Source organism: Kogia breviceps, chromosome 18 (genome assembly GCF_026419965.1).
Source record: "Kogia breviceps isolate mKogBre1 chromosome 18, mKogBre1 haplotype 1, whole genome shotgun sequence".
In the NCBI taxonomy this organism is placed as follows: Eukaryota; Metazoa; Chordata; class Mammalia; order Artiodactyla; family Physeteridae; genus Kogia; species Kogia breviceps.
Window position 1 is genome coordinate 3,914,730 of NC_081327.1, and position 1,007,155 is coordinate 4,921,884.

At 43.3% G+C, this 1,007,155-nt stretch overlaps 28 protein-coding genes, 1 long non-coding RNA gene, 3 other non-coding genes and 12 pseudogenes across 73 annotated transcripts; 16 read left to right on the top strand and 28 right to left on the bottom strand.

Moving 5' to 3' along the window:
* The first annotated feature begins 854 nt into the window (after nucleotides 1-854).
* Nucleotides 855-8,071, top strand: LOC131744531 (cationic amino acid transporter 3-like). Its single transcript, XM_067018859.1, has 12 exons — nucleotides 855-1,007; nucleotides 1,460-1,862; nucleotides 2,448-2,606; nucleotides 3,586-3,763; nucleotides 3,977-4,089; nucleotides 5,343-5,565; nucleotides 5,736-5,875; nucleotides 5,978-6,080; nucleotides 6,271-6,470; nucleotides 6,665-6,831; nucleotides 7,104-7,212; nucleotides 7,604-8,071. Exons 2-12 carry the CDS (start codon nucleotides 1,490-1,492, stop codon nucleotides 7,720-7,722), a joined length of 1,884 nt encoding a protein of 627 aa, XP_066874960.1. The 5' UTR covers nucleotides 855-1,007; nucleotides 1,460-1,489; the 3' UTR covers nucleotides 7,723-8,071.
* Nucleotides 8,072-11,836: 3,765 nt separating this feature from the next.
* Nucleotides 11,837-30,199, bottom strand: ZNF331 (zinc finger protein 331). Of its 3 annotated transcripts, XM_067018908.1 has the most exons (7): nucleotides 29,666-29,740; nucleotides 28,928-28,993; nucleotides 22,778-22,955; nucleotides 21,680-21,764; nucleotides 21,045-21,296; nucleotides 20,275-20,401; nucleotides 11,837-17,180 (listed from the first exon to the last, which is right to left on the bottom strand). In XM_067018908.1, the coding sequence occupies exons 6-7, from the start codon at nucleotides 20,306-20,308 to the stop codon at nucleotides 15,850-15,852; spliced, it is 1,365 nt and encodes a 454-aa protein (XP_066875009.1). In that variant the 5' UTR covers nucleotides 20,309-20,401; nucleotides 21,045-21,296; nucleotides 21,680-21,764; nucleotides 22,778-22,955; nucleotides 28,928-28,993; nucleotides 29,666-29,740; the 3' UTR covers nucleotides 11,837-15,849. The 3 variants fall into 3 exon arrangements, with proteins under 3 accessions (XP_066875009.1, XP_066875007.1, XP_066875008.1); XM_067018906.1 differs by lacking the exons at nucleotides 21,045-21,296; nucleotides 29,666-29,740 and adding an exon at nucleotides 30,020-30,199; XM_067018907.1 differs by lacking the exon at nucleotides 21,045-21,296 and having other exon boundaries at nucleotides 29,666-29,775.
* A 56,867-nt stretch (nucleotides 30,200-87,066) lies between these two features.
* On the top strand, nucleotides 87,067-87,173 carry LOC131745666 (U6 spliceosomal RNA). The gene has a single exon (XR_009332400.1). It is a non-coding gene; the product is annotated as a U6 spliceosomal RNA (small nuclear RNA).
* A 48,620-nt stretch (nucleotides 87,174-135,793) lies between these two features.
* On the bottom strand, nucleotides 135,794-150,832 carry LOC131745287 (zinc finger protein 677-like; annotated as a pseudogene).
* On the bottom strand, nucleotides 147,461-150,828 carry ZNF761 (zinc finger protein 761). Its single transcript, XM_059045613.2, has 4 exons — nucleotides 150,750-150,828; nucleotides 149,013-149,139; nucleotides 148,465-148,538; nucleotides 147,461-147,481 (listed from the first exon to the last, which is right to left on the bottom strand). The coding sequence occupies exons 1-4, from the start codon at nucleotides 150,762-150,764 to the stop codon at nucleotides 147,461-147,463; spliced, it is 237 nt and encodes a 78-aa protein (XP_058901596.1). The 5' UTR covers nucleotides 150,765-150,828.
* Nucleotides 150,833-170,654: 19,822 nt separating the features above from the next.
* Nucleotides 170,655-170,761, bottom strand: LOC131745673 (U6 spliceosomal RNA). The gene has a single exon (XR_009332406.1). It is a non-coding gene; the product is annotated as a U6 spliceosomal RNA (small nuclear RNA).
* A 5,632-nt stretch (nucleotides 170,762-176,393) lies between these two features.
* Nucleotides 176,394-178,049, top strand: LOC131745289 (protein FRG2-like-1). Its single transcript, XM_059045614.1, has 4 exons — nucleotides 176,394-176,565; nucleotides 176,905-176,985; nucleotides 177,219-177,299; nucleotides 177,580-178,049. The coding sequence occupies exons 1-4, from the start codon at nucleotides 176,394-176,396 to the stop codon at nucleotides 178,047-178,049; spliced, it is 804 nt and encodes a 267-aa protein (XP_058901597.1).
* Nucleotides 178,050-181,046: 2,997 nt separating this feature from the next.
* LOC131744534 (zinc finger protein 677-like) lies at nucleotides 181,047-194,376 on the top strand. Of its 4 annotated transcripts, none has more exons than XM_059044105.2 (4): nucleotides 181,071-181,159; nucleotides 186,397-186,464; nucleotides 188,573-188,726; nucleotides 190,081-194,376. In XM_059044105.2, the coding sequence occupies exons 2-4, from the start codon at nucleotides 186,450-186,452 to the stop codon at nucleotides 191,784-191,786; spliced, it is 1,875 nt and encodes a 624-aa protein (XP_058900088.1). In that variant the 5' UTR covers nucleotides 181,071-181,159; nucleotides 186,397-186,449; the 3' UTR covers nucleotides 191,787-194,376. The 4 variants fall into 4 exon arrangements, with proteins under 4 accessions (XP_066874957.1, XP_066874958.1, XP_058900088.1 ...); XM_059044106.2 differs by having other exon boundaries at nucleotides 188,573-188,699; XM_067018856.1 differs by lacking the exon at nucleotides 186,397-186,464 and having other exon boundaries at nucleotides 181,047-181,159.
* Nucleotides 194,377-201,502: 7,126 nt separating this feature from the next.
* LOC136793024 (uncharacterized) lies at nucleotides 201,503-203,569 on the bottom strand. 2 transcript variants are annotated; one of them, XR_010837738.1, is made up of 3 exons: nucleotides 203,448-203,569; nucleotides 203,168-203,271; nucleotides 201,503-201,754 (listed from the first exon to the last, which is right to left on the bottom strand). It is a non-coding gene; the product is annotated as an uncharacterized lncRNA (long non-coding RNA). The 2 variants fall into 2 exon arrangements; XR_010837737.1 differs by having other exon boundaries at nucleotides 203,168-203,289.
* A 4,843-nt stretch (nucleotides 203,570-208,412) lies between these two features.
* On the top strand, nucleotides 208,413-549,518 carry LOC131744510 (zinc finger protein 665-like). Of its 5 annotated transcripts, none has more exons than XM_059044086.2 (4): nucleotides 208,413-208,464; nucleotides 215,732-215,822; nucleotides 217,521-217,647; nucleotides 226,580-232,154. In XM_059044086.2, the coding sequence occupies exons 2-4, from the start codon at nucleotides 215,808-215,810 to the stop codon at nucleotides 228,535-228,537; spliced, it is 2,100 nt and encodes a 699-aa protein (XP_058900069.1). In that variant the 5' UTR covers nucleotides 208,413-208,464; nucleotides 215,732-215,807; the 3' UTR covers nucleotides 228,538-232,154. The 5 variants fall into 5 exon arrangements, with proteins under 5 accessions (XP_058900069.1, XP_066874892.1, XP_066874893.1 ...); XM_067018791.1 differs by lacking the exons at nucleotides 208,413-208,464; nucleotides 217,521-217,647; nucleotides 226,580-232,154 and adding exons at nucleotides 215,394-215,509; nucleotides 534,366-534,492; nucleotides 543,936-549,518; XM_067018792.1 differs by lacking the exon at nucleotides 208,413-208,464 and adding an exon at nucleotides 215,427-215,509.
* Nucleotides 238,952-622,353, top strand: LOC131744559 (zinc finger protein 836-like). Of its 2 annotated transcripts, XM_067018898.1 has the most exons (5): nucleotides 238,952-239,085; nucleotides 607,167-607,256; nucleotides 614,614-614,740; nucleotides 618,464-618,556; nucleotides 619,927-622,353. In XM_067018898.1, the coding sequence occupies exons 2-5, from the start codon at nucleotides 607,242-607,244 to the stop codon at nucleotides 621,252-621,254; spliced, it is 1,563 nt and encodes a 520-aa protein (XP_066874999.1). In that variant the 5' UTR covers nucleotides 238,952-239,085; nucleotides 607,167-607,241; the 3' UTR covers nucleotides 621,255-622,353. The 2 variants fall into 2 exon arrangements, with proteins under 2 accessions (XP_066874999.1, XP_058900136.1); XM_059044153.2 differs by lacking the exon at nucleotides 618,464-618,556.
* On the bottom strand, nucleotides 255,037-267,768 carry LOC136793056 (uncharacterized). Its single transcript, XM_067019585.1, is given in 4 exon segments — nucleotides 255,037-255,988; nucleotides 266,802-267,336; nucleotides 267,423-267,533; nucleotides 267,765-267,768. Coding segments are annotated over 4 exon segments (1,500 nt in total). The 3' UTR covers nucleotides 255,037-255,138.
* Nucleotides 282,164-306,736, bottom strand: LOC131744558 (zinc finger protein 677-like). Of its 4 annotated transcripts, none has more exons than XM_067018910.1 (5): nucleotides 305,982-306,730; nucleotides 303,850-303,921; nucleotides 303,501-303,743; nucleotides 300,831-300,957; nucleotides 282,164-284,712 (listed from the first exon to the last, which is right to left on the bottom strand). In XM_067018910.1, the coding sequence occupies exons 3-5, from the start codon at nucleotides 303,516-303,518 to the stop codon at nucleotides 283,400-283,402; spliced, it is 1,458 nt and encodes a 485-aa protein (XP_066875011.1). In that variant the 5' UTR covers nucleotides 303,519-303,743; nucleotides 303,850-303,921; nucleotides 305,982-306,730; the 3' UTR covers nucleotides 282,164-283,399. The 4 variants fall into 4 exon arrangements, with proteins under 4 accessions (XP_066875011.1, XP_066875010.1, XP_066875012.1 ...); XM_067018909.1 differs by having other exon boundaries at nucleotides 303,501-303,709; nucleotides 305,982-306,729; XM_067018911.1 differs by lacking the exon at nucleotides 303,501-303,743 and having other exon boundaries at nucleotides 305,982-306,736.
* LOC131744634 (zinc finger protein 665-like) lies at nucleotides 306,971-341,924 on the bottom strand. Of its 2 annotated transcripts, XM_067018804.1 has the most exons (5): nucleotides 341,878-341,924; nucleotides 333,945-334,034; nucleotides 328,635-328,761; nucleotides 324,389-324,561; nucleotides 306,971-307,078 (listed from the first exon to the last, which is right to left on the bottom strand). In XM_067018804.1, the coding sequence occupies exons 2-5, from the start codon at nucleotides 333,957-333,959 to the stop codon at nucleotides 306,986-306,988; spliced, it is 408 nt and encodes a 135-aa protein (XP_066874905.1). In that variant the 5' UTR covers nucleotides 333,960-334,034; nucleotides 341,878-341,924; the 3' UTR covers nucleotides 306,971-306,985. The 2 variants fall into 2 exon arrangements, with proteins under 2 accessions (XP_066874905.1, XP_066874904.1); XM_067018803.1 differs by lacking the exon at nucleotides 306,971-307,078 and having other exon boundaries at nucleotides 318,669-324,561.
* LOC131744698 (zinc finger protein 347-like) lies at nucleotides 355,313-368,917 on the bottom strand. 5 transcript variants are annotated; one of them, XM_067018860.1, is made up of 5 exons: nucleotides 367,921-368,917; nucleotides 363,898-363,983; nucleotides 363,251-363,310; nucleotides 361,854-361,980; nucleotides 355,313-357,284 (listed from the first exon to the last, which is right to left on the bottom strand). In XM_067018860.1, the coding sequence occupies exons 1-5, from the start codon at nucleotides 367,928-367,930 to the stop codon at nucleotides 355,729-355,731; spliced, it is 1,839 nt and encodes a 612-aa protein (XP_066874961.1). In that variant the 5' UTR covers nucleotides 367,931-368,917; the 3' UTR covers nucleotides 355,313-355,728. The 5 variants fall into 5 exon arrangements, with proteins under 5 accessions (XP_066874961.1, XP_066874963.1, XP_066874964.1 ...); XM_067018862.1 differs by having other exon boundaries at nucleotides 368,801-368,904; XM_067018863.1 differs by having other exon boundaries at nucleotides 368,806-368,901.
* On the bottom strand, nucleotides 379,519-380,679 carry LOC131744640 (L-lactate dehydrogenase A chain-like). The gene is given in 3 exon segments (XM_059044304.2): nucleotides 379,519-379,855; nucleotides 379,857-380,224; nucleotides 380,541-380,679. Coding segments are annotated over 3 exon segments (804 nt in total). The 5' UTR covers nucleotides 380,640-380,679.
* LOC131745240 (zinc finger protein 836-like) lies at nucleotides 391,923-425,894 on the bottom strand. The gene is made up of 6 exons (XM_067018928.1): nucleotides 425,859-425,894; nucleotides 425,428-425,598; nucleotides 425,153-425,304; nucleotides 419,788-419,878; nucleotides 397,153-397,279; nucleotides 391,923-393,157 (listed from the first exon to the last, which is right to left on the bottom strand). Exons 4-6 carry the CDS (start codon nucleotides 419,800-419,802, stop codon nucleotides 391,995-391,997), a joined length of 1,305 nt encoding a protein of 434 aa, XP_066875029.1. The 5' UTR covers nucleotides 419,803-419,878; nucleotides 425,153-425,304; nucleotides 425,428-425,598; nucleotides 425,859-425,894; the 3' UTR covers nucleotides 391,923-391,994.
* On the top strand, nucleotides 401,263-402,507 carry LOC131745241 (large ribosomal subunit protein eL22 pseudogene; annotated as a pseudogene).
* Nucleotides 435,690-454,983, bottom strand: LOC131744601 (zinc finger protein 665-like). 2 transcript variants are annotated; one of them, XM_067018873.1, is made up of 6 exons: nucleotides 454,938-454,983; nucleotides 453,224-453,431; nucleotides 452,472-452,530; nucleotides 452,284-452,332; nucleotides 445,011-445,137; nucleotides 435,690-438,790 (listed from the first exon to the last, which is right to left on the bottom strand). In XM_067018873.1, the coding sequence occupies exons 2-6, from the start codon at nucleotides 453,224-453,226 to the stop codon at nucleotides 437,292-437,294; spliced, it is 1,737 nt and encodes a 578-aa protein (XP_066874974.1). In that variant the 5' UTR covers nucleotides 453,227-453,431; nucleotides 454,938-454,983; the 3' UTR covers nucleotides 435,690-437,291. The 2 variants fall into 2 exon arrangements, 1 of the variants encoding a protein (XP_066874974.1); XR_010837724.1 differs by lacking the exons at nucleotides 435,690-438,790; nucleotides 445,011-445,137 and having other exon boundaries at nucleotides 450,790-452,334.
* Nucleotides 459,949-461,171, bottom strand: LOC136791947 (zinc finger protein 836 pseudogene; annotated as a pseudogene).
* LOC131745290 (zinc finger protein 813-like) lies at nucleotides 471,999-495,641 on the bottom strand. Its single transcript, XM_067018872.1, has 4 exons — nucleotides 495,543-495,641; nucleotides 488,939-489,029; nucleotides 483,680-483,806; nucleotides 471,999-477,819 (listed from the first exon to the last, which is right to left on the bottom strand). Exons 2-4 carry the CDS (start codon nucleotides 488,951-488,953, stop codon nucleotides 476,210-476,212), a joined length of 1,752 nt encoding a protein of 583 aa, XP_066874973.1. The 5' UTR covers nucleotides 488,954-489,029; nucleotides 495,543-495,641; the 3' UTR covers nucleotides 471,999-476,209.
* LOC136791956 (zinc finger protein 665-like) lies at nucleotides 503,000-519,305 on the bottom strand. 4 transcript variants are annotated; one of them, XM_067018889.1, is made up of 6 exons: nucleotides 519,250-519,289; nucleotides 518,401-518,774; nucleotides 517,274-517,355; nucleotides 510,950-511,076; nucleotides 505,783-506,016; nucleotides 503,601-505,643 (listed from the first exon to the last, which is right to left on the bottom strand). In XM_067018889.1, the coding sequence occupies exons 3-6, from the start codon at nucleotides 517,286-517,288 to the stop codon at nucleotides 505,633-505,635; spliced, it is 387 nt and encodes a 128-aa protein (XP_066874990.1). In that variant the 5' UTR covers nucleotides 517,289-517,355; nucleotides 518,401-518,774; nucleotides 519,250-519,289; the 3' UTR covers nucleotides 503,601-505,632. The 4 variants fall into 4 exon arrangements, with proteins under 4 accessions (XP_066874989.1, XP_066874987.1, XP_066874991.1 ...); XM_067018888.1 differs by having other exon boundaries at nucleotides 503,000-506,016; nucleotides 518,665-518,774; XM_067018886.1 differs by having other exon boundaries at nucleotides 503,000-506,016.
* LOC131744593 (acidic leucine-rich nuclear phosphoprotein 32 family member B-like) lies at nucleotides 528,461-529,425 on the bottom strand (annotated as a pseudogene).
* Nucleotides 561,414-581,232, top strand: LOC131744539 (zinc finger protein 813-like). Its single transcript, XM_059044118.2, has 4 exons — nucleotides 561,414-561,675; nucleotides 563,451-563,540; nucleotides 568,414-568,540; nucleotides 578,341-581,232. The coding sequence occupies exons 2-4, from the start codon at nucleotides 563,526-563,528 to the stop codon at nucleotides 579,927-579,929; spliced, it is 1,731 nt and encodes a 576-aa protein (XP_058900101.1). The 5' UTR covers nucleotides 561,414-561,675; nucleotides 563,451-563,525; the 3' UTR covers nucleotides 579,930-581,232.
* Nucleotides 600,243-601,594, top strand: LOC136793072 (heterogeneous nuclear ribonucleoprotein A1-like; annotated as a pseudogene).
* On the bottom strand, nucleotides 609,246-610,417 carry LOC131745243 (CDKN2A-interacting protein-like; annotated as a pseudogene).
* A 17,516-nt stretch (nucleotides 622,354-639,869) lies between the features above and the next one.
* LOC131744630 (small nuclear ribonucleoprotein Sm D3 pseudogene) lies at nucleotides 639,870-640,610 on the top strand (annotated as a pseudogene).
* A 13,044-nt stretch (nucleotides 640,611-653,654) lies between these two features.
* LOC131744556 (zinc finger protein 665-like) lies at nucleotides 653,655-688,808 on the top strand. Its single transcript, XM_059044149.2, has 3 exons — nucleotides 653,655-653,743; nucleotides 666,220-666,346; nucleotides 685,714-688,808. The coding sequence occupies exons 1-3, from the start codon at nucleotides 653,729-653,731 to the stop codon at nucleotides 687,120-687,122; spliced, it is 1,551 nt and encodes a 516-aa protein (XP_058900132.1). The 5' UTR covers nucleotides 653,655-653,728; the 3' UTR covers nucleotides 687,123-688,808.
* LOC131744519 (zinc finger protein 677-like) lies at nucleotides 653,656-780,316 on the top strand. Of its 5 annotated transcripts, XM_067018827.1 has the most exons (6): nucleotides 760,955-761,076; nucleotides 761,174-761,509; nucleotides 764,826-764,955; nucleotides 765,271-765,362; nucleotides 768,799-768,964; nucleotides 775,698-780,316. In XM_067018827.1, the coding sequence occupies exons 4-6, from the start codon at nucleotides 765,348-765,350 to the stop codon at nucleotides 777,782-777,784; spliced, it is 2,268 nt and encodes a 755-aa protein (XP_066874928.1). In that variant the 5' UTR covers nucleotides 760,955-761,076; nucleotides 761,174-761,509; nucleotides 764,826-764,955; nucleotides 765,271-765,347; the 3' UTR covers nucleotides 777,785-780,316. The 5 variants fall into 5 exon arrangements, with proteins under 5 accessions (XP_066874927.1, XP_066874929.1, XP_066874931.1 ...); XM_067018830.1 differs by lacking the exon at nucleotides 761,174-761,509 and having other exon boundaries at nucleotides 760,945-761,114; nucleotides 764,892-764,955; nucleotides 768,799-768,925; XM_067018829.1 differs by having other exon boundaries at nucleotides 760,952-761,509; nucleotides 768,799-768,925.
* On the top strand, nucleotides 697,303-698,318 carry LOC136793057 (zinc finger protein 415-like; annotated as a pseudogene).
* On the top strand, nucleotides 726,919-728,206 carry LOC136793058 (vomeronasal type-1 receptor 4-like; annotated as a pseudogene).
* On the bottom strand, nucleotides 733,055-765,310 carry LOC131744541 (zinc finger protein 665-like). 4 transcript variants are annotated; one of them, XM_067018874.1, is made up of 6 exons: nucleotides 765,104-765,310; nucleotides 762,900-763,017; nucleotides 761,475-761,660; nucleotides 742,597-742,686; nucleotides 739,131-739,257; nucleotides 733,063-735,636 (listed from the first exon to the last, which is right to left on the bottom strand). In XM_067018874.1, exons 3-6 carry the CDS (start codon nucleotides 761,514-761,516, stop codon nucleotides 734,207-734,209), a joined length of 1,689 nt encoding a protein of 562 aa, XP_066874975.1. In that variant the 5' UTR covers nucleotides 761,517-761,660; nucleotides 762,900-763,017; nucleotides 765,104-765,310; the 3' UTR covers nucleotides 733,063-734,206. The 4 variants fall into 4 exon arrangements, with proteins under 4 accessions (XP_058900105.2, XP_066874977.1, XP_066874975.1 ...); XM_067018875.1 differs by lacking the exons at nucleotides 761,475-761,660; nucleotides 762,900-763,017; nucleotides 765,104-765,310 and adding exons at nucleotides 743,726-744,094; nucleotides 752,482-752,528; XM_059044122.2 differs by lacking the exons at nucleotides 761,475-761,660; nucleotides 762,900-763,017; nucleotides 765,104-765,310 and adding an exon at nucleotides 752,482-752,544 and having other exon boundaries at nucleotides 733,055-735,636.
* Nucleotides 780,317-786,036: 5,720 nt separating the features above from the next.
* On the bottom strand, nucleotides 786,037-786,918 carry LOC131744590 (vomeronasal type-1 receptor 2-like; annotated as a pseudogene).
* A 13,701-nt stretch (nucleotides 786,919-800,619) lies between these two features.
* Nucleotides 800,620-832,374, bottom strand: PPP2R1A (protein phosphatase 2 scaffold subunit Aalpha). Its single transcript, XM_059044116.2, has 15 exons — nucleotides 832,063-832,374; nucleotides 820,244-820,334; nucleotides 818,689-818,789; nucleotides 813,465-813,697; nucleotides 812,317-812,464; nucleotides 812,042-812,197; nucleotides 809,885-809,999; nucleotides 809,705-809,775; nucleotides 809,123-809,257; nucleotides 805,371-805,544; nucleotides 804,978-805,038; nucleotides 804,121-804,275; nucleotides 803,165-803,307; nucleotides 801,223-801,314; nucleotides 800,620-801,067 (listed from the first exon to the last, which is right to left on the bottom strand). The coding sequence occupies exons 1-15, from the start codon at nucleotides 832,138-832,140 to the stop codon at nucleotides 801,051-801,053; spliced, it is 1,770 nt and encodes a 589-aa protein (XP_058900099.1). The 5' UTR covers nucleotides 832,141-832,374; the 3' UTR covers nucleotides 800,620-801,050.
* Nucleotides 832,375-859,809: 27,435 nt separating this feature from the next.
* Nucleotides 859,810-882,432, bottom strand: LOC131744549 (zinc finger protein 350-like). Of its 3 annotated transcripts, none has more exons than XM_059044140.2 (6): nucleotides 881,614-882,426; nucleotides 880,099-880,162; nucleotides 877,343-877,529; nucleotides 869,387-869,513; nucleotides 868,551-868,646; nucleotides 859,810-860,386 (listed from the first exon to the last, which is right to left on the bottom strand). In XM_059044140.2, the coding sequence occupies exons 3-6, from the start codon at nucleotides 877,355-877,357 to the stop codon at nucleotides 860,205-860,207; spliced, it is 420 nt and encodes a 139-aa protein (XP_058900123.1). In that variant the 5' UTR covers nucleotides 877,358-877,529; nucleotides 880,099-880,162; nucleotides 881,614-882,426; the 3' UTR covers nucleotides 859,810-860,204. The 3 variants fall into 3 exon arrangements, with proteins under 3 accessions (XP_058900123.1, XP_066874998.1, XP_058900118.1); XM_067018897.1 differs by having other exon boundaries at nucleotides 859,810-860,283; nucleotides 881,614-882,418; XM_059044135.2 differs by having other exon boundaries at nucleotides 859,863-864,271; nucleotides 881,614-882,432.
* LOC136793021 (ferritin heavy chain pseudogene) lies at nucleotides 859,863-861,340 on the bottom strand (annotated as a pseudogene).
* On the top strand, nucleotides 870,922-871,481 carry LOC131744617 (translation machinery-associated protein 16 pseudogene; annotated as a pseudogene).
* A 3,377-nt stretch (nucleotides 882,433-885,809) lies between the features above and the next one.
* LOC131744550 (zinc finger protein 350-like) lies at nucleotides 885,810-896,138 on the bottom strand. Of its 2 annotated transcripts, XM_059044142.2 has the most exons (5): nucleotides 896,056-896,138; nucleotides 890,887-891,075; nucleotides 890,175-890,301; nucleotides 889,806-889,898; nucleotides 885,810-887,388 (listed from the first exon to the last, which is right to left on the bottom strand). In XM_059044142.2, the coding sequence occupies exons 2-5, from the start codon at nucleotides 890,899-890,901 to the stop codon at nucleotides 886,052-886,054; spliced, it is 1,572 nt and encodes a 523-aa protein (XP_058900125.1). In that variant the 5' UTR covers nucleotides 890,902-891,075; nucleotides 896,056-896,138; the 3' UTR covers nucleotides 885,810-886,051. The 2 variants fall into 2 exon arrangements, with proteins under 2 accessions (XP_058900125.1, XP_058900126.1); XM_059044143.2 differs by lacking the exon at nucleotides 896,056-896,138 and having other exon boundaries at nucleotides 885,810-887,385; nucleotides 890,887-890,975.
* On the bottom strand, nucleotides 891,011-915,477 carry LOC131744546 (zinc finger protein 350-like). 4 transcript variants are annotated; one of them, XM_067018892.1, is made up of 6 exons: nucleotides 909,667-909,770; nucleotides 908,122-908,248; nucleotides 906,230-906,322; nucleotides 899,933-901,083; nucleotides 899,100-899,163; nucleotides 891,011-891,075 (listed from the first exon to the last, which is right to left on the bottom strand). In XM_067018892.1, exons 1-5 carry the CDS (start codon nucleotides 909,679-909,681, stop codon nucleotides 899,143-899,145), a joined length of 1,407 nt encoding a protein of 468 aa, XP_066874993.1. In that variant the 5' UTR covers nucleotides 909,682-909,770; the 3' UTR covers nucleotides 891,011-891,075; nucleotides 899,100-899,142. The 4 variants fall into 4 exon arrangements, with proteins under 4 accessions (XP_066874993.1, XP_066874992.1, XP_058900112.1 ...); XM_067018891.1 differs by lacking the exon at nucleotides 891,011-891,075 and adding an exon at nucleotides 892,140-892,211; XM_059044129.2 differs by lacking the exons at nucleotides 891,011-891,075; nucleotides 899,100-899,163 and adding an exon at nucleotides 915,382-915,477 and having other exon boundaries at nucleotides 899,238-901,083; nucleotides 909,667-909,855.
* A 4,202-nt stretch (nucleotides 915,478-919,679) lies between these two features.
* On the bottom strand, nucleotides 919,680-959,244 carry LOC131744517 (zinc finger protein 615-like). 3 transcript variants are annotated; one of them, XM_059044065.2, is made up of 6 exons: nucleotides 943,221-943,305; nucleotides 939,045-939,233; nucleotides 937,798-937,924; nucleotides 937,428-937,520; nucleotides 930,859-930,951; nucleotides 919,680-925,387 (listed from the first exon to the last, which is right to left on the bottom strand). In XM_059044065.2, exons 2-6 carry the CDS (start codon nucleotides 939,057-939,059, stop codon nucleotides 923,481-923,483), a joined length of 2,235 nt encoding a protein of 744 aa, XP_058900048.1. In that variant the 5' UTR covers nucleotides 939,060-939,233; nucleotides 943,221-943,305; the 3' UTR covers nucleotides 919,680-923,480. The 3 variants fall into 3 exon arrangements, with proteins under 3 accessions (XP_058900048.1, XP_066874946.1, XP_066874945.1); XM_067018845.1 differs by lacking the exons at nucleotides 939,045-939,233; nucleotides 943,221-943,305 and adding an exon at nucleotides 959,224-959,244 and having other exon boundaries at nucleotides 937,798-938,397; XM_067018844.1 differs by lacking the exons at nucleotides 930,859-930,951; nucleotides 943,221-943,305 and having other exon boundaries at nucleotides 939,045-939,148.
* Nucleotides 945,804-945,952, top strand: LOC131745645 (small nucleolar RNA SNORA40). Its single transcript, XR_009332380.1, has one exon. It is a non-coding gene; the product is annotated as a small nucleolar RNA SNORA40 (small nucleolar RNA).
* Nucleotides 950,113-965,329, bottom strand: LOC131744523 (zinc finger protein 615). 3 transcript variants are annotated; one of them, XM_067018849.1, is made up of 6 exons: nucleotides 965,270-965,329; nucleotides 959,773-959,914; nucleotides 959,224-959,434; nucleotides 957,590-957,716; nucleotides 957,225-957,317; nucleotides 950,113-953,053 (listed from the first exon to the last, which is right to left on the bottom strand). In XM_067018849.1, the coding sequence occupies exons 3-6, from the start codon at nucleotides 959,236-959,238 to the stop codon at nucleotides 951,177-951,179; spliced, it is 2,112 nt and encodes a 703-aa protein (XP_066874950.1). In that variant the 5' UTR covers nucleotides 959,239-959,434; nucleotides 959,773-959,914; nucleotides 965,270-965,329; the 3' UTR covers nucleotides 950,113-951,176. The 3 variants fall into 3 exon arrangements, with proteins under 3 accessions (XP_066874950.1, XP_066874949.1, XP_058900065.1); XM_067018848.1 differs by having other exon boundaries at nucleotides 965,224-965,325; XM_059044082.2 differs by having other exon boundaries at nucleotides 965,094-965,289.
* A 5,254-nt stretch (nucleotides 965,330-970,583) lies between these two features.
* On the bottom strand, nucleotides 970,584-986,853 carry ZNF614 (zinc finger protein 614). The gene is given in 6 exon segments (XM_067018867.1): nucleotides 970,584-970,759; nucleotides 970,761-972,222; nucleotides 972,531-972,626; nucleotides 972,901-973,027; nucleotides 976,430-976,649; nucleotides 986,641-986,853. Coding segments are annotated over 5 exon segments (1,776 nt in total). The 5' UTR covers nucleotides 976,445-976,649; nucleotides 986,641-986,853; the 3' UTR covers nucleotides 970,584-970,683.
* Nucleotides 986,854-990,061: 3,208 nt separating this feature from the next.
* On the bottom strand, nucleotides 990,062-1,004,809 carry ZNF432 (zinc finger protein 432). Of its 2 annotated transcripts, XM_067018854.1 has the most exons (5): nucleotides 1,004,508-1,004,809; nucleotides 1,002,881-1,003,068; nucleotides 997,558-997,684; nucleotides 995,709-995,804; nucleotides 990,062-993,817 (listed from the first exon to the last, which is right to left on the bottom strand). In XM_067018854.1, exons 2-5 carry the CDS (start codon nucleotides 1,002,893-1,002,895, stop codon nucleotides 992,097-992,099), a joined length of 1,959 nt encoding a protein of 652 aa, XP_066874955.1. In that variant the 5' UTR covers nucleotides 1,002,896-1,003,068; nucleotides 1,004,508-1,004,809; the 3' UTR covers nucleotides 990,062-992,096. The 2 variants fall into 2 exon arrangements, with proteins under 2 accessions (XP_066874955.1, XP_066874956.1); XM_067018855.1 differs by lacking the exon at nucleotides 997,558-997,684.
* Nucleotides 1,004,810-1,007,155: the final 2,346 nt, after the last annotated feature.

The following is a 1,007,155-nucleotide window of genomic DNA, read 5'->3' on the forward strand; positions in this document are numbered from 1 at the left end:
CAGGGAAGCCCTGTCTTTTCTTTTTTAAAAATTAATTTATTTAAAAAAATTTTGGCTGCGTTGGGTCTAAGTTACTGCGTGCAGCCTTCCTCTAGTTGCGGCGAGCGGGGGCTACTCTTCGTTGCGGTGCGCGGGCTTCTCATTGCGGTGGCTTCTCTTGCTGCGGAGCACGGGCTCTAGGCGCGTGGGCTTCAGTAGTTGAGGCTCACTGGCTCCAGAGTGCAGGCTCAGTAGTTGTAGCCCATGGGCTTAGTTGCTCCGTGGCATGTGGGATCTTCCCGGACCAGGACTCGAACCCGTGTCCCCTGCATTGGCAGGTGGATTCTTAACCACTGAGCCACCAGGGAAGTCCCAAGCTGGTTGTTTTCACTTTAAGGATCAACATTCTTATCCATTCACCTAATAGTATTTAAGCAGCTACTGTGTGCCAGGCACTGTGCTGGAAGTTTTTGCTTCTATAGGGGTGGAAAACTTTTCTTTCTAGGTTCTTTGCTGAGTCTGATAATTAAATTGATATACGACAGATTAAATAATTTCCTACGTACGGGAGCCCCATAAAAACTCTGAGGTTCAAAGACAGGCAGTTGAGGCTTATATGCTCCCCTGAGCTAAGAGAAGGGGGTATGGATCTGGGGCTTCAAGGGGAAGAGAAGTCACAGAAAGATGGGAAAAGCAAATGCTTTGGTAAGCAAATGTTTGCCACTCCCGTGCAGGTTAAGTCTTTCTGAGATAAAAAGTTCTCTCTGGTTAAAAAAAAAGTTATCTCTTCCTGGCATAAGCCTCCTAATGTAGATTATTTTGAGCAGTTAAGGGAGAGGCAAGGAGCTTTTCCTGAGTCTGCTGGTTTTTGTTTAAGTTTATTTAATTTATTTTTATTTTTGGCTGTGTTGAGTCTTCCGTTGCTGCGCGCGGGCTTTCTCTAGTTGCGGCGAGCGGGGCTGCTCTTCGTTGCGGTGCGTGGGCTTCTCACTGCGGAGGCTTCTCTTGTTGTGGAGCACGGACTCTAGGTACGCAGGCTTCAGTAGATGTGGCACGCGGGCTCAGTAGTTGTGGCACACGGGCTTCGTTGCTCCCTGGCATGTGGGATCTTCCTGGTCCAGGGATCGAACCCATGTCCCCTGCATTGGCAGGTGGATTCTTAACCACTGAGCCACCAGGGAAGTCCAGTCTGCTGGGTCTTAATTGCCTTCAACTCAAAACAGTCCACATCCCCAAATGGCACATTTTGGGGATACATAATGTGCTCCCCCCTCACTTCTCTTCAAGCAACTCTTCCGGTAACTTTGAAATACATTAAAAGTCTTCTTTCTGTTTGAAGAAACCAAAGCTGAGAGACAGAGAACTTGTCCAGTGTGTACTTTTCCCACCCGCTCCCCGTAACTCCAGTGTTCTGTGGGATTGAACTCCAGGGCCAGGGGCGGACGGACATTCTTGATGGCTTTGTGTCTTGCTTTCTCAGCAGGTTGTAGCCTCCTCAACCGTGTCTACGATGCTGCGTCAGGAGGTTTACCACTTTGGTCAGAAGCTGATCCGCAGGCGGCCTCTGGAGCCCAGGAAAGAGTCCCAGAGCCGCATGGCTCGTTGTCTGAACACCTTAGACCTGGTGGCCCTGGGCGTGGGCAGCACCCTGGGGGCCGGTGTGTACATCCTGGCTGGTGAAGTGGCCAAGGACAAAGCGGGGCCAGCGATTGTCATCTGCTTCCTGGTGGCCGCCCTGTCTTCTGTGTTGTCTGGGCTCTGCTATGCAGAGTTTGGGGCCCGGGTACCATGCTCTGGTTCAGCGTACCTCTACAGCTATGTCACAGTGGGAGAGCTGTGTGCCTTCATCACTGGCTGGAACCTCATACTGTCCTATGTCATCGGTGAGGTGATGGGGGTGGGGCTTAGGATCAGGAAACTGGGAGGTGGGATTTAGGTCTGGACTCATTGGTGAGAAATTTGTTATTCACCTTGTGGGGTGAAGTGGGTCATAGTGGCAGGAAAATGCCACGACTTCATTGCACTCTGCTCTCTCCTATTTTCCTTAAATCATGGGGCCTAGAACAGACGAGGAAAGGAAAGTGTAGGGAGTGGGTGAGAGGGAGGCATGTCCCACAGGCTCATTCCCTCGCCACGTGGAAGTCTCTCCGTTGTTGCCTTCATGGGATTTTCCCTTTGCTACTTGATTTAAAACTTCAATCCTCATCTCCCGGACTTTTCACGCCCACTGAACCTGTTTTCTTTTTCCTCTTTTTTTTTTTTTTTTTGCATAACATTGATCTCCTAACATTAAACAGTTGACCTATTTTGTGGATCATCTGGGTCTACTGTCCCCAGCCCATGAAAAGAAACTCTTAGAGATTCGGTATTTTGTATGCGTCCCCCCACCTCTCCCAGATACGCCCCGTGACACGTGGTAGGGGTTCAGTGAATGTTTGTGGATAAATATTCCTCTTCTGCTGCTACAGGCACTGCCAGCGTGGCCCGCGCCTGGAGCTCCGCTTTTGACAGCCTGATCGGGAACCACATCTCTCGGGTGTTACAGGGAACTTTCTCTCTGCACGTGCCCTACTTCCTGGCCAAGCACCCAGACTTCTTTGCGCTGGGCTTGGTAATGCTGCTTACGGGTAAGACAGGGTTCGGTGATAGGATGCGAAGAGTGAGCTGTGGGAGGGGGAGCTGGGGTGGGAGAGGCTTGGGATGGAAGGACGGTGGGGGCGTTAGGACTGGAAAGGGGGGTCTGTGATCTGAGAGACGGCACGGCAAGACACAGACCATTGTTTCCCACTGTTGGCACCGCTGACAGTTTGGGCTGGATCGTTCTTTGGCGTGTGGGGCTGTTCCGTGCATTTGAGGGTTTCCTTTTTTTTGGCCGTGCTGCGCCGCATGCGGGATCTTAGTTCCCCAACCAGGGGTCAGACTTGCGCCCCCTGCAGTGGAAGGTGGAGTCTTAACCGCTGGATCTCCAGGGAAGTCCCAGGTTCGTTCTGGTTGTTGTTTCGTTTTTTAAATCATTGCCGGATGTTGAGTAACATCCCTGGCCTTTTATGTACTAAATACCAGGGACGCCCACACCGCAAATTGTGTCAATGACAGTGTCTCCAGACATTGCTATAAGTCCCCTGGGGGGGGCAAAATCACCCCGGGGGAGAATCGTTTACTTAGACCAGTGAGTTTCTTCCTTTGTACTGAGATCAAAGATTTTTTTTTTTTAATTGAGAAGAAATCCGTATAGCATGAAATTAACCATTTTGTTATTTCCGCAGCTTCACTGAGATATAATTGATACACGTTATATAAGTTTAAGGTGTGCGAGGTGATGATTTGGTAGACCCGTCTCCTGTGCTATCATCCTCACAATAAGAAATCAACCATCTGAAAGCGTACAATTAAGTGGCGCTTAGCACATTCACGGTGTCGTGTAACCATCACCTCTGTCGAGTTGCAAACATGTTCATCACCCTGAAAGGAAATCCCATACCCGCTGAGCACTCACTGTCCAGCCCCTCAATACCCCAGCCCCTGGCAACCACTAGTCTGCCTTCTGTGTCTATGGATTTGTTTTTTTTTTTTTTTTGCACGTTTCCTGTTCCGTCCTTCCCACAGGAGTCCTGGTTCTGGGAGCCCGTGAGTCGGCCCTGGTTAACAAAGTGTTCACAGGCTTGAACCTTTTGGTTCTCAGCTTCATGATCCTCTCTGGCTTCATCAAGGGAGATCTTCACAACTGGCAGCTCACGGAACAGGACTACACATCGAACACATCTGGACCCAATGACACCTCTAGGTTAGGAGGGTACCCTTGACCATAGTAATGCTCGTGGGGGCACGTGTGACGAGCTGGGCATATACGGTGAGGACTAGAGAGATCTGGGCTGATGGAGCCAGGTGATGGGGTCCTGGAGGCCAGAACTTGTGGTGTTAACCACAAAGTCCGTCAGTACAGATGGCTGAACGCAGTTCACAACCACATTCTTTCTTGCTCCTTCTCTCACCATAGATGGGGCCCCCTGGGTTCTGGAGGGTTTGTGCCTTTTGGCTTCGATGGGATCTTCCAAGGAGCAGCTACATGTTTCTACGCATTTGTTGGTTTTGATGCAATTGCTACTACAGGTAACATGGTTCATCGTGTGTCCCGTCAGGGGTTTGGGCACAGATTAGGCTGCCCTTGGGCATAGGGGTTTCTCTTGGAGGTTCAAGAGGAAAGCGGATTTTTTTTAAAAAATAAGTTTATTTAGGGCTTCCCTGGTGGCGCAGTGGTTGAGAATCCGCCTGCCGATGCAGGGGACGCGGGTTCGTGCCCCGGTCTGGGAAGATCCCACATACCGTGGAGCGGCTGGGCCCGTGATCCATGGCCGCTGAGCCTGCGCGTCCGGAGCCTGTGCTCCGCAACGGGAGAGGCCACAGCAGTGAGAGGCACGCGTACCACAAAAAAAAAAAAAAAAAAAAAAAAAAAAGTTTATTTATTTATTTTTGGCTGCGTTGGGTCTTCCTTGCTGCACACGCAGGCTTTCTCTAGCTGTGGCGAGCGGGGGCTACTCTTTTTCGCGGTGCGCGGGCTTCTCATTGCGGTGGTTTCTCTTGTTGGGAGCACAGGCTCTAGGCGTGTGGGCTCAGTAGCTGTGGCTCGCGGGCTTAGTTGCTCCACGGCATGTGGGATCTTCCCGGGCCAGGGCTTGAACCCGTGTTCCCTGCACTGGCAGGCGGATTCTTTTTTTTTTTTTTTTTTTTTTTTATAACATCTTTATTGGAGTATAATTGCTTTACAATGGTGTGTTAGTTTCTGCTTTACCACAAAGTGAATCAGTTATACGCATACCCTCTTGTGTCTCCCTCCCTCCCACCCTCCCTATCCCGCCCCTCTAGGTGGTCACAAAGCACGAGCTGATCTCCCTGTGCCATGTGGCTGCTTCCCACTAGCTATCCACCCTACGTTTGGTAGTGTGTATATGTCCCTGCCACTCTCTCACTTCGTCCCAGCTTACCCCTTCCCCCTCCCCACATCCTCAAGTCCATGCTCTAGTAGGTCTGTGTTTTATTCCCATCCTACCCCTAGTCTCTTCATGACATTTTTTTTTCTTCTTAGATTCCATATGTATGTGTTAGCATACGGTATTTGTTTTTCTCTTTCTGACTTACTTCACTCTGTATGACAGACTCCAGGTCCATCCACCTCACTACAAATAACTCAGTTTCATTCCTTTTCATGGCTGAGTAATATTCCATTGTATAGATGTGCCACATCTCCTTTATCCATGGCAGGGGGATTCTTAACCACTGCGCCGCCACCAGGGAAGTCCGGAAAGGGGATTTTGTATTTCATCACCGTGTGTTTTCCTGGCCCAATACTTGCTCCCATCCTGCAGGGGAAGAAGCCCAGAATCCTCAGCGATCCATCCCCCTGGGCATTGTGATCTCGCTCTGCGTCTGCTTTTTGGCATATTCTGGTGTCTCGGCGGCCCTCACCCTCATGGTGCCCTACTACCAGATTCATCCCGATAGCCCCTTCCCGCACGCTTTCCTCCACGTCGGCTGGGCCCCTGCCAGATATGTCGTGGCTGTTGGCACCCTCTGTGCTCTTACATCCAGGTCAGTGTCAAAGCTTTCTCCCCACCTACTGTCAGATGCTCAGGTGTCCCAGCCCTTGGGATTGAGAGACAAGAGGGAAAGACACCTTGCCCCACATAGACTAGGGAGCAGACACCCCAGTCTGTCCCGCTTCTCCACGTCCTCACACATGTTCCCATTTTCTCTTCCAGCCTCCTGGGTGCCATGTTCCCTATGCCTCGTGTCATCTACTCCATGGCACACGATGGGCTCCTTTTCCGGGGACTTGCCCGGATCCATGGCCGTACACGCACCCCCGTCATGGCCACCTTGGCTTCTGGAACTCTTGCCGGTAAATAGACAATACCCATTCCTTCTCTGACCAATTTTCTTAACTTGAATATTTCTACTGGTTTGTCACTCCCTCTCCACCTTGTTTGTGCTCTCGTTCTAGGGGTCATGGCATTGCTTTTCGAGCTCAGTGATCTCGTGGACCTCATGTCAATCGGGACCCTGCTTGCTTATTCCCTGGTGTCCTTTTCTGTTCTTGTCCTCAGGTGAGACTATGCTACCCCTTGGCTGGGGGTCTTTGACTCGTGGGGACCGAAGGGGAGATAATCGTCACTTGCACTCATGCTGCCTTCTAAATGTCCCGCTAGGCTTACGTTGGGAAAGAGATGGATGAGACTGCTTGATGTTGGATGAGTAGGGGCTGCAGTTAACATTGACTGAATACCTCTAATTCAGGTACCAACCAGACCAGAATTCAAGCAAGATTGAGAAAACAGAGAAAGAAACTGAGATGAAGCCTGTAGTTGAAGAAAGCCCTTTGGAACCTGTACCTGAAGCAGGAACCTCTACGATTCTGAAGAGTCTGTGTGACCCTATCCACACCATCCCCACTCTGAAATCTGGCCAGATTGTCTATGGATGTGCCTCCCTGCTTGGTGAGCAGGGGTTGCTCCTTGGTGGTGTTCTGGAATGGACAGGATCCGGTGGAAGTATGTATGTTGGCGGTTGAGGAGGAGTCTAGGACGTAGGACGGCCCTCCGTGACGTGGGCAGTTTCAGTGTGACCCCAGGGTCTTGAGCTGTTTGGCTTCCGGAGCTGAGCCTGTTCTCCTCCACCTTGACCCTTGCAGTTCTCCTGCTGACGATCCTGAGCCTGACACTGGCCCAGTGGCCCAGCCATATGTTCTCTGGAGACGCCGGGTATACGGCGGCAGCCGCGCTGCTGGCACTGCTCATCATCGGGGCCACTGTCATCGTTTGGAGGCAGCCCCAGAGCCCCAGTCCTCTTCACTTCAAGGTAGGTGACCTTATGTGCCCACTCTCCACCTGAGTGAGTCAAGTCTGCATGCTTTGAGACCTCGACACCCTTTGCTGGACCAGGGAAGAAGGGGAGTTTCTAAAACCAGTGGATCCTTCCCCGATCCACACTCAGTGCTTTGCATACCCAGCTTCAGTAGGCACTGAACACACAGCCCGGATGGGACTGAGGTCTTCTCGACCACGTCGGGTAGAGGCCCGCCTTTCGGACGTCTGTGGTGTGTTCAGGGCGTTAACTGACTTTGCCCACAGGTCCCCGCTTTGCCTGCCCTCCCGCTGATCAGCATCTTTGTGAATGTTTACCTGATGATGCAGATGAGCTCTGGGACTTGGGCCCAGTTTGGCGTCTGGATGGTGATTGGTAAGTGGCTTTCTGGGATTAAAAGGCCCCTTGAGGGCTTCCCTGGTGGTGCAGTGGTTGAGAATCCGCCTGCCGATAGGGGACACGGGTTCGTGCCCCGGTCCGGGAGGATCCCACATGCCGCGGAGCAACTAAGCCCATGAGCCATGGCCGCTGAGCCTGCGCGTCCGGAGCCTGTGCTCCGCAACGGGAGAGGCCACAACAGTGAGAGGCCCGCGTACCACAAAAAAAAAAAAAAAAAAAAAAAAAGGCCCCTTGAGTGACCGCACCCAATCCTCTTTTCTACCACCCCTCTCCGCAAACTGTGTCAGACGCCATCATAGCAGGCCTGTTGGGCGTTTGTAAGCAGGGAGAGCACCTACTTTTCCTTCTCATTGTCTTATTTCTCTAGGATTTGTCATATACTTTGGATATGGGATCCGACACAGCTTGGAGAAGAATAAGGAACAGCCACCAGCCTCCAACTCCCAGACTTTTGACAAAAACATCCCTGGTGCTGAATCATCTTAACCACAGGCGATAGACGCTGTGTGGAACCCCACCATGCACTGGAGGTATCTTCTGATTCAAGGGGCACTTTGAGGCTCTATGGAGTGTGACGGGGGGATGAATTTACAGCCCTATATTTAATGCCAGTGGAAAAAATGACTTCTATGTTGTATAATTTTTAAGTAACCATTTCAAACCATGAGATATATATATATACATATACACACATACACATACATACATACATATACACATACATACATACACTCAGAAAAGTGCATGCTTCATGCTGTGCAGCAAGGTGAATTTTCACAAAGAAAGTACAAGGTAACCAGAAACCAGAGAAAAAATAAAATATTAACCTGCATGTAAGAAGTGCCTTCTTGTGCCTTTTTCCAGCAAAAACACATAGAATTGCCACATGGGAAGAAAACATAGGTAACTATATATTGTGTCAAGAGTTGTACTGTATTTATTTACTTTTTTTGTGGTATGATTCTCCATTTTATTAATCTTCTTTAATGATATTCAATAACTCTTTGTTATTATTTCCAAAGAGCTGAGTGGAAATTATTCCTAAATATATTTTTTTATTCCTAAATATTTTAAAATTTTGATGCTGTTGTATTATTATTATTTTTTTCGTTGCACCACAGAGCTGGCAGGATCTCAGTTCCCAGAACTGGGATGGAACCCGGGTCACAGGAGTGAAAGCCCTAAATCCTAACCATTAGGCCACCAGGGAACTCCCACTGCTGTTATAATTTTTTCTCTTCTTTTTGTTACTGGTGAAATGAAAAACAATTTTGTGTGTTTATTTAAAATTTTCTTTAAAAAACTAAATATATACAATTTTTAATTTACAATCGTACCTCAGTAAAGCTGGAATACAAATAGGGAAATTGGATGACTTTATCACATTCATCATTCATTTTTTTTTTTTTTGCGGTATGCGGGCCTCTCACTGCTGTGGCCTCTCCCGTTGCGGAGCACAGGCTCCAGACGCGCAGGCCCAGCGGCCATGGCTCACGGGCCCAGCCGCTCCGCGGCATGTGGGATCCTCCCGGACCAGGGCACGAACCCGTGACCCCCGCATCGGCAGGCGGATTCCCAACCACTGCGCCACCAGGGAAGCCCCATCATTCATTTTTAAGATAACATCATACAGTGATTCTTAAACTTATTGGATTTTTTTTTTTGTGTGTGGTACGCGGGCCTCTCACTGTTGTGGCCTCTCCCATTGTGGAGCACAGGCTCCAGAAGCGCAGGCTCTGCGGCCATGGCTCACGGGCCCAGCCGCTCCGCGGCATGTGGGATCTTACCGGACCGGGGCACGAACCCGTGTCCCCTGCATCGGCAGGCGGATTCTCAACCACTGCACCACCAGGGAAGCCCAACTTATTGGATTTTTGATACCTCCATATTTCCACTGGGATATTTTAATACACATCTGCTGTCTTCACACATTCATTCATTTTTTAAAAAAATGAGCTATAGTTGATTTACAATATTAGTTTCAGGTGTACCACACTGTGATGTAATATTTATAGATTATATTCCATTTAAAGTAATTATATATAACGGCTTTATTTTCCTGTGCTGTACAATATATCCTCTAGCTTATTTAATACATAGTAGTTTGTATCTCTTAATCCCTCACCCCTATTTGCCCTAACCCTTCTCTCTCCCCACTAGTAACCACTAGTCTGTTCTCTTTATCTGTGAATCTGTTTCTCTTTTGTACACATTCATTTTTTAGATTCCACACGTGATATTACACAGTAATTGTTTTTCTCTTATTTCACGAAGTATAATAACCTCCAGGTCCATCCTGTTGCAAATGGAGAACTTCATTCTTTTTTTATGGCTGAGTAGTATTCTATTGTATTTGTATACCACACCTTTTTTATCCATTCATCTGTTGACAGACACTTGGGTTGCTTCTGTATCTTGTCTATTGTAAATAGTGCTGTGAACATTGGGGTAAATGTATCTTTTTGAGTTAGTGTTTTTTGCTTTTTTCAGATATTATAACCAGGAGTGGAACTGCTGGGTCATATGGTAGTTCTCTTTTTACTTTTTGGGAAACCTCCATACTGTTTTCCATGGTGGCTGCACCAACTTCAGTAGACACTTGCTTCCCATCTTCGGTGCCTCACCTCTTCTGTTTACCTGCAGGCTTGAAGCACAACTGTACACTCTGTCTTCCATGTCCACAAAGGTCCTGCCTGTGGGCCAGTCTGGTTAATTCCAGCTAAGACTTCTGTCAAAGTATTTAAATACTCTTAATTTTTCCCCATATTTGAAATTTCACAGTTGGCTAGGTCACTCATTACATAATAATTTAAAAATTTTTAAAAAATATTTATTTATTTGGCTGCATCGGGTTTTAGTTGTGGCATGTGGGATCTCTGGTGTGGTGGGTGGGCTCTTTGTTGCAGCGCGTGGGCTCTCTAGTTGTGGCGTAAGGGCTCTAGAGTGCGCGGGCTCAGTAGTTGCGGCACGCGGGCTAAGTTGCCTTGTGGCACGTGGGATCTTAGTTCCCCGACCAGGGATCAAACCCGAGGCCCCTGACTGGAAGGTGGATTCTTAACCACTGGACCACCAGGGAATTCCCTACATAATAATTTAAAGAATATGAATTCTGTCTAGCAAAAGACAGCCTGTTCCTCCAGGATAACCATGTATAACCTAGATGTAGAAGTTGTAAATGGATTTGTGCATGAGTTTTGCTTCACACGAATACTGGGATAATCCCCACACCCTGCCAAAAGAAAAACGAAAAACAAAACAACTCCACAGCAAGTCAACAATGTAATTTTCACTAAGGAGCTCCTGAGAATAGAGGAGGTTCTTTGGGAAAGGTGATATGTGTCTATGTATATGTCATTGGAAAGTTTTAAGTGATTAAAAAAAATTTTTTTGGCCGTGTTGCAGGGCTTGTGGGATCATGGTTTCCTGACTAGGGATTGAACCTGGGTCCTTGGCAGTGAAAGTGCAGAGTCGTAACCATTGGACCGCCAGGGAATTCAATTTTTTTTTTTTTCTTAGGTAAGAAGTGGATTTATTTAGAGAGAAACACACCTCCCAGACAGACTATGGGTCATCTTGGAAGGTGAGAGAGGCGTCAGGGGTACGGGGTTGTTGGTTTTTATAGGGGTGGGTAGTTTCATAGGCTGAGTGGGAGGGGTATTCCAGCTATTTGGGGGAAGGGGTGGGGATTTCCGGGAATTGGGCCACCGCCCCGCCCGCTTTTTGATCCTTACCAGTGTTGGAGCTGTCAAGGTGCCTGTGGGTACATCATTTAGCTTGCTGATGTGTTACAGTGAGGGTGTACTGTATACTGAGGCTCAAGGTCTAGTGGAAGTTGACTTGTCCATTATCTTGGAGCGATTTGGTTCTAGTCAGTTTATGTCATGTCCTGGCGCTATGTCATTCTTTCAATGGTTATGCCCTGCCCCTTCCCCTCCTATTTCATTCCCCTCTCAGAGATTTTTCTCCCATATTCTTACGGGAAGCAGAGGGGTGATGGTCATCTATAAACTGCTTCAAGGCTGAGTAGGGACATCCGACCCTTCCTATCAGGGAGTAAAAATCTCTGGATGCCTGACCTAGGGGCCCAGGGGCAGGACAGCCCCTTGTTTTAAGTCAGTACGGGCTGGAATCGTCACAGAGCCATACATCTTGGTGTGGAACTGCTGTAACTGCTTCCATAGCCCTTCTGTGAATCTCCTTGATGATGAGGCACTTTTTCTAACAGCATCAGGGTACAAAAGTATCTATCTATAAATGACAAGAGATTTTAGATGCTATCCCTTCCAAGGGAGTCTCCCAACCAGGTGTCAGAGTGCCCAAAAAGTTGTCTCAAGGAAACGGCACAGAATGGGTCCCCAGTGGTGCTGCTGATGAGAGGGAGTTGGTCTAGCTTATCACCGTCCCTTCGTGGCTTGCCAGCTGAAACCTCCGAACTCGGATTGGGACTTGAACTCACACACCAGGAATTGAACGCAGCCAAAACCCAGACTGGGACTTGAACCCAAGGTCTTTTAACTGAGGTCACACACCTGGTCTCAGGACTTAATGAAGCTCGGGTTCTTGATGTCTCATCACAGAAAGAATTCAGTGAGAGACAAAGTGATAGGTAAGAAGTGGATTTATTTAGAGAGAAACGCACTCCACACAGACAGAGTGTGGGCCGTCTCAGAAGGGTGAGAGAGGCCCTGAAAATTTTTCATTAATGCTATAAAATAGTATATTCTTTTAAGTGGGAATGTTGAGTCAAAGACATGCACATTTAAAATTTTCAACAAATGTTGCCAAATTTCAGAAGAAACCAATACGACATCCACACATATAATTAAAATTTTCCTAGTTATCACAATCAAAAAGGAAAAAGAAACATAGTTAATTTTAATAATATACTTTATTCAGTTCAAAATATCCAAAACGTTATCATTTAAACATGTAATGTAAAAATCACTACTGAGATATTTTACGTTTTTTTACTTCTGAACAGTCTTCAAATCTCAGTGTGTACTTTACACTTACTTTACCACCTGGCCGCATTTCAAGGGCTCAAGATTGTATGTGGCTGTTTGTTACCAAACTGGATAATGTTGACCTAGAATCTTTTCCCATGCTTACCTATTGGTTTAGTGCAGCAGTCAGGTAGACTCTGGTCCATAGCTCAAATCTTGACTGTGGGTGGCCCTGATTCTGTTTGGTTTAGAGGCTGAGTGGTTCTTATTCTTAAAAGGTTGTAAAAAAAAAAAATAATAAAGAGGAACCTGTGGTCCAGAGCATATGTGGCCTGCAAAACCTAAACTATTTATTATTTGGCCCTCAAAAGAAAAACTCTGGCGAACCCTGGTCTGGTGTAACTGAATGCACTCAGGTTTATTGTTTATTTGCAATGTCAATGTGTTCAAGTTTCTTTGCTTTTGTGAGGTTTCACCTTAGCCACACGTACCTAGAAGAGACTGGAAGCATCTCCAGTGATCTTTGACTTCTCTTTGCATAATCGCTTTCTTTCCCCCTTGGTCAGTCTAGCTAAAGGTTTGCTCATCTTGTTCATCTTCTCAAAGAACCAACTTCTGGTTCTTTCTGTTGATTCTCTGTATCATTAAAAAAATTCTCTATTTCATTTTTCTCTACTCTAATCCCTATTATTTTCTGCCTTCTGTTGCTTTTGGTTTTGTTTGTTCTTTTTTTTAGCTTCTTACCATGTAGAGTTAGTTTATTGATTTGAGATCTTTCTTCTTTTTCAATGTAGGCATTTCCTGCCATAAACTGTCTTCTGAGCGTGCCTTTCACTGCATCCTGTAAGTTGTGGTTTGCTTTGATTTTCATTCCTACCTATTTTCTAATTTCCCTTATGATTTCTTCTTTCACCCATCTGTTGCTTAAGAGTGTGTGGTTTAATTTCCATATAGTATTCTTGTTTTCCTTCTGTTGATTTCTAGTTTCATTACATTGTGGTCAGGTTTCAATCTGTGCTTTTAATCTTTTCAATTTGTTGAGATTATTTTGTGGCCTAACATAGGGTCTGTCCTGGAGAATGTTCTATATGTGTTCTGTTGTTGGTGGAATGGTCTGTATATGTCTGGCATCCCTCCCCCCAAATATGTTCCATGTTCCCTCATTCCCTCCCTGCTGAGGATCCAAATCCTTAACCTAACCCTAACACTAAGGTATACGTAACCCAGGGACAAAGTAACTTGAATTGAAATGTAACCCCAACCCTGAGATAAACCAAACATAAGGCCTACATCAACCTGATTCTGAACCCTCTGTCAGCCTTCATAAGGCACTCCTCTGGGCTCTAACCACACTGCCATCCCCTGTGCCACAGTTCTCCCACTGGCTGTAGCACCCACCCTAGATCTCCCAGGCCACATTCATGGATAGCATTCAAGTTCTCCAGCTCTCAGAGGCTCCCCTCCCAGACTCTCTCCTTTTCTCCAGTCTCCCAGGACCTGTCTGAGCTCAAGCCTCTCCCCACTAATGCACCAGGCCCTCCCATGGCCATCAGTCCCACCCCTGGCTTTTCAAACTCACACCTGTGGGCTCTAGTCCTCTCCCACCCATACTCTTAGATTCCCCACCATGGGCTCAAGTCCCTTCTCCAAGACAACCCACTTTCTTCACTCTAGGACCGACCCTCTTAAGACAGCCCAGGTCCCTCCAGAGTCTAACTGCTCCCTGAGCTCTCTCAAAGACTTGATCCTGGGCCCTGGCCCCTTCCCCAGGGCAAATCCACTTGCCTCCCTTGAGCGTCACCTTCCCATCCCTGTTGCGGTACCTCCAGGATTTAGAGAGGTCCAGTGTGCTGGTTCTGTTCCTTCTTCTTCTTTTTTTTTTTTTTAAATAAATTTATTTATTATTTATTTATTTTTGGCTGCGTTGGGTTTTCGTTGCTGCGCACGGGCTTTCTCTAGTTGCGGCGAGCGCGGGCTACTCTTCATTGTGATGTGTGGGCTTCTCATTGCAGTGGCTTCTCTTGTCGCGGAACATGGGCTCTAGGCACATGGGCTTCAGTAGTTGTGGCATGCAGGCTTCAGTAGTTGTGGCTCACAGGCTTAGTTGCTCCACGGCATGTGGGATCTTCCCGGACCAGGGCTCGAACCCATGTCCCCTGCATTGGCAGGAGGATTCTTAACCACTGTGCCACCGGGGAAGCCGCTGTTCCTTCTTGAACAGGCCATGTTTGAACATCCAACAAAGACACTGGCTTATAAGCAATTTTAACGTCAGCCATTCTGGTGCGTGTCTAGTGACATCACATGATGATTTTACTTTTCATATCCTTGAGGAGTGATGATGTTTAACACATCAGCACTTACTTGCCATTTGGTGATCTTAAGTGCTTATGTAAGTCTCCCTCCACCTTTTAACTGATTTGTTGTTTTATTATTGACTTGAAGGATTCTTTTTTAAAAATTATTAATTAATTTATTTTTGCTGTGTTGCGTCTTCGTTTCTGTGCGAGGGCTTTCTCTAGTTGTGGCAAGCAGGGGCCACTCTTCATCGAGGTTCGCGGGCCTCTCACTATCGCGGCCTCTCTTGCTGCGGAGCACAGGCTCCAGACGTGCAGGCTCAGTAGTTGTGGCTTACGGGCCTAGTTGCTCCACGGCATGTGGGATCTTCCCAGACCAGGGCTCAAACCCGTGTCCCTGTATTAGCAGGCAGAGTCTCAACTGCTGTGCCACCAGGGAAGCCCTGACTTCAAGGATTCTTTTTATCCTTTCTTTGTGAATCCTTTGTCAGGTTTACATAAATATCTTCTCCCAGTCTTCTTGCTTTTTCACCAACTTCATGGTGTCATTTGATGGTCAGAACTTTGTACTTTTGATGTAACTTTTAATTTTCTGTTTAATGTCTTCTGTATACTAAGAAATGCTGCCTACCCCAATGCTGTGACAATAATCTCCTAAATTTTCTATTTTTTTTTTTTGTGGCTATGCCGCACGGCTTGTGGGATCTCAGTTCCCCAACCAGCGATCGAACCTGTGCCCCCCTGCAGTGGAAGCACGGAGTCTTAACCATTGGACCACCAGGGAATTCCCCATATTTTCTTCTAGAAGTTTGACAGTCTTTTTTCAGTTCACTGGACCCGCAGGGGGTCTTCTTGTAAAAATTCACTAATAGCAATGTTAATGGTAATGAGAACAACAACAGCTAATATTTATTGAGCTTACACAACATTTCAGATACACGTTCAAGGAGCTTACATGTACCAAACTCATTTAATAACCACAACAGCAGTATTAGGTAGATGTGATTATCCCCATTTCACAGATGACGCACAGGGAGTAATAGCTCATTTTCTCAGTGCCTCACAGGGAGTAAAGAGGTGGGATGGTGATGGAAACAGGTGGGGTATGTATCATGAGAAAAGCTCTCCCACATAGGCTCCATTAGCAGAGTTTTACCTTAGAACAAATCTGAAATACGACAGAGATGAAATGGTATTGGAAGGTTTCTACGCGTTCAGGAAACCTATCCAGTAGAAAATAGTCTACAACTGAGTATGTTGTGATCAATAAGAAAAAGTGATTTCTCCAATTCTCCAAATTCACTTCTCATATGACTTCTGATATTCTATAAGCAGAAGAGGGACCAGTGAAGGCTTTCCTGCGTTAAGTCTTATCACGGATTTTCCTCTTGTTGTGGAAGAAATGAATGTTGAATAGAGGCCTCTGTACGCTCTTTGTACCCCAAAGGTTTCTCAACAGCATGAATTCTCTGATGTTCTGGAGGATGGTTTCCACGTTTACATGCCTTTCCACATTCCTTACACTCAGAGGGTTTCTCACCAGTATGAATTTTCTGATGCTGTGTAAGTTGATGGCCGTGACTGAAGGCCTTCCCACATTCTTTACACTCATAGGGTTTCTCCCCTGTATGAATTCGCTCGTGTTTGACAAGGCTTGACCCATAAATAAAGGCCTTTCCACATTCCTTACATTTGTAAGGCGTTTCACCAGTGTGGATTCTCTCATGCTGAGTAAGGTGATAGCCGCAGTTAAAGGCCTTCCCACATTCTGTACATTTATATGGCTTCTCACCCGTGTGAATTCTCTCGTGTTTCACAAGACTCGAACCCCAACGGAAGGCTTTCCCACATTCCTTACACTCATGAGGTTTCTCTCCAGTGTGAATTTTCTGATGCTGAGTGAGATAATTGACACGAGTAAAGGCCTTTCCACATTCTTGGCACTCATAGGGCTTCTCACCGGTGTGAATTCTCTTGTGTTGAACGAGGCTGGAACCGCAAATAAAGGCCTTCCCACAGTCTTTACATTCGTAGGGTTTCTCACCACTGTGGATTCTCTTATGCTGAATTAGTTTATACACTCGGCTGAAGGTCTTTCCACAGTCTTTGCATTCATAGTCTTTCTCACCAGTGTGAAACCTCTGATGCTGAGTGAGCTCATCACAGCGTCGGAAGGCCTTCCCACAGTCTTTACATTCATAGGGCTTCTCACCCGTATGAATTCTCTTATGAATAACGAGGCTTGAACCCCACCGAAACGCCTTCCCGCAGTCCTTACATTCGTAAGGTTTCTCACCAGTGTGAATTTTCTGATGTTGAGTAAGCTGATTACCCCAACGGAAGGCCTTTTTACATTCTTTACATTCATAGGGTTTCTCACCGGTGTGAATTTTCTGATGTTGAGTAAGTTGATAGCCTCGGCTAAAGGCCTTCCCACATTCCTTACATTCATAGGAATTTTCCCTGTTATGAAGTCTCTGATGTGGTCGGACAGAGGTATTTTCTCTGCAAGTGGGCGTTTTCCCACAGTTGATTTGATTGAGATATCCCTCTTGTGGGGCCTGTGGTCTTTCAAACTCACCTTCACACATCCAGTCAAGGCCAAGGGATTTACTTTTTCTATTTGAGTTCTGTTTGGAAAAATTGATCTCATAAGTGCCCTTCTGTGTAGGTAAACTCTTGGTCTCATACGGTGATTCCAAATCTGAAAAAAAACACAAAACAAACGAACAAAAAACCCCCCAAACCCCAACATATTTTGTTTCTTTTTAAGAAAACAAAACCAAACCTAATCACAAACTAAAAACCTTCTCTAACAGAAATAAAACTTCTCCAGTGGGAAAAATATGAATCACCTAGGGCTCTTATTAAAATCTAGATTCCACGTCTAGCATCACAGTACTTAATGAGGAAACACTGGAGACATCCCTGCTAAAATCAAAGAAGGCACTTACTATTAGCTCTACTATTTCCTACGAGCTGAAACAATTAAGGAAAAAAAAATTAGACGGACAAATCTCAAAAATGAAGATGAGGGCTTCCCTAGTGGCGCAGTGGTTGAGAGTCCGCCTGCCGATGCAGGAGACACGGGTTCGTGCCCTGATCTGGGAAGATCCCACATGCCGCGGAGCAACTGAGCCCGTGAGCCATGGCCGCTGAGCCTGCGCGTCCGGAGCCTGTGCTCCGCAACGGGAGAGGCCACAACAGTGAGAGGCCTGCATACCGCAAAAAAAAAAAAAAAAAAAAAAAAAAATGAAGATGAAAAAGTACAATTTGTAGATGTGATGACAAACCTGGAAAAGCAAGAAAAGCAAATATAGAACTACTGTAGGAAAATAAAAAGATACAGTTGGATAGTTGTGTATAGACACAAAACCACAAGTAATATCATTAAAAGTAATTATGGATACGAAGATCCAACATTCAAAAGATGATGTGTAGAATTAAATTTAATAATAAAAGTTGTGAAACACTTAGGAGGAAACGTTTAGAAAAATCTGAGCATCAATAAGGATGCTAACTCAAGGGACTGTAAAACATCAAACGTTTAAATTCATGAGTTCATTCAGATACTAAAAAAATGTTAAATGGCCAACTTTGGAGCATGCTAGGAAACCAGCCCTTTGTTACTAAAAACTGATAGTTTCTTTTCTTTAAAGACCAAAGTTTTCATTTTTCTTATCCAATAGGAGCAGTTCCACTACACAACCAATTAGCAGGTGGATCAGTTTCTCTTAAAATAGTGAATAAATAAAGAGGCAATGATAGAATACCACCATTTTGAACCCCCAATGAAATACTGAATCTAGGTACTGAGTGTCAGTGACTGCTAACACAGACAGCATCAAAAGAGACAAAAGCAGGGGCTTCCCTGGCGGCGCAGTGGTTGAGAGTCCGCCTGCCGATGCAGGGGACACGGGTTCGGGCCCTGGTCCGGGAAGATCCCACATGCCGCGGAGCGGCTGGGCCCGTGAGCCGTGGCCGCTGAGCCTGCGCGTCCGGAGCCTGTGCTCCGCAACGGGAGAGGCCGCAACAGTGAGAGGCCCACGTACCGCATAAAAAAAAAATAAAAGATATAAGCAGATATTGCATCATGATGGAAGAACAGAGAACCCAGGAGTATCACCAAAAAATAGATAAAAAGGAGGAAAGCACATGAAGCTAGGATAACAACCAACTTTCAGAAACTATGAATGGCACAGGGTCCTGTTTTCTATGCCCTTGCTAGTCAGTAGGGGTGAAACATAAGAAGGAAAACAAATTGAGAAGGCAGTGGGGTGAAGATAAAGTTCAGGGTGGTGACTTCTTCCTCAGAGGAGGCCTTGGGCCTGAGACCTTTGTAGGGAGCTCTGCCAACACCTCAGGGGTGCAGCTGCCCCCTGCCCATCTGGGCCGCTTGTGGTAATGATGGCTTGCCCGAGCCGGGCTGCCCGCCGCTCTCCTCTGCACCACTGTAGTGTCTTTTCTCCTCAACTATCAAAGCTCTCTCCCTTGCTTCCATAAGACAACTGTGTCTGGCTTAGAAATGAGATGTCTTGCTTTCAAAAAAAGAAATGCCACATGATGTAGAACTCAGGAGAAAATTGTTGGCTCAAGATTTTTTGATTGAGCTTCAGTCAAATTTGTAACAACCTAAAAATGACTTCAGGGAAAGAGAAAGGCCTGAAGGACAAACAGGAAACCAGATGGGTAGGGAAAAGGACTATTCTATTCTATTTTACATTTATTTTATTTTTTTAAAAAAATTTAAGATTTTATTTATTTCTTTTTATTTTTATGTGTTTACTTTTCGGTCTTGTGTCGAGGCTTGCGGGTTCTTAGGTCCCCGACCAGGGACTGAACCCGGGCCCTCAGCAGTGAAAGCCCCGAGTCCTAACCACTGGACCGCCAGGGGATTCCTGAAAAGGTCTTTATTTAAACTTCTGGAGGCAAGCAGAACCAGGCAGTTGAGAGTACGGATTCTGGGGCCAGAATTCTTAGGTTCCAGGTTTGCCTCTGCTTCCTTGATTTAAGTCACTTTGTGCCCCAGTCATCTACAGATTAGACGTGATAATTTCCTAGCTCACGAACTTGTGAGAACGGAATGAAACGTATTTGTACATATACATACACACCAGGCTCAGGATGTTTTCTGGTGCAGAGCAAGCACAGTAGTTATTAGCCGTTAATATTATGGCTGTTATTTTGCTAATAGAAAAACAAGAAACGTCCTTACATATTTACAAGACGTTATCAGCCAATATTTAACTCAGAATTCACAGATGATACTTGCAACCTCACTTCAGGCACAATGTGTAGGGAGTGCAATATGGTCAGTGTGGTTTTACCCAGATTCTGTTCAATCATCCCGCCTCTGCGTCAGACATAGAGTCTGGTTTGCTAGAGAAAGTCAAGTCACTGTGTGGAGACGTTTCCCCTAAAGGCGGGTCCCCAAAGCACCATCGACAGCAATTTGGGTGTAAACATAGGCTCACAGCATGAAGCTTGGTTTCTTTGAGGATGGTCATGAAATAAAATAAGTACGTTTATTCTAATAAATTAAATAACTCTCATCGGTCCTTTGGCCAGTAAGGAAGAGAGGTCATTACAGGAGGGGCCGGACAGACGTGGGAAGATCGCTGATGGATGAGGAGGTGAAGGTGCCTACGTAACGCCCATTTCCAATCGGACAAAGCTCAAAACGTCCCTTGGGCGCAGGAAGAAAGAAATGCAACTAGTATCTTGAAAGGTGGTCCTGAAAGCAGAGAGCTGACCGTACAGGGAGCAGGAGTCCAGATGATCTGAGGCAGGCAACTTACCCAGCGAGACCAAGTTACTGTAGTTCTCCAGCATCACGTCCCAGTACAGGTCTCTCTGCGTCGAGTCCAGACATGCCCACTCCTCCTGAGAGAAGTCTATGGCTACATCGGAGAACGTCACCAAACCCTGCAAATGCAAACCCACACGTCCCCGGTGAGACGGAAGCACACGGTTTCCAGATGGGGGGTGGGGTTGGGGGAGGAAGGGCTTCGCTCCGTGCAGGGGTGGATACAGCGAGTAGATGAAACGCCTGTGGTACGGGGAGGGGCCGGTGGGGACTGTGGCTGAAGTCGAGCCCCTCGTGCTGCAGGGGTGCCACCTTCACCCGGGGGCATTCTTCATGCCAACCCGTCAGGAAACGGATAAACCAACCCCAGTCTTCCCCCGCTGCACAAGCACAGAGCCTGGTAAGGGGCCTGTCTCATGAGTTCTCAGCAAGCATGGATTCCTACAGCATCCTTTTCTCTTTAAGGAGAAAGAAAAAAAAATTGCCTGGGGTTTGCTTCCCAAGTGTAATGTAAGATCTTTTAGCTTAGAAAATCGGGTTTGCGTGTTGGAATGTTTGCAAGTCTCGGGTTCATCATTTTGCCAGGTTATCTTTTAAGCCGTCCACCTTTGTAATGACAAAAGCATTTCTTTATTCCATCGCAGGGAAGGATTAGATTTAATTATAATAGTTACACAGATAGGTTGAGCAAAATGTCTAAAGTTTCCCCAATTCCAGGAGTATATGATCATTTATTACTCGTGTATGAAATGACCTTCTTACCTGGTACCATCTGCTAGCCTTGCCTTTTCTTTGTTCCTGATTTAGAAGAGACTGGTATCAAATGATTCAGGAGCATAGAGACAGGTCTGTGCAAAACAAAATTTATCTCCCGGGTTCCCTGGTAGGAACATGATCTCTGAGTCCACAGGCCCTGATCACAGCTCTACGCGATTCTCAAAGCTTCGTAAAGTGTGAGCTTTCACTACACACTAAGACTGAGACCAAAGAACACAAATGTTCCCTCTTATCTGCCTGGGAAAAAGATCAGTGGAGATGAGTGAGGAATTCTAGTTTTCTCGTGTGGTCAAGTGGGACCGATGTCTCCAACTCATCAAATCGTAGACTTGACTCAAATATTTCTCCCGAGGTAGTTTCTGCTTCCATTGTTCCAATTACTCTTGACAAAAAAGTGAGTACATAAGAGATACTGAGTAACTAGCTCAAGGGTTAAGTGAACATTAGTCACAGAGGTGGGCAACAGGCTATATGGCATTATCATTCACTGGAATAGGAAGAGCTGGGAAGTAGGTACTTGGATGGGACTCACTTAGGCGGAAGCCTTCATGACATTTCAAAGAAGTATCCACAGGACCTAAATATCACAATTCAAGAAGGAAAGAGAAAAACATACTTACGTGGGCCATGGTTTTAGAATTCAAGAACTGATCGGTCCTCTTGGGGTCTCCTTTACCGAAGACACACAATCCAGAGAAGCCAGATCTAGACAAGGAGAAAGAGGCATTAAAATGAGGGCACCTTGGTCCCCAAATGACTTCAGACAACCTTTTCACCCCTCCATCTCTTCTTCCAAAGAACGCTCATCTTCTTCTCCCACAAGGCCCCCCACATAAACACAACCCGTCTGGAGAAGATGAAAAGGATTCTGGAAAAAAAACAAGTTTTCCCTGAAACCCCAGGAAACCCAGCTGCACAGACAGGACGGAGGAACTTTTATTTTTTGTCTTGAAGTCAGATCCGGACATTTCAGTGGGAGGGTTCTTGGCCAGCTCCCTGCCGGGGGAGTATGGATTAAGCATTTGGCCTTGACCGAAGAGAGGTGTGGCCTCTGCCCTCAGCTTCTGAGAGGTAACCTACATCATACCTGACAGGAATGTCTTTGTTTCGGGTAGGGGCAGGCCGCACTGCATCTTAGGGCGGAAGCTGGCCACACCAGAAACACCAACCAGGTGAGGCGTGGGGTTGGGGGGACTCTGGGTCATGGCATATCAGTTGACTTGGAGACTGAGAACCATGCCGACGTGATCAGTCGGTCTTGCCGACATGGTGAAGCCCCAGTGAAAACTCTGGACACTGAAGCTCAGGCGTGCTTCCCTGGTTGGGAAAACCCCGAGCACACTGTCACACACTGACGTCGGCAGAATCACGAGTCCTGACTTCACGGGCGGAAGACACCGGAAGAGGACCCAGGACGGGAACCTTCCTGGACCTCACCCTGTGCACCTGTTTTCTTACCTGATGCTAGTCTTTACCCTTTCCCTGTCATTAACTGCGTCTGGGAGTAGAACAGCTCTCAGTGAGTTCTTCTAGTCCTGAATTATGACACCCGAGGGTGGTTTTGGGAAACTCCTCAACTTGCAGCTGGCGTGAGAACTGAGGGGGGTCTGGCGTGGAGACTGCACCCTCAAACCCCACTGTCTGAAGCTGGCTAGCTCTGCACAGAGGGGACGGTGACCTGGTCTGAGACTGGGTGTGTTTAGGGAGCTTAGTCTCACTCTGAGCACGTCCTGCTCTCTTTGGTCACACCATCCAGGGCGGGGAGAGGCTGCGTCACGCACACTCGAGCTCTTCTGGCCTCTAGACGGTGTGATGTCCGTCAAGACTTGGCAGGTGGACAGTGCGGAGACGGAACTGCCCGGGTAGCGTCTGGCGCTCTGAATCCAGGAAAGCTGGCTGCAGAAATACATGCAGAATATCAGTGGAAAAATGTACTAGGGGACGTCCCCGGTGGTCCAGTGGTTGCGACTCCACACTTCCAATGCAGGGGGTGCAGATCTGATACCTGGTTGGGGAACTAGGATCCCACATGTTGCACAGTGTGGCCAAAAAATTTAAAAAAAAAAAAAAGTATTAGTGGGCTATTAAATGCTAAGTTGGGAGAAATACTTAAAGACATGAAAGCTGTTTTAGGTATATTGTCAGCAGGAAAGATGTTACAATAATACATTTGTAAAATTCTAAACACAGATATATATACATGTTCATATGTATGTATAACATGATAAAGATATCTATATCCATATAGATATATACGCACATACAAGATATATGAATACATAGAGACACACACATACACAAACAACCCATGAGACAGCAATAGAAAGAGATATAAAAACAGAAATAGAGAAATAGAAAAAGCCTGGAAAGATATATCCCATGTGCAGAAAAGAGCCACAAAGTGGCTCTGAAACCGCTAATCTTAGGGCTGCTTGCAAGACCGGGCCCTTGGCTGGCTTTCCAGTGTGTTCTAACCATTCCCTGACTGGTAAGAGTGGCTCACTGTTCTTAAATTTTTTTTGTACAAGCCATGTGATTTACGTTGAACACGAACCTTCCTCCGAGAGCCTGGAATCTGGGTATGTGCTGGGCAGAGGGTGCCTATGTGACAGACTCCCCCATAAAACCCCTGGACTCCCAGGCTCAGGCGAGCTGCTCTGGTAGACAACACTGCATATGTGTTGTTATAACTCGTCGCTAGAGGAATTAAGCATGTCCTGTGTGACCGCACCTGGAGAGGCCTCTCAGAAGCTTGGGTCTGCTTTCCTCCGATGTTGCCTACGTGTCTTTCTCTTTGCTGATTTTGCTGTATATCCTTTCACTAACAAATCTTAGCCACGAGGAGGATGATATATTGAAATCACTCTCTAGAGAATCAATGAGCCTGGTGGTGGTCTTGGCGACCCTGATACACCCTTTGACCTTGATTTTCTTCTTTTCAAGTATCCCCTGTTAGGTGTTTTAACAGCAGTCATGCATTGGCTTAACGTATATAAATGTGTGTGCATTTATTTATTTTAAAGTTATTAGGAGACAGTTAGATTCTCAAGAGATAAAGTTCCACTCTCTTTTTTAAACAGACTCCTCTGGAACTTGCAGAAAAGGCTCAGGATATATTATCTTTGGATTATTTTACTGAATAACTTCTCTTAGTTTCCTTTCACTACCTAATACCTAAACCAACTCTTTTTTTTTTTGTGGTTCGCAGGCCTCTCACTGTTGTGGCCTTTTCCTTTGCGGAGCACAGGCTCCGGACGCGCAGGCGCAGCGGCCATGGCTCACGGGCCCAGCCGCTCCGCGGCACGTGGGATCTTCCCGGACCGGGGCACGAACCCGCGTCCCCTGCATCGGTAGGTGGACTCTCAACCACTGCGCCACCAGAGAAGCCCCTAAACCAACTCTTTGATGTCTAAATATGCCCACATGTGCTGGAGTACTGAGTGGAAAAAAATGACTACAGTGCCAAGTGATGGCCTGTAGATACTGACAGCTATCTTGACACTGCTTAGTTTTATGTCTTGATGCAAGGGTGAATTTTGCTTTTGAACTTGTCCTTTCAGCCAGTGTCCTGCAGATAACTATTAAATCACCTGACTCCACTAGTCTTCCCTTTGCATCCAACACTATTAGAAAAAAATATGTAAGGCATAAAACTTAGAAAATAAATTTCATTTATCTCTGCGTAGAGCCCGTGCATTCAGAATTACTTGCTTGTGACCTACCTGACCTCAGCAGCTACAGTGAGAATGATACCCGCTCCCCGGCACTTCTCAGGCCACATCACCTGGAATTCTCCACGGGCCTTGACCACAGGCCGTCTTGTACTTCTTCTCTATTCAGTTTCCCTTCCTTGCTGGGCTACAAGCAATGTACAGGTAACAATGCCTTTTACTCGTCTGTCATTCTAAGTACTATTGTAGGTGCTTAACAGAAGTATGATTTTGACTCAAAATTCCACTTTTTGGAATTTATCCCAAGGAAATAGCTACACTAGTACACAAATATATGCACAAGAATGTTCAGAGAATTTTTTTTTTTTTTTTTGGCCGCGCCGTGCAGCACGCGGGATCTTAGTTCCCCGACCAGGGATCGAACCCGCGCCCCGTGCAGTAGAAGCGTGGAGTCTTAATCCCTGGACCAGCAGGGAAGACCCCAGAGAATTTATTTGATTGGATAGTTTTTTTTTTTTTTTTAATTGAGATAACTGTACATTCAATGTGCAGATGTAAGAAATTACACAGAGGGATCCTGTGTTCCCTTTACCCAGTTTACCCCAAGGGCGATACACGGCAAACCTATAGTACAATATCACAACCAGGACCTTGACGTCGATACAATCCATCAGTTTTATTCAGATTTTCCAGAGGATCATTTTAACAAATGAAAAGAGGAGAAATATAAATATCTCCCAGCAGAGGATAGATTAAATAGATTGCAGTCTGTTACAATGGCATACTATACATTTACCAATAATGATATTGACTTACAGTAATTGAGAAAAAAATTTAAGATGAGTCACCCCCCCCCCCCAAAAAAAAAGATGAATTACCCAGCGGAGAAGGTATGTTTAAAAAGGTATATAGGTCATTTGGGACAAGAGGTCTTTGTGAATTTAAGAACAAGGCTGTGTGGTCTGACTTTCAGGATATGGATCTTTGCTCTGACAGTTACTAACTTCACAGTATCTATTTCCTGACAGGTAAGACTGGGATAAAAATCGTACCTAGCAGGTATGACTTTCTCAACTACTCAGAAGATAATCTACATAAAACACAAAAACATGTAACAGTTTTTTAATACAAGTTAGCTGTTATGGTTTAAGATCAATAACATTACACATCCCTGAATTCGTTTTTATAAAACAAACTCAAGCCTGCTGTTTCCCGTTTTTCTTATGCTAAAATATGTACTTCTCAAAACTGCTGTTTATATAATCGATGCTAACTAAAAACTTTCAAGATCCTCTTGAAAATGAAATTCTTTCCAATTAACAACATTAGCAAAAAAAGATTCTAAGACAGATAACGAGGAAGTGTTCCCTCGCCGTCAGCAAAGAGGGGGACAGACGCGACTTCTGTCCCCAATTCCGGCTCAAACAATCTAAACTGAGAAGATGCCAAAGTGAGAACATTAGTTAAGGGGTTGAGTCTTGTCTTCTACGTGACCTGGGAGATTCAGGTGAACATGTGAAACTTGTCAGCTCTTTTTCACGTATCTGCCCACGGACATGGTACTTCGGCCATATTTATTATGTATCAGTGGTCACTGTCATGTTCTGTGAAAGCAACACTCAACTCCTAGAAAATCTAATTTTGAAAGTCTGTCTTTCTTGATAATTTGTTGCCATGGGATTCGTTTCAAATGGTGCCTCTCTAATCCTTTAAGGTGTAAATAAATATGTGAGAGGTTCTTTTCAAAGCAAGAAGGGGATCACTGAGCACACCTCTCCCCTCTCCACATGCACGAGGGTATGATGTGACCCTTGGCTGAGCTGGATTCCTTTTACAAACTAAGATTTGGAAAGTCCTGGGCTCACTTACAGACCAGTTAGCAGGATTCAGTGTTCCGGAAATAAAACACACACATATGCTTAGACGGGGAGGGGAGGACTGGAAACATACCTACCAAAATATCAACAGTAATTATCTCTGGAAGGTACAGTAAAGGGTAGTTTTCTGTTTCTTCTTTATAAGTGCTTTCGAGGATTGAAATTTTTTTCAGCAGGCCTGCATTAATCCCATTATAAGAAATAGACCTTAAGATAGTCCCGGATTTAAAAAATTAACAAAGAAAAGGACCACAGTTATGAGGGGGCAGCTATGTTGCAGCCATTACGTGAACTCTGAACGGATAGGTCTGTGGCAGGCAACGGAACAGTCTCCAAAGATGCCCATGTCCTAATCCTGGAACCTGTGAATATGTTACATTACATAGCGAAAGGGACTTAGGTTGCAGAGGGACTTAAAAGTCCCGAATCATCTGACCTTAAAACAGGGAGATTATCCTGAATTATGCCAGGTGGGCCCAGTGTAATCACGAGGGTCCTCAAAAGTAAGTAAGGGGGATGAAAGGGGAGAGGAAGATGTGAGGACACAAGCAGAGTCCGAGTGACTAGGCTCTAGTACTTGGGGTTTTGAAATATGCAGCCGTCACTCAGGGTGACACAGGTTTTTGGAAAAAAAGGAATAACTTTACAGTGCAGGAAACTGACAAACACTACCTAAGCCAGATGATCAAGTTCAACCTCCCCAATCATAAATCTTGCTGATAGTATGTCTTCTTGCTATGACGTGATGCAAGTGGTAATTTACTGCTGTGATCTTCCACCCCAAACCCATAAACCCAGTCTAATCATGAGGAAAACATCACATTCCAACAGAGGGGCATCCTACAAAGTACCTGACCAGTACCACTTAAAAATGTCACAGTCATCAGAAACAATGGAAGTCAGAAATGGACACAGCCCAGAGGACCTTAAGGAAACATGACAACGAAATGTAACGTGGCATCCTGGATGGGATCCTGGAACAGATGAAAACCATTATGTAAAAAGGAAGGAACTCTGAATAAAGCAAAGACATCAGTTAATGATAATGGTTCAGAATTGAGTTGTTAATAATAGAAGAAACTGGGTGCAGGGTACCTGGGAATCCTCTGAATTATCTTTGCAATTTTTCTTTCTTTTTTTTTTTTTTTTTTGTGGTGCGCGGGCCTCTCACTGTCGTGGCCTCTCCCGTTGCGGGGCACAGGCTCTGGACGCAAAGGCTCACGGGCCCAGCCGCTCCGCGGCACGTGGGATCTTCCCGGACCGGGGCACGAACCCGCGTTCCCTGCATCGGCAGGCGGACTCTCAACCACTGAGCCACCAGAGAAGCCCTGCAATTTTTCTTTAAATCTAAGACCATTCTAAAAAATAAAATCTGTTAAAGAAGAACAATATGCAACCATATGTAGCCCACAAAGCATGAAATATTTAATATGTGACCCTTTAGAGAAAAAGTCTGCCAAACCCTGCTCGGGATAATCAGCATCAAACCATACTGCTTCGGGCTTCCCTGGTGGGGCAGTGGTTGAGAATCCGCCTGCCGATGCAGGAGACACGGGTTCGTGCCCCGGTCCGGGAAGATCCCACATGCCGCGGAGCGGCTGGGCCCGTGAGCCGTGGCCGCTGAGCCTGTGCGTCCGGAGCCTGTGCTCCGCAACGGGAGAGGCCACAACAGTGAGAGGCCCGCATACCGCAAAAAAAAAAAACAAAAAAAACCATACTGCTTCTTACAGTTCATACAAAGATATAACCGAAACATACGGAAACTGTCAGACCTCAAATAAGACCTGGCTAATACAACAAATTTCTTTTTATTGATTACTGAAAAAAAAAAAATCCTTGCCTTTGATGACAAAGACCTTTGCTCAAACCCCACTCTTAAAAGCCTCACAAAGCTGATAACTTTGTCATTAACTGACTAAAACAATCAAACCTTCTCCTTTCTTACTGTGCTCTGAAAGTCAGCCCTGTGGAAAACACCAAAGATATCTAGCCTTCGATTCCACCTAAAAATTAATATCCTCCTTACCAAATCACACACTAAGAGTGCTAACATTGACCTTCCAGTAGTATTCCTGGATCCTAGCGGAGTCTTAGAAGACCACACAGGAGGATGTGAACAATTTGCTTATTGAATATGTGAGTACGCATTGGAGAGGGGTGGTCAATGGAGAATACACATTCACGACTCTTGTCACACCTCTTGGGAAGAAATTACTGGGTCAAGTCGCTATTAAAGAGGACATTTTGAGGCAAGGAAAGCAAATATTCTTACGTGCTATAAACAAATCATTTACTGAATAAGAAGGTAACTCATCTGAACCTTGATTTCAAGATCTGTGATGATGATTCTTTCTCCTTGGGATGCTTTTTCTGGAGGACAGCTGGCCTGGAGGAAAGAGAGGTCAGAATGAGACATTAGGACTTTTCCGGGGCACAGACTACATCCGAAAATGCCCCCCGAGGCCACACCTGCTCCCATGTCTTATCTAAAACCAATCAGAAATAAGAGGGCACCTACATCTGAGTATTTCAGAGATTCGTGGAAACTAGACTCTAGTAATTGGGGTACCTCCACCTCCTAGGTCAGGGATCTCTCCTTTCCAAAAAAGAATCTTATTCCGGAGGCCCTTCCATTCTGTCATTCAGGTAGCCTGAATTTTAGATGGAGAGCACCTCTAGCTCTAAAACTGCCATCTCATGACCACGTCTGTACTATTCTTGTCATTTTCACTACAGCATTCAGGCTCTGACTTTCCTTTGGGGCCACTGTGCCCAAACAAGCATCCGCATGGTTGGAACGTGAAGGGAGAGAAAGCAGAGACATCAGAGCTACAGGTTACACACACTCAATCCGGGGCCACACACCCAAGCACAGTCCTGCACCTGTCACAGCTGAACAATCGCATACACCTCGGCTCTGTCACACCAGCTGACGCCCACGCCAGAGACATGGTACACGACTGCGCCAACCTCACAGAAATGCAACGACACATCTCATAGCCTCGGGGACACATCTGCGCCCCGCCACCACCGCAGAGCCCACACGCATGTAACTCACACAGAGCACAGTGGAGGAGTCACAGCCCGGCCGCGTCACCCCTACAGATGCTCACACGCACGGGACGCACACAAACCGGGAGGGGACCGCGTCTCGTCCCCCCCTACACACGCTCACGCGCAAGTGCGTCACAATCACAGGGACCGGGCCTGCCTCCCTCACCGACGCCCACGCGCACATCTCAGTCTGTAGACAGGGCCGAGCCCCTGATCACACACACGCACCCTCTCGCACTTCCTCCGCAGCGATCCCGAAGCCAGAGGCCGAGGCTCCGTTTCGGGCCTCTTCTTCTCCCTCATCGCCATCGCCCGCCGTATTCCGCTCTGTTTTCCTCCTGGGATGCTAATTACTCACCGCTTGGAGCCCAACAACCGACAGCGTCGGGAGGGAGCGCCGGCGTTAAGGTTAACTCCGGACAGGGTCACCAGGAAACCAGAGCTTGAATAAAAATCCTCGCAGAAAGCGCATCTCCCAGCATGCAACTCCCCGAGCTGCTAATGGGCCGTGCCCCAGAGCCCTCTGGGAAACGTAGTCCAGAAATCCGGGGATCCGCGGAGCTGAAAACGCACGGCCTCTCTTTCCCAGCGTGCAACTCCACAACGGCACTAATAGAGCTGTGCCTCAGAGACTTCTGGGAAATGTAGTTCGCATCTCAGGTAATACACAGGCCTTTGGAAGGCTTCTCTCCCTGCCTCTACAGGAGCTGTGACTTGGGAGAGTATTTCAGAGTCGCAGAATTTGTAAATGCTGGGAGACCTACCAGCCGTTCAGATTTCTTTTCTTTTTAAAATTATTATTATTTTAACGGGAGAAAAGCATACAAATTTTATTAAATTTTTACATGTACATGAGAGCTTTCAGAAGAGAATGAAGCCCCGAAGAAGTAACCAGAGCAGGAAGCTTTTATACCTTTTAGACAAAGAAAGGATACATTTGTGAAGTACTGACAGTGCAATGGGCCAGTGATAGTCCAATTAGGGCCTGGTAATCCTTATCTTTATTTAATGAGGTTTATTTGCAGATTCCTCTGGTGCCACCTGTGGACTGGTAAGGGTCTATCTCCATTAAAAGAAGAATTTATTTCCTGCCTTTGGACAGAGAAGGGGGATCTTTCTGTATGTTAACCGCTTCTTAATTGCCTTCAGCTCAAAATAATTTTTATGTCAACGAGGCATGTTTTAGGCTGACATACCTGGTTTCTGTCAATTATGATACAGGCATTGCTTGCAATAAGAAGGCCATGAAATCTTTCAGTAAATGTTCTCTTTTTTTAATATCATGCTGTTTTAAACTGTTTATGTATTAGTTTAATTTAGGTCTATTTGCTGTGAGTCACTAATACTCATATTTACTTTCTAAGGTGCCTATGAATTTTGTGCTAAGATCTCATCCCATCTTATTAACACCTCTACTATGAAAAAGCTCAGTTTCTATGCTGGGGGTTTACCTGCCTCCCATAAGTTGTTTTTGTTGTTGTTGTTTTTCAAACAGATTTTATTGATCTTCTGATGGGACGAAGTGAAACACAGAGGCATTTAACATAAACCAATACTCTCAATTTTTTATGCATTTTTGTGTAGGGATGGCATTTCCCTAGATTATTCTAATCTTTTCTTTATTTTTTATTCTAGTTGATTTATATATTATATTAATTTCAGATGTACAACAGTGATATAATATTTTTATAGATTATACTTTTAAAGTTATTAAAATATTGGCTGTATTCCCTATGCTGTACAATATATCCTTGTATCTTATTTGTTTTAAACATGGTAGTTTGTACCTCTTAATCCACAACCCTTATCTCGCCCCAGTACTCCTCCCACTGATAACTGCTAGTTTGTTCTTTCTATATGTGTCTGTTTCTGTTTTGTTATATTTATTCATTTGTTTTCTTATTTAGATTCCACATGTAAGTGATAGCATACAGTGTTTGTCTTTCTCTGTTTGACTTATTTCACTAAGCAAAATACCCTCCAGGTCTATCCATGTGGTTCCAATAGCTAAAATTTCATCTTTTTTATGGCTGAGTAGTATTCCATTGAATACATAAACCACATCTTGTTTATCCATTTATACATGGATAGACACATAGAGTTGCTTCCATATCTTGGCTGTTGTAAATCATGCTGCTATGAATATTGGGGTGCATGTATCTTTTTTAATTAGTGTTTTTATTTTCTTTAGATCTATACCCAGGAGTGGAATTGCTGGATCATAGGGTAGTTCTATTTTTAGTTTTCTGGGGAACCTCCATACTGTTTTCCATAATGGCTACATACACCAGTTTACATTCACATCAGCAGTGTACTAGAGTTCGCTGTTCTCCATACCTCGGCAACATTTGCTGTTTGTGGTCTTTTTGACCATAGCCATTTTGACAGGTGTAAGGTGATATCTCACTGTAGTTTTGATTTGCATTTCCCTGATGATTGGCAATGTTAAGCATCTTTTCATTTGCTTTTTGGCCATCTGTAGGTCTTCTTTGGAAAAATGTCTATTCAGGTCTTCTGCCCATTTTTAAATTGAGTTCTTGCTGTTGTTTTTGATATTGAGTTGTATGAGCTGTTAATATATTTTGGATATTACCCCCTTTTCACACATATCATTTGCAAATATTTTGTCCCATTCAGTAGGTTGTCTTTTCATTCTGTTGATGGTTTCCTTTGCTATGCAAAGCTTTTAAGTTTAATTAGGTCCCATTTCTTTCTTTTTTTTTTTTTTTTTTTGTGGTACACGGGCCTCTCACTGTTGTGGCCTTTTCCATTGTGGAGCACAGGCTCCGGACGCGCAGGCTCAGCAGCCATGGCTCACGGGCCCAGCCGCTCCACGGCATGTGGGATCTTCCTGGACTGGGACACGAACCCATGTCCCCTGCATCGGCAGGTGGATTCTCAACCACTGTGCCACCAGGGAAGCCCAGGTCCCATTTCTTTATTTTTGTTTTTCTTTCCTTTGCTGGAAGAGACAGACCCCCCCAAAATATTGCTGCAACTTATGTCAAAGAGTGCTCTATGTTTTCTTCCAGGAGTTTTATGGTTTCTGGTCTTACATTTAGGTCTTTAATCCATTTTGAGTTTATTTTTGTATATGGTGTGATCAAATGTTCTAATTTCATTCTTTTACATATATAGATGTCCAGTTTTCCTAATACCACTTATTGAAGAGACTGTCTTTTCCCTTTTGTATATTGTTGCCTCCTGTGTCATAGGTTAATTGACCATATATGCATGGGATTATTTCTGGGCTCTCTATTCTATTCCATTTATCTATATGTCTGTTTCTGTGCCAGTATCATACTGTTTTTTGTTTTTTTGTTTTTTAAAAATTTATTTGGCTGCATTGGTTCTTTGTTGCCATGCGTGGGCTTTCTCTAGTTGTGGTGAGTGGGGGCTACTTTTAATTGTGGTGTGTGTGCTTCTCATTGTGGTGGCTTCTCTTGTTGCAGAGCACGGGCTCTAGGCACGCGGGCTTCAGTAGTTGTGGCACATGGGCTCAGTAGTTGTGGCTTGTGGGATCTAGAGCACTGGCGCAGTAGTTTTGGTGCACGGGCTTAGTTGCTCTGTGGCATGTGGGATCTTCCCTGACCAGGGCTTGAACCCGTGTCCCCTGCGTTGGCAGGCAGATTCTTAACCACTGCGCCACCAGGGAAGCCCATCATCCTCTTATTTTTTGCTGCTTCAGAATTTATAGCAGGAATTGCTGTGTTCCATGATGTATTTCCCTGATTTATGAGTTTTAGAGGGAGTATCCTCATTACGGACACGTGCAGGTAGAGGAGTTAGTGAGACCAACTCCCTGACTGTTTGCCAGCAGTGGGCGTGATAGAAGACGATGTAGCCCGAGTACCTCCATCCTTTTACATCCCAAGTTTTCACCATATACGTGATCTGTTTGTTGGCGATTCAGATGGCTTGATCGCAACATCTCTATCAAAAAGTGTTATCATATGTCTGCCAGTAAGAGTAGCTCATGAAACTTAACAAAATTGGGAGTCCTGCTTACCAATCGAGGTTTATTGGGACTATTTAAGCAAACTTACAGTGTTCAAACCTTCTCAGAGAATCAGGCTGACAGACCTTGTGCTTCTAGAAGTTCCCGCCCCCAATCCTCACCCTACTCAGAGGTCTCAGGTGTGTGGTGTGATATCTCTAGGTCGGTGCTACTGAAAATGGGTCTTGGGGAGCCAACATCAGCACCAAGAGGAAACTTGTTAAAGATGCCACTTCATGGGCCCCACCTCAAACTTGCAGGTTCACAACTTCTTAGAATGGGGTCCTGATCCCAAAGAGATTTGTATTCATTTTCAAGGTTCAGAAAGAAATGTTTAGCTAAGTGATTCTCATCTGGTTTCCCAGTGGGATCACATGACCAATATTAAGAAATCACATCACCTGTGCCCTCCCCACAGAGTCTGGCTGTTGGCGCTGTGGGAGATCAGTGTTATTTTCATTAAGTGCTCCAGGTGATTCTAAGGTGAGGCCAGGGTTAAGTGCGTGGGCTTCTGGGTAAATTTGTGAGAGTTCAGAGCAAGCTTCAGTGCAAGGAGAGGCAGTAAGTTTTGCTCTGCGTCGGCTTTCGAGGGGCTAGTCGGTGAAGCGCACATACCCCATGTTAGCAGAATTTGGGGACATTTATATGAAGAGAGAAGAAGTGTAGACAACAAAGAAAAACTCATAGATTGGTCTCCATGTAGGAGTTGATTGTTCCCGAATCTCTCCTGAGACGAAGGACGGGAGAGGTTGGCTTTTTCAGCATTTCAAGGTCCTTTTGCCTGTGGCTGTGTTGGGAGCAGGTGAAGGAGCTGTGCTGACCCCGTTGAAGGCATATTCTCAAGATGCTGATGGGACTCCTCAGTATAATCTAGATGAGGAAAGGACCCAGCGCGGGAGGAAGACGAGGAGGATTGGCAGCTTCTCAGGTAAGCGTCCTGTGCTGGGTCAGAGGCTGGGTTTGCTTTTCCTCCTGAAATGTCAGGGATCGAGAACCTGCAAACCTTTAATTATCTACTCTTGGTATTCTTGCCTAGCGAGGTTGTTTTCAACTAATTTTTTTTCTTTCTTTTTTTTTTTTTTTTTTTGCGGTACGCGGGCCTCTCACCGCTGTGGCCCCTCCCGCCGCGGAGCACAGGCTCCGGACGCGCAGGCGCAGCGGCCACGGCTCACGGGCCCAGCCGCTCCGCGGCACGTGGGATCCTCCCGGACCGGGGCGCGAACCCGCGTCCCCTGCATCGGCAGGCGGACTCTCAACCACTGCGCCACCAGGGGAGCTCTCAGATTTCCTTATTTTTGCCAAAAATACCCAAGCAGTGACAATGTGTCCTCCTGAGTGTTTCAGTCACCTGATACCAATTTATCCCATTATACCTGATGTTCACTGATTTCAGGTGTTTTCTGCCAGATTCCTGCACTATGAAGTTCCTATTTTTCCCCCCTTTTCTTTAATAAAGGTCTTGGAAAGATTTAGTGAGGGATGTCCCAGTTAACGTGGCAACTCCATTTCTTCTTAGTGTCCCTTTGCATCTAGTTTGCTTTGAAATATGAACAGTCAACTGTGTTTAGTAGAGATACTGAGTTTTGTAAGCGGAGGTTTTCATCAGTCAAGCCTAGGTTTTGATCGTTTCCATTAGACTCCATGCTCACGTTACAGACATACTCTTCTTTATCATTTCTTTGTGTTCTCCAAAAAGTTTCCAAGGATAGTACTACTAATATATGTCCAACTGTGTTAATATTCATAAATATAGCTCAGCACAAATTATAATGATCTGTAAAGAAATAAAAGATTCAGAACCAACAGCTCTAATTTATTTTATATCATTGTATACGTTTGCATCATAGTGTATTTTTAAAATACAAAGGATATCTTCCACAAATAGATTTATAAGATTTACTCAGTAAAAAATAATACTAATTTCATTGCTATGAATATTTTCTTCTATATAACTTTTAATATGTACAAAGTCACCATTTTTATGTATGTCTGTATACATCGTGTTGACATTATCTGATCCATTTTTTCTTATTTCTGTTATTCTTCCTAATTACAGACACTGATATAAACATTGATTAGGATTGTCTCTGTGTATTTGTCTGTGTTCTTTGTAGATAAATTCTAGTCCAGGTAAACTGGAGTAAAACCCAGCTCTAACATTTACTGAATGGTTGACAAATATGCTTAAGAAAAGAGGAACAGTAATGTTATGTTTCTTTATTTTTTTCCCCCCCAGCCCAAGTTCCCCTCAGCGGCGCACCTCTGGCCCTCTGCCTGTTATGTTTCTTAAACTATTTATGTGGTGCATTCAATGCTATGTAAAAAAAAACAAAAACAAAAACTAGAAAGTATATAGTAAATATTCAAAAAGGATTGTTGTGGGTGTGTTTATTATTCTATTAGACCTGTAAAATCCATAAAACACTTTCAGTTCAAGATTAACTATAAATTCTTACCTTGCTGTTCTACCTTTATGTTATCAAAGTGTGTGGTACATGGACCAGAGACACGGGCATCACTAGTGAAAAATGAACTTGTTAAAAATGTGGAACTCAGGCCCCACCCCAGAATTCCTGGATCAGATTCTGCATTTTAACAGTATCTCCAGTTTGCTTGTTTACACATTGGAAAGTTTTACTTCTGACTCATCATGTATATTTACTGAGACGTATACACAATTTATCCTGTATAATAAAGGTACAACACTCAAAAATGCATATGCCTGGGCTTCCCTGGTGGCGCCGTGGTTGAGAGTCCGCCTGCTGATGCAGGGGACACGGGTTCGTGCTCCGGTCCGGGAGGATCCCACGTGCCGCGGAGCGGCTGGGCCCGTGAGCTGTGGCCGCTGCGCCTGCGCGTCCGGAGCCTGTGCTCCGCAACGGGAGAGGCCACAGCAGTGAGAGGCCCGCGTACTGCAAAAAAAGAAAAAAAAAAAAGCATATGCCTGTGTTGATGCCATCATTTTATAACTTCTCTTCCAGATAATTATAGTCCCTATAGTGGTTTTGTGGATCGTATGTCATCCTCTTTTCTTGGAGTTAGAAATACAATAGAGACTATTACTGTGTAAAAATTATTTTATTGGATAATTCAAGACACTCTCCTAAATCAAACCACTTCTTTTAATACTCTCTTGGGCCAAATTATGAACTCTTCCTGTTGTGACTCAACAAATGCACTTTTTATTTTAGGGCCTGTTGACATTCAGAGATGTGACCATAGAATTTTCTCAGGATGAGTGAGAATGCCTGAACTCCCTCGGGGAAATTGTACAGGGATGTGATGTTAGAGAATTATAGGAACCTGGTCTCCTTGGGTGAGGATAGCTTCCTTCCAGAATTCTTTATTCACCCACAGGGTTTTGGTTCCTTCATTTGTAGAATGTCTCCTGGAATCTTCTGCTTCCTATAGCAGAGTTTCAGATCCCCGCTTTCAAGGAAAAAACGGGAGTTTGTGGGTATAGACAGAAAGGTTTCATGATGATTCATTATGAATCTAACCTTCCTCTTTCTTGAGGTAATCAGCATCCTTTGCTCCAGATTAATGGTAATTCTATAAATGTTCAGTTGTATAAAATAGTGCTGCCCGGGACTTTCCTGGCAGTCCAGTGGTTAAGACTCCACACTTCCACTGCAGGGGGCGTGGGTTCAATCCCTGCTCGGGGAACTAAGATCCCACATGCAACACGGTGCAGCAAATAATTAGATAGATAAATATTGCTGTCTGCGTCATTTAAAAAAAATTATTTATTTTTATTTATTTTTGGCTGCGTTGGGTCTTCGTTGCTGTGCGCGGGCTTTCTCTAGTTGTGGCGAGTGGAGGCTACTGTTCATTGTGGTGAGCGGGCTTCTCATTGCGGTGGCTTCTCTTGTTGTGGAGCAGGGGCTCGTGGTATGTGGGCTTCAGTAGTTAGGGCTCGTGGCACGCGGGCTCAGTAGTTGTGGCACACAGGCTTAGTTGCTATGTGGCATGTGGGATCTTCCTGGGCCAGGGATCGAACCCGTGTCCCCTGCATTGGCAAGCGGATTTTTTTAAATTTTTATTTTATTTTTTATTTTTTATTTTATTTTTTTACGGTGCGCGGGCCTCTCACTGCTGTGGCCTCTCCCTTTGCGGGGCACAGGCTCCGGACGCGCAGGCTCAGCGGCCATGGCTCAGGAGCCCAGCCGCTCCGTGGCACGTGGGATCTTCCCGGACCGGGGCACGAACCCGCGTCTCCTGCATCGGCAGGCAGACCCTCAACCACTGCGCCACCAGGGAAGCCCGGCAAGCGGATTTTTAACCACTGTGCCACCAGGGAAGTCCCAGTCCACTTCATTTCTTTCTTTCTTTTTTTTTTTTTTTTGCGGTACGCGGGCCTCTCACTGCTGTGGCCCCTCCCATTGCAGAGCACAGGCTCCGGACGTGCAGGCTCAGCGGCCATGGCTCACGGGCCCAGCCGCTCCGCGGCACGTGGGATCTTCCCGGACCGGGGCACGAACCCGCGTCCCCTGCATCGGCAGGCGGACTCTCAACCACTGCGCCACCAGGGAAGCCCTGTCTACCATATTTTAAAGTCTCAATTGTTAGAATATCATAGTTATTAAGAAATTAAATAAGTTTCTCTTATTTAGTATGAAGCTTATGGGTACTGTATCCTATTTCTTCACTTTCTGATTAGTCCTATGTCAAAATCATATATGATTTTACATTCAAAAGATCTAATATAACAAGCTCAAATAAAAACATATTTGGGGGCTTCCCTGGTGGTGCAGTGGTTGAGAATCCGCCTGCCGATGTAGGAGACACGGGTTCGTGCCCTGGCCCGGGAAGATCCCACATGCCGCGGAGCAACTAAGCCCGTGAGCCATGGCCGCTAGGCCTGTGCGTCCGGAGCCTGTGCTCCGCAACGGGAGAGGCCACAACAGTGAGAGGCCCGCATACCGCAAAAAAAAAATAAAAATAAAAAAAAAATAAAATAAAAACATATTTGGAAAGAAGTCAGTTAGATAATTAGTAGGTATCCATATTTACGAAAATGTTTGGTTCACTTCAAGCAAAAAGTAGTCAGATTTTTCAATTACTTTTCTCAATGTGTGAGAATCATGGTGTAATTTAATCACAGTAATCACAGTTTATTTTATGTATCAGTGATTCTTTGCATATTTTACAACTTTCATGTTCTTTTATTTATAAACAAGGTTTTATTTTTTTCTAAAGAATGGTTTACAGACTTGATATTTTGAGTATGTATAGCAACAATATATTAATAATATGATAAATTTCTCTACTGTCATTTAAATAATAATTCATTTAAATTTTTCATCAGAGATTTAAAATAAATGATTGTAATGCATTTTCCGTGAAATTCTCCTGCCTTGTAACACATACCAGTGACTCAAAATGGTTACTTTAATGGGTGCCCAGTCACAGTTGAAAATATACTTATTTAGAAGGATTTTTTTTTTTTTTTAAATAAATTTATTTATTTATGGCTCTGTTGGGTCTTTGTTGCTGTGTGCGGGCTTCTCATTGCAGTGGCTTCTCTTGTTGCAGAGCACGGGCTCTAGGCTCGTGGGCTTCAGTAGTTGTGGCTCGCAGGCTCTACAGTGCAGGCTCAGTAGTTGTGGCGCACGGACTTAGCTGCTCCGTGGCATGTGGGATCTTCCCGGACCAGCGAGAGATCGAACCTGTGTCCCCTGCACTGGCAGGCGGATTCTTAACCACTGCACCACCAGGGAAGTCCCAGGATTGTTTTTTAATAGTACATACATGTTATATTCAGAATTGGGGGATAATATTTGTCTTATTCTTGTTTAGCAATTTCATAACAATTTTCTTTTTTTTTCTATGATAGGTTCCCTGAAGTTAGTTAATTGTTTTTGTTTTTACCTATATTTCATGAATGTAAATGATAATTTTTAATTCAGTACACTTAAGATAGTGTGGTGTTGAATTCAAATTTGAATTTCCCATGTGTCTCATGCCAATAAAATTATGTGTCTGTGTCTTTTAATTATTACCTCTATTGCATTCATGACTTAATTTATTTCTTTGTTTTATTCTGCCTTGGTGAGCAGTTATAGAAGTAGTCTTAATTTAACATCTATTTATATTATTATCTTTTTTTTTTTTTTTTTTTTTTTTTGCGTTACGCAGCGCAGGACTCTCCCTGTTGTGGCCTCTCCCGTTGAGGAGCACAGGCTCCGGACGCGCAGGCTCAGCGGCCACGGCTCACGGGCCCAGCCGCTCCGCGGCACGTGGGATCTTCCCGGACCGGGGCACGAACCCGTGTCCCCCGCATCGGCAGGCAGACACTCAACCACTGCGCCACCAGGGAAGTCCTATTATCATTTTTTATTTTGATTTTTAAATTGAAGTATAGTTAATTTACAATGTTATGTTAGTTTTAGGTGTACAGCAAAGTAATTCAGAGATAGATATATATGTTCTTTTTCAGATTATTTTCCCATATAGGTAATTATAAAATACTGAGTATAGTTCCCTGTGCTATACAATGAGTCCTTGTTATTTATCTATTTTATATATAATAGTGTGTATATGTTACTCCCCAATTCCTAATGTATCCTTCCCCCTGCCTTTCCCTTTTGGTAACCATAAGTTTGTTTTCTGTGTCTGTGAGTCTGTTTCTGTTTTGTAAATAAGATTTCATTCCATTTTATTCCATTCCATGTTTTTGCCACGCCACGCGTCACGCAGGATCTTCCTCCACCAGGGATCGAACCCGTGCCCCCTTGCATTGGGAGTGAGGAGTCTTAACCACTGGACCGCCAGGGAAGTCTGTTTGTATCATTTTTTTAGATTACACATATAAGTGATATCATATGATATTTGTCTTTCTCTGTCTGACTTACTTCACATAGTGTGTTAATTTCTAGGTCCATCCATGTTGCTGCAAATGGCATTATTTCATTCTCTTTCATGGCTGAGTAGCATTCTATTATATATATATATATTTTTATATATATATAATTCACTTCTTTATCCATTCATCTGTTGATGGACTTTTAGGTTTCTTGCATATCTTGGCTATTGTAAATAGCGGCTGCAATGAACATTGGGGTGCATGACTCTTTTTGAATTATGGTTTTCTCTGGATATATGCCCAGGAATGGGATTGCTGGATCATATGGTAGTTCTATATTTGGTTTTTCAAGGAGTCTCCATACTGTTTTCCACAGTGGCCGCACCAATTTACATTCCCACCAAACAGTGTAGGAGGGTTCTGTTTTTTTTCCACACCTTCTCCAATGTTTATTGTTTGTAGACTTTTTGATGATGACCGTTCTGATTGGTGTGAGGTGATACCTCATTATAGTTTTGATTTGCATTTCTCTAATAATTAGCGACGTTGAACGTCTGTTCATGTGCTTGTTGGCCATCTGTATGTCTTCTTTGGAGAAATGTCTGTTTAGATCTTTTGCCCATTTTTTGATTGGATTGTTTGTTTTGATAGTGAGCTGTATGAACTAGTTGTATATTTCAGAGATTAGTTTCTTGTCAGTTGCTTCATTTGCAAATATTTTCTCCCATTCCATAGGTTGTCTTTTTGTGTGTGTGTGTGTGTGTGTGTTTAACAGAATTTATTTGATGTGTCATTTTCATAGCACAGTACTCTTGGTAAAATATATGTCTGATACTTGTCATATTTGATTAACAATTAACTGTAAATTGTTCGAGTTAATGGTGGAATTCTCAACAGGGATAACCACAAACAATAGGTTATTAATGTACATCCACTTAAACTGTTACTTGTTCTTTGCTCATTTGTAAATATACGCTCTTTATAATTAAGGTGTAATTCACAAACCATGAAAGTTACCCTTTTAAAGTGTACAGCGCAGTGGTTTTTGATACATTCACAAGACTGTGCAACCAACAGCACTAATGCTAGAATATTTTCATCACTTCAGAAAGAAACCCCAAACCCATTAGCAGTGGATCACCATTGCCCTCTCTCCACAGTTGCTGGCAACCACTAAGCTACTTTCTGTCTCTTGGGATTTGCCTGTTTTGTATAAATGGAATCATACAGTATGTTGCCTTTTGTGTCTGGCTTCTTCCCCTAAGCACTTAGGGTAATGTTTTCAAGGTTCATCCGTTGTTGTAGCAGGTATCAGTGCTTTAGTCCTTTTTCTGTGGCTGAATAAGATTCCATTGTGTGGATAGACCACATTTTGTTTATCCATTCATCTGATGATGGACACTTGGTTTGTTTCCACTTTTTGGCTGTCTGAATAATAATGCTGTTAACATTTGTGTACAAGTTTTGGTGCGGACTTAGGTATTCAGTTCTCTTGGGTATATACTTAACATTGGAGTTGCTGGGTCACATGGTAACTTTAAGTTAAAACTTTTGAGGAGCTGTTAAACTACTTTCCAAAGCAGCTGTACTATTTTTACATTCCCAACAGCAGTGTATAAGAGTTCAAATTTCTCTACATCCTCACCAGCACTTGCTATTACATGTCTTTTTTATTATAACCATCCTATTTAGTATGCAGTAGGAAGTCATTCTGGTTTTGATTTGCATTTTCCCTTATAGCTAATGATGTTGAGCATTTTTTCTTATGCTTATTGTCCATTTGTATATCTTCTTTAAAGAAATATCTCTTTAGATCCTTTGCCTACTTTTTTTTTTTTCATTTTTCGAACTTACCCTTTATTTTGGGGATTATCTGAACTAGTTGAGAACCATTTTTTTTAACATCTTTATTGGAGTATAATTGCTTTACAATGGTGTGTTAGTTTCTGCTTTACAACAAAGTGAACCAGTTACACATATGTTCCCATATCTCTTCCCTCTTGCATCACCCTCCCTTCCACCTTCCCTATCCCACCCCTCTAGGCGGTCACAAACCACCTAGCTGATCTCCCTGTGCCATGCGGCTGCTTCCCACTAGCTGTCCACCCTACGTTTGGTAGTGTATATATGTCCATGCCACTCTCTCACTTCGTCACAGCTTACCCTTCCCCATTCCTGTGCCCTCAAGTCCTTTCTCTAGTAGGTCTGCGTCTTTATTCCTGTTTTGCCTCAAGGTTCTTCATGACCTTTTTTTTTTTAGATCCCATATATATGTGTTAGCATACGGTATTTGTTTTTCTCTTTCTGACTTACTTCACACTGTATGACAGACTCTAGGTCCATCCACCTCATTACAAATAACTCAGTTTCATTTCTTTTTATGGCTGAGTAATATTCCATTGTATATATGTGCCACATCTTCTTTATCCATTCATCTGTTGATGGACACTTAGGTTGCTTCCATGTCCTGGTTATTGTAAATAGAGCTGCAATGAACATTTTGGTACATGACTCTTTTTTTTTTAACATCTTTATTGGAGTATAACTGTTTACAATAGTGTGTTAGTTTCTCCTTTACAGCAAAGTGAATCAGTTATACATATATATATGTTCTCATATCTCTTTCCTCTTGCATCACCCTCTCTCCCACCCTCCCTATCCCACCCCTCTAGGTGGTCACAAAGCACAGAGGTGATCTTCCTGTGCTATGTGGCAGCTTCCCACTAGCTATCTAATTTACATTTGGTAGTGTGTATATGTCCATGCCACTCTCTCACTTCGTCACAGCTTACCCTTCCCCCTCCCCATATCCTCAAGTCCATGCTCTAGTAGGTCTGTGTTTTATTCCCGTCCTATCACTAATCTCTTCATGACATTTTTTTTCTTTTTTTCTTTTTCTTAAATTCCATATATATGTGTTAGCATATGGTATTTGTTTTTCTCCTTCTGACTTACTTCACTCTGTATGACAGACTCCAGGTCTATCCACCTCATTACAAATAACTCAGTTTCATTTCTTTTTATGGCTGAGTAATATTCCATTGTATATATGTGCCACATCTTCTTTATCCATCCATCTGTTGATGGACACTTAGGTTGCTTCCATGTCCTGGCTATTGTAAATAGAGCTGCAGTGAACATTGTGGTACATGACTCGTTTTGAATTATGGTTTTCTCAGGGTATATGCCCAGTAGTGGGATTGCTGGGTTGTATGGTAGTTCTATTTTTAGGTTTTTTTTTTTTTGCGGTACGCAGGCCTCTCACTGTTGTGGCCTCTCCCATTGCGGAGCACAGGCTCTGGACGCGCAGGCTCAGCGGCCATGGCTCACGGGCCCAGCCGCTCCGTGGCACGTGGGATCTTCCTGGACTGGGGCACGAACCCGTGTCCCCTGCATCAGCAGGTAGACTCCCAACCACTGTGCCACCAGGGAAGCCCTATATTTAGTTTTTTAAGGAACCTCCATACTGTTCTCCATAGTGGCTGTATCAATTTACATTCCCACCAACAGTGCAAGAGGGTTCCCTCTTCTCCACACCCTCGCCAGCATTTATTGCTTGTAGATTTTTTGATGATGTCCATTCTGACCGGTGTGAGATGATATCTCATTGTAGTTTTGATTTGCATTTCTCTAATGATTAGTGATGTTGAGCATCCTTTCATGTGTTTGTTGGCAATATGTATATCTTCTTTGGAGAAATGTCTATTTAGGTCTTCTGCCCATTTTTGGATTGGGTTGTTTGTTTTTTTGTTATTGAGCTGCATGAGTTGCTTATAAATTTTGGATATTAATCCTTTGTCAGTTGCTTCATTTGCAAATATTTTCTCCCATTCTGAGGGTTGTCTTTTGGTCTTGTTTATGGTATCCTTTGCTGTGCAAAAGCTTTTAAGTTTCAAGAGATCCCATTTGTCTAGTTTTGTTTTTATTTCCATTTCTCTAGGAGATGGGTCAAAAAGGATCTTGCTGTGATTTATGTCATAGAGTGTTCTGCCAATGTTTTCCTCTAAGAGTTTTATAGTGTCTGGCCTTACATTTAGGTCTTTAATCCATTTTGACTTTATTTTTCTGTATGGTATTAGGGAGTGTTCTAATTTCATACTTTTACATGTACCTGTTCAGTTTTCCCAGCACTACTTATTGAAGAGGGTGTCTTTTCTCCATTGTATTTTATTGCCTCCTTTATCAAAAATAAGGTGACCATATGTGCGTGGGTTTATCTCTGGGCTTTCTATCCTGTTCCGCTGATCTGTATTTCTGTTTTTGTGCCAGTACCATACTGTCTTGATTACTGTAGACTTGTAGTATAGTCTGAAGTCAGGGAACCTGATTCCTCCAGCTCTGTTTTTCTTTCTCAAGATTGTTTTGGCCATTCACGGTCTTTTGTGTTTCCATACAAATTGTGAAATTTTTTGTTCTAGTTCTCTGAAAAATACCATTGATAGTTTGATAGGAATTGCGTTGAATCTGTAGATTGCTTTGGGTAGTATAGTCATTTTCACAATGTTGATTCTTCCAATCCAAGAACATGATATATTTCTCCAACTGTTTGTATCATCTTTAATTTTTTTCATCTGTGTCTTATAGTTTTCTGCATACAGGTCTTTTGTCTCCCTAGATAGGTTTATTCCTAGTTATTTCATTCATTTTGTTGCAATGGTAAATGGGAGTGTTTCCTTAATTTCTCTTTCAGATTTTTCATCATTAGCATATAGGAATGCAAGAGATTTCTGTGCATTAATTTTGTATCTTGCTACTTTACCAAATTCATTGATTAGCTCTAGTAGTTTTCTGATAGCATCTTTAGGATGCTCTGTATATAGTATGTCATCTGCAGTGACAGTTTTACTTCTTCTTTTCTGATATGGATTCCTTTTATTTCTTTTTCTTCTCTGATTGCTGTGGGTAAAACTTCCAAAACTATGTTGAATAATAGTGGTGAGAGTGGGCAACCATGTTTTGTTCCTGATCTTAGTGGAAATGGTTTCAATTTTTCACCATTGAAAATGATTTTGTCTATGAGTTTGTCATATATGGCCTTTATTATGTTGAGGAAAGTTCCCTCAATGCCTACTTTCTGCAGGGTTTTTATCATAAATGGGTGTTGAATTTTGTCAAAAGCTTTTTCTGCATCTATTGAGATGATCATATGATTTTTATCCTTCAATTTGTTAAGATGGTGTATCACATTGATTGATTTGCGTATATTGAAGAATCCTTGCATTCCTGGGATAAACCCCACTTGATCATGGTGTATGATCTTTTTAATGTGCTGTTGGATGCTGTTTGATAGTATTTTGTTGAGGATTTTTGCATCTATGTTCATCAGTGATATTGGCCTGTAGTTTTCTTTCTTTGTGACGTCTTTGTCTGGTTTTGGTATCAGGGTGATGGTGGCCTCATAGAATGAGTTTGGGAGTGTTCTACCCTCTGCTATCTTTTGGAAGAGTTTGAGAAGGATGGGTGTTAGCTCTTTCTAAATGTGTGATAGAATTCACTTGTGAAGCCATCTGGTCCTGGGCTTTTGTTTGTTGGGAGATTTTTATTTTTTATTTTTGGCTGTGTTGGGTCTTTGTTTCTGTGCCTGGGCTCTCTCTAGTTGCGGCAAGCAGGGGCCACTCTTCATTGCAGCGTACAGCCCTATTCTCTGTCGCGGCCTCTCTTGTTGTGGAGCACAGGCTCCAGACGCACAGTCTCAGTGGCTGTGGCTCACAGGCCTAGTTGCTCCGCGGCACATGGGATCTTCCCAGACCAGGGCTCGAACCCGTGTCCCCTGCATTGGCAGGCAGATTCTCAACCACTGCACCACCAGGTAAGCCCTGTTGGGAGATTTTTAATCACACTTTCAAATTCAGTGCTTGTGATTTGTCTGTTCATATTTTCTATTTCTTCCTGGTTCGGACTTGGAAGGTTGTGCTTCTATAAGAATTTGTCCATTTCTTCCAGGTTGTCCATTTTTGGGGCATAGAGTTGCTTGTAATAATCGCTCATGATCCTTTGTATTTCTGCAGTGTCAGTTGTCACTTCTTTTCATTTCTAATTCTGTTGATTTGAGTCTTCTCCCTTTTTTTCTTGGTGAGCCTGGCTAATGGTTTATCAATTTTATCTTCTCAAAGAACCTTCTCAAATTTTCTGAAAAAGCTTTTAGTTTTATTGATCTTTGCTATTGTTTCCTTCATTTCTTTTTCATTTATTTCTGATCTGATCCTTATGATTTCTTTCCATCTGCTAACTTTGGGTTATTTTTCTAATAGCTTTAGGTGTAAGGTTAGGTTGTTTATTTGAGATTTTTGTTGTTTCTTGAGGTAGGATTGTATTACTATAAGCTTCCCTCTTAGAACTGCTTTTGCTGCATCCCATAGGTTTTGGGTCATCGTGTTTTCATTGTCATTTGTTCCTTTGTATTTTTTGATTTCCTCTTTGATTTCTTCAGTGATCTCTTGCTTATTAAGTAGTGTGTTGCTTAACCTCCATGTGTTTGTATTTTTTTACAGTTTTAAAATGTAATTGATATCTAGTTTCATAATGTTGTGGTCGGAAAAGATACTTGATACAATTTTCTTAAATTTTCCAAGGCTTGGTTTGTGACTCAATATATGATCTATCCTGGAGAATGTTCCATGTGCACTTAAGCAGAAAGTGTATTCTGTTGTTTTGGGATGGAATGTCCTGTAAATATCAATTAAGTCCATCTGGTCTGATGTGTCATTTAAAGCTTCTCTTTCCTTATTTATTTTCATTTTGGATGATCTGTCCATTGGTGAAAGTGGGGTGTTAAAGTCCCTTACTATCATTGTGTTACTGTTAGTTTCCCCTTATATGGGTGTTAGCACTTGCCTATTGAGTTGCTTCTATGTTGGGTGCATAAATATTTACAATTGTTATATCTTCTTCTTGGATCGATCCCTTGATCATTATGTAGTGTCCTTCTTTGTCTCTTGTAGTAGTCTTGATTTTAAAGTCTATTCTGTGTGATATGAGAATTGCTACTCCAGCTTTCTTTTGATTGCCATTATGCATGGAATATCTTTTTCCATCCCCTCACTTTCAGTCTGTATATGTTCCTAGTTCTGAAGTGGCTCTGTTGTAGACAGCATATATATGGGTCTTGTTTTTGTATCCATTCAGCCAGTCTGTGTCTTTTGGTTGGAGCATTTAATCCATTTACATTTAAGGTAGTTATCTATATGTATGTTCCTATTACTATTTTCTTAATTGTTTTGTTATTGTAGGCCTTTCCTTCTCTTTTGTTTCCTGCCTAGAGAAGTTCCTTTAGCATTTTTGGTAAAGCTGGTTTGGTGGTGCTGAATTCTCTTAGCTTTTGCTTGTCTGTAAAGGTTTTAATTTTTCCATCAAATCTGAATGAGATCCTTGCAGGGTAGAGTAATCTTGGTTGTAGGTTTTTCCCTTTCATCACTTTAAATATGTCCTGCCACTCCCTTCTGGCTTGCAGAGTTTCTGCTGAAAGATCAGCTGTTAACCTTATGGAGATTCCTTTGTATGTTATTTGTTGCTTTTCTCTTGCTGCTTTTAATATTTTTTCTCTGTATTTAATTTTTGATAGTTTGATTAATATACATCTTGGCCTGTTTCTCCTTGGGTTTATCCTGTATGGGACTCTCTGTGCTTCCTGGACTTGATTGACTATTTCTTTTCCCATACTGGGGAAGTTTTCAACTATAATTTATTCAAATATTTTCTCAGAACTTTCCTTTTTCTTCTGGGACCCCTGTAATTCAAATGTTGGTGCATTTTATGTTGTCCCAGAGGTCTCTGAGACTGTCCTCAATTCTTTTCATTTTTTTTGTTTATTCTGTACTGCAGTAGTTACTTCCACTGTTTTATCTTCCAGGTCATTTATCCGTTCTTCTGCCTTAGTTATTCTGCTGTTGATTCCTTCTAGAGAAATTTTAATATCATTCATTGTGTTCATCATTGTTTGTTTGCTCTTTAGTTCTTCTAGGTCCTTGTTAAAAGTTTCTTGTATTTTCTCCATTCTGTTTCCAAGATTCTGGATCATCTTTACTATCATTACTCTGAATTCTTTTTCAGGTAGACTGCCTATTTTCCCTTCATTTGTTTCATCTGATGGGTTTTTCCCTTGCTCCTTCATCTGCTGTGTGTTTCTCTGTCTTCTCATTTTGCTTAACTTACTGTGTTTGGGGTCTCCTTTTTGTAGGCTACAGGTTTGTAGTTCCCGTTGTCTTTGGTGTCTGCCCTCAGTGGCTAAGGTTGGTTCAGTGGGTTGTGTAGCCTTCCTGGTGGAGGGCACTGGTGCCTGTGTTCTGGTGGATGAGGCTGGATCTTGTCTTTCTGGTGGGCAGGACCACGTCTGGTGGTGTATTTTGGGGTGTCTGTGACCTTGTTATGATTTTAGGCAGCCTCTCTGCTAATGGGTGGGGTTGTGTTCTTGTCTTGCTAGTTGTTAGGCGTAGGGTGTCCAGCACTGTAGCTTGCTGGTTGTTGAGTGGAGCTGGGTCTTAGTGTTGAGATGCAGATCTCTGGGAGAGCTTTCATCATTTGATATTATGTGGAGCTGGGAGGTCTCTGGTGGACCAAGTCCTGAACTCGGCTCTCCCACCTCAGAGGCACAGGCCTGACACCCAGCCTGAGCACCAAAACACTGTCAGCCACACGGCTCAGAAGAAAAGGGAGAAAGAAAGGAAGAAAGAAAGAAAGAAAGAAAGAAAGGAAGGAAGAAAGGAAGGAAGAAAAAGTTATTAATATAAAAAATAAAAAAATTATTGAAAATAAAAAATCGAACAGTAATAATAAAAAGAAAGAAAGAAGAGAGCAACCAAACCCCAAAACAAATCCACCAATGATAAGCACTAAAAACTATGCTAAAAAAAAGAAAAGACAGAGAGAACCCTAGGACAAATAGTAAAAACAAAGCTATACAGACAAAATCACACAAAGAAGCATACACATACACACAGAAAGAGAAGGAGGGAAAAAATATATATTAAAAAGAAAGGAAGAGAGTAAACAAATCAATAAATCTACCAATGATAATAAACTCTAAATACTAAACTAAGGTGAACATAAAACCAGAAACAAATTAGATGCAGAAAGCAAACCCCAAGTCTATAGTTGCTCCCAAAGTCCACGGCCTCAATTTTGGGATGATTCGCTGTCTATTCAGGTATTCCAGAGGTGCAGGGTACATCAAGTTGATTGTGAAGATTTAATCCGCTGCTCCTGAGGCTGCTGGGAGAGATTTCCCTTTCTCCTCTTTGTTTGCAAAGCTCCTGAGTTTCAGCTTTGGATTTGGCCCTGCCTCTACATGTAGGTCACCTGAGGGCGTCTGTTCCTCACCCAGACAGGACGGGGTTAAAGTAGCAGCTGATTAGTGGGCTCTGGCTTACTCAGGCCAGGGGGAGGGAGGGGTACAGAATGTAGGGTAAGCCTGTGGCGGCAGAGGCCAGTGTGACATTGTGGCAGCCTGAGGTGAGCTCTGTGTTCTCCTGGGGAAGTTGTCCCTCAATCTTGGGACCCTAGCAGTGGCGGGCTGCACGGGCTTCCGGGAGGGGAGGTGTGGAGAGTGACCTGTGCTGGCACACAGGCTTCTTGGTGGCTGTAGCAGCAGCCTTAGCATCTCATGTCCGTCTCTGGTGTCTGTGCTGATCACCGTGGCTCACGCCCATCTCTAGAGCTCATTTAGGTGGTGCTCTGAATCCCCTCACCTCGTGCACCCTAAAACAATGATCTCTTGCCTCTTAGGCAGGTTCAGACTTTTTCCTGGACTCCCTCCTGGCTAGCCATGGCACACTAGCCGCTTCAGGCTGTGTTCAGGTTCACCCAACCCCAGTACTCTCCCTGGGATCTGACCGAAGCCCGAACCTCAGCTTCTAGCCCCCACCCGTCCCGGCGGGTGAGCAGACAAGCCTCTCGGGCTGGTGAGTGCTGGTTGGTACCAATCCTCTCTGCGGGAATCTCTCTGTTTTGCCCTCTGTACCCCTGTTGCTGCGCTCTCCTCTGTGGCTCTGAAGCTCCCCCCCCCACCCCCTTCCTAGTGTGTGGAAACTTCCTTCTTTACAGCTCCCTCCCAGAGGTGCAGGTCCCATCCTTATTGTTTTATCTCTGTTTTTTCTTTTTTCTTTTGCCCTACCCAGGTACGTGGGGAGTTTCTTGCCTCTTGGGAAGTCTGAGGTCTTCTGCCAGGATTCAATAGGTGTTCTGTAGGAGTTGTTCCATATGTAGATGTATTTCTGATGTATTTGTGGGGAGGAGGGTGATCTCCATGTCTTACTCCTCTACCATCTTGAAGGTCTCTCCTCAATCCCTTTTTTGATAGTATTTGTAAGTGTTATTAGGTAGGAGTTCAACTTCATTCTTTTACATGTGGACATCGAACTTTCCCAGCGTCACTTGTTTAAGAGACTGTCCTCTTCCCATTTTTGGTATAGGCACCCTTGTTGAGGATTATTTGACCATGAATTTGAGAGCTTATATCTGTGCTCTCTTTATCATTCCATTATTCTTTTTCTGTCTATAAGTCTGTACTATGCTTTTTGATAACTAGTAAAACATTTGTTATGTTTTTAAGAAATCAGGAAGTGTCATGCCTTCAACTTTACGCTTTCTTTATCAGAATGTTTTGGATATTTCGTGTTTTGTGATATTCCAAATACTAAACTAAAAAGCATACCAATTTGTAAAGTTAAATCTATTTTGTCTACTTCACATTGAATTCATTTCTCCCAAATCTCATGACATTTGGTTATATTTATTTATTTAATTTTTGGCTGTGTCGGGTCTTAGTTGCAGGATGCAGGATCTTTCCTTGCAGCGTGTGAGCTCTTCATTGTGGCGTGCAGGCTTTTCTCTAGTTGTGGTGTGCGGGCTCTAGAGCATGTGGGATCAGTAGTTGTGGCACATGGGCTCTGTAGTTGTGGTGTGTGGGCTTAGTTGCCCCACAGCATGTGGGATCTCAGTTCCCTGACCAGGGATGGAACCCACGTCCCCTGCATTGGAAGGTGATTCTTTACCACTGGACCACCAGGGAAGTCCCAACATTTGGTTTTAGATGCTCCCCATGCAAATCCTCTCTTATTTACTTGTCTGTTAATCATGAAAAGCCTAGCTTATGTATTATTTTCCACAATTCATGAACTCTTGCTTATATGATCTGAAGGATTTTAAGAATCATTTTCATTAAATTTAATGCTGTTCAGAATTAATTTGAAGATGAGAATAATTCCTCAGTGAGCATATTGGGTTGATTTTGTTTAGTCAATACATAGTATTTCTTTGTTCTTAATCAGAAAGAAATAATAAGACAATTTTTCTTCAGTTATTGTTTCTTTCACTTCTTGTAAGAGAAATCTGACAATTTGATCAAGTAAAATCCTGGAGATTTGTAAGTCATGGGGCTGTTTCGGCATTTATAGGAACAAATATACATGATGGTGAGGGTATATAATAAATAATCTATAATTAGGAGAAAAATCTTCCAATAGAATGATGCTGTAAACTCAGGTAAAAGAAAATGGACAGGATGAAGAATTTCATGAATTCTTCATATGGAGAGAGGATACCTGTTCTCTGGCTACACAACTAAGATTAGGAGAAAAATCTACTTGTTTTATTACCTAATTATTTCCAATTCTTTCATATATCCTTTTTTAAATGTTTGCTATGAGTTTGTTGTATATGGCCTTTATTATGTTGAGGTAGGTTCCCTCTATGCCCACTTTCTGGAGAGTTTTTTTTTTTTATCATAAATGGGTGTTGAATTTTGTCAAAAGCTTTTTCTGCATCTATTGAGATGATCATATGGTTTTTATTCTTCAGTTTGTTAATATGATGTATCACATTGATTGATTTGTGTATATTGAAGGATCCTTGTATCCCTGGGATAAATCCCACTTGATCATGGTGTATGATCCTTTTAATGTGTTGTTGGATTCTGTTTGCTAGTATTTTTTGTTTGTTTGTTTTTTTGTGGTATGCGGGCCTCTCACTGCTGTGGCCTCTCCCATTGCGGAGCACAGGCTCTGGAAGCGCAGGCCCAGTGGCCATGGCTCATGGGCCCAGCCACTTCGTGGCATGTGGGATCCTCCCAGATTGGGGCACGAACCCACGTCCCCTGCATCAGCAGGTGGACTCTCAACCACTGCGCCACCAGGGAAGCCCTGTTTGCTAGTATTTTGTTGAGGATTTTTGCATCTATATTCATGAGTGATATTAGTCTGTAATTTTTTTTCTGTAGTATCTTTGTCTAGTTTTGGTATCAGGGTGATGGTGACCTCATAGAATGAGTTTGGGAGTGTTCCTTCCTCTGCAATTTTATGGAAGAGTTTGAGAAGGATGGGTGTTAGATCTTCTCTAAATGTTTGATAGAATTCATCTGTGAAGCCATCTGGTCCTGGACTTTTGTTTGTTGGAAGATTTTAAATCACAGGTTCTTCTGCCTCAGTTATTCTGCTATTGATTCCTCCTACTGTAGTTTTCATTTCAGTTATTGTATTGTTAATCTCTGTTTGTTTGTTCTTTAATTCTTCTAGGTCTTTGTTAAACATTTCTTGCATCTTCTCAATCTTTGCCTCCATTGTTTTTCCAGGGTCCTGGATCATCTTCACTATCATTATTCTGAATTCTTTTTCTGGAAGGTTGGCTATCTCCACTTCATTTAGTTGTTTTTCTGGGGTTTTGTCTTGTTCCTTCATCTGGTACATAGCCCTCTGCCTTTTCGTCTTGTCTGTCTTTCTGTGAATGTGGTTTTTGTTCCACAGGCTGCAGGGTTGTAGTTCTTGTTTCTGCTGTCTGCCTTCTGGTGAATGAGGCTATATAAGAGGCTTATGCAAGTTTCCTGATGGAAGGACTGGTGGTGGGTAGAGCTGACTGTTGCTCTGGTGGGCAGAGCTCAGTAAAACTTTAATCCGTTTGACTGCTGATGGGTGGGGCTGGGTTCCCTCCCTGTTGGTTATTTGGCCTGAGGCAACCCAACACTGGAGCCTACCTGGGCTCTTTGGTGGGACTAATGGTGGACTCTGGGAGGGCTAACTCCAGGGAGTATTTCCCAGAACTTCTTCTGCCAGTGTCCTTGTCCCCACGGTGAGCCACAGCCACCCCCCACCTCTGCAGGAGACCCTCCAACACTAGCAGGTATGTCTGGTTCAGTCCCCCCTGGGGCCATTGCTCCTTCCTCTGTGTCCCATGCACACACTGCTTTGTGTGTGCCCTCCAAGAGTGGAGTCTCTGTTTCCCCCAGTCCTGTCGAAGTCCTGCAATCAAATCCCAGTAGCCTTCAAAGTCTGATTCTCTAGGAATTCCTCCTCCCGTTGCCAGACCTCCAGGATGGGAAGCCTGATGTGGGGCTCAGAACCTTCATTCCAGTGGGTGGACTTCTGTGGTATAAGTGTTGTCCAGTTTGTGAGTCACCCACCCAGCAGTTATGGGATTTGATTTTACTGTGATTGTGCCCCTCCTACCGTCTCATTGTGGCTTCTCCTTTGTCTTTGGATGTGGGGAATCTTTTATGGTAAGTTCCAGTGTCTTCCTGTTGATGATTGTCTAGCAGCTAGTTGTGATTCTGGTGTTCTTGCAAGAGGGAGAGAGCCATCTTTGCCATCTTGGTTCCAATCTCCCCTAGCCACTTTGTAAATGTAGTTTTTATTTCAGAGAGAGTTGACATTCCCGGATGTGGCCATAAAATTTTCTCAGGACAAGTGGGAATTTCTGAATGTCACTCAATGGAAATTGTACAGGGATATGATGTTAGGGAACTCTAGGAACCTGTTCTCCTCGGGTGAAGATGACTTCCAGAATTCCTTACTTGCAGAGTTTGGGTTCCTTCATTTGTAGAATATCTCCTGGAATCTTCTGCTTCTTACAGTAGAGTTTCAGATCACTACTTTCAACAGAAAAATGGGAGTTTGTGGGTATAGAAAGAAAGCCTTCATGATGATTCAACATGATTCTAAGCTTCCTCTTTTTTGAGGTAATCTCCATCCTTCACTCTAGATTGGTGGTAATTCTATAAGTTCAGTGGTATAAAATCATGCTTCCTTCCTCTTAAAATCAGACTTCCATCCCTTATTTTTGACTCAGTAGTAATTAGATGTGGATCTCAGGAACTGATTTTTACCTGTTGCTTAGGGATTTTTTTGTTTTGTTTTGAGGTATGCGGGCCTCTCACTGTTGTGGCCTCTCCCGTTGCGGAGCATAGGCTCTGGATGTGCAGGCTCAGCAGCCATGGCTCAAGGGCCCAGCTGCTCCACGGCATGTGGGATCTTCCTGGACTGGGGCACAAACCCGTGTCCCCTGCATCGGCAGGCAGACCCTCAACCACTGTGCCACCAGGGAAGCCCGCTTAGGGCTTTATTTATATTAATTAATAATTAATTAATTAATATATTATATATATTTATTTATATTAAATGTGCTTTCAAAAGCAGTATTTTTTGAAATTATTTTCTAGAATATTTTAACATTCTACAGTGTCTTCTCTTCTCACAAGGGGACAATACTGTATTGGAAATTGTAGAATATCCAGCAAAACTTATGTTGCTTTTTCTAATGAACAGGTCTTATTGTCTCTAAGTCAGACCTAGTCACATTTTTGGAGCAAAAGAAGGATCCTCGGGATGTGAAGGGAAAGGAGACAACAGCCATACACCCAGGTTCTTGTGAATAGATGAAGCAGATGACACAGGTGAGACCTCCAAAGATCATGGAGGAAGTCAAATCTTATAATAAGGTTTGGGAAGATAGTTTTCACTAGAAGTTATTTTTGCTAAGCCTAGTTTATTTCTGTTGTCATAGAGGCACACCTCCTACCTTAATCTTGTGGTCTTAAATCCTCCGTGTATTCTTTTCAGCTCCAGTGATTATCCCTCTGATTCACTGAGAGCCAAAATCCTCCTCTTGGTCCGTGAGGTACTACATGATCTGCCTGTTCTTGCTAAACGGAATCTATGAAAAACTGTGCACATTTCTGAGTAACTCTATGCTAAGCCATTTATTTTTTTAATCTCCATTTCTACTTCAAGTCAGAAGAGTATGAGAGGAGTCCTGGAGATACTGGGGTTTGGTACCAAAATTCCAGGAATACTGGGGACAGATGTTGTATGTTTTCTGCTTTATAGTATCCAATCTTATGGACACCTCAAACATCACCCTACAAATTTCATTCTTGGTAATTCCCACAGACTGTCAAGCACCTTCCTAAAATGTAACCATGTAATCCTCAGGTTTACTTCAAAATTTCCCTTTCCTTGTACAAACTAACATTAGATATTCTAAGTGTATTTTGCACCAATTCATCAATGCTAAAATAATATATCTAGTTAACTCATAGAATTTTAATATTAATAACCTAGAGGAGCTTACAACCTTGCCCAGTTTATTTTAAAGTCTCAAATCTAATTTAATTTTTTAATAACTATCATTTCATAAGTTTGTCGTGTTTAAGATGAAGCTTGCAGGGACTGTTTCCTATATGTTTTCACTTTCTGATTAGTTCTATGTCAGAATCATCTATGATTTTAGATTCAAAAGATCTAATAAAACATGCTCAAATCAACAGATATTTGGTAAGAATTGAATTAATTAGTAGGCATCACATATTTGTAAATTGTTTGGTTTATAAATATAAGATTATTTTAGTTAAAAAGTAATCATTAGGTTTTTCATCCACTTTTCATGTTTATTTGATCATAATAATTTACACACATATTTATTGTATTTTATTTTTTATAAATTTATTTATTTATTTTTGACTGTGTTGGGTCTTTGTTGCTGCACTTGGGCTTTCTCTAGTTGTGGTGAACAGGGGCTACTCTTAATTTTCGGTGGGCGGTCTTCTCATTGTGGTGGCTTCTCTTGTTGTGGAGCACAGGCTCTAGGCACACGGGTTTCAGTAGTTGTGGCATGCAGGCTCAGTAGTTGTGGCACACAGGCTTAGTTGATCCATGGCATGTGGGATCTTCCTGCACCAGGGCTCAAACCCATGTCCCCTGCGTTGGCAGGTGGATTCTTAACCACTGCGCCACCAGGGAAGCCCAAACGTTTATTTTATACATCAGTGATTCTCTGCATGTTTTACAACTTTCATCTTGTTCCTTTATTTATAAAGTATTTTTCTTCTAGAAAATGGATTACAGCCTTGATATTTTGTGTGTGCATATATATAATTAAAAAGATAATAAATTTGGGGGTCAGTAGATATGGAAATTGTCTTAATTTCATGTCTAATTATTAATGAATTTTTGTGTGAGACAGACATTTTTAAGTTGAAAGTAATCTTTGAAAAAGTTTATAATTCTATTTTAGGTATTACTTTCATTTTTAATTGTGAGAAAAAAACACAGGTAGTTAACCATTTTAAACATTTTTCACTGTATACTCCAGTGTTTTAAGTATATTCACGTTGTTTTGTCATTGACATCTGAAAATTTTGATCTTGAAAAACTGACTCCATAATTCATTCATTTATTTATTTATTTAAAATTTATTTTTGGCTGTGTTGGGTCTTCATTGCTGCACACGGGCTTTCTCTAGTTGTGGTGAGCGGGGGCTACTCTTTGTTGCAGTCTGCAGGCTTCTCATTGCGGTGGCTTCTCTTGTTGCAGAACGTGGGCTCTAGGCATGCAGGCTTCAGTAGCTGTGGCACGTCGGCTCAGGAGTTGTGGCTCGAGGGCTCTAGAGCTCAGGCTTGGTAGTTGTGGTGCACGGGTTTTGTTGTTCTGCAGCACGTGGGATCTTCCCGGACCAGGGCTCGAGTCTGTGTCCTCTGCATTGGCAGGGGGATGCTTAACCACTGAGCCACCAGGGAAGTCCCGTGACTCCATAGTTCTTAAACAACTACGTTATTTCCTTCTACTACAAGTCCATGTCAAGTACCATCCCACTTTTTTTTCTATGAAGTTGAGTACATTATATTACTCACATAAGTGAAATCAGTGTCTTTTTCTTTGTGACTCTCGTATCTCACAACATGATATCTTCAAGGTCTATTCATGTTGTACCATGTGACAAGATCCATGCCTTTTTCAGAGCTAAATAATTATCTATTGTATGTATATGACATTTTATTTATTTTATTAACATCTTTATTTGAGTATAACTGTTTTACAATAGTGTGTTAGTTTCTCCTTTACAACAAAGTGAATCAGTTATACATATACATATGTTCCCATAACTCTTCCCTCTTGTGTCCCCCTCCCTTCCACCCTCCCTATCCCACCCCTCTAGGTGGTCACAAAGCACAGAGGTGAACTCCCTGTGCTATGCGGCAGCTTCCCACTAGCTATCTAATTTACATTTGGTAGTGTGTATATGTCCCTGCCACTCTCTCACACCGTCACCGCTTACCCTTCCCCCTCCCCATATCCTCAAGTCCATGCTCTAGTAGGTCTGTGTTTTATTCCCGTCCTACCACTAATCTCTTCATGACATTTTTTTTCTTAGATTCCATATATATGTGTTAGCATACAGTATTTGTTTTTCTCCTTCTGACTTACTTCACTCTGTATGACAGACTCCAGGTCTATCCACCTCATTACAAATAACTCAGTTTCATTTCTTTTTATGGCTGAATAATAATATTCCATTGTATATGTGTGCCACATCTTCTTTATCCACTCATCTGTTGATGGACACTTAGGTTGCTTCCATGTCCTGGCTATCGTAAGTAGAGCTGCAATAAACATTTTGGTACATGACTCGTTTTGAATTATGGTTTTCTCAGGGTATATGCCTAGTAGTGGGATTGTGGGGTCATATGGTAGTTCTATTTGTAGTTTTTTAAGGAACCTCCATACTGTTCTCCATAGTGGCTATATCAATTTACATTCCCACCAACAGTGCAAGAGTGTTCCCTTTTCTCCACACTCTCTCCAGCATTTATTGTTTCTAGAGTTTTTGATGATGGCCAATCTGACTGGTGTGAGATGATATCTCATTGTAGTTTTGATTTGCATTTCTCAAATGATTAATGATGTTGAGCATTCTTTCATGTGTTTGTTGGCAATCTGTATATCTTCTTTGGAGAAATGTCTATTTAGTTCTTCTGCCCATTTTTGGATTGGGTTGTTTGTTTTTTTGTTATTGAGCTGCATGAGTTGCTTATAAATTTTGGATATTAATCCTTTGTCAGTTGCTTCATTTGCAAATATTTTCTCCCATTCTGAGGGTTTTCTTTTGGTCTTGTTTATGGTATCCTTTGCTGTGCAAAAGCTTTTAAGTTTCATTAGATCCCATTTGTTTATTTTTGTTTTTATTTCCATTTCTCTAGGAGATGGGTCAAAAAGGATCTTGCTGTGATTTATGTCATAGAGTGTTCTGCCTATGTTTTCCTCTAAGAGTTTGATAGTGTCTAGCCTTACATTTAGGTCTTTAACCCATTTTGAGTTTATTTTTGTGTGTGGTGTTAGGGAGTGTTCTAATTTCATACTTTTACAGGTAGCTGTCCAGTTTTCCCAACACCACTTATTGAAGAGGCTGTCTTTTCTCCACTGTATATCCTTCCCTCCTTTATCAAAGATAAGGTGACTATATGTGTGTGGGTTTATCTCTGGGCTTTCTATACTGTTCCATTGATCTATATTTCTGTTTTTGTGCCAGTACCATACTGTCTTGATTACTGTAGCCTTGTAGTATAGTCTGAAATCAGGGAGCCTGATTCCTCCAGCTCCATCTTTCCTTCTCAAGATTGCATTTGTTATTCAGGGTCTTTTGTGCTTCCATACAAATTGCGAAATTTTTTGTTCTAGTTCTGTAAAAAATGCCAGTGGTAATTTGATAGGGATTGCATTGAATCCGTAGATTGCTTTGGGTAGTAGAGTCATTTTCACAATGTTGATTCTTCCAATCCAAGAACATGATATATTTCTCCACCTATTTGTATCATCTTTAATTTCTTTCATCAGTGTCTTATAGTTTTCTGCATACAAGTCTTTTGTCTCCTTAGGTAGGTTTATTCCTAGATATTTTATTCTTTTTGTTGCAATGGTAAATGGGAGTGTGTTCTTAATTTCTCTTTCAGATTTTTCATCATTAGTGTATAAGAATGCCAGAGATTTCTGTGCATTAATTTTGTATCCTGCTACTTTACCAAATTCATTGATTAGTTCTAGTAGTTTTCTGGTAGCATCCTTAGTATTCTCTATGTATAGTATCATGTCATCTGCAAACAGTGACAGCTTTACTTCTTCTTTTCCTATTTGGATTCCTTTTATTTCTTTTTTTTTTCTCTGATTGCTGTGGCTAGAACTTCCAAAACTAGGTTGAATAATAGTGGTGAGAGTGGGCAACCATGTTTTGTTCCTGATCTTAGTGGAAATGGTTTCAGTTTTTCACCATTGAGAACAATGCTGGCTGTGGGTTTGTCATATATGGCCTTTATTATGTTGAGGAAAGTTCCCTCAATGCCTACTTTCTGCAGGGTTTTTATCATAAATGGGTGTTGAATTTTGTCAAAAGCTTTCTCTGCATCTATTGAGATGATCATATGGGTTTTCTCCTTCAATTTGTTAATATGGTGTATCACGTTGATTGATTTGCATATATTGAAGAATCCTTGCATTCTTGGAATAAACCCCACTTGATCATGGTGTATGATCCTTTTCACGTGCTGTTGGATTCTGTTTGCTAGTATTTTGTTGAGGATTTTTGCATCTATGTTCATCAGTGATATTGGCCTGTAGTTTTCTTTCTTTGTGACGTCTTTGTCTGGTTTTGGTATCAGGGTGATGGTGGCCTCATAGAATGAGTTTGGGAGTGTTCCTCCCTCTGCTATCTTTTGGAAGAGTTTGAGAAGGATAGGTGTTAGGTCTTCTCTAAATGTTTGATAGAATTCGCCTGTGAAGCCATCTGGTCCTGGGCTTTTGTTTGTTGGGAGATTTTTAATCACAGTTTCAATTTCAGTGCTTGTGATTGGTCTGTTCGTATTTTCTTTCTTTTTTTTTTTTTTTCGTTATGTGGGCCTCTCACTGTTGTGGCCTCTCCCGTTGCAGAGCACAGGTTCCAGACGCGCAGGCTCAACGGCCATGGCTCACGGGCCCAGCCACTCTGCGGCACGTGGAATCTTCCCGGACCAGGGCACGAACCCATGTCCCCTGCATCGGCAGGCGGACTCTCAACCACTGCGCCACCAAGGAAGCCCTGTTCATATTTTCTATTTCTTCCTGGTTCAGTCTCGGCAGCTTGTACATTTCTAAGAATTTGTCCATTTCTTCCAGGTTGTCCATTTTATTGGCATAGAGTTGCTTGTAGTAATCTCTAATTATCTTTTGTATTTCTGCAGTGTCAGTTGTTACATCTCCTTTTTCATTTCTAATTCTATTGATCTGAGTCTTCTCCCTGTTTTTCTTGATGAGTCTGGCTAATGGTTTATCAATTTTATTTATCTTTTCAAAGAACCAGCTTTTACTTTTATTGATCTTTGCTATTGTTTCCTTCATTTCTTTTTCATTTATTTCTGATCTGATCTTTATGATTTCTTTCCTTCTGCTAAATTTGGTTTTTTTTTTTGTTGTTGTTCTTCCTTCTCTAATTGCTTTAGGTGCAGAGTTAGGTTGTTTATTCGAGATGTTTCCTGTTTCTTAAGGTATCATTGTATTGCTATAAACTTCCCTCTTAGAACTGCTTTTGCTGTATCCCATAGGTTTTGGATTGTTGTGTTTTCATTGCCATTTGTTTCTAGGAATTTTTTGATTTCCTCTTTGATTTCTTCAGTGATCCACTGGTTGTTTGTAACATATTGTTTAGCCTCCATGTGTTTGTGGGTTATTTTACAGTTTTTTTCCTGTAATTGATTTCTAATCTCATAGTGTTGTGGTCGGAAAAGATGCTTGATATGATTTCATTTTTCCTACATTTACTGAGGCTTGATTTGTGACCCAAGATGTGATCTATCCTGGAAATTGTTCCATGTGCACTTGAGAAGAAAGTGTATTCTGTTGCTTTTGGATGGAATGCTCTGTCAGTATCAGTTAAGTCCATCTGGTCTAATGTGTCATTTAAGGCCTGTGTTTCCTTATTGATTTTCTGTCTGGGTGATCTGTCCATTGGTGAAAGTGGGGTGTTAAAGTCCCCCACTATTATTGTGTTACTGTTGATTTCTCCCTTTATGGTTGTTAGTATTTGCCTTATATATTGAGGTGCTCCTATGTTGGGTGCATATATATTTCCAATTGTTTTATCTTCTTCTTGGATTGATCCCTTGATCATTATGTGGTGTTCTTCCTTGTTTCTTGTAACAGTCTTTATTTTAAAGTTTATTTTGTCTGATATAAGTATTGTTATTCCAGTTTTCTTTTGATTTCCATTTGCATGGAATGTCTTTTTCTGTCCCCTCACTTTCAGTCTGTATGTGTCCCTAGGTCTGAAGTGGGTCTCTTGTAGACAACATATATATGGGTCTTGTTTTTGTATCCATTCAGCCAGTCTATGACTTTTGGTTGGAGAATTTAATCTATTTTCATTTAAGGTTATTATCAGTATGCATGTTCCTATTGCCATTTTCTTAATTGTTTTGGGTTTGTTTTTGTAGATATTTTTTCTTCTCTGCCTCTTTTGTTCTCTTCTCTTGTGGTTTGATGACAGTCTTTAGTGTTGTGTTTGAATTCCTTTTTCTTTTTTGGGTTTGCTGTTCCCAAGAAGTTTTGATTAAGCAGTCCATATATGTACAAGGGTGTTTTAAGTTGTTGGTCTCTTTCCCGACTAGAGAAGTTCCTTTAGCCTTTGTTGTAAGACTGGTTTGGTGCTGTTGAATTCTCTTAGGTTTTGCTTGTCCATAAAACTTTTGATTTCTCCTTCAAATCGGAATGAGAACCTTGCTGGGTAGAGTATTCTTGGTTGTACATTTTTCCCTTTTATCACTTGAAATATATTGTGCCACTCCCTTCTGGCCTGCAGAGTTTCTGCTGAAAAATCAGCTGATAACCTTATGGGGATTCATTTGTATATTATCTGTTGCTTTTCCCTTGTTGCTTTTAATATTTTTTCTTTGTGTTTAATTTTTGTCAGTTTGATTAATATGTGTCTGGGTGAGTTCCTCCTTGGGTTTATCCTGTATGGAATTATCTGCACTCCTGCACTTGAGTGTTTCCTTTCTCATGTTGGGGAAGCTTTCAGCTGTAATATTTTCAAATATTTTCACAGGCCTTTTGTCATTCTCCTCTCCTTCTGGTACCCCTATAATGTGAATGTTGGTGTGTTTAATGTTGTCCCAGAGGTCTCTGAGACTGTCCTAATTTCTTTTCATTCTTTTTTCTTTATTCTGTTCTGTGGCAGTGATTTCCACCATCTGTCTTCCACCTAACTTACTCATTCTTCAGGGAATTCCCTGGTGGTCCAGTCGTTAAGACTTTGCCTTCCAACACAGGGGGTGCAGGTTCAATCCCTGGTCGGGGAGCTAATTTTCCACATGCCTTGGGGCCAAAAAACCAAAACATAAAACAGAAGCAATATTGTAACAAATTCAATAAAGACTTTAAAAATGTCCACATTAAAAAAATCTTAAAAAAATAACTTATTCATCCTTTTGCTGAAATTATTCTGCTATTGATTCCTTCTAGTCTATTTTTCAGTCCAGTTACTGTATTGTTCATCTCTGTTCTTAAATCTTCTAGTTCCTTGTGAAACATTTATTGTTTCTTCTCAATCTGTGTCTCCACTCTTTTTCTGAGATTTTAGAACATCTTTACTCTCATTACTCTGAATAATTTTTCAGGTAGATTGCCTATCTCTTCATTTAGTTGTTCTTTAGGGTTTTCGTCTTGTTTCTTTGTTTGCAACATGTTTCTCTGTCATCTCATTTTGTCTGGCTTTCTGTGTTTGTGGTCTCCTTTCCACAGGCTGCAGGATTATAGTTCCTCTCGCTTCTGGTCTCTGCCCCCTAGCAGGTGAAGTTGGTCCAGGGGCTTATGCAAACTTCTTGGTGGGAGGGACTGATGCCTTCCCTCTTGTGAGTGGAGCTGGGTCTTGTCGCTCTGATGGGCAGTGCTGTGTCAAGGTGTGTGTCTTGAGGTGGCTGTGAGCTCAGTATGACTTTGGGCAGCCTTTCTTCTGATGGTTGGGGCTGTGTTCCTTTCTTGGTGGTTGTTTGCCGTGAGAATTTCCAGCTCTGGAGCCTGCAGGTTGTTTTTTTTTTTTTTTTTTAACATCTTTATTTGAGTATAACTGTTTTACAATAGTGTGTTAGTTTCTCCTTTACAACAAAGTGAATCAGTTATACATATACATATGTTCCCATAACTCTTTCCTCTTGTGTCCCCCTCCCTCCCACCCTCCCTATCCCACCCCTCTAGGTGGTCACAAAGCACAGAGGTGAACTCCCTGTGCTATGCTGCAGCTTCCCACTAGCTATCTAATTTACATTTGGTAGTGTGTATAGGTCCCTGCCACTCTCTCACATCGTCACAGCTTACCCTTCCCCCTCCCCATATCCTCAAGTCCATGCTCTAGTAGGTCTGTGTTTTATTCCCATCCTACCACTAATCTCTTCATGACATTTTTTTTTTAGATTCCATATATATGTGTTAGCATACGGTATTTGTTTTTCTCCTTCTGACTTACTTCACTCTGTATGACAGACTCCAGGTCTATCCACCTCATTACAAATAACTCAGTTTCATTTCTTTTTATGGCTGAGTAATATTCCATTGTATATATGTGCCACATCTTCCTTATCCATTCATCTGTTGATGGACACTTAGGTTGCTTCCATGTCCTGGCTATCGTAAATAGAGCTGCAATAAACATTTTGGTACATGACTCTTTTTGAATTATGGTTTTCTCAGGGTATATGCCCAGTAGTGGAATTGCTGGGCCATATGGTAGTTCTATTTTTAGTTTTTTAAGGAACCTCCATACTGTTCTCCATAGTGGCTGTATCAATTTACATTCCCACCAACAGTGTAAGAGTGTTCCCTTTTCTCCACACCCTCTCCAGCATTTATTGTTTGTAGATTTTTTTGATGATGGACATTCTGACCAGTGTGGCATTCTGACCACTGCAGTTTTGATTTGCATTTCTCTAATGATTAGTGATGTTGAGCATCCTTTCATGTGTTTGTTGGCAATCTGTATATCTTCTTTGGAGAAATGTCTATTTAGGTCTTCTGCTCAGTTTTGGATTGAGCAGGTTGTTTTTTTTTTTTTTTTCATTTTGGATTGAGCAGGTTGTTTTTTTGATATTGAGCTGCATGAGCTGCTTGTATATTTTGGAGATTAATCCTTTGTCAGTTGGTTCATTTGCAAATATTTTCTTCCATTCTGAGGGTTGTCTTTTCATCTTGTTTATGGTTTCCTTTTCTGTGCAAAAAGCTTTTAAGTTTCATTAGGTCTAGGAGGTGGGTCGTTTTTATTTCCATTTCCATTTCTCTAGGAGGTGGGTCAAAAGGATGTTGTTGTGATTTATGTCAAAGAGTGTTCTTCCTATGTTTTCCTCTGAGAGTTCTACACTGTCCGGTCTTACATTTAGGTCATTAATCCATTTTGTGTTTATTTTTGTGTATTGTATTAGGGAGTGTTCTAATTTCATTCTTTTACATGTAGCTGTCCAGTTTTCCCAGCACCACTTATTGAAAAGGCTGTCTTTTCTCCATTGTATATTCTTGCCTCCTTTAACAAAGATAAGGTGACCATATGTGTGTGGGTTTATCTCCGGGCTTTCTATCCTGTTCCGTTGATCTATATTTCTGTTTTTGTGCCAGTACCATACTGTCCTGATTACTGTAGCTTTTAGTATAGTCTGAAGTCAAGGAGCCTGATTCCTCCCACTCTGTTTTTCTTTCTCAAGATTGCTTCGGCTATTCGGGGTCTTTTGTGTTTCCAAACAAATTGTGAAATTTTTTGTTCTAGTTCTGTGGAAAATGCCATTGGTAGTTTGATAGGGATTGCATTGAATCTGTAGATTGCTTTGGGTAGTATAGTCATTTTCACAATGTTGATTATTCCAATTCAAGAACATGGTATATCTCTCCATCTGTTTGTATCGTCTTTAATTTCTTTCATCAGTGTCTTATAGTTTTCTGCATACAGGTCTTCTGTCTCCTTAGGTAGGTTTATTCCTAGGTATTTTATTCTTTTTGTTGCAATGGTAAATGGGAGTGTTTCCTTAATTTCTTTTTCAGATTTTTCATAATTAGCATGCAGGAATGCAAGAGATTTCTGTTCATTAATTTTGTATCCTGCTACTTTCCCAAATTCATTAATTAGCTCTAGCAGTTTTCTGATAGCATCTTTAGGATTCTCTATGTATAGTATCATGTCATCTGCAAACAGTGACAGTTTTACTTCTTCTTTTCCGATTTGGATTCCATTTCTTTTTCTTCTCTGATTGTTGTGGCTAAAACTTCCAAAACTGTGTTGAATAATAGCAGTGAGAGTGGACATCCTTGTCTTGTTCCTGATCTTAGAGGAAATGATTTCAGTTTTTCACCATTGAGAACAATGTTGGCTGTGAATTTGTCATATATGGCCTTTATTATGTTGAGGTAGGTTCCCTCTGCGCCTACTCTCTGGAGAGTTTTTATCATAAATGGGTGTTGAATTTTGTCAAAAGCTTTTTCTGCATCTATTGAGATTATCATATGGTTTTTTTGTAGACAGCATATATATGGGTCTTGTTTTTGTATCCATTCAGCTACTCTATGTCTTTTGGTTGGAGCATTTAATCCATTTACAGTTAAGGTAATTTTTGATATGTATGTTCCTATTACCATTTTCTTAATTGTTTTTGGTTTGCTTTTGTAGGTCTTTTCCTTCTCTTGTGTGTCCTGTCTAGAGAAGTTCCTTTAACATTTGTTGTAAATCTGGTTTGGTGGGGCTAAATTCTCTTAACTTTTTCTTGTCTGTAAAGGTTTTAATTTCTCCATCAAATCGAATGAGATCCTTGCTGGGTAGAGTAATCTTGGTTGTAGGTTTTTCCCTTTCATCACTTTATTTATGTCCTTCCACTCCCTTCTGGCTTGCAGTTTCTGTTGAAAGTTCAGCTGTTAACTTTATGGGCATTCCCTTGTATGTTATTTGTTGCTTTTCCCTTGCTGCTTTTAATATTTTTTCTCTGTATTTAATTTTTGATAGTTTGATTAATATGTGTCTTGGCATGTTTCTCCTTGGATTTATCCTGTATGGGACTCTCTGTGCTTCTTGGACTTGACTATTTCCTTTTCCATATTAGGGAAGTTTTCAACTATAATCTCCTCAAATATTTTCTCAGACGCTTTTTCTCTTCTTCTTCTCGGACCCCTATAATTTGAATGGTGGTGCATTTAATGTTGTCCCAGAGGGCTCTGAGACTGTCCTCAATTCTTTTCATTCTTTTTTCTTTATTCTGCTCTGTGGTAGTTATTTCCAGTATTTTATCTTCCAAGTCACTTATCCGTTCTTCTGCCTCAGTTATTCTGGTTTTGATTCCTTTTAGAGAATTTTTAATTTCATTTATTGTGTTGTTCATCATTGTTTGTTTAGTTCTTTAGTTCTTTAGTTCATCATCTTTAGTTCTTCTAGGTCCTTTTGAAACGTTTCTTGTATTTTCTCCATTCTATTTCCAAGATTTTGGATCATCTTTACTATCATTACTCTGAATTCTTTTTTCAGGTAGACTGCATATTTCCTCTTCATTTGTTTGGTCTGGTGAGTTTTTACCTTGCTCCTTCATCTGCTGTGTATTTCTCTGTCTTCTCATTTTGTTTAACTTACTGTGTTTGGGGTCTCCTTTTCACAGTGTGCAGGTTTGTAATTCCTGTTGTTTTTGGTGTCTGCCCCCAGTGGGTAAGGTTGGTTCAATGGCTTGTGTAGGCTTCCTGGTGGAGGGGACAGGTGCCTCTGTTCTGGTGGGCAGGGCCATGTCTGGTGGTGTGCTTTGGGGTGTCTGTGACCTTATTATGATTTTAGGCAGCCTCTCTGCTAATGGGTGGGTTTGTGTTCCTGTCTTGCTAGTTGTTTGGCATGGGGTATCCAGCACTGGAGCTTGCTGGCCGTTGGGTGCAGATGGGTCTTAGCGTTGAGACACAGATCTCTGGGAGAGCTTTCACCATTTGATATTATGTGGGGCCAGGTGATCTCTGGTGGACCAATGTCCTGAATTTAGCTCTCCCACCTCAGAGACTCAGGCCTGACACCAGGCCGGAGCACCAAGACCCTGTCAGCCACATGGCTCAGAAGAAAAGGGAGAAAAAAAGAAAGAAAGATAATAATAAAAGAAAAATTAAAGGAATTATTAAAATAAGAAAAAATTTAAAAATTATTAATGTAAAGATTAAAAAATGAAGAGAGCTACCAAACCAATAAATGAATCCACCAATGATAACAAGCACTAAAAATTATTACAATATTTAATATTAAATATTATTAATATTTAATACAATATAATTTAATATAATATTATACTAATATAAACATAAAATAAGAAACAAGTCAGTCACAGACAGAAAACCCCAAGCCTACAGTTGCTCCCACAGTCCACTGCCTCAATTTTGGGATGACTCGCTGTCTATTCAGGTGTTCCACAGATGCAGGTACATCAAGTTGATTGTGGGGATTTAATCCACTGCTCCTGAGGCTGCTGGGAGAAATTTCCTTTCTCTTCTTTGTTCGCACAGCTCTTGGAGTTCACCTTTGGTTTTGGCCACACCTCTTTGTGTAGGTCGCCCTCACGCATCTTTTCCCACCCAGACAGGATGGAGTTAAATCAGCAGCTGATTAGGAGGCTCTGGCTCACTCAGGCCAGGGCAGGGGCGGGGGGCGGGGAGAGAGGGTTATGGAATGGGGTGCACCTCCGGTGGCAGAGGCTGGCAGGACGTTGCAACAGCCTGAAGTGCGCCGTGTGTCCTCCTGGGGAAGTTGTCCCTGGGTCATGGGACCCTGGCAGTGGCGGGCTGCACAGGCTCTGGGGTGGGTGGCAGTGGTATGGGTAGTGACTTGTACTTGCACACAGGCCTCTTAGTGTCTGCAGTAGCAGCCTTAGCATTTCATGCGTGTCTCTGGTGTCCACACTGATAGCCATGGCTTATGCCCATCTCTGGAGTTTGTGTAGGTGGTGCTCTGAATCCCCTCTCCTCACACATCCCGAAACAATGGTCTCCTGCCTCTTAGGCAGGTCCAGGCTGTTTCCTGGACTCCCTCCGAGCTACCTATGGCGCACTAGCCCCCTTCAGGCTGTGTTCACGCCGCCAATCCCAGTCCTCTTCCTGGGGTCTGACCTCCGAAGCCCGAGCCTCAGCTCCCAGCCCCCGCCTGCCCTGGCGGGTGAGCAGACAAGCCTCTCGGGTTGGTGAGTGCTGGTCAGCACTGATCCTCTGTGCGGGAATCTCTCTGCTTTGCCCTCTGTATCCCTGTTGCTGCGCTGTCCTCTGTGGCTCTGAAGCTTCCTCCCTGACCACCCCCTGTCTCTGCCTGTGAAGGGGCTTCCTAGTGTGTGGAAACTTTTCCTCCTTCACAGCTCCCTCCCCAAGGTTCAGGGGACCTCCCCAAGGTCCCATCCCTATTTTTTTGTCTGTGTTTTCTTTTGCCCTACCCAGGTATGTGGGGAGTTTCTTGCCTTTTGGGAAGTCTGAGGTCTTCTGCCAGCGTTCAGTGGGTGTTCTGTAGGAGTTGTTCCACATGTAAATGTATTTCTGATGTATTTGTGGGGAGGAAGGTGATCTCCATGTCTTACTCCTCCGCTGTCTTGAAGGTCCAGCCAAAAATACTCACTTTAATTTCTCTTTAAATATTTGGTATCATTCACCAGTTAAACCATCTGGTGCTCGGATTTTATTTATTGAGAGTTTTTTCAATACTGTTTCATTCTCTTTACTTACTACTGGTCTGTTTAGATTTTCTATTTCTTAACTATTTAGTCTTGATAGGTTGCATGTTTCTAGGAATTTGTCCATTTTTCTAGGTAATCCCAGTTGTTTGCATATGATCGTTATTAGTTGTTTTTGTATTTTTGTGGCATCAGTGTAATGTTTCTGTCTTTTATCTATAATCTGTCTTTTTCTTATTCTAGCTAAAATTTGTCAATTTTGTTTATCTTTTCCCAAAAAACTCCTTAATATTATTTATCTTTCTACTATTTTGTAGTCTCTTACTTTTATCTCTATTACTTTTATTTTATTTTTAAAAAAATTTATTGGAGTATAGTTACTTTACAATATTGTGTTAGTTTATACTGTACAGAAAAGTGAGGCAGCTATACTTATACATATATCCCCTCTTTTCTGGATTTCCTTCACATTTGGTTCACCACAGAGTATTGAGTAGAGTTCCCTATGCTATACAGTAGGTTCTCATTAGTTATCTATTTTATACGTAGTATCAACAGTTTATATATGTCAATCCCAATCTCTCAATTCATCCCACCCCCCCTTTCCCCCTTGGTATCCATACATTTGTCCTCTATGTCTGTGTCTCTATTTCTGCTTTGTAAATAAGATCATTTATACCATTTTCCCCCACACATATGCGTTTATAACTGCTCTAATCCTTATTATTTCATTCTGCCAACATTGGGCTTAGTTTGTTCTTTTTCTGTTTTCTTTAGTTGTAAGGTTAGGTTGTGTAATTGAGAATATTTTTTCAGAGACAAAAGATTTTATTACTTACAGCACAGCAAGCATGAGAATAATGTTGTACTGATTCTTCCTCCTTGCCTATTCTCACTGGGATAACACAGAGGGATCCAGTTGGGTGCTATGCATGTACTCAGTTGTGTTACCCTGAGGAACACTGAGTTTGAGAATTCCATTGCTTTTAAAATGAGAGATTAGCAAGCTTCCTGTTTGTCTGAGGGAGATACATTACTTCTTTTCTCAAGGCTGTTCATTACAAACACACTTCCAAGAACTGGCCCAGGTAAAATGGTGTCAGGGCATGAATTCTTTTCTTTTTTTAAATTGAAGAATAATCGACATACAATATTATGTTAGTTGCAGGAGTGCAACATAATGATTCAACATTTAAGTATATTACAAAATGATCACCATGATGAGTCTAGTAACCATTTGTCCCCATCCAAAGTTACTGCAATATCATGAACCATATTCTTTATGCTGTGTATTAAATTGTCACTGTTTACTTTTATAACTGGAAATTTGTACTTCTTATGCCCCTTCACCTATCTTGCCCAATACCCACCCACCTCCCCTCTTACAAGCACCAATTTGTTCACTGTGTCTGTAAGACTGGTTTTGTTGTGTTTGTTTTTAGATTCCACATATAAATGATATTATGTGGTATTTGTCTTTTTCTATGTGACTTACTTCACTTAGCATATACTCTCTAGGTCTATCCATGTTGTCACAAATGGCAAGATTTCATCTTTTTATGGCTGATTTATATATATATGTCTGTGTGTATGTCTATGTTTATATATGTGTATGTGTGTATGTCTATGCATATATGTGTTTATATGTATGTCTATGTGTATATGTATGCGTCTGTGTATATATGTATGTCTATGTGTACATATGTATGTACATGTGTGTGTATAGTGTGTGTGTATATATACCTCACCTTTTTATCCATTTATCTAACATTGAACATTTAGGTTGCTACCATATATTGGCTATTTTAAATAATGTTGCAATGAACATAGGGGTGTATATATCTCTTAAAATTAGTGTTTCATTTTGTTTTCTTTGGATAGATAACCAAAAGTGGAATTGCTAGATCATATAGCAGTTTTATTTTTTATGTTTTCAGTACCCTCCACACTGTTTTCAAGAGGCTGCACTGATTTACATTCCCAGTAGCAGTGCAGGTGAATTCTCTCTTCTCTACATCCTCCACAACACTTCTTAATTGTCATTTTCATCATAGCTATCCTGAGAACTGTAAGGTGATATCTTTTTGTGGTTTTGATTTACCCTTCCCTGTTGATTAGTGATACCATGTTTCCATGTGCCTTTTGGCCATCTCTTTTTTTTTTAAGCAAAATATGTATTCAGCTCCTCTATGCAATTATTTTAATTTTATTTTTTAAAGTTATATTTTATAATATAATATTAGCTTCAGGTGTACAGCATAGTAATCCAGTATTTTTTACAGATTATACTTGATTAAAAGTTATTATAATGGCTATAATTCTCTGTCCTATACAGTATATCTTTGTTGTTCATCTACTTTGTACATAGTAGTTTGTACCTCTTAATCCTATATGCCTAATTTGCCCCACCCCCTGACCCCTCCCCACTGGTAATCACTGTTTGTTTATAAACCTGTGAGTCTGTTTCTATTTTGCATATACATTCGTTTGTATTATTTTTAGATTACACATATCACACAGTATTTGTCTTTCTCTGATTTACTTCATTAAGCACAGTACTCTCTAGGTCCATCCATGTTGCTGCAAATGGCAGAATTTCATTTGTTTATGGCTGTGTAATATCCCATCTGTATGTATATATATATATATATATATATATATATATATATATACGATATTTGTGTTATCCATTTGTCTGTTCATGGGAATTTGGGTTGCTTTCATATCTTGACCACTGTCAGTAGTGCTGCTCTGAACATTTGGGGTTTATGTATCTTTTTGAATTGGTGTTTTCATCTCTTTTTTTTTTTTTTTTTTTTGGTGGTACGTGGGCCTCTCACTGCTGTGGCCTCTCCCTTTGCGGAGGGACGCGCAGGCTCAGCGGCCATGGCTCACGGGCCCAGCCGCTCCACGGCATGTGGGATCTTCCCGGACCGGGGCACGAACCCGTGTCCTCTGCATCGGCAGGCGGACTCTCAACCACTGCGCCACCAGGGAAGCCCCATCTCTTTTTTTAATATGTGCCCAGTAGAGTTACTGATGGATCATATTGTAGTTCTATTTTTAGCCTTTTGAGGAACCACCATACTATTTTCCATCATGGCTGGAACAGTTTACAATCCTACCAACAGTGTACAGGGTTGACTTTTCTCCACATCTTCTCCAAAGTTTGTTTTTTGTAGACATTTTGATGAGAGCTGTTTTGACAGGTGCAAGGTTGATGTCTCACTGTTTTGAATGGAACTTCTCTAATAATTAGTGATGTTGAGCATTTTTTCATGTGTCTATTAATCATCTATATGGCTTCTTTGGAAAGATGTCTATTCATATCTTCTGCCCATTATTGATTGTGTTGTTTGTTCTTTTTTGATATTGAGTTGTATGAACCATTTATATATTTTGGATATTAACCCTTTGTCAGTCATATCATTTGCAAATATTTTCTCCCATTTTGTAGTTTGACTTTTTGTTTTCTTGATGGTTTTCATTGCTGTGCAAAGACTCAAGTTATTTAAATCACATTTAGTTTTGCTTTTATTTCTTTTGCCTTACAAAACTAATCAAAAAAAATATTCCTACAATTTATGCCAAAGAGTGTTCAGAGTATGTTCTCTCCTAGGAGCTTTAGGGTTTGGGGTATTACATTTAGATCCTTAATCCATCTGGAGTATTTTTGTGCATGGTGTGAAGAAATGTTCTAATCTCATTATTTTACCTGTAGTGTTCCAGTTTTCCCAGCACCACTTATTGAAGACACTGTCTTTTCTCCATTCTTGACTCCTTTGTAGTGGATTTATTGACCGTAAGTGTGTGGGATCCTTTCAGGCCTCTAACTTATTCCATTGATCTCTGAGTCTGTTTTTGTGATTATTGTAGCTTTGTTGTCAGGGAGCATGATATCTCCATCTTTGCTAAAGCAATCCTGAGAAAAAAGAGCAATGAGGTATTTTGTGGTTCTATATTTCTTTTAGGATTATCTGTTCTAGTTCTGTGAAAAATGTCATGGGTACTTTGATAGGGAATGCTTTATATCTGTAGGTTGCTTGGAGTAGTATGGCTCTTTTTAACATATTAATTCTTCCAGTCCAAGAGTATGAGTTATCTTTTCATTTATTTGTGTTATCTTCCATTTCTTTCATCGATGTCTTATACTTTTCAGTACATAAATCTTTCACATCTGTGGTTAATTTTATTCCTAGGTCTTTTATTATTTTAATACAATCAATATTTTTAATTCCTCTGATAGTTTGTTATTGGTGCAGAAAAATATAACAGATTTCTGTATATTAATTGTGTATACTTCAAATTTACTGAATTTATTCATGCTAATAATTTGTGGGTGAAATCTTTAGGGTTTTCTCTATGTGTCATGTTCAAACAGTGACAGTTTTAGTTCCTTTACAAACTAGATCTCCTTTTTAACTTTTATTTTTGTCTTTTTGCTGTGGCTAGGATTATTAATACTATGTTGAATAAAAGTGGTGAGAACAGTTATCCTTGTCTTGCTCCTGTTCTTAGAGGAAATGTTTTCCACTTTTCATCATTGAGTATGATGTTAGCTGTGGTTTTGTCATATATGCCCTTTATTATATAAAGGTATGTTGCCTCTATCCCAGCTTTGTTGAGAGCTTTTCTCATAAATCAGAGTTTGAAGTTCATTGAATTTTTGTCAGTTGCTTTTGCTGGAGCTATGATCATTTGATATCCTTTGTTGTGCTAATCTGGTACATCATTTAAAAAAAATAAATTTATTTTTGGCTGCGTTGGGTCTTCGCTGCTGCCTGCAGGCTTTCTCTAGCTGCGACAAGCGGGGGCTACTCTTTGTTGCAGTGCATGGGCTTCTCATTGCAGTGGCTTCTCATTACGGGGCACGGGCTCTAGGTGCACAGGCTTCAGTAGTTGTGGCACATGGGCTCAGTAGTTGTGGCACACGGGCTTATTTGCTCCACGGCATGTGGGATCTTCCCGGACCAGGGCTCAAACCTGCATCCCCTGCATTGGCAGGCGGATTCTCAACCACTGAGCCACCAAAGAAGTCCCTAATCTGGTGTGTCATTTAACTGACTTGCATGTATTGAATCATCCCTGCATCGCTGAGATAAATCCCACATGATCATGGGGTATGGTTCTTTTAATGTATTGTTGAATTCAGTTTGCTAATATTTTGTTGAGGATTTTTGCATCTGTGTTCATCAGGAATATTAGCCTGTAATCTACTTTTTTTTTGGTAATATCTTTATCTGGTTTTCATATATGAGTGATGCTGGTCTCAGAAAATTAGTATGGAAACACTCCTTCAATTGTTTGGAATAGTTGAGAGGGTAGTTGTTTATTTTAATAGTTGAGAGGGTAGTTGTGCTTTATCAGTGAAGCCACCTGGCCCTGGACTTTTGTTTATTGGAAGTTTTTTGATTACAGATTCAATTTCATTACTAGCAATTGATCTGTTTAGATTTTTTTTATTCCTGGTTCAGTCTTGGAAGAATTATAATTCTAGGAATTTATTTCTTATAGGTTGTCCAATTTGTTAGTGTGTAATTGTTTGTAGTAATCTCTTATGATACTTTGTTTTACTATGGTGTCTGCTGTAACTTCATCACCTTCACTTCTGAAAGTGTGAAAGTATGTATTTGGGTCTTCTTGTTCTTTAAAAAAAATACTACATTTGTCTTATTAAGCTTTTGAAAAGAATAAGTGTTTAATCTCGTACTCTTACTGTATGTATACCTTATCCAGTGAGATTTTTACTTTTGTGTGTTTTCTTGTTACTAATTAGTGATACTAATTTTAAGCTTAAATACATTTCTTCAACATTTCTTGTAAGGATGTTTTATTAGTGATGAATTCATTTAGCTTTTGCTAGTCTGGGAAACACGTGATCTCTCTTTCGATTCTGAATCAAAATCTTATTGGTACAGTATTCTTGTCGTAGGCTTTTTCCTTTAAGCCCATTGAATATATCCTGTCATTCATTTCTGGTCTGCAAATCTGCTGAAAAGTCACCTGATTGTATTATGAGAATACCTTGCACATAACCAGTTAACTTTATTTCACTGCTTCTACCCCTCTTTGTCTTTAATTTTTGACATTTTAACTATGATATGTCTTGGTATGGATCTGTTTGTCTTCAGCTTGTTTGGCACTCACTGTTTTTCTGGAACTGGATGTGTTACATTTACCAGGTCAGGAAAATTGTCAGTTATTGTATCCTCTAATAAGTTATCTGCCCCTTTCTCTCTCTCTCCTCTTTCTGGGACCCGTATAATGCTAGTGTTAGTATTCTTGACATTGTGCCAGAAGTCCCTTTACCTATCATTTTAATTCTTTTCTCTTCTTGCTATTCAATTCAGGTAAGTTTCACTACTTTGACTTCCAGATCACAGATCTGTTCTTTTGTATTGTATAATCTAATATTGCTTCCCTTTAGTGTGTGTGTGTGTGTGTGTGTGTGTGTGTTTTCATCTCAGTTATTGTATTTTTCAGCTCTTTGGTTCTTTTTTTACATTTTATTACGCTCTCACTGTGTTTATCTATTCTTCTCCTGACTTGAGTGAGCATCTTGATAATCATTACCTTGAACACTTTTTTTTTCAGGTAGAAAGTGTTTCCCTGTTTTGTCCAATTCTACTTCTGATGTTGTGTCTTGTTACTTCATTTGTAATATATTCATCTATTCCCTTATGTTTCTTAATTCTTTGTGCATTTCCACTCATTAGGTTCAGTTCATGACATTTTTCAGTCTTGGAGAAGTGACCTTATATAGGAGATGGCCTACAGGGCCCAGCAGCACATTCTCCTCTGGGCAGCACAGCCCGATGCTGCAGGGACATCCCCTCTGTGCCCTGCATGTCCCTTTCTGTTGTAGAAGGGTCAACTATTGTGCACAAGTTGTTAGGTGGGGTTGGACCCTGGTCTAAGTATCTGTGAGGTCCTGCATTATGTGATTGCTGTGGGTGTGCTCATAGGCAAGGTAGCCCTCCATTATGGGTCTGCTCCAGGGGCACAGGTGGGTAGGGAAGGCCCCCAGTGTGTTTGCTTGTGAGGCCTTGTGGTGCAGGAGTGCTGTAGACCCCGTGGTACATGGGGCAGGCCCCTGATACTAATCAGTTAGAAGGAAGATTCTAAAATGTTGCCTCTTGATGTCTTAGTCCCTAGCAGGAGTCCAAGGTGCCTCTTGCTTTCTGAGATTAGCACGTGGGTCTGACCCAGATGTCTTTCCAACTACTGGCTCTGCACAGAGATTGAGAACATGTGAGGTTTGGTGTGTGCCCTTTAAGAGTGGAGTCTCAGTTTCCTTTAACTTCCAGCTCTCCTGAAAGTAAGCCCTGCAGGTTTTCAAAGCCAGACCTGCCGTGTTCTTTCCTTCCCAATGCAGGAACTCTGGGCTGGGCAGCCTGATGCAGGGCTCAGACTTCCTTCCCTCCTTGGGGAGGACCCATGCAGTTGTGGTGTCTGTAAATCGCGGGGCACAGTGCTGAAGGTGTGGGTTCTAACTAGACTGTGTTTCCAATGCTCTTACGTGCCTTGTGGTTTCTCCTTCTTTATAGCTTGAGTTGTGGAAAATTTTCTCTGCTAGTCTTCAGGGCATTCTCAGAGATAACTTCTCCGTAAGCCGTTGTAATTGTGGTGTGCCCGTGGGAGGAGGTGAGCTCAGGGTCTTCCGTACTCCATCCTCTGGCTCCCCTCTCCCCTTTTGTAAAACATGTGCATTTCTCACTGTAAACACATCTCTCTGAATTGTGTTTACTATATTCCATACGTTTAGTACTTTGTGTTTCCACATTTGTTTGCTTTAAGATATTGTTTGATTTCCCTTTTGATTTATTCTTGTATGCATTGGTTCAATAGCTTGTTGTTCAATATCTGTTTTTTTAAAAAACATCTTTATTGGAGTATAATTGCTTTACGATGGTGTGTTAGTTTCTGCATTACAACAAAGTGAATCAGTTATACATATACATATGTTCCCATATCTCTTCGCTCTTGCGTCTCCCTCCCTCCCATCCTCCCTATCCCACCCCTCTAGGTGGTCACATAGCACTGAGCTGATCTCCCTGTGCTATGTGGCTGCTTCCCACTAGCTATCCACCCCACGTTTGGTAGTGTATATATGTCCCTGCCACTCTCTCACTTTGTCACAGCTTACCCTTCCCCCTCCCCATATGCTCAAGTCCATTCCCTAGTACATCTGTGTCTTTATTCCCGCCTTACTCCTAGATTCTTCATGACTTTTTTTTTCAATTATTCTTCCTAATACTGAATTTGTTTCATATCATTGTGGCTGGAAAAGATACTTGATATGATTTTAATCTTCTTGGATTCTTGAAGCCTTGTTTTGTGGCTTAACATATGATCTATCCTAGGAAATGTTCTATGTACACTTAAGAAGAATGGACGTTTCACTGCTGTTGAGTGGAATGTACTATATACGTCTGTTAGGTTCACTTGATAGTGAGTGTAATGTTAAGCCCAAAGTTTCCTGAATGTATAAATCATCTAGGCTGAATATCAATGTTGAAAGTTGGGTAATGAAGTTTCTTACCATTCTTATATTTCTGCACATTTCCCACTTCATATCAGTTAATATTTTCTTTCTATATTTAGAGACACCAGTGCTGGATCCATACTTATTTATAACTGTCATTATTTCTTAATGCATTAGTCCCCATATCATTATATAATCACCTTTGATTTTTTGAGAGGTTTGTCTTAAGGTCTATTTTGCCTGATACTATTCTGTAATTATCATTTGCATAGAGTATCTTACTTCCAGTCTTTCAATTTTATCCTATCTATGGCCTAAAGTTAACACAGATTTCTTGTACACAGTATATAATTAATCTTGTTTAAAAAATTCATTCAGCCACAGTAAGGAGACTTTAAATTGAAGTATAGTTGATTATATATATATATATATATATATATATATATATATATAGTATTACTGTCAGGGGTACAACATAGTGGTTTAACATTTTATAGATTATTTGAGGTTATTACAAAATAATGACTCTATTTCCTTATGTTGTACAATACATCCTTGTTTATTCTGTACATAGGGGTATTGGATTAAGAGAAACAAGCTACTATGTCTCTCTCCCCCTTCACTCTCCCAACTAGTTACCACTAATTTGTTCTCTGTGAGCCGATTTCTGTTTTGTTATATAAATTCCTTTGTTCTGACTTACATGTGTAATCTAAAAAAACTGAATAGTATTTACTATTTCACTAAGTATAATACACTCTATGTCCATCCATGTTGTAGCACATGGCAGAATTTTTATCTTTAATAGCTGATTAATGTCCCATTATATACATATATATTTAATATATTTTATCCATTCATCTGTTGATAGCTTGCTGCCATATCTTGGCCATTGGAAATAATGCTGCTATAAATACTGGGGTGCATGTACCTTTTCAAATTGGTGTTTTCACTTTTTGGGGGATATACCCACCAGTGGAATTTTTTTTTCTTTAACATCTTTATTGGAGTATAATTGCTTTACAATGTTGTGTTAGTTTCTGCTGTATAACAAAGTGAATCAGTTATATGTATACATATATCCTCATATTCCCTCCCTCTTGTGTCTCCTTCCCACTCTTCCCTATCCCACCCCTCTAGGTGGTCCCAGAGCACTGAGCTGATCCCCCTGTGTTACGTGGCTGCTTCCCACTGGCTATGTATTTTACATTTGGTAGTGTATATATGTCATTGCTACTCTCACTTCGTCCCAGCTTCCCCTTCCCGCTCCTGGTGTCCTCAAGTCCATTCCCTACATCTGCATCTTTATTCCTGTTCTGCCTCTAGGTTCATCAGAACCTTTTTTTTTTCAGATTCCATGTATATGTGTTAGCATATGGTATTTGTTTCTCTCTTTCTGACTTACTTCACTCTATATGACAGACTCTAGGTCCATCCACCTCACTACAAATAACTCAATTTCCTTTCTATTTATGGCTGAGTAATATGGAATTTTTTCTTAATACAGTAGGTCTCACTTTAGTTTTTTGACAACCTCAGTAATATTTTAAGAGTGGTGGCACCAATTTACAATCTCACCAACAGTGTACTAGGGTTCCCTTTCCTCACAATCCCCCCTAACATTTGTTATCTTTAGACTTTTTGATGAGAGCCATTTTGACAGATGTGAGGTCATGTCTCATTGTGGTTTTGATTTGCATTTATCCAGTGATTAGTGATGTTTAGCATTTTTTCATTTGCCTGTTGGCAAATATCTGTATATCTTCTGTGGAAAAATGTCTATTAAGGGTTTCTCTCCATTTTTCATCTTTTTTTTTGTTTTTTCATACTGAGTGGATGACCACTTTATATAATTTGGATATTAACCCCTTCTCCATCATATCCTTTGTGTATATTTTTCTCCCATTCTGTAGGCTATCTTTTCATTTTGTCTAACATTTCCTTTGCTCTGCAAAAAATTTTAATTAGGTCTCATTTCTTTTTCCTTTTATGTCTTTTTCCCTTAGGTGACATATCCAAAGAAAGTGTTCTCATTTGTGAAAAAGAGTGTTCAGCCCATGTTCTCTCCTAGGAGTTTTAGGGTTTGAGGTATTCCATTTAGGTCCCTAATCATTTTGAGTTTGCTTTTGTGTATGGTGTGAGGAAATGTTCTAATCACATTATTTTACCTGTAGTGCTCCAGTATTCCCAGCACCACTTATTAAAGAGACTATTTTTCTCCATTTTGTGTTTCTTTGTAGTAGATTTGTTGATCATAAGTGTGCGGGTTCCTTTCTGGGCTCACTATAGTATTTCATTGATCTATATGTCTCTTTTGTGATTATTTTAGTTTTGTAGCCAGGAAGTGTGATATCTCCAGCTTTGGTGTTTTTTTCCTCAGGATTGCTTTAGCAATGTGGGTAGTTTTTGGTTTTATATTTATTTTAGGGTTATTTGCTCTAGTTCTGTGAAAAATGTCATGGGTATTTTGAGAGGATTAATTTAAATCTATAGGTTGCTTGGAATATTATGTGGCTCTCTGAAAAATCTTAGTTATTCCAATCCAAGAGGATGGAATCATTTATTTGTGACATCTTCCATTACTTTCATCAATGTCTGTTTTTGTGGCAGTATGACATTATTTTGATTGCTGCTACAAAAACAGACACATAGATCAATGAAACAAATAAAGAGCCTAGATAGGAACCCACATCCCTATGGTCAATAAATCTACTACAAAGGAGGAGAGAATATGCAGTGGAGAAAAGACAGTCCCTTCAATAACTGATGCTGATCAAACTGGAAAGTTATAGCTAAAAAAATGAGATTAGAACATTTTCTCACACTGCACACAAAAACAAACACAAAATGGATTATAGATCTAAATGTATTACCCCAAACAAATCTCCTAGGAGAGAACATAAGTAGAACGATCTTTTGCAATAAATGGGAACATTTTCTTTTTTGGATCTGTCTCCTAATGGAAAAAGACATAAATATTCCATTGTATATTGGACCTAGACCTAGAGTCAATCATACAGAGTGAAGTCAGAAAGAGAAAAACAAATACCATATGCTAACATATATATATATGGAATCTAGAAAAATAATGGTTCTGAAGAACCTAGGGGCAGGAATAAAGACGCAGATGTAGAGAATGGACTTGAGGATAAGGGGAGGGGGGAGGGTAAGCTGGGACGAAGTGAGAGAGTGGCATGGACATATATACACTGCCAAATGTAAAATAGATGTCTAGTGGGAAGCAGCTACATAGCACAGGGAGATCAGTACAGTGCTTTGTGACCACCTAGAGGGAGGGGTTATGGGGATATATGTATAGCTGATTCACTTTGTGATACCGCAGAAACTAACATACCATTGTAAAGCAATTATACTCCAAAAACCTAAATAAATTTAAAATCTTTTGCAGAGCAAAGGAAACATTAGACAAAATGAAAGATAGCAGGTGAAAAATATAGGCAAAATAAAATATAGGCAAAATATATGATGGAGAAGGGGTTAATATCCAAATTACATAAAGAGCTCATCCACTCAATATAAAAAAACAAAGGATGAAAACACGGGGAGAAACACCTAATAGACATTTTTCCACACAAGATATACAGTTAGGCAACAGGCACATGAAAAAATGCTAAACATCAGTAATCACTAGATAAATGCAAATCAAAACAAGAATGAGACATCACATCTGTCAAAATGGCTCTCATCAAAAAGTCTACAGATAATAAATGTCATTGAGGATTGTGAGAAAATGGAACCCTAGCACACTGTTGGTGGGATAGTAAACTGGTACAACCACAATGAAAATATGGAGGTCGTCAAAAAACTAAAAGGAAAATGACTGTATTAAGAAACATTCCACTGTTGGGTATACATGCAAAGAAACTGAAAATACCAATCTGAAAATATGTATGCACCCCGATATTTACAGCAGTATTATTTCCAATGACTAAGATATGGGAGCAAAATAAATGTCCATCAACAGATGAATGGATAAAGAAGGTGTGACATATATATATATATATATATATATATATATATATATATACATACATACATATATATATGTGGGTTTGTGTGTGTATAGATATAGACAGATATACATTTTACTCAGTCTTAAAAAAATAAAAATTCTGCCACGTGTAACAACATGGATGGATGTAGAGTGTATTAAGTTAGTGAAATAGTCAGACAAAGACAAATATTCTATGTTCTGACTACATGTGGAATCTAAAAAATTAAAGGAATGTATATAACAAAATAGAAATTGACTCACAGGGAACAAATTAGTGGTTACTAGTGGGGAGAGTGAAGGAGGAAGGGAGAGATAGTAGCTTCTTTGTCTTAATCCAATACCCCTATATATAAACAAACAAGGATGTATTGTACAACATAGGGAAATAGAGTCATTATTTTGTAATAATTTCAAATGGAGTATAATCAATAAAAATGTTAAACCACTATGTTATACCCTGAAACAAATATATATCAACTATACTATAATATTATATATCAACTATACTTCAATTAAAAAAATCCCTTTGGTGGCTGAATGGATTTTTTTTAAACAAGATCAATTATATACTGTGTGCAAGAGATCTGTGTTAAGGCCATAGATAGAACAAAATTGAAAGATTGGAAAAAAGATATTCCATGCAAATGATATTTACCTGACTAGTGTAATATCAGGCAAAACAGACTTTAAGTCAAACCTCTCTCAAAGAATCATAGGCTATTATATGATAAAGGGATTAATGCATCAAGAAATTCTGACAATTAAATATGTATCCAGCATTGGAGTCTTTAAACATAGAAAGAAAATATTAACAGACATGAAGGGGAAATGTGCAGAAATATAATAATGGTAAGAAACTTCAGTACCCAGCTTTCAACATTGTATAGATCATCCAGACAGAATATCAATCAGGAAACTTTGGACTTCACATTACGTGCACTATCAAGTGAACTTAACAGACATATATAGTACATTCCATTCAACAGCAGCAAAATGTCCATTCTTCTTAAGTGCACATAGATCATTTCCTAGGATAGATCATATCTTAAGCCACAAAAAAAGGCCTCACAAATCCAAGAAGATTAAATTCATATAAACTATCTTTTCCAACCACAATGGTAAGAAACTGAATTTCAGTATTAGGAAGAATAACTGAATATTCAAGAGCACTTAGAAATTAAACAACAAGCTCTTGAACAACCAATGCATACAAGAATAAATCAAAAGGGAAATCAAACAATATCTTAAAGCAAACAAATGTGGAAACACAAAGTACCTAAACGTATGGAATATAGTAAACACAATTCAGAGAGATGTGTTTACAGTGAGAAATGCACATGTTTTACAAAAGGGGAGAGGGGAGCCAGACGATGGAGTACGGAAGACCCCGAGCTCACCTCCTCCCACGGGCACACCACAGTTACAACGGCTTACGGAGAAGTTATCTCTGAGAATGCCCTGAAGACTAGCAGAGAAAATTTTCCACAACTCAAGCTATAAAGAAGGAGAAACCACAAGGCACGTAAGAGCATTGGAAACACAGTCTAGTTAGAACCCACACCTTCAGCACTGTGCCCCGCGATTTACAGACACCACAACTGCATGGGTCCTCCCCAAGGAGGGAAGGAAGTCTGAGCCCTGCACCAGGCTGCCCAACCCAGAGTTCCTGCATTGGGAAGGAAAGAACACGGCAGGTCTGGCTTTGAAAACCTGCAGGAGAGCTGGAGGCTAAAGGAAACAGATTCCGCTCCTAAAGGGCACACACCAAACCTCACATCTTCGCATCTTGGTGCAGAGCCAGTATTTTGAAAGACATCTGGGTCAGACCTACTTGCTAATCTCAGAAGGCATGAGGCAGCTTGGACTCCTGCTAGGGACTGAGACACTCACAGGCAACATTTTAGAATCTTCCCTCCATTTGATTAGTGTCAGGGGCCTGCCCCCTTTACCACCATGTCTGTAGCACTCCTGTCCAACAAGACCTCACAAGCAAACACACTGGGGGCCTTCCCAACCCGCCTGTGCCCCTGGAGCAGACCCATAATGGAGGGCTGCCTTGCCTATGAGCAAACCCACAGCAATCACATAATGCAGGACCTCACAGACAGTTAGACCAGGGTCCAATACAGCCTACCAGCTTGTCCACAGTAGTTGGCCCTTCTACAACAGAAAGATGCATGCAGCCCACATAGGGGCCATCCCTGCAGCATCTGGCTGTGCTGGCCAGAGGAGAATGTGCTGCTGGGCCCTATAGGCCATCTCCTATATAAGGTCACTTCTCCAAGACTGAAAATGTAACAAGATGAACCTAATAAATATAAATGCACAGAGAATTAGAAAACATAAGGAAATAGAAGAATATATTACAAATGAAGTAACTAGATACAATATCAGAAAAAGAACTAGACAAAACAGGGATAAGCATCCTACCTGAAAAACAAGTGTTCAAGGTAATGATTATCAAGATGCTCACCCACGTCAGGAGGACACAGTGAGAACTTCAACAAAGCACAATAAAATGTAAAAATGAACCAAAGAACTGAAAAATAAAATAACTGAGACTAACACACATACACACTACAGGGAAGCAACATTAGATTATATGATACAGAAGAACAGATTAGTCATCTGGAGGACAGAGTAGTGAAAATCACCAAAATTGAATAGCAAGAAGAAAAAAAATGAAGATGATAGGTAAAGAGACCTCTTGGAAAACATCAAGAATACTAACACTAGCGTTATAGGGTGTGGGGCGCGGCAAAGCGTTGCCGCAAAGCAGGATAAGAAAAAGCTGAGTCATCCATCCTGTAGCCAGTGCGCATGCGTTGGAATATGCTAACAAGGTTTTGAAGCAGTAACCAATCCGAAGGTGACGCGTGGCCATGCCTTCGATATGAACCAGTCAGAGACTTGCACAGTACCCCGAATCTTATATAGGCAGCTGCCGTTTAGGCTGCGGCGTCTTCCTTCCATCTTTCTATAACCAAGCTGTACTCCAATAAAGTGTGATACGAGAAGAATCTAGCGTGCGGTGGCTGTTATTCTGCTGGTCAGACGCAGCTTGCCTTAATAGGGGTCCCAGAAAGAGGAGAAAGAGAGTAAGGGGCAGATCACTTATAACAACTGACAATTTTCCTAACCTGGGAAAGGAAACAGACATCAAGTCCCAGGAAACACAGAGAGTCCCAAAGAAGATGAAGACAAACAGATCCACACCAAGACACATTATAATTAAAGCATCAAAAATTAAAGACAAAGAGGGATCGGAGAAGCAATGAAATAAATGTAACTGGTTAGGGACTTTCCTGGCAGTCCAGTGGTTAAGATTTCACCTTCCAATGCAGAGGGTGCGGGTTCGATCCCTGGTCAGAGAGCTAAGATCCCACATGCCTTGAGGCCAAAAACCAAAACATAAAATAGAGCAATATTCTAGCAAATTCAAGAAAGACTTTAAAAATGGTCCACATCGAAAAAATGTTTTTAAAAAAGTAACCAGTTATGTACAAGGTATTTTCATAAGACTATCAGCTGACTTTTCAGCAGACTTCACATACCAGAAAGGAATGACAATATATTCAATGGTCTAAAAGGAAAAAGGCCACAGCAAGAATACTGTACCAGCAAGATTATAATGCAGAATCAGAGAGATCAAGCATTTCCAGGCTAGCAAACGCTAAATGAGTTCATCACTAAGAAAGCAGCCTTATAAGAAATGTTGAAGGAATTTATTTAAGCTTAAAAGAAGTATCACTTATTAGCAACAAGAAAATACACAAAAGTAAAAATCTCACTGGAAAAAGGTATACATATTATAAGGGGAGTAGATCAAACACTTATTAAGCTTCTGTAAAGAATAAAAGACTCACACACACAAAAAAAGTTTGGGGCTTCCCTGGTGGCACAGTGGTTGACAGTCCGCCTGCCGATGCAGGGGATACGGGTTCGTGCCCCAGCCCCGGAAGATCCCACATACCACAGAGTGGCTGGGTCCGTGAGCTATGGCCGCTGAGCCTGCGTGGCCAGAGCCTGTGCTCCTCAATGGGAGAGGCCACAACAGTGAGAGGCCCACGTACTGCAAAAAAAAAAAAAAAAAAGAGACAGAAGTAGTATTTTTTTGAAGAAATAGAAGGCCCAAATAAATTAGAAATGAAAGAGAAACACCATAGAAATGCAAAGTAGCATAAGACAATTCTACAATTACTAAAGAGTTGGACACCTAGAAGAAATGGATAAATTCCTAGAATTATAAATCTTCTAAGACTGAATCAGCAATAAATAAAAAACCTAAAAGATCAAATACTAGTAATGAAATTGGTAATCAAAAACTCCCAATAAATAAAGCTCCAGGACCAGGTAGCTTCACTGATAAATTCTACCAAATATTTAAATGAAAGTTAAGATCTATCCTTCTCAAACTATTCCAAATAACTGAAGAAAGAGTGTTTCCAAACTAATTTTCTGAGATCAGCATCAGCCATAGATAGAAGCAGATAAAGATGCTACCAAAAAAAAGTAGGTTACAGGCCTTATTCCTGATGAACAGATATGCAAAAATCCTCTGCAAAATATTAGCAAACTGAATTCAACAATACATTAAAAAAACCATACCCCGTGATCATGTGGGATTTAGCAATGCAGGGATGATTCAATATATGCAAATCAATTAAGGGACACACCAGATTAGTATAACAAAGTATAAAATCAAATGATCATCTTCATAGCTCCAGCAAAAGCATTTGACAAAAATTCAACAAACTTCAAAATCTGATAAAGCTCTCAACAAAGTTGGTATAGAGGCAACATACCTTTATATAATAAAGGGCATATATGACAAAAACCACAGCTAACATCATACTCAATGATGAAAAGTTGAAAGCATTTCCCCTAAGAACAGGAGCAAGACAAGGATAACTGTTCTCACCACTTTTATTCAACATAGTATTAATAATCCTAGCCACAGCAAAAAGACAAAAATAAAAATTAAAAATGGGATCTAGTTTGTAAAGGAACTAAAACTGTCACTATTTGAACATGACACATAGAGAAAACCCTAAAGATTTCACCCATGAAGTATTAGCATGAATAAATTCAGTAAATTTGAAGTATACACAATTAATATACAGAAATCTGTTATTTTTTCCTGCACCAATAATAAACTATCCAAGTTATGAAGGAAAAATGATTGTATTAAAATAATAGAAGACCTAAGAATAAATTTATCCACAGATGTGAAAGATATATGCACTGAAAATTATGACATTGATGAAACAAATGGAAGATGACACAAATAAATGAAAATATACCTTATGCTCTTGGACTGAAAGAATTAATATTTTTAAAACAGCCATACTACTCCAAGCAACCTACAGATATAAAGCATTCCCTATCAAAATACCCATGAGTGCTTGCTTTGGCAGCACATATACTAAAACTGGAAAGATACAGAGAAGATTAGCATGGCCCCTGCAAAAGGATGATGTGCAAATTTGTGAAGTGTTCCATATTTTTTGGACAGCTACATGTAAAACAATGAAATTAGAACACTCCCTAACACCATACACAAAAATAAACTCAAAATGGATTAAAGACCTAAACGTAAGGCAAGACACTATAAAACTCTTAGAGGAAAACATAGGCAGAACACTCTATGACATAAATCACAGCCAAGATCCTTTTTGACCCACCTCCTAGAGAAATGGAAATAAAACCAAAAATAAACAAATGGGGGCTTCCCTGGTGGCGCAGTGGTTGAGAATCCGCCTGCCGCTGCAGGAGACACGGGTTCGTGCCCTGGTCCGGGAAGATCCCACATGCCGCGGAGCGGCTGGGCCCGTGAGCCATGGCCGCTGAGCCTGTGCGTCCGGAGCCTGTGCTCCGCAACGGGAGAGGCCACAACAGTGAGAGGCCCGCATACCGCAAAAAAAAAAAAATAAATAAATAAACAAATGGGACCTAATGAAACTGAAAAGCTTTTGCACAGCAAAGGAAACTATAAACAAGACAAAAAGACAACCCTCAGAATGGGAGAAAATATTTGCAAATGAAGCAACTGACAAAGAATAAATCTCCATAATTTACAAGCAACTCATGCAGCTCAATATCAAAAAACCAAACAACCCAATCCAGAAATGGACACAAGACCTAAATAGACATTTCTCCAAAGAAGACATACAGATTGCCAACAAACACATGAAAGGATGCTCAACATCACTAATCAGTAGAGAAATGCAAATCAAAATTACAATGAGATATCACCTCACACCAGTCAGAGTGGCTCTCATAAAAATATCTACAAACAATAAATGCTGGAGAGGGTGTGGAGGAAAGGGAACCCTCTTTCACTGTTGGTGGGAATGTAAATTGATACAGCCACTATGGAGAATAGTATGGAGGTTCCTCAAAAAACTAAAAATAGAACTACCATACGACCCAGAAATCCCACTACTGGGCATATACCCTGAGAAAGCCATAATTCAAAAAGAGGCATGTACCACAATGTTCACTGCAGCTCTATTTACAATAGCCAGGACATGGTAGCAACCTAAATGTCCATTGACAGATGAATGGATAAAGAAGATGTGGCACATATATACAATAGAATATTACTCAGCCATAAAAAGAAATGAAATTGAGTTATTTGTGGTGAGGTGGATGGACCTAGAGTCTGTCATACAGAGTGAATAAGTCAGAAAGAGAAAAACAAATACCATATGCTAACACATATATATGGAATCTTAAAAAAAATATGGTTCTCAAGAACCTAGGGGCAGGACAGGAATAAAGATGCAGACATAGAGAATGGACTTGAGGACACAGTGATGAAGTGAGAGAGTGGCATGGACATATATACACTACCAAATGTAAAATAGCTAGCTAGTGGTAAGCAGCCACGTAGCACAGGGAGATCAGCTCCATGCTTTGTGACCACCTAGAGGGGTGGGATAGGGAGGGTGGGAGGGAGACACAAGAGGGAGGAGATATGGGGATATATGTATATGTATAGCTGATTCACTTTGTTATAAAGCAGAAACTAACACACCATTGTAAAGCAATTATACTCCAATAAAGATGTTAAAAAAAAGATCTAGTAAAGGGAATGATGATTCATGACAAAAAAAAAATATTAAGGCTTCCCTGATGGCACAGTGGTTAAGAATCCGCCTGCCAATGCAGGGGACATGGGTTCGAGCCCTGGTCCAGGAAGATCCCACATGCCGTGGAGCAACTAAGCCAGCGAGCCACAACTACTTAAGCCCGTGTGCCTATAACCTGTGTTCTGCAACAAGAGAAGCCACTGCAATGAGAAGCCCACACACCGCAACGAAGAGTGGCCCCTGCTCACTGCAACTAGATAAAAGCCCACACACAGCAACGAAAACCCAATGCAGAAGGATTTGCAGATCATATGGATATATACCTAGTAAGTGCAAAGAATCAATGGAAAATTGTTACAGAAAATAAGACAATAAAATATTGTAAAGGCTACAACATATGCATATAGTACACAGTTATATATATACATTCCAAGCAGTTACAAAGTATATTAAAAGGAAGGCTGCAATTTTAAAAGTATAAAATAAAATAAAAATAAATCTAACAGCATACATGTGAAAATCCTATATGAACAAAATTATCAGGAACTCCTTAGATAGATGATAAAAATTTGAAGAAAAGGAAAATCAAACTATTTCCTTAAATAGAATAATAAATCTTACATGAGAGGAAAAATATACCAATACACATGTGTCTATAAAATGTATATGTATAAATATGTATAAATGTGTCTATAAAATGTATATGTATAAATATACATATAAATATGTATAAAATGTATATGTATAAATATGTATAAATATAAATATGTATATGTATAAATATACATATAAATATATATGTATTAAAAGTATATGTATAAATATGTGTATACTTCTATATATGTGTGTGTATACAGATAAATGTGTTTCTGGGGGTAATTTATTGTTTACATAAAATGAGAAAAAATATATGTAAAGTATATATAAAATGAGTTATTTTGTAAAATTAAAGATTAGTTATTAAATATATTTTATGTACAAGATATTTTATGTTAGCTTCATGGAAACTACAAAGGAAAAAACCTATTGTGGTTACACAAAAGATGAAGATTTCATACTGCATCAAAAAATAAATTTACAATAGAACTACAACAACACAGAAAAAAATGAATGGGTTATCATAAATCCTATCAACAATTAATTTAAACATTAATGGACTAAATTCTCCAATTAAATGACACAAAGTAGTTGAAATAATTTTTAAAAAGAACCTAAAATATGCTGTATGAGAGACACTTTAAAGACATATATAGGTTAAAGTGAGAGGATGGAAAAAGATAGTCCATGCAAACAGCAATCAAAAGAGAGCAGGAGTAACTGTACTTATTTCAGATAATATATATATCAAAATCCATCATAAGAGACAAAGAATGTTACTATACAGTGAAAAAGGGGTCAAATTATCAAGAGAGTATTACTAGTATAAATATATATGCACCCAACACTGGAACATGTAAATATTTAAAGCGAATATTAACAAAACCATAGGGAGAAAAAGTAATAGTAGGGTACTTCAATACCCCACTTTTAAACATGGATAGATCATCCAGACAGAAATTTAATGAGAGAAGCTTGATCTGTGTAACACTTTAGAAAAGTAAACCTAAGAGATATACAGAACTTTCCATCCAAGAACACCAGAAAACACATTCTTCTCAAGGTCACATAAAACATTCTCCAGGGTATATCATTCCTGGGCCACAAAGCTAATCTTAACACAGTTAAGATTAAAATCATATCTCATAGCTTTCCAACCACAATGATATGGAACTAGAAATCAACAGGAAAAAATTTACAAATACATGGAAATAACACACTCAAAACAAACAAACAAACAAAAAAACCCACACACACTCTGGAATAACCAATGGGTCAAAGTAGAAATTAAAAGAGAAATTAGTATCTTGAGAAAAACAGAAAAAAAATACAGAATACCACAATTTAGGGAATACATCAAAAGTAGTTCTTACCCTTACATTAAAAAAATGAAACAAAGTTTTCAAACTTTACACATCAAGGAAGTAGAAACAATTATGCATAAAATTAAAAGAAGAAAGGAAACGGCAAAGATGAGAGGATAAATGATGGATAAAGAGACTAGAAAAGGGCTTCCCTGGTGGCGCAGTGGTTGAAAATCCGCCTGCCGATGCAGGGGACACGGGTTTGTGCCCCGGTCTGGGAAGCTCCCACATGCCGCGGAGCGGCTGGGCCCGTGAGCCATGGCCACTGAGCCTGTGCGTCCGGAGCCTATGCTCCGCAACGGGAGAGGCCACAACAGTGAGAGGCCCGCGTACCACCAAAAAAAAAAAAAAAAGAATGAAAAGAATTGAAGACAGCCTAAGACACCTCTGGGACAACATTAAACGCAACAACATTCACATTATAGGGGTCCCAGAAGAAGAAGAGAGAGGGAAAGGACCAGAAAAAACATGTGAAGATTGTAGTCGAAAATTTCCCTAACATGGGAAAGGAAATAGGCACCCAAGTCCAGGAAGCACAGAGAGTCCCAGACAGGAGAAACCCAAGGAGAAACACGCTGAGACACATAGTAATCAAATTGGCAAAATTAAAGACAAAGAAAAATTATTGAAAGCAGCAAGGGAAAAATGACAAATAACATACAAGGGAACTCCCATAAGGTTAACAGCTGATTTCTCAGCAGAAACTCTACAAGCCAGAGGGGAGTGAAATGATATACTTAAAGTGATGAAAGGGACGAAACTACAAACAAGATTACTCTACCCAGCAAGGATCTAATTCAGATTCAATGGAGAAATCAAAAGCTTTACAGACAAGCAAAAGCTAACAGAATTCAGCACCACCAAACCAGCTCTACAACAAATGCTAAATGAACTTCTCTAAGTGGGAAACACAAGAGAAGGGAAAGACCTATGATAACAAACCCAAAACAATTAAGAAAATGGGAATAGGAACATACATATTGATAATTACCTTAAATGTAAATGGATTAAATGTTCCAACCAAAAGACACAGTCTTGCTGAATGGATACAAAAACAAGACCCATCTATATGCTGTCTACAAGAGACCCACTGTAGACCTAGGGACACATACAGACTGAAAGTAAGGGGATGGAAAAAGATATTCCATGCAAAAGGAAATCAGAAGAAAGCTGGAGTAGCAATACTCGTATCAGATAAAATAGACTTTAAAATAAAGACTGTTACAAGAGACAAGGAAGGACACTAAATAATGATAAAGGGATCAATCCAAGAAGAAGATATAACAATTATAAATATATATGCACCCAACATAGGAGCACCTCAATACATAAGGCAACTGCTAACAGCTAAAAAAGAGGAAATCAACAGTAACACAGTGATAGAGGGGGACTTTAAGACCTCACACCAATGGACAGATCATCCAAACAGAAAATTACTAAGGAAAAACAAGTTTTAAATGACACAATAGACCAGGTAGATTTAATTCATATTTATAGGACATTCCATCCAGAAACAGCAGATTACAATTTCTTTTCAAGTGCGCACGGAGCATTCTCCAGGACAGATCACATCTTGGGTCACAAATCAAGCCTCAGTAAATTTAAGAATATTGAAATCATATCAAGCATCCTTTCTGACCACAATGCTATGAGATTAGAAAGCAATTACAGGGGAAAAAACATTAAAAACACAAACACATTGGAGGCTTAACAATGTGTTACTAAATAACCAAGAGATCACTGAAGAAATCAAAGAGGAAATCAGAAAATACCTAGAGACAAATGACTATGAAAACACGATGATCCAAAACCTATGGGATGCAGCAAAGGCAGTTTTACGAGGGAAGTTTATAGCAATACAATACTTCCTCAAGAAACAAGAAACATCTCAAATAAACAATCTAATCTTACACCTATAGGAACTAGAGAAAGAAGAACAAACAAAACCCAAAGTTACTAGACTGAAAGAAATCATAAAGAGCAGTGCAGAAATAAATAAAATAGAAAAAAACAATAACAAAGATCAATAAAACTAAAAGCTGGTTCTTTGAGAAGATAAACAAAATTGATAAATCATTAGCCAGACTCATCAAGAAAAAGAGGGAGAGGACTCAGATCAATAGAAGTAGAAATGAGAAAGGAGAACTTACAACAGACATCGCAAAAATACAAAGCATCCTGAGACTACTACAAGCAACTCTATTCCAATAAAATGGACAACCTGGAAGAAATGGAGAAATTCTCAGAAAGGTATAACCTTCCAAGACTGAACCAGGAAGAAATAGAAAATATGAACAGACCAATCACAAGTAATGAAATTGAAACTGTCATTAAAAATCTTCCAACAAACAAAAGTCCCAGACCAGATGGCTTCACAGGTGAATTCTATCAAACATTCAGAGAAGAATTAACACCATCCTTCTCAAAATCTTCCAAAAAATTGCAGAGGAAGGAACACTCTCTAACTCATTCTATGAGGCCACCATCACCCTGATAGTAAAACCAGACAAAGATACTACAAAAAAAGAAAATTACAGACCAATATCACTCATGAATATAGATACAAAAATCCTCAACAAATACTGGCAAACAGAATCCAACAACACATTAAAAGGATCATACACCATGATCAAGTGGGATTTATCTCAGAGATGCAAGGGTTCTTCAATATACACAAATCAATCAATGCAATACACCATCTTAACAAATTGAAGGATAAAAATCATATGATCATCTCAATAGATGCAGAAAAAGCTTTTGACAAAATTCAACACCGATTTATGATAAAAACTCCAGAAAGTGGGCATAGAGGGAACCTACATAAACATAATAAAGGCCATATATGACAAACCCACAGTCAACATCTTTCTCAATGGTGAAAAACTGAAAGCATTTCCTCTAAAATCAGGAACAAGACAAGGATGTCCACTCTCACCACTATTATTCAACATAGTTTTGGAAGCCCTAGCCATGGCAATCAGAGAAGAAAAAGAAATAAAAGGAATACAAATCAGAAAAGAAGTAAAATTGTCACTGTTTGCAGGTGACATGATACTATACATAGAGAATCCTAAAGATGCCACCAGAAAACTACTAGAGCTAATCAATGGATTTGGTAAAGTTGCATGATAGAAAATTAATGCACAGAAATCTCTGGCATTCCTATACACTAATGATAAAAAGTCTGAAAGAGAAATTAAGGAAACACTCCCATTTACCACTGCAACAAAAAGAATAAAATACCTAGGAATAAACCCACCTAGGGAGACAAAAGACCTGTATGCAGAAAACTATAAGACACTGATGAAAGAAATTAAAGATGATACCAACAGATGGAAAGATATACCATGTTCTTGGATTGGAAGAATCAACATTGTGAAAATGACTATACTACCCAAAGCAATCTACAGATTCAATGCAATCCCTATCAAATTACCAATGGCAATTTTTACAGAACTAGAACAAAAAATCTTAAAATTTGTATGGAGACACAAAAGACCCCAAATAGCCAAAGCAGTCTTGAGGGAAAAACATGGAGCTGGAAGAATCACACTCCCTGACTTCAGACTATAATACAAAGCTACAGTAATCAAGACAATATTGTACTGGCACAAAAACAGAAACATAGATCAATGGAACAAGATAGAAAGCCCAGAGATAAACCCATACACCTATGGTCAACTAATCTATGACAAAGGAGGCAAGGATATACAATGGAGAAAAGACAGCCTCTTCAATAAGTGGTGCTGGGAAAACTGGACAGCTACATGTAAAAGAATGAAATTAGAACACTCCTTAACACCATACACAAAAATAAACACAAAATGGATTAGAGACCTAAATGTAAAACTGAGCACTATAAAAATCTTAGTGGAAAGCAAAGGAAGAACATTCTTTGACATAAATGAAAGCAAGATCATTTTTGATCCACCTCCCAGAGTAATGGAAATAAAAACAAAACTAAACAAATTGGACCTAATTAAAGTTAAAAGCTTTTGCAGAGCAAAGGAAACAATAAACGACAAAAAGACAACCATCAGAATGTGAGAAAATATTTGAAAATGAATCATAAGACTAAGGATTAACCTCCAAATTATATAAACAGCTCATGCAGCTAAATATTAAAAAAAACAACAACCCAATCCAAAAACGGGCAGAAGACCTAAATAGACATTTCTCCAAAGAAGATATACAGATGGCCAAGAAGTACATGAAAAGCTGCTCAACATCACTAATTATTAGAGAAATGCAAATCAAAACTACAATGAAGTATCACCTCACACCAGTTAGAATGGGCATCATCAGAAAATCTACAAACAACAAATGCTGGAGAGGGTGTGGAGAAAAGGGAACCCTCTTGCACTGTTGGTAGGAATGTAAACTGATACAGCCACTATGGAGAACAGTATGGAGGTTCCTTAAAAAACTAAAAATAGAATTACCATATGATCCAGGAATCCCACTCCTGGGCATATACCCAGAGAAAACCATAATTCAAAAAGACACATGCACCCCAATGTTCATTGCAGCACTATTTACAATAGCCAGGTCATGGAAGCAACCTAAATGCCCATCAACAGAAGAATGGATAAAGATGTGGTACACATATACTATGGAATATTACTCAGCCATAAAAAGGAACAAAGTTGAATCATTTGTTGAGACGTGGATGGATCTAGAGACTGTCATACAGAGTGATGTAAGTCAGAGAGAGAAAAACAAATATCGTACATTAACACATATATGTGGAACCTAGAAAAATGGTACAGGTGAACCGCAAGAGGGAAGAGATGTGGAGACATATGTATATGTGTAACTGATTCACTGTGTTATAAAGCAGAAAATAACACATCACTTTAAAGCAACTGTAGTCCAATAAAGATGTAACAAAAAAAGAAAGACCAAAAAAATAAATAAAAGGAGTTATACAGCAGAAACTAACACAACACTGTAAAGCAATTATACTCCAATAAATATATTTTTTAAAAAAGATACATATAAAAAATACCACAAGATTAGTTAACTTTACAAAACAACAACAACAAAAAAAAAACAGTATGACACTGGCACATAAACAGAAATATAGATCAATGCAACAGGATAGAAAGCCCAGAGGTAAACCCTTGCACATATGGTCACCTTATCTATGATAAAGGAGGCAAGAATATACAATGGAGAAAAGACAGCCCCTTCAATAAGTGGTGCTGGGAAAACTGGAAAGCTACATGTAAAAGAATGAAATTAGAACACTCCCCAACACCATACACAAAAATAAACTCAAAATGGATTAGAGACCTAAATGTAAGGCCAGACACTATAAAACTCTTAGAGGAAAACAAAGGCAGAACACTCTATGACATAAATCACAGCAAGATCCTTTTTGACACATCTCCTAGAGAAATGGAAATAAAAACAAAAATAAACAAATGGGATCTAATGAAACTTAAAAGCTTTTGCACAGCAAAGGAAACCAAAATAAGATGAAAAGACAACCCTCAGAATGGGAGAAAATAGTTGCAAATGAAGCAACTGACAAAGGATTAATCTCCAAAATATACAAGCAGCTCATGCATCTCAGTATCACAAAAACAAACAACCCAATCCAAAAATGGGTAGAAGACCTAGACATTTCTCCAAAGAAGATATACAGATTGCCAACAAACACATGAAAGGATGCTCAACATCACTAATCATTAGAGAAATGCAAATCAAAACTACAATGAGGTATCACCTCACACCGGTCAGAATGGCCATCATCAAAAAGTCTACAAACAACAAATGCTGGAGAGGGTGTGGAGAAAAGGGAACCCTCTTGCACTGTTGGTGGGAATGTAAATTGACACAGCATTATGGAGAACAGTATGGTGGTTCCTCAAAAAACTAAAACTAGAACTACCATATGACCCAGCAATCCCACTACTGGGCGTATACCCTGCGAAAACCATAATTTAAAAAGAGGCATGTACCACAATATTTATTGCAGCTCTATTTACAATAGCCAGGACATGGAATTAACCTAAGTGTCCATCGACAGATGAATGGATAAAGAAGATGTGGCACATATATACAATGGAATATTACTCAGCCATAAAAAGAAACGAAACTGAGTTATTAGTAGTGAGGTGGATGGACCTAGAGTCTGTCATACAGAGTGAAGTAAGTCAGAAAGAGAAAAAAACAAATACCGTATGCTAACACATATGTATGGAATCTAAAATTAAAAAAAGGTTCTGAAGAACCTAGCGGCAGGACGGGAATAAAGACACAGATGTAGAGAATGGACTTGAGGAGATGGGGAAGGGGAAGCTGGGATGAAGTGAGAGAGTGGCATGGACGTATATACACTACCAAATGTAAAACAGATAGCTAGTGGGAAGCAGCCGCATAGCACAGGGAGATCAGCTTGGTGCTTTGTGTCCACCTAGAGGGGTGGGATAGGGAGGGTGGGAGGGAGACGCAAGAGGGAGGAGATATTGGGATATATAAATATCTATAGCTGATTCACTTTGTTATACAGCAGAAACTAACACACAATTGTAATGCAATTATACTCCAATAAAGATGTTAAAAATAATTTAAAAAAACTTATTCTGTAGCAGCGATATCATGGTTTAATTTTGGTAAGCTACCAATGATACTTCTGTATAATCCTCATTATAGCCATCATAATGTCCCTGCAGTTACCAAAGGGACGGAGCAATACAAGAAGCAAATTGTGGAAAATGTAATCTCAAATTGTATGCGATATAAATACAAGAGGAAAGGGGATTACTAGAGAGATCATCCCACTGTGTTACCAGATAGTTTGTTACTGTCTTTTACCTACAACTTTAAATAAGGTGGGAGAGGTTAATGTTGGTTGTGGGGTCACACTTCCTTAACAAGTTTCATACATTAAAAACCATTCAGTTTTATTAACATATATTAAGTTCACACATAGTCTAAATAAAGCCTTTCAAAATCAACTGTATGATTCTAGAACAAAATACAGATTACAAGAATTCAAAAGCATTCTTGTTCTTCGGATATAATGATCTTAAATTGTGATTTCTATGGTTTACAAAACTGAGACTAATCATTTAGTGAACATGGAAGGACATTAATTTTATGACCTTTTACTAAAGGGTTACCTATACTTTTCTTGTATATCTGTGAAGATGTCTTTACTTCAACCATGTCAACTAATGTTCATGACTACTATCTATTACTATTATGAGAATACATTAAGACTTTAAAAGACTGCAGTTTTTTATCTGTAAAAAGCAAGTGGCACAACTATTTAAAATTTGGAATGATCCTCCATATACTTTAATATGAAGATGATTCCCTGAATATTTATCTAGTGTCACTTCTACGATGGTTTTAAATCAATGACAAGCAGTATCTCCATTTAGATTTTCATTTTACATTTCAGGATTCTTAGTCTTCCATGGAAAAGTAGATACAAGTGATTCACACCTCATATAGAAGGGCTTCTCTATTTTTAAGGCAGTAACAGTCAAAACCATGAGTTCACATACACACTAGAAATAAAAGCGTTGCATGTCATAATTTGAGAGTTATGTTAATTTTTGTTTTCAAGTAATCTCAAATAATGTCACTGTAAATAAGGACACAATGTTAATAATTATACCTGTGCAATCATCCATTCCCTTGATGGTCCATACTAACAAATAGTTTTTCAAAGTGTTTTAATTTTGGATTATTTTCTATAATGTTCTGATTTAGACTAATACCAGAAAACAGTTATTGACTGAATGCTACCTACTATGACTTATGTGATATTTATTTGCATTTGATTTTTTTATTAAAATCTTTCTTACATCTTTCATGTCATTAAACTTTCTTTCCAGTATGAACTTTCTGGTGTTTTCAAATGTGTATATTTAGGACTAATGTCTTTCATCACTTATTATACTTGTAGTGTCTCTCTCCTGCATGCACTCTCTGAGGTTGAGGGAGGTGACAGCTCTGGTTAAAAGTTTTGCCATATTTGTAAAGCTTCTCTGCTTATGAATTATCTGGTGTTGAGTAAGAACTGAGCAATGGGTAAAGGCTTTGCCACATTCTTTACATGTGTATGGTTTCTCCCCAGTATGAATTACTCTGATGTTGAGTAAATGCTGAGTGCTAGGTAAAGGTTTTACAACATACTTTACATTTGTATGGTTTCTCCCCAGTATGAATTCTCTGATGTTGAGTAAGAACTGAGCATTGGGTAAAGGCTTTGCCACATTCTTTACAATTGTAATGTTTCCCCCCAGTATGGATTTTCCTATGTCTATTTAGATTTAATAATTGATTATAGACTTTCCCGCATTTATTACACTTGTAATGTTCTTTCCTAGTGTGACTACCCTGATGTGGAGTAAGTTTTGAAGACTGGTTAAGAACTCTACCACATTCACTAAATGTGGAATTCTTCTCTCCAATATGGTTAGTCTCATGGGTAATAAGACCTGAGCTTTGACAAAGGACATTACTACATTCATTCCTTATATAATGGTTCTCTGAAAATTGAGTTCTCTGATGATTTGATGATTTGAGTCTTGGTCAATGGTATTCCCAGTTTCAATGCATGGATATCCTCCAGTTCCATTATAAACACTCTCATAATTATTGAACATAGGGCTTTTGCTTAAGGTGTCCCTCATTTGATTACATATGTAATGTTGTTCCACATTATCTCTACTATGATACCTACTGAAGGATGATGGTTGGATAAAGACTCTCCCTTTATTATCAACATTACAGAGTTCAGAACAGGGAGAAAATGTTTGTTGGTTAAAGAATAATGAACCCTTGGTAAGGGACCTCTCAAATTGATCATATTGGGATATTCGTTCTTCATTTTTAAACCTCTGGTTTTCACACGTTTGAATAAGTGTTTAATCCAAGCCTATATTCATAATCTGAATGATTATTTGCAGCATAGGGTAGATGACTTTCCATATTTTTCAAATTTCCTTTCAGAGAATATGGATTTTTAAAAAATAATAATGTGGGTCTTTGCTTTCAAAAATGTATTTTTTCTGCAAATATTATTGTAAAATAGATTTTTTTTCCCCACTTGGACCTAAATCCTTGATTTCTTTTCAGAGTAATGTTTTCAACATGGATAAATGTCAAAATTTGTTTATGTCCATAATAATACCCTTTCAACACTTCACATGCTCCCTTACATTCCCAGTCTTTTATTAAATATAAATTTCCAAGGTGACAGCTTTCTTATTTTCCCAGCAGTACTTTTTTTGGAATAAATCTTCTATGCATGGCTTCTTTGGCAACAAACCCTGAATGTCATGAGAAGTATGGCTGAAAGATATCAAATAGCAAATTATCCCACTTACTACTTTGAGTGAATATACTTTACAATTTTAAATAAACTTGACAAATCCTTACCTAGATGAAGAATATAAGAGAGAAGACGTAAGTCAAATCAGAAGTAAAGAGACATTATAAATAATACCATAAAACTGAAAGTAATTACAAGACACTGCTATGAACAATATTACACCAACAAATTGGACATTATGAAAAAAAGATTGAATTTCTAGAAAGATACAACCTACTCAGACTTTATCACGAAGGGATTTTTAAAAACCACAACAAAAGTACAACTATTAAATAGACGAAAAAAGTAATTTTAAGAATCCCTAAAGCAGATGAATTACCTGGATGATTCCAGCAACATTTCAAGAAAAAGTAACACCAATTCTCCACAAATGTTTCCAAAGTGTAAAGAGAAATTATCAAAACAGTTTCTGTGAGTCCAGGGTTACCACACTTCAAAACCAAATAAAGACAGTCCAAATTATTAAAAAAAAACAAACAAACCTACAAACCAATATCTGTGATGAATACAGCTACAGAGCCTTCAATAAAATACTATCAAGCTACATTATAAAGGACATTAATATAGTTATACGCCATGGGGACTTCCCTGGTGGTCCAGTGGCTAAGACTCTGCGCTCCCAGTGCAGGGGGTCTGGGTTCAATCCCTGGTCAGGGAACTAGATCCCACTAGATGCCACAACTAAGAGTTCACATGCCGCAACTAAAAATCCCGCATGTCACAACTAAAAGATCCCGCATGCCGCAATGAAGATCGAAGATCTGGTGTGCCACAACTAAGACCCGGCACAGCCAAATAAATAAATATTAAAAAAAATATATATATATATATGCCATGAAAAATTCAGAATTATTTGTAGAATTCAAGGGTGTTTCAACAAATAGAAATGTTAAAGACCACATACACAGAATGAAGTTTATACCATATAATCATATCAAATGATGCAGAGAAATAAATGGACAATATTCAGTACCCTTTCATCATGAAAACACTCATTCTAGAAATCAATGGAACCTACATAAATGTAATAAACATATACAATATACTCCACAGTGGAATACTGAAAGCCTTTCCTCTGCAATCAATAAAGTCAAGAATGTTGGGCTTCCCTGGTGGCGCAGTGGTGGAGAGTCCGCCTGCCGATGCAGGGGACGCGGGTTCGTGCCCCGGTCCGGGAAGATCCCACGTGCCGCGGAGCGGCTGGGCCCGTGAGCCATGGCCACTGCGCCTGCGCGTCCGGAGCCTGTGCTCCGCAATGGGAGAGGCCCACGTACCACAAAAAAAAAAAAAAAAAAAAAAGAATGTACACTTTCATGACTTTAATTCAACATAGTACTGTATTGCCTAGATAAAACTATCAGACCAATAAAAAAAGGGGGGCATCCAATTTAGAAAGGAGGAAGTAAACTGATCTCTGTTCACAGATGATAAAATCTTACATAGAAAACCTTAAAGAATCCTCATGAATAAACAAATACAGAACTCATAAACAAACTTAGCAGAATTCAAAATATAAAATCAAACATAAAAGTTAGTTGTGTTTCTATAAACAGAAAAAAAATCAAGAAAGCTATTAAGAATATATGTACAGTGAGAGAGTGGCACGGACATATATACACTACCAAATGTAAAACAGATAGCTAGTGGGAAGCAGCCGCATAGCACAGGGAGATCAGCTTGGTGCTTTGTGACCACCTAGAGGTGTGGGCTAGGGAGGGTGGGAGGGAGACGCAAGAGGGAGGAGATATGGGGATATATGTATATGTATAGCTGATTTATTTTGTTATAAAGCAGAAACTCACACACCATTGTAACGCAATTATACTCTAATAAAGATGTTAAAAAAAGAATATATGTACATGTATATTCTGTAGCATCAAAGAGAATAAAATACTTAGGGGTTAACTTAATGAAGGAAGTGAAAGACTTGTTTAATAAAAATTATAAAAGATTGCTGGAGGCAAATAGAGAGTATATAAATAAACAAAAACACATTCCATGTTCCTGAACTGGAATGCTTAATATAATTAAGTTGTCAATAGTACCCAAGATGATGTATAGTTGCAAAGCAATCTCTACCAAAATCCCAATCAAAATTTTGACAGAAATAGAAAAGCTCATTCTAAAATGTATGTGGAATATCACAAAACACTAAACGTCCAAAACATTCTAGTAGAGAAAGTGTGAAGTTGGAGGCATGACACTTCCTGATTTTTAAAACATAAAACTATAGCCTTTTACAACGCTATAGTTATCAAAAAGGGTAGTACAAACATGTAGACAGAAAAAGAATAATGGAACAACAAAGAGAGCACAAATATAAGGTTTCAAGGTCATGGTCAAATAATCCTCAACAAGAGTGCCTATACCACCCAATGGGAAAAGGATAGTCTCTTAAACAAATGGCACTGGGAAAGTTGGATGTTTGCGTGAAGAAGAATGAAGTTGAACTCTTACCTAACACCACTTACAAATACTACCTCAAAAGGGACTGAAGATTTAAACATAAACGTGTATCTATATATCTCTTAGAAGAAAACAGGGGGGAAATGTCCTAAGACATTTGCTTTGGCAACGATTTCTTGTATATGAAACAAAAAGCTCAGGCAACAAAAGCAAATAGTCAGGGAATTCCCTGGTGGTCCAGTGGTTACAAATCTGTCTTCCAATGCAGGGAACACGGTTTCAATCCCTGGTTGGGGAACTAAGATCCCACATGCCGCGGGGTGACTAGGCCTGCACACTGCAACTACTGAGCACATAGGCCACAACTAGATAGCACGTGTGCTGCAACTACAGAGTTCACTTGCCACAAATACAGAGCCCATGTGCTCTGGAGCCTGTGCACCACCACTAGAGAGAAGCCCATGCGCTGCAGGGGAGGATCCTGCGTGCCCCAACAAAGACCCCATGTGCCGCAACTAAGACCCGACAAAGCCATGAATAAATAAATAAGTAAATAAACAAATTTAAAGAAAAGCAAATGGGATTACATTACATGTAAAAACTCATGCACAGGGCTTCCCTGGTGGCGCAGTGGTTGAGAGTCAGCCTGCCGATGCAGGGGACACGGGTTCGTGCCCCGGTCCGGGAAGATCCCACGTGCCGCGGAGAGGCTGGGCCCGTGAGCCATGGCCGCTGCGCCTGCGCGTCCGGAGCCTGCGCTCCGCAACGGGAGAGGCCACAACAGTGAGAGGCCCGCGTACCGCAAAAAAAAACACTCATGCACATTAGAGGAAACAGTCAATGGGGTGAAAAGGCATCCTGTAGAATAAGAGAAAAATTTTGCAAAGCATGTAACTCATATGGAGTTACAATCCAGAATACATAAAAAAACTCCTACAACATAAAACATTATGTTTATGTTGCAACTCCTAGCAACATTAAAAAACAAATAATACAATGTATGGGCAAAGGATTAAATAGACATTAATCCAAATAAGATACACTTATGGACAACAGAAATGTGAAAGATACTAAAAATCAGTAATCATTTGAGAAATAAAAAAGAAAGCCACGATGAGGTGTCAACTTACACCCAACTTGCATATATATATACATATATATACACACACATATATGTATATATATGTGTATATATATATATATATATGCAAGAATGTGGAGAAATTGGACTCCTTATGCACTGTTAAAGGAAATATAAAATGTCACAATCGCTATAAAACACAATATGGAGGTTTCTCAAAAAATTAAAAATAGAATTTCCCTCACACAACAATAATATAAATTCATCAATAAACAGATGTGAAATTAAGACTATTTCTATAACTACTCACCAAGACAGAATAAAACAAACTGATCAGTAACTAAGAAGAGAAATAAAGTAGGTAAGCCACAAACACAGTAGGGGTAATAATTAAAAGACAAAGATATGCTTAATTTTATTGGCAGTAGACATATGGGACATTCAAATTTGAATGCAACACCACACTGTCTTAAGTGTACTGAGTTGAAAATTGCCATGTACATTCATGAAATATAGGTAGAGACAAAAGTACAATTAACTAATTGGGGAGAACCTATCATTAAAAAAAAGCAAATAGTTATGGAATTGCTAAACAAGAATAAGAGAAAATTTTACTCTCTCCCAATTGCTGAGAAAAACGTGTATATACTATTAAAATATAATCCTTCTAAATACTATAATTTTGAAATGGTTTATGCACGCATAAGGCAACCATTTTGAATCACTGGCATGTGTTGCAAGGCAGGAGAATTTCACAGAAAATGCATTACAATGAATCATTTAAAAATCTCTAGTGGAAAAATTTGAATGAATTATTTAAATAACAGTAGAGAAATTTGTCATGTTATTAATATATTACTGCTATACATACACAAATTATCAAGGCTGTAACCCATACTTTGAAAGAAAAATAAAACCTTATTTATAAATAAAAGAACATGAAAATTGTAAAATCTGCAGAGAATCATTGATATATAAAATAACAGTCGTGATTACATTATACCATGATTCAGATACACACTGAGGAAAGTAAATAAATAAAATGACTACTTTTTGGTTGAAGAAATGAACCAGACATTTTCACAAATACAGGGTGCCTTCTAATTATCTAAGGCACTTTTTACCAAAGATGTTTTCACCTGAGCGTGTTAGACTAGATCTTTTGAATCTAAAATCATGTACGGTTTTAACACAGAACTAATGAGAAAGTGAAAAAATACAGGACACAGCAACCATAAGTGCCATATTAAATAAGGCAAACTTATAAAATTACAGTTATTAGGAAATTAAGCAACAATTGGGACTTTAAAATATGGTAGTCAATGTTCCAAGCGCTGCTATGGAATGAAGATATTCAAGACTTCTATGAGATAAATAAACATATTAAGTTATTCCACCATTGATGGACGGGGCAAGTACACTTAAAATGTCTCCCGTTAGTTCACAGAAAGTAAAAATGTCCATGTTAGCTCATCGGAAGTAAAAAGGAGGATTACATTTTATACTTCTGGGGAGACGCTTGATGCTCTGATGAAATTACTGAGTCTGAACTTTGCAGGGTCATGTGTGAAGTTTCCATTGGATTGGGTATTCCAAGAATTTTGTCACCCAATCCCAATATCTCATGACTCTCCTCACACATTTCTGACTTGAGTCAGAAACAGAACTTTGAAAAGGGCTTAACATAGAGTTACTCAGAAATGGAAACAGTTTTCCCGAGAACCCCCGAAGCAACAGAAGAGCAGTCAGATCATGAGGGACATCACAGGCCACGAGGGGGATTTGGGCTCTCACTGTGAATGTGAGGGATAATCACTGGGGCTGAAAAAGAATGCATGGGGCATTTAAGAGCCTAAGATTGGGGCAGGAGATGTCCCTCTATGACAGCGACAGAAACCATTCTAGGCTTCGCAAAAATCCTTTCCATTGAAGCATGTCTTCCCAAGCCATATTACAAGATATGACTCCCTCTGTGATCTTTGGACCTCTCACCTGTGTCATCGGCTTCATCCATTTGCACGTACCTGGTTACACAGCTACTGTCTCCATTCTCTTCACATCTCAGGGATTCTTTTACTCCAAAAAGGGGACCTGTTAATTAGAAAAATGAACATAAGTTTCCCTGGAGATCCTACAGTTTTCCAATCCAGTACTGAGCTTGGATGAGAAGAGAAGGTATTGTAGAATGTTAAAATATATTAGAAATTGACTTCCCTCATTACCGGTCTTTTGAAAACTCCTTTATTGTAGTAGACAACAGTTAAAAAATCAGATCCTGAGATTCTGACCAAGAACTATTAAGTAAAAAATAAAGGGTAAAAGTCTGATTTTAAGATGCGGTCAGCACTATCTTATAGCACTGAACTTATAGAATTACCACTAATCTAGTGAAGGATGCTGATTACCTCAAGAAAGGGGAAGGTTGGGCTTCCCTGGTGGCGCAGTGGTTGAGAGCCCGCCTGCCGATGCAGGGGACGCGGGTTCGTGCCCCGGTCCGGGAAGATCCCACGTGCCGCGGAGCGGCTGGTTCCGTGAGCCGTGGCCGCTGCGCCTGCGTGTCCGGAGCCTGTGGCTCCGCGGCGGGAGGGGCCACAGCGGTGAGAGGCCCGCGTACCACAAAAAAAAAAAAAAAAAAAAAGTACATTTGCCAAGTGGCAATGGGAAGAGTTCATTATTTGACCCAAGAGGAAAACAGCAAGTTAAGAGAACTGGTTTGATTTAGGAGAGTGTCTTGAATTATGCAATAAAATAATTCTTTTTGCACAGAAATATTCTGTATCATATTTCTAACTCCAAGAAAAGAGGATGACATATGATTCATGACACCACTGTAGAGACTATTATTATCTTGAAGATAAATTATAAAATGATGGCATCAACACAGGCATATGCATTTTTGAAGGTTGTACTTTCATGACACGGGATAAATTGTATATATTTCTCAGGTGGAAAAGTCATAACGAGTTAGAAGTAAAACTTTCATATTTTAATAGGTAAGAAAGCAAACTGGGGATAATGTAAAAATGCAGATTTTTGACTCAAGAGCTCTGGAGTGGAGGCTGAGTTCCACATTTGTAACAAGCTCACTTTTCACTAGGGATGCCAATGTCTCTGGTCCATGGACCACATATTTTGATACAATAACAGTAGAACAGCATGGTAACAATCTATGGTTAACTTTGAACTTAAAGTGTTTAATGGATTTTGCAGGTCTAATAGAATAGTAAGCATACCAGCAACAATTCTTTTTCAATATTTATGATATATACTATAGCTTTCTACCTTTTTTAAACATATTAAACATATCGTGCACACAGTTATACATAAAAAGAGCAACTTGGTACATATTTAAAGTGATACAGTATGTGGAGTCCAAAATACAACACAAATGAATATGTCTACACAAGAGAAACAGACTCACAGACACAGAGAACAGACTTGTGGTTGCCAAGGGGGTGGGGATTAGGGGAGGGACGGACTGGGAGTTTGGGATTAGCAGATGCAAACAAGTATGTATAGGATGGATCAACAACAAGGTCCTACTGTGTAGCACAGGGAACTATATTCAATATCCTGTGATAAACCATAATGGAAAAGAATATGAACAAGAATATATATATCTATAACTGAGTCACTTGGCTATACTGCAGAAATTAACACAATATTGTAAATCAACTATACCTCAATAAAATTAAAAAAAATAAAAGTGATAGCGAAGAAAATATACATGTCGACGAAATCAAAATTTTTACTTAGATAAATCTTATAAATCTGTGGAGGATAATCTTTGTGTTTTTAAAATACACTAGGGTGCAAACATACACAGTGATATAAAATAAGTTAGAGCTATTGGTTTAAATCTTTTTGTTCCTTTAAGGTCTTTATAGTTTGTGCTGAGCTACATATTAGAAATTTGACACCATTAATGTAATATGATTCTTGGAAACTTTCTGGAGAATGCAAAGGAGTGATAAAAAAAAAGTATGTCGGCTACATGAGTGTGGAGTATAATGGAAACTGTCAAAACCTTGACTGATGAAAAGGCTTGACGAAAACCTTCACTTACAAAACCCAGTATCTCTAATAAGCAAAGTAGACTTTTTCTATTTCAAAGCCAACTGCAAACAAAGAGAAACTAAAAAGAAATGGAGATTCTACATTAACTGGAATGGTTTTTTTTTTTTTTTTTTTGCGTTATGCGGGCCTCTCACTGTTGTGGCCTCTCCCGTTGCGGAGCACAGGCTCCGGACGCGCAGGCTCAGCGGCCATGGCTCACGGGCGTAGTTGCTCCGCGGCACGTGGGATCCTCCCGGACCAGGGCACGAACCCGTGTCTCCTGCATCGGCAGGCGGATTCTCAACCACTGCGCCACCAGGGAAGCCCTGGAATGGTTTATATATCTCCCTCATTAAATCTTTCCAAGACCGTTATTAAGGATAAAAAAATTTTGAACTTCATAGTGCAGGAAATTGACAGAAAGTACCTGAATGAGTGAACCTGAGGTGTAATGGGTTAAATTGGTATTGGGTGACTGAAGCACGCAGCAGGACACATTATCATCGCTTAGGTGGTTTTGGCAAAAATAAGGAAATCAGAATCTACCAGGGAAAAATATGAGTTTTATGCAAATTCCAATCCATATATACCTCCCTTGTTCCGTACCCCTAACAGTGAATTTAAATAGTAAGTTTTTCTTACAAATAGAGAGAATAGCCTCTAATGTTTTCTTCAGAACTTTCTGAGGAATTCTGGACCATTAAAGTCAACCTGTTTCTAAGTGCATTTGCTTAATCCTGTTCTAAAGAGCTGATGTTGCATCCATGTATCAACTAAACACTTTACTTCTTCCCTTCTCCAGTAAGATCCCCGGATGCAGCCCCACCCCGGTGGGAATCTTGGCTATCAATGCCTTCCCGTGTTGACCTCTCACAAAGAGTTCTCAGTAGTTGAAAGTCATTAATTCTTGGTGAGAATTCTTCATGCTCTGCAGGGAGCCTTGATGCAGACACCTGAGAAAAGGCTCTGGGACATGAGGGAGAAGTATTCTAAAACACTGATTTTGACTATAATAAAAGGGAAAAAAATTAAGTCGTTGAAACGAAACACACTAGGCAACATCAGAAGTAGAGAATTAAAGGTCTGTAAGTTCTTAACCCGTGATATTTCAGGAGGAAAAGCAGACGTAGCCTCTGATATAGGACTGGATATTTACCCGAGAAACTGCAATTTTCTCCTCTTTCTCCTCCTGCGCTGGGTCCTTTCCTCATCTAGATTATACTGAGGAGTCCCATCAGCATCTTGAGAATATGCCTTCAACGGGGTCAGCACAGCTCCTTCACCTGCTCCCAACACAGCCACAGGCAAAAGGACCTTGAAATGCTGAAAAAGCCAACCTCTCCCGTCCTTCGTCTCAGGAGAGATTCGGGAACAATCAACTCCTACATGGAGACCAATCTATGAGTTTTTCTTTGTTGTCTACACTTCTTCTCTCTTCATATAAATGTCCCCAAATTCTGCTAACATGGGGTATGTGCGCTTCACCGACTAGCCCCTCGAAAGCCGACGCAGAGCAAAACTTACTGCCTCTCCTTGCACTGAAGCTTGCTCTGAACTCTCACAAATATACCCAGAAGCCCACGCACTTAACCCTGGCCTCACCTTAGAATCACCTGGAGCACTTAATGAAAATAACACTGATCTCCCACAGCGCCAACAGCCAGACTCTGTGGGGAGGGCACAGGTGATGTGATTTCTTAATATTGGTCATGTGATCCCACTGGGAAACCAGATGAGAATCACTTAGCTAAACATTTCTTTCTGAACCTTGAAAATGAATACAAATCTCTTTGGGATCAGGACCCCATTCTAAGAAGTTGTGAACCTGCAAGTTTGAGGTGGGGCCCATGAAGTGGCATCTTTAACAAGCTTCCTCTTGGTGCTGATGTTGGCCCGCCAAGACCCATTTTCAGTAGCACCGACCTAGAGATATCACACAACACACCTGAGACCTCTGAGTAGGGTGAGGATTGGGGGCGGGAACTTCTAGAAGCACAAGGTCTGTCAGCCTGATTCTCTGAGAAGGTTTGAACACTGTAAGTTTGCTTAAATAGTCCCAATAAACCTCGATTGGTAAGCAGGACTCCCAATTTTGTTAAGTTTCATGAGCTACTCTTACTGGCAGACATATGATAACACTTTTTGATAGAGATGTTGAGATCAAGCCATCTGAATCGCCAACAAACAGATCACGTATATGGTGAAAACTTGGGATGTAAAAGGGTGGAGGTACTCGGGCTACATCGTCTTCTATCACGCCCACTGCTGGCAAACAGTCAGGGAGTTGGTCTCACTAACTCCTCTACCTGCACGTGTCCGTAATGAGGACACTCCCTCTAAAACTCATAAATCAGGGAAATACATCATGGAACACAGCAATTCCTGCTATAAATTCTGAAGCAGCAAAAAATAACAGGATGATGGGCTTCCCTGGTGGCGCAGTGGTTAAGAATCTGCCTGCCAACGCAGGGGTCACGGGTTCAAGCCCTGGTCAGGGAAGATCCCACAGGCTGCGGAGCAACTAAGCCCGTGAGCCACAACTACTGAGCCTGCGCGTCCGGAGCCTGTGTTCGGCAACGGGAGAGGCCACAACAGTGAGAGGCCCGCATACCGCAAAAAAAAAAAAAAAAAGAAAGAAAGAAATGAAGTGGACTGGGACTTCCCTGGTGGCACAGTGGTTAAAAATCCGCTTGCCAATGCAGGGGACACGGGTTCGATCCCTGGTCCAGGAAGATCCCACATGCCACATAGCAACTAAGCCTGTGTGCCACAACTACTGAGCCCACGTGCCACAAATACTGAAGCCCACGTGCCACGAGCCCCTGCTCCACAACAAGAGAAGCCACCGCAATGAGAAGCCCCCTCACCACAATGAACAGTAGCCTCCACTCGCCACAACTAGAGAAAGCCCGCGCACAGCAACGAAGACCCAACGCAGCCAAAAATAAATATAAAATAAATAAATGTTTTTAAAATGACGCAGACAGCAATATTTATCTATCTAATTATTTGCTGCACCGTGTTGCATGTGGGATCTTAGTTCCCCGAGCAGGGATTGAACCCACGCCCCCTGCAGTGGAAGTGTGGAGTCTTAACCACTGGACTGCCAGGAAAGTCCCAGGCAGCACTATTTTATACAACTGAACATTTATAGAATTACCATTAATCTGGAGCAAAGGATGCTGATTACCTCAAGAAAGAGGAAGGTTAGATTCATAATGAATCATCATGAAACCTTTCTGTCTATACCCACAAACTCCCGTTTTTTCCTTGAAAGCGGGGATCTGAAACTCTGCTATAGGAAGCAGAAGATTCCAGGAGACATTCTACAAATGAAGGAACCAAAACCCTGTGGGTGAATAAAGAATTCTGGAAGGAAGCTATCCTCACCCAAGGAGACCAGGTTCCTATAATTCTCTAACATCACATCCCTGTACAATTTCCCCGAGGGAGTTCAGGCATTCTCGCTCATCCTGAGAAAATTCTATGGTCACATCTCTGAATGTCAACAGGCCCTAAAATAAAAAGTGCATTTGTTGAGTCACAACAGGAAGAGTTCATAATTTGGCCCAAGAGAGTATTAAAAGAAGTGGTTTGATTTAGGAGAGTGTCTTGAATTATCCAACAAAATAATTTTTACACTGTAATAGTCTCTATTGTATTTCTAACTCCAAGAAAAGAGGATGACATACGATCCACAAAACCACTATAGGGACTATAATTATCTGGACGAGAAGTTATAAAATGATGGCGTCAACACAGGCATATGCTTTTTTTTTTTTTTTTTTTCTTTTTTTGCGGTACGCGGGCCTCTCACTGCTGTGGCCTCTCCCGTTGCGGAGCACAGGCTCCGGACGCGCAGGCTCAGCGGCCACGGCTCACGGGCCCAGCCGCTCCGCGGCACGTGGGATCCTCCCGGACCGGCGCACGAACCCGCGTCCCCTGCATCGGCAGGCGGACTCCCAACCACGGCGCCACCAGGGAAGCCCAGGCATATGCATTTTTGAGTGTTGTACCTTTATTATACAGGATAAATTGTGTATACGTCTCAGTAAATATACATGATGAGTCAGAAGTAAAACTTTCCAATGTGTAAACAAGCAAACTGGAGATACTGTTAAAATGCAGAATCTGATCCAGGAATTCTGGGGTGGGGCCTGAGTTCCACATTTTTAACAAGTTCATTTTTCACTAGTGATGCCCGTGTCTCTGGTCCATGTACCACACACTTTGATAACATAAAGGTAGAACAGCAAGGTAAGAATTTATAGTTAATCTTGGACTGAAAGTGTTTTATGGATTTTACAGGTCTAATAGAATAATAAACACACCAACAACAATCCTTTTTGAATATTTACTATATACTTTCTAGTTTTTGTTTTTGTTTTTTTTACATAGCATTGAATGCACCACATAAATAGTTTAAGAAACATAACATTACTGTTCCTCTTTCTTTTTTTTTTTTTTTTTTTTGTGGTACGCGGGCCTCTCACTGCCGTGGCCTCTCCCGCTGCGGAGCGCAGGCTCCGGACGCGCAGGCTCAGCGGCCACGGCTCACGGGCCCAGCCGCTCCGCGGCACGTGGGATCTTCCCGGACCGGGGCACGAACCCGTGTCCCCTGCATCGGCAGGCGGACTCTCAACAACTGCGCCACCAGGGAAGCCCTGTTCCTCTTTCTTGAGCATATTTGTCAACCATTCAGTAAATGTTAGAGCTGGGTGTTACTCCAGTTTACCTGGACTAGAATTTATCTACAAAGAACACAGACAAATACACAGAGACAATCCTAATCAATGTTTATATCAGTGTCTGTAATTAGGAAGAATAAGAGAAATAAGAAAAAATGGATCAGATAATGTTAACACGATGTATACAGACATACATAAAAATGGTGACTTTGTACATATGAAAAGTTATATAGAAGAAAATATTCATAGCAATGAAATTAGTATTATTTTTTTACTGAGTAAATCTTATAAATCTATTTGTGGAAGATATCCTTTGTATTTTAAAAATACACTATGATGCAAATGTATACAATGATATAAAATAAATTAGAGCTGTTGGTTCTGAATCTTTTATTTCTTTACAGATCTTTATAATTTGTGCTGAGCTATATTTATGAATATTAACACAGTTGGACATATATTAGTAGTACTGTCCTTGGAACTTTTTGGAGAACACAAAGAAATGATAAAGAAGAGTATGTCTGTAACGTGAGCATGGAGTCTAATGGAAACGATCAAAACCTAGGCTTGACTGATGAAAACCTCCGCTTACAAAACTCAGTATCTCTACTAAACACAGTTGACTGTTTCATATTTCAAAGCAAACTAGAAGCAAAGGGACACTAAGAAGAAATGGAGTTGCCACGTTAACTGGGACATCCCTCACTAAATCTTTCCAAGACCTTTATTAAAGAAAAGGGGGGGGGGAATAGGAACTTCATAGTGCAGGAATCTGGCAGAAAACACCTGAAATCAGTGAACATCAGGTATAATGGGATAAATTGGTATCAGGTGACTGAAACACTCAGGAGGACACATTGTCACTGCTTGGGTATTTTTGGCAAAAATAAGGAAGTCCGAGAGCTCCCCTGGTGGCGCAGTGGTTGAGAGTCCGCCTGCCGATGTGGGGGACGCGGGTTCGTGCCCCGGTCCGGGAAGATCCCACGTGCCGCGGAGCGGCTGGGCCCGTGAGCCGTGGCCGCTGCGCCTGCGCGTCCGGAGCCTGTGCTCCGCGGCGGGAGGGGCCACAGCGGTGAGAGGCCCGCGTACCGCAAAAAAATAAAATAAAAAAGAAAGAAAAAAAATTAGTTGAAAACAACCTCGCTAGGCAAGAATACCAAGAGTAGATAATTAAAGGTTTGCAGGTTCTCGATCCCTGACATTTCAGGAGGAAAAGCAAACCCAGCCTCTGACCCAGCACAGGACGCTTACCTGAGAAGCTGCCAATCCTCCTCGTCTTCCTCCCGCGCTGGGTCCTTTCCTCATCTAGATTATACTGAGGAGTCCCATCAGCATCTTGAGAATATGCCTTCAACGGGGTCAGCACAGCTCCTTCACCTGCTCCCAACACAGCCACAGGCAAAAGGACCTTGAAATGCTGAAAAAGCCAACCTCTCCCGTCCTTCGTCTCAGGAGAGATTCGGGAACAATCAGCTCCTACAAGGAAAACAAACTGAGGTTTTTCTTTGTTGTCTACACGTGTTCCCTCCTCATACAGACAATCAAACATTCTTCTAACACAGAGTACGTGGGCTGCACTGACGTTCCGCTTCCAACTCCACGTACAGCCGACCCTGCCGCCTCTCCTAGGACTGAAGCTTTGTCTGAACGGTCACAAATGTAGCCGGAAGCCCACGTATTTCACCCAGGCCTCACCTTAGAATCCCCTGGAGCGCTTCATACAAACAACACTGATGCTCCCACAGCGCCGACAGCCGGACTCTGTGGGGAGGGCACAGGTGATGTGATTTCTTAATACTGGTCATGTGATCCCACTGGGAAACCAGATGGGAATCACTTAGCTAAACGTTTTCTCTGAAGCTTTAAAGTGGATCCAAATCCTTTGGGGCTCGGCTCCCCAATCTAAGAAGTTATGAATCAGCAGGTTGGAGGTGAACCCCTGGAATGACATGCTTAACGAGTTCTCTCTTGGTGTTGGTGTTGCCGCCTGCAAGACCTGTTTTCCAGAGCACTGAGCTAGAGGTGTCACACACAGCACACCTGAGACCTCTGAGTAGGGAGAGCAATTTGGGGCTGCAACTTCTAGAAGCACTGGCTCTGTCGGCCTGATACCCTGGGAATGGGGCTCTTTTTGTTATGGGCATGGCCCTGTCGTAGCCTAGTTCATACGCCCTTGGGGAAGGGGAGGTGAGTGATTGGTAGAAATCACATCATGGCATTGGGATTGGGTGAGACTTTGCTCTCAGAATTCTCTCAGAAGTTACCCTGAGTCCTTAGGTCTTTTCACCCCCTCCTCTCTCTGGGGCCACATGCATTCACAAAGTGATTTGCAGCGTGACCTCCTATCTGTAGGTGAGGGAGCCTCCATCTTCAGAGACGAGGTGCATGAAGGTGTTTACATCTCGGCTTTCTTTGAAAATAAAGCAAAGGCAGCAATGGAGGATGGATTAAAATATATGTTGGAAAGGGACAAAAGCCTTCGGAAATGATGTCATAAATGTGTATTTGATGATACACAAAGGAAGTAATGATCGATATTAAGTAATAATGCACATTATAACTGAATTAACAGATGATTTTTTTTGGTGTTTTTGCCCTATTGTATGTGTGTTTCTGTTTTTTTTTTTTTTTTTTTTTTTTTTTTGCGGTACGCGAGCCTCTCGCGGTTGCGGCCCCTCCCGTTGCGGAGCACAGGCTCCGGACGCGCAGGCGCAGCGGCCATGGCTCACGGGCCCAGTTGCTCCGCGGCACGTGGGATCTTCCCGGACCGGGGCACGAACCCGTGTCCCCCGCATCGGCAGGCGGACTCTCAACCACTGCGCCACCAGGGAAGCCCAAATATGCAGTTCTAATGGCACTTCCAAATTATTACGTATTCTTTATCAGATGCACTCTTATTTATCAGTACCAATTTTTGCCTTAGTCTCTTTGGGTTGCTAAAAAAGAAATACCAGAGCCTGGTTAGTTTATAAACGACTGATGATTTTTTCCTCAGTGTGGCAAAGACTGGGAAGTCCAAGATCAAGGCACCAGCAAATTCACTGTCTACTAAAGGCACCACTTCTGATTCATAGAGATGGTCCTCTAGCTATGTAGTCAAATGTGACTAGGAGCAAATGAGCTTTTCTGTGGTACTATTATGAGGGCACAAATCCCATTTATGAGGTCACTTCCCTCATGACCTTATTTCCAATATCACCACCTCCTAATACCATCACCACTGCAATTGGGTTTCAAATACAAAAATTAGATGGACAAAAATGTTCACACCATCAGAGGAACCAATGAGAAAATTGATTATTTCTTTACTGCTGGAAGGTATGAACACTGTAAATTTGCTTACTTAGTCCCAATAAACCTTAAATTGGTAATAGGAATCTCACCTTTGTTATGTTTTATGAGGTACTCTTACTGGCAGCCTTGGGATTTGCATCCTGAATTCTTTTACTTGCAAAAATGCCCAGTTAGCTTCTGAATATTATAGGAAAAAAATGCCTTTTTACAGATCTCAAATTACATGCAATTTTACCCCAGAAATCATGTATTTAAAAATTTTCAACACTCACCTGATGTCTTTAAAAATTAGCAAAAACAAGTTTTGTGCTCTCTTTCCGCTATTCTAGATCTTACTGGCCACTTCCAAATGGAAATGTTTAAGCGTGCTACCGTGCATTCGTAACATCGCATTTCAAATGAGTGCAATCTCTTCAAAGATGAAATATAAGAAGTTCATATTTAGGCCCCCCCAAATCTTTACTCTCTGAATCGGAAATACCCTTCAGCGTAACACCACACTGTTCACTATTTTCTGGGATTTTTTTTCTTGGTCATCCAAGAATGACCATCCTGGATGCTGTTTATGTCCTGTAGCTTTTCCTACAGTTCCATGCATACTTTATTTCTGGGAAAATTATTATTCCAGATTGATAGTTACACACACAAACACTTCTCCGTAAGTCTCAACTCCTGCTTAATACCGCCTAGACTCTGAAGCTCTCTTACAAGCGTTAATAAAATTTCGTTTACGTATTTATATGATAATTGCACAATAATGTATTTAAAATTGTATTATGATGCATTGCTTCTTTAGGAGCACAAACTTAACTGTTTTGTTTACCACCCTTGTAAGTGGCTTTAATAATTGTACTTAGGACTCAAAGAGGGATGAATAAACAGCTGAACAAAGTGCAAATAAAAGCAATTTACATATGTCTCGTAAGACTAGGTGATTATTTAATGTTTGTACAAGAAAAGAAGAGCCTGGATACTCTGAGGTCATGACTCATGAGAAACGTGGGCTTACGGTTGGGAAACATGCAGTAATCAGTGCAGCAGAGTTCACCCGCCACCTGCTGGGATTGTTCAAAAGAGCCAAACGAATGTGAAAGATTGAAGAGAGAGTGTACAAAGACACAAAAGTGCTCGCCAGGACAAGGATGCTTTGGGTGGCTCTAGATTCAGGGGAGGATCTTGGAGAGATGTTGGTTGTATGAATGTATAGCACCCTTTGCTTGTGCCTAGGCAAGACGAAAACCATGGAGCCGCTGGAGCAGATCATCAGCACCAAACATGAAACCTCAGGAAATAACAATAATCCTACGTTCAGTAAGACTGTGATTCTGTTATGAATTAAAGCATAACAGAGTACCAAATCTTTCCTCTTTGTGATGCTTTTGTTACTCCAATTATCTGTTACCTTTACCTAGTAAATATAATATTTATCAACATGTGCAGAATCCAGCAGAGGAAAATAGAGGATTCCAAGTATTGGGGAGCTTTCATTTTAAGCTGTGCCCACCTGGAGTTCCTGGGACTGACGGTGATGGTCTGGCAGACACTCAAGAGGCAGATGTTGCCAATGGACACATACCTGGCCTCTCTGTGACTATAGTAAACAATTTTGCATTCAATATCATTGAGAAAGTGTTTCCACCCAAACGCTTCCACTGTCCTTGGGATTCCTGTAGAGAGCATGGCCAAGGCGTTGGCTATAAGCAGACGCTCAACAATCAGATCTGTGAGTCTTAGGCTGTATCCAGTGAAGTGACAGAAGAGATAATGGTAAAGAAGAGAGAAATCTCCCAGGATTCCAAATATATTCTGGGCTAAGAAGATCATTTTATTGCAAAATCTCTGGTAGCCATCCTGTCAGTTCTCTGTGAGTGAGATTTCCCTTCTGAGCTAGAGTTTCCTGAACAGAAAGATGAGGCGTATGTTACATGTGTCATATCAACTGAAATCCAATCTTCTCAACTTATTATTAGTTTCCACTGAGATAGATTACCTTAGTGTTTTTCTTTTAGTAAGAGGTTTCCAAGAATTTAATACATAAATTTTAAAGAGCTTTTATATGTCATATGATATCACTTATATGTGGAATCTAAAAAAAAAAAATGGTACAAATGAACGTATTTACAAAACTGAAATTGAGTCACAGATGTAGAAAACAAACTTATGGTTACCAAGGGGGGGAAGGAAACATTGGGAGACTGGGATTGACATGTACATATTACTATATATAAAATAGATAACTAATAAAAATTACTGTATAGTGCAGGGAACTATACTCAATACTCTGTAATGACCTATATGGGCAAAAAAAATCTTAAAAAGAGTGGATATGTGTATATGTATAACGGATTCACTTTGCTGTACAGCAGAAACTAACACAACATTGGAAATCAACTCTACTCAAATAATTAATTTAAATGAAAAAAAGTAAAAACAGAGAAAATCTGAAAAAAAAAAAGAGCTCTTATAATGAGTGAATCACTGCTATGAAGGTCATACATGTACTTGGTAACTTCTTTATTTTTCCCACACCTGTGAGAAGGAACTACTATTACTTTTATTCTCAAGAAGAGGAGAACTTAGATACAGAGAGATTAAGTGATTGGACTAAATTTACACCATAGTTATAGGCAGGAAAGGACTTAAACTTGACTTGTCTGGTAAAAAACCTAGCGTGTTTAATCACTATGACATACTGACAAATCCAGGTAGCTGTGTTCTCCTAATAGTTCAAATATATATTTAGCTGCTTTGATAATGTGTCATAATATTTTAAGTTAGTGGTCATTTATTTTATAATTTTAGTTGTAACAAGTTTCCATTATGTGTAAAAATTTATTTCATAGACAAATAACAATTGTTCATGAAGTTTTAGAGATCTTAACCAAATGTAAATTCTGGGATTTTTAAATACTACAGAAAGCTGCCATAAAGTAGTGGATATGAATCACTAATGTGTAATATAATTGTTAGTGTAGAACAATTTTTAATAATTTCTGATCATGTATTCATGAATATATTAATTCATGAGTAAAAGTATTAACAAGAAAGATTGTCTTATATTTTAACATTTAAGAAAGTATGTAAAATGGAATCTCTAATGTGTAAAACTGTGCTTTTTATTAAATTGGAAATAGACATTTTTAATCGATAGTAGAACATTTTTAAATAAGTGAAAGTATCACGATATATTTGTGTCTGACTGCAGCTATCTGAGACTCATCATAAATTTACATTTTTCTTATGTACTGATTCCTTTTCTTCAATAGGGAAAACAGACTCATCAAATTAAACAGACCAAAGACATTTTCAGGAGGTAACAATTACAGTCTCCATTAAGTACTTAATATACCCAGAGTTAGAGCAAACAGTTTTATACCTGGAACTGCCATTTGGATTCACCATTTCTGCACAGGCCTAAATGACTTGTAGATTCATCTTACTCTTTTTTTTTTTTTTTAACATCTTTATTGGAGTATAATTGCTTTACAATGGTGTGTTAGTTTCTGCTCTACAACAAAGTGACATCTTACTCTTTATGATACACGGAAGGTGTTACAGGCACACACATCTGCAGTAATCCTGAAAATTTAATATATGGTTGCAGTAAACGAGGCTGAACTTCAGACTGCGTTCAAAACTATGGTTCTTAAGAAAACTAAAAGTCAAGCTGCATTATCACTTGGAACCAATGCCGGGAATCAAGGTCATTGTGGATTACACTACATCATACTCTATAAGTTAGGAGCCATTATGGATTGATGTTGGATCTGTAATCCTGATCTCTCTTTACTAGTCCAGCTCAAGTCTCGGAATCATTCCATCTTTCTGTGTGGCTTTGGTGCTGAACTAGATTTGAACCCTGAAGAATTCCTCTTTCTGAGATAATCACTTACCCCTGTTCCTGATACTGGCAGACTTTCCCTCTCAGACTGAAAGAGAAAATTGTCACATGACTTCTTTCAGTTCCCAGGATGCTGTGCAATGCAGCGTGATTGTTTGAAAACCAGCACCTGTGTTACATGGAGGGCAGACCCCTAGATATTGGGTTTACGTTTCTGTGACTTCCCCTCCCCTCAGAACTGCATTTATCTTTTCACTTTTAGCTGCAGTGCGAAAGCAGCCTCAAGAGGATATGTGTGAAAAACGTAATTAACTTTTTAAAAGCTGTTAATTACCATTAAAACTACAATCAATTTGTCATTCCCAAGGAGACCATTGTAGTGCTTTGAGAAGCTTTTTCTTTGATATGATCTGGGGAGGCAGACAGGTTCTCATATGGAATGAGCAGGAAATATTGAGTTGACAGGTGAGAGTCTGGCAATGAAGCTCTTGTATCTTGCTGACTTCTCTGCTCCCCTGAGAAATTTTTCTGCCCAACAGTGAGTTCTTTTCTAATCTTCAGACCCGCAAGCATCAGCATCAGTTAAGTATGAGCAGAGAAATAGAACCAAAGTGCCTGAGAATTTCCAAGCCCTATAAGTAAAAGGGAGACCATGATAACAGCAATTTATATGATAAATTATTGGATATATTTGTCCAACTCAATGCCAATTAATTTGGAAGTCTAGGTGGTGACAAAGATGCTTTCTAGTAAAATGTATTTTACCAATATGGACCCATTCCCAAGTAGTCTAAATAGAAAAATACACATAGAAATATATAAATCTAGAAGCCTCTCCCCCCCAAAAGCACCTCAATAGTAAGTTTTAACAGATGCTACTATTTATTTAACTGTCACCTAAGTCATTGCTACTTACTCAGTTCAAGAATATTGAATGGTTACTACCATCCTCTATAACACTTTTTCCTGCATTTTCAGCAAAATTGATTGCTTTTGTAAATAAATAAATATGAAATGTGAGTTCAACTAATCCTTTTTTCTGCATACAAATCTACATTTTTTTTCTGGGTCTACTGTTCAAACCCTCCCAATTTCCAAGCCAGAAATAAGAGCAATATGCTAGACTTCGCCAGTAACTACTACATCTACACACACACACGCACACACACAGAATTTACGTTCATTTGCTGTTGCTATAAAATCAGAGTGACTAAGATTGTTGTGGTCTGATAAATGAAGAAGGATAAGCACAAGATGGAGGCTTGGAAGGTTAGTAGGTTTCTGAGGATATTGACAGAGGGACGCTGACCCTGTAATATACAGGAATAGTTCAGCAGCTTTGAGTATCAGATACTTTGGGGACAGAGAGATTATTGTATTTGTCACAGCCTAGAGTAGTGACATTGAGGACGGAGAAAATGCGATGAATAAGACAACTTGAGAACACAGTGTTTAAAAACATTGGTGATAGACTAGCTGTAGAAGATGAAGAAATTTTGAGGAAGATGTTTAGACAGGATGGACGAGCCATGTGCTGTGGGTATAAACAACCCCAATATTCCAGAAGCCAAAAAAACAAAACAAAACACCCTTCGAGGCAGCTGACATGCCCATGGCATTGACATCGCTCAATTTTCACTCTAAGCCCATTGACAAAACTGGTCACATGTCTTTGGCTTATTTCAAAGGGGGTGGAAAATGTGGAGGTGCCTTAGTAAGTCAGGAGTAGCTTGCATTTCTGCCTCAAACCCAGTCCAACCAGTACAAAGAATAGAAATCACACATTTGTAAAGATCCATACAGTCCTTATATGCGGCATATCCGGAGTGGAAAAAGGGAATGTGTCAGTCGTGGAAATAAGTATCATGAAGTTTTGTGGCAAGTTATGCTCACACATTCAACACAAGTACAATCCAAATTATACTCAGTTCTAGTAAATTTCAGTCCATATGTGTTGATTTGTGTTTAAGTATGAAGTGACACAACTGACTTACAAAAAAGAAAGTGTTTGGGTTTTTTGTGTGTTTAGTTACAGTCATGGTGAGTAAGACACAGCCTAGGAGGGCTAATGTGACTCAGTGATTCTCTCACGACAAAATACAACTTCTTCTTCCTTATTTTTTTCTCCACAGCCTGTAGCAAGTCAAGGTCCAGTGAAAGATCAATCTACATGGCGAAAAAAAAAAAAAAAAAAAAAAGGAAAGGAAAGAAAGAAAACTACACGTGTTGATAAGATCATTTCTGACAGGTTTTACCACTTATTTCAGTGTTTCTGGGGAGGGACACACCCCAGATTACCCTATTCTGATATGTTCACTGATGTCATTCCCCTGATCCTCAATTTGAAACTGGATAAAAATGTTTTCTCTGCTTTTTCTTTAAGAAATTAAAAATAAAGAAGGCAGTGTGCACATGATCCTCTAATGATTTTCAGGCCGCGGTCATCAACACAGTAAAGGCATAGAATCTCATATCCACAAAAGCACGACGTTCCTTACAGGAAACTTCTCCCTGAAACCAGAGCGTCATCTTTCCCATGTGATCAGAGGCTTCCATGGGTTTTGCATTGCTTTGCAGTCAGACTTAGCTCTGAGAATCTCACATCAGATGAATGATGTACATGTCACAGGACACTGATCTCTTACCAGATGCTGCCTCTCCCTCTCTCTCTGTTTTTTTTTTTTTTTTTTTGACTGCACCGCACAGCATGTGGAAACTCCCCAACCAGGGATTGAACTACGACCCCCACAGTGGAAGCGTGTAGTTCTACCCACTGGAGCACCAGGGAAGTCCAAATCCTGCCTCTCTTAATGATCTCCTGCAGGGCCACTGCAACACTCAAGGATTTTTCCTGGAGCCATCTGCCCCATACAAGTACACTTCCAGGTTTGGACAGAAGCTTTGATTTTCACTGAGATGCCTGTTCTGCTCAATCAACCTTTCTAGAATTATGATGTTCTTCTCTTCTGAGAGCCCCCATTTCAAGAACTCTCTCTTTGCTAATGTAATTCATTTAGTAAAATTGAACGAGAAACAGGTAAGAAGCAAACTATGCAGGGAACAATATGGAGGGTTCCTGTACCTAATTTATGTCTCTGATATAACCAAAAATTGATAAACACAGATTCATTTTTTTAAGAACATCTTTATTGGAGTATAAGTGTTTTACAATGGTGTGTTAGTTTCTGCTTTACAACAAAGCGAATCAGTTATACATATACATGTGTTCCCATATCTCTTCCCTCTTGTGTCTCCCTCCCACCCTCCTTATCCCACCCTTCTAGGTGGTCACAAACCACCTAGCTGATCTCACTGTGCCATGCGGCTGCTTCCCACTAGCTATCCACCCTACGTTTGGTAGTGTATATATGTCCATGCCACTCTCTCACTTTGTCACAGCTTACCCTGCCCCCTCCCCATATCCTCAAGTCCATGCTCTAGTAGGTCTGTGTTTTATTCCCATCCTACCCCTAGGCTCTTCATGACATTTTTTTTCTTAGATTCCATATATATGTGTTAGCATACGGTATTTGTTTTCCTCCTTCCGACTTACTTCACTCTGTATGACAGACTCCACGTCCATCCACCTCACTACAAATAACTCAATTTCCTTTCTTTTTATGGCTGAGTAATATTCCATTGTATATATGTGCCACATCTTCTTTATCCATTCATCTGCTGTTGGACACTTAGATTGCTTCCATGTCCTGGCTATCGTAAATAGAGCTGCAATGAACATTTTGGTACATGACTCTTTTTGAATTATGGTTTGCTCAGGGTATACGCCCAGTAGCGGGATTGCTGGGTCGTATGGTAGTTCTATTTGTAGTTTTTTAAGGAACCTCCATACTGTTCTCCATAGTGGCTATATCAATTTACATTCCCACCAACAGTGCAAGAGTGTTCCCTTTTCTCCACACCCTCTCCAGCATTTATGGTTTCTAGATTTTTTGATGATGGCCATTCTGACAGGTGTGAGATGATATCTCATTGTAGTTTTGACTTGCATTTCTCTAATGATTAATGATGTGGAGCATTCTTTCATGTGTTTGTTGGCAATCTGTATATCTTCTTTGGAGAAATGTCTACTTAGGTCTTCTGCCCATTTTTGGATGGGGTTATTTGTTTTTTCTGTTATTGAGCTGCATGAGCTGCTTGTAAACTTTGGAGATTAATCCTTTGTCAGTTGGTTCATTTGCAAATATTTTCTCCCATTCTGAGGGTTGTCTTTTGGTCTTGTTTATGGTATCCTTTGCTGTGCAAAAGCTTTTAAATTTCATTAGGTCCCATTTGTCTAGTTTTGTTTTTATTTCCATTTCTCTAGGAGATGCGTCAAAAAGGATCTTGCTGTGATTTATGTCATAGAGTGTTCTGCCTATGTTTTCCTCTAAGAGTTTGATAGTGTCTGTCCTTACATTTAGGTCTTTAATCCATTTTGAGCTTATTTTTGTGTATGATGTTAGGGAGTATTCTAATTTCATGCTTTTACATGTACGTGTCCAGTTTTCCCAGCACCACTTATTAAAGAGGCTGTCTTTTCTCCACTGTATATTCTTGCCTCCTTTATCAAAGATAAGGTGACCATATGTGTGTGGGTTTATCTCTGGGCTTTCTATCCTGTTCCATTGATCTATATTTCTGTTTTTGTGCCAGTACCATACTGTCTCGATTACTGTAGATTTGTAGTATAGTCTGAAGTCAGGGAGCCTGATTCCTCCAGATCCATTTTTCATTCTCAATATTGCTTTCGCTATTCGGGGTCTTTTGTGTTTCCATACAAATTGTGAAATTTTTTGTTCTAGTTCTGTGAAAAATGCCAGTGGTAGTTTGATAGGGATTGCATTGAATCTGTAGATTGCTTTGGGTAGTAGAGTCATTTTCACAATGTTGATTCTTCCAATCCAAGAACATGGTATATCTCTCCATCTATTTGTATCATCTTTAATTTCTTTCATCAGTGTCTTATAGTTTTCTGCATACAGGTCTTTTGTCTCGTTAGGTAGGTTTATTCCTAGGTATTTTATTCTTTTTGTTTCAATGGTAAATGGAAGTGTTTCTTTAATTTCTCTTTCAGGTTTTTCATCATTAGTGTATAGGAATGCAAGAGATTTCTGTGCATTAATTTTGTATCCTGCTACTTTACCAAATTCATTGATTAGCTCTAGTAGTTTTCTGGTAGCATCTTTAGGATTCTCTATGTGTAGTATCATGTCATCTGCAAACAGTGACAGCTTTACTTCTTCTTTACTGATTTGGATTCCTTTTATTTCTTTTTCTTCTCTGATCGCTGTGGCTAAAACTTCCAAAACTATGTTGAATAAGAGTGGTGACAGTGGGCAACCCTGTCTTGTTCCTGATCTTAGTGGAAATGGTTTCAGTTGTTCACCATTGAGGACAATGTTGGCTGTGGGTTTGTCATATATGGCCTTTATTATGTTGAGGAAAGTTCCCTCTATGTCTACTTTCTGCAGGGTTTTTATCTTAAATGGGTGTTGAATTTTGTCAAAAGCTTTCTCTGCATCTCTTGAGATGATCATATGGGTTTTCTCCTTCAATTTGTTAATATGGTGTATCATGCTGATTGATTTGTGTATCCTTGCATTCCTGGAATAATCCCCACTTGATCATGGTGTATGATCCTTTTAATGTGCTGTTGGATTCTGTTTGCTAGTATTTTGTTGAGGATTTTTGCATCTATGTTCATCAGTGATATTGGCCTGTAGTTTTCTTTCTTTGTGACATCTTTGTCTGGTTTTGGTATCAGGGTGATGGTGGCCTCGTAGAATGAGTTTGGGAGTGTTCCTCCCTCTGCTATATTTTGGAAGAGTTTGAGAAGGATAGGTGTTAGCTTTTCTCTAAATGTTTGATAGAATCCGCCTGTAAAGCCATTTGGTCCTGGGTTTTTCTTTGTTGGAAGATTTTAAATCACAGTTTCAATTTCAGTGCTTGTGATTGGTCTGTTCATATTTTCGATTTCTTCCTGATTCAGCCTTGGCAGGTTGTGCATTTCTAAGAATTTGTCCATTCCTTCCAGGTTGTCCATTTTATTGGCATAGAGTTGCTTGCAGTAATCTCTCATGATCTTTTGTATTTCTGCAGTGTCAGTTGTTACTTCTCCCTTTTCATTTCTAATTCTGTTGATTTGAACCTTCTCCCTTTTTTTCTTGATGAGTCTGGGTAATGGTTCAATTTTGTTTATCTTCTCAAAGAACCAGCTTTTAGTTTTATTGATCTTTGCTATCATTTCTTTCATTTCTTTTTCATTTATTTCTGATGTGATCTTTATGATTTCTTTCCTTCTGCTAACTTTGGGGTTTTTTTGTTCTTCTTTCTCTAACTGCTTTAGGTGTAAGGTTAGGTTGTTTATTCGAGATGTTTCCTGTTTTTAAGGTTGGGTTGTATTGCTATAAACTTCCCTCTTAGAACTGCTTTTGCTGCATCCCATAGGTTTTTGGTCGTCGTGTCTCCATTGTCATTTGTTTCTAGGTATTTTTTTATTTCCTCTTTGATTTCTTCAGTGATCACTTCATTATTAAGTAGTGTATTGTTTAGCCTCCATGTGTTTGTATTTTTTACAGACCTTTACCTGTAATTGATATCTACTGTCATAGCGTCGTGGTCAGAAAACATACTTGATACAATTTCAATTTTCTTAAATTTACCAAGGCTTAATTTGTGACCCAAGATATGATCTATCCTGGAGAATGTCCCATGAGCACTTGAAAAAAATGTATATTCTGTTGTTTTTGGATGGAATGTCCTATAAATACCAATTAAGTTCATCATGTTTAATATATCATTTAAAGCTTGTGTTTCCTTATTTTCATATTGGATGATCTGTCCATTGGTGAAATTGGGATGTTCAAGTCCCCTACTATGAATGTGTTACTGTCAATTTCCCCTTTTATGGCTGTTAGTATTTGCCTTATGTATTGAGGTGCTCCTATGTTGGGTGCATAAATATTTACAATTGTTATATCTTCTTCTTGGATTGATCCCTTTATCATTATGTAGTGTCCTTCTTTGTCTCTTGTAACAGTCTTTATTTTAAAGTCTATTTCGTCTGATACGAGTATTGCTACTCCAGCTTTCTTTTGATTTCCATTTGCATGGAATATCTTTTTCCATCCCCTCACTTTCAGTCTGTATGTGTCCCTAGGTCTGAAGTGGGTCTCTTGTAGACAGCATATATATGGGTTTTGTTTTTGTATCCATTCAGCCAGTCTATGTCTTTTGGTGGGAGCATTTAATCCATTTACATTTAAGGTAATTATCAATATGTATGTTCCTATTCCCATTTTCTTAATTGTTTTGGGTTTGTTATCATAGGTCTTTCCCTTCTCTTGTGTTTCTTGCCTAGAGAAGCTCCTTTAGCATTTGTTGTAAAGCTGGTTTGGTGGTGCTGAACTCTCTCAGCTTTTGCTTGTCTGTAAAGGTTTTAATTTCTCCATCAAATCTGAATGAGATCCTTGCTGGGTAATCTTGTTTGTAGGTTTTTCTCCTTCATCACTTTAAATATGTCCTGCCACTCCCTTCTGGCTTGCAGAGTTTCTGCTGAAAGATCAGCTGTTAACCTTATGGGGATTCCCTTGTGTGTTATTTTTGTTTTTTCCTTGCTTCTTTCAATAATTTTTCTCTGTCTTTAATTTTTCCCAATTTGATGACTATGTGTCTCAGCATGTTTCTCCTTGGACTTATCCTGTATGGGACTCTCTGCACTTCCTGGACTTGGGTGCCTATTTCCTTTCCCATGTTAGGGAAGTTTTCGACTATAATCTCTTCAAATATTTTCTTGGTTCCTTTCTCTCTCTCTTCTCCTTCTGGGACTCCTATAATGTGAATGTTTTTGTGTTTAATGTTGTCCTAGAGTCTCTTAGGCTGTCTTCATTTCTTTTCATTCTTTTTTCTTTATTCTATTCCACAGCAGTGACTTCCACCATTTTGTCTTCCAGGTCACTTATCCATTCTTCTGCCTCAGTTATTCTGCTATTGATTCCTTCTAGTGTAGTTTTCATTTCAGTTGTTGTTTGTTCATCTCTGTTTGTTTGTTCTTTAATTCTTCTAGGTCTTTGTTAAACATTTCTTGCATCTTCTCGATCTTTGCCTCCATTTTTTCCAAGGTCCTGGATCATCTTCACTACCATTATTCTGAATTCTTTTTCTGGAATGTTGCCTATCTCCAATTCATTTAGTTGTTTTTCTCGGGTTTTGTCTTGTTCCTTCATCTGGTACATAGCCCTCTGCCTTTTCATCTTGTCTTTCTTTTGTTAATGTGGTTTTGTTCCACAGGCTGCAGGATTGTAGTTCTTCTTGCTTCTGCTGTCTGCCCTCTGGTGGATAAGGCTATCTACCAAATAAATTCTTAAAATCTCACAATGATTGCCACGAATATTTGACAAATCTCACATATATCTAGGGATCCAAAATTACTGAATATAATATTTATAAGTATTGTACTAATAAAAGAGTATATCATAATCAAATGCAGCTTATACTGGGAATGCAATTGTTTAATTTTTAGGCAATACATTAATATAATCATTTTTTAAAAGTTAGAGAAAGATAATTATATTGATAGCGGCAAACAAAGCTCTTTGGCAGAATTCAATAGGTGATAATAATGAAATAACACCAATAAGATATTTGTTACTATGTCCTTAACTGGATCAATATCACTGAGCTCTAGAGCAGTTATTCCACCTACAGAGAAATAGTAGATTAATTTCCACTAAAGTCACTAGGAAAGGAAACTAGAAGGTTCACATTGTTTCAAATGTTTACCACTTTAGGGACTTCCCTGGTGGTGCAGTGGTTAAGAATCCACCTGCCAATGCAGGGGACATGGGTTTGAGCCCTGGTCCAGGAGGATCCCACATGCCATGGAGCAACTAAGCCCATGTGCCACAACTACTGAGCCTGAGCTCTAGAGCCTGCGAGCCACAACTACTGAAGCCCGCGTGCTGCAACTAGTGAAGCCAACGTGCCTAGAGCCCGCGCTCCGCAATGAGAGAAGCCATGGCAATGAGAAGCCCATGCACAGCAACGAAGAGTAGCCCCCACTCCCCGCAACGAGAAAGCCTGCGCACAGCAGTGATGACCCAATGCAGCCACAAATAAATGAATAAAATAAATAAATTTTTAATAATGTTTACCACTTTATTGGAGTCATTAGTGAAGGCAATTAATCATATAAAATAAAAGGATAAATTCATATTTGCTTGTAGAATACACAAAGAATAATATGTACCCCAAAGAATTAAATTTTATTTAAAAATAAAAAAATATATTAGAATAAAACATTAACATATAATGCATGAGTCTTCACATCTACAGATCCTACTCAGTTAAAAGTTACTAAGAAAGGGAGACTACAATTGATAAAAGTATAAAATAAGATACAAATGAACCTAACAAGAAAGAAGAACAGCCTATACATGGAAAATTATCAAGCATTTCATGTGATAATGCACACACACAAACACACATATTTGGAGAAAGGGAAAGCTGAAGTCATATCATGGATAGAAAGATTAGATAAGCCCAGTATATACAATACCAGATATATTTTATTTTATTATTTATTTATTTATTTATTTATTTGCAGTACACAGGCCTCTCACTGTTGTGGCCTGTCCCATTGCGGAGCACAGGCTCCGGACGTGCAAGCTCAGCGGCCATGGCTCACGGGCCCAGCCGCTCTGCGGCACGTGGGATCTTCCCGGACCAGGGCACGAACCCGTGCCCCCTGCATTGGCAGGTGGACTCTCAACCACTGCGCCACCAGGGAAGCCCAATACCAGATATTTTTCTGGGAGTAGAGACTGCGTTGGTTGCTGCATGTTTCCTAACTGTCAGTCCCTTTCTTCTCATGAGTCATAACGTCAATGTAATACAGGCTCTGATTTGCCTGTGTAAGGAATGCAAAAGCTCCTGATCTTATCAGAAAGAGATAAAGTTATGTTTTTGTACCATGTTCACTTGTGTATTCATTCATCCTCATGGAGCTGTAAGTGAAATTATGGAAGTCACATCACAAGGGAATGGTGCACAAGACATAAAATTCTGCCCCATAATAAATGATGAAAAGTAGTACCAACTGTAAATGAAACATTATGTAATTATTATGTAATTACTTATACAACTGAATTGTATTAATGTTTGTAGTGGAGTAGTTCAGAGTCAATGAAATTTAAAAAAACAGAAACAAAAAAACAGTAGAGCCTGACACAATCTGGATGTCCTGAGGATGTCTTTGAGTGTGTAACTTTCTATTTCACATAATGAATTTATCCAGAAATTAACTAAACATGGAATTTCTGGAAAAGTTCCATGAAAAAAAAAGAATAGCATGTAGGATGGTCATTCAAGAAACTGAAAAGTGTTCTCAGGGAGTAATGAGGTATCATGGGGTGAAGATGGAATGGAAATCAGTTTGAGAGAGTAGGTATTTTGGGAGCCAAGTTATGAAATTTGTATGTTATATCATTATAAAGATGGTGCTCATGTGAAGTATAATGATATATAGGAAGATAGCATATTTAATTTTTTTTTCATGTAGCAATGGCCAGATTAAATGGAGTGGGGTATAAAGATGTTTTGGACAATTTTTTAAAAAAGGAAAAAAAACATGAGGTGAGTGAGAAAATTTAAAAAGACATGATGTTTGGGATAAGATGCCATGGGTTTTGGCATCTGTAGAAGACAGATTTTTCTGTATAGTGTGAGGATGCCAGCTGACCGTATTGGAAAGAAAGAGATTTGAAGGAGTACTCTCATGTCAATTACATGAGGAATTAAGTGGAGGTTTTTACTAAACACAAACAGTGGAGGAATAGTTATCTGGGGAAGAAAGTCATGAATCCTTTTTTTTTTTTTTTTTTTTTTTTTTTTTTTTTTGCGGTACGCGGGCCTCTCACTGTTGTGGCTTCTCGTTGCGGAGCACAGACTCTGGATGCGCAGGCTCAGTGGCCATGGCTCACGGGCCCAGCCGCTCCACGGCATGTGGGATCTTCCCAGACCGGGGCACGAACCCGTGTCCCCTGCATCAGCAGGTGGACTCCCAACCACTGCGCCACCAGGGAAGCCCCATGAATCCTTTTTGTTTGTGTGGAGTTAATGGCAGGTGGATTTCTGCAGGAGCAAAATAGTCTCAAGTATAGGAAATATTTTAATATAGCTATCTCTGTAAAGTATTAAAGATACAATCAATTGAAAAACAAAGAATGAGTTTGAAATAATGGATATTGATATGTTGAACCCTGTGGCCTGGAAATAAATACAAATTTTTAGCTGAGAAGAGGCACTTTGAAATATTTACCTCATATTAGACCATAAACATACATACATACATATATATATATATATATATATACATATATAGTATGTTATGTTATTCATCAAGTACTAGTACTGGGAAATTGTACCTTAATAAATGTTGTAATAGAACCATTTAATTATACTGATGACCTACTGTAAAGTCTATTATATGGTCATGTTGTGTTTTTAATAGGTTAAAAAGCCATGACACATATATATTTCATTATTTTACTTTAATCCAAATGTTTTAACTAGATCTCTTGAAAAAAAAAATCCAACTGAAGAGTCAAACCATGTTAGACCTGGGGGAAGGAGGTCAGGATGGTGGAGGAGGAGGACGCTGAGCTCGTCTCCTCCTATGAACGAAAATATTTTTACATCTACATGGGGAAAAACTCTCTTGCAAAACTAAGTGGAAACTGGTAAAAGGACTCCTGTACAACCAAGGCTGTAAAGAAAGATATACACAGAGTCATGCAGGAAGGGAGCTGAAGCAATCAGGGTGGGATCCACAGGGATATCACAAGCTTGGAGATCCTCCCTAGAGAGTAAGGGGTTCAAACCACATACTGGGAACCCTAGCCCTGGGGTCCAACTCCAGGAGGACAATTCCCCTTGGTTAGTTTGAAAATCAGTGGGACTTATAGGAGGGCTGTTAAGAAACAGATTCCACTTGTGAAGAGCACACACACGCTCACTTACTCCCAGGAACAAGGTGGTGAAGGAAGCAGACTGAAACTGCCCGGGGCTCTGGCCAGTGTCTCAACTGCTCCAGTGAATGCCCTGGCCCACACCAGGTGCCCGTCCCAGCACCTCTAGCTCCAGCACAGCTCCCCACTAGGGAAAAGACTACCACTGCAGGCGAGTGTGCACTTGGGGCAGTGGGGAGGTGGTGAAGAGCAGGCTAGACCCGGCACTGCATCTGAACAGGGGGAGAGCAGTCATTACTGGCACTCATGGAAGTGGCGGATCAGTTGTCTGGAACTCTGACTGACGTGCCAGGAACATCCCAGCACACTCCAGCCCACATCGGGCACCTGCTCCGACCCCTCTGGCTTCAGCACCGCTCCTTTTGGGTTGAAGGTGCTGTTGCCAGGAGGATGGAGGGCACACACTCAGAGGAAACAGAACCAGCTTGGACCCTACCCTCAGGGCTTCTGCTCCAGCACCTTGGGACCCAACCCCACCCCTAACAGGGTGGTGATGGCCACTGAGCAGAGGGGAGGGAAAGCTCCTGCTCGCACCTGGCTCTGGCTCTATCTCCTCCATCTCCAGCCGCACATCCCACCAAGGTGACAGCTGACAGCAGCCCTGGGGAAGACGTGACCTGTGCTTACTTCAGATGCAGCTCTCCCACCAAAGCCGTCACTGGGCACATGCAGCTGCATAGAGATGCTCCCACATAAGGACAGGCTTACTGACTCACCTAATTTCATTGAGACAGAGAAAGTTAACCCAAATGAGAAGACCGAGGAATTTGTTTCAAATGAAGAAAAAGAAAAAAAAAATAACTGAAAAAACAACTTATGAAAGAGAGATACACAATTTACCAGATAAAGAGTTCAAAGCATTAGTAACAAGAATGCTAATGGAACTTGAGGGGAAAAATAGATGAACACAGTGAGAATTTTAAAAAGGGACAAAAAACATAATAAAAAATCAGAGTTGAAGAATACAATAACTGAAATGAAAACCTCACTAGAAGGAATTAACAGCAGACTAGGTGATATAGAAGAAAGTATAAGTAATCCAGAAGACAGAATAACAGTAATCATCTAATCATAACATCAAAAAGAAAAACAAATTTTTTAAAAATGAGGACAGTTTAAGAGACCTCTGGGACAACATCAAGTGTACTAACATTCCCACTATAGGGGTCACAGAAGGAGAAGTGAGAAAAGAGTTAAAAATGTATTTGATGGGGGCTTCCCTGGTGGCACAGTGGTTGGGAATCCACCTGCTTATGCAGGGGACATGGGTTCGAGCCTTGGTCCAGGAAGATCCCACATGCCGCGGAGCAACTAAGCCCATGTGCCACAACTACTGAGCCTGTGCTCTAGAGCCCATGAGCCACAACTACCAAAGCCTGGACATCTAGAGCCTGTGCTCCACAACAAGAGAAACCACCGCAAGAAGCCAGTGCACAGCAACGAAGAGTAGCCCCCTACCTCGCCACAACTAGAGGAAGCCTGCATGCAGCAATGAAGACCCAATGCAGCCAAAAATAAAACAATAATTTAAATATATATATATATATATATATATATATTTGATGAGATTATGGCTGAAAAATTCCTGACCCTGAAGAAAGAAAACAGATATCCAGGTACAAGAACCACAGAGAGTCTCAAGCAAGATGAACCGAAAGAGACTCACACCAAGGCTGAGAGAATGGCTTTGGAAGTGTTATGCTCTTACAAGAGCATAAATTGCTCTTAAATTGAGAATCCCATGAATTAGAATACAGTTACATGCCCTATAATGGGAAGGCTCACACAAGCCTAGTGCCTTCTATTTACCAAATGATTCCACAGGAAGGTCCCCGTGAGCTTCACAGTACTCAACTGAGATTTGCAGGGCAGGTGCCACGTCAAAGGAGCAATCTGAGACTCACAAAGGTTAAAAAACTTGTCAGGACCCAGAAGTTCTGCCACAAAACTCAACTAGTAATCCTCATACTACAGCAGAACTATCTTTATATTCCTATTCTTGTCTCATGTTGTATAAAATTAAAAGAATCTCCCCAACTGTCACTACTGGAAGTGTGTGTGTTTTATTTCAGGAACTATGACATTCACCAGTATGCCCATAAAATTCTCTTAAAAGCACTAGGAATACCTGGACCCTGCTCAGAGTTTTTGTGCAAAGACATACAGCATTAGAGAACAGTATTAGAAGACACATTCCACCCAAAAGGTAAGACCTGTGCTTGTGCATCTTTCTCTACGGTCAGGCTCTTGAGAAGCCCTGCCTTGAACAACCAAGCTTCTGATCCCTGTTTTTGAGGACAAGATTGAAGCTCTGTTACTTCAGAAATGAAAAGAATCACAGTGGTGCTTCTAGACTTCGGTCTTCCTCTTTCTTCAGAAGGTCTGCTCACTTCATGCAGGATTGGTGGTGGTTCCAAAATGAAGTATTCTCCAATCCATAATACAGCAAACACTTTAAACACTGAATTCTCCAGTTCTACCCTTGTGCTCCTGATTCAGGAGTTCTTGGAAGTAGAGTAGGCCTGTATTATGTGGGATGTAGGCACATCCACATTTACAATACTCATGAAACAGGAAGAGGTGATGAGTAGACAGTTGTAAGAATTATTGTTAGACTTATTTATCATATCCTTTATTCTCTATCAACAAAGAGCTGGATTTGAATTTTGTAAAAGCCACAGCAAACCACATTCCCTTTAACTTTTTAATTTGAAATAATCATAGATGTACAGGAAGGTACAAAGATAGTAGAGGCATTCAGAACCTTCACCTAGTTTCCTCCGATAGTTACATCTTACACAAATATAGTACAGTATCACTCTGTGAACACAGTAAACAAATTTGCAACCAAAATCGCTGAGACAATGTTTCTGCCCCAAAGCCATCACTGTCCTGGAGATTCCTGTAAAGATGAAGACGAAGGAGTTGGCTACAGGCAATTGCCTGACCATCAAATCTGTGGACCCTAACCTTCACCTAGAGAAGGAAAGCAAGATATAATGGTAAAGAAAAGAGAAATTCTCCAGGATTCTAATCATAGTCTGTGATAAGAAGACCATTTCTATTGCCAAAAAACCTGGAGGATCTGTTAGTTCCCAATGACTGACATATTTCTTCTGGGGGATGCTGCAGGAGAACATGAAGCAATGGTTACATTTATCATTTCAACTGAAATTCAATACTCTCCACTTACCATTAGTTCTCACTGAGAAATATTTACTTAAGTTTTACTTTCATTAAGAGCCTTCTAAGAGTTGAATATGTAACTCTGAAAAACCTTTACAATGTAAGAATCACTGCTATGAAGCTCAGTAACATCTTCATTCTTCACAAATCTTGGAGATGGAAACTACTAATATTTTTATTCTAAAGAGGAAGAAAACCACAGGGAGTTCAGTGATTTCATTAAATTCACACATTGGTGAGCAGCAGATATGGGGACTTCAACTTAGTGGAGAAGGTAACAAAGTATAGTATTTAACCATCATGATATACTGAAAAAGGTTAGCTATGTTCTTCCAATAATCTAGACCTGTATTTAGTTGTTTTTGTAACTTGTCAGCATGTTTTAGATTAGTGGTATGTTATTTTGTAGTTTTGGCTGTGACAAGGTGCCATTTATGAGTAAAGATTTTATGGGCTTCCCTGGTGGCGCAGTTGTTGAGAGTCCGCCTGCCTATGCAGGGGACGCTGGTTCGTGCCCCGGTCCAGGAAGATCCCACATGCCGCGGAGCAACTAAGCCCGTGAGCCATGGCCGCTGAGCCTGCGCGTCTGGAGCCTGCGCTCGCAGCAGGAGAGGCCACAGCAGTGAGAGGCCCGCGTACCGCAAAAAAAAAAAAAAAAAAAAAGAACTATCATTTATGAGTAAAGATTTTTCTATATGCCAATACCAATTATGTATCAAGCTTCTGAGATCTTAATAAAATGCAGATGCTCTGACTGCAACACAGAACAACAGGAACCTGGCCCATGACCAATTCGGATTTAATGACTATAAGACTGCGTCAACATTAGTATGGTAACAGAGAGGCTCTTTACGCCATGAACAAAATGGGGTGGCACCTATCACTGGAATTGAACAATTTCATGATACCCTAAAGCGTGGTACATAAAACACTACAATACAATAAATACCCTACAATACAATAATACCCTAAAGTGTGGTACAATAAAACACTACAGGAGGGCTGCAAGATACAAGGTTAATGTATATATACCACCAATGAACAAGTGCAATTGAAAATTAAAAACAAAAACCAAAAATAAAGGAAAGAAAATTTAAAATAAATCACCTTTTACATTAGGACCGAAAGTTTTTAAAAGTTCCTTTACAGGTGTGTTTCATCATGGCAGCACATGAGAGGTCTGTGATGAAGATATAACATCATTAACAGATTTTGAACCTCAGATTGAAAGTCACTAAAAATAAAGCCTTATCAAGAAATCTAAGAATAAAAACATTTCATAACTTGCTAAGTGGGCCTTTCCACACGTCCTTGATCCTTTGACCTCCCCCGCCACCATCTCATGAATTTTAAATGACTTTAACTTTTAATTACTCTGCAGAGTGTAACATGATTTTACGAATCTTTAAAAAGGACTAGACTTAGTTCTCCCTACTAATAATTCCCTGATGCACGGTACATTCTGAAACCTGCTTAAACAATTTACCTCACTCGTTATATTTGTAAGGGTTTTCTCCATTATGAAATCTTTGGTGATCCTGAGGCCAGGTCATTTCCTGAAGGCCTTAATATATTCTCCTGTAAGGTTTCTTTCCAGTATAAATTCTCTCATCACTCCAAACATACGAACATTTAATAAAAACCTTACCACACACTTTACATCTATATCTTCATTCCATGTATATTCTGGTGTCTGTTGAGACTTGAGTACTGCTTAAAGGCTTTGCCACACTCATGACACTTGTAAGGTTTCTCCCCAGTATGAATTCTCTGATGAACTGTAAGGCTTGAATTCTGACTGAAGGCCTTACCACATACATGACATTTATATGGTTTCTCTCCAGTATGAACTTTCTTATGTTGAGTAAGGTTTGAACTCCCAGTGAAAGCTTTGCCACACTCATGACACTTGTATGGTTTCTCTCCAGTATGGATTCTCTCATGGCCCCAAAGGTGTGAACGTGTGGTGAAATCCTTACCACACTCATTACATTTATAAGGTTTCTCTCCAGTATGGATTCTCTTATGCTGAGCAAGATTTGAATGCTCAGAAAACGCTTTGCCACACTCATTACATTTGTAAGGTTTCTCTCCAGTATGAATTCGCTCATGACCCCAAAGGTGTGAACGTATCATAAAGTCCTTACCACATACATTACATTTATATGGTTTCTCCCCAGTATGAATTCTCTGATGCCTTGTGAGGTTTGAGAATCTGTTAAAGGTTTTGCCACACTCACTACATTTGTAAGGTCTCTGTTCAGAATGAATTCTTTGATGATTAGCTAAGACTGAGCAATGGCTAAAAGCCTTCCCACAGTCATTACATTTGTAGGGCTTTTCTCTAATATGTGTTTTCTGGTGTTGTGTAAGCAATGAAGGATGCGTTAAAACCTTCCCATTTCTATTACAAACGTTGTTTTTGACTCTAGGAGGAATTATGTGAAGTGGTGAAACTGAGGAACAGTTTTTGATAGACTTCTCAACTTGATTACATTCGTAAATTTTCTCCTCAGTTTGAAAAATCTGCAGTTCAGCCAAATGTGAATGAAGGCTTAATCCAAGCCTATTTTCCAAACATTTCAAAAGCTTGTTTCCTGAATAACCTACGTTACTTTTTAGTTCCTTACTCCTCATATATGACTTGTAATATTTGTAATATTGAGACATACTTCTTACAGAAACATTCTGCTTCAAAGGAAAATTATTCCAGGATTTATGATGTTGTTGATCTCTACTACCAGTGAGATTTTTGCAAGGGGTTGTAGTCACTCCTTTGTAACTTTTTTCTTCATATTCCCACTGATTCGCAAACTTGTGCATATTTTGCTGGACTTCACTGAAATCAAAATCATCAAAATCATGACTTACAAGTCTTTCAAAAACCAATGTCTGAAATAAGTCTCCATTATTAATGTCTTCTTTTGGTGATAATTCTTTGATCCCACATCTGGTAGACATATCTGTAAGATATAAGGCTTCCTTTTAACCAGGTTGGAAGATAGATATTTTATGTTGAAAAATATAATATTACACCAAAGGTAAAACTCATGATTAACAGACTTATCAAGCTTTACAATCATGGTCTGCAAATGTTTAGGAAAACAAATGAATAATATTCCTCTAAAAAGAAAGGGTGATTACACGCAATTCAAATTATTTTCAGGGAAGCCTATTTTCAAATGCTCTGTTATCAAAAGTTACAATAACCTTGAAAGAAAAGGAATTTCCCCACAGGCACCCCAAAGCACACACCAACTCATGGGAGGCATACAACTGTCTAACATTTGAAAAATAAAAGATATTAAAAATAATCACTGGGGTCCAGTGGTTAGGACTCCATACACCCAATGCAGGGAGCACAGGTTCAATCCCTGGTCAGGGAACTAAGATACCACATGCTGAATGGCGGGAGGAAGGGAGGGAAGGACGGAGGGAGGGAGGGAGGGAGGAAGGGAGGAAGGGAGGAAGGGAGGGAGGAAAAGTTTCTTAAGAAAATTAATATTAAAAAAACACTACTGAATACTTGTATAAACACTAAAACAACACTGTAAGAATAGCAAAACATTATTTTGAATACTTGTTATACAACTATACCCATGAAAAATAAGCATACTGCAACATTAATGATTAGTTCACTGTGCTTATATTACATAACATATGCTAAATATTAATTATCTGTTAATCAAAATAAACAGTAATAAACATTTTAGTAATGTGAGACAAATCCAGCCATAAATCATAAATAATAAGCATTTACATTTGTTATACACACACACACACAGAGACGCACACACAGTGTCTGTGGAATTCTAAAGAATTCACCTATAAGACTAAAAGAGGAGTTGAGGAAGATGGCAGAAGTGTGAGACACAGAGATCACCTTCCTCTCCACACATACATCAGAAATACATTTACACGTGGAATTGCTCCTACAGAACACCCACTGAACGCTGGCAGAAGACCTCAGACCTCCCAAAAGGCAAGAAACTCTCCAAATACCTGGGTAGGGCAAAAGAAAAAAGAAAAAAAAAGACAAAGGAATAGGGACGTGACCTGCACCAGTGGGAGGGAGCTGTGAAGGAGGAAATGTTTCCACACACTAGAAGCCCCTTCGCGGGCGGAGACTGCGGGTGGCAGAGGGGGGAAGCTTTGGAGCTGAGGAGGAGAGCGCAGCCACAGGGGTGCGGAGGGCAAAGGGGAGAGATTCCTGCACAGAGGATCAGTGCCGACCAGCACTCACCAGCCTGAGACATTTGTCTGCTCACCCGCTGGGGTGGGCAGGGGCTGGGAGCTGAGGCTTGGGCTTCGGTTGGATCGCAGGGAGGACTGGGGTTGGCTGCGTGAACACAGCCTGAAGGGGTTAGTGCACCGCGGCTAGCTGGGAGGGAGTCAGGGAAAAAAAGTCTGGACCTGCCGAAGAGGCAAGAGACTTTTTCTTCCCTCTTTGTTTCCTGGTGCATGAGGATAGGGGATTCAGAGCGCCGCTTAAAGGAGCTCCAGAGACGGGTGCGAGCCACGGCTAACAAGCGCAGACCCCAGAGACGGGCATGATATGCTAAGGCTGCTGCTGCTGCCACCAAGAAGCCTGTATGCAAGCACAGGTCACTATCCACACCTCCCCTCCCAGGATCCTGTGCAGCCCACCACTGCCAGGGTCCCGTGATCCAGGGACAACTTCCCTGGGAGAACGCACAGAGCACCTCAGGCTGGTGCAACGTCATGGTGGCCTCTGCTGCTGCAGGCTTGCCCCGCATCCGTACCCCTCCCTCCCCCTGGCCTGAGTGAGCCAGAGCCCCCGAATCAGCTGCCCCTTTAACCCCGTCCTATCTGAGCGAAGAACAGACGCCCTCCAGCGACCTACACGCAGAGGCGGGGCCAGATCCAAAGCTGAACCCTGGAAGCTATGTGAACAAAGAAGAGAAAGGGAAATTTCTCCCAGCAGCCTCAGGAGCAGCAGATTAAATCTCCACAATCAACTTGATGTACCTGCATCTGTGGAATACCTGAATAGACAACGAATCATCCCAAATTGAGCAGGTGGACTTTGAGAGCAAGCTATATTATTTTTTCTCCTTTTCCTCTTTTTGTGAATGTGTAAGTGTATGCTTCTGTGTGAGATTTTGTCTGTATAGCTTTGCTTTAACCATTTGTCCTAGGGTTCTGTCTGTCTGCTTTTTTTTGTTTGTTTGTTTTTTTACTTTGTAGAAACATTTTTTTCTTAATAATTATTTTTTATTTTAATAACTTTATTTTATCTTACTTTATTTTATTTTATTTTTTCCTCTTTCTTTCTACTTTTTCTCCCTTTTATTCTGAGCCGTGTGGATGAAAGGCTTTTGGTGCTCCAGCCAGGAGTCAGTGCTGTGCCTCTGAGGTGGGAGAGCCAACTTCAGGACACTGGTCCACAAGAGACCTCCCAGCTCCACGTAATATCAAACGGCAAAAATCTCCCAGAGATCTCCATCTCAACACCAAGACCCAACTTCACTCAACAACCAGCAAGCTACAGTGCTGGACACCCTATGCCAAACAACTAGCAAGACAGGAACAAAGCTCCATCCATTAGCAGAGAGGCTGTGTAAAATCATAATAAGGCCACAGACACCCCAAAACACACCACCAGACATGGACCTGCCACCAGAAAGACAAGATCCAGCCTCATGCACCAGAACACAGGCACTAGTCCCCTCCATCAGGAAGCCTACAAAACCCACTGAACCAACTTTAGCCACTGGGGACAGACACCAACAATAACGGGAACTACGAACCTGCAGCCTACAAAAAGGACACCCCAAACACAGTAAGATAAGCAAAATGAGAAGACAGAAAAACAAACAGATGAAGGCGCAAGTTAAAACCCACCAGACCTAACAAATGAAGAGGAAATAGGCAGTCTACCTGAAAAAGAATTCAGAATAATGACAGTAAAGATGATCCAAAATCTCGAAAATAGAATAAATGCAAGAAACATTTCACAAGGACCTAGAAGAACTAAAGAGGAAACAAGCAATGATGAAAAACACAATAAATGAAATTAAAAATACTCTAGAAGGGATCAATAGCAGAATAACTGAGGCAGAAGAATGGATAAGTGACCTGGAAGATAAAATAGTGGAAATAACTACTGCAGGGCAGAATAAAGAAAAAAGAATGAGAACTGAGGACAGTCTCAGAGACCTCTGGGACAACATTAGACGCACCAACATTCGAATTATAGGGATCCCAGAAGAAGAAGAGAAAAAGAAAGGGACTGAGAAAATATTTGAAGAGATTATAGTCGAAAACTTCCCTAACATGGGAAAGGAAATAGGCACCCAAGTCCAGGAAGTGCAGAGAGTCCAATACAGGAAAAATCCAAGGAGAAACACGCCAAGACACACATTAACCAAACTATCAAAAATTAAATACAAAGAAAACATATTAAAAGCAGCAAGGGAAAAACAACAAATAACACACAAGGGAAATCTCCATAAGGTTAACAGCTGATCTTTCAGCAGAAACTCTGCAAACCAGAAGGGAGTGGCAGGACATATTTAAAGTGATGAAGAAGAAAAACCTACAACCAAGATTACTCTACCCAGCAAGGATCTCATTCAGATTGATGGAGAAATTAAAACTTTTAAAGACAAGGAAAAGCTGAGAGAGGTCAGCACCACCAAACCAGCTTTACAACAAACGCGAAAGGAACTTTTCTAGGCAAGAAACACAAGAGGAGGGAAAGACCTACGATAACAAACCCAAAACAATTAAGAAAATGGAAATAGGTACATATCAATAATTACCTTAAATGTAAATGAATTAAATGCTCCAACCAAAAGAAACAGACTGGCTGAATGGATACAAAAACAAAACCCATATATATGCTGTCTACAAGAGACCCACTTCAGACCTAGGGACACATACATACTAAAAGTGAGGGGATGGAAAAAGATATTCCATGCAAATGGAAATCAAAAGAAAGCTGGAGTAGCAATACTCGTATCAGACGAAATAGACTTTAAAATAAAGACTATTACAAGAGACAAAGAAGGACACTACATAATGATAAAGGGATCAATCCAAGAAGAAGATATAACAATTGTAAATATTTATGCACCCAACATAGGAGAACCTCAATACATAAAGCAAATACTAACAGCCATAAAAGGGGAAATTGACAGTAACACATTCATATTAGGGGACTTGAACACCCCAATTTCACCAATGGACAGATCATCCAAAATGAAAATAAATAAGGAAACACAAGCTTTAAATGATACATTAAACAAGATGGACTTAATTGTATTTTTAGGACATTCCATCCAAAAACAACAGAATACACCTTTTTCTCAAGTGCTCACGGAACATTCTCCAGGATAGATCATATCTTGGGTCACAAATCAAGCCTTGGTAAATTTAAGAAAATTGAAATCGTATTGTGTATCTTTTCTGGTCACAACGCTATGACTAGATATCAATTACAGGAAAAGGTCTGTAAAAAATACAAACACATGGAGGCTAAACAATACACTACTTAATAATGAAGTGATCACTGAAGAAATCAAAGAGGAAATCAAAAAATACCTAGAACAAATAACAATGAACACAAGACGACCCAAAACCTATGGGAAGCAGCAAAAGCAGTTCTAAGAGGGAAGTTTATAGCAATACAATCCTACCTTAAGAAACAGGAAACATCTCAAATAAACAACCTAACCTTGCACTGAAAGCAATTAGAGGAAAAAGAACAAAAAAAGCCCAAAGTTAGCAGAAGGAAAGAAATCATAAAGATCAGATCAGAAATAAATGAAAAAGAAGTGAAAGAAACGATAGCAAAGATCAATAAAATTAAAAGCTGGTTCTTTGAGAAGATAAACAAAATTGATAAACCATTAGCCAGACTCATCAAGAAAAAAAAGGGAGAAGACTCAAATCAATAGAATTAGAAATGAAAATGGAGAAGTAACAACTGACACTGTAGAAATACAAAGGATCAAGAGAGATTACTACAAGCAACTATATGCCAATAAAATGGACAACCTGGAAGAAATGGACAAACTCTTAGAAAAGCACAACCTGCCAAGACTGAACCAGGAAGAAATAGAAAATATGAATAGACCAATCACAAGCACTGAAATTGAAACTGTGATTAAAAATCTTCCAACAAACAAAAGCCCAGGACCAGATGGCTTCACAGGCGAATTCTATCAAACATTTAGAGAAGAGCTAATACCTATCCTTCTCAAACTCTTCCAAAAGATAGCAGAGGGAGGAACACTCCCAAACTCATTCTACAAGGCCAGCATCACCATGATACCAAAACCAGACAAAGATGTCACAAAGAAAGAAAACTACAGGCCAATATCACTGATGAACATAGATGCAAAAATCCTCAACAAAATACTGGCAAACAGAATCCAACAACACGTTAAAAAGATCATACACCATGATCAAGTAGGGTTTATTCCAGGAATGCAAGGATTCTTCAATATACGCAAATCAATCAACGTGATACACCATATTAACAATGGAACAAGAAAAACCATATGATCAACTCAATAGATGCAGAGAAAGCTTTTGACAAAATTCAACACCCATTTATGATAAAAACCCTCCAGGAAGGAGGCATAGAGGGAACTTTCCTCAACATAATAAAGGCCATATATGACAAACCCACAGCCAACATCGTCCTCAATGGTGAACAACTGAAACCATTTCCACTAAGATCAGGAAAGAGACAAGGTTGCCCACTGTTACCATTCTTATTCAACATAGTTTTGGAAGTTTTAGCCACAGCGATCAGAGAAGAAAAGGAAATAAAAGGAATCCAAATCAGAAAAGAAGAAATAAAGCTGTCACTGTTTGCAGATGACATGATACTATACATAGAGAATCCTAAAGATGCTACCAGAAAATTACTAGAGCTAATCAATGAATTTGGTAAAGTAGCAGGATACAAAATTAATGCACAGAAATCTCTTGCATTCCTATACACTAATGATGAAAAATCTGAAAGTGAAATTAAGAAAACACTCCCATTTATCACTGCAACAAAAAGAATAAAATATCTAGGAAGAAACCTACCTAAGGAGACAAAAGACCTGTATGCAGAAAGCTATAAGACACTGATGAAAGAAATTAAAGGTGATCCACATAGATGGAGAGATATACCATGTTCTTGGATTGGAAGAATCAACATTGTGAAAATGACTCTACTACCCCCAAAAATATACAGATTCAATGCAATCCCTATCGAACTACCACTGGCATTTTTCACAGAACTAGAACAAAAAATTTCACAATTTGTATGGAAACACAAAAGACCCCGAATAGCCAAAGCAATCTTGGGAATGAAAAATGGAGCTGGAGGAATCAGGCTCCCTGACTTCAGACTATACTACAAAGTTACAGTAATCAAGACAGGATGATACTGGCACAAAAACAGAAATGTAGATCAATGGAACAGGATAGAAAGCCCAGAGATAAACCCACACACATATGGTCACCTTATCTTTGATAAAGGAGGCAAGAGTATACAGCAGAGAAAAGACAGCCTCTTTAATAAGTGGTGCTGGGAAAACTGGACAGTACATGTAAAAGTAGGAGATTAGAACACTCTGTAACATCATACACAAAAATAAGCTCAAAATGGATTAAAGATCTAAAGGTAAGGCCAGAAACTATCAAACTCTTAGAGGAAAACATAGGCAGAACACTCTATGACATAAATCACAGCAAGATCCTTTTTGACCCACCTCCTAGAGAAATGGAAATAAAAACAAAAATAAACAAATGGGACCTAATGAAACTTTAAAGCTTTTGCACAGCAAAGGAAACCATAAACAGGACAAAAAGACAACCCTCAGAATGGGAGAAAATATTTGCAAATGAAGCAACTGACAAAGGATTAATACCCAAAATTTATAAGCAACTCATGCATCTCAATAACAGAAAAACAAACAACCCAATCCAAAAATGGGAGAAGACCTAAATAGACACTTCTCCAAAGAAGATATACAGATTGCCAACAAACACATGAAAGGATTCTCCACATCATTAATCATTTGAGAAATGCAAATCAAAACTACAATGAGATATCATCTCACACCTGTCAGAATGGCCATCATCAAAAAATCTAGAAACAATAAATGCTAGAGAGGGTGTGGAGAAAAGGGAACCCTCTTGCACTGCTGGTGGGAATGTAAATTGATACAGCCACTATGGAGCACAGTATGGAGGATCCTTAAAAAACTACAAATAGAACTACCATACGACCCAGCAATCCCACTACTGGGCGTATACCCTGAGCAAACCATAATTCAAAAAGAGTCATGTACCAATATGTTCATTGCAGCTCTATTTACAATAGCCAGGACATGGAAGCAACCTAAGTGTCCAACAGCAGATGAATGGATAAAGAAGATGTGGCACATATATACAATGGAATATTACTCAGCCATAAAAAGAAATGAAACTGAGTTATTTGTAGTGAGGTGGATGGACCTAGAGTCTGTCATACAGAGTGACGTAAGTCAGAAAGAGAAAAGCAAATATCGCATACTAACAGATATATATGGAATCTAAGGAAAAAAATGTCATGAAGAACCTAGGGGTAAGACGGGAATAAAGACACAGACCTACTAGAGAATGGACTTGAGGATATGGGGAGGGGGAAGGGTGGGCTGTGATGAAGTGGGAGAGTGGCAGGGACATATATACACTACCAAATGTAAATTAGATAGCTAGTGGGAAGCTGCCACATAGCACAGGGAGATCACCTCTGTGCTTTGTGTCCACCTAGAGGGGTGGGATAGGGAGGGTGGGAGAGAGGGTGATGCAAGAGGGAAGAGATATGGGAACATATGTATATGTATAACTGATTCACTTTGTTGTAAAGGAAAAACTAACACACTATTGTAAAACAGTTATACTCCAATAAAGATGTTTTAAAAAATAAATAAATAAAAAAATAAAAGGAAAAAAAAAAAAAAAGAGAACATTTCTTAATTCATTGTATGAGGCCAGCATTATTCTGATACCAAAGCCAGACGAAAACAGCTCAAGAAAAGATACTACAGACCAACATATTTTATGAATATAGATGAAAAATCCTCAACAAAATACTAGCCAACTGAATATACAGCATATTAAGATTATACATCATAATAAAGGCGGCCTTGTTCCAAGAATTCAAGGGTAGTTGGTTCAACATATGGAAATCTATCAATATAATAGCCCACATCAATAGTAGGAAGGGGGGGAAAACCTACATAATCATCTCATTGTATGCAGAATAGATATTTGAAAAAAATCCACAAACCGTTCATGATGAAAACACTCAGCATACAGAAAGTAAACTTCCTCAACCTGATAAAGATCATTTATGAAAAACTCACAGCTAATATCATACAGTCATGAAGAAATAATAAAAGCTTTCCACCTAAAATAAGAAATAAGACATGATACCCACTTTCACCACTACTATCCAGCTATTCAATGTTGTACTGGAAGATCTACCCAGAGCAATTAGGCAAGAAAAAGAAATTAAAAGGATATAAATTGGAGAATAAAAAGGAAAATTATCTCCATGAGCAGATAACACAATCCTGTATAACGAAAATTCCATAAAATACACACACACACACACACACACACACACACACACACACACAAACAAGACCTACTAGTCTTATAAACGATGTCAACCAAGTTGCAGGATACAGTATCTACATATGAAAATCAGCTGTGTTTCTATACATCAACAACGAACAATTTGAAAAAAATTTTTTTTAGTAATTCCACTTACAATAATATCCAAACAATAAAAGACCTAGGAATGAATTTAAGCAAGGAGATAAAAGACATATAGACTGAAAACTGCAAAACACTGCTGATATAGATAACTATTAAGGACCTACTGTACAGCACAGGGAACTCTACTCAATACTCTGTAATGGCCTATATGGGAAAAGAACCTAAAAAAGAGTGGACATCTGTATATGGGTAACAGATTCACTTTGCTGTACACCTGAAACTAACACAACACTGTAAATCAACTCTACTCCAATAAAAATTTTAAAAAAACAAACACTGTTGATAGAAATTAAAGAAGACCTAAATAAATGGGAAGACACTCCATATTTATGATAATATTCACCAACATGGTCTATAGATTCTCTGTAAACACTATCAAAATTCCAATAACATTTTCTGGAAAAATGGAAGAGATTATGAAATTCATACGGAACCGCAAAGGGCGCTGAATAGTAGTCAAGACAATACTGCAAAAGATATGATACACACAGAGCAGATAAATCCACAGAGACAGAATGCAGACTGGTAGTTGCCAGGGACTGGGGACAGAGGAAAATGTTGAGAAACTGCTTAGCAGGGAATGAATGCTAGTCGCACTTTTGTGAACAACAAACAGCGGCACACACATGTAACGAACACGCTGCCAGGACAACAGTTTGGCCAACGGTCTCACTGACATGTGGTTATGGACTTGCGATTTTCTCCCTGGAATAAATCCCCGTACTTGAGGCAAGCCCAAATCAAACAGGATGATCGTTAGTATACTTAATCGACACCGCCACACTGCCCTTGAGAGACACTTGTGATGATCCACAAAACCCAGAAGGACAGCTGGAACCGTTTGTGTCAGGCTCTCATGATACTTTCTATCTCAGCATCCTGGAACACGCTGACCACTCCACTCAGTTACTTCAGAGGGCACTTCCCCATGAAGCAGGATGATACCGTAACAGCTAAATCAAAGCACTCTCCACTCAGAATTTTGCCCACTGAAACTCCTCGTGGGAGAGTTCACTGGAGCTTGTCCAGCACCTAAAGGGTAGGTTATCACAGCAGAAAACAGAGAATAACATTTCAGACGCCAAGTAGGTGTATTTCAGAGGCAAGTTGCAGAGGCAAAAATCACACACACTCAAAAAAATATGAAATCAGGTAGAGCTCAAGTTTTTCCACATTGGCATACTAAGCAGGCAATGAAAGAGAGAGAAAAATAAAAGATACGCGAGTAAAGCAAGGGGTTCAGATTTTGTGGGATGCTGACATGGGCCCTGGGGTCTGCCTGCAAACCCCGATACGTGCCTGAGATACGCTCCCCGTGAAGGACTGGGGATCAAAGAAAGGTTCTGTCTGCCCACTGTCTTTACAATACTGCTGAGGGACCATCTCCAAAGATCCACGCTAGTCCCGTGATACACGCTCCTAAAGGCAAAAGCAGAAACAAAGCAATGTCCGAGGCACCTGAAGGGGCAGAGAGGGCTTGAGACAGGCCCCTGTACTCACCTGGGGCCCCAGATGCAGTGGATGAGCAGCCAGTGTCCCCCACCCCCCAAAGAGGGTCTCTCACGAATGTGAAATGGGGATGGAAGCTAGAGAAGGAGGGGAGCCGGGACAAGGGAGACCTCAGCTCGGATGTCTGTGGACTGAGAACTGAGTCTCGAATGAGAGGCTGGTCCCCCGAAGTCCAAATACAAAAACAGTCACAGGCGGCAGGTAAGGGAAAGTTGTGGGTCAGGATAAAGACTTTGCCCTTGTCTTTGCCATGAGGTGGAACACCACTGGGGTGGGAGGAAACTTCTAAGACGCATGAATAAGAGGAGGGGAAGTGCAAATTCCTTCGAGAGCTCACAGCAATAAGCGTCTGTCTCCGCAAAGACCTATCACATTTAGGAAGAATTTCCTAAAAAACATTGGATGAAGTAGCCACCTCTTTGCCATCTGAGTTCTTCCGTAGGTTCGTATCGTTGATACGTTCCCACCCACCTCTTTTTTTTTTTTTTTTCTCTCTCTATTTTCACCTCAGTCTTCAGAGGCCAGGGCTCTCTCCCCTGCTCCAAGATGAAAATAATATTCACCTCAGAAAGACAGATTCCTGCTTACATGAAAAAAGGTGAATGATGTATTGTGGCTTTTCCGTAATACAATTACAGCCCTTTGTCCAGCTGAAAAGGACAGTACAGATGGGAGAGAATAATATTTCACAAATTTGGTCGATGACGGCCTCCTCCCAAATGCTTAAAGAATATTTTAAATATACAGCTATGTAGCTTTCCTCCAAGAACTACTAAACCAATAGTGCAGGAGTAAAATCAGGCACATAGTTTAAAATTTCGCCATAAGATTTTGTGCTTATTCAACTTCCAGGACCACCATCACCTAGCACGTTGTGGACAGATCAACTGAAGAAAGAGGTTTAAATTCCAGACACTCCATTATAAAGCCTCTCATTTCTGAACCAACATGGCTTCAGCCTTAGGTGAACAAGGCAGGGGTTCCCAAGAGACTCAAGATAAACGCAAAGACACCCGAGGGCAGACCCCAATTTCTGGAGGGAAGTTATCCTCACCCAGGGAGACCAGGTTCCTGCAGGTCTCCAACATCACGTCCCTGTACAAGGCCCTCTGAGCAGGGTCCAGGCATTCCCACTCCTCCTGAGAGAATTCTATGGCCACATCCCTGAATGTCAACTGTGCCTGAAATGAAAACACATTTCACCAAGAGGCCATCAGGAGAGTCCTCATCTTCACACAAAACGAGAAGAGGAGAGAGGTGCCAGCGTCAATTAGATAGAAGTGAGTATTATGATAGAGCCACAAAGAGAATCTTGAACAATACATCCCTCATTTTGCTTTATTACACTTTTCTATCAGAGGATGTCAAATCTACTAAATTACTGAGGAATTTTATTTTATTTTATTTTATTTTTTTTTTTTTTTTCGGTATGCGGGCCTCTCACTGTTGTGGCCTCTCCCGTTGCGGAGCACAGGCTCCGGACGCGCAGGCCCAGCGGCCATGGCTCACGGGCTTAGTTGCTCCGCGGCATGTGGGATCTTCCCGGACCGGGGCACGAACCCGTGTCTCCTGCATCGGCAGGCGGATTCTCAACCACTGCGCCACCAGGGAAGCCCGACTGAGGAATTTTAAATTGCATGCAAAAAGAAAAAAAAAAAAAATATATATATATATACACAAATTAAAAATTCAACAAAGGGTTGTCTATACACAGGTTCCAGACATTATACACCAAATGATAACTACCTTCCAGATAAGGTACAGTAATGGCTTCAGAGGTGACAAAGCCCACAGTAGCTTTAAAGAAAGGTGAGGGCTGGAAAAATGGGATAATGATAATTACAGTAACAACCAAAAGTTACCATACAGTAAGCATTACTCCAAATGTTTTATAAGGATTAACTCATATGACAACATAGCATCCAATTTATTCCCACCTTACAGAGGACCCAACTCTGTTATTCAACAGCTCATAGATGGCAGCCATCACCTGCACCAGGTGGTCCAGCTTCAGAACAGAACCTAAAGCATCATACACTTAAGTATCAGATATGACATCGAAAGTACGATGACACAGCTGTCTCCCGACTGAGAAAACCTGAAACAAGTTCAAGGCTGAAAACACAGAACTGGCCGAAAGGTCAGCACATATACACGTACACACACATGCGTACAACAATAAGCACTGCCTTACTGCCCTTAGCTCGTTAACATGGCACAGTAGGAGAAGCCTTAAGGACATGGAAAGCATGTAAGACACACTTGCAAAGTTACAATAAATATAAGACTTATTTATGAAATGATAGTGTTGTTTATACACAGCATGGGTTCCTGCTCACATATACACTAGTGGGTGCACTTTAAACATACACACCAAAATTAACTGAAATAGAAGTGGTAGTGTCTAAAATGACATTTTTTAAATACACCTTCATTTTCTATTATTTTTTACTTGTGCATTTCAGCATTTTTAGTACAGTGAACATGTATAAATTGTACTAAATTTAATTAAGATTGTCAACATTATTCTATAGTAGCCTGGTTATTAAAAAACACTGCAAAAATTGAGAAAAAATACATTAGAAAACTTAACTTTGATCTCCATAAATGCATAGAGTGTGTAAAAATACAGAATAGAATCTGTGTGGCGATGAGAGAAGGTTGAGGGAAGGCCGAGGGGCGAGTCCACGCAAACCTGTCGGGCAGGATACTTGACAGTGAGAGGTTATCAAGTCCACATGGCATTTCAGGACAGAGCGCACTGAACAGTAAACTGAGACTATGATTTTACCTGAGAAAGAGTCATTCCCGACTGCGTGTCCTTTCCTCTTCTTCCTCTTCAGGGCTTCTTGCTCAGGCAAGGTGAGTCCTGAGACGTCAGTCCTGAGTGTCAAAAGATGCCGTTCAATGCTTGCAATCGACGCAGCCCCTTCCTGTACCACAGCCACACACGGGGAGGACCTCAGCACGTGCAACAGACGGTCTTCTGCTGTAAGGTTTTTGACCCCTTTCTTCGGAACTCACTCCCCTCCTGGTTAAGCCACACACACGCTGCAGCAGTGGGGACCTAGGAAGGACTGACCCTCCCCTTCAGGTCAGAGACCCGGTCCTGGCCGAAGGCCATGCGGAGGACAGCGCCCCCTCCACCCCTCTAGTTTAAGGGCTGCTCTCAGTCCTCAGAAACAGATGAGCCAGAGCCCTATTACTCGGGGCTGGATACAGATTCGATCAGCTGAGGCTCCTTAGTCAGCCATGACCTAAAAGAAAACTCCACGGGAACTGGGCACGAGAGAGGTATCTGAAAATGGCTCAGCAATCTAATGTGAAGTCAGGGCTGAGCATCCTTCAGAGGGGTCAACCCAGCACACCTCCCACTCTGTGGCCCTGCTCTCTCCTCGGGCCCTGCCCCCTGTATCTGGATGGTGGAAGGGGAAAGAGCAGAGAGAAACACACAGAGCAGGCATCACAGGCTAGGGCGGGGGGAGGAGTGTGGCTGCAAAGTTCAACGAGAGACTCAGAAAAGGCCCCACTGAGAATGGGGGTAGGCGTGTTATCAGAACAAAGATCGGGGGTGGGGGGAGGTTCACCGTGCGCATTTGAGGGCTCAAAGCGTTCTAGGAATCCCTGAGGCTGACCCCGGGAAAAGCAAAGACATCCGTGCGGCTCAATCTCAGTGAGAAGGGAGGAAACAAGCAGGAGATGATGTCACACTGGTAATGCCGGAAGCGGATCAGCAAGGCCCGTGGTCGTCAGACATTTTTCTACCCCATCCCAAGCGAATTTTGCAAACCGTGTATTGTCTCATCCATCTCAGCATCTAATTCTTTTGTATCTAAAGTTAAAACGCATATGAATAATGTAACACCCTGTATATCTGAAAAGCAGCCGAGATGGTCACACTGGCCCCAAGAAGTATGCCACAGCTCTTGACGGAAATGTCTCCACATCTCCGTGGGGTCCAGGAGCTCACGTCTGGACAGTGTGGCCAGAAGATGCCTGTGAGACGTGCCAGCAGGGATGGGAAGGGCACGGCTGGACAACAGGAGTCTGCAGTTCAGGGCTGAGGTCTGAGAAGGAGATGTCAGGGTGTCTAAAGCCACAAGATAGCACGATATGGCAAGTCACTGAGTGCGGCCAGAGAAAAGGTCCCAGATGGAGCTTGGGGCCCTGCCCCCATCAGCGACCAGGGGTTGAGGCAAAACCAGGAGAAGAAAATGAAAAGTGAACAAGGAGAAAAGAAAATTGAAACAGATGGCCAGACTTAAAATGATAGTTTAAGTTTATTTTTAAATACTGGGATGTCCTGCAAGCCATGAGGAAAAAAAAAGAAAAAAAAGTGTTTAACGGAAGAGGGAGTGATCAACAGTTGCTGATAGGACAAGACAGAGACTGTGAATTAACCAGTGGGTTTACAAATAGGGAGGACATTACAGCCTCTGACAAGAAAAGTGGGATGGTAGATGGGAAAGCTTGATTGGATGGAGTTCCAGCAACAGCTGGAAGCAATAGTTGATGAACTATGTTTGACAAATGGCGCCATCACGTCCTCTTACTCGAGGACTAATCACTGTTTATCTTGAGAACAGGTATATAATGGATTTTGTCTATAAAAAAGGGTGCTTGGCTATAAAAAAGGGTGAGAGGGCTTCCCTGGTGGTGCAGCGGTTGAGAGTCCGCCTGCCGATGCAGGGAACACGGGTTCGCGCCCTGGTCCGGGAAGATCCCACGTGCCGCGGAGCGGCTGGGCCCGTGAGCCATGGCCGCTGCGCCTGCGCGTCCGGAGCCTGTGCTCCGCAACGGGAGAGGCTGCAACAGTGAGAGGCCCGCGTACCGCAAAAAGAAAAAAAAAGGCGGGGTGAGGTTTCTTTCTGCCATAGCAATCTTTTTGGTGGAGCCCCTGTGATGCGGGTGTATGTCCAGAAGTGCAATTGCTGGGTCACATGGTAATTCTATGTTTAATTTTTTGAGGAAATTACCACTGTTTTCCACAGCTTCTATATCATTTTATCCTTGTAAGCAATGCACAAAGGTTTCAATTCTCCACATTCTCTCCAACACTTGTTATTTTCAGTTTCTTTTGATAACAGCCACCCCAATGGGTATGAAGTAGTATCTCACTGTGGGTTTGATTTGCATTTCCCTTATGATTGGTGATATTGAGTATCTTTTCACGAGCTTATTGGCCATCTTCTTTGGAGAAATGCTATTCAAGTGTTTTGCCTATTTTTCAACTTTGTTTTTCAGTGGTAGGAGTTCTTTATATATTCTAGATAATAATTCTTTATCAGATATACGATTTGCAAAATTTTCCTCTTATTCTGTGGGTTGCCTTTTCACTCTGTTGATAGTGTTCTTTGATGCACAAAGTTTTTTTTATTCTGATGAAGCCCGTTTAACGATTTTTTTTCCTTTGTTGCCTGTGCTCTCTGGTGTCACATCCAGGAGCCTGGATTTTGTCCCAAAGGCAATGGGAAGCCAGTAGAGGGGTTAACGCCAGGTACTGAAATGGTCTAACTTCAGATTTACTTCCGATGCAGAGACAGAACTCTGAGACCGACTCTGTCTCTGAGCCCTGCATCTCCCCTAGTAGTTTTCATCGTCGTCGTTGGCCTGGCACTCTTTTAAGCTCATAATTACAGTGGTCACCCTCTTGCAGAAAAATGCCACATAGATATCCATACAATATTGTCAATCATTTTAGGGATCGCTGTCATTCAGGAGTCCCGACCTTGTTCATCACCTCTGTGTTGTAGGTAGGTTCACAGAGGCCCAGAAGAGAAGTTACCTTGAGAACACCTGAGCTGAGTGAGAACTGCATGTAACTGAATTTTGAAAGGGTGGCCTAGAAGAGACAGTGAGCAGCTTGTCCTTATCATCTCATTCCCCTTTTAAAAATTCCAGGATCATCTTTAATACACCTGAGCAAAAGACACCTCTTTTGTGGTTTTAATCACATTGATCCCAAGCATTTACTCCCTCTTTTGCAGAAAATCACAGTGAAACACTGAAGAAATATAAAATGATGAACACAGATTTTGGTGCTGAAACTTTTAAAGAGGGTTAGCTATGGAAATAGGAGCAGTGCAAACTTCTTTACCATGAAGAGATGGGCTCTGTTAGAACAAAGTTTCAAGTCAATCCAGCCCATCCCTCAATATTTTCACAGACTGGACAAAAGGGACTTGAGGGGAACATCTACTTTGTAGCTCACAGCTCACTAACTCAACAAATCACACAAAGGCGACAAAAGAGGCTGCTGAATGTTAGACTAACTCACTAAACTAAGTTCTAACCATTAAGATGCTAGACACCCTTACCAAGTATATATTGAAACAGTCTAAAATTATTTACTAAGTACTACAGAATGTTCCAACATATGACAAAGGCTAGAAAGAATGCAGGGTATATAATCTGAACTAGACACAATATATTCAAAAGGGAAAACAATTTGGGACTCTTTTTCTTAAAATCTAATGACTTCTGGGGTCAAAATTTTTTTTAATTGAGACTACCTCATATTTAGAATAGAATGATGACAGCTGGTGATCACATGTCACCAAAGCTTACTTCAGAAGCTGATGATTATTTACAGAGAAGGGGGAATTCGGTATAGTAAAATTTACCTCAATGTGCTTTTTTAAAAAATGAATTAAATGTAAGAGGAGTGCAAAAATGTATGTCCATTTAAAAGAAGAAAAAGCAACGGTTTCAACATTCCCTTAAAAAGCACCACGTAGTGACGGATTCAGTAATTTCTCGTCCTGGCTCACCTCCCTCACACCATTCCAAGCAAAGATGGCAACCCACAGCTCACAGACAAGTCTCCCCTCGTTGTCAGAGTAAAGGGCTGCAAATGGAAGCTACACTGTGAGGCGAATTAGTATAAAACGCACAAGCCTTATAAACAGGAGTTTTGCAACTCTCATTCTCATCTGTAAAATTAAAACAATTAAGCAAATTTTAAGCTAAATATATGACAAAGCCACAAGTCAATATATCACACCTTAGCCATATCCCATCAAGTCACTACTCACGCAAAATCGGGTTCCCCTTCTTTCACTCTACTGTGTATTTCTGTTCATCTGTTTATGTCTCCCTTTCCTTGTTTCTCTCCATCGTTCTCCTTTTCTGTGTTTCCTCCCTCACTCCTGCTGCCCTTTCTCCCCTTTTCTCTATTCCTTTCCTTACATTTGTTTTGCACAAGGTTTGAAACCTATTTCAACTTCAGTTTCTCCTTCTCCCCAGTCTGTTCCCAATCTCTATATATGTCTGCCTTTTTCTCCCCGCATTTCTGTGTTCTCTCTGCTCTCCATTACACTGTGTTTCCTATTACACCCCCTCTGCCCCGCCTCACTGCATCCCTAGCTTGCTAGGTTCTCTCAACGCTGTTTCTCACTCTGCCAACCCTAAGCCATCGTTCTGTCCCTGCACTCAGCTCCCCCAACTGTTTTTCTCCTAACCACTCTGTCTGAAGTGCCTTGACCTTCGTGGCTGGAGCTCCTCCCCTTCCTCTGTGTTTCTATTTTCTTTTCTCCTCTTGCTACTTTGCCGAGTTATTCCCTTTCACTTTGTCTCTCTTCAAGTCCTTCCCAGATCCTCTATTTTTGCCTTTTCTTTATGCGCCCCTCACTGATCTTTTCTCCCTCTCACTTTTCTATTTCTCTTCATTCTCCCTGTCTCTCTTTCTCCTGAACCTCTTCATTCCCTTGTCCGGCCGCTTTCCTGGTCTCCCCTTTGCAATCATCACTTCCACAAAGCACCAGATCCCCGCGCGGGGGAGGTGACTTGCTTTTGGGGCACCCCGAGTTCTTCAGTCCTAAATCCCATCCTTCTGAAAAGTGTGCTCTTCCGAGACACTGGGCCTCTTATTAAGGGGGGGGGGGGTGGACGGGGGGAGGTTCCCAGGAAGGCGGTGGGGTCTGCTGAATCCCAGGGCCAGGGAGAGAAGCCAGGCCTCTATGGGCCAAGAGGGACGAGGATGAGGGGAGACGCGCAAAGTGTTTGAATCTATCTCAAAAGTCCATCTGCCATGACGCTGAACAGCGCGGGGCGGGAGGAGTGGTCAGTGAAGGGTTTTACAAGACAACAACGCGGCAGGGGGGTCTAATGGCCCGACGGTCCAAAATCCATGGGCGGGGAAGGCCTCGGAAAGATTTTAACCGAAAATGAACGCGGACCCCCGACCCAGCAGCGAAGCGGTCAGGCTTCGGAAACTCTCACCGGACGCCAGAACTTACCGAAGGTAAGAGGCACGGGTGCAGGAATGTTAACGTCCGTAGCAACCCCAAGACTCTAGGCGTATAGGACTGTGGACTGAGACGCTCAGGTTTAAACTCAAAAAGACGAAAACTCACAGACACCGACGTGACCTTAGACCCCCGCTAGCCTCTTCCGGTCTGCGAGATACTGCGCGTGCGCGCTCCTTCTGGGGCATCCTGGGGGCGGGGCCTAGGCGGAGCTCCTTGGAAAGGGGCGCGAATAGTGGCCAGGCGTAGGCGGGGACGGCGGGGCGGAGCCGAGCCGGGGCGGGGCGGAGCCGGGGCGGAGCCGAGCCGGGGCGGAGCCGAGCCGGGGAGGAGCCGAGCCGGGGCGGAGCCGAGCCGGGGCGGAGCCGAGCCGGGGCGGAGCCGAGCCGGGGCGGAGCCGAGCCGCGGCGGACGGGGCGCTCCTCGGCAGCTCCCTAAGGGCATGTTTTCTTTCTGAGTTTGGATCACTTTGAATTTCTTTCCTGTGCCGCGGAGCCGGGCTACTCCTTGCCTGTTTTAAGTTGATGTTTCAAACAATGTAGGGGGAAAACTTAGAGTTGAGAGGCCACTTGTTAAAAGCTAAGATGTTTACGTTTTAAGTAGTTGAAAAGGAGTTTAGTCAAAAATCGTTTTTGCAAAGGGGTGCCGGGTCCCGAGAGAGAGGCGAGGCGGACTCTGCGGTCTGGGAACCGGACCTGGATTCGGAGTCGATGTGGGGAGATAGTTGGATCCAGGAACGCCTCCTGCAATTAGAATTTAATTTAAGCGATATAATTAAGCAAGGAGTGCCGTTGTCTGTGCAAGAAATGCAAACTTGAATGTGAAATGCAAAACTCTACGGGTGGGAAATGGGCCACTTCGTACGAACGTCCATGAGAACATCATATCCATTTACATTCCCTATTCACCCTGTGCTCAGCCCTGTGCTCAGTTCCAGAGACTTTCACAGATACAAGTCCTAGAGACATAAGACATGTGATGATTTAGGTCACCAACCACTGCTCTAAAAAAAATAAGAATCAAAAATTAATATAGGGCTTCCCTGGTGGCGCAGTGGTTGAGAATCCGCCTGCCGATGCAGGGGATACGGGTTCGTGCCCCGGTCCGGGAAGATCCCACAGCTGCGGAGCGGCTGGGCCCGTGAGCCATGGCCGCTGAGCCTGCGCATCCGGAGCCTGTGCCCCGCAACAGGAGAGGCCACAACAGTGAGAGGCCCGCATATCACAAAAAAAATAAATAAATAAATAAAAAATTTAAAAAAATAAAAAAAAAATTAATATAAACTGTATTGTTGTGGTTTTTTTTCTTTCCCCATACGCGGGCCTCTCACTGTTGTGGCCTCTCCCGTTGCGGAGCACAGGCTCTAGACGCGCAGGCTCAGCAGCATGTGGGATCCTCTCGGACCGGGGCACGAACCCGTGTCCCCTGCATCGGCAGGCGGACTCTCAACCACTGTGCCACCAGGGAAGCCCTGCATTGTTCTTTATAGTACTTGTTATTCTATTCCACAACTGAGGCGAATGATAAGTACCTTTGAGATAAATTTTTGTGACGTCATAATTCATTTGTCAGTAATTTCTAAATATAACAATTTCTAATTCACTTTACATTTATCCAAGAGTAACTAAGAAGAATATTTTTTATAAAAGTATTGTTTGACATTTTAGCTCTTTTGTTTATCTTCTATTTCTCAGTGTTCTGTCAGGTGTGAATAACAAACCCTATATCCCTGGTCAGGGAACTAAGATCCCACAAGCTGCGTGGCACAGCCAAAACATAATAATAATAATAAATAAATAAATTAAATGGAGTCAGGATGCCAGAAGGGGGAACTCTCACGCCCTACTGCCCTATGTCACTTGCAGACCCAATAGGAAGAGAGGTACCTTGCATCTCTATCAGGAGAAAGTCTGCTAGTTTACTACCCAGCAGGGGGAAGGAAGAATTTCTCCTTGCCTGGCAACAGTTTAGCCAATGAGAGACTGTCACAACTCAGCCAATGAAAAGCCAGTACACGTCAAATTCCCAGTTTCCTCCAGTGGACTCTGTTTATAACAGTCCCTCCCAACTCCCCCTTCTCCTCTATAAAATAATGTTCCTTTCCTTTGTTCTCCAGACGTGCCTGTGGTTCACAATTGATTGCGTGCCTCATTTGCAATTCTTTGCTGTGCCTGAAAAAACGCGTTTCGTTGGTAAAATAACTGGCTGTTTTATTGTTTTAGGCCAACAGGTGTTGGCTGGAGGCAATAAAGTCTGTGCTTCCTGAAGCAGTTTCCACTGACAGACATTTACAAAGAAGCATACCATGGGCTTTTTATTAATTTTTTTTTTTTAAAAAGGAAAAACCGTTTTCCACCGCTTGTGTAATTCTTTCCCTCTGTGTTTCTTTCCTGTGAGTCTCATTTACTCTTCAGACAGAAGACTTCGCTTTTGACAGTCTGGTCACCAGATACGCGGAGTTTCTCACCCACAGCAAGCAGTTCTCATAAACCAGCAGCGTATCCAAGTATGCAACTCAATTCTGACACTACCTGGAGATAACGTAAGATCCTGGAGATGATTATTAAACAATATGGTAAAGGTTATAGATGAATAGCCAGAGGAAGAGACACAGAGGATGAGGTCTGGAAGGGTCCCAATCACAGGAGCTTCTGCGCCCGTGGATTTGGGTTGTTTCACCCTCCCAGTGCGAATGTGTTTGCCAACCTGGAATTTCACCAAAGCCCCTCTAACTGAGATTTTTATGAAGGCTTGCTAATGTAGGCATGATCAGTTATTAACTCCGTTTCTAGCCACTCCACCCTCTCTGGAAGATGAGGGGTAGGGCTGAAAATTCCGAGCGTCTAATCATGGCTAGGGCTTGCAAGTGATCAGCCCTCATTCGGGAGCCCAGCTCGAGTCACCTCAATAGAACAAAATACGCTCCTCGTGTAACCGAAAGTAGGGTCTGCCTGATCTCTGCTCAAAAGCCAATAAAGAGGCAACGTTGGTGGAAAGGAAAGTTTGCTTTATTTTGGAGGGCAGCAACTGGGGGGGGGGTGGGGGGAAGGAGGGCAGACTCCCCCCTCCCTGAAAACCAGTGGGCCAGAGCTTTATAGACAGAGGGAGGGGGCTACATGCAGAAACAGTACAGTCAGCTCTGACAGGCATCTTTTTTTAAATTATTATTATTTTTTTAATTTATTTTTTATTTTTTTGTGGTACGCGGGTCTCTCACTGTCGTGGCCCCTCCCGCTGCGGAGCACAGGCTCCGGACGCACAGGCTCAGCGGTCATGGCTCACGGGCCCAACCGCTTCGCGGCACGTGGGATCTTCCCGGACCAGGGCACGAACCCGTGTCCCCTGCATCGGCAGGCGGACTCTCAACCACTGCGCCACCAGGGAAGCCCTGACAGGCATCTTGACATTGGTCATGCGGTGGTCTGATCAGCGTCATCTTGATTGTTTTCAGTACCGTTAATCTTCAGTTCCAGGATCAGTTTGTTCCCATATCCTTGAGGTCAATGCTCGGAAATGTGGCAGCTTATGTCATGGCTACAGCCTGGTCATCATGTAGTTAAGTGCTTCCACCTGGTAGGGGTTTCAGTACCTCCAAGACAGGTCACAGGAAATGGCTCAGAATAATATCTATAGCCCTTGAGAAGGAACTAAAGGTCCTTGACTGTGCTTAGTGACTAAACTATTATTGTTTAGTCTTGTTGGACTGTTTTCATTTGTTTCCGCATTTTCTCACTTCTCTGATTAAACTCATTCTTCGGCTAAAGTTTTTCCATAGACAAAAGTCAGGCTGAGGACATGGTGGGGAAAGACCACAGGGTCCTGCTCTGTTTCCCTAGTACTCTTATCAGGTGCGAATTTACGTGGGTCACAAACTCTGTGCCAGAAAGCGGGGGTGGGGGGTGGGGGGGGTGGGCAGTGATCAATATACATTTTTTAAACATCTTTATTGGAGTAAAATTGATTTACAATGGTGTTAGTTTCTGCTGTATAACAAAGTGAATCAGCTATATATATATATACATATGTCCCTGTATCTCCTCCCTCTTGCGTCTCCCTCCCACCCTCCCTATCCCACCCCTCTAGGTGGACACAAAGCACCAAGGTGATCTCCGTGTGCTATGCGGCTGCTTCCCACTAGCTATCTATTTTACATTTGGTAGTGTAAATATGTCCATGCCACTCTCTCACTTCATCCCAGCTTCCCCTTCTCCCCGACCCGTGTCCTCAAGTCCATTCTCAACGTCTGTGTCTTTATTCTCGCCCTGTCCCTAGGTTCTTCAGAACCTGTTGTTTTTGTTTTTTTTTTTTAGATTCCATATATATGTGTTAGCATATGGTATTTGTTTTTCTCTTTCTGACTTACTTCACTCTCTATGACAGACTCTAGGTCCATCCACCTCACTACAAATAACTCTGTTTCATTCCTTTTTTTTTTTTTTTTTTTTTTTTGCGGTACACGGGCCTCTCACTGTTGTGGTCTCTCCCGTTGCGGAGCACAGGCTCCGGACGCGCAGGCTCAGCGGCCATGGCTCACGGGCCCAGCCGCTCCGCGGCATGTGTGATCTTCCCAGAGCAGGGCACGAACCCGTGTCCCCTGCATCGGCAGGCGGATTCTCAACCACTGCGCCACCAGGGAAGCCCTGTTTCATTCCTTTTTATGGCTGAGTATATTCCATTGTATATATGTGCCACATCTTCTTTATCCATTCATCTGTCGATGGACACTTAGGTTGCTTCCGTGTCCTGGCTATTGTAAATAGAGCTGCAGTGAACATTGTGGTACATGACTCTTTTTGAATTATGGTTTTCTCAGGGTATATGCCCAGTAGAGGGATTTCTGGGCCATATGGTAGTTCTATTTTTAGTTTTTTAAGGAACCTCCATGCTGTTCTCCATAGTGGCTGTTATCAATTTACATTCCCACCAACAGTGCAAGAGGGTTCCCTCTTCTCCACACTCTCTCCAGCATTTATTGTTTGTTTTTTGATGATGGCCATTCTGACCGGTGTGAGGTGATACCTTATTGTAGTTTTGATTTGCATTTCTCTAATGATTAGTGATGTTGAGCATCCTTTCATGTGTTTGTTGGCAATCTGTATATACATATTTTTAATTGTCTCATACCATGTCTCAAACCAAACCCAATAAATAAATATCTCTGGGGGCAGGCACCAGTCTTTATACTTTTTAAAACCCACCATGTGATTCTGATGTGCAAATTCAGATACAGCTTATTTTCGTGCTTATCAACCTACATAATTATGCTTATCACACTTCAACCTAAATATGAAACACCTGGAATTGTCACTCAGCACCAAGATACTGATTCAAGAGGGCTGGCCTATGCCTGAGAACTTGGATTCCTTACAAGCTACAAGGCCCTGGATTTCACTGTAGGTACCAAGGTCCTCTTTACTCAGGTCAATAAAATTTGATGAAAAAAAATAAAGAAAATTGACCTGAGGTGATAAGGAAAAATCAACACACCTGCAATATATGTTCTATTTCAGAGAAGTTTATTAATATTGAAAGAAATTGATCAAACATAACGTTGCAATGGTTTTTTTTTTTTTTTTTTTGGTGGTACGCGGGCCTCTCACTGTTGTGGCCTCTCCCGTTGCGGAGCACAGGCTCCGGACGCGCAGGCGCAGCGGCCACGGCTCACGGGCCCAGCCGCTCTGCGGCCTGTGGGATCTTCCCGGACCGGGGCACGAACCCGTGTACCCTGCATCGGCAGGCGGATTCTCAACCACTGCGCCACCAGGGAAGCCCCTGCAATGGTTTTTGATAACAAACTGTCCAGGTTAAGAAAATAGTTCCCATTAACCAAGGTGAAGAGAATTTCTAGTGAAACTCTTCCGCAGAGTCAAAAATTCTACACACAGGAAACATTGTTTAAAAAGTGCAGACCTTTTGCAAAATCATAAAAGGGCCTTTTGCCCAGTTACCCAAATTTCATTGATTCACCCACACAGCTGAATTTCATAGCACTCTGTACTGACATTACAGGGTAACACGGTTTCCTTGTATTGACTCTGTTCCTTATACACGTAACTGACAAAGGACTACATATGACAATTTCAAAAGCTCCATTTGAAATACAACATGGGGCTTCCCTGGTGGCGCAGCGGTTGAGAGTCCGCCTGCCGATGCGGGGGACGCGGGTTCGCGCCCCGGTCCGGGAAGATCCCACGTGCCGCGGGGCGGCTGGGCCCGTGAGCCGTGGCCGCTGCGCCTGCGCGTCCGGAGCCTGTGCTCCGCAACGGGAGAGGCCGCAACAATGAGAGTTAAAGGCAGTGTTTGTCCCTTAATCCTCAGTCATATTTGGAGTTCCAGAAGTTGCACAGGTACCACGTGGGGAAGTGCTGCTTCACCAGACACAGGCGCTCCTACATCTTTCCAATCCTCAGTCCAATCACGTGAGACTTGAGGTTGAGCCTCCTTCCATGGCGGTGGGGAGGGGTGTTGGTCACACAGCCAATGGGAGGAAGAGACCAGGAGGTCCTCACAGAGGACACTTACTAGGACTGAAGGACCTGTCCCTCAGACTCCTCTATGATGGTAGGGCTCCTACCAACAAGTGTAGACTTCTTGAGGAAGCTGAGAGCACTTGAGATTCAGAGCTCGGCCATCGCCTGTCCAGTCTCATAAAGACAGTTCTGTCCAGCTGGCCTGAAACATCCATGGGGGGCGTTGGGGACACTGCCAATGTCGACTGGGCTCAGGCAACGTGAATCGGATGGAGTCTGCAGGTCAAAGGTGGACATCAGGGCTGGTGTCTTCCTGATCACGTGGGGTTGCTTGTTAGGATCCAAGTCCAGGTGTATGAGGGGAAGCTGAAGAGCCTGTCAGCCCCAGACCAGGTCACTGAGAACCGGGCTGGGAGCTGTAGGATGGGCTGAGTCTTGCTTTTTATGTGGGGAATTCTGGCAAATCTGGAGGGGATCTGGGAAGAGCTCTCAAATCCTGCCTTGATGCTACCTTCAGAGTTCTGGCCACATTGTTGTGTGGCAGGTTGTGGGCTGGGCTTTGAATCCCTATCAGGACAGTTGACTTGTGCCCGGAGGTCACAGACACAACCCAGGGCAAGTGCCTCCCTGTTGGACTGCAGAACATCACAGGAGACACCATCAGGCCTGCTGGCTGTCAACTTGGCCATGAGAAGTGCATCCTGGCAGAAGCTCTTGAGAGCTTGGTGGGCAAGGCACTGGAATCCATCTCATGTCTTGGGTCCGCAAGCACTCAGTTGAGGGGCTTTCTTGAGAGACTGTGTAGGGAAGAATCATCTCCTCTTAGGGTTCTTGACTGGTGGCTGACCTGTGAGAACAGGGCCCGGGACAGATCTCCTCCTGGACGTTTGGACAGGCATTGGCCGGGTGGGATGCTGTGGGAGAAGGAAACTCATTTAGACACTTGAGGAGTCAGAAGGCAGACTAATAGGCAGAAAATAACCAATATGCTCTAGGATTCTTTTCTGTGTCGGGAGGAAAAGGAACAACCCAATAGAAATAGACAACACATGCCAAATTAAATTTCACAAAGACACGCAAATGGTCATTACACATTTGCAGAGATACCCACCTCAGAGGTGGTCAAGGGAAAAACTTACAACACCAATCTGAGTTTTTGGCCTGTCAGATATGGTATGAAAACTTTCCTCATATTACCTGCTGTTGAGGTCAAGGGTAAAAACATTTGCCTATGCAGTGTGGAGAACGTCAACAGCAACTATCCTTTCGAGGGCACTTGGGAGTATTTACAAGTTAAATGATCCCTTGTCTTGACATGAAGTCAGAGAAGGAAGCTGATAAAACACTTCACACACACACACACACACACACACACACACAAGACACTTCACATGTGCGCTGAAAGGCTTCCACTAGCATTTATTTGCTGGCCTACTTGCACAAGAGAGGAAAAAAATTCAAATAAAAAAAATTGAAAAAAAATAAAAATAAAATGGGACCAGAATTTTGGATGACCTAACCCATGGAGGAAAAAAAAAGGAATATGTAAAGCACAGAAAAAAATTAGAATATGAGAAATACAGGGAGAAAACAAAACCAAACAAAACAGGACTCTGAGCCTCCAGCCTGGGTGTAACATAATCCTGCACACATGAGGGGTATAGAAGTGAAGCCCAAGGGGAAGGAGGGGAGAAACAGCAGGGGCACAGGGGCAAGACGTACCCTCACAAAGGCATACGATTCCACGGATTCCTCCCAGGGTCTCTGCCTCTTCTCTTGGCGTCTCCCGGGACATGTCGGTGGGAGAGGATTTCTCCGCCACGCCTCTTGCCTGCAGAACAGTTCATCTTAAGTGTCTGGATGCCCTCACCTTTCTGTCCTCACCAGTGACCGGGAACCAAGACCACTCTGGGAGCCCAGTCCTAGCCCTTGTTTGGGGGTGAAGGAGGCATCCAAGACCCTGTGACCTTTGTAAAGGCAAGTCCTTCCATGACTTCAGAGGCAGCCCTCACTTCCGGGAAGCACCTCCTTCCCTACCATGGTTTCATCATGGAATACTTTCAGGTGGTCCTCTGCCTGCCATGTGCATGATTCCAAGAACTTTCTGGCCCTTCCCCCTTCATGATTCTCAGGACTAGAATGACCTCTGAGTGCGTAGCCCTGGAAAGCACAAAGCTCTCGAATGCTGCTCTTGAGTTTCCCTGTCTGCACCTGAGATACCTGTATAGAAAGAGTAGAGGGGCGAGACAATCTCCCTTGGTACCACTGTCCCCCAAATCGTTCTGACCCTGTGGTTCCTCACCTCAGTTCTGCTTCCTTCTCTCTGGCAGCCGTGTCGACGGGCCCTGGAGTCTGGAGGTCCTGGGTGTTTGTGGGTGTCAGATTCTCCTTCTTACTGGAGCCCGAAGGCTGGGGAGCAAGGGCCCCACCCCAGGACTTCATGGGGCACCACTTGCTGATGGCCAAGTGTCCAAAGGCTCCACAGTTCCAGCATTTCACCTGGGGGTGGAGGAGGAGGGTGGGTTCAAGAGAAATCACAGGCAACTTTCTTTCTTTTAAAAAAAATTTATTTATTTATTTAACAGTTGTTTATTTTTTTTAGGCCACGCTGTGGGGCATGTGGGATCTTAGTTCCCCGACCAGGGATCAGACCTGCATCCCCTGCGTTGGAAGCGCAGAGTCTTAACCACTGGACCGCCAGGGAAGTCCCTGCAGGCAGGGACTTTAACTTTCAAAGGTTAACACAGTTGACTCTCCAATGACATGGGTTGGAACTGGACAGGTCCACTTACACTCAGATATTTTTCACAAACCTGGACTATAATACTACACCATCCAGAGTTGGCTGAATCCTCGGATGGGGAACCTCAGGGACAAAGGACCAGAGGGCTGGCGATAATGTTATACATGGATTTTCTACTGACTAGGTTTTGCTGCCTCTAACCCTTTTGTTGTTTCAGAGTCACCTGCATAAGGACAGATTTTTTTTTTTTTTTTTTTTGCGGTACGCGGGCCTCTCACTGCTGTGGCCTCTCCCGTTGCGGAGCACAGGCTCCGGACGCGCAGGCACAGCGGCCACGGCTCACGGGCCCAGTCGCTCCACGGCAGGTGGGATCTTCCCGGACCGGGGCGCGAACCCGTGTCCCCCGCATCGGCAGGCGGACTCTCAACCACTGCGCCACCAGGGAAGCCCAAGGACAGATTTGTGAAGTAGGATATCGGTTTGGGATAGAGGACATGGACTAGAACTGCCAGGACATTCGAGATATTATGGTGCTGCCCATGGAGCATTTTAGAGAGAGATCAAGGAGAAGAGAATTTAGTGTCTAAAGGTGATGAAAATGAACCAGATTTGTGCACTGGACAAACACCAAGCTTGACAGGGAATAAGGTAGCTCCTCAGAGGAGCCGATGGGCCAATCACCCAGGTGAGGATACTACAAACCAGACTTGGATAAGTAAGAACATCTGAGTCATAACACACAGACGTTTCCGAGTTCCCTGGTGGACCTGCGGTTAAGGCTCGGCACTTTCACTGCCATGGCCGGAGGTTCGTTTCCCGCGTCGGGAAACGAAGATCCCGCAAGCATTTCCATGGTAAAAACGACTCTCTGGGCTTTCCTGGTGGCACAGTGGTTAAGAATCTGCCTGCCAACGCAGGGCACACGGGTTCGAGCCCTGGTCCAGGAATATCCCACGTGCTGCAGAGCAGCTAAGCCCGTGCGCCACAACTACTGAGCCTGCGCTCTAAAGCCCGCGAGCCACATGCCACAACTGCTGAAGCCCACGTGCCTAGAGCCCGTGCACCGCAACAAGAGAAGTCCACTCACCACAATGGAGAGTAGCCCCGCTCGCCGCAACTAGAGAAAAGCCCACGTGTAGCAACGAAGACCCAACGCAGCCCAAAATAATAAATAAATAAATAAAATAAATTAACTTTTTTTAAAGTTAATTTAAAAAAAAAAAAAACACTCTCTGGGATCCATGCAGACACCCTGGTTCTTGAAATATCCAAGCTTCCACTTACCTTGGTACCCTTCTCTCCTGGGAAGGGAGTCTTCTGCCCCACTGGTCCCCTCTGTAGCCTCTTCACATTCTGGGCTGTAGGGGGTCTTTGGGGTGGAGTGTGAATGTTGTGACCTTTTATCTGCCTCATGTCCTTGGGCTTCTGGTCATTCTTCCTCGGGAATTGACTGTTCAGTTTTCTAGTCACAAGGAAAAAAAAAAAAAAAAGTATGTAGACACAGAGACAGAAGCCCATCATATCCCTACTTCTGAATGAATGAGGGGCTCACTGACCACTAAGTCGTTCCCACTATGAGCTGGCCTCTCCCCAGGAAGTGATGTCCCATTCTGTGAAATCTGTGACCTTTTCCCATCATCACTAACTCCCAGAGCGGGACACTGCCTGTGATAAGACCCCTAGATGAACAAACAGTGAAATTAGATTTGCAACCTCGAAGGCCTGGCTTTGGCGAGTTGGCTCTGCTCAGGGCTGCCTATAATGTTTCCCCCTGAGAATTTCCGTGTAAACCTGGGCCTGTGTTTTGGGTTTTTAGCCAGGCCCTCCCTCCGACCTTTAAGCATCTATCAGTATTCATTAAAGCCAATGCACAGGCAGACAGCAACCACGGAATTTTTTCCCACATCTTATCAGAAAACTCACAATTTTCACAGAACAGCTTCTTCCTGAGAATACCTGTCAGCTCTTCGGACAAAGTTTGGCAAAGATTTGATAGGAAGTTAATGAACACCTGTGAAATCTCAGCCATGACCCCTTAACCATATGCCTGTGTTCCACAGAGGAACAAGCAATCTGAGGATGTTTGTGCAAGCTCACATATATGTGCAAATTCACACCAGGCAACTCACAAATAAAAGCCTGTGTTACACCGAGGGATACACAAGTCAAAATTCTATTCCGGCAGAAATCGACAATGCACACCTGTGCCCTGTTGCAAACCCTCCAGGCTCTACCCCATCACTGCCTGACATTTGACCTACCTCTCCTCTTGGACTCCAGGTCTTTGTGAAGCTCTGTGAGGCTGGACCACTGAAGGCTGACATTTCTTAATCGGGACACAGCGGGCACTTGGATCCTCTCCCGGCAACAGAGGAAACCGTAGCAGAACCTCCACGGCGGCATCCACTACCCATTTCTCTGTCATCAGGTCGATCTGATGGAGAATCAAGACACAACCAGAGTTCTGAACACAGGAAGAAGACTTGGGATTACAGAAGATTAAAACTCCCAGTTTCTTGAGTTCTTTCATGTAACACTAATTGGAGCGGAAAAGTTCTTTCCTCCGACCCCACAATGAGTTTGCTTGCGACCTCCAAGGGGCAGGCAGCAAGGAGTGAAATCAGAGAGCTGAGGGAACGCTGGTGATGCCCAGGTGGGAACTGAGGTGCCACAGCTGTTGCATATGCCCTGTCCATCTGATCATTGCGTGTCCAGTTTAATTGGCCAATGCCCACGCACCCATGTTTTTGTTTTGTTTTGCTTTCTTTCTTTTGTTCTGCCGTATTTATAATTACAGTATTAGAATAAAGGATACACATAGGGTGAGGTCTGAGAGGTTTCCAGACACAGCTTCCACGTCCTTGACACACAGAATCAGGACACGTCCCTCTCCCAGCACATTGATGTTCACCAGCCAGGAAGCTCACACAAACCTCCGTATCCAGAATTTTCAGTTTCCTTGATTGACTCACTGGCCATGTGGTGGAACTAAATCTCCAAACACCCTTTGCTTTGTGCGCCCATGTTGTTAATCACTGAATTTCACCCCTGGGCACCGAAGAACCTGCCTGAGCACTGATACCAGACCGGGAGGCCCCCTCATTCCTCTACATCTCATTTGCCCAACCTAACATCTCCCACACTTACATCTCTTTGTGGAATCCCAACCTTCTTTAAGAACGCTTTGCCCTGTTCCATTGAAAGTTTGCTGGGGTCCATCACTGCCAGTACTACCCCAAGGATTCTTTTTCTGTGTGGAGAGTAGAAAAGGAAACCATTGCATTTTGTACATCCCTGGAACCTCCCACATACAGGACGCAGTCAAGTCCCATATCTCTCTTCTCTGCCCGCCATCTCAACTACTACCTTTTGTTCAAAGTACATGTACATATTCTTCTACTAGGAACAGAGTACCAATTAATGAAAAATAAGCTGATACAATTTATCATAACCAAGACTTGGAAACAACCTAAATGTCTCTCAACTGATGAAAGGATAAAGAAGATGTGAGATATATATATATATATAATGGAATACTACTCAGCCATAAAAAAGAATAAAATAATGCCATTTGCAGCAACATGCATGGGCCTAGAGATGATCATACGAAGTGAAGTAAGGTATGGCTCCCCATTGGCTCAGAGATAAAATCCGAAGTGAAGTAAGGTCAGAAAGAGAAAGATAAATACCATATGATATCACTTATATGTGGAATCTAAAATATGACATAAATGAACTTATCTATGAAACAGAAACAGACTCACAGAAATAGAGAACAGATTTGTGGTGGCCAAGGGGGAGATAGGGTGGGGGAGGGATGGACTGGGAGCTTGGGATTAGCAGATGCAAAATATTATATAAACAATGGATAAACAACAAGGCCCTACTATATACTAAAGGGAACTATATTCAATATCCCATAATAAATCATAATGGAAAAGAATATGAAAAAGAATATATACAAACTGAATCACTTTGCTGTATACCAGAAACTAACACATTGTAAATCACTATACTTCAATAAAATAATTTTTTAAAAATAAGGTGATAAAATTTTTTTTAAGTTTCTCCACTACATCCATGAAAATTCAATTAACAATCAAGCTAGGAAGAAAAAAAAGAGTACTTTATTCGAACCAAACTGAGGATGATGAGCCGGGAGACAGACTCTCAGAAGCTCTGAGAACTGTTCCTCTGGTCAGGAGTTAGAGATGCAGTTTTATACTTTTCAAGACAATGAATTATATATCATACGGGCAGGTTAACATTATACCTGAATGTCATCAGAGATATTTTGGTTAGGTATGCACGGACAGAGTGAACTTTTAGGTCAATAACATCCCATGTACAGGATGAAAAAGAAATATTAATCTTAAAAATTACAATACTGGCATCTGAAGAAAGGGACAATTTTTCTCAAAGTTTGACTATATCCTCCTGCCTTGAGAAGTTCCGATTAATGTATGATGTGGGTGCAAATTGCACATTTGGAAAGGCCTGTCCCTTTCAAATGGGGACATGTGGAGGAATATTATGTGTGTTTCAATTCTGACTTAGCTCGACTATCTTGCCATAGAGAAATTTCTGATTTTTCCCCCTCAACTACTTAACATATTATATTTAATAAATGCACATTCCATATTTAGAGACCTTATATAGTATACCGGAAAACACTTGGAAAAAGTATTCAGGTAATAGCTCTCAAAGAAAATTCAAGATATTTTACAATCTAGAGTTCCCCTTTGTCCTTTTTTTTTTTTTTTTTTTTTTTTTTGCGGTACGCGGGCCTCTCACTGTTGTGATCTCTCCCGTTGCGGAGCACAGGCTCCGGACGCGCAGGCTCAGCAGCCATGGCTCACGGAACCAGCCGCTCCGTGGCATGTGGGATCTTCCCGGACCGGGGCACGAACCCATGTCCCCTGCATCGGCAGGTAGACTCTCAACCACTGCGCCACCAGGGAAACCCCCCCTTTGTCCATTTTAACAAAATTAAATATAACTACATTTTTACATTTCTTAATAACATTAAGGGTTTCTTTTACTGCTTTTTTATCTCTGATTCATAAAAAATCAGTTTTCTTTTTTATTCTGATTTATGGCTTCTAAACCAATTATCATTGCACTGTGTTATGTCAAGACTATACTTTTTATATAGGATTTAGAAGCCATCTACAAAAGCAATGTTATTTTGCTCTATGCACAAAATGTAAGTCACTTTCAAATCCTCTCCATTGTATAAAAATGTGGAACACTTCACGAATTTGCATGGCATCCTTGTGCAGGGACCATGCTAATCGTCTCTGTACTGTTCCAATTTTAGTATATGTGCTGCCGAAGCAAGCACTAAGTATTTTTTATTTTATTTATTTATTTGAGCTTTCTTTTTTTTTTTTTGCAGTACGTGGGCCTCTCACTGTTGCGGTCTCTCCCGTTGCGGAGCACAGGCTCCAGACGCGCAGGCTCAGCGGCCATGGCTCACGGGCCCAGCCGCCTCGCGGCACATGGGATCTTCCCGGACCGGGGCACGAACCCGTGTCCCCTGCATCAGCAGGCGGACCCCCAACCACTGCGCCACCAGGGAAGCCCTAAGTATTTTTTAAAATGTGAAATACACTGCTACAAATTGCTGAAATCAAATTCCTTAACATCAGAAATGAAATTCAAATGGAAATCATAAAGAAGAAAAAACAGGTAAACCATTTTGGGTCAAAACTTAGGAGCAGGACAAAATCTGACTTCAGGGGAAATTCTTTAGTCTAAATGGACACGTTATAAACAAACAAAAACCAAAAAATTATCCAAAGTGTTCTGGATTTTTTGTTGTTGTTGTTTGGGGTTTTTTTTGACCACACCACACAGCATGTGGGATCTTAGCTCCCCAAACAGGGATCTGGCCCGGGCCCACTGCATTGGAAGCGTGGAGTCCTAACCACTGGACGACCGGAGAATTCCCTACGTGTTTATCTTAAGAAAATGAGGACAGAAAAAAAAATTACACGGGCTTCCCTGGTGGCGCACCAGTGAGAGGCCCGCGTACCACAAAAAAAAAAAAAAAAAAAAAAAAAAAAAGGTAAAAAAAATAAATAACGGGGAATTGGCTAACTAAAAATTAAACGGGTTCTAATGGAAATACAAATAGAATGCAACAGGAAAATATCTTATTCCACAGGCTATCATGAAAAGTAAATATAATTTATCATACTAAATTATATTAAGAAAAAGAAAAGACAATTTTGCCATAGAAACAGGAAAGAAAGGGTCAGGACATGCTATATCGGATCTTGGGGCTGACTTATTTGAAGGTCTAGAATAAAGTATGCTTTCCTCTTCAAATTTAAATGACCAAAATCACGTAGTGAGGAAGCATTTCCCAACCATAAAATAAGGTAGAATAACTCTTGCTTCCACACTGCACTAGGAGCTTCACACCTGAGGTGCTGCTCTGTTTTGTGTACAGGCTTAGGGTCAGGGTCCTGAATTTCAGCCATCTCCAAACACGTTCTCATGAATACACTAGGATGAAAGACAGATTAACCAAATCGCTCATAGTTTTATAAAGCCCTTGCTCAAAGGGTTCCATAACTGCTAATCCACCACCACGCACAAATCAAGTGCTTGGTGACCATTGTTTGAAAAGTCTGACATTCGTTAAGAAATTAACATTTTGGAAGTATTTGGCGAATCAGTCCCTGCGTTAAGAAATTCCATTAAACCATGAACTTACCTCAACGTCTAAAATGGCCCTCTGTTGATTGTTCCCACTGTCCTGGTTCACTGACGATAAACAGTAATGAAAAGCAAAGTGTGCTTCTGCTGTCTGTCCAGAACCGCCCAGATATGTGGACACTGGACAAAACCACCGGAGACAGAGTGGTTACCAGGATGTCTGGAGAAGAGACCGCTGACCAGACTTCCTTCTTCTGCTGGGCTTTATACTGTCTTAGGAGCCCCTAGACTTTCCCTCCCGATAACCTCATCATCCTCACCTAATCACATGCTAACCAGTCACCGCCCACAATCCACGGACTGGATGCCGTGTTCTATTGGGTGTTTACCATTCCTTCACACTCTCACTTTCTCTCAAATTTGTACATACATCTGAAACAATACGCTGTGTTTTGGTCTCTGCCATTTTCTATGATTTAAAAACTACATACGTATAAATATGTAATTTTAACAATATATACTATGTCTAAAATATTTATGCATATGTCGCCGGCGGGAGAGGCTGTGCATGAGTGGGGATAGTAGGTATATGGGATATCTATGGACTTTCTGCTCCTTATTGCTGTGAGCTAAAAACAGCTCTGAAAAATAAAGCCTTTTTTTTTTTTTTCGGTACGCCGGGCTTCTCGCTGCTGCGGCCCCTCCCGTTGCGGAGCACAGGCTCCGAATGCGCAGGCTCAGTGGCCATGGCTCACGGGCCCAGCCGCTAAGGTCTGAGCATTTTTTTTTTTTTTTTTTTTTTTTGCGGTACGCGGGCCTCTCACTGTTGTGGCCTCTCCCGTTGCGGAGCACAGGCTTCGGACGCGCAGGCTCAGCGGCCACGCCTCACGGGCCCAGCCGCTCCGCGGCATGTGGGATCTTCCCGGACCGGGGCACGAACCCGCGTCCCCTGCATCGGCAGGCGGACTCTCAACCACTGCGCCACCAGGGAAGCCCAATAAAGCGTATTTTTAAAAACATATATCAACACGCTGGCTTATTCTTTTTGCATCTTGCCGATGAGAACTCAGTCTTCCCAGTGGCACTAGCTCAGTGACAACCCAGTACTTCGGAGACCCTGACCTCCTGGGCACCAGTGAAAACCAAGGTTAAGAACAGCCTGGCCCGGCCAAGATACAGTGGCAACCTAAGTGTCCCTCAACGGAGGAATGGATAAAGAAAATGGTGTATGTACATCAATGGAACATGATTCGACCATAAAAAGGGAAAGAATGTTGCCTTTGGTGACAACATGGGTGGACATTGAATGCATTATGCTAAGTGAAAGAAAGCAGCCAGAAAAAGACAGATACTGTGGGATCTCACTTATATGTGGAATCTAAAATAGACAATCAAACTCACAGATACAGAGGACAGATTGGTGGTTGCAGGGATGGGGGCACCAAAAGATGCAAACTTCCAGTTATGAAATAAATGTCACACAGATATATGTACAACATGGTGACCCTAGTTAAAATATTTAACTGTGTATTAGAATACATTAGAGTAGATGAGGAAACATGAGGGGAAGTTTCCCTATGCAGTTAGACTTTCTGTTGTTTCAGGATGCCCTGTTCAAGCACCAGTGCTAACCTAACCAATTCAATTTGTATGGCTGTGAGCATAACTCTATACTATTAGCCCCCAAACAGTAATGAAAACTCTCTCCATAATGGATTCTCAGTGGCCAGAAGACTAGTTACCTGCTCATAAATCTTAACTTAGGAAAGTTCATCCTGTTTCCAAGCACCTACCTCGATACCCTAGGTTAACAATAAAATTCTGGAATGGGCCCTGGGTGGTGCGGAACGCAGCTGTGAAAACTTCTGGATCTTATCATTGTCAGCCTGATCTAGATCCCACCCTGTGAGTAAGTTACACTATCATAGATGGATCCATTGATTAGATAAAGGTCCTGGCCTCCTTTCTCGGTCTCAAGATGCCTTCTCAAAGCCATACTTAGAAGATATACATGCACCCCAATGTTCATTGCAGCACTATTTACAATAGCTAAGACATGGAAGCAACCTAAATGTCTGTCAACAGAGGAATGGATAAAGAATATGTGGTATGCATATATATACAATGGAATATTACTCAGCCATAAACAAGAATGAAATAATGCTATTTGCAGCAACATGGATGGGCCTAGAGACTATATATTAAGTGAAGTAAGTCAGACAGAGAAAGACAAATGTCATATGATATCACCTATATGTGGAGTCTAAAAAATGATACAAGTGTACTTATTTACAAAAGGAAACAGACTCACAGGCTTAGAAAACAAACTTATGGTTACCAAAGGGAAAATGTTGGGGGAGTGGGTTGGTATAAATCAGGAGCTTAGAATGAACATACACACACTACTATATATAGAGAGATAACCAACAAGGACCTACTGTATAGCACAGGGAACTCTACTCAATGTTTTGTGATAACCTATATGAGAAAAGAATATGAAAAACATTGAATATATATATATAAAATAAAAATTTTTTTAAATAAATATCATCATGAACTCAAGAATTTTTAAAAAAGATGCCTTTTGAGTTCACTATATGAGAAAAGAATGTGAAAAACATTGAATATATATATAAAATAAAAATTTTTTAAAATAAATATCATCATGAACTCAAGAATTTAAAAAAAAAAAAAGATGTCTTATCAATTCACTGGGCATTTTTGTTCCCTTCACCCTCGAACACAATGCAATCACATGAGATCGAATCATGGGGGTCCATGGGAATTGATCTGGTCGGTCTCTCACCCACAAGACCTTAAAAGATATTTATTTCCTGGTTACTTTTCTTCTGCATTTCGATTTGATCACATATGTATGTATCTGATGCAATCAATTATAATTCGATATTTCTCATTCCCAAAATTTTAAGAAATTCTAACATATACGTACATACTTTGAACACCATATATTATTTTCTGCAAATGCAAAATATTTATACACATGCCCTTATACAATCTAATATTTTATCAGGACTTTTCTCCCAATTGTTTTGGAAAAATCTCCTTTTTACACATGTACCTATAGTTCATGGTGTTTCACCACTGTTTGTAATTTGTGTGTGTAAATGCACTGGACTTTTTGGTTATAATCCCTGATCCTATTGGTGAGCATTTATGTTTTTCCTTCCACTATCAATGCTCCCATGAATACACTTGGGCAATCTCCTTGTTGTTATAAACAGAAGGTGAGAAGTTGAATTGCTGAGTCATCATTTTCACGCATCTTCAGGTTTAGTTTGCATAATCACGTATCTCCTGAAGTGGTTAAGCCTCCAAATCTCACTAACTCCAGAGGAGAATCTCCAGTTCCCCACATCATAGGCACACTGGGTAACATCTGAATTTTTATTAGTAGTATGTATGTGAAAACTTGGTGGTGTTTTTCTTTGCATTGACTTTATTATTAGCAATGCTGTATGTAATGAACCGTAGTTTTTATCATATGAGTTTACTAACCTGTGAATTGTTTTGTCAATTGTTTTCCAATTTATTGTGAATAGTTTCCTTTTGTTTTGAATTGGTAGAAATTAAACTTTATATATCTGGATACAATTTCTTTCTGAGTGATGGTAATTATAAGTACGTGCTTCCATTTTGTAACTGCTTTTAATGATATTTTCAGACAAAATGTACCAGTTCTAATGTTATGAGAAGTAATTTTAATGTAGGAACTTTGTTTAAATCCTGGCTAAAAAAAACCCAAAACCAATAAAATGTGTTTGAGTAATTTAGAATTAGAAGAATGTGAATATGAACTGGGTATTAAATGATATTTAAAATTTTTTGAAATAATTTTGTGTTATAAAGCCTGGGAGTCTTTTATATCCTTAAATGATTACTTCCTAGAACGGATTTGATGGCTTCCAACTTATTTATTAGACAAATACATAATTCTACGATTTGCATTCAAGTCTATCATCTCCATGTCCCACCTAACCCCCACCCAAAGGAGAAGTTTGAGATGTATGATCCAAGACTGGAAAAACATTGAACATTTTGAAGTGGCCTTAAGGGTAAACAGAGATTCACTTTCTCTTCCCGTGTCAGGTTCCCCAGTACAACCACAACCAACTAGTTTCCTAATCTCGCACCATCTCAGGCGGGGATAAGTGATAGGATTGTGGAATCCAATCAGCCAATAGGAACAAGCCACGCCCCATGAGGGTCTAATAAAAGGCAGGCACCTCGGGCCTGTGGACACTTCGGACTCTGAACCGCTCTGAGAGAGGACCTTTCGTTTGGGCTTCCAGATGGAACACCCCGCTGACCAGCCTCCCGTCCAGCAGGACTCCATGGAAGAAAGGGGCTCTGATGCAGAGGAGAAACTATCCGAAGAAGGCAAAATATTCTCTTCCCAGTTGCAACCGAACTCCATGGAAGAAAGGGGCTCTGATGCAGAGGAGAAACTATCCGAAGAAAAAGGTAAGACATTCTCTTCCCAGTGAAGAGACAGCCACGACCAAAGGCCAGATAGGGTCCTGGGCTGTTTGTCTGAGGCTGGAAGGAGGGATGGAATCAGGGATACCGAATTTGTGTTTTATTGCGATTTTATTTAGAGATCGGTGATGAGAGACGTCCCCCAGCCCCATGGGGGCTTTGAGTATTCTGGCAACGATCCCCCAGAACCGTATTATTGCTCCAGTTTATGTGTCTGAATGACCTCGGTAGAGAGAACTGCCCACACATACAGGCTAGGGATGGACTAAGGGCTTCTGTGTCTCTCGAGGGAGGACAGTCATCTCAATCCCTCTTTTTCTTCAGGGTCAGAGCCCAAGACAGATGAGGAGGAGAATTCGAAGGAAAACGAGACACAAGACAGAAACAGCTGCACTACTCTGTCAGGTAAGATTTCACTTTTCTGGGGAGGAGGGACAGGGCACATGGAATAAGTCAGTCTCCCTGGGCGGGGAAGTGGGTGGAGCTTTGACAGCCAGGCCTTGCGCATCCTGGACTGTAGGACGCGCCGCTGGGACGCGAGCTTCGGTTGGGGTCCCGGCTCCTTGTGCGTCCGGGGTAGGCTAGGTTTCCAGCGTGCCGGGCGAAGGCAGTCATTCAAAGTGTCACTTGATCCACAGATTCAGAACGCGGCTCCAGTCCGGAGAGCTCCAGGAAGAGGAAGCTCAATTCCAGGGACGACGGCACCTGCGAGAGAACAGGTAGGATCTTGCTTTGGGGCCCCCAGGTGTACAGAGAGAAAAGCAGGGCACCTATCCGGTGCGTGGGCACAAAGGGCGGTGTTCAACGGCAGAAGCCGTTTGGAGACTCAGGGATCCAGGGAGCACTGGAGGGCCCAAGATGGGCATGGCGTCACCTCATTCTAGAGCTGAGGGGGCAGGGCAGGAGCAGGAGAGAGGTGGACTTTACGGAAGGAGATCCTGGGAATGGGAGTCCACGAATCAATGTGGCGGGTCTCTCACCTACATGCTTGCTCCACAGGGGCCTCTCCAGATGAGCGCAGTGCGACTTCGGAAAAGAAGAAACAGAAGGTCCTTGACTCTGGCCACGGCAGGGAGAGTGAAGAAATCCAGGATGCCAGCCCCGGGAGATTCCAGAGGAAGCGCCCTGGGCGCAGCAAGAGGCCCAGATCCAGGTCTCCAGGAGACCAGCCGCCTCCACTTCGGAAAACCCTCTTGACCTCCCTGCGCTCTATGTCTGAGGCCATTTATCAGAACATAGTTAATGTGTACAACCACAAGGGCTATTCCCCGCCGCTCCGGGAGCAGCTGGCCCAGCTGCGGGGGCCTCTGTTCACCGCAGTGCTGACCACATACGCCATGGCCAACCAGGCGGCCTATGTCTTCCCTGCCGAGGGCTGGCTCGTCCCAAGCCCACTGCCGGCTCCCTGGGGTCCAGCCGGGGCTGGAGGAGAAGGTCCGTGCTCCAAGGACAGCCTACCTCTTCCCTAGACAGGCTGTCAGTGGATCAGGCTTGATTTAAACTAAGGGTACCCAAGCCTATTCAGCGGAGACTGCAGTTCTGAAAGAGGGCAAAGCCCTGCAACTGCCCAGATCTCCAAGGTGACCGGCAGGGCCAATTTTTCACCCCGTGTGTTCCTCATAAACGCCAGAACCTGGGGTGGTCGTAGGAAAGGGGTTTGAAAACTTGAGTCCAAGTGGTGAGATCTGGGTTTCCCTGAGGATGACTGTTACAATGCTTTTAACATCCGTGTTAGACGATTGGTGCGTCTTAGGACAGTCACATAATTTTATAGTGAGGGAAGTCAAGCATTGTTTTATAATGAGAACAGATATCAGGGTGTAATTCATATGCATTTGCGTACTTTAAAGTGTGGCGAAGTAAATATATATTCGTATCCTCCCCTTTATATTCGAAAAAGGCTGTAGGCTTCCCTGGTGGCGCAGTGGTTGAGAGTCCGCCTGCCGATGCAGGGGACGCGGGTTCGTGCCCCGGTCCGGGAAGATCCCACGTGCCGCGGAGCGGCTGGGCCCGTGAGCCGTGGCCGCTGCGCCTGTGCGTCCGGAGCCTGTGCTCCGCAACGGGAGAGGCCACAACAGTGAGAGGCCCGCGTACCACCAAAAAAAAAAAAAAAAAAAGAAAAAGGCTGTAGCTCTTCTCTCCTTCACCTCCAGTCCATGGGGGACAGAGATCCACAAACCTTTAATAACAATCTACCTTGAGAAATGTTTATATTTTTCAGTTTGATGAAATGAAGGTGATGCCACCACGGTTCTGTTTGCTTTTTATTTACTTTAGATAAACTGGAAGTCAAGATATATGAAATGTTTTTTGACCATGTGTATTTATTCTTCATCTGTTTCGCCTTATGTACCTACTTTTACGTTTCCTCCTACTTCATAGATTTCAGTTTGTTATATTTCCTAGAGGATATTAAATATAATATATAGTCATTGGCATTATATTAATATATATATTGTTATATTTAATCCTATATACTCTTTGATTTGCATTTTACACTGGGATCTTGCAGTCTCAGCATATAAATGTATATAATTTTTATGTAAGGAAAATAAAATTAAAGTTTTGAGCATCTGTTTTAGCCTTTGCCTTATTATTCCCATGTCACTTAGTGATGAAACAGTAATGTTTTCATGCACTGTATACCTGAATACAACCCCATATGGGATTAAAATCCCACATGGAATTTCTTTTATTGTATGTGTGGGTAGGGAAGCAGTGTACTTTTCACCTCTACTTCATCTCCACCTTGACTTTCCTACACCTACCAGCTCTTATTGTACATAAGCTTAGCAATTTTATCATTCCAGTAAATGGGGCCAATTCAGTGATATTATATTACAAATCAGTTTGCACCCATGACATGGCTTCAAATTATACAAAAGAAGTGATTACGTATGTACAAACATTTGAATTGACAAGTTACACTTGGAAACTGAGGATGCAATTACAAAATGATGAAAGAAAATAAACTACTTAGGAATAAATGTAATAAAAATGTGTGAAGGCCGCCACTGTCTCCCAAGCTGGTGGGTTCACCAACCTGCAGCGGGCTGCTACCTGGGTGTGGCGCCGGGCGCTGGAGGCGACGGGAAATCCACTTTTCCCTTGAATAAAGGACATCAAACTACACCCAATCCTCAGCCTCCCTCCTCCCTGCAGAAGTTGGGCAGCTGCATGTTCCAATCCTCTGATCACTTTGTTGGTCTTTCTGATGTCCAGGCTCGCATTCTATAGCTTTGTACGGAACCCCCATTCAGAGTTGCCTTATTAGTATAATAGCAAAGACACTCCTATCATTCAGGAAATTCCAAGGTGGTTTTTTTTTTTTCAATTGAAGTATACTTGATTTACAATGTTGTGTTGGTTTCTGGCGTACAGCACAGTGATTCAGTTAGTGGAAATTCCAAGGGTTTTTGAAGTTTTACACCAGGAGCCTGGGACAAAGGAGATATGTTTATTCACAACTCTTAAATCAGTGACATTAAAAATTCAGAAATATGCCAAAGTGCATAAGTTAATAAGCAGCTGAAGCGGTGTTACACTGAAGATAACATCATTAGATGTTACCCTGAATATAACATCATTAGTAGTTGATATTTGGGAAATGGAGATTTCTATCAAAACGGCCTTACTCTTCACATCCTATAGCATGATACAAGTCAAAGGAGAGAAAACTGTACAGTAAAATACAAAAATATGGTTGAATTCCTTCCTAAAGTTTGTTTCTCCAGCTCCTGACTATAGCCAACTCCTTGCTCACAGTCTCCAACAGAGAACCTCAGACAATGACAAGTTTGGGGTTGAAATTTTTCCTCACTGATCTTTCTGATGCCTCCAAGTGAATGGGGGACAGAAGTTCAAATTATGCTCTGGAGGGAAGTGAGTATAAAACTGCACAGTCCGCACAGGCACAATTTTGCCTTTCCTGTCACTCGTTTCCATCACCTACTTTAAATAAAACTTAGGTTTTCGCTTAATTAAATAAAACGCTGTAACTGCCTGGGGTCTCAGAAGTTCCGGGATCACGCCCACAACGCCAAGCCCCGCCCCCAAGGTCCCAGCGCTGGTGCCGCCCTTGGTGGATCCGCATCTTCATTCGCTCGCTGTTTTCACGTAGACCGTTTTCAACTCTCCGCTTCCGATACCCGCGCGTTATTTTATAGTGAGGAAAATGGCCCGCGCATCTCTAATCCTGCACGTAGCCTGGCTCCAAAAGACACCAGACACGTTCAAAGGATTCAAAGTAGAAACGCAGAGCCTGTCCGCAAGGAAGAGGAACAGACCAGAATCTTCCAGGGGCGGGTTTGGGGTATGGGGGGGGTGGTCAGACCCGGTTCACGCAGGGAGGCTCCACCAGAGACACCGCCTCCACCCGCCGGAGCGCACCTTGACGGCTCCGGCCCCGCCTCCGGCCCCGCCCCGCCCTAGTGCGCACGCGCAGTTCCCTGCAGACCCGGAAGCGGATCCCGCGGAGCGTCGTGGGCACTCAGGAGAGTTAAGTCTCGGTTTTTCTGGAAATTGTGCTATGCGGTCTTCGGGCACTGCTCCACCATACCCGGGTTTCTGGGGTCTCCCGGTAAGTTAAAACCCCTGAACGCGCTCGTCGCTCTTTCTCTGAATCTGCTCTTTCGCCTGTCTCGGCGTCGGCAGAAGACTCGGTTCGGGTCCCAGGAGTCTGGGTCCGGTTCCGGTTAAATCGCTCTGAGACAGGTACCGGCCCCAACTTTCTGCCTTCGGTCCATATAGACACTGACCTCCTGCAGCGACGTTTTCCTACTCTGACTCCCTTTCTCAAGCCTTTGTGTGACTCCCGGCTCCCCTCCCCCGCCCCATTCCCACCCCACCCGACCTTGCGTCGGGTAAAGTCCTGACTCAGGAGGTGGATTTGCGCTCTTCACCTCCCTCCAGGGAGACCAGTGAGGGAATACAGAGGCGGAAATATATGCAGCTAGTGAGGCATCAGAAATATTGTGGAGACTGACCACGACACTCCCCCCGCCTTCCCCCACCCCCACCGCGCTCCAAATCTTACTCCCTTGGTTTGAATTCTCTGCTGGGTTATTTCGGTTCATTTGGTAGGGGACCAGCGTCCCCTGTGCCTCACCAAAACTAAGTTCTTAGGTTTGGGGGTTTTTTTCTTTCTTTTTTTTTTTTTTTTACAGTGATGAGAAAAATGAGAAGGGACTCCTGGCACGTTGGTTTCTAGTGTATGAGATACTGTCTGCTGTGTTCTGTGTTTTTTAATTTTATGACTAACTGTATGGAAAGTTGTCAGGAAGGCCTTTTGTCAGAGGATGGATTTTTTTTAAAAAAAAGAAAAAAGAAATATTGTGGAGAAAGAACAACAGGTGTTGATACAGAGGTTGCAACAGAGTGAGGCCAAACATTCTGGGGGAGGAGGAATCGAGAGAGAGGGAAAGAAAATGATGCAGAGAAAAGAGGAGGAAACACAGAAATGGTCAAAGGAGAAGACAGAAGCAGAAGGACAGAGAAAGACATACACAGAGAAAAAAGCACATAGTGGTGGAGAAAATGGGGTCCCCAAACGTAGGTGAGTACTGAGTAGATTGGATGTGGGATATTACGTCCTGAAGTACTAACATGTGGCTCTGTAGTTTATGTAAAATGTATTGACTTGTTTTAATTATGCAGAAGACAGTTGCCAAGCTAGATGTTTGACGCATCTGCATTTTCTAATCATTGCATCAGATGATAATTCCACTGGCAAGCCCTATTCATCCAGAAGGCAGAGACTTAGTCAATTCTAACTCCTCTTACCTTTCAAGAAATGGGGAAGAATTTCTTTCACCACTTGGTGCTTTTTAAAAATGGCTATTTTTGTTTTGTTTTTTAAAGATTTTTTCATGTGTACCATTTTCAAAGTCTTTATTGAATTTATTACAGTATTGCTTCTGTTTTATGTTTTTGGATTTTTGACCGCGAGGCATGTGGGATGAGTTCGAACCTGCATTGGAAGGCAAAGTCTTAACCACTGGACTGCCTGGGAAGTCCCTAAAATGGCCGTCATTAACAGTACTGTTTTCCTCTCCCTTTTCTACTGTGGCTCATGCCCTCCTTTTCTAAATTTGATGTATCCTCACGCTTGTTTTAACTTTCATCTCAGACCCCAGTGGCTATTTTTTAAATTTCCAGATTACTTTCCCTCTAAATTTTATTGTTCAGATTATGAGGGTTTTATGCTTTATATCCTAACTTGGAACTGTTCTTTGATGTCTGGTAGATAACTTTACAGCATTTCAATGCATGTGGTTAAGGATGTCGATAATCTTTTAACACTCAAATCCTAGTTTAACCAGTTAGTTTAATATTTAACAGCTTTTTTCTTCCCTTAAGAAAAAATGCTAAATTAGTGAGCTCTGAGCTGAAGTCTACAGCTAAGTAGATGTTCCCCTCTAGTCCTCTTTTGTCCTTTCTGTGCAGATGTTGAAGGATGGGCTGGATTGATGTGGAACTTTGTTCCAACAGAGGCCATGTTTTCATGACGAAGAGGTTGCTCGGAGCTCATCTCCACAGGCGACCCTCTTCCATGTTCTCCTGCAGTAATAACTATTTATAATTGGGAAATTTTGATTCTGTTTTTTTCTGGAGTAGAGGAATTAAAATTAAATGTTTGTGTTTGATTAAACCCCTGAAAGAGAAGCTTCTCTCGCTAAGGAATATGGAAGGTAATCTGGAATTAGGACAAACTCTTTGTACTTAAACCTATACAAGCCACCACTTACACTCAGTTCTGCTCACTCAACTCAGGCTTCTTCAAAGTAACTTGGTTAACATTACTTCCCCTGTGAGTCTCATGCACCACCTCTAACATGGAGAAATTAAAGTAGACCAGGTTTTCTGGGTCTGAGCAAGTGAGATCCCTGAAATGATTTTCAAAATTGGTCTTGTGTTTGCATTTGGCAGTTTTCTGGAATGAGTGCCCAGTTCGAATTTGAAACGTGCCCCAGTCCTCCAACAAGTGTGAAAAACTCTTAAGAAAGGGGCAGGGGCATAGGCGCAGAGACAGAGGCATACCTTTCTCTCAGCGTCTCTTTCTCTATCTCTGTATCATGGGGTAGATCTTTTTTTAAGACTTACCGTGAACGTTTCATAGTGTATGCAAATGTCACATCACTATGTAGTATACCCAAAATTAACATAATGTTGTACATCAACTGTATTTCAACGAAATAGGGAAAAAAAGCTAATGTGACTTTCGAATACGTTGCTATAAATGCAACATTTGATATCAACAACATAAACGCAGATGGTTGGTCCTCCGTCTCTTCAGTAGAATATTCTGTTTTGGACTTTGGGCCAAATTTTAGGAAGAACCTTTGACAACGTAGGATGCCTATATGAGAAAGCAGAACTCAGCCAAAGGACCTGAGACAACTTTTTGAATAATTGCTTAATTACAATCTTCACATAAACACTGGAGCACTGTAACTGAGTGCAGAACAACATAGTGTTTATTGGTTTATGATGTTTGTCATAAAAAAATACACAGTATGTTATACTGAAGGCAGAGGTTATGAAGAAAAGATTAGACCATGCGTTTGTGGAAACCCGTAGTGTTGGATGTGCTGCTGTGTGTCTCCACGCTAATCAGTATCAAGGAGAGTATGAGTGGGCAGGTAACGCAGTCCAATGGAGAACAGTTCCTACTCTGATGACATTGAGGGGGTAAGAAGGCTACTTGCTGAAGATAGAAAATACCCCATCAGCACGGCCCACCCCAGCTCCTTAGGTATTAGTACAGCCTCACATTTGCTGACGTGGTTCCAGTCCCGGCCGGCATAGGATCCACCTTGTAGATAACGCGCGCGGTTGCCCCAGCGGACGTGTTGGGAGCACGTCCTCGCACCTTCTGGTATGCAGACAGATGTTAGCACTAGGAATCCAATAGGAAAGTAATCGAATGATATTCATAATAAAGTGATATCCCTGGGACAGTAACATGGCTGTGAGCACAGTGACATCTACCAACTGGTGTGTGCCTGCTTCTGCTGTTACACCTGCCTCTGCTCACTCAGTGTCAACAGCCTATTGCCGGTAAGACATCGAAACGCAGACAGAGATTTCTTTCTTAATAATTGTGTTTTCATCGAGTGTGACATGATTAAGGATATCGTCTCAGGATTTCCCTGGTGGTCCAGTGGCTAAGACTCCGCGCTGCCAATGCAGGGGACCTGGGTTCAATCCCTGGTCAGGGAACTAGAGCCCGCGTGCTGCAACTAAAGCTTCCTCATGCCGCAACTAAAAAGATCCCACGTGCCGCAACTAAGACCCGACGCAGCCAAATAAATAAATATATTCAATTTTTTAAAAAGGATCACGTCTTACCACTCAAACGCCTTGTTTCAAATGGCCTATAAGCAGACCCCACTGAATGATGAGGCGCTGGGTAAGTCAGTTACTCTAAGGTAGGCTTTCCAATGATGTTCAGGAGAGATCTCAGGAGACGGTTGCCAGCACGTGGAACCAAATGCAAGCTACCAGAGTGGAAAACATGTTCCCTTTTACACAGAGCTTACATTCTTTTAGGGAAAATAGATATGTGAATATTGTAAAACATACCTTGTTAAATGAAATAATAGAAGCGTGAGTAAACTGCAGAGGTGAATAATTCTTTCTGGGCGGGATTAAATGGGACCGTTAGGGGAAGAGAAAGAATCAGGAGAGGCAACTCTTACAGCCATTTCATCTTAGTTTATTTTTATTATTCAAGTTGGATTTAAATAGTTTATATTAATTCAACAGCCAATTAAGGAGAAGCAGCATTCCAAAAGAAAGTAAGTAAGTGTGTTGTCGGAGTGAAGAAGAGAATATTAGCATCCTGTAATGTTGCTTGGATGCAGAGCTGGACACAGAGAGTGAAAGAAATGCAGGCAAAGCAGGGGTCCTGTCACCAGGGGGCTCCGGACATAGTCTCTCCTAAGGAGCTTGACTTGATCCTTTTGACACGAAGAGGTCATTGAGAGGCCAAAACAAGGTACTAATAGGTCAGTGTTGCATTTTAAATAGTGAACTCTCCTAAGCATCTGGATTATGGATTGAAGGAAGAAGAAATCCCAGGCAAGGGAAAGTTCGCAGATCTTTGAAATTATCTGAGTGACGTGTACGGACGGGCATGGGGTGAAAAGCATCATAGGAAAGGAAAGGATGAATCTGAAACCTATTGAGAAGGTAGAGTCTGTGTCATTTGATGATTTATTAGGTGTAGGTAAGAGGGAAGGATGGAGCAATTGAAGATGATACGTTGTTCCCTGGAAGAATAGATACTGTGCCACTCATTAGGCTGAAGAAACAAGTATAATTACAGGTTTTAGGGTAAATCTTAAGTTTCATTGTGTCATCTCTTGGCATTAAACCCTCTTGGGGTTTCCCATCGCCTTCAGGACAAAAATCTGGAGTCTTCAGTGTAGCTTCAGCAGGGAGCTCTGGAGCTGCTCCCGCGTGTCGGGTGGGACAAGCATCCTATCCCGCGTCAGCCAGTCACTGGATGCCGGCTTCCTCGGGAGGCGCCAGGGGCTGGGACGAGGCACTTGCCTCTGGCTGAGGGCCAAGTGCACGAGGACGGCGCGGTTGCGGCGCAGTGGGCGTTCCAGCGGCAGCAGGGAGGGCTTCCTGAAGAAGTGGGTGACGGGCTCACTGACTGGTCTCCTTACAGGAGGTGATTTTTGTCTGCATTCCTCCTGTCGCTGTGGTCCTTCTCTCCCCCATATTAAGGCTCTCCCTGTGTGTATACTTGTGGCAGGGGAGGGAGGCATGTTGATTCTAAGCATTTAAGAACGTATTTTTGTCACACAGAATAACCCTACCTGAGAAAGAAGCCCAGAGGAAGAGGAAAGGAAGGAGAAGGAATGGCCCTTTCCCAGGTGACACTCATATTCTTTGTGGACTGTTCTCTCCTTCCTAAAATGACACGTTTTGGACGCGCTGAGCTTCTTGGTCTCTGTGCTGTGCAACAAGAGAAGCCACCGCAACAAAGAGTAGCCCCCACTTTCCGCAACTAGAGAAAGCCCGCGTGCAACAACAAAGACCTAACACTGCCAAAAATAAATAAATAAAATAAATAAAATAAAATAAAATTCATATTAAATTTGAACAGACCCCAGATAACCAAAATAAATGTGAAAAAAACCAAAAAAGTTGGAGGACTTACTGTTCCCAACATCAAACCTTACTACAAACCTAGAGTAATCAAGACTGGGGTTCTAGCCTGAGGATAGAAATACAGATCAAAGCAATAGAATGAGAGTCCACAAATAAACCCGTACATCTGTGGTCAATTCCTTTTTTTGCCAGGGTGCCAAGAATATACAATGGAAAAAGAATAGTCTCTTAAGTGGTGCTGGGACAACTGGATATCCATGTGAAAGAGAATGAAATTGAACCTCTGCCTTTCTCCATATAAATAAATCAATTCAAAATGAATCAAAAACTAAATGTAAGAGCTAAAACTATAAAACCCTTAGATGAATGCATAGGGGTAAATCTTCATGACCTTGGGCTTGGCAGTGGATTTTTTTGATACTATGCCAAAAGCAAAAAACAGAAAGACAAAATACATAAATTTGTCTTCAACAGAATTAATAATGGTTGTGCACTGAATGACATTGTCATGTAAGTGAAAACATAATCTACCAAATGGGAGGAAATATTTGCAAATCACATACCTGGTAAGGGTCTACTCTCTATAGAGTATATGAACTCCTACACATCAGCAACAAAAATACAAAGAACCCAGTTACAAGAGGGTCAAAAGACTTCTAGTAGACATTTCTCTGATCCTAAAATTCAAGAATAGAAGATATAGAAACAGCCAAGAAGCACATGAAAAGATGTTCAACGAAATTAGTCATTAGGAAAATGCAAAATTCAAACCACCATGAGACATCATTTGGGACTTCCCTGGTGGTCCAGTGGTTAAGAATCCGCCTTCCAGTGCAGCGGACACGGGTTCCATCCCTGGTCGGGGAACTAAGATCCCACATGCCTCTGGGCAACTAGGACCACACGCCGCCACCAGTAAGCCCGCACACCACAGCTAGAGAAAAGCCTGTGCGCTGCAACAAAAGATCCTGCGTGCCGCAACCGAGACCTGACGCAGCCAAAAATAATAAATACATTTTTTAAAAAGATATCATTTCACACCCACTAGGCTGAGTATAATAAAATGCAAAATAGCAAGTATTGGTAAAAACGTGGAGAAATGAGAATTCTGACACATTGTTCGTAAAAATGATGCACTGCTGTGGAAAACAGTGTGGCAGATCTTTAAAAGTTTAAACAACGTGATTCTAATTCCTCTCTAGGTGTATACCAAAAAAAATTGAAAACAGGCATTCACACACATATTTGTACATTGACAGTTCCAGCAGCACTATTAACACTAGGCAAGAAGTGGTAACAAGCGAAATGGCCATCAAGGGATGAGTGAATAAGTAAAATGTGGTGCAGTCATAGAACTAAATATCATTCAGCCCTAAAAAAGGAATGTAGTACTGATACTGTAGGAATGTACTGATACTACATCATGGATGAGCCAAAAACACCATTCTAAGTGAAAGCAGCCACACAGAAAAGCTCATTTCATACCATTCCATTTATATGAAAATATCACAAATAGGTAAATGTGTAATGACAGTAGGCATTAGTGGTGTCCAGGCATGGGGGCGAAGGAGAATGAGAAGCGATTGCTTAATGGGTAAATTTCCTTTAGCAACGATAAAAATGTTTTTGAACTAGACGGTTTGTGCAACACTGTGAATGTACTAAATGCCCCCGAGTGATACCTTAAAATAGTGAGCCTTATGTTACATGAATTTCACCTCAGTTGAAAAAAAATCGAGAGATGTAACTTGCTCAAAATTATCTTATGGATCAGTCAGAACATTTGCTCTGGCCAGAGCTGCTTCTGTAATTTTGTGTCAAACTCAGAACTCTCTCCTTGTCCACTTGGTGAAATGTGCTTTCCTTTCAGGGACTATTGACATTCAAGGATGTGGCCATCACGTTCTCTCAGGAGGAGTGGGAATGCCTGGACCCTGCCCAGAGGGCCCTGTACAGGGACGTGATGCTGGAGACCTACAGGAACCTGCTCTCCCTGGGTGAGGATATCTCCTCTCCGGAAGTTGGTAACTACTGTATATCTTTGCAGTTTCCCTTCTGAGTGTTTTATGAGCCCCTAGCATGCCTGTGAGAGTTTCAAATCTCTGTTCTTGAGAGAGTGATTGAAGCTGTTTGGATTCAGAATGAAAAGCCTTCATAACATGCCTTATGACTCTATAACTTCTCGTTTCTTCAGAAGTTCTGCATTCATGCTTGATTAGTGGTGGTTGTAGAACACCAGCAGTCAGAAAGCCTTATGGCAAATTTTTAAAAATATGTCATTCTGTGGTTTCACTCTGTGCTTTTGATTCTGTAGTTCTTGGAAGAGAGCTAGATATCTGCATACTTAAAATAATCTAAGCATTCAGGAGGCAGTCAGTTGACTAATTTTTATAATACATTTCTAGACCCAACTATAATTTTCTTTCTTCTTAGCTGAACAAAGAGCTGGGCATGTGTTCTGGAACAGCATAGCAGGTCATACTCCATTTTACTTTATGAATTGAAATCTCTCTTAAGCTGAATATTACCTCCATTTGAGAACAAGGGAAAGAGCCCTGGACTTTGGAGGGTAAAGTGAAAATAGGGAAAAATCCAGGCAAGTGGGAATATAATTGAGATGTGAGCTCAGGTGGGCACAAAGTAAACTGCTCCATTAAATATTGTTTAGGAAATTCTCCTCAAATGGGAAGGATCTGTGGAAGAATACAAGTTTGTTTCTTTTGAGTGCTCAAAGGAAATCCCTCCCACACACTAAAACTTGTCACTCTCTTGTTCAAGTGTATAAAAGTTTAAGCTCCCACTCTACCGTGATGCTCCAGCTCATTCAGAGCTGAGGAAAAGCTTTGTCATGACCTCCAATACTCTATTTTCTGACACCGTTGACCATTTTGGTGCCTTGGTTTGAGAGGGACTGAGATGGCTCTCTCTGGAGTCCTCTTTCCCCTTGATCTCTTTTGGTTTTCATTTAATACATATCAGGGCTAAGTCCTCCGTAGTCGTGACCGCAGGACCTATTTAGTTTCCTTTCATATTTTATATCCTTGGAAGAACTCAGGAGATAGACAAAGTTCAGTGATTCTCAACATATATTTCACTTTTCCTTTTATATGTTCCTTCTAGAATGTAAATTCTTTCTTTGGTTTTTATGGAAAAATCCTTTAGAATGCCAGAGACTATTATTTTGTATAATTGTGGTTACTTATTAACTTAACTGCTAGATTTATCATGGCTTACTAAAACATTTTATTAATTATTATTATGATATACAGACTTTTAAAAATACCTTTTTTCTTATATATTTCCACATGTTATTAAACACATTTTTTGTATAATTATGTAATTCAATATAAAATATTTATTTTTCAACTGATTTAATAGGAAGCCTATCTGCTGGATTTGCAATCAAGGAGTTACCACCAAGAGAAGACATTACTAAAGGAGAATTATTCCATCTAGTGATACTGGACAGAAATGAAAGCCATGGCATCAAGGATTTTGACCTCAAGGAAGCCTGTGCGGATGTGCAGGAGTGTGAGAGTGAGTGGGGATGTGATGCAAGAAATGACAAAGAAGTACTTTTGACCCATAACAAAAATCTTAGTCATGGAGAAGATCACGATAATAAATCCTTAATTAATTTTCCTGAGAGTGTTTCTGTAAGAAGTAATGCACGTGAATATTTCACGCACGACAAGCCATTCATAAGAAGTTTGTTAACAACGAAAGATAACGTCAGCGTTGCTGGAAACAGAGATCTCAAGTGTTTGGAAAGTAGACCTGGAGTGAGGCTGCAGGCCCGGGCGGCTCAGCTGCAGAGATTTCCAGCTGAGGAGAAAGTGTACGCATGCGGTCAAGTTGAGAAGCCAGTCAGCAGTGGTTCCTCAGTTTCACCCCTTCACAGAATTGCTCCTAGTGTGGAAAACGCTTTGTCACCTGCACAGCCCAGGAGAACACACACTCGAGAAAAATCTTACAGCTGTAATGACTGTGGGAAGGCTTTTAGCAAAAGCTCAAACCTCAGGAATCACAGGAGAATTCACTCTGGACAGAAACCTTACAGATGTAATGTGTGTGGCAAAGCCTTTAACCAGTGTTCTAATCTCACTACACATCAGAGAGTGCATACAGGAGAGAAACCATATAAATGCCCTGTGTGTGGCAAGGTCTTTAGTCGAAATTCACACCTTGCAAATCATCAGAGAATGCACACCGGGGAGAAACCATATAAATGCCATGAGTGTGGCAAGGCCTTTATCCAACATTCACTCCTTTGGAGTCATGAGAAATTGCACACTGGAGAGAAACCTTACAGTTGTAACGAGTGTGGCAGAGCCTTTGCTGAGCGCTCAAGCCTTAACAAACACAAGAAGATCCACACTGGAGAGAAGCCTTACAAGTGTGTGGAGTGCGGCAGAGCCTTTACCATGCGATCAAATCTTACTCAGCACGAGACGATCCACACCGGAGAGAAACCTTACAGATGTAACGAGTGTGGCAGAGCTTTTACCCAACTGTCGCGCCTTACTAGGCATCAGAAAATGCATGCTGGGGAGAAGCCACACAAATGTAATATGTGCGGCAAGGCTTTTATTGAACTTTCACAACTTTGGGGTCATGAGAGAATTCATACTGGTGAGAAGCCCCACAAATGTAACGTGTGTGGCAAGGGGTTTACCCAACGTTCAAGCCTTATGGCACATCAGAGAATTCATACAGGAGAAAAATCTTATAAGTGTAAAGACTGTGATAAGGCTTTCATCCAACGGTCACAACTTTGGGGTCACGAGAGAACTCACACTGGAGAGAAACCTTACAAATGTAGTGAGTGTGGCAAAGCTTTTACAATGCGTTCATACCTTACTCAGCATAAAACAATCCACACTGGAGAGAAACCTTACAAATGTAAGCAGTGTGGCAAAGCTTATACCCAATTTGCAAGCCTTACTAGGCATCAGAAAATACATACTGAAAACAAACATAAACCTAACATATGTGGCAATGCTTTTATCCAGAGCTCAGGCTTTGGGGATCGTCAGACAGTTCACAGCAAAAAGAAACCTTCAAAGGTAATGATTGACACATAACTTGTGCAAGGATCCAAGCCTTACTCAGGCTGAGAGGCTCCCATCGTGGAAAAGCAGGACATACAGATGGCCAACAGGTGCGTGAAAATCGGCACATCCCTAATCATCAGGGAAATTCAAATCAAAACCACAGTGAGCTGCCGCCTCACATCTCTCAGAATGGCTGTCATCAAAAAGACAAATGACAAGTATTGGTGAAAATGAGGAGAAAAGGGAACCCTTGTGCACTGTTGGTAGGATTGTAAATTGGTGCAGCTACTATGGAAAACGATATGGTGGGTCCTCAGAAAATTAAAAATAGAACTGCTGTATGATCCAGCAATTGCTCTTCTGGGTATTTACCTAGGGAAGACAGAAATACTAATTCAAAAAAATACATGCACTTCGTTGTTTGCTGTATCGTTATTTATAATAGCCAAGTTAAGAGAGCCACCTAAGTGTCCACTGATAGGTGACTGGATAAAGAAAATGTGATACACATATACACATAAATACAAACACACACACAATGGAATATTAGCCACGAAAAAATGAAGTCTTAGCATTTGTAACAACATGGATAGCTCTGCAGGGTATTTTGCTAGGTGAAATTTCAGAGAATGGCGTAGCACGTGACTTCCCTTGTATGTGGAATTTAAAAACCAAAATACAAGGAAAATAGACTCATACATAGAGCAAATAAATGGTTGCCAGAAGGTAAGAGGGAGGGTTCGAGGTGTGTGTGACACAGGAGAAGGGCTTTAAGAAGTACAAATCTCAAGTTACATAATAAAGCACGGGGGTGTAAGGAATATAGTCAGTCATAATAACTTTATGGGGACAGGTGGCTACTACACTTACCGGAGTGATTATTTCATAATGTATGCCATTGTTAAACCATTATGTAGTACGCCTGAAACAAAATATTGCATATCAGCTGTGTTTCAGTGAAGGGAAAAAAAAAGACTCCATCCTGGAGAGATACCGTGTAAAACCGATGTGTATGGCAAAGCCTGTAGCCAGGACTCATACCTCACTTGATATCAGATTATACATCTTTGAGAAAAACTACACAAATGTATGGAGTGACAGAATATAAATGTAAAACTGTTCTCTAAATTACTGTGCTTTGGGGGGGTCACAGCCCCTTCTCTGGATTTGTTGATACGACTCAGAGCCTCTGTTGATGATTATAGGAAGGGCCTACCCTACCAGCTGATCATGGAAGAGAGCAGGACAGGATATTGCGAGAATGAGGTTTTCGTGTGAGTAGAACGATGGGTTACTAGAGACGGCGTACGTGGGAGGAAGAATGGGGGGGAACAATGGTCTCCCTGTCTTTTGAGAGGGAATGGCTGCTGTATATATGAAATAATAAAAATTAGTCTTATGTTTGGAAACTGAAGACAGTATTATAGAGGACAGTAATCAAAAGAAGCAGAGTAGAGTGTGCTTTTGAAGGCTGCAGATTTGGCCTCTGGAATTGCATTTTGACACCATTTTTTTCGAATGTATCATACATCCACATAAGTAACATGTTGGGACTTCCCTGGCGGTCCAGTGGTTAAGACACTGCAGGGGGCATGGGTTCGATCCCTGGTCGGGGAACTAAGACCCCACATTTCTCGGGGCGTGGCCAAAAGATAGGGAAAACAACAACAACAAATAAGTAAAATGTAATCTTTTTTATATCCCTTAATGAATCATGTGCCTTCTGTTAACCCAGGCATATCCCGCTGCATTGGGGCACTTTATAAACAATCACTAATAACACATCATCATGCTTTCTAAGTTGAATGACATCTGTAACAATTTCTTTCTGTGTTAGATTCAAACAGCAGTTTTTGAAATATATGTATATTCATAATTTGCATGTGAGCTATGAACTCCATAGTGTAACCCAGATTATTTCTGTAACTATAATGAAAATACCATAGCAGTACAATTTCAGACTCAGACCCCCTGAAACCTGCCTCCCCGTTTGTAAATATGCACCACATGATCAGATTTCTACATACCTTTTTTTGTGCATGCCAAAACAAGACCCCTGGGTTGCACCCTTACGTGAGATGAAGATACAGTAAGCATATAAAAAATATTAGGAAATAAAATTTCAGAAATAGGGATAAAAATAATCTTTTTTGTGCTTGGAGTTGATGAAATAAAATTTGTATTTTAAGGAAAGGCAAGAAAAAATTAAACATAAAATTCTCTTTCTGTGTTTATTTGGGCCTCCTCCTTCCCTAAGGTGCAGCGTGCATCTGCATTACACATCAACCGCAGCTCCTCAAACGTGGGAGTGCCTGCTCGACTATGAAGATCAATTTATTTTTGTCTTCTGACACTAGTGATTTAACTTCTTAAAAAAGAATACCGTTCTTTCCCAACTCTAGGAGGTCATGGTGACTTGCTGCTCGCTCCGTATGTCCTAACCTGGATATGTATCCTTGGTGAACTTTAAGAAAAATGAACGATCCTTTGTCTTGAAAATGAATACCGCTGTGCCTTTGACTTCTAACAGGCAGCACAGTTCTCAGAGCTTTATGAGAGTCTGTCTCCCAAGTTAGAATCCTCAGTTTGGCTCGAATAAAATTCCCTTTTCTCTCTTTGATTCTTTTTTTTTTTTTTTTTTTTTTTGCGGTATGCGGGCCTCTCACTGTTGTGGCCTCTCCCGTTGCGGAGCACAGGCTCCGGACGCGCAGGCGCAGCGGCCACGGCTCACGGGCTTGGTTGCTCCGCGGCACGTGGGATCCTCCCGGACCGGGGCACGAACCCGTGTCCCCCGCATCGGCAGGCGGACTCTCAACCACTGCGCCACCAGGGAAGCCCGTCTCCTTGATTCTTAATTGAATTTTTGTTGACATTTTCTTGTTGTACTCAGTATGATACCAGAGACACCTGTCAGAGGACACCTGGAGTCTACCCAAACGATGCTTGGTACCAGCGTGGGTCCTCTGAGACGCATTCGCTTCTCGGTACTCCTCAGCTGCTTTGGTGGTTTCTCCTGGTATTCAGACATCATTGCTTTAAATGACATCCTGAGTTTTATTCGAGCTGTCGTTTTCTTGGGACTTGGAGTCCTACGAGGGAGTAATGTACATTCCCTAGGCAGGGACCTGCGGGGGGCGGGGGGGACTTTGGAGTGAATTGGGTTGGCTGGTCTTTTTTAAAATTCGGCTTAAATTGAAAAGATTATATATAATCTGAACAAACCATTTGGTAGTAGAATGAGAGCCCGAGCCTAGCCTACTCAGCTCCAAACAAAAGGAACACTTGCTCCTTCCAGCCACAAGGCCTTGTCAGGTGATTGAGAACCTAGTGGACAAATCTGACGATCGATCCTTTAGATGTGCTGCGGTCCTACAAGGGACCCCACTACAACCATTAAGTAAATTCTGCTCGCTGCCGAGGGGCACAGCAGTTTTTGCTGCAGGGAGAAACCGAGACATCTAAGAGGCTGGAACCGACCCAAGAGTAACTCCTTGGGGAGCTAGACTTAGGAGCAGCACACATGGGATCCATCACAGTGCCCTCAGATTATATCTGAATTAGGCTCCCACATTAATCAAGAGAAACTGCACTTCAAAGGCTGAACAACTCCCTAATAAACAGCCACTCGCTGGAACTCTGGCCGGCTTCGTGTGCAGTTGGAACAAAGCCAATACTTGCAAGCATTTCACTTTTTTTTTTTTTTTTTTTTTTTTTTTTTGCGGTACGCGGGCCTCTCACCGTTGTGGCCCCTCCCGTTGCGGAGCACAGGCTCCGGACGCGCAGGCGCAGCGGCCACGGCTCACGGGCCCAGCCGCTCCGCGGCACGTGGGATCCTCCCGGACCGGGGCACGAACCCGCGTTCCCTGCATCGGCAGGCGGACTCTCAACCGCTGCGCCACCAGGGGAGCCCAGCATTTCACTTTTAAATGGCCAGGATGGCACTCTATTGACGCTCCAAAACTGTAGAGAAAGCTGGTTTAATCGTTTCAATTCTGACCTTGGGAGAACAAAAGAATTCCCAGGAGAAAGCTTAAAATTTACAACTCTTACCATATCCTTGAAATGTAGCCCACGTTGCTTGACCTACAGCCTTGGGTCAATTAGTAGAATTTAAAGCTGGAAAAAAACAAAGGAGGGGGGAGGGGGGAGGACTTTTAAACTCAAGCAGGAAAACTGAGATCTCTGTGTAGGGGACTTTCCTGGCAGTCCAATGGTTAAGACCCTGTGCTTCCACTGCAGTGGGCCCGGGTTCAATCCCTGGTCGGGGAACTAAGATCCCACATTCTGTAAAGTGTGGCCAAAACAAAAACAAAAACAAAAAGCAAGATTTCTGTGTCTATCTGGATGAATGTATGTCTATCTATACATAATAAATGTGATATGTCCCTAACTTCAGATGGTGTTATTAAAATTAACTTCTAAAGGAGCTCTATTGAATTGACTTACAAGTAAGTGCTTACAAATATTTGTAAATGTAACTTAAACTAGCTCAAAATTTCTTTTTAAATGTATTTTATTTATTTATTTTTGGTTGTGTTGGGACTTCGTTGCTGCATGCGGGCTTTCTTTAGTTGTGGCCAGCGGGCTTCTCATTGCGGTGGCTTCTTTTGTTGTGGAGCACGGGCTCTAGGCATGCGGACTTCAGTAGTTGTGGCATGTGGGCTTAGTAGGTGTGGCTCTTGGGCTCTAGAACACAGGCTCAGTAGTTGTGGTAAACGGGCCCAGCCGCTCCGCGGCACGTGGGATCTTCTCGGACCCGGGCTCGAACCCATGTCCCCCGCACTGCCAGGCAGAGTCTTAACCACTGCGCCACCAGGGAAGCCCCCTAATTTAGCTCAAATTTTTAAAGGATCACATGATCTAGGATTAATCTTTAAAGAATAAAAACAAGTTTAAATTGATGGCTTCATTGATATAGACATGACTTTAGGGTCACAACATTACGTATACTTTCATTGTACCTCGGTTTACTGCAATAAAAGTAGTATCTCTCTTTGAGATGTTCGTGTTACCTCTGTCACCGTTTGTCCAGAAGAAAGTTTAACAGTGTGAATAAAATATAGCATGACAATTTATCACAAATGTTCAGAACATTAGATTGTAACAGTGTGGGAGTAAAGAATTCAATGCCACAAATATCATCACAGGTTTACTTGACCACAACCTACTAATCTGTGAACTGATGCATTGCAGTAACGTTCTTCTTTGCAGTGATAAAACGCGTGCACTCATTCTGTCAAGGAGGAACGATTCTAATCACTGGTGACACAGCAGGAGCTCAACGCCTTTCTTCAAGTAGCTTATATTCTATACGGGTAAGTCAGCAATAATAAAATATGACGGTGATGGATACAACGAAGGTATACAGGTGCAATGATAGAGTGACAGGGCGTCCTAATTTAAACAACGCGGTCAGAGACTGCCCGTATGGTAAGGTGATATTGGAGCAGAATCATTACTTAATTGAAAAGTGTCCTGCAAATACAAGTGGGGAAGGGCAATTAGGTGGAGAAAATAGAAGGAGAAAATCCCCAGGATGGGAACATTTACAAGGATTGAGGAATAGCCACAGTTGATGTGTGGCTTGCTGGGGTGTGATATTAAGTTTCCATAGGAGAGACATTTAAAATTCGGGACTTATAGTTAGAACTTTTTTTATTTTTCAGAACCTAGAAGCAACCCTATGTAAACTGGCTGTGTTTTCTTTTGTGTGAACCAAAAAAAGGGGGTTGTTGGAAATCCCATTCTATAGCCAGTTGGTCAGAAGCACAGGTGGGTGACAACCTGGACTTGTAAGTGACATCTGAAGTGTATTGGGGGGGGGGGGCAGACTTGTGGGATCTGTGGGATTTGATCCTGTCTCCAGGAAGTGTCGGAATTGAGTTGAATTGTAGGACCCCCAGCTGGTGTCACATACGATTGTTTGTGGAGAAAACGCCCACATATTTGGTGACTAGAAGTGTCAGAAGTGGAGTGTTCTCTGTGAATGTGGCAGTAGCGTAAGGGTGAAGGAGACATAGAGGAAAGAAACACACAGGTAGGAGGAACTGGATTTTTCCCTCCACAGGAAGAAGAAACAGAGTTTTTCCTTTATAAGAAACCCCACCTTACAAGAGAATTTCACACAGTCTTTCAAAGTGCACATAGTACTTAATCAAGACAAACCATTCTGGGCCATCAAACAAGTCTTGATAAATTTTAAAAGAATTCAAGTTATACAAAATATCTCTATAACCACAATGTCATTAACACAGAAATCAATGACAGAAAAATCCATGGAACATCAAATATTTGGAAAATAATGACCTACTTGTGACTAATCCTAGGACAAAGAAGAAATTGGAAAGGACATTGGAATGTATTTTGAATTGAAGGAAAATGAAAACAATATATCACCGTTTATAATTTGCCACCAGAGCAGAAGTTGAAAACAGGACCTGTAGAAAAGGGATAGCAATTTAACAAAACGTTAAGAGCCTAAAAAAGCCTCTTTCATTTTCTCGGAGTTTTTGGTCATCAGAGTAAACTTCCTTTTTTTTTTTTTTTTTGCGGTACGCGGGCCTCTCACTGTCGTGGTCTCTCCCGTTGCGGAGCACAGGCTCCGGACGCGCAGGCGCAGCGGCCACGGCTCACGGGCCCAGCCGCTCCGCTGCACGTGGGATCCTCCCGGACCGGGGCACGAACCTGCGTCCCCTGCATCGGCAGGCGGACTCCCAACCACTGCGCCACCAGGGAAGCCCTGAACTTCTTATTTGTAGTAGGATTTAAGTCGTTAACTGAGCTCATCCAGGTCTGAGCCTTGCTTCCTCAGATGAAGGCAGCACCGTGTAAGACAGCAAGTTTCTTGAGGTTATTTACAAATGTTTGATCACGATAAACCAGTTGGAAATATTACAACTGGGAACACACAGTCCATTGAGGGTAGTTAGACAATGAAAAGTAATATATTTGTAGGTGAATTTAAAATAAATGGAGATTCTAATGGAAAGAGTGAATATATGTAATAGAAGGAATGAGGGTAATCATTTAGGAAGGGAATTCTTGAAATCAAGATTTCAAAGGTGGGACAATTAGTACTGGAGATAATGAGCTCCTACCTATAACCTTGAATTTGAGAGTTTAAGGTGGGTGAGGAAAAAAGAAAAGGTCATTGAAAGTGTACCCGTCAGTTTTCTGGAGGTTTTGCTATGGTAACAACTACCCCTGGATTCTCCTTGGCCTACAACAAGAAAACATTTATTTCTTCCCCATATCGTATCATTATTCACCTCTTGCTTGTTTCTCTGATTTGATTCTGGGGTTCAGGGTAAAACTCCAGTGTATCTGGGATGTACCATTCTTGCAGCAGAGAGAAGAGAGGGTTCAAAAAAGCAAACAAAGGCTTTGAAATGTTCCATTTAAAGTTAAAACATGCCACTCTACTCACGCCGAATGCGCCAAGGAACTCACAAAGCCAAGCTTGCATAAAATGGGCAAGGAATTGCAGTCCTCTCAAAGGGAAGGACGAGTTGCCTACGTCAAGAGGCCAAGCTTGATATCGGAGGAACAGATGTGTATAATCCCACAGCAAGGTGATAATTAATTGGAAATAATATTTCAATATATGATAATGCTGCTTCTATCAGAAATAATTTGTCCATCCTTTGTTCGCACGCAAAATACATTTACCCCTGTCCCAAAAGAGAGGATAAAAAAGTTCTACTCAGGGCTTCCCTGGTGGCGCAGTGGTTGAGAGTCCGCCTGCCGATGCAGGGGACGCGGGTTCGCGCCCCGGTCCGGGAAGATCCCACATGCCGCGGAGCGGCTGGGCCCGTGAGGCGTGGCCGCTGCGCCTGCGCGTCCGGAGCCTGTGCTCCGCAACGGGAGAGGCCGCAACAGTGAGAGGCCCGCGTACTGCAAAAAAAAAAAAAAAAAAAAAAAAAAAAAAAGTTCTACTCAAACATGAGAATCTCATAATCATCTCGTGAGATTCCTCCGAACTCAGAGCCCCACGAGGAGTTCTCTTCACTCATAACGCATTGTGGTGGAACAGAGAAATAAAACCTCAATAATCCCTCCCACTTAGAAAAGAAAGAGAAAGGAAGTACCGAGTAATCTTGGGTCCACAATAAATATGCAGCCTTGCTGGCCAGATGCAGTCAGCTCCGGGGGCCAGGAATGAAGAATGAGCTTGTCTTGGCTCCAGATTTTCTACTGAGAATCGATATAGGGTGGTTTGTGTTTTGTTGTTCTTTTTTCCTTTTTTTTTCTTCAGTAAGTTAAGCTTTTATTCTTGTATACAACTTAGCTATGTGTATACAGCTAACCATGCCAAAAAAAACCCGCCCCCACCAAAAAAAACCCCCACAACTCACCTTTTAAAAGTATTTCACTAAGGAAGACAGATTTAGCTTTGGCCGTTTATGTACATATTCATTTTATTTTATTTTATTTTATTTATTTATTTTTTTTTGCGATACGTGGGCCTCTCACTGTCGTGGCCTCTCCCGTTGCAGAGCACAGGCTCCAGACGCGCAGGCTCAGCCGCTCCGCGGCACGTGGGATCCTCCCGGACCGGGGCACGAACCCGCGTCCCCTGCATCGGCAGGCGGACTCTCAACCACTGCGCCACCAGGGAAGCCCCATATTCATTTTATATCCCCACTTGTTAGCCTCGTGCCTGGCACACAGTAGATGCTCTATGAATTTAGGAATGAATTTGCTTTTCCTTAAAGGTCTCTGCCTCTCTGAGGCCTTTGTGTCTTGTGCTTATTCTCTCTCTCCAGTCTTTTCAACTTCTTCTTAATTTATTTATTTATTTATTTTTTAATTGGTGTAAGATTGCTTTACAATGTTGTGTTAGTTTCTGCTGTACAATGAAGTGAATCAGCTATATGTATACCTATATCCCCTCCCTCTTCGGCCTCCCTCCCACCCTCCGCATCACACCCCTCTAGGTCATCACAGAACACTGAGCTGAGCTCCCTGTGCTATGTAGCAGGTTCCCACTAGCTATCTATTTTACACACGACAGTGTATTTATGTCAAACCTAATCTCCCAATTCGTCCCACCCTCTCCTTCCCACCCTGTGTCCACATGTCTGTTCTCTACGTCTACCTCTCTATTCCTGTCCTACAAATAAGTTCATCTGTACCATTTTTCGACATTCCACGTATATGCATTAATATACGATATTTGTTTTTCTCTTTCTGGCTTCATTCTGTATGACAGACTCTAGGTCCATCCATATCTCTACAAATGACCCAATTTCGTTCCTTTTTTTGGCTGAGTAATATTCTATTGTATATATGTACCACATCTTCTTTACCCATTCATCTGTCGTTGGACATTTAGGTTGTTTCCATGTCCTGGCTATTTAAATAGTGCTGCAATGAACATTGGGGTACATGTGTCCTTTTGAATTATGGTTTTCTCAGGGTATATGCCCAGGAGTGGGATTGCTGGGTCATATGGTAGTTCTGTTTTTAGTTTTTTAAGGAACCTCCATACTGTTCTCCATAGTGGCTGTATCAGTTTACATTCCCACCAACAGTGCAGGAGGGCTCCCTTTTCTACACACCCTCTCCAGCATCTATTGTTTGTAGATCGTTCTTGACTTCACCTAGTTACACCTACTAGAGTATTAGAAACCATGCCTTCTTTCCCATAAATAATTACAGTCCCAAGGACTATTGTAAGTCTATGAAGTCACAGGGTTTTTTTTTTAATTTTTTAAAAATTTATTTATTTATTTTTGGCTGTGTGGGGTCTTCGTTGCTGCGCGCGGGCTTTCTCTAGTTGCGGCGAGCGGGGGCTACTCTTCGTTGCGGTGCGCGGGCTTCTCATTACAGTGGCCTCTCTTGTTGCGGAGCACGGGCTCTAGGCATGTGGGCTTCAGTAGTTGTGGCTCGCGGGCTTAGTGGCTCCATGGCATGTGAGATCTTCCCGGACCAGGGCTCAAACCTGTGTCCCCTGCATTGGCAGGTGGATTCTCAACCACTGCACCACCAGGGAAGCCCTGAAAGACATTTCTTAATTTTTTTCGTTTTTTTTTTTTTTTTACTATGGATGAGGGATTGTCTGTTTTATATTTTGATTTTGTAAACTACACACCACTGGCTATTTCAGGGGGCTGACACTCTTCCATACATAAGGCTGTTCTGTGACCTTCGCCTCAGAAGCTTCCTCATCAGCTCCTGTGTGGTTGAGGAGCCCGCCCCCCAGTACCCTCACTGCCCCCTGTTGTGGACTTGGGAGTCCACCCTCTGTCTTCCAAACAGGCTAACTGGGACCATCACTTGATGGAGAACATTCTACCTTCTAGAAACCTCAAAATTCTGTCTTGTCCTTTTTCTTTTTTCTTTTTTTTCTGATTCACATTAATCATCTCTGACTTGAATTATAGCTAAAACCTTCTGACTTGCTTCCAGTGCAGTTTGCCCTCCAACCACATCTGTCGTTTCGTTTTTGTTTTTTTGGGGGGTTTGTTTTTGTTTTCTTTTTTTGGCCACACAGCGCGGTATGCGGGATCGTATTTCCCGAGCCAGAGATGGAACCCACACCCCCTGCAGTAGCAGCGCAGAGTCTGAACCACTGGACAGCCAGGGAAGTCCCAACCTGCAGGTGTTGTAAATATGCTCCCCTCCACCCTAAACAATCATATATTTCGGCTGACTACCTTTCTCTCAGGATTTGAGATAAACACACAAAACCTGGTCTCCAGTGTCCTTCAGAGTGTGAAGTACTGTGTTATCTCCAGCTCCGTCCGGGACCACTTGTTAGAGAGCCAGGATTTTTCCTCCTCAAGTTCAAGATCGTCACACTGGCTTCCCCATTTAGCAAATTCTTCTCACGCTTCCCTGCCCAGTTAACACTCAGGAGATTGTAATTGATCAGGTTTAAAGTTACATGCTCATATAAGTTTCCGTTATCTCCAAGGTTATTAGAGACCCCAATTTTAAATGAATTCTTAGGCTGTAGACGTCTCCTCTGCAACGTTTAATAAAATGGAAATTATAAAAGCATTGCACATAATATTTAGTTTAGGGCCTGCTGTGTCTGCTGTGTTACAAAATCTCTAAAGTCAGAGACCCGGTCTGTTCCACACACCCTCTCTGTTGTGTGACTGTTGTTCGTTCATTCTAGTGCTTAAATCTCTGTAAAGAATGAATGAATAAAGGACAACTCTTTAAATAAGTATAAAACGTACGGCAATCTTATCGTTTTTTAAGGAGTCATGTAACCTTCTGCAGTGCGCGGAGAAGAGCCCGCAGGCAGTGGGGTCACGGCTCCAGAGAACAAAGGGCTGATTGCTGGGAAACGGGAAGTGCCTGCGGGAGAGGGTGAGCAGCCCCCACCGGGGATGATCAGAAAGACACGAACAAAAGGCAGAGAAGGAAGAGAGGCTGTGAAGGGATACAAAGGTCCTTACCAAGATGAGGATGCTTCGCGTGGCCGTCATCTCAGGGGAAGTTTGGCAGACACGTTGTTCCTATGAATTGTGCGTGCGGGACCCACTGCTTGTGTCTTCAGAGGCTGAAAACCACGGGGACGCTGCCCAGATCATGAATCCCAAACATGCAACATGAGGGAAGTTAAAATGCTGCAAGTCGTGATTGTGTGACCTTGTTATTCAGATTCCCAGTTATAGTTCTTTGTGATTATTTTGCTGTTCGTGTATCAGACACATAAAGAGGAAAAGTGATACTTACCAGCGTGTTCAGGATCAAGTGTGGGCTGTTAGAGAGGCACACGGGAGCTTCTATCTTAAGCTCTGTCATCTTGGAGCTCCTGGGGCCACTCATGATGTTTGCAGAAGATGCTCAAGAAGCAGGTGCTGGGCTTCCCTGGTGGCGCAGTGGTTGAGAATCCGCCTGCCGATGCAGGGGACACGGGTTCGTGCCCTGGTCCGGGAAGATCCCACATGCCGCGGAGCAACTAAGCCCGTGAGCCATGGCCGCTAGGCCTGCGCGTCCGGAGCCTGTGTTCCGCAATGGGAGAGGCCACAACAGTGAGAGGCCCGCATACCGCAAAAAAAAAAAAAAAAAAAAAAAAAAAAAAAAAAAAAAAAAAAAAAAAAAAAAAGAAGCAGGTGCTGCCAGTGGATACACCACCGGCCGCTCGGTGAAGGTACGAAAGAAGTTTAAATCAAAAATCACTGAGGAGGGGCTTCCCTGGTGGCGCAGTGGTTAAGAATCCTCCTGCCAATGCAGGGGACACGGGTTCGAGCCCTGGTCCAGGAAGATCCCACGTGCCGCGGAGCGGCTGGGCCCGTGCGCCACAACTACTGAGCCTGCGCTCTACAGCCCACGAGCCACAACTACGGAGCCCGCGTGCTGCAACGAACGAAGCGCACGTGCCTAGAGCCCGTGCTCCACAACAAGAGAAGCCACCGCAATGAGAAGCCCGCGCACCGCAACGAAGAGTAGCCCCTGCTCTCTGCAACCAGAGAAAGCCTGCGCGCAGCAACGAAGACCCAAAGCAGCCAAAAATAATAAATAAATAAATAAATAAATAAATAATCACTGAGGAGACATAGAAAACAAACTTATGGTTACCAAAGGCGAAAGGCGCAGGGGATAAATTAGGAGTTTGGGATTAACATACACACATTACTGTATATAAAATATAACCAACAAGCACCTACTGTATAGCACAGGAAACTCAACTAAATATTCTGTAGTAACCTATAAGGGAAAAGAACCTGAAAAAAACCCCAGATATATACTATGTACAACTGAATCACTTTGTTGTACACCCGAAACTAACACAACATTGTAAATGAACTATACTTCAATTTTTAAAAAAACTAAAAATCACTGAGGAAAATTTTCAACCGCAAACCTGTCCTTGTCTGAGGCACTCCTTTGGAGGCAGTGAGCAAAGAGCTGGCTGCAGTCATGTGACTGAGAATCAAGCCTTGTGAAGGAATTTAACCGTGTTTTATTATTATTTTTTTTATCATACAGATTTCTCTTTCCTTTGACCTTGATCTTGCTACAGGCTGTGAAGAATAAAACCACTTATTGTCATTTTTAAAAATAAATTTATTTATTTATGGCTGCATTGGGTCTTCGTTGCTGTGCGCGGGCTTTCTCTAGTTGCAGCGAGCAGGGTCTACTCTTCGTTGCGGTGCACGGGCTTCTCATTGTGGTGGCTTCTCTTGTTGCGGAGCACGGGCTCTAGGCGTGCGGGCTTCAGTAGTTGTGGCACGAGGGCTCAATAGTTGTGGCTTCCGGGCTCCAGAGCGCAGGCTCAGTAGTTGTGGCGCACGGGCTTAATTGTTCCGTGGCATGTGGGATCTTCCCGGACCAGGGCTCGAACCCGTGTCCCCTGCACTGGCAGGCAGATTCTTAACCACTGCGCCACCAGGGAAGTCCCAGCTTATTGTCATTTTGGTAGGAATCTCCATTTCCCAAATATAAAGTATTAATGATAGCTCCGCTGTAGTTTTGCTGCTTATTAACTTTTCTTATGCATTTTGGCATAAATTTTAGCTGCACTGATCTGTTAGTCTACTCATGAATAATCATATCCCCTAGAGATAGCCTCGCTCTTTTTGATTCATTTCTAGAGTTTGTGTGGCTCTTCTTATTTGCTCTTCATTCTGTAAGATTTTTGCAATAACGTTGCTAGCTCCAAAACTAACTGAAGTTGTCTATACAGGGAGACAGTAATTGTATTAATTAGCTTAAGGAGAACTGATCTTTTTGTAATATTGAGTTTTTCCAACCAAGAACAAGATGCCAATTTTCATTTGTTTATACCTACTTTCATATATTTCAGGCATGTTTTATAGTTTTACTCACATAGAGGATTTCTAACAGACTCACAGACTTAGAGGACAGATGTGTGGTTGTCAAGGGAGAGGGGATTAGGGGAGGGATGGAGTGGGAGTTTGGGATTAGCAGATGCGAACTATTATATATGGAATGGATAAACAACAAGGTCCTACTGTATAACTCAGGGAAATATATTCAGTACCCTGTGATAAACCATAATAGAAATGAATTATTGCATGTTTACGTTCTTTAGGGTTCATATTAAAAAGACTATACCTCCCTACTAAATGCCTTACATATATTGCAAAATAGATTATTCTTTAGGTGAAAATAAATCCCAGTCTTCTCAAGACTATATATTTACAGGGGTTGTTATCCACACCTGACAGAACGTGCAGAAATGGAAAAGACAGAAAAGAGCTAACATATATCACAATTTTAAAATTAAAAGTAAACTTTCTAATAGTCTCAAAATGAACATACAGATACTATGAAATTATATTTAGATATTATTGACTTAAGCATATTAGAATGTAAACAAGTTTTTCTGAAAGATATTTGAAGGTAATCCATCACAACATTTATAACTGTTATAAAGACAAATGCACGTCCCATCAAAAATGAAAAAGAAATTTTTGTGCCTTCCCTTTTTATTGTATCTATATGAGATGATGGATACTGATTAAACTTATTGCAATAATTATCTCATAATATATGTAAGTCAAACCATTATGCTATACACCTTAAACTTATACAGTGAAGTATATCAATTATATCCCAATAAAACTTGGGGAGTTGGTTTTATTTATTTATTTATTTGTTTGTTTGTTTGTTTGGGCCACGCCACGCAGCATGCGGGATCTCAGTTCCCCGACCAGGGATCAAACGCACGCCCCTACAGTGGAAGCGCACAGAGTCTTAACCACTGGACCGCCAGGGAAGTCCCCAAGAGTTGGTTTTAAAAAGGCAAATAATTAAAACACTTTAGCAAAAAGAAAACAATGCAATTTATAATTTAATTGTAACAAAACATCCCTATTTTAAAAGCAATGGTTAACGACCTAAATTATCGCATGCCTCAGGCCTTCAGTCTCAGACCCCTGTCTTGTCGACGAAAATAATCAGTAAACCATCAATAATAAGAATAGAGAGCTTCCCTGGTGACGCAGTGGTTGGGAGTCCGCCTGCCGATGCAGGGGACACGGGTTCGTGCCCCGGTCCGGGACGATCCCACGTGCCGCGCCGCGGAGCGGCTCGACCCGTGAGCCGTGGCCGCTGAGCCCGCGCGTCCGGAGCCTGTGCTTCGCAACGGGAGAGGCCACGACAGTGAGAGGCCCGATTATTCTGAGAAACTGCTTCAGAGAAGCAGTGTTTACAGCCACACTTTTATATCTTGTCAGGACAAAGAACATTAAACAAGTCAGGGTTACATTTCTACAGGTTTAAAAAAAAAAAAAAAAAAAAAGAACAGATCAGCACGTACCCCACCCAGCAAGTCAGCAAGCATGGCCTTGGCACCTGGCAAAGGAGTCTTATCATCAAAGGAGAACCAACATCTGCATCCCAAGAAGAGAGGCATTTAATCTTTATTTTTAGCATGAACACTCTTTAGTTCTGGTCAATGTGCCCTTTTCTTTAATAGTTAAAGCAGATGTACAATGTATGTTTGCTAGGCCACAAACAGGCTATTTTAGTTAACATCAAATTCAAGTTAACATCAAATTCAAGTTAACGCATGTATAAGCCAGAATGACTTCCCTGTATCTCAATATGTGAAAACTGCTTTTATCAGTCTTGTCCCTATGAATCTCTGGAACTGAGCAGTGTTCAGTTGGCCTCCTGCGAGAACAGGGAGTAGAAACGGAAATGCTGTTAAGTAGGTGTCAGTATGAAGCGGCCGAATCTACAGAGGCAGAGTTTTGGTTTTGGTTTGGTTTGTTTTTTTTTCTGAAAAAAAGTATTTTTAAAAAAATTTTATTTTATATTGGAGTACAGTTGATTAACAATGTGTTAGTTTCAGGTGTACAGCAAAGTGATTCAGTTATACATATACATGTATCTATTTTAAAAATTATTTTCTCATTAAGTTAATACAGAATATTGAGCAGTTTCCTGTGCTGTACAGTAGGTCCTTGTTGCTTATCTGTTTTAAATATAGCAGTGTGTACATGTCAACCCCAAACTCCCCCTCCCCTCCCCCCACCCCCCCACCCCGTAACCATAAGTTCCTTCTCCAAGTCTGTGAGTCTGTTTCTGTTTTGTAAATAAGTTCATTTGTATCATTTTTTTTAGATTCCACATATATGCGATATCACATGACATTTGTCTTTCTGTTTCTGACTTACTTCACTTAGTATGACAATATTTAGGTCCATCCACGTTACTGAAAATGGCATTATTCTGAGGCAGAGTTTTGTATGTCACATTCTAGTCAGCGTCGCTACACAGACAACTCCAGCTCTGGGTTACTTACACTGCTTAAATTAAATCCAATTGCAGGAAATGTTCCTGGATCCAACCAGCGATCCCTCACCACTGAATTGCTTCAGCCTCACTGGCAGGACTGGGGCGCAACTCATTGGCACAAATAGCTTTTGACTTAAACCGTTTTCAACTTGCTAAGAGGAAAACATCTTATTAACATCATAAGTGTTTCACACAACAGTAAGCTTTACGGTTAGAGACAGTAACTTAATCCAGTCAGGGAACAACGCTGCGTCATAAAACACAAAAGACACTCAAGTATTTCTAAAGCCGAAAGCTACGCCTTCGCAGCTAGGCGGAGGGACGCACCCTTCCCCGCCTTCTTCTGGGGCCGCGCAGACCTGGCCCCCACGCTCCGCCCCTCGCGGTAGCGCTCCGCCCAGGCCCCGCCCCAAACCCGCGCGTGCGCAGTTGCCAACGGAACCGGAAGTGGAGAGCGCGAAGCGAAGGTCACAGGCGGAGCGTAAGTTTCTTATTTCTAGTGTGAATTTGCGCTTCACAATCCCCACCCTAACCCATCCTCTGGGTGTGGGAGTCACTACGGACCTTAAAATCACCGCACCTGCCCCTCCGCCCCAAGTAAGTCCAGACGTCGCCGTCACAGGGCAGGGGTCGTTTCCCTCTGGGTTTGAAATCGCTCTGAGGCTAGTTCGTTCCTTTGGCTTTTCTTTTCGCTTCTTTTTCGCTGCATTTTCCTGGTTAAAATCCTTTACTGACCTCCGCCCCCCCCCCCCCCCCGTGAAGTCCTCTTCTGCGAGGTGGATTCGCTTCACCCCAGCCTCGCCCTTTCGGCCCCTGGAGGGCAGCCCTGGCCGCCTCGTTCCCGGAGAGCCCGCGTCCTCTCCCCCGTCCCGGGATTCTGGAGAGCCCGCCCCTCTCCTGAGACCCCCTTCCTCCACGCCCGTCTTTTTTTGGTGTCTTCCTCAGGTCGGTCCTTTTGTTCCCCCGGCCTCCGCTTCTTAGCCCTTCCCCTCACCCCGCATAGGGGGAGGTGACCTGGGCCAGCCGTGTAACGCTCAGTGTTCTTCGGTCTCAAATTCCACCCCGCTGGAAAATGCGCACTTCCGCTGGGCGGGCATCTTAAATTCAGTCGACATCACGGTAAATACGTGGGCGAGGGGGAGCAGGAGAAGCCGAGACAGAACGGTTGACAGAAATAGTAAACCTAAGGTGAAAATAAGAATGAGCGAGAACAGATGGCAACGTAGAGGATGGGTGAGGGCCTGTTTCAATGAGTACTTGGTAAGGATGTCAGTGATCTTTTAACAGTTGAAAGTGAGTTCCGTCAGTCAATATAGTATTGCGTTTTCTTCCCTTTTCTGTGATCTGTGAGCTACTAAGTAGATGTGCCTCTCAAGTACCTCTTGTCTGTTCTCTGCAAGTGATGAAGAATGGGCTGGATTGACCTGGAACCTTCTTCCAACAGAGCCCTTCTATTCATGATTAAGACGTTTGCCCAGAGCTTATTTCTAAGCTGAGCCCTTTCAGCGTTTTCCCAGGAGGACCAGCTCCTTGACCTCCATACTGAATGCCCAGTGTGTGTTCCTCTCGCGATCCTGTGCCCATAGGTCTCTGTGCCTTTCAGCCCTGTTTGCTCATGCATGCATGGAGGAGAGGAGGAAAAATGGAGAAAGTGGAGAGGAGCCTGTAGGTGTCTGCCGGAGGGAGACGGAAGTAAGTGTGGGCCTCTAGCTGAGCCCAATGAATGGTGTGTGCACCTGTCCCAAGCAGAGTTGTGGGATCATGGGGTGTGTGGAACTGTTGCCAAGGGACGCTGCAGTTCTGGCTGGAGCATCTGCAAGTGGGTTTATGGGTGGTTGTGGGCTGCATGGAATGGTTTGGGGTGCCCTAGTGTCTTAGCTCACGTTTCCTGGGACACAGATGTGGAGACTGAGATTTGCATGCATGGGTTTAATCGAGTAATTCATGATCACACCTGTGGAGGAATGAAGGCAGTGGATTTGGCCGAGAGAATTGTATTCCTGCGATGTTGTTAGAATCAAGGCCTGAGCTGAGCCCACAGGGAGCTCTGTATGCAGGAGGATGGTGCGTTGGTCCTAACGGCTGCCTAGAGGGTGTCCCACAGAATCCACGCCATTCAGTGACGTCTGTGGGATCTTTTGGGAAGGCAAGAATCATCATGCATCCCATATAGTAATTACAGGGAAAACCTTCAGAGATCATTTTGTGGGTTACCTTTTGTGTTTTGAGATATTTTGAGTTGCAGGTGAAGAAAGTTCCAGTAGCATTTTGGAAGATACGAAAGAGAATTTGGAGTGTTTTCTTCAAAGATGTTGGGGTCTTGTTGGGACATGTGCATCACTGGAGACACCTCTCTTAGCAGTAGTTTTTGGAGATGACAGTGTTTGTGCTGAGGTCACTGAATGAAAATATGGTGTCTTCAGTCTAGTGGGTCCTCGAGGGTCTTCATGTGTACTGTTCCATCTAAATGCATGAGTTATTAGGGTTTGGAATGTTTTGTGGGGTTTCATGGTAGGATAAGGGATCATTATGGGGTGTCTTGGGAGTGTCTTGGGCCGCATGAGACTTCGTAAGTCTGTATGACTCCAGAAGGGAAACATTGGGTCTTAAGCTGCAGATGGCAGAAAGGTTTCATAGGGAGGACCTGTGGGGGATGTGTCTATGGGCACGACTTGAGAGGGGCCATAACGCCCTATGACTTGGGGAAGGATTGTTCAGGAATCAGGGGGCAGTCAACATCAAGGTGAATTGAAGTACAAAGACTCATTGTTGGGAAAATTCAGCTTCTACTTTTTTCCTACCAGGCCAGTGGTGAGTTCTCTACTGTCCTCTGCGCATCTGTCCCAAAACACCACAAACACACACAACAGCCACAAGGCAGGTGGGGAGCAGGTGAGCAAGATGTTTTAAACTAAATGCGGAACCAATGAGAAGGGCTCCTATGGTCTGAGAAGGGAATTTGGAGACAGGAAGGGGAGCCTCATTTGGGGAGTTACAACCCTGGTACTTGTGGGAAAACTCAGGAGTGGAGTGAAGGAAAAGCTCTGTTCATACTCACCAGTGGATCTGGGGCTCAGCGGTTAATAGAGTGTAGAATGGGGTGAGCTGATGAGGTCAGATGACAGAAAGAACTTGTGTTCCTACCCAACACACACTCACCCTGCATACACGTTTCTCTGTTGTGTTCGCTAGAATGGCAGTGATGGTGGTATCCCAGGTAGGTGACTTGAGGAAGAAAAGTGTTTTCTCTCTTTGTGCCTTGCCTCCCTCAAGTCTTCCAGCTTCCCCTCTACTGTTCTTTTCAGAAACCCACTTCCTGCTGTGCTTCTGCTGTTGCTTTGCACAATCCCAACCAGTCCAATCAAGTCAGGATTTCAGGCTGTGACCCTCCCACCCTCCGGCCCCACCGCAGCATATGGGATCTTACTTCCGTGACCAGGGATCGAACCTGCGCCCCCTCGTTGAAAGCACAGAGTCTTAACCACTGGGCAGCCAGGGAAGTCCCAGGTTGTGATTTTTTTTTTTAAGCCAATGTCATTGCAGAGAGAGAAATTCTAGACACCGAGACCTTTTGTCCATCGAGGGGTCTAGGCAGCCGGGAGGCCTCTCCTTTTTCTGCTGAATTTAGGCTCTTTTATTTCCAAAATGGGTCTTGCTTAGCCTGAGGCACTGCCCCTTGGTTAAGTTCACTGCGGTCCCGGTTGAACTTACACTTGCCCTTTGCCCTTGTTGAGGGTAAGGGGCATTGTCTGGATGGAGGACCCTTGGCTAGACCCGCGTCTGCTGTTCCTGGTCAGCTCCTTCCTCACTCTTTCCAGGGCGAAGGAGCCCTGCACACATCTGTCCCCCAGAGTGAAGACCACGCCGGAGGGTGTACGAGTTTCACGCTCTGTTCTTCTCGTTAATTTGCTGACTACATACGGGGTATGTACTGTAGTCCAGGCTTGTTTTGTCTGCATCAGGGGTGAAATGACGAGCCAGTGGAATACACTCCCCTACCTTATCCAGGCTGTTTTTCCATCATGGAGACAAGCACACCCTGTCGCTTACGTACAGCCGTGCAAGTCAGATGCCCCAAAGCAGAGGACGTGTGCACTCCTTCTCCCGTGACCCTCTACTTCCTTGCCCTCCCTGGCGCCCCCGTCACACCCAGCTGTGCCTCCTCTGTGCTGACCCCGCGCGGCTCATCACAGCTGGAGAAAAGCGCACCCCCGGGCTGACTGGTCTCTCCTCAGATTCCCTGTGTGTCCGCTCCATACCTTCCCTTCACAGGCCCTCGTAAGTCCAATTCATCCTCTCCCGTCTTTTCTCTCAAAGACCCTGTTTCTTCTTCCTTGAGCCCCTGGGGCGAAGGGAGGAGATCTCCTCTAACTGGCTCACCCACCTGCCTCGGGGCCTGTGTTCTCCCCTCAGTATCGACCGTGAAGTCTGTCCCTGCTCCTGGCCGCGGCTGACCCTGCGACTGTGCCCGCCGCCAGCTTCACTGTGGCAGGACGGCATGGCATCCGTCCTCCGCTGCATCATGTATTGGACTTTTAGGGGTTTACGTTCGTCAGCATACAGAAACGGTGGTGTTGCCTATCTTACACACAAGGACCAACACACACACACACACACACACACACACACACACACACACACGCCAATACCTTTTTGTGCGCTCTACCATCTTTATTTTTTTAAAGATGTTTTATTGGAAGTAGCACTCTTTTTTTTTTTTTTTTTTTTTAATTATGTATTTTGGCTGCCTTGGGTCTTGGTTGCCGCGCGCGGGCTTTCTCTAGCTGCGGCCAGCGGGGGCTACTCTTCGTTGCGGTGCGCGGGCTTCTCATTGCGGTGGCTTCTCTTGCTGCAGAGCACGGGTTCTAGGCATGTGGGTTTCAGTAGTTGCGGCACACGGGCTCAGTAGTTGTGGCTTGAGGGCTCTAGAGCGCAGGCTCAGTAGTTGTGGCGCACAGTCATAGTTGCTCCGCGGCATGTGGGATCTTCCTGGACCAGGGCTGGAACCCGTGTCCCCTGCATTGGCAGGCGGATTCTCAACCACTGTGCCACCAGGGAAGCTCACTCTACCATCTTTAAAACAAAGCATTCTTAATTAACTACATTTTCCCCACTACTAAGTACCTTTTTTCTATGCTCCATTTCAGAGCACAGTATACCACAAACTTGTTTATGTTCTTTGTCTTCAATTCTTGCCTCTAGTTCTCCCGTGAACCCCACCCAATCAAGCTTTCACATCCACCATCCAGTGATACTTTCTTTTCCAGAGTCACCAATGACCTCCTCATCTCTCAGTCGAATAATTTATTTCCTCTTATCTTGCTTGTCCTATCGGCAGCATGTTGCGCACTGGATCACTCCTTCTTTGAAAGACTGATTTTCTTGATAGACTGATTTAACCTTGAAAAGTCTTTTGCTTCAATTTTCTTCTCACTTCCCTGTTCCCTTCTCGCTGTCCTCTGATGAGTTTTTCTGAACACGCTGGTTTCTTAACGTGGCAGCGTCCCAAAGTGTTAGTTGTTGAACCTCTTGTCTTGTCTACATCCGCTGCCTTTCCTCATCATCTCTTCTCATGAGTTTTCAACACCACCTGCCCGTCTCCCAGTTTGCCCTCTCAAGCCCACATGTCTCGTGTAAAGTCTGGAATCCTGTGTGCAGCCGTCTCCTCGACATCTCTGCTGGGACATCTAACGGGCATCTCCGCCTTAATTTGTCTGAAACTGACTCCTTGAGATCCCTGGCCATGTTCCCCCTGCCCTCTAACACATCTTGCTTAAGGGCGACACCGTCCTTCCTGGGGCTCTGATGAACATTTTGGTGTGTATATAAAATATATAAAACAGTACATTATGTGTAATTGTTCTGAAATGTAAGATACAAAGATAGTAGATGTTTACTTAAAACAAGTGATGGAATATGTGGTTGCTAAAATTCTTTTTTTCTCATGGAAGAAATATGCTCGGAGACCAAGGCCCTTCCTCGTCAGCTTCCCCTAGTGCCTCTCTGACCTCCCCTCCTGCCCGTCTCCTCCTCGTCACCCTGCTCCAGCCACCCAAGGCTCCTTCCTTATCCTGGGGTCAAGGTTACTACTGTCCCAGGGCCCTCACAGGGGCTGTTCCTCAGATCCAGGTGGCAAACACGCTTCCTCCCCCTGGTCTTTGGAGCCTTCCTGACCACCCCCCTCCCATTTAACATGCCAGCCACACCCTCACCCCCCCCTCTGGTCCATGATGCCTGCTTGACGTGTTTTCTTCTGCCCCTTCCCCTTCCACGGCTGGGTCCTGGTGAGAACCCGGCCTCAGGGGAGAGCAGACCCACAAGGAGGTGTCGCACCTTTCAGAATGGCTGTTAGCCAATAGATAAGAGATAACAAGTACTGGCCAGGGTAGGGAGAAAAGGGAACCCTCCTACACTGTTGGTGGGAATGTACATGGTACGGCAGTTGTGGAACTCAGTGTGGAGGTTTCTTCAAAACTTGAAAATAGGTCCGGCAGACCGCCTGGCAAGCCCATTCTGGCTGTCGGTGCACCGGAGACAAACTCCGTATCTGGAAGGAGAGACCTGCGCTCCTGTGGGCATCGATGCACTGGTCACAGCAGCGAAGATGCAGGAACAACACGGAGGTCTGGGGACAGACAAATGCACAACAAAAATGGGTTACGTGCATACCATGAGCTATTATTCCGCCGTGAAAAGGCAGGGCCCTGCCCTTTACGACGCCGTGGGTGACCGTGGAGAACATTCTGCTGAGTAAACGGCGCCAGACCTAGAAAGACAAGCTGTCTGACCTCGCTTATGTGTGCAAACTGCAATAGTTAAACCCGTAGAACCGGAGAGTAGAGTGGTGGTTACCAAGGTCTGGGAGTTGGTGAAAATGGGGAGACTTCGGTCAAATGGGTAAACACTCCGTTGTAAAATGAGTACCTTCTGGGGAGCCAGCGGGCGGCATGCTGACTGTAGTTACTTGTAGTGTGTTTCTGTATGCTTGAATTTTGCAGAGAGAATAAACGTTAAGTGTCCTCACCACACACGCGCTAAATGGTGATTGTTAGTTGGCGGAAGTGTGACTTACTTGATAGTGATAATTATTCACAGCAGACACACGTGTCAGAGCATCACTTTGTACACCTTATATTTACACCATTTCCTTAGTCAGCTGCACCTCGGTAAAGCGGGGAAGGAATAAGAAAGTGGGGGCTGTGCTGGGCTTGCCTCCTGCGCGTGCCGCTCAACCCAGGCTTCCCGTTAGATCGGTGAGGCGTTTATGCGTAGACGTGTTTTGTACCCTCTGAGCAGAGAGTCCTCTTCACGTAGTCAGTGTAGGGCGCAGCCTCAGTCATATTTCAGGTGCCCCAGGCGATTCCAACCTGGATCCGTCACGGAGCATCGTGACTCTGAGTCCCCCGTTCCCGAGGCTGAGATCGGGGCTGAGGCCGAGGGGCTCTGCTCTGCGTGGGGATGGATCAGGGCTGGTCCGTGACCCGCAGGAGGTCGTCGGGTCCAGCCGAGGTGCCCGCTGCTGCTGGGTACGTGAGGGCCTCACCAGGAGGGGAGCGAGATCTGAAGAAAGGGTGGGAAACTCCCTGTTGGACTCTGTGTGGGAGTTACTGTCCTGAGCCCCTCCTGGGACAGTGGGCAGCAGGGGACCGTCTGCTCCACGTGCTGAGGGCTTCCCTGTGTGTGCGGTGGTGACTCAGGAGGGGGTGTGTCGATTCTAAGCATTAAACAGCATGTTTTCAACTTTCAAGGTCGACCTCTAAAGACTCAACGTTGCCTGAGGAAGAAGCCCGGAAGAGGAGGGAGAGGAAAGAAGAGGAGTCAGGAATGGCTCTTTCTCAGGTAAAGTCGTATTCTCAGCTGATTCTTCTGTCTGTCCTTCCTGAGATGCCCTTCTTCGAACTTCCCGATCTTCTCTGATGCTTCAGTATGTTCTTGCTCAATAAAAGATTTTTTTTTTTTTTTTAGTATTTTTGTCATGATTTTTAATTATCCAAGAATTTTTCAACTCTACTATTTTGATAATTTCTTTCCTTAATCTGTTAAATTAATGTACACCACTAATAATCCTTCCAATTTTGAATCAATATTTTATTACTGGAATAAAGAAATAACTTGGTTTGGCTTTTTTTTTTTTTTTTTTTTTTGCGGTAGGCGGGCCTCTCACTGTTGTGGCCTCTCCCGTTGCGGAGCACAGGCTCCGGACGCGCAGGCGCAGCGGCCACGGCTCACGGGCCCAGCCGCTCCGCGGCACGTGGGATCCTCCCGGACCGGGGCACGAACGCGCGTCCCCTGCTTCGGCAGGTGGACTCTCAGCCACTGCGCCACCAGGGAAGCCCGGTTTGGCTTTTTTTAATAGCTACATATCTAAATTTAAATGGATAAAATTATATTTGTATTTTTGAGTATATGTATTTTGTAGACATTAAAGCATTATATATTTCTTCATGTTTGTACCTGTTTTTTACTAACCTACTATAGAATAATGTTGACAGACTAAGTACACTTAGTACATTTTCATCATCCCAGAGATGTTGAAATACATTGATCAAAATGATAATTTAAAAAATCATCCAAAATATGTTGAGCCAGCTGCTCTCATTTTAGTGAATGGTGTGTCTGCATGTGTGTTCCTTAGTGCATAGATGTGCGAGTCCATGGCTTTTATAAAATACCATTTTAGAAATAAGTTTTATATTTTTTTTAACAGTTGAAATTACATGTTAATTCTCTTTTACACTATCCCATTAACTTAAATAGTAGCAAAAATGGTAACATGTGTAGACACGTATGTATTTGTATATGACTTTTTATGCCTTTGCACGTTGTTCACCTTGTGCTAGTTTCAGGGTTTTTTAGGGAACCCTCTGTCCGGGTACGTTTCATGCTGTACTTAACTATTTGATTGTTTAGGTCTGATTAGGGGCCGACCACCTGAGTTCAGGGGCTCGCTGTGTCAGTTCTTGGCTATTTGATCTGAGGCGAGTTTCTTAGAGTGTCTGTGACACAGTTTTCTCCTCTGTAAAGTGGGAACAGGTCTTTCGCTAATGTGTGTCGATAGCAAGTTGATACATGTAAAGTCTCAAGCGTAACGCTTAGCACATAGGAAGTGTTCACACGCGTTTCGTCATCGTCCTTGCCATCCTCATCACCCTTTCAAGACCCCGATCTCTCGGTAAAGCCACCGTGGAGTCGCCTCTGAAGACACCACTCCTGTCCTAGCTCATCTGCATACGGAAGACCCTCGGTGTGTAGAATGTGATGTCTGACACTCCCGTGTGGACAACCCGTGTTGCATTTTTACTTGTGTATTTCATGTATCATTCACAAAAACCAGTAATCCACACTGACTCGGAGGATATGGTAATCTTCTGTGGAAGCAAAGAAACTAAAGTTTCAGGCTCGTAACCTGCTCAAAATGCCTTTACTCAAATCTGTCAGAACGCACTCTTCAGCCCAGTTGATCGCCTCTCTCCTCCTTTTATGTGACGGTAAGAACTCTCCTTGTGGCCCCTTGGTGAGCTGTCTCTTTTGTTTCAGGGGCAGTTGACCTTCGAGGATGTGGCCATCACGTTCTCTCAGGAGGAGTGGGAATGCCTGGACCCTGCCCAGAGGGCCCTGTACAGGGACGTGATGCTGGAGACCTACGGGAACCTGCGCTCCCTGGGTGAGGATCCCCTCCCTCTAGCCGTTGGGATCTGCCCTTGCGTATCTTTGCATTTTCCCTTGTGTGCCTCTTGGGAGGCCCTGTTTTGCTTGACTGACCTGAAAGCCCTGTTGACTCAGGCATGAAAGGCTTTATGATTCGACATCAGGAGTTTAAAATTGCTTTTCTTTAGGAATCTGCCCATTTCATGATATACTAGGAGTTGTTCCAGAGCCTCAGTATTTACGAAGCCCAATGGCAAACTCTTAATATATCAAATTTCTTGTTTTCTACCCCTGTGCTTTTGATTCAGTAGTTCTGGGAAGAGAGCCAGATGTCTGCATATTATACTGTTCCCTGTGTGTTCAGAAGGAGGCGGTGGGTGAGTTTGTGAAATGTTTCTCCAGACCCACCTGTCATGTCCTCACTCCCCAGCTGAACAAGGAACTGGGATTCTGGAAACGCCACAGTACACCATGTTCCTTTCTTTCTATGAGTACGAATTTCTGTTTCTGTTGTGAATATTATCTCCATTTTGGAGCAAGGGAAAGAGCTCTGGGCTCTGGAGAGTGAAGTGAAAAATAGCAAAAAATCAAATGAATGGGAACGTATCAAAGGTGCCAACACAGGTCGGAGCTCAGAAGAGCAGAGAGGAAACCTCACCATTAATAGTGTTTGGGGGCTTCCCTGGTGGCGCAGTGGTTGAGAATCCGCCTGCCAATGCAGGAGACACGGGTTCGTGCCCTGGTCCGGGAAGATCCCACATGCCGCGGAGCGACTAAGCCCGTGAGCCATGGCCGCTGGGCCTGCGCGTCCGGAGCCTGTGCTCCGCAACGGGAGAGGCCACAACAGTGAGAGGCCCGCATACCGCAAAAAAAAAAAAAAAAAAAAAAAAAAAAAAAAAAATAGTGTTTGGGAAACTTTCTTTAAGTGGGAGAGTTCTATGGGAAGATGGACGTTTATTCCCTGTGAACTCTCAGAGGACATTTTTCTCCTCCCTAACTTATCACTCTGTCCTTCAACATGTAAAATGTGTCTTTTCACCCTTCAGGGGTGCTGCAGTTCCAAAACAGACAAAGGCAGAGTTTTTATCATGATCCACACTCTGTCATCTGGCTCCTCTGAACTCTTTGGTTCCTTGACCTTGAGGAACATGGGACGGGATGTTTGAAAGGGGTCTCTTTTCCCCTTGGTCTCTCATCCATATTGATCAGAGCTGACACCTCCACAGTCCTAATCCCTGGACCTTCCCCAGTTCCATCTCCATTTGCTGCGCTTGGGAGACCTAATCAGGAGATGAGAAAACGCCGGCTGCTCTTTGATTCCGTCTGTCACCCCAGAACCTGCATGGGGCTGTCTCATGCCCCGCCTGCCTGTTCACATCCCTCAGACCTTCCTCCTGTTCTATTTTTGTCACACAGCTTGGGGGTGTGTAGCGAGAGGTGGGTTGGATCATCTGTGATTGTTACTTGGGAAAACTGTAAAGACGGTGGACAGAGAGATCTGCTTTTTAATCCCCAGTCCTACGTGGGGAGCATATGCCAGCCTTTCAGGCTCTTAGCTTGGCATCTGTGGGTAGAGCACATGGTCCCATCTCAAGATCCTACAATATCTGACCCCACATCTTGTATTTTCCTGCCTCTTGCACTACTCTATCTAGTTGGGTAATGTAGACTCTTCAGATTTCAATTCTCTTAAGTTTGCATGAATTTGCCCCTGAAACTTGCTTCTGAAATACACAGTCTTAGGGTCTGAAATTTTATCCTGTTTTTTTGCCGTGATCACCCACCTTTAAGTAACAGACGATTTTCGGTGGACTCTCCTATGGAGTGGGTTTCCTTGGTAACAGAATTCTTGACAGAGAATACCGTCACTCGTATCTTGCGATGTTATCCTGCTACGTAAGAAGCACCACTTGAAGCTACACAGTAGAGTGGCCAGCATGTCCTGGGATACTGAGATGGAAAGTATCAGGAGAGCCTGACTGATAAGTGTTTTCAGTAATCTTTCCAGTGAGGAGGAGTGTCATGAAAGCATCTCTCAAGGACACTGTGGCAGCGGTGTTCGCATATGCTAATGACCATCCCCTTTGTGCCACAGTAAATAACACACGAATTTCTGCTGGGAACAACATTTGTTGTGAAGATCATCTCCTCATATCTCTGAGGCTGCTGACCAAACTATATCGTCCATACCACATTTTTTTGGTTTTTTTTTTTTTTTTTTTTTTTTTTTGCTGTATGCAGGCCTCTCACCGTTGTGGCCTCTCCCGTTGCGGAGCACAGGCTCCGGACGCGCAGGCTCAGCGGCCATGGCTCACGGGCCCAGCCGCTCCGCGGCACGTGGGATCTTCCCGGACCGGGGCACGAACCCGCGTCCCCTGCATCGGCAGGCGGACTCTCAACCACTGCGCCACCAGGGAAGCCCCATACCACATTTTTTATCCTCTGTGTGTGTGCCATTGTTCATTCTACCTCAACACATTATTTTGAAGCAACTTAGTGAGGGAACTTACGCAGCTGAATGATACCTTCAGTGAAATACCGTAATTTGTTGTGTTTAAGCCACTGCTACTCTTTGTGTTCTTTGTTTCGTATTTGCAATGTGTGTGTGTGGGGGGGATTAGGGAGTGGATATTGTTTTCTATATATTACAGTATTTCCTCCTTTAGAGTTGGGGGTATGGCTCAGCAGCTATTTCCCTAAATCCTACACTTAGTCCAGAATATTTTGAAAGCATATTCTTATTAATTCCTTCTACTTCTTTTCACCTGAGTACCAAATATCAAATTAAATTTATTACAGTTTTTAAATTGAGATTTTTTAATATCTTGAGAATATATGTATTTTTTATTGTCACTCTCCTAATCCCAGGAATACCATTTGATTGCCTTGCCATAATTTGTTATATAAAATTCATTGCTTTTTCTATTGTATGTTTTCAATTTTCTGTACATAATTTGTTGAATTTTATATAAATTTCACTGAGTTTTTATTTTGGGGCATGACTGTGATATTCTAATAATCATGCTCCCTGTGTAGGTTCATAACGTCCATGTTGATATAGTGAATTAATACTTATATATGCCGTTGTGTTTTATAGAAAGTTTAGCCCATTTCTTGCACTTTATGAACTTCTCCACTGTTGTTTCTGACACCTGTATTTCCTGCAAAACTTCTAACGTTCTGGAAACTCCATTCCTTTTTTTTTTTTTTAGTTTAGTTTATATTGGAGTACAGTTGATTTACAATGTTGTGTTAGTTTCTGGTGTACAGCAAAGTGATTCGTTCATAATATATGTAATAGTTTGCATCTGCTAATCCCAAACTCCCAACCCGTCTTTTGGAAATTGCATTCTCGCGTGAACACAAGAAGACCGTCTTGTTCCCCATCTTCCTTTGCATTAGCTTCGTATAACGTGTACCTGGTCCCTGTCGTCCGTCCCGCTGGTGCTGTGCTGCTGTCCTCCGGCTTGTCTGCCGTGTGTGTCGGTCGCCACCTCTGGGCACACGGCTCTCCTCCATCAGTCTCCACGCCACGGCCAGAAAACGGTTCCGCACGGAACTGCTGTTACTACAGCGCCCGTTAATACAAGTCCGCCCCCGTGAGGGCCGTTCACCTGTTTTCTCCCTAAGGTTACTTCTGTTCGCCTGATGATATTTATGACGTCTCATTGATTAATTTCAGACATATTGCATATTGTTGATTGATTCAAAATAATTATGTATCTACTAATACCCGGTATTAAGAGTAGAAGCACCCCCGACCTCACGTTCTTTTTTTTATTGTGTCAAATAACTTTCATAGTGTTGTACATCATTTGAGTTTAGAAGAGTTAATATATACCACGTTTTTCTCGTTGTTTGACTATAGATTCAGTTGATGACCATGAGTATTTAAACTCACTTGATTTCTCCCCCATTATCCCCCCTCAGCAGCCCCTAGCAAACACCATTCTGCTTTCTGTTTCCATGAACTTGACCGTGTTTGATAACCTCACGTAAGTGGACCCATATTGTATTTTTTGTGACTGGCTTATTTCATAACACCCTCAAGGTTCATCCATGTTGTAGCACAGGACGGGATCCGAGTCGTTTGTTGTTTTGCCTGAATAATCACCTTTTTGTGCGTTCATCTGTCAGTGGGCACTCGGGTTGCTCCCACCTCTTAGCTCTTGTGGATAATGCCTCTGTGAACGTGGGTGTGCAGATACCGCTTCCAGATCCTGCTTTCAGTGTCTTTGTTACATATACAGGGAAATGAAATTGCTGGATCATAGGTCTCTTAGTCGGTTTTCGCTCCTCTAACAAAGTTCCATAGGCCGGGCGGCTTGTTAACAGCAGACATTTGTCTCTCACCGTTCTGGAGGCTGGAAGTCTGAGATTTGGGTGCCAACACGGTTCAGTTCTGAGGAGGACCCTCTTCCCCGTGTCCGGCACAGAGCTCCCCAAACCCTTGGAATTTCCTGAGTGACAACAGCAACGGGGGCATCTTTTGGTGTAACCTTAGGTGTCTTGTCCTCAGTTTCTGAAATTACTTAAGAGCCATGAAGGTAGAATGGGTGTCTTGTTATACATAACAAATCCCCTTAAGTCACAGCTGAGTTTATGGTAATAAGGTGACTTTTGGGAATTCCCTCAAGATGGGGGGCTGTCACCAGGGGAACCAGCCATGTGATTAGAAGGTTGGAACTTTCAGTCTCACCCCTGATTGAAGGGGTTGGGGAGAGGGGCTAGAAATTGTGTTTGCCTGCCAACAGCCACTGATTTCATCAGTCATGCCTGTGTACCTAAGCCTCCATGAAAACCCAGAAAGAGAGCGTTCTGAGAGCTTTCAGGTTGGTGAACACTTGGAGATTCGGGGAGAAGGGTGGTCTTGGGGAAGGCATGGAAACCCCGAACCCTTTCCCCATACCTTGCCCTCTGCATCTCTTTCAGCTGGCTGTTCTTGAGTTATATCCTTTATAATAAACTGATGGTCTAATAAGTAACATGTTTCTCTGAATGCTATAAAACATTCTTAGCAAATAAATCGTTGGAACCCCTGATCTGTAGGCTGCTGGTCAGAAGCCCTGGAGACATCCTGGACTTGAGGTTGGCATCTAAAGTGGGAGGTGGAGGGGGCAGTTTTATAACACCAAGCCCTTAACCTGTCGGATATGACTATCTCCAGGCAGACAGTGTCACAGCTGAGTTCAATTGTCGGACACCCAGCTGATGCCTGAACATTGCTTGTTGGCGTGGGGATCCACCCCTACCCCCGTGATGGAAGTGCTGATCAGACCCTTTTAGAATTCTTTCTATATCCCCAATATTAACCTGTTATCAGACACATGATTTGCAAATATTCTTCCCGTACCATAGATTGTCTTTTCACTCTACTGAGTGTGCTTTAATGCACAGTACCTTGTAAACATTGATGCAGTCCAGTTTATCCATTTTTATTTCTGTTGCCTGTGCTTTTGATGTCCTATCTGATAGATCATTGCTGAACTCAATGTCATGAAGGTTTCCTCCTGTTTTCTGCTAGGAGTCTTACACTTCTGGAGCTCATGTTTAGACGTAATGTGGTGTAAGGCAGTGGTCCAGCTACATTCTTCTGCATGTGGATATTCAGTTTTCTCAGCATCTTTGAGAATGGAATACACTATGATTCCCCCACTGACTGATCTTGACGCCCTTGTGGAACATCACTTGACCGTATACACATTGTTTCTTTCTGACGTTTATTTCTCTGTTCTGTTCCACTGGTCTCTCTGTCCTTATGCCAGTACCACACTGTTGGATGAGTGTATCTTTGTGTTAAGTATTTTTTAAAAATAAATTTATTTATTTTATTTTTATCCATTTTTGGTTGTGTTGGGTCTTTGTTGCTGTGTGCGGGCTTTCTCTAGTTGCAGTGAGCAAGGGCTACTCTTCGTTGCGGTGCGCGGGCTTCTCATCGCGGTAGCTTCTCCCGTTGGCAGAGCACGGGCTCTAGGGCACATGGGCCTCAGTAGTTGTGGCGCACGGGCTTAGTTGCTTCACGGCACGTGGGATCTTCTCGGACCAGGGCTCGAACCCATGTCCCCTGCATTGGCAGGCAGATTCTTAACCACTGCGCCACCAGGGAAGCCCTGTGTTAAGTATTGAAATAAGGAAGTGGGAGACCTCCAACTTTGTTCTCTTCAAGCTTGTTTTTGCTGTTCTTTGTCTCTTGAGATTTTATATGTATCTTAGGATGAAGTTATCTGTTTCTACAAGAAACACTTGGGATTTTGCTAGGTATTTGCATTGAAGATGTTGATTGTTTTGGGTAATATTGACATCTTGACAATATTGTATTCCAGTCCATGAACTTGGAATATTTTTGCATTTTTTTGTATCTTTCCTAATATTTTTCAGCAATGTTTTTAGTTTACAGTGTACAAATCTTCTTTGCTAAGGTTATGCATCTTTTATTCTTTGATGTTATTGTCAGTGGAATTGTTTTCTCAATTTTCTTTCAGATTGTTCATCATCATTGTTCAACACACTTGATTTTTACATGTTGATAATATATCTTGCAACTTTCCTGAATTCATTAATTAGTTCTAGCAGGATTTTTGCAGAATCTTCAGGTCTTTCTCCACATTTGATCACATTGGCTGGAAACATAATTTTCTTTCCTTTTTCTATCTGGATACCTTTTATTTCTTTTTCTTCCTATTCTGGCTAGGCCTTCTAGTATTTTTTTTTTCAGTAATATGTTTTGTATAGATAGTGAGAGCATGTATCGTTGTCTTGTTCCTGATCTTCAAGTCTTCAAGGAAAAGCTTTCAGTCTTTCAACATGGAGTATGATGTTTTGGCCATTTAATACATGTCCTTTCCTGTGTTGAGGTAGCTGTTTTGTATTCCACTTTATTGAGTGTTTTTTATCATGTTAACTTTTTTCAAATAGTTTTCCGGCATCAATTGAGATGATTGTGTAGCTTTTTTTTTTCCTTTTACTCTTTTAATGCGCAGGTTTACATGGAAAAGTTTTTATATGTTGAACCACCCTTGCATTCCAAAAATATATCCCCCTTGGTCGTGGTGTATAATTCTTTTAATGTGGTGTTGCATTTGGTTTACTGTCGTTTTATATGTGATTTTTGCATCAGTATTCATCAGAGGTATTGGTCTGTGGTTTTATAGCAGTGTCTTTGTCTGTTTTAGTATTAGAGTAATTCTGGCCTCATAGAATGAGTTTGGAAGTATTTCCTCCACCTCATGTTTTTTTGCAAGTGTTTGAGGAAGATTGGCATTCATTGTTTTTATTTATTTATTTATTTATTTATTTATTTATTTGCGGTACGCGGGCCTCTCACTGTTGTGGCCTCTCCTGTTGCGGAGCACAGGCTCCGGACGCGCAGGCTCAGCGGCCATGGCTCATGGGCCCAGCCGCTCGGCGGTATGTGGGATCTTCCCGGACCGGGGCACGAACCCGTGTCCCCTGCATCAGCCGGCGGACTCTCAACCACTGCGCCACCAGGGAAGTCCCAAATGAGTGTGTTTAGATGGCTTAGAATATTGTATGTTTTACAGTAAAGACTCCAAAAGTTACTTTTCTATAATAAGATGTGTCAACTTTCTGTCATACTTATTATGAATATCCTTTGTCTGCAGTACACCTTGTACGTTTTTTTGCAGTATATTCTCAACAATGTTGTCTCTGACCTTAATTAGTAAATTTTCAAAGCACATTCCTCTGTATCACATATAATTTGGTGCCAGTGAACAGGATAATTAAAGGGCACTGCATAGAGAGGGAATTCCTCTATTAATTGACTGATGTAACTGCAGTCATGAAATCGTAACTGTGACTTCTGACTTCTTTCTCCAGCTCTTCCTTATAATTTCCTGACATGATATTGCGTAAGTCGGTGATTTCAGCATAACTGCCAGTTCTCATATTGTGTGCTCCTTCTAGAATATAAGTCCTTTCTTTATTCTAAAGGGGGAATGTTAAGAGTTCCACAGAGTAAAATTTTCTATAATATGGTGACTTATTATTTATGCTGGCTTTATCATGATTTGCTAGAATATTTATCAATTTATATTGTGATTTATAGATGTTTTTTCAGCATGTACTATGCAATATATCTGACATGCACCACTTATTAATGCTGTAAAATGCCTATTCTCAATGGGTACATGTGGATTTACAATGTGTATTAAGATAAATATTTTGTTTTCTTATAAATTGTTTTATTGATTTATTTTCTCAGTGCTACAATGGTTTTGTGATTCTAAACTGTGAGTTATTTAGATTATTCATTAGATAAGCTTGTTTTGCATTATTTACCATTACAGTACATTGTCCTTTAGTACTTATTTATGTACAGTAATTATGCATAAAATATATATTATGGTTTTTTCTCCTCAGTTATGAGACAGCAGTATGTTTACTGCTAACAGGTATGTGATCTTTGTGGTCATGGTGGAAAATACCCTTTCTTTGAGAGCTAAGTTTGCACAATGTGAGTGTTTTTATCGTAGGGTGTTTGACTAGGTTACCCTAAAATTAATTTGAATTACATGTGATTATTCTTTCATTCATAAAGGATCCTATTTCTTTAGTGTGTCAAAAAATTTGAAGCTCGGGCTTCCCTGGTGGCGCAGTGGTTGAGAGTCCGCCTGCCGATGCAGGAGACACGGGTTCGTGCCCTGGTCCGGGAGGATCCCACATGCCGCGGAGCAACTAAGCCCGTGAGCCATGGCCGCTAGGCCTGTGCGTCCGGAGCCTGTGCCCCGCAACGGGAGAGGCCACAACAGTGAGAGGCCTGCGTACCGCAAAAAAAAAAAAAAAAAAAAATTTGAAGCTCATGGTTGGGAAGTTACATAACTGTTCAGGATAAGTATTACCTTTGGTGTCATATCACGTTTTCAACATGAAACATTTATTTACGATCTGTAATTAATAGAATACCTATGTTTCTTTATATCTTGTAGCTGTCTGTCATATACATGTGATCAAGAAATTAAAACCAAAAGCAAACAGTGACACAGGAGAAGTATTCCAAACAGTGATGTTGGGAAGACATGAAAGCCGTGAAATCAGAGATTTTTACTTCAGGGAGATCCAGGAAAACATGCGTGTGTTTGAGTGTCAGTGGAGAGATGATGAAAGAAATTACAAAGGAATGCCTATAACCCATAGTGAAAATCTCACTGACAGAAAAAATCAACATGGTGGAAGGGATACTGGAAACAAACGTATTGAAAATAAGCTTACATTAAGCTTTTGGGATGAACTGCATATATTTAAAAGTGAAGAGCAATTTGATGAATTTAATCAGGCTGACAAGAGTATCAACAGTAGTACCTCATTTTTACCACTTCAGACAATTTCTCCTATTGTCCAAACCAACATTTCTAATACATATAAGAATGACTTTATGCATCCTTCAATACTGATACAAGACCAGAAAGCATACAAAGAAAAACCTTACAAATGTAATGAGTGTGGCAAAACCTTTCCTTATGGCTCAAACCTCAGCAGACATCAGTTAATCCACACAGGAGAGAAACCATATAATTGTGATGTATGTGGTAAGGTGTTTAGTCGAAATTCACACCTTGCGTGTCATCGGAGAATTCATACTGGAGAGAGACCTTACAAATGCGAAGAGTGTGGCAAGGCCTTTAATCAGCGCTCAAACCTCACTCGACATCAGGTCGTGCACACAAGAGAGAAGGCCTATGAATGTGACGTGTGTAGCAAGGTCTTCAGTCGGAAATCAGTCCTTGGCAGTCATCAGATGGTGCATTTTGGAGAGAACTCTTACACGTGTAATGAGTGTGGCAAAGCCTTTAGGAAGCGGTCAAGCCTTACCCAGCATAAGAGGACCCACACTGGAGAGAAGCCTTACCTGTGTGCTGAGTGTGGAAAGGCCTTTAGGAAGCATTCAAACCTTACGCAACATAAGATAATCCACACTGGAGAGAAACCTTACCGATGTGACGAGTGTGGGAAAGCCTTCAGTGTGCACTCAGCCCTCAGGAACCATCGGATAATCCACACAGGAGAGAAGCCGTACAGATGTGACGTGTGTGGCAGGGTCTTTAGTCGAAATTCAGTCCTCGCAAGTCATCAGAGGCTGCACACCGGGGAGAAGCCTTACCAGTGTCATGAGTGTGGGAGGTCGTTTATTCAGCGCTCACTCCTGTGGATTCATGAGAAAATTCATACGGGCGAGAAACCTTACAAATGCAACGAGTGCGGCAAAGCCTTTCCCGTGCGGTCAATCCTTACCCAACACATGAGAATCCACACTGGGGAGAGACCTTATATATGTGTGGAGTGTGGCAAAGCCTTTACCAAACATTCAAATCTTACTCAACATAAGACAATCCACACTGGAGAGAAACCTTACAAATGTGATGAGTGTGGCAGAGCTTTTACCCAAATTTCAAGTCTTAGTAGGCATCAGAGAAGGCATACTGGAAAGAAACCAAGTAAATGTAGTGTGTGTGTCAAGGCTTTGATGCAGCATTCACAGCTTTGGGGTCATGAGAGGACTCACACTGGAGAACTCAAATGCAATTTATGTGGCAAGGCTTTTATCCAACACTCAAGCCTTGAGGCACATCAGAGGATTCATAGAGGAGAAAGACCTTATAAATGTAATAAATGCGATAAGGCTTTTATCCAGAACTCACAACTTTGGCGTCACAAGAGAACTCATATTGGAGAGAAATCTCATAAATGTAATGAGTGTGGCAAAGCCTTTACAGATAGTTCACATCTTAATCGACATAAGATAATTCATACTGGTGAGAAACCTTACAAGTGTCATGAGTGTGGCAGAGCTTTTACCCAATTAACAAACCTTTCTAGGCATCAGAAAATACATACTGAAAAGAAGCATAAAGCTGATACATGTGGCAGTGCTTTTATTAAAAGCTGAAGCTTTGGGGATCATTGGAGAATTCATAGTAGACAGAATATAATACAAATATAAGGATTGAGATAAAACTTAGATGCAGGTGGTCAAGCCTTAAAATCAGAGACTCCATCAAGGAGAGAAATCATATAAAACTTAAGTATGTGGCAAAGCTTGCAACCAGCCTTGTGGAACATAACAATTCTTACTAGAGAGAAACCTTCCAAATGTAATGACAGTGATCAGCTTTGTCAGAAATGTGTACCTTTGTGGTCGTGAATGACTTCACTTAAGATAGAAACTGTACAAGTGTGTCAAGGCCTTTAAGCAGTGACCTAGGATACACCACAAAGAATTCATACTGGATAGAAACATTACAAATGTAACAAAGGTGATAAAGTGTTCAACCAGTGTTGTCGATCGACTTACACATAAGACAATTTATACTGGGGGAACTAAATCTGCCAATGGAGAAGGGACATCTGGGAAAGTTTAATTATCTTCAGTTTGTGATTTTTTAAAAAATTTATTTTTTATTTTTTTTGTGGTACGCGGGCCTCTCACCGCCGCGGCCTCTCCCGTTGCGGAGCGCAGGCTCCGGACGCGCAGGCTCGGCGGCCGTGGCTCACGGGCCCAGCCGCTCCGCGGCACGTGGGATCCTCCCGGACCAGGGCACGAACCCGCGTCCCCTGCATCGGCAGGCGGACTCTCAACCACTGCGCCACCAGGGAGGCCCCGTGAAATTTTTTTATTCAGTTATTTGATGTTTCTTAAAAAGGCTACATTATTGTTGGTGACCTGCAACCTGAAGTTAGACACCTGTTGACGTCATAGTTTCATTACATGCTTTTCATTTGTCACCATGATGGTCTCAGGGCAGGGATCAGTAAGATGAAAGGACCTACTTCTTGGGACTTCCCTGGCGGTCCAGTGGTTAGGACTCCGCACTCTCACTGCCATGGACCCAGGTTCAGTCCCCGGTCAGGGAACTAAGATCCCACAAGCTGTGCTGCACGGCCAAAAAAAAGGACCTACTTCTTTAGGTGGGGTTTATTCATATCCGTGTAACCTAGAAAAACGAGGACACAATTTTAAGATACAACATGATGTAAGTTTGAGAGCGTCTGGGGAGTGACGGAGTAGATGGACACGAATAATACATTATGTGGCTGTTTGGGTTGAGTGGCATCTGTAACAATCTCTTTCCATGTTAGACTCAAACAACTTACAATTTTGAAAATGTATATTCATAAGTTGCATTTAACTATTCACTCCATGGTGTATCCTAGATTATTTCTGTGGCTATAATAAAAATACAGTGAAATTTCAGATTCTCACACCCTAATACCTGCCTCCCCATTCATGGATATACATGATATGATTATAGTTTTGCCTGCCTTTTTGTGGGTGGAGGCCAAAATTAGACCCATGGATTGCACCTTTACCTGAAGTGAAAACAGAAATATAGTAAGGATATGAAAAATATAAGAAAATAGAAATTTCAGAAGTAAAGGTAAATATAACAGCCTATTTTTTGTAATTGGAGCGCTCAGGGAAATAACTTGAAAGGGTCGGTGTTCATGAGTTTCCTTTTCAGAATGAACGAACACAGTGAGAATTTTTTTGATGGCTCATATATTCACCCTGTAACACGTTTTGTTAGTTTGAACTTGTGCTAACTGGCGGAACAGGACAGAGCCCCACTCAAGTTTTGGATGTCAGGACTAATAATTCCATACACAAAGTGTTTGCATATGAATGTTTGTTACATAATGAGCCTTTCTGGAGAGAGCGGGGTAGACTTCCCAAGTTGTTCCGGAAATGGCTACAGAGAGCAGAGAATGGTGACTGGCTTGTGTTACGGTGGATACAGGACCAGGCTGGGGTGATGGTACTTTCTTGTGATGTGAACCTACAACTGCTGCCAAGGGAGGGAGCGCTCAGGCCTTATCATCAGGCTGCCCTGCCCACCTGGGCAGGATCGGAAGAGGTTTTAGTGAGGCTTAAAGGTGTCAGCAGCCAGACATCAAAAATGGAAACAGACTCTTGTATAAAAACGGAATGTTTACACTTGAAACTCCTGAATTCTTGGTTGGGAAAAGACCACAATTTTCATCAGGTGATAACGTACTTGCTACATTCCTTCTCCTGACGCACATGTAGATCCCGTTGTACAATATGATTATTGAAAATGGTTGTGAAGTCCTATTTACAAAAATTGCCTAAGGTATTTTCATACTTGTTTCATGAAAATTAACCTGTGGAAGTGTGTATGAGACAGTACATAATGATTCGATAATTTTTCATAATCATCATTTTTGAAAGGCTATAAAAATCTTTGAAGTTACAGTAATAAGCAATACGTTTCATAGTTTCTAAACTGTAGTAACATTCCATTTTGTTAGTCATATTTATCGTCTTTTTAAAACACTGTTTAGCCCAATTTGTATATTTAATTTGTATTTCCTTTTTATGGCATCAGTGAAACATCTGGACGATGCATATATCGTTATTTTTAGTTCCGTGTGGTGTGGAAATGTACGTAGAGCAATGACAGGTACAAAGCATGTGTCGTGTAAACACAGAGAGAGGCCTCTCACGTTTCTAATTTAGCTTGAACCAAAGTCTCAGAATGTGGAAGCAGGAGACTTGTTGCAAACGTGCGGGTGCACCACTGGAAGTTTTGGAAGCTTGATATGTTAATTTTATCTTACAGTGCGTCTCTTCAGTTCCTCCCCATCCTGCCGTTAACTCCTGTCATCGTCTTTTGCTTCCATTAGCACAGTGGAAACTGGAGCTCATATCCCCAACACCTGGTGGGCCGTGGTTAGTATAGTAGAGCAGATCTCTTTCCTGAGTTTGATGGGGAGATACTAGATTATGTTTGTTTTGTTGAGGTGTAGTTTGCATACGATAAAATTCACACTTTTTAAGTGCACAGTACGGTAGGATTTGTATATTTACAATGTCCATCCACAGTATTTTCATCATTTATCACTCCCCTTAAAAAAAACAAAACCAGCACGCTTTAGCAGTTATTCCATATTCCATCCCCAGCCACAAGGAAACATTGTTACCTTCTGTCTGCATGCATGTGGCTCTTTGGGGCATTTCACATAAATTAAGTCACATAACGTGGCCTTATTTCTCCCTTCTTTCAGTTAGTTTACTGTCTACAAGGCTCATCCATATTGTAACATCTATTAGTGCCTCATAACTTTTTATTGCTGAGCAGTAATATCCACAGTTGGATTACCCAGTCTTCACTCGTTGGAGGGGTTCTTTACACATTTTGGCTGTTAAGAAAAATGCTTCTGTGGACATCTTTTACAGGAAGTCTTTGTGGATATGTGTCTTCCCTTCTCTCAGGGATATTTGTGTAAGAGGAAGTTCTGATGGTGATGTTGTGATTTGTGGCATAGAGATTTGGTCATTCAGATGAGCGATGCATTACTTCCACTCACACCCTATTTGGCGAAACTGTTCTCAAGGCCTTGCCTAGCTGCACGGTGGCTGAGAAATTAGGGGAACCCATAGCTCTTGATGTGCAGCAGTTAGAGGGGTGAAGGAAGTCATTATGTTGGTGTAATTACCATGCAACTATATGTGGAAATTAAAATGAATAAAAGAGAAAAATGTAATTGAGAAGTATAATGTAAGAATTATTTCATGTCTTTCAGAACAAACATAACTTTAAAATAACATTTTAAGTTCACCCTCAATTGAGTATGTTTGCCATTTCCAGGGAAATCCTGTTGACATCTCTGCTGCTTCATGGGAAATATTTATTGTAGCTTTCCCAATTCTGAACCTCACTGAGTTATGATATAACAGTTATATTTCCATTAAGTTACAGTCCAATCTGAAAATACATTTAGAGATGACATTAGACTATTTCCCAAGTACAAGCCTTTTGTATGTCTCTCACTGTCAGGGGGGATGGCATGAATGAATAACATCTCAAAGTGGATTTTTTAATTTCCTACCCTGATACTAGAATCAGAATATCTGTATTAAAGCTTGAAGAATTATTATTTTTTTAATTTATTTTTTAAATTTATTGTCGGCTTTGTTGGGTCTTCGTTGCTGCGCGCGGGCTGTCTCTAGTTGTGCTGAGCGGGGTCTACTCTTCATTGTGGTGTGCGGGCTTCTCGTTGCGGTGGCTTCTCTTGTTGCAGAGCACAGGCTCTAGGTGCTCGGGCTTCACTAGTTGTGGCACACGGGCTCAGTAGTTGTGGTTTGCGGGCTCCAGAGCGCAGACTCAGTAGTTGTGGCGCACAGGCTTAGTTGCTCCGTGGCATGTAGGATCTTCCCGGACCAGGGCTCGAACCTGTATCCCCTGCATTGGCAGGCAGGTTCTTAACCACTGCGCCACCAGGGAAGTCCCTGAAGAATTATTTTAGTTTGTTTAGATTGAGATGAAGCTGAAAGGAAATAAATCTGTAATGTAGACAACACTAAGTCCTCTAATAACTTTGCCTCATTTGGAACGCCTCATAGACTGGCCATGAGTTGCATGGAATAGTTTACCCTCAGGCCTTAGAACAAAGTCAGTTGATACATCTCTTCCCACAATTATCCTCGGCTACCCTGTCATTTAATATCATTAATAAGGGGTATTTTACTTTGATCTGCAAAATGTTTTCTTGAACATGAGGTGTGAATATGAAATTCCAAAATTCCAACCCCTTATTAATTATGGTGGCCATTTAACACAACTAGCTAATAATATTTTGGGGAAAAATGTCTGGGATTATTTCCATGAAAACAGGACAAAATCTAATAATACACTAATACACTAATAGTAGTGTACTTAGTAGTAGGGAAAATGTAGTAGTTAATTAAGAATGCTTTGTTTTAAAGATGGTAGAGTGCATAGAAAGGTTTTGGCGTGGGGCTTCCCTGGTGGCGCAGTGGTTGAGAATCCGCCTGCCGATGCAGGGGTCACGGGTTCGTGCCCCGGTCCGGGAAGATCCCACGTGCCGCGGAGCGGCTGGGCCCGTGAGCCGTGGCCGCTGAGCCTGCGCGTCCGGAGCCTGCGCTCCGCAACGGGAGAGGCCACGACAGTGAGAGGCCCGCGTACCGCAAAAAAAGAAAAAAAAAAAAAAAAAAAAAAAAGTTTTGGTGTGTGTGTGTGTGTGTGTGTGTGTGTGTGTGTTGGTCCTTGTGTGTAAGATAGGCAACACCACCGTTTGTGTATGCTGACGAACGTAAACCCCTAAAAGTCCAATACATGATGCAGCGGAGGACGGATGCCATGCCGTCCTGCCACGGTGAAGCTGGCGGCGGGCACAGTCGCAGGGTCAGCCGCGGCCAGGAGCAGGGACAGACTTCACGGTGGATACTGAGGGGAGAACACAGGCCCCGAGGCAGGTGGGTGAGCCAGTTAGAGGAGATCTCCTCCCTTCGCCCCAGGGGCTCAAGGAAGAAGAAACAGGGTCTTTGAGAGAAAAGACGGGAGAGGATGAATTGCACTTACGAGGGCCTGTGAAGGGAAGGTATGGAGCGGACACAGGGAATCTGAGGAGAGACCAGTCAGCCCGGGGGTGCGCTTTTCTCCAGCTGTGATGAGCCGCGCGGGGTCAGCACAGAGGAGGCACAGCTGGGTGTGACGGGGGCGCCAGGGAGGGCAAGGAAGTAGAGGGTCACGGGAGAAGGAGTCACACGTCCTCTGCTTTGGGGCATCTGACTTGCACGGCTGTACGTAAGCGACAGGGTGTGCTTGTCTCCGTGATGGAAAAACAGCCTGGATAAGGTAGGGGAGTGTATTCCACTGGCTCATCATTTCACCCCTGATGCAGACAAAACAAGCCTGGACTACAGTACATACCCCGTATGTAGTCAGCAAATTAACGAGAAGAACAGAGCGTGAAACTCGTACACCCTCCGGCGTGGTCTTCACTTCGGGGGACACATGTGTGCAGGGCTCCTTCGCCCTGGAAAGAGTGAGGAAGGAGCTGACCAGGAACAGCAGACGCGGGTCTAGCCAAGGGTCCTCCATCCAGACAATGCCCCTTACCCTCAACAAGGGCAAAGGGCAAGTGTAAGTTCAACCGGGACCGCAGTGAACTTAACCAAGGGGCAGTGCCTCAGGCTAAGCAAGACCCATTTCGGAAATAAAAGAGCCTAAATTCAGCAGAAAAAGGAGAGGCCTCCCGGCTGCCTAGACCCCTCGATGGACAAAAGTTCTTGGTTGTCTGCAATGACCTTGGCTTAAATATTCACAGCCTCAAATGCTGACTTGATTGGGTTTGTTGGGATTGTGTAAAGCAACAGTAGAAAGTAGAACAGCAGGAAGCTGGTGTCAGAACCGAACAGCAGAGGGGAAGCTGGAAGGCTTGAGGCGGGAAACATAGGCAAGGGGCAGACAAACCACTTTGTTCCTCAAGGCTCCTACTTGTGAAAGTAGCACCATTACTATTCTAGAGAAGACAACGGAAAAACACGCATAGAACCAATGTGCGTTTGTCAGAGAGACAAGCTGCTTTCCTCAATGGGCCCTCCTTAGCTTACTGCATTCTACTAATTGCTGAACGCTATTAAATATTGCTGAGGGTGGAAATGAAGTTCTCAGACCTCAGGTAATCTAGTTTTACTTTCTCTAGTGTTCATATTAAAGAGGATATTCCCCCCTACTAAATATCCATAGAAATAATGCAAAATCGATTATTCTTTAGGTCAGAATAATCCCAATGTCATCTGGAGACTATGTATTTTACAAGCTTCGTTATCCACACCTGAACATTCAGAAATAGAAAACAAAGAGCTAAAATGCCTTCCAATTTTTAAATAAAAAATAAACTTCCCAGGTACTTTCAGAATGAATGTATAGTGAATTTGAAATTAATTATATTTAGATATTGAGATGTAAATGATGAAGTGAACAAGTTTATCTCAAGTGTGGAATAGAATAACAATTATATAAAAAATACAACTTGACGAATTAAAGTTCATATTTTAAAGGCAAGACAAGAAAAACTTTTTCTCTACCCTTTGTCTTCCCTTCCCTCTAATGTGCGTTGTGCATCTGCATTATGCATTAACTAGACCTCCCCAAAGGCAGAAAAAAAAAAAAAAAGATAACATTCCTTTCTCAATCCTGTAAGGGGTCATGGTGACACAGCACCTGTGTTATAGATGCAGACATCTTTAGTGAACTTCATATACAATGTCAATCTATTATTTCCCTTAAAGATGACAGTTGGTTCAAAAAATAAGCAGAAGATCAAAAGACATTTCTTCAAAGAAGACATACAAATATCCAATAGGCACATGAAAAGATGCTCAATATCACTAATCATTAGAGAAATGCAAATCAAAACTACAATGAGGTATCACCTCACACTTGTCAGAATGGCCATCATCAAAAAGTCTACAAACAATAAATGAGGGAGAGAGTGTGGAGAAAATGGAACCCTCCTACACTGTTAGTGGGAATGTAAGTTGCAGCACACACTATGGAGAGAACAGTATGGAAGTTACTTTAGAAACTCAAAACAGAGTTACCATGTGAGCCTGCAATTCCGCTCCTGGGCACATAGCTGAAGAAAACTCTAATTCAAAAAGATACATGCACCCTAATGTTCATAGCAGCACTATTGACAATAGCCAAGACATGGAAGCAACCTGAGTGTCCATCAACAGATGAATAGATTAAGAAACTGTGGTATATATATATATACAATGGCATATTACGTGGCCATAAAAAAGAATGAAATAGCGCCATTTGCAGCAACGTGGATAGACCTAGAGATTATCATGTCAAGTGAAGTACGTCAGACACAGAAAGACAAATATATGATATCACTTATATGTGGAATCTAAAAAAATTGATATAAATGAACTTACTTATAAAACAGAAATAGACTCACAGACATAGAAAACAAATTTATGGTTACCACAAGGGAAAGGGGGGGTGGGAGGAATAAATTAGGAGCTTGGGGTTAATATATACACACGACTATATGTAATATAGATAAACAACAAGGACCTACTGCATAGCACAGGGAAGTATATTCAGTATCTTGTAATAACCTATAATGAAAAAGAATCTGAAAAAGAATATATATTATATATAAATATTATGTTATATGTGTGTGTATAACTGAATCACTTTGCTGTACACCTGAAACAACATTGTAAATTAACTATACTTCTATTTTTTTTTTTTTTTTTTGTGGTATGTGGGCCTCACTGTTGTGGCCTCTCCCGTTGCGGAGCACAGGCTCCGGACGCGCAGGCTCAGCGGCCATGGCTCACGGGCCCAGCCGCTCCGCGGCACGTGGGATCTTCCCGGACCGGGGCACGAACCCGTGTCCCCTGCATCGGCAGGCGGATTCTCAACCACTGCGCCACCAGGGAAGCCCTATACTTCTATTTTTTAAAATGGTTAAGAAAAAGAGATAACAATTGGTGCAGAACGTACTGGGTCTGACAATTTTGGGGGATAAGGGGTCGCACCTAGCGGGAGTTCGTAACTTAAATACTTATTTAGGACCTTATTAATGATAATAGCTATACTACTTGTATTCTGCCTATTTTACACGATTATTGTTTCTTGCATTACCAAATGTGTGACCGAGCCTCCAGTAAAAATAACAGTGACTATGTGACTTGAAACAGTTGACCAGATATCGTCCTGTGAGATCAGTGATTGTAATAGTGTAACTCTAGATATGAGAAGAAGCAACAAGAGGGAACCTGGACCATAACAGACTAGTCAGATATCTAGGCGGTCCGGAGGCTTTTGTCTACTGTTAACAGGGCTTAGTCCAGTTACAGCACATCGAGTAGCCCATCCACGAAATCCTCACCTGACCTGGGAACGAGCATTCTTAGCACCGTGGGACAAATTGGTCACGAAATGCCTCCCAAAACTTGGTTGAAATTAAGACCGAAAGGGAAGGGGTTGGAAAATAGAGAATGTTGCTCCCCATCCAGTTCTACAAGAAACAAGACATTAGGCACCGCAGTCACTGAACTACAGCCGCCCTGACAGGACTTCAGGGCGAAGGTCTGGGTGAGGCACTGTGTTCTCTGCTCTGGGAAAACTCGCAGAACTGGCCCACAGATAGATAGTTTTAGGAGACAGTTTTATGAACCCAGTTTCCTGCATCTTCCCATAGTTAAAAAAGCACTAAAACCATGAACTAAAGCAGCTGTTTCTCACCAACAGCAGTACCCTTCTTCCAGTACGTGTGCTTGTATTGCACTCTATCTCTTCCCCCGAATCACATATATACTGGCCTTCACCCTTACCTCTTCTAAACAGTCCTCAGAGCTCTCCCGGGTTATGTCTCCCGGGTTATGGTCCTCAGATTGGCTTAAATAAAATATTCCATTTCTTCCATTTCTGCCTTAGGTTGAATATTGATTTTTTTTTTTTGTCGACAACAAATTTATACAGTTCATAAAAAACTTTTGCTCTTTTTTAAAAGCAAAGATTAGGGACCTAAACTGTCACTGCTTAGCCCTCCACTCCGCACATCCAGGTCTTGTCCCCATCAGAGTCTCTGGAACTGAACACAGTTGAATTTGGCCTCCTGGGTGAATGGAAACTAGAAACAAAATGCTGTTCACAGCGTTTTGGTATTAAAGAGCCCATTCTACCCAGGGAGAGTTTTGCATTTCATATTCTAGCTTGTAATCCCTACAGAGAGAACTCCAGTTGCTGTTTATTTAAACTGCTTAAATTAATTCTAACTGCAGGAAATGTTCTTGGATCCAAACACCACCCCACATCAATCCCTCACTGATATCCGAGTTCTCTCAGTTCAGGACGGGCGTTCAACCCTCTGGCAGAAATAGGTCCTGACTTAAACCGTTTTCAGCTTGTTAAAAAGAAAATATCTTAATTTCCAAAAGAAGTGGCCCACACAACTGTAATCTTTTACTGTAAAACTATTAAAGACAATAACTTAAACTAAGCTGGAAGCAATGCTACCTCACACGACACAGAGACCCTCAAGCATGTGTAAACTTGGAAAAGAGCTTGAGAGGGAAACTAAAAGACGCGCAGACCACGCCCCTAGCCGGCCGCGCCCCTCCCTCTCGCAGTCGCTGCGCAGGCCTGGGCTCCTCACGCCCCGCCCGTTGCTGGTGGTGCTCCGCTCAGGTCCAGCCCGTAGCCCGTATGCGCACGCGCAGTTTCTTTCAGACCGGGAAGCGAGTAGTGTGGAGGAAAAGGTCACGCTGGGAGCTGTGAGTTAACATTGTTTTTCTAGCTTAAGCCTGCGCCTCGCAGTCCCCTCTCCAGACAGACACTTAAAATGAGCAGTTTCGAGGCAAGGGGAACCACTCCTCCTTCCCCATCACCGGCCCTGCAGCCCGGCGTTCCCTGCACGGAACTCGGCTCCCTCCTCGCCCCGCCCCTCGCCGATAGCACCCAGGCCCCGCCCCGGAAGCCCCGCCGGAGACTCTGCGCGCGCAGCTTCTTATGGACCGTGTAGTGTAAATCTGTGCTGCGCGGTCTCGCTGACTGCACCCTCAGGGTCTCGGGAGTCACTACGGACCTGAACTCCCAGCAGCCGGCCCTCCGACCCAGTAAATCGAGACAAAACCGTTACAGGTCGGGTATGTTTTCCTTTGGGTTTGAAAAATCGTTCTGAGGCAGGTCCCGGTGCCCTTGGCTTTTCTACCTTCGGTCCAGGTAGACACCTCCATTCGCGACATTTTCCTGCTTTAAATCCTTTACTACCTCCGCCTTCCCCTATAAAGCCTTCTTCCGCGAGGTGGATTCGCGCCCCCCAGCCTCGCCCCTCGGCCCCTGGAGGGCAGCGCCGGCCGCCCCGCTCCCGACAGCCCGCGCGCGTCCTCTCCTCGGTCCTGGGGTTCTACAGAGCCCGCCCCTCTCCTGAGACCCCCTCTCTCCCCGCCCCTCTGTCCTTGCGTCTCCTCGGGCCGGTGTTTCTGCTCCGCAGGCCTCCCCTTCGTAGTCAGCCCTTCCCCTCACCCGGCGTAGGGAGAGGTGACCTGGGCCAGCCGTGTGACACCACCTCCATTGGAAAATGGTCCCTGCCTGTACGCGGGCATCTTATTCAGTCGCCATCACCGTAAATATGGGGGCGAGGGGGTTCAGGAGAAGCTGAGACAGAGCGACCGAGAGAAATAGAAAAACTGAGATGAGGAAAGAGTGGGGGAGAACCGATGGAGAACATAGAGGGTGGCCGAGGACTTGTAAAGAGACGGAAAATGAAAGTGATTAAGCCGTGATTGTAGCAGGTGGCTAAAATAGAGAAGTCAGTTAAAAAGCCGGATCTCCAGCGATTGGAGAGCAACACAGAGACACGGGCTCTGGATCAGCGGTAGGAGGGGGAACAACAGTGATGAGGCTCTTCACACACGGAATTGGGGGAGAGAATAAAAGAGTTGGAACCTTGGCCTTCAGAGCAGCTTGGTGCAGGGAGAGACAAGAGGACTAGTGACTAAAAGAGCAGAGGAAGAGAGAGAGAGAGAGAGCAGGAAAGAAGCATCCCCACGGGGTGCTGTAGAGAGTTGGGAGGAAGGGAGTGTAACGGAGGGAAGCGAAACCACACACCTCAGATTGGGACTCGAACCCACTGTCTTTTAATTAACATCGCACACCTGGTCTCAGGACGTAATGAAGCTCAGGTTCTTTACATCTCAGCGTAGAAGGAATTCAGCGAGAGGCCAAGTGGTAGGTAAGAAGTAGATTATCGAGAGAGATACACACTCCATAGACAGAATGTAGACCCTCAGAAGGCGAGAGGCCCTGGGATATGCACATTCCAGACAGAATGCAGTCCGTCTCAGAAGGTGAGAGCGGCCCCCAAATATGGCGTGGTTAGTTTTTAGGGGCTGAGTAATTTCATAGTCTAATGAGTGGGAGGGTTATTCCAACTATTAAGGGGAGAGGCGGAGATTTCCAGGAATTGGGCAACTGCCCATTTTTGGGCCTTTTATGGTTGGCCTCGGAACTGTCATGGCGCCTGTGGGTGTGTCGTTTAGCTAATGTATTACAATGGGCGTATAACGAGGCTCAGTGGCCTGATCGGTTATAACCAGTTTTTGTCGTATTCTCAACAGCTGTGTCATTCTTCTAGCGGTTGCGCCGTGTCCCCTTCCGTCCTGTCTCAGAAAAGGTGTAACCGAGAGGACAGAGAGGGAGGAGGAGTGGGGGAAGAAAGAAGCAGAAATAATGGACAGGGGGAGCAGTCTGGTTGGGGAGAAAGAGCAACAAGAGGGGAAACGGTCGCAGAGCGGGGCAGGCCGGGTGGGAGGGAGGAAATGGAGAGGCGGGCGGGAACAGCAGGAGAGCGGAGGGAGCAAGAAAGAGAAACAATGAAATGGAAATACCTAGTAGTGCAGGTGGAGAGGGGAAACTGGATTCGGATGGGTGGTGAGTTGTTTGGATGTGGATGATTAAGTTGTGATAATACTGATTTGTGTCTTTAGAATCTAATACATTTAAAATTTGTTTAAACTGGGGTTTCCCTGGTGGTCCAGTGGTTAAGACTGCGTGCTTCCACTGCAGGGGGCACAGGTTCGATCCCTCGTTGGGGAACTAAGATCCTGCATACGGCACGGTGCGGCCAAAAAAACAAAACAAAAATTTTTTTGTTTAAATTATGCGGATGAGGATGGGAGTTGCAAAGCTGCTGTCTACACGGCTTGTGCATTTTGTAATTACTTGTATGCGAAGATAACATTTGCCCACCTTGTTCAGCGGGGGGGCAGTGACTTGATTCACTCAGTTGTGGGTCACCCCCTTCCCTTTTCCTGACGTGGAGCAGAGGAGTAGGGAGAGGACACGTGGGACAAGAAATGACGGAATCTGTCACTACATGGTGCCTTTGTAAAGGAACAATTGGAAGTGTTGTTTTTTGTGTGATGGCTTTATGTTTTCTTTTCTTTTTTTTTTTTTTTTTTTTTTTTGCGGTACGCGGGCCTCTCACTGTTGTGGCCTCTCCCGTTGCAGAGCACAGGCTCCGGACGCGCAGGCTCAGCGGCCACGGCTCACGGGCCCAGCCGCTCCGCGGCACGTGGGATCCTCCCGGACCGGGGCACGAACCCGCTTGCCCTGCATCGGCAGGCGGACTCTCAACCACTGCGCCACCAGGGAAGCCCGGATTTACGTTTTCTTTATTGTTTCTTTACATAGCTTGGAATAAATTTTAGTATGTACAATTTGAACTTTCCTGTAAATGTTAACTTCTGGAATAAGCTTTGGTGGCCTTCTGTAATCAACTCGTGTACTGCTTTTCTAAATATGACATAATCTCAATTTTTTTAAACTGTGACACCAGAATTTTTAGATTTAAAAATAATTCGCGGGCTTCCCTGGTGTTGCAGTTGTTAAGAATCCGCCTGCCGATGCAGGGGACTTGGGTTCGATCCCCGGTCTGGGAGGGTCCCACGTGCCGCGGAGCAACTAAGCCCGTGCGCCACAACTACTGAGCCTGCGCTCTACAGCCTGAGAGCCACAACTATTGAAGCCGTCATGGCTAGAGCCCGTGCTCCGCAACAAGAGAAGCCACTGCAGTGAGAAGACCCCGCTCGCCGCAGCTAGAGAAAGCCCGCGCGCAGCAATGAAGACCCAACGCAGCCAAAAATAAATAAATAAATAATTTTAAAAAATTTCACAAAATATTTCTTTTTAAAATGCTTCACGTTTATTCGAGGCCTGCCTGCTTTCTCTTCATCAAGTTATATATTGGAAATGTTCTTTGGTAACTAGTAAATAATTTGACTATTTTGATAAGGACTTGGAAAGATTCTATTAACAGTTAAAACTTAGTTTAACCAGTTAGCTTAATAATAATACACTGCCTTCCTCTGTATGTGATCTATGAACACCGTGAGCTGTGAGGTGACATGAAGATGTTTCCCTCAGGTCCCTCTTGACTGTCACTGCAGTTGAGGAAGGATGGGCTGGATCGACTTGGAAGCTTCCAGCAGAGCCCCTCTGTTCATGATGAAGAAGTTTGCTCAGAGCTCATTTCTAAGCTGACCCCTTGCTGTGTTTTCCACAGCTATGTTTTTGCAATTCTGTATTTTTAAAGTATTTTACTGTGATTTTTCTGGAAAAGAAGAATTAAATGCTTGGTATCAGTGTGACCAGACCTTGAAAGAAGTCTCCTTTGCTCAGACATGAAAGATGGTCCCAGTGTTTTAAATGGAACGGGCGTTTGCAGAAATTCTCAGTCTGACAATCCCAGCATCCCCGGCGTTTCTGATTCTTGTGTCTCCCCTGCCTCTTCCAGCTGTGATTGCTGCCTTTGACGTGCCTTGTAATTTTTCTCGTGACAGACTCGACGCACTGGGTAAAAGCAGCTGCTGTAAATAGGCCTTTAGTAATGTGATGGCGGGGTGTGGGGGGATGGGACGCGTTCAGAGCTCAGCCTTTTAGTGAGCCTGTAACTCTGCACTGTGAGCTGCATATATAATTCTCATTCTCCCTTCCTTTTGTGGGACAGGATGACTAGTACGGTCTGCAGTCGGCTGTTTCCCTCCCAGCAAGTCAGTTAGGTTCCAAACCCCAGCAGGTAAGGCTATGGTTAAATAGTCTTACCTGTGGGCGGGCCTTTTTTTAAAAGAACAGCATGCTCAGCTGTATTTCAAAATAGTTGCTTTTTCTCTGTCCCCGCTGGAGGCTCCAGAGTCTTTTTCTCCAGTATTTACTCGGAGAACTTGGTTGAGCTCCTGCAGGTGAGACTCACGGTTGCGTGGAGGGGCCCACCTGTGACTGGGTCCCTTGGAGTTTTTACTTCTTGGACTTGTCTGCTCTGAGCCTCCAGCAATTTGTTAATTACAGTTCAGGTTTTTTTTCTTGTTTTACTCTGGGACCGGGTTCTGGTGGAGTTTCAACTCATGAGTTTCCACTCCGGTTAAGTTGTGATTCTTTTTGTCTGCCTCTCTGTCTCTCCAATTTTCGGTTCATCTGACAATTGTTTTTGGCTCTGTGACCTTACTTTTCTTAAAGTTGTTGATTTTTTAGTTCGTTCAGCCTTGTGGTTAGAACAGAGTTGCAATTTCCAGTCTCCTTTCAAGCAGATTCAAGACACATGGGAAAATTTTAATTTTTGTAGATATCTAGGACGCTTAATAGATTACTTTGTATTTTGTCTTTAGTATGGGATATTTAGTATTTCAAAAGGTAAAGATGAGAATGTGGTTTATCCTTGTTATAAAGCACTGAGGTTTCTCCATTAAAAATTTATATGTGCTTTCATGTAAATTTTTCAGCCTATGTGAATTGTGTGCTCTATTTAAAATATTTTAAATAATATTTCATTTTACCAGACTTAAGATTTTATTCATTAAACATTTTCATGGACCTGTTCTGAGTAGAAACTGTTACTAGTGCTGGTTAAAATACAGTTTGAAGATAACTTGGCATGTCTTCATGGAGTTTCCAGGGAGTTTTTTATTTAAATAATTTATTTTTTTTATTTGTAAAATTTCCATTTTGTTGTTCTTATAAAATTTTGTATTTCTTTAAAATTTCTACCTTTTTTATTTATTTCAAGTATGTTTCTTTGCCACATAGAGCAGTTTTATCATAGCTGCTTTTCACATTTTTATCGGATAATTTTATCATCTGAGTCATCCCAGAATCAAGTCATCCCAGTTACCTTTTCCCTTGAGAATGACTCCTGTTTTCCTCAGTTTGGGTATGTTAAGTGTTGTTTTATTATTATTATTTCATGGATGTTGTGAGCTCTGCAGACTCTGGGTTTTGTTATAATCCTCTGAAGAATGTTGATGGTTTGTTTCTGTAGGAGATGGAGTTTATTTTGTTCAGACTGCCAGTTGTGTTTAACCTTTCGTTGCAGTGGCTCAAGTCTCAGGTGTTTTCTCAAAACCTTGGTCATGCTGATTTTGGCCTGTCTCCTTTGAACCTGTTAGGTTCAGGGATTAGGCTGAGGTTAGGCTGAGATTTTGCAAGTGGTTCAAATGTCAGCTGAGTGCTCAAAATTGTTGCGGTGCTGATTTGGGTTTGTGCAAAGCACGTGTGGTTCACATGTTAGGCTGGGAGTTTTATGGGCGTCTGCACAGAAATGCTGGTGCCTCTTTTCAAGCTTCCTCTCCTCTAGGATTTTCTTCCCATACTCTGGTGTAACTAACTGACTTTGTTCCATTGTTTCCTGGCCAGAAATATCCAAATTTTCTGTCGGAGCTTTAGCTGCACGTGCTACGTGCCACTGTGCAAACGCTTGGTGCGAACCCATGCAACGAGGCTGCTTCTCCAACTTTTGGCTCATTCCCATCACCTCTCTGCTCTTGTTTACCTTCCAGAGTCCTCAAGTAATGTTTGTTTTCTTTTGTAATGTATCCAAGTTTACTGTTGTAATTAGTGAGAGGGATGGGTGCCGGGGCTTTGATCTCAGAGGCAGTATTTTATTAAATACATATTTCCCTTGACAGTGAGACATTAAAGGAGTTGCCGCCCGCATTTTGAAAAGTAGTATGTTTGTAGCATTTCTGAAGGTGTGTCTGGTGAGTCCCTGAACGGTATAGGCTTCTGAACCAGTATTGGATTCAGCACTAAACTGAACCCACACGGTAATTAATTGTCACCAGTTAGGTAAGCATGCTTTATGGCTGCCCAGCTGCTTGGCAAGAAAATGAGATTGGGAAATGAACTTCCACCTTTGCTGTTTAAAATCAGCCACATCCATTATGTTTGAACTTGAGCATCGGCTCTCTCTTCTGAAAATTGAACAAACACACCTGTCTTGGTAAGCTGCCAGATTTAAACACCAAAAAGGTTTCTGATAAAGTAAACATTTAAACACAAATACTATTGCTGCTACAGCTCTATCAGGAACTCACATGCAACTCATTTTTAAACTGGAAAATAATTTCATTCCAATTGTACACGCTTTTATGCGTTAGTAGCTTATTGCTAAGAGGGGACAAAAGATAATAGTTATCTATTAGTTGAGTGCTTAATCTTTATCTGGTAACTGCCACAGTCAAATCCAAATTAATGATTAGATTTCCAAAGAAAATGTTTTTATTTCCTTGCTGATGGCAGTCAGTCTGGCATCCTATATATGGACCCTGTTGTTAAACATTTTGAGCCAGGAAAATATTTTAAAACACACAGCAGTAGAACTTACTATTGATTGAATTATTCGTATATATTCCCAAGATGAAGATGGGAAGAAAATCATGGCATCAATAAATAAATACAGGATACAATTCTATTTTAGTAATCCTCTGAAGATCATCCTGCAAGTCTGTAAACATTTTCTTATTAATTCTCTCTTTATTTGTATGTTATATCCCTTGTGTTGGGTAAGTGGGTGTGTAATTGATTTTAATTTAATGTTATAACACCACGTTGACTTCTCTATTTTTCTCATTCTGAGAACTTTATTTTTGTTATAGTTTCTTGAAACTCATGGTCTGAAATTGAATACATTGTGTATACAAGTTTTTATAATTGTTAGAATCAAAATGGCATTTGCCATTTTATAAATTACCTAGAATGCTGAAATAGAGAAGTTGTCTTTTTTCTATGAAAATGACACTATTTTCATAAAATAAACTTCAAAAATAGATTTAATAGTTACATATAAAAGCAAATTGAGAGTAAGATGTTTCTAACTTTTTTTTTTTTGCGGTACGCGGGCCTCTCACTGTTGTGGCCCCTCCCATTGCGGAGCACAGGCTCCGGACGCGCGGGCTCAGCGGCCACGGCTCACGGGCCCAGCCGCTCCGCGGCACGTGGGATCTTCCCGGACCGGGGCACGAACCCGCGTCCCCTGCATCGGCAGGCGGACTCCCAACCACTGCGCCACCAGGGAAGCCCCAGATGTTTCTAACTTTTGACCTTTTGACGAATTCTTTTCTTCCAAAAATATTGCTGTTGATTATTTCATAAAGAAAATAAATAGTATTAAGAGGAAAGTATTTTCATGTAGAAAAATAACTAGGTCTCTAGGCTCCTGTATGAGGTTGCTAGGGCTGCTGTAACAAAGTTCCACAAACTGAGTCTCTTAAACAACAGAAATTTATTGCATTACAGTTGAGGAGACGAGAAATCAGAGATCAGGGTGTCAGCCTGGTTGGTCCCTTCTGAGATCTGCGAGGGACACTGTTACTTTACTGTCTCCCAGCTTCTGGTGGTTTCCTGATGATCACTGTCATTCCTTGGCATAGATATTTTTCTGCCTAAGAAGAATCTTCATCTTCACATGGCATTTTCTCTGTGTGTGTGTCTGTGTCCAAATTTCCTTTTCTTATAAGGATACCAGTCATATTGGATTAGCATAGTCACTAATGACCTCATTTAAACTTGATCATCTCTATGAAGACCTGTCTCCAAGGTCACATTCTGAGATACTAGGAGTTTGGACTCCCACATGTCTTTTCTGAGGAGAAACAGTTCAACCCGTAATAGCATCCCAAATCAGGAAATGATTGGAGCTGGAGATTGATTTATTAATCATTCCCTTGCTTTTGCATGTTTATGTAATTTCCAAGAATATAACAACCCACTTCTGTTTGTTTCTTTCTCTTCAATTCCTGCCTGTTTTAGGGAGAAGAAATATACTGATGAAAATTTAATAAAGCAAATTATTTAATTCTGTAAGGGCTTATTTCAGTATAACAATAACTCATTCATTTTCTCTTTCATTCAAATAACTATTTTTGAGTACGCTGGGAAAACAGACTTTCGTTTCATTAGCAAGAATTCAAAGGGTTCTACCCTCTTGTGGGCTGAGTGTCTCTGGACTTGTGCAAATTAAGAAATTGTTGTCTAAGCATTAGAAAAAAAAGCAAGCTGGAATTTTCTAATTGCTGCACTTCTCCAAGAAAATGTTCCCTTTCATTATTGTGATTAAATAAATAGATAAATGGGACAGATGGTAAGGACAAGCTGTGCCCACTGGCCCTTCAGGTGACCTTTTCAGGATTCAGTTCCACCTGGTCTGTTGTGTAAACTCAGACCTTCTCAGAAATGTCTCCCCTCTGGGCCTCAGGGAGATGAGCTGAGATGACAGACTAGACCAGAAGCTCTCGGCCTGAGCAGCACCGACCCCTGAAAGGATTGGCCACATTGGGTGTGTGTCCGTGTGTGGCGGTTCTTGGAAAGAGTGTGCAGTTGTAATTGGAATTTTTTAAATGGGTCCCAGGCCTCCCAGAATGAAAAACAAACAAGTGTTAGGACGGAGGCAGGAAGCTAGGCTCCGAGTCAGAGAGCCCGCAGTCAGTCATCCTTCTCTGCATTAAGTGTAAACCTAAAGGGAGTTGATGTCGGTGCTGGCCCTCAGGCTTCCAGTGGCCTCCATTCGTCTCAGGACAAAATCCCGACTCCTCCCTGTGGCTACACAGCCCTGTGTCATCCTCAGGGCCCTGCCGGGGTCTCCGGCCTCATCCTGGGCGCTGACCCTTTCTCATGGTTCACTGTGCCCCGGGCACGTTCACCTCTTCTCTGTTTCCAAACACCAACACCTTTTCTGTGTCAGATCTTAGATCCTGTTCTTACCTTTGGCCTTTAAGACACCATGGCTCAGGCCCTTGTCCTCCTTCAGGTCTAGGCTCACAGAGGGCTCCCCGTCCCCTCCTGACAATCTCTGTCACGTTACCCAGGTTTCACTGCCTCTGTATCAATTGTCATTGACATAACATTGATTATTTAGAGCCTTTCCTGTTTTCCCTCCATTGAGGTGCACACAGCGTTCCTCTTTTTCCCAGGATGAGGACAGTGCGTCACTCTGAGGGTGTGTTTAGATGCTGGGACTGTGGGTTGGGCTGAGTAATCCTCAGGGGAGACCAAGGGGCTTGAACAAGTGATGAAGACGGTTTGCATATTTGTTCTGGAAATTTGAACTTTAAGAAAAAAATTATTTTCCACCGTGTTTCATCGTAGGATATTGAGCATAGTTCCCTGTGCTCTACAGTAGGACCTTATTGTTTATCCATTCTGTATATAAAAGCTACATCTCACCCAACCTCCCACTCCGTCCCTCCCCTAATCCCCTCCACCTTGGCAGCCGCAAGTCTGTTCTCTATGTCCATGAGTCTGTTTTTGTAGATAGGTTCATTTGTGTCATGTTTTAGATTCCACATATAAGTGATATCATATGGCATTTATCTTTGTCTTTCTGATTTACTTCACTTTGTATGATCATCTCTAGTTGCAACCATGTTGCTGCAGATGGCATTACTGTGTTCTTTTTTATGGCTGTGTAATATTCCTGTGTGTGTGTGTGTGTGTGTGTGTGTGTGTGTGTGTGTGTGTATACATATATATATACGTATCTCCCATCTTCTTTATCCATTCATCTGTCGGTGGACATTTAGGTTGCTTCCATGTCTTGGCTATAGTGAATAGTGCTGCTATGAACATAGAGGTGCCTGTATCTTTTTGAATCATAGTTTTGTCTGGATATGTGCCCAGGGATGGGAAAGCTGGGTCAGATGGTAATTCTATTTGGAAATTTCAACTTTAATTGATCCTTACCCGCTGTGGCTGCTTAATCACTCAAAATAAGAACAAGACGATTTAGGGAACCCTAGTAAGCACTTGAGACTGGTACCCGCAGGCAGCGTGCCCAGGTGTCCGCACGTGTGGTCTGCTGCGTCATCGATCCACCGTACTTCTCAGGTCTTCCAGGCTCGAAACATCCAGAGACCAGTCGCCGCCTTGACAGGAGGTTTTTGCCTTCCAGCAGGTCATCTGTTCAGAGTCAGGGAGGCTGATTTCACTGCGGTAAAGGTAGGCAGAAAGTCAGGAACGTGTGGGGGCGTGAAGGAGGCCCCGGGTGAAGAGCTGGGGTGTCTCCTAATTAGCTGTGCGTGGGGAGATCAGGACACAGTGAGACCTGGGGGCCCTCTCTCTCGGTGACTTCCTCACTGAACTCAGTAGCCTTTGTAACTGGACCCTATATCGTCCCCAGTTGCTGGCAATTTTTCCCGGGAGGGCCAACTTCTCGACACTCGTACGGAATAGCTAGCATCCTTTGGGTGGCAGCATTCCTACTGTGATGTCTGTGCCCGGAAGCCTCTGCCTTTTAGCCCTCTTTGCACAGTCATGCCCTTAGGACAGGTAGTGAAATGGGGGAGAGTGGAGGGGTCTGCAGGAGGGATACGGCAGCAGGTGTGGCCAAACAGAAGAGCCCAACGAATGCTGCGTGCTCCTGTTCCTCGTGGGATCCGTGGGTGTGTGGAATGTCGGGAAGGCATGTCTCAGTTCTGGCTGCAGCATCTGCAAGTGGGTTTATGGGTGGTTGTGGGCCGCATGGAATGGTTTGGGGTGCCCTAGTGTCAACTCGGGTTGCCTGGGACACACGTGCCGAAACGGCTTTGCATGCACTGGTTTCAATTGGGTATGTCATGGTCACACCTGAGGAGGAGTGTAGGAGTGGAATTAGGCAGAGGGAAATGATATCGTGCAGTGATGGAAGAACCAAGGCCTGAGCTGCGCCCACGGGGAGCTGTGGGTGCGGGAGGATGGGTGCCTTGGTCCCGAGGTGCTGGATCTAGAGGGTGCCCCCCAGCACCCACTCCACACGCTGACTTTTGTTGGGTTTTTTGGGGGGCAAGCATCATCATCATGCAACCCATGGAGTAATATAGGGAGAGTCTCAGAAATCACTTTCTGGGTTGCTTTTGGTATTTTTGAGTATTTTGGGTTGCAAGTGAAGAAAGTTTTAGATGCACTTTGAAAGATACAAAAGAGAAGTTGGAGTGTTTCCTTGGAAGACGTGTGTTCTCACTGGGGCATGTGCATCGTTGGAGACATCTTCCTTTTATTATTAGATTTGGAGATGACATCGTTTGGGCTAGGGGCACTGTGAATTAAAATATTAGTGTCCTGGAACTTCCCTGGTTCCAAGGCACAGTGGTTCAGAATCCGCCTGCCAATGCAGGGGACATGGGTTCGAGCCCTGGTCCGGGAAGATCCCACGTGCTGCGGAGCAACTAAGCCCACGTGCCACAACTGCGGAAGCCTGCGCACCTAGAGCCCGTGCTCCACAACAAGAGAAGCCACCGCAGTGAGAAGCCTGTGCATCGTAGTGAAGAGTAGCCCCCACTCTCTGCAACTAGAGAAAGCCCGCGGGCAGCAACGAAGACCCAACGCAGCCAAAAATAAATAAATAAATTTTAAAAAATAATGCATTATATTAAAATATAGTGTCTTGGGTCTAGAGGGTCCTTAGGTGTCTTCATATGTATTATTCCAGCATGAATGCACGAGTTATTAGAGGCTGGAATGTTTTCTGGTATTTTATAGCAGGATGGGGGGGGATATTATGGGGTATATGGAGAGTGTGTTGGACCTCATGAGAATTTGCAAGTTTGAGTCCAGAAGGGAAATTATGAGTACTGAGCTTCAAATGGCAGAAGGGTTTCGTTAGGGAGGTCTTGTTACGTATGGGTCTATGGGCACAACGTAACAGGAGACAGAGTCCTGTGATGTAGGGAAAGACGGTTCCAAGAGTCAGAGGGCAGGAGCACCACAGCGATCTGCAGTCCAGAGGCTCATCCTTGGGAAGCGTATGAGACTTTCTTGTTGCCAGGCCAGTGCTGGTTCCTCTGTTATCCTCTCCCTTTCTGTCCCCAACCATGCAGACACGCACGCACGCACGCACAGTACAGAGAACAGGGGACCCTTGTGCACTGATGGTGGGAATGTAAATGGTATGAATATTATGGAAAACAATGTGGAGTTTCCTCAATAAATTAAACAAAGAACAGGCACACAATCTATCAAAAACTATTCTGGCTAGATAGCTAATGAAACAAAATCGATATTTTGAGGGAAATATCTGCACTCCAATGAGCATTACTGCATCATTCGCCACAGCCAAGATGTAGAAAGACCCGAAATGTCTGTTGACAAAAGAATGGATAAGGAAAATGTGTGTGTGTGTGTGTGTGTATACATTCAGCCATAAAAATGACGGATTTTGCCATTTATTACAAAATAAATGAACCTAGAGAACATGCTAGGTGAAATAAGCCTCACAGAGAAAGACAGATATTATATGTGGAAACTAGAAATGTCAAACTCATAGAAACAGAAAGGTTGTTACCAGGAGCTGGGTGGTGGGGGAAATGGGGAGATGTTGGTCGTAGGGCACAAACTTGTAGGTATAAGATGAATACGTTCTGGGCATCTAATATACGTCGTGCTGACTGTAGTTATCCACACTGTGTTTCTATATACTTGACATTTGCTGAGGGAGAATCACTTCAGTGTTCTCACTACTCAGACACAAAATGGTAATTGTGAGTTGATGGAAGTGTAAGTTACTTGACTGTGTAATTATTTCACGGTGTATACATCTGTCAAATAATCACATTGTACACCTTATATGTACACCATTTTATTCGTCACTTATACCGTGATTAAGCTGGAAAAGGAGAATTAGGTGTGCTGGGCTTTCCTCTTGAGTGGCGCTCAACCCAGGCTTCCCGTTAAATCAGTGAGGCATTTTGCATAGACATGTTTTGTGACCCTGACCAAAGATTCCCCTTTAAATAGCTGCGGTGAGGCCCAGCCTCAGTCGTATTTAAGGTGCCCCAGGCGATTCCAACCTGGATCCGTCACGGAGCATCGTGACTCTGAGTCCCCCGTTCCCGAGGCCGAGATCGGGGCTGAGGCCGAGGGGCTCTGCTCTGCGTGGGGATGGATCAGGGCTGGGCCGTGACCCGCAGGGGGTCGTCGGGTCCAGCCGAGGTGCCCGCTGCTGCTGGGTACGTGAGGGCCTCACCAGGAGGGGAGCGAGATCTGAAGGAAAGGGTGGAAAACTCCCTGTTGGTCTCTGTGTGGGAGTTACTGTCCTGAGCCCCTCCTGGGACAGTGGGCAGCAGGGGACCGTCTGTTCCACGTGCTGAGGGCTTCCCTGTGTGTGCGGTGGTGACTCAGGAAGGGGGTGTGTCGATTCCAAGCATTAAACAGCATGTTTTCCACTTTCAAGGTCGACCTCTAAAGACTCAACGTTGCCTGAGGAAGAAGCCCGGAAGAGGAGGGAGAGGAAAGAAAGGGAGTCAGAAATGGCTCTTTCTCAGGTAAAGTCGTATTCTCAGCTGATTCTTCTGTCTGTCCTTCCTGAGATGCCCTTCTTTGCACTCGCCGATCTTGTCTGACTCTGCAGTGTCCTGCCTGACACCTGCACGGTCACCGTCACCCGGGGCCTTCCCTCAGGGCCCGTCCTGTCCTGTCCACTTAGATCCCGTCTCCCCATGACCCAGTGACCTGGGACTTGTGAGGAGGCTCCACTGGGTGTAGTCCTGGGCAGGTTTTCACCCCCATGGACTGGAGACGTGGTGTCAGTGCTACTGGGCAGCAGGGATTGCTTAGGGCCCCATCAGGATGCACTGTCTGCTCTCTGTAAACCGGGATAAAGAAGCTGCACATGGAAGTTATGGTATTAATATGCACAATACCTGGTAAGTGCTAGAAAAGAGACCAATAAGTAGAAATTTGCTCTTTTTCTAATGCAGTTGAAGTTAAATGAGTGAGTCACTGACTTCAAAATCTTAATGATTGAGAATAGAATGGAAAGTTCAGGAACATCAGTGATAGAGGGTGTTTTATTCCATCACTGATTTTAGAAATTCTTTAAATCACTTGCATCACCTCCATTCTTTTTTTTTTTTTTTTTGCGGTACGCGGGCCTCTCACTGTTGTGGCCTCTCCCGTTGCGGAGCACAGGCTCCGGACGCGCAGGCGCAGCGGCCACGGCTCACGGGCCCAGCCGCTCCGCGGCACGTGGGATCTTCCCGGACCGGGGCACGAACCCGCGTCCCCTGCGTCGGCAGGCGGATTCTCAACCACTGCGCCACCAGGGAAGCCCCACCTCCATTCTTTAGAGGTTTTCTTTTCACTGTGTTGACTGCCTCCTCTGACACGAAGTTTCTGCGTTTGATGCAGTAAGGTTCCAGCTTCCTTCTTTTGCTGGTAGATAACCTGGTTTCCCAGCACCGTTTGTTACACTGTCCTTTCCCCTTATTGTAGTCTTGGTACCCTTGTCAGTACCTTTTTAGAGATTTCCCTGGTGGCGCAGTGGTTAAGAATCCGCCCGCCAGTACAGGGGACACAGGTTCGAGCCCTGGTCCAGGAAGATCCCACATGCTGCAGAGCAACTAAGCCTGTGCGCCACAACTACTGAGCCTGTGTGCCTAGAGCCCGTGCTCCGCAACGAGAGGCTACACAATGAGAAGCCCACGCACCGCAACGAAGAGTAGCCCCCGCTTCCCACACCTAGAGAAAGCCGGCACGCAGCAACAGACCCAATGCAGCCATAAATAAATACATAAATAAAATATATATTTAAATACACTTTACATATATTCCAAGAATTATTTATGAGTTAATCTGTTCCATTGGTTTAAGTATCTGTGTTTATGCCAATACCACACCATCTTTTTTTTTGGTCAAGCCTCGCTGCTTGTAGGATCTTAGTTCCCCGACCAGGGATCAAACTCCGGCCCTCTGCAGTGAGAGCACAGAGTCCTAACCACTGAGCCGCCAGGGAAGTCCCAATACCACACCATTCTTTTTTTTTTTTTTTTTTTTTGCGGTACGCGGGCCTCTCACTGTTGTGGCCTCTCCCGTTGCGGAGCACAGGCTCCGGACGCGCAGGCTCAGCGGCCACGGCTCACGGGTCCAGCCATGAGCTGGGATTCCAGCTCCGCGGCATGTGGGATCTTCCCGGCCCGGGGCACAAACCCGTGTCCCCTGCATCGGCAGGCGGACTCTCAACCACTGTGCCACCAGGGAAGCCCTAAGCAGTCATCTATTGATGGACACTTAGGCTGCTTCTCCATCTTGGCTACTGTAAATAATGCTACAGTGAATATTCAAATGCCTATATTTTCTCAAATTACTGTTTTTCTTTTCTGCCAGTAAATACTTCAAAGTGCAATACCTGGTTCATCTGACAGTTTTAACTTTTGAGGAACTTCAGTGATGTTTTCCATAAATGTTGCACCGACTTACAATCCCAGCAATAGTGGACAGGGTTCCCTTTTCTCCACACCATTGCCAACGCTTGTTGTCTTTCTGATGACAGCCGTTGTAAACAGGTGTGAGGTGGTACCTCATTGAGCTTTTTAAAAAATATATATTTTAAAAATTTTATTTATTCATTTATTTTTTAGCTGCATTGGGTCTTTGCTGCTGCACACGGGTTTTCTTCTCTAGTTGCTGAGAGCGGGGGCTACTCTTTGTGGCGGTGCATGGGCTTCTCGTTGCAGTGGCTTCTCGTTGCAGAGCACAGGCTCTAGGTGCCCGGGCTGCCGTAGTTGTGGCTCGCGGGCTCTAGAGGGCAGGCTCAGTAGTTGTGGCAGGCAGGCTTAGCTGCTCCACGGCATGTGGGATCTTCCTGGACCAGGGCTCGAACCTGTGTCCCCTGCATTGGCAGGCGGATTTTTAACCATTGCGCCACCAGGGAAGCCCCCTCATTGAGCTTTGGATTTACCCTTCCCTGACGATCTGTGAGGGTGAGCATCTTTTCATGTGTCTGCTGGCCATCTGTATGTCTTCTTTCTCCCTGATAGACTCCCATATGTTAAGTAAGGCTTGAATACATGCACAAATTTTGTCTGAATCGCTTTATTTTTAAAGTTTCTTTCTTATAAAATCTCTGGTGACCCCTAAACCTTGAGCTTTGGACCAAAGCATTGCCACTTATGTGAGGCTTATGTTGTTTTCAGTATGTATTTTGAGATGCCTGGTGATGCTTGCAAATTGAGTGTAAGATTTGCAACACGTATTACATTGGTAAGGTTTTTCTCCAGTGTGGATTGTTTTATGTTAAGTGAGATATGACTATCTTGTTAGGGCTTTGCCACACTCATCACATTTGTAAAGTTTCTCTCCAGTGTGAGTTCTCTCATGACCCCAAAGTTGTGACCGTTGGATGAAAGCCTTTTCACATTTATTACATTTAAAAGGTTTTGCTCCTGTATGAATTCTCTGGTGTGCCATAAGGTTTGAATGCTGCGTAAAATGCTTGCCACACTCATAACATCTGTGTGGTTTCTCTCTAGTATGGACTGACTCATGTTGAGTAAGATATGAGCGCACTGTAAAGGCTTTGCCATACTTAAGACATCTGTACGATTTCTGTCTGGTATGGATTCTCTTATGTCTGTTAAAGCTTGAACGCTCAGCACAGGCTTTGCCACGCTCAGGACATTTGTAAGGTTTCTCTCCTGTATGCACTCTCTGATGTGTTGTGAGGTGTGACTGGTGGTTAAAGGCTTTGCCACACTCATTACATCTGTAAGGTTTCTGTCCAGAGTGAATTCTCCTGTGATTCCTGAGGTTTGAGCTTTTGCTGAAAGCCTTCCCACAGTCATTACAGCTGTAAGATTTTTCTCGAGTGTGTGTTCTCCTGGGCTGTGCAGGTGACAAAGCGTTTTCCACACTAGGAGCAATTCTGTGAAGGGGTGAAACTGAGGAACCACTGCTGACTGGCTTCTCAACTTGACCGCATGCGTACACTTTCTCCTCAGCTGGAAATCTCTGCAGCTGAGCCGCCCGGGCCTGCAGCCTCACTCCAGGTCTACTTTCCAAACACTTGAGATCTCTGTTTCCAGCAACGCTGACGTTATCTTTCGTTGTTAACAAACTTCTTATGAATGGCTTGTCGTGCGTGAAATATTCACGTGCATTACTTCTTACAGAAACACTCTGAGGAAAATTAAGGATTTATTAGCTTGATCTTCTCCATGAGTGAGATTTTTTGTTATGGATCAAAAGTACTTCTTCATTATCTCTCGCATCACATCCCCACTCACTCTCACACTCCTGCACATCCGCACAGACTTCCTTGAGGTCAAAATCCTGATGCCATGACTTTCATTTCTTTCTAATACCACTACATGGCATAATTCTCCTTTATCAGTGTCTTGTCTTTTCTTTTTTTTCTTTTTTTTTTTTTTGCGGTATGCGGGCCTCTCACTGCTGTGGCCTCTCCCGCTGCGGAGCACAGGCTCCGGACGCGCAGGCCTAGCGGCCATGGCTCACGGGCTTAGCTGCTCCGCGGCATGTGGGATCTTCCCGGACCAGGGCACGAACCCGTGACCCCTGCATCGGCAGGTGGATTCTCAACCACTGCGCCACCAGGGAAGCCCTATCAGTGTCTTTTCTTGGTGATAATTCCTTGATTGCAAGTCTAGCAGAATGGCTTCCTATTAAATGGAGTTGGAAAATATTTTATATTGACTTAGATAATTACATTAAAAATCATATACAATGAAGTTTTCTCAAACATGGTATTCAGACACTATTGTTCTATACAATTTAATTTTTTTATATATTTTCCCATATTACTCTTTTCTCTGATCTTAGATAATAGAATTTCAACCATACACTACATACTACATATATATTTTACAATGTATCTGGATAATTAAATGACAGTCCATAGTTAGAACGTCTACCTATGTACTGGCTTATAAAAATCCAGGCATGAAATCATCATTGAGATTTGAGACTGTCTTGCCTAATCCTTAACCTTTATAATAATGTTAATCACATGTGAGTATGATGTAAGGAAGAAATATTTTTTAAAATCTGAATATCACGGGCTTCCCTGGTGGCGCAGTGGTTGAGAGTCCATCTGCCGGTGCAGGGGACACGGGTTCGTGCCCCGGTCCGGGAAGATCCCACGTGCCGCGGAGCGGCTGGGCCCGTGAGCCGTGGCCGCTGAGCCTGTGCGTCCGGAGCCTGTGCTCCGCAACGGGAGAGACCACAGCGGGGAGAGGCCACAGCGGTGAGAGGCCCACGTACCGCAAAAAAAAAAAAAAAAAAAAAATCTGCATATCACAATAATAACTGATAAAGCATTTTCATAACCTATGATAAATCAAGCAGGTAAGGTAATAAATAACCACATTTACACAAAATAATAAGTCTCGAATTCTAAAAGATTCTCCAGTAGGTACCAACAAAAAAATAATAATTTTCATTTCAGACAGAACACACAATAGGAAAAGTAATATCTTGATAAGCACTGAATTTTGAAATATCAGATTCAGGTAAATGTGTGTATAAAGTTTAAGAATTAGGGAAAATGGTCTTAAATCTTCAATCATTGATGTCATGACTGTGGCTCTACATAGTTCAACTACCTAACTGGAGTGTCATTTAATTGTCCATTTGTATGGCAAATATATATATATATATATGGTATATAATGTATGCTTTGAAAATTGTTAAGGTCAGAGAGAACATCTGTATGGAAAATAATTAGAAAAAGACAACAGCCAAAATATAATGTAGGCCAAGGTGAATTTAATAACCATGACCAAAAAATGACACATCCAGTTACCTGAAGGTAACTTTACAGTCCTTACTATCCGCCATGCAATATTTCAAGCCCCTATAACAGCATTAATTATTTAATTATTCTTGAGGTAAATTATCACAGTATTTCATATAAGAACACGCATCTATCTCTAACTCACACAGAAAGCAAATTCAAGAGACAGTTTGAACCTGGGTGTGCAGAGTAACATGACATGTTCATATGTATTAAGCAGCATTGTCCATCCAGGCAGTACAGATTTTAAGAAAATCTGAAGGAAATAACCAGTATCTTAGAAATGTTTCAAGGAAGATGCGGGCAGTGAGTTGTGTCACTTATACTGTGACTGTCCTACCATTCCCAGATAATGATAGGAGTCGCGTCCAGCACGTGCTGATGTACACAGGGACCAGACCGAGTCGCTGATCTGAGCAAACTGTACTGTGTGCAAGTAGGGGTCCTTCCTTATGCAGGGTGTGGGGTATGGGGAGGGGCGGGGTCTTATGGGAACTGGGGAGCCCAAGTGCTAAATATTGACACAGTACTAAGAAGTACCAATAGAGTTCACTTAGATCCACAAAAATCTGAGGGGAGGCCAGGACTGGGATCTAACAAAGCAAGAGTGAAGCGGTGGGCAATGTGGGAGCACTGCTTGTGCTTGCAAACCTACGGGAAGAGGACTGAAAGCCTAACCTTGGGAAAGGAAGAACTGCCGTAGCAAGAAGCATAAACACGACTCATTCTATGGAAGATGTATTGTTGGTATGAAGGAAATGTGGACGATAGTAGGAAGACAGAGAGTGCTGTTATGGGAGGACTGTAGGTTTACGTCTATTCCAATATTTGCTCTAAACTTGATCAAGCTGAATATCCCAGAAATTCCATTCCTAGGCATATATTATTTGTTCTGGAAGATGTGTACAAGAATGTTCTTTGCAGGACCTAAAAGCAAAACCTGGAGAATGAATGAATTCACTGTGTGAACACACTGGATGCAATAAGACCCTCTCAAGGGTACAGCAGTGGAGGATGATCACGGTTGCTGGATGACGGTCACTTGGCAGGCGCGACAGAGGTTGACTGGCGGAGACAAAGCCGGCAGGAGGCTTTTGCCAAGGCTGAAACTCTTTGTGGACGTGATTATATTTGGTAAGAATAACTTTTAAACTACTTATACATTTTTAAAACAGAATATCAATTTTAGCGTGAAGTTTTTTAGTGCAAACAGCTTTGTTATATAAAAGTAACAGATCTTTTTTGCTGGAATTTTAAAAAGTATTTGAAATCATATCTTTGGAGCTTTTAACATTACAATCCCAAACATAAAACAGACATCATATGAGAAGTGCTCTTACTGTATGTGTATCACTAAAGATATACTTACTCTCATCAATAGAAATTAATATGCACTTAACAAAAAGTAATGAATTTTGACTTCTGGAACAGCAACAGAAAATAGTAAGCTTAAGGGGCATTACTAAACAACCTAGAGGGGAAAGAATGACTTGTATGGACAAGTGTTGTTCACAGCAGGGTTTAACCACAGAGACAATTCTGGCCGTGCCGTGCTGATCCATGGCAGAGTTCTGTGTGCAGAGATGTGGTCGACAACATAAGCAGCCAATTAACAGCCTGAAGAACAGGAGGATAATAGGATGTATATCAACAAGGACCAGGTGACTTTTGATGAAATTTAGTTGAAAGAGAGGACAGGGAACAAAAGAGGCTTCATTGAAATACGTAATTCAAGGAACGTAAGAAAATTTCTGAGAAACATTGTTAGAAGCAGTAATAATGAGGAAACCATGGAGTATAAAAAAATTACCTACATTTCCTTAAATAAAATGAGATATCTAAATATCATATCAAGATGTGCAGGGAGAATAATTATTAGAATAAATTAATGTTGGGGAAGCTAGTAAAGTAGTCTTGTTCAGGCTTCAGAGGCAGCACTAGGCCTCTCTGACCAGGCAGTGACCCTAAAAGCTGGCTACATGCCAAACTGCTGAGCTACCTACAGGCAGCACACCTTGCAAATCATTAGATAAGACAGGGAGTAAGTCTGGGGCCTTCTTGCACCCTGAGGGCCTGGCCAGCCCCCAGGGATCAGAGAACACTCCAAGACTTAGGAGTTAAGACCAAGGCATTTATAACAATAACCAGAGCTGCAAATTCGCACGTAGGCTGATGACAGCCTGTGACCTGATGCTGAAAGCAGGAATCCTTCCAGTAGCAAAGACGTCTCACCCATGGGGTGGATGCATCACCAGGGCCTTCCCAACTGGGATTCCAGATTGCGGCTGAAGGGACTTCCCGGTGCTACTTGGATCTGGATGTAGGTGCTTCCCCATTTCTGTGATGTAATAAACCTGTCTTTACTATACTTTCTTAGTTAGTTACACTATTCTTAATTAGTATACTGTAATCTTTTAATTCAGTAAACTCTGAATTCTTGTTTAACTGAGTTTAAGAGTGGTTTTTTTGCCAGCAAATCCTAGGAACCTAAAATGCAAGTAAAACTTTCAGCCAAACAATTATTTGCAGCAAAAAAACCCCTGAAGTTAAAATAGAAATCAAAACTTCCTTATAGAAAACTGGAGCAAATCAATTGAATGGTAACCTGTGACTAAAACTTAATAAGAAAAAGTTAAAAACGACAGATGTGATTGAGGAAAATGTGTGTTAAAACATGTGATACCACTAAACACCTATGATAGTGGCCAAAATACAGAACACTGAAAATATCAAAAATTAGAAATGCTGCAGAGCAGCAAAAACTTTCATTCATTGCTGATGGGAATGCTAAATGGTACAGCTAGTTTGGAAGAGTTTGCAGTTTCTTACCATCTTAAATATGATCTAGCAATCGCACTACCTGGTAGTTACACAAATGAGCCAAAAACTTCTCTGCATGCAAAAACATGCACATGAAATAGAATAATCCTAAAATTTGTGTGGAACAAGACACCAAATAGCCAAAGCAATCTTCAGAAAGAATAAAAAAGGTGAAGGCATCACATTCCCTAATTTCAAACGATGTTACAAAGAATGGAAACTAAAAGAGTATGCTACTGGCCTTAAAACAGACATAAGTCAATGGAAGAGACTAGAAAGCCCAGAAATAAACCCACACATATGCAATCAATAAATTTACAACAAAGGAGCCAAAAATATACAAGGGGGAAAGGACAGTGTCATCAATAATTAGTATTACGAAAACTGAAAGGCACATACAAAAGAATGAAACTGGACCACTATCTTACACCCAATGCATAAATTAACTCAAGACAGAGTAAAGACTTGAATGTAATACCTGAAAAATAAAAAACTCCTAGAAGAAAGCATAGTAAGCTCCTTGATATCTTGTCGATGATTTTTTGAATCTGAAATGAAAAGTAAAAGCAAAAGAAACAAAAATAAACAAGTAGGTCTACATCAGTCTAAAAAGTTTGTGCACAAGAATGGAATCTATCAACAAAATGCAAAGGCAACGTATGGGTTGGGAGAAAATATTTACAAATCCTATTTAAAGGACTTAAAATCTAAATTACATAAAGATCTAACAGCTCAACAGCAAAAAACAAAAACTCTGATTTAAAAAAAAAAAATGGGCAGAAGATCCGAATAGATTTTCTTCCAAAGAAATCATACAGATGGTCAACAGATACATGAAAAGATGCTGAACTTCATTCATCATCAGGGGAATGAAAATTAAAACCACAATGAGATACCACCTCACAATTCTTAGAATGGCTTTAATATGGATATAAATATAAGACAAGTGTCGGCAAGGATGTGGAGAAAAGGGAATCCTTGTGTTCTGTTAGTGCAGACACTACGAAAAACAGTACAGATGTTCTTCAATTAAATAGAACTAACATAATATCCAGCAATTCCATTTCTGGGTATTTATATGATAAAAATGAAAACTATCTCAAAAAGATATAAGCATCCCCCTGTTCACTGCAGTATTATTTACCGTAGTAAACAACCTAAGTGTCCATCGATGAATATAAATGAATAAAGAAACTGACATGTCTAAATATATATAGTATAATACTATTCAGGCATTAAAAAGAATGAAAACTTGCCATTTGTGACAACATGAAGGGCATTATGCTACCTGAGGTGACTGACACACAGAAAGACAAATACCTTATGATTTAATGATGAACGGGGGACTTTTTTTTTGGGGGGTGGTTTCTTTTTTTTACAGAAAAGCTAATTAGACATATCAGTAAGCCATGCTGTATTTCAAGTAAACTACATCTAATTTTTGAATTTTCAGTTTGTCACTATTCACATCATGACTTCTTCCTACTAAATGAATCCTGGTAACAAGCCAGGATGGACCAAAAAGAAACAAGTAGACTTAGCTCCACTTTATTAGTCAGATATTATTAGGAAAAGGATCAACAATACACTATCATCTTCCCAAAGGATTAAGTTAATGGAAGGTGGTTTTCCTGTCAAATGAGGGAACACTGTCTTCTAGAGCAAGGTTTTTGGGAGTGAAACTTTCTTACCTGGTCAAAACATGTCTTACACGCTGACAATTACCTTTGTAAACAGGAAATGTAAAAACAGGATGAATGCAGTCAGAAAACAGCAGCCGTGGGCGGAGGGGGCGTGGTCTAAGGCGAGCAGCGTGGGCGCTGTGATCCACGTGATTATTTGTGCAAACACAGTTCTCAGAGGCTGCAGGTAGAAACAAAAGCACCCCCAAGTGGGCCTAAGTACCTTTAATCCCAGAAAGGGAAGACTGAGGAATACTTAAAATTAACCTCAAGGCCTCCCAGTCATGAAATTCCATTTGGGGACTGTTACTGTGGATGCTGTAAGAACCTAGTTTAAAAACAAAATCTCAATTATCTCCTGCAGCCTTTAAGCTTCTACCCTCTAAAAGTGAAAAGGAAACCTACAAAGCAATAAAAAATACTCACCAATCATAAATATCTGACAAGGCACTTGCATTTAGAAGATATAAAGAACTTATTTACACTCAACAAAAAAAGACAACCCAATTTTAGGATGGGCAAAGGATCTGAACAGACATTTCTCCAAAGATCAAAGAAAAATAGCCAATACGCACACAAAGAAGATGTTTAACATAATTTTTCCATAGAAAAATGCAAGTCAAACCCAGGATGAGGTACAACTCCACACCCCTACAATGGCTGTAGTCAAAAGAGAAAGAGAACAAGTGTTGGTGAGGATGTAGAGAAACCGGAGCCCTCATATACTCACTCCTGGTGGAAATGTCAAATGGTGCAGCAGCTGCTTTTGGAAGACACTGGCAGTTCCTCAAAAGATTAAACAAAATCACCACATGACCAAGCAACTGCACTTTTAGCTTTATGCAAAAGGAACTGTAAATATACGTCCACAAAAAATGTTCAAAAATGTTTCTAGCAGTATTGTTCACAGTAGCCAAAAGGTGGAAACAACCCAAATGTCCAACAACTCACAAATGGATAAACAATACGTTGTATTCACGGACTATTCTGAGGCGACGAAAAGGAATGAGGAACTATTACATGCCACAAAAACAAAGACCAGACATGCAGAAATAAATTCCCTGCATGTAAGTATTTATAGCAGCATTATCCATATCATCTAAGCTCGAAGGAACCAAAATGTCCTTCAGCTGGTGAATGGAGTAATAAACCGTGGGGCACCCAGGCAACGGAAATGTTCTTCACCACTGAACAGAAGTGAGCTGTCAAACTATGACAAGTCACGGAGGAAATTAAACGGATATAACTAAGTCAAAGAAGACAATCTGAAAACGCGGTATAAACTGTTTGATTCCAACTAGACGACATGCTGCAGAACAGATGTATGAAGCCAGTCACAAGATCTGTCACTGCAGCAGTTAGGAGGGAGGGAGAGATGAACAGGTAGAGCACAGAGGATTTTTAAATAATAAAATTTAAATAAATAAATACATAATAAAATTACTTTTTATGGTACTATTATGGTACACACATGTCAGTATACATTTGCCCAAACCTACAAAATACATAACACCTAGAGTGAACTCTTACATAAATGTGGACTTTGAGGGGGTAATTCATGTCAATGTTGGTTCCTCAGTGGTAACAAACGTACTCTCCTGTCGGGTGTTGATTATGAGGGAGGGTCTGCATATCTGGGGTGGAAAATACATGGGAAATCTCTATAACTTCCACCTAATTCTTCCATGAACCTAAAACTCCTTTTAAAAAGATAGCCCATTAAAACAAAGGTGTATGGGTTCATAATAGGTACTAACTAACTAATATGAAACAGTAAAAGAAATAGACTATCTTTTCAAAATTTTCTAGAGGTTATACAGCTTTCGGGGAAACAAATGTTAAGTCAGGGACTTCCTGGCCGTCCAGTGGCTAAGACTTCGCCTTCCAATGTGGGAGTGTGGGTTTGATCCCTGGTTGGGGAGCTAAGATCCCACATGCCTTGTGGCCAAAAAACCAAAACGTGAAACAGAAGCAATACTGTAGCAAATTCAATGAAAGACTTTAAAAATGGTCCACATCAAAATAAATAAATAAATTAAAAAGTTAAGGCAAACACTCAAAAAAGAAATTCTATAAAATACTAAAGAAATATTCATTCCAAACCCAAATTATATACATAAAACAAAGAACACTAAGAATATCATCAAAAATACAGAACTGATGATTGAATAAAGAAAAATGAAGGCCAGTTATAACAATAAAATTTGCAAGATGAAAGTCATCAATGGTTTAAAAGCAAAACAAGTAACAGCAGAGTTTTAAATGTCAGCATCTACCAGAACTAGAAACTAAAAATACTACAAAATAGTTTGTATACCAATAAAGGCAAACGTACAATAAAGGTAGGAAATCATCCACACACAAAGTTAACAGGGAGGTAACAAGACTAAAGTAGTAAAATCATCTATATCCACAGTAATTAAGGGATACACAAACAATCAGATGTAAAATATGATATCAGAAACAGTAATCATGAGGGGAGGAGAGTACAAGTGCAGGGTTTATAAAATGTATTTGAAATTAAGAGATCAGCAACTTAATCATGTATATATAGACTGCTGTATAAAAACCTCTTGGCAATTGCAAACCAAAATGCTATAATAGATAGATACACAAAAAAGAAAAAGTAGTCCAAACACAACACTGAAGTTAGCAAATCACAAAAGGTAAAAAAAGACCTACAAAAACAAATCCAAAACAGTTAACAAAATGGCAGTTAGAACATTCATATCAATAATTACCTCCAACATAAAAGTACTAAATACTCCAACTAAAAGACATAAACTGGCTGAACGGATATAAAAACAGGGCATGTATATATGCTGCCTATAAGCAACACTTTAGAACTAAAAACACAGACTGAAAGTGAGGGGATGGAAAAAGGTATTCCATACAAATGGAAATCAAAAGAAAGCCACAGCAGCAATACTTGTATCAAACAAAACAGACTTTAAGACTGTTGGTACATCCCTGGTGGCGCAGTGGTTCGGAATCTGCCTGCCAATGCAGCGGACATGGGTTCAAACCCTGGTCTTCGAGGGTCCCACATGCTGCAGAGCAACTAAGCCCATGTGCTGCATCTGCCAAGCCTGCGCTCTAGAGCCCACAAGCCACTACTACTGAACCCACGTACCACAACTACTGAAGTGCACATGCCTGGAGCCCATGCTCCACAACAGGGGAGGCCCCCCTGCGCACCGCAGCAAGGGGTAGCCCCTGCTCACTGCAGCTGGGGAAAGCCCACACGCAGCAGTGAAGACCCAATGCAGCCAAAAATATTTGTTTTTTTAATTAAGACTGTTACAAGAGATAAAGAAGGACACTACATATTGATCAAGGGATCAATCTAGAAGATATAACAATTGTAAATATACGTGCACCCAACATAGGACCACCTAAATATATAAGGCAAATATTAACAGACATAAAAGTAGGACTCAACTGTAACAAAATAACAGTAGAGAACTTTAACACCCCACTTACCTCAATGGACAGATCATCCAGACATCAATAAGGAAACACAAGCCTTAATAACACATTAGACTAAACTGACTTGATATAAATATAGAGAGAAAGACTTCCCTGGTAATGCAGTGGTTAAGAATCCACCCTCCAAAGCAGGGAACTCGGGTTCGATCCCTGGTCAGGTAACTCGATCCCACATGCATGCTTCAACTAAGGAGCACACATGCTGCACCTAAGACTGGTGCAACCAAGATAAATAAAAATTAAAAATAAATAAAATTTAAAAATAGTAATAAATAAATATAGAGAGAGCATTCCATCCAAAAGCAGAATACACATTCTTTTCAAGTGCACATAGACATTCACCATGGAAAGATCACATGCCAGGCCATAAATCAAGTCTTGGTAAATTTAAGACTGCAATCATAACAAGCATCTTTTCCAACTACAGCACTGAGACTAGAAATCCACTACAAGAAAGAAAAACTGCAAAAACAGAAAGATGTGGACTCTAAGCAATATGCTACCAAATAACCAATGGACCACTGGAAAAATCAAAGAGGAAATAAAAAATACCTCAAGACAAATGAAAAAGAAAGCATGACGATCCAAACAGCAAAAGCACTTATAAGAGGGAAGTTTATAGCGATACAGGGATCGAGAAAAATTCCAAGTTAACAACCCAACCTAACCTTACACCTAAAGGAACTAGAGAAAGAAGAACAAACAAAAACGAAAGTTAGTAGAAGGAAAGAAATAACAAAGATCAGAACAAAAATAAATAGAGACTAAATAAACAATAGGAAAGGGAAGGAATCAAGATGGCAGAACAGAAAAACGTGGCGATCACCTCCTCCCACAAGTACATCTTACATGAGGAAGAATTCTCACAGAACACCTACTGAACGCTGGCAGCAGGTGTCAGACAACTGCAACTGCAAGAAAGATCACGACGTAACCGGCTAGGATCAAAGGAAAAAACAAAGAGGGAATCGGGACATGAGCCGAACCCTGGGGAGAGAGCCGTGAAGCAGGAAAGGTTCCCTCAACCTGGGAACCCCCTCACCGGCGGGAGGTCAGCCTCGACGGAAAGGGAGCCTCAGAGGAGAAAAAGGGCAACGAGCGGCCTGTGGCGGGCGGGACGGAGAGGCCGAGCACAGAAGGCCTGTGTCGCCTGTGCGCTGGAGCTCGAGCTCCAGCGGACCGACCCTGCGAGAGGAAGGGACGGCCGCGCTGAAGCAGCGGGAGCGCGGCACAGGCTGCAGCCAGGGCTGTGCGCAGAGCCCGGCCCTGCGTGAGAAGTGCCGCCTCAACAGGCACGCGAAGGGAGGGGCGGCCCACCTCAGCAGCCCCGCCCTCGGCGCGCTCTCGGCAGCCACGGCTCCGCCCCTGCGAGCCGGCGGTGTGCGCTGCCCAGCCGTGGGCGTGGCCGGCATCGGAGCGCTCTCCCCGCAGCTGTGCCGTCTGTGGGCTTATTACTCTGCCACTGCTGCCCCACAGGTCTTGTAAACTCAGCGTCTGTGGGACACCCAAGTGGGTTACGGGGCCTCCCGTGGCGGGGGCGCATCCGGCATCAGCAGCTGTGGGCTTTGTGGGTTTACCTACATAGAGGCGGGGCCGGGGTCTCAGCAGCTTCCGTAGCTTGTGCCGTGATCCTGGCAACTGACTTCACTATATCTGTACCTACTGATCTGTGCTGGTAGCGCCGTGACCATAGGATCTGAGGGCCAACAGGGCCGACTGCCTGCGTTCCCGCAGGTTGAGGCAGGGCTGAGAGCAGCGCTGACAGCACTGTACTCTGTGAGCCCACACGACAGGTGACAGGCGACCCCACAACGCGGTCGCCAGTGGACAGCTCCCGCGGAGGAACACGCAGAGGCTCCTCTCCCAGTGCGAGTGCTCCAGTCCTGCCTGCCTCGCGTGGCAGCTCAGAAACACATGTGCGATTCTACTCCAACAACTGCGGACCAGACCCTGCCCCAACAGGGCTGTGACAACCACAGAGCAAAAAGGAGTGCCTAACCAATACCCATCGTAGGCTCTGGTCACCCCTAAACCAGTCACACCTCCATCGAGGGGATAACGGACAGCACACACTGAGGAGAGACGTGCACAGTGTCCACACTACAGAAACAGCCCTCGCACCAAAAATATTAGACTTACACAGGCTACACAGGGGTGCTCCCACAGAGGAACAGCCCTCCAAGACCACAGTAGATACCTGATTCTCCTAAAATCACAGAGTCAGAGAAATATAAGTAAAATGAAGAAGCAAAGGAACCACTCCCAAATCAAAGATCACGAGAATTCCCCTGAAAGAACAAACAATGAAACAGAACACTCCAGTCTAATAGACTCCAAGTACAAAAAGGAGGTAAGAAAAATATTGAAAGATTATGAAAAGCTATTGAGAGAAATGCAGATTCCTGTAAAATAGAACTAGAAACTATAAAGAGGAACCAAGTAAAGTTAGAAAACTCATTTGCTGAAGCAAAGGCTAAGCTGAAGGCAATGAATCACAAAGTGAATAATGCAGAATGAATTAGTGATATGGAAGATAAAATAATGGAAATCACCCAGTCAGAACAGCAGACAGAAGAACAAAAGAAATAAATGAAAGCAAGATGCAACACCTATGGGATAATATAAAGCATGCCAATTATGCAGAATACTGATCCCAGAAGAAGACAGAGAAAAGAAGATCAAAAATGTATTTGAAGAAATAAAGAGACAAAAAAAAAAAAAAACCCAGAAAAGATCAATAAAACTAAAAGCTGGTTCTTTGAAAAGATAAACAAAATTGATAAACCTTTTCTGAGAAACATGAAAAAAAAAAAGGGGGACAGGTCCCAAATCAATAAAAATCCAAAGTGAAGAAGTTACAACAGATACCACCATAATACAAAAGATTATAAGAAACTACTATGAACAAGTATATGCCAATAAAATGGACAACCTAGAAGAAATGTACAAATTCTTAGAAAAGTACAATCTCCCAGGACTGAACCAGGAAGAAATACAAACTATGAATGGTTTAATTACCAGTAATGAAATTGAATCAGTAATTTTAAAACTCGCAAAGAACAAAAGTCCAGGACCAGTGGCTTCATAGCTGAATTGTACAAAACGTCTAGTGAAGAGTTAACACCTATCCTTCTGAAACTATTCCAGAAAGCTGCAGAGGAAGGAACGCTTCCAAACTGGTTCTGTGAGGCCAGCATCACCGTGATACCAAAACTAAACAAATATATCACAAAAAAAGAAAATTACAAGCCAATAACATTGATGAACATAGATGCAAAAATACTCCAACAATACATTAAAAGGTTCATACACCATGATCAAGTGGAATTTATCACAGTTGTGCAAGGATTTTTCAGTGTCTGCAAATCAGTGTGATACACTACATTAACAAATTGAAGAATATGCTCATCTCAATAGATGCCAAAAAGCCTTTTAATAAAATTCAACGTCAATTTATGATAAAAACTACAGAAAGCAGGCACAGAGGGAACATACATGATAAAGGTCACATGTAACAAACCCACAGCTAAAATTATAGTCAACAGTGGAAAGCTGAAAGCATTTCCTCTAAGATCAAGAACAAGACAAAAGGGCTTCCCTGGTGGCGCAGTGGTTGAGTCCGCCTGCCGATGCAGGGGACGCGGGTTCGTGCCCTGGTCCGGGAGGATCCCACGTGCCGCGGAGCGGCTGGGCCCGTGAGCCATGGCCGCTGAGCCTGCACGTCCGGAGCCTGTGCTCCGCAACGGGAGAGGCCACAGCAGTGAGAGGCCCGCGTACAGCAAAAAAAAAAAAAAAAAAAAAAACTTATTTATACATTTTGCATTCAATAACAGATAATGATTGTTTACATACTTGCCTTTTAATTCAGGTTAAAATGAGTTATAAACCAAAAAATACAGTAATGCTGCCTTTTATATACACCTATGTAGTTATATTACCACTGTTCTTTATTTGTTGCTGTGCCTTTGAGGTACTGCTAGTAGCCCTTCATTTTGGCCTCAAGAATTCCATTTAGTGTTTCATGTAGTATAAATGTGTCAGTGTAAACTTCCTCAGCTTTTGTTTATCTAGGAGTCTCTCAATTTCATTATCCATTTTAAAGCATAGTTTGCCTGATAATGAATTTTTTTATCAAAATTTTTTTTTTTTTTTTTTTTTTTTTTTTTTTTTGTGGTACGCGGGCCTCTCACTGTTGTGGCCTCTCCCGTTGCGGAGCACAGGCTCCGGACGCGCAGGCGCAGCGGCCATGGCTCACGGGCCCAGCCGCTCCGCGGCACGTGGGATCCTCCCGGACCGGGGCACGAACCCGTGTCCCCTGCATCGGCAGGCGGACTCTCAACCACTGCGCCACCAGGGAAGCCCTATCAAAATTTAAATATATCATCAGATTCCTTCCTGCCCTCCACAGTTTCTAAGAGGCTGTTCATTTTATTAAGCATCTTTGTACATGAGAAGTCATTTTCTGTCTTGCTACTTTCTACATTCTTTTTTTGTATTTTAACAACTGACTATATGTGTCTTGCCCAAGCTCTCTATGAATTTATCATACTTGGAGTTCTTTGACCTTCTTGGATTTGCAGGTCACATTTTTAATAAATTTGTGAGGTTTTTCAGCCCTTATTTCTTCAAATATTATTTCTGCCCTTTCCTGTTTCTCCTTTCCTTCGAGGACTCCTATTACGTGTATACTGGTATCCTTGGGAATGTCTCAAAAGTTTCTTAGTCTCTGTTCATGTTTCTTTTTACCACCTTTCTTCTGCTCAGAGTGGATAATCCCAGTTAACCTATGTTCAGGTTCACTGATTCTTTTTTCTGATTGTCAATCGGCTGTTGAAATCCTCCAGGGAATTCTCAATTTCAGTTGTGGTACTTTTCAGCTCTAGAATTTCTAATTCCCTTTATTGATATTTTCTGTTTCTTGAAACAGTTTTCTCCTACTGTCTTTTAGTTCTCTGTCCATGGTTTCCCTTAAGTCTCTGAGTACGATTAAGACAGTAGATTTAAAATCTTTATTTAGTAGCTGTAGTATCTGTGCTTCCTTATGAACACCACCATTAACCCAGTCATCATGCTCAAGCTTCCCCTTCTGGAGAAATGCATGCTCAGAAGCAGCCACTGTGGCGTTTTATTTTTAAATAATAATAAATTTATTTACTTATTTGGCTGCGTCAGGCCTTAGCTGCAGCACACGGGCGACTGCTGTGGCATGCAGCCTCTCTAGTTGTGGCGGATGGGCTCCAGAGTGTGCCAGCTCGGTAGTTGCGGCACAGGGGCTCCGTTGCCCCCGCGGCATGTGGGATCTTAGTTCCCCGACCAGGGATCAAACCTGCGTCCCCTGCATTGGAAGGTCGATTCTTAACCACTGGACCACCAGGGATGTCCCGGCCTTTTCTTATAACAGTAAAAACTGTAAAGGACCCATTTATCTTCATTAAGAGAATGCTCCACTGAGGATACAAAAACGAAAGTCATCTCTATGTCTATTCATGAAAACAAGTCTAAGATACGTGGTATGTAGATATTTAAATTTGAAGAATAAAATACCATAACAAAACATTTAGTAAAGAATATTTTCTAAAATCACATTTCCATATATAAATGTACTGCTGTAAGATTTGCACTGAGAACGAACATTGGTTTCTGAGGGAGACAGTAAGTGATGGTGATAAGATGTGACAGGGAAGGGGATATTTTACTTCTTAGTCTCTAAACTGCATCGCTGTGTGAAGTTGAATTACAGAACTATATCTATGAAGTGTTTAAAACAAAAAAAATAACACTGAACAACAAGCAGTAGAATCATAATTTGGCTCCAGTCTGTCTGATGACAGAAATTTGTGCTCCTATGTCTTGGCTAAATTATAACCATCTAAAACACATGCTGGGACTTCCCTGGTGGTCCAGTGGGTAAGACTCCACGCTCCCAATGCAAGGGGCCCAGGTTCAATCCCTGGTTGGGGAAGTAGATCCCACATGCATGCCGCAACTAAAAAAGATCCTGCATGCTGCAACCAAAGATCCTGCATGCTGGAACGAAGACCCCACGTGCTGCAACAAAGACCTGGCACAGCCAAGTAAATAAATGAATCAAACACCTGCTGCGTGAGAGTCCCTACGTGCACAGGAGGGTCTCTGTAAGACAGACGTGCTGTGAATAATTTTTAAAACCCTTATTGTTAGATAACACCCTGTCTATTATCTATTTCTGTTTCTCAAATTCCCATTTTACTTTACAGTACTAGTATTACAGAGTGAAAACCACTGATCACTCCTTTTATTTCAAAGGCACTTATAAAATCTGACAAAGCACGTTTCCCCATATCAGTCTCCCAGTCTAGACCTCCTCAGGTACTTGTGCACAGCAGTACATCACTTACATACGGAGTCTCTTTCATCCTGGTTTAGACGGAGCTGAAAGGGCGTCCAGAAGGGTGCACTGACCAGTCCTCACTGCCCTAGCGCACCGACACCACGGAGCCTACTCCCCACCTCCAGTCCACGCCTGAGTATCAAACCCGTCACGGGGTGACCACCTGAAAGGGGGCTCTTCCCAAGTTCCCCGTCACCGGCTCACAGTGACATGGAATCTGCAGGGAGGTGAGAGGAGACTGAGGGAAGGCCCTGTGTGGGAGTAAATATTTTAGACAGGAAACTTCAGAGACCAAGAAGCTCAGCGCGTCCAAAACGTGTCATTTTAGGAAGGAGAGAACAGTCCACAAAGAATATGAGTGTCACCTGGGAAAGGGCCATTCCTTCTCCTTCCTTTCCTCTTCCTCTGGGCTTCTTTCTCAGGTAGGGTTATTCTGTGTGACGAAAATACGTTCTTAAATGCTTAGAATCAACATGCCTCCCTCCCCTGCCACAAGTATACACACAGGGAGAGCCTTAATATGGGGGAGAGAAGGACCACAGCGACAGGAGGAATGCAGACAAAATCACCTCCTGTAAGGAGACCAGTCAGTGAGCCCGTCACCCACTTCTTCAGGAAGCCCTCCCTGCTGCCGCTGGAACGCCCACTGCGCCGCAACCGCGCCGTCCTCGTGCACTTGGCCCTCAGCCAGAGGCAAGTGCCTCGTCCCAGCCCCTGGCGCCTCCCGAGGAAGCCGGCATCCAGTGACTGGCTGACGCGGGATAGGATGCTTGTCCCACCCGACACGCGGGAGCAGCTCCAGAGCTCCCTGCTGAAGCTACACTGAAGACTCCAGATTTTTGTCCTGAAGGCGATGGGAAACCCCAAGAGGGTTTAATGCCAAGAGATGACACAATGAAACTTAAGATTTACCCTAAAACCTGTAATTATACTTGTTTCTTCAGCCTAATGAGTGGCACAGTATCTATTCTTCCAGGGAACAACGTATCATCTTCAATTACTCCATCCTTCCCTCTTACCTACACCTAATAAATCATCAACTGACACAGACTCTACCTTCTCAATAGGTTTCAGATTCATCCTTTCCTTTCCTATGATGCTTTTCACCCCATGCCCGTGCGTACACGTCACTCAGATAATTTCAAAGATCTGCGAACTTTCCCTTGCCTGGGATTTCTTCTTCCTTCAATCCATAATCCAGATCCTTAGGAGAGTTCACTATTTAAAATGCAACACTGACCTATTACTATCTTGTCTTAGCCTCTCAATGACCTCTTCGTGTCAAAAGGATCAAGTCAAGCTCCTTAGGAGAGACTATGTCCGGAGTCCCCTGGTGACAGGACCCCCGCTTTGCCTGCATTTCTTTCACTCTCTGTGTCCAGCTCTGCATCCAAGCAACGTTACAGGATGCTAATATTCTCTTCTTCACTCCGACAACACACTTACTTACTTTCTTTTGGAATGCTGCTTCTCCTTAATTAGCTGTTGAATTAATATAAACTATTTAAATCCAACTTGAATAATAAAAATAAACTAAGATGAAATGGCTGTAAGAGTTGCCTCTCCTGATTCTTTCTCTTCCCCTAACGGTCCCATTTAATCCCACCCAGAAAGAATTATTCACCTCTGCAGTTTACTCACGCTTCTATTATTTCATTTAACAAGGTATGTTTTACAATATTCACATATCTATTTTCCCTAAAAGAATGTAAGCTCTGTGTAAAAGGGAACATGTTTTCCACTCTGGTAGCTTGCATTCGGTTCCACGTGCTGGCAACCGTCTGCTGAGATCTCTTCTGAACATCATTGGAAAGCCTACCTTAGAGTAACTGACTTACCCAGCTCCTCATCATTCAGTGGGGTCTGCTTATAGGCCATTTGAAACAAGGCGTTTGAGTGGTAAGACGTGATCCTTCTTTAAAAATTGAATATATTTATTTATTTGGCTGCGTCGGGTCTTAGTTGCGGCACGTGGGATCTTTTTAGTTGCGGCATGAGGAAGCTTTAGTTGCAGCACGCGGGCTCTAGTTCCCTGACCAGGGATTGAACCCAGGTCCCCTGCATTGGCAGCACGGAGTCTTAGCCACTGGACCACCAGGGAACTCCCGAGACGATATCCTTAATCATGTCACACTCGATGAAAACATAATTATTAAGAAAGAAATCTCTGTCTGCGTTTCGATGTCTTACCGGCAATAGGCTGTTGACACTGAATGAGCAGAGGCAGGTGTAACAGCAGAAGCAGGCACACACCAGTTGGTAGATGTCACTGTGCTCACAGCCATGTTACTGTCCCAGGGATATCACTTTATTATGAATATCATTCGATTACTTTCCTATTGGATTCCTAGTGCTAACGTCTGTCTGCATACCAGAAGGTGCGAGGACGTGCTCCCAACACGTCCGCTGGGGCAACCGCGCGCGTTATCTACAAGGTGGATCCTATGCCGGCCGGGACTGGAACCACGTCAGCAAATGTGAGGCTGTACTAATACCTAAGGAGCTGGGCTAGGCCGTGCTGATGGGGTATTTTCTATCTTCAGCAAGTAGCCTTCTTACCCCCTCAATGTCATCAGAGTAGGAACTGTTCTCCATTGGACTGCGTTACCTGCCCACTCATACTCTCCTTGATACTGATTAGCGTGGAGACACCCAGCAGCACATCCAACACTACAGGTTTCCACAAACGCATGGTCTAATCTTTTCTTCATAACCTCTGCCTTCAGTATAACATACTGTGTATTTGTTTATGACAAACATCATAAACCAATAAATACTATGTTGTTCTGCACTCAGTTACAGTGCTCCAGTGTTTATGTGAAGACTGTAATTAAGCAATTATTCAAAAAGTTGTCTCAGGTCCTTTGGCTGAGTTCTGCTTTCTCATATAGGCATCCTACGTTGTCAAAGGTTCTTCCTAAAATTTGGCCCAAAGTCCAAAACAGAATATTCTACTGAAGAGATGAAGGACCAACCATCTGTTTTTATGATATTGATAGCGAATGTTGCATTTATATCCATGTATTCGAAAGTCACATTAGCTTTTTTGTTGTTTTTTTGAAGTATAATTGATGTACAATACATGTTAGTTTCAAACATACTAAATAGTGATTTGACATCTGCATACACTATGAAACCATCACAAGCCTCAAAAAGAGAAAAAATATTTACCCCACGATTCATAGAGAAAGAAGCTGAGAGTCATCATGTCTCTTTCTCTGGGCTTATGCACCTGCCTCTTTCTTAGTGGAATTCATTATTGTTGGAGGACTAGGACATGTTTCAAATTCCAATGATAACTGGGCACACATCCAAAAAACCTGCCAAATGCAAACACAAGGCCAATTTTCAAAATCATTTCAGGGATCCCATTTGCTCAGACTCTGAAAACCTGGTCTGCTCTTAACATTCTCCATGTTATAGGTGGTACATGAGACTCAGAGGGGAAGTAATTTTACCAAGTTACCCTGAAGAAGTCTGAGTTGAGTGAGCAGTACTGAGTGTAAGTGGTGGCTTGTATAGGTTTAAGTACAAAGAGTTTGTCCTAATTCCAGATTACCTTCCATATTCCTGAGCAACAGAAGCTTCTCTTTCAGGGGTTTAATCAAACCCAAACATTTAATTCCTCTACTCCCAAAAGAAACAGAATCAAAAATACAAAATTATAAATGGTTATTACTGCAGGAAGCCATGAAAGAGAGTCGCCTGTGGAGATGAGCTCCGAGCAACCTCTTCGTCATGAACAGATGGGCTCTGTTGGAACAAAGTTCCACATCAATCCAGCCCATCCTGGGACATCCCTGGTGGTCCAGTAGTTAAGACTCCACGCTTCCACTGCAGGGGGTGCGGGTTCTATCCCTGGTCAGGGAACTAAGATCCCACACGCCGCGTGGCGTGGCCAAAAAATTAAAAAACAAACAAAAAATCCAGCCCACCCTTCAACATCTGCACAGAAGGGACAAAGGGGATTAGAGGGGAACACCTACTTAGCTGGAGCCTTTGGCTCAGAGCTCGCTAATTTAGCAAATCACTTAAGGGAAGAAAGCAGCTACTGAATGTTAAACTAGTTAAACTAGGTTTTTTTTGTGTGTGTGTGTGTGTGTACTTTATTTTTTTATTTTTATTTTTTTTTAACATCTTTGAGTATAACTGTTTTACAATAGTGTGTTAGTTTCTCCTTTACAACAAAGTGAATCAGTTATACATAAACTAGGTTTTGAATGTTAAAAGATTATCAACATCCTTAACCACACGCATAGTGAAATACTGTAAAGTTATTTACCAGACATCAAAGAATAGTTTCAAGTTAGGATAAAAAGCATATAAACCTCATAATCTAAACAATAAAATTTAGAGGGAAAACAATCTGGGAATTTAAAAAATATCCAGGGCCTTTCCTAGTAGTCCAGTGGCTAACACTCCGTGCTCCCAATGCAGGAGGCCCGGGTTCGATCTCTGGTCAGCGAACTAGATCCCACATGCCGCAACTAAGAGTTTGCACGCCACAACTAAAGTTAATCCCATGTGCTGCAACTAAGACCAGATGCAGCCAAATAAATAAATATATTTAAAAATATATCCAGTGGGTTCTGAGATTAAGTTAAAACAAGCGTGAGGATACATCAAATTTAGAAAAGGAGGGCATGAGCCACAGTAGAAAAGGGAGAGGAAAACAGTACTGTTAATGACGGCCATTTTAAAAAGCACCATGTGGTGACAGACATTTTCCCCCATTTTTTGAAAGCTAAGAGAAGGACCTGGAATTGACTGAGCTTAGCTCTGCCCCCTGGATCAACAGGGATTGTGAACGGACTTACCATCTGATGCAATAATTGGGAGCAGATCTGGGGCGCCACCCCATCTCCAGAGCTCCCTGCTGCAGCGATATTGAACAATTTGTCCCGAGGGTGATGGGAAACATAAAAGATTTAATGGCAAGAGATGATGCAATCAAACTTGATTTACCCCTGATACAGCGACAGACAAGCTGAGAAAAAGGTATGCCTCCATCTCTGGGCCTGTGCCCCTGCCTCTTTTTTAAGCATTTTCCATAATTGCTGGAGGACTGGAATATGTTTAAAATTTCAATTATAACCAGGCAAACTGGTCTCCTCTATCTTCTCCATGTCACAGGTGGGTACCCTGAGGCTCAGAGCAGGAGTAATTTTACCAAGTTACCCTGAAGAAATCTGAGTTAGGTGAGCAGAACTGGGTAGAAGTGGCAGCCTGCATAGGTTTAGGTAGAAAGGGTTTAAACGTCCCAATTCCAGATTACCTTTCATATTCCTGAGCAAGAGAAGCTTCTTGTTCATGGTTTAATCAAATTCAAATGTTTAATTCCTCTTTTCCAGAAAACATTATCGTCAAAACATATGAAATTACAAATAGTTATTCCTCCAGAAAAACAAGAAAGAGGGTCACCCGTGGAGATGAGCCCTATCAATCTCTTCATCATGAACACATGGGTTCTGTGCGAACAAAGCTTCACATCAATCTGGAAAAGGCTGGAACCTGGGACCCTTGGCTACAGTGCCTGCACCTGGACAAATGTGTCCTGAACACGGAATACAAAAGAACCATAAGGCACTAAAAATAACCGCATACATGCACAGCTTGGGCAAACAGCTTATGAACAACAAGATACAAAAAGGCCAAAACCCGACGGCCACTTCCGAGGTGCTGAGAGCAAAAGCAGGGTCCTGCACGTGATCCCTGCACACGGCACCACCAAGGGGGTGGGCAGACCACCCAAGCTACACCTCTGGCCCGACCCACCGATCTGATCTGCCCCTCCCTCACCCCCTTTAAGGGCCCAGCTCGCACCACACCCCCCCATCAGGGGGCGAGCAAGGGCACCTGTTTCTTGTTCTCACTCGCTTGTGCTGAAGCACGAGTCCCAGTAAAGCTTTGCCTGAAATTCCTCGTCTGGCCTGTTACCAATTTCTACTGATTAGAGTTCAAGAGCCCAGGTTAGTAACAAATCCAGCCCATCAGTTAATATCTGCACAGAAAGGACAAAGGGGACTTGGGGGGACAATCTACTTAGTTGGACACCTAAACTCAGAGCTCACTAGTTGAGCAGATCACTTAAGGGAAGAAAGAAGCTACTGAGTATTAAGCTAACTGGTTAAACTAGGTTTTCAGTGTTAAAAGACAATCAACACCCTTACCACATGCATAGTGAAGTTATCTACCACATATCAGAGAATAAATAGTTCCAGTACAGAATACAGCAGAAAGCATATAAACCTCATAATCTGAACAATGAAATTTAGAGTGAAAATAATTTGGACATTTAAAACATACCCAATCGCTTCTGAGATTAAAGGTAAAACAAGCGTGAGGATACGTCAACTGGCATGAGTCAATGAGCCATCAAAGAAAGGGGGGGTGATGGCAACAGTACTGAGGAATGGGCGGGGGGAGGGGAGCCGGGAGTCACACAAAGGCTTGAGAAAGGGAGTCAGAGCAGGAAAACGTCGCTGCAGGAGGTCAGTGTCTCTACGCACCGAAAGCAGAAAGTTGGGGCCGGCACCCGCCTCCGAGCGATTTAAACCGGAGCCGGACCCACACTCCCAGGACCGAACCGACTCTTCCGCCGACGCCGCGAGAGGCGAAAGGGGCGGACTCAGAGCGAGAGCGACGACCGCGTTCAAGGGTTTTTAACTTACCGGGAGACCCCCGAAACCGAGGTGTGGAGAAGCGGGGCGTGAAGATTGCATAACGCCGTTAGTTTCGGACCCAAAAACCGAGACTCGACTGGCGAGTGAGGGCCCCTCGTTCCGGGTCTGCACCTCACTGCGCGTGCGCAAGGAGGCGAGTCGAGAGCGGGGCCACTAAGGGGCGCGTCAAAGGACGTTCCGGTGGGTGGAAGCGGTGTTTGAAGGCTGGGCGCAGCCTGTGGACGCCGGGTACGGCCTTCGAACCCGCCCCTGGGAGAGTCTGGTCTGTTCCTCTTCCCTCCGGAGAGCCTCTGCTTCTCTACTTTGGATCCTCTGAACTGGTCTGGTGTCCTCTGGAGCCAGGCTAGGTGCAGAGGCGGAGAGTTGAGAACAGTCGGCGAGCAAAGACGAGAGCCCTCTGAGCAGCGAGGCGCTGAGAGCTCTGGGACCGGGGGAGGGGGCGGGGCTCGAGGTTGTGGGCGTGGCCTGATCCGGGAACTTCTGAGACCCCCGGCGGTAAACACGTTCTTATTAAGCGAAAGCCTGAGTTTTAGGTAAGGTGATGGAAACTGGACTGTGACAGGAGAGGCAAAACTGTGCCTGTGCGGAATGTGCCATTTTGCACTCCCCTGCAGAGCATAATTTTCATTTCTGTTCCCTGTTCGCTTGGAGGCATCAAAAATCACTGAGGAAAATGTTCAACCCCAAAGCAGTCACTGTCTGAGGGGCTCTGTTGGGGACTGTGAGCAAGTAACTGGCTACACAGTCAGGTGCTTGAGAACCAAGACTTAGTGAGCAATTCAACCGGACTTTTTTTTCCTCCTTGTTGTCTTTTTAACATCTTTATTGGAGTATAATTGCTTTATAATGGTGTGTTTCAACCATATTTTTTTATCCTTTGACCTTTATCTTGCTATAGGATGTGATGAATAAGACCCTTTCTTATTGTGATAGGAATTTCCATTTCCCGAATATTAATGTCTCCACTGTAGGTTTTGCTACTTATTAACTTTTCATGTGCACTTTGGCATATTTCTTAATTTTTAACTTCATTGATCTACCAGTCATAAATAAACGTGTCCCCTATGGATATCCACTTTCTTTTGGCTTCTCTTTTGTGGCTATTCTTACTTGTTCTTTATTCCGTAAGATTTTTCGATAACATCACTAGCTTCAGAAACTGAGTGTCTAATGTTCAAATTTTCAAAATTAACATACATTTATTATCTTTTGAATTTTCCTTGGGGTCATTATACGTTGGACTTCAGTCTAATTCTGTTAACTCTGGAAAACAGCAAAGGTAAAAGGACTCCTTTCCCCTTTTAACAGCTTTCTTACTAAGAACCACTCCTCCCCATTAGTTTCAATGTTTCCTTTGTTTACTTAGGAACCACCCAGATACAGACCCTCCAAAATCCCACCCTTTGCCTCATCAACGATGACCGAATTGTTTGTCCTCCTTGATCACTCGGAACAATGCTTGTAAACATGATTTAAGCAACATTTGCTTACGTTTTTCTCCTCCCAAGGCCCCTGAATTTTGGACCACTCTCGAGCACTGTAATTCAGAAGAAGCCTGTTGCCACACCATCCACTCCCAAGAGTAGGTGACTTAAGGGTAAAACGTTCCCTGATCAACTGTGCGCCACGCCACCTGCTCATTTATTCTGCATATGGGATTTTTTCCCTAGACTTGTTTAGCCCTCAGTGTAAATGAAAAGTTCTTTTCTGTCTGGTTGTTGAGACTTTTCATATTTTGTGGTTGCAGCACTCTCTCTAGTGTCATAATCCTTTGGAATAAAATCTCTCTTTACCTAAATTTGACAGTGGTGAATATTTTAGTTGTTCCATCTGTGCTCAAAAATGTATACTCTTTAGTTTTCTAGCACAGGGTTTAATATATATACACAGGTCAAACAAGATCGTTGTGTTTTCACATTTTTGACCATTAATAATTTGCATCTGTTTCTTAATATTATGAGACGTTTCAAAATCTATTGATTGAGGAAATGTCCTTTTCTTGTGAATATGTCCATTTTGCTGCCTTGAAATTATTAAAACAAAACTCACCAGGAACAAAATGGATTCATGACTTCTGCCTATTATTAGTTTCTCCTGTAGTGTTCTGTGTTTGCTGAAAAATCCCACTATTAACTCCATGCTGAAATGTCTTTGTTGCCAACATGACTAGTTAGCAATATAACATAATACGAAGTAATCTACCTTATAAAGATCCTGAAGTCTATCCTAGTCACTAGATCTTTCATAAATGTGATGACATATCTTCTATTCATATGTGTGCCATGCCAAGACATTCTGCTCATTTTTATGAGAAAATATTTAAATACACTACTTACCCTATCCAAACAATAATTTCAAATGATTACCATTTCCTGCACATGAAATCTTTCACAGGTAAGGATGTGAGAAAACATACCTAGTAGTAGATGTTAAGTGACAGATACTGCCATAAAAATTCCTGAGTATAGAAATGAAACTAGTTGATAATTGATCATCTAGTTTTACTTTCTATAGAGTTCATATTAAAGAGAATATACTTCCCTACAAAATGCCCTTGCAGAAATACTGCAAACTTCATAATACTTTAGGTAAAAATAAATCCCAATGACTTCATGTTTTACAGGCTTTCTTATCCACATTTGACAAAACTTTCTGAGATAAAGAACAGACAAAAGAGCTAAGATACATTCCAATTTTAAAAATAAAACTGTCTACCCTCAAAATGAATGTATAGATAATCTGAAATTACATTTAGACATTACTGATTTAGGTATATTATGATGTAAACAAGTTTTTCTCAAAGGTATGTGAATATAATTCATCACAAGTGTGGAATAAAGTATTTTAAATACAGTTCTCATTAAACGAAAAAAATATTTTTGTTTCTTTTCTCTTTTCATTGTACCGATATGAGATGACGGACGCTAAGTAAACTTCTTTCGGTGATCATTTCACAACATATGGAAGACCATTCTGCTGTACAGTTTAAAGTTAATATATGACAGTTATAAAACTGGGATGGGGGAAAGATGGTTTTAAAAAGGCAAATAAATAAATAAAATGCCTAAGCAAAAAATAAAGAACAATGCAATTTATAAAAAAAAATTTTTTTAAACATTGCTCTTTTTAAAGCAATGGTTTAGTGACCTAAAGTAACACATGCCATAGCCCTCCAAGCCTCAAACCCCAGGTCTTGTCCTTGTGAGTCTCTGGAACTGAGCACAACAGTGAATAGAAACAGAAATGCTGTTCTGTAGCGTGTGTGAAGGAAATCGCTCATTCTAACCCAGGGGAGTTTTGTATTTCACATCGCAGTGTGTAATCCCTATACAGATAAAAATACGTTCACTCTGTAATGCAAAGTATTTATTCAAATGATCTGTTTCACACGGGTGATTCGTGGTCAGTTCCGCTTTTCCCAGTTCATGTATGTTGTCAAGCATGTGTGTATAGTTTTTGTAACAGTCCCTGACTATCCTATTGATGTCTGCAGGTTTAGTGTTTATAACAGAAATTCAGTTAAGTAAATATTAAAGATCACGTACGTACATTCGTTTTATATGGTTTCTCTCTATGGTAGAGTCTCTTTTTATTGAAATTATAACATTGTTCGTTTTGGCTGTACTACACACGAGGTAACATTTACTTTATGAAATGATAACAACGATATGTGTAGCCATCTGTCCTCAGTTACTGCAACATTTTTTAACATGTTCCTAACGCTGGATATTACATCCCCATGACTTATCTAAATACCCAGAGGTTTGTATGTCTTAATCCCCTTCACCTATTTTACTCACCGCCCTTCCTCCTGGCAACCACCACACATTTGCCCTTCGTATCTGTGAATCTGTTTTCATTCTCTTTTGTTTTTGTTTCTTCGATTCCACATATAAGTAGATCACACAGTATTTCTCTTTCTATGTCTGACTTATTGCACTTAAGCGTAATATCCTCTAGATCCATCCACGTTGTTGCAAATGGCCGGATTTCTTTATGGCTGAGTAGTATTCCTGTGTGCGTGTGGTGTGTGTGGAGACACACTGTATCTCCTCTAAGCATTCGTCTATTGATGGACACTTAGGCTGCTTCCACGTCTTGGCTACTGGAAATAATGCTACAATGAATATTCAAGTGCCTATATCTTCTCAAATTAGTGTTTTCCTTTTCTTCCAGCAAAGAGCCAGACGGGCAATACCTGGCTCATATAACAGGTTTGTTTTTGTTGCTGTTTTTTAATTTCTGAGGAGCTTCCATACTGTTTTCCATAAATGTGGCACCAATTCACAATCCCAGCAACAGTGCACAGGGTTCCCTTTCCTCCACACCATTGCCAACGCTTGCTATTGTCTCTCTGATGACAGCCGTTGGAAACAGGTGTGAGGTGGTAGCGCGTTGAGCTTTTGATTTGCACTTCCCTGATGATCAGTGATTCTGAGCATCTTTTCATGCGCCTGCTGGCCATCTGTACGTGTTCTTTCTCCCTGACAGACTCCCATAGGTTGAGTAAGGCTTGAACACACGCATAAATTTTGTCTGAATCATTTTATTTTTAAAGTTTCTTTCTACTACGAAATCGGATGATCCCTAAACTTCTGAGGTTTGAATAATAGCATTGCCACATGTGTGAGGCTTACGTTCGTTTTCAGTATGTATTTTGAGATGCCTGGTGAGGCTTGCAAATTGGGTATAAGATTTGCCACACTCATGACATTGGTAAGGTTTTTCTCCAGTGTGGATTGTTTTATGTTGAGTGAGATATGAATGTCTTGTAAGGGCTTTGCCACACTCATCACATTTGTAAAGTTTCTCTCCAGTGTGAGTTCTCTCGTGACCCCAAAGTTGTGACCGTTCAATAAAAGCCTTATCACATTTATTACACTTAAAAGGTTTTGCTCCTGTATGAATTCTCTGGTGTGCCATAAGGTTTGAACGCTGCGTAAAATGCTTGCCACACTCATAACATCTGTGCGGTTTCTCTCCAGCATGCATTTTCTGATGTCTACTAAGGTGTGAAAACTGGGTAAAGGCTTTACCACACTCATGACATTTGTAAGGTTTCTCCCCGGTGTGCATTCTCTGATGATTTGCAAGGTGTGAATTTCGACTAAAGACCTTGCCACACTCAGGACGTTTGTAAGGTTTCTCTCCTGTATGCACTCTCTGATGTGTTGTGAGGTGTGACTGGTGGTTAAAGGCTTTGCCACACTCATTACATCTGTAAGGTTTCTGTCCAGAGTGAATTCTCCTGTGATTCCTGAGGTTTGAGCTTTTGCTGAAAGCCTTCCCACAGTCATTACAGCTGTAAGATTTTTCTCGAGTGTGTGCTCTCCTGGGCTGTGCAGGTGACAAAGCGTTTTCCACACTAGGAGCAATTCTGTGAAGGGGTGAAACTGAGGAACCACTGCTGACTGGCTTCTCAACTTGACCGCATGCGTACACTTTCTCCTCAGCTGGAAATCTCTGCAGCTGAGCCGCCCGGGCCTGCAGCCTCACTCCAGGTCTACTTTCCAAACACTTGCGATCTCTGTTTCCAGCAACGCTGATGTTATTTTTTGTTGTTAACAAACTTCTTATGAATGGCTTGTCGTGCGTGAAATATTCACGTGCATTACTTCTTACAGAAACACTCTCAGGAAAATTAATTAAGGATTTATTATCGTGATCTTCTCCATGACTAAGATTTTTGTTATGGGCCAAAAGTACTTCTTCATAATCTCTCGCATCACATCCCCACTCACTCTCACACTCCTGCACATCCGCACAGACTTCCTTGAGGTCAAAATCCTTGATGCCATGACTTTTACTTCTTTCTAATGTCACTAGATGGAATAATTCTCCTTTAGTAATGTCCTCTCTTGGTGATAATTCCTTGATTGCATATCCAGCAGAATGGCTTCCTATTATATAGAGTTGGAAAATATTTTATGTTGAATTAGATAATTACACAAAAAATAATACAACGAACACAGAAATTCTTCAAGCATGGTCTTCAAACACTACTGTGATATCGTACTTTTTAGTTTTCTTTTTATACTTTTTCCCATACTGTTTTCTCTGATCTTAGATAATTAAATTTCAAGCACACACACAACGTACTACACATATATTTTGCCATATAACTGGATAATTAAATGATCCTCCATAATTAGAAAGCTTATCTAGTGATACATACTGGCTGATAGAACTAGAAGCATAAAATCAAAATTGAGATTTGAGACTGTCTTCACTAATCCTTAAATTTATAATAACGTTGAATAACATGAATATGATGCAAGAAAAAATATTTTTACGAATCTGTACATCACAACAATAACTGATAAAACATTTTTGTAAACCATGATAAATCTCGCAGGTAAGTTAGTAAGTAACCACAGTTACACAAAATAATAGTCTCTGGAATTCTAAAAGATTTGAGTAAGTACCAAAAAAAAAAAATTTAATTCCAGAAGGTACACACAATAGGAAAAATAAAAAAATATATTGATAAGCACTGAATTTTGAAATATCAGCTTCAGGTCAACAGACATATGTATGAAATTTAAGAAATAGGGAAAACTGTCTGAAATCTCAATCATGATGTCAAGCCTGAAGTTCTATAACAGCCAGTACATAGTTCAACTACCTAGTATCACTTAATTATAGTTATATGGCAAAAATATAGGTATATAGTATATAGTATATAACCCATGCTTTGAAAATTTGTTACCTAAAGTCAGAGAGAACATTCATATGGAAAAAAAATTACAAAAAGACAACAGCCAAAATATAATGTAAGCCAAGGTCAATCTCATAATAAATATGACCAAAAAAATGACATGTTATTAACTAAAGGTAACTTTACAGCCCTTACTATATGCCATGCAATATTTCAAACCCCATAACAGCATTAACTTAATTATTCTTGAGCTAAATTATCACAAATTTTCATAGAAAAATAAAGGGCCTGGGGCTTCCCTGGCGGTCCAGGGGTTAAGGCTCCACACTCCCAATGCAGTGGGCATACGTTCGATCCCTGGTCAGGGGAACTAAAATCCTGCATGCCACATGGCATGGCCTTAAAAAAAAACATAAATAAAGAAGAAGAATAAAGGATGCTGGGACTTCCCTGGTGGTCCAGTGAGTAAGACGTCATGCTCTCAATGAAGGGGACCCAGGTTCGATCCCCAGTCAAGGAACCAGATCCCGCACGCATGCCACAACTAAGAGTCCACATGCCACAACTGAGAAGTGCACATGCCGCAACCGAGATCCCGCATGCCGCAACTAAGAGTCTGCAGGCCGCAACTGAGAAGTCCGCATGCCACAACTAAGAGCCCACATCCTGCAACAAAGATCCCACATGCCAAAACTAAGATCCGGCGCAGCCTAAATAAATAAAAATAAAGGACCCAAAATGCTTACACATCTATCCCTAACTCAGAAAGGAAATTCAAGGGCCAAGATTTGAACCTGGGTGTGTAGAATAACATTGACATGTTCATATGTATTAAGCAGCACCGCCCATCCAGGCAGTACAGATTTTAAGAGATCCCAGGAAATACCAGTTTCTTAGAGATGTTTCTAGGAAGATACGGGCAGTGAGTTGTGTCACTTATACTGTGACTGTCCTACCATTCCCAGATAATGATAGGAGTCACGTCCAGCACGTGCTGATGTACACAGGGACCAGACCGAGTCGCTGATCTGAGCAAACTGTACTGTGTGCAAGTAGGGGTCCTTCCTTATGCAGGGTGTGGGGTATGGGGAGGGGCGGGGTCTTATGGGAACTGGGGAGCCCAAGTGCTAAATATTGACACAGTACTAAGAAGTACCAATAGAGTTCACTTAGATCCACAAAAATCTGAGGGGAGGCCAGGACTGGGATCTAACAAAGCAAGAGTGAAGCGGTGGGCAATGTGGGAGCACTGCTTGTGCTTGCAAACCTACGGGAAGAGGACTGAAAGCCTAACCTTGGGAAAGGAAGAACTGCCGTAGCAAGAAGCATAAACTTGACTCATTCTATGGAAGCTGTATTGTTGGTATGAAGGAAATGTGGAAGATAGTAGGAAGACAGAGAGTGCTGTTATGGGAGGACTGTAGGTTTACGTCTATTCCAATATTTGCTCTAAACTTGATCAAGCTGAATATCCCAGAAATTCCATTCCTAGGCATATATTATTTGTTCTGGAAGATGTGTACAAGAATGTTCTTTGCAGGACCTAAAAGCAAAACCTGGAGAATGAATGAATTCACTGTGTGAACACACTGGATGCAATAAGACCCTCTCAAGGGTACAGCAGTGGAGGATGATCACGGTTGCTGGATGACGGTCACTTGGCAGGCGCGACAGAGGTTGACTGGCGGAGACAAAGCCGACAGGAGGCTTTTGCCAAGGCTGAAACTCTTTGTGGATGTGATTATATTTGGTAAGAATAACTTGTGAACTACATTATACATTTTTAAAACAGAATATCAATTTTAGCGTGAAGTTTTTTAGTGCAAACAGCTTTGTTATATAAAAGTAATAGAATCTCTTTTGCTGGAATTGTTTAAAGTATTTGAAATCACATCTTTGGATCTTTTAACATTACAATCCCAAATATCTAAGAGACATCAGATGAGAAGTGCTCTTACTGTATTTGTTACTATAGATAATACTTACTCTTATAATGAATCAATAGAAAATAACATGTACTTATCCAAAAGTAATGAATTTTTTAAAAAATAGATTTAATTATTTATTTTTGGCTGTGTTGGGTCTTGGTTGCTGCGCACAGGCTTTATCTAGCTGCAGCAAGCGGGGGCTACTCTTCACTGCAGTGCGCGGGCTTCTCATTGCAGTGGCTTCTCTTGTTGCAGAACATGGGCTCTAGGCGTGTGGGCTTCAGTAGTTGTGGCACACAGGCTCAGTAGCTGTGGCTCGTGGGTTCTGGAGCACAGGCTCAGTAGTTGTGGCGCATGGGCTTAGTTGCTCCGCCTCATGTGGGATCTTCCCGGACCAGGGATCAAACCCATGTCCCCTGCACTGGCAGGCGGATTCTTAACTATTGCACCACCAAGGAAGTCCCCCAAAGTAATGAATTCTGACTTCAGAAACAGCAACAGAAAACAGTACCCTGATGGAGCATTACTAAATGACCCAGAGCACAGAATGACTTGTATGGACAAGAGTTGTTCACAGCAGGGTTTAAGCATAGAAACAATTCTGCAAGTGCCATGCTGATCCATGGCAGAGTTCTACATGCAGAGATGTGGTCGACAACATATGCAGCCAATTAACAGTCTGAAGAACAGGACGATAATAGGATGTATATCAACAAGGACCAGGTGATTTTTGATAAAATTGTAAAGACAACTGGGAAAAAAAGAGGCTTCATAGAAATATGTAGTACAAAGAATGTAAGAAAATTTCTGGGAAACATTAAGTGTTAGAAGCGATAATAATGAGGAAACCATGGAGTGTAAAAAAATTACCTATTTCCTTAAATAAAATGAGATATTAAAATATTAGTATCCCACAATGTGCAAGAAGAATCTAGACAGGGAGAATAATTATTAGAATAAATTATTTGTAGCAAAAATCCCAAAACATTGAAATTAAAATAGAAATCAAAACTTACTTATAGGGACTTCCCTGGTGATCCAGTGGTTAAGACTGTGCTCCCAATGCAGGGGGCCCAGGTTCGATCCCAGGTCAGGGACTAGATCCCCCATGCTGCAGCTAAGAGCCTGCATGCCGCAAGTAAAAAGATCCCACATGCTGCAACGGAGATCTTGCACATAGCAATGAAGATCCAACATGCTGCAAGTAAGCCCCAGTGCAGCCGAATAAATAAATTAAATAAAGTTTTTTTTGGGCTTCCCTGGTGGCGCAGCGGTTGAGAGTCCGCCTGCCGATGCAGGAGACACGGGTTCGTGCCCCGGTCCGGGAGGATCCCACATGCCGCGGAGCGGCTGGGCCCGTGGGCCGTGGCCGCTGAGCCTGCGCGTCCGGAGCCTGTGCTCCGCAACGGGAGAGGCCACAACAGTGAGAGGCCCGCGTATCGCAAAAAATAAAGTTTTTTTAAAACTTACTTGTAGAAAACTGTGGCAAGTCAACTGAATATTATCTCTGTGGCTAAGACAGTAACTAAATTTTATTTATTTTTTTAAATTTTATTTTGTTTTTTTTTTGCGGTACACGGGCCTCTCACTGTTGTGGTCTCTCCTGTTGCGGAGCACAGGCTCCGGACGCCCAGGCTCAGCGGCCATGGCTCACGGGCCCAGCTGCTCCGCGGCATGTGGGATCTTCCCGGACCGGGGCACGAACCCGTGTCCCCTGCATCGGCAGGTGGATTCTCAACCACTGCGCCACCAGGGAAGCCCAGTAACTAAATTTTAAAAGTATGTTCTGAAGATATGAAAAATTCTCTATTTAAAAAATGCCATAGATTTAATTGAGGAAAATATGTGTTAAAACAAATGTGATACCATTAAACACCTATGACAATAGCCAAAATCCAGAATATGGAAACCACCAAATATTAGAAATGATGTGGAGCAGCAAAAACTTTCCTTCGTTATTGATGAAAATGCCAAATGGTACAGCCACTTTGGAAGAGTCTGTGGTTTCTTACAAAACTAACATAATCTTAAATATGATCTAGCAATCACACTACTTGTTATTTACACAAATGAGCCAAAAACTTCTCTACGTGCAAAAACATGCACATGAAATAGAACGAATAATCCTAAAATTTGTGTGGAAACAAAAAGACACTGAATAGCCAAAGCAATCTTGAAAAAGAATAAAAAAGGTGAAGGCATCATATTCCCTGATTTCAGATGATGTTACAAAGTATCATAATTAAAACAGCATGCTATTGGCCTTAAAACAGACACGTAAGTCAATGGGAGAGAATAGAAAGCCCAGAAATAAACCCACGCATATGCGATCAATAAATTCACAACAAAGGAGCCAAGAATATGCAAGGGGGAAAGGACAGTGTCATCAATAATTAGTATTGAGAAAACTGAAAGGCACATACAAAAGAATGAAACTGGACCACTATCTTACACCATATGCATAAATTAACTCAAAACAGAATAAAGACTTGAATGTAATACCTGAAAAAAAAACTTCTAGAAGAAAACAAAGAAAGCTCCTTGATATCTTGTCAATGATTTTTTGAATCTGAAATCAAAAGTAAAAGCAAAAGAAACAAAAATAAACAAGTAGGTTTACATCAATCTAAGAAGTTTGTGGATAGCAATGGAATCTATCAACAAAATGCAAAGGCAACCTAAAGGTTGGGAGAAAATATTTGCAAATCATATATTTGATAAGGGACTTCATATCTAAAATGTATAAAGAACTCACAACTCAACAACAAAAACAACAAAAATTCTGATTAAAAATTAGGCAGAAGATCCAAACAGACTTTCTTCCAAAGAAATCATACAGATGGCCAACAGATACATGAAAAGATGCTGAACTTCATTCATTATCAGGGGAACGAAAGTTAAAACCACAATGAGATACCACCTCACAATTCTTAGAATGACATTTAAAAAAAAATAATAAGAAATAACAAGTGCCGGCAAGGATGTGGAGAAAAGGGAACCCTTGTGCTCCATTAGTGGGAACGTAAATCAGTGCAGACACCATGGAAAACAATACAGATGTTCCTCAAATAAATAAAACAGAACTAACATAATATCCAGCAATTCCACTTCTGGGTATTTACATGAAGAAAATGAAAACACTATCTTAAAAAGATATATGCAACTCCCTGTTCACTGCAGCATTTTTAAAAAAATATTTATTTATTTGGCTGTGCCAGGTCGTAGTTGCAGCACGTGGGATCTTCGTTGCAGCATGCGGGATCTTTAGTTGTGAGCATGTGGGCTCCTTTAGTTGCAGCATGCGGACTCCTTTAGTTGCAGCATGTGGGATCTAGTTCCCCGACCAGGGATTGAACCCAGGCCACCTGCATTGGGAGCACTGAGTCTTAACCACTGGACCACCAGGAAGTCCCACTGCAGCATTATTTACAACAGATGAATAAACAACCTAAGTGTCCGTCAAAAAATAAATGGATAAAGAAACTGTGAGATGTGTATCTATACACAATGTAATATTATTCAGCCATTAAAAAGAATAAAATCTTGCCATGTTTGACAACATGAAGGGTATTATGCTACCTGAAGTGACACACAGAAAGACAAATACCTTACAATTTCTCTTACATGTGTAATCTTAAAAAAAAAAAAAAAAACAACTTAAAGACACAGAACAGATTTGTAGTTAACTAAGGTGTGGGGTGGGGAGGTTGGGAAAAATGGATAAAGGGGATCAAACAGTTTTTAAAAAGTTGTCAGTGTGCTGCTTTCTATACACTAGGAATTCAATAAACATGTTTATAATAAATGATGCATTTTTCTTTGTTTTTTACAGAAAACCTAATTACAGATATCAATAACCAGTGCTGTATTTAAAGCAAACTACATCTAATTTTTGAATTTTCACTTTTTGGCATTATCCACATCATGAATTTTCCTACTAAATGCATCCTGGTAACAAGCCAGGATAGACAAAAAAGAAACAAACACACTTTAGCTCCACTTTATTAGACGGGCATTAGGAAAAGGATCAACTAAGACACCATCATCTTCCCAAAGGATTAAGTCAATGGAAGGTGGCTTTCCTGTCAAATGAGGTGACACTGTGGCCCCTAGACCAAGGTTTCTGGGAGTGAAACATTTTCATCTTGGTCAGAATGGTCTTATATGTTGAAAATTACTTTTGTAAACAGGAAATGTAAAACCAAGATGAATGTGGCCGCTGGAGAGTAGCCATGGCGGGATCTAAGGAGAGCACATGGGTGTTGTGACCGACATGAGTATCTCTGCAAACACAGTTCTCAGAGGCTGCAGGTAAGGTTGACATTAGTTGAAACGAAAGCACCCCCAAGTGGGCCTAAGCACCTTTCATCCCCAAAAGTTAAGACTGAGGAATTCTTATGGCTAACCTGAAAGACTCCCAGCCATGAAAATCCATTCGGGGCCTGTTAATTGTGGATACTACAGAAACCTAGTCTACAAAAAAAAAAATCTGAATAAATAATATCTCCTTCAGCCTTTAAACCTCTGCCCCCTAAAAGTGAACAGGAAACATACAGAATATAAAAAATCCTTGCCAACCATATATACATATATATATCTGACAAGGCACTTACATTTAGAAGATATAAAGAACTTTTTACACTCAACAGAAAGAAAAATAGCCCAATTTTTAAATGGGCAAAGGATCTGAGCAGACATTTCTCCAAAGAATATAGAAAAATATCCAATAAACACACAAAAAACAGATGTTTAACATAATTATTCAATAGAGAAATGCAAATCAAAACCAGAATGAGGGCTTCCCTGGTGGCGTAGTGGTTGAGAGTCTGCCTGCCAATGCAGGGGACACGGGTTCGTGCCCTGGTCCGGGAGGATCCCACATGCCGTGGAGTGGCTGGGCCCATGAGCCATGGCCGCTGAGCCTGCACATCCGGAGCCTGTGCTCCGCAACGGGAGAGGCCACAACAGTGAGAGGCCCGCGTACCGCAAAAAAATAAATAAATTTAAAAACCTGAATGAGATACAGCTCCATACCCCTTAAATGGCTGTAATCAAAGAGACAATAACAAGTATTGGTGAAGATGTGGAGAAACTGAAAAATTCATACACTCACTCCTGGTGGAAACGTCAAATGGTGCAGCTGCTTTGGAAAACAGTCTGGGGGTTTCTCAAAAGATTAAACAGAAAATTACTACATAACCAAGCAACTGCACTTTGGGAGGGAGGGAGAGATGAATAGGTAGAGCAGAGTATTTTTAAATAATGAAATTACTTTTTATGGTACTATTATGCTACAAACATGTCAGTATACGTTTGTCTAAACCTATAGAATACACAACAGCACGAGTGAACTCTAACATAAATATGGACTTTGATGTGTTAATTTGTGTCAATGCAGGTTCATCAGTGATAACAAACATACCACTCTCAAGTGGGATGTTGATCACTGGGGAGGGCCTGCATGTCTGGGGTAGAAAATGCACGGAAACTCTTTATAACTTCCATTCAATTTTTCCATGAACCTAAAATTCCTTAAAAAAAATAGTCTATTAAAAGAAGGTAGGGGCTTCCCTGGTGGCGCAGTGGTTGAGAGTCCGCCTGCCGATGCAGGGGACACGGGTTCGTGCCCCGGTCCGGGAAGATCCCACGTGCCCCGGAGCGTCCTGGCCCGTGAGTCATGGCCGCTGAGCCTGTGCGTCCGGAGCCTGTGCTCCGCAGCAGTAGAGGCCCACATACCGCAAAAAAGAAAAAAAAAAAAAGAAGGTGTATGTGTTCATAGCAGGTACTAACTAATATGAAACAGAGTAAAAGGAATAAGTCAGACTAGTTTTTCAAAAATTTCTAGGGGTTATACAGCTTTTGGGGAAAGAAATGTTAAGTCATAAATACTCAAGAAAGAAATCCTGTAAAATATAAAAAAAGATATTCATTCATGAATCCACAACACCAAATTGTGGGTATATAAAACAAACAACACTAAGAATACCATAGAGCTTCCCTGGTGGCACAGTGATTAAGAATCTACCTGCCAATGCAGGGGACATGAGTTCAAGCCCCAGTCTGGGAAGATCCCACATGCCATGGAGCAACTAAGCCCGTGTGCCACAACTACTGAGCCTGCATGCCACAAGCACTGAAGCCCACACGCCTAGAGCCTGTGCTCTGCAACAAAAGAAGCCACCACAGTGAGAAGCCCACACACTGCAGCGAAGAGTAGCCTCCCCTCACTGCAACTAGAGAACGCCCGCACAGAGCAACAAAGACCCAATGCAGCCAAAAGTAAATAAATAAAAATAAATAAATTTAAAAATACATATATGGTATCGAAAACAGTAATCATGAGGAGTAGAGTATAAATGCAGGGTTGTTAAAATGCATTTGAAATTAAGAGATCAGCAACTTAAAACAATCACGTACGTGGAGACTGCTATACAAAAACCTCATGGTAATTGCAAACCAAAAATCTGTAATAGATAATACACACAAAAAAGAAAAAGGAATCCAAATATGACACTAAAGATAGTCATCAAATTGCAGGAGAACAAAAGAAGAAAGGGAAAAAATGACCTACAAAGACAAATCCAAAATAATTAATAAAACAGCAGTAAGAATATACATATCGATAATTACCTCAAACCTAAATGGAATAAATGCTCCAACTAAAAGAGATAAAGTGCATGAATGGATACAAAAACAAGACCTGTATATATGCTACCCACAAGAGACTCACTTTAGATCTAGAGAAACACAGAGACTGAAAGCGAGGGGATGGAAAAAGGTATTCCATACAAATGGAAATCAAAAGAAAGCCAGAATCTCAATACTTATATCCGACAAAATAGACTTTAAAATAAAGACTGTTAAAAGAGACAAGAAAGGACATGACATAATGATCAAGGGAAGATATAACAATTATATATGCACCCAACATAGGAGCACCTAAATATGTAACGCAAACATTAACAGACATAAAAGAAGAAATCGACAGGAACACGATAATAGTAGAGGACGTTAACACCCCACTTATATCAATGGACAGATCATGCAGACAGAAAATCAATAAGGAAACACAGGCCTTAAATAACGCATTAGACTAAATGGACTTAACTGACATAGAAAGAGCACTCCATCCAAAAGCAGAATAGACACTCTTTTTAAGCATGCATGGAACATTGCCCATGGATAGATCATAAGCCAGTCCAAAAAACAAGACTTGGTAAGTTTAAAGAGACTGACTTCATATTAAGCATCTTTTCTAACCACAACACTGAGACTAGAAATCAACTGCAAGGAAGAAAACTGCAAACAATGCAGACATGGAGGCTAAACAATATGCTACTGAACAACCAGTGGATCACTGAAGAAATCAAAGAGGAAATAAAAAATACCTAGAGGGAAATGAGAACAAAAACACGATGATCCAAAACCTATGGGACACAGTAAAAGCAGTTCCAAGAGGGAAGTTTATAGCAATACAAGCTTACCTCAGGAGAGAAGAAAAATCTTAAACAACCTAAACTTATACCTAAAGTAACTGGAGAAAGAAAAACAAACAAAAACAAAACTTAGTAAAAGGAAAGAAATAATAAAAATCAGAGCAGAAATAAATAAGATAGAGACTAAAAAACAAGAGAAAAGAGAAGGAACCAAGATGATGGAATAGAAGGACGTGGAGCTCACCTCCTACCACAAATACATCAAAAGCACACCTACATGTGGATCAAGTCTCACAGAATAGCTAATGAATGCTGGCAGAAGATCTCAGACAACCTGGCAGTCCAGCGGTTAAGACTCCGCACTCCCAGTGCAGGGGGCATGGGTTCTAGCCCTGGTCAGGGAACTAAGATCCCACATGCCGCACACGCTGGCCAAAAAAAAAAAAAAAAAAATTGCAAGAAAGATCACCATGTAACCAGGTGGGATGAAAAGAAAGAAAAAAAGATAATAAGGAATCGGAACAGCACCTGCAACCCTGGAAGGGAGATGTGAAAGAGGAAATGTTCCCTCACCCTGGGAACCCCTTGACTGACTGGGATGTCAGCTGAGACAGACAGAGAGCTTCAGAGGCTCAGAGGGGAGTGCACCAGCCAGCCAGTGGCAGGCAGAAAAGCCAGCACTGACGATCCGTGCCACCTCACTGCATTCCCCAGGCCAAGATGCATGTCTGCTGGTGCACAAGATGACTGGGTGCTGAAACCTGAGCTTCAGAAGACAGACCCAGGGACTGGGCTGCAGTTGGCTGCACGGAGACAGACTGAAGGGACCGGAGTGTGGTACGTGCCGCGACTGGGGGTGTATACAGACGGAACCCGGGCCTGCCATAGAAGTTCCGTTGTTAACAGGTGCGTGAAGAGGAGGGGCAGGGCCCCTGCCACAGCAGCCTAACTCCCGGCACGCTCACAGCAGGCGCAACTCCACCTCTATGAGCTCTCGGAGCGCTGAAGCACCAGTGCGTTACCCACATGCAGAGGCAAGGCTGAAATCAGAGCCGATCTCCAGGAACCATGCAATTTAGGAAACAGGACCGACATCTGAGCCCCCTCTCTGCAACTACGCAACCTGCAGATTTACTCTGCAGCTGCAGCCCTGCCAGTGTTGTAAACTCAGCGTCTGTGGGACACCCAAGAGCACTATGGGTACCCCTGTGGCTGGGACTGGTCCAGTGCTAGCAGCTTTGGGCTTCGTGGGGACGCGCATGGAGAGGCAGGGCTGAGGTCTAGGCCACTTCTGTACCTCCTGCACTGGGTCCAGACGGGCGACTACTGCAGTACTGGCACATGCCTTTAGCAGATCTGCACTTACAGATCTTCGCTGGTGACTCTACAAACACAGAGCCTGAGGGTCACCAGGGCCCACTGCTGGCGTTCACACGGCTGAGGTGGGGCCGAGGGAAATGCCCAACAACAGTGTACTCTGTGAACTCAAACAACGGGTGACAGGCAGCAGCACAGAGCACACTCGTCCGTGGACAGCTCCTGCGGAGGAATACTCAGCGGCTCCTCTCCCAGCAGCAGTACTCCAGTCTGGCCGACCTCACAGTGAAGCTCAGAGGCAGATACGGGAGCTTCTACTCCAACAACTGGGGAGCAGACCCAGCCCCCAAGAGGGCTGAGACAAACGCAGAGCAAAGAGGAGGCCCTGCGCAATATCCAGTGCAGGCTCTGGTCACCACAGCACTAGTCACACCACCTATCAAGGGGATAATAAACAACACACACTGAAGAAAGATACGGCAGGCCTCCACACTAAAATCACCCTTTGCAGCAAAAACATTACACTCATGCAGGCTACACAAGGATGCTCTCACAGAAAAACAGCCCTCCAAGATCACGGTATTGATAGATAACTTATCTCCTAAAATCACAGGGTGGGAGAAATATGTGTAAAATGAAGAATCAGAGAAACCACTCCCAATTCCAAGATCAAGAGAATTCCCCTGAAAGAACAAACAATGAAACCAACCTCTCCAGTGTAATAGACTCCAAATTCAAAAAGAAGATAATAAAAATATGGAAAGAATTTAAAAAGGCTATCGACACAAATGCAGATTACTGTAAAATGTAACGAGAAACTGTAAAGAGGAACCAAGAAAACTTAGAATATTCATTTGCCAAGGTGAAAGCTGAGGTAAAGGCAATAAAGAGCAAAATGGATCGGGCTTCCCTGGTGGTGCAGTGGTTGAGAATCCGCCTGCCGATGCAGGGGACACGGGTTCGTGCCCCGGTCCGGGAAGATCCCACGTGCCGCGGAGCGACTGGGCCCGTGAGCCATGGCCGCTGGGCATGCGCGTCCGGAGCCTGTGCTCCGCAATGGGAGAGGCCACAACAGTGAGAGGCCTGCGTATCACAAAAAAAAAAAAAAAAAAAAAGAGCAAAATGAGTAATGTAGAATGAATAAGCGACCTGGATGATAGAATAATGGAAATCATCCAATCAGCAGAGCAGAAAGACAAATGAAAAAAAAAAAAATGAAAGCAATATATGAGACCTATGGGATAATATGTTGTGCCAATATCTGCATAATAGGGATCCCAGAAGGAAAAGAGAAAAGGGGATTGAAAATGTATTTGAAGAAATAAATGAAACAGACACTAAAAAAAAAAAAATAGAAAAGATCAATGAAACTAAAAGCTAGTTCTTTGAAAACACAGACAAAATTGATAAACCTTTAACCAGACTCATAAAGAAAAAAAGAGAGAGGGCACAAATCAATAAAATCAGAAATGAAAAAGGAGAAGTTACAAATGACACCACAGACATACAAAGAAGCGTAAGAGACTACTACAAACAACTATACGCCAATGGAATGGACAACCTAGAAGAAATGGACTAATTCTTAGATAAACTCTCCCAAGACTGAACCAGGAAGAAATAGAAAATATGAACAGTCCAGTTACCAGTAATGAAACTGAATCAGTAATTTTAAAACTCCCAAAGTTAGAAAAGATACATGCACCCCAATGTTCACTGCAGCACTATATACAATAGCCAAGACATGGAAGCTACCTAAACATCCATCACCAGATGAATGGATAAAGAAGATGTGGTGTATATATACAATGGAACATGACACAGCAATAAAAAGGAGCAAAATAATGCCATCTGTAGCAACATGGATGGACTCAGAATTATCATACTAAGTGAAGTAAGACAGAAATAAATATCATATAATATTGCTTATATGTGGAATCTAAAAATTTTTTAAATGATAAGAATGAACTTTTTTACAAAACGGAAATAGACCTACAGACATAGAAAACAAACTTATGGTTACCAAAGGGGAAAGCGGGTAGGGGAGAGATAAATTAGGAGTTTGGGATTAACATATACACACTACTCTATATAAAATAGATAACCAACAAGGACCTACTGTACAGCAAAAAGAACTATACTCAATATTTTATAATAACCTATAAGAGAAAAGAATCTGAAAAAGATTATATATATATATGTATAAGTGAATCACACTGCTGTATGCCTGAAACTAATAACAACTTTATGAAGTTGTTATTATCAACTATACTTCTATTAAAAAAAAAAAAACTCCCAAAGAACAAAAGTCCAGAATTAGATGGCTTCACAGGTGAATTCTACAAAACACTTAGAGAAGAGTTAACATCTATCCTTCAGAAACTATTGCAAAACATTGCAGAGGAAGGAACACTTCCAAACTCATGCTATGAGGCCAGCATCACCTTCACACCAACCAGAAAAAGATATCACAAAAAAAGAAAATTACAGGCCAATATCACTGATGAACATACATGCCAAAATGCTCAACAAAATAATAGCAAACTGAATCCAGTGATACATTAAAAGGATCATACACCACAATCAAGTGAAACTTATCACAGGGATGCTAGGATTTCTCAATATCTGCAAATCAATCAATGTGATATACAAATTAACAAACTGAAGAATAAAAACCTTATGATCAACTCAACAGATGCTAGAAAACCTTTTGATAAAATTCAACATCCATTTATGATAAAAACTCTCAAAAAACCAGACACAGAGAGAACATACCTCAACATAATAAAGGCCATATATAACAAACCCACAACTAGCATCATACTCAATGGTGAAAAGCTGAAAGCACTTCCTCTAAGATCAGGAGCAATACAAGGATGCCCACTCTTGCCACTTTTATTCAACATACTTTTGGAAATCCTGTCCTCAGCAATCAGAAGAAAAAGAAATCAAAGGAATAGAAATTGGAAAGAAAAAAGTAAAACTCTCAAGCTTTGCAGATGACATGATACTACATATGGAAAATCCTAAAGATGCCACCAGAAAACTACTGGAGCTCATCAATGAATTTGGTTAAGTTGCAGGATACAGAAATAAGACAGAAATCTTTTCCATTTAATAACAAAGTATCAGAAAAAGAAATTAAGGAAACAATCCCATTTGCCAACACATCAAAAATAAATAGATAAATATTTAGGAAGAAACATACCTAATGAAGTAAAACACCTGCACTCCAAAAACCATAAGACACAGATGAAAGAAACTAAAGACACAAACATATGGAAAGATATACCATGTTTTGGGGTTGGAAGAATCAATATTAAGAATCATTTTTAGGGCTTCCCTGGTGGCGCAGTGGTTGAGAGTCCGCCTGCCAATGCAGGGGACGCAGGTTCGTGCCCTGGTCCGGGAGGATCCCGCGTGCCCCGGAGCAGCTGGGCCCGTGAGCCATGACCGCTGGGCCTGCGTGTCCGGAGCCTGTGCTCCGCAACTAGAGAGGCCACAGCAGTGAGAGGCCCGCGTACCACAAAAAAAAGAAAAAAAATCATTTTTAAAATGACCATACTACCAAAAACAATCTACAGATTCAATGCAATTCCTATCAAAACACAAATGGCATTTCTCACAGAACTAGAACAAAAATTTTTTACATTTCTATGGAAACACAAAAGACCCCAAATAGCCAAAACAGAGAAAGGACAGAGATGGAGGAATTATGCTCCCTGACTTCAGACTATACTATAAGATCATCAAAACAGTATGGCACTGACAAAAAAACAGACACACCGATCAATGGAACAAGATAGAGAGCCCATAAATAAACCCATGCACTTATGGTCAATTAAACTATGACAAAGGAGGGAAGAATATACAATGGAGAAAAGACAGTCTCTTCAATAAGTGGTGGTCAAACTGGACAGCTATATGTAAAAGAAAGAAATTAGGACATTCTCTAATACCATATACAAAAATAAACACACAATGGATTAAAGACCTAAATGTAAGACCATATACCATAAAAATCCTAGAGGAAAACATAGGCAGAACACTCTGAGAAACTGCAGCAATATTTTTTTGGATCTGTCTCCTAAAGTAATGGAAATAAAAGCAAAAATAACCAAAAGGACCTAATTAAAGCTTTTGCATACAAAAGAAAACCATAAACAAAATGAAAAGACAACCTACTAAATGGGACAAAATATTTGCAAGTTATATGACCAATAAAGGATAACATCCAACATATATAAACAGCTTATACAAATTAACGTCAGAAAAACATAAAACTCGATTAAAAAATGGGCATAAGAACTGAATAGACATTTTTCCAAAGAGGAAATGAAGATGGCCGATGAGCACATGAAAAGATGCTCACCATGGCTAACCACCAGGGAAAATGCAAAGCAAAACCCCAATGAGATATCACCTCACATCTGTCAGAATGGCTATCATCAAAAAGAACACAAATAATAAACGTTGGTGAGGATGTGGAGAAAAGGGAACCCTCCTATAATGTTGGTGGGAAGGTAAATTGGTGTAGCCACTGTGGAAAACAGTATGGAGGTTTCTCAAAAAACTAAAAATAGAACTACTATATCACCCAGCGATATCACTTCTGGAAATATATCCAAAAGCATGTTAGGTGCTGCTGTAGTTACCGACTTCCAGAGAGAAGTTATCCTCACTCAGGGAGAGCAGGTTCCTGTAGGTCTCCAGCATCACGTCCCTGTACAAGGCCCTCTGAGCAGGGTCCAGCCATTCCCACTCCTCCTGAGAGAATTCGATGGCCACATCCTTGAACGTAAACAGTCCCTGAAAGGAAAGCACATTTCACCAAGTGGACAAGGAGAGATTTCCGAGTTTGACACAAACTTACAGAAGCAGACATGTGTAAGGATTGACTTGTCTGGGGTGAATGCTCTGACTGACCCATGTAAGATAATTTTGAGCAAGTTACGCTTCTCTTTATGCAACCGAGATGAAATGCATATAACATAAAGTTAGCCATTTATAAAGTACCATTCAGTGGCACTTAGTACATTTATAATGTTGAACAAACATCATCTCTTTCTTGTTTAAAAATATTTCAATCATCCCCAAAGGAAATCCTTTACCCATTAAGCAGCTGCTTCTTTCTCCCCCATTTGCCTCAGTCCCTGGACACCAGTAATGCAGTGTCTCAATGGATATATCTGTTTGGGATATTTCCATATAACTGTAATGGTATAAAATGTGACCTTTTGTCTGGTTTCTTTCACTGTGAATAATTTTTTTGGCTCAGCCATGCTATAGTTATGTATCAGTACTGCTTTCCTTTTCAAGGCCGAGTAATATTCCAATGTATGAGTAAACCACAGATTATTCACTCATCCCTTGATGGACATTTGGGTTATAACCACCTTTTCTCTAATATTATTAGTGCTGCTGGAAGTTTCACATAGAAGTGTTTGAATACGTGTTCTCAATTCTTTTTGGTATTTATCTAGAAGTAGAATCACTAGGTCACATGGTTTTGTTTTCCAGTGGCTACAACATTTTACCAGCAATGTATCAGGATTCTAACTTCTCTACATCTTTACCAAAACTTGTTCTTTTCTGTTTTATTATAGTCATCCTATTGCGTATAAAATGATATCTCATGGTGGTTTTGATTTTTCATTTTACTAATTTCGTTGAACACCTTTCACTTGCTTGTTGATTACTTCTATATCTTCTATGAAGAAAAAGGTCTATTAAAGTCCTCTATTTTATAATTAGATTCTTTGTATTTCGGTTCTTGAGGTACAGGTGTTCTTGAGGTATATGAGGTAAAGGAGTTCACCTTTCTTCTGTTTACAGTGGATAATTCCAATTAACCTATGTTCAAGTTCACTAGTTCTTTTTTAAAAATTTTATTTATTTTATTTATTTTTGGCTGCATTGGGTCTTTGTTGCTGTGCACAGGCTTTCTCTAGTTGCGGAGAGCGGGGGCTACTCTTTGTTGCGGTGCGCGGGATTCGCATCGCAGTGGCTTCTCTTGCTGCGGAGCACAGGCTCTAGACCCGCGGGCTTCAGTAGTTGTGGTGCACAGGCTTCAGTAGTTGTGGCGCACAGGGTTCAGTAGTTGTGGCACATGGGCTTAGTTGCTCCACGGCATGTGGGCTCTTCCCAGACCGGGGCTCGAACCTGTGTCTCCTGCACTGGCAGGCGGATTCTTAAACACTGCGCCACCGGGGAAGCCCCAAGTTCACTAACTGCTTATTCTGATTGTCAATCTGCTGTTGATATCTTCTAGTGAATTTTCAATTTCCGTTTTGGTACTTTTCAGCTCTAGAATTTCTAACTCTCTTTATTGATGTTTTCTGTTTCTTAAAACAATGTTCTCCTACTTTCCTTTAGTTCGTTCTCCATGGTTTCCCTTAAGTCTCTTAGTACATTTAAGACAGTTGATTTTAAACCCCGTTTAGTAGCTGTAGTATCTGTGCTTCCTTATGAACACCACCATTAACCCAGTAATCATGCTCAAGCTTCCCATTCTGGAGAAATTCTTAGACATTTATAGTAAAGTTGGCAGGCGCAGAAGCAGCCACTATGACCTTTTTTTTTTATTACAGTAAAAACTGTACAGGACCAATGTGTCTTCATTAAGAAAATGCTCCATGAGGATACAAAAAAAGAAAGTCAACTCTAAGTTTATTAACATGAAAACGAGTCTAAGATATAAGGTACGTAAATATTTAAATGTGCAGAATAAAATACCATAACAAAATATTTATTAAAGAGCACTTTCTAAAGTCACATTACCATATATAAATGCATTTTTGTAAGATTTGCACTGGGGATTAACAGTGGTTTCCGATGGAGACAGTAAGTGACAGTGTAAGATGTGACAGGGAAGGGGATATTTTACTTCTTAGTCTCTAAACTGCATCGCTGTGTGTAACTGAACCATGAAAATATATACATGAGACGTTTAATACAAAAAAAATAACACTGAACAAGAATTAGTAAAATTATAATTCGCCTCCAGCCTCTCTGATGACAGAAAGTTCTGCTCCTATGTCTTGGCTAAATTATAACCATTTTTATCTAAAACACCTGCTGCGTAAGAGTCCCTACGTGAACATGACAGGCTCTGTGAGATGAATGTTTTGTAAATAATTTAAGGAACCCTTATTGTTAGATAACACCCTATTATCTATTTCTGTTTCTCAAATTCCCATTTTACTTTACAGTACTAGTATTACAGAGTGAAAACCACTGATCACTCCTTTTATTTCAAAGGCACTTATAAAATCTGACAAAGCACGTTTCCCCGTATCAGTCTCCCAGTCCAGACCTCCTCAGGTACTTGTGCACAGCAGTACATCACTTACATACGGAGTCTCTTTCATCCTGGTTTAGACGGAGCTGAAAGGGCGTCCAGAAGGGTGCACTGACCAGTCCTCACTGCCCTAGCGCATCGACACCACGGAGCCTACTCCCCACCTCCAGTGCACGCCTGAGTATCAAACCCGTCACGGGGTGACCACCTGAAAGGGGGCTCTTCCCAATTCCCCGTCGCCGGCTCACAGTGACATGGAATCTGCAGGGAGGTGAGAGGAGACTGAGGGAAGGCCCTGTGTGGGAGTAAATCGGACATTTCAGCGACAGGGAAGATTAATGAGCCTAAACTGTGTCACTTTAGGAAGGAGAGCACAAATCAACAAAGAATATGACTTTTACCTGTGAAAGCGCCATTCTTTCTTCTTTCCTCCTCCTCGGAATTCCTTGTTAGATTCTTCAGGTAAGACGATTCTGTGGGAGCGAAATATGCTGCTTAATGCTTACAACCACCATACTCCGCTTCTGGCATCTGCCACAAAGCTACCCGAAGGAGAACCTTAAACGTGGGGGAAAGACGGTCCTTAGCTGCCAACTGTAACACGAGGGATATAGGGACAATAAGCTGCTGCACGAAGACCAGTCGGTGAGCCCGTCACCCGCTTCTTCGGGAAGCCCGCCCCGCTGCCGCGGGAACGCCCACTGCGCCGCGGGAACGCCCACTGCGCCGCCGGAACGCCCACCCACCGCGCCGCGCCTGCGCCGGCCTTTGTCCACTTGGCACCAATCCAAAGGAAAGTGCCTCCTCCGACTTCTTCCGGAGGCAGCCAGCATCCAATGACTGGTTGACGCAGGATACGGAAGCTTGTCCCTTTTGTTAACTGGGAGCAACTCTGGAGAGGCCACCCCAGCTCCAGAGCTCCCTGTGGAGCTATACTGAACAATTTAGATTTTTGTCCTGAGGGTGATGGGAAACATAAAAGGATTTATAGGCAAGAGATGACGCAATCAAACTTATGGTTTACCCCTGATACAGAGACAGACAAGCTGAGAAAAAGGTATGCCTCCATCTCTGGACCTGTGCCCCTGCCTCTTTTTTAAGCATTTTCCATAATTGTGGAGGACTGGAATATGTTTAAAATTTCAATTATAACCAGGCAAACTGGTCTCCTCTATCTTCTCCATGTCACAGGTGGGTACCCTGAGGCTCAGAGGAGGAGTAATTTTACCAAGTTACCCTGAAGAAATCTGAGTTAGGTGAGCAGAACTGGGTAGAAGTGGCAGCCTGGATAGGTTTAGGTAGAAAGGGTTTAAACGTCCTAATTCCAGATTACCTTTCATATTCCTGAGCAAGAGAAGCTTCTTGTTCATGGTTTAATCAAATTCAAATGTTTAATTCCTCTTTTCCAGAAAACATTATAGTCAAAAAATATGAAATTACAAATAGTTATTCCTCCAGAAAAACAAGAAAGAGGGTCACCCGTGGAGATGAGCCCTATCAATCTCTTTATCATGAACACATGTTCTGTGGGAACAAAGCTTCACATCAATCTGGAAAAGGCTGGAACCTGGGCCCCTTGGCTACAGTGCCTGCACCTGGACAAATGTGTCCTGAACACGGAATACAAAAAAAACCATAAGGCACTAAAAATAACTGCATACATGCACAGCTTGGTCAAACAGCTTATGAACAACAAGATACAAAAAGGCCAAAACCCGACGGCCACTTCCGAGGTGCTGGTTAAACTAGGTTTTGAGTGTTAAAAGACAATCAACACCCTTATCACATGCATAGTGAAGTTATTTACCACATATCAGAGAATAGTTCCAATACAGAATACAGCAGAAAGCATATAAACCTCATAATCTGAACAATGAAATTTAGAGTGAAAATAATTTGGACATTTAAAACATACCCAATCGCTTCTGAGATTAAAGGTGTGAGGATACATCAAATTTTAAAAAGATTGACATGAGCCATATAGAAGGGCAACAGTACTGTTTTTGTTTTTTTTGTTTTTTGCGGTACGCGGGCCTCTCACTGTTGTGGCCTCTCCCGTTGCGGAGCACAGGCTCCGGACGCGCAGGCTCAGCAGCCACGGCTCACGGGCCCAGCCGCTCTGCGGCACGTGGGATCCTCCCGGACCGGGGCTCGAACCCACGTCCCCTGCATCGGCAGGCGGACTCTCAACCTGTGTGCCACCAGAGAAGCCCCAACAGTACTGTTAATCATGACCATTTTCAAAAGCTCTGTGTGGTGACACAAATACTTTCCCCCATTTCTTAGAAGGGAAGAGAATGACCTGGAACTGACTGACCTAAGTCTCCGCCCTCTGGAAGAACGGGGCTTGTAAATGGAGTTATCACCTGAAGCGATGATTAGAAAATGCAGACGCCTCAAACACCTGCTTTTGCAACTGTCATTCTCTTCTGCATAACTTCAACATGTCAACAAATGTTAAACAGATTAGCTTAGAGACACCACTTAGTACTTCATAACTTAGTATTCCATATTTAATCAACTCAATACTCACCTGGGTTTGGGTTCCCGCTTTCTCCTCCACCACGTGCTTTGTTCCCTTTATATGTCTCCCTGGGTCCTTCTGTTTCTCTCCTCTCCTTTTGTGTCCATTTCTGTGTTTCCCCCTCTGTTCATTCGCATCATTTTCTTACCCTCCCTCTCTATTCCTCCTCTCACAGACTGTGAGGCCTCGCTCTGATGCAATCTCTGTTGCAATCCCTGTCGTTCTTTCTCCCCAAACGTTCTGATGCCTCACTAACTGCATATACTTCTGCCTTTGTATTCCCTCTCTGTTCTTCTTGGAGGGAGGTCAAGGGCGATCCACCTCCTAGGTGAGGGCTTGATAAAACGGAATTGGGCGGGGGGCGGGAGGGGAGCCGGGAGTCACACAAAGGTTTGAGAAAGGGAGTCTGAGTAGAAAAACGTCGCTGCAGGAGGTCAGTGTCTCTACGGACAGAAGGCAAAAAGTTGGGGCCGGTTCCTGCGTCAGAGCGATTTTAACCGGAACCGGACCCAGACTCCCAGGACCGAACCGAGTCTTCTGGCGACGCCGCGACAGGCGAAAGGGACAGACTCAGAGCGACAGCGACGACCGCCTAAAGGGATTTTAATTTACTGGGACACCCTCGAAACCCAGGTATGGAGAAGCGGGGCTTGGAGATCGCACGGCGCACTTACGTACCAAAAAACCGAGACTCGCTCACCCAAGGGCGCCAGTCTGACCGCAAGATCCGCTTCCGCGTCCCTCGGTAATTGCGCGTGCGCATGCGCACCCCAGGCCAGAGGGCGGGGCCGCCATGAGCGCATCGCGGACGTGCCGGCGGGTGGAGGCTGTGTCTCTGGTGGTGCCGCTCTGCGAACGCCGGGTCTGGCCCTCGGACCCGCCCTTGGGAGATTCTGGTCTGTTCCTCTTCTCTCCCGAGAGGCTCTGCTTCTCTACTTTGGATCCTTTGAACGTGTGCGGTGTCCTCTGGAGCCAGGTTAGGTGCAGAGTTAGAGATGCACGGACCCCTTACGTTAGAAGCGGAGAGTTGAGAACGGTTTACGTGAGAAGGGCGAGCAGGTGAAGACGCGGATCCTCTGAGCAGCGAGGCGGCGGAGCGCTGGGACCTGGGGGTGAGGGACGGGGGGTTGTGAGCGGCGGTTGCATCCCGGAACTTGGGAGACCTCAGGCAGTTACAACTTCTTATTTTAATTAAGCGACAGCCTGAGTTTAGAGTAGGTGATGGAAACTGGAGTGTGATCGGAAATGCAAAACTGTGCCTGTGCGGAATGTGCAATTTTATACTCACTTCCCTTCAGAGCATAACTTTTTCTTGTGTCCCCCATTCACTTGGAAGCATCAAAAAATCAGAATTTGGGGGGAGTTCCCCGGTGGCCTAGTGGTTAGGATTCTGGGCTTTCACTGCCCCGCGGGTTTCAGTCTCTGGTCGGGGAATTGAAATCCCGCAAACCCGGCAGCACGGAAAAAAAAAAAAATCAGAGGAAAATTTTCAACCCCAAATGTGCCATTGTATGAGGGACTCCTTTGGAGACTGTGAGCAAGGAGTTGGCTACACTCAGGTGCTTGAGAATCAAGCCTTATTAAATAATTCAACCATATTTTAATTATTTTTTACTCTTTGACCTTTGTCTGACTATAGGATGTGACAAATAAAACCATTTCTTGTCATTGTGATAGGAATTTCCATTTCCCGAATACTAGTATCTCCACTGTAGATTTTGCTACTTACTAACTTTTGTTACGCACTTTGGCATATTTCTGAATTTTTAACTTCACTGATCTACCAGTCATGAATAAACATGTCTCCTACGATAGCCACTCTTTTTTGCTTCTCTTTTGTGGCTATTCTTACTTGTTCTTTATTCTGTAAGATTTTTTCGATAACATTGCTGGCTTCAGAAACTGAGTGTCTATATCGGGAACAGGTTTATAAATTAGCTTAAGGAGAATTGACCTTGTTATAATACTGAGTTTTTTACCGAGGAATGTGATGTGATTTTCCATTTGTTTATATCCGCTTTCATATATTTCAGGAATGTTTTATAGTTTTCTTCACATAGGTTTAAAAAGTTTGTTAGATTTACTCCCAATTAGTTTATTTCATTTCTGGTTATGCTTTTCTAATTAAAGTTTCTCGCACTATAACTTGTAAATGATTGTTTTTTGCACCTATGAAAGCTACTGTTTTTGTATATTTCTATGATCTTCCTGACTTATCTTTTGTAGATTTTCTATCAATTCCTTTGTTTCCAGATGTATGACTGCATGATCTGCAAACATAGTTTTATATTTTTCTTTCCCATTCTCATGCCATTTTAAATTGCCCTGGTTAAACCTCCAACACATGAGAAATGAATTGAACAGGTGATCATATGTTTTTAGTGTGGTTTTCTAACCTTAGCGGAATAACTCTAGTGCTTCCCAAAGAGCAAGATAATCACTTCATTTTGACATGTTAGAAAAAAATGCATCAGTTCCCAGTGTTGAGTTTAAGTTAACATGCGTACACGTTCAATTCTTCCAAATAGATGTTTCTGTAACCATGAGTAAGATCCCCTGATTTCTCTTTATACCCACTACTACGATGTACTATATTAATGGATTTCCAAACACTGAATCATGCTTGAATTCCAGACATAAAATTCACATAGCCATCATCTATTATTTTGCTATATTTTATTTTAAATATTACCATCTGTATGCAGATGTGAGATCTTTTCATAGTATTGTTTTTGGTACAAACTTTAGGACATTTGAGTATCAGCATTTTATTTATGTAAACTATTTGGAAATTGTACTTCCTCTTTAAGGCTTGAATTGAGTACGTAGCATTGGCTTATCTGTTCTCTAACAGAATGGAAGAATCTACCTGCTAATCTGACCCTGGTGCTTTTATTTGTATGGGACTCATAAAACTCTCCCTTTCCTCTATGGATATTCGTTTGTTTAGACTCCTATTTCTACTGGAGTCAATACTGGTAGAATATATTTTCATAGAAAATGTCCATTTCATCTAGGCTTCACAGTTGATTTGTATTGATTTGGAGAAATGGGGCAAATATTTTCTAATCTCAATTATTGACATCACGTTCTTTCTTTTTTACTAATTAAAAATTCATTGAACTTACTGAAAATTTTAAAAATTGAAAGTCCTTGATTGTGATTCCATTTCTTTGCCCATAAATGGTATTTCAGGGGTCCTCAGAGATTTCAGAAAGCATTAGATTTGGGGTAAAGAAAATTCTCAGGGAGGCAGGGATCCACTGAGACACATGTGCTTCTCTGTGGGTCCTCCATGGCTCAGACCTCAGTATTTCCTCCTCTGTCCACAGGATACCCTGTCTGCCACCAGGAATAATGGAAAAGGAAGAATTTCTCCCCTTTTGGATATGCTCCCTAGAAATTTCTAATAGATTCAAGAAATTTAAAAGTTTTTCAAAACTATTCCCAGCTCCTATTCTCCAGTGTGAACCGCCATCACTCAAGTTGAAAGACGATTGGGACTTCCCTGGTGGTCCAGTGGTTAAGACTCCGTGCTCCCAATGCAGGGGACCTGGGTTCAATCCCTGGTCAGGGAACTAGATCCCACATGCCACAAGAAAAAGATCTCGCATGCCGCAACTAAGACGTGGTACAGCCAAATAAATACTATTTTTAAAAAAGGTGAAAAGATGATTGAAATTCTTTGAGGAGATGAGGTCATAGGAACACTACCTCATATCTCAGAGTCTGGCATCCTCCCTCACACACATGCTTCGGCTGTTTTGATCATTACATTGAGCTCAGTCTGGGCAGCAGGAAGCAGTTTGTAAGAGTCTTCTATTTCAGACTGAGAGACAGATTCTGTATAGTTAGATGTATCAGGAATCTGGGTAGGTGGGCATGTCTGGAAAAGCAGTCCAAGGACAATACCATACATGAAGGAGGAATAATTCTTCAGGCACAGTTTGAGTGTGTGGAAAAGACTAGCGGTCTGAGACCCTAACCAACCCATGACTGCTGCTAAAGCAACTGAATAAAATCCTCATTGAAGGGGTTCTTGGAGATTGAATAACTAAAATCAGAAATGAAAGAGGGGACTGATTACAACTGATTCTACAGAAATAAAGAAAACTAGAAGAGAATACTACAAAGAGTTATCGGCCAAAATACTGAATAACCTAGAAGAAATGCATAAATTTCTAGAAATATGCAACCTACCAAGACTGAGTCATGAAGAACACTAATTGAAAATCACTAATCAAAAATAAAGGGCACCCAGAGAGTTCCACTGCAGAGTTCTGCCAAATATTTTAAAACAAGACAAATCTTCCTCAAACCCTACCAAAAAAATTGAATAGGAGGGAACACTTCCAAACTCAATCTACAATGCCAGAATTACTTTAATACCAAAGCGAGACAAAGACACTACAAGAAAACCAGAGTACAATATCTCTAATGAATACTTATACAAAAATGATCAATAAAGCAATATTAAACCAAATTTAACAGCACATTAAAAGGATTATTCAACATGACCAAGGAGGACGGACATATTCTTCACACGCAAGGATGGTTCAACATATGGAAATGTTTCATTATAATTATATCAGTAGAATGAAAGGAAAAAACTACATGGTCATCTCAATTGATGCAGAAAAGTATTAGACTAGTTAAAAGCCTTTATGATAAAAACAATCATAAACTAAAAACAGGAGAAAAAAAAACTAGCTCAGAACAAAAAAGAACATATATAAAAAGCCTGAAACTGACATCACACTCAGTGGTGAAAGCCTGAAAACTTTTCCTCTAAGATCAGGAACAAAACAAGACACCTGCTCTCATTATTGCTATAAAACACATAATAGGGGACTTCCCTGGTGGTGAAGTGGTTAAGAATCTGCCTACCAATGCAGGCGACACGGGTTCGAGCCCTGGTCCTGGAAGATCCCACATGCCACGGAGCAACTAAACTAAGCCAGTGCACCACAACTACTGAGTCTGCACTCTAGAGCCCGCGTGTCACATCTACTGAAGCCCGCGCCACCTAGAGCCCGTGCTCCGCAACAAGAGAAGCCACCACAATGAGAAGCCCGCGCACCGCAACGAAGAGTAGCCCCCGCTCGCCGCAACTAGAGAAAGTCTGCACGCAGCAATAAAGACCCAACTCAACCAAATAAATAAATAAATAAAAAGAACACATAACAGGAAGTTCCAGCCAGACAAACAGGCAAGAAAATAAATGAAAGGTAATTAGGAAATTGGGTAATTAGGAAAAGGAGAAGCAGAAATATCTCTGCTTAGAGCCAGCATAATCTAATAGTAGAAAATCCATTAGATTCCGCAGAAAACACTGATATAACGAATGAATTCAGAAAAATTTCAAGGTATAAAATCCGCATGCAAAATCAATTGTTTTTCTCTATTAATGATAAACAATCAGAAAGGAAATTGAGAAAACAATTCCATTTACAATAGCAAAAAGAATAAAATACATAAGCATACCCTTAGCCAAAGGGGAAGATTTGCACACTGTAAACTAAAAACATTGCTGAAAAATATTAGAAAAGTCGAAAATAAATGCATAGATATCCCAAATTCATGCACTGAAAGAAAATATTGTCAAGATGACGATAGTACCCAAAGCAGTCAACAGATCCAAAGCAATACCCAGCAAAATCCCAACAGCGTTTTTGAAGAAATAAATAAACATGGATTCACATGGAATGTCAACAGACCACGAATAGCAAAAACAAGCTTGAAAAGAACAAAGTTGGAGGTCTCACACTTCCTTATTTCAAAACGTATTCCAAACCTAAATTAATCAAAACAATGTGGAACTTGCATAAGACAGCCAGCCAGCCAGTGCAACAGAATAAAAACATTAGAAATAAACTCTTCCATATATGGTCAAAGGATGGTCCACAAGAGTGTCAAGGCCACTCAATAGGGGAAGGGTAGTCTACTGAACAAAAAGTATTGCGAAAACTGGATATCCACATACAAAAGAATGTAATTGGACCATTAAGTGACACACACCCTATACAAAAACTAACTCAACATGGATCAAAGATCTAAACATAAGATTTTTAAAAGTATATAACTCCTAGAAGAAAACATAGGGAAAGACCTTCATCACATTGGATTCAGCAATGATTGAACAGATATGACCACAAAAGCAAAGGTAGCAAAGTAAAAACAGATAAAATTAGACTACACCAAAATTACAAACTATTGTGCTTGCATGCTCATAGTAAAAAGACAATCTATGGGATGGGAGAAATTATTTGCAAATCATATATCTTACACCAGGGGGCTCTTGGCTCAAGTTTCTGCTAATGACATTGCTTCTCTTACTGGTATTATTGATAAGCGGCTGTGTGTGACAAGGTCACTGTCAACTGTCTCTCTAGCTGTGCCTCTCCTACACCTGCTAGAATAACGACTTTTTTTTTTTTGGCGATACGCGGGCCTCTCACTGTTGTGGCCTCTCCCGTTGTGGCCTCGGAGCACAGGTTCTGGATGCGCAGGCTCAGCGGCCATGGCTCACGGGCCCAGCCACTCCGTGGCATGTGGGATCTTCCCGGACCAGGGCACAAACCCGTGTCCCCTGCATCGGCAGGCGGACTCTCAACCACCGCGCCACCAGGGAAGCCCTAGAATAATGACTTTTAAGCAAGGTTCAGACACTACCCCTGTGGGCCCCAAAGCTTTTCTAGCTCTAGAAGCGAGAGAGTTTCACCCCTCTAAGTAAGGAGACTACAACGGCCAGTCTCAGCAAGAAGCAAGTACAGAAGAATGACCTTCAGCCCTGTACTGCTCAAGAATGAGTGCAATTTCTCAAGGGGGAATTTTGTAGGCAAAAGGGTAGAGGGTCCCTGGAGAAAGAGAATCCGACATAGTTTCCTTGACAGAGGAGAAGCCATTTTAAGCGTAAGCCATCCTGTGATCTACACCTGGCCACAATTCTTGCCCTTACAAAAGAATAGGCCTCAGTAGTTACTGATTTTACGGGAACAATAGAATGTAAAATAAACAGCTATTGCCAGGCCAGGGAAATAACTTAACCATATCAGAGACAAAAAATCAGTTGTAAAGACTCCCAGTCCTGTTTTGAAGGTAAAGATTAACCTGAAGCATATTCTTGAGCTGCTTTGCAGGATCCAAACCTCCTCAAGCACTCAACCACCAAACTAACTGGAACATAAAGAATGATAATGCTAACCTTTGCTAACCCTAGTGACTTCAGTCAACTAGACCCAGACTCTGTCAAGCTTTGCCCCAATTCTATGCTGAATTCTCCTCTGCTCAAGCCCCATGATGAATTTGCATATATCCACCGAGCCCCTTCATGAATACGCATGCACCCTTAACTTAAAATTTCCCTAATTTTGCTGTTCCCGGAAATACTGCTTTAGGAAAGATCCTAGGTGTTCTCCTTACACGGGGTAAGTAATACATCCTTCCTTCTCCTAGACTTTGACTTTGTTGTGTCTTTTGGCTCAAGAGCCATCAAGAGGCAAATCCAGTTTTCAGGTAAAATGCAGGCCTCAAATAAACCTGAAACAAACTGAAAAGAATTTCTAATTTTTTTTTAATCTAAAGAATTTGGTCTCAAAGTTAAAACAATTTTGGGAATATAGCCTATTTAGAAAAGAATGATATGAGTCGATCGTAGGAAGCCACCACAGCTTTTTTCAGAAGTTAACAATTATTTATAAAAAGTTGAAATTCAATGTACTAAGATTTATCCCCAACTACAAAAAGGATTAAGTGTAAAGAAACGAGGAAGAAAAAAGTAAAAGCATTAGAAAAAACAACACTTTTAATCTCCCTTTAAAAGGGCACCATGAAATACAAAGTCAGTCGCTTCTAATCCACTTCTCTCCCCCATCCTCTACCCTATGTCAGGAAAAGGGAAGCGGGGTGACCCGCAACTGACTGATGAATCAAGCCCCTGCCCCGTGGCTGAACAGGGATTGTAACTGGAAGCTATCTTCGGATACAAATAACTACAAAATGCACAAGCCGTGTAGACAGATCCTCTGCAATTCTCATCCTCTATCTGTATAAACAGATTTTAAATGTATTAAATTCTAAAGCCACAAATCGCACATCACAACTTAATCATCCATGTCCAAACAACCCACCAACCACCTGGACCCAGTTTCCCCTCTACCTGCACTACACTAGGTGCTCCCACTTCATTCCCTTTTGTCTAGCTCCCTATTTTCTCTCTTTTTGTCCCCCTCTACTGCTTTTTCTCCCCTATTTCTTCCTTCACACCTGTGACGCCCACTCTGCAACTTGTTCCCCCTCTTATCGCTCTTTCTCCCCACCTTTCTGACTGTCCTAAATCTCCATACATTTCTGCCTCTTTCTTCCCCCGTCTCTGCTTCCTCTCTCCCTCGACCACATCGCTTTTATTCCCTTTACACTCCCTTCCTCTCCACTCTCTGGCGCCCCAAGTGGCTATGCTTCCTTCCTGCTCTCTCTTCCTTCCTCTTGTGACCGTTGTCCTCTTTCTCCCCATACCACGTTGCTCTGTAGGCCATTCTCCAGCGGGGTAGAATCGGAGGCTGAGGAACACTGGGTGTCACACGTCTGGCCCAGGTCAAGTCCCCCTTCGCGGGGTGAGGGGAAGGGCTGACTACGAAGGGGAGGCCGGGGGAGCAGAAACACCAGCCTGAGGAGACGCGAGGACAGAGGGGCGGGGGGTTCTCCGGAATCCCAGGACCGGGGAGAGGACACGGCCTGTCCGGGAGCGGGGCGGCCGGCGCTGCCGTCCAGAGGCCGGGAGAGCGAGGCTGAGGGTCTGGAATACAACTCGGGGAAGAGGACTTTACATGGGGGGAAAGGGAGGAAGGTCGTAAAGGGTTTTAAGCACGAAAGTGTCGCAAAAGGCGGTGTCTATGTGAACCGAAGGCAGAAAAGCCAAGGGCAGGGACCGGCCTCAGAGCCATTTCAAAGCCAAAAGGGAAGGACTGTACCGGCTACGCCTGGATTTAGTTGGAGAGGAAGGGCGGGTGTGGGGATTTCAGAAGTCACGCGCAAATCCTGAGGACGTGTAGGGCGACCGTGAAGTGACTTCCACTAGAAAGAAACTTACCCCCAGCAGCGTGAGCTCTGCCGGGTGCTCTCCGCCTCCAGTTGGGAACTGCGCCTGTGCGGAGTGAAGAGGCGGGGCGGCTGGGGGCAGGGCCTGGGCGGAGCGCTACAGGCGAGGGGCGGGGCATGGGGAGCAGCCGGAGCAGCCAGGGCTCATCCTCCACGAGATTAGGAGCTCCTAACGTCAGCGGGTTGTCCACACACGGGGGGCTGAAATCTGAGCGGGTCTGGGGACGCTGCAACTTTGGAGGATGTGCACCCGCTGGGGGCTTTGTAAACTCTGCGCCTGTGGGATATCTGAGAGGATTACTGGGGCTCCAGTGGCTGGGGTAGGTCTGATGTTAGCAGCGCACGCGGAGGTGAAGCCGGGGTGTGGGTTGATTCCGTAACTCCCAAGGCGGGTCCAGGTGCGCCACTGTGGTGGGTCCCGGAGCCTGACTTAGGCAGATCTGCTCCTGTGGCTTTGTGAGTACAGCGCCCGGGGGACATCCAGGCCAATTGCCTGCGTTCCCGTGGCTGAGGCGTGGCCGAGGGTATTGCCAACAACTCTGTGAGCACACAGGAGTGACAGGCGACGCCACAGGGTGCACTTCCTGGTGGGCGGCTCCTGCGGCGGAATACTCATTGGCTCCTCTCCCAGCAGGAGTGCTCAGGGTGGGTATGGAGCTTCTACTCCAACAACTGGGGAGCAGACCCAGCCCCCGAAAGGGCTGTGACAACCACAGAGCAAAGAGGAGGCCCCATTCAACATCCAGTACAGCCTCTGGTCACCACCACTCCAATCACATCCCCTGTCAAGGGGATAACAGCCAACACACAGTGAGAAAAGACACGGCGGGCATCCATACTAAAATCAGCCCGCACACCAAAAATATCAGACTCACGTGGACTACACAGGAATGCTCCCACATAAAAACAGCCATTGAAGACCACATTAGATAAAAAGGAACCCTCAGACTGTTGGTGTGAACGTAGATTGGTGCAGCCACTATGTAGAATAGTATGGAAGTTCCTTAAAAAACTAAAAACAGAGTGACCATCTGACCCAGCAATCCCACTCCTGGGCATATATCCAGACAAAACTATAATTCAAAAAGATACACGCAACTGTATGTTCACAGCAGCACTACTTACAACAGCCAAGACATGGAAGCAACCTGTTCACCAACAAATGAATGGATAAAGAATATGTGGTTCTTATATACAATGGAATATTACCCACAAAAAAAATGAAATATTGCCATTTGCAGCAACATGGATGGTACCTAGCGATTATCTTATTAAGTGAAGTCAGACAAAGACAAATATTATGATATCACTTATATGTGGAATCTAAAAAATGATACAAATCAACCTATTCACAAAACAGAAACAGACTTCAGACATACAAAATAAACGTATGGTTACCAAAGGGGAAAGGGGGAGGAAGAATACAGGGGGTTTGGGATTAGCAGATACAAACTACTATACATAAAACAGAAAAAACAAGGTCCTACTTTACAGCACAGGGAATTATATTCAATATCCTGTAATAAACGATAATGAAAAAGAATCTGAAAAATTATACAGATAACTGAATTCATTGCTGATGTACAGAAACTAACACAACATTGTAGATCAACTATACTTCAATCTTAAAAAAGGACCAAGCCATGATTGGAAGCTTTGAATTTTCAACCCTACCCTCCATTTTTTCAGAGGAGAGGAGTAGGGCTAGAAAAGGAGGTAATAATTGATGAGGCCTACTTGAGGAAGCCTCCATAAAATCCCAACACTAGCTGGTTCAGACAGCTCCACGCTAGGGGGGTGACACACCCCACCTCCACAATGATAGGTTCTGCACTTGGATCCATCCCAGAACTCGCCCATGTATCTTTTCATGTGGCTATTCATCTGTATCCTTTATCATATCCTCCAATAAACTGGTCAATGGAAGTGTTTTCCTGAGTTTCGTGAGACGCTCCAGCCAATTCATTGAACTGAGAGAAAGAGAGTTGCTGGAAACTGTGATACATAACCAGTTAATAAGAAGCACAGGTGGATAAGCTGAACTCGCAACGGGCATATGAAATGTGCTGAAGGGGCAGTCTTGTGGGGTCTCCATGTTATTTCCGTGAAGACAGGGTCAGAGCTGAATTGCATTGCAGGACATCCAGCTGGGGTTGTATGGACTTGCTTGTTGTGGGGAAAATCCCTGCACACTGGTGACCAAAATTGTCAAACCAAAGTGCTCTGTGTAAGGGTGGCTTAGTGTCAGCATAAAGGAGACACAGGGGAAAGAAACACACAGCAGGAAGGTCTGGATTTTCCTCCCACAGGAGGAAGAAAACTGAGGGTTTTTGTTTTGTTTTGTTTTTCAAGAACCACCCACCTAATGAGAGAATTTTAATCTTCAAAGTGCACATTCTGCAACCGCGAGACAAACCATATTTCTGGCTACCAAACACATCTTCATAAATTGTAAGAATTCAAGAATCTTGCGATCTTTGTTATTCATCCTTATAATTTCATTCAGTTTGTAACAGGGAAGAGTCAATCCTGACACCATGCTGGAGCCGTTTCTTTTACTTTAACCTTTGCTTCCTGTTGCTGTTGTTCACGAAAAGGATACTATCTATACACAACTGCCTACACCTCAGGGAACCCTGCCCATCTGCCTCAATGTCGCACGGAAGCATCCTGACCCTGTCCCCCTGTGAATGGCTGCAAGAAAGAAGAAATTAACACGTCCCCTCCCCGAGGCTGGCCAGGCCAGGAGATATTTGCAAGACTTACGGCCTTTTTACTTTACTTCCCCACCTCCTCTGCCTCTCTTTTCTATAAAAGAAACTGGCATCCAAACCCCGATAAGATGGTTTTTTTGGAGACACTAGTCTGCCATCTTCTCAGTCCGCCAGCTCTCCGAAAAAGTTGCTGTTCCTTGCCTCAATACCTTCGTCGTCTCCCGATTTACTGGCCTGTTGTGTGGCTAACAGAGCAAGCTTGGACTCGGTAACAAGTTCACTGCTTGTTCAACTCCACAAACTTGACTTTCAAACACCTGACCATAGCCAACTCCCAAGGTAAAAGATTTCACTTCACCATTTGGCCATTCCAGTTCTTCCATTTAACCGAACCCCTAAAAGGACACTCTTCTATCATGTTTATAGTGCCCCTACTTTGTACACGTCATTGCGTTATGAGCATATTCATGTCACAAGAGTCCCCAGACAACCCACAGATTTATACATCCCTTGGTGTAAGGAGGGAATAGGTCTGGAAGGAAAAGATACTGCTAAAGAAAAGGGGTATTTAAAAAATATATATATTACAGTAGAAAATAAACCATGTAGGGAATTCCTTGGTGGTCCAGTGGTTAGGACTCAGCGCTTCCACTGCCACGGCCTGGGTTCATTCCCTGGTCGGGGAACTAAGATCCCACAAGCCATGGGGTGCTGCCAAAAAAAAAAAACAAAAACAAACAAAAAAAATCAAAAGAAAAGAAACCATGTAACCTATTGCTTAATACGACTATAATCAAAATTTTAATAGCCTTTGGATAATTGCTCTTCTAGTAAATTGCTTAGATTATCTAAATAACAGTTCCACGCATTAATTTTTATTAAACGAGGGTAAAAACATCTTAGGCAATTTATTTAAATAGTATTTTACAAACGTTTTCAACAACCCTATTGAACAATGGAACATATGTCTGCTGCAGGGGGAAAACTGTAATGAATTATGAGCATGAAGAAAAGTACGGTGAACTTCCCTGGTGGTCCAGTGGTTAAGAATCTGTCTTCCAACGCAGGGGATGTGGTTCGATCCCTGGATGGGGAACTAATATCCCATATGCCGTGGGGCAAATAAGCCTGCGGGCTCTCGAGCCCGCATGCAGCAACGAAGAGCCCGCGCCCGCGCTCCGCAACTAAGACCAATGCAGCCAAATAAATAAATAAATTTTTTTAAAAAAGGAAAAGAGAACTATGGTGTATCCTAACCAAGAAATCAGGAGTTTCAGGAGTAAACATTCAGTGTTTTATTAAAAAGTCTGACTCCAGTTTTTGATGTTTGATTACCGACACCTTCTAAGTCTCACAACCTCTTCCTATTCTGCTTCTCTGGGCAAGCTGATAAGGAAGCCTGACGGATCCCTCCTGTGATGCAAACTGGAAGTTCAAAACATATGCAAATCCTCTAACAAGCCTCAAAGAGTGATCACATTAACAAACCAAGCCAGTGACCATTCCCTGGTGCCTCAAATCATTTTTTGAACAACTTAGAAATTTCCCCTGTCCCCCTAGAAACCTGAATAATTGTAACATACATTCTCATAACACTTCAACGTTAATGTCAATCTAAATGACCTTTAGTGGGGGTCCCACCTTTTTCCACTGAAGGGCTACAATTACAATTAGCAACAACAAAAAATATTGGGGGAGTGAACGTATGAAATTTCAAGTTTATCTATCAAACAAAAAAATTCCCATTGTACACGGTTCATTTTAAAGAGAAAACTCATGAACATCGATATTTTCAAATTATTTCATTGAGTGATTCAAGCACAAGAGAGATTTACGATTTTTAAGTTTTCTAATATTTGGCATATGCGTACTATATTCGTATTTTCCCGTCATGTAAATCAAGATGCATGCCTTAGGTTTACCTTGGACGCAAAGAATATGCAGAACTACATTCATGTAATGCATACTCATGGATGTGGAGCAGGTTGTAGGGAATGTTCAAAATAAACAAGACAGTCCAGGACAGCAAACCAAGACTTACTTGCAGTTTCACCCCTCCCAGGCATGTGACCTTAAATCAACCACTGGAATTTCCTGAACGACACTCCAGATGTAATCTACAGGGTAAGACCTTTGCAATCCCTCCCCCAGCAAAAGGTAACCTTGCCAAAAAAACTTTTTTCTTTTGGAAATATCCTTCTTATCCTGCCTGGTTTCTATTTACAAAAGATTTCCATTTTGTACAGCTGCTTTGAGCCCCTCTTTATTTATTGATACTAGATGGGATGCACACTGATTCACAAATCACTCAAGAAAGCCAGTTGGTTCTTTACATTTACTTGGTTCAATTTTCGTTCTTTAACAGAAGGCAGAGTCTGAAATGCACTCCTACGGTATTTTCACTATAGCCACATAAGTATTCTGGAGCAGAGTTTGCAGAGAATAAGTCAGATACAAATTATGAATATATAATCCATAAACTGTATGTTGTTTGATTCCATCGGGGAAAGAAACTGTTACAGATTCTTTCAACCCTGAGAGCCTAATGATGCAATGCTAGCTTCTGATATAAAGCACTGAGGTGGAATAAAACTGTGTTGGTGGAAGAAACATGACTCATCCAGGGTTATGAAAGATGATGGACTTTATTAATTAAAGAACACCTATTTTAATTGACTCAGGATTAAACCAAAGCAAAATGTAATGGCAGCAGTCAAATGTGAATCGTACACATGCACATACTGTTCTTCTCTCACGCTAACTGCTCTCTTTCAATTTCCAAGAAGACTCCTTTTTCATTAAACATACATATATACAACACCTATTCCCGTTCATTGCAAAAAAGTGATCAGCTTTTCCTTTGTACTGTTTCTACCACATAATCAGTCCCTAGGAACCTGTCACTCTCCTCCCGTGAAAAGCCCAGTTCCTTACTGTCCCGTCTGCTCTGTTCACGGCCAGCTGGTAGACCATTCTGTGCTGTAACCCGTAATGGCCTATCTACAGAAGGGCCTGAACACAGTAAGCGTATTAGTCATGTCACAGTTTTACACCACTCACTGCCACCTCCCAACTCATGTTAACTCACGCACTACTGACTTTGATAATAAAGGGTCCCACTTTTACCGGGGGACATGAATGTGGATGAACTATAGCTAATGAAGTCAGCCCCATCATCTTATTCTTTCCCAGAGACCATTCTGAAAGGCCTGTACTTAAGGCATAAAATCAACAGACTTCAAACTCCAGGCTGAAAGGCATTAAGGGCAACATAGGCTTTTCAAGAAAAGACAAATAATTAAATATTTATACACTGAAGATAACGGGCCATTTCCACAAATGTCCTTCTTCCTGTCATACACATCATGTCATACGTTTTACCATACATGACTTGTAATTATTCTGTTGTATGCAATATCTCAGATTAATCTCAGAGAACTAAAGATATTTCTTTCTAGTATGGATTCTGATACAGTCTGTTGTCAGAAGGGCTCAAAAAATTTCCATATCATTACACCAAAGGTGATGATACTTGATGAAAATCTTTACAACATTTCTTGCCACACACATTACACTTGTGTGGTTTCCCTCCAGGATAAGTATTTTGATATCTAGTGATGAATGAGCAATAATTTGAAACCTTGCAAGATTCACTGAATTTTCAAGTATGAAGTATTTGGTGAACACTCAAGGCACAACACAAAAGCTTTGACACATTCATTACATCTGTAATATCCTGTCCAGCATAGATTATTTGATGATTGGTGAGATGTGAGCCCTGAGTAAAGGTTTTTCACATTCATGGCATTTGTGAGGTAGTCTCCAGAATGAATTCTTTGGTGAATGAATTTCTTCTCAAAAGGCCTAGTCATACTAAATACGTTTATCTGATTCTTTCCAGCGTGATTTTTCCAATGAAGCATAACATGTGGACACCTGCTAAAACCCTCACTTGAAGTCTCTCACCAGTATGGATTACCTGATGGTAAGGCAGGATTGAAAGTAAACTGAAGGATATGCCACACATTATATTTGAAAGATTTCTCTCCAGTATAAACTCTTTGGTGGATACTAAGGTATGAATTCTGACTAAAGACTCTGAGACATTCATTACATTTCTATGGTTTCTGTCTAGCATGGATTATCCAATCGTAGGTAAGGCTTTGCCACACGAAGACATTTGCATGATTTCTACCACTATGAATCTCCCGTGGACTTAAAGTGTTAATTTTGAAGGAAGTCCTTCCCACCTATATTCCATTAATATGGTTTCCCCTCTGTATTTATTACCTAATGTGTAGTGAGGGTTGAAACCTGAGTAGAGGCTTTTCAGCACTCAATGTTTTTGAAAGGTTTCTCTACAGCATATATTCTACAATGTGTGGCAAGTAGTGAATTTTGACTAAAGACCTTACCACACTAATTACATTTGTAAGGTTTTTTTCCAGTATGTATTCTCTGATGCTTTGCAAGGGTTGGATTTTGACTAAATACCTTGCCACACTCATTACATTTGTAAGGTTTCTCTCCAGTATGAATCCTCTGATGAATCCTGAGGTGTGAATTTTGAGTAAAGACCTTGCCACAGACATTACATTTATAAGGTCTCTCTTGAGTATGAATTCTCTTATGACCTGCAAGGTGTGAATTACGACGAAAGCCTTTGCCACAAAAATCACATTTATATGGTTTTGCTCCTGTGTGGATCATCTGATGTCGACTGAGGGCTGACTTATCGTTAAAGGTTTTGCCACACTCATTACATTTGTAAGGTTTCTCTCCAGTATGAATCCTCTGATGTCTTGAAAGATATGAATTTTGACTAAAGACTCTGCCACATACATCACACTTATATAATTTCTCTTCTGTGTGGATTAACTGATGTCTACTGAGTTTCGATCTGTAATTAAAGGTCTTGCCACACTCATTACATTTGTAAGGTTTCTCTCCAGTATGATTTCTCTGATGAACTGCAAGGTCTGAATTTCGACTATAAACTTTGCCACATACATCACATTTATGTAATTTCTCTCCTGTGTGGATTATCTGATGTCGAGTGAGGGCTGAGCTCTGATGAAAGGTTTTGCCACACTCATTACATTTGTAACATTTCTCTCCAGTATGAATTACCTGATGCCTTGCAAGGGCTGCTTTTTGACTGAAGACTTTGCCACACTCATTACATTTGTAAGGTTCCTCTCCAGTATGAATTTTCTGATGAACTGCAAGGACTGCTTTTTTACTAAAGACCTTACCACAGTCATTACATTTGTAAGGTTTCTCTCCAGAATGAATTCTATGATGTTTTGCAAGGTATGAACTTTGACTAAAGACTCTGCCACACACAGCACATTTATATAATTTTCCTCCTTTATGAATTACCTGATGCTTCCTGAGGTTCGAGCTATGATGAAAGATTTTGCCACACACGTTACATTTGTAAGGGTCCTCTCCAGTATGAATTGCCTGATGACATGCAAGCGTTGCTTTTTGACTAAAGACCTGGCCACACTCATTACATTTGTAAGGCTTCTCTCCAGTATGAGTTCTCTGATGAATTGCAAGATTTGAATTTCGACTATAAACTTTGCCACATACATCACATTTATATAATTTCACTCCTTTATGGATTATCTGATGTCGAGTGAGGATTGAGCTGTGATAAAAGGTTTTACCACACTCATTACATTTGTAAGGTTTCTCTCCAGTATGAATTCTCTGATGACTTGCAAGGGTTCCTTTTCGACTGAAGACCTTCCCACACTCGTTACATTTGTAAGGTTTCTCTCCAGTATGAATTCTCTGATGAAGTGCAAGGATTGAATTTCGATTAAAGACTCTGCCACATACATCACATTTATATGGTTTTGCTCCTGTATGGATTCTCTGATGTCTTCTACGATTCGAGCTGTGATGAAACATTTTATCACACACATTACATTTGTAAGGTTTCTCTGCAATATGAATTCTCTGATGAATTGCAAGGTATGCTTTTTGACTGAAGACTTTTTCACATATGTCACATTTATATAAATTCCCTTCTGTATGGATTACCTGATGTCCAGTGATGTGTGAGCCATGATTAAGGGTTTTGCCACACACGTTATATTTGTAAGATTTCTCTCCAGTATGATTTCTCTGATGAACTGCAAGGTCTGAATTTCGACTAAAAACTCTGCCACATACATCACAATTATGTAATTTTTCTTCTGTATGGATGATCTGATGTCGAGTGCGGTTTGAGATCTGATGAAAGGTTTTGCCACACTCATTACATTTGTAAGGTTGTTCCCTGTGTGCCCTCTGGTCTTGTGTCAGTACTGAAGGATGCATAAAATCATTCCCATTTGTATCAGAAATGCCTGTTTGGACAACAGGAGAAATTATCTGAAGTGGTGAAAATGAGGCACTACTGTTGATATTCTTGTCAGCTTGATTAAATTCATCAATTTTTTGTTCACTTTTAAATATATGCAATTCATCCCGAAAGCCTGATGCAAGCCTATTTTCAATAGGCTTAATTCCTGCAACACTCCTACCAAGTCCATCTCTCTCATCAGTACGATTTTCATTATGGGACATAGGAGTTCCTTTGTAATTTCTTACCTCATCTCTCTGCTGAGACTCAAAGTCAGATATATTTTCCTGGATTTCCCTGAGGTAAAAATGTTTCATTTTATTCCTTTCATGTCTTCCCAACATCACTGTTTGTAATACTTCTCCTCTACCACTGTTTACTTTTAGTTGTAACTTCTTGATCACGTGTATACGAGAGATGTCTAGAAGATAAAAGAACCATAAGTAACCTATTCATTTTAATTCATAAATAAATGCTTCATGTTAAATATCTGATATTACATGAAAACCAACATTTATACCAAAGTTATTAACTTTCCAACAAAGATCTTAAAGTTTTTAGGAACACAAAAGGAATGATTCTTTACTAAAGAAAAAGTGATTAATTTTAGGGTACTGTACTTTCAAACAACCTATGCCAAAAATACTCACATAGGAATAACTTCTGTTAGCTATCAAAGGAAGTGTATATTTCCACCATGATGTGTAAGCACACACCAATTAACAGCAAACATACTGCTGTCTCATAACTGAGGGGAAAAATATATTACACTATGCATATATTCTGCATACCTATTATTCATAAATAATTGCTAAATAGCAGACAATATATTGTAACAGTCAGTAATAGAAAACTAGCAGGAATTCCCTGGTGGACCTGTGCTTAGGACACCGCACTTTCACTACAGAGGGCCCAGGTTCAATCCCTGGTCAGGGAACTAAGATCCCACAAGCTGTGCAGCATGGCCAAAATAAAAGAAAAAAAAGAAAACTAGCATATTAATGAATAATCTAAATGAGTTGCAGATAGAATTGGGAAACAAATATAGCATAAAGAAAATGAAGAATTTGATAAAACAACTTTTTAAAAAACAAAATGTTTTTCTTGGTACCTCCTATAAAACAATGTACCCATGAAAAAGCATAAAACATCTAAAAGCCAATCATCTGTAAATCAAAATTAAATACTTAGGAATAAAACATTCTCCATTTATATTTACAACCAATTAATGGAGCAATTCCCAACCTATAAGTGCCCTTAAACATCCAGTTCACTGGCTCCAAAAGATACATAATAAAGAGTGAGCAATTGGTAAATTTATTAACTATGGTCAGAAACGATGTTGTTGAGACAAATTGAAAAAAAAAAAGCATACGATATAAAATGCAAAGGGATGTCAATAAACATGACAGACTATTCATGTATCTTGATATACAAAATTACCTTTTGAGTCTTTACTAAAAACATGCACTACTCTAAGGCATCTAACAGTAATAATTTCCTTTAAATGGCTTGAAGAAACTTACCACAATTTTTCAAATTAGGACAGTAGACTCACGGTTTTATGTACATGATCCCAACTGACACAGAAAGTAGTGAGAGAAACAGGATTTGAACCTGGACCTACAGACTAAGACAACATAACTTAAGCATGACTACCCAGACAAGCAGTATAAATTGCCTAACATTACAGCAAACTCCAAGAGTTTAAAAAGAAAACTTCAAGGGAGACGCAAGAAGACGCGAGCTGCGTAACTAAAGGTGTCGTTCAGGCATCCCTCCTGGAAATGGTTTCTGGTTCATCATCGGAGGTGTCACTCCACCTCATAAGCTCTCTCATTAAGATGCTTCAAAACTAGGTGTAGACGTAGAATAAACAATGGTGCACACACAGGTGACCAAAAATATGGCATCAACGACAATTTACTCAACGGTGTCACAAAGATCGGGATGTGAACTTGGACACTTTTCTTAGGAGAAATTCCCACACCATTTCAGTGAGGCTGAAAGGGGATGGTCATTAGCATATATGAAACACTGTCACAGTGCCCTTGAGACATGCCTTTGTGTCATTCCACAAAACCAGAAAAAAGAATGTGTGAAGGCTAATCGGCCAGGCTCTGGTGGTAACCTGGAACACGCTGAACTCTCCGCTAAATAGCTTGAAGTGGTGATTCTGTACATAGCAGGAAAATGTTACAAGATATGAGGAAAAGTACTCTCTCTAAGAATTTTCTGTTATCCAGTAAACCCACTCCATAGAGTCCACCAGGAGTTGTCCATTAACTAAGGGTGGATTATCACAGCAAACAAACTAGAAAAATTTCAGAGCCTAGGACTAGGTATTTCAAAAACAGAGTTACAGAGGCACAATCATACAAACTGAAGAGGAGTACAAAATCAGGAAGAGTATACATTTCCCAACTAGGTAGAGCAGTACAAGAGTGGAAAAAATGCAAGATACGTGTGTCAGATTCTACAGGAGCTTCAGATGGAACCATGAGCTCTACGCAGAGATGCCACAGTAAAACCCTGAAATAGTCACGTATCCACCTCATGGAAGACTGGGGATTAGAAAAAGGACCTCTCTGTCCGTTAGCTTCAGAGTTTTCCTAAGTGAAAGTCACACAGATCCATTCAAACTGGCTGTTACACATACCCTGCAGTTTGTGGCAAAAGCAGAACATGAGAAATGGCTGAGGGGTCTAAATAAGCAGACAGGGGCTGAGACAGCTCCACGCAGGTTCTGAGGTGCCAGATGGAATAAGAGAACAGCCAGTGTCTTCCCATCTTCTGACTACGTAGCCTAAAAACATCAGATGTGGATGGAACTGGGAAAGGTTCAGGTACTGAGTCTGGAGGTATCAGCTCTTATCTATATTGACTGAGAACTGAGCTTCCAATAGCATCATGCCCTGAGGGAGAGATGAGGGGGCAAGAAACCCCAATAAAACAGCTCGCTTCGGACAGCTGGCACTCAAGTGCGCAGGAGGCTTTGGGATCACTGGGCAGCAGGGCCTCACCGCCAGCCTGTCAGACTCACGGCCTGGTCTCAAGCCTCCCGGTGGGCACTTCTCTGCTCAGGGCTGCTGCCGGCCCAGGACTGGCAACCTTTTCTGCTGAACATCCCTAGGCACGACACGCGTACCAGGGAGGGGCTGGGCTCCTCCCTCCGCAAAGTGCCTCCTAGCCCACGCTGGGCATGTTCCAGGAATGGGAACCGGCTTTCAACTTTCACCACAGGCCACCCTTAGCCAGCAGAAGCACACTGAGGAAATTTTACCATCACATTCAATGCATGAGAAAGTTGACTGTTTTTGCCCCTGCTGCCAACACAACAGACAGACATCAATAAATGACACTAATAAAATGTGGTGCTACTTAAAAGAGAAACGAAAAACAGCCCGCCTCACACTCCTCAAATTCAAGCAACAACCAGTTCACAGGAGCCACATATGGAGTGTTGTGGATCATGATAAAGACCTTGCTTTTGTCTCTGCAGGAGCTGCAGCACCACTGGAGGGTGAAAGAATACATTTTACATGCTGAAAGAGTGGTAAGTTATGGGGAAGAAAAACTTCCTCTGAGAGTTCATAATAATAAGCAAACATCGGTATTCTCATAGAACTCTCCAACAAGAGTGTGCAGAGTTTCTCAAACACTATTAATAAGGAGGCTTCCCCTCAGCCCTTCTGAGATCTGACCTATATTCAAACTCTGATACATGCCCAAAGGCATTCACCTACTATCTGCAGCCTAGGGCTCTTTCTCTGGCTACAAAATGGGTAAAATATTCAGATGAGAAACAGAAATTCCTCCAGTTAAGAACAAAGAAACATGATTTGCTGTGGATTTTCCAGAAATTTAGTTCTTTGTTCACCAGAGGATTGAGGACATTACCGATGGGTCTAGAAAATTATTTCAATAATTCATCCACTGCTTGCCTCCTCCTGAATACACAGGGAAGAGTATAACATGCAGAAACATAGTTCTTTTCCTTGAACTCCATAATCAAAAGCCCATGGGTAGAAAATAGGAAAGTGGGTATATCAAAAGCTTGCCGTGGGCTTCCCTGGTGGCGCAGTGGTTGAGAATTCACCTGCCGATGCAGGGGACACGGGTTCGCGCCCCGGTCTAGGAAGATCCCATATGCTGCGGAGCGGCTGGGCCCGTGAGCCAGTGCGTCCGGAGCCTGTGCTCCGCAACGGGAGAGGCTGCAACAGTGAGAGGCCCGCGTACAGCAAAAAAAAAAAAAACAACCTTGCCATAACTACATGAACTCTAGAACAACCCCTGATAGATCATGAAGTGCACAGATCATCAGAGGAAAAGGTAGGTTTATACTCCTGATGCCATATCATGAACTGTTTCACATCTGAGTCAACAGAGATTTCAGATCAGTCAAGGAAAACCGGCTCAAATGAGGCACACAAAGGAAATGCAAAGATACGAAGGGAAGAAAGATCCCTACTTCTAGAGGGAAGTGATCCTCACCCAGGGAAAGCAGGTTCCTGTAGGTCTCCAACATCACGTCCCTGTACAAGGCCCTCTGAGCGGGTTCCAGGCATTCCCACTCCTCCTGAGAGAATTCTATGTCAATATCCTTGAATGTCAACTGTTCCTGAAATGAAAACACATTTCACCAAGGAGCCCTGAGGAGAGTTCTGATTTGCACACAAAATGACAAGAAAAGAGGAGTAAGAATGAATTCAGTTGAAGTATGTCTTCTGACAAATCCACGTAAAGGTATTTGGAGCAAATTAACAGTCTCTAATTTTAATTTCTTATGCTTTTTCATGAGATTATGATATCCTCCAATTATTGTGGATTTTTCATTTTTGTGGAAAATATATGAAATACATACAAATGAAATTCAATAATGGATTGTCTATGCAGAAGTATTACATATTATGTTTTACATACTGAGTGATATTCAATATCTAGATGACCTATAGAATGAGTGAAATCTTAAGTCCACAGTGGCTTTAAAAAAAGTCAAAATCTTGGGCTTCCCTGGTGGCACAATCGTTGAGAGTCCGCCTGCCGATGCAGGGGACACGGGTTCGTGCCCCGGTCTGGGAAGATCCCATGTGCTGCGGAGCGGCTGGGCCCGTGAGCCATGGCCGCTGAGCCTGCGCGTCTGGAGCCTGTGCTCTGCAATGGGAGAGGCCACAACAGTGAAAGGCCCACGTACCGCAAAAAAAAAAAAACAAAAAAACAAAAAAACGGGAGCTGGAATAAAATCTGTCAATCATTTGACATTATAACAGAAAAAAAGGCTGGGGCGTAGGGCTTCCCTGGTGGCGCAGTGGTCGAGAGTCCGCCTGCCGATGCGGGGGACGCGGGTTCGTGCCCCAATCCGGGAGGATCCCACATGCTGCGGGGCGGCTGGGCCCATGAGCCATGGCCGCTGAGCCTGCGCGTCCGGAGCCTGTGCTCCGCAGCGGGAGAGGCCACAACGGTGAGAGGCCCGCGTACCGCAAAAAAAAAAAAAGAAACGTCAAAACCTTAAATTATGATGATGGCGACAAGAGCAATGACTAATGGTAGCTGAATACCCCCTGTATGCAAAAAACTACTCTAAAGGCTTTATAGATGTGAGCTTGTTATCAACCTAACAGCTCTTTAGAGTAAGGTCTGCTCCCATCTTACAGAGGAGAAAACTGTCAGAGACAGTTTGAGAAACTCAACTGAGGTTAAGAAGCTAAGACATGACAGAGCAAGCACATGAACTAAGGTGGCTGGCTGGTCTCTGGATTTGAAGCTAAAGAAGCAGAAAATGTAGTAACAGAAAGAACAGTAAAAGTACACTGACAGAATTCCCGGAGAAACCTTGAAAGGTCACTACAGATGTGGGCATACACAAAAATGTACATAAAATGTTAGTAATATTATTACTATTTAAACCATTAAGGGAATTCCTTGGCAGTCCAGTGGTTAGGACTCCGCACTTTAATTACCGAACACCCAAGTTCAATCCCTGGTCATGGAACTAATACCCTGCAAGCCGAGCAGTGCAGCCAAAAAACCTTTACAATTTGAAAGAAAAAACAAAAAACATTAACAGGACAGTGTAGAAAAATTCAAGGCCATGGAATATATTTAAGATATCATTTCAACTGAAAAAGATATTTTATGTAGTAATAAAATCATGATGTCCTTTGTCAAACCATGCACTTGAACATTCATAAACTCTTGGATAAATATGTAAACACACAATTAATTGAAATGAGAGTTGTCTCTGGACATATTTTTGCATCATTTTTTTCCATCATAAATTTTATTCAATGAATTTCAGCATCTTTGGGACAATGAAAACATATCAGCTATAGTAAATGGTACTAACATGAAAAAATAGGATACTTTAACTCTGATCTCAATAGATACCTATATTCAAAAATATAACAATTTTATCCACTAAAATTGACATATGAAGGTATTAATAAATATAAAACAGGGTTAACAAGAACATTTCACCATACACCACAATCAAAAGAAAACACTTGATGCATTTCTCTGTAACTACCCTGGGGTGAAGGGGGCAGGCTAGGTCTGCTGCCTTTTGCCACAGTACGATGTGCTTGAGTAGATGCAACTAGAAGAAATAACAGGAAAAACAGAGAACAAGAGTGAGAAAAACAGAGAAAATGTGTCAGAGAGTTGGAACAGTTAACATTCACAAATCTGAGGAGATGGACAGCCAAAAAGTTAAAGGATGGAAAAAGATATTCCGTCCTAAAGAGAGCACAGGTGACTATATTATACCATACAAAATAAAGACAAAAACTGACATGAAACAAAGGATATTATATAATGATATAAGGTACAAATCACCAAGAAGATATAAAAATTATAAATACATATAACATTAGAGCTCCCCCCAAAATGAAGTAAACGTTAATAGAGATAAAGAGAGAAATAGCAGCACAATATTAGGATGAGACTTCAACACCCTAGTTTTACCTACAGATAGAAACAAAAAGAAGATCAATAAGGAAACAGAGGACTTAAACAATAATATAGGACAACTGTACCTAAGAGACATGTACAGAACACTCCACCCAATGACAGCAGAAAACACAACCTTCTAGAGCACACAAAAAACATTTTCCAGGAAAGACCACATCTTAGGCCACAAAACGAATCTTAACAAATTTAAGAAGGTTGAGATCATAAAAAGTATCTTCTCCAACCACAATGAAAAGATACTAGAAATAAAGAGCAGAAGGAAAACAGGAAAATCCCCCAAATGAGGAAATTAAACCAGCCCATTCTTAAAGAAGCAATGGGTCAAAGAAGAAATCACAAGGAAATTTTTAAAATATTTGAATGAGAATAGAAACACAACATACTAAAATTTATAACATGCAGTCAAAGCTGTATTAAAAACAAAAGTCAAGGACTTCCCTGGCAGTCTGGTGGTTAAGACTGTGCTTCCATTGTAGGGGGTGTGGGTTTGATCCCTTGACAGGGAACTAAGATCCCACGTGCTGCATGGCACAGCCTAAAGAAAAAAGTCTACAATGTTAAATGCTTACAACAAAAGCGGGAAAAGTGGGACCTCCCTGGCAGTCCAGTGGTTAATATTCCATGCTTCCACTGCAGGGGGCATGAGTTCAATCTCTGCAAGGGAAACTAAGATCCTGTATGGCGCACAGCATGGCCCAAAAAATAAAATAAAATAAAATATTTTTTAAAAAGGAAAAAATGTCTACACTGCTGTTCAAGAAAGTACTGAATGTCCTAGCTAGAGCCATCAGACAAGACAAAGAAATCAAAGATATGAAAATTGAAAAATAAGTTAAAATTGGTTTTTTTGCAGGTGACAAGGTTTTATATATACAAAAAAAAAAGATTCCACAAAAAACAACCACTTCAAAAGAAAACTTTACAAAAGTTGCAGCATAAAAACATCAGCACACAAAAGTCAGTTGCATTTCTATACACAATGAACAGTATCAAAAAAAATTAGAAAACAATGCTATTTACTATAGCATCAAAAGAGATAGAATACTTAGCCAAGGAGGTAAAAGACTCATACACTGAACATGGCTAAACGTTGCTAAAAGAAATCCATGGAGATACAAATAAATTAAAAGACGCCCTTGGGCTTCCCTGGTGGCGCAGTGGTTGAGAATCCGCCTGCCGATGCAGGGGACGCGGGCTCGTGCCCCGGTCCGGGAAGATCCCACATGCCGCGGAGCGGCTGGGCCCGTGAGCCATGGCCGCTGAGCCTGCGCGTCTGGAGCCTGTGCTCTGCAACGGGAGAGGCCACAACAGTGAGAGGCCCGCGTACCACAAAAAAAAAAAAAAAAAAAAAAAAAAAAGACGCCCTGTACACATGGACTGGAAGACTTAATGAATCTTAAAATGACAGTATTACCCAAAGTGTTCTATAAATGCAATAGAATCCCTATTAAAATTTCAATGGCAATTTTTGCAGTCATAGAAAAAATAATGCTAAAATTCATAGGGAATCTCAAGGGACCCCAAAGAGCCAAAACACTCTTGGAAAAGAAGATGGAGGCCATCATTTTTAGATTTCAAAACATATTACAAAGTAATCAAGATGATGTGGTACTGGCAGAAACACAGATAAATAAAACGATGGAGCAGATTAGAATATAAGAAATACTCCTTGTATATATGAAAAATGTATTGACACGGATGCCAAGACTGTACAACAGGGAAAGGAGAGTCTCAATAACAAATGGTGCTAAGAAACTAGATATCTACTAACAAAAGAATGAAGCTGGAACACTGCCTGTATCAAAGGTAGAAACTGTGTGTCAAAGGATGCAATCCAAAGAGTGTAAAGACAGTTTCTGAGGAATGGAGGTATGAAAGTGATTTAAAGAATTTCCAACTGTCAGAGATTTAGGCTGATTTCATAGTTGAAATTCAATGATGGACTAAAACACATTCTACCACTGACGTCTGTCTCTGAACTGACCATTTCCATTCCCTATTATTAAGATTTTGAAGTCAGCTGCATTAGTTTCAATTGCCTTAGGAAAAGCCAGAACAAATTTCTCCTAATTGGTCTGATATCCAGATCTTACCAGGTATTGCGCATATTAAGACCCAACTTCTACATGCAGCTTTTTTTTTTTTTTTTTTTTTTTTTGTGGTAGGCGGGCCTCTCACCGCTGTGGCCTCTCCCTTTGCGGAGCACAGGCTCTGGACGCGCAGGCTCAGCGGCCATGGCTCACGCGCCCAGCCGCTCCGCGGCACGTGGGATCTTCCCGGACCGGGGCACGAACCCGCGTCCCCTGCATCGGCAGGCGGACTCCCAACCACTGCGCCACCAGGGAAGCCCCCAGCTTTTTTTTATAACATCTTTATTGGAGTATAATTGCTTTACAATGGTGTGTTAGTTTCTGCTTTATAACAAAGTGAATCAGCTATATAGATATAGATATAGATATATCCCCATATCTCCTCCCTCTTGCGTCTCCCTCCCACCCTCCTACATGCAGCTTCTTTATCCTGGTTTATAGAGAGCGGACACTGCATCCACATGGGACTCCGAAACAATTCCTGCTGCCCAACAGCTCTGACTCCACGTCTCCAGTCCTGCCCAGGACCACGCCCAGTGGAAACCACTGGCTCTCATCATCCAGATCACTGGGTCACAGGGAAATGAAATCTAAATGGAGCCGACAGGGACTGAGGGAAGGCTTTTGATGACTGTGAAAGTACAAGTGTCAACCAGGATACTTCAGAGTCAGACAAGATTAGCGAGTCCAAAGAAGGGCATGTCAAAAAGAACAGACTGAGAATCAAATGAAAATATGACTTTACCTGAGAAACAGCCATTCCTGACTCCCTTTCTTTCCTCTCCCTCCTCTTCCGGGCTTCTTCCTCAGGCAACGTGAGTCTTTAGAGGACAATCTTGAAAGATGAAAACACGCTTAGAATCAAAAGACCCCATTCCTGTACCACAACCATAAACACAAGGAAGATGTCTCCATGTGAAACAGACGGTCCCCTGCTGCCCACTGTCCCAGGAGGGGCTCAGGACAGTAACTCCCACACAGAGACCAACAGGGAGTTTCCCACCCTCTCCTTCAGATCTCGCTCCCCTCCTGGTGAGGCCCTCACGTACACAGCAGCAGCGGGCACCTCGGCTGGACCCGGCGACCCCCTGCGGGTCACGGCCCAGCCCTGATCCATCCCCACGCAGAGCAGAGCCCCTCGGCCTCGGCCCCGATCTCAGCCCTCGGGAACGGGGGGACTCAGAGTCACGATGCTCCGTGACGGATCCAGGTTGGAATCGCCTCGGACACTTTACATACTATTGAGGTTGGACCTCACACCAACTATATGAAGGGAAATCTCTGGTCAGAGGGTACAAAACATGTATATACAAAACGCCTCACCGATCTAACGGGAAGCCTGGGTTGAGCAGCACTCAGAGCAGGCAGGCCCAGCACACCTAGCACTTTAGTTTTCTTTTGCAGCTTTACCGAGGCATAGGTGATAAATAACAATGCTGTACATGTGAGGCACACAATGTGATTATCTTACAGATGTATACGCTGGAATAATTATCACAATAAAGTAATTTACCCTTCCATCAACTCACAATTACCCATGTGTGTCTGTGTGGTAAGAACATTTAAGTTTTACTCTCTCAGCAAATTCCAACTATATAGTAACACAGTATTAACTACAGTCAGCATACTGTACATCAGATGTCCGTGCTGTACTTATTCATTTCACAGCTGAACTATTTGTAACCTTTGGCCAACATCTCCCCAACTGCCCTACCACCCAAGTCCTCATAACAACCTTTATACTCTATGGCTCTATGAGTTTGACATTTCTAGTTTCCATATAAAATGTGTGTCTTCTTCAACCAAAATTATGTCAGAAATAATAACAGTAATGCCAGAATGTCATAATAATTTACGGCTGATATAAATTTCTATATATACTCATTTGTCAACAGACATTTTGGTTCTTTCTACATCTAGACTGTTGGGAATAATGCAATAATGCTCATTGGAGTGCAAATATTTTCTTCACTGGAATGATTTTGTTTCCTTTGGGTATCTAGTCACAGGTGGGTTTCACAGATTGTGTGCCTGTTCTTTGTTTAATTTATAGAGGAAACTCCATATCGCTTTCACTAAGAGCTGAACCAATTACATTCCCACCAACAAAGCATAAGGGCTCCCTGTTCTCTATGCCGTGTGTGTGCGCGCGCGTGTGTGTGTGCGCGCACATGTTTTGTTGAGACAGGTAGGGAGAGGACAGTAGAAGAAGCAATACTGGCCTGGGAGCAAGAAAGCAGCAGCTACATTTTCCCAAGGATGTGCCTCTGGACTTCACCTGCTATAAAATACCAGAAAACATTCCAAACTCTAATAAATCATGCCTGATGGCAAAATACATATGAGCCACCCAAGGAACCACCAGACACAAAACACCACATTTTTATTCACAGTGGCCACAGACCAAACACTGATCTCATAAAGCTACATATAAAAGAAAGACGTTTCCAGTGATGCACATGCCCCAATGAGAACCTGTAACCAAGAAGGACCCTATGGGGACTTCCCAGAACAGAGCCCCCCCCCCCCGATGCTCTCTGCCTGCCTTTTGTCTGTAGAAAACTTCAGTCAAAGAAAAAATTTAATCATAGAAGTGAGAAAATGCAGAAAGAAAGGAAAACAGTCAAGCAAGACAAAATAAGAATACTTTAGCCATTAAACAACGTCAAGGACCTCTAGCTCCTCCTCAAGGACTATACAAAACATTCTGAGCCCTGTCCTTTGAGCTGTTTTGCAGATACTGAAACCCTCACCAGGTGAAAAAAGTTAACTGTATGCTGCCCATAAGGACGTAGACCCCAGACGGGTTAGAACCAGGTTGATGATGTTGACTCCCACTTACCTCACCAAGCCATCAGAAGAATGTCCATGAGCTGATCACGCACCCCACAATGCCCCTCCCTCATCCTGTCTTTAAAAGTCTTTGGGGCTTCCCTGGTGGCGCAGTGGTTAAGAATCCTCCTGCCTCGGAATTCCCTGGTGGTCCAGCAGTTAAGACTGCACTCCCAACGCAGGGGACCCAGGTTCAATCCCTGGCCAGGGAACTAGATCCCGCGTGCAGCAACTAAAGACCCAGCACAGCCAAATAAATAAATAAATAAATAAAAATTAAAAAAAAAAAAAGAATCCGCCTGCCAATACAGGGGACACGGGTTTGAGCCCTGGTCTGGGAAGATCCCACATGCTGTGGAGCAACTAAGCCCGTGCACCACAACTACTGAGACTGTGCTCTAGAGCCTGTGAGCCACAACTACTGAGCCCGTGAGCCACAACTACTGAAGCCCGTGCACCTAGAGCCCGTGCTCTGCAACAAGAGAAGCCACTGCAATGAGAAGTCCACGCGCCACAATGAAGAGTAGCCCCCGCTCGCCGCAACCAGAGAAAAGCCCGTGCACAGCAACAAAGACCCAACACGGCAACAAATAAAATAAATAAAATTTAAAAATTAAATAATAAGTAAATAAATAAATAAAAGGGCACAGCCCCTCCTCAGGGTTTAAAAAAAAAAAAATTTCCCTGAAAGCTTTCAGGGAGTTCAGGCCTTTTAAGCACAAGCTACCTGGACTCCTTGCCTGGCACGCTGCAATAAACGCTGCACTCTCCTTCACCACAGCCTGGTGTCAATAAATTGGCTTTACTGCACGCAAGCGAGGGGACCCAAGTCTGGTTCGGTAACAAACCCAACGTCTTCCAGGAAAACATTCCAAATTCTCTTCTGTATCTTTCACAGTGGATCTGAAACTTTCTTCATTTGCAATCCCAAATACTAAATAACACTGAAGTATCCTGAATCTCTCCTGTGACAGTGGGCAAATGATCTCTGCAATTTTCCCTACATTACTACTCTAAAAATTGCATGATAATTCTTAACCTCCGTAACACCCACGTCACCCATGGAAAGATGCTGTGGGGCACCCTCTTGAGTCATCACCTGAGGACAAGGCACCCGTCTTCCTGCACCCAAAGGTCCCCGTGCACTCAGCTCAGGCCACACTTTTAACCACAATGGAGGAAAATGTTTCTCTTTGCCTAAATCCACTGCCTTCATTCCTCCTCAGGTAGGATCATGAAATACCCGATTAAACCAATGCATGGAGAAACCTCAGTGTCAGCAGCCAGGTCCCAGGGAGCCTGAGCTAAGACACGGTGGCACCGCAAACCATGCAACGCACCCCACAGCTACCCGTAAACCCAATTCCAGGTGCTCCAGCCAGAACCGAAACACCCTTTGCCAGCAGTTCCACACACCCCTCGATCCCACAAGGGACAAATGCAAATACCATTCATTGGACTCATCTTGAAGCTCCCACTTGCTGCCATATCCCTCCTGCAGACCACTATAGGCTCCCCTCTACTTCCCCATTTTTCTACCTCTTCTCCTTACACTCATGGGAAAACAGGGCTAAAAGGCATAAGGACTGCTCAGCAAAGGAGTTGCAACAGGAATATTCACAAGCTACCTCCCAAAGGACACTGGGCATTCACTTGACCTTCAGTATGAAGGTCAAAAATTGGCCCCTAGGATTCTTGCCTCCTGTTCTCCACACTGACAGGCAGCTGTCTGAGGGGGCGCTCCTTCATGCCGCGTTAGGCTCCAGACTTCTGCCCCCGCTTAGTGCAGTGAAATCACTGTCCCTGACTCTGAGCAGACGACCTGCTGTTAAATCAAGGCTCCCGTCCAAGGTGGCAACTGGTCATGGATGTGCACAGCCTGGAACACTGGGGGCTACAGCGGAGCAGTGACACAGCACACTGAACACGGGGGCACCTCAGCACACTGCATGAGGACACCAGTTCTGTATGGCTTTTTAGGACTCCCTACATCTTTTGGCTCTTATTTTGAGTTACTAAGTAGCCACATGGGGTGAGGATCAATTACAGTTGAAATATTCAAAACAAACATGGGAACCATCCTCATCACCGACCCTGTTCACCCGGTCTTCCCTGAGGATTATTTAGCCCAACCCACAGTCTTAGCATCTAAACACATCCCCAGAGTGAGACGCTGCAGCCATCCTCCAAGGAAGAGAAACACTGTACTCCTTCAATGGAGGAAAAACAAGAAAGACTCCAAACCAATAGAAAATGGCATTTCTTGGGAGGGAGGGGGATGGGATGAACTGGGAGACTGGGATTGACATATATACACTAATATGTATAAAATAGATAACTAATAAGAACCTGCTGTGTAAGAAATACATAAATAAAATAAAATTTTAAAAAAAGAAAATGGCATTTCTGATGACGCTGATTGATACGGAGGCAATAAAACCTGGTCAGCGTGACAGAGGTTGTCAGGAGGGGATGGAGAGACCTCTCTGAGCCTAATCCTGAAGGAGCACAAAGGGCCTGAGCCGCTGGGATTTAAAGGCCGAAGGTAAGAACGGGAACTCAGATTTGAGAGAGAAATGGTTTGGGCGTGGGAACTCCAAAAGGGGAATGTGACTGGGGTAAAGTGAACCATGGGAAGAGGGCCAGCTCCCCGGATGAGGCAGGAGACACTAGCGGGGCCCTGAGGATGATACAGGATGTGTAGCCACAGTGAGGAGTTCAGATTTTGTCCTGAGGACAAGTAAGAGCCAGCGGAGGTCTGAGTGCCAGAATTGATATAGACTCTCTTCAAATTTACACTTAACGCAGAAAAATACATCTGACTATGGTCACTTCCACTCTGACCCTATGTTCTTGTCTCCATTCTAGCATTTTGCTTTTGTTTTTCATTCTGGGAAGACAGGGACCCATTCAAAATTCTAAATAGAACTGAACACTCCTCTCTAAAAAGAACTGCCACACACAGACACATACACAATTTGGCCAATCATTTCAGGGCTCAGAGTTACCCAGGCTGAGAGTTTCTGGTCTAGTCTCTCATCTCCATGTTACAAGTGGGCTCCCTGAGGCCCAAAGGGGAGACACGTATGAGAAAGTCCAGGTCGAGTGAACAGAATTGGACGGAACTGAATTCTGAGGTGGGATCCAGAAGGGCCAGTGGGCAGAGTCTGTCCTTATCATCCTTCCAACCTAAAACACCAGGACCATCTTTCATTTGCCTCAGCAAAGGAACCTTCTGTTTCAAGGTCTGATCTGGTACCAAGCATTTAATTCTTCTTTTGCAGAAGACTGCACTAAAATCTTTTAAACATGAAGATTTGCAAAAATATACCACTGGTGAAAACACTGGAAAGAGGTTAGAAATCAGCTCTGAGCAAACTTCATCATGAATAGAGGGGCTCTGATGGAAGAAGGTTCCAAGTCACTACACCCAATCCTTCAATATTTGTAGAGAACAGTTAAGAGGGACCTGAGAGAAGCATCTTCCTATCACTTCATAGCTCACTATCTTAACAGATCAAATACAATGGAAAAAAACTGAATATTAGACTAACTGGTTAAACTAGGTTATGACTGTTAATATAAAAGATGATTGACATCTTAACATCATCTTAACTCACCCTAACAGTCTAAAATTATTTACTAGTTACCAAAGAACTTTTCCAATACACAAGACAAAGAGGAGACAGGAGGCAGGCCTCAAACAAACCTTAAACACATTTTAAAAAGAAGTATTTTGTGAATTTTTTTAAAAATTCTGGTGTGAAAGTTAAAAAAACTGAGAATATATCATATTTAGAAAAGAATCACGAGTTGGTTATACAAGACCACCAAAGCTTATTTCAGAAGTTTACAATTACTTACAGAGAAGTAGAAATTTAATGCACCAAGATTTATTCCAAGTTACAAAAAGAATTAAATGTAAAATAAAAGAAAAAAATTTTTTTAAAAGAGAAAAAAGTGAATCCATTAGAAAAAAACTCACTTTTAATGTTCCTTCAAAGAAGCACCATGCAGGAAACAGTCAGTCATTTCTTGCCCCACTTCTCTTCCCTGTGCTCTATCTAATGCCAGGAAAAGGAAAGGGGTGACCCACAGCTGTCTTGAGTCAAGTCACTGCCCCCTGGCTGAATAGGGACTGGAGATGGAAGTTATCTTCTGATACCAATAACTGCAAAATGCGCAAACGTTGTAAGAAAGTTTACAACTCTCACGCTCATCTGTATAATGTAAGCAAACACATTTTAAATTTACTACATTCTGAAACCACAGATCATACACCACAGCTTAGTCATTCACATCCAAACAACTCACCACCCACCTGGATCCAGTTTCCGCTCTACCTGCACTACTAGGTGTTTCCATTTCATTCTGTTTGTCTCCCTACATCATCTGTCTGTGTTTCTCTCTCTCTCTTTTTTTTTTTTTTTTTTTTTTTTTTTTTTTTTTTTTTTGCGGTACGCGGGCCTCTCACTGCTGTGGCCTCTCCCGTTGCGGAGCGCAGGCTCCGCGGCACGTGGGATCCTCCCGGACCGGGGCACGAACCCGCGTCCCCCCGCATCGGCAGGCGGACCCTCAACCACTGCGCCACCAGGGAAGCCCTGTGTTTCTCTTTTTGCTCCCCTCCGCTCTCCTGCTGTTCCTGCCCTCCTCCCTATTTCCTCCCTCACAGCTGGCCCGCCCCACTCTGCGACCTGTCCCCCCTCTTGATGCTCTTTCTTCCCCCACCTCTGCTCCCTCTCTGCCCTCCGGGTTACACCCCTTCTGTCTCTGACACACTCCCTCCCTCCTCACTCGCCGGCACCCCAGATGGCTATGGTTCCTTGGTGTTCTTCCTTCCTCTGCTGTTCTCTCCCCCAGCACCTTGATGCTCTGAAGGCCATGGTCCCACCTCATTTACCCTCTCCCCCCGCTCTCTGTGTGAAGGGCCTCATCACTGTTGCCTCCGTTCCCGCCGCTGAATCAGGGCCCCTCTATCTATGTTTTCCTCTAATCTGTGGAAATCCGTCTGTATAACTCACTTCTTTACTTTAGCCACCTGTTATTTGCAAGGCTTAGTCTCTTTCATTTGATTGTCTCTTTACAAGTCCCTAAGCCAATCCTCTACGTCTCCATTGGTTCTCCCTCATTATTTTCTCACTCGGTTTTTCTATTCATCTCTCAGTCGCTCTCTGTCTCAGCTTCGCCTGGTCCCCCTCGCCCACGTATTTACAGGGTTGGCGACTGAAAAAGATACCCGCCTACCGGAAAAACACATTTTCCAGCGGGGAGAACGAAGAACACTGGGTGTCACACGGCTGGCCAAGTCACCTCCCCCTACGCGGGGTGAGGGGAAGGGCTGACTACGAAGGAGAGGCCTGCGGAGCTGATGGACCGGCCTGATGAGACGGGAGGACAGAGGGGCTGGGAGGGAGGGAGGGGGCTCTCGTGAGAAGGGCGGGCTCTCTAGAACCCCAGGACCTGGGAGAGGACGCGAGCTCTCCCGGAGCGGGGCGACCGGCGCTGCCCTCCAGGGGCCGAGGGGGCGAGGCTGCGCAGTCGCGGATCCACCTCGCGGAAGAGGGCTTTACAGGGGGAGAGCGGAGGCAGTAAAGGGTTTTATGAAGGAAAAAGCGAAAGGCGGTGTCTACCTGGACCTAAGGCAGAAAAACCAAGGGCTCCGGGACCCACCTCAGAGCGATTTCAAACCCAAAGGAAAACACCAGACCGGTGACGGCGACGTCTGGATTCATTGGGGGCAGAAGGCCGGGTGCCGGCATTTTAGGTCCGTAGTGACTCCCAAGACGCTGAGAGTAGAGTATGGTGGACAAAGCAGCATAAATTTACACTACAAAGGAAAAACTTACCTCCTGGAGCGCGAGCTTCACGCCGAGCCCTCTGCTTCTGGTTCCGTAAGAAACTGCGCACGCGCAGAGTTAGAGACAGGGCTTCCGGGGACGGGAACTGAGTGGAGCGCGACCGCGAGGGGTGGGGCAAGGGAGCTGACGTCATCGCGGAGATCGCCAGGGGCGTAGTAAGGGGCTGAGGTATAGTTACTTCCCGGCGCTTTGAAAGTGCCGCTTTTAGGTTGCTATCTAGAAGCTTTATGGTAAAAGCTTTACAGATGTGTGGGCCACTGATGTCGTAAAACTAACGTTTCCTCCTAACAAGTTGAAACGGCTTCAATAAAAAGCTGTTTTTCCCAGCAGTTTGCTCGCATGCCCCGTTCCGGAGGCTCAAGCAATTCAGAGGTTGGGAATGTGGGTCTCCAAGTGGTAGCTGTGGGGCAGTGGTCGGATCTGGGAACATTTCCTGCAGTTAGAGTTAATTGAAGCAGTTTGAGGAAACATAAAGCTAGGTTTGTCTCTGTATTACAAACTAGAATGAGAAATACAAAATTCTCCCTAGGTAGAATGGTGCATTTCATACTGACACCGTACAGAACAACTTTTCTATTCCTCATTCATCCAGGAGACCAAACTCAACACTGCTCAGTTCCAGAGACTCAGGGACAAAACCTGGGGTCTGAGACTGGAGAAGTAAGGCGTGTGATAATGTTACTCACTAACAATTGTTTTGAAAAAGCAATACATTTTAAAAAATTGTTATAAATTGCATTGTTCTTGCTTTCGGCTAAAGTGTTTTATTTGCCTTTTTAAACCACCTCCCCTCCTCCCCCAGTTTTATTGAGATGTACTTGACATACATCACTGTATAAGTTTAAGTTGTACAGCATAATGTTCTTACATATACTGAAATAATTACCAAAATAAGGCTAGTGAGTATCCCATCATCTCAAATACGTGCAATAAAAAGACAAAAAATACATATATTTCTGTTTATTAGAACTGCATTATTGGTACTTCCCTGGTGGTCCAGTGGTGAAGAATCCGCCTTACAAGGCAGGGGACGTCGGTTTGATTCCTGGTCAGGGATCTAAGATCCCACTTGCCGCGGGGCAACTAAGCCCACGCGCCACAACTACTGAGCTGGTGCACTTCAACTAGAGAGCGTGCATGCCGCAAACTACAGAGGCCACACGCCCTGGAGCCTTCGCACCACAACTAGAGAAGAGAAAACAACCCACACGCCACAACTAGAGAGATGCCTGCGTGCTGCACCGAAGAGCCCGCGCGCCGTGATGAAAGATCCTGCAAACCTCAACGAAGATCCTGAGTGCCGCAACTAAGACCGGACGCAGCCAAAAATAAATAATAAAATAAATAAATAAATAAATCTTTTTTAAAAAACTGCATTATTCATTAAAATACCTGCTCTATTCCACACTTGTGGGGTTTTTTTTTGTTGTTGTTGTTGTTTTAGCAACACTCCCAAGGGGATGTGGGATCTTAGTTCCCTGACAAGGGATCAAACCCAAGCCCCCTGCACTGGAAGTGTGGAGTCTTAACCACTGGACTGCCAGGGAAATCCTATTCCACACTTTTGAGAGTTACCTTTAAATATCTTTCAGAAAAACTTGTTTATGAAATTATAGTTAAGTATATAGTAACTAAACAATGTAATTTCAAACTGACTATATGTTCATTATGAGGGTAATTAGAAAGTTTCATTTTCTATATTCAAATTGTAATATATTTTAGCTCTTTGGTTTTTTATTTCGAAAAGTTCTATCAAGTGTGGATAAAAGAGCCTATAAAATATACAGCCTTTAGAAGACATTTGGAATTATTTCCATCTAAAGAATAATCAAGTTGCAATATTTTTAAGGGTATTTAGTAAGGAGAATGTCCTGGTGTAGCATATATATAAATACAAGATGATATATCACATTTTAAAAGTTGCCGTGACTCAAATTTTGTGAACTCTATTAGGTAGATTACTCTGTATTATACAATATTTCTAACTAGCCATGTTGGCAAAAAAGCCATTTCAGCATGGACTTCCATGATTCCAAGCAAAGAAATGAGTCGATAGTGGAACTTTTCATTAAACACGGAAGAATAGAGGAGAAGCCAATTATAGGGGAAAGTCATTTTTTGAATGGAGAGTTTTGTTGCAGGAAAAGAAATACATTCACAAGGGAAAAAAAACCCCCTAAATTTCCTAAATCACAAGAAGATTTTGATATGTCTCCCTGTATTTCATTATGAAACAGATGCAAACAATTCAAAAATGTAAAAAACACAAGGATATAGTTTGAGACACACACACACACACAAACCCTGTCCTAGAAAATTAAAAAACACACGTTTTTGCGTTCAGATGGAATGACTGAAATATTTACCACTGTCAAACTTAGGTAGGGACAGGTTTTATTCCAAATGATTATTACAATATAGAGAACGTTCCAGCCATAAAATCTGTAAAGCCTTAAAACTCAGACCAGACAAGAACTTTTGTTTTACACCAAGAGGTCAACAAGTGGGAAAACTCCCATATGGTGGAGAGGATGACCAGGTAGCATGAGCTTACATACCTGGGGGATGTTTTACACTAAAGTCACCTATGCTTGGTTGAGTTGCTGCAGCGCTGTTTTTCTGGATTACAATGCTTAAAAGGGGTTCAAAACATAGGCCCCTTGGGAGAGGAGAAAAGCGTTAAGTAAATTTTGATTAAATCATGGTAAATGCCATTACATCCAGAGGTAACTGAAGGCAAACAATAAGGCAATGGATGGAAATTCGGGGGATTCTCATCTGGCTGGTTTCTATGTAAACAAGGGGGCTATCACGAGTCTTACTGAGATTAACGGGAAGTGTACTTCTTAGCAAATAAACCGTTTCCTTCCACGCAAAAGAAGAAAGGGGGGTCTTTAACCTTCAATATTTTCCAGAGTTACAGTCTTGAAGTCTAACATTGTCTCTAAATAATATGATATCAAGCAAAATTCAAAAAATAAATACACGTTATATTGAAAAATGGAATATTAGAGATTTAAACCAATGATGATAATAAAAAACTTGCCCAGGAACCTCAGCATTTGAGTTTGGATGGTATTGAAGGACCCAGTATGCCCATTGCGGCTCTGTTGTGTCTGTCCCTGTCACGTGCAAGAGAAATCATTAAGTGTTGAAAGATGTTGCTCTAAATCATCAAGTCAGAGGTCTGTGAACTATAAACTGAACAAAACCCTAGAGGTTATTTTAAGACCAAAATTGTTATAACTCTATTTCTGTTCTGTAGGTGAGTTCATTTGTACACTTTTTTTTAGATTCCACATATAAGCGATATCAAATGATATTTGTCTTTCTCTGTCTGACTTCACTCAGTATGATCATCTCTAGGTCCATCCCCGTTGCTTGCTGCAACTAGCATTATTTCATTCTTTTTATGGCCGAGTAATATTCCATTGTATACAAGTACCACATCTTCCTTATCCATTCCTCTGTTGATGGACACTTAGGTTGCTTCCATGTCCTGCCTGTTGTAAATAGTGCTGCAATGAACACTGGGGTGCATGTGTCTTTTCGAATTATGGTGTTTCAACATTGTTTTTCTAGAAGTCCCTGGGCAAGGTACCACTGCTGGGGAGGGGATGCTTTCCTCCCTCCACAGAGCACCTCCTGGTCTGTGCTGGGCCGGTTCTAGGCACGGGAACTGGCTTCAAAGTTTCACCACATGCTGCCTAAGCCCGCCGGAGCACTTTAAAGAATTTTCACCATCATCTTCAGTCAATATCACACCCTTTACACATGAGAAGGTGGAGTACCTCCCCCAACCCCGGCTGTCACCACAACAAAGAGACATCAGTAAATGAAACTAATAAAAATACGGTAATATATGAAGGAAAACAAAAAACAAAAATCAGCCCGCCTCAGGCTCCTCCAAGTCAAGCAACAGTGAGTTCCCAGGAGCCAGATGGCAAGTGTAGCAGCTCATGACCAAGACTCCCCCTTGTCTCTGGTGGAGCTGCACCAAGGGAGGGGGGAAAGAACACATTTATTTTACATATGGATGGAGAAAGTGATAAGTTATGGACAGGAAAGTTTCCTATGAGAGTTCAAATAATAAATAAACTTCTGTATTCCCACAGAACTCTCCAAAGAGGGGAGAGTTTCTCAAACACTATTAATAAGGAGGCTTCCCCTCAGCCCTTCTGAGATCTGACCTGTGTTCACACGTCAGTACATCCCCAAAGATTTCACCTCACTGTCTACAGCCTAGGGCTCTTTCTCTTGCTACAAAGTGGGTAAAATATTCAAATGAGAAGCAGAAATTCCTCCACGTAGGAAAAAAGAAACATGATTTGCTGTGGCTTTTCCTGAAAACTAGTTCTTTGTTCACCAGAGGACTGAGGACATTACCCAGGGGTCTAGAAAAATATTTCAAAAATTCACCCACTGCTTGCCTCCTTCTCAATACACGGGGAACAGTATAATATGCAGAAATGAAGCTCTTTTCCTAGAACTCCTAAATCGACAGCACATGGGTAGAAAACAGGGAACTGGGGAGGTTAAACGTTTGCCATTGAGCTTTATAAATAAACTGCGTTCATTTGCAGAAGACATCTGACTATTGTCTCTCTTACTCTCACCCCCCCCCCCATTCCTGCCTCCATCCTAGCATTTTTGTTTTTCTTTTTCAGTTTTGAGGACTGAGACCCATTTTCAATACTAAGTACAGTTAGAGACTCTCTCCAAAAAGAACTGCCACACACAGAAACACAGCCAACCTGGCCAATCATTTCAGGCGTCAGTGTTGCCCAAACAGAGTTTCTGCTCTAGTCTCTCATCTCCATGTTACAAGTGGGCTCCCTGAGGCCCAGAGGGGAGACATTTCTGAAGAGGTCTAAATTGAGCGAATGGAACCGTGTGTGATGGAATTCTGAAAAGGTGACCTGAGGGGCCAGTGGACAGAGTTCGTCCTTATTTCCCCCTCTCGTTTAGAACACCATCTTTCATGCACTTCAGCAATGGAAACTTCTCGTTCAAGAACTGATCGCACTGATTACCAAGCTTGAATGGCATTCCAGGAGCTTAGGCTTCCCACTGAGGGATACAGGGAGAAGGGGAGGTTTGTATGGGGAGGCGTGAAGGCCTCTTACAGGGAACAAATGGGGGTGTGGGCAGATCCAAGACAAGGAGATAGAGATGGGCTGTTGCACTGTCCAGCCGAGAGAAGACGAAGTCCTGCAGAACATGGGTGCAATGACGACAGAAAGAATTCTGGTAATTCTTCTCCAGAAAAATCACAGTAACATAATTTAAAAATACAGAATAGGGCTTCCCTGGTGGCGCAGTGGTTGGGAGTCCGCCTGCCGATGCAGGAGACGCGGGTTCATGCCCTGGTCCGGGAGGATCCCACGTGCCGCGGAGCGGCTGGGCCCGTGAGCCGTGGCCGCTGCGCCTGCGCGTCCGGAGCCTGTGCTCCGCAACGGGAGAGGCCACAGTGGTGACAGGCCCGCGTACCACAAAAAAAAAAAAAAAAAAAAAAAAAAAAACAGAATAGCAAAACATAGCTGAAAACCTTCTTAGGGGGTCAGCTTAGAAAGAAACTATGAGCAGACTTCTTCATCACGAATACAGGGCCTCTGATGGAAGAAGGTACCGAGTCAATCCAGTGCTTCCTTCATCATTTGCCGAGGACACTTAAGAGGGACCTGATGGAAACATCATCTCACATCTCGCCGTTTCAACAGATCACAGAAAAAGGAGGAAAATGGAATCGAAGGGAACTGGTTAAACTAGCTTTTGAAGGTTAATATAAAAGATATTTGACATCTTTGCCAAGTACTCATCCAAATGGACTAAAGTTATTTATTACTTACTGAAGGACTTTTCCAAGATCTCAGATACAGAGGAGGAAGCACACAAATGTCAAAAATTTTTCATGGGAAATAATTTGTGAATTACATTAAGTCTACAATTTCTGGTGTCAGGAATTCACTGGCGGTGCAGTGGTTAGGACTCTGCGCTTTCACTGCCAAGGGAGCCGGTTCAAACCCCGGTCGGGGAACAAAGATCCCGGAAGCCATGCGGGTGGTCAAAGAAAACATTAAAATAAAAAAATAAAAATGCTGGTGTCAAAGATTTAAATAATTGAGAATCTATCAAATGTAGAAGAGAACGACATGAGTTAACTATAGACGGCCACCAAAGCTAAGTTCAGAAGTCAGTAATTATTTATAGAAAAGTAGAAATTGGACATATTAAGATTTATTTCAAACTCCAAATAATTAACTGTAAAAAAGAAAAAAAAAGTAAATCCAGTCCAAAAGAACTCCCAAGAGTTATAACATTTCTTTAAAGAGGCACCTTGTGGTGATAGGCATTTCTTTCCCCACTTGTCCTCTCCCCTGTCCTCTACCCCATGTCAGGAAAAAGAAACAGGGTGACCGACGACTGTCTGAGTCAAGTCACCGCCCCCGGGCTGAATAGGAATTACAAAAGGGTATTATCTTCTGAAACAAATGATTATTAAATGCACAAACCTTATAGACAGTTTTGCAATTGTCATCCTCATCTGTATAACTAACCTAAGGCAAAAAAATTGAAATTTATTAGATTCTGAAGCCACAAATCAATTTATCACAAATTAATCATCCATATCCAAATGCACCACCCACCTGAATCCAGTTTCGCCCGCTAAATACACGACTATGTATTTCCATTTCATTCTGTTTATCTCCCTATTTCTTTCTCTTTCTTTTTGTTCCGCTCTGCTCCTGCCCTCCTATTTCGACCCTCACACGTCACGCCTGCTCTACAACTTGTTTCCCCTCTTATTGCTCTTTCCTCTCAATCTTTTTTTGTTTGTTTGCGGTACGCGGGCCTCTCACTGTCGCGGCCTCTCCCGTTGCGGAGCACAGGCTCCGGACGCGCAGGCTCAGCGGCCACGGCTCACGGGCCCAGCCGCTCGGCGGCACGTGGGATCCTCCCGGACCGGGGCGCGAACCCGCGTCCCCTGCATCGGCAGGCGGATTCCCAACCGCTGCGCCACCAGGGAAGCCCCTCCCCTCAATCTTTGATTGCCTTAAATCTCTATGTCTTTCTGCCTTTCTTCCCCCATCTCTGCTCCCTCTGTGCCTTTGGGGGTGCACCCCTTCTCTTCCTGTGATGCTCACTTCCACCCCATTCTCCGGCACCCCAGGTGGCTATGCATCCTTCCTGCTCGCTCTCTTCCTCTGCCCCTTCCGATCACTAGCTTTCCTGCTTCTCTCCCAGCATCACGATGCCCTGCAGGCCAAGTTTCCAACTCCTTTATCCTTGCCCCCCGACGCTCTGTGCGAAGCGCCTCACCACTGTTGCTTCCCCCCCATCACTGACTTAAGACTCCTCTCCCTGTGTTACTCTCCTACCCCTGCAGATCCTGTTTTAATTACTTTTTTTTTTAATTTTAGAGAACTGTGACTTTAAAGGCTAAATTTCTTTTATGTTACTGTCTCTTTGCAAGATCCTCAGCCATCATCTATATGCTCATCGGTTTTCCCACATTCTTCTCGCCTCCGTTTTCCTCTTTCTCAGTCCTTCTGTGTCTCTGCTTCTCCCGATCCCCCTCGCCTACCTATTTGCAAGGATGCGACTGAAAAAGATGTCTGCCTACCGGAAGAGCACATTTTCCAATTGCGCTGAAGACAGAACAACAATGGCTGTCACACGGCCGGCCCAGGTCACCTCCACAACGGGACAAGGGCAAGGGCTGACTACGAAGGGGGGGCCTGCAGAGGAGAAGGATTGGCCACAGGAAGACGCGAGGGGCTGGAAGGGTGGAGGGGGCGTGGCGGGCTCTCCAGAATCCCAGGACCAGGGAGAGGACGCGGCCTCTCCGGGAGCGGGGAAGCCAGCACTGCCCTCCAGGGGCGGAGAGGTCGAGGCTGGGGTGGGGTGGGGGGTGGGGGGTAGATGTAGTAAAGGGTATTTACTTATTTATGCAGCACACGGGATCTTCGTTGCCACGTGCGGGATCTTCCTTGCTGCCTGCGAGATCTTCGTTGCAGCATGCAAGGTCTTTAGTTGCAGAATGCAGGGAACTTTAGTGGTGGCATGCGAATGTGGGATCAAGTTCCCTGACCAGGGATGGAACCCAAGCCCCTTGCTTTGGGAGCACGGAGCCTTAGCCACTGGATCACCAGGGAAGTCCTGGTAAAGGGTTTCAAGCAAGAAAATGTTGAAAGGCGGCTCCCACGTGGACGAAAGGCAGAAAAGCCAAGGGCAGGGACCAGCTTCAGGGTGAATTTAAACCCAAAGGAAAACATACACGACCTGGAACGGACCTGCAGGTGATGTCTGGATTTACTTGTATCCCGGATGCTGGGATACAGGGTCGAGCCTTCCCCAAGACCCTGAGGACAGAATAAGGGGGACCACGCAGCACAGACTTACAGAAAAGGAGACTGTTAAGTGTGAACTTCACCCCGTGTGCTCCAATTCCGGTTTCAGAGGAAAGTGTGGGCGAAGAGAAGCAGGGCTGGGCGGGGTGGGGTGGGGTGCAGGGGGGGTGCGAGTAGGGAGCACAGGTCAGTGCAAGGAGGGCTGTAGGGCTAACCCGGGGAAGGTGCTTCCCTGGACCTTGACCTGTTTGTTACTATCTGACAGTTTTTGGTGTTTTTTAAAAAAATTATTTATTTTTGGCTGCGTTGGGTCTTCGTTGCTGCGCGCGGGCTTTCTCTAGTTACGGCGAGCGGGGGCTACTCTTCGTTGCAGTGCACAGGCTTCTCTTCGCGGTGGCTTCTCTTGTTGTGGAGCACGGGCTCTAGGTGCATGGGCTTCAGTAGTTGCAGCACGCGGGCTCAGCAGTTGTGGCTCGCGGGCTCTAGAGCACAGGCTCAGTAGTTGTGGCTCATGGGGCTTAGTTGCCCAATGGCATGTGGGATCGTCCCAGACCAGGGCTCGAACCCGTGTCCCCTGCATTGGCAGGCGGATTCTTAACCACTGCGCCACCAGGGAAGTCCTCTGTGACAGTTTTATGGTAAAAGCTTAAAATTTTGTGGGCCACTTACGTGGGAAGCTGTTTCTGCGAGATGAAAACGTTTCAAAAAACCTGTTTTGCCAGCAGGTTGCTCCCATATCCTGCTAGCAAGGAGAAAGCAATTCAGAGGCCTGGCAACTTGGGTCTCCAAATGGTTGCTGTGGGGCGGTGGATTCAGAAATATTTCCGGCACTGGGCGTTTCTCTGTATTACAAAGTAGAATAACAAATACAAAAGTCTCCCTAAGTAGTAAGTGCTACTTCTTACTCACACCCTAAAGAACAACAGCTTTTCCATTTTCTCTTCACATTCAAGCAGGAGGCCAAACGCAACACTCTGCTCAATTCCAGAGACTCAGGGACAAGACCTAGCATCTGAGGCTGGAGGTCTAAGGCATGCAAAGTTTATCTCCTTATCATAGAATTAAGCTGGTGAGGACTTCCCTGGTGGCACAGTGGTTAAGAATCCACCTGCCAATGCAGGGAACATGGGTTCGAGCCCTGGTCCAGGAAGATCCCACACTTCGTGGAGCAACTTAGGCCCGTGCGCCACAACTACTGAGCCTGAGCTCTAGAGCCCACGAGCCGCAACTACGGAGCCCATGTGCTGCAAATACTGAAGCCTCCGCACCTAGAGCCAATGCTCTGCAACAAGAAGCCACAGCAATGAGAAGCCCGCACACCGCAACAAAGAGTAGCCCCTGCTCGCTGCAACTAGAGAAAGCCTGCGTGCATCTACGAAGACCCAATGCAGCCAATAAATAAATAAAGGCTCAACTTAAAAAAAAAAAAAAAAAAAAGCTGGTGAGACATGAGCTACTCTTTTTTTTAGACTTTTTTTTTTATGTGAACCATTTTTATACCTCCTTTTTTTTTTGCGGTCCGCGGGCCTCTCACTGTTGTGGCATCTCCCATTGTGGAGCACAGGCTCCAGACGCACAGGCTCAGCGGCCATGGCTCATGGGCCCAGCCGCTCTGCGGCATGTGGGATCCTCCCGGACTGGGGCACGAACCCGTGTCCCCTGCATCGGCAGGCGGACTCTCAACCACTGTGCCACCAGGGAAGCCCTATGTGAACCATTTTTAAGTCTTTACTGAGTTTGTTACAATATTCCTTGTTTTGTTTTGATTTTTTCACCACGAGGCATGTGGGATCTTAGCTCCCCAACCAGGGATCAAACCCACACCCCCTGCATTGGAAGGTGAAGTCTTAAACACTGGACCAGCAGGGAAGTCCCTAAGCTACTCTTTATTGATGTGATGAAGGGTCTTTTGTTTTCTGTTACTTGGGAAAGAGAAAGACATGTGACTTGTCATTTGCATTGGGCATGGAGACAGTATACACATGTGGATGAACTGGACATTATGTTCAATCTTTTCCAATGCGGACATACCTGCCGGTAAGTCTTCATGTAATCCTGCAGAGGACCAATTGAGGATGTATCGAATCTAAATGAGTATACAATAACTGACCTGAATTATCCAATAACTACTCTTTCTTTCACATCAAGAAATGTGGGGAAATACAATTACGAACAAAACCAAAACGTAAGACCAATAAATTTCCTCCACCTCGGTAATATGGAAAGGAAACAGCTTTACTACTGAATAATCATTACTCATGATTACAACACACAACCTGCTTCGTATCCTGATTCAGCCACTTGCTGGGATGGAACTGAATGAGTCTTTAAACCTGTCTTTGTCCTAAATTCCTTCATTTCTGAAATGAGGAAAAGTCCCTTTTCCAGAGATGAAAATTCAGTTAAGTTACTATGCATAACGCATTAATAACAGTGACTTGTATTTGAAGTGTAATATGAAAGACAATAGAAATAGAAATTAAGATCACTTATTAAAGGGGACTTCCCTGGTGGCGCAGTGGTTAAGAATCCACGTTCCCAATGCAGGGGGCCCAGGTTGGATCCCTGGTCAGGTAACTGGATCCCACAGGCATGCCGCAACTAAGAGTTCACATGCCACAACTCAGGAGCCCGCCTTCCGCAAATAAGACCCAGCACAACCAAATAAATAAATTAATTTTTTTAAAGATCACTTATCAAAGAATCTATATTATTTTGGTTAGTAACAAAGTCTAAGTGGAGCGTAATGGGTTATCAGTTGTCATGCTAAAAATAGCACAAATTGCCGGGCGCGGTGGCGCGCGCCTGTAGTCCCAGCTACTCGGGAGGCTGAGGCAGGAGGATCCCTTGAGCCCAGGAGTTCTGGGCTGTAGTGCGCTATGCCGATCGGGTGTCCGCACTAAGTTCCGCATCCATATGGTGACCTCCCGGGAGCGGGGGACCACCAGGTTGCCTAAGGAGGGGTGAACCGGCCCAGGTCGGAAACGGAGCAGGTCAAAACTCCCGTGCTGATCAGTAGTGGGATGGCGCCTGTGAATAGCCACTGCACTCCAGCCTGGGCAACATAGCGAGACCCCGTCTCTTAGAAAAAAAAAAAAAAAAAAAAATAGCACAAATCTTATTTTCTCGGCAAGGAGCTCTGCCTCTGAATGTCAATACATCACTGGGAAATGGAAGAATGGCTTCCAGGCATTTGGCAATGGAGACTGTCTCCTTGTTACAAACTATTGTTGGACTCTTGGGGTCTACCTCATTAATCCTTTTGGTTTCACCGTGTGCTTCCTAAACTCCACACATACTGGATTTTGAAAACCTGACCACAGCCAACTTCCACCTTAAAAGATTGCAGTTTACCCTCATGACGTTCCAGAATGAACTAAAGTCCTAAAGGCTTCCATGGAATTAAAGTCCTAAAGGAACTCTCTTCATATTTACAGCGCCTCTACTTTCTACCTCTCACTGAGTTATGTTCATTTTCATTTCACAGGGATCCTAGAACAACCCACTGATTTAGAGAGCCTTTGGTTTAAAACAAGGGAAACACGTGCGGAAAGAAAAAAGTAATGCTAAGAAAAAACTGTATTCAAAAAAACTTTTTTTCTGGAATTCCCTGGCAGTCCAGAGGTTAGGACTCCGCTCTTTCAATGCAGGGACCGGGTTCGATACCTGGAGAAGGAACCAAGGTCCCCTAAGCTGCGTGGTGCAGCCAGTATATATATATATATATATATATCTTACAGTAGAAAATTAACCATGTAAGACCGCATTGCTTAATACCACAATTTGAAATTGAGATTTTAAGAGCCTATCGATAATTGCTCTTCTACTAAATTGCCTTCCAAACACCCATTTTTATTAATCTAGGATAAAAATACCTTAGGCAATTTAATATTTTATAAGCAGTTTCGACAACCATATTGCACAATGAGATGAATGTGCTGCAAACAGAAAATGTAATAAATTATTATAAAGAAAAGTGGTGTTCCTTATCAAGAAATCAGGAGTTTTAAGAGCAAATATTCACTGTTTTGTCAAACAGACTCCATTTTTCAGTGTTTGATTACTGACACCTTTTAATCTTCAGGACAACATCTTCCCATTCGGCCTCAGCAAGCTGATAAAAAAAGCCTGAATGGGCTTCCCTGGTGGCGCAGTGGTTGAGAGTCCGCCTGCCGATGCGGGGGACGCGGGTTCGTGCCCGGGTCCGGGAGGATCCCACGTGCCGCGGGGCAGCTGGGCCCGTGAGCCGTGGCCGCTGCGCCTGCGCGTCCGGAGCCTGTGCTCCGCAATGGGAGAGGCCACAACAGCGAGAGGCCCGCATACCACAAAAAAAAAAAAAAAAAAAAGCCTGAAGGGTCCCCCGTCTTTGATTCAACCTGGAAGTTCAAACATCAAGCCTCATCAAGTAATGTCCTTAACACACCAAGCCAATCACCATTCCCTGTCCTCTCAAACCATTTTCTGAACACCTTGGAAGTCTCCAACATGTGCCTAGAAAGCTGAATTATGTAACATTCTCATAACATTTCAATGTTAATATCACCCTCAATAACCAAACCAAACTTTGGGTGGGGTTCTACTATACTCCAGTGAATGACCACAAGTGCAAACTAGCAAAAAACAAAAAAATGTTTTAAGGGTGAATATATGAAATTTCTCATTTCTCAAACAAAAACGTTCCCATTGTCTAATACTCATTTTTAAAAGAAAATCCACGAACACTGATCCTTTCAAATTAATACACTGATGGACCTCCCTGGTGGCGCAGTGGTTAAGAATCCGCCTGCCAATGCAAGGGACAGGGGTTCGAGCCCTGGTCTGGGAAGATCCCACATGCCGCGGAGCAACTAAGCCCGTGCGCCACAACTACTGAGCCTGCGCTCTAGAGCCCGCGAGCCACAACTACTGAAGCCCAACGCCTAGAGCCTGTGCTCCACAACAAGAGAAGCCACCGCAATGAGAAGCCCACACACGGCAACGAAGAGTAGCCCCCGCTCGCCACAACTAGAGAAAGCCTGCGCGCAGCAACGAAGACCCAACAGAGCCAATAAATAAATAAAATTAAATCAAGGTGCATACCATGACATTTATTTAGACACATGAAAGAACAACAAAAAATACATTCATATACTGCATATTCAAGAATGAGGAGCAGGTATTAAGGAGTGTTAAAAAAAAAAAAAATAACAGTCCCAAGGTGGTGAACAGCTGTAACGTTCTGTTCAGTATGGACGGTCTTATGATTAGTGAGATGTGAGCCGCGAGTAAAGTTTTCTCTCCCATTCATAACATTCGTGAGGTAATCTCCAGAATGAATTCTTCAGTGAATAAATTCCGTGTTTAAAGGACAGGACACGATAATTACACTTATCTGGTTTCTATCCATAATGAATTTTCTAATAAAGCCTAAGATGGGGACACCTGCTAAAAGCCTTGTCACATCAAAACATTATTAAAGTCTCTCACCAATATAGATTACCTGATGGTACTAACTCAGGCTTGAAAGCACACTGAAGAATTTGCCATGCTTATTATATCTGTAAGACTGCTTACTCATATGTACTCTCCAATGACTTGATAGGGTTGAACTTTGACTGAAGGCTTTGCCACACTCAATACATTTGTAAGGTTTCTCTCCAGTATGAATTCGTTGATGCCTTGTAAGGGCTGGCTTCTCACAAAAGGCTCTGCCACAGTCATTACATTTGTAAGGTTTCTCTCCAGTATGAATTCGTTGATGCCTTGTAAGGGCTGGCTTCTCACGAAAGGCTCTGCCACACTCATTACATATGTAAGGTTTCTCTCCAGTATGAATTCGTTGATGCCTTCTAAGGGTTTGCTTCTCACGAAAGAACTTGCCACACTCATTACATTTGTGAGGTTTCTCTCCAGTATGAATTCTCTGATGATTCACAAGGACTGATTTTTGATTAAAGACTTTGCCACATACATCACATTTATATGGTTTTGCTCCTGTATGGATTATCTCATGTTTCCTGAGGCCTGTTTTTAAAAAAAAGGTTTTCCCACACAAATTACATTTGTAAGGTTTCTCTCCAGTATGAATTCTCTGGTGACATTTAAGGTATGAATTTTGACCATAGACTTTGCCACATACGTCACATTTATATGCTTTTGCTCCTGGATGGATTATCCCATGCTTCCTGAGGTCTGCGCCACAAAGAAAGGTTTTCCCACAAAAACTACATTTGTAAGTTTCCTCTCCAGTATGAATTCCCCGATGACGCTGAAGGGATAGATTCTGATGACAGACTTTGCCACATATGTCACATTTATATAATTTCTCTTGAATGTGTGTTATCTGATGTCTTTTGAGATATGAGCCCATAGGAAAGGCTCTGCCACACTCATTGCATTTGTAAGGCTTCTCTCCAGTATGAACTCTTCGATGAATTACAAGGTATGAATTTCGGCTAAAGACCTTGTCACATACATCACATTTATGCAATTTCTTTCCTATATGGATTCTCTGATGACTCCTGAGATTTGAGACCTGATGAAAGGTTTTGCCACACTTAATACACTTGTAAGGTACTTCCCTGGGTGGGCTCTGGTCTTGTGTCAGTACTGAAGGATGCATAAAATCACTCCCATATCTATTAGAAATGTTGTTTTGGACAGGAGGAGAAATTCCTTGAAGTGGGGAAAATGAGGAACTATTGCTGATACTCTTAACAGCTTTATTAAATTCATCAATTTTCTGTTTACTTTTAAACATATACAGTTCATCCTGAAGGCTTAACAGAAGTCTATTTCCAATAGGCTTGTTTTTTGCATCCTTTCCACCATGTGGACTTCTATCAGTGACATCTTGGTGACAGAACATAGGGATATTTTTGTAACTTCTTCCATCATCTCTCCACTGGAAACCATGGTCATACATATTTTCCTGAATTTCCAGGAGGTAAAAATGTTTGATTCCCTGGCTTTCCTGTCCTCCCAACATCAATGTTTGGAATACTCCACCTCTATCGGTGTTTGACTTTAGTTGTAATTTCTTGATCACATGTATCTGAGAGATATCTACAAGACATAAAGAAACATACATGACCTACTCATTACAATGCATGAGTAAATGTTTCATGTTAAATACATGATATTATACCAAAAGTAATACTTATAAACAATCAGTTATGAAACTGTGCAACCATGATGCTCAAATTGTTAGAAACACTAAATAGGATTACTTACTAAAGAAAGTGATAACACGTAAATCAAATTAAGTTTAGGGTAGCCTAGAGGATTAGGACTGACATATATACACTAATACGTATAAAATATATAAGTAATAAGAACCTGCTGTATAGAAAAAAACAAGTTTAGGGTAGCCTAATTTGAAACACACTATGAAAAAACATTCAAATTGGAAAAACTTATATGAGCTCTCAAAAAAAGTGTTTTTCCACCATGACCACAAAGAACATAGCAATTAACATTAAACACACAAATACCAGGAGTTTAGAGAAAAAAATTCTGGGGAGATGCAAGAAGTGACCCATGGAACTAAAAACATTATTCACTCATCCCTACTTGAAATGGTTTCTGAGGCATCGTAACTGCACATAGGTAATTATTTTGCAATATAACTGGATCAAATCATTACCCTGTATACCTTAAACTGATAAAATGATATATATTAATTAAATTTCAATAAATCGGGAAAGAGAAAATACAAATAAGTAGACAAAAAAGGTTGTGGTTTACCAAGTAAATAAATTTCAAGAAACTTAAAAGATAAATGATTTAGAAGTAGAAAATATGCCAAAACTAGCAGATGTAAAAAGTATTAGATTACAAATCAATGAAATAGAGAATAAAAACTACATAAAATCACAAGCTCACAACTTGGTTCTTACCTACATCTAGAATAACTACCAAAAAGAGTAAAGACTCAAATTACTGAAATCAGAAATGAGAGAGGACATTACAACTGATTCGACAACATTCAAGAAAATGAGAACAAAATATTAAGACAATTCTATTCCTAAGTATTGGATAAACTAGAAGAAGCGAATAAATTCTTAGAAAAACAACCTATCAACGCAAACCAAAGAAGAAATTAAAATCTGTATGAACCAGTAACTGGAAAAAAGATGGAATCACTAATCAAAAACCATTCAACAAGAAAGGCCAGATACATTCACTGCAGAATTCTAGACAACATTTCCAAACAATTAAGAATAATCTTCTTTAAACTCTGCCCCCAAAGAAACACAGAGAAAGGAACAGTTGCAAACTCTATGACAAGAGAATTACTCTAATACCAGTGCCAGACAGACATTAAAAAAAAAACCACAGGGCTTCCCTGATGGCGCAGTGGTTGAGAATCTGCCTGCCGATGCAGGGGACACGGGTTCATGCCCCGGTCCGGGAAGATTCCACATGCCGCAGAGCGGCTAGGCCCGTGAGCCACTGCCGCTGAGCCTGCGCGACCAGAGCCTGTGCTCTGCAATGGGAGAGGCCACAACAGTGAGAGGCCCGCGTACTGCAAACAAACAAATAAACAAACAAAAAAAACACAGACTAAAATCTCTATAATGAATAATGATGCAAAAAGCATCAATACAATAGTAAGCGAAACTCAACAACAAATTAAAAGGATTATATACCATAAAAAAAGAGAATACATTCTTGAAATATCAGGATGCTTTAACATATGAAAACATTCAGTGTAAAACAATACATTAAGAGAATGAAAAAGGACTTCTCTGGTGGCAGAGTGGTTAAGACTCCGCCTGCCAATGCAGGGGACACGGGTTTGATCCCTGGTCCAGGAAGATCTCACGTGCCATGGAGCAACTAAGCCTGTGCACCACAACTACAGAGCCTGCATTCTAGAGCTCACAAGCCACAACTACTGAGCCTGAGTGCCACATCTACTGAAGCTCACACGCCTAGAGCCCATGATCCACAACAAGAGAAGCCACCGCAATGAGAAGCCCACACACCGCAATGAAAAGTAGCCCCCACCCGCTGCAACTAGAGAAAGCCCGCACACACCAATGAAGACCCACACAGCCAAAAATAAATAAATAAAATAAATAAATGTATACAAAAAAGAGAATATATAAAAAAGCCCTACATGATGGTCTCAATCGATGCTGGCAAAGCATGTGAAAAAAGTCAACAGCCTTTCATGATAAAAATACTCAATAAACCAAAAAAGTTTTAAAAAGCTACCTCAACACAATAAAGGACATGTGTTGACAGCACACAGCTAACATTATGCTCAATGGTGAAAGACTGAAAGCATTCCCTCTAAGATCAGAAACAGGACAAGGATACTTGCTCTTACTTCTAAACACTTATTCCTGGAAATCCTAGTAGGAACAAGAACAAGTAGGCAAAAAAAGAGATAAAAGGTATCCAAATATAAAGAGGAGACAAAATTATCTGTTTAAAACCAATGTGATCTAATTTGTAGAAATCCTGAAGATTCTGGAAAAAAACAAAAAACAAAAAACCCTGCTAGAAATAATAAATTACCAGACATTTAATCAACAGGCAAAAATCAATGTATTTCTATACAACAAAAATTCCACCATGAGGGGGCTCTTCCCCAATCAAACACTCACATGGAAAATAGAAAACAAAAACACTAATAGTAACATCAAATACATAGACCTGATGATAAAATTAATAAAATCAAGACCACTCGTTACCCACAGAAATGCACAAAATGAAAGCAGAAGTGTTGTAAACAAAACAATGATAGCTCACCATTGATAAAGTATCTCTCCACAAACTGTCTCATTAAGACACTTCAAAATTAGCTGTGACGGGATAACGAACAATGGCACGCAGAGGCGACAAAAAATGCGGCATGCCAGCTGAGTCAAGAGCCTAACACGAGAATGTGAACTTGGACAATGGTATCCCCAGGAGAAATTCCTATACCATTTCTTGAGGCTCCAACAATGGTAATTATTACATGTGACCAAGATTGTCACAGTACCTTTGAGACACGTTTGGGTGATATTCCTCAAAATCAGAAAAAGAACTGCAAAGATTTATCAGGGTCTTGCAACGTATGAGGGACAGTATTCTCTATCAAAAATTTTCTGTTACACAGCAAACCCATTCCACACTATCCACCAGATGTTGTCCATTAACTACAGGTACATTATCACAGCAAAGAAATGAGATAAAATTTCAGTCCCTAGAAGCATGTCTTTCAAAAACAACTTGCAAAGGTAAAGTCATGCAAACTTAGGAGAACAATAAATCAGAAAGAACATATATTTCCTGACTAAGTACAGCAATAAGAAAGGAAAAAAAATAAGATACGGGGTTCAGATATTATGGGTCCTTGACATGGAATCATGAGCTTAACCCATAGATTCCAAGATAAAGCCAGAAAGCTTCATATGTTCTCCCCATGTAGGACTGGGGATTAAAACGAGGATCTCTCTGTCCACCGTCTTTAGAGTTTCCCTAAGTTACACTAACAGATGATCTAATGCACCTCCCTATTACACACATCCCTGATGGGCTGTGGCAAAGTCAGAACACCAGAAATGGCCAACAGATCTAAACAAGCAGACAGGGCTTGAGACAGCTCCGCATGCAGGTTCTGAGGTGCCAGATGGAATGAAACAGCAAGCAGTGTTCTCCCATCTTATAATTAGATCTTCTAAAAAACATCAGATGGGGGTGTAATACAGAAAGGCCCAGGGACTGGAGTCCGGAGGCATCAGCTCTGATCTATATGGACTGAGAACTGAGCATCCAAGGGAATGAAGCCCAAAAGGAGAGCTGAGGGGGCAACAGACCCCTTTATTTTAAAAGTTTCCAATTGGGGGCTTCCCTGGTGGCGCCGTCGTTGAGAATCCGCCTGCCAATACAGGGGACACGGATTCGAGCCCCGGTCTGGGAAGATCCCACATGCCACAGAGCAACTGGGCCCGTGAGCCACGGCCACTGAGCCTGCACGTCCGGAGCCTGTTGTCCGCAACGGGAGAGGCCGCGGCAGTGAGAGGCCCGCGCACCACGATGATGAGTAGCCCCAGCTCGCCAAAACTGGAGAAAGCCCTCGCACAGAAACGAAGACCCAACACAGCCAAAAATAAATAAATAATAAACAAATAAATATATATATATTAAAAAAACTCAGATCCACATCAATATCAGGAACACGTTTATTTAAAAAAAAAAAAAAAAGTTTCCAGTTGGGTGTTTTAAATACTTAAGCACTGGAAAAAACTCCTGGTGTATCATTAAGTGGGCAGACCATCTAAAGAAATGGCACATTGGGCTTCCCTGGTGGCGCAGTGGTTGAGAATCCGCCTGCCGATGCAGGGGACACGGGTTCCAGCCCTGGTCCGGGAAGATCCCACGTGCTGGGCCCGTGAGCCATGGCTGCTGAGCCTGCGCGTCCGGAGCCTCTGCTCCGCAACGGGAGAGGCCACAGCAGTGAGAGGCCCGCGTACCGCAAAAAAAAAAAAAAAAAAAAAAGAAATGGAACATTTAAACTCCTGAGGCCTGAGACATCAAGGCACTGAGTTAGTTCAGTTAAGCAAGGCATGGGATTCCAAAGGGCAAATAAGGGTAAATGCAAAGATACCCTCCCACTTGGAGGGAAGTTATCCTCACCCACAAAGATCAGGTTCCTGTAGGTCTCCAGCATCACGTCCCTGTACAAGGCCCTCTGGGCAGGGTCCAGGCATTCCCACTCCTCCTGAGAGAATTCAATGACCACATCCTTGAAAGTCAACTGACCCTGAAAGAAAAACACATTTCACCAAGTGTGAAAGAGTTTATTTGTGTATTCCACTAATAAAACACTGACTCAGGGGCTTCCCTGGTGGCGCAGTAGTTAAGAATCCACCTGCCAATGCAGGGGACACAGGTTTGAGCCCTGGTCCGGGAAGATCCCACATGTCCCGGAGCAACTAAGCCCATGCGCCACAACTACTGAGCCTGTGCTCTAGACCCTGCGAGCCACAACTACTGAGGCCCATGTGCCACAACTACCGAAGCCTGCGTGCTCTAGAGCCCATGCTCCATAACAAGAGAAGCCATTGCAGTGAGAAGGCCAAGCACCGCAAGGAAGAGTAGCCCCCACTCGCTGCAACTACAGAAAGCCCGCGCGCAGCAACAAAGACCCAATGCAGCCAAAAATAAATAAATAAATCTTTAAAAAGGAAAAAAAAACCCAACTATGTCAAAAAATTTTTTTTAGAAAAGTTGGATAAAAAAATTTAACATGTGGGCTTCCCCGGTGGCACAGTGGTTCAGAGTCCACCTGCTGATGCAGGGGACATGGGTTCGTGCCCCGGTCCGGGAAGATCCCACATGCCGCGGAGCGGCTAGGCCCGTGAGCCATGGCCGCTGAGCCTGCGCTCCACAACGGGAGAGGCCACAACACTGAGAGGCCCGCGTACTGCAAAAAAAAAAAGAAAAAGTACAGAATACTTAGGAATAAATTAGCCAAGGAGGTAAAACACTTGTACACTGAAAATTACAAAACTTGTTAAAAGTAATCCAAGGAGATACAGACAAATAGAAAGATATCCTGTATGCATGCACTGGAAGACTTAATATTCTTAAAATGACTACAGTCCCAAAGTGTTCTATAGCTACAACAGAATCCCTGTCAAAATTCCAATGGCAATGTTTGCAGTGACAGAAAAAAACATGGTAAAAAAAAAAGCATGCTTTGCAGTAAGACAAAAAAAATGGTAAAAGAACATGTTAAGAGAATCGCAAAGGACCCAAAATGGCCAAAATACTCTTGAAACAGGAGGGAGATGGAGAAGGCCCTTTTTGAATATCAAAGCATTACGTACAAATTAATCAAGATGGTGTGGTACTGGCACGAACACAGACACAAAAAGCAAAGGAACAGAACAGAATGCTCACAAATAGCCCTTGGCATGTATGTAAAATGTGGTAAGACTACACAATGGAAAAAGGACAATCTCAGGAACAAATGCCGCTGGGAAACTGGATATCTACCAGCAAAAGAATAAAGTAGGAACCTTACTTACATAAAACAGAAAACCTTCTCTGTCATGAAAAAGGCAATCAACAGAGTGCAAAGACAACCCCTGAGAAATGGAGGGAAAGAAAGTGACTTGAAAAATCCAGAGAATTTTGTTGATTTCACAGTTTAAAAATCGATGATGGAATAAAACACCCTCTACCACTGATGTCTCTTTCTGAACTTTCCATTCCATTTTCCAATCATTCAGACTTTGAAGCCAGTGACTCACTCATTTAGCTTCCAGTGCATTATAAAAAAAAATCAGAACAAATTTCTTGTTATTGTTCAGTTTTGCAGAATTTACCAAGTATTGTGCATATTCAGATGATTCCATGAACAGGACAGGTCACGGAATTTACAGAGAGCGGACAGTGCATTCAGACGAAGCCCTTTAACAATACCCGCTGCCCAACAGCACCGAGACCCCATCCACAATCCATAGGTGTGAAGCCTTGCCTAAGACAATGTCCACTGGAGCCTCAGGGGAGATGAAATCTAAGTGGACATGACAGGGACTGGGGGAAGGCACTGGATAAAGGTGAACGTACAGGTGTCAGCAAAGATACCTCAGAGTGATACAAGATTAGCAAGTCCAATTGAGGGCACTTCAGGAAGGAAAGACTGAAGAATCAACTGAGAACACGACTTTACCTCAGCAAGAGCCATTCCTGACTCCTTTTCTTTTCCTTCTCTTAAGGGCTTCTTTGTTAGACAACAGGACTCTTTAGAGGTGTATCCTGAGAGTTGAAAACAGGCTGTTTAATGCTTAGAATCAACACCCCCCCCCTCCTGAGTCATAACCACACACACAGGGAAGCCCTCAGCACGTGGAGCAGACGGTCCTCTGCTGCCCACTGTCCCAGGAGGGGCTCAGGACAGTAACTCCCACACGGAGACCAACAGGGAGTTTTCCCACCCTTTCTTCAGATCTCGCTCCCCTCCTGGTGAGGCCCCCACGTACCCAGCAGCAGCGGGCACCTCGGCTGGACCCGACGACCCCCTGCGGGTCACGGACCAGCCCTGATCCATCCCCACGCAGAGCGGAGCCCCTCGGCCTCAGCCCCGATCTCAGCCTCGGGAACGGGGGGACTCAGAGTCACGATGCTCCGTGACGGATCCAGGTTGGAACCGCCTGGGGCACTTAAAGGATTACTGATGTTGGGCCCCATCCGGACTCTTGGAAAGCAAACCTCTTGTTACATGAAGATGCCTGACTCAAATCAATGTGGAGCCTGGGTGGGCACCACCTAGAGGAGGTGAGCCCAGCACCCCTGCCACGTTCTTTTCCCCCCAAGCTCTATTAATGGATAATTGATGAATAAACATGGTGTACATATAAGATATACAATGTGATTATTTGGCAGGTATATACACTGTGTAATAATTATCACAAAAATTACATGTGAAGACACCCAAGGACCCACTAAACCTAAGATACCGTATTTTCATTTACAATGATTCCAGCCCAAACACTGTCATCTCCCAAACCTACTAATTAAAAAAGAGACACATGCAATAATGCACATGTCACTGTCAGACCACAACCTCTCCCAATGAAATGGCCCAGATTCTCCACTGTATCTTTCAAAGTGCATCTGAAATGGTCTTCATTACACAGTGAAATGCTCAAAGATACCAAAGGTAACGCACAAAATGATCTCTAACATTTTCTGTGCAGCACTTTCAGAGTTGCACGACGATCCTCCCACTCTCAGAAGACCCAGTGTGAGTCAATGTACGGACTGGATTCTGTGGGGCACCCTATAGATCCATTCCCTCAGGACCATGGCGCCCACAAACCTGTACCCAGGGCGTATTCGCGCAGCTCAGGTCGTATCTCTGAGAGCACAGGAGGAAAACGTTTGTCTTTCTAAACCCGCTGCCTTCATTCCTACTCACGCGTGACCGCGAGTTATTCAACGTGACCAGTGCATGCAGTCCTCAGCCTCAGCATCTATGTCCCAGGAAACCCGAGCTGGGACTTTATGGCAATTCTGTTCGTGTCACGAAGCCCACAATTACACACACCACCTCAAGGTCCTCCAACCACAGTTAAGACCTTCCCTTTCAAACAGTTCTCCAGACGCGCTGAGCCCACAAGGGACAGGTGCCCACACCATTCACCTGGCTCACCCTGAAGCCCACACTGGCTGCCACGTCCCTCCTGAGGACCCCTACAGGCTCCCCCCCAACTACCCAACCGCTCCGCCTCTCCTCCGCGCACTCGTGGGGCCTCTCAGCAAAGCCATCGCAACAGGAATACACACAAGCTGCCACCCAAAGGACACTGGCCATTCATTATGAAGGTCAAGGAGTCGGCCATCCTGGGAAAACTGACCGACAGTTGGGAACGTCATGAAGTCCAGTTACAAGGGCATTTGAGTTCATTTACGGAGCCTCAAAGCAGACAGTCCCCCGAGTTTCTTGACTCCTGTTCTACCCGCTCAGAGGTAATGAAAAGATACCCTCGCTCTTTGAGGGAGGCCTCCTTCATGGCCCATTAGGTTCTGGACTTCTGCCCACGCTCAGCGCAGTGAAGTCACTATCCCGGACTCGGAGCAGACGACCTGCCGGAAGGCAAAGCTCCCGTCCAAGGAGGCAACTGGTCACCTGATGTGCACAGCCTGCAACACTGGGGGCTCCGGCGGAGCAGTGACACAGCACACTAAACAGGGGAACACGTCACCCACTGCTTGAGGACACCGGTTGTATAGGACTTTATAGGCCTCCCTACCTCTTTTTGCTCCTGAGTAATTAAACAGACACATAAGGTAAGGATCGATTAGAGTGGGAATGTCCAAAGCAAGTGTGAGAACCATCCTCATTACCTGCCCTGGCACCTGGATATCCCCCGAGGCACACTCAGCCCAGTCACTAATCCTAGCCTTGAAAACAGCCCCAGAGTGAGGTGTTGCAGTGGCCCTGGGAAGAGGACGACCGCTGTGTCCTTCGAAGGAGGCTTCGCAGGAAAGACTAAAAATAATCAATACCCCAGTACATTTCTGTTGAGGGTGACTGATACAGAGGCAATAAAACCTGGGGAATGTCACAGAGGCTGTCGGAGGAAGGGGAAGGGGACACATCTCTGAAGTAAGATGTGGAGGAAAAAGGGCCTGAGCCATGGTGACTTAAAGGCCAACCGTAAGATCGGGAACTAAGAGCTGAGACAGCAAACGTGGTGGGGCTTGGGAACAGAAAAAAGGCGAATGTGTCCGGGGCAGACTGAACCATGAGGACGGTCAGCTCCCAAGATGAGGCCGGAGACACCGGCGGGGCCCTGAGCACGATACAGGGCTGTGCAGACACAGCGAGGAGACTGGGCTTTGTCGTAAAGACAAGTAACAGCCAGTGGAGAGATGAGTGCCAGGACCAACTAAACTCTCTTCAAATTTAAACTTTCTGCAGAGAAATACATCTCACTATGGTCACTTTACCTCTGAGCCTATGTTCTTGTCTCCTTTCTAGGGCTTGTTTTACTTTTACATTCTGGGATGACTGTGGCCCATTTAAATTTCTAAATATAACTAGACACTCTCTTCAAAAATAATTGCCACACACGGGGGGGGGGGGAGGTGGGGAGGGATGATGGGAGGTTCAGATTGACATACACACACTACGATGTATAAAATATATAACTAATGAGAACATACTGTAGAGCACAGGGAAGGTTACAGAGTATGTTCTCAATGCTCTGTGGTGACCCAAACGGGAAGGAAATCCAAAAACGAGGGGATATGTATACATATGGCTGATTCACTACGCTGTACATCAGAAGCTGACAGTACAGCAGTGTAAAGAAACTATCCTCAAAATAAAAAGTGCTACTTATACTTTCTATTAAAACTTTATCCATAAAGTAAGACTATAATGATATATAATAAAGGGTAAATACCATCTTTTTTGAGTGGGATTAGAAATGATTTCCATTTTCTTCTTTTTGTCTGTATTCTCACATGGGCTTGGTATTACCTTTCCAATAAATATACACTCAAAGAAAAAGAACTGCCACACACAGACACACACCCAATTTTGCCAATGAATTCAGGGGTTTCGTGTTGCTCAGACTGAGAGTTTCTGGTCTAGTCTCTCATCTCTGTGTTACGAGTGGGCTCCCTGAGGCCCAGAGGGGACACACTTCGGAGAAGATCTGAATTGACTGAACAGAATCGGGTGGACATGAATTCCGAAGAGGTCACCCGAAGGGCCTCTTCCTTTAAAGAGGTGCCATGTGCTGACAGTTTTTTCTTACCCAGTTCTCTACCCCCTGACAAGAAATGTAAGGGGGTGAAGGACAACTGTCTGAGTCAAGTCGCTGCCCCATGGCTGAATAGGAACTGAATATGGAAGTCATCTTATGACTCAAATAATTACAAAATGCACAAACCTTATAGCCAGTTTTTAATACTGACCATTGTCTATGTAAGTCAAACAAAAATTACATTTATTAGATTTTAAAGCCAGAAATCAATGTATCACGACTTAACTGTCCACATCCAAAGAGCTCACCACCCATCCGGACCCTGTTTCTCCCCGTACCTGCACTACTAGGTATTTACATTTCATTAGGTTTATCTGTCTCCCTGTTTCTTTGCTGCTGTTCCTGCCCCCCTCTCGGTTTCCTCCCTCACGTAGCTCTCTCCGCGCAACCTTTCTGACTGTCCTAAATATCCGTACCTTTCTGCATCTTTCTTCCCGATCTCGGCCCCCTCTCTCGTCCCCCGGTTACGGCGTTCCATCCCCGGCACAGCCCCTTCCGCCCCGCTCTGCGGCGCCCCACGTGGCTGGACTCCCCAGCGGCTCTCTCTTCCTCTGCTCTAATCTATTCCCTAGTTGTTCCTCTCTTGCTCTCCCAGAGCCACTTGGCTCTGAAGGCCAAGGTTCAAACTCCATTCTCTCCGGCCACTCTCTGCGTGAAGTGCCTCGCCACTGTATCGTCCTCCCTTCTCCGGGTGATCCAGGGCCCCTCTTCCCACGCCGCCATGCCACGGGTTCTCCCCCATTCCTTCGACATCTCAGTTATTCCGACTTCTCTGTCTGTCGCTCCGTCTCTACTCCTCCTACTTCCCATCGCCCACGTGTTTCCAGAAATGGCGAATGGATAACATACCCGCCGACCGGAAAAGAGAGATTTTCCAGCGGGTGCAATTCGGGAAGAAACAACACTGGGTGTCACGCGTGTGGCCCAGGTCACCTCCCCCTTCGCGGGGTGAGGGGAAGGGCTGACTAGGAAGGGGAGCTGAAGGGCCGGCCTGAGGAGACGCGAGGCCAGCGGGGTGGGAAGGGAGGGAGGGGGCCTCCGGAGAGGGGCGGGCTCTCCAGAATCCCTGGAGCGGGACGGCCGGCGCTGCCCTCCAGGGGCCGAGAGGGCGAGGCTGGGGGCGCGAATCCACCTCGCGGAAGAGGACGTTACGGGGTGGACCTGGGCGGGGGGGTCGTCACTGAAGGTTTGAAACAGGAAAACGGCGCTAAAGACCGTGTCTACGTGGACTGAAGGCCGTAAAGCGAACGGCAGGGACCAGCCTCAAAGCGATTTCAAACCCAATGGAAAACATACCCGACCTCTAACGGCGACGTCTGGATCTATTAGGTAGGAGGCCGGATGCTGGGATTTACTCCGAAGCCAGTAAGTTGCAGTACGAGGAGCAGCGACGCACAACTTCCCTAGCGATGGGCAACTTACCTCGTACTGTGACCTTCAAAACACGGCCCCTGTTTCCGGTTCCGCAGGTAACTACGAATTCCGGGGGAGAGGCGGGGATTCCGGGAGGGGGCCTGGGCGGAGCGCTGTGCGCGAGGGGCGGGGCGAGGAGGGAGCCCAGACGCTGGGATGGCCGGAGGGCGGGGCTGGGAGCAGGGAGCCGGGAGAAGGGCAGTCACTTTAATCAAAAACTAAGACGTTTCCTCTTAACTTAAAAACGGTTTAAATAAAAAGCTCCCCCACTCCTCCCCACAACAGGTTGCTCTAAAGTCCCGTTAGTGAGGCTGGAGCAATTCAGAGCTCTGGAAACTTGGGTCTCCAAGTGGTAGCTGTGGGGCGGTGACTGGAGCCTGCAACACTTCCTGCAGTTAGAACTAATAAAAGCAATTCAGGAAACAAGAGCGGGACTTGTCTTTCTATTACAAACTAGAATGACAGAATTACAAAACCCCGGGTAGGATGGGCTTTTTCACGCTGAAAACTACAGAACATCCTGTTTCTATTCCCTGCTCACTCAGGAGGCCAAACTCAACGCTCTTGTTCATTACCAGACAATCAGGGACTGCCCGTTGCTCGTCCCTGATTTTATAGCACTAACCGTTGCTATAAAAAGAGCAATAAAGTGTAGTATTCTTTTTTACGTAAATATTTTTTAATTGTTTTGCTTCTTTTTGCCTTTTAAAACCTGCTTTCCCCCGTAGTATAATAGAGAAATACTTGAGATACATCACTATTCAGTAAAGGTGTACCACAGAATTCTCTGACTTAATGTATCTTATGAAATGATTAGGACAGTAAGTTTAGTTAGCATCCAGCATTTCATATAGATAAAATAAAAAGAGAAAGAAAAAAGAGAAACATTGTATTCCTTTTGTTAGACCTGAACGGTCTCTGAGGGGTCCCAGCTCGCCCAAGAACCGCCAAGAGTCGAGAGTCGCTGCAACACGCAAGAGGTTTATTAGGAGCCGGTGCACCGGGGTTCCTTGGTCCTCACGCAGGAGGCCGAAGAGGAACCCCCCCAAGCGGAATTACATACATTTTATAGTTTTCATTATGCAAAGTGTGGATATATCAAGGGTTTTTTCCTCATTGGTTTGTTTGTTCCTGGACCGGAGTGGGGACTTGGCTCTAGTTCCTTGATTGGTTAGCTGTTGGATGCCTGCTTTACATTTACCGGAGTGGGGGTCTTGGCTCTAGTTCCTTGATTGGTTAGCTGTTGGATGCCTACTTTACATTTACCGGAGTGGGGGTTGAGTCACATGAGTTATGGTTGGTTAGGGCGACCTTTAAACTCTGGCTTAATCATTCTTATCACCCGCCATACTGGTTTGCTGAGGTTTCATCCCCCGCCATACTTGTTTGCTCGGAGCGGTTTCTGCCCAGGGCGGGGACATTCCATTATCTTATTGCCAGCGAAAAAGCTTAAAGCTCAAAAGTATCGATAGGGAAGTAGGGGTGTAAGTATAGTTGAGGCCCTACATTCCCCCCTTTTCTTTTTGCAACTAATTTCAATCATGAAATTTCAGTCTCTCTCTGCAAGCTTTGATATTGTTGTCTTAGCATTAACACTTGTACTGCACTGACACGTTGTCTGATAAAGGCTATCAAGCGATTTAAAATGCATGGTCCAAAAGTTAAGAGCAGCAACAAAATAATGAGGGGTCCTAACAAGGTGGAAATTAAAGTAGTAAGCCAGGGTGATTTGTCAAACCATGATTGGAACCATCCTTTTTGATTTTCCCTTTCTTGTTGTCTTTTGTCCAGGCGCTCCCTAAGCCTGTCCATAGTTTCGGTGATAGCCCCAGAATGATCAATATAAAAACAACATTCTTTTTTTAATGCGGCACAGAGTCCTCCTTCTTTAAGAAATAGTAGATCTAATTCCCTCCGGTTTTGTATCACTACCTCAGAGAGTGAAGTAAGTGACTCCTTTAACTGAGTTATAGAGCTTTTTAATGCCCGGAGTTCAACATCCACAGCCTGTCTCAGGCTATCATAATAGTGAGGTTGCTGGATAAGGGCTGTTGCACCTGTCCCTATTTCAGCCGCCATTCCCAACCCTAAAAGCACAGCCAGGGTAAGAGTCACAGGTTCCGGCCCAAATTTGAGGAAAATTTTATCCGAGTTATCATGTGGGGTGTTAGCTAGGTCATAATGATCAGACATGCCCCATGCTGACATCCCAATTGCCAACTTACATACATCAGGAAACAGATCAGGCCACCAAGTCCAAGGGGGTGCGGTGTGACTAACCGACCAGATCACATCTCCAGTCTGGGAGATGACTTGCCAGGTCAGCCGCTGGGGCATGTGAGGGCTAAAGTCACTCACGATTAGCTGAGGCAGCAGAGTCAGGATTATGAGCCGGATGATCGCAGGAGCTTGAGCTTGAGCGGGTTGCTGGTTTTCTGGACTTTCCATTCTGGTGTTGCTGAAGTTGGGAATGGGGTCAAGCCTCCGGTGGATGTTGGGGCCGCCTTAACGTGCGAGGCGTGGATCCAGGCAGCTATGCCGTCTACCTTGACTGCAGTTGGAGTGGTGAGCAGTACGATGTAGGGGCCCTTCCAGCGGGGTTCCAGCGTCTGGGTCCGATGCCGGCGGACGTACACAGAGTCTCCGACTTGGAAGGGATGGGCTTCTGCAGGGGTCCCCGGCCGGTATGCCTCTGCCAACTGAGACCACACTTCCTTCTGAACCAGCTGGAGCCCCAACAGCCTGGCATATAGATCAGTATTATTTTGACAGTCTGGGCTAACACCTTCCCCCAATATGAGCAGAGGAGGAGGAGCCCCGTACAGAATTTCGAAAGGAGTAAGGTGATAGCGAGAGGGAGTGTTTCTGGCCCGAAACAGGGCCAGGGGAAGGAGCACCGTCCAATCAGTACCGCCAGTCTCTATGGACAATTTAGTCAAGGTCTCTTTTAGAGTCCTATTCATCCTTTCTACCTGTCCTGAACTTTGGGGTCTATAGGCACAATGTAATTTCCAATCAGTCCCCAGGTATTTGGCCACACCCTGACTTACCTGGGCGACGAAGGCGGGTCCATTATCAGATCCTATTACCTTAGGAGCTCCAAACCTGGGGAAAATTTCTTCTAATATCTTCTTGGCTACCACATTCGCTGTCTCTTTTTTGGTGGGGAAGGCTTCTATCCATCCTGAGAAAGTATCTATAAAGACTAAGAGATATCTGTTACCGTATCTTCCTGGACGGATTTCAGTGAAGTCGACTTCCCAGTAAGCTCCAGGTCGGTCTCCTCGGAGCCTCTTACCGCTGGCCACATTTCCTTTGTTTGTGTTCACCTGCTGGCATGGAATACATTCCCGAGCAATGTGCTCGGCTAATTTAGTTAGTCCCGGGACATCATATCCTGTTTTCTGCATCAGAGATACCATTTTCTTAGTTCCCAAATGAGTCCATCTATGAATTTGCTGTAGCATAGATTTGGCTTGCTGGGGGGACAAAGTTTTTTTAGTTATGGCTGGGGGTGTTACCTCTTTACCCTTTGGTGTTTCTGAGCCTGTTAATTCTAGGATGATTTCCCCCAGAGCTACTTCTCGTGCCACTCGATCAGCCATATTATTGCCAGTTATTATTGATGAATTCCCTCTTTGGTGTCCGGGACAATGGATGATGCTAACTTTTGTAGGGAGCATCAGGGCTGCCAGCAGGGCTACAATTTCTTCCTTATTTTTGATTTCTTTTCCTGCCGAGGTCAATAAGCCCCTCTGCTGGTAAATGGCACCGTGGACATGTGCAGTGGCAAAAGCATACCTGCTGTCCGTATAAATGTTAACCTTTTTATTCTCTGCTAACTCTAAGGCCTTTGTCATGGCTATCAGTTCAGTCCGTTGAGCGGATGTTCCTTGTGGCAATGCAGCCGCCCATATGACTTCTTTTCCGTCTACCACCGCAGCTCCCGCCCGCCGCTTACCTTCATCCAGAAAACTGCTTCCATCCGTGAACCAAGTGAAGGCGGCGTCAGAGAGGGGCTGGTCCATCAGGTCGGGCCTTGTTCCATGGGCTGCCGCTAGTACCTCCTGACAATCATGGATAATTGTGGTGCCTTCTAGGTCAGGGTCAGGCAGCAAAGTAGCTGGGTTCAGCCCCGTGGCTGAAGTAAATTTAATGCGGTCCGAATTCAGGAGCAGAGTCTGATAATGTGTCATTCTGGCGTTGGTGAGCCATCTATCAGGCGGTTGGCGAATTACACTTTCTAGTGCATGAGGTGCAGTTATTGTCAGATTTTGTCCCAAAGTCAGTTTATCTGCATCTTTTACCAGTGTGGCCACGGCAGCAATTATTTTCAGACAGGCAGGCCAGCCAGCTGCCACAGGGTCTAATTTCTTTGATAGGTATGTAACAGGGCGATTCCAAGGGCCCAGCTTTTGAGTCAGTACTCCCTTTGCAATACCTTTGTTTTCTGCCACATATAGATGAAAAGGTTTAGTTACATCGGGTAGCCCTAGGGCCGGGGCTGATAGCAAGGCTCTCTTAATTTGGTCAAAAGCCCGTTGTTCCTTGTCACCCCATGTGAATGGGGTGCCGCTCTTGGTTAGGGGGTACAGAGGGGCTGCCAGTTCAGCAAACCCCGGAATCCATAGTCTGCAGAATCCAGCCGTCCCCAAGAATTCTCTGACCTGTTTGGGACTCTTAGGGGCAGGTATTCGGGCCACAGTGTCTTTTCTGCTTTCTGAGAGCCATCTCTGTCCTTCTTTTAGTAAATACCCCAGGTAACTGACCTGTCGCTGACAGATTTGTGCTTTCTTTGTTGAAGCCCGATATCCCAGTGTCTCAAGTCCCGTTAATAGCCTTTCAGTTCCCCCTGACGCAGTCTTTTTGGGTCTCTGCCGATAAAAGAATATCATCAACATATTGAAGCAGAGTTACCTGGGGGTTAGATTCTCTGTACGATGCCAGGTCCTGATGCAGCGCTTCATCGAAGATGGTAGGAGAATTTTTAAATCCTTGAGGCAGGCGTGTCCAAGTCAGCTGGCCTGCTATTCCTGAGGCAGGGTCCTTCCACTCGAAAGCAAAGTAGGGCTGGCTGAGGGAGGAAAGTCTCAAACAAAAGAAAGCATCCTTAAGATCCAAGACAGTGTACCAAGTATGTTGAGGTGGGAGAGTACTCAAGAGGTTATAAGGATTTGGCACAGTGGGGTGTAAGTCTGTTACCTGCTTGTTTACCTCTCGTAGATCCTGTACTGGCCTGTAGTCATTAGTCCCTGGCTTCTTAACAGGCAGGAGAGGTGTGTTCCATGCTGATTGGCATCTCACCAGGATTCCTAATTCCAGCAGTCTCTGTATATGTGGACGGATGCCGTCCCGAGCCTCTTTGCTCATAGGGTATTGGCGGATTGTTACTGGTGTGGCGGTAGCCTTAAGTTCCACTACCACCGGGGGGCGGTATTTTGTCATCCCCATCCCAGCAGTCTCAGCCCAGGCCTGAGGGAACCTGGTCATCCAGTCCTGCATATCAGTTTGAGGAGGTGAGGGTTTCTCATAGATCCTGTGTTCATCTTTTAATTTCATAGTTAAAATCTGGAGGAGCCTTCCCTGGCTATCCGTTATGGTGGGTCCCTCGGGCTGGAAGTGAATCCGTGCCCCGACTTTGGAGAGTAGGTCTCTCCCCAACAGCGGATAGGGGCATTCTGGAATGACCAGAAATGAGTGGGTCACTTGCCCCATTCCAAGATCTACAGTCCGGCGGGTGGTCCAAGAATATTGTTTATTTCCTGTAGCCCCTTGGACCCATGACCGCTTGTCTGAGAGAGGCCCTCTTGGTTGCAGGAGGACTGAGTGCTGAGCTCCAGTATCCACCAAAAACTGAACTGGTTTCCCCTCAACTTTCAGGGTTACCCTGGGCTCGGGGAGAGGGTCCGAGCCCTGACTTCTCTAATCTTCCTCTTCCAGGGGTAAAATTTTGTCTCTGGTTGGTTTTTCCCCATTCTTCTTTTTAGGGCATTCTCTTACCCAGTGACCTTTTTCTTTACAGTAAGCACATTGATCCTTGTCTAATGGTCGCCTTCCTGTCCGCCCTTCCTGTCTATTCCTGTCTCTAATATTTCCTCTTCTGACTACAGTGGCCAGTATCTTACTCAAATTCCTCTCTTGCCGCTTGTCCCGCCTTAATTCACGGGCCTCTTGTTCCCTCTGCTTCCTTTCTTCCCTTTCCTCTTCTGTTTCCCTCTTATTACATACTTTATCTGCCTCTTTTACTAAGTCCTGAATTGAGAAACCTTGTAGGCCATCCAGCCTTTGTAACTTCTTTCTAATGTCAGGGGCCGCCTGGTCAATAAAGGCCATTGCTATGGTGGCCTTATGTTCCTCAGAAGTTGGATCATAAGGAGTGAACCGTCTAAAAGCCTCCATTAAGTGTTCTAGGAACACGGTTGGTGACTCCTGGGGCCCCTGAGTTACCTCTCTTACCTTGGCCAAATTCGTGGGGCGCCTGGCCGCTCCATGGAGACCCGCCACCAGAGCCTGGCGATACATCTTTAGGTGCTCCTTACCTTCTGGGGTATTGAAGTCCCAAATCGGCCTGACGAGTGGAAAACCGGCATCAATCTCGTTAGGCAACTGGGTAGGTTGCCCATTGGCACCTAACACATTCTTTCTAGCCTCTAAGAGAACCCGTTGCCTTTCCTCAGTTGTGAGGAGAGTCTGGAGGAGCTGTTGACAATCGTCCCAGGTGGGTTGGTGGGAGAAGACAAGAGACTCTATTAAAGCAGTGAGAGCCTGTGGATTTTCAGAGAAAGTAGGGTTATGCATCTCCCAGTTATAAAGATCTGCAGAGGAAAAGGGCCAGTATTGGAGGGGCCTCGATCAGAAGGACTTGGGCCCCCCCACGAGCGGCGCCGGGGAGGTGGAGCATGAGCGCACGTGTTAGAGCGCGGCGACGGGTCTGGTTCCCTCGGCCCCGGGATTCGGCGAGCCCTGCTGCCGGGGGGCTGTAACACTCGGGGAGGGGTGGGCCCGCCGCCGCCGACGCCGACGACGCCGGCGCCGCCGCCGCTGGCCAGCCGCCGAGACGATGACGACCGCGACGACGACGACGGGGCCCCCCCCGAGCCACCTTCCCCACCGGCCTTCCCAGCCGTCCCGGAGCCGGTCGCGGCGCACGGTCGCGGCGCACCGCCGCGGTGGAAATGCGCCCGGCGGCGGCCGGTCGCCGGCCGGGGGGCGGTCCCCCGCCGGCCCCACCCCCGGCCCCGCCCGCCTACCCCCGCGACCCCCCCCGTCCCCATCCGCCCGCGGAGACGCGGGGGGAGAGGCGAGGGGGGAGGGGTTGGGAGGAACGGGGAGCGGGAAAGATCCGCCGGGCCGCTGGCACGGCCGGACCCGCCGCCGGGTTGAATCCTCCGGGCGGACTGCGCGGACCCCACCCGTTTACCTCTTGAACTCTTTCTTCAAAGTTCTTTTCAACTTTCCCTTACGGTACTTGTTGACTACCGGTCTCGTGCCGGTATTTAGCCTTAGATGGAGTTTACCACCCGCTTTGGGCTGCATTCCCAAGCAACCCGACTCCGGGAAGACCCGGGCCCGGCGCGCCGGGGGCCGCTACCGGCCTCACACCGTCCACGGGCTGGGCCTCGATCAGAAGGACTTGGGTCCCCCACGAGCGGCGCCGGGGAGTGGGTCTTCCGTACGCCACATTTCCCGCGCCCCACCGCGGGGCGGGGATTCGGCGCTGGGCTCTAGACTTAACTTCGGTCCAGTGACTTAGAGTGAGAGAGAGAGACGTCGTCATAGTTTGTCCCATTATCGTCCGTCAGGAGAAAGATAGAGCACAGGAGAACAATAAAATTTCAGAAGACACACATTAATATTGCCGCCGCGAGCTCGTTTTAAAACCGCAACCAACTCAGATTCAGATGGCAGTTTGTATATCCTGCCAGGACCGATGAAGGGGAGACAAAATTTGTCTCTCCTTCCAGATGGACCACCAGGGCGTCCCCCAGGGTCCGTGGACACCAGCTATTGGCACGTCTGCCTAGCCAGGAGTCCAATACAGATTTCACAGAGAACCGGTTCGCGCGGCTTCTTTCTGATGGCGGCTTACAGAGGACAGAAGACGAACAGACAGACAATTAGGCCTACCTGATACCTCCAACTCCCGAGGTTCCGGCGACCCGGGGCGAGTGGGGATCCCGGACGAGCCCCCAATCTGTTAGACCTGAACGGTCTCTGAGGGGTCCCAGCTCGCCCAAGAACCGCCAAGAGTCGAGAGTCGCTGCAACACGCAAGAGGTTTATTAGGAGCCGGTGCACCGGGGTTCCTTGGTCCTCACGCAGGAGGCCGAAGAGGAACCCCCCCAAGCGGAATTACATACATTTTATAGTTTTCATTATGCAAAGTGTGGATATATCAAGGGTTTTTTCCTCATTGGTTTGTTTGTTCCTGGACCGGAGTGGGGACTTGGCTCTAGTTCCTTGATTGGTTAGCTGTTGGATGCCTGCTTTACATTTACCGGAGTGGGGGTCTTGGCTCTAGTTCCTTGATTGGTTAGCTGTTGGATGCCTACTTTACATTTACCGGAGTGGGGGTTGAGTCACATGAGTTATGGTTGGCTAGGGCGACCTTTAAACTCTGGCTTAATCATTCTTATCACCCGCCATACTGGTTTGCTGAGGTTTCATCCCCCGCCATACTTGTTTGCTCGGAGCGGTTTCTGCCCAGGGCGGGGACATTCCATTATCTTATTGCCAGCGAAAAAGCTTAAAGCTCAAAAGTATCGATAGGGAAGTAGGGGTGTAAGTATAGTTGAGGCCCTACACTTTGATGAGAAGGCATTATTCTTTAAAATACTTCTATTCTACACTTAATAATCTCCTTCAAATATCTTTGAGAAAAACTTCTTTATATCATAGTACACTTAAGTCAAACATAACTAAAAATAATTTAATTGTAATTAGAAAGTTTTCTATTTTGAAATTGTAACATATTTTAGCTCTGTTTCTTTTTAAAAATTATTTATTTATTTATTTATTTTGCGGTACGCGGGCCTCTCACTGTTGTGGCCTCTCCCGTTGCGGAGCACAGGCTCCGGACGCGCAGGCTCAGCGGCCATGGCTCACGGGCCCAGCCGCTCCGCGGCATGTGGAATCTTCCCGGACCAGGGCACGAACCCGTGTCCCCTGCATCAGCAGGCGGACTCTCAACCACTGCACCACCAGGGAAGCCCTAAAAATATTTATTTTTTAAACCTTACTTTATTATTTTCGGCTGCATTGCATCTTCATGGCTGCACACAGGCTTTCTCTAGCTGATGCAAGCGGGGGCTACTCTTCGTTGTGCTGTGCAGGCTTCTCATTGCAGTGGCTTCTCGTTGCGGAGCACAGGCTCTAGGCGCACAGGCTCAGTAGTTGTGGCTCACGGGCTCTAGAGTGCAGGCTCAGTAGATGTGGCACACGGGCTCAGTAGTTGTGTCTCACAGGCTCTAGAGCTCAGGCTCAGTAGTTGTGATGCATGGGCTTAGCTGCTCCGTGGCATGTGGGATCTTCCCAGACCAGGGATCAAACCCGTGTCTCCTGCATTGGCAGGCGGATTCTTTTTTTTTTTTCCCCACTGTTCAAGGTTTATTTGTTGTTTTAGTTGGTATAACACTTAGATAGTTGGCTGCATTATTTATGTCGATTTTTCTTTTTTACATTACATGGCAATGTATACTACTCTAATACATATAGTACATAAAATAAGCTTCTTTAGAACAGTTATGCACAAGACATACAATGCTGGATTTATAATCAATCCCAGAATGTGATTAATTGGAGAAAAAAAAGTTGGACTAGGCATCTTGGCTAAAGGAACCAGAAGTTATAAAACACGGGGTTAAATACACATCTGGTTTGAAGGGCAACTGCAGCATCTGCAACACTGGCAGTGGTACCTCTTGAGGAAGGAGAACTATTTTACAGCAATTTAGGAACCAACTTAGGAACACACAGGGTAAGTGCCATGCAGCATCAGGATACAGCTGCAAGGTTTTCTGAACCATTCCTATTGCTAATGTTAGGAAATTGATGTTTTTCCTAGGCTGTCTTAACACTACTCCTTTAGTCACAGATCAGCTATAAAGGACAATATGCACAACCTTCAACTAAAATCCTGTTGTAGCCTCGACAGTGAAGTGGTATGATATTAGACTTTAAAACTGCAGCTCTGGGCTTCCCTGGTGGCGCAGGGGTTGAGAGTCCGCCTGCCGATGCAGGGGACGCGGGTTCGTGCCCCGGTCCGGGAGGATCCCACATGCCGCGGAGCGGCTGGGCTCGTGAGCCGTGGCCGCTGCGCCTGCGCGTCCGGAGCCTGTGCTCCGCAACGGGAGAGGCCACAACAGTGAGAGAGGCCCGCGTACCGCAAAAAAAAAAAAAAAAAAAATTAAAAACTGCAGCTCTTTCTGGATCCCCTAAAGTGCATCTGCACTCTTCTTCAAACAGGCCTGTTCCTCGGGAGTCAGAGTCACTTTCACAACGTCTGAGATTCCATTCTGTCCCAAGATACAAGGAACACTAAGGAAGACGTCCTCTTTTATTCCACAGAAACCCTTCATCGTGGTGGAAATCAGATGTACCCACCTAAGATTCTTCATTATACTTTCTGCCAAATCTGCCACAGACGGTCCAATGGGCCAGGTTGTGTAGGTAGCTTTTCAGTCTGATCACCTCAAAAGCACTGTCAGCCACCTGTTTGTGAACTGCCTTCCACTGTTCCTTATCTGCATCAGTGCCTAATTCGGGGTGCAGATTCTTCAGGGAGACACCAGCAACATTCACTCCACTCCATATAGGCATACTAGAGTCTCCATGCTCCCCAAGGATCCACCCACGACAGCTTAATGGGTGAACTCCCAGCCTTTCCCCCATGAGGTAACGGAACCGGGCTGAATCCAAATTGCAACCGCTTCCAATAACAGTTTTGGGGAAAGCTGCTTATCTTCCAAGCCGCATAGGTCAAGACAGCCACTGGATTGGAAACAACAAGCAACTTGCAGTTTGGGCTGTATTTTACAATATTAGGAATGGTTAATTTAAAGACGTTCACATTACACTGGACCACATGAAGACGGCTTTCTCCCTCTTGCTGGCATGCCCCAGCGGTGATAATAACCAGCCTGGAGTTTGCTGTCACATTATAATCGTTGCCAGAGACGATTTTGGGTGTTCTAAGGAAAAGGCTGCCATGTTGGAGATCCATCATCTCTCCCTTCAGTTTGTCTTCTATGACATCAACAAGAGCAATTTCATCTGCCAAGTCCTTCATTAAGATACTGATGGGGCTTCCCTGGTGGCGCAGTGGTTGAGAGTCCGCCTGCCAATGCAGAGGACACGGGTTCGAGCCCTGGTCTGGGAAGATCCCACGTGCCGCGGAGCAACTGGGCCCGTGAGCCACAACTACTGAGCCTGCGCGTCTGGAGCCTGTGCTGCGCAGCAAGAGAGGCCGCGATAGTGAGAGGCCCGCGCACCGCGATGAAGAGTGGCCCCCGCTCGCCGCAACTAGAGAAAGCCCGTGCACAGAAACGAAGACCCAACACGGCCAAAAATAAATAAATAAATAAATAAATTAAAAAAAAAAAAAAAAAGATACTGATGGCACCGGCCATGCCAACAGCACCAACACCAACCACTGTAATCTTATTCTGGGGGACATGTTCTTCCTTAAGAAGATTCTGAATCAGCTGATGCTTGAGAGCTGCCATATTGGACTTAGAACTGAAAGGAATCGGGAGTGCACGGCGGGCGGGCAAGCGGCGCTGGACCCGGAATTGGCGGTAGCTGCTCGGGTACTCCGAGTCGGGAGCGGGAGGGGCCTTAAATAGAACCGCGAGGCTGACGTCGGGGGGGAGCCGGGCGGACGTGTGGGAACCCACCGGCAGGCGGATTCTTAACCACTGCGCCACCAGGGAAGCCCTAATATTGATTGATTGATTCGGTTGTGCCAGGTCTTTAGTTGCAGCAACTCCTTAGTTGCGGCTTGCAGGCTCCTTGGTTGTGGCGTGCAAACTCTTAGTTGCAGCATATATGTGGGATCTAGATCCCTGAGCAGGGATCAAACCCGGGCCGACTGCATTGAAAGCGCGGAGTATTAATCACTCCACCACCAAGGAAGTCTCTAGGTCTTTGTTTCTATTTCTGAAAGTTCTGTTATGTGTGGATGAGAAAGCCTGTAAAGTATACAGTCTTCAGAGGAAATTAAGATTAGTTCCATCTAAAGACTAATCATTTTTACAATGTTTTAAGGGCATTTTATAGGGAGATATATTCTCTTTAATACTAAAGAAATTAAAACTTAGGTTATCAGCTATGCAAAAACTTCATTTCAACCCTCGATATATTTACGGAAATAACTGTTTGATTACACCTACAATGTATGTTTTATCACGCCTACATGATGATATTTACATAGGGAAATAACCTAATTACAATATTTTCAGGTAAACGAATAACCTGCCACAATTCACCCTTGTGAAACAGATCATTTGAGTAAATACTTTGAATTACAGACTTCACTTTTAATTTGAAAATCGCCACCACCCAGAAAACAAATCTAAAATCACAGATGGTGGCCATGAGAGGCTAGGTAACGTACTCCATAATGTGGTGATTTCAGCATTTATTTGGTGTAGGCAACTGGCCAACAGGGATCTCGATGACTCGAGCCTTTCCCCTGACAACACATCCTATGCAACAGCCCACAGAGTCACCGCAAGTTTAAGTTCCTGTTATGGCTGACTCCCCCAGCTGCCCTTGTGATAACCATTTTCCCCTGTCACCCAAGGCTTTCGCCTGGTTCTTCTTTGGATGAGACACGCTTCCAACAAGGAAGCCTAGCAATTCCTGTTTTTTTGGTTTGCACTGACAAATGCAGCCTGAACCCAAGAAGCCAAAACATTACATCCATGGACCCTAATTGAAGGTACATGCCTCAGGGCATGCCCCATGCTCTCCGCCTGCACCCTTCCTTGAATTCTGACGTGTTCCCTCCAGCTGTATCTTGTACCTCCTCCAGGACCTGTGAGTAATAAACGCCTCCATTTCACGTTCTCTTGCAGTCTTTTACTGAGTTGCGGCTCAACAATCGGTATCAAGAGGCTCTAGTTAACAAATGCTAAATTTAAAAAGTCACAAGAGGGGGCTTCCCTGGTGGCGCAGTGATTGGGGGTCCACCTGCCGATGTGGGGGACGCGGGTTCGTGCCCCAGTCCGGGAAGATCCCACGTGCCGCGGTGCGGCTGGGCCCGTGAGCCGTGGCCGCTGGGCCTGCGCGTCCGGAGCCTGTGCTCTGCAACGGGAGAGGCCGCAGCGGTGAGAGGCCCGCATACCACAAAAAAAAAAAAAAAAAAAAAAAGTCACAAGAAGGATATTAGACAATTCTATCCAATGTATGAAGAATAATTAACAACAATTCTATACAATTATATTGTTCCTTGTTCTATGTCGTGTGTGTGTGTGTGTGTGTGTGTGTACACTTGAAGGTTTGACACAGGTAGGGAGAGGACAGTAAAGGAACCAGCACTGACCTGGCAGTAAGAAAGTCACAACTACAGCTTCCCAAGGATGAGCCTCTGGGCTGCAGATCACTGTGGTGTTGGTGGCCCTCTGATTTTTGGAATAAATTTTCCCTACATCCAAGAAGTTACTGGCCTCTCTCAAATTGTGTCCACTGACACATACCTACCAGAATCTATCTAATGAAAACATACTGCCATTTGAAGTTTATACTCATAATTTCCTTTCAGGATTCAAATGAACTTACAAACTCTCATGGGGTCCAACACAGCCTCCATGCAACCCATAATGATGCACTCATCCTGCTAGAAAATACCAGAAGACATTCCAAACTCTAATAAATCATGCCTGAGGGAAAAATACATATGAAGACACCCAAGGAACCACTACATGCAAAACACCATATTTTCATTCATAGTGACCACAGACCAAACACTGTCATATCCAAAAACTACATAAAAGAGATGTATCCTGTGGCGCACATGCCACAGAGACCCCACCATTTCCCAAGGAAATGCTCCAAATTCTTTCCTTCTTATCTTTTGTATCAGTGCATCTGAAACTTTATTTGCAACACAAAATACTAAAAAATACAAAAGGTAACCCACAAAATGATCTCTGAACTTTTCCCTGTATTACTCTAAAAATAGCACAGTGATTCTCTCCCCAGGCCCACCCAGACAAGGAAGGATTTATTACTTGCAGCAATTAATAAGAACACCAGAGTTCTTTCCCAAAGCAGTGCCGCCGCACAATGATCCTTGATCTCCCCAAAGACCGACACAAGTCACTTGTGCAGTGGACGCTGTAGGGCGCCCTCTAGCTCCATCGCCTGAGGACAAGGCATCCATCCTCCTGCACAGAAGGATTCCTGCAGGCTCAGCTCAGGGAACACATCTAACATTGGAGAAAATATGTTTTTCTCTGCCTAAATCCACTGCCTGCTTTCTTCTTCAGGTATGACCATGAAATATCCGAATAAACAAATGCATGTAAACCTCAGTGTCAGCAGCTATGTGCCAGGGAACCTCAGCTAAGACACTATGGCACCTCAAACCATGCAACGCACCCCACAACTACCCATAAACCTAATTCCGGGTGCTCCAGCCAGAAGTGAGACACCCTTCGCCAACAGCTCCACACACCCTTTGCGCCCACAAGGGACAGGTGCCCACATCTTGATGCCCCGACTTGCGGCCATGTCTCTGCTGCAGAGCCCTACAGGCTTCCTCCGAATGTGAAGGCAATTCGTTTCCGAGTGTTAGACGAGGGCCCACTCTTGGGTCCTGGAAGGGGTCTTCCCTCCTGCATCAAAAGTATGAACGCTACACATGCACGTTTTTACCAAGTGAGTTGAACAAACTAGAATTAATCCAGAATTACAGTGGCCATTATGAGTATCATTCCATTTCCCAAAACTCCTTTTCCTTAAGACTAAATTTGAAGACTGCAGTTCCAAAATTAAACAAGATGAATGGTATATTTATTTTCATTGGTACCTGGAAGCTTCCAAACAGGAACAAAATTCTAAAATTGTCTCTTTGCGAAACACTTACTGAACTGACCAAACCAACCAAGAAGCTAGAAATGAACAAAATAGCTTCTGAAGCCTTGGGCTGCTAGTGTTTTCCTCCCCCCAACTTGACGACTTGCGTGTTTTCTCAGAACCCTTTGTTTCAGACTCCACCATACAACAGTGGGAACCTTAGCAGGGCAGGAAGGATTCAGCACGGCAAACTCTTCCACAGAGACCAGCAAGGCAGTTTTCCCACACTTTCCTTCAAGTCACTGTGCTGCCTGGTGAGACCCTCAGCTGGACCCGACGACCCCCTGCAGGTCACAGACCAGGCCCACGCAGAGCAGAGTCCCCTCAGCCTCAGCCCAGACCTCAGCCCTCAGGAATGGGGGGACTCAGTCATGATGCTCAATGGTACATAGAGATTAGAACATACTGGAGAGCCTTAAATATTATTTATTGAAGTTGGGCCCCACCCTGATAATATGAAAGAGGATCTCTGGTCAGGGGGCACACACGGATTTACAAAAGGCCTCGTCCATCTAATGTGAAGACTGTATTGAGCAACCCTGATGGCCAAACTGATAATGAAAATGTGGTGTATATACAGAGAGAATGCAATATTGCCCAGAAATGTTGCCATTTGCAACAACACAGATGGCTCTAGAACGTACTATGCTAAGTGAAAAAAGTCAGACAAAAACAAATACCACATGGTTTCACTTATATATGGCATTTAAAAAAAAGTGAAATACAGTGAAGAGAGACTGGTAGAACATATGATTTCGAGAAAGGGGTAAAGGGGCGAGATAAGAGGGGCATATTTCAAGGACTTCCCTGGTGGTCCAGTGGCTAAGACTCCGTGCTTCCACTGCAAGGGGTTCGGTTTAGATCTCTGGTCAGGGAACTAAGATCCCACAGGCCAGGCGGTACGGCCAAAAGAAAAAAAAAAAAACAGTTAAGAGGGTCACATTTAAAACTGCACAATAGATAGGTCACAGTGATGTAATATACAGCATAAAGAATATGGTCAATAACATCATAATAATTGGGGGGACAAGATGGCTACTAGACTCCTTGTGGTGATCATTTCATAATGTATACAAATATTAAAACAGTGTATAGTGCACCTGCAACGTTATATTGTACATCACCTATATTCCAATTAAAAATAAAAAGAGAGGGAATTCCCTGGCGGTCCAGTGATTAGGACTCGGCACTTTCACTGCTGAGGGCCCAGGTTCAATACCTGGTTGGGGAACTAAGATCCCACAGGCCATGCAGTATGGTCAAAAAAAGCAAACAATTTTTTTTAGAAAGAAAAACAAACTCCATTGTGGAGAGATACCATATAAAACTAATGTATGTGGCAAAGCCAGGAACCAGGGCTCATACCTCACTTGGTATCAGAATGTACATTTTTGAGGAAAAACACACAAATATATGGCAAAGCTGATCCAAATTTTAAGCCTTCTGGAACATAACAGAATTCTTTCCAGAAATTTGACAAATGTAATGAGTGTGATCAACTTTGTAAACAATACACAGCTTTGTGGTCATGAAAGTATTCATATAATATGGAAACAGTACAAGTGAGTCAAGGCCTTTCAGCAATTACCTCAGCATACGTCACGAAGAATTCATACTAGACAGAAATGACAAATGTAATGGAGATAAATGTTCAAACAATGCTCTCAATGGACTTAACAATAAGAAAATTTACACTCAGGGGAACTAGGTTCATTACTTATGAAGATCAACCAAGATCAGACAGGACTCGGCGCTTTCACTGCCATGGCCTGGGTTCAATCCCTGGTCAGGGAACTAAGATCCTGCAAGCAGCACGGAACAACAGGAAGAAGAAAAAAATAAGGCTACTTAAAAAAAATAATAAAACTAGAGACTGTCATACAGAGTGAAGTCAGAAAGAGAAAAACAAATACCGTACATTAACGCATCTATGTGGAACCTAGAAAAATGGTACAGATGAACCGGTTTGCAGGACAGAGACAGAGACACAGATGTAGAGAACAAATGTATGGACACCAAAGGGGGAAAGTGGCGGGGTGGTGGTGGTGGTGGTGGTGTGATGAATTGGGAGATTGGGATTGATATGTATACACTAATATATATAAAATGGACAACTAATAAGAACCTGCTGTATTAAAAAAAAACTCATGAGATGGTGTCTATCAATGAAGCAAGGATACCTGTGGAAAAATCTAATCATCTGCATATTATTAAATGTGTTTATTCAATTATTTGAAGTTTCTTGAAAATGGTGTATTCTTATTAACGACATATAACCTGAAGTTTGTAATCTACTGATGTTATTCTTTTGTTACTTGCTATTCTTTTATCACCATGATGGTCTTAGGGAAGGGATGGGTAAGATGAAAGGACCTACTTCATTAGATGGGATTTATTCATATCCAGATTACTGTGAAAAACTAGGACACTCACTTTAAGGTACAATGTTATAAATAAACTTGACAGCATGGGGAGGGGCAGAGTATAGATATAAAACTATTATCTAAAATATAGTGCTTTTTGTGGTCATTGCCCCTTCTCTAGATTTGCTATGACTGAGGGCTATTGCTGATGATTATAGGAAAGGGTTACTCTACCAGATGATCGTGAAACACAGTACAACTGGACACTGAGAGAATGAAGTTTTCATGAGTATCATCATGGTAGAAAAAACGGAGGGAACAATCGTCTTCTGTCCTCTTAAAAGGGAATAGCTGTTGTATATCATTTATTAATGAAAATTAGTATTATTTCTAGACACTGAAGACATGGTGTTACAGAAGATAGTTTAATGAAAGGAACTAGAGTAAAGCATGCTTGTGAGGGATTCAAAAATTAATGTAATGTAATGTAATCTTTCCTTTATAATCCTGAATGAGTCATAAGCTTTCTATTGACCCCAGAGTATCCCACCTCTTTGGGGCACTTCATAATACGTAATATGTCGTTAGGCTCTCTAGGTTGAGGGGCATCTAAACAAGTTCTTTCCACGTTATATATAAAACAACGTTCAACTTTGGAAATATATATTCATAATCTGCATTTGACTTACGAACTCCTAAGTGTATCCCTGATTATTTCTGGGGCTACTATGAAAATACCAAGTCAGTGGAACTTCAGATTCAAGCTCCCTACAAACTGCCTCTCCTTACCTGAATATACACAAGATTATATTTCTACATGCCTTTTTTAGTGCTGAAGTTACACCCATGGTTTGCGTATCTACATGAAATGAAAATAGAAATATAGTAAGCATATGAAAACTATGAGGAAATAAAAGAACATTTCATAAATAAGGATTAAAAGGACACAATCTATCTTTTGTGCTTGCGGTGCTCAGAGAAATAACTGGAAAAGATCAAGGTTCATGAGTTTCCTCTAAGAATGAACATACACAGTGGGATTTATAAACTAGAAATTTCACGTATGCACTCTCCAAAATATTTGTTGGGTGTTTTTTTTTAGTTTTTTTTAAAGAGTTTTTTAAAAAAATACATTTATTTATTTATTTTTGACTGCATTGGGTCTTCGTTGCTACGCACGGGCTGCTCATTACGGTGGCTTCTCTTGTTGTGGAGCATGGGCTCTACGCACACGGGCTTCAGTAGTTGTGGTGCACAGGCTTAGTAGTTGTGGCTCGCAGGCTTTGGTGCACAGGCTCAGTAGTTTGGGCGCACGGGATTAGTTGCTCTGCAGAACGTGGGATCTTCCTGGACCAGGGCTCGAACTCGTGTCCCCTGCACTGGCAGGCAGATTCTTAACCACTGCGCCACCAGGGAAGGCCTATTTGTTGTTAATTTGTACTTTTGCTTTTTTTAAAAAAAAATTAATGAATTTATTTATTTATTTTTGGCTGTGATGGGTCTTCATTGCTGCGTGGCTTTCTCTAGTTGCTGAGTGGGGGCTACTCTTCGTTGCGGTGCGCAGGCTTCTCATTGCAGTGGCTTTCTTGTTGCAGAGCTCCGGCTCTAGGCACGCAGGCTTCAGCAGTTGAGGCTCGTGGGCTCTATAGCTCAGGCTCAGTGGTTGTGGCTCACGGGCTTAGTTGCTCCGCGGCATGTGGGATCTTCCCGGACCAGGGCTCGAACCCATGTCCCCTGCATTGGCAGGCGGATTCTTAACCACTGAGCCACCAGGGAAGTCCCTGTACTTTTGCTTTTTCTGCTGGAAAAAGATGGAACCCCACACAAAGTTTAGTTTGGAGGGCGTTCTGGGGAGACCAAGGTGGACCAAGTTGTTCCCAAAATGGCTAGAGAAAGCAGAGCAGAGAATGGTGATGTTCTTGTGTTACGGTGGATACAAGACTGGGCTGTGGTGATGGTACTTGCTTGTGGTGTGAACCTACAAGTCCTGCCAAGGGATGGAGTGCTCAGGCTTTATTATCAGCCTGCCCTGATAACATGGGAAGAAGAGGAAGAGCTTATATGGAGCCTTAAAGGTGTCTGTAGTCAGACCTCAAAAATGGAGAGTCAGACTCACAATGTTTTGGATTCCTTTTGTACTTCTACCCTCCAGAACAACAAGAGCATAAATCTATGTTGATTTAAGGCATTTAGTTTATGGTAAGTTGTTACAGCAGAAATAGAAATTTTAAAGAAATGATGTATATGGAAAATCAAAAGAATCTACAGAAATTTCTAGAAAAAGTACACGATGCAAGGTGTCAGCATACAAGTACACCATGCAAAAATGTATTGAAATTTTATGTAGTAGCAATTTACAAATGAACACTGAAATTTAAAATGTAGTATCTTCTTTAAATGCTCAGAAAAGTAAAACTAGAAGAAAAATGTGTAAATCTAACAAAACATGGACTTTTATATGGAAAACTACAGTGGTCTGAAAGAAATCAAAGATGACATTTAATTTAGGTCATTTTAGAGAAACACACCACAGTCAGTGAATTGTTAGAGAAACATACCATATTCACTGAAGGTAAGACGCAACATAGAAATGATGACAAATCACCTCAAATTGACATACAGGTTTAACACATTTCCAAACAAAATTTTTGAAGATACAAACAAGATTTTTCTAAAATAAATATGGAAAGGCAAAAGAAGTAGAAGAGCTGATATATCGGAAAAATACTGAAGTGGTTGGAATCACTCCACACGATAACAAGATTTATAATACAGTGACAGTAATCAAGACTGTGTGGGATTTGTCGAGTGACAGACACACAGACCAAAAGAACAGAATGAGGAAACCAGAAACAGCCCTACAGGAGTACAGTGTACCCTTGAACAACACGGGTTTAAACTGTGTGGATTCACTTATACGTGCATGTTTCCCAAAACACACTATCACAGTACTACAAGGTCACAACTCAGTTGAATCCAAGGATGCAGAACCACGGATATGGAGGGCCAATATTAAGTTATACGTGGATTTTTGACTACTCGGGACTCAACACCTCTAACTCACTGCACTGTTCAAGGGCCACTGTACTTCCAACAGATTTTTGACTAAGGTACCGAGGCAATTCAATGAACGAAGGATTTTCAAAAACTGGTAGTAATCAATAACATGTTCACAGTGGGGGAAAAAACTCCATTTAAACTTCACACCTGCACCTGTACAAATATTAGCTCAAAGGTAATCACTGGTTTCAAGGTAAAATTATAAAACTAAACAACAAGACGTTTAGTAAAAACACTGCAGAATAAAATTTTGATACCCTATGGATAACTGCTCTTCTTAAAAATTGCTTACATATATTACCTGGTAAACATTTCCAAACACTAATTTTTTTACTGAAGTATAGTTGATTTACGTTCTGTTAGTTTCTGCTGTACAGCAAAGTGACTCAGTTATACACATATATACACTTTTTTATATTCTTTTCCATTATGGTTTATGCCAGGAGACTGAATATTATTCCTTGTCCAAACATTAATTTTTATTAACCTAGGGTAAAAACACCTTGGGCAATTTACTTAAACAGTGTTTTACAGGCATTTTCAAAAACCATATTGCACAATGGAACATACATGTGCCGCAGGTAAAGAAATGTAATAAATTATTAGCATGAAGAAAACTGTATTGCTTCCTAATCAAGAAATCAGGAGTTTCAAGAGTAACCATTCACTGTTTTGTTAAACAGTCTGAATCCATTTTATGACGTTTGACTACGGACAGCTTTTAGGCAGCAGGACAACCTCTTCCTATTCTACCTATGTGGGCAAACTAATTAAAAAACAAAAAAACCAAACAACCCTGAGGACTCCCTCCTTTGATACAAACTGAAAGTTCAAATCTCATCAAGTGATCTCCTTAACACATGAAGCCACTGACCAGTCCCTGTTCTCTTAAACCATTTTCTGAACACCTTGGAAGTCTCCACCCTTCCCATAGAAAGCTGAATTATATAACAAACATTCTCATAACACTTCAATATAAGTATCAGCCTCAATAACCAAACCAAATTCTGTGTGGGGTTCCACCCTAGTCCAATGAATGGTCACAAGTGCAAACCAGCAACAACAAAAATATGTCTTAAGGGTGAACACATGAAATTTCTAGTTTATCCACCAAACAAAAATGTCCCCATTGTATGTGGTTCATTTTGAAGAGAAAACTCATGAACATAGAGCCCTAAAAATTATTTCACTAAGCACAATAAATGACAAATGTGATACTGCATGATTTTTAAATTTTTCTATTTTGCATATGCTTACTATTTTCCTAGTTCCTCTTCACCTAAATCAAGGTGCATACCATGACGTTTATTTAGACACATAAAAGGACACGAAAAAATACATTCATATACTGCATACTCAAGAATGGGGAGCAGGTATTAAGGAGTGTTTAGAAAAATAGCATTCCCAAGGTCGAGTAATGCTGTAATGTTCTGTTCAGTATGGACTGTCTGATGATTAGTAGGACGTGAGCCCCAAGTGAAGGTTTTTCGCATTCATACATTCATGAGGTAATCTCCGGAATGAATTCTTTGGTGAATACATTCCTTGTCAAAAGGCCAGGCCACAATAATTACAATTATTGGTTTCAATCAGGAATGAAATTTATAATAAAGCATAAGATGGGGACACCTGCTAAAAGCCTTGTCACATCACTACATTATTAAAGTCTCTCACCAATATGGACTGCCTGATGGCATTGTCAGGCTTGAAAGCACACCGAAGAATTTGACATGCTCACTACATGTGTAAGACTGCTCACCATTATAAATTCTCCGAAGGCTTGAAAGGGTTGAACTCTGACAAAAGAGCTTGCCACACTCATTGCATTTGTAAGCCTTCTCACCATTATGAATTCTCTGATGACATACAAGGTTTGCATTTTGACTAAACACTGTGCCACAATCATTACTCTTGTAATTTGCTCCATTATGCATTTTCCAATGAATTCGAAGTTGGAGTTTTTGACTGAAGACCTTGGCACACGCATTACATTTGTAAGGTTTCTCTGCAACATGAATTTCTTGATGCCTTGTAAGGGTTGTCTTCTCCCCAAAGATCTTGCCACACTCGTGACATCTGTAAGGTTTCTCTCCAGTAAGAGTTCTCTGAAGAAGTGCAAGCACTGCATTTTGATTAAAGACTCTGCCACACACATCACATTTATATGGTTTGGATTCTGTATGGATGATCCGATGATGCCAGAGAGTTAAGCCATGATGAAAAGTTTTGCCACACACATTACGTTTGTAAGGTATCTCTTCAGTATGAATTCTCCGAAGAATTGCAAGGTATGAATTTTAACCAAAGACCTTGCCACGTACATCATGTAATTTCTCTCCTGTATGGATTATCTGATGCCTACTGAGGTATGAGCCCTGATGAGAGGTTTTAGCCACACTCATTACATTTGTAAGGTTTCTCTCTAGTATGAATTTCCTGATGAAGTCCAAGGACTGCATTTCAATGAAAGACTCTGTCACATACATCATATTTATATGGTTTTGCTACTCTATGGATTATGTCATGCCTACTGACGCCTGAGGAAGAAAGAAAGATTTTCCCACAGACACTACACTTTTAAGGGTTCTCCACAGTATGAATTCTCTGATGAGTTACAAGGTCTGGATTTTGACTAAAGACCTTGGCACACACCTCACATTTATGTAATTTCTCTCCTGTATGGATTATCCGATGTCGACTGAGGGTTGAGCTCTGATTAAAGGTTTTACCACAGTCATTACATTTGTAAGGTTTCTCTCCAGTATGAATTCTCTGATGAACTGAAAGCTTTCTTTTCTGACTAAAGACCTTGCCACACTCATTACATTCATAAGGTTTCTCTCCAGTATGAACTCTTTGATGAATTACAAGGTCTGAATTTTGACTAAAGACCTTGTTGCATACATCACATTTATGTAATTTCTCTCCTGTATGGATTATCCGATGTCGAGTGAGGATTGAGCTCTGATTAAAGGTTTTACCACACTCATTACATTTGTAAGGTTTCTCTCCAGTATGAATTCTCTGATGAACTGAAAGCTTTCCTTTTGTACTAAAGACCTTGCCACACTCATTACATTTGTAAGGTTTCTCTCCAGTATGAATTCTTTGATGAATTACAAGATCTGAATTTCGGCTAAAGACCTTGTCACATACAACACATTTATGTAATTTCTCTCCTATATGGATTCTCTGATGACTGCTGAGATTTGAGCCCTGATGAAACGTTTTGCCATACTCATTACATTTGTAAGGTATTTCCCTGTGTGGGCTCTGGTCTTGTGTCAGTATTGAAGGATGCATAAAATATATATTAGAAATGTTGGTTTGGACAGGAGGAGAAATTCCTTCAACTGGTGAAAATGAGGGAGTACTGTTGATACTCTTATTAGCTTTATGAAAATCATCAGTTTTCTGTTTACTTTTAAACACATGTAGTTCATCCTGAAGGCTTAACACAAGTCTATTTCCAATATGGTTGTTTCCCGAATCCCTTCCACCATGTTGACTTCTTCTATCAGTGACATTTTGGTTATGGGATGTAGGGATATTTCTGTAATTTCTTTCATCATGTCTCCACTGAAATCCAAAGTCAAACATATTCTCCTGTATTTCCGAGAGGTAAAAAGGTTTGATTTCCTGGATTTCATGTCTTCCCAAAATCACTGTTTGGAATACTCCTCCTTTATCAATGTTTGATTTTAGTTGCAATTTCCTTATAACGTGTATATGAGAAATATCTACAAGATATAAAGAACCATACATTTCCTATTCATTATACTGCATGAATAAATGTTTCATGTTGAATATATGATATTAAACAAAAGTAACACTTTTATCAGAGTTTTGAAACTTTTCAACCATGATGTTAAATTTCTGAAGAACAGTAAAGAATAGGATTCTTCACTACAGAAAGAGTGATTACACGTAATTCAAATTAAGTTCAGTGCAGCATCGTTTCAAACACTGTGACAAAAACATTCAAATGGAAAAACTTACATTAGCTCTCAAAAAAGGGTATTTTCCACTATGACCACAAAGCACATACCAACTAACAGTAAACGTACAAATACCAGAAGTTTAAAAAGGAAATCTTAAGGGAGATGCAAGAAGAAGTGCGCTATGTAACTAATACTGTTATTCAAGCATCCCTGCTGGAAATGGTTTCTGAGTCATCACGGCTGCACATATTGATTTAGGTCATCTACTGAAAAAGTTTTTCAATGGATGAAAGGGAATCATTTTTATAGTGTGAGTAATGAGGAAGGTGGAGGGATAGATGATGAAGTGCTGCAGAAACTGGGGAGATCAAGAGAACAACTTAAATACGTGACCAACGACAGTGATTCTATCCACATCAAGAGACAATGCAAACGGACTTCCCTGGCGGTCCAGGGGTTAAGACACTGTGCTTCCAAAGCAGGGGGTGGGGGTTCCATCTCAGGTCAGGGAACTAAGATTCCACATGCTACGGGGTGTGGCCAAAAATAAATGAATAAATAAATAAATAATACAAAAAGAGAGAGAGAGAGAGACCATGTGAAGAAAGACCAGGAATGGGCTTCCCTGGTGGTGCAGTGGTTGAGAGTCCGCCTGCCGATGCAGGGGACGCGGGTTCGTGCCCCGGTCCGGGAGGATCCCACGTGCCGCGGAGCGGCTGGGCCCGTGAGCCGTGGCCGCTGCGCCTGCGCGTCCGGAGCCTGTGCTCCGCAACGGGAGAGGCCACAACAGTGAGAGGCCTGCGTACTGGGAAAAAAAAAAAAAAAAGAAAGAAAGAAGGACCAGGACTGATAATGGGACTGAGTGTTTGAGAGGGAATAATAAACACGGGATATCATAGCTTGTGATTGGATATATGTGTGAATAAAACTGTATGAGGCAACTAAAAATAATGAGGTTAAAAGAAAAGAACTTCCCTGGTGGTGCAGTGATTAAGAATTCACCTGCCAATGGAGGGGACACGGGTTCAAGCCCTGGTCCAGGAAGATCCCGCATGCCACGGAGCAACTAAGCCCGTGCGCCATTACTTCTGAGACTGCGCTCTAGAGCCCGTGAGCCACAGCTACTGAGCCCGCACGACACAACTACTGAAGCCCGCGTGCCTAGAGCCCGTGCTCCTCAACAAGAGAAGCCACTGCAATGAGAGAAAGCCCGCATGCTGCAATGAAGACCCAACGCAGCCAAAACTAACTAAATAAATACATTTACAAAAAGAAAAAGATTAAACTAAATTTTTAAAATTAATTTAAAAATTAATTAAGGGGAAAAAAGAGAAAAGAAAAGAAGAATTGGCCCAGCAAGTAACACAACACTATTCCTTTTTTTTTGGCCATGCCATGCAGCTTGCTGGATTCTTAGCTCCCCAAAAAGGGATCAAACCTGAGCCCACGGCAGTGAAAAGAGTCGAGTCATAACCACTGGACCACCAGGGAGTTCCCAATACAATTCCATTTTTAACTGTGGAAATTATACTCTGGGTATGGGGCCAAAACAAAAGGGATTTAAAAAGAGAGAGAATGGGACACTGAAGCAATAAAGCACGTTTACATTTATTACATTATTTGCTACATAAGGTATAAAATTGAACATTCCATAGACCCCATTTCTATGCATATAATCACAAAGTACATACATAATATCCCAGGAGATGTGAAAGAATGTTCTTAGCCGAAACCTAAAGGAAAAACTACAATAAGGCCATCAAAAAGAGAGTTTCTTCCATACAAAAACACACAGATACAAAGAAACTGAAAAGTATAAAAGCTCCCCAGAATACTGTAAAAAAAACTATAATGTAATGCAGCAATTACATTATTGGGATTATATCAAACAAAATGAAATCACTGTCTTAAAAGATACCTACACTTTGGGCTTCCCTGGAGCCACAGCGGTTAAGAATCCGCCTGCCAATGCAGGGGACATGGGTTTGAGCCCTGGTCTGAGAAGATCCCACATGCCGTGGAGCAACTAAGCCCGTGTGCTGCAACTACCGAGCCTGCGCTCTACAGCCCGTGAGCCACAACTACTGAAGCCTGTGCGCCTAGAGCCCGTGCTCCGCAACAAGAGAAGCCACTGAAATGAGAAGCCCGCGCACCGCAAGGAAGAGTAGCCCCCGCTCACCGCAACTAGAGAAAGCCCGCGCACAGCAACAAAGACCCAATGCAGCCAAAACTAAATAAATACATAAATTTATTTTAAAAAAAAAAGATACCTGCACTCCCACATTCACAACAGCAGTAATCACAATTGCCCAGGCATTGAAACAACCTAACTGTCCAACAGATGGATGGGGAACAAATCTGGGAGATACGTAGAATGCAATTTCATTTACACATAAAGAAGAAAAAAATCCTGCTATTTTTAACAGCACAGATGGACAATGAGGGTATATACTCAGTAAAATCATTCAGAGAAAGAATAATACTGAATGACCCCATTTATGTGCAAAATATATTTTTTTAAAAAGAGGCATTCTGGGACTTCCCTGGTGGTCCAGTGGTCAAGAATTTGCCTTCCACTGCAAGGGACGTGGGTTCACTCCCTGGTCGGGGAACTAAGATCCCACATGCCAAGAGGCAAATAAGCCCAAGCGCTGCCTCAACTGAGCCCGTGAGCTCTGGAGCCCGCCCACCACAACTAGAGAAGCCTGCGCGCCACAATGAAGACCCAGTGCAGCCAACAAAAAAATAAATGAATAAAAATAAAGTAAAATTTTAAAAAGAGGCATACTAAGAGCAACTTCGAGTAGAGCAGCTGTTACTAAACTCTGGTAGCAGAATGTGGAGATATTAGTCAAAGGAGTAAATGGCTGAGGTAGCAAAACAAGCAGACGGGGCTTGAGACAGCTCCTTGCAGGTTCTGAGGTGCCAGATGGCATGAAAGAGCAGCCAGTGTTTTCCCATCTTCTGATTAGGTCATATAAGAACACAAATAGGGATAAAACTGAGAAAGGCCCAGGGACTGGAGTCTGGAGGCATCAGCTCTGATCTATATGGACTGAGAACTGAGCATCCAAGGGAATCAAGCCCAAAAGGAGAGCTGAGGGAGCAAAGACCCCTTTAAAACAACCCTGTTCACGCTCCTCAAAATCAAGCAGCAACAAGTTCACAGGGGCCAGATAGCCGAGTGCAATATATCACGATAAAGACTTTGCCTTTGCCTTTGCCTTTGGTGGAGCTCCCTCACCACTGGAGGGGGAAAGAATACATTTTACATGTTGAGGGACCGAGTGATAACTAAGGGAGAAGAAGTATTTCCTCTCAGACTTGACAACGAAGAGATTTCTGTTTTTGCACACAACTCTCCCATTTGGTAGAGTTTCCCAAACACTACGAATGCTGCGGTGGGTCTGGAAACGTATTTCACAAACTCACCCACCGCTTGCCTCCTTCTCAATGCAGAGGGAACAATGACATATGCAGACATCTAACTCTCTTCCAATAGGTACTGAATCAAAAGCGCAGGGGTAGAGCACAGAGAATGAAATATTTTAAAAGTTTCCGCTTGGGCATTAGACACACTTAATCACTTAAAAAAAAAACTCCTGGTGTATCGCGAAGTGGCCAAATCATCTGAAGAAAGGGCATGTTTAAACTCCTGAGGCTAAATCAAGAAGCTTTTCATGCCTCAGTCAACATGGCTTTGAGCTCAGTTAGGCAAGGCAGGGGACTGCAAAAGGCAAACAAGGGAAAATGCAGAGATACCCTCCCGACTTCTGGAGGGAAGTTATCCTCACCTACAGAGATCAGGTTCCTGTAGGTCTCCAGCATCACGTCCCTGTACAAGGCCCTCTGAGCAGGGTCCAGGCATTCCCACTCTTCTGGAGAGAATTCGATGACCACATCATTCAATGTCAACTGTCCCTTCAATAAAAAAACATTTCACCAAGGGGCTATGAGAAGAGTTCTTATTTCCATACAAAATGAGTAGAGGTAAAAGATCAATTAGGTTGAAGTATGTATTCTGACAGATCCATGGAAAGGTATTTGAAGCTAATTGGGTGTCTAATTTTAATTTCTTATGCTTTGTCATAGAGATTACAATATCCTTCAAATAGATTTACCCTTCTCATTCTTGTGGGAAATACATGAAATATATACAAATAAAAATTCAACACCGTGTTGCCCCTGTGGAAGTGTTAGATATTATGTTCTACACACTGACGGATAATCATCCTCCTGGATGTGGAGGAGCATGAATGGCGTCTTCAGAGATGACAGAGTCCACAGTGGCTTTATAAACAAAGCTCAAAACCTCCACTTATGATGATGATAACAGCAGCAAAGAGGAACATTATATGAACGCTTCCTATGTGCTATGCATTACTCTAAATGTTTTACATGTATTAACCTGTTAGCAACATCAAAGCTCATTAAAGAAAGATCTTGGGCTTCCCTGGTGGCACAGTGGTTGAGAGTCCGCCTGCCGATGCAGGGGACGCGGGTTCGTGCCCCGGTCCGGGAAGATCCCACGTGCCGCGGAGCCGCTGGGCCCGTGAGCCGTGGCCGCTGAGCCTGCGCGTCCGGAGCCTGTGCTCCGCAACGGGAGAGGCCGCAGCAGTGAGAGGCCCGTGTACCGCAAAAAAAAAAAAAAAAAAGAAAGAAAGATCTTTTCCCAACTTACAGATGAGAAAACTGTGTCAGAGACACTGTGAAAAACTCGACTGAGTTCAGGAATCTAAGGAATCATACAGTAAGCACATGAACTTGGTTGGGCTACACACCATGGTTGGGCTCTGGAACTGAAGCTAAAAAATCAAAGAGTTAAGTAACACACAGAACATTAAAACTTCATTGACAGATGATTACCTGAGAAAACTTTAAAGAAGTTCAAGGTAAACAACATGGAACAGCCTAAAAGTTCATTATATACGTGTACATGCACACATACACACAAAATGTTAGTAACCTTATTACTATTTAAACTGTGAACGTGATACTGTAGAAAAAATCTCCATATTACGAGTGGGCTCCCTGAGGGGAGACATGTCTGAGAAAGCCCAGGGTGAGTGCAGAGAATCAGGTGGGACGAAAGTCTGAAATGGGATCCTGAAGGGCCGGTGGGCAGACTCTGTCCTCATCGCCTGTTGAATTTAAAACACCAGGACCAGGGCTTCCCCGGTGGCGCAGTGGTTGAGAGTCCGCCTGCCGATGCAGGAGACACGGGTTCGTGCCCCGGTCCGGGAGGATCCCACGTGCCGCGGAGCGGCTGGGCCCGTGAGCCATGGCCGCTGCGCCTGCGCGTCCGGAGCCTGTGCTCCGCAACGGGAGAGGCCGCAGCAGTGAGAGGCCCGCGTACCGAAAAAAAAAACAAAAACAAAAAACACCAGGACCAACCTTCATGTTCCTGACCAAAGGAAACTTCTCTTTCAAGGTCTGATCACACAGATATAATACTGAGTGTTCCATTCTTCTTTCCAGAAGATCTCAGTAAAATATTTAAACATGCAGATTTGCAAAAATATAGCCACTGGTGAAGAAAACATTGTAAGGGGTCAGCTGAAAAATAAACTGTGAGCAAACTTCATCATGAATAGATGGCTGTGCTGGAGGGAGGTTCCAAGTCAATCCAGCCCTTCCTTCCTCATTTGCAAAGAACACTAAACAGGGACCTGAGCGAAACATCTTCCTGTCACCTCATAGCTATTTTAACAGACCAAATAAAAGAGAAAAAAAACAAATATTAGACTAACTGCTCAAATTAGGTTTTGACTGTTAATGTAAAAGACCAATGACCTCTTTACCAAATACTCATCAAAACAGTCTAAAATTATTTACTAGTTATCAAAGAAGTTTTCCAATATATAAGATGAAGAGGAAAAGCACTCAGGCCTCATATAAACCTGAATCAATAAAAAGAAATAATTTGTGAATTATTTTAAATCTAAAAATGCTGGTGTCGAAGTTTTTCAAAAAACTGAGGATTTACCTTATTTAGAAAAGAATGACATGAGTAGACTCCCGAAGGGAACCAAACTTATTGCAGAAGTTAATAATTACCCACAGGAAAGTAGAAATTGAACGCACTAAGATTTATTCCAAGCTACACAAAGAATTAAATGTAAAGAAACCAGAAAGAGGCGGTTTTCCCTGGTGGCGCAGTGGTTGAGAGTCCACCTGCCGATGCGGGGGACGAGGGTTCGTGTCCCGGTCCGGGAGGATCCCACGTGCCGCGGAGCGGCTGGGCCCGTGAGCCGTGGCCGCTGAGCCTGCGCGTCCGGAGCCTGTGCTCCGCGACGGGAGAGGCCACAGCAGTGAGAGGCCCGCGTACCGCAAAAAAAGAAACAAGAAGAAAATTCATTACAAAAACCAAAACTTTTAATGTTCCTTTAAAGAGGCACATGTGGTGACAAAGCTAGTCATTTCTTGTGCCACTAGTCTCTCCTCTCCTCTACCTCATGCCAGGAAAATGGAAGGGGGTGTCCCACAACTGTCTGAGTCAAGTCACTGTGCCTTGGCCAAACAGGAACTGCAAATGGAAATTATCTTCTCTTACAAATACTTACAAAATACACAAACCTTTCACTTTTTGCACTTCCCATCCTCATCTGTCTAATTTAAGCAAATAAATTTTAATTCATTAGATTCTAAAGCTACAAATCAACATATCATAACATAATCATCCATATCCAAACAACTCACCACCCACCTGGACCCAGTTTCTCACCTCTACCTGCACCACTACGTGTTTCCATTTCATTCTGTTTACCTGTCTCCTATTCCATCTTTTTGTTCCCCTCTACACTCCTGCCGTTTCTCCCCTCCTATTTCTCCCTCACCCTTGTCCTGCCCCACTCTGCGACTTCTTCCCCTTCTTGCTCTTTCTCCCCAACCTTTATGGTTGTCCTAAATATCCGTGTATTTCTCCATCTTTTCCCCAAACTTAGCTCCCTCTCCGATCTCCAGATTACATCCTTTCTGTAACTGCTACAATGCCCAAGTCTGCACTCTCTGGCACCCCAGGTGGCTATGCCTCCTTCCTGCTTTCTCTCTTCTGCTCTTCTAGTCACTAGTTTTTCTCTCTTTCTCTCCCAGAACCACGATTCTCTGAAGGGCATGGTTGCAACTCTTAACGCTCTCCGCCCACTCCCTGTGTGAAGTGCCTCCCTCCTACCGGTGATACAAGGCCCCTCTCCCTATGTTAGTATCCCATCGGTTCTCTCTCATTCTTTCCTCCCTCTCAGTTTTTCTGCTTCTCTCCCAGTCGCTCGGTCTCTGCTTCTCCTGATCCCCCTCGCCCACGAATTTACAAGGATGAGGGATGGTGACTGAATTAAGATGCCGCCCTACCGGAAGAGACTATTTTCCAGCGGGGTGGAACCTGGGGACAGACAGACACTGGGTGTCACACGGCTGGCCCAGATCACCTAACCCCACGGCGGGTGAGGGGAAGGGCTGACTAGGAAGGGGAGGCCTGCGGACCTGAAGGACCGGCCGGAGGAGTCGCGAGGACAGAGGCGCTGGGAGGGAGGGAGGGGGGTCTCCGGAGAGAGGCGGGCTCTGCAGAATCCCAGGACCGGGGAGAGGACGCGGCCTCTCCGGGAGCGCGGCGGCCGGCGCTGCCCTCCAGGGGCCGAGAAGGCCAAGCTGGGGGCGTGAATCCACCTCGCGGAAGAAGACTTTACACTGCGGGGGTGAGACATGAACAGGTTTGAAGCAGGGAAATGTTGCGAAAGGCGGTGTCTACGTAGACAAGGTAAAAAAAAACAAGGTCAGGGACCAGCCTCAGAGCGAATTCAAACCCAAAGGAAAAGACACCCGTCCTGTTACGGCGACGTCTGGATTTACTTGGGGTAGAGGGCCGGCTGCTGTGATTTTACGTCCATAGTGACTCCGAGACCGCGAGGATGGAGTAAGGGGGACCGCGCGGCACATATATACTACGAAGAAAAAACACGGTCAGCCGCACGACGCTCACCGCAAGCTCACCGCTTCTGCTTCCGTAGGAAACCGCCGACACGCAGAGAGACGAGGCGGGGCTTCCGGGGCGGGGCCTGGGCGGAGCGCTACGTGCGAGGGGCGGGGCGCGGAGAGCGCAGGTCTGCGTAGAGAGCGCGGGAGTGCGGCGCAGGGGCCGAGGTTCCGCTAACTTGACCTGTTTAGTTAACTGTCCATAACACTTTAAAGGTAAGAGCGTACAATTGTATGGGCCGGTTTTGCAAAAACTAAGAAGATTCCTCTTAAGTTCAAAACAGATTAAATAAAAAGCTTTTTTTTTTGCCAACAGATTTCTCGCACGTCCTGCTAGTGAGGCTGAAGCAATTCAGAGCTCTGGAAACTTGGGTCTCCAAGTGGTAGCCGTGGGGCTGTGACTGGAGCCTAGAACATTTGCTGACGTTACAATTAATATAGGCACTTTAAGGAAATAAAAACTGGATTTTTCTTTGTATTACAAACGAGAATGTGCATTAAAAAACACCTCTAGCTATGTAGAATGGTTATTTCATACTGAAACCCTAAAGAACGGATATTCTGACCCTTCAGCCTCCGCGGCCACCTTGGAGCCCCTGAAAAAGCTGTGGCAAAGGGGGGCAATTAAAAAACCAAAAGAAGCAGGTCCTGAAGTTTACTCTTGACTGTACCCATCCTGTACAAGATGGAATCATGGATGCTGCCAATTTTGAGCAGGTTCTTCAGGAGAGAATCAAACTGAATGGAAAAGCTGGGACTCTTAGTGGAGGCGTTGTAACGCCTCAAAAGAAGCAAAAGCAAGATTACCGCAACTTCTGAGGTGTCTTTTTCCAAAAGGTATTTGAAACATCTCACCAAAAAATATCTGAAGAAGACTGATCTCCGAGAATGGTTACATAGGTTAGGTAGGTGCTATCACCAAAGAAAGTTACAAATTGCATTACTTCCACATTAATCAAGATGAAGAAGAGGAGGAAGATGAGGATTAAAAGGCAATTTCTGGGAACTTCCCTGGCGGTCCAGTGGCTAAGACTCTCCACTCCCAATACAGGGGGACCGGGTTCAACTTCTGGTCAGGGAACTAGATCCCAAATGCTGCAGCTAAAAGATCCCGCATACCGCAACTAAGACACAGCACAGCCAAATAAATAAAATAAAAATTATTTTTTTAAAAACCTCAATTACCTGGAATATTCTGTATGAGTTCTAGAAAAAAAACATAGGAACCAAAAAAAAAAAACACCGATATTCTGTTTATGTTCCTGATTTACTCAGCACGCTGCTCGGTTCCAGAGACCCAGGGACCAGAGCTGGGGTCTGAGACTGGAGGACTAAGTCACCTTAGCTAGCCACAATATTGTGCAGTGATTTCAGAAGTTGGTATCGTTTTACACTTGTTCCTGCCTAAAGGGAAGATGTGTCTTTTCTATCCATCATAATTGTGAACCATTTTTCCTCAATAAATACAACTTCATCTTGGATGCTTTTTCTTGTAGAATTATGTGATAATCAGTGTACCTGCATCTTATTTAAATATTCATTCTTTGGTAATATTTGCCTATGAAATAAATATACACACATAGCTTGGAGATATTGCAAATTCAGTTCCAGAGCACCTCAATAAATCAGACTTAACAATAAAGTGGGTCACTCCAATTTTTTATATTCACAGCGCATATGAAAGTTATTCTGGGGCTTCCCTGGTGGCGCAGTGGTTGGGAGTCCGCCTGCCGATGCAGGGGACACGGGTTCGTGCCCCGGTCCGGGAGGATCCCACGTGCCGCGGAGCGGCTGGGCCCGTGAGCCATGGCTGCTGAGCCTGCGCGTCCGGAGCCTGTGCTCTGCAACGGGAGAGGCCACGACGGTGAGAGGCCCGCGTACCACACACACACAAAAAAGAAGTTATTCTGTAGACTATAAAGTGTGCAATAGGATTATGTCTAAAACAAGTTTAAATACATTAATTAAAATAAACATCACTTCTACTTTCTCTTCAAGGAGTTGGTCTAGTAGACGTAGAGATGCAGACCTTCGTGAAAACCCTGGGAGCATCTTACCTGACCAGCAGCATTTAATTTCTGTGGGCAAAGAGGTGGAGGCCGCAACTAAAAAGATCCCAGGTGCAGCAACAAAGACCCAGCCCAGCCAAATAAAGAAATAAATAAGTATTTTAAAAAAAGATCACTGGTCAGACACAACGTAAGATATATTGACAAAGGAAAAGTTTGAGATATTGTGAGAATAACCAAAATGTGACACAGAGACACAAAGTGACCAAATGTTGTTGGGAAAATGGTGCCAAAGACTTTCTCCACCCACGGTGGCCACAAACCTTCAATTTGTAAAAAAAAACAAAAAAAAACAACAAAGTTTCTCTGCAGCACAATAAAATAAAGGGCAGGGACTTCCCTGGTGGCGCAGTGCTTAAAAATCCACCTACCAATGCTTAAAAATCCACCTACCAATGCTTAAAAATCCACCTACCAATGCAGCGGACACCGGTTCAATCCCTGGTCCGGGAAGATTCCACATGCTGGAGAACAACTAAGCTCATGTGCCACAAGTACTGAGCCTGCGCTCTAGAGCCCGTGAGCTACAGCTAAGGAAACCCATGGGCTCTAGAGCCCGCATGATGCAACTACTGAGCCCGCGTGCTGCAACTACTGAAGCCTGCACACCTAGAGCCCATGCTCCACAAGAGAAGCCACCGCAATGAGAAGCTGGTACACCGCAACGAAGAGTAGCCCACGATCACCACAACTAGAGAAAGCCCGCGCGCAGCAACGAAGACCCGACGCAGCCAAAAATAAAAAGATAATTTAAAGAATAAAATGAAGGGCAGTAAAATGAGGTATGCCTGGGCTTCCCTGGTGGCGCAGTGATTGAGAGTCCGCCTGCCGATGCAGGGGACGTGGGTTCGTGCCCCGGTCCGGGAAGATCCCACGTGCCACGGAGCGGCTGGGCCCGTGAGCCGTGGCCGCTGCGCCTGCGCGTCCGGAGCCTGTGCTCCGCAACGGGAGAGGCCACAGCAGTGAGAGGCCCGCGTACCGCAAAAAAAAAAAAAAAAAAAAAAAAAAAAAATGAGGTATGCCTGTATAGATGTTATAGAACATTATCATAACCACAATTATACTTGCAGTTAAGTCATTTAAAAGAGTCAACAAATACTCACAAATTAAGTACAGATGTCGAGTTATGGCAGGATAGAAATAATTAGGCTTGTCAGCTAGCAACATAATTAAGCAATTTGTCACTGAAACCAGACAACCTGGGTTCCATTCCCGATTCTGCCACTAGCTGGGATGCAAATGAACGGGTCTAATTGTCCTAAAATCCTTCATTTGTGGAATGAGAATAAATAACAGTGCTTTTCTGAGAGATGAAAATTTAGTAAGCTATTAGGCAGAAACCCTTAATAACAATAACTCTTACCTGAAGTGGGATAATGATGAAATAATATAAATCAGACTGAAGGTCACTTTTCCAAAGAAAATATTTTCTTTTTGCTCAGGATCAAGTTCTAAGTGGAGGATACTGGGTGTCAGTTGTCATGCTATATATACACGTAGCACAAATCTTAATTTCTCTGCAAAATGCACCGGCCCTGAACGTGAATACCATCCACTGAGAAGTGGCACAATGGCTTCCAGGCATTTTAGCAACGGAGACTGTCGCATCGTCACAAACTATACTTGGAATTGTGGGGTCTTTCTAATTCATCCTTATAATCTCATTCAGTTCACTGCACCTTTGTTCATTTCCACAATCTTGATTTTCAAGCACTTTACCATACCAGTTCCCAAATTAAAGCATTTCATCTCACCATCTCCCCATTCCAGTGCTTTCATCAAATTGATCGCCGAGAGGAATGCTCTTTTATCATGTTTATAGTGCACCTACTTTATATAACTCACTGAGTTATGTACGTATTCATGTCACAAGAATCGGAAAACAACTCACTGATTTATACATCCCTTGATGTAAAAATGGAGGATGTGGACTAACTGGTGGCTCAGTGGTTAAGAATCCGCCTGCCAATGCAAGGGACACGGGTTTGAGCCCTGCTCCGGGAAGATCCCACGTGTAGCGGAGCAACGAAGCCCAGGTGCCAAAACTACTGAGCCTGAGCTCTAGAGCCCATGAACCACAACTACCGAAGCCCGCGAGCCTAGAGCCCGTGCTCCGCAACAAGAGAAGCCACCGCAATGAGAAGCCCGCGCACCGCAACGAAGAGCAGCCCCCGCTCGCTGCAACTAGGGAAAGCCCGCGCGCAGCAACAGGGACCCAACGCAGCCAAAAATAAATAAATAAAATAAATAAATTTCTTTTTCAAAAAAGCAATACATTTTTAAAAAATGGAATATGTCTGGAAGGAAAAAATAATGCTAAGGGAAAAGTGTATTTAAAAAAACACAACAAAAAAAAAATAAAAAAAATAAACACAACAGTTACTCAGGCATAAAAAGAACCGAAATTGAGTTATTTGTAGTGAGGTGGATGGACCTAGAGTCTGTCATACAGAGTGAAGTAAGTCAGAAAGAGAAAAACAAATACCGTATGCTAACACATATATATGGAATCTAAAAAGAAAAACAAAAAATGGTTATAAAGAACATAGGGGCAGGACGGGAATAAAGACGCAGACCTACTAGAGAATGTACTTGAGGACACGGGTCGGGGGGAAGGGTAAGCTGGGACGAAGTGAGAGAGTGGCGCGGACATATGTACACTACCAAATGTAAAATCGATAGCTAGTGGGAAGCAGTTGCATAGCACAGGGAGATCAGCTCGATGCTTTGTGATCACCTAGGGGGGTGGGATAGGGAGGGTGGGAGATGCAAGAGGGAAGAGATATGGGGATATATGTATATGTATAGCTGATTCACTTTGTTATAAAGCAGAAACTAACACACCATTGTAAAGCAATTATACTCCAATAAAGATGTTAAAACAAAAACAAAAAAAATCCAGGGACTTCCCTGCGGGTCGAGTGTTTAAGACTGCACTCCCAATGCAGAGGGCCCGGGTTCGATCCCTGATCAGGGAACTAGATCCCGCATGCAGGCTGCAACTAAGAGTCCACATGCTGCAACTAAGAACCCGCATACCACAGCTAAAAGATCCCGCATGCCGCAACGAAGATACTCCGTGCCTCAGCTACAGCACAACCAAATAAATAAATATTTTTAGAAAAATAATAAAAAAACAAAAATTATTACAGTAGAAAATAAACCACGTAACATATTGCTTACTAACGTTATTTGAAATTAAAATTTTAATAGCCCTTGGATAATTGCTCTTCTACTAAATTGCCTAGTTATATTATCCAATAAACAGTTCCACACATTAATTTTTATTAAACAGGGTAAACGTATTTAGCCAATTTTTAAAAATAGTATTTTACAGGCATTTTCAACAACCCAACTGAACAATATGTCTGCTACAGGAGACAAAAAAATGTAATAAAATTATTAGCATGAAGAAGCCTATGGTGTGTCCTAACCAAGAAATCAGGAGGTTCAAGAGTAAATAGTGCGTTTAATTAAACAACCTGACTCCAGTTTTTGATGTTTCACTACTGACACCGAATAAGCCACCTCTTCCTATCCAGCCTATGTGGGCAAGCTGATAAAGAAGCCTGATGGCTCCATCCTGTGATACAAACTGAAAGTTCAAACCGTAAGTGTGTCCTCCATCAAGCCTCACCTGGTAATCACAGTAACACACCAAGCCAGTCACCATTCCCTGTTCTCTCAAACCATTTTAAAACACCTTGGAAGTCTCCCCTGTCCCCCTAGACAGCTGAAGTATGTAACAAATATTCGCATAACACTTTAATGTTAGCATCAGACTCAATGATGAAACAAAACTTCGGGTAGGGTTCCACCCTATTCCAGTGAATGGTTACAAGTGCACGTTACCAAAAATAAAGAATGTTTGCGTAGTGAATGTATGAAATTTCTACTTTTATCTCTCGAAGGAAAAAGTTCCTCTTGTATATTGTTCGGTTTTTTTCTTTTTTTGCGGTACGCGGGCCTCTCACTGCTGTGGCCTCTCCCGTTGCGGAGCACAGGCTCCGGACGCGCAGGCGCAGCGGCCACGGCTCACGGGCCCAGCCGCTCCGCGGCATGTGGGATCCTCCCGGACCGGGGCTCGAACCCATGTCCCCTGCATCGGCAGGCGGACTCTCAACCACTGCGCCACCAGGGAAGCCCCACTGTTCGTTTTTAAAACTCATGGACATTGATATTTTCAAATTATTTCCCCGAGTGATTCAAGCATAAGAGATAGTATGATTTTTTTTTTTTTTTTTTTTTTGCGGTATGCGGGCCTCTCACTGTTGTGGCCTCTCCCATTGCGGAGCACAGGCTCCGGACGCACAGGCTCAGCGGCCATGGCTCACGGGCTTAGTTGCTCCACGGCATGTGGGATCTTCCCGGACCAGGGCACGAACCCGTGTCTCCTGCATCGGCAGGCGGATTCTCAACCACTGCGCCACCAGGGAAGCCCGAGATCGTATGATTTTAAAATTTTCTAAGATTTCGCATGTGCTTATTATACTCCTATTTTCCCATAATGTAAATCAAGGTGCATGCCATGTACTGCATATTCATGAATGGGGAACAGGTTTTAGGGAGTGTTGAAAAACATAAAACAGTCCCTAAGTGGTCATTTGCCCCAAGACAGCAAAACAAGACTTTATTGCAGTTACACCCCTCCCAGGAATGTGACCTTAAACCAACCATTCTGGAATTTCCTGAATGATGTCACCGAGGTAAACAACAGGATAAGACCTTTGCCATACCTCCCCCAGAAAAATGGAACCTCGACGAAAAAATCTTTCCTCTCTTCACAGTAAAAAATTTTTTTAAATTATATGTCCTGGAATTATCTCCTATATACTGATGAAAAATTTAAGTATAAACCAGTGTGCATAGTATGCTGTCATTTGCATCTTTTTTGAACTTCATTTTATTTTTTATACAGCAAGCTCTTTTTAGTTACCCATTTTATATATATTAGTATATATATGTCAATCCCACTCTCCCAAGTCATCACACCACCACCACCCCCTTTCCCCCTTGGTGTCCATGTTTGTTCTCTGCATCTGTGTCTCTATTTCTGTCTTGCAAACCGGTTCATATGTACTTTTTCTAGATTCCACATATATGCATTAATATACGATATTTTTCTCTTTCTGACTTACTTCACTCTGTATGACAGTCTCTAGGTCCATCCACGTCTCTACAAATAACCCAATTTCATTCCTTTTTTATGGCTAATACTCCATTGTATATATGTAGCACATCTTCTTTATCCATTCGTCTGTAGATGGGCATTTAGGTTGCTTCCATGACCTGGCTATCGTAAATAGAGCTGCAATGAACACTGGGGTGCATGTGTCTTGTTGAATTGTGATTTTCTCTGGGTGTATGCCCAGGAGTGGAATTGCTGGGTCTTCACAATAAAATTATTATGCTGCCTAGCTTCTATCTATAAAAGCTTGCTGGCTTGTACAGCTTTGACAACCACTTTATCACCTAGATGTGATGCCGAAGACTCAGCCTCTGCGCGCAAGGGTCCCAAATCTAATCTCAGAGACAGAGCTTTGAGTGAAGTAGAAAACAATAGCTTTATTGCTTTGCCCACCAAAGGGGGACACAGCAGGCTCCTGCCCTTCGAAAGTGTGTGTCCCAACCGGAGGCGGGAGGGGGGGATATGGTGAGGAGTTTCATAGCACTTGTTCAAGGGCGGGGTTGTTGATAAGTATCAGGGTGTGTGCGGTCCCTGCTTCCTTTAATCTGGCCTCAGGTGATCTCCTGATGTTTCTGGAATGAAGAATGCTTCATCAAATTTTGTTCTGCAGAAAAGCTCAAAGATATTGTTCTGTGTATCCCTTGAGGCAGGAGGAGGAGCCTATCTCAGGGATGCGCTATTATTTGACTGGCCTTCCTTGGTCTCTGTATCCTGATTAGCAACTGTTTCCACCTGCCCTTTGAAACCCAGGGGAGATCGTGGAGGCCGAAGCCTACTCCCTACGAACAGGAAACAGGAGACACAGAAAGGCTTCCATGTCCAGGAGGCCCTCAGGGTCCTGGCTCGGTTTCAAATGGGATGCACCCCAATTCATGAAGCACTCAAGAAACCCAATTTACTTGGTTCAATTTTTGTACTTTAATAGAAGGCAGCGCCTTAAATGCACTCCTATGGTATTTTCATTACAGCTGCATAAATATTCTGGAGCAGACGTTACAGAGAATAAGTCAGGTACAAATTATGAATATATAATTCCTAAACTGTATGTCGTTTGATTCCACCACGGAAAGAAATTGTTACAAATTCTTTCAATCCTAAGAGCCTAACGGTGCTTCTGTTACATAAAGCACTGAGGTGGAACAAAACTGTGCTGGCCGAAGAAACATGATTCACCCAGGGTTATGAAAAGGGACTGAATTTTCTTAATTCAAACAGGATACCCATTTTAATTAATTCAGAATTAAACTATAGCAAAATGTAATGGCAGCAGTTACATGTGAATCATACACATATAAATACTATTTTCATTCTTTTGATTAATTGTTCCATTCACAATTAAATTACTGGTAGTAAAGGGTTTTACGATGGAAAATGTCACAAAAGGCTGTCCGTGGACCAAAGTGAAGGGGAGAGAGCAGCCTCAGTGCAGTTTCAAACCCAAATAAAAAGATACGTGACTTGTAATGGCGATCTCAGGATTTGGCAGGCAGCGGGCCAGGTGCTGGGATACCAGGCATACAGTCACTCCCAACACCCTGAAGACTAAATAAGGGGGACAGCACAGCACGGCACAGGGTCCCACCAGTAAAGAGAAACGTATACTCTGCAGAGTGACCTCCCCAGGTCCTCTGTTTCTGCTTCTGGAGGGAAGTGTGCCTGAAGGGGACAGGCAGGGCTTCACGGGCTGTACCCCGACAGAGCCACTGTTAAGACGCAGGGTGAGAAAGGAGCCCAGGTGGGAGCAAAGAGCCAGGCAGGGCGGCTGGTGAAGCTGCTTCCCTGTACCTTGACCTGCTTACTTTAAGTGACCATCTGTAACAGCTTTAACGTGAAAGCTTAAAATTGTGTGGGCCAGTTATTCCAACAGTGCACAGACTAAGATGTTTCCTATTAAGATGAAAATAGTTTCAATAAAAAGCCGTTTTTATAGCAGGTTGCTCGCATGTCCGGATCCTGAGGCTCAAACAATTCATAGGCCTGGAAACTTGGGCCTCCAAGTGTTTGCAGTGGGGCAGTGGTTAGATCCATAAACTTTTCCTACAATTTGAATTAATTTATGCAGTTTAAAGCAATAGCTGTTCTTGTCTCTGTATCAGGAACTAGTATGACAAATACAAAACTTACCCAGAGTAGTAAGGGCTATTTCATATCATACTCTCATCCTACAGAGCACCTTTTCTGTTTCTATGCACATTCAAGAAGGAGGCCAAACTCAGCTCCAGAGACTCAGGGACAAGACCCGGGGTCTGAGACTGGAGGACTCAGGCATGTAAAATTTATCCCCCTATCACAGAAATAAGCTGGCAAGTCAGAAGCTACTCTTTATTGAAGTGATGAGGGGTCTTCTGTTTTCTGTGACCTGGGAGAGAGAACTACACCTGAATTGTCAATTGATTTGGGCATCTAGACAATCCACATACACGGATGGGCTGGGTATTATGTGAAAACTCTTCCGGGCTTCCCCGGTGGCGCAGTGGTGGAGAATCCGCCTGCCGATGCAGGGGATGCGGGTTCGTGCCCCGGTCCGGGAAGATCCCACGTGCCGCGGAGCGGCTGGGCCTGTGAGCCGTGGCCGCTGAGCCTGCGCGTCCGGAGCCTGTGCTCCGCAACGGGAGAGGCCGCGACAGTGAGAGGCCCACGTACCGCAAAAAAAAAAATTAATTAAAAAAAAAAAACAACTCTTCCTATGCAGACCAACCTGATGGTAGGTCTTCATGTAATCCTACAGTGAGGACCTATTCAGGATGTAGTGAATCCATATTAGTAAACAATAACTGAGCTGAATTATCCAAGACACGTTAATATCAGTCTCACTAACCAAAACAAACTCTGGGTGGGGTTCCATCCTACTCCACTGAATGGTCACAAGTACAAACTAGCAAAAACTTTTTAAAAAACTGTTTTAAAGGGGAATATATGAAATTTCCAGTTTATCTATCAAGCAAAAATGTTCCCATTGTATAGTGTTCCATTTTAAAGAGAAAACTCATGAATATGGATCCTTTAAAATTATTGCACTGAGCGCAGGAAGGACAAAAGGGACACTGTATGATTTTAAAATTTTGTAATATTTTGTATATGCTTACTCTACCCCTATTTTACCATCATGTAAATCAAGATGCATGTCATGACATTTATTTAGACACAGAGAAGGACATGAAGAAATATTCATATACTGCATATTCCAGAACGGGGAGCACGTTTTAAGGCGTGTTTAAAACAAAAAAAAGTTTGAAGGTGGGGAACCTCTGTAATGTTATGCTCATTATGTAGTGCCTGAAGATTGACTGGTGAGCTGTGAGCTCCAAACAAAGGTTTGTCCAATTCGTAACATTACTTTCTCTCCAGTAGGGATACTCCGGTGGGTCATAACATCAGAGTTGGGGTTGAGACACATTGAGAGAGTCATTATACTTGGAAGGTTTCTTTTTTTTTTTTTTTTTTTTTTTTTTTGCGGTACGCGGGCCTCTCACTGTTGTGGCCTCTCCCGTCGCGGAGCACAGGCTCCGGATGCGCAGGCTCAGCGGCCATGGCTCACGGGCCCAGCCGCTCCGCGGCACGTGGGATCTTCCCGGACCGGGGCACGAACCCGCGTCCCCTGCATCGGCAGGCGGATTCTCAACCACTGCGCCACCAGGGAAGCCCGGAAGGTTTCTTTTAATAATAAAATATCTCACAGTAATTTAGGCTGAATGCAAAAAGCATTCAGTGGGGGTCGAGACCTGAGTAAAGGCTTCGCCACACTCAACATGAAAGCCTTCTTTACAAAATGTATTCTCCAGTGACTTGTGGTGTGAACTGTGACCGAAGACCTTGCCACACTCACAGTATCTGAAAGGTTTCTATCCATTTCATGTTCCCTGATGAATTCGTAGATGCTGCTTATGTCTAAAGACGTTGCAACACGCATCACATTTCTAAGGCTTCTCTCCAGTGTGAATGAACTGCAAGCTTTCCCTTCTGATTAAAGACCTTGCCACACTCTTTACATTTGTAAGGTTTCTCCACAGCATGAATTCTCTGATGAATGACAAGGCCTGAATTTCGACTACAGACCTTCCCACATAAATCACACTCACGTACTTTCTCTCCTGTACGAGTTAACTGATGCCTCCTGAGGTGTGAGCTGCGATGACAGGTTTTCCCACACTCATTACGTTTGTAAGGTTTCTCTCTAGTACGAATTCTTATGAATGACAAGGCCTGAATTTCAACTAAAGTCCTTCCCACATAAATCACATTCACGTCATTTCTCTTCTCTATGAGTTATGTGATGTCTACTGAGGTTTGACCCGCGATGAAAAGCTGTCCAAACTCATTAGTTTGTCAGGTCTTTCCCTCTGGGCTTTCTGTCTGTGTCGATATTAAAGGATGCATAAAATCACCCCCATATATATTACAAATTGTGGTTGGGACAGGAGGAGAAATTTCTTGACATGGTGAAAACGAGGCGCTACTGTTGATATTCTTATCAGCTTGATTAAACTCATCCATTTTCTGTTCACTCTTAAAAATATGCAGCTCATCATGAAAGCGTAACACAAGCCTATTTCCAATAGGCTTCTTTCCCTGCATCCCTTTCAACGTATCGACTTCTTCCATTAGTGACATCTTTGTCATGGGATGCAGGGATATTTTGGTAATTTCTGTCATCATCTCTCCACTGACACCCCAAATCATACATATTCTCCTGCAGGTAAAAATGTTTGGTTTCACAGCGTCCATGTCTTCCCAGCACCGCTGTGTGGAATACTTCTCCTATATCCGAGTTTGATTTTACTTGTGATACCTTTATCACATGTATATGACAGATATCTACAAATTAAAAAGCACCACAGATATACTGTTCATTGCAATGCATGAATAAATGTTTCATGTTGAATATATGGTATTACACCAAAATTAAGACTTTTATCAAACAGAGTTATGAAACTTCACAACATGATGTAAAATTTTTGAGAAACACTACAAAGGACAGCGTTTCTATCTGTATCAAGGGATCACGTAAAGAAAGACCAGGACTGATAAGGGGACTTACTGGACACAGGAAATAATAAACATGGGGTATCACTGCTTTTCATTTCATATATGAGTGAATGAACTTTTTTCTTAAAAGAAAAGAAGAACTGGCTTAGCAAGTGACATTATACTGTTCCATTTTTTAGCTGTGAGAATTATACTATTGATACGGTACAGAAATGAAAGAGGTTTTAAAGGGGAAAGAATAGGATGTTGCACAAAACAAAGCAGGTTTACACTTATTACATGATTTGTTGTGCAAGGTATCAAACTGGATACTCCGTAAGTGCCATTTCCATGCATATATTCACAAAGAACACGCATAATATTCCGGGAGATGTGGAAGAATGTTGTTACCTGAAACCTGAAGGTATAAGCTGGAAGAGGCCATCGAATGGAGGTGGATAAATCTATCCCATACACAAACATACAGACACAAAAAATCAAATAGGATGAAACCTCTTCAAATGATTTTAAAAAGGACAAAGTTATTATATAGTGCAGAAATTACACTATTGGGAATGTCTCAAATGAAAAAAATCTAGCAGATATACGGAATGTAGTATCATTTACCCAGGAAGAAGAAAAAAATCCTGCTATTTTTAACTACACAGAAGGACAATGAGGGTATCTGCTCCATAAATTAATTCACAGAGAATGAATAGGTGGTACTGAATGTTGTAACTCATGTGCAAAAAGAAAAAAAAAAAAAAAAAAGAACCAAAGAGTAACATAGACAAAAATAGTGGTTATCAAATCCTGGGACCTGGTAGAATGGGGAGATATTAGTCAAAGGAATACATTTCCTGCTGTAAGTTGAAAGTTCTAGAAATTTAATGTACACCATGGTACTTACAGTTATCAACACTATACTATATGCTTGAAAGTCAACAAGATAGTAGACCTTACATGTTCCCAAGACACATAAAGAAAATTGTAATTATGTCACAGCTGAATGTAGTGAAGACCCCACTGAGGTACTTATTTTGCAAGAAAAGTTCACACTATACACCTTAAACTTAACAATGATATATATTAATTAAATTTTGATAAGTAAGGGGAAGAGAAAATTTTAAAAGTACACAGAAAAGGTTGTGGTTTATCAAGTGTATGAAAACCAATTTCAAAAAAAAAAAAAATCCAAAACAAAATAAAAGATCTTACAAGTACAAAATATGCATAAACTAGCAGAAGGTAGAAAAAAGAATTAGATTAGAGATCAATGAAATAGGGGAAAAAAGCTACATAAAATCACACCACCACAAACTGGTTATTTGAAGAGAATAACAAAACTGACAAACCCATATCTAGCATAACTAACAAAAAGAGTGAAGACTCAAATTACTGAAATCCGAAATGAAAGAGCAGACATTACAAATAATTTCAACTGATTCAACAGAAATCAAGAAAATTAGAAGAAAATACTATGACAATTCTATCCCTAAGTATTGGATAAACTAGAAGAAATGAATAAATTCCTAGAGAAACATTAACAGAACCATGAAGAAATTAAAACTTGTACAAACAAGTAACTGGAAAGGAGATGGAATCACTAATCAAAAACAATTCAACAAAGGAAAGCCAGATATAGTCACTTCAGAATTCAAGACAACATTTCAAAATGATTAAGAACAAATTTACTTAAAGTATTCCCCCCAAAAATCAAGAAAAAGGAACAGTTTCAAACTCTATGAGGCTAGAATTCCTCTACTACCAATGCCAGTCAAAGACACTACAAGAGAGCTTCCCCGGTGGCGCAGTGGTTAAGAATCCACCTGCCAACGCAGGGGACACGGGTTCGAGCCCTGGTCCGGGAAGATCCCACATGCTGTGGAGCAACTAAGCCCGTGCGCCACAACTACTGAGTCTGCGCTCTAGAGCCCACGAGCCACAACTACTGAAGCCCACACGGCTAGAGCCCTGCTCTGCAACGAGAAGCCACCGCAATGAGAAGCCCGCGCACCGCAACGAAGAGCAGCCCCCACTCGCTGCAACTAGAGAAAGTCCGCGCGCAGCAACAAAGACCCAATGCAGCCCAAAATAAATTAATTAATTTTTAAAAATTAACATACCAGGGACTTCCCCCGTAGTCCAGTGGTTAAGACTCTGAGCTTCCACTGCAGGGGGCATGGGTTTGATCTCTAGTTGAGGAACTAAGATCCCACATGCCTCGCAGCAGGGCCAAAAACCAAAACAAAACAAAAACCATGCCGGGACTTCCCTGGTGGCGCAGTGGTTGGGAATTTGCCTGCCAATGCAGGGGACATGGGTTCGAGCCCTGGTCCAGGAAGATGCCACATGCCGCGGAGCAACTGAGCCCACGTGCCACAACTACTGAGCCCACGCACCTAGAGGCCATGCTCCACAACAAAGAGAAGCCACCACAGTGAGAGGCCCACATACGGCAATGAGGAGTAGCCCCCACTTGCCGCAAATGGAGAGAGCCCGGGCACCACAACAAAGACCCAGCACAGCTATCTATTAATCAATCAATCAATTAAAAAAAAAAAAACAAACAAGAAAAAAAAACATATCAAAATTTACAACAGGCTGTGTAAGCTGTACTACAGGGGAAGTCTGCACTACTAAATCTTTACAACAACAGAAGAGAAATATGCACACTCTGCACTACTGTTCAAGAAAATACTAAATGCCCTTTCTAGAACAGTAAGACAAAAACCAAAAACTCAAAGTTATCCATATGGAAAAAGTACAATTTCCTTATTCTGTAGGAGACAAGGTTTTGGATGCACAAACCAAAAAGATTTCATGAGAAAACTACCTCTTCAAAAACCAACTTTAGAAAACTTGCAGCATAAAGAATCAGCACGCAAAAATCAGTTGCACTTTTATACACAATGAACAATGTCAACAGAAAATTAGAGAATAGTCCTATAGAACACTTAGGAAAAAATGAGCCAAGGAGTTGAAAGACTTGTACACTGAAAACTACTAAACGTTCTAAAAGAAGTTCATGGAGATACAAATAAATAGAAACACACCCTGTACTCGTGGGTTGGAATATTCCAATTAAAAATTTTTTTAATTAATTAATTTATTTACTTATTTACTTTTGGCTGTGTTGGGTCTTTGTTGCTGCGCGCAGGCTTTCTCTGTTTGCGGTGAGCGGGGGCTACTCTTCGTTGCGGTGCATGGGCTTCTCATTGCGGTGGCTTCTCTCCTTGTGGAGCACAGGCTCTAGGCGTGCGGGCTTCAGTAGTTGCAGCACGTGGCTCTAGAGCACAGGCTCAGTAGTTGTGGCACACGGGCTCTAGAGCACAGGCTCAGTAGTTGTGGCGCACGGATTTAGCTGCTCCGTGGCATGTGGGATATTCCCAGACCAGGGCTCGAACCTGTGTCCCCTGCATTGGCAGGCAGATTCTTAACCACTGCGCCACCAGGAAAGTCCAATTTTAATATTCTTAAAATGACCAAATTACCCAAAGTGTCCTACAGATTCAATGGAATCCCTTTCGAAATTTCAAGGGCAATTTTCGTAGGAATAGAAAAAATCACGCTATAATTAACAGGGAGCGCACCGCAATGAAGAGTAACCCCCATTCACTGCAACTAGAGAAAGCCCGCGCGAAGCAACGAAGACCCAAGGAAGACCCAACGCAGCCAAATATAAATAAATAAATTTATTTAAAAATTTAAAAATTATAAAAGTAAAATAAAATTAACAGGGAATCTCAAGGGACCCCAAATTACAAAATACTCTTGAAAAAGAAGATAGAGTCAGTCATTTTTATTTTCATTTTTTCCCTCAGTTACAACAAATGAGTTCTTGAAATTAAACATCCAGTTTTACGAACAGTCTGATACAAATCAGAAAATGACACTTGGTTAGAAAGATACCTGGTGCTCCGGCATCACCAGAAAAAAAGTAAGAAGTCAGATATCTCAAAAGCCAGACCATCTCCCACTTCTCAAGTTGTCCTCTATGTTTGTTAAAAAGAAAAGAAAAGAAAAGAAAAAAAGAAATAAAGGTCAGGGACCTTCCTGGCGGTCCAGTGGTTAGGACTCCATGCTTCCACCACAGGAGGGGGTCACGGGTTCGATCCCTGGTCAGGGAACTAAGATTCCGCATGCTGTGCAGCACAGCATCCACCACCCCCCACCCACCAAAAGAAATAAAGGGCATATATATTTATGAGTATGAAGAGGAAACCATTTGCTACGAAAAGTTTTCCTGACAATCTCTATCTACGTAACAGACCGCTAACGGTGAACACTTAGCACATTAGCACTGAAAAGACACAGAGTCTGTGATGTGAATCCAGCACCGCACACGAAGCCCGAAGTTCCGCTCACTGCGCGGATGTCACCTGGCACCTCACCTCCCTGGGAGCCGTGTCACACACCAGGACTTGATGAGAAAACCTAACACACCTGGGGCGAGACGGGAATCTAAAAGGGACCGTGGTTTTCCGAACTCCTTTGGGGATTCTGAGAAGATGAGCCATTACCAGGGTGGGGTGTCTGTCTGGATTTCGGCGGCGTCTCTCGGGCATCCGCAAAGGCCCTTCCTGAGTCACAGTACCTACAAGCACGCCCTTGGCGTGGCGACGTCATCAGGGCGGCGACGTCGTCCTGGTGACCCCACACTGTCCTGCAGTCTTCTTCCCATCAAGGTTCAGTTTTTCTCTCTGGTTTTCCATCTAGCAAATCTCCCAGCCCCAGGACCTCCTGGCGGTCCAGTGGTTAAGACTCAGCGCTTCCACTGTAGGGGGACGAAGGCTCGTTGCCGAGTCAGGGAACAAAGATCCCGCGGGCCACGTTGCATGGCCGAAAAGAAAAGAAAACAAAACAAACAAATCTCCAAATTCCAGTTTTTCCAGGGGTTCTTGTAACATCAGTTGCCTCTCCATCCTACATTCTCAATACATTGCTTTGATTCATTTCTGCAAAGTACTGTCAAAACTGTTGCCCTGGAGACATTTCATGAAATCCTCTTTAAAGCTTTTACATTCACCGCAGTGATCCAGCACGTAGCCACCCTTGTCCGGGGTGGGGCCAGGGCTGGAAGCACTTGGTCCTGAAGATCATGGCCATCGACCAAGCCCATCAGTTTTAGATTTCAAAACATATTACAAAGTGATCAAGATGATGTGGTACTGGCATAAATGCAGATACATAAGCCAATGGAACAGATGAGAAAACTCAAACAATCTATATGGAAAATGTATAGAAAAGGGTGCCAAGACTAAACAGATGGGAAAGGACAGTCTCAATAACAAATGGTGCTGAGAAACTAGATATCTACAAGCAAAATAATAAAGCTGGTCCCTAACCTGCATCAAAGGTAAATACTGTGTGTCAAAAGATACAATCCACAGAGTAAAAAGACAACCTCTCAGGAATGGAGGTGATGAAAGTGATATAAAGAATTTCCAGGGCTTCCCTGGTGGCGCAGTGGTTGAGAGTCCGCCTGCCGATGCAGGGGACACGGGTTCGTGCCCCGGTCCGGGAGGATCCCACATGCCGCGGAGCGGCTGGGCCCGTGAGCCATGGCCGCTGCGCCTGCGCGTCCGCAGCCTGTGCTCCGCAACGGGAGAGGCCACAACAGTGAGGCCCGCATACCACAAAAAAAAAAAAAAAGAATTTCCAAAGGTCAGAGGTTTAGGTTGATTTCATGGTTTAAATTCCAGGATGGAATAAAACACCCTCTGTCACTGACATCTAGTTCTGAACTTTCCACTCCGTCCCCAGTCATTGAGATTTAGTCAGTGACTTGCTCACTGAGCTTCAACTGCCTTTGAGTAAGTCAGAACAAATGACCCTTAGTTGGCCTGACTTCCAGATTTTACCAGGTATTGTGCACATTAATACCCAACTTTCACGTGCACCATCCAGATCCTGGCTGACAGAGAGCAGCCAGTGCATCCAGATGGGGCCCCTAAGCAACCGCTGCTGGCCAACAGCACTGACACCCCGACTAAATCCATGGGGGTGAAGCCCTGCCCAGGACTACACCCAGTGGAGCCTCCTGACAAGTCCCAGGTCACTGGGTCACGGGGAGACGGGATCTAAGTGGAGAGGACAGGCCCTGAGGGAAGGACCTGGGTGACGGTGCATGTACAGGTGTCAGGCAGGATACTGCAGAGTCAGACAAGTTTACCGAGTCCAAATAAGGGCATTTGAGGAAGGACAGACAGAAAAACCAACTGAGAATATGACATTACCTGAGGAAGAGCCATTGCAGACTCCAGTTCTTTCCTCTTGCACCTCGTAAGGGCTTCTTTCTTAGAGAAAATCAATGTTTAGAGGTCTATCCTGAAAGTGGAAAAGATGCTGTTTAATGCTCAGAATCAACACACCCCCTTCCTGAGTCACCACCGCACACACAGGGAAGCCCTCAGCACGTGGAACAGACGGTCCTCTGCTGCCCGCTGTCCCAGGGGGGGCTCAGGACAGTAACTCCCACACAGAATCCAACAGGTGAGTTTCCCACCCTTTCCTTCAGATCTCGCTCCCCTCCTGGTGAGGCCCTCACGTACCCAGCAGCAGCGGGCACCTCGGCTGGACCCGATGACCCCCTGTGGGTCACGGACCAGCCCTGATCCATCCCCACGCAGAGCAGAGCCCCTCGGCCTCAGCCCAGATCTCAGCCCTCGGGAACGGGGGGCCTCAAGAGACCTGATGTTCAGGGACGGATCCAGATTGGAACATCCTGGAGCTCCTCAAATATCGCTGAGGTTGGACTATCTGAAGGGGAATCTGTGGTCAGAGTAAGGTATAAAACATGTACATGGAAAATATCACATCTTTCTAATGGGAAGCAGCACTCAGAGGAGGCAAGCCCAGCACAGCCCGCACTTTATTCTTTCCCCGCTTTACTGAGGTGCAGCTGATGGATAACAACGGTACCTGTATGAAGCATACAGTGATTTGACAGACGTAGACACTCTGTAATAATTATCACGGAAAAGTCATTTACACGTCCATCAACTCACCATTACCAGTTTGTTTCCGTGTAGTGAGACCACTTAAGTGTTACTCTCTCAGCAAATTCCAAGGACATAGAAACACAGTGTGATTAACTGCGGTCAGCATGCCGGGCATTAGATGTACGTGTTGAACTTACCAACTTCACAACTGGACCTTTGTAGCCCTGGAGCAGTATCTCCCCCACTAACCCCGCCATCCAACTACTAACAACCTCTGTACTCTACGGCTCTATGAGTTTCACGTTTTTAGTGTCCACATTAAGTATGTGTCTTTTTCTGTCATAATAATGTCATAATTTATGGCAGACATAAATTGTCTATATCCGTTCATTTATCAGAGAACACTTTGGCTGCTGTGAATACGGCAGAAATGGTCACTGGAGTGCATATATTTCCCTCGCTGTAACAATTATGTTTCCTTTGATATCTAGCCGCAGGTGGGTTTCATAGACCACACGATACATCCCGCAACTACCCATAAGCGCAATTCCAGGCGCTCCATCCAGAAGGAAGACTTCACTTGCCAACAGTTCCGCACACCCCCTGGGTCCACAAGGGACAGGTGCACAAACGACTCACGGGGAGAACTCTGAGGCCCCCACTTGCTGCCCAGTCCCTCCAGCAGAGCCTTACAGCCTCCCTTCCAACTTCCCAATTCTTCCGCCTCTCCCCCATGCACTCGTGGGCAAACAGGGCTAAAAGGCACCAAGACCTCTCAGAAATACATTCCAGGACTTCCCCGGTGGCGCAGTGGTTAGGAATCCGCCTGCCGATGCAGGGGAAAGCATGGGTTCGAGCCCTGGTCTGGGAAGATCCCACACGCTGAAGAGCAACTAAGCCCGTGCGCCGCAACTACTGAGCCCGTGGGCCACAACTACTGAGCCCGCGAGCCACAACTACTGAGCCCGCGAGCCGCAACTACTGAGCCCGTGCGCCACAACCACTGAACCCCGCACGCCTACAGCCCGTGCTCCGCAACAAGAGAAGCCACCGCAATGAGAAGCCCGCGCACCGCAACGAAGAGCAGACCCCGCTCGCCGCAACCAGAGAAAGCTCGCGCGCAGCAACGAAGACCCAGTGCAGCCATTTATTTATTAATAAATTAATTAAATAAATAAATTTATATTTAAAAAAAGAGAACACATTCCAACAGGAATATTCACAAGCTGCCACCCAAAGGGCACTGGGCACTCAATATGAAGGTAGGTCAAGACGTTGGCCCTCCTGGGAAACCTTGCCGGCAACCGGGGCCACTGTGGAGCGCAGGTACCAAGGCATCTGCATTCAGGAAGGAAGTCTCAAAGCCAGATGGTCCCCAAGCTCCTTGTCTCCTGTCTCCCCACTCATAGGTAGTTAAAAGATACCCTAGCTCTTTGAGGGGGGCCCACCACACGCCCCCTCAGTTTCCAGCCTCTGTTCACCCTGACACCGTGAATTCACTAAGCCTGACTCTGAGCAGAAGACCTGCTGGAAGGCAAAGCTCTTCCGTCCAAGGTGGTGACTGGCCATGGATGTGCACAGCCGGAGCAGCCGGGGGCCGTGGCAGGGGCTGCCCTGTGCCCGTGGTTCTCCCTGAGGATTATTCAGCCCCACCCACGGTCCCAGCGTCTCAAGACATCCCCACAGTGAGACACTGCAGCCATCCTGGTAAGAAGAGGAACACTGTGAGCCTTTAGATGAGAGGAAAATGGCAAAGACTCCAAATGATCAATGGAGACGGGCATTTCTGGTAAGGGTGACTGATACAGAGGCAATGAGACCTGGGTATCGTGAAAGAGACTGTCAGGAGGGGACGGGGGGACATCTGAGCCTAGACCTGAAAGGGGACAAAGGGCCTGTGCTATGGTGACCTAAAGGGGGAAGGTAAGAGCAGGAACTAAGATCTGAGACAGAAAAATGTGGGGGGCGGGGGACAGAGAAGAGGTGAAAGTGCCCAGGGCACAGTGAACCATGAGAACAGGGTCAGCTCCCAGGATGAGGCTGGAGACCCCGGCGGGGCCCTGAGGATACAGGGCTGAGGAGCCACAGGGAGGAGGTGGGATTTGTCCTGAGGGCAAATAAGAGCCAGTGCAGGTCTGAGTGCCAGAACTGGCATAAGCTCTAAACTCTCCTCAAATTACACTGAATGCAGAGAACGACGTCTGACTCTGGTAACTTTTACTCTGAGCACATGTTCTTGTTTCGGTTCTAGAATTTGTGTTTTTCTTTTTCATTCTGGGAGGACTGGGACCAAACTCGGGTTCTAAATACAAATGGACACTCCCTCCGAAAAGAACTGCCACACACAGACACACACCTAATTTGGCCAATCGTTTTGTGGGTCGGTACTGCTCACAGTGCAGAGTTTCTAGTCTAGTTGCACGTGTCCGTGTTATAAGTGGGGTCCGTGAGGCCCAGAGAGGAGACATTTCTGAGAGGATGTGAATTCAGTGAAGAGCATCGGGTGGAAGTGAATTCTGAAAAGGTTGCCTGAAGGGTCAGTGGGCAGAGTTCGTCCTTATCATCCCTCCAACTTAAAAAAACCAGGACCAGTTTTCATGTGCCAGAGCGAAGGAACCTTCTCTTTGTAATTACAAGTAATTACAAAATGCACAAGTCTTGTAGACAGCAGCTTTGCAATTCTCATCCTCATATGTATAATTTAAACAGATCTTGAATTCACTACATTCTAAAGCCACAAATCATGTATCACGACCTAATCATCCATCACCAAACAACACACCACCCATCCCACCACCTACCTGCACTACTATGTGTTACCATTTCATTCCGTTTACCTGTCTCCCTATTTCTTTCTCTGTCTACGTCCTTTTGCTCCCTCCGCTCTCCTGCTGTTCCTGCCCTCCGCCCCGTTTCCTCCCTCACACCTGTCCCAGCCCCACTCTGCGACCTGTTCCCCCCTTGTTCCTCTGTCTCCCCAACCTTTCGGATGGCCCCAAGCCTCCCCAGCTACAAACTGGCATCTGTCATCTACCTCTATAAGGATTAAATCATCAGCTGCTGCAGCTGCGGACTTTCATCACCCCATGAAGGGAGTTCAGGGTGGGCATCAGGAAAGAGGCCCTCTGTGCCCTGGGAAAAACTGGCAGAATAGGTCTTCAGAGAGTTAGATATTTTTAGAAAATGTTATGAGCCCAATTCTGGCGTCTCCTCGTATCTAGGAAAACACTAAAATCCTTCACGGTGACGTCTGCTCCTCCTGATTAGCAGTAAACTTCACGAGACGAGCAGCACCCTTCTGCAGAAAAAGATGTCCTTGACTGCACGTATGCTCCTGTCACTAAAAGCAGTTTCTCAGAGCTATCTTCTCACGATGTGCTTTTTTTTTTTCAGTCGACAATCTCTAAGTATTTCTGCCTCTTATTTCCCACCATCTCTGCTCCCTCTCTGCCCTCCAGTTACACCCCTTCTGTCCCTGTTACACGCCCTTCCTCCCCACTCTCGGGCACCCCAGGAGGCCGTGCTTCCTTCCTGCTCTCTCTGTTCCCCTGCTCTTCTGATCACTAGTTGTACTCTTTTGTCTCCCCGCACCAAGTTGCTTTGAAGGTCATGGTTCAAACTCTTTTATCCTCTCTCCCAACTCTCTCTGTGAATTGCCTCATCGTTGTTATCTCTCTTCTATAGCTGATCCAGGGCTTCTCTCGATGTTGCTCTCCGATCCCTGGAGATCTGGCTTTTTAATTTACTTCTCTATTTTTATTCACTTGCTACTTCCCCCACAGGAAAAGACCATTTTCCATCGGGTGGAATTTGGGACAGAAGAACACTGGGTGTCACACGTCTGGACCAGGTCACCTCCCGCTACACAGGGTGAGCGGAAGAGCTGACTAGGAAGAGGAGGCTGGCGGAGCTTAAGGACCGGCCTGAGGAGACGCGAGGACAGAGGGGCGGGGAGGGAGGGAGGGAGGGGGGTCTCAGGAGAGAGGCGGGCTCTCCAGAACCCCAGGACCGGCGAGAGGCCGCGGTCTGTCCGGGAGCGGGGCGGCCGGAGGGCAGGGCGAGGCTGGGGGGCACGAATCCACCTCAAGGAAAAGGTCTTTACATGGGGGGTGGAGGGGGGAGCGGAGGTAGTAATGGGTGTGTGTGTGTGTTGTGGTTTATTACTGCTTTTATTTGAGCTACATAAGGGAGGGGGCACCATAACATCTCAGTGGTTGGAGACTTGGCGTAAGAGCCAAAGGCAGGCAGAGAAAGAGCAGGAAGCAGATTCGCCTTTGAGACATACTTCGTCTTTTCTGCCTCCCTTTGGCTCTAGTATTGACAGATCGTATATCTGAATGCGAATTGTGACTACGGTGGTTCCGCCTCCATGGGTTCACCCCCCCACCCCCCAGTAATGGGTTTTAAGCAGGAAAATGTAGCGAAAGACGGTGTCTACGTGGACCGAAGGCAGAAAAGCCAAGGTCAGCGACCAGCCTCGGAGCAAGTTTAAACCCAAATGAAAAGATACCCAACCCGTAACGGTGACGTCTGGATGTACTGGGGGCGCAGGGCCAGGTGCTGGGATTTTAGGTCCGTAGCGACTCAGAGACCCTGAGGACGGAGTAAAGGCGGGGGGGGGCCACGCGGCGCAGATTTACACTGGAAAGGAGGAACTTACCCGCTTCTGCGCGACCTCTCCGTGCTCCCCACTTCCGGTTCGGTAAAAAACCACCAGCGTGGACCTGAAAGCCGAGCTTCCGGGGGCGGAGCCTGGGCGGGGCGCTACGGCCGAGGGGAGGGGCGACGACGGAGCCAGTTTTGTGCACAGACCTACGGAGGGCGGGGCAGAAGGCCGGGAGGAGGCGGTGCTTCTCCGTGTCTTGGAAGTAATCTTTTTAACTTACCGTCTTGAGCCGTTTTGCGGAAAAGCTTACAGTTGTGTGCGACACTTACGTCGGAAGCTACGACGTTTCCTCTTAACAAGTTGAGAATGGTTTCAGTAAAAAGCTGTTTTTGCCACCAGGTTGCTCGCATTGTCCCGCTCCTGATGCTCCAGCGATTCAGTGGTTGGAAACAGTCTGCAAGTGGTAGCTGTGGGACAGTGGTTGGATCCCCTAAAATTTCCTGCAGTTAGAATTAATTTATGTGGCTTAAGGAAAGAAGAGCTGGATTTGCCTCTGTATTACACACTAGCATGAGAAATACAAAACTCTCCCTAGGTAGAATGGGCCATTTCATACTGACACCGTACAGAAAAACTTTTCAATTACTCATTCAGCCAAGAGGCCAAACTCAGCACTTCTCTCTCGGTTCCAGAGACTCGGGGACAAAACCTGGGGTCTGAGACTGGAGGACTAAAGCATGTGATAATTTCTGTCACTAACCATAGCTGTAAAATATGCAGTGTACGGCTTCCCTGGTGGCGCAGTGGTTGGGAGTCCGCCTGCCGATGCAGGGGACACGGGTTCGTGCCCCGGTCCGGGAAGATCCCACATGCCGCGGAGTGGCTGGGCCCGTGAGCCATGGCTGCTGAGCCTGCGCGTCCGCAGCCTGTGCTCCGCTACGGGACAGGCCACAACAGTGAGAGGCCCGCGTACCGGAAAAAAAAAAAAAAAAATTGCAGTGTATTGTTATAAATTGCATTGTTCTTGCTTTTTTTTTCTTGTGTTTTATTTTACTTTTAAAACCGCCTTCCCCCGCCCCCAACTTGTATTGACATAATCACTGTACGAGTTTAAGGTGTAGGGCATAATATTCTGACTTCCATATATTGAAATAATCACAATAGGTTTAGTAAGCATCCATCATCTCATATAGACACCATAAAATGAGAAAGCAAAAAAACAGAAAAAGTATTTTTTTCTCTTTATAAGAACTGCATTATTCTTTAAAACAGTCTATTCCACACTTGAGAATTACCTTGAACTTTCTTTCAGAAAAACTTCCTTATGAATATACTTAAGTATATAATAATGAAACATGTAATCTAAAAATTACTATAAGTTCATTATGAGGGTAATCATAAATTTTCACTTTTTATTTTCAAATTGTAATATATTTTAGCTCTTTGTTTCCTATTTCTGAAAGTTCTGTGAAGTGTGGATAACAGAGCCTGTAAAATATGTAGTCTTCAGGGGCTTCCCTGGTGGCACAGTGGTTAAGAATCCACCTGCCAATGCAGGGGACACAGGTTCGAGCCCTGGTCAGGGAAGATCCCACATGCCATGGAGCAACTAAGCCCGTGCACCACAACTACTGAGCCTGTGCTCTAGAGCCCGCGAGCCACAACTACTGAGCCCGTGTGCCACAACTACTGAAGCCCGTGCACCTAGAGCCCGTGCTCTGCCACGAGAAGCCACCGCAATGATAAGCCCGCACACTGCAATGAAGAGTAGCCTCCACTCGCCACAACTAGAGAAAGCCCACACGCAGCAATGAAGACCCAACGCAGCTAAAAATAAATTAATTGATCAAAAAAAAAATCACTCCAGTGATTTTCTGCTCAGTCACTACCAGCAACCTTCTAGTGAATAGCAGCAAACTTCTGGCAAAATGTGTGCTTCATTGCACGTATCCCCCCTTTACCAAAAACATGTATAATACTGACCTCTCACCCTAACTCTTCGCAGCAGTTCCTCAGAGTAATCTGAGAGGCTGTCTTCTGGTCTATAGCCCTCAGTAAGCCCCTAATAAAACTGAACTCAAAGCTCTCACATTGTACTTGTTTTTTTCATTCAACATCCTCATCCTCACTTGGTGGGAAGTTCTTATTTTCTGCAGAACAACTCAAAGATATGCTTCAGATTCTTTTTTTTTTTTTTTTTTTTTTGCGGTACGCGGGCCTCTCACTGTTGTGGCCTCTCCCGTTGCGGAGCACAGGCTCCGGACGCGCAGGCGCAGCAGCCATGGCTCACGGGCCCAGCCACTCCGCGGCACGTGGGATCTTCCCGGACCGGGGCACGAACCCGCGTCCCCTGCATCGGCAGGCGGACTCGCAACCACTGCGCCACCAGGGAAGGGAAGCCCTCAGATTCTTTTTTGTATCACTTCAGGAGGAACTAGGGGCCCTTTGACTTTATTCTTCTAATCATTAACTGGTTGCGATTGCTCTTTGGAATTCAGGGGAGGTATAGAAGACCAAAACCTTTTTTCTACAAAAAAGGAACAGGGGACACTGAGGTGGTTTCGTACTCAGAAAAGTCTCGCAGTGTCCTCCTTGGTTTTAATCTCCCCTTTACTTTGATACTCCTCAGTCAGGAGAACAGGGGAGGAACAAGAAAGGGAATAAAGTTTTGGATAGAGAGGCTAATCACAAATTCAGCAGGGGAAATTAGTTTTAAAGGGACTCCGTTTCAGGTTTTGTTCTTTCTGTATCAAGGCTTCATCCTTGGTGAGCACTCATTTGTTTTCTGAAGCACCCAGGAGCAATGCTGTCTTTTGGAGATTGAGCTCACTGGGATACAATTTTTTTTTTCAATTTTTAAAAAAAAATCTGGGCTATAACTGTGGCACTTTTCTTGCGATTCCAGGATAACTTGAGGAAATGGGATCCTGTTCATCTAAATGTGTTGAGGGCAGCTTTCTTTCAGGGAGTCCAGCCTGTTTTACGTTTCAAAACTATGAAAAGTCCACAATGCACAATTTTACTAAGTGCATTGAACAAATTAAAAGTAATCCAGGGTTACGGTGGCCATTATAACCTTCCTTCTCTCTGAACTCGTTTTCCTTAAGATTAAATTTGAGGACTGCTGTTCTAAAATTAAACAAAATGAATGGAATATTTATTTTCATTGGTACCTGGAAGCTTCCAAACGTGCACAAAATTCTAAAATTGCCTACTTGAGATACACTTTTCTGCACTGACCAAAACCGAAAAACTAGAAATGAACAAAATAACTTCTGAAGCCTTGTGCTCCTGGTGTTTTCCTCCCCCAAACTGAAAGCTCGTGGGTCTTCTCAGAACTTTTGGTTTCAGACTCCACCCAGGCAACAGTCTGGCGCTCAGGCCCTGCCCTGATGCCATCTTTCTTTCTCTGCCTCTGCCCAAACCTGCCCCTTTAAACTGAGAGCTTCTGAGGATCGAAATACTAATCCCCAAAATAATGTTTCTAAGATAACTTAGCAGTTGCTATACATTTTTGATAATAGCCATTACACTTGAAACTCCCAGGAGAAACCTTGCTTTTTGTTACGCTCTGTTTGTTCAGGTCTTTTGGTAAGTCACCCATCCAGTCGAAAAGGGAGAGCCATTGTTCTAAATTATTCCACCTTACGGGGCACCCCGTATGAGAGAGGATTCCAATTCTCTCTGTAGACAACGTAATGCATTCATTGACTGGTACACACAAGCTTCCAAACGATGAGTTGACTTCAAAAAGGCTTTAAAAGAATTCATACACCACGGAACCACGAACTGGATCTAACTATTTTTTTAAGTTCATATCTGAGACCTGGCTAAAAGTTAAAGGAAAATATGTATTTTTAGTTTCTATCTGTCTGTATTTTCATGTGTATCTCTATACATGTGTATATATGTCTCGTAAATGTGCGGTATTTTTTTTTTCTTTTCTCACTCAGGTTGTCGCTGCTAAAATTAATTTGTAAAAGAACTCTATGTAATAGGCTTAAAAACAAAGCAGCAGTTATATGAATGAAAGAAATATAATAGAAACCTATCCAAAATGCTTTTCAAGTTCATGCAATGTGTGATTAAAGTTCAGTAAATGGGAGCTAGCTTAAGGATTTGGGTACAATTAAAAGGGACATATCTTTAGAGTTATCAAAACTAAAAATAATACAGGCATATAATTTTCATTCAACCTGGGCTTTTTGGCCACCTAACTTTATGTTCTATCTGTAACCAAATTGGAGGCGAGATAAATAACTCTGTATAATAAATGTTTTGTTAGTAATCTAAACAGGAATGTTGAAAACAACCGAATTGACTGGAAGTGTATGAAATAAAAGGTTCGAGGTAGACCTTTAAATCTCTTTCCAAAATCAACTCTGAAACCTTACACTTGAACGAAGTTAAATTAAACGCTGGAGATGACAGGCCCGGAGGGAAGGCCCCGGGTGACGGTGACCGTGCAGGTGTCAGGCAGGACACTTCACGGTCAGACAAGATCGGCGAGTCCAAAGGAGGGCATCTCAGGAAGGACAGACAGAAGAATCAGCTGAGAATATGACTTTACCTGAGAAAGAGCCATTCCAGACTCCTTTTCTTTCCTCTCCCTCCTCTTCCGGGCTTCTTCCTCAAGAAACGTGAGTCTTTAGAGGTCGATCTTGAAAGTGGAAAAGATGCTGTTTAATGCGTAGGATCAACACACCCCCTTCCTGAGTCACCACCGCACACACAGGGAAGCCCTCAGCACGTGGAGCAGACGGTCCCCTGCTGCCCACTGTCCCGGGGGGGCTCAGGACAGTAACTCCCACACAGAGACCAACAGGTGAGTTTTCCACCCTTTCTTCAGATCTCGCTCCCCTCCTGGTGAGGCCCCCACGTACCCAGCAGCAGCGGGCACCTCGGCTGGACCCGACGACCCCCTGCGGGTCACGGACCAGCCCTGATCCATCCCCACGCAGAGCAGAGCCCCTCGGCCTCAGCCCCGATCTCGGCCCTCGGGAACGGGGGACTCAGAGTCACGATGCTCCGTGACGGATCCAGGTTGGAATCGCCTGGGGCACCTTAAATACGACTGAGGCTGCGCCCTACACTGACTACGTGAAGAGGACTCTCTGCTCAGAGGGTACAAAACATGTCTACGCATAAACGCCTCACCGATCTAACGGGAAGCCTGGGTTGAGCGCCATGGAAGGAAGAGTGAAGAGTGAACACGTGGTGTATATATGGAGAGAGAATGGGACAGAACTCAGCCAGAAGATAAAGCTTGCCATTTGCAGCCACATGGATGGATGAAGAAGGTACTTATGCTAAGAGAAAAGAACTCAGAGAGAAACACCACATGGTCTCACTTACATATGGAATCTAAAGAGTTAAAAAACAAAAAACGCGGGCTTCCCTGGTGGCGCAGTGGTTGGGAGTCCGCCTGCCGACGCAGGGGACGCGGGTTCGTGCCCCGGTCCGGGAGGATCCCACGTGCTGCGGAGCGGCTGGGCCCGTGAGCCGTGGCCGCTGCGCCTGCGCGTCCGGAGCCTGTGCTCCGCAACGGGAGAGGCCACAACAGTGAGAGGCCCGCATACCGCAAAAAAAAAAAAAAAAAAAAAAAACCAACAACAAAAAACGCAAAATACAGTGAAAGGAGATGCATAGAACTAACATGTGGTTTCCAGAAACGGGTAGGGGGGTGAGAGAATTGAAAAAGATCAATGTTCATGACTTTTCTCTAAGAATGAACATACACCATGGGAGCTCTTGATAGATACACTAGAAATTTCACCTATTAACTCTCCCAACACATTTTTGTTAGTTTGCACTTAGGCTTTCTCTGTTGGAAAAGGATGGATCCCCGCTCAAAGTTTAGATTCGATGGCAGGACTGATGACGCCATACGTTAAAGTGTGAGCAGTGAATTCCCTGATGGTCCAGTGGTTAAGACTCCGAGCTCAGCTTCAACTGCAGGGAGCCGGGGTTCGATCCCCTGTTGGGGAACTAAGATCCTGAAGGCCACATGGCACGGCAAAAAAAAATAAGTAAATAACGTGTTAGGAAGATGTCTGTTACATAATAAGGCTTTCTGGGGAGAGCAGGGTAGACTTCCCAAGTTTTTAAAAATGGCTAGAGAGAGAACGCTGATAGGCTTGTGTTACTTTGGATACAGGACCGGGCTGAGGTGATGGTACTTGCTCGTTGTGTGAACCTACAGCTACTGCCAAGGGAAGGAGCCCTCAGCTTTATTATCAGCCTGCCCTGCCCACGTGAGCAGAAGAGGCACAGCTTGTAGTGAGACTTAAAGGTGTCTATAGTCAGACCTCAAATATGGAATCAGACTCTTTCACACAAAACTGAATGTTGATTCAAGAGTAAACTCCTGATGTCTTGCTTAGGAAAGACCACAGTTTTCCACCTGCTAATAATATACATACAGCATCCCTCTCTCATTGCACAAAATGTTGGTTGGAATCCTAACCACTAAGCCCACAGGGAACTCCCCCATATCCATTGATCTGTTGATGGGCATTTAGGTTGCATCCATATCTTGGCTACTGTAAATAGTGATACCACGAACGTCCAGGTGCCTGTATCTTTTCAAATTAGCGTTTTCTTTTTTCCTAGTAATGTACCCAGGAGTGGAGTGGCTGAGTCATATGGTAGTTCGACTTTCAGGTTTTGAGAAATCTCATCTTGTCAATCATATATATTATATTCTTCAAAGATACTGTTTTGTCCGATTTATATATTTAATTTGTATTTCTCCCTTTATGTCAGTGAAATGCTTGGAGGTTGCATAAATCAAGGGGTTGTTTTCAGATTTGTGTCACATGAAAATGTACAAAGAGGAATGACACATATATTCTTTTTCACATTCTTTTCCATTATGGATTTTTTTTTTTTTTTTTTTTTTTTTGCGGTATGCGGGCCTCTCACCGTTGTGGCCTCTCCCGCTGCGGAGCACAGGCTCCGGACGCGCAGGCTCAGCGGCCATGGCTCACGGGCCCAGCCGCTCCGCGGCATGTGGGATCCTCCCGGACCAGGGCACGAACCCGTGTCTCCTGCATCGGCAGGCGGACTCTCAACCACTGCGCCACCAGGGAAGCCCTCCATTATGGATTATTATGGGATACTGAATATAGTTTTCTGTGCTGCATAGGAGGACCTTGTTGTTTATCCATTTTATATATTACTTTGCATCTGCTAATCCCAAACTCCTAATCCAAGCCTCCGCTACCTGCCTCCCTCCACCTGGGCAAACCACAAGTCTGTTCTCTATACCTGTGACTCTGTTTTTTAGGTATGTTCATTTGTGTCATATTTTATTTTATTTTATTTATTTATTTATTTATTATTATTATTATTTTTTGCGGTACGCGGGCCTCTCACTGTTGTGGCCTCTCCCATTGCGGAGCACAGGCTCCGGACGCGCAGGCCTAGTGGCCATGCTCACGGGCTTAGTTGCTCCACGGCATGTGGGATCTTCCCGGACCGGGGCACGAACCCGCGTCCCCCGCATCGGCAGGCGGACTCTCCACCGCTGCGCCGCCAGGGAAGCCCCAACAGACTTTTTAACCTTCAGATTGAAAGTCATAAATAGCAATCAAGCCTTTTCAAGAAAACTCAAATAATTATTCATACACTGAAGATAACGGGCCATTTCCACGTATCTCCTCCCTCTTCTCATACACACAAGTTTTAACATGCTGTGATTTGTAATTATTCTGGAGTATGTCGTATCTCAGGTTAATCTCAGACAACTGAAGGATTATTTAGTCCTAGTATGCATTCTCTGAGGTGTGGTCTATTGAAGAATTGCTCAAAATATTCACCAAATTCATTATATTTGGGATGATTCTCACAAATATAAGTTCTTTGGTAACCCCTGAGGATGGACTGTCTCTTAAAAGGGTTTTCAGGTTTAGTATACCTGTATACTTTCTGACCTGTAAGAATTCTCTTATTATACCAAACACGTGGATGTCTGATGAAACACTTTACAATAGTCATTACACTTGAATGTTTCTTCTCCAACGTTAACTCTACGTTCCAGTTTTTTTTTTTTTTTTTAAATAAATTTATTTATTTATTTTTGGCTGTGTTGGGTTTTCGTTGCTGTGCGTGGGCTCTCCAGTTGCGGCGAGCAGGGGCTACTCTTCGTTGCGGTGCGTGGGCTTCTTATTGCAGTGGCTTCTCCTGTTGTGGAGCTCAGGGCTCTAGGCGCGCGGGCTTCAGTAGTTGTGGCACGTGGGCTCTAGAGCACAGGTTCAGTAGTTGTGGCGCACGGGCTTAGTTTCTCCACAGCATGTGGGATCTCCCCGGACCAGGGCTCGAACCCACATCTCCTGCATTGGCAGGCGGATTTTTTTTTTTTTTTCCGGTACGCGGGCCTCTCACTGTTGTGGCCTCTCCCGTTGCGGAGCACAGGCTCCGGACGCTCAGGCTCAGCGGCCACGGCTCACGGGCCCAGCCGCTCCGCGGCACGTGGGATCCTCCCGGACCGGGGCACGAACCCACGTCCCCTGCATCGGCAGGCGGACTCGCAACCACTGCGCCACCAGGGAAACCCTGTTCCACAGTTTTGATCTTCAGGTTCAAGCATTAGCACACATATTGCTCTGTGTGGATTCTCACAAAGATGGATATTCTGAAGTCTACTGCACGTTGAGTCTTAGATAAGATGCTTATGTGGATACGTGGTTTCAAACATCTTGGGTGCCTTTCTAAAAGCGGCATCTCTGGGTCTGATATTGTGATTTATAAGAAATATGGGGCTTCCCTGATGGCACAGTGGTTAAAAATCCGCCTGCCAATGCAGGGGACACGAGTTTGAGCCCTGGTCCGGGAAGATGTCGTGGAGCAACTAAGCCTGTGCGCCACAACTACTGAGCCTGCGAGCCACAACTACTGAAGCCTGCGCACCCGGAGCCTGTGCTCTGCAACGAGAAGCCACAAGAAGCCGCGCACCGTGACGAAGAGTAGCCCCCAGTCGCCGCAACTAGAGATAGCCCGCACGCAGCAACAAAGACCCAACGCAGCCAAAAAAGAATATTTCTGAACGACAAGCCTTTGGTATATCTCTCACTTTCAGGTAGGATGGCATGAATTGAAAACATCTCAAAATGGATTCTTCTGGGGGAATTCCCTGTTGCTCCAGTGGTTAAGACTCGGCGCTTTCACTGCCATGGGCCCGGGGTTCCATCCCTGGTCTGGGAACTAAAATCCCACAAGCAATGTAGCATGGCCAGAAAAAAATAAAGGATTCTTTTATTTCTTATCATGATAGCAGAATCAAAAATATATTAAAACGGAAGGATTATTTCACTGTGTTTAGAATCAGAGCAGCAAGGAAATAAATCTGTGAGTTAGAAAACACTACGGGCCTAATAATTTTTGCCCGACACTTGGAACACTGAGACTGGCCAGGTGTTACATGGAATATGACACTATCGGGAAAATGAACAAAGTCCATAGATACAATCTGGCGCTAACACCTTTTCCCTTTACCGATCTCTGTTCTTGAGATAGAAATATGAAACTTGAAAATTCACATTTCATATTAAAATTGTGGTGGATATTGAACACAAATTGCTAATATATTGGGGGAAAATGTCTCGCATTAATATTTCTATGAAAAGGAGACAATATCTAAAATTGAAAAGGATTTTGCATCACAACGATCAATCTCCTTAGTCATCCAGCAGCCAGGTTGCTAGAAAAACACTGAAGACTGAGTGGTCATGGAGGAAGAAGGGAAAGGACCCATCACATCCCACACGGCACCCTCTGGACTTCCTGTTGGGTGAGAATGATAAACCTATTTCTTTCAGTTACTGTTTTCCAGGCAGTCTATCACAAATAGAAACTGTCCGACCTGAGAAATAGGATTGTTATTTAGCGATGGGGACAGAATGGAGCATCTGAGAAAGAATCTTGAATTTAAAATGTTGTGGCTTAAGAAAACTTCATGAAGACATCCCTTCACTCATGAGCTAGAACTGTTTAGCATGTGTTGTGGAAAATTCATGTGTGAAAAAATTGTGGTGTGAGAATTTGTGACAAATATTCAGAACATTAGGCTGTAAAGTACAGGACAATTAAATTTCAGTCCACAAATATAATCGCATGTTCATTTGACCATCTGACCTACTGAGCTATGATCCTATCCATCACACTAACCGTCTTTGCACTCATAAAGTACATTCACTCATTCCTTCAATGGGGAATGAGGCCAATCACTGAATATGTAGGAAGAAATACAATAACCTGCCTTCAGGAGCTTATACTGTATAAGGGAATGTCAGCAATTATTAAATAAGATACGACTGTGTTAGGTACAATGAAGAGGTATATATATTAACACAATGATAGAGTGAGATGGTGGCCTAAATTAAACAATGTGTTCAGGAAATGCTCAAATGAAAAGAAGATAACTAAACAAAAGCATTGATTAATTGTGTGTCATGCAAACCCACATGAAGACCATGAGGATCAGGATGAAAGTGATATTTGGAATTCAGGAAAGGAAAGAAAACGAATTGTGACCTGGAGTACCCAGAAGAGCCCAGTGCTTTGGGTCCATTTACAACTCTGGACAGAAAAAGAAGAGAATAAATTTGTTTATTTAAGGCACTCTGTGGTAATTATGTACAGCATAAATAGGAAATTTAATTATGTGGTGTATGTAGAAAAACAAAAGAACCTACAAACGTTTCTGGAAAAAGAATAATTTGCAAGGTGTCAGGACACAAGTAGAACATGCAAAAATTGATTGCAATGCTATATACTAGAAACTTACAAATGAAATTGAAATTTAAGATGTAATATATTGGTGAACGCTCAAAAAAGTAAAAGAAAAATGTGTAAACTAAGAAAATAAGGGGTCAAGGAAAAGGAAGAGTCTCTGGTACACTGCAGAAGTTCATTAGCAACTTGTAGTTGTTTGAGGGAAGTGGCAACTGGAAACGAAGTTTTGCAGAAACATTCTCGCCACACCAAGTGTGCACTATCCTTGCACTTCCGCTGAAGTTATGTTGCAGTTCTAGAAAATGGTACGTCAGAATCACAAACACGTCACAGAGACTGGCTGTCACCTTCTCCCCCAGACACTGTTACAAAATGCTAAGCGGGGGCTTCCCTGGTGGCACAGTGGTTGAGAGTCCGCCTGCCGATGCAGGGGACGCGGGTTCATGCCCCGGTCCGGGAGGATCCCACGTGCCGCGGAGCGGCTGGGCCCGTGAGCCGTGGCCGCTGAGCCTGCGCGTCCGGAGCCTGTGCTCCGCAACGGGAGAGGCCACAGCAGTGAAAGGCCCGCGTACCGCAAAAAAAAAAAAAAAAAAAAAAAAAAAAGCTAAGCAGGTAGTCCTGGCACCAGAAAGCAATCAGAGGAGTATTTTGCTATTTGAGACTAAAAGGCAGAGTCTATGAGAAGTGGGGGAAGTGCTCCCACCTCAAACAGGGATTTCTCTGGGACAGACAATAGCACAGTGGCAAAGATGCAAACATAGGAGGAATAATTTCACAATAATCCAGCATAGATTTTCTGATGCCTGGTGAGCTGTTAGCCCCAAGGAAAGGTTTTCCCATTCATAACATCTGTGAGGTAATCTCCAGAATGAATTACTTGGTGTATCAATTCCTTTTCTAAAGACCTGGCCACAATAATTACATCTATCTGGTTTCTTTCCAGAATAAGTATTCTAGTAAAGCCGAAAATGTGGACACCTAGTAAATGCCTTGACACTTCACTACACTGTTAAACTCTCTCAAGATCGTGGATTACCTGATGTTCAGTTAGGCTTAAGGGCAAACTGAAGAATTTGCCACACACATTACATTTGCAAGGTTTCTCTCCAGTATGAATTCTTGGGCAGATTATAAGGTATGAATTTTGACTAAACACATGTAGACAGTTTACATGCAAGGTTTCTTTCCATTATAGATTATCTGGCGGTAAGAGAGGCTGCACACACAAAAACTTTACGACACTCATGATACTTGTACAGATTCTCCCCACTGTGATTTCTCCAAAGAATTGTAAGGTGTGAATTTTCAAATTTGAATTTTTTTTTAAAGTTTGAATTTTGAAGACCTTTCCACATACAACACATTTATATGGTTTTTCTTAAGTATGGATTTTCTGATGTGTAGCAAAGGTGGAGACCTGAGTAAAGGCTTTTCCACACTCAATACATTTGCAAGGTTTCTATCCATTATGTAGTCTGTGATGAATTCGAAGACGTTGTTTGTAACGAAAGACTTTGCCACACTCATTACATTTGTAAGGTTTTTCCCCAGTATGAATTCTCTGATGACACACAAGGTTTGAATTTTTACTAAACACTTTGCCACACTCACTACATTTGTAAGGTTTCTCTCCAGTATGAATTCTCTGATGAACTGTAAGGTTTCCTTTTCGATTAAAGAGCTTGCCACACTGATTACATCTGTAAGGTTTCTCACCATTATGAATTTTCTGATGGCGTGCAAGGTTTGAATTCTGACTGAAGGCTCTCCCACACTCATTACATTTGTAAGGTTTTTCTCCAGTGTGAACTTGTTGATGCCTTGCAAGGGTTGGCTTCTCACGAAAGAACTTCCCACACTCGTGACATCTGTAAGGTTTCACTGCAGTATGAATTTGTTGATGCCTTGTAAAGGTTCTCCTATCCCGAAAAAGCTTGCCACACTCATTACATTTGTGAGGTTTCTCTCCAGTATGAGTTACCAGATGACTTGTAAGGTGTGTTTTTTGACTAAAGACACTGCCACATTCACCATATTTGTAAGGTTTCTCTCCAGTATGAATTCTCTGATGAACTACAAGGACTGTATTCTGATTAAAGACTTTGCCACATACATCACATTTATATTGCTTAGCTTCTCTATGGATTATCATATGTCTCCTGAGGCCTGAGGTAGAATAAATGGTTTTCCCACACACGTTACATTGATAAGGCATCTCTCCAGTATGAATTCTCTGATGACTTGTAAGATGTGAATTTTGACTAAACCTCTTGCCACACTCATTGCATTCATAAGGTTTCTCTCCAGTATGAACCCTCCTATGACTCACAAGGTGTGAATTTCGACTAAAGACCCTGCCACACACATCACATTTACGCAGTTTCTTTCCTGTGTGGATTCTCTGATGTCTACTGAGGTTTGAGCCCTGAGGAGAGGTTTTGCCATACTCATTACCTTTGTAAGGACTTTCCCTGTGTGCTTTCTGGTCTTCTGTCATTATTGAAAGATGCATAAAATCACTCCCATGTATATTAGAAATTTTGGATTGGCCAGTAGGAGAAATTTCTTGAGATGGTGAAAATGAGGTACTATTGTTGATGCTCTTGTCAGCTTGATGAAATTCATAAGTTTTCTGTTTACTTCTAAACATATGCAGTTCATCCGAAAAGCTTAAGGCCAGCCTATTTGCAATCGGATTCTTTCCTGAATCCCTTCCACCATGTCGAACTCTTCTATAAGTGACATCTTTGTTAGGGGATGTAGGGATATTTTTGTAATTTCTTTCATCGGCTCTCCACTGACACCCAAGGTCACGCATAGTCTCCTGTATTTCCCGTAGGTAAAAATGCTTGATTTCACAGCTTCCACGGCTTCCCAACCTCACTGTTTGGAATATTCCTCCTATATCAGTGTTTGATTTTAGTTGTAATTTCTTGATCATGTGTATATGAGAGAGATCTACAAGACAAAAAGGACCATAGGTATACTATTTGTTACACTGCATGAATAAATGTTTCATGGTGAATATATGATGTTACACCAAAAGTAATACTTTTACCAAACACAGTTATGAAACTCCTCAACCATGATGTTAAAGATTTTTAGGGACACTGAAGAATAGGATTCTTTACTAAAGAAACAGTTATTACACATAATTCAACTTAAGTTTATGGCAGCCTACCTGCAAACACACTGGGACAAAACATTCAACTGGAAAAACTTGTATTCGTTCTCAAAAAGAAGCTTTTCCACCATAACCACAAAGCATATACCAATTAAGACTCAACATACAAATACCAGTAGTTTAGAAAGGAAAACTCAAAGGAGACGCGACAAGAAGTGAGCTGTGTAACTAACAGTGTTATTCAGCAATCCCTCCTTCAAATGGTTTCTGAGTCATCATGGTTGCATATATTAATTTAAGTCATAGCCTGAGAAAGTTGCTCAATGGATGAAAGGGGATCATTTTTACAGTGTGAGTAAAGAAAAAGGTAGAGTGATGGGTGAAGAAAGGCTGTGGAAACTGGGGAGATCAGGAGAACAAGTTAAATGTGTGAGCAAATGACTGTTTCTGTCAGCATCAAGGGACCATGCAAAGAAAGACCAGGACTGATAAGGGCCTCAGTGAAGCGCAAGGAATAATAGACATGGGGTATCACTCCTTGTGACTGCATGTACGTGTGAATAAAACTGTACGAGGCAACTAAAAATAAGGAGGTTAAAAGAAAAGAAAAATTGGCTTAGCAAGTAACACAATACTGCTCAATTTTTAACTGGAAGTTATCCTACGGGTATGCGGCCAAAATGAAAGAGATTTAAAAAGAGAGCAAATAAAATACTTTAGATATAAAGCAGTTGTACATCTATTACATTATTTGCTATGTAGGGTATCAAATTCAATATTCCCTAAGTCCCATTTCCATGCACATTTTCACAAAGAACAGAAATAATATTCCATGAGATGTGCAAGATGGTTCTTAGCTGAAACCTGAAGGAAAAACTAGAATAAGTCCATCAAAAGGAAATGGGGGACTTCTCGGCTAGGGCAGTGGTTAAGAATCCGCCTGCCAATGCAGAGGACACGGGTTCAATCCCTGGTCTGGGAAGATCCCACATGCCGTGGAGCAACTAAGCCCGTGTGCCACAACTACTGAGCCTGTGCTCTCGAGCCCGTGAGCCACAACCACTGAGCCCACGTGCCACAACTACTGAAGCCCGCTCACCTAGAGCGTGTGCTCCACAACAAGAGAAGCCACTGCAGTGAGAAGCCCACGCACCACAACAAAGAGTAGCCCCTGTTCACCACAACTAGAGAAAGCCCACGCACAACAATGAAGACACAACAGAGTCATAAATCAATTAATTGATTAATTACTTAATTTAAAAAAACTAAACTAAAACTAACACCACACTAAAAGGATTATATACAATAACGTAAGGTGATATATTCTTGAAATGTAAGGTGGTTCAAGATATGCAAACTTTTCTCAACTGATGCAGTAAAAACCATATGACACAAGTCAACAGGCTTTCAAGATAAAAACACTCAATAAACAAGGAATTTAAAAAGCTACTGCAACACACTGAAGAACATATATTAACTGCCGACAGCTAACATCAGGCTCACTGGTCAAAGACTGAAAGCATTGTTTCTAAATCAGAAACTGGAAAAGGATACCTGCTCTATTTCTAAAAGCTTATTCCTGGAAATCCTAGCAGGAACAAATAGGCATAAAAAGACAAAGAAGTATCCAAATAGAAAAAGGAAACAAAATCATGTGTTTTAAAGCAACATGATGTAATATGTAGAAAACCATGAAGATCCTGCTAAAAATCTGCTAGAAATAATGAATGAACTCAGAAAAATTACAAGATACTAAATCAACACACAAAAATCAATTGTGTTTCTATATATTAATAATGAAAAATCAAGAAAGAAATTGAGAAAACAATTCCATTTACAATAACATCAAAAAATAAAACAAGGGGACTTCCCTGGTGGCGCAGTGGTTAAGACTCCACGCTCCCAATGCAGGTGGCCCAGGTTCGATTCCTCGTCAGGGAACTAGATCCCACATGCATGCCACAACTAAGGAGCCCGCCTGCCACAACTAAGGAGCCGGTGAGCAGCAACTAAGACCTGGTGCAACCAAATAAAAACAAACAAACAAATAAAAATTTTAAATAAGTAAATAAATAAAACTAAACACTTGGGCATAACCTTATACAGGACAGAAAGATGTGTACACCATGAACTAAAAACATGGCTAAAAATATTAGGAAAGACACAAATCGATGCAAGGATATCCTCAATTCATGTATTTGAAGTCAATATTGTCAAGATGTCAATATTACCCTGATCAACAGATTCAACCCACTCCCTAGTAAAATCCCAATAGCATTTCTTGAAGAAATAGATAAACACACCCTACAGATTCATTTGGAATCTCAAAAGATGCTGAACAGCAAAATAAGCTTGAAAAGAACAAAGTCATAGGTCTCACATGTCTTTATTTCAAAACTTACTCCAAACCTACACTAATCACAACACCGTGGTACAAAGATAAAGGCAGAGAGTCTGGTGGGATTGTACAGAGACGTCAAAAAAAAAAAATCTCTTGTACGTGGTTAAACGATGTTGTACAAGGGGGTCAAGACAACTCAATGAGGGAAGGGCAGTCTATTAAAAAAAAGATGTGGAGAAAACCAGTTGTCCAAATACAGAACAATTAAGTTGGACCATTAACCTATAGGATATACAAAACTAATGAAAGACCTAAATCAAAGACCAACATGTATAAAACTGCTAGAAGTAAACATACAGGAAAAGCTTTCTGACACTGAATTCACCAATGATTTATCAGATATAACACAAAAATCACAGGTGACAAAGTAAAAGTAGCAATTTGAACTACCTCAAAGTTATAAACTACTGTGATTAGAGCACACTCAGTAGAGTCAAAAGGAATCTACTGTACGGGAGAAAATATTTACAAATGATCTACGCCATAGTAGGATATCGAGACTACATAAAGAACTCTAAAAAGAACTAATCACCAGTTCTACCGTAAGGGGGCCGGCTCTTCCCCAATCAACCAACCACACGGGGAAAATAGGAAACAAAACCACAAGAGCAACATCAAATACATAGACCTGATGATTAAAGAAATAAAATCAAGACCATTTATCATGCATAGAAAAGCACAAAATGAAGGTAGCAGTGCCGTAAACAAAACAAATGATGGTTCGTCATTGAAGGTATCACTCCACTTCATAAGCTGTCTCAATTTTCTTTTTTTTTTGACCACGGCGTGGCTTGTGGGATCTTAGTTCCCTGACCAGGGATTGAACCCGTGTCCTTGGCAGTGAAAGTTCTAACCGCTGGACCGCCAGGGAATTCCCAAGCTCTCTCATTAAGATGCTGCAAAATTAAGGGTGGATGTAGAATGAACAGTGGGCAAACAGGTGACCAAAAAATATGGCATCAACAACAGTTTAGTTAATAGCCTAACTTGAGGATACGAAGTTGGACAATGTTATCTCTAGGAGAAATTCCTATACCATTTCTTGAGGATCAAAGGGGATGATCAGTAGTACATGTAAACGACATTGTCACAGTGAGACATGCTTTGGTAACATTCCTCAAAACCAGAAAAAGAACTGGAAAGACTTATCAATCAGGGTCTTTATTTTGCATCCTAGAACATGCTGACGCCCCCTACTAACTAGCTTATAGTGGTGACTTTCTATGTAGCAGGAAATATTGCAACAATGAGGGAAAGTATTCACCATCAAGAATTTAATGTTGGGACTTCCCTGGTGGTGCAGTGGTTAAGAATCCACCTGCCGATGCAGGGGACACAGGTTCGAGCCCTGGTCTGGGAAGATCCCACGTGCCGCGGAGCAACTAAGTCCACGTGCCACAAATACTGAGGCTGTGCTCTAGAGCCTGTGAGCCACAACTGCTGAAGCCTGCACACTTAAGAGCCCGTGCTCCACAGCAAGAGAAGCCACTGCAATGAGAAGCCCGTGCGCCGCAACGAAGAGTAGCCCCTGCTCGCCGCAACTAGAGAAAGCCCGCGCGCAGCAACGAAGACCCAACACAGCCAAAAGTAAATAAATAAAATAAATAAATTTATTTTTTAAAAAAGAATTTAATGTTACACAGTAAACCCATCCCACAGTGTCCAGCAGGAGTTGTCCATTAACTGCAGGTACATTGTCACAGCAAAGAAAAGGGATAAAATTTCAGACCCTGGGAGTATGTATTTCAAAGTAAGTTTCACAGGCAAAATCATGCAAACCTGGGAGAATATGAAATCAGAAAGAACACATATTTCCCTACAAGGTAGAGCACTAAGAGAGGAAAAAATTACAAGATATGGGGTTCAGATATTATGAGTCCTTGACATGGAATCATGAGCTTGACCCACAGATTCCAAGCTAGTCGGAAAGATTCGTATGTTCCCCCCAGGAGGGACTGGGGATTAAAACGAGGACCTCTCTGTCCACCGTCTTTACAGTTTTCCTAAGTAACAGTTACAGAAGACCTAATGCACCTGCCTATTACACACATCCGTGATATGTGTGGCCAAGTCAGAACAGAAAAACATGGCTGAGGGGTCTCAACAAGCAGACGGGGCTTGAGACAGCTCCACGCAGGTTCGGAGGTGCCAGAACTGAGAACTGAGCATCGAAGGGAATCAAGTCCAAAAGGAGAGCTGAGGGGGCAACGGACCCCTTTAAAACAACCCTGTTCACGCCTCTCAAAATCCAAGAATAACAAGTTCACAGGAGCCAAACGGCCAAGTGACGTAGACCATGATAAAGACTTTGCCTTTGTTGCTGGTGGAGCTCCTGCACCACTGGAGAGTGATACGATACATTTGAGAGACAGTGATAACTCAGGGAGAAGGAAAATTTCCTCTCAGACTTGACAGCAAATGAACTTCTGTTTTCCCAGACAACTCTCCATCTGTGTAGACTTTCCCAAACACTACTAATGCTGTGGCTTCCTCTCTGCCCTTCTGAGATCTGACTTGTGCTCAAATTTCGACTCATTCCCACCCATTTGTTGTTTTGCTATTTTCATGTCACTCTTCACGGTCCAGACTGCTTCCTCTTGCTCAAATATGCAAATAATATTCACATCAAAAACAGAAATTCCTGCCTATCGAAAGAAATGTCAACTGCTGTGGCTTTTCCAGAATTCCAGCTCTCTGCTCACATGAGAGTGAGGACATTACAGGTGGGTCTGGAAAAATGTTTCACGAATTCAGCCACTGCCTGCCTCCCTCTCAATGCAGAGGGAACAATGTAACATACAGATATCCAGCTCTCTACCAAGAAGTACGGAATCAAAAGCACAGGGGTACAGCACAGGGAATGAAATATTTTTAAAGTTTCCAGTTGGGCATTAGACATACTCAAGCACTGGAAAAACTCCTGGTATACCATGAAGTGGCCAGGTCACCTGAAGAAAGGGCATGTTTAAACTCCTGATACTAGGACTTCCCTGGTGGCACAGTGGTCAAAAATCCGCTTGCCAGGGCTTCCCTGGTGGTGCAGTGGTTGAGAGTCCGCCTGCCGATGCAGGGGACGCGGGTTCGTGCCCCGGTCCGGGAAGATCCCACATGCCGCAGAGCGGCTGGGCCCGTGAGCCATGGCCGCTGAACATGTGCGTCCAGAGCCTGTGTTCTGCAACGGGAAAGGCCACAGCAGTGAGAGGTCCGCGTACAGCAAAAAAAAAAAAAAAAAAAAATCCGCTTGCCAATGCAGGGGACACGGGTTCAAGCCCTGGTCTGGGAAGATCCCACATGCCGCGGAGCAACTAAGCCCGTGCACCACAACTACTGAAGCCCACGCACCTAGAGCCCAACTTCTGCAACAAGAGAAGCCACCACAATGAGAAGCCTACACACAGCAACGAAGAGTAGCCCCTGCTTGCTGCAACTAGAGAAAGCCCACGGCCAGCAACCAAGACCCAACAAAACCAAAAATAAATAAATAAAATGGGAAAAAAAAACAGCACCCAAAACTCCTGATGCTACATCACAAAACTTTTCTTGCCCGGTCAACATGGCTTTGAGTTCAGTTAAGGAAGGCAGGTGATCCCAAAAGGCCAACAATGGTAAATGCAAAGACACCCTCCCGACTTTTAGAGGGAAGTTATCCTCACCTACAGAGAGCAGGTTCCTGTAGGTCTCCAGCATCACGTCCCTGTACAAGACCCTCTGAGCAGGGTCCAGCCATTCCCACTCTTCTGGAGAGAATTCGATGACCACATCCTTGAAGGTCAACTGTGCCTTAAATAAAAAAAAAACATTTCGCCAAGGGGCCATGAGCAGAGCTCTTATTTGCATATAAAATGAGCAGAGGTGAAAAGATCTATTAGGTTGAAGCATGTATTCTTTTTTTTTTTAAACATCTTTCTTGGAGTATAATTGCTTTACAGTGGTGTGTTAGTTTCTGCTTTATAACAAAGTGAATCAGCTATACATATATATATATATATCCCCATATCTCTTCCCTCTTGCATCTCCCTCCCACCCTCCCTATCCCACCCCTCTAGGTGGTCACAAAGCACCAAGCTGATCTCCCTGTGCTATGCAAAACTATGTATTCTGACAGTCATGTAAAGGCATTTGGAGCTACTTGTGTGTCTAATTTTAATTTCTTATGCATTGTCATAGAGATTACAATATGCTTCAAATAGATAGAGATTTATCATTTTTGTAGGAAATACGTGAAATAGATACAAATAAAAATTCAATGCCGGGTTGTCTATACGGAAGTGTTAGCTATTATGTGGTACACACTGAGCGATAATTAAACCTGGAGGTGGAGGAGCAAGAGTGGAGTCTTCAGAGACGACAAAGTCCACAGTGGGTTTAAGGAAAGCTCAAAGTCTCCTATCATGATGATAACAGCAGCAAAGACGAACACTGTTTGAACACTTGCTACGTGGTATGCATTACTCTAAATGTTTTACTTGTATGAACTTGTTATCAACAACACAGCTCATTACAGAAAGACCTGTTCCGATACTGCAGAGAAAACTGTGTCAGACACTGAGAAACTCGACTCAGGTCAAGAATCTAAGGAATCACACAGCAAGCGGCCAAACTCCGAAGGTTGGACTTTGGAAATGAAGTTTAAAATCAAAGAGCTAAGTAACACATACAGCATTAAAAGCACATTGCCACAGGGCTTCCCTGATGGCGCAGTGGTTGAGAGTCCGCCTGCCGATGCAGGGGACACGGGTTCGAGCCCCGGTCTGGGAAGATCCCATATGCCGCCGAGCAGAGCAGCTGGGCCCGTGAGCCATGGCCGCTGCGCCTGCGCGTCCGGAGCCTGTGCTCCGCAACTGGAGAGGCCACGACAGTGAGAGGCCCGCGTACCAGGAAAAAAAAAAAAAAAAGAAAAAAAAAGTACATTGCCAGAACCTCAGGGCTTTCCCAACACCCCTCAAATCCCACCCCACCCTCCTCTGCCCTTGGAAAAGGAAAAAGAGGAGATGCGAGAAGAGTCCGTTTTCCTGGAGGGAGCCTTGCCCTAAGCAAGCCTCCTCATCTGACTGTAGCTTCCCACAGGCCACTGCCCTTCCACGGAAGGGGTGAGCACCCAGGGTGCGTGAACGGGATGGAAAATGCCAGTCTGTCTGGCAAAGGGAGGGCGAAACGGGCCGGCAGACAGGAGCTGCCTAAGAAACACGCGGTGGCTCTCGTGGGACCACAGCGCCCCCTGGTGGAGCTGCTGGTGGCCAACGGTCTGGAGGGGCCTATGTTGGACCAAAGGGGCTTCGGGGCCCCGTCAGTGAGGCAGGGGCATGCTGGGAAAGGCAGTGCCAGCCCCACCAGGCTGTGTGAGGGGCAGTGAGGATGACTCCACACCACGCACCAGGGCCCACTGCTGCCCAGAGCTCACATCAGCGAGAACCTGTCTGTGGGCAGAGCTCGGGGTGGTGTGTTCCAGATTCTGGGTTCGGCTGCCTGGGTTCAAGTCTCAGCCGCAACACATCCCAGCTGTGTGGCCCTGGGCAAGTCTCTTAACATCTCTCTGAACCTCAGGCTCCTCCACTGTAAAATGAGGGTAATAACTAGGATCCACTTCATGCATGGGAATTAAAGACTTTAATGTTCTGAAAGCCCTCAGAACAATGCTGTGTTCATACTAAGTGCTACTGGGAGGAGGAGGAGGAGGAGGAGGAGGAGGTTAAATAAACAAAATGCTCTTGGAAGCTTAAAAAAAAAAAAAACTACATTGCCAGACAGTTCCCTGAGAAAACGTGAACGAAGTTCAAGGTGAACAACATGGAACGGCCTAAAAGGCCACTACACGTGTGCATGCACATATGCACACAAAATGTTAGTAATTGTATTACTATTTAAACCATTAACATAATGGTATAAAAATATTCAAGGCCATAGAATATATTAAAAATATAATTTCTACTGCAAAAAGGTAAAATACATAGTTTCAAAATCATGACGACTTTTATCTAAAGCATGGAATTGTACATCCATGAATGTATGCACACACATGTCCACACTATATCAAGTGCAATGAAAGGAGTATTCTCCGGACAAATTTTCAGACAATTTTTTCATCATCATTTTTATTCATGTGCATTTCAGGATCTTCCAGACAATGAAAATGTATCAATTGTACTCAACTGCATTTGTCCACATAATTCCAGAATGGGTTACTAAAAAATAACAGTAGAGACATGAAAAAAATAGCAGAATACTTTAATTCCAACCTCAATATAATAACTAATTAAAAAATACGATTTTGTCCATTAAGCCTTAAATAGGTATTAACAAAGGCAAAAGAGTTTCTTTTTTCCCACTATAAAATTTTGACTCAAAGCTGGAAAAGTTATTACTATTATACATTATTTGCACAGATTAATAATAAAATTATCATGATAGTAAAATTAAAACCTTATTAGACAATTAAAAATCATGACAGGGCTTCCCTGGTGGCGCAGTGGTTGAGAGTCCACCTGCCGATGCAGGGAATGCGGGTTCGTGCCCCGGTCCGGGAGGATCCCACGTGCCGCGGAGCGGTTGGGCCCGTGAGCCACGGCCGCGGAGCCTGCGCGTCCGGAGCCTGTGCTCCGCAACGGGAGAGGCCACAGCAGTGAGAGGCCCGCTTACCACAAAAAAAAAAAAATCATGACAAAAAAACATGGAAAAAATATATTGTTATTAAGCAAGAATATTCCACCAAACATCATGATCAGAAGGAAACACTTGATTAATTCCCGCTGAAGTTACAGTGGAGTGAAGGGGGCTGGCCAGGGCTCCTGCCTTTCACCACTGTACACGGTGCCTGAGCAGCGACCACTAGCGGAAGTAACAGGAGGAAAACAGAGAGCAAGAGACACACAGAGAGTGTGTCAGAGCTGTAACCGTGAACATTCACAAATCTAAGGACACGGACAGGTGAAAAGTGAAAGGGTGGAAAAAGATATTCAATCCTAAAGGGAGCAGGGGTGACTGCACAATATCAGACAAAATAAACTAAGGAAAAAACTAATACAAGAGACAAAATACATAATGAAATGAGAAAAGGGTAAATTTACCAAGAAGCTATAACAATTACAAATATGTATACACCTAACATCAGAGCTCCCCCCAAAATGAAGATGCTCTTAACAGAAATAAAAATGGAAATAGATAACAGCACAATATTAGTATCAGATTTCAATACCTGAGTTTTACCAATGCATGGAAACCAAAAGATCAATAAGGAAACAGAGCACTTGAACAACACTGTAGAATAACGGTACCTAACAAAGGTGTACAGAACACTCCACCCAACAGCAGCAGAAAACACATCCTTCTCAAGCACATGTGAAACATTCTCCATGACAGACCACATGCTAGACAGTAAAACAAATCTTAACAAATTTATGAAGATTCAGATCATAAAAAGTATCTTCTTTAACCACAGTGAAATGATACCAGAAATAAAGATCAGAATGAAAACAGGAAAATGCTCCAAAAGTGGAAATTAAACAGTTCATTCTTAAAGAAGCAATGGGTCAAAGAAGAAATCACAAGGAAATTTTTTAAATATCTGAATGAAAATAAAAACAACATGCCAAAATCTCTAACAGGGAGTCAAAGAAGGACTAAATGGGAAGTCCACACTGCTAAATCCTTACAACAACAAAGGAGAAAGATGCACACTCTGCACTGCTGTTCAAGAAACTACTGAACAACTTAGCGAGAGTTACTGGAAAATGAAAAAACAATTCGAAGTTATCCAGACTGAAAAAGAAGTAAAATTATCTTTTTTTTGTAGGTGACAAGGTTCTCTATATCGAAAGCAAAAAGATTCCAAGAGAAAACTACTACTTCAAAAAACAACTTTAAAAAAGTTGCAGCATAAAAAATCAGCACATGAAAATCAGCTGCATATACAATGAACAATGTCAACAGAAAATCAGAGAACAATCCTATAGAATCCTTAGGAAAAGATCAGCCAACTAGGTGCAAGATTTGTACATTGAAAAGTACTACACGTTCTTTAAAAAAGTGCATAGGGCCTTTCTCGCCTTCTGAGACGGCCCACACTCTGTCTGTGGAGTGTGTTTCTCTCTAAACTAATCCACTTCTTACCTATCACTTTGCCTCTGACTGAATTCTTTCTGCCACGAGACATCAAGAATCTGAGCTTCATTAAGTCCTGAAACCAGGAAACCTCCTGACCAGGCCCACCTGTGAATGGCTGCCTGAAGAAAGAAATTAACAAGTCCCCTCGGGAGCCTGAACCAACCAGAACTTGACCCTCTCCTTTTTCACTATAAAAGCAGCCTGAATTCTCTAACTCAGGGCAGATGGCTTTTGGACACTAGTCCACCATCTTCTTGGTCTGCTGGCTTTCCGAATAAAGGCGCTATTCTTTGCCCCCCCCCCCACACACACACAAAAGTGCATAGAGATACATAGAAACACCCTGTACTCATGGATTGGGAACCTCATATTTTTTAAATGACCAAATTAGGGACTTCCCTGGCGGCCCAGTGGTTAGGACTCCGAGCTTCCACTGCAGGGGGCACAGGTTCAATCACTGGTTGGGGAACTAAGATCCTGCAAGCCCTGTGAAGCAGCCAAAAAAAAAAAAAAAGGAAAAAACAAAACAAAATGACCTAATTACCCAAAGTTTTCTACAGATTCAATGGAATCCCTATATAAAATTTCAAAGGCGATTTTTGCAGTAATAGAAAAAATCATGCTAAAATTCAAGAGGCAGCAAACAGCCAAAATACTCTTGAAAAGGAAGAGGAAGGCAGTCATTTTTAGATTTTAAAACATATTACAAAGTAATCAACACGATGTGGTACTGGCATAAAAACAGATACATAAACCAATGGAACAGATTAGAAAACTCAAATAATCCTTGAAATATATGTAAAATGCATAGACAAGGGTGCCAAGACTACACAAAAGGCAGGATAGTCTCAGTAAGAAATGGTGCTGAGAAATTACATACCTACTAGCAAAAGAATGAAGCTGGAACCTTACCTACATTAAAGGTAAAAACTTCTGTCTCAAAGGATACAGTCCACAGGTAAAAAGTCAGCCTCTGAGGAATGGAGGTGATGAAATTGATTTAAAGAATGTCCAACTGCCAGAGATTTAGGTTGATTTCATGGTTTAAATTCAAGGATGGAAGAAAACACCCTCTGTCACTGATTTAAGGTTCTGAACTTTCCATTCCATTCCCAATCAGTAAGATTAAGTCAGGGGCTTCCCTGGTGGCGCAGTGGCTGAGAGTCCACCTGCCGATGCAGGGGACGCGGGTTCGCGCCCCGGTCCGGGAGGATCCCACGTGCCGCGGAGCGGCTGGGCCCGTGAGCCGTGGCCGCTGCGCCTGCGCATCCGGAGCCTGTGCTCCGCAACGGGAGAGGCCACAGCAGTAAGAGGCCCGCGTACCGCAAAAAAAAAAAAAAAAAAAAAAAAGATTAAGTCAGTGACTTACTCCTTTAGCTTCAATTGTCTTTGAGTTAAGTCAGAACAAATTTCCCCTTAATGCCTCTTCGCTAGAATCCACCTTGGCTGAGAGACTCATGTACACACAGGAGAGGACCCTGGGATAAACCAAATACAGACTCGGAGCCAGGCAAAGCACGATGACTGTCCAGAGGAAACCCAGAAGAAATGCCCTATATAAGTGATTCAAACTACCACAAAGGTACGACTCTTTCGTGTGTGTCTATTCAGACGTACTCTTTTGCCTCCTAATAAACACTTTACTTGCTTCACTACTTTCCGTCTGTTGAAATTCGTTTCTGTGAATGAATTCGGGCCAGGGGCCTTGGCAATGGCCACTGGCCCTGGTGGTCTAGGGTCTAGGATTCAGCACTCTCACTGCCACGACCTGACTTTAACCTCCAGCTGGGAGCTGAGATCCTGCTTCAAGCCTCTGTAGGCCGAGGCCACCAGAGATCAGCTTTTCAACATATCCCTGTCTAAATGATGTCTATTGTCTCTTTCAGGCAATTAGATAAGTGAAATCACGTAACTCTGCTGCCAATGTAATGTCCTAAAACGCAAATCTGATCAGATCACTCTTTTTTTTGGAGCAACAGGGTTTATTTCGTGCTCAGGTTAAATTTTGGCTGCAATATTCACATTTTCCTCACTCTGGAACCCAAAAGGGTAGAGCAGTCCTTATCTAGGACACCCTACTCCTATCACAGAAGGATCCATGGTAGAACCACACAAGGGTTCCTAAAGCTTCGGCTTGAAAAGGGCGTGGGTCACTTTTGCTCACGTTTTATTGGCTTAAGCCAGTCCTTTGCCCATGCCTGATGCCCCCAGAGAATTAGAAGTCTAATTCTCCCACAGGATGGGGAGACAAATCATCAAGACCCATGACACAGTGTGCTAACACTACGTTTAAGATTTTTGCGTTTATATTTAGGGTGAGACGGGCCAGCTTACAATCTTCCTTCCTCAAAGCGTCCTCGCTGCGCTCGCTTCGGCAGCACATATACCAAGACTGAAAAGTGTCCTTGTGATCAGACCACTCTTGACTTTGATCCCTTTATTGGTTTTTCATTGTTTGGTTAAATAAATTTCTTAGCCATTAAAAAAAAATTCCCCCTCATTGTTCTGTTTTCCAGATTTTACCAGGTATTGTGCATGTTAATACCTGACATGCATGTGCAGCTTCTTTATCCTGGTTGACAGAGATCAGACAGTGCATCCAGATGGGGCTTCTCAACAATCCCCGAGGCCCAGGAGCATTGACACTCCGTCTCCAATCCATGGGTGTGAAATCCGAGTGGAGACGACAGGGACTGAGGGAAGGACCCAGGTGACTGTGATGTACAACTGTCAGGCGGGATACTTCAGAGTCAGGGAAGATTAACGAGTCCAAAGAAGGGCATCTCACAAGGACAGACTGTGAATCAACTGAAAATACGATTTTACCTGAGAAAGAGTCATTCCTGACTCCTCTGCTTTCCCCTTCCTCCTCTTCCTCTTAGCAGAACACAAGAAAAGGAGAAAACAAAATATTAGACTAACTGGTAAAACTAGGATTTGAGTGTTAATATAAAAGATCATTGACAACTTTACCAAGTGTCCACCAAACCAGTCTAAAATTATTTGTTACATACCAAAGAGCTTTTCCAGTACAAAAGATAAAGAGGAGAAAGCAGGCAGGCCTCCAAGAAATCTGAAACACATTTTAAAAAGAAACAATTTGTGAGTTTTTTCATCTAATAATTGTGGTGTCAAAGTTTTAAAAATTTGACAATATATCATGTTTAGAAAAGAATGACTTGACTTGATTATAGAAGACCACCAAAGCTTGTTACAGAAACTAACGATTATTTATAGGGAAGTAGAAACTGAATGAAAATTTATTCCAAGCTACAAAAAGAATTATATGTAAAGAGATGAAAAAGAAAAGAAAACCCATCACAAAAAAATGAACACTTTTAAGGCTCCTTTAAAAAGGTACCATGTAGGGGCTTCCCTGGTGGTGCAGTGCTTAAGAATCCGCCTGCCAATGCAGGGGACACAGGTTCAAGCCCTGGTCCAGGAAGATGCCACATGCTGTGGAGCAACTAAGCCCGTGCACCACAACTACTGAGCCTGCGCTCTAGAGCCCGCGAGCCACAACTACTGAGCCTGCAAGCCACAACTACGGAAGCCCATGCGCCTAGAGCCTGTGCTCCACAGCAAGAGAAGCCACCAGAGTGAGAAGCCCGCACACCGCAAAGAAGAGTAGCCCCCGCTCCCTGCAACTAGAGAAAGCCCGCGCGCAGTAACGAAGACTCAATGCAGCCAAAATAAATAAATTAGATACAACATTAAAGAAATAAAAAATGTTTTTAAAATATACCAAAAATAAAATAAAAGGTACCATGCAGTGACAGATTCAATCATTTCTTGCTCCACGTGTCCTCTCCCTACTCCTCTGCCCCATGTCAGGAAAAGGGAAGGGGTAACTCACAACTGAGTGAAGCAAATCACAGCCCCCTGGCTAAACAGGGTTTGCAAATGGAAGTTATCTTCTGATACAAATAATTACAAAATGCACATGACAGGAGTTCTTCAATTCTCATCCTCATCTGTATAATTAAAGAAAAATTAAATTTATTACATTTTAAAAGAACAAATCATGTATCACAACTTAATCATCCATATCCAAACAACTCACCATACATCGGCAGGCAGCTCCCACCACCTACCTGCACTACCATGTGTTTCCATTTCATGAGGTTTATGTCTCCCTATTTTTTTATTTGTCTGTCTCTCTTCTTGTTCCCCTCCGCTCTCCCGCTGTTCCCGCCCTCCTATTTCCTCCCTCACACCTGGCCTGCGCCACTCTCGCGACCTGCTCCCCGTCTTGATGCTCTTTCTCCCCTGATTGCCCTAAATCTCTATGTATTTCTGCCTCTTTCTTCCCCCACCTGCTCCCTCTCTGCCCTTCGGGTTACACCCCTTCTGTCCCGGTTACACTCCCTTCCTCCTCCCTATCTGGCACCTCAGATGGCTGCGCTTCCTTCCTGCTCGCTCGCGCTCTCGCTCGCTCTCTCTCTCTCTCTCTCTCTCTCTTCCTCTTCTCTTCTAGTCACACTTTGTCCTCTTTCTCTCCCAGCACCACGTTGCTCTGTAGCCTAAGGTTCCAACTCTTCCATCCTCTCGCCCGCTCTGGGTGACGTGCCTCTCCTTTGTTCCCCCCCGTCCCGCCGCTGATCCAGGGCCCCTCTATGTTGCTCTCCCATCCCTGGAGATCCGACTGTTTAAAAATTTTACTTCTTTATTTTATTCACCTATTTCAGTGCTTAATCGCTTTCATTTCTCTGTCTTTTTACAAGTCCTCAGCCACCCCCTGTATTCCCGTCGACTCTCCCTCATTCTTTTCTCGTTCTCAGTTTTTTATTTCTGGCCGTCTCTGTCTCTGCTTCTCCTGATCCCCCTCGCCCACGTATTCACAGAGATGGTGACTGAATAAGATGCCCGCGTATCGAACGAGCAAATTTTCCGGCGACATGGACTTGGGACGGAAGAACACTGGGTGTCACACGCCTGGCCCAGGTCACTCCCCGCCCCGCACGCCGGAGGAGAGGAAGGGCTGACTACGAAGGGGAGGCCGGGGGAGCAAAAGGACCGGGCTGAGGGGACGCGAGGACAGAGGGGCGGGGAGGCGGGGAGGGGGTCTCCGGTTCTGCAGAATCCCAGGACCGGGGAGAGGACGCGGCCTGTCTGGGAGCGAGGCGGCCGGCGCTGCCCTCCAGGGGCCGAGAGGGCGAGGCTGGGGGGGCGCGAGTCCACCTCGAGGAAGGGGACGTTACATGGGGGGGGCGGAGCTACTAAAGCGTTTTAATCAGGAAAATGTAGTTTAAGTCGGTGTCTACGTGGGCCGAAGGCAGAAAAGCCAAGGGCAGGGACCAGCCGCGGAGCGAATTCAAACCCAAATGAAAAGATACCCGACCCGTAACGGCGACGTCTGGATTTACAGGGGTAGGAGGGCCGGGTGGTGGGATTTCAGGTCCACAGTCACTCCCAACACCCTGAGGTTTGAGTAAAGGGAGCCGGGCAGCACAAATTTACATTTCAAAGGAGACACTTACCCCCGGCAGCCAGACCTTCACTCCGAGCTCCCCACTTCCGCTTCCGTAAGAAACTGAGCGGAGTTAGAGGCAGGGCTTCCGGGGGCGGGGCCTGGGCGGAGCGCTAGCGGTGAGGGGCGGGGCGAGGAGGAAGCCAGTTCTGTGAACCGAGCACCGGGGGTCGGGGAGGAATCTTAACAGTTGTGTGGGCTACTTAGGTGGGAAGCTAATATGTTTCCTCCTAACAAGCTGAAAACGGTTTCAGTAAAAACCTGTTTTTGCCAGCAGGTTGCTCGCATGTCGTGGTCGTGAGGCTCAAGCAATTCAGCGGTTGGAAACGTGGGTCTCCAATGGGTTGCTGTGGGGCAGTGGTTGGATCCCGGAAAATTTCCTGCAATTAGAACTGATTTAAGCAGTTTAAGGAAACAAGAGCTGGACTTGCCTCTGTATTACACACTAGAATGAGAGATGAAAAAACACTCCCAGTGTAGAATGGGCCATTTCACAGTGACACCTTACAGAACAGATTTTCCTTTCTATTCTTCATTCAGCCAGGACTACAAACTCAACACTCTCTTGGTTCCAGACACTCAGAGAGAAAACCTAGCATCTGAGGATGGAGGACTAAGGCATATGATAATTTCTGTCACTAATCATTGCTTTTAAAAATGCAATACATTTTTAAAAATTGTTATAAATTGCCTTGTTCTTTTTGCTAAAGTGTTTGCCTTTATTTAAAATCACATTCCGCTCCCCCCTCCCCCAGTTTTGATACGTATTTGACTTACATCACTGTGTGAGTTTAAGTTGTACAGCATGATGTACTGACATAGATTGAAATATTACCGAAATAAGTTTAGTAAGCATCTATCATCTTATATTCTCAGGATAAAGAACAAACTCCATTCACATACTGTGTCTCTAACATCTTTTCCCTTTTCTCTGTTTTTTAGGTGGAAATATGAAATTCAAAAATTCACATTTCTTATTAAAACTATGATGGCCACTTAAAAAGTAGGTAATATTGGGCTTCCCTGGTGGCGCAGTGGTTGAGAGTCCGCCTGCCGATGCAGGAGACACGGGTTCGTTCCCTGGTCCGGGAGGATCCCACGTGCCGCGGAGCGGCTGGGCCCGTGAGCCATGGCCGCTGGGCCTGCGCGTCCGGAGCCTGTGCTCCGCGGCGGGGGAGGCCACGACGGTGAGAGGCCCGCATACCGAAAAAAAAAAAAAAAAGTAGGTAATATTTAGAAAAACATGTGAGACTAACGGTTCGCTGAAAACGAGACAAAATCTGTAAATGAAAAAGGTTTTGCTCTCAATCGTCACCCTTCTTAGTCATCCAGCAGCCATGTTGCTACAAGCAAAGTAAAGACTAAGTGCTCATGGAGATAGAAGGGGCAAAGGACCCATCACATCACAAACTTCGCCCTCTGGACTTCCTCTTATGTGAGAATGATGAACCTCCAACTTCTTTCAGTCACCGTTCTCCAGGTGTTCCTGATGCGTATCAGGTGTTCCTGATAGATAGGATTATTATTTTCTGATGGGTGTAGAATGAAGCCTTTCAGAAAGAATCTTGAATTCAAAATGTTGTGGCTTAGGACTTCTCTGGTGTCACAGTGGTTGAGAATCCGCCTGCCAATGCAGGGGACACGGGTTCGAGTCCAGAAAGATGCCACATGCCGCAGAGCAACTAAGTCCGTGCGCCACAACTACTGAGCCTGCGCTCTAGAGCCCGCGTGCTGCAACTACGGCGGAGCCCGCGCGCCTAGAGCCCGTGATCTGCAACAAGAGAAGCCGCTGCAACGAGGAGCCCGCGCACCACAACGAAGAGCAGCCCGCGCTCACCGCCACTAGAGAAAGCCCGTGCACAGCAACAAAGACCCAACGCAGCCAAAAATAAAAATAATAATTAATTAATTTTTTTAAAAAACATTTGTGGCTTAAAAAGACTATGAAAACATCACTTAAGTGATGAGTTAACTTACAGCTGTTGAGCACATGTTGCCTAGAATTCACACCGCATTAACCACATATAGCATGAGAATGCATGTCAAGTGTTCAGAATGTTAGATTGTAATGTCACAGGAGTAAGGAATCCAGTGCCAAAAATAGTTCCATGACCACTAAAGCTACTGGTCAATGAGCCTGGGCATCCCAGCACCCTCGTTTACACTGGCAACGTGGATTCACTCATCGTGTCAGCCGTGAATGATAAAATCCATACCCTGCCTTCAGATAGCTTCTGGTCTGTAAGGGACGGTCAAAAATAATTAAATACATTAAATAATTCAATAATCCACGAAATTTAATGGAATTAAATTGGGATAAAGTGGGATACTGACCAATTCATGAATCATTCAATACAACCAATCAGATCTTTAAATTTATCCTGTTTAATTTTTGCACGTCAATAAAATTCAGAGTCTGAAATAAACTGCTATGCTACTTGCATCATAGCCGTCTGAATATTCTGGAATAGAGTGTGGAGAGAATAATCAAGTACAAATTATGAGTATATAATCCCCAAATTATATGTTGTTTGATTCCATATTCGAAAGAAATTGCTATAGATTCTTTTTTTTTTTAAAACATCTTTATTGGAGTATAACTGTTTTACAATAGTGTGTTAGTTTTTCCTTTACAACAAAGTGAATCAGTTATACATATACATATGTTCCCATATCTCTTCCCTCTTGCATCACCCTCTCTCCCACCCTCCCTATCCCACCCCTCTAGGTGGTCACAAAGCACAGAGGTGATCTCCCTGTGCTATGCGGAAGCTTCCCACTAACTGTCTATTTTACATTTGGTAGTGTATATATGTCCCTGCCACTCTCCCACTTCATCACAGCCCACCCTTCCCCCTCCCCATATCCTCAAGTCCATGCTCTAGTAAGTCTGTGTTTTATTCCCATCCTACCACTAATCTCTTCATGACATTTTTTTTTTAGATTCCATATATATGTGTTAGCATACAGTATTTGTTTTTATCCTTCTGACTTACTTCACTCTGTATGACAGACTCCAGGTCTATCCACCTCATTACAAATAACTCAGTTTCATTTCTTTTTATGGCTGAGTAATATTCCATTGTATATATGTGCCACATCTTCTTTATCCATTCATCTGTTGATGGACACTTAGGTTGCTTCCATGTCCTGGCTATTGTAAATAGAGCTGCAATAAACGTTTTGGTACATGACTCTTTTTGAATTATGGTTTTCTCAGGGTATATGTCCAGTAGTGGGATTGCGGGGTCATACGGTAGTTCTATTTATAGTTTTTTAAGGAACCTCCATACTGTTCTCCATAGTGGCTCTATCAACTTACATTCCCACCAGCAGTGCAAGAGGGTTCCCTTTTCTCCACACCCTCTCCAGCTTTTATTGTTTGTAGATTTTTTGATGATGGCCATTCTGACAGGTGTGAGATGATATCTCATTGTAGTTTTGATTTGCATTTCTCTAATGATTAGTGATGTTGAGCATCCTTTCATGTGTTTGTTGGCAATCTGTATATCTTCTTTGGAGAAATGCGCTATAGATTCTTCCCACACTGATAGCCTAATGGTGCATTCTTAGTGTTTGTTGTAAAGCACCAAGACAGGATAAAACTGTGCTGGTAAAAGAAACAGGATTCAACTAGGGTGATGAGGAAAGTGATTAAATTTTATTACATCTGTGTGGTTTCTCTCCAGGATAAATATTCTGATATCTAGTGAAAGTAAGTAATAATTTGAAACATTGCTATATTTATTGCATTCTATTTACTTTACTTTTTTTTTGGCAGCATTGGGTCTTCATGGCTGTGCGCGGGCTTTCTCTAGCTGCTCTAGATGCAGAGAGCGGGGGCTATTCTTCGCTGTGGTGCGCGGGCTTCTCATTGTGGTGACTTCTCTTGTTGCAGAGCACGGGGATCTAGGCACGCGGGCTTCAGTAGTTATGGTTCACAGGCTCAGTAGTTGTCGCTCGCGGGCTCTAGAGCGCAGGCTCGGTAGTTGTGGCGCACTGGCTTAGTTGCTCCGTGGCATGTGGGATCTTCCCGGACCAGGGCTCGAACCTGTGTCCCCTGCATTGGCAGGTGTATTCTTAACCACTGCCCTACGAGGGAAGTCCCTATTGCATTTTAAAGTATGAAATATTTGGTGAACCCCCAGTTTAAGGCACAACCAAAAAGCTTTGCCAGGGCTTCCCCGGTGGCGCAGTGGTTGAGAATCCGCCTGCCGCTGCAGGGGACGCGGGTTCGTGCCCCGGTCCGGGAGGATCCCACATGCCGCGGAGCGGCTGGGCCCGTGAGCCGTGGCCGCTGCGCCTGCGCGTCCGGAGCCTGTGCTCCGCAACGGGAGAGGCCACAACAGTGAGAGGCCCGTGTAAGACAAAAAAAAAAAAAAAAAAAAAAAAGCTTTGCCATATTCAGTACATCTGTAATGTCCCGTTGCGTATAGATTATCTGATGAATGATGAAATGTGAGCCCCGAGTAAAGGTTTTTCCCATTCATTGCATTTGTGAGGTAATAATCTCCAGAATGAATTATCTGGTGAATGAATTTGTTGCCTAAAGGCCTGGTCAAAGTAAATACACTTACCTGATATTTCTCCAGTATGACTTTTCCAATGCAGCTAAGATGTGTACACTTGCTAAAACCCTGGCTTAAAGTCCCTCACCAATATGGATTACCTGACAGTAAGTTAGACTTCAAAGTACAATAAAGGCTTTGCCACACTCATTATATTTGTAAGGTTTCTCTCCAGTATGAATTTTTTTGTGCACCTTAAGGTACAAATGTTGACTAAAAACTATGAGACTTTTATGACATTTCTACGATTACTGTCCAGTATGGCTTATCTGATGGTAAGCGAGGTTTTGCTACAGTCATGAATGTGCATGTTTCCTCCCACTATGAATCTCCCATGAATTTAAACTGTCAGTTTTGAATGAGGACCTTTCCATATATATCACAATAATATGGTTTCCCCTCTGTATTTATTATCTGATGTGTAGTGAAAGTTCAGATGTGAGTAAGGTCTTTTCAACATTCATTATTTTTGAAAGGTTTCTCTCCATCATGAATCCTCTGATGCTTTGCAAGGGTGGCTTTTTGACGAAAGACCTTGCTGCAACTCATTACGGTTGTAAGGTTTCTCTCCAGTATGAATTCTCTTATGAACTGCAAGGTTTGATTTCTGACTAAAGATCTTGCCACACTCCTTACATTTGTAAGTTACCTCTCCAGAATGAATTCTCTGATGAACTGCAAGGTCTGAATTTCTACTAAAGGCCTTGCAACATATATGACATTTATTTAACTTCTCTGCTGTACGGATTATCTGATGACGCCTGAGTTTTGAGCCCTGACTAAACGTTTTCCCCCACTCATTGCATTTGTAAGGTTTCTCTCCAGTATGAATTCTCTGATGACTTGCAAGGATTTGTTTTTGATTAAAGACCCTGCCACACTCACTACATTTGTAAGGTTTCTCTCCAGTGTGAATTCTCTCATGAACTGCAAGGTTTGCTTTCCGACTAAACACCTTTACACATTCATTACATTTGTAAGGTTTCTCTCCAGTATGAATTCTCTGATGAACCATAAGGTCTGAATTTCGACTAAAGACTTTTTCACATACATCACATTTATGTAATTTCTCTCTGGTGTGGATGATGTGATGTCTACTGAGGTGTGATCCCTGAAGAAAGGTTTTGCCACACAGATTACATTTGTAAGGTCTTTCCCTGGGTGTTTTCTGGTATTTTGTCAGTAGTGATGGATGCATGTATATTAGAAATGTTGGTTTGGACACCAGAAGAAATTCCTTGAAGTGGTGAACATGAGGCATTACTGCTATTGGTCGTGTCAGCTTGATTAAACTCATCAATTTTCTCTTCACTTTTAAAAATATGCAGGACATCCCAAAAGCTTAATGCCAGCCTGTTTTCAATAAACTCAACTCCTGCAGTACTTCTACCATGTCCATCTCTCTTACCAGTGAGATTTTGGTCATGGGTTATAGTCATGTCTTTGTAATTTCTTACCTCGGCTCTCCACTGAGACTCAAGGTCATAAATATTTTCCTGGACAACCTTGAGGTAAAGATGTTTGATTTCTTTCCTTTCATGTCTTCGCAGCATTATGGTTTGGACTATTTCTTCTCTATCAGTGTTTGCTTTTAGATGTCATTTCTTGATCACATGTATATGAGAAATATCTACAAGATACAAAGAATCATATGTGTCCAACACACTGTAATTCATAAATAAATATTTCAAGTTACATACATGATACTACACTAAAAATAGTACTTACTTCAAAGAGACTTATGAAACTACCTACCATGATCTTAAAAACTGTACTAAAGCAAGAAAACAGGATTCTTGGGGCTTCCCTGGTGGCGCAGTGGTAAGAATCCACCTGCCAATGTAGGGGACATGGGTTTGAGCCCTGGTCCAGGAAGATCCCACATGCCGCAGAGCAACTGAGCCCGTGTGCCACAACTACTGAGCCTGAGCCTACACCCTAGAGCCTGAAAGCCACAACTACTGAGCCCGCATGCCTAGAGCCCGTGCTCCACAGCAAGAGAAGCCACCACAATGAGAAGCCTGCACACCACAATGAAGAGTGGCCCCCACTCGCCGCAACTAGAGAAAGCCTGTGCACAGCAACGAAGACCCAACGCAGCCAAAAATAAAAATAAATTTTTTAAAAATAGGATTATTTACTAAAGAAAAAGTGATCCGAGGTAATTCTAATTATTTTAGGGCACCCTATTTTCAAACAACCTATGAGAAAAACACTCACATTAAACAAACTGGTATTAGCTATCAAATAAAATGTATATTTCCACCATGACCCCAAAGCACATGGCAGTTTCGAATTGGAAAACTAATCTAGCACAAAGAAAGTGAAGAATTTGACAAAACAAGTTAATCAACCAAATATCTTTCTAAATACCTCTTATAAAACTATGTACCCATGAAGAAGCATAAAACATTCTAAAAGTACAGAACAGTGGAAAACATAGGCAGAACACTTTAACATTAACCAGAGCAGTGTCTTTTTGGCTCCATCTACTAGAGTAAAGAAAAGTAAAACAAAAATAAAGAAACTGGATCTAATTAAACTCAAAAACCTCTGCCCAGAAAAGGAAGCCATAAACAAAACGAAAAAACAACCCACAGAATGGGAGAAAATATTTGCAAATGATGCAACTGACAAGGGGTTAACCTCCAAAATAAACAAAACAGCTCATACAACTTAATATCAAAACAACAGGGACCTCCCTGGTGATGCAGTGGCTAAGAATCCGCCTGCCAACGCAGGGGACACAGGTTCAAGCCCTGGTCCGGGAAGATCCCACATGCTGAGGAGCAACTAAGCCCGTGTGCCACTACTTAGCCTGCACTCTAGAGCCCGCAAGCCACAACTACTGAGCCCACATGCCACAACTACTGAGGCCCGCGCACCTAGAGCCCAGGCTCCACAATAAGAAAAGCCACTGCAGTGAAAATCCCGTGCACCGCAACAAAGAGTAGCCCTCGCTCTCTGCAACTAGAGGAAGCCCATGGGCAGCAACAAAGACCCAATGCAGCCAAAATAAATAAATAAAATAAATTTATTTTTTTAAAAACACGCAAAAACACTAATTCAAAAAGATACATACACTGCAATGTTAATAGCAGCACTATTTATAATAGGCAAGACATGGAAGCAACCTAACTGTCCATCAACAGGTGAATGTATAAAGATGTCATATCTATCTATCTATCTATCTATCTATCTATCTATCTATCTATCTATCTATCTATGCTATGGAATACTACTAGGCCATGAAAAAGAATGAAATAATGCCATTTGAAGCAACATGGATGGACCTAGAGATTATCATACTAAGTGAAGTAAGCCAGACAGAAAAAGCCAAATATCATGTGATATGGCTTATATGGGGAATCTTAAAAAAAAAAAAGGTACAAATGAACTTATTTACAAAATAAAAAGAGACTCACAGACATAGAAAACAAACTTATGATTACCAAAGGGGAAAGGGAGAGTCAGGAAGCAATAAATTAAGTTTGGGATTAACATATACACACTACCATATATAAAATAGATAACCAACAAGCCCCTACCATATAGCATCGTGAACTAGTCTCAATATTTTGTAATAAACTATAAGGGAAAAGAATCTCGAAAAGAATATATATATAGGGCTTCCCTGGTGGCGCAGTGGTTGAGAGTCCGCCTGCCTATGCAGGGGACGCGGGTTCGTGCCCCGGTCCGGGAAGATCCCACGTGCCGCGGAGCGGCTGGGCCCGTGAGCCGTGGCCGCTGCGCCTGCGCGTCCGGAGCCTGTGCTCCGCAGCGGGAGAGACCACGACAGTGAGAGGCTGGAGTACCGCAAAAAAAAAAAAAAACAACTAAGAGACTTAATTCCTCTTGCATGTGACAGGAATAGACACAACAAAGGCACAGGAGCATGCAGGGTCCTTCAATGCCATTCAAAGGCATAAACGCTGAGGTTCTTGGGTACGTTTATTATCATTATTAGTTTAAATTTTCTAATATTCCATTATCCAAATGTAACATGTGTATTTGTTATTTTTAAAATTTTGCTTGATGTCACAATATGTGGTGACAATGTTAGACTTTACTTCAATCCTGGAACTCTGGAAAAGAGCAAAGGTAAAAGAACTCCTTTTCTTCTTTTCTGCCGACGGTATCAGCTTGCGAGCTAAGAACTACACTTCCTCTTTAATTTCAGTAAGACTAATGATAGCCCCCTTGTTTACTTTGGAAACAGCAAGAAAGGAATCCTCCAGATTCCCATCCATTGTCTTATCAACGATTACCGATTTGTTGGTCCTTAGATAAGTGGACACAATGCTTGTTAAGATGATTTAATCAAAAAAAATTTTAAGCTTTTCTCCTCTCCCAAATGCCTTACTTTTTGGACCACTTTTGAGCTTTGTAATTCAGAACCACCTTGCTGCCAGAATATCTGCACCCAAGAGTAAGTGACTTCAGCATAAAACATCACCTGAGAAACTGAGGCTCCTGCCATGTGGCCAGCCACTCCTCCATACGGAGTTTTCCTACTTTGTTTAGCCCTGGGTATAAAAGAAAAGCGCTTTTTTTGTCTGACTTTTGAGGCTTTACAAATTTTGTGGTTGCAACATTCTCTCTATGGTAAGTATCTTTTTTTTTTTTTTTTTTTTGGCCGCACAGCGCGCCTTGTGGGATCTTAGTTCCTGGACTAAAGATCAAACCGTGCTCCCTGCAGTGGAAGCGTGTAGTCCTAACAACTGGACGGCCAGGGAATTCCTGGTAATAATCCTTTCTGGTAAAATGTATCCTTATCTAAGTTTGAGAGTGGTAAACATTTCGGTCCTTCCACCCGGACTCAGAAATGTATATTCTTTAATTTTTAAGGACACGTCATACTATATCCTTGTGTTTTTCACATTTTTGAATCCTTAATAATTTGTATCAGTTTCATAACGATATCACAGGGTGACCTGTGTCAAAATCTTCCTGTGATTTCGGAAATTTCCTTTTTTTCTTGTAAATATGCTAATTTGGCTGCCTTGATAATTATATAAGCGACAAAATTCCTCATTAAAAAAATGGATCGGGCTTCCCTGGTGGCGCAGTGGTTGAGAGTCCGCCTGCTGATGCAGGGGACGCGGGTTCGTGCCCCGGTCCGGGAGGATCCCACATGCCGGGGAGCGGCTAGGCCCGTGAGCCGTGGCCGCTGCGCCTGCGCGTCCGGAGCCTGTGCTCCGCAACGGGAGAGGCCACAACAGTGAGAGGCCCGCTTCTCTATTGTTCTGTGTTTAATGAAATGTTCCACCATTGACTCGTCCTTGACCAGAATCATGGAAGTCCACACTGAAACGTCTTTTTTTTTTGCCAACACGGCTAATTTCAAATGTTGCATAATACAGAATTATCTATACATCCTAAAATTTATTCCAGTCACTGCATCTTTTAAAAATGTGATGTTGTTTGCATGTTGTGCTACACCAGGACATTCTGCTCATTTTGTCTGAAAACATTTTAAATATGCTAATAGCCCTATGTAAACATGAATTGTAAACAATTGATTGCCATTTCTCTATGGAAAAAATCTTCCACCTGTAGGGATGTAGGAAAACATAATTTCTAGTAAATGTTTTGTTTTTTGCGGTACGCAGGCCTCTCACTGTTGCAGCCCCTCCCGTTGCGGAGCACAGGCTCCGGACGCGCAGGCGCAGCGGCCACGGCTCACGGGCCCAGCCACTCCGCGGCACATGGGATCTTCCCGGACCGGGGCACGAACCCGCGTCCCCCGCATCGGCAGGCGGACTCTCAACCACTGCGCCACCAGGGAAGCCCTCTGGTAAATGTTTTTATTATATTATTTATTTATTTTTCGCTGCGTTGGGTCTTCATTGCTGCGCGTGGACATTTCTCTAGTTGCAGAGAGAGGGCCTACTCTTCGTTGCAGTGAGGCTTCTCTTGTTGTGGAACACCAGGCTCTAGGTGAGCAGGCTTCTGTAGTTGTGGTGTGTGGGCTCAGTAGTTGTGGCACAGGAGCTTAGTTGCTCTGTGGCATGTGGGATCTTCCCCGATCAGGGCTCGAACCCGTGTCCCCTGCATTGGCAGGCGGATTCTTAACCACTGCGCCACCAGGGAAGCCCCTGTAGTAAATGTTTAATGACACATATTGCCATAGAAATATTGAGGGCAGAAATGAAGTTATTGCATAGTTGATAATCTAGTTTTACTTTCTTTAGGGTTCATATTAAAGAGAATATGGACCTCCCCACTAAACGCCCTTAGAAATATGGCAGAGTTAATTATTCCTTAGATGAAAATAAATCCCAATGTCTTCTGAATACTATATATTTTACAGGCTCTGTTATCCACCCTTAACAGAACTTTCAGCAATAGAACATAAAGAGCTAATATACATTACAGTTTAAAAATCAAAGGTAAATTTCTAATTACTTTCATAATGAACATAAAGGGAATTTGAAATTGCATTATATTTAGTTATTGACTTAAATATATTATGATGTAAATAAGTTTTTCTCAAAGATATTTAAAGGTAATTCAGCACAAGTGTGGAATTGGATAAGCATTTTATGAAATAAGGCAGTTCTCACCAAAAGAAAAAAATTTTTTTCTCTTATTGCCCGTTCTCCTTTTATTTTATCTGTATGAAACTATGGATGCTAATTAAAAAAAAATTAAGAAAACAAAATTTAAGCTAAAATGGCAAATAATTTTTTTTTTTTTTGCGGTACGTGGGCCTCTCACTGTTGTGGCCTCTCCCGTTGCGGAGCACAGGCTCCGGACGCGCAGGCTCAGCGGCCATGGCTCACGGGCCCAGCTGCTCCGCGGCACGTGGGATCTTCCCGCACCGGGGCACGATCCCGTGTCTCCTGCATCGGCAGGCGGACTCTCAACCACTGTGCCACCAGGGAAGCCCAGAAAACAGCAAATAATTAAAACATGTTAGCAAAGAGAAAGGGCAATACAATTTATAACAATTATTTATTTCTTTAGGCCACACTTTGCGGCATGCGGGGATCTTAGTTCCCTGACGAGGGATCGAATCCATGGCCCCTGAATTGGGAGTGAAGAGTCTTAACCACTGGACCACCAGGGAAGTGCCAATACATAACAATTTTTAAAAACGTTTTGCTCTTTTTAAGCCAATATTAGTGACCTAAATAATCACTTGCTTTAGTCCGACAGTCTCAGACTCCAGGTCTTGTCCCTGAGTCTCTCGAACTGAGCAGATTGTTGAAATTGGCCTCTGGTGTGACAGGGGAATAGAAACCGAAAAGCTATTCTAAAGGGTGTCAGTATGAAATAGCCCATTCGACCCAGGGAGAGTTTTGTATTTCTCATTCTAGTGTGTAATACAGAGACAAGTTCAGTTCTTATTTCCTACTGCCAAAATTAATTCGAATTGCACAAAATGCTCCTGGAGCCAACCACTGCCCCATGCCCACCAGTCTAGGAGAGCCACATTTCCAGAAACCTGATTAACTTTGGCCTTACTAGCAGGACATGAGAGCAACCTGCTGTTAGAAACAGCTTTTATTTAAACCGTGTTCAACTTCTTTATAGGAAACATCTTAGTTTCCGACATAACTGGCCCCCACAATCGTAAGCTTTAACTTAAAATTTTTACAGGCTGCAACTTGAAACAAGCTCGTCAAGTACAGGGAAGCACCTTGCAGGCCCTCCCCCTTCCCAGCCCTCCCGCGTTCCCTTCCCGGACGGGGATCCCGTCACCGCCCCCAAACCCAGCCGTACGTAGCTCTCCGTCCAGGCTCCGCCCCGGCCGGTCGGCCTCTTCACAAAGCGCATGCGCGGTTCTCTACGGCCCCGGAAATGGAATTCTTGGAACGAGGTAGCAATCTAGAGCGTCTCTCGTTGCTAGTTGAAGTCTGTGCTTCGCGGTGCCTTTACTCCATCCTCAGGGTTTTGGAGTCACTGCGGTCTTTTAATTCCCACTCCCGCCCCTCTTCCCCACGTAAATCCAGAGGTCACTGTTACAGGTCGCGGATCGTTTCCCTTTGGGTTTCAAATTTCTCTGACGCCAGTACCGAAGCCCTTGCCTTTTCTGCTTTCGGTCCACGTAGAAACCGCCTTTCGGGACATTTTCCTTTTTGAAACCCTTTAGTACCTCCGCATTTGGCAAAACTGGTTCTATGGCCTTGCCTTTTTGTGAGGGGAGTGAGAAATTAGGGGAATACATGGCTATGCTTGAGAAGCTAGGAGAGTGAAGAAATTCAGTAGACTGGAATGGTCTCCATCCTACATAACGAGCAAAGTATAAATATGATTTATATATATAGCACTTTTTGTTGTAAAAAATACACCTAAAAATAATATGAAAGGTATTTATTTATTTATTTTTGGCTGCACTGTGTCCTCGTTGTTGCTCGCGTGCTTTCTCTAGTTGAGGTGAGCAGGGAACTACTCTTCGTTGCGGTGAGCGGGCTTCTCATTGCAGTGGCTTCTCTTGTTGTGGAGCACGGGCTCTAGGGACGCGGGCTCAGTAGTTGTGGCTCTTGGGCTCTAGACTAGAGCGCAGGCTCAGTAGTTGTGGCTCTCGGGCTCTAGACTAGAGCGCAGGCTCAGCAGTTGTGGTGCATGGGCTTAGTTGCTTCACAGCATGTGGGATCTTCCCAGGCCAGGGCTCGAACCCGTGTCCCCTACATTGGCAGGAGGATTCTTAACCATGGCACCACCTGGGAAGTCCAAGGTATCTTTTTTTTTTTTTTTTTTTTTTCTGTGGTACGTGGGCCTCTCACTGCTGTGGCCTCTCCCGTGGCGGAGCACAGGCTCCGGACCAACAGGCTCAGCAGCCATGTGGCTCATGGGCCCAGCCGCTCCGCGGCATGTGGGATCTTCCCAGGCCAGGGCTCCAACCCGTCTCCCCTGCATTGGCAGGCAAATTGTTAACCACTGAGCCACCAGGGAAGAGGGAAGCCCCCAGGTATCTTATTAAAAAAAAGGAAATATGGGACTTCCCTGGCAGTCCAGTGGTTACGACTCCGCACTTCCACTGCCGGGCAGCAGGTTGGATCCCTGGTTGGCGAACTAAGATCCTAAATGCAGTGTGGCACGGTCAAAAAAAAAAAAAAAAAAAAAAATATATATATATATATATATATGCTTGGGAATTCCCTGGCAGGCCCTGAGGTTTCACTGCGGAGGGCCAGGGTTCAAGCCCTGGTTGGGGAAATATGATTCTGCAAGCCGCAAGATGTGGTCAAAAAAAAAAAAAAAAAAAGATGCTTGAGAACGGATTGTAATGTGAATACTTGTAGTACATATATTTAATATAATTTTGATGTTTAGGAGTCTATTTTATAGGTGGACAATGAAAAAAGAAAATTAAAAATGATAATATAAGAATCATTTCATGTCCAGAAACATATAGCTTTCTGGAATTCCTTGGCAGTCCAATGGTTAGGATTCCAAGCCTTCACTGCCGAGGGCCCGGGTTCAACCCCTGGTCGGGGAACTAAGATCCTGCAAGCCCTGCTACCAGACCAAAAAAAGAAACATAAGTTTAAAGTAACATTTTAAGGGGGAGTTCCCTGGTGGTTCAGTGGTTGGGACTCTGCATTTCCACTGCGGGGGGCACGGGTTTGATCCCTGGTCAGGGAACTGGGATCCCACAAGCTGTGCAGTGGGGCCAATAGAATTGTTTTTAAATGAATGATTAAACAAATAAATAATAAAATTAAAAAGTAGCATTTTAAGTGCCTACCGTCGGTTGAATATATTCTGTAGTTTCAAGGAAATCTTACTTAATTCTCTATTCCTCTGTAGGAAATACTTAAGGTAGCTTCTCCAATTATGATCGTCCCTCAGATATAACAGGTATGTTAATATCACATAGTAGTTTAATATTAAATTAAATGTGGCGTTAATAAGAGTGCTCATCGAAAAGGAACAGCAATTTGCCAATACACTAAAAGTCTAAGGGCTCATTTCATTTCTTTGCTTGGCTTTTTAGCCCTCAGTGTGAACTTCCTGTTTGCGATGGGAGTGAAGTATTAACCGAGCTCATGTAGTTCTGAGGCTTCCTTCTTCGGGTGAAGGCAGTCATGTAACTGGGCAATTCTAGTAAGGTTATTTTACAAATATTCAATGATAAACCAGTTGGAAGTGTTAAAACTGAAAACCTGTAGTCAACCCAGTATAGTTAGACAAAGAAAGTAATATATTTGTAGTTGAATTAAAATTAAATGGACAGGGGCTTCCCTGGTGGCGCAGTGGTTGAGGGTCCGCCTGCCGATGCAGGGGACGTGGGTTCGTGCCCCGGTCCGGGAAGATCCCACATGCCGCGGAGCGGCTGGGCCCGTGAGCCGTGGCCGCTGAGCCTGCGCTCCACGATGGGAGAGACCACAGCAGTGAGAGGCCCACGTACCTCAAAAAAAAAAAAAATTAAATGGACATTCTAATGGAAAGAGGCAATATATGAGAGAAGGAATGAGAGACAATGAGCTCTCACCTATAACCTTGACTTTGGGAGGTTAAGGTGGGCATGAAAAAAGAAAAGGTCATTGAAAATGTACCAGTCACCTTTTTACACGTTTTGCTATGTAACAAGTATTCCTGAATTTTCAATGTCTTACAACAACAAACATTTCTTCCTCATATCATATGTATCATTATTCACCTCTTGCTTGTTTGTATAATTTGATTCTGTCATTCAGCCTAAAATTTCAGTCTATCCAAGACCCTTCTTGCAGTAGAGAGAAGACAGGGTTATACGAAACAAACAAAAGATGTGAAAGTTTCCATTTAAACTTGAAACGTGCCTTTCTACTCACACCAAATTGGCCCAGGAACTCAAAAAGCCACGCTTGCATAAAATGGGCAAGGAAGTGCAATCTTCTCAAGTGAAAGAAAGGGTTGCCTAAGTCAGGTGGCCAAGACTGATATCAAAGGGCAGACATGTACGATCTCACAGAAGGGTGATAAATGATTGTATATAATATTAGTATATATGATAACTGCAGCTTTTCTCAGAAATGATTTTTCCCTCCTTTGTTCACACTAAACAAAACTACTGATTATTAGATAAAATAGGGAATATCACTACAGAACATGCAGACAAGAAAAGGATAGAAATGAACTATTACAAAAACTCTACACAATAATACTTAAAAACTAAGATGAAATGGACTTATTCCATGAAACGAGTAACCTAAAACAAATCACCAGTGTGAAACAGATTATTTGAATAACTACCTTGAATTACAAAGTAAATTTTAAATTTCAAAACCCCTACTACCCAAGAAAGAAATCTGCAAGCTGAGATGGTGACTTTGAGATCCTAGATAAACTACTCCATTATATGACTGTTTCAGCATCTATCTGGTGTAGTCTAGTGGCCTGCTGGGGCCGTGAACCGACACCAGCCTTTCCTTTGACAGCACATCCTAGGTTAACAGCCCAGAGTCACAGGGATATGACTCCCTGGACTGCCCTCGTGACCACACTTCCCCATCACCACCCCGCCTTCCCCTGGTTCTTCTTTAAATCTGGCTCCCCGGGCTTCCCTGGTGGCGCAGTGGTTGAGAATCCGCCTGCCGATGCAGGGGACGCGGGTTCGTGCCCCGGTCCGGGAAGATCCCACGTGCCGCGGAGCGGCTGGGCCCGTGAGCCATGGCCGCTGAGCCTGCGCGTCCGCAACGGGAGAGGCCACAACAGTGAGAGGCCCGCATACCTATTCTTTCTGGTTTGAATTCACCAATCCCATTTAAACAGCGTATCCATGGACCCTAAAGGTTTACGCCCCAGGTCCGGACCCATGCTCTCTGCCTAGACTCTACCTGGACTTCTTACATGTTCCCTCCAGCTATACCTTGTAGCACCTCCAGAATCCGAGAGTAATAAACGTCTGCATTTCACCTTCTCTTGCAGTCTTTTGTGGAGTTGTTGCCTAACTTTCAACACTCAGGGGCTCAACTTTACAACTTTACAAAAGTAACTCAACAAAGTCACAACGATGGCATTCAACAATTCTATCAAATTTATAAAGAATTACCAGTAATTCCATACGATTTCTTTTTTAATTTTTAAACTTTTATTGGAGTACAGTTAATTTACACTGTTGTTTCAGGTGTACAGCAAAGTGAATCAGTTCTACATATATCCACTCTTTTTTTTGTTTTGTTTCTTCAGATTCTTTTCCCATATAAGCCATCAGAGTATGGAGTAGAGTTCCCTGTGCTATACAGCAGGCTATAAAATTTCTTTTTAAGACAAGAAAAGGAGGTTGTACTTGTCAACTCAATTTATAAGGCCAGTATTACTAGGATAAAAAACTAGACAGTTAATAGAAAAAAAGAGAAAGTAAACAAAATGACCAATTAAATCCCACATGAAGATTCAAAAATTCATCATAAAATATTACTAACAGAAATGAATCATAGACAGAAAGAATTCATATTAAAGATAATATAGGGGCTCCCCTGGTGGCGCAGTGGTTGAGAATCCGCCTGCCGATGCAGGGGACACGGGTTCGTGCCCCGGTCCAGGAGGATCCCACGTGCCACGGAGCGGCTGAGCCCGTGAGCCGTGGCCGCTGAGCCTGTGCGTCCGGAGCCTGTGCTCCGCAACAGGAGAGGCCACGACAGTGAGAGGCCCGCGTACCACACACACACAAAAAAAGATAATATAAATCTGGGAATTCCTTGGCAGTCCAGTGGTTAGGACTCGTCACTTTTGCTGCCGGGGCCCGGGTTCAATCCCTGGTTGGCGAACTAAGATCCCGCAAGCCACATGGTACAGTCTAAATAAATAAAGACATAAGATCACTTATCAAAGAAAAATACATTATTCTTGGCTGGGAACAAATTCTATGTGGAGGATACTGGGTGTCAGTTGACATGCTAAAAGTAGCACAAATGTTATTTTCTCTGCAAGATCTTCTGGTTCTGAATGTGAACGTATCAATGGGAAAGGCAGCACAGCTTCCAGACACTTGGGAATGGAGATTCTCTCCCTGTCACAAACAATAATTAGAATTCTGCAGTCTGTCTCATTCATCCTTATAATTTCTTTCACTTCACTGAACGTTTGTTCAACTCCACACACTTGATTTTCAAGCACCTGACCATAGCCAACTCCCACGAGATTTCATGTCACCATTTTGCCATTTCAGTTCTTTCATTGAACTAAAGCCCTAAAGTAACAGTTTTTCTTCATATTTATAATGCACCTACTTTGTACCTGTCATTGCCTTATGGGCATTATCATGTCACAGAAGTCCCCAAACAAACCACTAATTTACATATCCCATGCTATAAAACGAGAAATATATGTGACAGAAAAAAATTATCGCTAAGGAAACAATTCAAAACATTTTTTATCACAGTAGAAAACAATGTAACACACTGTGTACTAGCATAATTTGAAACTCAAATTTTAATAGCATTTAGAAAATTGCTTTGAGTAAACTGCTTAGTTATATTATCTAATAAACATTTCCAAACATTAATTTTATTAAACTAAAGTAAAAATATCTCTGACAAGTTATCCAAATAGTATTTTACAAACATTTTCAAGAACCATATTGAACAGTGGAATGTATGTGTGCTGCAGGAAAAGAAATGTAAGGAATTATTAGCATGAAGAAAAGTATGTTCTTGCCCAGTCAAGAACTCAGGGATTTCAAGAGTAAGCATTCAGTGTTTGTTTTGTTTTCTTTTCTTTTCTTTTTGGGTGAAGTAGAGAAGAACAGCTTTATTGCTCTGCCAGGCCAAGGGGCCACAGCAGGCTAATGCCCTCAAAACTGTGTGTCCCAACCTGGAGTGGGTAGTGAGTTTTACAGTAATGGTTCAGAGAGGGTGTGAGCAGCTCGTGGACATCCTTTTGATTGGTTGGTGGTGAGGGAAGTGGGAGTCAACATCCTCAACCTTCTCCTTCCCACCAGTCTGGGGTGTATGTGCTTGTGGGTAGCACACGGCTAGTTTCTCCCACCTGGTGGGGGTTTCAGTGTCTGGTCTCCGGACTCACTGAGCCTCAGGTTCTTTGTGTCTCAGCGCAGAAGGAATTCAGCGAGAGGTGAAGGTGACAGGCAAGAAGTAGATTTATTAACATAGGACACTTGCGAGGGATACAAGTGGGTAGGCGAGGGGGCTCTGCCTCAGGGTTTTATTAAAGAGTCTGACTCCATTTTTTCTTTTGTTTTCTTTTTTTTTTTTTTTTTTCTTTTGGCTGCAGCATGCGGCTTGTGGGATCTTAGTTCTCCAACCGGGAAATTGAACCCAGGCCCTCGGCAGTGAGAGCGCAGAGTTCTAACCACCCGACTGCCAGGGAAGTCCCCTGCCTCCATGTTTTGATGTTTGACTATTGACACCTCTTAATCCTCAGGAAAACCTCTTCTTATTCAGCCTATCTGGACAAACAGATAAAAAAGCCTAAGGGCTCCTTCCTTTGGGAGAAACGGGACATTCAAGCCGTAAGCTTATCCTCCACCAAGCCTCACCCAGTAATTAAATTTTCCTCTAATCTTAACTGCTGTCCCTTCCATTCCCAAGAATGAGTCTAATTTCTCATTAAACGCAGATGCAAACACCACCAATTCACACGCAGTGGAGGAGGTGACCAACTTCTCTGACACGTCGTTCCTAGCAACCTGTCGCCCTCCTCTCACGGCGCGTCCAGTCCCGTCACGTCCTGGCTGCTCTGTCTGTGCTCATCGGGTAGAGCATTCTGTCCCACAACCCACGGTGACCTATCCGTGGACCCCGCACATAACGAGCATGATGAGTCGAGGCAGGTTTATATGATTCTCTGCCCCTGCCTGTGGCTCATCCACAGGGTATTGGATCTGGTAATTCAGGGGCCTTGTTTTTCCGGGGAACATGGACGTGCAGGAACCACAGCTAATGAAGTCGGCCCCCTCATGTTACTGATTCCTTCCCAGAGACCATCATCAAAGGCCTGGAATGAAGGCATAAGATCAACAGACTTCAAACTTCAGGTTGAAAGGCATAAATAGTAATGTGGCTTTTTCAATAAAATTCAATTAATGTTCACAGTGAAAATAACTGGCCATTTACACATGTAATCCTTCCTGTCACATACATACCATTTCATAATTTCTAACATACTGTGACTTGTAATGATTCTAAGGTACATAAACAATCTCACATTAATCCTGGAGAAATACTTATTCCTAGTATAGATCCTCTGATACGTAGGCTGGTTTAAGAACGGCGCAAAACATTTACCTAATTCATTACGTTTGTAAGGATTATCCCTCATATGAGTTCTGTGGTGAAACCTCAGGACGCATCGTTTCATCAAATTCTTTCCATGTTCAGTAAACTCTATAGTTTCTGACCCGTATGAATTTTATCATTACACTGAAGGTGTAGATACCTGATGAAAACGTTTACAACATTCATTACAAGTGAAACGTTGCTCTCCAGACAATCCTCTATGTTTCAGAAACTTCATCTTTAGGTACAAGGCTTAGCACACACATTAGTTCGTGTGGTTCCTCTGAGAAGCCTGGTGAATCGTGCAGCCAGGATAAAGCCTCTGCTCATACGTTTGTAGTGTTTTCTCTTCAATGGACTCTGCACTGTTGCCAAATACTTGAACTCAAGGTAAAGATTTTGCCATACTAGTTGCATTAGAAAGGGATAGTTCCAGTACCTTCCCATCTTGTGATTTTTGCATAAAATCCTTACCACACACATCATTATTTGAGTGGTTTCTCTCCAGGATAAATATTCCAATGTCTACTGACAAGTGAGCACTGACTTGAAACTTTGCCCCACTCGGCACATCTGTCCAGTCTGGACCATCTGATGATTGGTGGGATGTGAGCCCTGAGTAGAGGTTTCGCCCATTCATGGCATTTGTGAGGTAATCTCCGGAATGAATTCTTTGGTGAATGACTCTCTTGTCTAAGGACTGGTCATACTAAACACACCTACCCAATTTCTCTCCAGAATGATATTTTCAGTGAAGCCTAAGACGTGGACAGCTGCTAAAACCCTTGCTGAAAGTTCGTGGTCAATGTGGATTACCTGACAGTAAGATAAGCTTCTAAGTACACTGACGGATTTTTCACACTCACCGTATTTGTCTGGCAGCTTTCCAACATGGAACTTCAGTGCACCTTAAGGTATGAATTTGGACTGAAGACTTTGAGAAATTCAATACATCTCTAGAGTTTCTGTCCAGTATAGATTATGTGATGGTGAGGCTTTGCCACACTCATGACATGTGCATAGTTTCTCTCCACTATGAATCTCCCATGAATTTAAAGGGTCAATTTGTTTTGTTTTGTTTTTAAGGATTTAAACATTATTTATTTATTTATGGCCGCATTGGGTCTTCATTGCCACACGTAGGCTTTCTCTAGTTGCGGCGAGCGGGGGCTACTCTTCGTTGTGGTGCGCGGGCTTCTCATTGCGGTGGCTTCTCTAGTTGCGCGGCATGGGCTCTAGGCGCACAGGCTTCAGTAGTTGTGGCACGCGGGTTCAGTAGTTGTGGCTCACGGGCTCTAGAGCGCAGGCTCAGGAGTCGTGGCGCACGGGCTTAGTTGCTCCGCAGCATGTGGGATCTTCCCAGACCAGGGATCGAACCCGTGTCTCCTGCATCGGCAGGCGGACTCTCAACCACTGTGCCACCAGGAAAGCCCAAAGTGTCAATTTTGAGTGAAAACCTTCCCACATATATCATGTTAATATGATTCCCCCTTTGTATTTATTACCTGCTATGTAGTGAGAGTTGAGATCTAAGTAAAGGTTTTTCAACAGTCTTTACTTTTGTAAGGTTTCGCTTTTGTATGAACACTCTGATGCTTTGCAAGGTATGCTTTTCGACTAAAGCAGCTGCCACACTCATTACATTTGTAAGGTTTCTCTCCAGTATGAATTCTCTGATGAATTACGAGATTTGAATTCCGATTGAAGACCTTGCCACACTCACTACATTTGTAAGGTTTCTCTCCGGTATGAACTCTCCGGTGAATTGCAAGGTATGAATTATAACTAAAGACTCTGCCACATATATCACATTTACATAATTTCTGTCCTGTATGGATTATCTGATGTCTCCTGAGGTTTGAGCTGTGATTAAAGATTTTTCCACAGTCTTTACATTGGTAAGGTTTCTCCCCAGTATGAATTCTCCTATGAACTGCAAGGTATGAATTTTGACCAAAGACTTTGCCACATACATCACATTTATATGGCTTATCTCCTGAATGGATGATTTGATGTTGTATGAGGTGTGAGCCAAAATAAAAGGTTTTGCCACACTCATTACATTTGTAGTGTTTCTCTCCAGTATGAATTATCTGATGACTGACAAGGGTTGATCTAATACTAAATACCTTACCACACTCATTACATTTGTAAGGTTTCTCTCCAGTATGAATTCTCTGATGACTTGCAAGGTTTCCTTTTTGACTAAAAGCCTTGCCACACTCATTACATTTATAAGGTTTCTCTCCAGTATGAATTCTGCGATGTTTTGCAAGGTATGAATTCTGACTAAAGACCTTGCCACATTCATCACATTTGTATGGTTTCTCTCCAGTATGAATTCTCTGATGAACTGCAAGGTATGAACTTTGACTAAACACTTTTTCACATACATCACATTTATATAAGTTCTCTTTTGTATGGATTATCTGATGTCCAGTGAGGTGCAAGCCATGATTAAGGGTTTTGCCACACTCGTTATATTTGTAAGATTTCTCTTCAGTATGAATTGTTCGATGAATTGCAAGGTCTGAGTTTCGACTAAAGACTTTGCAACATACATCACAATTAAATATTTTCTCTTTTATATGGATCAACTGATGCTGAGTGAGATTTAAGCCCTGATGAAAGGTTTTGCCACACTGATTACATTTGTAAGGGCTTTCCATGCATGCACTCTGGTCTTGTGTCAGTATTGAAGGATGCATAAAATCATTCTCATATGAATTAGAAATGGTGGTTTGGACAGTAGGAGAAGTTCCTTGAAGTGGTGAAAATGAGGCACTAATGCTGATACTCTTGTCAGCTTGATTAAATTCACCAATTTTCTCTTCACTTTTGAAAATATGCAGTTCATCCTGAAAGCTTAATGCCAGCCTGTTTTCAGTAGGCTTGATTCCTCCAACACTTCTACCGTATCGATCTCTCTTATCAGTCAGCTTTTTGTTATGGTTTATAGGCATTCCTTTATAACTTCTTTCCTCATCTCTTGGCTGAGACTCAAAGTCATGTATATTTTCCTGGATTTCCCTGAGGTAAAAATGCTTCATTTTATTCCTTTCATGTCTTCCCAATATCAGTGTTTGGAATACTTCTGCTCTATCACTGTTTGCATTTAGTTGTAATTTCTTGATCACGTGTACGTGAGAGATATCTACAAGATACAAAGAACCGTGAGTATCCTATTCATCCCAATTCATTAAGTAAATAGTTCATGTTAAATACATGATATTACACCAAAATCAGTACTTACACAAAACAGTTATGAAAATTCCCAACCATGATATTAAAACCTTTAAAAACACAAAAGGAATGATTCTTTACTAAAGATAAAGTGAGCCAAGGTAATTCCACTTAAATTTAGGGTACCCAATTTTCAAACAACCTATTATCATTGGAAAAACTTCTGTTACCTATCAAAGAAAGTGTATTTTTCAACCATGACACCAAACCACATACCAATTAGCAGTAAACATACTGGTGCCTTGTAACTGAGGAGAAAAGAATATTATACTATACATACATTGTGCATACTTGTTAAATAGAAATGAATGCTAAAAAAACAGGCAGTAAATAATTGTAACAGTAAATAATCCAAAACTAACTTATTCAGTGAATAATCTCAAGGAGTGGCGGTTTCCAATTGGAAAACAAATATAGCATAGAGAAAATGGTGAATATGATAAAACAGTATTTTAAAAAACAAAATGTTCTTCTAAAAACGTGCTGTAGGGCTTCCCTGGTGGCGCAGTGGTTGAGAATCCGCCTGCCGATGCAAGAGACACGGGTTCGTGCCCCGGTCCGGGAAGATCCCACATGCCGCGGAGCAACTAAGCCCGTGAGCCATGGCCGCTGGGCCTGCGCGTCCGGAGCCTGTGCTCCGCAACGGGAAAGGCCACAACAGTGAGAGGCCCGCATACCGCAAAAAATAAAAAAAATAAATAAATAAAAAATAAAAACGTGCTGTAAATCTATGTACCCAGGAAGAAGCATAAAACATTCTGAAAGACCACCTTCTGTATATCACAATTAAATATCAATAAATGAAATATTCTCCAGTTATATTAACAGCCATTAAATAGAACAATTCCCTACGTGTTCACTGCCCTAAAATATCCAGTTCATTGGCTCCAAAATATACGTAATGAAGAGAGAGCAATTTGTGAATTTATTTAACTAGGTTCATACAACAAAGTACAAAAGAAAGGCATACAATATACAAGGCAAAAAAAGGGACATCATAATAAACATGCCAGAATATTAATATATCTTTTGTAAACAAAAGCCACTTTTGATTCATTAATATAAAAAATGCACTATTTCTGGAAGTTCCCTGGCAGTCCAGTGGTTAGAATTCAGCACGTTCACTGCCACGGGCCCGGGTTCCATTCCTGGCTGAGAAAGTAAGATCCCGCAACCAGCGTGGTGTGGCCCAAAACACACACACACCCCCCAAACCCCCACTATTTCAAGCCGTCTAACATTACTAGTTTCTTTCAAAAGGCTTGAGGAAAATTATCAGAATTTTTTAAGTAAGGAAAGTGGAATCACAGGTTTATGTACATGACCCCAACTGACGCAGAAAGTAGTGAGATCCATGATGTGACCGTTGACCGACAGACTGAGACAACATATTCTTAAACGTGACCGCCCACCCAAGCAGTATAGATTACAAACTACCACAACAAATATCAGGAGCTGAGAAAGAAAACTTCAAGGGAGACGCAAGAAGTGAGCTGGATAACTACTAAGGTAATTCAGCCTCCCCTCTGGGAAATGGTTTCTGAGTCATCACAGCTACACACAAAATGATTTAGGTTGTGTCATGAGACAGTTGTTCAATATATAAAGAGGCATTATTTTTACAGTGTGAGTGATGTGGAAGGTGGAGGGATGGGTGAAGGAGTGCTGTAGAAACTGGGAAGTTCAGGAGAATAACTTAAATGTGCTAGGAAATAACTATCTTTCCATCCACATCAAGGTACCATGTAAGGAAAGGTCAGGACTGAGAAAGGGCCTGAGTGGAGCACAGAGTTTTTTAACTATGGGAATTATACTATCAGTATGGGAAGAACTGAAAGAGAATTAAACACTGTAGAAAGAAATTAACTTTAAATCTATTACACTATTTGCTACGCAAGGTATCAAATTCCAACAGCTGTATTTCCATGCACATATTCAATAAAAACATATATAACATTCAAGGAGATAGTGCAATAATGTTGTTAGCAGAAAGCAGAAGAAGATACCAGAAGACCAGCAGAAGGAGACGGATCAGTCTATTCTGTACACACACATGTAGAACAAAGTAATGAGATCAACACTACTGTAAAGTAGGGGGATCATGATTTCAGAATGAAGATCTCCTGGCTGGGTGGGCAGGGTTTGTATGGGGAAACAAAGATAGCAGAAAGCGTTTGAGAAAGCCTGAGCAATTTCAGGACAGGATCACAATAGTTAAGTAAGCAAAGAAAGAAAAAAATGTTACTAACTAAAATATAGATTACATAACACAATTTGGTATATAAAATGTTTATGTTAACACTCCTTGTTATTAAACATGACAGTGTTCTTTTAGCTGGCCTCTCTAAATACTGAAAATCATATCATTAAATTTCTTAACACAAACTCTGCAAAGAAAAACAAAACCATGAGAAGTGATGTCAACAGAACAGTAAGCCACAGGAACTCATTAGAGCCATGAGGAAGCCAAGTTAAAAACAATAAACAAAAAAGAATTTGGGAAAACTCTACAAACCAGTAAAAAAAAGTGGCAGCACCCGGGCAACTGCCTATCCTGAAAACACTAAACCGAAAAATGTAGGAAAGTTCATGACAATTTTCTGGCCTGTGACTCCCCACCTCCTTCTTACATTGCACTGAGATTGAACCGGAAGGAGCCTCCCAATTACCAGAGGTGTTCTCACGGGGAAATGCTAAAAACATGATAAAAACCCTCAGTAAACCAGAAATAGAAAGAAATGACCTCAACATAGTAAAGGACATGTATTAAAAGTCCACAGCTAACATCATACTCAATGGGGAATGACTTAAAGCTTTTCCTCTAAGATCAAGAAAAAGACAAGGACACTTGCACTCAGTATTTCTAAAAAAAAAAAATTACTGGAATTCCTAGCAAGTACACGTAGGTAGCAGAAAAAGACATAAAAACAATTCCAATAGCAAAAAGAAGCAAAACTATCTCTTTTGACAAATGAAATGATCTAATAAGTAAAAAACCCTGGGGAATTCCCTGGTGGTCCAGTGGTTAGGACTCCATGCTTCCTCTGCTGGGGGCCCGGGTTTGATCCCTGGTGTGGGAACTAAGATCCCACAAGCCGTGCAGCACGGCAAAAAAATTAAAAAATAAATAAATAAATAAAAACCCGTGAAGATTCTTAAAAAAAAATTTGATAGTCAGAAAGATGATAATATATAAAACTGACAAAAAAAATCAATACTGTTTCTATAGATAGACAATAAAAAATCAAGGAGGAAATTCAGAAAACAATTCTATTTACAATACCATCAAAAAAATAAAGTACTCGGCAAAACTTTACAGAAGGGAAAGATATATGCACTATAAACTAAAAACGCAGCTGAAAAATATTTGAAAAGACACAAATTAATGCAAAGATATCTCAAGTTCATGGATTAGAAGTAAATATTGTCAGTATGTAAATACTACCCTAAGTGATCAACAGATTCAATGCAATTCCTAATAAAATCCCAACAGTGTGTCCCGAAGAAACAGATAAATCCATCCTAAGAGTCAAATGCAATCTCAAAAGACACTCAACAGCAAAACCAAGGTTGAAAAGCATGAAGTTGGAGGTTTCACAATTATTTCAAAATTCTTAGAAACGGAAACTAACCAAAGCAGTATGGTACTAGCATAAAGACAGAGAGACCATGATGTTCCGCAGGAGTATCAGGACCACCCAGTGGGGGAAGGGCAGTCTATTAAACAGAACGAATTGTGGTTCAGATTGAAGGCATCACTCCACAAGTTCTCTGATTTAGATGTTTCAAAATTAGCTGTTGATGTAGAAAGAACAGTAGCACACAGGTGAGCCCCACATGGTGTCAACAGCAGTTTACACAACAGCCTCGCAAGTATGAGGATGTGAACTTGGGCAATGTTATCCTGAGGAGAAGTTCCTATTCACCGTTTACTGAGGGTGAAAGGGGCTGGTCAGAGTACATGTGAACACCACTATCACAGTGCCCTTGAGACAGGCTTTTGTGACATTGCTCAAAACCAGGAAAAAACCTGGAAAGATCTATCAGCCAGGCTCTGGTGATACTTTCTATTTCATATCATAGAATATGCAGACCACTTCACCATAGCTTTAAGTGGTGCTTTTCTATATAGCAGGAAAATATTACAATATATGAGGGATAGTATTCTCATTCAAAATTATCTGTCACCCAGTAAACCCACCCTACAGAGTCCACCAGAAGTTGTTGATTAACGAAGGGTGGATTATCACACCAAAGATTCTGCATAACATTTCAGAGCCTAGTTCTATGTATTTCATAAACAACTTTCAGAGGCAAAATCACACAAACTTAGGACAGTATGAAATCAGGAAGAGAATACATTCCCAGACTAGGCAGAGCAGTACAGGAGTGAAAAAAATATGAGATATGTGTGTCAGATATCATAGAACCTTCAGATGGAACAATGTGCTCTAGCCACAGATGCCAAACTAAGAGCCTGAAAGATACATATATGCTCCTCAGTAGGACTGGGGATCAAAGAAATGATCTCTCTGTCCACTGTCCTTAGTTTTCCTAAGTAATAATTACAGAAGGTAGAATGCACCTCCCTGTTACACACAAGCCTGAAGAATGTGGCCAAAGCAGAAGAAATGCAGGAGGGATCTAAACAGGCAGAGAGGGCTTGAGACAGCTCCATGCAGGTTCTGAGGTGCCACATGGAATCAAAGAGCAGCCAGTGTCTCCCATCTTCTGATGAGGTCTCCTAGAAACATCAAATGGGGATGGAACCGGGAAAGGTTCAGGGATTGGAGTCTGGAGGCATCAGCTCTTATCTATGTGGACTGAGAACTGAGCATCCAATGGAATGAAGTCAAGAAGGAGAGATGAGGGGGCAAGAGACCCCTCTGAAAACGTCCACCTCATGCTCTGCTAATTCAAGCAACAGGAGCTCACAGAAGCCAGATGGCAGAGTATCGTAGATCATGATAAAGACCTTGCCTTTGTCTCTGGTGGAGCTGCAGCACCACTGGAGGGTGAAAGAATACATTTTACATGTGGAAGGACAAGAGGGATAAGTTACGGAGAAGAAACATTTCCTCTGAGAGTTCAAATAATAAGTAAATTTTTGTATTCCCAGAGAACTCTCTGATGAGGGGAAAGTCTCCAAACACTATCAGCGCTTCTGAGCTCTGACCTGTGTTCATACTTTGCTACACCCCCAAAGGTATTCGGATCACTCTTCACAGTCCAGGGCACTTCCTCTTGTTACAAAGTGGGTAAAATATTCAGATAAGAAACAGAAATTCCTCCACATAAGAGGAAGGAAACATGATTTTCTGTGGCTTTTCCAGAATCCTGGTCTCTTGTTCAACTGAGAACTGAGGTGACTACAAATGGAAACAGAAAAATATTTCAAAAAATTGACCTGCTCTTTACCTCCTGAATACACAGGGAACAGTATAACGTGCAGAAACGTAGCTCTTTTCCTAGAACTCCTAAATCAAAAGCACAGGAGTAGGAAACAGGAAAATCGGTATATTAATAGGTTCTCATTGAGCTTTATATATATGTAAGCTCTGGAACAACTCCTGATGTATCATGAAGTGGGAAGGTCATCAGAAGAAAAGGTAGATTTAAACTCCTGATGCTGCATCCTGAAGCTTTCCATGTCTGAATCAACAAGGATTTCAGATCAGTCAAGCAAAACAGGGGCTCCCAGGAGGCACACAATGGAAAATGCAAAGATACATAAGGGCAGATCCCAATTTCTGGAGGGAAGTTATCCTCACCCAGGGAGACCAGGTTCCTGTAGGTCTCCAACATCACGTCCCTGTACAAGGCCCTCTGAGCAGGGTCCAGGCATTCCCACTCCTCCTGAGAGAATTCTATGGCCACATCCTTGAAGGTCAACTGTGCCTGAAATGAAAACACATTTCACCAAGAGGCCATGAGGAGGGTCCTTATTTTCACACAAAATGAGAAGAGGAGAAAAGATCAAGTTGAAGTATGTATTCTGACAGATCCATATAAAGGTATCTGGGGAAACTATGGGCCTCTAATTTTAACTTCTTATGCCTTTTCATAGAGATTATGATAACCTGTAATCAATGTGTATTTTTCATTTTTGTAGACAATACATGAAATACATATAAATAAAATTCAACCATGAGTTCTCTATCCAGAAGTGTTAGATTATGTCTTACACACTGAGTGCTATTCAAAATCTAGATGAACTACACTATGAGTGGTGGCTTTAGAGATGACAAAGTCCACAGTGCTTTAAAAAAAAAAATCAAAATCTTAACTTACAATGATGGTAATAATAGCAATGACTAAAGGTGTTTGAATACTTCACAGATGCTAAGCATTACTCTAAATGCTTTATAGATATGAACTTTTTTAAATCAACATTGTAGCTCAGTAGAGAAAGATCTGTTCCCATCCTGCAAAGGAGAAAACTGTCAGAGACATCTGGAGAAACTCAACTTAGTTCAAGCTAAGAAATGATACAGCAAGCACCTGAATTAAGGTGGATGCGGTCTTGAACTGAAGATAAAGAAGCAAAAACTGAAGTAACAGAAGAGCATTGGAAGCACATTGCCAGAGGATTCTCCCAGAAAACTTGAAAGAAGTTGAACAACATGAAAGGCAGTAAAAGGTCATTATAGATGTAGGCGCACGTGCATGCGCGCGCGCACACGCACACACAACATGTTAGTAATCTTACTAGTATCTGAACCATTAACAGGATAGTGTAGGAGAAATTCAAGGCCATGTAATATATTTATGATATAATTTCAACTGCAATAAAATACAGTACATAGTTATAAAATTATGATGTCTTTTATCAAAACCATGGAGTTGCACATCCATGAACTCATGGACACATGTGTAAATGCACAAATAACTGAAACGAGAGACGTTGTCTCTGGATATATTATTGCATGATTTTTTTATCACCATTTTTATTTATGTGAATTTCAGCATCTTTGGAACAATGAAAAAGTATCAACTGTACTAAATGGTACTAACATGAAAAAAATAGGATCCTTTAACTGCAATCTCTATTGAATACCCATATATAAATACAATTTAAACCCCAATATTGACATAGGTAGGTATTAACAAATGCGAAGCAGAGTTTATTTCTGTATTCCACGCATAAAACACTGACTCAAAATTACAAAAGTTCTTACTATTATACATTAATTTAAGAGATTAAGAAAAAAATTATCACAATAGTAAAGTTAAAAACTACTTGGAGAATTAAATATCATGACTAAAAAAAAATATGGAAAAAAGTATATTGTAATTAAGGAAGAATATTTCACCAAACGTCATGATTAGAAGGAAACTTGACGCGTTCCCTCTGAAGTTACCGTGGAGTGAAGGGGGCTGGCTGGGGCACCTGCCTTTCACCACTGTACAGTGTGCCTGAGCAGGAGCCATCAGAGGCGGTAACAGGAGGAAAACAGAGGGCAAGAGACACAAAGAGAGTGTGTCAGAGAGTTGGAACTGTGAACGTTCACAAATCTAAGGACATAGAAATCTAAGAACAGAGAAAGGATGTGAAAAGATAGTCCATCCTAAAGAGAGTAGGGGTGACTATATTACATCAGAAAAAATAAAGACAAAAACTGACACAAGAGACAAAGGATATTATATAATGATAAAACAGTCAGTTCACCAGGAAGATATAACAATTATAAATATATATACATCTAACACTAGAGCTTGCCCAAATATGAAGCCAACAACAGAAACAGACAACAGCAAAATGTCAGTGTGAGACTTCAATATTCTAGTTTTATCTACACATGGAAACAACTTATAAGGAAACAGAGAACTTGAACTACACTAAATAACAATTGTACCTAAAAGACATGTACAGAACACCCCACCCAACACCAAAAAACATCCTTCTCAAGCAAACATGAAACACTCTCCATGACAGACCACAAAACACATCTTAGGCCACAAAACAAATCTTAACAAATTTAAGGAGACTGAGATCTAAAAAGTATCTTCTCTAACCACAATGAAATGAAACTTGAAATAACAAACAGAGGGAAAACAGGAAAACCCCCAAAATGTACAAATTAAACAGCTGATTCTTAAAGAAGCAATGGCCTGGGCTTCCCTGGTGGCTCAGTGGTTAAGAATCCGCCTGCCAATACAGGGGACACAGGTTTGAGCCCTGGTCCACGAAGATCCCACATGCCGCGGAGCAACGAAGCCTGTGCACCACTACAGAGCCCCAGCGCCACAACTACTGAAGCCCATGTGCCTAGAGCCCGTGCTCCACAACAAGAGAAGTCACTGCAATAAGAAGCCCGCCCACAGCAACAAAGAGTAGCCCCTGCTCACCGCAACTAGAGAAAGCCCACAAGCAGCAATGAAGAGTAAACACAGCCAAAAGTAAAATAAATAAATTTATTTTTTAAAAAAAGAAGCAATGGGTCAAAGAAGAAATCACAAGGAAATTGTAAAAATATCTGAATGAAAATAAAAACACAACATACCAAAATTTATAACAGGAAGTCAAAACCATAGTAAAAGGGAAGTCTACAATGCTAAATGCTTACAACAAAAAAGGGGAAAGATGCAAACCCTGTACTGCTGTTCAAGAATGTACTGAGAGTCCTAGCCAGAGCCATTAGACAAGAAAAAGAAATCAAAGTTATACAAATTGTAAAAGAAGTAAAATTACCTTTTCCTCTAGGTGACAAGGTTTTACACGTGCAAACCAAAAAGCCTCCATGAGAAAACCACCACTTCAAAAAACAACTTCAAGGACTTCCCGGTTGGTCCAGTGGTAAAGAATCCACCTTCTGGGCTTCCCTGGTGGCGCAGTGGTTGGGAGTCCGCCTGCCGATGCAGGGGACACGGGTTCGTGCCCCAGTCCGGGAGGATCCCACATGCCACAGAGCAGCTGGGCCTGTGAGCCATGGCCGCTGAGCCTGCATGTCCGGAGCCTGTGCTCCGCAATGGGAGAGGCCACAACAGTGAGAGGCCCACGTACAGAAAAAAAAAAAAAAAGAAAAAGAAAAAAGAAATCCACCTTCCAAGGCAGGGGACTTGGGTTCAATCCCTGGTCAGGGAACTAAGATCCCATATACCACAGGGCAACTAAGCCCACGCGCCTCAATGAGAGAGCCCATGCACTCTGGAACCTGTGTGCCACAACTAGAGAGAAAAAAAACACCCCGCGTGCCACAACTAGAGACAGAAGCCCATGCACCTCAACGAAAGACACTGCACGCCACAACAAAAGATGCCGCACACCTCAATGAAGATTCCGAGTGCCACAACACCTGACGCAGCCAAAAAAAAAAACAAAAAAAAACAAAGAAAAAACAACTTTGGAAAAATTGCAGCAGGGAATTCCCCAGCAGTCCAGTGGTTAAGACTCTGTGCTTTCACTGCCATGGCCCTGGGTTCAAAACCTGTTGGGGGAACTAAGATCCCACAAACCGCAAGGCATGGCCAAAAAAAAAGAGAGAAAGGAAAAAAAAAAATCAGCACACAAAACTCAGTTGCCTTGGTATACACAATGAACAAATTCAAAAGAAAGTTAGAAAACAATGCTATTTACTATAGCATCAAGAGACAGACTGGGAAAAAATTACCCAAGGAGGTGAAAGACTTGCACACTGAAAACTACTAAATGTTGCTAAAAGAAATCCAAGGATATACAAATAAATAAAAAGACACCGTGTACTCATGAATTGGAAGAATTAATATTCTTAAAATGACTTTATTACTGAAAGTGTTCTACAGATTCAATGGAATCCCTGTCAAATTTTCAAAGGCAATTTTTGCAGTTAAAAAAAAAAAAATTGGGCTTCCCTGGTGGCGCAGTGATTGAGAATCCGCCTGCCGATGCAGGAGACACGGGTTCGTGCCCCGGTCCGGGAAGACCCCACATGCCGCGGAGCGTCTGGGCCCGTGAGCCATGGCCGCGGAGCCTGCGCGTCCGGAGCCTGTGCTCCGCAACGGGAGAGGCCACAACAGTGAGAGGCCCGCATACCGCAAAAAAAAAAAAAAAAAAAAAAAAAAATCATACTAAAATTCATAGGGAAACTCAAGGGACCCCAAACAGCCAAAATACTCTTGAAAAAGAAGATGGACATCATTTTCAGATTTCAAAGCATATTACCAACTAATCAAGATGACGTGGTACTGGCATAAGCACAGAGACATAACGCAGTGGAAGAGATGAGAATACCAGAAATAATCCAGTGAATACATACAAAATGTACAGACAAGGGTGCAGAGACTACACAAAGGGGAAAGGACAGTCTCAATAACAAATGATGCTGAGCAACTATATACTAACCAGCAAAAGAATGACGATGGAACCTTACTTGCATCAAAGGTAAAAACTTCTGTATCACAGGATACAATCCACAGAGTGAAAAGACAGCCTCTGAGGAACGGAGGTGATGAAAGTGATTTAAAGAATTTCCCACTGTCAGAGATTTAGGTTGATTTCATAGTTCAAACTCAAGAATGGGATAAAACATTCCCTGGTGATCCAATGGTTAGTGCTTGGCGCGTTCACTGCAGTGGGCCTGGGTTCAATCCCTGGTCGGGGAACTAAGTTCCTATAAGCCTTTGTGGGGCATGGCAAAAAAAAAAAAAAAAAAGTTAAAAAGACAGAACAAATTACCTCTTACTGGTCTGTTTTCCAGATTTTACCAGATACTGTGCTCATTAACATCCAGCTTCTTTATCCTGCTTGACAGAGAGCAGACAGTGCATCCTGATGGGGCCCTAAGCAATCCCTGCTGCCCAGTAGCACTGACACCACGTCTCCAGTCCATGGGGGTGAAGCCCTGCCCAGTGGAGACTCCTCACAAGTCCCAGGTCACTGGGTCACGGGGAGACGGGATCTAAGTGGACAGGACAGGCCCTGAGGGAAGGCCCCGGGTGACGGTGACCGTGCAGGTGTCAGGCAGGACACTGCAGAGTCAGAGATTAGCGAGTGCAAAGAAGGGCACTTCAGGAAGGACAGACAGAAGAATCAGCTGAGAATACGACTTTACCTGAGAAAGAGCCATTTCTGACTCCTCTTCTTTCCTCTCCCTCCTCTTCCGGGCTTCTTCCTCAGACAACGTGAGTCTTTAGAGTTTGACCCTGAAAGTTGAAAGCAGGCTGTTTAATGCTCGGAATCGACACCCCCCCCCCCCCGAGTCACCACCGCACACACAGGGAAGCCCTCAGCACGTGGAGCAGACGGTCCCCTGCTGCCCACTGTCCCAGGGGGGACTCAGGACAGTAACTCCCACACAGAGACCAACAGGGAGTTTTCCACCCTTTCCTTCAGATCTCGCTCCCCTCCTGGTGAGGCCCCCACGTACCCAGCAGCAGCGGGCACCTCGGCTGGACCCGACGACCCCCTGCGGGTCACAGACCAGCCCTGATCCATCCCCACGCAGGGCGGAGCCCCTCGGCCTCAGCCCAGATCTCAGCCCTCGGGAACGGGGGGACTCAGTGATGGATCTGGACTGGAATATTCTCGGGAACCTTAACTATTGTTAAGGTTGGACCCCCACATTGACAGTATGAAGAGGAATCCCTGGTCAGAGGGTACAAAACATGTCTATGCAAAATTCTTCATCAATCTAAGGAAAAGCCTGAGTTGAGCAGCACTCAGAGAAGGCAAGCCCAGCACAGCCGCCACTTGCTTTTCATTTTCCAGGTGTGGTGAGGCCTAACAGATGTATAACAATGGTGTGCATACGAGGCATCCAATGTGCTTATTAGACAGATGTATATTCTGTGTAATATTCACAATAGAGTGCTTTACACGTCCATCAACTCACAGTGACCATTTTATTTCTGTGTGCTAAGGACAGTCAAGTGTTACTCTCTCAGCAAATACCAGGTATACAGGAACACAGTATGATTAACGATAGCACGATGAACGTTAGACGAACATGTTATATTTACCTAAATATACTGATTTCATTTCCTTCGGATATCTAGACAGAGGAACCTCTAAATTGTTTCCCGTAATAGCCATTTACATTCCCACCAATGAAGCACAAGCGTTCCCTATTCTGTGTGTGTGTGTGTGTGTGTGTGTGTGTGTGTGTGTGTGTGTGTGTGTGTGTTTTGACACAGGTAGGGAGAGGACCGTAGAGGAACCAGCACTGGCCTGGCAGCCAGAAAGTAGCAGCTACAGCTTCCCAAGGATGAGCCTCTGGACTGCAGATCACTGTGGTGCTACTTGCCCTCTGATTCTTGGAACAATCTCTCCCTACATTAAAGGACTTAATGGCCCCTCTCAGGTTCCGTCCACAGAAACATACCTAGCAAAATCTCCCTAATGAAAACCTTCTGCCATTTGACGCTTACTACTCATAATTTCCCTTCTGGACTCAAATGAACTTACAAACTTTCATGGGGTCCAACACAGTCTCGATAAAACCCATAATGATCAACTCGTGCTAGAAAATACCAGAAAACATGCCAAACTCTAATAAATCATGCCAGAGGGAAAAATACATACAAGACACCCAAGGAACCAGTAGATGCAAAATACCATATTTTCATTCACAGTAACCACAGCGCAAACACTGTCATCTTCAAAAACTACATATAAAAGAAAGATGCTTCCAATGGTGCACGTCCCCCAGCGAGACCCAAACATCCCCCAAGGCAGCACTCCAATCCCCCTTCCCTATGCTTCACAGTGCAACTGAAAATGTCTTTATCTGCAACACGGAATACTAAAAAGTACCAAAGGTAAACAACAAAATGACCTCCATATTAATCTAAAAACTGCACAATGATTCCTCTCTTTTTTTTTTTTTTTTTCCTGGAGCAGGAAGGATTTATTAACTTGCAGCAAGTAAGGAGAACACCAGAGATCTTTCCCAAAGCAGTGTCCCTGCACAATGATTCTTGCCCTCCCAGGATGCTGTAGGGCGCCCTCTAGGTCCACTGCCTGAGGACAAGGCACCCATCCTCCTGCAGCCAAGAATCCCTGTGGGCTCAGCTCAGGCCATACTTCTCACATCGGAGGAAAATGATTTTCTGTGCCTAAAACCACTGCCTTCATTCCTCCTCATGTATGGCCATGAAATACCAGATTAAACCAATGCACGGAAACGTCAGTGTCAGCAGCCAGGTCCCAGGGAACCTGAGCTAAGACACGGTGGCACCGCAAACCACGCAACGCACCCCACAGCTACCCGTAAACCCAATTCCAGGTGCTCCCGCCAGAACTGAGACATTCTTGCCAGGAGTCCCACACGCCCCCCGAGCCCCAAAGGGACCAATGCATGCACTGCTCCTGGGGCTCATCGCGAAGGCCACGCTTGCTGCCGCATCCCTCCCGCAGGCTCTCCTCCGGCTCTCGCGGTGCTCCGCCTCTCCGCCTTGCACTCACGGGCTAACGGACACAAGCAGCTCTCAGGAAAGCCAGCGCACCCGGAACACACACGAGCCGCCACCGAAAGGACACTGGGCATTCAACAGGCGGGTCAACGAAGTCGGCCCTCCTGGGAAACCTTACGGTACGGAGTCCAGTTACAAAGGACATTTGAATTCAGTGAGGGAGACTCAAAGACAGGCGGCCCCCAGATTCCTTGTCCCCAAGTTTCTTCTCTCCCGTTCTCCCAGCTCACAGGTAATTAAAAGACACCCTAACTCTTTGAGGGAAGCCTCCTTCTCTCCTCCTTAGGTTCTGGACTTTGGCCCACAGCTACCACAGTGAAGTCACTGTCCCTGACTTGGAGCAGATGACCTGCTGTTAAATGAAGGCTCCTGTCCAAGGTGGCAACTGGTCCCTGGATGTGCACAGCCTGGAACACTGGGGGCTACAGCGGAGCAGTGACACAGCACACTGAACACAGGGACACCTCAGCATACTACATGAGGACATCAGTTCTGCAGGGCTTTCTTGGCACTCCCTGCGTCTTTTTGCTCTTATTTTGAGTAAGTGAGCAGCCATATGGGGTAATAATCAATTAGAGTTGAAATGTCCAGAACAAATGTAGGAACCATCCTCATCACCGACCCTGTTCCCCTGGTCTCCCCTGAGCATTATTCAGCCCAACCCACAGTCCCAGCCACTAAACACATCCCCAGAGGGAGCTGCTGCAGCCACCCAGGGAGGAAGAGGGACACTGTGCACCCTTCAATGAAGGGAAAAGGAGGAGACTCCAAATGATCAATGGAGACGGGCATTTCTGTTGAAGGTCACTGACACAGAGGCAATAAAGTGTGACGCAGATAGTCAGGAGGGGACGGGGAGCCCTCTCTGAGCCTAGACCTGAAGGGAGACAAAGGGCCTGAGCCATGGTGACTCCAAGGAACTATGATGTCAGACAGAAATCGTTTTGGTGCTTGGGAACAGAGAAGAGGTGAAAGTGCCCAGGGCACAGTGAACCATGAGAACAGGGTCAGCTCCCAGGATGAGGCTGGAGACCCCGGCGGGGCCCTGAGGATACAGCGCTGAGGAGCCACAGGGAGGAGGTGGGATTGTCCTGAGGGCAAATAAGAGCCAGTGCAGGTCTGAGTGCCAGAACTGGCATAAGCTCTCCTCAGATTTATACTTAATGCAGAGAAATATTTTTGACTACGGTCACTTCTACTCCAAGCCTGTGGGAAGACAGGAACCCATATACAATTCTAAATAAAACTAGACACTCTCTCCAAAAGAAGACACACACACACACACACACCCACTTTGGCCAATCACTTCAGGGTCAGTGTTACTCTGACAGAGAGTTTCTGGTCTAGTCTCTCATCTCCATGTTACAAGTCGGCGCCCTGAGGCCTAGAAGGGAGACTTTTCTGAGAAAGTCCTGGTCGAGTGAACAGAATCAGGTGTAACTGAATTCTGAAATGAGATCCTGAGGGGTCGGTGGGCAGAGTCTGTCCTTATCGCCTGTCCCATTTAAAACACCATCTTGCATGTTCCTGATCAAAGGAAACTTCTCTTTCAAGGTCTGATCACACTGACACCAAACAGGTAATTCTTGTTTTCCAGAAAAATCACAGTAAAATAATTTTAAAAAAACAATTGCAAAAGCATAGTTGCTGGTGCATAAAACATTGGAAGTGTTCAGCTTAGAAACAAGATCTGAGCAGACTTCTTCACCATGAATAGAGGAATAAAAGGGGAAAAAATATTAGACTAACTGATTAAACTAGGTTTTGACTGTTAATATAAAAGATCAGGGCTTCCCTGGTGGCGCAGTGGTTGGGAGCCCGCTTGCCGATGCAGGGGACACGGGTTCGTGCCCCGGTGCGGGAGGATCCCGTGAGCCGCGGCCGCTGGGCCTGCGCGTCCGGAGCCTGTGCTCCGCAATGGGAGAGGCCGCGGCAGTGAGAGGCCCACGTACCGGAAAAAAAAAAAAAAAAAAAAAAAAAAAAAAAAAAAAAAAGATCACTGCCATATCTACCATGTACTCATCAAAAGAGTCTAAAATTATTTACTAGTTACCAAAAAACTTTACCAGTATATAAAGATAAAGCAGGAGAAGAACTCAGGTGTCAATTATATCTGAATCAATCAAAAGAAATAATTTGTGAATTTTTTAAATCTAAAAATCCTGCTGTCAATGTTTTTGTTTTTGTTTTTTTTTTTAATGTTTTTAAAAAATTGAGGATTTATCATATTTAGAAAAGAATCACGAGTAGAATACAAAAGGCCACCAAACTTATTTCACAAGTTAGTAATTATTTGCAGGAAATTAGATATCTAATGCACTAGGATATATGCAGAGTTAAAAAAAGACATAAATGTAAAGAAACCAGAGAGAAAAAAGTAAGTCCATTACAGAAAAACAAAAGTTTTAATGTTTCTTTAAAGAAGCACCATGTAGTGAGAGTCAGTCCTTTCCTGCCCCGCTGGCCTCTCCCCTGTCCTCTACCCCATGCCAGGAAATGGAAGGTGATCCACAACTGTCTGAGGCAACTCACTGCCCCTTGGCTAAACAGGGATTGCAAAGGGACGTTTTCTTGTCATACGAACAATTACAAAATGCACAAACCTTACAGTTTTGCAATACAAATCCTCACCTGTATAATTTAAGCAAGCAAAATTTCAATTTATTGGCGTCTAATGCCAGAAATCAGTATATAGTAACTTAATCGTCCAAATCCAATCAACTCACCCCCAACCTGGACCCAGTTTGCCCTCTACCTGCACTACTATGTATTTCCATTTTATTGTCTATTTCTTTCCCTGTTTCTGTCTCCTTTTTTTTTTTTTTTTTTTTCCGATACGCGGGCCTCTCACTGTGGTGGCCTCTCCCGTTGCGGAGCACAGGCTCCGGACGCGCAGGCGCAGCGGCCATGGCTCACGGGCCCAGGTGCTCCGTAGCAGGTGAGATCTTCCCGGACCTGGGCACGAACCCGCGTCCCCTGCATCGGCAGGCGGACTCTCAACCACTGCGCCTCCAGGGAAGCCTCTCTGTCTCCTTTTTGATCTTATCTACTCTCCCGGTGCTCCTGCTGGCCTGTCCATACATTTCTGCCTCTTTCTTCCCCCAACTCTACTCCCTCTCTGCCCGGCCCGTGACACCCCTTCTGTCCCTGTTACTCTCCCTTCCTCCCCACTCTCCAGCACCCCAGGTGGCTGTGCTTCCTTCCTGCTCTCTCTTCCTCTGCTCTGCTAGCCACAAGTTGTCCTCTGTGTCTCTCCCAGGACCAGGATGCTCTGAAGGCCATGGTTCCACCTTTTATCCTCTCCCGGACTTTCTGCGCAGGGCCTCACCACTGCTGCTTCCCCCTACAACCACTGATCCAGGGCCTCTCTCTACGTTGCTCTCCAATCCCTGGAGATCCGGCTTTTTCACTTACTTCTCGATTTTATTCACCTGCTATTTTCAAGGCTTAACTTAGTCTCTTTCATTTCACTGTCTCTTTATAAGCTCCTCAGCCATCCTCTACGGCTCCATCCGTTCTCCCTCATTCTTTCCACCCTGTGAGCTTTTCTATTTCTCTCTCAGTCGCTCTGTCTCTGCTCCCCCGGTTCCCCCTCGCCCACATATTTACAGAGACGGAGACGGAATAACACGCCGCCTACCGGAAGAGACCATTCTCCAGCGGGGTGGAATTTCAGACGGAAGAACACTGGGTGTCACACGCCTGGCCCAGGTCACTCCCCGCCCCCCACGCCGGCTGAGGGAAAGGGCTGACTACGAAGGGGAGGCCAGGGGAGCAAAAGGACCGGGCTGAGGAGACGCCAGGAGGGAGGGGGTCTCAGGAGAGGGGCGGGCTCTGCAGAATGCCAGGAGCGGGGAGAGGACGCGGGCTGTCCGGGAGCGGGGCGGCCGCCGCTGCCCTGCAGGGGCCGAGAGGGCGAGGCTGGGGGGCGCGAATCCACCTCGCGGAAGGGGACGTTACAGGGGGCAGGAAGGGGCGGAGGCAGTAATGGACTTAAAGCAGGAAAATGTCGCGAATGGAGGTGTCTACCTGGACCGAAGGCAGAAAAGCCAAGGGCACCGGGACCGGCCCCAGAGCGAATTCAAACCCAAAGGAAAACATGCCCGACCTGTAACGGCGACGTCTGGATTTACTGGGAGCGTAGGACCGGGTGCTGGGATTTATGGTCCTTGGTGACCCCCACACTCTGAGGATGGAGAAAGGGGGTCCGCGCGGCACAGATTCACACTAGAAAAGAAAACTTACTCTCAGCAGGGTGACCTTCTCTCCGCGCCGTCCGCTTCCGCTTCCGTTGTTAACGGCGCGAGCGCGGAGTTAGAAGCAGGGCTTCTGGGGGCGGGGCTTGGGCGGAGCGCTAGCGACGACGGGCGGGGCGAGGAGGGAGCCCCTGTCAGTCCAGGGAGCGCCGTTAGGCGGGGCAGGAGGCGGCGAGGAGCAGGTGGGTCCCTGCAGCTTGAAACTGCTTGTTTTAATTGACTGTTTGCTACAGTTTTAAGGCAAAAGCTTACCGTGGCTTGGGCCAGTTAAATCGGAAACTAAGATGTTTCCTCCTAACGAGTCGAGAATGGTGTCAATAGAAAGCTGTTTTTGCCAGCAGTTTGCTGGCGTGTCTAAGTGAATTGAAAATATATATGAGATAAAAGGTTCCAGGTAGGGCTTCCCTGGTGGCTCGGTGGTGAAGAATCCGCCTTACAATGCAGGGGACTTGGGTTTAAGCTCTGTCTGGGTAGATCCCACAGGCCGCAGAGCAACTAAGTCTATGTGCCACAGCTGCTGAGCCTATGCTCTAGACCCCGCGAGCCACCACTACTGAGCCCACGTGCCACAACCACTGAAGCCCACGTGCCTAGAGCCCGTGCTCCGCAACAAGAGAAGCCACCGCAACGGGAAGCCACGCACCTCAATGAGGAGTAGCCCCCGCTCCCCGCAACTAGAGAAAGCCCTTGAGCAGTAACAAAGACCCGACGCAGCCATAAATAAATTAATTAATTTTTAAAAAACCACACTTGTTACATTCCGCTTCCTGATGCAACACAGATCTCATGGTGCAATATGACTGTTAGAAAGAAATACTTGTGAAATACTGTTCAGATGAGTTGCCTAGGATATTTTCCACTTGTTTCATGAAAATTAATGTGTGCAGGTATTTATCAGATTATAAATAAGAATCATAATTTTTCAAAAGACGCTTTTTGAAAGGCTATTAAAATTTTGTTATAGTAATAAGCATTATATCTCAACTTATAAAATTCCATTTTGTGAATCCTATATGATACATATGCATATTTATTTATTGAACTATGGTTGATTTACAATATGACATTCACTGCACGTGCACAGCATAGTGATTCAGAATTTTCATAGATTATAGAACTTATTACAAAATAATCGCTATGATCCCCTGTGCTGTGCTATATATTAAGATATTGCTTATCTGTTTTATACAAAGTATTGATAGCTTGGCTCTCTCAATCCCATACTCTTATCTTGCCCTTCCCCTCCTCCCTCCCTTCACAGGTAACCTACTTTGTTTTCTGTGTGTCCTATTTCAGTATATACATTCATTTCTTTTCTAGATTCCACATGTAAGTGATATCAAGTAGTATTTGTCTTTCTCTGTCGGACATATTTCACTTAGCATAATATGCTCCACCTATGGTGCTGCAAATCGCAGAATTTCATTCTTCTTTGTGGCTGGTTAATATTTCATTGTAGTTATGTATACCATTTCTTTAATCCATCTTTTTCCTTTTTTTATGGCTTTAAAAGAAAAGAAATTTATTTATTTTTGGCTGCGTTTGGTCTTCATTGCTGCGCACGGGCTTTCTCTAGTTGCAGCGACCGGGGGCTACTCTTCGTTGCGGTGCGTGGGCTTCTCATTGCAGTGGCTTCTCTTGCTGCAGAGCACAGGCTCTAGGGGCGCGGGCTTCAGTAGTTGTGGCTCGGGATCTCTAGAGCACAGGCTCTGCAGTTGTGGCGCACGGGCTTAGTTGCTCTGTGGCACGTGGGATCTTTCCGGACCAGGGCTCAAACCCGTGTCCCCCTGCATTGGCAGGCGGATTCTTAACCACCGCACCACCAGGGAAGCCCTAATCCATCTTTTTCTTGATGGACGCTTGGGTTGCTCCCATATACTGACTACTGTAAATAATACTGCTATGAACATTGGGATGCATGTATCTTTTCAAACTAGTGCTTCCATCATTTCCAGATATATACCGAGGAGTGGAATTCCTAGATCAAATGGTAGTTCTATTTTTAGTTTCCTGAGGAAGCTTATTTTGTGAGTCATATATTTCACTATTATTTTTTAAAACACAGTTTGCCCAATTTATCTATTTCATTTGCATTTCTTCCATTTTACTTCACTGAAATGCCTGGAGGATGCATAAATCAAGGGGTTGTTTTTTTTGTTTTTTGTGTTTTTTTTTTTGCGGTACGCGGGCCTCTTAGTGTTGTGGCCTCTCCGGTTGCGGAGCACAGGCTCCGGATGCGCAGGCCCAGCGGCCATGGCTCACGGGCCCAGCCGCTCCGCGGCACGTGGGATCCTCCCGGACCGGGGCATGAACCCGCGTGCCCTGCATCGGCAGGCGGACTCTCAACCACTGCGCCACCAGGGAAACCCAAGGGGTTGTTTTAAGATTTGTGTGGCATGTACACAGAGAAATGACAGATGCAATGTATTAATTCTATAACCATGAAGACAGAATCTCCTCACATTTCAAGTTTATTGAGAGAACTGGAATAGTACCAGATAATGAACTAGTCTCACAGTGGCGTAGCAAGAGACTTATTGCTAATGTGCAAGTGCATCACTGGGATTTTATTTTTATGATTATTATTTTTTAGCCAGTCTGTATGGTATGTAGGATCTTAGTTCCCAAACCAGGAATTGAACCCACGTCCCTTGCATTGGCAGCATCGAGTCTTAACCACTGGACTGCCAGGGAAGTGCCTATCACTGGCATTTTGGAAACACGGTCTGTCAATTTTACCTTAAAAATGTCTCTCTCACAGAAAGACTCATAGAGATAGAAAACAGACTTATGGTTGCCAAGGGGGGGTCGGGAGGGAGAGGGATGACTGAGAGTTTGGGGTTAGCAGATGCAAACTATTATATGTAGAATGGATAAACAACAAGTTCCTGCTGTATAGCCCAGGGAACTATATTCAATATCCTGACGCGCAGGCGCAGCGGCCACGACTCACGGGCCCAGCCGCTCCGCGGCACGTGGGATCCTCCCAGACCGGGGCACGAGCCCGTGTCCCCTGCATCGGCAGGCGGACTCTCAACCACTGTGCCACCAGGGAAGCCCGGAAAGGATATTTTTTAAAAAGACGGTCTGTATGTGTATAACTGAGTCACTTTGCTGTACAGCAGAGATTGACACAACTTTGTAAATCAACTAGACTTCAATTTTTAAAAAATGTATCTCTCAGTTCCTCCCTTTCTTGCCATTGTTCCTATCGTCATGTCTTCCTTCCACTGGTACAATGGAAACTGGAACTCCTCTCTCCAACACCTTGTAGGCCGTGGTTAGTAAATCGGAACAATTTTCTGAATTCAACGTGGAGATATTAGCTTGTTTCTTTTATTGCATAGTTTGCATACAATAAAATATACAGTTTTCACGCTCACCATACAGTGGGATTTGGTATGTTTGCAATGCTATCCAACACCGTTTCCATCATTCATTATCACCTCTTAATGAGCCACAAGCAAATATTTAGCTACTTTCATCTCTACAGATGAGGCATTCTATATAAATTAAGTCACACAATATATGGACATCTCCCTTCTTGTACTTGGCATAATGCTTTCAAGGGTCATCCATGATTAGCTTTTATCAGTGCTTTGTAACTTTTATTTCTGATGAGAAACATTCCAGTCTGTTTAAACATTCATCATTTAATGGAGATTTGGGTTCTTTCCACATTTTGGCTATTATTTAAAAAATGCTTCAGGCTTCCCTGGTGGCGCAGTGGTTAGGAATCCACCTGCCAATGCAGGGGACACGGGTTCGAGACCTAGTCTGGGAAGAGCCCACATGCCGCGGAGCAACTAAGCCCGTGTGCCACAACTACCGAGCCCGCGCTCTAGAGCCCACGAGCCACAGCTACTGAAGCCCCCAGGCCTAGAGCCCGTGCTCCGCAACGAGAAGCCACCACAATGAGAAGCCCGCACACCGAAACGAAGAGTAGCCCCCGCTCGCTGCAACTAGAGAAAGCCCACAGGCAGCGACAAAGACCCAACGCAGCCAAAAATAAATAAATAAATTTTAAAAAATAGCAAAAATAAAAAACGCTTCTATCAACAATCTTTTACAAGGTGTTAACGTGGAAAATGTTTACAAATCCCTTGGGTAGATATGTAAATGTGGATTGCCTGGTGGGTTATTGTGATTTTTAAGAAATGTGGATTTGGTCATTCGGACGAGTACTGCATAATTTTCACTGTCATCTTATTTGGCAAAACTGGTTGATTTGAATTTTAAGGAGCAATAATATTTTACTGCAAACTACAAATAAAAAGGAAAATGGTAATTTAAGAAAGAATTTATATTAGGAGCCACAACCTTCCAAAAGTAACAATCTGTACAAAAGGTTGCCACAAAACTAATCACCAAATACGTTCCCAGTCCACCTGTGCTCATCTATAAATTACTTTAATTATTAAGATGAAATGTAGCACACATATGTGTATCATATTTAGCTTCTAACTAGTAAAATCAGATCTACATTTTCAAAGGAGAATGAATCACCCACGAAATAATCATTTGTGGCTAAACTAACATTTTGAAGTCCTTAAACTCCGATTTTTCAATAAACAGTATGGTAACAACAACAAAAAAGAATTATTTCCTGTCTTCCAGAACAGCGTAACGTTAAGGTAACATTTTCAGGGCTTACCCTCAATTGAATATATTCTGTATTTTCAAGGAAATACTTCTTTTTTATTTACGTATTTTAAAACATTTATTTATTTCTTTTGGCTGCACCAGATCTTAGTTGCAACAAGTGGGATCTTTAGTTGCGGCATGAGAACTCTTAGTTGAGGCATGCGTGTGGGATCTGGTTCCCTGACCAGGGACTGAACCCAGGCCCCTCCATTGCGAGCGCAGAGTCTTACCCACTGGACCACCAGGGAAGTTCCACTTCTTTTTTTGATTGAAGGATAGCTGATTTACAATATTGTATGAGCTTCAGGTGTTCCACAAAGTGCTTTAGTTATATAAATTTTTTTCAGATTAATCTCCATTGTAGGCTATTCCAAGATAGTGAATGTAATTTCATATGCCATATGGTAAATCCTTGTTGCTTATCTACTTTATGTATAGTAGCAAGTAAATCCTATTTGAGCCTCTAGTACTTCACGGAAAATATTTAATGTTCCTTCCCCAATATTTCACATCTCAGAGTTATGATATAGTAGTTATATTACTATATAGAGTCTAATATTAAAATATATTTGGAGGTGATATTAGAGTATTTCCCAACTACAAGCCTTTTGTATATTTCTCACATTCAGGTAGGATGGCATGGATAAAAAAAATCTCAAAATGGATTCCTTTACTTCTTACCCTGATACTGGAATCAGAATAACTACATCACAATTGGAGAGGGAATTCTCTGGCAGTCCAGAGGTTAGGACTTGGCACTTTCACTGTGAGGGCACCGGTTCAATCCCTGGTCAGGGAACTAAGATCCTGCAAGCTGCGGGGCACAGCCAAAAATAAAAACAAATTGGAGAATGATTTAAGTGTGTTTAGAATCAGACACAGCAGAAAGGAAATAAATCTGTGAGTTAGAAAACACAAGGGCTCGGGCTTCCCTGGTGGCGCAGTGGTTGAGAATCCGCCTGCCGATGTAGGAGAAACGGGTTCGTGCCCCGGTCCGGGAGGATCCCACGTGCCGCGGAGCAACTAAGCCCGTGAGCCGTGGCCGCTGAGCCTGCGCGTCCGGAGCCTGTGCTCCGCAACGGGAGAGGCCACAACAGTGAGAGGCCCGCATACCGCAAAAAAAAAAAAAAAAAAAAAAAAGAAAACACAAGGGCTCTAAAAACTTTTCCTTGACATTTTGAACATCAGGCAGAGTAGCCCAGTGTTACATGGAATATTACCCTATCACGATAAAGAATAAAGTCTTTTGATATAATCTGTCCCTGACACCTTTTCCCTTTACTTTTTTTCTCTATTCAAGAGGGAAATATGAAATTTAAAATTCCATATTATAAAATTACAGTGGCCATTTAATGCAACTGGCTAATAATCTTCCGTGAAAATGAGACAAAACCTAAAATTGAAGAGGCTTATGCCTCTCAGCCTTCTTCGTCATCCCGCAGCCAGGCTGCTATGAGGACACTGAAGACTTAAGTGCTCATGGCGGTAGAAGGGGCAGAGGACCTATCACACCCCACACGGCACCCTCTGGACTTCCTGTCTGGTGAGAATGATAAACTTACTTCTTTCAGTTACTACCTGAGAAACAGAATTATTACTTTGTCACGGGTGTGGAACGGAGCACGAATGAAAAGAATCCTAAACTTAAAATGTCGTGGATGAAAAATACTTCATGAAGACATCTCTTCACTGATGAGTTCGATCTGTTGAGCCCACGTGGGAGAAAATTTCACAACGTGTGAATAAATCATCCTGTGGGAATTTATGACAAATGTTCAGAACGTCCAGGTGTAATGTTGATGGAGTAAAGAATGTGAGGCCACAAGTGCGATGTAATTACATGTTTATCTGACCATTTGACTTACTGGCCTATGAGCCCGTGCATTACACAGACCTTCTTTGCACTGATGAACGCATTCACTCACCTGTCAGTTGGGAATGCTTCCAGTCACTGGATATCTAGCAGGAAACAAAATCAATACCCTGCCTTCCAGGAGCATACATATTCTACAAGGGAAAGTCAGCAATAATTAAATCAGATATGACGGTGGTAAGTACGATGAAGGTGTACACGTACGATGACAGAGTGATGGGGTGTCCTGATGTAAACAACGTGTTCAGGAAATGCCCACGTGATAAGATATCCGAATAAAATCATGAGTTAATTGAAAGAGTGTCCTGCGAATACACATGGGGACCATGAGACAAAGAAGGTAAGTGGCTTCTGGCATCCAAGAAAGGCAAGAAAACAAATTCTGCCCTGGAATATCCAGAAGGAGCACAGTGCTTTGGATCATTTTACACGTCTCGCCTCCAGAACCATAGAAGGATAAATTTGTGTTCCTTCAAGGCCCTCAGTTTGTGGTAATTTGTTATAGCAGAAACAGAAAATTTGATAAATTAATGTATGTAGAGAATCCAAACAATCTATACAAATTTCTAGAAAAAGTATAATTTGCAAGGTGTCGGGATACAATGTGCAAAAATCCACTCTAATTTTATACACATGCAATTTGCAAATGGAAATTGAAATTAAATATATAATACGATGTTCGCTCAAAAAAGTAAAAGTAGAAGGAAAATGTGTAAATCTAACAAAGTAAGGACTTTTATGCTGAAACCTACAACCGTAATGAAACAAAATGACCTTCTATTTAGGTCATCTGAGCGAAACATACCATATTCATTGAACTGTTAACAAAATATACCAGATTAATTGACTGGAAGGCACAACATAGGAATATTAAAACGCCCCAAATTGACATACAGGTTTAATGTGTTTTCAATCAAGATTTCTGTAGATTCAAACAAGATTTTTCTAAAAATAATAGGGAAAGGCAAAAGAACTTAAAGAGCTAAAATACCTGAAAGATACTGAAGTGGCTGGAATTACTCCACGTGACCTCAAGATTTCTAATATAGTGACAGTTATCAAGACTGTGTGGGATTTGTGCAGTGACAGACAAATAGACTAATGGAATAGAATGTGGAAACCAGAAAGAGCCCTACATCAGTGCCGTTAACCCTTGAACAGCACAGGTGTGAGCTGTGTGGATTCAATTATATGGGCAATTCTTCCAATAAATACTACTACAGTACTACAGGATCTGTGGCGGTTGAATCTGAGGAGGCGGAACCACGGATAGAGAGGGACAACATTAAGTTATAATACGTGAATTTACAACTGCTCATGAGTCTAAAACCCTAACTCAGTGCCTTGTTCAAGGGTCAAGTGTACCTCCAACCACTTTTTGACAAAGGTACTCAGGCAGTTCAATGAAGGAAGGACTTTCCAACACTGGTGCTAATCAATGAAATATTCAAAGGACAAAAAAAAAGAGATCTCCATTTAAACTTTACGTCTGTACAAATATTAGCTCAAAGTTCATCAAACTTTAAAAACAAGTTTAAAACTTTATTCTGTAAGAGATTTAGGAAAAACGGTATAGAATAAACTCTTCAAAATTCAGAACATGATGCAGAGTTCTCAGACATGCCCCAAGAGCATGACCCAAAGAGAATATATCTGGGATGAATGTTTCCATGAAAACAAGATAAATCTTAAAATGAAAAGGGTTTTTGCCCTCCACCTTCACCATTCTCAGTCATACAGAAGTCATGTTACTATAGGAAGGTGAGGGCCAAGTGTTCACGAATGAAGGAGCAGAGGACCCATCACACCCCCCACCACACCCTCTGGACGTCCTGTTAGGTGAGAAGGATGACACTCCCACTTCTTTTTGGTCACTGTTCTCCAGGGGGTCTGTCACTCACAAATATAAACTGTCTTACCTGAGAAATATGCTTATTATTTCATATTCGTGGCATTTGTGAGGTAATCTCCAGAATGAGCTCTTTAATTAATAAATTCCTCCTCTTAAGGCCTGGCCACAATAAGGGCATTGATCTGGTTGCTATTCAGAATGAATCTTCCAGTGAAGCCTGAGATGCGGATGCCTGATAGAAGCCTTGTCACATCACTGTATTATTCAAGTCTCTCACCAGTATGGATTACCTGATGGTAAGTGAGGCTTGACAGAACACTGAAGGATTTGCCACACTCACTATATTTGAAACGATTTTCTCCAGTATAAAATATTTGGCAGATCTTAAGGTATGAATTTGGACTGAAGACATTGAGATACTCATTACATTTGTAAGGTTTCTCTCCACTATGGATCATCTGATAGAAAGTGAGGCTTGCAGGCCCAAAATATTTGCCATATTCATGACGTTTGCTCAGCTTCTCCCCACTGTGAATTCTCCAGTGAATTGTAAGGTGTACATTTTGAATGAGGACCTTCCCACCTATGTCACATTTACATGGTTTCTCTCACGTATAAATTATCGGATATTTAGTGAGGGTTGAGATCTGAGTAAAGGCATTTCAACTCCATTAAAGTTGAAAGGTTTCTCTACGTTATGTATCCTCTGATGAATTGCAAAAAGTGAATTCCGACTGAAGACCTTGCCACACTCATTACATTTGTAAGCCTTCTCTCCAGTATGAGTTCTCTGATGCTTTCCAAGGTTTGGCTTTTGAGAAAAGAACCTGCCACAGTCATTGCATTTGTAAGGTTTCTCCCCAGTATGAATTCTCTGATGACTTTCGAGATTTGAATTTCGATTGAAGACCCTGCCACACACATTACATTTGTAGGACTTCTCTTCATTATGAACTCTCTGATGCTTTGTAAGGTATGCCTTTTGATTAAAGAACTTGCCACACTCGTTACATTTGTAGGGTTTCTCTCCCGTATGAATTCTCTGATGACTCACAAGATTTGAATTTTGACTGAAGACCTTCCCACACACATTACAGTTGTAAGGTTTCTCTCCAGTATGAATCCTCTGATGACTTGCAAGATTCGAATATTGATTAAAGACCTTGCCACACTCTTTACATTTGTAAGGTTTTTCACCAGTATGAATTCTCTGATGTCTTCCAAGATGTGAATTTTGACGAAAGACCTTACCACACTCATCACATTTGTAAGGTTTCTCTCCGTTATGAATTCTCCGATGGATTCTAAGGCATGAATTTTGACTAAAGACTTTGCCACACACGTCACATTTACATAATTTCACTCCTGTGTGGATTATCTCATGTGTGGAGAGGTGAGAGCCACGATTAAAGGTTTTGCCACACTCATTACACTGGTAAGGTCTCTCTCCGGTATGAATCCTCTGATGACGTTTAAGGGAGGAATTCTGACTACACACTTTGCTGCATACATCACATTTATACAGTTTCTCCCCAGTATGGCTTATCTGATGTCTACGGAGGGATGAGCCGTGATTAAAGCTTTTGCCACAGTCATTACATTTGTAAGTTTTCTCACGAGTGTGAGTTGTCCAGTGACTTACAAGGTGTGACTTTAGACGAAAAACATTGCCACATACCCCACATTTATATAACTTCTCTCCCGTATGGATTATCTGGTGTCTGCGGAGGGAGGAGCCATGATTAAAGGCTTTGCCACACTCATTACATTTGTAAATATCGTTCTTAAATACATGCAGTTCATCCTGAAAGCTTAATGTAAGCCTATTTTCAATGGGCTTCTTTCCTGAATTCCACCTACCATGTCGATCTCTTGGGTGAGTTACATTTTCCTTACAGGCTACAGACATTCCTTTGTAATTTCTTTCAGCATCCTTCCACTGACACCCAAAGGCATCTTCCGGGATTTCCGTGAAGTAAAAATGTTTCATTTCACGGCTTTCCTGTCTTTCCAACATCACTGTTTGGAATACTTCTCCTCTATCACTGTTTGCTCTTGGCTGTAATTTCTTGATCACATGTATATGAGAGATATCTACAAGATACAAAGAACCATAAGGTGTATTATTCGTTACAATTCATGAGTAAACGTTTAATGTTGAATATATGATATTAAACCAAAAGTAGGTAATTCCCCAGTGGTCCAGTGTTTCGGGTTCTGCACTCCCACTGCAGGGGACACAGGTTCGATCCCTAGTCCGGGAACTAAGATGCCGCAAGCCACACAGCATGGCCAAAATAAGGTATCATAAACACAGAGTAATACTTATGACCAAAAAGGTTATGAAACTTCCCAATCATGACCTTAAAAATTTAGGAACACTAAAAGAATAGGACTCTTTACTAAGGAAAGAGTGATTACATGTAATTCAAATTAATATTAGGGTAACCTAGTTCTAACACCCTATAACAAAAACATTCACACTAGACAAACTTATGTTAGCTCTTGAAGAAACAATATTTTTCCACCAAAGCATATACCAATTAACAATAAACATACTGCGGTGTCATAAATGAGGACACAAAAAATATTATACTGGACATATATTCTTCATACTATGGTACATAAATAAATGCTAAAGAACCCACAATGTACTGTAATGGTACATAATCCAAAACAGACTTACCTAATGAATAATAACTAGCAGTACAGAATCACAAAATACAGCATATAGAAAATGAAGAGTTTGATAACACAATTTTTCAAAAAACATTTTTCTAAATATCTGCTATAAAACTATGTACCCATAAAGAATACGTATTTTACTATATTAACAAGTGGTACATGTCAGTTGTATTCTATAATAAATGCTGAAAAACCATCATATATAAATTAGAATTAAAAATTAATAAATGGGGCTTCCCTGGTGGTGCAGTGGTTAAGAATCCACCTGTTGGGCTTCCCTGGTGGCGCAGTGGTTGAGAATCCGCCTGCCGATGCAGGGGACGCGGGTTCGTGCCCCGGTCTGGGAGGATCCCACGTGCCGCAGAGCGGCTGGGCCCATGAGCCATGGCTGCTGAGCTTGCACATCTGGAGCCTGTGCTCCACAACGGGAGAGGCCACAATAGTGAGAGGCCTGCGCACCGCAAAAAAAAAAAAAAAAAAAAAAAAAAAAAAAAAAAAAAAAGAATCCACCTGTCAATTCAGGGGACACGGGTTCGAGTCCTGGTCCAGGAAGATCCCACATGCCGCGGAACAACTAAGCCTGTGCACCACAACTAATGAGCCCGTGTGCCTAGAGCCCATGCTCCGCAACAAGACAAGCCACCGCAATGAGAAGCCCACACACCGCAACGAAGAGTAGCCCCCGCTCGCCGCAACTATAGAAAAGCCCGCTCACAGCAACAAAGAGACCCAGTGCAGCCAAAAATAAAATAAAGAAATTTTTAAAAACACCAAAAAAAATTAATAAATGAACTATTCTAGAGTTACCTAACCTAACAGCCAATAAACAGAGCAATTCCCTACCTTCACAGAGCACTTAAATCCTCCAGTTCATTGCCTCTAAAATATATGTGATAAAGAGTGAGCAATTTGCATATTTGTTAACTAGGGTCAGACACAACGTTGTTTAGAACAAATTGGAGACGAAAAGCATACAAGATACAATACAAAGTGACATGCCAATAAACATGACAGAATATTAATACAACTATTTATAAAAAGTAACTTTTCAATCTTTACTATAAAACATACAAGATTCTAAGCCATGTAATGGCACTAATTTGTTTAAAAGGCTCGAGGGAAATCAACACAATTTTTCAAATCAGGGAAGCAGACACACACGTTTATGTACGTGACTGCAATTGATATAGCAAGCACTGAGAGAAACAGGCTTTGAACCTGAACTTCCAAACTAAGACAACATATTCTAAAGCATAACTGCCCACCCAGGCAGTACAGATTACAAAATATTAAAACAAATACCAGGAGTTTAAAAAGAAAACTCCAAGAGAGACGCAAGAGAAGTGAGCCATGTAACTGATACTGTTGTTTAGCCATTCGGCCACCACTCCTGAAAATGGCTTCTGAATCATCACAGCCGCACGTAGTGATTTCGGTCGTGTCGTGAGCAAGTTATTCGACAGAAAAAGAGGGATCTTTGTTACAGTCTGAGTGATGTGGAAGGTGGAAGGATGGGTGAAGGGGCGCTGCGGAACTTGACACCATCAGGGGCACAACAGAAATATGTGAGCAAGTAACAGTGGTTCCGTCTACATCAAAGTACCATGTCAGGAAAGGTCAGGTCTGAGAAAAGGCATGAGTGGAGCACAGGGTATATGCATACGGGGAGCACAGCCTGTGACTGTGTATCTGTGCGAATATAACTGTACAAGAGGAGAGCGGCCAGGATGGCAGCCTGGAAGGACCCTAAGCTCACCTCGTTTCAGGAGCACTCCCAAATGACCACAGCCTGCATAACGACCATCGCTGAAAAAGACTGAAACCTACCAGCAAATATATTCCACAACGACGGACACAAAGAAAACGCCACAGTGAGATACGTAGGAGGGGGCGGACCCGTGATACCACCAAATCCCATACTTTGTGTGGGCGACGGACAGGCTGGAGAATGATTATATTACCGAGGTCTTCCCACAGGAGAGAGAGTTCTGAGCCCCACGTCAGACCCTCCAGCCCTGGGGTCTGGCGTCAGGAAGAGGAGAACTTGGACGAAGTCTTCCTGGGATAAATTCCTACATCACTTCCTGAGGCTCACAGGGGATGGTCATTAGTATATGGAAACAAGATTGTCACGGTGCCCTTAAGAGCGGCTTTTGTGACAGTCCTCAAAGCCAGAAAAAAAAAAAAACGAGACAGACTTCTCGGTCAGGCTCTCGTGATACTTTCTATCTCGTGTCCCATGACACGCAGACCACTGTACTGAGTAGCTTCAAGAGGAGACTTACTGTGGAGCAGGAAAATATTACAGCATAGGAGGGAAAGCACGCTCCAACAAAAACCTCCTGTCACCCAGGAACCCCACTCCACAGAGAGTCCGTCCATCCGCAGCTGTCTGCTACAGGGGGGTGATCACAGCAAAGAAACTGGATCCAATTTCAGACCCTAGGAATATGTATTCCAAAAGCAAGTTTCAAAAGGCAAAAATCATGCAAACTTAGAAGAATATGAAATCAGGAGAGTCTTCATTACTGACTTGGTAGAGCAGTACAAGAGCGAAAAAAATACAAGATATGGGGGTCAGATATTACAGCCCTTGAGAAGAAACCATGCGTTCCATCCTAGATGCCAAACTGAGAGCCTGAAAGATTCACATATTCCCCCCGTGAGGGACTGGGAAATAAAAAGAGGATGTCTCTGTGCACTGTCTTTATAGTTTTGCTCTGTAAAAATTACACAAGATCCAATCTACCTCTCTGTTTCACACATCCCTGAAGTGTGCGGCAAAATCAGAACAGAAGAAATGGCTTTGAAACCTAAACAAGCAGACGGGGTTTGGGCCAGCGCCATGCCAGATCTGAGGTGCCAGGTGGCATGAAAGAGCAGCCAGTGTTTTCCCATCTTCTGAATAGGCCATATAAGAACACAAATAGGGATAAAACTGATAAAGGCCCAGAGACTGGAGTCTGGAGGCATCAACTCTTATGATATGGACTGAGAACTGAGCATCCAATGAAATCAAGTACAGAAAGAGAAATGAAGGGGGCAAAAGACCCCTTTAAAACAACCCTCTTCATGCTCCTCAGAATCAAGTAAAAACTAGTTCACAGGGGCCCAGATGGCAGAGTATAGATCATGATAAAGACTTGGCCCTTTGGGCTTCCCTGGTGGCGCAGTGGTTAAGAATCCGCCTGCCAATGCAGGGGACACGGGTTCGAGCCCCGGTCCGGGAAGATCCCACATGCTGCGGAGCAACTAAGCCCGTGCGCCACAACTACTGAGCCTGTGCTCCAGAGCCTGTGAGCCACAACTACTGAGCCTGCGTGCCACAACTACTGAAGCCTTCGAGCCTAGAGCCCGTGCTCCGCATTAAGAGAAGCCACCGCAATGAGAAGCCCGCGCACCACAACGGAGAGCAGCCCCCGCTCGCCGCAACTAGAGAAAGCCCGCGCGCAGCAAGGAAGACCCAACGCAGCCAAAAATAAATCAATAAAAATAAATGAATTTAAAAAAAAAAAAAAAAAAGACTTTGGCTTTGTCTCTGATGGGGCTGCAGCCCCAGCAGAGGGTGAAAGAATACATTTTACATGTTGAATGACAGAATGATAACCCAGGAATAAGAAAAATGTCCTCTCAGAGTTCACAACAAATAAGCTTCTATTTTCGGAAAGAACTCTCCCACTTGGGTAGAGTTACCCAAAGACTACTAATGCTGCCGCTTCTTCTCTGCCCTTCTGAGACCTAACCTGTGTTCACGCTTTTGATAAATTCCCACCCCCTTGGGTTTTTGCCATTTTCCCATCACTCTTCAGAGGCTAGGGCTCTTCCTCCTGTTCCAAAATGCAAACAATATTCAGATCAGAAATAGAAATTTCTGCTTCTCAAAAGAAATAAATGCTCTTCCAGAATCCCAGCTCTTTGTTCAGCGGAGGAGTGAGGACATGACGGGTGGGTGTGGAAACATATTTCACTGGTTGCTCCACCACTTGCCTCCTCCTGCATGCACAGGGAACAGTATAATATGCAGATAATTAGCTCTCTTCCAAGACGTAGTGAATCGAAAGCACAGGGGTAGAAAAAAGAGAATTTGTTATTTGAAGAGTTTGCCCTGAGCTTTATAAATACTTAAGCTCCGGAACAACGCCTGACCCATCATGAAATGGATAGATCATTTGCGGAAAAGTGAAGCTTAAACTCATGATATCACATCATGAAGCTTTTCATACCTGAGTCAACAGGGATTTCAGATCAGTCAAGCAAAACAAGGGCTCCCAAGGGTCACAGAGGGAAAATGCAAAGATACCCAAAAGGCAGATCCCAACTTCTGAAGGCAAGTTATCCTCACCCAGGGAGAGCAGGTTGCTGTAGGTCTCCAACATCACGTCCACATAAAAGGCCTTCTGAGCAGGGTCCAGGCATTCCCACTCCTCCCGAGAGAATTCTATGGCCACATCCTTGAAGGTCAACGGTGCCTGAAATGAAAACATATCTCATCAAGGGGCCATGAAGAGAGTCCTTATTTTCACACAAAATGAGAAGAGGAGAGAGGGGTAAGGATCAACTCAGTGGAAGTATGTAGTCTGAGAGCTCCGTGTAAAGGTATTTAGGGAAATTATGGGTCTCTAATTTTAATTTCTTATGCCTTTTCATAGCAATTATGATATCCTCCAATCAATGTAGATTTTTCATTTTTCCGGACAACACACGAAAAACTTAGAAATAAAATTCAGTAACAGGTTGTCTATGCAGAAGTGTTACATATTATGTCTTACACACTGCGTGATATTCAAAATCTAAATGAGCTGCAGTAGCAGTGGTGCCTTCAGAGATGACAAAGTCCACGGTGGCTTTACAGAAAGGTCAAAATCTGCAATTATGATAATGATAACAAAAGCAATGACTAGAAGTGTTGGAACAATTCCTATATGCTAAATATCATTCTAAATAAATTCTTTACATGTATGAAATTGTTATAAACATAATAGCTCATTAGAGATGACCTGTTCCAATCTTACAAAGGATAGTACTGTGTCAGACACACTTGGAGACACTGGACTCAGGTCATGAAACTACAAAAATGACACAGGAAATATAAAAACTCAGAGGGTTAGTGTCTGGAATTGAAGCTAAGGAATGAAACAGTTGAGTAACAGAAAGAGCATTAAAAGCACACTGACAGGGCTTCCCTGGTGGCGCAGTGGTTGAGAGTCCGCCTGCCGATGCAGGGGACGCGGGTTCGTGCCCCGGTCCGGGAGGATCCCACGTGCCGCGGAGCGGCTGGGCCCGTGAGCCGTGGCCGCTGAGCCTGCGCGTCCGGAGCCTGTGCTCCGCAACTGGAGAGGCCACAGCAGTGAGAGGCCCGCGTACCAGGGGAAAAAAAAAAAAAAAGCACACTGACAGAGGATTCCCTGAGAAAATTTGAGAGAAGTTCAAGGTGAACGACATGGAAGGGCATAAAAGGTCATCATATACGTGGGCTCACACACAGATGCACATAAAATGTTAGTAATCTTATTGCTATTTAAACCGTTAACACAATACTGTAGAAAAAATTCGAGGCCAAGGAATACATTTAACATATAAGTTCAAATGCAAAAAGATAGGTTGAAATAATGATGTCTTTATCAAAACCATGGACTTGCACTTCCATGCACTCATGCACACACATGTAAACACACAATTAATTGAAAAGGCAGGAGTTCCCTGGTGGTCCAGTGGTGAGGTCTTGGCAATTTCACTGCTGTGGCCCTGGGTTCAATCCCTAGTTGGGGAACTAAGATCCCTCAAGCGGCTTGGCTTGGCCAAAAAAAAAAGATAGGAGTTGTCTATTGACATAGTTTTGGATAACATTTTCTGTTATCATTTTCATCCACATTTATTTCAGCATTTTCGAAGAACAAGAAAGTATCACCTGCACTTAATTTACTTCGTCAACATTATTCTATAGTAGTCTAGTAAAAGAAAAATGGTACAAACATAAAGAGAAAAATACAAAACTTTTAACTCCTATCTCTATACGACACCTAAATTGAAGAATATAAGATACAATTTTTTTTTTTTTTTTTTGTGATATGCGGGCCTCTCACTGTTGTGGCCTCTCCCGTTGCGAAGCACAGGCTCCGGACGCACAGGCTCAGCGGCCATGGCTCACGGGCCCAACCGCTCCGCGGCATGTGGGATCTTCCCGGACCGGGGCACGAACCCGCGTCCCCTGCATCGGCAGGCGGATTCTCAACCACTGCGCCACCAGGGAAGCCCTAAGATACAATTTTATCCACTAAAATTAAAATAGGTAGGTATTAACAAATGCAGAACAGAGTTTGTGTATTCCACTTATAAAACACTGACTCAAAATTAGAAGTTATTACTGTTATACATTAATTTAACATATTAAGAAACAGACTTATCACAATAATAAAGTTTAAAACCTCCTGGAGAATTAAAAATCATGACAAAAAGGAATATAGAAAAAAAAATATTGTTATGAAGCAAGAACATTTCACCAAACAAGCATCAGAATCAGAAGAAAACACCGGATGCATTCCCGCTGAAGTTGCAGTGAAGGGTGCCGCTGGCCAGGGCTCCTGCCTTTCACCACTGTACACTGTGCCTGAGCAGCGACCACCAGAGGAAGTAACAGGAGGAAAACAGGGAACAAGAGCGAGAGACACAGAGAGAGTGTATTAGAGCTGGGATTGTCAACGTTCACAAACATAAGGACATGGGAAGGTGAAAAGCGAAAGGATGGAAAAAAATATTCCATCCTAATGAGAGCAGGGGCCACTACATAATGTCAGACAAAATGAACTAAAGACAAAATCTGATACAAGAGACAAAGGAAAATACATACTATTAAAAGAATCAATTCCCCAAGAAGATACAAGAATTATAAATACTTATAGAGATAACATTAGAGCTCCCTCCAAAAATGAAGGAAACATTAACAGAAACAAAGAGAGAAACAGCAGCATGATAAATCGTATGAGACTTTAACATCCCAGTTTTTTCAATGGGTGGAACCAAAGAGAACATCAACAAGGAAACAGAGGACTTGAACAACACTACAGACCGACTGGACCTAACGGACATGTACAAATCACTCTACCCAACAACAGCAGAAAACACACACTTCTCAAGAGCAAATTAAACGTTCTCCATGAGAGACCACATGTTGGGACATAAAAGAAATCTTAACAATTTTAAGCAGACTGAGAGCATAATGAATTTTCTCAAACTGCAAAGCAATGAAATTAGAAATCAAGAGCAGAATGAAAACAGAAAAATCCCCCAAATGTGGAAATGAAACAACGTATCCATAAATAACCAATGGGTCAAAGAAGAAATCACAAAGGAATTTTTAAAATATCTGGATGAAAATTAAAACATACAAAAATTTATAAAATGTAGTGAAAGCCGTACTAACAGGGAAGTCAAATCAAAAATCTATTTTTACTACTCAAAGAAGTACAGAATAAACTAAAATCAAATTTAGCAAAAGGAGCAGCTTCCCTGGTGGAGCAGTGGTTAAGAATCCGCCTGCCAATGCAGGGGACACGGGTTCCAGCCCTGATCCGGGAAGATCCCACATGCCGCAGAGCAACTAAGCCCGTGAGCCACAACTACTGAACCTGCGCTCTAGAGCCCGCGAGCCACAACTTCTGAGCCTACGTGCCACAACTACTGAAGCCCATGCACCTAGAGCCCATGCTCCGTAACAAGAGAAGCTTCTCACCTCAGTGAGAAGTCCACACACCGCAATGAAGAGTAGCCCCAGCTCGCCGCAACTACAGAAAGCTCACACGCAGCAACGAAGACCCAACGCAGCCAAAAATAAATATATAAAATAAATTTAAAAAAACAAATTATAAGGGGTTCTATGAACAATAATGCTTACAATTACATAATCTAGAAGATACAGGTAAATTCATTGAAACATACAACCTATTAAGCTCTAATCTTTAAGTAATAAAAAAGTTGAAAAGAATTATAACTAGAGAGGTTCAAGCAGTAATCAGAAATCTCTAACAAGGAAAAACCCAAGACCAGATCGGTTCACTGCATAATTCTACCAAACATTTACAGAAAAATTACCTCCAATCCTGATAAAAAGTTTCTGAAGAGCTGTAGAGGGAACACTGACAAACTCATTCTATGGAGCCTGCATGATTCTATACCAAGCCCAGAGAAAGACACACGAAACACAGAAAACTACAAACCAATATCTCTGATGAATACTGAAGTAAAAATCCTCAACAAAGTAGTACCAAACCAAATTCAACAACACATTAAAATGATTTTACATCATGACTAAGTGGATTTTATTACTATAAGCAAGGATGACTCAACATACAAAAATCAATTAATGTGATACACCATATTAACAGAATAAAGGAAAAAAACATATGATCATCTCAATTGATGCAGAAAAATGCATTTCACAAAATTCAACTTCAAGATATAAAAACTCTGGGAATTCCCTGGCGGTCCAGTGGTTAGGACTCGGCACTTTCACTGCCGTGGCCCAGGTTCAATCACTGGTCAGGGAACTAAGATCTCACCACAAGGCCAAAAAGAAAAAAAGAGATATAAACACTCAACTAGAAAGCTTTCCTTCTCAGATCAGGAAGAAGGCAAGGATACACACTCTCTGCACTACTGTCCAGCAAAGTACAGAAAGCCCTCACCAGAGAAATTAGACGAGAAAAAGAAAGTTACCCAAATTGAAAAAAGTAAAATTATCTTTTTTCGTAGATGATAATTTTTATATGTAAAAACAGTAAAGATTCCACAAGGAAACTGCTACATCAAAAAACAACTCTAGGGGGCTTCCCTGGTGGCGCAGTGGTGGAGAGTCCGCCTGCCGATGCGGGAGACGCGGGTTCGTGCCCCGGTTCCGGGAAGATCCCACGTGCCGCAGAGCGGCTGGGCCCGTGAGCCGTGGCCGCTGCGCCTGCGCGTCCGGAGCCTGTGCTCCGCGACGGGAGAGGCCACAACAGTGAGAGGCCCGCGTACCGCAAAAAAAAAAAAAAAAAAAAAAAAAAAAAAAAAAAAAAAAGCAACTCTAGAAAAGTTGCAGGATACCAAAAGTTAATGCCCAAAAATCATGTGCATTTCTATACACAGTGAACAATGTCAACAGAAAATTAGAAAACAATTCTATTTCTATAGCATCAAAGGGATAGAATACTTAGTAAGAAATTCACCAAGGAGGCAAAAGACTTGTACACTGAAAACTATTAAATGTTGCTAAAAGACACACAACGAGATACAAATAGATAGACATCCTATACCCATGGATTGAAAGACTAAATATTCTTAAAATGACCCTATTACCGGGCTTCCCTGGTGGCGCAGCGGTTGAGAATCCGCCTGCCAATGCAGGAGACATGGGTTCGAGCCCTGGTCTGGGAAGATCCCACATGCCACAGAGCGGCTGGGCCCGTGAGCCAGAACTACTGAGCCTGCGCGTCTGGAGCCTGCGCTCCGCAACGGGAGAGGCCACAATAATGAGAGGCCCGCGCACCGCGATGAAGAGTGGCCCCCGCTTATCACAACGAGAGAAAGCCCTCGCACAGAAACAGACCTAACACAGCCCTAAATAAATTTAAAAAAAAAAAAAAAAAAGACCCTATTACCCAAAGTGTTGTATAGATTCAATGTAATCCCTATCAAAGGTCCCATGGAAATTTTTGCAGAAACAGAAATAACTATGCTAAAATTCATAGGGACTCTCCCAAATCACCAAAATACTCTTGACAAAGAAGAAAAATAGAGGGCACCCTTTATAGATTTCAAAACATATCGCAAAATAATCAAGATGGTGTGGTACTGGCATAAGCACAGATACGTAAAGTAATGCAACAGAATCGAACACTCAACATTAACTTTGCATATACATAAAACGCATTTTCAAGGGTGCCAAGACCACGCAATAGAAAAAGGACAGTCTCAGTAACAAACGGTGCTGGGAAACCGGGTATCTACCAGCAAAAGTATAAAGCTGGAACCTTACCTGCATCAGAATGAGAAACCTCTATGTGTCAGAGGAGGCAACCAGCAGTGAAAAGTAACCTCCAAGGACCGGAGACGATGAAAATGGGTGAAGAATCTCCATGTGTCAGAGATTTAGGTTGATTTCAAAGTTTAAAATCAATGGTAGAATGAAACACCCTCTATCACTGATGTATCTCTGAACTTTCCATTCCATTCCCAATCATTACGATTTTTAGATCAGTGACACACCCATTTTGCTTCTAATGCAGCATGAAAGGTCAGAACGTATTTGCAGTAAGTAGTCTGTTTCCTAAAATTTACCAAGCATAAGTGCATATTGTTACCTGACTTGCACGTGCAGCTTCTTTATCCGGGTTTACAGAGAGCAGCCAGTGCACTGAGATGGGGCCCTAAGCAATCCCTGCTGTCCAGTAGCACTGACACCACGTCTCCGGTCCATGGGGGTGAAGCCCTGCCCAGGACTACACCCAGTGGAGCCTCTTCACAAGTCCCAGGTCACTGGGTCATGGGGAGACGGATATAAGTGGAGATGACAGGCCCTGAGGGAAGGCCCCGGGTGACTGTGAATGTACAGGCGGCAGACAAGATTAGCGAGTCCAAAGAAGGGAATCTCAGGAAGGACAGACTGAAGAATCAACAGAGAATATGACTTTACCTGAGAAATAGCCATCTCTGACTCCTTTTACTTCCTCTTCCGGGCTTCTTCCTCAGGCTAAGTGAGTCTTTAGAAGTCAATCCTGAAAGTGGAAAAGATGCTGTTTAATGCTCAGAATCAACACACCCCCTTCCTGAGTCACAACCACACACACAGGGAAGCCCTCAGCACGTGGAACAGACGGTCCCCTGATGCCCGCTGTCCCAGGAGGGGCTCAGGACAGTAACTCCCACACAGAGAACAAGAAGTCAGTTCCTACACTTATTTTTTTTCAGTGCATGATAGATCTTTGGAGATCAAATAGTGTGGGTTATCCTTTTTTTACTGAATATATTTTTCAGATTATTTTCTATTATAGGTTATTATAAAATATTGAATGTAGTTCCCTGTGCTATACAGTAGGTCATTGTTGCTTAATTATTCTCTATATAGTAGTGTGTATCTGTTCATCCCAAACTCGTAATTTATCCCTCCCCCTCCTTCCACCTTTTGGGAACCATAAGTTTGTTTTCAATGTCTGCTGAGTCTAGTTCTGCTTTGTAAATAAGTTCATTTGTACCATTTTTTTTTTTACCTTTCCCCATATAAGTGATATCATGTGTCTATCTGCCTGTTTTAATTCACTTAGTATGATCATCTCTAGGTCTCTACCTGCACTACTATGTGTTTCCATTTCATTCTGTTTATCTGTCTCCCTACTTCTTCCTATGTCTCTGCCTCTTTGCTCCTCTCTCCTGCTGTTTCTCCTATTTATTTTCTCACTCCTGTCCTGCCCCACTCTGCAACTTGTTCCCCCTATTGATGACCTTTCTCCCTAACCTTTCGGATGACCTACATTTTTAGGGATTTCTCCCTTTCCTCCCCCCATTTCTGTTCCCTGTCTGCCCTCTGTTTACCCTCCTTCTCTCCTTGTTACTCTCCCTTCCTCCCCACTCTCTGGCACCCCAGGTGGCTGTGCTTCCTTCCTGCTCTCTCTGCTCTAGTAGTCAATATTTCTCCTCTCCTTCTCTCCCAGCACCACGATGCTCTGAAGGCCATAGTTGCACCTTTTATCCTCTCCAGGACCCTCTGTGTGAAACGCCTCACCATTATTACCACCCTCCCACCACTGATCCAGAGCCCCTCACCCTTTGTTGCGCTCCAATCCCTGGAGATCCGGCTTTTTTATTTACTTCTTTATTTTATTCACCTGCTATCTTCCAGGCTTAATCATTTCCACTTTTCCACTTTATTGTCTATTTACAAGCCCCTCTATGTTCCCATTGGTTCTCCCTCATTCTTTATCCTCCTCAGTTTTTCTGTTTCTCTCAGTCACTCTCTGTGTCCGCTTCTCCTGATCCCCCTCGCCCCTGTATTTACGAGGATGGCGACTGAATAAGACGACCGCATACTGGAAGAGACCGTGTGGAACTCGGGACCGAAGAGCACTATGTGTCACATGGCTGGCCCAGGTCACCTCCCACGAGACGGGGTCAGAGAAGGGCTGACCAGGAAGGGAGGCCTGCGGAGCAGAAAGACCGGTCTGAGTAAGAGGCGAGGACAGAGGGTCTAAGAGGGAGGGGGTCCCCAGGAGAGGGGAGGGCTCTCCAGAATCCCAGGACCGGGGAGAGGACGCGGCCTCTCCGGCAGCACGGCGGCCGGAGCTGCCCTACGGAGGCGGAGGGCGAGCCTAGAGAGCGCGAATCCACCTCGCGGAAAAGGACTTTACAAGCAGGGCGGAGGTACTAAAGGGTTTTAAGCAGGAAAATGTAGCGAAAGGCGGGGTCTACGTGGACCGAAGGCAGAAAAGGCAAGGGCTTCGGTACTGGCCTCAGAAATTTAAAACCCAAAGGGAAACGGTCCGCGATCTGTAACAGTGATTTAAATGGGGAGGAGAGGCGGGAGTGGGAATTTAAACACCGCAGTGTCTCCAGCACCGTAAGGATGGAGTAAAGGGACCGCGAAGCACAGATTTACACTAGAAAAGAGAAACTTACGCTCTGCAGTGTGACCTTCCTTGCAAGTATTCCGTTTCCGGGTCCGTAGAAAAGTGCGCATGCGCGTGGTGAAGGGGCGGGGCGGTGCCTGGGTGGAGCGCTAAGGGCCGAGTTGGGGGGAGGTGAGGGGAGAAGGAAGGGGGCGGGCCCGGAAGGTGCTTGGAAGTTGCTTGTACCTGAAGGGCTTAAGTTGCAGTCTGTAACACTTTTAAGCTAAAACTTACATTTGTGGGGGCCAGTTATGTCGAAAACGACGATGTTTCCTCTAAACAAGTAGAATGCGGTTTAAATAAAAGCTATTTTTCCCAGTAGGTTGCTCTCGTGTCCTGCTAATGAGCCCAAAGGTATTCATATTTCTGGAAATGTGGGTCTTCCAGAGTAGTTGACGTGAGTCAGTGGTTGGATCCAGGAAGATTTTGTGCAATTTGAATTAATTTAAGAACTGAACTTGTCTCTGTATTACACACTAGAATGAGAAATACAAAACTCTCCCTGGGTTGAATGGGCTATTTCATACTGACACCTGCAGAACAGCTTCTCCGTTTCTAGTCCCCTTTCACTCCAGAGCCCAAATTCAACAATCTGCTTAGTTCCAGAGACTCAGGGACAAGTCGTAGGGTCTGAGACTGGAGGACTAAGGCAAGTGATAATTTAGGTCAGTAACCGTTGCTTTAAAAAGAGCAAAACGTTTTCAAAAATTGTTGTATATTGGGACTTCCCTGGTGGTCCAGTGGTTAACTCTGTATTCCCACTGCAGGGGGCACGGGTTCCATCCCTGGTCAGGGAATTAAGATTCCGCATGCCTCACAGCGCGGCCTGAAGAAAAAAATAAATATGTTTAAAAATTGTTATAGGGGCTTCCCTGGTGGCGCAGTGGTTGAGAATCCAACTGCCGATGCAGGGGACGCGGGTTTGTGCCCCCGTCCGGGAAGATCCCACATGCCACGGAGCAGTTGGGCCCGTGAGCCATGGCCGCTGAGCCTGTGCGTCCGGAGCCTGTGCTCCGCAACGGGAGAGGCCACAACAGTGAGAGCCCTGCGTACCCCACCCCCACCCCCCAAAATGTTATAAATTGTATTGTTCTTTCTTTTTGCTAACGGGTTTTAATTATTTGCCGTTTTAGCCTAAGTATTTTAATTTATTTATTTTTGGGCCGCAGCACGGGGCATGTGGGATCTTAGCTCCGCACCACCTACAGTGGGAGTGCAGGGTCTTAACCACTGGACCGCCAGGAAAGTCCCATTTACCACTTTGTGTGTGTGTTTGTCTCTGTGTGTTTTGGGGTGTCTGTGGCCTTATTATGATTTTAGGCAGCCTCTCTGCTAATGGGTGGGGTTGTGTCCCTGTCTTGCTAGTTGTTTGGCATAGGGTGTCCAGAACTGTAGCTTGCTGGTTGTTGAGTGAAGCTGGGTCTTGGCGTTGAGATAGAGATCTTTGGGAGATTTTCACCGTTTGATATAATGTGGAGCTGGGAGGTCTCTTGTGGACCAGTATCGTGAAGTTGGCTCTCCCACCTCAGAGGCACAGCACTCACTTCTGGCTGGAGCACCAAGAGCCTTTCATCCACACTTTGGGTGGTCTGAGCTCTTCTGCCAGCGTTCAGTAGGTGTTCTATAGGAGCAGTTCCACCTGTAGATGTATTTGTGATGTATCTGTGGGGAGGAAGGTGATCTCTGCGTCTTACTCTTCCGCCATCTTGAAGCTGCTCTCTCTGTGTGTTTTAATATTTACTTTTTTTTTTTTTTTTTTGCGTTACGCGGGCCTCTCACTGTTGTGGCCTCTCCCGTTGCGGAGCACAGGCTCCGGACGCGCAGGCTCAGCGGCCATGGCTCATGGGCCCAGCCGCTCCGCTGCACGTGGGATCTTCCCGGACCGGGGCACGAACCCGCGTCCCCTGCATCGGCAGGTGGACTCTCAACTACTGCGCCACCAGGGAAGCCCAATGCGGGATCTTATTACCCCTGACAAGGGATCGAACCGTGCTCCCTGCAGTGGAAATGCAGAGTCTTAACTACTGGACCACCAGGGAAGTCCCAAGGGGATGTGTTAAGCTAAAGTACATGCCTATTCGTGAAAGGGCTTGGGCTGTCAATGGAGTCCAGGCTTTAGCTGATTGAAGTAAGGAGGGTGAGAAAGATCATCATCAACATCCCTTAGGTTCCAGTTGACCTGGTGGTTGAGTGCTTCAGGCTAATCTTTACTATTGAAACAGAACTGGGAGTCATTACAACGGATATATTGTCTTTGCTATTGTTACTTCTCTTGCCGGATAGAAGGCTATGTTTCTGCGTTCCTTTATTCCCTTAAGACCTGAGACCTGTTCAAGGGTAAGCATTGTGGCCAGGCTTAGATCGCGAAATTGGCTAAGGCAAAAATGTTTTCTCATATGTCAAGAAAGCCATTCCTGGTTCTCTTTTTCTGGGGATCCTCTAACCTAGTTGTTACCTTAACGAACCAGGTTCCTTGACCCAATGTTCAGCAAGACATGAAGGTTTGCAGCAGAGGAAGTTTTATTCATGAGGCAGCCAAGCTAAGTGATGGGAGAACAAGTATCAAACCCACCTCCCTCATGGCAAGACCTGGGACATAGGAAAAGTGATTAGAGATAAGAAAAACATGAGGTAATCCTTGTTCTGCACCAGCACAACTAAGTTAAAGGCATCTTCAGGGAACTCATGTTCAGAAAATGGCTTTTAGCATGTTCAGAAGGTGGAGTTTTTGGCCCTCTGATGTCAAAATGTCACAGAGCAGACACTCACAGATGCGCGGGTGGAGGGTCAGTGGTTCTAACTAGTTGTAACCAGTTCGGCATCAAACTGGACACAGCTGACTCCAAGTTTCTAAAAAACAACTTGGACAAACATCTTTAGCTAAATGACACTTGCAGGATGTGCAAGCTTTCCTAAAAATAATTAAAGTGGGCTTGATCCTCAAAAGCAGGTTACAGTTTATTATTTATTTAGCAAGCTAAATAGATCTAACTGGTGATTACCTTTGGTTTCAACAGAAAATCAAAATAAGCAGGAGGCAAAGCGGCTGCACAGTTCAAAAGACACTCGTTTCATATGTATATGTATAACTGATTCACTTTGTTGTAAAGCAGAAACTAACACACCATTGTAAAGCAATTATACTCCAATAAAGGTGTTAAAAAAAAAGACCACGTTTCTAAATCCCTAGAGACGCTTTACAGGCAAGGCTGGGGGTGGGGGAGGGGATGCAGAGGCCCCGCCTCCTGCACCCGCCCCCTGGGGGGGGCTCCCCCGCAGGCCCGGGCGCTCTCCTCGCCCCGCCTCCTCGCGTCAGCGCCTTTCGCAGTCCCCGCCCCCAGGCTGCTCCTTCTGCGCCTGCGCAGTGTTCTACGGACACGGAAGCGGAGAGAGCGCCTTGGGTCACCACGGAGCGCTGAAGTCAATTTTTGGTGCGTGAGTTTCTTCTTTCTACTGTATCTGCGCTTCGGGGCCCCCCCCCATTCATCTTCAGAGTGTGGGACTTACTGCGGAATTTTAAATACTCGCCCCCGCCCTTACATCCTAAAGAAATTCACAGTGGGGGTCGTTTCCCTTTGGGGTTGAAATCGCTCTGAGGCCCGTCCCGGTCTTTGGATTTTCGGCCTTCGGCCCACGTAGACACCGCCTTTCGCGCCGTTTTGCTGTTTGAAACCTTTTACTGACTCCGCCTTCAGCCTGTAAAGCCCTCTTCCGCGAGGTGGATTCGCGTCCCCCAAGCCTCACCCTCTGGAGGGCAGCGCTGGCCGCCCCGCTCCCGGACAGGCCGCGTCCTCTCCCCGGTCCTGGGATTCTGGAGAGCCCGCCCCTCCCTCTCCGGAGACCCCCTCCCTCCCCGCCCCTCTGTCCTCGCGTCTCTTCAGGCCGGTGTTTCTGCGTGAACACCCAGTGTTCTTCGGTCCTCAGTTCAGCTTATTTGGAGAATGGCCAACAGAGCAACATGGTGCAGGGAGAGAAAGAGGACAACTGGAGGCGAGAGCAGAGGGAGAGCAGGAAGGAGACGTAGCCGTGTGGGGTGCCAGAGAGTGGAAGTCAAAGGGAAGGTGAAAGGGATAGAAGGGGTGTAACCCGAGGACAGAGAGGTAGCAGAGATGGAGAAAGAAAGAGGAAGAAATATATGGAGGTTTCGGGCAATCAGAAAGATTGAGGAGAAAGAAGAACAAGAGGAGGAACAAATTGCAGAGTGCGGCAGGACGGGAGTGAGGGAAGAAATAGGCGGGAAGAAAGCAGTAGAGCAGAGGGGAATAAAAAGAGAGAAAGAAATAGGGAGATATATAAACGGAATGACATGGAAACACACAGTAGCGCAGGTAGAGGGGGGAAACTGGATCCAAGTGGGTGGTGAGTTGTTTGGATGTGGATGATCGAAGTGTAATATATTGATTTGCGGCTTTAGAATCTAATACAAATAAGACTTGTTTGTTTAAATTATACAGAAAAGGATGAGAAGTGCACAACTCCTGTGCACAGGGCTTATGCATTTTGTAATTATTTGTAACAGAAGATGACTTCCATTTGCAAGCCCTGTTCAGCCAGCGGGCAGTGACGTCACTCCGTTGTGGGTCACCCCCACCCCCTTCCCTTTTCCTAACATGGGGTAGAGGACTATGGGCAGGAATCGTGCAGCAAGAAATGACTGACTGTCAGTACATGGTGCCTTTTTTTTTTTTTTTTTTTTTGCGGTACGAGGGCCTCTCACTGCTGTGGCCTCTCCTGTTGCGGAGCACAGGCTCCGGACGCGCAGGCTCAGTGGCCATGGCCCACAGGCCTAGCCGCTCTGCGTCATGTGGGATCTTCCCGGACCGGGGCCACGAACCCGTGTCCCCTGCATCGGCAGGCGGACTCTCAACCACTGCGCCACCAGGGAAGCCCCCATGGTGCCTTTTTAAAGGAACATGAAATGTGTGTGGAGGGGTTGTATTGGATTTACTTTTTTCTTGCTGTTTTCTTTACATTTAATTCTTTTTGTAGCTTGGAATAAATCTTAGTGTATTCAATTTCTACTTTCCTATAAATAGTTATTAACTTCTGAAATAACCTTTGCTGGTCTTCTATAATCGAGTCATGTTATTTTTTTTCTAATTATGATATATTGTCAATTTTTAAATCTTTGACACCAGAATTATTAGATTAAAAAAATTCACAAGTTATTTCCCTTTAAAATTTTTTTGAGGTTTATTCGATATCTGTGTGTTTCTTCCTCTTTATCTTAGATTATTTTGATGAGTACTTGGTAAAGATGTCAATGATCTTTTATATTAACCGTCAAAACCTAGTTTAACCAGTTAGTCTAATAGTCTTTTTTCTTCCTTTTTGTGTGATCTGGTAAAAGAGTGAGCTATGAGGTGACAAGATGTTTCCCTCAGGTCCCTCTTGACCGTTCTCTGCAAATGACCTGAAAGCTTCTTCCAACAAAACCCATCCATTCATAATGAAGAGGGCACGCACACACACGCATGTGCCCACAAAATACCGAGAATGGAGAACGCTTGTGCACTGTTGGTGGCAATGTAAATGGTACAGCTTTGTGGAAAACAGTAAGGAATTTCCTAAAAAATTGAAAATAGAACGAACAGGCACAGGATCTAGCGGTCCCACTTCTGATAGTATATCTAAAAAAACAAAAACAAAAGAAAACAAAAACAGGAAATGAAAGCAGTATATTGAAGAACATACCCAAACTCACATGAGCATTACTGCATATGTGTATATTTTACAACGGCCAAGGTACAGAAACAACCTAAATGTCTGCTGATAGATTAGTGGGTATTGAAAACATTGTGAAATATTATTTAGCCATAAAAATTAAGGAGATTTGCCATTTATGACAACTTGGATCAGTGTAGAGAACATTATGCTAAGTGAAGTAAGCCAGAGAGAGACCGATATTGTATGGTCTCCCTTATATGTGGATTCTACAAAAGTCAAATTCATAGTAACAGACAGTAGAATGGTGGTTACCAGGGGATGGGGGTGGGGAAAATTGGGAGATGCGGGTCAACAGGTACAAACTTCCAGTTGTTACATGAGTAAGTTCTGGAGTAATGTATAACGTGGTCACTATAGTTAATCATACTGTGCTACTAAATACTTGAAATTTTTGGAGAGAGTAAATCTTTTTAAAAAAAATTTTTTTAAATTTTTGGCTGCATTGGGTCTTCATTGCTGCACGCAGGCTTTTCTCTAGTTGCGGCGAGTGGTGGCTACTCTTCGATGCGGTACACGGGCTTCTCATTGTGGTGGCTTCTCGTTGTGGAGCACAGGCTCTAGTCGTGTGGGCTTCAGTAGTTGTGGCACATGGGCTTAGTTGCTCTGCAACATGTGGGATCTTCCTGGACCAGGGCTCGAACCCGTGTCCCCTGCATTGGCGGGCAGATTCTTAACCACCGCGCCACCAGGGAAGTCCCAAGAGTAAATCTTAAGTGTTCTCACTGCACAGACGTGAAAAATGGTAATTGTGAGTTGTTAGATATGTTAATTCCTTGATTGTGATAAATATTTCACACTGCATATGCTTGTCAAATGATCATATTGTACACCATATATATATATATATAAAATATATATACCATTTTCATTAGTCAGTTATACCTCAGTAAAGCTGGAAAAGACAAAGAAAGTGAGAGGTGTGCTGGGCTTGATTCCTCTGAGTGGTGCTTAACCCAGACTTCACATTAGATTGCTGAGGCATTTTGCACATGTGTTTTGTGTCCCCTGACCAGATATTCCCCTTCAAATAGTTGAGGTTTGGCCCAGGCTCAGTAATATTTAAAATTCCCTGGGTGATTCTAATTTGTATCCATTTGAGCATCGTGACTCTGAGTCCCCCCCGTTCCCGAGGGCTGAGATCGGGGCTGAGGCCGAGGGGCTCTGCTCTGCGTGGGGATGGATCAGGGCTGGGCTGTGACCCGCAGGGGGTCGTCGGGTCCAGCCGAGGTGCCCGCTGCTGCTGTGTACGTGAGGGCCTCACCAGGAGGGGAGCGAGATCTGAAGCAAGGGTGGGAAAACTGACTTGTTGGTCTCTGTGTGGGAGTTACTGTCCTGAGCCCCCCCTGGGACAGTGGGCAGCAGGGGACCGTCTGTTCCACGTGCTGAGGGCTTCCCTGTGTGTGCGGTGGTGACTCAGGAAGGGGGTGTGTTGATTCCAAGCCTTAAACAGCCTATTTTCAACTTTCAAGGTCGACCTCTAAAGACTCAACATTGTCTGAGGAAGAAGCCCTGAAGAGGAGGGAGAGGAAAGAAAAGGAGTCAGAAATGGCTCTTTCTCAGGTAAAGTCATATTCTCAGTTGTTTCTTCTGTCTGTCCTTCCTGAAGTGCCCTTCTTTGCACTCGCTAATCTCTGACTCTGAGCCTGACACCTGTACACTCAGACTCACCTGGGGGCTTCCCTCAGGGCCTGTCATCTCCACTTAGAGTCTCCACTAGGCATAGTCCTTGACAGGGCTTCACACCCATGAGTTGGAGACACCGTGTCAGTGTCGTTGGGCAGCAGGGATAGCTTAGGGGCCCCATGTGGATGCACTGTCCACTCTCTGTAAACCCTGATAAAGAAACTGCACGTGGAAGTCACATAGCAATATGTACAAATACCTGGTAAAATCTAGAACATAGACCAATAAGGGGAAATCAGTTCTGACTGTTTTAGTACACTTGAAGCTAAATGAGTGTATTTCATTCAAAATCTTAATCATTGGGAATGGAATGGAAAGTTCAGAGACATCAGTGATAGATGGTGTTTTATTCCGTCACTGATTTTAAACTATGAAATCAACCTAAGTCTCTGACACTTAGAGATTCTTTAAATCATCTTCATCACCTTCATTCCTTGGGGGTGGTCTTTTCCCACTACTCACTGTGTCCTTTGACACACAGAAGGTTTTTTAAGTTTGATGCAGGTAATGTTTCAGCTTCATTCTTTTGCTGGTAGATACTCAGTTTCCCAGCAGCATTTGTTGAAGAGACTGTCCTTTCCGCATTGTGTAGTCTTAGCATCCTTGTCAAAAATTAGTTGGCATATGTGCAGGGGTTTATTTTTGAATGTTCTGTTTTATTTTATTTTATTTTTTAAATTTATGTCTTTATTTTGGGGCTGCTCCGGGTCTTTGTTGTGGCATGTGGGATCTTCATTGCAACATGTTTAGTTGTGGCATGTGGGATCTTTAGTTGCAGCATGCGTACTTCTTAGTTGCGGCATGCAGACTTCTTTGTTGTAGCATGCGAACTGTTAGTGTGGCATGCATGTGGGATCTTGTTGCATGTTCCCGGACAAGGGATCAAATCCTGCATTGGGAGCACGGAGTCTTACCTGCTGGACCACCAGAGAAATCCCTGGTCTATTTGTTTAAATATCTGTTTATGCCAATGCCATGCTATTTTGCTTTTTTTTTTTTTTGCGGTATGCAGGCCTCTCACTGTTGTGATCTCTCCCGTTGCGGAGCACAGGCTCCAGATGCACAGGCTCAGCGGCCATGGCTCATGGGCCTAGCTGCTCGGCGGCACGTGGGATCCTCCCGGACCGGGGCATAAACCCGTGTCCCCTGCATCGGCAGGCGGACTCTCAACCACTGTGCCACCAGGGAAGCCCTCGTTTTTTATTTATAACATTTTTCTTGTTGTATCTTTATGGTTTTGTACATATAAGATCTTGTCATCTGCAAAAAAAAAAAAAGATAATTTTACTTCTGTATTTTTCTTGCCTAATTGCTCTGGTTGGGTATTGCTGTACGTTGCTGAATAGTAGTGCAGAGAGTGTACAGCATTGCCTTCTTTCTGACCTTAGAGGAAAAACTTGCATCTTCTGCCATTGATTTTGATGTTAGCTATGTGCTTTTTTTTTTTTTAACAGACCCAAAATGTTAAGATTTTATTTACAAAGCTTCTTCGTTGTACAGAAAGTGAAAATGCTGTTGCAGTCTCAGTGTCACTGGCAGCCCGGACGGCTGGCTCACCAGTCGCAGCTGTGCACGCTACAGCACGTGTCTTCCACGGAAACCTAACAACGCTCACCGCTCTGTTGGGGTGACGTCCCCAAGCTTGGTGGTGGGTTTCCAAGAGGCACTAAATGGAGGACGGCGGAATGTCACAGGAACTATTCTTTGGCTCTTTGGGTGGGTGGGTGTCCTGGGGTTTGTGTCACAACAGCTACCTTTCTTTTTTTTTTTTTTTTTTTTTTTTTAAACAGCTGCCAAATCCATGTGAGCAGTTCAGCCAGTCCTGAGCAGTTCTTTTTTTGCAGGTTATTTGGGGTCTTAATCATCTTCTCCTTCATCATCTGTTTCTCTCTTCCTCTTTTCACCTTTCCCGCTTTCTTCCTCTTCTTCCTCCTCCTCTTCATCCTCCTCCTCATCATCTTCATCAGCTTCTCCATCACGTCCACATTCTTCCTCCCCACTGACTTCATCTTCATCCCCCCCTCTTCATCATCATACTCTTCCTCCTCCTCCTCCTGGTCCTTATTGTCTCCTTCTTCATCATCCTCCTCTTCATCCTCCTCCTCATCTTCATCAGCTTCTCCATCACGTCCACATTCTTCCTCCTCCCCACTGACTTCATCTTCATCCCCCCCTTCTGCATCTGCATCTGCATCTTCATCCATCATCACACTCTTCCTCACCACCCTCCTCCTCCTCCTCCTGGTCCTCACCTTCTCCTCCTCCATCGTCCACACCATCCGCCCCGGCATCTGAGTCAGGGGCTCCACTGTCCTCTCGCCCACAGCCTCGCAGGTAGGTCAGCTGGGGCAGGAGCTTGAAGACACTCTCTCGGTAGTCATTCAGGTTAGTAACCTCACGGTTAAACAGATCCAGGCTCTTCAGACATCCCAACTTTTTCAAAGGTCCCAGGGTGCTGCTGATATCTTTCATCAGTTTATTTCCAGTTAAGTTTAGATGTGTAAGATTTGCAAGTTTTTCTGCTAACATATCCAGACCTCCAAAGATTCTGTTGTCACTGGGCTCAAGCTTTTTCAATTCAGGTTGTTTGGGGAGATTTGAAACTGAAATCAAGCCTACATTTATGAAACCGAGGAACTCTAAGTTTGCACATTCAGCCGTTAGGCCCTTAATTTCCCCATCGTTTGATTTGCAATTAATTGTCCAGGACAAGTTCTCAAACAGCTGCTGGGATCTGGTTCCTCAGCTCCAGGTGGATCCTCCTCTTCCCGTCCATGTTTCTCTCTTCCCCCCTCTTCAAACTTAACTTTCCGTGGCAGAGGGCGTAGTGGGGAGAGGTGTCCCAGCCTGCGCAGCGAGAGGGCGGTCAGAAGGGGTCTGCTAGCAGCAGTGCCCGGCGGCGTGGTCCTGGGCTGTGGGTGGCGTGCGGGCAGGCAAGCGGAGCCCCCGGAGCCAGGTTACTCACGGGAGCGGAGAGAGACCATGGAGGGAAAGCGGGGCTGGGGCGCAGTGCTGGTCTCACTACCGCCGCCCCTGGCCGTGGCCCCGCACTGCGCTTAAACCGGCGACGCGGCGCAGGTGGCTCTGCTGGGCTCGCTGGGCTCCGCGGCTGCGGCGCGCCAAGGACGGGGTGGGGAGAGGCACCTTGGCTATGTGCTTTTAATATACAGATGGCCAACAAACACATGAGAGAATGCTCAACATCGTTAATCATTAGAGAAATGCAAATCAAAACTACAATAAGATATCATCTCACACCGGTCAGAATGGCCATCATCAAAAAATCTACAAACAATAAATGCTGGAGAGGGTGTGAAGGAAAGGGAACCCTCTTGCACTGCTGGTGGGAATGTAAATTGATACAGCCGCTATGGAGAACAGTATGGAGGTTCCTTAAAAAACTACAAATAGAACTACCATGTGACCCAGCAATCCCACTACTGGGCATATAACCTGAGAAAACCATAATTCAAAAAGAGTCATCATGTACCACAATGTTCACTGCAGCTCTATTTACAATAGCCAGGACATGGAAGCAACCTAAGCGTCCATCGACAGATGAATATATATATATATACAATGGAATATACTCAGCCATAAAAAGAAATGAAACTGAGTTATTTGTAATGAGGTGGATAGACCTGGAGTCTGTCATACAGAGTGAAGTAAGTCAGAAGGAGAAAAACAAATACTGTATGCTAACACATATATAGAATCTAACACAAAAAAATGTCATGAAAAGATTAGTGGTAGGACAGGAATAAAACACAGACTTACTAGAGCATGGACTTGAGGATATGGGGAGGGGGAAGGGTGAGCTGTGACGAAGTGAGAGAGTGGCAGGGACATATACACACTACCAAATGTAAATTAGACAGCTAGTGGGAAGCTGCCGCATAGCACAGGGAGATCATCTCTGTGCTTTGTGACCACCTAGAGGGGTGGGATAGGGAGGGTGGGAGGGAGGGTGACACAAGAGGGAAGAGATATGGAAACGTATATGTATAACTGATTCACTTTGTTGTAAAGGAGAAACTAACACACTATTGTAAAACAGTTAAATAAAGATGTTAAGAAAAAATAAACACAGCATCATGAACAGATCTCAAAGATTTAAAATATATACATTAGCTGTTATTATACTGAGGTAATTACCTAGTGTTTTTATCTTTAAATGTCCCTGAATTTTGTCAAATGCTTTTTTGGCATCAATTGAGATGATCATGTGTTATTTTTCATTCATTCTATTTATGTGGTGTATTGATTGATTTTTTTGTGTGTGCTGAATCACCCTCACCTTGCAGGTTTTTGATTACTGCATCAATCTCTCTAGGTATGACTCTGTTCACATCTTTTATTTTTTCATGATTAGATCTTTGTAGGGTGTTTTTCTAGGAATTTACCCATATCTTTCAGGTTATGTAATTTTTTGGCATAAAATTGTTCGTAGTACTCTCTTTTAATAGTGATTAAAATTTTCTGTGATTCAGTTACAGTTTTTCCTCTTTCATCTGTGATTTTAGTTAATTCAATATTTACTTTTTTTTTAGCCTAGCTAAGTGTCAATTTGTTCATCCTTTCAAAAAACCAACTTTTGCTTTTTTGATTTTTATGTGGTTTTCCTATTTTATATTTCATTTATGTCTAGTCTTATCTTTATTATTTATCTCTTTTGTTCTGATTTGAGATCTTTTCTCCTTTTTTTAAAAAAAATTATTTATTTATTTTTGGCTTCATTGGGTCTTCATTGCTGCGCATGGGCTTTCTCTAGATGCAGCGAGCAGGGGCTAGTCCCCGTTGCGGTGCGTGGGCTTCTCATTGTGGTGGCTTCTCTTGTTGCGGAGCACTGGTCCTAGAGTGTGCAGGCTTCAGTAGTTGTGGTGCATGAACTCAGTAGTTGTGGCTTGCGGGCTCTAGAGCGCAGGTCCGATAGTTGTGGCGCACGGGCTTAGCTGCTCTGCGGCATGTGGGATCTTCCCGGACCAGGACTCGAACCTGTATCCCCTGCATTGCCAGGCAGATTCTTAACCACTGTGCTACCAGGGAAGTCCGGTACATTATATTTTATACTTCATTTTCATCCAGATATTTTAAAAATTCCCTTGTCATTCCTTCTTTATCCTATTGGTTGTTTAAGAAGATGATTAATTTCCAGATTTTATGGATATTTGTTTTTCTTCTGTTATCTGCTTCTGTTTTCATTTCCGTGAGGTAGAGGAGATACTTTTTATTATTTCAATCTTCTTAAACTTGTTAAGATTTGGTTTGTGGCCTAACAAATTGTCTGTCATGGAGAATGTTTCATGTGTGCTTGAGAAGGCTGTTTTCTGCTGTTATTGGATGGAGTGATCTCTATATATCCATTTGTTCCCATTGGTTTATAGTGTTGTTCAAGTCCTCTGTTTCCTTACTGATCTCCTGTTTGGTTCCATCCATAGGTATAACTGGGGCATTGAAGTCTTATACTATTACTGTACTATTACTGTCTATTTCTTGCTTCATCTCTGTCAATGTTTGCTTCATATATTTGGGAGCTCTAATGTTAGATATATAAATATTTATAATTGTTGTGTCTTCTTGGTGAATTAACCCTTTTATCATTATATAATGTTTTTTTGTCTCTTGTGACATTTTTTGTCTTTATTTTGTCTGATGTTATGTAGTTACCCCAGCTGTCTCTTTATCATGGAATATCTTTCTCCCTCATGTCACTTTAATCCAATCCATGCCCTTAGATTTGTGATTTTTTAACAGTTCGAGCTCTTTGACTCTCTTTCTCTGTTTCTCACTCTCACTCTCTATTTTTTCCTCCCTTTTACATCTTCTGCTTGCTCAGACATACTGTATAGTGGTGAACGGCAGGAGCCCTGGCCCGGCCCAGTTTTCTCCACAGTAATTTCAGCGGAAATGCATCCAGTGTTTTCTTCTGATCATGACGTTTGATGAAATATTTTTGCTTAATAAGGTTTTCCCCCAGTTTCATTTTTGTCATGGTTTTAAATTATGCAGTGATTTTTGGAAGTGTCTAATACTGTGATAAATTTTTTTATCTTAACCTGTTAAATTTCTGTGTAACACTAATAAGAGATGGGAGATAAAGTATTCTATGTATTTTTTCATGTTTGTACTTTTTTTTCTTTTTTAAAAATTTTTGGCTGTGTCGGGACTTAGTTGTGGCTTGCGGGATCTTTCTTGTGGCACGCAGGCTTCTCTCACGTTGTGGCATGCAGGCTTCTCTCACATTGTGGCACGCAGGCTCCAGAGTGCGTGGGCTCTGTAGTTGTGGCGCAAGGGCTCCAGAGCGTGTGGACTGAGACACCTCTCATTTCAGTTAATTATGTGTTTGCACATCAGTGCCTGAGTGCATGAATGTGGAAGTCCATGGCTTTTATAAAAGACATATAAAAGACATTTCATTAGTAAGTTTTATATTTTTTAGCAGTTGAAATTATATCTTTTATTTTAAAGATTTATTTATTATTGTTTATTTTATTTATTTTTGGCGTTGGGCCTTAGTTGCGGCACGCGGGCTCTTCGTTGTGGTGCATGGTCTTCTCTGGTTGTGGCGTGTGGGTTTTCTCTTCTCTGGTTCTGGTACACAGTTTCCAGGGTGCATGGGGTCTGTAGTTGTGGTGCGGGGGTTCCAGAGCACGTGGGCTCTGTAGTTTGCAGCACGCGGGCTCTATTTTAGGCGCGGGAGTGCTCACTAGTTGTGGCATGCGGGTTTAGTTGCCCTGAAGCATGTGAGATCTTATTTCCCTGACCAGGGATCGATCCTGCTTCCCCTGCATTGTAAGGCAGATTCTTTACCACTGGACCACCAGGGAAGTCCCTGAAATTATATCTTGAATGTATTCCATGGCTTTAAATTTTTCCTACACTATCAGATTAATGTTTTATAGTAGGAAGATTATTAATATCTTCAGTGTGTGTGTGTGTGTGTGTGTGTGTGTGTGTGTAGTGACCTTTTATGCAGTTCTATAGGTTAACCTTGAAATTATCTCAAGTTTTCTCGGGGAACCCTCTGTCAGTGTGCATTTATCCTCTATCTGTCACTTAACTTTGATATTTTATGTTCCATTCTAAAGTCTGACTACCTGAGTTTTTGTGCCTGCAGTGCCATTTCCTAGCTGTTTGTTCTGAGTCAAGTTTCTTAGAGTGTCTTGGACACAGTTTACTCCTCTGAAAAATAAAAATGGGACTTTCTCTAATGAGCTATTACGTTGATAACAAGTTCATACATGTAAAACATTTAAGAGTAGTGCTTAGCATATAGGACAGCTTTAGTCATTGCTCTTGGTATCATCATCATAATTTAAGATTTTGACTTTTCTTTAAAGCCACTGTGGACTTTGTCATCTCTGAAGACACCAGTCATACTGTAGCTCATCTAAATATTGAATAACACTCCGTGTGTGAAACATAATATGTAACACTTCTGCCTGGACATCCTGTTGTTGAATTTTATTTGTATGCGTTTCATGTATTGTCCAAAAAAATGAAAAATCCATATTGAATGGAAGATATTATAATCTCTGTGAAAAAGCATAAGAAATTAAAATTTGAGACCCATAGTTTCCTCTAAATACATTAACATGGATCTGTCAGACTACATACTTCAATTGAACTGATCCTTACCCCTCTCTCCTCTTCTCATTCTGTGTGAAAATAAGGACTCTCCTCAGGGCCCCTTGGTGAAATGTGTTTTCATTTCAGGCACAGTTGACCTTCAAGGATGTGGCCATAGAATTCTCTCAGGAGGAGTGGGAATGCCTGGACCCTGCTCAGAGGGCCTTGTACAGGGACGTGATGTTGGAGACCTACAGGAACCTGGTCTCCCTGGGTGAGGATAACTTCCCTCCAGAAATTGGGATCTGCCCTTATGTATCTTTGCATTTTCCCTTTTGTGCCTTTGGGGAGCCTCTGCATTGCTTCACTGAGCTCAAAGCCCCGTTGACTCAAACATGAAAAGCTTCATGGTGTAGTGTCAGGAGTTTAACGTTGTCCTTTCTTCTGGTGACCTGCCCACTTCATGATACACCAGGAGTTGTTCCAGAGCTTAAGTATTGATAAAGCCCAATTGGAAACCTAAAATATCTGATTCCCTATTTCATACCGCTGAGCTTTTGAGTCACCATTTTTTAAAAAATAAATTTATTTATTTATTTAAATTTTTATTTTTGGCTGCGTTGGGTCTTCATTGCTGCACGTGGGCCTTCTCCGGTTGCGGCGAGCGGGGGCTAGTCTTCATTGCAGTGTGCAGGCTTCTCATTGTGGCGGCTTCTCTTGTGGTGGAGCACAGGCTCTAGGCACGCAGGTTTCAGTAGTTGTGGCTCACGGGTTCAGTAGTTGTGGTTTGTAGGCTCAGTAGTTGTGGCACACGAGCTTAGTTGCTCCGCGGCACGTGGGATCTTCCCGGACCAGGGCTCGAACCCATGTCCCCTGCATTGGCAGGCAGATTCTTAACCACTGCGCCACCAGGGAAGCCCTGAGTCACTACTTCTTGGAAGAAAGCCAGTTATCTGCATATTATACTATTCTCTTTGCATTGAGAAGGAGGCAAGCAGTGAATGAATGAATTTGTGAAATAGTTTTTGAGATCCATTTGTTGTGTGCTCACTCCTGTGCTGATGAAAGAGCTGGGATTCTGGAAAGCCCACAACATATTATTTATTTTCTCTTTCGGCAGTTATTTCTGTTCCTGACGTGAATATTATTTGCATTTTGGAGCAAGAGGAGGAGCACTTGACTGTGAAGAGTGACATGAAAATAGCAAAAAAACAATGGGTGGGGATGTATCAGAAGTATGAACACAGGTCAGATCTCAGATGGGCAGAGAGGAAGCCGCACCATTAATGGTGTTTGGAAATCTCTCCCTTCGTGGGACGGCTCTTTAGGAAATTCGAAGTTTATTACTTACGAACTTTTCTCAGGGGAAATTTTTCTTCTCCCCAACATAGCACACTATCCTTCAATGTGTAAAATGCATCCTTTCACCTCCCTGTGGTGCTGCAGCTCCAGTAGAATCAAAGGCAAGGTCTTTATCGTGATCTACACTCTGCCGTCTGGGTCTTGTGAACTTGTTGCTTGATTTGCGTAGCACGTAGTGAGCTGTTTCAAAGGAATCTGTTTCCCCCTTGGTCTCTCCTTCTGTAATTTATTGCATGGGATTTTCAGTTTTTAGTCCATATAGATAAGAGCTGAGGCCTCCATGGTCCAAAGCCCTGGACCTGTCTCAGTTTGGTGTACTTGGAAGAACTAATTAAATGATGGGAAAACAGTGGCTGCTCTTTGATTCCATCTGGCACCTCAGAACCTGCATGGATCTGTTTCAGGCCGTGTCTGCCATTCAGATCCCTCAGCCATTTCTTTGTTTTTTGTTTTCGTTTTTTCCTTTTTTTTTTTTTTTGGCTGTGCCATGCGGCTTGCAGGATCCTAGTTCCCCAATCAAAGATTGAACTTGGGCCCGTGGCAGTGAAAACCCGGAATCCTAACCAGTGAATCTGCCAGGGAATTCCCCCTCAGCCATTTCTTCTGTTCTGCTTTTGCCACATACTTTTGGGGTGTGTGTAATGGGGAAATGGGTTGGATCTTCTGTAATTGTTACTTAGGAAAACTATAAACAGTATATGGACGAAGAGATTCTCTTTGATCCCCAATCCCACATGGGGAGCATATATGAATCTCTGAGCTTGGCAACTATGGGTAGAGCCCGTGGTCCCATGTTAAAGTTCTATAATATCTGACCCCAGTATATTGTATTTTTCTTGTTCTTTTACCTCTCTACTTGGTCTGGGAATGTAGACTCTTCTTGGTGTCATATTTTCTTTAGTTTGCATGATTTGCCTCTGAAATTGCTTTTAAAATACCCATTTGTAGGTATTTGATATTTCATCCTTTTGTTTGTTTGTTTGTTGCTGTGATAAGCTGTCTTTAGGTGATGAATAACTTCTCTCCACTCCCCTGTGGAGTAGGTTTACTTGGAAACATTGCATTCTTTTTTTAAAAAATTAATTAATTTATTAATTTATTTATTTATTTTTGGCTGTGTTGGGTCTTTGTTGCTGCATGTGGGCTTTCTCTAGTTGTGGCGAGCGGGGGCTACTCTTCGTTGTGGTACGCGGACTTCTGATTGTGGTGGCTTTTCTTGTTGTGGAGCACAGGCTCTAGGTGCGCGGGCTTCAGTAGTTGTGGCATGTGGGCTCAGTAGTTGTGGCTCGTGGGCTCTAGAGTGCAGGCTCAGTAGTTGTGGCGCACGGGCTTAGTTGCTCTGTGGCATGTGGGATCTTCCCGGACCAGGGCTCGAACCCGTGTCCCCTGCGTTGGCAGGCGGATTCTTAACCACTGCGCCATCAGGGAAGTCCGGAAACATAGCATTTTACTAATTCGTCGCAATATTATTCTGCTACATACAGAAGTACCGCTTGAAGCTATTCACTAGAGTAGTCAGCATGTCCCAGGATACTGAAATAGAAAGCATCACAGGAGCTTGAGGGGGGACTTCCCTGGTGGTCCAGTGGTTAAGACTTTGCGCTTCCAATGAAGGGGGTGCAGGTTCAATCCCCGGTCACGGAGCTAAGATTCCACATGTTGCATGGCCAGAAAAAAAAAAAAAAAACCACACAAAGAAACACTTGACTGATAAGTGTTTCCAGTTTTTTCTTCTGGTTTTGAGGAGTATCACAAAAGCGTGTCTCAAAGGCGACTGTGACAGTGTTTTTCACATATACTAATCATCATCCCCTTGCAGCCTCAATAAATGGTATAGGAATTTCTCCTTGGGCCAACATTGTCCAAGTTCACATCCTCAAATCTCTGGGGCTGTTGACTAAACTGTTCATTCTACAGTTTTCATACCCTGTATGTGTCATTGTTTATCTGACCTCAACAAATACTATTTTGAAGCATCTTTTTATTGTGTGTTTTTTTTTAAAAAATTTATTTATTTTATTTTATTTTTGGCTGCGTTGGGTCTTTGTTGCTGCGTGCGGGCTTTCTCTAGTTGCGGCGAGCAGGGGCTACTCTTCATCGCGGTGCGCGGGCTTCTCATTGCACTGGCTTCTCTTGTTGCAGAGCACTGGCTCTAGGCACATGGGCTTCAGTAGTTGTGGCACATGGGCTCAGTAGTTGTGGCTCGTGGGCTTAGTTGCTCTGTGGCATGTGGGATCTTCCCGGACCAGGGATCAAACTCATGTCCCCTGCATTGGCAAGCAGATTCTTAACCACTGTGCCACCAGGGAAGTCCCTCTATGCATTATAAATGAGCTTGACATTTATTTAGTCAGCAGGTTCATATTTTTATGATATTCTTAGTGTCTTGTTTTTTTTTGTAATGCGTGGGTAGTTGAATTGGGGAATGGCCCTTCATTGTGAAATTGGTGACCAGACTCTTTTACAGTTCTTCATATATTTTCAGTATTAACCCATTATCACATACATGATTTGCAAATATTTTCTCCCCCTTCTGCAGACTGTCTTTTCACTCTACTGAGTGTGATTTGACTCACAATAGTTTGTAATTTTGATGTAGTCCTATTTATCTGTTTTTACTTCCGTTTGCTGTGCTTTTACAGTCATATGTTCTCAATCATTGCTGTATCCAATGCCATTTAAGATTTTTTCCTATGTTTTCTTCTAGGAGTTTTATGCTTTTAGGTTGTATGTTTAGATCTTGGTTCTATTTTTTAAAAATTATTTATTTATGTATTTATTTGGCTGTGTTGGGTCTTAGTTGCAGCATGTGGTATCTTTGTTGTGTCATATGAGATATTTCATTCTGATGCACTGGCTTCTCTCTAGTTGTGGCACGTGGGCTCAGTAGTTGCAGTGTGTGGAGTTAGTTGCCCCATGACATGTGAGATCTTAGTTCCCTGACCAGGGATCAAACCCGCATCCCCTGCTTTGGAAGGTGTATTCTTTTTTTTTTTTTTTCGGTACGTGGGCCTCTCACTGTTATGGCCTCTCCCGTTGCGGAGCACAGGCTCCGGACGCGCAGGCCCAGCGGTCATGGCTCACGGGCCCAGCCGCTCCGCGGCACGTGGGATCTTCCCGGACCGGGGCACGAACCCGCGTCCCCTGCATCGGCAGGCGGACTCTCAACCACTGCGCCACCAGGGAAGCCCAATAGTGGGGTTTCTTTCTTTCTTTTTTTTTTTTTTTTAATAGTGGGGTTTTAAAAAGATTTTTAAATTTATTTTATATTTTATTTTTGGCTGTGTTGGGTCTTCATTGCTGCGCACAGACTTTCTCTAGTTGCAGCGGTGGTGGCTGCTCTTCGATGTGGTGCTCGGGCTTCTCCTTGCGGTGGCTTCTCTTTTTGCAGAGCACGGGCTCTAGGTGTATGGGCTTCAGCAGTTGTGGCATGTGAGCTCAGTAGTTGTGGCTCGCAGGCTCTAGAGTTCACCCTCAGTAGTTATGATGCATGGGCTTAGTTGCTCCGCGGCATGTGGGATCTTCCCGGACCAGGGCTCGAACCTGTGTCCCCTGCATTGGCAGGAGGATTCTTAAACACTGCGCCACCAGGGAAGTCCGGTTTTTGGGTTTTTTTGTAGAGTCTTTGTCTGACTTTGATTTTAGAGTAATTCTAGTCTCATAATGAGTTTTGAAGTGTTTCCTGTTCAAATTTTGGGGAAGAGTTTGAAGAAGCTTGATCTTAATTCTTTTAAGATGTTGGGTAGAATTCAGTAGTGACACTATCTAGCTTTCCTTTGGATTTTCTTTCTTTCTTTTTTCTGGCTGCACCATGCGGCATGTGGAATCTTAATTCCCTAACCAGGGATCAAACCTTGCCCTGCAGTGGAAGCATGGAGTCTTAACCACTGGAGCACCAGGGAAGTCCTCCTTTGATTTTGATCAGTGATTTTTGGTTAGTGACTCAGTCTCCTTACAAGGAATGGGTCTGTTCATATTTTTTTATTTCTTCATGACTCTATTGATAGGTGTGTCTCTAGGAATTCATTTAGATTTTGCAATATTTAGGGATAGAATTGTTCTTGGTATTCTCTTCTAATTTTTTTTTAATTTCTGTGGAATCAATGGTAATGCCCCCACTTTCATTTTTTATTTTAGTTATTCGGCCTTCTCTCTTTTTGGTTAGTTAATCTACTTAAGGGTTTATTATGTCTATCTGATCAAAGAACCAACTTTTAATTTTGTGATATTCTGTAGTTTTTCATTCTTTTTGCGTATCTCTTAATTTAATTTTTTTCTTTCTAGCTTTGACTCTGTTTCCTATGGTCTTTTTTTCTTTCTATTTTCATTTTTAAAATTATTTTTATTCACATGATAAATCAGTATCTTTTATGTGCACTCCTTTGTATTTTCTTTTTTCAAGCTTTAAGATATAATCAACATATAATATTGTGTAAGTTAAGTGTGATGATTTGATACACATGTATATTTTGAAAAGATTACCAGGTATGTTTGTTAAAACATCCATTAACTCACATAATTACAACTTTGTTTGTGTGGTGAGAACATTAGAAGGTTACTGTCTTAACAACTTTCAAGTATATAATGCAGTATTAATAATCATAGTGAGCATGCTGTATGTTAGATTCCCCAGAACTAATTCATCTTGACTAACATCTCCCCATTTCTGCTATGTCCCAGCCTTTGGTAATCACTATTTTACTTTCTGTTTGTATTTGGCTTTTTTTCCCCCCACATATAAGTGAGATTATTCTGTATTTGTTTTCCTCTCAGACTTATTTTACTTAGCATAATCCCTTCAAATGCTCTCCTTGTTGGTACAGAGAGCAGGATTTCATTCTTTCTTATGGCTGAATAATATCTCATTTTGTATAGAAATGAGATTTTTTTAATCCATTCATTAGTTGGACACTTAGGTAGTTTCCATATTTTGGCTATTGCTTATACTGCTGTAAGGAACATAGGAATGCAGATATCTCTTTGTGATAGTGATGATTTCATTTCTTTTCGGTATATACCCGCATGTGGAAAAACTACATTATGTGGTACTTTAAAAAAATATATTTTGACTGTAATTAGTTTTTTCCAGTGACTAAAACAATCATAATCTTCCGAGAGTACGGTAGGGTTCTCCTTAATCCACAACCTTACTAACACTCATACCTCTTGGTTTTTTTGTTTTTTTTTGGCCTTGCTGCTGGACCGCCAGGGAATTCCCCCTCTCTTGTCTTTTTGATAATAGCCATTCTAAAGGTGTGAAGTGATATCTCCTTGAGGGTTTGATTTGCATTTTCTCCTAAAGGAGGAGCTGGGAACTGGGAAACTTTCTCCTGTTTATTCTCACCTTATTGTGCCTTGGAGGGATTGAGTCAAAAATCATTATGATTACACTTTTGGGTTCTGTGTTTTGAGTGTAGGCATTGCTTTGGGTGCTTCAGCTTCTCACCTGGTTCTTAGAGTTATTCCAAAGGATTTTGTTGGGAATTCCCTGGCAGTCCAGTCTTTAGGACTCTGTGCTTTCACTGCCGAGGGAAAGTTCAATCCTTGGTCAGGGAACTAAGATCCCACCAGCCATGTGGTGCGGCCAAAAAAAAACCAAAACCAAAACAAAACAAAACCCACAAAGGGTTTTGTTCTTGTTGTATATTGTTGTTAATTCAGTGTCTCCATGGGCTGAGTGCCTGGAGTTTACTGGTCTGCTATCTTGCCAACATCATTTTTCATGTCTTGTTTGTGTGTTTTTCATGTCTTTTTTATGGCAGAGATTGTGTTAAGAGATCCAGTGCTATGATTTCCAGTAATTAGAGCAAGGCAGCAAAAGGGACACTGTTGTTTTTAACACCAAATAAGGAGTCTTAGTCTAAAAAGTTGATGTGACAAATTGTTAAAATTTTTAGGTAATTAATAGTTTAGTTAATAAGATTCTTTTTCTTTTAAAATGTATTTATTTATTTATTTTTGGCTGAGTTGGTCTTTGTTGCTGGGAGCAGGCTTTCTATAGTTGTGGCGAGCGTGGGCTACTTTTTGTTGCAGTGCCGTGCGGGCTTCTCATTGCAGTGGCTTCTTTTGTTGTGGCGCACGGGCTCTAGGTGCACAGGCTTTAGTAGTTGTGGCACATGGGCTTCAGTTGTTGTGGCTCATGAGCTCTAGAGCACAGGCTCAGTAGTTGTGGCACACAGGCTTACTTACTCTACGGCATGTGGGATCTGCCCAGACCAGGGCTCGAACCCATGTCCCCTGCCTTGGCAGGCAGATTCTTAACCACTGTGCCACCAGGGAAGCCCTCTTTTTCTTTTTTTAACTAATATGATCACATCTTAAAATGCTAATACCTTGGGAAACACCTCCTGTTAATCTTTGTTTCCTGAAACAAACTGTCTGCCCATCCAGCTAGGAGATTATCATTGTGAACTCTTGTCTCCCTGCTTTGCTATACTGTAAGATTTCATTGTATCTGCAAGAAAATGTGCAGAATAAACTCATCTGTCTCCTCTTGATGGCCATTTCCTATGTTTTCCTTCCAGATCTTGCTTCTTACATCCTTGGATGTATCTCCGGTAATGTCTGTGTACTTTTCTCACTCTCTCTTTTTTTTTTTTGGTGTCTTTGTTGCTAAGCACGGGCTTTCTCTAGTTGCGGTGATCGGGGCTACTCTTCATTGCAGTGCACAGGCTTCTCATTGCAGTGACTTCTCTTGTTGCGAAGCACAGGCTCTAAGTATGCGGGCTTCAGTAATTGTGGCACGTGGGCTCAGTAGTCACAGGTCGTGGGCTCTAGAGCGCAGGCTCAGTAGTTGTGGCACACAGGCTTGCTCCGTGGCATGTGGGATCTTCCTGGACCAGGGATGAACCCATGTCCCCTGCATTGGCAGGCAGATTCTTTTTTTTTTTTTGCGGTACACGGGGCTCTCACTGCTGTGGCCTCTCCCGCTGTGGAGCACAGGCTCCAGATGTGCAGGCTCAGCGGCCACGGCTCACGGGCCCAGCCGCTCTGCGGCATGTGGGATCTTCCCAGACCAGGGCATGAACCTGTGTCCCCTGCATCGGCAGGCGGACTCTCAACCACTGCGCCAAGGGAAGCCCAGATGTTTTTATTTGTAATTGATCCCAACAACATTGTCTCTGATCCTAGTTAATAAATTTTCAGGGCTTCCCTGGTGGCTCAGTGGTTAAGAATCCACCTGCCAATGCAGGGGACACGGGTTCGAGCCCTGATCTGGGAAGATCCCACATGCCGCAGAGCAACTAAGCCTATGCGCCACAACTACTGAGCCTGTGCTTTAGAGCCCAGGAGCCAAACTACTGAAGCCTGTGTACCTAGAGCCCATGCTCTGCCACGAGAGAAGCCATCACAATGAGAAACCCGTGCATGCACCACAACGAAGAGTAGCCCCCGCTCGCCACAACTAGAGAAAGCCCACGTGCAGCAACAAAGACCCAACGCAGCCAAAAATAAATAAATAAAATAAAAAGATAATAAATAGATAAATTTTCAATGCACACTGTATTACATACACTTTGGGGCCAATAATTTAAAGTAACTGCCTGGATAGGCCATAGCTCAATGCTATCTGTTTTTCAATACTAAACTGCCATTTGTTTACATTATTCATCAGGTAAGCTTGTTTTGGATTATTTACCATTGTAATGCATTGTCGGTTCTTTAGCATTTACTTACGTACAAATATGCAGAAATTTTGTACAATATGATACTTTTTTCTCCTGAGTTACAAGACAGCTTTGGGATTCCTTGGCAGTCCAGTGGTTAGAACTCAGCGCTTTCACTGCCATGGGCCCAGGTTTGACCCCTGGTTGGGGAACTAAGATCCTATAAGCCACTCGGCGTAGCCAAAAAAAAAAAAAAAAAAAAAAACAGCAGTATGCTTACTGCCGATTACTGTGCTTTGGGGTCATGGTGGGAAAATGCCCTTTTTTTGAGAGCTAATACAAGTTTGTACAGCATTGGGGTTTTTGTCATAGGGTGTTTGGAACTAGGCTACCCTAAAATCATTATTTTATTTATTTTTTTATTTTTCTCAGTTATGTATCCTTATTTTGTTATTAACGTGTAGTTGATTTACAATATTATATAAGTTTCGAGTGTACAGCATAGTGATTCACAATTTTTAAAGGTTATACTCCACCTAAGATTACTTTCAATTACATGTGATCACTTTCTTTCATAAGGGATCATATTTCTTTACTGTTCCTTAAATTTTGAACATTTTGTTTGGGAAGCTTTATTACTCTGTTCAGGATAAGTATTATTTTTGGTTTAATATCATGTTATCCACCAGAAATGACTTTGTTCTGAACTTTAATTAATAGGATTCCTGTGGTTCTTTATATCTTGTAGATATCTGTCATATATATGTGATGAAGAAATTACAACCTAAAGTGAACAGTGATGGAGGAGAAGCATTCCAAACAGTGATGGTGGAAACACGTGAAAGCCGTGAAATAAGAGATTTTTACTTCAAGGAAATCCAGGAAAATATGCGTGACTTTGAGTATCAGTGGAGAGATGATGAAAGAAGTGGCAAAGGAATGCCTGTAACCTGTAAAGAAAATCTCACTCATAAAAGAAATCAACATTGGAAAAAGGATGCAGGAAACAAGCCTGTTGAAAATAGGCTTGGATCAAGCTTTCGAGACAAACTGCTGATATATCAAACTGAAGGGAAAATTTACGAATGTAATCAAGCTGTGAAGTCTACCAACAGTATAGGCTCATTTTCAATACTTGAAAGAATTCCTCCTAGTGTCCAGGCCAACATTTCTAATATATATGGGAATGATCTTATCCATCTTTCAGGACTGACACAGGAACAGAAAGCATACAAGGGAAAACCTTACAAATGTGGTCCGTTTGGCAAAATGTTTCGTCAGGGCTCATACCTCACTGGACGTCAGATAATCCACACAGGAGAGAAATCATACAAATGTGACGTATGTGGCAAAGTCTTTAGTCAAAGTTCACACCTTGCAAGTCATCGGAAAATTCATACTGGAGAGAAACCTTACAAATGTAATGAGTGTGGCAAGCTCTTTAGTCAGAAAGCACACCTTGGAAATCATCAGCGAATTCATAGCGGAGAGAAACCTTACAAATGTAACGAGTGTGGCAGAGCCTTTAGTCTTCGCTCAAATCTCATCAGACATCAGAAAATTCATACAGGAAAAAAATTATATAGATGTGATATATGTGACAAAGTCTTTAGTCGAGAGTCACACTTTGCAAGTCATCAGAGATTTCATACTGGAGAGAAACCTTACAAATGCAGTGAGTGTGGCAAGGTCTTTAGTCAAAATTCACATCTTACAAGACATCAGAGAATTCATAGTGGAGAGAAACCTTACACACGTAACGAGTGTGGCAAAACCTTTAATTTTTGCTCAAACCTCATTAAACATCAGAAAATTCATATAGGAAAGAAATTATATAAATGTGATATATGTGGCAAAGTCTTTATTAGAAATTCACACTTTGCAAGTCATCAGAGACTTCATACTGGAGAGAAACCTTACAAATGCAATGAGTGTGGCAAGGTCTTTAGTCAAAATTCACATCTTACAAGACATCAGAGAATTCATAGTGGAGAGAAACCTTACACATGTAATGAGTGTGGTAAAGCTTTTGGCCAGAGTTCAAGCCTGGTTGACCATCAGAAAAGTCATTCTGGAGAGAAACCATATAAGTGTTTTGAATGTGGCAAGGCCTTTAAGCAATGGTATTACATCAAGATTCACCGAAGAATTCACACTGGAGAGAAACCATACAAATGTGATGTGTGTGGCAAAGCCTTTATTGCTCTTTCAAGCCTCACTAATCATCAGGTAATCCATACTGGAGAGAGACCTTACCAATGTAATGAATGTGGGAAGACATTTAGGCAACAGTCTGAAATCAGGATTCACCAAAGAATTCATGATGCAGAGAACCCTTTCAAGTGTAATGAATGTGGCAAAGCCTTTACTCAGCGTTCAACTCTCACTACACATCAGATAATCCATAAAAGAGAGAAACCATATAAATGTGATGTATGTGGAAAGGTCTTTAGTCAAAAATCACACTTTAAAATCCATCAAAGAATTCATTCTGGGGAGAAGCCATACAAGTGTCAGGAGTGTGACAAAGCCTTTATTGTGCGTTCGAGCCTCACTTCCCATCAGGTAATCCATACAGGAGAGACAGCACATAAATGTGACGTTTGTGGCAAGGGCTTCAGTCAAAATTCACACCTCGTGACTCACCGTAGAGTTCATACTGGAGAGAAACCTTACAAATGTAATGTGTGCAGCAAAGCATTTAGTGTGCGTTCAGGCTTAACTTCCCATCAGGTAATCCATACAGGAGAGAAACCACATAAATGTAATGTATGTGGCAGGGGCTTCAGACAGACTTATCACCTAGTGAATCATCAGAGAATTCACACAGGAGAAAAGCCTTTCAAATGTAATGAATGTGGCAAAACATTCAGCGTGCAGTCAACCTTAACTTCCCATCAGGTAATCCATACGGGAGAGAAACCACATAAATGCGACGTGTGCGGCAAGGGCTTCAGACAAAGTTCACAACTCGTGACTCACCATAGAATTCATACTGGAGAGAAACCGTACAAATGTAATGTGTGCAGCAAAGCATTTAGTATGCGATCAACCCTAACTTCCCATCAGGTAATCCACACGGGAGAGAAACCATTTAAATGTGAAGTGTGTGCAAAATTCTTCAGTTATAGGTCTCACCTTGTGTATCATCGGAGAGTTCATACTGGAGAGAAAACTTACAAGTGACTTGATTGTGGCAAAGTCTTTATTTTGTGTTCAAGCCTATCTTACCACCAGGTAATCCACACTGGTGAGAGACATTACATATGTAATCAGTGTTGCAAGGCTTTTAGGTGTTCACTCCTTCATGAGAAAGCTTCATGAGAAAATTCATACTCAATAGAAGCTGTATAAATGTATTACATGTGTCAAGGCTTTTAGAGAATGGTTTGACCTTCGTATTCGTTAAAGAATTCATTCTGGAGAGAAACCTTACAAATGATACGAGTGTGTAAAACCTTTACTTGGGTCACATCTCACCAATCATCAGGTAATCCATACTGGACAAAACCTTACGCATTTCCTGAATGTGGCAAGGCTTTTTAGGTATTGCCTAAACTCGGGGTTCACCAAATACTTTGTACTTACAAATGCGAGGAGTGTGACAAAGTTTTGAATTATTGCTTACTTTCAGGATACATTAGAGTCTATGTCTTGGAGACAAACCACACAAATCTAATGTGCATAGCAAGGATTTTACCCAGACATAAAATGGGGGACATACTGGAGCAATAGTTTACAAATGCAATGGGAGTGGTAACAGTTTTACCTTGAGTTCAAGAACTCTCAGTTCAACTGAGAGTCCATGTTGAGGAGAAGCCATATAAATGTATGGACAGGTTTATCCAGGCCTCACACTGCACTAGACTTCAAAATACACATCTTTCAGAAAAGCCACACAAAAGTAATATGCAGGCTACAGCTTTACCCAAAGATCAAAACTGTGGAACATAAGAGGAGTTACAGGGCTTCCCTGGTGGTGCAGTGGTTAGGAACCCATCTGCCAATGCAGGGGATGCAGGTTCAAGCCCTGGTCTGGGAAGATCCCCCATGCTGCGGAGCGAATAAGCCCGTGCACCACGGCTACTCAGCCTGCGCTCTAGAGCCCGCGAGTCACAACTACTGAGTCCGTGTGCCACAACTACTGAAGGCCCCGTGTCTAGAGCCCATGCTCCGCAAGAAGGGAAGCCACCACAACGAGAAGCCTGTGCACTGCAACCAAGGGTGAACCCCGCTTGCCACAACTAGAGAAAGCCCGTGTGCAGCAATGAAGACCCAATGCAGCCAAATAAATAAATAAATAAACTTTTATTTAATAAAAAAAGAATCCGCCTGCCAGTGCAGGAGACATGGGTTCGAGGCCCGGTCCAGGAAGCCCACAGGCCACGAGCAACTAAGCCCAGGCACCACGACTACTGAGCCTGTGCTCTAGAGCCCACGAGCCACAACTACTGAGCCCTCATGCCACAACTGCTGAAGCCTGTGCACCTAGAGGACATGCTCCGCAACAAGAGAAGCCACTGCAATAAGCCTGTGCACCGCCACGAAGAGCAGCCCCTGCTGGCCGCAACTAGGGAAATCCTGTGCACAGCAACAAAGACCCAAAGCAGCCAAAAAGAAAAAAAAAAAAGTTATATTGAAGAGCAACCTTACAAATGTAATGAATGTTGTAAATTTTTGTTTATCAAGTATTCACATCTTGGGTGTAATGAGTGAATTCATGCAGGACAGAAACTATACAGATACACTAAACATGGAAATACCTTTAAGAAACTGTGTTCTTAAGATTCACCAAAGAATTCGTGTTGGGGAGAATCCTTACAAATGTAATGAATGTGCAAATTTTTTGGCCAATTCTTACAACACACCATACATCCAATAATCCATACTAGGAATAACTAAGTCTTTACTTCTCTGAGATTAACCTGAGATGTTACATACTACAGAATAATTACAAGTCACAAAATATTAAAACTTATGACGTGTATCACTGCAGCAAGGACATGTGGAAATGGCCCTTCTAATAAAATATAGAGTACTTCATTTGAGTGTTCTTGAAAAGGCTGCATTGCTACTTTATGAATTTCAAGCTAAGGTTTGAAGTCTTTTGATTTTATACCTTTCTTACAGGAATTTCCTGATGGTCTCTGGGATGGAGTCAAGACGAAGGGGCCAGATTCACTATATGTGGTTCATTCATATCCACCTTTCCTGGAAAAACAAAACTAAAGGACTTCCCTGGTGGTCCAGTGGTAAAGAATCCGCCTTGCAATGCAGGGGACATGGGTTAATCCCTGGTCAGGGAACTAAGATCCCACATACCGTGGGGAAGGTAGCCCACACACTGCAACTACTGAGCTCGCGCTTCTCAACTAGAGAGCCTGCGTGCCACAGACTACATATCCCATGTGCCCTGGAGCCTGCGTGCCACAACTAGAGAAGAGCAAACCCTCATGCCACAACTGGAGAGAAGCCCACCTGCCACAACAAAGACCCAGCCTGCTGCAACGAAAGATCCCGCATGCCTCAATGACGATCCCATGTGTCACAACTAAGACCCGCCCCCCCCCCCAAAATACTGAGTTACGTAACCCAATGTTGAATGAATTAGAATCAGGAAAGGGCAGAGAATAATGTAACGCTGATACCAGTTGTCATGCTTATGTTCAAGGTGCCCATCTGTAGATGGGCTATAGTGGGTTATAGTACAGAATGTTCTACCAACTGACCATAAACAGATCAAGCATTAAGGACTGGGCTCCTCATGGGAGGAGAGTGACAGGTTATTAGGACTCGTTATTTGTTAGAAATAATGCACTGGAAATGGTGGCTACATTCTCCACTGAATGACAATGGTTAATGAAGAATTAGTCTTTTTTTTCAGTAAATTTATTTTTGGCTGCGTCGGGTCTTCGTTGCTGCGCGCGGGCTTTCTCTAGTTGCGGCGAGCGGGGGCTACTCTTTGTTGTGGTGCTTGGGCTTCTCGTTGCGGTGGCTTCTCTTGTTGCGGAGCACGGGCTCTGGAGCACAGGCTCAGTAGTTGTGGCGCACAGGCTTAGTTGCTCTGCGGCAAGTGGGATCTTCCAGGACCAGGGATCTAAGCGCTGTCCCCTGCATTGGCAGGTGGATTCGTAACCACTGCACCGCCAGGGAAGTCTGAAAAATTAGTCTTATTCTTGGAAATTGAATAGAGAGTGGTTAACCAAGAGAGGAATTTAACCAGAGGAAACCAAATAGTATTTGTAGATATATGATTCACATTTAATTGCTGCTGCTGTTCTATTCAGAATGTATCATAGGTCTCTTATTTAATAAATAACTTCTTTTTAAACCACGGATTAATCATGTTCCTTCTACCTGCACAGTTTTATCCCACCTCGGTAATACATTACAGAAACTGAGAATGCACTATTAGGCTCTCAGGGCTGAAAGTATCTGTAACAGTTTCTTTCCCTGAAGGAATCAAGCAGCATACTTGGGGAGATTACATACTCATAATTTGTACTTGAGTTATTCTCTCCACACTCGATTCCAGAATATTCAGATGGCTATAGTGAAAATACCATAGCATTGCATTTTGGAGGCTGACTTCCATTAATGGGAAAATATGGAACTGAGTAAATTTCAGATCTAATTGGCTAGGACTTCCCTACTAGTCCAGTGGTTCCAACGCAGAGGACACGGGTTCAATCCCTGGTCGGGGAACCAAGATCCCAGATTCCGCAGGACAACTAAGCCCGTGCGCCACAGCTAGAGAGCCCAGGTGCCACAACTACTGATCCCCCAGGCTGTAGAGCCCATGGGCCGCAATGAAGGATCCCACATGCCACAACGAAGATCATGCATGCTGCAACTAAGACTCAGCACAGACAAATTAATTTAAAAAAACATCTAATTGGCTTTGTTGAATGATTCATGAATAGGGCAGCATGCCACCTAGTAAATAGGGTGGTGCTCAAGGAGCTGTACAGTTATTAATGCTTTTGTAGGGAGAAAGTGGGTTAGATAAACTTGCACAAAAAAGGATTGTTTGAGGCTAGGTCTCCTATTTTGGGTAGTCGTGCAGCTGAGATCTTATTCTGTAGATAACCTCACTAGTGTTAATCTGGAAATTGCAGAGTTACTGGTTTCAGGCCACATTCTAGGGAGGGATGAAACTACAATTAAGACTTGGTTTGCTGTCCTGGGGTGAAGGGACTCTGCCTTGGCCTTCTTATTTATTTTATTTATTTATTTATTTATTTATTTTTTTGCGGTATGCGGGCTTCTCACTGTTGTGGCCTCTCCCGTTGCAGAGCACAGGCTCCGGACGTGCAGGCCTAGCGGCCATGGCTCACAGGCTTAGTTGCTCCGCGGCATGTGGGATCTTCCCGGACCAGGGCACGAACCCGTGTCTCCTGCATCGGCAGGCGGATTCTCAACCACTGCGCCACCAGGAAAGCCCCTTATTTCTTTTTCACACCACCTAAAACCTGACAAACTTTCACAAATGTGCCCTATATGAATATATTTTATGTGGGTTTTTGTGTGTGAGCGCTAGAATAAAAGCCATGGCATAAACCTTGATTTACATGAAGTGAGAATAGGAATATAGGAAGTAAACCAAAAATATTAGAATATAAAAGATTTTCAGAAATCATTAAAAGTAGAACAATCGTTTTTGTGCTTGGAATGCTTAACGAAATAGTTTGAAAAGGTCAACGTTCTTCAGTTTCCTTTTGAGAATAAACAATATACAGGGGGCTTCCCTGGTGGCGCAGTGGATAAAACTCCGCGCTCCCAATGCAGGGGGCCCGGGTTCAATCTCTGATCAGGGAACTGGATCCCACGTGCATGCCGCAACTAAGAGTTCACGTGCCACAACTTGCTTCAGTCTCACTAGCAGGAATTGAAAGCAAACTCTTGCCAAAAAGACATTGATGGTTTTCTTTTGTGTGTGTGTGTGTGTGTGTGTGTGTGTGTGTGTGTGTGTGTGTGTGGTGTTTTCCTGTTGTTTTTGTTTTTGGTTCAGCTGTGCAGCTTGCAGGAACTTCGTTCCCTAACCAAGGTCCTAACCAACAGGCTATTCCCTTACTTAAACCATTTTCATCTTAAGAGGAAACATCTTAGTTTCCGACGTACCTGGCGCACACAACTGTAAGCTTTTTACCTTAGAACTGTTACAGACAGTCACTTAAGCTAAGCACGTGAAGTTACTGGGAAGCACCTTCGGTGCCCGCCCCCTGCCACGACTTCTCGCTCTCCCTTCTCAGACCAGGGCTCCTTCCTCCTCCCGCGCTCGCTGGAATCGCTCCGCCCAGGCCACGCCCCCGGAGGCCCTGCTGTAAAAGCGCGCGCAATTTCCAGAGGACCTGGAAGCGGACCCGGCGGAGACAGGGTCGTAAGACACAGGGGGAGTTTCTCCTTTCTAGTGGAAATCCGCTTGGCGGGGCCTCTCTTACTCCCTCCTCAGGGTCTTGTGAGTGACTACGGACCTAAAATCCCCACACGCGCCCCCGAATTTACCCCAGGTAAACTCAGATCTAGCCGGTCTGAATCTTTTCGGGGATCTTTTCTCTTCGAGTTACAGATTTCTCTGAGGATGGTCCTTGCCCTTGGTTTTTAATACCTTACGTCCAGGTAGGCCACCGCCTTTCGCAACACTTCGCTGCTTAAAACTTGTTAACTGTCTCGGCCTCCCCTTGTAAAGTCCTTGACCGCGAGGTGGATTCGCCCTCCACCCGACTCCACCCCACCCCCAGCCTCGCCCTCTCGGCCCCTGGAGGGCAGCGCCGGCGCGCCCCCTCCCGGACAGGGCGCGTCCTCTCCCCGGTCCTGGGGTTCTGCAGAGCCCGCCCCTCTCCGGAGACCCCCTTCCTCCCTCCCAGCCCCTCTGTCCTCGCGTCTCCTCAGGCCGGTCCTGCTCCACAGGCTTCTTTCCTGGTCAGCCCTTCCCCTCACCCCGCGTAGGGGGACGTGACCCGGGCCAGCCTTGTGGGCACCCAAGGTTCTTCCGTCCCAAATTCAACTCGGGTGGAAAACGGTCTCTTGCGGTAGGCGGGCATCTTATTCACTCACCATCTTTCTAAATACGGGGGCGAAGGGGGAATCAGGAGAAGCAGAGACAGAGCGACCGAGAGAGGGACAGAAGAACTGAGGAGGAGAAAAGAATGCGGGAGAACCAATGGGAACGTAGACGGCGGCTGAGGGACTTGCAAAGGGATAGTGAAATGAAATAGCTTTAGCCTTGAAACTAGCGGGCGAATAAAATCGAGAAGTACATTTAAAAAGCCGGATCTCCGGGTGAGCAGCATGGCGAGAGGCCGGGACCAGCGGTAGGAGGGAGGGCAGCGGTAGTGAGGCCCTGCACACAGTGAGTCCGGGAGAGGATAAAAGGTGGAACGAAGGCTTTCAGAGCAACAGGTGCCGGCGGGGAAAGAGGACAAAGGGTGACACGAAGAGCAGAGGAAGACCGGGAGCAGGAAGGAAGCGTCGCCAACTGAAGTGCCGGCGAGTGGGGCGGAACGGAATTTAAGGGGACTAGAAGAGGTGGAACCCGGAGGGTAGAGAGGGAGCGGAGGTGGGGGAGACAGACGAACAAGGGGGGACAGGACGCAGAGTGGGGCGGGACAGGTGTGAGGGAGGAAACGGGGCGGAGGGCAGGAACAGCAGGAGAGCAGAGGGAGCAAAAAGACTAGACAGAGAAAGAAATAGGGAGACAGGTAAACGGAATGAAATGGTAACACATAGTAGTGCAGGTAGGTGGTGGGAACGGGGTGCAGGTGGATATGGAGTGTTGTTTGGATATGGACGATTAAGTCGTGATACATGATTTGTGGCTTTAAATATAGTACATTTAAAATTTGTTTAAATTATACAGATGAGGATTAGAATTGCAAAACTGCTGTCTACAGGCTTATGCATTCTGTAATTATTTATATGAGGAGATAACTTGCATTTGCAATCCCTATTCAGCCAGGGGGACAGTGACTTGATTCACTTAGTTATGGGTCACCCCCTTTCCCTGGCCTGGAGTAGGGGTCAGGGGAGGGGACACCTGGGGCAAGAAATGACTGACTCTGTCACTACATGGTGCCTTTTTAGAGGAACATTTAAAGTATTTTTTGTGTGTAATGCATTTACGTTTTCTTTCTTGATTCTGTATATATAATTTTTTTTTTTTGTAGGTTGGAGTAAATCTTAGTTCATTCAGTTTCTCCTTTCCTGTAAATAAATATTTATTTCTGGAATAATTTTTGGTGGTCTGTAATTAACTCATATCATTCTTTTCTAAACATTATAGTCTCAATTTTTAAAAACTTTAACAGCAGGATTTTTAGATGAAAAAAATTCACAAATTATTTCCTTTAAAAATGTGTGGTTTTTTTTTTTTTTTAAAAAGGGGCTTCCCTGATGGCGCAGTGGTTGAGATTCCTCCTGCCAATGCAGGGGACGCGGGTTCGTGCCCCGGTCCGGGAAGATCCCACGTGCCGCGGAGCGAGTGGGCCCGTGAGCCGTGGCCGCTGAGCCTGCGCGTCCGGAGCCTGTGCTCCGCAACGGGAGAGGCCACGACAGTGAGAGGCCCGCGTACCGCAAAAAAAAAAAAAAAAAAAGTATGTTTCAGGTTCCTTTGAGGCCTGCGTGCTTTCTCCTCTTTATCTTCTCTATGGGAAAAGTTCCTTGGTGACTAGTAAATAATTTTAGGCTGTTTTGATGAGTACTTGGTAAAGATATCAATGACGGTTTATATTAACAGCCAAAACGTCGCTTAACCAGTTAGTCTCATATTTTGTTTTCTTCCTTTTTGTGCGATCTATTAAAATTGTGAGCTGTGAGGTGCTATAAAGATGTTTCCCTCAGGGCCCTCTTGACTGTTCTGTGCAACTGAGGAAGGATGGGCTGGATTCATGTGAAACCTTCCAACAGAGCCCCTCTATTCACGATGGAGAAGTTTGCTCACAGCTGATTTCTAAGCTGACCCCTTTCAGTGTTTTCCCCACCAGCAGCTATGGTTTTCCAATTCTGCGGGTTTTTTTTAATATTTTTCTTTCATTTTCTGAGAAAGAAGAATTAATTGCTTGGTCTCAGCGTGATCAGACCTTGCAAGAGAAGTTTCCTTTGCTCAGGAACATGCAAGATCGTCCCTGTGTTTTTTAAATTATTTATTTACTTATTTGGCTGCGTTGGGTCTTAGTTGCAGCACGTGGGGCTGTTCGTTGTGGAGGCATGGGCTCCAGAATGTGCAGGCTCAGTAGTTAAGGTGCACAGGCTTAGTTGCCCCACGGCATGTGGGATCCTAGTTTCCCGACGAGGGATGAAACCCACGTGTCCCCTGCATTGGAAGGTAGACTCTCAACCACTGGACCACCAGGGAAGTCCCCGTCGCTGTGTTTTAAGCGGGATGGACGGTAAGGACAAACTCTGCCCACTGGCCCTTCAGGGAGCTTTTCAGAACTCAGTTCCACATGGTTCTCTTCACTGAATTCAGACCTTCTCAGAGATGTCCCCCCTCTGGCCCTCGGGGAGCCCACTTGTAAAATGGAGATGAGAGAATAGACCAAAAGTTCTGAGGCTGAGCAACACTGACCCAGGAAGTGATTGGTCACATTGGGTGTGTGTCTGTGTGTGGCAGTTCTTTTTGGAGAGAGTGTCCCGTTGTCTTTATTTTTTTTTTTTACATAAATTTCTTTATTTTTATTTATTTATTTTTGGCTGCGTTGGGTCTTCGTTGCTGCGCACGGGCTTTCTCTAGTTGTGGTGAGTGGAGGCTACTCTTGGTTGCAGTGCATGGGCTTCTCAATTCGGAGGCTTCTCTTGTTGCGGAGCACAGGCTCTAGGTGCGTGGGTTTCATTAGTTGTAGCACACGGGCTCAGTAGTTGTGGCTCGCAGTCTCTAGAGCACAGGCTCAGTAATTGTGGCTCACTGGTTTAGTCGCTACGCGGCATGTGGGATCTTCCCGGACCAGGGCTGAACCCGTATCCCCTGCATTGGCAGGCAGATTCTTAACCACTGCGCCACAAGGGAAGCCCTAGTTTTCCTTTCTTCTTATGTGATGCTCTGGGTTTGGTAACACAGTCATGCTGGCTGCATAGCATGAGTTTGGCAGTGTTTTCTCTTCAACTCTGTAAGATTTTTAGCAGGATTAGTGGTAATTCTTCTGTAAATGTTTGGTAGAATTATGCAGTTAAAAACATCTCTTCCTGAGTTTTCCTTTGAGGTTTCTGATTACTACTTGAATCTCTCTAGTTATAATTCTGTTCAGATTTTTTATTTCTTAATGTTTCCAACTTAGGTTTATGTTTCTACGAAATTACCTGTATCTTATAGATTATGTAATGTGTAGGTATTATTGTTCATAGTACTCCCTTTTAATCCTTTAAAAAAATTTTTTTGACATCAGTTGCAATCACTTCTCATGATTTCAAAAGTATATATCTTTTGTAGTTGAAATTATATCTTCAGTATATTCCCTGGCCTTGAATTTTTCCTACACTATCATGTTAATGGTTTAAATAGTAGGAAGATCACTAACATTTTCTGTGTATGTGTGTGTGTTTGTGTGGGCCCACATATATAGTGACCTTTCATGTTGTTCACCTGAACTTCTTTATTTTTTTTTAATTAATTTATTTTTGGTTGTGTTGTGTCTTCATTGCTCCGTGTGGCCTTCCTCTGCTTGCGGCGATTGGGGGCTACTCCTCATTGCAGTGCACAGGCTTCTCATTGCAGTGGCTTCTCTTGTTTCACAGCACGGGCTCTAGGCACCTGGGCTTCAGTAGTTGTGGCTCACAGGCTCAGTAGTTGTGGCACATGGGCTCAGTTGCTCCGCGGCATGTGGGATCTTTCTGGACCATGGATCGAAGACACGCCGCCTGCATTAGCAGGCGGATTCTTTTTTTTTTTTTTTTCTTGTGGTACGAGGGCCTCTCACTGTTGTGGCCTCTCCTGCTGCGGAGCACAGGCTCCGGACGCGCAGGCGCAGCGGCCATGGCCCACGGGCCGAGCCGCTCCGCAGCACGTGGGATCCTCCCAGACCAGGGCACAAGCCCGTGTCCCCTGCATCGGCAGGCAGACTCTCAGCCACTGTGCCACCAGGGAAGCCCCAGCAGGCGGATTCTTAACCACTGTGCCACCAGGGAAGTCTTTTGAACTTCTTTTACGTTTTCTCAGAGAACCCTCTGTCAATGTACTTTTTTGTTTTTAACAACTTTTAAACTATTAATTTATTTATTTAGTTGGGCTGGGTCTTAGTTGCCGCACACAGGATCTTCAATCTTCATATCTTCATTGTGGCCTGTGGGATCTTTAGTTGTGGCATGCGAACTTTTAGTTACAGCATGTGGGATCTAGTTCCCTGACCAGGGATCCAACCCAGGCCCTCTGATTTGGGAGCGCAGAGTCTTAGCCACTGGACCACCAGGGAAGTCCCTGTCAATGTACTTTCAATGCTCTCTTACTAAACTCTTCTATTTTTTAGCTTCCGTTCCAAAGCCCAACCCTCTGGGTTGAGGTGCTTGTGGTGTCATTTCTTAGCTTCTTGATCTGAGGCCTCAGAGTGTCCCTGACACAGTTTTTTCCTCTGTAAGATGGGAACAGGTCTTTTCCTAATGACCTGTTATTTTGATAACAATTCATACCTGTAAAGTACTTATTTAGAGTAATGTTTACATATTGGAAGTGTTCAAACACTTTTAGTCACTGCTGTTGTTATCATTATCATAACTGAAGATTTTGACCTTTCTCTAAAGCCACAGTGGACTTCGTCATGTCTGAAGACAGCACTCATGCTGGAGCTCATCTGGCTATTGAATATCATCAGCCAGCGTTTAGAACATAATGTCTAACACTTCTGCATAGACAACCCGTTCTTGAGTTTTGTTTCTATGTGTTTTATAATTGTCCACAAAGATGAAAAATCTGTATTAATTGGAGGATATCATAATCTGTTATGGAAAACCATAAGAAATTAAAATTAGGACACATAATTTGCTCCAAATACCTTAACATGGATCTTTCAGAACATATACGTAAACAGAATCAGTCCTTACACTAACTTCCTCATTTCATTTTTATAAAGGTAAGAAGTATCCTCACGGCCACTTGGTTAAATTATTTTTTTAATTGAGGTACAGTTAATTTACAATGTTGTCTTAGTTTCAAGTGTACAGCAAAGTGATTCAGCTATATATATATATTCTTTTTTCAGATTCTTTTCCATTATAGGTTATTTCACGATATTGAGTATAGTTCCCGTGCGATTCAGTAGATCCTTCCTGTTTATCTGTTTTATTTATAGTAGTGTGTATATGTTAATCCCAAACTCCTAATTTATCCAACATCGCCCCCGCCCCAGAAGTGTTTTTGTTCCAGGAACAGCTGACTTTCGAAGATGTGGCCATTGATTTCTCTCAGGAGGGGTGGGAATGCCTGGACCCTGCTCAGAGGGCCTTGTACAGGGACGTGATGTTAGAGACGTAAAGGAACCCGATCTCCATGGGTGAGGATAGCTTCTCTCTAGACATTGGGATCTGCCCTTTTGTGTTATGCATTTTCCCCTGTGTGCCTCTTGGGGGGCCCCTTGGAGACTCAGACATGTAGCATCATGAGTTTAAACTGACCCTTTCTTCAGATGATCTGGTGCCTTTTGTGTTACATCAGAGGTTGTTCTAGAGCTTAATTATATATAAAGCTCAATGGCAGGGCTTCCCTCGTAGTGCAGTGGTTAAGAATCCGCCTCCTAATGCAGGGGACACAGGTTCAAGTCTTGGTCCGGGAGGATCACACATGCCGCCGAGCAGCTAATCCTGTGCACCACAACTACTGAGCCTGTGCCCTAGAGCCCACAAGCCACAGCTCCTGAGCCCACACACTGCATCGACTGAAGCCCACACGCTCCAGAACCCGTGCTCTGCAACAAGAGAAACCGCCGCAATGAGAAGCTGCGCACTGCAACGAAGAGTACACCCTACTCGCCGCAACTAGAGAAAGCCTGCATGCAGCAACGAAGACCCAACATAGCCAACAAATAATAAATAAATAAAAATAAAATAATTTTTTTAAAAAAAAGCTCAATGGCAGACATTTTTTAAAAATCACATTAAAAGATAGACATAAAATAGAATTATTAAGCACTGACTTTAGGCCCTTCAGAGGAGACATTAATAAATACGTCTCTTAAACTTGCTCAAGGCCCGTTTTATCTTTGACATCTCTGCCATGTTGTATTTCTTTTTAAAAAATTTTTTTTTTTTTTTTTTTTTTTTTTTTTTTTTTTTTTGGGGTATGCGGGCCTCTCACTGCTGTGGCCTCTCCCGTTGCGGAGCACAGGCTCCGGATGCGCAGGCTCAGCAGCCATGGCTCACGGGCCCAGCCGCTCCGCGGCACGTGGGATCTTCCCGGACCGGGGCACGAACCCGTGTCTCCTGCATCGGCAGGCGGATTCTCAACCACTGCGCCACCAGGGAAGCCCTAAAAAATTTTTTAAATTTAATTTAATTTATTTTTTTATACAGCAGGTTCTTACATTAGTCATCCATTTTATACACATCAGTGTATACATGTCAATCCCAATCGCCCAATTCATCACACCCTCACCCCCACCACACCACTGCATTCCCCGCTTGGTGTCCATGCATTTGTTCTCTACATCTGTTTCTCAATTTCACAATGGCAGACTTTAAAAAAATGTCTGATTACCTGTTTTGTACCCTTTGCTTTTGACTCAGTATTTCTTGCAAGAGTGTAAGATATATGTATTACACTGTTCCCTATACTTTTAGAAGGAGGCAAGCAGTGGGTGAATTTTTGAAATATTTTTCCAGAAACACCTGTCTTTTCTTCTCTACTCAGCTAAACCACAGCACTTTACATTTCTTTTTTTTTTCTAATTAAGTAATTAATTTTTTATTTTTGGCTGCTTGGGATCTTAGTTGCAGCACGCGGGATCTTTCATCGCGGGGTGCAGGCTGTTCATTGTGGCAAGTGGGCTTCTCTCTGGTTGTGGTGCACGGTTTCCAGAGTGCATGGGCTCTGTAGTTTGCATAATGTGGGCTGTAGTTGAGACGCACTTGCTTAGTAGTTGTGGCGTGTGGGCTTAGTTGCCCCGTGGTATGTGGGATCTTAGTTCTCTGACCGGGGATCGAACCCATATCCCCTGCATTGGAAGGCAGATTCTTTACCACTGGACCACCAGGGAAGTCCCACTATACATTTCTTTGTTCTGATAAGCAGGAATTTCTATGTCTGATCTGGACATTATCTCCATTTTAGAGCAAGAGAAAGAGCCCAGGACTCTGGTGAGTGGTGTGAAAATAGCAAAAAACCAAATGGGTGGGATTGTATCAAAAGTGTGAACACAGGTGAGATCTCAGGGCAGAGAGGAAGCCACAACATTAATAGTGTTTGGGAACCTCTTCTCAGGGTGGCGAGTTCTCTGGGAAAACTGAAGTTCATTTATTGAAAACTCTCAGAGGAAATGTTTCTTCTCCGTAACTTATCCCTCTTGTCCTTCCACGTGTAAAATGTATTCTTTCACCCTCCAGTGGTGCTGCAGCTCCACCAGAGACAAAGGCAAGGTCTTTTGTGGCCTCTCCCGTTGCGGAGCACAGGCTCCGGACGCACAGGCTCAGTGGCCATGGCTCACGGGCTTAGTTGCTCCGCGGCATGTGGGATCTTCCCGGACCAGGGCACGAACCCGTGTCTCCTGCATCGGCAGGCGGATTCTCAACCACTGCGCCACCAGGGAAGCCCAAAGGCAAGGTCTTTATCAAGATCCACGACACTCATCATCTGGCTCCTATGAACTGGTTGTGGCTTGAATTTGAGGAGCATCACGCGGGCTGTGGTATCAGGGTCTCTTGCCCCTTCATCTCTCCTTCTGGTCTTGATTCCACTGGATGCTCAGTTCTTAGTCCCTGTAGATCAGAGCTGAGGCCTCTGGAGTCCCAGCCCTTAGCCTCGGAGTTTGATCAGAGTTGCAGTACGTGGAAGACGTAATCAGAAGATGGGAGACACTGGCTGCTCTTTGACTCCATCTGGCACCTCAGAACCTGCGTGGAGCTGCCTCAAGCCCCGCCTGCTTATTTAGACCCCTCAGCCATTTCTTGTGTTCTGCTTTTGCCATGCACTTCAGGGTTGTGTGTAACAGCGAGATGGAGTGGTTCTTCTGCATTGTTAGTTAGGAAAAACTAAGGTCAGTGGACGGAGAGATTCTCTTGTTTTTTTTTTTTTAATTTACTTATTTATTTATTTTTGGCTACACTGGGTCTTCGTTGCTGCGTGCGGGCTTTCTCTGGTTGCGGTGAGCAAGGGCTACTCTTCGTTGCGCTGCACGGGCTTCTCATTGCGGTGGCTTCTCTTGTTGCGGAGCACGGGCTCTAGGCACACGGGCTTCAGTAGTTGTGGCACGCGGGCTCAGTAATTGTGGCTCACGGGCTCTAGAGCGCAGGCTCAGTAGTCGTGGTACACGGGCTTAGTTGCTCCGTGGCATGTGGGATCTTCCCGGACCAGGGCACGAACCCGTGTCCCCTGCATCGGCAGGCGGACTCTCAACCACTGCGCCACCAGGGAAGCCCTATTGCTCTTTTTACAGCAATGGTTAGCGACGGAAATTATCACACTGCTTAGGCCTCCAGTCTCAAGACTCCGGGATTTGTCCCTGAGCCTCTGGAACTGACACGTGCTGTCATTCAGCCTCATTCGGCCACCTGGCTGAATGAGAAACAGAAAGGAAAAACTGTTCGGTAGGGTGTCAGCATGAATGGGCCATTCTACACAAGGACAGTTTTGTATCTTCCATTCTAGTTTGTAATATAGAGCCAAGCCCAGCTCTTCTTTCCTTGAACTGCCTAAATTAATTCTAATTGCAGGAAACGTTCCGGGATGGAACTAGCGCCCCACAGCTACCACTTGGAGACCCACGTTCCCAACCACTGAATTGCTTGAGCCGCAGGAGCGGGACGTGAGAGAAACCTGCTCTCACGCTTTTTATTGAAACCGTTTTCAACTTGTCAGGAAGAAGCATCTTAGTTTCAGACACAACTGAGAGCTTCTATCTTAAACCTGTTCCAGATAAGAACTTAAGACGAGCGTTTTCATGGTACAGGAAAGTACCGTTACCCGTCCCGCCTCCAGACGCCGACTGAGCGAGTTAGGGCCCTCCTCCCTCCGCCTCTCACCGGTAACGCTCCGCCCAGGCCGCGCTCCCGGAAGTTCCGCCTCTAAATCTGCGCGTGCGCAATTTCTTACGGAACCGGAAGTTTAGCTTTCGGAACTACGATCGCTCTGCGGAGTGTAAATTTCTCTTTTCTAGTGTAAATCTGTGTTACGCGGTACCCCCCTTACTCCAACCTCAGGGTCTCGGAGTCACTTCGGACCTAAAATCCCATCACCCGGCCCTCCGCCCGAAGTAAATCCAGACGTCGCCGATACAGGTCGGGTGTGTTTTCCTTTGGGTTTGAATTCGTTCTGAGGCTGGTCGGTTCTCTTGGCTTTTCCGCCTTCGGTCCAGGTAGACACCTTCATTCGCGACATTTTCCTGTTTAAAACCCTTTAGTACCTCCGTCTTCCCCCTCGCCCGTCCTTGTAACGTCCTCTTCCGCGAGGTGGATGCACGCCGCACCCCCACACCCACCCCCAGCCTCGCCCTCTCGGCCCCAGGAGGGCAGGCAGGTCGCCCCGCAGAGGTCTCTCCCTGGTCCTGGGATTCTGGAGAGCCCGCCCCTCTCCGGAGACACCCTCCCTCCCTTCCAGCACCTCTGTCCTCGCGTCTCCTGAGGCCGGTCCTTCTGCTTCGCAGGCCTCCCCTTCGTAGTCAGCCCTTCCCCTCACCCCGCGAAGGGGGAGGTGACCTGGGCCAGCCGCGTGACACCCATGGGTCTTCCGTTCCAAATTCCACCCGATAGGAAATGGTCTCTTGCGGTTGGCGGGCATCTTATTCAGTCTCCATCCCTGTAAATATGTTGGCGAGGCGATCAGGAGAAGCAGAGACAGAGAAATAAAACAACTGAGGCAAAAGAATGAGGGAGCATCGATAGGAACATAGAGGATGGCTGAGCGACTTGTAAATAGACTGTAAAATGAAAGCGATTATGCCTTGAAAGGAGCAAGTGAATGAAATAGAGAAGTATATAAAAAGCTGGATGTCCAGAGTTTGACATAGAGCAGCACAGAGAGAGGGGCTCTGGATGTTGCTCGAGAGAGGGAGAGGATAAAATGTGGAACCATGGCCTTCATAGCATTATGGTGCTGGGAGAGTATGAGGACAAGGGATGATAAGAAGAGCAGAAGAAGAGAGAGAGCAGGAAGGAAGCACAGCCTCCTGTAGTGCCCGAGAGTGGGGAGGAAGGGAGAGTAACAGGGACAGAAGGGGTGTAACCCGGAGGGCAGAGAGGGAGCAGAGATAAGGGAAGAAAGAGGCAGAACTACATAGAGATTTAGGACAATCAGGAAGGGTGGAGAGAGAGAACATCAAGAGGCGGAATAAGTTGCAGAGTGGGGCAGGACAGGTGTGAGAAAAGAAATAAAGAGGAGGGCAGAAATATCAGGAGAATAGAGGGGAAGAGAAAGAGAAAGAAATAGGGAGACCCAAACAGAATGAAATGGAAGCACATAGTACTGCAGATAGAAGAGGGGAAACTGGATGCAGTCACAGTGTATTCCTCATATGTACAGAATTTTTATTCATGGGTTATATATCTATAAATCTGGAAAAGAAAAAGAAAGTGGGGGCTGTGCTGGGCTTGCTTCCTGTCAGTGGTGCTCAATCCAGACTTCACATTAGATTGATGAGGCATTTTGCATATGCGTGTTTTCTACCCCCTGACTAGAGATTTCCCTTCATATCAAAAGTGTGCTGTGCAGCCTCAGTAGTGTCGAACGTGCCCAAAGTGATTCCAATCTGGATCCGTCACGGAGCATCGTGACTCTGAGTCCCCCCGTTCCCGAGGGCTGAGATCTGGGCTGAGGCCGAGGGGCTCTCCTCTGCGTGGGGATGGATCAGGGCTGGTCTGTGACCCGCAGGGGATCGTCGGGTCCAGCCGAGGTGCCCGCTGCTGCTGTGTACGTGAGGACCTCACCAGGAGGGGAGCGAGATCTGAAGAAAGGGTGGAAAAGTCACCTGTTGGACTCTGTATGGGAGTTACTGTCCTGAGTCCCTCCTGGGACAGTGGGCAGCAGGGGACCGTCTGTTCCACGTGCTGAGGGCTTCCCTGTGTGTGTGTGGTGGTGACTCAGGAAGGGGTGTGTTGATTCTAAGCATTAAACAGCCTGTTTCCAACTTTGAAGATTGACCTCTAAAGACTCACATTGTCTGAGGAAGAAGCCCGGAAGAGGAGGGAGAGGAAAGAAAAGGAGTCAGAAATGGCTCTTTCTCAGGTAATGTCATATTCTCAGTTGATTTTTTTTGTCTATTCTTCCTCAAATGCCCTTATTTGGACTCGGTAAACTTGTCTGACTCTGAAGTATCCTGCCTGACACCTGTACATTCACACTCACCCAGGTCCTTCCCTCAGGGCCTGTCCTCTCCACTTAGATCCCGTCTCCCCGTGACCCAGTGACCTGGAACTTGTGAAGAGGCTCCACTGGGTGTAGTCCTGGGCAGGGCTTCACACCCACAGATTCAGACGTGGTGTCAGTGCTATTGGGCAGCAGGGATTGCTTAGGGCGCCATCAGGATGCACTGTCTGCTCTCTGTAAATCAGGGTAAAGAAGCTGCATATGGAAGTCAGGTATTAATATGCACAACAGTGGGGTGAAATCTGGAAAATAGACCAGTAAGCGGAAATTCTTTCTGACTTTTTCCAAGGCAATTGAAGCGAAATGACTGAGTCACTTCGTTCTAATCCTAATGATTGAGAATGTAATGGAATGGAAATTCAGAAGCAAACTTCAGTGATAATGGGTGTTTTATTGCTTCATTGAATTTAAACTGTGAAATCAACCTATATTTCTGACAGTTGGAAATTCTTTAAGTCACTTTCATCATTTCCATTCCTCAGAAGTTGTCTCTGTACTCTGGATTATATCCTTTTACACACAGAAGTTTTTATCTTTGATGTAGGTATGGTTCCAGCTTCACTCTTTTTAAATTAATTTATTTTTTAAAATATTTTAAAAAATATTTGTTTACTCATTTATTTGGTAGTGCTGGGTCTTAGCTGTGGCATGTGGTATCTTTATTGCAGCATACAGGATCTTCGTTGCTGCGTGTGGGATCTTTTATTTGCGGCATGCAGACTCTTAGTTGTGGCATGCATGTGGCATCTAGTCCCCTGCCCAGGGATCAAACCTGGCCCCCTGCATTGGGAGCACAGGATCTTAACCCCTGGACCACCAGGGAAGCCCCAACTTCATTCTTTGTTTTTTAATATAAATTTATTTATTTATTTTTGGCTGCATTGGGTCTTTGTTGCTATGTGCAGGCTTTCTCTAGTTTTGGTGAGTGGGGGCTACTCTTTTTTTTTTTAACATCTTTATTGGAGTATAATTGCTTTACAATGGTGTGAGGGGGCTACTCTTCATTGCAGTGCGTGGGTATCTCATTGTGGTGGCTTCTCTTGTTGCGGAGCGTGGCTGTAGGCACACCAGCTTCAGTAGTTGTGACACCTGGGCTCAGTAGTTGTGGCGCACAGGCTTAGTTGCTGCACAGCATGTAGGATTTTCCTGGACCAGGGCGCGAACCCACGTCCCCTGCATTGGCAGGCGGGTTTTTAACCACTGTGCCACTGGGGAAGTCCCTTTTTAAAAAAAAAATGTTTATTTACTTATTTATTTATATTTTTGGCTGTGTCGTGTCTTAGTTGCGCCAAGCAGCCTCTTTGTTGCGGTGCACATGCTTCTCTCTAATTGTAGCACTGGCTTCTCTCTAGTTGTGGAGTGTAGGCTCTGTAGTTGTGGCACTTGGGCTTAGTTACCCTGCAGCATGTGGAATCTTAGTGCTCGGATCAGGATTGAACTGGCGTCCCCTGCATTGCAAGACTGGTTCTTAACCACTGGACCACGAGCGTAGTCCACCCCCACCAGGTCCATTCTTTTGCTAGTAGATATCTATTTTCTAAGTACTATTTCTTTTTTTTTTTTTTTTTTTGCGGTACGCGGGCCTCTCACTGTTGTGGCCTCTCCCGCTGCAGAGCACAGGCTCCGGGCGCGCAGGCTCAGCGGCCATGGCTCACGGGCCCAGCCGCTCCGCGGCACGTGGGATCCTCCTGGACCGGGGCATGAATCCGCGTCCCTCGCATCGGCAGGTGGACTCTCAACCACTGCGCCACCAGGGAAGCCGCTCAGTACCATTTCTTATTGAGACTGTCCTTTCCCCTTTGTGTAGTCTTGGCGTCCTTGCCAATACATTTTTTGTGTTTACCAAGGATTATTTCTCAGTTTTCTAACCTGCTCCACTGGTTTATGTCTCTGTGTTTCTGCCAGTACCACGTCATCTTGATTACTTTGTAATATGTTTTGAAATCTAAAAGTGATGGCCTCTTTCTTCTTTTTCAAGAGTGTTTTGGCTCTTTGGGGTCCCTTGAGATTGCCTATGAATTTTAGCATTATTTTCTCTATGACTCCAAAAATTGCCGTTGAAATTTGGATTTGGATTCCATTGAATCTATAGAACTCTCTTGGTAATATAGTGATTTTTAGACTATTAACTTTTCCAATCCATGAGTGCAAAGTGTCTTTTTATTTATTAGTATCTCCATGGATTTCTCTTAGAACTTTTAGTGGTTTTCAGTGTGCACGTCTTTCACCTACTTGGCTCATTTTTTTCCCTCTGTATTGAATCCCATTGATGCTTTAGAAAATATGATCGTTCTCTAATTTTCTGTTGACATTGTTCACAGTGTATAGAAATGCAGCTGGGGACTTCCCTAGTGGTCCAGTGGTTAAGTGCTCCCATTGCAGGGGGCCCGGGTTTGATCCCTGGTCAGGAAACTAGATCCCACACGCGTGCCGCAACTGAGAGTTCGCATGCTGCACCTAAGAGCTCGCATTCTTTAACTAAGACCCGGAGCAGCCAAATAAATAAGTCAACAAATATTAAAACAAACAAAAAAAGTAGTTCCCAGAACTACTTTAAAAAAAAAAAAATAAAAGAAATGCAACTGATTTTTGCGTGCTTATTTTTTATGCTGCAACTTTTCTAACATTGCTCTTTGGAGCAGTAGTTTTCTCTTGGAATCTTTTTGATTTCTACATATAAAACTTGTCACCTAAAAATAAGATAATTTTACATCTTTTTCAGTTTGGATAACTTTGAATTTTTTCTTGGTGTCCAATGGCTCTGTCTGGGACGTTCAGTAGTTTCTTGAACAATAGGGTGGAGTGTGCATCTTTCTCCTTTTTGTTGTAATCGTTTAGCAGTGTGGACTTTCCCTTTAGTACAGCTTTCACTGTCTGTTAGAAATTTTCGTATGTAGTCTTTTTGTTTTCATTCAAGTATTCTTACATTTTCCGTGTGATTTCTGCTTTGGTGATTGCTTCTTTAAGAATGAGCTGTGTAATTTCCACATTTGACAGATTTTCCTGTTTTGCTTCCGCTTTCTATTTGTAATTTTATTTCCTTGTGTTTAGAGAAGATACTGTTTATGATCTCAGTCTTCTCTAATTTGTTCGGATTTGTTTTGTGGGAGATGTGGTCTGTCCTGGAGAATGTCTTACGCATGTTGGAGAAGGCTGTGTTTGCTGCTGCTGTTGTTGGGTGGAGTGTTCTGTACATGTCTGTTAGGTACAGTTGTACTGTAGTGTTTTTCAAGTCCTCTGTTTCCTTATTGATCTTCTTTTTGTTTCCATGCGTAGGTAAACCCAGGATGTTGAAATCTGATACTAATATTGTGCTATTTCTCTCTTTATTTCTGTTAAGATTTGCTTCATTTTTAGGGCAAGCAGTGATGTTAGATGTATACATATTTATAATTGTTCTAGCTTTTGGTAATTTTACTCTTTTACTGTTATATAATGTATTTTGTCTCGAGTTTGTGTACTTGTTTTGTCTGATATAATGTAGTCACCCCTGCTGTCATTAGGATGGAATTTTTTTTTTCCTTTCACTTTTTGCCTTTCCATGTCCTTATATTTGTGAATGTTAACAGTTCCAACTCTGACACACTCTCTCTGTGTTTCTTGTTCTTCTTGTTCTCTGTTTTCCTCCTGTTACTTCCTCTAGTGGTCCCTGCACAGGCACACTGTACAGTGCTGAAAGGCAGGAGCCCTGGCCAGCCCCCTTCACTCTACTGTAACTTCAGAGAGAATGTACTGAGTGTTTCCTTCTTCTTCTTTTGTTTTTTAATTAAAATAAAATTTTTTGGGCCGCACCTCATGGCATGTGGGATCTTAGTTCCCCAACCACAGATCCAACCCATGACCCGTGCAGTGGAAGCATGGAGTCTCAACCACTGGACCACCAGGGAAGTCCTGAGTGTTTCCTTCTTATTTCTTTCTTATTGTATCATTTGGTGACGTGTTCTTGCTTAATTACAATGTATTTTTTTCATATTCTCACTTGTCATGACTTTTAATTCTCCAGGAATTGTTAACTTTATTTTTGTCATAATTTGTTTCTTAATTGTGGAAATTATACATAATACTAATAAAATTTAGAATGTTGCATCAATGTTTTATTAGTAGGAAAAACAAACTGTTTATGGCTTTTGTTAATGCCTGCTTATGTATGTTTAAATGGAGAAAAATGGTATGTATATTTCTGAATATAATTATTTTATTGCGATTGCCCTTAAAGTATTGTTTTTTTCATGTTGGTACCACTTAGTAGAGTTGATACTTTTTCATCTCGCCAAAAATCCTGATATTCAAATGAATAAAAATGAGTATAAAAAAATGCAAAAATACGTCCTGAGACAACACCCCTCATTGTGACTTTTGTTTAAAGCCACTGTGGCCTTTGTCGTTTCTGAACTCACAACTCATACCCATAACTCATCTAGATATTGAATATCACTTAGTGTTTAAAACATAATGTGTAATACTTCTGCATAGACAACAAATTATTGAATTTTATTTGTTTGTATTATATTTCATGCATTGTCCACTAATATGAAAAATCCGCATTAATTGTAAGATATCATAATTTTATGAAAAAGCACAAGAAATAAAACTTAGAGACGTACAATTTGCTCTGAATCCCTTTACATAGATCTGTCAGAATACATACTTCCACTGAATTGATCCTTACCCTTCTCTTGTCATTTGCTGTGAAAATCAGAACTCTCCTTGGTGAAATGTGTTTTCATTTCAGGGACCGTTAACATTCAAGGATGTGGCCATAGAATTCACTGAGGACGAGTGGGAATGCCTGGACCCTGCCCAGAGGGCCTTGTACAGGGACGTGATGTTGGAGAACTACAGGAACCTGATCTCCGTGGGTGAGGATAACTTCCCTCTAGATGTTGCTATCTGCCCTTGGGTATCTTTGCATTTTCCCTTCTGTGGCTCTTGGGAGCCCCTGTTTTTCTTGACTGATCTAAAATGCCTGCTGACCAAGATACGAAAACCTTCAGGATGCAGCATCAGGAGTTTAAATTTTTATTTAGTTATTTACTTTATGGCCTCACTGCACAGCACGGAATATGCGATCTTAGTTCCCTGACTAGGCCTCAAACCCGTGTCCCCTGCAACCCTGCATTGGAAGCACAGTGTCTCAACCACTAGACTGCCAGGGGAGTCCGGGCATCAGTTTAAACCTAACTTTGCTCAGATGATCTGTCCACTTCATGATACATCAGGAGATGTTTTAGAGCTTACATATTTACAAAGTTCATCGGAAATTTTGGACATACCCACTTTCCTGTTTTCTACCCATGTACTTTTGAGTTAGGAGTTGTAGGAAGTGAGCTGCATTTATGCTTTTTCTTTTTTTTTTGAATTTAATTTTATTTATTTTTTTATACAGCAGGTTCTTATTAATCATCCATTTTATACACATCAGTGTATCCATGCCAATCCCAATCTCCCAATTCATCACATCACCACCCCCACCCCCCGCCGCTTTCCCCCCTTGGTGTCTATACGCTTGTTCTCTACATCTGTGTCTCAATTTCTGTTCTGAAAACCGGTTCATCTGTACTATTTTTCTAGGTTCCGCATATATGCGTTAATATACGATATTTGTTTTTCTCTTTCTGACTTACTTCACTCTGTATGACAGTCTCTAGATCCATCCACGACTCTATACAAATGACCCAATTTCGTTCCTTTTTATGGCTGAGTAATATTTCATTGTATATATATATGTATATATATATATATATATATATATATATATATATCACATCTTTATCCATTCGTCTGTCAGTGGGCATTTAGGTTGCTTCCATGAGCTGGCTATTGTAAATAGTGCTGCAATGAACATTGGGGTGCATGTGTGGTGTTTTTTTTTTTTTTCTCAGTATGCGGGCCTCTCACTGTTGTGGCCTCTCCCGTTGCGGAGCACAGGCTCCAGACGCACAGGCTTAGTGGCCACGGCTCACGGGCCCAGCCGCTCTGCGGCATGTGGGATCTTCCCGGACCAGGGCATGAACCCATGTCCCCTGCATCAGCAGGCCGATTCTCAACCACTGCACCACCAGGGAAGCCTGCATGTGTCTTTTTGAATTATGATTTTCTCTGGGTATATGCCCAGTAGTGGGATTGCTGGGTCATATGGTAGTTCTATTTGTAGTTTTTTAAGGAACCTCCATACTGTTCTCCATAGTGGCTGTATCAGTTTACATTCCCACCAACAGTGCAGGAGGGTTGCCTTTTCTCCACACCCTCTCCAGCATTTGTTGCTTGTAGATTTTCTGATGATGCCCATTCTAACTGGTGTGAGGTGATACCTCATTGTACTTTTGATTTGCATTTCTCTAATAATTAGTGATGTTGAGCAGCTTTTCATTTGCTTCTTGGCCATCTGTATGTCTTCTTTGGAGAAATGTCTATTTAAGTCTTCTGCCCATTTTTGGATTGGGTTGTTTGTTTCTTTGATATTGAGCTGCATGAGCTGTTTATATATTTTGGAGATTAATCCTTTGTCCGTTGATTCGTTTGCAAATATTTTCTCCCATTTTGAAGGTTGTCTTTTTGTCTTGTTTATGGTTTCCTTTGCTGTGCAAAAGCTTGTTTCATTAGCTCCCATTTGTTTATTTTTGTTTTTATTTCCATTACTGTAGGAGGTGGATCAAAAAAGACCTTGCTGTGATTTATGTCAAAGAAAGTTCTTCCTATGTTTTCCTCTAAGAGTTTTATAGTGTCTGGTCTTACATTTAGGTCTTGAATCCATTTTGAGTTTATTTTTGTGTATGGTGTTAGGGAGTGTTCTAATTTCATTCTTTTATATGTAGCTGTCCAGTTTTCCCAGCATCAGTTATTGAAGAGACTGTCTTTTCTCCATTGTATATCCTTGCCTGCTTTTCATAGATTAGTTGACCATTGGTGCGTGGGTTTACCTTTGGGCTTTCTATCTTGTTCCATTAATCTATGTTTCTGTTTTTGTGCCAGTACCATATTGTCTTCATTACTGTAGCTTTGTGTTATAGTGTGAAGTCAGGGAGTCTGATTCCTCCAGCTCCGAATTTTTCTGTCAAGACTGCTTTGGCTATTCGAGGTCTTTTGTGTTTCCATACAAATTTTAAGATTTTTTTGGTTCTGGTTCCATAAAAAATGCCATTGGTAATTTGATAGGGATTGCATTCAATCTGTAGATTGCTTTGGGTAGTATAGTCATTTTCACAGTAATGAGTTTTCCAATCCAAGAACATGGTATATCTCTCCATCTGTTGGTATCGTCTTTAATTTCTTTCATCAGTGTCTTATAGTTTTCTGCAGACAGGTCTTTTGTCTCCCTAGGTAGGTTAATTCCTAGGTATTTTATTCTTTTTGTTGCAGTGGTAAATGGGAGTGTTTCCTTAATTTCTCTTTCAGATATTTCATCATTAGTGTATAGGAATGCAAGAGATTTATGTGCATTAATTTTATATCCTGCAACTTTACCAGATTCATTGATTAGCTCTAGTAGTTTTCTGGTGTCATCTTTAGGATTCTCTATGTATGATATCATGTCATCTGCAAACAGTGTCTTTTCCAATTTGTATTCCTTTTATTTCTTTTTCTTCCCTGATAGCCATGGCTAGGACTTCCAAAACTATGTTGAATAATAGTGGTGAGAGTGGACATCCTTGTCTTGTTCCTGATCTTAGAGGAAATGCTTTCACTTTTTCACCATTGAGAATGATGTTTGCTGTGGGTTTGTCATATATGGCCTTTATTATGTTGAGGTAGGTTCCCTCTATGCCCACTTTCTGGAGAGTTTTTATCATAATTGGGTGTTGAATTTTGTCAAAAGCTTTTTCTGCATCTATTGAGATAATCACTTTCTTAAAAATTTATTTTATTTGTATTTATTTTTGGCTGTGTTGGGTCTTCATTGCTGTGTGCGGGCTTTCTCTAGTTGCGGCGAGCAGGGGCTACTCATGATTTTGGTGCACAGCCTTCATTGTGGTGGCTTCTTTTGTTGTGGAGCACAGGCTCTAGGCGTGCGGGCTTCAGTAGTTGTGGCACGCGGGCTCGGTAGTTGTGGCACGTGGGCTTAGTTGCTCCACGGCATGTGGGATCTTCCCAGACCAGGGCTCAAACCCGTGTCCCCTGCATTGGCAGGCAGATTCTTAACCACTGCACCACCAGGGAAGCCCCATCATATGGTTTTTATTCTTAAATTTGTTAATATGGTGTATCACATTGATTTGCATATATTGAAGAATCCTTGCATCCCTGGGATAAATCCCACTTGATCATGGTGTATGATCCTTTTAATGTGTTGGTGGATTCTGTCTGCTAGTGTTTTGTTGAGGATTTTTGCATCTATATTCATGAGTGATATTGGTCTGTAATTTTCTTTTTTTGGAGTATCTTTGTCTGGTTTGGGTATCAGGGTGATGGTGGCCTCATAGAATGAGTCTGGGAGTGTTCCTTCCTCTGCAATTTTTTGGAAGAGTTTGAGAAGGGTGGGTGTTAGCTCTTCTCTAAATGTTTGTTAGAATTCACCTGTGAAGCCATCTGGTCCTGGACTTTCGTTTGTTGGAAGATTTTTAATCAGTTTCAATTTCATTACTTGTGATTGGTCTGTTCATATTGTCTGTTTCCTCCTGGTTCAGTCTTGGGAGGTTATACCTTTCTAAGAATTTGTCCATTTCCTCCAGGTTGTCCATTTTATTGGCATAGAGTTGCTTGTAGTAGTCTCTTAGGATGCTTTGTATTTCTGCAGTGTCTGTTGTAACTTCTCCTTTTTCATTTCTAATTTTATTGATTTGAGTCCTCTCCTTCTTGATGAGACTGGCTAATGGTTTATCAATTTTGTTTATCTTCTCAAAGAACCAGCTTTTAGTTTTATTGATCTTTGCTGTTGTTTTCTTTGTTTCTATTTCATTTATTTCTGTTCTGATCTTTATGATTTCTTTCCTTCTAGTAACTTTGGGTTTTGTTTGTTCTTCTTTTTCTAGTTCCTATAGGTGTAAAGTTAGATTGTTTATTTGAGATGTTTATTGTTTCCTGTGGTAGGATTGTATTGCTGTAAACTTCCCTCTTAAGCTGCTTTTGCTGCATCCCATAGGTTTTGGATCGTTGTGTTTTCATTGTCATGTGTCTCTAGGTATTTTTTAATTTCCTCTTTGATTTCTTCAGTGATCATTTGGTTATTTAGTAACATATTGTTTAGCCTGTTTGTTTGTGTTTTGTGTTTTTTTGCATTTTTTTCCCTGTAACTGATTTCTAATCTCATAGTGTTGTGGTCAGAAAAGATGCTTGATAGGATTTCAATTTTCTTAAATTTACTGAGGCTTGATTTGTGACCCAGAATGTGATCTATCCTGGAGAATGTTCCATGTGCACTTGAGAAGAAAGTGTAATCTGCTGTTTTAGGATGGAATGTCCTATAAATATCAATTAAATCTCTCTGGTCTGTTGTGTCATTTAAAGCTTGTGTTTCCTTCTTTATTTTCTGTTCGGATGATCTGTCCATTGGTGTAAGTGAGGTGTTAAAGTCCCCCACTATTATTGTGTCACTGTCGATTTCCTCTTTTATAGCTGTTAGCAGTTGCCTTATGTATTGAGGTGCTCCTATGTTGGGTGCATATAGATTTATAATTGTTATATCTTTTTCTTGAATTGATCCCTTGATCATCATGTAGTGTCCTTCCTTGTCTCTTGTAACATTCTTTATTTTAAAGTCTATTTTATCTGATATGAGTATTGCTACTCCAGCTTTCTTTTGAGTTCCATTTGCATGGAATATCTTTTTCCATACCCTCACTTTCAGTGTCTGTGTGTCCCTAGGTCTGAAGTGGGTCTCTTGTAGACAGCATATATATGTATCTTGTTTTTGTATCTATTCAGCAAGCCTGTGTCTTTTGGTTGGAGCATTTAATCCATTCATGTTTAAGGTAATTATCGATATGTATGTTCCTGTGACCATTTTCTTAATCGTTTTGGGTTTGTTTTTGTAGGTCTTTTTCTTCTCTTGCGTTTCCCACTTAGAGAAGTTCCTTTAGCATTTGTTCTAGAGCTGGTTTGGTGGTGCTGAATTCTTTTAGCTTTTGCATGTCTGTAAAGCTTTTGATTTCTCCATCAATCTGAATGAGATCCTTGCTAGGTAGAGTAATCCTGGTTGTAGGTTTTTCCCTTTCATCACTTTAAGTATATCATGCCACTTCCTTCTGGGTTTTAGAGTTTCTGCTGAGAAATCAGCTGTTAACCTTATGGGAGTTCCCTTGTATGTTATTTGTTGTTTTGGCCTTGCTGCTTTCAATAATTTTTCTTTGTCTTTAATTTGTGCCAATTTTATTGCTATGTGTCTCGGCCTGCTTCTCCTTGGGTTTATCCTTTATGAGACTCTCTGTGCTTCCTGGACTTGGGTGGCTATTTCCTTTCCCATGTTAGGGAAGTTTTCGATTATAATCTCTTCAAATATTTTCTCGGGTCCTTTCTCTCTCTCTTCTCCTTCTGGGACCCCTATAATGTGAATGTTGTTGTGTTTAATGTTGTCCCAGAGGTCTTTTAGGCTGTCTTCATTTCTTTTCATTCTTTTTTCTTTATTCTCTTCCCCATCAGTGAATTCCACCATTCTGTCTTCCAGGTCACTTATCCATTCTTCTGCCTCAGTTATTCTGCTATTGATTCCTTCTAGTGTATTTTTCATTTCAATTATTGTATTGTTCATCTGTTTGTTTGTTCTTTAATTTTTCTAGGTCTTTGTTAAACATTTCTTGCATCTTCTCGATCTTTGCCTCCATTCTTTTTCCGAGGTCCTGGATCATCTTCACTGTCATTATTCTGAATTCTTTTTCTGGAATGTTGCCTATCTCCACTTCATTTTGTTATTTTTCTGGGGCAGGGACTTGTCTGATCCTGGTTGTAACCCAGGGCCTGGACCAGGCTCCAAATACCAGGTGAGGAAGGAATGAGTGTTCCCAGGGCCTCCACCACTTGGTGTTTTTTTTTTTGTGTGTGTGTGGTACGCGGGCCTCTCACTGTTGTGGCCTCTCCTGTTGTGGAGCACAGGCTCCGGACGCGCAGGCTCAGCGGCCGTGGCTCACGGGCCCAGCCGCTCCACGGCATGTGGGATCCTCCCAGACCGGGGCACGAACCCACGTCCTCTGCATCGGCAGGCAGACTCTCAACCACTGCGCCACCAGGGAAGCCCTCCTCTGGTCTTTTTAATGAGAGCTCTTCTAACAGGCATGATGTAATATCTCATTGTGGTTTTTATTATCATTCCTCCTGAGGGTACCTCTGAAAATTGGGAGGCTTCCTCCAGTTCAATCTCAATGCAATTTAAGAAAGAACTGGAGAGTCAAAGGCCAGCAAATTGTCATGAACTTTCCTACACTTTTCAGTTTAGTGCTTTTGGGGCAGGCAGTTGCTTGGGTGGTATGGCTTATTAACTCGTTTGTAGAGTTTTCCCAAAGGCTTGTATTTTTTTTTTTTTTAAATAAATATATTTATTTATTTTTGGCCGGGTCTTCGTTTCTGTGCGAGGGCTTTCTCTAGTTGTGGCGAGCGGGGGCCACTCTTCATCACGGTGTGCGGGCCTCTTACTATCGCGGCCTCTCTTGTTGTGGAGCACAAGCTCCAGACGCGCAGGCTCAGTAGTTGTGGTTCACGGGCCCAGTTACTCTGCGGCATGTGGGATCTTCCCAGACCAGGGCTCGAACCCGTGTCCCCTGCATTGGCAGGCAGATTCTAAACCACTGTGCCACCAGGGAAGCCCCAGGGCTTGTATGTTTATATATTGTTTTAAACTTGGGTTCCTCATGTGTTAATGAGTGCCTGTTGTTTACTTTTCTGCTGTGTTTTCATTTTTTTCCTTGCAAAGCTAATGTTAAGAAATATAATGGTATGATTTCTAGTAGTTTGAGAGGTAGGATAATTTTAATGTTTGATCACATGGAGTGTTAGCATGAACTTTTGATATTCTAAAGCCAATACATTTCTTTGTTTAAAGTATATTTATAGTTAATATTTTAGTAGCATTCTTTCTTGTGTTCACATTCTTAACTAATGTAATCGTATCCTTAAAATGCTCAGACTTTGGCTGTTAATATAACTAGAGAATATTTCATTTATTAATATTTAATTTTGATTTACAGATGATATAACATTTCAGAATGTTTTTTGCTTCATGGGCACATAGTTTTATAGGAGTTATTTAGAAAAATATTTTCGTTATATCATGGACATTTTATAGCAATTACTCTATTACCACGAAAATAGTGTCAGGGCTCTTTTATGTCAGGCAAATTACATTTAAAGTTATAGATAAATTTAATATCATATTACATGCTTCATAGATAACCACCATCCACAACCACCATCAGTGAGCATTGTGTTAAATTATAGTAGAACCAGTCAGGGATTGTTGTGGTTCTCAGGAACTGTAAGTTTTCTCCACAAGCTCCGTTCATTTTTCAGAATTATTCTTCCTTCCTCTGTGTCTTTGCCTTGGATTAGTTTCTACCCTAGAGCATTGCATGTTTGAGATGTGAGCATTACTGCTTTTCCCCTTACCTACTCTTGCCTCAGCAGATTACTTTGCTGATGCCTTCCTGCTGCTAAAACTGTGGGCTTAGTGTAGTGTTACGAGTGTTGGGTGGGAGGGACACAGCCAGTCTCTAAGATGTGTTTTTTATTCTGACATAACCATCTCCTAGAACGGCAACATCAATTCAGCTGTGTTTCAATGACAGTACACACTTGGTGAGCTGAGAATGTTTCTGAAAAACTTTGTTCCCATTTACCAATTCCCACAGACAATTACAAGTTCCTAATGAACGTCACTAGAGTGTAGTAGAGACTTTCCCTTTTTTATGACCCCTGAAGGCAGTCGGGGGTCCACATGGAGGAAACAGAAAACTCAGAGGTCTCACACTGGTTAGTGATGTTAAATATATTTTCTTTTTCCCAGTTTTAGTCTGTATATTGATTTTAGTGAAACGTCTCTTACTCTTTTTGCCCATTATCTAATTTCGCAGCCCCGTTCCATCAAGGCAAGCCAAGGGACCAGTTTTGGCAAATAAGTTGTGAGTGGAAGTAATGAATTTCTCATCTGAATCACCAAGTCCGTATTTTTAATAAATCACAATGTCACACCTAAGAATTCTGATTTTACAGATATACCCAGGATGTATGTAAACATTTATCCACATTAACATGCTGTAAAAAATTGTCAGTAGAAGCATTTTTTCCTAACAGCCAGAACTTTTAACTTTGAGCTAATTTCTGTACACCTGTAGAGTTCAGATAAGAATCCTCTTTTTTCCCCCCACTATGAGTATTCTTCGGAGTAGCACCAGTTTTTCAGTTATTCTTTCATTAAATTGTCTTGGTACTTTAGTCTGGTGGGCTGCTTGGGTTGAGGGTCATCTTAAGAATACGTTGTCTCACACTGTAAGTCCAGATGCACATCCTGGTTCTCTCACTAGTTTTTTTGTCTATTGAGGTCATGTACATAATCCTCTGAGTCTACTTCCTTTCCTTGAAAAATCTTGATAATTTTCCTCAAGCCTTTTCAAAGGAATAAGTACTGTTAGATGGCTTTGAATAGTGTATTTTTTATAGTAAAAACTCAAAAGTTATTTTGGCTGAAAAGATATATTATTATTCTGTTATTTTTATTATACTATCTCTTTGTCTGCATTATATCTTGTATACCTTATTTTTGCATTTTTTTCCTGATAATATTGTATCTGACCATAATTAAATAAATTTACAAGTTGCTCATTCTTCATTACATGTATGCCGGAGCCAATGAACTGGATGTTTAAGGTCCCTGCATATGTAGGGAGTTGCTCATTTATTGGCTGTTCATATAACTGGAGAATGTTTCATTTATTGATAATTATTTAATTTTGATTTCTAGATGGTGATCTTACAGATGTTTTATGCTTCTTCATGGGTACATAGTTCTATAGGAGGTTTTTAGAAATACGTAGTTGTTTTAAAAAACTGTTTCATTGGGACTTCTCTGGTTGTCTAGCAGTTAAGACATCTTGTTCCCAGTTTGGAGGGCACTGGTTCAATCCCTGGTTGGGGAACTTTAATCCCGCATGCCACATGGGCCTGGTCAAAAAAAAATTTTTTTTTATCAAATTCTTCATTTTCTCTGTGTTATATTTGTTTCCCAGTTCTAAAGTGACAGTCATAAGCTAGTTTCGGTTTATTTATTGTTACAATACATTTTTGGTTCTTTAGCATTTATTCACGTATAATAAGTTCTGAAAATATATATACGTACACACACACACACACACACACACACACACACACATAGTTTAATATCCTTTTCTCCTTGAGTAAAGATTACCAGTATGTTTTACTGATAATTGGTGTGTTCTTTGGTTGGCATCATGGGTGAAAACTACACTTTGATAGCTAACAGCAGTTTTTCCAATGTGAGTATTTTTGTCATAGGTTGTTTAAAAGTGTGCCATAAAATTACTGGAATTACCTCTGATGACTTTAACTTTAGTAAAGAATCATTCCTATTCTGTTTCTACAAATTGTAATATCATGGTTGGTGAGGTTCATAACTTTGCTTGATAGAAGTATTATTTGGTTTAGAATGGTTTATTTAACCTGAAACATTTATTCATGAGTTGTAATGAATGGGATACTTACGGTTCTTTATATCTTGTAGATATCTCTTACATGCATGTGATCAAGATATTACAACTGAAAGCAAATACTGATAAAGGAGAAGTATTCCAAACAGTGATGTCAGAAAGACATGAAAGGAATGAAATGAAACATTTTTACCTCAGCGATGTTCAAGAAAATATATATGACTTAGTTTCTCAGAAGAGAGATGAGGAAAGTAATTACAAACAAATACCTATAACCCATAATGAAAATCTCACTGAGAAGGGAGATCAACATGTTAGAAGTGTTGCAGGAATCAAGCCTATTGAAAATAGGCTGGCATTAAGCTTTTGGGTTGAACTGCATATATTTAAAAGTGAAGAAAAGCTTGATGAATTTATTCAAGTGGACAAGGATATCAGGACTAGTGCCTCATGTTCACCACTTGAAGGAACTTCTTCTAGTGTGCAAACCAACATTTCTAATACATATGCGAGTGGTTTTATGCGCCCTTCAGTAGTGACACAAGAACAGGAAGTGCACAGGGAAGGATCTTACAAATGTAATCTGTGTGGCAAAACTTTCCTTCAGGGATCATACCTCAAAAGACATCAGATCTTCCATACAGGAGGGAAAGTACATAAATGTGATGTATGTGAAAAAGTCTTTACTCACAAATCATACCTTGCAAGTCATCAGAGAACTCATACTGTAGAGGAACCTTACAAATGTAATGAGTGTGGAAAAATCTTTCATTACAGCTCTGAACTTGGAAGACATCAGTTTCTCCATACAGAAGAGAAATTACGTAAATGTGATGTATGTGAAAATGTCTTTATTCGAAATTCATTCCTTGCAAGATATCAGAGAAATCATAATAGGGGGAAACCCTATAAATGTAACGAGTGTGGCAAATTCTTTAATCAAAAGGCATACCTTACAAAGCATCAGAGAGTTCATAATGAAGAGAAGTCCTACAAATGTAATGTGTGTGGCAGGGTCTTCAATCGAAATTCAAATCTCGAAAGTCATCAGAGAATTCATACTGGAGAGAAACCTTACAAATGTAATGACTGTGGCAGGTTCTTTTCTCAAAAGCCAAATCTTGGAAAGCATCAGAGAGTTCATACTGGAGAGAAACCTTACAAATGTAATGAGTGTGGGAAAATCTTTCATTACAGCTCAAAACCTGGCAGACATCAATTTCTCCATACAGAAGAGAAATTATATAAATGTGATGTGTGTGAAAATGTCTTTCCTCAAAATTCATTACTTGCAACATATCAGAGAAATCATTCTGGGGAGAAACCTTATAAATGTATTGAGTGTGGTAAATTTTTTAGTCGAAGAGCACACCTTAAAAGTCATAAGGGAACTCATACTGGAGAGAAACCTTACAAATGTATTAAGTGTGGCAAGCTCTTTAGTCGAAAAAGTAACCTAACAAGACATCAGAGAATTCATACGGGAGAGAAACCTTACAAGTGTATTGGGTGTGGTAAGTTCTTTAGTCGAAAAGCACACCTTATAAGACACCAGACAATTCATACTGCAGAGAATCCTTACGAATGTAATGAGCATGCCAAGGTCTTTAGTGAAAAATCACACCTTGTAAGTCATCAAAAAATTCATACCGGAGAGAACTGATACAAATGTAATGAGTTTGGCAAAACCTTTTATCACATCTCAGCCCTCACTCAACACCTGAGAATCCATACAGGACAGAAATTATATTGGGTTGCCCAGAAGGTTCAGTTTTTTCCGTAAGATGGCTCTAGGAGCACTTAGTTGTCTTTAACTTCATTCAGACAATTTTGTTAGATTTTATGTGACAGCTGTGATATCAGTGTGCATTTTTAAAAAAGACTCATCAAAATCAGTGAATCTTTGTGTAGCCATTTTAATATTGAAGATGGAAGGAAAACAACATTTTCAGCATATTACGCTTCATTATTTCAAGAAAGGTAAAAACGCAACCGAAATGCAAAAAAAGATTTGTGCAGTGTATGGAGAAGGTGCTGTGACTGATTGAACGTGTCAAAAGTAGTTTGCGAAATTTCGTGCTGGAGGTTTCTCACTGGGTGATGCTCCATGGTCAGGTAGACCATTTGAAGTTGATAGCGATCAAATTGAGACACTAATTGAGAACAGTCAATGGTATACCACCTGGGAGATAGCCGACATACTCAAAATAATACCAAATCAAGCGTTGCAGATCATTTGCACTAGCTTGGTTATGTGAATTGCTTTGATGCTTGGGTTCTACATAAGTTAAGCGAAAAAGAAACCCTTCTAGACCGTATATCTGCATGTGATTCTCTACTTACACATAATAAAAAGTTATGTTTTTAAAACATTGTGACGGGTGATGAAAAGTGGATACTGTATAATCATGTGGAATGGAAGTGATCGTGGGGCATGTGAAGTGAACCACCACCAACCACACGGACAGCTAGTCTTCAACCAAAGAAGGCGATGTTGTGTCTACAGTGGGATTGGAAGTCCTCTATTTTGAGCTCCTTCCAGAAAACCAAACGATTAATTCCAACAAGTACTGCTCCCAGTTAGACCAACTGAAAGCAGCACTCGATGAAAAGCATCCAGAATCAGTCAACAGAAGATGCATAATCTTCCATCAGGATAACGCAAGACCACATGTTTCTTTGATGACCAGGCAAAAACTGTTACAGCTTGGCTGGGAAGTTCTAATTCATCCGCCATATTCACCAGACATTGCACCTGTGGATTTCTGTTTATCTCGGTCTTTACAAAATTCTCTTAATGGAAAAAATTTCAATTCCCTGGAAGACTGTAAAAGGCACCTGGCACAGTTCTTTGCTCAAAAAGATGAAAAGCTTTGGGAAGTTGGAATTATGAAGTTTCCTGAAAAATGGCAGAAGGTAGTGGAACAAAAGAGTGAATATGTTGTTCAATAAAATTCTTGGTGAAAATGAAAAAAATGTGTCTTTTATTTTTTCTTAAAAACAGAAGGCACTTTTTGGCCACCTCAATATAAATGTTATGAATTTGGCAAAGTCTATAGTTGAAATTCAGACCTTGCAATTCGTCAGAGAATTCATAATACAGAAAAATCTTTAAAAGGTAATGAGCGGGCTTCCCTGGTGGCGCAGTGGTTGGGAATCCGCCTGCCGATGCAGGGGATACGGGTTCGTGCCCCGGTCCGGGAAGATCCCACGTGCTGCGGAGCGGCTGGGCCCGTGAGCCATGGCCGCTGAGCCTGCGCATCCGGAGCCTGTGCCCCGCAACGGGAGAGGCCACAACAGTAAGAGGCCCGCATATCACAAAAAAAAAAAAAAAAAAAAAAAAAAGGTAATGAGTGTTGGAAAGCCTTTAGTGAGATCTCAACCCGTACTACAAATCAGGTAATAAATACAGAGGGGACATCATATTAATGTGATAGATGTGGAAAGGTCCTCATTCAAAATTGACACTTCAGGGACATCCCTGGCGAACCAGTAGTTAAGACATAAATGTAATGTGTGTGGCTTTTACCCAAAGATCACAAGGTGGGACATACTGCAGTGATACCTTATAAATGAAATGGGTGTGACAAGACCTTTTCTTGACTTCAAGTATTAGTTAACAGCAGACAGTCCATTGAAAAGAAACCCTTCAAATGTATGAGCAGAGGCTCTATCCCGGCCTCACAGTGCACTAGATTTCTCAATATATATCTTTGAGAGAAACCACACAAAGCAATATGTGTGCTAAGGCTTGTACCTGAAGATCAACGCTCTGAAACATAGAGAATGTATTTTGAAGAGCAACGTTTCAAATGTCATGAATGTTGTAAAAATTTTCATCAGCTACTATCCACACCTTTGTTGTAATGAGAGCATTCATACAGGTCAGAAACTAGAGAGATTTACTGAACATGGAAAGAATTTGATGAAACGATGCGTCCTGAGGTTTCACCAAAGAACTCATATTGGGAGGGAACTCTTACAAATGTAAGGATTCCCTTATGTTCGGTAAATTATTTGAATCAGGTAAATTTTTTGAGCAATTCTTACAACAGACGACATACCAGAGAATCCATACTAGGAATAAATGTCTTATTTGTCCAAGGTTAATGTGAGATACTGTATGCTGCAGAATCATTGCAAGTGACAATACATTAAAACGTATGACATGATGTTTATAGTACCAGAAGAAGGACATATGTAGAAGTATGCCAGTATCTCCTCTGTATAAATATGTAATTATTGGAGTTCTTTTGAGAAGACTACATTATATTTATACCTTTCAACCTGGAGTTTGAAGTCTTGATCTTACGCCTGCATTACAGGTCTTCCATGATGGTCTCTGGGAAGGAATCTGTAAAATGAGGGGTCCAATTTGATTAGCTGTGGGTCGGTCACATCCATGTTTCCTGAGAAAACAAGGACCTTGAATTGTCAAATTCAATATTGTTTGAATTATCAACAAGGGGGAACAAAAAATAATGTAAAACTGTGACATGATTTATCATGTTAATTCATGTGTCTTTTTTAAAAAAATTTTTTTGCGGTACGCGGGCCTCGCTGTCGTGGCCTCTCCCGTCGCAGAGCACAGGCTCTGGATGCGCAGGCTCAGCGGCCACGGCTCACGGGCCCAGCCGCTCCGCGGCACGTGGGATCCTCCTGGACCGGGGCACGAACCCGCGTCGCCTGCATCGGCAGGCAGACGCGCAACCACTGCACAGCCAGGGAAGCCCCATGTGTCTTTTTTAAATTAATTAATTAATTAATTAATTTTTGGCCGTGTTGGGTCTTCGTTTCTGTGCGAGGGCTTGTCTCCAGTTGCGGGGAGCGAGGGCCACTCACTGTCGCGGCCTCTCCCGTTGCGGAGCACAGGCTCCAGACGCGCAGGCTCAGTAGTTGTGGCTCACGGGCTTAGTTGCTCCGCGGCATGTAGGGATCTTCCCAGACTGGGGCTTGAACCTGTGTCCCCTGCCTTGGCAGGCAGATTCTTAACCACTGCGCCACCACGGAAGCCTCATGTGTCCTTTTGTAGATAGGTCATAGTGGGTTATAGGACAGAATGCTTTACTAACTGACCATGAATAGGTCAGGCAGGACATTAAGGGAATGAGATTTTCATGGGAGGAGAGTGACAGGTTAACAGGGACTGATTATGTGGTAGGCGGAATGCATGGGAAAATTTGGTCACTTCCTCCATTGCATGGGAATAGCTGTTGTATAGATCTATGATTAATGAAAAACTAGTCTTATTCTTCGAAATTAAAGGGAGAGCAGTTATCACAAGAGGAAAATTTAATCAAAAGTCCCAGAATTCTAGGGCTTCCCTGGTGGCACAGTGGTTAAGAATCCGCCTGCCGATGCAGGGGACATGGATTCGAGCCCTGGTCTGGGAAGATCCCACATGCTGTAGAGCAACTAAGCCCGTGCGCCACAACTACTGAGCCTGCGCTCTAGAGCCCATGAGCCACAATTACTGAAGCCCAAGTGCCCCAAGCCTGTGCCCCGCGATGGGAGGGGCCACCGCAATGGGACGCCCCGCACCCCAAAGAAGAACAGCCCCTGCTCGCTGCTAGAGAAAGTCCGCGGGCAGCAAGAAGACCCAACGCAGCCAAAGATAAATAAATTTATTTAAAAAGAATGATGAACTAGGTGTCACCAATGGTGCTGTCAAATCCTTTTACTTGCGTACTAGTTCTTGTTTATCGGAATCATGTAGGTGGTAGTTCACATGAAAGGGTGGGATTTCTTTGTGTCTTTGCAGTCCGTTAGTGATGTCTGTGGTCCCCATCATACGCTGGTTGGTTATAGAGTATTCAATAATAAAGCTGCTTTCTTTCCATTCTGCCTACGTGGAGGAAATTTCTGGGTCAGAAGATTGCGGTTTTGTTTGTCATTCTATTTCCCCAACACTGTTGATGTGGAAAAAAAGATTGTTTTTTGGATTACTTCTTGGATAATTGAGCTCGATTATTGTTTGCCATTTTAGATTCACTGCATTCTCAACAGGTCCTCATATGACATTACCTGAAGACATTCCAGCAGGTAGGTCTGCACTGGAAGCGTTTTAATGTCATACCCAGTTCATCCTCACGTGTGTTCTGTCTACATGCGCATGTGAAGAGAACACGCACAGTTCTCTTTCCCAGGTCACAGAAAATGCAAGACCCTTCACCACTTCAATAAAGAGCAGCTTACTTCTCATCAGCGTATTTCTTTGATGATGTGATACACTTCACATGCCTTAGTCCTCCAGTCTCAGACCCCAGGTGTTGTCCTTGACTATGGACCTGAGCAGAGTGTTGAATTTGGCCTCCCGCTTGCATGAGGAATAGAAACGGAAAAGCTGTTCTTTAGGGTGTGAGTATGAAATAGCTCCTACTAAGGGAGAGTTTCGTAACTGTCGTCCAAGTTCGTAAGAGTCACGTCCAGCTCTTATTTCCTTAAACTGCTTAAATTAATCCTTACAAGGAAATGTTCCTGGATCCAACCACCGCCCCACATCAACAACTTGGAGACCCAAGTTTCCAGGCCACCGAATCGCTTCCATCTCACAAGGCGGGCATGTAAGCAACCTGCTAGCAAAAACAGCTTTTTATTGAAATCGTTTACATCTTAAGAGGGAACATCTTAACTTCTGAAGTAACAGGCCTACAGAATTTTAAGCTTTTACCTTAAAACTGTTACAGATAGTCACTTAAAGTAAGTAGGTCAAGATGAGGTGAAACCCCTTCACCACCAACCCGCCCTCCTGGGTTCCTCGCGCTGACCTGGCCTCTCTCTTCGCCCCGCCCCACGCCGGTAGCGCCCCGCCCAGTTCCGCCCCCGGAAGTCCCGCCTCATCCCTTCGCACCCAGTTCGCTATTGAACCAGAATCGCGGTGAACGTCTCACTTTTAATTGTCAGTTTGTTGTTTCTAGTGTAAGACTATGCCGTGCGGTCCCCCTTATTCTGTCCTTAGGGATTTGGGAGAGACTATAGCACCGGGCCCTCGCACCCGAGTAAATCCGGACGTCGCTGTTACAGGTCGCGAATCTTTTCATTTAGGTTTGAAATCGCTCTGAGGCTCGTCCCTGCCCGTGGCTTTTCTGCTTTCGGTCCACGTAGACACCGACTTCCGCGACATTTTCCTGTTTAGAACCCTTTACTGTCTCCGATAGCGCCATGTCAAGTCCTCTTACGTGAGGTGGATTCGCGCCCCCCTCCCCCATCCTCGCCCTCTCGGCCCCTGGAGGGCAGCGGCGGACGCCCCGCTCCCGGACGGGCCGCGTCCTCTCCCCGGTCCTGGGATTCTGCAGAGCCCGCCCCTCTCCGGAGACCCCCTCCCTCTCTTCCAGCGCCTCTGTCCTCGCGTCTCCTCAGGCCGGTCCTTCTGCTTCGCAGGCCTCCCCTTCTTCCCCTCAGTCCGCGTAGGGGGAGGTGACCCGGGCCAGGCGTGTGACACCCAGTGTTCTTCCGTCCCAAATTCCAAATGGTCTCTTCCAGTAGCTGGGCATCTTGTTTATTCTCCATCCCTCTAAATATGTGGGGCAGGGGAATCAGGAGAAGCAGAGACACAGTGACTGAGAGAGAAGGAGAAAAACTGAGGAGAAAAGAATGAGGGCGAATCGAAGGGAACGTGAACGATGGCTGAGGCTCTTGAAGAGGAATAGTAACATAAAATAAATTTAGCCTTGAAAGTCTTGCACGGTGATAAAATATAGAAGTAATTAAAATAGGATCGGCGGGATTGGAGAGCAACATAGTGGGGGGGTCCTGGGATCATTGGCAGGAGGGGGATAACAGTGGCGCCTAGAGCCCGTGCTCCACCACTAGAGAAGCCACTGCAACGATAAGCGCACTCACCGCAACTAGAGAAAGCCCGTGAGCAGCAACGAAGAAACAATGCAGCGTGGCGGCGGAAGACAGAAGAGTTGGAACCTTGGCCTTCAGAGCAACATGGTGCCTGGAGAGGTAGAAGAAACAAAGATTTCAGGAGCAGAGGAAGAAACCAAGCAGGAAAGAAGCATAGCCATCTGGGGGTGCTAGAGAGTGGGGACAAAGGGAGCATAACAGGGATAGAAGGAGTGTAACCCAAGGGCAGAGAGGGCGCAGAGATGGGGGAAGAAAGAAAGAGGCACGAATATCCAGAGATTTAGGGTAATCAGAAAGGTTTTGGGAAAGAGCCATAAGAGGGGAAACAAGTTGCAGAGTGGACTGGACACATGGTGAGGGTCGGTATCGGAGGGCAAGAACGAGACAGTTTGGGATCTGGGACCTGGCAACCTTTGCTGCAGTGCTTACACCTGGATAAACATCTCCTGGAGCAACAGAATACAAAGAAAGTAGAAGGAACTAAAAATAACTGCGTGCGTGAGCAGTTGGGACAAATGATAAACAATATACAAAGAAACTAAAAACCCAATTGCCACTTTTGAGGTGTTGGGTGCAAAAACAGGATACTGTGCATGCACCCTGCACACCCCTCCAGCCTGACCCCTGGACCCACCCCTACCTCACTCCACATAAGGGACACACTTGCCCCCCGACCCTGGGAGCAAGCAAGGGATCCTGTTACTTGTTGCTGCATGAGTCCCAATAAAGCCTTGCCTGAATTTCTTGTCGGGACTCTTAGCAATTTCTGTTGATAAAGGAGCCCCCAAATCCTGCTCCGTAACGAGGACACCAGCAGAGTAGAGGGGAAGAAAAACAGAGACAAAACAGAAAAAGGGAGAAAGATAAAGAATGAAATGGAAACGCACAGTAGTGCAGGTCGTGTTGGGGGAAACTGGATCCAGGTGGATGGGGAATTGTGTCGACATGGATGATTAAGTCGTGATATGCTGATTTGTGGCTTTAGAGTACAGTAAATATAAAATGTGTTTGCTTAGGTTTACAGATGAGGATGACAATTGCAAAACTTTATAACATTTGTGCATTTAGTAATTATTTGTATCAGAAGATAACTTCATTATTTATTTATTTATTTACTTTTGGCTGCATTGTTTCTTCGTCGCTGCTCGCGGGCTTTCTCTAGTTGCGGTGAGTGCGCTTCTCATCGCAGTGGCTTCTCTTGTTGTGGAGCACGGGCTCTAGGCGCGCAGGCTTCAGTAGTTGCGGCACGCAGGCTCAGTAGTTGTGGTTCTGGGCTCTAGAGCACAGGCTCAGTAGTTGTGGCGAACGGGCTTAGCTGTTCCGCGGCGTGTGGGATCGTCCCGTACCAGGGCTGGAACCTGTGTCCCCTGCATTGGCAGGTGGATTCTTAACCACTGCACCACCAGGGAAGTCCCTAACTTCATTTTCATGTGGTATATCACACTGATTGATGTGCAGATATTGAAAAATCCTTGCATCCCTGGGTTAAATCCCACTTGATCGTGGTGTACGATCCTTTTAATGTATTGTTGGATTCGGTTTGCTAGTATTTTGTGGAGGATTTTTGCGTCTATGTTCATCAGTGATATTGGCTTGTAATTTTCTTTTTTTTGGTGGCATCTTTGTCTGGTTTCCGTATCAGGGTTATGGTGGCCTCATAGAATGAGTTTGGGAGTGTTCCTTCCTCTGCAATTTTTTCGAATAGTTTCAGAAGGATAGGTGTTAACTCTTCTCTAAGTGTTTGATAGAATTTGCCTGTGAAGCCATCAGATCCTGGACTTTTGTTTGCTGGAAGTTTTAAAATCACAGTTTCAATTTCAGTACTTGTGATTGGTGTCTTCATATTTACGATTTCTTCCTGGTTCAGACTGGGAAGATTGTACCTTTCCAGGAATTTGTCTATTGGCATATAGTTGCTTGTAGTAGTCTCTTATGATCCTTTGTATTTCTGAGATTATTTCTGATAATCTCTGTATTTTTAGAGATTATCGTACTAAGTGAAGTAAGTCAGAGAAAGACATATATCATTTGACTTATCATTTGTCATATCATGTGACAAATATATCACTTTTATGTGGAATCTAAAAAAATGATACAAATGAACTTATTTACAGGACAGAAGCAAACTCACAGACTTAGAAAACAAATTTATGGTTACCAAAGGGAAAAGGTTGGGTGTGGAGGGATATATTAGGAGTTTGGGATTAACATATATACACTGATATATATATAATAATTGGGGACTTCTCTGGTGGCGCAGTGCTTAAGAATCCACCTGCCAATGCAGGGGACATGGGTTCGAGCCCTGGTCCGGGAAGATCCCACATGCCGCGGAGCAGCTAAGCCCGTGCGCCACTGAGCTGCGCTCTAGAGCCCGTGAGCCACAACTACTGAAGCTCGCGCACCTAGAGTCCATGCTCTGCAACAAGAGAAGCCGCCGCAGTGAGAAGCCCACACGCCGCAACGAAGAGTAGACCCCGCTCGCGGCAGTTAGAGAAAGCCCACGCACAGCAACGAAGACCCAGCGCAGCAAAAAAAGAAAAAAAAAATATGTATAAAATAATCAACAGGGACTTATTGTATAGTACAGGGAACTTCTCAGTATTCTCTAATAACCTATATGGGAAAACAATCTGAAGTAGAATGGATATATGTATATATATAACTGAATCACTTTGGTGTACACCTGAAAGTAACACAACATGGTACATCAACTCTACTCCAATATAAGGTAAACATTAAATTTTTTTAAAAAAAGGAGAGAACATCGTTTTGTAATTGCTGTTCATCCAGGGAGGAGCGACTTCACTCAGACATTTGCGGATCACCCCCTTCCCTTTTCCCGGCATGGAGTAGAGGACAAGTTGGGTAAGAAATGACTGTCACCATCTGGGACCTCTTTAAATGAATATTCAAAGTGTTGTTTTTTTTGTACAGGCTTTACTTTTTCAACCTCATTTGTTTATATTTAATTGTTTAGAGCTTGAAATAAGTCAGTATATTCAATATCTACTTTTCTATAAATAATTATGAACTTCTGAAATAAGGTCTGGTGCCTTCTATAATCTACTCATTTATTCTTTTCTAAATATGTTATATTCTCAAGTATTTAAAACTTCGACACCAGAATTTTTAATGCCTTTTTTTTTTTTTTTTTTTTTTTTTTTTGCGGTACGCGGGCCTCTCACTGTCGTGGCCTCTCCCGTTGCGGAGCACAGGCTCCAGACGCGCTCTCAACCACTGCGCCACCAGGGAAGCCCTACACCAGAATTTTTAGATTAAAAATAATTCACAAGTTATTTCCCTTTAAATTTTTTTTGAGGTTTATTCGGTGTCTGTGTGTTCCTTCCTCTTTATCTTATCTCTTGGAAAAGTTCTTTGGTAAATAGTCAATAATTGTCTGTTTTGATGTGTACTTGGCAAAGATGTCAGTGATGTTTTATATTAACGTTCAAAATGAAGTTCAGCCAGTTAGCCTTATAGTTTGTTTTCTTCCTTTCTCTGTGATATGTTAAAATAGTGAGCTGTGAGATGATAGGAAGAGTTTTCCCTCAGGTCCCTCTTAACTGTTCTGTACAAATGATGAAGGATGGGCTGGATTGACTTGGAAGCTTCCAACAGAGCCCCTCTGTTCATGACGAAGAAGTTTGCTCAGAGCTCATTTCTAAGCTGACCCCTTACCATGGTTTCTGTACCAACAGCTATGCTTTTGCAGCGGCCACGCTGCACAGCTTTCAGGATCTCTGTTCCTTGACCAGGGATTGAACCCGAGCCAGGGCAGTGAAAGCCCAGAATCCTAACCACTAGGCCAACTGGAAACTCCCTGTATTTTTAAGTTATTTTAATGTGATTTTTCTGGAAAAGAAGAATTAAATGGTTGGTACCAGTGTGATCTGACCTTGAAAGAGAAGTTTCCGTTGTTCAGACTCATGATAGATGGTGTTTTAAATAGGATGAGCAATAAGGACAAACTCTGCCCACTTAACCCTTCGGGTGACCTTTTTAGAATTCAGTTACGCCTGATTCTGTTCACTCAACTCAGACTTTCTCATAACTGCCTCAGAGAGCCCACTCGTAACATGGAGGTGATCGACTCCACCAGAAATCCTTCATCTGAGCAACAGAGACCCTTGAAATGATTGGCCCAGTTGGGTGTGAGTTTGTGTGTGGCAGTGCCCAGTTGAATTTAGAGTTTTAATTTTAACTTATTTAATTTATTTAATTTATTTATGGCTGTGTTGGGTCTTTGTTGCTGTGCGCGGGCTTTCTCTAGTTGTGGTGAGCAGGGGCTACTCCTAGTTGCAGTGTGCAGGCTTCTCATTGCAGTGGCTTCTCTTGTTGTGGAGCATGGGCTCTAGGCACACGGGCTTCATCAGTTGTGGCATGTGGGCTCAGTAGTTGTGGCACACGGGCTTAGTTGCTCAGCAGCATGTGGGATCTTCCCGGACCAGGGCTCGAACCTGTGTCCCCTGCATTGTCAGGTGGATTCTTAACCACTGAGCCACCAGGGGAGCCCCTAATTTTAATTTTTAGTTCTTACACTCAGACCTCCACTGGCTACCGTTTGTCCGCTGGACAAAATCCTGACTCCTCACTGTGGCTACACAGCCCTGTGTCATCCTCAGGGCCCTGCCGGGGTCTCCAGCCTCATCCTGGGAGCTTAACCTTTTCTCATGGTTCACTGTGCCCTAGGCACATTCACCTTTTCTTTGTTCCCAAACACCAACACCTTTTCTGTCTCAGATCTTAGTTCCTGTTCTTACCTTCTCCCTTTAAGTCACCATGGGTTAGGCCCTTTGTACTTCTTCAGGTCTAGGCTCAGAGAGGTCTCCCCACCCACTCCTGATAATCTCTTGTCACACTAATGGTTTTATTGCCCCTACATCAGTCACCCTCTTGAGAAATGCCCTTCTCCATTGATTATTTGGAGTCTTTCCCATTTTTGCTTCACTGAAGAGCACACAGTTTTTCTCTTCTTCTGAGGATGGCTGCAACATCTCAAGGTTCAGCCTTTGGTCTCAAGGCGTTTGTGGCAAGGGATGTGTCAATTCTGGCTGGAGCACCTGGAATTGGGTTTATGGGTAGTTGTGTGTGCATTGCATGGTTTGAGGTGCCACCGTGTCTTAGCTCAGGTTCCCTGGGACATAGCTGCTGAGACTGAGGTTTCTGTGCATTGGTTTATTTGGGTATTTCATGGTTATACCTGGGGACGAATGAAGGCAGTGGATTTAGGCAGAGAAAAACATTTTTCTCCAGTGTTGTGAGAAGTATGGCCTGAGCTGAGCCCACAGGGATCTTTGGGTGCATGAGGATGGGTGTCTTGTCCTCAGGCTATTCATCTAGAGGGTTCCCTACAGCATCCACACCACAGGTGACTTCTGTTGGGTTTTTTGGATGGTGTAGAATCATTGTGCAATTGTTAGAGTAATACAGGGAAAATTTCAGTGATCGTGTTGTGAGTTATCTTTGGTATTTTTTAGTATTTTGGGTCCCAAATGAAGAAAGGTTTAGATGCACTGTGAAAGATACAAAAGAGAATTTGGAGTGTTTCCGTGGGAGATTTGGGGGCATCACTGGGGCATGTGCACCATTGGAAACATCTTTCTTTTATATATAGTGTTTTGGAGATGACAGTGTTTGATCTATGGTCATGGTGAAGGAAAATATATGTCGTTTTCCCTCAGGCGTGATTTATTAGAAGTAGAATGTTTTCTCGTATTTTATAGTAGGATGAGTCGATACAGATTTTATGGAGGCTGTGTTGGACCCCATGAGTTTGTAAGTTCATTTGAGTCCAGAAGGAAAATTATGAGTACTAAGCTTTGAATGGCGAAAGGTTTTCGTTAGGGATATTCTGCTAGGTATGTGTCTGTGGACACAACTTGAGATGGGCCATTAAATTGTCTGATGTAGTGAAAGATTTCTCCAAGAGTCAGAGGGCAAGTAGCACCACAGTGATCTGCAGTCCAGAGGCTCATCCTTGGGAAGCTGTAGCTGCTACTTTCTGGCTGCCAGACCAGTGCTGGTTCCTCTACTGTCCTCTCCCTACCTGTGTGAAAATACACACGCACACACACACATACACGCACACACAATACACAGAACAGGGAACCCTTGTGCTTTGTTGGTGGGAATGTAAGTGGTAGGGCTTTTATTGAAGACAGTATGGAGTTTCCTTAATAACATAAACATAGAACAGGCACACAGCCTATGACACCCACGTCTGGCTAGATAGCCAAATGAAATCAAATCAAATTATTATAGTGAGGTTAATATTTGTACTCCAATGAATATTATTGCATTATTCAAAACAGCCAAGATGTAGAAAGAACTAAAATGCCTGTTGGCAAATGAATGGATATTATGTCATTATGTCAGCCATAAATGATGACATTGTGACAAAAAAGAAAGGTATTTTATATGGAAACTAGAAATGTCAAACTCATAGAGCCATAGAGTATAAAGATTGTTAGAGTGTAAGTCCCAGAGAGATTCTGTTTCTAGTCCGCAGTCCTTCAAAGGATGAATATGCATCTTTCAGCCTTTTAGTTTGTCTTCTGCGGGTAGATCACATGGTTTCATCTTATAATCTCTGACCTACCAATCGTGTATTTTGTTTTGCTCTTGTACTGCTCTATCAAGTTGGGGAATGTATACTCTTCTTGATTTCATATTCTCCTAAGTTTGCATGATTTTGCCTCTGAAACTTGTTTTTAAAATACCTAGTCCTTGGGCTTCCCTGGTGGCGCAGTGGTTGAGAATCCGCCTGCCGATGTAGGAGACACGGGTTCGTGCCCTGGTCCGGGAAGATCCCACATGCCGCGGAGCAACTAAGCCCGTGAACCATGGCCGCTAGGCCTGCGCGTCCGGAGCCTGTGCTCCGCAACGGGAGAGGCCACAACAGTGAGAGGCCCGCATACCGCAAAAAAAAAAAAAAAAAAAACACCTAGTCCTAGGGTCTGAAATTTTATCCAGTTTCTCTGCTGTGATAAGCCACCCTTAGTTAATGCACAACTTCAGGTGGACTCTCCATCGTGTGGGTTTGCTGGGTAACAGAAATTTTTGATGTAGAACAGTTTCCCCCATATGTTGTAATATTTTCCTGCATCATACAAAGTCACCATTTCAAGCTATGTAGTTGAGTGGTCAGCATGTTCTAGGATATGGGACAGAAAGTATCAACAGAGCCTGGCTGATAAGTCTTTCCAAAGGGTTTTTTTCTGATTTTGAGGAATATCACAAACCATTTCTCAAGGGCAGTGACTCTTAGGATGTGTTTATCTATTCCTTCAAGAGACGCTATTGGGATTTACTAGGGTTTGGGTTGACTCTGTTGATTGCTTTGGGTAGTATTTACATCTAGAAAATATTGCCTGCCAATGAATGAACTTGGGATATCTTTGCATTGTGTCCTTTCTAATATTTTTCAGCTGTGTTTTTAGTTTACAGTGTACAAATCTTTCCCTTTAAATGTCAGCTTATTCCAAGTATTTTACTTATGTCTTTGATGTTATGGTTAATAGAGTTGTTTCTGAATTTCCTTGTTTTTTTTTTTTAAGGAGTGTTTTTTGTTGTTTTTTGTTTTTTGTGCCAAACAGCACTGCTTGAGGGATCTCAGTTTCCCGATCAGGGACTGAACCTGGACCACAGCAGTGAAAGCGCCAAATCCTAACTACTCGACCACCAGGGAACCAGGGAACTCCCCCTGAATTTCCTTCTTGATTGTTCATTTTTAATTTATAGAAACAATTGATTTTTTTTTTTTTTTTTTTTTTTTTGCGGTATGCGGGCCTCTCACTGCTGCGGCCTCTCCCGTTGCGGAGCACAGGCTCCGGACGCGCAGGCTCAGCGGCCATGGCTCACCGGCCCAGCCGCTCCGCGGCACGTGGGATCCTCCCGGACCGGGGCACGAACCCGTGTCTCCCGCATCGGCAGGCGGACTCTCAACCACTGCGCCACCAGGGAAGCCCGAAACAATTGATTTTTATTTGTTGATTTTATCTCTTACAATTTTTCTGAGTTCTTTCATTATTTCTAGCAGGTTTATTTTGCAGAACCTTCAGGGTTTTCTACATACTAGAACATGTTGTTTGTCAACACAGATAATTTTGCTTCCTTTTTCTATTTGGATACCTTTTATTTACTAATTTTTTCTGCCTATGTGTTCCTGCTAGACTTCCTAGTAATTTGTTTTTAGAAACAGTGAGAGCAGATATCCTTGTCTTGTTCCTCATCTTAGAGGAAAATCTGTTGAGTATGATGTTAACCATGGGCTGTTACTCTAAGTCCTTAATGTTGAGGAATTTTTGTCTATTTTTAGTTTATTGAGTGTTGTTATCATAAGACTGTTGACATTTGTCAACTGCTTTTTCTGCATCAGTAGAGATGATCACGTTGTCTTTTTCTTTCATTCTGTTAACATGCTGTTTTACATTGAACGATTTCCATATGTTGAACCATCCTTATATTTTAAAAATACATTCCCATTAGCCATGGTATATAATCGTGCTATTGTTAGGTATAATGTGTAGAGTTTTTTCATAGCTTCTTTATAGCATTTTGATGTATTCATGTTCTGTAGTAATATTCCCTATTTCATTTGAAATTAGTAGTTTTATTTGTGAACAGAGGAGGGACAAATTACTTGTGACAGAAGCTGCAGTATCATATATTGTAATAATTTCCAATTAATTATCACCCTGTGAGGTTATACATGTCTGCCCTTTGATATCAAGATTGGCTGCTTGACTTAGGCAACCCTTACTTCCCTTTGAGAGGATTGTACTTCCTGGCCCATTTATGCCTTTTGAGTTCCTGGGCCAATTTGGTGTGAGTAGAATGGCATGTTTCAACCTGAAATCAAAGCTTTCAGAGCTTTTATTTGCTTCATATAACCCTGTCTTCTCTCTACTGCAAGAATGGTCTTGGATAGACTGAAATTTTACCCGGAATGACAGAATCAAATTATTGAAAGAAGCAAGAGGTGAATAATGATTCATATAACATGAGGAAGCAATCAGTGTTTTTTGTTGTAAACCAATGAGAATTCAGGAATATTTGTTATCATAGCAAAATTTGTAGACAGTTAACTGGTGCACTTTCAATGACCTTTTCTTTTTCCATACCCATCTTAACCTCCCAAAGTCAAGGTTATAGGTGAGAACTCATTATCAAGGTTATAGGTGAGAACTCATTATCTCCAGTAATTACTCCACCTTTAACCCTTGGATTCACTTCCTAAATTATTACCCTTATTCCTTCTCATATATTGCCTCTTGCCATTAGAACATGCATTTACTCTTTTTTTAAAAAAATTTTATTTATTTATTTAGGCTGCGCCATATCTTAGTTGTGGCATTCAGGATCTTTGTTGTGGCACGCGGGATCTTTTAGTTATGGCATGCGGACTTCTTTTGTGTGTGTGTGTGTGTGTGTGTGTGTGTTAACGCGGGCCTCTCACTGCTGTGGCCTCTCCCGTTGCGGAGCACAGGCTCCGGACGCGCAGGCTCAGCGGCCATGGCTCACGGGCCCAGCCGCTCCGCGGCATGTGGGATCTTCCCGGACCAGGGCACGAACCCGTGTCCTCTGCATCGGCAGGCGGACTCCCAACCACCGCGCCACCAGGGAAGCCCATGCGGACTTCTTAGTTGCGGCATGCATGCGGGATCTAGTTCCCCAACCAGGGATGGAACCTGGCCCCCTGCATTGGGAGCTCAGAGCATTACCCACTGGACCACCAGGGAAGTCCTGCATTTACTCTCATTTATTTATTTATAACATCTTTATTGGAGTATAATTGCTTTACAATGGTGTGTTAGTTTCTGCTCTATAACAAAGTGAATCAGCTATATGTATATATATGTCCCCATATCCCCCCCTTCTTGCGTCTCCCTCCCACCCTCCCTATCCCACCCCTCTAGGTGGACACAAAGCACCAAGCTGATCTCTGTGTGCTATGTGGCTGCTTCCCACTAGCTAGCTATTTTACATTTGGTAGTGTATATATGTCCATGCCACTCTCTCACTTTGTCCCAGCTTACCCTTCCCCCTCCCTGTGTCCTCAAGTCCATTCTCTATGTCTGCGTTTTTATTCCTGTCCTGCCCCCAGGTTCTTCAGAACCTTTTTTTTTTTTTTTAGATTCCATATATACGTGTTAGCATATGGTATTTGTTTTTCTCTTTCTGACTTACTTCACTCTGTATGACAGACTCTAGGTCCATCCACCTCACTACAAATAACTCGATTTCATTTCTTTTTATGGCTGAGTAATATTCCATCGTATATATGTGCCACATCTTCTTTATCCATTCATCTGCCGATGGACGCTTAGGTTGCTTCCAAGTCCTGGCTGTTGTAAATAGAGCTGCAGTGAACATTGTGGTACGTGATGACTCTTTTTGAATTATGGTTTTCCCGGGGTATATGCCCAGGAGTGGGATTGCTGGGTCGTATGGTAGTTCTATTTGTAGTTTTTGAAGGAACCTCCATACTTATTTATTTCTATTGAAGTATAGCTGATGTACCATGTTGTGTTAGTTTCAGATGTACAGTAAAGTGATTCAGATATATATATTCTTTTTTGGATTCTAATCCATTATAGGATATTACAAGATATTGATTTTAGTTCCCTGTGCTGTACAGTAGGTATTTGGTTTTTGTCTATGTGATATATAGTGCTGTATATCTGTTAATTCCAAACTCTAATGTATTCCTCCCCCACTTTCCCCTTTGGTAATGATAAGTTTGTTTTCTGTGTTTTTGAGTTTATTTCTGTTTTGTAAATAAGTTCATTTGTATGGTATATTCATTTGTTTTTAATTCAATTGCAAATATATTACGTTCATTGTCTAACTACCCTTAAAGGACTTTGTGTTTTCAGTTATAAAACTTCCAACTGGTTTATCGTGATCAAATATTTGTAAATAATCTCACTGAAATTGCCCTATTTCGTGGTGCTGCTTTCATCTGAATGAGGAAGCCTCGGAACTGGATGAGCTCAGTTAAGACTAAATTTTGGTCTGAAGATATCCTCTAGGATTTTGTTCAGTTTATGGTTCATAGATTTCTGACTTGGTGATTTGGAGCAACGTATTTCAGCACTTAATGATTTCTCTTGTATGTGACAGGGAGAGTCACAACACAGGCATGAGTATGAAGCGTCCTTCAATGCCATCCAAAGTCATAAACGCTAAGGTTCCTGGGCAGGTTTGTTATTACCAGTATTAGTTTAAATTTTCTAATATTCCTTTATTCAAATATAACACATGTATTTATTATTTTTTGAATTTCGCTTGATGTCATATTACGGAGGGAAAATGTTAGACTTTACTTAAACTCTGTCACTTGAAAATAGCAAAGGTTACAGAGCTCCTTTTCTTCTTCTGTGCTAAAGGAAACAGCTTACTTAGCTAAGAACTACACCTCCCTGTCAATTTCAGTATGACTCATGAGAGCTCCCTTGTTTCCTTAGAAACCAGCCAGTGTCATCCTCAGTTGTCCTCAGTGATCACTGGGTAAAATGACCGTTACCATGATTTAATCAAAATTTAGTATGCTTTTCTCCTCTCCCGAGGTCACTATTTTAGACCGCTTTTGAGCATTGTAATTCAGAACAACAGCACTGCCTGAACATCTCCAAGTAGGAGACTTCAGTGTAAAACATCCACTGAGAACGTAGCCTCAGGCCACCTAATCATCCACTCTTCCTTATGGGGGCTTTCCTACCTTGTTGACCTCTCCGTGTAAAAGAAAACTGTTCATTGGTCTGACTTTTGAGGCGTTACAGATTTTTATGGTTGGAGTGTTCCCTAGATTGTAATAACTGTTTGGAATAAAATCTATCCTTACTTAAGTTTGACAGTGGTCAAAATTTCAGTCGTTCAATCTAGACTCAAAAATACATATATTTAAAAATTTTCTAGGACACGGTTTGAAAGCCTGCATATATATATTTCAAACTATATCTTTTCACCTTTTTTTTGGCGGTACGCGGGCCTCTCACTGTCGTGGCCTCTCTCGTTGCGGAGCACAGGCTCCGGACGCGCAGGCGCAGCGGCCATGGCTCACGGGCCCAGCCGCTCCGCGGCATGTGGGATCCTCCCAGACCGGGGCACGAACCCGTGTCCCCTGCATCGGCAGGCGGACTGTCAACCATTGTGCCACCAGGGAAGCCCCAAACTATATCTTTTTTATACATTCTTTTTTTTTTTTTTTTTTCCCGGTATGCGGGCCTCTCACTGTTGTGGCCTCTCCCGTTGCGGAGCACAGGCTCCAGACGCGCAGGCCCAGCGGCCATGGCTCACGGGCTTAGTTGCTCCGCGGCATGTGGGATCTTCCCGGACGGACCAGGGCACGAACCCGTGTCCCCTGCATCGGCAGGCGGACTCTCAACCACTGCGCCACCAGGGAAGCCCTTATACATTCTTGAATCGTTCATAATTTGCATTTGTTACGTTATGATATACAGGGTGACATATCAAAATCTTCCTTGATTTAGGAAATTTCCTTTTTTCTTGTGAATTTGTTCAGTTTGATGCCTTGTTAATTATATAAGCAATAAAACTCCCCATTCAAAAAAATGATTCATGACTTTCCCCTATAATTGGCTTCTCCTCTCCTGTTCTGTGTTTAATGAAATGTTCCACTGCCAACTCATTTCCTTGTGTGGAATCATGGAAATCCATGCTGAAATGTCTTTTTTGCCAACGTCGCTAGTGAGCAATATTGTATAATACAAAGTAATCTACCTAATAAAGTTCACAAAATTTATTTGAGTCACTGCATCTTTTAAAAATGTGAAGGACTTCCCTGGTGGTCCAGTGGTTAGGACTCCTCGCTTTCACTGCCATGGGCCTGAGTTCAATCCCTGGTCAGGGAACTAAGATCCTACAAGCCACACAGGGTGGCAAAAAAAAAAAAAAAAAAAAGTGATTTATCTTCTTGTATTCATATGTGTGCTATACCAGGACATTCTGCTCATCTTACCTGAAAATATTTAAAATACGCTAAGTTCCATATCTAAACATCATCATATTTCAATTTATTCCCATGTCTGTATGGATGAAATGTTTCACATGCACAGATGTGATAAAACACACACAGTAGTAGATGTTATCTAACAGATAGTGCCTTAAAAATATTGAGGGCCGAAATGAAGTTATTGCATATTTGATAATCTAGTTTTACTTTCTTAGGGTTCATATTAAAGAGAATATATCTCCTTACTAAATATCCTTAGAAACATTGCAACTTAATTATTCTTTATGTGGAAATAAATCCCAGTGTCTTCTGAAGACTGTATGTTTTACAGATTTTGTTATCCACATTTGACAGAACTTTTAGTAGTAGAAAATAAAGAGCTAAAATATATTACAATTTAAAAATAAAATGTGAAACTTTCTAATTACCTGTATAATGGACGTATAGTCAATTTGAAATTACATTGTGTAGTTATTATATATTTAAGTATTTTTCATAAACAAGTTTTTGTGAAAGATACTTAAAGGTAATTAAGTGTGGGATAGAGGAAGTATTTTAAAGAATAATGCAGTTATTCTTATTTTGGTAGTTATTTCAATATATGTAAATCAGAACATTATGCTGTATACCTTAAACTCATACAGTGATGTATGCCAAGTATGGCTCAATAAAACAGGGAGGAAAATGTGGTTTTAAAAGGCAAATAAAACACTTTAGCAAAAAGCAGGAACTGTAACAGGGAAGAACCTTTGTATTCCATTACAAGTTGATCACTAAAGAGATGTTGCCTAGAAGCTTAAATTATATATAATGGCCCATCTCTGGGAACCCTGCCTCCCAGGTCAAGAGCCTTAAGCTAAAATACCTTTGTTTAGCTCAAAGGAAACCTGACCAGGCCCACTTGTGAATGACTCCAGGGAGGAAGAAATTGACACATCCCCCTCTGGAGGCTGATGGGAACCAGGAAGTGTTTGACTTTACTGCCTCCCCTTTTACTATAAAAGGAGCCTGAATTCTAACTCAGGCAAGATGGTTCTTGGGGGGGGGGGGGGGGGCGCATGAGCCCACCATCTTCTTGGTTTGCTGGCTTTCTGAATAAAGTCCTTACTCCTTGTCCCAACAACTCGTCTTTCGAATTGGCCTGTCATGTTTCAAGCAGTACGAGCTACGTTAGACTCGGTGACAAATTTTGGTGAAGCCAGCCAGGAGCCTTGCTGCTCGTGGCCAGCCGGCCCCGGTGGGGGGATTTTCGGGTAAGGCCCCTACAGCTGCCGGGACCACTTGTCCTGAGGATCTGCCCTCCAAAATTCCCTGCTGCCAGTTGGAGCAAGGAATCGACATTTGAGAGCCGACAGGCTCCGTATGGTAGGGTAAGTCGCTCCTGTGTGTACAGCGGGAACGTTATTTTCTCTCCGTTTGGGCCTTTTTCTTTGGAATAAGCCAATTTGTTTTGTATTTGAGTGGGGTACCCTGCTGGAGAGAGGAAAGAGTTGTTGGACTTCTACCCAATTTGTGAACGGGTTCATTGGTTTCTCTGGATGCTAGCATTCGTTTGTGTTTTGTTTGTCTTGAAAAAGGGGGGGATGGGGCTTCCCTGGTGGCACAGTGGTGGAGAGTCCGCCTGCCGATGCAGGGGACGCGGGTTCGTGCCCCGGTCCGGGAGGATCCCACGTGCCGCGGAGCGGCTGGGCCCGTGAGCCGTGGCCGCTGAGCCTGCGCGTCCGGAGCCTGTGCTCCGCAACGGGAGAGGCCACAACAGTGAGAGGCCCGCGTACCGCAAAAAAAAAAAAAAGAGGGCTGTCTCAAGAGAAGATTCTCAAAGACCTGGTGCCCACTTCACCGTGAAAAAGATTTTTGTGGGTGGCATTAAAGAAGATGCTGAAGAACATCACCTAGGAGATGATTTTGATCGGTATGGGAAAACTGAAGTGACTGAAATCATGACTGAGCAAGGCAGTGGCAAAAAGAGAGGCTTTGCTTTCGTAACCTTTGACGACCATGACTCTGTAGACAAGACTGTCGGTCAGAAATACCACACGGTGAATGGCCGTAACTGTGAAGTAAGGAAAGCCCTATCTAAGCACGAGATGGCTAGTGCCTCTGCAGCCAGAGAGGTCGAAGTGGCTCTGGAAACTTTGGTGCTGGTCGTAGAGGGGGTTTTGGTGGGAATGACAGCTTTGGTCGTGGAGGAAACTTCAGTGGGCGAGGTGGCTTTGGTGGCAGCCGCGGTGGTGGTGGGGATAATATGGTGGCGGTGGAAATGGCTATAATGGATTTGGTAATGATGGGAAGCCATTTTGGGGGTGGTGGAAGCTACAATGATTCTGGCAATTACAACAACCAATCTGCAAATTTTGGACCCATTCGGAGACTTTGGAGGCAGACGTGCTGGCCCCTGTGGTGGTGGAGACCAATACTTTGCCAAACCACAAAACCAAGGTGGCTATGGCGGTTCCAGCAGCAGCAGTAGTAGCTATGGCAGCGGCAGAAGGTTTTAACTACTGCCGGGGAACAAAGCTTAGCAGGAGAGGAGAGCCAGAGAAGTGACGGGGAAGCTCCAGGTTACAACAGGTTTGTGAACTCGGCCAAGCACAGTGGTGGCAGGGCCTAGCTGCTACAAAGAAGACATGTTTTAGACAGTACTCACCTGTGTGGTGAAAAAAACCTCGAGGACTGTATTTGTGACTAATTGTATAATAGGTTATTTTAGTTTCTGTTCTGTGGAAAGTGTAAAGCATTCCAACAAAGGGTTTTAATGTAGATTTTTTTTTTTTTGTACCCATGCTGTTGATTGCTAAATGTAATAGTCTGATCATGATGCTGAATAAATGTGGTTTTTTTAAAAAAAATGTGCTGTGTAAAGTTAGTCTACTCTGAAGCCATTTTGGTAAACTACTCCAACAGTGCGAAGTTAGAATTCCTTCAGGGTGATGCCAGGTTCCATTCAAAATTTATTTACAACCTGCTCTGGTGGAGAAGCTATTGTCTTCAGAAACCCGGATGTAGTTGAACTGTGACAGTTACTGTGTTGTGACCTCGAGTTCACCGTTCAGAGGGTCACCCAAGCAAAGTCATGGAGTCTTCTGATTATTAATATGATTGTTGGCACATCCTGTGCCATATATCTAAATTGAATTATGGTACCAGATAAAGCTATAGATGGGAATGAAGTTCGTGTAGCATGCATTATCATGCGTAATCAATAAATGCCTTAATACCCTCTTAAAAAGAAATTCACCCTTTTAATGGTTATATGATCAATTGTTATCTATAGTTTTACAGTGGCTGTTGAATGACTCTATAGCTATTTTGTGAAAAAGCAGGGAAGAACGATGAAATCCTTTATGCACAAGGATTGGTACTATTATCAGGGAAAATACGAGAAGGCCGGGAATGAGAGCTAAGGATATGTTGCTCCAAACCTTAACTCCCCTGGCTGAGCTAGCTGTCCCAGATGCTCTGGCGATTATGCCACTATATACACCCCTTCCACCACTTTCCGTTCCTATCCAGCCCCTATTCCTCTCACGGAGGCCCCAGGACTTGCCCTCCTTAGAGGGATCAGTTAGAAAATCCTGTGTTAGTTTCAGGGGTACGGGGACTTGGTCTGGTATTGTCATCTAAGACCTGAGAGGGCACCCAGTTTGGGCCAGGAGCCATTTCGGGGATGGGCAGTTTCCCTTACGCTGTTATCTCATAGGGGGCCTAAATGCAAATGAATAGCCGGCTGGGTTTCTCGGGCTTGTTTAATTGGAAAGATTGCAGTCCTCATAAGATTGCAGCCCCCCTTATAGGGAGGATCCCCTACACCTGAAGCCCACTCGGAAGCACCCACAGCTGAACCGAATTGGGACCCCAGTCAGGGAAAAGGGGCCTTATTAGAGCACTACTCATTAGTGCACCTTGGCAGGGCCTTGAAAAGGGAAACCGAAGCAAAAGAGTTTGAGCAACATTCAAGAAATTCAGCAAAACACATGAAGACCTCCCTGAAATTTTGGAAAGGATTTATCAGGCCTACAGACGTCATACTAATGCAGATCCTGAGGCCCCTGAACATATTAGAATGGTACATTTGACCTTTTGGGGCAAAGTGCCTCCGATATCAGGAGAAAGTTGGAAAAATTAGATGGTACATTTGGAATGAACCCTCCTCAATCGGTAGATGTTGCTTTTAAAGTGTTCAACAGGGAACGACAGAAAAATGTAGATGCAAAACGACACGCCACTCCTTTGGCAGTGGCACTGGATTCCCGGAAGGCGAGTAACCTGAAGAGAGGTGAGCGCCCACTGGGGAAGGAACAATGTGCTTACTGGAAGGAGGGGGAACATTGGAGAAGATTGCCCTCGGCTAAAACAGAAGAACAATAATAAAAGACAAGAACCTCTCATGGTAGAAAGAGAGGAACACTGAATGAAGAGGCCCAGGGGCTCCCTTGGACTTGAGGCACCTAATTTCCCATAGAAGTTGGGGGTGAAATTGACAGTGGGGAATGAGCTGATTAACTTTCCTTTTTTTTAAATAAAATTGAATCTTTATTTATTTATTTTTGGCTGTGTTGGGTCTTCGTTTCTGTGCCAGGGCTTTCTCTAGTTGCGGCGAGCGGGGGCCACTCTTCATCGCGGTTCGCAGGCCTCTCACTGTCGCAGCCTCTCTTATTGCGGAGCACAGGCTCCAGATGCGCAGGCTCAGTAGTTGTGGCTCACGGGCCCTAGTTGCACCGAGGCATGTGGGATCTTCCCAGACCTGGGCTCAAACCTGTGTCCCCTGCATTGGCAGGCAGATTCTCAACCACTGTGCCACTGGGGAAGCCCTGATTAACTTTCCCACAATTCAGTAATTGTGGCATGTGGGCTTCAGTAGTTGCAGCCTGTGGGCTCTACAGCGCAGGCTCAGTAGTTGTGTTGCACGGGCTTAGTTGCTCGGCGGCATGTGGGATCTTCCTGGACCAGAGCTCGAACCCATGTCCCCTGCATTGGCAGGTGGATTCTTAACCGCTGCGCCAGCAGGGAAGTCCCAGAGTTTTGTATTTTTTATTTTAGTTTGTAATACAGAGACAAGTCAAGCTCTTGTTTTCTTAAACTGCTTAAATTAATACTAATTGCAGGAAATGTTCCACATCCAATGACTGCCCCACAGCTACCACTTGGAGACCCAAGTTCCCAACCACTGAATTGCTTTAGCCTCAGGAGCAGGACTTGTGAGCAACATGCTGGCAAAAACAATTTTTTATTAAAATCACTTTCTACTTGTTAGGAGGAATCATCCTAGTTTCCAATATAACTGGTCCCCAAAGCTGTAAGCTTTTACCTGAAAACTGTAACAGCCAGTAACTTTAGGGGTTTCAAAGTACTGGGAAGCACCATTCCCTGACTGCCCCGTACCCCCTGTCCCGCCTTTCGGGCTCTCGGGCTCAGACCTGTACTCTCCTCGCCTCGCCCCTCACCTTCAGCGCCCCGCCCCTCACCTTCAGCGCCCCGCCCCTCACCTTCAGCGCCCCGCCCCTCACCTTCAGCGCCCCGCCCAAGTCCCGCCTAGAAGCCTCGCCTCTTAAGTACACGCCGCATGCGCAGTTTCTTACGGAAGCGGAAACGGAGAGAGTGAAGGTCGCACAGCGGTGGTTAAGTTTTTCCTTCTAGTGTTAAGTCTGTGCTGCGCGGTCCCCCTTACTCCATCTTTAGGGTCTCCGAGGTTCTCTGGGCGTAATAGCCCAGCGCCCGCCGTCCGCCCCAAGTAAATCCAGAAGTCGCCGTTACAGGTCGAGTATTAATTTCTTTTGGCTTTGAAATCGCTGTGAGGTTGGTCCTTGCCCTTTGCTTTTCGACCTTCGAGAGAGACACCACCTTTCGCGACATTTTCCTGCTTACAATCCTTTATTACTTCCGCCTGCGCCTTGTAAAGTCCCCTTCTGCGAGGTGGATTCGCGCGCCCCCAGCTTCGCTCTTTCTCTCCCCCACAGAGCGCAGCGCCGGCCGCCCCGCTCCCGGACAGGCCGCGGCCTCTCGCCGGTCCTGGGGTTCTGGAGAGCCCGCCTCTCTCCTGAGACCCCCCTCCCTCCCTCCCCGCCCCTCTGTCCTCGCGTCTCCTCAGGCCGGTCCTTAAGCTCCGCCAGCCTCCTCTTCCTAGTCAGCTCTTCCGCTCACCCTGTGTAGGGGGAGGTGACCTGGGCCAACCGTGTGACACCCAGTATTCTTCCGTCACAAGTTCATCTCGCTGGAAATTGTTCTTAAAGGGATAGTAAAATGAAACAGATTTAGCTCTTAAAAGTAGCGGGTGGATAAAATAGAGAAGTGAATAAAGCAGCGTGATCTCCTGGGATTGGAGAGCAACTTGGGGACAGGGGCCCCGCGTCAGCTGTAGCAGGAGGGACAGCAGTGGTGAGAGCACCTCACAGAGAGTGGGGGGAGAGGATAAGAGTTAGAAGTAAGGCCTTCGGAGCATCGTGGTCCTCGGAGAGACACAGAGGACAGGTGTTGACTAGACGAGCAGAGGAAGACAGAGCAGGAAGGAAGCATAGCCGTCTGGGGTGCCATAGAGTGGGAGTGTAACAGGACTAGAAGGAATGTAATCTGGAGGGCAGAGAGGGAGCAGAGATGGAGAAGAAAGAGGCAGGAATATGTGGATATTTAGGACGATCAGAAAAGTTGGGCATAAAGAGTAACAAGAGGGGCAACGAGTTGCAGAGTAGTGGGGCAGGACAGGTGTGATAAAATAAATAGGAGGGCAGAAACAGCAGGAGAGTAGAGGGGAACAGAGAGAGAGAAATAGGGAGATAGATAAAGAATGAAATAAGAACACATAGTAGTCAGGTAGAGGGGGAAACTGGATACAGATGGGGGGTGAGTTCTTTGGATATGGATGATTAAGTTGTGATAATTGTTGCTTTAGAATGTAAAACACTTAAAGTTTATTTGCTTATGTTATCCACCTCTGGCTAGATATCCAAGGGAAATGAAATCATTATAGCGAGGGAAATAATTTGAACTGCAATGAGCATTACCGTCTTATTCACAACAGCCAAGATGTAGAAAGAAATAAAATGTCTGACGAATGGATAATAGAAAGTTTATTTCAGCCGTAAATTATGACATTATTATGACAGAAAAAGATATTATATGTGGAAAGTAGAAATGTCTTACTCATAGGGCCATAGAGTATAAAGGGTATTAGGAGGGGTTGGATGGTGGGGTAAATGGGGAGATGTTGGTCAGAAGTTCCAAACGTTCAGTTGTAAAATGAAAAAGTACCACATGTATATCTAATGTACAGCATGCAGACTATAGTTAATCACACTGTGTTTCTATATACTTGGAGTTTGCTCTGAGTGTAACACTCAAGTGTTCTCATTATGCAGAAATAAAATGGTAATTGTAAGTTGATGTAAATGTAAACTACTTTATTGTGATCATTATTACACAGTGAATATACATCTATCAAATAATCACATTGTATGCCTCACATGTGCACGGTTGTTACTCATCAGTTCTACCTCAGTTAAGCTGGGAAAGAAAAAGAAAGTGGGGGCTGTGCTGGCCTTGCTGCTGCTGCTCAACCCAGGCTTCATGTTACATCGATGAGGCATTTTGCATAGACACGTTTTGTACCCTCTAATGAGGGATTCTTCCTCAGATCGTCGGCGTGAAGCCAAAGCTCAATAATATTTAAAGTGCCCCCAGTTAATTCCAATCTGGATCCGTCACGGAGCATCGTGACTCTGAGTCCCCCCGTTCCCGAGGGCTGAGATCTGGGCTGAGGCCGAGGGGCTCTGCTCTGCGTGGGGATGGATCAGGGCTGGGCTGTGACCCGCAGGGGGTCGCCGGGTCCAGCCGAGGTGCCCGCTGCTGCTGTGTACGTGAGGGCCTCACCAGGAGGGGAGCGAGATCTGAAGGAAAGGGTGGGAAACTCCCTGTTGGACTCTGTGTGGGAGTTACTGTCCTGAGCCCCCCCTGGGACAGTGGGCAGCAGGGGACCGTCTGCTCCACGTGCTGAGGGCTTCCCTGTGTGTGCGGTGGTGACTCAGGAAGGGGGTGTGTCGATTCCAAGCATTAAACAGCATGTTTTCCACTTTCAAGGTCGACCTCTAAAGACTCACGTTGTCTGAGGAAGAAGCCCGGAAGAGGAGGGAGAGGAAAGAAAAGGAGTCAGAAATGGCTCTTTCTCAGGTAAAGTCGTATTCTCAGTTGTTTCTTCTGTCTGTCCTTCCTGAAGTGCCCTTCTTTGCACTCGCTAATCTCTGACTCTGAAGTGTCCTGCCTGACACCTGCACGGTCACCGTCACCCGGGGCGTTCCCTCCGGGCCCGTCCTGTCCTCTCCACTTAGATCCCGTCTCCCCGTGACCCAGTGACCTGGGACTTGTGAGGAGTCTCCACTGGGCAGGGCTTCACACCCACAGATTCAGGCAGAGTGTCAGTGCTATTGGGTGGGAGGGATTGCTTAGGGCCCCATCTGGATGGACTGTCTGCTCTCTGTAAACCAGGATAAAGAAACTGCACGTGAAAGTCAGTTATTAGGTGCACAATAGCTGGTAAAATCTGGGAGTAGACCAACGAGGGAAAATTTGTTCTGACTTTCTAAGGCAATTGAAGTTAAATGAGTGAGTCACTGACTTCAGAATCTTAATGATTGGGAACAAATGAAAAATTCAGAACCAAACATCAGTGATAGAGGGTGTTTTATTCCATCATCTGTTTCAAACTATGAAACCAGTCTAAATGTCTGAGAGGTGGAAATTCCTTAAATCACCTTCATCACCTTCATTCTTCAGATTTTGTATTTTCACTGTGCTGGTTTTGTTCTTTGGCACAGAGAAATTTTTACGTTTGATGAAGGTAAGGTTTCCTCTTCATTGTCTATCACATAGGTATCCAGTTTCCCAGCACCATTTGTTTTGTTTTGCTATAAATTTTATTTATTTATTTATTTATTTTTGGTTGCATTGGGTCTTCATTGCTGCATGCAGGCTTCTCCCTAGTTGTGGTGAGCAGGGGCTCCTCTTTGTTGCAGTGCACAGGCTTCTGTTGTTGTGGAGCATGGACTCTAGGCATGTGGCATGCCGGCTCAGTAGTTGTGGCTCGTGGGCTCTAGAGCACAGGCTCAGTGCTTGTGGCACACGGGCTTAGTTGCTCTGCAGCTTGTGGGATCTTCCTGGACCAGGGCTCAAACCCGTGTCCCCTGCATTGGCAGGCGGGTTCTTAACCACTGAGCCACCAGGGAAGCCCTCCCAGCACCATTTGTTCATGGCAGCTGTCTTTTTTCCACGGTGTAGCCTTAGCATCCTTAGTAGGTTTTAAATATATACAAAGGATCATTTCTGAGCGTTCTCTTCTGTTCCATTGGTTTTTACATCTGTGTTTATGCCAGTACCACACCATCTTGATTATTTTATAATATGTTTTGAAAATTAAAGGGTGGCCTCCATCTTTCTTCTTATTCAAGAGTGTTTTGGCAATTTGCGGTCCCTTGAGTTTCTTTGATGTCTGGCCTGTGTTTTTTCTATTTCTGCAAAAATTGCCATTGTAATTTTGATAATGGTTGCGTTAAATATGTAGAACAGTTTGGATAGTTTGCTTGGACATTTCAAGAGTTTTGAGACTTCCAGTCCATGAGTATAGATTTATTTGTACCTTTGGATTTCTTTTTTTTTTTTTAGTTTGAGGCAACTATTTTCTCTTTTATTCTTTAACGGACATGTTCAACATGATGGGCAACATTCTTAAAACCTTAAGCTTCACAGACTTTCAGACATTCAAATGCTATGGTCTCCTTTTCTTTGATGTGAAGGATTATTCAGCTAGAAAAATAAAAGCATGGTAGACAATACATTTTCACCAAATTCAAAGTAGTACAAAAATTAAGACTACAGAACTACGCATCGTACCTAACATGTCATTAAAAATAGAAGACAGTATTTTCTTCAGCAAATAAAACAGCATACTGGTATGCTGTTAATGCATAAACCTTTTAATGTATACTATCATTCACAAATTATTTACAACTTCCACTGTGTGAAGAGAACTAGAATGTAAATTTTCTGCAGAACTGGAAAAAAGCAATACAAAATTTGTGAAAGCCTGTGTTTCGTATTATACAAAAGTAAGCAAGTTTTTCTCTTCAGATACCGGATATTGTATGCAGTGATATTTTGGACATATTATAGTAATTCTTGAGGATGTTTTAATGCTGGAGGTAAGTTTACACACCTTGATTCTTCATTGAGGAGTACTAAGTCTTCTATTTCACTGCCTCTGTATTTCCTTTTACATATTTTTACCACCATCTTTTTCTTGAGAAATAACTTCCAGGCTTCTCATGATGCAACTGCTTTTGCGTTTTCTTTGCTTTTTCCACAACCAGTGCCCAAATACATAGGCTTACATCTCAATTGACAAACAATACTTTCTTGAGACCTCTTATTTTTAGGCAGATCTGCCAGTTCTATTAGCGGGACAGGAGACACATCCAGTGTTGCTTTCAGAGCTTTGATAGCTGTGTTTAGGAGCTCTCCATGATTCATGCTGGGACCGAAGTCACCAACGGCCACCAACTTCCATGCCACCGTTTTGTACAGTCTATTGACAGAAGGCTGCTTCTGTTTCACATCTTCATTGGTTAACTTGCAACAAGAGAATCTGACAACTCTCGCTCGCCTGCGCAGCACTTTTAGAAGGCAGCTGTGATGTGCTGGTCTGAGAGCTACTCTTAGAAGCCAGCTGGGACACACTTGCTACGGAAGTGCTTTTGGAACCCAGAGAGCCGCTGGTCTGGGAGCTGCTCTTGGAAGCTAACAGCGATGCAGCTACCTGCGAAGTGCTTTTGGAAGCCAGCATCGTGTTTGCTGAGGCGGTGCTCTTGGGGGTTAGTAAAGACGTGCCTGATGAGGAACTGTTTTTAGAAACGGATGACGAAACAGTTGCCTCTGAACTAGTTTTGGAAGTTAACCGCTTGAAGCTGTCTCTGAACTAGGTTTAGAAGACAACAGTGGCAACTCTACTGAGCTTCCTGAGGAGCCCAACAAGGGCACCTCAGTCTCTGAGATGCTCTGAGAGGCTGAGACTGAAGAGCCTTCCAAAGCACTCTTTTTCGGGGATCCGCTTTGTTCTCTGGAATCAGTGGATTGGGTCACGTGACTATTCACACTAGATTTCAACAGCGAAGAAACAAAGGACGCTGAATCATGTTTACTGGAGCTTCTGGTTTAGAAAATTTTCCAGACCCTACCGTTGTTACCTGAGAGGGAATGCTGCTGCTGCTTTGGCTGGAAACAGATCGCTCTCCATCACTTGTGGAGCTGTTCTGACTCAGGGTGCCAGAGCTCCGTATCATTTCTTTTTAGATTCCACATATAAGTGAGATCATACACTATGTCTTTCTCTGTCTGACTTAACTTCAGTTAGTATGACAATCTCTGGGTCGATCCATGTTGCCGCAAATGGCATTAATTCATTCTTTTTAATGGCTGAGTAATATTCCATTGTAGATATGTACCACATCTTCTTTATTTTAATTTTATTATTTATTTTTGGCCACCTTGGGTCTTTGTTGCTGCACGCGGGCTTTTTCTAGTTGCAGTGAGTGGGGACTAGTCTTCATTGCAATGCATGGGCTTCTCATTGTGGTGGCTTCTCTTGTTGCGGAGCACGGGCTCTAGGTGCACGGGCTTCAGTAGTTGTGGCATGTGAGCTCAGTAGTTGTGGCTCGTGGGCTCTAGAGCACAGCCTCAGTAGTTGTGGTGCGTGGGCTTAGTTGCTCCGCGGCATGTGGGATCGTCCGGAACCAGGGCCCGAACCCGTGTCCCCTGCTTTGGCAGGAGGATTCTTAACCATTGTGCCACAAGGGAAGCCCCGTACCACATCTTCTTTATCCATTATTCTGTTGATGGATATTTAGGTTTCTTCCATGCCTTGGCTCTTGTAAACAGTGCCGCAGTGAACACTGGGGTGCATGTATCCTTTTGGACCGTGTTTTTCTCTGGATATGTACCCAGGAGTGGGATTGCAGTGTCATGATAGCTCTATTTTTTTTTTTTTTTAGTGGCTCTACCAATTTACATTCCCACCAGCAGTTCAGGAGTGTCCCCTTCTCTCCAGCATTTATTGTTTGTGGGTTTTTTGATGGTAGCCATTTTGACTGGTGTGAGATGATAGCTCATTGTAGTTTTGATTTGCACTTCTTTAATAATTAGTGATGTCGAACTACTTAGCAATTTTTTACTGAAGTATTTTTTTTAACATCTTTATTGGAGTATAATTGCTTTACAATGGTGTGTTAGTTTCTGCTTTATAACAAAGTGAATCAGCTATACATATACATATATTCCTATATGAAGTATTGTTGATTTACAGTGTTTGGTTAGTTTTGGGTGTGCAACAAAATGACTCAATTTTATATATATTCTTTTTCAGATCCTTTCCCCTTATAGGTTATTACAAAATACTGAGTATGGTTCCCCGTGCTCTATAGTAGGTCCTTGTTGGTTATCTATTTTATACAAAATAGTGTGTATATGTTAATACCAAATCCTAATTTATGCCCCTTCCTTCTGCTTTGGTCACCCCTAACTTTGTTTACTATGTCTGTGGGTCTATTTTTGTTTCATATATAAGTTCAATTGTATCTTCTTTCCTTCAGTTTCACGTATAAGTGATATATTTGTCTTTCTCTGTCTGGCTTACTTCACTTAGTATGATAATCTCTAGGTCCATCCATTTTGCTGCAAATGACATTTCATTTGTTTTTATGGCTGAGTAATATTCCATTGTGTGTGTGTATATGTGTGTGTGTGTGTGTATACACACACACACATACACCACATCTTCTTTATCCATTCATCTGTGAGTGGACATTTAGGTTACCTACATGTCTTGGGTATTGTAAATAGTGCTGCAGTGAACATTGGGGTGCATGTATCTTTTCGAATTATGGTTTTCTTCAGAAAAATGCCCAGGAGTGGGTTTGCAGGATCTGAATCTTTCTTTTTTAACTCTTTTGTTCTCCCAAAGTTGGATTCAGTTTGTTCTCTTTCTGCTTCATTGAGATGTAAAAAATTTTTGAGTGGAGATCTTTTCCCTGTTTGTTGTAACCATTTAGTGGTGTAGATTTCTCTTTTATTATAGCCTTCAAGTAAAATGGGGGTATTGAAGTGTCATGTTGTTACTGTGCTGCTGTTTTCCTCTTTTTTTAAAAAAAATTAATTTATTTATTTTTGGCTGTGTTGGGTCTTCGTTGCTGCACGTGGGCTTTTTCTAGTTACGGCAAGCAGGGGCTATTCTTCGTTGCGGTACGTTGGCTTCTCACTGCGGTGGCTTCTCTTGTTGTGGAGCATGGACTCTAGGCATGCGGGCTTCACTTGTGGCACACCGGCTCAGTAGTTGTGGCTCATGGGCTCTAGAGCGCAGGCTCAGTAGTTGTGGCGCACGGGCTTAGTTGCTCCGCAGCATGTGGGATCTTCCCAGACCAGGGCTCGAACCTGTGTCGCCTGCATTGTCAGGCAGATTCTTAACCACTGCGCCATCAGGGAAGTCCCTGTTTTCCCCTTGATTTCTGTTAACGTTTACTTCATTTGGGAGGAAGCTCTAATGTGTATATATATTTATAACTGTTATATCTTCTTGGTGAATTGACTCGTTTAAGATTGTATAATATCCTTTGTGCCTTCTGTCAGTTTTTGCCTTTGTTTTGTGTGATATAATATACTCAGCCCTGCTTTCTTTAGCATGGAATATCTTTTTCCTTTCTTTCACCGTTAGCTTTTCCGTCTCATTTGATGTGTGAATGTTCCCATTTCCAGCTGTCAGACACACTCTCTCTGTGTCTCTTACACTTGGTCTTCGTTTTTCCTCCTGTTACTTCCTCTAGTGGTCCCTGCTTAGGCTCACTGAGCAGTGGTGAAAGGCTGGTGCCCTGGCCAGCCCCCTTCATTTCACTGTAATTACAGAGGATACGTATCAGTGTTTACTTTTCATGACGTTTGCTGAAACGTTCTTGCTTAATAACAATATATTTTTTCCATACACTTTTTTTGTCATGATTTTTAATTCTCCAAGAAGTTTTTAACTTTACCACTGTGATAATTTTCTTAATCTGTGAAAATAGTGTAAAACACTAAAATTCTCTAATTTTGTGTCAATGTTTTATTAGTGGAAAACAAAAAAAACGATGATAAAAAAATTGTCCTGAAATATGTAAAGAGAGAAGTCTTCTCATTCCAGTTGATATTGTGTTGACGTGTGTGATGGGTGCCATGGATGTGCAAGCCATTCATTTAGGTAAAAGACATGATTTCAAAAGTATGTATCTTTTTGCAGTTGAAATTATATCTTCAGTATATTCCGTGGCCTTGGTGGTGGGATGAATTGGGTGATTGGGATTGATATACGTACACTAATATGTACAAAATGGATAACTAATAAAAAACAAAGACCCATTTAAGTAATAGAAGACATGAAGAGATGAAACAGATTTGAATCCTTGTTTTAATGATTTAAGGTACATATACATAAGCAAGTGTCTGCAATCCAAAGTAAAAGTAATAAATGCCCTAACCAAGGTATAAATATATATATATATATATTCCGTGGCCTTGAATTTCTTCTACACCATCATGTTAATGGTTTAAATAGTAATAAGATTACTAACATTTTATGTATATGTGCTTGTGTGCCCACATCTGTAATGACCTTTCATGCTATTCCATGTCATTCACCTTGGGTATCTTTCAAGCTTTTCTCAGGGATCCCTCTGTCAATGTACTTTTTTTTAAACATCTTTATTGGAGTATAATTGCTTTACAGTGGTGTGTTAGTTTCTGCTGTATAACAAAGTGTCAGTGTACTTTTAATGCTCTCCTTTACTTAACTGATTTTTAAGCTTCAATTCCAGGGCTCAACCACCTGAGTTCAGGTGCTTGCTGTGTCATTGCTTAGCTTCTTGACTTGGTTCGAGTTTCTCTTGGTGTCTCTGACACAGTTTTCTGCTCTGTAAAATGGGAACATAACTTTCTCAAATGAACTGTTATATTGATAAGAAGTTCGTGCTTGTAAAGTACTTATTTTGAGTAATGTTTTGTCTATAGGAAGTATTCAAACACTTTTAGTCATTGCTGTTTCTATCATCATCATAATTGAAGATTTTGAGTTTTCTTTAAAGCCATTGTGGACTTTGTCATCTCTGAAGCCACCACTCACAGTGTAACTTATTTAAATATTGAATATCACTCAATGTTTAGAACATAGTATCTGACACTTCTGCATAGACAACCTGTTGTTTAGTATTATTTATATATGTTTTATGGATTCTCCACAAAGATAACAAATCCATATTTATTGGATGATATGATAATCTCTTATGAAAAAGCATAAGAATTTAAAATAAGGGACACAGTATTTGCTCCAGATACCTTAACACAGATCTTTCAGAACATACACTTGAACCAAATCGATCCTTACCCCTCTCTCATCTTTCCATTTTGTATGAAGATAACTTTTCTCCTGACCTGTTGTTGAAATGTATTTTCATTTCAGGAATGGTTGAACTTCAAGGATGTGGTCATTGAATTCTCTCAGGAGGAGTGGGAATGCCTGGACCCTGCTCAGAGGGCCTTGTACAGGGACGTGATGCTGGAGACCTACAGGAACCTGCTCTCTGTGGGTGAGGATCACTTCCTTCTAGAAGTTGGGATCTCGTGTTTTGCATTTTTCCCTGTGTGCTTCTTGGGAGGCCCTGTTTTTGTCATGTGGTCTGAAAGCCCTGTTGACACAGACATGATGCGACATCACGAGTTTAAACTGACCCTTTCTTCAGATGATCTGCCTGTTTCATGTTACATTAGGGGTTGTTCCAGAGCTTAATTATGTATAAAGCTCAATGGCAAACTTTTAAAAGATGTCCAGTTTCTTGTCTTCTGCCCTGTGGCTTTGACTGACTATTTCTTGGAAGAGTGTTAGATATATGTATTACACTGTTCCCGATGCATTTAGAAGGAGGAGGTGGATGAATTTGTGAAACCTGTAATGTCCTCACTCCTCAGCTGAACAAAGAGCTGTGGTTTTGGAAAAACCACACCAATTTACATTTCTTTGTTCTGATAAGCAGGAATTTCTTTTTCTGATATGAACATTATCTCCATTTTTGGAGCAAGAGGAAGAGCCCAGGACTCTCGTGAGTGGTGTGAAAATAGCAAAAAAACCAAATGGGTAGGAATGTATCAAAAGTGTGAGCACAGGTGGGATCTCAGGGCAGAGAGGAAGCCACAACATTAAATGTGTTTGGGAACCTCTTCTCAGGGTGGAGAGTTCTCTGGGAAAACCAAAGTTTCTTTATTAAACTCTCAGAGGAGACTTTCCTTCTACCCGAGTTATCACTCTAGCCTTCCAAATGTAAAATGTATTCTTTCACCCTCCAGTGGTGCTGCAGCCTCTGTAGAGACAAAGGCAAGGTCTTTATCAAGATCCACAACACTCCCCATCTGGCTGCTGTGAACTGGTTGTGGCTTGAATTTTAGGAGCATCACGCGGGCTGTGTTATTGGGTTGTCTTGTCCCCTCTTCTCTCTTTATGGACTTGGTTTTATTGGATGCTCAGTTCTTAGTCCATATAGATCAAAGCTGATTGATGCCTCTAGTATCTAACCCCTGACCCTGTCCTGGTTTCATGTCTGTTGTATTTGGAAGATTTAATCAGAAGATGGAAAACACCGGCTGCTATTTAATTTTTCTTTTTTTTTTGGTTGCGTTGGGTCTTCTTTGCTGCGCGCGGGCTTTCTCTCGTTGCGGCGAGCGGGGGCTACTCTGTTGTGGTGCGCGGGCTTCTCATTGCGGTGGCTTCTCTTGTTATGGAGCACGGGCTCTAGGTGCATGGGCTTCAGTAGCTGTGGCACGTGGGCTCAGTAGTTGTGGCACACGGGCTTAGTTGCTCTGTGGCACGTGGGGTCTTCCTGGCCCAGGGCTCGAACATGTGTCCCCTGCATTGGCAGGCGGATTCTTAACCACTGTGCCACCAGGGATGTCCCTGCTATTTGATTTTATCTGGCACCTCAGAACGTGTATGGAGCTGTCTCAGTCCCTGTCTTCCTATTTAGATCTGTCAGCCATTTCTTCTGTTCTGCTTTTGCCACACATTTCAGGGGTGTGTGGAATAGCCAGGTGCATTGGATCTTCTGTGATTGTTACTTAGGAAAACTGTAAGGACAGTGGACAGAGAGATCCTCTTTTTGATCCTAAATCCAACAAGGGGAACATACATGAATCTTCCGGGCTCTTAGCTTGGCGTCCCTGGGTCGAGCAAATGGTCCCATCTCAAGATCTTATAATATCCGACTCCCATATCTTGTATTTTTTCGCTCCTGTACTGCTCTATCTAGTCTGGGAATGTAGACTCTTCCTGACTTTACTTTCTCCTTAGTGTGTGTAAGTTTTCCTCTTCAACTTGATTTTGAAGTATGTAGTCCTAGCGTCTGAAATCGTCTCCAGTTTCTTTGCTGTGGTAATCCACCTGTGTTTAATGGGCAGCTTCTAGTGGACTCTCTGTAGAGTGGGTTTACTGGGTAACAGAAAAGTTTTGAAGGAAAATGCTTTCCCTCATATGCTGTAATATTTTCCCGTTACGACAAAATCACCGCTTGAAGCTGCTTAGTGGAGTGGTCAGCATGTTCTGAGATACAGGACAGAAAGTGTCTGAAGACCTTGACCTATACGTCTTCCCAGTTTCTCTTTCCGGCTTTGAGCAATGTCACAAAAGCCTGTGCGAAGGGCACCGTGGCAGTGTTGTTCACGTGTACTAACGTCCATCCCCTTCGAGCCTCAGGAAGTGGTGTAGCAGTTTCTCCGAACAGCAGTGTTGTCCACGTCCACACCCTCATATTTGTGAGGCTGTCGACCGAACCGTTCCTGCCGTGCCACGTGTTCCATCACCTGTGTGCCATTGTTCTTTCTGCCTTCACACACGATTGTGAAGCAGCTTAATGAGAGACCTTATGAAGTACAGTGATACCTTCGGTGATAAAGCATCATTTGTTTTGTTCAAGGCACTGCAACTTTCATTTTGTATATTTTCATGCATTATAAATGACTGTCTTTTATTTTTATCATTAGGTTTCTGTTTTTGCTCTTCGTTTTTGTTTTTTATTTGCAATATGTGGGATGGTTGGTTGAGAAAGCCCCCCACCCCATGGTGGAATTGGTGATCAGTTCCTTTTAGAGTTCTTTATGTAGTCTATTTTTTCTTAAAATTTATTTATCTTTGGCTGCGTTGGGTCTTTGTTGCTGTGCGCGGGCTTTCCCTCGTTGCAGCGAGTGGGGGCTACTCTTCATTGCGGTGCGCAGGCTTCTCATTGCAGTGGCTTCTCTTGTTGCAGAGCACGGGCTCTAGGCATGCGGGCTTCTGTAGTTGTGGCGAATGGGCTTAGTTGCTCTGTGGCATGTGGGATCTTAGTTCCCAGACCAGGGCTCGAACTGGTGTCCCCTACATTGGCAGGCGGATTCTTAACCACTGTGCCACAAGGGAAGTCCCAGGATCACTTATCAAAGAAAAATATATTATTTTTGGTTGAGAACAAATTCTAAATGGAGAATATAGGGTGTCAGTTGTCAAGTTGGAAGTAGCACAGATCTTATTTTCTCTGCAGGATATTTTGGCTCTGAATGTCACTACATCACTGGAAAATGGCAGGATAGCTTCCAGGCATTTGGCAATGGAGAGTCTCTCCTTGTCACAAACTATAGTTGGAATTTTGGGGTCTTTCTTTTTTAAAAAAAAAAAACAAACAACAAATTTATTTATTAAATAAATATTCTTGATGTTAAACTATTATTGAATATATGATTTACAAATATTTTGAATTATACCATACATTGTTTTTTAACTCTGCTGAGTATGATTTAGTGCACAGTAGTTAATAGTTATGATGTAGTCCAATTTATCTGTTTTTAGTTTGTTGGCCTGAGCTTTTGCTGTTAATATCTGATAAATCATTGGTGAATCCAATGTTAAGAATCTTTTTTGGTAATTTACTTATAGGAGTTTTATTCACTAGGGACTTAGGTTTAGATCTTTGAAGCATTTTGAGTTAATACAATAACGGTCCATCTAAATTCTTCTGCATGTGGATATCCAGTTTTGTCAACACCTTTTGTTCCGTAGACTGCCCTTCCCCCATTATGTGGTCTTGATGTTCTTGTGGAACATCATTTGACCTTATACACAAAAGTTTTTTTCTGAATCTCTTGTGTTCCGCAGGTCTCTCTGTCTTTATGCCAGTACCATACTGCTTTGATTAGTGTAGCTTTGGAAAAAGTTTTGAAATAAAGAAATGTGAATTGTCTGACTTTGTTTTCCAGCTTGTTTTTGCTATTCATTGTCTCCTGAAATTCCACAGGAATTGTAGGATTGATTCATCTGTTTCTTCAGCAAAGTGGTATTGGGATTTGGGATTACACTAGGGATTATTTTGAATATCCTGATAACTTTGGTTAGTATTGACATCTAGACAATATCAACTTAAAATATGGACTTGGGGTATCTTTGCATTTATTTGTGTCTTCTCTAATATGTTTCAGAAGTCTTTATTTTGCAGTAGTTACAAATCCTTCCCTTCTTGTATAATGTTACATTTAAATATTCTTTTTTAAATTCTATTGTAAATTGAATTGCTTTGATCATTTTTTTTTTTTTTTTTTTTTTTTTTTTTGCGGTATGCGGGCCTCTCACTGTTGTGGCCTCTCCCGTTGCGGAGCGCAGGCTCCGGACACGCAGGCCCAGTGGCCATGGCTCACGGGCTTAGTTGCTCCGCGGCATGTGGGATCTTCCCGGACCAGGGCACGAACCCGTGTCTCCTGCATCGGCAGGCGGATTCTCAACCACTGCGCCACCAGGGAAGCCCTGATCTTTTTTTTTGCGGTATGCGGGCCTCTCACTGTTGTGGCCTCTCCCATTGCGGAGCGCAGGCTCCGGACACGCAGGCCCAGTGGCCATGGCTCACGGGCTTAGTTGCTCCGCGGCATGTGGGATCTTCCCGGACCAGGGCATGAACCCGTGTCTCCTGCATCGGCAGGCGGATTCTCAACCACTGCGCCACCAGGGAAGCCCCAGCCCTGATCATTTTTAATGTTTAGAAACCCAGTTGGTTTTTGCATGTTGATGTTGTATCTAGTAATTTTTTTGAAGTCTTTCATTATTTGTATAAGTTTTTTTTTTTACTTATTAATGTTGCAGAATGCCTGTTACGGGTTGTCATTTTGTAGAAGATATTTAGAAAAATGTTGTTTTCATAAAAACTGTTCTATTGAATTCTTTTTCTCTATGGTATATATGTTTTATAATTCTAAACAGCGACATATTAGATAAGCTTGTTTTGGATTTTTTAGCATTATAATATATTATGTATTCATTAACATTTATTTATGTACACCAGGTATGCAGAATATATCTATAGTATAATGTATTTTTCTCAGAGACAGCAGTATGTTTACTGTTAATTGGTACGTGCTTTGGAGTCATGGTGGAAGAATTGCGTTCTTTTGAGAGCTGACATCAGTTTTTCCTGTATGAGTGTTTTTGTCATAGAGGGTTTGCAAGTAGTCTCCTCTAAAATCAATTTGAATTATATTTTATAACTCCTTTTTTAGTAAACAATTCTACTGCTTTAGTGTTTCTAATAATTTTAAGATCATAGTTGGGAAATTTCAAAATTTTTAAAAAATGAAAAAAAATGAAAAAAATACATAGCTGGGAAGTTTTACAACTGTGTTTGGTATAAGTATTACTTTTGGTGTAATATCACTTATTCAACATGAAACAGTTAATTTTGAATTTATCCCTATGGCTCTTTATGTCTTGTAGATATCTGTCTAATACATGTGGTCAAGCAATTACAACCCAAAGGGAACAGTGATCCAGGAGAAGTATTTCAAAGAGTGATCTTGGGAAGATCTAAAAGTCGTGAAATCAAACATTTTTACCTCACAGAAATCCAGAAAAATATGTATGACTTTGAGTGTCATTGGAGACATGATGAAAGAAATTACAAAGGAATGTCTATAACCCATAATGGAAATCTCACTGATAGAAGAGACCCACATGGTAGAAGGGATTCAGGAATCAAGCCCATTGGAAATAGGCTTGGATTAAACTTTCAGGGTAAACTGCAGGTATTTCAAACTGATGGGTTAATTTCTGAATGTGATGAAGTTGAGAGGTCCATCAACAATAGTTTCTCATTTTCACCACTTCAAAGAATTCCTCCTAGTGTCCAAACTAACATTTCTAATGTATATGGGAATGATGTTATGCATCCTTTAGTACTGACACAAGATCAGAAAACACACAGGGAAAAAGATTTTAAATGTATTGAGTGTGGGAAAACCTTTAGTCGTGGCTCAATTGTCAGGAATCGTCAGATAATCTGTTCAGAAGAGATATTACATAAATGTGATGTATGTGTCAAGGGCTTTAGTACAGATTCACACCTTGCAGTTCATGAGAGCGTTCATACGGGAAAGAAACCTTACAAGTGCAGTGAGTGCGGCAAGGTATTCAGTCAAAAAACAACCCTTGCAAATCATCAGAGAATTCATACTGGGGAGAAACCTTTCAAATGTAACGAGTGTGGCAAAACCTTTAATCGCTACTCAAACCTCAGTCGACATAAGATAATTCATACAGGAAAGAAATTATATAAATGTGATGTATGTGGCAGTGTCTTTAGTCGAAAATCAAACCTTGCAGATCATCGGAGAGTTCATACTGGAGAGAAACCTTATAAATGTAATGAGTGTGGCAAGCTGTTTAGTTACAGTTCACATCTTTCAACTCATCAGAGAATTCATACCGGAGAGAAACCTTACAAATGTAATGAGTGCGGCAAGGTCTTTAGTGAAAAGGCAACTCTTGCAAAGCATCAGAGAATTCATACTGGAGAGAAACCTTACACATGTAATGAGTGTAGAAAGGCCTTTAGTCAGAAAGCACATCTTCAGCTCCATTGGAGAGTTCATACCGGAGAGAAGCCTTTCAAATGTGATGAGTGTGGCAAGGTCTTCAGTCGAAATTCACACCTTACAAGTCATCAGAGAGTACATATTGTAGAGAGACCTTTCAAATGTTTTGAGTGTGGAAGAGCCTTTACTGAGGTCTCAACCCTCACTAAACATCAGAAAACCCATACCTGAGAGAAATCGTGCAAGTGTGATATATGTGGGAAGGTCTTTAAATCTCAAAGTAGAAAAGAAACTATACAAATATCACGAGTGTGGCAAAGCTTTTACGTGTGTAAGCCTCACTTATGATCAGATAATTCACACTGGAGTGTTACATTACAAATGCAATGAGTGTCTCAAAGTGTTTAGTCAAAATGCTTACCTTGTGATCCAAGACAGAATTCATATTGGAAGAAACTGTAAGAAATGTAATGAGTGTGGTAAGTTCTTAAGTGTGCTTTCAGGCCTGGCTTGCCATCAGCTGATGTATACAGGTGAGAACCCTTAAAAGTGTAGTGAAGGTTGTAATGCTTTTAACAGCTGTTCACATCTTAGGCTTTCTGAGAATATTCATACTGGATAAGAGCCCAGATACATGTATTTAATGTGGTCAGACCGTTGATAATGCATTCTGGAAAGAATCCTCACCAGTGCCATGAATGTGAGAAATCTGTTCTCATGGCTCACATCACACCGATGATCAGGTAGTCTGCACTGGACAGAATGTTACGAATGTATTGAATTTTGCAAAGCTTTTAGGTTGTGCCTTAAACTCAGGGATCATCAAATACTTCATTCTTTACAATGCGATGAATATGTCAACATTTAATATATTGCTTACTTGTACTTAAATACCAGAATATTTATCTTGGAGAGAAACCTCAGAAGTGTAATGCGTGTGGCAAGGGTTTTACCCAAGCATCACAGTATGTGTTTCCCAGCGTACGGGAGCGATAACTCCCAAATGCAGTGGGTGTGGCAAAACCTTTACGCTGAGTTCAAGTATTAGGGAGCAGCAGAGAGTCCATATTGAAGAGAAGCCATAGAAACGTGAATCGAGGCTTTATCCAGGCCTCCCCATGCACTGGACTTTAGAATACACATCTTTAAGAGAAACCGCACAAAGCAATATGCGTGCTAAGCCTTGTAACTGAAGAACAAAACTGTGGAACACAGGATTTATGTTGGAGAACAAGATTTCATATGTTATGACTGTTGTAAATACGGATACATCCAGTAAGTTCGGTGTAATGAGAGAATTCATACAGGTTATAAAGTGTATATGTGGAAACTCTTCATGAATCAGTTAATTCTCGGCGTTTAACAAAAAAATCTCATGTTTGGGGGAATTCTTACAAATGTAATGAATCTGTTGAGTTTTTCAGCAGTTTTTTCAACAGACCACACATCAGAGAATGCATACTTGGAATAAACAAGTCTTTAGTTCTCTGAGGCTAACCTGAGATATTATATACTGCAGAATCATTACACGTCACAGTGTGTTAAAAGATGATGTGTATGTGAGAGGGACAAGGGCATGTGTTGAAATGGCCTGTTGTCTTCAGTGTATAAATAGTCAGTTATTCGGGTTTTCTTGAAAAGGCTACATTCATATTTATGCCTTTCAACCTGAAGTTTGAAGTAACACGGAAGAACAAATCTGAGTCCATATCGGACCTGTTTCTTTTACTTTAACCTTTGTATTCTCTTGCTTTCGGTAGAAGTGAATCAGTAAAGGGATGTTGCCTGTAAACTCAAATTATACATCATGGGCCATCTCTGGGAACCCTGACTTCCTTGTAATGAGCATTAAAGTAAAATACCTTTTTTAGCTACCAAGAAACAACCTGTCCAGGCCCTCCTGTGAATGGCTTCAGGAAGGAAGAAATTAACACAACCCCTCTGGAATGTCAACAACAAATCAATCAGTCAATCTAAGAAAGAAATGGAAAATTTTATTCAAACCAAATTTGAGGATGATAACCTGGGAAGAGTGTCTGAGAAAGCTCAGAACTATTCTGCCGGTTAGAAATCAAGGCACAGGGCTTCCCTGGTGGCGCAGTGGTTAAGAATCCTCCTGCCAGTGCAGAGGACACAGGTTCGAGCCCTGGTCCGGGAAGATCCCACATGCCGCGGAGCAACTAAGCCCGTGGGCCACAACTACTGAGCCTGTGAGCCACAACTACTGAGCTTGTATGCTACAACTACTGAAGCCTGTGCACTGCAACAAGAGAAGCTACTGCGATGAGAAGCCCACGCACCACAACGGATACCCAGTGCAGCCAAAAATAAATAAATAAATTTTTAAAAAAAGAAATCAAGGCACAGTTATTCAAGTTTTCTAAGACAGCGGTACAACACATGACATATTATTGACAGTTTACATAATCCAGATCTAAGCATCATTGCAGTGGGTCATGTGACCCTTACAAGATCAATAAGGAATGCTATCTTTTAAGGAGTTTTCCTGTTGATGCTAGGAGAATGTTGCTCTTATGGTTGAGTATGTATTCTGCTGATGGGGGAGGTTTGCTTGATGCATAATGCAAATACAGTTCACAGTGGAACGAGAGAGGAGGCGAAAGGGCCGAGAGGAATTAATGTTTAAATGTTCCTGTCTTGCCTAATAGTTGAATTTTATTTCACAGGAGTCTGACCTGATCCAGGACTTTACTTCCCCCTCTTTTACTGTAAAGAGCCTGATTTCTAACTCAGGACATGTGATTCTTGGCGTTGCTAGTCCCCCATTTTCTTGGTCTGCTGGCTTTCAGAATAACGTCACTGTTCCTTGCCCCCAAAAGTAGCCTCTCTATTTTTTGGCCTGTTGTGCAGCGATCCGTAAGAGCTTGGCCTTGGTGACAAGATAATCTTATTTCGTCATTACAGGCCTTTGATGATGGTCTCTGGGAAGAATCAGTAACATGAGGGGGCCGACTTCATTAGCTGTGGTTCCTGCACGTCCATGTTCCCTGGAAAAACAAGGCCCCTGAATTACCAGATCCAATACCCTGTGGATGAGCCGCAGGGAGGGGCAGGGAATAGTGTAAAACTGTGACTTGACTCATCGTGGTTATGTTCAGGGTGCCCTTGCAGAGATAAGCCAGGGTGGGTTTAGTGCAGAATGCTCTACCAGCTGACCATGAACAAAGCAGGAAGGACATGCAGGGACTGGGCGCTTTGTGGGAGGAGAGTGACAGGTTATTAGGGACTGATTATGTGGTAGGAACAATGCACAGGAAAACTTAATCACTTTATCTACTGCACGAGCATATGTGTTGTCTACATCTCTGACCAAGAAAGAAATTGTCTGATTTTTGGATATTGAAGAGAGCAGTTATCTTCAGAGTAATATTTAATCAGAAGCACCAGAAATATGTGTATGTTTATGATTCACATTTTAATTGCTGCCATTACATTTTGCTACTGTTTTATTGAGAATGTACCATAGGTCTCCTGTTTTTTTTTTTTTTTTTTTTTTTTTTTTTTTTTTTGTGGTACGCAGGCCTGTCACTGTTGTGGCCTCTCCCGTTGCGGAGCACAGGCTCTGGACGTGCAGGCTCAGCAGCCATGGCTCACGGGCCCAGCCGCTCCGCGGCACGTGGGATCTTCCCGGACCGGGGCACGAACCCGTGTCCACTGCATTGGCTGGCGGACTCTCAACCACTGCGCCACCAGGGAAGCCCAAGTCTCTTGTTTTAAGTAATAAAATTTAATCATCTTTTAAATCCTGGATGCACTATGTTCCTTTTACCAATACAGTTTTATCCTGCCTCAGTAATTTATAACAGAAGCTAGGAGTGCACCATTAGGTTCTCAGTGTTGAAAGAATCTATAACAATTTCTTCCCAATATGGGATCAAATAACATACAAGTTGGGGATTATGAACTCATAAATTGTACTTGAGTTATTCTCTCCACTCTGTTCCAGAATATTCAGATGGCTGTCGTGCAAACAGCATAGCAGTGAATTTCATACTGACTTCCATTGATGTACAAAAATTGAATCAAATAAATTTAAAGATCTAATTGGCTTTATTGAATGATTCATGCATTGGGCAGCATCCCACCTAGTAAATAAAGAGGTGCTGCAAGGAGCTGTACAAAGTGGGAAAGCACATGATGTTGAGCATCTTTTCATGTGCTTTTTGAATGTGTATTATAGATATTTGGTTTGTGGTGACTATGAAGTTTTTATATGGATATGGGACTCTGCACTTCCTGGACTTGCCTGATTTCCAAGCTCTGTCTTCCAGCTCACTGATCCATTCTTCTGCCTCATTTAGCCGATTATTGATTTCCTCTATTGTGTTTTTCCTTTCAGTATTTCTTCAGTTCTGTTTGGGGGTTACTTATGTTTTCTACATCTTTGTTAAAAAGCCTCATTTCTCACTCTGTGCATCCATTCTCCTCCCGAATTGTTTGATCGTTTTTCCCATCATTATTCTGAGCTCTTCCTCGGGTAGATTGCGTATCTCCACGTCAGTTCTTCTGGGTTTTTGTCGTCTTTCTTCGTCTGAAACGTATTCCTCTGTTGCCTCATTTTGCCTAATTTGCTATTTGTATTTTTATATATGTGGTAGGTTTGTTACGTTTCTTGACCTTGGAGCAGTGGCCTTGGTAGAAGATGCCCTGTGCGTCTCAGCAGTGTACACCCCTCATGTCACCCAAGGGCCAGAAGCCAGGTGGTCCCAGGGTAGTGTCTGGACTGTATCTGTGGACTGTGTCTGCAGGTTGTATGACTGTAGTTTTCTTGCTTCTGGTGTCTGTGACCTGGTTGGTGAGGCTGGTCTAGAGGCTTCTGCCTGTCCACTGTTGGTTGGACCTGGATCTTGGCCCTTTGGTGGGCAGGTTTATGTCTAGGGGCATGTAGAGAGGTGGCTGCCTCAGGAAGCCTTTAGGCAGCCTGTCTGCTGATGGGTGGGGCTGTGTCAACTGAGACGATCTGTAGTTTTTTTTGTTTGTTTGTTTTGTTTTTTGGTTCATTCTCTTTTTGTATTTTCCGTTGAAAGATTTTTATATGTGGAACCTTCCTTACACTTCAATAATATATTCCCTTTAGTCATGGTATGTGAGCTTTTAATGTGATTTTGATTTTAGTTGACTATTTTGTTTTTGGTTTTGTTTTTAGCTGTGCAACGAGGAATGCAGTATTGATGATTTTTTGCATCATTATTTGTTAGGGATTTTGCTGTGTGATTTTCTTGTAGTGTCACCGTTTGACTTTGTATTAGAATAATTCTGGACTCAAAGAGTTTGGAACTGTTCCCTTTTCTCCAGTATATTGGGGAAGAGTTTAAGGAAGGGAGGTCTTAATTGTTTTTAAATGTTGGGTAGCATTCTGCAGTGAAGCTCTCCGACTTTCCTTTGTTGTATGATTTTTGAATAGTGATTCAGTCTCCTTACAATGTGTAGGTTTGTTAGGATTTTAAATGTTTTCATGATTCTGTCTTGGTAGATTTTGTTTCTCTAGGAATTTCTCTGTTTTAGGTTAGCCAATATTAAAAAAAATTATTTTTGGCTGTGTTGGGTCTTTGTTGCTGCGGGCGGTTTTTCTCTAGTTGCGGCGAGTGGGGACTCCTCTTCGTTTTGGTGTGTGGGCTTCTCACTGTGGTGGCTTCTCTTGTTGCGGAGCACGGGCTCTAGGTGCACGGGCTTCAGTAGTTGTGGCTCGTGGGCTTCAGAGTGCAGGCTCAGTAGTTGTGGCACATGGGCTTAGTTACTCCTTGGCATGTGGGATCTTTCGGGACTAGGGATCAAACCTGTGTCCCTTGCATTGGTAGGTGGATTCTTAACCACCATACCACCAGGGAAGTCCCTGGGTTAGTCAATATTTAGACATAGAATTGTCTAAGTATTTTCTTCTAAATTAAAAAAAAATTTTTTTGTAGGGTCAGTTGTAATCTTTTATAATGTCCCCTCTTTCATTTCTGATTTGGTAATTTGCTCTCTTTTTAAAATATAGATAAGGTTTTGTCCATTGTTCTATTTTTCAAAGAAATGTTGTGTTGTCTTTTTCTGTAGTTTTATTCTCTTTCATTTGTCTAATCCTTTTTCCTACCTTCTGCTAGCTTAGGCATATTTTGTTCTTCTAAGATCTTTTTACTTTGTTCTTTTTCAAAAAAAGGAATTTTTTATTCACAATGTAAATTCACAAGGGAATTCATCACAAGTGTGAATAGGGTATTTTAAAGAGCAATGCATCAACAGAAAAGAATTTTCCCCCTATTTCGCTTTCTCTTTAGTTTGCACCCATAATTTAACATAGATAAAATAAACTTACTGTCATAATTGTTTGACAGTATATGTAAGTTCATTATGCTCTACACCTTAAACTTATAGAGTGATTGATGTATGTCATTGTATAAAGAGTTGTTTCTACAACTCATGTTACTGTGTAAATAGTTGGTTTTAAAAAGGCAAATAATTAAAACACGTTGGACAAAGCAAAGAATAACGCAGTTTATAACAATTTAAAAATACTTTTTTTTTCCCTCGGTACGCGGGCCTCTCACTGTCGTGGCCTCTCCCGTTGCGGAGCACAAGCTCCGGACGCGCAGGCTCAGCGGCCATGGCTCACGAGCCCAGCCGCTCCGCGGCACGTGGGATCCTCCCAGACCGGGGCACGAACCCGTGTCCCCTGCATCGGCAGGCGGATTCTCAACCACTGCGCCACCAGGGAAGCCCCCCGTATTGTTTTTAAGGCAATGGTTAGTGACCTAAATGATCACATGCCTTAGTCCTCCAGTCTCAGACTCTCCAGGTCCTGTCCGAGCTTCTGAAACTGAGTAGTATGTTGAATTTGACCTTCTGCATTAATAGGGAATAGAAACGGAAAAGCTGTTTTATAGGGTGTCGGTAGGAAATAGATCATTCTACCTAGAGTTTTGTATTTGTAATAGTAACTAGTCCCATTTTTTTTTAAACATTTATTTATTTTATTGGGCTGAGTCGGGTCTCAGTTGCGGCATACGGGATCTTCGTTGCCACAGGCGGATTCTTTACCACTGGACCATCAGGGAAGTCACCCCATTCTTATTTCTTAGTTACTTAATTCCCATTTAGGAAATAAATGTTCCTGGCTCCAACCAATGATCCATGTCAACCCCTCCCGCTGCTCCAGGAGACTCTGGTTTCCAGACCACTGAATTGCTTCCGCCTCACTAGCAAGATGTCCGAACAACCTGAGGGCAAAAATAGCTTTTTTATTCAAACCCTTTTAAGAGGAAATATCTTGGCTTCAGACGTAATTGGTCCACACAGCCATAACCTTTTACCTGCAAACTCTTGCAGACAGTAACTTAAACTGGCCAAGGTACTGGAAGCACCACCCCCTCTCTGCTCCCAGTTCTTCCCTCCGGCGCTCAGTGAGCACACCTGGGTTGTCTTTTAGCTCCGCCCCGCCCCGCCCCGCCCCGGAAGCCCCGCCTCTAACTCCAGAAGCTCAGCCTAAGGACCCGGAAAAGGAGAGCGCGGAGCCAAGGTCGCGGAGCGGAGCGTAAGTGTCTTTCTAGCCTAAGTCTGTACTGCGCGGTACCGCTCTACCCTGTCGTTGGAATGTGGGAGTTTCTAGGGACTTTAAATCCCAGCATCCGGCCCTCCGCCCCAGTAAATCCAGACGTCGCCCTTACGGGTAGGGTATTTTCCCCCTGGGTTTGAAGTCTCGCTGAGGCCGACTCTCGCTGAGGCCCTTGACTCTTCTACCTCTGGTCTACGTAGGCACCGCAACATTTTCCTGCTTATAATGTGTTACTGTCCCGGCCTCCCTTGTGAAGTCCTTTTCCGCGAGGTGGGTGCGCGCCCCCCAGCCTGGCCCTCTCGGCCCCTGGAGGGCAGCGCCGGACGCCCCGCTTCCGGAGAGCCCGCGTCCTCTCCCCGGTCCTGGGATTTTGGAGAGCCCGCCCCTCTCCGAGACCCCCTCCCTACCTCCCCGCCCCTCTGCCCTCGCCTCCTCCCTCTGGTAGGTGGGCATTTTATACGTGAGTGAATGGAATCAGGAAAAGCAGAGACAGGCTGAGATCGAAGTAGAAAAACTGAGAAGAAAAGAATGAGGGAGGGGCTTCCCTGGTGGCGCAGTGGTTGGGAATCTGCCTGCCAATGCAGGGGGCACGGGTTCGAGCCCTGGTCTGGAAAGATCCCGCATGCCGTGGAGCTACTGAGCCTGCGCGTCTGGAGCCTGTGCTCCGCAACAGGAGAGGCCGCGACAGTGACAGGCCCGCGCAACGCGATAAAGAGTGGCCCCTGCTCCCTGCAACTGGAGAAAGCCCTCTTACAGAAACGAAGACCCAACACAGCCAAAAATAAATTAAAAAAAAAAAAAAAAAGAAAGAATGAGGGAGAACCAGTGGGAACGTAGAGAGTGGCTGAAGCAAAGAGGTAGTAAAATGAAAGTGATTAAGTCTGGAAAGTAACAGGTGAATATATCATGGAGAAAGAAATTAAGCCGGATCTGCAGAGATTGCAGGGCAACATAAGGAAGGGGACCTGGATCACCCTCAGAAGGGGATAACAATGGAGTCACTTCACACAGAGGAGGGGGAGATGATAAAAGAGTTGGAACCTTGGCCTCCAGAGCATCATGGTGCTGGGAGAAAAACCAGACAAAGGGTGACAAGAGGAGCAGAGGAGGAGAGAGCAGGAAGGAAGCACAGCCACCTGGGGTGCCCGAGAGTGGGGAGGAATGGATAGTAACAGGGACAGAAGGGGTGTAACTGGAGGCATGGTGTAACCACAGAGATGCGGGAAGAAAAATATAGAGCGATTTAGGACAGTCGTACAGGTTGCGGAGAAAGAGCATCAAGAGGGCGAACCGGTTGCAGAGTGGGGCGGGACAGGTGTGAAGGAGGAAATGGAGAGGAGGGCAGGAACAGGAAAGTAGAGGAAAAAGAAACAAAGGCAGAAGTGAAATAGGGAGACAGAGAAACAGAATAAAATGGAAACACCTACTAGTGCAGGTGGAGGGGGAAAGGGGATCCAGATGGGTGGTGAGTTGTTTGGCTGTGGATGATTATGTTGTGATAATCTTGATTTGAGTCTTTAGAATCTACTGTAGTTAACATTTGTTTAAATTATACAGGTGAGGGTTAGAATTGCACAACTCCTGTCTGTAAGGCCTGTGCATTTTGTAACTGTTTGTATCAGAAGAAAACGTCCATTTGCAAACCCTGTTGAGCAGAGGGGCAGTGACTTGATTCACTTAGATGTGGGGCACCCCCTTCCCTTTTCCTGGTGTGGAGCCGAGCTCAGGGGAGAGAAGTGGAGCAAGAAAAGACTGACTCTGTCACTACATGGTGCCTTTTAAAGGAACATTGAAAGTGTGTTTTGTAGTAGATTTACTTCTTTTCTTTTTGTTTCTTTACATTTAATTCTTTTGTAGCTTGAAATAAATCTTAGTTCATTCAATTTCTTTGTTCCTCTGAATAATTTTTAACTTCTGAAAGAAGCTTTGCTGGCCTCCAGTATTCTATACATGTCATTCATTGCATCTTTAAGAAGGAGCTATGTAATTTCTGCATTTAGGGGATTTTCCTGTTTTCCTTATGCTTTCTGTGTGTAGTTTTATTTCATTGTGGTTAGAGAAGATACTTTTTTTTTTTTTTTTTTGGTCTTGTCGGATCATAGTTCCCTGATCAGGGATCAAACCTGTGCCCTTGGCAGTGATCGTGTGGAGCCCTAACCACTGGACCTACCACCAGAGAATGACCATATCCTCAGTTTTGTTTTTTTCAAAACGTTGACACCGGTCTTTTAGATTAAAAACAATAAATAAATTATTGCTTTTAAAAATTTGTTTCAAATTTAAGCCTGGCCTGAGTGACTTAGTGACTCTGAGTCCCCCCATTCCCGAGGGCTGAGATCTGGGCTGAGGCTGAGGGGCTCCGCTCTGCGTGGGGATGGATCAGGGCTGGTCTGTGACCTGAAGGGGATCGTCGGGTCCAGCTGAGGTGCCCGCTGCTGCTGTGTACGTGAGGGCCTCACCAGGAGGGGAGAGTGACTTGTTTTTTTGTTTGTTTTTGGCTTTGCCACACGGTTTTCGGGATCTCAGTTCCGTGACCAGGGATTGAACCTGGGCCCCAGCAGTGAGAGCCCAGAATCCTAACCACTAGGCCACGAGGGAAGTCCCAGGGAAGTGTGATCTGAAGGAAAGTGTGGGAAACTTCACCTATTGGTCTCTGTGTGGGAGTTACTGTCCTGTGTCCCTCTTGGGACAGTGGGCAGCAGGGGACTGTCTGTTCCACGTGCTGAGGGCTTCCCTGTGTGTGCGGTGGTGACTCAGGAAGGGGGTGTGTTGATTCTAGGCATTAAACAGTATCTTTCAAACTTTCAAGATTGACTGCTAAAGAATCATGTTGCCTAAGGAGTATGCCCGGAAGAGGAGGAAGAGGAAAGAACTGGAGTCAGGAATGACTCTTTCTCAGGTAAAGTCATATTCTCAGTTGATTATTTCATCTTATTTCTTGAAATGCCCTTCTTTGGACTCACTAATCTTCTCTGACTCTGAAGTATCCTTCCTGACACCTGTACATCAGTCACCCAGGGCCTTCCCTCAGGGCCTGTCCTCTCCACTTGGATTCCATCTCCGCAGAATCCTGTGACCTGGATCTGGAACTTGTAAAGTTTCTCTGCTGGGTATAGTCCTGGGCAGGGCTTCACACCCATGGATGGGTCAGTGCTGTTGGGCACCAGGGATTGTAGAGGGACCCCATCTGAATGCACTGTCCTCTCTTTACAAAACAGAATGAAGAAGCTACACTTGGAAGGCAGGTATTAATATGCAGAAATGCCTGGTAAGTTCTGGAAGAGACCAATAAGGAGAAATTTATTTGTTCTGAGTTTATATAATACATTCTTAGCTAAATGACTGTGTCACTGATTTCAACATCTTCATGACTGGGAATGGAATGGAAAGTTCAGAAATAGACATCAGTGATAAGAGGGTGTTTTATTCCATTATCCATTTTATAGTATGAAACCAACCTAAATTGTTGAGATTTGGAAGTTCTTGGAATCAGTTTCAATACCTCCATTCTTCAGTTTTTTGTCTTTTCACTGTGTTGCTTGTGTCCTTTGACACAGAAGGTTTTACCTTTGATGTAGGTAAGGTTTCAGCTTCATTCTTTTGCAGGGAGGTATCCAGTTTCCCAGCAGCATTTGTTATTGAGACTGTCTTATTTTCATTTTATAATCTTAGCACCTTTATGAATACATTTTACATATATGCAAAGGATTATTTCTGAGCATTCTCTTGTGTTCATTTGGTTTATGTATCTGTGTTTATACCAATACCACACAATCTCGATTGCTTTGTGATATGTTTTGAAATCTAAAAAAGGGAGGTCTCCATCTTTCTTCTTATTCAAGAGACTTTTGGCTATTTGTGGTTTCTTGAAATTCTCTATGACTTTTAGCATGATATTTTCTGTTTCTTCAAAAATTGCCATGGGAATTTTGATAATCATTCCATTGAATCTGTAGCACACTTTGGGTAGCTGGGATACTTTAAGAGTATTAAGTCTTATAGTCCATGAATATGAGATGACTTTCTGTTTATTTGTATCTTTTAAAATTTCTTTTAGCACCATCAAGTAGTTTTCAGTGTACACTTCTTTCACCTTCTTGGTGAGAATTTATTCCTAAATATTGATATTTCATTTGTTTTTAATGCTATAATAAATAAGATTGTTTTCTAATTTTCCTTTGATACTGTTCATTGTGTATAGAAACGCAACTGAAAGTTTTTGCATGTTGATTTTGTATCCTGCAATTCTTCAAAACATGTATTTTGATGTAGCAGTTTTCTTGTCAAAAGGTTACGGCTTCTTCATATCAAACCTTGTGTAGGAAAGAAGATAATTTTACTTCTTTTTCAATTTGGATTACTTTGATCTCTTTTTCTTGTCTAATTGCTCTGGCTAGGGGTTTCAGTACTTTGTTGAAGAGTAGTGCAGAAAGTATGCATCCTTGCCTTCCTCCTCATCTCAGAGGAAAAGCTTTCAGTCTTTCACGTTTGAGTATGACTTTAGCTGTGCTTTTTTCATAAATGGTGTTTATTATGTTGAGATAATTACTGTTTCTAGTTTGTTGAGTGTTTGTTTCTCTCTCTTTTTTAAAAAAAAAATTATGTTTATTTATTTATTTGGCTGCACTGGGTCTTAGTGGCAGATCCCTATCTCCATCTTCATTGTGGCACGGGGGATCTAGTTCCCTGACCATGGATTGAACCCGGACCCCCTATACTGGGAGCGTGGAGTTGTAGCCACTGGACTTGGACCACCAGGGAAGTCCCAAGTATTTATATCTTGAAAGTTTGTTGTGTTTTGTCAAATGCTTTTTTCTGCAGTAACTGAGATGATCCTTTGTGACATTTTTTCCTTTATTTTGTTAATGTGGTGTACCACATAATTGAGTTTTGTATATTGAGTCCTCCTTACCCCTTATAGTGATATAAATAAAATCCACTTGATCATGATGTCAGATCTTTTTTTTTTTTTTTTTTTTTTTTTTTTCGGTATGTGTGCCTCTCACTGTTGTGGCCTCTCCCATTGAGGAGCACAGGTACCGGATGCGCAGGCTCAGTGGCCATGGCTCACGGGCCCAGCCTCTCCGTGGCATGTGGGATCCTCCCGGACCGGGGCATGAACCCGCGTCCTCTGCATCGGCAGGCGGACTCTCAACCACTGCGCCACCAGGGAAGCCCTCAGATCTTTTTAATGTGGTGTTGAATTTGGTTTGCTGGTGTTTTGTTAAAGATTTTGTATCAATATTCATCAGGGGTATTGATTTATAGTTTTCCTTTCATCTGTTTTTGTCTGGGTTTGGTATCAGAATCATGCTGGCTCCATACATTGAGTTTGTGAGTATTCCCTCTTCAACTCTAACATTTTTAGCAAGATTAGTGGTAATTCTTTTGTAAATGTTTGGTAGAATTGGGTCCTGGGTTTTTTTTTGTTTGTTTGAAGTTTTTGATTATTGCTTGAATGTCTCTAGTTATAATTGGGTTCAATTTTTTTTTTTTATTTCTTAAGGATTAAGATTTAGTAGGTTATATGTTTCTAAGAATTTACCTGTATCTTCTCCATTCTATAATTTGTAGGCATTATTGTTCATAGTACTCTTTTATAATCCTTTAAAAAATTTCTTTGACATTATTTGCAATCTCTCTACTTTAGTATCTGTTTTCAGTTATTTTAATCTTTTTTCTTAGTACAGCTAAGTGTTTTTCCATTGAATTTTTCAAAATGCCAACGCTACTTTGCTTTTATATTTTTCTGCTTTGTATTTTGTTTATCTCTGGTCTAATCTTTATGATTTACCTCTTTTCCTTTTGCTAAATTTGGGTTCAGTTTGGGTTTTTTTCCCCTACTTCATAGAGGTATAAAAATAGATTTCTGGTTTTAGATCTTTTCTTTTTCTTATTTTAAGCATTTAGATTTCCTTTTTAGTACTGCCTTCACTGTGTGTTAAAAATTTTGGTATGTTGTATTTTCATTTTCAGCCCAATATTTTAAAATTCCCTTGTGATTTGTTCCTTGACCCATTGGTGCTTTAAGAATGAGTTGTTTAGGGAATTCCCTGGCAATGCAGTGGTTAGTGCTCCACACTTTCACTGCTTAGGGCCTGGGTTTGATTCCTGGTTGGAGAACTAAGATCTCACAAGTGGCGTGGTGTAGCCAAAAAGGAAAGAAAGAAAGAAAGAATGAATGAATAAAATATTTCAACTTAAAAAAAAGAATGGGTCTGTGAAAATCCCACATGCCACAGAGCAACTAAGCCCGTGCGCCACAACTACTGAGCGTGCGCTCTAGAACCCGCGAGCCACAGCTACTTAAGCCCACATGCCTAGAGCCCGTGCTCCGCAATGAAGAGTAGCTCCCTCTCATCGCAACTAGAAAAAGCCCACGCTCAGCAACGAAGACCCAACACAGCCTAAATAAATAAATAAAATTAATTAATTTTTAAAAAAAAAGAATGAGTTGTTTAATTTCCACAATTTGGGGAATTTTCTTTTTTCCTCTGCTGTTTATTTTTAGTTTTATTTTATTATGATAGAGAACATACTTTTTATGATCTCAATCTCTTAACAGTATTAAGATTTGCTTTTTGGCCTAGCGCATGGTCTGTCATGGAGAATGTTCCATGTGTGCTTGAGAAGCATGCTTCTGCTGCTCTTGTTGGGTGGAGTGATCTGTACATGTCTGTTATGTCTACTTGGTCTACAGAGTTGTTCAAGTCCTCTGTTTCCTTGTTGATATTCTCTTTGCTTCCATCCATAAGTAAACATGAGCCATTGAAGTCTCATACTATTCTTGTGCTGTTTCTCGCTTCATTTCTGTTAATGTTTGCTTCTGTTTTCTTGGAGATCTAATGATATATTCTTATATTGTTTTTGTTTTATCTTTTTGATAAATTGACCATTTTATCATTATATAATGTTTTTTGTCTTTTTTTTTTTTTCTGGTATTATGGAGTCACCCCTGCTCTCTTTAGGATGGAATATATTTTCCATCCTTTCACTTTTCACCTTTCCATGTATTTAGATTTGTGAATGCACACAGTTTTAACTCTCTGATTTGCTCTCTCTGTGGCTCTCGCTCTCTGTTTTCCTCCTGTTACTTACTCTAGTGGTCCCTGCTCAGGAAACCTGTACAGTGGTGAAAGGCAGGAACCCTGGCCAGCCCCCTTCACTGCACTGTAACTTCAGAGGGAATGCACAAGTATTTCCTTTTCGTCATGACGTTTGTTTGAAATGTGTTTTTTTTTTTTTTTTTTTTTTTTTTTTTTTTTTTTGCGGTATGCGGGCCTCTCACTGTTGTGGCGTCTCCCGTTGCGGAGCACAGGCTCCGGACGCACAGGCTCAGCGGCCATGGCTCACGGGCTTAGTTGCTCCGCGGCATGTGGGATCTTCCCGGACCAGGGCACGAACCCGTGTCTCCTGCATCGGCAGGCGGATTCTCAACCACTGCGCCACCAGGGAAGCCCTGAAATGTGTTTTTTAATAATAATTTTTTTCCACATTCTTTTTTTCATGAGTTTTAGTTCTCCAAGAAATTTATACCTTCACTGTTGTGATAAACTTTTTCTTAATCTGTGAAAATAATGTAGAATACTACTATTCTAATTTTGAATTGATTTTTTAAAAAATTTACTTATTTATTTATTTATTTATGGCTGCCTTGGGTCTTTGTTGCTGTGTGTGGGCTTTCTCTAGTTGCGGCGAGCAGGGGCCACTCTTCGTTGCGGTGCACGGGCTTCTCATTGCAGTGGCTCCTCTTGTTGCGGAGCACGGGTTCTAGGTGCGCGGGCTTCAGTAGTTGTGACATATGGGCTCAATAGCTGTGGCTCGCGGGCTCTAGAGCACAGGCTCAATAGTTGTGGCTCATGAGCTTAGTTGCTCCGTGGCATGTGGGATCTTCCCAGACCAGAGCTTGAACCTGTGTCCTCTCCATTTGGCAGATTCTCAACCATTGCGCCACCAGGGAAGTCCCGAATCAATGTTTTATTATTAGAAAAAACAAGGAAACTCTTGGCCTGTTAATGCCCAGGTATGTAAATTTTAATGGCTGAAGTTGTTTTTATATTTTTGAATATAGTTATTTTATTGAGATTGGAGTTAAAGTATTTTTTTTCATGATCATACCATTTTTCTTTTAGTAGCCTATTACGGAATCATGTTGAGAAACTAAATTCAGTACAGTTGATACGTTTTCATTGTCTGAAAGATGCTGAAATACCTGTGAATAAAAGGGTATTTTAAAAATTGAAAATATGTCAGGAAACAACTATCATTTCAGTAATTTAGTGTGGACATGTATGTGCATAAGTTCATGGATGTGCACGGCGTCCCTGGTTTAGGTAAACAACATGATTTAAAAACTATGTATTACATCTTTTGTAGTCAAAATTATATCTTCAGTATATTCAGTGGCCTTGAATTTTTTTTATGCTATCATGTTAATGGCTTAAATTGTAGTAAGATTACTAAAATTTTAAATATATGTGTGTGTGTGCCCACATTTATAATGGCCTTTCATGCTTTTCTGCGTTCACCTTGGACTTTCAAGTTTTCTCAGGTATCCCTCTGTGTGTCCTTTTAATGCTTTCTGTTACTTATCTGTTTGATTTTTTTTTTTTTTTTTTTTCAGTATGCGGGCCTCTCACTGTTGTGGCCTCTCCTGTTGCGGAGCACAGGCTCCGGATGCGCAGGGTCAGCGGCCATGGCTCACGGGCCTAGCCGCTCCGCGGTATGTGGGATCTTCCCAGACCGGGGCACGAACCCATGTCCCCTGCATCGGCAGGCGGAATCTCAACCACTGCGCCACCAGGGAAGCCCCTGTAGACTTTTTAATGATAGCTATTCTGACCGGTGTGAGGTGGTGCCTCGTAGTTTTTATTTGCATTTCTCTAATAATTAGTGATGTTGAGCATCTTTTCATGTGCCTTTTGGCCATATGTATGTCTTCTTTGGATAGATGTTTATTCGGGTCTTCTGCCCATTTTTTGATTGGGTTGTTCGGTTTTTTGATAATGAGCTATATATAAGCCATTGTATACTTTGGAAATTAATCCATTGTTGGTTGTCTCATTTGCAAATATTTTCTCCCATTCTGTAGGTTGTTCTTTCATTTTGTTTATGGTTTCCTTTGCTTTGCAAAAGCTTTTAAGTTTCATTAGGTCCCATTTGTTTATTTTTGCTTCTGTTTCCATTACTCTAGGAGAAAGATTCAGTATATCTTTCTATCCGTTTGTGTCATCTTTGATTTCTTTCATCACTATCTTATAACTTTCTGAGTACAGGTCTTTTGCCTCCTTGGGTAGGTTTATTCTTAGGTATTTTATTCTTTTTAATGAGATGGTAAATGGGATTGTTTCCTTAATTTCACTTTCTGATATTTTGGTTTTACTGTATTCAAATGCAACAGATTTCTGTATATTAATTTTGTACCCTGCAACTTTACCCTGTTCATTGGTGAGCTCTAGTAGTTTTCTGGTGGCATCTTTAGGATTTTCTATGTATAGTATTATGTCATCTGCCAACAGTGACAGTTTTACTTCTTCCCAATTTGGATTCCTTTTATTTTTCTTGTCCAATTGCTGCGGCTAGGGACTTCTTTCTGATGAAGCTGTACTAATCACATATTACAATATTATTTCCAATCCTTTATCACCCTCCTGTGAGATCATGCATGTCTGCCCTTTGATATCAAGCTTGGCCAATTGACATAGGCAACCCTTCCATCCCTTTGAGAGGATTGCTCTTCCCTCCCTACTTTATGCAAGCTTGGTCATTTGAGTTCCTTGGCCCATTTGGTGTGAATAGAATGGCATGTTTTTAAGTGGTGCTGGGAAAACTAGACCGCTACATGTAAAAGAATGAAATTAGAACACCATACACAAAAATAAACTCAAAATGGATTAAAGACCTAAATGTAAGGCCAGACACTATAAAACTCTTAGAGGAAAACATAGGCAGAACACTGACATAAATCACAGCAATATCCTTTTTGACCCATCTCCTAGAGAAATGGAAATAAAAACAAAAATAAACAAATGGGACCTAATGAAACTTAAAAGCTTTGCACAGCAAAGGAAACCATAAACAGGATGAGAAGGCAACCCTCAGAAAGGGAGAAAATATTTACAAACAAACAACTGACAAAGGATTAATCTCCAAAATATACAAGCAGCTCATGCAGCTCAATATCAAAAAAAAAACACCAAAGTCCAAAAATGGGTAGAAGATCTAAATTGACATTTCTCCAAAGAAGATATGCAGATTGCCAGCAAACACATGAAAGGATGCTCAACATCACTAATCATTAAAGAAATGCAAATCAAAACTACAATGAGGTATCACCTCACACCAGTCAGAATGGCCATCATCAAAAAATCTACAAACAATAATTGCTGGAGAGGGTGTGGACACAAGGGAACCCTCTTGCACTGTTGGTAGGAATGTAAATTGATAACAGCCACTATGGACAACAGTATGGAGGTTCCTTAAAAAACTAAAAATAAAACTACAATGTGACCCAGCAGTCCCACTACTGGGCATATACCCTGAGAAAACCATAATTCAAAAAGACTCATGTACCACAATGTTTGTTGCAGTTCTGTTTACAATAGCCAGGACATGGAAGCAACCTAAGTGTCCATCGACAGATGAATAGATAAAGAAGATGTGGCACATATATACAATGGAATATTACTTAGCTATAAAAAGAAATGAAACTGAGTTATTTATAGTGAGGTGGATGGACCTAGAGACTATCATACAGAGTGAAGTAAGTCAGAAAGAGAAAAACAAATACCATCTGCTAACACATACATATGGAATCTAAAAAAAAAAAAAAAAGGTTCTGAAGAACCTAAGGGCAGGACAGGAATAAAGACGCAGACGTAGAGAATGGACTTGAGGACACGGGGAGGGGAAAGGGTAAGTTGGGACGAAGTGAGAGAGTGGCAATGACATATATACACTAACAAATGTAAAATAGATAGCTAGTGGGAAGCAGCCGCATAGCACAGGGAGATCAGCTCGGTGCTTTGTGACCACCTAGAGGGGTGGGATAGGGAAGGTGGGAGGGAGATGCAAGAGGGAGGGGATATGGAGATATATGTACACGTATAGCTGATTCACTTTGTTATGCAGCAGAAACTAACATACCATTGTAAAGCAATATTATTCCAATAAAGATATTAAAAAAAAAAGAATGGCATGTTTCAACTTTCCATGGAAGCTTTCAAAGTCTTTGTTTGTTCCGTATGACCCCATTTCCTCTCTACTGCAAGAATATTCTTGGGGAGACTGAAATTTCACCCTTAATGACAGAATTGAATTATAGGAATAAGAGGTGAATAATGATGGAGGTCATGTGAGGAAGCAAGACATATTTGTTGTTATAAACCAGTGAGAATTCAGGAATATTTGTCACCACAGGAAACCTTTTAGCTGCATGCCTTCGCAGTCGCAAGAGTCACCTCCGCACCAGAAAGGAAGAGGAGACCGGGACTGAACTCTCTTGCCGCTGAGATGTCTATTGGCGTGCCGATTGAAGTCCTACATGAGGCTGAGGGTCACATCGTGGCATGTGAGGCGAACACTGGTGAGGTGTATCGAGGGAAGCTCATTGAATCAGAGGACAACATGAACTGCCCAGATGTCCAACATCACAGTCACATACAGAGACGGCCGAGCGGCACGGATGGAGCAGGTGTACCTCCGCGGCAGCGAGATCCGCTTTCTGATTTTGCCTGACATGCTGAAGAACGCACCCATGTTAAAGAGCATGAAAAATAAAAGCCAAGGCTCGGGGGCCGGTCGGGGAAAGGCTGCTATTCTGAAGGCCCAAGTGGCCGCAAGAGGGAGGGGACGTGGAATGGGACGTGGAAACATCTTCCAGAAGTGAAGATAAATTTATCTGCCGGACAGGACCTTGCCCTTATTTTTTTCTTTTAGGTTATCTGGGTCGGGGGTGTGTGCGTATGTATATGTCCTAGGTTATCTTTTGACATCTTTTTCTTTAGATCTGGGTAAATGTTAAACTAAATAAATGTGGTGGGTTTTTTTTTCTGTTAGAGAAAAAAAAAAACTTTTAGAAAGCTGACAGGTACACTTTCAATGACCTTTTGTTTTTTCATCCCCACCTTAGCCTCCCAAAGTCAAGGTTACAGGTAAGAACGTATTATCTCCAGGAATTGTTTCACCTTTGACATCTTGATGTCAAGAATTCTTTTCCTAGGGCTTCCCTGGTGGCGCAGTAGTTGAGAGTCCGCCTGCCGATGCAGGGGACGCGGGTTCGTGCCCCGGTCTGGGAAGATCCCACGTGCCGCAGAGCAGCTGGGCCCGTGAGCCACGGCCACTGGGCCTGCGCGTCCAGAGCCTGTGCTCCGCAACGGGAGAGGCCACAACAGTGAGAGGCCCGCGTACCACTAAAAAAAAAAAAAAAAAAAAAAAAAGAATTCTTTTCCTAAATAATTACCCTCATTCCTTCCAATTTCTGTTTTTTCTCTTCCCATTAGAATAGCCATTCATTTTTATTTTATCTAGAAACATATTACTTTTTGTAGTCCAACTACCCTCAGTGGCCTATGTGTTCTCAGTTACAACATTTTGAAGTGGTGTATCATAATCAAATGTTTGTAAATAACCTCAAGACTTGCCCTTTTACCTGGTCCCGCCTTCCCCTGCCTATGTAAGCCTCAGAACTGGATGAACTCAGTTATGGACTTAAGTCCCATGCCAAGCAGGAAGTTCACATTAATAATCAAAGTAACCAAAACCCTAGCAAACTAACAAACAGAAAAGAAAGAGCCCTTAGGTTTTCAGATGTTTTAATAAATTGCTATCCATTTTCAAGTTTGTAATTTCTCCTGAAGTCCTGGTCAGTTGTAAATTTCATATGTTCTGTTTTCATTTTCATTCAGTGGAGAATACATGCTAATTGCCTTTGCAACTTCTTCCTTGTTCCAGCTTTGTTCATTGGTAGGTCATTATTTTCCATATATTTGTATTTCCAGATATTTTTTGGTTATTGATTTCTGTTTTTTCCATTGTCATAGAAATATTTTGTATAACTTGAATTCTTATAATTTATCAAGACTTGTTTGATGGCCAAGAATATGGTTTGTCTTGGTAAAGTACTTGGAACATCTTGAAAAATTCTCTCATTATGTTGGGTGTTCTTACAAAGGAAAAACTTGATTTTCTTCCTCCTGTGGAGGGAAAAATCTATTTCTTCCTACTGTGTGTTTCTTTCCTCTGTGTCTCCTATGTCTCACACCACAACACCCTCACGTAGAACACTTCTGACACTTTTGGTCACCGATGTGTGAGGAGTTTTCTGCACAGCAAGCAATTCCTGGGACACCAGCTGTGTATCCTACAATTCAACTCAATTCTCACACTGGCTGTACTGAGATCGCATGAGATCCTACAGATCTCACAGTACTGCCATCCCTCTCAACACACTTCAGACGGCAGCACAAATGTATGTTATCACCCGTGCTTCTGACCAATAGGCTGTAAGATCATAAGTTTCAACAACACCCCCACCCTCACCCTCTGTTAACCAGGAGTAAAGAATCTGGACTTGGAAGTTATGTATTCATATGCAAGAATGCCTTGTAAATTCTGGAAAAGATGTATTAGAGGAAATACATTCAGACTTATTATAATGCATTGAAGCTAAATGAGTGAGTCACTGACTTCAAAACTCAGTGGTAGGGAGTGGAATGGAAAGTTCAGAAAGAGGCCTCAAGGCTAGAAGGTATTTTATTCCATCATTGGTCTTCACCTATGAAATCAACCTAAATCTCTGACACGTGGGTGTTCTTTAAATGACTTTCGTCACCTCCATCCCTCAGAGGTTGTCTTCAGTCTGTTGATGGTATCATTTGGCACACTGAATTTCTGCGTTTGATGCAGGTAAGGTTCCAGCTTCCTTCTTTTGCTGGTGGATATCTAGTTTCCCAGCACCATTTGTTAGTGAGACTGTCCTTTCCTCTTTGTGTACTCTTGGTACCCTCGTCAAAACACTTTACATAACAGAAAGGATTATTTTGCAGCATTCTGTTCTGTTCCACTGGTTTATTATATAGCACAGGGAATGACATTCAATATCCTTAATAACCATAATGGAAAAGAATATATGTATTATATGTTTAAGTGAATCACTTTGCTATACAACAGAAATTAACAGAACATGGTAAATCAAGTATACTTCAACCAAATAAATTTTTTAAAAATACAGAAAAAAATATTCCCTTTAGTCATGATAGTCTTTTTAAATGTGTTGATTTTTAAAAAATATTTATCTTTGGCTGTGTTGGGTCTTCGTTGCTGCGCACGGGCTTTCTCTAGTTGTGGTGAGCGGGGACTACTCTTCGTTGCGGTGCGTGGGCTTCTCATTGCAGTGGCTTCTCTTGTTGTGGAGCATGGGCTGTAGGTGCGTGGGCTTCAGTAGTTGTGGCTCACGGGCTCTGGAGCACAAGCTCAGTAGCTGTGGCTCATGGGCTTAGTTGCTCCACGGCATGTGGGATCTTCCCGGACAAGGGCTCAAACCCATGTCCCCTGCCTTGGCAGACGGATTCTCAACCACTGCGCCACGAGGGAAGCCCTAAATGTGTTGATTTTTGCTTACTATTACTTATTTTTGCATCGTTATTCATTAGAAATTTTATTCTTTGGTTTTCTTGTAGTGTCTTTGTCTGACTTTGGTATTAGAGTAATTCTGGATTCATAGAGGGAATTTAGAATGGTTCCCTTCACTATTTTCAGGAAGACGTTAAGGAAGGTTGGTCTTTTTTGGGGGGGGCTGGGTTGGGTCTTCATTGCTGCGCGCAGGCTTTCTCTAGGTGTGGCAAGCAGGGGCTACTCTTTGTTGCGGTGCGAGGGCTTCTCATTGCGGTGGCGTCTCGTTGCAGAGCATGGACTCTAGGTGTGCGGGCTCGGTAGTTGCAGCATGTGGGCTCAGTAGTTGTGGCACATGGGCCCTAGAGCTTGTGGGCTCAATAGTTGTGGCGTGTGGGCTTCAGTAGTTGTGGTGCACGGGCTTACTCGCTCCGTGGCATGTGGGATCTTCCTGGACCAGGGATCGAGCCATGTCTCCACTGGCAGGCAGATTCTTAACCATCACACCACTAGGGAAGTCCTTGGAAGGTTGGTCTTAATTGTTTATAAATGTTGGGTTGAATTTTGCAGTGAAGCTATCTTGCTTTCCTTTGCTGAATGGTTTTTGAATACTGGTTCAATCTCCTTAAAAGTTATAGGCTTGTTCAGATTTTTAATTTCTTTATAAATCTGTCTTGGTAGGTTGTGTTCTGTATGGATTTATCCATTTCTTCTAGGTTATCTGATATTTAGGCATAGAATTGTCTAAATATTTTCTTCTAAATTTTTAAAAAATTTCTGAAGAATCAGTTGTAATCTGCTATAATGTCCCCTCTTTGTTTTCTCATTCAGTCATTTGAGTCTTCCCTTTGTTGTTAATCTGGATAAGGATTTGTCAGTTTTGTTATCCTTTTCAAATAACAGTGTTGTACTGTTGTCATTTTCTCTGGTTTTATTCTACATTTCATTTGTCTCTAATCCTTTTTCCTACCTTCTGCTAGCTTAAGCGTATTTTGTTCTTCTAAGATCTTTTTGTTTTGCTTTTTTTTTAAAGGAATTTTTTAGTCACCATATATGTTCACGAGGTAATTTATCACAGGTGTGGCATAGAGTATGTATTTTAAAGAATAATGGGGACTTCCCTGGTGGTCCAGTGGTTAAGACTTCGCCTTCCAGTGCAGGGGCTTGCAGGTTCGATGGGGAGCTATGATCCCACATGCCTTGGGGCCCAAAAAACCAAAACATAAAACAGAAGCAGTATTGTAACAAATTGAGTAAAGACTTTAAAAATGGTCCACATTAAAAAAAAAAAACCTTTAAAAAAATGAATAATGCAGTTCTCATCAAAGAAAAGTTTTTTTCTCCTAGTTTGATTTCTCTTCATTTTATCTATATGAGATGATGCATGTTAATTAAACTTACTGTGAGTTATACACCAGGACAGTCTGCTCATTTTACCTGAAAGTACATTAAGTATGCTAATTTCCCTGTGTGAACGTCATCCTATTTCAATGGATTCCCATGTCTCTCTGGTTGAAATGCTTCACATGTAGGGATGTGATAAAGCATAGTGTATAGTAGATGATGTCTAACAGATACTGCCTTAAAAACATTGGGGGTCGAAATGAAGTTACTGTATATTTGGTAATCTAGTTTTACTTTCTTTAGGGTTCAAATTAAAGAGAATATACCTCCCTACTGAAGGCGGTTAGAAATATTGTAACTTAATTATTCCTTAAATGGAAATAAATCCCAGTGTCTTCTGAAGACTTAGTTTTCAGGCTTTGTTACCCACCCTTGACAAAACTTTAAGAAATAGAAAATAAAAAACTAAAATATATTATAATTTGGAAATAAAAAGTGAAAAATTCTAATTACGTGCATAATGAACATATAATCAATTTGCAATTACATTGTGTTATTATGTATTTAAGTAGAATTGCATTAAAAGTTTTTGGGAAAGATACTTAAAAGTAATCCTCCCAAGTGTGGAATAGAGTAAGTTTTTTAAACAATAATGCAGTTCTCATCAAAAGAAAACAAAAGTTTTTTCTTCTATTTTGCTTTCTCTTTTTATGTTATCTATATGAAATTCTGGATGCTAACTAAACTTATTGTGATAATCATTTCACAGTATATGTCAGGCAGTTACTTATACTCTACAGCTTAAACTTATACAGTGATGTTTGTCACTGTATAAAGTGTTATTTATACAACTCTCATATGTCACTGTTTACAGAGTGGGTTTTAGAAAGGCAAATAAAACACATTGGAGAAAAGAAAGAATAATGCAGTTTATAACAATTTTTTAAAAATGTATTTCTGTTTTTAAGGCAATTTTTAGTGACCTAAATGATCACGTCTTAGTCTTCCATCTCAGACCTCCAGGTACTGTCCCTGAGTGTGTGGAACTCAGCACTGTTGAATTTGCCCTTCTGCGTGAATGGGGAATAGAAAAAGAAAAGCAGTTTTGTAGGGTGTCAGTATGAAATAGCCCATTTCTACCCAGGGGGAGTTTTGTATTTGTTATTTGTAATACAGAGAGTAGTCCCATTCTTATTTCTTAAAGCTGCTTAAATTAATTCCAATTTAGGAAGTGTTCCTGGATCCAACTAATGGCCCACGTCAACCCCTTCCTCTCCGCTCCTGGAGACCCAAGTTCCCAGACCAGTGAATTGCTTCAGCCTCACTAGCAGGACGTCACAACAACCTGCTGTGAGAAATAGGTTTTTATTAAACCCTTTTAGTCTTAAGAGGAAATATCTTGGCTTCCAACCTAACTGGCCCACAGAGCCGTAAGCTTTTACGTGAAAACTGTTACAGCCAGTAACTTAAAGGAATGCAGTCAAGGTAACAGGCGCACCAACCCCGCCCTGCTTCCTGCCCCTCCCTCCCGCGCTCAGTGCGCAGACCTGGGCGCCCTTCTCGCCCCGCCCTTCGCCGCTGGCGCTCCGCCCAAGCCCCGCCCCGGAAGCCCTACCTCTAACGCCAGGAGCCCTTTCCTAAGGACGCGCGCGGAGAGCGGAGAGCGCTGAGCCAAGGTCGCAGAGCGGAGCGTAAGTTTCTTTCTAGTGTAAATTTGTGCAGCCCCCCCCCCCCACAACGCCGCACCCGTCCCAGAGTAAATCCAGACGTTGCAGTTGCAGGTCGGGTATCTTTTCGTTTGGGTTTTAATTATTTCTGAGGCTGGTACGTTCCCTTGGCTTTTTCAGCCTTCGGTCCACGTAGACGCCGTCTTTGGCGACATTTTCCTGTTTAAAACCCTTTACTACCTCCGCCCTCCCCCTGTAAAGTGCTCTTCCGCGAGGTGGATACGCGCCCCGCAGCCTCGCCCTCTCGGCCCCTGGAGGGCAGCTCCAGCCGCCCCGCTCCCGGACAGCCCGCGTCCTCTCCCCGGTCCTGGGCTTCTGCAGAGCCCGCCTCTCTCCTGAGACCCCCTCCCTCCCCGCCCCTCTGTCCTCGCCTCCTCCTCAGGCCGGTGTTTCTGCTTCTCTGGCCTCCCCTTCCTGGTCAGCCCTTCCCCTCACCGCGCGTTGGGGGAGGTGACCTGGGCCAGACGTGTGACACCCAGTGTTCCGTGTCGTATTCAGCTCTATTGAAAAATGTGCTCTTCTGGTCCGCGGGCATCTCAGTCAGTCTCCAGCCCCGTAAATGGGCGAGGGGCGTCAGGAGAAGCAGAGACTGAGCGACTGAGAGAGAAAGATTAAAACTGCGAAGGAGAAAAGCATGAGGGAGAACCGATGGGAACGTAGAGGGTGGCTGAGGGACTTGCAAAGCGGTAGTAAAGTGAAAGAGACTAAGCCTTGAAAGTAGCAGGTGAATAAAATAGAGAAGTAAATGAAAAAGCCAGATCTCCAGGGATTGGAAAACAACATAGGGAGAGCTGCCCTGGAGGAGGGGGAGGCGAACGGTGGTGAGGTACCTCAGACGTGGAGAGGATAAAACGCGGCACCGTGGACTTCAGTGCCTCATGGTGCTGGCAGAGAAAGAAGCCAAAGGGTGACAAGAGCAGAGGAAGAGAGAAGAGCAGGAAGGAAGCACAGCCTCGTGGGGTGCCAGAGAGTGGGGAGGAAGGGAGAGTAACAGGGAGAGAAGGAGGGTAACCCGGAGGGCAGAGAGGGAGCAGAGATGAGGCAGAAATACCTACAGGTTTTTGACAGAATCAGAAAGGTTGGAGAGAAAGAGCATCTCGAAGGGGAATAAGTTGCAGAGTGGGGCAGGACAGGTGTGAGGGAAGAAATAAGAGGAGAGAAACAGCGGGAGTGTAGAGGGGAATAAAAAGAGACACACAGACCACGATGAAATTGGGAGACAGGTGAACAGAATGAAATGGAAACAGCTAGCAGTTAAAGTAGAGAGGGGAAACTGGATCCAGGTGGGTGGTGAGTCGTTTGGATACGGATGATTAAGTGGTGATAATACTGATTCGTGTCTTTAGAATCTAATACATTTAAAATTTCTTTAAATTATGCAGATGAGGATGAGAATTGCAAAACTGTCAATAAGGCTTGTGCCTTTTGTTATTATTTGTATCAGAAGATAACTTCCATTCACAAACCCTGTTGAGCCAGCAGGCAGTGACTTGATTCACTCAGTTGTCACCCCCGTACCTTTTCCTGACATGGGGTAGAGGTCAGGGGAGAGGAGAAGTGGGGCAAGAAGTGACTGACTCTGTCACTGTGTGGTGGTGGCTTTTTTTTTTTTTTTTTTTTTTTTTTTGCGGTATGCGGGCCTCTCACTGTCGTGGCGTCTCCCGTTGCGGAGCACAGGCTCTGGACGCGCAGGCGCAGCGGCCACGGCTCACGGGCCCAGCCGCTCCGCGGCACGTGGGATCCTCCCGGACTGGGGCACGAACCCGTGTCCCCTGTATCGGCAGGCGGATTCTCAACCACTGCGCCACCACGGAAGCCCAGTGGTGGTGGCTTTTTTTTTTTTTTTTTTTTGCGGTACGCGGGCCCCTCACTGCCGTGGCCTCTCCCGTTGCGGAGCGCAGGCTCCGGATGCGCAGGCGCAGCGGCCATGGCTCACGGGCCCAGCCGCTCCGCGGCACGTGGGATCCTCCCGGACCGGGGCGCAAACCCGCGTCCCCTGCATCGGCAGGCGGACTCTCAACCACTGCGCCACCAGGGAAGCCCAGTGGTGGTGGCTTTTTAAGGCAACATTGTTTTTTTAAATGGATTTACATTTTTCTTTTTTTTCTTTACATATGGTTCTTTTCGTAGGTTGGAATAAATCTTAGTTCATTCAATTTCTTCTTTCCTATAAATCATTTTGAACTTCTGAAATAAGCTTTTTTAGTCTCCAATATTCTAGTCATGTCATTGTTTTCCAAATGTGATATACCCTCAGTTTTTAAAACTTTGATACCAGATTTTTAGATTAAAAATAATACACACATTATTTCTTTTTCAAATTTGTTTCAGATTCATTCCTCGCCTGAGTGCTTTCTTCTCTTCATCTAATATATTTGAAATTTTCTTTGATAAGTAGAAATAACTTTAGACTATTTTGAGCAGTACTTGGCAAAGATGTCAATGATCTTTTATAGTAACAGTCAAAACCTAGTTTAACCAGTTAGTCTAATGTTCCTTTTTTTCCGTTTTCTGTGATCAGTGAGAATAGTGAGCTATGAGGTGATATGAAGATGTTTCCCTCCGGTCCCTTTTGACTCTTCTGTGCAAATGAGGAAGGATGGGTGGGGTTGACTTGGAACCTTCTTCCAACAGCATCTCTCTACTCACGATGAAAAGGATTGCTCAGATCTTATTTCTAAGCTGATCCCTTACAATGTTTTCTGCACCAGGGATATATATTTGCAATTCTGTGTTTTTAAAATATTTTACTGCAATCTTCTGATAAAGAAGAATTACCTGCTTGGTATCAGTGTGATCGAACCGTGAAAGAGAAGTTTCCTTTTTTCAGGCACCTGAAACTTGGCCCTGATGTTAAATGGGGTGGTTGATAAAGGCAGACTGTGCCCACTTGCCCATCAGGTGACCTTTTCAGAAGTCAGTCACACCCGGTTCTATTCACTCAGCTCAGACCTTGTCATAAATGTCTCCCGTCTGGGTCTCAGGGAGCCCACTTGTAACATGGAGGTGAGAGACTAGACCAGAAACTCTGAGGCTGAGCAACACAGACCCCTGAAATGATTGGCCAGATTGGGTGTGTGTCTGTGTGTGGCAGTTCTTCTTGGAGGGAGTGTCCACTGGTAATTAGAATTTTAAATGGATCCCAGACCTCCCAAAATGAAAAACTGAAAGAAAAACAGTAGGATGGAGGCAGGAAGCTAGGCTCGGAGTCAGCGAGAATATCATCAGGTGTCTTCCATGACTAAGGATAAATCTCAAGGGAGATTTTGTCACTTCCTAACACTCAGACCTCCACTGGCTTCCATTTGTCCTCAGGAGAAAATCCCGACTCCTCCCTGAGGCTCCTCAGCCCTGTGTCATCCTCAGGGCCCTGCCGGGGTCTCCAGCCTCATCCTGGGAGCTTTTCTCATGGTTCACTTCTCCTCTGGGCACGTTCACCTTTTCTCTGTTTCCAAACACCATCTGTCTCAGGTGTTAGTTTCCGCTCTTACTTTCTGTTATTAAATCACCATGGCTCAGGCCCTTCGTCCCCCTTCAGGTCTAGGCTCAGAGAGGGCTCCGCATCCTGCCTTGACAATCTCTGTCATTTTAACCAGGTTTTATTGCCTTTAAAGTCAGTCACCTTCATCTGAAACCCTTTCTCCATTGATTATTTTGAGTCTTTCCTGGTTACCCTTTATCTAAGGGCTCACAGGGTTCCTCTCCTTCCCAGGATGGCTGATATTGGAGATGTCTTTAGATGGTAGGACTGTGGGTTGGGCTGGATAATCCTCAAGGGAGACCAAGAGAACAGGGCCGGTGATGAGGCTGTTTCTTGCATTCTGGACGTTTCAGCTGTAATTGATCTTTACCCCATGTGGCTACTAAATTACTGAAAAGAAGAGCCCCCCAATATAGGAAGTCCTAAAAAGCCCATGGATGTCCTCACGCAGTGTGCTGAGGTGTCCCCGTGTTTGGTCTCCTGTGTCACTGCTCCGCTGTAGCCCCCAGTGTTCCAGGCTGTGCACATCCATGACCAGTTGCCACCTTGGACGGGAGCTTTGCCTTCCGGCAGGTCATCTGCTCAGAGTCAACGGTAGTGGTTTCACTGTGCTAAGGGGGGACAGAAGGAGAACCTAGTGGGGCGTGAAGGAGGCCCCCCTCAAAGAGCTGGAACATCTTCCAAGTAGGTGTGCGTGGGGACAACAGGAAACTGAGACCTGGGGACCCTCCCTTTGAGACGTCCTCCCTGATCTCAAATGCCTTTGTACCCAGACTCCATAATGTCCCCAGGTGGTGCCAGACTTCCGCAGGAGGGCCAGTTTCTTTTGTATTTTTTTATTTTCTGTTTTTTAAAATAAATTTATTTATTTTATTTATTTATTTTTGGCTGCACTGGGTCCTAGTTGCTGCGCACGGGCTTTCTCTAATTGCAGCAAGCAGGGGCTACCCTTCATTGTGGCACGCAGGCTTCTCATTGCGGTGGCCTCTCCCATTGTGGACCACGGGTTCTAGGCACGCGGGCTTCGGTAGTTGTGTCGCGCAGGCTCAGTAGTTGTGGCGCACGGGCCCAGTTGCTCCACGGCATGTGGGATCTTCCCGGACCAGGGCTCGAACCTGTGTCCCCTGCGCTGGCAGGCGGACTCTCAGCCACTGCGCCGCCAGGGAAGCCCAGAGGGCCGGTTTCTTGATTTTCATACTGAATGCCCAGTATCTTCTGGGTGGCAGTTTGTGTGCATTCCTGTTTTGACCCCTTTGCCGAGAAGTCCCTGTGCCCTTTAGTCTCCTGTAGTCAATCATGCATGGCGAAGAGGTAGAAAAATGGGGAAAGCGGAGGGGAGCCTGTAGGGACCGCAGGAGGGCTATGGCGGCAAGTGGGGGCATCAAGATGAGCCCAGTGAATGGTGTGTGCACCTGTCCCAAGTGTAGTGACGGGATTGAGGGCTGTGTGGATCTGTTGGACAGGAATGTCTCAGTTCAGCCTGGAGAACCTGGAAGTGGGTTTGCTGGAGAACCTGCATGGAATGGTTTGAGGTGCCCTAGTGTCTTAGCTCAGTTTCCCTGGTGCTGAGGCTGACATTTGCCTGCTTGGGTTTGATTTGGAAACTCATGATCACATGTGAGCAGCAGTTAAGAAAGTGGAATTTGGCTGAGAGAAACGTTATCCTCCAGGGTTAGAACTATGGCCTGAGCAGAGCCCACAGGGAGCTCTGGGTGCGGGAGGATGGGTGCCTTGGTCTTAAGGGGCTGGACCCAGAGGGTGCCCCCCCAGCATCCACCCCACACACTGACTTTTGCTGGCTCTTTTAGGAGGGCAAGCATCACCATGCCACCAATAGAGTAATATAGGGAAAATCTCAGAGATCCTTTTTTTGCGTTAACTTCGGTATCTTTGAGTATTTGGTGTTGCAAGTGAAGAAAATTTCATATGCATTTGGAAAGGTGCAAAGAGAATCTGGAGTGTTGCCTTGGAAGATGTTGGGGTCTCACTGGGGCATGTGCATCATTGGAAATATCTCTCTTTTGAGTAGTTTTTGGAGATTTCAGTGTTTTGCCTGGGTCACTGGAAATGAAAGTACGGTGCCTTGTGTCTAGTGGGTCCTTGGGTGTCCTCGTATGTATTATCCCTCATGCATGAGTTATTAGGGCTTGAGATGTTTTCTGTCATTGTGTAGCAGGATGAGGGGGATCATTATGGACTCTATGGACACTCTGTTGGACCCCATGAGAGTCTGTAAGTTTGTTCGAGTCCAGACTGGAAATTATGAGTACTAAGCTTAAGACTGCAGAATGTTTTTAGTAGGGAGGTCCTGCTAGGTATGGGTCTATGGGCCCAACCTGAGAAGAGTCATAAAGTCTCATGTTGTTGGGAAAGATTATCGCAAGAATCAGAGGGCAGCAACACTGCAGTGACCTGCAGTCCGGGGGCTCATCCTTGGGAAGATGCAGCTGCGACTTTCTTGCTGCCAGGCCAGTGCTGGGTACTCTTATTATCCACTCCTGTCCCTCCCAAAATACGCACACACAGAGGGACATTACAGAGAACAGGGAACCTTTGTGTGCTGTTGGTGGGTGTATAAATGGTACCGCTAAATTGGAAAACAATATGGAGGTTCCTTAATAAATTAAACATAGAACAGGCCACACAATCTATCAAACCCTCTTCTGGCAGATATCCAAAGGAAAGGAAATCAGTGTTTTCAGGGACACATCTGCAGTCTCATGAGTATTACGGTATTCGCAATAGCCATGGAACAGAAACAACCAAAATGGCTGTTGACAAAAGAATGGGTAACAAAATCGTGGTATCTAAACATATACTGTATATGGTATAGTATGTATATAACATGTCTAATGAAATATTATTCACTGTATATAAATATGAAAAATCAAGGATCCTGCATTTATGACAAGATGAATGAACCTAGAGAACATTATGCTAAGTGAAATAAGCCTGACAAAGGACAGATATTGTACATGGAAACTAGAATGATCAAACTCAAAGAGCCATAGAGTAGAAAGGCTGTTACCAGGAGCTGGGTGGTAGGGAAAATGGGGCGATGGCTGTCAAAGCATACAGATTTTCAGTTGTAAAATGAATAAGTTCTGGGGATCTGATGTACTGCATGCTGCCTGTACTGTTTCTATATACTTGAAATTTGCTCACAGAGAAACAAGCGTCCTCACCACACACGCGCAAAATGGTGATTGTTAGTTGGCGGAAGTGTGACTTACTTGATAGTGATAATTATTCACAGCAGACACACGTGTCAGAGCATCACTTTGTACACCTTATATTTACACCATTTTCTTAGTCAGCTGCACCTCGGTAAAGCGGGGAAGGAATAAGAAAGTGGGGGCTGTGCTGGGCTTGCCTCCTGCGCGTGCCGCTCAACCCAGGCTTCCCGTTAGATCGGTGAGGCGTTTATGCGTAGACGTGTTTTGTACCCTCTGAGCAGAGAGTCCTCTTCACGTAGTCAGTGTAGGGCGCAGCCTCAGTCATATTTCAGGTGCCCCAGGCGATTCCAACCTGGATCCGTCACGGAGCATCGTGACTCTGAGTCCCCCCGTTCCCGAGGGCTGAGATCGGGGCTGAGGCCGAGGGGCTCTGCTCTGCGTGGGGATGGATCAGGGCTGGTCCGTGACCCGCAGGGGGTCGTCGGGTCCAGCCGAGGTGCCCGCTGCTGCTGGGTACGTGAGGGCCTCACCAGGAGGGGAGCGAGGTCTGAAGGAAAGGGTGGAAAACTCCCTGTTGGACTCTGTGTGGGAGTTACTGTCCTGAGCCCCCCCTGGGACAGCGGGCAGCAGGGGACCGTCTGTTTCACGTGCTGAGGGCTTCCCTGTGTGTGCGGTGGTGACTCAGGAAGGGGGTGTGTTGATTCCACGCATTAAACAGCCTGCTTTCAACTTTCAGGGTCAAACTCTAAAGACTCACGTTGTCTGAGGAAGAAACTCAGAAGAGGAGGGAGAGGAAAGAAAAGGAGTCAGGAATGGCTCTTTCTCAGGTAAAGTCGTATTTTTGGTTGATTCTCAGTCTGTGTTTTTTCTGAAATGCCCTTCTTTGGACTTGCTAATCTTCTCTGACTCTGAAGTGTCCTGCCTGACACCTGCACATCACACTCACCTGGGGCCCTCCCTCAGGTTCTGTCGTCTCCACTTAGATTTCACACCCATGGACTGGAGACGTGGTGTCAGTGCTCTTGGGCAGCAGGGATTGCTGAGGGGCCCCATCCGGATGCACTGTCCGCTCTCTGTCAACTAGGGTACAGAAGCTGCACTTGGAAGTCAGGTATTAACGTGCACAATACCTGATAAAATCTGAAAATCAGACCAATTTGAGCAGTTTGTTCTGACTTTTTCTAAGGCAATTCAACCTAAAAATGTGAGTCACTCTCCTTAAATCTTAATGATTGGTAATAGAATGGAAACTTCAAAAATAGACATCAGTGGTGGAGGGTTTTTTAGTTTATCATCAGATTTAAACTATGAAGTCAACCTAAATCTCTGGCACTTGGAAATTTTTTTTTTTTTTTTTTTTTCCGTGCAATATGCGGGCCTCATTGTTGTGGCCTCTCCCGTTGCGGAGCACAGGCTCCGGATGCGCAGGCTCAGCGGCCACGGCTCACGGGCCCAGCCGCTCCGCGGCACGTGGGATCCTCCCGGACCGGGGCACAAACCCGTGTCCCCAGCATCGGCAGGCGGACTCTCCACCACTGCGCCACCAGGGAAGCCCTGGAAATTCTTTAAATTACTTTCATCACCTCCATTCCTCAGAGGTTGTCTTTTCAATCTGTGGATTGTATCCTTTGACAGACAGAAGTTTTTACTTCTGATACGGGCAGGATTCCACCTTCCACCTTCATACTTTTCCTAGTCGGTATCTATTTTCTCAGCACCATTTTTATTGATACTCTCCTTTCCCCTATGTGTATCTTGGCACCCTTCTGAATACATTTTACATACATGCAAAGGATTATTTCTGAGTATTGTGTTCTGTTCATTTGGTTTATGTATCTGTGTTTATACCGGTACCACACCATCTTGATTACTTCTTAATATGTTTTGAAATAAAAAGGGAGACCTCCGCCTTTCTTCTTGTTCAAGAGACTTTTGGCTATTTGTGGTCTCTAGAACTGCCCTATGACTTCCAGCATTTTTTTTTTCTCTATTTCTGCAAAGATTGCTATGGGAATTTTGATAATGGGTCCATTGAATCTGTAGAACACTTTGTGCAGCTTGAATATTTTAAGAGTATTAAGTCTTCCCACCCATGAGTACAGGTTGTCTTTCTATTTATTTGTATCTTTTTGGATTTCTTTTGGCAATGGTTAGTAGTTTTCAGTGTACAAGTCTTTCACCATGTTGGCTAATTTATTCCTAAATATTTCATTCTTTTTTAATGCTGTAGTAAATAAGATTGTTTTCTTTTGACATTGTTCATTACGTACAGAAATGCAACCGATTTTTGCATTTGGAGTTTGTATACAACAATTTTTCTAACAATCTTGATATAGCAGGTTTCTTGTGGAATCTTTATGATTTTTAGATATAAAACCTTGTCATCTAGGAAAGAGGTAAGTTTACTTTCTCAATTTGGATAACTTAGATTTCTTTTTCTTATCTAATTGCTCTGGCTAGGAGTTTCAGTACTTTGTTGAGCAGTACTGCAGAGAGTGTGCATCCTTGCCTTCTTTCTGATCTCAGGGGACAAGCTTTCAGTCTGTCCCCATTGAGAATGTTGTTAGCTGTGCTTTTTTCATAAATGGCATTTATTATGTTGAGAGAATTTACTTTTTCTGGTTTGTTGAGTTTTTTTATCTTGAAAGGTTGTTGAATTTTGTCAAATGGTTTTCTCTGCATCAGTTGAGATGGTCCTGTGTGTTTTTTTCCTTTAATCTGTTAATGTGGTGTATCACATTAATTGATTGTTGCATGTTGACTCCTCTTTGCTTTATATGAATAAAATCCACTTGGTCAAGATGTCAGATCTTTTTAATGTGGTGTTAAGTTATTTTGCTAGTATGTTAAGGATTTTGCATCAATATTCATCGGGGGTATTGGTTTCTAGTTTTCGTTCCTTATTTTTTTTTTGTCTGGGATTGGTATCAGAATCATGCTGGCTCCATAAAATGAATTTGCAAGAGTTCCCTCTTCAACTCTGTAACATTGTTAGCAGGATTAGCGGTAATTCTTTTGTAAATATTTCATAGAATTTGGTCCTGAGTTTTTCTTTTTTTGTTTTGTTTTGGTTTTTTTTGAAATTATTATTTATTTATTTACTTTTGGCTGTGTTGGGTTTTCATTGCTGGGCGTGGGCTTTCTCTAGTTCTGGCGAGTGGGGGCTACTCTTTGTTGCGGTGCACGGGCTTCTCATTGTGGTGGCTTCTCTTGTTGTGGAGCATGGGCTCTAGGCCCACAGGCTTCAGTAGTTGTGGCATGTGCACTCAGTAGTTGTGGCTTGCAGGCTCTAGAGTGCAGGCTCAGTAGTTGTGGCACATGGGCTTAGTTGCTCCACGGCATGTGGGATCTTCCCAGACCAGGGTTTGAACCCATGTCCCCTGCATTGGCAGGTGGATTCTTTTTTTTTTTTTAACATCTTTATTGGAGTATAACTGTTTTACAATGGTGTGTTAGTTTCTACTTTACAACAAAGTGAATCAGTTATACATATACATATGTTCCCATATCTCTTCCCTCTTGCGTCTCCCTCCCTCCCACCCTCCCTATCCCACCCCTCTAGGTGGTCACAAGCCATCTAGCTAGCTGATTGCCCTGTGCCATGTGGCTGCTTCCCACTAGCTATCCACCCTACGTTTGGTAGTGTATATATGTCCATGCCACTCTCTCACTTCGTCCCAGCTTACCCTTCCCCCTCCCCATATCCTCAAGTCCATGCTCTAGTAGGTCTGTGTTTTATTCCCGTCCTACCCCTAGTCTCTTCATGACATTTTTTTTTCTTAGATTCCATATATATGTGTTAGCATACGGTATTTGTTTTTGTCCTTCTGACTTACTTCACTCTGTATGACAGACTCCAGGTCTATACACCTCATTACAAATAACTCAGTTTCGTTTCTTTTTATGGCTGAGTAATATTCCATTGTATATATGGGCCACAACTTCTTTATCCACTCATCTGTTGATGGACACTTAGGTTGCTTCCATGTCCTGGCTATTGTAAATAGAGCTGCAGTGAACATTTTGGTACATGACTCTTTTTGAATTAGGTTTTCTCAGGGTATATGCCCAGTAGTAGGATTGCTGGGTCATATGGTAGTTCTATCTGCAGTTTTTAAAGGAACCTCCATACTGTTCTCCATAGTGGCTGTTATCAATTTACATTCCCACCAGCAGTGCAAGGGTGTTCCCTTTTCTCCACACCCTCTCCAGCTTTTTTTGTTTCTAGATTTTTTGATGATGGCCATTCTGACAGGTATGAGATGATATCTCATTGTAGTTTTGATTTGCATTTCTCTAATGATTAATGATGTTGAGCATTCTTTCATGTGTTTGTTGGCAATCTGTATGTCGTCTTTGGAGAAATGTCTATTTAGGTCTTCTGCCCATTTTTGGATTGGGTTGTTTGTTTTTTTGTTATTGAGTTGCATGAGCTGCTTGTAAATTTTGGAGATTAATCCTTTGTCAGTTGCTTCATTTGCAAATATTTTCTCCCATTCTGAGGGTTGTCTTTTGGTCTTGTTTATGGTATCCTTTGCTGTGCAAAAGCTTTTAAGTTTCATTAGATCCCATTTGTTTATTTTTGTTTTTATTTCCATTTCTCTAGGAGATGTGTCAAAAAGGATCTTGCTGTGATTTATGTCATAGAGTGTTCTGCCTATATTTTCCTCTAAGAGTTTGATAGTGTCTGGCCTTACATTTAGGTCTTTAACCCATTTTGAGTTTATTTTTGTGTGTGGTGTTAGGGATTGTTCTAATTTCATACTTTTACATGTACCTGTCCAGTTTTCCCAGCACCACTTACTGAAGAGGCTGTCTTTTCTCCACTGTATATCCTTCCCTCCTTTATCAAAGATAAGGTGACCATATGTGTGTGGGTTTATCTCTGGGCTTTCTATCCTGTTCCATTGATCAATATTTCTGTTTTTGTGCCAGTACCATACTGTCTTGATTACTGTAGCCTTGTAGTAGAGTCTGAAGTCAGGGAGCCTAATTCCTCCAGCTCCATTTTTCGTTCTCAAGATTGCTTTGGCTATTCGGGGTCTTTTGTGTTTCCATACAAATTGTGAAATTTTTTGTTCTAGTTCTGTAAAAAATGCCAGTGGTAATTTGATAGGGATTGCATTGAATCTGTAGATTGCTTTGGGTAGTATAGTCATTTTCACAATGTTGATTCTTCCAATCCAAGAACATGGTATATTTCTCCACCTATTTGTATCATCTTTAATTTCTTTCATCAGTGTCTTATAGTTTTCTGCGTACAAGTCTTTTGTCTCCTTAGGTAGGTTTATTCCTAGATATTTTATTCTTTTTGTTGCAATGGTAAATGGGAGTGTTTTCTTAATTTCACTCTCAGATTTTTCATCATTAGTGTATAAGAATGCCAGAGATGTCTGTGCATTAATTTTGTATCCTGCAACTTTACCAAATGCATTGATTAGCTCTAGTAGTTTTCTGGTGGCATCTTGGATTCTCTATGTATAGTATCATGTCATCTGCAAACAGTGACATTTTTATTTCCTCTTTTAATATTTCTATTCCTTTTATTTCTTTTTCTTCTCTAATTGCTGAGGACAGGAGTTCCAAAACTATGTTGAATAGTAGTGGTGAGAGTGGACATCCTTGTTTTCTTCCTGATCTTAGAGGAAATGCTTTCAGTTTTTCACCATTGAGAATGATGTTTGTTGTGGGTTTGTCATATATGGCCTTTATTATGTTGAGGTAGGTTCTCTCTCTGCCCACTTTCTGGAGAGTTTTTATCATAAATGGGTGTTGAATTTTGTTAAAGGCTTTTTGTGCATCTATTGAGATGATCATATGGTTTTTATTCTTCAGTTTATTAATATGGTGTATCACATTGATTGATTTGCGTATATTGAAGAATCCTTGCATCCCTGGGATAAATCACACTTGATCATGGTATATGATCCTTTTAATGTGTTGCTGGATTCTGTTAGTGTTTTGTTGAGGATTTTTGCATGTATATTCATCAGTGATATTGGTCTGTAATTTTCTTTTTTTGCAGTATCTTTGTCTGGTTTGGGTATCAGGGTGATGGTGGCCTCATAGAATGAGTCTGGGAGTGTTCCTTCCTCTGCAATTTTTTGGAAGAGTTTGAGCAGGGTGGGTGTTAGCTCTTCTCTAAATGTTTGTTAGAATTCACCTGTGAAGCCATCTGGTCCTGGACTTTCGTTTGTTGGAAGATTTTTTAATCAGTTTCAATTTCATTACTTGTGATTGGTCTGTTCATATTGTCTGTTTCTTCCTGGTTCAGTCTTGGGAGGTTATACCTTTCTAAGAATTTGTCCATTTCTTCCAGGTTGTCCATTTTATTGTCATAGAGTTGCTTGTAGTAGTCTCTTAGGATGCTTTGTATTTCTGCAGTGTCTGTTGTAACTTCTCCTTTTTCATTTCTAATTTTATTGATTTGAGTCCTCTCCCTCTTTTTCTTGGTGAGACTGGCTAATGGTTTATCAATTTTGTTTATCTTCTCAAAGAACCAGCTTTTAGTTTTATTGATCTTTGTTATTGTTTTCTTTGTTTGTATTTCATTTATTTCTGCTCTGAGCTTTATGATTTCTTTCCTTCTAGTAACTTTGGGTTTTGTTTGTTCTTCTTTCTCTAGCTCCTATAGGTGTGAAGTTAGATTGTTTATTTGAGATGTTTGTTGTTTCCTGAGGTAGGATTTTATTGCTGTAAACTTCCCTCTTAAACTGCTTTTGCTGCATCCCATAGGTTTTGGATCATCATGTTTTCATTGTCATTTGTCTCTAGGTATTTTTTTATTTCCTGTTTGATTTCTTCAGTGATCTCTTGGTTATTTAGTAACATATTGTTTAGGCTCCATGTGTTTGTGTTTTTTACGTTTTTTGCCCTGTAATTGATTTCTAATCTCATATCATTGTCAGAAACGATGCTTGATACGATTTCAGTTTTCTTAAATTTATTGAGGCTTGATTTGTGACCCAAGATGTGATCTATCCTCGAAGATGTTCCGTGCACACTTGAGAAGAAAGTGTAATATGCTGTTTTTGGATGGAATGTCCTATAAATATCAATTAAATCTCTGTGGTCTATTGTGTCATTTAAAGCTTGTGTTTCCTTTTTAATTTTCTGTTTGGATGCTCTGTCCATTGGTGTAAGTGAGGTGTTAAAGTCTCCCACTATTATTGTGTCACTGTCTATTTCCTCTTTTATAGCTGTTAGCAGTTGCCTTATCTATTGAGATTCTCCTATGTTGGGTGCATATATATTTATAATTGTTATATCTTTTTCTTGAATTGATCTCTTGATCATCATGTAGTGTCCTTCCTTGTCTCTTGTAACATTCTTTATTTTAAAGTCTATTTTATCTGATATGAGTATTGCTACTCCAGCTTTCTTTGGATTTCCATTTGCATGGAATATTTTTTTCCATCCCCTCACTTTTAGTCTGTATGTGTCCCTAGGTCTCAAGTGGATCTCTTGTAGACAACATATATTTGGGTCTTGCTTTTGTATCCATTCAGTGAGCCTGTGTCTTTTGGTTGGAGCATTTAATCCATTCACGTTTAAGGTAATTATCGATATGTATGTTCCTGTTACCATTTTCCTAATTGTTTGGGTTTGTTTTTGTAGGTCTATTTCTTCTCTTGTGTTTCCCACTAAGAGAAGTTCCTTTAGCATTTGTTGTAGAGCTGGTTTGGTGGTGCTGAATTCTCTTAGCTTTTGTTTGTCTGTAAAGCTTTTGATTTCTCCATTGAATCTGAATGAGATCCTTGCCGGGTAGAGTAATCCTGGTTGTAGGTTTTTCCCTTTCATCACTTTAAGTATATCATGCCACTCCCTTCTGGCTTGTAGAGTTTCTGCTGAGAAATCAGCTGTTAACCTTATGGGAGTTTCCTTGTATGTTATTTGTTGTTTTGGCCTTGCTGCTTTCAATAATTTTTCTTTGTCTTTAATTTGTGCCAATTTGATTGCTATGTGTGTTGGCGTGTTTCTCCTTGGGTTTATCCTGTATGGGACTCTGTGCTTCCTGGACTTGGGTGGCTATTTCCTTTCCCATGTTAGGGAAGTTTTCGACTATAATCTCTTCAAATATTTTCTCGGGTCCTTTCTCTCTCTCTTCTCCTTCTGGGACCCCTATAGTGTGAATGTTGTTGTGTTTAATGTTGTCCCAGAGGTGTCTTAGGCTGTCTTCATTTCTTTTCATTCTTTTTTCTTTATTCTGTTCTGCAGCAGTGAATTCCACCATTCTATCTTGCATGTCAGTTCTCTGTTCTTCTGCCTCAGTTATTCTGCTGTTGATTCATTCTAGTATATTTTTCATTTCAGTTAGAGTATTGTTCATCTCTGTTTGCTCTTTAATTCTTCTAGGTCTTTGTTAAACATTTCTTTTTTTAAAAAAAATTTATTTATTTACTTTTGGCTGTGTTGGGTCTTCGTTTCTGTGCGAGGGCTTTCTCTAGTTGCGGCGAGCGGGGGCCACTCTTCATCACGGTGCACGGGCCTCTCACTATCGCGGCCTCTCTTGTTGCGGAGCACAGGCTCCAGATGCGCAGGCTCAGTAGTTGTGGCTCACGGGCCTAGTTGCTCCGCGGCATGTGGGATCTTCCCAGACCAGGGCTCGAACCCGTGTCCCCTGCATTGGCAGGCAGATTCTCAACCACTGCGCCACCAGGGAAGCCCCTAAACATTTCTTGCATGTTCTCGATCTTTGCCTCCATTCTTTTTCTGATGTCCTGGATCATCTTCACTATCATTATTCTGAATTCTTTTTCTGGAAGGTTGCCTATCTCCACTTCATTTAGTTGTTTTTCTGGACTTTTATCTTGTTCTTTCATCTGGTACATAGCCCTCTGCCTTTTCATCTTGTCTGTCTTTCCGTGAATGTGGTTTTTGTTCCACAGGCTGCAGGATTATAGTTCTTCTAGCTTCTGCTGGCTGCCCTCTGGTGGATGAGGCTGTCTAAGAGGCTTGTGCAAGTTTCCTGATGGGAGGGACTGGTGGTGGGTAGAGCTGGCTGTTGCTCTTGTGGGCAGAGCTCAGTAAAACTTTAATCCCGCTTGTCTGCTGATGAGTGGGGCTGGGTTCCCTCCCTGTTGGTTGGTTGGCCTGAGGCGACCGAACACTGGAGCCTACCAGGGCTCTTTGGTGGGGCTAATGGCGGACTCTGGGAGGCCTCACACCAAGGAGTACTTCCCAGAACTTCTGCTGCCAGTGTCCTTGTCCTCACGGTGAGCCACAACCACACCCGCCTCTGCAGGAGACCCTCCAGCACTAGCAGGTACATCTGGTTCAGTCTCTATCAGGTCACTGCTCCTTCCCCTGGGTCCCAGTGTGCACACTGCTTTGTGGGTGCCTGTGGCAAGCATTGCCCTCTGAGGAAGGTGCCATTAAGACCCTCATAAGCCTCAGGGCCCGATTGTACTCTCCTTGGTATGCATCCTGGACTTTATGGTATGAACGTAAAAAAGGAGATGGCCTTTGGCCAAATTGCTCCAGGGACCTGCTCAGTTACTGGGAGTCCCTGGTTGTTCCCTAAAGCTAGGAAAAGCAACCCTGGAGGGGAAATTGGTGCCTTTGAGGGAGAAGCCGAGAAGCCAATCAACCAGCTGATGCTGATAAGGCGTGAGTAAGCCGAGAAGCCAATCAACCAGCTGATGCCATAAGATGATGACTAAGCAAATTCCCTGCTTTAGGGGGATATATACGGCTATGCTTTGTTATTAAACTTGCCTTGCAACCATCAGTTGCTTGTGCCCTTCTGATCCCATACCTTGGTGCGTTCAGTTCCCTACCCCCTCTCGTCGATTGTTGCTGCACTTTGAGGACCCGCCGCCGCTGGCGGCAGGTGCCCTCCAAGAGTAGAGTCTCTGTTTCCCCCAGTCCTGTCAAAGTCCTGCAGTCAAATCCCACTAGCCTTCAAAGTCTGATTCTCTAGGTATTCTTCCTCCCATTGCCGGACCCCCAGGTTGGAAAGCCTGACGTGGGGCTCAGAACCTTCACTCTGGTGGGTGGACTTCTGTGGTATAAGTGTTCTCCAGTTTGTGAGTCACCCACCCAGCAGTTATGGTATTTGATTTTGTTGTGATTGTGCTCCTCCTACCATCTCATTGTGGCTTCTCCTTTGTCTTTGGATGTGGGGTGTCTTTTTTGGTGAATTCCAGTGTCTTCCTGTCGATGACTGTTCAGCAGTTAGTTGTGATTCCAGCGCTCTCGCAAGAGGCACTGAGAGCATGTCTTTCTACCCTGCCATCTTGAACCAATCTCCAAATTTTTTATTTCATAATGATAAATCAAGTTTAGTAGGTTGTATGTTTCTAAGAATTTACCTATATCTTTTAAATTCTATAATTTGTAGGCATTGTTCATAGTACTTCTTTCCTTAAAAAACTTTCCGATATCAGTTGCTATATCATTTCTCTGTCATATCTGTTCTTAATTATTTGAATCTTTTTTCCTTAGTCTAGCTAAGGGTTTTCCCATTCAGTTTTTTCTAAACACAAACTCTTGGTTTGTTCATCTTTATATTTTTCTACTTTCTATTTTATTTATCTCTGGTCTAATCTTTATTTTTTTAAATATATTTATTAATTTTTGGCTGCATTGGGTCTTCGTTGTTGGGTTTTTGTTGCAGAGTGCAGGCTTCTCATTGTGGTGGCTTTTGTTGTTGCAGAGCTTGGTTTCTAGGCGTGCAGGCTTCAGTAGTTGTGGCACGCAGGCTCAGTAGTTGTGGCGCATGGGCTTAGTTGCTTCACAGCATGTAGGTTCTTCCCAGACCAGGGCTCGAACCCATGTCCCCTGCATTGGCAGGCGGATTCTTAACCATTGCCCCACCAGGGAAGTCCCTGGTTTCATTTTTCTTATTTACCTCTTTCCTTCTGCTAAACTTGCGTTTAGTTTGTTTTTGTTTTTCTACTTCCTAGAGGTGTAAAAATAAATTTCTGATTTGAAATCTCTTCTCTTTTTTACTGTAAGCATTTAGCAGTTTAGAATTTCCTTTTAGTACAGCCTTCATTGTGTGTTATAAATTTTGGTAGGTTGTATTTTCCTTTTCATCCATATATTTAAAAATTCACTTGTGATTTCGTCTTAGACCCATTAGTGGTTTAAGAGTAAGTTGTTTAATTTCTGCATTTGGGGGAATTTTCTTTTTTTCTTCTGTTTATTTCATTGTTGTTTACTTTTATGATATCAGTCTCTTAAAATTGTTAAGATTTGTGTTTTGGCCTAACATGTGGTCTCTCATGGAGAATGTTTTACGTGTGCTTGAGATGCATGTGTTTTCTGCTGTTGGGTCATGTGATCTGTTATGTCTAATAAACAATAAGGTCTATAGTTTCCTTATTGATGTTCTTTTTGGTTCCATTCATAAGTTCAGGTGGGGCATTGAAGTTGCATAGTATTCCTGTGCTGCTGTCTATTTCTCTCTTCCTTTCCTTTAATGTTTGCTTCATTTTTCTGAGATAGCTAATGTTAGATGTATATATATTTTTACTTGTTACATCTTTTTGGTAAATTGACCCATTTATCATTATATAATGTTTTTTTGTCTCATGTCACTTATTTTTCTTCATTTTATTTTGTCTGATATAATGTATTCTCTCCTGCTCTCTTTAGGATGGAATAACATTTTCCATCCTTTCACTTTTCACCTTTCTGTGTCTTTAGATTTGTGAACACTAGCAGTTCCAAGTGTCTCACACTGTGTCTCTTGCCCTCTGTTTTCCCCCTGTTACTTCCTCTGGTGGTCCCTGCTCAGGCACACTGTACAGTGGTAAAAGGCAGGCGCCCTGGCCAGCCCCCTTCACTCCACTGTAACTCCAGAGGGAATGAATGCATCAAGTGTTTCCTTCTGTTCATGATGTTTCTTGAAATGTTCTTGGTTAATCAGAATTTTTTTTTCATATTGTTTTTTTCATGATTTTTAATTGTCCAGGAAGTTTTTAACTTTACTATTATGATATTTTTTTCCATAACCTGTGGAAATAATGTATAATACTAATAAATTTTCTAATTTCAAATCAATGTTTTATTAGTGGCAAAAACAAAGAAATTCTTTGGCTTTTGTTAATGCCTAGCTATGTAAATTTAAATGGATAAAATTGTATTTATATTTTTGAGTATGGTTATCTTATTGAGATTTGAGTTCAAGTATTCTATTTTTTTTTAATGTTCGTACCATTTTTTTTTAGTAGCCTACTACAGAATCATGTTGACAAACTAAATTGAGTGCAGTGGATATATTTTCATTGTCTGAAAGATGCTGAAATACACATGAATAAAAGGATGATAAAATATTGTCCAAAAATCTGTCAAGAGATTTTTCTCTCAGTTATTTTTTATAGATATGTATGTGCATGCGTGCATAGATGTGCAAGTCTGTGGTTTAGATAAAAGACATCATGATTTAAAAACTATATATTATATCTTTTTTCAGTTGAAATGGTCTTCAGTATATTCCATTGCCTGGAATTTATGTATGCAATCCTGTTAATGGTTTAAGTAGTAGTAAGATTACTAACAGTTTATGTGTATGTGCTTGTGTGTCCACATCTATAATGACCTTTCATGCCATTCCATGTCATTCATCTTGGGCTTATTTCAAGCTTTCTCAGGGAACCCTCTGTCAATGTACTTTTAATGCTTTCTGTATTACTTAACTATTTGATTCTTAAGCTTCGGTTGCTGAGCACGACCCTCTGAGTTCAGGTGCTTGCTGTAACATTTCTTACCTTCTTGATCTGAGTTGAGTTTCTCAGAGTGTCTGTGACAGTTTTTGTCCTCTGTAAGATGGGGACAGATCTTTCTTTAATGAGCTGTTATGTTGATAACAAGGTCTTGCCTGTAAAAGTACTTATTTAGAGTAATGTTTAGAGTAACATTCCTGTAACTTAGAGCAATAGGAAGTGTTCAAACACTTTCAGTCGTCATTACCATCATCATAGTTGAAGATTTTGACCTTTCGTTAAAAGCACTGCGAACTTTGTCACCTCATCTATATGCTGAATCTCACTCTGTGTGTAGAACGTAATACCTAACACTTCTACATAGACAACACGGTGCTGAGTTTTACTTATAGGCGTTTCATAGATTTTTGACAGTGATGAAAAATCCATATTAATTGGAGGATCTCATAAGGTCTTATGAAAAAGCATGAGAAATTAAGATTAGAGATAGGTAATTTTTCAAAATACCTCTAAATGGATCTGGTAGAACACATACTTTAATTAAATCAGTCCTTACTCCTTACTTCTCTTTTCCATTTGTATGAAGATGAGAACTCTTCATGACCCATTGGTGAAATGTGGTTTCATTTCAGGAACAGTTGACGTTTGAGGATGTGGCCATCGAATTCACTCAGGAGGAGTGGGAATGCCTGGATCCTGCTCAGAAAGCCTTGTACAGGGATGTGATGCTGGAGACCTACAGGAACCTGATCTCCCTAGGTGAGGATAACTTCCCTCCAGAGCTGGGATCTGCCCTTGGGTATCTTTGCATTTTCCCTTGTGTGCCTCTTGGGAGGCCCTGATAGTCTTTGAAAGCCCTGTTGACTCACCCATGATGTGGCATCATGAGTTTAAACTGACCCTTTCTTCAGTTGCTCTGCGCGTTTCATGTTACATCAGCGGTTGTCCCAGAGCTTAATTACGTACAAAGCTCAATGGCAAACTTGAAAAAATACCAGATTTCCCATTTTCTGCCTTTTGGCTTTTGACTCAGTTTTTGCAGGAAGAGAGCTCGATGTTTGCATATTACACCGTTCCCTGTGTAGAAGGGAGGCGGTGGATGAATTTGTGAAATATTTTTCCTGACCCTTCTGTAATGTCCTCAATCCTCAACTGAACAAAGAACTGGGATTTCAGGAAAACCACAGCACTTCTCATTTCTTTGTCCTGATAAACCAGAATTTCTGTTTCTTTTTAAAAAAAAATTTTGGCCACACCTTCTGGCTTGTGGGATCTCAGTTCCCCGAGTAGTGATTGAACCCGTGCCCTCTGCATTGGGAGCATGGAGTCTTAACCGGTGGGCCACCAGGGAAGTCCCAGAATTTCTTTTTCTGATCTAGTATCTCCACATTGGAACAAGAGAAAGAGCCGTGGACAGTGGGGAGAAATGTGAAAAATAGCCAAGAGTACATCGTGTGGGAGTATATCAAAAGTGTAAACAAAGATGGGTATCTCAGAAGGGCTGTTTCTTTTGTTTAGGGGTGTGTGGGACAGGCAGGTGCATTGGATCTTCTGTGATTGTTACTTAGGAAAAGTGTAAGGACAGTGGACGGAGAGATCCTCTTTCTGATCCCAAGTCCTACAAGGGGAGCATATGTGAATCTTTCAGGCTCTTAGCTTGGCATCTGTGGGTCGAGTACATGGTCCCATCTCAAGATCCTATAATGTCTGACCCTTACACGTTGTATTATTTTCACTCTTGTACTGCTCTACCTAGTCTGGGAATGTTGACTGTTCCTAACTTTACCTTCCCCTTACTTTGTATGATTTTACCTCTTAAATTTCTTTGAAGTATATTCCTAAGGTCTGAAATTTTACCTGGTTTCCTTGCTGTGATATTGTACCTGTGTTTATCTGGCAACCTCTTGTGGAGTCTCTATGGAGAGTGTTGACTGGGTAACAGAAAATTTTGATAGAGACGCTATTCCTCGTATGTTGTAATATTCTCTTGCTCTGTACAAAATCACCACTCGAAGCTACTCAGTAGAGTGGTCAGCATGTTCTAGGATATGAGATAGAAACTATCACAGGAGTCTGACTGATAAGTCTTTCCAAAGGGTTATTTTCTGGCTTTGGGGACTTGTCACAGAAGCCTGTCTCAAGGGCACTGTGGCCATGTTATGCATGTGTCTCAATGACCATACATTTTAGCCTCTTTAAATTGGTATAGGAGTTTATCCCAGGACAACTTCGTCAAAGCTCACATTCTCAAATCTGTGAGGCTGTTGGCTGAACTGTTGTTGATGCCACATTTTTCATTGCCTGTGCCATTGTCCATTCTACGTCAACAGCGAATTTTGAAGCGTCTTAATGAGAGCTTATGAAGTGGAGGGATACCTTCAGTGATGAACAATACTGTGTTTAAGACACTGGTACTTTTCTTTTGTACATTTCTATGCATTATAAGTGATTTTTTATTTTATCATTAGGTTCAGATTTCTATGTTACTCTTGGGGGTTTTGTTTTATATTTGCAATGCGTGGGATGGTTGATTGGGGAAGGGTCCCGAAGGGTCCCTTTGGTGGAATTGGTGATAAGTCCCTCCCAGAATCTTTATATATTCTTCATACTCATCTATTATGAGATATATGACTTAGAAATGTTTTCTCTTTTACTGTTGGTTGTCTTTTCATTGTGCTTTAATGCACAGTAGTTTATATTTTTGATATAGTCCAATTTATCTGTTTTTATTTTGTAGCCTGTGCTTTTGGTGTTATACCTGATAAATCATTTGTGGGTCCAATGTCAAGAAACTTTTTCTGTATGTTTACTTCTAGGAGTTTTATACACTTGGGACTTAGGTTTAGGTCTTTGAACCATTTTGAGTTAATTTTTGTCTGTAGTGTAAGATAATGGTCCAAGTAAATACTTTAGTTAGTAGGTATCCAGTTTTGGCAACACCCTTTTAAAAACATTTATTCATTTTTAATTAATTTTTTTTGGCTGCATTGGGTCTTGCTGCGCGTGGGCTTTCTCTAGTTGTGGTGAGCGGGGTCTACTCTTTGTTGTATTTCACAGGTTTTTCGTTGTGGTGGTTTCTCTTGTCGTGGATCACCAGCTCTGGGCGCATGGGCTCAGTAGTTGCAGCGCATGTGCTTAGTAGTTGTGGCACCCGGACTTCAGTGGTTGTACATGGGCTCAGCAGTTGTGGCTCGTGGGCTCTAGAGTGCAGGCCCAGTAGTTGTGGCACACGGGCTTAGTTGCTCCATGGCATGTGGGATCTTCCCGGACCAGGGCTCGAACCCGTGTCCCCTGCATTGGCAGGTGGATTCTTAACCACTGCGCCACCAGTGAAGTCCTGTCAACACCTTTTATTCCATAGACTGCATTCCCCCATTAAGTGGTCTTTACACCTTTGTGAAACATCGTTTAAACATCTGCACAAGAGGTTTTGTTTTTTTTAAAAGTATAGTTAATTTATAATGTGTGTTAATTTCAGGTGTACAGCAATTTACAAGATATTTAATATAGTTCCCTGAGCTATACAGTAGGCCCTTGTTGTTTATCTATTTTATATATAGTAGTTTGTATATGTTAATCCCAGACTCCTAATTTATCTCTCTCCTCGACCCCCTAACCCCCTGCATCCTGCACTTTCCCCTTTGGTAACCATAAGTTTGTTTTCTATGTCTGTGAGTCCATTTTTGTTTTGTAAATAAGTTCACTTGTATCACTTTTTTAGGCTGCACATATAAATAATATATGTCTTTCTTTGACTTCACAGGTCCATCCATGTTGCTGCAAAAAGCATTATTTCATTGTTTTTTATGACTGAGTAATATTCCATTGTATATATGTGCCACATCTTCTTTGTCCCTTCATCTGTCAATGAAAATCTAGGTTGCTTCCATGACCTGGCTAGTGTAAATAGTGTTGTTAGAAACACTGGTGTGCATATATCTTTTCAAATTAGAGTTTTTATCTTTTCCATATATATGTCCAGGATAGGAATTGCTTGTTCATGTGGTTAACTTTATTTTTAGTTCTTTTTTTTTTTTTTTTGCGGTCCGCAGGCCTCTCGCTGTTGTGGCCTCTCCCATTGCGGAGCACAGGCTCTGGAGGCTCAGGCTCAGCGGCCATGGCTCACAGGCCCAGCCACTCCGCGGCATGTGGGATCTTCCCCGACTGGGGCACGAACCCGTGTCCCCTGCATCGGCGGGCGGATTCTCAACCACTGCGCCACCAGGGAAGCCGTATTTTTAGTTCTTTAAGGAACCTCCATACTGTTCTCCAAAGTGGCTACACCAGTTTACATTCGTTTCAACAGTGTAGGAGTGTTCTGTTTTCTCCACACCCTCTCAAGCATTTATTGTTTGTAGACTTTTTGGGGGGGGGGCACGCAGGATCTTAGTTGTGGCACGCAGAATATTTAGTTGGGTCATGCGGACTTCTTAGTTGCCTTATGTGGACTCTCAGTTGCAACATGTGTATGGGATCTAGTTCCCCGACCAGGGATTGAACCCGGGCCTCCTGCATTGGCAGTGTTTGGCCTTACCGCCTGGACCACCAGGGAAGTCCCCTATTTGTAGACTTTTTGATGGTGGTCATTCTGACCAGTGTGAGGTGATACCACTTTGTGGTTTTGATTTGCATTTATCTAATAATTAGTGACGTTGAGCATCTTTTCATGTTGCTGTTGGCCATCTTTATGTCTTCTTTGGAGAAATACCTATTTAGGTCTTCTGATAATTTTTTGATTGGGTTGTATGGGTTTTTTTGATATTAAGCTATATGAATTTTGCATATTTTAGAAATTAATCCCTTTTTGGTAGCATCATTTGAAAATATACTCTTCTAGTCCATAGGTTGTATGTTCGTTCTTTTTATGGTTTCCTTTGCTTTGCAGTAGCTTTTAAGTTTAATTAGGTCCAATTTGGGGGTTTTTTGCTTTTATTTCCATGTCTCTAGGAGACAGATCCAAAAAAATATTGCTGTGATTTATATCAAAGAGTGTTCTGCCTTTGTTTTCCTCTAGGAGTTTTATAGTATCTGGTCTTACATTTAGGTGTTTAATCCATTTAGAATTTATTTTTGTATGTGGTGTTAGAAAATGTTCTAATTTCATTCTTTTCCATGTAGCTGTCCAGTTATCCCAGCACCACTTACTAAAAAGACTGTCTTTTCTCCATTGTATATTCTTTCCTTCTTTGTCATAGAATAATTGACTGTAAGTGAGTGGGTTTATTTCTGAGCTTTCTATTCTGTTCCATTGATCTGTGTTTCTGTTTTTTGCCAGTACCATACCGCTTTGATGACTGTAGGTTTGTAATATCGTATGAAGTCAGGGAGTGTGATTCCTCCAGTTCCATTCTTCTTTCTCGAGATTGTTTTAGATATTCGGTGTCTTTTGTGTTTTCATAGAAATTTAAAAAATGTTTTGTTCTCGTTCTGTGAAAAATGCCATTGTTAATTTGATAAGGATTGCATTGAATATGTAGATTGCCTTGGGTAATATGATCATTTTAACAATGTTTCTTATTCCAATCCAAGAACATGATATATATTTTCATCTGTTTGTGTCATCTTTGATATCTTTCATCAGCATCATATAGTTTTACAAGTACAGTTGTTTTGCCTCCTTAGGTAGGCTTATTCCTCGGAATGTTATACTTTGTGATGAGATGGTAAATGGGATTGTTTCCTTAATTTCACTTTATGATATTTCGTTGTTAGTATATAGAAATGCAACAGATTTTTGTATATTTATTATTTTTTATATTTATCCAGCAACTTTACCCTGTTCATTGATGAGGTCTAGTAGTTATCTGGTGGCATCTTCAGGATTTTCTATGTGTAGCATCATGTCATCTGCATACAGTGATAGTTTTACTTATTTTCCTGTCTGGATTCCTTTTATTTCTTTTTGTTTTCTGATTGCAATGGCTAGGATTTCTAAATATATGTTGAATAAAAGTAACAAGAGTGGACATCCTTGTCTTGTTCCTATCTTAGATGAAATTCTTTCAGCTTTTCATTGTTGAGTATGATGTTAGTTGTGTGTTTGTCATATATGGTCTTTATTATGTTGAGGTAGGTTCCATCTGTGCTGACTTTCTGAAGGGTTTTTATCATAAATCAGTGTTGAATTTTGTGAGAGGCTTTTTCTGCAACTATTGAGATGATCATATGGTTTTTAGTCTTCAGTTTGTTAATGTGATGTATTATACTAATTGACTTGCAGATATTGAAAATCTTGCATCCCTGGAATAAATCCCACTTGATCATGGTTTATGATTCTTTTCATGTATTGTTGGATTCGGTTTGCTAGTATTTTGCTGTGGGTATTTGCATATATGTGATATTGACTTGTAATTTTCTTTTTCTGGAAAATCTTTTTCTGGAAAATCTTTTTCTGGCTTTGGTGTCAGGGTTATTATGGCCTCACAGAATGAGTTCATTGGAAGTGTTCCTTCCTCTCCAAAAGTATTTTTAGTAATAGTTTCAGAAGAATGAGTGTTAGCTCTTGTCTAAATATTAGAATGGGAAAATTCACCTGTGAAGCCATCTGGTCTTGGACCTTTGGTTCTTGGAAGATTTTTTTTTTTTTTTTTTTTTTTTTTTTTTGTGGTACGCGGGCCTCTCACTGTTGTGGCCTCTCCCATTGTGGAGCACAGGCTCCGGACGCGCAGGCTCAGCGGCCATGGCTCACGGGCCCAGCCGCTCCGCGGCATGTGGGATCTTCCCAGACCGGGGCACGAACCCATGTCCCCTACATCGGCAGGCGGATTCTCAACCACTGTGCCACCAGGGAAGCCCTCTTGGAAGATTTTTAATCACAGTTTCAATTTCAGTACTTGTGATTGGTCTGTTCATATTTTCTGTTTCTTTGTGGTTCATTCTTAGGAGATTGTACCTTTCTAACTCATTTCTTCTATCTAGGTTGTCCATTTTATTGGAGTATGGTTTCTTGGAGTAGTCTCCTTTGATTCTTTGTATTTCTGTGGTGTCCATTGTAACTTCTCCATTTTGATTTCTGATTTTATTGATTTGGGCCCTCTCCCCTTTTTTATTGATGACTCTGGCTAAAGGTTTATATATATATATATATATATATATATATATATATATATATATGTATATATACGGATATACATATATATACACATATATATTTTTTATTGGAGTATAGTTGTTTTACAATGTGTTACTTTCTACTGTATAGCTAAGTGAAGTAGAGTTTCCTGTGCTGTACATCAAGTTCTCATTAGTTATCTATTTTATACATATTAGTATAAAATAGCATGTTAAAAGATACTTTCTTCTTTCCCAATATAAGTATTTAAAGCAGCAAATTTCCCTGTAACTACCATTTCACTTATTAGTTTTTTAAAATTAATTTTTATTGGAGTATAGTTGCTTTACAATGTTGTTAGTTTCTACTGTACAGTAAAGTGAATCAACTCTACATGTACATATATTCCCTCTTTTTCAGATTTCCTTCCCATTTAGGTCACCACAGAACATTGAGTAGCGTTGCCTGTGCTATACAGTAGGTTCTCATTAGTTATCTATTTTATACATAGTATCAGTAGTGTATATATAACAGTCCCAATTTCCCAATTCATCGCATCAGACCCTGCCCCTTCGTATCCATACATTTGTTCTCTACGTCTTTGTCTCTATTTCTGCCTTGCAAACAGGTTTATCTGTACCATTTTTCTAGATTCCACCTATATGCATTAATATACAATGTTTGTTTTTCTCTGATTTACTTCACTCTGTATGACAGTGTCTAGGCCAACCACGTCTCTACAAATGACCCAATTTCATTCTTTTTATGGCTGAGTAATATTCCACTGTGTATATGTACTACATCTTCTTTATCTGTTGGTCTGTTGATAGACATTTAGGTTGCTTCCAGGACCTGGCTATTCTAAATAGTGCTGCAGTGAACATTGGGGTGAATGTGTCTTTGAGTTTTGGTTTTCTCTGGGTATATGCCCAGTAGTGGGATTGCTGGGTCTTATGGTAATTCTATTTTTAGTCTTTTAAAGAACCTCCATACTGTTCTCCATAGTGGCTGTATCAGTTTACATTCCCACCAACAGTGCAAGAGGGTTCCCTTTTCTCCACACCCTCTCCAGCATTTATTGTTGGTAAATTTTTTGATAATGGCCATTCTGACTTGTGTGAGGTGATGCCTCATTGTAGTCTTGATTTGCATTTCTCTAATAATTAGTGATGTTGAGCATGTTTTCATGTGCCTCTTGGCTATTTGTATGTCTTTGGAGAAATGTCTATTTAGGTCTTCTGCCCATATTTTGATTGGGCTGTTTGTTTGTTTTCCTTTTTCATTTCTAATTTTATTGGTTTGAGTCCTCCCTCTTTTTCTTGATGAGCCTGGCTAAAGGTTCATCAATTTTGTTTATCTTTTCAAAGAACCAGCTTTTAGTTTTATTGATCTTTGCTATTATTTCTGTTTCATTTATTTCTGCTTTTTTTATTCTTCTGGTAGGATTGTATTGCTGTAAACTTCCCTTAGAACTGCTTTTGGTGCATCCCATATGTTTTGGATCATTGTGTTTTCATTGTTATTTGTCTCTAGGTATTTTTTGATTTTTCTCTTTGATTTCTTTACTGATCTCTTGGTTATTTAGTAGCATAATGTTTAGCCTTCATGTGTTTTATATTTTTTACAGTTTTTTCCCCTGTAATTGATTTCTAATCTCATAGTGTTGTGGTTGGAAAAGATGCTTGATATGATTTCAGTTTTCTTAAATTTACCAGGGCTTGATTTGTTACCCAAGATGTGATCTATCCTGGAGACTGTTCCATACGCACTTGAGAAGAAAGTGTATCCTTCTACTTTCAGGTGGAATGTTCTGTAAATATCAATTAAGTGTATCTGGTCTATTGTGCCATTTAAAGCTTGTGTTTCCTTGTTTATTTTCTGTCTGGATGATCTGTCCATTGGTGTAAATGGGGTGTTAAAGTCCCCCACTATTGTGTTACTGTTGATTTCCTCTTTTGTGGCTGTTAGTATTTGCCTTAGGTATTGAGGTGCTCTTATGTTGGGTGCATATATATTTACAATTGTATGTTTCCTTGGATTGATCCCTTGATCATTATGTAGTGTCCTTTCTTATCTCTTGTAACAGTCTTTAAAGTCTGTTTTATCTGATATCAGTATTGTTACTCCAGCTTTCTTTTGATTATCATTTGTATGGAACAGTTTTTTCCCATCCCCTCACTTTCAGTCTGTATGTGTCCCTAGGTCTGAAGTGGGTCTTTTGTAGACAGCGTATATACAGGCTTTGTTTTTGTATCCATTCAGCCAGTCTGTCTTTTGGTTGGAGCATTTAACCCATTCACATTTAGGGTAATTATTGATATGTATGTTCCTATTACCATTTTCTTAATTGGTTTGGGTTTGTTTTTGTAGGCCTTTTTCTTCTTTTGTGTTTCCTGCTTAGAGAAGTTCCTTTAGCATTTGCTGTAGAGCTGGTTTGGTGGTGCTGAATTCTCTTAGCCTTTGTTTATCTGTAAAGCTTTTGATTTCTCCGCTGAATCTGAATGAGATCCTTGCTGGGTGGGATAATCTTGGTTGTAGGTCTTTCCCTTTCATCACTTTAAATATATCCTGCCACTCCCTTCTGGCTTGCAGTTTCTGCTGAAAGATCATCTGATACTGTTTTTTTGTTTGTTTTTTGTGTTGTTGTTGTTTTTTGTGGTACGCGGGCCTCTCACTCTTGTGGCCTCTCCTATTGCGGAGCGCAGGCTCAGCCGCCATGGCTCACAGGCCTAGCCGCTCCGCGGCATGTGGGATCTTCCCAGACTGGGGCATGAACCCGTGTCCCCTGCATCAGCAGGCGGACTCTCAACCACTGCGCCACCAGGGAAGCCCCATCTGATAATCTTATGGGAATTCTCTTGTATGTTATTTGTTGCTTTTCCCTTGTTGCTTTTAATATTTTTTTCTTTGTTTTTAATTTTTGTTACTTTGATTAATATGTGTTTTGGCGTGTTTCTCCTTTGGTTTATTCTGTATGGGACTCTCTGCACTTCCTGGACTTGACTGGCTATTTCCTTTCCCATGTTTAGGGAAGTTTTCGCCTATAATCTCTTCAAATATTTTCTCAGACCCTTCCTCTTTTTCTTCTTCTACTGGGACACCTATAATTCGAATGTTGGTGTGTTTGATGTTGTCCCAGAGATTTCTGAGGCTCTCCTCAATTCCTCAATTCTTTCATTGTTTTTTCTTTATTCTGCTCCATGGCAGTTATTTCCACCATTCTATCTTCCAGGTCACTTATCTGTTCTTCTGCCTCAGTTATTCTGCTGTTGAATCCTACTAGAGTATTTTTAATTTCAGTTGTTGTGTTGCTCATCACTGTTGGTTTGTTCTTTAGTTCTTCTGTGTCCTTGTTAAACATTTCTTGTGTTTTTTTTCTATTTCTGATATTTCATTATTTTTAAATGTAAATTTATTTATGTTTATTTGTTAGTTTGGGGCTGTGTTGGGTCTTTGTTGCTGTGTGTGGGCTTTCTCTAGTTGCAGTGAGTGGGGGCTACTCTTTGTTGTGGTGCACGGGCTTCTCACTGTGGTGGCTTCTCTTGTTGCAGAGCATGGGCTCTAGAGTGCGTGGGCTCAGTAGTTGTGGCTCGCGGGCTCTAGAGCACAGGCTCAGTAGTTGTGGTGCATGGGCTCAGTTGCTCCGCGGCATGTGGGATCCTCCAGGACCAGGGCTCGAACCCATGTCCCCTGCATTGACAGGCGGACTAGCAACCACTTGCGCCACCAGGGATGCCCTATTGCTGAGATTTTAGATCATCTTTACTGTCATTACTCTGAATTCTTTTTCAGGTAGACTACCTACTTCCTCTTAATTTGCTTGGTCTTGTTGGTTTTTTACCTTGCTCCTTCATCTGTAGCATATTTCTCTGTCTTCTCATTTTGTTTAATTTACTGTGTTTGGGGTCTCCTGTCCGCAGGCTTCAGGGTTGTAGTTCCTCTTACTTCTGGTGTCTGCCTGCAGTGGCTGAGGTTGGTCCAGTGGCTTGTGTAGGCTTCCTGGTGGGGGAGACTGGTGCCTCCGTTCTGGTGGGTGCAGCTGGATCTTGTTCCTCTGATGGGCAGGGCCACATCCGGTGGCTCTTTTTGTGGTGTTTCTGAGCTTAGTATGACTTTAGGCAGCTTGTCTGCTAATGGGTGGGTTTGTGTTTCTGTCTTGCTAGTTGTTTGGCACGAGGCGTCCAGCACTGGAGCTTGCTTGCCGTTGGGTGGAGCCAGGTCTTGGTGTTGAGATGGAGACCTGTGGAAGAGCCGAGAGTTCTCTGGTCGTCCAGCGTCCTGGACTAGGCTCTCCCACCTCAGAGGCTCAGGCCTGACCCCTGTCCAGAGCACCAAGACCCTGCAAGCTGCATAGTGTGGAAAAAAAAGGAAAAAAATAAAAGAAAAAGAAAACAGACACAAAGAAACACACAAACGAAAACAAAAAAGGAAACGAACAAATAAAACCCCAAGACAAATGTTAAAAACAAACCAAACAAAAACACACAAAGAACCACACACACACACACACACACACACACACAGAGATAACAAAAAAGAAAAGAGCAACCAAACAAATAAACGAACCCCAAAATGAAAACAAACACTAAAAACTAAACTTCCAAAACAAAAAACTAAAAACAAATCAAAAGCAGAAATCGAACTCTCGGTAGGTCTCTGCACCTGCTGTGGGCACTGTGAGACCAGCTTATACTCTGACCTGACCCAACTCCTATGAGTACTTGCCCCCAAAGTCCACAGCCTCAATTGTGGGAACACTCGTTCGTTGTCTGACAGATGGAGGGTTTACCAAGCCGACTGAGGAATTTAATCTGCTGTTCCTGTGGCTGCATGGAGAACTTGCCCTTTCTCTTCTTTGGTCGCACTGCCCCGCAAGCTCAGCTTTAGTTTTGGTCCCGCCTCTGCATTTGGGCCACGCTCAGGAGTCTCCTCCCCACCCAGGCAAGAGAGAGTGAAAGCAGTGGCTCGCCCAGGCCAGGGAGGGGGAGGGATACAGCATTCACAGTTGGGATGTGTGGGGAGTGCCTTTGACGTCAGAGACCAGTGGGAATTTGCAACAGCCCAAGGTGTGCCGTTTGCTCTCCCCAGGAAGTTGGCTCCAGATCGCTGTACCATTGGCAGTGGTGGGCTGCACTGGCTCCCAGGAAGGTGTGGGCAGTGACCTGAGCTTGCTCACGGGACCCTTGGTGGCAGCGGTGGCAGCAGTAGCCATCACGCCCACCTCTGGGGTCCAAGATATCAGGCACAGCTCTCACCCAGCCCTAGAGCTTGGGTAAGCTGTGCTCTGCTGTCTGTGAGCACGTGGAGAAAGAAGCTCCTAGGGCGGGTGTGCCCCTCTCCTCGTGCACCCTGCAACAATGGTCCCTTGTCTATCTGGCAGGCCCAGGTTTCTTTATGGAAGAAACCTCAGGCTGTCTTCTCATAGCTAACCCCCAATCCTCTCCCTGGGGTCTGACCTCTGAAGCCCGAGCCTTAGCACCAGCCCCCACTCGCCCCGGCAGGGAGGCAAGCATCTCAGGCTGGGGAGTGCTGGGTGACACCGATCCTCTGTGCGGGATTCTTTCTGCATTGCTCTCCGCACCCCTGTTGCTGCGTTCTCCTCAGGCTCCAAAGCTCCCCCTTGTCTCTGCCAGTGAGGGGGCTTCCTAGTGTGCAGAAACATTTCCTCCTTCACAGTGCCCTTGCAGAGGCATGGGTCCTGTCCTGATTCCTTTGTCTCTTTTTTTTTTTCTTTTTTTCTTTTGCCCTACCCAGTTACATGGAGATTTTCTTGCCTTTTTTGGAAGTCTGAGGTCTTCTGCCAGTGTTCAGTAGGTGTTCTGTAGTTGTTCCACATGTAGATGTGTTTTTGATGTATCTGTGGGGAAGAAGGTAATCTCCACATCTTATTCCTCCACCATTTTCTGAGACTTCTCTATCAATGTTCTTTATCTTTTCAAAGAACCAGGTTTTAGTTTCATAGATCTTTTCTTTTTTCTTTTTTTTGTTTTTGTTCTCTATTTAATTTATTTCTGCTCTGATCTTTATATCTTTCTTTGGGGTTTTGTTCTTTTTCTAGTTCCTTTAGGTGTAAAGTTAGGTTGTTTATTTGAGATTGTTCTTGAATCCTAAGTTTAGCTTGTTTTGCTATAAACTTCACTTAGAACTGTTTTTACTGTGTCCCATAGGTTTTGGGTCATACTGTTTTCATTTTCATTTGTCTCTAGGGTTTGTTTTTTTTAAATTTCCTCTTTGATTTCTTCAGTGATCCACTGGTTGTGTAGTAGCATATTCTTTAGCTTCCACTTCTTTGTGTTTTTTGCAGCTTTTTTGTTTTTTGGTTTTGTGGGGGGTTTTTTTAGTTGATTTCTAGCCTCATAACATTGTAGTCGGAAAAGATGCTTGATATGATTCCAGTTTTCTTACACTTACCGAGTATTGCTTTGTGACCCAGCACGTGGTCTGTCTTGTAGAATGACCCATGTGCACTTAAAAAGAATGTGTATTCTGCTGCTTTCAGGTGGAATGCTCTATAAATATCAGTTAAGTCCATCTGCTCTAATGTGTCATTTAAGGCCTGTGTTTCCTGATGGATTTTCTGTCTGGATGATCTGCCCATTGATATAAGTGGGTGTTAAAGTCCCCTACTATTATTGTGGCTGCTGTTCATTTCTCCTTTTATGTCTGTTAACATTTGCCTTATATATTGAGGTGCTCCTTAGTTGGGGTGGATATATATTTGGAATTGTTATATCTTCTTTTTGGATTGACCCTCTGATCATTTTCCTGTGGCCATCTTTGTGTCTTTTAACAGTCTTTTTTCTTTTCCAAGTCTATTTTGTCTGATATAAGTGTTGCTTCTCAAGCTTCCTTTTTATTTCCATTTGCATGGAATACTTTTTACCATCCCTTCACTTTCAGTCTGTATATGTCTCTGCATCTGAAGTGAGTCTCTTGCAGGCAGCATAGGTACAGGTCCTATGTTTGTATTCATTCATCCAGTCTGTATCTTTTGGTTGCAGCATTTAGTTCATTTACATTTAAGATAATTATTGATATCTATGTTTCTATTGCCATTTCGTTAATTGTTTTGGATTTGTTTTTGTACGTCTTTTTGGCCCCCTTTCTTGTTCTGTTGTGGTTTAATGAGTATCATTAGTGTTATGGTTGGATTTCTTTTTCTTTTTTGTATGTATATGTATTCAAGATTTTTGTTTCTCAGTTACCATGAGGTTTTTGTATACTAGTATATATGTTTATGTCCTTGTTTTAAGTTGATAATCTCAAATGCATTTTAGATACCCTGCACTTGTACTCTCCTCTCCGCATGATTACTGTTTTTGATATTATATTTTACATCCAGTTGTTTTGTATATCCCTTAACTGCTCATTGTGGATACAGGTGGTTTTACTACTTTTGTTTTTTAACCTACCTACTAGCTTTGTGTGTGGATGATTTTCTGCTTTTATTGTATGTTTGCCTTTACCAGTGAGCCTTTCCATTTTGTGATTTTCTTGTTTGTAGTCAAGAAAGTCTTGTGGTCTTTTCCCACTAGAGAAGTTCCTGTAGCATTGGTTGTAAATTTGGTTTGGTGGTGTTGAATTATTTTAGCTTTTTCTTGTCTATAAATCTTTTGATTTCTCCGTCAATCTGAAGGAGAACTTTGCTGGGTTGACTACTCTTGGCTGCAGGTTTTTCTCTTTCATCACTTTAAGTATATTGTGCCAGTGCCTTCTGGCTTGCAGAGTTTCTGATGAAAAATCATGTGATAGCCTTATGGGAGTTCTCTTGTATGTTTTTTATTGCTTTCCCTTGTTGCTTGTAATTTTCTCTCTTTAACTTTTGTTGTTTTAATCAGAATGTGTCTTGGTGTTTCCTTTCCCAGGTTAGAGAAGTTTTCATCTATTATCTCTTCAAATATTTTCTCAAGCCCTTTCTCTCTTCTCCTTCTGTGAACCCTGTATTGTGAATATTAGCATACTTGCTCTTGTCCCAGAGGTCTCTTAAACTGATGTCATTTCTTTTTATTCTTTTCTTCTTTTCCCTTTGGTGGCATTGATTTCCCCTACTCTGTTTTCCAGCTCACTGATCCATTATTCTGCCTCATTTCGTCTATTTTTTTTTTTTTTTTTTTGGTGGTACGTGGGCCTCTCACTGTTGTGGCCTCTCCCGTTGCAGAGCACAGGCTCTGGACGCGCAGGCTCAGCGGCCATGGCTCACGGGCCCAGCCGCTCCGCGGCATGTGGGATCCTCCCGGACCAGGACACGAACCCGTGTCCCCTGCATCGGCAGGCGGATTCTCAACCACTGCACCACCAGGGAAGCCCCCATTTCGTCTATTATTAATTCATTGTATTCTTCATTTCAGTTACTGTATTCTTCAATTCTGTTTCATTGTTATTTAGAATTTCTAAGTCTTTGTTAAAAACTTCTCACTTCTCACATTGTGCATCCATTCTCCTACCAAATTCTTTGATAATCTTTATGATTATTACTCTGAACTCCTTGAAGAGTTTGCCTGTCTCCACGACACTTGGTTCTTCCTCTGGGCTTCTATTTTGTTCCTTTATCTGAAACATATTCCTCTGTCACCTCATTTTGTCTAAATTGCCATTTGTATTTTATGTATGTGGTAGGTTAGTTACATTTCTCAACCTTGGAGAAGTGGCCCTCTGTAGGAGACGTCCTATGCATTCAGGCAGTGCACTCCCCTTTTGTCACTTATGGACCAGGGGCTGTCTGTTCCCCAGGTAGTATGTGGCCTGCGTTTGCAGACTTGGTGTATAGGCTGCAGAGACTATAGTTTTCTTGCTTCTGGTGTCTGACCCCTAGTGAATGAAGCTGGTCTAGAGGCTTGTGCAGACTTCCTTGTGGGAGGGGCAGGTGCCCGCTCACTGGTGGGTGGTGCTGGGTCTTTGCCTCTGGTGGGTAGGGCCTTCTGGTGTCTAGGGCCCTGGGAAGTAGCTGAGGGCTCGGGAAGTCTTTAGACAGCCTGTCTGCTAATGGGTGGGATTGTACCCCTGCCCAGTGTGTTGTTTGGTCTGGGGGGGGGGGTGTCACAACACCGGAGCCTGCAGGGTTTTGGATGGGGCCAGGTCTTGGTGCCAAGATGTCAGCCTCCAGAAGAGCTCATGCAGATGAATGCTCCCTATGTCCACCACCCGTATCTATGTCTCCTGACCATGCTACAGTTGCCTCCTGCCTCCCCTGGAGATCCTCTAAGACCAGCAGGTAGCTCTGGTCCATGCTCCTATGATATTACTGCTTTGGCCCTTTGTCCCGGTGCATGTGAGATTCTTTTGTGTGCCCTTTAAGAGTGAAGTTTCCATTTCCCCCAATCCTGTGGAGCTGCAGTCAATTCCCGCTGGCCTTCTAAGCCAAATGCTCTGAGGACTCTGCTTCCTGGTGCTGGACCCCTGGGCTGAGCTGCCTCACGTGGAGCTCAGAACTCTCACTCCTGTGGGAGAACCTCTGTAATATAATTATTCTCCAGTTTGTGGGCTGCCCACCCAGGGGGCATGTGATTTGATTATATGGCCAATCTGCCCCTTCTATCTAGTTGTGGTTCCTTCATTAGCTGTTGAAGATCTTTTCTGGTAGGTTCTAGTTCAGTGGTTGCTCTTCAGTCAGTTGTGATTTTGGTGTGCTTGTGAAAGGAGGGGAACTTTAGGGTCCTTCTCTGCCATCTTAGCCACTATCCCACAAGAGTTTGTTTTTGGAAGTCTTTTCTATTCCAGGAGTCTGTCTGTATGCCAGTACCATGCTGTTTTGATTAGTGTATCTGTGGAATAAGTTTTGAAATAAAGAAGTGTATACAACAAGTTTATTCTTTTCAAGATCGTTTTTGCTATTTGTTTTCTCCTGAGACTCCATATGAATCACAGGATGGATTTATCTGTTTCTTCAGGAAAACACTACTGGAATTTCACTAGGGAATGATTCGAATATAATGATCACTTTGGGTAGTATTGACCTCATGACAATATAGACTTCCAATCCATGAATTTGTGATGTCTTTGCATTTATTTTTGTCTTTTCTAAAATTTTCAGCAGTCTTTAGCTTGCAATATACATATCTTTACCTTCTTGTATAATGTTGCGTCTAACTTTTTTTTTTTAATTCTCTTGTAACGAATATTTTTCTCATTTTCTTTTTTGGTTGTTCATTTTTATGTTTATGAACCCAACTGAATTTTACATGTTGATTTTATATCGTGTCATTTTTTAGAGCTCTAAAAATTTTAGGTTTTTTTCTGCGGAATATTCACGGTTTTCTACATATTAGATCATGTCAGTTGTATACAGAGATGATTTCACTCCCTTTTGCTATTGGGATATCTGTTACCCAATTTTCTGCCTCTGTGTTCTTCCTGGGACTTCCAGTAATATGCTTTTAGAAATATTGATAGCAGGTATCCATGTTTTGTTCCTGATCTTAAAGGAAAAGCTTTCATTCTTTCACCATTGAGTATGATGATAGCTCTGTGTAACTGCTCTATTGCAGGATATTTTTCATCATAGTCTTCTACCTTTTCCTAATAAAGAACATACATCACACATGATGTTGAATCCAAATTCATATGCCTGTTCCTCATTGGAGTTAGAAGCAGAGAAATGTGTATTAGTTGAGGAGGTGCCAACCAGAAACTTGGGAGACCTGGCCTTGCCTCAAATCCATCTTCCTGGCTGGCCAGGGTGCAAGATTTTTAAAGGGTAAGGGAGAGAGGGGAGGGGAGTGTCTGTAATCCCAGCTTTCCTATAAGATCTCAGATGCAGACTTTTGAGAACCAAGTTGTGGCTTCCTTTCTGATTATTCTGTATGTTCCTGCAAAACAGTTCCTAAACCAGAGTCTTGTAATCCCTTAACTTCCTTCTAGGAGACAGGAAAAGCAATAGTTCAGGCATTGTATTATTTACTTAGAGCCAAATGTGACGGGTTAAGAATTTCAATTCTCAAAACAAACAAACAACAAAAAAAAGAATTTCAATTCTCAGTTGACCCTCTGGTGTCATCATTTTTTTTTTTTTTTTTTTTTTTTTTTTTTTTTTTTGCGCGGTATGCGGGCCTCTCACTGCTGTGGTCTCTCCCGTTGCGGAGCACAGGCTCCGGACGCGCAGGCTCAGCGGCCATGGCTCACGGGCTTAGTTGCTCCGCGGCATGTGGGATCTTCCCGGACCAGGGCACGAACCCGTGTCTCCTGCATCGGCAGGCGGATTCTCAACCACTGCGCCACCAGGGAAGCCCTGGTGTCATCATTTTTTAAGTCCTCTTGGGGTAACTGGTTGAAACCACAGTTGGGGTTCATAAATCAAGGTACCAATTTAAGTTACCAATCATGGAAGTGATTAAGTTGGACTTGCTTTTCCTTTGTTTCTGTATTCTCTCAATCCCCTAATTAGTAACTGCTTGAATCTGACTTTTTGAACTCAGGAATGGTCTAGGAGACTAAAGCCTTTTTTTTTTTTACAAACAGGAAATGGGAGACTCTAAGGCTTTTGTAACCAGGAAGGCCCTGCAGATTCCTGTTCAGTTTCAATCCCCCCTTTTCTTTGGTACTCCTCAATCTTGAGATGAACATGTGTGGAAGAAGAGACAGAATAAAATTTTCGATAGAGAGGTTAATCAGACTTAGCAGGAGAACTCAGATTTAAGGCAACTTAACTTTTGAAAATTATGGTCCCCTACTCTACTGGAGGGTTGATTCAGTTTCTTTATATCTGCGTGTACGTACAGAAGAAACTCATTCATCTTTATATGGCTTTTTCCTGGTTTTTCCTTCTGATTTCTGCTAATAAAATTCATGTTCTTTATGATATGACTTTATCTGCATTATATCTTATGTGGTTTTCATTTGCACTTTTTTCAACAACATTGTGTCTGACCCTAGTTAATAAATATACAAAGTGCTTGCTCACTTTTTGTTTCTAGTATTTTGGAGCCATTAAACCAGATAATTAAGGATACTGCATAGGTAAGGATTGCTCTGTTACTGGCCATTAGATAACTGGAGAATATTTTATGTCTTAATTTATAAATACCATTTACAGATGACGGTCTTTTAGCATGTATTATGCAATACAACTGACACGTACTACTTGTTGATGTAAAATGCCTTTTCTTTTTGGGTACATAGTTCTATAGCAAAGATTTAGAAAACTATATTGTTTCTTTAAAATTGTTCTATCAAATTCTTCATTTTCTCTGTTATATTTGTTTTACAGTTCCAAACAGCCAGTTATATTATTAATTGGATAAGTTCTATTTTGGATTATTTCCCAGTACAATACATTGTCTATTTTTAAAAATTATTTATGGGGCTTCCCTGGTGGCGCAGTGGTTGAGAGTCTGCCTGCCGATGCAGGGGACATGGGTTCGTGCCCCAGTCTGGGAGGATCCCACATGCCGCAGAGCGGCTGGGCCCGTGAGCCATGGCCACTGAGCCTGTGTGTCCAGAGCCTGCGTTCTGCAATGGGAGAGGCCACAGCGGTGAGACGCCCGCGCACCGCAAAAAAAAAAAAAAAAAAAAAAAAAAAATTATTTATGTACAGTAAGTATGCGGAATACATCGATAGCATATTTTTCTCCTCAATTATGAGACAGCAGTATGTTTGGTGTTGGTTGGTATGTTCTTAGAGGTGATAGTAGAAAAATACTCTTTCTTTGAGAGCCGACATAAGTTTGTCCAGTGTGTTTTTGTCATACGGTGTTTTTTTAACGGAATACATCGATAGTATATTTTTCTCCTCAATTATGAGACAGCAGTATGTTTAGTGTTGGTTGGTATGTTCTTAGAGGTGATAGTAGAAAAATACTCTTTCTTTAAGAGCCGACATAAGTTTGTCCAGTGTGTTTTTGTCATATGGTGTTTTTTTTAACTTAGGCTACCTTAAAGTATATTTGGATTTATGTTATCACGCTTCCTTAAGTAAAGAATTCTATTCCTTTAGTGTTTCCAAAAATTTAAGGTCATGGTTGGGGCATTTCATACCTATCTTTCGTATAAGTATTACATTTGTAATATCATATATTCAACATGAGACATATATCTTTGAATTATTGTGAATGGGATACCTATGGTTCTTTATATCTTGTAGATATCTCCCCTATACATGTGATCAAGCAATTACAACCCAAAGTGAACAGTGATAAAGGAGAAGTATTCCAAACACTGATGTTGGGAAGACCTGAAAGCTGTAAAATCAAACATTTTCACCTGTGGGAAATTCAGGAAAATATGTATGACTTTGAGTGTCAGTGGAGAGATGATGAAAGAAATTACAGAGGAATGCCTTTAATCTGCAACAAAAATCTCACTGATGGAAGAGATCAACATGGTAGAGGGGGTGCAGGAATCAAGCCCTATGGAAATAGGCTTGGATTAAACTTTGAGGATAAACTGCAGATATTTCAGGCTGATGGGATAATTTCTGAATGTGATGTAGTTGAGAGGTCTATCAACAATAGTTTCTCATTTTCACCACTTCAAAGAATTACTCCTAGTGTCCAAACCAATGTTTCTAATATATATGGTAATGATTTTGTGCATCCTTCAGTGATGACACAAAACCTTAAAGCACACAGGGAAAGACCTTGCAAATGTAATGAGTGTGGGAAAGCCTTTCTTAAGGCCTCACACCTCATTAAACATCAGACCATCCACACAGGAGAGAAATTACATAAATGTGACATATGTGACAAATTCTTTGGTCGAAGTTCACAGCTTGCACATCATAGGAAAATTCATTCCGGAGAGAAATGTTACAAATGTAATGAGTGTGGCAAAACCTTTAACAATGGCTCCACCCTTGCCAGACATCAGATAATCCACCCAGGAGCAAACTTACATAAATGTGACGTATGTGGTAAAATCTTTGGTCAAAATTCATACCTTGTACGTCATCGGAATATTCATGCTGGAAAGAGAAGTTACCAGTGTAATGAGTGTGGTAAAACCTTTACTGAAAGCTCAAACCTCGGTAGACATCAGAAAATTCATACAGGAAAGAAATTATATAAATGTGATATGTGTGGCAAAGTCTTTAGCCAAAATGCACACCTTGCTGGGCATCGGAGGATTCATACTGGAGAGAAACCTTATAAATGTAATGAGTGTGGGAAGCTCTTTAGTCAGCATTCACATTTCACAAGTCATAAGAGATTTCATACTGGAGAGAAACCTTACAAATGCAGTGAGTGTGGCAAGGCCTTTCGTGAGAAGGCAGTCCTTTTAAGTCATCAGAGAATTCATACTGGTGAGAAACCTTACAAATGTGATGAGTGTGGAAAGGTGTTTAGTCAAAAATCACATCTTCGACTTCATTGGAGAGTTCATACTGGAGAGAAACCTTTCAAATGTAATGAGTGTGGCAAGTTCTTCAGTCGAAATTCACACCTTACAAGTCATCAGAGAGTACATATAGAGAAACCTTTCAAATGTTTTGAGTGTGGGAAAGCCTTTACTCAGGTCTCAACCCTCACTAACCATCAGAAAACCCATACCTGAGAGAAACTGTAAGTGTGATATTATGTGGGAAGGTCTTCAAAATTCACACTTCAAAATTCACACCTAACCATTGTTCAGAGAATTCATACTATGGAGAAATCATACAAATAACAGTGTGGCAAAGCTTTTGTGCATTGAGCCTCACCATCAGAGAATTCATACTAGAGAGAAACCTTACATATATAGTGAGTGTGGCAAAGTCTTCAGTGTGCTTTCAAGCCAAACTTACCATCAGAGGATCCATACTGTTTAGAGCACTTAAAAATATAATGAAGGGGACTTTCTTGGTGGTCCAGTGGTAAAGAATCTGCCATACAATGCAGGGGACATGGGTTCGATCCCTGGTCGGAGAACTAAGCTCCCACATGCCGTGGGGCTACTAAGCCTGCGCACCACAACTACTGAACTTGCGTGTCTCAACTAGAGCCCGCGTGCCGCAAACTGCAGAGCCCACACGCTCTGGAACCCATGCGCCACAACTACAGAGCTCATGCACCCTGAAGCCTATGCGCCACAACTAGAGAAGAGAAAACCCGCACGCCACAACTAGAGAGAAGCCTGCGCACTACAATGAAAGATCCTGCATGCCTCAACAAGGATCCTACATGCCGCAGCTAAGACCCAACATGCCAAAAATAAATAAATAATTAATAAATCTTTTTAAAAAATACAACAAAGGTGGCAGTGCTTTAGGAGGCTTTCACATCTTAGGCTTCACGAGAAAAGTCTGGATAGAAGCCAGATAAATGTATTTAGTATAGTGTCAGGCCTTTAGAAAATGAATTCAGTCTAGGAAGATTCCTCACCAATGCCATGAATGTGAAAAACCTATTCTCACAGCTCACATCTCACCAATATTGAGGTAATCCGCACTCTTCAGAACATTACAAATGTACTAAATTTTGAATGCTTTTAGATTGTGCCTTAAACTCAGTGATCACCAAATACTTCATGTTTTAAAATGCAACGAATATGTCAAAAGTTAAACTATTGCTCATTCATCACTAGATATCAGAATATCCTGAGTAAAACCCACAGAAATGTATGTGGCAAGGATCTTACCCAGAAGTCACAAGATGGGAACATACTGGTGCCATACCTCCCAGATGCACTGGTTGAGGCAAAACCTTTACCTTGAGTTCAAGTACTTGGCAATTGCAGAAAGTCCATATTGAAGAGAAGCTATGGAAATGTATGAATAGAGGCTTTCTCCAGGCCTCACAGTGCACTAAGCTTTAGAGCACACATTTTTGAGAGAAACCACACAAAGAAGTATATGTCCTGAGGACTGTACTTGAAGATCAAAACTGAGATACAGAGGATTTATGCTGGCGAGCAAGCTTTCCGATGGAATGAATGTAAATTTTTACATCAAGTATCCACACCTTTAGTGTAATGACAGAATTCTTACAGGTTACAAAGTATACATGGAAAAACTTCATGAAACAGTACATCCTTGGGGTTTATCAAAGAACTAATATTTGGGACAGTCCTTACAAATATAATGAATTTGGTGAATTTTTTGAGCAATTCTTACAACAGACCATCAGAGAAGGCATACTAGGAATAAATAAATCTTTAGTTCTCTGAGGTTAACCTGAGATATCACATACTGCAGAATCATTACAAGTCAAAACATGTTAAAACTTCTGACGTGTGTATATGAGAGGAAAAAGGACATGTAAAAATAACCGATTATCTTCAGTATATTAAAATTTAATTATTTGAGTTTTCTTGAAAAGGCTACTTACTATTTATGCTTCTCAACCTAAAGTTTGAAGTAGCAGGGAAGAACAAGTCTGTCTCTATATTGGACCTTTTCCTTTTCCTTTAACATTTGTACTCTATTGCTTTTGCTACAAGTGAATCACTAAAGGGATGTTGCCTATAAGCTTAAATTATACATAATGGGCTATCTTTGGGAAACCTGATTCCCGTGTAATATGCATTAAACTAAAATACCTTTGTTTACCTCATGGGAAACCTTCTGTCCAGGCTCCCCTGTGAATGGCTTCAAGAAAGAAGAAATTAAAACATCCCCTCAGGAATCTGATTGGAACCAGGACTTTACTCCCTCCTCTTAGTATGAAAGAAGCCCGAATTCTAACTCAGGGAAGACGATTCTTTGGGACAGTAGTCCACCATCTTCTGGGTCTGCTGGCTTTCTGAATAAAGCCACTATTGCTTGCCCCAACAACTCGTCTCTCAGTTTATTGGCCTGTTGTGTGGTGAGCCCTAAGAGCTTGGCCTTGCTAATATGTTGATTTCATGCATTCATTACAGGCCTTTCATGATGGTCTCTGGGAAGGAATCAGTAAGATGAGGGGGCCAACTTCATTAGGTGTGGTTCATTCACATCCATGTTCCCTGGAAAAACATGGACTCTGAATGATCAAATTCAATGGCGTGTGAATTAGTGTCAGGGAGGGGCAGAGAATAATGTAAAACTAGGACATGAATCATCATGTTCATTACGTTCAGGGTGCCCTTCTGTTCACAGTGGGTTACAGGACAGAATGCTCTACCAACTGACCTGCACAAGAGCAGGCAAGACATTAAGGCATTGGGCTTTTCATGGGAGGAGAGTGACAGGTTATCAGGGACTGATTATGTGGTAGGAGCAATGCACAGGAAAAGTTGGTCACTTTCTCCACTGGATGGCAATAACTGTTGTATGTATGATTAAGGAAAAGTTGGTCTTATTTTTGGAAATTGAAGAGCAATTATTTTGAGCCTTAAATTTAATCAGAACCAGAATAATATGTGTTTGTGTATGATTCACATTTAACTGCTGGCATTATCATTTGCTACTGTTGTATTCATAGAATTACATTCTGAATGTATCATGGGTCTCCTGTTTTAATTAATAACATATAATCACTTTTGTCATAACCTTGGATGAATCACGTGTATCCCATCAACAGTTTTATCTCATCTCGGTGCTTTATAACAGCAGGTAAGAATGCACCATTAGGCTCTCAGGTTTGAAAGAATCTATAACAATTTCTTTCCAATATGGAATGAAACAACATACAATCTGGGGGTTACATACTCATAATTTGTACTCTCTACACTCTATTCCAAAATATTCAGATAGCTATAATGCAAATCCCATAGCAGTGCATTTCAGACTGACTTCCATTCATGTGCAAAAATTGAATCAAATTTAAATAAATTTAAAGATCTAATTGGTTTTATTGAATGATTGATACATTGGGCAGCATTCCACCTAGGAAATAAAGAGGTGCTCCAAGGAGCTGTAAAAAGTGGGAAAGCACATGATGTTGAGCATATTTTCATGTGTATTTTGAATTTGTATCTATGGTAGATTTTTGGTTTGTGCTTTCTATGAGTCTTGATATGGATATGGGACTCTCAGCACTTCCTGAACTTGGGTGACTGTTTCCTTTCGCAGGTTAGGGCGGTTTTCAGCTATTATCTCTGCAAATGTTTTCTAAGGCCCTTCCTCTCTTCTCCTTCTGGGACCTGTATAATACAAATATTAGTGCACTTGTTGTTGTCTCAGACGTCTCTTCAAATGGTCCTCCTTTTATTCTTTTTTTCTCTTCAGCAGTGGTGATTTCCACTACTCTGTCTTCCAGCTCACTGATCCATTCTTCTGCCTCATTTAGCCTGTTATTGATTCTTTGTAGTGTATTTTTCATTTCAGTTACTGTATTCTCCAATTCTGTTTGGTTGTTGTTTATATTTTCAAAGTCTTTGTCAAATACTTCTCATTTCTCAGGCTGTGCATCCATTCTCCTCCCGAGTTCTTTTTGATCATTACTCTGAACATTTTTTCGGCCAGATTTCCTATCTCCACATCACTTAGTTCTTCTTCTGGGGTTTTTGTCTTATTCCTCCACCTGAAACATATTCCTCGGGTACCTCATTTTGTCTAAATTGCTATTTATATTTTTATGTATGTGGTAGGTTAGTTACATTTCTCAACGTTGGAAAAGTGGCCCTCTGTAGGAGGTGTCCTATGCGTCCCTCTCATCACCCAAGGTCAGAGGCCAGCTGGCCCTGGGGTAGTGTCTGGCCTGTATTTGTGGATTCAGTTTGCAGGCTGTGGGACTGTAGTTTTCTTGCTTCTGGTGTCTGCACCCTGGTGGGTGAGGCTGGTCTAGAGGCTGTTCCTTGCCTACTGTTGGTTGGACCTGGGTCTTGGCCCTTTGGCAGGCCGGGGTATGTCTAAGGGCATGTAGAGAGGTGGCAATGGGCTCAGGAAGCCTTTAGGCAGCCCATTGGCTAATTGGTGGGGCTGTATCCCCTGCCAGTTTGTTGTTTTGCCTGAGGCGCCCCAGCGCCAGACCTATAGGTTCTTGGGTGGGGCGAGGTCTTGGTGCCAAGAAGTCAGCCTCCAGGAGAGCTCGTGCAGATGAATGCTCCCCGATGTTACTGCCATCATTGTCTATGTCCCCAGGGTGAGCCAACGCCTCCCCCCATCTTCCCAGGAGATCCTCCAAGATCAGCAGGCAGGGGCAGTTCTTGCCCAGGCTTCTGTCAGATTATTGCTTTTGCATCACTGTGTATGTGAGATTTCTTGTGTGTGTCAAGAGTGAAATCTTTATTTTCCCCATTACTCTGAGCTCCTGCAATCAAGCCCCACTGGCCTTCAGAGGTAAATGTTCTGGGGGCTCCTCATCCCAGTTCTGGACCTCTGGGCTAGGGGGCGTGATATGGGGCTCACACCTCTCACTCCTGTGTGAGAACCTCTGTAATATAACTATTCTCTAGTTTTTGGGTCACCTACCCAGGGGATATGGGGTTTGAGTATATCATGAGTCTGCCCTTCCTACCCATCTCATTGTGGTTCCTTCTTTATGTCTTTACTTGTTAAAGACCTTTCCTGGTAGGTTCCAGTCTTTCATCAATGGTTGTACTGCAGTTAGTTGTGATTTTGGTGTGCTCGTGAGAAGGGGTGAGCTTAGGATCCTTCTACTTCGCCATCTTGGCTGCTATCACAGAAGAGTTTTTTCCTGAAGTCTCTGTCTGCCTTTATGACAGTACTACACTGTTTCAATTAGTGTAGGTTTGGAATAAGTTTCGAAACAAGGAAGTGTGAGACTGTTCTTTTCAAACTTGTTTTTACTATTCATTGTCTCTTGACATTCCACAGGAATCACAGAATGGATTTATCTGTTTTCTCAGGAAAACCCTATTGGGATTTCACTAGGGAATGAATGATTTGAATCTGTTAATCACTTTGGATAGTATTGACATGTTGACAATATTGACTTTCAATCCATGAACATGGGATATGTTTCCATTTATTTTTGTCTTCTGTAAAATTTTCAGCAGTCTATAGTTTGCAGTGTACAAATCTTTCCCTTCTTTTATAATGTCATGTCTAAATATTTTTTGATTCTCTTATAAATGGAATTGTTTTCTCAATTTCTGTTTTGATCATTTCTAATTTGTAGAAACCCAGTTGAGTTTTGCATGATGATTTTAAATCTTATAAGGTTTTTGAACTCTTTCATTATTTCTAGAAGGTTTTTTTTTTTTTTTTAATTTCAGAATCTTCAGGGTTTTCTACCTATTAGATCATGTTACCTGTGTAGAGAGATGATTTTGCTTCCTGTTGCTATTGGGATATCTATTATCTCATTTTATGCCTATGTGTTCTTGGTAGGACTTCCAAGTATATGTTTTTAGAAATAGCAAGTATGCTTGTCTTTTTCCTGATCGTTGAGGAAAAGCTTCCATTCTTTCACCATTGAGGATGGTGAAAGCTCTGAAGAAACACTGCGTGGAAGGACAGTTTTCAGCATACTCTTATACCTGTGTATAAGATTTTAAAGGCAAAAAGAGGGAGGGGAGGGGAGTGTCTGTGATCCCAGCTTTCCTATAAGATCTCAGCTGTGCACTCTTTGGCACCACATTGTGACTTCCTTTGTGATTATTCTGTACGTTCCTGCAAAACAAGTTTCTAAATCACGGTCTTGTGATTCTTTAACTTCTTTCAGGAAGAGAGTAAAAGCAATAGTTGTGACGTTTTATTATTTACCTAGAGCCAAATGTGATGTATTAAGAATTCCAGTTCTCAATTGACCCTCTGGGTGTCATCAATTTTTAAGGCTTCTTGGGGCAACTTGTTGAAGCCAGTTTGGGGTTATAAATCAAGGTGTCAGTTTCAGCTACCAGTCGTGGAAAAGATACATGTTTGGCTTGCTTCTGCATTCCCTCCTTCCCCTAATTGGTAACTGCTTGAATCTGCTCTTTGGATCTCAAGGAAGGTCTAAGAAACTAAAGCCTTCTTCTATAAACAGGAAACAGGGGACACAGAAAGGTTTTTGTAACCTGGAAGGCCCCCCAGGTTCCCTTTGATATCATTCCTGACTGACATTCATCAGTCTTGAGGGGAACAGGTATTGGATAAGAATGGGAAAATGTTGGACAGACAAGTTAATCAAACTCGACAGAATAACTCAGATTTAGGGGGACTCAATTTCAAAATCATGGTCTCTTTCTCTTCTTTACTATTGATTTGATTTTTTTGTATCTCTGGGTACAGAAGAAACTCACCCATCGCCTATGATCGATCGCCCTTTTTTGGTTTTTCCTTCTGGTTTCTGCCAAGAACATTCTTGCACAATCTCCTGGAATATTATGTTTTTCTTTTGTTTTTTGCTTCATTGGGTCTTTGCTGCTGTACACAGGCTTTCTCCAGTTGCGGCAAGCGGGGGTTAGTGTTCATTGCAGTGCGTGGGCTTCTCATTGAGGTGGCTTCTCGTTGTGGAGCATGGGCTCTAGGCGTGCGGGCTCAGTAGTTGTGGCTCCGTGGCATGTGGGATCTTCCCAGACCAGCGATGGAACCCGTGTCCTCTGCATTGGCAGGCGTATTCTTAACCACTGTGCAAAAATCCTGTATGTTTTTCTTGGATATAAACATGACAGTGGAACTTGTGGTACTTGTGGTATAGTCAGTATGACACATTATAGAGCACATTTGTAATCCTGCTTTCTCCCTACAACATCACACTCTCTCCCTTTTTATTTATTTATTTTATTTTTATTTTTATTTTTTTGTGTGTGGTATGCGGACCTCACTGTTGTGGCCTCTCCCGTTGCGGAGCACAGGCTCCGGACGCGCAGGCTCAGCGGCCATGGCTCACGGGCCCAGCCGCTCCGCGGCATGTGGGATCTTCCCAGACCGGGGCACGAACCCGTGTCCCCTGCATCAGCAGGCGGATTCTCAACCACTGCGCCACCAGGGAAGCCCGCTCTCCCTTTTTAGATCTTTTTCATTTCTGCATCATATCCATAGTATAATTTCCATAGTTAAAAATGGGATGGTATCATGTTAATTCCTAAACCAATTCTTGTTTTCTTTTAAAATTAGTTTTTAGTTGCCATCGTACACTTATTTTCACACAGGTATGCAGTCACAAGCTGTGCTCCCACATGTGCATACACCCTGTGCTCTGCTCGTGCCCTCTTTCATTCCTGATCACTCCTCAAATGGAACCTCCATGTGAATGCAAACAGTTATTTGTTTGCATATTTAATTTGTTCTGTTGATCACCCCCATTTCCAGAGCACTTTTTCACCCATGCCTCCGCGTTCCACGTTACTCACATTATAGAAATGATCCCTCTTTATCCATTGAACAACTTTATCCAGACAGCTGTGCAGCCGTGATGACTCAGAAACCACTTCCAGGAGGGATGGCTGAATAGCTTAGTTACACAGCTCACTTCTTCTCGCATCTCCCTTGACGTTTTCTGTCTAAACTCCTGGTATTCGTTGTTTTATTTTGTAATCTGTCCTGTTTAAGAATAAGTTTTGGCTGATGGCCGGTCACATTGAAGTTTTCTCAGTCTGTAGGTCCTGGTTCTTGTACCACTTTGTGTGTTGGTTGGGTTAATGTACATAAACCTGTGCATCTCCTACCCTGATTTGAAAAATCGTGTTAATTTACCTCAAGCCTTTTAAAACAATTTAGTGCTGTTAGATGGCTTAGAATATTGCTTGTTTTGTAGTAAATACTCAAAGTTACTTTTTTAGAAGAAGGTGTGTTAGTATTCTGTCATGGTTTTCATGATACACCTTTGTCTGCATTATATCCTGTTTGCTTTTCGTTTGTACTTCGTTCTCAACATTGTATCTGATCCCAGTTAATGAATATAGAATGTGCTGTTTATTCCATATATTTTGGTAACCATTAAGCTAGATAATTAAGGGTACTGCATAGGTAGGGATTGCTCTACTTACTGGCTGTTAGAGAACTGGAGAAAATTAATACTTTATGTATTGATTTATAAGTGGAATTTACAGATGATGGTCTTTCAGCGTATCTTATGCAAAACAACTGACACATACTACTTGTTAAAGTTATAAAATGCCTTTTCCTTACGGGTACGTAGTTTTACGGCAGATACTTAGAAAACTATATTGTTTTCTTAAAAATTGTTTTAACAAATTCTTCATTTCTCTATATTTGTTTTACAATTCTAAACAGCCAGTTAGATTGGATAAGCTTGTTTTGGCTTACTTAGCATTACAATTTATGTCATCTTTTTTTTTCTTTAACATCTTTATTGGAATATAACTGCTTTACAGTGTTGTTAGTTTCTGCTGTATAACATAGTGAATCAGCTATACATATACATATGTCCCTATATCTCCTCCCTCTTGCATCTCCCTCCCATCCTCCCTGTCCCACCCCTCTAGGTGGTCACAAAGCACCGAGCTGATCTCCCTGTGCTATGCAGCCGCTTCCCACTAGCTATCTATTTTACATTTGGTAGTGTATGTATGTCAGTGCTGCTCTCACTTCATCCTAGCTTACCCTTCCCCCTCCCCATATCCTCAAGTCCATTCTCCACATCTGTGGCTTTATTCCTGTCCTGCCCCTAGGTTCATGAGAACTTTTTTTTTTTTTTTAGATTCCATATATATGTGTTAGCATACGGTATTTGTTCTTCTCTTTCTGACTTACTTCACTCTGTATGACAGACTCTAGGTCCATCCACCTCACTACAGATAACTGTTTCGTTTCTTTTTATGGCTGAGTAATAGTCCATTGTATATATGTGCCACATCTTCTTTATCGTATGTCATCTGTTCTTTTGCATTTATTTATTTACAGTAAGTATTCAGAATACACCTATAGTATAATATATATTTTCTTCTCAATTATGAGGCAACAGTCTGTTTAGTGTTAATTGGTATGTAAATATCATTCTTTTAATTCATGTTCCCAGTGATTAAAATGTCATCACAGTGTTTCTCAACTGTAGATCGCATTCATTCAAAAGACATGCAGTCAAATAGCGAGTGTTCTGGATAATGAAGCAGGTGGAACAGAGGTCGAATCCGCAGAGCTGAGGGCCTCATGAGTGTGTGCTGATGGGGCCCTGGGACCTGGCGCGGGTGTGTGCAGCCAAAGCCTGTGGTCACTGGCGCGGGAACCTGGAGACCCATTCCTTCCAGCGCTCAGCCCACCACATCCGCAGGAGAGCAGGCTGGGGACTCCTAGCCCACCTGGCCGGCAGAGGCCAGCCTGTGGCTGTTCCCCCCAGAAGAAGGGTGCCCAGCCTTGGGGTCAGTGCCCCACCGGACACAAGTGCCCGCTCTACCACCAGTCCCTAAGGACACCTTCTGTGGGTTCAGCTGTTCTGCAAGGGGAACAGAGCACCAGGCACACAGCAGGCATCCCGTAGCTGCTCACCACGAGGGCGGCCTTCCTTGACGACAGGACAGGTGACCAGCGGGGGCTCCCCGTGCTCACGGGCCACCGCCCACAGCCTTGCGGAGGACACCATGGGTTTTCTCTCCTCACTTCCCAATTCTCACTCTTTTCCGTGGACGTCCCTCCTGTGGAAACCTGCCAGTTCTCCTGCTTTTAACCCTCTGCCTGTAGAGATGGAGAGGCATCAGTGATTGACCAGCTTGAACTCCCTGAACTGGGATTCTGCGAAAAACGTGTTTCCGTAACTAGGTCGACTCCGAGACGGCTTAGTGCAAGTCAGCGATGGAACGTTCAACTTGATAAAGCTGCAGGTCGGAAGGGCACCGACAGGAAAATCTTCATGTTAATCTTCCTCCCAACTCTTTAAACTGGTAATAATGACAGAACTGTTCCTATAATCATTTTCACCTCAGGGAAGTCCAGGAAAATACACATGATTTTGAGTGTCACTAGATAGATGATGAAAGAAATTACAAAGGAATGTCTGTGATCCATAATGGAACTCTCACTGATGGAAGAGATCCATATGGTAGAAGGGATGCAGGAATCAAGCCCATTGGAAATAGGCTTGGATTTAACATTTTTGATAAACTGCAGATATTTCTTACCGATGGGATAATATCTGAATGTCATGGAGTTGAGAGGTCTATCAACAGTGGTTCCTCATTTACTCCACTTCAAAGAATTCCTCCTAGTGTCCAAACCAACGTTTCAAATACATATGGCAATTATTTCATGCCTCCTTCAGTGATGACACAAGACTACGTCGAAAGACCTTACAAATGTAATGAGTGTAGGAAAACCTTTCTTAAGGACTTACTCCTCACTGGACATCAGATAATCCGTACAAGAGAGAAATTATATAAATGTGATGTATGTGACAAATTCTTTGTTCGAAATTTACAGCTTGTACATCATCAGAAAATTCACGGAGAGCCATGGTACAAGTATAACGTGTGGCAAAACCTTTAATGATAGCGCCACTCTTGGAAGACATCAGATAATCCAGCCAGGAGCCAAATTATATAAATGTGATGTATGTGACAAATTCTTTGTTCGAAATTTACAGCTTGTACATCATCAGAAAATTCACGGAGAGCCATGGTACAAGTATAACGTGTGGCAAAACCTTTAATGATAGCGCCACTCTTGGAAGACATCAGATAATCCACCCAGGAGCCAAATTATATAAATGTGATGTATGTGGTAAAAATCTTTGGTTAAAACTCACAGCTTGGAATATTCATGCTGGAAAGAGAAGTTACAAATTTAATGACAGCTCAAACGTCAGTAGACATCAGAAAATTCAGACAGGAAAGAAATTATATAAATGTGATGTATGTGGCAGAGCCTTTAGCTGAAATTCATACCTTGCCAATCAACGGGGAGTTCATACCGGACAGAAACCGTACAAATGTAATGAGTGTGGCAGATTCTTCAGTGTGCCTTCTAGCCTAACGTAGCATCAGAGGATTCATACTAGTGAGACCCCTTAAAAATACAATGAAGTGGGCGATGCTTTTAGCATGGCTTGATAGCTTAGGCTTCATGAGAAAATTTATGCTGGATAGAAGCCAGATAAATCTATTTTAGTATAGTCAGGCCTTTAGAAGATGAATTCATTCTGGAAAGAATCCTCACAAATGCCATGAATGTGAAAAACCTATTCTCGTGGATCACATCTCACCAATAATCAGGAACTCCACACCCATCAGAGCGTTACAGAGGCACTGAATTTAGATATGAAAAACTGTAAAGGTTCTGGCTGACGCTGTCTTCCTTCAGAGTTTCCTCTGACACAGACCCAGAATACGGACAGGCTCTCAGTTTAGTCAGGGAATGAGTGACTTGAGGCTGGGAGTCCTTGTAAGTCTCAGTCTCAGCTGCCTTCACCCACCTCCCCCCCCCCCCACCCCAGGGTGGAGACTGCCAGGGTCTCCATCTGGAATCCTGGGGTGCTTCCCAGGGCCCCTTCTTCTTGGCAGGTCCTGAAGCCCAGTTTTTGTCTCCTGAGCACCATGAGGTTACTGCAACTCAGCTGCTCAGCCAGTTTCTACAGAGTGTGGGGCTCATTTTCTGCGCCTTCCTTTTCTTGGGGAGCTTGGTCCCTAAAGCCCAGGTTGGCTTGTCAGGCCTGCACTCGAATTTTTGTCTTCCCAGCCCCATGGAGCTGTCCAGTGCCGCCAGCCGCGGCGGGTCCTCAAAGTGCAGCAACGATCGACGAGAGGGGGTAGGGAACTGAACGCACCAAGGTGTGGGATCAGAAGGGCACAAGCAACTGACGGTTGCATATATATATATATGCAACCATATATATCCCCCTAAAGCAGGGACTTTGCACAGTCATTGTAAAGCAGGGGCTCCGCGTAGACGCTGTAAAGCGGGGGCTCCGCGTACTCGCTGTAAAGCGGGGGTTCCGCGTAGACGCTGTAAAGCGGGGGCTCCGCGTAGACGCTGTAAGGCGGGGGTTCCGCGTAGACGCTGTAAAGCAGGGGCTCGGGCTCCGCGTGGACGCTGTAAAGCGGGGGCTCCGCGTACACGCTGTAAAGCGGGGGTTCCGCGTAGACGCTGTAAAGCGGGGGCTCGGGCTCCGCGTGGACGCCGTAAAGCGGGGGCTCCGCGTGGACGCCGTAAAGCGGGGGCTCCGCGTACACGCTGTAAAGCGGGGGTTCCGCGTACACGCTGTAAAGCGGGGGCTCGGGCTCCGCGTAGACGCTGTAAAGCAGGGGCTCCGCGTAGACGCTGTAAAGCGGGGGCTCCGCGTAGTCGCTGTAAAGCAGGGGCTCGGGCTCTGCGTAGACGCTGTAAAGCAGGGGCTCCGCGTAGACGCTGTGAAGCAGGGGCTCGGGCTCCGCGTAGACGCTGTAAAGCGGGGGCTCCGCGTACACGCTGTAAAGCGGGGGCTCGGGCTCCGCGTAGTCGCTGTAAAGCGGGGGTTCCGCGGGCTCTGTGTAGTCGCCGTAAAGCGGGGGCTCCGCGTGGACGCTGTAAAGCAGGGGCTCTGCGTAGACATTGTAAAGCAAGGACTTTGCATAGATATTTTTCTATAGAACTGGGCTTTCGTCTCGGCTAGTCGCCATCATACCTGCATCAGCGGGTTTATTGCTTGTTCCACAAAGGCACCAACTTCCCCTCCAGGGCTGCTTTTCCTAGCTTTAGGGAACAACCAGGGACTCCCAGTAACTGAGCAGGTCTCTGGAGCGATCTGGCCAAAGGCCATCCCCTTTTTTACGTTCACACCATAAAGTCCAGGATGCATACCAAGGAGAGCACAGTCGGGCCCTGAGGTTTATGAGGGTCTTGATGGCGCCTTCCTCAGAGGGCAATGCTCGCCGCAGTCCAGAGCTCTGTTGGCCAGTGCTCTCTGCTTGACTTTTTACTGCATTTTCTTCCCACAGTCAGATGCCCCGAGTGAAGGAGCGGCCCTCGCAGCCTCCCGCTCCCTCACTGGGTTTCCCTTTTGTTTGGAATCTTGTACCCTTCGGTTGCAGATGCCTCAGTACCTCTTTGACGTCTTCAGACATCCTTTAAAAACATATTTAGCTTTTCTAGTTCTTGGTGGGCTGACCTACAGGCTGCTCACGTATATAGAACTAGAAGTGGGGAGAAACTGTTCCCTCCTTCTGCAGCAATACATAATAGCCACCGTAAATATACTGATCATCTTTATCTGATATGGGAGAAGGCAAGAACTACTGGTCTTTGCTTAGCCCCCACGCTTTCGTTTCTAATCAGAATCCCGTTTGCCCACGCTCGGCCACTTGAACTTGGAAAGAGGACGGAGCAAGCGGCCCGCTCTGCCCAGAGACGGGACCTGCGCTCCGGCTCCTCTCGTGGCTGCTGTGCCGTGGTCCCAGGCCCGCAGCACCGGTCTCCCCTCGACCACCCCTTGCCCTGTGCCGGCCCAGGGCGGTGGCTGAGGAGGGAGGAGGGGTTACGCGACCTTTATTCTGGGAACTCATCCCATGTGGGTTTTCTCTTTAAGTGCTTAAAAAAATGACTGCTTTTAGTCTTCCCTCCAATTTCATTTTAAAGGTGAAAATGATTTTATTCTTGAAGTTGGGTGCAGTGATTTTAGTCTTTTGAGATCTGAAAAAGACATCTCAGAGAACTCCAGTGTATAAAGCCGAGAAAAGGGAATGTGTTCAGGTTGAATTGTGGGCGGGACCGCAAGTTGTGCCTCTGTGTCTCCCAGAGTCTGCGAATTCCTGAGACGGGTGGATACAGGCCTCCAGACACCCGAAGGACTAAGGTCCTAAAATCACAACTCCGTCTGCCTGTGTCAGGAGTGTTGGTTGTCGCAGCAGAGGTTTGGGTGGAGCCAGGAGCAGGGTAGCCTTTGCCGGGGGATCGGAGGGCAAGGAGGGTGGAAGCGCAGCCCAGCCGGGAGGGTGAGAGGGGGCGGGGGAGGACGTGGGGACAGAGGGAGGGGTGGCACCTGGCGGGGTCTGAGGGGCCGTGGCTGTCACAGCTCGGGGCAGGGACGCTCCTCAACGTCTCCGCAGCACCCACGGCACAGCCGAGGTTGAGAGGCTCTGGTGTGAAGAATCCCCAGCCTGTCACAAGGACCGCTGAGTTCACAGCGGGGTCCAACACTCACTCCACTGTGGGTTCATTTTCAGTGCCCGCAACAAGGTTGGATCCAGCACTTCCTGAGCTTGAGTCAATAGGCAGAATTGACCTCAGAATCAGTGAGGTAAAATTAGCCTAGTGACTCCTCCCTCACCCAGGGTGGATTCTAGGGATGCCCTTGTGTTTAGGTGGGGCCCTTCCAGTAGCCTCACTGGCCGCATTTTTAGTTAGGAGGAGGTGGCAAAATCCCTCTTAGAAGACGATGCTTATTTCTAGTGGTTTTGGTTTCTGAAACAGTTAATACTCTTCCGTGGCACTTTGAAACAGTATCCTTTCAAAGTACTGTGGGGGGGGGGGCATGCCCTCTTCGGCACACGCTCACCCTGCTGTCTTTTTTGGAATCACCCGCCCGCTTCCTGTCTCTGCACTGTTGACGACGGTCAGCCTGAGCCCAGCCCGCCCAGCCCTCCCGTCTCCATGGAGCCCCCTGTGACCGGTCGGTTCCGGTTCCGGGCTCCCGGGAGACAGTGGCGGAGGCGGAGCTATCGCGCCATTTCTTCTGGAGAAGCAGCAGCTGTGATGGTGGTGGTGTGATAGTGGCCATGTTACCAAAACTTAAGTCCCTGTGCCTGACGCACAGTGAGGCCAAACAATACCAAACGTCGGGGTTTGGAACACAGAAAGGTTTGCCGTAGGCCCAAGCAAGGAGAGGGGTGGCTCATGCCCTAAAAACCCCAAACTCCCTGAAAGCTTCCAGCAAAGCCCTCTTCTAGGAACGGTGAGGGTTGTGGCAGATCCTTTGTACTTGAGGTCAGGTCATGGTCAGGTAAAGATGTTCCTGTAAACCTCCACCAGACAAATGTTACTCTCTGTCCTGACAAGAAAGGGGAAGGCGCCAAGGCACAACTTTCACCCTCCGAGGTTCACCCTCCGAGGTCCAGGCCCGGCTAAGAGGAGGGGGGCCCGTTACCCTGCGCCGGAGCATTCGTCCAGGACCAGGTTTGGGTCCTCAGGCCAGGTCCCCAGACCCAGGCCAGGTCCCCAGACCCTGCCCAGCTGTGATCGCTGAGAGAGCCAGGCACCCAGGACCCAGCTGGCTCTCCGGCTCCTCTGGCCGCCTAACGGCAAGGGGCCAGGTCCCGCAGACAGCGGCCCACGCAGACTGCCGCTGCCATTAGGTCGCAGAGGCGGGGATGGGGGAGAGGGTCACCGCTGCCTCCGGGCCCGGGCAGTGGGCCGCCTTGGCGAGGGCTCTGGATCCCCGCAAGACACACCCCCAGCCCGTTCCCTCGGCCTCCCAGCTCACCTGCCGGCCCAAGGAGAAGGGGAGGGGAGAAGGCCGGGATCCCTCTCTCACTTCTCTTTCCGCCTGACGACCACCACCCCGCGGACATTTAGCCGAATGGGTCCACTAAATGTCACTCGTTGACGGTTGGTCGCTTGAGGGAGGGGCTCGCTGTGGCGCCGACCAATGGCTGAACGGGAGCTCTAAGGCCACTCCAACCATCCCTTCAGTGGTCTCCTGGTAACCGTTGCCTGGTAACGGGGGTGGGGGGGCACAGCGTGCGCCAAGGGCCGTGTGCTAAGGGCTGCGCGCTGCTGGGCTCTATTACAGTGTGATCCTCTCCAGGTCTCCACCTGCACCACTCTGCGTTTCCATTTCATTCTGTTTATCGGTCTCCCTGTTGCTTTCTACGTCTCTGTCTTTTTGTTCCCCTCTAGTCTCCTGCTGTTTCCCCCCTCCTCTTTTCTCACTCCTGTCCTGCCCCACTCTGCAACTTGTGTCCCCTATTGATGCTTTCTCCCCGACCTTTCTGATGACCTACATCTCTATGCATTTCTGCCTCTTTCTTCCCCCACCTGCTCCCTCTCTGCCCTCTGGTTACACCCCTCTGTCCCTGTTATTCTCCCTGCTCACTCTCCAGCACCCCCTGGTGGCTGTGCTTCCTTCCTGCTCTCTGTCTTCCTCTGCTCTCTTTTCTCCTCTTCTTTTCCTCTCCCAGCATCAAGTTGCTCTGTAGGACATGGGTTCAACTCTTTTATCCCCTCCCCCGACTCTCCATGGGAGATGCCTCAGCACCGTTGACGATGCTGTTACCGTTGATCAAGGGCTCCCCTCGTATTCTGCCTTAATCCCTTCATCTCCCTGGAGATCCCGATTTGCTATACACTCTATTTTACTCTGCTACTTTCACTGCTTTTTCTCTTTCATTCTTACCATCTCTTTGCAAGACACTCACCCATCCTCTACACCGTCCTCTGACCTCGCCCACTCTTCTTTTCTCCTCAGTTTTCTATTGCTCTCTCAGTCCCTCTCTGTGTCTCCTGATCGCCCTTGGCCACACAGTCAGAGGACGTGGGATGGAGTAGGATGCCTGCTTCCTGGGAAAACACTGATGAAATAAAAACTCACAGTTTAAGGCAAGACAGGAAAAATTTAAACGTAAAAATGTTCACTGCCCATTTTGGCCTCCTCCCTCCCCTCTGGTGTGCACTGTGTAAACGGGACCTCCCCAATGGCAGAAATATCTTCTCAGCCATGAGATCAATTTTTATCCCTCTGGCCGCAGCCATATAACATCCTCAATCCTCTAAAGGGTCACAGTGAGAGAGGAAGGAAGGCGGCAGGGCACAACCATTAAAAGAATGAAGAGGGGGACACAAGCATTGGGAAAAACAGGATATGACAAAAACTGATTAGAACCAACTAGGCCCAAAATGGCAGACGATTCGACTTGCAGTGGGCCTGGAGCCTCATTTCCCTCAGGGTAACATTAGCATACGCCAAACGACACGCCCACAGGCGCCAGGACGGTTCCCAGGCTGCCCGTAAAAGCCCCCAGAGTGGGCGGTGGCCCAATCCCCAGAAATCCTGCCCCTCCCCTAGACTAGTTAACTGTTCCTCCTACTCATTAGCATATGAGATTACCCAGCCAACCCCACATCCCAGGGCCGCTCTCAATTTCTGAGAAGGCCCGCGCTCTGCCTACGGAACGTGCATCTCTTTGAATCAACCTGCTTTCACTTCACCGTGGGTCGCTCTTGAAACCTCTCTTGCACGAAGCCAAGGACGCTCACTTGGCCGGGGGCTCACACACGTCCCGGGACACGCTGTGTCCTTCTCCTTCATCAGTAATGACTCGGCACTCACCTTGTATGTCTAGACATCTTCAGTGAACTTTATGTACGATAACTATATATCATTTACCTTAAAGATACCAATTGGGGCAGAACAGACTGTTGAACAGACCTGGGGAGATCCTGAGCCGCACTTAATAGTTCTTTTAAATACTTACTTATGACCTCATTCATGTTACTATGCTACTTGTGTTCTGCCTATTTTACTGCCTATTTTACAAGATTGTTTCTTGCATTACCAAGTGTGACCGAGCCTCTGGTAAAAATGACTAGGTGACTTGAGACAAGTGACCGTATATAGTCTTATAAGACCGATGATTTTAATAGTATAACTCTAAATATGGGAAGAAGCAACAGGAGAGAACCACTTCCTGGCCCGCAACAGACTGCTGAGACGCACCACGCAGAGGCCTTTGGCTGCTGTCGTGTTAGGGGCGGGGCGCGGGCGGGGCGCTGCCGGTGCAGTCTGCGGCAGTGGCCCTCGTGGCCAGTCTCCTCGGGCCGCAGTCCAGCCCGCTTGCCCACTCGCCCCCTCTGCCGGCGCGGTCACCAAGTCTGCAACTACCAGCCGCGCAGCACCCCTCCTCTGTGTAAAAGGAGCCCGAGATCCGACTGGGGGAAGATGGCTCGTGGAGACGCTGCTCCGCCGCCCTCTTTTCCGGGGAAAAAATCGCTCTGCCTTGCCCCAGCACCTCGCCTCAATTTACTGGCCTGTGGTGCGGCGAGCAGAACGGCCTGGGGCTCTGTGTCAGTTGTGGCGGAGCCGGCAGGGTCCTTGCTGCTTGTGGTCAGCCCTGGGTGGGGAATTTTCAGCAGCTGGGACCCCTTGTCCTCAGGGTCTTACCTTTAAAGTCCCCTGAAGCGGCACCGGCTGCCCCAGCACTTGGCAGCCGCAGCCAGGAAGCGACGTCTGGGAGCTCCGGACAGAGGGAATCCACGGGCCCCAGGCAGTAGGTATGTCTGATGTGTACAATTGGGAACTTACTACGCTCTCAATTTCGGCTTTTCCTGTAAGGGAAAAGCCAATGTGTTGTGCACGTGACTGGGGTACCCTGGTGGAGAGGGGAAGTTTTGTTGGAACTCCGTGAACCAGTTTGTTTGCTTTTGTTTTGCGTTCATTCACGGTGCAATCTGTTTGTACTTTCGGTATTGGAATTTGTGCCTTTCGTGTTTTGTTGCTCTTGAATTTATAAATATATGTGTCCCTAAGGAAGGCCCTTTGGGGCGTATCTTAAATGAATGGGAAAAATATAGCTGTGGGCCTAAGACTAACGAGATAGTCTGTTGTATAGTGTGTGGCCCCAGTGTATGTTAGGATCGGGAGAGCAGTGGGCCCTGAATGGCTCACTTCCATATGTAGGAGCATTTACGCTATTGCATCAGGAGGAAAAGAAGTCAGACAGCTGCCGCCTTACGGTACGGTGGTCGGAAAGGAAAACCAGGGGCAGATCTGTTCTACAAGAGGGAGAGGGAGAAAATGAGACTGAGAACGTGTTATTTCAAAACCCTGGCCAAGCAGGCTGCACCAGTGGTGGTTCTGACCGCCCCCATGCCACCGCCATATTCACTCCTTTCACCACCTCCTGTTTCCCCTACTTACGGGGACCGATTAGAAGTTTCTGTGTTAACCCCTGGGGCACAGGGACCTGGTTTGGTGTCACCATCTAAGATGCGACAGAGTATCCAGTTTGGACTGGGAGCCGCTTCTGGAGCAGGCAGTTTCCCTTGCACCGATACCCCGTAGGAGGCCTTAATGCAGATGGCCAAGCAGCTGGGTTTCTATGGACGCACAATCCATTCTCAGTTTCAGATTTAACTGGAAAAACCATAACCCTACGTACCGAGAGGACCCCCTGCACATGACTGGACTTTTCACTTCTCTCTTTGCCACTCACCATCCCTCTTGGGCGGACATCCACACCCTTACGAATATGATGCTTCCTGGGGACGGACGAAAGGAGGACGCTCATTGACAAGACGAGAGAGGAAGTGCACTAGCTCCATCTAGCGGACCCGGGTGGAGCTGCAGAAGCAAATCTGGCAGTTCCTCCTGAGCCTGACTGGGAACCTAATAACGGAGATAGGCCGCACCTAGAGCATTATGGGAAGTGTATCTCAGCGGGTCTTCGAAAGGGAGTAGCTAGGCAAAAGAGCGCAAACAAAATTCAAGAGATACACCAACACCCAATGAGGGTCCATCAGAGTTTCTAGAAAGAATTTATCAAGCTTATAGGCACTACACTGACACAGACCCTGAGGCCCCCCAAAGTCGAGAATGGTAAACATGACCTTCATTGGGCAAAGCGCCCCAGATATAAGAAGAAAATTACAAAAGTTAGACGGTGCATTTGGAATGAACCCTTCTCAAGCGGTAGATGTCGTTTTTAAAGTGCTCAACAACAGGGAACAACCAAAGGAGCAGGAAGATGCAAGACTTAGCACCACTTGTCTGGTGGCAGCACTGGATTCCCGGAAGGCGAGCAGCCTGGCGAGAGGTGAGCCCCGTTGGGGCGGGAACGGTGCGCTCACTGTAAGGAGGAAGGGCACCGGAAAAGACTGCGCTCAGCTCAGGAATACGCAGGAGAACAACGAAAGACAGGCGGGAGCCTCGCCTATGGTAGAGAGAGAGCAACGCTCTGAAGATGAATGAAGCGGCCCAGGGGCTCCCGTGGACTTGAGGTGTCCGATTCCAATCTCCCCACAGGAGCCCCAGGTAACTTTGACAGTGGGGTACAAGCTGATTGACTGTCTGATGGATACGGGTGCAGCACACTCGGTGGTAAACAGCACGGTGGCACAGAAGACACCTCCATCCAGCCCAGTCACAGGAGTTTCTGGAGAAGGACAAAATTGTTCTTTCATACAACCTCTAGCATGCCAATTAGGGGACCTCACCCTGAAACACAGCTTCTTATATATGCCGGTACGTCTAATCAGTCCCTCTTTTGTAAATTAAGCACTCAGGCAACTTTTTCGCCAGAACAGCCTGACATCAGGGTCCCACGGGAGCGCACTGTAAGCCTGAAGATGGCACTCATGGACGCCCCAGAAAAGGAGACTGAGCTCTCACCCGCTCCACCCCCATTCCCCCCGCTCCAGGTCTGAAAAGGTAAGGCAGGAGTGTGGGTCGATGGCACCCCAGGGAAGGCCAAAAATGCATGGCCAATACAAATCATGTTAAAAAGGGACTCGGGAGGGAACTCCCTGGTGGTCCACTGGTTAGGACTCGGCGCTTTCATTGCGGTAGCCCAGGTTCAATTCCTGGTCAGGGAACTAAGATCCCGATCCCGCAAACCACACAGCGTGGCAAAAAAAAAGGGGGGGGATGCGCTGGGACACCTAATCTAAAACAATGTCCTCTGAGCCAAGAGGCCCAAAAGGGAATTTAGCCAATTCTCAAAAAGGTCCCCATATAAAACCCCTATCCTCCTAGTCAAACAGCCAAACTCCACGGAGTATCTCTTTGTCCCAGAGCTGAGGGCTATGAATGAAAAATCCAAGCTTGCACCCTGTGGCACCTAATGCATCCACTCAGCTCACAACTACTCCAGGAGCACACGGCTGGTTCTGTTTTTGACTCGAAGGGTGCTTTCTTCCTGCATTCCTATTGCGGAAGAAGCACAGCAGCGGTTTGCTTTTGAATGGCAGGACCCAGAAAGACAGGTAGTCCAACAGTATTGCCGGACGGTGCTGCCTCAAGGATTTAAGGATTCCCCTACCTTGTTTGGGGAAATGTTGGCTATAGGGACCTCAGAGGCTTAATATTGGATGAAGGACTCTTCCTCCAGAATGTGGACCATTTGCTCATAGCGAGCCCTACAGAGGATAAGTGTCTACAAAATACCATCAGAACCCTGTGCTGTTTGGCCAACTGTGGATGTTAGGTCTCCCAGAAAAAGGCTCAAGTATGTAAGCAACAAGTCATGTGGCTAGGTTCTATCCTTTCCCAAGGGCAGCGGGGTCTTTTGCTTGATAGAAAACGGGCAGTTGCAGGCGTGGGAACACCCAAGAGTTGCAGACAACTGAGGGCGCTTCTGGGAATGGCAGGAGCCTATCGGATCTGGGTCCCGACTATAGGCTCAGAGTAAAGCCCCTCTATAAGGCTTTAAAGGGACATGATTTTGAGCCCCTTACTTGGACTAAAGAGTGCCAAACAGCCTTTGAAACAATAAAAACAACTGAAAGAAACATATGTCCATGAGAGACAAATCTTGGGGTGTTAATTCAAATTCTGGGGAATGTCCTTCGACCTGTTGCCTAATTCTCAAGACAACTAGACACACTGCTAAGGGATGGCCACCTTGCCTTGGAGCTGTAGCAGCTCCTTGCGACAGACTTCCGGGAAGCTGGCAGTTCACCCCGGGCAAGCCGCCCCTGTGTATGTCTCTCACCATGTCCTTTCTTCACTGGAACAAAAAGGGGGGCTACTGGCCGACTTCTGGGAGAATGGGAAAGTACTAGGCCATTCTTAGACCCAATGCAACGTTCCGGGTCACTTCAGCCCTAAAGCCAGCCACCCCTGCCCCCGACCGCTGGTGTCCTCTAGCAGACCGGGTTGAACAGACAGCTCCTGGCTGAGGCAGGTACAGAACTGTTCACACTTAGAAGCAGCAGCAGGGACCAAGGCAGTTGACGTGCTGGGTATGTGGTGGTAACCCTTGAAAGGATTGCTGAAGCAAAAGCCCTGCCCCCAGGAGCTCAGCTCAGAAGGCAGAAATCATTACTCTAGCAAGAGCCCTACTACGCCCTGAAGGCAAGCGAGTAAATATATAGACAGACTCCCGCCACACATTCTCCATGCTGCACGCTCACAGCGCGATCTGCAGAGAAAGGGGGCTCCTCACTTCAGACAACAAAGACGTAAACATGCTTCTGAAATCCTGTCGCTGTTAGGGGCAGTCCACAAGCCCTCACAAGTGGCCCAAATGCACGGCCCAGGCCACCGCAAGGGTGAGACTCGTATAACAAAAGGCAACCGGTTAGCTGACCAAGCTGCAAAGGAAGTAGCAAAGGCGGGCGATTACCAAGCCATCGTAGGGTCACTTCTCCCGCAGACTGACGTGTCAGAATACCAGCCGGAACATTCAGAAGAGGACAAGGAGAGGGCCGAAGAGTGGGGATCCACTCTTGATCACACCTCGCCTGGCTAGAAATGTAGTGCACGTGGAACTGACCTGATTTCTGAGGCATTCGCGGACACTACGCTGCAGCACCTCCGTAACAGTACCCACCACGGGAGAGATGCACCTTCGATGGATTCAAAAATATAGAATGGGGCCTGACCTACAAAGGGCCATCCAGGGAGTCACTGAAAATTGCATGATTTGTGCTAAAAAATAACCCAAATACCGCTGTCAGATCTCCCCAGATGGGGACCCAACGCAGGACTCCACGAGCCACCAAGGACTGGCAAATAGACTTAAGTTGATCGGGACAGAGTAAAGGGACACAGTAGGCGATTGAATAGTTAATCCCACTAGGGGACTGCAAGTAAAGAAAACAGCATGGGAGACCCCTGTAAGTTAATGATCACTCAAGAAAGCAGGTTCGCTTAACCACAAAACCATGCTATGGAAGCCTGAGACACGCGCCCCCCCCCCCCCAATAAAACAATGGTGGCATGAGACGCACATCTGCCCAGTGAGCTTGGTAACTTGATGATTCCTAGACGACGCTCCTCTGCGCACACTAAAAACAAGTAAATAAGGAAAAGGTGACATTACGCTGAAACCTGAGATGGTTTATCATATTTTAGTATATGTTACCACCTTTGTTCCTCACTTCCGTTGCTCCATGACAGTCCCCGTTTGGCCATGTAGGGACAAGAAACATCCCCCACCCGATGTGGAGGAGGAGCCGATGACGGAAGCCTGAGTGTCTACTCAAGGATGAGGAAGAAGGCGGTCCTCTCCCCCTCCCCACTTTTCCTTTGATCATAAAACAGGAGCCCCCTAAGTTCTCGGGGCGGCACCCTCTCACCCACCCGCAAGCCCCACACGTGTCCTAGTCTAATAAATCGCTTTGCCTCTCGCTGAAGAAGAAGCTCCTCAGAGCCCCCCCAAGACACATTTCAGTGGCTTCGGCTGGCGACCACAAAGGGGCGGTGGCAAGATGTAAGAAGGGGGGGGGATCCTAGAGGGGCCGTGGATGCCAGGAGGACTGGGGAGGACACTGCCCCAATGTGTGCCCCTTTTACGCGGCTGGTCAGCCCCGAATGCTTGAGGACTCTGATGAGAGATCTACGTACAGACCAGAGGAACAATGATACGGATGCTTAGAGACACGGAAGGACACGTACATTCTAGCTCTGTCCCTGTTATACTCAAGTCTGTAAACTTAACTGTTCCAAATGTTATCTATAAACTGATAAGTTTTGTTTTGCAATGCCTGTCTTACGAACAAGTTTTAAAATGAAACGGTGAGATCTCTGTCTGGACATATGTGTGTCTTACGCGGTCTCGTCTTTAGATAGTATTGCTAAGGTGAATTTGTAAATGAGCTCAATTTAATTGGCTAAGAAAAAGTGCTTACAAATTAAACATTTCTGAATATAAGAGAAACTAAGCTAAATGGGTTTCAGGTTCACATGACCTGAGAAATATTTAATATTAAATTAATATCTGGTATTAAAGTTTGTTGTTATTAAAATTTGTTAATTAATACGGACATGACTTTAGAGTCATTAACGTTAAGCACAGTATCTTTATTGTCCCTGGGTTTGCTGAAAGTCACTCAGTTCATACTATTTTTGTTGTAAAATCTGTCCGCAAGAAAATTAACCCCTCATTGTCAGACGTTTGCCATCCTGATGTACTTGTAGCAATGGCCACAGTCAGCTCCTAAATGAGAGAAATTAAACGGGCAAATAATAGCTGCAAATTGAACAGTCAGGGCTATGGGAAATCCAAGACAGCCACTTGGCTCTTCCTGGATCCCTGGCAAACCCCTTTTTTTTTTTTTTTTTTTTTTTTTTTTTTGCGGTACGCGGGCCTCTCACTGTTGTGGCCTCTCCCGTTGCGGAGCACAGGCTCCGGACGCGCAGGCCTAGCGGCCATGACTCACGGGCCCAGCCGCTCCGCGGCATGTGGGATCTTCCCGGACCAGGGCACGAACCCGTGTCTCCTGCATCGGCAGGCGGATTCTCAACCACTGCGCCACCAGGGAAGCCCAAACCCCATTTTTTATTTAATGGTTTAAACCCTTTCTTGGCTACAAGGCTGATGCCCTCACAGTGGAAAAAAGAATGGTTTAAAAACGTGTTTTTCACTTGGGTATAGTTTCTATAAATTTTAGTGATCAAGGCAACCACTTTACTGGACAAATTATAATACAAGCCTATGTTATTAATTAACCAGACTTATTTTACAAATTAATCTTAATTTGGCTGTATTTGGTTTAGAAAAAGAAAAAACTATGTTTTAACAGACATTAAATTTTAGTTTTGCTAACTGAGGTCGGTATCTACTGTCTTAAAACTCACTTTTGAAATAGCTCTTTGTTGCTATATTATCCTAAAGCTTAATTGAGTTAAGATATTCTAAGCTTGTTTCTGAAGCTGATCACTGTAATGTGTCTTTGGATGAAGATTAGATGCCCACAATCTATAACCAGGGGATTATACATACTAGAAAAAGCATCATTTAAAGGACTGTGTCCCTCCTAGATAAAAGGCCTCTGGACAGGTATTCTTAAGCACGTCATGCACAAGGGAACTGAAGGGAATCAACTTCCAGGACTTCAGGCACTTTCCCCCCAATTACTAGCAGTGCCCAGCGGAGGGGTGCCCTGATGTCGGTCTTCCCCTCCCTGCGACCCTTACAGGTGCCGACCCTTTATTTCCAATTTACAGTCAGACCAGTTCCCACTCATTGTTAACACCACTGGGGACACCTTCTGGACTTGGCCATTAACACCAGGTTGGGAGACTACTTTGGAAGGGATACATCTAAAGTAATAAGTACAAATCTTGATTAAATTGCACGGTGGATTTTTTTTTTTTTTTTGCGGTACGCGGGCCTCTCACTGCTGTGGCCTCTCCCGCTGCGGAGCGCAGGCTCAGCGGCCACGGCTCACGGGCCCAGCTGCTCCGCGGCACGTGGGATCCTCCCGGACCGGGGCACGAACCCGTGTCCCCTGCATCGGCAGGCGGATTCTCAACCACTGCGCCACCAGGGAAGCCCTGCACGGTGGATTTTGACAAAGGAAGGAAACTTTTGGACAGCTAACTATTGCTCCGGTGGAAGGTGCTATAGCCATGGAAGTGGCTGCTCCAATAAGGGCTACCTCACAGGCAGGAGCCCCTGCTCCAGCTGAGGCCCTTATCCCAGGGGAAAGCGCACCCAAGGGTGAGGAGAGAGAGGCCCCCACCATATCCAGGAGCTCCTTCCCTGTACCCCAAGGGGCCCAGTCTTGGACCAGCTAGCACCCACAGTGGCGTAAGTTACCAACCAACTGCCCCTACCTGTCCTGCCTCTGAGAGGAAGTTCCTGATGGAAATCAAGGAAAGTAGAGGTCCATGTGACTTGCTCAATGTCTGATCTAAGTCTGGCGGAAGATAAATTGGGAAGTTTTTCTGAGGACCCTGAACTTTTCACGAAGGAGTTTACCTGGTTAATGCGATCTTTTGATCTCACTTGGGGGGATGTGCAGATTTTACTATCCCGTGCTGCACCCCAGGGGAAAAACAGCGTATAATATGGGCAGCCAGAGCCCAACAGGGCCAGGCACTACAGCAGGTGGGGAACAAGGCAGGTGCACAATGCATTATCACGTAGATTCTACCGATAGGGACACATGAGACCGTATGACTGTTCAATAGAGGCTATGAAAAAATTTACAGGGAAACCTGTCAATTATGAAAAAGTGAAAGAAGTCCAACAGGGGTCAGATGGAAATCTGACAGTATTTCAAGAAAAGTTAATAGAAGATTTTAAGAAGTATATAAATGCGGATCCCTCCTCCCCCAAGGCACAGGCCCTCGTGGCTACACGTTTCACAGCCCAGCCTGCCCCAGGCATCAGGCGCAAGATTCAAAAAGCGACTGCTGGCCCTCAGGCCCCTACGAGTGATTTGCTCCAATTGGCTTATTCAGTTTTCAATCATAGGGATATGGCTGAAAAGGCTGAACGCACCCAGAGCAATATATACAGAAGACCCAAGTGATGGTAGTGGCTTTGTCCGCTCAGAGCCCACCGAAGGGGAGGCCGGCCTTTCCGGGCCAAGCTGTCTGTGGTGGACCACAAGGCCCACGGGTTACCCAGACGGGACCCGCGTGCCCTGTGTGGACCAAAGGGACACTGGGGGAAGGACTGGGACACGCGCCCTTTACGAACAGCCAGGGCACTGGAGGAGGGGACGCCCCAGACGCCAGAGGGTGATGGGGGCCTTTGACGGCTTCGCAATCAGAACACTGAGGGGGCTCGAGGCTAACGGTGGCTCTGCCTACAGATACCATGTACGTGACTAGTGTCGAGCCTTGGGTGGTCACTAGGCGCTGGGCCACGATAGAATTTCTCATAGACGCCGGTGCAGCCCTTTCGGTCTCAACCCAAAGGATGAGAAGCCTCAACAAGCATAAGAAATGTGTAACGGGAGTGCCGGGAAAGAGACAGGGGCACACTTCCCAGGAACCCCTTTTGTGCAACAGCAACGGCCGGTCGTTTCTACATTGCTTTCCCTTTGTGCCCGATTGTCCTCTCTCTTTAATGCAAAGGACTTACTAACTAAATTAGGGGCCACCCTGTCTCTCGAGGGAAAAGGAAGCCACCCTTATCACCAAATGATATTAACAAAAAACAACAGATTAAATCTATAACTGAGTAAAAGACTCAACAGAGCCTGAAGTACCAAACATTGAGGTTGCGGGCGTAGCTAACAACAGATTGAGGCCTTAAGTGATCCTCTTGCAGATTTGGAAACTGTTTGGGAAAAATGGTTTGAATCTTCTAACTTACGGCTACAGTCGCTTTTAATGGCTCTTGGAATGCTTACTGCTCTATTTATGTCTTTTGCAGACTCATCCTCTGACGCTTGACATCCAAGAGGGCTGGAAGGATGCGGCTAAGCAGAGGGGCGCTGGCCTGCAGTTCTCCCAACAGGAACGGCCCGTCGGCCAGGGGCTTCCTCCCTTCCTCCCTTCCGGGCAGGCCTAGGCCCCCTCTCAGCGGGAAGCAGCGAATGATAGGTCCCTCGCTCCTTGCCTCCATTTTAAGCATAAAAGGGTAAACACCTGGAGAGGGGGGTGATAGGGACAGAGTAGGTGATTAAATAGTTAATCCCACTAGGGAATCGTAAGTAAAAAGTATGGGAGACCCCTGCAAGTTAATGATCACTCAAGAGAGCAGGCTTGCTTAGCAACAAAACCACGCAACAGAAGCATGAGACGCGCCCCCAAACAATAAACCAGTGGTGGCAGGAGACCCACATCGTGCCCAGTGAGCTCAGTACGTTTTTCAGGATGGGTGGAGGCACATCCCACCCAGACAGAGAAAAAGCCTCTGAAGTGGTGAAAGGCCTCGAGGAGATTATCCCCTGGCGTGGACTGCCTACACCCTTCAAAGTGACCACGGGTCTGCTTTTCTCTTGAGCAAAACCCAACACGTGTCTAAAGCACTGCAAATTAATTGGAAGCTACATTCGTCATGGAGACCACAGCCAACAGGAGAAACTGAGGAAATGAATCGTCCATTTAAAAAGGGGCATTGCTGGGGTTTCCCTGGCGGTCCAGTGGTTAAGGCTCCGAGCTCCCAGTGCGGGGGTGGGGTGGGGTGTGTGTTTGATTCCTGTTTGGGGAACTAAGATCCCGCATGCCACGCAGCCAAACAAAAACAAACCAAGACCCGACTCCTGAAAGGCCTAGAGAGCAACGGGTTGGTGAACCTTGGGAGACAGGGTTGCTCGCCGGACCTGGGAACGGGCATTCCTAGCACCGTGGGACAAACCAGTCACAAAATGCCTCCCAAGTGTTGGATGAGATTAAGGCCGAAAGGGAACGGACTGGAAAATAGAGAATGTTGCCCATCATCCAGTTCTACAGGATTCACGACGTCAGCCCCCGCGGTCACTGGCCTGCGGCCGCCCTGGCGGGAGTTCCGGGCGGAGAGCGGCGCGAGGCCCTCTCTGCTCTGGGGAAACTGGCGGAGCCGGCCTGCAGAGAACCCAGCACTTTCGGGAGAAATGTTGATGAACCTGGTTCTTACACCCTACCCTGGCTAGCAAAGCGCTGAAACCACTAGCGGAGCTATGTGCCCTCAAGCACAGCAGTAACCCTCTTCCGACATGTGCGCCCGGCCGCCGGCGGCGCTCCGCCAACATCAGCTCCACTGCAGCCTCCCCGCTCCCCGCTCCGGCGCAGTTCCCACAGCTCTCGGGGGCCGGCTCCGGGTCACAGTCCTCGGGTTGGCAAAAGTAAACGTTTCCCCTCCTTCTTAGCTTGACGGGTGACTGCTTTCCCGCTGCCTCCACATCCTCCGGCGGGGTGCAATCCGGGGCGGGAGAACACTGCGTGTCACACGCCCGGCCCGGGTCACTCCGCGCCCCCCCCACGCGGGCTGCGGGGAAGGGCTGACTACGAAGGGGGGGCCGGGGGAGCAAAAGGACCGGGCTGAGGAGCCGCGAGGACAGAGGGGCGGGGAGGGAGGGAGGGAGGGGGCCTCCGGAGAGGGGCGGGCTCTGCAGAAGCCCAGGAGCGGGGAGAGGACGCGCGCGGGCTGTCGGGAGCGGGGCGGCCCGCGCTGCCCTGCAGGGGCCGAGGGGGCGAGGCTGGGCGGCGCGAGTCCACCTCGCGGAAGCGGACGTTGCATGGCGGGGCGGGGGAGGTCGTAAAGGGTTTTATGGAGGAAAACGACCCTAAAGGCGATGTCTACGTGGACCGGAGACGGAAAAGCGGAAGGAGGCAAATACACGCATCATATCAATAATATTAAGCCGTCGTTTACACATCGTAATTCTCCCCCCCGTTACCTCTCTTACTCCTATCATTAAATCCCCAAATCATTTTAGGACCTTATACTGTAAGTATACTTTAAAAAAGAACAGAACAGTAGATTGTGAATCCAGTAACAGAAGACTAAATCTTATTTACCAAAAAAGTATGCAAGAACTGCTAATTCACCCGTCCATACCTATTAGGATGGCTTTTTCAAGCTTCTAAAGGACAGCAGTTATCCACTGGGCTTAGGAACCAAAAAACTGGTGCAACTCCAAGTAAAAATAATAACTTACCTCCTTTACACTAGTCACACTATTCATAGTAACAATGCCGATTATAACAACAAATCCCAACATTTACAAAAGTAATATATATCCATCCCATGTGAAAACCACTATCTCATATGCTTTTATCACCAGCCTAATTCCAACAATATTTATTCTTACAGAACAAGAAATAATTATCTCAAACTGACACTGAATCACAATCCAAACCTTAAAATTATCACTTAGCTTCACAGTCGATTCTCAGTGTTTGTGCTAGTAGCACTAATTTGTCACATGATCTGTTATAGAATTTTCAATATGATACATGCACTCAGATCCTAATATTAATCAATTTTTAAAACATTTACTCCCGTTCCTTACCACAATACTAATTCTTTTCCCCGACCAGGGATGGAACCCAGGCCCTCGGCAGTGAAAGCACAGAGTCCTAACCACTGGACCGCCAGGGAATTCCCACAATACTAATTCGTGTTCCCACTAACAGTCTTCCCCACTTTTCCCTGGATGGGAAGGAGTCAGAATTACGTCCTTTCTACGTATCGGGTGACGATGTGACAGCAGATGCAAATACGGTCGCTCTTCAAACAATTTTATACAATGCACTGGAGACGCTGGATTCATTGTATCAACAGCATGATCTCTATTCAACAGATCTTTATACTTAACCTAAATCACCCACATCTACCCGATAGGACTTCTATTAGCCGCAACTGGAAAAGCCACCCAAATTGGCCTCCACCCATGACTTCCCTCAGCAACAGAGGATCCTACTGCCTTCTCAGCCCTACTCCACTCAAGCACGATAGTTGTAGCAGGCATCTTGCTACTTACCTCCTTTTACTCTTTAATAGAAAAGAATACATTTATCCAAACAATAACGTTATGTTTAGGAGCTGTCACATTACTCACAGCAATATGTGCTCTTACCCAAAACGACATTTAAAAAAGTGTTGCTTTCTCCACTTCGAGTCAACTAGGCCTTATAATAGTAACAATCGGCATTAACCAGCCTCATCTAGCATTTCTTCATATTTGCACACACGCCTGTTTCAAGGATATACTATTCATATGCTCTGGATCGATTATTCACAGTCTAAACGATAGATAAGACATTCGAAAAATAGGAGGCCTATGTAAAGCAATGCCTTTCACCCCAACAGCCCTCATTATTGGAAGTCTCACGTTAACAGGATACCACTCCCCACAGGCTTCCATTCTAAAGATCTTATTATCGAATCCGCTAACACGCTGTATACCAACACCTGAGCCCTCTTAATCACCCCTGTCGCCACATCCCTCACAGCTGTCCGTAGCACTCACGTTATTTTCCTCCCACTCCGAGGACCTTGCTTGTCCAATTAATTTTAATTAATGAAGACAACCCACTCCTAATCAACTCTATCACACGTCTATTTGCTGGAAGCAGTTTCTCCGGACTTCTTATCTCCAACAACATTCCCCCAACCATCCCACAAATAACTGTGCCTCCTTACTTGAAACCAACTGCCCTTGCCGTAACCATCCTAGGCTTCATTCTAGCACCTGAAATCAACCTTGCTGCATAAAATTTAAAACTTAATTATTGGGCTTGCCCGGTGGCGCAGTGGTTGAGAGTCCGCCTGCCGATGCAGGGGACGCGGGTTCGTGCCCCAGTCCGGGAGGATCCCACACGCCGCGTAGCGGCTGAGCCCGTGAGCCGTGGCCGCTGCGCCTGCGCGTCCGGAGCCTGTGCTCCGCAACGGGAGAGTCCACGACAGTGAGAGGCCCGCGTACCACAAACAACAACAACAACAAAAAAAACCCCAAAATTATCCCTCAAACTTCTTCAAAATCTCAAAACTCTTAGGATATTTTCCCACTATTATACACCACTTTCAGCAAGCCAAAAATCAGCATCTTCCCTACTGGATTTAATTTGACTAGAAAATATCTTACCAAAACCCACTTCTATACAACGCCACAATATCTATAGCCTCCTCACTAAAAAATCCAGAATCACCTGAATCATAAATTACTCAGTCCCCCAGTCTATTGAACAAATACAATTTCTACTTCCTTGTCCTTTAAAGCACAGAAAATTCTATCACTTTATCAATTTTCTGTTGTAAATTCTATCATTAATCCCAAAAGAAATATACCTAAAACAGTTTTATTAGAAGCTCAAATTTCAGGATACCGCTCAGTAGCCACAGCTGTTGTATAACCAAATACTGTTAACATTCCCCCTAAAGAAATTAAAAACACCATTAAACCCCAAAGCGAACCACCAAAATTAAACACAATTCCACAACAACAACCACCACCCACAATCAACCCAAGTCCACCATAAATAGATGAAGGTTTAGAAGAAAAACCCACAAAGCTAATTATAAAAATAGTACTTAAATACATTGTATGTTACCATTATTCTTACATGGAATCTAACCACGGCCAATGACATGAAAAATCACTGTTGTATTTCAACTATAAGAACACTAGGGCTGGGCTTCCCTGGTGGAGCAGTGGTTGAGAATCCGCCTGCCGATGCAGGAGACACGGGTTCGTGCCCTGGTCCGGGAAGAGGCCACAACAGTGAGAGGCCCGCATACCGAAAAAAAAAAAAAAAAAGAAAAAAAAAAGAACACTAGGGCTCCCCTGGTGGCGCAGGGGTTGAGAGTCCGCCTGCCGATATGGGGGACGCGGGTTCGCGCCCCGGTCCGGGAAGATCCCACGTGCCACGGAGCGGCTGGGCCCGTGAGCCGTGGCCGCTGCGCCTGCGCGTCCGGAGCCTGTGCTCCGCAACGGTGAGAGGCCCGCGTACCGCAAAAAAAAAAAAAAAAAAAAAAAGAACCCTAATGACCAACATCTGAAAACCACACCCACTAATAAAAATTCTCAACAACAACCCAGTCATTGATCTTCCAGCTGCATCAAATATCTCATCACGATGGACCCTTGCTTCTCTATTAGGCATTTGTTTAGTTCCACACATCTTGACAGGCTTATTCCTAGCAATACATTCTACATCAGATATAGTAACTGCATTTTTATGAATAACACATATCTGCCAGGATGTAAACTAGAATCATCTGATATCTACATGCAAATGGAGCTTCCATGTTTTTTATTTGCCAATTCATTCATGTAGGACGAGGCTTACACTACAGATCCTGTACCTTTTCTGAAACATGAAATACTGGAATCATTTTACTATTTACAGGTATAGCCACAGCATTCATAGGCTATGTCTTACCTTGAGGACAAACAGCGTTCTGAGGAGATACAGTTATTACCAATCTTCTCTCAGCAATTCCCTGTATCGGCACAAGCCTTGTGGAATGAACCTGAGGCGGTTTTTCAGTAGACAAAAGCAACTCTAACACAATTCTTTGCCTTCCATTTTACCCTCCTCATTGCAGCACTAGCAACTGTTCACTTATTATTCCTTCCAGAAATGGGCTCTAATAACCCCACAAGAATCTCATATGACATAGACAAAATCCCATTTCACCCCTACTACACAAAAAAAGACATCCTAGGTGTCTTATCACTGATTCTAATCTTAGTATTATTCTCATCTGACCTGCTAGGAGACCCAGACAGCTACATCCCAGCAAATCCCCTTCATACACCACCGCATATCAAGCCAGAATGATACTTCTTATTCGCGTACGCAATTCTACGATCAGTTCCCAGTAAACTTATAGGAGTACTAGCTCTAATTCTTTCAGTCTTAATCCTAGCATTTACCCAGTACTCCATACATTGAAACAACGAAGCATAACATTCCAAGCCCTCAGCCAATGCCTATTTTGACTAATAGTAGCAGACCTATCGACACATGAATTGGAGGACAAACCCTAGAGCACCCGTTATTATCGAACAACAAACATCTATTTTGTTTCTTTTAAATGCTACCTCTAATACCAGTAACTAGCATCATTGAAAATAATCTTCTAAAATGAAGAGTCTTTGTAGTATATTTATTACCCTGGTCTTGTAAACCAGAAAAGGAGAATAATATACCTAAGACTCAAGGAAGAAGCTCCACTATCAGCACCCAAAGCTGAAATTCTACTTAAATTATTTCCTGAACATTTGTTACGGGACATTTACAAAATTAAGTACCATGTCGGTATTAAAATGACTTCTTTTTTCTATAAGTTACTACGTATTTCGTGCATTATAGGTATTACCTCTGTATTTTACACCGAAGGGAAATCAGACCCCAGGCCTCTCACGGCCACAACTGAACTAACTTGGGGTGGAGGAGCGGGAGCAGATATTTTAAGGTCCGTAGCGACCCCAGACCTCGGATACGGAGAGGGGACCACCAGGCGCAGGTTTAACTAGCAAAAAACGGTTAACTCACACTCCCCACCGCGACCTCAGCTCCGCGTTCTCTGCTTCGTGATATGCAGCAAACTGCGCGACCGTGGAGTACAGACGCCAGAGTCGGCTGGGGGCGGGGCCTGAGCAGAGCGCCACGGGGAGGGGCGGGGCCTAAGCAGAGCGCCACGGCGAAGGGCGGGGCGTGGGGCCCAGGCCAGCGCCTGGACCGTGAGGGGGCGGGGCGGGGCGGGCGCTGCACGTTCCTCCGTTTGATCCTGTCTGCGTTTAGAAATGCTCGAGGGCTAGGGCTTCCCTGGTGGCGCAGTGGTTGCGAGTCCGCCTGCCGATTCAGGCGACGGGGGTTCGTGCCCCGGTCCGGGAAGATCCCACGTGCCACGGAGCAGCTGGGCCCATGAGCCATGGCCGCTGCGCCTGCGCGTCCGGAGCCTGTGCTCCGCAACGGAAGAGGCCACAGCAGTGAGAGGCCAGAGTACCGCAAAAAAAAAAAAAAAAAAAAAAAAAAAAAAAAAAAGATGCTCCGCAGCGGGAGGGGCCGCAGCAGCGAGAGGCCCGCGTAACGCAAAAAAAAAAAAAAAAAAAAAAAAAAAAAAAAAATGATGCTTGAGGGTCTTGTGTTGCACCGTCGCTTCCTCCTTGGTTTAACAGTTTCAAGGTAAACTTACGTTGGTCTGGGAACTGCAGTCTCGGTGGGTGCTTGATGTGGGGTGGTGTTTGGACCCAGGAACATTCCTGCAATTAGAGTAAATAAAGTTTAAGGAAACAAGAGCTGGATTTGTCTGTGTAGGGATTACAAACTACGTGAAACACAGAACCCTTAGAATGGGCTATTTCATACTAACACCGGTACGGACAAAAATGTTGCCGTGCCATTGGTCACTGCAGTGGTCCTGAGTGTGTCATACAAATATAAATGGGGAAGGGCAGGCAATTCGGTGAAGGAAACAGGAGGAGAAAATTGCCAGGATGGGAACATATTTACAATGATTAAGGAATAGCCATAATTATTGTGTGGCTTGGTGAGGTGTGATATTAATTTTCCATTGGAGACATTTAAAATTTGGGACTTCCTGTAGTTAGAATTTTTATTTTTCAGGACTTAAAAAGCCACCCTATATAAATAGGCTGTGTATACTTCTGCATGTTGAGTCTTCGTTTTAAAAATGATATAATTCCCTAGAGAGCTTAAGTAATGGATCCAAAATCATGTTTGAAGGACACACAGACATGTTTCTTTATAGCATCCTCAGTATTGCCGAGAAGACATGGGGATGGGGCAGTATAATGAATTAATGGAAAGATAGTATCATTTGTCAAAATTGCCTGAGAGATTTGATCCCAGGACGAGTTATATACACACTTTTCCTGTATCGACCCCTGTGGCCATGTAGGGGCATGTTGCTAGTTCCACTTATGAATGCATGACAAGTAAAGTAAGTGGACGCTTTTAAGCCTCAGTTGTACCTTCAGTGTCAATGTCATCAAAATATTTTAATGTATAATAAGACATCGTACTTTCGAATCAAATTGCAACACAATCTCATATCACTTGTATTTCCCCTGAATGAGTACAAGACCTACTGACTGCCAATTATTTCCAGTTTTATTTTTCCAAGTAAGAGTAATGTGTCACAACAACATGAATCGACCTAGTGATCATCATACTAAGTTAGTCAGAAAGACAAATACCATGTGCTATCACTTATATGTGGAATCTAAAATATAACACAAATACCCTGCGAAAACCATAATTCAAAAAGAGTCATGAACCAAAATGTTCATTGCAGCTCTACTTACAATAGCCAGGACATGGAAGCAACCTAAGTGTCCATCAACAGATGAATGGATAAAGAAGATGTGGCACATATATACAATGGAATATTACTCAGCCATAAAAAGAAACGAAATTGAATTATTTGTAGTGAGGTGGATGGCCTGGAGTCTGTCATACAGAGTGAAGTAAGTCAGAAGGAGAAAAACAAATACCGTATGCTAACACACATATATGGAATCTAAGAAAAAAAAATGTCATGAAGAGCCTAGGGGTAGGATGGGAATAAAACACAGACCTACTAGAGCATGGCCTTGAGGATATGGGGAGGGGGAAGGGGAAGCTGTGACGAAGTGAGAGAGTGGCAGGGACATATACACACTACCAAACGTAGGGTGGATAGCTAGTGGGAAGCAGCCACATGGCACAGGGAGATCAGCTAGGTGGTTTGTGACCACCTAGAGGGGTGGGATAGGGAGGGTGGGAGGGAGGGAGATGCAAGAGGGAAGAGATATGGGAACATACGTATATGGATAACTGATTCACTTTGTTGTAAAGCAGAAATTAACACACCATTGTAAAGCAATTATACTCCAATAAAGATGTTAAAAAATAAAATAAAATATGACACACATGAACTTATCTACAAAACAGAAACAGGGGTTTCCCGGGTGGCGCAGTGGTTAAGAATCCGCCTGCCAATGCAGGGGACACGGGTTCAAGCCCTGGTCCGGGAAGATCCCACATGCCGCGGAGCAACTAAGCCCAAGCGCCACAACTACTGAGCCTGTGCTCTAGAGCCCTCGAGCCACAACTACTGAGCCCGCGTGCCACAACTACTGAAGCCCACATGCCTAGAGCCCCTGCTCCGCAATGAGAAGCCACCGCAATGAGAAGCCCGCGCACCACAATGAAGAAAGCCCGCGCAGCAACAGACCCAACGCAGCCAAAAATAAAATAAATGAATAATTTAAAAAAATATATTGCCCACCACCCAGTTCTACAAGAATCAAGACATTAGCCACCACAGTCACTGACCTACAGCCACCCTGACAGGAATTCCAGGCAGAGATCGGGATGAGGCCCTCTCTGCTCCGGGAAAACTGCCAGAACAGGCCTTCAGAATGTTAGATATTCTCAGGAGAAATTTTTTTAGGAACGTGAATTCTTTCATCGTCCCCTACTTCAAAAAGCACTGAAACCATTAACAACCATTAAGATGCCTGTGCCCTCTGACCAGCAGAAACCTTCTACCAAGATGTGTGCTCGATTCCATGGAGCCCCTTCCCCAAATCCACATACATACTGGCCTCCGGCCTGACTCTGGGAACAGTTTTCAGAGCTCCCTGGGGGACTGGCTCCTGGGTTATAACCCTCCATTTGACTGGGATGAAATTTTCCGTTTCTTTCTTACATTGACTGCTGATTAATTTTTCTTTGACACCACAATAGAAATATCTTCCTTTTCCCTCTTAAGCTGGACATAGTATCTGTTTAAAATGGATGCTGTAATTTTATCTCCACGTGGGTTTAAAACCAAACAAACAAAAACAAAACAAAAACCCCAAAAAAACCTGTGCTCTGATTATGGTGAAACGATTGTCCCTCTTGAAATCAGACACAGGTCAGGCAGGTGCAGGCAGCCTTGGGCTGCCTGGGGGATGCCGGGCTTAGGGGGCCCTTCAGCCAATAGCCACTGGCAGGGGTGGTGCACGCCTTTTATCTGCTTTCTTCCTCCCAGGCCTGGGCAGGCTGGGCCGCAAGAATAATTCCGGCCTCGAAGCCCACCCCACCTCCCCATCGCTCCTCCCCTCCCCCCTCCTCTCCGCTCCGGTCCCCTCCTCCCTTCCTCCATCCCTCCTCTCCGGTCCCCTCTCCCCTCCCTCCCCTTCCCTCCTCTCCTCCCCTTTTCCCTCCTCTCTCTTTCCTCTCCCTTCGCCTCCCCTTCCAGGGCACAAGCTCCCTTCACTGTGGCTACCCGGCTCTCCCCTCCTCTCCCTCCCCCTCCCCTCTCTCCGGCTGAGCTTCTGCAAAGTGCTTTCCCAAAAGGGACTAGTTGCTCCTACGCTGACCCATTTGTTTTCTAGCCGGCAATTCACAGGGGATTTCAAAGCACCTTATCCCTTGGCTAATGGGCCCGACCGCCCCCCACTCCTGGAACGAGTGCTAAGGGTCTCTGCCTGGTTCAGAGTCAGGTTTCCAGAGGAAGGGAGAGTCCTAGTTCAGTTCCTTGGTGTCTTAGTTCAGTTCACTACTCGGAGACCTCTGTCCTCCCGCCTTCGGGCTCTTCCCCTGGTTTCAAGGAGGCGGCCACAGAGCTCTCCTCTCTGGGTTTTCTGGAGACCTATCTAAGGGCCTCGTCTGGGTCATAAAGATAAACTCAGTCCCACGTGGATTTTTTCCCCTTTGCTCTTAGAGCAAGTGAAAGGCATCAGCAAATATTCATTATCCACTTTAGCTGTCTTCCTTGTGGATTTTTGCTCAGAAATTTGGGAAAACAATAAAAGAAGAGATCACACCCTCCCACTCCCACCCCCCCAAAAAAAGGAAATTAGGCAATGACCATTTCAGAAAAAAATTAGCATTATGTTGTGGGTTTCAGAGCAAACGATCTGGGACTTGACAGTTTCCAGCTTCAGATGTATCTTCTGATATTCCTGTTAAGAATAAATGTTTTAGGGCTTCCCTGGTGGCGCAGTGGTTGAGAATCCGCCTGCCGATGCAGGAGACACGGGTTCGTGCCCTGGTCCGGGAAGATCCCACATGCCGCGGAGCAACTAAGCCCGTGAGCCATGGCCGCCAGGCCTGCGCGTCCGGAGCCTGTGCTCCGCAACCGGAGAGGCCACAACAGTGAGAGGCCCGCATACCGCAAAAAAAAAAAAAAAAAAAAAAAAAAAAGAATAAATGTTTTAGTGTCAACCCTGGGCTCACACCAAATCTAATTTTTTTTTTTTTTTAATTTAAACTTTTATTTATTTATTTATTTATGGCCGTGTTGGAGCTTCGTTTCTGTGCGAGGGCTTTCTCTAGTTGTGGCGAGCGGGAGCCACGCTTCATCGCGGTGCGCGGGCCTCTCACTATCGCGGCTTCTCCCTTTGCGGAGCACGGGCTCCAGACGCGCAGGCTCAGTACTTGTGGCTCACGGGCCTAGTTGCTCCGCGGCATGTGGGATCCTCCCGGACCAGTGCTTGAACCCGTGTCCCCTGCGTCGGCAGGCGGATTCTCAACCACTGCGCCCCCAGGGAAGCCCCAAATCTAATATTTAAACTTATTCATTGCCCTTGTTCCCATGACTTCTGGATATCATTTGGAATACGTGTATTTGCGTCTATTTCAGTAATTATCATATTGTTCCTCACAGAGTTTCATTTAATCCTCCTTCATTGCTAACCAATTATATCCTATGTAATCAATAATAGTTTAATCTCTATTTTAGTGTTTTGTCTCATACATGTTTCAAAGCCCAGAGATTAGCCCATCATACTATATAATACGAAGTTTCTGTTGGTTGTTCTTGGGATAAGGACAAATGCATCTCTGTTACCATCCTCACATCACACCATTACTGCCCCTGTAAACCCAGCACTTGGTCTGGGATAATCTTTCTTATAGGATTTTATGGTAGTTGGTGCATCTGATTTGCATTTTAAAGATTTATTCATAGGTAACACTGGCCTATAAAATAAACATACAGACATAATTATTAAATTGCCACATCACAATTATTAACGAAGATAAAACCGTTTAAGTATGGCGAAGGACATCAGTAAAAAAAAAAAAAAAAAAAAATAGATGCTGAGGACGTGAAGAGTAAAACTGACTGACTACCTTTCTTCATGTCGGATCCCAGTGAAGAGGCTTGTCTGCGGCGAGAAAACACGTGCACTTCCTGATGCTGCCACCTAGGGCGATGCGAGTTCGGATGGTTCTTATAATCTGTACTTAGGCTCGCCTCGCCTGGAAAATGACAACAACGGTACTTACCTCAGAGTTGAAGATTCAGTGTTGTTACGTACGAAACAATATCACTTATGCAACCACTTGTGAATGGAAAATGCGAGTGTTTCTGAATGAAGAAGAGTGAATTTCAGTTGCCGTGTTGCCAGTAACATAAAACTCACATATTCCTGCAGTGCCTTCTTACTCTGAACACGAATCTCAGTACCTGGGAGGTGGCAGGGTGGCCTCCAGGGATTTGGCAATAGGAGTTATCTCCTTATCACAGACTTGTAGTTGGAATCTTAGGGAATTTCTATTCTCTTTATCGGAATGTCATCATTTACCTCAAGGGATACAGGTTAAAATCCCTAGATTTGATTCTCAGGCACCTGATTTTTGCCAATACCTCGGCACTCCTTTCTAAAGGACTTCCCCACACAATGGCAGCCTTTGGGTTGAAACATTTCCTCAGTGACTCTGGATGCAAACTTGTTTTCTGTGTTCACAGAGTGGCCACGGCTGTGTCCTTCAGCACCACCTGTCTCAAGTATCTTACAGGCCATCAGGATCAGCCCCAGAAACTCCACACGGACAAATCTTAAAGGAAAGGCTCCCAAGTACACTGGCTTCTTTATTTACCTGGGATGCATTTTTTCTTTTTCTTTTTTTTTTTTTTTTGCGGTACGCGGGCCTCTCACTGCTGCAGCCTCTCCCGTTGCGGAGCACAGGCTCCGGACGCGCAGGCGCAGCGGCCACGGCTCACGGGCCCAGCCGCTCCGCGGCACGTGGGATCCTCCCGGACCGGGGCACGAACCCGTGTCCTTTGCATCGGCAGGCGGACTCTCAACCACTGCGCCACCAGGGAAGCCCCTACCTGGGATGGATTTTGCACTTGCTTGTAAATATAGTTTGCACATGTGTCTGCTAAATAGAGCAACACAAACATCACAAAGCAAAAAGGCTTGGGACACTGCTCCAGTGCTCTTCTTGACAAAATAACATCCACACTATTGGCAGCTTTTTAAAGCCCTCCTAGTACTTTGTCTTTTGGACTCATGATCTTGGCCAGTGGATAGATACATGGTTTTCATTCTGTACAGACACAACCAGCAAGTCTGACACATTCATAGGACCAACCATTCAACCAGACCCTTTCCTGAGACCAGAGCTTCCCAAAGAATCCTTGCCTTGGTGCGCACCTTTCTTTCCTTCTACATCCTCTGCCCCATTTTTGCAACTTATATGGTGATTTTCAATAATCCCAGTTAGTGGCTGATTAACATCTCTGCACTAGTGCATTCACATTTCCCCACTGTCAGCCCCTTTCTTCTCATGAGTCCAGACACCGATGTACCCAGGCTCTGCTCTACCTGCTGCAGAAGGAACACCCAAGTCCCTAATCTGGTCAGAAAACTCTAAATTCTCTATTTGTGTTCACAGTACAAGTCCTTTATTCATTCCGTTTTTGCTGTGCTCAGCACTACAACGAGCAGGCACATCGCAGGGAGCGCTGAGCAACAGGCTGTCTCCGGAATTTAAAATATATTGGTTGGCGGCTTCCCTGGTGGCGCAGTGGTTGAGAGTCCGCCTGCCGATGCCGGGGACGTGGGTTCGTGCCCCGGTCCGGGAAGATCCCACGTGCCGCGGAGCGGCTGGGCCCGTGAGCCGTGGCCGCTGAGCCTGTGCGTCCGGAGCCTGTGCTCCGCAACGGGAGAGGCCACAACAGTGAGAGGCCCGCGTACCACAAAAGCAAAAAAAAAAAGACTCCACACTTCCATTGCTGGAGGCACGGGTTCAATCCCTGGTCAGGGAACTAAGATCCCGCATCCTGCACGGCACAGAAAAAAAAAAAAAAAATCAAAGCAAAATGAATTAAATACTTAAGTGTCAGACCTGAAACTGTAAGACCCCTAGAAGAAAACAGGGGAAAAGCTTCTTGACAATGGCCTGTGGAATAATTTTTTTTTATTTGACACCAAAGCTAATTAGACAAATGTGACCACATCAAACTAAAAAGTTTCTACACAGCAAAAGAATCAATCAAGGGTGAAAAGGCAGGGACTTCCCTGGTGGCGCAGTGGTTAAGACTAAACCTGCCAATGCAGGAGACACAGTTTCGAACCCTGGTCTGGGAAGATCCCACATGCTGCGGAGCAACTAAGCCCGTGCACCACAACTCCTGAGCCTGCGCTCTAAAGCCCGCGAGCCACAACTACTGAGCCCGTGTGCCACAACTACTGAGCCTGTGTGCCACAACTACTGAAGCCCACACACCTAGAACCCATGCTCTGCAACAAGCTACCACAATGAGAAGCCCGCGCACCGCAACAAAGAGTAGCCCCAACAAAGAGTAGCCCCCGCTCACCGCAGCTAGAGAAAGCCTGTATGCAGCAGCAAAGACCTAACGCAGCCAAATAAATAAAATAAATTTATTTTTTTTTTAAGTGTGAAAAGGCAGGGATTTCCCTGGTGGTCCAGTGGCTAAGACTTCACGCTCCTAATGCAGGGGGCCCAGGTTCAATACCTGGTCAGGGAACTAGATCCTGCATGCCACAACTAAAGATCCTGCATGCCGCAACTAAGACCAGTGCAGCCAAATAAATATTTGTAAAATATTTATAAATAAATAAATATTTTTTAAAATAATAAATAAATATTTTTTTAAATAATAATAAAATTAAAAAAGAGTGAAAAGGCAATCTACAGAATGGGAGAAAATATTTGCAAACCATATATTTGATAGGGGGTTAATATCCAAAATATATAAGGGACTCATCTCAATAGCAACACAAATAATCCAATTAAAAAATGGGCAAAGGACCTAAACAGACATTTCTCCAAAGAAGACATACAAATGGTCAGCAAGTATATGAAAAGATACCCAATATCACTAATCAGGGAAAAGCAAATCAAAGCCACAATGCTATATCATTTCATACTTGTTAGAATGCTTATTTTTTTAATAAATAAATTTATTTATATTTATTTATTTATTTTTGGCTGCATTGGGTTTTCATTGTTGCACGCGGGCTTTCTCTACTTGCAGAGAGCGGGGTCTACTCTTTGTTGTGGTGTGTGAGCTCCTCATTGCGGTGGCTTCTCTTGCTGCGGAGCATGGGCTCTAGGCGCACGGGCTTCAGTAGTTGTGGCACTTGGGCTCAGTAGTCGTGGCTCACAGGCTCTAGAGCACAGGCTCAGCAGTTGTTGCGCATGGGTTTAGTTGCTCCGCGGCATGTGGGATCTTCCCAGACCAGGGCTCGAACCCGTGTCCCCTGCACTGGCAGGCGGATTCCTAACCACTGCACCACCAGGAAGTCCCTAAGATGATTCTAAAGAGACAAATGATAACAAATGTTGCCAAGGATGTTTGAGAAAAGGGAACAGTGGTACAGCCACTAGAGAAAACAGTATGGTGGGTTCTCCAAAAATTATAACTAGAACTACCATATGACCCAGCAATCCCACTGCTGGTTATACAGCCAAAGGAATAAAGTCAGGGTCTCATAGAAGTACCAGTACTCCTATGTTCACTGCAGCATTACTCACAATAATCCAAGTATAGAAACAACTTAAATGAGCATCAACACAAGAATGGATAAAGAAAGTGTTTTATAAACATACAAGGCAACCTTATTCAGTCTTAACAAAGAAGGAAATCCTGTCGTTGTTCAACAACGTGGATAGCCCTGGAGGACTCTATGCTCAGTGAAACAAGACCAATGGAGAAAAATACTGTATGATCTCACTTTTATGTGGAACCTAAAACAGTCAAACTCATAGACTTAGAGCAGCACGTTGGTTGCCAGGGGTGAGCAGGAGAGGGAAATGGGGAGACGGTGTTCAAAGGGTACAAAGTTTCAGTTATACAAGGTAAGTTCTGGAGATCTACGATAAGACACACTACCTATAGCTAACAATAGCGTACATGGTAGTAGGACTCATGTTAAGTGTTCTGACCTCGAAAAAAGTGCCCCTTCCAAACTTATTGCTGGACTCAACTGGTGACACTAGGCAATTCTATCAAATGTATGAAGAATAACAGCACTTGTATACAATTTTTTCCAGAAAATAGACCATGAATACTTTTTAACTCAATTTCCGAGACTACTATTACCATGGTAACAAAAATAAAGGCAGTTGAAGAAAGCAATAACTACTAACTAAATCCCACATAAAAAATATGCAGGGCTTCCCTGGTGGCGCAGTGGTTGAGAATCCGCCTGTCGATGCAGGGGACATGGGTTTGTGCCCCGGTCCGGGAAGATCCCACATGCCGCGAAGTGGCTGGGCCTGTGAGCCATGGCCACTGAGCCTATGCATCCGGAGCCTGTGCTCCGCAACGGGAGAGGCCACAACAGTGAGAGGCCCACGTACTACAAAAAAAAAAAAAAAAAAAAAAAAAAAAAAGCAAAAATTCTTACAAAATATTAGTGATAGAAATTAGCAATATATAGAAAGAGGGACTGCCCTGGTGGTCCAGTGGCTAAGACTCCAAACTCCCAATTCAGGGGGCCCAGGTTCGATCCCCGGTCAGGGAACCAGATCCCACATGCTGCAACTAAAGATCCCGTGTGCCACAACTAAGACCTGGTACAGCCAAATAAATAAATCTCTAAAACAAACAAACAATATCTAGAAAGAACTGTACACGATGACCAAAGGGGGTTCAAGGCCGTTTTCACGTTCAAAAAACAATCAACATAAATCACAGTAGCAACAGATTACAGCGGAAAAATCATAGCGTCCTATCAACTGATGCAGAAAAAGCACTTGACAATATTCAACACTCAGTTTAAGCTTTCAGAGAACCAGGAATAGAGGGAAATTTCCTCAACTCAATAGAGAACATCTGAGAAAGCTTACCTTACAACAAACATCATTCTTAATGGTGAAAGACTGAATGCTTCTCCCACAGAGACTGAGGATAAGACAAGGATGTCCGCTCTTACCGCTGTTAGTGAACATGCAATTAGAAGTTACAGCCAATGAAATAAGGGAATAAAAGGACATAGCAGTGATAAGAATCAGAAAGAAGGTATAATAGTGTATCCATCAGCAGGAGGTATCATTGTGATGGGGGGTCGCCACCAAAGGACAGCCGCACCCCCACCCCTGTAACCTCCAAGTGTTAAGGATCTTGAGATGAGAGATTATCCTGGATTATCCAATCAACGTGGTATAATCAGAAGGGGTTGAATAAGAAGGATGCAGTGGGACTTGGTCACACAGAAGCTGTCACTGTGGTGGAAGCAGGACGGAGATAAAAAGGTATTAAGATGGTACCTGGCTGACTCTGGCGATGGATGAAGTGGCAAAGCACATAAGCAGTCCGCAGAATTTGCAAAGTGCAAGGAAATAAATTCCTCCCCGGAACGTCAGGGTTACAGTTCTGTTAACATACCCATTTTAGACGTCTGAGCTGAACTGAAAGAGAATACATTTTATTGTTTGAATCCACCTAGCTTGTGGTAATTTCTTACCGCCTGATGAAATCAGATTTATATTTTAAGGCAAGACAAGAAAAAAATTAACATAAAATTCTGTTTGGGCCTCCTCCCTCCTGAATGTGCAGCGCGCATCTGCTTTACACATTAACCACAGCTCCTCAAACGTGGGAGTGCCCGCCCAACCAACCGGAAAGGTCACATTTTTTTCCTTTCTTTTGACACTAGCAATTTAACTTCTTAAAATAGCGTTCTTTCCCAACTCTGTAGGGGGTCATGGTGACTTGCTGCTCTCGTTGCATGTACTCACCTGGACTACGTATCCTTGGTGAACTTTATGTAAAATATCAGTATGTCATTTTGATGCACAATCCTTTGTCTCGAAAAAATGTGTATGACTGTACCTTGAACTCTAACAGCTGGAACAGTTCTCAGAGCTTTCTGAGAATCTGCCTCCTGGATTATAGCCCTCAATTTGGCGTGAATAAAATTCCCTTTTTTTTTCTTCTATATAGATAATTGAATTTTCATCAACAAGCTGCATTAGGAAACTAATGAAATGATATATACAGACAAGTCCAAGTCCGAGGAATCTACAAAAACCTCTAGAATAAGTGAGACTCGTAAGTTCTGAGGATACAAGATCAACATTCAAAAATCTACTGTATTTCTATAGAGTAGCAATTAACACATGGAAACAAGTTAAAAATAACATGTCCGATTATTCAAAAAAGAAAAAGTAGAAATGTGTTAATCAAACAAAACGTTGACAGGATTTTGATGCTGAAATCTATAAAATACTGGTGAAAGAAACCAAAGATCTGACAAATAGACATACTACAGCCATTTATTGGAAGGCATAACATAGAAATGATGTCAAATGTTCGCAAACTGATAGACAGGCTTGGTGCATTTTCTATCAAGATATTTTGTAGGCACAAACAAGATTTTTCTAAAACTTATATGGAAAGGCAAAGGAACTAGAATAGCTAAAATATCTGAAGAAGAATAAATTGGTTGGAATCACTCATTCAATTCAAAACTTCTAATAAGATAAAAAGTAATCAAGACTGATATTTGTGGAGTGAGACATACAGAACGATGGAACAAAACAGAGAACCCAGAAATAGCCCCACACAATTACTTCCAACTGAGTTTTGACAAAGGTACCAAGAAAACGGAATGAAGCAAGAATCTGAAAAAATTACATCATATCAACTGATCTTCCATACTGGGGAAAAAAAATGAAAGAATCTCCACCAAAACTTCACACCTGTACAAATATTAGCTCAAAATTGGTCACAGCTTTAAACGTGAAATGTAAAACCATACTACTTTAAACTATAAGAGATTTAGAAAAGAAACCATAGGATAACATCCTCAGGATCTATCTATAATCTACCTAAGTTTTAACATATTTTGACTTTTAATTTTATTCCGCAGTATGCAATATTTCAGACTAAACTTGAGACTTAGTTATTCCTCGTATGAATGCTCTGATGTGGATTCTGTTGTGAAAAGTCTTGAAGAAATTTTAAATATTCATTACGTTTGTAAGGTTTCTTTCCACTATGAATTCTTTGGTGAATCCTGAGGGGACACTGTTGCTTAAAGGCCTTTCCACATTCCGTGAATTTCCCTGGTTTCTCTCAGGTATAAATCCTCTCATGACATCAAAGCCATGAATGTTTAATAAAAAGCCTTCCCACATTCATTACATTTGTAAGGCTGCTCTCTAGTAGGAATCGTCCGATGTTCTGTGGCTTTGATCTACAGATAAGAGCCTTTAGACACACATTACATTCTTGTGGCTTCATCAAAGGTGTATACTCTGATGTTTAGGGAGTTGCACAGTCTGTACGAGTCCTCTGTCCTATATGTTACACTGATGTAATGTGTCTTTAGTGTGGACTCCCTGGTGTCAATCCATGCTTGAACTCGTGTTACTGTGCCACACTCGTTACCATTGGTCAGGTTAATCTCTAGCATGAATTCTCCGATGACTTATGAGGCTTGAGTTCTGAGTGAAGACCTTGCCACACTCACTGCATTGGTAAGGTTTCTCTCCAGTGTGGATTTTCTTATGCCTGTTGAAGTTTGAGCAATGAATAAAGGATTTGCCGCACTGATGACATTTGTAAGGTTTCTCCCCAGTGTGAATCCGGCGATGACTGGGAAGGCTTGAACTCTGACTGAAGACCTTGCCACACTCATTACATTTGTACGGTTTCTCTCTAGTGTGGGTGACCTGATGGTAGGTAAGACTTGAATACACGCCAAAGGCTTTGCCGCACTCGCTGCATTTGTACGGCTTCTCCCCAGTGTGAATTCTCCGATGACTTATGAGGCTCGAGTTTTGAGTGAAGACCTTGCCACACTCGCTGCACTTGTAGGGTTTCTCTCCAGTGTGCATGACCTGATGTCGCGTGAGGTGGGAGCTCTGATTAAAGGCTTTGCCACATTTGTTACACTTGTAAGGTTTCTCCCCAGTGTGAATCCGGCGATGATTGGTAAGGCTTGAACTCTGACTGAAGACCTTGCCACACTCAGTACATTTGTACGGTTTCTCTCTAGTGTGGACGACCTGGTGATAAATAAGACTCGAATACACGCTAAAGGCTTTGTCGCACTCGCTACACTGGTAGGGTTTCTCTCCGGTGTGAATTCTGCGATGACGTACAAGGTGTGAACTGTAACTGAAGCCCTTACCACACTCCTCACACTTGTGATGTTTCCCTCTTGTGTGGATTCTTTGATGTCGAGTGAGGTGGGAGCTCTGATTAAAGGCTTTGCCACACACAGGACATTTGTAAGGTTTCACACCCGTGTGCATTACCTGATGGTTAGTGAGGTGCGAGCCATGACTAACCGCTTTGCCGGACTCGTCACATTTGTAAGGTCTTTCCCTAATGCATGCTTTCCGGGCTTGTGTGAGTAATGAAGGATGCCAGAAATCATTCCCATAGTCATTAAAAACGTCGGTTTGGACGCTCGGAAGGATTCTCTGAAGGACGGAAAATGAGGAACCGCTGTTGTTAGACTTCTCAACTTGATGATACTCATAAAATTGCCCCTCAGCTGGAAATATCTGCAGTTCGGCCAGATGTGACTGAAAGCTTAGTCCGAGCCTGTTTTCAATAGGCTTGTTTCCTTCATCTCTTCTACCGTGTTGACCTCTTCTACCAGTGAGATTTTTTTTACGGGTGACAGGCACTCCTCTGTAATTTCTTTTGTCACCTCTCCACTGGCACTCAAAGTCACGCATGTTCTCCCGGATTTCCCTATAGCCACAGTCCTCAGTCCCACAGCGTTCACGTCTTTCCAACAACACTGTTTGCAACATTTCCCCTGTGTGACTGTTCTCTTTTGGTGCTGATTCCTTGATCACACATTTAAGAGAGGTATCTACAAGACATAAAGAATCGTATGTCTCCTATTAATTACAGTTTGGAAAGAAATATTTCATACTGAAGAACATAATATTATATCAGAAGGACCACATATTTTGAACAGTTAAGAAATGTTGCAACCACGATCTTCAGTTGTCAGTAACACAATGGAAATGAGATTGTTTCATAAAGAAAGGGTGGGGCTTCCCCGGTGGCGCAGTGGTTAGGAAGCCGCCTGCCAATGCAGGGGACATGGTTCGATCCCTGGTCCGGGAAGATCCCACGTGCCACGGAGCAACTAAGCCCGTGCGCCACAACTACTGAGCCTGCATTCTAGAGCCCGCGAGCCACAACTACTGAGCCCACGTGCCACAACTACTGAAGCCCGCGTGCCTAGAGCCGCCCATTCTCCGCAACAGAAGAAGCCACCGCAGCGAGAAGCCCGCGCGCGCCGGAACTAAGAGTAGCCCCCGCTCACCGCAACTAGAGAAAGCCCGCGTGCAGCAACAAAGACTCAACGCAGCCAAAAATGAATAAATTAGGGGAAAAAAGAGAGAGAAGGGGTGATTACATGTATTTCAAATTAATTTTAGGGAAGCCTACTTTAAGCAATCAATGGCTGAAACACCCATAGTGTACCCATGTTAGCCCCGAAAGAAGGGGTATTTTTGTACCATGACCCCAAAGCACATACCACTTCACAGAAAACATATGGCGGTTTCAGATTTGAAGAGATAACGATATTACACATATTTACTGCATATTGACTGTGCACCAATAAATGCTAAAGCACAGGACTCTAATGGTAAATAAGCCATAACTATTTTAACTAATGAGTAATATAAATAAAAGGCAATTTAGAAGTGGAAACGAAGTTTAATAAAACGATGTTATAAAAATACAGTAATTCTCTGAATACCAGTTATAAAAGTCGTAGAACTATATTCACTCAGAACAGCCATTCTGCAACACTAACCCGTGAAGTGAGTCAGTTATACTGCACAATACCCACTGAAAAGCCATCATCTATAAGTCATAATGAAAATTAGCAAACAGTGATAAAACAAGATGGAAAAGAATATGGAAAAGGATGTATATATGTGTAGGTATAGCTCAGTCACTCTGCTGGACAGCAGTCATCAACACAACATTGTAAATCAACTGTACTTCAATTGAAAAAAAGAAAAGTAGTAAATAAAACATTCTAGTAAGCTATGAGAAAACCAGGGTATAAATAATAAGTAACCGCAATTATACAAAACTATTGTTTGTGAAATTCTCAACAAATCCTTCTGAAGAAAAAAAAAAAAGCAAGGGCTTCTGTTCCAGAACCAACACAAAACGAGAACTGAAATTTACGTTAAGACCACTGACTTTTTGAAAGAGAGAGACAAATACCATGTGATATCACTCATATGTGGAATCTAAAATATGGCACATGGGACTTCCCTGGCGGTCCAGTGGTTAGGACTCTGTGCTTTCACTGCTGAGGGTGAGGGTTCAATCCCTGGTGGGGGAACTAAGATCCTGCAGGCCACATGGAAAAAAAAAAAAAAAAAAAAAGGCACAAATGAAACAGAAGCAGACTCACAGACATAGAGAACAGACGTGTGGTTGCCAAGGGGGAGGGGGAGCCCGGGAGATATGGACCGGGAGTTGGCGATTAGCAGATGCCAACTACTATATACAGAATGAATAGACAACAAAGTCCTACTGTACAGCACAGGGAGCTAAATTCAATATTGTGTGATAAATCGTAATGGAAAAGAATATGAAAAAGAATGTATATAGAGGTATAACTGAATCACTTTGCTGTACAGCAGAAATTAACACAACACTGTAAATCAACTATACTTCAATTTTTTATTTTTATTTTTTTTTAGGCAAGCGGCTTGTGGGACCTTAGTTCCCCAACCAGGGATTGAACCTAGGCCCTCAGCATTGAGAGTGCAGAGTCCCAACCACCGGACCTTCAGGGAATTCCCAACTACACTTCAATTTTTTAAAAGTTTTTTTTTAAAAGACACTGTTAAGAAAATGCAAACACCGGCTACAGACTAGGGGAAAATATCTGCACAGTAGATAGCTCATCATGGACTTGTGTCCAGGTTATACAAAGAACTCTCAAAACTAAGAAAACAAACAATGTGTTTTGAAAAATAAGCAAGGGAACTATATTCAATAACCTGGGGTAAACCATAATGGAAAACAACGTGAAAAAGAATGTATATATGTATACATATGTGTATATATATAACTGAATCACTCTGCTGAAAAGCAGAAATCAACACATTGTAAATCAAGTACACTTCAATTTAAAAAAAGAGAATAAAAAAAAGTTAAAAAGCGTAGAGGCTAGGGAGTAATGGGCATGTGGGTAGCGTGTGTACTTGCCAATCTGTGGGAAGATAAATGTATTTGGACACTTAAAACGTTGACTTAGGAAAAAAGAGAAACTGACTTAGCAAGTAGCATAATATTGTCCCATTCTTAACCATGGGACATGGGGCAAAAAGGAAGAGACCTAAAAGGGAGGGAGTGCAGGGGCTTCCCTGGCGGTCCAGTGGGTAAGACTCTGCGCTCCCAATGCAGGGGGCCTGGGTTCGATCCCTGGTCAGGGAACTAGATCTCGCAGGCGTGCCGCAACTAAGGAGCCCGCATGCCGCAACTAAGGAGCCCACATGCCGCAACTAAGGAGCCCGCATGCCGCAACTAAGACCCGGCGCAGCCATCAGTCAGTCAATCAGTGGGAGGGAGTACAATGATGAGGGAAGAAACCAGGTCTAGAAACACAGAGTAGAATAACTGCTGCCCGGGGCTGGGGGTTATGGAAATGGGAAGAGGTTGATAAAAGGGCACACGATTCCCGTCATAAGATGAATAAGGTCTGAAGATTTCACGTAAAACGTGATGACTATAGTGGATAATACTATAAAACTGAAATGCGCTACGAGAGTAGAACTTAAGTGTTCTCCCCAAGGGAAAAAAAAAAGTTAGTATGTGAGGTAACGTATGTTAATTAATTTGATGGGAATCCTTTCACAATGTATATGTATATCAAATCATCGCGGTGTACACTTTAAATATATTACACTCTTATTTGACAACTATACCTCAATAAAGCTAAACAAACAATTTCAAAAATTCACCCACTGACTGTCTCCTTCTGAATGCACAGAGCGTAGTATAATATGCAGACATCTAGCTCTCTTCCAGGAACTACTGAATCAAAAGCGCAGGGGTAGAAAAGAAGGAACTGGATATTTTAAGTTTGACATAAGATTTTATGCATATTTCAGCTCTGGAATCACCCTTGATCATGAAATGGGAAGATCATACGAAGAAAGGACAAGTTCAAAGTCCTCCTGCTACATTATGAAGCTTTTCATTTCTGGGTCAACAGGGCTTTGATCTCAGGCAGGCAATGTAGGGGTTCCCAAGAGGCACACAAGGGAAAATGCAAAGATACTCAAGGACAGGCCCCGACTTCCGGATGGAGGTGATCCTCACCCAGGGAGAGCAGGTTCCTGTAGGTCTCCAGCATCACGTCCCTGTACAAGGCCCTCTGAGCAGGGTCCAGGCATTCCCACTCCTCCTGAGAGAATTCGATGGCCACATCCTTGAATGTCAGCTGTGCCTGAAATGAAAACACATTTCACCAACGGACCATGCGGAGAGTCCTTATTTTCACACAAAAGGAGAAGAGGAGAGAGAGGGGAAAGGATCAATTTGACTGAAGTGAGTATCGTTACAGATCCACTTACGGTATTTTTGAGCAAGTTATGTGTACCTAATTTTGGTTTATTATACTTTTCCATGAGAGGTTATGATAGCCTCTAAATCAATGTGGACTTCCCGTTTTTGTGGACAATACCAGAAACACACACACACAATCAACACAGGATCATCTGTATAGACATGTGAGACACGCTCCACACACCAAGTTATATTCAATGTCTAGAGGAACAAGAGCAGGAATGACATCTTCAAAGATGACGATGTCTACAGTGGCTTTAAAGAAACTGTGATGACAGCAACAGTAATCTCAAAAAGTGTTTGAACACTTATCATGTGCTACACATTCCTCTAAATGCTTTGCGTGTACTAACTCGTATGATAACATCATACCAAATTTAAAAATATCTGACCCAGTGATCCCACTACCAGGAGTATACCCTGAGAAAACCATAATTCAACAGGACACATGCACCCCAATGTTCACAGCAGCTCTATTTACAATGGCCAGGACATGGAAGCAACCTAAATGTCCATCGACAGAGGAATGGATAAAGAAGATGTGGTACATATATACAATGGGATATTACTCAGCCATAAAAAGGAACGAAATTGGGTAACTTGTAGAGACATGGATGGACCTACAGACTGTCATACAGTATGAAGTAAGTCAGAAAGAGAAAAACAAGTATCATATATTAATGTATATATGTGGAATCTAGAAAAATGGTATAGATGATCTTATTTGCAAAGCAGAAATAGGGACACAGATGTAGAAAACCGAAGTATGGATACCAAGGGGGAAAAGGGGGGGGAGTGGGAGGAATTGGGAGATTGGGATTAACACATATACACTATTGATACTACATATAAAATAGATAACCAATGAGAACATACTGTATAGCACAGGAAAATTTACTTAATGCTCTGTGGTGACCTAAATGGGAAGGAAATCCAAGAAAGAGGGGATATATGTATATGTATAGCTGATTCATTTTGCTGTACAGTAGAAACTAACACAACATTGTAAACCAACCCTACTCCAATAAAAATTAATTTAAAAAATGTTTTAAAAAGATTTGAAAATAATCTAAAAAAGAGTGTATACATGTATAACCAGTTCACTTTTCTGCACACCTGAAAAGTAACACATTGTAAATCAACTATATTCCAATAAAATTAAAATATTAAAATAAATAAATAAACAAAACAAAAACAGACTCACAGACATAAAAAACAAAATTATGGTTACCAAAGGGGAAAGGGGGGGTGGGGGTGGGGATAAATTAGGGGTTTGGGATTAACATACACACACTAGTGCATATAAAATAGACAACCAACAAGGACCTACTGTAGAGCACAGGGAACTTTACTCAAGTCTGTAATAACCTATATGGGAAAAGAATCTGAAAAAGAATGGATATATGTATATGTATAACTGATTCACTTTGCTGCACACGTGAAACTAACACAACATTGTAAATCAACTATACTCCAATAAAAATTATTTTTAAAATATATAAATAAGTAAAATTTTAAAAAACATAATAAAAAGTTCTGGTCTGGTGGGGCAGAGGGATAAATTGGGAGTTTGGGATTGACAGTGCACAGTGCTATGCCTAAAATAGATAACCAGGGGCTTCCCTGGTGGCGCACTGGTTGAGAGTCCGCCTGCCAATGCAGGGGACACGGGTTCAAGCCCTGGTCCGGGGAGATCCCACATGCCGTGGAGCAACTAAGCCCGTGAGCCACAACTACTGAGACTGCGCTCTAGAGCCCACAAGCCACACCTACTGAGCCCGCGCGCCTAGAGCCCACGCTCTGCAACAAGAGAGGCCACCGCAACGAGAAGCCCGCGCACCGCAATGAAGAGTAGCCCCCGCTGGCCACAACTAGAGAAAAGCCCACGCACGGCAACAAAGACCCAACGCAGCCAAAAATAAATAAATAAATTTAAAAAAATAAAATAGATAACCAGTAAGAACCTACTCTAGAGCACAAGCGACCCTGCCCAATACTCTGTAATCACCTAAACGGGAAAAGAATTTGAAAAAGAACAGATACCTGTGTATGTATAAGTGAATCACTTCGCTGTACACCTGAAACTAACACAACATTGTTAATCAACTACACTCCAATATAAAGTTTAAAACAATTTTTTTAAATTAAAAAAAAAAAATCTGGGGCTTCCCTGGTGGCGCAGTCGTTGAGAGTCTGCCTGCCGATGCAGGGGACACGGGTTCGTGCCCCGGTCCGGGAAGATCCCACATGCCGCGCAGCGGCTGGGTCCGTGAGCCGTGGCCGCTGAGCCTGCGCGTCCGGAGCCTGTGCTCCGCAACAGGAGGGGCCACAACAGTGAGAGGCCCGCGTATCAAAAAAAAAAAAAAAAAATCTGGTCCCATCCATCTTAAGGCAGAGACAGCTGTGTCACAGACATTCTAAGAAATTTGCCTCAGGTCAAACTGCTAAAGATGGTAGAACAAACATATAAACCCAGGTGTTTAGACTCTGAATTTAAACGTAAAGAATTTAAGTCATATAAAAGCATCAAAGGTAGCTTGACAGAGGATTCCTTGAGGAAACTTGAAACAAGTTCAAGGCTAACAACCTAGAACTACATAAAATGTCATCATGCAGATATGCACACACATGCACATACATGTTACTCTTTTTATAACTATGTAACTCACTAATGTCATAGTGTAGAAAAAATTTAACGCAATGAAAAATACTTAAGATATAATTTCAACAACTAAATAATATAAAACTTACTTACTTATTTATTTTTAATTTTTTTGGCCGTGCCACACAGCTTGTGGGATCTTAGTTCCCCGCCCGGGGATTGAACCTGTGCCCCCTGCAGTGGAAGTGTGGGGTCCTAACCCCTGGACCGCCAGGGAATCCCATACCTAACTTACTTAGAAATCATGATATGTATTCCATAAAAACCACGGGCTTCAGCATCCATGCACCCATGCACACACATACACACTTAAATTTACTGAAATAAGAGCTGTCTCTCGATGACCACAATGGAGCTTCTTCAAGTTCCACGTCACTGGGTCATGGGGAGACGGGATCTAAGTGGAGAGGACAGGACAGGCCCGGAGGGAAGGCCCCGGGTGACGGTGACCGTGCAGGTGTCAGGCAGGATACTTCACGGTCAGACAAGATGGGCAAGTCCAAAGAAGGGCATCTCAGGAAGGACAGACAGAAGAATCAGCTGAGAATACGACTTTACCTGAGAAAGAGCCATTCCAGACTCCTCTTTCTTTCCTCTCCCTCCTCTTCCGGGCTTCTTCCTCAGGCAATAGGAGTCTTTCAAGTCGACCTTGAAAGTGGAAAAGATGCTGTTCAATGCTTGGAATCAACACAGCCCCTTCCTGAGTCACCACCGCACACACAGGGAAGCCCTCAGCACATGGAACAGACGGTCCCCTGCTGCCCACTGTCCCAGGGGGGACGCAGGACAGTAACTCCCACACAGAGACCAACAGGGAGTCTTCCCACCCTTGCTTCAGATCTCGCTCCCCTCCTGGTGAGGCCCTCACGTACCCAGCAGCAGCGGGCACCTCGGCTGGACCCGACGACCCCCTGCGGGTCACAGACCAGCCCTGATCCATCCCCACGCAGGGCGGAGCCCCCTTGCCTCTCCCAGGGGCTCATCGCAGCCTCACGAAGGGAACATACAGAGCCCTGGCGCTTAGTGCAGGACACAGATCAGAATCATTTGGGGGCCCTTTAAAACATTTCTGTGGCTATGCCTCACCCAACTAAGTTTGACGAGACTCTGCTGGGGGAGGGGTACAAAACACGTCTACGCAAAATGCCGCATCCGTCTAATGTGAAGCCGGGGTTGAGCAGCGCTCAGAGGACGTGAGCTGAGCCCGTCTCCCACCTTCTTTCTGTCTCTTTTCGACCCGTGGTGAACTGCTGTCACCAGGACCCAGCCGGGGAAGGGGAAGGGGCAGAAGAAAACACGTCAAGCAGGCATCATGGACCAGAGGGGGGGGTGAGGGTGTGGCTGGCATGTTAAATGGGAGGGGGGTGGTCAGGAAGGCTCCAAAGACCAGGGGGAGGAAGCGTGTTTGCCACCTGGATCTGAGGAACAGCCCCTGTGAGGGCCCTGGGACAGTAGTAACCTTGACCCCAGGAAAAGGAAGGAGCCTTGGGGGGCTGGAGCAGGGTGACGAGGAGGAGACGGGCAGGAGGGGAGGTCAGAGAGGCACTAGGGGAAGCTGACAAGGAAGGGCCTTGGTCTCCAAGCATTCTTCTCCCATCTCTCAAAAGAATTTTAGCAACTATGATTGTTTCTCTCACTTTAAGTAAACATCTAATGTTTCTTTTATCTCATACATTAAAACACTTACAAATAACATAATGCATACTTCAAATCATGCTGAGATATTCACAGGGTCGCCCTTAACTGAGATGTGGAGGACGGCAGGTGGAACAGGGTTGGGGGAGGTCAAGACCAGTTTCGGACAAATTAAGGTGCAGATTCCTGTTAGACGTCCCCAGCAGAGACGCCGAGGAGACAGCTGGACACAGGATTGACAGTTTAAGGCAGAAGTCTGGACGGAGAGGATAAATTGTGAGACGCGTAGGTGGTGTTGAAAGCCATGTGATGAGACGATGAAGAAAGGCGGCTGGTATAGACAGAGAAGCGGTTCTAGGACTCAGCCTTGGGAGGTAGCCACATTCAGGGACCAGGGAGGTCAGGAATTCAGCAGAGGGAACTAAGAAGTGAACAGGGAGGGGAGAAGAAAATAAAACCAATAGGTAGACAGGCTTATAAAGGTTAGCGGGACGCCCTCAACACCATGGAAAAAAAGTGTTTCACGGCAGTGGGAGCGAGGACCTGTGCCGCCTGCTGCTGACAGGAAAAGCAGATGTGCACAGGAAGTTAAATCGTGGATTTAGAAATGAGGTCATGCACTGTTGGTGGGAAGGTAAATTGGTGCAGCTACTACAGAAAACAGTACAGAGGTTCCTCAAAAACTGAAAATAGAGTTGTCATATGATCCAGCAATCCCACTTCTGGGCATATATCCAGACAAACTACAAGTCAAAAAGATACATGCCCCCCTATGTTCACAGCAGTATTATTCACAGTGACCAAGACATGAAAACAACCTAAGTGTTCACTGATAGATGAATGGATAAAGATGTGGTGTGTACACACACACACACACACACACACACACACACACACACACACACACGAATACTACTCAGCCATAAAAAAGAATGAAATAATGCCATTTGCAGTAACAGGGATGGACCTACAGATTGTCGTGCTGAGTGAAGTAAGTCAGAGAAAGATAACATATGATATCACTTACATGTGGAACCTAAAATATGACACAAGGGGCTTCCCTGGTGGGGCAGTGGTTAAGAATCCGCCTGTCAATGCAGGGGACATGGGTTCAATCCCTGGTCTGGGAAGATCCCACATGCCGTGGAGCAAATAAGCATGTGCGCCACAACTACTGAGCCTGCGCTCTAGAGCCCGCGAGCCACGACAACTGAGCCCGCGAGCCACGACTACGGAGCCCGCGAGCCACGACTACGGAGCCCGCGAGCCACGACTACGGAGCCCGCGAGCCACGACAACTGAGCCCGTGCGCAGAAAGAGAAGAGGCCTCCTGGCTGCCCAGACTCCTCAACGGAGGAAGGATCCTGGTGTGTAAACTCTCACTTTGCTATGACATTGGCTTAAATGGTCACAGCCCCCAATCCAAGGGTCTTGGGATTGTGCAAACTGAGGGTTGAGCAGCAGGAAGTGTGTGTGTCTGAACGCAACGTTAGGGAGAAAGGTGGAAGGCCTGAAGGGAGGGGACACAGGAGAGGCGCAGATAGACAAGCCATGTTTCCAATCTCAGGTCACTCACCTGCGGAAGCATCACCTTCGCTGTTCTAGAGAAGAGAGCAAAGAGAGAGGGAGCAGGGTGTGCTGAGGGCGAGTGTGTTGGTCAGAAAGAAGGTACCCTTTCTCTGAATATGACCCCACCGGCTCACCCTGTTCTATACTAGTCACTGCTGAAGAGAGGGTCCCCCAGTGAGGATGAACAGAGCCTCCCCTTCTCCAGTTCCCGAGTCTCCCTGCCACTATCAGGGCTGTCGCCCCTGAAAGCCAGCATTCCCCATCCTCCCCCCAGCTGCCTACCCAGGACCTCGTGCTCCTCCTCGCGGAAGATATATCCTTGTTGCAAAGTGAGTTTGGAACGTCTGGCCTCTCTGCTCGCCCCCAGGTGCACTGTGACTCTGCGTGGGTGGGTGGCTGGTGGTATGTGTTGTGACCACTAGACAGTAATCCCCGCTGGCCTAGCAGCAAGGAAGCTAGGCTGTATCTTTTCAAGGAGAGTGTGACCTAGACCTAGAGATTCTCATGCTAAGTGAAGTAAAGCCAGACAAAGACAAATATCATATCGGTTATATGAGGAATCTAAAAAAAAAGGAAATCGATTATATGTGGAATCTAAAAAAAAAAAAAAAGAAAAATATACAAATGAACTGATTTACAAAACAAATAGACCCACACAGAAAACAAACTTATGGTTACTGAAGGGGAGAGGAGGGGGAAAGGATAAATTAGGAGTTTGGGATTAAAATATTCTCTACTGCATATAAAACAGACGACCAATAAGGACCCACTATATAGTACAGGGAACTATATATTTTGTAGTAACCTATAAGGGAAAAGAATCTGAAAAAGTATATATATATATATATATATATATATATATATTCTATGTATATATGTATAAAACTGAATCACTGTGCTGTATACCTGAAACTAACACAACTACAAATCAACTATAGTTCAAAAAAAAAAAAAAACATAAAGAGTCCCAAGGATGAGCCTTTCTGCTGCAGGTGTTTCGCTGGGGTGTCGATGTCCTCTGATTTTTCACAGATCCTTCCCTACATCACGGCCCCCTCGTAAGCTCTCTTATAGTGTTTTGCCTACCCACTCCCAGGAAGTTCTCCCTAATGAAAACCATCTGCCCGCTGAGCTGCTCCCCTTCTGGAATCAGACGCTCTTACAAACTCCCATGGGGTCTCACAGCCTCCCCGGATACTCTGTGATGAACCCCGCTCCTGCTATGAAATCCCACAAGCCCCAATAACTCACGAATTCACAACGGAATAACACACAGAGACACACTCAAGGACCTACTGAAACAAGACATCATGTTTTCATTCATGGTGACTCCACCCCAAACACTGGCCCGACCAAAACCTGCCAAAGAAAAAGAGATGTGTACAAGGACGCACGTGCCCCACTGAGACGCCGACATCTTTCAGGAACACTCCGAATTCCAACGTGAGTCTTCCAAAATGCGTGTGAAACCTTTTAGCCTTGCGACTCAAAATAACCTCAGATAACAAAGGTACCCCCCAAATATGCTGAGACGTTCCCTATAAATCCTCTGGGTTGGGCAGTGATTCCTGCAAACCCCACGGAAGTCACCGTGTGGAGTGGGTGCTGGGGGGGCGCCCGCTAGATCCAGCCCCTCAGGACCAAGGCACCCATCCTCCTGTACCCACAGCTCCCTATGGGCTCAGCTCAGGCCTTGGTTCTAACGTTGCAGGGTATCGTTTCTCTCGGCCGAATTCCACTTCCGTCATTCCTCAAATGTGCCCGTGAGTTTCCCCGTTAAACCCACATATGCAAATCTCAGTCTTGGCATCTGTGTCCCGGGGAACCTGACCTAAGACAGTGGCTCCCCAAAACGCAGCCCCGTAACTACCCATTAACCCATTTCCACGTGCTCTTGGCAGATCTTAGACTCCCTTGCCAACGCTTCCACACACCCCTTTGAGCCCGCAAACACACTTGGGACAGGTGCACACGTTATTCATTGGGCTTATCTAGAGGCCCGCTACGTCTTCCACGGCCCTGTAAGCAGATCGCCCCTGTGCCCTCCGATGGAGGGGAAAGGGGAGCGACTGAAAATAATCAACAGAGAAGAGCAGTTCTGATGTGAGTGACTGATCTGGAGACAGTAAAACCAGCGTTAACGTGGCAGATACTGACTGGTGAAGGGAACCTTACATGAACGGCCTGGAGGGGTGGCGACACATCTCTAAGCCGAGACCTGAAGGAGGAGAAAGGGCCAGAGCCAGGACGGTTTAGGGTAAGAGCAGGGACTTAAGACAGAGAAGGTTTTGGTGTCTGGGACCAGAGAAACAGCAGATGTGACCGGGGCACAGTGAGCCATGAGAACAGGGTCAGCTCCCGGGATGATGCTGGAGACACTGGAGACCCCGGCAGGGCCCTGAGGGTGACACAGAGCTGGGGAGCCGCAGGGAGGAGTCGGGATTTGTCCTGATGAGGAGCACAGCTCATGGAGGATTCAATGCCAGGTAGCGGCATGGTTTACCTACAGACTTACCCCTGATAAGTCTAAGGCAGGGATAAGCCCTCTAAAGACGGTCTCGCTGTCTGAGCCCATGCGCCTGCTTCCCACCTCCCCGCCTCCGCCCTCGTTTTGGAGGATTAGGACCCATTAAAAAAATTCTCATGGCAACTGGGCCCTCCATCCAAGAACTGCCCCATGCAGACACGCACTGAATCTTACTAACCGTTTCAGGGGTTGGTATCACTCAGCTTCGGAGCTGCTGCTTTAGCCCATCATCTCCTCGTTGAGGTGGGCTCACTGGGCCCCGGAGAGGGGGTCATTTCATCAAGTTACCCTGAGAAGGTCTGAGCTGAGTGAGCAGAACCAGGCGGAGCTGAATTCTGAAAAGGTGGCCGGCAGGGGCCAGTGGGCAGAGTTTAGCCTGATCGATCTCCCTTAAAAATTCCGGGACGGGCTTCCCTGGTGGCGCAGTGGTTGAGAATCCGCCTGCCAATGCAGGGGACACGGGTTCGAGGCCCGGTCTGGGAAGATCCCACATGCCGCGGAGCAACTGGGCCCGTGAGCCACAACTACTGAGCCTGCGCATCTGGAGCCTGTGCTCCGCAACAAGAGAGGCTGCGACAGAGAGGCCCGCGCACCGCGATGAAGAGTGGCCCCCGCTCGCTGCAACTAGAGAAAGCCCTCACAGAGAAACGAAGACTCAACACAGCCATAAATAAATAAATAAACAAATAAATAAATAAAACAAAAACCTTTCCTTCCCCCACCCCCCGCCATAGCACTTTGACCTTTAAAAAAATAAAAAAAATTCCGGGACTTCCCTGGCGGTCCAGTGGTTAAGATTTCACCTTCCAATGCAGGGGGTGCAGGTTCGATCCCTGGTCGGGGAGTTGGGACCCCACATGCCTCGCGGCCAAAAAAACAAATCATAAAACAGAACCAATATTGTAACAAATTCTATAAAGACTTTAAAAATGGTCCACATCCAAAAATCTTAAACAAACAAACAAAAATTCCAGGACTATCTTTCACATGCCTGAGCAAAGCAAACTTCTATTTCAAGGTTTGATCACATTGATCTCAAGCAATGAACTCCTGTTTTCCAGAAAAATCACAGTAAAACATTTACAAAATACGTAATTCTGAACATAGCAATTGCTGCTGGCAGCACTGCTGGAGGGTCACCTACAGAAATCAGCTCTGAGCACATTTCTCCATCATGAACTGCTGGGCTCTGTTGGAAGAAGGTTCCAGGTCAATCCAGCCCATCCTTCCACGTTTGCAGAGTGGACAAGAGGGACTTGAGGGAAACATCTACTTGGTAGCTCACAGCTCACTATTTTAATAGGTCACATAAAAATTTTAAAAATGGAATTTTACAGTAGCAGGTTAAACTAGATTTAGACTTTAGTTAAGACAAAAGATCATTGACATCCTTACCAAAGTATACATTGGAAGAACCTACATTTATTCACTAGAGTCCAAAGAATGTTTCTAACAAAGAGCAGAGAGCCTGCAGGCCTCAGTCTGTACTGGACACAATTTAAAAGGGAAATAGTGTAAAATTTGAAGAAAAAAAAATCTAATGAATTAAGTAGTCAAATTTTTTTAAAATGAAAATATGTCATACTTTGAAAAGAATGCCATGAGCTGCTATAGAAGGCCGCCAGAGCTTATGTCAGAAGTTAAAAATTATTTATAGAAAAGTGTAAACTGAATAAACAAAGATTTCTTTCAAGCTTCAAAAAAAGCAACTGTAAAGGAATTAAGAAGAAAAAAGTAAATCCATTATGAAAAACAGCACTTTTAGTGTTCCTTTAAAAAGGCACCATGGGGCTTCCCTGGTGGTGCAGTGGTTGAGAGTCCGCCTGCCTATGCAAGGGACACGGGTTCGTGCCCCAGTCCGGGAAGATCCCACGTGCCGGGGAGCAGCTAGGCCCCTGAGCCATGGCCGCTGAGCCTGTGCTCCACAATGGGAGAGGCCACAACAGTGAGAGGCCTGTGTACCGCAAAAATAAATAAAAATAAATAAAAAATAAAATAAAAAGGCACCATGGAGACTTCCCCGGTGGTCTAGTGGTTAAGACTCCATGCTTCCAATGTGGGGGGAATGGGTTCGATCCCCGGTTGGGGAAATAATATCCCACATGCTGTGTGGTGAGGCCAAAAATACATAAATTAAATAAAATCTTTAAAAAATAAAAAGGCACCATGTAGGGAATTCCTTGGCAGTCCAGTGGTTAGGACTCTGCACTTTCACTGCAGGGGACATGGGTTTGATCCCTGGTCAGGGAACTAAGATCCCGAAAGCTGCGAGGTGCAGCCGTAAACAAACAAAGGGCACCACACAGTGACAGTCATTTCTTGCCCTCCTTCTCATCCCCCTGACCCTCCACTCCATGCTAGCAAAAGGGAAGAGGGTGACCCACAACCCAGTCAAATCACTGCTCCGTCGATTGCAAATGGAAGTTATCTTCTGGTACAAATAATTACAAAATGCACAAGCCTTTTAGAAAGGAGTTTTGCGAATGTCATTTTCATGCATATCTTAACCACATTTTCAATGCATTATATTAGAAGTCACAAATAAATACATCTCGCCACTTCGTCACCCACATCCAATTAACTCACCACTCATCTGGCTCCCTCTCTTCACAGCTACCTGTCTCCCTCTCTCATTATTTCTGTTGGCTGTTCTGTTTCCCTCTTAGGTTTCTGCTCATTTTGGTCTCCTCCCCTGTCCTGCCGTTCCTCCCCTTCTCTGTCTTATTCCTCCTCTCACACCTGTTCTACTCCATTCTGGCAACTTGTTGCCCCTCTTGTTGCTCTTTCTGTCCCGTCTCCCTGGATGGCCTCAAATCTTCATGTATTTCTGCCTCTTTCTTTTCCCCCATCTTTGCTCTCTGTTATGTTCGCTCTTTTCCTGTTAAACCCGACACGTCCCCACCCTCTTGCACCCCCGGCTTGATCTGCTCCTCTTGTCTCCCGTTGCCCCTTCTTTCTGCACCAGCTCAAAGGCTGTCTGCCCAACTCTTTTATCCTCTTTGCCCACTCTGGGTAAAATGCCCCGCGTCCCCCCTTATTATCCACGCTCTTCTGGCGGATCAAGGGCCCCCTCTCCCTACTTGCTCCCCTTCATCTCCCTAGAGGACCCTCCACACACACTCTAAATAATCTGTATCTTCTTTTCTCCCCCTGCTACTTTCTCAGCTTATTTTTTCACTCTGTGAAACAGAATAAGGAAAACCTCCTCAATCTGGAGGCTTTAAGGGAAAGCCCTCAGGCACTACCTCTAGAAGTCAATGACAAACGCCAACAGGAAGACATCAATTACAGATCTCAAACAAGAATTATTCTCAAAAAAAAAAAAAGAAGAATTATTCAGCAACAAACCCAGCCAATGGGAAACGCCTTGCCAACTCCAAACTCTCCGCTTCCCTTCAAAGGACTTTTGTTCAGAACAACCACTCCCAACTTCCTCCTTTTTCTCTAGAAAGCAACATTCCTCTCCTTGACTTGTTGGACTTGCCTATGGTGTTTTGCCACCGTGTGCCTGTCATGTATTGCAATTCCTTAATAAGCCCATTCTGCTGGAAAACTAACTGGCTGCTCTATTTTTTAGGGCAGTAACTCTGTCTCTTGGCAACAAGCTCATCCACCTATCCTTGACTTTGCCGTCCATTTACGGTTCTCCCTCATTCTTCTCATCTTCCTCATTCTCTCGGTGGCTCTGTGCCTCATTCACCCAGGAATGGGCTGTGTGGATGATGAATGTCTCCCGCCATACCATTAACAGAGGACAAAGGACGTTGCAGCCATCAAGCCAAGAGCCACTGCAGCCACCCCGACTGTACTCCCTAAGGGAATTCAGGGTGGAGAAAAGCGGGATGCCAGCCCTACATAGCGAAGGTGCGTACCGAAGGAATGATTTCAGTGAGCCCAGGCTCGCATTTCCCCATACACAGAAAAGCACTAAATTCATTAACTGGAGATGTCCGGTTTTCTTAAATTAACTAATCTCTTGATGTTCTAACTACCTGGGTTTTGTTGCAAAACTCCTTTATACCCTGGCTCCTCCCTTACCTCTTGGGAGCGGTCCCTCAGAGCGATCTGAGAGGCTGTCTTCTGGGCTTAAGTCCTCAGATCTGTCTGCCAAATAAAACGTAACTCTCAACTTCTAGGTGGTGTTTTTATTTTATTTTTCAGTCGACAGATGGGATTAGATGCCCGCCTATTAATTCCACATCAATAGAGCACATTATCCAGTGGGGTAGAATTCGGGACAGAAAAACTCTGGGTGACTCAAGACAGGCCCTTTTTTAGCCTCTTCCCTCAACGTAAGGTGAGAAGAGGCGGTGACGAACAAGACGAGGCCTGGGGAGCGGAAAGACCCGGCTGAGGAGTGTGCGAAGTGGAGGGAAGTGGGTGTGTTTAGGAAACGGGGCGGACCCTCCAGAATCCCAGGATCCTAAAGAGGACGCGGCTTCTTCTGAAGCGGGGCAGTTGGCCCTGCCCTCCAGGGGCGAGTCTGAGGGGCGCGCAAGGCAGGGATTCAGCTCGCGCATTTCAAAAAGAAGGAGAAGCGGCACACCCCCACCCCCACAACCTCCCCCTCCCACCTCTCACTAGCGACGTCTGCATTTACTTTGGGTGGAGGAGGAGTGCCAGGATTTTAAGATCCCTATAGACCCTCAGACCCAGGTATGGAGGACGGGGTAACGCAAAGCGCAGGTTTAAACAAGAAAGATGAAACTCACGATCCCGTAGAGCGACCTTCGCTCCGCGGTAACCGCTTCCGGGGTCTGCAGGAAACTGCGCATGAGCACCAAGGGGAGAGGCGGGGCATCTTGGAGGCGGGGCCTGGGCTGGGCGGGAACGTAGAGACGTAAAAGAGGCCGGGCTTGGGCGGGCCCAAATCAGGGGTGGGGACAAAGCAGGGGCGGGGCCAGGGTTTCGCTTTCAGTGCCTCTGGGTTTTCAGGGTTTGGAAGTGCTCGTCTGTTTCTTCTGTGCAGCCCTGTTGCTTCTTGCTTACTTTAAGTTACTGTTGAAACAGAGCAGGACACTGTCGGGCCCTACCGGGTACAGATCCTTTCTATATCCCCCTTCTTGTTTACAGTAAATAGACCTTCCTTCAGTACCAAAAGGCAGATTCACAAAGTTGCTAATCAGAGAAGTAAGGGAATGCAGAAGAAAAGCAGGAGCAATCAAGAAATAATAGTGCAGAAATTAAAGCAGGATCCTGGTTCCTTCTGAAGGAATATATATATAACAATATTTTTGAGTTCTTCTGCAGGAACGCAGGTGGAGGATTGTAACTTCAGGTTAAGCGCAAGATTCCTGGACCCCGCCCTGTTGTTACCTAACCACCAACCAATCAGAAGAAAGTCACACACCCTACAGCCCTCACCCCAAATTTTGCCTATTAAACACTTCTCCCTGAAAACCACTGGGGAGTTTTTTGTTGCACATGAGCCACCCTTTCTCCTTGCTTGGCACTGCGGTAAAACTTTCTCTCCTCCAAACCCTGACGTTTCAGTTTGGCCTCCCTGTGCATCGGGCACACGAACTTGAGTTTGGTAACACTATCTCTCACAGTTTTAAGGTAAAAGCTACAGTTGTGCGGGCCACATATGTAGGAACGTAAGATGTCTTCTCTTCGCAGTTGAAAACGGCTTACATCAAAGCTATTTTTGTGAGCATGTTGGAGTCCTGCCAGTGAGGCTGAGGCAACACTGTGGTCTGGGGAACTGATGTGGAGTTAAAGTGGAGCAGGACCCTATGGGGCCCTCCTGGGTACAAGTCCTTTCTGTGTCCCTGGTTCTTGTTTGTAGAAAATAGTCATCATTCAGCCTCCTTGACTTTCCCTGAGTTCCAAAGGGCAGATTCAAACAGTTGCTAATTAGGGAAGGGAGGGAATGCAGAAACAGGGAGGAGCAGTCAAGAAACCGTAGTGCGGGGCTTCCCTGGTGGCGCAGTGGTTGAGGGTCCGCCTGCCGATGCAGAGGACGCGGGTTCGTGCCCCGGTCCGGGAGGATCCCACATGCCGCGGAACAGCTGGGCCCGTGAGCCATGGCCGCTGAGCTTGCGCGTCCGGAGCCTGTGTTCCGCAGTGAGGAGAGGCCACGGCAATGAGAGGAGAATGGGTCCAAAACGGTGGACAAGACTCCTTCCACTAGACCATGAACCTCAGTAAACGTTCACATCAGCGAGCTAAATGACACACCCACAGGCGCCATGACAGTTCCAAGACCGACCATAAGGGTCAGAAAGTGGGTGGTGGACTAATTCCTGGAAATCCCCGCCTCTTCACAAAATAGCTGGAAGACTTCTCCCACTCATTAGCCTATGAAATTACCCACCACTATAAAAACTGACAACCCCATACCCTGGTGCCTTTTCTCACCTTCTGAGTTGGCCCACACTCAGTCTGTGAAGTGTGTTTCTCTCTTAAAAAATCCACTTCTTAACTGTCACTTTGTCTCTCAATTCTTTCTCACTGAATTCTTGTCTCTCACTGAATCGTGTGGTCTCAGTTGGAAGACTGCGGGTTTTAGCCGGGTTCGAGTCCTGGCACGTGGGTTCAAGTCCCGATCTGAGGTGCCTGGTTTCAATATGACTATAATATTAAACCCTGTGACATAAAAATAGAGAATATACATTTTCTAGCACAGATGAAACAACTAAAATAGTTACCACTGCCAAAAAGAAAACAAAATTGAACTTAGACAAGGAGAGGTGTTGTTTGAAAGGATGCACTAGAGAGAATGCTCCAACCTTATGATCTGCAAAAGTCTCAAGAGCCAGACAGACAAGAGCTTTTCTTTATAAGGAAGGATAAACAGGCTAGAAAAACAAAAAAACAAAAAACAGGTGAGAGTGGGACTTCCCTGGCCATCCAGTGGTTAAGACTCCACGCTTCCTCTGCAGGGGGCGCCCGCCCGATCCCTAGTCAGGGAACTAAGATCTGCCAGCCTCGCGGCGAGGCCAAAACAAAAGAAAACAAAACAAAAAACAGGTGAGAGTGGATGAGGTTGCTACATTACCAAATTCTCTTTTACCATCTTTGGATCTCTGGCCTAACAGGAGAAACACATAAAAATTTTATTAAATTCTCACTCTACGTGGGAACCTTCACAAGAGAGTGAAGACCCAAAGAAGTGACCACAGCAGGAAGCTTTTATACCTTTTAAACAAAAAACAATCAATTTGTGAAGAATTGACAAAACAAAGCGTTTGGGCTAGGGCAGTAAGTGGTAAAGATAAGGATTCGTTTAACAAGGTTTGTTTGTACAGATTTCTTGGCCCCAAATTTCCTGTCTCTGGTGATAAGAATGTCTTTCTTCCTCCTGGTACGAGGAGGGCACATTTTACATGGGAGATCCTGTTTACAGGAAGACAATGTATGGTCAGAATGTCTTTCTTTCACTGGCTGTTCTTAAGTGCATTTAATTCAGAATAATTGACATGCTGAAGTGGCATTTTTGGGACTTACATAGTTTGGTTTTCTTTCGTTCCTATTGATCAGTGGGGACAAACAATTCAGTAAATATTGATGAGACAAAGAATGGCGATTTGAAGGGTCTGTATCTGTCTTGTTCCTAGGTAAACAAGGGGATTCTCATGAGTCTTACTGAAGTCAAATGGGGAAGGGTAGCCCTTTGCGGTAAGCTGTTTCCTACATGTGGGTGGGGGTGAGGGGTTCTTTAACCTTAGACATTTTCCAAAATTATAGAGTTGGAGCAAAGTTCAACAGTGTCACCACATATTAATTCAATAACTTCAACACTGACACCAAGTAAAATTCCAGAAATAATAAGTACACATGCTATATCTGAAAAACAGAACATTAGAAACTTTAAACTAATGATAATAATAACAAATTTGCCCAAAAACTTTGGTCTATATTCCCTTTGAATAGCACCGAAGGGTCCTGTGTCTTCATTGTGTTCTTGTTGTGTCCCTGTCTGAGTTGGAAAAACAAATTCCTGTGTTTCTCTTTTATTCCCATACAACACTTCTGACACTTCTTTAGAAATTTATTTTTGGCTGCGTTGGGTCTTCGTTGCTGCACGCGAGCTTTCTCTAGTTGCGGCGAGCGGGGACTACTCTTCGTTGCGGCGCGCGGGCTTCTCATTGTGGTGGCTTCTCTTGTTGCGGAGCACGGGCTCTAGGCACGCGGGCTTCAGTAGTTGTGGCTCGCAGGCTCAGTAGTTGTGACGCACGGGCTTAGCTGCTCCGCGGCATGTGGGATCTTCCGGAACCAGGGCTCGAACCTGTGTCCCCTGCTTTGGCAAGCAGAATCTTAACCACTGCACCACCAGGGAAGTCCCTGACACTTCTAACATAGTGTTTTCCCCACCAAACAATCTTCTGACACCAGCTGGGTGTCCTACAATTCAACTCAATTTTGATGCCATCTACCTGGAGATAGCATTGGATCCCACAGGCTAAGGGCTCAGTCCTACTGCCCCTCCTCCACTGCAGAGGCCAATTACAAGTCCAGATTGTCATCTGTGTTTCTGGCTGACCAGGTATAAATCGAAGGCTCCTATGACCCCCTCCTCCAGTTCAATTAATTTGCTAGAGTGGTTCACAGAACTCAGGAAAATAGTTTACTTGCTAGATTGCTGGTTTATTATAAAAGGATATAACTTGGGTACAGCTAAAAGGAAGAATGCATGGAGCGAGGGATGTGGAAAGGGGCTTGGCACTTGCATACACTCTCTGGGTGTGCCACTCTCCCAGCACCTCCACGTGTTCACCAGCCAAGAAGCTCTCAGAACCCCATACTTTGGGGATTTTTACGGTGGCTTCATCACACAGGCATGATGGATCATTAACTCCATGTTCAGCCCTCCTCTCTGTGGAGAATGGGGGCAGTAGGTGAGGGAGGTATGGAAAGTTCCCTTCTAACCATAGATTGGTCTTTCTGGTGACCAGCTTCCATCTAGGAACCCACCAAGATTTGTCTCATTAGAACCAAAGAGATTCCTATCACCCAGGAAATTCTAAAGGATTTTGGAGCCCTGTGGCAGGAATCAAAGCCCAAATGTTAGAACAAAAGATGCTCTAGTGCTCTTTTATCACTTAGGAAATTTCAAGAGTCTCAAGGGCTCAGTGCCAGGAACCAAGGGCAGAGACCAGTAAATATATTTTCTATGATTTCACACTATCACACATAAGACATCATTGTCTGTTATAACACGACATTGTCAATCAACTATACTTCAATAAAATAAATAAAAAGAAAAGACATCATTATCTGTTGGAAGACATGGCTCTAAACCACCAAAGTCAGAGGTATCTGTGACTGTTAAGTTGAATAAGAACCTAGGGGCTGGGTGGGAGAGGGAAGGATTGGGAGTTTGGGGTTAGCAGATGCAAACTATTATATACAGGATGGAGAAACAATAAGGTCCTACTGTATAGCACAGGGGACTATGTTCAGTGTCCTGTGATAAACCATCATGGAAAAGAATATGAAAAAGAATATATATATATATATATATATATATATATATATATATATATACACACACACATACATATATCTGAGTCACTTTGCTGTACAGAAGGAATTAACACATTTTAAATCAACTATACTTCAATAAAATAAAATAAAATAAACCTAGGAGCTATATTAAGAAAAATATTTTTTCCCCTTCGTCGTTTTTCTGCTGATCATGGGGAAAAAAATTCTGAAGACAGCATCATGAATTTTATGGTCACGATTAGAGTACAAGCAATATAAAAAAAGAGTCACTGGGAGAAGGTTGGATCTCACCTGGGCACAGGCCTTTGGGCCGTAGCCTCTCCAAGGAACTTAGGAAGGGACTTCCTTGGGCCACCAAGCCCCCAAAGGGCATCTGGCACATACACCCGCGCATGCGTCCAGGAACTTTATGTAGCCCCGCCCCTCGTGGGGCCAGACTCCGCCCCCTGGAGTCATTCCCCAAGGCGCCTGCGCTGCCGTAGGCTCTGCCCAGATTGTATACCTCTGCTCAGAAGTCTTGTCTTAGTACCCCTTACCCCGGGTCCAAACTTGCGGCAACAACTTGGTCCCTCTGTCGACTCAGGGCTCTGATCACCCAACCAGAATGCAATCTGACCCAAGCCCACGGGAAGAAGCTGCAGGGTTCAGCCCGGTCCGGACGTAAATCTGTAGCACAAACCAGTCCTACCACCATCCCGCGCTGTACTTGATCTCCTCTCCCCCACCCTCACCCTTTCTAACTCTTCTTTCCTGCTCAAACCCTCTGGCATGGACACACAGGAAAGCCGGCAGCCCCTCAGGGCCTGAATCCAGCGCATCCTACAATCCGTGCGTCTCCGGAACAGCACCAGGGCTGGCCACACAGATTTACCCTGCACTGTATAAGCGAAGAAGGCGCCCACAGGCCCTAGCTAGAGCTGCTCCCCCCCGAAACTTGCTAGGTTTCTACTTCACACTTCTGGCCTAACACAGCTGTGCACACAAAGCTCAGCTGCCTGCACCCAGGAGGCGATCTCCTCTGCCTAGCTGGCGTCTCTGGGCCTAAAAGAATCCTCAGGCACCCTCTAAAATAACTTCTTAGATACGGAATTTGCCTCTGGAACATCTCTGGTCCTCTCGCCATCCTCAGGTCCTCCCTTCTCAGAACTGCTTAGAGGAGAACTTAATTTAGGGTGGCTTCTGTTGCTGCCTACCCGGAACTGACACTCAGAATTTCCAGTTTCCGGAAACTTGGATACATGTAGAAGGGAGCAAAGAACTTAAAGTTTGGTAAGTGAATTTGCTTTTTTGGTGATACCTTGTGTTTAGAGAATTCTTCAAAGCACCATGTCTCCAACTCCTAGGGGCCCATTGGTTGCTTCACATGGTAAAACAAACAAAATATATGAACATAAATGGACAAACCATCAGAAGATCCCTCAGCATCACTAATCCCACCATTCTTTTCTGCCTTCCTCTCTTCCACATATTGAGTGAGCTACCATCACATGTAAGATCATTTTGATGATCAGTGATAGGGAAACAGAAGAGACATAGAGAATCTCTACCCCCAGGCACAGCCCCGCAGCTAAATCCTCCTAGGCAAGATGGACATATAATACCCAACTCCCAGGGTATTACAAAGATTAACTCACATAATTTATATGAGATTCCCAGCACAGTGCCCAAGACAGAGGCCACGCTACCATTCTTGTGAACATATAGTAGATGTTCAAAAAATATTGCTTTAACGAATGAATGCATGTGGTTTCTGTAAGGACAAATGAAAACTAAAAAACAAGGGGAAAAAAGCCCAGCTTAATTCCCTTTGTTGAAAAGAAGGGAAGAGCCTTTTCTCCCTCCCTTTTCTTAGAGCATTTCCTTTAGAAAACTTGTAAGTTCTTTCTCTGCCTCCTTGAAATGTATGTACAGCTTTTTAAAAAGCTAAATAAGAGCAGAAACTAACACAGCATTGTAAAGCATTTATACTCCAATAAAGATAAATAAAATAAAATCCTTGCATTTCAAAAATTTAAAAAGCTACATAAGAAGGCTCCTGCCAATTTTGCAACCCAGGAATGTTTCCTCAAAGACCTGGAAGCCAGTCTCTTTGAAATGTAAATATCCAGGGAGATAGCACACTTATCTCCCAGTTTCTGTGGAAGGGTAAGAGCCTAACTTAGCAGGTGCCTTGCTCCAAGCTACAGAACTCCCTCCTGTCATAAAGATATGAGAAGTTTGCTCTTCCTCTGGACAAAGCCAGTTAGCTACCACAGTTGGTCAGTCCAATTAGCTGGTGATGTTGGGATGAACTGTGTGTGACAAATGATGCTGTCACGTCTTCTTACCTGAGAACTAGTTATTGTTTATACTGAGAGCAAGTAAGTACCACTTGTATCTGCTTATCTAATATTACAGGGTAAGATTTTTTTTCATTCTCTTCAGTCTCTCAGAAGATTGCCTGCGATGCACATCACTTCCTTGTTTAATGCTTATTTAATAATAAAACTGTTTTCTTCCTTTATTACCCTTGGGGAGAGGATTTCTGGGTTGTGAGCTGACTTCATTTTATTTTATTTTTTAAACTAAATTTATTGAATTTTTAAACTTTTGGCTGCGTTGGGTCTTCGTTGCTGCACGTGGACTTCTCTCCCTAGTTGCAGCGAGCGGGGGCTACTGTTTGTTGTGGTGCGCGGGCTTCTCATTTAGGTGGCTTCTCTTGTTGTGGAGCATGGGCTCCAGGCATGTGGGTTTCAGTAGTTGTGGCACATGGGCTCAGTAGTTGTGGCTCGCTGGCTCTAGAGCACAGGCTCAGTAGTTGTAGTGCACGGGCTCAGTTACTCCGTGGCATGTGGGATCTTTCCGGACCAGGGATCAAACCCGTGTCCCCTGAATTGGCAGGCGGATTCTTAACCACTGCGCCACCAGGGAAGCCCTTCATTTTAAATTATATTGCCCAACACCACCTGTTGGCAAAAAGAGCTTTGACTCAAACCATTTTCAACTTAAGAGGAAAACATCTCAGCTTGTAATTTAAGTCGTCCTCACAACTCTAATCTTTTACCTTCAACTGTTTGAAACATTAACTTAAAATAGCGAGGAAGGGACTTCCTGGTGGCGCAGTGGTTAAGAATCCACCTGCCAACGCAGGGGACATGGGTTTGAGCCTGCTCCGGGAATATCCCACATGCCGCGGAGCAACTAAGACCGTGCGCCACAACTACTGAGCCTGCGTTCTACAGTCCGCAAGCCACAACTACTGAGCCCCCATGCCACAACTACTGAAGCCCGCACGCCCTAGAGCCCGTGCTCTGCAACAAGAAAAGCCACCGCAATGAGAAGCCCGCGCACAGCTATGAAGAGTAGCCCCCGGCTTGCAGCAGCTAGAGAAAGCCTGCACGCAGCAACAAAGACCCAACCCAGCCAAAAATAAATAAATAAAATATTAGATTACTTTTTTAAAAAAAGTAATACATGCCCATGGTTTAAAAAAAAAAATAGCGAGGAAGCGGCTGGGTCCGCAGGACACCAAACAGTTTCAAAGAATTCGAAAGCAGTTCAGGTAATGCTGGGCAGAATAACAGTTCTCCAAAGGTCTGGGGGCGGGGCGGAGGTCCAGACACTGCTCCCTCCAGACCCCGCCCCACGTCGGCCCCGCCCCTGGCTTTCTGTTCAGTCCAGACTACTGCCCCCGCCCCGCCCCTCACCACGCCCCACCTCTCCTCGGCCCCGCCTGCTGCACTGTCGCGCACGCGCAGTTGCCTGCAAACCCGGAAGCGGAGCGAGGGGCACAGTCCTCGGTTTTTCTGGTTTAACTCGGGTCTTTGGGACGCCCCCAGGCCCCCGATCCGCCACACCCGAGGTTCAGGGGTTGTCACGTACGTTAAAACCCCTTCATCTGCTTGTTCTGCGCCTGGTAAGTCCCGGCAGCACCGTGAGACATTCTAGGTCTCCGCCCTGGCCTTTCCGCCCTAGGTCCAGGTAGACACCGGTTGCCGCGTTGCTTTCCTGCTCAGAACCCTTCAGTGACTTCCGCAGGCTCGGATCCCCTCTCCCTCTCAGACGCGCTGTTTCAAGTCCTCACTCCGGAGGTGGATTCTCGTCCTCCCATTCGACCGTTCCGGGGCAGAGATGGCCGTGCAGACCCAGAGGCCACATCTTCTCCTTGGCCTTGGGGTCGTACAGACATCACCCCTCTCCTGACACCCTCCCCATCTACGCGACCTCTGGAGTTGGCCCGGCCCCTCCCCTGCCCGGTCATCCACTTTGCACGCACCGCTTTGGAGATCTCTGACCCACGCACTGGGACAGGTGACATGCGCCCGTTCGGTGACACTCTTTGTGTTTGTTCTGGACAAAACGCATCCCGCTGTCTGTGCTTGTCGTGGTGTGCTTACATTCCCGCAGCCCCTCTGGAAAATGCACTTCGTGGGCAAGGGACATCTTTCTCTGTCTTCCATACCTGTGAATGTACAGGGCAGGGGATGGAGCAGAATCCGAGGGAGAATGAGAAAGACTGAGAGAGAAAGTAATAGTGAAAAAGAGAGGGTGAAATGGAGGATGGGGCAGGTGGACGTGGAGATACGGTAGGAGCAAAAGAGTGAACCAGAGGAAGAAACCTAGATAAAAAGGCACCTCCAGAAAGACAAAGGGAAGCAAATTGGACGAGAGGGACCTTGATGGGGTAGAAGTGAAAGCAGCAAGGGGCCGGTACATCGAACTGAGAGAGCGGGGAGGGAATCAAAGAGTTCAGGCCCTGGACAACAGAGACACGTGGTGCTGGGACAGAAAGAGGGGCAAGAGGTGACAGGGAGATCAGAGGGAGGAACAGAGCAGGGAAGAAATTCCCTGGCACTAATCCCTTCAATGCCTTCTCATTGCCCTCAGGACGAAAATCCAGACTCCGCTGTATGACTTTATAGCTGCGAGCTCTGGAGGTGGGGTGACCCTCCGGAGTTGGTCCAATTCGAGGGAAGGAATAGGCTTTTCTATCCTGCACTGATCAGACATTGGACACCGGCTGTCCAATGAGGTGCCGTGATTTTGGGGCGGCAGCTCCCTGTGGCTGAGTCCAGTTTTCAAGGGGGAGGCGGGATGTGGAGCTGTGAGCCATCAGCAGCCAAACTCCTGGCTGTGAGGAAGTTCGTGTCTGGATCCTGAGGGAGTGGATTCAGGAGGTTTACTCTACATAGTAACTTCTGTGGGGTCTCTTAGGAATGTGAAGTTCATCGACCCGTAAGGGGTTAAAGGGAAAATTTTCACAGACCATTTTGGATGGGGGAATCTTATTATTACTGACCAAGCATTACTGAAGGTGTCCCGTGGGTTCTGTGGGATACAGATGACATTTTGAAGGGTTTCACCGGAAGATACTGGAGTCTCGTCGGAATATGTGGATCGTTGGAGACATGACTCTTGCATTATGACACGATGGCAGCGCCTGATTTTAGGGCAAGGTCTCCAAGAAGGAATATATGGGATCCTGGGTTGGTGGGTGTCTTCCTGCCAGAACAAAAGCTACTGATGTTTGGAACGTGGTGTGGGATGCCATGGCAGAGTGTGCAGATCAGTGGGGGATTCTGTCCTGTAACATTGTGGGGTGCCCACTGGGAGCTTGTAGGAGTGTGGGGCGGGACTGGGGTCAGGTGATGGGGGTTTTCATCGGGGGGAGCTTGCTGGGGGTGGATCTCTGGGCACAAACCTGGAGGAGCTGTAAGTCAGGACAGGACGGCATCCTTCGACCACTGCCACTGTGTCATCAGTTTGCATCTCTGGGCCTTTATTTTGTTCAGCATGTACAGATGGTGATATTGTCCCAACTTAAAAAGAAACAGCAAAAAAGAGCCCTTTACTACATTTGCCCATCTTTAAAGCAAAAAATCTTCAGTTAGCTATACTTCCCACTCTAGTAAGTGCCCTTTCTTACTCTCCATTTCAGAACAAAATAAACAACTAAAAAGTTGTGTATTTCACGGCTTCAATTCTTGCTTCCAGTTCTCATTTGAAACCCATCCAGTCCAGCTTTCACACCCACTGTTCCACTGATACTTTGCTTATCTAAACATATTTCTAAATCTAGTGGTATAATATCAGTCATCATCTTGTCCTTTCAAAAATGTGTTGCACTCCGTCTTCTGGAAGCACTTTGTTCTTGGCTTTCACATCCCACTGTTTTCAGAAAATAAATTTAGCTAGCTACCAGCCGTCCGTTTTAATTTTCTTCTCCGTGTTCACGTCTCAGTTTCTTGTGCCTCTTTCTCCGACTTCCCTGGTCTCTGACTGTGGGAGTATCTCTGGCCTTAGTCCTTGTATTTCTTTTCTCTGTCTGCACCCACTGTTGTTATTTCTATCTCATGTCATAACTTCCACGTCTCCACCCAGACCTCTCCCCGGAAACTGCAGTCCTGTACCCAGCTTATCCAGCTGTCACCTCGGCATCTCTGTTGGGACAGCCAACTGGCATCTTCACCTTAATATGTCCAAAAATGACCCCCCCGAACCCTCCAGGATATGTTCTCCTGCCGTCCTCCACGTCTCGGTATAGGGCGACCCTGTACTTAGGTCCTGGGGCTTAGGTGAGCATCTCAGCACGTTTTAAAAATATACATTGCTTTACTCGCTAGTGTTTTAACTAATGACAAAAAAACATTAAAAACAGATGTTTAGTTAAAATGGATAAGGGAATAATAACATGGTTCTAAACTCTCCTAGGGTATGGGAAAAAAGGTTTGAAGCCCACAGCCCTTTCTTATCTGCTTTCTTTAATACCCTTTAAAAAAATATATATATATATATATAAAACTGAAGTAGAGTTGCTTTACAATGTTGTGTTAATTTCAGGTGGACAGCACAGTGATTCAGTTGTATATTATATACATATTATACATATATTCTTTTTCAGATTGTTTTCCCTTATAGATTATTACAGGATAGTGAGTATAGTTCCCTGTGCTGTACAGTAGGTCCTAGCTGGTTATCTGTTTGCTATAGAGTAGTGTCTATACATTAATCCAACCTCCTAATTTATCCCTCACCCCATTCCCCTTTGGTAACCATAAGCTTGTTTTCTGTGTCTGTTTTGTAAAGAAGTTCATTTGTACCTCTAATATGCTTCTGATCTTTTCTCCTGCTTGTCCCCACCTCACTCTACTGAAGCCACACAGGCCTACTTGCTCTCTTTCTGGGACCAGGACACTACCACTTCAGGGCCTTCCCATGGTGGCCCTCTGCCTAGAAGCCCCTGACCCTTCACTTGCAGGTGGCAAGATCCCTTCTTTCCTCGGGTCTTTGTTCTGCTGTCACCTCTCACTGGCACCTTCTCTGGCTTCTCCCTCCTCCCCCGCCCCCCCCAATAACATTCCAGGCACTCCCTCACCCCGACTTCCGGTCCGTATCGCCTGCTCTGCATGTTTCTCCGCTGCTTCCCGTCCCCTTCCCCGTCCCCGTCCCCTTCCCCTGGCTGGATGCACATGACAGCAAGGCCCCAGGAGAGAGCAGAGCCACAAGGCGGGAGGTGGGCTGGGCTTGCCTGCTGAGTGGTGCTCAAGTCTGGCATCGCAGTAGATTGCTGAGGCATTTTGCAGATACATCTTTCGTGCCTCCTGACCAGAGATTCCCCTTCAAATAGTCATGTGGAATGGAACCTCCATAATGTTTAAAGTGCCGCCAGTGATTCTGATCTGTATGTATCCAGCTTTGAGTACCAAGGCCCTGGGTCCTCCATTTATGAAGCTGAGATCAGCCCACGATCCAGAGAGGTGAGGGGGCTCTGTTTTGAGTGGAGTTTGATCAGGGCTGGTCTGGGACCAAGGGGAGAGTCCATCCAGCCCCGAGTCCCCCTGCTACAGCATACGTGGGGGCTTCATGGGGGGAGCGAGATCTGAAGGAAAGGGTGGGAAAACTCACGTCTGGGTCTTTGTAGGAGTTCACTGTCCTGAGCCCCTCCTGGGACAGTGGGCAGCAGGGCACCGTCTGTTCCACGTGCTGAGGGCTTCCCTGTGTGTGCGGTGGTGACTCAGGAGGGGGGGGGGGTGTTGATTCTAAGCATTAAACAGCATGTTCTTGACACTCAGGATTGACTTCTCAAGACTGATCTTTGCCTGGGGAAGAAATCTGGAAGAGGAGGGAGAGGAAAGAACAGGAGTCAGGAATGGCTGTTTCTCAGGTAAAGTCATATTCTCAGTTGACTGTTTTGTCTGTCCTTCTTGAAATGCCCTTTTTTGGACTCACTAATCTTATCTGACTTTGAAGTATCCTGCCTGACACCTGTACATTCACACCCACCCAGGTCCTTCCCTCAGGGCCTGTCCTGTCCACTTAGATCCCGTCTCCCCATGACCCAGTGACCTGGAACTTGTGAAGAGGCTCCACTGGGTGTCGTCCTGGGCAGGGCTTCACCCCCATGGACTGGAGACGTGGTGTCAGTGCTACTGGGTGGCAGGGATTGCTTAGGAGCCCATCTAGATGCATTGTGTGCTCTCTGTCAACCAGGATAAAGAAGCTGCACCTATAAGTCATGTACTAATGTGTAGGAATAGCTGGAAAATTCTGGAAAAGACGAGTGATAAGAGGAAACCAGCTCTGCCTGACTTTATAATGCTTTCAGAGCTAAACAAGCGAGGCATGGTGTTTCTGGTTCCAAAACATTAATCACTAATGTTCTCCATTGCCATCATGAATGGAGAAGCAAGTTCAGAAACAGACATCAGTGATAGAGGATGTTTTATTCGATAATTGGTTTTAAAATATGGAGTCAGTCGAAATATTTATCATTAAGAGGTTTAAAAAATTATTCTCAGCACATCCATCCCATAGGGACCACGGTGTTCCTGCAAGGACTATCTTGCAGCAGGTGTTTTAGGTAAAAATGATTATAATTCAGCCAAGACACGGAGCCACAACCTTATTGTTCTCATAAGAGAGGCTGTAGCCAAATTCTGGTTCCACTGTCATTAATAAATATTATATTCTTTTATCTTAAGCATCATGTGAGATATACATATAGGGTGCTCAGACTTCCAACGAAGCAGCAGCTTAGGTACTAGGGTGTAAAGCATCCCCTTCCCTATCTCCACGCCTCACGTCTCAGTGGAGAACCACTGTTGTAGGTTTCGTGGCAAGACTCAGCTCAGATCTTGTAAGATTGCATTTCACATCATTATGCAATTTTCGGAAAAATTCTTCACTGAATGTTTGTTGTAATATTTTATTCTGTACATTTTAAAAACATACACAGCGTGTGTCTAGAAGTGGTTTTCACATTAGTAAACACAGATACAGCGTGATCTTCATTGGAACTTTATCTTAATGAAGGCTCATGGGACCTTTACAATTTTTTGATGACATAAAGAACGTGTCAGTGGCTGCCTTGGAGCAGGCCGACTTCTCTGCAGATGGCTGAGGACTTCTCTGGGCAACCTGACATGGGACTACTGCGTCAAGAATGCATTTCACATTTTGATAGATTTTGTCAGATGTCCTCCCCTAAAACTGCAAAGGTTCCCTCCCCGCCACCAACATGTGAGATTTTCCTCAATGTAAGCAAAACTTGATGCTGTATTCTTTTTGTATTTTGAAAATTTGGGGGAAAATGACAATCCTTTGTGTTTCCATTTCCAACTACTTGTGAGTCAAGTTCATTCTTTTATGGAAATAAAACATGGATTTTCATACTTTGCTCAGTTTTCTTTTGATATATATTTAAAAGCTATTTTATATTTTGTAAGTTAATTCTTTACACACGCCCTGGTATCCTTCTTAGTTTAGCATTTCTTTGCAGTGACTCATAAATCTTCCCTTCTTGCCCTCTGCCTTCTGATCTTGCTTGAGATGGCCTCACCTCGCATAATTTTAAAATACTGTGTTCCGTATACTCCTACTTGTTCCTGTTTATAATTATGTCTTTAATTTGGATTTAACTAAATCTCTGATTTGGCGTTTTTGTGTATGTCTTACAGCTATTTTACTTCATTCACTTTAGTTTCAGATATTATCCACACTGTGCGTACCCCCCCACACACACACACACATTCACATATGTCAGTAGGTTCGCACGTAATTTGGCAAGGCTCACCATTTTGTTTTTCTCTTCAAAATTTTCTCTCTCCTAAATACAATGCAGACTTTTTATTTGAAATCCCACATTTCGTTTGCCTTTGAATTGCTCTGAATTTCTAAATCCCCGAGGTCTTCACGCCACCACATCTTCCAGCGAAAAGTAGGTTTGCCGGTCTTGGATCGCGTCTTTGTTATATCCTTCAGTAAAGTTTTTAAAGTTTCATCACATACATCTTATGAACAGGTGTCACAGTAAAATTGCTAATGGGAATTTGCCTTTCCCTCTTCTGCCTCCGGCTTACGCGTCCTGCGCAGTGGTGAATGGCAGGAGCCTGCTGGCCCACTTGCCTCAGCCTTACCTTTAGTGGAAATGCCTCCAGTGCTTTCAGTGATTATGATGCTTGGTGAAATAGTTTTGCTTCATAACAGTTCCTTTAATTTCCTATTTGGCATAATTTGGGGGTGGGTTAGTTTACTATATCCACTTTTTAAAGACTTTATTGAAGTCTAGTTGATTTACAACGTTGTGTTAATGTCTGCTGTACAGCAAAGTGACTCCATTATACATATATATATTCTTTTCCATTCTGGTTTATCACAGGATATTGAATATAGTTCCCTGTGCTATACAGTAGGACCTCGTTGCTTATCCCTACTTGGCATCATTTTATTTATTTGTTTATTTTTGTGGCTGCATTGGGTCTTCTTTGCGGCACACGGGCTTTCTCTAGTTGCGGTGAGTGGGGGCTCTTCTTCTATGTGGCGCACGGGCTTCTCACTGTGGTGGCTTCTCTTGTTGCGGCATGCGGGCTTCGGTAGTTGCAGCACGTGGGCTCGGTATTTGTGGCACATGGGCTCAGTAGTTGTGGCTCACGGGCTTAGTTGCTCCACGGCATGTGGGATCTTCCCGGACCAGGGCTTGAACCTATGTCCCCTGCATTGGCAGGCGGATTCTTAACCACTGCGCCACCAGGGAAGCCCGGCATGATTTTAATCATCCAGTATCTCTTCAAAGGTCTACTGCCGTGATAAACATTTTTTTCTATTTAAGCTGCTAAATTAACCTACAACATTAGTAAATTTCCTCATCTTGAATCACTTTTTTTTTTATTAGCGGAATAAACTCCACTTGACTTTTGTTGGTGGCTGAATATCTGAGTTAAATGGATAGACCTGTATTTATGTTTCTGCATGTATGTGGACTGTCATGCTTGAAGATACCACTCATACTCTAGCTCATCCAGGTACTGAATATCACTTAGTGTGTAGAACATAATATGTATCTCCTCCACATAAACAATCCTGTGTTGAATAATTTCATTTGTATATTTCTTCCATTGTCCTCAAACTGGGAAATCTACAGTGATTCAGTGGATCTGATATCCTCTGCTGGAAAAATATAATAAAATTAGGGACATATAAATTACTCAAAATGATCTGTCACTTCAACTGAATCAATCCCTACGCCTCTTTCCTACTTACATTTTGTGTGAAGACAGGAACTCTCCCCATGGTCTCTTAGTGAAACATGTTTTTTATTTCAGGCACAGTTGACCTTCAGGGATGTCGCCATAGAATTCTCTCAGGAGGAGTGGGAATGCCTGGAACCCGCTCAGAGGGCCTTGTACAGGGACGTGATGCTGGAGACCTACCGGAACCTGCTCTCCCTGGGTGAGGATAATGCCCCTTCAGAAGTTGGGATCTGCCCTAGTGAGTCTCTTGAGAACCCCTACCTTGCTTGACTGAGATTGAAGCTGTGTTGACTATGAAATGAAACATCGGATAAGGAAGCATGTGGAGTTTAACCTTCCCCTCTCTTTAGATGGTCACACACATCAGATTAGTAGTGGCTCCAGAAGATGAGTAAAAACAAAATCATATGGCAAACTCTAAAAAATTTCCAATTCTGGATCCACTCTTATCCCTGTAGTTTTCATTCAGTAGTTCTTGGAAGACAACTAGGTTATCTTTTTAAAAGATGCTCCTTAAGCATTCAGAATGGGACCGTGAGTGAAGAGATTTGTGAAATACTTTTTAGACACGTCTGTAGTGTCCTCTCAAAAGAACAAAGGGCTAGAATTGTATTCTGGAAAAGCCACAGCACATTATGTTCCCCTCTTATAAGCAGAAAACTCTTTTTCTGACCTGAATATTGTTTAAATTTTGGAGCAAGGGAGAAAGCCCCAGAATGTGGAGAACAAAATGAAAGAAGTGAAAAAAGTTAGTGGGTGGGAATGTATCAAAGATGTGAACATCAGTAAGAGCTCAGAAGGGCAAAGAGGAAGCCGCACCATTAATAGTTTGGGAAAGCCCCTGTAAGTGGGAAAGTTCTGTGGGAAAACGAATGTTTATTTCTTGTGAGCTCTCAAAGGAAATTTTTCTTCCCTTCCACTTTTTGCTTTCTTCTTCAGGCATGTAAAAGTTAGTTCATTCTTCCAGCCTCCAGGGGTGCTCCAGCTCATGCAAAGACCAAGGCAAAATTTTGAGCATGACCTATGACACTCTTTGTGGGGCACTGGGAGGGCTGGTTATAAGAGGTCCTCTTTCTTCTTTGGTCTCATTCTATACCCAGTTTTCAGTCCACACAGATCAGAGGTGAAGCCTCCCCAGTCCTGGCCCCAGTTCTTCTGCAGGTTCCATTCCCATTTCAATACTTGGGAGACCTCATGGGATGGGAAAACATTGCCATCTGGGGCCCTAGGAGAGTGCATGGCGTTATCTCAAGTCCTCTCTGCCTCTTTAGGACCGCCAGCCATTTCTTCAGTTCTGCTTTTGCCACACATCAAGGAGTATGTGTAACAGAAGTGGTGTGGGTCTTTTGATCCAGCAGTAAAATTGCTTTTACTCAGCGGGAGTATATGCGGTACCACACCATGCCTTCAGTTCTGGTGTGTTGTGCTTTTGTTTCTTTCTTAGAGTATTTTCTAATTTCCCTTGTGAGGTCACCTCTGACCCATTGGTTGTTTTAAGAGTGTTTTAAAATTTCCATATATTTGTGAGCTTTCCAGTTTTCCTTAAGTTAATCATTTCTATTTTCATTCTACTGTGGTCGGAGAAAATACTTTGTATGATTTCGTTCTTTTTCAACTTATTGAGACTTGCTTTATGGTTTAATATGTGGCCTATCCTAGAGAATGTTCCATGTGCACCTAGAGAAGAAGGTGTATTTTGCTTTTATTGGGTGGAGTGTTCTATATATGTCTGTGGGAGCTAGTTGATTTTATAGTCTTGCTCCAATCCTCTGTGTCCTTACTGAACTTCTGCCTGGCTGTACTCTCTATTAAAAGGGGGGAATGGAAATCTCCAAATGTTATTCTAGAACTGTTTTTATCTCTTCCTTAAATTCTGTCAGTGTTTGCTTCATATATTTGGGGACACTCTTGTTTAGGTGTGTATATGTTCATATTTGTTGTAATTCCTTGATGAGTTATCCTTTTTAAATAAATAATGTCCTTCTTTGTCTCATAAAAAAATTTGACTTAAAGTTTATTTTGTCTGATAACAGTATAGCACTCCAGGTCTCTTTTGGTTACTATTTGCATGGAATTTGTATTCGATTTCTAGGGCTGCCATAACAAAGTACCATAGCCTGTGTGGCTTCGACATCAGAAATGTATTTTCTCACGGTTTTGGAAGCTAGAAATCTGAGATCAGGTTGTCAGCAGAATTGTTATCCCGGGTTATTCTCTTTAGCTTGTGGCTGGCTGTCTTTTCCTACCCGTGTCTTCACATGGTCTTTCCTCTGTGTGTGTCTGTGTCATAATCTCCTCTTCTTATAAGGACACCAGTCATTGGATTAGAGCCCACTCCATTGACCTCATTTGACCTTAATTACTCCTTTAAAAGCTCTATCTTTAAGTACAGTCATATTTTGAGGTATCTGATGTTAGGACCACAATTTTGTGGGGGGGACACAATTCACCCCATAACAGATTCACTTGCTGTTCTTTCATTTCTAACCTATTTGCATCTTTGTATCTAAAGTGAATCTCCTACATATAGAATATAGGCATACCTTGGAGATATCGTGGATTTGGTTCTAGACCACTGCCATAAAGCATATAGCACAACAAAGTGAGTCACGAATTTATTCGGTTTCCTGGTGCATATGAAAGTTACGTTTGCATTATGCGGTAGTCTATTAAGTGTACGATAGCAGTATGTCTAAAAATATGTACATACCTTAATTAAAAAATACTTTAGGGAACTCCCTGGCGGTCCAGTGATTAGGACTGTGTGCTTGCACTGCAGGGGGGCACAGTTTCAATTCCTGGTCAGGGGACTAAGATCCTGCATGCTGTGTGGCACGGCCAAAAATAAAACTTTATTGCTAAAACACGCTAATGATCATCTGAGCCTTCAGTGAGTCATGATGCTTTTGCTGGTGGAGGGTCTTGCCTGGATGTTTGATGGCTGCTGAGTGATCAGAGTGGTGGTTGCTAAAGGTTGGGTGGCTGTAGCAATTTCTTTTTTTAAAATTTTATTTATTTATTTTTGGCTGCGTTGGGTCTTTGTTGCTGCACGTGGGCTTTCTCTAGTTGCGGCAAGCAGGGGCTACTCTTCGTTGAGGTGCGCGGGCTTCTCATTGTGGTGGCTTCTCGTTGCGGAGCACAGGCTCTGGGCTGCGGGCTTCAGTAGTTGTGGCACGCAGGCTCAGTAGTTGTGGCGCATGGGCTTAGCTGCTCCGTGGCATGTGGGATCTTCCCAGACCAGGTCTTGAACCCGTGTCCCCTGCATTGGCAGGCGGATTCTTAACTACTGCGTCTCTAGGGAAGCCCTTCTCTTCTTTTTAAAAACATTTTTACTGGAGTAGAGTTGATGCAGTTTCTTAGAATAAGACAACTAAGAAGTCTGCCTCATCGGGTGACTCTTCCTTTCATGTAGCAAGCAATGTCGTTTGGTAACATTTTACCCACAGTCGAACTTCTTTCAGAATTGGAGTCAGTCCTCTCAAACCCTGCGGCTGCTTGATCAACTAAGTTTATGTAATATTCTAAATCCTTTATTTAACATTTCAGTGGTCTCCACAGCATCTTCACCTGGAATAGATTCCATCTCAAGAAACCACTTTCTTTGATCATCCACAAGAAGCAACTCCTCATCTATTAAAGTTTTATCATGAGATTGCAGCAATTCAGTCACATCTTCAGGCTCCACTTCTGGTTCTCTTGCTATTTTCGCCACATCTGTAGTTACTTCCACTGAAGGCTTGAAACCCCTCAGAGTCATCCATGAGGATTGGAATCAACTTCTCCCAAACTCTTGTGAATGTTGATATTTTGGCCTCTTCCCATGAATCATGAATGTTCTTAATGGCATTTAGTATGGTGGCTCCTTTCCAGAAGGTTTCAATTTAATTTGCCCAGCTCCATCAGAGGAATCACTGTCTATGGCAGCTATAGCCTTACAAAATGTATTTCCTGAATAATAAGACTTGAAAGTTGAAATTACTCCTTAATCCATGGGCTGCAAAATGGATGTTGTGTTAGCAGTCATGAAAACAACATTAATTTTGTACATCTCCATCAGAGCTCTTGGGTGACCAGGTGCATTGTCTGAGCAGTAATATTTTGAAAAGAATCTTTTTTTCTGAGCAGTAGATCTTAGTACTGGGCTTAAAATATTCAGTAAACCATGTTGTAAACAGATGTGCTGTCATCCAGGCTTTGTTGGTCCATTTATAGAGCACAGGCAAGGAAGATTTAACATAATTCTTTAGGGCCCTAGGATTTGGGGAATGGTAAGTGAGCATTGGCTTCAACTTAAAATCACCAGCTGTATTAGATCCTAACAAGAGAGTCAGCCTCTCCTTTGAAGTTTTGAAGCCAGGCATTGACTCCTCCTCTCTAGTTATGAAAGTCCTAAATGGCATCTTCTTCCAATATAAGGTTGTTTTATCTACATTGAAAATTTGTTTAGTGTAGCCACCTTCATTAATTATCTTAGCTAGATCTTCTGGATAACTTGCTGCAGCTTCTACATCAGCACTTAATGCTTCACCTTGCACTTTTATGTTATGGAGATGGCTTCTTTTCTAAAACTTCACGAACCAACCTCTGTTACCTTCAGACTTTTCTTCTGCAGCTTCCTCACTTCTTTCAGCCTTCTTAAAAGAGAGTTAGGGACTTGCTCTGGATTAGACTTTGGCTTAAGGGAATGTTGTGGCTGGTTTGGTCTTCTATCCAGACCATTAAAACTTTCTGCACATCAGCAATATGGCTATTTTGCTTTCTTATCATTCATGTGTTCACTGGAGTAGCACTTTTAATTTCCTTCAAGAACTTTTCCTTTGTGTTTACAGCTTGGCTGTTTAGTGCAAGAGGCTTAGCTTTTGGCCTGTTTCAGCTTTCAATATGCCTTCTTCACTAAACTTAGTTGTTTCTAGCTTTTGATTTAAATGTAGAGATGTGTGGCTTTTCCTTTCACTTGAACACTTGACCTAATTTCAATATTGCTATGTGTCAGAGAATAGGGAGGCCGAGAGAGAAAGAGAGAGAGAGAGATGGGGGAATAGCCAGTCAGTGGAGCAATCAGAGCACAATTCATTTACTGACTTAAGTTAGCTGTCTATATGGGGTGCAGTTCGTGGTACCTCAAAATAATTACAGTAACAACATCAAAGATCATTGATCACAGATCACCAAAATGAATATAATAATAATGAAAAAGTCTGAGATACTGCAAGAATCACCAAAATGTGACACAGAGACACAAGGTGAGCAAATGCTGTTGGAAAAACGGTACCAGCATATTTGCTCAACACAGGGTTGTCAGAAACCTTCAATTTGTAAAACATGCAATATCTGTGAAGCGCAATAAAGCTAAGTGCAATGAAAGGAAGTATGCCTGTATAGTTGGATCCTATTTTTTTAATCCTTGATGCAAACCTCCACCCTTTAATTGGAGTTTAATCCATTTACATTTACTGTAATTAGTGATAAAGGAGGACCTCTGTCACTAGCTGTTTGTTTTCCATGTGTCTTATATCTTTTCTCCTCAAGTCTTCCATTACTGCCTTCTTTGTGTTAGATAGGTATTTCCTAATGTACAATTTTGATTCCTTCCTGTTTCCTTTACTATACAGTTGGCCCTTGGATGATGTGGGGGTTTGCAGCACTGACCCGCCACACAGTTGAAAACTGTTTATAATTTATAGTCAGTACTCCATATATGCAATTCTTCTGTATATGTGATTTCTTCTTATCTGTGGTTCTGCATCTTATCTGTTTGTTTGGGTTTTGTTTGTTTGTTTTTTGGTTTTTCTGGCCATGCTGCATGGCTTGTGCGATCTCAGTCCCTGACCAGGGATTGAACTTGGGGGCCACAGCAGTGAAAGCTCCGAATCCTAACCACTATAACCTGGCTTTTCAATGTGTCTGCTCTTCGCCCCAACTTTAATCTCTTGCCCCAAGTGTCAGCAGCTAATACATTTCCCTTTATATATGGTTGTTTTTTCTTTTTCCTGTTTTTTTGGCCATGCCATGTGGCATGTGGGATCTTAGTCCAACCAGGGATCAAACCCATGCCCCCTGCATTGGGAGCACGGAGTCTTAACCACTGGACCACCAGGGAAGTCCATAAATATGTTTGATAAGTGCTCCCTGCATAGCATCTCTGCCCTGGGAGAGTTTTGAGTTATGCAACATTTTCCAATTCTCATATTATGTGTTCCTTTGAATATAAGTCCTTTTTCTTGTTCTCAAGGGAGAAATCATCAGATTTCCACAGTCTGTAATTTTATATAATTGTGGGTACTTACTATTTATGTGTTGGTTTTATCTTGGTTTATTAAAATTTTTTATTTATTAATTTGTCATTTACAGATTATGGATTTCAGTAGCTAGCATAGATTATGACTGCAGTTCTTAATGTTGTATAATGCCTATTCTGCTTGAATATAGTTTTAGAGTAGATATTCAGATAATTTATCACACCAACGATATATTATTAAATTCTTCCTGATTTTGCTATTACCTTTTTAGTTTTTCAATTTGTAGTTTTCATGTATTTATGTTAATCATTATGTTTTTTTGGATTATTTATCATTACTTCATATGGTGCCATTCGTTAGCACTTATTTGCATGCAATAATTTATGTAGTAAATCTGCATTCATATAATACGTTTCTCTTCAATATGAGACAACCATTTGTCTACTGCCCATTGGTGTGCTTTTTGGTGTGGTAGTCAAAGAATACACTTTCATAGATTAGGTAAGTTTACATAGTGTGAGTGATTTGGTTTTAGTGTGTTTGAAAGTACGATTCACTTAAAATAATTTAAAATGCATGTATATTTTATTTAAGGATTCTATTCACTTTCTATTCTTAAACATTTATAGAGTTTGGTTAAGAAGTTTTTCATCTCTTCAATGTAAGTATTACTTTTAGTGTAATATTCATCTTCCAACTCTACTTAATATGAAGGCTATGGTTATCTTTCAGATATCTCCATTAGTTTTATGACCAAGGAATTATTAAAGAAGAAAAACATTAATAACAGAGAATTATACCAACCAGTGGTCTTGGGAAGACATGGAAGCCATGGTATTGAGGATTTTGACTTCAGCAAAGTCAGGGGAACTGTGTATGCATTTGAGAATAAGTGTGGATGTGAAGAAAGAAATGCCAAAGGAGAGCTTATGACAGATAACATAAATCACACTGGTAGAAAAGATAAACAATACAGCAAATCCTGGATTAACTTATCTTTAAAACAAAGTGTTTCTTTAAGAAAAAGTGCATGTCGATATTTAAAAAATAGGAAGTCATTTATAAAGAATTTGTTAAAAATAAAAAATAACATAGTTTATGCAGGAAACAAGTATACAGAACATTTTGAAAACAGAACTGGATTAAGCTTTCAGTCACATCTGGCTGAATTGCAGAGATTTCAAACTGAAGAGAAAATTTATGAATGTAATCAAGTTGAGAAGTCTGTCAAACCTTGTTCCTCAATTTCATCACTTCAAAGATTTCCTCCTAGTGTCAAAACCAACATTTGTAACACATATGGAAAGGTTTCTTCCTTCATTCCTATCTATCCTTCATTGCTTACACAACAACAGAAAACAAACATTAGAGAAAAATTATACAAATGTAGTGAATGTGGAAAGACTTTCATCCATCATTCAGTCCTTACTAGTCATCAGAGAATTCATTCCGAGCAGAGACCTTACAAATGTAATGAGTGTAGTAAAGCCTTTAAACAGTTCTCAAACCTCACAAGACATCAGAGAATCCACACTGGAGAGAAACCATATAAATGTAATATATGTGACAAGGTCTTTAATCAGAATTCCCACCTTACAAATCATTGGAGAATTCATACTGGAGAGAAACCACACAAGTGTAATGAATGTGGTAAGGCTTTTATCAAATGTTCAGACCTTTGGCGTCATGAGAGAATTCATACTGGAGAGAAACCTTACAAATGTAACGAATGTGGTAAGGGTTTTACCAAACGTTCATATCTTTGGGATCATCAGAGAATTCATACTGGAGAGAAGCCATACAAATGTATTGAATGTGGCAAGGTTTTTAGGCAGTGGTCTACCCTCAGGATTCACCGAAGAATTCATACTGGTGAGAAACCTTATAAATGTAATGAATGTGGCAAAGCTTTTAAGCAGTGCTCACACCTGACTAAACATCAGAATGTACATCCTGGAGAAAAGCCACACAAATGTACTGTGTGTGGCAAGGCTTTTATCCACATTTCAAGTCTGGTAAAACATCAGAAAATTCATACTGGAGAAAAACCATACAAATGTAATGAATGTGGTAAGGCTTTCATCCAAAGTTCAAGTCTTATAGAACATCAGAGAATCCATACCGGTGAGAAACCTTATAAATGTAATGAATGTGGCAAGGCCTTCACTGTGCGTTCAAGCCTAACTAAACATAAAAGAAACCATACTGGAGAGAAACCTTACAAATGTAATGAGTGTGATAAAGCCTATACACAATTCGTACACCTTACTAGACATCAGAAAATACATACCAAAAAGAAAAATCATGAATCTAATGTACCTGATAATGCTTTTATTCAGAGCTCAAGCTTGGAGGATTATCAGAGAATTCATGGTAGAGAGAAACCTTACAAATGTAATGAATGTGGCAAATCCTTTAACTGGTGTTCACGCCTCACCCGACATCAGAGGATACATACTGGAGAGAAACCATATAAATGTAATGTATGTAGCAAGGCCTTCAGTCAAAACTCAAACCTAACAATTCATCAGAGAATTCATACTGGAGAGAAACCTTACAAATGTAATGAATGTGGCAAAGCCTTTAAGCAGTACTCAAGCCTCACCAGACATCAGAATATACATCCTGGAGAGAAGCCACACAAATGTAATATGTGTGGTAAGGCTTTTATCAAACGTTCACACCTTTGGGGTCATGAGAGAATGCATACTGGAGAGAAGCCATACAAATGTACTGAATGTGGCAAGGCCTTTAGACAATGGTCTGACCTTAGGATTCACCAAAGAATTCATACTGGAGAGAAACCCTTAGAAATGTAATGAATGGTGTAGATCATTTAACCATTTTAAACAATGGACTATAATCAGATAACTTATACTAGGGAGACTAAGTCTCTAGTCCTAGATTAATCAATTTCAGATGTTAAGTTCTTCACAGTTATTAAAAGTCAAAATCATTTCAAATTTATGAAATGATGGTTATTGGTAGAGCAAGGAGATCTTTGGAAATGTACCATTTCCTCTTTTTAAAAATACTTTTATTATATGAAGTTTCTTGAAAAGGCTGTATTACAATTGATGTTTTTCAACCTGAAGTTTAAAATTTATTGATGTTATGCCTTCATCACATGCTTTTATGTGTTACCATGATGGGCTCTGCTAAGGGATCATTAAGATAAAAGGGCCTACTTGTATTAGGTGGGGATCATTCATATTCATGTTTTCTGAAGGAACAGGACACTGAATTTTAACAAACAACACTGTGTTTTCGAATGAGAGCTTGGAAAATATATGTAAAACAATGATGTAAATCATAATAATTTCAGATCCTCTTCTACAGATTTGTTGGTACAACAGAGGACCCACTGGATTATTAGAAACCAATGCTCTGCCAGTTGAGGGTGAAACAGAGCAGTCTTTAAGATTAAAAGATTGAGATTTTCATGGGAATAGGATGATAGGTTAGTAGGGACTGCTTATGCGGTAGAAATAATGGAGAAGAAATTATGGTTCTCCTCTCTTTTCAAAGAAAATAGCTGATGTCAAAGATGAGAGAAAATACAGTCTTATTCGAGTAACTAAAGAGAACAATTATCAGAAAGGAGAACTTAATCAAAACACCCAGAATGCAATGTACATGTGTAGGATTCACGTTTAACCACTGTATCACTTTGATACCATTTCACTCAAAATGTGTCAGAGTTGTCTACAGTTTAATCATTTTAAAACTCTAAATGAATTTTTTTCTATCTTATCAAGCCTATGCCACCTCACTGTGGTACTTCGTAACAAATACTAACAATACATCTTTAGGATGTTAAGGTTGAAAGGCACCTGCAACAATTTCTTTGCATGATGGAATCAAACAACATACAATTTTATGACTATATATTCACAACATCCTTGAGTTATTCTTTCTACACTCTGCCTCTTGGGTATTTATGTGGATATGATTAAAATACCATAGCAGTACAACTTTAGACTCTGCCCTCTTTAACATTTGAGGTACTATTTGTAAATGTGCTATGATTATATTTCAACGTGCCCCGTTTTCTGCCTGCATAAGACCCATGGCTTGCAATGCCTTGATTTATCAGTATACAAGGTAAAAAATAACATATTAAGCATATGAAGTGTTAGGAAGTAGAAAATTTAAGGAATAAAGATAGGAACAGGGCTTCCCTGGTGGTGCAGTGGTTGAGAGTACACCTGCCGATGCAGGGGACATGGGTTCGTGCCCCGGTCTGGGAAGATCCCACATGCCGCGGAGCGGCTAGGCCCGTGAGCCGTGGCCGCTGAGCCTGTGCGTCCAGAGCCTGTGCTTCGCAACGGGAGAAACCACAACAGTGAGAGGCCCGCGTAACGCAAAAAAAAAAAAAAAAAGGAACAGTATTTTATTCTTGGAGCTCTTACTGGAGTAATTTGAAAAGATCACTGATCGTAAGTTTCCCCTTAAGAATGAACAGACTCGGGACTTTCCTGGTGGTGCAGTGGTTAAGAATCCACCTGACAATGCAGGGGACAAGGGTTTGAGCCCTGGTCCAGGAAGATCCCACATACTGTGGAGCAACTAAGCCCATGTGCCACAACTACTGAGCCTGCACTCTAGAGCCCTCGAGCCACAGCTACTGAAGCCCACGCACCTAGAGCCTGTGCTCTGCAACAAAGAGAAGCCATCACAATGAGAAGCCAGCGCACTGCAACGAAGAGTAGCCCCCACTCACCGCAACTAGAGAAAGCCCCCACGCAGTAATGAAGACCCAACGCAGCCAAAAATAAATAAATAAATAAAATTTAAAAAAAGAACAGACTAACTTAAGGAGGAAAGGTTGGTTTATTTTGTTTTATTTATAGGCCAACTAGGAACTGAACATATGGACCCCCCCCTCAAAAATAGTTAATTGCACTTTTAGATATCCCACAGATATAAGAGGGACCCTCCAAAAGTTAATACAGAAATCTCTTGTAAAATGGAGTCGGGAGGCCAGAAGGGGGAACTCTCATGTCTTCCCACTTGACATCAACTGCAAAGCCAATAGGAAGAGAAATTTCTTCCATCCACCTGGAGAAACGTTACTACTTTACTACCCAGCAGGAGGAAGGAATCATTTATCCTTGCCCAGCAACAGCCCAGCCAATGAGAGACTGTCACAACTCAGCCAATGGGAGACCTTTATACTTTGAACTCCCAGTTTCCTTTAGTGGACTTTTTTTTTTTTTTTATGACAGCCCTTCACAAGTTCCCCTTCTCTTCTATGAAAAAATTTCTCTCCTTTGTTTCTCCAGACTTGCCTGTGGTCTGCCATAGATTGCATGTCCTGAATTGCACTTCTTTGCTGCTTCTGAATAAACCTACTTTGCTTGTAAAATAACTGGCTGTTTTATTGTTTTAGGTCAACAACTAGAACCCCAAATCTGGTTTAGATGTCAAGACTGGTAATGCTAGACACCAAATGAGGATGAAAATGTTTTAAACATAATTAGACTTTTTGGATACAGCAGTGCAGGTTTCCCAAGGTGGCACAAAATGGCTTGAGAGAGCAAGGAGAGGAGACCTGTTTTAGGTTTATGTAGAGTTTATGAGTCCTGCAAGAGGTCTGCTTTTCCTGGGGACACCAAACAAAGGAGCACCTTGGCTTATAAGCTTCCCAACTGTAGAGTACAGGGACGACACAATAAATATGTGCTTTTTTTTGGTGGTATGTCAATTGTACCTCAATAAGCTGTACTAAAAATGGGGAGAGGGGTTGAGGCTTAAAAGCTGTCTATAGCCAGTCTCATCCCACCACGAGGGATTTGTGAAGTAGTCGGCAATCTGCAGCCTGGAAGAGGACTCTCAACAGAATCAGACCATGCTGACACAATAATCTTGAACTTTTCATCCTCCAGAACTGAGATCCGTCAAGATGGTAGGGTAGAAAAACCTTGAGCTCACCTCATCTCATGGGCACACCAAAGTCACAACTATTTACAGAACAACCACTGATGAAAAAGACCAGAACCGGCCAGAAAAGACCACTAAAGACATAAAGAAGTAACTATAACAAGATGGCTAGGAGGGTCAGAGTCACATGATATAGTCAAGTCTCAGAGCATTTGGCTTAGAAAGCCAGTGGGGCTTTCAGGAGTCCCAGAGGGCTGGGGGAGACAGAGACTTCACTCTTAAATGGCACACACAAAATATCACATACCCCAGGACCCAGGGCAAAAGCAGTAATTTGACAGGAGCTTGTGTCAGACCTACATGCTGATCTTAGAGAGTCTCTTGGAGAGACAGGAGGCAACTGCAGCTCACCCTGTGGACATAGACACTGGCAGCAGCTATTCTTGGAAGCTCCTTCTACTATGTGGACAGTGGTGCTGGCAAGCACCATTGTAGAATCCTCCCTCTAGCTTATCAGCCCCAAGACCCTGCCCTGCCCTGGTGCAGCAGCCTGTAGGTACCAGTGCTGGGACACCTCAGGCCAAGAAACTAACTGGGCAGAGACACTGCCCCACCTATCAGCAGATAAGCTGCCTCAAGACACCCTGAGCTCACATCTACCTCTGGACATGGCCCTACCCACCAGAGGACCCAGGATCTAGTTCCACCCACCAGTGGGCAGGCATCAGCTCCAGAATCCTCTGGGCCCTGACCCTGTCCTCTAAGAAGTCTGCTGTAGTCTCTGGACCAGCCTCATTCACCACAGAGCAGACACCAGATATAGGAAAACCACAGTCCTACAACCTAAGGACCCAGCCTTCTTAACAAGAGGCTAACTGTAAATATATATGCACCCAACTTAGGAGCACCTAAATACATAAAGCAAATATTAACAGATGTAAAGGGAGGAATAGACAGTAACAATAACAGTAGGGGATGTTAACACCCCAATTAGATCAATGGACAGAAAATCAATAAGGAAACACTGGCCTTAAATGACACATTACACTAGATGGACACTATATATATATATATATATATATATATATATATATATATATACACACACACATAACATTCTATCCAAAAGGAGCAGAATACACATTCTTTTCAAGTGCACATGGAACATTCTCCAGACTAGATCACATGCTAGGCCACAAAACAAGGCTTGGTAAATTTAAGAAAACTGAGATCACATCAAGCATCTTTTCTGACCACAACCCTGTGAGACTAGAAATCAACTACAAGAAAAAAACTGCAAAAAACACAAACACATAGAGGCTAAACAATATGCTACTAAACAACCATTGAAGCAATCAAAGAGGAAACCAAAAAAATATCTGGAGACAAATGAAAATGAAAACATGATGATCCAAAACCTATGGAACACAGCAAAAGCAGTTCTAAGAGGGAAGTTTATAGCAGTACAAGCTTACCTCAGGAAATAAAAATCTCAAATAACCTAACCTTACACCTAAAGGAACTAGAAAAAGAAGAATAAACAAAACCCAAAGTTAGTAGAAGGAAAGATCATAAAGATCAGAGCAGAAATAAATGAAATAGAGACTAAATAAACATAGAAAAGCTCAATGAAACTAAGAGCTGGTTCTTTGAAAAGGTAAACAAAATTGATAAACTTTTAGCCAGACTCATCAAGAAAATAAGGGCGGGGGCCAAATCAATAATATCAGAACTGAAAAAAGAAAAGTAGTAACCAACACCACAGAAATACAAAAGATCATGAGACTGCTACTGAAAACTGTATGCCAATAAAATGGACAACTGAGAAGAAATGGACAAAGTCTTAGAAATGTACAATCTCCCAAAATTGAACCAGGAAGAAACAGAAAATATGAGCAGACCAATTACCAGTAATGAACTTGAATCAGTAATTTTAAAACTCCCAATAAACAAAAGTCCAGGACCAGATGGCTTCATGGTGAATTTTATCAAACATTTAGAGACGAGTTAACACCTATCCTTCAACTATTCCAAAAAACTGCAAAGAAATGAACACTCCCAAACTCATTCTAAGAGGCCAGCATCACCCTGATACCAAAACCAGACAAAGATATCACACACACACACACACACACACACACACAAAAAAAAAAAAAAAAAACCCAAGAAAATTAGAGGCCAATATCACTGATGAACAAAGATGCAAAAATTATTAATAAAATATTAGCAAACTGAATCCAACAATACATTAAAAGGACCATACACCTTGATCAAGTGGGATTTATCCCACAGATGCAAGGGTTTTTTAACATCTGCAAACCAATCAATGTGACACACTACATTAACAGATTGAAGAATAAAAATCATATGATCGTCTCAATAGATGCTGAAAAAGCTTTTGACAAGATCCAACATCCATTTATGATAAAAACTCTTCAGAAAGTGGGCATAGAGGGAACAAACCTCAACATAATAAAGGCCATATATGACAAACCCACAGCTAACATCATACTCAACAGTGAAAAGCTGAAAGCATTTCCTCTAAGATCAGGAGCAAGACAAGGATGTCCACTCTCACCATTTTTATTCAACATGGTTCTGGAAGTCCTAGCCACAGGAATCAGAGAAGAAAAGAAAGAAAAAGAATCTAAATTAGAAAGGAGGAAATAAAACTGCCACTGTTTGCAGATGACATGATACTATACTTAGAAAATCCTAAAGATGCCACCAGAAAACTACTAGAGGTCATCAGCAAATTTGGTAAAGTTGCAGGATACAAATTTAATATACAGAAATCTGTTGCATTTTTATACACTAACAATGAACTATCAGAAATAGAAATTAAGGACACAATCCCATTTACCATCTCATTAAAAAGAATAAATACTACTATATATATATAATATATATATATATGTATATATATATATACACACATTTATTTTTTTTGGCTGTGCTGCATGGCTTGCGGGATTTACTTCCCTGACCAGAGATCGAACCCAGGCCCATGGCAGTGAAAGCGTGGAGTCCTAACCACTGGGCTGCCAGGGGATTCCCCAAAATGCTACTATATTTAAAATAGATAATGAACAAGGACCTACTGTATAGCACAGGGAACTCTACTCAATATTCTGTAATGCCTAAATAGGAAAAGAATTTGAAAAAGGAATAGTTATATATATACGTATAACTGAATCACTTTGCTGTATATCTGAAACTAACACAACACTGTAAATCAACTATACTCCAATATAAAAAAAATTTTTAAAGAATAAAATATCTAGGAATAAACCTACCTAAGGAGGTAAAAGACCTGTACTCTTAAAACTATAAGTCACTGGGACTTCCCTGGTGGTCTACTGGGTTAGACTCCGCGCTCCCAATGCAGGGGGCCCAGGTTTGATCCCTGGTTGGGGAACTAGATCCTGCGTGCATGCAGCAACTAAGAGCTTGCATGGCACAGCTAAGAGTCCACATGCCGCAACTAAGTGTCCGCATGCCGCAACTATGAGCCCACATGCCACAACTAAAAGATCCTGCATGCTGCAACTAAAAGATCCAATGCAGCCGGAATAAATAAATATTTTTAAAAAGATCTTAAAAAAAAACTATAAGTCATTGATGAAAGAACTTGAAGACAACACAGATGGAAAGATATACCACGATTATGGATTGGAAGAATTAATATTGTTAAAATGAACATACTGCTCAAGGCAATCTGCAGATTCAATGCAATCGCCATCAAAATACCAAGGACATTTTTCAGAGAACTAGAACAAATTTAAAAATTTGTATGGAAACACAAAAGACCCCAAATAGCCAAGACAATCTTGAGAAAGAAGAACAGCGCAGGAGGAATCACACTCCCTTACTTCAGACTCTTCATAGCATCACTTTGTACAATAGCCAAGACATGAAAACATGTATATATATGCAATGGAATAATACTCAGCCATTAAAAAGAATGAAATTTGCCATCTGCAGCAACATGGAGGGACTGAGAGAATATTATACTTAGTGAAGTAAGTCAGAGAAAGACAAATACCAAATGATATCACATGTGGAATCTAAACATAATACAAATGAATCTAAATACAAAACAGAGACTCGCAGACATAGAAAACAAACTTATGATTACCAAAGGGGTGAGGGAGGGAGAGGGGGACAAATCAAGAGTATGGAATTAACAGATACAAGCTTCTATACATAAAATAGATTAGTAACAAGGATTTACTTTATAGCACAGGGATATGCAATATCTTGTAATAACCTATAGTGGCGTATACTCTGAAAAACAAAAAACGGAGTCACTTTGCTGTACAGTTGAAGCAAACACAATATTGGAGATCAACCATACCTCAAAAAAAAAAAGAAAGGAGGGGAGTCTCTACCTCCCAGTATTTCCCACATCCCTCTGGCTCTCCTGAAAGAAAGCCCTGCTGCCTTTCAAAGCTAAATGTTCTGGGGGCTTATCTTCCCGGTGTGCCAGCCCAATGTAGGGCTCAGAATGCTCACCCCTCGGGAAGAATCTTTGTAATTGTATTATTCTCCTGTTTCGAGGTCACGCACCCAGGGATACGGTTCTTGACTCTACCGAGACTCCAACCCCCCTACCTGTCTCACTGTGGATCCTTCTGCATTCCTTTAGTTGTAGAAGATCTTTTCTGGTAGCTTCTGGTCTTCCTCATCAAAACTGGCTCTGTATACAGTTGTAATGCTGGTGTGTCCAGGAGAAGAGGAGAGCTCATGGTTTTCCTACTCCATCACCTTGGAGCATTCCCCTGTGGTATTCTTGGTTACAGCAGCCCTAGCTGACTAAAATAGATTTTCCTGGTTAATGAAGGTGGGTTGAACATAATCACCTGAGCTTTAAAGAACAGATGCCAAATAGCTATGACTGAAAGAAGTAAGAGATTGAGAACAGGAGAGGGATTCAATTTGCGAATGCTGCCTTTCTAGATGGAGATACTCAGAAGTGAGTCATCAAAGGAAACGTATTCTGCCAACAACATGAATCAGCCCGAGAGCAGTTCTTCCAGTTCAAAACTTTCCTTTGGACACTGAGGGTGGAGGAAGGAAGGAAGGAATTGGCAACTGTGCACTGTGAAAATACACACAATTTACATATTGCTCCTAACAGTAGGGGATTTTGTATTCCTCAACCAGGCAAAGTAGAGCCTGTGTACACTGGAGTCATGGCTCCTGAGCAGACAGGGGCTGACAGCTGGGAAGCACGCAGCAGTGATTACAGTGATGTCCACAAGGAGCCAGCGAGGATGATCAAAAAGAGACAAAAGAAGTTGAAAGATGGAGGAAAGGGTATAAAAGTAGACAACGGTGCTCACCAGGAGAAGAATGGTTTTGGCAGCTCTGGACTCAAGCGGGGAAGACCTGGGGGAGGCGTTGGTCCTACAAATGTGTTGGATCTGCTGCCTATGCCTGTACAGGATGAAAACCATGGAGCCACTTGGCCCAGAGCATGAGCCCTAAACAGAAAACATCGAGGAATAATAGCAACGCTCCAAACAATGCCTGTCTGGTTTTGTCCTGATGAACAGCAGAACAGTATCAAAAATCCTTTCCATTTGTGATGTTTTTGTTGCTCCATTTGCTAGTTATATCGATAGGAAAAACAACATTTACCAGCATTTGGAGCATCCAACACAGGAAATTAGAGGGAACAATGTACTTGGGAGCTTTTACTTTAAGCTCTGCCCACCTGGAGTTCCTGGGACTGACCGTGATGGCCTGAAAGACACTCAAGAGGCAGATGCTACCAGTGGACACTCCCTCCCCACTCCGTGAAGAAAGAAGTCTGCATCCAAAATCGCTGGGTATATGTTTCCACCCAAAGGGGGAAGAATTGTCTGGTGGACCCCTTTAGATGTAGATGGGGACCAAGAAGTTAGCTACAATCAGGTGCTTAATTGAGGATGAAATCTGTGGACCCTAACCTGTAGCCAGTGAGGGAAAGGATGATATAATGGCAAAGAAGTGAGAAATTCTCCAGGATTCCAACCACAGTCTGTGCTAAGAAGATCACATCCGTTGTCAAATCGCTGCTGGCCATCCTCTCAGTTCACAGTCACTGATACTTGTCTTGTGAGTTTAAATGTCCTGCCCGGGAATACGCGGCACAGGCTGCATGAATCATGTCAGCTGAAATCGAATATTCTGCACTTACCGTTAGCTCCCAGTTAGAAAAATTTACTTCATGTTTTTCTGTTACTTGCAGCCTTAAAAGGGTTGTATGTATAAATTTTAAAGAGCACTTACATATAAAATTCCTCGTGGAAGGCACTGCACATGATCACTTCATTCTTCACAAATCCATGAGCCCGGGATTTCCGTGACTTCAACTTCACAGGGAAGGGTAACACAGAGAGGTTACGTGTTTGCTGAAATCTGCTGCGTAGGGCAGTGAAGACTTGAGACCCATTAGGCTGGTAAAGATAGTGCAGCGAGCCACCATTCTCTGCCAAAAAGCCAGTTAGTTCTACTCAAATAATAATCCAGGTCTATATTTATAGTTTTGGTTTCACAACTTATTTGATTTTAGACTGGTGGTATTTTATATTTTCATTATAACAAGATTCCATTCTTGGAAAGTTTTATTTTGTAGGGCACTACGTATTGTGAATGAAGCTTTAGGTGTCATAATACATGTAAATGCCCTGCACACAGCAGAATATTGCAGGAACCTGCTCCAGGACAAGGTAATGTCATGAAGGTGAGAATGGCTCGGTATTAGGACAGCAACAGGAAGACTCCTTTATTTATTTATTTATTTTAAAGTTGGTGGAGTCTTTTATTTATTTATTTATTTTTGGTTGCACTGGGGTCTTCGTTGCTGTGCCCGGGCTTTCTCTAGTTGCAGCGAGCGGGGGCTACTCTTCGTTGCGGTGCGCGGGCTTCTCATTGCGGTGGCTTCTCTTGCTGCGGAGCACAGGCTCTAGGCGCGCGGGCTTCAGTAGTAGTTGTGGCTTGAGGGCTCTAGAGCGCAGGCTCAGTAGTTGTGGCGCACGGGCTTAGTTGCTCCACGGCATGTGGGATCTTCCCGGACCAGGGCTTGAACCCGTGTCCCCTGCATTGGCAGGCAGATTCTTAACCACTGCGCCACCACGGAAGTCCCAGACTCCATTATTTTTATGTCAGAAAAGCAGGTATAATGGCACGTATCACAGGAATTGTTGAATAAGCACATGTAATGCCATAAACTTTGGGACATAAAACACTAATACATGATAAAAGAGCAAAGGCCAAAACTACATTATTATTATTTTCAGTTCATATACTTATCTATTTGTTAATTTCAGAGTTAAGTGAAAAGACTAGCAAAGAAAAAAGATTTGTGAATGATACTGGCATACGAGACATATATGCAAAACAGCATCTGCAAGGCATGTATCCTTGTGCATTTTATAAATTCAAAGACTGGATTTTTAGATTGATAGTAACAGCGTATTTTTTAAACCAATGGAAACAACATGATATGAGGCTGCCAGCTGCCGCCTTTAACTCATCATTATCATGTCAACTGTTCTGTAAACGTAAGAGCGATGATAACCTTGCCATAACCAACACACTACGGAGGTCTTCGGTTGAGACAGAGTTACCGTCTCCATTAACTGCATCAGACATCCAGAGTTAGAAAAAAACCTTTCTATTCAAGCCATTTCCATTTGCATACACTTTCTGCACAGAACTGGATGATTCTTGCAGATTCATCATACTCTTTATTGCAAACCTGGAGGAATTATTGGTACACCTCTAGTCATCCTGATTCCTATAAGGTAGACTCAACAGCAGATTGATTTTACAACTTAAAATACAAATATTTTTAAGCCCCTTAAAGAGCAGGTTTTGTTATAACTTGGAATGAGTAACAACGATCACTGTCAGAGGTTTACATTAAATTGCACGAGGAGTCTTTAGAGGTTGGTGTAGATTCCAGGACCCCATCTCTCTTTACTAGCTCAGCTCATGCCTCAGACTTATTCCACCTTTCTGCACGGTGCTGGCACCGAATCAGGTTACTACAACAGAAGACTGCCTTTTTCTGATATGATCTCTTACCCAGACTCTTGATCTGCCTTTCTCTTACAGACTCTGCTGCTCAGAATGAAACAGGACATCCTTACCCGACTCCTTCCTGCTGCCAGGACAATGGGCTTGGAGTGACGGTTTTTTGTTTTTTGTTTTTTTTGCTGTATGCGGGCCTCCCACTGCTGCGGCCCCTCCCGCTGCGGAGCACAGGCCCCGGACACGCAGGCCCAGCGGCCATGGCTCACGGGCCCAGCCGCTCCGCGGCACGTGGGATCCTCCCGGACCGGGGCACGAACCCGCGTCCCCCGCATCGGCAGGCGGACCCTCAACCACTGCGCCACCAGGGAAGCCCCAGGAGTGACGGTTTTTATAGCCAGTACCTGTGTGGGAGGGAGCTAGCCAGAGCCTGATATATGGGTTTGAGATTCTGTGTCCTCCCCACCCCTCCCATCAGAACTGCAATAATCATTTCACCTGCAGCAGCAAAGGGAGTGTAGGCTTGGGATCTGGGAACATTTCTGAAAACTTCCCTCTCAGTTGTTAATTACTAAAAACAATTACAAGTTTCTAGTTAGCCCCCTTAGGAAACAACTGGAGTGTTTTCAAGAGGCATCTTCTTTTCCATGATCCCTGAGGGTAGACGGGGTCTCACGTGGAGGAGAGTTGGAAATTCTTAAGTCACACAAATAAAGACTGGCATAAAGGATGTGTGCTCCTCTAGATTCTTCACTTCCCTGAGATGTTTCTCTCCCTGAAACAAGTACTTTCCTAATCTTCAGACCACTGAACTGAACCACCAGTTAAAGTATTGGTAGAGAAATGGAATGAGACAAAATACCTGAGGAGTATATTCAAAGAGACACAAGTAAAAGGAAGAATATGATAAATCACTCATTATAGAAAATGTCTGCACAAATCAACATCAAAACTACAATGAAATACTATCTTAGAGCCATTAGGATGGCTACTATCAAACTAATAGAAAACAATACGTGATGGCAAGAATGTGGAGAAACTGGAACCCTGTGCACTGTTGGTAGGAATGTAAGATGGCACAGCCGCTGGAAAACAGGATGGCAGCTCCTCAGAAAATTAAATATAAAATTACAATATGATCCAGCAATTCCACTTCTGGGTACTTATACAAAAGAATTGAAAGCAAGGTCTCAAAGAGATATTTGATAGCTAAAACATGGAAGCAACCCAACTGTCCATCAACAGATGAACAGAGAAGTGTGGTATATACATAAAGTGCAATATTATTCAGTCTTAAAAGAAATTCTGCGATATAATACAACATGTATCTTGAGGATGTGAACATTAATAAAGAGAACCCTCACCAAGACGGTGTCGGGAGACCAGCACGGGGGAGCTCTCACCCGCGTACCACTGGATCTCAATACAGATTCCAGCAGGAAGAGATGTTACCTTGCATCTCTGGCAGGAAGTGACGCTACTTTACTACCACCATCAAGAGGAAGTAAGATCTCCTCATTGCCTAGCAACAGTTCAGCCAATAAGAGACTGTCACAACTCAATGAAAAGCCACCGTACTTTGAACTCCCAGTTTCCGCCAATGGATTTTTTTTTTTTATAACAGCCCCTCCCAACTGCTCTTTCTCCTCTATAAAATTTTCCTCTTCTTTGCTTTACTGGACTTCACACGTTTCCTCACAGGTGCATGTCCCAAATTGTAATTCTTTGCAGCTCCTGCATAAACCCATTTTGCTGGTAAAATACTGGCTGTTTTAGGTTAACAAGGGCATTATGCTAAGTGAAATAAACCAGTCACAAAAGGACAAATACTGTATGATTCCACTATGTGAGATACTTATAGTAGTCAAAATCATAGGAGACAAAGTATGAGTGGTGGTTTCCAGGGACCGGGGAAAAGGGGGAAATGAGGAGTTATTGTTTAATCGGTATAGAGTTTCAGTTTTACAAGATGAGATGAGTTACAGAGCTGAATGGTGGTGATGGCTGCACAACATTACGGGTGTATTTAATACCACTGATCTGTACAATTTTTAATGGTTAAGATGGTAAATTCTATAAGTATTTTTGCTGCAATTTTAAAAATTGGAAAAAAAAAAAAACAAACCCCAGGGACTTGTTCAAATGACAAAATCTCCAGGGACTTGTTCAAACGAGAAAATCTAATAAAGACCCAACCCCAGGACCTGGCTCAAGCAGCCCTTCTCCCTCAATGTTTTAAACATCACATACCTGTGGGTGAGTGGGGTTACAGGCCTCCAGGAGGGTAAAAGAAAAGCAGCTCCACACGCCACAAAATCGGAAACTAGAAGTTTGAGTTGGCTAGACTCTGATTTCCGATGCACGGAGAGAAACACGTGACCCCGATACTCTTCGTAGTGAGTAGCGGCCCCCTGCCCGCAAGAGTTCCTTACTTTCCCAATGGAGGCTGAGGAGCTGGACTCTACTCCCCGCCCTGTAGTTTAGCCTTAATGAAAACGAAGAGCTGTTCCCATTCTGCTGTTCCTCTACCCTGTGTATATCCTCTAGAGTATTAGGAAAAACAGACCTTCCAGCTCCAAGTGTGCGGAAGCAGGGGAGCTATTAGGGACCCTGGTGTGGGCCTTGTTCAGCTCCCTGCCCCAGATGAAAAGTGTTGAGACGTTACTGCCCTTCCCTTAATATCTCAACCTAGAGGCTGGGCAAACAGTTCCGTGAGAAGGGCAATGAGGCACGAGTATGTCTGTAGTAGCCCCAGCTATTTTACTGTTGAACACTGGCCAGAAGAGCGAGCAGAGGACAGGCCTTAAAAAACTGGAAGGGAAAGAAGACATGCTATTTGCAGGCTCGGGCAAGAAATCTTTTCATGCTTTCGAGCAGCACTCAACTACTCTCTCTCTCCAGCCATTGGATGGAAATGGCTTCCAAGCTAGGGACACAGAAACTGACCCCTGACTTGGGCAAGTTCTCCCCATTGCCTCCCTTTACAAGGCAGCACCACTCCAAAGACATTCAGGGGCAGGAACATTTCCCTAGAATCAGTGGCATTGTTGTTGTTGCAGTTTAGAAAATATAATCAGTGTCCAACAGAAGTAATTCTGGAAGGGTACTGAGTGGAGGTATCTATTTGGAGATTTTTTTTTTTTTTTTTTAATATATGGATCCTGGGAAGAGCAGGTAAGGCCTAGAAACATGTCATGGTCTTACGATGTTACTCCATCTGGAAACAAAATGAACGTGACACTGACACCTCGCCCTCAGTGGCACTATGGGAAATAGGAGACCCTCCCTATGGAGATTACACGTCTTTTTTTTTTTTTTTTTTTTTTTTTTTTGTGGTACGCGGGCCTCTCACTGTTGTGGCCTCTCCCATTGCGGAGCACAGGCTCCGGACGCGCAGGCTCGGCGGCCATGGCTCACGGGCCCAGCCGCTCCACGGCACGCGGGATCCTCCCGGACCGGGGCACGAACCCGCGTCCCCTGCATTGGCAGGCGGACTCTCAACCACTGCGCCACCAGGGAAGCCCACACGTCTGTCTTGATGACTTCCTTGCAGTGTAAAGAAATCCTCCAGTAATGGTGGGAGTGTTCATGAGGTAACCACATGGTGCCGTAGTGAAAATGAGGCAGAGAGTAAGAAAGCAGCCGAGACAGAATGAGTAGGACATGAATGAAGGGGGAAAAGAGCCAGCCTGGTGGGAGTGAATGAAAACACCCCCATCATCTTCATCTTCACCACCCATCCATACACACAAACAGATCCAGGTCCCAGGTCCTTGTGGCTCAGGGATGAACTCTAGGCCACAAGGATGCATCCCTGCAGAAACGTGCACGGAACTTGTCTTTAAGCCCAAAGACGTCTGACAGATGTTTCCAGGCCTGTCATCACCCATTTGGAGAGATGAACCCGGTGCCTTCCTTCCATCCATGCTTGATGACAATATTCAGAACCTTGCCCTTCTGGTGAACAGTTTGCACATCAGGAACAAAGCGCCCCCTTGTGGCCCTTACCTGCTTGGGCAGCCATGGTAATTCTCCTCCGGGGAGACACGTGCATTTCATGCACCGCAGGCTGACCTCAGGAGAACACAGTAATTCTAGGGCTCTGCTAGGACCTCTACTCAGACTACTGAAGTTAAAGCAGCCAAAGGTACCAAATGGCTCCTCAAACTCATCCACTTCCAGGTCATCTAGGTCGAAGCATTTGAAGGGCTGAATGGAGAAGCTGGTGGTTAAAAAAAAAAAAAAAAAAAAAAAAAAAAATCCAGCCGAAGAAGCAGAGTCATCAAAAAGGGAGACAATGTTACTTTGGGGTGGGGGGTTCTCATGAATGGGGTTGGGGAAGAGGCCGCTGGAGACAAGTGATGCACCACTGCTGATTCAAGCCTGCAGGCGGACGAGAAATTAGGGCCATGTAGCTCATTCCGGCTCCACCCCGGTCTCTTCACTCTGACGGGATCCAGGACTTGGAGCAGCAAACATCAGCTCTTACAGAAAGGGTCGGCTTACAGAGCAAGCAAAGCCTGCGGCCTGGAAGTGCTGCTCGTAACAATACACTGAATATCACACGTTCATCATTTTATTTGATTCTCCCAACTTGAAGTTCATAAAAGCCAAGTCACCCTCTAGGTGGAAAAGACAGGACTGGAGAACTCAGAGGACGGGACCCCAGGGCCAGTGACCTTTTCCACGTACTCCACGGCTGAGGCACTTCTCAACAAATGAGAGTGGGTGGATTAGAAGGGCCGTGCGACTGACCTCAGGTCACACTGAGTGGGAAATTTCTTCAAAAAAAAAAACAAAAACAAAAAGAAGAGCCATAAAGAAACGTTAGGCTAAAAAAAATAAATAAATAAATAAAAAGAAACGTTAAGCTATACTCAGTAGACTATTAGTAAATCTGTTAGTCATTTTGCAACTATTACAAATATTTTATGTGCCTTCCTGATATACGGAATGTGTAATTATATAACATACTCTATGATACTTATATATTTTATATAATTAAATGTTTCCAAATATCCTAAAATGTAATTATAATTACATACATATCCTGCAATGTGAATAAAACAAATAAATGATTATGTCAACGTAATTAAAAACTAAGATTTTCAGCATAAAAGACAAAAGAAGTACCATAAATATAAAATCAAACAGATCTGGGTTGTGATCCAACATTCTGCATTTCTAACAAGTTCCCAGGGGATGTCAAGGCTGTTGGTCCATTCCGCATTCTGAGTATCAAGAGTCTAAGGTTCTGGGCTTCTCTGACCGCACAGGGGTTAAGAATCCACCTGCCAGTGCAGGGGACACGGGTTCGAGCCCTGGTCCGGGAAGATCCCACATGCCGCGGAGCAACTAAGCCCGTGCGCCACAACTACTGAGCCTGCGTTCTAGAGCCTGCGAGCCACAACTACTGAGCCCATGTGCCACAACTACTGAAGCCCGCGCGCCTAGAGCCCATGCTCCACAACAGAGTAGCCCCCACTTGCCACAACTAGAGAGAGCCCACGTGCAGCAACGAAGACCCAACACAACCAATAATAAAAATAAATTTACTTTAAAAAAAAAAAGATTCTAAGGTTCTTGTATTAACACAAGGAGGATAAAGGTTTTGATTGTTAGACTTTGATATGTTGGTTATGCGTGTGCTAATTCCTAGGGCAGCGGTCTCAGCTGGGAGGGGTTTTGCCTCCTAGTGCATATATGCCACGTTGGAGACATTTCTGGCCATGGAGGAGGTGGGAGGTGTCACTGCTAACTAGTGGAAGCTCGGGATGCCGATAAACTTACTACAGCACAGCCCCTGCAAGAAATTATCAGGCTGAAACTAACGACAGTACTCAGGTGGGGAAACACTGTCCTAGCGGAACCACTAAAAGAAGAAAAACAGAGTCTGTGGATTCCAAACCAGGAAGAGGGGAGAAAAGAATTGGTAAAATAAATCCTAAGTCAATCCACAAACAGGCAATGAGAAAAAGAAAAACAGAAGGGTAGGAGAAATAGAAAGCATCAAGGGAGGTGGCAGATTTAGGCGCAGATATATTAGTTAAGTACATTAAATATAATTGGAACTAAATATCAGTTAACAAAGATAGTCAGACTGGATTTTCTAAAAATATGCCATTTACGATCGCCATATATAAAACCTAAGGCTGCAGAAAGTTTGAAAACAAAAGGATGGGAAAAGCATACCGTGCAAATACTAATCAAAAGAAAGCTGATGGATCTATATTAGTATCAGAGAAAAAAGACTTGGCATGAAAAGGTCCTGCTCGATGTAAAGAAGTAATCTCATAATGATAAAAGACTGAATTCACCAAAATATAAAGTCTTCATTTTAAAATGCCTCTATAAACATGGCTTCAAAATACATAAAGCAAAAATTTACAAAATAGAGCAGGCAATTCTACAATTAAAAGTGGGAGTTTAGCGATTTTCTTAGTATTAATTTGTTAAAAGCTAAATTTAGAAATGAATAGCAGATCTGCCTACCGCAAACAATAAACTTGGTCTTTTGGACCTTGCAGAATGTTGCTCACATCTGCTGACTCTACTCAATGACACAAAGAGAGTTACAACACTTGACCATATACTAGGCCCCTAAGCCTCAGCTGTTATCAAAGAATTTTAAAAGTATCAAACATATTCTCTAACTATAGTGCAAAGAAGATAGAAATCGATAGCAAATATAAGGAAAGTCCTCTTCTAAACAGCACCTGAAAAAAAGTCATCCCTTGGTATACGTGGGTAAACCCCAGAACCCCCCATGGATACCAAAATCCACGTATGCTCAAGCCCCTCATATAAAATGCCATAGTAATTGCACATAACGCACACCCTCTTGTATACTTTAAATCACCTCTAGATTATTTATAATACCTACTGCAATGTAAACGCTATGTAAATAGTTGCCAGCTTGCGGCGAGTTCAAGTTTTGGCGTTTGAAACTTTCTGGAATTTCCCCCCACCCCCGGATATCTTCAACCCGAGGGTGCAGAGGGCCAACTGGAGTATAAATAACTTTGTGGAGAGGACAGAAGAAAATTGTTTTATTCTTACAAACCTACTTACCTAGACCGGGGTAGCCAGATAGGGCTTAGTGGTGACTGTTCTTCATTGAGATGTAATTCATGTATCGTCAAATTTACTCTCTTACAGTGTACAATTACATGGGTTTTAGTATATTTACAAAGTTGTGAAACCATCTCCACTAGTTCTAGGACGTTTCATCACCCCCCAAAGAAGCCTGATACCCATTAAGGAGTCACTTTCCATTGCCCACCACCCCCTACCCCGACCCCTCAACCTCAGCCACTTATCTACTTTGTCTCTATAGATCTGCCTATCTGGACATTTCATGTAACTGAAAGCTCACAATATTATGGCCGTTGGTGTCTGGCTCCTTTTGCTTAGCAAAATGGTTTTTTTTCCAGGTTCACCCACGTTGTAGCACATGTCAGTACATCGGTCATTTTTACAGCCAAGTAGTATCCATTATATGGATACACCACATTTTATTTGTCCGTTCAGCAGCTGATAAACACCTGAGCGGGTTCCACGTTTTGGCTCTTGTGAACAACGCTGTTAGCGGCATTCATGTACAAGCTCTTACGTGGCCATGTTTTCAATTCTCTCGGGTATGTACCTAGCAGTGGAACTGCTTGGTAACGTCTTCCAAAGTGGGTCCACCATTTTACATTCTCAACAGCAGTGCACGAGGGCTCCAATTATCTCCACATCCTCACCAAACACGTGTTATTGCCTGCAATAATACAACTGATTTTTGTGCTCTTGTATCCTGCCATCTTGCTAAACATGTTTACTAGCTCAATTTTTTTTTTTTTTTTTAGTGGACTCCTTAGGATTTCCTATATATAAGATCATGCCATCTGCAAACAGTTTCACTTCTTCCTTTCCAATCTGCAAGCCTTTGCTTCTTCTTGACTAAATATTCTGGCTAGAACTTCCAGTACAATGTTGAGTAGAAGGGACAGGAGTGTCTTGTTCCTGATCTTATGTGGAAAGCACCAGTCTTTCACCGTTAAGTATCACGTTAGCTGTGGGGTTTGGGAGACATCTTTTATCATGTTAAGGAGGTTCCCCTCTATTCCTAGTTTGTTGAGTGTTTTTATTGCAAAAAGGTTGGATTTTGTCAAATGCTCTTTCGGCATCAACTGAGATGATTATGTGGTTTTGCGTTTCATTCTACTAATGGTGTATTACTACGTTGACTTTTCTGATGTTAAACCTTGAATGCTTGGGATAAGTTCCATTTGGTCATGGTGTATAATTTTTTTTTAATGTGTTGCTGGATTCAGGTTGTCAGTATTTTTGAGCATTTTTGCATCTATGTTCTTAAGAGATAATGGTCTAGTAGATCTCTTTTCATTTGGTGTTTTTGTCTGCTTTTAGGTATCAGGGCAATACTGGCCTCAGAATAAGCTGGAAAGTGTTTCCTCCCCTTCTATTTTTTGCAAGAGTTTGTGGAGAACGGGTATTAATTATTTAAATGTTTTGGTAGAATTCAGTAAAGCCGTCTGGGTCTGGGCTTCTCTTTGAGGATGATTTCTTTGATTATTAATTCAGTATATTCCATATATTCCAAACACAAGGACATTTCTGCTGTGCTTTATATTCCATAGAAAAGGGATAAAACTCTACATAACAGTCTAAGTCAGCTTTTGTCACTAGAGCAGTTCGGGTCAGATCAGGTTTTGCCCCCCGACTCATTAAAAAGGATTTCCACAACATGCATCATGGCTAAGAGATCAGGACCCGGATTCCTGGAGCGCTACTAAGCCAGCCATGCCGTGTCCCTCCTCGTCTAGCTCGTTAGGCCAGCTTCCTTCTTTGGCTGAAGAGGATCTCAAGCTACAAGAGGAAATCAAGGCATTTTCTTCCTTCTGGGAGATTTGCGGAGTTCTGGTCTGGTCGGTCCGTAAGGGCCCACGTCACACACCCAACACACTCTGGGTCTGTTCCCCCATCTGGGAAACACGGCTGGACAGGGAAGAACTGAAGGGGGTGGCTGGAGAGGGGATTTCCTCCACACAGGAGGGCCGATGACAGGTATGCGCTAAGACTTCAGATATTCTGATGAGAACCAAGGACAACAGAGAGACCGGGCCTTCCTTCTGGCTGCTCCTTGTGTAATTTCTTGTGGGTTTGAAAAGGAGAAGCGGCATCAGGTCCACCTCCTCAATCCCTCTGCCCTCTGTCTTCAACCGCAGCCCAGCTGAGGTCCTCACCCTCCAGGACCACCATCCCAGCCTCTTCCCTGGCCTCCTGGCCTTGTTTGACCCCAGAAGGATCTCCCCAAGTCTTACTGGACCCCGTCCCTCAGGGCCAAGTTCAAGCCCTGCACCCTGCTATTTAGAGGCTCCTCGGGATCTGGCCCCTACCTACTCCTCCACGCTCCCTGGGTAACTCCGTCTCACTTCCCCACTCTCCATACTGAATTACTTGCTTCCCTGATGAGGGAGGAGGAGGGAAAGCTTTCCAGGTAGAGGTTCATGTTACAGGCAAAAGGTTGGAGATGCTGAAGCGTGTGTGGGTTTGCAGGAGCCAAGAATGTCTGCCAGGGAGTGGTGGGTGGCAAGACTGGGAAGATCTGAATCCTGGGTGCCAAGGTGACTGCAACCGTCCCTTTACTCCCCTAACGCATGTGCCACCAAGTCCCGTCTGTCTCCTTGGGAATCCTCCTGTTACCCTCGTTACCTGCCATCTCCCCGACTCCACCTGCTCCAGCTCACCTAGACCAGAATCCTCTTGGATCCCTTAGCCTCAAGTCTCCCCCCCTTGAATTCTGATGCTGTCACTCCTCCGCCAAAAGCAGTCACGTGGCCAAGCCCAGAGCCAGCGTGGGAGGGGACCGCTCAAGACGCGAGCTCTGGGGTGTGCTCCACAGGAGGCCGCCAATGTTAACAGTCCTACCACGTGTGGTCCGAGACATCTTAGCTCCGCTGCTGACGTGAGGGCGCATCAACAGCATAGAGAGGGGAGGCTGACTGCGGGGCGTACAGAGTATTTCGGAGCAAGCCGAAGGCCACCGCAGCTTTCTCCTGGAAGGTAGAAGCACCCACCGGGGTTTGGGCAATGAAGAAGTCGCCCCGAACTTCGCAGCCCCAGTAGACACCACACGCAGCAGAACCTCCCAACCGAGCCCAGCCCCGGCCACAGCATTGTGAGGAATAACACCTTTCGTTGTTTTAAGTCACTGAGTTTGGGGGGGTCGGGTGGTCATGCAGTAAACGTTAAGTGGGACACCAGTCACTCGTCTGAACGTTCCTCCAACAATTACTGGCAGGTCGACGACTGAGCCTGAACATTCAACATCGTGTGCTGCAAGTGATTATTACACGGCCTGCCTCCCCACCTCACGCATTCTTCACTCGTCGGTCCTTCAAATATTTATAACCCAGGAAAGGTACATGGGGGTGGGGTGGGGGGACTGAGCTTAAACCGCAGGCCCTGCCCTTAGGAAATGAAGGTGAGCTGATAACAGGAGGAACAGAGTCCCTTTCACCCTCAGCCCCAGGGTTCGAAACAGGAGGGACGCAGTACCGTGAGGACTGAGCCCGGAAAGCGCCTTGCCGCCCAACGCCGACCTCACCCCGCCCTGCGGAGCCAGACCGCACGCGGGCGCCACGGCCTGCGAAGCCTTACGCGCGCCACCCACTACGTCTGCGGCTCCTCTCTCCGGGGCTCTCGGGCCCCGGCATCAGTTAGAACCCGGGTGGCCTGCAAGTGATGAAACCCCAAACAAACAGTCACGCAAACAGTTGAACTCTCCCAGGCGACCGGTAACTTGTGTGGGTCTCGATAGCATCCGGAAGCCAGGCTCCGCCGCCTATCTTGTTCTGCTGCCTTGCTCGGCCTGCACGTCTTAGGTCACTTCCTGGCCTGGGACGGCTGCTCCCACTCCGGCCATCTGCTCCACATTCCAGAGCACAGGAGGGGGAGCATATCTCCTCCCCGCTTAGGAACACCTCCTAAGGGCTGCACGTACCACTCTGTTCACATATTACTGGCCAGAATCTGGTCACAAGGCCGCACCGAACCTCCAGAGACCCTGGGAAAACGCCTCGAGTCCAGGCAGTCACGCGCCCAGCTGAAAACCAGCGTGTCTATCTTAGCACAGCAACAGGCGGACAGATGTTGTGGGACAGTCGCTCCTGTCTAGCCACAGTCCCCGGCCTGCTCCGTCACAGCCTTGACTATCCTGAGGCCTCCCAACCACAGGGGGCCCTCCAGCAAGTTGCAGCTCCCCTGACCGACTCCTCTCATGCCCCACCAGTCAGTACCCAGCGTATGTGCACTAACTCACTGAGTCTTCACACCCGGCCCCGCAATCTGCTTCTACTGTTATCCCCCCATCTTACACACGCTTGTAATCTGAGTTCCGAAAGACCGGCCAAGCTACTCAAGGCCACACAGCTATTAAGTGAAGGAACTGGGATTTGGACGCAAGCAGTCTGGCTCCAAGGCCCCTGCTCTTAACCGCCACATACTCAGCCGACGTCTGTGAAACTGAACTGCACCTCAGGACTGTGCTGGCCAGAGACACCTCGTGGACCCGCGACCCCGCGGGCCAGCTGCACCGCCGTCGGCCTGCCAGAGAACCCGCCTCGCTCGCGGGACACGGGGGTGTGCGAGCCCGGTAATTAGCTCCTCCCCAGAGAGAAGGGCAAGACCGGCGCTGAGGGGGTGCCCTCTTCTCCATGCTGGCGACTCAGACCAGAGGAGCAGCTATTTCTAGACCTTTATTTCTCTGTGAAAAGGGGGAAAAAAGGAATAAAATAAAAACGACACAGTTGACACAAAGGAAACCACTGAGGGGAAGGAAGGGAGGTGGAGGAGTAGATGGCGGAGGGGGTCCCCATTACAGCAGCAGGAGCCAGTGACCTGGGATGCTCACATCTCCCCCAGCGTGGGCGGCGGTGGCCCCTTCCTCCCAAGGTCTCTGCCCTGTCCCACCCTGCGCTCCCCTCAGCCCCTCGGGAGGTGGACGGTGAGAAGTCGGATTCCCAGGCTGGGGAGGGGAGGACCCGTGCTGGGGGAGGGGCCTGGGGTCAGACCATGCACAGGGAGTGACAGCCAAAGGCCCCCCAATGTCTCCCTGAGGGAGGGACTGGGGGGGAGGGTGGACACCAGAGGCCGGCGTTGGCTCCTCTTCCAGCATCAGGCGAGAGACAGAACTGGGGGAACAGGAACAGTTGGGAGTCAGGACAGCAGCCAGCCCTGTGCCCACAGCTGCTCCTGTGGCTCCCCGCCTGGAGTGGCTGCTCCCAGGCCTAGCGCCATCCTCGCAGACCACCCTGCCGCTGGGGTCTCGGAGTTCTCAATGCCTTACCAGTCAGAGCCTCCTGGGCAAAGTACTTGACGTCCACGTCCTGGTCCTGGGTCAGCTTCTCCAGGATGGGCTTGACCTCGCTCTGCAGTGTGCTGGGAGGAGAGGAGGAGGGCAAGGGGTCAGCCAGGTGGGGCCGGGGGCACACGGCGTGCACAGACAGACACACAACTGAATTCAGAGTCTCAGGGGCCAGAGAAACAGTTACTCGGAAGGCTGGAAGTCTGACAAAGCAGGGCGGAGGCCTCCGGTGCCCAGAACAGGTACAGGGAGGCCAGACGGTGCGGAAACGTGGAATCCAGAACCCGTAAGTCTCTGAGCCGTGGCGATCGGATACCTTCCCCTCACTTAACATATTGACAGAGGCCTACTGCGTATGAGGTATGAACACAGTGGAAAATCCAACCCTCCTGATCCTCATCCACGTGGAGCTTGGGCTGGGCGGAAGACACAGCCCAAACCGGTGATGAGTAACAGGAGAGGAAAGCGCCAAACGGAGGGACTTGGCCCGACCGGAGCCCAGGCAGGTAAGGGGCCCAGGAGATGCATCTGCACCGACACTCAGCTGTTTGGGGAAACGAAGGTGGACTTCAGAGAGAAACTAAAGGCATGAAGTGGTGTCGTGGACAGTGACAGAAGTCAGAGGTGCAGGTGTCACATGTCCCCTTCCAGTTGACAGAGCTCCCCCAACCCCCCAACATAACCACTATTCTCATTTCCATCACCCACATGCCCCTTTATCCATTTTTGAAGTTGATATGAATGGAATCCCAGGATAGGTTTTCTTGGGCCTGGCTTCTCACGCAGGTGAGTCTCCGAGAGTCACCTAGGTTGCTGCATACAGCAGGAAGGAGTCTTTTTATTGCTAAATACAGTCTCCTACCATATGAATAAACCACAACTTACCCACTACACTGTCGATGGGCACTTGTGCTGTTTCCACTTCGTGGATAATATGAATAAAGTTGCCGTGAACATTCCTTTATTAGAAACAAGCACTCCTTTCTCTCGGATATACACCCAGGAGAGGATACACCCGGGAGAGGACACGCCAGCTCATGGGGTGTACGTCTAACTAGCTTCACTCAGCTCTACCAATTTTCAATGACTAGGCCCATTTATTATTGACAGCCGCGCCGGCAAGATACGAGGGTTCCAGCCGTGGACCGACACCAGCGTGCTCTTCACCAACACTTGCGCCACTGAGCTGTTTCAGTTTAGGCATTCTGACACAGCGACCCATTTCCCCCACCGAACTGCAGTAGCAGCGGCTGTGGTATACACGAGGGTCTGTTTCTGTGCCCTCAATTCTGTGCCACTGAGCTCTCTGAATATTATTGTGCCAACAGCTCACCTTTTAATTACTGTGGCATCACAGCTAAGTCTGGGTATCTGGCAGGGTAAGTCTTCCAGCTCTGTTATTCTTGAGGATCACCTTGCTCATTCCAGATCTTTGCATGTTCACGTTAATTCCAGAATCTACTTGTCAATGTTTCAACAAAGAACCTGCTCAGGTTAACTGAGATCATGCGAAACTTATGAGTCTGGGGAACCACCCCATCCATGAATATTACGTGCGTCTTCTTTAATTTCCCAAAGCAACATGCCACAGTTTTCACTAGAGGTGTTACACATCTTTCATTAAATTTATTACTTGATATTTGATGGTTTTGGTGCAATTGTAAATTACACACACACATTTGTTAATTTTATTTTCCAATGATTTGTTGCTATTATACAGAACTGCCACCTTCTCACCCCCCCTCCCACTAGGTGAGGCAGGTCATGTGAATTCTCATTCTACATTTGAAGAAACTAAGACCTCGAGGTCGCAGAGCAAGCAAAGAGCAGTGCTGGGCCTCAAACCCTACGCTCTACCTTTAAAAGTTAAAGATTAAGAGGCCCCAGACCAGCGCTGCTGTGTGAAGGAGGGCCCAGGCCTCACCTGTTGTCCAGGATGGGCCCTATCTTCTGCAGGGACTTGGCCACGTTGAAGCGGACGTTGGCGACGGGGTCCCCGGCCATGCGCAGCACTGTGGGCAGCATGTGCTTGGTGGTGATGTCCTGCCCGCAGACCTCGGACAGCACCTGGAGGCCAGCGAGCAGCAGAGGCTGACTACCCACAGCTCACGGCGACCCCACTTCTCTCCCTTCCTGCGCAGGCCGCCCTGCTGATCGTCAGGCCAGAGGGTGAAGCTGAGATGCGGGGGGCGGGGGCTCTGAGCCCAGATTCGCCCACCCTGACGGTGGTTTATTCTCTGGAGCTCCCACTTCCGCTACCACCACCGTCTCCCTGCCCTGCAAACTCCCAGCCCACACGGTCCCATCCTGTCTCCCCACCCTCAGACTTCCCTTCATCCTCTTGGGATGGGACTTGATTCCTGACCCCGGGACCCCTTCCTTAGTGCAGTGGTCTCCAAAGCGAGGTATGGGAAGAAATGATCAGAACACTTAGTTATGTTAGTTTTGAAATGCTACCCTTTAACTTCTAGTTATGTGTATGGTTTAAGTGATTAAATACAGTTAATATATGGTAGAGCCAGAATTAAAAAGCAAGTCTGATTCTATAAACTGCACCTTTAACCATTATGTCATAAATAGAAACATACACATTTTGTGGGGAAGAAGAGGGTGCTCAGAAAGGTTTGGCAATCGCTGTTCCGAGAGGCCAAGTCTCCCTCGTCCTGGGCCTCCCACAACGCAGGCCCCCACCCCCAGAGGCCCTGTGACACTGACCGGGGAGCCCCAACCTCTGGCCTGCAGTTCCCCAAGGACTCAGCCCTGCAACCCCAGATCCCATCACTTCCCCGGCCCCCAGCAGCCGGGTTTCTCCCCTGAGGACCCTCCGCCATCCCCCTCTCCTAGGTGCTCGCCAACCCCAGGGACAGGCGGGAGGCTCACGTTGATGCAGAAGAGCGTAGTCATGCGGTGCAGGTAGTTGGGGTCCCCAGACATGGCCAAGACCTTGGGGATGATAGTGGCATGGGCCCACTCCTTCCCAAACTTCTCCACCAGTTTCTTCAGGTTGCTGGTGGCCGCCTCGCGGATGGCGTAGACTGCAGAAGGGCGAGGGGCGGGGCGGTGACTCGGGAGTGAAGGACGGACTCGGCTGCGGAGTCACAGGCACACTCGCTACCGCCTACCGAGCAGCCCTGGGTCCCAGGCCACAAACGAACCGACAAACCCCAAGGGAAGGAAAGGGCTTGCTGTGTGCCAAATGTCGGGTTTTCTTTCCACGCGTTCCTCCTCAAGAGCTCCAAGATACAGACGGGCACACTGAGGCTCTGAGAAGCGATTGGCCCAAGCAAGTGATTTGGTACTGAGTACGTGGCATGGAGCCTGCCTGTTACAGAACAATGTTAACTTTTATTTTTGCCCGTCTCAGTGAAAACAATGAGCCTTGAAAGACTGGGATGAGAGGTCCCAACATTTTTCACAGGACGAGCGTGGGCTGAAAGATGGCAAGCGACTTGCTTCAGCTTCGACAGCCAGGAGGTGGGATTCAAACCCAGGCTGTCTGCTTGGTGGCCCGAGGACTCCCGACTGTAGCAGGCGGCGCCTGGGTGACCTGTTATGTCCGCCTCCTACCCCTGCACTTCTCTGGGGCTCCCAAAAGCAAGGGAGCTGCTCCACGTGAGCATCTGACAGCACGGGAGAGTGACTCTAGCCTCCCCCACTCCCCCACCTGCCCCAGACAATCCAGCCCTGCATCCCTCCTGGAGCCCCAATCTCCTCCCAGAGATAGCAGAAGCACTCACCATGATCTACAAGCCAGGCCATGCACAAGGAGTTGAGTTTCTCATCAAAGAACTCCACACCCTGCAGAAGACAAGGAAGTAAGGGATCACGGGAGACTGGGCAGTTTCCAGCAAACCTCAGGGAAACCACAGCCACCCCAAACAGCCGGGCCCCTGCTCAGTGTCACCTGAGGGGCTTTTTTCTCTCCTCTCTCTCACTTAATTGTATCCATCTTATAAGGCCCTATTTCCTGTGTACCTTCCTCCGGCTCCCCGGACAGTCCTCACACCTTCCACTGAGCCCTCACGGGCCCCAGGCCCACCGGCACAGCCCAGGACACACTGCACTGTGACTAGATTCCACCGTCCACCTCTGCCAGGGCAGCGTGTCTGGCACCAGGCCTCCGCACTCACCAGCTGTCCAGCCAGCAGAGGCATGTACTCAATGATGGCCAGCCGCACTCGCCACTTGGCGTCCTCAGCCAGCTCCACAATGGCGGGAAGGAGGGACTGGGACAGCTGCCGGATGCCAATCACCTCGTTTACGCAGTCCAGGTTGGAGATGATGTTCAGCCGCACCTCTGGGCACTGAGGAGAGGATACGAGGGTTCAGAGAGAAAGCAATGCACACAGAACCCAGGGCAGGGTGAAAAGAGCTCAACCACACCAACCTTGTATAATAAACATCTCTGCAGGGCAGACTACCATTGCCCAAGCCCAGCTCCCGGCTCTGGGGACACATTAAAAGCACACACAGGGCTTCCCTGGTGGCACAGTGGTTGAGAGTCCGCCTGCCGATGCAGGGGACATGGGTTCGTGCCCCGGTTCGGGAAGATCCCACATGCCGTGGAGCGGCTGGGCCCGTGAGCCATGGCCGCTGAGCTTGTGCATCCGGAGCCTGTGCTCCGCAACGGGAGAGGCCACAGCAGTGAGAGGCCCGCGTACCGCCAAAAAAAAAAAAAAAAAGAAAAAAAAGCACACACAAAGCAAGCAACATGGATTATGGGACATGGGACAGCTTTTCAAATCTGAACATAGAAGCACAAAATATGTTTAGCCCTTCTGAAGAATTTGCAGGAATCACACTGCAAAAACATGGTACCCTGGGAAAAACAGACAAGATAACAATCCCAGCTCTGCCGTGTGCTAGCTGGGAGCCCTTTGGCAAAGGACTTAACATTTCTGGATATCAATCTGTGACACGGAAACAACCACCTAATCCCAAAGGGTGGTTGAGGCTACTGAACTGCCTGATCCACAAAGGGCTTGGCATGTGGGAGTTTATTACTTTTATCATTTCTGTTACTTTTACTCTTTCTGCTAGTCTTTGAGCTCTGCAAGGAGCACGTCTTATTTATCCTTATGCCTCCAGTACCCAGCAGTGTTTCTGGACCATAGTAGGTGCTCAATACATCAGCTGAAAGAAAAAAACGAAGGAATAAAGAAATATTTTTGAACCACTAGGTGACTACCAACATTATGAGCTCTGACTTAGAGCACGTGCACATATGCCAAGTATCCCCCACTTTTCGCAAGTTCGCTTTACACCACTTTGAGTTTACGAAAGACCTACACTGGCGCCTGCTTTTGCTAACCAAAAGAAACCCAAAGAGGATTTTTGCTTTCACGAGAGAAAAAAACTGCTTCTTTGCTCTACACCATTTCAACTTATGACAGGTTCATAAGAAAGCTCCACCTTAGGATAGCAGGGAAATCTGTACCCCCATCTGCTTCTAGAAACCTTTGAAGCAACTATTAAGAAAAGGCACATAAACACAATTAACTCCTTGTCCAACATCACATATTCCTGGATGGCAGCCACCACAGTTAATTGTTTCCACATCTCCCTCTGTGCGCTGTGGGGTAAGGAAGCAAGCACTGCAATGAGTCAGTGAACCAAGTAAGCAAGTGTGCAGTTAACCGGACAGGTCTAGGCTGTTCAAACTCGGCACATTCCAAAGGACTGGCCCTTGACCAGCTCCTGGGAGATGATCTCTAAACACCTGGAATAGCCAACCTGATAAAAGGGTCTTTGTTTACCTGGGGGCCTTGGGCCATGCCAGATAAGAGTATGCTAATAATGTGATTTATGGCGAGGACCTTGGGCCATGTGGCATCAACTTGACCTCTACAGGGGCTGGAGACAGTAACCTAAGGTCAGCCATGCAAACGGCTCTATTCCTTGCCTACGTGACCAACCCCCAATAAAAACCCTGGAAACCAAGGCTCGGCGAGCTTCCCTAGTTGGCAGTCTCCCCACGTGCTGTCACACGTCGGTGCTGGGAGAACCGAACGCACTATGTGTAACTCCACCGGGAGAAGGTAACTGGAAACCGGCGCCTGGTCTCACGCACCTTCTTCCTTTGCTGGTATTAATCTGTCTCCTCTCACTGTAATCAACAGCGACCATGAGTATAACAGCTTTTCTGCGTTCCGAAGGCTGCTGAGGCAAATCACTGGAGCTAAGGGTGGCCGTGGGGACTAAGACCCAGCAAGCAATGAAGAAGAATAAGGGCAACCGCTGAGAAGACAAGACGGCCTCAGCTGCTGGCTCCGAAGCGCGATTTCCCAAAAGGCCTCTCCGACAGATCCTTTGGGAAAAGCACGTAAGCCCCGCTTTTCAAAAACCATAGAGTCTCCTTTAGGAATGAAAGACAGCCAATTTCCTACTACCTAGTCTAAGAGCTGAAGAAGACTCTCAGAGCCGACACAACTCCCCCTCCTTCACTGGACTAATGTGCTCCTTGCTAAAGCCAAGGATACTCAGGGAGACAGGGAGAGGGAAGGCCCTGCCCCAGGGCTCATCTACTTGTTCGATGCATTCTTTTTCTGTTACATTCCTTTGACTCTTCCACTAGATAGAGCTGCTGCAAATGTTCCTGAAACACTGTTTACATAAATAACATAAATGATTTAATTTCAAGCTTACTTGTCTTTTCTTAAAAGGACATTATATCCAATGATTATAAAAGCCTCAACTGTCATAAATGGGGGAGGGGTGTGCACAGCAGGGGACTCATGTGTGAAGAAATGAACTGTCACAATGTTCCCTCCAACTTCCTAGTGCACCGCATATATGTGCCGCGTGTGTGTGTGTGTGGTGTGCACATGCTCGCGTGCACGTGCATGTATGTCAGGATGAGGCCTCTGCGAACACAGAAGTTATACTCACAGGTCCCACACCAGCCTGTGGAATCACCATCTGCCCAGTCACCACCAAGGCAAACAGCAGGGAGCCTGCGAGCCCCCAGGCCCCGGCGTGGCCCCTCCTACCTCTCGAAACCAGCCGCACCTCTGCAGCCTCGCCCCCCCTCCCAGACTCCAGCAGCACCTGCAGTCTGGTCTCCCTGCACCTCTTCAGGCTGCAGCACTTGCGTCTTCCTTCGACACGTCTCAGGGTTCCTTCCCCAACACCCAGATCTGCTCCACCTCCTCCCCCTCAGATTCAAGTCCACACTCCTTCCCTGGCTGTCACCCCATGGCCTCTCCGGCTATCGCGCAGTGCTCTCTCTCATCTTTTGTGCTCCAAGCCAAGTAGCTAGCTAGCTAGCTGAGGTCGGTCGTGTGACTGGCTCTGGCCAATGGGGTGTGAACAGACAGGATGGGTACCCTCTTCGGGGTCTTACTGTTGAGAGGACTGGGCCTGCTGCGGGTCGGTGCCCTCTCCCTTCAGCCACCTCAGACCCACAGAGTGCCAAGGTCAGCAGGGCCAACCCCCCAGTGTAGGTCCACCCCACCTCTGGACTGCTGTGAGAGAAGTAATTCTCTACCTTATTTAAGCCACTGCATTTTGGGGTCTCTCATTACGGCGCCTTAGACTGAACCCTGACCGCCATGAGTGTATCACAGCACCTGTATGATCAGGGCATCGTGGGACTGCCCATCTGTCCCTCTCCACTGCCAGCCTCTGAAGGTCCTTGAGGATCAAGGATCTCGTTCTTTTTTTTTTCTTAGAATCCCTAGTGCCCAGGAAAAAAGGACCAGCACAGAATAAGGGCACGCAAAACAAATGCCTAATAAACAAATAAGCTAACGTGCGGTCCGTCACGCCCACAAACATTCAACTCCTTGGCAACCTGGGTGTCTGTCGAAGATCCTGGCGAACCTCGGAAAGCAGCTGCCCCACCTGCCACAGCCAGAGCGCACGGCCTTCCCGGCGTCCTTACCTCATCCTTCAGCTGAGCCAGGAAGAGGGGCAGGAGGTGCTCGATGGTGTTGTCTTTGCCCAGGATGGGAGAGAGGCCCATGATGACTGAGGCCAGGGCCGACTTGACATGTTGGTTGGCGTCTGACACCAGCTCCTGGGAGGGAGAAGGAATGGGGGAGCCACAGGGTCGGCGGCCAAGAAGACTCCAACTCCTAAGGAGCCCTGAGACACCGCCTACTCTCGCCATCTCAATCCAGGGCAGGCTTAGCGTACACGGGGAATCGCAGGTCCGTACATGTCCGGCCTGCCTAGAGTTCAACGACCCCTGTTCCCAGCAGCTTTCACCCCAATCCCAAAGCTCTCCGGATGAGGAGATCCAGTGAGCTTTGAGGGGGAAGCACTGCCCCCCCCCTCCACGTTCAGCCCCAAGCCTCAGACTTTGCCTGCACTCAGGGCTCCTAATTGCTCCAAACCCAAGACCGCCTGGTCCTGGAAGGCCGGGAACTCGGCTTACACCTGGCTGCCCCTGATGCCCAATCTCCATCCCTCCTTTCCAGATGGCTCAGATCTGCTCCATTCCTCCCACCAAATTCTCTGTTACCTTGATGCAGGGCAAGATCTGGGTCATGATCACATTCTCCCGACAGTCAGCTGAGAGATTTTCACAGAATTCTGTGGGCAGGGAAAGGGAGGTGGTGGGAGATAAGACCCGACGTCCTAGTTCTGCCTTCAGCCTCCCGGACACCCACCCGCTTACTGTGTCCTGGTCGCCAGCACCAACCTTTGACCTTGTGGGAGGCTGCGGCCCTCACCTCGGCCTCACAGTCTTTCATCAGGTTCTGGAAGGCAGGGACCAGGTCCGTCTTGGTGATCTCAGGCCCCACTGCTTTCTGGAGCTGCAGAAAGGGAAGGTCGGGGGGTGGTCAAAGGGCTTGGCAGGTATTCTAAATGAATGAGAACAAAATCAAAGATAAAGACACCAGGAATGGGGTAAAAACAGTCCTTGGAATCACTGTTGAGATATAATGCCAGGGCCAGGGGGGTGACCTCGGCCAAGTCTCGGAGCCTCTCTGAGCCTTGGTTTCCTTGTTGAATGGTGCCGCGCTGGGCTGGGTAGTGCAGTGGTCACGAGCATGGCTCTGGAGTCCAACTGCCTGGCTCAAATTCTTACTCTTACTTACCACCTGTGTGACCCTGGATGAGCCCCTGCACGTCTCTGAGCCTCTGTCTCCTCAAACCACGAGGGTACTTACTGCACGGTACTGTTGTATGCATTAGAAATAACCACAGATCTCCTTCCTGTCCAGGCTATTCAGGGTTGGGTTTTCTGTTACGTGATCCAAAAACACTCTAATGGGCTTCCCTGGTGACGCAGTGGTTGAGAGTCCGCCTGCCGATGCAGGGGATACGGGTTCGTGCCCCGGTCCGGGAGGATCCCACGTGCCGCGGAGCGGCTGGGCCCGTGAGCCATGGCCGCTGAGGCTGCGCGTCCGGAGCCTGTGCTCCGCAACGGGAGAGGCCACGATAGTGAGAGGCCCGCATACCACAAAAAAAAAATAAAATAAAATAAACACTCTAATGGCGTGTGGTGTCTCTCACTTTTTGATTTAAATATCTCTGTGTTTTCTAAGATTGGTTACCAGAGCCCGGGTGACTTTTGTAATTAAGATGAAATACTAAAGGTCAAGAGGGAAGCAGGCAAGCTAAGCCCTCCGCATCTCATGACACCAGGCAAGAAGAGGCGCACGGATCCTGCTGGCGCGCCGCTTCTGGAGGCCTGGGGGTAGACAGGGCAGTTCCTGACCAAGGGGAGAGGTGAGGACCCCGGGGGCCTGGTGCCATCTCTCCAGAGTCCCCTCGCCCCAAAGCCCATCCCAAATGTCCTTGGTCGTACTTGCCCTCACTGCCCAGGGCCTGCTGCCCACGCCAGACACAGTCCCTACCCCAGCCCTCACACACTCACCTTCCAGAACCCGCCTCAGTGCTTCCAGGCCCAGGAACACCTGCCAGCCCCGCACCTGTCACACTTTAACACATTTCCCTCTGACTCAGCCGGCCCCCCCTTCAGGCTGTCTGTTCCCTGAAGGCCAGGGATGTACTGAACTCACCGTACCCCCAACGCCCCGCAAAGAGCTGGTGCTCAATACACCTGCCTGTGGGATAAGCAAACTGAGATTTCTGTGGAGAGAGCACTGTCCCGGGACACGTGGCATCCCGTCCCTGCTCTGCCCGCCTGGTGGTGTCACTCTGACCAGTGTAACCTCTGGGCTGTGTTATGGGGCTGAACTGTGTCTTCCCTGAAATGCACACACTGAAGTGCTACCACACCCCACACCTACCTGGAACCTCAGAATGTGACTGTACTTGAACACAGGGTCTTGAAAGAGGTCGTAAGGTAAAATAAGGTCATTAGGGTGAGCCCTAATCCAAAATGACTCAAGTCCTTATAAGAAGAGGAGAGGAGAACACAGACACACAATTAAAGACACGGGGAGAAGACAGCTATCTACAACCAAGGAAAGAAGTCTCAGAAAAACCACCCCTGCTGACACTTTGATTTGGGACTTCTAGCCTCCAGAACGGTGGGGAAATAAAGTGTCACCCAGTCTGTGGTACCCTGCCACAGCAGCCCCGGCAAACAGACTAAACAGACTACGTCTTCCCTTTTGTAAAAGCAGATAAAGTTCGATGAGGTCAGGAACACAGACATGCTACCCTTTCTCTGCTCCTGTGGTTCTCTCCCACAGAACCTTAAGTTGGCCTCAGAACCCTTCAATCAGGGCTGGCAAGTGAAGTGAGATCCAAATGGATGATCACCGAGATCTTACTGCTTAAACACCCGACGACGCCCCCTGGGCTGCCAGATGCGGCCCCTGCCCTTTGCCTGAGGCCTCCGTCTCCGCATCTGTGAGCCGCTGCCAAGGCCGCCCTCACGTACCTCTGTGAACTTGTCGGCCACCATGTATCGGACGCGCCAGGACTTGTCCTCAGCAGCCTGGCGCAGGGTGGGCATCACCAGGGCCTCCAGATCCTCCTGGGGCAGCAGCTGGGCGATGTTCACACACGCCTCCACCGCCAGCAGCCGCACCGAGTCCTGAGGAGGGGATGGGGACAAGGAGACTGCAGCAGAGGCCCCGGCAGCCCTGGGGCTCCCTCTCAGACTCAGGGTCCACCCGAGGGAGACAGAGGAGAGGGCTGTGGAGCAGACCCCACCTGCTCGTCAGAGGCCAGGTTGGAGAACATGGGGATGATCTCGCTCTTGACGTTGTCCAGCTCCAGCACCTTGGCGAACTCCCCCAGCTTGGAGGCTGCGGCCCGCCGCACCATGGGGGTGTCATCTGAGCACAGGTTCCGGAAGTACCTGGGGGTTGGGATGGGGCTCAGGAGGAGGGGATCCCTGGGATCCCAAGGCAGCAGCCAACAAACACCACGGAAGGCGAGCACAGACTCTGCAGTCACGCAGTTCCTGGCTTTGCCTGGGTGACCCTAGGCGAGTGACGGCCTCTGAATCTTCCCAGACCTACACAATGGAGCTGATAACAGTACCTACCCTACTGGGTCGTTATGAGGTTTAAATGAGACAATGTGCATGAAACAATCAGCAGCCTTTCTGCCCATAAGTCTATAGTGAATGGTAGGTACTGATTATATTATTATGACCACACAAAATTGCTTGGCTAAGGTGCTGGGCTGAGGCTACTCAAAGATTTTCCCTTCCAGCAGTGACTGCTCCAGTGAGAGATGCACGGGGGCACATGCAGCCCTCCAAGTGCCTGCAGGCAGCGATAAACCAGGAGTGATGGCTCAGGGCCTGGGCTTGCTGCTCAATGGTTCATGAAGATGGTGGATGGACAGAAGTCCAGACGGAGGGGAAACACGTTAATAGAAAATTTTAATCCAATTAAAAGTATTTTCACTGATTCCTCTGGAAGCCCAGTCTTACAGGCAAGCAATTCCCTGGGGCATCAAGCCAAAGGGGAGAAGGGTAGTGGAGGAGGGGGGCTCCTATCTGCCAACCGGAAACAGGCCTAAGATGGCATCACACATCACCTGTTGAGTGCTTCTGTGTACCAGATTCTGTTCTAAGCATTTTATAAGTAGTAATTCTTTTAAATCCTCACAATAACCAATGGGAGGAAGAACCATCATTATCTCCACTTCCGAAATGACCAAGAGGCAGCGCCTTGCTTCACACCCAGCCGTGTCCAGACACCACGTCTCTGAGGGGTGGGCAGAGGGGAGTGGGGGCTGCAAGAGCTCGGGGGCCTTTGGGCCCTTCATGGGCCTAGAGGGGGCCGAGGCTTGAGAGAAGGGGACCAAGCAGAGGGAGGGAGGAGGCTGGGTCTTGCCAGGGGACTCACTGTCGAAGTTCCGCCTTGACGGCACTGGACACGCGAGGGTAGCAGACGGAGAAGAGGCCGCAGGCCGACGTGCGGGAGGTGAACCAGTCGCCGCCCGCCAGCCGCTTCACGAGCGGTACGAAGTGGGCCTCAAGGTCGGAGGGCGAGTGCTCGTGCGAGATGGCCCGCAGGGACTCCACCGCCTTGTCCCGCACCACGGTCTCCTCCACCGTGGCCAGCGACTCCAGGGGTGGCTGCGGGGCAGAACATGAGGTCACCGCCCCGCCCCACCCCCGCTGCTCAGCTCCTGCAACAGGCCTCCCCTGACCCCCCAAGCCAGCCTGCGTTCCCTGAAGAACCTCTTCCACAGGTCCTGAAGGCGCTTCAGTGGGCTCCACACACCTCAAAGTTACACACGTCACTTTCTGAGGAGAGGCCACAACTGTCACCAGCTCCTCAAAGTGCAGGAATCGTCCCTGATGTTGACTGGAACATCCAGTTACTACGTGTTCTGAGCACGGCCACAACTCCGGGGGGGCACTGGCTCTAACTCACTGAAGCCTATGCAGCAGGTCCCATGAAGGGGAAACTGAGGCACAGACAGGCTGAGTAACTCGGCCGAGCCTAACAGCCACAGGCCAGGATGTAAACCGGGCCGGCCGGCTCCAGAACCTCCGGAGGGCTGAAAAGCAGAGGTGTGGTTTCTGACGGGCCATTGCATCCGAGTCTCACGATACGGGGGGCTCTGCGGCTCGTGACTCTCGCCGGTTTGTTACCGTGAGGCCTGCAGTGGTCACGTTCCTTTATGGACATCTGACTGGCTCATCACCGTGTCCCCCGACCCCAGCAGACCTCCTGGCACAGGGCGGGAACTCGGGAATTCCTGACCTAATGAAGGGAGACTCAATTTACCCTAATCTGCTCAAACAGAGATGTGGAGGTCTGCGGTCTGAAGTCCAACTTGCCCTGACAGGTAAAGAAAGTAGAAAGAAGTGACACACGGAAACGCTTCCCGGGCCCACGCAGGGAAGAGAACTGAGGCGATGGGCAAAGGTGACAGGTGGGGACAACCGAGGCAGAGACTGCGGCGAACCGGAGAGCACACAGTGCAGGGAGGACGGCTGCTTTCCGGCTCTGTCAGCTGCCACCGCGGGGAAACATGGCTGGTAAAAGCAAACCTCGTTTCCCAAAAGCAGCCACAAGGGGCAGGTTCTTATCTGTGAAAAACACCTCATTTAACACATGCTCCAACGTGGATGAACCCTGAAGACACTATGCTAACTGAAACCAGCCAGTCGCAAAAGACTCCACACTGAATGATTCCTTTCGGGGAGTGTCCAGAGCACAGGCACACCTCGTTTTATTGCGCTTCACTTTACTGCACTTTGCAGACACCGCACTGTTTTACAAACTGAAGGTTTGTGGCATCGACCAAGTCTATCAACGTCATTTTTCCAACAACATTTGCTCACTTCAAGTCTGTGTCACATTCTGGTAATTCCCCCAATATTTCAAACTTTTTCATTATTAATGTATTTGTTATGGTGACCTGCGATCAGTGACCTTTGATGTCACTATTGCAAAGAGACTACAACTCGCTGAAGGCCCAGACGATGGTTAGTATGTTTTAGCAATAAAGTATTAACTAAGGTCTATGTACCTTTCTTGACAGAATGCTATCGCACATTTACAGACTACAGTAAAGTGTAACCATGACTTTTATATGTACTAGGAAACAAAAAAATTCATGTGACTCATTTTATTGCAATATTCACTTTGCTATGGTCGTCTGGGACCAAACCTACAGTATCTCTGTAGTCAGATTCACAGAGACAGAAAGTGGAATGGTGGTTGCTGGGGGCTGGGGTAAGGAGCTTGTGGGTCACTAGTTAATGAGTACAGAGTTTCCTTGGGGAAGATGAGAAAGTTCTGGAGATGAACAGTAGTGATGGCTGCAGCACAACGTGAACGTACTTAACGTCACAGAAGAGTACACTTTAAAATGGGGGCTTCCCTGGTGGCGCAGCGGTTGAGAATCCACCTGCCGATGCAGGGGACGCGGGTTCGTGCCCCGGTCCGGGAGGATCCCACGTGCCACGGAGCGGCTGGGCCCGTGAGCCATGGCCGCTGAGCCTGTGCTCCGCAACGGGAGAGACCACAGCAGTGAGAGGCCCGCGTACGGCAAAAAAATAAAAAATTTAAAAATTTTTAAAAAATTTAAAAAAAAAAATAAAAAGGTGGCAATGGGGGCTTCCCTGGTGGCGCCATGGTTGAGAATCCGCCTGCCAATGCAGGGGACATGGATTTGAGCCCTGGTCTGGGAAGATCCCACATGCCGCAAAGCAACTAAGCCCATGCACCACAACTACTGAGCCTGTGCTCTAGAGCCAGTGAGCCAGAACTACTGAGTCCGCGTGCCACAACTACTGAAGCCCACGTGCCTAGAGCCTGTGCTCCGCAACAGGAGAGGCCACTGCAATGACAGGCCCACCCACCACGGCGCAGTGGCTCGCACTCTCTGCAGCTGGAAAGGGCCTGCGTGCAGGGGCGGGGACCCACCACAGCCATGGGAGGGAGGGGGCAATGATTCAAAAGGAAAACGTAATGCCATGCCTGCCTGGGGACCCTCAGTGTGTGGCCTGTGTCACAGGGACACGCTATCATAGGGTTCTGGGTGCACGACTGGCTCACAGGGGTGTGGCTGCAGATGTGGTGTCACGGGTACTGCAGGGACCGGGTTCCTCTTATTTCGTTTTCCCACTACCTAGGCTGGCACACAGGAGGCACTCAATCTTCCACTTCGAGTCACTCAATAAATATTAATAATTGATTAATACTTAGCAAGTGACTGTAAGTGGAACTTACGGTAACCTGTCACGGTAACAGAGGCCTGGGGACCAAGGCTAAGCAGTAGTTACGTCACCCAGGGGTCTCTGGCCCAGTGGGTTACTGCAGGCAGAGGTTCTCAGGGTGTGGTTCCCAGACCACCCACAGCACGACCACCCAGGAGGCCTCTCCCAGCACAGACCTAAAGAATCAGGCTCTGGGGGCAGGGCCCAGGAAGGTGCACATTCAGGAAACCCCCAATCACGCTTCTGCATAACGAAGACCCACTGCCGTGAGGCCTCTGTGCGACGGAGGGTGGGGTTCTCAAACCTGGGGAGGGGAAAGGTGTGAACCTCCCAAAATCATCTACACTCGTTTGAGGAGAGGATCTGGACTTTTTCATCTAAGGGACCCATGATTGCAAACGGGTTAAGAGCTGCTGATACAGAAATACTCCTCACACCACAGCCACACGGAGCTGTGTGAAATTCCATCGCACGCACACCGCAGGGAACGAGGGCCGGGATGGGGTCTGGCGCACCTCTGGGTTCCCGGGGCCCACAGTCCTTGCTCACGTTCGGGGAATGAACAGGTTGCAAAAGAGCCACCTCCCTTAACGTGTCCAAGGCCACCTCCTTCAGGAGCTCCTCCTCGACTGCTCCCCCATCCCATCTAACCCCAATTAGCCGCCTCTTCTGGGCTCTAAGGGCCCCTGGTTTCCCTTTACTCCAGTGCGGATCAGCCTGCAGGGCAACGAGGAGCCCTGTGAAGACAGAAGAGCGCTAGTGGCAACGAGCTGGGGGCCTGGGTTCAAACCCTGGCTCTGCCTCTTCCCAGCTTGTGCCCCGGTTTCCTCATTTGTGAAGTGACACCAGCGCGAGTCTCACAGGGTCGCTGCAGGACACAATGGGTTACTGTACGTAAGGCGCTCAGAACCCACGCCGCAGGGGCTGAGGGAGCTGAAGCTATTCCGACCTGACTTCGCCTGCGGGTTCCCAGTGTTGCCCGGCCCAGAGGTCCCGCGTGACTGCTCCGCAAACAGACGCACGGGATGGCAGGGGTTCCCTCACTGGGAACCATCAGTGGAGGAGCCTGACTCGGCAGGGGAAGGACGCCGGGTTCCGGCCGTTTGTCTGCAGGCCTGAGGCCCTGGTTGAAGCTGTGGGGTCCTCTGCTCCTGAGTCCTCTGAAAGCTATTAATTCTCTCCTCAGAAAGACTGACAGACACCAGGGGCTGCAGACAGTTCCATGGAGTTCAAGGGGACCCCTTTCAGGTAGGTCCAGGGACCTCATCACGTTCCTGGTGTTAAGCAGCTCTGTTTTGTATTAAATGTATGAAATGACCGCACTCACATACAATTTTCTGTGTGTACATATACAACTATACATGTACACTCAGACGAGAGACAGGATACCAGAATCTAATGACAATTATCACCATTTCTTAGAGTTAATGCTTAATGCATGTTTGGAAGAAAACAAATGACCATATTTGCTCAAACCCAAGACCCCAGTGAGAAGCACATTATTTCACATACCACTAAAAGGAACAAAGCCTGCTGACAGTAACTGTGAAACACCAACAAGTGCGGATGCCAGAGTATGATAACATGTCTTCAGGAACCATGAAAGAATTATTGGGAGGAAAAAAAAGGAGGCAGGAGGCAGAGGTGTTCCACGGCTCTGAAGAACAGTGAAAACTGAGCAACCTCCAAGGTTCTTTCAACCCAGGTCACAGGACTGGAGCACTTCCTCCCTTCCCTTCTCCCAAACAGCAGTTACCATGGGTATCTGACCATCTCTGTCCCCAGCCATCACCCAGCACGGGGTCACACAGGCAGGAAGTGGGTGGGGCCTGGGGGAGAGTCAACCGGACACAGCTGGAATCGCAGCTCTGCCCTCACTAGCCATGCGACCTTCGACACTGAACCTCTTGTTGCTCCAGGTGGCTGTCTCTACCCCAAAGGGTGGACACGACCTCAAAACATATGGCATTAATGACAACGGAGCTAAGATCTATGAGTACCTACTACATGCCAAGTACTGTGCTAAGGGCTTCTTGAGTCAATTCTCAAGGTAAGTTTTAATGACTCGAGGTTAAGTAACTTAAAAGTCACACAGCAATCCGTGGAAGAGCCCAGCCTAACTGCAAGCTGAAAGCCTCACACACAGAGTGCCGGTGGGGCCTGGCGCTGGTCGGGCACGCCCAGGCAACGGTCAGGAAGACACCCGCGTTTTCGTGCTGATGTGTTAAATGTCACTGCTGACTTGCCGGATTCAAGTGAATGTCCGAGCCCCAGCCGTCCCGAGAAGATGATCCCAGCCTCTCCTGCACGTTCCCCTCCCCGTCCTGGCCGCCGGGACCATGGGTGTGACTCCGCCAGCGGCGGGCAGGGGCCTCCCCGCCTCCCAGACTCACCAGCAGGCAGTGCACGTGCTCGGGGCCTCCGACCAGAGTGGTGAAGGTGCCCAGCTGTTCCGCCAGGGCCAACAGGACCTCATCCTCGTCGTAGATGGTGTCTGTGGGACAAGACAGACTGGGTTACAGTTCCACCCCAAGTGTGACCCTCACCCTTCAGTAACCCAAGCTGGGAACAGGCAGGCTCCGCTCTGCTTCCGCAAACCGGCAGCCACGCTCCGGCTGGGTGGGCAGAGATGAAGGCGGAGGCTGGGGGCAGGTGACAGAGCGCCCGTGAACAGGTGGGGGACACTGGGGAAGTGAGGCCACCTCACTGCATCCCAGGTTCCACGCCTGTAAAATGGTGCCAATCCCCTCCGCCCGCAGGGACGGCCGGAGTGAGGAGCAAGGAGGCCGTGTGTGTGAGCGCAGAGCCTGGCAAACGGGAGCCCCCTCTGCTTCTCCCCTCCGCACCGTCCTCTCTGCCAGGAACCTCGCTCTCTTCAGCCTGACAAAGTCTTCTCTGTCCTTCGACACTTGGTTTAGCTACCGCTTCCTGGAAGATGTCCAGGATGCGACCCAGACAGGCCAGGTCCCTTCTCTAGGCTCACTGCCCAACCAGGCCACGCGTGTCAGAGACCTCGCCACGGGCTGTGACCACCCGAGTCCAGGCCTGGCTCCCCTCTGTGCCCCAGCTCCTGCCAGACACGGGCACAGTGGGCATTCAACCTGCTCGACTTTGCTGGAAGAAGGGATGATTGTGCAGAGAGAACTGCTCTGTCCTAACACCTAAATCCAAAGGCCCTTCTCCAGCTCCACCCTCCCTCGCTGAGGCGACGGGAAGGACTATGGCAGAAGACGCCAGCATCCCTAGCGTCTAGGCTGGCATCTCAGCTCCGAGTTTACGTGAGGCATATGCCCCTCCTGCGGTAGGTTCAAATCCTGCTCTACCGTTGGCTGGGTGTGTGGCAACTCACTTGGCCCGAGACTCTTTTCTCATCCCCCAAATCACAACAACAGCATTGTTCTGAGACTGAAGGGAAATGACTGCTTTCTGTGAAGAGCTCAGCGTGGGGCCCGGCACGAGAGTTAGTGCTTATATATAAAACGGGGCAGCAGTCTTACCCGCCTTAGGGAGTCACTGTGAGATTAACTTGGACAACGCTGGTGGCGCCCATTTACTGAGCACAGCTCTATGTGAACGAGCTCAATCCTCACAAGAAAGGGCTTAGAACGCCACCTGGCACATTAGGTATATATACACAGTGAGCGTTAGCTGTTACTGTTATTATTTAACGTTCACATCAATGCTACATCACATGTCGACTACGCCCATTTTACACACGAGAACTCTATGGGACAGTGAGGTAACTCGCCTAAAGTCACCAGCTTCTAACTACTGGAGCTTCGATTCAAACCTGGCTCTATCTGCGTCCAGAGCACTTTTCACCAGTCCCAGCCCCAGCACCCAGCACACGGCGCTTACAGACAGCTTGTTAAGTCCAGAGGGGCTCTCTTACCTGGCAGGAACCACCCTGGGAGCCCCCGCTCAACGTGGCCCCAGGAGGACCCGTACCTGTCAGGAAGGGCAGAAGCTCGCTGCGGGTCCTTTCGACCCCGAGGGCCAAGGCGATGGTGGACAGCTTCTTGATGCTGTTGAGGCGAAGCTAACGACAGAACAAGAAAAGGAAGGGAGAACGTCAGCAAGCCCAGACTTAAGGGAGTCTGACACCTCTGGACCCAGTCAGCCCCTGGAAGCCTCGCTAAGCACGTGCGGGGTGCTGAGTAATAACTCGGCAAGTCTACCAAGTCACTCTGTGACCTTGAGTCATTAAATTACAATGGCAGCGGCAGCCTCAGCAAAAGCATCCGTCGGCTCTCACTGAGCCAACACCCCTCGAGGCACTTTCGAGGACCGCTCCGTCCGACACTGCGCCCGCCTCCCCACCGTCCCCACCCTCCTCCTGCTTTTGCCCCCTCCTGCGCTCCGCAAGGCTAACACACTGAGCCCTGGACTCCAGCAGCGGTAGCCACGTTCCCAGATGACCCTGGGCCCAGTCCCAGCCCAAGCACTCACTCACACTGTCTCATTTAAGTCTCACGACAAGCACAGGGTTACCAGCCCTGCCCCAGAGAAGAGGAAACGGGCTCAGGGAATGAAAGGCCCTTCCAAGGGTCACACGGCTCACACGGTGTAGAGCGGGACTGTAACCAGCACTGCCGGCTAACAGCGATAACGGAACCAATACCGTAACGGCACGCAGCCACCGAAAGCTCGGGGAGAGGCTCGGACAGCTCTTCTCACAGCCTCTCGAAGGAACCAACACTACTGACACCTTGATCTCAGACTTCTGGCCTCCAGAACTGAAAGAGAACACTCTTGGCTGTGGTGGGTTTGTTTGTTTGTTTGTTTGTTTTTTGCGGTACACGGGCCTCTCCCGTTGCGGAGCACAGGCTCCGGACGCGCAGGCGCAGCGGCCACGGCTCACGGGCCCAGCCGCTCCGCGGCACGTGGGATCCTCCCAGACCGGGGCACGAACCCGCGTCCCCTGCATCGGCAGGCGGACTCTCCACCACTGCGCCACCAGGGAAGCCCCTCTTGGCTGTTTTAAGCCACCAAAGATGTGATGCTTTGTTGTGGTGACCCTGGGAATCTCACACACTGTGCTGACACACAGCGGGTCTCAGGCTCAGCCTGTTGGTGTCAGGACCTCATTTAATCCTCTCGTCCCCGGGAGCAGGACCAGCGCCACCTTTCCACCACCACGGAGGCACAGAAACCTGCCTGAGCGAGCACTGAGCAGCGCGCTGAGACCCAACCCCAGCTGCTACTGTCCGACCGGGAAACCTCTCTTCCCGCGTCTCCATCCTGACGACAGAGCCGCTCCTGCCAGGCCCCCAAGGCCGCGGCCGGAACGCAGTGAGCTCATGTGTGTCAGTGGAAGGCGACGCCCTCAATGAGTAAGCCGCGCCAGGAATCCTCCTCCCAGAAGGAAGGAAAGAATAAGGAGGGACCAGGTCAAGGAGAGAAGCAAGGGCTACCCCAGCCTTCTCTTTCCCAGGCCGCAAGCAGCTGCGAAGAGGTCTGCAAGTGACTGGCGTCCTGCATCCCCTCTGGTTTAAGGGTTAAGACTCTCTTTGGGAATCACAAGAAATGCTATGGTGGCCTCACCTCAGAAAGACACACACACTGCACTTTTCATACCACCTCACCGGGTTTGGGGGCCACCTGGGCTCGAGGTAGTCCAAGCACTCACCATCCTGGTAGTAAGGGATCTTCAGATTAAGCACTACAAGGCCTGCATCTTATTTTTAGCCCCAAATTAAATGTATATAAAGAGAGACCTATAGAAACAGGTAAACAACTAAATATGGTGAACACGAACACTCGGTGAATCTGAGTGGTAAGCACACAGGCGCTCAGTGCACCAGTCGAGAGGCGGGCAGACTTCCTGTAAATTGCCAGGAAGTAAGGATTTTCAGCTTTTCAGGCCACTCGGTCTCTACCTCAACTACTCAACTGTGTCTCTGTAGCACAAAAACAGCCAAAGACCCAGATGATATATAAGCAAGTAGGCAGGACTGCATTCCAATAAAACGACACCTGCAAGGCTGCGGGGCAGAATCTGGCCCACAGGCTGTAGTTTTCTGGCCCTCGTACTAGTCCTTCGATGTTCTGTATGTTTGAAATTTTCCTCAAGAATGTATCAGAGCAAGTATCGACTTAGCTGCCTGTTTCTCTGTCACCTCCAAGGTGAACCTCTGTGTTCTTCTCTCAGCTGGGCTACACGGAAAAGTACCCGTGGGCCAAGGCACAGGGTGCTGGCAGGGGATAATCACAGTGACAGCGACAACAGCCGCCAGCGTTTCCTGATTGCTTACCACATGCCTGGCAGCATTCAAGTGCTTGACGTGGATAATTAACACACGGACCCCTTAAAACTGCGCTCTGAGGTGGGTACTGTCACTAGAATCCTGCCTTTTAAAGGTGAGCGCGCTGATGTGCAGAGGGGCTGTCACTGGGTGGAAAGGTGCAGGGCCGTGTCCAGAAGCCAGATGCCCTGACTCTTATTAACGTCAACATCACACTGTCACTTAGGACCGATGCCCAGGAAACCGGCCCAGGAGAATGAGGCCGACTCTGCGGTGGTGGAGGGCCCCCTTCCTTCCACTGCCGTCTTTGGAGATTCTGCTTTTGGTTTTAAGAACAGCTGCTGGTTTCTTCAGCATAAATGGCACCGTGAACCCTTCATAAAGGCAGCAACAGGGCGGGCTTTAGATACACTATCTGGGTTCAAGGCTAAGCTGCTTTTCACATTAGCTGTGGGACCTTGGGCCACTCTTTGTACCTTTTTGAGTCTCAATTTTCTCATCTGTGAAACGGGGGACTGTAATAATACGTATCCTTTGTACTCTGTGAGTACAAAGTGACACGATACTGGGAACAGCCTCGCACCAGAGGAAGACGAGTTATGGCAGCCATGGCAGCCTCGCTCGGTTGAAAGCACCCTGATTTTCGTCCAGGTTCAAGGACACGTGCAGCAGCTGGCTAGCTGTCCACCCACGTCTCTTTTCCCTTCTCTCACAGCGACAGAGTAATAATTACAAACATTTCCTTGGTACTACGTGCCAGGCAGTGTTCTAGGGGCCAATGTTTTCACTCATTTGATCCTCACAACTGTGAGGTAAACACAGGGTCACCCATTTGGGGGCAGAGAAAAACAAAACCTCACACAGCTCTCAGGTGGCAAGATCTGAACCCCGGCCACTTGGCTCTGAGCCAATACTATCAATTCGTATTTCTGTTTTCTGGTGTTTTTCAGTTGGGGGGTGCACTATGAACTCCTTAGTAGGTTTTTAAGTGACCACAATTCTGAAACAGAGGTGAGCATAAACAGCACTCGAAGTATTTGCAACAGCTGAAATGAGCTCTGAAGAGTCAAGGTTACCACTGGTGACAGAGGCACAGGTTTTGCTAACACTATTTATAATACACTATAACATACTATTACGTATAAATGTAATTCATAATAGCAGAGAAGTTAAATTTGAGTTAGGGATTGGTGAAAATAAAGATGTTATTTTTCTCATCCAAATTCATGGACCCGCCCTGAATGCCAGATGGGCCCCAGGTTAAGAGCTCCTGCACTGGGCTGTACTGCCACTCATAACCTCTGGTTTTCACCTGGGCACATGAACCCCCGGTAAAGATATTTCTGAATCACCTGTGCATTTGGATATGACCATGAGACTAATGTCTGGCCAGTGAAATTCAAGTGGGAATGGGGTATGTGAATTCTAGAAGTGTCCTTATGGAGAGATGGGGTCACATCCTTCACCCTTCCTTCCTGTTTAGAATGGGGCTATGATGGCTGGGGCTTCAGCTGCCATCTTGGGGTCTTGAGGGAACCTGAGAATGGGGAGGGCAGGATGGAGGCCAAACAGAGAACAATGTGTAAGAGCCTGAGACCCTAACACCTAGAGTGTCACACCAGCTTGGACTGTCACCAGACTTTTTGATTGTGAGTCAGAAATAAACTTCAAGCTCATTTAAGTCTTATATATTTATAGAATTGTCCTATCGTTTACAGCCAACCTTAATCCCAATTTACCCAGTCAATGACCTAGTTCTGGACACAAAGACATAAGGACAAACTGGCCAAGGAGCTTCCAGGAAAGATTTTCCTCTTTGACAAAAGGGAGGAGGACAAGAACCACCTCCTTGCCCCGGTCGGGCCCTGCTTTCAGTGTGGTTCCACGAGGACGTAAAGACAGCAGATGATGCAGCAGTCTCATGACCACAAGAAGCAGGTCAAAAGAACTGCACACTCTGACCCAATTCTGTGATATCCTTGAGCTGTTGAACTTGTTATATGAGGAAAAAGCGAACCCTTATTTAAGTGACTGTTGGTTGAGTTCTCTGGAACGTTCCTGAGAGAGCAGCTATTAAAATCAATAAGAAACCTTTACCGTCCCTGCATCAAGTTGTAGCCGTAAGAGTTCACTGTGCACTGTCCCCAAGCATGTCCCCACCAAGACCTACCACAATGCTCATCTATGGTTCCATGGCCACGCTTATCACCAGCCCTCAGGCTAGTACATGAGACATAATAAATAATAAATAAAATCTCCCTTCCCACCACTACATCTGCAAAGAAACACTACTCACTTTTTAAAACCCACGTCACGTTCAATCCATGGAGCTTCCCTGACGTGACCACGTACAGTATGAGCCCACGGGTAGTACATCTTCCCTCCACAAGCTGAGTACAACCCGAAGGCCCTCCTATGGACTACAAGGCCCAGCACGACGTGGCCCCTGTCCACGGATCCACTCTCACTTCCCACCCCCTCCTCTTGCTCCCTGGGTTCCTGTCACAGCGGTTCCCTTGACAGTAACTAAAATGCAAACGCACTGTTAGCCCAGGTCTTCACCCTTGCTGACTCGCTGCTTCCTCAGCCTGAGACACCCTTCCCCCGAGACAGCCCAGGGCCCCTCTCACCGCGCTCAGGCCCCTGCTTAATCCTCGCCGGTGACTACCTGGGGTAAACCAGCACGCCCCCGTCACTCTCTATACATCTTAACTCATCACCGCCGCCACAGGCAGCTGCTCCTTGAACAATGTGAGGGTTAGAGGTGCCCCCCCCCAGTTGAAAACCTGAGTATAACTCATAGCGGCCCCTCCGCAGCTGAAGTTTCACGTCTGTGGATTCAACCAAGTGCAGATCGTGTAGCACTGTAGGATTTACTACTGAAAACAACCCGCATAAGTGGACCTGCACAGTTCAAATCCGTGTTGTTCAAGGGTCAACTGTTCTTCTTTGCTCACTGTTTCTCCTTCCCCACTAGAATGTGGGCTTCACAAGGGCAGGGACTCTGTCTTCTGCACTCTGTGCCCCCCAAATCCCAGGAGAGTGCCCCCAGGAGAGCGCCTGGCAAAGAGTAAGAGTCCAAATGAATCTGGAGGAATATGCTCCAAACTGTTACTGTTTGGTAGAGCTGGTGGCTGATAATGAGCAGTGTGGAGGGGTCTGCAACGTGGGTGCTTTAACAGTGAGCCTCAGCCGGGGAAATGCTCAGTGAGCAACACAAGTGCCTCTTCACCTCCTATCAAGTCCTAAACATCACATCCGGGACTTCCCTGGTGGCACTGTAGTTAAGAATCCACCTGCCAATGCAAAGGACACGGGTTCAATCCCTGGTCCGGGAAGATCCCACATGCTGCGGAGCAACTAAGCCTGTGCGCCCCAACTACTGAGCCTGCGCTCTAGAGCCCACGCGCCTACAGCCTGTGCTCGGCAACGAGAAGCCTCCGCGATAAGAAGCCCATGCACCGCAGCAAAGAGTAGCCCCCGCTGGCCACAACTAGAGAGAGGCTGCACGCAGCAACAAAGACCCAACAGTGCCAAAAAAAAAAAAAGTCCTAAACATCCTTCCACCTCATTCCATGAAGAATCATGTTTTGGTTTTTTTTTGTGTGGTTCGCGGGCCTCTCACTGCTGTGGCCTCTCCCGCTGCGGAGCACAGGCTCCGGACGCGCAGGCTCAGCGGCCACGGCTCACGGGCCCAGCCGCTCCGCGGCACGTGGGATCTTCCCGGACCGGGGCACGAACCCGCGTCCCCTGCATCGGCAGGTGGATTCTCAACCACTGCGCCACCAGGGAAGCCCAAGAATCATGTTTTTAAATGAATATAATGTGTGTGGGTATGTGTGTGAAAAGTTCTGCATCACCCAAGAGTGAAATGGGTACCACAATCTTTCTGTAGCTTTTTTTTTTTTTTTTTTTTTTTAAAGTAACGAATGAGCAGGTGCTCTGGCTTCACCAATCAGCTAAGGGTCTCCAGATAAATCCCAGGCACCTCAAAGCTTGAGTTTCCTCACTGTAAGATGGTTATTACAACAATGCCTGCCTCACAGGCTTGCTGGGATAATCAAATAAGGAAGACGCAGAGACAGAGCCTGGCACGCAGCAAGCACCCACGTGTTAACCATTATTCTCGCTATTTCTCACGTATTTGTATTTCTTGAGCGGGGGAAAGAAAAAAGGTAAATTGAAACAGAAAAAGTAACCTCGCCACCTCCTTGGAAACCGCGGCACAAATACTTCCCTAGCAGTTTGTCTGGTGGTACAGTTATTTGCGGGTATGCCTGTTCCCCCTTTCAGAAGGTGACTTGGCTCTGGGATGAGGAAGAGACACGGCTATTACCAACTGGTGATTCCTGAACCTAGTACTGGGCTGGGCACATCAAAAAGCAAAAATATAAATATTTTTCAAGTTTTTAAAAATGCAGGTTCCCCGGTGAAGGCCTGGCAGAGCCTGGAACTTGAACCCATGTTCTTCACCGTCACCCTATACCAACTTCGCTTTTTTAAACTCTGAGGGCAGCCTTATTCCTAAGTTCTGCCTCAAATCCCCGTGCACTCCTTGAAAAGAAGTCAGAGTCTGTGCCGTCTTATTTCTAAGATGAAGACACAGGGTCATGCTGCCACGATGTCTTTGACCGTGGTGAGTACCTGCCGTCTTTACAGTTTATCTTGTTTAATCCTCACCACAGCCCCGCCAGGTGTGTCGTCCACCCTTTTCCTCATTTAACAAGAAAATCAAGGCCCAGAAGAGTTGAGTAACTCGTAAAGTGGCCAGTCCAGGATATGAAACCGTGGGCTGCGTCCACCCATGGCACTGCCTCCTCTGTGTCTCCTCTGGGCCTACACGCTGTCCCCACAGGGGCCCAGCTCGCTGGTGAAGAGTGCTGCCCTGAAACCCAGTGCCCTTGGCTAAGTCCTAGTTTCAGTATTTACTGGGTGGTGTGACAGTGACTGAGTAGCCTAATGTAAAAAATGGGAAGAATTTCAGACTGAAGATTCATAGTCACATTCAGAATCTGACTTAAACAAGCTAACTGTAAAAGAACACTTCTGGAACAATCAGAGAAATCTGATTATGAACCAACCACTAGATGATACCAAAGAATCACTGTAAAAACTTTGTCAGCTATGATAAAAAAAAGAAACAAAAACTTTGTTAGCTATGATAACGGCACTGTGGTTATTAAATGTCTGTTGTTTTATAGGTGCGTAACGAAATACGTAGGAGAAAATACCTGGGGCCTGGGATTTATTTTTAAAATACTCAGCCAAAAAAGAAAAGGGGTTGGGGAGAAGGATGAGGAACAGGTGAAAAAATGTTGTAAAACTTTTAAAAAACTGCTGAATCTGGATTTGGTACTATTTTCTCTGTTGTTTGAAATTTGACAATCAAAAAACATTTACTGGAAAGAAAACTAGCACCTATCTGAGATGTGTTTTGTGAAGACCCAACGAATGCACACAAAACACCTAGCAGGCTGGCGTACAGCAGGGCTTCTCAACCTTGGCACCACTGACCTCTGGGGCTGGGCCATCCTCTGCAGCGGGGCAGGGCCTGGGCAGCGCAGGGCGTCGGGCAGCATCCCCGGTCTCTCCCCGACTAGCTGCCTGCAGTGCAGCACTCCCCCCACCAGCCGTGACAGCCAAAAATATCCCCAGACATTTGTCCCCTGGTAAGAACCACTGCTCTGGAGTAGCCATTACAAGAATAGCTTTTAAAATGCCTGCAGCACCTCACCTCGGACAATTGAGGCCCTCGTTATTTCAACCACCACCACCGGCAGACATTTAATGAAAACTTAAAATACATCAAACACTGTTCTAAGCGTTTTCCACGTACTAACCTATTTAATCCTCACAACACCCCCTCTGAACTGCTAAATTAAAAATTATTCCCATTTTTTTCCTTTTCTTTTCTTTTTTTCTGCCAAGCCGTGCAGCTTGAGGGATCCTGGCTCCCCAAGTAGGGACCAAACCCCGGGCCCATGGCAGTGGAAGTCCCGGGTCCCAACCACTGGACCGCCAGGGAATTCCCTATTCCCTTTTGTAGATGAGAAACCCGAGGCAGAGACAGTATTAGTAACACAGAAACCTGGCCTCTCAACCAGTGGACCACATTTTAAGAAACATGGTGCCCCGAACACCCCTGAGGTAATGTAATCCAGCCACTGCCTCTTACTGGCTGGGGAGGCGGTCTCTTGGCAGCTCACTTTCCCGAGTATAAAACCACAGGCTACCATGACAACCGAACAAGAGCATCACCTACTGAACGCCTTCTCTGAGGCAGCCACTTACCATGCCCGTTCCACGGCAACTTCCCAACCAGGGAGATGCTGCTTCCTCATCATTATTCCTTACAGATGAGGAATCTGGACCCACAAGAGGGGAAGGCACTGGTGCAGGGCACAAAGGGAGCAAACCGGTAGAGCTGGGATTCAAACCGCAGTCACCCTGGGCTCCTCCTTTCAATCAGTCACCACAGTGCATCCAATCCATCAGCAATCTCAACAACCCTCCTTTTCAAAGCACCGCCAATCTCACCACTTCCCCCTACCTGCGAGCCAGCGCAGGTCCTGGCTGCTCTGCAATGGCATCCTGGTAAGTCTATCTGCTCCTGCCCGGCCCCTACTCGGCAGCCAGAAGTCAGAACGTGTCATTTCTCTACGCAAAGCCTGAACTGGCTCCCCCAACTCACCGGTCTTTGCCCTGCTGGTCCACAGGCCTCACCTGCTCTAGCCCGGGATCAGACCTCACCTGCCGCCACTTCGCCAGTCACTGTGCTGCAGCTACCAGGCTGACCTTGTTCTCTGAATTCACCGAGCATGCTCCCATCTCAGGGAGCCAGCACGCACCTGGCACTCCTTCCGTATTTCCTGAATAAATAATTCCCCTTCAGACTTCAGTGCAATAAAAGTAACCAATAAACAAAAAGAAAAATTAAATTACTTGAAAAGGTTGAAAAAAAAAAAAAGGGCACTTCACCACCATCCTCAGACTCCTACCACTTCTCCCTCTCAATCTCTACCTTGCAACCCAGCAACTACGGTATGCAGAATAATGGCCTCCCAAAGATGTCCATATCCTGAGCCCTAGAAGCTGTATGTCACTTTACATGCCAACAGGGACTTGGCAGGTGCGATCAAGGTTAAGGACCTTGAGATGGGGAGAGTATCCTGGATTACTCAGGTGGGCCCAATCTCATCACACGGCTCCTTAAAATCAGAGACCCTCTCCTGGCTGGTCAGGAGATGTGACTACAGTAGAACGGTCACAGAGACGCAATGCTGCTGGCTTTAGAGATGGACAAAGGGGCCGCAAGCCAAGAAATGCGGGCAGCCTCCAGAACCTGGAAAATGGTAAAGACACCGATTCTCCTCTAGAGCCTCCAGAAAGGACTATAATCCTGCCAACACTGTGATTTTAGCCCAGTGAGACCTGTGTCACACTACTGACCTCCAGAACTGTAAGGCAATAAGTTTGTGTTCTTTTAAACCACTACCTTTACCTCAGGACTTTCCCACAGAGGACTTCTCACAATCTCATCACGATGGACATTTTGGGTGGCTGATCCTTTGCTGTGGAGGCGGTCCTATGCATCGTACGTTTAGTAGATCCCTGACCTCTATGCACCAGACGCCAGTAGCACCTCCCCAGCTGTGACAAGCAAAAATGTCTCCAGATATCGCCAATGTCTCCTCGTGGGCAAAAATCACCCTGGGCTGCGAGCTAGTGCCATCATTTGTCTCCTCTCTCTTCCTGGAAGGCTCTTCCCCATCTCCTTTTGGGAGCCGTCTTAAACTCTGCATCCTCAGAGGGGTCTCGCTGACTGACCTCCTAAAATGAATCTTCCCCACCCCACTCTGTGCTTGCTGGGTACTCTGCCCAGAGAGCCTCAAGCCTCCTTCCCCTGCCCCCTTAGATCTCTGCTCAGACACCACCTTCTCAGCAAGGCCTTCAATGACCACTCTGAAACCGCATCCTCCACCCGCTTCCTTTAGTTTTTCCATAGTACTTATCCCCATCTAACATAATATATATTTTCCTTATTGTCTTATTATCTTTTTCCCCTCACTACAAGGTAAGCTCCACAAGGCCAGATTTTGTCTGACTTTTTCCCTGTTGTAATACCTGTGCCTAGAACAGTGCCCAACACCGACCAGAGGCCCAATAATTTTTACTGACTCACTATCACAACATCCTGTTTCCTGTCCCCCACGTCTCATACGTGTGAATAATGAATGTATTCGGTTCCGTTTCACATCTGTCTCTTGTGTAACAACTAGCCTCACCATCAATCACATCCTCGGCAGCACAGCTGATATGTGGCAGGTGTCTATGGAACAAACGAATTCCTACAACAGCCCTATGAGTTAAGACAATCACCTCGATTTGAGAGAAGAAGAAACAGAGGCTTGGAGAGATTAACTTGCCCACGCCAATCAGCAAGAAGTGCAAGAGCCAGGAGCACACCCCCTGCCTGTCTGACCACTGAACTAGAGGCACAGAGCCGGGACCTCAGAGGCTGGGGGCTGGGCCAGTGCAACCCGCTCAATTTTATAAACGGGGAAACTGAGGCCCAGATGCGAACTCTTCAGTCACCACTCCCCATAACTACAGCTAGCATTTATTGGACCCTTACAACAGACCAGGCGCCGTTCTACGGGACTCGTATTATTAACTCGTTCAGTCCCTCACAACCACCCAATGAGGCCGGGACTATTATCAGACCACAGTTTACGGAAAACAGAGGCCCAGATCCGTGAGGTAATCGGCACAAGGTCACTGGGCGGGTGAGAGGCGGGGCTGGGATGGGCAAACCCTAGAACCCTACCTCTTTTCAATCCCTCGCCGGCTGCCCTCAGGGCCCTGAGCCCCCTCTCCCCCTCACCAGAAATGTTAGCCCGTTTAGTACACTGCCCACCCCCCAGGCAATTGGAGGCTCCCAGAAGGGGGGCGACTTTCCACCTCGAAATTTGCTGCTGAATTTAGCTAGTTGCCCCCTTGGGAATGGGCTTTCTGCCTCCCTCTCCCCTTCGAGGGTCTACACCACGAGTGGAGGCGAGTGAGAGGGCAGGAATTAGAAAGTCAGCTTTCACATCTCAGTCTCCATTTGGAGGGTTTACCCCACAGCGCTGAGCCCCAGGGAGAAAACCTACCCGGGTCCCCATCAACCAGGCGGCCCCTCCCCAACTCGGAGCAAGTCACATGCCCACCCCATCCCCAAGGGGCCATTCAAGGACCGCCGCCAATCACCCAGCCCTCCCCTCGCCTCTCCCCGACCCAGTCGTCCGAGCCCGTGGCCCCCAAGGCCCGGGACCCTCCGAGCTCGCCCTCGCCTCCGTCCGCCGCTGGGCCGACACCCAATCCCGGGCGCCGTCTCACTGAGTCCGGGGACCGAGAGAGATGAGAGCGGAACGCTGATTGGTCGCCGCCCCCTTCGGCGAACACTGAACCCTCTCCGCGAGAGACGCCCATGCTCCCAGGTTCCCCTTCCCGTCTTCCCCAAGTCCTCCACTGCCTCCGGACCTGAACATCCTCGTTGCGGAGCTCGTCTATGAGCACCGCGATGGGGTAGAGCGAATCGTCGCCGTCCGCCGCCGCCATCTTGGCTCCGTCCTGTTCCTGTCAGACTGCAGCTAGCGCCTTACTAAAACGGGGGTAGGCAGGGGCTGGGCTGGGAGGAGGAAAAGAGGGCGTGGGGATGCCCGAGCCACTTTACAGGGGCTGCCCCACAGCCATTGCCCAATGACCGGGCCAAGCCTGCGTTTCTTTGGTCCGAACAAATGAAGTCCCGCCTACCGCCTATTTGCCATTGGCCGAAGGGACGACATTAAGTTTGCCTGAGCCTAGAAGAGGGGGGAGGAGGAAACGGAAGTACGTAGTATCTTAGCGACAAAGATTGTGCCCGCCTACGTCGCCGCTAACAACGGCCTAGACGAGCAGTTGTTTCTAGCCAATGAGGGGCAGGATTGGGAGGTGGTAAAGCCCGTTCTCCGAGTCCCGGAGAAAGCTTCTGTGAGTGCGTCCCTAAGAGTGCGTGACGTCATGGGGTGGGGGACCAGAACAGTCTGCAGGTCGGCTCGGGAGGCAGTGGCCCCTCCGGCTGGCGGGCGGACTCCCAGAGCCTTTGTGTGGGAGGAGGAGAGAGTGAGTCTTTCATTTCTGCCTTATTATGCCGAGGCCCAGAGAAGGGTGGCGACTTGCCTTACTCTCTGGACAAAACTCACGCCCCTCAGGCTGGTATGTGGATCTGCTTACCGAACGCACGTCTCCCACTTCCCCTTTTTACTCTTCTGCGGTTCTGGAAAATTAGCTACCTGAGCACATCATGCTTTTTCATGCCAAGTCTTTGCCCAAACCGTACGTTCTATTTGGAGAGCAGTTCCTTTTAAATTATCCAATCTCTACGTAAATATCTCCCTTTCCCTTCCTCTCTTTAGGCTTGGTCCTCAAGCCCCAGAGCCAAATAATCAATCTCGCTCGCTCTCTCTCTCAAAAGTCCTATCCCTTGGCTGGAGCTGTGACCGTACACTGGAGCCTGTCGCCTCCCACAGCGTGAGAGCAGGGTTGGGGCTGACGGATCTCTGTTCCTTGCCTCACTCAACACAGCCCCTCACCCGCAATTTTAGAACCACGTTAACAGAGTTGGGGGATGGGGAGGCCTGGGATGCACCTTCCCCCTTATCGTGTCACTTCAAGGGCACAGCTGAGGTAGGACTCCAGGACAGGTCCAGGCATCTTTTCCAAAGACCCCTTACCCACTCCGGATAGGAAACTACTCCCTATAAAAGGGGGTGGGGGGTGGGGGGGAGACGTTGCCTATTTCAATCCTTGTCCTCCTTATTCCAAGGATCTTTTCCCCCAACCCAACCCTGCCAGCCCACTGAGACTACAGGTTCCTTAGCTAAGGAGATGCACTTCAAATACCTTAGAATTTTATTTGTCAGTTATACCTCAGGAAAGCTCCCCCCACCAAAAAAAATGTCCCAAGTGTGCCTTGCAGAGAGAGTCTCTGCATTGGACCGATGCAGTCAGCAGCTTGATTCTGGTCAGACTCTTCAAAGAGCAGGCCCTGACCGTGAGCATCTAAATGAGTGACCCAGACAATGCTCTCAGCACTGCAATTTGTTTCCACAGTTCACATCCTAAAAGAGGGATGTCCAGGTGGCACAGTAAACACCTGTGTACCACTTGGACACGGTGGCAGCAGTCCAGGTCTCTGGCCAGTGATGAGAACAATCACATCTGCTTCCTATTCTTGCAGAGCTGGCACAAAGACTAACGAGCCACAGTGGCCCAGGGGACATCTTTAGGGTTCAGCTTACTTAAACCATCAGTATAGTCAGACCATGCATTTAGGGAAGTCTCAGAGGACTGAGGGTTGGTAGTGCCAGTGGCTTTGGGTACAGTGTTGAGCTTAAATTTTCCCCCAAAGGGATAGGTACCACTTACTCCTGTGAAGCCAGGATGTTGCTGGAGCCAGTATGGGTTCACTCTTGAATAACTGCATTGCATGAGATGCAGGACTTTGGGGGCCCTTCCAAGTTGATTCATCCCCAAATTTGGAATATCAAGCCAGAGAGTCACGAGGCTTCTACAGATCAGGCTTCAGTTTTGAGGCGCATTTACTAGCAAGCTAATGACTGCTTTATAAAAGCAGTGCACCTGTTAGTAGTGTCAGAGTGGCCCTGAGTTCATAAAGCAATGGGGACTTTTAGGTGGAGGCTGCATCCCTTTGCCAGAGGCGCTAACTGACAAAATCATCAGGACATTGTCTCCCATGTCCCAGGAGTCTAATAAGGGCGGAGCCTCCTTTGGATAACGGGGAGTCAAAGACAACAGTTTTTCCTTCACTGCTGGATGGACTGAGCATTGTAATCTGAGTCCCACTGAGTCCCATTAAACTTTCGCTGGAAAACAGGACTTGAATTTGGTCAGGTTATATCAGCTGCCCCCACGGGCAGAGATGTGATGACAAGTTAGACAGGGCTGTGGAGACTGGGGCCTCTCACTTGCCAACAAAGAGAATATCATTTATATAGTGAAAACTTTGTACATCAGAGGTTAGTGGCACTTGATTGAAATCCTTACCCAACCTGTTACCTCTGGTGACAAGTAAAAAGGTAGTCTGTCTCACTAACACTTGTCTACCAGCATCTCACCCTTACTGGAATACTCACCTCTGGCCCTTGTGGGATAGGGAAACACAAGCATGTAATACAACAATTCCTGATATATTCTGACGTGGAATGCTGAATTTTTCCAAAGGATCCTGCTGTGGTCTGTGTGCACTCAAAATTCAAATATTGAAACCTTACCCCCAAGGTGATGGTATTTAGAGGTGGAGCCTTTGCCAGGTGATTAGGTCATTGAGGGCAGAGGCCTAATGAATGGAATTATAATGACCTTTCAGAAGAGGCCTGAGAGAGCCTTGCCCCCTTCTACCTTGTGAAGAGACAACAAGAAGTCTGCAACCCACAAGAGGGCCCTCACCTGACCATGCTGGCACCTTCATCTCAGACTTCGAGCCTCTAGGAGATATAAATTGATGTTTATGAGCCACCCAGTCTGTGGACTTTTTTTTTATAGCAGCCCAAACAGACTGAGATAGACCCCCAACTACCTCATCGATTTAGCTTCCCTCTGCAATTGTGATAATGCACTAAGGTTGTTCGTTGTATGGCTCAGTCACTACCCCATCCTCATTGCCAAGACTTTCAAGAAATGTAAAGAGTGTAAGATTTTACCCCATTTGCAAGCCAAGTTACTTGCCAGTTTCACAGATGCTGGCACAAGACGTGAGACGCCTGGGACTGAGACAGAGTATTATTATTTGTGGCACAACAGGCAGCAAGAACTTCAAGTTCACACCTGTTCCCACTGCTCCCACAAGCCCCATGGGGGCCATGCAAAGAGGTCCCAGTGGACACCGCACACAAAGTGGGGTTTCGTGTCACAGATGGAAAATATTATGCTTAAGAAATCCTCATCTTTTAATGTGGATTATAAGTACACCAACCAACCTTTCCCTGTGAGAAAGGCATTTTCTTTATTATATTAGTTAGGTCATGAATCTGCCCTTGCCCTCAAGACAGACACTACTGCTATCTTCCAAGGCTGTTATACAAAAACCCTTTCAAAATAGTCCAGAACAGAAGCTGATATAAGACATGAAAAAAAAAAATCGAGAGGCTCATGGAGAACTGTCTCCCGATAAGGTGCACCTTCCCCTTCAACTTTTGGGAAGAAGTGAGTAAAAAGATTCATTGAAGATTTCTGATACCAATACTGACCTTGGGTGTGTGGTGCTGTGCGACTGTTAAAAGACTGGACAAGTAAGAAAGAGACAGATTTATCAGGAGACTTTGTGGGCGAGGTGACATTAACCTGGGTGAGCAGTGAGAGGTGAGAGCAAATGAAAAGAAAGAATAATGGCACACATTCTGAAAGAACTGAAATTTGCTGGCTTATCAGAAGAATGTACGATTCACTGTCCACACATACAACAAGTCAATTCTGGATGGATTCCTGATCTAAATTTTAAAGCTAAATAAAATTTTTAAAATAAAACAAAGGCAAACATCTCTGTAGTCTTGGAATGGGGAAATATTTCTTAAACAGAATAATATAAAGGAGGAAATATTAAGTTACATTAAAATTAAGGCTTTCTCCTCATTGACACACACCCACACAGGCACACAGGAAGACAGAGAGAACATGAGGTAAAGGAAATCAAGAACAGCATCATGTCCAGCAGATATATAGAACTACTACAAATCAATAAGAAAAAGGCAACAGAACAGAAAAAAAATGGATAAACTAATAAGCTAAAACATAATTTCAAAAAGAGGTTTCCCGGGCTTCCCTGGTGGCGCAGTGGTTGAGAGTCTGCCTGCCGATGCAGGGGACGCGGGTTCGTGCCCCGGTCCGGGAGGATCCCACGTGCCGCGGAGCAGCTGGGCCCGTGAGCCGTGGCCGCTGCGCCTGCGCGTCCGGAGCCTGTGCTCCGCAACGCGAGAGGCCACAACAGTGAGAGGCCCGCGTACCGCAAAAAAAAAAAAAAAAAAAAGAGATTTCCCAGTAAAGAGAAATAAATATGCGAAAATATGCTCTACTTCCACAACAGTGAAGAAATAAAATCACTACTTGATACCATCACATACCAATCAGAAGTCCAAAATAAGAATGAAAATAAAAAATTGGAAGTGCTGACAATAATGTGGGTAAACCAAGAATCTCCTACACTGCTGGTGAGTTTGGAAATTGGGCCAAACATTTTCCAAACCTCTTTGGCACTGTCTCTAAAAGGTAAAGATGTCAATCTGTCACCCGGCAATTCTGTTATCACATATATAGCCAACAGAAATTGGTATGTGCCTCATCAAAACATGTTCTCAACTTACATAGCAGCACTATTTCTGATGGTCCCAAACTGAAAATAACCCATACACCAACTAACGGTGCAATGATTAAAGTAATTGTTTTATATTCACATGATAGAATCCCACACAGCAATGCAAACGAATGATCAATAACAACACCCAGGGGCTTCCCTGGTGGCGCAGTGTTTGAGAGGCCGCCTGCCGATGCAGGAGACACGGGTTCGTGCCCCGGTCCGGGAAGATCCCACACGCCGCGTAGCGGCTGAGCCCGTGAGCCATGGCCGCTGCGCCTGCGCGTCCGGAGCCTGTGCTCCGCAACGGGAGAGGCCACAACAGTGAGAGGCCCGCATACCGCAAAAAAAAATAAAAAATAAAAAAATAACACCCAGCAATAAATTCACAAACAACATGAGAAATGACAAAAGCCAAATACAAAAAAAGTTTATGCTTCATCACTTATTTTACATAAAATTCAAACAATCTAAAGTGATGTATACTGTTGGATGTCAGAGCAGTGGTTACCTGAGGAACAGTGAATAGGAAGGAAGAGCAGAGAGCTTCTGGGAGCCTGACAATATTCGATTTACAGATCTAGGTACTGAGTACCAAATGTGTTCACTCTGAATTTTTATTGAGCTCCGCACGTATAAACTGTGCATGTGTCTTTATTTTTTTTTTTTTTTGGTGCTACGCAGGCCTCTCACTGTTGTGGCCTCTCCTGTTGCAGAGCACAGGCTCCGGACGTGCAGGCTCAGCGGCCACGGCTCACGGGCCCAGCCGCTCCGCGGCACGTGGGATCCTCCCAGACCGAGGCACGAACCCTCATCCCCTGCGTCGGCAGGTGGATTCTCAACCACTGCGCCACCAGGGAAGCCCCTACATTTTAAAAATACATATTGCCAATCAAAAAGATAGGATACGCTGTCAGAATGAGTATCATCAAAAAGATCACTCCTGGGCTTCCCTGGTGGCACAGTGGTTAAGAATTCGCCTGCCAATGCAGCCGACATGGGTTTGAGTCCTGGTCGGGGAAGATCCCACATGCCGCGGAGCAACTAAGCCGTGTGCCACAACTACCGAGCCCATGTGCTGCAACTACTGAAGCCCGCACACCTAGAGCCCGTGTTCCATAACAAGAGAAGCCACCTCAGTGAGAAGCCCGCACACCACAACGAAGAGTAGGCCCTGCTTGCCGTAACTAGAGAAAGCCTGTGGGCAGCAACGAAGACCCAATGTAGCCAAAAATAAATAAATAAAATTTATTTAAAAAAAAAAATCACTCCTGGGTACATATCTGAAGAAAACGAAAACACTAATTCAAAAAGATATACGCACCTCAATGTTCATAGTAGCATTATTTAAATAGCCAAGGTACAGAAGCAAATTGAGTTACTAACAGATGAATGGATAAAGAATATTGTGATATATATAGAGATATATATGTACACACACAATGGAATACTACTCAGCAGTAAAAAAAATAATGAAATTTTGCAATTTGCAACAACATGGATGGACTTGGAGGGTATTATGCTTAGTAAATATGTCAGAGAAAGACAAATACTACATGATATAACTTATATGTGGAATCTAAAAAATATAACTAGTGAATATAACAAGAAACAGGGACTTCCCTGGTGGCACAGTGGTTAAGAATCCGCCTGTCAATGCAGGGGACACGGGTTGGAGCCCTAGTCCGGGAAGATCCCACATGCCATGGAGCAACTAAGCCTGCACACCACAACTACTGAACTCGCAAGCCTCAACTAGGGCCCGCATGCCGCAAACTACAGAGCCCACGTGCCCTGGAACCTGCGCGCCACAACTAGAGAAGAGAAAACCAGCAGGCCACAAGTAGAGAAAAGCCCGTGCACCGCAACAAAGATCCCGCGTGCGGCAACTGAGACCCAACACAGCCAAAAATAAATAAGATAAATTAATTTAAAAGAATACTGTATTATTATACTATCAATTATTGTATTAAATTTACATAAACTAATTTTTTAATCAAAATTTTCATCCTTGAATTTTTTTTCAAGATATGGCCAAATAACAGAATTAAAGTAGGAAAATGACAAAACATTTCCTGGAGTATTAAGAAGCAACTAGCATGGCAATATACTCCTCAGATAACATACACTTAGAGATTTGTCATTGTAATTAGTACTATTTTAAATTTTTCTTAATGTACAACTTTCCAATATACTGACTGATGGATAACAAACATGACTGACTTTATATGTGTATATATGTGTGTGTATATACACACACATACATATATATACATGGATCACAGACACATATATACACATTTGTAGGTATGTGTCTATTTTTTGCTTCTTCTTCCTTTGTGATCTAGTTTCTGGTAAATATTTAAGTGTCTCATGTGAAATAAAAATACTGATTTCTCCTTGTGATACAAGGTTCAATCTATATATCAATTCGGTCAAAATAACTTTTGCTTTTCAAACTGTTGAATTCTCAATACTGTCATTGGCTTCAGAATATCAATACAGAGAAAACCATATAAAAAATCTCTCCTAATTTTGAGGCAATATCCACATTGCTCATTGAAAATCAAGGAGCCCCAGGGAATTCCGTGGCAGTCCCATGGTTAGGACTCTGCGTGTCCGCTGCAGGGAACCCGGGTTTGATCCCTGGTCCGGAAACTGAGATCCCACAAACTGAGAGGCAGGGCAAGAAAAAAATAATCAAGGAGCCCCAAACTACAAACTCCACATACACAAAATGGATCCATGTCTTTCCCTTTCAAATGGCCCTTCCTGCAATGCTCTGAATTTAATGGAAGTCTCCAGCAGAAACTAATTTCATCGCTTTAGGGACATGAGCAATACCTACAAACCTCTTTCTTGACAACTTGCCCAAGTCATCTTCACAAAAGAGAAAAATGTGGGCTTCCCTGGTGGCGCAGTGGTTGCGAATCAGCCTGCCAATGCAGGGGACACGGGTTCGAGCCCTGGTCCGGGAAGATCCCACATGCCGCGGAGCAACTAGGCCCGTGAGCCACAACTACTGAGCATGCGCGTCTAGAGCCTGTGCTCCGCAACAAGACAGGCCGCGATAGTGAGAGGCCCGCACACCGCGATGAAGGGTGGCCCCCGCTTGCCACAACTAGAGAAACCCCTTGCACAGAAACGAAGACCCAACACGGCCAAAAAAAAAAAAAATTAATTAATTTTTAAAAATGAAGCCCTTTGTGTGACACTGAAGCTTTAAAAAAAAAGAAAAATGTGCCTTCTACAGATCCCAATTCCATGCTATTCACATCTTTTTTAATTGTCACAATCACCTGCTACTGCTTCAAAATATGGTAAAATGCAATTTTATGCTCTCCTTTGCTGACTCCAGTTCAATCTGGCCATTTCTACCTGAGAATGTTTAAACATGCTCACCTCCCTGTATAACATATCATTTCAAATACATAACTGCCATCTCTCTAAGGACATAATGGACAAAACTCATGACCGGCTCCCAAAAGCTTTACTCAAGGACTAAATTTCCCCTCCAGCATTACTGTCTTCAGGTTCAGTAATGATCTGCCACATGCTCTTCCATTTTCACAGACGTTTTCTTAATATGCTGCGTCTACTACATTTTTCAGAAATGTACTGTGATACGTTTAAGTTATACACTCCTACACTTCTCCAAAATATCCAGATTGTTTCAGGAACTGATGTTTATTATTGCATAAATTCTGAACTCCTCCAATAAAAGTACTAGTAAAACTTCCATTACATAAGTATTTACATGATATTTATATATTTAATTACAATTACTATTATAACATTGTTTACTTTTTTTTGTTTGTTTTGTTTTTTTGTTTTTTTGTGGTATGCGGGCCTCACTGTTGTGGCCTCTCCCGTTGTGGAGCACAGGCTCCGGACGCGCAGGCGCAGCGACCATGGCTCACAGGCCCAGCCGCTCCGCGGCACGTGGGATATTCCCGGACCGGGGCACGAACCCACGTCCCCCGCATCGGCAGGCGGACTCTCGACCACTGCGCCACCAGGGAAGCCCACATTGTTTACTTTGAAGAAGGTGCTACCATGTCCTGTTTACTATCCTCTGGTAAGCCACTCGCAACTTCACTAAGGACTCTGAGGGAACTGAGTGAATTACCAAATGAATACAGTCCAAATATATACATTTTACATTTTTCTCATAGGATTAGGAGAATTTTTATTCCTTACCCCAGCAAAGCAGAGCCTGGACATTCTGGAGTCACAGCTCGTGAGCTGAAAAGGGCTGACAGTTGGGAAACATGAACTATTTATTGCAGAGGTTTTCAAAAAGAAAAACTCAATACTGTTAAAAGAAAAGACAAAATACTATTATTGATGAAGGGAAGGGTGTTGAAATAGATCAGGTGCTCACCAGGAGGAGGACAGTTTTGGTGGCTCTGGACTGAGGGGAGGATGCAGAGTGTTGATCCTATGAATGTTTGGGACCCACAGTGAAAATACATACTATTTACATCTTTCTCCTAAGGGCAGGGAATTTGTATCCTTTTCCCAGCAAAGCAGAGCCTGGATATTCTGGAGTCACAACCCATGAGCAGAAAGGGGCTGATAGGTGGGAAACATGAAGGGATTATTACAGAGATGTTGGAAATGAACAAATTAGCATTGTTCAAAAGACCCAAAATAATGTAACAGATGGAGGAAAGGGTGTTAAAATAGACAAAGATGCTCACTATGAGAAGGACAGTTTTGGTGGCTCTGGACTCAAGGGGGGATACGGAGGAGACACTGATCCTATGAGTCTTTTTTTTTTTTTTTTTGCGGTACGCGGGCCTCTCACTGTTGCGGCCTCTCCCGTTGCGGAGCACAGGCTCCGGACGCGCAGGCTCAGCGGCCACGGCTCACGGGCCCAGCCGCTCCACGGCACGTGGGATCTTCCCGGACCGGGGCACGAACCCGCGTCCCCCGCATCGGCAGGCGGACTCTCAACCACTGCGCCACCAGGGGAGCCCATGTCCGACACTGATCCTATGAATGTTTTGGACCCTCTGCTTATGCCTGTACAGGATGAAACCCGTGGAGCCACTGGCCCAGATCCTGAGCACAGAACACAAGACATCAGGGAAGGATAGCAATGCTGCATATAATGCATCTCTGGTTTGGTCGTGACAAACAGCAGAACAGTGTCTGAAACTTTCTCTGTTTGTGATGCTCTTATTTCTCAACCTTCTACTCATGTACGTACATAGGATAAATGACATTTACTAACATTTACCAGGGTCCAGCCAGGATAATTGGAGGAGCAAAGCACTTGAGAGCAATCACTTTAAGCTTTGCCCACCTGGAGGTCTGGGGGCTGATCTGATGGCCTGGAAGACACTCAAGAGGCAGGTGGTGCCAACGTACACTCACCTGCCCACCGCACGAACATACGGGAAAAGTCTGCAAGTAAAATCACCGTCCCCGTGGGGCCACCCAAAATTTCTCGCTGTGGAATCCAGTAGAAAACAGAACCAAGATGTTGGCTGTTATCATATTCCTGACAATAAAATCTATGGTCCTCAGCCTATACCCAGTGCAATAAAGCAGGCAATAATGGTAAAGAATACAGAAATTCCCCAGGATTCCAAATATAGCCTGTAATAAAAAGGTCGTTCCTACGGCCAAATCCCTCGCAGCCGTGCTGTCAGGTCTCAATGACTGATGGTTGCCTTCTGGGCTAGAGGATCCTGAATGAAAATATGAGGCGTGGACCACAGGTACCAGGACAACTGAAATCCGACATTCTCCACTTACCAATAGGTCTTACTTTGAAGTAATTACTTCAAGTTTTCCTGTCATGTAAATGCTTCCAAGGGTTGGACGTATATCCATTAAAGACCACTTGCAATGTACAAATCACTAGGATGAAACCACACAGGCGTTAACTTCTTTATTCCTCACAAATTCATGAGTCAGACGGTATTATATTCCTTATACAGATAAGGCAAACTTCGGCACTGTGAGGTGAAGTGTTTCCCCTAAATTCACTCACTCGTTAGGGGCAGATGGTTAGTGGAGATCTGACCCTGGCTGGGGTGCATTTAATCCAGAACACACTCAAATACTGGTCACCTGTGTTCTTCCAATAAGCCAGATCTACATTTAGTTTTGCTTTTGCACCTTGTCTTTTCAATTTACGTTGGTGGTATTTTATTTTAAAATTTGGGTAGTGACATGTTTCCACGTATTGAAAAAGACTTATTCTATACGCAGATACAAACTCTGAATAAAGTTTTAGAGATTTAATTAAATGTAAATGTACCGACTGCAGTATAAAACTGCAGGTACGTGCCCCCGTGACAAGGGGGATTTAATGAATCCAAGAATGGCTCAGTATTAGGATGGAAACTGAAAGACTCATTTACTTTCATTCCTGGACAAAAGTACAATGGCACAAGTCACAGGAACTATGGGAAAGGAAACACTGATACCTGATTAATAGTGCATGGTACAGACAAAATTATTATTAGTTTCAGATCGTATATATATATATTTATTAATACCTAAGTCAAATAAAAATATTAGCAGTACGGCAAGATTTGTGAAAGATATGCAACTACGAGAAACATGCAAAATCGAATGTTACGGTGAGCCACTTGTGTACTGTATAAATGACATAATACTTTTTGATCGGTATTATAATATTTCAAAGCAGCATAAATATCACAAGGTATTTCAGAGCCTAAAAATGGTATCTGAAACATATAAAGTTCTACTTCTCTTAAATTCTGCTTCCCTAACTTTACATGGGAAGAGCTTCTCCATAATTAGTAGAGACACAATTATGAAATCTACTCAGCACTTCATACAGCAGTAGTTAGAGAAAACGTTTAGAATATATTCCAGCAACGGCTGCTAAACACATCGTTTTTGCACAGGATCAGATGATTCCTACAGATTCATCCTACTCTTCGTTACAAGTCTGGAGTATTATGGCCGCACTTCTCAACCTAAAAACTATGTCTATGATTCCTGAAAAGTAGACTGAAACAGCAGATGGACTGGGGAAATACAGTCCTGAAGCACATGAAAAATCAGATGTCACTATCACTTGCATTAAATCACAAAAATCAGTGAGCGAGGACTATATACGTTACATTAGGAGCCATCAGGGATTGGTGAAGGTCTAGAACCCCGTCTCCCTTTAATACTTCACTCCTCCCTTTATCTCAGTTCACACCTCGGGATTTATCCCACCGTCCTGCGTGGCTTTGGTGCTGGACCAGGTTCATACACGGGACATTCCCTTTGTCCAATATGTTCACTTAGCAGATTCCCCATACAAACCCTTCCTTTATAGATTCTACTTCTCATACGAATACAGAGAAAACCATCAGCTTCTTCCTGCTGCCTGGACGGTGGGCTCAACGCGAAGGTCAAAGCAATCAGTACACGTGTGAGAGGGGCAGCTCCACCCTGAGATAGGAGTTTGTGATTCTGTGACCACCCCCCTCCCCTCAGAACTGCAATTATCACTCGACCTGGAGCAGCACTGGCAGGAACAGGCTTGGGAGCTGGGATTATTCTTGAAAACAGTTTCCCGGTTGCTAATTACCAAGGACAATCATCACTTTCTAGCTAATATGAGAGACTATTGGCATGTCTGTGACAGATGCTTACTTTTCCATGATCCCTGGAGGCAGACTTTTCCATGATCCCTGGAGGGCTCATATGTAGGGAACCAGAAGTACTTAGGTTTGACACGTGAGGGACTTGCTGCAAGTACATGTCTCAACGCAGGTTCTGCTTCACTGAGAAATTCTACCCAGGACAGTTCATACACTGAGCTGGACTAGGTATGAGCACTGAAATGGAATTTGTCCAAGTATCTGAGAAGGATCTAAAAAGAGATACAAATAACCAGAAGAACACACGATGCCAATGTCTGTGTTAGACATCATTGCACTCGTCTGTACGACTCCATATCGATGAATCTGTAAATTGTTAGGAAAATGAATGTTACTGACATTGACCCTCACTCATGACAGGAAGCAGAAGCAGACTAATATCCACGGAAGAGAGAGAGAAGGTTCTAAAAGAGACCCTTGGGGTGGGGAAAAATAATAAAAGAGACCCTTGCAAATCACAGCACCAGGATCAGACGGTTTAAGAGGGAGATTCTACTATTCCCGTTACTGCCAGATAAGTCAATGCTACTCACTTAATTCAAGACCATCAAATGGTCCACAAAGTCCTCCACACTTGCTTTGTGCAAAACTTTGAGTAAGGAATTATGATTACCCCTTAAATTAAGAAAAATATATCTGATGAGTCAAGAAGGGAAAAAATATATATATATATATTATGGTTGAAATTAATTCTTCCGGTTTTCCTACACACACACAAACTGTTTGATCAAGGTTCACTATGCAGTGATACCCCAATGTCAAGTCAGGTGCTAGAGCCGTAACAGTGGACAACCCACCCCCCCCAACTCATTTACACAGATGCAAACCCACACGCACACATACTCACACGCTCTAACATACAGTCACACCCATTCACACGCATATGCACACACACAGCACACAATTACCCATGCGCCCATGTAATCGCAGCTGCACACTCACAGGCATTAATGCACACACTGAACACATAAAACTTCCCACTCACGTATAAAACACCCTCCCGGAACCATAAGAGGGAAGATCAAACCTGACACCGTATTAGATCCTCTCTTTTTTCACTTTAACCTTTGTGCCCTGTTGCCTGTGCTTCAGTCACGCTGGCTCTGCACTTTTTGTAAAAGAATGTTACGTAGAGCCTGAACTATACAAGATTGCCTATTCTCCAGACTCTGACCTTCAAGAATCCATTCCTATCGAGATAAAAAAGCTGTCTTGTTGGAGGTTTCAGAAACATCTCGACCTGACCTACCGGGACAGCGGACAGCTACAAGAACCTAGGTGGATTCTGACACCAAGAAGTTTGCAACAGCTAACCGTGCCCCTCCCCTCGCCTTGCCTTTAAAAGGGCTTTGCTGAAACTTTGAGGAGTTGGGGGTTTGGGGCGCATGAGCCACACATCTCCTTGCACGGCCCTGCAATAAACCTTACTCTGCTCTGAACTCCGACGTTTCAGTTTGTTTGGCCTCACTGTGTGCTGGGCACATGAACTTGCGTTCAACAACAGAACCAGACCTTGCTACGGGCCCTGATGGGACTCCCTGGGACCATGGCGTTGAGCCCATGCATGAAGAAGGGTGGGCAAGTAAAGAGTTATCAAAGGCCCCAAAGGGGAGAAACAGGGTCTTGGACATTATTACCTGGACACAATTGCTGGCTCTGCTATTTCAACCCCCAGAAAGGGACATTTAAATAATTCAGAGTTGATGTTTCCAATGACCAAGACCTATGCAGAACCTGGTCTGCATTCAGAGCAGCCTCTCCACACAGCATTGCTGATTTCAAGGAAGCTTCTCCAAGATATAGGAGAGGGTGGCAGGAGTGAAAAGTTTGAGGTCCAGAGAAAGTCAGCTTGCTGAAGTCTAAGGCTGGTACTGTACATACACAAAACATACAACATAAAAGAACAAATTTCTGTCGTGGAAGCTGTGATACATTTGGTCTTTGTCCCTGGTTTCTGACACAGAGCTGCTAAAACCCTTGTTATATTTTGAGTGATAGAGGTGAAAGGAGCCTCTTTTGTTATTTATAACAAACCCCCTGGGCTTCCCTGGTGGCGCAGTGGTTGGGGGTCCGCCTGCCGATGCAGGGGACGCGGGTTCCGGCCCCGGTCCGGGAGGATCCCACGTGCCGCGGAGCGGCTGGGCCCGTGAGCCGCAACAGTGAGAGGCCCGCGTACCGCAAAAACAAACAAACAAAAAAACCCAATGAGCTATCACCTCACACTTGTTAGAATGGCCATCATCAAAAAACCTACAAACAACAAATGTTGGCGAGGGTGTAGAAAAAAGTGAACACTTGTACACTGTTGGTGGGAATGTAAATTGGTGCAGCCACTATGGAAAACAGTATAAAGTTTCTCAAAAAACTAAAAATAGAACTACCATACAATCCAGCAATTCCACTCTGGGTATATATCCGGAAAAAAATGAAAACACTAATTCAGAAAGACATATGGACCCCAATGTTCATAGCAGCACTGTTTACAATAGCCAAGATATGGAAGCAACCCAAGTGTCTGTCAACAGACATATTACATATATATATATTATATACATAATGGAATATTAGCCATGAAAGAAGAATGAAATTCTGCCATTTGCAGCAATGTGGATGGACCTAGAGAATATTATACTTAGTGAAATAAGTCAGAGAAAGACAAATACTGTATAATATCACTTATATGTGAATCTAAAAAATAATACAAACAAACGAATGTATAATAACAAAACAGAAACAGACTCACAGACATAGAAAACAAACTAGTGGTTACCAGTGGGGAGTGGGGAGGGGCACATTAAGGATATGTGATTAAGAGATACAAACTTATGTATAAAATAAATAAGCAACAAGGATATATTGTAGAGCATAGGGAATTACAGCTATTATCTTATAATAACGTTTAATGGAGTATAACCTGTGAAAATACTGAATCACAATTGTTGTACACCTGAAACAAAAATAATATTGTTAATCAACTATAGTTCAATTTTTTAGTTTAAAATATTTTTAAAATAAATTGTCCAGAAAAAGAAAACCGCCAAGGTGATGATGAATGCTATGGAAGAAACAAGGAGATGGAATTGAGAGAAGCTGAGGGAAGTCAACTTTAGATAAACTGATCACCTCTGAAAGTGAAACATTTGAGCTAAGACCCATAAAAAGGTAGGGGGTGGGGCAGCAGTGTAAAAACTTGGGGGAAGGAAACTCCAGGCACAGGGAACAGCACGTGCAAAGGCCCTGAGTCAGGAATGGATTTGGCATATGGAGAAATGGAAAAAAATACTTGTAAGAATGGAGGGGAAGACAAGTGATTGGGGTTTGGCTTAAGCACCCAGGCAGACTGCAATGCTGTTTCATACCTGGGGGATCCTCACAGAGGAACAGGTCTAGGGGAAGACGAGTGGAATCAAGAGCTTAACTTTGTACCTATCAAGATTGAAATGTCTGTAGACATTCAAGTGAAGATGTAAAGAGACCAGCCTTTCAAATAAGACTAGAGATGAGCACAAAGTTCTAGGTTGGAAATGAACATTTAGGAGCCATTAGCCTACAATATGACTTCAAGCCTAGAACAGACAAACGATGTTAGGTAAGAACTACAGTATGCTCTTTAGTTAAAGATAATGTATCAATACTGGTTCATTCATGGTAAGAAATGTACTGCACTAATGTCAGATGTCAGTTACAGGGGAACTGGCTGTGGGATATACATGGGACTCTTTGTACCAGCTTTGCAATTCTTCTGTAAGTCTAAAACTCGTCTGAAAAATAAAGTTTAGAGAGGAAAAATAAACACAGCCAGGCTACAGGATAAGTAGTACAGGAGCAGCTAGTATAAAAGAGGAAGAAAAAAAGGAGCTATTTGGGAGAGAAGATAATTTCCATTTCCATTTCTGATATTTATACTGAAAGAAGAACATCACAGAGGAGGTATTCTGGAGGCAGGCAAATGCAGGGCTAGAGGTCAAATGTGAGAATACTTTCCAATCTGAGAAACACCAGCACAGAACCAATAGCTTAAGCTTTCAAATGACTGAAGGAGTTACAATAAAAGTCAAGAACAGAAAGTGGAAAACAGAAACGTTGGAAGATTCTTGGAGCATGAAGATCCAGAAACCAGGCAAGTAAAAAGTGAATCAGCACAGAAGGATGGGATGTAGGTTAGTTAGGGTGGTGTGACCTGGACCCAGACAGGATTGATTGTCAGGAAAGAAAAGGGACACTGTTAACAGGCAGGAAGGTGCTCTAGTCCATACAGAGAATGAAGTGAGCAGCCTGGGCAGAGGCATGGAAGGAATGGAAGTTTATACCAAGCAGGACCTCAGCTGTGGAGAGGAAAAGGAGAAAGACGTAGGCTTGCTGCCTGTTTTTGTAAATAAAGCTTTATTGGAACACACACGAACACACACGCACACACACGCACAAAAGAAATAATTTCTAGTAATAGGCTAATGATGTGTAAGTTAATAAGCTAAACAAACAATATACATTATTTCATCCTCCCCAATTATTCCTTTTTTTTTTTTTTTTTTTTTTTTTTTGCGGTATGCGGGCCTCTCACTGCTGTGGCCTCTCCCGTTGCGGAGCACAGGCTCTGGACGCGCAGGCTCAGCGGCCATGGCTCACGGGCCTAGTCGCTCCGCGGCATGTGGGATCTTCCCGGACCAGGGCACGAACCCGTGTCTCCTGCATCGGCAGGCAGATTCTCAACCACTGCGCCACCAGGGAAGCCCGCTATTTTAAAACTGAGGTAGCTAGAATAGAAAGTAGAAAGATCACATATAAAATAGACCTATTATCTTTGTTAGCCACTTTGCTAATTAGGATGACATAAATTCAACAATATTTCTGGAAAACTTAAAGGGAACTTCCAGTAGATAAATGTAAACAAGATGTGCCTTCTAAACCACAGCATAAAAGGTAAAAACTACATAATCTATGTAAGAGGAACTACAAAGCAAATTAAACTACAAGGAAACAAAGAGAACTAAAAAAGAGTAAAGCAGGGGCTTCCCTAGTGGCTCAGTGGTTGAGAGTCCACCTGACGATGCCGGGGACACGGGTTCGTGGCCCCGGTCCGGGAGGATCCCACGTGCCGCGGAGCGGCTGGGCCCGTGAGCCGTGGCCGCTGCGCCTGCGCGTCCGGAGCCTGTGCTCCGCAACGGGAGGGGCCGCAACAGTGAGAGGCCCACGTACAGCCAAAAAAAAAAAAAGAGTAAAACAGGAGTGAGAGACACACAGGACAGGGTTGAGGCAGCAAAGGCCAAAAGTAAAACTCTCCCTGACAAGACAAAGCTGACTGGAATGAATAAAACGAAACCAAAATCTAGTGATTGGCTGGTTCTCAGAGACACCCACATCCTCAAAAACCAGCCAGGGAAGACAAAATGTAAGAAACAAAGTATATCAGGACCAGGCAAATGTAGATTACGGAATCAGGAACAGTAATAGTAACAGTAGCAGGTAAAAGAATTTAAGATGAGAGCCATTAAATGGGGTAAAGTAGAAATTTATAGAATAACATGAGTTCGAAGTTATAGGGTGGTTGCTTTACATAGCAAATAGTAGGGAACTAAATCACGTAAAACAAACCCTGTTTAAAAAAAGGACAAAAACAAGGATGTTTGACAGAAACACCACTGAGATAGAAGATATTAAAATACCACTGTAATTTTCTGACAGATAATGTAGGAAAATATTATATATATGGTCTAAATATTAAAACTAATATTGATGTCAGCAATATATCAAAGTAGATAAAAGATGTACATATTGAAAATATACATGGTTTTCAATTATTCATATTTGCCTTAAAAGAAAAGACCACATATGGTACCACAATGAAAAGCGGGATAAATTCCTCAAAATAGAATTAGGAATAACAAGAAAGATAGCAACCAAAAAATTCCAAACATCATAAAATTTAAAATTATCCTAAATGTCTCTTATGTGAAGTAAGAAGAGAATTGGCAAACATTGCATATTTGTAAAATGACAATAAATATTTAAATGTGAAAAATTATGGTGAAGAAGCATGAATATAATCAGAATCATTGTGATTATTTCTATGATTACCAGGAGGAAGAGAAGGATCATACCAAAGATATCACTTGCCTACGTGAAAACTAAAAACGGGTTCTGAGGGCTTCCCTGGTGGCGCAGTGGTTGAGAGTCCGCCTGCCGATGCAGGGGACACGGGTTCGTGCCCCGGTCCGGGAGGATCCCACGTGCCGCGGAGCGGCTGGGCCCGTGAGCCGTGGCCGCTGAGCGAGCGTCCGGAGCCTGTGCTCCGCAACGGGAGAGGCCACAACAGTGAGGCCCGCATACCACAAAAAACAAACAAACAAACAAACAAAAAAAAAACGGGTTCTGAAAAAGGATAATGGAATGTTTGATATATGTCTTATCTTCAGCAAGTAACAAACAGTTTTAATGTAACATCAGACAAACTCTCTAGGCATACCAGTGTAAAGTATTTTGTAAAACTAGTAATAGTTCGCATGATTCAACACTCACAAGGTACAGCTGAGCTCCTTCCACCACCCAGTTCCTCTGTTCCTAATTTTGTGAATCCGCACAGTGTTATTCTATGAGTACACAAGCAAATATCAGTTTAGATTTCCTTAGGCTCTGATCATTTAAAAACACTTTAGGGGCTTCCCTGGTGGCGCAGTGGTGGAGAGTCCGCCTGCAGATGCAGGGGACGCGGGTTCGTGCCCCGGTCCGGGAAGATCCCACATCCGGGAACCCGTGAGCCGTGGCCGCTGCGCCTGCGCGTCCGGAGCCTGTGCTCCGCAACGGGAGAGGCCACAACAGTGAGAGGCCCGCATACCACAAAAAATAATAATAATAATAAAAACACTTTAAATTTTTGTAGGTATGTGGCCAAAGCAAAGGAGGACGTGAGGGACTGCCCTGGTGGCGCAGTGGTTAAGAATCCGCCTACCAATACAGGGGACACGAGTTCGAGCCCTGGTCTGGGAAGATCCCACGTGCTGTGCAGCAACTAAGCCCGTGCGCCACAACTACTGAGCCTGCGCTCTAGAGCCCACGAGCCACACCTACTGAAACCCAAGCGCCTAGAGCCCGTGCCCTGCAACAAGAGAAGCCACTGCCGTGAGAAGGCCACGCACTGAAACGAAGAGTAGCCCCCACTCGCCGCAAGTAGAGAAAGCCCGCATGCGGCAACGAAGACCCAAAGCAGCCAAAACTAAATAAGATAAATTTATTTTTTTTTTTTTAAGGAACATGAAGAGAAGAATGGGTTTGAGGAGGGGCTTGATGGGAACAGCTGGTAAGCTGTTGAGGAACTGGGGGGAGTGTCACAATATGAAGCTCCATCTGGTTATAAAGGTTGGAAACTGAAATCCCGGATCTCCAGGGAGCCCCTCCCCAATTACTAACTCCACAGGCTTCCCAAATCAACAACTTCCATGAGCTCACCAGTCACAGACACCAACTCCATTCCATGACCTGCCCCAATAATAGTCATAAACATTGACTCCTGTACCCATCAGTGACCCCTCCAAGCTCCTACTCTCCCCCAACGACTCCATCACTGCCCCCGATACCTCATCCTTGATTCGCCAAACCTCCACATTATTAATGCCCACACTCTCCCATAATTGACCTCAAGACGCCCCACTACCAACTCTACAGTCCTATCAGTGACCACACAGACTCCGCCAATTACCAGCTCGCACAGACTTGCCAATCAGCGACCCCACAAATCTTCACCCCTTATTCCCCAGGCCATGAATTCTGAACCCACAGATTCACCATGCCATAGCGGACCGCACATTCCCTCCGTCCCTGAACCATAGATTCGCCCAATTAAAAACTGCTCAGATCACCCATTTCAACAGACCCCCCCGATTATGGACTAAACAAACGGCCTATCAACCCAATACACCTGCTTCCTTGACCCTCACAGACTCCTGCCACTTACCCCACCAACCCTAATCACTGATCCAACACTGCACCCCACAGAAGTCTCTCCTCTTACCGGGGCTTCTCACGACGTGGCTGGGACAACCACAGGTTTCCAAAGCAGGTCGCCCGGCAACGCCACGGCGCCTCCGCTGCGCACACTCAGTACCACCTGCGAGCCGCCCAGGGCCGCTGGTCACGTGAAGCACCTCCAGGAACCCGAACTCTGCACGTGGGGTGGGCGGGAGTGGAACGGCTCCGCGGGGCAATAGGGCGGCGGCCGTGGAGCAGCCCTTCTCCAAGTTGCGCTTTACAGAGAGGCAGCCTCTTCCACCGGACATCTCAGCTCTGGAGCGTCCACCTCCCCAAGTGCCATCAAAAGTGTGGCACACGTGCCGACTCTTTGACGACGCAGCTTGGTCTTCTTCCCCGTCAGTGATGTGGGACCAAGACTTAAAACGGCCGTGGCCACTGCGTCTCTCGTCACAGGAGGTCGTGGCCGTCTTGAAGGAGGTGTTCGTGTCCAACAGACTTTTATCCTTAGCAGAGAGAAGCCTGGTCGAGGGGCAGGCCGTGGGAGTGTTTGTGGCTGGAGAAAGCTCTAGATAAAAGTACAGGGTTATGGAGGAGCTAAGGTGGTGAAACTGGGTCCCCCTAAAACTGAGTTCCTCTACTGAAGCCGAACCCAGCCTCTGTACCCGGACACCCAATTAATCTCGGAGACAGAGTTCCTGGTGAAATAGAAAATAGCTTTACTGCTTTGCCACGCAAAGGACGCCAGAGGAAGCTAACACCCTCAAAACTGTGAGTTCTAATGTGGAGCGGGTAGTGAGGAGTTTTATAGGAACGGTTCTGAGAGGGCGTGGACCTTCTTCTGATTGGTCGGTGGTGAGGTAAGTGGGAGTCAACATCCACAACCTGAATTCAACAGGTGGGGGGCCTCTGTGCCAGTGAGCAGCTTGCCTTAACTTCTCCCATCTGGAGGGGGTTTCCAGTATCTGCAAAACAGCTCAAAGACACCGCTAGGTGTAGCCCTTGAGGGGGAACAGGACTCTGCCCCAAGGCAGCACTGTTGTTTCTAGACTGTTCCTCCCTTGTCTCTGCATCCCCTCCCTTCCCTAATTAGCATCTGTTTAAACCTGCCCCTTGGAACCAAGGGAAGGTCCTGAAGGCTAAATGAAGCCTATTTTCTGTAATCAACAAGTGGGGGACACGTTTGCTGGCGCGGTGGTTAAGAATCCACCTGCCGGTGCAGGGAACACGGGTTCGAGCCCTGGTCCGCGAAGATCCCACGTGCCACGGAGCAGCTAAGCCCATGGCCCATAACTACTGAGCCTGTGCTCTAGAGCCCGCAAGCCATAACTACTGAAGCCCGCAGGCCCGTGCTCCGCAACAAGAGAAGTCACCGCAACGAGCAGCTTGTGCGCAACAAAGACCCAAGGCAGCCAGAAATAAATATTTTTGAATTAAAAAAAAAAGTGGGGGACACGGAAAGGCTTTTGTGTCCAGGAGCCCCACTCCTGCTTGGTATCACTACTGAGTTTATGATTAAGCTCTCTGTCCAGAGCTTTATTCCCTTTCTTATACCGTCTGACCTCAGTCCTGAGCTAGTGAATACTAATCCACCAGAGTCAAATGACTGAGATTGCTGTTGTCAATAACATCCTTGATGTAATAAAATTGCTTTGTAGATATCATAATTAACATATTAACTCAGGTTGTTTCTTCAGGGCAAAATGAGTTCAAAGACCCTCGGGCCATGGACCACCTGGCCAGAGAATCATAAACACATTCTGACTCCCAAAACCATGATTAAGAAATGTCGGGCTTCCCTGGCGGCGCAGTGGTTGAGAGTCCACCTGCCGATGTAGGGGACGCGGGTTCGTGCCCCGGTCCGGGAAGATCCCACGTGCCGCGGAGCGGCTGGGCCCGTGAGCCATGGCCACTGAGCCTGCGCGTCCTGTGCTCCGCCACGGGAAAGGCCACAACAGTGAGAGGCCCGCGTAACGCAAAAAAAAAGAAAAAAAGAAATGTCACAGATATGTTACAAAACGATGATTAATCCTAGTTTCTTTGTTTTTCACCTTTACAACATCCATAACTCAAAGACCAAGATAGAGTGGATCTGAGACTCATCTCCTCCTCCCTTGCTTGGCGCCCTGCAAATAAACCATTACTTTGCTACAAACACCTGTGGTCGGAGTTTGGCTTTCAGCGCCTCAGGCACACAAGCCCTCACTCAATTACAATGTGGCAACCCAAAGGTTCCTCTCTGTGGTCGGCTGGCCCTCTGCCAGCGCAGGACTTTCCTTTAGAGGATCTAGCAGCTGCCCAGCCACTTTTGCCCAGGGATCTGGCTGGGGAATTCCCTTCTCAACCAAGCATCCGCAACCCTAGGCTTGCAATGAAGGAATGGTTTCTAGATTGGAAGACCTAAGCAACCGCACAATAGTGCCGGCCTAAAACTTCTATCCTTGTATAGTGGTGCTCTCCTAGGCCCATTGCCCATATTGCAGGGATTGGGTTTAATAAAAGAGCCTAAGGTTGCTTTTGGAATTGGTTTGGCTTTAAACCTTTTGAAACTGATTTGACTTCAGATCTTTTGGAATTGATTTGTCTTTTGTGCGCATGTGAGTGTATATTTGTGTTAAACAAGGTGCACTATTTTAATTGGCGGATATTGGGGGGGGTCGGTTTCTAAAAATAGCCCTTTAGGATGCATCCTGCAAAACCGGACCACCTTTAGTTCTGGTTCCATGACTAAAAGCCAAAGATTTGTTTGTTTGTTGTTTTGGTAACACTGCATAGCCACATTCTTTTTATTATTATTATTTTTTTATTGGGATCTTCCCGGACCAGGGCACGAACCCGCGTCCCCTGCATCGGCAGGCGGACTCCCAACCACTGCGCCACCAGGGAAGCCCCATAGCCACATTCTTTAGACTCTGAAGAAAAACGCCCATGACAAGCCGCATTTGACAATCCAAAACTGGTTTTGCCAGTCTAAAACATTTTTTTTTTAGAATTCTGACCCTAAGGGAACAAGTCCTTCTAGAACTTGCTTTTCTTTCCCGTGAGATGTAAATGTTTTCCCAGGACTCTCGGGAAGTCCAATCTTATCTAGACCATCTCCAATTCTTGAGACTGAGGGGAAAAAAGGGAAAAGAGGCCTTTTAAATTTAAATTATTCCAACTGTTAGTTATAAACTAGTGAATTTTATATTATAATGCCTGATTGATGACTAAGTTTTAAAATGAAGCTATGAGATCTCTGTCGGTCTGGATATATGTATGTATGTAACATGTGCATTATAAATATATGTCTTTACCCTTACCAAAATTAATTTATAAATGAGCTCTATTTCATTGGCTTAAAGGAGGTTAAGTGCTTATATAAATTCTCAGAAATGTAAAAGAAACCCAAATGAATTTCAGGTTCGTGTGATCTGGGAAATAGTCAATATTAAATTAATATCTGGTATTAAAGTTAGCTTAAGCTTGTTGGGTTAATTAATATAGACATGTCTTTATTTTTATTTTTTAATTAAAAAATATTGCTTAAAAATGTAACCATCATTGGAGCTTTCAGTAAGTTGTACTCTTTCTGCTGATGGAGGGTTTGAAATATTGTTGAGAATTACTAAAGTGCAATAGACACAAAATGAGCAAATGCTGTTGAAAAAATGGTGCCAATAGACTTGCTCAACAGTGTTGCCACAAACCTTCAATGTGTAAAAAACGCAATTTCTGCCGAGTGCAATTCAGTGACGCACAAAAATATGACGTATGCCTGTATTTGATTTCACAGCAATAGTGTGCTATGTGCTATATATATTACCTGCACTTGGCAGATGGAGAAACTGAGTCTCAGTGCAGTTAGGCAACTCAATCAAAGATAATTCTTTTAAACAGAAAGCAGTAAGTTGAAACAAATATATAGAAAAACATTTAAACTTGCCCTGATAATTAAAGAAATAAGCTAAAACCGCAAACTACCACTTTTCACCTAAAATTTTTTAAATTGAATTATAGTTGATTTACAATATTGTATTAGTTTCAGGTGTACAGCATCCTGATTCAGTATTTTTACAGATTATACTCCACTTACAGTTATTACAAAATCATGGCTATAATTTCCTGTGCTATACAATATATCCTTTGAGCTTATCTATTTTATACATAATAATTTGTATCTATTAATACCCCTAATTTGCCCCTCCCATCTTCCCTCTCCCCTTTGGTAACCACTAGTTTGTTTTCTGTATCTGTGAGTCTGTTTCTGTTTTGCATGTACATTCATTTGTATTATTTTTTAGATTCCACATATAAGTGATATCATATTGCCTTTCTCTGACTTAATTCACTAAGCATAAATATTCTCTAGCTCCATCCACATTGCTGCAAATGGCAGAATTTCATTCTTTTTATGGCTGAGTAATATTCCATTGTGTGTATATATATATATATATATATATATATATATATATACCACATCTTCTTTATCCATTTGTCTGTGGATGGCACTTGGGTTGCATCCATGTCTTAGCTATTGTAAATAGTGTTGCTATGAACATTGGGGTGCATGTATCATTTCAAATTAGTGTTTTTGTTTTTTTCTGGATATACACCCAGGATCATATGGTAGTTCTGTTTTCAGATTTTGAGGAACCTCCGACCTATTTCCCATAATGGCTACACCAATTTACATTCCCACCAACAGTGTACAAGGGTTCCCATTTCTCCACATCCTCTCCAACATTTGTTGTTTGTAGACTTTTTCATGATAACCATTCTGACAGGTGTGAAGCACTAGATTCTTTAGCTAGAATCGTACTAGACACAATACAGTTGCTTTAGATCATGTTTTATATGTAGTGGCCAATAGCTCCCGTTACATGTTAATGCCACATCAGAAGTTAAAACCTACTTCAATAAAATTAGGCAACACGGGCTTCCCTGGTGGCGCAGTGGTTAAGAGTCCGCCTGCCGATGCAGGGGACACGGGTTCGTGCCCCGGTCCGGGAGGATCCCACGTGCCGCGGAGCGGCTGGGCCCGTGAGCCGTGGCCGCTGAGCCTGCGCGTCCGGAGCCTGTGCTCCGCGACGGGAGAGGCCGCGACAGTGAGAGGCCCGCGTACCGCAAAAAAAAAAAAAAAAAAAAAAAAAAAATTAGGCAACACGTCTCCCCAGAAGTGCCAGGTCCAGACTGGTTTTCAGGTTTATTCTCCTGAATTCCTCAGGGAATAAGATATATTTTCCAAGGTTTATTAAAGTTTGGGTTTCACTCCATCTCCTACATCGAATTGAGTCTGCTGCACCAAAACGATGGACCAAGGGACTAAGATTTTAGTCATGCAAGATTTGGGTCCAAGACCTGGAACTTGGGAATGTTCCCAACTCATTATGCGACATTTCCACTCCCCAAATTGAGGTAGGAAATAGCCATAGCAGTCGCTGCCCTGTTCCCTCAAAGATTTGGGGAAAGTTAAAACAGGAGTGAGGATTGAAACCAAGTCCCCCTAAAACTGAGTTCCCTTAGTGAGTTTATGATTAATCTCTCTGTCCAAAACTTTATTCCCTTTCTTGCCCACTCTGACCTCAATCCTGAGCCAGCTGAACACTCGTCAGCCAGAGTCAGATTGTTGTCAATAACATCCTTAATGTAATAAAATTGCTGTTGTAGACATCTTCATTAACGTACAGACTCAGGTTGTTTCTCCGGGACAAGACGAACTTCAAGACCCTGAGCCATGGACCACCTGGCCAGAAAAATCATAAACCAGAGATATTCTGACTCCTGAAACCATGCTTAAGAAATGTCAGAAGACCATGATGAATCCCAGCCTCTTTTTTATTCCCCTTTAAAACTTGTCTCCCACTCCCCCGCGTGGCACCCTGCAAATAAACCATTACTTTGCTGCAAACACCCGCTTTCTGTGCCGTGAGCACAGAAGCCCCTGCTCGGTTACAGTGGTACAGAGGATGGGGAACAGGGGAAAAGAGGTGGCATGGTCTATGCGGGAGTGTCAAAGGGCGCTGGGCCAAGACATATGAGGTAGGAGGAACGCCCCGAGACTGTGGGAGGGTCCGTGTTGAGGGCAAGACTTCTCATCTATGTGGGCGGGGCCTCTGGCAGAGTCAGGGCTTTTCTGCCTCCAAGACTGGGAAATACCAGCAGCATCAGAAGCCAAAAGAGATGGAGTGGAAATTGGGGGGATAAACTTTTTCCTACGTTCCATCCTGTAACTCTCTTGTATTATGACAATCCTGCTCCCTTTGTTTACACGGCTTATGAAAAGAAGCTTCAGAGGGGTCAGGGACCCATATAAATCACACAATGAGTCAAAAAAAGAAAAATGACCCATCAGCTGGGAGCCTCCTGCCCAGTGAGCAGTTTCCCATGAAGCAGCTGATTTCATTTCCTCAGCCAATGACAGAGGGGAGCCCTAGGGGAGGAAGCACTTTCACCAACTGCTCCCACCCTTTCTTCAACTTCCGGCCAGATGCCCTCTAGTGCTGACCCCTCCCCTCCACACCTTCACCTGACTGCTACTCGGCCTCGGTCCCACCTGCTGAAATTAGTGTGTCCTTTACCCACACTCACCTCCAGCTCTCCAATGAGAAGACTGTGGAACCAAGAGGAAACCAGCTGCCGGCCTGAAGACTGAAATTCCTGTAACATTCACCACCTGGTGGAGCTGGCTGTCGGTCAGTGGATGGGAAGGTTTGAGGAATCGATGAAATGGAAGGTCCCCTGGTAGCCTAGGATTGGTAGGCCTTTGTGGGGGGGGGGGGTCAGTCAAGAATAATCTGTAGAGGCCAGTGATGGGAAGGTCCTCGTGGTCCATGACTGGTGCAATTCCAAGAGTCAGTTATTGGAAGGATAAGGATGTCATGGTTGGAAGCCAGTGGGAAGAGGGCTTTTGAAATGATCAGAATCCAACTATCTCCCCCAGATTACGTTCTTTAAATATTACCCTTCGAATTCAGGTCTTTGATCTATGGAGAATGGATCTTGACATATAATGTGAGGCAGGGATCTAATTTCATCTTTTTCCATATCAATAATCAGTAATTCCAGCACCTTAAAGGATCTTCCCTCTCCCCTCTTTACATGATTTCAGACTGTGTATTTGTCCCTAAAATAAGAATATAAAAAAACTGTACAAAACATACAAAACAGGTTATAGATTCTAGGGGCATAAACCATACTGGTGTTTTGGGTCATAAATCCCATCAAAGTTACTAACGAACCCCCCTCACACACACACACACACAGACACACACACACACACACACACACACACACAAATAATGACTAGTAACTTTACTAACAGGTTGTCTTATACAGAGCAAATATTCAAGGACTGTTTAAATAAGTATCATTTTATTCACAAATATATTTTCAATCCGCACTTGTCTATAAGTGGACTGTAAGATTTGTAAATTGCAGGGGCCAGGGGCATGCACCACAGCTAATCTCAACTGAAGTAGGTCGCTCGCCTGATTATTTAGCTATTGTCTCTCACCTCTCAACCTACTCTTCCACTGTCTGCTTTGTGATAGTGCAAACCAGATTCTCTTTTGCCAGCTTCACGTTAAGTTCTGCCAATATGCGCCACTAGGCAGAAGGAAAATGGAGATGGGACTTGCTTTTTCCTGTTTGCTTTCTCTTCTTGCTGCAGAGGAAACAGTTGGTTGCTGTTTTCAGCTTTCGTCCACAGTCTTAGAATCATCTTCATCCCACGCCCGCAGGCATTCTAGCATCAGCCAGCCATGTGCTCTCCTGAAAGAGTGGAGGAAGAGTTCCATGGCGGGGGAGCAGGGGACCGGGGGTGGGGGTTCCATCCTCCAGGCTCCTAATTCCTTGCACCAGTCAGTCATTTGTCCTGTTCAAGCCAGCACAAAGTTTCAAGTGAATGACCGAGGAGCAGTGACTTCTAGCTAAATCACTCCTACGTAAAAAACAGGGTGACATTTGTGAGATTTTCTTATCAACCAAGGGCCCTCCTACCATGAGACTGGGTATTCTCAATGGCACTGGAATCCTAGTATAACCTGGGGTCTTTATGTGTCTGTCATTTTCTTTTTAATCTGGGTACCATATTTGAAGGAATAGTACAAATGAAAAAAACTTAAAAGTGGATGCTTTAGTACAACTTACAGAAAAGGCAAAGGAAACCCAAAATGGATGCATTGTCATGGTAACCAGAGAAGTCACCCCCAGGGCCACTGGGAAGCCAGCCTGATGCTTAGCTCTCATCATCAGGGTGAGCCTGTCGGAGACACTCTGCCATGCCAGATTCGGGGGCCCTCATCACGCACAAGTGGGTTATGTGGCCACCCAATTCTCTGATGTATTTCATCTGCTCATTCAGGCTGTCACACAAGTAGGGGTCATTTTTCACAGTAGGCAATTTGTGCAGTTCCAGCAGTGACTGATTCATGCCCTCTTCTGGGTGGAACACACATGCCTTGCCTTGAGCCCACTCTCCGGGTCATCCTGTTCTGGTTTCAGGATACACCAAAGATTCGGCCACCTAGCACGTTCTGCATCTTCATCAGCTTCTCAGCATGTCCCCTCCCGTCACGAGACTGGTGAAGAGAACAACTGGCAAAGTTCTCCAAAGCCACATCATGGCCATCAAAGTAGTGAGACACGGACAGGTAAACGTCAGAAGCTCCAGGTGGATCTGGCAGTTATTTGTGGCCTCCAAGTCCCAGTGGTAGTGCTGGGGCACCTGGGAGGGGGACGTGGTAGTCACAGCAGGCACACCACTCCCACTCGCCTTGGGAGTGGTCCAAGGGTGCTGTGAGGAGGAGGCAGAGGGCTGGCTCTGCATGGCCAGGTTGAGGGGGTGGGGTGGCGAGCAGCAGCTTCTGTTCAAGCACTGTTTAAGCAGGAAACCATGGCAACTCTTGGCAAAGAATATCTTTTTCCCTGAAAATCATTATTCTGGTAGGCTGGCTCTAAGAAAGCCCTCAAAGATTCTCAACTCTCCCCTTGAGTGTGGGCTGCTCTAGGAACTTGCTTCTAGAAGAATACAGCAAAGATCACAGAAGATTTAGATGTAATAGGTACAATGTGACATGGACTATAAAACCATCTTCAGATGAGTTACGGAGTCATTCCCTAGCAGTGAGAAAGAGTTCAAGACACTCTCTATCAAAATACACATTAAGGGTGTTAATCTGATGCAAAATGAGGGTAGACTAATGTCAACAAGTTTCCAAATTTCCATTGCAATCACGAGCTTATCTCCTTTGTGAGATCTCTGCCATTGTGCTAAAGGTTCAACACATTTAGTGTATCCATAGACATTCCTTATTTCTGACACATGATGAGTTACTGAAAACCTTGTCCTATTCACTGCTGTGCAAATTAGGGGCTGACTCGACAAGTTTGGGGTGTTCAGACCCTGCACATTCCAATGAAAGGAATGACCCTTGACTGGCACCTGAGAAGGAAACTCTAAGCCCTTGGAATATCCTGCCTGCCAAGAGCGTCTTTGTATACCTGGGGTCTCGACCATGCCATATAGTTTACATTAGCAATATGATTTTTGGTGAACACCTGCTTTTGTTTGCCTGGGGCTCTGGGCCATTCTGTATCAGTTTGATCCTTAGGAGGCTGAAGTTTGAGAAGTTAAGGTCAGTCATTTGGTTTCTCCATGCCTCCATAACTAACCCCCTTACTGCCCCTCCTACCCCCCAGCACTAAGGCTCAGGTGAGTTTCTCTGGTTGGCAATACACCATATGTGTCGTCAGGTCATTGCTGGATGGAAGAATTAAGCACTGTCCATACAACTCCACTGGGAGGACAACTGGATGCACCTGGTTTCTCCTAAAGTCTGCCTCATGCACCTTTTACATTTGCTAATTTTAATTTGTAACTCTTCACTGTCATAAACTGTAACAGTAAGTATAGCAGCTTTTATGAGTTTAGTGACTGCTTTTAGAGAATAATCAAATGTGAGAGTGGTCTTAGGGACTTGATACAACTGCCTTCCTAAAATTTCTTTCTGATATGAATTTTTTTTTGGGGGGTACGCGGGCCTCTCACTGCTGTGGCCCCTCCCATTGTGGAGCACAGGCTCCGGACGTGCAGGCTCAGCGGCCATGGCTCACGGGCCCAGCCACTCCGCGGCATGTGGGATCTTCCCAGACCGGGGCACGAACCCGTGTCCCCTGCATCGGCATGCGGACTCTCAACCACTGCGCCACCAGGGAAGCCCTCTGATGTGAATTTATTGATGATTTTGAAGTCAAGCTTATTACAATTCAGCCTACTTAGGGCCACTGATACTTAATGAGGTATATCTTCCCATTATCACTACATTCATTAGCATTCTCAGTGAAAGTTTTCAACTATGTAAAAAGCTAAAACTTTGATCTAAAGGCTTTTCCACACTGAACGCACCAAATCTTCCCTACACGTTTCCTGTGACATAAAATAAGACATAATTGGTAACTGAAGGCACTACCACATTTACTGCATTCATGAGGTTTCTCTCCTGTACAAATTCTCTGTTATTTCCTGAGGGTACACATCTGGCAACAGGCTGTCCCACAAGGACTACATTCCCTTGGGCTAGGAACCCACTGATATTTAATGATGTCTGCACGGCCACAGAAGGCCCTTGCACTGTCATTGTTTCAACAGAGTTTTTCTCCTGTACAGGTTCTGTGGTACATAATGAGCTGTGGTTCCCAAGAAAATCATTTTCCACCTTGACTGAATCCACACACTTCTCTTTCATATGAGTTTTCTTATGTTTAGTGAGGGAGGACTTGTGGCAGAAGGCTTTCCCACAATTGCTGCATCCATGGGGTTTCTCTCCTGTATGAATTCTCTGATGTCTACTGAGTATTGACTTCGTGGAGTAGCCTTTCCCACATACATTGCATTTATAGCGTTTCTCTTCTGTATGACCTCTTTGATGTCTAATGAGACTCGACTTTTGAAAGTAAGCTCTTCCACATTCACTGCATACATAGGGAGGATTTCCAGTGTGAAATACCTGATGTGCAACAAGACATGGCTTATGACTGAAGGCTTTACCACATTCCTTGCATCCATAGGGCTTCTCTCCAGTATGAATTCGCTGATGTATAAGAAAATTACCCTTCTGGATGAAGCCTTTTCCACATTCACCGCATGTATAGGGTTTCTCTCCCGTATGAGTTTTCTGATGTACAAGGAGCTGAGATTTCCTGGAGAAAGTTTTCCCACACTCACTACATTCATGGGGTTTTATTCCTCTTTCCACTTGCATATGTATATTGAGCTCTGCTTTCCTACAGAAGGCTTTACCACATTTAAGGCATTTATATGGTTTCTCTCCTGTATGAGTTCTCTGATGTACAGTGAGTTGAGACTTTTTGATGAAGGTTTTACCACATTCAATACACTCATGTTTCTTTCGTTTTTCAGTCTGATGTATACTGAGTTTCGAATTGGTGCAGATGGTGTTTCCATATTTATTGCATTTAACTCCAGTGTAACGTTTTTCATGCTTAGTATGAAGAAACGATTTCTCATATTTATTAAACTTGTCAGGATTCTTCGCTACACAGCTTTTATTCTGGTTAACTAAATCTAAATTAGAGTTCAGTATATCAAACTTATCATGGCTTTGACTTAAAGTAACAAGATTTCTGCGCAGATGAAACACATTTCCCGATGAACTGTGTTCACGGCCTCTTTCCATATTTTTACGCTTGTTTTGGATTTCCAAAGACCACTGCATATGATCACCAATTTCTCCAACTTCTAGAAAGAAAATTAATTCTTTCATAATCAGGTTATGGTAATAAAACTGCTTCTAAATCAGGTAATAAAACTGCTTCTAAAATGCCACGGTTTGGGCTGGCTCTTTGTGACAATTCTGTCATATGAAGGAAACCATCAAGTGTAAACTTACTTCTTGAATATGAGGGGAAACACAGTGAAATAAAGCCATAACATCTTAAAAAAAAACCAGTTGATTCAGAATCAATGGTAGACAATTCTCAATTAGTAAAGTTTTTGCTGCTCTCCAAATAAATCCTTGCAAAACGGGCAAAGAGGATGAAGTAGAAATGTGTCTCATTAACATAAGATAAAGTAAGTTGGAGAGACATCTGATCTAGCATGATGGAGGATATAGCCATTCATTTCCCCAATGCTTATTGAATGTCTACTATGTATCATTCACTGTCCTAGCACTTGAATACAAATGCATCCCACTAGGCAAAAGAGAACAAAATGGAAGCAAAGAAATAAGACAACTTCAGACTGCAAACTGGTTCCTAGCATATGAAAAAGAACAGTGGGAGTTGGTCAACTTTAAATAGGTAAACACCTGTGAGAAAATAAAAGTTGAGCCAAGAAACCAGAATAAAGAATAAGCAACCTCATGTAAAGAATTGCAAGTTTTCATTCAAGTACAACAGCAGTGCAAAAGCCCTGAGACAGGAAAGGTTTTGGCCAGGTCAAGAAATAGAAAGGTAGCCAGTAGGCGCTGAGTGGAATAGCTATATAGGGAGAAGGAAGCGTTGAAGTTCAAAAGGTAGACAGAAGGCATATCATGTAGATCTGGTAGGAAGAATCTAAATTTGACGCTAAGACTAGTGGCGAGCCACTGGAAGTTTAGAGAAGGTGGGGGTTCTGATTTATATTTCCAAGAGGTTGCCAACTGCTACATGGATAGTGATGGGAGAGGAAGGAGTGTAGGAGAGAGGACGTTAATAAAGTAATCCAGGGAAGAGATAATGGTGGCTTGGTGTGGAGCAACAATAGTGTACGTGTGGAGAAGCGGATGAATTCAAGATACATCTAGGAGAAGGAAAAAACAACATTCAGTGTTGAATTCAATGTAAGTAAAAGGGAGGAATCAAGGTTTTCCCTAGGTATTTGGCTTAAATGACTAGACGTACCAGCTAAGTTGTTGAGGAACATCAGGGAGACAGGTTTTGAATGTGGGAAAATCAGGTGTGTATTTTTTTTTCTTTTTTTTTGGTTTTATTAATTTTTTTTTTTTTTGCTGTACTGCATAACATGAAGGATCTTAGTTCCCTGACCAGGGATTGAACCTATGCCCCCTGCAGTGGAAGTGCAGATTCTTAACCACTGGACCACCAGGGAAGTCCCAGGCATTCTGTCTTTATTTATTTACATCTAGTTTTTTTTTTTTTAACATCTTTATTGGAGTATAATTGCTTTACAATGGTGTGTTAGTTTCTGCTTTATAACAAAGTGAATCAGTTATACATATACATATGTTCCCATATCTCTTCCCTCTTGCATCTCCCTCCCTCCCACCCTCCCTATCCCACCCCTCTAGGTGGTCACAAACCACCTAGCTGATCTCCCTGTACTATGCGGCTGCTTCCCACTAGCTATCCACCCTACGTTTGGTAGTGTATGTATGTCCATGCCACTCTCTCACTTTGTCCCAGCTTACCCTTCCCCCTCTCCATATCCTCAAGTCCATTCTCTAGTAGGTCTGTGTCTTTATTCCCGTCTTATCCCTAGGTTCTTCATGACCTTTTTGACATAAACATTTTGAGATGGATATCTTGGTGCAGACATGAAGAACTCAACTGGAGAGAGGAATATGGAGAAGACTTTGGCTAGAGCACAAATTTGGGATTATCTGTACAGGCATACCTTGGAGATATTCCAGGTTCAGTTCCAGACCACCACAATAAAGCAAATAGTGCAATAAAGCTAGTTATGTGAATTTTTTTTGTTTCCCAGTGCATATAAAAGCTATGTTTACACAATACTGTAGTCTATTAAGTGTGCAATAGCATTATGTCTAAAACAGTGTACATAGTGTACACAGTGTACACTTAATTTAAAAATACTTTCTCACTAAAAAATGCTAACCATCATCTGAGCCTTCAGCAAGTCATAGAAGTAATATCCAAGATAACTGATTACAAATCACCATAACACATATAATAGTAATAAAAGAATTTGAAATATAGAGAGAATTACCAAAATGTGACACAGACACAAAGTGAGCAAACGCTGTTGGGAAAAATGGTGCTGATAGACTTGCTTGACACGGGGCTGCCACAAACCTTCAATTCGTTTTGTTTTGTTTTTTTTGGCTGCACCACAAGGTTTGCGGGATCTTACTTCCCCAACCAGGGATTGAACCCGTGCCCCCTGTGGTGGAAGTGCAGAGTCCTAACTACTGGACCACCAAGGAATTCCCCACAAACCTTCAGTTGCAAAAAACACACTATCTGCGAAGTACAATAAAGCAAAGCACAATAAAATGAGCTGTGCCTGTATAGAAATTCCCAGAGAGGGAATTCCCTGGCAGTCCAGTGGTTAGGACTTGTCACTTTCACTGCCAGGGCTGGGTTCAATCCCTGGTCGGGGGATTGAACCCGCAAGCTGTGCAGTGTGGACAAAACAAACAAAAACTCCAAAACATAAGCCAGATCATGTCACTCTTCTGCCCCAAACCATTCAATAACTGTCATTCTGAAAAAAAAATCCTAAGTCCTTAAAATGGCCTGCAGTGCCCTGCATCGTGTGGGCCCCTTTCTCACCTCATGAGTATCACTTGCGCTCTTGATCGCTCTGCTCTCCCCACACAGGCTTCCTGGACAGTCCTCAAACACGCCAGGTACACCTCTGCCTCAGGACCACCACTGCAGGTACACTTTTCCCAGGCCTACCCACGGATCATCCCTCACTCCACTCAGCCACCCTAGCAGAGCAGAGAGGCATTCCCTGTCCACTGTGTATAAAACATCAGGCCCTCCTATTGCTTGACATTCATTACCCCCTACATTGTTCTCCATGGTTCTAATTACCACCAGAAAAAATTGTATATTTCTTGTGTACCTCCCCCACTTAGAATGCAAGTTCTGTGAGAGTAATAATTTAATCCCTTTTATTCTCTGCTGTAGCCACATAATATAAAGCACACTACATAGCAGCGTGTATTAGGCATTAAAAATACTTGTTGAGGGAATGAATCAATGAAACAATCATACGTGCAGTGGGCATTGTAGAGACTGGTTTAAATGAAGCTGACTTTGAATCTAGGGAATGGAAAGAAAATTCTATGTAAGCATCACATTGTATCTTGCAGTCCCTTGATCACAGAGGGATTTAAATATCCCATAGCTGGTAGTAGGGTTATAACTAGAATTGCTTAGACTCAGGAGATTAAACTGAGAGTAACTAAGATGAATCAAGATAAATACCTGATCCAGCAAATATACAGAGAAATCAGCAAAGTATGCATGAGGTTTATGGTTTGATTTCAGGTGGGGTCTAACATTGTGAATTTTCTGTTTCTGTTTTTTTATTTGAGTGAATTCCTTTATTTCAATGTATGTGGGAGACATAATTCACTCCGAAAATTACAATACTTATAGCTCTTCCCTTACCATTTTATTATAAAAATTTTCAAACAGACAAACAAATTGAAAGAATTACACAGTGAACAGCCATATATCCACCTCTTTGATTCTATAGTTAATGTTTTGCTACATTTGCTTTAGCTCCTATTTGCCCAGCCAGAATAAGGAAACAGACAGATGCACATTAAAAGACCGGGTTACCAAGGGAACACAGCACCCTGGGTGGGGCTGAATGTTAGGAAGGAAATCAATATTACCCACGGTTCAGTAGTCAGAAGACGATGGTGAATTTGCAGTTCTCTCTTTGCAGAGAGGTGTGCAAGACTGAATTTTCAAAGCAAGGGAAGAGGAAGGAACAAGCAGTGATACTATGGCAGTCAATGAAGAAGCGAAAAATTTGAGAATCCTCAGAAAGAAAAATATCGAAGCAAAACAAATCAAGATCCTAGATGAAATAAATCAGTATCAAATCCAGGGGTGAGAACACAGGAGTATTTTCCTCTAAATGCTTAAGCAATGAATAGTAACATAGGAGAGTAATACTCAGAGGCTCTGTTTAGATACTGTCAAAAGGTTAGAAACCAGAAGATGAGTCACCTCAACACTATTTCAAAGGTGTGAGGCCTCCACAAATCTAGGAATTTACTTCTTTTCTACCTGGATGTTTCTCATTGACTTACCTGGAAAGTTCTGACCGTGGATACTTTCCTTTTCTAACCATGGTTTGTCTCTTTGCTTCAACTTGAAGATCTGAATTGGTTTGGGACTTTGATACCCTATTCACGAAAAATAACAGAATATTTAGGAAAATATCTTTGGGCATGAGATCTAAACATTGTTAAATGATACCTTTTATAGATTGTATGACTGTACCTTGGAAAAGAGTTTTCCCCTTGGAGTAGGGAAAACATACTCCCTCTATCTGAGGCCCGAGAGGAGATAGAGAATCTGTCACTTATAAAATTCAAGTCTTATGTAGGGGCCAGCAAACTATGGTCCGTGGCTGTAACTAAGGCATTTTTTTACATTTTAAAAGCATTATTAAATCAGAATAAAGTGCTCTTACAAAACAGAGTATTTGAAAAGTGAAGGCAAACTTCTAAAACATGATAGCAAACGTGTTTTGTACCATTGAATTTTAAAAATTAAAACCATTTAAAAATATTTATCTCACTGATGTTTCATCCTTTTGGTGTTTCTATTTTTAAGTATATTTTATAGTGCATATGATAAATTTAGCAGAAAACTTCTATAATTGATAAATAAAAATATGTGTGTGCTGAAAAAACAAAATAAAATAAAAGTGTTATTTTAAAAAAAAACAGAATATAATTACAGAGACAGTAGGTAGCCCGAATAGCCTGCAGTATTTACTATCTGGCCCTTTGCAGAAAAAGTCTGACAATCTCTCTTACATTATTCACACTTCAGATACCTGCCCCCAAATCACTGCACAACTGAGAAAGGAAAGACTGCTGATTGGGCACCCTGGGTGGCACAGGGAAGCAGTTCTTACCCACGGACAGCAGGTTGCTATAGTTTTCTAGCATCACATCCTGGTACAGGTTCTTCTGAGCAGGGTCTAGTAGCCTCCACTCCTCCCGCGTGAACTCCACAGCTACATCTTCAAATAATAATGATTCCTGTAGTAATGAATTCTTCTTTAATCTGGGGTGATCATTTGATGGTTTGGAAGAGAAGTATAGAAATCTACTCTAATCGTTTCTACTGTGTAGGTTGTATCTATATAGGTGATTTACATTATATAGTGTGGAAGAATGGAAAGTCTTATACAGATATCCTGCTGCTGTGATTCAGCCACCCACCCCCTCAATAATTCAGAAGGTTTTCTGAAATGTGGTCATTAAAATCTCTTGTTAACCTTGATAGATTTGCCATCTGTGTGCATATGTGCGTGCACTGAACTACATGCAGGTGATATCAAAACAAACCAGGTGATATCAAAACAAACACATGTATTCTCGCTCTCAAGAAGCCTTCACTGTGCACAAGTTAAACAGAAACAATAAGCACTAGAATTAAACATGAAAAACCTGATGATGCTGTAACTGTGAGACACTGAATATAAACAATGTTTAATGTGTACAAAGGCATAACGTTGTCTTAAAGATGAAAAAACAAAGATGAATTCTCTTTGAGTTATTACAGTAATTCAGAAATAAAATACAGTAATTGAAGAAATACAGTAATTGAAATTAGGAGTTGCAATTTATAGATTGACTACCAATTTGATATGACATGGAGAGAATGGTGAACTAGACAACAGATCTGAAGTGCAAAAGACGATGACAGAAAATACAAAAGCGAGGTTGAGAGATATGAAGCATAGAGTGAGAATGTTGAATTTACACCTATTCTGAGTCTGAGGGAAGAACAGAAAATTTGAGGGAAGGTAATAACCAAAGATGTAAGGGCAGAGAATATTTTAGAGCTGGTAAGAGACACAAAATCTCGGGATAAGAGAACCCCGCAATTTCAAGCAGGATCAGGAAAAAGAGATCCACTCCTAGACACGTGGAGGTAAAACTACAGAACACCAAAACTCAAAGGGAAAATTCAAAAATATCCAAAGGGAAATGACATATACCTAACAAAAGAACAAATATGATTCATTGCCTCTAAGTTCTCAACAGCAGTGATGGAAGCCTGAAAAAGAATGAAATAGTATTTTTCAAAGTGCCAAGTGAAATAACTTTCAATCAAGAATGTTATAATGGGGCTTCCCTGGTGGCGCAGGGGTTGAGAGTCCGCCTGCCGATGCAGGGGACACGGGTTCGTGCCCCGGTCCGGGAAGATCCCACGTGCCGCGGAGCGGCTGGGCCCGTGAGCCGTGGCCGCTGAGCCTGCGCATCCGGAGCCTGTGCTCCGCAACGGGAGAGGCCACAACAGTGAGAGCCCCGCGTACCGGAAAAAAAAAAAAAAAAAAAAGTTATACTGGGAGTTGCCTCGTGAGCTGCTGCCAACGCAGACCCTGAGGTCCCGCAGCGTGGAGTCAGAGGTCTGGGGGTCCCAGGCTTTAAGGACGTCGCCATGCCTAAAGCACCAAAGGGAAAAAGTGTAGGACAAGAAAAAAAAAAGTCATCCATCCATAGAGTAGAAAAGCGGCTCAAATTACGAGAGAGGCCCACAAACTAGAAAGAAAGGAAAAACTGAAGAAAGAAAAGGCGTTGCGTCTCAACCTTATTGGTGAAAAACTGCAGCGGTTTCAAAATAATCTTGATCCCCAAAACGTCGAATGTTCAAAGAGAGCCGCTTGTGAATTAACTGAAAGGTACTTAAATCGGTTCAGCAGCGAGCTGGAGCACAGCGGCATCCAGGCCCGCCAGGGCCGGCGGCACTGCTCCTGAGGCGGTCAGCAGGCAGCGGTACGCGGGCTGCGGCCTTGACGTTCCAGACATTTTAAATGCAAGGAATGGGATTTCGATCTGAAGAAATTGCCAAACATTAAAATGAGAAAAATCTGTGCTAATGATGCAGTGCCTAAGAAGTGTAGGAAGAAAACTGTGACAGCTGTAGACAGACATTTAGGAGAATTGGAACTGAAAGATGAATCAAGGGACACAGACGGGGAACTGACTGCTGTGGCCTAACTGTCTTTACTTGAGTTGAAAATAAATAATTTGACAACTTCAAGTTACACCTGAATTGACTATGGTAAATAATTGTCTCTACACAAGAATTTACGGTTCAGCTTATTCTCTTATATGATGAGAATCCCATTTTCAGTTTCATAAATAGTGTTATGATTTTTACTTAAAAATGAATGTTGCTTTTTGTTTACATTAAGTTGTTAGACTAGCTAGAAATGCTCTGCAAAATCCATTTAATCTGAATTTCTGGGGCTGGGAGAGCAATATGAATGGGGACAAAAAGTGTTGTAATTTTTTTCCTCATGCTTACCTAGAATCACCTAATCTCACGTTTTTGGGCATGCGCAGCAGATGTTTGCTAGAAGGTTATTGTGGTACTTCTTGAGCAGTGACGATAGCAAGATTGCCTTTTAGTAATATGTTTTCCTCTTTTTCCTCTTACAAATTAAAACTATTTTCTGGGCTTCCCTGGTGGCGCAATGGTGGAGAGTCCGCCTGCCGATGCAGGGGCTCGGGTTCGTGCCCCAGTCCGAAAGGATCCCACGTGCCGCAGAGCGGCTGGGCCCGTGGGCAATGGCCGCTGAGCCTACGCATCTGGAGCCTGTGCTCCGCAGCGGGAGGGGCCACAACAGTGAGAGGCCCGCGTACTGCAAAAACAAACAAACAATTTTCTTTCCTTATAAAATAGGGAAAATGTGATCTGGAATTTGTATACATTTATGGGTTGTACATTGCTGTTATTTATTAACTTTGAGCCAGAGTTAGTTAAATGGTTAAAAAAACAGTAACTATTCTTGTTTTGTTATCTCCTGCACTTAACCTATTATCTTGATAAAGGGGATAAATGATTTCAGGTTAGCTCTTTTGGTTTGTATATTATTTTTTGCTTTCTCATTGTGAAAAGTGATAGGTTTTATTTGTGGAAACAGAACTAAAGATTACAAAACTAGTTATTTCCATTGTCTTAGTTTTTCTTCTAAGAGATAGGTTAAATTGACATATAACAGTATTTCCAGTATCATGAAAAACACGGATGTGGTTGAATGTTCTTCACAGAACTTGTTAAATGCAAGTATCTTCTGATCTGTTTTCTAAAGAATGCAATGCAAGAATATTTGAGTATTTTAAAGGAAAAAAAAAATGCTGTATGAGGTAACCAGGTTATAAACTAAGTCTTGTTAACAGTTTTACTTCAGAAAATTAAAAGTAAAACATTTCTATGAAAAAAAAGAATGTTATACTTATTAGTATATCTTAACATTATATATGGATTTCTCCTATTGTTTCTAATAAGCTTGTAGTGATTCTCAGATTTTTCCAAGTATGCAGCCAAATTAACTGTATGGAAAATTTTAAATCCTCTTCTCCAAATTTATATCTCTTTTATCTCTTTTCTTGACTAATATTTCCAAAGAGTGTGGTGTCACTGGACATCCTTGTCTTGTTCCAACTTTAGATGTCATATCAAAGAGGGATATGGGACTTCCCTAGTTAAGAATCTGCCTGCCAATGCAGGGGACACAGGTTTGAGCCCTGGTTGGGGAAGATCTCACATGCTGTGGAGCAACTAAGCCCTCAAGCCACAACTACTGAACCCCGCGCGCCTAGAGCCCATGCTCCACAACAAGAGAAGCCACCGCAATGAGAAGCCCGTGCACCACAACAAAGAGTAGCCCCCGCTCGCCTCAACTAGAGAAAGCCCTTGCATAGCAATGAAGACCCAACGCAGCCAAAATTAATTAATTATTTTTTTAAAAACCAAAGAGGGATATGAAAATTTGTGAGAAAGTTTCAGATTGTCACACTGACTAGGTCCCTACTGTATTTAATGGTGAGGGACCAAGGGTGCTATATATCCTATAAAGCATATGACAGTCCTACACAGCAAGAATTGTCAAGCTCAAAATGTTAATAGTACCCACAGCCTCCCTCTTGTTGAAAAACATAGGTATAGTAAATTATACTGTATCCCAGAATAAAACTGAAAAATATTTAAAGGAATAAAAGTCTATCACTCAACAATGAAAAATTTATAATGCCTGGTACTCAATCAAAATTACCAGATATGCAAAGACAGAAAATATGACTCATACAAAGAGAAAAGATCATCAACAGAAACAAAACCAGAAATGACATAATAAAATTAGTAGATAAGGATAGTAAAATACATATTATACATACATATGTTTAAAAAGGTGGAGGAAAGCATGAACGTGATATGGAGTAATATGGAAGATATCAAATAGACCCAATTCCAACTCTAGAAATGTCTGAGATGACAATATACTTGTTGGATGTGATCAAAGCAGACTAGACACTGGAAGAAATGGAAGCACACTCTTTTAAGGTTCTTATACTATGAATGAAGTGGTATAACACTACTTGAAGATAAACTGTGATAGATCAATATGGAGAAATGAGTAGTTTACTACTCACATGAACTAGCACACTAACAATACCAACTAGAAAATGTCTTGCAAAAAACAGATAAAGATTAATATCCCTGAAACCTATTTTTTTTTAGAGATCAGAAAAAACAAAATCAGCACAAAGGATTTGATCAGGCAATTCACAGAATACAAACAGTTAATAAATACATTAAAATATGTTCAAAGTCACTGATAATAATGCAAGTAAAAATAATAGTAAAACTAATTCTGATAGCACTTATTAAATAACAGGCAATGTTCTAAGATATGTCCTACGTATGTATATACATATATACATAGATCAGTGGTTCTCAACTGGCCAACAATTATTTTACAACAGCAGACATATGACATTTTAGGTTATCACAACTTGGGGGTGGGAGGGTGCTACTGACATCCAGTGGGTACTGACCAGGGAAACTGCTAAATATTCTATAATCCTGTGGTGTCCCCTCAACAAAGAATTTGTTGTTTGGCCAAAAAAGTCAACAGTGCTGAGGTTGAAAAACTCTGATATATATTAACCTATTTAATCTTCAGAATAATCCTTTCATGTAAATTCTATTATAATTCCCATTTTTCAGATGAAGAAAGGACTGCAGAGAGATTAAATAACCAGAATAAGATCAAGCAGGTAATTATAGACCAAGGCAAGATATGAATGAGTGAATCTGACCACAGAATTTGTGCTCTTAAACTAAATACTAGGGGTTTCATGTGGTGGCGCAGTCATCAAGAATCCGCCTGCCAGTGCAGGGGACACGGGTTCAAGCCCTTGTCCAGCAAGATCCCACATGCCACGGAGCAGTTAAGCCCATACACCACAACTACTGAGCCTGTGCTCTAGAGCCCGCAAGTCACAACTACTGAGCCCACGTGCCACAACTACTGAAGCCTGCACGCCTAGAGCCTGTGCTCCGCAACGAGAAGCCACCGCAATGAGAAGCACGCAAACCACAACGAAGAGTAGCCCCCGCTCGCCACAACCAGAGAAAAGCCCACGTGCAGCAATGAAGACCCAACGCAGCCAGAAACAATAAATACATAAAATAAAATAATAAAATAAAATAAAAGTTAAAAAACTAAACACTAGGCTCTACAACCTTCAGAAAATGATATAGCTTTTATATTTCAGATTTTTAAGATTTAAAAAGTGATAGAATATTAAGTAATATCAAGAATGTGGGGGGCTTCCCTGGTGGCGCAGTGGTTGAGAATCCGCCTGCCGATGCAGGAGACACGGGTTCGTGCCCTGGTCCGGGAAGATCCCACATGCCGCGGAGCAACTAAGCCCGTGAGCCATGGCCGCTGGGCCTGCGCGTCCGGAGCCTGTGCTCCGCAATGGGAGAGGCCACAACAGTGAGAGGCCCGCATACCGCAAAAAAAAAAAAAAAAAAAAAAAAAAAAGAATGTGGGAAAAACAGAGACTTCCATAAACTCTGAGAGGAAGTGCTGAAGACTTTAAAAAAGGGCAATTTTGTAGCAACCATGAAAAATTTAAGTCCGGGTACCATTTGACTCATAGATTTCCCTTTTAGGAATCTAACCTAAAAAAAATTTCACACATATTCAGAATGTGTATTGTAAAGAAACTTTATGGCTAAAATGTACTTTTACGGACTTCCCTGGCAATCCAGTGGTTAAGACTCCATGCTTCCACTGCAGGGAACGAAGATCCCACATGCTGCACGGCGGGCCAAAAAAAAAAGTACCTTTATATAAACAGAGTACATAAATTAAGGCATATACATGCTAGGAAATACCATGCAAACCTAAATGCAATGAAATAGATACTTTTTATTAAATACTTTAATGGAACGCTCTCCAGGGCGGGTTGCTATAGGAATAAAGCAAGTAATGTGTTTATTATGATCTCAGTAATGCAAAAATATTTTCACAAAAAATATGTGTATATGCACATAAGTGTACATAATGTATGTATATCTACGTGCATATAAGTGTTAATAAACACAGAATTATTTCTCTCCTAAGTGATGAGTAGAGAAGGATTTGACAGGGCCACTTTCTTTTTTTGCTCTATTTACTTCCCTATTGTTTCTGTATATTTCACAAACGAATGATTTGTATATGACTCATTTGATAACAACAAAAAATGATAAAAGTGGAAGGTAGTAGGTTGGATGGTGGCCTCCTAAAACATATGTCCACTTCCTAATCCCCAGAACCTGTAAATTTTACCTTGTCTGGATAAAGGGTCTTTGCAAATATAGTAATTAAGGATCTTAAAATGAGAAGATAGTCCCAGATAGTCTGGGTGGGCCCTAAACCCAATGACAAGTGTTTTCATAAGAGGCAGACAGAAGGAGACAGACAAACAGAAGAGGGGGAGGTAACGTGAAGACAGAGACAGAGATTGGAATGGTAAAGCCACAAGCCACAGAACGCAGCCAGCCACCAGAAGCTGGACAAGGAGAGGGACAGATTTCCCCTTGAGCTCTGGAGGGAGCACAGCCTCACTGACAACCTGATTTCAGACTTCTGGGCTCCAGAACTGCGAGGGCATACACTGCTGTCGTTCTGGCCCCCTACTTTGCGGTAATATATTATGGCACCCACAGGAAACTAATACAAGGAGGTAGATAAAAACTGACAATGAATGATTCAGGAAGAATACTACATTTCTAAGATGCAGTGACAAAGACAACATCATGGATCCCTACATCCCAAGTCTTTAGCAGAGAATGTGATTTTAAACTCTGCTGGGAGGTCTGTACCCGGAATCCAATTCAGCAAAAATGGCTTGAGAGGCCATTTAAACGATCCATTTGTCTAGATAAATCTAGATTTTTATATCTGAAGAAAGCCAGAATACCAGAAGGGTACTGAAGGAACCCTATAAGAAACAACCACAGGTGTACAACTGTGTAAAAATTCACTTTACTGTATGTATGTTATGCCCCCACAAGAAAGTGTAAAAACACACACACACATGACACAGAGACATGGGAGCCTCTTGCATATACCAGAAGGCTGCCATTGAGGCCACTGAGCCCTGCAGGAAAAGTCATCAAGAAATTTATTATTAAAACTTCAGTGCCAGGAAATACTTACTTTTCTGAGGAAATGATCTACCTTCTCTGTACAAAAACACGAATCATGTAATGTTGTGTGTTTTTCTTGCTGGCACTGGCTACCAAAATTATTGGAGATAATCTGGTAGCTCAACATAAATAACCCCTCAGGTCTTACAGTTTTTTATTAATATTCTGACTCCAAAATTCTGACCATAATCTCTGACCTGCATTCCCACCATTCCTAGTTTACCGTGACATCCACATTATGGTTGATATTTGTCTTCAGATTCAGGCTCTTATCAGTGTGTCATTTTCCAATTAATCAAGTCAATTTTTATAAGCCTCTACAAATACAACAGAAAAGAAAGGAGGGAATAAATAAATATGTAAAACTCACCTGGACCTTGGTCATTTTCTTCTGTTCTTAGAAAATGACTGGAACTCGGATTCTTCTTTTTTTACTTTTCTAGATTGTCACTCAAATTCTGGTCATAGCTCTCACATCTCAAATTAATGGCATCCCCAGAAGTGACGCTTTCCTGGTTCTGGAACTTCCTTCTCCTTACTTCACTTGATTCTAAGGACTCAAAAGCAAATTCGCTTTAATTTGTACATTCCCCTCAGCCACACACCTTGTCGGCTGGGATTTGATGTTAGAGGACGCCTATATTAATTTTTTTAATATATAAATTTCTTTATTTATTGTGGTGGTGTCCTGCAGTAAAGGTGCTGCAGTAGGTGGAATCATGGCCCTCACAAAGATATCCACGTTCTAATCCCCGGAAGCTGTGAATATGTTATGTCACAAGGCAAAGGGGAACTGCGGTTGCTAATGAAATTACAGTTGCTAATCAGATGACCTAAACATAGATTTCCTGGATTATTCAGGTAGGCCCAATGTAATCGCAAGGATCCTTATCCATGGAAGAAAGCAGAAGAGACCAGAGAGAGATGTGATGTGACAAGAACTCTACACACCATTGTTGGCTTTGGAGATGGGGGGAAAGGGAAACAGGAGCCAAGGAGTGTGGGCAGCCTCTAGAAGCTGGAAAAGACAAACAGATTCTCCCCCTAGAGCCTCTAGAAAATAACACACTCCTCCTGAGACCTTGATTTTAGCCCCGTAAGATCCATGTTGAACTTCTAACCTATAGAAGTGTAAGATAATAGACTTGTGTTGTTTAAGCCACTAATTTATGTTACTTTATCACAGAACTAACAGAAAACTAATATGCGGGCTTCCCTGGCGGCGCAGTGGTTAAGAATCCGTCTGCCAACACAGGGGACATGGGTTCAAGCCCTGGTCTGGAAAGATCCCACATGCGGCGGAGTAACTAAGCCCACACACCACAACTACTGAGCCTGTGCTCTAGAGTCCATGAGCTATAACTACTGAGCCCACATGACTAGAGCCTGTGCTCCGCAACAAGAAGAGCCACTGCAATGAGAAGCTCACGCACTGCAACGAAGAGTAGCCCTCACTCACCCCAACTAGAGAAAGCCCTTGCACAGCAACAAAGACCCAGCGCAGCCAAAAATAAATAAATAAATTTATTTTTTTAAAAAAAACTAATATAGGTGTCCTCTAACATCAAATCCCAATACTTAAGAGTTTTCTTTTGTTTAAAAAACCACAACATCTAGACCTCAAGGCAGAGCAAACATTATGAAAAGTAATGTGTTAAGCAAATCCTAAGCATTTTCTTATTTAATCCTCACCACCAATCTAGAAGTATCAAATCACTAGAACGAAGGAAGTCAAGGATTAAAACCTAGAGATAAAGTATCTTGCCCAGAGTCACATACTTTCTAAGAGGCAGGGCTAGAATTCAAGCCCAGGCCTTTTCTCTCCAAAGCTCATCACCTTAACCATTGTACCGTCTTAACCAGACAACCTCCAAACATTTAGTTCTCTGTAGAACTGCCTGAAAAGTTTACTACTTTTCAGGCAGTTTAATATCACACCAGAAGGTAGCACATAACCACAGTGCATAAACTGGACTTGTGAAACAGCTCTTAGAACACTCAATGCATACACACAGACGTCAACCTTCTTCCACAAACAGAGAAATGGAAAAGGAGCAAGTTCCAATACTCACTCCAAAGCAGCAAATCAGAGAGACAAGGGGTCAGAAAGACTCACATTATAAGGTCATTGATTCAGTGGGATTACTGTGAGTTTTTGTTTCCACTCCTTCTGGCCACAAATTTTTCTAAGATAATTTCCCAGTAGCTTTTCTAAACCCCCAAACCCACAGACACTGCCCTGCCCCTACTGCAACTGTTCTTTGACCTCCGAGTACATGCAGTTCCCCTCGGTCTCCAGCCTAGAATCACTTTAGGCACCAGGACTAGAGATCTGGACAAGAGAAATGGTATAAAACTATTTATAGGACTATAAAACTATAGCTATAAAACTTCATGGGGGAGGAGAACATGAATGCGACATCTTGGCCACATCCAAATTTCATGACTCCTTGTCCATGAGCCCTCATGTCCCTGCTGATGATTTCTTGGCATTGCACCCATTCACTTTATGGAATCACTCGTGTTGCCCTAGAAGGGCCACCTGCCTTTCCAGAAATACACCTATGTGTAAATATTAAAATAAAAAGCTTTACAGAGCAAAGTAGACCATAGAAAGAAATTTTCATAAGTTTCACAAGTCAATATCAAAGAGGCTTATTCCTTGACCACAATGCAACAAAACTAGAAATCAACAGTAATGAGAAATTCAACACGTTAATCAAAATAGAAACAAAACCCTGCATATCCAGGAAAAAAACACATGAAAAACCTTCAAACTAAAAAGGCAATATAAATGAAAACTGAATTATTCAGTAGTAAATGGCAACAAATCCTGTGGGTGGGTGAGAGAACCTGGATAAGCATAGAATCATAACATGTTGCAGAAAAGTATAGATATATAAGTCAAGCCTATCCAAATTAATGTATACGTACATTTAATGTGACTCAAGTAAACATGTCACTGGTTCACCCACCTGATGTGACACTACTGCAGCCATTAAGAAAATCTGTAATCGTTTTATACTATGGAAGTGTTTATAATTAGAAATGAAGTGATAAAACCAAATTATACCTGTTACACAGGTCATTCCAAATGCAAAGGTAACAAAAAAATATTAAACATACACAATGGTTTGCACTGGAGATCAGCGTTTCGGGTAACAGATGTTTTCACTTGTGTAGCATGAACCTGAAAGGAAATATCCAAGAAAACTGTGGAGTAAAGTTGGAGGCAAGAAGAATAAAATATGTTATCTTTTGTAACACATCACTAGACCATATCTAACTACTTTTTTGGTTGGGAAGATAATGACAAGAGTGTTTATGTGGCAAGACAAAGGAGTTTGTAATTAGTGCCTTGATGAAGGTAGGGACTTGAAGGAGCGAACTGGATTTGGATCAGCTGAATGAATCTATCATCAAGTCTGTGCCCTGGACTTGCCATATGAGCCTCAACCTACCTACTCTCCAGGGACCCTGGGTCTCCAAAGTGCCAGCCTCATGCCCCTCCACATACACTAGCCTCCCCCACAAAACAACAAAAAATGACTCCAAGTTCAATCTGAAATCTGAACCAGAAACCCCCATTCATTAGCACCCATCCCCCATCCCAGGCTTCTCCACGTCTGAGCCCCACAGTGAACCACAGACCCGCATGAGACATCGAATTCACTGATCTACATCTACCACTCCAGGTCTTAATCACCGAGCTTCACGAGCAGAAATTGCTACCGAACCAAACTTGGGTCAGCTCACCCGCTGAGAAGCAAAGCCAATTTACTGACACCAGGTTGATGTGAAGGAAAGTCCAGCGTTTACTACAGGGCCCAGCAAGGAGAACTGGCAGCTCAGGCTCAAAAGCCTCAACTCCCCGATGGCTTTCAGGGAAGGGTTTTTAAAGGCAACATTTGTGGTGAGGGATGCCTTTCTTCTGATTGGTTGTTGGTGAGGTAACAGAGTGTTTCAGGAACCTTAATCAACCTTCTGGTTCCAACCAGCCTGAGGTCTACATGCTTATGCTCAGCAAGTAGCCACCACCCTCCACCCTGGCAGGTGTCTTAGTTTCTGCAGAACAACTTAAAGGTATGCATCAGATCGTTACGCACATCCTTTGAGGAGGAACTAGGACTCTGTGAAATCTTGTTTCTTGTCTGCTTTTTCCTGTTTCTATTCCCTCACTTCCCTAATTAGTCTGATCTTTGGAACTCAGGGAAACCCCAAGAGACCAAAGCCTTTTTCTACAAACTAGAAAGGGGGTGACACAGAGGGGCTTCTGTACCCAAGAGGTACTTCAGGGTCCTGCTCAGTTTCAATCCCCCCCCCCCTTGATACTCCTCAATCCTGAGGGGAACAAAGGTGGGACAAGAAAAAGAATAAAGTTTGGGATAGAGAGGTTAAATATAAAGTCAGCGGGGGAACTCAGTTTTAGGAGGGCTGGGTTTCAAAATACCCACATCGACAAAAACTCTCAGTCAGAGCCTCGGTCGTTTCTCTCTTCATACATTTAATAACACTGACCGCCAAAGGGCCTATTACTGAAGCCAAGCCTCCCCAGTGACGGAACCTAAAGACACCCCCAGAAGGCCTTTCACTGGCCTCACAGGCCCCTCACTCCGGACCCACGTGCACACCTCGACCCACCTGCTGCTGAGATTCTCAAGGTTCCCGCCAGCTGCCAGACTGAATTCACTTCCAAAATGATTCCCACTCCCCCGCTGTCGCGCCCAAATCCCCTCTCTCGCTGTCGCTAGGGACGCCTCCGGCCCGGCCCGACCTCAGGGCCTTTCGCGTGTTGGAGTTCGGGCCCAACGACCACTATGACGTAACGTGGCCACGCCCACCTCAGCGATCGGGGCGGAAACGGTCATGATGGAGGCTAAGGCTCGGAGCGGGAAGAATTGAAATCACTCTTGGACACCTCCTTCCCTTTCTCTCCTCGTTGTCGGCCAGAAGCACTAGGCTGAATGATTTTTTAGAGGCTGGACCCTATCCAAGGCCGTGGCGGCGCGAGCTGGATTCTATTTTGTCTTTCGGGCAAAACGGGAGAGATGGCGGCGCCCGTGAGCCACGACGGAGGAGCACCAAGGGGGCGGCCATCTTACAGGAAGTGCAGTTCCGTTCGGCGGAGACCCGAGGAGCTAGTGTTAGGAGGAAACTTGGGACGGTCAGCGAAGTTTGTAGGAGTTGAGACACGTTGTGAAGGTGGCGGTCAGGTCCTGGACAAAACATGGAAACTTCGAGTCCTGGTGAAATTTGGGAAAGAGGTAAAGTGGGGATGAGAATGAGTACGGCTGCTCTGAGACCTGTTGAAGGGGCGGGGCCGATGCCGAGAGCGGGGCTCTGTGAACACCGATGCCCATAGGGGCCTGGGAATGTGGCTGCTTCTGGTAGGGAAGGGTGAGGGGTGAGGCATCAAATGTATGCAAACGTTTCTTTAAAAAACGAAGGCCATTTCAGAGTAATTAAATGGTGAGCTGTGCTGTTATATTGTTTGGCATCATTCCCAAATAAACACACTTAAGAAATATTAGCCATTATTTTATGCAGGCAAAGGGGTAGTAGAGGATATAATCTATACATTCTTTCTAGAGGGAAATTTATTAGAATTATATATACAATTTAAATTTTTCATTCTCGTTTTTGTAGAAATTCCAATGCTAAGAATCTTTGTTAAAAACTTTTTATATTAACCACAGAAATTTTGGTAAATTTTTTAAAAACTAGGAATAACTTGAATGTACAATCAGCAGGTGAATAGTTTGGTAAATTAAATACATTCCTTCAACAGAACGGTTTACAGCCATTAAAAAGCCAATTATAGAATTACCAGTATTTTTTAAGGGACTTCAAAAGGGTGAAATACTGACCTCCAGAACAGTATTTATAATATGATCCTCACGTGACAAACATTAGTAAACATATGCATTTCAAATTTTTTAATGGATTAAGTAAAACTTACAATTTTGATTATATTTGGGGTTTGGGCTTGGAGATGGACTCTTCACTAAGTACCCACTAAACTCAAAGGATTTTATTAACACAGCATCAAAACATACTGCCTGCTCCAGTCTCACAGCTCCTCAAACTACACAACTCTAAAATGGAAGTCCTTCTCCCTTCCACAGTGAATTTTCCCTTATTCTGTTTCTCATCTAGCAGTCACTATTACTCAATAAATTAAGAATAGAGATGTGTTACCTGGATTGTAGGTTACTGGAGGTTGCTGTGAAAAGGTCAGACGAAGAAGCCAAAACAAAACTTATATGTCGTTGTCACACTGGCTACCAATTCCTGTTATGCTGTCTCAGAAATAACTTCTGAATCACTCCCTGTACTCGCCCTCATTGCTTTAGTCCATTCATCCGAATTACTACTGAATTTGCCACCGCACTGGTCCCTTCTTAGAAGGTGTCTCTCCAACCACCTCCTAGCTGAGGGTCAGGTTGCTGGAGCCCGCGTGACTGATTCTTTGCTGGAGACTCTCTGTCCTGAATCCATCCCATTATAATGTGAGGGTGGTGATGGGGACCGTAGCCCAGGATTTAGGACAAATATGTTCAAAATTAGGTGTGCATCAGGCCCTTGTTAAAAATGCAGAGTCTGGGACTCCAGCCCCAGAGGTTCCGGTTTAGGAGTTTTGGGGTGTGACTCAGGAATTGCATTAAGTTTCTCAGAGAATCTGAGGCAGGAAGTTTGTCATAGACGATTATTACAAACAGTCCTGGAATGTTCTCTGGTTACAAATATTCTGAAGGGTGATTCCCCTCAGTACTTCGGTTTTGGCTCAAATTATATCCAGAAAAGCCTTTCCTTGGGGAGGGGGAAATCTCCCTCATTACTACCTATAGATTACTATAAATTACTATCTATTATTAGACTTCATTTCTCCTCATAGGATTTATCACTTCCTGACATTTTGTAATCTCTCTCACCATCTCTCTCCTTCACTAGGTTATATGGTCCACCATAAAGGCTGTTCCTTTGCCTGTTTTGCTCACTGATGTTTTCTCACTGTGTAAAACAGTGATTTGCACAGTAATGGTGCTTTAAAACGTTTCTGGAGGAGTAAATTACCCAGACCCAGGATTTTGGTTGAATTCTGAGTGGGCCACAGCATGGCAAATTTCCATGTCTTTTATGAGTAGGACTGTTTGTAATTGGGATCTTACATCCTCATGGGATCATGGGAACGAACTAGATAAAGGAGAAAGCAAAGACCCCACTTTGAGGACAGCGGGAAGGAATGAGGGAGATAGAAGACAACTGTCTCAATTCGGCAGGTCACAGAGGAGCCAGGATCTTTAAATGGCAACTCTTCACAGGTGTTAGGCCTGTGGACAAATCTCAGGATTCATTTCCAAGACATTCCAAGATCTCACCTTCCCCCACTCCCTATACACTCCACCATTCTTAAAGACTAAGGCTCTCATTTTGCATTTTGTTCTATTTATTCTAGGAATCATTTTCCTTTTCTACTTTGTCCCTTTATAATCAGTTAAGTCTCTCTAACCTCAAACAGCTTGGGGTGTCAATTTTGGTCTTTAGAACTGTCTTTCCCTTGAGTGACAGACAGAATACATTTTGATTAGCCCATTAGTTTATTCATTCACTTTCCAAATCTAGAGCTGATAAGAATTATTTTTCCCCGCTCTGTGCCGGGAAACCGAAAATCATGGAAACCAGCACTCTCCAATATTACTTTCTGGTACAATGGAAATGACGGTAGAGCATCTTCCCATTGTTTCACCATTTTGCTGTCTGTGCTGTCCAATTCTATTGCCACGAGTCACATGACTGTTGAGCACTTGAAATGTGGCCAGTGTAACTGAAGAACTGATTTTTCATCTTATTGGTTTTCAATTTTTTTAAACACTAAAATTTAAAGAAAGCCACTAAAATTAAGGAATTTATAATTTCCTCGTGGAGAAAACAAATAGGCATTAAAAAAATAATAACTTATTTGGGGAATTCCCTGGCGATCCAGTGGTTAGGACTCCACACTTTCACTGCTGAGGGCCCTGGTTCAATCCCTGTTCAGGGAACTAAGATCCCATGAGCCGTGTGATGTGGCCAGATAAATACATAAATAAAAATAAAAAATAACTTACTTGAAACAACGAGGTCCTACTGTATAGCACAGGAGACTATACTCATTATTCTGTGATAAACGATAATGAAAAAGAATATATATACATACATATAACTGAGTCACTTTGCTGTGCAGCAGAAATTAACATTGTACATCAACTATACTTCAATAAAATAAATTTTTAAAAAAACTTATTTGTGTTCTATGGTGCTTAAATACCATTATTAACTCCTTCCCCAATCCCCCAAATGATATGCTCCTTCAACAATAAATTGTCATACTCCCTTGAGCCAATTACTCCAGGTCCATTTCACTTATTATGGATACTTACATCCTCTCACTAAATTAGCCTGAGTGTAGAGATGCCACTTAAAGATAATCCGACTACCTCAATGGTCTCTCCAGGGGACCATGAGCTTTCTCTGTTCTGATCACCACAATATCCGCAGCTTCTGGAACAGAACCATATACCAAGGACATATTTGACAAATACTCTGTGAAAGACCAACTGACTCAGTCTAAGGCTGTTGTTTCATTAGTCCCTCTGCATAATATAAACTTCTGAAAGTTTAAGGAAGACATCTCAGTTTCAGATTCATCGTTCACCTTGGCCTGGGGAAACTGAATTGATATATACACGCCCCATATCCCACCAATCCAATATTAGCCCTCTTGTGATTTTTCCTCCGTAGCAACCTTCCAGAAACAAATTATATGTTTAAAAAATTCACCTCCTTATTTCCTCCACTTAGTTGAACTCAGGCTTCCTTCATTTATTTAATTGACACAACAGAGCAACTGACGTGTATGTGTTTCGGTTAACATCAGATTATGCCTCTGTATCAAGGCATATACGTAATTGGATGAGTAGGTCATGTGTTCCCAGTCTCAGCATTTATACAGTTTCTCTCAGTGTATACTTTTCAGCCACCATATGAACTAGAAATTTTCGTTCAACCCTTTTTCTCAGAGAATGTCTTAATTTTTTCCCTACTGGTTTTCTGTGACATAAAATAAAATATAATTGACCACTGAAGGCACAACCACATTCACTGCATTCATAAGGGTTCTCTCCTGTGCCAACCCTCTGCTGTCTCCTGCGGGTGCACATCTGGCCACAGGCTGTCCCACTATGACTACATTCCTGTTTGCTAGGAGCCCACTGATGTTGACTGATGTCTGAGGGACCACAGAAGGTACTTGCATTGTCACTGTATTAAGGTTTTTCTCTTGGAGGACAACACTGCTCTGTGAGGACCTGTGACCCTCTGAGGGAGGATTTTCCACCTTGACTGAATGAGTTTTCTGATGTTTATTGAGGACTGACTTCCCTCTGAATGATTTCCCACATTCACTACATCTATAGGGTTTCTCCCCTGTATGGATTCTCTGATGTATAACAAGCTGTGGCTTCTCGATAAAGCCTTTTCCACAATCGCTGCATTCAAAGGGTTTCTCTCCCGTGTGAGTCCTTTGGTGTTTAATGAGACCTGTCTTTTGGGAAAGGGTTTTTCCACATTCCCCGCACACAAAGGGAGTCGTTCCTGTGTGAAATCTCTGGTGTGCCGTGAGGCACGTCTTTTGGCTGAAGCCTTTTCCACATTCATTGCATATATAAGGTTTCTCGCCTGTGTGAATCCGCTGATGCACCATAAGATTTCCTTTCTGGATGAAGCCCTTTCCGCATTCGCTGCATATAAATGGTTTCTCCCCGGTATGGGTTTTCTGATGGACACTGAGCCCTGATTTCTTGAGGAAAGCTTTGCCACATTCAGTGCATTCATAAGGTTTCTCTCCTGTATGCGTTCTCTGATGTTCAGTGAGCTTGAACTTTCTGAAGAAGGCTTTCCCACAAAGATTACATCGATGGGGCTTCTCTCCTGTATGAAGATTCTGGTGATCAGTGAGCCAAGACTTTTTGATGAAAGCTTTCCCACATTCACCACATATATGAGATTTCTTTATTTTTTGAGTCTTCTGATGCTTGATGAATTGGGATTTAGTGCTGATGAGTTTTTGGCTTTCAGGGAATTTAATTTCAGTATGAAATTGTTCATTGTCAGCATGGAGACAGGATCTGACTTCTCCAGTAAACTCAGCAGGGCTCTTTATTTCATAGCTCCTGCTCTGGGGAAGTAAAGTTAAGTCTGATTTCATACTTTTTCCATGTAAGTCAAACATACCATGATTTTGCCTGAACATAAAATGAGCTCTGCTCTGATGAACAGAATATTCCAGTGGGTTCTGTTTGTGCCATTGTTCTAGTCTCTTCTCCATGCTCTCATTTTGTAAGTGCTCCAGCAGATGATCATCAACTTTCCAGACTTCTAGGAAAGAAAAGAAGAATGAATTCCTCCATCTTCCAGATTTGGAATAAAGGTATTTTAAAAAATACTTTGATGTGAGGTGTCTTTTTAGTGATGACCCTATGGTATGAATATTAATAAAACTCCATGTTTAATGTTCTTTATACATTGGGAAAAAAAGTCATAATGAATAAATACAGATTTGGTTACTTTCTAAATACTGTAAAATATGAGCAATTTCCTGTGACCAGGAGACCACAGGTTGCAGGGCCACCTCATCCAAATTGGGGAGGGACGGACTCATTCATTCCACAGATCCTTACTGATCACCGCTGTGTACCAGGAACGGTGCTAGTGTTGGGGATTTGCAAACATATTCCTCGTGTTCACGGAGCCTATACTGTAGGTGGGTAAAACGACTTTACAGGGCAGAGATAGACAAAGGAAAACAGCTGCAGGTTGGAAAACCTGGCGGGAAGGAACGATGGAGAGGAAGAGAGGTGGAGGAAACCAGGGCTCATTTTGGAGGGAGACAGGCCTCCCCATGGATCCATTGTTGTGGTCTGCATGAGGGGAATGAAGAATATGACACAGCAGAAAAAGAAAGAAAGAACTAGAAGACAAAAAAAAAAGAAAGGAAAAAAAAGAAAGAAAAAAAAAGAAAGAAAATGACGCAGCAGAGAACTCCAAGCACATTTAACTTACAGTGCGCACCTCAGAGAGATCCATTATGCAACTTAATTCCATCACGGCACTTTTTACCCCCTAGACATATTATTTATTTTAAATTTTGATTAAATTGATGTCTCGTCCTCTTAGAATGAAAGCTCTTGGTCTATTTGTTTTTTCAACTGCTGTTACCTTCCAGCTTACACTAGACTATCAAAAAATAATTCATAGAGGAATGAATCAAGGAAGCAATCACATGTATGGAACAGATTGGGAGGTTTAGGAAAGAAGATGGAAATCTCTGTGTGAACAAGATGATATGTCATGGCAATCACTAAAAGAAGAATTTTTATGTCATGTGACAGGTAACATGGTTACCTGGGACTTCTTTTTTTGGCTGTGCCACATGGCACATGGGATCTTACCTCTCCAAACAGGGATTGAACCCACGTGTCCTGCACTGGAAGCGTGGAGTCTTAACCACTGGACTGCCAGGGAAGTCCCTACCTGGGACTTAATGTTATCAGAAGATGAGAGGAAAGAAATGAAAGGTTTCAGGAAGTGAATACAATGGTAAGGTCTACAGTGAACGATAAGAAAGTTCAAAATCAGTAAATACACAAAGGAATTAATTCGAAGTAGGCAAGAGTTATGGTCTGGTTGAAGCTGGAACTGAGAATGTAAGATGTTAAAATAACTTTCCTAGTTAAAAGTTCATCATGGGGCTTCCCTGGTGGTGCAGTGGTTGAGAGTCCGCCTGCCAATGCAGGGGACACGGGTTTGTGTCCCAGTCCGGGAAGATCCCACGTGCCACGGAGCAGCTAGGCCCGTGAGCCATGGCCACTGAGCCTGCGTGTCTGGAGCCTGTGCTCCGCAACGGGAGAGGCCACAACAGTGAGAGGCCCATGTACCGAAAAAAAAAAAAAAATCATCATGAACAGCAGACCCCTTTACAGAAAAGAGCTCTGCAGGTGGGGGACATTTGAGGTAATGCCTGAACGGCCAGGATGGAGGATGCACAGGAGTAAGGCAGAACCTAAACTTCTAGGGTTTCCTGGGAGGGAAGATGATCTTAGGTCCTTGCAGTTACTGAGAACTCAGGAGAGCTGCCATCGAGATAAGTTATATAGGTCCCAAGTGTGTGGTGGATCACACTGGGGACAGATCAATTTGGGAGTCTTCTCCAGTGACCCTAAGGAGCTTAGCTTATTATGATGAAGAAAACTTTGAAGGTTAAGAGATCATTGGAGAAAATGGAAAACAAAACCTTTGGAGAACCTCAGAGCGGGAATAAGGCACAGTGAAGACCAGTCTACTTTGGGGCCGGCAGCCAAGATGGGGTGGATGTGAGGAAGGAAATCAACATTATCAGTGGGACAGAAAGGTGCAGTATTCAGAAGACAGTGAGGAATTCAAACTTTTCTCTTTGGAGAGAGGCCTTGGAAGATGGAATTTCATAGCAAGGGAGGTGGAAGTGTATGAAGAAGAAGGAATAGATATGAGAATCCTAGGGAAAAGAAAACTATGCAAACAAAAATCAAGATGGGGGTAAAATAAAGAAGAAACAGATCCCAGAAAAGACAAGAGTCTTCCCTAAGAAGGGATATATTTTTCTCTAAACTCCTACAAAGAAAAAGAGGTCTGACATTGGGAGAGAGATGCACGGAGGCACTGCTTACCCAGCGTCCAACCCCCTCACAGCTGTGACTCTTCTCTGACCAACTACAGTGTGATTTCCACGCCTGTCACCTTGCTGGTCTCTCACTCACCTGAATGGGTTCGACAGTGGATTTCATCTTCCATCGTCCATGGTTCTCCTTGATCCAACTTGGAGAGTATGTCTGGTTTGCTGGCTTGAAAACCTATTCATGGGAAATGACAACAGATTTAGACCCACTGAATTGGGCTTGGGATCTGTGAAGACAGCAGAGTGTTACATTTGAGGACAAAACAATGTTACAACCAACAAGGTAAAGGCTTTTCTCTCAGGAGAAGGGAGAATATATCCACGTTTCTGGGTAAGGGGCTAAGAATCTATTGCTTCACAGTATCACAGACACTCCAGAGCTTTCAGAAGCTGAGAAAGGAAAGGCCAGTGATTGGGGACCCTCTGAGGGACCCAGGGGAGCCGTCCTCACCCACGGACAGCAGGTTGCTATAGTTCTCCAGCATCACGTCCCGGTACAGGTCCTTCTGAGGAGGGGCCAGGAACTGCCACTCCTCCCACGTGAAGTCCACGGCCACATCGTCAAATGTCAGGGTTTCCTGTAATAATGGTGTTTAATGAAGTGATATCCTTTTGATGATATGGAAGAAATGTTAAGGTTTTTCTGCTTATTTCCACTTTATAGGCTGCATTGAGATATCTAGCAGGGTTTTTTTTTTTAATAAACCATTGAAGAAGCAAATGTCTAATAAAATATTCTCTAATTGTGTAGTCAGCCACCCATCCATTTATCCAATTAGAAGTTTCTATAATGCGTAGAATTTAAATCTTCTTGTTAAGCTAGAAACACCACATTCTCATATGTATATATGAGAAAAGAAAAGGAAAAGAAAACTATGCAAACAAAAATCAAGATGGGGGTAAAATAAAGAAGAAACAGATCCCAGAAAAGACAAGAGTCTTCCCTAAGAAGGGATATATTTTTCTCTAAACTCCTACAAAGAAAAAGAGGTCTGACATATATACATATATATATATATATATATATATATATATATATATATATAAATGACAGACAGAAGACACACATATTTATACTTTACAGAATAATGGAAGTGCTTTTTTACAGGCCTCTACAAATCCATCAGGGAACAAAGGAAAGAATAAAACAGAACAAAAGTCACCTGGGCCTCGATCATTTTCTTCCGTTCTCTGAAAACAGCTGGCAACAAGGAGGCTCTGTCGCTGTGTTTTCTGGATCTGCTCTAAATGCTGTCCTGTCTTCAATCAAGCGTGTCCCCAGTAATGCTGATACCAAATCCTGTAACTTCTTCCTCCTCCTACTGAGTCTTTTGCTCCTGGGGAGTCGGGACCTGTGGGTTGAGGAGAAAATTCAAGCTGAGGGTACATTTCCTCTGGGCCCAGACGCTAACGTGCTCCTGGGCGCTGCCCTTAACCCAGTGTCCACAGCACTGCTGAGCGTCCCCAGAAGACTGCTGCCCCAGTAGACTTTATTCCTCTGCCCACAAAGCCTAAGCTTCTGACTGTGGTGGGGGTATTCCCTTATTCCGTGAAGTTGAAGTGGGGTGACTGTCAGAGGGGATGAGGGAAACGAGATCCATCCCAGCAGCAGGCCTCAGGAGCAGGAGACTCTCAGGCAGCTCAATTATACAAAAGGGACCGAATGGGAGGAGAGGTGCTGGGCACTATTTTCCTTTAAACCGTGTGCGCTCAGGAACCTCTTCAAACGTTTTTATACACCCTGTGAGTACACACACTTCAGTTTAAAAACCAGTGTACTGGGCAAACCAGAAGCAATGTCTTGTAAGCAATAATGGTAATATCTTAGGAGGTTTTAAATACCTAAAAACCGAAAATACAAAATAATAGTACATAAATTAGAAGGTGGTAAATGAAGTTGAGGTGCTCTAAGACGACTGTATTGTCAGAGGAAAGTGCAGAAGTACTAATTAACGTAAGAATTTGACAAAGAATAATTATATGTGATGTGTAATCTCTAGTGTCATAATGAACACTAATAATTTTCTTAAAGTATATAATTTGCGGTGCTACCAGAAGAGGGAACTTTAATAACAAGAAACTCATCCAGAAGAAGGTACGATTCTGACACCAATTTGAATATGTGTGGTTTTTGAAGACACCACCAAGCAATGCTACAACACCGGCTGGGTGTCCTACAGTTCAACCCAATTCTGTCGCTATGTACCTGGAGATAATATCATATCTCACCGGTTGAAGGCTCAGTCCTATGAGACTGGCTTCTACCTCCTACTTCGTGCGCAAACACAAGTCCAGGTTGTCACGTGTACTTCTAAGCAACCAGACACAGATGGCAGGTTCCAGTGACCCCCCTCCTTGGGTTGATTAATTTGCTAGAGCAGGGAATTCCCTGGTGGTCCAGTGGTTAGGACTCTGTGCTTCCACTGCAGGGGGCATGGATTTGATCCCTGGTCAGGGAACGAAGATCCCACATGCCATGCGGCATGGCCTAAACAACAACAAAAAAACCGAAACACAGAACAAAAAACAAAAATTTTCCAGAACGGTTCACAGAACTCAGAGAAACATTTTAGTTATTATATTTACTTATTATAAAAGGATGTAACTCAGGAACAGCCAGATGGAAGCGATGCCTAGGGCACGGTATGTGTATAAGGGCAAGGAGTGACCCCTATAGGAACGTCACTCTCCCTGCATCTCCACATGTTCACCAAGCCAGAAGCAATTTCACTCTGAGAATACATCTAAGAAATACATCCCTCCAAAAATATGGGCATATTTGAACCAGTGGACACGCTCAGGAATTTCCATAGCACCATTACTCACAATAAACCAAAATGCAAACAACACAAGTTTAATAAATACTAGGAAAAACCAAATATTCAAACAATGGAATACTGTGGAAAACTACAGTCTTTGCACAGCTTTCAAGCTAAGAATGACTTTTTTTGTTTTTAAAGGACTGTAAAACAAAAATGAAGTATATGTGAGAGAACTGTGGCTTACGAATCCTAAAATATTTACTGTGTGGATATTTACATAATATATTTGCCTGACCCTTGTTACAGAGGAAAAAAAACAGTACACCTATTTGCAAAAACGTGAATGATTCTCAGAAATACTGAGCCTGACATAAAAAATGCATGATGTGGAGAAAACTCTAATTTGAAAAGATACATGCACCCCAATGTTCATAGCAGCGCTATTTACAATAGCCAAGATGTGGATGCAACCCAAGTGTCCATCAATAGATGAATGGATAAAGAAGATGTGGTATGTATACATACAATGGAATATTACTCAGCCATAAAAAAGAAGGAAAAAACACCATCTGCAGCAACATGGATGGACTTAGAGATTATCATATTAAGTGAAGTAAGTCAGAAAAAGACAACTATCATATGATATCACTTATATGTGGAAATTAAAAAACTGATATAAATGAACTTATTTACAAAACAGAAATAGACTCACAGACATGGAAAACAAACTTATGGTTACCAGAGGGGATGGGGGGTGGGTAGATAAATTAGCTGTTTGGGATGAACATGTACACACTACTGTGTATAAAACAGACAAACAACAAGAACCTACTGCATAGCACAGGGAATTATACTCAATGTCTTATTATAACCTATAATGGAAGAGAATCTGAAAAAGATTATATATCTGTATAACTGAATCACTGTGCTGTACAACTGAAGCTAACACACACTGTAAATCAACTACACTTCAGTTTTTAAAAACGGTTTTTAAAATGCATGATGTATAATTACACTGAAACACAGTTGAAAATACGCAAAACTAAATAAACTATAATGATGAGGAATGAATGATGATGTTATAACACCATAAAGAAAAGCCTGAAAGTGCTTGCTAATAGACAAGATGGTATTCACCTTCGGGTGTGAGGATGTAATATAATCGGGAAGAGGTTCACAGAACACCACTGGGGTGCTGGCAATACTCTCTTTTCGATGTAGGTAATGTCTGTATATATGTATATATTCCTCTTTTTTTTTTTTTTTGGCCATGCTGTGTGGCATGTGAGATCTTAGTTCCATGACCAGGGATTGAACCCTCACCCCCTGCAGTAGAAGCACAGAGTCGTAACCACTGGACCACCAGGAAAGTCCCTATATGTATATATTCCTTTTATACTGACTCACCTGTAGAGCTTTTAACAAAGAAATGAAAGAGCTCAAAAATACTAAAAGCCTGTTGTCTGAAAAGATCAATAATATATAAATATTTAGAGTCAAAACAGAAAGTGCAAAGAAAGGACAGAAGGAATTAATGGGAGGGACTTCCCTGGCGGTCCAGTGGTTAAGACTCTGCACTTCCACTGCAGGGGGCATGGGTTTGATCCCTGGTCAGGGAACTAAGATCCCACATGCTACACGTGGCCAAAAAAAAAAAAAAAAAGAAGGAAAGAAAGAAAAAGGAAGAAAGAAAAGAAAAAGGAATTAATGGGAGTTATGACTCAGATAAAATACAGATTTTTTTTGCCTGAAAGAATACTATGAATACCTTCATGTCATTAAATTTGAAATACTAGATTTACCCTCTTGAAAACATGTTGACTTCAGACAATATAGCAAGTGAATTTATAAGTAAGCAACAAGACAAAAATGAACATTACCACCCCACTTTTAAATTTTGTATTGCAGAGTTAAGCCAATGCATTGAAATAAGAGTAAGTTAACATTAGAAAATAGGGCAGGGCTTCACTGGTGGCGCAGTGGTTGAGAGTCCATCTGCCGATGCAGGGGAGACGGGTTCGTGCCCCGGTCCGGGAAGATCCCACATGCCGCGGAGCGGCTGGGCCCGTGAGCCGTGGCCGCTGAGCCTGTGCTCCGCAACGGAAGAGGTCACAACAGTGAGAGGCCCGCGTACCGCAAAAAAAAAAAAAAAAAAAAAAAAAAAAAAAAAAAAAATATATATATATATATATATGGCAGAAAATTTTCATCAGTATCATTATCAACACGAAAAAAGAGATTCAAGGCATTACTTATTTAAAAGAGAAAATGCTCCCCCAGAAACCCCAAAGCAGATTTTTACATACACATTTGGCTAGAAATGCCCCATATACCTAAGCTCATTTCTTAATACTACTTCAATCACTAGCTATGGGAACTCGAACCACATGACTAAGACCAACCAGGACTTACTAATAAACTGGGATATAGATCACCATGCCATAGGGATAGATAATTAAACAAAATGGAGATTCTGTTAGCAAAGAACAAAGTGTTCATGTATGTCAGGGAAGCGAGTGACGGTGCCGTTAAAATATATCAATATTAGGAGGTGAGTGCAGGTGTTGGCAAACATTTTCTGCAAAGAGAACAGACACAGATTTTCAAATTTGCAGCCCAAAATGTCTCTGTCACGACTATATTCTGCCTTTGCTGTGCAAAAGCAGTAGAGACGATACAAAACAGATTGAAATTGCTGGTTTAGTCCCTCAGTCTGTAGTCAACTCCTTGATTACAAGCTAAAAGCCCAGGATAAACAACAAAGCCCTACCGTATAGCACAGGGATGTTCAATATCCTGTGATAAATCATAATGGAAAAGAATACGAGAAGGAATGTACATATATGTATAACTGAATCACTTTGCTGTACAGGAGAAATTAACACAACATTGTAAATCAACTATACTTCAATAAAAGAAATTTAAAAAGAAAAAACCCCCACACAAAAAAGCTGAAAAGCAGATGGTTTCGAACTACTGCCCTGGGCTGCACCGTCTTCCGTCCCAGCAGCCGAAGTTGGAACCTCAACCCAAAAACTACAGCCAGGGGTCCTCGGCGTCCAAAGCCTCAGCCCTCACAAGCCTCTCTGTACCACAGACACTGACTACACATTTCCTTATTAATCCGAAACCTGGGCCAGACACCCTCATAGGATGACCATCCAGCCAGGCCCCAACACCACTGAGCCCCAAATTAAATCCCCAGCCTGAACCCGACACTGCGATCATCGTCAATGCCATTCGTACGCCCTGCAAGCGGCGTGATCTGCAGAACCGCAAGCCCTGACAGCTGGAAGAGCAATGATCTCTACAGAATCTAAGCATACCGACTCCCAGGACACCCCCCAACATAAACCATAGACAAAACCCGCGTCCGGTTCCCTTCAAATACCTCAAAGCACGTACTCTCCTGGTTCGCGTTCCGAACTTCTACCCTCCCCCTCTGCCCTCCGGCAAAAATCTCATGGGTCCAGATTGCACCAAGTCCACGCGTCACCCTTTGGCGAAACAAAACCACCGCTGTGACAAAAAAAAAAAAAAAAAAATCCAGGGACAAAACCACACACTAACCTGACTTCCCCAACCTACAAGAAGCCTAAACGTCGTACTTCTCTGAACTGCTTTGACGTCTAGACCGGTCCGGCTCCGTCTACGGCAGCCGAAGTGGATCTGCGGTGTTCGAGGAAACGAGGACGACCGGATTTCCGGGATTTCCTAGAGAGGCAATATGTCCGCGCCCAGCTCTCCGCGGCCCCAGGGGGAGGCCATGTTGGGACACCTGACGTACAGAAGGCCAAGGGGAGGGTTTGGGTACCAGGAGCCAGGGATGGCCGGGAAGGTGAGGCGCCAGTAAAATTATCTAATCTCCTGGTGCTTCGACTCTTGCAGAAAATAGGTAAATTTTCAGTCTCCAGATTCGCGAGGCAAAAATGATGCAGGCTAAGTTGCTTTCAGCAGGCTAGGCAGACAAGTAATACGGCCGCGGCGTGTATTATCTACTTTGTATTAAAAAAAAAAAAAAAAGTTTTCAAACGGACAAGTAGGAGTTGTCGGAATGGCAGCGGAGAACGCACTCCTAGACAGGGAAAAGATAATAACCTCCTGTAAACGAACGCCACGGAAAGCTTCTGACCGGAAAATAGTTTGTAGAAAGCTGTTTTTAAGAACAGAAAAAGATTCCCAGAAGCTGGTACAGTACGGGGCTGGCTAGTAACGAGAGAAAAGAGCGGCTGGGGCTAATCTAAGTTGTGATGGGGGGCGGCGGGGGCGGGGGGCACTTAGGAAAAGGCCACTAGCAGTGAGGCCATTCAAGGTCCGGAGTCGCTGGGAAAAGCACAACCGGCAGGTGGTGATGAGGACAGTAATCCAAGATTTAGGGCAAAGAATGTCAAAATTAGGTGTGCATAAGGCCATTGTTAAAAATGCAGTCCTGGATTCCAGCCCCAGAGGTTCTAGTTTAGGAGGTCGAGGATTTGGCTGGGAAATTTGCATTCAGTTTCTCAGAGAATCTGAGGCAGGAAGCCTGTCATATACAATCATTAGAAACAGTCCTGGAATGTTCTCTGGTTACCAATATTATGATGGGTGACTCCCCTCAATACTTCAATCTTGGCTCAAATTATATCCAGAAAAGCTTGGGGGGAGGGCCTCCCCCATTATTACCAATACATTACTATAAATTACCATTACTAGGCTCTATTTTTTCTTCATAGGACTTATCACTTGCTGACATATAATCCACTGACTCTCTCCCTCATTATATTGTAAGGTCCATAAAGGCTGTTTCCTTGCCTGTGTTGTTCCTTGATGTATCTTCAGTGTGGAATACAGCGTCTCACACAGTGTTGGTGCTTTAAAATACGTCGGAAGGAGGGAATTACCCAATAACCCAGCATTTCAGATTGAATTCTGAGACGGCCACAACATGGCAAATTTCCATTTCCTTTCCTATTAACAAGACCCAACTATTCATAACTTGAATAGTTAGGCTAACTACAGGAATAGTTAGGAAATTAAGGAAAAGTACTCTGGCTAGTGAGAGGCCAAGAGCCCCACTCCCAGAAGAGGGAGAAAGAATAATGAAAACACATCTCCATTCAGCAGGTAACAGTGCAGCTGGAATTTTTTTAACCGTGGCAGCTCTCAAGAGTGATAGTCCTGTGGACAAAGGTTCTTCTCCACAACACCCTTTAAGAATGTCACTTCCCATCTCCTATTTTCTCCTCCATTCTTAGAGACTAAGATTCCTAACCTTTCTATTCTATGTATTCTGAGGATCCTTTTTCATTTTTGCTTTGCCCAGTTTATATTGTTATTGGGTCTCTAATCACATACAATTTGGGGAAGACAGTTGTGTTCTTTAGGACTGCCTTCCAATGGCTCATTCCCTTCAATGACAGAACACTCTGATTAGTCCACTAGCTCATACATTCACTTTCCCAATCAATAGATAATTGGTTTTTATTTTTCTGTGCTGGGAAATATAAAATCATGTAAACCAGGGCGCTCCAGTATAACTTTCTAGGATGATGGAAAAGACGACAGATTTCTCTCAGTATATACTTTTCGGCCACATAGTCAGCTACAAAGTTTTGCTCATTGTCTGTGCTGTCCAATGTGGTACCCACTAGTCACACTGTGATCACCTGAAATGTGGTTTAGTGCAACTGAGGAACAGACTGTGTTAAAACGTTAACATTTAAATAGCAAAATCAAGGGATTTTTAATCTTCTGGGGGGATAAGACTTGGGTATTAAAAAAATAACTTGTATCCTGAAGTGCTTAAAGTCCGTTAAGAGTAGCCCTTGCCATTCCCTCAAAATAATATACAACTTAAACAAGAAATTATCACAACCCCTTGAAAAAATACTCCATATCTGCTATGGACTGAATGTTTATGCCTCCCAAAATTCATATTTGGAGGCCTAATCCAAAATATGATGGTATTCAAAGGGGAAATGTGGGGGGGTGGGAGGGATAAATCAGGAGCTTGGGATGAACATACACACACTACTATAAATAAGATAGATAACCAACAAGGACCTATTGTATAGCACAGGGTACTCTACTCAATATTCTGTGACAACCTATAGGAGAAAATAATCTAAAAAAGAATGAATATAGGTATATGTATAACTGAATCACTTTGCTGTACACCTGAAACTAACACAGCATTGTAAATCAACTATACTCCAATACAATTAAAATATTAAAAACAAAAACCAAAATAGGATGGTATTAAGAAGTGGGACCTTTGAGAGGTGACTGGTTCAAGAGGGTGGAGCCCTCATGACTGGATTAGTGCCTTTATAAAAGACATCCCACACAGCTCCTTTCCCCTTTCCCCTATGTGAGGGTACAGTGGGATGACTGTCTTCTATGAACCAGGAACCCTCATTAGATACTGAATCTGCTGGCACCTTAATCTGGGACTTTGTAGCTTCCAGAACTGTGAGAAATGAATTTCTGTTTTTATAAGCTACCCAGGCTATGGTATTCTCTTATAGTAACCAGAAGGGACTAAGAAAATATCTATTTCACCTTGTGTACCTATTTACATCCTCTTACTAGATTACCTGGTGTGTAAAGGTACCACTTAAAGATAATCCAGTTACCTCAAAGCTCTCTCCAGGAAACCATGGGCTTTTTCTGGTTTGGTCACCACTGTATCCTCAGCTCCTAGAACAGGACCCATTAAAAAGGAAGTAGTCGACAAATAGTAAATGAACAAAATGACTCAGTCTGAGACTCAATCAAACTGGCTCAATCTAAGTCTATTTGCATAATGTAAATTTCTCAGCGTTTAAGATAGACATCCCAGTTTTCAATTAATGCTTCACCTTGGCCTTCCAGAAACTGAATTGATATATACACGCCCAATATCCCACCAATCCAATATTAGCTCTGTTGTGGTTTTTTGTTCATAGCAACCTTCCACATACAAATTATATGTTTAAAAACTTCAACTACTTATTTTCTCCACTTAGTTGAACTCAGGCTTCCTTCATTCATTCGACTGACACAACAGAGCAATTGATGTGTATATGTTTGGGTTAACATCAGATTATGCCTCTGTATCAATGCATGTATCTAATCGGATGAGTACATCATGTGTTCCCAGTCTCAGCATTTATACAATTTCTCTCAGTATATACTTTTTCAGCCACCATATAAGCTAGAAATTTTTGCTCAATAATTTATATCTTTTTCACATAGTATGTCTCTTGAGGTTTTTTTCCTAATGGTTTTCTGTGACATAAAATAAGATGTAATTGACCACTGAAGGCACAACTACATTCAATGCATTCATAAGGGTTCTCTCCTGTGCAAAACCTCTGTTATCTCCTGTGGGTGCACATCTGGCCACAGGTTGTCCCACTATGACTACATTCCTATTTGCTAGGAGTTCACTTATGTTTACTGATGTCTGAGGGGCCACTGAAGGCACCTGCATAGTAACTGAATTTACAGGGGTTTTCTCCTGCATAACATCACTAGTCTGTGAGGAACTGAGACTCTCTGAGGGATGATTTTCCACCTTGGCTGAATCTCCACGTTTCTCTCTTGTATGTATTATCTTATGTTTAACAAGGCAAGACATGTAGGCAAAAGCTTTCCCACACTCATGGCAGATATAGGGTCTCTCTCCCGTATGAGTTCTTTGATGCACAATGAGCTTTTGCTTTGTAGTGAAGGCTTTCCCACATTCACTGCATTCAAAGGGTTTCTCTCCTGTGTGAATTCTTTGATGTTTAATGAGACCTGACTTCTGGGAACAGGATTTTCCACATTCATTGCACACAAAAGGAGTCTTTCCTGTGTGAAATCTCTGATGTGCAATGAGGCAAGTCTTCTGGATGAAGCCTTTTCCACATTCATTGCATATGTAAGGTTTCTCGCCTGTGTGAATTCGCTGATGTACAATGAGATTTCCCTTCTGAATGAAGCCTTTTCCACAGTCACTGCATATATATGGTTTCTCTCCAGTATGGGTTTTCTGATGTATATTGAGCCGTGATTTCTTGAGAAAGGCTTTGCCACATTCAGTACATTCATAAGGTTTCTCTCCTGTATGTGTTCTCTGATGTTCAGTGAGCATGAACTTTCTAGAGAATGCTTTCCCACACATGTTACATCGATGGGGCTTCTCTCCTGTATGAATTATCTGGTGATCAGTGAGCCAAGACTTTTTGATGAAAGCTTTCCCACATTCACCACATACATGAGGCTTCTCTATTTTTGGGGTTTTCTGATGCTTGTTGAATTGGGACTTAGACCTCATGGGTTTTTGGCTTTCGAGGAATTTAATTTCAGTATGAAATTGTTCATTGTCAGCATGGAGACAGGATTTCCCATCGCCAGTAAACTCACCAGGGCTCTTTATTTCATAGCTCCTGCTCTGGGGAAGTAAAGTTAAATCTGATTTCATACTTTTTCCACGTAAGTCAAACATATCTTGATTTTGCCTGAACAGAAAATGAGTTCTGCTCTGATTAACAAAATATTCCAGTGGGTTCTGTTCATGCCATTGTTCTAGTCTCTTCTCCATGCTCTCATTTTGTAAGCGCTCTAGCAGGTGATCATCAACTTTCCAGATTTCTAGGAAAGAGAAGAACAATGAATTTCTTAAAAATACCTTGACGCTGGGCTTCCCTGGTGGTGCAGTGGTTAAGAATCCTCCTGCCAACGCAGGGGACACAGGTTCGATTCCTGGTCTGGGAAGATCCCATATGCTGCGAAGCAGCTAAGCCCGTGCGCCACAGCTACCAAACCTTCACTCTGGAGACTGTGAGCCACAACTACTGAGCCCATGGGCCACAACTGCTGAAGGCTGTGCACCTATAGCCCATGCTCTGCAGCAAGAGAAGACACTGCAATAAGAAGCCCTCACACTGCAATGAAGAGTAGCCCCCGCTAGCCGCAACTAGAGAAAGCCCACGCACAGCAATGAAGACCCAACACAGCCAAAAATAAATTAATTAATTTTTAAAAAATACCTTGATGCGAGGAGTCTTTTTAGTGATATTCCTATTATCTAAGTGTAAATAAAATTCCATGTTTAATGTTCCCTGCACATTGGAACAAATAATACAAACCAACCAAAAGGTAAAAGTAGTTAGTGCAAAAAACAGGGTTGGATAATTCAAAATGAATAAATATAGATTTGAATACTTTCTAAATACTAGCCTTGCAAAACATGGAGAGACTGTAAAATACAAGCAATTTACTGTGAGCAGGAGGCCACAGGTTGCAGGGCCACCTCATCCAAATTGGGGAGAGATGGACTTATTCATTCCACAGATCCTTACTGATCACCTCTGTGTACCAGGAACGGTGCTAGTGTTGGGGATTCGCAAACATACTCCTTGTGTTCATGGAGCCTATACTGTAAGTGGGTTAAACCACTTTACAGGGCAGAGATAGACACAAGGAAAACAGCTGCAGGTTGGAAAACCTGGCGGGAAGGAGCAATGAAGAGGGATAGAGGTGGAGGAAACCAGGGCTCATTTTGGAGGGAGGCAGGCCTCCCCATGGATCCATTGTTGTGGTCTCCATGAGGGGAATGAAGAAAATGACACAGTGCAGAACTCCAAGCACATCTAACTTACAATCTCCAAAACAGAACTGGTTTCCCAGGCCAGGTCTCCTCCACCTGTCACCTCCAGCACAGTCACTGCCAACTCACTCTTCTCCTTCACCACAACAAAACTCCTCAGCACTTATTTCTCTCGCTAACACACAATATCCAGCAGAGTGATCAATCCTGCCTGCCCTCCTTTACAGATACACCCAGAATGCGACCGGCACCCACTCCTTCCACCCTCACGAAGCCAATCACGCTCTCTCACACCACAGCAGTAGCCTCCGATCTGGCTTTCCTGTCCCTCCCCTGCCAGTGCCTGTCTATTTTCTACACACTAGCCAAACGGAACCTTTCAGCACCAGTTATATCACATCAAGCCTCCTCTACTCAAAACTCCCTAATCTTTTCTCATCTCATTATGAATAAAATCAAGGTCTTGACATAGACAACAAACTATGGTTACCAAAGGGGAAAGGTGTGGGGAAGGGATAAATTAGGAATTTGGGAGTAACGTATACACACTACGACATATAAAATAGATAAACAACAAGGACCTACTGTACAGCACAGGGAACGATAGTCAATATTTTGTAATAACCTATAAAGGAATCTGAAAGAATATAAATAGATCGACAGACAGATAGCTGAATTGCTTTGCCATACACGTGAAAGTAACACAACATTGTAAATCAACTATACTCCAATAAAAAATAAATTAATTTGTTAAAAAATCAAGGTCTTGATGTATCCTTGAAAGGCCGTTACGTGACCTGCTCCCCAACCCCCAGCCTCTACCCCACTGACCCTATGTCTCCAGTCATGCTCTCTATGTTCCATCCAAACAGGCTTCCGAAAGTTCTTCAGACACGATCTTGCTTCAAGCCTTTGAACTTTCCAAGTTTATTTTGGAACACTCCTCACCCAGGGAACCTACTTGCATCCCTCATCGACCTGCTCAACTCACCTTAACAAAGATTTTAGGGAGGGATGGATTGGGAGTCTGGTATTAGCAGATGCAAACTATTATGTATAGAATGGATAAACCACAAGGTCTTACCGTATAGCACAGGGAACTATATTCAATATCCCGTGATAGGGACTTTCCTGGTGGCACAGTGGTTAAGAATCCGCCTGCCAATGCAGGGGACACGGGTTGGAGCCCTGGTCCGGGAAGACCCCCACATGCCGCGGAGCAACTAAGCCTGTAAGCCACAACTACTGAAGCCTGCATGCCTAGAGCCCGAGCTCTGCAACAAGAGAAGCCACTGCAATGAGAAGCCCGCACACCGCAATGAAGAGTAGCCCCTGCTCGCCGCAATAGAGAAAGCCCATGCACAGCAACGAAGACCCAACACAGCCAAAAATTAAAATTAAGATTAAATAATTAAATAAATTAATTTTAAAAAGAAATTAATACAAATCAAACATACTTCAATTTAAAAAAAATCAAGACTTCTTATTCCTAAAGCACAGGGCCAAGTCCAAGCACTCATGATGTAGTCATGCTGCTTTACGTCCCTGAAAGTAATTTTGACCCCAAAACCTTACCATCAACCTTCATCCATTTTTTTCCGCTCAGCCCATATTTATTTAAATGTCAACTCTCATTTGCCCTCTATAAGCAGCATATCCAGAATCCAACCAACACTCACCCCTCCACCCATGCTGCAGCCAACCACTCTCCCTGTCACCATGTCTTTTGCAATAGCCTCCTACAAGGCTTTCCTGCTTGGCCCCTGCCCGCTATGGTCTGCTTTCTACACAGAAGCCAAAGGGATTCCTTGAAAAATGTAAATTATTTCCTGTTTTTACAGCACTCAAGAACTCCTCGTGTTTTCTCATCTTATTAGGAGTAAAATCTCGATTCCTTGAAATTGAGTACCTGACCAATCTTATCCACCACCGCCACCCCCCCGGCCCGCCCCCACTGCTACTGCCTCTTCGTCTTATTCCCATCACGTTCCAGAAAGCACACTGCTCTGTCCACACGGGCTCCTTAATGTCTCTCAAACTCATTCGTGGCTCAGCCTTTTAAGTTTGCTAGCCGCTCTACTTGGAAAACTCCTAACCCGGCAGCCTAACTTCCCTCATTTCTTGGCTCAGAGGCACCTTATTTGAGAGGTGTTCCCTGCCTAAAAGAGGAGCCCCAGCACCTACTCTTCCATAATGCTGACTAAAGTTTTATCACAGCACTTTTCACCCCCGAGGTATATTATTTGTTTATTGTTATCAATTCCTTAACTCTTTTCTCATAGACTATAAACTCGTGATCATTTGTATACTTTTTTCCACTGTTCTTACCTTCCAGCATGCACTAGGCTATCAGAAAATACAGAGGAATGAAAAAAAAAAAAAAGAAAAAAGATTTTGAAAAATGGAGGAATGAATCAAAGAAGCAATTGCATGTATGGAACACATTGGGGAGAATTTAGGAAAGAAGACGGAAATCTCTTTCTGAGCAAGATGATATCATATCATGGAGATCATGGAAAGAAGAACTTTAACTGCCAGGTAATGTGGTTAGCAGAGACTAAATGTCATGAGGACCCAGTGGGAAGAAAACTGAAAATTTTAAGGAAATAAAGACAATAGTAATGTCTACAATCAACGAGAAGAAAGTTCAAAATCAGTAAATACACAAAGGAATTAATAATTCAAAGTAGGCAAGAGTTATGATTGGGTTGAGGCTGGAACTGAGAACACAGGATGTTAAAATAACATTTCTAGGGCTTCCCTGGTGGCGCAGTGGTTGAGAGTCCGCCTGCCGATGCAGGGGACATGGGTTCGTGCCCCGGTCCGGGAAGATTCCACATGCTGCGGAGCGGCTGGGCCCGTGAGCCGTGGCCGCTGAGCCTGCGCGTCCGGAGCCTGTGCTGTGCAACGGGAGAGGCCACGACAGTGAGAGGCCCGCGTACCACACACACAAAAAAATAACATTTCTAGTTAAAAATTCATCATGAACAGCAGACCCTTTAACGGAAGAGAGCTCTGCTGGTGGGCAACATGTAAGGTAATGCCTGAATGGCCAGGATGGAGGATGCACAGGAATAAGGGAGAACCTAAACCTCCAGGGTTCCCTGGGAGGGAAGATGATCCTAGGTCCTTGCAGTTTTTGGAAACTCAGGAGAGCTGCCATTGAGATGAGTAAATTAGATAGAAGCCAAGTGTGTGGTGGAGCATACTGCGGAGAGATCAATTTGGGAGTCTTCTCCAGGGAACCAAAGGAGTTTATTAGCTTGTTAGAATGAAGAAAACTTGGAAGCTTAGGAGATCATTGAGTAAACTGGAAAATAAAACCTTTGGAGAACCTCAGAGAGGGGACAAGGCACGGTGAAGACCAGTTTACTTTGGGGCCCGGCATCCAAGATGGGGTGGATGTAAGGAAGGAAATCAACATTACCAGTGGGCAGAAAGGTGCAGTAACCAGAAGACACTGAGGAATTCAAAGTTTTCTCTTTGGAGAGAGGCCTTGGAAGGTGGAATTTCATAGAAAAGGAGGTGGAAGTGTATGAAGAAAAAGGAAAATATATGAGAATCCGGGGACTTCGCTGGTGGTGCATTGGTTAAGAATCCGCCTGCCAATGCAAGGAACACGGGTTCGAGCCCTGGTCTGAGAAGATCCCACATGCCACAGAGCAACTAAGAGCGTGCGCCACAACTACTGAGCCTGCGCTCTAGAGCCCACAAACCACAACTACTGAGTCCACGTGCCACAACTACTGAAGCCCACGTGCCTAGAGCCTGTGCTCCACGACAAGAGAAGCCACTGAAATGAGAAGTGCATGAACTGCAACAAAAAGTAGCCCCCACTTGCCGCAACTAGAGAAACCCTGCATGCAGCAACGAAGATCCAGTGCAGCCAAAAAATAAATAAATTTATTTTTTTAAAAAATGAGAATCCTAGGAAAAAGAAAACTATGCAAACAAAAATCAAGATGGGGGTAAAATAAAGAAGAAACAAATCCCAGAAAAGATAGAGTTTTCCCTAAGAAGGGATACATTTTTCTCCAAACTCCTACAAAGAAAAAGAGGTCTGACATCGGGAGAGAGATGCACGGAGGCACTGCTTACCCAGCGTCCAACCCCCTCACAGCTGTGACTCTTCTCTGACCAACTACACTGTGATTTCCACGCCTGTCACCTTGCTGGTCTCTCACTCACCTGAATGGGTTTGACAGTGGATTTCATCTTCCATCGTCCATGGTTCTCCTTGACCCAACTTGGACAGTACACTTGGTTTGCTGGCTTGAAAACCTATTCATGGAAAATGACACAAGATTTAGACCCAGTGAATGGCATATGGGGTCCGTGAAAACCGCAGAATCCTACCTCTGAGGACAATATAGTTTTCACATTTTGAAGGAAAAACACACCCCTCTGTGAGTCTCCTCTCCTGTCAATCCCTCTACTTCACTTCTGACACCAGATATGTGGGTTTTCCACACATCAAGGAATTCTGCAACACCAAGTGACGCTGACGGGGTGTCCTCTGATTTAATTCAATTCTGACGTGATCTACCTGGTGATAGGGTCAGATAATACAGGTTAGGGGTACACTTCCATAAGACTTCGGCTCCGCTCTTGCATTTCTGGCACCAACTGTAAATTCAGGCTGTTTCCTGGGCTTCTGATCAACCATGAATAGATCAGAGGTTCCTATGACTCCCTTTCTCGGATTCGATTAATTCACTAGAGCAGCAGACAGAACTCAAGAAGACAGTTTACTTACTAGGTCACCAGTTTATTATAAAAGGATACACAGGGAGCTCAGCTCGGTGCTCTGTGATGACCTAGATGTGGTGGGGGAGAGGGGGAGGGAGGTCCAAGAGGGAGGAGATATAGGTATACCCAGTGCTGATTCATTTCATTGTACAGCAGAAACTAACGCAACACTGTAAATCAATTCTACTCCAATAAAAATAAATAAATAAAAATTTAAAACTTAAAAATGAATCAATAAAAAAATAAAAGGATACAACTCAGGAACAGCCAGATGGAAGAGAATACAGTACAAGGCATGTGGGAAAGGCCACAGAGCTTCCATGCTCTCTCTGGGGGCACCACTCCCCAGGCACCGCCAAGTGGCCACCAATCTGAAAGCTCTCCGAGCCTGTCCCTGTGGGGTTTCATGGAGGCTTCACTATAGAGCCATGATGGATTAAATCATGGGGCTTTGAAATATTTCCAGACATTGTCAAATGTCCCCTGGGAACCAAACCACTGACCTAATGCGGGAGAGAGCTAGAAAATGGTAAATGCATAGAAGATGGGTGTGACAAGAGACCCTCACAGTTGCTGCTGAATTTTTAATTATAAATGACCGATTGTTTAGTAGAAACTCTTTACATGTTGTAGCAGATATGGAAATTATTCATTATTGTAGTTAAAATGGTACAAGCTGTGGTCATTGTGTTAATCATTTTTAAAGCATTGTTTGCAGTATGCATATACAGGTATGCAGAGAAGAATCAAACTCCTCTGCCCAAGGACTTATAAAACTATGTTCTAATTGTCAAAAAAAAAAAAAAAAAATCGGCCTTTGGTGACTATGATTTAATCTCCAGCCCCTTTGTTCTCCCCAGAGGTGGGGGGGAGGTGGGACTGAAAGTTGCAACCCTCTAAATCATGGGTGGTGAGCTCAGCGACCAGCCCCCAGTCTTAGGTTATCGAGTGGCCTTCTCAAAATCACCTCATTAACATAAACTCACATGCCGTGGTAAGGGTCCCTTATATGAATAACAAAAGACACCAATTTCTCCTTTACCCTCTTATAACTTAGGAAATTCCATGGATTTTAGGAGCTCTGGGCCAGAACGGGGGATGAAGACCAAATATATATATTTCTTAATATAAATCACAGTATTATACACAGTTACAAAATAAAGGCGTTTCTCTCAAGAGAAAGGAGAATATACCCATTTCTCTTGGGCCAGGGACGGGACTGAGAATCTACTGCTTCAGAGCATCACAGAAAATCCAAAGCTTTCAGAAGCTGAGAAAGGAAACCCCACTGACTGGGGACTCTCTGAGGGACCCAGGGGAGCCGTCCTCACCCACGGACAGCAGGTTGCTATAGTTCTCCAGCATCACGTCCCGGTACAGGTCCTTCTGAGGAGGGGCCAGGAGCTGCCACTCCTCCCACGTGAAGTCCACGGCCACATCCTCGAATGTCAGGGTTTCCTGTAATAACAGTGGTGTTTAATGAACTGATCTCTTTTTGATGATATGGAAGAAATGTTAAAGTTTGTCTTCTCATTTCCACTTTATAGGCTAGATCTGTGTATCTAGGGGGTTGTTTGTTTTTAAGACACATGGAAGAAGCAAAAGCCTAATAAAATACTAGGATCCAACTAACTGTGATTGTGTAGTCAGTCATCCATCCGTTTATCATTAGCCATTTCTTTTCTTTTTTTTGGCCGCGTCACGTGGTTTGCGGGATCTTAGTTCCCCGACCAGGGATCGAACCTGTGTCCCCCTACAGTGGAAGCACAGAGTCTTAGCCACTGGACCACCAATGAAGTCCCTCATAGACGTTTCTATAATATGTAGAAGTTAAATCTCCTTGCTAACCTAGAAAACACCACATTCATACATACATATATATATGTATATATATGTATGGGACAAACATATATGCCAGTGGAATCGGGATGACTGTGTCTTTAGAGCCAGTCAATCAGAATCGTCTGCGAAGCGACTCAAGATGTCAGAATTATAAGAAACTAAATGTTTAATAAGCATGTTTAAAGTGTATGAAGAAGAAACTTATTTTTTGATATGTGTACTTTGTTATGATTTCAGCCTTTAAATATACTCTAAGTCAGTTGTGTAATGCACAAAAATAAATGCAATATATTTATTTTGCCAGGAAATAAATTGTCAGGAATTCCCTGGCAGTCCAGTATTTAGGACTCCACACTTCCACTGCAGGGGGTACCAGTTCCAACCCTGGTCAGGGAACTAAGATCTGTAAGTCATGTGGTGTGGGAAAAAAAAAAGAAAGAAAAGAAAAGAAAACGGTAGATTAAGAATTCGGATTTGGGGACTTCCCTGGTGGCACAGTGGTTAAGAATCCGCCTGTCAATGCAGGGGACACAGGTTCGAGCCCTGGTCCGGGAAGATCCCACATGCTATGGAGCAGCTAAGCCCGTGTGCCACAACTACTGAGCCTGCACTCTAGAGCCCGTGAGCCACAACTACTGAGCCCACGTGCCACAACTACCGTGCACCTAGAGCCTGTGCTCCACAACAAGAGAAGCCACCTCAATGAGAAGCCAAGTGCAGCAACGAAGACCAACGCAGCCAAAAATAAATACATTAATAAATTAATTAAAAAGAAAGAATTTGGATTCGGACATGGAAATCAAGAGTCAGACATGCTGCAAAGCCTGAGAAAACAGTCCCCATAGAACTGCTCTCGCTTCAGACACCGGCTGCAATTTCTGGGGTCCCCTGGATCACCATCACTTCAGAAGCAGGCTACAAAGACACCCAGGGTTCCTAAGACACCTTTACATGCAATAATTACCTAGAATGACTCAGACAACTAACAAACCCATTCGGAAACAAAGGAAAGAATAAAACAAACCAGAAGTCACCTGGGCCTGGATCATTTTCTTCCGTTCTCTGAAAACAGCTGGCAACAAGGCAGCTCTGTCGCTGTGTCTTCTGGATCTGCTCTAAATGCTGTTCTGTCTTCAATCAAGCGTGTCCCCAGTAATGCTGATACCAAATCCTGTAACTTCTTCCTCCTTCTACTGATTCTTTTGCTCCTGGGGAGTCGGGACCTGTGGGTTGAGGAGAAAATTCAAGCTGAGGGTACATTTCCTCTGGGCCCAGACGCTAACGCTGCTCCTGGGCGCTGCCCTTAACCCAGTGTCCACAGCACCGCTGAGCGTCCCCAGAAGACTGCTGCCCCAGTAGACTTTATTCCTCTGCCCACAAAGCCTAAGCTTCTGACTGTGGCGGGGGTATTCCTTTATTCCGTGAAGTTGAAGTGGGGTGACTGTCAGAGGGGATGAGGGAAACGAGATCCATCCCAGCAGCAGGCCTCCGGAGCAGGAGACTCTCAGGCAGCTCAATTATACAAAAGGGACCGTATGGGAGGAGAGGTGCTGGGCACTGTTTTCCTTTAAACCGTGTGCGCTCAGGAACCTCTTCAAACGTTTTTATACACCCTGTGAGTACACACACTTCAATTTGAAATCCAGTGTACTGGGCAAACCAGAAGCATTCTCTTATTAAGCAATGATGATAATACCTTAGGTGGTTTAAGATACATTTTTTTAAAGTACACAATATTGTAAATAAATTGGAAACTGGTAAATAAAGTTGAGACGCTTCAGACCCCTGTCAGAGAAGAGTGTAAAAGTACTAATCAATGTAAACATTTGACAAAGAAAGCTTCCATGCTGTACGTAATTTCTAGTGTCATGGTGAAAACTGACAATTGTCTCAAAGTACATAATTTCCATCCTAATGGAAGGGGGAAACAGAATGAGAAGAAATTCATTCAAAACAAGGCAAAAAAAGAGAAGAAGGTATAGAGAACTAGTGGGGCAAATACAGTACACTTAGATGACTATTTTATTTGTTTTTTATTTTTATTTTTTGCGGTACGCGGGCCTCTCACTGTTGTGGCCTCTCCAGTTGCGGAGCACAGGCTCCGGACGCGCAGGCTCAGCGGCCATGGCTCACGCGCCCAGTCGCTCCGTGGCATGTGGGATCTTCCCGGACCGGGGCACGAACCCGCGTCCCTTGCATCGGTAGGCGGACTCTCAACCACTGCGCCACCAAGGAAGCCCCAGATGACTATTTTAAAACGTAACATACTAAGAATTATTGTATTCAGTATAAATAGAACAAGGAATCTAGTTAATTACAAAAACCCAAAAACATGCTACTCTAGGTGACATGTATGAAACATAATGATATGGAAAGCTAGAGAATAAAAGGTTAGAAAAAGATAAATCATGGAAAGAGTAACCACAGACCCTCTGGTGTATTCTCAGACAAAATAGACCAGAAAGCCCAAAAATTACTACAGAGAAAGAGAAATGCTTGCTAGTAAGAGGTTCAATTCAGCATATTATAGAAATTTGCAATTTCTATGCACCTAATAATATTGCTTTGAAATATATACAGCAAAAATGGACCCAAAAAACCAAGAAGAAATAAATCCAGACTGGATCCAAAAAGCCAAGAAGAAATAAATCCAGACTAACGGTTGAAGACTTAACACACCTATCCCATTAACTGACAGAACAAATAGGTCACCAACAAACAAAATTTATAAACAAAATCATTTTGAAGAATAATATAAAAAATATATGATAAGTAGGAATACTGACAGAAATTTTAACAGACTTAAATAAATTGAATGATGAACTATGAATACGATTCAGAAAACCAAGCATTTTAAAGATGTCATGTCAACCCACGCACCTATGGTCAATTAATCTATGACAAAGGAGGCAAGAATATATAATGGAGAAAAGACAGTCTTTCAATAAGTGGTTAACACCATACACAAAAATGAACTCAAAATGGATCAAAGACCTAAATGTAAGGCCGGACACTATAAAACTCTTAGAGGAAAATACAGGCAGCACACTCTGTCATAAATTGCAGCAATATCTTTTTTGATCCACCTGCTAGAGTAATGAAAATAAAAACAAAAATAAACGAAAGGGACCTAATAAAACTTAAAAGTTTCTACACTGCAAAGGGAGCCATAAACAAAAAGAAAAGACAATCCACAGAATGGGAGAAAATATTTGCAAACCAAGTGACCAACAAGGGATTAATCTCCAAAATATACAAACAAACCATATTATATCACTCATATGTGGAATCTAATTTTTAAAAAATGATACAAATGAACTTGTTTACAAAACAGAAACACACTCACAGATTTTGAAAACAAATTTATGGTTACCAAAGGAGAAATGTAGAGGGGAGGGATAAATTAGGAGCTTGGGATTAACATACACACACTACTATATATAAAATAGATAACCAACAAGGACCTACTAGTATAGCACAGGGAACTCAACTCAGTATTCTGTGACAACCTATATGGGAAAAGAATCTGAAAAAGGATGAATATATGTATACGTATAACTGAATCACTTCGTTGTACCCCTGAAACTAATACAACATTGTAAATTAACTGTACTCTAATAAAACTTTTTAAAAAATAAAAATAAAGATGTCATGTTTCCCAAATATATATATAAATCCAATGAAACTTCAACCAAAATCCTAAGCTGATAACTATATCCATCTATCAATTATGAGGACTTAAAGTTACTTTAGTTATGACAGTACAATATTAGTACAATGATAGACAAATGGAACAAAATCAAATGCTTATAAACAGACTCATGCATATATAAAGACTTGATAACAAAAGTAGCATTACAGAGAAGAGGGTAAAGTTGTCTCCTCTTAAAAATGGTGCTGGGACGATCAGATATTCATGCTGGGGGTTGGGGGATTCCGAGATCCATGTTGAACCCCATCTCACAATATACACAAAAATCATTTGTGGGGAGAACTGTCAATTTCAGTGGGAGAGGCAACTTAATAAAAAAACTTCAGGGATAATATAGGAGAATCTCTCAATGATATTAGGGTATGAAAAGATATTTTAAACAAGCTATATATGAAGCACACCACAGGGACTTCCCTGGTGGTCCACTGGCTAAGACTCCGCACTCCCAATGCAGGGGGCCCGGGTTCGATCCCTGGTCAGGGAACTAGAGCCTACATGCTGCAACTAAGACCCGGAGCAGCCAAATAAGTAAATAATTTTTTTTAAAGAGTTCTCATTCAAAAAAAAAAAAATGAAGCACACCATAAGGCAAATTATATATTCTTTCCACTGGAGGAACTGGACAGCCACTTTGGAAAACATTTTAGCATCATCCATTTAGGCTGAAGTTATACACATCCTAAGACACAGAAATCTCATTCTGAGTATACATCTAAGTTATATATCTATCCCCCACTAAAAGAAGGACACATTTGTGTCCCCCCAATGCAGGGGGCCTGGGTTCCATCCCTGTTCAGGGAACTAGATCCCACATGCATGCTGCAACTAAGAGTTTGCATGCCACAACTAAGGAGCCAGCGAGCTGCAACTAAGAAGCTGGTGAGCCACAACTAAGGAGCCCACATGCCACAACTAAGGAGCCCACCTGCTGCAACTAAGACCCAGTTCAACCGAAATAAATAAGTATTAAAAAATATATAAATGCGGGCTTCCCTGGTGGCGCAGTGGTTGAGGGTCCGCCTGCCGATGCAGGGGACACGGGTTCGTGCCCCGGTCCGGGAAGATCCCACATGCCACGGAGCAGCTAGGCCCGTGAGCCGTGGGCCATGGCCGCTGAGCCTGCGCGTCAGGCGCCTGTGCTCCGCAACGGGAGAGGCCACAACAGTGAGAGGCCCACGTATCGCAAAAAAAAAAAAAAATTTAAAAAAAATTAAAAAATATATATATATAAAAGGAAGAGTTGAAAAAGCCTGTTCTTTACAGACAGGACAGATTTGTGGTTGCCCTAGAGGAGGGGGACTAGGAGAGGGATGGATTGGGAGTTTGGGATTAGCAAATGCAAACTATTATACATAGAATGAATAAACAACGAGGTGCTGCTGTATAGCACAGGGGACTATATTCAATATCCTGTGATAAACCATAATGGAAAAGAATATGAAAAAGAATATATATATATATGTATCACTGAATCACTTTGCTGTACAGCAGAAATTAACACAACATTGTAAATCAATTATACTTCAATAAAATAAACTTTTTGAAAAAGCCTGTTCTTTAAAAAGACCAACAACACATATCCATTTGTAGTGAGACAGAAAGAAACCTGGTGCAAATAAAAAAATATAAGGAATTAATAGTGAACATAACTCAGATAAAATAGACATTTTTTTTGCCCTGAAAGAATACAATGAATATTTTTATTTCATTAAATTTGAAATCCTGGATGAACTCATAATTTTATGATCCTTCCATCCTGGAAACATGTTAACTCCAGACTGTCTAGCTGGTGAATTTTAGGGTAGGCAACAGGACACAGAGGTCCACTACCACCCCATTCACTTTCCTCCTTTGTACTGGAGAGTAGAGACAATGCATTGAGATAAGAATGAATTATAAACATTAGAAACTGGACAGAAAATTAAGGTTGTATTCAGACGACATCATCATCGACGTGGAAAAAGAGACACAAGGAATTACTTATGTAAAAGACAAAACGTTCCCCCCATAAATCCCAAGCAGATTTTCACATAGACTGCTGGCTAGAACTGCACTATATACCTAAGCTCATTTCACACTAATAGATCACTAGCAACGGGAACTGAAACCACCATGATTAACTAAGACCAACCAGTACTGGCATATGGGTCACCCTACCAGAAGGATGGATAACTAAAATCAGAGATTCTATTAGCAAAGAAGGAGGGAATGTCTGTCAGGCAAAAAAGCAACAGTGTCCACTGCTATATATTAAGTGGTGAGTGCAGGCGTTGCCAAACATTTTCCACAAAGTGATAGATACTATACATTTCCGCTTTGAAGGTTAAGATCTGTCACAACGTTTCAATTCTGCCTTCGCATTGCGAAAGCAGCCACAGACGATACGTAACAGACGGGTGGGTCTGGATTAGTCCCTCGGTCTGCAGTTACTCATCCCCCTGGATAACAGCCTAAAAAGCAGAAGGTTTCGAACTCCTGTCCTGGGCTGCACCACCTTCCTTCCCAGCGGTGGAGGCTGTAACCTCAACGAAACCACCAGCCAGGCGTCCAAAGCTTCAGCCCTCACAAGCCTCTTTGTACCACAGACAATACACATTTCTTTATTAATCCAAAACCTGGACCAGACATCCCCAAATGATGACCGTCCACCCTGGCCTCAACATCACTGAGCCCCATATTAATTCCCAAACCTGAAGCTGTTACCATCGTAAATACCACCTGCATCCTTTACAGAATGATCCGCGAAGACCCCCATACCTTGCCAGTCAGGACACGGTCGCTGATCTCTAGAGATTCTTAACCGATTAAACGACTCCCCACCAAAGTACTCCAACCACAGATAGACGAGCCAGACTCTGCTGGTTCCTCCCAAATACCTCCACCTTGGCGGTTCCCACCAGACCCTCCAATAATTCCGAGTCCACACTACACCGTTTCCACCCTGTAGGAGTCACGTCACGCTGTCATAGACACGCCTCTCATGAGAAAACACACACACACACGCACAAAACTTCAAGGGACAAATGCACACACTGACCCGATTTTCCCCAGCCCACAAGGAGAGTCTAAACGTAACCTTCCGTGAACCGCTTCTACTTCTTCTGGACCCGTCGCCCAGATTTTTCGCCTGCCTACGGCGGCCGAAGACGGTCTGAAACGTTTGAAGAAACGCGGACCGGCTTTCTGCTATTACCTTGAAAGGCAATATGTCTGCGCCCAGCTCTCCGCGGCCCCACGGGGCGGCCATGTTGGGACACCTGACGTACAGAAGGCCAAGGGGCGGGTTTGGGGCCGGGAGCCCTGGATGGTCCGGAAGGTGAGAAGCCAGTGATGATGTCTCATTTCCTGGCACTTAGACTCTTCAGAAACTTCGCAGATTTTCAGAGACTCGAGGTCTGCGAGGCAAATATGGAGCTACCTAAACTGCGTTCGACGGACTGGGCAGGAAAGTAATATGGCCGCGGCCTTGATTTTACACCTTGTCTTAAAAAAGTAGGGGGACGGGTTTCCAAATGGACCAAGAGTTCCGCTGTCGGTATGGCAGCAGAGAACGAATTCCCGGAAAGAGAAACGGCAATACATCCAGTAATCGGACATCCCCAGAAAGCTTTGGAGGAACATTTCTTGCAGGAAGCGGCTTTTAGGACAGAATACGATTTCGAGAAACCGGCACAGTGTGGAACAGGCCATCAGGTCCAGAAGAAAAGAGCTGCTGGGATGAAGCCTAAGTTTTGACTGGGATTAGAGCCTCGGGGAAAGGCCACTAAAAATGAGGCCAGTAAAGGTCTGGAGCCAATGAGAAAGACACAACCACAATTGAGAGTCCAAAAGTGTTAAGATCAATAGCTATTTGGTCAAGACACTAGGATGCTTCCATGGGGTAAGTCTTCTCAACAAAAGAGGCTGGGATAACTGTATACCTATTTGCATAAAAATAACTTAAGACCCATAACTCTAAGCATACACAAAAATTAACTGGAAATAGATCACAGACCTAAATATAAGAGGTAAAAGTATGAAACTTCGGAGACAATCTCCACGAACCTAAGTTTAAGTTAGCCAAAGAGTTCTACAGCAAGACAATAAAGGTTGAGACATAAAAGAAAAAATAATAAATTGGACTTAATTAAAATGAAAAACTTCTGTATTTTTAAGCACAACTTTAAGAAAAGTAATGAGTGGAGCCAGAGATTGGGAGAAAATATTGACACATTTAACGTGATAAAAGGACTTACATTCAGAATAAAGAGTTCTCAAAACTCAACAAATCAACTATCCAGTTACTTTTCTTTTTATATAGAATTTTATTTTATCTTATTTTAATTTTTATTGGCGTATAGTTGCTTTACAGTATCGTGTTAGTTTATACTGTACAGCAAGGTGAATCAGCTATATGTATACATATATCCCCTGCTTTTTAAATTTCCTTCTCATTTAGGGCACCACAGAGCATTGATTAGAGTTCCCTGTGCTATACGGTAGATTCTCATTATACCCAGTTTACTTTTTGGGGTTATGAAAATTTCTAAATATTGGATCATGGTGATGGCACAACTCTATAAACTTGCTAAATGTCACTGTATTATATACCCTTACTACTGGTAAATGTTATATGTAAATTATGACCATAAAGCTGTTAAAATGAATTGCTGTTCTATACTACAAAATTTATAGGGTATGAATATTTTTTAAAACAACTAAACTTGCAAAATTATAAGCTACCTGGATTAAAAATAAATGGAAATATCTGGGGCATACAAGAAAAATAGTACAACAAATCTTGGAGTGATAATATAAGAATCTGGATAATGAGAGGATCATAATATAAACTGAACATAACTGAATCAGTTACATTTTTCAAGTATACCCACTTTAATGCATAACTTTTATATGTGACTCCAGTTACCATCCTACTATGATACTATTACAGCCATATTATTACACCCGTGATGATATTACAGCCATGTAATATTAATTATATATATATACAAGAACATTTTAGAATATGGAAATGTTTATTATAAGAGATTATATTCATTATAGATGAAACTAGATCAAACTTTTTTTAAAAAAATTTATTGGCTGGGGCGCTCGTTCCTGGACCAGGGAGCAAACCCCAAACCCCTATATTGGAAGGACAGAGTCTTAACCACTGGACTGCGAGGGAAGTCCCTAGATCAAACCTATGTTTTACAGCTTTATTGAGATACAATTGACATAGATTATACCTATTTTATTTTTTATTATTATTATTTTTTGTGGTACGCGGGCCTCTCACTGTTGTGGCCTCTCCCGTTGCAGAGCACAGGCTCCGGACGCGCAGGCTCAGCGGCCATGGCTCACGGGCCCAGCCGCTCTGCGGCATGTGGGATCTTCCCGGACCGGGGCACGAACCCGTGTCCCCTGCATCGGCAGGCAGATTCTCAACCACTGCGCCACCAGGGAAGCCCTTATTTTTTAAATATTTATTTATTTTCTTTAATTTTTTTTTTGGGGGGGGATTGCATCGGGTCTTAGCTGTGCCATGTGGGATCTTTGTTGAGGCACGCGGGCCTTTTGTTGTGGCGCACAGGCTTCTCTCTAGTTGTGGTATATGGGTTTTCTCTCTCTAGTTGTGGCATGCGGGCTTAGTTGCTCTGTGGCATGTGGGGTCTTCCTGGACCAGGGATTGAACCCACGTCCCCTGCATTGGCAGGCGGATTCCCAACCACTGCACCACCAGGGAAGTCCCAGGTCTTTTGTATACTGACCTTCTTTTCCTCATTAAACAGGGGTTATGCATTTTGGAAAAGACACCTCTGAACTGAAGTCCCTTTCTAATAACATCATATCTAGGGGTATAGAATATCAAAGTGACAAAATTGTTCTACTAGTAAAGGTAATATTTGCCAGGTGTCTCCATTGAAAATAGCAAAATAATTTCTGACCAAAAAGAACCATCATATAGAGCTAATATCAACAGATTTCAAGACTTATAGACCTTTAATAGTATTGGTGAAAGGACAAACACATAGATCAATGGAACAGAACAGAGATCCCAGAAAAAGACCCACATAAGTCAAGTATATTCAAGCGTTTGACAGAGGTACAAAGGTTATTCAAAGGAGAAAGATAGAGTTTTCAGGGACTTCCCTGGTAGTCCAGTGCTTAAGAACCCGCCTTCCAATGCAGCAGACGTGGGTTTGATCCCTGGTTGGGGAACTAAGATATCACATGCTGCAGGGCAACTAAGCCCACACGCCTCAACTAGAGAGCCTGCGTGCTGCAAACTACAGAGCCCACACGCTCTGAAGCCCGTGCGCCACAACGAAAAGCCCATGTGCCACAACTAAGACCTGACTCAGCCAAAAATAAATTTAAAAATGAAATAGACTTTTCAGCAAATGATGCTGGAACACTTAGTGGTCCATTGCCAAAAAAAAAAAAAAAGTATTTCAAAAGAATCTCAACACTTTCATCCCATAAGTCCTATACTGGTAAAGGACTGATACCCAGAACATAGAAAGAATTCTTAAAAGTCAACAATAAGGGACTTCCCTGGTGGCGCAGTGGTCAAGCATCTGCCTGCCAATGCAGGGACACGGGTTCAAGCCCTGGTCTGGGAAGATCCCACATGCCGTGGAGCAACTAAGTCCATGTGCCACAACTACCGAGCCTGTGCTTTAGAGCCCATGAACCACAACTCCTGAGCCCACGTGCCACAACTCCTGAAGCCCGCATGCCTAGAGCCCATGCTACGAACAAGAAAAGGCACTGCAATGAGAAGCCCACGCACTGCAACGAAGAGTAGCCCCTGCTTGTCTCAACTAGAGAAAGCCTGCATGTAGCAACGAAGACCCAACACAGCCAAAAAGAAATTAAAAATAAATAAATAAATTTATTTTTTTAAAAAAGTCAACAATAAGAAACCCCAATTTTAAAAATGGGCAAAGACTGAACAGACACTTGATCAAAGATAACAGATGGCAAACAAGCATATGAAAAGATGGTCTACATCATTTGTTATTAGGGAGATGCAAATTAAAACAGCTTTATGATACAAGTACCCAACTATCAGACTTGCTGAAATTCAAAAAACTGAAAATATGAAATACTGGTTATAAGATGAAATAACGTGAATTTTTATTATTTGCAAGACACAATGCAAAAAATACAGCCTAGAAGATAGGGAGATTCTTGAATGTATGTTTATACAGATGATCCCAAGTTTTAGAACGGTAGTCTGAAAAAATTTTTTTTTCAATGAAACGGCTCTCATTGAGGAGTAGAATTTAGGAAAATGGTTATTCTTGTGTCAAAGAAATCTGAAAGGAAATATCCAAGAGTAAATTTTGCAGTAAAATGAACAAATACCCTGTCTTTATTCCTATACACACCACTTGACCACAGTGCATTATTCTGATTTTTGTGGGGACAATGAGAAGAGTATATGTAGGAGACAAATTTTTAATAGGAACCTTGAGGAAGGATCCCAAGGTTGAGCCTCTAAACACCCACTAGCCTGGGACTATGGGTCTCAAAACTTCCAGACTCCTGTGCTTTCAAACACAGACAAACTCTGTACTCCCTAAACAACACTGACCTCAAATTCATTCTGAAATTTACCACAGATACTCTTTCCCATTGACACTCCTCCCCCAATGCCAGGCTTCTCCACATCATGAGCTGGATATTAAATCGCTAACCTAGGGGAGAGGCAGTGCTCATTGGTTTCACACCTTCCATCCAGTTTTCAATTACCGAGTCTTGCAGACCTAACATATAGACCCTAAACCCTGACCAACAGGACCTTCAATCATTAAACACTTCAGATTAAGCCTTAATTTAAGGCTCCATCACTAATGCCCAGATTCCTCAGTGACTCAACCCAAATAGACCCCAAACACAGTCATTGACACGCATTCCCTCTTCACTGACCCCAAAGGCCCCTCACTGGGGATCCTCACCCAGAATCAGGCTCAGCAGATCTTGAGCCTCTGAAGACTCCTCTGCAAGCTGCCAAAGGCTGAACCCGGTCCAAAACCACTTCTGATTGTGACGTGTTCTCCCTGCAGTGCTTCTGTAGCTGTTGCTAGGGAAGCCAAGCGCCTGGGAGGAGTGTCTCTGGCGAGGGCTCTGGGTTAGCTTCCGAAGTCCGAGTTCTGGCCGTGCACAGGTCCTATGACGTCACATGGCTCCATGACCTCACAGAGGTTTTGGCATTTAGGACGAGAGCAGCTTTAACGGCTGCTATCACTTTGCTGGGTGGGAAGACACAGAAATGTCTTATGGGCACCCCACTGCCTTCCTGTCTTTGCAAGAGATGGTCACAGGCATAGAGCTAAATTAAATTTTCAGAGGCCAGCACCTATCCAAGGCCAACGTCGTATGAGATGCATTTTAGTCATCAGTTTGGGCAAAACCAGCAAACTGATGGTGCCCTTGAACCCTTAGGCAGGAATACCTTGGGTACGGCCAGTTGCATGAACTCTGATATTCTTGTGGCAGAAAGGATGTGCAGAGAGCTTCTGGATGAATCTAAGGTTGAATTTACTTGAGGTCTATAGTGGAAAAATCCATAGTTGTATTTCTTTTACTCATGCTACTGCCACACTTGCAACACTTCTGACACGTCTGTCACCAAACATCGGGGGCGGGGCGTTTAATCACACCAAGCAATTCTTCACTACACCAACTGGGTCCTTAAGTGTGACTCAGTTCTAACACTGTCTACTCGGAGATAGTGTCAGATCCCACAGGTTAAGGGCTCAGTCCCATAAGACTGCTTCCACCCCACTTCAGACGCCAATCACACGTAGCTGGTGCCCAAGTTACCTACAACTTGTCTGACTTGGCTACAAACCGGAGATTCCCACAACCTCTTTTTGGGTTCAATTAGTTTTGCTAAATGGCTCACAGAACTCAGGGAAACACTTGCGTTTATCAGTTTATTAAGGGACATGATAAAGGATACAGATGAACAGCCAAATGAAGACAAAAATAGGGCGAGGTGTGGGAGGGTCCCAAGCACAGGAGCTTCTGTCCCTGTGCTGCGGTGTGTCACTCTCCCCATACCTGAATGTGTTCACCCATGTAGAAGCTCTCCAAAATACCTACTATTGGGATTTTATGGTGGCTTCCTTACATAGGCATGATTAATTAGTAACTCCATTTCTAGCCCCTCTCCCTTCTCTGGAAGATGGGGAGTGGGCTGAAAATTCCAAGTTTCTAATCATGGCTGGGTCTCTCTGGTGACCAACCCCCATCCAGGAGCCCACCCAGAATCACGTCAATAGAGTAAGAGATGCTCCACACGCTCTTACCATGCAGGAATTTACAAGGGTTTCAGAAGCTCTGTGCCAGAAACCAGGGGCAGAGACCAATATGTCTGTTTTCTACAATTTCACAAGGTCAAACAGTCAACCTCAAAAGGATACATCCTAAATGATTCTATTTTTCTAATATTCTATAAATGACAAAATTATGGATACAAAAAGATCTGTGATGCCAAGGGTTAGTGTCAGGGAAAGGATGTGACTATGAGGACGTAGCATGAGGGAGTTTGTGTTGACAGAGCATTCTGAATTTTCACTGGGGTGTTGGTTACAGGAACCTACATATGTGATAAAGTTTCTTAAGGCGATATATGAAAACCAAACAAAAACTACTACATGTTAAAACTGGTGCAATCGAAATAAACCCTGTAGTTAACAGCACTGTAACAATTTCACTTTCCTCTATTTGACCTTATATAACTGTGTGGTTATTATAAGATTTTACCTTTGGGAGTAGTGGCCTGAAGGGCATTTAGGGAATCTCTGGAATATTTGTTTTTGTGATTCTAAACTTACTTCAAAATTAAAACTTATGGGCTTCCCTCGTGGCGCAGTGGTTGAGAGTACGCCTGCCGATGCAGGGGACACACTGGTTCATGCCCCGGTCTGGGAAGATCCCACATGCCGCGGAGCGGCTGGGCCCTTGAGCCATGGCCGCTGAGCCTGCGCGTCTGCAGCCTGTGCTCCGCAACAGGAGAGACCACGACAGTGAGAGGCCCGCGTACCGCAAAAAAAAAAAAAAAAAAAAAAATTAAAACTTATAAAAACATCACATTTGGGCTTCCCTGGTGGCGCAGTGGTTGAGAATCCGCCTGCTAATGCAAGGGACACAGGTTCGTGCCCTGGTCTGGGAAGATCCCACATGCCGCGGAGCAGCTGGGCCCGTGAGCCATGGCTGCTGAGACTGCGCATCCGGACCCTGTGCTCCGCAACGGGAGAGGCCACAACAGTGAGAGGCCAGCGTACCGCAAAAAAAAAAAAAAAAAAAAAAAAAAAAAATCACATTTATATTAATTTTATAAATCCCCGATGGTACTTACAAACTTGGATAAACACATCCAAATCTGCTGTTATACTTATGAAACGAGTACCATTTTCATTTTGAAGTACTTCAAATATTCTGAAATAACACAAACTTGGAACTAAAGAAATGCAAAAGTTAAATCATGATAATTCAATCCATGTTGAGAGTAACTGCCACTATGTAAAATTTATAAGATCAGTACAGGCAACTAGAAATATGGCTGAAGGTATGCTTCAGTTGCTTGTGAGGTGTAGTATCCCTTAAGTTAAGACTTGTAACAGAATGCTCTCATTCATCATTTTCCCCAAGGCTTCTTTCCTTCATTAAGTTGTCTGATATTTTGTTAACGTCCACCATATAGTATGTGTGTCTGCACGGATTTCCTGGCAAATGATGAAGCAATATTTACTACTGCAAACCCTGCCATATTCATTGCCAGAGGAAAGTATTTCTCTAGTGATAACTGACATCTGTTGAGGTATTACTTCTGGGCAAAGGCTTTCCCACAATTATACTTCTACCACTTAGAAATATTCATTCATTCGTGATCTATGATGATCACATATGATAGGGTTTATTTCCAATGAAGTCTTTCCTAGTCTTTCACACTCATAGGCTTTATCTCAGTATATACCTTTTAGACATAGACTGTCCTAAAATATTTTCACCAAAGCTGACTGTATCCAAGTAGTTTTGTAAATTTTTTCATCGATATAAAATATGAGGTAATTGATCACTAAAGATAATATCACATTCTTTGCATTGTGATTCTTCTCTGCATACTATTATCTTGAGGGTCTACAACCGGCAACAGGCTTCCCCCAAGTGACTACCTGTGAATTCTCTCATGTTTATCAAGGATTGACAAATGGGCAAAATCTTTCCCACACTCACTGCACCCATAGGGCCTCTCTCCTGTATGTTTTCTTTTGTGAACACTGAGCCCTGACTTTGTGGTGAAGGTTTACCCACATTCACTGCATTCATATGGCTTCTCTCCTGTGTGAATTCTCTGATGGGTAATGAGATCATTTTTGCACAAAGAGAATTTTCCACATTCAGTACATGCAAAGAACTCTTTCCTGAGTGAAATCTCTCATGTTGTATGAGGTGTGTCTTCTTCTTAAAGGCTTTACCACACTCATTGCATTTGTACGGTTTCTCTCCAGAGTGAGTTTGCTGATGCGTACCAAGAGTACTCTTCACGGTGAAGCCCTTGCCACATTCACTGCATATATATGGTTTCTCTCCAGTATGAGTTCGCAGATGTGCGATGAGCTTCCTTTTTGCGGATAAGCCTTTGCCACATTCGTTGCATACATAGGGTTTCTCTCCTGTGTGAGTTCGCTGATGTACAATGAGATTGCCCTTCTGAATGAAGCCTTTTCCACAATCACTGCATTTATAGGGTTTCTCTCCTGTGTGTGTTCGCTGATGTCCAATCAGCCGGGCCTTGGCTGGAAAGCCTTTTCCGCATTCACTGCACACGTAGGGTTTCTCTCCGGTATGAGTTCGCTCATGTACAATCAGTTGGCTCTTCACAGTGAAGCCTTTCCCACAGTCACTGCATATAAATGGTTTCTCTGCAATATGAGTTCGCTGATGTACAACGAGATCACCCTTCATGGTGAAGCCTTTTCCGCACACACTACATACATAGGGTTTCTCTCCTGTATGAGTTCGCTGATGTCTGATGAGAGGGTTCTTCAAGGTGAAGCCTTTTCCACAATCATTGCATGTATAGGGTTTCTCTCCAGTATGAGTTCGCTGATGTGGAATAAGACTCTTCTTCAAGGTGAAACTTTTCCCACATTCACTGCATACAAATGGTTTCTCACCAGTATGAGTTCGACGGTGTGCAATAAGACGCCTCTTCTCGATGAATCCTTTTCCACATTCACTGCATATGTAAGGTTTCTCTCCTGTATGAGTTTTCTGATGTGTAGTGAGACTGAACTTTGTAGAGAAGGCTTTTCCACACAGACTGCATCTATGGGGCTTCTCCCCTGTATGAGTTCGTTGATGATAAATGAGCAGACACTTTGTGGTGAATGCTTTCCCACATTCACTACATGTGTAAGGTTTCTCTCCCATATGACTTTTCTGATGTTTATTGAATTGCGATTTTTTGAGGAAGGTTTTATTGCATTCAGTGCACTCATAATGTTTCAGTCCGGTATGAGTTCTCTGATGTTCGGTGAGCCTGGATTTTCTGGAGAAGGCTTTCCCACACAGACTGCATCCATGAGGTTTTTCTCTAGTATGAACTCTCTGATGATCAAAGAGCTGAGACATCTTGAAGAAGGGTTTCCCACACTCACTGCATACATGGGCTTTCTCTATGTTATGAGTTCTCTGTTGCTTAGTGGACAGGGAGTTATTGTTGATGGGTTTTGCACGTACAGGAAATTTAATTTCAGTAAAAGATTGCTCGTGGTTAGCATGGAGAAGGAATTTCCCATCTGCATTAAACTTAGCAGAGTTCTTTAAGTTATAGCTTCTCTTCTGGTTTTCAAAACTTATATTTGAATTTAAAGGTTTTTCAGTTAAGTCAAACATATCACAATTTTGCTTTAACAGGAAATGACTTTTGCTCTGATTAACAATATTTGAAAATGTATTATGTTCGCAGCATTTTTCCACAGTATTTTGAATGCTGTGATTTGGCAAGTGATGCTGCAGAAGGTCATCAACTTTCCTGATTTCTAGGAAAGAAGAGAACAAGGAATCATTCTGCAATCTCTGATAATCTTAATTTGGAAGATAACTGTTTCAAAAAATGCCTTCATGTGAAGTAACTATTTAGTGACAATTCTATGTGTGGTATAAAAAGAAATATATTTGGTCTTCCTCCACAGAGCTCCTAAAGCCTTGTAATTTCCTAAGTGATTAGGATGCTAATGAGGTGACTTAGCATAGGGTTCCTACATAACCTCAGGATGGGACTGACCACCAGAAAGTCTAAGTGATTAGAAGGTTGGAACTTTGAGCTCCACCCACCGGCCTCTGGGAAAGGAGAGAGGGCCTAAATATTAAAGCTCTATAAGAACTCTTAACAAAATTTGCTCAACCTTTGGATGGGCGAAAACATCCATGTGCCAGGAGGGTGGTGCACCCCATTTCTGGGGACAGAAGCTCCCACATTCAGGAATCCTTCAGACCTTGCCTTCTTGTACCTCTTCATTTCTATCCTTGTACCTTTCACTTGGTTATAAACGTAAGTAAATGTTTCTCAGTTCTCAGAGCTACCCTTGGAAATTAATTGAACCCAAGAAGTGGGTCATGGGAACCTCCAACTTACAGCCAGTTGGTCAGAAGCACAGGTAATAATCTGGACTTGCAATTGACATCTGACATGGGGACAATCATGTGGGACTGAACCCTTAACTTGTAGAATATGACACTATTTCCACGTAGATAGTATCAGAAATGAGTCAAAATTTAGGACATCCAGGTTTAATTCTATGTACAGACCACTGAAGCAAAGGAATAAAGAAGGCAATTACAGTCTGTGAATCATGGTTAAAGGAGCAATGAATATCAAAGAGGTGGAGGAAATCAGGATATGTTCAAAGAAAAGACAAGGTTCACTGATGGACTTAATGGGAGAAGCACAGAAGGGGTTGAGACTCAAGGATTATTCCAAGAATTATGTGGTTTCAGCCACTGGGTAGGTGGAATGCCTCTTAATAACGTGAAGAATATTACTGAAGTCCAGAATGAGAGAAAAATCTAGCACGCATTGTGAAACAAAGTTTAAGATAACTATTACAGAGACTTCCCTGGTGGTGCAGTGGTTAAGAATCCGCCTGCCAATGCAGGGAACATGGCTTCAAGCCCTGGTCCAGGAAGATCCCATGCCATGGAGCAACTAAGCCTGTGTGCCACAACTACTGAAGCACATGCCTAGAGCCTGTGCTCCGCAACAAGAGAGGCCTGTGCACCGCAGCGAAGAGTGGACCCCGCTTGCTGCAACTACAGAAAGCCCACATGCAGCAACGAAGACCCAACGCAGCCAAAAATAAATTAATTTTAAAAACAACAAAAGATGACTATTACATACCCGAGTACTATACAAACATGAACAGGTTGAATATATAAATCTTTAAAAAGGTCTTATCTGAAAATAGCAATGTGGATATCATCAAAATAGATTATTCAAAGACAGAGAACTGGATGAGACTGTGTTTAGAAACATGTAGAATAAAGGTGAAGGCACAGGGCCAGGGCTTTAGCCATTCCAACATGTAGAGTTTGGAATTCAATTAAGCCCACCTAAGAGAACCAAACATTGAGTATTGTGATCACGGGTCCCCTGAAGATCCAGGTATACAGAACAAAATACAATGATGAGTAAGACGTGGATCCCCAGCACCTGATTTCAAGGTAAGTGTGACCAGACTATTGAAAGACTGGTTATCATAGTCTAACATCTTGCCGTCCTTCTTCATTCTGTAGACCACCATTGACCTAACTCTACCAAAGCACTAATTTGAATTTTTTAGAATTTCTTTTATTGAAGTGTAGCTGATTTAAAATATTGTGTTAGGGGCTTCCCTGGTGGCGCAGTGGTTGAGAGTCCACCTGCCGATGCAGGGGACACAGGTTCGTGTCCCGGTCTGGGAAGATCCCACATGCCGTGGAGCGGCTAAGCCCATGAGCCATGGCCGCTGAGCCTGCGTGTCCGGAGCCTGTGCTCCGCAACAGGAGAGGCCACAACAGAGAGGCCCGCGTACCGCAAATAAGTAAATAAATAAAATAAAATAAAGTAAATAAAATATTGTGTTAGTTTCTGGTGTACAGCAAAGTCATTCATTTATACATACATAAATATACATATATATTTATATTCTTATCCATTATGGTTTACTACAGAATACTGAATATAATTCCCTGTGCTATACAATAGTACTGTATTGTTTATCCAATTCTATAAAAAATAGTTTGCATCTGCTAATCCCAACTAACCTCAAATTTAGAAGAAAGCTTCTGTAACCAAGATTCCAACTAATAGTCTAGCTGGAATATACCCTATGTTCCTATGTAAAAAGGGAACGTTGGTATGCAGTTACTCCATCCCTGCATCTTGCAAAGAAAGGAGTGGCCATGACTGATGACTGGAAGATAACCTCTGAGTCCCTGACATCCTGCCTGATAAGAGTGTCTTTTTACGCATGAGGTCTGAAGCCATACCATACAGTTTATACTAACGATGTGATTTGTGGTAGATGCCCGTTTTTTGTATGCCTGAGGCTTTGGACAATACTAACATTCTGATTCTGGGGTCTAGAGGCACCAGGCTTGGGTGAGCTTCCCTGCTTGGCAACACTTCACACATGTTGTCAAACATTCAAACATCATTGCTGGGAAAATTCAGCACTGTTCACATGACTCCACTGGTAGAGGACAACCAGGAAGCTTGTGTGCAGTCTCTCCTGGATTCTTTCCCATGCACATTTCATCTTTGATGACTTTAATCTGTATTATTTTATTGTCACACATTGTAACCAAGAGTATAAAAGTACATACCCCTCCCCAATAATGTCTACCTTCTATAAAGTAGGCAAAGTGATCCTCTTTAAAAATTGTATAATGCCACTCCTCTACTCAAAATCCCCTGTTTTCTCAACTTATTCAGAAAAGAATCAAGGTCTTGAATGCCCTTGATAGGCAGTTTGTGAACTATGTACCAAAACCCTCAAGCTACTACCCTGTTACCCTTAATTTCAGTCATTTTCCCTCTTGCTCAGTCCCTTCTACCCATGTAAGTTTCCCCGAAGTTCCTCAAACACATTCCAGATTCAGGTCTTTCAACTTCCCACTGTCTCACATTTGGAAAACTCCTCACCCAGGAAGATTACTCATATCCCTCATCTATGTGCTCAAAGGCGCCTTATCAGAGAGCCACTCCCATTCCAAAAGGGCAGTTCCAAGCCCCAACACCCACTCTTCCATTAGCTGCTTTAATTTTCCTTACAGCAATTTTTACACTAAGACATGTTAGTTACTCATTTGTTTATTATTCATTATAGAGTATTTCAATTGAGAACGTACTCCGTGCGAAGGGACAAGATATATATTTTTTCCTGTTTTGTATTGCTATTAGCTTCAAAACCATTATGCTATTAGGCTCTCAAAATGCAAGTTTTAAAGGAGTAAAGCTATCACATCAATTGCAGAAGGCAATCTTATGTATGGAACATATTAAGAATACTTAGGGGACTTCCCTGGTGGTCCAGTGGTAAAGAATCCACCTTCCAATGCAGGGGACGAGGGCTCGATCCATGGTCGGGGAACTAAGATCCCACATGCAACTAAGCCCGCGCGCCACAACTACTGAGCTCAAGCGCCACAACTAGAGAGCTCACGTGCCACAACTAGAGAGCTCATGTGCCACAAACTACAGAGCCCACACGCTCTAGAGCCCACGTGCTACAACCAGAGAAGAGAAAACCCACACACCACAACTAGAGAGAAACCATGTGCCACAATGAAAGATCCGCATGCCTTAAGGAAAATCCTGTATGCCACAGATACGAACCAACGCAGCCAAAAAAAAAAAAGAAGAGGACAAAAACTCTTGACTCTTTATAATCAAGATGATATCATATCACGGGATCATTGAAAGAGAAAGTGTAATCACATATGGCAGGAAACAGGGTTAACTGGGACTAAGTGTCATCAGAATATGACGGGAAAATAATCAATTGTATTTCTACATTCTAGCAATGAATAATCTAAAAATGCAATCAAGAAAAAATTCCATTTACTATAATACACAAAAGAATACCAATTTATTTAGGAATAAATTTAAGAATGGAAATACAAAACTTATATTCTGAAAGTTTAAAAAACATTTTGGAAGACATTAAAGGCCTAATTAGATTTTAAAAGATCCAGTGATCATGGAACAGAATGCTTAATATGGTTAAGATGGAATGACTCCCCAAATTGACATACAGTTCAATATAATCCCTATCAAAATCCCAGGCAAGGGCTTCCCTGGTGGCGCAGGGGTTGAGAATCCGCCTGCCAATGCAGGGAACACGGGTTCGAGCCCTAGTCTGGGAAGATCCCACATGCCGCGGAGCAACTCGGTCCATGAGCCACAACTACTGAGCCTGCGCGTCTGGAGGCCGCGATAGTGAGAGGCCTGTGCACCGCGGTGAAGAGTGGCCCCCGCTCGCCACAACTAGAGGAAGCCCTCGCACAGAAACGAAGACCCAACACAGCCAAAAATAAATAAATAAATAAAATTTAAAAATTAAATAAATCCCAGGCAAATTTTTTTTTCTGCAGAATTTCACAAGCTGATTCTAAAATTCAGATGGAAATTCAAAGGCTCCACAATACTCAAAATAGGCTTGAAAAAGTTGGAGGATTTACATTTTCCAATTTCAAAGCTTACTGCAAAGCTATAATAATAAAGGCTACTGGAGGGATATATACATATAAAATACTCCAAAACTGATGCTGGTGATAGTTGCACAACTATGTGAATATAATAAAACACCACTGAATTATATAACTTAAATATGAATTAAATCTAAATAAAACTGTTAAAAAATATAAAGTGAGAACAGAAGCTTTAGGAAAATAAATACAATGATAACATCTAAGAACTACAAGAGAATCTGAATTAGCAAGACTACGAAGGAAGTTATTTGAAGCAGACAGAAGTTATGACCTAGTTCTAACATGTAGCATGGTAAAAACATCTTTTCTAGCATCCAAGGTGGGGTTGGATGTATGGTGGGGAATCATTATTTCCTAGCTGGGCAGGAAGAAGGTACAGTAGTAAGAAGAGTGATGAATTCAAAGTTCGCTCTTTCCAGAGAGGCCTGGAAAATGGAATTTCACAGCAAGACAAGTGGTAACACAGAGATCCTGTGACGGTGAATGAAGAAGAGGAAGATTTGAAAATCCTAGGAAGAGGAAAACTATGCAAACAAAAACAAGATGCATATGAAATAAACAGGGATCAGATCTCAAAAGAGAACAAAGCGATATATTTTCCTCTTAACTTCTACAAGGAAAAAGAGTTCTTACACTGGAAGAGAGGTACATGGTAGGGCTGTTTATGTTTTCTCAGACACTATCACAGCTCTGACGCCTTCTCTCCTGATCAGAGTGTGACTTCCCTGGCTGCCCACCTTGCTGGGTCTCACCCACTCACCTGGACAGATTCGACGGCGGCTGTCATCTTCTACTGGCCACAGTTCTCCTCGTTCCAACCTGGAGACAGCATCTGCTTTGCTGGCTTGATACCCTGTTCATGAAAAATGATAGAAGACTTAGACACACCTAACTGGGCTGGGATACGGCAGGACGGGATAATGGTACCTGGAGGGAATTAAACAGGTTTCACATCTGTAACCTCAAGGCTTTTCTCTCAGGGGAGGGGCAATTATACCCTCTAGTCTGGGGCAAGAGAAGGATCTGAGACTCGACCATTGCAGAGGAATGCAGTTAGTCTGAAGAGTTAAGAGGCTGCGAGTGGAACGGCCACTGCCGGGCACCCTCTGAGGGACCCAGGGGAGCCGTCCTCACCCACGGACACCAGGTTGCTATAGTTCTCCAGCATCACGTCCCGGTACAGGTCCTTCTGATCAGGGGCCAGGAGCTGCCACTCCTCCCACGTGAACTTCATAGTCACGTCGTCATGTCAGGGATTCCTATCATAACATGGTCTTATTTAGCAAAGTGATGTTCTTTGGGTGACATGGAAAAATGTAAAGGAAATTATTCTGCTCACTTTTGCCATATGGGAAATTAGTGGGGTTTTTTCCTTCACACGCTGTGATAGAGTAAGAATCCTAGTAAAATATTATGTTACTGTGCAGTCTTCCATTCATTCAACTAAAGTTGAAAATTCAAAGAAGTTTCAGTAATGTACCGTTAATTCCTCTAGCTGATGTAAGAACATCTGCAATCTCTATATATGTGAGCATTTGTAAAGGAAAAACCCAGTTTTGTCTCCTTCCTGTGTAGTGAAAAACCCAGTTCTTCTCCACTGTGTGCTTCTTCCCTGGGGGTCTCCTTTATTACCCACACAGAACACTTCGTTTCTGACCCTTCTGGTCACCAAATGTGTGGAGACTTTTTCCCCACAACAAGCAATTCTCTGCCCTACCAGCTGGGTGTCCTATAATTTAAATCAATTCTGACACTTTCTACCCAGAGATAGCGTCAGATCCCACAGGTTGTGGGCTCAGTCCCATAAGACTTCACGGCCCCCATTTCAGCCACCAATCACAAATCCAGGTTGTCACCTGTGCTTCTGACCAGCCAGCTATAGATCAGAGGTTCCAAAAACCCCCTCCTCGGGTTCAATTCACTTGCTAGAGGGGCTCACAGAACTCTGGAGAATACTTATGTTTACCACTTTATTAAAGGCTATGATAAAGGATACGGGTGAATATCTAGATGGAAGAGATGTGTAGGGCAGGATATGTGGGAAGGGGTGCCATGCTTCCACAACATCTTAGGGCACGTCCACATGTTCACCAACCCAGAAGTTCTCTGAACATCACAGTTTGGGGATTTCATGGAGTCTTCATCATGTAAGCATGATCAATCATTAACTCCATTTTCAACCCTTCTCCCTTCTCAAGAGAACAGGGGGTGGGGATAAAAACGACAAGCTTCTCATCATGGCTTGGCCATTCTGGTGACCAGCCCTCATCCAGTAGCCCACTCAGAGTCACCTTGGTAGAACAAAGTTACTCCTGTCACCCAGGAAATGACAAGAGTTTCAGGAGCCCTGTGTCAGGAACAGAGGTCAAAGACCAATATTAGAATAAGAGATGTTCCTAGCGTTCTAATCACTTAGGGAATCACAAGGGTTTTAGGAGCTCTGTGCCAGGAACAAGGGGCAGAGACCAATACATATTTTCTATTATCTCATAAGCATCTATTTACTAATACTGAACTCTATGATTCTTATAAGTATATGAATAATACAGATTCCTAAATTCACCATTAGCAGTTGAGCCAATACCAAAACCAGTAATGAAGAGATTCCAGATGCCAGAATCACAAGACAATACATGTTAATTTCAGTAGTTAATATACTAAATGAAACAAAAGAAACTGTATAAAACATGTATAGAGCACAATGGGTTATTAGATGATCAAATCTGTAAAGAAATTATTCTTTAAAGAGTATATATATATGGACACAGACTGATGCATATGCATGTGTGTAGATTAGGCAGGATTAATATCATATTAGATAAAATGAAGAAACAGCTGTAGGAAACATGTCTTTACATTTATGAGAAGGACAGTTAAGGACTGCAGTTAAGGACCTCATTCACCACATCACCTCTATGGAGAACCATCAAAGTCCTATGTGAACTTGAGAGCCATGTGAACTTGAGACCCATGTGCCATGAAACATTAACAGCTCTTGAGGAACTGGTCTGCTTTTGTAATCGGGAAGAACAAATCTGACTCCATATCAGATCTGTTCCTTTTACTTTAACCTCACTTTAACCTTTGTGCTCTGTTGCCTGTACTTAGTCATGCTGGCTCTGTACATTTAGTAAAAGAATGCTGCCTATAGCTTGAAATATACAAGAACATCCGTGACCTGACCTGAACAGAGAATAACATTTGTCTTGTTCGAGGTTTACAAAACATGGTGACCTGACCATGACCTGACCTACATGACAGCTGCAAGAACAAAGAATCCAATACCACCAAGAAGTGTGCAACAACTAACCACGTCCCTCCCTCACCCTGCCTTTAAAAGGGCTTTGCTGAAAGCCTTCAAGGAGTTCCAGACTTTTTAAGGCATGAGCGACCTGAGTCCTTGCACGGTCCGGCAATAAACCCTTCTCTGCTCCCAACCCCGACGTTTCCGTATTTGACCTCACTGTGCTTCAGGCGCACAGTCTTGCGTTCAGTAACAACCTTACCAACAATCTTCATCCATTTTTTCCTCTTCCAGCCTGTATTTACGTAATGTCAAATCTCATTTGTCCTCTACAAGCAGCATATCCAGAACCTCACCAACACTGAACCCTCCACACATGCTGCAGCCAACCACTCTCGCAGTCACGTTTTTTGCAATAGCCTCCTACGAGGCTTTCCTGTTTGCTGCCCTGCCCACTATTGTCTGCTTTCTACAAAAGCCAAAAGGATTCCTTGAAAAATGTAAATTATTTCATGTCATTCCAGTACTCAAGAACTCCTCGTGTTTTCTTTTCTTTTCTTTTTTTTTTCAAATTAATCAATTATTTATTTTGGGGTGTGTTGGGTCTTCGTTGCTGCGTGCAGGCTTCCTCTAGTTGCGGCGAGCAGGGGCTATTCTTCCTTGCAGTGCACTGGCTTCTCACTGCAGTGGCTTCTCTTGTTGCAGGGCACGGGCTCTAGGCACGTGGGCTTCTGTAGTTGTGGCTCACGGGCTCTAGAGCACAGGCTCAGTAGTTGTGGCACACGGGGTTAGTTGCTCCATGGCGTGTGGGATCTTCCTGGACCGGGGCTCGAACCTGTGTCTCCCGCATTGGCAGGCAGATTCTTAACCACTGTACCACCAGGGAAGTCCTCTCCTCGTGTTTCCTCATCTTATTAGGGAGTAAAATCACGCTTCCTTGAAATGGAATACGTGACCAATCTTACCCCCCAACCCCGCCCCCACTGCTACTGCCTCTTTGGCCTTATACCCATCACTTTCCAGAAAGCACACTCTGCTCTGGCCACACAGGCTCCTTAATGTTTCTCAAACTCATTCGTGGCTCAGCCTTTTAAACCCGCTAACCTCTCTACTTGGAAAACTCTTAACCCGGCAGCCTACTAACTTCTCGCATTTCTTGGCTCAGAGGCACTTTATCTGAGAGGTGTTCCCTGCCTAAAGAGGAGCCCCAGCACCTACTCGTCTGTTATGCTAAAGTTCTGTTTCTTTAAGTTTTACTGAAGTATAGTTGATATACAATGTTGTGCTAATTTCTTCTGTATAGCAAAGTGACTCAGATATACGTATATATTCTTATTCATGTTCTTTCGCATTATGGTTTATCATAGATATTGAATATAGTTCTCTGTGCTACACAGTAGGACCTTGTTGTTTACCCATTTCACATGTAATAGCTTACAGCTGCTAACCCCAACCTCTCATTCCATCCCTCCCCCACCGCTCCTCCCCCTTGGCAACCACAAGTCTCTTCTCTATGTCTGTGAGTCTGTTTCTGCTTTGTAGATATGCTGATTTGTGTCATATTTTAGATTTCACCTATAAGTGATATCATATGGTATTTGTCTTTCTCTTTGACTTACTTTGTTTAGTATGATAATCTCTAGGTACATCCATGTTGCTCAAATAGCATTATTTCATTCCTTTTTTGTGGCTGAGTAGTATTCCACTGTGTATATGTACCACATCTTGTTTATTCATTCATCTCTCAAAGGACATTTAGGTTGTTTCCATGTCCTAGCTATTGTGAACAGTGCTGCTATGAACATAGGAGTGCATGTATCTTATTGAATTATAGTTTTGTCTGGCTATACGCCCAGGAGTGGGATTGCTATATCATATGGTGACTCTGTTTTTAGTTTTTTGAGGAACCTCCATACTGTTTTCCATAGTGGCTGCACCAATTTACATTCCCACCAACAGTGTAGAAGGGTTCCCTTTTCTCCACACCTCCTCCAGCGTTTGTTATTTGTAGACTTTTTTTCTTTTTTTGGGGCCACCCCACAAGGCTTGTGAGATCTTAGTTCCCCGACCAGGGATTGAACCCGGGGCCTTGGCAGTGAGAGCATGGAGTATTAATCACTGGACCGCCAGGGAATTCCCTGTAGACTTTTTCATGATGGCCATTCTGACCGGTGTGAGGTGGTACCTAACTGTAGTTTTGATTTGCATTTCTCTAATAATTTATGTTACTTAATCTTTATCATAGCACATTTCACCTCCTAGATATATTATTTATTTTTACTTATTTTTTTATTTAGTTAGTTTCGTTGCGGTACGCGGGACCCTCACTGCCGTGGCCTCTCTCCTTGCGGAGCACAGCCTCCGGATGTGCAGGCCCAGCGACCATAGCTCATGGGCCCAGCCGCTCTGCGGCACGTGGGATCCTCCCGGACCGGGGCAAGAACCCGCGTCCCCTGCATCGGCAGGCGGACTCTCAACCACTGCGCCAACAGGGAAGCCCTATTTTTATTTTTTTTTTAATCCCACACCACCAGCCCCCCAAACACTTGATTAATTTCTTGACTCCTTTCTCTTAGACTAAAAACTTGTGATCTATATGTAAACTTTTTTTCACTGCTCTTACCTTCCAGCATACAACAGGCTATCAAAAAAAAGTAGAGGAATGAATCAAAAAATCAGTCACATGTAGGGAACACATTAGGGAGAATTTAAGAAAGAGGGTGGAAATCTATCTCTTTGTGAGCATGATGATGTCATATCATGGAGTTCATGGACAGAAGAAGAACTTTAACTGCCAAGTAATTTGATTAGCTGGGATAAATGTCATCAGAATACAATGGAAAGAAAAATGAAAATTTTAGGGAAATGAAGACGGTAAGGTCTACAATCAAAGAGAAGAGGGCTTCCCTGGTGGCGCAGTGGTTGAGAATCCACCTGCCGATGCAGGAGACACGGGTTCGTGCCCTGGTCCGGGAGGATCCCACATGCCGCGGAGCAGCTAAGCCCGTGGGCCGTGGCCGCTAGGCCTGCGCGTCTGGAGCCTGTGCTCCGCAACGGGAGAGGCCGCGACAGTGAGAGGCCCGCATACCGCAAAAAAAAAAAAAAAAAAAAAAAAAAAAAAGAGAAGAAAGTTCAAAACTAATAAATACACAAAGGAATTAATTTGAAGTAAGGAAGAGTTATGATCAGGTCGAGACCGGAACTGAGAACGTAGGATGTTAAGATAACGTTTCTAGTTAAAAATTCATCATGAACAGCAGGCGCATTTACATAAGAGAGCTCTGCAGGTGGGGAACATATGAGGTAATGCCTGAACGGCCAGGATGGAGGATGCGTAAGAGTAAGGGAGAATGTAAACTTACAGTGGTTTTCTGGGAGGGAAGATGATCTTAGGTCCTTGCAGTTACTGAGAACTCAGGAGAGCTGCCATCGAGATAAGTTATATAGAACCCAAGTGTGTGGTGGATCACACTGGGGACAGATCAATTTGGGAGTCTTCCCCAGTGACCCGAAGGAGCTTAGCTTATTATGATGAAGAAAACTTTGAAGGTTAAGAGATCATTGGAGAAAATGGAAAACAAAACCTTTGGAGAACCTCAGAGCGGGAATAAGGCACAGTGAAGACCAGTCTACTTTGGGGCCCGGCATCCAAGATGGGTGGATGTGAGGAAGGAAATCAACATTACCAGTGGAGCAGAAAGGTGAAGCAGCTAGAACACAGGGAGGAATTCAAACTTTTCTCTTTGGAGAGAGGTCTTGGAAGGTGGAATTTCATAGCAAGGGAGGTGGAAGTGTATGAAGAAGAAGGAAAAGATATGAGAATCCTAGGGAAAAGAAAACTATGCAAACAAAAATCAAGATGGGGGTAAAATAAAGAAGAAACAGATCCCGGAAAAGACAAGAGTCTTCCCTAAGAAGGGATATATTTTTCTCTAAACTCCTACAAGGAAAAAGAGGTCTGACATTGGGAGAGAGATGCACGGAGGCACTGCTTACCCAGCGTCCAACCCCTCACAGCTGTGACTCTTCTCTGGCCAACTACAGTGTGATTTCCACAGCTGTCACCTTGCTGGTCTCTCACTCACCTGAATGGGTTCGACAGTGGATTTCATCTTCCATCGTCCACGGTTCTCCTTGATCCAACTTGGAGAGTATGCCTGGCTTTCTGGCTTGATAACCTATTCACCGGAAATGATAGAATATTTAGACCCGGTGAATTGGGCTTGGGGTCTGTGAAGACAGAATGCTACAGCTGAGGACAAAGCAATTTCACGACCTACAGAGTAAATGCTGTTCTCTCAGGAGAAGGGAGAATACCCACTTCTCATGGGCCAGAGAGGGGACTGAAAATCTACCGCTTCAGAGCATCATAGACACTCCAGAGCTTTCAGAAGCCGAGAAAGGAAAGGCCACTGATTGGGGACCCTCTGAAGGGCACAGGGGAGCCGTCCTCACCCACAGACAGCAGGTTGCTATAGTTCTCCAGCATCACCTCTTGGTACAGGTCCTTCTGAGGAGGGGCCAGGAGCTGCCACTCCTCCCACGTGAAGTCCACGGCCACATCGCCAAACGTCAGGGTTTCCTATAGTAACAGTGGTGTTTAATGAAGTGATGTCCTTTTGATGATGTGGAAGAAATGTTAAGTTTTTCTTCTCATTTCTACTTTATAGGTTGGATCTATATATCTAGAGGGTTGTTTTTGTTGTTGTTTATTGATTGATTGATTGATTGGCTGCGTTGGGTCTTCACTGCTGTGCACAGGCTTCCTCTAGTTGCGGTGAGCAGGGGTTATTCTTCATTGTGGTGCATGGGCTTCTCATCGCGGTGGCCTCTCCTGTTGCAGAGCATGGGTTCCAGGCACACGGGTCTCAGCAGTTGTGGCACGCGGGCTCAGAAGCTGTGGCGCATGGGCTTAGCTGCTCCGCGGCATGTGGGATCTTCCCAGACCAGGGAACGAACCCGTGTCCCCTACATTGGCAGGCGGATTCTCAACCGCTGCACCACCAGGGAAGCCCCGGGTTGTTTGCTTTTAACGCACATGGAATAAGCAAAAGCCTAATAAAATACAAGGATCCAACTAAATATAATTGTGCAGTCAGTCATCCATCCATTTATCATTAGACGCTCTATAATGTGTAAAAGTTAAACCTTCTTGTTAACCTAAAAACACCACAATCATATATATATATATATGACTAACAATAAGTCAATGGAATTGGGATGACTAAATCGTTATAGCCAGTCAATCAGAATCTTCTGGGAAGTGACTCAAGAAGCCAGAATTATAACAAACTAAATGTTTAATAAGCATGTTTAAAGTGTATGAAGAAGAAACTTATTTTCTGATATATGTACTTTGTTATGATTTCAGTCTTTAAATATATCCTTAAGTCAGTTGTGTAATGAACAAAAATAAAAGCAATATAAGAAAAAAGGTAGATTAAGAATCCAGATTTGAACATGGAAACCTAGAGTCAGTCATATTACAAAGCCTGAGGAAACAGTCTCCATAGAACTGCCCTCGCTTCAGACACTGGCTGCAATTTCTGGGGTCCCCTGGATCACCCTCACTTCAGAAGCAGGCTACAAAGACACCCAGGGTTCCCAAGACACCTTTACATGCAATAATTACCTAGAATGACTCAGACAAGTAACAAATCCATCAGGGAACAAAGGAAAGAATAAAACAGAACAAAAGTCACCTGGGCCTGGATCATTTCCTTCTGTTCTCTGAAAACAGCTGGCAACAAGGAGGCTCTGTCGCTGTGTTTTCTGGATCTGCTCTAAATTCTGTCCTGTCTTCAATCAAGCGTGTCCCCAGTAATGCTGATACCAAATCCTGTAACTTCTTCCTCCTTCTACTGATTCTTTTGCTCCTGGGGAGTCGGGACCTGTGGGTTGAGGAGAAAATTCAAGCTGAGGGTACATTTCCTCTGGGCCCGGACGCTAACGCTGCTCCTGGGCGCTGCCCTTAACCCAGTGTCCACAGCACTGCTGAGCGTCCCCAGAAGACTGCTGCCCCAGTAGACTTTATTCCTCTGCCCACAAAGCCTAAGCTTCTGACTGTGGTGGGGGTATTCCTTTATTCCGTGAAGTTGAAGTGGGGTGACTGTCAGAGGGGATGAGGGGGACTTCCCTGGTGGCACAGTGGTTAAGGATCCACCTACCAATGCAAGGGATGTGGGTTCGATCCCTGGTCCAGGAAGACCCCACATGCCTCACAGCAACTAAGCCCGTGCACCACAACTACTGAGCCTGCACTCTAGAGCCTGTGAGCCACAACTACTGAGCCCACGTGCCACAACTACTGAAGCCTGCACGCCTAGTGCCCATGCTCCGCAACACGAGACGCCACCGCAATGAGAAGCCCACACACCGCAACGAAGAGTAGCCCCCGCTCGCTGCAACTAGAGAAAGCCCGCGTGCAGCAATGAAGACCCAACACAGCCACAATAAATTAATTAATTTAAAGAAATAGTCTAAAATTTAAAAAAAAAAAAAAAAAAAAAGGAGATGAGGGAAACGATATCCATCCCAGGAGCAGGCCTCAGGAGCAGGAGACTCTCAGGCAGCTCAATTATACAAAAGGGACCGTATGGGAGGAGAGGTGCTGGGCACTGTTTTCCTTTAAACCGTGTGCGCTCAGGAACCTCATCAAGCGTTTTTATACACCCTGTGAGTACACACACTTCAGTTTGAAAACAATGTACTGGGCAAACCAGAAGCACTGTCTTATAAGCAATAATGATAATATCTTAGGTTTTAAATACATTTTTTAAAGCACGCAATATTGTAAATAAATTGGAAAGTGGTAAACTAAGTTGAGATGCTCTAAGACGCCTGTATTGTCAGAGAAGAGTGTAAAAGTACTAACATAAGAATTTGACAAAGAAAGCTTCCATGCTGTATGTAATCTCTACTGTCATGTTGAAAACTGACAATTGTCTTAACGTATATAATTTCCATCCTAACAGAAGGGCGAAACAGAATGAGAAGAAATTCATTCAAAACATGGCAAAAAAGAGAATAAGGAATAGAGACCAGTGGGGCAAATACAGTGCACTTATATGACTATTTGAAAACAAAACACTAAGAATTATATTAAGTATATTAAATCAACCATGCTCCAATAAAAATCTTTTTAATGAATTATATTCAGTATAAACAGAACAAAGATTCCAGTTAATTACATCAAATGCAAATGCCTCGAAACTGTCAGACTGGATTAAAATGTAAAACCCAGGACTTCGCCGGCAGTCCAGTGGTTAAGACTGCGCTTCCAATACAGGGGGCCTGGGTTTGATCCCTGGTCGGGGAACTAAGATCCCACATGCTGTCCAGTGCGGCCAAAAAAAATAATAATAATAAAATAAAATAAAACCCAAGAATATGCTACTCTAGGTGACATGCCTGAAACATAGTGATATGGAAAGCTGGAGAATAAAAGGTTAGAAAAAGATAAACCATGGAAAGAGTAACCACAGATAATCTATATTCTCTGACAAAATGCACCAGAAAGCCCCAAAATTACTACAGAGAAAGAGAAACAAAGCTTACTAGTAAGAGGTTCAATTCACCACATGTTAAGAAATTTGCCATTTCTAGGTACCTAACAATATAGCCTTGAAACATATACAGCAAGGGAATTCCCTGGGAGTCCAGTGGTTAGGACTCCAGGCTTCCACTGCAGGGGGCAAAGGATCAATCCCTGGTGGGGAAACTAAGATTCCTGCACGCCATGCGGTGGCAGCCAAAAACATTTTTTTCTAATTAAAAAAAAAAAAAAAAAAAGGAATGAATTATAAGCATTAGAAAGTGGACAGAAAATTAAGGTTATATTCAGACAATATCATCCTTGACATTCAAAGAATTATAATACTTATTTAAAACAAAATTTCCCCTCAGAAACCCCCAAGCAGATTTTCACATATACTGCTGGCTAGAACTGCACCACGTACCTAAGCTCATTTCGTACTAATTCAATCACTAGCAACGGGAACTGGAACCACCAGGATTAACTAAGACCAACCACGGGACTTCCCTGGTGGCGCAGTGGTTAAGAATCCGCCTGCCAATGCAGGGGACACGGGTTCGAGCCCTCGTCCAGGATGATCCCACATGCCGCGGAACGACTAAGCCCGTGTGCCACAAATACGGAGCCTGCGTGCCTGGAGCCTGTGCTCCGCAACAAAGAGAGGCCACCGCAATGAGAAGCCCTTGCACCTCAACAAAGAGTAGCTCCTGCTCACCGCAACTACAGAAAGCCCCCGCACACTTAGGAAGACCCAACACAGCCAAAAATAAATAAATTTAAAAAAAAAAAAAAAAAAGACCAACCAGTATTGGGATATGGGTCACCCTGTCAGAAGGATGGATAACTGAACAAAACGGCGATTCCGTTAGCAAAGAAGAAAGTGTGACTGCATGTCAGACGAAAAAGCAAGTGTCCACTGCCGCCGGTGAGAGCAAGCCTTGACAAACATTTTCTGCGAAGGTGGGACAGGCTGGGACCTGGAACCCTTTGCTGCAGTGCTCGCATCTGGACGCACCTCTCCTCCAGCAACAAAATACAAAGAAACTATAAGGGACTGAAAATAACTTTGTGTATGAGCAGAGGGGGCAAATTCTGGACAACAAGATACAAAGAAATCAAGAAACCCAACCGCCACTTCTGAAGAGCCAGGAGCAAAAGCGGGGTACTGCCATGCCCCTTGCACACAACACCACCTCAAGCGTGGGCAAACCATCTAAGCCATCCCTCTGGCCCAACCCCTGGACATACCCCTACCCTCACCCCATATAAAGAACCAGATGCCCCCACACACACCCAACCCCACCTCAGAGAGCGAACAAGCAAGGGAACCTCTTACTTGTTCTCTCTCCCCCCTGCTGCAGCAGGGCCCCAATAAAGCCTGGCCTGAATTTCTTACCCGGCCTTCGACCGATTTCTATGGACCAAGGAGGCCAAGAGCCCTGGTCGGTGACAAAGGGATAGGTACTCTACATTTCTGCTTTGAGGGTTAAGATCTGTCACAAGGACTCAATTCTGCCTTTGCAGTGCGAAAACAGCGATACACGATACACAACACATAGACGAGGCTGGGTTAGCCCCTCGGTCTGCGGATAAAAGCCTAAAAAGCAAAAGGCTTAGAACTACACTACCGTCCCGGGCTGTACCACCTTCCTTCCCAGCGTACTTGGTGGGAATCTCAACGCAACCACCACCAGCCAGGCGTCCTCGGGGACCAAAGCCTCAGCCCTCACAAGCCTCTCTGTACCACAGACACTGACTACACACTTCCTTATTAATCTGAAACCTGGGCCAGATACCCTCATGTGATGACCATCCAGCCAGGCCCCAACATCTCTGAGCGCCATATTAATTTCTGAATCTGAATCTCTTACCATCGTTAATATCATCTGCATCCTTTCGAAATAGAGTGAGCCGCAAAGACCCCCATACCAGGCCGGTCCGGTCACGATCGTTGATCTCTACAGATTTTTTTTTTTTTTTTTTTTTTTTTTGGTGTGTTGTGGGAGGCGGGGGGGCGCCGCGTGGCTTGCGGGATCTTAGTTCCCCGACCAGGGAGTGAACCCGGGCCACTACAGTGAAAGCGCCGAATCCGCCAGGGAATTCCCTCTACAGATTCTTAATCTTTTTAACGAACAGCTCCCAAGGAACCCCAACGACAGGTACGCGCGTCACAAACGCTCCTGGTTCCTCTCAAATACCTCCACCTCAGTGCTTCTCACCAGACCCTCAATAATTCCGCTAAGTCCACCCTACACCATTCCACCCTGTGGACGACACGCCCACAGGGACAAACCTCCTACGGGACAAAAGCACAAAACTTCAAGGGACAAATGCACACACTGACCCGATGTTCTCCAGTCCACAAGCACAGCCTAAAACGTAACACTTCCACGAACCGCTTCTGCTTCTGCCCCTGTCGCGCAGATTTTTCGTCGGTCTACGGCGGCCGAAGACGGTCTAAAACGTTTGAAGAAACGCGGACCGGCTTTCTGCTATTACTTTGAAAGGCAATATGTCCGCGCCCAGCTCTCCGCGGCCCCACGGGGCGGCCATGTTGGGACACCTGACGTACAGAAGGCCAAGGGGCGGGTTTGGGGCCGGGAGCCCTGGATGGTCCGGAAGGTGAGAAGCCACTGAAACTATTTCATTACCTGTCACTTCAACTCTTAAGAAAATTAGGAGATTTTCAGAGACTCGAGGTTTGCGAGGCAAATATGGACCTACCTACCCAGGGCGTTCGACGCACTGGGGAGACAAGTAACATTGCCGCGGCCTTTATTTTACACCTTGTATTAAAAAGGAGGGGGGCGGGTTTCGAAAAGGACCAAGGGTTCAGGTGTCGGTATAGCAGCAGAGAACGAACTCCTGGAAAGAGAAACGGCAGTACATCGGTAATCGGACATCCCCCAAAAAACTTTGGAGGAACATTTCTTGTAGGAAGCGGCTTTTAAGGACAGAATAAGATTTCGAGAAACCGGCACAGTGTGGAACAGGCCATCACGTTCAAGAGGAAAAGAGCGGCAGGGATAAAGCCTAGGTTTTGACTGGGATTGCAGCCTCGGGGAAAGGCCACTTTAAAAATGAGGCCAGTAAAGGTCTGGAGCCAATGAGAAAGGCACAACCAGAATTGAGTCCAAACGTATTACGGTCAATATCTATTTGGTCAAGACACTAAGATACTTCCATGGGGTTAGTTGTTTCAGCAAATGATGCTGGAATAATTGTATACCTATTTGCAAAAACATAAATTAAGACCCATAACTCTAACCATATACAAAATTAACTCGAAATACCTAAATTTAAGAGGTAGAAGTATGAAACTTAGAGAAGCGAAGAGGAGCCTAAGTTAGCCAGAGAGTTCTGTGACAAGACAAAGTATGAGACATAAAAGGAAAAATAATAAATTGGACTTTATTAAAATTAAAAGCTTTTGTATTTCTAAGCACAGCTTTAATAAAGTATTGAGTGGAGCCAGAGATTGGGAGAAAATATTGACACATTTAACATCTATTGATAAAGGACTTGTATTCATAATATATCAAGAGTTCTCAAAATTTAATAACAAAACAACTATCCAGTTACTTTTTGCGGGTTATGAAAATTTCTAAACATTGCATCGTGGTGATAGTGGCACAAATCTATGAACTTGCTAAATGTCATTGAGTTGTACACTTACTACTGGTAAATGTTATATGTAAATTATGACAATAAAGCTGTTAAAATGAATTTCTGTTGTGTACAAAATTTGTAGCATATGGATTTTTTTTAAGACAGCAAATATAATTGCAAAATTATAAACTATCTAGGATTAAAAGTAAATGGAGATGTCTGGGACATAAGAAAAACAGTACAACAAATCTTGGAGTGAGAATGTAAGAATTTGAATAATGAGAGGATCATAATAAAAAGTGAACATAGTTGAATATGTTATGTTTTTCAAGTATACCCCACTTTAATGCATACCTTTTATATGTGACTCAAGTTACCAATCTACTAGTTCATCCATGATATTATTACAGCCACTTAATATTAATTATATAGAGATATGCAAAACATTTTATAATATGGAAATGTTTATAATGAGAAAGTAAGTGATAAAATTAGATTACATCTTTTTTTTTACAGCCTTACTGAGATATAACTGATATAGATTATACCTATTTTAAATAAACTTTTTATTTTGGGGAAATTTTAATTTACACGGAAGGGACAAAGTACTACAAAGAGTGCACATATACCTTCATTTGACTTCCTCTCATGCAAATATTTTATGTAACCTTGGTACATCTGTCAAACTTAGAAATTAACATCAGTATGACACTCAACTAAATTACAGATTCTATTTGGATTTCACAAATTTTTCCACTACTGTCCTTTTTCTGTCTTAGGATTCAACCCAGGGAAGAATGCTGCCTTTAGACATCATGTTTCCTTGAATTCCTCTGTTCCATGACCTTCCCTCAGTCTTTTTTTCATGTCCTCAATTATTTGGAGGAGTACTGATCAGGTATTTTGTATACTGACCTTCTTTTAGGTTGGTCTGTTTTCCTCATTAAATAGGGATTTATGCATTTTGGAAAAGACACCACAGAATTGAAGTCCCTTTCTAATAACATCACATTTACGGGTATAGAATATCAAAATGACAACACTGATCTACTGGCAAAGGTAATATTTGCCAGGTTTCTCCACTCAAAATAGCAAAACAACTTCTGACCAAAAAGAACCATCATATAGGCCTCACACCTATATGTGTGAGATTTCAAGACTTATAGTAGTATTGGTGAAGGGACAAACACATAGATCAATGGAACAGAGCAAAGATCCCAGAAAAAGACCCACATGAGTCAAGTATACTCAAGCGTTTGACAGAGATACAAAGGTTATTCAATGTAGAAAGATAGACTTTTTCAGCAGATGCTGCTGGAACACTTGGAAGTCCACAGGCAAAAAACAAACAAAAACAAAGAGAAAAAAAATCTCAAAAGACTCTCCTTATAGACAGGTGCAAAAATCCTCTTTTGCAACCCAGAACTCATTGTTCAGTATGAGTTTTGATAGGTAAGAAGGAACATGATACCTAAAACAGATTCAAGTGATGGGGGTGTATTGATAAACATAGAGATTGCTTCCAGGACTATAGAGCTGATAATTTCCCTCATATATTAAGTTTTTAAATTATCAGCTATATCGATTTCATACTCTAATTTTAATGTTGACATGAAACAAAGATGGCTTCTTTTCTTAGACTTTTATCTTGAGAACACAGTGTCAGGATTTTTAAAAGGTATTGGCATATCCCAATGATGTGTACTGTTCTAGGGTGTGATAGCTTAGGGGTCAATATGATTTGAACTTAATACATTTTTAGAGGGTGTCAAATTCAGAAGCAGGCAGATCCATCTCCTGACCCTAAACATGGTCCTAAAGTAAATTGCTTGAGGAAATTGGATCCCAAAGATTACAGGTGGGGAATTTTGAAGTGTGTCTGTATTCCACTGGAGATCAAAGAAGCCCAACTAAAAGAATTGTGGACTGACTGACCTGACAGCTGTGGACTGAGCAAAAGCTCTTTTTCAAAGGGCTATCTTATATTGAAGATTATGACTTTGGAGGAACTAAGGTGATTGGCAGTGGAAAGAATCAGAACATGTGAAATTCCTTAAAAATTTATTGACTTAAATAATTTTGCCTATGTTACACATAATTTAAAAAAACCCTTTACACTTTGTTCAAAAAAAAAAAAAAAAGAATCTCAACACATTCATCCTATGAGTCCTATACTTGGTAAAGGACTTGTATCCAGAACATAGAAAGAATTCTGAAAAGTCAACAAGAAACTCCTATTTCAAAAACAGGCAAACCTTGAACAGACACTTGATCAAAGATAACAGATGGCAAACAAACATATGGAAAGATGGTCTGCATCATTTGTTGTTAGGGAGATGCAAATTAAAACAGCAATGTGAATAATAATAATTTTTAAAAAGCAGCAGTGTGATACAAACACCCAGGTATTAGACTTGCTGAAATCCAAAAACTGAAAATATGAAATGCTGGTGATAAGGTGGAGTAACAGGAATTTCGATTATTTGCCAGAGACAATGCAAAAGAAATACAGCCATATTAGACAATAGGCAGATTCTTGAATGTATGTTTGTACAGATGATCCCAAGTTTTAGAAAGGTAGCCTGAAAAAAAATCCTTTTTAATGAGATGGCTCTCACTGAGGAGTAGAACTCAGGAAAATGGTTGTTCTTACTTGTGTCAAAGAAATCTGAAAGGAAATATCCAAGACTAAACTTTGCAGTAAGATGAACAAAAATCCTGTCTTTATTCCTATACACACTTGACCACGGTGAATTACTCTGATTTTTGTGCAATGAGAAGAGTGTATGTAGGAGACAAATTTTTTATAAGAACCTTGAGAAAGGACTTGGACTGGAAAACCTGAAAAGAAATATTTCCAGCATCCAAAGGTCAAGTCTCTAAACACCCACTAGCCTGGGACTGTGGATCTCAAAACTTCCAGACTCCTGTGCTCTCAAACACAGACAAACTCTGCACTCCCTACACAACACTGACCTCAAATTCAATCTGAAATTTACCACAGATACTCTTTCCCATTGACACTCCTCCCCCAATGCCAGGCTTCTCCAGATCATGAGCTGGAGGTTAAATCGCTAACCTGGGGGAGAGCCAGTGCTCATTGGTTTCACACCTTCCATCCAGTTTTCGATTACCGAGTCTTACAGACCTAACATATAGACCCTAAACCCTGACCAACAAGACCTTCAATCATTAATCTCTACAGGTTAAGCCTCAGTCAAAGGCCCCGTCACTAACGCCCAGATTCCTCAGTGACTGAAGCCAAATAAAACCCCCAATATGGTCACTGACACACATTCCCTCTTCACTGACCCCACAGGCCCCTCACTGGGGATCCTTGCCCAGAATCAGGCTCAGCAGATATTGAGTCTCTGAAGACTCCTCCAGTAGCTGCCAAAGGCTGAACCTGATCCAAAACCATTCCTGATTTTGATGCGCTCTCCCCGCATTGCCTCCTTGGCTGTTGCTAGGGACACCGAGGGCTCTTGTTCAGTTTCAGAAGACTCGCACAGGTCCTATGAGGACACATAGCACTGTGACCTCATAGAGGTTCTGGCGCTTCCAACAGGAGTGGCCATAAAAGCTGCTAAGACTGCTGGGTGAGAAGACATGTCTTCTTGGCACCCCAGTGCCTTCCTCTCTTTGCAAGAGATAATCTCAGTCACAGAGCTAATTTAAGTTTTCAGAGGCCAGAACCAATCCAAGGCCAACGTGGTGTGAGATGCATTTTAGTCGTCACTTTGGGCAAAAGTGACAAGATGATGGTGACCTTGTGCAGTTGGGCACGAATATCTTGGCCACTACCAGTTTGCCTGGACTCTTATTACGGACAGAGCCCTAACTTGTTCTGCTTGCCGCAGGTCAGGCCAATAAATCGGAAGATGACTTGTTGAGGCAAGGGGTAAGGACTTTAATCGGAAAACCAGCCGAGCGAGATGGCAGACTAGTGTCTCAAAAAAACCATCTTCCCTTAGTGTGAATGTGGGCTCCGCTTACACAGAGGAAGGGAAGGAGGAGGGACCCACTGCGATGCCAGTCAATGGCTGAGTGGGACGGCTACCGGTCATGCACTAACAGCTACGCACCCGCCCCGCCTCTATTACAGTCTGATAGTCTGTGGCAGAGAAGATGCCCAGAGTTTCTAGTTGGATCTAAGGTTGAATTTACTTGAAGTCTGTACTGGGAAAAGCTACGGTTCACACTTCCTCCTGTCTTTCTCCTTCACTCTCAACCTGTTGCCACACACACACTTTCAACACTTCTGGCCACCCAATGTGTGGGTTTCCCACACACCAAGCAATTCCCATCAGCTGGGTCCTACATTTTAACTCAATTCTAACACTATCTACTTGGAGATAGTGCCAGATGCCACTGGTTAAGAGCTCAGTCCCACAACTGCTCCCACCCCACCTCAGATACTCATCGCAAATAGCTGGTTCCCAAGTTACCTACAACTTGTCTGACTTGGCTCCATATTGGAGGTTTGCGTGAGCCCCTTGTCGGGTTTGATTAATCTGCTAGAGTTTGATTAATCTCACAGAACTCAGGGAAACACTTACCTGTGTTTACTAGTTTATTAAAGGACAGAAATGAACAAGCTGAGGAGAAAGAGTGAGATCTGGGAGCGTTCTAAGCACAGGAGCTTCTGTCCCCATAGAGCTGGGGGTGTGTTAACACTCCCTGTACTTCAATGTGTTCACCCTCTGGAAGCTCTCCATAGCCCCTACTATTGTTGGGATTTTATGGAAGCTTCCTCTCGTTAGGCGTGATCAATTAGTAACTTCATTTCTAGCCCCTCTCCCCTCTCCGGAGGATGGGGAGTGGGCTGAAAATTCCAAGTCTTTTTTGGTGACCAGCACCCATCCAGGAGCCATTCATGAGCCCACCCAGAGTCCCATCAATAGAACACGAGATGTTCCACACGCTCTTATCATGCAGGAATTTACAAGGGTTTCAGAAGCTCTGTGCCAGAAACCGGGGGCAGAGACCAATATGTCTATTTTCTACAATTTCACAAGCTCAAATAGTCAACCTCAAAAGGATACATCCTAAACGATTCTATTTTTCTAATATTCTATAAATGACACAATTATAGGATTAGTGTCGGGGAAAGGATGTGACTATGAGGACATAGCATGAGGGAGTTTGTGTTGACAAAGAAAGCATTCTGAATTTTGACTGGGGTGTTGGTTACACGAACCTACATATGTGATAAAGTTTAAGGCAGTATTTAAAAACCATGTTAAAACTGGTGCAATAGAAATAAACCCTGTAGTTAACAGCACTGTAACAATTTCACTTTCCTCTATTTGAGAGTAAACTGAGTGGTTATATAAGGTTTTACCTTTGGGAATAGTGGACCGAGGGTGATTTAGAAAATCTCTGGAATATTTCAGTTTTTGTGATTCTAAACTTACTTCAAAACTAAGTTATAAAAACATCACATTTATATTAATTTTATAACCCCCCACTGCTACTTATAAACTTGGTTAAACCCACCAAATATGTTGACTTATACTTATGAAATGAATATATTGTTTCATTTTGGAGTACTTCAAATATTCTGAAATAACACTTAAACTTGGAACCAAAGAAACACAAAAGTTAATTAAATAATTGAACACTCCTGACCGTATATATTAAAATTTAATCCATGATGAGAGTAACTGCCACTATGTAAAATTTATAAGATCAATGACAAGGCATCTAGAAATACGGCTGAAGGTATTCTTTCCCCAGTTGTTTGTGAGGTGTATTACCCCTTAAGTTTAGACCTGTAACACAATGTTCTCATTCATCATTTCTCCAGGGCTTCTTTCCTTCACTAAGTTGTCTGACATTTTGTTAAAGGCCACCATACTGGATGTGTTATTGCACAGATTTCCTGGCTAATGATGAGGCAATATTTACTACTGCAAACACTGCCATATTCATCACCATAGGAAAGTACTTCTCTAGTGTTAACTGACATCTCTTGAAGTGTTACTTCTGGGCAAAGGCCTTTCCACAATTTTATTTCTACCAATTAGAAATATTCATTCACTCATGATCTATGATGACCACATATGATACTGTCTATTACCAGTGAAGTCTTTCCTAGTCTTTCACATTCTTAGGCTTTATCTCAGTATACATTTTTTAAAAATATTATTTATTTATTTATTTTTGGCTGCATCGGATCTTCGTTGCTGTGCACAGGCTTTCTCTAGTTGCGGAGAGCAGGGGCTGCTCTTCGTTGCAGTGCACAGGCTTCTCATTGCGGTGGCTTCTCTTGTTGTGGGGCGTGGGCTCTAGGCATGTGGGCTTCAGTAGCTGTGGCACACGGGCTCAGTAGTTGTGGCTCGCAGGCTCTAGAGTGCAGGCTCAGTAGTTGTGGAGCACAGGCTTAGTTGCTCCATGGCATGTGGGATCATCCCGGACCAGGGCTCGAACCCGTGTTACCTGCATTGGCAGGCGGACTCTTAACCACTGCGCCACCAGGGAAGCCCTCAGTATACACTTTTTAGACAATAAAATGTCCTAAAACATTTTCACCATGGCTGATTGTGTCTGAGTTGTCTTGTAAATTTTTTCATCAACATAAAATATGAGGTAATTGATCACTAAAGATAACACCACATTCTTTGCATTGTGATTCTTCTCTGCATACTATTATCTTGAGTACAACTGGCAACAGGCTTCCCCAGAGTGACTACCTGTGAATTCTCTTATGTTTAACAAGGATTGACAAGTGGGCAAAAGCTTTCCCACACTCACTGCATCCATAGGGCCTCTCTCCTGTATGTTTTCTTTGATGAACATTGAGCCCTGACTTTGTGGTGAAGGTTTTCCCACATTCACTGCATTCATATGGCTTCTCTCCTGTGTGAATTCTCTGATGGGTAATGAGATCATTTTTGCGCAAAGAGAATTTTCCACATTCAGTACATGCAAAGGAAGTTTTTCCTGAGTGAACTCTATGATGCTGTATGAGGCATGTCTTCTTCCTAAAGGCTTTACCACACTCGTTGCATTTGTATGGTTTCTCTCCAGTGTGAGTTTGCTGATGAGTACCCAGAGTGCTCTTCATGGTGAAGCCCTTGCCACATTCATTGCATATATATGGTTTCTCTCCAGTATGAGTTCGCAGATGTGCGATGAGCATGCTTTTCCCAGTTAAGCCTTTGCCACATTCATTGCATACATAGGGTTTTTCTCCTGTGTGAGTGCGCTGGTGTACGTTGAGATGACTCTTCTCTGTGAAGCCTTTACCACATTCACTGCATACATATGGTTTCTCTCCTGTATGAATTCGCTGATGTCCTATCAGCCGGATCTTGGCTGGAAAGCCTTTTCCGCATTCACCGCACACGTAGGGTTTCTCCCCTGTATGAGTTCGCTGGTGTACAATCAGGCGGCTCTTCACAGTGAAGCCTTTCCCACAGTCACTGCATACATAGGGTTTCTCTGCAGTATGAGTTCGCTGATGTACAATAAGATCACTCTTCATGGTGAAGCCTTTTCCACACACACTACATACATAGGGTTTCTCCCCTGTATGAGTCCGCTGATGTCTGATGAGAGGGCTCTTCAAGGTGAAGCCTTTTCCACACTCATTGCATGTATAGGGTTTCTCTCCAGTATGAGTTCGCTGATGTACGATGAGGCAGTGCTTCATTGAAAAGCCTTTCCCACATTCACTGCACATATACAGTTTCTGTTCTCTGTGAGTTTGCTGATGAGTGATAAGACTGTTCTTCAAGGTGAAACTTTTCCCACATACATTGCATATAAAGGGTTTCTCACCTGTATGAGTTCGATGGTGTGCAATAAGACGTCTCTTCTCGATGAAGCCTTTTCCACATTCACTGCATATGTAAGGTTTCTCTCCTGTATGAGTTTTCTGATGTGTAGTGAGACTGAACTTTGTAGAGAAGGCTTTTCCACACAGACTGCATCCATGGGGCTTCTCTCCCGTATGAGTTCGCTGATGATAAAGGAGCCGACACTTTTTGGTGAATGCTTTCCCACATTCACTACATGTGTAAGGTTTCTCTCCCATATGACTTTTCTGATGTACGTCGAACTGTGATTTCTCAAAGAAGGTTTTATTGCATTCAGTGCACTCATAATGTTTCAGTCCCGTATGAGTTCTTTGATGTTCAGTGAGACTGGATTTTCTGGAGAAGGCTTTTCCACACAGACTGCATACATGGGCTTTCTCTATGTTGCAAGTTCTCTGTTGCTTAGTGGACAGGGAGTTACTGCCGATGGGTTTTGTACTTACAGGAAATTTAATTTCAGTAAAAGATTGCTTGTGGTTAACATGGAGAAGGAATTTACCATCTGCATTAAACTCAGCAGAGTTCTTTAAGTTACAGCTTCTCTTCTGGTTTTCAAAACTTAAATTTGAATTTAAAAATTTTTCAGTTAAGTCAAACATATCACAATTTTGCTTTAACAGGAAATGACTTTCACTTTGATTAACAATATTTGCAAGTGTATTATGTTCGCAGCATCGTTCCACAATATTTTGAATGCTGTGATTTGGCAAGTGACACTGCAGAGGGTCATCAACTTTCCTGATTTCTAGGAAAGAAGAGAACAAGGAATCATTCCGCAATCTCTCATAATCTTAATTTGGAAGAAAACTGTTTCAAAAAATGCCTTCATGTGAAGTAACTATTTAGTGATAATTCTATGTGTGATATAATAAGAAATATATTTGGTCTTCCTCCACAGCACTCCTAATGCCTTGTAATTTCCTAAGTGACAGAAGTATCTTTCAATACTGAGTTTATGCTAATGAGGTGACTTAGCATAGGGTTCATACATAACCTCAGGATGGGACTGACCACCGGAAAGACTAAGTGATTAGAAGGTTGGAACTTTCAGCTCCACCCAGCAGCCTCTGGGAAAGGAGAGAGGGCCTAGAGATTAAAACTCTATAAAAACTCGTAACAAGATTTGCTCAACCTTTGGATGGGTGAACACATCCATGTGCGAGGAGGGTGGTGCTCCCCAGTTCCATGGGGACAGAAGCTTCTGCTTCTGTCAGGAATCCTTCAGACCTTGCCCTATGTACCTCTTCCTCTGGCTATTCATCTGTATATCCTTTATAGTAAACTGGTAAACATAAGCAAATGTTTCTTTGAGTTCTGTGAGCCAACCTGGCAAATTAATTGAACCCAAGAAGGGGGTCATGAGAACCTTCAATTTATAGCCAGTTGGTCAGAAGCACAGGTAACAATCTGGAGTTGCAATTGGCATCTGACATGGGGACAATCTCGTGGGACTGAACCCTTAATTTGTAGGATCTGACACTATTTCCACATAGATAGTATCAGAAATGAGTTTAATTTGTAGGACATCCAGGTTTAATTCTGGGCATAGACAACTGAAGCAAAGGAAAAAAGAAGGCAATTGCAGTCTGTGAATCACAGTTAAAGGAGCAATGAATATGTAAGAGGTGGAGGAAATCAGGATATGTTCAAAGAAAAGACAAGGTTCACTGATGGACTTAATGAGAGAAGCACGGAAGAGGTTAAGACTCAAGGATTATTCCAAGAATTATGTGGTTTCAGCCACTGGGTGGGTGGAATGCCTCTTAATAATGTGAAGAATATTACTGAAGTCCAGAATGAGAGGAAAATCTAGCACACATTGTGAAACAAAGCTTAAGGAGGTTATTACTTGTCTGAGTACAAACATGAAGAAACGGGTTGAATATATCAATGTTTCAAAAGGTCTTATCTGATAATAGCAATGTGGATATCATCAACATAAATTATCGAAGAACAGATATATGTATATATATATATATATACATCTGATTCACTTTGCTGTACACCTGAAACTAACACATTGTAAATCGACTGTACTCCAATATAAAATAAAAAATTTTTTTTAAAAAACAGAGTATTCAAAGACAGAGTACTGGATAAGACTATGTTTGGAAACATGTATAATAAAAGTTCAAGGCACGGGCCAAGGCTTTAGCCATTTCAACATGTAGAGTTTGAAAGTTCAATCAAGTCCATTGAAGAGAACCAAACATTGACGATTGTGATCAGGTACAATCTTGCAGACCCAGGTGTATAGAACAAATACAATGGCAAGTAAGAATGTGTCTCCTTAGCATCTGATTTCAAGGTAAATATGACAAACTATTGAGGTTTATCATATTCCAACAACTTGCCTTCTTCTTCATTCTTCAGGCCACCATTTACCTAACTCTAGCAAAGCACTAACACTAACATCAAATATAGATAAAATCTTCTGTAACCAACACTCCCAACTAATACTCTACTTGGAACATACTCTCCTATGTTCCTACTCGAAAAGGGAACGATGATATGCAGATACTCCATCCCTGAACATTGCATAGAAAGGGCTGGCCCTCAGAGGATAACGTCTGAGTCCCTGGAATATCCCACCTGATGAGAATGTCTTTTTAGGCATGAAATCTTAGGACATATCATAGAGTTTATGCTAACAATGTGATTTGTGGTAGATGCCCACTTTTGTATGCCTGAGGCTTTGGACAACACTGTAACATTCTGATTCTGAGGTCTAGAGGCACCAGGCTTGGGTGAGCTTCCCTGCTTGGCAACACTTCACACATGTTGTCAAACATTCAAACATCATTGCTGGGAAAATTCAGCACTGTTCACATGACTCCACTGGTAGAGGACAACCGGGAAGCTTGTGTGCAGTCTCTCCTGGATTCTTTCCCATGCACATTTCATCTTTGATGACTTTAATCTGTATTATTTTATTGTCACACATTGTAACCAAGAGTATAAAAGTACATACCCCTCCCCAATAATGTCTACATTCTATAAAGTAGGCAAAGCGATCCTCTTTAAAAATTGTATAATGCCACTCCTCTACTCAAAATCCCCTGTTTTCTCAACTTATTCAGAAAAGAATCAAGGTCTTGAATGCCCTTGATAGGCAGTTTGTGAACTATGTACCAAAATCCCCAGCTACTACCCTGTTACCCTTAACTCCAGTCATTTTCCCTCTTGGACAGTCCCTTCTACCCATGTAAGTTTCCCCGAAGTTCCTCAAACACATTCCAGATTCAGGTCTTTCAACTTCCCACTGTCTCACATTTGGAAAACTCCTCACCCAGAAAGATTACTCATATCCCTCATCTATGTGCTCAAAGGCACCTTATCAGAGAGCCACTCCCATTCCAAAAGGGCAGTTCCAAGCCCCAACACCCACTCTTCCATTAGCTGCTTTAATTTTCTTTACAGCAATTTTTACACTAAGACATGTTTTTCTTTTAAATGTGTAGAACTGAAAGAGAACCTCAATTTTTAAAAGGATGGAGAGAAGATTTCTGTTCTCACACACAAATTAGGAAGTCACAGGCCAGCTGACATGAGGAAGAATAAAATACGTAGAAAGAAATTGTACATTAGACAATATTAAGAGAGAAATCAATTTGGGGGCATCTCTTTCAGAGAACAGAAAGCGCTTAACTCATGCGAATGGAAGAAACTTTTAAGACTTATGAGAACTGAGAAGAAAATGGAAATGAAAGTATGGAAAAGGTTGGAAGGGGTTGGGGACCAAAGAACCACACAAATGCACAACAGAAACTAGGTTATCTTGAGGACACAGCATCCAAGGTGGGGTTGCACGTTATGGTGAGAAATCGTTATTTCCTCATATGGCAGGAAGAAGGTACAGTGGTAAGAAGAATATGATGAACTCAAAGTTCTCTTTCCAGAGAGGCCTGGAAAGTGGGATTTCACAGCAAGAGAGGCGGTAACACAGAGATCTTGTAATGGTAGACGAAGGAGAGGAAGATTTGAAAATCCAAGGAAGAAGAAAACTACGCAAACAAACAAAAATAAGATGCATATGAAATAAGCGGGATCAGGGACTTCCCCGGTGGTCCAGTGGTAAAGAATCCACCTTATATTGCAGGGGAAGCAGGTTCGATCCCTGGTCAGGGAACTAAGATCTCATGTTCCATGGGGCAACTAAGCCCAAGTGCCACAGCTACTGAGCTCGCACACCTCAACTAGAGCCCACGTGCCGCAAACCACAGAGCCTGCTCGCTCTGGAGCCCGCACGCCACAACTACAGAGCGCACATGCCCTGGAGCCTGCGCGCCACAACTAGAGAAGAGAAAACCCGCAGTCACAACTAGAGAGAAGCCTGTGCACCACAACGAAGAGCCCGTGTGCCGCAATGAAGATCCTGCGTGCTGCAACTAACACCCGACGCAACCAAAAATTTAAAACTGAAATTGGGCTTCCCTGGTAGCGCAGTGGTTGAGAGTCCGCCTGCCGATGCAGGGGACACGGGTTCGCGCCCCAATCCGGGAAGATCCCACATGCCGCAGAGCAGCTGGGCCCATGAGCCATGGCCGCTGAGCCTGCGCGTCCAGAGCCTGTGCTCCGCAACGGGAGAGGCCACAACAGTGAAAGGCCCGCGTACCGCAAAAAACAAAAACAAAAACAGAAAAACCTGAAATAGAATAAATAAATAAATAATAAAGACACAATTAAAAAAAAAACACTCATAGTTTAGAAATAAGCAGGGATCAGATCTCAGAAGAAAACAAAGGGATATATTTTCCTCTTAACTTCCACAAAGAAAAAGAGTTCTTGTACAGGAAGAGAGGTACTTGATAGGGCTGCTTTTGTTTCCTCAGACACTATCACAGCTCTGACGCGTTGTCTCCTGACCAAAGTACGCCTTCCCTGGCTGCCCACCTTGCTGGGTCTCACCCACTCACCTGGACAGATTCGACGGTGGCTGTCATCTTCTACTGGCCACAGTTCTCCTCGTTCCAACCTGGAGACAGCATCTGGTTTGCTGGCTTGATACCCTGTTCATGAAAAATGACAGAAGACTTAGACACACCGAACTGGGCTGGGATACGGCAGGAAGGGATAATGGTACAGATGTGAGGTTTCACATCTGTAACCTCAAGGCTCTTCTCTCAGGGGAGGGGCAATTATACCCTCTAGTCTGGGGCAAGAGAAGGATCTGAGACTCGACCACTGCAGAGGAATGCAGTTAGTCTGAAGAGTTAAGAGGCTGCGAGTGGAACGGCCACTGCCGGGCACCCTCTGAGGGACCCAGGGGAGCCGTCCTCACCCACGGACAGCAGGTTGCTATAGTTCTCCAGCATCACGTCCCGGTACAGGTCCTTCTGATCAGGGGCCAGGAGCTGCCACTCCTCCCACGTGAACTTCATCGTCACGTCGTCATACGTCAGGGATTCCTGTCATAACACAGTCACGTTTAGCCAAGTGACGTTCTTTGGGTGACATGGAAAAAATGTAAAGGAAATGATTCTGTTCACTTTTGCCATATAGGACATTGGTGGGTTTTTCCCTTCTTACGCTGTGATAGAATAAGAATCCTAGTAAAATACTATGTTACGGCACAGTCTTCCAGATGGGATAGAGGCATAAGGCAGGGTTAAAGACGCCAAGCTTCTCATCACGGCTGGGTCTTTCCGGTGACCAGCCCACATCCAGGAGCTCACTCAGAGTCACCTCGGTAGAACAAAGTCACTCCTGTCGCCCAGGAAATGACAAGAGTTTCAGGAGCCCTGTGTCAGGAACAGAGGTCAAAGACCAATATTAGAAGAGGAGATGCTCCTAGTGTTCTTATCACTTAGGGAATCACAAGGGTTTGGGGAGCTCTGTGCCAGGAACAGGGGGCAGAGACCAATACATATTTCCTGCTATCTCACAAACATTCACTAATATCAAACTATATGCTACTTACAAGTAGATGAAGACAATACATACTAATTTCAGTGGTCAATATACTAAACAAAATAAGAGAAACTGTACAGGAAATTCCCTGGCGCTCCGGTGGTTAGGACTCGGTGCTTTCACTGTGGTGGTCCGCGTTCAATCCCTGGTTGGGGAACTAAGATCCCGCAAGCCACGTGGCCAAAAAACCGACCTTGTGATTAGAGGGTTAGAACTTTCAGCCCCACTTCTAGCCCTCCAGGGAGGGGGGAGGGACTGGAAACTGAGCCAATCAACAGTGGCCATTGATTTAATCTACCACACCTACCCAATGAGACCTCCACAAAAAAACCCTAAACTACAGGGCTCAGAGCACTTCCGGGATGGTGAACACATCTAGGTGCTGGGGGTGTGACACCCCTAGAGAGGGCGTGGGAGGCCCTTGTCCCTTCCCTCATGTCTTGCCTAAGTATCTTTCCATTTGGCTCTTCCCAAGCTGTATCCTTCAGAATGAACCAGTATGGGTACTGTGGGCAGCCAATATTTGGCATCCAAAGTGAGGGCCGTCCTGTGGGATTGAGCCCTTAAACCTGTGGAGACGGACAGTAACTGCAGTAGTTAATGTCGGGAATTAAATTGTAGACGCTCAGCTGGTATCTAGAGAGTTGGAGAAGCGATTGTTGGTCTGGAAAGACCCACACATTTGGTGCCGGAAGTGCTGGGAGTGCAAACGGTTTGTAGTACTGCCTATCATGTAACTTATGACTCTCTTGTGATGGCTGTCAGAGACATTAGGCACACATTGACAGCTAATATAACTCACAGGATTTTTTGCACATTCACAGATTACATCCCAACGCGAGTCACGGAATATGAATCCTATGAATAATATATTCCTGATCCAACTTTACCAAGAGTTCTCCAGATCCTGCTAGGATCCATTTAAACTTTTCTACTTAACTGCACTGATTTTTACAGGCAAAGCCACTGGGGAATAAAGAAAGAATAAAAGAAACCAAAAGTCACCTGGGCCTGGATCATTTTCTTCTGACTTTGGGAAATGGCTGCAAACGGGGATGTTGTCTTTAGCTCTTCTGGATCAGCTCTGAATTTCTGTTCCAAAATCTCAGTCTCCAATCAAGGATGTCTCCAGAACTGACAGTACTTAAGTCTCAGAATCTTTTCCTCCTTCTTTCCTTTGATCCCTCTTGTTCCTGGGGAAGCCAGCACCTGTGGGCTGAAGAGCAAATTACTCTGAGTGGCACATTCTCTTTCGGCCCAGGTGCTGTCAGTGTTGCTGGCCACTCATCTTAAATTAAGGCCCCCAAAGATCGATCGGTCCTTTTATTAAGAAGCTTTTACATCTGGGCCGATAAAACACAACATTCCGAATATTTGGGAAGTACACCTTTCTCTTGTAAAGTGGAAGCAGTGAAAGGGGATGTGGGAAGGAGAATCAGCACAGCACAATGCCCCACTGGCAGGGAAATCCACAGGTAGATCAACTTTAGGAGAGAGGACACGCAGACAGGATATACACATTTCTCTTCTTTTAAACCACGTGCGTCCACGTACCTCTTCAAAAGTCTTTTTACATCCCAGGGTTCACACACTCAAATTCGAAGAACATCATGCTAAGCAATTAAGAAGCACCGTCATGTAACTTTTCATTACCGTCCACTTCTTGATCCTCGATAAGAGTATTATAAGCATAAACCTATAAAGGATACTCAGTCAAAAATACTTTAGGAATAAAACTGAAATAAAAACATTTTCAGGGGTCGAGGGGGAGAAGGATAAATTAGGAGTTTGGGATTATCATATACACACTACTATATGTAAAACAGATAACCAACAAGGACACACTGTATAGCACAGGGAACTATGTTCAATAATTTGTAATAAGCTGTAGGAGCAAAGAATCTGAACAGAAATAGATATATATGTACGTACAACTGAATCACTTTGCTGTACACCTGAAACTAACGCAACTTTGTAAATCAACTGTACTTCAACTAAAAAAAAAAACATTTTCAGGCAAAACCAGAGAGAATTCTTCATCAGAAGACCTGTAATACAGCAAATGCACATGTTCTTCAAGCAAAAGGAAAGGGTCCTTCAATGTAAGCAGAGGACCAAGGAATGAAAAGGAACTAAACTGGTAAATAAGCAGTTAAGTCTAAATTAGTACCAGCTAGGAAAATGATCATATCTCAGGAGGTTTTAAAAATATAGAGTTAACCACCACTTCCCTGGTGGCACAGTGGTTAAGAATCCACCTGCCAATGCAGGGGACACAGGTTCGAGCCCTGGTCCGGGAAGATCCCACATGCCGCGGAGCAACTAAGCCTGTGCACCACAACTACTGAGCCCGCTCTCTAGAGTCCGTGAGCCACAACTGCTGAGCCCATGTGCCACAACTACTGAGCTCATGCGCCTAGAGCCTGTGCTGCACAACAAGAGAAGCCACCACAGTGACAAGCCCACGCACCGCAAGGAAGAGTAGCCCCCACTCTCTGCAACTAGAGAAAGCCCACATGTAGCAATGAAGACCCAATGCAGCCAAAAATTAATAAATAAATTAAATAAATTAATTTTAAAAATAGAGTTAAAATTTACCATGATATCATATAAATTATGATGTGGGTAAATGAAAGTGTTCTAAGATCTCTGTATAGATAGAGTATAAAAGTACTAATTACAGTAACACTTTGACAAATAAAGGCTGTATATTATTCATAATCTCGTGACAGAATAAAACTAATAACTTTTAAAAACATACATAATTTCTATATTAAAAGAGACAGAAAATGTAATGTACATGGCAGTTACTCAACTCTACCACTGTAGCTCAAAAGCAGTCATACTTTTGGACTTCCCTGGTGGTCCAGTGGTTAAAGAGTCCATGCTTCCATTGCAGGGGGCACGGGTTCCATCCCTGGTTGGGGAAGTTCCACATGCCATGCAATGTGGCCCCAAAACAGCAGTATTTAAAAAAACAAAAAAATAGGTGTGCTAGGTTCCAATAAAACTTTATTAACAAAAACAGGCACTGGGCCAGAGTTAATCCATGGGCTCCAGGTGTCCAACCCTGAATTGGAACAGAAAAGCCATATGATCATTTAAATCAAGAGTCAGTAACAGACTCTCCAGGGCCTGGACCACCTGTTTTTACAAATCAAGGTTTATGGGAACACAGCCAGACGCATCTGTTGACTATTGTCTTAGGCTGTTTTTACACTATAATAGCAGGGTGGAGAATCTGAGTTTGGATACATTACCCACTGCAATGCAGTTTGAAAAAATAATAATAAAAGGTGAGTTTTGAATATAAGGAGAGGCAAATTGTATTTGCCTAATATGCCTATACATCTGTTTAGTCAGGAGGCTGGTCACAAAATTAAAATGGAAAAATTCTATACGATTCTAAAGCACACACAGGTCAAGTGTCTGTTTAAAAAGAACGTTTCCTGCGAATAATTTAACATTCAAGCGAAAATGATCAATGAAACTATCAACTGGTAACCTAAAAATACATTTCTAAGAATCTCTGAAAGGGAAATATTGGCAAAAGTGTGATATTTGACAAGTCATTTTTACTTTCTTCACTATATTTTTCATAAGAGCATGTATATTTTAAAAATCAGAGAGAGGACTTCCCTGGTGGTCCAGTGGTAAAGACTCCACCTTCCAATGCAGGGAATGCGGATTCAATCCCTGGTCAGGGAACTAAGATCCCACATGCCGCGGAGCAACTAAACCCGCGCGCCACAACTACTGAGCTCGTGTGCCTCAACTAGAGTCCACGTGCCACAAACTGCAGAGCCCATGCGCCCTGGAGCCTGCGCACCACACCTAGAGAAAACCCGCAGGCCACAAGTAGAGAGAAACCTGCACGCTGCAACGAAGAGCCTGCGCCGCAACTAAGACCTGAGGCAGCCAAAAAAGAAGAAAAAAAAAATCAGAGAAATATCAGCATTCTACACTTTAAATAAAATTGCTGTAGCATGGTCATTAATATAAGTTCATGGCTTTCGAAGTTTTCTTTCCAAAAAAAAATAGAGAGGGAAAACAAGGAGGAAGGCAGGGAGAGAGAAAATGAGTTATAAATACAAATTTTACAAAACACAAAGCCACAAATATGGGGGAATTAGCAGCTTTTTTACTCAGATATGCTATGCCTCTGCCATCACAATTCATTAGTTAAGGTATTTTACTTCACTGAATCTTCAAAATAACTCTGAGGGAGAGATTTCAATTGCTTTTCTTTTCTTTTTTTCTAAGAAGGAAACAAGACGTCACACAAACTGCGCAATGAGCAGGGGGCAGAATTTGGATTGAAAAACCAGATTCATCTCGTTCCGAAATTAATTTTCACTCCACACCAGGCCAAAATTATTTGTAAATAAGATGTCTGTTCATTACATAAAGACAGGAAACAAGTAAAAGGCTGTTAGTAGAACTTTTATTAATCACGTGATTGAATAAGTATTTAAAGTAACGGTAGAGGTCTGCAACTTACTTGGAAATATACCAAAACCACCACCAACAAAAGACTGATACATGAACAGAGGAGGAACACAGGGTTAGGAAACTAACTGGTAGAGCAAGTCTAGTACTATTAATAATAAAGCCTAAATGGTAGGTATATGGGTGGTTAATATAAAATCCTTTCAATATTTCTGTAGGTTTGAAAATTTTCACACTAAAATGTTGGGTGGAAAGAAAGATATTGTAGGTTTAAGAAATGAGTAAGGTGACCAAACATAAATATTTAAAGTTAGTTGCTGAGGGGCGTGGGGAGAGGATAAATTAGGAGGATGGGATTAACATACACACTACTATATGTAATATAGATAACCAACAAGGACCTACTGTATAGCACAGGGAGCTATAGTCAATATTTTGTAATAACCTAGAAGGGAAAAGAATCTGAAAAAGATATCTATATATACACGTATAACTGAATCAATGTGTTGTACACGTGAAACACGATATTGTAAATCAACTATACTTCAATTTTTAAAAAATCAGCCAAAAATAAAGTCAACTGCTCTTTTATGTTGTAGAAAATTATGAGGAAACGGGAGTTAGCAAATAATAATACGTTTACAATTGCAATAAAAATAAGTAGTCTAGGCTGGAGATGAAAGGCAAGGGAACAAATCCATAGGTAAATGCATAATCATAAAATGTTCCAAAAAATGACACCTAAGTATTTTAAATATTTCACCTCTATATAGATGTATGCAATCACTGAATACAAACCTACATATAATACCACCAGTTCACGCATTTAAAATAATTTGTAAATCTATATTCCATGAAATAAAGTGAAAGAGAACATCATAGTACCATTTACGCAATTTATCTGAATTATGAATATTAAGGACATAATATAAACGCCTAAAACTGAAATACACTAAAATTTTACAAGCATTGTCAGAACTCACAGTGACAGAGATGTTATTTTACTTGTTTTAGACAGAATCTGAAAAGAAATGTCCAAGAGGAATGTGCAGGAGCCTTGCAGGACAAAGGATAAAAGCTGCATCTTAAATATCGTAAAACATACTGCTATTAAGATATTCATCTGGTGGATCTCTGGATCATTCATCTCGCCAAAAACCTTCATTTCTGAGAGTTTAAGAGTAAGTGGTGGGCTTCCCTGGTGGCGCAGTGGTTGAGAATCCGCCTGCCGATGCAGGGGACATGGGTTCATGCCCCGGTCCGGGAAGATCCCACGTGCTGCGGAGCGGCTGAGCCCGTGAGCCATGGCCGCTGAGCCTGCGTGTCCGGAGCCTGCGCTCCGCAACGGGAGAGGCCACAGCAGTGAGAGGCCCACGTACCACAAAAAAAAAAAAAAAAAAAAAAAGAGTAAGTGGTGTAAGCGGTGACGATGTGAGAGAGTGGCAGGGACATATACACACTACCAAATGTAAATTAGATAGCTAGTGGGAAGCTGCCGCATAGCACAGGGAGATCACCTCTGTGCTTTGTGACCACCTGGGGGCGGGGTGGGAAGGGGAGGGTGGGAGGGAGGGTGACGCAAGAGGGAAGAGATATGGGAACATGTGTATATGGATAACTGATTCACTTTGTTGTAAAGGAGAAACTAACACACTATTGTAAAACAGTTATACTCCAATAAAGATGTTATTAAAAAAAAAAAAAGAGTGGGGCTTCCCTGGTGGCGCAGTGGTTGGGAGTCCGCCTGCCGATTCAGGGGACGCGGGTTCGTGCCCCGGTCCGGAAGGATCCCACGTGCCGCGGAGCGGCTGGGCCCGTGAGCCGTGGCCGCTGCGCCTGCGCGTCCGGAGCCTGTGCTCCGCAACGGGAGGGGCCACAACAGTGAGAGGCCCGCGTACCGCAAAAAAAAAAAAAGAGTAAGGGGTGATGTTGGGTGCCAAAGAGGATTTTAAAACTAGTGGTGAAGAGCCAAAGAGGATTTTAAAACTAGTGGTGAAGAAGGGACTCGACCGACCTAAACGGCAGAAGGGTGACGTTAACGTCCATCACGTCTGTTACAGAGGCCGAGGTTGGAGCTCAACACACGAAAGTACTCGGGCCTCCAAAGTATCAGCCCATACACGCATCTGTACCCCAAACGATTACTACCACCACCCGCGTTAATCTCAGAGACTCCCGTCCATTAACCCCGAAACAGATACTCCATCTTTTAGCCCCAACAAAACCCGAAAGATAAACAGCATTCACTGACAAACACCACCCTCCAGTTCGCAGTCACGGAGCCCTACAGAGAGTAAACGGCAAAGACCCCAACACGTGCCCTCGAGACTAAATCGTTGACCTCTAGGGATCTTCAACCACTAACCACAAGAGAATCTCCTGATTGAAGCCAGAAGTACCCCAACCACATATACACTGTTACCCACCCTTTAGGGCTCCCCTGGAAGAGAACACCCATTCACGCTGTCCCCCCGCTTGTATTCTACACGCATCACCCAATGCGGACGCTGACAGGCCCTCCCTCCCCACTGTACACGAAGAGACCCAGCCACTAACTTGACTTGTCCGGGGACGATCGCGACCCATCCACGACTGCACTTACTTCGCGGAACTTCGTCGCTTCCCTCGTCACCGCGGTACGGTGGCCAACGAGGGTCTGAGACGTTTCTGCCGCAAAAAGACAACTGAATTTCCGACTTCTCTTCGTAGGTAACTTGGCCGCGCCCGCTAGCGTGACCCCATGGGCGCGGCCATATTTGGGAATCCGGCGTCTGAAGAGCGAAGAGCCCCGTTTTGCGCTCGTGCGCGGGGAACACTGGGAAGACGGAAGGTCACCGAAACTGTCAATTTGGGGGCACCTGAACCCTTAATAAAAACGGACATATGCGCATAAGCTCGAGCTTGCACCAAACAAGAAACGCATGGCGGTAAATCCCTTTCTGCGAGCTGGCAAGAAAATTAAAATGGCAGTAACATTGATCCACTTTGTACGGAAGTTAGGCAACAGCCCAGTGGACGCAACCATCTTACAGGAAGTGAAGGAATCCGTACAGCACGACTCGCGTTTGGGAAAAGGCGAACCGTCCGGTAGAGGATATCTGGGCCAAGTTTCTAGAGAAATTGGCCTAAGGGGACTTTTGAACGGCACACGGCTTGGAGAATCTCTGAAGTTACAGGGATGGCGGCCATAGGTTAGGAAATAAAAACAGCTGGAACGTGCTAAAGCTGTTCGTATGTATGGGGGGAAAGGCCACTGAAGGCGGGCCCAATGTGAAGGGCGGTACCTATGACAGGGGGGAAGCTTTCCCTTTGGGGTCCAAAGACAAAGGCAGAGCTCAGAAGACCAAGGGTCAAAAATTACGGAAGTGTGACTTCAAGGAGAATAAAAGGTTGTGTAAAAAAAAAGAGAGTAATCATGTTACACTACGTGAGTCAGTTGCAAATAGTGGTTCCAACTAAACCCGTTGGAAGAACGGAGGAAAAGGAAAGGAAATGCCGTGTGTGTGTGTGTGTGTGTGTGTGTGTGTGTGATAGATATGACTGTATTGAAACAAAAATGTCTAAACTACTCCAGACTAGATGGATCATTTTACATTCCCACAATCGATATATGAGATCCACTTTCTCTGATTCCTCACTAGGATTTGTTATAAAGAGATTTTAAAAGGCATAAGAAAAAGATGACCAACCTAAATTTTTTAAAACTTTTTTTATTATTCTTTAATTTTTGGCTGCGTTGGGTCTTCGTTGCTGCGCGCGGGCTTTCTTCTACATGTGGCGAGTAGGGGCTGCTCTTCATTGCGGTGCGCGGGCTTCTCATTGCAGTGGCTCCTCTTGTTGCGGAGCACAGGCTCTAGGCGCGCGGGCTTCAGTAGTTGCCGCGCGTGGGCTTGGTAGCTGTGGCTGGCGGGGTCTAGAGCGCAGGCTCAGTAGCTGTGGCGCACGGGCTTAGCTGCTCTGCGGCATGTGGGATCTTCCAGGACCAGGGCTTGAACCCATGTCCCCTGCATTGGCAGGCGGATTCTTTTTTTTTTTTTTTTTTTTTTTTTAACATCTTTATTGGAGTATAATTGTTTTACAATAGTGTGTTAGTTTTCCCTCTACAACAAACTAAATCAGTTGGCAGGCGGATTCTTAACCACTGTGCCACTGGGGAAGCCAAGGCCAACCTAAAATTTTTAATAGCTAAATAATATACTGGCCACTTATTTTCAAAAATCGCAAATACTTAATTTTTTAAATGCCAGTCTTACTAATATTCAAATTCATGAAGAGTGAATGATGAATAATATTCATTCTATTGGGCTTTGTCTCTCATCTCCACAGTTGATAACAGAGGTGTCCACCACATACAGCTTTGAATGATGTTATTATCAAGCTTGTCATAGTTCTAGTTCAAAAAATGCACACCAATAAATTTTAGGTGTTAGACGTTTGGTATGTTTTTTAGGGGGGCAGGATTGAGTCAAGAGTATAAAAATTAATAAAATGTTTTTGGAGTACAACTTGCAATTACCCAATTTAAACTTTTGTCTTAGAGCCACCAATCAATTTTAAGAATTGAAATTCAGTAGAAATTATTTTTGTGAGAACAACCACGTACAAGGATATTCATGGCAGCAATTTTGACAATTTTAAGGAAATAAATAATCTTGTGATTGTTACAAAAACTTATTGCATCTTGCATTCACACCTTTGGCTAGTGCTCCTGCACAGTAACCGTGACCAATGTGTCCAATAGCAAGCTTGACACCGAGGATAGAAATAGACTTCCCCACTGAGGCATGTTCTATTTGTCTCTTGGAGCTCTTCTGACACATTGTAATAGAGCCCAGGTTAGCCTTGGGATGAGAGACTATGTGAAAAGTGGCCTCAACCATTCCAGGGGAGGCTCAGATACATCAAAAAAGCCACCTAGATCATGTAGCCCCCAGTCAGGACAGCACACACCAGACAGTCCAACCGTCAACCCACATAACAATTAATACTTATTGTAATTAATGTTTGTTGTCTTTAGACATTAAGTTTTAGAGAGGTAGGTTTGTAATGCAGCCAAAGGTAATTAATACCAATATGGGGCTTCCCTGGTGGCGCAGTGGTTGAGAATCCGCCTGCCAATGCAGGGGACACGGGTTCGTGCCCCGGTCCGGGAAGATCCCACATGCCGCGGAGTGGCTGGGCCCGTGAGCCATGGCAACTGGGCCTGCGTGTCCGGAGCCTGTGCTCCGCAACGGGAGAGGCCACAACAGTGAGAGGCCCGCGTACCACAAAAAAAAAAAAAAAAAAAAAAACCAATATGAATGTACATTAGTAGGTGATGGGTTAAATAAATCATGGGATGTCTCTTCATGAACACTATGCAGACATAAAAAGAATGAAGAAGATTGTTACTGGTACAGCTACTATGAAAAACAGTATACAGGTTCCTCAAAAAATTAAAAATAGAAGTACCATATGATTCAGCAAGTCTACTCCTGGGTATATACATCCAGAAAAAAAATGAAAACTCTAATTTTTTTTTGAAAACTCTAATTTTAAAAGATATGTGCATCCCAAATGTTCACAGCAGCACTATTTATAATAGCCATGACATGGAAAGCCTAAATTTCTATTGACAGATAAATGGATAAAGAAAACGTGGTATTTATGCAATGGAATATTATCCAACCATAAAAAGAAGGAAATCTTGCCATTTGCGACATTGAGGGCATTTTGCTAAGTGAAATACGTCAGGCCAAGAAAGACGAATATTGTATGATCTCTCTTATTTGTAGAATTCAACCCCCCCCCCCCAGACTCGTAGATAACAAAGAACAGATTGTGGTTGCAAGAGGCTGGAAGGGGGTGGGATGGTGGAAATGGTGAAGGTAGTCAAAAGGTACAAATTTCCAGTTATAAGTAAGTCCAAAAATGATGATGATAATGATAATAACAATAGCAGGGTTATTAGCCATGAGGGAAATGCAGGTTAAGCTCAAGATCAGATACAACCACAAACCTGATAGAATGAGTAATGTAAGATAGGACAATACCAAGTGCTAGCAAGGATGAAGAGCAATTGAATCTCTCATCTATTGCTAGTAGAGTGGCTAAAATAAAACATACTGAAAATACCAAGTGCTGGAGAGGATGTGGAACAAGTGGATTTCATACACTGCTGGTGAGAATGTCGAATGGTATAGCCACTCTGGGAGAGAGTTTGGTAGTTTCTTTTAAAGCTAAACACAACTTACCATATGTCCTAATAAGCACACACCTGAATATTTATTATAGAGGAATGAGAATTTATGTTCACACAAAACTCTGGATGTCGATTTACAGCATCTTTCCCTATAACAGTTGAAACCCAGGAAACAAAACAAACTTCTCTGAAGAGTGAATTGATAAACAAACTAATACATCCAGTATGTATACTACTCACTAATAAAAATAAAACAATACAACTCAAATAAGTCTTAATGGCAATTTGCTGAGGGACCAAAAAAACCAAAAAGCTTACGTTCCTCATTAATAAGAAATTGTAAATTTGTATAAATAAATACAACTTATTTATATAAAATCCAGTTATAAAAATTATTTTGATAACATTCATAAATGACAAAATTATATTGATGGAAAACAGACAAGTGGTTGCCAGAGGTAGGTTTGGATAGAGGACGTGAGCATAAAAAACTAGCATGAGGGTGTCTGTGTTGATAAAACAGTTGTACGTCCTGGGGAAGACGGTTACAATGAAATCTATATATGTAATAAAGCACCTTAGAATTACAAAAAAATGATTTAAAAATTCATGTAAAATCTAGTGAAATCTAAACTCCAAAGGTTAGGAGTTAACAGTATACTACCAATGTCATTTTCCTGGGTTCAATAATAAAACATGGTTACATAAAATGTTTTTACTGGAAGAAGTTGCAGAAAGGATACTACGGAATTCTCTGGACTACTTTTGCATTTTCTTATAAGTTAAAATGATTTCAAATTATAAATTTTATAAAAATAACTTTGAAGGTGGTTTTGTAAAATATTTGGTGATATTTATAAACTTAGTTAAGCAAGTGCAAGTACATGTTCATATTCAGTTTCCTTTTAAAGAAGTTCAGTATGATAAATTTACAATTATGTTTATAGCTCAAGAAAAGTATGAGCTAATCACATATGAGGGTAGGCATAGAACACTCTTGCATCATATATAACAATAAAAATCAGTGATGAGAAAAGCAGACTTCTTTTTAAAACTATGGAATTACTGACAAGGCCAGAAAGGAGATTCAGGTGCATTATCTGATATATGATGAGGTTAGATTTGTAACAAAAAGCACTCAAACATTTATCATTTTCACAGAACTTCATTCCTTTTTAAGTCCTTTTTAAGTCCTCTGATATTTAACTAAAGATGCTCTACCTTTAGCATGTTCATAAAGGTTTAATTTCTATATGATTTCCTGACAAATGATGAGGCAGAATGTATCACTGAAATCCTGCCATATATACTATCCTCTTAAAAGTTTTTCTCCAGTGTGAACTCTGACACTCACTGAGGTCTTCTTTCTGGGGGAAAGACATTCCCGTGGTCATCATAACTCCTTTTTTTTAAAAATCATATTTCTATGAACAATGAGCTCACTGATGATCAATGAACATCCCTGATAATAAAGTCTGTCTTCCCAGTGAAGACTTTCCTAGTCTCTGCATTCACAGAATTTGTCAGAGAATATAGAGTATATACTTTTCAGACATATAATGAAGTCAGAAAGTTTTGCCCAAGGCATCTCCACACTGAATGTATCAGAGTTTTTCCAACATGTTTTCATTGAGAGAAAATGTGAGGTAAGAATCACTAAAGGCACTACAACATTCACTATATTCACCAGGTTTATCTCCTGTGCAAATCCTTTCATCTCCTCAGGGCACACATCTGGTAACAGGCAGTAACATGATTACATTCTGCTCTGCTAGAAACACTGGTGTTTAAACAAAGTCTTAGCTGCCACAGAAGGCATTTCCCCAGTCACTGCATTAATGGGGCTCTTGTTCAATCGTAAGTAATGAGCTGTGACTCTCTGTTAAAGGAATTTCCAACTTGACCGAATCTACTCATTTCTCTTATGTGCATTTTCTTATGTTTAACAAGGTTTGACAAGTGGGAGAAGGCTTTCTCACAATCACTGCATCCATATGGTCTTTCTCCTGTGTGAGTTCTTTGATGTACATTGAGTACTGACTTCGTGGTGAAGGCTTTTCCACATTCATTGCACTCATAGGGTTTCTCTCCTGTGTGAATTCTCTGATGGGTAATGAGACCATACTTGTGGGAATAGGATTTTCCACACTCAGTACATACAAAGGGCGTCTTTCCTGTATGACACCTCTCATGTTGTATGAGGCATATCTTCTGGCTGAAGGCTTTTCCACACTCATTGCATTCATAGGGTTTCTCTCCCGTGTGAGTTCGCTGATGTATAACAAGAGTGCGCTTTGTGGTGAAGCCTTTTCCACATTCGTTACATAGGTAAGATTTCTCTCCCGTGTGAGTTCGCTGATGTATAATGAGAGTGCGTTTCACAGTGAAGCCTTTCCCACATTCACTGCATATGTAAGATTTCTCCCCTGTATGAGATCGCTGATGTACGATGAGATTACTCTTCACGGTGAAGCCTTTCCCACATTCACTGCACAAATATGGTTTCTCTCCAGTATGAGTTCGCTGGTGTACAACAAGATAGCGCTTCATGGTGAAGCCTTTCGCACACTCACTGCACACATAGGGTTTCTCCCCTGTGTGAGTGCGCTGATGCACAATGAGATTGCTCTTCACAGTGAAGCCTTTTCCACATTCACTGCACACATAAGGTTTCTCTCCACTGTGAGTTCGCTGATGTGCAATCAGATAGCGCCTCACTGTGAAGCCTTTTCCACACTCACTGCACATATAGGATTTCTCTCCTGTTTGGGTTTGCCGATGTACAGTAGGACTGCTCTTCACAGTAGAGACTTTTCTGCATCCACTGGTTAAATGGGGTTTGTCTCGTGTTTGAGTTTTCTGATGTTTAGTGAACGTGACATTTCTGGAGAAGGATTTCTCACACAGATCACACTGATGGAGTTTGTCTCCTATATGAATGCTCTCATGAGAAATAAGCTGAGATTTCCTGATGCATGTTTTCTCACTTTCAATGCAGGCCTGGGATTTCTCTATTTTGTGAGTCCTCTGATGCTTAAGGACTTGGAACTTAGCAATGATGTGTTTTATACTTTCAGGAAATTCAATTCCAGAATACAACTGTTCACGATCACCATGTAGAAAGAATTTCTTATCTCCATTAAACTCCACAGGGTTCTTTATTTCATATCTTCTCTTCTCGTTAACTAAACTTAAGCTTGATTTCCAAGCTTTTTTACATAAGTCAAACGTATGATTTTGTATTAGGGCTAAATGTGTTTTGCTCAGATGTACACTCTTTCTAAATGCATTCTGTTCACTGCATTGTTGCAGGCTCTTTGGAAATCTTTGGTCTTGAGAATGCTCTGGCAGATGACTGTCAACTTTCCCGATTCCTAGAAAAAATGTAATGAAAGTGCTTAAAAGATGATATATAGTGGGGGGACTGGATCTTTACTGTCTACCATATGATCCCAGTACAAAATTATAAAGATGTAAGAGGAAATAAATATCAGATCCAAGAAGAGACAAAGAATATATTTAAAGCTAAATACCCACAAAGAAAGAGTGCTCATCTGGGGAGATGAATATGTGGAGCAGCTGTTGTGGGGGTCTCAGTCACCCTCACAGCTGTGACTCCTTCTCTTAATGACTAGAATATGACCTCCCTGACCACTCCCCTTGCTGGTTCTCCCTCACTCACCTGGACGGGTTCTATTCTGGATTTCATTTTCTATTATGCATGGTTCTTTTCCATGTTCCAACTTGGAGAGTTTATCTGGTTTGGTAGCTTGATACCCTGTTCGTGAGAAATGATAGAAGACTTAGATACAGGGACTGGGGTACAGTATGTCAAGATGGGAAAATACTGCATTTTAGAGACAATATTTCTTATATGCAAAGTAAAATTTCTCCTTCAGCGTACAGGAGATTATACCCTTTTGTTTGGGGCCAGAAAGGGGACTGAAAATCTAACTCTTTGGAAGACCACAGTGACTGCAAAGTTTTCATCAGGTGATGGAGAAAAGGCCAGTGACTGGGCACCTCTAAGTGACACAGGGAGCTGTCCTTACCCAGTGACACCAAATTGTTAAAGTTCTCCAACATCACATCCCGGTATAGGTCTTTCTGGGCAGCATCCAGGAGCTGCCACTCCTCCCAGTTGAACTCCACAGCCACATCCTCCAGTGTCAGCAATTCCTGTAATAATAGAGTCCAGTTTAATATGATGGGAATTCTTTTTATCAATATGGAAGAAGCATGAGAGAAGTTATTCTAATTTTCACTGTGTAGCCTGCATCTATATACCTTTCTCAAATACATTTCAGTAGAAGCAAAATCCTATCTTTCTATCTACATATTTTAGCACCTATTTCCATTTGCATACTAAAAATACGCACATGATATCAGAACAAATAAAGTATTCCTACATTACCATGAAACTTCACAGCAATATGAGAATCAACCAGGAACAGCCTCCACATCCAGAATTTACAAGAGTGTTTTTAATAAATGTAAAAAAAACCCCAGAAACTATACAAGATACATCCACAGCAAAAAAAAAAAAAAAAAAAAAAAGACCATTAAAGTTGATTAGGAAGATTTGAAAACAAAAACACAGAGAAAATATAGTAATGGAGAAGCAGTATCCAAAGATCTAAAAGTGAAAATTTCAAGACTGATTAAACACTCTGAACTTCACTCAGGAATCCCAACAAATTCCAAGCACAAAGTCTATACGTAGGCACATCAGACTAAAACTATAATACACAAAATATGAAGGGAAACTATAAAAGCATCCAGAGACAAAAGACAGATTACCTATAATAGAAACAATAGAACTCAGAAAAAAAATGGAATATTATCTTCAAAATTCTTATTTTTGTGCCAGAAAGGTCAGGCATGAAGGCCACGTGGTATTGAAACACATGACTCTCATCATGGAGTCCTGGGCAGCATTATCTTCTCCCAGATACATTGTGTGACAGTCCTCAGGAGTACTGCCAACCAAGGAAGCTCGCCTGAACTTCAGTGTCCAGAGATTTTATTGAAGCTTCATTATATATTCATGATTTATTGAATCACTGACCACATGGCTGAACGCAAATCCTTCCCCCTTCCTGGAGGCTAGACTGGTTACATATGGCTGAAAGCCATAAGCCTCTAATCACATGGTTGGTCTTTTTGGCATGGACAGCCCTCATCTTGAGTTATCTCATTAGCACAAATCATCTAGGGCCCACATGAGTCACCTCATAGCATAAACTATAAAGTGTGGTCCCAGTGGTCCAAGATGAAAAACAAAGACACTCTTATCACATGGGTAATTCCAAGGGTTTAGAGGTTACCTCCCAGGAATCAGAGATAAAAGTCAGCCAAATTCCTTATTACATACTAGGTATTCATGCCCCTGTGAGGTACCCTTCCCTTGAGCATGGGCTGAATTGTTTCTTAAAAAAAAAAAAAAAAGAATAGAGCAAAAGTGATGAGATACCCCTTTTAAATTAGGCTATATATGGTTTCCAGCTTGCTAACAGAATCTGTCCTTTGATGACTTTGATGAAACAAGATGGCATGTTAGGGAGGCCCACATGACAAGGAACTCAGTGGTCTTACATGAGCAAACAGGTAGAAACTGAGATCTCATGTGAGTTCTGGAAATGAATTCTGCCAACAACCACGTAAGTGAGCTTAGAAGTGCATCCTTCCCCACTTGAGCCTTCAGATCAGACCCCATCCTAGGGCTTACACCTTGATTGCAGCCACACAATAGACTGTGAAACAAAGTACTCAGCAGTGATATGATACAAAAATAAACATTTGGTCTTTGTCCCTGGTTCCTGGCACCCTAGCTCCTAAAACACTTAGAATCTCCACACCAATAAGTATTTTTTGTATGCTAATGACATGACAGGTAGGGGGAGGGCACCCAGACAGCTTCAGGATGGGGGCTGGTTGCTAGAGGAACAAACCATGTGATGAAACCTACAGAGAGGGGAAAAGGGCTGGAGACTGAGTTCAATCACCAATGGCCAATGATTTAATCAATCATGCCTAAGTAATGAAACCTTCAAAATACCCCAAAACTACAGGTTTGGCAAGTTTCCAAGTTGGTGAACACACTGAGGTAGGAAGGGTGACACACCCCCATACCTTGCTCTATGCGTCTCTTCCATTTGACTGTTCCTGAGTTGTATCATGTAAATGTAAGTAAATAAATCTGTAAATTAAGAAAAGTGCTTTCCTGAGTGCTGTGAGTTTTTGAGCAAATTATCAAACCTGAGAAAGGGATTGTGGCCACTCTGAAGCAATACAGATACAATTTCACAAAAAGCCATTAACAAGAATGTTTAATGTCACGTGGTTTGTAATAACAAGAATATCTAAATATTCATTGATACGTGAATTATTAAATTATCACACATATACAATTTGGTGTTCATTGCATCACGTATAAAAGAAGAAAGCTGGCCTGTAGACACCAAAATGTAAAGAATTCCAGTACACTGAAAACAGGCTGGAGGATGTCATAAAAATGACAATGGTGGCTCACCCTGCAGAGGTGGTTCATATACGAGTGTAATTCATGGTCAAGGAGTATTGATCTGTTATCTGTGAAGCTTGAATTATTTCACACTGAATCTATTTCTTAAACTGAGAGTAAATCTCCACCACTGTTCACCAAAACATAGGTTTGATTATGTTACTGCATCATTTCAAAAGTCAAATATTTGATTTCTATCAAACTCCAATGGTTTTTTGTTCCAGGTTTACTGAGAAATAATTGACATATATCACTGTCTTAAGTTTTAGATGTATAGCATGATGGTATGATTTACATATATTGCAAAATGACTACCACAATAGGTTCAGCTAACATCCATCTTCTCTCATGTAGATACAATAAAAAGAAAAGAAAAAAAGGAAAAAGATTTTCTCCCTGTGATGAGAACTCTTAGGATTTACTCTTAACAACTTTCCTATATATCATATAGCAGTGTTAGCTATAGTCACCATGTACCTTACATCCCTAGTATTTATTTACCTTGTAACTGGCTTTGAGTATAACTATAAACTCATGGAATTTTATACAGCTATATAGGTAATGTTCTTCAGTCAGCTGCACTCATCTTTCTTTTAGATGCTCAACTGGTACCAGGCCAGTGGTACTCTGGCTAGTGGGGAGCCCCTAAGAGTTATCGATGTTGTTTGGAGTATCATTCCATTCACCTAAGTGACATAAACCATTGAATCCCTCAAGAAGCTGGTCTGCTTTTTCCTCAGTCAACACATACCACGGAGCTTTTCGTGTTTCTCTGGTTGTGACATCTGCCAGAGATAATGCAAAGTGACAGCTGATGTAACCCACAGGGCCCACCACAGTCACACATTACCTTCCAATATTAGTCACTTGATGTGACCCCTATGAACAATATATTCCTGATCTCACTTTGTCCTGATTTTGAATTCAGAGTCTAAGTTAATTTCTCCCCAGAACCCCATTATCCCCAATTTATACTTCTTTTAATTAAACAGATTTTTTTCCAGGTCACCACAAATCCATTAGACAACAAAAGAAAGATATAACAACCCCAAAATCACCTGGACCTTGATCATCTTCTTCTATGCTCAGGAAATAGTGAGTAACATGGATTGTCTTTTGTTTCTTCTGCATCTGCCATGTAATTCTTAGAGACAGAAATCTTGATGTTCAGTTAAAGATGTCCTCAGAAATGATGATATCCAACTCCAAGAATCTCCTCTTTCTCCCCTCATTCCTTCACTTGATCACTCTTTCTCCTGGGGAGCCAGGACCTGTGGGCTGAAGAGCAAATTGACTTTTAGTGTACATTCCCTCTGGGTCCAGATGCTGTCACTTATCCTTAAATAAGGGACCCCAATATTTCCAACTGTTCCTTTATTTGGTACCCCAGAGGATGAAAGCCTCTGGGGCAATAAAACAAGGTTTTGAATGTGTGAAATGTATGCCTTTCTTTTGTGAAGAGGAAATGGCATGACTATTAAAGGGAAGGAGGGAAAGCAGAATCAGCAGAACATGATGCCTCGGATGAAAGCTCAAGCAGATCAAGTTTACAGAAGAGGCCACATGGAAGTTTCCAAGGATCTGGACATTGTGCCTTTAAAAATTATGTGTGCCCAGGTACCACTTCAAAAGTATATGCTCAGTAGGTACACACACCGCAGTTGTTTTATTTTTATTCTAAAAAAGTTTTTTTTTATGTGGACCATTTTCTTTAAAGTCTTTATTGAATTTTTTTACCATATTTTTCTTCTTTTTAAAAAAATAAATTTATTTATTTTTGGCTGCATTGGGCCTCTGTTGCTGTGCGAGGGCTTTCTCTAGTTGCAGCGAGAGGGGGCTACTCTTTGTTGCAGTGTGCGGGCTTCTCATTGCAGTGGCTTCTCTTATTGCGGAACAGGGGTCTGGGCATGTGGGCTTCAGTAGTTTTGGGTCACGGGCTCTAGAGCACAGGCTCACTGGTTGTGGCACACAGGCTTATTTGCTCTGCAGCATGTAGGATCTTCCCGGACCAGGGATCGAACCCTTGTCCCCTGCATTGGCAGGCAGATTCTTAACCACTGCACCACTGGGGAAGTCCCTGCTTCTGTTTCTATGTTTTTTTTTTCGGCCACGAGGCATGTGGGATCCTAGCTGCCCAACCAGGGATCAAACCCTCACCCCCCTTATTGGAAGGCAAAGTCCCAACCACTGGACCACCAGGGAAGTCCCCACACCTCACTTTGAAGACCACAGTACTAAGCAAATCATTAAGATTGTCTATTTCTCTTTGTATATGAAAGGATTATTCTTGCCCAACAGAGGCTTGACTTTGCCCTCAGTTCCTGAGAGGGAACCTATAAGCCCTTGGAATGCCCCACCCGATAAGAATGGCTTTGCTTACCTGGGAGGCTTGGGCCATACAAAATAGTCTATGCAAATGATGTAATTTATGGTGAGGGCCCTTGGACCACATGGTATCAGTTTGACCTCTAGAGGGGCTGGAGACTAAGTTCAGCCAATCATGTCTATGTTCACTGAGCCCCAGTAAAAACGCTGGACACTAAGAGTTAAGTGAGCTCTCCCTGGTTGATAATAATGATAAAACAAAAACAAAAACAAAACCAGAAAGGATATAGCAGACTTGAACAATATAATCAATCAACTTAAGTGACATTTATTTAACACTACACTCAACAGCAACAAAATATATATTTTTTCAAAAGTACATGGACCTACTAGAGCATGGACTTGAGGATATGGGGAGGGGGAAGGGTGGGCTGTGACGAAGTGAGAGAGTGGCAGGGACATATATACACTACCAAATGTAAATTAGATAGCTAGTGGGAAGCTGCCGCATAGCACAGGGAGATCACCTCTGTGCTTTGTGACCACCTAGAGGGGTGAGATAGGGAGGGTGGGAGGGAGGGTGACACAAGAGGGAAGAGATATGGAAACATATGTATATGTATAACTGATTCACTTTGTTGTAAAGGAGAAACTAACACACTATTGTAAAACAGTTATACTCAAATAAAAAAAGTACATGGAACATTCTCCAGGAAAGACCATATACTAGGGTATAAAACTGTCAATAAATTCAAAACAAAGGTAGGTTACAAGGTATACGACATGGGGAATATAGTCAATATTTTGTAATAACTGTAAATGGAGTGTAACCTTTAAAAATTGTATAAAATGTTTTTTGTGTGTATGTGTGTGTGTGTATGGCTTAGACGAAATGGACAAATGCCTAGAAAGAAACAAAACTGAAATAAGATTTTTTTAAAAATTTGAATGAATACCTATGTAACAAGTAAAGAAATTGAATTAGTAATTAAAAATCCTCACACACACAAAAAGCCTATCCTCAACTGGCTTCACTGTATAAAGCCAGGATTACTAAGATACCAAAGCAAGACAAAGACATCACAGAAAAAAAAAACCTATAGAGCAATCTCCTTCATGAATATAGGTGAGAAATTGTTAACAATGTATTAGCAAAACACATGCAGCATAATATAAAAAGGATTACAGACAACAACTAAGGGGGATTTATCCCAGGAATGCCAGGTTGGTTTATCATGGGAAAATAAAGTAATGTACTACTCCAAATTAATAAAATAAAGGACAAAACCCACATGTTCTTCTTAAAGGATACAGAAAAGGTATGTGACCACATTTAATACCCACTCATGATTAAAACTTTCAAAAAACTAGAAACAGAAAGGAAGTTACTCAAACTAATAAAGGGCAGCTATGAAAAACCAAAACCAACATAATACTTAATGGTAAAATTCTGAATGTTTTTCTCGCAGAATTGAGAACAATGCAAGGATAGCTGCCTTAACCCGTTTTATCCATTACTATACTAAAGGTTCCAGCCAGTTCAATAGGTAATAAACAAATAAATATATTTTTAAAACTTAAAGGTATCTGTATTGGAAATACAGAGTACAACTGTTCTTATTCATAGACAATATGATTTTGTATATAGAAAATCCTAAGAAATACATGCAAAAAAATGGATTAGAACTAGTAAATAAGTTTAGCAAGGTTACAGGATACAGTAACAATATATTAAAGTAAATTGCATATCTCTATACTAGCAATGATCCAGCCAATAAGGAAATTAAGGAAGCAATTCCACACACAATAGCATCAAAAAGAAAAAAAATACTTAAGAATAAATTAAAACTAATGCAAGACTTGTATATTGAAAACTATAAAATACTTCTGAGACAAATTTAAAGAGATATAAATAAATGGAGAGACACTCCAAACCTGTAGATTGGAAGATTCAATAGGGTGATGGCAATTCTCCCCAGATTCAATGCAATCACTGTCAAAGGTACACCAGGAATTTTATAAATATGGAGAAGCTGATAATAAAATTTGCATTAAAAGATAAAGAATCTAGATTAGCTAGACCAATTGTAAAATAGAATTATGAAGTTGGTGAGTGCTTATACTAATCTATTTCAACATTTATTTTAAACCCATAGTAATAAAATAGGTACTGTATTGACATAATGATAGATATATAAGTCAGTGCAACAAAATTGAGAATTGAGAAATAAATGCAAGTATGGTCAGCTGATTTTCAACAAAGGTGCAAGACAAAGCAATGAGGGAAAAGATGGTCTTTCCAACAAATAAACCGGAACAACTGAATATCCATGTCCAATTAAATTAAAATGGATAATAAATTTAAATGTAATAGCTAAAAATATAAACTACCTCAAGAAATTGAGAAGACAAGCCAGAGGCTGGGAGAAAATATTTGCAAAAGACATATCTGATAAAGGACTGTTATCCAAAATATACAAAGAACTCTTAAAAACTCAACAATAAGAAAACACAACCCAATTGAAAAATGGGCAAAAGACCTGAACTGACATCTTACCAAAGAAGATATACAGATAGCAAAGATGTAAATGAAAACGTGTAATTAGGAAATTACATCATATGTAATTAGGAAATAAATTTAAAAAACAATGAGATACCATCACCCACCTATTAGAATAACCAAAATTCAAAACAATGACTACACCAAATGCTGAAGAGGATGTGAAGCAACAGGAACTCTAATTTATTGCTGATGGGAAGGCAAAATGGTACAGCTACTCTGTAAGACAGTTAGGCAGTTTCTTACAAAACTACATATACTCTTGGGACTTCCCTGGTGGCGCAGCGGTTAAGAATCTACCTACCAATGCAGAGGACACGGGTTCGGTCCCTGGTCTGGGAAGATCCCTCATGCCGCGGAGCAACTAATCCCGTGAGCCACAACTACTAGCCCACGCACCACAACTACTGAAGCCTGTGTACTCTAGGGCCCGTGTACTGCAACAAGAGAAGCCAACGCAATAAGAAGCCCATGCACCGCAACGAAGAGTAGCCCCTGTTCTCTGCAACCAGAGAAGGCCTGCATGCAGCAGTGAAGACCCAACGCAGCCAAAAAAAACCCACCAAAAACTATATATACTCTTAACACATGATCCAAAATCACATTCCTTGCTATTGACCAAAATCAGTTGAAAATTTATGTCCACACAGAAACCTGATCACAGGTATTTATAGCAGCTCCATCTATCCAGATAATGAATGAATATTATTCAGCACTAAAAAGAAATGAGCTATCAAAACATGAAAAGACAAGGAGGAGCTTAAAATGCACATTATTAAGTGAAAGAAGCTCATCTAAAAAGGCTATATACTGGGCTTCTCTGGTGGCGCAGTGGTTGAGAGTCCGCCTACCGATGCAAGGGACGCGGGTTCGTGCCCCGGTCAGGGAGGATCCCACGTGCCGCAGAGCAGCTGGGCTCGAGAGCCATGGCCGCTGAGCCTGCGCATCCGGAGCCTGTGCTCCGCAACGGGAGGGGCCACAACGGTTAGAGGCCCGCGTACGGCAAAAAAAAATAAAAATAAAATAAAATAAAAAGGCTATATACTATACAATTCCAACTATATGACATTCTGAAAAAGGCAAAGCTAAGGAGACAGTAAAAAGATCAGTGGTTGCCAGGAGCTGGAGGGAGGGCAAGATGAATAGGCAGAATCCGGAGCATTTTTAGAGCAGTGCAACCGTCTGTATGATACTAAATGGTGGATACATGTCACTTTAAGTAGTGCAACCGTCTGTATGATACTAAATGGTGGATACACGTCACCTTACATTTGTCAAGACCCAAAGAACATACAACACTAAGAGTGAACCCTAATGTACATTATTCACTTTGGGTAATAATGTGTCAATATGTAAACTGACTGTAACAAATTCAGCACTCTGGTGCAGGATGTTGACAGTGGGGAAAAGTTACACATGTCAGGAACGGGGGTATACGGTATCTCTATGCAGTTCCCACTCAGTGTTGCTGTGAATCTAAAACTACTCTTAAAAAAAATAGTCATATTTTTATCTATCTATATCTATACATGCACACATAATCTTTCAGAAAACATATGAGACATTTCTCATGTCCTTGGGTTAGGCAGAGAAGACATGTCACCAAACCAGCAAACCATAAAAGAAGAAAACTGGACTTGTATTACATTTTGTACATCAAAAAACAATATAAAGCTAGGGCTTCCCTGGTGGCGCAGTGGTTGAGAGTCCGCCTGCACAAAACAACTGTGGAAAAGAACAGAGTTGGTGGGTTGACACTACCTGATTTCAAGAATTTATATCAAGCTACAGTAATCAAGACAGGGTGGTATTCATGTCAACATAAACAAATGAATGGGACAAAATAGAGTCCAGAATAAGATTAAGACCCACATATATATACATATAGCCAACTGACATTTTACAAAGGCGCAAAGGCAATACAGTGGAGAAAAGAAAGCCTTTTCAACAAATGTTGCTGGAACAAGTAGATATGAATATCAAAAGAAAAAACAATTTAAAAAAGAACTTGGATCCACACATTGCACCGTATACATAACTCAAGATGGATAATAAACCTAAATGAAAAACCTAAAATAAAAAATCTGAAACTTCTAGAAGAAAAAATTGGCAAAAATCCTCTGATCTTGTAGTTAGGCAAAGATTCTTAGGTACAACACCAAAAGGATTATTTGTTTTAAAAAAAGTTCATACACTGGACTTCATAAAAACTAAATCCTTCTGCTCTTCAAAATATTAAGAGAATGTTGAAAGCAAGTCAAAGACTGGGAGAGGGCTTCCCTGGTGGCGCAGTGGTTGAGAGTCCGCCTGCCGATGCAGGGGACACGGGTTCGTGCCCCGGTCCGGGAAGATCCCACATGCCGCGGAGCGGCTGGGCCTGTCAGCCATGGCTGCTGAGCCTGTGTGTCTGGAGCCTGTGCTCCGCAACGGGAGAGGCCACAACAGTGAGAGGCCCGCGTACTCAAGAAAAAAAAAAAAAGACTGGGAGAAAATCTTTGTAAAGCATGTAACTGGTAAAGGAAGGATTTGTAGCTAGAACATATAACGAATTCTCAAAAATCAACAAGAAAACACAACAGAAAACTGCAAAAGACTTGAACAGATAGTTCACCCAGGAAGATATATGGATGGCAGCTAAGCACGTGAAAAGATGCTCAATATCATTAACCATCATTAGGTAAATACAAATTAAAATCGCAAGATACTGCTCCACACCTATTAGAATGCCTACAATTAAAAAGAAAGACGAGGGCTTCCCTGGTGGCGCAGTGGTTAAGAATCCACCTGCCAATGCAGGGGACATGGGTTCGAACCCTGGTCCAGGAAGATCCCACATACCGCAGAGCGACTAAGCCCATGTGCCACAACTACTGAGCCCGCATGCCACAACTACTGGAGCCGGCGCGCCTAGAGCCTGTGCTCCGCAACAAGAGAAGCCACCGCAATGAGAAGCCCACGCACCGCAGTGAAGAGTGGCCCCCACTCGCCGCAACTAGAGAAAGCCCATGAGTAGCAATGAAGACCCAACATAACCAAATAAATAAATTAATTAATTAATTAAAAAAAGAAAGACGATACAAAATGTGGAGCCACCTAACAGCCATCTATCTGCTTCTCCTAGATATAAAGTGCAACCACTTTGGGGAACAGTTTAACAGTTTCTTTAAAAGTTAAACATACACCTACCACATGATTTAGCCATTCAAATACTGGTAATTTACACAGGAGAAAGAAAAACACATGTAACTATAGACTTGAACATGAGTGTTCACAGAAGCTTTATTCGTAAGAGCTAAAAACTGGAAACACAACTACCCACCAACAGGTGAATTAGAGACTTCCCTGGTGGTCCAGTGGTTGAGATTCTGCACTCCCATTGCAGGGGGCCTGGGTCTGATCCCTGGTTGGGGAACTAGATCCCACATGGCGCAACTAAATACCCCGTATGCTGCAACGAAGATCCCGCATACGGCAACAAAGATCCCGTGTGCCACAACTAAGACCCGGCACAGCCTAATAAATAAATATTTTTTTAAAAAAACGTGAATTAATAAACACTATAGAATGAACTAATGTTCCTACAATGGAATACAAAGCAATAAAAAGAAACTACGGATACACACAAGGATGAATCTCATAATATTAATGTTGAGTGAAACAAGTCAGAATAAAAATGAGTGTACACTGTATGATTCCATTCACATAAAACTTTTCAAAACTATAAACTAACCTATAGTAATGAAAAATAGATTTGTGGTTGCTTGGGGAGGTGTGGGGAATATAAGAAGGATGGATTAAAAAGGGACACAAAGAAACTTCTTAAACGATGGGTATGTTCACTATCTTCATTGTGGTGACAGTGTCATGAGTATGTAGGTCAAACTTACTAATCTGTACGATTTAAATATGTGCAGCTTATTGTCTATCAATTTTGCCTAAATAAATCACTTGGGAGAAAAAAAGGAAAACTTACTGATACTTACAACATAGATAGACCTCAAATATATTATGTTAAATGAAAAAGACAGCCCCAGGAGACTACGTATTTTATGATTCTGTTTCTATGAAATGTCCAGAAACTGCAAATCAATAGAGGCAGGAAGATGATCAGTGGTTGTGTGTGGCTCCGGGTAGGGGTGGAAACTGAGTGCACAGAGGATCAAGACAACTTTCTGGGTGACGGAAATGTTTTAAAGTTGGATTATGCTGACGGTTGCACAACCCTAGAAACTCAGTTAAAATTACTGAAATGTATGCTTATACTTGGTGAATTTTATAGTAAATAAAACTACAACAAAAAAGACTTCCTTTTCGGGACCTCCCTGGCGGCGCAGTGATTGGGGGTCCGCCTGCCAATGCAGGGGACACGGGTTCGAGCCCTGGTCCGGGAAGATGCCACATGTCGAGGAGCAACTAAGCCCGCAAGCCACAACTACTGAGCCTGCGAGCCACAACTACTGAAGCCCGCGCGCCTAGAGCCCGTGCTCTGCAACAGGAGAAGCCACCACAATGAGAAGCCGGCGCACCACAATGAAGAGTGGCCCCCACTCGTCACAACTAGAGAAAACCCACACGCAGCAACAAAGACCCAACACAGCCAAAAATAAATAAATTTTTTAAAAAGACTTCCTTTTTTACAGTACGAAAAACAAAACAAAAAATCCCACCAACTGAAATTGCAAAAAAAGGTCAAGGAAAAGAGTTTACCAAGAAATAAAGGTAGCCAGAAATCTCTGGGACAAAACAAAAAAGGTACCATAAATTTTTAAGTGGAGTGGTAAAATCAGAAAGTAATCAGAAAGTCAAAGTGGGTTACTGAAATTATAATTGAATATTTTTAAATACTGTATGTCAATACTACTTACATTAATGAATACATTTGATTCCAGACACCATGCCACTGGTTCACCAACCTGTGTTGATACTATTGAAACAATTTCTATTTTTTTAAATTAATTAATTTATTTTTGGCTATATTGGGTTTTCATTGCAGTGTGGGCTTTCCCTAGTTGCAGAGAGCGGGGTGTGGTTCGAAGGCTTCTCATTGCAATGGTTCTCTTGTTGCAGAGCACGGGATCTAGGCACGAGGGCTTCAGCAGTTGTGGCACGTGGGCCCAGTAGTTGCAGCTCTCTGGCTCCAGAGCACAGGCTCAATAGTTGTGGCGCAGGGGGTTAGCTGCTCCGTGGCAAGTGGGATCTTCCCGGACCAGGGCTTGAACCCATGTTCCCTGCGTTGGCAGGCGGATTCTTAACCACTGCGCCACCAGGGAAGTCCCTGAAACTATTTTTTAAAAGTATAAATATCTCAAATGCAAATATGTTGAGATCGGAGAAATTAAGTGATACAGTCAACTGTCCTTATGTTTATAGAGATTATCCCAAATTAAAAAAAAAAAAAAACCCTAGCATTAAAAAAAAAAGTTCTCGAGCTTCCCTGGTGGCGCAGTGGTTGAGAGTCTGCCTGCTGATGCAGGGGACACGGGTTCGTGCCCCGGTGCGGAGTGGCTGGGCCCGTGAGCCATGGCTGCTGAGCCTGTGCATCCGGAGCCTGTGCTCCGCAACGGGAGAGGCCACAACAGTGAGAGGCTCACATACTGGAAAAAAAAAAAAAAAAAAAGTTCTCACTGCGGAACAGAATATAGGGTAAAGGAAATGCTTTTACTTGAGTAAGAATGACCGTAAACGGAAATATCCAAAAGAAGTATAGTAAACTTGGAGACAAGAAGAACGAAAACTACATTAAATTTCATTAAAAATAGTAAACTTAGCACTAGATCACTCCGAACCACACTGAATTTTGTGAGGACAGCGAGAAGAGTGGTGATGACGTGGGGAGACAAAGTTGTTAGTAAGGTCCGTGAGGACAGACTAGGCGTGAACTGTACTTGGATTAACTGGGGAAATGCAGACTTCAAGTCTGTTTCTGGCGTTCAAGGTTTGACCCTGAACCTCCTCAAATACTGAGAGCCCCCACCAGGCGTCTCTATGACTTGAGTCCTATATTAAATGCCAGTCTAAACTCCAAACATTCCCAAGAAACCAACAGGGACATCTCCCTAACCCGGCCTCTCTAACACTGAGTCCCAGGTTAAATCGCGAACCCGGACGAGGCACCGCGTTCACCGATACAAACTTTCCACCACAGCTCTCAACCCCTGAGTCCCACAAGCAGCGTGAGCCAAGCGGACTCCAAACTCTGACAGAGTCGGACTTTCGGTTGATCATTTCTTCAGACTCTTAATCACTGACTGCCAAAAGCCCCATCACTAACGTCCAGACGTCTCTGGGAATGATTCTAAATAAAAGCCCAATTAAGGTCCTTCACACGCGCTCACGTTTCACAGACCCAAGAGGCCGTGAATCCAAGCCCACAACCCGACTCACCTGATCCCGAACGCCTCCAGACACCACTGGCAGCGACAAAAGGCTGAGCCCACCTGCTATTCGGATGCCCTCCTGAGCGGTCCCTAGGGACGCAGACCGGCTGGGACCAGGCAATCTGGCAAGGACCTTGGAGCGCTGCCGGATTTCCGAATTCCGACCGCGCGCTCCGCTCTATGACGTAACATGGCCCCGCCCACCTCGGCGTTTCCGACGGGCGGGGGCCATAACGGCTGTAGGAAGACATCGAAATCATTCCTGGCCCCCTCAATGCTTTTATCAATACCTGCCGGTTGCGAGGGATGGTCAACGATGCTGTGCTAACTGCGTAAGATTTCTGAGACCGATGCCTATCCAAGGCCAACATGGCGCGTTCAGCCGGCTGAGGAACAAAGAAAGATGGCGGCGCCCTTCGTGCACTTTAGAGCTGATTCGTTACTCTGCAGCGCCATGGGCGCGGCCATCTTAGAAGAAGGCAGGTGTCCCTCTGGCCGAAAAGGGCTTAGACCCCCAGCTGCTTGGGAAGGTTAAAAAACGTAGAAGCCGAGACACCGCTGGAGAGGCGGGGGCCACGGAATTGACAAAAGCAGTGGTCACTTAATATCTTAGGTTTGTGGAGAGAGCGGTTGTGTGTGGAGTGGGTAAGGCTTTGTATAGGCGTAGCCAATAAGGCAGAGTTCGATTAAAATGCTAATACCTGCGTGGGATCGATACATAGCAACCTCTAGTGAGTAAGGGAATGAAGTGAAGGTGCAAATGAGTGAACTACGTGTTTCCTAACAAAAATAAATGGTGACAGTGGGACATTTGAGAATATAGAATTATGAGATAATGCAATTATCATACTTGGCATAGCTCACAAATTAAAAAGAGAGCACACTTTAAAATGTTGTTTTTATGCAGGTGTGCGAGGTTTAATTGTAGAGGATTTAAGTTAAAGAGGACTTTTAGAAGGCAACCTGGATCCAATTTAAATTTTTCTCTTTGACCCAGCAATTATATTACAACAATTCATTTGGTGAAAGTTTTCTTAATATTAGCCACAGAGGCTTTTGTAATAAAAAAGAAAAACCTAAATGTACAATGATAGATGAATACTTTGGTAAATTATGGAACATCCACTCAACATAACAGTATATAACAATGAAAGACTGTCAGTATAAAGAAGGAAAGGTAAGTATTCTTCAGAGGATAAAACGCATCTGCAGGATAGTACATATATTATGATCCTTTTATGGGAACAAACCATAAGTGTTTGTCTTTTTGAAAATTGCGATTAGTTAAATAAAATATTTAGCTTGGATTAGGGTTTTTGCTTATGGGTAGAGCATATCAGAAGTTTTCACATTCCCAGTTTTTGCAATTCTCCATTGTTAATATATCTTTGTATAATAATTATGTATTACTTTAGTATTATAAAAATGTCGATTTTAGAAAAGTTTTAGAAGAATACTGAATGATGTAGATGCTCATAATATAGTAAATATAAAGAGACTAGTCTCATTCTTTTGTAAAAATATACTTACATGCATTTGAAATTTGGAGAATATATTGTTAACAGTGTTTGGCTCTTAGGTACAATATGGGTGATTTAAAATTCTTTATTGTTTATATATGTTTTCTAATTTCTATACATGAAGAATTGTTTTCATAATTTCTTAATAATATTACATTCCCTTCGGGGATTAAATTTTAGCCGCATTCACCTGAGATGTCAAGCTCTGAAAGTAGAGTTACACATGTGGTCCAGAGAACTCAGGGCAGCCTGGGCAGCCCATTCTGGGATCCTTACTGATCAGTTTCGGGAATGAGCTCTGACCTTGCCATGACAGCATGTGTAGGTTCACAGAAGGACAAGATACTAGCGTCTGAGGGCCTGGTTGCTGGGGCCCTCATGTCTAATTCTTTGCTGTAGAATATCTGCCCAGAATCCATCCTGTGACAGTTTGGGTTGGGGGTGGGAGCACTAATCCAGGAATTAGGGCAGAGATGTTCAAATTTAAATATAGATCAAGTAAATAAATAAATAAAGATCAGAAAGCTCATTTTATAAACCCAGAGCCCTGGGTCCCAGTCCCACAGGTTCTGGCTTAGGTCGTGGTGAGGCAGGAAGCCCAGAGAAAACACTTGGAAACAGATCTGGAGTGTTCTTGGCTCATAAATATTATGCTGGCTGGCTCCCTTCAGTACACTTAGGTATTGTTTCAAATTACATTTGTGCAGAATAGCCTTCCTTGGAAACCCTTTCTAAAATAGCTCCTCCAGGGCTTCCCTGCTGGCGCAGTGGTTGAGAGTCCCCCTGCCGATGCAGGGGACACAGGTTCGTGTTCCGGTCCGGGAAGATCCTATATGCCGCGGAGCGGCTGGGCCCGTGAGCCGTGGCTACTGAGCCTGTACGTCCGGAGCCTATGCTCCGCAACGGGAGAGGCCACAACAGTGAGAGGCCTGCGTACCGCAAATTAAATAAATAAATAAAATAAAATAGCTCCTCCATTACAGCCTGTATACTAGGCTTAATATTTCTCCACAGCATTTAACAGAACTGAAATTCTGATGTGTATTTATTTTCCTCAGTCGCCTTCACTAGACTGTATGTTCCATGAAGGCCATGGCTTTGCCTGTTTTGTTCACTGATGTGTCTCCAGTGACAAAAACAGTGCCTGGCACAGTCTAGATTCTCAAAAAGTATTTTTAAAGGAATGAATTACTCAACATAGAATTGGTATAGTATTCAACATAGATTGAATACTGCCACAGTACTGTCTGGCAGATGTCCTTTTTCTCCCCCCTCCCCAAAAGGAGGACTCACCATTTGTAAACTGAACTAAATATCCTTATTATATCAAAGAAATAACTCTGGATAAAGACGAGAAGAGCCCTACTGCTAGGAAAACTAAGAATTTGTTGCCAGTAGACCTTCTCAAAAAGAATTGATAAAGGAGACTCTGACAAGAAATAACAGAAGGAAACATATGAAACATATGTGACATCAAGAATGAAGAAAAAGGAATGGAAAGGGTGAATATATCATCAAATATAATACGCTAGTCTCCTTTTGAGTTTTAAAAATTATGTTGGATGGTTGAAAGCAAACATGACAAGTTTACCTGATATGGTTCTCAATTTATATATGTGTCAAATATCATTTGCTGTTAGGGAATTGTAAAGTAAGGCCATCATTATATACTACCACACCCCTGACAGGATGGCTGGTATCAAATATGACAGTGCCAAGTGCTAGAAAAGACATGAAGCAGCTGGAGCATTCATACACTGCTGGTGGGAATGTAAATTAGTACAGCCACTCTGGAAAAGTTGGCAGTTTCTTACAAAGTTAAACACAAGTGTAACGTATACATATGACTCCTGGGTATCTATCCCAAAGAAACAAATTCTTACATTCACGTAAAATTGGGTACACAGATGTTCATAGATTTTTATTCAAAACAGTGAAACACTGGAAACAACCCAGACATCCATCAACAGCGAACACATAAACAAACCCATGGTACATCCATACAAAAGTATACTAGTAACATCCATACTAGTAACTTTTGTTACTAGTCAGTAACAAAAAGTAAAACTATTTATACACCCAACAAATTGGATGGATCTTAAGGGCAATTTGCTGAGGGAAATAAAGCCTATCTCAAAGGATACACACTGTATGATTCCATTTTAATAGCATTCTTAAAATAACAAAGTTGGAGTGATGGAATGTGATCAGTGGTCACCATGGGTCAGGGTTGGGGGAGAGTGTAGCAGGAGGATGTTGTGTTGGCACAATGCTGCATCCCAATTGTGGTGGGGTTTACAGAAATCTATATATGACATAAAATTTCTTAGAATTTTATATATCAAAAACCAAAACAAAACTCATACAAATTAGTGCATGCAAAAACTATTGAAATCCAAATAAGGTCTATAGTTTACTTAACAGTATTGTACCAATGTCATTTTATTGGTTTTGATGATGTATTATGGTTATGTAAGATAATATCACTGAAGAAGCTGAGTAAGGGTATTCGGGAACTTTGTATATTTTGTAATTTCTTGTAAGTGTAAAACTATTTCAAAACAAATTTTAGAAAAATCATTTTTAAGGTGTTTTTGTAAACTACTTAATGCTACTTATAAACTTGGATAAATACATCCAAACATGTTGAATTACATATATGAATATATTCCTTTTCCTTTTGAAATACATAGACTGAAAGAGATGAATTTAGAGCCTAAGAAATGCAAGAGCGAATCATATAATGATATGAGGTGGGCAAAGAACACTCCTGCATTGTATATAACATTAAAATTTAATGTATATAACATGAAAACCCTAAACACAAGGTGGGCTTGTGTTCAGAAGAGCCCACTTTAAAATTATGGAATCATTGATAATATGGTTCAAGGTATTGTGTCCCAAAATGGACATCAGGTATACAATAAGTTTAGATTTCTGAGAGAAAACTCAAGTATACGTCATTTTCATGAGGCTTCTTTCCTTCAGTATTCTCTGATATTTTGCTAAAGTTACTCCACATTTAATGGGTTTATAAACTGTCTATTTCTGTATGAATTGATGAGAAGCGATGAGGCAGAATATCACCAAAATCCTGCCATATTCATTGTCATCTGAAAATTTTTCTCCAGCATGCATATCAGGCAACTATTGAGGTTTTATTTCTACTATCATCGTATTGCTACTATGAATGAGCTCACTGGTGATCTGTTATGATCACTGATGAGATAGGGTTTTTATTCCCACAGAAGGCTTTTTTAGGCTCTCCATTCACAAGATTTATCTTAGTATATACTTTTCAGACATATAATTACCTAGAAATGTTTCCTGAAGCCTCTTCTGCATTGTATGTATCAGAGCTTTTTCCTACATGTTAATTTAGACATATAGTGTGAGGTAACTTAACACTGAAGGCACTAGCACATTCTCTTCATTCATTAAATTTCACTCCTATGCAAATTCCATAGTTTCCCAAGGGTGAAATCTAGCAACAGGCTAATCTACACTGACGATAGTCAAGTAGAGCACACTGATGTTTAATGAGTTCACTGAACTATCATGGTTTGTACCCTGAACAAGTTCACTTGTATATAGTGAGTTCAGAGTCACTGCAAAGGATTATGTATCTTGACCTATAGATTTCTCGTGTGTATTAACAAGGCTTGACAAATGAGAGAAAGGTTACCCCCAATTGCTGAATCCACAGAGTCTCTGTCTTTTGTACAATGGGTGCTGAATTTGTGTTGAAGGCTTTCTCATATTAATTGCATACATACAGTTTGTCTCCTGTGTAAATTTTCTGGTGGGTAATGAAACCAATACCAATTATGAATAGGATTTTCCACAGTCAGTACATATAAAGGTAGTTTATCCTGTGTGAAACCCTCTGATGTTGGACAAGGCATATTTTCTTCCTGTAGGTGTGACTATATTCATTGCTTCGTTAAGGTTTGTTTCCATTATGAGTTCTCAGATGTACAATGAGATTCCTCTTTGAGGAGAAGCCTTTTCCACATTCACTGCATACAAAAGGTTTCTCTCCTGTATGAGTTCGCTGATGAACGACTAAACGGCTTTTCACAGTGAAGCCTCTGCCACATTCGTTGCAGGCATAAGGTTTCTCTCCAGTATGAATTTGCTGATGTAAAATGAGCTCTGTTTCCATGACAAAACCTTTTCCACATTCACTGCATACATAAGACTTCTCTCCAATATGAATTTGCTGGTGTACGATGAGATAGCGTTTCATCGTGAAGCCTTTTCCACACTCATTGCATGTAAAGGGTTTCTCTCCAGTATGAGTTCGCTGATGTACCACAAGATTGCTCTTAAAGGCAAACCCTTTACCACATTTATTGCATATATAGGGCTTCTCTCCAGTGTGAGTTCGCTGATGTAACATCAGTCCGCTATTCACGATGAAGCCTTTCCCACATTCGCTGCATCTATAAGGTTTCTCACCTGTATGCGTTCGCTGATGCACAACAAGCCGACTCTTCAACGGGAAGCCTTTCCCACATTCCCTGCAGATGTAGGGTTTCTCTCCAGTGTGAGTTCGTTGATGTATGATGAGCATGCTCTTCACGGTGAAGCCTTTTCCACATTCACCACATACGTAGGATTTCTCTACTGTGTGATTTCTCTGATGTACAATCAGATTATTCTTCCTGGGAAAGCCTTTTCCACATTCATTGCACACATATGGCTTCTCTCCTGTATGAGTTCGCTGATGTTCAATCAGACGACTCTTCATGGTGAAACCTTTCCCACATTCATTGCATATGTAGGGTTTCTCTCCTGTATGGTTTCGTTGGTGTATGATGACATAGTGCTTTGTGGTAAAGCCTTTCCCACATTCACTGCAGATGTAGGGTTTCTCTCCTGTATGAGTTCGCTGGTGTATAGTAAGCATGCTCTTCCCAGTGAAGCCTTTTCCACATTCACTACATACGTAGCATTTCTCTCCAGTATGATTTCGCTGATGTACAATGAGATTACGCTTCCCTGGGAAGCCTTTTCCACAGTCACTGCATATGTAAGGTTTCTCTCCAGTGTGAGTTCGCTGGTGTTCAATCAGACGGCTCTTCATGGTGAAGACTTTTCCACAATCACTGCATATAAAGGATTTTTCTCTCTTGTGAATTCTCTGATGTTCATTGAGCCTGGACTTTCGGGAGAATACTTTTGCACACATACTGCATCCATAAGGTTTCTCTCCTGTATGAACTCTCTGATGGTCAGTGAGCTGAGACTTCTTAACAAAGGCTTTCCCACATTCACTGCATATGTGGGCTTTCTCTGCATTGTGAGTTCCTTGGTGCTTAATGACTTGGGACTTACTACTGATGGATTTTGCACTTACAGGGCATTGAACTGGAGAATGAAATTCTTCATGCTTACATTGCAGAAATGATTTCCCATCTCCATTACATTTAGTAGAGTTCTTAATTTCATAGCTTTGGCCCTGGCTGACTAAACTTAAATGTGATTTCAAAGTTTTCATATAGAACTCAAACATATCATGATTTTGCCTGAAAGAGAAATGACTTTTGCTTTGAGGAACAGGATTTCCAAATGCATTATGTTCCTGGTATTGTTCTATACCTCTCAGCATTCTTTGATTTTCCCATTCACCCTGCAGATGATTACCAATGTTGCCAGTTTCTAGGAAAGAAGAGAACAATGAGCCATTTTTATTATTGTTTGGAATAAGATTGTTTTAAAAATTCCTTGGTTTTTTTAAAAAATGGCACTTTAGGGCTTCCCTGGTGGTGCAGTGGTTGAGAGTCCGCCTGCCGATGCAGGGGACATGGGTTTGTGCCCCAGTCCGGGAAGATCCCACATTCCGTGAAGCGGCTGGGCCCGTGAGCCATGGCCGCTGAGCTTGCGCATCCGGAGCCTGTGCTCTGCAACGGGAGAGGCCACAGCAGTGAGAGGCCTGCGTACCGCAAAAAAAAAAAAAAAAAAAAAAAAAAAAAAAAAAAAAAAGTCCATATGACCCAAGAATTACACTCCTAGATATATACCAAAGAAAAATGAAAACATATGTTCACAAAGAAGTTGTACATGAATGTTCATAGCAGCATAATTCAAAAAAGCCAAAAAGTGGATACCACCCAAATGTCCATCAATAGATAAATAAGTAAATAAAATGTGGTATATCCATACAATGGAATATTATTTGGCAATAAAAAGGAATGAATTACAGATACATGTTAGAACTTCTATGGAAGAATTTCAAAAACATTATGATAAATGAAAGAAGTCTTTCACAATAGACCACATAGTTTATGATTGTACTTATATTAAGTATCCAGAACAGGCAAATCTACAGAGATAGAAAGTAGATTAGTGCTCGCCTAGGGCTGAAGGCTTAGGAGGAAACTTTGATAAAGTGATGAAAATCTTCCAAAGTTGCTGTTGGTAATGGTTACATAACTCTCTTAATATACTACAAAACAATGAATTGTATGCTTTAAGTTGGCAAATTGTAGCATATGTGAATTATCTCAGTAAAGCTGTTAAAAAAACAAGAATATAATGGGAAAAACAAATGATTTAGGGAAATGAATACAATGCTAACACCTAAGATGAGCCAAAGGAAAATCAGAAAGAGCAAATGTATGAAGGAAGTAAACTGAAGGAGACATAAGCTGCGACTTAGGCAGAACTGATGTAGATGTAAAACAGTCTCTTCTAGTTAAAACAATCAACAGCAGAGACCTCTAAGATGAGAACTCCATAGGCAGAGAATAACATTCAAGATAATACCAGCATGGACAGGGTAAGATGTGCAATATTAAAAGAGAATCTAACATTAAAATAGGATGGTGGAAAGGGTTTTTTTGTGGAGAGAAGATGATTCCTATTCCTCATGCAGGAACTCAGAAATCTTAGGCCAGTAAAAGATCTAGAACATCTAGAACTCAAAGTATAGACAATATAGACAATAGTAAGGGAGACAGCAATTTGGAGTCTCAGCCAGAAAACAGATAGAGCTTAATTCATGAAACTGAAGGAAAATTTTGAGAAAATGGAAAGCAATACCTTTGAAGAACCTCAGAATGGTGGTGGGGGGCAGTGTGGTGGAGAAACTAAGGAGCCGGCTTGATGCACAGTCATAGACTAGGTTACTGTGAGGGCGCAAAATACAAGGTGCAGTTGGATGTCAGGAAGCGAAGTCTGTCTTTCTCAGTGGGGCAGGAGAGTGCAGTAGTCAGAAAACAGTGATGAATTCAAAGATGTCTCCTTGGAGCGAGGCCTGGAATTTCATAGCCAGGGAGGTGGAAGGGATTTGTGACAGGGTTCAAAGGAGAGGGTTACAGAATCCAAGGAAGAAGAAAATGAGGCAAACAAACAAAAATCAAGATGTAAAATAAAATCAGCAAGGAACAGATCTCAGAAGAGAAAAAAGGGGTTCATTTACCTCTCAAGACCTAAAAGTTATTTTATGGGGAAAGAGATACACAGAGGCAGGGTATCCTCAGACGCCCTCCCAGCCTTCTCGCACTGACTGACTGTGATGTCTGCAGTTACCCAGCTGGCCCTCACTCACCTGGACAGGTTTGACTGTGGATTTCATCTTCTATTGTCCACGGTTCTTCCCCTCGTTCCAACTTGGACAGTGCATCTGGTTTGCTGACTCGATACCCTGTTCGTGGGAAACGATAGAAGACCTCAGTCCACTGAACTGGGATGGGGTCTGTGGGGATGGGAGAATGTTACATTTGAGGGACCGGTTTTCACATCTGCCAAGCGGAGGCTTTTCACTCAGGAGAGTCTCATGGGATACTGTGATATAATAATATATATTTGGTCTCCGCCCCGAGTTCCTGGCACAGAGCTTCTAAAGCCCTTGTGGGGACTTCCCTGATGGTCCAGTGGTTAAGACTCTGTGCTTCCACTGCAGGGGGCGTGGGTTTGATCCCTGGTCAGGGAACTAAGATGGCACGTGGCACAATCAAAAAATAAAAATAGGGACTTCCCTGGTGGCACAGTGGGTAAGAATCCACCTGCCAACGCAGGGGACATGGGTTCGAGCCCTGGTCCTGGAATATCCCACATACTGTGGAGCAACTAAGCCCACGTGCCACAACTACTGAGCCTGCGCTCTAGAGCCCACAAGCTACAACCACTGAGCCCGCAAGCCACAACTACTGAAGCCCATGTGCCCTAGAGCCCACGTGCACCAACTACTAAGCCTACGTGCCTAGAGCCCGTGCTCCAAAACAAGAGAAGCCACCACAATGAGAAGCCCATGCACCACAATGAAGAGTAGCCCCCGCTTGCCGCAACTAGAGAAAAGCCTGCATGCTGCAACAAAGACCCAAAGCAAACAAAAATAAATTTAAAAATAATTAAAATAAAGCCAACAAAAATAAATAAAATTTTTAAATAAATAAATGATAAAAATAAAATTAAGCCCTTGTTATTTCCTATGTGACAGGCTGGCAGGAACCTCTTCTGTTACAGCATTTGGTTTAAGTTCCAGTTCCTGACACAAGAACTTCTAGCACCCTTGGTGTCCAGAGTGATGGGTGTCTTCTGTGTGCTAATGAGATGACTGGTGGCTGGGGGTCCCTAGAGAGCTTCAGGGTGGAGACTGGCTGCCAGAAAGACCAAGCCATGAGTAGAAGGTTGGAAATTTCAGCTCTAACTCTCTAACCCCTCCATGGGGAGGGAAGGGGCTGGAGATTGAGTTAATCACCCATGGCAAAAGACTTAAGAAATCACGCTTACACAATGAAATCGCCACAAAAACTCCTAAAAAACCAGGTTGGGGGAGCTTCCGGGTTGGTGATCACATCAAGGTGACACACTTGGAGCGGGCATGGAAGGCCCATACTCCTTCCCCCATACCTCACCCTGGGCATCTCTTCCATTTGGCTATTATCCTTTATAATAAACTGGTAATAGTAAGTAAAGTGCTTTCCCGAGTTCTGTGAACTGTTCTAGCAAATTACCAAATGTGAGGGATGGGGAATGGGAATGCCCAATTTAAGGTCAAGTCGGACAGAAGTGTGGGTACCCTGGGTACCCAATACGTTCGACTAGCGTCTGAAGTGAGGGCAGTCCTGTGGGACTGAGTCCGTAAGCCTGTGGGATCTGATGCTGACTCTGGGTGGTTAGTGTCAGAAAAGGACTGAGTTTCGGGACACCCAGTCCATACCTGGAGAGTAGGAGAACTGGTTTTGGGGATAGAAAAAAACCCACACATCTGGTGTCAGCTGTGTTGGTAGTAAAAACAACTCATGGCACATTGTATACACCCTTTTATCAGGAGCCAGAGGACGCGCTGAGAATCTGCCATTAGGGCACTGCAGTGACTTTGAAGTGTAAGCAGCTGAGGAAGGAAAGGCCACTGACTGGGGACTCTCTGAGGGACCCAGGGGAGCCGTCCTCACCCACGGACAGCAGGTTGCTATAGTTCTCCAGCATCACGTCCCGGTACAGGTCCTTCTGAGGAGGGGCCAGGAACTGCCACTCCTCCCACGTGAAGTCCACGGCCACATCCTTGAATGACAGGGTTTCCTGTAATAACAGAGTCCTGTTTAATGCGAGTGTTTCTCTTTGACTGACTCATAAGGAATATAAAGGAAGCTGTCCTGCTCATATTTCTATGATTTTGACACCAATTCCTATGTGTACGTTTTTTTAAACACATCACCAAGCAATTCTCTGACACCAGCTGTGTGTCCTACAATTCAGTTCTGACATGATCGACCTGAAGAGAGCATCATATGCCACAGGGTAAGAGCCCAGTCCCATGAGACCCCACCTCCACCCCACTCCAGATGCCAAATGCAAGTCCAGGTTGTCACCTGCGCTCCTGACTAACCAGCTATAGATTGGAGGTTCCAGTGACCCCCTTCTTGGGTTTGATTAATTTGCTGGAGCGGCCCAGAGAGCTCAGGAAAAGTTTACTTACTGTTCACCAGTTTATTAAAAAAGCACATGATAAAGGATACAGGTTTCACCCAGATGCAAGAGCTGTACAAGACAAGGTATGTGGAAAGGAGCTTGGAGCTTCCGTGCCCTCTCCTTGGTGCCCCTCCAGCACCTCCATGTGTTCACCAGCCCAGAAGCTCTTTAAACCCCATACCTTTGGGATTTTTATGGAGCCTTCATCACGTAGGCGTGATTAATCACTAACTCTATTTCTAGCCCCTCCCTCTTCTATGGATAATGGGGAATGGGATGGAAGGTTCCAAGCTTCTTATCATGGCTTGGTCTTTCTGGTAACCAGGTCCCATTCTGGACCCCTTCAAGTGTTGCCTCATTAGAAAGAAAGGCACTTCTATCACCCAGGAAATTCCAAGGGATTTAGGAACTCTGTATCAGAAACCAGGATCAAAGACCAAATTTTACAACAAAATATGCTTTTAGTACTCTTTTAAAAAAATTTTTATTGAAATATAGTTGATTTACAATGTTGTGTTAATTTCTGCTGTACAGCAAAGTGATTCAGTTATATATATATTCTTTTGCATATTCTTTTCCATTATGGTTTATCACAGGATACTGAATATAGTTCCCTGTGCTACACAGTAGGACCTTGTTGTTTGTCCATTCTAAATAGAATAGTTTGCATCTGCTAATCCCACACTCCTATTCCATCCCTCCATTACCCCCAGTCCCCCTTGGAAACCATAAGTCTGTTCTCTATGTCTGTGATTCTGTTTCTGTTTTGTAGAGTTCACTTGTGTCATATTTTAGATTCCACATATAAGTGATGTTGTATGGGAGCTCATAATACTCTTATTATTTAGGAAATTACAAGGATTTTAGGGGCTCTGTGCTAGGAATTGGGGTCAAAGACCAGAAGATTCTCAGAGCACCCCTATTTATAAGGGTTTTAGGAGCTCTATGTCAGGAACTAGGGGCAGAGACCAATGTGTATATTTCTTATTATTTCACAAAAGGCTAACATCATATTAGAGACACTGAAAATATAATGAGTGAACTGGAATATGCATTAAAAAAATAACTAAAGATGAAGCAGACACAGAAAGAGATAGAAAATATAAAGGAGAGTTTACTAAATATGGAGAATACAGTGAGGTCTAACATAGGCCTCTACATAGTTTTTGAAAGAGATTATAGAGAAACAGAGAAGTGATATGAAGATCTCAGGAATTAAGAAAATTTTAGAACTGATTAAACATCCTGTAACTCAGACTTAGCCAGCCAGCAAAGCCAAGCAGGAAATATGCTTCTAGATGAGTGAGACTGAAACTATAGAACATCACTTGCAAAAGTCAGATTCGGAAACCAACCAGAAAGAAAAGACTCGGGCTTCCCTGGTGGTGCAGTGGTTAAGAATCCGCCTACCAATGCAGGGGACACAGGTTCAAACACTGGTCCAGGAAGATCCCACATGCCATGGAGCAACTAAGCCCTCCGTGTGCCACAACTACCGAGCCTGAGCTCTAGAGCCCTCGAGCCACAACTACTGAGCCCACGTGCTACAACTACTGAAGCCTGCACGCCTAGAGCCCTGCTCTGCAACAAGAGAAGCCACTGTAATGAGAAGCCCGTGAGCCACAATGAAGAGTAGCCCCTACTTGCCGCAACTAGAGAAAGCCTGTGCGCAGTAATAAAGATCCAATGCAGCCAAAAATAAATAAAATAAATTTTTTTAAAAAAAGAAAGAAAAAAGAAAAGACTCATTACCATCAAAAGAAAGCCAAAATTGATGAAATGAAAACAACAGAAGCCAGAAAAATGTTGTGATTAATATATATTTGGTCTTTGCCCCTGGTTTCTGGAACACAGTTCCAAAAAACCGTGGGCTCTCTAGGGTGATAAGAGTATCTTTTGTGTGCTCATGAGATGACTGGTGCCTGGTCCCCAGAAAGACCCCCCAACCTCCAGGGAGGGAACTGGCATTGGGGGTTGAGTTCAGCCCCCAATAGCCAGTGATTTAATCAATTTATTCCTACATCAGAAAACCACCATAAAAACCCCTAAAACATCAGGTTCAGAGAGCTTCCGGGTTGGTGAACACACAGAGGTGCTGGCGGGGTGGTGCTCCCAGGGAGGAACTTCTGCGCCCCTCCCCCATACCTCGCGCTACGCATCTCTTCCATCTGGCTATTCCTGAGTTGTAGCCTTTAGAATAAACCAGTGAATGTACGTAAAGAGATTTCCTGAGTTCTGTGAGTCATTCTAGTGAATTACCAAACCTGAGCAGGGGGGTGTGGGTATCCTCGGATTTAGAGCTCGTCATCAGAAGCTTAGGTAACAGCCTGGGACTCTTGACAGGCACCTAAAGTGGGGGCAGTCTTGTGGGACTGAGTCGTTACCTTATGGGATGTGACGCTAACTCCAGGTAGTTAGTGGCAGGATTGAGTTGAATTGTAGGACACCCAGTTGGTGTCTGGAGAGTCACAGAATTAGGAGGTGTGAAGAAAATACCCATACATTTGGTGTTAGAAGTGCTCTGGATAACAACAGTTCAGCAGTGTGGAATGTCTTCAATGTCCTGATCCTGTGGCCATGCAGCCTAGGCCCAAATGCCACCAGGGAAAGAAATGAGACCTGCTTGTCAACCGAGCTGCCAGATGAGGCGAAATCTGATGGGATAATCTATCCCTGTGTTCTTGCAGAGATTACGTCATTGAGAAGAGAGTTACCTGGTTGAGCAAATTCTTTTCTTTTTCTTTTTTTTTTTTTTTTTTTTTTTTGGTGGTACGCGGGCCTCTCACTGTTGTGGCCTCTCCCGTTGCGGAGCACAGGCTCCGGACGCGCAGGCTCAGCGGCCATGGCTCATGGGCCCAGCCGCTCTGTGACATGTGGGATCTTCCCAGACCGGGGCACGAACCCGTGTCCCCTGCATCGGCAGGCGGATTCTCAACCACTGTGCCACCAGGGAAGCCCTCTTTTTCTTTTTTAAAACTGCTTTTTTAACACTGCTGATCTTACCACCTTCTGAATTTTTTCATGTGAGATGTAGATCCATTTGGAAAAATGAAAACTTAGGTTCCTACCTAATTTCACACTCAAAAATAGTTTTCTCCTGTTTAGAGTCCTAGCCATAAAACAAAAGAATCTGTGAAAGGAATGGAGACAAATATGAATTATGTTCATGTCACAAACCAAAAACCATAAAAGAAAATAAATAGCAAACTTTATAAGAGGAAAAATTAAAATGTCTGCATTGAAAAAGTTACTGTGGATAAAGCTGAAAGAAAAGTGACAAGCTGGGAAAATATTTTTTATAAACAAAAGAAAGAATCAATATGTAGTGGATAAGCATGACTCCTATTAATCAGTAAGAAAAAAATCATTTTGTTAATGTAAAAATGATAAGGACAGGCATATCACAAGAGAAGAATCCAACTGGCCAATAAATATACAAGATGGATTTCAACCTCACCTTGAGGTAAATGCAAAATAAGGTAAAAGAATAAACATTGGACCATTCAGATTGATGAAATTATACAATTTGATAATGTCCTATTATTAAGTACTGGCAAAGATTTAAGGCATGGATGATCTCACACATCACTTACTATGTAGCAGGCATGAAATGGAGCAGGACCCTATGGGGCCTCCCCAGGACAGATAGACACACACACACACACACACACACACACCACACACCACCATGTCCTTAGCCTGCCTTTTGTCTGCAGAAAAACTTTAAAGAATAAATTTAATCAGAGAAGTGAGAAAATGCAGACACAAAGGAAAACAGTCCAACAAGACCAAATAATAATAGTTTAGTCATTAAACAAAGTCAAGGACCTTTAGTTCCTCTTCCAGGGCTATAGATAATATTCTGAGCCATATCCTTTGAGCTGTTTTGTAGATACTGAAACCCTCACCAGTTGGAAGAAGTGAACTACATGATGACCAGACTGTAGCCATGACATAAACTGCCAAAATTCCAGGAACTGGCTTCAAGGAAATGGGAACAAACCAACCGTGGAACTAAAGATTAACTGTACTCAACACAGTCAAGATGACGCTGATCAGACCATGGCATGACCGATTTCAAGATGCCTGCCAGAGCTGACTATGCTGTTTCTACATGTAGCCCCCTTCCTCCATCTACACAGCCCTGAAACTCCCCTTTAAAAGCTCTGGCCCACTGACTGGTAGTGGAGAGTTGGCCTCTGGCACGAGTCCACCCTCTTCCCCCAGTTGCCAGCCTCTGGAATAAAACAAACTTTCCTTTCCACCAACCTTGCCTCTCGGGTTATCGGCTTTCGAGCAGCGAGCAGCCAGACCTGACTTATGGTAACAGACACTCATCTAAATGCTTTACATAGTTTGACTCATTTCTTCGAGTACAATTATAGACGAATGGAATTTTATACAGCTAATATTCACAAAACAATTGTAGCCATTATTCTATTAGATGCTTAAATTATACTATCTCAGGCCAAAGGGATGTTCTTTAGAGTATAATTCCACTGATGCACAAAACATAACAGACATATTTATGTACACAGATATGTACATGAACCCACATGCATTTATAAATAGGCACACATCTACAGGTGCACACACAGAGTCAGTAACAGTTACACATTATGTTCCAACACTAGTCATTTACTAGGAATCATATAAACACTATGTTCTTGATCCTACTTTGCCATGGTGTTAGAGTTTATCTTTAAAGTTTATTTCTCTCTAGATACTGAACTGATTTTTTTTTTTTTACAGGCCTCTACAAATCCATTAAGGATAAAGGAGAGAATAAAACAAGACATGAGTCACCTGGGCCTGGATCATTTTCTTCTGTTCTCTGAAAATAGCTGGCAACGCAGAGGCTCTGTCTTTGTCTCTTCTGGATATACCAAAATTTCTAGTTAGATATACCAGTCGCCAAAGTATTCCCAGAAATAACAATATTTAGGTCCTGGAAACTCCTCTTTCTTCATTCATATCTTGTCTCTTGTTAGCACCTGTGGGTTGAAAATCAAAATTACTTCTGGAATTGTATTCCTTCTTCCTGTGCACTCACCTTAACACGTGGTCACCAGTATTTCTGTCTCTTCATCTGATTCCCCAGAGAATTTCACACCTTGGGCCAATGAAACCTAACTCCCTGAATATATGGAAGTAGCCTGAATTTGAAAGGGAAGGTGGCAAAGGAGAATCGGCACAGTACTATATTTCAGTGGCAGGTAATTTTCAGACAATTATAGAAATGAGGCCATCTGGGCAGTGAGAAACTGTAAGTTCTTCCTTTAAACTTTGATGCTCTCAAGCCTCTTTAAAAGCCTTCATATCCCCTGTTTACATACACATTTTAATATGAGGGACAATGAACACATCAAAAAAAGAAGAGAGAGAAAATGAATATGAGCCATAAATACAAATTTAAAAAACAATTCAAAAATATAAATACTGGGAAAGGAGCAGCCTTTAAATATTCACCTATAGAACCTGAAATGAAATACGCAGTCAACCTGCAGGAGGAATGATAAAAACTAAACTTAAATTAAAAGATTACTAAATTGAAAGATGCTGAATTGTTCTTCCCTCAAACTTTCATTTCTTTGGGTTCAAAAGGAAGGGGTGCCGTAGGGAGCCCAAAGGGATTAGAAAAATTGTGGTGGGGCAGGGACTTGGACCTGAAGCTTTCAGGGAATGTTAACTAACGTTCACCAAGTCTGTCCCAGCAGCCAAAGTCTGGGCTCAACACACGCACCTACCAGGGCTCCTGAGGCTCCGAGCCTTCTGCTGTCACACATCCCTGCACGAAAGACAGTGACCATTACCCCGCCGGATTAATAGCAAACCAGGTCAGAGACACACGTACACTGACCTCCCTTAACGGTTCCTCGACCTTTGAGCTCCAAATTATCCGAGAACCCGAACAAGTCTCCGCATTCATTGACGAACCCCACGCCACCAGTTGTCAATCACCCCCGAAGACCTTAAACCCTGACCTCAGGACTCTCGGTAGTTGATCTGTTCACACCTTTCATCGCTGACCACCAGAGCCCCCCATGACACCCCGACCATAGACATTGTACTGACTCCTCCATGCTCCCTTCAAAAACTAAACCAAGGGCTTCCCCTGTGGCGCAGTGGTTGAGAATCCGCCTGCCGATGCAGGGGACACAGGTTCGTGCCCCGGTCCGGGAAGATCCCACGTGCCGCGGGGCGGCTGGGCCCGTGAGCCGTGGCCGCTGAGCCTGCGCGTCCGGAGCCTGTGCTCCGCAACGGGAGAGGCCACGGCAGCGAGAGGCCCGCGTACCGCAAACAAAAACAAAAAACACCAAACCACCATCCGCCCTTGCGCTACCTTCCCCGACTCAAAGGAGCCACAGCCCACCTAAAGGCCGTCAGACCGCCCCCATCCCCGCCTTTTCTACAGCCAGACCCACATACCCACCTGGTTCTCTCCTGAACCTGCAGCGACCTCTTCAGGGCCTAACTTTATCCCCCCAAACTTCTTTTACTTCTGGTCTCCTCGCCCAGCCCTCGCTCCCGAGACCAACCGACAAGGGTCAGCCGCGTTTCTACCGCGTTTCTATGGTGAACGGATTGGGGGTTTCCGGCTTTTCCTTATGAGGTAATACGTCCGCGCCGCCACCACCGACTCGGCGCCCTGGGGTCGCCATCTTTGTACACCTGACGTACAGAGGCGTGGCAGCCGCTGAGAGACCACGGCTGAAAACTCTCCTGTTTCCTGGTACCTCAGCCCCTTAAAGGAAAACGGGGAGATTTTAAGAGGCTCGAGCTCATACAAAGCACACATGACGTGGGGGTAAATTCGTTTGAATGGACAGGGCCCGCTTGTGGACGGTGAACGGCGCAAGTTTTTCAAAGGCCGGAGCCCATCAAGACCGAAAGGGCGCAGGAGTACATTCTGAGCGGCTGTTACGGCTGTGACGTCTCGGCTCCGTGGGAAAGTTAAAATTGCTTCTGGACACCTCGATAACTGGTTTAATTGCGAAAAGATTTAGAGGCCGTATGAAAACTTCAGCGTGCTTGGCAAAAAAAAAAAAAAAAAAAAAAAAACCTGGCGGCGCGCTGTAGCCGTTTCAGGACTCACGGTTTTTTAGCAGGATATGTTTAATAGATCAAGGGAAAGACTCTGGGTAAGAAGAGGGGATAAGAGCCCCGCTCATAAGAGTAAGAAGGAATGAAAAAGATAAGGAAAATCACATGTCTAATTGAGCGTTTTTTAGCAGGATATGTTTAATAGATCAAGGGAAAGACTCTGGGTAAGAAGAGGGGATAAGAGCCCCGCTCATAAGAGTAAGAAGGAATGAAAAAGATAAGGAAAATCACATGTCTAATTGAGCGTTTTTTAGCAGGATATGTTTAATAGATCAAGGGAAAGACTCTGGGTAAGAAGAGGGGATAAGAGCCCCGCTCATAAGAGTAAGAAGGAATGAAAAAGATAAGGAAAATCACATGCCTAATTGAGCAGGTCACGGAGGGGATGGAATCTTTGAAGTGTTGGTAACTCTCAAAGGTGATAGGCCTGTGAACAAATAAATACAAGGTTTCTTGTCGAGTACATCCCAAGGGTATCTTACCTCTTTTCATCTCCTATACTTTGTTCCAATGTACAATGAAACTGACCTTCGGGATGAAACCATTTCCACAATCTACATATAGAAGGTTTCTCTCCAGTCTGAGTTGGTGTTTTTTTTTTTTTCCAGTCTGAGTTTTCTGAGGTAAAATGAGACGTGGAAGGCTTTGCCACATTTAGCATATTCGTAAGGTTTCTCTCCTTTATGGATTTTCTGGTGTTCAGTGAGCCTGGACTTTGTGGTATATGCTTTCCCACATATGCTGCATCCATGGGGGTCTCTCTCCCAGGTGAATTCTCTGATGTTTAGTGAGCCGAGGCTTCCTGATGAAGGATTCCCCATATTCACTGCATACATGGGATTTCTCAACTCTGCGATCTCTCTGATGCTTAATGAACTGAGCCTTAGTGCTGCTGAGTTTTCCAATTTCAGGCAATTTTAGTATGAATTTGCTCATGCTTTATAAAGAGAGGATTTCCCATCTCTGTTACACTCCACAGGGTTATTTCATAGCTTCTGTTCTGATTTTCCTACATTTAAATTTGCAGAATTTCCATGATGTTGCCTTAAAGGAAAATGCTTTTGGGCTGGATGAACAGTGTTTTCAAAGGCACGATGTTCACGGCATTGTTGCATCCGCTTTAGGCATCTTTGGTTATGCAAGTGTTCCCGCAGTTGATAGTCAACTTGCTTGACTTCTAGAAAAGATGAGAGCGTGAATGCTTAGGTGTGGATCAGCTCTTTAGTGTTGGTTGCATGATCTCAGTGCAAAAGAATCTTTAATAATGTTCCTTATAATACTGTGATAAGCCATAATGTAAAAGAATATGAAAAAGAATGCATATATATGTATAACTGAATCACTTTGCTGTACAGCAGAAATTTACACAACATTGTAAATCAACTATACTTCAATAAAAAAAATGTTCCTTGTTTCTTAGACATTGGGAAAACCACAATACACAAAAATCAAGTCTCAAAAGCAGAAAGTGTACAAACAAGTTGACATAATTCACAATGAATAAATGTAGATCTGGCTTCTTTCTAAATACTGCCTTGCAAAATGTGCAAAGGTACTAAAAAAAAACAAGAAAGTCACTGTTCGAAGAGAAAATAGAGGTGGTAGGAAAACCTGATCCAAAATTACAAGGGCTGGGACTTCCCTGGTGGTCCAATAGTTAAGACTGCACTCCCAATGCAGGGGGCCAGGGTTGGATCCCTGGTCAGGGAACTACATCCTGCATGCTGTAACTAAGAGCCTGCATGCTGCAACTAAAAGATCGTGCACTTGGCAATGAAGATCCCATGTGCCACAACTAAGACCCGGCACAGCCAAATAAATAAATATTTTTAAAAAAATTACAAGGGCTGCTTTCTTTCATTCAGCAAATCCTTGTTAAATGCCTATTATGTATTGGCCATAGTGCTGGTGTTGGGGACACACGAACATATTCTTTCTTCTCACTTGTGTTGACATCCTGGTTAGCAAAACTGAAAT

Bases quoted from the DNA above. Each gene is read 5' to 3' on its own strand.
- PPP2R1A (XM_059044116.2), bottom strand. From the start codon at position 832,140: ATGGCGGCGGCGGACGGCGACGATTCGCTCTACCCCATCGCGGTGCTC. The intron at 820,335-832,062 runs GTCCGGAGGCAG...TTCTGTCGTTAG, and splicing joins TCCGCAACGAGGATGTTCAG to CTTCGCCTCAACAGCATCAA. The intron at 805,039-805,370 runs GTGAGTGCGGAG...TGTCTTCTGCAG, and splicing joins CTCTGCTGGCTGGACAGCTG to GGTGTGGAGTTCTTTGATGA.
- LOC131744539 (XM_059044118.2), top strand. The intron at 568,541-578,340 runs GTGAGGATAACT...TATATCTTGTAG, and splicing joins CAGGAACCTGATCTCCGTGG to ATATCTCTTACATGCATGTG.
- ZNF432 (XM_067018854.1), bottom strand. The intron at 995,805-997,557 runs GTGAGGACGGCT...TCCCACGAACAG, and splicing joins TAGCAACCTGCTGTCCGTGG to GGTATCGAGTCAGCAAACCA. The intron at 993,818-995,708 runs GTGAGTGAGGGC...CTTCTTTCCTAG, and splicing joins CCACAGTCAAACCTGTCCAG to AAACTGGCAACATTGGTAAT.
- LOC131744534 (XM_067018856.1), top strand. From the start codon at position 181,109: ATGCGGTCTTCGGGCACTGCTCCACCATACCCGGGTTTCTGGGGTCTC. The intron at 181,160-188,572 runs GTAAGTTAAAAC...CTTTCCTTTCAG, and splicing joins CGGGTTTCTGGGGTCTCCCG to GGACTATTGACATTCAAGGA. The intron at 188,727-190,080 runs GTAACTACTGTA...CTGATTTAATAG, and splicing joins TATCTCCTCTCCGGAAGTTG to GAAGCCTATCTGCTGGATTT.
- LOC131744550 (XM_059044142.2), bottom strand. The intron at 889,899-890,174 runs GTGAGGACGGCT...TCCCATGAATAG, and splicing joins TAGCAACCTGCTGTCCGTGG to GTTTTCAAGCCAGCAAACCA. The intron at 887,389-889,805 runs GTGAGTGAGAGA...TTTCTTTCCTAG, and splicing joins CCACTGTCGAACCCATTCAG to AAGTCTGGAAAGTTGATGAT.
- LOC131744601 (XM_067018873.1), bottom strand. The intron at 445,138-452,283 runs GTAAAATCGTAT...TTTTTATTTAAG, and splicing joins CAGGAATGACTCTTTCTCAG to GCACAGTTGACCTTCAAGGA. The intron at 438,791-445,010 runs GTGAGGATAACT...TTTGTCTTGTAG, and splicing joins CAGGAACCTGCTCTCTGTAG to ATCTCTCTCATATACACATG.
- LOC131744541 (XM_059044122.2), bottom strand. From the start codon at position 752,544: ATGCGCAGTTTCCTGCAGACCCCGGAAGCGGTTACCGCGGAGCGAAGG. The intron at 742,687-752,481 runs GTGAGTTTCATC...TCCACTTTCAAG, and splicing joins GAAGGTCGCTCTACGGGATC to GTCGACTTGAAAGACTCCTA. The intron at 735,637-739,130 runs GTGAGGATCACC...TATGTCTTGTAG, and splicing joins CAGGAACCTGCTCTCCCTGG to ATACCTCTCTTAAATGTGTG.
- LOC136791956 (XM_067018888.1), bottom strand. The intron at 506,017-510,949 runs GTGAGGATAACT...TGTATCTTGTAG, and splicing joins CAGCAACCTGCTCTCCCTGG to ATATCTCTCATATACATGTG.
- LOC131744517 (XM_059044065.2), bottom strand. The intron at 937,521-937,797 runs GTGAGGACGGCT...TCCGGTGAATAG, and splicing joins TAGCAACCTGCTGTCTGTGG to GTTATCAAGCCAGAAAGCCA. The intron at 925,388-930,858 runs GTGAGTGGGTGA...CTTCTTTCCTAG, and splicing joins CCGCCGTCGAATCTGTCCAG to AAATCAGGAAAGTTGATGAC.
- LOC131744546 (XM_059044129.2), bottom strand. The intron at 906,323-908,121 runs GTGAGGACGGCT...TTCCATGAATAG, and splicing joins TAGCAACCTGCTGTCCGTGG to GTTTTCAAGCCAGCAAACCA. The intron at 901,084-906,229 runs GTGAGTGAGAGA...TCTCTTTCCTAG, and splicing joins CCACTGTCAAACCCATTCAG to AAATCTGGAAAGTTGATGAT.
- ZNF761 (XM_059045613.2), bottom strand. The intron at 148,539-149,012 runs GTGAGGATAACT...TCATGTAAGCAG, and splicing joins CAGGAACCTGGTCTCCCTGG to GAATCTGTCTTTCTGAGGTG. The intron at 147,482-148,464 runs GTGAAAATAGAG...CCTACCCTTTAG, and splicing joins CCTGGCCTCTGAAGACTGAG to GTGCTGGACAAGCTCCAGTG.
- ZNF331 (XM_067018906.1), bottom strand. The intron at 17,181-20,274 runs GTAAGTTGCCTG...GTTTTTTTTCAG, and splicing joins CAGTAACTTGGTCTCGCTGG to ATTTGGAATCACCGTATGAG.
- LOC131744556 (XM_059044149.2), top strand. The intron at 666,347-685,713 runs GTGAGGATAACT...TATATCTTGTAG, and splicing joins CAGGAACCTGATCTCCCTAG to ATATCTCCCCTATACATGTG.
- LOC131744510 (XM_067018791.1), top strand. From the start codon at position 215,442: ATGGATCAGGGCTGGTCCGTGACCCGCAGGAGGTCGTCGGGTCCAGCC. The intron at 215,823-534,365 runs GTAAAGTCGTAT...TTTTCATTTCAG, and splicing joins CAGGAATGGCTCTTTCTCAG to GCACAGTTGACCTTCAAGGA. The intron at 534,493-543,935 runs GTGAGGATAACT...TATATCTTGTAG, and splicing joins CAGGAACCTGGTCTCCCTGG to ATATCTGTCATATATATGTG.
- LOC131744531 (XM_067018859.1), top strand. From the start codon at position 1,490: ATGCTGCGTCAGGAGGTTTACCACTTTGGTCAGAAGCTGATCCGCAGG. The intron at 4,090-5,342 runs GTAACATGGTTC...CCCATCCTGCAG, and splicing joins TGATGCAATTGCTACTACAG to GGGAAGAAGCCCAGAATCCT. The intron at 7,213-7,603 runs GTAAGTGGCTTT...TTATTTCTCTAG, and splicing joins TGGCGTCTGGATGGTGATTG to GATTTGTCATATACTTTGGA.
- LOC131745289 (XM_059045614.1), top strand. From the start codon at position 176,394: ATGGAACACCCCGCTGACCAGCCTCCCGTCCAGCAGGACTCCATGGAA. The intron at 176,566-176,904 runs GTAAGACATTCT...CTTTTTCTTCAG, and splicing joins GAAACTATCCGAAGAAAAAG to GGTCAGAGCCCAAGACAGAT. The intron at 177,300-177,579 runs GTAGGATCTTGC...CTTGCTCCACAG, and splicing joins CGGCACCTGCGAGAGAACAG to GGGCCTCTCCAGATGAGCGC.
- LOC131744698 (XM_067018860.1), bottom strand. The intron at 363,311-363,897 runs GTAAAGTCGTGT...TCCATTTCTCAG, and splicing joins CAGGAATGGCTCTTGCTGAG to GGGTTGTCTTTGCACTCTGT. The intron at 361,981-363,250 runs GTAAGTAAGGTT...TTTTTCTTTCAG, and splicing joins GAGAAGGTTTTCTGTTTTAT to GGTCAGTTGACTTTCAAGGA.
- LOC131744523 (XM_067018849.1), bottom strand. The intron at 957,318-957,589 runs GTGAGGACGGCT...TTTCATGAACAG, and splicing joins TAGCAACCTGCTGTCCGTGG to GGTATCAAGCCAGCAAACCA. The intron at 953,054-957,224 runs GTGAGTGGGTGA...CTTCTTTCCTAG, and splicing joins CCACCGTCGAATCTGTCCAG to AAATCAGGAAAGTTGATGAC.
- LOC131745240 (XM_067018928.1), bottom strand. The intron at 393,158-397,152 runs GTGAGGATAACT...TATATCTTGTAG, and splicing joins CAGGAACCTGATCTCTGTAG to ATATTTCTCATATACACGTT.
- LOC131744634 (XM_067018803.1), bottom strand. The intron at 324,562-328,634 runs GTGAGGATCACT...TTTATCTTCTAG, and splicing joins CAGGAACCTGCTTTCCCTGG to ACATCTCTCGTATACACGTG.
- LOC131744519 (XM_067018826.1), top strand. The intron at 768,965-775,697 runs GTGAGTCTCTTG...GTTATCTTTCAG, and splicing joins AGAAGTTGGGATCTGCCCTA to ATATCTCCATTAGTTTTATG.
- LOC131745290 (XM_067018872.1), bottom strand. The intron at 477,820-483,679 runs GTGAGGATAACT...TGTATCTTGTAG, and splicing joins CAGGAACCTGGTCTCCCTGG to ATATCTCTCACGTACACGTG.
- LOC131744549 (XM_059044135.2), bottom strand. The intron at 868,647-869,386 runs GTAAGAACTGCT...TTTCGTGAATAG, and splicing joins TAGCAACCTGCTGTCCGTGG to GGTATCAAAGTCCCAAACCA. The intron at 864,272-868,550 runs GTAAGTCAATGA...TTTTCTTTCTAG, and splicing joins CCACGGTCAGAACTTTCCAG to AAGTTGGAGAAATTGGTGAT.
- LOC131744559 (XM_067018898.1), top strand. The intron at 614,741-618,463 runs GTGAGGATCACT...GAAATTCCACAG, and splicing joins CAGGAACCTGCTCTCTGTGG to GAATTGTAGGATTGATTCAT. The intron at 618,557-619,926 runs GTTAGTATTGAC...TATGTCTTGTAG, and splicing joins TGAATATCCTGATAACTTTG to ATATCTGTCTAATACATGTG.
- LOC131744558 (XM_067018910.1), bottom strand. The intron at 284,713-300,830 runs GTGAGGATAACT...TCTATATAATAG, and splicing joins CAGGAACCTGCTCTCCCTGA to GAAGCCATTCTGCTGGATAT.